Below are 946196 nucleotides of genomic sequence, written 5' to 3'. Positions count from 1 at the left end.
GGTCCGTCAAGCACACCATCTGCACATTAATGGAGTGGAAACTCTTATGATTCCTGAACACCTGTTCATTCTGGCCGGGGGCACAAATGCAATACGTGTTCCATCAATCGCACCTATTATGTTGGGGATATGTCCCATTGCATAGAATCCGGCCTTCACAGTGGCCAAATCCTCAACCTGGGGGAATGCAATGTAGCTGAACATGTGTTTTGTCAGGGCAGACAACACTCTTGATAGCACGTTTGAGAACATTGGCTGAGACATTCCTGCTGCCAAGCCCACTGTCACTTGGAAAGAACCAGTTGCCAGGAAATGGAGTACTGATAGCACTTGCACAAGAGGTGGATCCCAGTGGGGTGATGGATAGCAGATATCAGGTCAGGCTCCAATCGGGTACACAGCTCTGTGATTGTGGCCCTGTCCAGTCTATAGGTGAGTATTATGTGCCGGTCCTCCAGTTTAGCCAAGTCCACCATGGGTCTGTACACAGGGGTATGTATCCATCTCCTATTCATCCGCAGCGATAAGTATCTAAGGGACACAAGAGTGAGTAGGCTGTCACAAACTGAACAATGGAGCCACAACAGCAGTCTGCAATTAGCAATTAGTGTAATTAGTGAAGTATGTGCCTATTTATCATGTGATGCAGCAATAATCAATAGGCCTGTTCACCCCTCCTGAAATGGTGATCGCCTGTCCTGTGTGTAGGGACATGTGTAAGTGAGGTAATGCCGCTGATGTTGTGCGCCGTGGTGGTAGGCAGTTGTGAACCGCTGTGCAATTCCTCATTGGTTAATATTGGGCTCTGTGGGGTACAGTGGCCAAGGGTGAGCTACGCCGGCGGTGACGGTATGCAGTGCGCGGACATGACTGCCATTTTCTATCTGATTTCTCACTTGTTTCCTGACCTTCCATAGGAGAGGACCTACACTTCATGTGCTGCTCTGACCTGTGTCTGGAACCTACCATGGCCCTTGTGACTGGGGAAAGGGCCCCAGCCTTCACTTCTGAGGAGTTGGAACAACTGGTGGATGGGGTCCTACCCCAGTACAGACTGCTGTATGGGCCTCCAGACCAACAGGTGAGTACACCTTGTGCACTATGCATATGGCATGAATGCATGGAGTTGTGTGTGAAGGCTTTGTGTAAGGGTTGTGTGTGGATGTCCTTTTTGGCGGTGTACATGTTGTGCTGCAGTTGGCTGTGTGTCCCTCCTCATTCCTTGGTGACTAGCCATTTCACTGGTAGTGCCATGCATACTGTGTAGGCCTTTTTCCTGTGTGTGAGGGTGCTGTGTATGCCAACGGTGGTGTTGGTGCAGTCATTGACCCTATGTATCCATTGTCTCTCTCTCTCTCTCTCTCCTTTCATGTTTTGTGATCCTGTTCTTATGCGTTTTAGCATCATCTGGCTGAGGAGCAGAGGCACCAGCAACAGAGAGAGCTGCATCCCACAGGACCCTGGAGGCACAGTCCACCAATGCTGAGGGCACCAGTGGGACAGAGGGCGAGGGAAGCACCACGGCGGAGACTGGGGGGACAACTCAGACTCCGATACCTCCTCCAATGGGAGCTCCCTTGTGGTGGAGGATACCTTTGTGACCACTGCAGGTACCCACTGCAGGAACAGCCACCATCCCCCGTACCAGCGTGGACATCTCCAATGCCCAGGCACCTCAGGCCCTGCAGCAGTGAGCCTTGCTGACCTGAGTGAGGAGGGTTTTGACCTCCTGAGATCCATCTCTGTAGGGCAAACAACCATTGTGAATGCCATCCGGGGTCTGGCAGCCCAGATGCAGCAATCAAATTCATTCCTGGAGGGCATTCATAGTGGATTGGTGGCCCAACAGAGGTCGATTCAGGCTCTGGCCTCCTCTCTGATGGGAGCCATTGTCCCTGTTTCAACCATCCCCCCTCCAACTTCCACTTCCCAGTCCTGTTCTCCTCAATCCCAACCTATCCCAAGAACAGAGGCAGATACGCATGCACACAATACAACACCCAAGAGTGTCACAGGCAAACACAAGCACCAAACTTCATCCCACAGGCACTCACACAAACACCAGCCAGTTGCAGACACAACAACATCCACTATCTCCACTGTCTCCTCCTCCTCCTCCTCCTCCTCCTCCGTCACCTCCTAACCAATTGCGCCTACACTCACACCTGCATACACTACATCAGTATCCACTACCAGCATCATCGCCACACCAAGCAGAACACACACCTCACTGGCAGACACCTCTACATTATCCATGCACGCGTCCCCTGTGTCCTCTCCCACCGTGTCTGTCCCCCACCCTCCTAACGTACACAAATGCAAGCATCCAGACACCCACCAGCCATCCACCTCACAACAGCAGACAGCCTAAGCACCTCCACCCAAATCCAGCAGACAAACACCTCCAACAACCACTCCCTCATCCTTCACTCCCATTACCCATCCCTCTTCCCGCCACAACGTCCCCAAAAAGCTTTTCCTTCCGACGATTGACCTCTTCACTACCCCCTCCCTTCCCCTGTCCTGCACGTATGGGCAGGGTAGCAAGGACCCAGCCCAGCACCTCAGCCAAACAGTCCACGGGCCCAGTGGTAGCACCACCTACTCGTGGTGGTAGGGATTTGATGCCAAAAATACTGAAGGGGAAGGAGTCTACACCAGCTGCAAAGAAGGGGAAGGAGCCTGCACCAGCTGGAAAGAAAGGGGAGGAGCCTGTACCAGCTGCAAAGAAGGGGAAGGAGCCTGCACCAGCATGCAGAGGGGGGAAGAGCCCATCCACCAGTGCCAGGAAGGGTTAGGGATTCCCCAACTCATGAGCAGGAGGAGAGGAGGCAATATACGCCAGCGGAAGCTGGCAGCCAAACACCACCACCATCAGCAGCTGTCACAGGGTCCCCACCGCCAGCCATGGTTGTGCAGCCATCAGAGAGTGCAGGGGCTGAGCAGGAACCTCCCCCAACCACCACCACAGTGCAGACATCTGAGGGTGCAAGGGCTGAGCAGGAGCCTCCCACAACCACCACCACAGTGCAGCCATCATAGGGTGCAGGGGCTGAGAAGGAGCCTCCCCCAACTACCACCACAGTGCAGCCATCACAGGGTGCAGGGGCTGAGCAGGAGCCTCCCACAACCACCACCACAGTGCAGCCATCACCGCCGGTGGACACCATATAGTCCAGCCTCCAAGGGCTGCTGTGCGGCCTGCCCCCACCAGAACCAGTGGGAAAAACATCCAATAGAGAGACTGTGGCCTTGCACTCCCCAGGACAAAGCACAGGGCATGTTTCCCCCTCCAGAATCAGTGTGCAAGACACCCACTTGAGAGACTGTGGCCTTGCACTCCCCAGAACAAAACACAGGGCATGTTGCCCCCTCCAGAACCAGTGGGCAAGGCATAACCTTGAGAGACTGTGCCCTTGCACTCCCCAGGACAAAGCACAGGGCATGTTTTCCCCTTCAGAACCAGTGGGCAAGACACCTACTTGATAGACTGTGGCCTTGCACTCCACAGGACAAATCACAGGGCATGTTGCCCCCTTCAGAACTAGCGTGCAACACATCCGCTTGAGAGACTGTGGCCTTGCACTCCCCAGGACAAAGCACAGGGCATGTTGCCCCCTCCAGAACCAGCAGACAAGACACCCACTTGAGAGACTGTGGCCTTGCACTCCCCAGGACAAAGCACAGGGCATGCTGCCCCCTCCAGAACCAGTGGGCTTGTTCCCGCATCCGGCTGAGGTGCCCCCCTCCTGCCCCTGAGGTGCCTGCCTATTTGACAACTGATACCCCTGCAGTGTTCTATCTGGATTGGCGCAGGATTCGAGTGGGGCCTTGGACTGTGCCCAGTGGCCATGTGGGCCCTTTGATCTATGAACTGGACAGTTCCCTTTTTTTATACATGTGTACAGAAGTGTTTCATGGCCAAATTGGATTGTTGATTTTATTGTTGGACTGATTACAATCATTTTCATAGATTCCTGTTGCCTTTGCATTATTCTGCAGATTTTCGTGGTCAACTTGTTTTTGCAATGCATATGCAGTGTGTATGTCGGGTGTGTGTGGTGCATGTGTGTGTCATTCTCTTTTTCCTCCTACCCTCCCTTGTGTGCTAGGCGGCTGTACTCACCGTCATCATCTTCGCCGGCATTGGTGTTCCAGGTGGAGCATAACATAGAAGATCATTGGAAAGACTTGCAGTTCGGGTTCCATGGCAGCGTGGTTCTTCCCTGTGTCTCCAATGGTGAGTCCATTCTCTTCTGTGATGTGTTTCCGCCAGGCTTTCGATGCCAGTGGTACCACCCTGGTAAAGGTGGTGGAATCGTGTGTCAAAATATGGTGGGTGGTACTTTGTCTTCCACCTGGCTGTAGGCGGCTACTGCCGTGCTGACTGTTGTTTCCGCCCTGGCGGTCGGGGTGGTACATTGGCTGTTTATCAGAGATATCACCGTCATCGTCATAATTTGGCAGTAATTACGGCCAGCCTGTTGACGGAATTACCGCCACTTTATTACCGACCGCCAGGGTTGAATTGTGGGCCTATGTGTACAGTATATGATGGAGGTGACTTTTTAGCAATGTTGAACCGCTCCCCAGTATTTTATACCGTGCTTCTTGCTTTCCTCGTAGAAGGATTAGCCTCTGTCAGGAGAGTCAAGAGCAACACCATTCAGTGGTTTAGACCATGTATATGTATAATTCACCCTCAATCTTGTGGCAGTTTATTTCTAATGAGGGCGTCCCCACTTGTATGTACCAGAGGAATCTTGTCTCTTATCCATTTTTTATATTTATCCTGCCACAATATTTGACATAGTTGCTGATCAGCTAGTCACGGTCCAGTTGTACGTTGATGATACCCATAATTATAATAAATTCTTGAACAATAAATACTTGGTAGTGGCTTTACAGAGTAATGGTTTCCAACTGAACAGTACCACAACAGAGCTTGTAATGTACACCAGTGACAGGAGAGAGTAAAACGGTGCCATATCTTAGTACTTATAATACTGCTCTACTCTCTTCCTTACAGACAATGCAGACATGTTTGATTCTGAGCTGTGTTGCATGAAAAGTAAGTAAAACCGCCTTAATATTTCCACAGCTAGAAGGTCTCTGCACTGACTGCAAGCATGTGAAAGTGTTCAGTTCATACTAGGGGCAGCTGCATAATTCGAGCCAGTGGCTTCTGGTGCTTGGCACTGACACTGGTCTTAGACTGAACCAGAACCTGCAACCTGCCAAGGGAAGTTCCCTGGCTGCCCAAAGGACTCACCTGACTGCTTTGCTGAAAAGGACTGCTGCCTTGCTGTTGACCTGCTGCTTTGCTACCCTCTAGCTGTGCTGAGAAGTGCTCTCCAAGGGCTTGGGCTGAGCTTGCCTCCTGTTTCCTGAAGTCTCAGGGCCAAAAAGACTTCATCTCTGCAAAGAACTCCTTGTGTGGCGAAAAATCATTGTGGTGAGAAAATCAACGCACGCTGAACCGCAATGACGCAGCTCTGCTCCCCGTGTGGAAATCAACGCAGTGCCAGACTTGCGACCGGCACTTTGACACACGGCCTACTGGATCGACGCATAGCCGAGTCGGAACGACACAGCCCGACTTACTGTGAGAAGAAACGAAACAGCGCCTGCTGTGCAACAGAAATTTCCATGCATCACCTACCAGATTGACGCAGCTCCTTTGACTTCACTCCGCACGCCCAGGATTTCTCCACAACGTCTCCAGGACGTCCAAATACCCCGCAACCCAAAGAGGATCCAAGCCCGCATGCCGGAAATCAACGCAAGACCATTGCTGCGTGGAAAATATTGGCGCATTGACTGTGTGCGCCCGGAGAAACCGATGCACACCTCCCAGTTTTCTATGCATCTCCTCCTCTGCCGTTCCTTGCGGATAATTTAGACGCAAGCCAGGTACTTGGTGCTTGCAAGAGACACTTATTGCTTTTTTTAAACTAAATACTCTATTGTGTGTGACTTACCCTGACTAGAGTGAGGGACCTTGCTTGGACAGTGGGTAACCTGACTGCCAACCAAAGACCCCATTTCTAACATTGGTCATCAGCGGTGAGGATAGAACTTGTATTTGTGCAGTGACATACAATAGCTACGTGTACACTACCTACCCACAGTTGAAGGTCAACTTGATTTTTTATATTTTTCTGCAATTTCGTTTTCTGTCTGACATTTTAATGTAATCCTCATTCAACATGCCTCTGGCTGGGTCTCAAGCAGGAGCTGAGGATTTTGACCTAGCCAAATTGGAGACATACACTGTTAACCAGCTGAAGGGGATAGGAGTACCTACCCAGGGTGCCTCCAGAAAGGAGGGAATACCAAAAGGTGCTGACGGCCTGGGTAGAAGCCCATTCAGAAGAGGATGCTGAGGAGGAAGAGCAGGAGGATGGCCCCTCAGAGGATTTTTTGCCAGCAGTAGGGGATGGTATCCCTGGAATTGTGCCCCCTGCTAAACCGGGGAGCAGTGTCTCTAGCCATGGCCTGACCACAGAGGAAAGGAGGGAGGAGAGAGAATTTGAACTGCAAATGGCAAAGTTAAACATGGAGGCAGAGGAGAGGAAAGCAGAGAGAGAGAGACTGAGAGAGCAGGCAAACAAGCTGAAGCTGAGAGAGCTTTGGCTGAAAAGAAACATTTGTTGGCTCATGAACTGAGTTTCAAACAGCTGGATATCAAGGCAAGGCAGTCTGAGTCCAGCAGTGATGGTGGCAACATACATGCAGGACCTGCTGGGGAAAGGAAGGTTCGTATACCCAAGAATGTGTTGCCAAGTTATGTGGTGGGAGATGACATTGATAAGTGGTTGGCTCCGTATGAAGTTGCACTAAGGGCTCATGGGGTTCCTGAAGAGCAATGGGGGGCAGCCTTGTGGTGGTATGTATCAGTAGTGGGAGGGACACACTCCTTGCATTGGATCCAAGGGATCAAAAGACATACGCACCCATGAAAACTGCTTTACTTGCCAAGTTTGGGCTGACACCTGGGAAATACCGTCAGAGGTTCAGGGACAGCACCAAACTTTCCACACAGAACTGGGTAGACTTTTTTTATTTCTCCGGTAAGGCACTGAACGGATCGGTGTGGGTCAGTAAAGTAAATGATTACCCAGGTTTATATAATTTAATTCTGAGAGAACATATGCTCAGTACTTGTTCTACAGAGTTGTGCCAGCACCAGGTTGACAGTAAGCTGACTGATTCTAGGAAGCTTGCTGAGGAGGCAGACCTCTGGATTAGCACCAGAATGTCCAAAAATGTACCTGGGCGTGACCCCAAGAAGGGTGGTTCCAGTTCCCCCCCAACAGAGTGAGGGGGAGCTTAAAGATGGCCCAGACAAGTTCCAGAGTAAGAGGGGAGAAAAGGGTTTCCATGCCCCATCTGAGAAACAGGGTGGTGGTTCTGGTGGGCAGTGGCCCAAAGCATCCCATTCCCAACCCCGCTGCTTTGAGTGCTCCCAGCTAGGGCACAGGAAGGGGGTCTCTGTTTGTCCAAAGAAATCACCCACTGGTGGGACCTCTACAGGGGTGGCAAAAGTGGCCCTAGGGGAAAGTAGTTCCCAGGGCCAGGTCGTAGACCACGCCTTCATCTCCTTCAGTTTCAGTTGGGAGAAAGACTCAGAGGGTAAGGTGGTGATCCCTGAGGGTGGGGGTCGTCACTTCTACCAGGTGGGAATGAATAGGGTCCCAGTCACTGCTCTGAGGGACACAGGGGCTAGTCATACCATGACGGTGGAGAGACTAGTTTCTCCAGAGCAGTACACCGGTCAGGTGTGTAGGGTCACTCCAGCCATGGAGAGGATTTCTTCCTCCCCATGGCCATGGTATCCCTAGAGTGGGATGGGGAGGTGATCCAGAGGCGGGTCATAGTTAGTCCCCAGATGTCAATTGACTGCATTCTGGGGAATGAGTTACCCCTAGTGGCAGGAGAACTGAGAGGGGTGACCCCCAAGGGTGTCCTGACAGTCCCCAGAGGAGGGTACATGAGCCCAGATATAGGGGCAAGGTGAGGAAGGACTCACCCTTGTCCCCTGTTCAGCCTCACGGTACAGACCCTAGGTGGACTGACCAGTGTCAGGATATAATCCATACACTGGTGGGAGGTAGAGTGGAGAAGGGCTACCAGACCCCTGGGGCTACTGTCCCCCATTCTGAGATACCTCAGAGGTCAGAGAAACCCCAGGAGCCCCTAGGGAAACCCCTACAAGCTTCAAGGCTGAAGGAGAAGCTTGCCCAGTGGCCCTGCTCAGGGCCGCCACTTAGCAGTGGATGGTCTGGGGCCTGGCTCCTGACCCTGACAGCTGTCAGTGGCCTCTTTTGGTTGCTGTCCTTGTGGACAGTTTTCCCTGGGTTGGAGACAGAAGTCAGACCCAAGCGGTGGAATGGGCCACATCACTTTGTTGGCCATGGTGGTACTGTCTGCATACTGGGATGCATCTGTGAGCAAATTCAAGTTAGGAGCTTCACAAGTGGGGTGCTCAGGTGAGGAGAAGGGTTCCGCCTGGGTCAGTTCAGTGGCCCCAGGAGTCCATCAGAGTGTTGGTTAGCCTACCCTGGCTTTAGGATGGAAGGGGGATATGTTGGAAATGCCCTTTTCTACAGGGTCACCCCAAACGTTTTGCCTTCCTCCTTCTCTTTTTCTGACCTTGTTTTTGCTGGCTTTAGGACTCTGCACACTTTACATCTGCTAATCAGTACTAAAGTGCATATGCACTCTCCCTAAAACATGGTGACATTGGCTCATACCCAATTGGCTTATTTAGTTTACTTATAAGTCCCAAGTAAAAGTGCATTACATGTGCCCAGGGCCTATAGATTAAATGCTACTAGTGGGTCTGCAGCACTGGTTGTGCCACCCACATAAGTAGCCCTTAACCATGTCTCAGGCCTGCCACTGCAAGGCCTGTGTGTGCAGTTTCACTGCCACTTCGACTTGGCATTTAAAAGTATTTGCCAAGCCTTAAACTCCAGTTTTTCCACATATAAGTCACCCTTAAGGTAGACCCTAGATAACCCATAGGGTAGGGTGCAATGTAGGTAAAAGGCAGGACATGAGCATGCGTGTTCTATATGTCCTAGTAGTGTAAAACTCCTAAAATCACACTGCTGTGAGGCCTGCTCCTTTCATAGAATGTCATTAGAGCTACACTCACATACTGTTTGAGTGGTAGATTCTGATCTGAAAAGAGTAACAAGGTCATATTTAGTATGGCCAGAATGGTGATACTAAGGGCCAGATGTACGAAAGGATTTTACCCATTCTGTGTCTATGGGAAAAAGCTTTCGTACGTATGGCCCTAAATCCTGCTGAATGGTGAAGTTGGATTTACTATTACTGTTTTGGAAATGCCACTTTTAGAAAGTAAGCATTTCTCTGCACTTAAATCCTTCTGTGCCAAACAATCCATGTGTGGCTGGATTAGTTGACAGCTCCCTTGTGCATTTCACTCAGACAACCCCCAAACAGGGGATGCTCAGTTACACCTGCACACATCTGCATACTGAATGGGTCTTCCTGGGCTGGGAAGGTGGAGGGCTTGACACTTACGTGTCAAAGGACAGTGGCTTTCCATCACACAATGGACTGCCAAACCCACTACTGGGACCCTGGCAGATAGGATGGAACTGAAAGGGGACCTTGTGCACTTCTAAGCCACTATTTGAAGTCTCCCCCTCTTCAAAGGCACATTTGGGTATTCAAACAGGGCCTCTGACTCTACCAACTCAGACACTTCTGGACAAGATACCACTGGGGAAGAAACTCTGAACCAGAACCTGCAACCTTCCAAGAGAAGTTGCCTGGCTGCCCAAAAAACTCACTGACTGCTTTGCTGAAAAGGACTGCTGCCTTGCTGTTGCCCAGCTGTCTTGCTGTCCTCTGTCTCTACTGAGAAGTGCTCTCCAATGGCTTTGATAGAGCTTGCCTCCTGTTTCCTGGCGTCTCAGGGCCAAAAAGACTTCATCTCTGCAAAGAGCTCCTTGTGCTGTGAAAAATTGATGCAAAACCTGCCGGAATCGACGCAGAGCTTGCATTGCGGTGAGGAAATCACTGCACGCCGAACCAGAACGACATAGCCTGGCTCCCTGGGTGGAGATCGATGCAGCGCCAGCGTTGCGACCGGAACTTCAATGCACGGCCCACTGGATCGATGCATAGCCGAGCCGGAATGACACAGCCCAACTTCCTGTGAGAAGAATCGACGCAGCGCCTGCTGTGCAACAGAAATTTGCCCGCATCACACACCGGATCGACGCAGCTCCTGTGACTTCGTTCTGCATGCCCAGGATTTCTCTGCATTGTCCCCGGGGAATCCAAATACCTCCCAATTTTCTATGCATCGCCTCCTCTGTGGTCCCTTGTGTATAATTTAGACGCAAACCAGGTACTTGGTGTTTGCAAGAAACAGTTATTGCTTTTTAAGAACTAAAGACTCCTCTTTTCATTACAAAAGTGATATCTCAACTTGTACTTATCAAATCTCGATCATTTTGACCTTATTTTATCCAGATAAATATTCTATATTTTTCTAAACCTGTGTAGTGTATTTTTGTGGTGTTTATACTGTGTTATTGCATGATTTATTGCACAAATACTTTACACATTGCCTTCTAAGTTAAGCCTGGCTGCTCAGTGCCAAGCTACCAGAGGGTGGGCACAGGATAATTTGGATTGTGTGTGACTTGCCATGACTAGAGTGAGGGTCCTTGCATGGACGGGGGTAACCTGACTGCCAACCAAAGACCCCATTTCTAACAAAATTGCTCTGAAGATGTATTATATTTATAGAGCAGTTTTAGACTACTGCCAAGAGACTCTTCATTGCAGTGTTCTCATAAAGAATGCAGTTAGTCAGCCAGACATGGAAAGATCCTGTCCTGGACAAATGAGTCACCAAGATCTTCAGACTGGAACATGCACTCTTCTCTGTTGCCAGTTTCCAGTCAGTTTGGGACAGTGCAATGGTTTAGGAAGCATAGCTCTATAAATGACCTCATTACTTTTGTCTTTACTTTTCTACCCTAAAAAACTCACTGTCAATTGCAAATTCTGCCATTCATGTTGAAGTCAGAACCATGTTTGTTCACAAGGCCCCAGCACCATTATTGGAGCTATTGTATTATGGGAAAATGCCCATTCACATCTAACTAGATGACTAGTTGATGAACAGCCCTTCTTGGGCAAGGATAAAGGCAGATACAGAGAAATGTGCCAACCTCTGTTACTCTGCCAGCTACTGATAGCACAAGATTTCCAACTCAACCTACAGAAGTTTCACCTTACTCAACTTAGGGCTTGCAATTTGGCACCTTTCCAAACTAAGTTGAGTGCTACATGCCAAGGGGAAATAACACCATTCAAACTCAGAAATTTAAAATCCTAGCTGCTTTAATGGAAGTTGATCCCTCTATGGGCAGGTGCAAGGTTAAAGAGGAAGCAGTGATTGTGATTTACGTGGTACATTTGTAATCAGACATTTCAACAGTTAATTTGCTAAGCTAAGTTACTGAGATTTTTAGGTCATTTATTTCATAACTATCTAAAGGTGGCATATGGCTTTGTGGTGCTGTGGGACATATGCTCTCAGCTCCTACTCCAACAATCTCAGTAGTACAATGTAACACATGACAGGACTACAAAGTCATGAATATCATTTTGAGAGGTGTTTATAGAGAAATGTGTTGGTGGCTTCAGCCACACCACATTAGAAGAGTATATCTCTGCCTCCAAGAACCATCAATACTGACAAGAGATTGTAGTGGAAATGGAAGAGGGCTTCTCTAGGTCTAGTTTTATGGAGTGATCCTGGCCAACAAAGGGTAATCAGTACTTCAATTAAAAATAACAGGAAGGAGTCCAAACATCTCTTGAGGTGTATTGGCGCAACCAGAACCTCACCATGGTGGGCATCAAAAACAATGACAGCATTCTTTTGGCACAGGAAAGGTGGTCTTTTTCCTAATCAGCATTCAAGGTTCTTTCTCTAGCTGTAAGAAGTACACCTTTTCAGGTGTCTATCCGAGGGCCAGTTAGCCTGTGCATGTATTTCAGAGTGTTGTGCTTCATTGCATTCCTTTACCCATTCTGCAAAAGTCTTGGATGTAGTAAGGTGGATTTCTTTCTTTATCAGGTCAATGATCTCTGCCTGATACGCTTGTAAAAGTTTTGAATTGGGGGCTTGGGAAGTGACAGCTGCATTTCCTCATGATTGGTACAGTTGTTGTAAGTCTTTCCCTCCATTTTTACAAATCTAATTATTTTATTAGTCAGACTCCTGGCCCACAACTAGTAGGGATGACTAAGATCATAGTAATAGTGGTATATAGTTATCACTAAAAGGCAGGGTGACAGAACTTCAGGACGAGAGGACTGAGTTCATCTCCACCACCAGGAACTGTTGGCCTAATACCTAGTTAGCTAACAGTGCCTCACCTCAAAAGCCAAGCTTCCCAGGGTAACAGATGGTTTCGGCAACTCGAACATGACATTCTGACTCCCAAAGACGTCAAGGAAACAGATCTTGCCCTTGTGTAGTTTTACCTATGCACGCCCAGGGTAAACACAAGAAAGATACAAATAAAAGTTTTCAAACATTTATTGCAATAATTGTATTCTATCATAGAGGGAATAAGTTGTGATTATTAGGCAGATGAAAGAAAGCATTGGTGAAAAGAATAAACAATCCAACTATGGTAATCTTAGTTTATATCTTCCTACTTATCACTACCTACGCTCTAAGACCATAGTGGATGTACCCTCCACCAGAAACATGTGGACGGCCTGCGAACCCCATACCTGGAGAGCTGGGCCAGGGAGCTGGCCTAGGGTGAAGTTGGCAATCCTTCTCCGCAAGATGGAACATTAGCATCAGCATAGCTGCATGTCAAACACAGGATTTGTTCCAGGATAGACATGGCAGGAGTGCTCCTCTGACCCCTGTAGGGAAGTGCACTGTTTATGTATTCAAAACCACACTGTGTTAGAGGCACAGCTCTAGTGCAATGATATGTGTAGATGTTAGAAGCTGACTCTGAATGGGTAACACAAGAACTAGGATATCTTGTTCTCTGTTCCTAGCCTTGAAGACAGTGTACAGATTACAGAGTGAGTAAGGCTTTCTGAAAACAAATAGCATGCACAGTGTCTTCTCAGAATAATATTGTGCAAGCATGAAGAGTGTAAAATGCAAAACTAAGCGAAGATGGAGAACCAAAGTAGACCCAAGAAGGCTTCATAAGACCCCTTTGCCATGATAAGACAAAGGGGGTTATTCCAACTTTGGAGGAAGTGGTAATCCGTCCCAAAAGTGACGGTAAATTGACGGATATACCACCAGCCGTATTACGAGTCCATTATATCATATGGAACTCGTAATACGGCTGGTGGTAAATCCGTCACATTTGGGACGGATTACCACCTCCTCCAAAGTTGGAATAACCCCCAAAGCTTCCTAACAAAACTCCATTAAAAAGGAATTAAAATATGCCAATTAAAAACATAAAATCAATTAAAACAATTTTGATTAAACAAGGGCCAAATCAAAGGAGGATTCCAAGATGTCTTTCATGTTATCAGTATTAGTGGGATCCAGAATGGAATCCCCATCTGCAGATGACATAACCACTGTGGCCTTGGCAAGAAAACTAAAGGAAAATACACTGTCAGTGCCCTTGACTGACACTGAGGGTCTTGTATTCTCTACTGTGGCTGCACTAAAAGAGTCAGTTTTAAGGGATCTGGGAGTTGTAGCATCAGTTTCCAAAAAAAACAAGGATTGGTAATTGCATTAGGTTTTGGCTATGTGATTATTAATAATTAGAATATTTTGTGCCCACATCCTTTACATTTAGAAAGGTAAAATAACTGCAGAAAGAGCATCAGAAAGCATGTTTAGTACAGCAAGATTACAAACTGAATCACACTATCTTGAACTTTCCGTGGTAGGAATAATCTAGTGCTGTCATGGTGGTGCATGCGCAGAAAGCAATGAGCCAACTCAATGACATCAGTGGTTGTGCGGTGCATGCTACTGAGGGGTGTGCAGAATTTGCTTAAAGGGTGTGAGCCATGGTCTTGGAACACAGGAACATCTGCCATTGCTGGAAAAGAGTGCAGCGACAAAAACATTCTTATGCAATTACTCCGTCTGCATGCCTTGCATGCTAATTCATGTCAGATGACTAAGCAAAAACTAAGCACCTGAGCAGCCGAAGAAACCCTGACTCAAGAATGAATGAGAATGTGCAGAAAGGGTCCAATCCCTAAAAAGCAAGAGCCATAAGCCAAAGCACACTTGGCACCTGTTGCACCCTAAAATCTAACGCATCCTTAAATACAAAGCAGCATTCCTACAAGCATGATGCCATATGCAAATGTTTATTAGTGAGCGTTGCATTTAGAGCATGCAGAGGAAAAAACAAGCATTGGCTTTTGCCCAGAATCACAGCATGCTGAGTGGACACCATGACTCGAACCTGTTCCCTATGTTGCAAAATTGTCAATAAAATGTAGCAGTAGAAATCTGATGAGAGCTCCATGTCACGACAACAGACAGCACCGAAGCTCTTCAGCTGTCTGTAATTAAAACAAGATGGCTAACACTCCTTTGGAACGCAAAATTGAAATGCATTCCCATTTATTTACATGTGTGTGTAGGTGTTCAGATGCAGGCATGTCATTTTATAGTGATCTGGGAATCTATGTATGTTCTAATGTCCAATGTGTACTGGACAAATCAGGGAGAATTAAATCGTATAGTGGTTTGATGCGTTGTGCATAGTCTGGTATGTCTGTTCTACCAAAGTTGAGAATAACTAACAGAGATTGTAATTATTTAATGGCATTTGGAGGTTGTAAAAGAGCACATATCTCCAAGAAATATGCTGCCTGTTTCTTGCTCTCATTTGTTGAAAACTTGTATCCTGAAAAGTTTCAAGCTGAGAAAGGCAATTTTAGTTTTCTTGAAATTAAATTTATAGCCATGTTCATCAAATCTCAATTCAATGCAATCTACTCTTGCAAGATGTGTGTTTAAGTCAACACCCATGAGATATATATCATCAACATAGGACAATGTTTCTCGGTCAATATCATGTAGAATTGACGTTACCTGGGCAGCAAACATTACAGGACTGTTCTTATACCCCTGAGGTAGTCAACAGAAATGGTGGTGTGAGCCTAGCATGGAGAAGGCAGTTAGATCTCTACTTTCAGGTGCTATATCTTGGTAGAAAAAAACAATTGAAAATATCCAAGGTTGTTTTGTGTTATTTTCACTGACAATATTGTTCAGTAAAGCCATACCATGTGAGTTTTAAATTGCAAATGTGTGTGTGGGACTGTTTAAATGTATATAACCTAAGACTACATGGTAGGAATGATCTGGTTTGGCTACCGGGAATAAAGTGTTATTGATAGGAGATACCCAGGGTTCAAATACTCCCTGGTACTCTAGCTGTGGAAAAATTTCCCCCACAGGAGCTTTCGCTTTATTATTTATTGGGTATTATGGTTGCACTTGCTAGCTGTGCCTCATGGGTCTAATGTGATAAGGTGAATCCTTATTCCAGCCTACGTGGTTGCAGTATAGTAAAGAGCCTTGTGCAAGAATCCATTCTGCGGCATATGCTTGTTTAACCTCTTCAGAAACAAAAACGGAAAAGGACCGTATGATTACATCTTCCAGTTGTGGGACTATTCTAACAAACTCTGGAGGCCAATCGACCACCGCTAAGAGAACGTCATAGCTCATTGTTACATTTTCCCAGAACATTACGTAAATAGTATGCGTTATGACACCCTCAATTTGTTTATTTAATTTATATAGTTCATCTGAAGGAGCAACCCACTGATCTTGAGTTTCTACTTCAATTAAGTCATTAGCTGCTTTCGCATCCAAAAACTCTTGAAGATTCTGGCAAACTATCATGACCTCTGCTGCGCTGTCTAACAGAGTCACTGCCCATGTCTTGATCTGAAGAAGTGCTCTTAATATGTAGGGCATATTTTTTGTGGAGGCTTCTCTTCCTTTTTTATGGTGTCAAATAAGTGTTGTAAGTCACTTTTCAATTCCACATACTCCTCTTTTCTATGCTCTGAACACCCCTCTCTCAGATCATTTGTCCGATGAGTCTTGTAAAGAATGAGAAGGATGTGTATCAGTATACTGAGTCCTATCAGGCTGTATTAATGTATCACGGTTGCATACATTTTAAAATTTATCAAAGGACTCCAGTTGCCGAGATCCATCCAGTGATTAACTTTTTTCTTCATTTTTTAGAAAACTCGGGTGCTTGCTTGATAGTGTCCCTTTCAGAGCTATCTTTAAGCTGTGGATTATTTAGTCTGTCCCCCAAATTATATCGACCCATAGATGTATAGGTGTCTGCAACAATTTTTTGTAGTTTGCGCTCCTAGTCTGCAACGGCGACCTGCGCAAGGCTTTGGCTGATTGTCATTGTTGCTGCTTACCCTTTCATGTTACTCAAAGTAATTGAGGATACTGTGGCAAATTGCCAATTAATTTCATCCCCAAATTCAAAGTAGGGGTGGCCCCATACTCATTTTGAATCTGTGATAGTACTTCAGGTAAAACAGCAAGTGATGGTGTACCATGTGATATGGTAGAAATTGCAGCAAAGAATGTGTCCTAAGTGGCACAATCATCTACGGGGAGAACCATCCCGAGTGGCAAGTACACAGTGAGAACTCTGTGCTTACCCTGGGGACCCATATGGGCAAACACTGCTTCAAGCTGATATGTTTTTTGCACAATCCAGTACGGAATTTCATCCTAGTGGGTCTTGTGGGTATTTGACCAATTATAGCATTGATAGTTACAGGACTAATCGCAGGCACAGCTAACTGTACCTGCACAGCTTGAACAGCCCACACTGGGCCAGTTGGTATTGTATGCATAACAAACTGCATCAAACATATGTATAGCCTTGTTGGATAGCTATTTTAGTAATATTTTAGACACAATATTTTAGCTAACTAGGCCTGCCACAATGCATTTAGCCCAGTTACATTTTATTCAGCATCGCTTTATTTTTCTAGCAATAGCCGCATTTTGCGGTGCTGTTTTATATTCTCTGTCTCATTGTCCTTTCGCCTAGGAAAGCAGTACATTCTTAGTAAGTCACTCTGTGCCTTTCCAAGGCTAAAGTCAGATAGGGTTGTCAACAAACGTGGTATGCTGTGTCTCCAACATTCAAAGAAAAAACACACTCACCCTGGGAGCCATTCCCCAGAATGTCAACTGTGTTATTATAAAAACACCCCTTTGTCCAAACCACTTTAGAGGGAGATTCCAGCCAGATGACCACAACTGTATGCTGATTGCTTCGCTACAGCTACTTGCTTAGATGGCTAAACCCGCATACATGGGGACAGTGTCCCTCTAGACTACAGGCTTCCTTATCCAGGTATGAGGGATGATGTTCTCCCAGGGGAAAACCTGAAGGACAGATTAGTCTTATTATGATGTGTTCAAATATAGCGTAGGCAAGAGAACTATATATCAATCCTAGTGACAGTATGGTGGGACTGTTTTTGTGTTTCACTCTCCTTGTCACCTGCTTGCTTTTATTGTGTTTTATCATCCTAGTTATTGAAATACATGCTATTTTATCTAAGATGCAGTTACTTCAATAAATTCTTATTGAACTATATTCTGCCTCTGTTGTCTTTGCCTATGTGAGACTTGGCTAACTGAGAGGAAGGGATGAGATCTGATTGACCAGAACTTCCCCTAAAGAGTCTTTCTTGTCATGCGCAAGGTTGCCACAATCATCTCGGCCAAGTTAACTGGAAAACCTGGATTAGACCGACAGGCATCATATGGTGTTGAATTATACTTAGTACCCACAATCCATGTGATTCTGAGCCCAAATCCAGTAGCCTCATTAGCATAATGAGAACCTACGCGACATGGCACCGCCAAAGTTTGGTCAGTCACTAATATTCTGATCCTCCTAAGTATCTCCGTCTCACTAAAGGCTAAAGACACATCAATACTATATACGGAGACGTCCATGGTATTGAGGATTTCCTCCTCAGCTAACTATATAGTACCTACCTTGAGCTGCAGGTTGTTCATGCTTGAACCTTAAAAGGACCAATCCCCAGTTGGTTTTCTTATTTCTAAACATACATTTACCATTGACATGGTGAACCCACAACGGGTGGTAATTGCAGTAAATATGCGACCGCCCCTTACTGCACATTTATTGGCAAATGTCCTAACGGCCTGGGGGGTCCAGTTACATTTGTTATTAAGGCTATCCAGCCTACAGAACAGATTCTTTTTATTCTTGGGTTACCTTTCCAGCAGTTGATAGGAACACAAACACATTTCATCACTATGCACCTGCAAATACACCTGCACAATACCGAGCTTATGCATATTTAGAACTACTTTTATCTTATCAAGACCATAATAATTGGCTTGATGGTGCCCTACCACATACAATATTACATTAGGTTAGGTCCTCTGAGCAATGATGGCCCGATCTGGCCTTTATTGTCACATATACACAGCGCTAGCTGAGATCCGCAGCCTATATATAGAGCTCACAACAATATACAGACTGTTAGTACAGTTTGTAATGTAAACATTAAATACTAACCCAGCACGTGCTGCCCCAGCGCAACTACATGCACTTACACCAGGCATTAACTCTGCTAATGTACATTCGATCATGGGTAGGGCACCCTCCAAGCGCTGGGGAAATTCCGTTTTGATTAGCTCCAAAAATAAATGCGCTGGAAGCAGTTTTTCCCCATATGGGACCTCAGGATGAACGTAGAATTCTCACTATGTGCTTGCCATTCTGGATAGTTCCCACAGTTGATAACTGCAATACATGGGGCAAGGTATTTGTCAGCCTCTATACTACCGCATACGGTACACCAACAATTTTGCCACTGTGTCTTCAATCATATTGAGTAATCTTAAAGGGGAAGCAGTTGCACTAGCAGTGCGCATGCAGCTCTGGAATGTTTTTGTACAGGATCAAGAATGTGAGCTGCCAAAGATTATCACTGAGACCTACTCTAATATTGGTCGAGATAGTGTGGGGGTCAGACCAACCAAACCACAATTTTAAGGTAGATCTAATAAAGATCCTACCAAGCAAGCACCTGAAGGTTTCCATAAAATTCTGGGATAAAAAACAACAAACACCTAAAAAAGAAAGGGGAGAATCTCTGCACATGGAGACCTCACAGAATAGATATAGGCCCTCATTACAACATTGGCAGTAAAAGCCGCTTACCGCCGTGCAGAAGACCGCCAACACACCGCCGCGACTGCGGCATTCCGCCACAGCTATTATGACCCACAGCACGGAATCCGCCAAAATTCAGACACCCACACAAGTCCGCCACACCAAAGGTCAGTGATAAACTGGCAAAAACAAAACCTCCACCATCACGCCAACAGAAATACGCCCACACTATCACGACCTAAGAATCCATGCGGCGGTCTTTCAACCGCAGTATTCCATTGGCGGTACACATCGCTGCGCTCAAAATACACACACATTTACAAAACACAGCCACATTGGACAATTCGAAATACACACACCTGATACACATACACACACCACACCCATTACAATATAAAACACACACCCACATCACCCACAAACCCCTACGAGCAAAATCCCAAATGAAGGCCAGAGAGAGACACCACAAACAACTACCAAGCATCCACAGGCACACAATACCATCACCCACAGAACTTCCACGCACCTCACACAACACACCACTAAATATCACCCCACCTATCACTACACTCACCAACCCACACATCACCCACACCACCCCATGGCACGGCAAAGACACCCCAGGTTCTCTGAGGAGGAGAGAAATCGTCCGGGTAGAGCCACAGCTATTCGGAGCACAGGTGCAGCACACCTCCATAGCTAGGAAGATGGAGCTATGGAACAGAATAGTGGACAGGGTAAACGCAGTGGGACAGCACCCAAGAAATCGGGATGACATCAGGAAGAGGTGGAACGACCTACGTTGGAAGGTGCGTTCCGTTATCTCAAGACACCACCTTGCCGCTCAGAGGACTGGCGGCGGACCCCCACCTCCTCCCCCACAACTAACAACATGGGAGGAGCAGGTCTTGCCGATTCTGCATCCTGAGGGCCTCGCAGGAGTAGATAGAGGAATGGACTCTGGTAAGTCAAATCTTAACTATTACATCCCCCATCCTACCTGCATGCCATCACATGCCCTCACCCTCACCCCATCACTCCTACTCCTCACAAATGTCCCACTATCACAACCCACCCATCCCAACACCAAGCCCTGCATGCAACAACAAAGCATGGACACCCATCACCAAAGCATGCCCACTGCACATACCCATACACCCCCCTAAACCATCATCACACAAGGTCCTACACAGGAATGCAAGCAGTGGGGTACACGGACACCCACCCATTGCACACCATGGCACACACAGATGTAATAAACATCCTTTTATACCCCTGCAGGACCCCTACCCAACGTCACCAGACAGGAGGGTCCACACATATCCACACCACCAATAGAAGAGGCCCACAGTGATGACAGCAGCTCTGTCTAACTGGATCTAGATGACCAGCCCGGCCCATCGGGGACCTCGGGACAGTCGGTTCCCCTCACACTGGCACAGGCCATCACAGACCTTCCCCCCTCTGGAAACACAAGCACAGCACCCACCCAGCGGGCCCATACCTCCGTCCCCAGGACACGTCAATCAGCAGTGTGTCCACCACTACAGGGAACCCAGGCTAACCCACCACACCAACAACAACAGGGACCTGGGGGCAATGGTAGCGGGCACATGGTCCAGGGGACGGGGGCCCAGGAACACAAGGGAACTGGGAGGGCTGCTGTGTGACAGGGGGAGGGCAGGCCCTGGGAATCCACTCTCCACGAGGCCTCTCCTCCATCATGGGAGCCTACCACCACTCCAAGGAGACGATGGCAACGGTACTGGCCAAGTTTCAGGAGACCCAGCGCCTGCAGGAGGAACATTATTTGGGGTTCAGGGAGGAACTCAGAGCCATCAATTCCACCCTGGGCACCATCGTAGGGGTGCTGAAGGAAGTACTCAAAACCAGGAGGGACACTGTGGCACAACAAGGGGCACCTGACACTAGCATGGACGATGAACCGTCCACCACCTCTGCCGGCGCTAGTGGACAGGAGGCACCACCACAGGACCACCAACCCAGCACCCCACCCCCTGCAGAGGGAGAACCACCCCACAAACGGTCCCTGAGATCCAGGACAAAGACAGAGAACGATGCCAAGAACCCGCCAAGAAATGAGACCACCCTGAATGTCATCCTTCTGTCTCACTTTGTCACCCTGTCCATCCTCAAACTGCCCCAGCTCCACTTCCTATGCCCATTTGGGCAATGCACCTGTGTGACTAATAGACTGGAATCTGCCATGGACATTCCTCCAACATCACCCCTCGCCATTTTACAACCCCCTCCAATATTGAGCACTTAAATAAACACCCTTGAAGCACAAAACAATCTGGAGGCAGTCTGTGATTTCTGAATAGTGTATTAGCAATTACTGTGGCAAAATGCTCTTTCAAGTGTAATGTCAACATACCTATGTCACACAGCTCTAGTCCATGAGGAAGCAAAGCAGATGTCACACTGTGGGACACACATCTGTGAAATCATAAGGGAAAGTGACAACTCAGTGACCATACACTGGGTGAAAATGACAGACAGTAGAGAGGTAGTAGTGTTAAAGTACATGTAGTAGGCAGGTTTGTATTCTTACCTGTGTCTCACTGGAAATATTGCAGGATCACTGAGTTCGTGTTGTCCATGTCCTCTTCTTCTGCTTCCTCGTCTTCACTGTCCACAGGCTCCACAGCTGCAACAACACCGCCATCTGGACCATCCTCCTGCAGAAAAGGCACCTGTCGTCGCAAAGCTAAGTTGTGAAGCATACAGCAGGCCACGATGATCTGGCACACCTTCTTTGGTGAGTAGAATAGGGATCCACCTGTCATACGGAGGCACCTGAACCTGGCCTTCAGGAGGCCGAAGGTCCGCTCTATTATCCGCTGAGTTCGCCCATGGGCCTCATTGTAGCTTTCCTCTGCCCTTGTCCTGGGATTCCTCACTGGGGTCAGTAGCAATGACATGTTGGGGTAACCAGAGTCACCTGCAAATGGCGAGGGACAACTGTTAGATACACACTAACCTGGAGGGCTATCCCCAGACTCAGACAACTTTTCCCACTGACTTGCTTCCAGGTGCTCACCTATTAGCCACACACGGTGCCTCTGGAGTTGACTCATCACATAAGGGATGCTACTATTCCGCAGAATGTAGGCGTCACGCACTGAGCCAGGGAACTTGCCATTCAAATGGGAGATGTACTGGTCTGCCAAACACACCATCTGCACATTCATGGAATGATAACTCTTCCGGTTTCTGTACACCTGTTCACTCCTGCGGGGGGGTACCAAAGCCACATGTGTCCCATCAATGGCACCTATGATGTTGGGGATATGTCCCAGGGCATAGAAGTCTCCTTTCACTGTAGGCAAATCCTCCACCTGAGGGAAAACGATGTAGCTCCACATGTGTTTCAGCAGGGCAGACAACACTCTGGACAACACCTTGGAAAACATAGGCTGGGACATCCCTGATGCTATGGCCACTGTTGTTTGAAATGACCCACTTGCAAGGGAATGGAGTATTGACAGCACTTGCACTTGAGGGGGGATTCCTGTGGGATGGCTGATAGCTGACATCAGGTCTGGCTCTAGCTGGGCACACAGTTCCTGGATTGTGGCACGGTCAAGCCTGTATGTGATGATCACATGTCTTTCCTCCATTGTCGACAGGTCCACCAGCAGTCTGTACACTGGAGGATGCTGCCATCTCCTCACATGTCCCAGCCGACGGTGCCTATGAAGGACAACAGCGAGCACAGAGTCAAACAACTCAGAGGTACGTACCCACAGCTTACACAGAACACAAATCATAATCCGAAAATTGGCCTGTATGTGTGTTGGGGCTAGGCCTAGGTATGTGTGACGTAGTTAAAAATTAAGCCATGTGGGCCCCTGAAACGGCGTCTGCCTGACCTGTAAAGTGGGACAATGGGATGTGAGGTAACTGCGCTGGCGTTGTACACAGTCGCGGTAGGCGGTCGAAGACCCCAGCACAATGCTGCATTGGTAACATTGAACCCTATGGGTCCCAGGAGCCAATGACAATGTACGCCGGCGGTGACAGTACGCACAGCCGCGGACGTGACTGCCATTTTCTATCTGTTCAATCACTCAATACCTGATCTCCGACAGGAGAGGACCTAGACTGCAAGTGCTGCTGTGACCTCGGTCTGGAAGAGACAATGGCTCGTGTTACTGGGGAAAGGGGCCCTGCCTTTACATCGGAGGAGTTGGACAAACTCGTGGATGGGGTCCTCTCCCAGTACACGCTACTCTACGGTCCTCCAGACAAACAGGTTAATACACTGGGAGCATGCTGTATGGGCTATGCCTATGTGGAGTGGGGTGGATGAAAGATGGGGGGGAGATTGAGGCGTGCATGAAATGACGGTGAGTGCATGTGCATCATGGCAAGGGTAGGGATGGGGGCCAATGACTGTGACTGTGCATTTGGTAATAACTTTTCTTTTCCCCCGCACAATTCATGTTGGTCAGCGCCCACCAGAAAAAAGACATTTGGCGTGCCATCGCCAAGGACGTCCGGACCCTGGGGGTCTACCACAGACGGAGCACCCACTGCCGGAAAAGATGGGAGGACATTCGCCGCTGGAGCAAGGAGACAGCGGAGGCCCAGCTGGGGATGGCCTCCCAACGTGGGAGGGGTGCCCGTCGCACCATGACCCCCCTGATGTTCAGGATCCTGGCGGTGGCGTACCCAGAATTGGATGGGTGCTTGGGGGCATCACAGCAGCCACAAGGGGGTGAGTACACTCTCATTCTGCTGATTTTGCGTGCAGTGGAGGTGTCTGGGTGGGGGAGGTGGGCTGTGGGTTTCCCTAGGCCAGGGCGAGTTTAGGAGGCAAGGTCCCCTTCTTCTGGCAGAGCCTGTGGCACCCCACCCCACCTGTGTACAGCGCCAAGTACACCTAGTCAGGCTCCTGTGTCATCCTTGTGCGCAGATGTCGTCCATAGCCTTGTAGGCCATGTCCCAGGGATTGAACAGTGGAGGCCAAGTGCGCGGCGTAGTGCAGGGGGCTTCTGTGTCTGTCGTGTCCGCCAACGGTAGCGGTAATGCATGCACTCAACATGTCTTTCTTCTGTCGTCCCCCCCTTTTTCTGGTCTCCCTGTTCTTGTGTGCATTAGCATCATCAGGCGGAGGAGCAGTGGCAACGGAGCAGGAGGGAGCTGCATCCCACATGGCCCTGGAGGGCGATACAACGGACTTGGAGTACACCAGTGGGACGGAGAGCGAGGGGAGCTCCCTGGCGGGGACAGGAGCAGACACCAGTGACGTGGAATCGTCCTCTGATGGGAGCTCCCTTGTGGTGGTGGCAACATCTGTGCCCCCGCATCTACAGGTACAGCTGCCACCCCCCCTACCAGCACCACCCTCCCAGCAGCCCCTCAGCCTTTGCCCCGTGCCCGCTCACCCAGGAGGGTGGGCATCACCTTCGCCCCAGGCACCTCAGGCCCTGCCCCAGTCACCCCTGCTGCCCTCAGTGAGGAGGCCATTGACCTCCTCAGGTCCCTCACTGTTGGGCAGTCTACCATTTTGAATGCCACGCAGGGTGTAGAAAGGCAGTTGCAACAAACCAATGCATTCCTGGAGGGAATTCATTCTGGTCAGGCGGCCCTTCAGCGAGCTTTTCAGACTCTGGCCTCAGCACTGATGGCAGCGATTGTCCCTGTGTCTAGCCTCCCCCCTCCAACTTCCTCCACCCAGACCCAATCCCCTCTACCTCAGCCTATCCCAAGCACACCTTAAGACCAGCATGCACACACTTCAACACACAAGGGAAGCTCAGGCAAACATAAGCACCACACATCCCACAGGCACTCACGCAAGCATCACACACATGCAGACACACCTACATCCACTGCCTCCACTGTGTCCCCCTCCTCCCTCCCAGTCTCATCTCCACTCACACCTGCATGCACTACATCAACAGCCACTACTGCCATCACCAGCACACACACCACCACACCCCGCTCACGTGCAGTCACCACCCCCACTGCCATTCACACGTCCCCGGTGTCCTCTCCCAGTGTGTCTGTGTCGCCACCTCCCAAGATACACAAACGCAGGCACATACCCACCCAACAGCCATCCACCTCACGACAGCCTCCAGCGCATGCACCTTCACCCAAAGTCACCAAACGAACACCTCCTAAAACCACAATCTCTTCCTCCACTCCCAAACCCCCTCCAGCTACCCGTCTCAGTGTTTCCCAAAAACATTTCCTGTCCAACCTTGACCTCTTTCCCACACCTCCCCCACCCCGTCCGCCTCCTAGGGCCCAACTCTCCAGGTCCCAACCTAGCACCTCAGCCACAACATCTCCTGGACCAGTGGTGCCTGAAGTCACTGGAATCTGGAGTGCACCTGCCACCAGGGCAGCCAGTGTGGCACGGAACCACAGCACAGACAGTCCCCCACCTGTGAAGCATCAAAAGTTGGCCAGTACCCGGCGGGAGAGGGGGAAGACTCCAGCCACCAAAACCGCTCCCAGAGGTACAGGTGGGAGTGTGGAGTCAGCTGCAACACCTTCCAAGGTGGGGAAGGGCCACAAGAAAGTCAGCAGGTCTGGGAAGAGCAGCACGGCGGAGAAGACCGCCATCATCCCCGCTGCCCAGGAGCCCACCGCCATCATCCCCGCTGCCCAAGAGGCCACCGCCAGCACCTGCCTTGCTGCCCAAGGGGCCACCGCCAGCAACTACCCTGCTGGGCCAGACAGGACCACCAGCCCTGCTGGGCCAGACAGGACCGCCAGCACCAGCCCCGCTGGGCCAGAGAGGACCTGCAGCACCAGCCCCGCTGGGCCATGAAGGACTGCCAGCAACTGAGTCACTGCAAAGGACACCGCCGCCACAAGCACCGCTGAATAGGCCACCGCCACAACAAGCACCGCTGAACAGAGCACTGCTGCAACAAGCAACCTGAACAGGGCACCGCCGCCACATGCACCGCTGACCAGGGCACTACCGCCACAAGCACCGCTGAACAGGGCACCGCCGCCACATGCACCGCTGGCCCATGAGCACCAAGGGCACTGACGCTACTGAGTCCGTCACGGGCAGGATGAAGCACTCTGGGCACCAAGCCCCCTCCAGAACCAGTGGAGAGATCCATCCACTACCTCAGTCCTTGGCAGGATGAAGCACTCTGGGCACCATGCCCCCTCCAGAAGCAGTGGAGAGATCCATCCACTACCTCAGTCCTTGGCAGGATGAAGCACTCTGGGCACCAAGCCCTCTCCAGAACCAGTGGAGAGATCCATCCACTACCTCAGTCCTTGGTAGGATGAAGCACTCTGGGCACCATGCCCCCTCCAGAACCAGTGGAGAGATCCATCCACTACCTCAGACCTTGGCAGGATGAAGCACTCTGGGCACAAGGCCCCCTCCAGAACCAGTGGAGACTGTCATCCACTTGAGAGACTGTGGCTTTGCACTCCCCAGGATGCAGCAGTGGGCAACCCACCCACTGTAGAGACTTGAGAGACTGTGGCTTTGCACTCCCCAGGATTGAACAGTGGGCAACCCACCCACTGTAGAGACTTGAGAGACTGTGGCTTTGCACTCCCCAGGATTTAACAGTGGGCAAACCACCCACTGTAGAGACTCGTGAGACTGTGGCTTTGCACTCCCCAGGATTGAACAGTGGCCATGTGGCCCCCTCGTGGATTTGGCATCGTGCACTCAACTGGCTGAGGTGCCCCCCCTTTCCCTCCCCCTGAGGTGCCTGTTTTATTGCTATCTGATGCCCCTGCAGTGTTCTCTCTGTCATGGTCGGGGATCTTGTGTGGGCCTCGCCCATACCGTGTGGGCCCAGTGTTCCACGGACTTCAATGGAGCACTACCTGGACTACTAAGCTTGGTGTATATTTTGTTTATAGTGTATATATATATATATATATATATTTGTGTACTTGATTTTAACGTATTACAATGGTTACACTCATTTTCTTTGGTCTTTGCATTCTTCCGTGGGGGTTGGGGTGTGTAACTATAATGTATCATGCTTTATTAGTGTGTGTGTTGTCGTCGGTGACGGTGGGGGTGGGGGTGTTGTGTGTTGCGTGTGTGTGTCCCTGTTTTTCCCCTCCCTTGTGTCGTAGGTGCAGTACTCACCGCGGGCTTCGCCGCCGGTGTTCGTGCTCCTCGTAGAGGAGCAAGAAGAGAAGGGCTGGCAGGATCTGCAGCTCTGGTTCCATGGCATCCGGATTCCTCGTGGGGTGTTTAGAGGTGAGCGTTTTCCTTTCGAGGTCCTGTTTCCGCCGTGTTTTTGTCCACGGTGATTCCGCCCCGGAAAAGGTGGTGAATTGGTAGGTTGTGATACTGTGGGCGGTACTTTGTCCTCCGCCTGTCTGTTGGCGGTGACCGCCAAGCTGTTTGTTTGTACTGCCATGGCGGTCGGAGTGTTAAAGTGGCTGTCTTTGTTGGCGGTTTCCGCCACGGTCGTGATTCCAATTTTTTTACTGCCGGCCTGTTGGCGGTCTTCCTGTCGTTTTAACACCGCCCGCCAGGGTTGTAATGACCACCATAATCTTAGAAATAGAGATAATAAAAAAATGCCTGACAGATATCAATATACTGACACATGCCAATCTCGTTCCTTTCAGGACTCACCGGAAAAATGCAGTGAGAGAGGTGGGTGGTCATAGCAGCAAACTGAGTACGTGAAACCAAGAAAGGACTCGCAACACTCGTCTGAAGTTTCAGTTAAAGAAGAGAAATTTCCCCAACAAAATCCTCAATTTAAAAAGAAAAAGTGGCAGCAGTTACAATCCGACATGCCACTTAAGAAGAGGGATTTACTGAAGAAAGGAAGAGGTCACAAGAGTTTGCAGGATCTTCAAGAGCATCTGGAGCTGAAAGCAGCAGATGACTTCTTGCAAGTTGAGACTGCGGGCATGAGTGTATCCACACCTAACAGGGTGTATAAAGTAACTATTCAGTTAGAGGGGGGACATTGAACATATGATAGACTCCATCTTTTGGGACCGCGTTGTCTCCTTTTATGATATTTTGCTGGCCGAAAAAGATTTGACACCAGAATTTGTCTGCGATCTCCTTCATGGAGAGAAAGTTATTGAAAAATCTTTCTTGCCCCTTGTTCCCAGAAAGCTTGTTGAAATGTACACCATTGATTGGACAGCGGTGCAAGCACCTGCGTTATATCTCAATCACGTAGGGTGGGACAAAGATTTCCCCTACCACGTAATACCAATAAAATCACAACCTCAACCACAATATCCAATAAAGTATGAAGCAAAAGCACCTGTGAGGGAAATCCTCAACCAATTAGAGTACCAGGGTGTAATTGAACCCTCAGATTCATCAATGAATAATCCACTGTTTCCAGTCGCCAAACCTGACCATTAATTTAGAATAGCCTTAGAATACAGACATTTAAACAGTCACACACGCACATTTGCAACGCAAAATGCACACAGCACAGTGCTCATGAACAATATAGTGCACAAAAAATACAAGACAACCCTGGAAATATCCAACTAGTTTTTCTGCCAAAACATAGCACCGGAAAGTAGGGACTTAACAAGTTTCAGCTCCCTAGGCTCTCCAAAAAAAAATCTGCCGACTCCCACAAGGGTACAAGAACAGCCCAGGACTGTTCTCAGCTCGTGTGACATCTATATTACATGATATTGACCCCGAGGCGTTCTCATATGAACCACTGAGAGAATCTTCTGCCAGATCTCCTCAACAAAACACGGCTCCAGTTTTTGCACGAACAGCTTTTGGATATTTTGTCAACATTAATGACAATGACTCATCTGCCTCCACTGCAACAGAACTGTCAAGAGCATGTAAGCTGATAGTTTGGCTCAAAATTAACTATTTCATTCTTCCATGGAACTATCAATGGCTCTTATTAACTGTACTTGTCTTCCTCCTTTGGATTGGGTTTGTCATTGTTTTCTTTTTTCTTATAAATGGTCAATACTTTCCAGAACGCTCTACAGTTGAACTAGTGGATGAGATCCTAAAACCACATCTTTCATCACACAAAGTCCACTGAGACTTGTCCCTAGTGAACATTTCAGCCACACCAATTCCTAATGGGATTGTTTGGGATAAAGTATTATTTGATATATATGGCCCAACGGAGGTCGTTCAAATACCATGGGGGTTATTACAACTTTGGAGGAGGTGTTAATCCGTCCCAAATGTGACGGATATACCACCAGCCGTATTACGAGTTCCATAGGATATAATGGACTCGTAATACGGATGGTGGTATATCCGTCACTTTACCGTCACTTTTGGGACGGATTAACACCTCCTCCAAAGTTGAAATAACCCCCCAAATGTATTCAAACTTTCCATGAATTATATAATTTCACCCGAGTGGTTACTGATGATTGGGATGTGAAAACTGTTAATGCTATGTATGATGTCTGATCTACAGTATTTTAAAATGAAGATGTGTACCAATCCAAAGGAAATAATGGAGATATGTTCTGTTATAATTACTATGGACATTATTTCATTCACAGAGCGAGTACCCCAAATACTATTTTTAGATTCACACAGTGGGAACACTGCCGGACTCCACCAGTGGGCAGTTCCAAAACGTGTACTGGAAAGTTTGCATATTTTTCTGGGCACAATGTTAAAAATGTTGAGTCATATTATTTCAAACTGTCAGTAATGGTAAGTCAACATGTTTTATTAACTGATACAAAATTAATTTATTCTGATTCCTTTGTTTCCCGATTGGCTATAGAGGGCTATGAGTACTGGTTAAAGTCGATTGGCTTAAAAAGTGAGTGGGGAACTAAAAATTGGCAAATAAGAGGAGAGGAAGCTTTATTTAGAGCATGCCTGATACCTGTTCAAATTATATTTCTAAACAAAACAGTACAACAAACAAGTTGTTTAGGCTTAGCAAACATGAAGGAATGAATGTGCCCAGTATTCCCGCGCCCGCAAGATTTTACAAATGGCAAAAATATATAAATGCATCTGAAGATCAGCTCAATGAGTGGGTCCATAATGGAACATTTAACACATCACTTTCACATCCAGGTGGGTGGTTATTGTGGCCAGTAGACACCAATGGGTGCCATACATGTTTTGTGAACTCCACAGCGGGTTTTAGAACAAATAGACCGGACCCTCGCTATGTGTCCTCGGAACATTCTGGTGTAGTGACAACATATACTGTAGAAAAAGTATGCCAGCAATGGTTGAAGAGTTCCTCACTGGATGATGTCAAAGAACATCTGAGTCTACTGTTTAATGAAACAGATTTACAGGATTTTCTGTTAGGCCCCAGAACACAACACAGCAAATGCTTCTTATATGCAACATATAATGAGATTTGGGAGCTTTCCCAACAAGAAGCGGCCACCCGGTTAAGGCAAATAGATCAGGAAAATTTACAGAAAGCATTACCTGTTGTAGATAATGGGATTACTACCTTGTCCGACCGAATATACACCTTAAATAATATTGTATCCTCTGCAATAGACATATTACAGATTGACCTCATTTTTACAACATGGACAAAGTCAGCTAAGATCCATTATGCAGTTAGGTTGGACACTACAAACACTAAAAGCAGGTTGCATTCCCTGGCAACATAAGAGTGCAAGGGATATTTTGTTAACATTTAATTTAATGTGATGACAACAAATAATGGTTAAGAAGGAAGCTGCATACATCATGTTAAATAATGAGAAATTAGAAAAGTTGCCTTTTACTGTGGCTGAAATACCATCTGCTGAATGGCTAATACATGGGGTTATAAATCTGCCCATTTTGACACTTCAATACACGTCTTGTTTGAAACACATTCCAGTGGGCAGATATGAGAGGCTGGGAGATAGTTGCATACACAAGGTGTGGGAGAGTCCCTTCTCGTACAAATGTTTCAATGCCATGAAAGAGGTCTTTCTTAGCGGTAGTGAATGCAAGTCTTCTGTGAGCCATTCAATGGTTTGTAAATAGCTGTCCTTGCACAGGGCGTATAATGCCTCAACTGCAAATTTGGCTTGTTATCTGAAGGGAGATCCAATCGTCTTGAGTAGACCAGCTTTCCAGGTGCTCTTAAATGGCAGCTATGTGCTCCCTAATAGTGAGAGGTGTTGCGGAATGCGAGCCGGAATAGCTTATGTCATTTTGGTCTCCCAAATTGTTACATGTTGCGGGAATGTCCTTTTTTCCCCAACACAACTAAAAGGTGTAGCAGACGTTTGGTCTCATATTGCTACTTCTGATGTGAATTTTGACAAGTTGACCAGTCTAAAGGCTTTATTGTGTCAAAAACATGTGGCGCTTACATCTGCACACGAGACCTATGCACTTCAGGTTGCGAGGTCATTGCCAGAGATTCAGTCCCTTTTAAGCACTCATTTTCCAAGACACTTTGGTGAACTTGTGGGACAAATATTTAGTGTGTCCAATACTACTGGAATCACCCACTTTTTAAGGCTGTTGGCTCTGGTTTCATTCACACCTTCTCCTCCATAGCCGGCTCAATACCTTCAGCCATACACTCAATATTTTCGACTGCTTTCAGGGGATTTCCAATTACTTTTGCTACAATAGGTGGCATTTTGCTGTTGCTACTTTTCATGCTCAATGGCTGTCCCTTCACAGCAAGGAGGACTGAAAGCGCTTCTGCCAACACAACTGTGTTGTGAACGCATGCTGCAGCATTTCTGAGCACCACTCCTGGAACAACTGGAGTGTGACTGGTCTTTGCCATTCCGACCGGTTTTGGATTGTGTGCAGCCCGTATGTCGATGCCTCTGGTGCCTCTTTGAATGTGCACTGTCTGTCTGTCTTTCTACGCAGCGCTTACTTTCATTAGATGCTGATCTGTTAATGTTCTTGATGAGGGCTCATTATCAGACATATGCATTGAGGGTGTGTTTGCTACGGGACGCCGTCTATGAGTTGCCATTTGTGGATACTGCGACTTTTAAATCAATGGAGGGCAGAACACGGAATGCTGCTACCTCAGCTGGAGGTCAGGTGTTGGAACATGAGTGCTCTGTGGTCTTTCTTGGTCATAATTTGGATATTTTACCACTTGTCGAAGTTCAACGTCTCCTGGCTTCAGTTCTCCCAAATGTAATTATGCGAGTTCCAAAATGACACTGGCTTTTGTATTTGGTCTTTTTTGGCACCATTGTGACTTAAATTGTCCTTTCTTCCTGCTCATGTGTCTCTTAACTTGTCACTATTAACATTTATGTTACATGTTTTTTATGCTACGGTTTTATTAGACTCAATTTAGCTTGAGCTTTTAAACTACCTTTAAACCAGCAAGGGGAGGGTGTTGTATAGCTATTTTAGCCATATTTTAGACACTTCATTCTAGCTAACTAGGCCTGCTGCTGTGCACTTTAAGCCAGTTAAATTTTATTCTGCACTGCTTTATTTTTCTAGCAATAGCCACATTTCACAGTGCTGTTTTATTTTCTCTATCTCATTGTCCTTTCACCTATGAAAGCAGTACGTTCTTAGTAAGTCACTCTGTGCCTTTACAAGACTAAAGTCAGATAGGGTTGCCGATAAACGTGGTACGCTGTGTCTCCAACATTCACAGAAAAATCACACTCATACGTGGGGGCCATTTCTCAGAATGTCAACTGTGTTATTATAAAAACACCACTTTGTCCCAAACATGTTAGAGGGAGATTCCAGCCAGATGACCACAACTGTATGCTGATAGCTGATTGCTTCGCTACAGCTACTTGCTTAGACAGCCAAACCCCTGAGCTACATGGGGACAGTCTCTCTAGACTACGGGCTTCCTTATGCAGGCATGAAAGATGATGTTCACCTGCTTGCTTGTAATACATGCTATTTTATCTACAATGCAGTTATTTCAATACATTCTTATTGAACTATATTCTGCCTCTTTTGTCCTTGCCTATGTGAGACTTGGATAACTGAGAGAAAGGGATGAGATCTGATTGACCACAACTTCCCCTGAGGAGACTTTCTTGTCAATCGCCCGGTTGCCACAATCATCTCGGCCAAGAGATGAGGCGCTGCTAGTTAGCCGGGAAACTCTGATTAGGCCGACAGGCCTCATATGGTGTGGAATTGTACTTATTACCCAAAATCCATGTGATTCTTCTGCCCAAATCCAGTAGCCTCATTAGCATAATGAGAACCTACACGACAGTCTAACCAGACCATTGTATAGTTGGCATAAATCACCTCATTTAGTTGTATATTAGGATAAGGTGTGAAGCCAGCTAAGACTGGAAATGTAGCCCCATCACCGCTGAGGGAACTTAGTCTAATGTTTTGTAATACATGTGGCAGGGTGCCTAGGTACCAATTTTGGTGTTCCGCATATGTTAATACTATTTCTAAAACATTATAAGCTCCAGTGCTTAATTTGTAAATAAAGAGGTGCCGGTGCTCAAAGCCCTTCTGTTAAACACGAGACTGCTGTAATTAAATCTGCAAGCACTAAATACTGAGGCAGCATAATCCTGAAGCCATCTTGGGCCTCTCAAATGCATTTACGGCCACCCCTGCCCCTTCATCTTATCCTGCAACTTTCAACTTTTTCCCTTTATGACGCTTTTTAGTTTTTCCTTCTTCAGTCTTTCTGATATGTGTCTTTTGCTCGCAGCAAATGCTTGAGGCATAAGAATAATTGATTCCTAACACCATCGACATCTCCATTTTAATGTGACTTAGGGGACCTTGGGTATACACCGGAACTACTCAGAAGGCCCCTTAAATAAGTAGCTGACCCAATACTGTTGGTGGCACCATGTTATACCATTCCCACCAAAAGGCAGGGCTGCGTATTAGGGTGACAGAACTCCAGGACAACAGGACTGATTCTGTCTACACTATCAGGAACTGCAGTCCAATCCCTAGCTAGCTCATAGTGCCTCACCTGAAACCCCAGCCTTCCCAGAGTAACAGATTATTTTGGCAACCTCAAACATGATAATCTGACACCCAAGGAAGTTGTGGAAACAGATCTTAGCCTTTTGTTGTTTTACTCATGCACGCCTGGGGTAAACACAAGAAAGCTATGAATAAAGGTTTTCAAACATTTATTGAAATAATCATATTCTGGCAAAGAGAGAATGAGATGCGTTTATTAGGAAGATGAAACAAAGCATTGTAACCAGCCGTACCACATGGTGAAAAGAATGAACAGTCCAACCATGGTAATCTTAGATCTATATCTTCCTACACTTTAAGAGCATAATGGGTGTACCCTCTGGCATATCGAGCTGGACAGCTTGCAACCTACGGAAAGCTGTGCCAGGGAGGTGGTCTAGAGTGAAGTTGGTAATCCTTTTCTGCAAGATGGAATATTAGCGTCAGCAGAGCTGCATGTCAAACACAGGATTCATTCCAGGATAGTTGTGGCTGGAGCGCTCGGCTGACCCGTATAGGGCAATGCACCATTTATATAACCAAAATGACACTGTGTTACAAACACATCCCTGATGCAATGATATGTCTAGATATTAGAAGCTGTCTCTGAACAGGCAACACAAGTACTAGGATATCTTGTTCTGTGTTCCTAGCCTTGAACACAGTGTACAGATTACATAGTGAGAAAGGCTTTTTGAAAACAAGCAATATGTAGAGAGCCTTCTCAGATTAATATTGTGCAAGCATAAGGTGTCTAAAATGGCATTGCTAAAAGCGATGTCAGCCTAAAACATGTAAAATTAAGCTGAGATGGGGTATCAAAGTGGGCCACATATGTGGCGCCTCACATTATGCACCAGTTTGCAGTTGCCATAGAGTAGATTACATTACCGTTCTGTGCACTGCACAGCCTTGCCTTCCTGATTCTCTCCTGTTGCCAATTCTGTCATTTGGTAATAACTGTTTATAATAACATGTAATACCTTGCAGAAATCTGGATCAAGCTTCAGACAATGTGTCACCTATCAATTCTGGATCTTCACTGTTTAAGGTCACAAATCCCTACCAGTTATGGAGGACAGAAGGAGGTGAACTCCTTTCACCATGTCCTGCAGAAAACGTTCTCTTCACGCTTCATGAAGTTATGTTGGAAATGGGAGAGCTTCCCGCTTTCAAGAAATGCCTCCCTGAAAGAGTTACCTGCTTGTGGATCATGGTTCCATGACGATCCACAAGCAGGAGGAACACTAGTCCACCATGGATTTGTTTGTGGGGGGGGGAGGTCTATTCTTTCTTGTCTACATGCTGTCCCCCTATAAGCAGTCAGGCTTAACCTAGAGGCAAAGTGTAAAGTATTTATGCAGCACTAAAACAGTAATGAAGTGCACACACAACACAAACAAAATTCCACACCAATGTGGAAAAGAGAGTAAAATGTATTAAATTATTTCACATCAAAAGAACAAAAATGACTCAGAATCCAGGTGCAGGGTTAAGTGTGTTTGGAGCCTTTTCTGTCCTGCAGGCTCGAATCAGGAGGCCAGCCAACTAGTTCTTGGAGTCACTCTGGTTCCTGGTTTCAAGATGTAGGACCGGAACTTTTCACTTAGACAGCAGGGCAGTCCTTGCGGGAGCAGCATGGCAGTTCTTCTTCTGAGTCTTCCACAGGTCCAGATGTGTACTGAAGTGTTGGGTCTGAGGGTCCAATAGTTATACCTGGTGGGTGGAACTTCTAGAGTCCTCGTGCTACAGAGCTGTCTTTAATGTCCAAATTTTTAAATACGGTGCACCCTCCCCTATTTAATATTTATAGTCTACCCTAGGGGAGAATATGTATTTAAAAGGTGGGGTTAGGCCGGACAAAAGGTTTATTTTGCCAAGTCAAATTCACAAACAGGCTGCAATAGCAGGACTGACATTTTTAAAGGGCTACTTAAGGGGGTAGCACAAAGAGTGCTGCAGGCCTACTAACAGCATTTAATTCACAGACCGTGGGTACCAGTAGTGCCGCTTTACTAGGGACGCACATGTAAATTAAATTTACCAATAGGGTGTGAGCCAATTTCACCTTGTTTAAGGGAGAAAGCACAAGCGCTTCAGCACTGGTTACCAGAGGTAAAGTGAGCAAAGTCCTAATGCCAACAAAAAACAATTCAGCAAAAACAGTAGGAGTAAGACGAAACATTTAGATCACCCTAAGGATGACAGGTCTAACAGTACTCCAGTGTAGAAATATTAGCTATGACCATTTGATTTTACTGTAATATATGTAGCTATTTTACGGATAGGGGTTTGTAAACAGCCTCTTCACCCACTGGTCTGTTGTGTCATGTACATTATTCTTCAAACCACTGCAGGATAGGGCAATGAGCCAGGCCACTTCTGGCACTGGCTAATTTCACTGTGAGTGATTGCATGGTGAATTTTCACAAGGAGCACGCCTGCGCATTAAAGTAGGATAAAAGAGACTTATATACAATTCTCAAAGCCACTAGGTAGAAATGAACGGCAGCACTTTCAATCTGTACCCCAATAATGATGGGTGCACAACCTAAACAGCACCAGCAGCAGGGTGCTGCTGCTAGAAGCAGATACAACAGAAAATTAAATAGGTAACACTCTGTATTCAGTTCAAAGAGTCTCCTGCAGTAACAATGATTGGTTGATTCTCTTCTTCTCTTTTAAAGGTAATGAGGAACAAGAGAATCAACCAGTCGTTACTGGATGAGATTCTTTGGATTGAATACAGAGAGCGATCTTTCAAAAGAGCTCCTTATGACTTCAAAATGTACGTGCTGTGTGAGAGCTTCCCTGGTTATTTAAATAGCCTAAGAGTGTTCTAAATTCTGTGAGCTGCTCTTCTAAGTTAGGAGTCAGGGCAAAGATTATATGGGAGCTTGTCAAACCACTGCTTCATACAAGTTATAATCTTCATGTGGATAACTACCATATGGGAGTAGAGCTGTTGAGTGAGCTTTACAAAGCTGGCACTGTGTCATATGATACAGTTTGACTTCACACAAAGGATTCCCGCAGAAGTTTGCTTGTAAGATGTTCCAAAAATCACAGAACATCGTATTACATTCCAACAAACTATTTACAGTCAAAGTCTCCGACAGACAGGATGTGTACGTGCTCATTACAATTCAGTATGTACACTCAAAGGTAGCCAATGTGTGTGATAGCACAAAACACCCAAAGTTCAAAAAAGTACAGCAACAATCTTCAATGTGCTCAAATTAATGTGACAAGGGTGGCGGTCCAATACAATGTAGAAGTTATGGCACAATGTCCAAGTAAGTGAAGAGTCTTTTACTGTGTGCACAAAAGAGGATTCTTCAGACTTCTTCTGATGGAGTACAATGGTCGTTCTTTACTATCTTCAATTCCCTTTGATTGACATCGTAAACCCATCAGTTCATGTTACTTGGCATCACAAGCCAACATGTGTTTCATAAAGGCACATCTGCTTCATATACTTCTTCAGGGCTAAAGTGACATATACAAACACATAATTAATCCTTCAGTCTCTGATTCTAACCATCACCAACAGACCAAAAGTGGAAAAGTGAAAAATATTTGTATTCCAAGGTCAAGATAAACCATCATATATAATTAAAGGTTTTTGGAGGATCATGTAAAATGCATCCTCATTTTGGTAAGTATATATTACCAGAATACATCAGTGATTTAGATAGGTCAGTGAACCTAGGCCTCAAGGCATACTTGGACACTTCTTAACTTGCTTCCACAGCAGGGACAAAGTTGATTTTAGCACAGCAAGCACAGTAAAGATGCATGAAAAACACAGCTTTTTGAACTTCAGGTAGCTGCTACGGAAGACATGAGTAAAGGTTTACTTTTCAAGCATACGGGGTTAGTCAGAACTTTAAAGGAGACAGAGACCTGAACAGTTAGGAGACGTTGGAAACGTTTAGGCTAAGTGTGCTTTCCTTGGGATATTACATAGATGGAAGGCAGATACTTAAGGATACACATGCTGTCACTTCATCTTCACCGAAGGACTAAACCCTATCGGTGCTACACTAACCTTGATGCTCAATTACTCCCTCACTCAACTAACCAGTTGACTCCAAACCATGCAGTATGCAGCAGCCAGGCTTACCCCAACCTCTCACCACACACACACCCTTCACATTAAAGAACTTCACTGGCTCCCCACCCACATGCAAGCTCTCTTCAAACCTCTGACATACATTCAAAGCCTTGCACAACCCTGGCCCAGCATACCTCAACACCAACCTCAGATTATAGAAACCCTCCAGACACCTGCTCCCAGCCGGACTCCTACTTGCGTACATCCCAAGCATATACAGCACCAGAACAGGCAGCAGTGCCTTCTCCAACTTGCTCTGGAAGCCTGGAATGACCTGCCTCTACATATCTGTGCTGCCTCTATAATTTCTGGTTTCCTCAAGAAGCTGAAGACTTGAGTCTTCAACTTGTTTGAAAAGGTAACACCCACGGGCATCCAGGGTAGTGCAACTTGCATCGATCCCACTCACTTTCCCATAATGCCCTGCAAAATTTGAAAGTGTTTCAACTGCTAAGATAAATAATTTATTTACATTTTGCATTGCAAATTTCTGGAATCTGTTGCGATCCGCAAATTGACAACCATCCAGTTTTCCGACATGCCTCCATAGAAAACTGGAACCCAAATTTTGTGAGTAGGCCTAATGTCCATGATAGGAAACGGCACAAAAACAATACGTACACATAAACATTTTCCACTGAAAGCACGCTGTTTTCACAATGTGGGTGGTTGTAGATTTTGTGCTTGTCAATGCCACCACCCAGGGAAACCTCCCAAACAGGCACATTTCTGAAATATAGAAAACCAGGGAGTCCAGGGTGGTGTGACGTGTGTGGATTCCATCAGGTTTTCCTACCCAGATGGCCATGGAAACCTCAAATTTTGTTTAATATACAAATTTTCCTCACATTTTTGTGTTAGAAAGTTCGAAAATCAGTTGGGATCCACAGATTTTCTACCACATGGAGTTCCCACGTTTATGTGGGTGGGACAAGTGACCCTGACACAAAAGGCCTTAAAACTCTACTTGGAGAGATCAGCAAAATGGAGTACCAGTGGTATTCAGGGCTGTGCTCGGCTGCCATTCACAGACACCTACCAAACACAGAAATTGTTAATACTTGGACACAAGGGGATTTCAGGGGGCATGCCTCACATGGAACTCAAAGTTTTCTTCGACACAATGCTGTGTAAATCTCAAGCTTTGCCTAAACATGATACATTTTCCTTGCATTTCTGTGATAGAAACTTCTGAAATCAGCAGGAATCCACAAAATGCCTCTCACACAGGGTTACCCCACTTATCCTGATAAAAATGCTGCCCCACTTGTGTGGCTGGGCCTAGTGTCCACAACAAGAACAGATCAAACAAAGGTCACTGGGACTTCTGGCAGAGGACTTCATTGACCTTAGTATGATATGTTCCTTGTGCACCTGGTGAATGCAGGATTGCAAGGCCAAAGATCTTAGGAGCAGTGCTCTTTTGAGGCAACATTTCCTTCAGGAGAAGGATGGTTTGGTTTTATCAGGTATTAAATTGAGAATCCAGTGGGCAGTGATCAGGGATTGTTGAAAACCCTTGCATGGACTTGTGCCAAAGCTTAATATTGTCTTATTTCTGTCAGAGAAGTGTACCTGACTGTTAGAAATGGGGTCTCTATTTGGCAGTCCCTTTGCACCCTGTCCAAGAAGGGACCCACTCTCTAGTCAGAATAAGAGAGCTACCCAGCTCAGATAACCTCTGCCCACCCCCTTGGTAGCTTGGTACAAGCAGTCAGGCTTATCGCAGAAGCAATGTGTAAAGCATTTGCACATAACACACAGTAATAGTGAAAACTCTACAAAAGGACACCATACCAGTTTTAGAAAAATAGTCAATATTTATCTGTGAAAAAAAACAAGACCAAAATGAGAAAAAAACAACAGACAGTAATAAAGATGTGAATTTTGTAAGAATTATTTAAAAATACAGTTTCTTGAAGTCAATAGCTCCGTCTGGGACTATCACGGCATAGTGAACAACAAATCCAACAGTTCAGGCTGGCCACACCGTCACAGGCCAGCTACGGCGTCGGGAAGACCTGCAAACCGTACCTTGGAAACGTAGGGTGCTGTGATCCTCACGATGAGATCCAGAGTGCGACGTCACTGGTGTCAGTTCTGGAGGTCTGTGCGGGGGTCGTCGGCTCTTAAAGTCACACGCTTTGCAGATCGAACTCCTGGCTGATGACGAAGTCAGGAGTGCTGGCGTGGATGGCATCAAGCCTGCGGGGCGGAGCGGGACATTGCGACGTGTGGTGTCCACAATTCACAGTGCAGGCAGCGGCCCGGTGACGGCGTCCTGCGTCATCTGTGAGACCAGGGCTGTGGTGTGAGGCAGAGCGGTGCAGCATGCAGTGTCTCCAGATCACGGTGCAGGCAGAGGAGTCATCGTTGTTGAAGCACTGTCATCGGTAGGGCCTAGACGATGGTGCAGCGCAGGATGGGCTTCGTGTGGCGGTCGCGGTGCAGACAGAGGCATCTGTTCATGACACTGGAGTCAATGGCACTGGCATTGGTGGATTGAGGCTGCCGGGGGGCGGACGTTGATCTGTGTACCTCTCGAGAGGTGTCTTCATACTACGTTGCAGGCAGCAGTGTCAGTGTCAGCGTGGAGCATCGTCGTCAGGATGCCAAAGCTGTAGTGTGAGCAAGGTGACGCGGAGTGCGGGGGTCACGGTGCCAGCAGCAGCTTGGTGACGGCATCAGGTGGCGGCGTCGTCGGTGAGACTGGGACTGCGGTGCAGTCAACGGTGTCGTTGGCAGATTCGTGGTGGTTTTTCTGCTGTTGCAGCACATAACACACAGTTTCCAGTGCTGTAGGCAGATGAAGCTGAAGTCTTTGATATCCCTGAGCCTTCCAATAGGAGGCATGCTCTACTCCAAGCCCTTGGAGAAATCTCACAAGCTTGATACACAGCAAAGTCCAGTCTTTGCCGTCTTTTAGGCAGAAGCAGCAACTGCAGGCCAACCCAACAAAGCTTTGGCAGAGGTTCCTCTTGATCCAAAAGTGATCTAAAAGTCTGGGGTTTTAGGTCCACTACTTATACCCTTTTCTGCCTTTGAAGTAGGCAAAATTCAAAGAAAAGTCTCTGTTGTTGACAAAATCCTGCCTTACCCAGGCCTGGCCCCAGGCACCCGGGGGTCAGAGGCTGCACTGTGCGAGGGCAGGCACAGCCCTTTCAGGTGTAAGTGACCACTCATCCCTCCATTCTAGCCAGATGGCCCATCAGGAGATGTAGGCTACACCCCAGCTCCCTTTGTGTCACCGTCTAGAGGGAATTCACAACAGTCCAACTGTCAGTCTGACTCAGACGTGGAATACCCAAGCAGGCAGAGGCACAGAATAGTTTAAGCAAGAAAATGCCCACTTTCTAAAAGAGGCATTTTCAAACAGACAGTTTAAAAACCAACTTTACAAAAAGATGTGTTTTAAATTGTGAGTTCAGAGACCCCAAACTCCACATCTCTATCTGCTCCCAAAGGGAAGCTGAACTTAAAAGTAATTTAAATGCAGCCCCCATGTTACCCTATGAGAGAGATAGTCCTTGCATCAGTGAAAACCAAATTTGGCAGTATTTCACTGTTAGGACATGTAAAACACATTAGTACATGTCCTACCTTCTAAATTTCCTGCACCCTCCCTATGGGGCTACCTGGGGCCTACCTTAGGGATGCCTTACATGTAGTGAAAGGGAAGGTTTGGGCCTGGCAAGTGGGTACACTTGCCAGGTCTAATTGGCAGTGCAAGACTGCAGACACTGTAGTGGCAGGCCTGAGAAACGTTGACAGGGCTACTCGTGTGGGTGGCACAACCACTGCTGCAAGCCCACTAGTAGCATTTGATTTACATGCCCCCGGCACACATAGTGCACTTTACTAGGCACTTACCAGTAAATCAAATATGCCAATCGTGGATAAGCCAATCACCAATACAATTTACATGGGGAACACTTGCACTTTAGCACTGATCAGCAGTGGCAAAGTGTGCAGAGACAATAAACTAGCAAAAACAGAGTCCAGCATACCATAAAAACAGGCGTTCAGAAGGCAAAAAAAGACAGGGTAAACATGGCAAAAGATGCCAGGTAAGGGATAAGTCTAAGTGGCACTGACAAACTGGTGCTCTATTTAAATCTACAGTTCATCTACAAGGATGTTTTCATGCCACTCTGAGTGAAAAATTCTTCTCTCTGTCATTTTACCTAACTGAACTTCAAAACCAGACTCTACAAATTGGGTATGATCAGTTATTTATCTGGAGCATTATGTGACATATTGTCTCTCAAATAATTTTGGTGTAATGAATTGTAGACAGTTAAATGGATAGAAATGTCCACTTCCACAGTGAACAGGTGGAATATTTATACTGATAATTCCCCTAGCCTGTGATAGAGATGAGACAGGGCTAGGAGAACACTAGGACATTTCTAGAATATCCAAAAGAGCCTCTCCCTCATCTTTCAGTTCCACCTATTAGGTGGGCCAAGTATATATCGACTCCTTTGAGTTTAGTACAGGAATTCTTTCAGTTTTATTGAAACCTAGAGGGTGATTTATATTCTTTTGATTAATTGAAGTGACTGTTTTCAGGTAGGGGCTGGTTCACATGGCTTTGTTGGAACGAACTGGAGTGAGATGAAGACAGAGTGTCCCGAGATATCATTGATTAAGTGGATGAGGAGACAGTGCCCAGGTAACTTCACCAGAAAGCCACATCAATCGGATTTTTCTCTTCCTCTTTTAATTCCCTATACCTTCATATTGTATCCCTTGGAGTTAGAAAAACTGGCCCTTCACTGGTCACGCGGAGTTCACGAGACATCTCATCTGCCTGAGAGCCAGCTGAAATGATCTCAATGTTCTCCCGACTGTTGGTCAGATGGCACACAATTTCTCAAGAGAGCAATCACAAGTCTGCCACTCTCCCGGGGTCCATGCTTGTTCAAATATACTTACCTTCAATTGGTAGCTCTGAATACACCGCTTCTTAGGAGTTGCGTTGACGTTCTTCTCCTTATGCTGCATACAAACACAGGAGTGCTTATGGAAGGAGAGTAACTTTACAGCCACTGCCAGGTAAGGGATAAGAGCCTATTAGCTACCAGATCGCACTCTTGGATGGTAATAAATGAGTACAAACTCCTGAAGTATCAGACATATTTGGAGGCTGGGTGGTCAAAATCAGACAAGGATCTTTTCATTAGACATTGATTTGGCATTATTCCTGGTGCTGCCCATAGATCCCCATGGGAACGCACTGTAACAATTCCCCAGTGTAGGATGTGCGGATGTGGACTGGAAGATATAACTCACCTGATCTGTATGTGTAACAACCTACGAAATGAATGTAAAATTCTATTAAAAGCATGTAAGGAAATGGCTCCCTGTTGCAGTTACCCCCCACTTTTTGCCTGATACTGACGCTGATGCTGACTTGACTGAGAAGTGTGCTGGGACCCTGCTAACCAGGCCCCAGCACCAGTGTTCTTTCATCTAAAATGTACAGTTGTTTCCACAATTGGCACACCCTTGGCACACAGATAAGCCCCTTGTAAAAGGTACCAGTGGTACCAAGGGCCCTGTGACCAGTGAGGGTCCCTAAGGGCTGCAGCATATGTTGTGCCACCCTAAGGGACCCCTCACCTAACACATGCACACTGCCATTGCAGATTGTGTGTGTTGGTGGGGAGAAAAAAGGCAAAGTCGACATGGCATCCCCCTCAGGATGCCATGCACACAAAATGCTGCCTGTGGCATAGGTAAGTCACCCCTCTAGTAGGCCTTACAGCCCTAAGGCAGGGTGCACTATACCACAGGTGAGGGCATAGCTGCATGAGCAATATGCCCCTACAGTGTCTAGCTCTATTCTTAGACATTGTAAGTATAGTGTGGCCATATTAAGTATATGGTCTGGGAGTTTGTCAAAAACAAACTCCACAGCTCCATAATGGCTACACTGAATACTGGGAAGTTTGGTATCAAACTTCTCAGAATAATAAACCCACACTGATGCTAGTGTTGGATTTATTAAAAAATGCACACAGAGGGCATCTTAGAGATGCCCCCTGTATTTTACCCAATTGTTCAGTGCAGGACTGACTGGTCTGTGCCAGCCTGCTGCTGAGAGACGAGTTTCTGACCCCATGTGGTGATGGCCTTTGTGCTCTCTGAGGACAGAAACAAAAGCCTGCTCTGGGTGGAGGTGCTTCACACCTACCCCCTGCAGGAATTGTAACACCTAGCAGCCTCAAAGGCTCAGGCTTCGTGTTACAATGCCCCAGGACACTCCAGCTAGTGGAGATGCCTGCCCCCTGGACACAGCCCCCACTTTTGGCAGCAAGTCCAGGGGAGATAATGAGAAAAACAAGGAGAAGTCACCCACCAGTCAGGACAGCCCCTAAGGTGCCCTAAGCTGAGGTGACCCCTGCCTTTAGAAATCCTCCATCTTGGTTTTGGAGGATTCCCCCAATAGGAATAGGGATGTGCCCCCCTCCCCTCAGTGAGGAGGCACAAAGAGGGTGTAGCCACCCTCAAGGACAGTAGCCATTGGCTACTGCCCTCTCAGACCTAAACACACCCCTAAATTCATTATTTAGGGGCTCCCCAGAACCTAGGAAACTAGATTCCTGCAACCTAAGACGAAGAAGGATTGCTGACATGAAGCCCTGCAGAGAAGACGGAGACACCAACTGCTTTGGCCCCAGCCCAACCGGCCTTTCTCCCCACTTCAAGAGAAACTGCAACAGCGACGCGCTCCCCAGGGTCCAGTGACCTCTGAAGCCTCAGGGGACTACCCTACATCTAAAAGGACTAGGAACTCCCGAGGACAGTGGCCCTGTTCCAAAGAAACCAAAACTTGCAACAAAGAAACAACTTTAAAAGGACTCCACGTTTCCCGCCAGAAACGTGAGACTTTCCACTCTGCACCCGACGCCCCCGGCTCGACCTGCGGAGAAGCAACACTACAGGGAGGACCCCCCCTGCGGCTGCGAGCCCGTGAGTAGCCAGAGTTGACCCCCCTGAGCCCCCACAGCGACACCTGCAGAGGGAATCCAGAGGCTCCCCCTGACCGCGACTGCCTGCTTCAAAGAACACGACGCCTGTTAAAGACACTGCACCCGCAGCCCCTAGGACTTGAAGGATCCGACCTCCAGTGCAGAAGCGACCCCCGGGTGGCCCTCTCCCTTGCCCAGGTGGTGGCTTCCCTGAGGAGCCCCCCCCTTGCCTGCCTGCTTCGCTGAAGAGACCCCTGGGTCTCCCATTGAAACATATTTCGAACCTGACGTCTGTTTGCATGCTGCACTCAGCTGCCCCCGTGCCGCTGAGGGTGTACTTTCTGTGCTGACTTGTGTCCCCCCCAGTGCCCTACAAAACCCCCCAGGTCTGCCCTCCGAAGTCGCGGGTACTTACCTGCTGGCAGACTGGAACCGGGGCACCCCCTTCTCCATTGAAGCCCATGTGTTTTGGGCACCACTTTGACCTCTGCATCTGACCGGCCCTGAGTTGCTGGTGTGGTAACTTTGGGGTTGCCTTGAACCCCCAACGGTGGGCTACCTTGGACCCAACTTTGAACCCTGTAAGTGTTGTACTTACCTGTGAAACTAACAAATAGTTACCTCCCCCAGGAACTGTTGAAATTTGCGGTGTCTAGTTTTAAAATAGCGTATTGCCATTTTTGCCAAAACTGTACATGCTATTTTGCTGATTCAAAGTTCCTATGATACCTGAGGGAAGTACCTTTCATTTAAAGTATTGATTGTAAATCTTGAACCTGTGGTTATTAAAATAAACTAAGAAAATATATTTTTCTATATAATAACCTATTGGCCTGGAATTGTCTTTGAGTGTGTGTTCCTCATTTATTGCCTGTATGTGTACAACAAATGCTTAACACTACCCTCTGATAAGCCTACTGCTCGACCACACTACCACAAAATAGAGCATTAGAATTATCTCTTTTTGCCACTATCTTACCTCTAAGGGGAACCCTTGGACTCTGTGCATGCTATTTCTTACTTTTAAATAGTACATACACAGCCAACTTCCTACAAAGCAGCATTCAACCAAAGGGGAATATGGTCCTGTAGACAAAAGGTGATCGCTTGCTTTAAACCTTCTGACTTTGTCTTGAATGCAAAATGTACAAAGTTTTTACATCTGATATCAAAAAAATTACTACAAGTTCATAATTAGTAGAAATATAACATAGGTACCTGCTGGATTATCGGCCCGTATAGTAACTACGAAAATATTTTTTAGCCCTATTTTTTAGATAAATTAATTGGACCTTAAATATACTTCTATAGTATATTTGGATCACATGTATAAAGATAAGGGGCACTGGAAAATGATGTATTTTACAACAAATATTGTTCGACAATAACATACTCACCTCTAAATAGGAGGTCTTTACTAGCAACAAACATTTAACAACATTTTCTTTCTTATGTAATATACACTAGGAAAGTCACAGTTAGAGATGCTAGATTGCATGTAAACACCAAAAAGTAATTTTAGACTGAAATTGAAAGTTTTGATCCATTTTTTTAAAGTGAAGAGAGGGGACGTATCTTAAAAATGTATGTATGATGCATTGGTTTTTATTAACTACGCATTTAAATAAACCTACCAGCTGGGAACTCTTCGATTTTTTTTTTTCAAGGTGATTGTGTGTTGAAAAACATTTGTGAATACCCACAAACTCACAAGTTTTTGGGTGTTTCCAGAGTTTTCATGGCAACTGTGTGCCCGAACACCCACTGCCCATCACTGCAAACAGGATTTGCACATGCATAACATTACAACATTGTGGAATAGTATTACATACATACTTCCTTCAGAAGTCCAAATTCATTTTGTTTAAATACTGAACCTGGATTTCCCCGCAAACAACCAGCCAGTAGCAGGTGATACTGATGCACGCAAATGGGTTTGTGAATGAATTGGACCCTTTGCAGTTCAAGGTGTTTTGATTAAGGAATCGGCTGTCTATCTGCTGCGGTGTGGACAAGTATGAACGGTTGTGAGGAGGAGGTTCGTGAAGATTTTAATAAGTAATCAGATAATTGTCGTTTGACAAAAATGTGCTTTGGGAGGAGTCATGACGTGTAAGAATTACGCATAAATCCACACATTTAAGTTTCAAACAGCACCTTGATTCATTTGTCACTAACAAATTCCTTTAGGTACGCAGAAGTTCATTTTTAACAATACTAGCTTTTATGAAAGCTCAACTGCCCACGACAGAAAAAAAAAAAACGCAGATGTCAAGTTTTACATCTCTTCCTCAAAGTCGTTGGTCTAAAATAATGTACATGATATGTCTTTTAGATTATTTTTCCGTGATGGGACTCTCTTGCTCTAGCAAATGATTCAGTTCAGCTCAGCTAATGCTTTCTGCATCTCACTAACTAATACTCGTATGCCATGTTGGATGACAGATAGAATGTGCTGGAAATACGTACCTTTGACGGACATTTCCAATCACAAGAAACTGGCAGAGGTGTTTTAAGGCATGGGCAAAGTGGGAATTGCTCAGGGGGCCTCTGGAAGAGTACATTTTCTCCACGGTGTTTCTCTACCTCCACCTCTAACTCTCTCACTCTCTCTCTCTTGCAAGTGTCATCCGAAGGATTGTTGGGTCTGGAGCTAAGACAAATTTCAGTTGTGTTTTTGCATGAACCAATTTTTTAAAGTTTAGGGTATATTTCAATGTTGTTTGGCATCATGCAGTCTTGAAATAACAAAAAAGGGTGATCAAATCCGAGGTTGTTCCGAACAGAAGGGAGAGGGCAAAAATCCTTAAAATGACATTGGAGAACCGGGAGGTCTACCTCCTGGGTGCTTCAGAGTATGACATAATTCTGGCAATTCGACTGTCTTCTTTTGTTCCAATAATTAAAGTGTGCTTTCCTGAGCAAGCATGTACTACCAAAAAGCGCACGCGGATGACAGTCTTCCTCTGCAGAAAGGAAGACTTTATGAATGATGGCGGCCTCTCAAGGTAGACTTGCAATGCCCGTGTCTCACCCAGCATGTAGGACAATTGGTCTGATGGAGTCAAGAGTCTTAGCTTTTATTCGACACTAGCCTAGATCATCGTTGAGACCAAATGTACAATTTTCGCAGGACTGGTGCTACATTTGTCATTTGTGGCAGTGCAGATGAGAACCAGGTTGCAATAAACAGCCGCTCAAAAAGGTCTTGTTGCGAGAGGTGAGGGAGTACCCGAGTTGAAACAACCCTCGGAACGCAGCTGGTCGAAAGACACTGATAGATACATCGTCTACTTCACTCCGTGCGATAGTGTGAAACAAGTAATTGGTTATTCATTTTCTAGTATTACCAAACAGGACAGTAATCACAGATGCCAACATTTTAGGAGATAGAAAAAAAATTATATTCAGAAGAAGATATTCCCCCCCTATTGACGTCAATTGAAGAAGAGGCAATTCAAGGGGGGACACAGCCAAAATACCGCAATGATTTGCTTCGTAAATCGAATTTTTGGCATGTATGACAGTTGTACGAGTGCAGCTCTCCTGCTGACTCTGCAGTCTCTCTCCAGCCTCCTACATTAGATCAGATTCCATTCCAGAATCACCCCCACAGAACAGCAGTAAAATGCCTATTCAGGCGACAACACTCCTGCCTTTTCCAGAAATAAAGCAGGTGTAAAGATCACGACAATAAAACAGTATTTTCAGAAGCTGTTTCAGAGAGCTATCGGGCACACATGGGCTACTCATCCAAACTGTGGCAGAGGCCTTTTACTCCTGATGTATTGATTACCGACTTACTATGAGTCCTGAACTACTGGGTCAAATACCTCTTCAGCACTTGACTCTCCGTGGTAGCTGTGGACCAGAAGACAAGGCCCCCTCGAGAGAGAAGTGTATATACAGGTAAGTGAACACTACTCGTAATTCCAAGTGCAGAGTAAGAACAATAAATCAATGCCCAGTCCAATACGTGCCTTCATAACACAAAGAAGTATTTTATTTCTAACCCTACACATGCCAAAGAATAACAACATTCAAAAGCAGCAGCACAATTCCCCTTGAGGTCTGGACTCTAGTAGTTGTCAGGAAAATCCCTGTCCCACCCTCTTCCTTGTAACGTGTTCAGGGCTATATCTATTCACTGGTGGGCCCATCCAGAAAATGTTCACTAAAAGGGCATACTCAAAAGTTCCCCTTTGACTCTTAAGGAATTAATCAAACGTGTCTATGGTGCTGCAGAACTGTTTGTGGTGAGTCTCCCAGGGCCCAAAAGGCACAATTCAAGTCTTACCTGCTCCTGCAGCATGGAAGCATTCAGAGCTGTAGCAAGTGCCTTCAGTGCTAGCACCCGCAGGGTCTGATCCTGCTCGGAGAAGTCTGGCTACACGTGGCCCACACAGCACCACCCAGAGGAGCAGACTCTCTTTCATGAGCGGCACTATAGGAGTTTTCCAGTTGTTGGAGCAGCTCCCAACTCACAAAGAAGCAGTATGCCGACCATCCTGGTGGGGGGTGTAGGGGGACGGGAGGTTCCTTTCTTCAGCTCCTGACTAGGGCCCAGCAAGTGTGCGGCATCATCCGCGGCATCCTCTCAAGTCCTCAGGGATCCATCAGGGGCAGTTCTCTTTGTGTGGGCTTGATGGTTGAACTCAGCCTCAGTCTTTTCCTTGTGCGATGGCCCTAACTTACAGGCGCAGACTCCTCAGATACAAATGCCCTCACCACTGTGATTAGGAGTCTCAGCACTCCCATAGTAGCAACTTTACTGGTGGCCCCTCCTGGCAAACGGGGTCACAACTGTGTGGCGGTAAGCGTGTGGCCAGGCCTGCATAACACTATCTCATAGCTCAGTCCATTGCAGCCCTCTCCTGGAATATGGGGGGACGCTAAATCAACACTTCACAGCAGCACAGATCCGATCAGTGAACAGTCATTCACTCCCACCTCACTCAGGACACATATAGCCAGCACATGCTTTCATTGCACATGCACTGCACAGTAGTATATCTCTAATGTCATGTATTCCTTGTAGACATACATACACCCAGTACATGCACTAATCACTCATATACTACACAGTGCTGCTCTTGCTCTGTACTGCACCCTTCCCAGGCACATATACACCCAGCATACAGTCGGTACTCCTGCATTGTGCATCACTCCACACCTAGCTGATTTAAGCCAAGTGTGAGTTAAGCACATAGCAATAGAACATTTAAAAAGATGAGTGGCCCTGTAGGCTTCTCTCCAGTGACACAGAATATAAAGGATATGTTTACTGCTACTGATCACTACATGGTATATTGCTACTACTGCGTTTGTGCTGCTTAACTCTGAGGGTATAACTATGGGCAACCCTCTCGGTCTAACAAGACCGCAAGCCACGAGACAGGCCTTTATCATAGCACACATGCATGATCCATGTTTGCCTATGGCAAAACAAAATCAGCATTAGGGATCCAGAGAACAGTACAGTTGGGCACTCAGGATAGGGGTACACATCTTCAAACCATGAATAGGGCTTTTCCATCCCAACAAATACATTTTAAAATAAAACCTAATATAAGTCTTACAACATTAACTGAAACACTCACTCAATGTGCACAAAAGAAAAAGCAGCTTCAGGCTGTGATAAGATGATGTACCTAAATAGCAACCTCCTATCTTGTCCAGACCAAGTACACACAGTCTACATGCAATTGTGTCATTAACATAGGTTCTGGATCACGATTACAACTGAAGTCTTGAAGGTCAGAACTGCATTTCAGATCACTCCCAAAATGACTGCATTTCACAGCCTTCTCCCTATTCCTTCACTGACCATTTGACAGCTTTACAGCTCTAACATTCTCACTTGCTTCTTCCACCTTGTAAATAGAGCTAAACCTCAATTCACCTTCTCCAACCTTCGCTTTTTTGTAGTTTAAACTGCCCCAAATCAACTATTTTAAACTCTGCCTCTTCAGTCTTCTTGAGTGAACCAAACCTGATTGTACTTTTCCTTTGTATTAAAAATCGGAGCCTCGAAAGCTAAGGCTGCGTACTGTTGAATTCGCCACAGGCCTTTTTAAATACAATATTTGACACTGCTGTCACTTTCTGTCACTCTTGCTGGTCCCTGCAGTCTCCCTTTTTGCCCGTTTCCCCGTCTTTCTTTTCCTTCATCCTTCCAGTTTGTGCGTTTTTCTCTCTCTTGCTTGTGGTCCATATCTTATAAGCAGAAAAATAAGTGCCAGTCCCCAAAAGAGGAGTGCTATTGAGCCCCACCTGCAACCACTATCTCAAATTAAGCACTGTTTGTCCCACACTCTGTAAGGGCAACCCCACGTCCATCTTAGGTGGAATTCTACGTCTGAGCCCCTAGTCATTTTGCAAACAGTTTACTATTTGTTACATTTTTGTTCCACATGTCTATCTATATCAAAAAATAAAAATGTCAAGGAACTAAATGAAGAAAACAAGGGGAGAAAATCAAGCATTTTTCTTTATCACAATATACATTTAGGCTATCAATGCCTGGATAGAAACCATTATTTACTAAAACTTAAAGGACATATTAAAGTGAATCGTGCTTTAACCACCAGTGAGAAATATCTAACTTACTCGCTTTGAATGGAGCAGCAACAAGGGGAATAAAAGGTCAGGGAAATGTCATAAATATCAGATAACTCCTTGGACATGATGGGCCTTTAAAAATTCAACCCGCATTTGTAATCCATAATTTACAAGCATGTATAACTCCTATAATCAACATATAAAATGTCTAAGATGCTCACTAATATGAAAACATCAATATAAGAATGGCAAGTGACCGGCCTGCACTTATCTGAACAAGAAACTGTCAATGTCACTGGGGGCTATGACATCACATTGTTAGCATCACATTCCCCAAGGTTGCTTTAAACAGAACAAGCTACTTCATACTTCTGACCTCTGTATACCAGGCCCAGTTTCAAAATCTTGAGAGTGCAAAAACTATTGGTTCGTATGTGCCAGATCTAAGCATGCGCAGCACCTACGCACAACGAGTGACACCCAAATGAGTGCAGATCGGAATTATCCACTTGGTGCGGTGTAATGTACTTCGGGCAGGAGAATAAAAAATGGGCCTCTCTCTCTGACTGACGGGCAGAAAGGACAATCCCCTAAATCACCTTTCTCTCCTTCCATTTTGCAGTCAGCTTGTTAAGGGAAGTGTACCAGTTCTAAAGCAGAAGTACAAGGTCTTGGCCGAATGGGTAGTAATCCTGTCCATACAGATCTCCTATTCAGGTCAACACTTGTGAGCTAGAAACTTATCTATCAAACCCTATGGTCGTGATTTGCACCAGGAAGAGGCATAGCTTCATGGGGGTGTATGGGGTACTACACCACCCTAATTAATGTATGTTCTGCTAAATAGTTGGGGACAGGTGCTCTCAGTCGGGCATGGTGAGATGTCTGTCGGGATCCACCAGGGATCTTTACATGCACATAGACAAAAACGCACACACACACTCTCCCTTTCTGTTCTTAAAGCCTTCAAAAATGTAGGTTATCTTACAAAATATTGCGTTTTCTCTCTTAGTGCTCCTACCAATCCGCATTCCTCTCCCTTTCCACTGCCCCTTAGGTCCCTCTCATGTACCCTGCTTGTCATATAATGTATTTAAACATTATATGCCAGCCTGATTGTCGAAAATTCTGAAGCTCATACCCCCAATCTCACTGACTAAACTTCGCCCCTGGCACCAGGCTTCCACAAGGATTTGACCGCAGTATTAATTCTTGATCTGAATACCCATGTTTCTGCTCAGATTTTCTGGGTTCTCCCACACATCAGAGAGGTGTAAGCTAAAGCAAAATCCCCTTACTGCCTTAAGCCAGGGTGTGGCACAATTCCTATCAAGGGAAATCAGCTCTTTCATGACCCCTCTATATGATTGCAGCTCAAAGGTAGGCCAAAGTCTGATCCAGTACTTTAGGATCCTTAGATGAACAATATGGTCGACTCTCTGAATATTCTAGTCCTATCCTAATGGTAACATAGGGGTGCTGCTAGGTAAATTAAGTAATGAAATCGGTTTTCTGTTCTTACTAGCAGACTAGTGTCACTATATCCCCAGAACTCCTCAGCGTAGAGAGCCCCACCCAGAGCTACTCTTCTATAAACGTCTAGGACCAGTGAAAGCACCCTGCTGGAAGTGTGCAATACTTTTTTAAGAAGACAGCAGATCTGTGCAGCAGCAAAGAATTGCTCTTTTCCAATTGGACAGTGAAGTAGGTCAGCAACTGTTGCAAAATTCTCAGTGAATAGAATTCACAATTCCCATGTATGTATTTAGTTGATCACAATCCATAGGCACAGGTACCTCATCAATGGCATTCAACAAACCTGGCCTTTGCAAAATTAATTTACTGGAAACCACATACCACAGGTATTCTACTTCCACACATAGTTACCCTTTCTCACCCTCAAACCTCTTTTTTTAAGAGCCTTCAAGATAGAATAGAATTTATTTATTGATTAAGACCTCTGCAGAGATCAACATTTAGGGGGTCATTACGACCCCAGTGGTCGGTGTAATAGTGGCGGTAGTACCACCAACAGGCTGGCAGTACATACCGCCACTAATATGACATTGGCGGTATGGCCAAAGTCAAACCGCCAAGTTAACACACCGATTGCCACGGCGGTCACGATCGCCGGGCTGGAGACTACAGTCTCTAGCCTGGGGGCCATCACTAGGCCACCCATGGCATTTTGACCCCGCCCACGACCATGGTTTCCGTGGTTTCTGTACCGCCACAAAAACCATGGCAATAGGCACTATCAGTGCCAGGGAATTCATTCCCTGGCACTGATAGGGGTCTCCTCCGCCCCCTCCCCCTCAGAGAAAACCCCCATACCCTCCCCCTTTTCCTCCTGAACCACCCAACATATACACACATACACACACATACATATACACCCATACACACACGCATTCCCACATTCACACACGCATGCATACATTCATACACACTCACAGCAACACTCACTAACATACATCCAGGCACACATGCAATCACACCTCACAACATGCACGTACACACACACACCCATTCATGCACACACGCATTACACATGCATGCACACATTCAAATACAGTCACACACCCCCCCACACATTCACACAACACTCCCCACCCCCCTGTCCTTGCAGGGGGTCCTCTGGCAGGAGACGGGACGTGGCGCTGCTGCCAGCCGCAGCGTCCGCCAGCAAAACACCGCCAGGCCGTATCATGGCTCATGATACGGTCAGCGGTGTTCTGCTGGTGTGGCGCTGCTGCTGGCAGCAGCACCACCTTACCGCCGTCCGCTGCCATGGCGGTAGCCGGAATTCCTGCTACGGTCATAATTTGGTGGACGGTCGGAAGCCATGGTGACGGTATGTTGACAGCCGTCGCCGTGGCAGTAGACGGCATTTGCCGCCAATGTTATAATGAGGGCCTTAATTTTTAAAATACCACAATATGTCTCCATCTTAAAAACAATATCAGTGCAATCAGAAAAGTTTCAGAAAATAATTAAAAAATTAAAAAAATTTGTAACAAACTCTTCCGGAGGAAAAAGAATTACATTAATCAAAGCATCCTAAGTAATTACATTAAATTTAAAATACAGAGGAAAAATGTAATGAGTAGAAGGTTGTGCAATTTAAGAACTGTCGTAGTTGGACTCTTGCTCTAGGCAAGACTGCTGGTTTAAGGATGACAGTTCTTATGTTTGTGGGCAACTACGCCAGTCCTACAAGTCGCAACTGTCATCCCAATCCTCCCAGCTCACAAGCAGCACCTCACCAAAAACTCAAACAGTAAAAGGTGATTTGTGGCAGCCTTTACGCATGGACTCAAGAGTGTGACATCTCAGAGAGATTTTGTGGTTAAACGGAGATTACCCCTTTCTCACATAAATCAATCAAACACAGGCAATGAAGAAGATGCAATAAAGCTTTATTTAACAAAACTGCAATCTGTGATAAGTTGCATGGGTTGCAATGATTAGGATAATTAACAGTGCAATAAGCAGAATGGTAAAGACAAGCGTCATCAATACAAAGACCACCACCATCTTGCAATAGTATGTAATGACAAAGTCTGAGATATGTCCTAATACCATAGCATAAATGAGCCTAACCTCTAACCTAAAAGACAGCTAGGTACGTTAAACCTAATCTGCCTATGCCATGTTCATGAGAAGAGTCCCCAACCCTTGTTTCCTTGGAATGAGGTCTCTAGCTCAGACTCTGTAGGGACACGAAGACTGGGTCAGTGTCAAGGAGACGTGCTGCATCAACAGCAGCGATGGCATCTGGTCAGGATCCCTCTGACTATCTGTTTAAGTGAGAAGTATTTATACAGATCTTCTTGGACCCCTGACGTAGGTCTGTTCCCAAACAATAGATAACAAGACATTCTTGGGCCGGTAATTTATATAAACAATTCTCTCGAAAGTGTAGAGAGGGAAAGTAACTAATGTGAACACCTACAGTTTGTTTATCTTTGTCGCATGATATTGACGCCTTAGTGCGGTGGCACTCATAACGCAAACTAAAACATGGCCTAACTAAAAACAAGGCAGCCATCTTAAAGGATTTAATTAAATAAATGCGCTAAAAAAGAGCAAGGTAAGTAGGATAAAAGTCATTAGGTGACGGGGGCACTAGTCTGAAAGCCGAAGGCTAAGCTAGCTCCTGTATCCCAATAAAACAAACTAAGATTCACTACACCCTCCCCATTGCCGTAACAAGCATGACATCATAACTTGACGCCACCGTAGGTGAATAAATCCAAATGCTAAAAATGCTCTGGAGTAAAAGCTAAAAGCACAAAAACTAGATAAAAAAAACATTTAAAAACATGTTAAAAATCAATAGCTAAAAACATACAAGGAGATATAATGTCGATCATTACAAGCACAGCAGGCCAAAGTAAGGGCAATAAATATAAACCTCGAATTTGGTATAGTAAGCCAATCATCAAATTTTCTAACAATAATCATGATCTTGAAGAACATCTTCAAAGCCATCGAATGGAAAGGACTTCAGGAAAGAGGCCACATCGCTAGATCGATCACAGGATAGGCAGATGGATCCCGGGAGCAGTAGTGCGAAGTAGTCTCTTGTGCAGGTCCACCTGCAGGAGTGGCATCCTCCATAGTGCCAAAAAGAGCCAGATCATTAATCAAGGGTAGTTCATAAGTGGCCTCACGAATCAGCCTTAGTCTCAAGGTGCACGACCGTGAATGAACCCTCATCGGGGACATCAGCATTGCTTGGTCCACAGGAGGCACTGGTGTAACAACAAGACACACTGTAGACAAGTGTTCGAAGCCGCACCATATGCAGCGAAAGACTGGTTGCACGCATCATAGGAGTGGTCGGAATGACAATGACCAGGAACTCTCCAATTTCTCCAGCAACGAAGCATCAACAACCCGAACCATGCGTTCACGGCACAGTCGAGCTGGTGGCAGCAGCTCTATTGCTTTGCTTAGATGGAAAGACACAACCACTGCGAATCAGAAGAAATAGCAGTAGTATTCTGCCAATCAATGCCAAAATTATAGGAAAGCCGCCAAACACACTTGAAAAGAGTGAATGGATGGCCGATGGGATGACTCCGAAGACAGTCTGGAAGATGGACACAAATCCAGACCCAATAGACTTAAAGAAGTGGACAATCCCAGCAGTGCCCGAGGCGTTGAAAATTCTGGGTACCAATTCTCCAAAGTGCTTGGGGAAGTTGGTATTTAATAGGGATTGTATCTCAGCTGATGATCTCGCAATCTGGAGAGCATACGTCTCTCTAGTTGGTATCAACGTGACTTGTTTTTGAAACAATAGCGCCTTTAGTCTGCTCAGCTTGTCATAATATACATTAACAGTATCAATGTGAGGCACATTTCTGATACTTTTGTCTCGTCTGGGGGGAATAAAACTTGTCCACAACATGTAACGACCTTAGAGACTGAAATTGCATAGGCAATTCCTGGGCACGTACCGCAACAGCTTTGGTCACTCAGCACCACATAACTTCCATTTGAAAGTACATGAAATGCTGGTCAAATCAAAGGGACGGAAGTACCCTTAAGAAAATAGGCCAAGTTTGTGACCCCCACATTGCAAAGGCCGTGAAGGGACACTTGCTTGCAGATCATTGAATGACTAACAGTAGTCTTGCATTCGCTTCCGCTGAGAAAGAACTCTGTTTCGCCATTCAGACATTTGTATTCAAAGGGCAACTCCCACTCTTCTTTAATATAGCTATTGCCTAATTGCTTGTACCTGCACACAGCAAGATATTTCAGGCATTTTGAGAAACGAAAAGTGGAAATGGGCATATTAATAATGCCATGTAGGAGCCATACTTTAGAAGGACTTTCTGCAACTGTGAAAGGCAACTTTTCTAACTTATTTATGTGAAGCATGGTGAAACTCACTTCCTTTTTAGCCATTGTTTGTTGTTCCCTGGATAAATTAAAGTCAGTGAACAATTCACTACTGTTAATGTACTTCCATGGAATTTGGGCATTTTTCAATGTCTGTAACGTCCAACCTAACCGCATGATGGAACGCAGCTGACTTTGCCAATGATATAGAGGGGACATGTCTGTCTGAATGATATCAATCGCAGACAACACGGTTTGTTAGGGAATAAATCCTGTTGGACAGAGCGTTCATGCCGTTATCGACAACAGCTAAAGCCTTTTCTTGTCTATCTGCCTTGAAACTAACTGAGGAATTAAAAAAACATGTGTGCTTGCCACCCATTGGTGATGTTTGGCCAAATTAACCACCGCCGGGTCTGGAAAGTGAAGAGTTCTAGGTACCAGCCTGAACCTTTGCATCTAGCTCTTCCTCAGTGACATTCAGGAAGAATTGCCAATCAGTAAACTTTGCTGGTGTGGGGATACTGTGCTTGTTCATTTTTTTTTGTTTTTGCTAACCCCAGACAGGCTGTCTGTTGAATGGTGTCATCTAAAAAGATAATTTGCACAGGAATCAGGCATGCTCTAAATAAATCTTCCCTCCTCTGTATTTGCCAATCTTGTGTTCCCCATACACTCTTTAAATCAACAGTGTTCCTCCAGTATTTGTAATCTTCAACTGCAAGAGTGGAAACAAAGGAATCTGAAAAAATGAGTTTTGTATCAGTTAGCAAAATGTTCCTAATTTGTGAAGGAGGTAATTTCAAATAATTGATACTGGATGTTTTGTGTCATGCCCAGAAAAATAAGTAAATGTATCTGTATAATTTTTCGGGCTCCCCACAGGTGGTGTTGAACAGTGTTCCCACTGTGTGTAGTTAAGTACTGGTCTATGTCTAGCGGCACGGTGCAGGTAGTAATGTCCCCAGTTATTATAACAGAACATTTCCCTATAATTCATTGTATGTCTATATACATCATCACTTTCAAACACCTTCATTTCAGTTAACATAGAATCAACTGTCTGGACATCCCAATCATCAGATACAACACCAGGTGTAATTACATCAGTCATAGAAATTTTGAATACATATGGAATTTGAAGGACCTCAGTAGGCCTGTATATATCAAATGAAACATTGTCCCACGCAATCCAATCAGGAATTGGTACAGCTGAAATGTCTCTTTGGACCTTATTTGAGGAATGATATGGATTTAAGACTTCATCCAAAAGCTCAACTGAGAAGCGTTCAGGCAGGTAATGACCATTTATGAGCAAAAATTAAACAGTCACAAAACCAATCCATAGAAACAATGCAAAAAATGTCAAGCAAAACCATAAATAGTTCCATGGGTGTATTAAATAGTTATTTTTAAGCCATTGGTACAGCTTAAGTTTCTTTGAAACATTTTCAATTATTGGAGTGGATGAGTCTGAAGAAAGGTCATCAATGTCGATGAAGTAACCAGAAGCAGTCTCAGCAAATGCAGGAGCAGGAACATCACTGGTGGATGGATCCACTTTGCGTGGAGGCTCATAGTAGACCGTGACGTCAGTCTGTGTAGTGTAGTGTTGGTGTAGAAAACCTTGGATAGGTGCTGTTATTAAAGTGGAAACTGGAATCAGCAAGAGCTCATTTTCCGCCCTCCCCACGATCGAGAATGTATTGGTAGCATTGTTGGACATTGTTATGCGGTCCAAAGTAGTGTAGTTATTTCTACTTTGAAGAGGTATGTCCTGTTGGGTAGTGAGAGGGGACCGGGAACTACCCAATGGACCTCTTGGTCTATTGTGCAGGATCGGCCACATGGTGAACTTTGATGTCATCAATGGAAATGAATCGGTTTGCTTTGGAACCAGGCAGCAGTGGTAAGATCACAGTTCTGGTACCTTGTACTCCCAGGACTGGGACCGGTGCTCTGTAGGATGGACTGAATTCCTTCTTCACAGCAACCTTTTCACAAACCAGATCCCCGACTTTAGGAATCAAGCTAGTGGAAGTTGTTGGTAAATCCCTTATTCCTAAGGTGGCAGCACTGGTGGATGATTTAACATCACAAAATTGCTGAAGCTCCTCCTGTAAAACAGTGAGACATTAATTTTTGTCAAATGGTGTGTCTGCTGCCACCAAACCAGGGCCATCAAGATCTGGGACATACATAGTTATCCCAAAGAGAACCTCATAGGGAGTGCGTCCCCCCAAGGACTGTCTTGGCAGATTACTCATTGCTCTCTGGACCCCATATAAGTGATGAAGCCAGGTGTGGCCAGAACCTAATACTCTAGCTGTTAAGGACTGCTTTAGATCATTGTTCCTCTTCTCCACGACCGGGTTTCCTTCAGGATCGAGTAATGGAGTTCAACACTCATTGTCCCCATGGTGTCCCTGAATGCCTTGGAGGGAAACGTAGGGCCCAGGTCCGAATGGAATGCTGCAACCCCATATGTACTGATAAAGATCAGCAAGTCTTTTATAACAGTTTGACCGTCAGCCGACTGCTGAGGCCATACCCACAGCAATCTAGAACAAGAATCTACAGAGGCTAAGATGTATTTGTATGCACCATCAGGTTGAAGTGGACCTCAATGGTCTGGATACACACATTGTAGTGGCCTGCTATACACTAAGAAGGATGTCTGCAGTGGGCATTTAATGTTGGAGCCCTTTGTCTGCTGGCAGATGTCACAACAAAGGACGTATTGTTTTGACTGTTTGTATAGACCTGGCCACCAGAAGCCTTTCTGTAAGAGTGTTACTGTGGCCGAGATACCAGCATGAGCAGAAGCAACACCCTCATGCGCTTCTTTTATTAGATCTCCAACTCCAGGTAGTGTTGCAGAAGTAACATTCTGTGCACTGATGTGGCAAGAATATTTTGTAGGGTATGCTTTTGGAAGGGGCTTGCCTTCAGCCGAAGCTTTCATGGCAGTCAGAATTTAATTATCCAATCTCGACTGAGAATGAGTCACTGCAGCCACAGAAGCCGTAGCTACTGCAGATTTGTCTGCTTCATCAGCCAAAGTATTGCCAATAATGTCTACTCCTACACGTTGGTGGCCCAATGTATGTACTACGTGGACACAAGGTAGCTTATCCTTGAGATTAGCCACCCTCCCCCACAGTGTTTTGTGTTTTATGGTATTCCTTTTGGAGTCTCTAAACCCGTTCAGCTTCCAATGATTGAGGTAATCATTTTAGGACTGGACGCAGTAGTATGAATCACAGACAATTAAAGTCAGCAATCCTGTTTCTGTATGTTTTAGCCCTAGAATAAGGGCTTTGAGTTAAGCCAGTTGAGCTGCGCAGTACCCTAAGGTCTGCGTTTAGGTATTGTGAGAGTGGAAAAAACTATCCTTCATCACTCCACTCACGGCTGCGCAAGCGGCTGAATATTAATGTTTGATACCGACAGCTGGTTGTGCTGAACCATCAGTATAAATGACAGTATGGTATCTTTCAAGTAGCATCATATCTAGAGGAGCGGGGTACTCCTGTTCCTATTGGAAAAATTATTGTGTCTGAAGTGTTGGATCAAAGATGTGATTAGCATCGGTGGCAGTCAGGGAAGTTGCCCACTGAATCCAGCGTGAATGTAATGCTTTAGCGCTAGGAACGATTGCGTTGGTGAAGGCCTCTAAGGCTGGCACCGGGTAACAACAATGATGCGTTTCCCTTGGGCAAGTGGCCTCCCTTTAATGACAGCCATCTGAAGTGCATTTAGAATTTGTTCTGTGGGTGCAAAACATCGCTCTGCGTTTGAGTATAAATGTGATTTATATGCTATGGGCACTGTGTCGCCTTCGTTAAAGGTGACATAAGTGAACCCAATGGCACTAGCAATTATTCTGAAGACCATTTTTTTTTTTTCACGTGTGTGCAAGTGTTTTGCTTCTAGCATGTCCTGTTGCATTTCCCTAAGGATTCCGGTGTGTTCAACTGTCCAGTGTCGGCTAGACAAATCAGGGCGTATTAAGTCAAAAGGTGGCTTGATACGTTGTGCATAATCAGGAATGTAAGTTCTGCCAAAATTAAAGAAACCAAATAAAGACTGTAGTTTCTTGAGAGCATTAGGTGGGTGAAGTTATGCACATTTCTCTAGGAAGTGAGGGGCCAGGCTCTTTCCCTCGTTTGAAAGCTCGTATCCCAGGAACAATACGATGAGAAAGGCTATTTTAGTTTTTCCAAAATTTAATTTGTAGCCAAGGGCTGCGAATCCTAAAATGATACAATCAACCCTCGCAAGATGAATGTTATGGTTGTCATCTATGAGATAGATGTCATCCACATAGGACAACGCCTCAGAATCAATATCATGTAATATTGATGTTACACGGGCTGAGGACAGCACTGGGCTGTTATTGTAGCCTTGGGGCAAACGGAAAAAGCATTTTTGTGAGCCAAAAGAGAACGCACTCAGGTCCAGACTTTCGTGTGCCCAGTTTTGGCAGAAGATCCCATTGGAAATATTCAACTTTTTTTGTATTTTTTTAGCACTATGTTGTTAATTAGTGCTGTGCTATGTGAATTTTGTATAGCGTATGTGCGTGTATGACTGTTTAAGTGTCTGTAATCTAAGACTATTCTATAGGAATGGTCTGGTTTTGCAACTGGGAATACTGTTATTCATTGCAGAGACACAGGGCTCATTTACTCCCTGGTACTCAAGCTGAGTGAGGATCTCCCTCATTGGAGCTTTTGTTTTGTGTTTAACAGAATATTGTGGCTGAGGTTGGGGTGTAGAACTGATAGGTATTACATGACAGGGAGAATCCTTGTCCCAACCTACATGATTGTTGTACAACGCAGGTGCCCGCACTAAAGCCCAGTTGACAGCGTAGGCTTGTTTTACCGCTTCTGGAACAAGAACAGAGAAAGAAGGCAAAATGACATCTTTCCTATGTGGAAGTTTACGGACGTGCTCAGGTGGCCAGTCCCTTTTGGACAGCAGGATATCACAACTAAGTTCATCCCAAAATATCACACCAATGGTGCACTCTACGTCTCCCTCAATTTGGATATTTAAATCATAAACCCTGTCGGTGGGAGAACACGGCCGTCCGCAGTCTCAACCCCAGTAAAATCACCAGTTGCTGTTACATCCAGATGATCTTTCAGGCTCTGGCGACATATCGTTCCCTCTGCTGCTCTAACAGTGTCACTGCCCACACCACGTCTTGTTCTTCAGTAATGTTCTCAAGTGTACCGGCATTTTTAATTGATAGTGCTGCCACCATTTTCTTTTGAAACTGTGGTTTTTGTTGTGGGAACTTATCTTCTTTTTTGTGTGAAGACTGTGGTGAGTCTTTCTGTTTCACGTATTTAGGACGTCGATCAGGATGGCCCCCTCTCTCGCTACGTTTATCCGGTTGGTCCTGAAAGGAACGAGAGGGACCTGAATCAGTATATCTGTCAGGAGCTTTTATATTTTCTCTATTTCTGAGAGTGTATCTCCTTTCGGAGTTCTAGGGATGTGGAGAATCTGCTCTCGGATTTCATCTATTTTTAAATTGTTTTTGCTTATCCCAGCACTTCTTAGAATCCTCCTGTGCCTGTTTAGTACCTTCCTGAGGGGTAGTACTCCCAAACTACCCCGTCCTCTACTGGTATGGGTCTTGGAAATAATTTTCGGTAGCTCTTTTTACTGGTCCAATGTGGAATTTCTCAGAGGCGCTGTTGTATAGCCAGTGCTACCACTTCCCCTTTGATATTACTGAGTATTATTGAGGAGACTGCAATGAAAGTACGCATTAATTTCATCCCCAAATCTAGGGCTGGTGCAGTCCCTTGCTCATTCTGTATTTGTTTTAACACTTCCAGCAAATTGGCAAGTGTCGGGGTACTATGTGTGGTAGTATATATATTGCACGGAAGTCTGTACCCCATGTAGCGCAGTCATCCACAGAGGGAACCACCTTGAAGGGCAGGCACATTGTGAGAACTCTATGTTTCTCCTGTGGTCCCATATGGGAAACACATCTTCCAACTGATTAGTTTTCTGGGCTCTACAGAACAGTATTTTCTCTTGTTCTGTGGGTACCTTACCAGTGACAGTATGTACTGTTTGTGGATTAATCCCAGTAGCCAATTGATATCCAGCAGGTGCTGGTGGTGCTGGACGTGTTGGTGTAGTGTTCAAAGTTCACATTACAAACTGAACAAGTCGTCTGTAGAGTGTTACTAGTTCAAGATATAAGTTTTGCAGGTCTGCTGCCTGCATATTTTGTATACCTGGGTGAGGTGTGTATGTGACAAACATAGGCCACGTTGGTCCATCAATTGCTAAGGGACCTAATCTCACAGGTCGTATTACATGTCGTAGGGCGCCATTAAACCAGTTCTGGTGTTCTTCGAAATCTCAAGATACTGGTATGCTTGGTACCACTGAGGTATGTTTGTAATTCTGTATGTGTGGAATGTAAATGATCTTTGGTCTTCCTCAGGAAAGGTGACCCAAGAGTAGAATATTTCTGTTTGGTAAGCTTCACTAGCTTCTACTATGAATGTGACATCCACTCCCTCATCTGTTAAGCCATGCCCTACTAGGTGTAGTGTTAAGGCTTGTCTAGCATTCTCAGGAATATAGCCATATTGTATAATGGGTGTAAGAGGATGGAACACCAAATGGGGATCATCGTCCTTTTATGAGTTCGAGATCGAACAACCTACAGGCTAATTAGGTGCTCTTTGTTCAGCTGAGGAGGATCTTCCCCAAGACCACGGACGTCTCGTATAAAGGTACTTAGGGTACCTGTTGTATGTGAAACAATGATAGTCGGGGTATCTGTAAATTAGTACCTAAACACCATCGTTGTAGGTGCAATGTCGTAGTTGGACTCTTGCTTTAGGCGACTGCTGGTTTAAGGATGACAGTACTTATGTTTGTAGGTGACTATGCCAGTCCTAAAACAAGTCGCAACTGTCGTCCCAACCCTCCCGGCTCACAAGCAGCACCTCACCAAAAATCCAAATAGTAAAAGGTGATTTGAGGCAGCCTTTACGCAAGGACTCAAGAGTGTGACATCTTAGGGAGGGTTGTGGTTAAACGGAGATTACCACTTTCTCACATAATCACCATGTCTCAATCAAACACAGGCAATGAAGAAGATGCAATAAAGTTTAAATAGGTTTTATTTGACAAAACTGCAATCTGCGATAAGTTGCATGAGCTGCAATGATTAGGATAATGAACAGTTCAAGAAACAGAATGGTAAAGACAAGAGTCATTAATACAAAGACCCCCACCATCTTTAATACCATCACTATATTATTATTTGAGTTCTTACCTTCTACTGTGTTTACTTGCCTCAATATCCATTTGCATGTAAGCAATAATATGTAATGACAAATTATGAGCTATGTCCTAATACCATGGCATAATGAGCTTACTACTAACCTAAAAGAGAGCTAGGTATGATAAACGTAATCTGCCAATGCCATGTCCATGAGAAGAGTCCCCCAACCCTTGTTACCATGAAATGAGGTCTCTAGCTCAGACTCCGTAGGGACACGAAGACTGGGTCAGCGTCAAGGAGACGTACAGTATCGACAGTAGCGATTGCATCTGGCCAGGATCCCTCTGACTATCTGTTTAAGTGAGGAGTATTTACACAGATCTGCTTGGACCCCTGACGTAGGCCTGTTCCCAAACAGGTCTTGTGCATGTCATGTATGAAAGGTATGTGAAAGGACTGTAAAACGGTTGGTGCCTTGATGCGCCTTTACAGCTCACAAGCTGTGAGTCATTGGTTCAGCTTTTTGGCCTTTCAGTTATTAACAGTGCATTTCACTTTTATGAACTCTCTTGTTAATAAAATGTGATCAACTGAACCATCACTCACCCTCATGCCAAATCCAACCAGTATGTGTGGTAAAAATGACAAACCTACTCCGCTGTAATCAGGCGTCGCAGCACACTTGTGACACACTAGGTGTCTCAGGTGGGACCCCGATGATGAAGCATGCTACCAACTTGGTTGGAGGGTGAGGGTCTTTTTCACATAACCTAAGTGCATTTCTTTTCACAATTTTAGTGTTTGGCACATCACAGATGTATGTGGACACATCAAAATGATATATTACAAAACTACCTGTGTTTGGGGGGGGAGGGGCCACCTATGTATTTGGTCCTGGGTGCAGCCTTCATCTAGGGAAACCTACCAAACTCAGATGGAGGTGTGGCTTGCGTGGATCTCCCAACATTTTCTTACCCAGAATCCTCTGTAAACCTCAAAATGTGCTTAAAAAAGCATATTTTCCTGACTTTTCTTTGTAGGATCACCGCTCCAGTACACAAATCCTACTCAGCAGCATTCCCCTCAGTCTCCCAAGTAAAATGACACCTCACTCGTGTGGGTCCCCAAAGCAGAGTCAGCCTAGATGTATAAAAGAAAAATATGTGTTTATGAATTTGCTGTGCTATCCCCTCAATCTCTACTAGTTTTTGGCCTTTTTCTGTTGCAGGCACCTGGCCCACCCACACAAGTGAGGTAAACGCTAGGTGGAAGGAAATTTGTGGCTCCTCTCAGATTCCAGACCTTTCTGTCACCGAAATGTAAGGAAAAGGTGTTTTTTAAGTCAAATTTTGAGGTTTGCAAAGGATTCTGGGTAACAGAACCTGGTGAGAGCCCCACAAGTCATCTCATCTTGGATTCCCCTAGGTCTCTAGTTTTCAAAAATGCACAAGTTTGGTAGGTTTCTCTAGGTGCCGACTGAGCTAAAGGCCAAAGTCCACAGGTAGGCACTTTACAAAAAACATCTCTGTTTTCTTTGGAATAATGTAATCTGTCCACGTTGTGTTTTGGGACATTTCCTGTCGCAGGCGCTAGGCCTACACACACAAGTGAGCTACCATTTTTATCGGGAGACTTGGAGGAACATAGAATAGCAAAACAACTGTTATTGCCCCTTGTCTTGCTCTACATTTTTTCCTTCGGTATGTAAGACAGTGTGTAAAAAAAAGACGTCTATTCGAGAAATGCCCTGTAATTCACATGCTAGTATGGGCAACCCGGAATTCAGAGATGTGCAAAATAACTATTGCTTCTCAACACCTTATCTTGTGCCCATTTTGGAAATACAAAGGTTTTCTTGATACCTATTTTTCACTCTGTATATTTCAGCAAATGAATTGCTGTATACCCGGTATAGAATGAAAACCCACTGCAAGGTGCAGCTCATTTATTGGCTCTGGGTGCTTGGGGTTCTTGATGAATCTACAAGCCCTATATATCCTCGCAACCAGAAGAGTCCAGCAGACCTAACGGTATATTGCTTTCAAAAATCTGACATTGCAGGGAAAAGTTAGAGTAAAACGTCGGGAAAAATTGCTGTTTTTTCACCTCAATTTCAATATGTTTTTATTTCAATTGTTATTTTCATTAGGAAACCCTTGTAGGATATACACAAATTACCCATTGCTGAATTCAGAATTTTGTCTACTTTTCAGAAATGTTTAGTTGTCTGGGATCCAGTATTGGTTTCATACCCATTTCTGTCACTGACTGGAAGGAGGCTGAAAGCACAAAAAATCATGAAAATGAGGTATGTCCCAGTAAAATATCAACATTGTGTTGAAAAATGTGGTTTTCTGATTCAAGTCTGCCTGTTCCTGAAAGCTGGGAGGCTGGTGATTTTAGCAACACAAACCCTTTGTTGATGCCATTTCAGGGAAAAAACCACAAGCCTTCTTCTGCAGCCCTTTTTTCCCCATTTTTTAGTTTTTTAGAAAGAAATGAAATGTTTGCTGTATTTTGGCGAATTTCTTGGTCTCCTTCAGGGGAACCCACAAAGTCTGGGTACCTCTAGAATCCCTAGGATGTTGGGGAAAAAAAAGGATGCAAATTTGGTGTGGGTAGCTTATGTGGACAAAAAGTTATGAGGGCCTAAGCGTGCCCTGCCCCAAATAGCCAAAAAAGGCCTGGCACCTGAGTGGGGAAAAGGCCTGGCAGCGAAGGGGTTAAGGCAACATGTCGCTAGGTTTTGCCAACTTCTTACTGTTAGCCATTTCTAAAGCCAAAACACCCAGCTATGGAGACAGGGCCATCCTGTTAAGGAGCAAAATAGTGGAATTCTCTTTCAACAGTTCTTCGCGCAGTATACAACTTAGCCATCTCCAGTAAATCAATTAAAACTTGGCTTTTTAGTACATAAATATTTTCATCCTGCTTTCCCTGAAGCATACTGCCCTTTAGTAAATAATCAAAGTAGCCAAGGAAAAGACCAGATTGTCTTGGTCCATTTGTTAGTATCACAAGACTAATCAAATTTTACAAATCATAAAGAAAATAAATGTATCTCTAAGGCCCATTCTCAGGCAACAATACATCTAATATAGCATTTTACATTCATGTTTAAGTAAACTGACAATGGTAACTCTCAAACGTTTGATGATCCTGTGTCAAACTACATGGTTATCCAAACAATTTCAGATCTGAACCGATGGATACTTCTGCTTCAAATGCTATTTGCCAATTAACATTTTTAAATTAGTATTTTTTTACATTGATTTTATCTACTCTGCTGGCAATCTGCAGTCATGGAGTCCACACACCTTTTGAACTTGCCTCTGTTCATCTTTATGCATTCAGAGTTTACTCCATTGGATTGCTGTTTTTTGTTTCAATGACCTTCTCCTGTCAAATGTTCTCCTTTTCTTCTCTTATTGTCTTGTGTCCCTTTTCTTGTAGGAGTAGTGCTTATTTTCCCTTTACAGTTTTTCCCCATTATATCTTTTAATTCCCCTCAATTCAGCACATTATTTCTATGTTGGTGATTTCATCATGGTTGTTCTTTATGAAGGGTAGCTTACTTCCTGGAATATTTGCGGTTTGAGTAATCTTGTTAGAAGGCAAAAGGTCTTGTTGCATTAGGCCAAAAAAACTCATACTTTTATCAGAAAATATGTTATGAAGCAAAATCTTAACTTAAATGGCTTAAACTTAAAAGGCATTGGGTGTAAGAGGATTCCCTTTGAACTGTAGAAGGGTGTGAAGGTGGTATGGTCAAACTCTGTCACAAATTCTTTGTTGAATATATGTATACCTACATACATACAAACATACATACATACATGGTCCAGTTAAACCTGATCTTTCTTCCTGGAACTTGATAAGGTTTACTTGGCCAATATTCAAAATAATATTATTGGTGGTGACTAATGAAATATCTTAACGTTTTCTCTGATAAATATTCCACCTATAAATCAAGTACAGCTTTTAAAGCTGCTATTGCCCCGAAATTCCTAACTGAAACATGTTTACTCAGTAATCCAAATTGTGATTTATTTTTTCTATTCACCTGTACCATGTACCCCAACCATAATTGATTATATTCTTGATAGTGCATTTCCTATTTCCTGTTTGCAGAGTGCTGAAATAGGCTCCTTCACTGCAGATCATAATCCTATCATGGGTAAATTCAATCTACGTGGTTTTGGTTAAAAAAAAAGAGTGAAGAATGGAAGTTCAGTAACTATGTTGGCTTAGAACATCTTTTTATATCTTTCATAAATAATTTTCTGTTGATTTCCTAATGTTAATAATTACTAGGCACTTCTACAGCTAACAACTGAGATCATTTCAAAGGTGTCCTGAGAGGTTTATATCCTGTCTTATGCTGCCAAGAAAAAGAAATAAAAATAACTTTACTTACAGTTAGCTTCTCAAAAATCATTAAAACACATTGTATGCATACCAATCTTCTTGATGCTCAATTTCATCTAAATCAAATTGCTACTGTAATTGTTTGTAGTACATTGCTATATATGAAATCTAGCTTCTTTGGTGGCCAAAATAAGTCTGGATAATTACTTTTAAATTAAGTAAAAAATTAACAGAAGCTGATAAATTGAATAAGTAAATAACATGATAATTCTGTATAGAACTTACATTTAGATATTTCTATTTAAGTCGAGAATGTTTATAGGAAATTATCTAATGATGAATTTGATCCATCTCAAACTACTTTAGACAACATATTCTCTTACAGGCAAATTTTTATTATAAGATATAGAGAATTTGACTACTTAGAAAAAAAAATGTCCTCAGACTTAACCACCACTGCTTTACACTGCCTCACAAAGGGTTAAAACCCAAGGTCAAGACAGTTTAGCATTTGATTTGATCTCACATTTTTCATGCTTTTTAGCCCCAAAGCTATTGGAATTATATTGATTTTTTTTCCATATCTCCCCTAGTTGGTACATTTCTTGAAGGTGTAAATAGAGTTATTCCCAAACGTGTGAATGAACAAGTTACTTCAGTAACACATTATCTGGTAGAGACTCTATGTAGCTGTAGATTCCTTACCTTTAGAATTTCCAGGCATCAGCTTTGGAATCCAGAACTTTTGCAGAGCAATACCCCTGCATGCACCATCAGGGGGCATCGTTTGGGTCCACCTGGTGTCATTGGAGCTGTCTGTGACCTCACGGTCACCTATAAAGGCACCACCCAGGCACAAATACTTCAGTACGTTTTCACAAACTTCCACGCCAGAAACTCAGAGCCATGGAAAGAACCACCAGCTTTGTCTGTGCAAAAAAAACTAGGGCCCTGAAAGGGCCACTCCTTAACCCTAGTAAATGAGTACGCAGAGCGTGGAGGCATGGGTGTATGTAAGGAATCTGCAGCTAGCCAGAGTCTCTACCAGATAGTTCAGTGGCTCCCAACCTGTTGTCTGGGACGCCTGGGGGTCCGCGAAGCCTCCTCAGGGGGTCCGCCACTCAATAGAAAATTATATAATATTAACAGACTAGGTACCCAGCTTTCAGTAATGACTCACTGGGGGGTCTCCGGATTCCAATAGGGATTCAGTGGGGGGTCCCCAGGATCCAGTAAGGATAAAGTGGGGGTCCGCAGAAGTCAAAAGGTTGGGAACCACTGAAATAATGCGTTACCAAAGGTAGGTCTTGTCCATCTGATAGGGATTTCTAGCTGCAGAACCTTACCTTTTGAATAGATACTCAAGCCTTAACCTCCTGGCGTTAGGCTGCGAGCAAATGCACTTCAGACTAAAAAATCCTGTAGGACCAAACAGGCAAAGTGCCGGTCTCTGCGTACCTGACTGTCCAGGCAGTAGTGTTTGGCAAAAGTGTGCAGAGATGCCCACATCCCAGCCTGACAGATGTCCAGTACTGGTACACCTGTTGCTAACACAATGGTAGCAGCCTTGCCACTGGTGGAATGAGTCCTCAAGCCAGCAGAAGGCACTTATTGGCCAGAGCATGGCAGATATCTATGCAGCAAATGACCCAGCGTGAAATGGTTCGTTTCTGCACTGCCTGACCTTTCTTTTCTCCCACGTACCCCACAAAGAGTTGGTTATCCACTCGGAACTCTTTTGTGCGGTCAAGGTAGAATGACAGTGCTCTTTTTCAGCCCAGTCGATGGAGTCGCTTTTCTTCCTTTAGGGATTGCGGTGAAGCAAAAAAGGTGGGTGGGGTGATGTACTAACCCAGGTGAAAAGGAGTCACCAGCTTAGGGAGAAAAGAGGCACGAGTGTGAAGCACTATTCTGTCCGGAAATATGGTAAGATATGGAGGTTTAAATCAAAGAGCCTGCATCTCACTCACCCTCCTGGCAGGTGTTATTGCTACTAAGGAAGCCGTCTTGATGGTGAGAAGCCAGAGGGGACAATTGTGCAAAGGGTGCACACATGAGAAAAGTGAGAACCAGATTTAAGTACCCCTGAGGCATGACAAATGGAGTAAGTGGAAACATATGTACAAGCCCTTTAGGGAATCTATTTACAATAGGAGATTTTAATAAAGAAGGCTAATTGGGTAGCTGAAGAAAAGCTGAAAAGGCAGAACGATATCCTGTGGGTGTGCCCAATGCAGAGCCCTGCTGAGCAAGGGACAAAACAAAGAGAAGAATATCAAAGAGAGCAGCAGAAAGAGGATCAATATATCTTTCTGTACAATAATATACAGTGTTTCCAACAACAGATGTATACCTTCTTGGTGGTGGGACGCTTGGCTGCCAGAATAACTTTATCGACTTTGGTAGGAAAGTCGAAGGCTGTCAACTACAGCCACTTAATCTCCATGCATGAAGGTGCAGATTTGACAAGTTCAGGTGGAGAAACTTTCTCTGCTGCTGCAACAGAAGATCTCCAGAAGGGGCAGCCTGATTGGAGGATCGATGCTCAATTTCAGAAACTCAGGATACCAGAGACTCAGTGTTCAGTCTGGAACCACCAGGATTACTTGGGCCCGGTCGTTTCTTATCTTCTGGAGAATCTGGGCAGAAGTGGTATATGCGTAAAGGAGGCTTGATCTCCACTCCTGACGAAAAGCATTGCTGATCAAGTGCCGCCTTGGAAATTCCATACGCGCAATGCTGACATTGTGCGTTCTCTTCAGAGGCGTACTCTCCCCACTACTGAAAGAGTCCTTGTGCCACCTCTGGGTGGAGACACCACTCATGATCCGCTAGGCACCGACAGCTAAATTTGTCCGCCCTGGCATTCAGAGAACCTGCTAGGGGTTGAACCACCAGGGTTATGCCCTGTTGTTCCAGCCATGTCCAGAGGCTCAAGGCCTCTTTACAAAGGATCTAAGAACCCACACCAACCTGCTTGTTGCAATACCACATTGTAGTTGTGTTGTCCGTGAACACCTGCATTATCTTCCCTTTGACAACAGGAAGAAATGCCTTCAATGCTAGCTGGATCACCCACAACTGAAGTAAGTTGATGTGGAGTCCAGATTCCACGGGAGACCAGAGACAAGAGACCTCTGGTCTCCACCTCTCCCAGATGGCAACCCATCCCAGAAGTGACACATCTGTCACTACTGTGAAATCTGGTAGGGTAAGGGAGAGAAATCTGCCTCTGACCCAACTGCGATTCTCTAACCACCTCTGCAGATCTTTTGCAGTTCCCTCCAAGATCTGAACAGTGTCTGAGAGATTACCCTGATGCTGCACCCACTGGAACCTCAGGTCCCACTACAGAGCCTGCATATGCCACCTGGCATGTTTTACTAACATGATGCAGGAGGCCATGAGGCCCAGCAGCCTGAGTCTGTGTCACCGAAATCCAGGATAGAGGCCGAAACATTGGAATGATAGCCTGATTATCCTGGACCCGCTGCTCAGGAGGATAGGCCAGAAACTGCACTGTGTCCAGAACAGCTCCAATGAAAGGGAGTGACTGAGAGGGAGTCAGGTGTGACTTTGGCATGTTTATACTGAACCCCAGCGAATGAAGGAGGTTCGCCATAGTCTGAAGGTGGAGACAACAGCCTGGGACGAAGGAGCCTTCAACTGTCAATAGCCGAGGTAGAAGACTGAAACCCCTAACCTGCACAGATGAGCTGTGACCACCGCCATCACTTTGGTGAACATCCGAGAGGCACTGGTGAGGCCAGAGGGGAGCACGGTAAACTGAAAGTGCCCGCAGCCCACCCTGAACTGCAGGTAATGCCTGTGGGCAGGCAGGATGGGGATACGGAAATATGCATCCTGCAAGTCCAACACTACCATCCAGCTTCCTTAGTCTAGGGCAGACAAGACCTGAGTTAGAGTAAGCATCTTGAATTTCTCCTTTTTTAGGAAGAGATTGAGGTCCCATAAATCCAGAATAGGGTGAAGACTTTTGTTCTTTTTGGGCATCAGAAAGTAGCTGGAATAACAACCACTGCCTACTTGTGATACTGGGATTCTTTCTAGGGCTCCCTTGCCCAAGAGAGCCGCAACTTCCTCCCGGAGCAAAGTTAAGTGATCCTCAAAAAGCCATTCTTTTGAGGGAGGCATTGGGGGATGGAAAGACAAAGGTAAAGGGAATAGCCCTTCTGTATGAACAACAAAACCCATTTGTCCAATGTTACGAACCGTCAGTGCAAGAGATGAAATTAAATCCTCCCTCCAACTGGACGCACATGGTCTTGCATAAACACACTAGGAGAGCTTAGATGCTGTAGAGATAGGGGCCCGGGTGGGGGACTACTTCTTGCCAGACCCTCAGGGTCTGAAGTTACCATGATTGCACCCCTGCACAAGCTGTTGGCTTTGCGCAGAACTGTGGCTGGCGTGGGGCCATCCCCCTTCCGAAGCCACGCAAGGGGCAATAGACAGACTGCTGGTGAGGAGTCACTGAAAGGCCCAAGGACTTGGCTGTAACCCTGGAGTCCTTAAAGTGCTCCAGCGCAGAGTCTGCCTTTTCACCAAATAGGCCGGAGCCATTGAAGGGCATGTCCATGAGGTTTGCCTGGACATTCCCCAATAAGCCAGATGTGGCGCCGAAGGGCCACTGTCAATAAAATAACCCTACTGAGGAGTCAGTCATGTCCAAACCACACCGTATGGCAAACTTAGTCACAATCTCTCCCGTCCTTAACAGCTTGGGAGAGAATGGCCCTGTGCGTCCTCCGGGACCTGAGGCAGCACCTGCACCACTGTAACCCACAAAGTATGGGGGAAACAGACCAATAGGCATGAGGTATTTACCAACCTCAATGCAGGGCTGTTGGAAGAAAACATTTTCTTCCCAAGCTGATCCAGCCTCTTGGATTCCCTATCTGGAGGTGCGGAAGGGAAGGTGCCTTGGGACGTGGATGCGCAGACTACCAAGCTCTACGGCATGCAGTGTTGTGTGAGGAAACTAGGGTCATCAGGTGCCGTGTGATGGTGGTGGCCAGTTGTCCTGTTTACAGGAGCCTCTGTGCTGGGTTTGCACCATGTACCCAGCAGGAAGGCTTCATTGAAGGGTAACATCGGTTCCGATGTGGAAGCCCCCGGCTGAAGCAACTCTGTCAAAGGTTAGCCCTGACCTGTTCTGAAGGGAGTTCAAGGCCAAAGACCTTCACTGCCCTATGCACCACCATTGCATATGATGCACCCTGCTCCGTAGCCATTATAGGAGGGGAGAGCAAGCCAGTATGTTGCGAGGTGTCCAGTCTACTGGCCTCTCCTAATTCCTCATACCAGTCCATGGGTTCCAAATGGGTTTCTCTAGGGTCCAAAGACCAATCCTATTCCTCACCAGTGCCTGGCTGATTGTGTAAATGCTCAGGCAATGATCTGGCACCTGTGGGTACTGAAATAAGTGTCGTGCAACGCCATTCCGGCTCATCGGTGATAAAAATGGGACTTGCACTACCACAGGGCGATGGTGGTGCCGGAAGCATCAATGTCAGGAGCAGCGCCAAAGAAAGTCGACTGTGGTGTGAAGCGGACGCCACTCCAGATTCGGATCCAGGATGCCCCATCGAAGTCGAGGCCAACGCCACCACTGCAGAAACCTTCTCCTCGACCCGGACCATGACATCCAAGGAGTCGCCCCAGCCGATATCAACTGCCCGGCACCATTAGCTTCAGGGACCACTCCCTCAAAGCATTTGGAGCCATGGCCCAGCAGCCTGAGCACAACTTTGAGTTGAAGTTTCGTTCAAGACACCAAACGCATACCTGGTGGGTATCCGTCACTGATAAGTCATGATGGCAGGTGGCACATAGCTTGCATCCCATTTTCCTTGAGGTCATCCTGCCACAGATGAAAAAAACTTGACAAAAAGGTTGAAAAAGGCCGGTCATAAAAGACACTAGGGTAGCTCTGTTCCGGATCTGCAATTAACCGGCATAGAAGGAAAGGTACTAACTTACATGTGCCTGGTTGGTGCCTTTATAGGCGACCGTGATGTCACAGATGGCTCCAACTATGCCAAATGGATCTGAACGATGATACCAGATGACGCCGCAAGGGTATAGCTCAGCAAAAGTTCAGGATTCCAAGCGGACGCCTGGAAATTCTATAGGTAAGGAATCTGCAGCTAGAAGTCTCTAACAGATATATTTTGTGAATAATTATAAAAAATACTAAAGTACTAGACTCTCATTTGGAATCCTTAATCCCCAATTTATTAGGCTGGAATTGAGAAGGAAAGTTTATCATCAGATAATACATGGTTATTTGCTACTGCTTTTTAAATTCAGCTATTGCAAACACATGTTGCCGCTTTATCACTAGGTGCCAAACAGACTTTTGATTGCATAAATTGGAATTAGATTTTATAAACTCTAACAAGGGTTAGCTACGATAATAATTACAAGAAACACATTAATATCTTTTATTCAAATTTCCCATTTTAACCAACTTTGTGGTACTAGGCAGACTTTTCCTCTTCACCCTTCATGGATTGTTATATGTACTGAACTTTTTCAGAAAAGGATCAGGTATAATCTTTCGAATGAAGGTTCTCAGCTTAAACAAAGTATTGTTTACATTTCAATGTCTGCCTGTGATATTCTACTATATATGACTAGGCCTAGTACATCTCACACTCCTTTATTTAAAAAGTAAATTTTGTTCTAAAGCCTTTGGTTAGAAATTATTAAAATTGAGGTCCTCTCCTTGAAAAAAAAAAAACTTATAAGTCTCATGGATTTCAAGGCTCTAATTTTCAATGGAATCCACAAACTACTTGATATCTTGGAAATCGGTTCCAAATACATTAGACTAATATTGTTTCATTTTCTTTACACATCAAATGAAAAGATCTTGGATCCACATTTTACACACACTGTGGGGATGACCTGATATCATCAAAATGATGATTGTACTTAAACTTTGATTTCCATTACTCATGCTTCCCTACAAGAGAACTTCTATTGTTTTTGATCAGTTGAATACATTGTGTTCTAAATGATTGTAGAGTAAAAAAACACTGTAGATGACATTATCTAAACCTAAAACACATGAAGGGTGGAGTCAGATTACTTTTTTTAATTAGGCAAATTTGTTGTTTACTCTGATTACTCTATGGCCTCTCCTCCAGCTTGGGTTATGTTGAGAAACCTTTGCCCGATTTCTCTATTTTTAAATTATTTCACATGTCAACTGTGCCACATTCAAATGTGCCACATTAAAATTTATTCCCCATCTTGAAAAGTTCTTATTCTTTTTAGAAGATTACTGTATTTTAATTTAACATGTTTTACTACTTTCCTAATTTGGCATAATAAAATATTAAAAATACATATGAGATTTTTGTTGTAAAAGATGAAGGGAGAAAGCAATCTTATGATTGATCAAATAGTTTTATCACATTTTGTAAAGACGTTTTACTCTAAGGGGCAGTGCAACACTACCTTCAAGACAATGGCATAATGTAAAAGGATAGGGCTCCCTGAATTTCTCATATATCACATATACTAATTGGCCCTAGACTGAATTGGGACCCTGAAGAGCTGCATCCCCTGCACTGCAAAGGCTCTTGGGGCCTGTGTTGAATCCCTGCTTTAAGAGACAGTGATGCAGTTCATAAACCCATACAGAACTGACCTGTCTATAAAGTGCCAATATCTGTAGACTAATTATCAACCCTGGTCATCAGCCCCTAAATCCTCAGCTGAACTGTGATAAAACTGGACTTACAAGTCCCTTTGGATGAATCTATTTACAAAATAGTTTAAAATATTCCAAACCTCAAGAAGTGGAAATAGTACCCATCCTCTATTTTTCACTTAGAACAGACTCTTTACTCCATTCAAGATGAGTGTATTTTTGCATATTGCTGATGGGCTCGGTTACTCTTGCAAGGTCAATGAAGATAACCTGTGGTATATTTTATTCAATAGGTAGTATATTCATAATTGTTAGAAACTTACTTGATATAAAAATGTAACTTAGAATTTAGATAGTCCTCTTTATTTTAATAATATATTCATAGGCTCTTTGGCTAGTCCGTAAAAAATGTATTATGATTATTTTTAGGTTTTTCTGTTGCAATAGCATTTTAGGAAACTGCTTCTCGTTGGAAAGATTGCGCCAAGTTCTAATATAGAAAGAACAGCTGATGGATGGAATGCTGAACAATGTCAAAAATTCAACCCCAGTCACAGATCCAGGCCTAAATCTATTGTTTTATAATATAGCTTTGTGTAATGGTATATTTGATAGCATTACTGTTTCCACTAATGTTAAAGCTAATATTGAAAAGTGTTTTTTTTTGGTTACCATTTACAACTTTACTATCTCACCAGAGTTTAAACTGTAATAATACTGTTTATGACCCTACACACATTTATATAATCCTTACTTATATTACTTATAACCAAGCATAGTAATATATGATTAGCGTAATTCTGTTATGAACTGTTCTCTTTATTATTACTTTTTATTTCACTTTCACTTATTCTTTCTACCGTTTCATACTCGTCTTTTATCTGTATGTAGCATTTCACTAATATTACAATGATTAATTGTATCCTTTCATGAGTATATGAAACTAACAGTAAAGTATTTTATAATTTAATTTAGATTGCACTTAGTAAAAACATAAATCAGATGGGAGTAAGTTTATTTTTATTTATTACTTCATTGTCTATTATCATCTATTTATTGTATTCCAATTGCATTTATCTACTTTTGTATTTCATATGTTTGTTTTGCTTTTAGAGTGACAGTAATCTCAAGCAATAGACATACAAAAATAGCCAGTCTTTAATTAGATAGTTATGATTCAGTTATGTTGATGACAAACTAAACCAATCATGTTTTAGCACCTTCTGTGTCTGAGGTATGACCACAAACATCTCAGAGCTTTTGTGTAAGACAATCTAGTGAAAATAACATTGGAACCTATGGAAATGTAATCTTATGGGAGAAGAATTAAGATAACTTCCTGGAAATTCACAGGTCTTGGATCACATGCTATGGAAAAAGTGCTATCACATGACATTGCAGTGTATCTGATTTGTCTGCCCTTGAAACCCTGGGTGCAAGGCGCACAACTCAAAGGGTTTCAGCTAAACCACCTACAATCTGCCAAAAAAGTCAAAAAGCATAAAATGTTTTAAACACCCAGCAATTCACCACCCAAAAGTGAATGGGTTTCCCACCCACAGTAAAACAAGTATACTCAGTGTCAAACAAGAGGTCCAAAGCCAAATTTCCAGTATCCAATTACTGAAGCTACCAACTCAAGTGGTTAGTTGAAAAAGGCTAACATCCAGGATATACTTCAGGGTTTGCCTGCACTCACCTGGAGAACCAGTAACCTCCATGTGGGGATTTTCTTCTCTTTATGGATTTCTCTGCAGTTTTTGGATTCAGACAGGGGGGCTGCCAAATGTTTCCATTTTAAAAAGTATTTTATACTGATTCAATTGCACTTATCAATATACACATGCAAAAGGTTTCACAACAGTGTTATGGCAAGATAATTGGTTTTAAGACTCTGGCCAAGCCTCACATTTTACCCATTCTGCATTAATGTTATGTCAGGCAGTAAATCTAACCGATTTAGAGGTCCCTTTGAGTGACATGAGTATCAGCAAACAGTTAATCTAGTCCTTTATTGTGTTTTTTGTCTTCATTTTACATCGTAATATGAGCAATCAGCGCTGTTCCTGCTCACTTAATTAACAGGTGAAGGATCTCATATGACATTATAATGTTTTAACACATGAAAAAACAGTACAGGTAATGGTATTCCTATTTTGTAGCCCTGAAATACTCTAAGAATGGAGATAGAATAGTAAATAAGCCTCCTTGAATATTTGGGGCAGAGTTGCCCTTTGCCAAAACGTTTCAGCATACTTAACCTGTCAGGATCCACCGTACCTTAAGTATCAGACCCTGTGTCATCCTCCATGGCTTCATAGTAATATTAAACAAATGTGTCCCAGGCTTCAACCCCTTGTGCTTCACTTACACCGCTTTTTTCTTGTACAATTCTTCATTCCCAATCTTGGCCAAGCATTTCACATCTTTCAACCACAGCTGGAAATCCAGGCCATTGCATTGCATCTTCTGCCAGCACTAGTCTTGGCGTTATTACTAGCAAATAATTCTGGTTTCAGTTTGATTCCTTCTGTATAAATTTGGTGACTTTACACCAGCACTCTGTTACATCTTGGCACTTCCAGGTCCTATTTGCAAAATATGCATCTGGGTCAAGCAATCTAGGACATTCAGATATTGTAGTTGTCCATATTTGCCATAGTTATTTCTGGGAGACGTAGATTTTATGTAAATAAATACATTGCATCAGTTTGAATCTTGTGTTAAGGGACACATCTGACAGAGACTTCTAGCCTTAGATTCCTTACCTCAGAATTCCCTGGCGTCAGCTACGAATCTGGAATATTTTTTACTGAGCAGTACCCTGCGCGCACCGTTGGGTGGTGTCATTTGGATCCGCGAATGTCGTCCGGCTCCACGTGGCATTGTCAGCTTGGTTGGAGCCATCTGTGACGTCACGGTCTTCCATAAAGACACCACCCCGGCGTGCGTACGTCAGTTCTTTTCTTTCTGCGCCAATTAAGCGCAGATCCAGAAAGAGCTACCCTTTTCTTCAACGTTCCTCGTGCTTTTTCGGCCTAATTGTTTGAACATGCCTTCTAGAAAGACTGGATTCAAACCGTGCGGTGCATGTCATCATACCATGTCGGTCACGGATCCACACAGTGGGTCTCTGCTGCTTGGAAAAGGATCATGACTCGACTTCGTGTTCTGACTGTACGGCCATGGCTCCGAAGGCCTTGAAGGAGAGATCCCTCAAACTTCTTGCAGCCCAACAGCCACCTTCGGTCAGCGCGACTCCAAGGAGGTCACAGTCCAGCAGTAGGAGGAGGTTGCGGTACCGTTCCCAGAGCCCCAAGTCCTCTTCCTCGCATTCAAGGTCATCTGATCATTCAGGTAAGAGGCACAAGAAGAAGAAGAAGTCCAAGCAGGCTTCGACTTCGCCATGCCCGTCAAGCGTCGAGGCATCTAGGGAACGTCAATGTTCCGAGCGTGGTTCCACAGAGCCGTTGCCAGGGCCGACATCGCGTCTTCCCCCTTTTCCAGGGACCGGAGCAACCCATGCTCAATTAAAGGAATTTTACGAGGCCAGCGCCTTGTTTTTGAGCAGGTTGCACCCTTGGGTGGGTCTTTGGGCCCCGCGGGATCAGCAGGGGCCCCATCGGGTTCGACATCGGCAGCTGTGGCCTTGGCGCCATTGGGGACACCAAGATCCGATAGCGGATCCGGACTGGTGCCGGAACCCACAAAGCCGACCTCCTCCGGCGCCGGGTCTGACGTTGACGCTTCCTCCACCACAGGCACCCAGTGTTGGTAGCCCCATCCTCATTCCACTTGAGCCGCAGCTGGAGCAATGTCGTACAACGCCGACGGCGCCGATTAGGCCCAGATCATTGCCTGAGTCTTATTTTGAACAGCCAGGCACAGGAGAGGAGTGGGAGGGGTCTGGGGACCCTCTGGAGTGTGAAGTGGAACAAGAGCAGGAATGGTATGAGGATCTAGGAGAAGCCAGTGGACTGGACACGTCTCCAGATACTGGCATGCTCTCTGCTAATGTGGCTACTGAGGAGGAGGTAGATTCTTATGCTATGGTGGTGCGTAGGGCAGCTGAGGTCTTAGACCTAGACTTGCCCACAGTGCCAGTCAGGAAGAATCTCGTGACAGAGGTGCTTCAGCTGGGGGTGACTACATCAGAGCCGATGTTGCTGTTTAATGAGGCCCTAATGGACATCCTTCTGGGAACATGGTCCAAACCCAGCACGGAATCCAAGAGGCTGGATCAGCTTGGAAAGAAAATGTTTTCTTCCTCCAGCCTGGCATTGAGGTCAGTAAACACCTCTTGCCTATTGGGTCATTTTTCCCATACTTTATAGGATACAGTGGCACAGGTGCTGCCCCAGGTCCCGGAGGACGTATGGGACACTCTCACCCAGGCTGTCAAGGATGGGAGAGATACAGTCAAGTTTACAATCAGGTGTGGATTGGACACAACCGATTTGCTGGGTAGAGCAATTGCGTCAACAGTGGTCCTACGTCGCCACGCCTGGCTACGTTCAGCTGGCTTTTCAGGGGATGTCCAGTCTAGTTTGATGGACATGCCCTTTGATGGCTCTCATCTTTTTGGTGAGAAGGCAGACTCCGCGCTTGAGAGGTTCAAGGATTCTCGAGCTACGGCCAGATCCTTGGGCCTCTCGGCACCAACTCGTCAGGACTCGGTCTTCCATCCCTTTCGAGGCTTCGGAAGGGGCACGGTACCACACCAGCCACAACTCAGCCACCGTCCTCAGGCTTCACACCATCCCGGGAGAGGATGTGGTTGTGGTACCGCCGGACCCAGAGGGTCTGGCCAGCGGTCAGCCACCACACAGCCCCCCTCCACTGCACCCAAGCCTTCCTAGTGTGGTTCTGCAGGACCATGTCTGTCGAGTTGGAGGGAGGATTCAATTTCATGTCCCTCACTAGGTTTCCATCAAAACGGACAAATGGGTCTTGCAAATCATACAGAAGGGCTATTCTCCCCCCCCTTCCAGTCTTTCCCTACTTCTATCCCTCTGACAAAAGAACGGCTGATGGAGGACCATTTGGTTTTGCTCCGCGAGGAAGTTATGGCTCTCTTGGCCAAGTGAGCAATAGAAAGGGTCCCAATGTCAGAAGTAGGCAGTGGTTGTTATTGCCGCTACTTTCTGATTGCCAAAAAGAACAAGGGCCTTTGCCCTATCCTGGATTAAAGGGACGTCACTCTCTTCCTCAAGAAGGAGAAATTCAAGATGCTCGGTCTTGTCTGCCCTAGACCAAGGAGACTGGATGGTAGCGTTGGACTTGCAGGATGTGTATTTTCACATCCCCACCCTGCCTGCTCACAGGCGTTACTTGCAGTTCAAGGTGGGCCGCTAGCACTTTCAGTTTACCGTGCTCCCCTTCGGTCTCACCAGTGCCCCTCTGGTGTTCACCAAAGTGATGGTAGTGGTGGCTGCTCATCTGCGCAGGTTAGGGAATTTAGTCTTCCCCTACCTAGACGATTGGCTGTTGAAGGCTCAGACACCCCAGGTTCTCGTCACCCATCTCAAGACGACAGTGGACCTCCTGCATTCGCTGGAGTTCACTATAAATGTGCCGAAGTCACACCTGACTCCCTCTCAGAAGATCACTTTCATCAGAGCTGTTCTGGACACAGTGCAGTATTGGGCCTATCCTCCCGAGCAGCGAGTCCAGAATATTCAAGTTATGATACCGATGTTTCGGCCTCTATCCTGGATTTCGGTGAGACAGACTCTGAGGCTGTTGGGACTCATGGCTTCCTGCATCCTATCGGTCAAGCATGCCTGATGGTATATAAGGGCTCTGCAGTGGGACCTGAAGTTCCAATGGGCACAGCATCAGGGAAATCTTACTGACGTGGTTCAGATCTCGGAGGGAACTGCAAAGGATCTGCAGTGGTGGTTAGTGAACTGTGATTGGGTCAAAGGCATGCTCCTCTCCCTTTCCCAACCAGATCTCACAGTAGTGACAGACGCGTCACTTCTGCGATGGGGTGGCCATCTGGGAGAGGTGGAGATTAGAAGTTGCTGGTCTCTGGCGGAATCCGGGCTCCATATCCACTTGTTGGAGTGCCCCCCGGGAACTCCGCTGGCCCTTGGAAGACACTGCTGCCCCCATCCTCCACTGCATTCCTTTCCCCTGGGGGGGGGGGGGGGGGGAGGGAGGAAGGGGTGTCTCCCATTAACCCCGTAACCTCCCCTACATTTCTCCTCTCTTTTTTGGAGGGGCATTATTCATATGCCACCTCCACTGCCGCCCCCACAGCCTCTAGTGCCCTGCACAGACCAGCTGTCTGATGCCAGAAAAAGCAGGTTTCATACTGAAATCCACTATCTTTGGCATCAGACACCCTCCAGTTTGAGGCGCTGTGAGGCAGGAGACTCTGCAAGGTTACACACTGTGACATAGCACAGTCTTCAGCACTGGCCATGCACAGGCCTTGCCGTATTTTTGTGGCAGGCACATTTATTGCCCACTGCAAAACTAATGCAAATCTTGATGTTTTGGGCTGCAAATTCTGTTTTGGGCCTCAAAATGTGCCATCCAAAGCTGCAAAATCGTGGGGGAATCTGCTTACAGGCAACGTGCAAATATTTCAGCACTCAAATAGTTAATAAAGTGAAAACAGAACGCAAACATCCCAAACCAATTGTGTAAAATTTTATAAAGAAAATGACATCAAAGCAACAAATATCAGTTGAACCAGTCATGAGATTTTGAAGTTCTTGACGGAAATAGTGCTAAACAGAACAAAATGAAACTCGTGGGTATCTGGTCACGCTGGACTTGGTCAAAGTCTAAGGTCAGGCCAACCACAATGAGCATGGGTTGGTGTAGTGGGTTTCTGCTCTGTAAGGGTTTGGGGTTGTAAATGACTCTTTAGACACGGAGTTTGGTTGTACTTTCCCTTTATTTGGGATATGTTTTAAGTGGAGCCTTCACTTTATATACTGTTTCTCCTTAGAAAATGTCTTTGTTCTTCTTTTCTTCTAGGGTGTTCTGTTTGGTTGCCGTGATCCCATCTGGATGGTCTTCAGTAGGAAACAGGATCCCGTCCCCCAGAGGATGATGGCCGGTTCCCCAAAGAAAACAATGGGAAAACAGGTAAGTGTAGGTGTTGGGCTCGCAGTTTTATAAGGGTTAGTAGGGGTGTGTGAGGGCAGAGGGTGCCGGGGTGTGAGAGGAGTAATTTTATAGTGTGTCACCCTTTTTCCCATGAACATAAGACTCTCTCCCTCTCTCCCTTTTTTTTTTTTTTTTTTTTTACAGGAGGGTGGTTGTATTGTCTTCCTCCGACTCGTCAACCTCTCCCTCCTCTGGCTTCTCCTCCTTCATATTCGCCGTCTCTGTGTCCCGGATATCCGGAGCGGATACTACTTCCGGGTCGGCTATTCTCCCGAGAGTGCTCCCGGAGTATGATTCTGCCAGCCCGGGGCTACCGTTCGTAACCGCGACGATGGATGCCCGGTTACAGTTGGATACAGGTACCTTCTCAGACTCCACAAGCCCACATTTGGAGCCTCACGTGGAGCTTCGCATTGGCAGGGGTTGTAACAAGGTAGTTATCGGTGCAATTAGAAGGTTGTCGCTAACCCTTCGTGTTGGTGGTTGTTGTGGACGCTCATGGCTTACCAAAGAACAGGTCGTCGCTGGAGCTTTGTGGACCTTCATTTCTTGGTGTAGAGACTCTGCTCACAGTCATAAGGGGCTCAAAACTTCCTGGATTTTCACTTGGAGATCATGAGTACACTCCGATGCCACCCAAGGTTGCAGGTCCTACGGGGAACATAATGGGATCAGGACTCACTCTAGCAGAGACCAGCAGCAGGGCTCAGGTGGGCAGTTGCAGGGAGGCCTCTGCAAGCTTGTCCCCCCATAGTTCATACCCACAATCAGCCACCTGAGCCTTATTTTGTTCATAGATGCATCCCAGGTGGCAGACAGTCAACCATGGCTAACAACAACCGAGAGGCCACTTATAGTTGTTAGTGTCAAAGGCAAGACCCCTAGGAATCCATTGCCAGGTGAAGGTTCCAACTTTGGGCCTTGGAAAGGCCTCACTTCACCCCAGGGGCTGGCAAGGGGTTTTTCACTTGCTCCGGAGGTTACCCTGACCTCTTAGGTTTGTCAGAGCTGGGAGCAACAGGCCCAGGGATTTGGCACCCTACATGCACTCTCTCTCCCGTCATCTCAGGGATGGTATCGTGGGACTGGCCTCTCGGCTCAGGCTGAACAAGAACCTGGGAAGCCAAGCCTTCTAGGAAGAACCCTCCACCCCAGGGTGACACACTCTGTCATGCAGGGGTCTTGATGTGTGGGTCTTCTGTTTTCTGTCATTGGGACAGCTTAGGCCAGAAGTGGCCTCACCAGGGTCCATCTTGGGGTACTCTGCTGTCAAAGCAAGCAACCCTTGATCCATTGGTTTCTCCCACTGTGAACTGTTTCCACTTCCAACTCCCTTCTCTCCATCTGGGTGCTCATGCTCTCCATTTGGGAGTAGTATCCTCCCACCCCAAGAAACCTGAGCTTTCAGGGCTCTCTGGGCCATCACACCATCCAACTTTTCTATCATTGGTTGTAACTCATTTCCCAGGATGCAGTAAACAGGCATCTGGGGACTGACTATGACCCTCCTCCAGGCCACTTCCCCACCCCATTCCAAGGGCACCAGGGCCATGGCGCAGGCAAAGTCCTGCACATAGCCCTGGGTCATCCTACACACCTGTGCTGGCAGGTACTGATCTGGGGAAACCAGATTTTCTCAGAGAACTGACAGGGATCCCAATTAATTATCTGGTTGAAGTGAATGCTCCCTCCACAGAGATCACAAGCTTACCCTCTGAATCTATCTCCCAAATTAGTTACACTAGGGCATGTTTTACCCTCTGCTCTTAGGGATGAGCCTTCCGCCCCACCTCCAACCAAGATTGCTTGTACCCTAAGCTGGGAACACCCAAAAGACCTAGCCTTGAAAAATGGCAGACTGGGCCCCCACTCAACTGAAACCCCTTCCCAAAATTTTCAGAAGCGTCATGGGAATTGACACCATATTGTTACATTTTAAAATCCAACTAGGAGCCTCAATATCTGGATAGAGAATACCTCAAACTTGTACAACGAGACCGGATCAAATCGCTTCCTACATTTTGACTTGCCATCACTGAAAGTCTTTCAACCGGAGTCCTGTTGGTGGCCCAGACAGACATTTTTTATGTGGATTTTCATGCTGGCGATGCCATGCCCTGTGGAATCAAAATTAGATACAACCTCTAGGTTAGTCCTACTCAAGACTTACAACTTCCAGTCCAAGCTTCTATGGAGAGAGTGTTCAAAAATTCAGATAAAGTGCCTAAGTCACTTTCAACACTATTGATATACCCTTTTCAATTATGCTTTAATTTTCCTATTTGTTATAGTTCCCACTTGATTTTAACCTGTTCTGTGCCGAGGACGTAGTGGTTACGTCCTTCGGCACAGTGCTGCTGTGCAGAGGACGTAACCATTACGTCCTTCGGCACAGTGCTGCTGTGCAGTGGACGTAACCATTACGTCCTCGGCACACAGCCCAGAGGGAGCACTCTTGCTCCCTCTGTGTGCTTCCCCCCACCCCCCAAAGGCAGGGATGGAAGGGGAAGCCCTTCCCCTTCCACCCCCGACCCTCCCCGTGATATCAGCGCGCGCTGTTTGTCACAGAGCCTCCCCCATCGTGCGCTTTTCATTTCTCTTTCGATCACGTGGGGGAGGCCCGGAGAGGCTTCAAAGGGAAGGAAATGTATTTCCTTCCCTTTGAAGTCTGTCCAAGCGTTTCAAAAGCCGTATTGCTTGCCTACTAGACCCCAGGGATGTCTTTTTTTTGTTGAAATGGACATAAGGGAGCGACCCCTTGGGCAAGGGTCGCTCCCAGGGGGGGCATTTTTTGGGAAGGCCTTTTCTGCCCCTCCTGGGGGCAGATCGGCCTATTATTAGGCCGATCTGCCCCCCAGGGGGGGCAGAAAGGGGGGCCCCCAGAGGGGCACCAGGGATATATATATTTTTTTCTTTTGTTTTCGGTGTGGGGAGCGACCCCTTAGGCAAGGGTCACTCCCCTAGTGGCCAAATTATATTTAGGCCATTTCCGCCCCCCTTTTTGATGTGGCCAATCTGCCCTCAAGGGGGACAGAAACCACTAGACACCAGGGAGTTTGTTTTTTTTACGTGAATTTCACGCAAGGGGAGCGACCCCTTAGGCAAGGGTCGCTCCCCTGGGGGGGGGGGGGAAATATTTTAGGCCATTTCTGCCCCCTGGGGGGTAGGACAGCCTATTTTGATTAGCCCGGGTGCAGAAACCTCTAGGCGCCAGGGCAATTTTTTTTTTTTTATTTTTTTTTTAGAGATGGGGAGCGACCCATTAGGCAAGGGTCGCTCCCCTGGGGGGTAAATTGTATTTAGACCATTTCTGCCCTGCTTGGGGGCAGATTGGCCGATTTTAGGTCAATCTGCCCCCAAGGGGGCAGAAACCACTAGGCACCGGGGATTTTTTTTTTTGGCACCAATGTCACACAGGGGGAGCGACCCCGTAGGCAAGGGGCGCTCCGGGGGGGGGGATTTGGGGGACAAATTTATTTTAGGCCATTTCTGCCCCCCCCCGGGGCCGGCTGAGCTAGAGGTCAAAATCCACAGGTAGGCACTGTTTTCTATGAAAAAATGTGATGTGTCCACGTTGCGTTTTGGGGCATTTCCTGTCGCGGGCGCTAGGCCTACCCACACAAGTGAGGTATCATTTTTATCGGGAGACTTGGGGGAACGCTGGGTGGAAGGAAATTTGTGGCTCCTCTCTGATTCCAGAACTTTCTGTCACCAAAATTTGAGGAAAATTTGTTTTTTTTAGCCAGATTTTGAGGTTTGCAAAGGATTCTGGGTAACAGAACCTGGTCAGAGCCCCACAAGTCACCCAATCTTGGATTCCCCTAGGTCTCTAGTTTTAAAAAATGCACAGGTTTGGTAGGTTTCCCTAGGTGCCGGCTGAGCTAGAGGCCAAAATCTACAGGTAGGCACTTTGCAAAAAACACCTGTGTTTTCTTTAAAAAAAATGTGATGTATCCACGTTGTGTTTTGGGGCTTTTCCTGTCGCGGGCGCTAGGCCTACCCACACAAGTGAGGTATCATTTTTATCGGGAGACTTGGGGGAACATAGATTAGCAAAACAAGTGTTATTGCCCCTTGTCTTTCTCTACATTTTTTCCTTCCAAGTATAAGAGAGTGTGTAAAAAAGACATCTTTATGAGAAATGCCCTGTAATTCACATGCTAGTATGGTCACCCCGGAATTCAGAGATGTGCAAATAACCACTGCCCCTCAACACCTCATCTTGTGCCCTTTTTGGAAATACAAAGGTTTTCTTGATAGCTATTTTTCACTCTTTATATTTCAGCAAATGAATTGCTGTATACCCGGTAAAGAATGAAAACGCACTGCAGGGTGCAGCTCATTTATTGGCTCTGGGTACCTAGGGTTCTTGATGAACCTACAAGCCCTATATATCCCCGCAACCAGAGGAGTCCAGCAGACGTAACGGTATATTGCTTTCGAAAATCTGACATTGCAGGAAAAAGTTAGAGTAAAATGTAGAGAAAAATTTATGTTTTTTTACCTCAATTTCAATATTTTTCTTTTTCAGTTATTTTCTGTAGGAAACCCTTGTAGAATCTACACAAATGACCCATTGCTAAATTCAGAATGTTGTCTACTTATCAGAAATGTTTAGGTTTCTGGGATCCAGCATTGGTCTCACGCCCATTTTTGTCACTGTCTGGAAGGAGGCTGAAAGCACAACAAATTGTAAAAATGGGGTATGTCCCAGTAAAATGCCAAATTTGTGTTGAAAAATTGGGTTGTCTGATTCAAGTCTGCCTGTTCCTTAAAGCTGGGAAGCTGGTGATTTTAGCACCACAAACCCTTTGTTGATGCCATTTTCAGGGGAAAAACCACAAGCCTTCTTCTGCAGCCACTTTTTCCAATTTTTTTAAAAAAAACTAAGTTTTCACTGTATTTCGGCTAATTTCTTGGCCTCCTTCAAGGGAACCCACAAAGTCTGGGTACCTCTAGAATCCCTAGGATGTTGGAAAAAAAGGACGCAAATTTGGCTTGGCTAGCTAATGTGGACAAAAAGTTATGAGGGCTTAAGCGCGAACTGCCCCAAATAGCCAAAAAAAGGCTCGGCACAGGAGGGGGGAAAAGGCCTGGCAGCGAAGGGGTTAATGCAACGTAATTGGTTTTATTTTTCAACAGGAACATTCAGATTGTTTTTTGCCACTGTTTTTAAGGTCACATTTTATTATTGATTTGCCCCATATTTGTCCCAAACTGGCTTTTCCCAGTGGATACTACTGGTTTTCCTTTTGGATAGTTTGGATTTTGATTGGTTCCCACTTATCAATATAACACCTTTATCATTCCTTGGCATTGGTGTCATTGACTATTTATGTCTTCTCTCTTGACACTAGAGTCAACACTTACAATATATTAATTTTATTTAGTTGGGGTTATTTTTATGTGTTCTTTTTGCATTCATTTTTTTTTTTTTTTTTTTACACAACTGAATATCATTGTTTTAATTTTTCTTTTGCTTATAATCCTACAAACCTGTTTTGATGCAGTTTTGTCCAACCACTACAATCAATCTTTTTTTCATAATATGGTTGTGTACAGTGGAAGATCTTTATTTTGTAATTTATTGTTGAGATGTTTTTTCTGTACTGCACTTACTTGCACTTTCTCGGAGGTATGCTTTGTCAGTCAGATATGGATAGCAATGCCTCATTTACTTACCTGGTAATTGCATTACTCTGAATCCTATTCCCTCGCTTCTATTCTTTACAACTATGAGGATATCCCGCCTCACCAGACACCTTCCACATGACCTGTCACCCTTTCAAAAGAAGATCCTTCCCCCTTCCCTGGCCAAATCCTGTCTATACCACGTAACCTGACACAACCCAAAAAATAAACATTTTGGATGGCCTGGCACAATGGAAGGGAGGGTGTGGGGGGGGAGGTAGTTCTAATGATTAGAAATGAGGGAAGCCACTTCTATCTCAGTCCAAGAGGCAGACATGGAACATGTAGAATGACCCTGCACCTCTACCAGAGACAACTGGCTAGAAGTCTTGTAAGCCAGAGGGATCAAGGTCTGAACCCACCGACTCAAAGAAGAAGTGGAAGGTCGCAATCCCATATTTACAGGGCCAAAATACACAAAGAGACTGACATAGTCAAAAGGAGGCTATCCTAGCTAAATAAACCAGGAGAACCCTCCTGACAATGCAATCGCTGTTCCTCAGCAGAGGCAGGACAATCGAAAAAAAGAGGGCAAAATCACCTTCTGGCCCCCATGAAAAAAAGAATCAACCTTAGAAAGAAAGGAGGGAAGAGGCTGCAAAACAATGCGAATAGCAAAAATCCTACCAAAATGGTGCTTGAAAGACAAAGCACCCAGTTTACCTAAATGCCAAACAGAGCACACGGCCAACAAGAAGAAGGTCTTCAGGGACAACAATTGAAGATGCACAGAATACAGAGGTTCACAGGGTGGAGGCATCAAAGCCTCCAAAACCAAAGAAAGATCCCAAGAGGAGAAATGCCTATGAGGAGAAGGAAGAACATTCCTCAACTCCTTAAACAAATGACCTACGAAGCCATCCAGATCGGACAGATTATTCCAAGCATTCCGAAAGTCCTTAACAGTAGCCCACTGAATTCTAAGTGTGGCAACCTTCAACCCCAAAAAAGCCCCATCCTGCAGAAACATCATCACCTTGAATAAGTCACAGGAAGTAGGATCGAAACCCTTACTCTGACACCAAGCCTCAAATAGGATTTATTAGTAGAGGAGCGCCCTGCCACCTGTAGAGTGGGAGCCAGACTGGCCAGAGCCCCTTTCTGTAACAGGCCTAACCATTCAACTTCCAGGTCGATCATATCCTTCTTGGAGGAACGAAAATAGGAAGATGAACAGAAAGAAGTGCAAACATGTGGAGAAGAAAAAGACTTCCCCTTGTATGGCATAGCGTGCTTCCTATCCTTGAATGCCTTTGTAATCATGGAGTCCAACTGTTCCACAAACAGCATCTTGACGTGTAAAAGGGATCTTCAACAAAGAAGCTTTTTCAGAAAAGTCTGCCATCTAATCCCTCATCCATAAATTTCTACATACCAAAACCATGGAGCCCGTTGCCATGGCTGTGGATTTCAACATATCAGAAGACACAACTGCCAAAAACTTTGTTTCCTGTTCCATATGCACTGGTAACTCCAGTCAGAATCCTCCTGACTAGCAGAGGACATTTTCTCAAAGTCCAAAACCAGTGACTGAGCAGCATAAGCAGCATAGACCCCGCCTTCAGATTCAGATTAGCAACTGGAAATGCTTTCTTAAGGGCGCCATCCACCCTTTTGTCAGTAGCATCAGAAGGCGAACAATCCTCTAAATAATGGCTGTGCGACCAATGAGGGTAGCCAACTTGGCATTGACCTTAACATGATGCAGCAGTGAGTCCTCCCCTTCCTCCAAAGAATACAGCTTTTGAAAAAATCTGGGAAATGAAGAGCGGTCCAATTCCCTCCACTCCCCAGCAGTCAAGTCTTTAATCCTGCCATAAAAAGGCATTGCAAAGACAGGAAGTTTTACATACTGGGAGAACAATCCTTCATCCCCCGTCAGCAACGGAAATGGAAAAGAACCAAAACTCTCCCGAATGTGCTGAAGAATATCAGGCACCTCATCTACAAGCATACTTCCATGCAGAAGTGGAGGGAACGTCCGCCTCCGAACCTGAGGAAACAGCAGATGGAGAAGCAACCCTTCCCCCAGAAGAACAACCACCACTGGACTTGGAACGTGGCTTCTCCTTCATGGCCTAGACCGCAGCAGCCGAGAGGAAAGCAGGAGGCTTAGGTGAATCCCTAGGCCTGCTGCACCTAGCATGAATGGGTTCATCATCATCAGAGGAAGACAAGACATGAATGAATGAAGAAGCAGCATCCCTCCACCCTCCCCCCCCACCTTAAATAGGGAGAAGAACGTAAATAAACCAATCCCCACAGGGAAACAAAAACACCAACCCTACGTGCCATAAAATAAACACCAATCAATTTTAAACATGTCAGTCATAAAAAGGGGAAAGAAAATGACCTCCTGTGAAGCCCTTACTGTGAGAAATGCAGCAGCAGAGAAGCCACGCATCTCCAGAGGCTACAGCGAAGCTCCCAGCAACACACAGCAACCCGGACACACAATGCCCTGGAACCGATGCCCCAGCTGCCCCCAAGCTGGCAAAGCACCTCCGTGTAACTCACAGAGGAACGCGAATGGAGCAATCGCCATGAAGCCCTCCAGGAAGTGAATCCTCAGGGCTGATAAGCCGATTGGGCCGGCTCCTCAGTGCCCGACTGGCAAAATCAAAACATGCCAAGACCATGAAAATGGCCAGATGGCAGACAGCACCGCACATGGCTGCACCTCGTCTGGTAAGATGAAAAGAAACACGATTGGGGTGGGGCAAAGTAGTGAGTCTTCTTATTAAAGGGGAAAGGGTCACGTGGGAGGTGTCTGGTGAGGCAGGATTGCCTCAAAGTTGTAATGAAGGAAGTGAGGAAGAAGGCGAGGAGGTAATGTGCACTGTACTATGGGCCATTGCCAAAGAGTGCAAGGATGGAAGTTAAACACTAGTGTTTTCCCTACCACCCCACCTTGGCCAGCAGAGTTGGGTGCTCTGCTGACAATGGTTAAAGAAAACGTGGAGCTCTCACATCGTACTCACAGACTGTAAAATTCACAAGTGAAAAAAACCACAGAGCAGGGCATACAAAGCAAAAATTCAGAACGCCTCAGCACGACTCATCCTTAACCTCCCTCGCCACAAACACATCTCAGCCCACCTCAGAGACCTTCTCTGGCTCCCCGTAAACAAAAGATTCATCTTCAAACTCCTGATCCACGCTCACAAGGCTCTCCACGACGCCAGCCCTGCCTACCTCAACGAGCATCTCAACTTCCACGTCCCTACACGCCAGCTCTGCTCCGCCAACCTCACCCTCGCCACCGTCCCATGCATCCACCGTACCACAACTGGTGGCAGATCCTTCTCCCACCTTGCCGCCAAGACCTGGAACTCCCTCCCCGTCACTCTATGTCTTACCCAGGACCTCCTGACCTTCAGGAAGCACCTCAAGACCTGGCTATTCGAGCAGTAGCACCTCCACCCCAGTGCCTTGAGACCCTACCGGGTGAGTAGCGCACTTAACAAATGATTGATTGATTGAAAAATAGGGCACAACTCTCGGCACAAGCAAAGACATCCCCACATAGGTGTATTATACAAGCACTGTATGTTGTTACTACTGTTTGTACTGAGGACATCACTTGGGCATCTGTTTACAGATTAACACACGTTAATGAATTAATAGGGCATGGCTAGCAAAGACTCAGCAAGCACACGTTTTCCTTTTTTTAATGAGATTTAAACAAAGACAAACAAATGTCAGAGACAACAGATAAAACTCCGGAAAACAGAAAAGACTGTGGATGACGTATGTATTTGTTTACATCATACATAAAACGTTTGTATATACTGAGTGACATTTATAAGAAGTGCATTGGAGAAATATTCCTGAGGATTATGTTCACTCATGTATTTGAACAAAAACAAATACATTTGTTTTTAAATAGAGTGTTTGCTTGGAGATGGACGGGTCCTCTAGCCCTGCAAGCAAATGCAGTTAGGTACACTCTAAGGATGTGAGGGAAGGCCTCCCTGAAAGGGAATGAAGTACTGTTTGAAAATGGAGAACATTTTCAAATATTGCGTTTTCTGAAATGCAGTCTTCACCGTTGTTTAGCGGTGGTAGACTTGGGATTTTAAAGCAGGCATGTCAGTGTACACCTTACAGAATGTAGTGCTACAAAATATAAAACGTTTGGGGGTATTTATGTGGATCTGGAATTAAGCATTTGCAGATTGCATTACAAAACTCAAAATATTGGATGGTGGTCATCACTGTCCCTGTTTTCGGTATCTGTCCACTCTGTAGTGTGGTAGTTGACTTTGGAAGATTTGGGATGGGGTTAGAAAAGGGGCACAACATGGAATAGTATGACAATATCCCCTGACGTGTAAACACTGAGTTTGTTTTTTATTAGAATTTGGACAAACAAGTAGTCAATCCTGTCCAACTCCCCCTAACATAATGGAACAACACACAGAGAATAACCCTTTTTTATATGCTTCTAAATAGAATATTCACTTTATATTTTGTATTAATACACACATTTTAAAATAATTGTAAATAAGTTTCCCCTTTGTCCCGTGTCTCATTAGAGATGCTATCCGAGTGAGAGTATCACTTGTGTCCTCATTGTTTGACCATGGATGACCGAAGTGGAAGCGTTCCCTCTGCCCAGGACTCAGGAAACTGCCTCATCTTCTGCCAGAGGCTCAGCTCTTCTCCAGTGGAGTCCATCCAGTCCACTACCTCTCCATTGCTTAGACCTGGTTGCGAAAGAACAGAAAATGTTAGACACTGCGGTGCATGCTGTTGCTATGTTAATAAACATGTATACCATATACAGATAACAATATCAGATATGCTGTTAGCTAGGATGTGCAGAAAAATAAAATAAAAATACATTTGACTAGAAATACTAAACAAACAGCAACACTAAGATGCTAGTGTCGGATTCAACATTTATACCAATGATAAGCAACCGGTTCAGATTTCAAGTTTACAACAACAGTAGGCGGCATAAATTCATTACTTCTTTTTGATTGCACTCAGGACTAAGTTCCCAAAAACCTGGCTGTATAAAATCCTTCCTTAGTGGACCCATACTGCGGGCAGGAAAAACTGGCGAAACAAATTGGCCTACTTTGGTATCAAGCCAGTGCACACCTCTGAGGTGATGTCAGAGTGGTGCGTATTATTACTAAACCTGGAAAGATGTTTAACATTGTTGCTTTGTATACAATAAACTACACTACACAAGCTCCTCTCCCCATTCTGCTCTGGTTGTCGTCAACAGTTCTGTCAGTGGTTATTTCTAATAATTCTAGGATTAGCCATATTTGCTTTTTGCTTAAAATCTACTTTTCTCGTAGATGGTTTTGTGGGTTAGTGAAGGCTGGTTCCTTCTTGTGCTCATCTTGACTTATGCAATCCAATTGGGGGGTGCTTATATCTAGCCTAATGTGTGGTTGAGAGGTTCTAGGTTCTGCTTTTCTGCTAGATTAGGATAAGTATTAAGGGATCAGAGAAGTTTAGATGTTTTTCAACTTGAGCAACATGTGTCCAGGTGTGTAGCACCATACAGCAAATTTTCAAAGGAGGTCAGATACAGAGGTTTAATGTAAACAAGGAAAAGAGGGTTGGCAGATGGAGGCTTTGAAATTTGGGATGCCTTCATTGTACACATTGAAGCTAAAAATGACACACGTCCACCCTGAATGCCCAGAGCCCTTCGCCACACTAGAAAGACACAAAATCCCCCTGCTTCTGGGGTTTCCAACACCCTGTTGGTGTGAATTCTTCAGCTTCCTTGGAGCGCGCCACACAGCTGCTCCTGCGTCCACCTGGATGATGCTATTAGGAATTCCTCACCCGCCCCAGTCATTTGTGACGTAGACCGTATCACTCTACCAGCAATGCCACTCAGCGCTGCTCAGCATACTCAGAGGGCAAAAAATTACAAGCTCATTCACCTCAGCGACTGCTCCTAGAATCAAATGATGGCGTCCCTCCCTTGCAAATTACACTGAAACACTAACTCTTGTTCTGAAGCACAGTTCAATGTTATTTCAATTGCACTTTTATTTGATTAGTATAACCCTTATCTCTGTAACTACACATTTCATTTGTTGCTGCATGTGAACATTTCGCTCTAAGTGACTGTATCAAAACTAATAAAGAGATTAAAAAAAAAAGAAAATGTAAACAAGGAAAATCAAAAATGGTAAAAAGAATGTTATTAGGTCCACATCTGTAAGGAATCGAGATCACAAGCTTAAAATTGCGGTCATGCTTCTCGTCTATTTAAAAGAGATGGCAAAAAGAATCTGCCTTAACCTCAAAAGTGATTTCAAACAAACCCACAGGTAATGCCAAACACAGAGGACTGTGAGGTCGACAACCATTATCCAACAGAATCAGACACCAGAGTTTAGTTACTGGATAGAATAGTGCAGCTGGGGCTGAATCGTGTCTAGAAGGGCACATTAGGTTTCAGACACTCTGAAAGGCTCCCCACAGCCAATCTGATTACCAGAAAAGAATCAGTGACCGGCTTGATTGCCCGTGGGTTAGGCGATAGGATGTGAAAAAATGATTCACATGCCCCCCACCACCCCCACACGACCTCAGTATACCTACTCCACAGGACGCTGTTTCTAGAGAGGGAAGGAGTACCATCTAAAGATGGGATGCACTGTTATACGGCTCAGCACTTAAGGGCAATCAAGCTGTTCGAGCTGCAGTTTTGCCGGCCGTGGAGAACGGTCGACTGCTAGTGTGATGTACATATATATGTTGGGTATTTGAGGGGAAATGCCAGCTTTCATGCAAGACCCACACCTATTTGTGGATAATCTTTTCTGCAAATTGTTACAAATAAAAAGAGTTATAAGTTACTCATGAGTTAGTGCTATACAGAATCATTATTTATTTGACTCTACTTTATAATGAGATAAAATTTAATGACCGAGCGCCACTTTTTGCTTTCAACTATCCTTCAAATAACCATGGGATTGTACCAGGAGAATTACCAATAACTGGCTAAAAAAGGCCAGCTGCAAGTGTAAATTTCTGACCAACTTCTCTGAACTATATAAGGGTCGATTGCAATTAATATTGATATTTAAATTACATATGCGTTAAAAGCGATGGTTAAAAATGTAAATTTAAAAGAAAAAGTTTATGTCAATAACCGAAAAGATGTGGGGCTGTTAACGCCCCACATATCAAATCTTGCCAGCTCACCAAAAAATGATTCAGATGAAACAAAAACCTGAATCACGCATTAAGACTAACATTATGAACATCTGTTCAAGGCTTCTAACGTTTTCTAGGGGCATCAGTTTGCAATTCTCTTACTTCTTATTAAAAGTCCCAATAGGGTGTTAGTGCACATTTTGAAATCTCTGACCCTACTAGATCAGTTATATATTTCATGCAGGAACACAAGAGGAACTGGACAAGCTCTCACCGTGGGCAGATTTTAGTCTGCTCATAAAAAATACATCCAGATGCTACAGGTCCCTAAATGATTCTGCGTTTGTTAAAATCTACAAAATGTAAACTGTCCACTGTCAAATGGATGAAACTAATGAGAAATAGAATGAATCAAATATCAGTGTTATGGGCACTCTACATTGTAAAACAAAAATCTGTAGACTTTACAAATATTCCCAAGAGATGCTGGTGCAACTGGTATGTTATTTTACTTCAGAATTTCAAGGGTGATCTGCTCCTATAGATCTATTTTCAGCTAAATGTGATCACAGTGACAGTAATTCAAGTATCTGCGTTATGTTAAACAGTAACAATATAACTGTATTAGAATGCCTTGTTCCTTGCAATATATTTAATACTTTAGCTGGTATATAAGGATCTGTAGTATAATGAAAGTGTTTTGATGGGATTTTTTTTTGTATTTGCTTTTGTACACATATTTACATTAATATGCGGCACTAATGCTTACACAATGTGTAATATTAACCTTACGTTCACCATAGTTAATGTAGGACTTAATTTAAAATGCCTCAGGTTAATTGCAATGGTTCTCTGTTTGCGTGTATTTTTAGCTCTTTCTCACTGCGGGAGCCAAGCAGTAGCAGCCAACATACGATATATGTCTTGTTTGGTTACATGTTTTTGCGTACATTCCTTGGAGACTAAAATCATGAAAACACCAGTGCTTAATTTGTGCTTGTTGTTTCCGGTGCGAAGCACCGGCACTTATTTTTGAGGGCCAGCGCTTATTTTTCTGCTTCAAGCATTCACTGCGAACAAAAGACACACATGGGAAAGACTGAGGAAGAGAACACCGAAAAAGCGTCACAACAGGAGAAAGCAGAAACTTGCAAAAGTGAGCTAAGGGGGCCGGGAGTGTCTTTAAATGGACTGAAGAGTCCCAAGATGGCTTTAACCATATGCTACCTCAGTATTCCGTGTTCGCACATTTAATTGCAGCAGCCTCGTGTTTAAGAGGAGGGGTTTGAGCACTGGCACGTTTTTATTTACAAATTAAGCACTGAAAAACACACCTGCAAGTGGGAATAGCCTGACAGAATTTTATCATCTTACTACAAGATATCCACCTCAAGGCCATGCAGCAGAGACTCCACTGTGTGTCGGTCGAGAAGAAAGAGAAACTTGATTATCACAACATGTCTGATCCTGATTTGTTCTCCTCATGAGAATCATAGAATAAATTATTCAACTATGCATTGCTAAGTTGGTTCAGGAGCCCTTTTCACTCTCCTTAGAGGAGACATTTCCTTGTACTTGCCCCAAAAAGTTAGACTCCTGGGTAAATTTTCTTCCTGCTTATTTGATTAAATCTTCATTTGATTGTGACTTTCAAGGCTGTACTCGCCTTGCATTCTCTCCAACTTTTTTAACTTCTCTAGATTAGCAAATTAAGGATCTCCCCTCCATGTGAAACTGTGCCCGTCTACTTTGATTTTTTTGTCTGACATCTTTTAACAGTTTGTATTAGTGATTCTGAATTGATTACAACTATATTGAGTAATGCATTCATGTACTGATTACGGATTTGTGACTAATTGAATGATTTTTGTTTGCAACTTTACTAATAAGCATTCATGGTTTACCAATTTACTACTCCCCTTCATGTTTGAGGACCTAAATGTGTTTCACGTTATATAAATGTATCTGATTTGTTAAGTCACGCCTCAAACCGAAACTAAAGATCCATTTGCTTGTGTGCAGGCAACATGTACTTGCACCAGAAATATGCACAGTGCAATTCAACAGTATACTTAAACTGAAAAGAAACGTAAAACAATAGTAATACAAGCATGTCAATGACATGTCAACTGGGCTGAATAGGTCACTGTGCACAAGTTGGAGGGGATACCTTACATGTTGATGCAAAGACCAGCATCCTTAGAATTCGCTTAAGAATCACTGATGCCTAATCACTTCTTCATTAACTTTTAATGTGTGTAACGCTTCAAGCTGCTTGGATGAATGATACTTGGAGTCTGCAGAAAGGGGTGATCTTTTATGACCCACTTCACTGAAGAAGGGAAGGTCACTCATTTGCATCTTCTATGCAATATACGCCTTTTTTTATTCCCTGGCCCCACGGCTAAACCAAGCTTGGCTTAGGGATTCTGTAAAGTTTGAAGGCAGTGGACGTGCACCCGGAGCTTTGAAACTTTATCCAAGTCAGCGATGCAAGATAAGGGGCTTAGCTGTATCTCTGCATTAGGATACTGTGATGGCCACCACAGGGGAAGACAACACAGAGTGCTGCAGACTCCCCTGAGGAGAATCGATAGAGTTCTAATATTCACTCATTGGCAATGTTTACTGTTTGGCAAATTGCAGAGATGGAGACTGCTAAAAACGGGGTCTCTGGTTGGCAGTCAGTATGTACTCTGTTCAAGCAGGGACCCTCACTCTAGTCAGGACAAGGAAGATACACACCTAGGAGAACCCCTATTCACCTCCGATAGCTTGGCAGAAGCAGTCAGGCTTATCTCAGAGGCAATGTGTAAAGTCGTTGTACCAACACACACAGTAATACAGTGAAAACACTACAAAATGGACACCATACCAGTTTAGAAAAATAGCCAATACATATCTAAATCAAACAAGCCTAGAATGACAATAATCCAACATACACAAGCAAAGTTATGAATTTTTAAAGATTACACTTCAATATAGTGCTTAGAAACACAAACGCTTCAATTTGGTGATATCACGGCGTTGATCCCAACAATCCGACGCCAATGGCGCCAGTCATGGAGTCACATGGACCCCCAGGTACAGTACCTTGTGAAAATGAGGAAACAAGCTGGTGCACAGAGTCGGGAATCAAGGCGTCGCTGGATCTGCTTCGGCATCGGTTCCGGTGCTGGGGAGCAAAGGAGCGGAGGCATGGGTGCAAGGCGTTGGGTCCTTGCTGGGGAGGTGAGGCGGTGTCAGTGTGAAGCGTCAGATCCTTGCACTTCTGGCGGGGTCGATATCCTATGGTCACAATGTAGTGCGTCGACCTCACAGGATCATGGTCACGAGGCTGCAGGTGCCGTGGCGGAGTCAGGTGTCACAGACATCGCTGACACAGCACTTCAAAACTCATAGAGTTCTGGACTTCAGCGAGGCTGCAGCAACGTTAGGCCAGCGAGGTCGGTCGGAGTCGTTGCACTCCAGCGGGACGACGACTTCAGTTGCAAGTGGCGTAGTGAGATCCGGCAGCGGCGTCTGTCCGGGCATTGTACGAAGTCGGTGAACTTGGTTTTCTCATCAACTTCTCCTTTCAAGGGCTCAGGGACTAGATTAGGCACCACCTGGCAGTGCAGGAGTGCTGGCAGAGAAAGTCTTTGATGGCCCTGAGACTTCAGAACAGGGGGTAAGCTCAGTCCCTTGGAGAAACTTCACAAGCAGGATACACAGCAAAGTCCAGTCCTTGCCCTCTCTAAGGCAGAAGCAGCAACTGCAGGCCAACCCAGCAAAGCACACACAGCAAAGGGGCAGTACTCTTCCTCCAGCTCTTCTCCTGGGCAGAGCTTCCTCTTGATCCATAACTGTTCTAAAAATCCAGGGTTTGGGGTCCACTACTTATACCCCTTTCTGCCTTAGAAGTAGGCAAACTTCAAAGGAAATTTTCTGTTGTTCACAAGATCCTGCCTTGCCCAGGCCTCGCCCCAGACTCACACTAGGGGGATGAAGACTGCCTTGTATCAGGACAGGCACATCCCTTTCAGGTGTGTCAGCTCCTCCCTCCCCAATTTAGCCCAGGAGAGTCATCAGGATATACATGCTACACCCCAGCTCCCTTTGTGTCAGTGTCTAGATGGAATTCACAAACAGCCCAACTGTCAGTCTGACCCAGACGCGGAATACAGAAGCAGGCAGAGGCACTTAATGGTTAGGCGAGAAAATGCCCACTATCTAAAAGTGAAATTTTCAAACTGACATTCAAAAAAATAACTTTACCAAAAGATGCAGTTTTAAATTGTGAGTTCAGAGACCACAAACTCCATGTCTCTATCTGCTCCCAATGGGAAACCGCACTTAAAAGATATTTGAAGGGAGTCTGCATGTTAACCTATGAGAGGGATAGGCCTTGCAACAGTGAAAACTGACTTTGGCAGTATTTCCCTGTCAGGACATGTAAAATACCGCAGTACATGTCCTACCTTTAACATACACTGCACCCTGCCTATGCGACTACCGAGAGCCTACCGTAGGGGTGCCTTACATGAACAAAAAGGGAAGTTTTGGGCCTGGCAAGTGGGTACACTTGCCAGGTCAAATTGGCAGTTTAGAACTGCAAACACAGACACTGCAGTGGCAGGTCTGAAACATGTTTACAGGGCTAGTTATGTGGGTGGCACAATCAGTGCTGCAGGCCTACTAGTAGCATTCGATTTACAGGCCCTGGGCACTTCTAGTGCTTTTTTACTAGGTACTTACTAGTAAATCAAAAATGCCAATCCGGGTTAAACCAATCACCAATACAATTTACATAGACAGCATATGCACTTTAGCACTGGTTAACAGTAGTAAAGTGCCTAGCGTCCTAAAGCCAACAAAAACTGGTCAGAAAAAAAAAAGGAGGAAGGGTGCAAAATGTTTGGGGATGACCCAAAAAGGGCCAGGTCCAACAGAGACAAACATGTTAAAAGACAAAGAAAACAAACAATACTGAAAATGCATGGACAAAGCTAGTAACCATGTGGGAACTAGTTGTCAATAAATTAAATGGGGCTTCATTTCTTTCAGCCCCTTTCTGCCACTGTTTATGTGAACCTACCAGAGACAATTGTAAAAAAGTAGAGGATTATTTTGACCACAGATCAACTTACCATTTCCAACACCCAATCTTACTCCTCCGAGGAAGTCATTGCTGGATAAGGGCTCACGGTCCCATACAGTTAGTTCCAGGCAGATATGCTGAAGGTCCTCTGGCTTCACACCATTGTAAACAAATGTATGGTTGTAGTGGGGATTCAGAGTCTTTTTCACAACTGGAGTCTTGCGCTTTGTTGCTTTGCTCTTAATAGGCATCAAATATCTGTTGAAGGGACAGTGTGATAGGTTTAAGGTGAAATAAGCCAGAATAATGTTTCACTGTCATAGTATATTCTACAACTAATAGCCCATTACATTAACTAACACACACATTGTACATTTATTAAACCAACACACTGTACTCAGCACTACCTAAAAACCTACACACACACTGCATGTTTATTTCCAGAAGGGGTAACAATGAAGTACGGGTGATAGTAGAATACTGTTTCTCTCTCATGCAACATATTTTATTGAGAGAATTGGGTGGAACAACTGTTTGTGGACCAATATGAGGGTGTCCATTTACCTATTAAATAGCATGATCAGATAGACAACTGCGATCTTTGACATAGGTGGCTGAAAGTACTGTAATGAAGAAAGTTTCCAAAAACAGAAAAGTAATAATAAATCCCAGTCTTTTGGCTTAGCTTTCAAATTAAAGTCATTTCTAAAAAGTGCATCATACAGAAATAATATAACAAAAGAAGGGTGTAGGAAGTTGGCTCTGTATGTGCTATCTCAAAGTGAGAGATAGTGTGCACAGAGTCCAAGGGTTCCCCTTAGAGGTTGATAGTGGCAAAATTAAATAGTACTAATGCTCTATTTCGTGGTAGTGTGGTCGAGAAGTAGGCTTATCAGAGGGTAGTGTTAAGCATTTGTTGTACACACACAGGCAATAAATGAGGAACACACACTCAAAGACTTACTCCAGGCCAATAGTTTTTACACAGAAAAATTTATTTTCTTAATTTATTTTAGAACCACAAGATTCAAGATTTGAGGTAAGTACATAAAATGCAAGGTACTTCACACAGGTAAGTATAGAACTTTGATTTAAAACAGCAGTACACACAGTTTTGGTTGAAATGGCAATAAGCTATATTAAATGTGGACACTGTGCAAAAATCAACAGTTCCTGGGGGAGGTAAGTTTGTTTAGTTTTTTTCAGGTAAGTAAAGCACTTACACAGTCAGCCTCCTGGGCACAAGGCAGCCCACCATTGGGGGTTCAAGGCAACCCCAAAGCCACAGCACCAGCAACACTGGGCCGGTCAGGTGCAGAGGTCAAAGGAGGGCCCAAAACACATGGGCGCCTATGAAGAACAGGGGTGCACTGGTCCTAGTCTGCTTACAGGTAGGTACCTGCGTATTCGGGGAGCAGACCAGGGGGGTTTTGTAGAGCACTGGGGGACACACAAACAAGCCCACAAAACACACCCTCAGTGGCACAGGGGCGGCCGCGTGCAGTAGGCAAAGTAGGCGTCAGGTTTGCTATAGGAAGCAATGGAGGGACCCAGGGGGGTCACTTAGGCGATGCAGGCAGGGCACTGGGGGCTTCTCGGGCCAGTCACCGACTGGGCTAGTATCAGGGTCGCCTGCTGGTCCCTCCTGCACTGATAGGTGGCTCCTCTCAGTCCTGAGGGCTGCGGTGCAGTGCTTGGTCCAGGCGTCTGGTTCCTTAGTTACCAGGCAGTCGCGGTCAGGGGGAGCCTCTGGATCCTCTCTGCAGGTGTCGCTGTGGGGGTGCAGAGGGGTTGTCTCAGGGTGTCCACGTCATTGGAGTCACCTGAGAGTCCTCTGTGGGGTGTTGGTTTCTCCAAACCCAAGCCGGAGGCGCCGGGTGCAGAGTGTGAAGACTCACGCTTCTGGCGGGAAGTGGAGTCTCTTTTAAAGTTGCTTTAAAGTTGTAAAGTTTTTGCAATTTCTGAACAGTGCCGCTGTTCTCAGGAGTTTCTTGGTCCTATAGGTGCAGGGCAGTCCTCTGAGTCCTCAGAGGTCACTGGTTCCGCTGGATGCGTCGCTGTGCAGGTTCTTTGAGTCTGGAGACAGGCCGGTGGGGATGGGGCCAAGTCAGTTGGTGTCTCCGTCGTCTCTTTGGGACTTTCAGGTCAGCAGTCTTTCTGTCTTCAGGTTGCAGGAATCTGATTTCCTGGGTTCAGGGTCGCCCTTAAATACTGAATTTAGAGGTGTGTTGGTCTGGAGGGCAGTAGCCAATGGCTACTGTCCTTGAGGGTGGCTACACCCTCCTTGTGTCTCCTCCCTGAGGGGAGGGGTGGCACATCCCTATTCCTATTAGGGGAATCCTCCAAAACCAAGATGGAGGATTTCTAAAGGCCGGGGTCACCTCAGCTCAGGGCACCTTAGGGGCTGTCATAACTGGTAGGTGACTCCTCCTTGTTTTTCTCATTATCTCCTCTGGGGCTGTGTCCAGGGGGCAGGCATCTCCACTAGCTGGGGCATTGTAACACAAAGCCTGAGCTTTAGAGGCTCACTGCCAGGTGTTATAGTTCCTGCAGGGGGTAGGTGTTAAGCACCTCCACCCAGTGCAGGCTTTGTTTCTGGCCTCAGAGAGCACAAAGGCTCTCACCCCAGGGGGTCAGAAACTCGTCTCAGTGGCAGGCTGGCACAGACCAGTCAGTCCTGCACTGAAGAATTAGGTCAAATACAAGGGGCATCTTCTAAGATGCCATCTGTGTGTATTTTTAATAAATCCAGAACTGACATCAGTGTGGGTTTATTATTCTGAGAAGTTTGTTACCAAACTTCCCAGTATTCAGTGTAGCCATTATGGAGCTGTGGACTTCGTTTTGACAAACTCCCAGACCATATACTTAATATGGCCACACTGTACTTACAATATCTAAGAATAGACTTAGACACTGTAGGGGCATATTGCTCATGCAGCTATACCCCCACCTGTGGTATAGTGCACCTTGCCTTAGGGCTGTAAGGCCTGCTAGACGGGTGACTTACCTATGCCACAGGCAGTATTTTGTGTGCATGGCAGCCTGAGGGGGATACTTGTCGACTTTGCCTTTTTCTCCCCACCAACACACACAATCTGCAATGGCAGTGTGCATGTGTTAGGTGAGGGGTCCCTTAGGGTGGCACAACACATGCTGCAGCCCTTAGGGACCTTCCCTGGCCACAGAGCCCTTGGTACCACTGGTTCCTTTTACAAGGGACATATCTGTGTGCCAAGGATGTGCTAATTGTGGAACAATGAAAGTAAGCTGGTGCTGGGGTCTGGTTAGCAGGGTCCCAGCACACTTCTCAGTCAAGTCAGCATCAATATCAGGCACAAAGTGGGGGGTAACTGCAACAGGGAGCCATTTTCCTACAAATGGTTTGATGGATGAATTGCTAGTGTGGGTGCAAAGACTTCTGGTACATAAAAAAAAAAAATGAAGTTCTAGTTTTGCACACATTTGTCCTGAAAATCACGGTCATTCACAATTGTACGGGTTATCAAGAGATGTACCACTGAGAAAGTCATAACACACTTTATGCCTATGGTTATATGTCCTCTTAATTAAGACTAGCATAGTTTCTTTCAATTAGCCTATACATTTGGATAAAGGCACATGGATCGCATGTCTCCTCAATCACTCAATTTATCTCATTTTTACAAGCTTACCCCTTCACAAAACTGTCTGATGTTCCTCCTGATTTGACAGCAGTCAGATTTCTTGCTTCTTTGATCCAGACTTGGAGCTCTCCTCCTGTGTCTCCTTTACCTGCAAAAACACATTGCCAATATAATGTAAGTACACTGTGTACTACGTATGCCACACAAATAAGCCACAATTTCTCTTCCACTAGAGATAATATTATTCCTGCGATTCAAAGCTACCCAGAAGGTTGTTGAAGCATCTGACAGTGTTTTCAGGGCGTAGTCTACACCTCACTCAGTCAATGGACTATGTCCCTGTCACATCCAGTAAAAACAAGATGTGGTTTAAGATCTTGTACCAGGTGTAGTAGCGGATGAGAAGACAGGGCTTACAATACTGCTAACACTTGTCTCAATTTTTTTGCATAACAAGACCAAAGAGATCTCCACAAAGTACTTATCGTCTTCGACTAAAATAAAGAAATAGCTCATACACTGGCCGGAAGATATTCACTAAATGTGTTCTAAAGAGGCAAATGTCCGAATCCTGATAAAGGAAGCCGCTATAGTCTGAAGACTTCGAGCAACCTCTGTGTGATGGCACAAATGACACACACCTTTTATTGACAGGTTATATCTTGTTTGGTGCTCCAGAAGGCTATTGGCTAACTCCACAAAAGCAACATGAGGCACTCAAAGCCAGAATAAAGATCAGGAAGCTCATTTTGCTGTACATTTTCTCTCTATCCTGTGTTTATTAAAATCAAGACAAAGTAAGATATATAATTTACTGATTATGATAACTTTAGGTCTCGGACTGTTATTTTTACACATTGCTGAAAGTCTACCCTTCAATGTGCGTTACATTTTATTTTCAAAACTCCTGAACCCAGTGTATTCAATCTCACTTAGTTTTCTGCAGTCAGAAGATCAGCCTACACACTCAAGAGTTTTCTCTCACACTCACATAAACGGTCATCTGTGAGCTTAAGGAAAACTACAGAGAAGCAAAATAAAGAAGGCCTGCTGATACATTAATCCATAAGTACTTCTGATTATCGCCCAACTTTCTAAAACATTTTTCATGTTTGTATTATAGATCTTGTACACTCACATTGCTAATAAACGTTTAGGAACCAGTAATGATGTGCGTAGCCATTGCATGTTGCAAAGAGTGATTTTAATTTAACTTGTTCCTGATCCTTCACTATCAAAGTGTAGTATGGGATTACACCAAAGCATGTTTCATACAACACTGCACATGTCTGACTTTTTATGCTGTCCAAACAAAAGGCCTATCGTACTGTTAATGGATTTCAAGGCTAAATAATGTATTATTCCATACAGTTTGTGTGAATCAATATGGCTCTCTCGTTGTTTTACTGATTTCTTCCATTTTCAGATGCATAGTCCTCTGTACCTATTTTTTCCTGTGTTTAAGCATTCGTCTGTGACTGGTTCACTATGCATTTTCCCAATAACCATGCTGTGTAGTCCATCTAAGACCCTGTGCAATTGCCTCTTTTGCCCACTGTTTATAAATTACACCTTCCCAACTCTAATGTGGCCCTTACTTAGTCTCACCACATCTCACCACAGTGCCTGTTTTGGTCTCTCTGCTAAAGTTTGTGTCCAGTCCTAGATCTTTGTACTCATGTCTTGTATTTACTATTTTTGGATTGGATACTTTACCTAGTAAAGGTAACGTGGTACACTCCCCAGCTGCTCATTACTTACATGATAATGTGCTGCTTTCAGTCATGTTGCTAACATGTAAGCATTCTCATACGCAGACTTTGCACATATGTTTAAGCAGCCAAGACAACCAGCACTGGAATCCACTTAAGTAAATTAAGAAAGGCAGTTATGATCACAGCTTCCTGAATTATTTACCAAATGTGCTCACGCATTTGGAATGACCTGAAGCTTAGCATAAAGACATCAGGGTAAATGCATATTAAGAGTTCCCATAGTCCAATTAATGGTTCTTATAGATAGCATTTTTGCTTTTTGGGAGTACGACAAAATAGAAAAGTTTGGGTGATTTCATGCAAAAAAATAAAAATCAAGGAGAGGCAACTAATATCCGAGGACCTAGAAAGATCAACATTCATCTTTAAAGAGAATTTAGATTAATCACAGTTCATGTTGGTTTAGGATAAAAGCTCAGTTCCTGTGGCCAGAAGACATCCCTTCAAGAGCTTCTTGCTGTCTTGAACAACCATAACCCGTCTCATCAAAGTTTAGCTCGTGCCAATGGATGCCCAACCAGTCCTATGCTTCCAATGAACGAAGTGGCAAGTTATTAGTGGAGGAATATCGATCGGCACATAACTGAAGGAGAATCTGGTTACTGCCCGCATACATATAGAAGCAGAAGCCATGGGATACAAAAAGGCGAGGCAGAAGCTCAATACCGATGATGAAAAGGCTCCGCAATTATGAGGGTTCTTGAAAACTCCACCAGGGAGTTTTTTGTTTGATCATCCATTTGTAACATGTTTGTTAACAAATAACAAAACCATGACAAAATTACAACTTCAAAGTCCAGTATGCTTAAGGTAATGTCAACGGATGGTCTATCCCATTGCTTAACAATGTGTGGTAACTTGACACAGCATTAATTCATTTTTCCTGCACTTTTAAATCATAACACAACTCACAGTGCTTCTCTGATAGGCAATATTCACATCATCTATTCTAAATCTATTGTAGCATAATATTACAACTCCCACTGGATGCTGAGTTTGAACACCCTCTACTCAGCTAACCTCCAAGCCAATGTATTTACTTTTATTTTTTATTTACTTTACATTTCTGCTACAGTTCTCAATACCATCACTATATTATTATTTGAGTTATTACCTTCTACTGTGTTTACTTGCCTCAATATCCATTTGCATGTAAGCATCCAATTTTGCCATAATCTTTTTTTTAATTTCTTATTTATTTCAAAATTAAATAAATTAAATATTTGAGCCATTTTCTGAAGCAAGCCTGGTGATACTAACTCCACTGATCATTTCAAATGAGCAAATAATTCTCCCTCTTGACTGGGGCCAGCGAGGTATGAATGTTTTTACTGCACTGTACAGTATAGGATGATTCACAATGCTACAACGTACCCCCTCGTTCTTTGGTTATTCTTTGCAATGCCATAATAGTTTCGAATCCTAATCTTCAGAACGTTTTGCACTATATTATCGTGCAAAGGGGGTAACTCTAATCTAAATTCTTTACTGTTCTTAGATGGTCAATATTAGTTTCCTTAGAAGGTGCTCACTACATTCTTTAGTCTTAATAGATGATCAAAAACATATTACACACTGCCTCTCACATGCTGTCTTGGTATGAATTTTGTTCAAACTACTAATAACATGCTTTATATCTGTTGCATCGTATACATCTCTTTTGCCGTTTAAGAATTCCCATTGTCTTGACATGTTCTCAAAATTGCTATAAACTAACACATATCAATAACTAGGATCTCCAGTTCTCCGTTTGCTTCAGGTGCAAAATTCTCTACTGTTCTTTTCAGCATCAATCTAATTAATTTTGTATTCCTTGGTTATAAACCTTCCATTTTTTACTTTCTTTACTGGAATATGTTTTTTCTGTTGCTCAGTAGTTGCTAAGTCTGATCACCTTTTTAGTTTACATTTCAACAACTGATCAATGCTATGTATCAGACAGCCACAGTCTCTGAAACGTGACAGAGTAACCTTACTGTGTTTCTCATATTCTCAATGTTCCCAATATGTTGAGGAATGAATTATGATTATTAACCGTTCCCCAGATGTCATACCCCTCTTCAGACTTTAAATAACGTGGCCTTTGCATGTACTAAATTATTTATTGCTGTAATGTTTCATTCATGACTTCATTTCACCCTTCTCTGCCTAAATAGTAGAGTACAAATATGTCATTCTGTTTTTTACTCATCTCAAAGGAGAAATGTAAGTTATAAAGGTTATTGTTTAATCTTTGGAAAACATTTATTGAATTCCTGTGCTGGGCCTTTACAGGCCATCTAAACATACTTCAATGACCAAATCAGTATGCTCCAACTTGCTTAGTGGATTTTTCATTAAGAAATATTCACAGAAATCTCAACTTTGTGTTCAATAGACGTGCACATAGGCATAACTTGCACACGTATGATCAAATATAATTCATTACCAAGTGGTATATAGTATATTTGTTGAAGTCTGATGGGTCACTGAGATAGCATCTGAAATTTGTCACTAAAGGAAGGAAAACATGATCTAAGTATTCTGAAGTTCTCTCAAATATGGAGCCCCTAGAAGACATGGCGGCACACACTGGAGGATTAACACATTATATCCAACATAATAGCTGCCATGTAAATATTGACCGCAACCTTTTTAGATATTATTTGGTGCACAGTCATATTTTGTTGAGGGACAGTCGAAGGTCACTATATGTTGAGATTTGGGCCTCAAGGAGCAATTTATGCTGAGTAATCATCAAGATGTGATCAATGGTGTTCAACAGATAAAACTTTCTAATCTTAAAGGTGTGTGGAATGCCAAGTAATGAATGATCTGCGAATTCAAGGCCTAGAGTATTTGACTCAGTTCAAGGAAGGAACAAGGAAGCCAGACAAGACCGTTGCAGTAAAAAACCCAGCTTGCACGAGAAAAATGGGAGAAGACATGGAAGCCTTCTTGCTCATACATGTTCCCCAAGTACAGTAATGGCCTCATGTCTTGCAGCTTCACTTGTTCGAGCTGGGTTTTTGACAAACATTCTTGCACCTCTTCCCAGCGTTCCTGTTTTTCATTCCTTAGACCCACAACCACTCTAAAAGAAACATATTTATATATATTTATATATATATATATATATATATATATATATATATATATATATATATATATATATATATTGTACTTTACACACATGCTCAGATTCCCACAGTCACCGTGCCAGGCCAGTTTCCCCAGAATATTCCTCAGAGATGGACAGGACTTTGGACTTTGTGAGTTAATCAACTGGTGGGCAGCGGTTTTAAATTTAATACTGGCATATACCTGGAGTTTGTTCAAGCCTTTTAGAACTGGCAATATGTGATCAGAGGAGGCAGGCTGAGGTATGGAACAGCTTTGATGGGATTACAAAATTCTGAGGGATGTAGATAAGAAAGGCATTACCTCCATACAAAATGGTGTGAGCAAGGGCAGTAGAGTTCCATTGTTCAGAGACCAAGAGCTGCTTGATTTTCTTCAGAGCATCAAGAAAGAAGTTAGTGGAATGGGATAAAGTATCAATGAGAGATGTACTATGGTCTCTGGTAAATTCCAGGGATTTCACTGAGCAAGCTTCAGTTGGGAAAGTCTTTCAGAGAAGAATCAAATTTGTTCTTGAAGTTTGAGCAGATGAGGCTTCTGCAGCATTAAGTTTTGATATGTCTTAAACATCCTGTTTTGAGTCTTTGGACACAGTATCAGAATTATTTTTTTTAGTTGACAAGGTTCTTAAATTGAGCTCTATGTTTTCAGTGTACTGTAGTAGAGGGATTCCGGAATTCACCAGTGCATAGCTGATGGATTCAAAGTAAAAGTGGAACAGTGCAAGAGCCAGGGCGGATCCTTGCAAGAACACTATATTACATGGTGAGGTGCTCAAACGAGTCTTCCAATCTCCACAAATCGCTCATGGTGTGAGAGGAAAGACGAGAACCATCACAGGACATGATAACAATAGTCCATTTCTTGCTTTACTCTGTTAATACATCTGTGATTGCAGAATAAAGATCGGAGAGTACTAGTAAAAAGTGGTTAACCCACTGTAAGATATAGTGGCTGTCGCCAGGCACAGATAAGTTGCCTTTCTCATTGCTGAAGGCTTAACAGAAACCTGACTGGCATTCTGTGAGTAGTTACTTTTCATTGCTGTTTGAAAACATACAGATTTATGGCTTTGCTTAGCCAGCATAGGCTGGAGACAGCTCTAAACTAAACTAAAATATTGGACAATTATTAGATCTTTTAAGGACTAGATTAATGTAGCTTATTTTTAGCAGGTTGGGAAGGATATCGTGGTAGAGTGAGGCACTAATGGTATGGCACCAAGCATGTTCAAAAAGGTGGAAATTAAACTTTGTGATGTTTGCTGGATGCCATGATTGTAATTCCTAATATTGCGCTTCTTCATTAGCTTAGAATCATCTTTTCTTGCTGTTTGACCAAAACAGCTCCAATTTCATGTCAAGACTAGAAGCTCCTATTATGAGGAGATTTCTTACTTTATTCAAAGCAGTCATAACAAATACATTGTTATGCGGGTCCTACAAATCAAGTAGGACTGTGTATCTAGTCAACATAAATGTTAGCGTATGGGGACTTATTCTACATAGGTGGCATCAGGAAATGTTGACACAATTCCTAATTAGCTCCTAGCATCCCATCTGAACCCCTAAATACATCAGGGTACCAAATGGGTTTTGCAGCCTAGAACATGACTACTCAGATTCCCAGGGAAATCATGGAAAAAGATCTACCCTTTCATCGTCACTCAGCGTCGCCAAGATGAGACACAAGAAAGATGCAAAAATGTCTCTTAGAGCATTTATTGCAAGAGTCTTATCCTTGCATAAAAATATGAGCTGCAAATATGAAGCAAACAAAACAAACATGGTAACCAGCATTACAAAAATGGTTAAAAAGATAAACAGTTCAACCATGGTAATGTTATTGTGTTGGTACACTCCTATCTGTTACTACGTACACTATCAAGAGCATAGTGAGAGTATCATCTGCCAGGTCTGTTGGGGAAGCCTGACACCCCATACCTGGGTAAGATGTACAGAGAAGTCAGGAAGCTGGTCTGATGTAGTGCAGGCTATTGTCCTGTGCCAGATAGAGGTCAGAATCAGGATCAGCATCAAAGTCAGCTAACCTACATCTCGGGCACTGTGTGCCATGTTCCAGGATAATCCCAGTGGAAGTGTTCCTCTGCTGAATATGGTGCAGAGAGTTTTTATAATACAGGCCATTCGGACCACACTGTCAGAGGTGCCGGCTTGACGTTATGCTGAGCTGTCTCCACAGAAAATCAGAATGCTTACGGCATTGCTGTGTGCTCAGCCTTGGACAGCTTGTAAAGACTAGATGGCTTCCACACTTACAAGAAACAAACAACATGTACAGTGATTTTCTAGTATGTTATTGCATGAGTGAAAACTATGTAAAAAGCTTACCAACAGAAAATAAATTCTAAGTTAAAATGTGCATTTAAAAATGGAGGTGCTAAGCGGACCCTAACATGCTTTACAATAACATAAAAAAGAATGCAAATGTTATCAATAAATAAAACTACAAATCCCAACATGCTTAGTAAGAAAACTACATAATGCCCACTGGGGTTCTATTCAGATAATATTTAATAGCAGACAGAGTCAAGTTCTTCCTCTTTCTTGCTGGTCAGTGACATTCAGTTCAGTTAATTTGTTTTGGTCAAATTTGTTATACCTGGTATTTGCATATTTTTGCTTGGTGAGGTGGTCCGGTGTTAGTTGTCTGGCAATATTTCTTTCACATATACTCTTACAGCTGCAGAACTTTATGCTTAGTTTGAAGCAAGAGTCCGTGATCTAGGGTTGGCTTGGTTTGACATGACTGTTTTTTGGTTCCAGAGGAAAGATTGAGTTGGTGGTCTTCTATATTATCAAATCCTGGATCATGTAAGGCACCCCTAAAGTAGGCCCTAGGTAGCCTCCTGGACAGGGTGCAGTGTATATTAAAGGTAGGACATGTACTGATGTGTTTTACATGTCCTGACAGTGAAGTAATGCCAAATTCAGTGTTCACTGTTGCAACGCCTATCTCTCTCATAGGTTAACATTGGAGCTGCATTTAAATATCTTTTAAGTGCAGTTGCCCTTTGGGAGCAGGGGAGATATTGCTGTTTGGGGTCTCTGAACTCACCATTTAAAAATGCATCTTTTGGTAAAATTGGTTCTTAGATTGTCAGTTTGAAAATGGCAATTTTAGAAAGTGGGCATTTTATGACTTAAACTATTCTGTGACTCTGCCTGCTTGTGTATTCCCTGTCTGGGTCAGACTGACAGTTGGGCTGTTTTTGAATCCCCACTAGAAAGTGGCAAAAAGGGAGCAGGAGTGTAGCCTGCATATCCTGATGGGTCATCTAGAGGGGGGAGCGGACACCAACACTTGAATGGGCTGTGCCTGTCCTCACATAATGCATTCTCCAACCCCCTGGTGTGTGTCTGGGGCCAGGCCTGGGCAAGGCAGGATCTTGTCAACAACAAAGACTTTACTTTGAAGACTGCCTACTTCAAAGGCAGAAAGGGGTATAAGTAGTGGAACAAAACCCCAGACTTTTAGAATACTTCTGGAACCACGCAGAACCCCTGCCAAGGACAAGAGCCAGAGGAGGAGTACTACCCCTTTGTTGTATAGGCTTTTCTGGGTTGGCCTGCAGTTTCTGCTTCTGTCTAAGAGAGGACAAAGACTGGACTTTGCTGTGTATCCTCTTGTGATTGAGCTTTCCCCCTGTTCTTAAGTTTCAGGGCCATCAAAGACTTCCTCTGCCAGCGCCAGGACTCTCTGAAGACTCCTACCCTGCCAAGTGGTGCCTAATCCAGTCCCTGGGCCCTTGACAGGAGAAGCTGGTGAAAAACCATGAAGAACCAAGAAGAATCAAGTGCACCGACTTTGGAAGACTCCGGACTGATGCTGCTGGATCCCGCAACGCCACCTACTACTGAAGCCATGGTCCTCGCTGGAGTGCGATGACCCTGCAGGCCCGATGCCGCCGCCTCGCTGAAGTCCACGACTCCGTGAGTCCTGAAGTCCAGTGCACCCTATGTCCATGACACCTGACTTCACTGCACCATGACGTGACCACCTAGATATCGAACCTGTCGGAAGTGTGTAGATCCAATGTTCCACACCAACGCCACCTCACCTCCACAGTGTTGCAGAAAGGACCTGACGTCTCGCACCGACACCTCCGCTCCATCGTGCCACAGCACCGGAACCGACAGCACCAGATTTAGCGATGTCTCGATTCCCGACTCCATGTCCCAGCTTGTTTCCTCAATTTCACAAGGTACTGTACCTCGGGGTCTGTGTGACTCCATAACCGGCGCCATTAGTGTTGTATTTGTTGGGAACGACTCCGTCACGACGCAGTGAAATCACCAATGTGAAGCATTTGTGTCTCCACGTGCTATATTGAAGTTTAATCTGTAAAAAATCATAACTTTGCTTGTGTGTGTTGAATTTTTGTTGCTTTGGTCTTGTTTTACTCAAATAAATATTGGCTATTATTCTAATTTGGTGCTGAGTCATTTTCTAGTGTTTTTACTGTGTTACTGGCTGTACAAATACTTTACACATTGCCTCTGAGATAAGCCTGACTGCTTGTGCCAAGCTACCAAGGGGGTGAGCAGGGGTTATCCTAGGTGTGTCTCTACATTTCCCTGACTAGGGTGAGGGTCCTTGCTTGGACATAGTGCAAACTAACTGTCAACCAGAGACCCCATTTCTAACACATGGCTTGCTTCATCATTGGCCAGTCCGCCACACTGTGCTAGAACACTGCGAGCAGTTGGTGGTCTAAACCTTTTGCTACAGGAAAAGGGAGCTCAGATATTCAAATTAAAACAACACCAATTACAGAGCAGATTATCTGAGACACTTAGTGACCCTCGGGGTCTGCTGGAATGTGTGGGGGGGTGGTTCTTCTCACAAGCCCTCGTAGCTGGGAGGCTGGGCACTGAACAATTGGAGCAGAGACAGATTCAGTTCATACGTCCTAGGACCCTGCCTCATCGACATTGTGTCTAAGGCAGTAATCTTCGATGGGGGTGAAAATATGTTTTGTACTGATGGGGTAACAACATACCATGAGTTAGGGGGGCGGCCACTTCTAAGACCGGGGCACAGTAAGGTGGGGTGAGTGTTGGGGTATAGTTCAGCTATTTGGTTTCTTTTTCTTTCTGGGGATATGGAATGTGGGGGGTACCAGGCATGAATGGAGGGGGCATGAGGAGCCCACGAAGCATGTATCAATGGACCTCAATGTGTACACCCTCATATTGTTGACCTGGAATGTGAAGGGTCTGGCCCACAGGATTAAGAGAGGACTGGTGATGAAGGTGCTCGCATGATATTTGAAAGATGTAGTATTTCAGCAAGAAGTACAAGTTACTTACCTTCAGTAACAAAACATCTGGTAGAGACATTCTAGTTGCAGATTCCTTGCCTCAGAATTTCCCCCAGGTGTCAGACTGGATCTGGAGATTTTTCTTCTAGCATTACCCTTGCGCGTCGGTAGGTGGCACCTGTCAACTCCGCAGGCATCATTGGCACTGTAGTCACCGTGATGTCGGGAGTAGTATATAGACGCCGCCTTCGCGCAGTGACGTCAGTTTCTTTTAACGACTTTCCACGCCAAAGCGCAGAGCCGCTAAGAACACTGAAATTGGTGCGCCAGAGCTAAGGACCCTGTCCCTAGAAATCAGTTTGCAAGTGGGGAGGATGGGTGGGCATTAAGAAATCTGCAACTAGAATATGTCTCCACCAGATATTTCATTACCGAAGGTAAGTAACTTGTACATCTGATAGACACTTCTAGTTGCAAGGGGCAACTGTGCATCGGCTCAAAGGGGCTATACATTAAGAAAATAAGGACAAGATTGAGGTCCCACTGAGGCATGATAAATGGAGTGGGGGGAAATAAATGGGTGAGGCCATTTAGGAATCTACTCACAATAGGAGATTTAAAAAGTGAGGGTAACCTAAGGAAGGCCGAAATGGCAGAAAAAATACCCTTTAAGGGTGCCCAAAGCAGAGCCCTGCCGGGCCAAAGAAAGAATGAACAGAAGAACCTTGGACAGAGGGGCATAGAGGGGATCAACAGATTTGTTGGTGCACAAAGCCACAAATTTATTCCAACGACCGGTGTATACAGTTTTGGTGGAGGGACGCCTGGCTGCTAAGGTACCATTGCAGACTTCGGGTGGAAGATCAGAAGTCGTCAACTGTCACCGCTCAATCTCCACGCATGAAGGTGGAGGTTGAACAGTTTCGGGTGAAGAACTGTTTCCTGTTGCTGCGATAGAAGAGGCAGTCTGAGTGGAGGATCGATGGACATGCTCAATAGCTCTGGATACCAGACTCTCTGTGCCCAGTCCGCAGGAAACAAGATGACTTGGGCACGGTCGTTCCTGATCTTCTTGAGATCTCTGGGCAGAAGTGGTATAGGCAGAAGGACGTAAAGGAGGCTGGAGTTCCACTCAGGGTGAAGAGCGTCTCCAAGCGAGTGCCGCCTTGGAAACTCCCATGCACAAAACAGCTGACATTGCGCGTTCTCTGCGGACGTGAACAGATCTAACCAAGGCTCTCCCCTCTGCTGAAAGAGACCTTGCACCACCTCCAGATGGAGACGCCATTTGTGATCGGCTGTGCATCGAAGGCTGAGTCTGTCCGCTCTGGTGCTGAGAGAACCCACCAGATGTTGAACCACCAGGGTAATGCCCTGATGTTCCAGCCATGTCCAGAGGTGTAGTGCCTCCTGACAAAGGGTCCAGGACCCTACTCCGCCCTGTTTGTTGCAGTACCACATGGTGGTACTATTGTCCGTAAACACCTGCTCTACTTTCCCTTTGAGAGAGGTAAGAAATGCTTTAAACGCAAGCCTGGTCACCCTGAGTTCCAGAAGATTGATATGGAGCCGTTACTCCGCCAGAGACCAGAGGCCTCTGATCTCCACCTCTCCCATGTGGCCGCCCCAACCCAGAAGTGGCGTGTAAGGAAATGCCTCCTTGGCATGGTTACCCCCTGACTTTTTGCCTTTGCTGATGCTATGTTTTGAATTGAAAGTGTGCTGAGGCCTGCTAACCAGGCCCCAGCACCAGTGTTCTTTCCCTAACCTGTACTTTTGATTCCACAATTGGCACACCCTGGCATCCAGATAAGTCCCTTGTAACTGGTACCTCTGGTACCAAGGGCCCTGATGCCAGGGAAGGTCTCTAAGGGCTGCAGCATGTCTTATGTCACCCTGGAGACCCCTCACTCAGCACAGACACACTGCTTACCAGCTTGTGTGTGCTAGTGAGAACAAACTGAGTAAGTCGACATGGCACTCCCCTCAGGGTGCCATGCCAGCCTCTCACTGCCTATGCAGTATAGGTAAGACACCCCTCTAGCAGGCCTTACAGCCCTAAGGCAGGGTGCACTATACCATAGGTGAGGGTACCAGTGCATGAGCACTGTGCCCCTACAGTGTCTAAGCAAAACCTTAGACATTGTAAGTGCAGGGTAGCCATAAGAGTATATGGTCTGGGAGTCTGTTCTACACGAACTCCACAGCACCATAATGGCTACACTGAAAACTGGGAAGTTTGGTATCAAACTTCTCAGCACAATAAATGCACACTGATGCCAGTGTACATTTTATTGTAAAATACACCACAGAGGGCACCTTAGAGGTTCCCCCTGAAACTTAACCGACTATCTGTGTAGGCTGACTGGTTCCAGCAGCCTGCCACACTAGAGACATGTTGCTGGCCCCATGGGGAGAGTGCCTTTGTCACTCTGAGGCCAGTAACAAAGCCTGCACTGGGTGGAGATGCTAACACCTCCCCCAGGCAGAGCTGTAACACCTGGCGGTGAGCCTCAAAGGCTCACCCCTTTGTCACAGCACCGCAGGACACTCCAGCTAGTGGAGTTGCCCGCCCCCTCCGGCCCCGGACCCCACTTTTGGCGGCAAGGCCGGAGAAAATAATGAGAATAACAAGGAGGAGTCACTGGCCAGTCAGGACAGCCCCTAAGGTGTCCTGAGCTGAGGTGACTCTAACTTTTAGAAATCCTCCATCTTGCAGATGGAGGATTCCCCCAATAGGATTAGGGATGTGACCCCCTCCCCTTGGGAGGAGGCACAAAGAGGGTGTACCCACCCTCAGGGCTAGTAGCCATTGGCTACTAACCCCCCAGACCTAAACACGCCCTTAAATTTAGTATTTAAGGGCTTCCCTGAACCTAGAAAAACAGATTCCTGCAACTACAAGAAGAAGGACTGCTGAGCTGAAAGACCCCTGCAGAGGAAGACCAGAAGACACCAACTGCCTTGGCCCCAGACTTACCGGCCTGTCTCCTGCCTTCCAAAGAACCCTGCTCCAGCGACGCTTTCCAAGGGACCAGCGACCTCTGAATCCTCCGAGGACTGCCCTGCTTCGAAAAAGACAAGAAACTCCAGAGGACAGCGGCACTGCTCCAAAAGAACTGCAACTTTGTTACAAGGAGCAGATTTAAAGACCCCTGCAACTCCCCGCAAGAAGCGTGAGACTTGCAACACTGCACCCGGTGACCCTGACTCGACTGGTGGAGAACAACCAACTCAGGGAGGACCCTCCGGCGACTCTACGACTGAGTAACCAAAGTTGTCCCCCCTGAGCCCCCACAGCGATGCCTGCAGAGGGAATCCCCAGGCTCCCCCTGACCGCGACTGTCTGAACTCCATTTCCCGACGGCTGGAAAAGACCCTGCACCCGCAGCCCCCAAAGAAACGGAACTTCTGTGCAGGAGTGACCCCCTGGAGGCCCTCTCCCTTGCCCAGGTGGTGGCTACCCCGAGGAGCCCCCCCCTTGCCTGCCTGCGACGCTGAAGAGATCCCTTGATCTCTCATTGACTTCCATTGAAAACCCGACGCGTGTTTGCACACTGCACCCGGCCGCCCCGCGCTGCTGAGGGTGTACTTTGTGTCCCCCCCGGTGCCCTACAAAACCCCCTTCTCTGCCCTCCGAAGACGCGGGCACTTACCTGCTGGCAGGCTGGAACCGGGGCACCCCCTTCTCTCCATTGAAGCCTATGTGTTTTGGGCACCTCTTTGACCTTTGCACCTGACCGGCCCTGAGCTGCTGGTGTGATAACTTTGGGGTTGCTCTGAACCCCCAACGGTGGGCTACCTTGGACCAAAAACTCAAACCTGTAAGTGACTTACTTACCTGTGAAAACTAACAATAACTTACCTCCCCCAGGAACTGTGAAAATTGCACTGTGTCCACTTTTAAAACAGCTTATTGTGTTTTATGCAAAAAGTATACATGCTAAAGTAATGATTCAAAGTTCCTAGAGTACTTACCTGCAATACCTTTCAAAAGAGCTATTACATGTAAAATTTGAACCTGTGGTTCTTAAAATAAACTAAGAAAATATATTTTTCTATAACAAAACCTATTGGCTGGATTTGTCTCTGAGTGTGTGTACCTCATTTATTGTCTATGTGTATGTACAACAAATGCTTAACACTACTCCTTGGATAAGCCTACTGCTCGACCACACTACCACAAAATAGAGCATTAGTATTATCTCATTTTACCACTATTTTACCTCTAAGGGGAACCCTTGGACTCTGTGCATGCTATTCCGTACTTTGAAATAGCACATACAGAGCCAACTTCCTACATGACGCATCTGTCATTATAGATAGATCTGGTTGGGGAAGAGAGTGATCTGCCGTGGATCCAATGAGGATTCCAAAGCCACCACTGCAGGTCTTTCACAGTCCCCTCCAACATCTGGACCATGTCGGAGTGATTCCCCTGATGCTGCACCCACTGGAACTTCAAGTACCACTGCAGAGCCCGCATATGCCATCTGAAAGTTGGACTGTATTTATTAGAATGGCATTACTTCTCACATGTTGTCAACAGTGGTTCTTTTTTTATCACAGCTTCCCTGACCAAGGGCTTATGCCCGAAATGCATTGGGTTTACGATATTTGTGGACATGCATAATGAATGAAGAATCATCACGTTTTGCAAGTAAAAGCCTGGATTGACACATTTGAAAACAACCTGGATTGGCATTTCTTTTGATTTTGCATTTTGAAAGTTGCACTGTCTCTGAACAAGTGTGGAAGACATAACACTGAGCTATGATTAACCAATGAAAATGTGGATTAAATGAGTGTATAAAGGCTCATGCATTGTTGACTTTATTGCCTGATGCCAGATGGTTGTGCATCCTGGGTTTAGGGCACCATTGTGCACCAGCAGGAGTTGTATTTCTGCAGGAGACACACATGAGGGGGAATCACACTCCAGGTTTAGAGCAGGGGAAATATAAAGTGAACGGCCATGCAGGTTTCACTACAGGCTTGAGAGGGGTGAAAAAATCGCTACCGCTGGAGGCAGCAAAAGAATGGACAGATGTCCTAGGACAGCATGTAGAGGCCCTGGGGGGCTGGGAAGGTAAAACATTTATCGATGTTTATGCCCCGCCCTGCCCCCCTCTTCCCCCCCTTTCCTGGACAGCAAGGTGACTTCATATCCTGGGAATACGTGGTGGCAGACATCCCACAGGCAGAGATTTTCACAGTGGGTATTGGAGGGTGTGACTTCAATATGATCAGGAGGGAGAACATGGCGGCCGGCAACGTAGCAGGCCGCGGGAGGGTCTCGGCTATGCTTGGACATGCAGGGAATGATGCAGTAGCAGCAAAGTAGGTTAAGGCAGGGCGTCTTCCTACCTTTTAGCAGGGTATCTCTTGCAGCAAGACGAGCTGCGGTGGAGGGGACACAGCGGGGAGAGTGCCTAGAGCATGTGGCGCCCATATTTTGGTCCCAGGCAGCACACAGGATTCAACACGGCAGGGAGGCACCCGCGAGAATTCCCCTCCAGAGGAGAAGAGGCAGCACATGCAGCAGAGGGACATCAGAGAACAGAGAGATGGGGGCGCGGTCCTTGCTGGCACCGAAACTACAAAGGCAAGACAATCTGCACCCCCCCAGCTATGTGACTGTTCGACCTGGGTCCATTAGTAAAAGAGTAGAAACAACAGGGGGCTGAATGCTAACAAAAGGAAAGGAGGAGCAGCAGGGGCGAATAAAGCTGGACCAATTTACTCTTTAAGAAGTGGCAGAAGGATTTCTGGGCCCAAATGAGTATCACCTTCTGTTGGTGGTGTGGCCCCCCCATTAAAGTATTATACCTGGTAACTTTGGCGGCCAGGAGAATCAAATCAGGGGTGATGATAGATGTAGTGGTAAGGTTTCCTCTAGTTTGAAAGATGGGAGGCTATTGAGTAAGAGGCTTAGGATTACCACTTCCCTAAAAACAGAGTTATGCCTAGCACCTCAGACATGGAGGAGAGAGAGTCTGCACAACAAGGCCCACATATAGAAAGGGTTGATTCAAGCAGTAGGAGGAGTCTAGGGGTAAAGGCCCATGCATTAACTTTATTGGCTGATGCCAGATGGTTGTGCATCCTTGGTTTAGGGCACACTTGTGCACCAGCAAGAGTTGTATTTCTGCAGGAGACGCACATGAAGGAGAATCAAATTCCAGGTTTAGAGCAGGGGAAATAAAAAGCGAACAGCCATGCAGGTTTCAATACAGGCTTAAGAGGGGTGGCGATATTGGTGAAAAAATCCCTATAGTGGCGGTAGCGAAAGAGTGAACAGACGTCCTAGGTCGGTATGTAGTGGCCCTGGGGGGACTGGGAGGGTGAAACACTAATTTTTATCAATGTTTATGCCCGCCCCCCAGACTACAAGCTGAAAGACTTCACATCTGATAATGCGTGGCAGGCGTCCCACAGGCAGAGACTTTCGCAGGGGGTGTGACTTCAATATGATTATGGACCCCCACCTAGACCATATGTCTGTTTGGCAGGTGCAGCAACCCAATGTGGGAGACTGGAGGGGTTCGTTCAGGCGCTGCGGCTGGTGGATATTGGGAGAGCACTACATAACCAGACCAGGGGTTATTCAGATTTATCAGGGGTCCACAAAATGCACTTCAGAATTATTCTGTTTTGCCCGAGACAGCTCCTTCATAGATCGGTGTGGGCATACCATAAGGCCCGAGGAATTTCTGATCAGGCCCTGCTAGAGACACTAGTCATGCCGCACTTGACGGGGGTGGGTGAGTTGCAAATGGCACCTCACTGAGCCCCCTAGAGGGGTCACGGTTGACCAGGGTCACAGAACTGTACTTCACGCAAAATGCAGGTTAAGTGGGTAGAGCTGCCGCCCTTTGAGAGGTCTTTAAGGCCACAATATGAGGTGAGCTAATATCAGGGGAGATGGGTGAAAAAACGTAAGCGGAGCAGGACTGCCAGGCAGCAGACCGTGATGCCTCTGGTATTTGGAGGAGATGCATGCCAACACCCAGACACCAGAGCTTACCCGGAGACTGGTTCTGAAACAGGGGGAATATCCAGCCTTAGTGATCAATGAAGTGAGACAGGTGTGCATGGCCAAACAAGGCAGGATATAGGACTTGGGAGACAAGGCGGGCAAGTTACTAGCAAGGCTGGAAGCTCGGGACAAAGAAAGATGACATATTCCCGAGATCAGGGACCCCACACATAAGAGGGTTACTGGTAGCGGAGAAACTGCAGAAATTATGGCAGACTACCTGCTTGGTTTCTATGCAGGGAGACGGCCTGTTCAGGATTCTGACCTTCAGGACTTTGTCAGAGATTACCCCTGTAGAACACTGGCACATAAGGGCGTGCTTCAGGTGGATTTGACGGAAGGTGAGATACGGATCACACTTTTCCAGCTGCAGGCTGGGAAGGCCCCAGGTCCCAAAGGGTTCCCTGTGGAGCTTATGAGGTGGCTGTGTCCAAAAAATAGCTACCACGCTGTACAATAAGTATGTAGAGGCTCACTGGATTGGGGAGCTTCCAAAGGATGTGTGGACAGTGACAGAGATCCCTATCCTGTTTCTTTTTTTTTTTGGCAAACATTTTGATTTATTTTTCAAAATAAATGCAACAGCAGCGAGATGCTAAAGTAGTACATCACAAACCATATGAATGCCATTTTCAAAGTATATAAGTAAGCAATTGCACACATGATGCAAAAAGTGAGATGGCATTAGTAGTTGTTTTACAAAGAGGAAGGTTGTGAAGCATAGTGTAAGGGGTCAAGGAGATCTGGAATGCATGTAACCAGTGTGCTGTGAACTGGGAGGGGGGTAGGGACCGAGCAACCAAGGGTGAGGGGTATGTAAATCACAGAGGAAGATACAAGTGTTTGTAACACACTAAGAGAAAATATTAGAAGCATGAGACCTCTTCAAAGAGGGTGGGAATATAAACTGAGCAGAGTGTCTGAGAGGTTGTAGGCTAGAGGGCATCGGGAGATGGAAAGGAAGTGAAGATGAACACAGGGGGGATAGGATATTGGAAGTCAATAACTGTGCATGCATTGTGAGTGATGTGTCAGATGGGGAAAGATCATGGAGGTAGGTCATCATTTTGCACCTTCTGTTGGATTTCCAGTAGCAGAGTGGTCCACTAGGCAGAGATGAGGCACTTGCAAAGGTGCCAGGCCTCCTCATACTGGAGGGCTTCTTCCTCTGTAGTCCCCCCACTTACTCATTGCCCCATACCAAGCCTCTACCAGCAGGGGTAATGGGGAGCGCCAGTGAAGTGTGAGTGTATGTTTGGCGAGTAGAAGCCCTGGAGCTACGAAAAAAGAACGCACTCTGTCTCTTTTGCTGCCTAAAGATGCCCAGGGTACACGCTTCCCATGTGTGTAGGTCTGTAAGTTCAATGACCTCTAATGTTGTGTGTAGGATGCACCAGTGGTTGCAGAGTGATGGGCAAGACCATAAAATGTGTTTAAGATCAGCGTTCAGGTTGTGGCAGCTAACCTGCGCATCTGGGTAATAGCAGTTTAGTTGGGCGGGATGAAGTATGCTCTATGCAGTGCGAAGAACTGAATATTTTTGAAGCAAGAGTTCCGGAATGCCTGCTGTGGATGCTCTACTGCTTGTTCCCATTCCTTATCATGTAAGGCTCACCCAAAGTCTTCTTTCAATTGATTCATTAACACTGTGAGGGGGATATTGGGAAGTTCTTGGACCGCCTTATAAAGCTTGGTGATGAGGTGGGGGTCCACGCCCATCTTGAGTATGGAATGTAAGACTGGATGGGTGTTGGTTCTGTTTCCGATGTACCCCAGAGAGTATGACAAGTGTTTCGGAGTTGTCTGTAGGTAAGAAACTGACTAGGGGGGATTGTGTAATCTGCCATTAGCTGATCGAAGGGAAGGAGCGGACCCTCATTAAAGAGATCACTGATTGTAAGGAAGGAGATCTATGTCCAGGCGGACAGACCCGTGGGGAGAAGAAATTGGGAAATCTAGGAAGGCCAACCAGGGGAAGTATGGATGTGTAAGCCAGTCTGTCTTGTATCAGGTGATGGACTCGAAGCATGCACGCTTGAGCCGCAGGCACCTGCAGGGGCCAAGGGGATGGAGGCAACACTCCAGGAAGGAGGAAGTTACACACTGTAGCAGTTGCTAGAGCTGCACGGGTGTCGTTAGTTTCACCCATGTTCCGGCCCGTGGTCCACCATGAAAGCCACTGTAGCTTTGTGGCTAGTAAATAGGCCACAAATGAGGGGATATCGAGTCTGTCACATCGTACTGGTAGTTGCAATTTTTTTAGGGCAACGCTTGGAGTCCCAGGTCACTGTGTGCAGAGGAGGGAATCTAGTTTCTGAAATATAAACATGGGTGGTGAAGGGAGGGGGGGTGATACCTATCATTAAGCAGGGGAAACCATCGGATAGGTGGGACTTGGCTCATGCCTCATAGAGCCACCAGGCTCAATCTTCGGAACCTCCAGAATAATATAGCAGCACTGGGGAGGTAGACGTGCCACTGGCAGTGGTCGCTCTTGGTGCTCATAAGGCCTTTGACTCTGTGGAGTGGCCCTTTCTATTTGCAGTTCTGGAGAAGATGGGGTTCGGGACAAAATTTGTGGCCTGGGTCCTTCATTTACTATGAATAAGTGTGAGGCTCAAGTTCAATGGGACCCTCTCCTGGGACTTCCTGGTTCCGAGAGGCAAAATACAGGGTTGTCCTCTATCGCTGATGCTGTCTGCATTGGTGATGAAGCCACTTGCCAAGTGGGTGCGCAAAGACGTGCAGTTTGAAGGTTGGAGGTGGAGCCCCCGCCCCACTCACCCCCACGGTAGCCCTGCCTCATGTTACATATATACTCCACAGTAATCCTTATGGCATTCCAGAGTCATTTAAGGTGGTTGATGCTTTCCTTAGAAAGTTGATGAGGCAGAATTGCTCCTCCTTCCCCGAGGACAGCACTGTCCACTCTCCAGCACTTGGTGTCTGAGAGGGGTATAGTGCTTCTGAGGGTACGGCACTATTATGAGGCCTCCAGTTCAGTGGTGTTAATGGATAGGCATATGCCCAGCCAGATGACCCAGCTTATCACTTGGACCGGGAGGCGCTTGGGAAGAAGGGGTATTTCCATGTATTGTATGGTGGGAAAATGCCTATGGGAGGTCCCCCTCAAACAAAGGCGGTACTAGTACTCTGTACAAGCTGAACACAGAAAAGGGCTGGAACAGAAGACTAATGCTGAAGACCCCTCTTTGGTTGGGCATGAGGCTGGGTGCAGTGTTGAGTCTTCCAGGTTTAGGGAAGGGTCAAATATGAGATGCCGGCCTCCCAAGTATTCAAATAACTTCAGCTGCGGCATACACTGAGGGCAGAGATGCCACTTACATCAGAAGTTATGGAGACCTCTCCCCTGGAATACAGATCGATGGATGGCCTGTTGATTACTTTTCTCACATATCAGAACACTTAGCCAGGGGGCAAAGAGATTTGCACGAGATAGAGGATGATGACTGGGAGTGGAGCTGCACTTTCAAGGCTGGTGACAATTAAGGCCCACTACCATCCTATACAGCTTACGATTTTACACCGCATTTACTATATGAGAGTCCTGCTGTACAGAATGGGGAAGATTCCTGATGAGCTGTGTCTGCAGGGATGTGGGCAGTGCGGGATCTTAATTAATGGACTGTGCAATTGCCTGCGTCTCCTCGCTTTCTGGGAAGGGATGAAGCACAGATTGGAGGACACAACAGGTATAAAAGTAGAACAAAGGCCACAGTTAGTGTTGTTTATTTGTTTGGAGGGAGAGGGACACTTTCTCGTATCAGCAGCTATTATTTATTCTGGCGACGAGGGAGCTGGCGCATACATGGAGGTCTGGGGTGATACCAGAGGTGGGAGATTGGGAATGGGAGATGGCTATTTGCTATGCACACGAAAAAAAAGGAATTTATTAAAGGGAGAGGTTCCACGCAAAATTTGACAAAATCTGGAAAAGATGGGTGATGAGGATTGGGGTAAATCAGGCAGGCCACACAAGACTGATTAGCGTGGGAAATCTGATGGCTGGCAATGAGGTGATTCGAGTACCCACCTCTGCCACAGGGGTGGGGAGGTTCTGCGGGCAGACAGATGGTGATCCACACAGAGGGAGTGAGAAAGGAGGGCGGAGAGTTGCTGGTTGTATTAATTACGATGCTGTCTCGCAAAACCAATAAAATACATTATTTAAAAAAATATATCCGATTTTGGTAGATACCTATAAATCCCCCATAGGCTAGGGAAGGGAATGCCACTGCCCCACCAACGATTTTTAAGCTTTGAGATGCAAAGGAGACCCGATATATTGACACGTATCTGAGTCTTTGGAAACCATGGCTGATGAAGTAAATATTTCTGAGAATGTACACAGTGTGTTTACAACCCACTCAGTAGGAAGAAGATTCCAGCTAGTGGGGGAGAGGTCACCTTCATCATAGAGGAAGATCCCATCTTCATCACAGAGATCTATTTTTCATGGGGAGCTACGGTTGCAGCGGATGATGAACTGAGGTTTTTTTTTTTTTTTTTTTTTTTACAAAATATACATCTGCTAACTCTCTTCCTCTGTATGCTCCCTTCTAACACACCGAGCTGCCCTTCACATGTTCAGAGTACCTGAAATTGCTTCAGGTAGACTACCACATGTTACCGAACCAATAAGGATAGGTCTGTTAATGTTTGCAGATGCACCACTTACTTATATTGCAAGAGGTTACAAAAGTTTATCGACAGCTGAGACTATATGTAGTACAGGAGCTAGATCCCAAGATCACATTTCTTGACTTCTCCTGCTGCAACTACTTCGGCCATCAATCACAAACCATAAACGCTACTAAAAAAAGAAAATGCTGTATGTAGCCACAGTACCAACACCAAACTGCGCGGATCTGGATAAGAGCTCAGAGAAGGAGTTTGTAGTCCTGCCACCTGGTACCAGGCTTTACAGTGGCGGGAAGAAGAGTAAATCATGGCATTGCGTAACCCACGGAACCTATTCTCTTTGGAATTGTTCAAACAGAAAAGAGTCATCCATACCCCTAATCTTTTAACAAACACCGTATAAGCTACACTCTTTTACGCTAATATGCTACCCTGCTTTCCTCCTTTGGAGGGCTAACAGGAGAGGGAAAGGGATCCCTTCAGAGTTCGCTGTCAGCCAAGCACCTTGTCTTTAAACCAAAGTAATTGTGGCAGAGTAAATGCTTTGCAGAGATACCCTGACAGTCTTCCACGTATTACCTTTAGGGAGGTCATCGGGAAGGCCAAAAAACATAGGATCTTTGTCAGTGCATGTGTCATTTCATTTATACAGGAGTCTGTAACCCCACATATGCACCGCACCACTCCGTTTTCTACAGATGATCTATCAAGGTGCACAGTCTACTGACATTACGGTGTGAGGTTTTGGGAAGCCCACCTGGGCACACGTACTAGAGTTAGATTATACTTTGGTTCTTCATTTGGGTATCTGTTTTAGCCAACACAAAGTCATCTTCTTACAAGCGAGAATACTCACCCTTTCGCCTATCAGCAGCGCCATTGGATTTTGGTGGAATATATTTCAACGAGACAACCAGATCACCCTTGTTGGGTACCTCATCACCTACATCCACGACTCCCTAAAATAAAATACACAAGCAGTGGAATATAGTAATGTTTACCCAAGCGAAAAATTGTTCACAGAACAGAGGCACGAGTAGATAAAAGGGAAAGAACAAGTTAATTGATACTTTCTAGCATCTTCCACCAAAGAACAATGAACAGGTCTGTTCAACATTTTATAACATGACTTAAAGCTAATGACTGGACACAGTCTAAACTTATTGAAAATAGTTACGTTTATATGTTCAGCTATTTGAAAGTGCTGAATATATATATTTTTTTAAATCTTTTATTCCATTAAAAACATATGAGAAAATGTTGAGACTTTATTTATTCAGTACAGCTTTCCAGATGTAAACGTAATTCACCTCTAACAATAGTTTTGCATTTTGAGGCCTTTCTTGAAAGTGATGTGTGTTATTCCGAACATGAGGCTGGTCTTGGGAAAACACCTAAAATAATTCTTTCGGGGCGACTATCATAGGTGGTGTCGCCTTTAAGATTTGATGCGCATTAACTTAATCAACATCATTAGATGCAATTCTCTGTATGGAAGTTTGGGAAGGACGATGTTAAAGTGTACGTTACTGAATATTACAAAATGCAAACCTTAATGTGTGCCGTATTCTTCGCATGAAAGGTGGGCGGTATTGAAAATACAGAATAGCCTGAAGCAGAAAGATTATTGTTGCTTTTTCTGAACCTTGCCTAGATCAACAGGCTGCGAATCAACTAATGAAACAGAGTCGCAGGCCTGAAGTACAAGTGCTCGCCAACACAAGTGTCTGCCACACTATAGCAATAGTCAGTGAATGTATGAATGGAAGACCTGCCTTACCACACATCGTCTAGAAACATATCCAATAAATGCAAGGAAGCAGCTTTTCTCAGTAGTATGTGCTCTTGGCTTTACATGTGAAGGATTGTGAGCTAGTAAGTTAAATAATTGGATGGTTTGAGGAACGCATCACCATTTGCTCCCGATGCCTGCGAAACCAATTGTTGCTCCGTTTGTCTGGGGGCTTCCACTTGTGCACAGAACACACCCGTACTCGGTTGAGATCCAAAACCTGCTAATGTTTTTGTGCTGCAGACTGGGTGATAGGAAAAAGAAGTCAATTCAATACTTTAGTTCACATAACATTGGATATCATCTTGGACGAGTGTGCGGCACCTTGTAGGTTACGGTTATTTCACAACTACAAACTGAATTTCAATTACTATGTGAAGGGAAGTAAAGGCCACTAAGAATGTCACTTATATGGTTAAAATCTCAAAGGACGCAGCTTACACAGACTCAAAATGAACCATGTTTCAATTTCTACGTGGAGAGCTGGAGGAGGTGGCTGGATTTATATAAAAAGTAGTTTAATGCATACGAGAAAAGGCACATAAGGCAGGGGAGCGATTGTTTTTGGGGACTCTTCATGCAGGCATACAAACAGTTAAGTGAATCCTAATGGCTGCATCACCCCTGTAGGCATCCACGCAATGCAGCAGGTACTGTAAGAATGTGAACAGAAGGTGGAAAACCCTATAGTTGGCTGTGGTATATATAGGGTACACGGTGTAGTTTCACATTTCTCTGTTGCCCGCCTGCAAGCCTTCCTGCGTTTCTCCACATTTCTTTGAGAAAATCCAATCAATTGAATACTAAGATGTCAGGAGCCAGGCTGTCAAGTTCAATGCTTTTGGATTTGAATTTCACAGGGACCTGTTGTAGTATTAGAAAATGAGGAACAGATCGCAATGTCGTGTGTTGCACCACCATCAAATGTATCAGAAAGATGAACCAGAGATGACCGTGGTGCCACGAGAAAACAATGCCATCTTGGACCCCCTGACTTGATTAGCTGTTTTATTAGAGGAATCATGGGAGGGGGGGGGGGGGGGGGGGAAGGCAGAAGTGAACATAATTCACCTCTCCATGTTTACGTGAAAAACTGCTGTGGTGGTGACAACACTCAATGTTACCTGACATTAGAAGGATTTCTGTGCCAAAAGAACTGCTGCTAGTTTTATCACACTGATATTGTACTTCAACTGATAACCACAACCTGTTGGAGATCCCTTGGTCGTAATGATCACGGGTGTGACTAGACATGCAAATTGCATGCTCATCATCCTGTATTATACAACCACTTAGACATTCTAGTCCTCCAGACACTGACATCTGAGCCACTCTTCTATTGGCCTCACGGCTGGATGTTCAAGTGGCAGTAGAGGATTGCAAGATATCACCATTCTCAACAGTGTCATGAACATCCTCATTATCAAGGAATTAGATAGACATTTAGAGTAAATTGTAGTCCGAATGGAAGAACAATTAGTAGGAAATCTTTTCCACCTATTACTAAATATAAATGCTACTAATGTTTCTTGTGCATTGGCATGTGAGAGTACACATCAGTGATGTCAGTCATTTCCAGGAAGCACTGATTTCCAGTAATAGCACGATGCCTGGTACGAGTGTCCTTAACTCTGTACTCTTTATATATCCATTTAGTGTGCATTAGACCAATGTAATTTCGAGAGTGCCATCTATTTTACTGTGTGTGTGTGTGTGTGTGTGTGTAAATACTGTGGTTCCTATGGCAAACATTGTCTCGTACACAAGTGATCAATGACAACAGAGTGAGACTACATCCTCTCTAAATACACATTTCCTAAAAATAAAACGACAAGGAGTCCACACTTCATAAGGTAAGTCATGTATAACAAATTCCAGTACAAGCATAACACTACAAAAAAAACACATTCAATGGGGTGCTCATCAAATTAGGCACATAGTATAGACTTGGTGCTTGTGAGTTCTGCACAAACAGAAAATGGACATAATTCAAGTACAATTAGAGTCAGAAATGGTTGCCTAGGGTTATGAAAGCAAGTGAGGCGGATGTTCATATGTAAAGTTCAATCTAGTTGGTCTTAGATCCAGAAAAGCAGTCCAACTGCTATATTGGTCGATGTTTAGATCCCTACATAAATAACTTCAGTGAGGTCTTCAACAGGGCAGTGACAGAGATGCATCTCAATCCATTTGGATATCAATGTAAAATGAAAGGGGAACGTCCTAGTGGTCCATGGCCACTTTCAAAAATTATTGGGCACAATTATGTGTATTATAGAAAGCATTCTCCCCATGATGTTTGCCAAAAGGTTTGTATCACAAAAGTTAAAATTTCCCGATATGCGCTCTCAAAAGTGAAGATTATATTTGTGTACCAGAAAACATTTGCCGGACAAACCACTGTATTTACACACTTTTTAGGATTCCCAGGTTCAGAGGAATACAGGGTAGCTCCGCTGCTTTTTTTTGCTTCAGTTATTGTCGTTTGCTTTGGTAGAATTTCCAATTGTTCTTTCTTTTTATGGACTTTTTTATTACAATATCATGTCATTTAATCTGCAAGTGACAAGCATTAATCTTAGGTTATTTCTTCTCAACTTTCTGGAATGTGGAAGCAGGGCAAACCAATGGCTTATTACTATTAAGTGTACAACTGAATCTGTGGCAACTGTGTGAATCTTCTCCCAAACCCCATCCCCCTCCACCTCCCACTCCCCCCCCCAGTGAGTGCCCAAGTCGTATGCAGAGGTCAGTTTGTGGAAGTTGTAGTTTGGAAAGTATTTAAGTAACACAAAAGCAGTTCCCGATATTCCCTTGCACACTTGGAGATGGATGAGTAACATAGCCCTATCTAGTGGCAATCCAGCCCGAGATCAGGGAGGAGAACTACAGGGAGGATTCTGTCCAAAGCAAATAAGATTTAATTAATAAAGTACTGTGAAGTGGGGTAGAAGTGAGATTGTCTGCAATTTAGCATGATTCTTGATGTTGAGCACGTTTTCATTTATTAGAAAACAATAAACATCATGACCTTAGTGATGAAGTCAAGGTGAACAGAAACGTTGATAGATGGATGTTACGAGGCTGTAACTTGATAAAAGAGTTAGGCATGTAATCTGAAAGTGTTCCAGAGGTTATATCATCATATTTAATTTGTTATGGGATTTGAACGCCTTTTTGAGTACTCTCAATGTTTCCTTGTCATGCAGCAAAGCAACAAGAAAGCACTGGCAGCCAGTGAATACCAAACATTGGCTAATCTTTAATCATTGTTTTATAGCCGACTGCCTCACCTTCATTTGAGCAAGTTTCAAAACACATGATTTACTCGTTTTGTTTTATTACAACTCTTTCGTTCATTGATTGGCAAAATGAAGTTGAGAGTTCAATGGATGTTTTGTAAACCACAGCCTTCCGCGCCCTTCCCCCAGATATCTGCAAACCCTACCAGCCCTCCAGATTCATGCTTTTCTTAGCTAAACGGAAATAAAAAGAGCCACTAAAAAAAAAAAAAAAAAAAAAAAACTCAAAGCCAGCCAGGTAACAGATGGGGTTCTATAAATTACACGACTATGGGTGTTCTCGGGGTAGACCAGGATCACTTTTCCTTGGAGAAAGAGGCAGTAGCCTGTCAGGGCTATAGAGTTGCTTTTATCTTTATGATTCTGCTCTGCAAGTTTTGATCCACATCAGATCAGGGTGTACCAAAACCATTAAGATTACTGTTTTCTGCATTGACAGCAGTCACCCTTCGAGATGGGTCTCTACTTCAGACAATTTCTACAACGCTCCGCATGGACATACTTTCTGTTGTGGTATATCTATTAGTATACACACCACTTTTCATATGGCAGTGTGACTTCTCTGTTTTTGTATTTTGTAACTGATGAAGCTATTCAGCTGATTACAAAGTTATGTGGATAGTGCCTATTTAGGAAAAGAAAAGTTGTAGGACTGGTCGTAGTAGACACTGACTTCTTTTTTCAACTCTCTAATCACGCAATACTTTACGTTCCTTTCTCCAGGAATCATTTTTCTTGGGTAGTAGTCTTGCTGCAAGCTTCGAATTTCGCGGTATTGAAGATTTTAGCCCCTGTACCAAGCTCATTTTATTGTTACATTTTTCATTAGGAAGAAAAGGAACACTATGAGATGAACATTTGCTTCAGGTTTGTTTACTGGCCACAACTTGGCTTGATGTCTCTAGGGCTTAACCAGAGCCACCTCTATATTATCGAGACATTTAAAAGCACAGCTAGTTATAACTATCATATTTGACCTGCTTTATGTTGTTCTGCACAGATGTTTCAGTTGTCTTCAGGTTTTACAGGAACGCAGGATTATGGGGAAAGGAACTAGAGAGATAAAACTTGCATTTCTGATATAGTGAAGAGTTCCCATCCATTGTTTAAAGTCAGAAGTAAAAAATGGAAGTTATGGAAAACTGGTAGTTAGATTTTAGCCCAAGAGGCCAGGTGAGCCTTTAAGGAAATCACTTTCGTTTCAGGGGAGACTAACTTGGGGAATGTTGTAAGCACAGCATAAAACCTCCTGACTGGCTCAGGTGTCTGGCAAAATTCCTGGGTATTCCGGCTAACTCACTGCAATTGGTTTGTTACTGACTTGGTCCCTGCACTTTTGTTGTCTTTTTCTTTTTTGTTACCTTCCCTTTCTCTTCTAACCTCAGTTTCACTCTCAGTTCACTTGAACTTGTATGCCGAACTTTTTAATTACAAATAATGGATGAAACTTTGTCAGATTAATCAAAATTATCACACAAATACAGTGCAATACATTTCCAACCGTTAATATTTTACCGTTTCTATAAAACCTGTGCATCTTTGACAATTTTGAGTAAAACCATACTTATAAAACTCATCAAGGATAATAACAAAGACACATTTGTCCTGGCCCACAGATAACCAGACAGGTTGGTTCGGAAGCACCAAATGCTAAAGGAAATTGTATACATAAAGGCTCAGGATTTAAAATGTCCATCAGAATACTATAAAGCCTGCATTTATTTTATCCCATACAAGCCATACAGAACACTTTAGAGTGCGTGTAAACGTTACATATATAAAATTAATCAAAGTTAAAAGCTATATCTATTATAGGCATAAAAGTATTATCTTTTGGACTTGATGAAGCTTGGATACAGAGCAAAAGTACTGTGAAGGTCCTGAGACAATATCCAGTGTATATACTTAATTAGGGATTTCAGTGTGTGTCTCCTCCTCATTTTTAGGGTCGAGCACGCAAACCGCTCTGTCCATAGTGTAATCTCTCTGTGGGCTTTTTAACCATGCCCATGTGACGCCCATCAGTTTGATTGATTCGTGGGCTTGCCTTTCAAAATTCGCTTGATTTAATTAGTGAAAGGCATGCATACCAATTTTTTCAGGAAACAAGAAAGCTCGATCCTAAAGGACAGACAGAGGCTGAGCTTACAGACTGATATTCATTTGTCAGTAGGTTCTATTTTAACTCCAGATGTTTCTAACGACAAGTAATAGCCGATTCAGGGGCATCGGAGTGCTTCACGGTTCAAGTTTCAAGATGAAACACAGATTCACACACAGTAGAAAGTGCAGAATGTAGACATCAAAGTTATAGGTAGAAACTCCCTATGCACTGACTCCCAGGACATTAATATAGTTTCACAGAATTGACATAAACCTGTACAGCACTGGAAAGACAGGAAAGACCAAGACTGGAGAAGAATGTTTTGAAGAAGGAATTTTATGAAGAAATTCCACATAACTACATAAAATTTAGAGATGTTTTTAGCAAATGAGTTGCAGATTCTGTTTCCTCTTATTACAATTGTGATTTTACCACTGAGATGATATCAGAAGCCCAGTTCTTCTGATGGGAAACTATCATCTCACAAGAAAGGAGGATGATTGTTTTCAGCAATATCTTTAAACTAATTTGGGAGGGGGTGGCCAAGCCAACATGGCTGTGTGGACATAATCCACACAAGCTCTGCCGCATTGCTAGCGAGAATGGCAGCTGGGGGTGCCGGCAGGAGATCAAACAGTTGGCATCGGGGAGAGGGGCCACCAGAGACACTGAAGGTCCTGTGTAGCATTGCGGAGAGGCCCCTGTGATACCCGTTGATGAGCAAAGCTGCGAGGGCCTATAGAGCCAGGAGCCTGCGTGCGCCATGGTGAAGCGGCCCGGGGCCCAGTGGTGAGTGGCATGGGAGCTGCGGGGACAGAGGTGGGTCGCTTTCTTTCTCCTGCAGAGAGTCCCGTCGCATTGCTTGCAGGCAGCGGCCCACCTGGAGAGTGGGGCGTCAGAGATAAAGGCCCCCCTGTGACATCCTCGAAAATGCCTGACCTTGACATGGTGGCCAAGCGAGATTCCAGGCCTGGCCAACGCAGGGCAGGACCATGAGCATACTAGCATGGATCAACGAGAAGTGTATCGTACTCCGGCCTGGCAGACACAAAATAGTGAGCAACATCCGGAAAATTGGAACTGATATATAGTATACACAGTTGGGGGGGGGGGGGGGGGGGGGGGGGGAGGGGAGTGACCTAATACCCCCGGTCTCAGCCATGGATTTCACACTCACAACAGGCAGCGTCTTGGAGGCAACCTCTGGAGAGCGAGTTATTGCAAGGGGGTGGGACTGCCTTGGGACACCACCGCCTCCCTCATGAAGCGCTGTGATACAAGTGAATTAGTAGTGCAGAGGCCCACATACAAGCCTGTCTACTGCACTAGAAGCGTGATTAGCTGATACCCCTACATGCCACCTAAAATGTCACAACACGTTAGAGTGTTCAGTTGGTGGAGTCCAGGGAGACCCACGTACCTCATTCAGAGCTCAATAAATGGCACTCACCAAGAATGACCCGCTATCTTCACTGCAAGAGTTCAAAAAAGAGATTAGGGAAGAGTTAAAATTGGACTTTACAGGCTCCCTCAAAGCTTTGCGCGCTCACCTAACTTACCTCACTCCAACAAGATGTAGATACAATGGGGAACCGCACAAACGATTTGAAAACGCAATGCAAGTCTATGGAACAACGTCTGGAGAAACTGGAAGACTCCAACAATGAGACCCGGGAACATTTACAAACAGCCCTGTTGAAGTGTGAAGATCTTCAACACCGTTTCCGAAGAGAGAACATGCAGCTCAGAAATCTGGAGGAGGGAGCGAAAGTCCCTGATCTAGAGGCTTTTGTACTGAGTCTTTTTGGCAAACTTGAAGGGGACTCGCAGATTTCAATCAAGGTGGAGAGGGCGCACCAGGTGGGCCCACCGTCGACAGCGGAAGGAAGAAGACCTTGCGACGTCTTGATAAAGCTACACTCATTTAAGATGAAGGAAGCGATCCTTGAGGCAGCCCGAAAAGAGGACACTGTCTCGTTTCAAGGAGCGACATGCTTGGTATATCAAGATATAGCTCCGGCCACATTAGCAAGAAGGCTACAACTTAGGCCGATCAAGGAGTACCTCTGCAAGAGCAATTTGAAGTACCGCTGGAACTTCCCATTTGGAATAGCCTTCTCCTATCAAAACAAAACGCATCACTTCACTGAGATAAGCGAGGCAGCAAATCTTCTGGGCATATCAATCTCAGACACAGCTAACTCTAACAGAGCAAAAGACTTACCCCTTGAGAAGCCTGCAACCAGGAGGGAACTGAACCAATGGCTTGCTTCGATACGCTCCCAGAGGCAGGGGAGAAAAAGGGACCAAGCACCTGTGACTCTCACTACCTGAACTTTTGCCTTACCAGACAAAATGCTTTTGTCTCTTTCTTGAAGATAAACTCCACAAAAGCTGGGACTGTTTTGATGTGGTCCTGTACACTTGCAAGTGTCCTGCTGTATAGGGGACACTGGCATATCTGGAACATTGCAATACACTGCCACAACTCCTTGTCCCAGAGTTTGTTCCCCCAGCCTCATACATAACACTATTCACTGAGAACGCTTAAGGCAGGTATTACCAGAATGCCTAAAATGATCCACTGTTATACAAATGATAGACTATTCTTAGATTTATTCGAACTATCACAGCTTTTCTCTGATTGGCCAGCCTCTACCAGGCTGAACCAAGCTGCCTTAATGAGGGGTGAAGTGGCTTGCACTGAGACTAAGGTACATCTGGTGGGTGGAGATACGCAAGCTGCAGAGCAAAAGTCAAGAAGGAGGATGGGTATCCAAACTGAGCTTCAAAGAGAGAATGACAGTTAGGACAGGGCCCAGGCTCACCCCCATATCCTGCCATCCCAGCCAGATGGGCGATCCAGTAATTATATTAGCAGAGGGTTTTGCCACACTTTGCAGGAACTTGTCACCCCAGAGGGTGGCACCCAGCACTCCACTGGTCAGGGGTGGCCCCTGCTTGCCAGCCAAGGAACACTGAATAAATATGGGAGAGTTGCCCAGCAACTCAGATCCCTGCCTGAAACTACAAGGAGAAGGACTGCCCTGCTGGAACACTAGTCTGCACTCCAAAGGAGTGCACTCTGTATAACTGCCCCTGCTGCACACTGAGGAACTACATCTCTGAGGACTTTGCCTGGCTTCAAGAATGGACCCCCTGACAGCAACAGGTTAACAGAGCTTCACCTGCACCATCTGCATCAGGAAGATCCAAGCTTGACAGCTGCCAGTGGCCTTTGAAGGAATTTGCCAGATGCATTCTGGGAATCGTAGTCCAAACATCCCAAGGACCATCACTTCTAGACCTTTGGAATGGTGTTGTGGACGCCCAAAGATCCCAGCCTGGAAACAAGAAAAACAGCCCTGCTGAACCCCTTGGTCTGCAAGAAAAAGGACTAAACTCTTAAGGACTGACACTGCAGCACACTATGGGCTCCACAAAAGATGACTTTGCGTGACTTCTAAAGGATTCAGGAGATTACTCCCTGTAAGTGACAGGTATGAAGGAGCTACCAAGAGTCACCTGCATCAACTCCTGCCAGAAGAGGCCAGCTGGGCAGCGTTCAGTGGACTTTTAAGGATTTTGCCAGGAGAATTGTGGGAATTGTAGTCCCAACGAGGAACTCAGAGATTCTGGAACCTTGGATTAGTGTTGTGGACCACTTTCCAGCATCAAGAAACATTACAGGAAGTAAATGTAAAAGTGTTACATTGTGGGCAGCCAGAACTCTTGACTTTGTCCCAGTCCAGTGCAACCTTTTTTTCTTTTTATTTTAAATCCTTTGAGCGCTAGTTTTACTTTTAATCTTTAATAAAATCATATTCCTGGTTCCCTACATTGGATTTTTGTCATTCTAATGTCTTTTTAAAAATAGAAATATTTCCTATTTTTATAAATTGGTCTTGGATTTTTATTGTGTGTTGTGTCTTTACACATGTCTCCTAAGGTATGTCTTCCTGCTGGTTGCTATCTACCAAGGGAAGAGGAAGGGGTTAATTTATTAAGACCCTGACTGAACCTTTTATTGTGTTTGTGGCCTTATTACTAGTGTTAGGTCCCTACTTACAACTACTAATAAACCACCTTCCAACATACACACACACTCACACGTCTGTAGTTCACATGTTCACTGTGGTAATTTTGCATATCCCTTATGCTGCTGCCAGTCATGGATCACAGGAGATGTGGACACTTGTCTTTCTCTTCTCATTGGAGGATGGATGCCTAGGAAATGAATTTTAAGCAAATACGTTGGAAAAATTCTGTAGTTTAGTTGAACCCATTTTCTGTAGCATGAAGGCATAGTATCAACTAGTGCCTCTAGCCTTAAAAGAGATGTTAGTTCGTATCGTTAGTAGACATTAGCATTCCTGAAGTAATTGTTTTTATAGCAGTTCCTTCTTAAGAAAAGAAGCTGGTTGTATGGTAAGCTATCTCTCAGATCCCTCTGGTGGGAACTAGAGCACAGTGAAAATGTATTACGATCAGTCTTTTTTGTGTACAAGGTAGTGCATGCCCTTCTTGCTTTATTGTAAAATCAAAAAAATGGATTTCTGTTTTACTGTGAAACATGGAACCTGCCAGAATCTGTACGGTGGTGGTGCAGGAGCCCGTAAAATGGTAAAACAAATGTGCTTTGACTTGCATAACTTGATGGCCCGAGTACATTGTTTGACACGCTGGCACTCTTTGGGTACTTTTTTGAGTGGCCTGGTAGTCATTCTGCAGTTCTGGTGCCAATGTACCAATACTGCAGGAATAAGCAGTACCAGAAGAAGTGCACAGGAGGTGAGGGGGGGCAGGGTGTGGGTGACTGGCTGACAAGGAATGATGGGGTAAAACCTGCAGGAAGGAATCAAGATTACCCAATCAATTCCTACATGCTTTCTCCCAGGTATATTACCTGCTTGGAGCAGCAAAAATGCCCCAGTGAAAACTCCAGACCATGGGTGTTTCTGCATACCTGTAACTTCACAGCCACATCGAGATTAATGGACCAATCATTATGACGGCACTAATGGTGGTGAAAAACTGTTGCTTCGGTCTGCAAAACCAAGTTTACAGATACAAATGGGCTCGATTGTGCAACTCTGAAGGATGACTACAGTTATTTAGGATGGGCAAACTCTAAGCAAGAGGCTATATTCCTTGTGTACACGGAAAGGCCAAACATCAGACACTGTTCAATCTGCCATAGATCAGGCCCTGGGTATAGGGAACCAAAGTCCTATTCATGGGCTGTCCCATTGTATACTGTACCTACAAGGCAGCTCACTGAAGGAAGCCAATTTTAGATGCAATTTGGACTCTGAGACCAGGAAGATGACAGCATAATTGGTTGAGGTTTAGTAGTCATCTTTCAATGTTTCTTTCAGGCACTTTAACTACCCAGTAAATTAGTGGGCAGAGCGTAATTTCAGAGAAGCCATGAATAAAAGGAATTTTACAGATCCTGCTCATGACAGCATTTCTAGCGGAATTACAGCTTCATAATTTAATGTATATGTTTCTAATATGTACTGCGTGTCATCATGAATAGTCTTTAAAACCAATATACTTTTTAAAAGTCCATCTGGCTGCTGGCAGTGGTGATGCGGTCTTATATTTACTGAAGCAAAAAAACAAACCCTTGAATTTATGTTAAACTAAAGATGAGTCTGGCAATCCTTTTCCAAACTTAGCTGTATTTCTTCCCACTAAAAAGGCATTTTCTGCCCACCTGGGAATCACCCCACCGTTCCTTAGAAAGAGTTGTGCCCACACCTAGCCTAACAGTTTCTACAATGAGATTTAAGAACCTCAGCCCACACACCAAACCAGAAAGTGTCTGTCAAAGACAAGATGATCAGTTCTTCTCAGTCAATCGATTTGAATTGAGCTTCTAATTTCACTTTGTAAACTGGGTCATAGCTGCCAATATATTATTATTATACATTTACATAGTGAATATTTGAGAAAATGTGGGTGGGGTTTAATCCAAATTACGAAAGCTAACATTACAGTGACCTTGCTCTTCATGCTCATAGGTTACAAATTTGTCCAGGGATTGTTTTTCTACTTATCACTGGGCAAAATCCTTCCACATGAAAGAAAGGGTTCGGAACCCCTCTAAACCTTTCGCCTTGCACTGCCCAAACATCAAATAATTATACAAGCTCAAACTTCTGTGAATACAAATTCTGTATACTAAATTAAGTTGATTTGTCAAAATAGAACAAAGCTGTTAGCAACGTAAATAGTATTTTATTTATTTATTGATTTCGTTTGGTACACCCCTTAAATTACTGAAACAACGATCACCTTCTTTCCCAACCGCAGCTTTGAATTAACTGCCCCTCAATGAAATGTGTCTCCTGCTTACAGACTTGTGCGTAATGTTTTTACATAGTTTTTTTCATGAGACAATTTTTTGTTTTTGTATCATTATTAAAGAACTAGGTACTACCTTTGCGCCATGGTGATGTATGCCCTGAAATGTTTGGTGTGTTCTCTCTCATTAACGGTTTTCCACACCTCTCATTACAACATTCCTTTAAAGAAATGCTGGATTACAAAGAAAAATATATCATAAATTTCTAAGTTTAAGTTTAATACCTTCATTCAAAGTGCTTGTTCAACTCATCACTGACACATGTTGGTACCCTGAAGTCAGTGGCTTACTCCCATTAAATAGTACAATAAAGGGCTCTCTGTCAATTAGGTAATTTATCTGATTACTTCACTTTTCTCATCTCTGCAAGCGGCAGAACAGCAATGTCATTAGGATCGAAGCAAAAACCTTAGTTAGCCTTGTCCAAGATCTGGTCAACGTACAATGATAGTTCAGCAGATTTCAGTCTTGGGCGGCTCCTCCACAGCGGCGGAGGGGCATCGCCCCCTGTATGAGCCAGCAGATAAAAAATAAAACAATAGCTTGCTATACTTTTATTTTTCATTTTTCATCTGTTGGCTCACCCAGCAGGTGTAGGGAGGGGCAGGACCGGGCCACGGGGAGGTGGGAGAATGCACTGAGTGCGCAAGTGTGCTTGACCGGCTGAACACACATGCGCACTTGGGTATCTCCAGCCCTGCTGCATACACAGCCGGACTAGAGAAACAGCACAGACCCCAGGCTGTGGACACAGAGCCACAACTATAGGAAGAGTTCTCTGCAACTCTCTCTATTTAACAAACAAACAGTTTTGTGCAATTTTTAAAGAACACAAAGTAAGAGGTCATACTAGGCTAACGTTTAGTCATTTGCTTTCCTATGTATTCTTTCTTAGGACTTAGGACAATCACTCAGGTTTGCCTTTATATGCTAGCACTTTTTTTTACTGTAGGTTCAGTCCACAGTGGCACTATGGAACGTAATACATATTTTAACTGTTATGTCTCCATGAAGAGCTGACAACGGACGAGTGTCATAATCAGCCTTACAAAATTGTGGGAGAAACATTTCCAAAGTTGCAATTTTCACAGTATAATTTCATTCTCAACTAATACCCAGTTGCAGTTTTAACAAATGGCGAATGCAGCAAGATGTCTTAATGTCCCAAAGCAATAACTTACTGAAGGTGCAATTTGTTGCCAACACTAAGTAATAAACAGGTCAACGGTGGTTGTGTACAAGTACGTATTCAAACAGAGTGTGACTATAACATTGACAATTCTAATCACTTTTTAACATGGCTATCTTTAAGGCAGTAGTATATGTTTGACATACCCTTCCATGTAAAGGCAAACATTCGTCCAAATGACTATCAAAATTCCAGGAATCCATAGGCAGTTCCACCTCCCCCAGGAAGGTGTTCCGTCCGAATCGGTCATGGTGCCAGACTGAAAGCTGCAGAGTCCTCATAACCAACAGGGATTCCGTGACTCCATACTGCCCAGAATGAAATCACAATACAAGGATATGAAATCGAATTTAGGGAAAAAAAAGCATTACGTGAGGAAAGCAAGCAAAATCAACCACGTGTACCTGAAACAGGCAACACTCCGAACAATTAAAGAATCTTTGACATTTTCATTATAAGCTAAGGGATCGCTAAAATCAGGGTGATTCTCAAAGTGTTGAACCCGGACTCTGGAGAAACCTTTCTAAATCCTTTCCACATTTTCTTCAAAATGCAGGATATTCATTTTTTTTCAAAATAAGTTTTTATTATATACGAAACGAAAAGGAAGCAAATACAGACAACATGCTCAAGAATAGGAGATCGCATATTGAGGTAAGCACATAAGCAGTGCAACGCTAACAATAAGGATACAAGAAACGTCCTTCATTGGTTTAGTACCCACAAAAAGTCAACAATATCCAATCTACACACATTATACAAGAATTACAGTTGGCAGAACTCCAACCAGAACATTGTGAATTGCATAGAGATTACCACCTCCCCTCCCCCCGCTTAACCCCCACCCCACACCAGCCCCAGCAACCTTTCAGGGGGCGGAACGGGGTCACGTGTTGTCTGGTAACAAGGGCTTCGGGGTTGGATTTGATACCATGTGTGATTATTATTTTTTTAATTGATTTTTTTTTTTTCCTAAAACAAAGTTTGAAAAATGAGGATTTACCAATGCAAATATATACATTTGAATGTTAAAACTTCAGAAAAGAATGAGATGCTTTCATTTACTTCATCCATTTTTGCCAAAATTACTCCAGGTGTTCGCGCCTCGACTCTAGACTGCATTACTACATCCGTGCTTAACACTTTTGCTAGAAGTCAGGTTTTTGCTTTTTTTATAATTGTTTAAGACTCCTTGTTTCTTCTGCTCTTCTACCTCCCCTGCTCTAAAACTCCTACACCCTAGATCGCTACTATGATTAGAGCACGATATGGTATTCCACGTTTCATCATCACCTCATTCGGTCTTTTCTTTCAAACTAGGCGACACAGATTTGAGTCTTTGCATCTCTCGTCTCACTGACTGATGTGCGTACCCCTCCTCTATGCTCTCAATGGTGTAACGTTGTATTATTTCTAACAAGGGCACTCCACAAATGGACTTGCTACTTAACCTATCTGAGGCGGTGCTATTCTAAAGTCAACGTGCCACTGACTCGTCGCAAAAGGTCATTGGAGAACATCAATATCTTTCTTGTGATTCCTTTGTTCAAGTATAAATCAAGGCCCAGTGTTTACAAGTGAAAGGTTATATAAGGCTAGGCTGTCCTATTCACCCCATAAGTGAAACACATTCATTAGCAGTTGTTTTTTCATTCAAGCTCTTAGCTGTGGGGCCTTAGTGAGTTCTATTTTGCAGCGATATACTGAAATGCACTCCTATTATAAGGTATTTTTGGTTTACCTTCAGGACTTCATTGAAGAGGGGGTTGGTAGTGTTGCGCTTAATCGTGGTTTTGCGTTTTCCTTGCCTTGATGTATCTGGCAGGAGATAAGATTTGACGTATCTGTAAGTAGAAGAAAAAAATAAGACGGTGGCTACAATTACCTGTTGTCTTCGGAAGCAACGCAGAGCTACAGGGATTTATTGCAGGAACAATAGATGTAATGGACATTTATTGCAAGTATACGCTCACAAGGTGTACCCTTTTGATACCTAAAATAATGTCTAATATAACGACTGCTAACACTAATTTATTAAGTGGTACATGCATCACAGCATAACTTCTCGAACAGTACGCAAATAAGAAGCAGTACAACATCTATTTCCACATACAACAATTAGCTTCTCTTCTACACGTACATGGATCCTCTTGTAATACAATTCTAGTGATTCACCACGGAAAGGTGGAAGGCAATCCTCCACTGTTGTACAGCATGAAATGTGACCCCTATTAAAATTTCGCTCAAGAACATGGGCTTTTAGCAATTTCTTATACCTGCATAGTTTTGATGTATGAGTTGTGTGACGCATTCGTCAGCTTGGGTGCAGGAGAGCAAACAAGTGGAAATGGGATGGAGCTGATGGATGTTTCGGAATAGATAAAAAGTTTGGCAAAAGGTAGTATATAGAGACACTAAAGAATACAAATATGGTGGAGCCAGTAGGGGAACACACTGAAAACAACACAGAAAATAAAACCTACATTGGAGAAAGACCCGTAGACAATATGGGTGGTATTCCCTCGAGGTACATCTCGAATAGGGAATTAAAATGTGCTTGTCGCACTATGCATTGTTGGCATTATTGACAATCCCCTCAATCTACCAATTATAATGGCAGTACAGCATAAGACAACTCTCCTGACGACAAAAGGGAGAAACCTTTCCCTACTGACCCTTCTTTCAGACACCTGGATGCAAAACTATTTACATTTCCTATTTCTTTGGGCTGTGAAAGAGTCTGTGTGAGGGTAACTCTGGGATGAAACGGAAGACCCACTACCTTCAGGATTAGCTTCTGGCGATGGTATTCTGAACTCAGTTTGCTTGGGCCTTCTGCAGGATTGCGGCATCAGGAGGTCTGAGGTTTGAAAGCCAACATGCATGGTTCCTTGGCTTCCTGACAGAAGCAGAGAATGGCCCATGCATCCCGGAGGGCCTAAAACGTTGTGTTGTCCCTCTTTATTTGGACAGCCTTTCTTGAGATTTGGGTCGAAATTCAAATCATGCATTCTTAACCATCCTGAGGTCAAGTAAACTAATCTTCAGTCTTGGTTCTGCCAGTGTGCTCAGACTGTTGATCATAAGATGCCCCACATGAACATCTCAGACTGCCGAGGTATCATCAGTACCAACATTAATCTATGGTGAAGATGATAAAAGTGTGGACACAGGCTCCACAGTTGACAAATCTGCATGTTAATCAATGTTAATGAGATGCAAGTGTAATGTTATCATTGCATTTAAAAGTAGTTGTTCTGGGAAGGGGGGTGTGGCAAAGATGGTGACCGAGTCGGATGCTCCATGAACGAGCTCTACTCTGGCGCATTTTGAATCCTGCTACATCCTTACCACCACTGCTGCTGCCAAACAGAATCTTATGCCTAGGGTCCCTGGAGACATGGGAAGAAAGTGTGTGCTGCAGAGGGCCAGATCTCAGTGCTATGGCACAATACCAACTTGGGTGACCCATGGCCAGTGCTAAGGTGTCGGGCTGAGGACCACAAAGGGAGTGCACCTCAGGGATGATTGAGGCCGTACAGTGGTGACCTGTGGGATTGTCCCCCTGGGTTGACCCCAAGATCAGCAGAGAGTCTGGCTCAGAAAGAGGTGGGGGCTGGTATAAGTCTTGAGATTGACTGATTGAGTCTGGGTGCTCAGCTTCAGGGGCGCTGGCTGGGGCCTGGGCCTTCGGTGGTGCCTACGTCACTGGAGCTTGAACAGATGTGATCACTGCATGTTGAGCTGCCCTCCCTGCCACCCTTAGGGGCTGGAGGTGTGATGTGGAGAGCTGGGGGCCAGAGGTGAGACTGGCGCTGCGGAGCTACAGTGACCAATGCTGGAAGCATAGGAGCAGTGAGGCCTTGCCCACGTGGACAGCTAGTGAAAGGGACACTGCTAGGGCAGGCCTGCACAGCTGGTGGAGTCGAACCACTGGGCCTGAGTGGGGCGTCATTCTCCCCCCATGTCAAGATTTGAAGGGGCATGGGCACCTGTGGTTGTTGTTGGAGCCATATAAGTCCTGAGTGAGGAGGGCTGACCGAGTTTGCGGGCAAAGTTGCGCTGTGGACGTGAGTGCCCTTCGTTGACTGGAAGTTGAAATACTGCCTGTTTCATCCAGGGGCCGCATGGAGGAGAGCGACCGGTGTCTTGCCAGGAGGGGCGTGGGGAGATGTGAGGCTGCCACGCAGCCATGCAGGGAACTGCCCCCACACCCTTGGGGTTCAGGGCCTACTCCTGATGGACTAGCTGGTGGTGGATGGTGTAGTGTGATGTGGAGGGTGCTGTGACTGCCCTATTTTTCCCATGAGGGCCTCTTGATATCTCTTACCCTGGCAGCACCGCACATTGCTTGTGGACCATGAGAGAGGATTTGGTTGCTGGGCTGCAGCCAGAGGCCTGCTTGTTCCTGCGGTGAGGATGGCTTGGTGAACCAACTGCTTATTCAGCCTGGTTAAGTGCCGGGGTCACTCTCCTTGCCCTTGCTGTGCTTGGGACCATGCTCACAAGGGTAGTGGTACACAATTGCCAGTCCTGAGTAACTCTCTGAGTCACTGCACCAGCCCCTACCCCTACGTGACCAAGTAGAGGCCCTACTGTGCCGAGACACACCATGTGGAGTGCTTGTGCTGAGGCAATGGCCAAAGACAAGGAACCCAATCCCCTCGTCTGGGGAAAATGGATCGCTACACAAAAGTGGTAACGCCTCTGCCGGAGGTCACTCCACAGCCTATGCCTGATAACTCTGCACGTCTCCTGGTGACAAAGTCCTCCCAGGAGGCCCTGAAGGGGAGAGTGGGTGAGGTACATTCGGAGATTTCTCTTCTGCATCATGGTCTCCGAAACATAGCGGAGAGGATATCCTTGGCAGAAACAAGGATCTCTGAACTGGAAGACAAGGGCAAGAGCCTTCGCAAGAAGTGATGGAGGCCTGAGCCACTATTAAGGATGTGGTGTGGAGACTAGACAATGCTGAAAACCAAGCCTGGCAGATTAACCTAAGGTTGCAGGGTTTCCTAAAGGAGCAGAGGGACTCAATATGGTACAATTCCTAGACAAGTGGTTGCGGAGCACCCTTCCTCAGGACAAGTTATTTTCTGGCTTTAATATAGAAATGGCACACCATGAGCTGGGGGGAAGGCACACACAAGGGGACCCTGCTGGGGAACCCTCCACCCCTATCCCAAGAACTGTGATAGCATGTTTCTTGAATTATCAGGACATGATCCTTACTGAAGTGCATAGACTGGAAGGGGTGTATTATGAGAACTCCAAAATCCTAATCTTCCCCGACCACACCTGGGAGGTCCAGAAGCAGTGGCACGCCTCTGATTTAGTGAAAGCCAGGTTGAGGGGTCTCCAACTGCACTATATGCTTCTATTCCCAGCCAAACTGAAGGTCTTGTTTCAGGGAAAGTCCTTCTTTTTACAGTCACCTGAGGATGCTTGGAACTGGTTGGAAGATCGTCCCAGGCTATCAGGATGTGCGGAGCGGGAGTCTGGCTCGTGGCCCTGCACAGAGGGTGATGCAAGGCTAAAGTTCAGATGATGGCTCAGACAGAGGGACCAGCACCAGCCACAAGAATAAAGTGGTACACTGTGGCGTGGGACACGATCCATGAGGTGCCCAGAGGTCTCCTCAGATTTGGATGTTGACTGGACAGTGGACAAAGAGCTGAAAAAATGTTCTGGAGGGGGAATCCACCCATGGCTATATGTGAGATTACCAAGAGACCTGGTCAGAGAACCCTCACCCACTGGCGTAGCCATCAATGGTCTCAAATGTGATCCAGAGGTCACCCCTTTGTACGACACAGCTTCAGGACTAACAGCAGTGACATAGCGGATGGGGTGGCGATTGTATCCGGGCCAGAAAGTGGTGGAAGCAGTATTTCTACACCTTAAATGGATGGCTCAGAGGTTTCAAGCAAAACGTTTTCTTTTCTCCTGTAAAGAGACAATGTCTACAGGGGCGGTTGACTCAGTTGGTATTTACAGAGTTTGTGGGGCTAAGTTAGTGTATGGGGGTGGTGGGCTACTGACCTCTCTATCTCCCCTGTTGAGTAGTTCAAGTTGAGATATGGAGACACACACTCACAGAGGTTCTTGGGGGATGAGGTGGGGAAGGGGTGGATACATGGTTCGGGGTTTTCTTGGTTAAGGGGGGCAGATTCAGACACATCAGTCGTTTAGTGACCTAGCGCAGGAACACATGCCACACATTACGCAGTTGTCAGAGTCATGGCTGCTACATATTCTTTAACACAACACAGGCTTGCAGACAGAGCCTCAGAAGGCACTACAACACCAGAGCTTTCACAGTCTTTTCTTGGAACATTAATGCGCTCAGAGATAAAGTTAACATTAATGGGCTCAGAGATAAAGTTAAGAGGGGATCGGTGGCCCAATACATTAAGAGTTTGCAACCAGATGTGTTGCTCCTACAGGAAACACATCTCCACCTGACACAGTGGAGATTCCTGGGAAGGGGTGCCTACACTACCCTGGCTCATGTTGGTTATATACCTCAGGATCCCGTGGGTTGCAATACTGGTTAGGAATAACCCTCACTTCTAGGTGGTGAAAAGGTGGACAAGCCCTTCTGGCAAATACGTGGGGGTGCAGGGACCCTGGGGACAGACAGATGTTACTCTTCTCAGCACTTACGCACCACCCCGGCTACAGGCCCCATGATGGCAAAACCCTTGGAAATTCAGTTGGAGGCAAACTTTTCAGTACACATTCTAAGAGGGGACTTCAACGATATTAAGGCAATAGAGCTGGGTCAAACGGGGACAGCAGGAATACCCATTCCAACTATCCCACTTTCAAGCTTTGTCAATACCCTTTGCCTCTAGGACCTGTGGAGATGGGCGCACCACAATGAAAGGCAATACTCTTACTTTACTGAGCACCACAAGGTGTTTTGGAGCTTAGAGTACATCTTTGTCCTGGCTGGGGAGGTGGGCCATACATCAGGAAGAATAAATGGCAGAGGGACTCTCTGATCACTCCCCCCTACTGGTGAAAATCAGCAGGCAGGGTCCTGGGGGAGGCACAGGCTGGAGGCTCAATGTGCGCTATATGTGGGACCAGTAGGAAGCCACTGAGCTACGAGTGGACTCTGAGGGCTACTTTAAAGAGAATGATGGCTTAGTTACGTCCACAGTAGTTCCCTGGGAAGCTTATAAGAGAGTCCTCTAGCACAGTGCCCAGAACCTAATTGTCCAACAGAGGAGGAGGGCGGCGGTGGGAACAGATGTGCAGTTTGATTGCAAACTTTTTGAACACGAAGGGGATCCAGGTCCAGAGATAAAATCTACTAGGCTTAGGCAGTTGGCGCTTTTGAGAGAAGAGTATCGTGACCTGGCTCAAGGCGGGGCAAAGAAACAAATGGTGGCTGCACTCCATAGGTTCTACAATACTGCTGAGAAAGTCGGGAAGCTACTCGTATAGGTAGGAAGTAAGCAGAGGTCAGATGGGTGCACCAGGTGGTGGTGGCAGGGGGAGACCTTTTGATATGGATAACACCATTGCAGAGGGCTTTGCCTGCCATTACGAGGAGTTTTACAAAGCTCAGCCCATACAAGACACACCACACAACGTGCACTACCTGGCGTCGGTCACCACCCCTGTGTTAGAGGTGGAGGCGTGCAAGGCACTAGGAGCTGAGATTACATTGGTGGAGGTCCAGGCTGCCACAGTGAAGTCAAATTCCAAAAAGGGCTGGACCCCAACAGGCTATCTGCAGAATTTGTCAAGTTATATATAGGATTTATTGGGGCCCATATACTGAATATGTTCTTTGAGGCCAGCCAGCAAGGTTGCCCAACTCACTTCTGATGTTGGCTCTCCTGGACTTGAAGGCCTATTATTGGGCAACCCACTTGATCAATATCAATGATTGATTGTTAGCACCATGGGATCATTCCACCTCTAGACTTGAGCACAGTGGAAGAAAGTCCTGATTACACTATCTGTAAGGGCGAAGGGGACGCAGCGTCTTCCTTCGGCCACCCAAGTGGTGACCTGGGGAGGAGCAGTGAAACGCCTGGGCTGGCACCGCACACGATTGAGGGAACACCCTTATGGGAGGGGACTTGGCTTCCTGAGATACAAAAATTACAGGGTTTTGAGGCCTGGGATCTTCATGGGATTTCCAAGATAGGCAATCTGCTAGGGAGAGGAGATATAATCCCATTCTCCTCATCACAGTGCAAGTATGGGATGAACGCTAATCAATTTTTGAAATACACACCGGTACGGCATGCCTGGCAGGCCAAAGGTCTACTTAGGGACGGTATACCAGAACTTGCCCCGTTGGAAGGGCAGCTGCTAATAGAGGGGCTGAAGAAGGCTGCAGTCTCCCTAACTTATAAAACCCTAAATAACAATGTGCCCGACACTCTACACAGACTGTGAGTGAAATAGGTGGAAGACGGAGGAGACCTGGAAGATATAGCCTCTGAGGCGGCCCTAATGCACCAGAGGGAGGTAGCAATAAAAGCCAGACTACGCCTAATACAATTTGAATTCCTTCATAGGCTGTACTACGATAAGCAGAAACTGCATGCAATGGGGAAGGAACAAGATCCACACTGTTTGAAGTGTCACGGAAGGGAGGGTTTCTTTGTTCACACTATTTAGAGTTTCCCATTGATCGAGGCCTACTAGGTGGCGGCTACTGAGGAGCTCAGTAAAGTTCCCACAGAATTGATTCCACTGGATCACAAACGAATCCCCCTGGGGATCCCTAACAATATCGACTTGCCAGGGGCTAAGCTGCTGTTTGGTGGCCGAGGGCTAGTAGTAACCAAGAGAGATATAGCCTGGTACTGGGGGTGAGTGAGAATCCATCACTCCAGGAGTGGAAAAGGGGCATTGATATGTATACAGTGGCGGAAACGTCACATACACCATCAGGGTTTGCCCCTGAAAGTCTAAGGTGTGAGGAGGATGGATGCAATACTACTCCCTTGAGTTACTGGGGGGAAGTTGGGATTCAGAGCCAAGATGAGCCAAAACGGACGTCGCTGATCTGTAGTGGTGTGACATTATGTCATTGATTCTGTGCTTTTCAGCTACTTTGCAACTGTAGCAGCTCGCGGATGTCTGAGAAGTGGGAGAAATGTGGTGGTAAGGGGTTCAGTTGGTTTAGGTTACAATTTACAATGTTCTCTTTGTTACATTCGGGCTGGGCGGCAGATATCCTGTATTATGCCTTTTTTCTCACTGATGCACTTAATGGGTTATAAAATATATATATTTTTTAAGTAGTTGTTCTGTTTATACAAATGAGGTTTTAGGCAGCTGCACATTTTGCAGTACAAAATTTTGTTAACTCCGTGGTCTTGTTTGCTCTAACATTTATATAATGTAATATTTTCAGTTCCTGATGTTCTTTGACAGAACACGTTTAACAATTGTATACAAATTGAAGATCACTTCCTTCAACCTCCCAGATGCTGTTTTTATTTTTTGTATTTAGTATTGTTTTGGTGCGTAAGGCATAGTACAGCATATTCAGTAGAATGAAGAACAAAGGTTATTTTACCTTTAAGTGATGATCTTTATATTTAACTATTGGTTAAGAGTTGCAAATGTCTGTCACACCACAGTGACTGCACAGTTTATTAGCCCACAACATTTACAAAAACCCACGGTTTGCAAAACGTGCCACATCTTTCTCTTAGGAAGTAGGTTCCATGCTGGTCTGTTTTCACCCTGGGCTTTGAATATTTTTCAGATTTTTCTCTCTCCTTACTTTACTAAACAGTCCTTGTGAAAAAGGATCCTTGATTCACACTTGCTTTTCACTGGACCGTATTCAGTACTTTTATTTTAATGGATTAGGGCTTAGTTTTCTGCTGCCAATTATTTATTTTCATTTTGCGTTATTCTGAATGAAACTGATTGATATATTTTAATTTCTATAATGATTCTTAAGCTTTAACAGACCTTGAACGATCGTGTACGATGTGTGGATTTGTCAGCGTAAGCTCCCCTGGGTTATACAGCAGACTGTGCTTAGGGCTCTTGTCTTTAAAGGCTAACACATAGCACCGATCCATCCATCCACCATTTTGATGTAACAAGCCCTGGCAGTAGGGGATGCTTATAATCCGGTTTAGATGCTAAATTCAACTGCCAATGGGCAATTTCATTCTTTCTGTTGAGCACACGGGTTGCACCAGTCTCCACTTACCTGTGTCCATTTCAGGTGCAGCTCTTATTGTAGGATGTGCATCCCAAAAGTGTAGAATGGGATCATCATCATCACCGGATGACATACGGTTCAGTAAGAAGATGAATTAAGTAGCTTTCAACCTCTCCAGATATATAAAACGCACTTTCATCTGGCTCAAATGCTGCACCCCGTCTTAAACCAGTTGATTTTTCCAGATCATGAATCTCCTTGAGCTCCAATGAAGAGAACACCTTCTGTGATTGTTCTTCAATTGGATATTCTAACGTTTGTTCTTGGAACAGCAGGAGACCGGTTTGCACAGCTTTGTAGCTCTCATCTTCCCAGAATGCTTATACAAGCCAGTTACTTAAGGATGGGAAGGCTTAGATCTATTGTATGCACAAATATGCGACAACTGGCATTTGAGGCATTGTTCGGAACCCAACGAATACAACTTTGGTGACAAACCAGGAGAGTTACTTTATGTCATTTGGCTGCAACGTTGAGAAGACCTCTACCACTCTACTCAGAAGCAGCGTTAACACTCTGACCTCCAACTGAAGAGTATGCACTGGTATTACTTCTGAGGAGCCAATGGTTCAGGTGGCAGTTTTCAGTCAACACCAGTGTGTCCTGATGTCAGAAAACAGTCACATATAAAATAAAAATTCTTTCCATTTCGTGGCATAACAGGAGATGCTCCTCACTCTGCTGCGTGGAAGTCTCATGTTGAGGGGAAGTGATCAGGACTGTTGATTTCTAAGACACCTTTTGACCGGACTGCTCCCCTTTAAGGTTTTTTTGGCTGGCCTGAACTTCTGTTGCTCTTTCTGGAAGTACTTCAGGAAGTAGCTGAAGGTGGGAGGCACTTGTAGGTGAAAACAGACCCCAGCCTCTGGTGCCTCGATGTGAAATGTGGCACCTTGCTCTCGTACTTTACATTAGCTTTTGCAGTAACGGCGTCTATCATCGGTACAACCTCTTTGCTAAAGAGATTTCCTCCACTGAGCAGTCAGTAGCCAGTACATCTCACTGAAAACCTGTGCAACCGAGACAGGCTCAGCAGGCATGGCCGCGACACACGACAGAACCTAAACTCCACCATATTAGTAACTTCGATATGACATCCCTGGATGTCACCTGCTTTCTGTCAGATTTTGCTATGCTTCAACCTGCTTGTCCTCTGTGACTAAAGGAATGATCCAAGTTATTTTTTCTCACTGCTCCTCACCATATTTTATTAGCGCCCCAAACCCTTTCAACCTACTCAATTTGGCAGTGACTACGGTTGAAGCTATTGTGAGCATAAAAGTCAAATATTTTCCATGAATCTGTAAAATATATTTTTAGTTGTAGAGCACCCGATAACAGACATCTCAAGCCACTTTTACTGAGGGAAATAAATGCATAGAGTTCTCGCAAGTTCTAAGATTTCTAAACACACAAATCGATCTGACACCATCATTCTGTTCCAAAGGCACACACGAAAATCATCACCATACTGCAAACCAAAACGCAGAATATTATGCAATCATTACATTCTGAAAAAACTCTTGAAATGTAATTGAAAATCAAACAATGTTCGTCATTAAATTACATGAGTAGGTGATTGGTCTAAGATAGGAGCTGAGAAAATACATTATCACAAAACGAACTCTAAAGACTATTGTGTCATACTAGCTCGTCAACACAATCCAGGTCACCGTGACCCCAAAACGAATAATCTTACTACAGCGCTCAACGCAGCCCGAGGGTGTCCTGAGCTAAGGAGCCAGCCTCCGTCTGATCCCGCACACGAACCTTTGGTTGAAAAACAGATTCTGTTGAATCTGCAGCGAAACATGCTCCGACTTGGAATCATTAATTCGACAGAAGCAAGCGGATTACACAGTTCAGACAATACCAGATTTGCATTTAGCTGTCCATTTCTTTAACTAATTAAACTTGAATTTAGATCAGTTCAGGCCATTGACTCCAGACATTTTCGATTCATCACCATTACTAACATGACGGTCTTAGTGCCCGATTTGCGTTTAACACTCCGTTTAACACGTCAATGCGCAGGGCCATATGATAGCTAGTGGGGTCTACAACCCACACCTAGTGTTCAGGCACACACCACACCTAGTGTTCAGGCACACACCCCCAGTGTTTGGAATTCTTCTCAGTGTCACCATACATTAGTATGACGAAATCCAAGAGGCCCTTCCCCCCACCACAATGTCTGGAGGAAGGTAATCTAAAGGCTGCCAAAATTACCTCGGTGCAGTGTGGATTGGGCCCCGGTGCCGCCGCCAAGGACGCATTGCACCATTGGAATTAGTTCCACTGTGTCCATCAAATTTTTATTGGAGGCATACGTTACAATTATCCAAACGCTGTTCGGCTGCCTATATTAAGAACACAAGATAGTGTTTCCCAAACTGTGGGTCAGGCCCGCCTGTTGGGTGGCACGCCTATTTATGGTGTGTCACAAAAGTCTTGGTATAAGTCACATTTAAAGCTTGTGTTTGATTTGTAACTCATTCCTTCCCAGTCCTAAAGATCACATACTCTGTTTAAAAAGTACATGCAACACGATACCAGCCTACGAGCATGCTCATGTTCCCAGGGATGTGTGTTTTCAAGGCATTTTCCTATTTAAATAATGTTATAGCAGAATAACCACTGTTGCTGTACTCTTCAAAGAAGGGGGGATATACAGAGGTGGAAATATGTCAGAAGTGGTTTATCTGCTTTACGTTTACCATAAGGACAGGGAAAGAATGAGTTACAAATCCAGGACAAGCTTTAAATGTGAATGACTCTCACTCAGTCTTACTGACCTTCTAACATGACTGGTCTGCAAGTAATAACTTTACACTGCCCTGGTAGCCTAGGTCCCCCCTTGCCCTGAAGAGAGGTTTTTGCAGCTGACCAGAGCAAGGCACTGCAGGCTGCAGCCTCAAACTCGGGTCGAGACAAATGAGCTGCAAAAAGTACAGAAAAGCAGATGCTCCAAAAATGTCAAGCTCAGGAATATCCATGCATCATCTCTAGAAGGATTTAATTTTCAAAGGTAATTTTACTGTCTGTAACACAAGCCGAAGAAAATCCCAGGGGCTCAAAAATCTGAATATGTTCTACCAGACTATGCGTGGTTTTGGGCTAGCATAGCTCTTTGACAGTGAGCACAACTGCCCTGTGCTGTAGCCAGCAGGGGTCGTTATTGCAGGCATCATATGTATTTTACTGTAATCAAATCATGTAAATGTTCTTTAAAGCTAAGTGGGTCAGAAACGTTTGTCATTATAAGAATTGGGTCATGGTTCTAAAAACTTTGAGAAGCACGGATTTAAGAGGCACGGTTAGACAGAGTAGTTTGAGCATTCTGTAACCCAAAAGTCATGCAATAAAGCTAAATCCTGGCGTCCATAGCAATGGTGTTCAGTCTATTTCAGAGCCCACCTCCAGTGAAAGATGGACAGCTGGCAACTCTTTAACAGGAGGATAAGGGGCTTTACACTGTGCAAGTCAGAAAAGTATGGTTTCTGTACATCACTCAAATTAACCAGAAAACAGTAGTCAAAAACGCCTGCAATTGGATGAAGGGTGCATTAGGAGCAGTAAGCCTTAATTCGATTAGCCCCATTTTTTTATGTACAGTTTACTGTCATCTCCACCCATCACCGCCAGACCAATTTTACCATAAGCCCCGATGAAATTTCTCAATTTTATACAGCTGAATGTACTGATCATTAGTCTGCAAGAAATCTAGACAGATACATAAATTTGAGTCGCTGCCAGTCACCCACGGGTTGGAGCGTCGCTTTCGTTCATCGCCGTACGCCAGATTTCGGCATTCCTTTATATTGATGACCAATGCTTGAATTTTTTGATCGTACTGTAGAGAGAAGATTATTTCCCCTGTGACAGTGACATTGCCAAAATCACCAGCTTCGCTGTAAAGACTCATCATGCTTCCCAGTGTGCTCTAAAATAGAATGAACAAGAAGACATAACTTAGTGATGGGGACGGGGGGGGGGGGTGGGGGGGGGGAGCAGTCCAGCTGCAAATATCAAATCAAACATTTATTATGTTACTGACAAAACATTTGAAAACAATACCTAGGACTACCCTACATTCCGTTTCCTTCCCCACAGCTCTCCACCATATCAGCTGCGGCATAAGACCATCAGACCTCTTGTTTTCACGTTTTAGGGGCATAACACTTCAAGCATAATGAACAAAAAGAACTCCTGCCCACGCTAATGTACCACCACTGCACTAAAGTCATGTGCACATTTCTGAAACAGTGGGTAGGACTCACTAAAGAGACTGGGAAGAATTCCTTTCCTGAGAATGGTGGACAAGTTACTTACCTTCAGAAATGCCTTATCTGGTAGAGATTATATCTAGCTGCCGATTCTTTTCCTCAGATTTCTCTCCAGGAGTCAGACTGGATCCAGAAGATTCTTGTGAGCAGTACTCCTGCACGGAGCTAGGTGGCGTCAATCAGCTCCACATCCGTCATTGGTGTTGTCCATGCCAGATAGGACGTTGCAGGTCCTATATAGGCGCAACCCAGGCGCACTGATATCAGTTTTTTTTTTTTTTACTACCTCCATACCAGAAGCGCAGAGCCATGAATACTGACTACTGGTGCTTCAAAACTAAGGCCCTGAATGCGGATTCTCTGCCCCTAGAACTAAATTTGCAGAGCGTGGAGGATGGGTTGGGTAGTAAGGAATCTGCAGCTAGATATATTCTTTACCAAATAAGGCGTTACCAAAGGAAAGTAACCTATCCATCTGATAGAGACTTCTAGCTGCAGATTCCTTGCCTTACAATAGATGTCTAAGCAATACCACCCCTGGAGGTGGGTCTGCGAACGAAAATCAAACAAAGTCCTGCAGGACCCAATGGGCAAAGCCCCATCCCAACGGACCTGACTGAACAGGCTGTAGTGTTTGGCAAATGTGTGCAGAGATGCCCGTGTTACGGCCTGGCAGATATCAAAGACTGGAATTCCTTTTGCCAAGGCAGTGGTGGAAGCTTTAGCTCAGGTCGAATGAGCACGCAAACCCTCAGGGGCTGCTTTTTGGCGAGTGTGCAGCAGATCTTAATGCAGAATATGACCCATCTAGAGATGGTCTGCTTCTGCACTGCCCGACTTTTCTCCACACCCACATACCTTACAAAGAGTCGGTCACTGTTAGACCTGACAGCCTTAGGGTGGTCACCCCTAACTTTATCCCTGCCTCCCTCAACTTTTGACATTGTTTTTGCTGGTTTTAGGACTCTGCGCATTATACCACTGTTAACCAGTGCTAAAGTGCATATGCTCTCTCCCTTAAAACATGGTGACATTGGATCGTACCCAATTGGCTTATTTAGTTTACTTATAAGTCCCTAGTTAAGTGCACTATAGGTGCCCGGGGCCTGTAGATTAAATGCTATTAGTGGGCCTGCAGCACTGATTGTGCCACCCACTTAAGTAGCCCCTTAACCATGTCTCAGACCTGCCATTGCCAGGCCTCTCTGTGAAGTTTCATTGCCAAATTCGACTTGGCATTTAAAAGTACTTGCCAAGCCTAAAACTCCCGTTTTTCTACATATAAGTCACCCCTAAGGTAGGCCCTAGGTAACGCATAGGGCAGGGTGCTGTGTAGACATGTACCTGTGTAGTTTACAGGTCATGGTAGTGTAAACCTCCTAAATACATTTTGCACTGCTGTGAGGCCTGCTCCTTTCATAGGCTAACACTAGGGTTACCCTCATATAGTGTTTGAGTGGTAGCTTCTGATCTGAAAGGAGTAACAAGGTCATATTTAGTGTGGCCAGAATGGTAATACAAAATCCTGCTGACTGGTGAAGTTGGATTTAATATTACTATTTTAGAAATGCCACTTTTAGAAAGTGAGCATTTCTCTGCACTTAAATCCTTCTTTGCCTTACAATCCACGTCTGGCTAAATTTAGTTGACAGCTCCCTTGCACATTCACTCAGACAAACCCCAGACACAGGATGCTTAGTCGCACTTGCATACATCTGCATATTGAATGGGTCTTCCTGGGGTGGGAGGGTGGAGGGCCTGACACTTACATGTCAAAGGACAGTAGCCTGCCCTCACACAAAGGAGTGCCACACCCCCTACTGGAACCCTGGCAGACAGGATGGAACTGAAAGGGGACCTTGTGCACTTCTAAGCCACTCTTTGAAGTCTTCCCCCATTTCAAAGGCACATTTGGGTATTTAAACAGGGCCTCTGCCCCTACCAACTCAGACACTTCCTGGAGGAGAGAACCTGAACCTGAACCAGAACCTGTAACCTGCCAAAAAGAACTGCCTGTCTGCCCAAAGAGTTCACCTGACTGCTTTTCTGAGAAGGACTGCTGCCTTGCTGTTGCCCAGCTGCCTTGCTGCTCCCTGGCTGTGCTGAGAAGTGCTCTCCAAGGGCTTGGATAGAGCTTGCCTCCTGTTCCCTGAAGTCTCAGGACTAAAAAAACGTCATTCCTGCAATCCTGCAAGAGAACTCCCTGAGTGTCAAAATTCGACACACAGCCTGCAAGAAACGACACAGCCTGCCTCGTGGTGAGAAAGTCACCACACGCCAAACCGGAACGACGCAGCCTGACTTGACAAGGAGAAGATCGAAACAGCGCCAGCGTAGCAACCCAAAATTCAACACATGGCCCACTGGATCGATGCAAAGCTGAGCCGGAATGACTCAGCCCGACTTACTGAGAGGAATCGATGCAGCACCTGCTGTGCGGTAGAAATTTCCATGCAACGCCCACAGGATCGACGCAGCCCCTGTGACTTCATCCTGCAAGCGCAGGATTTCAACGCTTCGTCCCCGGGGCGTACAGAAATCCCGCAACCCGAAGAGGATCCCAGTCTATGTGCCGTAAATCGACACAAAGCCTGCCCTGTGTGAAAACTCAACGACACATCGTCTGCGTGTGCTGGAATAAATCGACGCACACCTCCCCTTTTTCCAAGCACCTCCTCCTCTGCGGTCCCTTGCAGAGAATTTGAAATCAAACCAGGTACTTTGTGTTTGCAGGAGACATTTATTGCTTTTAAGAGACTAAAGATACTTTATATAATTTTTAAAGTGATATTTCGACATATACTTATTGCATCTTAATCGTTTTGACATGCATCTTACCAGATAAATATTATATATTTTACTAAACACTGTGTGGTGTATTTTTGTGGTGTTCTACTATGTTATTGCATATTTTTTTGCACAAATACTTTACACATTGACTTCTAGGTTAAGCCTGACTGCTCAGTGCCAAGCTACCAGAGGGTGGGCACAGGACCATTTGGATTGCGTGTGACTTACCCTGACTAGAGTGAGGGTCCTTGCTTGGCCAGGGGATAACCTGACTGCCAACCAAAGACCCCATTTCTAACAGTCATCCACCCAGAACCCTTTTGTATGATCAAGGTAGAACACCAATGCGCTTTTTGGGTCCAGGTGGCGGAGTCTCTCAGGTGCAAAAAAAAAAAAGGCCCAACCTTTATCCACACCCACATACCCTACAAAGAGTTGGTCATACACCCAGAACCCTTTTGTATGATCACGGTAGAAAACGAATGCTCTTTTTGGGTCCAGGTGGTGGAGTCTCTCCTGTTCCTTAGAAGGATGCAGGGGTGCATAAAAAGTAGGCACGGTGATAGATTAGCCTACATAAAAGGGCATAACCACTTTTGCCAGAAAAGAGGCTCTAGTGCGAAACACCACTGACAGGATAGACTGAAATAGAGGGAGGTTTAGGTGACAATGCCTGCAGCTCACTCACACTGCGGGCAGATGTAATTGAAAACAGCCTTTCTTATGTCTAAGTGAGAAGCCTAGGAGGACAATTGTGGAGCCACTCGAAAGGAGCGACATCAGGAAGGTCAAAACTAAATTCAAACTCCATTGAGGCATAATCAATGGGGATGGAAGAAACAGATGTGTAAGACCTTTGAGGAACCTATGTACAACAGGGGACTTAAACGAGGAAGGTTGATGACAGATATCCCTTAAGAGTGCCCATAGCAGAGCCCTGCTGGGCAAGGTAAAGGATGAAAACAGACCTTCAAAGAGAGGGTCAGAAGGAGGGTCAACAAACTTGTTTGTGCTCCATGCCACAAGGTTCTGCCAACAACAGACATATAATGTGTTGGTGGAGTGATGCCTGGCTGCCAAGATTATGTTAAAGAATGTGCAAGAAGGCAGAGACTGGACAGGTTTGGGTGCAGAATCCTTCCCTGCTGCTGTGATAGAAGATCCCCTCAAAGGGGCAGTCTGATTGAAGGATCAATGGACATGCTCAGCAGCTCATTAATACCAGACTCTCCGTGCCCAGTCCAGAGCCACAAGGATAATGTAAGCCCAGTCACTCTTGATCTTTCTGAGAACTCAGGGCAGAAGTGGAATGGGTGGGAAGGTGTACAGGAGGCCCGAACTCCACTTGAGACAAAAAGCATCTCAGAGCAATTGCCACCTTGGAAACGCCAATGCTGACATTGCACATTTTTGGCAGTGGCAAGCAGATCTAACCAAGGACCTTGAGCCATCTCCAGATAGAGATGCTATTTGTGATCTGCTAGGCATTTTCAACTGAATTTGTCTGCTCTGGCATTCAGAGAGCCCACCAGATGATGAATTACCAGGGATATGCCCTGTTGTTCGATCCTCGTCCAGAGACCCAAAGCCTCTAGACAAAGGGTTCATGGCCCCACCCCATGCTGCTTGTTGCAGTACCACATGGTGGTGGTGTTGTCCGTTAACACTTGTAACATCTTTCCCTTGATAGATTGAAGAAGGGATTTCAGTGCCAGCTGAATAGCACAGAGCTCCAACAGACTGATGTGGTGACCCCTGTCCGCTGGAGACCAGATGCCTCTGATCTACACTTCTCCCAGATGATAGCATGAGTGACGCATCTGTCACTACTGTCAGATCCGTTTGGGGAAGGGAGAAGGCTCTGCCTCTGATCAAATCGTTGCTCATTAACCACCACTGAAGATCTTTTGCAGTTCCCTTCGAGATATGGACCTTGTCAGAGATATTCCCCCGATGCTGCACCCTCTTGAACTTCAGGTCCCACTGCAGAGCCCGCATATGCCATCTGGCATGTGTCACCAGGAGAATGCAGGAGGCCATGAGGCCCAGCAGTCTCAGAGTCATTCTCACCGAAATCCAGGAAACAGACTGAAACATCAGTATGATAGCCTGAAAATCCTAGACTCTGCAATCAGGACAATAGGCCCAACACTGCACTGTGTCCAGAACAGCTCCGATGAAAGGGAGCTTCTGAGAGGGAGTCAGGTGTGACTTCAGCATGTTTATAGCGAACCCCAGCGAATGCAGGAGGTCCGCCATAGTCTGGAGGTAGGAGAAGATAGTCTGGGGCAAGTCCATCTTCAACAGCCAGTCGTCATGAATGGGGGGAATACAAATGACTGCTCTCCGAAGATGAGCTACAACCAAAGCCATCACCTTGGTAAACACTCAAGGGGTGCTGGTAAGGCCAAAGAGGAGCACAGTGAGTTGAAAGTGCTCCTGGTCTACTGTTAACTGCGGGTAAGGTCTTCGAGTGGACAGAACGGGCATTTGAAAATAAGTGTCCTGCAATGCTAGCATCCAGTCTACTGGTCCATGGCAGATAGAACCTGAGCCAGTGTGGGTGTCTTGAGCTTCTTGTTCTTGAGGAAGAGACTGAGGGACTGAAGGTCTAGGACAGTGGGAAGACCCTTGTCCTTTTTGGGAACCAGAAAATAGCAGGAATAGCAACCACAAGTTACTTCTGGCATAGGAACCCTCTCTATGGCTCCCTTGACCAAGAGAGCTGTGACTTCCTCACACAGAATGACAAATGATCCTCAATCATCTGATCGTAGGATGGTGGCATGAATGGAGGGGTAGTACTGAAGGGGAGGGAGTAGCACCTTCGGACTATCTGCAATACCCACCTGTCTGATGTAATGGATTGCCAGTAGAGCAGGTGATGGTGAATCCTGCTGCCAACTGGCCTGTGGTGGGGTTGAGCCAGACTAGTAAAGTTCAGAGGCTGCTGCAGGGGGAGGGGACCAATCAGGGCACTGACCACCTGACCCACAAGTTCGGTGTATCCTACAACCTTGGCCACGCAGGGGCCGGGCAGCATGCACCACACAGTGGCTGACTGGGAATGGATGTGGTTGGAGACCTCTTCTGTAGCCACGAAAAGGCGAAAGACAAAACAGGCGGTTGGGTGGGGACGAGGGGATGGCGGGGGAGTTTGGTCCTCATGGCAACCCCTCGACCTGGCCATAGCCTGAGAATCCTTGAACTGATCGAGCACAGAGTCTGTCTTGTCTCCAAAGAGACAGGGGCCATCAAAGGGCATGTCCATCAAGGAAGCTTGGACAGCCCCTTGTGGTGAATCCTATCTTGTTTTAATGGGAAGCAGGAGTTAGCTTAGTCCTTTTGCTTGTAGACCCGTGCCCCAGTCACCTAGTGACTTTTACACTACTTAGTGTGCGCTGTCTTAGCATAATTATTTAATTTATCTTTCCAAGATGGCTGCATTGTTTTTAGTTAGGCCCATGTTTTAGTTCCATGTTATCAGTGCCACTGTGCTAAGGCATCACTATCAAGTGACAAAGATAAACAAATTGTAGGTATTCACATTAGGCACTTTCCCTTTCCACTCCTTCGGGGGAATTGTTTACATAAATTGCCATCCCACGAACGTCTTGTTATCCATTGTTTGGAAACAGACCGAAGTCAGGGGTCAGAGCAGATCTGTATAAATGCACCTCACATAGACAGATAGTCAGAGGGATTCCAACCAGATCCCATTGCTTATATCGATGCTGCACGTCACCTTGATGCTGACCCAGTCTTCGTGTCCCCACGGAGTCTGTTCTAGAGACCTCATTCCAAGGTAACAAGGGTTGGGGGGCTCTTCTCATGGACATGGCATTGGCAGATTAGGTTTAACACACCTAGCTTTCTTTATGTTAAAGATGAGGTTCACTTTATTAGGGTATTAGGACATATTTCACATCTAATGTCATTTCATGCTATTACAAGATAGTGTAGACTTTGTATTAATGACTCTCGTCTTTACAATTCTGTTTCTTGCACTGTTTATTATCCTAATCATTGCAGCCCATGCGTCTTGTCTTAGATTGCAGTTTTGTTAATAAAACCATTTGAAAACCTTACTGCATCTCCTTCAGTGTCTGAGTTTGATTGGGACGTTGTTAATGTGAGAAAGGGGTAATCTCCGTTTAACCACGACACTCCCTGAGATGTCACATTCTTGAGTCCATGCGTAAAGGGTGTCACAAATCACCTATTACTGTTTGGGTTTTTGGTGAGGTGCTGCTTGTGAGCCGGGAGGGTTGGGGCGATTTTTTGTAGGACAGGCATAACCATCTACAAACATGAGTACTGTCCTCCTTCAACCAGAAGTCTTGCCTAGAGCAAGAGTCAAACTATGACCTGGTGCCACCAACGATGGTGTTTAGGCACTAATTTACAGATACCCTGACTATCACTGTCTCACATACAACAGATACTCTAAGTACCATTATACTGAGACATCAGTGGTCTTGAGGGAGATCCTCCTCAGCTGAACAGGGAGCACTTAATTAGGCTGTAAGTTGTTCAAGCTCAAACTATCAAAAGGACTTTACTCCCCTTGGTATCTCTTTACCCATTTCATAACATGGCTAACGCCATAGACATTCCTGAGAATGTTAGACATGCATTAACATTACATCTAGTAGGGCATGGCTTATCAGATGAGGGAGGGATGTCACATTCATAATAGAAGCTAATGAAGCTTATCAAACTGAAACATTTTACTTTTGGGTCACCATTCTTGAGGAAGACTCTAGATCATTCACATTCCACATATACAGAATTGCAAATGTACCAATACGGTACCAAGCAGACCAGTATCTTGAAATACCAATCACTTATCAAGAACATCAAAACTGGTTTAATGGTGCCCTTCCACATATAATACAACCCGTGAGATTAGGTCCCTTAAGTAATGAAGGGCCAACGTGGCCTATGTTTGCCACATACACACCACACCCAGGTATACAAATTATGCTGGCAGCTGATCTGCGCAATTTCTACATTGAGATGATAACACTGTATAGATGACTTGTTCAGTTCGTAGTGCAAACTCTAAACACTACACCAGAGTGTCCAGCACCACCAGCAGCTGCTGGATACCAATTGGCTATTACTGGGATTAATCCACAAACAGTACAATTTATCATGGGAAAGTACCCACAGAACAAGAGAAAATCCAGTTCTGGATAGCTCAGAAAACAAATCAGCTGGAAGCTGGATTTTCCCATCCGGGACCACAGGAAAAACATAGAATTCTCACAATGTGCTTGCCCTTTGGGATGGTTCCCTCAGTGGATGACTGCGCTACAAGGGGTACAGTCTTAATGGCAATTATATACTACCACACATGGTACCCCAACAGTTGCCAATTTACCGGAAGTGTTAAAGGAAATACAGAATGAGCACGGGGCTGCACCAGCCCTAGATCTGGGTATGAAATTGATGCATAACTTTGATGCAGTCGCCTCAACAATACTCATTAACATTAAAGAGGAAGCGGTAGCACTGGCTATACACCAGCGCCTCAGAGAGATTCCACATTTGGACCAGGAGAAACAGCTACCGAAAATTATTTCCGACACCTATACCAGTATAGTGCGGGATAGTTTGGAAGCCAAGCCAAAAAAACTCAAAATACAGAGTACCACCCCTAAGGAAGGTACTGAACAAGTGCAGGAGGGTTCTATAAAGCGCTGGGATAAACAAAAGCAATTTAAAGACAGACGAAATCAGACAGCAGATTCTCCACACCTAGAGAACTCGGACAGCAAATGTACTGTCAGAAATAGAGAAAATATGAAAAAGCTCCTGACAGATATATTGATTCACGTCCCTCTCTATCCTTTCAGGACCCACCGGATAGACGTAACGAGAGAGGGGGCCATCCAGATCTACATCCTGAATATGTGAAACAGGAGAAAGACTCAACACAGCCTTCAGCCAAAAAATAAGTTAAGTCCTCACAACAAAAGCCACAGTTAAAAAGTAAAAAGTGGTAGCACTGTTAATGAAAAATGCCAGTACACTTGAGAACATTGCTGAAGAACAAGACTTGGGCAGTGACACTGTTAGACAGCGTAACAGAGGTCACAATATGTCGCCAGACGGGTGCGTCCTCCCACCCGGCAGGGATTATGATTTAAATATCCAAATTGAGGGAGACGTAGAGCGCAGCATTAGTGTGATATTCTGGGACGAACTTAGTTGTGAAATCCTGCCGGCCAAGAAGGACTGGCCACCCGAGCACAACCCTAAGCTCCCACACGGGGAAGAGGTCAGTTTGCCTTGTTTCTCTGATCTTGTTTCAGAAGCAGTAAAACAAGACTACGCTGTCAACTGGGCTTTAGCGCAGGCACCTGCATTATACCACAATCATGTAGGCTGGGACAAGGACTCACATTGTCATGTAATACCTATCAGGTCAACACCCTAGTCTCAGCCACAATATCTTGTTAAACATGAAGCTAAAGCTCCGGTGAGGGAGATCCTTACTCAGCTCAAGTACCAGGGGGTAATTGAGCCCTGTGTCTCTGCAATGAATAATCGGATATTCCCCGTTGCAAAACTAGACCATTCTTATAGTATAGTCTTAGATTACAGATATTTAAACAGTGATACACACACATACGCTATACAAAACTCACATAGCACTGCACTAATTAACAAAATAGTGCGTAAAAAATACAAAACAACCTTGGATATTTCCAATGGTTTCTTCTGCCAGAACTTAGCTCACGAAAGCTAAAGCTTTACATTCACGTTGGATTCAGTGGGCAACTTCCCTGACTGCCACCGATGTAGATTACATCTTTGATCCAAAACTTCAGACACAAGAATTTCTCCAATGCAAACAAGAGTACCCCACACCTCTAGTTATTTTGCCACTTGACAGATACTATGCTGTCATTTACACTGATGGATCAGCACAACTAGCTGCAGATACCAAACATCAATATTCAGCCGATTGCGCAGCCATGAGCGGAGTGATGAAGGATGGTGTGTTTTACCCTTGCAACACGTACACGCAGACCCTAGGGGACTGCACAGCCCAGCTGGCTGAACTCAAAGCCCTTATACTAGCACAAGAACACAGAGCCAGGACTACTCATTCTGATAGTCTTCAATTGTTACTACTGGGTCCAGTCCTGCAATGATTTCCATAATCACTGGCGATTGAACGGGTTTAGAGACTCCAAAGGGAACACCATAAAACACAGAACTCTCTGGGGGAGGGTGGCTGATCTTAAGGATAAAGCTACCTTGTGTCCGTGTAGTACATACATTGGGCCACCAACGTGTAGAAGCACACGCTATCGGCAACACTTTAGCTGAAGGAGCAGAAAAATCTTCAGTAGCTACAGCTTCTGTGGCTACAGTGACTCTTTCTCAGACGAGATTGGATAATGAAATTCTGACTGCTGTGAAAGCTTCGGCTGAAGGCAAGCCGCTCCCAAAAGCTTATCCTACAATATACTCTTATACCACATCAGTGCACAGAATGTTGCTTATGCAACGCTTCCTGGGGGTGGAGACAGAGTGATCCCCAATGAAGACCAGAGATTAGATCTAATAAAAGCAGCATATGAGGGTGACACATCTGCTCATGCTGGTATCTTGGCCACAATAATGCTTTTACAGAAACGCTTCTGGTGGCCAGGTCTATACAAACAGACAAAACAATACGTCCTTTGTTGTGACATCTGCCAGCAGATTAAGGGCTTCAAGATAAAACACCCACCAAAGGCATCCCTCTTAGTGTTGAACAGGCCACTACAATGTGTGTATGTGGACCACTGCAATCCGCTTCAACCTGATGGTGCATACAAATGCATCTTAGTCGCTGTATATTCTTGTTCTAGATTCCTGTGGGTATGGCCTCAGCGGTTGGCTGACGCTCAAACTGTTATGAAAGACTTGCTGATGTTTATCAGTACATATTGTCAAGAATCCCCAAGGTGCCTCCTGCATTATCTGTCAGCATCCCCAAGGATTAGGGTTAAATCATATCTCTGTTCTTGGTTAAACCTTCATGTTGCTAAGTAAACATAATGTGCTGTGTTACACAATTGTTTTTATCAATCCTTGTTTTATCAATGCTTGTTTGCTAATGTGAGCAGGTGTAGACATGTGCTTCTAATTGGGTGTGGTGTAGACATGTGCTTCTAATTGGGAGTGGTGACTCATCCACATGTGGAAACTCAACTGCTTTCCTGATTGGCTCCAAATAGCAGAGTGAAGCATGCCTCCCTGATTGGCTTTGTTTTGCTTCCTGATATCAGCATCTGATTTGGCAGTCCAGCTCCTGCTGTCATCCTCATATTCAGGACTTTTGAGGCAATTCTATTCTTTGTTCCTGTACCAGCTGACACCAGGCATTCCTCCAGCACTCCGGAAAAGACTGCAGCTAAGTGACTAGTATTCTCCAGGGGGTTTGTTCTTTGAGCGCCGCACTTTCCTAGAACAGCTGGTGAATTTCAGACCTCGTATTTTGGCAGAGGGCTTATTTTGAAGAGACAAATGTATTTCTGAACATTCTACATTATTATTGTAGTTACTTGCCTAAATGTGGTTCAGGAAATCTGTTTGAGCTCAATTACTACAAAAAGTGACAGTGAAATTTTAAAAGAGAATTAACGTGACTTTTCTTTCTTTAATAGCATAACTCTTGGAATCAAATTGTGTCATTCATGCCTGTGTTTCAGGTTTGAGGAATTTGTTTTTGAAAGGGTTTTTCACACACACAGTGAAACCAAACCAAACTGTGCCACCCTAACTGTTTAAACCCAGAGTTGACATTTGTATTTCTTGGATTGTTTTTGTTCCTTTTAGTTTAACCCTATGCACGCAGGAAAGTTATACGTGATATAATTAATGCCCTCTTTTGTCTTTCTTGTGCATTATAAGTGCGACCAAAGTTCTAATTGTAGTGTGCAACAGTGAATCTCTGAAGCCAGCCTTAGTGTTGCAGTACTTATTGTTATGGTACTCAGTTTGGGTTTTTGGTAATGCAGTGTTAGTAATTGTGCTAACAGGTATTATTATCCAAGAAAAGTGCTGGTGCATCCCGGTGTTCTTCTACCACTCCGTGCCCATATCAGAAAGAGAGATTCAGTTTCAAGGAAGTTGAGTGCACTAACTCAGCTATCACTCTGTCAACAACAACCTGCACCTTGAAGATATAGGGTGCCTAGCTTGACCGGCAAGAAGTGGCAGTGTTTTGTCTCTTTCTCTTCCACTCCCCTTTTCCTCTTGAGACACCTGCTGGGGTGTCTGTGTCCACCAGGAAGGATATGCGGACAAGGAGGTCGGGCATACCATCGCCCCTGCAGACATCCTGCTTTTCAGGTGAGTGGCCCAGTCTCGACACATATGCAGTTGCAGCATTCCATTTGGACCAGGGCCTTGCCTTTGTCTCTAAGGCATTCAGGGACACCATGGGGACGATGGGTGTTGAACTCCATTACTCCTCACCATACCAACTGGAGGGAAATTCTGTTGTGGAGAGGAGAAATTGAGATCTATAGCAGTCCTTAACAGCTAGAGTATAAGGATCAGGCCGCAGTTGGCTTCATCACCTATATGGGGTCCAGAGAGCTCTGAATAATCTGCCAAGAAGGTCCTTGGGGGATGCACTCCCTATGAGGTTCTCTTTGGGATACCTATGTATGCCCTAGATCTTGATGGCCCTGGTATGGTGGCAGCAGATACACCTTTGGACATAAATGAAGGTCTCACTGTCTTACAGGAGCTTCAGCAATTTTGTGATGATAAATCATCAATCAGTGCTGCCACATTAGGAATAGGGGATTTACCAACAACTTCTACTGGCTGGATTCCTAAAGTCGGGGATCTGGTTTGTGAGAAGATCTCTGTGAAGAAGGAATTTGGTCCATCCTACAGAGCACCGGTCCCAGTCCTGGGAATACAAGGTACCAGAACTGTCATTCTACCACCGCTACCTGGTTCCAAAGCCAACAGATTAATTTCCATTGACGTTGTCAAATTTTACCATGTGGTCGAGCCTGCACAGTAGACCCAGAGGTCCCTTGGGTAGTTCTTAGTCCCCTCTCACTACCAAACTGGACATACCGCTTCAAAGAAGAAAAAACACTACTTCCGACTACACAAGCATGTCCAACGATGCTACAAAAACCTCCTTAACCATGGGGAGGGTGTAAAATGAGCTTTTGCTGATTCCAGTTACCACTTCAACAACAACTCCTGTCCAAGATTTGGCTGTTTTCTACACCAAGACAACACAGACTGACAACCTCATCTACTATGAGCCTCCACGCGAAGTGGATCCATCCACCGGTAATGCACCTGCTCCTGCGTTTGCAGAGACTGGTCTAGTTACTTCAACATTGATGATTTTTCTTCCACTTCATCTATTCCTGCCATTAAAACTGGTTCAAAGACACATAAGCTGTATCTATGGCTTAAACATAACTATTCTATTTACCCATGGAACTATTTCTGGTTCTGCTTGACATTTTGTGCACTGTTTCTATGGATTGGTTTCGTGACTGTTTTCATTTTGCTTATAAATGGTCATTACCTTCCTGAACACTCCTCTGTTGAACTTGTGGATGAAGTCTTAACTCCATACCATTCAAGTCAAGTCAAGTCAAAGGAACTTTATTTCGGCTACAAGAGCCATAAAAGTGCATAGCAGCAATAAATACAAATACATACACAAAGTAATAAATGTAACAATACATATAATAATAAAATGGAATAAAAATAAAATACACTCACACAGTGTGAAGGGACAGTCCTGTTGGAACCATTAAGCAGATCAAAATTTCCCTCTAGCGATGCAGCTAGCTCCGAGGAACTTGGCAACGGCGATCACTAGAGTTGCCTAGTGTCTGATCTAAGGATTCGCAGGGCTATTTCAGAGCTGCGGATTCCCAGCAGTCTGCATGCCGGGGCCAGCCATTTCCTGCGTGAGGCGGTGTATGCGGGGCAGGCAAAAAGGACGTGAGGGAGGTTCTCAACGGGGGCTTTACAGGCTGGACAAGCAGCTGATTCTTTGTGTGACCAGCGGCTGGTGAAAAGTCTTAGTGGTAGCGTTCCAATGCGGAACTGAAAGTACAGTTTCCTTTCCCTTGGGACCGTGATTATGTCCCGAAAAGCCTCATACTTGCATTTCTCTTTTAAGTTAACAAAGTCAGAAGATAATGTAGTGTGAAGTGCGGCCCCTAGATCTTCATGATCTGCCGTTTGCCAATATAGTTTCTTTAGTTCGCTTTTCGAGGGAAATACGGAGGTGGTTGGTGAATTCCAGAGTTCACTGAGCCAGAGTGAGTAAAGTGACCCCTTGATGTATCGTAGCCAGGGGATGCTCTGAAGGTGATCAGCTTTTAAAATAACCTGCAGGGCTTCACTAAAAGTTTCAAGCTCTGGGGTAGCCCAGAGACGCCGCCAGTACAGGAGAAGGCGTAGGCGAGCTTTATGACCGATGCGTTTTATGCCAAGATCCTTAAAAAGAGGGAACAGTGGAGTGCTTGGCGGGAGCGACACAAGGTTTCTTAGGAAGTTGTTTTCAGCAATGGTTATGTCTTGGATTTTAGCGTAACACCATAGTCTTAACTCCATACCATTCCTTACGTAAGGTCCGAAGAGACTTGATCCTTGTGAACATTTCAGCTGTACCTATTCCTGATCGTATTGTGTGGGACAAAGTTCCATTTGATATATACGGCCTACTGAGGTTGTTCAGATTCTGTATGTCTTCAAAATCTCTATGACTGATGTAATTACATATAGTGTTGTATCTGATGATTGGGATGTCCAGACAGTTGATTCTATGTTAACTGAAATGAAGGACTATTCAGTATTCGAACGTGATGAAGTATACACCAATACAAAGAATTATGGGGAAATGTTCTGCTATAACAACTGGGGACATTCCTACCTGCACCGTGCAACTAGACATATATCACTATTGAACTATATACAGTGGGAACACTGTTCAGCTCCACCTGTGGGGTGCCCAGAACATTATTTGGATAAATTCACTTATTTTTCTGGGCATAACACAAAAAGTGAGTCATATTATTTCAAAATACATCTTTCAAAAATTAGGAAAATTTTGCTAACTGATACAAAGTTAATTTACTCAGATTCCTCTGTTTCCTGTCTTGTCGTTGAAGGTTATGAATACTGGAAGAACACTATTGATGTAAACAGTGTATGGGGAAGACAAGATTGGCAAATACAGGGTGGAGAAGCTTTGTTTAGAGCGTGTCTTATTACTGTGCAAATGATCCTTTTTAATTGACACCATTCAGCAGACATCCTGTCTGGGGTTAGCAAAAATGAAAGAAATGAATACACCCAGTATCCTCACACCGGCAAAGTTGAATAATTGGCAATCCTTCCTGAATGTCACTGAGGAAGAACTACATGCAAAGGTTCAGGCTGATACCTATAACTCTTCACTTTCCAGTCCTGGCGGGTGGTTATTATAGCCAACGGACACAAATGGGTGTCAGGCACGTTTTGGGAATTCCTCAGGGGGTTTCAAGCTTAGCTGGCCAGACCCTTTCTTTTTCTCGGGTCAGAACACGGGTATGGTTACAACACACAGTGTGGGCAAACTGTGCCAACACGGGGTACAGACTAACACATTAGCAGCAATTAAGCAACATCTTAACACTCTTTCTGAAAATATAGATTTGCAGGACTTCTTGTTAGGTCCTAGAAAGCCACACTATGCCAAATATAATGAGATCTGAAAGCTGTCTCAGAAGCTGCTGCACGTTTAAGGCAGACAGACAAAGAAAATTTAGAAAAGGCTTTAGCTGTTGTAGACTACAGCATGAACATTCTGTCCAACAGGATTTATTCCCTAACAAACAGTGTCGTTTGCGATTGACATAATTCAGACAGACATGTCCCTTTTATATCGTGGACAAAGTCAGCTGCGTTCCATCATGAAGTTAGGTTGGACATTACAGACTCTGAAAAATGGCTGAGTTCCATGGAAGTACATTAACGGTAGCAACTTGTTTGCTGCTTTTAGTTTATGCAAGGAACAACAGGCAATGGCTGAAAGGGAAGCGAGTTTCACCATGCGTCACATAGAAAAGTTAGAGAAGTTGCCTTTTACAGTTGCAGAGAGTCCGTCAACAGTATGGCTCCTACATAGCATTATAAATCTGCCCATTTCCACTTTGCGCTTTTCAAAATGCCTGAAACATCTTGTGGTGGGCAGATAAAAGCGGCTAGTGGGAAGATTGGGATTTGTCCTTTGAATACAAATGTTCAAATGGCGTAACAGGTCTTTCTCAGCAGCAGCAAATGTGAGACTACTGTTAGTCATTCAATGATCTGCAAGCAGGTGCCCCTTCACGGCCTTTGCAATGCGGGGTTGCAAACTTGCCCTGTTTTCTGAAGGGTACTCCCGTCCTTTTGACTCAACCGCATTTCATGTACTTTCAAATGGACGTTATGTGGTGCTGAGCGATCAAAGCTGTTGCGGTATGCAACCATGAACTACCTATGCAATTTCGGTCTCTAAGGTCGTAACGTGTTGCAGACATTTTTTATTCCCCCCCACACAAGAGACGGAAGTATCATAAATGTGGCCTCACAGTGATACTGCAAATGTAAATTATGACAAGCTGAGCTGACTAAAGGCGCTACTGTTTCAAAAAACAAAAACAAGTCAGCTAGAAACGTATGATCTCCAGATAGCAAAATCATCTGCAGAGATACAATCGCTATTAAATACCAACTTCCCCAAACAATTTAGAGAGCTGGTATCCAGAATTTTCAACGCCTCGAGCACTGCAGGGACTGACTATTTCTTAAAGGCTGTTGGGTCTGGATTTGTGTCCATCTTCCAGACTGTCTTCAGAGTCATTCCATTGGCCATCCATTTACTCTTTTCGAGTGTGTTTGGCAGCTTTCCTGTAATTTTGGCACTAATAGGTGGAATACTGCTGCTATTGTTTCTGATTCGTAGTGGCTGTGCCTTTCCAGCTAAGCAGAATAATGGAGCCACTACCACCAGCCCAGCTGTGCCGTGAACGCATGGTTCAGATCTCTAATGCTCCATTGCTGGAAGAGTTGGAGCGTGATTGGTCATTGTCTTTCTGACCAGTCCTCTGGTGCGTGCGGCCAGTCTTTTGCTACATGTGGTGCCTCTTCGAACATTTGCCTACTGTGTGCCTCGCTCTTATGACAGTGCCTCCTGTGGACCAAGCACTGCTGATGTCCCCGATGAGGGTTCATTCACAGTCATGCCCCTTAAAACTAAGGCTGATCCTCAGCCAGGCTGCCTCATGGCAACTGTTGAAGAAACTGCTCTGCCTAGTGAGACGGTCATGGCCAGTCCACAATGGAGTGTGAACTTTGCTGCATCTTTCCCATCCACAACAGCCTGACTTAGCACAGCCCAGGCCTCCTTCAGGACCTCTGGCAGCACTTGCACAAACATAACCCACAGCATGTGGGAATAATGGACCAAAAGGCATGCGGTATTCAAGGACTGTAATGCAAGGCTGGAAGAAGAAAACATCTTTCCAAGCAAATCCAACCTTTTGGATTCCCTTTGCGGTGGAGCGGAATGGAACACGCCATGGGAGGAAGAGGCTTGGACCACTAAGTTCCCAGAGGTGGGGTGGTGCGTCAAGAAACCTGGGTCCCGAGGTGCAGGATGATGGCGGTGGGCAATTGTCCTGTTCACAGGAGCCCCTGAATTGGGTTTGGCCTAGGTACCCCCAGTACAACTTGCTTCTACTGACCTGCCTCTTCACCATATAATCCCCTCTATCGCTGAACCACAAGAGAACAAGGAGGAGAGTGAGATCTCTAGGGAGGAGACTGGATGTTTTCCCCATGCTGGCTGATCATGCTGGAGCTGCACCCGTGGATGCACCTAGAAATAGGGCAAAGTCAGAGGGACTGCCAGAGGGTGGAGCATGAGAAGGTAACACAAACTATCACTGCAATGCAAGCAACTGACAGTAAAATGCTAGAAGGGGGTGAACAGATAAGTAGACACAAAGTAGACTCCATTCCTTTGGAGCAGTCCAAACAAAGAGTGCATACCGTCCGAGCTGGATGTACGAATCCCAGGGAATGCAGCCCTTCTATAACCTAAGCTGTTTAACTGCCGATCAAGTGACTAGGAACATGATTCAAAGAGACGACAGAGGTCTCTCTTTATGTTGCCAATACAAAAAAAAGACCCCACTTTACTAGTTCCAGACACCCTTCTTCCATTAGAAGATTACATTGCTCTTAGGACAGAGTCACTATTCATATCCCTGGACCTCTTGTGGTTTAATGATCATAAAGAAGCAGCTGCCTAACATTAGAGAAAACCCTACCTAGTTCCTCAAAGAATTTCAAAGTATGTTTGAAGAGTACAGACTCATCTGGGCTGACCTAAATCAATTGTTGTCTCTCCAGTAAGGTGAGAGACGGACTAATTGAAAAGTCAAGTTGGCTGAGACAGGCCCCCCTCGAATGATGGAGCCCTGAACACAGCAAAACATGTCTTGTTGAATTGGGTTGCAGATGTCTGCCTAGTGAAAAGTGATTGGACTGAGACTTCAAACTGCAAGCAGAATAAAGGTGAATCGCGAACAGGTTATCTAGACACGCTCAAGAAGATTTTTAAAGGTATTTGGACATAGCTCATCTGACAGAGATGGTTCAGGAATTTGAAAGTGCTGCTTTTGTGCAGGGATTGTTATCAAATGTGAGAAATCAATTGATGACTATTTGTATTGGTTAGCAAACTAAAATGCTGCCTGAATTAGAGATAATTGCAAACCATTGTGTGGTATCACAAGAAGGAAAGAAAAACCTGTTCAATCTAAACTGATGTCATTGAAGTGACAAGACATCCAACAGAATACGAAGGTAAAGTTTGTGCCAGAGTAGAAGATTAAATGCAATTATTCAGAGGAACTGGCCCGAGGTTGTGGTCCTACTTTTACATTCAAAGACTCATTTCAAATCATATCAGTTCCTTTACCAGAAGCCAATACAAAGCCATAATAGTTTGAAGGAAATCTCTACTTTCCAGTCCTGCTATGCAGGACACACACAGAAAAATGAAATAATCACGACTCACAGGGCACACACAGACACAAAGTAATCATGACACACTGTTGTACTCACTACCATGGACTGATTTTATTAATATAGGAAACATAAAACAAGCTTTATTCTAGAGAACAGATGGGAACAGTATCCAGTTAACTTTCCCCCTCATCATCAAGTGTCATTTTTTACCAAAACTGAAGTCTAGTTTTTTTTTTATGTTGGTGAAAACTGATTTGTCCAAAAATTACGGGGAGCTATTTAGAATGGATGATACCCACACCTAATGACAATGTTTAGTGTAACTGACTGTGGTGCTTCAATTTTCAAACCTCTGTTGGAAGTTCTGGTAATCCTAAGGCAGATGCATGGTCTGTAGTAAAACCTATATGTACTTCCCTGCCACCCTCATAGCAATGCACTTTCTATAGGTCCCTAAGCAGGGCAGACAGGGGGGTTATACACACATTAAACATTAAAGGTGAGAATGGAGACTCCTATAAAAACATTGTACAGGAAAGGCTGTGGCTGACAGACGAGAGACTAATGTTACTTGAGAAATATGGCTTAAAATGAGAGAAATGCTTCATGTCTGAGGGCTTACATGCGCCACCTTGGCGGGTCTGGTGGTTCACAATATGAAAGACTGCTGGACACATTTACACATCCCCAAATCATAAAGGTGTGCTCTTTTAGTCTAAGGCCAGACTGAGATATGTAGTGACAACATTTAGTATTCACAGGTTGCTGAAGCTGATGAACCAGAAGCTTTTTCATGACTTGAGCCAAACTGGACTCGTGGGTGGCCTGCAAGTTTAAATTGATCAAATATTGAATCTATAACTCATTTTGGAAGCATGTAAATCTTTAAATAAAACCAGCCTTGTAGATCTTTCCATGGTTTGTCAAATTAGAAGAAACATACGTTTTGGGGTTCATTGCCCACTATTTTCACTAAGCAGGTTCAAGTGAGTTTAAATATACAACTGTGTACAAATAGTCACTACCTGAGAGTAAGGGAGGATGTACCAGCGGAGATTTTTTTCCCAAGTGCCCCCATTTTTTTACATATTAGAATGTTTTTGTAAGTGACATCTACAGAAAAAACAACCCCAGGAATGTTTTCCTCAAAATAAAATGAAAATGTGCAAATATATACACAAACTCTGCTTAGGATTTGTATTGCTGATTTATGGCAAAAAGAGGATGGGATATTTGTATGGGTGCCATAAGTGGTGGAGATCGGAATACTTGCAAAGAGTAAGAATGGGATTAGTACAACTGATACATTTCTACATTATGCAGGAGAACCCGCCATTATAGATCAATCACAGGCACTCAGCTTAAAGCGTTGTGGAAATATCAAATGAAGACGTCCTTGCCCCTGGTCTGCGTACACAGGATCTTATACGGACTCACCGAGGATGTGCCGCTGCGTAAGCTGGTTCTCTTGGCGGTCTGGCGATGGATCTGCACCAGGCTGTCAATATCTTCCTCTTCATCCTTGACAGAAAGACACAAACCATCTAAGTAGGAGAAGTCACGAAATACTCAAAAAGATTCATGACATGTTCTTTAACCCACTGGCTCGAAGCCCAGCCAGCAGAATAATATTTCAAGGACAAAGCACCACCATGTTATAGCAATTCAAATGCAAGAATTCACTTATATTGCGGGGAAAGGATCTTCCTAGGAGATCTTAACAGTGTAGGCCCACTAACAGATAATATTACATGGCAGGGAAAAAAATACATGCAACGTTAGGCGCATACATGATTTACATGGTACGAACCGAATAGATAATAAAAGTCAGACCTCAGTAATCTTATTCTGAATCTGAAGTATACGCTTTTGGTACAGTTTTGGGACTGCTCCCCATGTTTGTTTTTGGGGTTATCACTGCTTATCATATGCACAGGAAAATTGATATAGATTTTTAAATCTCTTTTTGAATTAACACATCATAATATAATGTCATATAAGTCACTGAAAGCCCACATTCAGGCCCAGATTTATCAAACTTTCACCTTGCTGCACGAAAGGGAGAAGGCAGGAATGCACCATATTGAAAATGTCACTTACCCAGTGTACATCTGTTCGTGGCATTAGTCGCTGCAGATTCACATGTTTGGCACAGTCCGCTGCCTGGTGTTGGGCTCGGAGTATTACAAGTTGTTTTTCTTCGAAGAAGTCTTTTTTGGTCACGGGACCGAAGGACTCCTCCCTCTTCGGCTCCATTGCGCATGGGCGTCGACTCCATCTTAGATTGTTTTCCCCGCAGAGGGTGAGGATGGAGTTGTTTGCTATAAATAGTGCCCATGCAATGGAGTGAATATGTATGTACGTTAAGAGTTTATAATAATTATTTACAAATGTACAGAAGTTTAAGATTTATGATCTACTTCTAAACGGCTACAGGCTTCCCGGGGAGGTGGGAGGGTACATGTGAATCTGCAGCGACTAATGCCACGAACAGATGTACACTGGGTAAGTGACATTTTCAGTTCGATGGCATATGTTGCTGCAGATACACATGTTTGGCACAGACTGTAAAGCAGTTACCTCCCCTAAAAGCAGTGGTTTAGCCTGTAGGAGTTGAAGTAGTTTGGAATAATGTTCTTAGTACAGCTTGGCCCACTGTAGCTTGTTGTGCATTTAGTACGTCTACACAGTAGTGTTTAGTAAACGTATGAGGCGTAGACCAGGTTGCAGCCTTACATATTTCGCTCATAGGAATGTTTCCTAGAAAGGCCATTGTAGCACCTTTCTTTCTGGTTGAGTGTGCCTTTGGTGTAATAGGCAATTCTCTTTTGGCTTTAAGATAGCATGTTTGAATACATCTGACTATCCATCTAGCAATGCCTTGTTTAGAGATTGGATTTCCTATGTGTGGTTTTTGAAAAGCTATGAACAGTTGTTTTGTTTTCCTGATTAGCTTTGTTCTGTCAATGTAATACATTAGTGCTCTTTTGATGTCTAATGTATGTAGTGCCCTTTCAGCCACAGAATTTGGTTGTGGGAAGAACACTGGCAATTCTACTGTTTGATTTAAATGGAATGGTGAGATTACTTTTGGCAGAAATTTTGGATTTGTTCTTAGAACTATTTTATTGTTGTGTATTTGAATAAATGGTTCTTGTATGGTAAATGCCTGTATTTCACTTACTCTTCTGAGGGATGTGATTGCAATGAGAAATGCGACCTTCCAGGTTAGATATTGCATTTCACAGGAATGCATGGGTTCGAAAGGGGGACCCATGAGTCTCGTTAAGACGATGTTAAGATTCCATGAAGGAACTGGTGGTGTTCTTGGTGGTATAATTCTTTTTAGCCCTTCCATGAATGCTTTAATAACTGGTATTCTAAATAGAGACGATGAATGAGTAGTTTGTAGGTAAGCAGATATTGCTGCGAGGTGTATTTTTATAGATGAAAAGGCGAGATTTGCTTTTTGCAAATGTAGTAAGTATCCTACTATGTCTTTAGTAGAGGCATGTACTGGTTGTATTTGATTGGCATGGCAGTAGTAAACAAATCTTTTCCACTTAGATGCATAGCAGTGTCTACTGGAAGGTTTTCTAGCTTGTTTTATGACCTCCATGCATTCTTGTGTGAGGTCCAAGTGCCCGAATTCTAGGATTTCAGGAGCCAAATTGCCAGATTCAATGATGCTGGGTTTGGATGCCTGATCTGTTGTTTGTGTTGTGTTAACAGATCTGGCCTGTTGGGTAGTTTGACATGCGGTACTAGTGAAAGGTCTAGTAGAGTTGTATACCAAGGTTGTCTTGCCCATGTGGGTGCTATCAGTATGAGTTTGAGTTGGTTTTGACTCAACTTGTTTACTAGATATGGAAGGAGAGGGAGAGGGGGAAAAGCGTACGCAAATATCCCTGACCAATTTATCCATAGAGCATTGCCTTGTGATTCGCGGTGTGGGTACCTGGATGCGAAGTTTTGGCATTTTGAGTTTTCTCTTGTTGCGAACAAATCTATCTGGGGTGTTCCCCAAATTTGAAAGTACTTGTTCAGAACTTGGGGGTGAATTTCCCATTCGTGGACTTGTTGGTGGTCTCGCGAAAGGTTGTCTGCTAGTTGGTTTTGTATTCCTGGAATAAATTGTGCTATTAGGCGAATGTTGTTGTGAATCGCCCACTGCCAAATTTTTTGTGTTAGGAGGCACAATTGTGTTGAGTGTGTTCCTCCTTGTTTGTTTAAATAATACATTGTTGTCATGTTGTCTGTTTTGACAAGAATGTATTTGTGTGTTATTATGGGTTGGAAGGCTTTTAACGCTAGAAATACTGCTAACAGTTCTAGGTAATTGATATGAAATTTTGTTTCGTGTATATCCCATTGTCCTTGAATGCTGTGGTGATTGAGGTGTGCTCCCCACCCTGTCATGGAAGCATCTGTTGTTATAACGTATTGAGGCACTGGGTCCTGAAATGTCCGCCCTTTGTTTAAATTTTTGCTGTTCCACCATAGAAGCGAGAGGTATGTTTGGCGGTCTACCAACACCAGATTTTGAAGTTGACCCTGTGCCTGTGACCATTGTGATGCTAGACACTGTTGTAAGGGTCGCATGTGTAGTCTTGCGTTTGGGACAATGGCTATGCATGATGACATCATGCCTAGAAGTTTTAGCGCAAATCTTGCTTGTATCTTTTGGTTTGGAAACATAGCACTTATTAGCTTGTGTAATGCCTGCACTCTTTGTGGACTTGGAGTGGCAATTCCTTTTGATGTGTTGATGGTTGCTCCTAGATATTGTTGTGTTTGACACGGTTCTAGGTGTGATTTTGTGTAGTTGATGGAAAACCCCAGTTTGTGAAGGGTTTGTATGACAAAAGTGGTGTCGTTTGCGCATTTTTTTACTGTGTTGGTTTTGATTAGCCAGTCGTCTAGGTAAGGGAACACATGTATCTGTTGTCTCCTGATGTGTGCTGCTACTACTGCTAGACATTTTGTGAACACTCTTGGTGCAGTTGTTATTCCGAATGGCAACACCTTGAATTGGTAATGTATTCCTTTGAATACGAACCGTAGGTACTTTCTGTGAGAAGGGTGTATTGGTATATGAAAGTACGCATCCTTTAGGTCTAATGTGGTCATGTAATCTTGCTGTTTGAGCAGTGGAATGATGTCTTGTAGTGTGACCATGTGAAAATGGTCCGATATGATGTAGGTATTTAGTGTCCTGAGATCTAATATTGGTCTCAATGTTTCGTCTCTTTTTGGAATTAGAAAGTACAGGGAGTAAACTCCTGTGTTTTTTTGTTGTACTGGTACTAATTCTATTGCATCCTTTTGCAGTAGTGCTTGAACTTCTAGTCCTAAAAGTTCTAAATGTTGTTGTGACATTTTGCGTGTTTTGGGGGGGATGTTTGGTGGGAAGTTGTGGAATTCTATGCAATAGCCATGTTGGATTATTGCTAATACCCAATTGTCTGTTGTAATCTGTTGCCAAGATTGGTAGAATTGGCTTAGTCTTCCCCCCACTGGTGTTGAGTGAAGGGGTTGCGTGACTTGAAAGTCACTGTTTAGGTGGAGGTGTTTTTGGAGTCTGGAATCTTCCCCTACTCCTTGGGAATTGACCCCCCGATATCCCCTGAAACCTCCCCTTTGGAAGGAACACTGATATGGTGTGGTTCTTGATTGTTGGCTGGTGGTGTCTGTGGGTTGGCCACGAAACCCCCCTCTAAATGGAGTTTTTCTGAAAGAGCCTCTGCTCTGCGGGGAGTAGAGTGCGCCCATGGCCTTGGCCGTGTCTGTGTCCTTTTTAAGTTTTTCAATGGCTGTATCCACTTCAGAGCCAAACAGTTGTTTCTCGTTGAAGGGCATATTAAGGACAGCCTGCTGGATTTCAGGTTTGAAGCCTGAAGTGCGTAGCCAAGCGTGTCTCCTTATGGTGACAGCAGTGTTGACTGTTCTTGCTGCAGTATCGGCTGCGTCTAGTGAAGAGCGGATTTGATTGTTTGAGATCGTTTGTCCCTCTTCCACTATTTGCTGCGCCCTTTTTTGGTATTCCTGGGGAAGATGGTCTACGAGAAGTTGCATCTCGTCCCAGTGTGCGCGGTCATATCTGGCCAGCAGTGCTTGTGAATTTGCGATGCGCCACTGGTTGGCTGCCTGTGATGCCACTCTTTTCCCTGCCGCGTCAAATTTTCGGCTTTCTTTGTCCGGAGGTGGGGCGTCGCCAGATGTATGTGAATTTGCTCTTTTGCGAGCTGCCCCTACTACCAGAGTCGGGTGGTAACTGCGAAGTAATAAACACTGGGTCTGTGGGTGGTGGTTTGTATTTCTTATCCACCCTTGGGGTGATGGCTCTTGATTTTACGGGCTCCTCAAAAATTTGTTTTGCGTGCCGTAACATCCCTGGTAGCATTGGGAGACATTGATATTGGCTATGTGTAGCCGAGAGGGTGTTAAATAAAAAATCATCCTCTATAGGATCAGAATGCAGTTGGACATTGTGGAAGTCTGCAGCCCTAGCCACCAGTTGCGAGTATGAGGTACTGTCCTCTGGCGGTGACGGCTTTGTGGGGTATGACTCGGGATCATTGTCCGGCACTGGGGTGTCATACAGGTCCCAAGCGTCTTGATCCTGATCGTCATGACTTATGGTAGTTTGCGCTGGTGAGTGCATTTGTGGCGGTGTTTGTGCCGGCGATGCCTGTGGTGGAGAGGGCGGAGGCGTGACTTTTTTAACCACTTTGGCTTGTGGTTGTGCGTCATCCTTTGGAAGTCCGATCCTTCTTTTCCTCATGATTGGGGGAAGGGTTGATATCTTCCCTGTATCTTGCTGGATGCACAGTCTCTTTTGTGTGTAGTCCGATTCTACACTTTGGAGCTCTTGTCCAAATCTGTGCATTTGGCCACTTAGTCCTTGTTCCTCTGAGTAGGATGAAGGTGTGGTATTTTTCGGCGCCGAGAGAGAATCTTTTTTCGGTTTCGGCACCGACAGAATTTTTGTTCCTTTCGGCATGGATTCTCGGTGCCGATGTTTTTCGGTGCCGGTATCTTGTTTTTGTCTCTCGGAGCCGCTTTCTCGGCTCCGAGGTTGCTCCATGGCGGTCCCTCGACCGGAGTCGGGTGTCTTCGCTATGGGCGTGCCCTTTTTCGGCCCCTTCGACGGGTCGCCTGATTTATGGGTCGAGCCATGGCCTGTTGGCAGTGGCGTCCCCTGGGCTTTCGGTTTGTCGATGGATTTACTTTTCGACGTCTTACTCACAGTTTGTTGCTGTTGTTCGACGTCGGAGTCTCCGGATTCTGATTCCGGAACCGAGAATGTTTCCTCTTCGTCGTTGAAACGTTGTTTTGTCGACGTGGACGCCATTTGGTGACGCCTGGCTCTTCGGTCCCGGAGTGTTTTTCTGGACCGGAAGGCTCGACAGGCTTCACAGGTATCCTCCTTGTGCTCGGGGGACAAGCACAAGTTACAGACCAAGTGCTGATCTGTATAAGGATACTTACTGTGACATTTTGGGCAGAAACGAAACGGGGTCCGTTCCATCGGCTTCGATGTCGCACGCGGTCGGGCCGACCAGGCCCCGATGGGGGATCGAAACTGCCCCAAAGTCTTCCGATGATCGGTGTCGATGTACCTAACTATCCCGATACCGAACGGAACAATACCAACGCTTTCTTCCGAGATTCTGACTAACTTTCCGAACCGAAACACGGAGCGAAAAGGAATACGTCCGAACCCGACAGCGGAAAAAAACAATCTAAGATGGAGTCAACGCCCATGTGCAATGGAGCCGAAGAGGGAGGAGTCCTTCGGTCCCGTGACCAAAAAAGACTTCTTCGAAGAAAAACAACTTGTAATACTCCGAGCCCAACACCAGGCAGCGGACTGTTCCAAACATGTGTATCTGCAGCAACATATGCCATCGAACTTAACATTATTATATTTAACATTATATGGCACATTCCAGTCCTCTTTTGGGGCTGATACACCATGTGCTGCTTTATGCCAATACAGACATCCTTGCACCACTGTGCAAGGATGTCTACGTTATAGGAGGGATTTTTTTAGTGCATTAAATTGCACCTTCCTGCACAAAAACTCTCCTCAAGCATTTTTTCCTCTTTCTAAGTGTGCTGCAGATTACAGGACAAGTAGAAAAAAGAAAGAATGAGGAGAAATAAATATATTCTTTACAGAAATATGTTTATTTCTCTTTGTTACGCCTTCACTGGCATTTTAGCATTCCCAGGTCTACCACTCAGGGTAAATTTGGGAATGCACCAAAATCTATCAGTGGATGTGGGAGAACACCCATGATCCACCAATGCAACGCTTCCCTGGGGCAAAGGGCGCTTCCCTGTGTTACTCTAGATTTACCATGCACCCCAGGGCCACACAAGGTGGCTTCGAGATGCTTTGTAAATCTGACCTTGGTGTTGCTTTGCCCATATGTTACCTTACGTGATGCAGTATGATAAATCTGCCATTGAATGAAACAACTTTAGTGGTAAACAATCATTTGCTTACTTTTCTAGTTTCTTGATAAGACATGCTCATACAAATTCTCAACAAACAAAAAAGATTTGACATATCTTTCTAGCTGGTTCCAGCAGACCAACATTGACAACTGCTAGTCTAATCTGGTTGTGCTAATGAAGGGTACAGTGTACGACTTCATTCTGGATCCTGTTAATTTTAATCTTCAAACTGAACTCTTTGAAGCCCTACTCAAAAACTCAGGAAACCAAGATATCAACTTGCTGAGGATACACTAATCTTTCCAAGAATACCTCCCTCAAAAATGTTTTTCTTCTTGCCCAAACACTGCAACCAGCTCAAGACTATTTGACCTGTTATCATTTGAAACCTAACCCCTTAAAATGAATTTCTACTTACCATCCAAACAATTCACCTTATCTGTCCAATCACGATTTCTTGCTTGTGGGATCCTTGTCTGCAAGCTGGTCATTGCTCACAATGCCAAATCTCTTGGGCTCATTTTTGACAACAGACTCAACTAGCAAATACAAATTAACACCATGGCAAAAGGTGCGTGTTTCCAACTGTGCCTTCAGTTTAAAAGTTACAAATTCATATCTAAATATGACCTTAAAACTCTTGACTAATCCCTACTTCTGTCTTGTACTGAATATAACTTACTAAACCACACCCACCCCTCCCAAAGCCTGCGCCTAACTCTGCAGCATATTTGGTCAGCGAAACTATAAGATGGTTACACATGGAAACCTAGATGGTGTTCATCACCCACAAGGGTCTAAACCAGAGGTCTTCAATCTGTGGGATGCGACCCCCAGGAGGGCTGTGGATTCACAGGAAGGGGGGCACGCATTCCCGCGCCTCCCTTCTGCTTCAAATCTAAAGCCTTCATTTTGGAAAAGGACAACCGCACTGGGACCGTTAATTTTGATAGTTTAAAACGCTTCATCTGAATTGTCATCTCTTGCTCAGTGAAACTGAGGGAGGGGCAGACAGCTAAACAAGCATTCTTGCCGGGGTGCCTGCTTGCCTGAAACAAATGCAGATATGTGCTATGAGTTCATCTGCAAATGTAAAGGATGCTTGGGAGTCTGTACTGGCTTTAATTGATCGAATCACTGGAAGCTTTGTGAGGACAAAGATATATTATTTTTTAGTGGTAATAAAAAGAGCTAACAACTGAACTGTGAAGTGCATGCTTTCAACTGCAATTGTATTAACAATGTGTTTACTATCCCTGAGGAGGCATTGAAGGTACAGATATGAAAATAAATTGTATTACATACAGTCTGGGTATTACTAAAAATCTTTATTTTGGAAGCACCATTTTATCGTAAAGTGTTTTGAACATTTTGTAGTAATCTATTTGATACTGTGTGTAATGCAAATGTAATGACTCACATATTCACAGTGCTTTCTGTCACAGGATGTGACCTCGTAGCGCTAAAAATACACAAGCCACTATTCTCCACTGCACTGCACCAATCAATATTTTATTATGTGGCTCTCTGGTTGCACACAGACCTCTGTTGGGCATTAACTAATATAGGTTACAAAATGCACTATATTGCATTCCCCACAGAGTAACAACTTTTACATTTATTTTTCATTTAAGGTGCCCCTTATTTGATAGGTAGCTACCTAGCGGTGAAAGACCTGAAAAGAAGAAATCAACAACAGCAGCAAACTAATATAACCAGGAGTCAGTTTTGGCTAAAATACAGGCATCTGTTTTTATAATGTTAAACCTTATTTTTTAGAAAGACAGTGTGAAAGAAGATTAAGCAACCACTTCCTCCCCTAGAACTAAAGAAAGCATCTTACTTGGGCCTTACAGTTCATCATTAATGACTGTAAATGGTATGTTTTAATTATGATGAATGATGTTCAGTAATCGCCAGGTCCATGTAGTTGTAAAAGCCAAGCCGTCAGCATCCCATGAAATATAGCATGGTTCTCCTTGGATGCCGTGCACTAAAGGTCCAGCCCATACATTACAGCATTTATACCTCGGGCAACTGGAATTATGCAATTGTGCAGCCGCAAGGATTTTCGCATAATTACAGATTTGCTGCATTTGCCACATAATTCATCATCTGCCGCATATTTATAGCTCAAACGGTTCAAAAGTTACTAAAAAGCAGAGATACATGTTGCCAAGCAGCGAGAAGATCCTTTGTAAAGCTGGACTGGTCCCCTTTTTGTTGCTTATTGCTATATTTGGATGTTAAACTGGTATTAATAAGGTGCAACCACACATTGGCCGTCTCTCTAGAGAAAAACAGGCACACCCATCACATTAGTTCAGAAAGGTGTTGTAATCTAAATAAGCTTTGTCAAGTTAGGTTTTCTCTGTGAAAAATAAAGTACTATTGTGCATTTTTGGGCAATTCTTTAAGGAGACTTTTTGTTTGAGCTGTGTGGTAAACCTCTGACACAGAGCCACAATCAACCACTAACATTTGGTGCATTAAACACGGTTTAATATTATTTCCCCCCTGTAAAAATGATTTGCTGTGGGAATTGGGGGTGTTTATGGTTGTCGATGAGGAGTACCAGGTTTTTGAAATTTTTGTCAGTAGGGGTCCTTCCACCTAAAAGATTCAGGCTAAGTACCTTTTAGCAAATCTGAAATAGTCTTGTGGGTTCAAGTCTCATACTCTGCTAGGACACATTATGTTTAGAATTTCTCACTTTCAAAATAGAACAGGTGATGACACAATTTTTCCCTGGGAGTGCTACCAAAATCTGGAACTTTATCTCTGCAGAGCTATGATCCACTGCCTCTCTAGAAACCTATTTCGAGCTGAAGCTTCTCTTTCAAAAACACATCTTGTGAGCCCCTTGTTAAATTCAACTCTTTGATGATGTCTTCCCTTGCCTCATACATAAAAATATTTGCTTCTGTTTATGCTGATTTAGCTCTTAATTTGTTATTTCTTCTTTCCAAAGTGCTCTAATGATGTTGGCAATTGTGCGACCTAACTAAATCTAAATAAATTCATAAATACTGCAAAATCCGCTTTTAGGATGCTGCCTGGACTCTTGGTATTCGTTGAGTGATGGAGAGAAGATGCCATATCAAGAGCATGGTCTCACTGGTAGGCTTGCTGGGTCTTCTGTTCTTATGCAGAGATGAATTGAAAAAAGTTTACCACAAACGGCCAGGTTTTACAGGAAAATGGAATGACCTAACTGGATGCAACAGTAAACCTACATGCAAACGATAGAGGAACCCTCCTGAATGAGACAGCAGAGAGGAAAGGAAGTGATGACGCTTTTGTGTGTTTTATTCAAGTGTGCATTATTAATAGTGTGCTGAGCAATTGAAGTCACATGTACATATGGACATGAAGCTAATGCAGCTGAAACAAATTGTGTTTTCTCAGTTAGGTCTGAATGCGATCTTGTTCAGAATAGATGTCACAGCATCATGTCTATTTTCTGCTGCACGTAGTTCAGCAAGATGAGGATTTATTTCTGAATGACACTTTTCTTGAAGAAAGCCTGCTAGAGAGCCTATTATGACAAATTTCCATGCACCTTCGGCTGGCACGCGGTATTACATTCATTCACATTTATTGACAAATTTGTTCTGACACCTCCGGATGACATTAGGTCAGAGGGGCTAAATATTCATGGAGTGGGTTAGTGCTAAAGGTGTAGGGTTATGGGATGAGATATAAATTTGTAGTACTAATTGTTACAAATGTAATCCTTTGCTCACACTGCAATGAGTTTGCTTTTCTAATGCTTCAATATGTAGAAATGGCTAGATAAACACTTGAATTTGTGGGTGAGACAGCTAGCTTTCCTGTGCTACTAGGGATGCTGTCCAATTTTTTTACCAATTTTGGTCTACATGAGTCTTAGTCTATTTCAGATTTTGCTTGTTATTCTGCATTTGTTATTATTACTGTTTATGGCAATTATTTTATGCTTTCAAAGGAGACTATTGCTGCATTTCTCTAATTTTACCTTCTGAATTTTAATTAAAAAAACCTTCATGGTTTTTCTAAATCCCGTTCTAAAACTCACGTTTGAATCAGTTCTTTCTTATTTGACTGTATTTTGAAATGCTGTTTTGAACCTTGTACCTAGGACAAATTGTGTCGTGATTTGAGGTGAACACTGTGCCCAGTCCACCAAACTCCTGGGAGTGCCTATGAAATGCAGATTATTTTCACGGGTCCCTGCACACTCAGTTTTTTGGAAGCAGAGGATGGCTCGAGGGACAAGGGGGAGTTACAGAGACTATTTTTGGCCCTACATCTAGACCGGATTTCTGTTTGCATTACTAAATCCACATTTGGATTATTTGCTGAATCCTGGAACATCAGAGCTGTTATAGTGCTTTTTATGAGCAAAACGATTGTGAGTTTTAGGAGGGTGGAATTATCCTTGACATTGAGGGTGTTTGGTGTGCTAGTAATGCATTATGGGATTTGTAGTTACGGGATTTGTGTTGAGTCAAATTGATACACTGCATGCAAGATGTTTGGGCCTGTGTTGATCCTTGGTTCAGGTGGTGGTTTGATTACTGTGATTCTGATGACTTTTTTTTTTTTAATTAACTAGTTTTCGTTCAGGTATAATTGTTTAATCTGTGTTGGAGCTACTTGCTCTTCAGTGCACGAGAATAAGTGCACTGATCAGATGTTGATTACCACTGGACAGGAGTTTCCTTTAGTGTGAATTTGTGATTGACAATTACATGTATTCTTTTCACTTAATCTCCTGATCTTCTCCTGTTTAGCTTGAGAAGACAATATTTTATTTGTTTATTTTGTGTGTGTTTGTTGCTAAAAGGTTTCACATTATTTTCCCTATTCATCAAAAAGCGGTGCTGCAATTTGCTGACTGACACGGACAGTCACACTAGGATTGTGAAGATCTCATCATGGAGTCATGCTGTCATTGGCTGGTTGCTGTGTAGCCATGCTGTAATTGGCTGACCTTTGGAATCGCAGTGCTAGGATTAGTTGTTGCTGGTTTGTTAATTTTGTGAGGTTTTTGGATCATTTTGAGCGAAAAATGGTTACTGCATTGAAAAAGCCTAACATCCGGAGTGTATCTGTTATGGAGGCACAAAAGATTCCTCCTGAATGTTCACCTGCATTTGAAATGATGACATATGTAGGATTCTTTATGTCTACATGGTTGAACTACTGGTATGAGTATACCTTTGGTGACAAGGACATGCAATTTCGATAAGAGAGTACTTTTAATGCTAGAAAGCTTGATTTCTCGAGTCAGACAATATGTGAGAAAAAGCCTCAACTTAAACCTACGCAATTTGAAGTACTAAACGAATGGGATTGAATGGCCATAGAGAAGGAGAGAAAGAAAATAAAGAGCCAGTTTAGAGGTCCAATGATTCAGTGGATGGAATCAAAGTGAGTCAATCAGAAGAGGGCACGGAGAGAGGACATGTTAGAAGGGGTGAAAGTTTTCCCTGCAATAGTTATTGAGTCAGACAAATACAAAGAAGACGATTCTGAAAGGGACAGACAAAACAAAAATAAGACATCGATTTAGATGAGGAGGATAATTTCTTAAATTACTTCCTCCTTACACAGATGGTGTACAGGCACAAATATCACAAATACTTGATGGTGGTGCAAGTGGCGAGCCAAGCACAAGTAAGCAGGGAACAGGGATGTTTACAGTACCAAAAGTGTCAATACTACTGCAACTGCATCTCTGAGCGTATACTGTCAGTTTTACCTGGTTCTAGAGAGAAAACAACAGCTGTGGACAGAAAAATACTGATTCTGTTGTTGAAGTGGTAGTTACTACACAACCTGTGAAGAGAGAAATTAACATTGCTAATTTGGACAAAAATGATGCAAGGAGTGGGAACAAGGAGTGATCCGGTACAAATGCAGACTCAGGGTCGAATCGGAGGTTTTGTGAACAATTCTGGAAGTAATGAGAAGGTCAGTTTGCTGAAGAAGAGCACAGCTTGCACATTTGTATGAAAATCAGGCACTGGAAATGCGAACTGAACCGAGATCAAATTCCAAATGATTCTGTTCCTCAGATGCAGGGAAATGCGATCGGGTTCAGACACAATTTGATATCCCAGCACAACAGAAGAACTTGCAAAACCATGGGCAGTTCCATCTGAATACGCCCATAGCTCCAGTGCTGCAGCAAACATTGGGAACTAGGACGCCATAAAAATTACAGTATCAACAAAATCCATCAATTCTAAGCAGTGACTTTCCCCTGTTATCACTGGATGCAATACATTCACAATGGCTTGTCTGAAGGAGTGGGGGATGGTTGCATGCATGGTTCGGTCGTAGAGGGAGTTGAGAGTGGGCCATATATAGATGGTGATGTGAATGGCCACCCTCTATCATTTCTGATAGATAGATGCTACCTGCTCCAAAGTTCGTTCCATGAAGGATCCGATCCTACCCTTCTTTTTTGGAAAATAAGTCCAAGTTATTGGAATCCGAAATAAACAGATTACTAATCAGGTCGCAGCAAATATTTCAGTTAAAATATGGTCAATGGAGAACAGTCACAAACTCATATTGTGTGACTGAAGTCCCATTGATGTATTTGGCAGGGATTGACTTAGTAAGGTGAATTGCATGATTTACTGCTTATTGGATAGTGGCAATTAGGACTCAAGATGAAGATTCAGTATTTAAAAAATAAAAATCACAAGAATTAGTTCAGCTGCTCTGTTTCCAGTTCTTACAATAGATGACCTGTCTTTCAATTTAAGACATCCCTTGAAAGAAGAGGTATGGGATTTTACAGTAAAATAGAAATGCCTGATCAAGAGCAAAGCCAGTCAGAAAACAGGTCAAACCAAATGCAATTTTTCCCAAATTTCAGTAATACAAACTTTCCTGAGGAGCAGAAAAAGGAATGAAGCCAGTCTTGGAAAAAATGCTAGAGCAGGGTGTTCTACTGGATTTTAGTATATTTAATAATCAATAATTTCTTCCCTGGCAGAAATTTCGGCTTCTGAATGTTCTGTATTCTAGATGCCAATTCTAAGTATTTGTAAATGGCTGAATAACCTAACTCAATATACTAAACCGACTGCAAATGGGGTATTGTTGGTAGTTTGAGTAATGAGGAGCACAAGTTCTTTAAACACATTGAGAGGAGTGAACATTTTGAGAAACTGAAATGGAGTAAGATTAGAGAACAGACGGAAGTGGCAGAAACATTACGGAATTTAAATTTGCATCCGAGATCAAGAAAGGAGCATGAGAGAAAGGGTGAATTATGTATTGTGCATTATGAACTTACAGGATTTAGGTCAGTGGAGTTCGTTGGAAACAGTGAGTGCGAAATGAGTTATGTTGTTGGTGGTGAATATCTGATTGGTAAAGAGTGAATACTAAGAGAAATGTATTATGTCTATGGAAAGACTGCCTCATAATTGGGAATGCAGTTGCTCAAATCAAATCAAATCATTAACATTTATAAAGCGCGCTACTCGCCCGTGCGGATCTCAAGGCGCTAGGGGGAAGGGGTTACTGCTGCTCGAAGAGCCAGGTCTTGAGGAGTCTCCGGAATACGGAGTGGTCCTAGGTGGTCCTGAGGATGGTGGGGAGGGTGTTCCAAGTCTTGGCCGCCAGGTAGGAGAAGAACCTCCCACCCGCTGTGGAGCGGCGGATGCAAGGGACGGCGGCGAGAGCGAGGCTGGTGGGGCGGAGAAGACGGGTAGGGGCATAGAAGCTGAGGAGGCGGTTGAGGTATTCTGGTCCCTTGTTGTGGAGGGCTTTGTGTTCGTGGGTGAGGAGTCGGAAGGTGATCCTTTTGCTGACGGGAAGCCAATGCAGGTATCTCAGGTGGGCGGAGATGTGGCCGTTGCGGGGTATGTCGAGGATGAGGCGGGCGGAGGCGTTTTGAATTCGTTGCAGACGTTTCTGGAGTTTTGCGGTGGTCCCAGCATAAAGGGTGTTGCCGTAGTCCAGGTGGCTAGTGAGGAGGGTGTGGGTCACGGTCTTTCTGGTGTCGGCGGGGATCCAGCGGAAGATCTTCCGGAGCATGCGGAGGGTGAGGAAGCAGGAGGAGGACACGGCGTTGACTTGTTTGGTCATGGTGAGAAGTGGGTCGAAGATGAAGCCGAGGTTGCGAGCGTGGTCTGAGGGGGTCGGTGCGGTGCCAAGGGCCGTGGGCCACCAGGAGTCGTCCCAGGCGGTCGGGGTGTTACCGAGGATGAGGACTTCCGTTTTTTCTGAGTTCAGTTTCAGACGGCTGAGTCTCATCCAATCTGCGACGTCCTTCATACCATCTTGCAGGTTGGTCTTTGCGCTGGTGGGGTCCTTGGTGAGGGAGAGTATAAGTTGAGTGTCGTCGGCGTAGGAGGTGATGATGATGCTGTGCTTGCGTACGATGTCGGCGAGGGGGCTCATGTAGACATTGAAGAGTGTCGGGCTGAGCGAGGAGCCTTGTGGGACGCCGCAGATGATCTCGGTGGGGTCTGAGCGAAAAGGTGGGAGGTAGACTCTTTGAGAGAGGTTGGAGAGGAAGGAGGCGATCCAGTCCACGGCCTGGCCTTGGATCCCGGTGGAGCGGAGGCGGGTTATTAGGGTGCGGTGACAGACGGTGTCGTAAGCAGCCGAGAGGTCGAGGAGGATGAGGGCGACTGTTTCACCGTTGTCCATCAGGGTTCGGATGTCGTCTGTGACTGAGATGAGGGCGGTTTCAGTGCTGTGGTTGGCTCGGAATCTGGATTGAGAGGGGTCGAGAAGGTTGTTGTCTTCAAGGAAGTTGGTAAGCTGCTTGTTGACGGTCTTCTCTATGACTTTGGCAGGGAAGGGGAGGAGCGAGATGGGGCGGAAGTTCTTCAGGTCGCTTGGGTCAACCGTAGGTTTCTTCAGTAGGGCGTTGACTTCAGCGTGTTTCCAGCTTTCGGGGAAGGTAGCAGACGAAAACGAGGAGTTGATGATGGTCTGGAGATGCGGGGCGATGATGTCGTCGGCTTTATTGAAGATGAAGTGTGGGCAGGGGTCTGAGGGGGCACCGGAGTGGATTGAGTTCATGGTGGTTTTGGTTTCTTCTGTGTTGATGTGGGTCCAGGCGTTGAGGGTGATGGCTGGGGGTGTGGGTTCAGTGTTGGTCGGATGGGTCTGGTGTCCGAAACTGTCGTGTAGGTCGGTAATCTTACGATGGAAGAAGGTGGCGAGGGAGTTGCACAGGTCTTGTGAGGGCGTGATGGCGTTGGGGTTGGAGAACTCTTTTACGATGCTGAAGAGTTCTCTGCTGTTGTTGCTGTTTTTGTCCAGTCTGTCTGTGAAGAAATTCCTTTTGGCTGCGTGGATCAGGTGGTGGTGTTCGCGGGTAGCGTTCTTGAGGGCGCTCATGTTGTCTGCGGTGTGGTCCTTACGCCAGGCTTTCTCGAGGGCGCGACAGGTTTTCTTTGATTCTTTAAGGGTGTCAGAGAACCAGAGAGGTTTTTTGGTGTTGGCCTGTCTTGGAAGGCGTCTGAGGGGAGCGAGGTTGTCTGCGCAGTTGGTGATCCAGTTCGTGAGGCTGAGGGCTGCGTCGTTGGGGTCGGCGGTGAAGGTAGGTTGGTTGTCCATGAGCGTGGAGAAAAGCTGTTCTTCGGGGATTTTGTTCCACTGTCGACGAGGGATGGGTTGAGTGCGGAGGTGGCGGGTCTCGCGTCTGAAGGTGAAGTGGACACAATTGTGGTCGGTCCAGTGTAGAGCGGAGGCGTGGCTGAAGGAAACGTGTTTGCTGGCGGAGAAGATGGGGTCAAGCGTGTGTCCGGCGATGTGGGTGGGGGTGTTCACCAGTTGCTTGAAGCCGAGGTTGGCGAGGTTGTCGAGCAGGGCAGTGGTGTTGGGGTCGTTGTTTGCTCCTTTGGTATTCCTGAGGGACTACCAACTGAAAAAGATGAATTGGATAAGCCATGCTGGATGTGTTAGGAGCTATGATTCTATTTATTTGAGTGGGTATGAGTGATGCGAAAAATAGAAGATTATCTACGCTCTGTAGACTGATTTGCTTCTAACACTGATGGTGCAGTAACCCAGATAAATAACTTAATTGCTATGTGCGGGATGATTACGCAGAACAACTTTGCACCAGAAATCTTTCTTCGCGAAGGAGGGTGGAGTATGTAGGGTTTTGAAGGTGAGTGCGTTGTGCCTTCATTTCGGATAACAGTAAACTTCTTATTAATGCCTATAAATAATATAACGAGGAATCTTCAGATCCTAGTACTCAAATAATGCCAAATTAGGAAAACTTTCATAGAGGTGTGCACCTAGAACTCCTAGAGGGCAGGACTTCTACCCCTCATCACACAATTTAACAATGTATTCAGGATTTGAGGGTATACTTGCACACAGTTTGTTATATACATTATCACTAGTATCATCTACATCTGATAGCATGTATAGCAGCAAACAGTATAGTTTGTTGAGTAATTAATCTACATTTGAATTTGCATTTCTATACGGATATGAAGCAGATACAGTTAAAACAAATGTGTTATGACCTGCCAAAGTGTGTTTCCTGGGTTATGCTAAGTAGGTCTCAGTTAGGCATCAATGTAATTTTGTTCAATTTGGATGTCACAGCATCATGTTTATTTTCGGTCTGTATTTCCGTTGCATGTAGTTAAGCAAGATGTGGATTTGTTTATTTCTGAATGATTCTGTTCTTGGAAAAAAAAAACTGCTAGAGGGCGTACTGTAACCATTCCCTTGCACGCAGTATTGCATTAATTCAAAATGACTGACTGTTGTTTATCTAACTAAATTGTCTTTCCACCTCCAGATGATATTAGGGCAGAGAGGCTGAACCAATATTCATGTAATGGGTTAGTGGCTAAAGAGAGGGGGTCACGTGACATAAATCTGCAAGTTGATTGGTTGAAAATGTAATTCTTTGCTCACACCACAAAGATTTTCGAGTTCTAATACCTTCTTACGGAGAAAATGGCGACATGAACCCTTAAATTTGGCCTTTCCTGTGCTACTGTACGATTTCTTACAGACTGTGCTGTAAATTGAGGCCTAAGGCCCAATTTATATTTCGGCTGACATCCAGTCCGCTGAGCTATAAATTCCATTATATGCTTTGAGATTTATATTTCAGCAGACAGGATATCAATCACTGCTGTGAGGGAGTAACCCATCCATCTAAACATAAATCAGGCCTTAGTCTATTTCTGATATTGCCTATTAATCCATAGTTGTTCTTAATGCTGACAGCCTTTTTGTAGAATATTTTAGGAATTCAAATGAGACAATTGCTGATTTTCTGCATTGTAACGTTTGAATTTTGTAATAAACATCCATGGTTTTTATAAATCCCCCACTAGAACTTAATTTTTGAGTGAATCTTTTCTTATTTGACTGTATTTTAAAATGCGGTTTTGAACCTGGTCTCTGGACACATTCTCATGAAATTTGAGGTTAACACCATTCCTGATCCAGCGAAAAAGGGTAGTGGCGGTCAAGGTGCCGCACCTCCGTGACGTTACAGTAAGTATTGAGCAACAAAGTCAAAGAAACAAGAATCTGGTGCCAAGTTGGTCAAGTGCCCCACTACCCAATGGGCACTGAAAGTTGTGTATCTAGATACACAATGATAATTGCTGCAGAGTGACCAGGCACTCAGAAGAGTATAATCCGGTTAGATCAGTGGGAAATTGTATCCCTATGTGGATGGATCCAGAAGCGGAGAAGAAAACACTGATTCAAAGTTGGTGTTGGTCAAAGTCTTTAATCCTTAGCGTTTGTCATAGATGACAGGCTGTCTCTCTACACAAATGAAAAACTCATCTATGACAAACGCTAAGGATTAAAGACTTTGACCAACACCAACTTTGAATCAGTGTTTTCTTCTCCGCTTCTGGATCCATCCACATAGGGATACAATTTCCCACTGATCTAACCGGATTATACTCTTCTGAGTGCCTGGTCACTCTGCAGCAATTACCATTCCTGATCCACCCAAGTTCTGGTAATGCCATTGAAATGCAGATTATTTTCCCTTGTACACCATCAGAAGGCAGACGCTATCCCACTTAAAACTTCCTGACTGCCAATTATGTACAATTATACAGACTACTGTGAAGAAGATTCTTGTGCCCAGGTGTGAGCAGATCCTGCGATACTGTCTGCACAATGAAAAGAAAATATATAGTCCAGCCTCAGTAAATACAACACAATGGTGAGGTATAAACTGTCTGATTGGGGAATGGCAGCACCACTTAATTAACTATTGCTTACTAGGACCCCAACAATAGTCTTCTGACCAAAGAAACACTGCCATCCAAAACTGCTAACTTTAGAAATCTGTGTGGTAGGGATACAGAAGTGCTTTTCATGAGAGGTCTATTTTAAAAACCTCCCAGTCCACTAGAATGCATAAGTAGGTCTTTAGAAATGTGCTCAGAACCTCTAGAGTCCTGCCCTGGTCACAGTCAGAAAAGCATGTGCTAGAAACCTCCAGCGCTGGGAACAGGGACTGGGGAGCTCACCTCACAGTGGCAGGAAAACATGCAAGACAGGTGACCTTTCACACAGCAAAAGGACCCCTTAACAAGTGGAAAAGGGTGGGAAGCTTCCCACTGAAGGGTCTTCGCTAGCTATGAAGGGAGATTACAAATGATGAGCTAATTGTAATAGTTCCTAGGCATGACAATAAGTGCAATATCGAAAATAAATTGCACCAACCAGGATTCTCTACTGACACACAGCACTGAGAGGGGCTTGGTAACTATCTGGGATGATATATGGCATATCATGGAGGTCTGTATCTCCTCAGGGGTATTTGACCCTACGGTTGTGTTACTGGATCAGTGGTAGAGATTTTCGATCTAGAGCATCAGTGCTTTATCTCTTTATTTGACAGTAGTGTATAATGGGCAAGGCAGAGGACTTAAGTTGCTCCCCCCTCCAACCTAGCACCCGTGGCGCACCCAGGCACAACTCATATCTCTAGCTATTTGCATCATATAATCATTAGATCTTATGCACCTAAATGGCTTAATGTGCTTGATGATCCATTGTTGGGATGGAAAAGCCTCTCCCACAGTGATAGACGTGCACCCCTGCCCTGATGGATCCTTGATGCTGACTTTTGCTGTTGCGGAGGGACACAAACCAGGTCTGTCTCACTGAGTAAAGCGCTACTCTGATAGTGGGCTTCTGTATTTCATACCTAGAGTCGGCCGCAGCCCATCCTTTAGGGCGGAGGGGCCCCACCCCCCCACCTTTTGCCCTTCATGAAGAGTGTCTGTCAGGCTGAGCAAAGGTCAGCCTGACAGACACTGTTCATGTTCAGATTAGGCAGCCAGGAGTGAGACATTCACGATTTGCGCAGACTCCTGGCTGCCTGAGATGAACTTTGCTTGGCTGAAGAGGTCACAACTTCTATGGGCATGATCTCCTCAGCTCAGCAAAGGTGCTTCGAGGCCCTTCCCTTTGCTGACGAGGGGAAGCGGCACTGATTGACTTTGACCTGGGCACTTCAGGTTTAAGCCAGGAAGCGCTCAGGGCGAGTGTCAATCAGTGACACCTCATCACAGAGTGGGGAGGGGTCAGAAGTCTCACTGACCCCATCACACTCTGTGACGAAGTTGGGACTGCTGCCTTCCCTTATTGGCTGACCTAGGGTCAGTCAGGGAGGGAAGGCAGCAGTCCCAACCCTTCTGGGACCTCCGAGCCGAAGGTAAATGTGTGTGTGTTTTTTAAATGAATGTTTAGTGCGTGCATGTAGGTTTTAATGTTGATGAGTGTTGTGAATGGATGTACATGCGTGTGTGAATGAATAAGCGTGAGTGTGATTGAGCTTCCTGCCCATCCCCCCCTCCCTAAAATTACCGGCCGCCACGGCCTAAATATTCTAAATATTTTTATAAGGATTTGGTATGTTTGTAGCCTACAGCCGTAGGTGTTTATTGCACTGGATTTAATTAATCATTTTCATTTGTCATCATGTATGGTCTAACCACTACAATATGGTCATGTTATGGACAATTTTCAAGCTGCGGTCGAGCTTTCAGCAGAAGAACAGTTTTATGTTTTATTTTTTTAACATGACATTTTTGAAGCTGCACATATTCACACAGCTTCCCAGTATATCTGCTCTGCCTATTTTTTTCTCATTGTGATCTATTACTGCTATTAAGAAAAATCCACATTCACTATCTGTTTAAAACAGCTCCCCAACATGGCTGCACATTTGGTTGTCTCCTTAGCCAAGTTGTTTGCAAAATTTTAGCGCAGCTTCATAATGTTCCCCATATAGCTGCGTTCAATTTGCATTTGGAAGTATCCATGAGCAACAATGCAGAATCGCACTTGTGAATGACCAATCTATTCCTTCAAACTTCCGTTAGCAATGTAGCCACCTTACAAACTGGATGCTCAAGTGCCTCTCCTTTTTAAGTTGGAAATAAAACAGATTACACCCGCCCCCTTTTTTTTGTTTTTTGTTGCTTTTTTCACTATTCGGTACCCTCCCAAATAAACACGGTGAGATATTTCAAATGAGTTGCATGTTGTTTTGGTGGCCATAATAATTTTGTTTCATCAAATGATTGAAATATGTTTCTACACACAGATATTTAGTTACTGACAAACGTCCAGCCTTTATATTCAGCTTTTACGATTTGCCCTTATTAAACCTCAGCACACTCATTTTTGTTCAGGGTGATACAGTTGGCAGAACTTCCACAGGTTACTGCTCTCTGTGGTCTTGATTATTTTGGAGTCTGACTCATGGGCTGCATGAATGCATTGCTGTATATTCATACGTGTGACACCCAGGTCTATTGGTATCCTCTGAATTGTCCCAGGTGAACAAATTTAAGTAAAAAAAAAAAAGAAAAACCTTTTTTTATTTCTTTCTATGTAGAAAAAAATGAGGTTTGAATTATTTACTCTAAGCATTATCCTGAAGATGGTCCCACATATTAACTATAACATATAGATCAAAACGTTGACGTCGCTCTGTTCTTTGCTTCTTGAGTACCAATAGTGTCCGTCATCATATAAGTGATCTCCTCAACCGATCTATAACAGAACTATTACTTTGTCGCAAGAGTGGATCAATACTGACGTGACCTTTATCATTATGCTATTTGCAACTACTGTGGGTCACTCTGTTGCGGACTGCTAGAAACCTTACAACCCTCTGTTGTTTTGCTATTTATTATGTTTTTTTTTCATTTGTTTTTGTCCTGGTAAAGAGTTATTTTTAGTTTTTTACTCTATTTGTCCGTTTGTATTCAAAATATGTCCTTATGAATAGATGTGCCATTCATTAGCTTTCCGATTGATCCACAAATACCGGACTGATTATTTCCTTGTTTGCAACTTAATATATACATCCAAGCTCACAAGGGGCTATTGGGTCATCCTTATCTGTCTTTCTTAAGCAGCATACGTGTGGGAGTGGCAGCGTACCGTGTAAGGATCAGTAGGAGTGCACAGGCCTTTTTACCTGTTCCACTGAAGTGAGGAGTACAGGTTCACTCATTTGAAATTCCACCGCTCTGTGCTTAACTCACCCTTGGCCTACATCAGTCTGGTGTGCAGTGCTGCGTAGCGAGGTTGTGTTATACACACCCTGGTTGTATGTGTGCCTGTGAATGCTATAATACTGGGATGGTGCAGTGTGTGTATGCCATAATGCATGTGCTGGGCATATGTGTAAATGGTACAACACATAGAAGATCCTGTAAGTTGGGTAGAACACATTGGAGGAAGAAAGAGCCAGGCTCTTCAGAACACGTCAAAAGGTGCTCTTTGATTCAGACAGAGCTCACTAGGAAGAGGTCTGGACACACCTCAGGAAGGAGAGAAATAACCTTTTGATATCAATCAATCAATCATAGCATTTGTCAAGCGCAGCATTATCACCCCTAAGGGTATCTAGGCACTAAGGGTGCTGTGTCTTTGTCGAAAAAGACACGTCTTGAGTCTTTTTCTGAAGTCCGCCAGGGAGGGAGCTGTTCACAGGTGGAGGGGCAGGCAGTTCCAGGACTTGGCTGCTATGTAGGAGAAGGAGCAGCCTCTGCTGCGGCTATGATGGATGCGGTGTGTGTGTGCAAGGTTTAGCAAGATGGAGTGTAGTTATCTTGCTGGGACATAGAATCTCAGTCGATGGTTGATGTAGGACAGACCTAGGTTGTAGAAAGCCTTATATAAGAGTGTGAGGATTTTGAATTGGCATCACGTCTGGATGGGGAGCCACTGGAGGTTCCTGAGGTGTGGGGTGAAGCTTTAGCACATGGGGGAGGTTGAGGATGAGTCTGGCTACAGTGTTCTGTTCTGGAGTCTTAAGTAATTGGAAAGACACCACGGGCGTTGAGAGTGTTGCCATAGTCGAGGCGGCTGGTCACCAGGGCATGTGGGACTGTCTTTCTCGTGTTGGTAGTGATCCATCTGAAGATTTGGCAGAGCATACAGAGGGCGTAGAAAGAGGAGGAGACTGAGTTTACTTGTCATAGTTTGCAGTCAAGGTTGATGCTGAGGTTTCGTTTGTGGTCTGATGGAGAAGGCATTGGTCTGAGTTCTGCTGGCCACCAGCTGAGGCCCCTTATGGAGGTGTTCTTCCTGAAGAACAGGACTTCTGTTTCGTCAGTGTTTAGTTTGAGACAGCAGTTTTTCATCCATGTTTCTACGTTGGTCACGGCGTTGCAGAAGTTGGCTTTGGCATTGTGTGGGACTTCGGTGAACGAGAGGATCAGCCAAGTGTCGGTGTAGGAGACTATATTAAGTCTGCAGGATCCGACGATGTCTGCAAGGGGGGTCATTTAGATGTTGAACAGGTTTGGGCTGAGGGAGGATCCTTGGGGTACACCGTGGGTGATGTTCTTGGGTGCAGAACTGAAGGGAGGAAGGCGGATGCTCTGTAAGCGGCCTGAGAAGAAAGAGGTGATCCACTTAAGGGTGTCCTGTTGAATGCCCATGTTATGGAGTCTGTCAAGGAGGGTCCTGGTGTTGTCCGGGGCGGCGATCAGTGCAGTCTCCATGCTGTGGCTGGCCCGGAACCCTGATTGTGAGCTGTAAAGAAGGTGGTTTCATTTGAGGTAATTGGTGAGCTGTTGGTTGATGTCTTTCCCGACCACTCTAGCTGGGAAGGGGAGCAAGGAGACCTGTCTGTAGTTTTTTTAGGTCGCTGGGGGTCGGCGGAGGGTTTCTTTAGGAGTCTGACCTCTGCAAGCTTCCCTTTGTCTTGGAAGGTTGACGTGGAGATGGAGGTGTTGAGGATGCAGGTTAGTTCTGTGCTAATAGTGTGGTCTCTGAGGTTGAAAATCCAGTGGGGGTAGGGGTCGGCGCGCATCCCGGAGCGGATGGATGTCATGATGGCTGCAGTGGTCTGTGTGGTAATCTGGGACCGGGAGGTTATCGTGTGGCTGGTGTTCGCTGCTTGCAAGATGTTGTCTAGGCTGGAGGTGGAGAGTTGGAGGGGTCAAGATTTTAGTGATCTTGCTGTGGATGTAGTCCGAGTGTGTTGCAGCGTTCCTGGGATGGGTGGGTGGTGGTCTCTGGGGCTATCGGATTAGAGAATTCCTTGATTATGAAGAGTTCTTTCATGTGGTTGGCTGGGGTGTCCATGCTGCAGTGATTGCTGCTTTTTGCTGCCTTGATGTGGTGGTGGTAGTTGTTGAGGGCTGCTTTGTAGGTACCTCCATTTGAGGGGTCCTTGGTCATGCACCAATGTTTCTTGCGTCTCTGACAGTCGCTTTTGCAGTGTCTGATCTCCGGAGTGTACCATCTTGCTGGTTTGGCGGTGTTGTTGGTTTTAGCTGGTTTCAGCAGGATGACTGTCGGCAGATTTGGTGATATAGATGGTGCAGTTCTGGACGGCCTAGTTGAGCTCAAGGTCTGCAGTGGGCTTGGGTTGTGCCTATAGGGTCTTATTTACCTTACCCAAGCTTTGTGGGGGGTGCTGAGGTGCTTGGAGGTGGTGTGCTGAGAATTAGAGATAGTAAAGTGGACGATGACATGGCCAGTCCAGGTGAGTTCAGTCACATGGGTGAAACTGATTCTATCACTAGACGTGAATATGGCATCCAGTGAGTGCCTGACTTTGTGCATGGGTTTGGTGATCAGTTGGCTGAGGCCGATGTTGCTGAAGCTCTGAGGGAAGTGGAGTTGGTGTTGTTAAGGTGGAAATTGAGATCACTGAGTAGAACACAGTAGAGGGAGTTGATGGCAAAGGGGGTTACAAGGTTGGCGATGGCATCACAAAGGGCTGGACATGGTCCCAGGGGCCTGTATGCGAGGGTGCCTCATACTGTGGTGTTGGCATCGGTCTGGAGTCAGAAGTTGAGGTGCTCCAAGAGAGTCGTCGTCGGAGATGCTGCAATGGATGGTTTCCTTTGAAGATGATGGCGATGCCCCTGCCATGTTTGTTGGTGCGGTTTCGGTGTATCATCTTGTAGCCGTCATGGGTGGCCGCAGCAATGTCGGGGTTTGAGGAGGCTGTTAGCCATGTTTCAGTGAAGAAGGCTCTGTCCGGGTCATAGGTGGTGATGGTATCCCAGATTTCCGTGGCATGTTTGCATAAGGAGCAGGCGTTTAGCAGGATGCACTGGAGTGGTGCTTGGTTGTTCGTAGGCTTCTGTGTGGTTGCAGTGTGGGCTTTAGTGTGTGCAGGTGGGCCAGAGTTGCAGGAGAAACTTCAGTACAGGCAGGTGAAGGGTCTTTTGATTGAGCCTGGGGAGGCCATGAAGCAGCTGTTGATGGGGTGTCCAACATCTAGGGCCTGGAGCTTCTTGGTGGGGGGTGGCCTCCATTACATGTCCTGAGATGTGGGAGTGGCCAAGGTGGGAGGCGGGACGGCAGTGGCGCAAAGGAGGCATCGGCAGGGGTGTCAGCAGACGCAATCAGGCTCAGGAATGCGGGTGGAGCTGTTGCATTCAGGGTCAGGAATGTGGGTGGAGCTGTTACAATCTGGCTCGGGAATGTAAGCAGAGCTGTAGAAATCAGGCTCAGAAATATGGGCAGAGCTGTCAGCGGCAGGCAGGAGGGCTATGGAGTGGCTGGGGAGCTGTGATTGGCCCGAGGGGTCACATACCCATACAAATATCATTGTGACCGACATTCAGGTGCAAACCTTTAGTCACTACCATGGAGTGTGTTGTGGGTCAGATTAGGAGTCTGGAGGAAGGGCAGGGCAGAGGAGCGGGCATGTTAAAAGGAAGAAGTCCGTCAACATAAACTTCAAAGACTCAAACTCTAAATTACATTTGGTGTCTGGAAACAGACTATAATTAGGGGCTTGAGGCCCCCAAAAATTGTCAACTGTCAGGCAGTCAGTGGGGCTGTGAGTGGAGACACTCTGCAAGCCTTGACTTGGGGTCAAGGCCTGCCAGTCTCCCAGCTGGATGAGAGGACATCACTTAGGGACTTCAAGACCACCTGCCCCTGGATCACCAGCGCCTGCCTGCTTGCCAAGACCACTGTGCCCTGTGAGGGAGAGGAAAGTGCTGGAGGAATTTAAATCCCATATGGATCCTGTCAATTTGGTCACTACAGCGAGCTGTGAGGAGACGGCTGTTGTACCGATCAGGTCATTGTCCTGGGCAGGTTAAGTCGGCAACCCTGTGTGCTAGGTGGGGCCTCCATGAAGATTGTTGCTATGGCGACTGGGCTGCATTCTGTGTAATGAGTGAACTCTGTGACCCTTAATGACATGGGAGCCAGTGGGACAAGGAAAGGAGTGTGGTCTGGTTGAAACACTAGTCATGATTAAGAGGCTACCAATGTGAACAAAGCAGGCTTAAGTCCTGACTGAGTAACGGAAGCAGGCGGGGTGCAACACCCCCACCGACATGTGGGGAGGATCCCAAGAATCTTATCAAGCATTAGAGAAGCACTGATGACCCTCCAGCAACTGCCTCTGGAGGACCACGTGTGGGGAACTCAAGGACACCCAACTATTGCCCCTCCCGGGCTGCATGTGAGGAACTTACAAGAGACAAATGCTGCAGCTTCAATGCAGAATGTGGCATGCTTGAAGACTCCGGTTGCTCCTGCCCTGCTGGTGTGGGTAAGACCATTTCATAAGCCAGAAAGCCAGAGGAAACTTGCCTGCCGAATAGCACTTTGCTGCAGGAAAACTTACGATTTTAATAAAGACTCCGATTGGGAGTCCCGAGACTGATAGCTAGTGTGGCTTAACCTGAAAGTCTCCTCTAGTTAATGGAGAGTAACCACTACTGCTGAAGAGAGGGGAGTGGGACTCTGGGACCTGCCTAAAAACACTGCAGCCCTGAACTCAGGGGACTATGTGTATAACTTGTGGATGTCTTCTTGTACTCTGTTTGTATAGAAACAACCCTGTTTGACCCCGCTGCCCAAGAGCCATAGTAAGTTGGGCCCAAAAACCTCAGGAGTAAAAGGCATCAACCCCCACAGTTAGGCCAAGTAGCTCCTGCTCACCCAGTGGCCCTATGAACGGGGCTCTGACTCACAGAATCTGTTTGTAAGTAAAAGACCAACAAGATATATTTGCGGGCACTACCTGAAGCTGAAAATAGAAAAGCATGATTGTAATGTAGAGGCTTGAAACAGAATGCAGATAAAACAATTGTTATCTGGTCCAAAGCTGATGCCTTATTCTCCTCTGCTCTCCTCATAATATTCTGTCATATTTATAGTTTACAAAAGATTACAATACCATCCAGAATCTCGGTATCATCAACCCTTGAACGTTTATCTGATAGCATCACAAACAGTTGCTGAAGCTCTGCAGTAGTTGAAGCTTTGGTCAAATCTAAGTTGGACTGTCAGAATGTTCACTGTAGAGTTCTCTCTGAGATGCAATAGCAGAGAGTACAGATTGCAAAGATTTGAGTCTAGCCTAGTGATTGGTTGAACCACATGTAATTCACTAGGCAGAAGCATTTTCTTGTGACATTTATTGCCAACCTGAAGATCATCATGGAGTCTGAAATATCAATGCTATGACGAAATCTTGCGCCTTATTAGAGATGTGCACACTAAGACCAAGAGGAAACCAATCAGAAATCTCATTAAAAAAGCACAAATTACAAATCCAGCAGACACTCTAAATTACGGGAAGAAACATAAACCCAAACATTTAGCAGCACATTTCTTAATTTAGACACCGTCTGTTTAAAAACATCTATTGGCATATCCTCAAAAACATTTGGTTTGGGCCCTTTAAAAACCCTTTACCTCCAAATCAATCTAATTCCATGTAATTAGAAAAAGTAAAGGAAGCTTATGAAGCAGCAGCCCATTTCCAAAAAACAAAGTCACATCAATAAGTAGAGTTGCTTATCTGGACTGGTAATTAAACATTGCAAAATTGAGAATTCTGAGATTTACTCCTTTTTAAAAAAAAAGGGATATTTGTGAGTGAACATGCCGAGTATTAAACACAAACCATGTCAGCATTAAGTCCTGGGACAGACTTGCTTCGATCACCCATGGAGCTGCCTTCGCTCCCCAATTCTTCAGGCCTCAGATCCATCACAGACTTGCTGTAATCTGAAAAGCAGACACTGGGGTTAGAAAACCCATCCTCCTCAATCAAATGCACTATCTCTCAAATGGAACGTACTCTGGTTTGAAGGGCATGAATGAGAAATCAAAGGTCACAGTCAAAGTTGCTTCTTCTTACCAGAAGGTTTCAGGACTTTTTGGGGATTTTTTTTAAATATCATTTCATTTTCATCTGCTGACCCTCCACTGCGGCTTCCGTAGCGGGTTTCCTGCGTGAAATAAAATGTAGTTGTCAAGGACTGAGTCAAGACAGGTTTCGATAGTGACAATTACATACAAATATATTTAAACATTAATAAAATGGTACTATAGACTCCACATACTTCTTGCACTCAGATTACCATAGATGAACGCTATTTATGGATGGGTTAAAATTTTAAGATTACCAGGTACATTACTCAAAAAAATCTGGATAGGTTATAAAAAAAAAGAAAAGAAAATAGGGGAGTGGCTTTAGGCGTCAAGATGGCGGTCGCACTCTAAGAGTGCTCTGGACCCCTCCGTCATCTGCCCATGAAAGACCTGTTGCCGGCTGGATGCAGCTGCCGGGGAAGGAGAAGCGGGCCCCCCCCCAGTGGTGAGGCGAGGAGGCACCCACGGGAGCGAAGCCACCCGAAAGGCGACGGTGTGGTAGCCGTGGGGAAGGCGGAGAGCACCTGGTGACTGAGGTGAGCAGGAGAGGTGGCCGTGGCCGAAGAGAGAGGAGCAGGCCCGGAAAAGTTGATGGGCTGCAGAGGGGCCCCCCAGTGTGAGGGAGGACTGTTGGTGTGGGGCATGGCCAGCAAGATATGATCAGCGGCTAGAGAGCGTGAGGAAGCAGTGTAAGCCCCTAATCCCCAGGAGATCGGCCTGGGTCACACCAGAAAGAGTGCTGACAGGTGCCAGAAGCCACATGGACCCCCAGAGAGGCGGTGGCGTAAGCCATGCATGGGACCTAAATAGTAGAAGGATTGGTGACCTAGAGAGACCTGGAAGAAGTGATAAATCCCCGGGGCCAACAAAGTGAGGAGGCGCTGCACGGGGTGCTGGGCATGGCCCCTGCCTGGAGCGCACAGTCAACAGGGGTGAGATTGGGGGCCATGGGAGCCAGTGAGAGAAGCCTGGGTTGCGACAGCTGCCGCAATATGGCAGTGGGACAAGGCTGCAGAGAGACCCCCCCATCCAGAATCAGGGACGAGATGTGCAATCGAGGCCCGGGAGAAGTGGGGAGGTGGGACCGGGCTGCAGCAATATCCCGCCCGAATTGAGGAGTGACTGGGGAGGGCCATGAGGCTACAACGTCCATCTGGAGTACGGACCGAGATCTTGACTGGGGGCTACAACAAACAGAGATCCGAGCTTGCAGAAAGAGGGACAGGGAGAAGAGAACACCCCTAACTGGAGAGGACGGATAAGCCTGCCTGCCCCACTGAGCCCAACAGACAGACGGGGTCGGACGAGTGCATTAGAGAATGGGAAGGACGCCGTGAGCCGCGTAGGCAGGACTGCCCAGTAGACAAGCCCGAGTGATGAAGAGGACAGTGGGGGCTGGGCGATCCTGGGCGACAACATTCACTCAAGAGGTGAGAGGACGGGAGGCTGAGTGCCTGACTTTGGTGCTTTGCCTACACTCTGAGTGATCGCTGACCTTCATGCAAAGAGGGGAAAAGAAGTAGTTGGAGTGCCAGCAGGCCCCTGTCGGCCTCAATATGGGAAAGGATAAAAGTGCCAAGCAACCCTCTGCATTGCAACAGCGAATTGATCAATATTCCATGCACTTGAACCCCCATCCCCTGGTACGCCAGGAGTGGAGGCACTAGACACTATCCTTCAAGCGATTCAATCCTGGCAGCAGGCAGTCGAGACCAAAATAGGCAAAGTGCGTGAAGATGTTGCCCGCTCCGACAGGACCTCTGGATGGCAGTAGGTCATATCAAGGAAGCAGAAGACCGTGTATCCACGATTTAAGATGAGATAGTAGATCTCAAATCCAAAGTGGTCCAGCTGCAAACATGCACGGGGGAACTCCCTCATAGAGATGAGGATGCAGAAAAACGCTCTAGGCGCAACAATTTGTGATTCGTAAGATTCCTAGAGGACATTGAGGAGAATCGAGTGGCCAAATTCTTGGCTCAGGGGCTGGCTGCCGGCATCGCAGTTGTCCCCTTGGTTTGGGATTGAACGAGCACACCGATCACTGGCCCCCAGACCTACCCAGGTGGGCAAAGGAAGACGATCATAGCTAGATTCCTCCACTTCAAAGACCTAGACGCTATACTTGGCGAGGCCAGAAAACAACCTGAGGTCTGGTGGGAAAACCTCAAAATTTTGATTTTTCCAGACTTTACGAGAGAGGTACAAATCAAACGCCGCTCATATGAAGCTGTTAAGCGGAAACTGAGAGCAATGCAATTGTCGTACATGCTGCTGTTTCCAGCGAGCCTCAAGGTCCTTTTCAACGGCAAGTCCATTTTTTAAGACAACAGAATCAGCATGGGAATGGCTCACGGAGGAGCACCAGGTTGCCAGACAAGAACCTCCCCCCTCGTGGGCCCGAGGTGTCGGCTGAGGCGCACAGGATCTCATCATAGGAGGCCAAACACAGAACCAGGACTCTCTGAGGCGGTCCTGGAGGGATCCGAGGCTCACCCGATGTCAACTGCCAAAGCCCGCATGGAGCACCATCAGGACTTGCCAACGCCAGAGGATGACCAACTCAACCAAACTCCCTCTCTGGCCTGACACACACTGCTGTTCTGGATAAGCTATGCAGTGCCAAGGGAAAGAACTTGGAACTCGAGGCCACTATCATAAGCAGGATAGGGGCATACTTGTAGAACTCCAAATATATAGAGGGGTCCACCACGCCACACCCAATACAGATATTATGCTTTGAGGTGACAGATGATTTGGGGCTGGAAGTATGGGGTGGGGGGTAGTTAGGGGGAGTTGTGAGGGTTGATTTTCAAGTTTTGCTCCTGATTTATTTTAGTTATGTTAACCTTTCTTCTTGCAGGTGGTCACAGCATGTCCCTAGATCCAAACCACTGGCAGGTTTCCCCAGGGGAGACTCCCTACCCATTGGCCCCCTCCACAGGGACGCTAGAACTCTTAACTCTCTTAAATACTGTTTCTCCACACATGTCCGGGCTTCTTAACAAAGTTCTCTTGTGGAAAGTTAACGGACTCAGACAAGATCAAGAGATACACGCTTTTTAGTACTCTTCATCGCTTCGCCCCCTCGGTGGCATTGCTTCAGGAAACACACCTGCTGGGCACGCACTGCCCGATGGTATCGTGCGGTGGCTATAATAAGAGATATCATGCAGGCCTCACTAGAGGCTCTAGGGGGGTGGCTATCTTAATACACCAATCGACGCCCATGTTGATCAATGCCACCAAGAGAGACCCACAGGGCCGCTACACTGCTGTGTCGGGCATGCTTGGAGGCCAAACAGTTAATATCCTGAGAATGTATGCCTCTCCTGGGGCACTCACACCCTTTCTAGCGACCCTTTGGGAGGTGGTGGCATGGCTTTCCCCGGGTTTGACTATCCTGGGAGGTGACATCAACGCTGTCTTGACCCCAGAGGCTGATGCCATAGAGCACCCACTGCGAGCAGGATGGCAGGGGCCAGGCAACTACTTAACTGGGAGGAGGGGTTGGGTCTCTGTGAAGTGTGGCGGATCTGGCACCCCAGAGCGCAACAGCACACACATACCTCAGCGGCATGAACAGACTTGCTACTCATTTCCGGCTCCTGATACCTTTCAGGTTGCCACCATGGTGATACTTCTCCGGGGAGTCTTGGATCATGCACCGCTCCTTATGCAGATGAAGGACCCTGGCAGGGGCCAGCACCCTATGTGGTGTCTCAATGCCTGGAGCCTTCAAAATGATACCTTCACAGAGTCTTGTGTGGGGGAGGGGCGGCACCGGGCCCTTGCCGAGTGTGTGACTACAGGGAGGTGCCCCCACCGTACTCCAGTTCTGGATATGTGTAATGAAGACTCAGTAATTCTGAGGGTGTGTGTACTGGAGGAAAAGTCCGTGTATTGAACTCGCGTGTAACATTGGTCAGTAACTAAGTATATGACAGGTAGGACAAGGAACTTTTAGGGGATAGATGGTCCTGAAAAAGGCCGAATGACCCTGATGGGCGAAGGCAACGGCCGAAACATGATGACCTAATATAGTATTGGATGGAGGGGTGATTTCTAACCCTTTTTCATCACCATAGTCATTAACCTTTTTAACCCTCTCCGGTGAGACCGGGAATAAAGATTGAATATGGATCTAACTCGAGATAGTTTTAACCATTGAGTTAGGTTCTCTTGGTGATTGTGGTCCCTGTTTGTCAGTTGTGGGTCTCTGTTTCCCTCCCCTATTGCTCCATTCCTTACGTTGGCTAGCGTGGGAATGTGACAGCATAGCCCTATGATGAAGCATGCCACTATTAGTGGGTGAGGGCATTTTTTTTCAAATAAATTATGCTGTATGCTTAGCTGGTGAGATCAGAGTTAGGATCTCAAGTGTTTATCTTTGTCCCTTATGTGTGTTCGGCCTTCAAGATGAACCTTATGTGCAGGCCATGTGGGCAGAAGACACACAGGGGGTGATTCCAACCCTGGCGGTCCGAGACCGCCAGGGTTGGGGACGGAGGAAGCACCGCCAACAGGCTGGGGGTGCTTCTGGGGCAATTCTGACCGCGGCGGTAAAGCTGCAGTCAGAAAAGGGAAGCCGGCGGTTTCCCGCCAGTTTCCCGCTGCCCCAGCGAATCCTCCACGGCGGCGCTGCAAGCAGCGCCGCCATGGGATTCCGACCCCCTTCCCGCCATCCTGTTTCTGGCGGTTTTCACCGCCAGAAACAGGATGGCGGGAACGGGTGTCGTGGGGCCCCTGGGGGCCCCTGCAGTGCCCATGCCACTGGCATGGGCACTGCAGGGGCCCCCTAACAGGGCCCCATTGAGATTTTCAGTGTCTGCTTGGCAGACACTGAAAATCGCGACGGGTGCAACTGCACCCGTCGCACACCAGCAACTCCGCCGGCTCCATTCGGAGCCAGCTTCCTCGTTGCTGGTGCTTTCCCGCTGGGCGGGCGGCCTTTTGGCGGTCGCCCGCCAGCCCAGCGGGAAAGTCAGAATGACCGCCGCGGTCTTTTGACCGCGGTACGGTCTTCTGGCGGTTCCCGCTTGGCGGGCGGCGACCGCCGCCCGCCAATGTTGGAATCACCCCCACAGTATTTTGAGCACAATACTGGCTCTGTGCAGTCAGCAGGGGTCCTCTTGGCCTCCGGCAAGGCCACCCTTCGAGGGCACGCTAGCCGTCTCCTCCGAGAGTGGGAGCGGGTGAAGAACCAACAGGTGGCTGAACTTGAGGCACGAGTAATGCGATTGGAAATGCAACTCTTGTCCACTAATTATGCGGCCGCCACTAGGCAACTGCGACTGATTCAGGAGGAAATCTCTCACCTTATGCTTGAGTCCGTTAAGCACATGTGGCGCACCTCAGTGGCACATGTACATGGGTGGGATGATAAGAAGGGTAAGCTACTGCACTGGTGGCATCCCGGCCTCTACTCGGTAGAATTGTTCCCGAAATAATGAATAACTCTGGTGCCCATTGCTGGATGCTCCACAATATCGCTCAGGGATTTGCAGAGTATTACACCGGAATTTATGCAGAACAACCGTTGCCCCAGACAGAGCGGGAATACAGCCTGTTGAGGGTTAATTCCCTTCCTAGCCTCTCGGCTGAGTGGAGAGAGGAATTAGATGAACCTATAATGCTGGAGGAGATTGGTGAGGCGGTGTTGGCCATGGTCGTGGGCAAAACCCCGGGCCTGGACAAATTCCCGGCTGAACTTTACTGCAGGTGCAGCGACCTCTTGGCCCCACACTTAATAAATCTATATGCTGAGGCCAAGCGAACCGGGAGCTTCCCCTTGGACCTTGATCAGGTCACAATCGTGGTGATTCCGCAGTCCCAGCCACCGCCGACTTCCCTTGCGGCCTACCACCCCATCTTGCTCCTCAACACTGAAATAAAAATTCTATCTACAATATTGGCTAGTAGATTAAAGAGAGTAATACCCTCCCTGGTCCACCTGGGCTCCATGCCGCATTGGCTCATCGCCATTCTTTACCCCCTTACCTAGAGGTACTCCTCAGACTTTGAGAAAGCGTTTGACACAGTGGACTGGTCGTATCTCGCCCAAGCACTCAAAGACGGAGATTGGACCGCGGTTTGGAGGGCTGGTGCAACTCCTCTAATTTAACCCAACAGCTCAGGTGCAGGGCAACGGGGTGATTTCAACCCCCTTCCCACACTGCCAGGGAACCTGTCAGGGATGTCTGCTATCCCTGCTTCTCTTTGCCCTTGCGATTGAGCCCTTAGCGAGGATCGTAAGGGAAGACCCGCTTATCAAGGGCCTGGTCCCAGGGATGGGATGAGCGCATTGCTTTGTATACGGATTATGTACTCCTCAACCTATCTGCCCCAGCTCGCAGCGGACCCCGATGACTACAGTTGTTGGAGCATTTCTCCGAGGCCTCGGGCTTGACCATTAACAAGGGAAGTCAGTGTTGGTTCTGCGTACATCCCGCCAGAGACTGCTATGACTGGCAAGATAATATCCCTATTATGCATTACAGCTTCTGATACATGGGGATCAATGTGGCCCTCTTGCCGAACTGGCATGGATGCTCAACGTCACGCCACACGCAAAAAATCAGAGAGGATCTAAAAAAACGGCAGACACTGCCCCTTAATCTTCATTTCCTGGGTAAAATAGTGCTGTGTAAAATTATGATTTTGCCCCGCTTTCTTTATCTTCTACAAAACCACCCCTATCAACTCCCCAGGGGATGGCTTAGGGAAATGGATGCAATAGCGTGGCAATTTTTATGGCATAATTCTCACCCCAGACTCGCTTTACACACTTGCCAGAGGGAAGTGCAATAGGGAGGGCTCGGACTGTTCAACTTATATCTCTATTATCTGGCTATGCAGCTCCTGGTGAAAAATGATTGGTTGATGGGTGGGTAGTCCGACCCGGTGTTTTAACTTGAACTACTGACAATGGGATTCCCCAAATTGGTAGATTTACACTATGGTGCCCCCCCCCCCCCCCCCCACAAGACGTTTCTGAAATGACGAGAGTGGTGTTTGTGGGCTGGAGGGCAGCGCAGAGGGGGACGGGGTGGTGGATGAAGCTCACTCAACAAACCCCACTGTGGTGGGGTACATAGCTACTTAAAGTCTCAGCAATGGAGGGGTTCTACAAGTGGAACAACATAGGTATTTCCCTGTTGGGGGATGTCTGGAGGGGTTCCCACATGCTGTCCTTCCATGAGCTACAGGAGCAGTACTCACTCTCCAGGACCCAGTTTCATAGGTATTTGCAGTTGCGGCACGCGTTGGGGGTCATGATAGATGGCTTGGGCAGAGGTGGAGTATCGCAGACTTACCGTACTCTGGTCACCAACACAGCAGTGCCGCTGGCGAGCCTCAGAGCGCTGGGAAGGCTGGCTTGGTCAGTTGGACTGGTGTGACACCTTGCTGGCTCCCAGAGAGTTGACTATGACTACCCGCCTCCGGCTGGTTCAGGCATACTACCTGCATACTGCATTCCTTACCCCTGACAGAATGCACAAAGCGGGTCTCCAACCACATGCTGACTGCCCCAATGCTCATGTCCCAACGCAGACTTCTATCACATGGTGTGGGCCTGTCCATGCATAGCGGCCTACTGGCAGGCAGTGACCAGAGCACTCTCTCAGGTGCTGGCAATGGAGGTAGATATGGCCCCACTGCAGATCCTTTTGGGAGCCCTCAAGGGAGTAGGAAATAACAGGGCAGATAGTGTTTTTCTGGGGCTAGCATGCCTTGTTGCCAAGCGTGACACAGCAGTGGCGTGGAACGCGGAGGCAGCACCAAGGCTCATCCAATGGAGGCAGGGCGTTGATTGGTGTGCTCAACAGGAGAAACTGGTATATGAATCGAAAGGATTCCCAGGTAGATATAACAAAGTGTGGGGGAAATGGAGAGGGACACTGTAATATGTCTTATGGAGTTATTTGTCTTATGGTAAAACTAAGTGAATATAGCCATGGACAAACCAAAGTACTAGGGTTTGATGGCTATGGGGTCAATTGTAATTGTCAATGTATACTGTGGTGGATCTGTGATGCAGAGGTGACCTGTTGCTAACCTGTTGTTGACACAATAAAAATGAATAAAATGCTTTATAAAAAATAAAAAAAAGAACCAACAGGGTCCAAAATGAGCACACCACACAGGTGTAATCCACAGGATATAGTAAGACATTTCCAAAAGTCTGTGAAATTTATGAACAATGGATGGGCGGATGCTGTCTTTGTTAATCCTCATAACAATTCAAAGAAAAGACATGCTTCAATATCAAACTACTGCTGTTGAAGCCTTGATTTGACTAGACATCTGCAAGTCTATTATCTTGCTGTCACAATTTGATTTGTATGTGACTATTCCATAATCTAGGTGTCCAGATAACACATATGCCTGACACACGGTACACTAAAATGAGCTCAAATGTGTGGAAGAAATGTGATAATGGCCATGAGAAATGATATACAATTTTTTGGTACAAACAGATCGATTAGACACCTTTATAAATCTATTTATCGCTTTAAAACATTTAGTGAAAACACAGCAGACCAGACAAACCTTTCAAGTGCTATGTCAAAAACAAAAATGAATACAACATTTCTTATATCCCTGACTACATATACACACTTAATTAAGCAAGCATAAATCTCCAGGTACAAGTTTGTCTTAAGCCAGGGATAACATTTTAAATCTGGCTCTACTCTATTAACATAATATATTAGGTTTCACTTTAAGCAAATGTACTGCCCTTGTGAAGTGTGTATTTATTCTGTAGACAAAAATTTAATCTTCAATAGCTAAATGCTTGTTCAAATGCAAAACAAAAAAAAAAAAAAATGGCACAGAGATTTTATGAAATTACATTAAAAGTAAATCCCTTCAAAAAAAGTCAAAATATCACTTACCGCTCCATTTGAGACCCTTCTAAAAATGTAAAATATGCAGATTACGTTGGGAAAATTTAGATTCTGGAAATTTTTGTTTTTTTAAATTTGTGAACACTTACTCAAAAGGCAACCTAACTTTTAGAAACCACATGGATCGGAAGCTTATTTGAATGTACGTATGCTGGTCACAAAAAAGTTATCTGCAGGTATATCTTTTGAATCTATGGGAAGCTGATATTTGTAACATTCAGTTTGTTTCTCATTACCCACACAAACACTAATTCACATGTTAGGAAAAAAGCAGTATTTCTATATGATAGTTAACGAAAAATGGGACAAACTAGGGTCAGTTTGTCCAGCGTGTGGTGCACTCAAACAAGTGTTATTTGACCCCATCACTACAAAGTTGTATAAATCTAAAGGTAAATGAAGACACCTGGACTGAATCCAAGATACAGTAACCTTAGTGTGAGCAACCATTCATTTATTGAGAATAGCCTTGTTCCGTTCAGTCATAAATCACACACCCAGCTCATTATCACAGGTAAAGTCCATTTTGTGTATAACAAAGTCTTCATTTATGGAGAAAAAAAACATTCTGTCTGCTTTTTCATGATCATGTTCAGACATGTCTGAATTCCATTCAACTTTGGTTAATTAGCTTTAATCTCTCACCTACATCTGTAATACTGTACATTGTGATATTAAGTACATTTTGTGATGTTTCTGCAATGGATTGTGATTGGTTTCTTGATGAATTTATTGACTCAATTAATGTAGGACATTTTTCCAAATATTGCAGTTATGGCATTTTGATGAATCATATCTGTCATGATTACAATAAAAAAACGTAGGATCATTTTAATTTATGATGTTGTTTGGAATGTATGATGTTTTATGTTTTATCTTGTAACAGCCTTGAAAAAGTGTTGGGAGTCATGAAAAGCATGTTGGATGTCTTTGCACAAGAAACTGTTGCTGATTTAATTGAATTGGCTCAAATTATTGCTTATAAATTGATGTGTGCTATATTGATATAATAGGGTTTGCTATACACAAATTGGACTTTATTATCTGTAATAATGAGCTGATTGTATAATTTATAATTGAATGGAATACAGATATTTTCAATAAATGAATGTTTGCTTAACCTAAGGTGACTGAATCTTGGATTCACTCAGCTGCCTCAATTTACGTATAGAGTCTTTCTAGGTAAATCTGAGTAGAACTTACACCATCAGAGTCAGACATGTGGTAGTCTCTGGACCGGACCGGGACAGTCAATGTGGCAACATTAGCTCCAGATGGACCAAGGGCTCTCCTTCCTTCAGGAGCAGCAAGGGTTTTTTCCACAGAATTTCTCCTAGATATATAAAAAAATAAGAGAAATGAAAATAATTCCTTTGATATTATGAAGTCTCAAATCCTTGATGACCTTCATAAGGTTAACTGAGAGAAAAACACCAACTGGACCTGCGCTTAGGAGGCATGACAGCCCAGTGCAGGTACTTTCTGGATCAGTATCCGGGACTCTTAAATAGCCACTTCACTAATTCCAGTTTATTGGTAAGATATTACTAAGCAGCAGTAGGAATTTACCAGAAAAAAGAAGAACATGTATCATTTCAAGTAAATGCTTCGAAAGCACATCAATATTCTGGAACTGACACACTACCAGGAGGTTTATAAAAGTCTTATTAGGAGGCCTGAGAGACGGTCTTTAAAATCCTCCTGAAGAAGCTGCATATATTTCCACACTTGTCGGGACTCACAAATGTCTGCGCAAGTACAGGCATACACATACTCTCTCACATATTCTTTAGGATACTGTTGCCAATGAGGACAATCAAAAGAAGTAAATATGCTGCAATATTACATCTGTAACAACATACTTTGTCCTACAAAGAGACTCCTCTACACCCCCTGAAAATATGGTGGGGTTGGTGGTATTTTCCCCTACTTGCATGCTTACTCCAAACCTTTTATGGGATTTAAGTCGGATGAAAAAATATGTTGGGAATGGTGATTGAAAACGCTTATGACTTTCTTCCTTAACATGGTACTGAAACATTTACAGAGAGGCCAAAGTATAGTACAAGTTTATACATTCTGTATCCCCTGTAACTAATATGCAGCAACATTCTAAATATCAGTAAGACAGCATAATGACATTTCAGCACATCCATATGGTGGCCCATCTCTCCACCACCAAGCCCCAAGATCCACCACTCCCTTTCAAACCTCCTAGGAACCTACTATGTATCCTCTTAGTGAGATCAGGAAGGTCACCCTATAGGATTGTCAAAGAGGAGAACTAGTCCCCCCCCAATCCCTCTGCCTCCCTCCCCCAACTTTAGTAACACAAGCTACATATGCCACATCCTTGTCTATCAGCATATTAACTGGAAAAAAACATAGGAAGTGTGCTTTGACCCCTCTACTACACTTGTGTGTCATCACTCAAAACAAAGTTCCAACACAGTCATACAATGATTTAACTGATCATTGAGCTAATAAATCATGTGCTTGTATGACCCTACGCTGGACACCCCTGGCAATCATTCATCCAGTGTTGGAACTTTGGGAGTACGCCAATGATACAATATACATCTGTGCCTTACAGCCTGTCTCCAAACGTCAAATCTGTGCTGGTTGACAGCTCCCCTTGTGAATTCCACCCAGACAACCATAAACACAGGACACTCAGTCACATGTGTATTCATCTGAATACGGAATGGGTTTCCCTGGGCAGGAAGATTGGAGGGGCTCTCATACACTTCAAAGGCCAGCGGCCTGCCCTCGCATAAAGAACTGAAACTCCCCCACCTCCACAGGGATCCTGGCAGACAGGTCTGGGCTGAAAGGGGAACTTGTGAACTTCAAAACCACTCTTTGAAGTTTCCCCCACTTCAAAGACATTTTTGGGTATATAAACTGGGTCTCGGACCCCACCAAATCATACACTTCTGGACCTATACCTGGACTCTGTCAGAGAGACTGCCAGCTGCCCAAAGGACTCATCTTGACTGCTTTGCTGAAGGACTGCTTTCCTGCTTGTTGCCCTGCTGCCTGGTGTTCCTGACTCTGCTGGAAGGACTCTGCCTTTCTCCTAAAGTACTCTCCCAGGGCTTACATTGAGCGTGACTTCTGTTTCTGAAGTCTCAGGGCCAACATAGACTTCACCTCTTCAGAAAATCCTTGTGCATCAGAAAATCGACGCAACACCTGCAGAAACTGACCCAATGCTTGCATCGTGGCTGGAAAATTGCTGCACCGCCGACCGGAACGAGGCAGCACCGGCTTCCCACACCGGATCGAAGCAGCGCCTGCTCTTTCTATCAGGGCATCAAGGATTTTCAACGCATCGTCCCTGGGTATGAAAATATCCCCCCATCGCAGTACGGAACCAAGACTGTGCTCCTGAAAACAGACGCATCACAGTGCAGCGTGGAAAGACACGACGCATCGTCTGCACCGCACCAGAAATTCCATTGCAACACCCTATTTTTCCACGCATCTCCTCCCCTGCGGTCCCTGTGTCTGTCGTATTTTTGACACAACCCAGGTACTGTGTTACAAGGATGCAACCACTGTTTTGTAAACTGAGACTCTTTCAAACCTTTAAAAAGTGATATTTCAACTTGTGCTTTTTGTATTTTTATCATTTTGCCCTTATTTCATTCAGATAAATATTATCTATGTTTCTAAACCTGTCTGGTGTATTTTTGTAGTGTTTTTACTGTGTTACTGTATGATTTATTGCACAAATACTTCACAAATTGCCTTCTAAGTTAAGCCTGACTGCTCAGTACCAAGCTACCAGATGGTGGGCAAAGGATAATTTGGATTGTGTTGTGACTTACCCTGACTAGGACTGGTGTCCCTACTTGGACAAGGGTGTATACCTCTGCCAACTAGAGACCCAATTTCTAACACAATCCATCTTTGTTTATATTTAGAAGAGACCACATATTCATACATCTCATTTCAGACTGCAATACGTGTGGATGGTACCAGTGTGACACCTCAGCCCTAGCTAGACTGGCACACACACTCCCTGGCAGAGGCTTTTAACTTAAGGATGTTGTGATACTATAGGCAGGTCTGCACAGATCTGCACTTCACATCTCCAACACTCTGCACTTGGCAAAGGACCACATTTGTACAGGCGGAGAGGTGTTTAGTACAATCATGTAATATCTTAAGATAGAATATCAGCCTTACTAAGTAAACCATCATAATATTTATACTACAAAATTGTCTGCCAGGTGGAACGTAGTCTCTAGTGTGGGGGAAGGATACAGGGTATCAATTAAAATACCGTATATCCCAGAAATTGCTCTGCCTTGCTTCCCCATTTTCTCAATGCAATGTCTTATGGGAGAGTGTGAGAAAAGTGGTCTAACATTCTGTGACTGACTCCTTGAAGAAATACTTATGTGCGTATGGTGCCAATGCTGATCCCTCCATATACTAGATTCTTCTACAAGCATCTGAAACATTTTCAAGAAGTTCTTCTGTATCAGATGGTTTATCTTAGTGACCCCGGCCAAGTTCCACATCTCCTTTGTCACAAGGGTACAAGAGACACCAATAGATGTGTTAGTCTAAGTTGGAAAAGAGGCATGAAACCATGGATCAATTTGTATCTAAGTGTGTGCTGTCTTCCATCTACAATATATACCTAGCATTATCGGGCTATTTATCTGTAATTCCCATAACTTCTTCCTCTATCAAAACCCAGAGAGGGAATCAGTCAGTGTGGATTCAAAGTACACCAAGTGAGACAGGTGATTTGTCATGTGAGATGCAATACACAGGAACCATAAATCCCAATTCTGTATGTGTGTGGGGTTTATCAGTTTTTGGTCTAGGTTTTGTGCCACCCCAAACAAAATCCTTAATGCCTGCACCCGTCTGATCCAATTCCAATTTAGGAATCATGAAAGGTAATATACAGAGTATATTGTCATATCTATGAGCCACAACCATTTAACCATCCCCCACATGGATAGGAACAGCTTTGACCATTTTGAAAACTCCAGCTGGGTTTTAACGATCAGTGATTTTAGTCTGTCTTCAACCATAGTCTCCAATCGTCTGTTCAATCATATACCTAGGTACTTTGGCACCTGGGCACATTTATTTAATTGGAAACCATGGAAGACTTGTGCTCGTTGTGATCCCAGACATCAGCAGTGCCTTGCATGTCCCCCAGTTTATCTTGCACCATAAAAAACCCAACTCAGGGATCCTCCAGCCAGTTCAGTGATACTCATAAGGATGCCCCCTGTGTAAAAGAAAGCTTTGATGGTACAAGTGCAAAATGTGATTCCCGTAATGAACTCTGATGAACTAATAGCTATTGCTAGGGGATCAAGAACCAATGAGAACAACAGAGATGATAACGGACACACTTGCCTCATGCCCTTTCAGATAGTCACCACATGGGACAAGAGTCCCTTGCAGTTTTTATGTGCTGGGAGAGCTCTCAGGATAGCAGCCTGCCACCTGTATAAAGGACGGGAGGTGGCCTTCTGGAGCTCTGGGCCACCCCTCACCGCGGGGCTATTGTTATGCCACTGATCCAGCACCCTTCTGCAGTATTGACAATCAGTACTAAGATCGAACTACAGGTAGGAAAGGGCCTCTGTCCATGTAGTCAACAACATCCTCCACCAATAGAAACCCCTGCCTTCTTGTCACTTCTCTGTGGCTTACCATACTGTAGATCATAAAGGCCTGCTATGCACCCTGTCCTACCAAGTGGCATCATCCTCCATTACCCTTAATTATATGTGAAAATAGAGCAAAGTTAGTCCAAATATGCACCTCTGCGTTCAAGCCCATTTCCAAAAACTGTAGCATCCTCCAAGTCTCTATTTGCTCACAAGTAACCTTCATCTTATGCAGGGAATCCTTGTGAGTTCTCCTGGCCAAAAGAAAGGTTGGCATCCACCAATAGGTAGATGATACCAAATATACCTAAGGTTTAGGCATCATCAAATTATTATCTAACTGAAGACTCAACACACCACGATGCAAGCTTGAAGTTTCAAGGTCTACCACAAATTAAATCCATTGAAAAACAGATTCTGTGCTCATCACATGTGCCACACCAATTTCATCAATAACTTGACGGCATAAGTACAGATGGCATCACACCACAACTTGTTAAAAGCGCCATGTCCCTGAGGTACTTCATCTAGTTGGGCATTAGTTTCAAGACACATTTCTCCAAAGAGTGAGGCCATCCTTCCCAATAGACAACTTCAGGACAATTGTCCACAACCTCGTTGCTACCATCCTTGAGACCCATCTAACACCTACAAAAACTGTTCTTCAAAGAGTGGCTCTTTAAATGTCTACTGAAATTTGGCATAACGACTATCACTCACAGATCTGCACTGCCTGCCTCTGCTGAAAGGTATCACATACAACACAGAGTACATTGCCTACAGTCAACAATGGAACTCTATCATACCTGACATCCAAAAGCAAGAACTGCAGAGACATATACAAGACTCACAATTGGAACATTGGCAGAAAGGAGACCAGAAAATTCAGGAAAGAAGACATCTGATGCCAATCCTTCTTATGCTATGCTCTAAGGATGTAGAATTCCATGCCAGCTGAAATTCAGAGAACTCTTTCCTTCTATACATTTGAGAAGAACTCTGGATTGGGGGTCAAGAGGAGCTCCCATCATACACCGTGACTATTTGCGTCAGGGGATCCAGCAAGATGGCCACAGGGTAAGCCGCTTTGAGAAACGTCTGAACGACAACGATGCACCGGAGGGGAGAGGAGCACAGCATTGGAACAGCCGGACAAATCCTTGATGCAGGGCTACGGCGTGCAGCCGCAGACATCTGAATCCCGAGCTGCTGAACTTCCCACAGCAGTTGGCGTGCCCCTGAACAGCGAACGTTTCACTTCTCTGTCGCTCCCCCTACTGCAAAGGCACTGGATTGGGCAAGAGCAGAGAAGATCCCATTTTGTTGTGCTCTCCACCCAGGTAGTGGATGGGATGGTATGAAGGAGCTCCGAGGCACCTGGGATGAGGCACGATTTACATTTGTTCCATCACAACGGGCTAATCGACACATGAGGATGAAGCGTCCTCCACGCGATGGATTAATAAAACCTCAAGCAGTGGCCAAAACCCACAAGTCCCACAAAACCCGCAAACCGTTTTCTAGGCTAGCCAAGTAATTTACTATGCTCTTAAATGAGGAGGCCCATCCTGACAATCTCACTGTGGCTTCTCAACAAGGGTAGCACCCGAGCCAAAAATGGCTACTGAAGTTCCTGTGGGCAGCCTAAAATCTCAGAACCCTACTGAATTTTCAGAATAAGAGGCTATCCATATCCATCAGCAACCTTGGTACCAGTCCCCTCCTAGTATGGAACAGGAGAGGGTCGCCCCCGCAAACCGTTTTCTAGGCTAGCCAAGGAATTTACTATGCTCTTTAATGAGGAGGCCCATCCTGACAATCTCCCTGTGGCTTCTCAACAAGGGTAGCACTTGAGCCAAAATTGGCTAGTGAAGTTCCCGTGGGCAGCCTAAAATCCCAGAACCCTACTGAATTTTCAGAATAAGAAGGCTATCCATCAGCAACCTTGGTACCAGTCCCCTCCTAGTATGGAACAGGAGAGGGTCGCCCCCGCAAACCATTTTCTAGGCTAGCCAAGGAATTTACTATGCTCTTTAATGAGGAGGCCCATCCTGACAATCTCACTGTGGCTTCTCAACAAGGGTAGCACTTGAGCCAAAATTGGCTAGTGAAGTTCCCGTGGGCAGTCTAAAATCCCAGAACCCTACTGAATTTTCAGAATAAGAAGGCTATCAATATCCATCAGCAACCTTGGTACCAGTCCCCTCCTAGTATGGAACAGGAGAGCAAAACAGCTATAGTCTTCAATCAAGTGAAAGCTCACATACCCTTTGTTTACCATCGCCAATTCAAAGAATGTGGGAAGAGAAAGGGCCTCCACTGAAATTGGGTCCCAGCTCTGGGAATACGTAACTGGGGAGCAGGAGCAACCAGGTCAACAAGGATGTTTTTCCAACTTTGGCGCAACACTTGTAACTGAGGGCATCAGCCAGGCATCTTCACAGGCTTTGCAGAGTGTACTATAAACTGTCCTGAGTCAGGGTTCCTGGAAGTTGTACCCGTAACACAGCTTGAAACTTCCCACCATTCAACATCAACTTGATCAAGTCTGCCCTCACAGTTCCCATCGCTGGAAGTTATGCTTACTGAGATCTTGATGAACTATGTGATATGAAAATATCTCAGGAGAAAGCCCATAAGAAAAAAATAATGAGCAGTTGGGTCAAATTAATAGTAGTATTCTTTACCTTTCCTCTCGTAGTGGATCAGCGGGTCTCCAACTTAGAACACTCCAGCATTAAGTACGGAAACTAAATGAATTCCAGTAGCCAAATGTAAGATGTTCTGATATGAGTAATGTGATTATTATGTTTCTCTACTTGGTTCCAATTAACCAGCTCACCCAGGGTCATCTGCTGTTATTCTTTTGACGCAGACCCAGGAGTGCTGTACCTCTGCATTCCATTTCAAGGGGAGGGGTGGGATGGGTAGGTGTGGGGTCTAGGGTCACAAGGGAGGGAATTGTTGTAGGTGGGTTAGAGACAATGATGGATGGGGGTTTGAGGGGAGAAGGTGGTGGGGAGCACATTGGGGGGTAGGGGTTGGTGTGAGTGAAAATGGCAGGTGATATGCTGAAGGATGTTCCTTGGTGATTTTATGCTAATTTGGGAGAAGATGCGGGAGAAGATGTGTTGCTGGGAGGATGTGGCCAGAACAGAGTAAACCTCTATTGTCTCTCAAGGGAGCATGATCAGCATAGCAAGCATACTACAATGCAACTATCTAGGTAGATGGCAGGAAGGAACTTAAAAGTGGCTGCGTGCAATATAAATGGAGCCAATAATCAGGTACAATTCTGAGCAATACTCAATTGGTTTAGGTCATCTCAGATCCAGAGAATTCTTTTGCAGAAGACCCATCTGAAACTCAAGGCCAAAATTCATAATCTATCCAATTTCTTCTCTCAGTCTTTCTTTGCATTTGCCAGTGCCACTGTGCGTGGGGGTGGCCGTTCTAGTAACACAGGAATTCCCAGGAGAAGTTTATCAGGTGTTTAGGGATCCACAAGCAAAATGGCTTATAATTAGTACTAGAATTTCTAATCAGCATGTGCATTTTGCAAGTTTCTATGGTCCCATAAATCATGAAACAATTTCCTTTCTGGGCCTATATAATGTTTTTGTTACACTTCCTAGTTTGTTGGTCATAGGAGGTGATTTTAATATCATACTAGACTACCGACTGGACACATCGTGTAAGAACAAGACACAGACCAAACCTAGAGCATCATAGTTTTTGGCAAAATGTATTCAAGACTTGGCTTCAGTGGATGCCTAGAGGGCAGATCATCCTCATTGAAATATACCTGCTTTTCCAAACGATACAACACAGCCTCCCGAATAGACTGTCTTTTAATCTTGTTTCAATGGGCTAGGGGTGGTTCAGTATCCTCTCTAGTCTATTTTCTGATCATTTGGTTCCCTTGATTGACCTCTATATGCCTGGGTGCCGGGTAGATCGATCACGATGGAGTCTTGATAAGTCTCTTTTTACAGATGAATGGTGGATAGCAATCCTCAAGGCGTCGGTCATCACGTTCTTTCAGAATAACAACGGGTCAGCCTCCTCATTTGCTATTTGGGAAGCCTGTAAGGCTTTCATAAGGGGGGGAGACGATCTCTTACAAAGCTCATTTAAATAAAATAATTAGGGAGAAAACTTCCAGTCTTCAGCAGAAGCTTGACCAAGCAGTACTGATTCATCAGGCTATTCATGATTCAGACTCCGTTAATAGATTGAAGGAGGCACAAGATAAATTAAGGGACTACTATTTATCACGGGAAATAGTTAATCAGAACACATGCTTCCAGTGACACTACAAAGAGAACGAGCCTGTGGATAGGCTGCTGGCTTGGTCAGTAAAAAGGTGTAATAATCCTATATTTAAATTGATTTTTAATTAGGCTCAAGGGATCACTGTGAACCACCCTAAGGGACTAGATGAGGTGTTCCTGCCCCATTATACAAGATTATACATACCTACATTTGTGACTAATGTCAGACAGGTAAAAGTAAATCAATAGTTAAGACTGGCTAATCTACCTATTCTTGAAGAGGAAGCACAGGCCTCATTAATAACGCCCATTACATTGGTAGAAGTGAAAAAGGTGATTTTAGCCTCTCCACACTGGAAGGCCTGTGGTGAGGATGACTTGCCAGCTGAGGTCTTAAAGTTATTGTTCGAACAAATAGTGGAATTCTTGGTTATTCTTTTTAATGACATATTTACCGGGGCTGAGGTACCCGGTTCCTTGACAAGAGCGTTTATTATTAGTTTTATTTTAAAAAAAGGGGAGGCTGCCTGAGAAACCAGACAAGTATCGTCCGATTAGCTTATTAAATCATGACAGAAAGCTCTTGACCAAGATGCTTACTGCCAGGATCACCTCTGTGGCTCAAGGGGTGATTCACGGTGATCAGTGCGGGTTTTTTCCAGGTAGATTTATATCAACAAATACTAACTTCTTGGTACAGGCTATTGATTACTTCTCCAAGAATAACAATCAGGTTGCAATCATTATGCCTGACGCTGAGAAAGCATTTGACCTAGTACAATGGGAAGTGCTGTTCTTGATAGGTTCAATTTTCCCAAAATTATACAGCTAATGCACAAATTATATTCCAAGGCCGAAGTCAAGATTTGAGTGAATGCGTGCATAGCTGGGACTTTGCAAATCCGTTGTGGCACTCGTTAAGGATGCCCTCTTTCACCGGTGCTGTTTGCACTCTTTATTGAGCTCTTGGCAGCAGCCCTTCATCAAGATATTTCCATTCAAGCACCAGTTTCTCAAGCACCAAAATTGAAATTATTTGCTGATGATATAGTTCTTTATCTTTTAGCCGAGGCGCAGAAGGGCTTTTGAGAAGATCAAGATTTTTACTGATTTAGACGGGTATACGGTCAAACGTAGTCAGAGGCTCTTCTGTTAAACACCACAGAATCAGTCCTCCCATCCAATAAGTGGACTCATTTTCAGGCCGGAGGACCTAATAGCTAATTGGGCATTTATGTCTCCCACAATTTTTCTGATCTTTATTACCTTAACTACTTGTCCACCCATAACAAAGCCCAAGATCATCTTCATAAATGGCAAACTCTCCCACTAACAATTATCGGGCATGGCACTCATTAAAAAAAAAGGTTCTACCTCTGTCTTTTTATCTTTTCCAACGTGACCATCAAAGTTCCCCAGAAAGTTTTTAAGGAAATTGATTGAATGCTATGCTAGTTCATCTGGGCAAACAAAAAGCCTTGTACAAAGCTTGATATCCTTTATTTACCCATAGAAGAAGGAGGCCTAGCATTCCCACATTTCAAGAAATACTGTGAGACAGCATTTTTAGATTGGGCTATAGGGGATGTCTTATCTTCTAAGCAAGATCATCATTTCTCTCTAGAGCAAATGCTAGTGGAAAGCAACATTGAGCTCCCCCACTTCCTCAAAATTCCGAGACTCCTCAAATGCACCAAGTACAACATTCCTAATACAATTCAATCTAGAGCTGCAGAGTTTTGCAAGAAATACTAAGTCCCTAGCTTCCATCCTTGAATTTTGCTCTGTGATTCAGAGGTATTGGGCCTTAAGTTGAGCTATACTCATATTAGAGAGTGGAAAAATATTTTTTATGTTTTTATTTTTTTTTAGGTTTTCTGATTTTTTTTTGGTCAGACAAATGATAACATGGGCCCAGCTTAGAGAGGGTGGAGTGTTTATCCCGGATGGTCTTACCCTCATCTTACCTTCACATCCACCATTTCATGCAGGCAGCTGAAATAACAGACCTGGTAGCCTCTATGATTGTTCAGGTGTTTTTTTAATAAACAATTTTATTAGTTTAAAGGCAGTAAGGCCATCCAGTAAGTATTGACACACCAATCGCATTACAGCTTCCTACAGAACCTTGATCTCGGGCAGACATACGCAAGAACAATCCATTAGTACAAAAATAATATATATAGAGGCTCTTCGTAAGGTCATTTAGAATACTTCGCCAAGCCATTTCACCCAAATTTGATCACACTTGCGGGGGCATTCCCGTGCCTCATAGGCCGGCTTCTCCTGTATGGCACACCAGTCCACTCCCATCCTCCATTGCACAGGAGTTGGTGGATCCGCTGCCATCCATCTCATCGCAATGTCTCTCTTGGCTACGATGGGGGCAGTACCCAGGAAGATGCAGTCTGTTCTGGTGCCCCCGATACCCTCCATAACTCCCAGCAGTGCAGGTAGAGGAGATAGTGGTACTTCCCAGCCAAGGAGTTCTGTAAGTTCATTCAATAAGGTGTTCCAATAGCTTTGTATCAGAGGGCACAACCATATCATGTGAAAGAAGTCTGCCGGGGATGTATTAGATTTGGGGTCGGTGGAGTTTGCCTAGAACCCCGCTTGACAGAGTTTCACTGGGGATAGATATACTCCAAGTAGGTAATATGTTTGTATGAGTCATAGGATATGGTAATAATCCGTGGGGCCATTAGGGCATCCCGCCACTCTGTCTTCTAGTGTTCATATCCAACTCTCCCATCGCTCCCTTACGTGGGCTAGGTCTCCTGGGGTGCTATTGATCAGCATTTTGTATATCTGGGACACTCCCTCTTTCAAAATTGCTCCCATTAGGAGTTTAGCCTCAAGTGGGCTGTAATGTGGCAGAGGGCTAGTGTCTGTAAGGTGTGCCTGGAGGGCGTGTCAAAGCTGTAAATATTTATAGAACTGTGAGTGTGCTAGGTGATAAGTCATTTGTAATTCCTCAAAGGAGCATAAACGTCAGCCCCGCCATTTATTTCCCTAGTTTGAAATTCCCAGTTGGTCCCATTTGTGAAACCGCTGTAGTGTTGCCGTCTACCTCAAGCAGGTGCCTCTCCAGAGAGGGGTCTGTCGCATCAGCCTGGCAGCCCACCTTGCGTGCCTTAGAGCTGCCCCTATGCAAGAAACACCACATTGGTCCCTGGGGCCACTTCCTGGGGGATTGGTGATCCATAGAGTACGTCTAAAGATCGGACCACCCCACTGCAAACCAATCATGTATAAACAAGAGCTGGGTCGCCAGATTAGACAGGTAGATATTGGTCGTACCCAATCCCCCGTCATAGGATCCCCGCTGGCATTGACGCAGCACAATGCAATGTCTGGTTCCTTTCCATAAAAAGGGCGTTATGGTCTGTGCAAGGGAGCAGAACCGGGAGCATGGCAGTGGAAATTATAGGTTCTGCAAAATGTATGGGAGCCTCGGAAGGATCATCATTTTAAAGAGGGATATACAGCCTAGAATATTTATGGGGAGGAAGCACCATCTCGCTAGGTACGCTGTCATGCGTTATGTTAGTGGTTTCAGGTTAAGGGCCCAGGCCAAGACAGGGAGCAGCGCCACCCAGATCCCCAGATATTTAAAGCTTAGTCACCTGATGGGCACTGTGTCCTGCCAGGCAAAGCAGTCACGTGATTGTGACAGGGACACGATTACAGATTTTAGGGAATTCAATCGAAGGCCCAACGTCTCTACAAAGCACTGCGGAAGGTGGGCCGCTGTTTATTGGGTTCGCCAGATAGATCAAAACATCATCTGAGTACAAGGCTATGTGGTCATCGCTCCATCGCCATCCTTCCATTATAGGATCCGTCCTGACCAAGTGTGTCAGTGGTTCTATCGCCAGGGTAAAGAGGAGGGGGGGAAAGAGGTCAGCTCTGTCGTGTGCCTCAGCCTATGGGAAAGGCTTGGGACAAGGCCCCGTTAACCTGCACTTGGGTCTCAGGGTTGACGTATAGCTCCTGCACTAGCCTGAAAAACTGTGGACCCAATCCAACTCGTCTTAGCAACAGGTGCAGGTAACCCCAGTCCACCGAGTCGAATGCCTTCTCGAAGTCCACTTAGAACAAAGCAAGGTTCCCAGACAATAGAGGTCGGTGGGCCCGGGCCACCTGAAGTCTGCAGATGCAGTGGCACGTACTTCGACTTTCCATAAATCCACATTAATCAGGATAAGCAAGACTCTCTTAATACAGGTGGCCAGGATGGTGGGAAATATTTTCACATCACTATTTATTAGCGAGATGGGACGATAGTCTGCACATGAGAGAGATGGGGGCTGGCTCTTAGGAATCACTACTATAGTGGCCATATCCATTCCCAGGGGAAACACACCTGTGTTGTCCACCTCTTCAAAGAAGGCTTGGAGTCTGGGTGTCAACTTCTCACGGAGTTGGACATAGTATTCGGCTGGAAAGCCTTCCGGTCTCAGGGTCTTCCCATGGGCCTGCACCGCAATAGCCCCTTCCATTTCTGCAGCCGATAGAGGTTCATCCAAAATTTCTGTCTCAGCTGGAGGCAGCGGGGTGACGTCATTAAGAAACTGGGCTGAATAATCGGATCAATTGCAGGAGAGGCCGCATAGAGAGAGCGATAACAGGCGGCAAACACTTCTGATATTTCGGGAAGGGTGTGTGCCGTGCGACACCGCAAATCCTCAATCCCAGTAGTTATTCTGGTCAGCTGGTGATGAGTCACCAGCCAGTAGAGTAACTTTTCATTTTTATCTCCCCACCAATATAACCGGGAAATGGACGCTCTCCACAGGCGTTTAGCCACCTCCATGGATTGGGTACGTAGCTCATCTTGGATAAGGGCCAGGTGCTGTGAGTTTGCCTCACTGGGGTGCCTCCTCAACTCCAACTCGAGTTGAGAGGCCTGGTCTTCTAATTGCGTAATTTGGGACCAGCATTCCCTCTCCTGTGAGCGTATAAACCCCGTAGCAAGACTCATTACTGCTTTGCTGGCCGCCCAAAGAGTCCAGGGTGATGAGACGGAGCTGTCATTAATGTTGAAGTACTCGTGTATTTCAGTTTGTAAGTAGTGAGTGCACTCTTCATTTTGAAGATACCAGGCGTTATGTTGCCACACAGGGCGGGGCCCTGCGTGGTTAGACCCTATGCATGCCAGGAGAGGGGCGTGATCAGAGATTCCTCTTGGAGGAATTTGAATTTCGTCAATAATACCACTATCTTTAGTGGGAGCAAGAATAAGTTATATTCTAGATTGTATGCGCTGATGTATGAGTAAATTGTTCAGTCTGTGGGTGCCACTTTCTCCAAACATTGCTCAATCCCAAGAATGTGAGCCAATCCGCTGGTGCTTCACAGCTGTGTGTCAAAAAGTGAATGGTGGACTTGAGGTATCTCGCTCCGGGTCAGTGACCGTATTGAAGTCACCTCCTATCACTGTCTGCCCATATGGAAGTTCAAACAACATCTTGGCAAGATCCCACAGACAGCTTTACATCATCGACGGGGGGAGGGTGCATAAACACTCACTAAGTTTATTGGGCAGCCCTCGATCTTGCCCACTAGGGTGACATAGCGCCGTTGGATAGCTCTAATTATTGTGTCAACCACTTTTGGCAGTGAGTGCCGCAGCAATACTATAACGCCTCTAGAGCCCCAGTGAAAGCCAGAGTGATAAATTTGATCATACCCATGCTGGTTCAAGAAGGTGAGTCTCCTAGAGCAGCATTACGTCTGGGTTATGGCGGTGAGCGAAGTAGAAGACCGCTGCATGCTTAATTTTTATCAAGAAGACCATTTATGTTCCAAAACAAAATCTGAAATGAATGCATCATCACGGGTGAGAGAGGTTAGCGAGTCCACGAGCAGAACCATGGTGGCACATGGTGTCAGACCTATAGGGCAGTTGCCCGGGATGTGTAGCCCCTTGAACCGGTCAGTCGTAGGTGTGTGTTTGCAATTATGTGTCTGCCAAGGTAAGTATAGTCCAGGACTTTTATGAGAAAAACCAGACAGGAGTGGGAAATTCATATCGGATCTTGTGCCAGCAGTCTTATCCAAGAATTATCCCCTGCGCGCTGAGTAAGAGTGAAACTGCAACAGGGTACAAGATAGATCCACAGCTTTGTGGGCATTATAATATTCTTTCTCATAAAGCAATAAAAGGCGCAAACTTAAAAAAAAAAAAAATGCCTTTTTTCTCAAAATGGATGCTTGTTTACATACCAGCTTGAATTAAGAAGCATTTCCATCTACTTCTGGACACTGCCCGCAATGCAACTGCAATCAGGGGGATTGGCTACATCAATTTTTTATGTGCCCTGACCTAGTTGAAAATATTTCAGTGGATTAACCTCCTATTCCCAGAATCTTTAGGAGCTCTCTTCGGTATCTTCAGCTGCATGAGGTTGTCTACTAGTTCCAAGCAAATCTTTTTTTTAATCGCTTCACTAGTTGCCAAATCTCTAATATGACAGCCGTAGAAGTCAGCATTGCCTCCGTCTTAAGCCCATTGGAAGCTTCAAATGAAGTCAGTACGGTTAAAGGAACAGTTGTATGCTCAACGAATAGGTGCAATTCTAAAGTTTAGGGGTATTTGGAGAGAGACTAGTGATTCAACTGTAAAATGAGGGGCTACATTATTTTGTTGTGGGTACACGATTCAAGTATATATATACCTTGCCGAACTCTCCCTAAAATAAATGGTATTTCGGTGTTATTTGTCTTTTTCCCCAAAATATGTTGATTAACTGCTGACATTTGAATCTATGATTCTTAGTATTCTGTTTGGCTTTATGTACCTGCAAAAATTGATGAAATAAAAATTAAAAAAAAGAGAATCACTACTCTTTGAACAACACCTCACTGCTAGATAATCAAGAGACTTTTAGGACCATTATAGAGGGCCTGGACTTTTCCTTTCCACTTCTGCAGACACAGACATGATTTCTTACAAAGTTAACAAATAGATAATGGTGAGATATCCAATATGACATACAGGAAACCAGAAAATCTTAGATTCCTCACTCAGGTTTTGAGACAAAGCAAGGAACTACACACAGTTATGCACATGTATTGGCATCTTCTACTCTCTGACCTTGGCCTGAAACATTATTTGATCAGATTACCAAGTGTATCATACTCTTGTGAGGCAAACAAGTAACTAGAAGCTTAATTCGATCTGGAAAAAATGGATCTTTAACCATGTGGAGAATGTAGTATAGGTAGTTCTGCAATGAATACCTACAGGAATACTATTGATAATAATGGTTTTGAATTCCATCTGAGATAGTTTATCAATTTCTGAAGTAGATTTGTATTATATACTGGAGCCATGACGTCTACAGTTTTAGGGGGCTACTATATGTCAATTACATTTATGCATTATTGAACATACAGCTACAATTCAAACACATGATTGAAATTATACAGTTGCCATCTATTTTAATCAGTATCATAATGGGGTAGCTCACTCCTCAAGTTTGAAGGTATTTGTAACAAACTGGTCTACTTGAGGGGAGGTAACATGGAACTAAAATTAAGACCATTAGAAACAAGGTTTATCATTAAGATATCTGCCCTATATCCTAAGGACCTGAATACTCAGGAGGATCTGCATCACTTCCTCCGAGATAAAGTAAGCTAATTTATATGAAGTGTTTTACATGGACCAGGCAAATTCTGCATATTTTAATATATATTGTATATTTCAGCAGCAGCATTTGTTTTGTGTCCTTTTAATATTACAGTACTCAGGAGGCTATGTGTAGCTATGATTACTATTCATAATGCTTCACTGGAATCAATAATGAACTGTATGAATTTAATTTAGAAATCATCTAATTGATATTATAATGTCTACAATCACCGGATGTATTATAATGTTGATGAATACGTAGGAAGGTATGCAATAGAGTTTGATGTACAGATGTGTTTACCACTTAAGAATGTAAGAGAAAACAATACACCAATAGGTCCTTGCAACATAAAAAGAGCTTTAACACTAGATCATTTGACTTTGACAAATATCAAGGATGACAGTGAAACATGGGATGTGGTATACAGCTAACAACCACCATCTATTTTTCTTTGGCGCCTTATTGGTCCTTTGTCTGTGTAATGATTTGAAAATAATTATTTTTGTACTTTTCCAATCTGTGCAGTCCATTTCTCTGCAAAGTGCAAAACATGGGAAAATATGAGTTGTAACTAGCTGATGAACTTTATGGCTTTCGACATCCTCGTGGTACAGCCTAGCTACTTTGGTTTGGACCAGTAGTATCTCCCTTTAATATCCAGCTGGGAAGACAGATGTCCATGAAGATACAAAACACCAATGACTGAAACAATTAATTCTACTTTAAAGACTTAGGGCCCCATTATGAGTCTGGCAGTCTACTGACCGCCAGACTCACAGATGTGGTCCCACCGCCACCAGGCAGTCCCGGCCGTTGTAATCTACCAGGGCAGTGCTGCAAGCTGGCAAGGAAGTGAATGCACTTCAGATTAGGCTCCATATACTACATTCTCTATCTAACATTACTGATGTAAAGTGGACCCTATACTGAAGTGCATTCACTGTGAAACTAGAGATACATATATACTGTGTGCCTTAACTTTATTGAATTAAATGTATTCTTTAGAAAAGGAATAAAAAACATCCTCATGTTATTCAAATATATTACCATCAGAAACAAGAATTTATGTAAACGTGTGCAATGTTTTCACATTTAAATTTATAATGTAGTTCTCATTTGCATTTATAATAATGTATTTTGAATTGCATTGCTTTTGCTAAAGATGTAACATGAAATTAGTATGAACTTATATAGTAACATTCTCATTAATTTGTAATTATATGTGCACAGTTGACACGCATTTTAAATGTGCACTATTGCATTATACGTTTAAATTGAAATGACTAGGCCTGAATTTCTCTCAACATTAAATGTTTTTCTATTTCAGCTTTGCAGGAACGTTCCCATGAAATGTTAGCAATAGAGAGCTTCAGAAAAAGACCTTGATGGAAGAACATGGAAAAACATGGTGTGAGCGGACAGTCCCTATTCAGTAATGTTGCGGGTGCTCAAGGACGACGCCGTTCCCAGGACTGCTCTGGGGGAAACTGTAGATGTTGCAGCTTACAATGTGGGAATGGAAAAGACAATAGAGCTCCTTATGGTGTGAGCAATGGGTGTTGTTTAGAAGGATTTGTGCAATATTAATTAGCGCTCACACAGGTTGTTAGACAGATCTCCTTTGGACTTTGAGAGGTACAGACCTCTATCTTTTCCCATTTCATTTGTCCCTTTTTGCTAAGTGTGGCTTGGCTAACAATTTCTGATTCTAAGAAGACTCTCGACCAAGACTCTAAAATGCTGACACTATCCCTATATGGATGAACATATATTTTTTCCTTTTATAGCATTTTTCAGAACTAATTGAGATTTTCCCCTAGATTTAGAAATTCAGATTAATTTAGGTCCTAAGCTAGATGATCTTAAACATTACTCATGTTTAGGAGAGAGGACAGAAGATTGACCTCTGAGCACCAAATCTTATCACTAATTTTCTGTTTTTAAGTAAGTGAACTTATTGTATGCCTTATGCTGATGCAGCTAAACATCTTCATGAGACCTGGTTATCCTGTTGTGATCTAGCACCTTAATAGGATGTTTTTCAGATTGAGTTATATTAACCTGACTGTTAAATTGCAAAAGAATTCCTTGACTTTATTCCTGTGTTCTGGTCCTCATTGTTTAGTCAAATGTGTTGCACTGTTAACTGGAAATTTTTTGACCGATGCTGACTCACAACATCTTTTGAGTCGACTCAAAAAGGTCCATTGAATGACTGATCTTAGGAGAGAGGTCCAACATTCCATCAACTGGTAGCACTGTTGGATGGTTTAGTGACCGCAGTGAGGGATTTTGCCCCAACCCAGTGAAAATGTCCATGGTTCGTTCAAAGAATGATGGAGTTCCAGTGGTTTGGGAACAAGTTGTAGCAGTGGAGGTGTGAGTATCAATAGGGAGGCATGTTGTGATTGCTTAGCAATTGGTGTTTTCAGTGATTATGTGGTGTTCTGCGCAGATAATTTAAGTTGTGTGTGAATTTAGTGCTAATGCAAAGACGTTGCAGTGGTTAGTGGGTCTGTTGTGACCTAAGATCCGAGGATAGACATGATATATGGGAGAAGTGTAGAATACACTTTGTTGTAATTGTCTGATGTGTTGGGTGTTAGTCATGAGACGTAATCGACAGCACTAATGGATAGGGACCTTATCTTTGCATGCTTGTGAAGTGTTTGGTATAGTTAATCTCAGTGCACAGGGAGGAACTGTATCAACTCGACTGAGACACCGCTTGTTTAGATTTCATTTGAGTGTGAGTCAGGGTAGGTCGGAACGGTTTCTTGAAGTGATTGAAAAACTTTACTTACTTTAGAGACGCAGAAAAAGTAAGTTATTGAAGTTGCTTACATTAGTCTTTGCACTTAGATTATCGAATGAGAGAGTGTTTGTGAAAAATTGTAAAGGAGGGTCAGCTGCTGCAAGGAGTGAAGCTGAGGTCAAGGATTGTCGCATGGTAAAGGTCGGCTGGTGTGAAGCTGCGCTGGTATTGGTGGGATACATCAGAGTTTCACTGGTATTTGTTGTGGAGGCCAAACAGAGAATTGTGGCAGAAGAATAATTTCCTGGTTTGAACAAAAAGTTAATGTGAAATTTTGCATAGTTTGCCTGAAAAATGAAATTCTTTAAACACTTTGAAGTCTGATAAAGGGAGGCTGAATAAGCCTGATAGAACAGGACAAGAGGCGCCTCCCAAAGGCCTGCCAGGTCATTATATGGCAATAGGTGTGGGTCTTTGCACATTTATTTGGCTTGAACTATGGCATAAGATCACTGAGAAGGAGGGCGCATTGACATTTCCATGCTACGTTACACATAATTTGAGAATCATTGAACATTTGAGGAGGAATGTTATGACATGAAAACGCATCCTAGACCTGCACAATATGAAGCACTTTATGCTTGGAAACACATACCTCATCAAAAACAATGGAGCAATATCAAGGAAGGGTTAAGAAAGCAATATGTACTTGGGCGAATCCTAGATGGGATGAAGAACAAAAGATATGGAGAACTGATATGACAAAGAAAACTAGACTATATCCTGCATTGACGAGTGAGGAAGAGGGAAAAAATAAAAAGAGAAAGAAGAGGTAGAAGACACAGAATAGAAGAGGGGACAACGATTCTGATGGGGATTTCATAAATCAGTTATTCTTGAATCATCTTCCCCCATTATATAACTCAAGAGGGTGAAGTGAATAATGCAAACATCCATAGGAATTTGGATGGGCCTACTGAATTTGGAGGGGAGTTCTAATTTGATGGGAGAGGGTTCAGGGACAACAGCCCTTCAACATTTTAACTGCATTGACTAATCTTGATGCATTGACAGTTCCTGACATACTAGGTCCTGTAGCTCCTTTGTAAAATCCTGGAGTAGCTGTAAGCACTACTCATACTTTAGCTGTTCCTACTGGCATGGGTACATCAGGTGATAATCTTGAGGGCTAAAAATGAGAAGAACCCCTTCAGTCCTGACATGAGGAAATGCTCCAGGTAATGCAAGTGCATCTCCAACAATGAGTCAGAAAGGATTCTTCCCGCATGAAAGGCTTCCTCAAAGATCACCACCCTTTTTCTTGCCTAAAATTAATGTACTTCCCAATGTCAACTGCAGTACCCCTAGGACAGGAATACCTTTAGGTTCGCCAAATTCTGATATGTCAATTTGGAATTCACTGGGTAATCCAAATTCAAGTACCTGTAGAGGAGAAATAATAGTTAATACCCCAGCATAGCAACCAGGTCTTAATGCCCAAGAATTAGATGACTGGCTCAAAGGCATAGACATTCCAGATGGAGGTGAAGGTTCAGGAACAAGCTGAAAGACAGCTCATGCTCCAGAGAGAGAAAAGACATTATATGTGGCTAAATTAAAATTGGAACTAAATTAAATGATACTTGGAACTCTTGACATGCCTAAATTAGATACCTGACAAGAGAACACATTTCTTGTTCATGTGTAAGGATATCACCAGAAGGTCAGGCTTATGGGCAATTGGGTGACTTAGCTCAGAAACAGGACGTTGATTTGAATAAATCCAAAGTATGACAGAAAAGTTAGTGTTTTAGCCTCAACGATCGAGATCTCTAACATGAGACAATCAGGAATGAAATTACAGATCAGGGAATTAATTGGCTACATTAAAAATTGAGTGAATTGAATAGATGAGAATGCATATGGGTAAAGAAGGAGGAACCAAAGAAAGTAAGAATAGAACTGCTTTCAGTTGGAGCAGAGGAGGAAGAGGCTAAACAAAAGCTCCCAATGAGGTAAGTTCCTGGTGAATGCTATGTTCATGTGCCCTGGGGTATGGGTGGTCTTGCATCACTTACACATTATTTTCCAAAATTGAGGAAAATGCCAGAGGAATGCTACAGACAAGTTGACAGGTTTGTGTAGATATCAAAAGTCTTGTGGATAGGTTTGAATACCTTGTTTGAGATTGTGGTTGAGAGTGATTTAAGGGTTGAATGCAAGATATTTGTGGATTGGTCTGAGAAAGAACATATGAGACACCCAGAAACAAAGGGTCAAGCTCCAATAGTGATGAAACGTATCAGCCGGTGATCAGTTTTTTTTAGTTTTTTTTAAAATAAATCAAAGGTGTCTCCTAAAGACAATGATTGGATTAAGACTGACAGATCCCCCCCAATAGTTTAAAGAGTCAAAACAGTCATATTATGAGAGATTGTTCCAGGCGTTCAAACAGTATAGTGGGACAGAGACTACTGAGGCCAAAGATATGGGACATTTTGTGTTCAGGTTTGTATATGGATTGAAACCGGAGGTTAGTTTGATGATTCAGCAGCATTTAATTTGCTGGTAGATTAAGTCAATTGATGAGATCTTGAGGTATGTCAAATATTTCAGTCATGAATTGGAGATAAAAGCAAAACAAATTTAAAGAAAAGCTAATAGCAGCGCAAATGCAGGCTGCACTACGGAGTCAAAATCAACAGTTTGTAGGAAATGTTGGTCCTATGCAGGAAGTATATCAGAAGGGAGCCCAGGTGATGCAAGGTGGTAATGGATTTCAAGAAAAGCTCATGATGCACTACTGATCCAAGTACAGGAATGGATGTGGCTACTTTGAAAAAAACAAATTCTTGCCGGGTTTGCGGTAGAATGGGTCATTGGAATCAGGAGTGTTGTTTCAATGTTAATAGGATGGTGAATGGGAACCAGGTTTAAAATGGTGGATTTGTACAGACTCAGAATAATAATCCGGTTCAGACACAGCATATACAGAGACTGAGAACTCAAAATTGTAATACCCCCCTCGGACACACGAAATCAAGGTTCCAAAAGCCTCAATGCCACAACAGAATGCAAATGCTCCCAGATATAAACTGAATCAGATCTGCAATGCAAACAATAACCCTTTTGTGAACCAGGGTACATTTAGATAATACCCTATGATACATGCAGATGAGGATTACAACTCAGACCTGTCAAAATGACAAGGCCTGGGAAGGAGAGGAGGACTGCGTACATGGCACAACCTTAGAGGTGGAGCGGAGTGGTTCATGTGGATGCTGACGTGAATGGCCAACTCATATCTTTCTTGACTGACACTGGTGCTACCAGCTCTACTATGAGAACAGCAGAGGTTCCTAACCCACGCCACTCGGGAAAACAATCCAAGTTGTAGGAGTTACCAGTAAACATTTAACTAACCCTGTTACAGAAGTTGTGCCTGTTAAAATAGGGCCATTTGAAGACAATAACAGATTTGTGGTGTGAGATTCAACTCTTGGATGTGGCCTTTTGTGTAAACCTAATGTTCCATTTACTGCAAAGGGTATCAAATTTCAGACTCATGATCAGAACTTTGCCTTCAAACTTATAAGTCAGAACTCAGATAGTAGACTGTACCCTATGTTGACAAGCGATGATTTGCCCCAAGACCTGAGAACCAGTACTACCTGAAGTCTTGGACATTTCAGGAAAAGACCTAGGTCCCATTAAATGTGTTGAACCTATCCACATAACCTTAAAACCTAATGTGGAATATCTGAGTATCTCACAATATAATCTGACCCCTGAAACCATTGCTGGGATTACTCCTGTGATTGATTCAATGATTCAACAAGAAAGAGATGATGAGGAATCCATGTAGCTGACTAATTATGAGCCAGCAGAAGCCCAGTGGCAAGTACAACATCAAGAAAAACTTGAAAAAGATTAATGCCATTGTATTTCCTTGTTGTCCCATGGTATAGAATCCAGCTGAGATTTTATTTCAGATTTCATGCGAGGCCGAGTGGTTCAATGTGATTAATCTGTGCCAAGCCTTCTTTTCTATATTGTTGCATGATGATAGCCATTTCATCTTCGCATTTCGGTTCGGCAGTCATGTTTTGGGATGGTGTAGAGTCCCGCAAGTGTAAATGGAGAGTCCTTCTATTTTTAACCATATCCTCAAAAAGAATCTGGAATCCTTGGAATTGCCTTTTTCCAGTATATCGACAAACTGCTGGTGGTTTCAACTACTCGAGAAGCTTACAAACATGATACCAGTGCCCTTTTGAACCACTTAGCTAAGAGTGGACAAAGTCTTCCCAACCAAATTGCAGTACTGTAAGAAAGAGGTTCTTTACCTCGAACATCACATTGAGAAAGGAACAAGGAAAGCCCCCCAGAAATAATCTCGTCAATTCTTGCAAATAAATCCACCAACAACTCAGAAGGAAGTTAGGATGTCTTGGGAATGGTGGGCTACTGTCAACAGTGGATCCCCAACTTTTCCATAGTGGCCCAGCCTTTACAGAGGCTGACACCTTGGGGTGACATTTGCAAGCATGCCTTCTCAGAACTGAGGGAAAATATCTGTTATGCCCCTGCTCTGGGAACATCTGATTACAACCAATGCTTTACTTTGATTTGCAGTGATGCAGTTCAGATGCACGGGAATGCTAACAGACCTGTTGCCTGTTTTTCACCTACACTTGACACAGTGGCTGCTGCATTGCCTGGCTGTCTTAAAGCAGTAGCCGCCACAGGTGTCAGCATCGAACAGTGCAAAAGCATTGTTATGGGTCATCCTTTGAATGTTTTTGTCTCCGACTCTGGAGATATTTTTGACCCGCACCAAAACCCAACATCTCACAAACAGTTGCTTGAAGCGGTATGAGCAGATTATAATTGCCACAACCAATGTTACTCTTGAAAGATGTATGTTCGAAATGGCCTCTCTGCAGGGTCATCCCCAAATATTTTGCCTTCCTCCTTCTCTTTTTCTGAACTCATTATTGCTGGCCTTGGGACTTTGCATGCTTTACCACTGCTAATCATTGCTAAAGTGCATATGATCTCTTCCTTAAACATGGTAACATTGGCTCATACCCAATTGGCATATTTAATTTACTTGTAAGTCCCTAGTAAAATGAACTACATGTGCCCAGGGCCAGTAAATTAAATACTACTAGTGGGCCTGCAGCACTGATTGTGCCACCCACATAAGTAGCCCCTTAACCATGTCTCAGGCCTGCCACTGATAGGCCTGTGTGTGCAGTTACACTGCCACTTCGACTTGGCATTTAAAAGTACTAGACAAGACTTGAACTCCCCTTTTTCTACATATAAGTCACCCCTAAGGTAGGCCCTAGGTAACACATAGGGCAGGTTGCTATGTAAATAAAAGGCATGACAGATACTTGTGTGTTTTATATGTCCTGGTAGTGGAAAAATCCTAAATTTGTTTTCACTGCTGTGAGGCCTGCCCCTTTCATAGGATAGCATTAGGGCTACCCTAATATCCTGTTTGAGAGGTAGATTCTGATCAAGCGTGGTAAACAGGTCATGTTTAGTATTGCCGGAATGGTAATAGACAATCCTGCATATCGTTGAGGTTGGATTTTCTATTACTATTTCAGAAATGCCACTTTTAGGCTGGTTGACAGCTCCCTTGTGCATTTCACCCAGACAACCACAAACACAGGATACTCAGTCACACCTGCATTCATTGGCATACTGAATGGGTCGTCCTGGCTGGAAGGGTGGAGGGGCTTGACACTTACATTTCAAAGGTTAGTGGCCTGCCCTCACACAATGGACTGCCAAACCCTCTTGTGGGACCCCCCAGACAGACAGATCTGTACTGAAAGGGGACCTTGTGCACTTCAAAACCACTCTTTGAAGTCTTCCCCACTTCAAAGGCATTTTTCAGTATATAAACTGGGTCCCTGACCCCACCAAATCAGTCACTTCCTGGGACAGACACTATGAACCAGATCCTGCAACCTGTCAAGAGGAGCTACCTAGCTGCCCAAAGGACTCACCTGGACTGCTTTGATGTGAAAGACTGCTGCCTTGCTTGCCTCTGACTCTGCTGAGAAGTGCTCTCCAAGGGCTTGGATTGAGCTTCCGCCCTGTTCCTGAAGTCTCAGGGCCAAACAAACTTTTTCTATTCAAGGAAACTCCTTGTGCAATGAAAACGGACGCACAGCCTGCCGGAAATGAGGCACAGCCTGCCAGCGATGAGAAAATTGACGCATCGTCAAGCCGGAACAATGCAGCCCAACTTCCTGAGTAAAGAATCAACGCAGCGCCTGCCGTGTGACAGAAACTCTGACGCATTGCCCACCAGATGGACGCAGCAACTGTGACTTCGTTCCGCATGCCCAGGATTTCCACTCATCGTCCCTAGGCGTCAAAAGGCCCTGCATCGCAGTGAGGATCCAGGACTGAGCACCAGAAATCGACACAAAGCCCTTGCAGCGTGGGAAGGAACAACGCATCGTCTGTGCCGTGTCAGGAAATCTAACGCACACCTTCCATTTAGCACACATCTCCTCCTCTGTGGTCTTTGGGCGTGTAACCCAGTTACTTTGTGCATACAAGAGACAATTGCTGATTTTTAAATACTTAAGACTCTTCTTAACATTGCAAAAGTGATATTTCAACTTGTGTTTATCAAATCTTGATCTTTTTTTACCTTAATTTAATCAGATAAATAACTTATATTTTTCTAAACCTGTGTGGTGTACGTTTGTGTTGTTTTTATTGTGGTATTGCATGGTTTATTGCAAAAATACTTTACACATTGCCTTCTAAATTAAGCCTAACTGTTCAGTGCCAAGCTACCAGAAGTTGGGCACAATAATTTGGATTGTGTTGACTTAGCCTGACTAGGATTGTGGTGGAAATCACATAGCAGGCCACATCCTCTTTCAACAGAGATCGGACATTTCCAGGAAGATCGCCTTCAATTTAGAGGGGTATAAATACCAATCATACATCACTTTGTAGCAAACCTCTCTCATGTGTATGGAGCGATTATATTTCCTTATGTCCTTCCATAATGTTTCCCATGATTTTTCCGCTGTGGTTTTCTCTAATGTGTGCTCCCAAAACGAGACGTGATGAGGTTGTTGTGTTTGAAGAGTACGCAGTAACATAGAATATAGGAAGGATATAGTCCCCCCCAGAAGCCCTGGACTTCTTGGCAAACTGTTCAACGGGCGTATGGTCCCTCTCTATTCACTGGGTGTTTAGCCCAATGTTTTAGTTGGTTATAGTGATTATGTTCTGCGTCTGTTAAGTGAAAGTTGCGTTTACATTTTTCAAATGTCAGAATGTCCCATGGAATAAGTGCGAAAGTATCAGACAGACTTCAAGTGTCGAAGGGTCCTGGTGATGCCGCCGGTGGGAAGGCAGGATTAAAATGGATGCAAGTATAAGGGGAGGAGGAAGTAGTCCCCAGATATGTGATCTATTTTTTTTGCCCATTGAAAAGGGGTAGAAGCCACCAGAGTGGCAATGTCGGCATTAGTAAGGGATTCTGGGTAAATTAAAACGGCCTAGGGTGCTGGAAAGCTCTTCCCAAGCTCATGAGGCTGATTTTAGTAAAAGGAAATCCCTCAGGTGCCTTGACCACAGGCGTTTCCTGCGTCAAGTGTGAGGATGGAGCCTCAGCACACATGGGGTGCTCAGCACACATGGGGTTAATTTTGCAAACAGCAAAGGACAACGTAGAATGAGAAAAATAATGCTTTCTTAAAGCCCTTTCAGTGATCTCTCTGTAATATTTAGAGGGGCCAAATCCCAGTAAAAATAACATGCAATTTGTTTATTTAACCACCACAGTGATAAGGTTTCAGCAAGGGGTGGGAGGGGGAGGGGGGTCTACTGTGTTCTGTGTGCTCGGCCTATCATACGGCTGCAGTCCCCTCACTCAGCAAGCTGAGAGAGTACTTGCAATGATCAGGCTGTCATTAGCAGCAGTTCTGGTATGTGTGACATCTGGTTTACTATCAGAATGCCTCAGCCAAGGCCACTCTGGCCTGGGTTCTCACCTGTGACTTGTCTATGAGGCTCACGGTGGCCACTGTGATTGAGGAATTGAAGGGGGAGCAGGGAGTGCTCCGACTCTTGCACCAGCTTCTTAGTTGAGGTGCACCAGCAACCTGCATTGGGTGCACGTGTGTAGAAACCCATCTCTGACCAATCACTGTTGAAGGAGACTCCCGGGGGAGGATCCAAGAGACACAACACCGCCCAGAGTGAGGAGCGCCTCCACCTGTAAATGATCCAAGAGGTAACTGCTAAATGCCCCAATAAGTTGGCTTGCCGGTGAGAATTTGTACATGCCTGGGTGTAAAGTGCAATCTTTAACTGAGGCAACGCGGACACCTTGTGTGACAATTCCAGGGACTTCCGGTGATGCGCAAAAAATTACAGCATGTGTTATACTAAGGTGAGATGGACTGGACTTGGCAGGGCTACGGAAGGTATTTCTTCATTTAGCTCCACTAAAAAACATTATCACATGATTGGAGTGTATATGGCTGACTCATTGATACAAGCTGGAGTCCATATTCTCAGTCATGCAATCTCGATATGCGTTTGCGCACACAGTCTGTATGACTGATTCAATCTCCAAATGGCATATCACTAGCTAAAAGCCTCATGTTGGCGTGTCTAAATAAAGCAGCATAAAAAAAATCTCTGTACATTGAGTCTTAGATTAAGACTTTTTTTTTTAGTTTGTTAGGTTAAATCATTATAAATCAGTGGCATTGTCTATTATAAGTGAAAAGGATTATGTTACTTACCTGTTAGCATCTGTTCGTGGCATTTAGTGCTGTAGACTCACATGCTCTGCACACGCCATCTAGTGTTGGGTCTGAAGTGGTGCAAGTTGTTTTTCTTCGAAAAAGTATTTCAAGTTACAAGATCAAATGACTCCTCCTCTTGGTGATATTCCACATGGGCATCAACTTCTTTGTTATATTGTTTTCCTGCAGCTGGGTGAGAAAGGAGTAGAAGGTATGTGTAGGACAAGAGCTGTCCATACTAAAGGTGAATACATATATACACACAGATGTATATATATATATATACACACACACACACATACATATATATATATACACACACATATACATACACATGTATATGTGTGTGTATATATATATATGTATGTGTGTGTGTGTGTATATATATATATATACATCTGTGTGTATATATGTATTCACCTTTAGTATGGACAGCTCCCTGCACTCCCTGTGTGTGTGTATATATATATATATATATATATATATATATATATATATATACAGGGAGTGCAGAATTATTAGGCAAATGAGTATTTTGACCACATCATCCTCTTTATGCATGTTGTCTTACTCCAAGCTGTATAGGCTCGAAAGCCTACTACCAATTAAGCATATTAGGTGATGTGCATCTCTGTAATGAGAAGGGGTGTGGTCTAATGACATCAACACCCTATATCAGGTGTGCATAATTATTAGGCAACTTCCTTTCCTTTGGCAAAATGGATCAAAAGAAGGACTTGACAGGCTCCGAAAAGTCAAAAATAGTGAGATATCTTGCAGAGGGATGCAGCACTCTTAAAATTGCAAAGCTTCTAAAGCGTGATCATCGAACAATCAAGCGTTTCATTCAAAATAGTCAACAGGGTCGCAAGAAGCGTGTGGAAAAACCAAGGCGCAAAATAACTGCCCATGAACTGAGAAAAGTCAAGCGTGCAGCTGCCACGATGCCACTTGCCACCAGTTTGGCCATATTTCAGAGCTGCAACATCACTGGAGTGCCCAAAAGCACAAGGTGTGCTATACTCCGAGACATGGCCAAGGTAAGAAAGGCTGAAAGACGACCACCACTGAACAAGACACACAAGCTGAAACGTCAAGACTGGGCCAATAAATATCTCAAGACTGATTTTTCTATGGTTTTATGGACTGATGAAATGAGAGTGAGTCTTGATGGGCCAGATGGATGGGCCCGTGGCTGGATTGGTAAAGGGCGGAGAGCTCCAGTCCGACTCAGACGCCAGCAAGGTGGAGGTGGAGTACTGGTTTGGGCTGGTATCATCAAAGATGAGCTTGTGGGGCCTTTTCGGGTTGAGGATGGAGTCAAGCTCAACTCCCAGTCCTACTGCCAGTTCCTGGAAGACACCTTCTTCAAGCAGTGGTACAGGAAGAAGTCTGCATCCTTCAAGAAAAACATGGTTTTCATGCAGGACAATGCTCCATCACACGCGTCCAAGTACTCCACAGCGTGGCTGGCAAGAAAGGGTATAAAAGAAGGAAATCTAATGACATGGCCTCCTTGTTCACCTGATCTGAACCCCATTGAGAACCTGTGGTCCATCATCAAATGTGAGATTTACAAGGAGGGAAAACAGTACACCTCTCTGAACAGTGTCTTGGAGGCTGTGGTTGCTGCTGCACGCAATGTTGATGGTGAACAGATCAAAACACTGACAGAATCCATGGATGGCAGGCTTTTGAGTGTTCTTGCAAAGAAAGGTGGCTATATTGGTCACTGATTTTTTTTTTTTTTTTTTTTGAATGTCAGAAATGTATATTTGTGAATGTTGAGATGTTATATTGGTTTCACTGGTAATAATAAATAATTGAATTGGGTATATATATTTTTTTTGTTAAGTTGCCTAATAATTATGCCCAGTAATAGTCACCTGCACACACAGATATCCCCCTAACATAGCTAAAACTAAAAACAAACTAAAAACTACTTCCAAAAATATTCAGCTTTGATATTAATGAGTTTTTTGGGTTCATTGAGAACATGGTTGTTGTTCAATAATAAAATTAATCCTCAAAAATACAACTTGCCTAATAATTCTGCACTCCCTGTATATATATATATATATATATATATATATATATATACACACACAGGGAGTGCAGGGAGCTGTCCATACTAAAGGTGATATATATACACACACTGTGTGTGTGTGTATATATATATATATATATATATATATATATATATATATATATATATATATATATATATACATATATATATATATATATATATACATACATATATATATATATATATATACACACACACACAGGGAGTGCAGAATTATTAGGCAAGTTGTATTTTTGAGGATTAATTTTATTATTGAACAACAACCATGTTCTCAATGAACCCAAAAAACTCATCAATATCAAAGCTGAATATTTTTGGAAGTAGTTTTTAGTTTGTTTTTAGTTTTAGCTATGTTAGGGGGATATCTGTGTGTGCAGGTGACTATTACTGTGCATAATTATTAGGCAACTTAACAAAAAAAAAATATATACCCATTTCAATTATTTATTATTACCAGTGAAACCAATATAACATCTCAACATTCACAAATATACATTTCTGACATTCAAAAACAAAACAAAAACAAATCAGTGACCAATATAGCCACCTTTCTTTGCAAGGACACTCAAAAGCCTGCCATCCATGGATTCTGTCAGTGTTTTGATCTGTTCACCATCAACATTGCGTGCAGCAGCAACCACAGCCTCCCAGACACTGTTCAGAGAGGTGTACTGTTTTCCCTCCTTGTAAATCTCACATTTGATGATGGACCACAGGTTCTCAATGGGGTTCAGATCAGGTGAACAAGGAGGCCATGTCATTAGATTTCCTTCTTTTATACCCTTTCTTGCCAGCCACGCTGTGGAGTACTTGGACGCGTGTGATGGAGCATTGTCCTGCATGAAAATCATGTTTTTCTTGAAGGATGCAGACTTCTTCCTGTACCACTGCTTGAAGAAGATGTCTTCCAGGAACTGGCAGTAGGACTGGGAGTTGAGCTTGACTCCATCCTCAACCCGAAAAGGCCCCACACGCTCATCTTTGATGATACCAGCCCAAACCAGTACTCCACCTCCACCTTGCTGGCGTCTGAGTCGGACTGGAGCTCTCTGCCCTTTACCAATCCAGCCACGGGCCCATCAAGACTCACTCTCATTTCATCAGTCCATAAAACCTTAGAAAAATCAGTCTTGAGATATTTCTTGGCCCAGTCTTGACGTTTCAGCTTGTGTGTCTTGTTCAGTGGTGGTCGTCTTTCAGCCTTTCTTACCTTGGCCATGTCTCTGAGTATTGCACACCTTGTGCTTTTGGGCACTCCAGTGATGTTGCAGCTCTGAAATATGGCCAAACTGGTGGCAAGTGGCATCGTGGCAGCTGCACGCTGGACTTTTCTCAGTTCATGGGCAGTTATTTTGCGCCTTGGTTTTTCCACACGCTTCTTGCGACCCTGTTGACTATTTTGAATGAAACGCTTGATTGTTCGATGATCACGCTTCAGAAGCTTTGCAATTTTAAGAGTGCTGCATCCCTCTGCAAGATATCTCACTATTTTTGACTTTTCTGAGCCTGTCAAGTCCTTCTTTTGACCCATTTTGCCAAAGGAAAGGAAGTTGCCTAATAATTATGCACACCTGATATAGGGTCTTGATGTCATTAGACCACACCCCTTCTCATTACAGAGATGCACATCACCTAATATGCTTAATTGGTAGTAGGCTTTCGAGCCTATACAGCTTGGAGTAAGACAACATGCATAAAGAGGATGATGTGGTCAAAATACTCATTTGCCTAATAATTCTGCACTCCCTGTATATATATATATATATATATATATATATATATATATATATATATATATATATATATATATGTAACTGCAACAGCCTTAGGCATCTGGGCAGGAAGGTGGGTGCATGTGAATCTACAGCACTACATGCCACGATCAGATGCTTACAAGGTAAGTAACAATCCATTTGATGGCATGTGTGGCTGTCGATACACAAGTACAGCAGTTCCTTCTTAAAAGCGGTGGCTAATCTGTGGGAGATGCAATAGTCTGAAAAAGGGTAGGAAGCACTGCCTGACTTACACAGGCTTATGGTGTGCTAAACTAACCACACAGTATTGTTTAGTGAAGGTGTGTGATGTAAACCATGTAGCTGCCTTACAAATGACAGCTATGGGAATGTTTCCAAGAAAGACCATAGTAGCTCTCTTTTTATAAGTTGAGTGTGCTCTGGGAGAAACAGGTAAATGTCTTTTGGCCCCAATGTAGCAAGTATGAATACATTAGACTATCCATCTGGCTATACGTGTTTTGGATACTGGTTTGCCTTTGTGAGGTGGAGAAAAGGCTACACAGAGTTGTTTAGTTTTCCTAAAAAGTTTAGTTCTGTGATATGTAGTATGAGTACTCTTTTGAAACCAGGGGGGTGACAAGCTCTTTCCGAAATAGAATCTGGTTATGGGAAAAAAATGGAAACTCAATAGACTGATGAGGTGAAATTGGGAAACAACCTTAGGTAGAAATTTAGGATTAATTCTTAGAACAACTTTGTCTCTATGAATCTGGAAGAAAGGTACTAACAGGTCTGAGTGAAGTAATAGTGACTAAGAAAGTGACCTTCCATGAGAGAAACTGAGTGAGTGAGCATGAGTGAATCGTCTCAAATGGGGGACCCAAAAGTCTAGTGAGTACAATGTTAAGGTTCCATGAGGGGGAATGACTTGCTTAAGTCCTTCAATGAAAGCTTTGATTACTGGAATTCTGAATAAGGAGATATGTTGTCTATTTTGGAGATATGCAGCTATTTCTTCAAAAAGCAAGCATACAGAAGTGTAAGCAAGATTTGCTTTATGCAAATAAAGCAAATAGCAAACCATTTCTTGTACTGTGGCTTTCATAGGCTCAATTTGTTTGGGTTGGCAGTAGCAAACAAAACATTCCCATTTTGTCGCATAACAAGCTCTTGTGGTTGGTCTGCATGCTTCTTTGAGAATGTCCATACATTCTGCAGGGAAACCAAGGTAGCCAAACTCTATGAACTAAGGAGCCATATTTCAAGGTTGAGTGACTTGAGGTCTCGATGTCTGATTTGTCCTTGATTCTGAGTGAGAAGGTCCAGCCTGTTGGACAGCTTCTCGTGTGAGACTACTGAAAGATCCGAGTGTGGTAAAAAAAGGCTCGCCTCCCCAGGTGGGAGTCACAGGGATCATGGTGAGAGATGTTTGCCTGAGCTTCCGAACCAGAAATGGAATGAGAGGGAGAGGTGGAAAAGCATAGGAAAATATCCCTGACCAACTTGTGTTTTTTCTGCTGTGGCAAAAAGGCCTATTTGAGGACCCCCCCCCCACTTTCTGAAGAATGACTGGAGGACTTGTGGGAGGAGCCGGTCTGCAAAGTCATCCGTTCTGAGGAGATATTCCACTAACAGGTGAATGTCATTGTGAAGTGCAGACTTCCATATCGTCTGAGACAGGTGTGATAGTTGAGAAGACCGTGGTCCCTCCCCCCCTGTTTTTGTAAGTAATACAGGTCTGTCATATTGACTGTCCAGACTAGGACTCCCTTGTGAGACAGGTGAGGGAGGAAAGCTTTCAGTACCAGGACTACTGCCTGAAGTTCCACATAGTTGATGTGTAGAGACTGGTGTCAGGTATCCCAAAGACCTTGAAAAGTCAAGTCTTGGATGTGAGCATCCTAATCCATCCATGACGCATCTGTAGTTACTGTGATGTGAGGAACAGGGTCTAGAAAGGGCCGCCAGAATTGGCCTGAGAGACCCGTCCTTTTTTGGCAATCAAGAATTGTAGGGAGTATATTACTGAACCTTGATACTGTGGGGGAATGGTTTAATGGCTCCTTTCAGGAGAAGGGCTTGGACTTCTTGCTTAAGATGTGATAGGTGTTCCTGTGATAAACTGTGGGTGCGAGGGGGAATGTTGGGGTGTGGCAATGAGCTTCAGACAATAGCCATGTTGGATAATGGCAAGAACCCACTAGCCTGAAGATGAAGATGTCGGAGTCTTCCCCGGACGGGTGTTAGATGTTCAGGGGAAGGTGTAAGTAGTTAGTGTTTTACATTGGAAGTGGATCCGTATTTAGCAGCAACTCTTCCCTCGTCCTTGGTTGTTCGTCCCCCTGTATGAACCTCTGAAGTAATCTCTACTTTAAGAGGACTGAGGCTACTTGTGTTGGGATGTGGAAGCTTCTGTGATGGAGGATTTGTATGTTCCTCCATATCCTGGGTGTCGAAAGGAGCCTCTGGGTGGGAGTTCAGAAGGGGACCATGGCCTTGGCTGTGTTGGTGTCCTTTTTAATTCTGTTAAGTGTTGTATCCACTTGTGGTCCAAACAGGTCTTCCTTATCAAAAGGCACGTTTAAGACTGCCTATTGGACCTCTGGTGTGAAACCAGAACACTGAAGTCGAGCATGTCTTGTCAAGAGGCTATTGGTGTTCATTTCCCTGGCTGCTGTGACCGCTGCATCAAGGGAACAGGTATAAAACTGTTAGTAAGATTTGGCCCTTAGAGACTATTTGTTATTCTCATTTACGGTGATCCTGAGGGCGGTATTGCAGCAATTCCGTCATCTCATCCCAACGTGCCCGATCATATCGGGTCAAAAGGGCCTGAGAATTGGCAATGTGCCAGTAATTTGCAGCTTGTGCTGCTACCCTCTTTCCTGCAGTGTCAATACATATGCTCTCTTTTCCTGGGGGAGGAGAGTTCCCCGTTACTCGACTGTTAGCCTGCTTATGGGAAGTGATGGCAACTATAAAATAAGGTGGTACTTGTGCTCCAACGTAAATGGGACCTCAAGGGGCAACTGTATACTTTTTATCCACCCTAGGGGGGTAACTCTAGAGTGGTTCCTTAAATATGTCCTCTGCACCACTGAGTATACCAGGGAGCATGGGGAGGTATTGAGTGTCCCTGTGCATTGAGGAGAGTATTGAACAAAAAATCCTGCTCTGTATGTTTTTTGCAGAGCTGGACATTATGGAAGGCTGTCGCCCTGGATATCACCTTCTGGTATGAGGTGGTCTACTCTGGAGGGGAGGGACAAGCAGGATAGAGATCTGGGTCACTAGAAGTGATGGGATCTGGATCATAAGCATCCCATGGATCAGCATTATCAGGGGGACCACCTAGCCGCCCAGTGTAAGGCACTGGTGACCCTTGAGGTGTGTCGTCCAATGTACCCTGTATTGAGAATGGCAGTGGAGAGTGGGGAGGGGAAGGAGGTAGAAGTGATGATGATGGGGGTGGAGGAGGAGATGGAGTAGGAGGAGATTGAGAAGGAGGATAGCAGACCAGGTTGGTGGCTTTATCCTTTGTCTTCTTCCTTGGAGGGATAGGTATGTCCAAAGCCTTCTCAAATATTCTCTTTGGAAGTACAGGATAGGAAGGAGTTGCAATACGTGGGCCAGTTCCTTCTTGGATGTGAAATTGGTACTGTTTAGTGTCCATTTTTGGGAGGATCAGCTCAACAGGTGAAGGAGCAGTGGAAGTCCGGCCAAAGTCTTTTCACTCTGAGGTTTTCAGTACCGAAGGCTTGTGCTTGTGGCTCTTCATCGGCGTTGAAGGAGTCGGCTGCTGGGTCAGTCCCAAGGTTCGGATCGACACCTAAATGATTTTTCGGTCTGAAGAGTCTGAGGTCAAAGCCAAAGTTTTAGCCTTTGCAGCAATCTTCAGAGCCTGGCAAGAAGGTGGAGTGGCTGAAACAGTGTTTCGGTACCGAACATGGCCGCAACACAGTAGTGGACTGGTGAACTCTAAAATAGACAATGAGCACTTTTTTGAGGATTTCAATGGGAGAGCAGGGGCCACAGTACTCAAGCGCTAGGCAGAAGGTAAGTCTTGGCTCTCGATACCGAGCTCTATATCCAAGTCGGAGCTGTCCTCAATGGAGAAGGTTTCCACCGCCTGGACAGTTGGCGACCCCCCCTAGCATGTTCTTCCCTAAAGAGATCAGGGGTGCCGTTGGACACTTTTGGCTCCATTTCAAGTCATAGAGCCCTCTGGTCCTGAAGAGGCTTTTAGGACCTGAACGTCTAACAAGCGTTGTAGTCGACCTCACAATGATCTGAAGAGAGGCAAAGGTTGTTTGGAGTACGGGTATTTGGCGTGGCACTTGGGACATAAACGAAAAGGTGTACATTCTATTTAGGGGAACGATCACGAGCCAGAGCCATGCAGAAAGTTGGCCTGAGGCAGGCAGTAATGCTCCAAAGGGCGGTTGGTTGAGACCTGAACCGACGAAATTCGTAGGGAGCGCAGGAATAGACGTGCAACTGAAACAATAGCAGCGGAACAGTAAGAAAGAGAAAACTACTGAACCGGAGGGAGTCAAAGACAGAGTAGAGGCACACATGTCCAAACCCGACAGCAGAGAGAAAACAATCTAACAAAGGAGTCAATGCCTATGCAAAATATCATCGAGAGGAGGAGTCACTCGATCTCATAACTCAAAGTACTTCCTCGAAAAAAGATAACTTGCACCCTCGGGACCCAACGCTAGATGGTAGGAGTATGCATAGCATCCACATCTACAGCCACACCTGAACATATTTTTTTGACAACTGTCACGGATCACTTGTACAATAGACAGGCTAAATATAAATGTGTGCATACAAGATATACATGATTCTCTGGTTGGATTACAGAGCATCTAGCCAAGAATGTATTTAATTGTCTGGTACAAGATGATGGTTGCAAAATATACCACTATACATACTGTTACTGAAAACTTGGAAAGAGAAGGCCCATTTTTGTTAAAGCAAGAGTTGGGAGGAAAACGTGCAGAATCATATATGCTCAGAGAGGAATACAGGCCCTGAGTGCTCATGGCATCCAAGTAAAAGGCCAGTGCAGGAGACAGAGAAGAGAGACAAAGGCATAGTTATCCACAAAGCAGCTACACGTAGAAAGGCCTAGAAGCTTGCAATAATATAGTTACAGGAAAGGCACGCATTTCAAATCCACGTTAATGAGGAAAGGGAGTTTCTGGACAGGAATGTAAAAGCTTTGATGCTAGTTGGTCAGCAGCTGTGTGAGGGAGGTCAGACAGTCGGGGAGAGTTCCAAGCCTGGAGTTAGGAAAGGAGGAGCTACAGACAGCCTTTAGAACGTGAGATAAAAGGTATTGCTGTTTATTAGTAAATGTGCACGTGATGGATATGTAACCTTCGCTTTTCTGCAAATGTGTAATTAGACACTTTCTCATGAGAAATGCGGCTTTATACTGACGAAAGCAGTGACACAATGTACCACGTGAGCGCTTAAATCAAAATGCATGACAAGTGATAAGATGCATTCAAGGTAGCAAAAGTATATAAAAAGGGCTGCTTGAGTTGATGATTTTGAGGGCAGTTTCAGACTTAGAGCTGTGCTGTCTTCCCGGCCGTTATTCATAAATGCTCATATTACTTGCCAAACTGAATCCTGTCTTTCTTTATTCGTGACCTGCTAACAACATTTGGCGCAGCCGAGCCAGGAGCCCTCCTTCTCTTCTCCGGACGCAGCTGAAGGAAAATCTGTCTGTACTGCTTGAATAGAACACTGCGTGCAACATAAACAGGTGAGATTACACCTGCCTATTCAACCAGGCAGTCTGGGATTCCAGATGTTGCAGTCCTAAAGGGGAAAAGAGAGGTCGGGCTTGTACCTTATTATTTTTAATTGCATGATTCTTTTTGGCAACTATAATATGACAAAATGCATGCATGATTTATGTGGGGCTTAAATGTTTTAATGCAATATTATGCTGTGTGCTAAAAAATAAATTGTGATTTCCCGGTTAGACCGGAAGACTAGCTAGGGGGTTAAAGCAATGTTTTGATGGTATGTTATTACTACACTGTGATTCCCTGGTCAGACCAGAAGACTAGCTGGTGTAATAGATAGTACTGCATTACCCAGGGGGGTAGCCCCTGGAAGACATTTAGAGTATTACCCAGGGGAGTAGCCCCTGGAAGACTTTTAGAGTATTACCCAGGGGGGTAGCCCCTGGAAGACTTTTAGAGTATTACCCAGGGGGGTAGCCCCTGGAAGACTTTTAGAGTATTACCCAGGGGGGTAGCCCCTGGAAGACTTAGAGTATTACCCAGGGGGGTAGCCCCTGGAAGACATTTAGAGTATTACCCAGGGGGGTAGCCCCTGGAAGACTTTAGAGTATTACCCAGGGGGGTAGCCCCTGGAAGACATTTAGAGTATTACCCCGGGGGGTAGCCCCTGGAAGACTTTTAGAGTATTACCCAGGGGAGTAGCCCCTGGAAGACTTTTAGAGTATTACCCGGGGGGGGGTAGCCCCTGGAAGACAGTAGTGTATTACCTAGGGGGGTAGCCCCTGGATGACAACAGTGTATTACCCAGGGGGCAGCCCTGGACGAAAGTAGTGCATTACCTAGGGGACAGCCCCTGGAAGAGACATTCATTTGGGAATGCCTAACAGATATTCCAGTTAGAACAGAGGGGTTAGAGTAGGAAATAGTGAAGTGGACCGAGTAACAAGTGTGCACATTTTGCTCTGATTGAGTCACACGCCCGGTTCACCAGATTCCCAGATTTACTAACCTCTGGAAGGCGTCTTTGAGGGGAAGCGACCAGGGCTGAAATATTAGTGAGAGTCTGAGTACAGTCAGACCCCTGGTTGCAAACCTGCAAAGCGCAATAGGGACCAGTGAATGCGTTTTATGAGTAATGAGTAAAAAAGGAGGATAAAAATAATACTGTGTTTTACAATTATAAAGGTCAGGTTATAGAGAAGTGGCAGGTGTCCCCTCCAGTTGTCACGCAGTCAGATATAAGTGAAGAAGAGAGGGTGCGAGATCTCTGCCATATTTTTGACATCCCAATAGACACCCTTAAAGAGTTCTGTGAAGGGGCAGTAATTAGTGAAAATAAAAACGCAGGAGGCCCGAATAAATAACACCAAAGCAAGTAAAAGTTGATAATAAATCCCTATGAGTGAGGCTAATAATTCTCTGTGGCAAGAAACAGATACACTTGAGCTAAAATTAGTATTTAAGTGGGCTCACGGTCAACCCCCATGCCCATGTAACACCCCGAGGTTTCAAATAATAACTCAATCACCCCTTGTATTAGAGGCTCTTCTTGATGCATTCCTCACAGATATTCGTGCCTTCACTACTTTAAATAATGAATGGCTCAACGCACCCCGAGCACCACAAATACTCATCTACATACATGACAACGTGATAACACGCATTGCTTCAGCTACTAATCCACTTAGACCACCCATAAATTCACCTACCCCAGACATCACCATAGAAGAAGTGTTACACAGACTAGCGATAAGCATGGCTGATGTCCATAGATACGGTCTTACAACAATATATGTGAAGTCTGGTAATACTGAGTAGGACTGACCTTACACAATACTGTTATAAGTTAGTGGCATAGTTAAAATACTCACAAGATAACAGACAGGGAAAAAAGAGCGATGGATTAAGGAAGTAGGATGTAACTGGGAAAATACGGGAGGAAATGCAATTTTGTTTTATAATGTATTAAAGCGAGGCCTTCCCACTGACATTCAAGCAAATTTAGATGGAGTGGTGGGAATAGAAGCTAAGCCGTGGCCTGAAATACAGGCCCACATAATACATTATTTTAAGCGAAAACAAGAAAAAGAGCAAGCAGAAAGGGCCGCAGCGAAGTTGGTGCAACAGAAGCTTAAGAAGCCAAGTACAGAAGGGGCACTCGTGACTGTACCACCAATGTCCGTCACTATGCCAGTACAGGTGCAGACACCAGGGGGATAACCAGTAAGTGACATAAAGAAAGGACAGGGAGGAGGATGACACCAGACAGAGTACAGAGTATTAGGAATATGTCTAAGCCCACAACCACTAAACAGATGCAGAAGTTTTTAGGACTCTGCAATTATGTGAGACAGTTGATATTTGATTATGCCACCCTAATTGCACCACTTCTCACTGCCTTAAAAGTGTCCCCCGCAAACGCAAATAAAGTAGACTGGACCGATGACAGGGAAACAGCCTTCCTGGAGCTAAAAAAAGTAATTACAAATGATCCAGTGTTAGCCACACCTGATTACAAAAAACCTTTATGGGGCACGATTGCATTTACGCGAATTGCAAGAACAAGCACTACCTTATGAAAGGGAGCTGTGGGAGCAGCGAAGGTGTATACAGTCACCAACAGATTTTATCTATAGGCAAGAAAGTACAGGCAAGCCAGTGATGCCTCAAGCCCTGCTGTATATTGCCCTTGAACAACTACACCTCCCTGCACACACTGCCAAAGAATACCTTCTTGCCACATTACAGACAGACTGGTTCATTACGCAGTTATCTGAAATTATTATGAACAGGACGGCATATGCCAACTCCCTTAACAATAGCTCGACACCGAACAGATGCTCAAAAGACAGCTGAGGTCCTAGGACAGGAAATGAATAGCTATCTATCTCAGTTATTGAAGTCTGTCAAGTTCTTCTCTAAACAGGTGGCACGACAAGAGAAGTGCACCAACGCAGCCCAGCAGACCAGTCCAATATCCGTGGGCCAGCAAGTGTACATCCGCAATTTTGTGTGACGATGGAAAGACAGCAAGTTCGAGGGCCCTTACTTAGTGACCCAGAGCACCCCCACAGCGGTGAAGGTGGAGGGCAGGAAGCCATGGATACACCTATCAGACGTTCGATTGTCCCCGGCTTCATGTCATACATCACCATCTTCACAGGAACATTTACAGCAAGACAAAGACGAAGGACAGCGTCCTTCCTAAAGAGGCCAGCAGAACTTCTACTCGACACTACTAGTGGACAGTTATGTATTTCGATTTTGTTTTTCTGTTCATGCTTTGTTATGTTAGCAATTACCTCTCAATGGTATCTTAGTCCACGCATGGCAATGTGTCAGTATACTAAGCGCTTACAGAGAGAAGTATATAAATATTAAAATATATCTCACAATATTCATACTAGCTTATTAGACAATGTATGGTATCAGCACATGACAGAGATAGGCATGCAGACTACTAATGAATCATGTTTTGTTTGTTCTTTGATTCCACATGCTAGTGACACAGATAGGCTACATTCATCAAAAGAAGTATTTCCAAATATTACTCGATGTTTATTGCACTTGTACCTTTGCAGGATGAGAGCACGAATGCAGCCCTTGCAGATAAGACAGGGAGCATTTCTAGTAAACACCACACAATATGAGGAGGAATTAGCCGATATAACAAATATCTTGACAGATCGCAAGGAATTAGTGGTGAAATTAGGGAGGATGGCTGAGACGGGAATAATGAAATATAAAAGTAGGAATTTGAAGAATAAAATAATAGAACAGGGATTCCTGGGAATATCAAGATCTACACTTTTCTGTAAGAATTACTCAGTTTCACCCATGTCCCAAGATTGTCAGGAAAGACCATATTTTCGAGTAAATGGATCAGTGTATGTTCATGGTCAGTGGTACCACGGTGCAACATTTGGATGTAGAGCTCTCTCTCTCTGGAAGGGAAACCAGACTGATAATAGCACCCAGAAGAAGTGCCAGGCTATATGGGATGAAAATGTATCTAGATTAACTTGGGTGGAAACACCAACAACTCTCCAAACAGGCAGAACACCAATTGTTTTCTTTTTATGTTTCAGAGGGAATGGAACAGTCCCCATGGGAAGGAACATCAGTTGCATCACCACAGAGTACAATGCTGATATGCAATGGGGCACCTCCAGTCTGATGGACTATTATTGGTAATGCGGAGAATGGCTGTATTCGCGACTTCCTTCCGGATGGAAAGGTCTCTGTTCCTTAGTAACTGTGCACACCCCCTCCCTGGTGATTCCAGGGGTGGACATCTCAAAGTTATATGATCACCCCATGAGCCGTCCAACAAATTTATTGTGTCATCGGAAAAAGAGGTATGCAGAGTATATAGGTACTACAACCTGGGAAGACGTTCCACAAGAGCACAGGTTGTTTAATGATGCCCAATTGTTCTTTGGGAGCATCTTTCCCTTTGTTCAAACAAAGGCCACGGCCCGCTGGCTGCAGATAACACGATGGGAACTGATGAAGACAATTAATGCAACCGAAGAAGGATTCAATGCAGTCAAGGAAGAGATGCAGGCTGTGAGAGTGATGCTTATGCAACATAGGTATGTGCTAGACTTGATGACGGCCATGGAGGGTGGGGTCTGTGGCAAGATCGGAACTGCCTGTTTTACATGCCAACGATGCAGACAATGGAACAATCACAGAGACCATACAGACTCTACATAACTTGCGGAAGAAGATGGCAGACGAGGGTGGTGCCCCCGATGGATGGTTTTCAGGATGGTTTGCATGGATACCATCCTGGTTATCAGGACTGATTAAGGGGTTATTCCCGATACTTGTGGTGATGTTATTAATGTTCTGTATTTTCCAGTTAGTGGTAGGATGCTGCAAGAAGGTTAGCCAGAAGTTAGGTGGGATGTTCACTAGTAGGGCAGCCAGGGACATAAAGGAGGATGAGGATCACATATATATCCAAATGAATGAATGTAGTAGAGAGGGTGGAATAGTAGTTGAAAGTTCAACTAAAGGGGGGAATGTTACTGAAAACTTGGAAAGAGAAGGCCCATTTTTGTTAAAGCAAGAGTTGGGAGGAAAACGGGCAGAATCATATATGCTCAGAGAGGAATACAGGCCCTGAGTGCTCATGGCATCCAAGTAAAAGGCCAGTGCAGGAGACCGAGAAGAGAGACAAAGGCATAGTTATCCACAAAGCAGCTACACGTAGAAAGGCCTAGAAGCTTGCAATAATATAGTTACAGGAAAGGCACGCATTTCAAATCCACGTTAATGAGGAAAGGGAGTTTCTGGACAGGAATGTAAAAGCTTTGATGCTAGAAGGTCAGCAGCTGTGTGAGGGAGGTCAGACAGTCGGGGAGAGTTCCAAGCCTGGAGTTAGGAAAGGAGGAGCTACAGACAGCCTTTAGAACGTGAGATAAAAGGTATTGCTGTTTATTAGTAAATGTGCACGTGATAGATATGTAACCTTCGCTTTTCTGCAAATGTGTAATTAGACACTTTCTCATGAGAAATGCGGCTTTATGCTGACGAAAGCAGTGACACAATGTACCACGTGAGCGCTTAAATCAAAATGCATGACAAGTGATAAGATGCATTCAAGGTAGCAAAAGTATATAAAAAGGGCTGCTTGAGTTGATGATTTTGAGGGCAGTTTCAGACTTAGAGCTGTGCTGTCCTCCCGGCCGTTATTCATAAATGCTCATATTACTTGCCAAACTGAATCCTGTCTTTCTTTATTCGTGACCTGCTAACAACAATACTGAATTAACAAAGGGTCCTTATTGTGATTGAATAACTTGCACATTTATAATTTCAGTGACTTGTGGTTCATTGGCTTTAATGAGTATCAAAAAATGAATATCTAAGACTTGACCAACTGAAGTACTAATCAATGTAAAATGAAAGCATCCCAGCAGTGACATATAAGACTGTTTAATTTGAGAATATTACCTCTTCATGCAGATATAGCTATTACTTTCCTCAATGAGTATGAACAAGAAATTAAGCACTAGCTGATGTATCCCTAATGTCCATGTTAATTTTTGTTTCATCAACCTATAGTTGCCTAATCCACGGCAAATCCAGTAAGGGTTGCAATTCCGACATTTTTGTCCTAGACCCATTCAATCCTTAATGTTCTCACTGCTGATATGTTTGTGCACTTCAGTGTCAATGTTTAAAAAAAAAAAATATATATATATATATATATATATATATATATTCACTGGGTTGTTTAAACACATGTTCCTCTTTGGCCTCCTTGTACACTCATACAACCTTTATGTTTGACAAATTCAGGAGTGTTTATGGGTCCTGCATCAATATTGGAAAATGCGGAAATATGTTCATTTTTTTCAACACATTTGCCCATTTGTTAGGTTCTATTTCTCAACTAGAAAAACATAAATCCTCAAACACAAAGCAAATAAATGTTTCTCTCGATGCCTGGAGCTGGCAATTCCAAGTATATGTAGGGAAATACAGTCTGTACACATGTAATATTAGGGGAGATCACTAAAGTGTAACAGAATCACTGTGGTGTACTGCTCATTTGAGAACATATCAAACTCCAAACTATAAGAAAAGTACGCAAAATAAATATTTTCTAATTCTGCATGACCTAAGGAATCTATTCAAGAAAGCTAGCCCTCACTTGCCCTGACTGGCTGACCAAAATAACAAGCTTTACATGAGGTTTGTCAGATATTTACCCATTTCCCCCCAAAAATTGTAATTTCCTCCACTGTACCTCAACAGGAATAAATGATGGCAAGGGTGTGAACCCCAACTTTGCTCCTCTGGGTCATGTGAGCACTGGGGTACCAGGTATATCTATATTTTCTATGGATTTAGGGTATTTACATGTGATAAACCATGTGCAGTGTATTCTGGAAAGCAATTGGAAGCGAAATGTCAATTTAGGTTGCCTGTCTTTTGGTTGCAGGTATCAACCCTGGGCTCCAAGGAAACATAACACAACCATATATATTTGCCACTTACACAACATAAGGTTTCTATCGCTGCATTGCATACCTACCACCCACCTGAAAGTAACTATTCTGGTTTGCCAGCAAATATTAGTCCAAGATGAATTATATTTGCTTTGTGTACAAATAACCACACAGAACCACAAAATGACCTTGCTAATAACAACCAACCAGATGCCACAACCCCTTCCCCTCCTGGCCATCACCAAGCATAATCTAGCTAAGTCCTGAACTAGTTCAGCGTTACAGTCCTCATCGGAGGGCTGAAAGTGTGGGTGAGATGTGAGTGTAGTCATTAGAAACCGTTATCATTAAAAATAAACTTCCAGTATTTTGTAAAATGCATATTCTTCACTTGACAAGCTGAAGACATATATGCCGTTAGTATAACTCAGTATACATTATTTTAGAGTTTGAACAATGTGGTCTGCTCTACATTCAATGCTGATGAACAGGGTTCATCAGCAAAAGCACAAAACCACAATCTCTTTGCTTTAGTGGGAGGTATAACTGCTTGTTCATCACATACTGACTGAGGTAAGACAGAGGCATGCAGGAGAAACGGGACATCACATGTATACCTAAGATGATGTGCTTTGTATCACATCAAATAATTGCTGATGTTTAAATGAGCTTCTGCTTGGCAACTGGTTCACCATATCCCAGTTTCACACGGTATTTGTCCTGTGGCAATGCGATTTACCCACGTATCAATCTTAACATATAAAACGAAGTTGTACTAGTGTGACTAGTTGTTCTACTGTGACTGCAAACTCAACATCTACCAGAGAAGTGGTAAATTGTCCTGGACCTCACAGTCCAGCCCATAGAGGCAAACAAACTCCTGGTAGTCCCTTTGCTTATGTTTCACACCCGTCATCATCAAGCAATATTCAGAGAAAAAGCAGGAGATATTTAGTGTAACATTAACACCAAAGAAAATTGCAGATAATAAATAAATAACTTAAGGGTGTAACCCAAGTTTAGTTAAAAAAGGTACACTTTACTAAGAGAAATAATAAAAAATGGGAAAAAAATGAAAGACAAAGAAGATATAGCGATACCAAATATGTTAAAAACATACAAAATCAGAAATGAGGAAAGATTAGGCAACCAAAAACATAGCCCATTTATCTAGAATATCCACCTGTGGGCAGCAGCAAACAGATTGTTTGTGACGGAGAACCAACCAGCAACAATTATCCTTCACACATGGCAGACGAGTCATGAGCAGTCAGCTGCTTTGAGTTGATGCATATTGTTTCACACAGGAGGACAAAATAAAAGTTGCAAAATGTTTTCAAAGTTACAGCAATCTTCAGAGACTTCCAGGCAATATCCACAGCGCATAGCCCTCTTGGAGTTAAGGGCAATCCACAATCACACTGGCCTTCTATATCCTTTCCAATACCTCACCAATCACAAGAGCTCCTTGTGGCTTCACAGGATCCTTCAGGCCCAAGTTAGTATGATCAGAATTGGGTTTTCAGCATCCAGTCAACTTAGCTTATTGTTCTCATGGTAAGCACCTTCCCCAGGGAAGCTTTTGACTGGACATGTGAATGTAGTAAGTGCCATCAAGCAAGCAGTTTGTCAGCAGAGACATGCAAACACATCCTTGTTCAGCAGAGCAGCAAACAGGCTCCTCTCAAATCTTGAACAAGACATGGCCATAGAGACTGAAGGCAGGCTAGGAACAGAAATCGAACGTTATACTAAGGATTATGAGGTTATCTTGCAGCAGGCAGGTATTCCCCTTCTCCTAGAATGGTTTTATGTCAGAATACAGATTTACAGAAATAAGCTACAAGCATATAGTATCCTTTACTGTAATTCCATTATTCATGGTCCATGGACGTTCCCACTATTAACATTTGTACAGGGTTCCACTGAGTGGTATGCCCAAAAATTGCTTGCATATCCGTAAAAAAAACAAATGATGTCTAGTACAATGCAACCATGTATGCCAAAAACTGACACCCCAATTAATGCATGCATATCTGACTTTATCAGATTCATTCTTGTAAAAAAAAAAAAAAAAAAAAAAAAAAAAAAAAAAAAGCCACTCAAGGTGTGTGTTGGCCAATGACTGAGAGGTTTGCAGCAGGGCATTGAGGCATGGACGATTGGGCCAATGCTATAGAGTAGGAGTAACGGAGTCACCATAAAGGCAACTATATCCTACTCCTACATCCGGGCTCTTTTGTTATTATCAATACATGAGTATATTCCGCATCACTGAACAGAAAAGTGAAGAGCAGCAGGCAACATCATACAGCTTATGTAAAACAATCAGGCTACGAACGAACAGCTTCCTGGCCAAACTGTGATTTACTTTGGAAGGAAGCTTAAAGGACATAATTTCCATAGAGTGCATTTCTTGTATACCATGTACCTGCTCTGTATATCTCTATGGCAGGTGCACACCTAGGGCTGTATAAAGTAAGATGTGCACTCCAGTGCTGAACTGGGTACGCTGGGCTTAGACTGGGCCAATGAGCACTGTTACAGTTAATACGTTGCCCCCAGGCAGCCGTGCTCTTACACCTGCCATAGAAGCAGCGCATTAGTGAAAGGCAGGCTGGCTGTTTGAAGGAGCAGGTCCCTTTAAATTTGTAGATTGCAACACTGAATGCTTTTCAAATAAGTACAGAGATCCTCTTGCAGGCAGGTGCAGTGAGTGAGGGTATGGTCTTACATGGAACATGGTGCATCTCGCCAGAGGAAATGGGTGTTTCAAATCCATGTTCTTTGTTTAATAATCTTGCTGGTGCTGGAAGATTTCGCAGGTATTTGTCAACAGGTCACATTTGATACGAGGGTGGTCTTGCAGGTGCAACACACTAACTTAATTTAGCAAGATATAGTTAAAAACAAAATCATGACATCAACTACAAATAGTGAGTATATTGATCATATTTGGCAAAGCAAATAAAATAATCTTAGACGCCTGATCCAGTATTAACCTCAGAGGAGGTCTTCCTGCCAGATGTCAGGACATTTAGTGTTTTTTCTGAGACCAAGGTGTGCCAATGCTATCGTCAGAATCCTGGTACTCAAGGTGAAAAATAACAGAAAGTTGTTAAGCATCTTGCATCCCTTCACAGAAACAACAACCCTTTTTGGAAGGTGGTGTATGTGCTTCTTCTAAAGCAGGAGACAGGACTCAATCACCAAGCTTGGTGAGTCAATGTGAAGCAATCAGTATGATAGTGCACTGTCAGATGGCAGTGGAACTGAGGTGAAGCCACTGAGACTTCTTTATCTCTGTAGAAGATGGGGACAAGCTTGTTCTTCTGCAGAAGCACTTGACCTGCAAGTGTTTCTTGGACTTCGGAACAAGACACTCAAGACAATGGTAGTTGCTGATAATTAAAGTTAAATGAATCTCTGATCTTGAAAGAACGGAACACCTTAGCTGTCTAGAAGATTTGTAGATATGCCAGTACTACTTAAATGGAACTCTGTAATGTGGCCATGCAAGTGCAGATAGATGCATTAAACCTGTTCTTCACATTAACACGGAGATTAATTAATTTCTTCTTCTTGTCCAATTTAAAGATCAGAATACCAGAAACATGCCACTGATGCATAGATAGACCTATTGTCATGTTCCTTGAAGCATCCACAATGAGGTCAGGGAGCATAAGCATTTATATCTCAGCTATCCCATTGTCCAGGCTAAACATATACCTCTGTTCTGTCTATGCATGGTCTTGGATTAAGGAGTTGTACTGATGAAATGAGAGAGAGAAATATAGCCACAACTGGATCGGCACTGCTCTGAGACCAGACAGCTCTGCTTTTCTTCCTGTAGGATTCAAGATATTTCACCTTTTTGTCCATGTAAGAGGATGAAGGATTGTCCGTGAGAGTTTCAAACATCAAAACAGACTGAGCAGGTGTTCAAAGAGATAAAGACTGTCTTTTCAGAACCTTAAGTAATTGTACAAATTGTTTGAGATACTTAGTAAGTAATGTGGCACCCTCCTGAGCTTCCTTAATGGCCTAGGCAAGTAAAAGCTGTAACCAGAGTTAGAATGCCCTAACTTTCCACTGAGGGCATCAATGTTACAATAGACAGGGGATCCTTAGCATGGAGAAGTACTGTGTTTTAGCACTGAGATGAAGATCTTCATGTTCTCCGCAGGTTATATCATCAGGATCAGCATCTGGATTAGTATAAAGTTCTCAAAGTGAGGCAACATGCAGGGAAAATGACTTGGAAAAAGATTAATCATGGCCTCACCCATTCACAGCAGCCTTGCTGCAGCTTCTGGATGTGGTGCTGGAGGTAGCAGTCAGGACCAAACAAGCAGTGATAGGCAAGGTAGGAAGACAGGTCCCCAGGACAAGCTAGCTTCACTTGAGTCACTGTGACTTGCTCCGTTGGTAACAGACTAAAGGGGAAATAGGGCAGTAGTATTCATGGAACTCTACTCTTGCTGGAAATAATATAAGCTAAGGGTGAAGGCAACTTGGAGGCAAAGTAGAACTTGAATTCAGGCAGGGCTGGGATGGCAGAGGCTTTGCTTCTCCTGGTAAAGCCTGATCAGACAAGTCTGACTTGTCTGCTATAGAAGCCACCCTCAGGGAGGAATGGTAAGCAGAGAATTCAGAAGCAGTTGTGTGCTCGGGGTTTAGTAGAAGCGGAGTTATGAAGGGACCCTGACTCTGGAGCTGTGCTGGAAAGTGTGGCCAGAGGCACTGTACCCGGAGACATGAAGCAGCATGAGCAATGGAACGGTCACATGCTACGGGTCTGGAGCACCTCATGCTGGAGACCAATAAAAGTGCCAGTGACATCTGCATGATGGGAAGGATTTGATAAGGGCAATCACATTTCAGTACCATCGCTATTTTAATCATGAGCCTTGATGCTTACTGACTCAGTGGCCTCTCCCTCAAAACAACTTATTGTGAATAGTTGGAACATGAGTCAGCACAGGAGCAGTAGAGCAGTCAGGGTATGGATAAGTTTTTTCAGACTGACAGAGAGAACTTACACAGGAAGCTAGACTTTACTCCTAAATAGAACTCTCAGGAGTCAATGGGGTCAACAGACTTCGGTTCCTAGCTCATGCGAGAGAAGAATGCTTCTTTACTGCTTGGTGAGGGGAGTCAGCAGTGTGGCACAGAAGTCCAAAGCTCTGTTTTAACAGTTATGGAAGCAGCACCAGTCCAGTCATGCTGTAATGTATGCACAACTCGCGTAAAGGAATGAGTCAGGACATGAGGACTGGCTTTGGCTTTAACAGCTTAAAAATGGCTCATGGTCATGCAACTGGGTAGTGCTATGTTGCCTTAACATAACAATGAGAAGTAGATGGGTGTGTATGTAGAAAGCCATTTCAGGTTTAGATGGCTAGTTTAACACACAGACTGTAAAAAAGAACTCTCTGTTTTGCAATCTTAAAACAATTCTAAAAATAACCTGGCAAGGAGATGATTAAAGTCAAGAAAAATATCCCGACAGACAACAACTATAGCAGCTGCTCAGTGAGCTGACAGAAAGGTTAACCAGTAGGATTTTATAAAATTATATCAGGCGACCCCAGTGTTGCAGATGCTTCAGCCCAGACTGGCAGGGCAGTCGCATGACTCAGTCCACAAAATAAAGTAGTTTGTAGGACAATGATGGGTTAGGTAAAGGAAATCGTTAACATCTGCTGTTTGTCTAAAATGCTTAAGTAGGAAAGTACTGAATACAGAATTATGCACACTGCAAACGTAAGCATCTCTAGGAATAAAGTCAGAGTAGCTATACTTGAAAATTTTAAATGAACAGATCTGATGAAAATGACCAAAGATTAAAACTAGAACTGACTACATAAATAATTAAGTCAGAATACAAAAGTGTGTGCTGCTTTAAGTACAGCAGGTGGACAACTATGTTTTTTTAAAATGCATTTTCTCTTTCAGCAAGTAACTAGAACGTAAAGACAGATTCATAAACCAAAAGATCTAAAGGGTTGGTCAACCTGGAAGAAACTGGGGAGCTCCTCCTTGAGTCGGATTTGTAGCTGCCAAGACTCATTCGCTCCATGGATTCAGTGTCACTTCTTTGATCCTTGGGCTCTGCGGATCCCACTTGTAAACTGGAAAAAAAAAACAGAGGTTGATCAAACCGCACTACTCGCTGCCTCACCAAATATGATAATGTTCAATAAACTACCCTGAACTACATGACAAATGCGCAATGACACCAGTAAAATGAAATGCATGTACAACATCCAGTCGCACACAGCATTTAAAATAGAAGTGCAATCGAAAAACGTTCTTAACCGCTTATCAAAGGGTTACACAACTTAGTAGACTGACATTGATTTCTGTTTCAGAAATCTACTATAATCTGCTTCTCTTCCACTATTTCTAATGTATCGGATAATCAATTGCAATGCCTTCTCAATGTGTGGCTGATCTATTACGGGGCTAAACACTCTGGAGGTATCCAAGCATGCTTCACTACTTAACAGTGGTTGTTAGTGGCCTTTAGTGCCAATTTATATTCACAATGGGATTCCATTGGCAGTAACCCATACCTCAAGTCAAGTAAAGAGGAACTGTACCGACTGAGCGATTGTTTTACTTAAAAAGGCATTTTGAACCTCTAGTTGAACATCTTCTGTCAAGTTTATCTAAAGTATAACTATGTACTTGAAACATAATTATGAAGAAAGCTTAAATATATGTGGTTGTCCTCTTCTGTTTCTTTCACTCTTTTTAGCACATGGCAACAGACAGGTTTAGCAGTCTGTTGTGAGGACACTATTGTGATTAACACAGGGCCTCTGTATTTACTAGCTAAGTACACTGTGCCACTGACTTTAGATTATGGCTTTGCCTGCTGATGAAGCAAAGTACTAAATTACTGCACATACAGAGATCTGTTAGCAGCATTTGTAGCTTCTTTCATCATGAAATGGACTTCACATCAGAAGACCGCAGCCCCGCTGGCTGTGTTCACACAGTCCCTGTACACTGAAAACAATCCCCTAGGTAACTCCACACTGGTTTCCACAGGCAGACATGCTGGCTTTACCAATGCTTGCTCAGACGAAGGCATCAATAATTTTGATCTTTAATTCTTTCGGAACTATAAAATGCCACTGCTAAAAGGTGCGGTCTTATTACTGTTTTCCTGATTCTCCCCAAATCTGGTTAAAAAGTTTACTTCTAGTGCTTTCTTGCAACCAGGAAAAGGAGGCTTTCGAGCCTCTGCATTTTAATTGTCAATTATAAATGGATGCATGATTCTGATGAACTGCTTACCTTTATCTTGTATGTTTTTATAGAATTTCTATGAGTATGAGCAACAGATGTCTCTTTACTGCTGCACTTACATCTGCACTTTAACCTTAGTTCCACTTTGCTCTCCAACACCCCCTTTCTCTTGTTTGCAGTATTTAACTGCTCCCCTTCTCGAGTCAGTCTAAACCTCCTGCAGCTGCCACGTTTGGTGTTGTACTCAGGCTACAGTCTAGTTGTTTTTTTTTTTTTTTTTTTTTTTACCAACAGTTCTTAAGACTCGTTTTGGAAAAAAAGTTTGACTTTCTTTAAAGAACAAAGATGGTACCAGGCAGTGTTTGAGTTTTTTTTTGGCAATGTGTTCCTTGAGGTTGAGGGTGTTGTCTAAGGTGAATCTAAGTGACTTGGCTTTCGTGAAAGTTGGGTTTTGAAGCTGTGAAGGCTCATATCACTGAACCAGGTTTGTACTGTATTGTATTTATAGTTCTAGGCAAATCGGAATTCTGTCTTGACTGGGTTGAACATCAGGTAGGTGCAGGATTTCCAGGTTTTGATGATGTGCAAGTAGTGTTTGAAATGTTGGCTGTCTGAAGCAGAGGAGGATTTCAAATAGAGTTGTGAATCATCAGCATATTGGTGAATCTTGATGCTATTGCGGAATACGGCACCAATCAGTTCCATTTATAGGTTGAAGATGACATGAGACAGTATGGAGCCTTAGAGGACTTCACAGATGATAGGGATCTTTTGTGACCTGGATGTGCACAACCTGGTGACGGTTGGAAACCAGTGAAGGACCTTGCTGGTGAATCCAATTTGAGACTTCAGGGTGCGTACGAGAGTGGGCTAGTCAAGTGTTAAAGGCAGCTGAGGGAACCAGCAATATGAGAAGGCAGGGGTTATTTCCATCTGTGGTTGAGAGGGTATCATCGATGAGGTATAAGATACTGATTTCTGTGTTGAATTATCAAATAAGCTGAATAGTAAGCACCTGTTTTTACACCTATGTTGTCGAAGAAGGTGCTACAGTAGTTCAGTTTTCCTTACATGTTTATAATCTATACTGCCAGACTGGACTACTGCAACACTACCCTCTTTAGTATCCTAAATATGATAATCCAGAGCCTTCAGCAAGCGCAGTGCATAACACTGCCTTTGAAATCTTTACATTGGCTGCTGGTAAATCAATGAATCAAGTTAAATCTTTTTGCCTCATTCACAAACCTCTGTATTTTGAACCTAATTCTTCTGTAACAAGTTGATTCAAGTGATGTATATCTATTAGTTCATTATGTTCTTGTGTGCACAGTGTTCAAATTCTCAGTTTCAAATGGTCGAGATTTGAAGTCAAAGGTTTTTCAATATCAACTGCCTTAGTCTGGAACTAATATCCCCAACACTTTGGGAAGAGCATGATCTTCTAAGATGAAGGACATACTCTGACTCCTTAGGCCTTTTACCACCATTTCTGCATTTCTGATCACTGAAGCCACTTATTTCTTGGACACACTTGCTTCTAAAGCTCACTGAAGCCTGAACAAGTGAATGTTAGCAGAATTGCTACTGCCTTACACAAGGTGCTCAGCCACTTTTTACTTTCCAGCTTGTCTACCCTCTGATAAGCATCCAGAAACTAAGATGGTGCTCCATGAAGCAAAGCTGCCATTGTCTTTGTTCTCTAAGCATCAATCGACAGATTCAATGTCTTCCCACAAAAATTCAGCTCACTTGGCCTTGAATATGTACCTACTGATTATGAGTTGTTCAAATGAAGTGTCTCAAATACTCCTATGAATTTGCTTTCTTAATGTCCTTCCCATAAATCCACAATGTATATTGGGGTTTAACTCATACCAAGGTATAGCTCTTCCCAAATCCTCAGTTCCTGACAGACAATGTAAACACTGCAGCACATTCTAGTTATCATACAACAGAAATCCACTGGAATCATGGCAAACAACCTGAACGTCCGTAAGAGCCTATCCGCCAAGCTCAGACTATTGCAAAAACTGAGCCATGAAAATTTGCTGGTCACTACATCAAATTTAGGGTAACCAACTAATATGTGAAGGTTATTTTTTGTCCCTAATGTTAATGCTCCTCTAACAGAAAAGTTATTCTAATTATATTCTAATTATTTCTTAATTACATGCCATGGGGGGAGGGGGGGGGGGGGGGAGGAACGTCTCACAAAGGGCTTTAAACAGGCTCACACCTTCTTCATCAGGCCACCGGCTCACCAATGCCACCAACTAGCTGCACCCAACCTATCACATTAGCTAACGGAATGCACCTTTGTAATTTGAGAAAACAGACTCTCTGTTTAGTACACAACAAAGATAACACAACGTGTATTTTAGACTGGCTTTGTAGGCAAGTGGGCAGTTGCTTTGATATGTTTGGGGGCAGAAAAACCCACAAAGAGTCCTGTGGGTCTGCCCTGCCCAACAGTGAATCTAATTACAAAATAATAATTTAAAATAAAATGCCAGGAACTAGGCCTCAACAAACTAAGAAAAACTTCACAACTGCTGAAACCACAAATCACCTGGAAACTTATTATAACCCATTAGACAAAGTTACATATCATCAGCTTCGATATTTCTGGTAAATGCATAATCTTCCTGCGGATTCCTCACCTCATGAAGTACCCTTTGCAGGTTTCAGACTGCTCTAGAAAAATGTGCCCTATATTCTCTATCCAGTGCTGCCAATTGGTAACAAAGCGTCAGCTGTGACTCCACATGTGGCCTTGATGACTCCAGGGTATATCTGGCATCCACTGGTGTCAATTTCCGAAACTTTTTCAGCAACCCATTGAGGCGTGCAGAAAAGAACCACAAGTAAAACAATAAAAACAACAAACAGCACATAATATGCTGCTAGACCCTGGGATCCTATTAATCACGGCACTATCTCACAGGTGTAGAGGGAGGCTGGTGAGGAATCAGTGGTAAGAATATGTATCCAGGAGAAATATCATTAGTAAAGGTAACTTTCTTCTCATGAATACATCTTTCTGCAGGTTCCTTACTTTATGGAGTTCCAAAGTTATACCTTCCAGGAGGTGGGACTGAGTCATGCTGACTATCCAAGACAGTCCTGCAACACACCTCAAGCAAAGTACCCATCACTGTGTGCTTTGGCCATGAGGCAGTAGTGATCAGCAAAAGTGATCAGAAAAAGGATGACCAAGTGGCCTCTGGGTAATCAACTGAGACACCTGTGGTGAGTGAGTAGATGCAGCCATAGCCCCAGCAGAATGGGCATGAATGCACTCAGGAGGGTCTTCCTTGGTCAAGGCGTAGCAGATCTTGATACCAAGGATGACCAATTGTGAGTCTGTGCTCCGGTCACTGCCTTGCCCTTTTTAGATTCAGTGAAAAGCTAATCACATTCTCAGTCCAGCTGAGTGTGATAGATGTCAGAAGATACAGCACATCAAGGTTAAAATCTACACAGCTGCCCCTCCTTAATAGTACGATGAGAAGGAGAGGAGAAAGATAAATTGTATAGGACTGGCCATGTGAAAGGCAGTTACCCGCTTAGGTTAAAAAAAAAAAAACATTAAACAGATAGAAGGCTGTGACAGTAGACAATTTGATTGGGCCTGAAGTTATGACCGTACGGGGGGAGGTTACTGCCACTACAATACAGTTGTCAGAGTAAGAATTTGAACCTTGCCACTGTGCATTGTTTGAATGGGGTAGGCCAAATAAAAGTCAAAATAAGAATCAAATCGCTTGGGGGGGGGGGCAATTAATAGAACAGACATAGCAGCCTAATAGCTTTTAACCATTGCCAGACCTGCCGGACACGAGTGCATCATAGGTTATCAGAAAGGCGATACTCAAAGTCATTAAGGCCTTTCTGCTTGTCCCACTAAAAAAATGTGTTTGACCGATTCTCCTAAGTGGATTTTTTGTGTTTTCTTGCAGCCAAGGTAACATTCTCAATATCAACAGGGAGAAAAAAGGACTTTAGAAGATGCTGTTCAATCTTCACAAGTGCTGGCACAGCATTATGGGATCAGGACTGAGGACCTGACTATCCAGCTATGACAGTAGGGTCACTGTGTGCATGCAAGGAAAAGGATGTTCAGTGTCATCAAGAGGCAGATCTTCCTTGTTCAGAATGGAGTGATACACCTTGTGCAGGACATTCAACAGAAGCAAAATTGTTGGAATGCATACAAAATTAACCTGAACGCATCTCTCAGAGAACCATTCAGAGGTAACAGTCCGGCACAAAACCATTGCCATTTCCGTTCTGGGCAGTGCTCCACATACAGACACCCCACTCTGGAGAAAATCACCTCCGTCACGCTGGGGTTTAGCTCCCATTTGTGGTCCTGCAATGATCATCCACTCTCATAATGATGGAACCTGTAAGGTGAGCAATTATTGGGACAATTCACCCTTATTACTCCACTGCCACAGGTGAATCACCTCCAATGACAGGGACCATGACACCACACCTCCTTGTCTGTTGTTCTAATAGAAGGTGGTGATGGTATCGGACAGAATCTGAAGTGCTTCCCCATATGGAAGGGATAAATGCCTTCATGGCATGATGGACCGGCTGCAGTTGCAGCATGTTTTTATGCAGACGTTGCTCTGACAGGGACACAAAAGCCTTGGTCGTCATGCCGTCCAGATGGGCACTCTCCCCAATTGAGAAGGCATCTATGACCACAGTAATCAGGGCCTGTGGTGTGACCCAACAAAAACTGCTGTGGCCCATCCATCAGTTGAAATCCAGATGAACCCCGTGGAAGATCTATACCTGAGCCAAGAGGTTGCCTTGATTTTGCAGCTACTGTATTCTCAGGCACCACTGTAGCACTCTCATCAGTCACCTTAATATGATGCACCAACAAGATCTTTAAGGTCATGACACCAGGGAGATGTAAGATGTGCAAAACCATAATCTGTGTAGGAAAGATTTGAATCATCCGCCAGATATCCCCATTTCTCTGAGAAGGAGCAAAAGCCTTCACAAGGGTCATCTCAAGCACCACTCGTACGAAAATGAACTGTGTTAGTGAGGTGAAACTTTGGAGCTTTGACAGTCTAGTCCGGGTGAACGGTGACTGTGCTGACCATCTTGTCTGATCATTGCTAAGGACTACACCAGTGGGGTAGTGAAACGTGAGGGGGCTCCCCGCAAAGTACCTGGAGTGGCCCCCTCCCCCTTGGACTCAGCCACCTGTGTGCAGTGTTCTATGATGTGGCGGCACCCTGGAACTCAGCACCCCCCGCACTGTGGGGGCTGTGTGGGCCGTTGTTACGCCACTGGAATACACCTTAAACTGTCAAGTCATCCAGGTATAGAAATACATCAACTCCTCACCCTTGCAGTAGAGACGCCACAAATGGCAGCACTTTCGTAACAACAAGTGGTGTGATTGTCAGTCTGAAAAACAGGACCATGAACCAAATGTGTTAGGAACCCCACTGACTGTGGGCATGGGGACTGGCAGATGAAATTAGGCATCCTGTAAATTGAGTCACCAGACATTCCTCAGCATTGAGGGCAAGCAGGGCTGAACTGAAATATGGACTGCTTCTGGAAATGACACTTTCTCATATCACCTTAAAATATGTTAAAAAAGAACTACTGAAATTCACCTAAAAATCACACTTGAAGGACAGTTATTAATTAAAACTGAAAATCCAGATCACAATCCCTAACTTGCACGTCAAAATGCACATGACCTCATCCTAAATGTAACTAATGCAACTGCAAAAGGTATGCTATACATCAGTTTTCACCTCATATTAGCATTTACACTATTTATGAGACAGCAATTAATATGGCATTAATAATTTTTTAAGTGTACATTGTTATGTATTGTTGTGATTTCATGTGCTGTTAAATATTGGTCTTATTTTTGTGAGGTCCTAAGCATTGCATTTGTTGTGTAAGTTATAGTTTGCATGGCTGTTGTGTGAGTAATGGACTGTGAAGTATCAACATTTCTTTTCAGTAGGTGGATTTAGTCGATCATTTCAATTTTTTTCTTTTTTACTTGCTAGTCTGTAACAAGGTGCCACTTTTCTGTCCTTGTTATAACCTATAACTACGTGATACAGTTGCGTCCTTCTCAGTGAATAGGTAACAAACACGTTAACAGATACACAAAAGAACGTAAGCTTGGAGTGTAGGTGCCTACCCCTTCCTGGTATGGGTGGGCTCTGGCATTATCTAAAAGTTATAAAATAAGTCTTCCATAATCATGTTTGTGCCCAGTCTCTTTTTTTAGGTTGAACCCAGGCAGTGCATGTGCTGTCTGCTCAAGAGGTGCTGTAATCAGTTCATGGGCTTTCATCCCACCCAGTAGCTTTTTATTGGTTATTTGGTGTTTCCTTGGAAAAGGCTTTTTTGCTATTGGGTAATTTCTCTTTTCAGTCCCACTTTCTGCTTATTTGTTTCCTTCTGGGAGCTGAGACTAACTACTTGTATTGTTCTGCTGCTGTTCTTATCTGTTGTTTTTGTGCACTATTATTTAGTTGGTTACTTCTCTGCTTCTTAACCTGTTGTGTTTGGAACTCCACCTAACAAACAGATCTGCACTGCTTTTGTTTGTTGTTTTATTTGGCATCCAAAAATGGCTATGCTGTTTAGTAGTAGTGTTATGAACTTTGTTTGACGAACATTCTTGCACTGCATTTTGTTCCAAAAGACCATCCCTTCACCATACCAAAACCCAAACCCGGCTCCTCAGCTCCAAGGTCGGCGGTTTTGGCCATTACACCACATCCTCCGCTCTACCCCTTCTCTTCTATTTTCGGTACTCTTGATTAGCAATCGCGGCTGGGTCACTTTGCCACCACTCCTTGCAAACCACCCTAAATGCGGCCCCCTTTCAGTCTACGGCTCATGTTCTAACTGCCCCCTTCGCATCCGCTTATGTTATTACAGATTAACCCTATTGTATCTTTTGCTGCATTCTAAAGCTCTGTTACACATTAGTGTTTGCTCAAGTGGCACAGAGAATTGTTAAATAAATATATACATAAATAAATATTAAAAGCTCAGCAGCCGCACTGCAGAAAACTCTCAATGCCGCCCTCCTTCCATTAGCAATCAGGGCTGGGCCACTCCAACGCAGCTCCTCACAATCCCCGCTCAACGTGGCTCTACCCCCCCTCCCCCCTCAGTTCATTGCTGCTGGTGGTATCTCGTTTTCCTTAGAGGAAGCTCTGCCCACCAGAGGAGGGGGGACCTGGGAGCTGTGCAGTGGGGCACTGATCATTGCAAGTGGTTTAATTTCGGCTTCATCTCCATGAACAGTCACCAAGGCAGCCCCCTGGATGACCGTATTGCATGGTGCAGCCGGTGCAGTGGTACAGGGGCTCAAAGCTCCAGGAAACCCACTGAATACCGATTTTAGCTGTATGTTACTACTGAACAAGCAGTCATAAGTGCAGTTACCTTGCAGGCACCAGGGCCATGATTTGAGTGGTGGCAGCCTCTTTTTCATCTTAGACAGTGTGGAAAATAGCACCTCGCATACCCAGTGTCTTTCCAGGGGGGCCATGTCGTTACCACCCACATGCACCACTAGGATGTCCGGCATGGGAATGCTCCCTGCGTCGAGTGCCGAAAAGAAGTAATCTGTGAGCTCCTCCAATCTGAGGCCCTCAAAATCCAGCCAGTGGTGCTCAACTCCTGTAGTCGGCTAGGCTGTCTCCCATCCCACATCCACGGAATTGCTTGCTTTCCTTGGAGTTGTTCACACATATTTAAGTATTCAAATAATGACTGGGCAGAAGAAAAGCACACTATCTTTGACTTACAGATTTAGATAGAGCAGAGTCACCTTTACAGAAAGCACTGACAGCAGCACTGTGCCAGAAGACCCCAATCGCATGCAGAACAGGAAACATCATATACCTCACCTCTGTCCACGGGCATCAGTAATATGACTGAATGGTCAAAACATCAAAGCCATGCACTTAGAGACACAATTTCTAATGCACAGAGGAATGAGCAAGACCCGCAGTTTGCTGCAAATACATAGCAGCACGGCACATCACAGCGCATTGTTCCTGCTGGAAGACCAGACACCAGGCAAAGCACCCTTAAACATCCTCATCATGGCATCCCAGGGTTGGGGCAGAAAGGTCCAGGACCACCAGCAGGTCAGTTCCCCCTCCTGCCAGCCCTGTGCCCCCCTCAAAAAAACACCCTATCAAAGGGTCAATCCATGTAACAGTCCAGTCCTTGGTGTCTCCCTCTTTTCTCTGCAGGTTGTATTTCCCCCACAGGGCGAGGAGGTTAATTACAAATTCGCCTTCCCCCTAACAACCTCCAAATCACCTCATCTGTGACCCTAAGACTGTGCGCAGGAACAGCTTCCGATCCCTGGGTGACAGATGTGCCCCATCCATGAGGAACAGCTCAAACATGGCCAGCTGAAGCAGATTATGCCGGATCAAGCCCATAGAAAAGCCCACTAAGATCTTTTTCACTGAGTGGTTCAACTTCTTGACTGAGTCGTTCATTCGCACACTGCCTGGGGAGTCATCCCTGACCACAGTATGTTGGAGAATAGCACCTTGTGTACCCTGCATCTCTGCAGGGGGACCATGTGATTATCACCCACATGCACCACTAGAATGTCTAGCATGGGAATGCCCCCTGTGTCAAGTGTTGAAAAGAAGTGATCCACAAACTCTTCCAATCAAAAACCTAAACCTCAGCCAGTGGTGCTTAACCTTTGTAACCAACTGGGCCCTCTCTATCCCGGTTCCGCAGAATTGATTGCTCGCGCTGCGGATGAAAGAATCACCACACCAGCACACATGTACCAAACAGTTTCTGGTGGCTGCAAGAAAAGACAAGACCGTTATTTGTTGAAGAGGGAGCTTAGGCTACAGCGGCGGAGCGTTGATCAGTGGATTAAGCTACTGCTTTGGTGAGGGCCTGTGGACTAGGTGCTGAAATGGCTAAATCGGACATCCAATCTGCATTTTAGCTACTACCAGTGCATCCAGATGATTTCTGGCTTTTGGGCTACAATATGATGATGTCATTTGTATACACAGGATGTTGCCCATGGGGTGTTTAGTTCCATGTTCCCTTTTTAAAACATTTAGTTTTTTTTTCTTGCAATTGTGTTTTTAATATCGGAGCAGGCTTTCTCATGTTACACATTACTTAGATTACTTTTTTCTTGTGGGGCAGGGTGGAACAGATGAATGTCAGGGAGGCTTTGAGAGCTTTTAGATAACCATGGAACAGTTGGGAGTACCCTTAGCACCTGACAAAACTGAAGGCCCTTCTACTTGTATTCGTTTTTTGATGACTGAATTGGACTCAATTAGGGTGGAAGTAAGGTTGCCGAATTATAAAGTTGAAAAGTTGATTTTCCTTTTGGAAGAAGCAGTGAGTAAACCCAAGCTGGAATTAAGGCAGGTTCAAGCATTATCGGGTCATTTGAATTCTGCCTGCAGGGTGGTTACAGTGGGGCGAACCTTTTGCAGATGGCTTGGCTTTCCAGTGAAAGGTGCAATTTTGCCACACTATCAGACATGGCTTAAAGCTAGCATTAAGGCTGATCTTCAGGTGTGGATTTCCTTCCTAAGAGGAGTCATGGACTGACTATGTTTACTGACGACGAGGATTGGTTGTGGCAAGCGCAGATTCTTTCAGATGCTTCTGGCGCACATGGCTTTGATGTTTTTAGGGACGGTCACTGGGATGCTGAAACTTGGCCAGTGGAATGGAAATCAGCACAACAGTATCACCTTTTTGGAGTTTTTTTCTTTTGCTGGTCACTTTGGTTTTATGGGGTGACAAGTTAGCCGATAGGCGTGTGCTGTTCAATGTTGACAATCAAACTGTGGTTAATTTGGTGAACTATCAAATAGAACAAGATTAAAAGGTTTTGAAGTTATTGAGGCTATTTTTGCTAAGCTGCTTGAAGTTTAACATTTTATTTAAGGCCAGGTATGTTCCAAGTGCGAATAATTATATCGCTGACGCACTCGTTCACAGTGGCTGAGATTCCGTGTGCTGACGCCTGGAGCGGATGCACAGAAGCTGTCTCTGCCGCAGGAACTTTGGGAGCTGGGAATCTGAGGATGTTACAATTGATTAGGCAGTCCACAGCTCCGTCTACTCGGAAGAGCTATGATAAGGCCTGGTTCAAGTTCTTTAAGTCAGGTGCAGTTAGGAGGGTGCATGGTACATATGTGCTATTACACAGGTGTGACACTGCTGTGCGATTTATTCTGGAACAGATTGACCTAGGTTTGGCTGCAGTTACAATATCTGGTAAGATGTCGGATATTTATTTTTATGGTAAGTTTTACTGGGGGTATGATCCAATGGAGGGTGAAATCTGTAGACAAATTGTGGCAGATTGGGCTGGGAGGAGCATGGGCTGACAGACGATGTTGCACTACTATTCATTTGTTAAGGGACATTTTGGGGATTTTACAGAGTTTGTTTTTCCCCTTGGGAAGTTGCTCTAATATCATTGTGCATGTCATGGTTGTATCATGGTGCTTTCAGAGTGTAGGAGCTGTTGGGGGAAAGTGAAAGGCGGACTGTGGCATTCTCACTTAAGTATACTGGAAGATGCAGTTAAGCTATGGTTGGCCACATCTAAAACTGATCAATTGGGTAGGGGCCAGGAAGGTCTTCTGGGGGCGACTTTTCATCCAGATTGCCCATTACCTTGTTGGCTTTCCTTTACCACTTACTTATTTTCTCAAGTTGGGTGTATGTTTTTACGCATGAGAATGGTTCTTGTCCAACATCCTTCCAACTGCTTGCTGTTCTAAGGGTAGCACTCTGTAAGTTGGGTATTGCTACTAAAGAATATGGGAATCATTTGTTTCGTAACGGGACTGCCACAGATGCCAGAGGGGAAGGTAAGGATGATAAAGTGACTATGAACATGGGGCGTTGGCGGTCACAATGTTTTAAGCGATATATTAGATCGACTCTTTTTCTGATTTAACATAGTTGTATTACTGTTTATGTGTGGTTTTCTTGGAGGTAATTTTTGTTGTTCTTTCTAGGTTGCGTTGCAGATCCTGACACTTCTGGCTCATCGTTTTGGATTGTGGGGGACTCCTTTGTTCGTTGGGTGGCAAAAAAGGATCACCCCTGGGCTTCGGTCGTCAGTTGGGTCCTGATGATGCCACAGTGAAAATTTGGTGGGGGGGGGGGAAGTGGACTGAGATGGGGGAATTATTGTGTGTGCTTTCTAAGAAATTGCCAAAGGGCTTCTGTCCTGATTTATTAGTGTTGCATTTGGGGGAGAATGATTTAGTGTCCTTGCCTCGTATTGGTCTATTCAGAGCCATGAAATTAGATTTATATATGTATTGCGGGAATGATGGTCTGGAACACACATCCTATGGAGAGAATTGGTACCCAAAAGATACTGGAAGGGTGCGAGGAGTTTTTCAGGGATTACAAAGCAACGTAAAAAGGTAAACAGAGAAATAAGAGGTTTTGGTAGGAAGCAGAATAAATCAGTTCTGCAGCATTTAGAAATTGTTCATGATGATGTATCACTTTATAGGCAGGATGGGGTACAGTTGTTTTTTTGGTAATGAGTTCTACTTACTAGAGTTAAGATTGAGGATTGCTGAGCTTTTGGGTGACTGTCTTTGATAAACTTAAGCATATATTTAGCAAGGGAAGTTAGGCTTGGGGGTGGGGCAGGAAAACACCTATGGGGTTTTCCTGGGTGGCAGATTTTAAAGAAATACCTTGGTTGGGAACCAGAACAATGAGAGGCCAGGGATAGTGAGAGGGACAGCAGAAGGCAGAGACCAAGGCAGAGGGGTACTGGATTTATGATTGCAAGGGTGGGAAGGGACATTGAATCTTTTTAAAGGGCGGGGCTAGATGGCTGTTATTGTATTAGTAAGGACCTTATTTAGTTTTGTAAGGCTTAATGTCAAGGTTGTTTATAGTTGCCAGACCTGCTCTATTAAAGAGGCCTTTTACCCCTCATCTCTGGTGAGCATGGAGTTTTGCGTGCTGTTTTCACCCGATAGGTGCTTGGGTTTAGCTAGGGCTTGCCCAGTCTCCCCCCAGGCTTATCGGGCGTCAGTGGTGCAGTCCACCACGCAAAGGGTTTGGATTGGTGGGTGGTCTATGGCGGTGGGGTTAGTAAGTGGGTTTATGAGAGGTGGGCAGGGTGTGGGCGGCCTCTTTGGCCGCTGTCACACCCAGGTACTCAGGACGTCGTTTGAGCAGTCATCCATCCCTCCCTTCCCTAGTGTTGTTGTTTTCTTTTTTCGTTAGTTCTCTAATTTATTTATTTGTTTTCTGTAGGATTTTTTTCTGTTTGTTTTGTGGGTTGTTTACTAGACAGGCATGTATTTTTGGTGCGATATTTTAATAGACCAAGTAGAAAACAGGGCCCCTAAATCAATAAAGAGAGAGATCAAGGGTAATCTACCTAAGGTATAACAACATCTCTCTCTTGCATAATGTCATACACAAAGAACAAGAATTGAAAATCATAAGCGATAATACTATTAAACATTAGTAATATTTATTTATAATAAACACAATAACATCATCCTTTTTATCAAAAATAGCGATCATTACTATGTACAGACACCCCCTTTGAACATTAAAATCGCCAACATAGAATCCAGACACAAAGGAGAACACACCATGAACAGAGACAACATTTACTACACAAATGGACACAATGTCAAATAACGAATCTCAAGACAAAACAGAAAAGTCCAAAAAACAGCTAAATCCCACCAAACAAATTAATTATTTATCAAAAACTCAATATTTACAAATTATAACAAGATTAACATACACAATTATATATAAATTTATAGCAATATTACTACAATTTTTGGTAACTTATGTATGAGAGAACAGTCTGCTCTCTCTCTCTCAAGTATCATGATGTATGGACCCCAAAAGGGCGTTGTAGTTCTATCTTGACTGCACAAAGGAGATCTGGGTGGATGACCAAGTCTTTGTGGGGTACGTTAGGGCAAAGAAGGGCCGGGCAATGCAGAAGCGAACCATTCACGCTGGGTCATTATCTGCATCAAAATCTGCTACACATTGGCCAAGGAAGCAGCCTCCTGAGGGCTTGCAAGCTCATTCTGCCAGGGGCAAAGCTGCTACCTACACTAGCTTGAGGCATATCAGTCCTGCAGCTCTGTCAGGCAGAAACATAGGCATTTTTGCACACGTCTGCAGAACATTACTATCTGGACAGTCGGGTATGAAGAAATGATCACTTTGCCCGTTCAGTCCTACATGACTTCTTAGTGTAAGGAGTAGTATTCGCAGCCCATCGCCAGGAGGTTATGGCTTGAGTATCCATTCAAAGGTAAGGAATATGCAGCTAGAAGTCTTTATCAGATGAACAAGTTTCTTACCTTCAGTAACGCATTATCTGGTAGAGACTATCTAGCTGCAGATTCCTTACACCCACCCATGCCTCCCCGCTCTGCGGATTTATCTAGTAGGGTTTGGGGTATATCCCTTTCAGGGCCCTAGTTTTGGACAGACAAATTGTTGGTTCTATCCAGGACTCTGTGCTTAAGGCGTGGATGTTTTGAGGATAAAAGAACTGACGTATGCACGCCAGGGTGGTGCCTTTATAGGAGACTGTGACATCAAAGGCGGCTCCAGCGATGCTGATGAAGCCATGCGGAGCCAGACGACGCACACGGATCCAAACGACACCATCTTACGGTGCGCATAATGTATTGCTCGGCAAAAAGATTCTGGATTCGAAGCTGAGGCCTGGGAATTCAAAGGAAAGGAATCTGCAGCTAGAGGGTCTCTACCAGATAATGAGTTACCGACGGTAAATAACTTGTTCTTTATTTCCTTCCAGAATCTGCATGAAATTACCCTTAAAATAATAATGAAATACAGATGTATTTATGCTGTGGGCAGATTTCTAATTCTTAATAAAAGTGCTTCAGTAAGGTGAGCATAATGTGCTCCAAGTACGCAATCAATGGGCCCTGTACTTTTATGCAAGTCTCTCACATAATCTCTCTCACATAATCACAACAGCGTGAGGGAAGTCCATTGAAAGCAGCATGCGGAAGTGGCGCTTTCGTCCTTACCGACAGCCTTGCTTGTTATCTATACGAGCACAGCCGCTTTGTACAGGGAGTGCAGAATTATTAGGCAAGTTGTATTTTTGAGGATTAATTTTATTATTGAACAACAACCATGTTCTCAATGAACCCAAAAAACTCATTAATATCAAAGCTGAATATTTTTGGAAGTAGTTTTTAGTTTGTTTTTAGTTTTAGCTATGTTAGGGGGATATCTGTGTGTGCAGGTGACTATTACTGTGCATAATTATTAGGCAACTTAACAAAAAAAAATATATACCCATTTCAATTATTTATTATTACCAGTGAAACCAATATAACATCTCAACATTCACAAATATACATTTCTGACATTCAAAAACAAAACAAAAACAAATCAGTGACCAATATAGCCACCTTTCTTTGCAAGGACACTCAAAAGCCTGCCATCCATGGATTCTGTCAGTGTTTTGATCTGTTCACCATCAACATTGCGTGCAGCAGCAACCACAGCCTCCCAGACTCTGTTCAGAGAGGTGTACTGTTTTCCCTCCTTGTAAATCTCACATTTGATGATGGACCACAGGTTCTCAATGGGGTTCAGATCAGGTGAACAAGGAGGCCATGTCATTAGATTTCCTTCTTTTATACCCTTTCTTGCCAGCCACGCTGTGGAGTACTTGGACGCGTGTGATGGAGCATTGTCCTGCATGAAAATCATGTTTTTCTTGAAGGATGCAGACTTCTTCCTGTACCACTGCTTGAAGAAGGTGTCTTCCAGGAACTGGCAGTAGGACTGGGAGTTGAGCTTGACTCCATCCTCAACCCGAAAAGGCCCCACAAGCTCATCTTTGATGATACCAGTACTCCACCTCCACCTTGCTGGCGTCTGAGTCGGACTGGAGCTCTCTGCCCTTTACCAATCCAGCCACGGGCCCATCCATCTGGCCCATCAAGACTCACTCTCATTTCATCAGTCCATAAAACCTTAGAAAAATCAGTCTTGAGATATTTCTTGGCCCAGTCTTGACGTTTCAGCTTGTGTGTCTTGTTCAGTGGTGGTCGTCTTTCAGCCTTTCTTACCTTGGCCATGTCTCTGAGTATTGCACACCTTGTGCTTTTGGGCACTCCAGTGATGTTGCAGCTCTGAAATATGGCCAAACTGGTGGCAAGTGGCATCGTGGCAGCTGCACGCTTGACTTTTCTCAGTTCATGGGCAGTTATTTTGCGCCTTGGTTTTTCCACACGCTTCTTGCGACCCTGTTGACTATTTTGAATGAAACGCTTGATTGTTCGATGATCACGCTTCAGAAGCTTTGCAATTTTAAGAGTGCTGCATCCCTCTGCAAGATATCTCACTATTTTTGACTTTTCTGAGCCTGTCAAGTCCTTCTTTTGACCCATTTTGCCAAAGGAAAGGAAGTTGCCTAATAATTATGCACACCTGATATAGGGTGTTGATGTCATTAGACCACACCCCTTCTCATTACAGAGATGCACATCACCTAATATGCTTAATTGGTAGTAGGCTTTCGAGCCTATACAGCTTGGAGTAAGACAACATGCATAAAGAGGATGATGTGGTCAAAATACTCATTTGCCTAATAATTCTGCACTCCCTGTATATTAGGCATGTTTGGGGTGGAACACGGGATCGGGCAAGTGGAGGTGACTGGTCACTTTTACATTTGGTAGCTTCTGAATTTTACAAGACAATGAGATGGATATAGGTGGAAGGATGCCATACAGGGCGTTATCTTCTGCACACCTGGGGTTGCGGCATAGAAAGTCTGGATAAAAAATTAGGCTTAGCTTTTGGAGGAAGCCAGAATTGTGGTGGCTGTAGAACCGTTTTGGAATATGCTTCCCTCCTCTGTTGTCATCAGTACGTTTTACTGAAGAATCTGTGGGGCAGTTTTACCTGCCTGAAATTTTATGTTTCAAACAGATTGTACAGATATGCCGAGCCCACAAAGTCCTGTCAGACCAGCAGAGTGCGCCCTTGGTAAATGCTTCAGCAGCTTTGCAGAGAAGCATGAAGCTAGTTTCAGTATAAATGTATTTGTTTCTACCAAATGTGGTTTTAATATATTGTAGAGTAATAATGCCACTTTGTGCAATAGCGTGCCTACTCTGAGGTGGTAACTACAAGAAATACGCTTTCAGGGACATACTTGATGAATGTAGGAATTCTCTGACTTTTTTTAGCCTCAGGACAAATGTTTGTCCTGAAAGGACCTCCCTGTAAAACAAAAACGAAACGAAGGCAATCACTTGCACCAATACTCCGCTTTCCTTTGGCTATGAGTGGCTCATTTCTTTTAGTGGCTATGGGCGATAATTGTATTCATTTCATTCTCACATTATTTAGCAATGCTTACAGCTCTGGTTGAAACTTAGGTGCCATGTATGACTGCAGTTCCTCAGCTTTCCATTATAACTGGACAAATACCTTAATTGAAGCCCCCTGCATGGTGCAGCATGCTGCTTGAAAGAAAAGCTCTCTGTTCCTGAGAAATACACTGGTGCACAAGTTTGATTGTGAGGTCCTCATATCGTTTTTTCATAGTGGTCTAAAAATTCTGAAAGATGATTGTGCGGTGATCCTTCTTTGTCCATGTTACAAAACATATAAGTCCATCCAGCTGGAAATAAAGACGACTGAGTTTCATCTTCTCTCCTGCAATTGGCTACAAATGTTCCTGTTTTGAGTTTAATATGTCCTTTTGTGACCTTGCAGCAACTGACCAAAGCCACATTGTGTTGTCTCCCACCCCGCCCCACCCCTAAGTGAAAAATAACAAATTGTGCGTTCTTCCTCAATTCCCCGGATGGCAGCTTAGTTTGTGTGAGTGCAGCAAAATGTGTATATTTGTTTACGCTACGCTGATAACTGTTGTTTCTCTTTTGGTGAGATTTTATTAGTGTTTCTAGGTTTAAACCTTAAACGGGTAAGCCTGTAAGAATGATTTAACATAACAAAGGCAGGAATTTTCATCTTCTTTAGGGATCTGTACCCTTGTAACCTGAATCAGTGCATATGGAATTTAGCAGACCAGTTTGCTCTGCCTTTGAGGTCCAGTTGATGGAGTCGCTCCTCTTCTTTAGAGGGATGTGGTGAAGCAAAGAAGGTAGGCAGGATGATGTTCTGACCCAGATGAAATGGGGTCACTGCCTTGGGGAGGTAAGAGGCATGAGTTCTGAGTACCACCTTGTCTGGATAGATAGTGAGATAACATAGCTTAGATGAAAGAGCCTGCATCTCACTCACCCTCCTGGCAGATGTTATTGCCACTAAGACGGCTGTCTTGATGGTGAGTAGCTGGAGAAGACAGTTGTGCAAAGGCTCGAAGGGAGCACACATCGGAAATATGATTTAGGTCCCATTGGGGCATAACAAAGGGTGTAGAGGGAAACATATGTACAAGCCCTTTGAGGAATCTATGTACAATGGGGGATGGAAACAGAGAAGGCTGATCACGCAGCCGAAGACATGCAGATAAGGCAGAAAGATAGCCCTTGAGAGTCCCCAAGGCAGAACCCTGCTGGGCAAGAGAAAGAATGAAAAGAAGAATATCATAAAGAGGATCCGTAGACCTCTCTGTACAATAATATACAAATTGTTTCCAACGGCAGTCATATACCGTTTTAGTGGAGGGATGCCTGGCTGCCAAAATAACTTTACAGACTTTGGGAGGAAGGTCAAAAGCCATCAACTGCCGCTTCTCAGTCTCCACGCATGAAGGCACAGAGTGGTTCGGGTGGAGAACCCTCCCATGCTGTTGCGACAGAAGATCCTCCCGATAGGGCAGCCTGATCAGAGGATTGATGCTCATTTAGAGAAGCTCGGGATACCAGACTCTCCATGTCCAATCCGAAGCCACTAGGATGACTTGGGCCCAGTTGTTCTTGATCTTCTTGAGGACTCTGGGCAGGAGTGGTATGGGCGGATAAGCGCACAGGAGACCTGGACTCCACTTGTGACGAAAAGCGTCACTGAGCGATTGCTTCTTTGGAAACTTCAATGCACAATACGGCTGCCATTGCGTGTTCTCTGCGGAGGCGAACAGATCTAACCAAAACTATTTCCACTGCTGAAAGAGTCCTTGCACAACCTCTGGATGGAGATACCACTTGTGATCCGCTAGACATCAATGGATGAGTTCATCCGCCCTGTCATTCAGAGAACCCACCAGGTGTTGAAACACCAGGGTTATGCCCTGCTGTTCCAGCCATGTCCAGAAATGCAGAACCTCTTGACATAGGGTCCACGACCCCCCACACTTTCCTACTTGTTGCAGTACCACATTGCAGTGGTTTCAATGCCAGTCGGATCGCCCGGAGCTCAAACAAGTTGATATGGAGTCCGGATTCTGCCAGAGACCAGAGGCTCCTGATCTTTGCCTCTCCCAGATAGCTGCCCCATAGCAGAAGTGATGCATCTGTCACTATTGTGAGATTTGGTAGGGGAAGGGAGAGGAGTCTGCCTTTGACCCAATCGCAGTTCACTAACCACCAATGCAGGTCTTTTGCTGTTCCCAACAAAATCTGAACTGTGTCGGTAAGATTTCCCTGATGCTGTGCCCACTGAAACTTCAGGTCCCACTGCAAAGCCCTCATATGCCATCTGGCATTTTTTACTAGCAGGATTGCTGGAAGCCATGGGTCCCAAAAGCCTCGCAGTCTGTCACCGAAACCAAGGATAGAGGCCGAAACATTGGAATCATAACCTGAATATCCTGGGTTCGCTGCTCGGGAGGATAAACCCGAAACTGCACTGTATGCAGAACAGCTCCAAAGAAGGGGAGCTTCTGAGAGAGTCAGGTGTGACTTCAGCACATTTATAGTGAACCCCAGTGAATGCAGGAGGTCTTCCGTAGTCTGAAGGTGGGTGACGAGTGTCTGGGGCATAGGAGCCTTCAAGAGCCAGTTGTCAAGGTAGGGGAAGACTGAAATTCCCAACCTGTGAACACCCGAGGGACACTGGTGAGACCAAAAGGGAGCACGGTAAACTGAGCGTGCTCATAGCCCACCTTGAACTGCAAGTAACGCCTGTGGCTGGGCAGGATAGGGATGCGAAAATACGCATCCTGAAAGTCCAACGCTACCATCCAGCCTCCTTTGTCTAGGGCAAACAAAACCTGAGCTAGAGTGAGCATCTTGAATTTCTTCTTTTTGAGGAAGAGATAGACGTCCCTCAAATCCAAAATAGGGCGAAGACCCTTGTTCTTCTTTGGAATCAGAAAGTAGCGGGAATAACAACCACTGTCTACTGCTGACAACGGGAACCTTTCTATGGCTCCTTTGGCCAAGAGAGACGCAACATCCTCGCGGTTCAAGATGAAATGATCCTCCATCAGCCGATTTTAATGGAGCGATAGATGGAGGGAAGGACTGAGAGGGGAGAAAATAGTACTTCTATATGATCTGCAAGACCCATTTGTCCGATGTTATGGACCACCAGTCAGGGAGATGAAATTGAATCCTCCCTCCAACTGGACGAACATGGTCTTGCAGAACCATACTAGGAGGGCTTGGGCGTTGCCGAAGAGGGGGCTAGGTGGAGGCCAACCTCTGGCTAGACCCTCTGGGTCTGAAGGTACCTCGTCCTCGCACTGGATACTGTGAAGCTGAAGGACGGTGGTGGCTAAGCTGTGGTTGGCGTGGTACCCCGCCCCTCCTGAAGCCTGGAAAGGGGCGATAGGCAGACTGCTGGCGAGCAGGCGCTGAGAGGCCCAAGGATTTAGCCATGGCTCGAGAGTCCTTAAAACACTCAAGCGCAGAGTCTGCTTTCTCCCCAAAAAGGCATGAGACATCAAAGGGCATGTCCATCAAATTTGCCTAGATATCCCCCGAAAAGCCAGTGGTACACAGCCAGGTGTGGTGACAGAGGGCCACTGTTGAAGAAATCGCCATGCCCAGCAAGGTGGTCGTGTACAAGCCACACTAAATGGTAAACTTGGCTGCATTTCTTTCATCCTGGACAGCTTGGGTGAGTGTCCTGTACGACCTCCAGGACCTAGGGCAGCATCTGTGCCACCGTATCCCATAAAGAATGGGGAAAACGCCCCAATAGGCATGAGGTATTTACGGACCTCAATGCCAGGCTGGAGGAAGAAAACATAATCTTCCCGAATAAGTCACACCTCTTGGATTCCCTATCTAGGGGAGCGGAAGGGAAGGCACCACGAGATGTGGAGGCTTGGACCACTAAGCTCTCCGGTGTGGGGTGTTGGGTGAGGAAAATAGGGTTGGTAGGAGCTGGTCAATGGTGGCAGCCAATTGTCCTATTCACAGGAGCCCCTGTGCTGGGTTTGGATCACGTCCCAGCAGGACACCAGTAAGGGCTTGTTAAAGGGTAACATAGGCTCCGATGTAGCAACCCACAAAAAAGCATCTCTGTCAAGATGTTAGGCCTGACCTGCACCGTAGGCCACTCCAGGTCCAAGCTGTTCTACGCACCACCATGGCATATAATGCTCCCTCCTCCATAGCCATAGAAGGAAGTGAGAGCATACCAGAATCTAGAGAAGTGTCCTGTCCGCTGGCTCTCCCTAGATCCTCATACCAGTCCTGCTCCTCTAATCCATATTCCAAAGGGTCCTCAGACCCCTCTTAATCCTCACTGGTGGCAGGATGATCAAAATAAGCCTCAGGCACTGATCTGGGCCGAGTCAGCGCCGTCGAAGTGGAAATTTGCGTCATGCACGTCACTCTGTCTCATCAGGAATGAGGATGAGACTTCCACCAAAGTGGGCGCCGGTGGTGGAGGGAGCATTGACGTTGGGCCCGACACCGGAGGAGGCCAACTGTGAGGAACCGCACCAGTCTGGATCCAATATCGGGACGGCGCTGAGTCCAAAGCCACTAGCGTCGAACTCGAAGGGGCCCCTGCTGACCCCGGGAGGTTCAAAGATGCACCCACAGGGGCAGCCCACTCAAAAACAAGGCACATGGCTTTGTAAAAGTCTTTTATTTAAGCAAGGGTTCCTCTTACTCCTGGATAAGGTGGGGAGGCACAAAGTCGGCCCTGGCAACGGCTCTGCAGAACTGTACTCTGAAAATCGACGTTCCCGAGAAGCCTCATCGACCGAAGGGTGTGGCAAAGTTGAAGTCCACTTCATGTGCCACTTCCCCAAGCGCCCGAGGACCTCGAGTGGGAAGAAGAGGTCTTGGGGCTCCTGGAGCGGTCCCCCGATCTCCTCCTTGAGCGGGACCGTGACCTCCGAGGAGTTGCGCCGACCCAAGTCGACTGCAGGCCACCATGAGCGTTAGAGACTGCTCTCTCACAGCCTTTGGGCCATGGCCCGGCAGTCGGAGCACAACTTCAAGTTGTGGTCTATGTCGAGGCACCAGAGACATACCTGGTGGGGGTCCGTCACTGTCAATGCACGATGACAGTCACCACACAGATTGAACCCCGTCCTCCTAGATGACATCTTCCTCGCACAGTTGGAAAAAATTATTTGACAAAAGGTTGAAAAAAGGCTTGCCAAAAAAAGCAAAGGGTAGCTCGATCCCGGACCTGCGGTTGACCGGTGCGGAAGGATAAGAACTGACGTACGCGTGCCAGGGTGGTGCCTTTATAGGCGACTGGGACGTCACGGACGTCTCCAACGATGCTGATGAAGGCATGCGTAGCCTAACGACGCACGCAGATCTGAACGACGCCACCCGAATCCACGCGAATGGTAAGGTTCAACAAAAAAATTACGGATTTGAAGCTGATGCCAGGGAATTCAAAGGTAAGGAACTGTAACTAGAAGTCTCTATCAGATAGCTTATTTTGGATTATATTTAGGGCTCCTGGTGTTGTGGTATTTATTTTTTTAACATTTCCGTCTGTATCCATATTTATTTTTTGCTCAACCTATCTGTATTTATCCATATTCATTTTGTGTTTTGGGAATAAAAGGAGTAGTAACATTGTATATTTCCACATTTATTTAACTGACAAGCATTCACACCTAGTTTGATGCCTGTCGTGTCTTTGCAAACTAAGCAGCCACATATAACAAAACACTCCACCCACAGAAACTTCTGAGCATTACCTACAAATATGTGCAAACGTGCATTTATTTAGGGAAATCCCATCCTGTTTTTCAACTCCTCATGCTTGTATCTGCTCAGCTCTCGCTCTGGAATTCATGAAGGAGGGCATAGAAAGTTACTCACAAGAATTACAGATTTTTGTATTTTTCGGCTTTTAAAAATAAATACAGACAGAAACCGTATTGTTTTCTTTCTGTATTTATCTGTAAGAAACAGCAAAAACGGAAAACCGGGCACCTTAATGATATTTCAGGCTACTTTTGCAAGAGAATTCAAGATGACCTTGATCATTTCCGTAGTTTGTTTCCGCCAAATACTTTGGTTTGTGACACTTTCACACATTCATCATTGAGGTAAAAAGGAGGGCAGGCTGTGAAGGAATGAAACAATTGGGTAACAGTTGCTCGGCTGTAAAAAGTGTAAGGGTTCTAGGCATATCAAATAAATGTGCATGAATGAAGTAGGTAGGTAAGGATGAATGTGACCAAGTTAAGAACAGATGTTCGGTAGGACGCGGATCAGATCCAAGCATATGTCTATGGTATGAGTCTGGCTGAGAAGGCTTAACTCAGCTGAAGTTCAGCGTGTGACCATGTTTTGCAGGTTCTTGAGTTTGGGTTGAGCACACACCTTAGATTAGGCCTATGTACTCCCAAGGTCCCACCTCAACTTCTGTTGGGACAGGGCCTGCTTCACAGACTACTGCAGGGTCCTGCTTGGGTAATTTGAAAAAAAAAGTGTCAGTAGGGGAAGGTTAGTGACATTCCATGCCAGCACTGGCTTCATTTCATACTGATCTTGAATATGTTTCTTTGCGATTTCGAGAGGCTTTGAAGGTAGTTTCTGCTATTTCATGATTGACGATATTGCATTAGTCATAAAAAGGATTAATACTCATTCAGGTGATCGCAATTGCTGCTCAGGCGGTGGTTTACAATCACTTTCACTAATTTACTATGTTAAGATATGCTTAAAGAACGCATCTATTTGCGCAAAGCATATTTGATTTAAATATTAGAACATTATGTATGCCCAATGTTTGCCTTTGAAAGCTTGGCTCGCTTGTTATGCCTACATCATGTCATAGAAGTGCAGAACCTATCAATTGCAATTTGCATTGCTTGCTTAGTCAGAGGCCTAGAGCGTAGAAAAGCTGTTTTGTCGGGCTCATCTTTTTAGCAAATGTGGTTTCTGTTAATGTGGATCCTAAAATGAAACAAGGAGCAACTGTCCTTAACAAAGGACTTCCCTGCTGAACTCAGAATCCCTTCCACAATGTCTTGCTTCAACAGAGCGAAAACTAGTAGAGTTTACTTTATGCAAGAAGTATCAAACTGCAGATCTTTGCATAAATTAACCAAAGAAGCCATCAATAAGTGATACGAAGCAGAGGAGACACAACATAGCTATACCGTCTGCACCCCAATACACCTTTCCATAAACAGCACAGTACGTATGATGAAGACACACTGCAGAAGTCAAGGATAGCAAGATGAAAGCTGCCATGCAAACTGCAGAGCGTGAATAAGTGTCAACAGTTGCCCCACCGGAATCTGCCCTTTTCTCCCCACTATCAGTTTACCCAATACTTACTTGGAATGCTTCACTTGCTCTTGGGGGCTTCGCTGACCTTTTCCAGCTGTGTTAAGTTGCCCTTGCTGAAGAAGTGTGTGTCCCATTGTCTCTCTTTTATTTGCTGGGAATTAAATAACATTTGTAGTTTCAGAACAATGCAAGAACTTTTTTGAGAAAGAGAAAGCTAGAGGCAGTAGGAGAAATTCATACGACTGAAAAGCAGTAAATTATATCATCTGAGGAAGGAAGGACTAATGTTATTAGAAATTAAATGTTTTCTCATCAGAAGAACATTTAATGACCAATAGGATAATATAAATAATCAATGTTTGCTAGTCAATTCGAAAAAGAATTGGACGCATGGTCACACCATTTTGCTCAAATCTTACCATTGAAATCCTAACGAGACCCAAACTTGGGAAAAGTGAGGGGTTTCATTTCTACCCCTAATTTTGGGGTAAAAATGAACTCCTGCACACAAAACTGTGCATGTTGTATGAATGATTTAAGAGGGAGCTAGGATGAAGGCAAGGGATGTATTTACTCGCCTCAATGGCCCACTCCCCTGAAAGAGCTCCTGCTTTATGTTAGGATTCTCTCAAGAGAAGAGGAAGCTAGGAAACAGATCCGAATCTGGTGCGCCCACCACACACCACTAAAAGCAATTTCTCACATGGCCAAATCTCATGAGTGCAATTCAATTTCATAAGTCCTCACATCATTCTTTGGACTTTGACATGTGCAAATTAGGTTTTTCCTCCAATCTGGATTAACAAAAAGTGTGAATTGGCCCTATATTTCATTTTAAAGATGGAATTATCTCAAAATGTAACACCACATCTACAATATTCTGAAATTATCATGGAATACATACGCAGAGGCTTTCGTCTGAGGGACATCCTCACCAAATCACTCCCTAGTCGGTTTGCAAAACGATTTATCTTCTGATCATAGAACCAGTCCCCTGTTGTCTTCTTCAGATCTCTGGAATCAAAGAAGATTTTGCTCAAAGAGCGGTCCAGTGACATTTAGAAAGAAAAATAACTTAAAGACAGTTGAGGTCTACAAGGCTCATAAAGGCCATTTTGCTGCCTACACAGGGTGGCGATGTCATGCTTTTCAGTACTATCGATATAGTGTCTGCCCTGTTGTGCATGCACCTAGTCTCGATCAGTTTAAACACTTGTCAGTTATTTGTATCTCACAAATATGGAGCAAATTTGTTTCAGACATTTACTGCTTTCTATGTGTACGCATTTACTGAGACTCTTGTCTAATTCTAGGAGTTAGTTGTAGCGGTAAACTGCAGCTGTAGTGTGTCTCTCATACTGGGTTAATTTATTTTGGTACATCTCTCTCAACTTTATACAGTATTTGAAACTGCAATATAAAACTCACTACCTGAGAGTACGTTTGCTATTGAGAAGCGCCGTATTCTCCCTTTCAAATGAAGGAAGTGCGGGTACTTAGTACCTGACAGTTTCTGTCCATTTAAAATATTAACTCCATCCTCGATTCTTCTTCTTACTGGTGTATTTGAGTTAATCAAATAGATAACATCTTTGCTAAGACTTGTGGTACTAAATCATACATTGCTTTAGCAGCCCAGTCCTGAAAAATAATTAGGGTATCTTTATCATTTGAGTGATTCGGATTGCTTAACAGGACATAACAGTCGCGGTTACTAATGTGTGTAAAGCCTCAGTCACAACTTTTATGATTTACTTATAACATTTGACCAGAGGACAGATCTGCACAAACCTTATCAGTCTGCCAGCTAAATTTCGCATGGCAAGTCCCATGAAGATCCCTTCACAGGAAAAAAAAAAAAAAATGGGGAGGAGGTGAAAAAGTGAGTCATTTCCCATTTTAGCTCCCAGAGCAAATTTTGTCGAGACCAATAACGTTCGTTCCAAATCGTTCCAAATGTGACATGAACGTAGAACTTTACGCAGAAAACGTGCCTTTTTTAATTTGGCTTAAAACAATGGTGTTGGGCTATATTTAAAGGGTTAATCCTTCTGTATATGGGATGTTAAAATTCACAGTCAATCACTTTTTGAATTATTTTAAGCACTGTGTTTGCCTGGAAGTGCTCAGGGCCACAATCAGGGATTTAAATAAGCGCTTTAACGGAGGCAAAAGTACAGTGAGGCAGAGGGTACCCAACGCAAGCACAGATTTACGCATACCCTACCACCCAAATGAGCGCTAAGGGCCAACATCAGATACTTGGGGGAGCGCTCAAATAGCCGCAAAAGGACACAGAACTACAATGAGGTATTGAACTAATCACAACGAAGGAGGCAAAGAAACACTGAGAACAGTGTGTTTCCAACACATGTCCTGGAACACCAACGATTGTGCCCAGTCAGACTTATGACTACTGTCTGGAAAATTATTACTCTGAAGAAGGAATGGCACTATCACCTATTGGTTGCCTATCAAAGAACCAAGAACACAAACAGCACCACTCCACTAAGATACTTATTCAGGAGCAAGTACTGTGATCTGAAGACTGATGGTGAGTAAGGCTCGGTGAGTTCAACAAAGATCCAAGATAACAAAAGATGGCCACTCAATGAGATACTAAGTCAAAGCAAAATAATGATATTGTGTTAACATGCTATTTCCTTTTCCAACTAGCACATACAGTTAAATTATGGTTGAAGTTTACTAAAAGAAAGGTAAAACTTTTGTAATTCAGCTAACCAATTGCTGATTTGTGAAAGTATGTCATCACAAGTGAACTTCCTCCTTGCATTGTGAAAGTCATCACACACAACATCATGGATCACATCATAAGAGGCAACACTGATTACATCCAGGATTTCTAATCCCTTCTCTATAACTCTTAGTCCTGGCACAGAAAAGCATGCTTTCCTTTTAAGCTCAACTTCACAGGCTACCCTATTGGGGTGGGATATTTTGGTTAAGTTGAATTGGACTGTTTTCTGTAACCTGACAGAGCTTACTACACTGTGTCACACACCAAGGACAACGAGATCCTTGCCTTGTTATGTGAAAATAAATTGCCAACCTGTTGCTGATAAACCTCAAGTGTCTACAAAGACAGCAGAATTGCTTGCATAGGTGCCCTCTGCTTTACAGTGCACAAGGCAAGAATGTTGATTGCATAGTAAAGATAAAGATCAATTCTATGAAAAAGGTGCCTTGTATTCGACAGTCTTCTCTAAATCCTGAAGCAGAAACAGGAATTCAATCAGTCATTTTGGATCTTAACAAACAAGGGGTTTGGAAATGATTGTTAGCAGGTGTGATATTCCTATGCTTCTTATCAAAAAAGTTGGACAGATCAATGTGTACCAATTAGTCCATGATTTGAAAGCCATAAATAATATGGTTATTCTTAATGTCCCTGTGGTTCCCAGCCCTGCTACCATCCTTTAATCTAGCCCTACAAATGCCAAATAGTCCACAGTGGTAGATTTGTGCTCCGTCTTCTTTTCCATATCCATCCATGAATAACCATTTTCTCTTTACATTCTCGATTGCTGGACCTGCTTAAGGGTTTATGGAGTCTTCTCCAATGTTTTCCCAAGCCCTTAAAGAAAGGTTTGGACACCTTGGACTTTCCGTGGGACTCTACTTTGAAACCTTCTGATTGTATCTGTTACTCTGAACCAATGCAAAAATGACTCCATCTAGCTCCTCACTGATTTGACCAAAATAAGGCATAAAGCTTCAAAAGAGAAACTCATTTTTTTTCTACCCAGTGTTAATCGGGACACAAAACCTCTGCAGGAGAGTGCCACTCAACATACCCGATTGAAACAAGCCATAGGTTACAACATCTGGTGACCATTGTGCAGGTATGAGCTTTCTTGGGTATGGCTGTGTATTGTAGACAGTGCCCAGTGGATTCGTGGGTAAGCTGCAATGGCAAAATCTCTCTACACATATTAAAAAGTTAACTCCAGAACCTTTACAGTGGTTAAAGTAGCTGAAGACACACTTGTATAAATTAAAAAAGGTGTCACCTGTGTGCACACGTGGGGACTGCCTGATCTTTCAAACCCGTTGTACTGAACAAGATCAATTTGTCTTTGGAGTAATGGTGCAGGATCATGGTGCCCCGAAAAAGTCTATGGCATGCTATTTCTCTCTTTTACACCCCAGAGCTGCAGGCCTCCTTCTAAATCTCTGTTCTGTAGCCACTGCTGCCCACCATGTTGACGCCCAAGAAAGCAATGTATTGAGTTCTACCTTGATTGTGGCAGTTCCTGTTGTTGCTCCCCTTCTCACTTCACCATCTCACTACCAAAACCCAACACCGTTACACTGCCAGGCTGTCCCAATACATGATGCTACTGCCTGCCTCCCTTATACCTGTAGTCTGATATATCACTCTGAACCCAACATTTTTTATGCCACTGGCAACGCAGGAGAACCCAACTGCTGTCTTGTGGTGACTGAGCATATCACAAAGCCCTGCAAACATGTTACAGATGCCTCTACAACGAACTGTGAAGTATCTATTTTGTAGATGGATCATGTCTTAAAAATGATGACAGTCCTCTTGTTGCTGGATATGCTATATGCAGGTTGTTGAGCCCATGACAACTCATATATTGTCAAGTATGAGATCTGCTCGGTTTGATGAGCTTGTTGTCCTTACCAGAGCTTGCATCCTTGCTGAGAATAAGACTAACATTATTTACAGACTCAAAGTGCAAGTTTGGAGCAGTGAATCACTTCTGGCTTCTGTGGATGCAGGGAGGTTTTCCATCTTCTGTCTGGACACCAATTAAAAATGTTTAAATTGTGCAAAACCTGCTGAACGCTTAACTTTTGCTGCTCTGAACTGTAGTCATTAATTGTGCTGCCCATCAGAATTTTCATGATAAAGTTTCACAAGGGAATGCTGTTTCTACTACCCAAATTTGTGTGGTTGCATCAAGCAGCTCCCCATGTCAGAAGGTATGGTAAGAAAAAGAATAATTTGTGCTACAGCAACCCACTAGCATGCACCCTCCTTTCTTTCTACTGTCCAGAATTATCACTCCTGTGATATCTGAGCCACATTATATTGGAATCAAGACCACCCTTGCTAGTCACCCACCACCTTAAGAACCTGTGTTCACTCCACATCTTCCTAGACCTTATACAGATGCCAAAATGTGCCTCCAAATCTTAAATGCGTGTATCTTTTGTGGGTGGGTGGAAGCCTATTCATGTACAATAGCAGATGCCTTAACTGTAGCTAAGCATTGGCTCAGAGACTTTGTACCACATTCCAGGATCCAAATTTGCCTCGAGCGACCAAAGAACACGTTTCATTTCAGCAATAGTACAGGAGATTTGCAAAGTTTAGGGATTAAATAACACTTTCAGTGTCTATCACCCCATTCCGGGAAGGAAAGTTGAAGGGTAATAACAGCATGCTTAACAATACCAAAGCAAGGTGGCCAGCAAGATGGCTGACAGGATGTACTCTTGGGGAGCTTTGTCCACCGACTGCCAAATACTACAACATCCTGCATTTCCAAGCATCCTAAACACCCCAAACATGACTATAATACACCATGCCAGCCCTTGTGGGAGTGTAGGGCAAACCAAGTGCATATTCTTGTCGAGGAGAGGCAGCAAAACTACTGAGTCTGTGACGGCCTAGCACAGAGGTGCATGAGCGATACCACGAGGAGCGGGCCATGTGGAATCCTGAGCAGCAGGGTGGAGATCCAGAATGGTGCAGGCTCCCTGAGGGGCTACAGGGTGGCATGCTGTGGGGCCCAAGATTGGATGGCTGTGCAGAGTCCCTGATCTGGCGACAGAGGGATTCACCTGACAACGTGTGAGACGGGGAGTGACAGCTGCTGCCTGACACCACATGCAGCAAAGAGGGCAGAGCTATCAGCCTAGGTTGTGGGTCCTACCCTGATACGGGGCATGCAGTGGTAACCTCAGGAGATTGGGAGGTGTCCCATGGCTACATCCGTGCCACTGGAGGTCTTGATTGCGCAGGGCCCCACCCCCCCATGGATAACAGCGAGGGAGAGATACAAAGGGCAACTTGAAATGGGCCCTCATTACGCTGTATACAATGGCACAATAACTGAAGGGGGTACCTGAGGACAGTGAGGACAAAGGGATATTGTGGTATGTACAGCAACTTCTCCAAGGGTTTTGTGGTGCGCAGGGCCCAACTCCCAAATGAGAGGCATATCGCCCGGGGGAATTCAAAGTTGCTCAGACTGGGAAGGTGCTAGACACTGAAAACTGGGGACATTCAACGGAGCGGCATGAGAAACCCTCTCTAGGTCCTGCCTACCTGGCAATTAAGGGGATCTAGTGCAGATGTGATCGTCTGGGACCCCCGGCTATCGACAGACGGTTATCCTATGTGGCTCTGTAGTCAGGGGATCCAATAAACATTTACACAAATGGCAGAGGGAAGGCTGGCAGGGATTATAGCTGGCAGGACACTAATCCGTGGACAACAGTTGCTCTCCCTTAGTCTCACTGCACTACAGAACTATATATTACTGGTGGCCTCTAACTTCTGCATAGTCTGGCTACAACATCACACATGGTACGGACAGCACTATGAGGAAAGATCGCTCGCAAAGCCAGGCACAAAGTAATACCATCACCCAGTACACTACCCCCACATCAGACTACGCAGAGGCTCACTAGGCAAGTTCAAGAAACACCGGAATAGTCGCAGCAGCGACGAGAGGAGTCCTCTCACACAGCCATAATGAGAGGCTATTCAGGCCTCAAAAGCGGCTTTGCAGGGGCAGATTGCTAGAGTCTCTTCGGAGGGTAATCTTCACAGGGCAGACATGCGCAAGGTGTATGAAGCGTTATCAAACATTACAATCCTGAAGACCGAGGTGCACCAACTTAAACAACAAGTGGCACACATGATTACGGTCACCTCTGCATTAGAGGACAGAGCCGACGATACAGAGGGATGCTTGAGAAGGAAAAATATCTGCCTCCTAGGTTTTCGGACAGCTCACAGAACAGTTCCTTTTGAAATGGGTGAATACAGGGCTGAAACCAACAGAGCTGTCAGAACAGTTCTTGATAGAACAAGCACATAGGGCATTGGCCCTGAGGCCACCTCCGCCAAACGGGCTCATGTAGCCAGACTTCTGAATTACATGGACAGGGATGCCATCGCTAGGGCAGCCAGAGAAACTCCTACTCCACAATCTGAGGGACGGAATATTGCAATTTACCCAGACTATATACACAAAGTACAGGAATATTGCAAAACCTTTGTTGAGGTAAAAAAAAAAAAAGTCTCAGAGCTACGAACATCTGTTATATGCTCTTCTATCTGACTAAGCTGTAAGTCATATACACCGGCAAATCTCTCTACTTTGAGGGACTAGACAAGGTGTGAACCTTGCTGATCCCGCCAAAGACATCCTCTGCCGGAGGTGGATGCACCCGGAACAGGTGGTGAGCAGCAGGAGTCCCAGCAAAGATGCCCTGCTAAAAAGTTGCATCCTACAAAAGGGGGCTCTGGCAGTGTGGTGATCTGAGAGGATGGCACATTGGCCACCATAAACATGGAATGTTGAGAGGCTTTGGAGATCAAGGGGGACAACTCCCCTGGTGAGCTCTGAGATTTTGCTTCACCTCCATACCAGGAGGATGTTATCCTAGAAACAGAAGCCTGAGCCGCGAGTGAACTATAACGCTCACCATGGAAGGACAAGGTGAACGCACTGCCTCAAACTCAGAGTCTGATGTGTTATAGACCATTAAGGTTAGCATGCTACCAGGTTGATGATGTTGAAGTTGAGAGAGGTGGTGGGTTTCATGGCAGTGGGTGGGGGGGGGAGAATATGTGTCTGGCTATCTGAGAGGGATGTGTGAGGCATACTGAGAATCGGATGTGCGGTAATGATGTATCCGCTGCAAATGGGATGTCTAGGCCTGATGGGAATCTGATCACTGAGCAGGACGTGCCACTGTGCACCATCTCTCTGTTGGGTGGGGACCCACTGAGTTAGGTATAAGAGACGTGCGACTGTTGACAGCATGTAGAAGATGACTTGAGAGCTGAGTACTGTCGGATTGAAGTGTACTGCTGGAAAGAGAAGCAATTTAAGATGTGACACAAAAGCCATGTACACCGCCACACTGAACCAGCTCTTACTGTTGAATCATTTGACACATTGACAGTTTGGTGGGAGTGGAATTTCTCAAAAGGATGCATGGGAAAGCAAGCCTACATGTGATCGAAAGAGGGGGATTTAGCAAGTCCTGACACATCATGTACTGTGACATGTATGCAGTATTTGTTAGTGGCCTCTTGTCCTAAGTCGGGGGGTAGGGGGAAGAGTTCATGTTGGGTGGTTTATCTGGTTATTGTATTGGGGTCACTGCCATATTGACTTGATGGGTTGTATTTGCAAAGACCAATTGCTACTAAACAACAATGACAATGCAGAGTTAGTTGAAACTCCTCTTCTGGAACGAGCGAGGGAAGGGATCATACCAATAACAATACAGAGCACTGTCCCTGCTTAAGCAAAACGGGATAGGTATTACATGCTTACAGGAGACATCTCACCGATGAGGAAGCAAATAAACTAGCCAAAAATGGAGTGGACAAGTATACTGTGCCAACTTTTTGTTCTACTCTTGTGGGATACTGATGTTATTTGCTCCGGGGGTACCATTTGCACTGACATAAATGGAGGCTGATGTGGAGGGCAGATACCTGTTCCTGCAGGGTAGACTGGACAGGCTATATGTGACGTTTGTTAACTCCTAGAGACCAAATGTTGACAATGGATTGTTCTATGGCACTATAAGAGACATGGTGTCCCCACCAGCAAATATCAATCTGTTTTGGGAGGGAGACTTCTACTGCATAGTTGATGGGGAACTAGATCACCAAAGAACACTAAGCCAAGGATGACAACGTAATTACGGGAGGTTATCATGAGGTTGGGATTAAGAGATGTATGGAGGGAGAAGCATCCCACAAAGTGGGAGTACACATAGCACATTTAGTAGGTTAGATCGTATATTGACATCCACACACCTGGTCACTGGTACCCATGAGGTAGTACATTACTCTTGTTATTTATCTGATCATGCATCTGTGGCATGTACATTTGAATGGGGAACTGCCCCTTGGTCCCCCAGCACATGGTGATTCCCTACTGACATATTGCAAGAGGTACATGGACAGGAAACAGTGGCGGAAACACTGAAAGCTTATTTTACAGATAATTGGCTGGATGCTATGGAGTGGGAGGCGATGAAGGCAGTACTGGGGGGGTCGGTTCATGTGCCTTTCATGCGGGGTGCGCAAGGCCCTTCAGACTGAGCTAATTAACAAGAAGGAGGCCCTGGCAGCTGTTGACAGGCTGCCTCTGGAGGGTAAGCAGGGGAGATTGGTGTAGGCAGCTTGGCAGGGTCAAGAGATCTCCATGAGGTAACAGCCTGAACATTACACTTTGAAGTCCTACTGTCAACTGCTACATGGGGTGTGGGGCGTATCCATATCTAACATAGAAAGCTGTGGCAAGTTATCCGGCTGCTCCTCCATCATCGCTCCATATCTATTGTAACAGTTGTTACAAGTTGTTTTGATTAAAGCAATTAAAAGATTCTTTAAAAAATAAAATAACAGCAAAAAACTGTGCTGAGACCCAACTAAAATGGCCTAGTGTCTTGCTTTTAACTTTGCGGTCAATCAGGGCCATTCCAGCACATATAACTAAACTGACATCCTACAAAATATTTTTGGGATCTATGGAACCCTATGACTTTGCTGTCAAAGTCGCCTGTTCCTGCTGCTAAACTGGACTTTTAACTAAATGATGCAGCTCTCCAGTACTACCGAAAACATATTTGCTATCTCCACAGTATTCACTCCGAGGTTAAAACTCACTTAACTGACTGCTCCTTCAAAATTTGCCATTTCATATAGATTACTGGGTGTACATGAAGGTGAACTAGAGAACGTCCACTCTGCAGCCCAGGTGGAAAGGACCAAACCCTTATGCTGTTCATTTCAAACATCTGTGAAGTGCTGCAGCTTGCCAATGTGGGTCCACTCCTCCTGGTGCAAGCATGTTGACTCTGCAAGACACCTGCAGGCCAGGGCCATCTGCTGGAACTGCTTGTGCTTCTGCCTCCTTTCCTGAAACGAGAACGACTGAGGCCAGCCAGCCAGCCAGCCCCATCAATTCATGAGGGGAGTTAGCCTGCTGTCCTGCCCCATTACAGCTGCACTCTCATTACCACCTCAGTAAAGTGGTCTTTCAGATAATGGTCCCTATATGGGCCTGGACCACTCTTTGCTGTGCTGCTGCTTTGTGGCTTCTTTTGGAATATCTCATGGCTTCAGAATGGGGCATTATCACAATGTTAAAACTGCACCACACCTGTCCTTTAACAGAACCGTTGATCTGAGTAAAGAACTCCTCCTCCTTTCTGTGGCTAGATAAATACTGCCAAACAATACATTTTTCTTCCTGGTGGATTGGACTCACATTCATGCTGACGTCTTTGGGTGTGTACCTTTGATCAGAGGGCCCCTCAGCAAAAATAAGACTTACATTGACCTGTACTATCAGGGACTGAGGGTACCTGAGGCACCACATCACAAGACACTTGAGGCATTGATGAATTCTACTACCTAAAAAGCTACTTTCGTCAGACATGTTTGATCCTGCTTACTCAGAATGTGCACTGTTTTGTGGGCACAGAGGTCCCAGTATGTGGAGTATCTTTGTGGACAAAAGTGAGTGTGACACTGTTCTTGAGGCTATACTCAATTATGGAACCTCCTTTGAACATTTCTTTCCCACCAGCATAAGCATTGTTTGACAAGAATACGCTCATTTAATCAGTGGCAAGAAAGCTTACCCGTGCTTGCCCCAAGAATGGACTGTGGTTTGTTATGCGGGGCATGTAGTCCTCGCTGTCTGAGACACTGCCAAACAACCTCTTCAGCAACCTTGAAGATATTGTAAAGTGTCTGTGACAAACAGATTAGTCTCTTATGTTTTCTTATTATAGTGTAGGACAAGAGATCTGTGAAACAAGAAGACATACCTAGGTAATAGAGGGCATTGAAAATGCCACAGCTATCTCTTTAGGCCTTATTACTGATCTGTTAAGATGCTCAGAAGACCATGCTCTTTTAGAATAAAATGGCCCTGGACTTTGTTCTTGCAGCCAAAACAGTGGTTTGTGCTATAGCACGTTTAGAATGTTGTGCACTCATACCTAAATCTTCTTTCATCATCCATGAAATGATAGATCAAGAATAAAATTAAGGAACTACACAAACTTTAAAAGCCTTAGAAATAAGCACCTGGTCTTGGATATCTGGATTACTTGAGAAACGAGGAATGAAGGTTTTTGTCTTGTCAAATTGACTTTATTAAACAAAGCCTATGCATCAACCAACGTGCTAGCATAAATAAAAGGTGTTGCAAATTCTTATCTGCTTGATGTTTCTGATAATGTTATCAGTTATGAAGTAAAAGAATAATTTAATGATGGACTTTCAAATTGAAACTCCATTGAATTGTGAGATTTCACCATGCAGTGAAAAAAGTCTGAGAAAGCATTTTATATTTGCTTGTATTAACGTGACATTGTTTTTATATCTGCTTAAAGTTCTACCAAAGCCTTTGCAATAAACTGGATGCACTCACTGTTGCAACTCAACTTGCCACCATAGCTGATGAAGGAACCCCTACCTTGCGGTCTGCAATCACCACAGTTGAAATCATAGCTACCATGAAGACCATCCATTGGGGGACTCCATCTCATCCTTGCCCCCACCCTGCCTTCACTAAAGGACTTCAATCATTGCCTCCATCAACTCAACCACATTCCCAGACCCTTTGAAACATGCCACCATCATAATCCTACTCAAGAAACCATCCGCTGATCCAGCCTTGCTTTCCAACTACCAACCCATCTCCCTTTTACCATATCCTCGTAAAGGTCTTAAAGAAACTAATCAACAGACCTCTCATCAACCCCCTCAGCAACTATCAGATCCTCTACACCATGCAGTCCAGATTCAGGCCCAATCACAGTACAGAAATATCTATCTTTGCTGCCACAGACGACCTGTTCATGATCCCTGATGGAGAAGACATGGCAGCCCTCATTCTCCTGGAACTCTCTGCAGCATTTGACATGGTCTCACACACCATCCTCATCAGGCTGCTGTATTGGACTGGAATCCAAGGACCCATTCTCCACTGTATCTGCCCCTACTTAACAGACAGCACACAAGCCTGGCATCTAACTCCTTGGAAACCCACAAACTCATCTGTGGAGTACCTCAAGGATCATCGCTCAGCGCCACCCTCTTCAACACATACATGATTCCTCATGCCAACATCATCTGTGCACACAACATCAACATTCTCTTCTATGCAGACAACATGCAACTCATACGTCTCACTCACAGACAAGACCCCCTACACAAGGAGAAAGTTCACCACCTGCATAACCAAAGTCACTAACTGGATGAAGGCAAACTGTCCCATGTTCAACAATAACAAGACAAAAGCAGTGATCTTTGGCAAGAACAGTTAACCATGGGACTTCAACTGGTGACCAGCTAAACTCAGACACACACTCGCACCCACACCCAAAACCCACGACACAAACCTCATAATACTCATCAACAGCAAACCGGACATGACTGCACAAGCCAATGCAGTTACTGCACCCTGCTTCCACACCCTGAAGATGCAGAGAAAGATCGTCAAATAGCACCCCAGCAATATTACGAAAACTGTCACTCATCCCCTAGTCACCAGCAGGTTGGACTATGGGAACACTGTCTACACTGGGATCACTAAGCAACTCACTAGACCACAAACCATCCAGAAATCAGCAGCTAGACTCCTACTAAACCTCCCACTCAGAAAATATATCACAAAACACCTCAGGGAACTACACTGAATTGCGATACACAAACAATCTCAATTTGAACACACACATTAAAGGTACTACACGCAAATAAGGCCCCACATACCCAAACAGTTGCATCGCCTTCCACCACCAACTAGACACCTCCGCTATGCAGGACTCCTATTCGCACACATCGCACACACATACAGAACCAGATAAAGAGGAGGGGCATTCTTTTACATCACTTCTAAAGCATGGAACGAGCTTCAATTCCACATGAAAGTCTCCTCCTGTCTTCTTGAATTCCACAAGAAGTTGAATACCTGGGTTTTTAATTAACCAACCTATCATATGCAGAGCTAGGCAGACACACCTGCTGAGCACCAAGATACCCTTGCGGGTGAAAGTGTGCTTTACAAATACACAACATTATTGCACATTAGCACACATTTTAAATGTACAGCCATTTTGGATTTCAGTGCAAATTTAACCTTGTTGTTGAAGCAGGTGTAGCCTCATGTTAAAGGTGGTATAGACAAACATGAACTCAGATTTGTGCTGTTGGAAATGGCCATTTCTGCAGGGCCATCAGACATTTTGCCTTCCTTTTCACCTTTTTGTATTGAGGAATTCATTTTTGGGGCCTAAGTCCCTGGAAACTTTAACACTGCTAACGAGTGCTAAAGTGTGTGTGCTCTCTCCTTAGAACATGGCAACATTGGCATATAGCAAATCGGCATTTTAAATTTAGTTATAAGGCCCTAGTAAAGTGTACTACATGTGCCTAGGGCCTGTAAATTAAATGATGCTAGTGAGTCTTCAGCACTGATTGTGCCACCCACTTAAGTAGCCCTTTAAACATGTCGCAGGCCTGCCACTGCAGAGCTTGTGTGCGCAGTTTGAACTGTGATGTTGACTTGGCAAAATAAACCTTTTGTCAGGCCCAAACCTTCCTTTTTAATACATAAAAGTCACCCCTAGAGTAGGCCCTGGATAGGCCAGAGGGCAGGGTGCAATCTATTTTAAAAGCTGGACATGTATGTTTTCGTTTTATATGTCCTGGGAGCGAAAACTCATTAATTCATTTTTCACTTCTGCAAGGCCTATCTTTCCCATAGGATAGCATTGGAATTGCCTTATAACCTTTTATAATTATAACTTTCAATTGTGAAGAAAGATTTTCCAAGGTTGGTGTCTCTGGAATGACAATTTAAAACCATAACAAATGGTGAAGTTGGATTTTAAATTGATATTCTGGAAATGCCACTTTTAGAAATGTGTCATTTTCTTACTTTAGCCATTTGGTGCCTGCTGCCTGTCTCTGCTCACATGTCTGAGGTGAGATGGCAGCTCTGCTTTCCTTCTAGACAGCCACACACAATGGAAGCTCAGGTGTGGCCTGATGGGCCTTGATAGGTCACCCTGGGCAGGATGGGATGGAGGAGCAGGGCACAGCCTCACACCTGAACAGGCTTTTTCCTGTCCATACACAAAGGGCTGCATAACTCCCTGTAGTGAGTCTGGAGCCAGGGCAGGGACTCTGTGCACTTCAAAGACCTGTCTTTGAAGTCTCCCCCACTTCAAAGGCCCAACTTGGTACAAGTACTGGACCCCTGACACCACCTACTTCAATACACTTTTGGACCTTTGGATACTCTGCCAGGAAGGACTGCTGTGCAGCTGAAGACCTGCCATTCTGCTGGAGTGCTGTTTGGCTTGACTCCTGCTTTGCTGTGGTGATCTGTGCCTGCTGCCCTCTTGCATGAGAGTGATAAAGCCTTGACCTGCATGTCTCCACCCAGGAACCTACAGTGGCTCTAAGAGCTAGTTGGCTGGCCTCCTGATATGAAGTTTCAGAAGCAAAAATGACTTACACCCACTCTGCCATCTGGGAGTCTACCCTGCCAAGTGGTGCGGCCTCAGTCTTGGACCCCTGGAAGTGGGCCTAAGATGCTTGCTCCAGTGGAACCGATGCACCCTCTGGGAGCAGAATTAAAGCATCAGCGCTGTTGCGTGGAGAAAAATCCATGCATCACTACTACTGTGTGGGTTGCAACCGACGCAAGAGACTCGCATCGGCTCATCTTGGAACGAGCGCATTGCTTTCAGAACCACCACTGCTCATCGCTTTCACTGGTGCAAGCTCCTCGCATCCCTCGTTGACGGCAGCCTTGAAGACGAACCTCCGTGTTAGAAATGGGGTTTTTGGTTGGCAGTCAGGTTGCCCTCTGTCCAAGCAAGAACCCTCACTCTAGTCAGGGTAAGTCACACACAATCCAAAATCAGCCTGTGCTCACCCTCCGGTAGCTTGGCACGAGCAGTCAGGCTTAACTTAGAAGGCAATGTGTAAAGCATTTGTGCAATAAATCATACAACACCATAGCATAACACCACAAAAATACACCACACAGTGTTTAGAAAAATATATAATATTTATCTGGGTATCTTCAGGTCAAAACGATCAAAGTTGCAATACGAATTTGTAAAGATATCACTGAAAAGTGATATAAAGTGTCTTAAGTCTTTAGAAAGGAAACAAAGTCTCTTTCAAACACAAAGTACCTGGTTTCTGGTGGAAAATCTCCTCAGAGGGCCACAGGAGAAGAGGTGCGTGGAAAACTGGTGTGTGCGTCGATTTCTCCTCAGCACACACGGACTTGCGTCGTTATTTTCCACGCGGAGAGTCGGGCGTCGTTTTCCGGCGCGCGGACAGTCTCTTACTGTGGTTTGCGGGGAGTACCAGATGTCCCGGGTCTGTGCGTGGATTTTCCTGCTTGTTTTCCGGCTGCGCGTCGTTCTGCGGGGCTGCGCGTCGAAGTTTCGATCTCACGGCAGGCGCTGCGTCGATTTCTCCTGCGGAGTCGGGCGGCGTTGTCCTTGCGAGGCCGTGCGTCAAAGTTTTGATCTCACAGCAGGCGTCGCGTCGATTTCTCCTGGGAAGTCGGGCGGCGTTGTCCTTGCGAGGCCGTGCGTCAAAGTTTCGATCTCACGGCAGGCGTCGCGCCGATTTCTCCGGCGGAGTCGGGCGGCGTTGTCCTTGCGAGGCCGTGCGTCAAAGTTTTGATCTCACGGCAGGCGTCGCGTCGATTTCTCCCGGGAAGTCGGGCGGCGTTGTCCTTGGGAGGCCGTGCATCAAAGTTTCGGTCGTCCCGAAGACGTCGCGTCGATCAGCGTCGGTGTGCGGCGTTTTTCTTGCCGCGGAACAAGCTGTGCGTCGAAAAGTTTGGCGCACGGAGCGTCCAAGAGGAAGAGAGAAGTCTTTTTGGTCCTGAGACTTCAGGGAACAGGAGGCAAGCTCTATCCAAGCCCTTGGAGAGCACTTTTACAGCCAGACAAGAGTTCAGCAAGGCAGCAGGCCAACAGCAAGGCAGCAGTCCTTTGTAGAAAAGCAGACAGGTGAGTCCTTTGAGCAGCCAGGCAGTTCTTCTTGGCGGGATGTAGTTTCTGGTTCAGGTTTCTTCTCCAGCAAGTGTCTGATGAGGTAGGGCAGAGGCCCTGTTTTATCCTAAGTTGTGCCTTTGAAGTGGGGGTGACTTCAAAGAGTCTCTAAGAAATGCACCAAGCCCCCTTTCAGCTCAATCCTGTCTGCCAGAGTCCCAGTAGGGGGTGTGGCAGTCCTTTGTGTGAGGGCAGGCCCTCCACCCTCCCAGCTCAGGAAGACCCATTCAAAATGCAGATGTATGCAAGTGAGGCTGAGTACCCTGTGTTTGGGGTGTGTCTGAGTGAATGCACAAGGAGCTGTCAACTAAACCTAGCCAGACATGGATTGAAGGGCACAACAAGATTTTAGTGCAAAGAAATGCTCACTTTCTAAAAGTGGCATTTCTAGAATAGTAATATTAAATCCGACTTCACCAGTCAGCAGGATTTTATATTACCATTCTGGCCATACTAAATATGACCTTCCTGCTCCTTTCAGATCAGCAGCTGCCACTTCAACAATATATGAGAGCAGCCCCAATGTTAGCCTATGAAGGGAGCAGGCCTCACAGTAGTGTAAAAATGAATTTAGGAGTTTTACACTACCAGGACATATAACCACACAAGTACATGTCCTGCCTTTTAACCACACCGCACCCTGCTCTAGGGGTTACCTAGGGCACACATTAGGGGTGACTTATGTATAGAAAAAGGGGAGTTCTAGGCTTGGCAAATACCTTTAAATGCCAAGTCGAAGTGGCAGTGAAACTGCACACACAGGCCTTGCAATGGCAGGCCTGAGACAAGGTTAAGGGGCTACTGAGGTGGGTGGCACAACCAATGCTGCAGGCCCACTAGTAGCATTTAATCTGCCTGCCCTAGGCACATGTAGTGCACTCTACCAGGGACTTACAAGTAAATTAAATAGTCAATCATGGGTAAACCAATCAGTAGTACAATTTACACAGAGAGCATATGCACTTTAGCACTGGTTAGCAGTGGTAAAGTGCCCAGAGGTAAAAAGCCAACAACAACAGGTCAGAAAAAATAGGAGGAAGGAGGCAAAACGTTTGGGGATGTCCCTGTCAAAAAGCCAGGTCCAACACTCCGCATTGCCACTGCTACTTGGATCAGAAACAATGAATCATCTCGAATGTGCCACACATCCTCAACACCAGTCTTCACATTGCAAGCCCGGTTGATAGGATCCTCAACGTCGACGCATCAGAATCATGCATCGCAGCCTCAGCGCATCTTGGAACTGGCCCAGTCAGATATTCCTGGTTGGCGTGTCATACTTCTAAGTGCTGTTCTACAGTTTATTCTTTAAAAATTCATAAATCAAGTTCTACTTATTGGATTTTTGTTGTTGTGGTCTTGTGCCATATATTACATTAAGTTCTATTTTTTTAAACCTGGTGTGGGTTCATTTTTGTGTGGTGTGTTCACTGTTTTACTGTTTGAAACGTTGCACAATTACTTTACATATTGCCTTCAAGTTAAGCCTGACTGCTCTGTGCCAAGCTAGCAGAGGGTGAGCACAGGTTAATCTGGGGTTTGCTTGTGGCTTACCCGGACAATAATTCTGGTTGCTGCTTGACAAGGGCTCACACCCCAGTCAACCAACGACCCAATTTCTTACATGTTCCATACCCCAAAGAATCCTCTTCCCACGGTCTTCTTGCATTCTCCCCACCTAATCGTTAGTGAGTTTTGATTTAATGCTCTTTCATCTCCTTACTGCCGGAAGAAAACATAGAAGTGTAGAGTCAAAATATGCTCCAGTAGTTCAGACAGGGAACCATTCATCCACTGACATTATAAATCACATTTAGAATAGTTTTGCTGCAAGCTACATTTTTTACATTAAAAGTGTGTTTGAGTTTGATGAGCTTTCCCGAATATTGGTTTTCTTTAACACTAGTCTTATTGGCAAATGTAATGGATCATTATTTATTATAGTTATTTATAAGACCAATGTGGCACAAATGAAATAAAGTATCAACCCTTAATGAGCTCTTCAGTTTACCGGACCTCGTTATCTCATTCCCCTTGGCTCTTGCAAGTTTCAGAAGCCCTTTTTTAATGCCTATCATCTAACTGCATACTACTGCACAGTTAAGCCCAAACTCAACATCAGAAACAACTGATACATCACAAAAGGTTAGCTGTATCAACACGAGAGCAGATTAAAGTATGTACAATTTAAACAACCAACAGTACAGCAGTGCTTACGACTCAGTGTTCAAGACAACACAGGAACAGACAATTGAGACAAAGTGCATACAGTCAAAACGATAAACATTTGAGTAACTTAAATAACATTCCAAGTCATAATGGTGCGTTAGTTGGGTTCTAAAACATTAATTTCAGGGTGGTGCAAGTGTTGGATATCCTACAGATTTACAGCTATGCAGAAATAAAAAATATCCAAAGGTCTGCTATGATTATTTATGTTAAAAGTCAAGGGCGCTCTGCAATTAACACTGCACCTTCAAACATAATACTAGTAGCCTAAAGTACCATAAACGATAATTGAGGCTAGAAAGTCAACCAGCCATTGTTTTCAGCTTTGGAAAAGGAACACCCTCGAAAACAAACATCAGGGTTGCCTAAAAACTGCAAACAGAGTAACATATCCCTACACTTTCGAAACTTGTAACACTTTAATATAGGTTTAAAAAGATATAAGATAGGTTTGAAACGTTTATAGATGGACATAAAGTACATCAAAGACAGTCCATCACATAGGCTAGCCAATGCAGTGCTTCCAAAGGCACTCCGATCCTCACAAAAACCACCATACCATACCTGTTTTAAAACTAAAGAGAAGTTGTCTTTCCCAGTGTGTCAGATCTAAGGTTAAATACAGCATGGGCTCATCTGGTAATGAGAGTATAATTAAATCCATAAGAGTGTTTATTAGATTCTGTAAGTAGTCTCTGTGCTTGACTAAGTTCCTGAAATCAGAGTTTAAACACTTGCTTTATCTTTGGTCAGGGAGGACGGTAATTTGAATTTATCGGACAAACCGAAGTCTTTCTGGGTGGTTTGCACACAGCCCAACTAGTGGATCGACAATACCTTCTTAAGCCTAAGGCAGTTGCGTGTAACCTCCCTGTTCAGACTCGTCTCCTTATTGGCCTGGATAATAACCCACAGAAAAAGAGAGGTCAATTTTACTAGCTCTGAGAAATACTGTAAACTTAGCTTAGAGTGGATAATAAAGTGGGAACAAGTAGGGTGAAGACATTGGAGCTGTCTAGATATGTAGTTTTCTTCAATCTGTAGAGGGAGATAGTTGAAATATCCCCAGACCCCTCCTTCATTCTGAGCTGCAGAAATACATTGAAGTTTATATATGTTTTGCTGGGGAGAGATGGTCACTTTATCTAAAGTCTCTAGGAGATTATGTGTTCTCGTGCTGGCCTACTAAATTTCAAACAGGAATTATTAATCTGCAAGTGTCTGGCACCCAAGGAACTAAAAGCTACTTCCAGGCAATAGAAACTACTGACAGCACAAGGATTGACTGCCAACCGAAAAGTCAGGAATGTTTCTCCTACCTGGCCAACATGCCACAATGTGAGGCTTTCCAAAACTGATGACTAGATCTATTTTCCTCGTAGAGGTCACAAAGGAATCCACCAATATGCAAAATGCTCTCTGTGTTCGTGACATAAGTTCCGCTTCGTCTGCATAAATTAACCCTGAGACCAGTGGTGTTTCCTATCTTTGGGACACCACTTGTGGCACTAACCAAGGAGGAGCTCAAATCATTCAAATAAATAATAAATAAAAGTGGAGCTAAAATACAACCTTGGCGCATTCCTCTAGCTAACATGAAGATGTCTAACATTGCTCCAAATCGGCCGAATTATACTTTAGTGGCTAGGTTCTTCATCAAGATGTAGAAGAAGTTTACCAGCCCTTTCAACACCCCCAGTTGCAACAACTTCAACCAAAGCTTAGTGGCAGGGTTCAGTGGACACCGCCTGGAAACCATATACTTGTCAATGATCAAATGTAACATCAGGCATTGTTCAACTGTATCAAGCCCTAGTCAAAACCCATATTATTAGGGGCACAGGACGTTATTTTAGCTCTCCAAAAGCCACTAAAGTTTAAAAATCACTCTTCCCAAGATCTAAACTGTACTGCCACTAAGGGATTTAGGACAGTAACATTTAGGTAACATGAAGTCCCCTTTTTTAGCAATTTTTGATGGCTATGATAGAAAGACCTCACGAGCGTGGGATTCATTTGCACAGCAAGTTATTAAATGCATTCATAAGTAAAGGGCCCCATAAACTGATGTTACATTTAATGAGGTCCTTAGGGACCCCATATGTCCCTGGGGATTTAGCCCCGGGACTTAGCCTAATGGTCTCCACCACTTCAGATGAGGTGGCAGACAAATTTAGAGCATTGCTAAATTTATCCAAAAGAATCTCTATTGGCTACCTTCATCCACAGACAGAGGTTTGACACATACGACCATTCCGAACCTGGTACACTGCAGCTCAAGGAATGATTAGTTGGAGAGTCCCACTGCCTAAATCTTTGGACTGTGTGCCTGAACACCGTTCTCAGTGACCGCTGCATATTCAAGGAGTTCCCAAGCTCTCTTAAGCAAATTCTCCCTTCTTAACTTTAATGTACTGCACGAACCACCAATGGGTCTCTTGTTTTGGCATTTAAGGTCTTCATCAGCTGATGACTCACTAAGAAACACTTGCTTTCAAACTATTTCTGGATCGCCTGGGGACCCATAACATGCTGTTTTTGATACACGTACATAACACTTCATACTGGGCTAACATAGCTTCTCCTCTGACACCAGACAAACAGTTCAAAAATATATCTGGGTGCTGTTAGACCTGGCATCTTTTTGGCGTGGTTCCCCTGTCTTTTTGCCTTCTGACCTCCTGTTTTTATGGTATACTGGACTCTGTTTTTGCTGGTTTATTGTCTCTGCACACTTTACCACTGCTAATCAGTGCTAAAGTGCAAGTGCTCTATATCAATTGTACTGTTGATTGGTTTATACATGATTGGCATATTTGAGTTACTGGTAAACCCTTAGTAAAGTTCACTAGAAGTGTCCAGGGCCTGTAAATCAAATGCTAATAGTGGGCCTGCAGCACTTATTGTGCCACCCACATAAGAAGCCCTGTAAAAATGTCTCAGACCTGCCACTGCAGTGTCTGTGTGTGCAGTCATGCACTGCCAGTTCAACCTGGCAGTGTACTCATTTGCCAGGCCCAAACTTCGAGAGCAAATAGAAATCTGGAGTTTGGGGTCTCTGAACTCACAATTTAAAAATACATATTTTAGTGAAGTTGTTTTTTAGACTGTCAGTTTGAAAATGCCACTTTTAGAAAGTGGGCATTTTCTTGCTTAAACCATTCTGTGACTCTGCCTGTTTGTGGATTCAATGTATGGGTCAGTTTGACACTTGGGCTGTTTGCTCCTCTCCTCTAGACAGTGACACAAAGGGAGCTAGGGTGTAACCAGCATATACTGATGAGCCATCTGAGTTAGAGTGGAGGGAGCAATGGTCACTTACACCTGAAAGGACTGTGCCTGCCCTCACATAATTCCGTCTCCAGCCCCCTGGAGTGTGTCTGGGGCTGGCCTGGGCACGGCAGGATCTTGTTAACAACAGAGACTTTCCTTAGAAGTAGGCCTACTTCAAAGGCAGAAATAGTGGACCAAAATCCCAGACTTTTACAATCTTTCTGGATCAAGAGGAACCTCTGCCAAGGCGAAGAGCTGAAGAGCTGGAGGAGGAGTACTGTCTCTTTGCTGTGTTGCTTTGCTGGGCTGGCCTGCAGTTGCTGCTTCTGCTTTAAAAGAGAGAGAAGAGCGAACTGTGTTGTGTATCCTGCTTGAGAGAGTTCTCCAAGGGCTTGGAGTCCAGGGACAAAGACATCAGTTTCATCTGCCTACAGCACTGGGAACTGTGTGTTTTGTGCTGTTCAAGAAGAAAAAACCACTGCGATGCAATCGACGCCGCTGGCCTGCACCATGACCTACTGACGCCACTCGGAGCCACACTGACCCGCTTAGCAATACAACCCTGGTCTCACTGATGCCGCCACCAAACTGCTGCTTGCACCATGACCTGTGGGCCCCACCCTCCGACATTGCCTTGCTCACACCACAGCTTGGACATCCCCGTCGCCACCCCTCCTGCTGACAAGCCCAGTGTTCACTGCCTGCACTGTGGCCTGTGGACACAGCTCGCGAGGTACATGAAGTATCATCCCATCCCACACCGCAGCCCCGGTCCACTGATGCCAGCACCATCAACTCTAGTGTCATCACCAGGTATCCCTACCTGCGTCGTGACCCATGTAAGCTGCACGGAGCCCGTCCTATGCCGCACCGCAGACTTGGGACTACCGACAACAGTGCTTTGGCAACGACGACGCCACCACTGGCTGAGCCATGACCTGGTGAAACTGCACGTCGTACCGCTCTGCTTCACACTGCAGCCCTTGTCTCACTGACATCGCCACTAAACCACTGCCTGCACCGTGACCTGTGGGCACCGCACGTCGCATTGTCCCGCTTCGTACCATAGCCCTGACACCAGCACTCCTGACTTCATAAACCCGGAGTTCAATCTGCAACACGTGTGACTTCAAGGGCGCGACGAGCCCCGCACCGACCTCCGGAACTGACACCGCGACGCCACTTTCCAGATCTCATCACGAGGATCATGATGGGGAAAATAAAGTTTTTTGGTGTTGATGGAGGGAGCTCATGTCCTAAGAGAAGCAGCTATTTCACAATAGAGAAGGGGCACTGGACAAACATGGAATATACATTACCCATACGGGAGTGAAAGTAATCTCATGGAATGTTAAAGGGATACAGAATCCAATTAAGCAACAGAGAATATGGAAATACGTACGCAAACAGCATGTGAGAATAGTAATGTTACAGGAGACGCATCTCCTATCACACAAGTATGAGAAGATTCGCACTAAGTGGGGAGGCCAGCTATAGTATGTCAGCTTTACCCCTCTTGGTGCAGGGGGTCCTATTATGAGGGGGATGCTAGAATACATCTCAAGGCAGAGAGTTTTAAAGGCAGCCGATGGCAGTTACATAAGAGTGGTGGGGGACAAGGGAGGTAAACACACAGTACTGTTGAATACTTATGCACCAAACAAACAAGTTACTTACCTTCGTTAACGCTTTTTCTGGTGGATACACTAGCTACCTCTGTATTCCTCACCTTATAAATTCTCCCAATGCACCAGCATTCAACGGGAATTTTTTTTTCCAGCTCTCTACATCGACGAGGACGTCACAACTGCCCGACTCCCACGCGACTCCGTCTGATGTCATTGTGGCAATAAGAGGTCCTCGTCGGCGTACTGACGTCAGTTTTCACCATTTTTTACGTGCCTTTGAGGCGAACAGGTGATTACCGACATCACATACTCAACATAAATACATCAATCAAATACAATACATAATATTTATTCAAATATAAACAGCAAAAACAAATATATACATATATATAAAATATATATACATATTCACCCAAAGAAAAACTTGGCATGACCAGACAGGCAATGGGGAGGCGGGTGGGACCGTAAGGAATCCACAGGTAGCTAGTGTATCCACCAGAAAAAGCATTACCGTAGGTAAGTAACTTGTTCTTCTGATGGATACAACTACCTGTGGATTCCTCACCTTATGAACAGAGTCCCAAAGCAGTACCGCACTCGGAGGTGGGTGCCTGAGTGGTCACACCAAGAAATCCTGCAGCACCAACCGTGCAAAATGGCCATCCCTCCTAACCTCTGCGTCCAAGCAATAATGCTTAGCGAAAGTGTGGAGGGAAGCCAAAGTTGCGGCCTTACAAATGTCAGCCACTGGAACACCCCTAGCCAAGGCTGAAGTGGCAGACTTAGCTCTGGTGGAATGGGCCCTGATTCCAACAAGAGGATCCTTCTTTGTAAAAGAATAACATATTCTAATACAAAGAATGACCCACCTGGACAGCGTTCTCTTATGGACGGCATTGACTTTCCTCTTACCCACATAGCCAATAAAGAGTTGATTGTCCACTCAAAATTCTCTGGTCCTTTCAATATAAAAGCTTAAAGCCCTCCTTGGGTCAAGCCAATGTAGTCTCTCCTCCTCTTTCGATGGATGAGGAGGAGGGTAAAAGGACGAGTGTGAGATGGATTGCACCATATGAAAGGGAGTCATTCCCTTTGGTAGGAAAGCCGCCCTGGTTCTCAGCACCACCTTGTCTGCATGAAAAGATGTGAAAGGGGGTTCTACACTAAGAGCCTGAAGCTCACTCACACGCCTAGCAGATGTGATGGCTGTGAGGAACACTGTCTTTAAAACCAAAAATCTTAACGGGCAAGAATGCAAAGGTTCAAACAGTGAATCCATCAGAAAAGTGAGAACCAAATTCAAATCTCACTGAGGCATAACAAAAGGAGTGGGAGGAAACCTATTAGTTAGTCCTTTTAAGAACCTTACAACCATAGGGAACTTAAATAAGGAAGGTTGGTTAGGAAGGCACAGAAAGGCCGACAGTGCCGATAAATTGCCGTTGACAGTCGCAACTGCCCAACCCTTCTGCGCCAAGGACAATACAAATAAGACATTTGACAAATGGGCTCGTAAGGGATCAATTGGTTTCTCTCCACACCAATCAAAAAATGTTGTCCATCTGCCAGCATAGATAGACTTGGTGGAGTGTTGCCGGGCTGATAAAATAACGTCCACCACTTCTGGTGGGAGAGAAAAGGAACTCAGATTGCCCCGTTCAATCTCCAGGAATGAAGGTGCAGGCTCTGGAGGTGGGGGCGTAGACCCTGCCCCTGCAAGAGGAGGTTTGCCCTGTGAGGGAGATGGAGCGGAGGGCACAGTGAAAGCTGGACAAGATCTGAGTACCACACCCTTCTTGGCCAATCCAGAGCTATTAAGATGACTTGGGCCCGATCTTGGCGAATCTTCCTCAGAACCCGAGGAATCAAGGGTATGGTGGGAAACACGTACGTCTGAAACGCGTCCCCCAACACTCCTTGCACCGGATACTGGAGGCTGCAGAATGACGGGCAGTGCGCGTTTTCCCGAGTGGCAAACAGGTCTACCTGAGGAAACCCCAACATCTGGAAGATGTAACAGATCAGGTCTGGATGGAGCTACCACTCGTGATCGGCCGAGAAACGCCGACTGAAACGGTCCGCATGCACATTTAGAACTCCGGCCAGATGGTTTGCTACCAAGCAAATCAGATGGTCCTGAGCCCAGGAACAGAGCCGCAGAGCCTCTCTGCAGAGAAGGTATGACCCTACTCCTCCCTGCTTGTTAATATACCACATCACGGTAGTGTTGTCGGTAAGGACCTGGACCGACTGACCGCGAAGAGAAGGGAGGAAGGCCTTAAGAGCCAGACGTATCGCCCGCAATTCCAACAGATTGATATGAACCATCTGTTCCACTGGAGACCAACGACCTTTGATCTCCAGGTCCCCCATATGAGCTTCCTCCCTGCCCATCCCCCCCCGAGTGGAGGCATCCATTATAACCGTGGCCACTGGAGGCGGTAGTGAAAACGGCCTTCCTCTGGAAAGGTTGCCGTCCACAGCCCACCGTTGCAGGTCCGCTGCAGTGTCTCTGGAGATAGCTACTGACTGCTCGAGATCCCCTTTGTGCTGAAACTACTGCCTGCGGAGGCACTACTGAAGAGCCCTCATATGCCAGCGTGCAGGAGTGACCAACAGAATGCAAGAAGCAAACAGACCGCGCGGACGTAGGACATTGAGGACTGGAACAACCGCTCCATTTGGAAACATTGGAATCAACGCCTTAATGTCCTCAATGTGCTGAGGATGAGGAAAGGCCCGATCTAACGTTGGGTCTAGTACTGCCCCTATGAACAAGAGGCGCTGAGAGGGCTCCAGGTGAGATTTGGGCTTGTTTATCGAAAAGCCCAGATCGAACAACAACTGGGTTTTCATCCGCAGGTGATGCAACACGAGCTCTGGAGACTTGGCTTTGATCAACCAATCGTCCAGGTAAGGGAATACTGCTATTCCCTTCCTCCTGAGACTTGCTGCAACCACCGCCATTACCTTCGTGAAGACTCAAGGTGCGGAAGTAAGACCAAATGGAAGGACCGCAAACTGGTAGTGTTGCGACCCCGCCACAAACCGGAGATACTTCCTGTGCGACTTGAGAATAGGTATATGAAAGTAAGCATCCTGCAAGTCGACCAACACCATCCAATCCTCTTTGTTCAACACCTGAAGCACCTGCGCTAGGGTCAGCATTTAGAATTTCTCCTGTTTGAGGAATCAATTTAAAACCCTCAGGTCCAGGATAGGCCGCAAAATACCATCCTTCTTGGGAATCAGGAAATATCTTGAATTACAACCCTGACCCCTTTCCTGCTCTGGAACCAACTCCACTGCACGTTTTGATAAAACGACTAGAACTTCCTGCTGTAACAACAGGAGATGATCTTCTGTGCAAAAGGATGGGCGAGGAGGCGTGGGAGGGGGAAACGCCCATAAAGGAAGGGCATAACTTTTCCCCACAATACTGAGGAACCAGGAGTCCGATGTGATTAACTCCCACCCACAGAGAAAACCTTCCCCCCAGGTCGCATGACGCCGACTTGATTGAGACCTTGATCGGAACCGACCTCTATCCGAATGACGCCGGGAATCATGCGGATGCCGTTTCTTGTGCGACCTCGAGGATTTTCCAGAAGAAGACCTGCACTGACTCCTATGCTTCTCCTTCTTCACCTTGGCCAAAACGAGTTTGGCTTCCCATTCCTTTAGCCTTTGGGTTCATCCCCTGGCATGAACCACACTCCTCTACATTGTGCTCAGAACTCAAGCACCACAGGCAGTCATTGTGCGGGTCCGTCATTGGCATGCGCCGCCCGCACTCCGACAAGTCTTGAATCTGGATTTACGAGGAGACATTGTAACCTACAATTAACACCTTCGGTAACAGTAACTCCCAAGAGCTAGGAAAAAACTGTTATTCTTCGACGGCACGGAAAAAAAGGAACGGACGTCAGTACGCTGACGAGGACCTCTTATTGCCACAATGACGTCAGACGGAGTTGCGTAGGAGTCGGGCAATTGTGACGTCCTCGTCGATGTAGAGAGCTGGGAAGAAAAAAATTCAGTTGAATGCTGGCGCACTGGGAGAAATCATAAGGTGAGGAATCCACAGGTAGTTGGTTCCATAAGAAATTGGCACACCAGATTTTTTAGAAGGAAGGAATAGTGCACCTAATGACACCATATGCACATTAGAAAATTATCTGGATGGATTCTTTACCTGTGTGCAAGCCAGGTACTTAGGAAGCTTGAGGCCTGCAGCAAGACCATTGGGTAGGTCCTTCAGCGCATTATTGGAGGATATGGATACACTAAACTTAGTGGAATTGTGGTGGACATGACACGGGCAGACACTAGTTACTCATTTAATTCACCACCACATGGGATGTTCTCCTAGATAGACTACATGGTCATACATCCAGAACAGGTGACAATTCGGGGACATGCAACACCAGGATCACATTATCAGATCATTCCCCATTGGTGGCGGAGCTGCAGGGGCACTTCCAGTCCCAGGCCGAACACGATCAGGCATTTCAGGAGGATATTCAGGAGGCAATCAGGGAATATTCTGCTCTTAATATGCGAACGGCACAATCTGCAGTAATAGTGTGGGAGGCCTTCAAGGTGACTATTAGGGGGAAATGTAGAGCTGCAACATATGGAGTATGCTGATCATTATGTGATATGATCACATGATTGGAACAACAGATAGTCAACGAATAGGCAGGCTCCATACATAGAAGGGGTCTCAGAAGCAAGACACAAGGTAAGGGGTGAACTTTATGATGCATGAGACACACTAGGGAAGCAAGATTACCATACATACCTGGAAACACAACACAAGCAGGGTGATACTGCTGGTGAGCCACTGGCATGGCTGGTAAACAGGGAGAGAGGGAGTAATGCAGTGGTAGCCCTAAGGGATGCAAATGGTGGTATACTGACAGGATGCTGTCTTGGATCGTTTTGCTGAGTTCTACTCAGCACTATATACAAGCATTTTCAATGCAACGGGTCTCGTATTTGCTCGAGTTAGAGCTATTAGCGTTGTAAAAAAAAAAAACACAGCGTAATCGCACTATGTAAAATGCAGCGCGATCGAGCTGCGTGGAAAATAAACAGATAAAGTAGTCTGGACACCATGCTGAAAACATCAAGCCTGGTATGTTTTTAGTAGTTTACCGGTGCTGTGTAGGTGGGCTAAACACCAGAAAAGGCATGACGTACGCATGCCTTTCACAAATGAAAATATGCGGATTTTAAACGGCAAGCCCACAAACCAATGTAAGCGACTGACGTGACATGGGCGTGGTTGGAAGCCCAAAGAGAGATTACAGAATGGGACGGAGCGCTTTGCGCTCGCCCGTTAAAGGACACGGAGAGATGAAAACGGCATGGAGGCACTTCTTGATCAGGCACAATTACCTCAAGTAGATGAGGACACGAGGTCCCTATTGAGTGTTCCAACAGATGAAACAGACATCAGATGGGATATTAAACAGAACAGACGGAGGGAACCGGGCAATGATGGACTGACAGTGGAATTTTATCAAACTTATGTAGACTTGCTGTGTTCACCACTGTTAACCATGTATCGGGAAGCATTTGTAATAGGGGTGCTGCCTGAATCACTAAGGGAAGCACAAACAGTGTCTCTGCCTAAACCGGGGAGGGACAGCAAATCATGTCACCCACTATCAATGATCAAAGTGGATGCAAAAATATTGGGGAAGATACCGGCCTGGAGACTGACAAAGGCAGCAGAGGGGATCGTACATACCGATCAGGTGGGCTTTTGTTGGAAGCCGTAACACATCCACTAATATAAGAAAAGCATTTTTTCTTACAGAACAAGCTGTGACGGAAGAGGGACCTTGTGCTCTGTCCATAAGCCATTTGATATGGTTGATTGGGTATTCATGGACCGAACACTGAGACGATTATGACCTGCGGGCAGACTACCTGAGAAGCTACTAATAACCAATAGTAAAGCAGGAGTAAACTCGTCCACAGGCTTTCCGGAGCCTGGCTGATATAAAGAGATACTTGACGGGTGTCTCCCGATATTTGTGTTGGTCATAGAGCCGCTGGCACAGATTATACGACAGACTCTGGGATCTTGCTGGGTACAAGCAGGAGGTCATCTCACCATACACGGATAATGTTCTATTGACCTTGGAGTAATCCAGCGATTGCGTTGCCAGTGAAATGTAAGGGCCAGGATGAGTTTGTAAGTCCTGAGATTGCCCTGGGACTGTGAAGGGTTGCAGGCACCAGATTTCAGAGCTTACTATTCTTATGGGGTAGGGAAAATGTACCCAACTCAAATAACCACACAGTCTCTTCTTGGCAATCCAAAGACAGTATTTACTATCTGTTGCAAAAGGGAGAAAAGCACTACAGGCTGCACCTCAGCCCGCTCATGATATAGCTCCAGTTTTTCCTCAAATGCCTGTTCGCAGGTAGGCCTCTCCATTTCTGGGCCCAATTGCGTACAAACACTTGATCTAGCTGTGAGGTCGACCTTGGCGCACTTTTCTTTTCACTTGGTTACCTGTTTAGAGATAAACTTTGCTCTCTTAATCAGTTCACACAAGCATATATGCATTTCATTATTCAGTGCCTGTGACAAACTTTCTCCCTGAAGTTTGCTTTCAGTGGCAGGACCTTGGACATTGAGGGACCTTCCTGTCACTATTTGATAGGGTGTCAAGTGATGGTCTGAACTTGGCGTATTCCTCAGGGAAAACAGTGCTACTGGCAAACAGTATAAACATTTTTTGCACATAGCTTGCTGATTTTGCTGTTCAAAAGGCAGTTCAGGCAATCCATCACACCGTTACTTTGGGAGTGGTACACGGAGGACAATTTGTGCTTTATTCCCAACAGTGTTGTGATTTGTTCAAATATGGCACTGGGAAAATGAGTGCCATTGTCAGAGCTTAACCCTTCTGGTACTCTCAATCGCGGAATCACTTCCCGCACTAGGAATGTAGCTGCTGACTATGTGCCAGACCATGTGACCACAATGGACACATGGTCAAAAGAGATATAGGCCCTCATTACAACCCTGGTGGTAAATCCGGCTTACCGCCGTGCAGAAATGGCCAACATACCGCTGTGGCCGCGGAATTCCGCTACAGGTATTACGACCCACAGCCCGGAATCCACCACAATACAGACACCCACACAAGTCCGCCACACCAAAGGTCAGTGGTAAACTGGCGATACCAAAACTGACACCGCCACGCCAACAAGAATACGCCCACACTATCACTACCCATGAATCAACGCAGTGGTCTTTCAACCACGGTAAACCATTAGCGGTACACACCGCTGCGCTCAAAATACACACACATTAACAAAACACAACCACATTGGACAATTCAAACTACACACACCTGACACAAATACACACACCACACCCACACACCCAATCCAATATAAAACACACACCCACATTACCCACAAACCCTTACTACCAGAAATTTGAAAGCAGGCCAGAGAGAGACACTACCTAAAACAACACCAACATCCACAGACACACAACACAATCACCTACACACCATCCACGCACCTCAAACAACACACACCAACACATCCCCTCACATATCACAACAGACACCACCTCACATATCACCCACACCACATCATGGCACCTCAACGACACCCATGTTTCTATGAGGAGGAGCTCAGGGTCATGGTGGAGGAAATTGTCCGGGTAGAGCCACAGCTATTCAGATCACAGGTGCAGCAGACATCCATTGCAAGGAAGATGGAGCTATGGCGAAAAATTGTTGACAGGGTAAACGCAGTGGGACAGCATCCAAGAACACGGGAAGAGGTGGAACGACCTAAGGGGGAAGGTGCATTCCGTGGTATCCAGACACCAGATTGCTGTACAGAGGACTGGCAGTGGACCCCCACCTCCTCCCCCACAACTAACAACATGGGAGGAGCAGGTCTTGGCAATTATGCATCCTCGCAGGAGTAGCAGGAGGACTGGATTCTGGTAAGGCAAATCTTTACTAACTTATCCCCCCCCACCCAACCTGCATGCCATCACATACTCCCACCCTTACCCTCACACCCATCACCCCAACAACCCACAGACACACCAACAACGCAAACCACACATCCCAAAACCAAGCCCTGCATGTAACACGAACGCATGGACACCCATCACCCAAGCATGTCCAGTACAGAGACTCACTCATGCCCCAAAATCACCAATCACACAAGGACCAAGCCAATAATGCAAGCACAGGAGTAGAGGGTCACACACCCATTGCACACAATGGCACACACAGATACAATAACTATGCATTTACACCCCAACAGGACCCCTACCCAACGTCACCGGACAGGAGGTGCCAGACATATCTGGTACCCCCCCACAGAATAGGCCCACAGTGATGACAGCAGCTCTGCACGCCTGGATCAAGATAACCAGCCCGGCCCATCTGGGACCTCGGGACAGTCGGTTCCCCTGCCACTGTCACAAGCCACCACAGAGCCTCCCCCCTCAGGAAACACCAGCACAGCACCCACCCAGCGGGACCATCCCTCTGTCCCCAGGACAGATCAATCAGCAGTGTGTCCACCACTACAGGAAACCCAGGCAACCCCACTAACACAGGACGATCAGGGACCTTGGGGCAGTGGCAGTGGGCACAAGGTTCAGGGGACAGAGGCACAGGACAACAGGGAAGCTGGGAGGACTGCTGTGCGACAGGGGGAGGACAGGCCCAGGGAACCCACTCTCCATGATGCACTCTCCAACATCATGGGAGCTTACCATCATTCCCAGGAGATCATGGCAACGGTAGTGGCCAAGCTTCAGGAGTCCCAGTGGCTGCAGGAGGAACACTACCTTGGTATCAGGGAGGACTTGAAGTCCATTAACACCACCCTGGTCACCATTGCAGGGGTGCTGGCAGAACATCTCAACACCAGGAGGGACACAGTGGCACAACAAGGGGCCCCTGAAACTAGCCTGGATGATGAACAGCCTTCCACCTCCTCTGGCGCTAGTGGACTGGAGGCACCGCCACAGGCACAACAGGACACCAGCACCCCAACCCCTGAAAATGGAGAACAACCCTGCAAACAGTCCCTGAGATCCAAGAACAAGACAGAGAACATTGCCAAGACCCCCGCCAGGCAATGAGACCCCCCCTGAATGTCACCCTTCTGTCCCACTATATCACCCTGTCCACCCTGAAACTGCCGTTGCTCCACTTCCTATGCCCCTTTGGACAATGCACCTGTGAAACCAATAGTCTGGAATCTTCCATGGACATTCGTCCACCATCACCCCAGCCCATTTTACAACCCCCTCCACTTATGAGCACAGGAATAAACACACTTCAATCACAAAACCATCTGGAATCAGTCTGTGCTTTCACAAATGTGTACTTGCAATAACTATGGAATATAGCAATGTCAATGTACTTGTTCACATACCAATGTAACACAGCTGTAGGCCAGCAGTAAACATAGCAGAGGCACAAAGTGGGACCCAGATCTGTGAAATGGAAAGTCAAAGTGACAAGTCAGGGTCCATACACTGAATGAAAATGACAGACTTATGCTAGCTCAAACAATAGTATGAGATGTGGGAAGCAGTGACATCTTCTTACCTGTGTCTCACTGGAAGTATTGCATGATGATGTTGTTTCGGTTGTCGATATCCTCTTCTTCTGCCTCCTCTTCTTCACTGTCCACAGCTGCCACAAGACCGCCATCTGGCCCATCCTCATGCAGAAAAGGCACCTGCCGTCGCAAAGCCAGGTTGTGCAGCATACAGCAGGCCGCAATTATCTGGCACACCTTCTTCGGTGAGTAGTATAGGGAGCCACCTCTCACATGGAGGCACCAGAATCTGGCCTTTAGGAGGCCGAAGGTGCATTCGATCACCCTCCTAGTTCGCCCATGTGCCTCATTGCAGCATTCCTCCGCCCTTGTCCTGGGATTCCTCACTGGGGTCAGTAGCCATGACAGGTTGGGGTAACCAGAGTCACCTGCAAATGTCGAGGGACAACTGCTAGACACACACTAACCCTTAGGGACAGCCCCATACCCAGACACCTATGTCAACTGTATTTGGACCTTGGGCTCACCTATTAGCCACACACAGTGCCTCTGGATTTGCCCCATCACATAAGGAATGCTGTTATTCCTCAAAATGTAAGCGTCATGCACAGAGCCAGGATACTTGGCATTCACATGGGAGATGTACTGATCTGCCAAACACACCATCTGCACATTCATCGAATGAAAGCTCTTCTGGTTTCTATACACCTGTTCATTCCTGCTGCTAGAATGTGTCTCTCTTCCGTTGTCGACAGGTCCACCAGGGGTCTGTACACCGGAGGATGCCGCCATCTCATCACCTGCCCCAGCGGACGTGCCCTATGGAGGAGAACAGCAAGCAGAGAGTCATCCAACACTGAGGTATCACGATGTGTTATTTGGAGAAACGTTATTAATCTGCAATGTGTCGGTATCTGTCTATATTCCCGGCCTAGATAGGTGTGACGCAGTTAACATCCATCCCATGTGGCCTCCTGAAATGGCGGCTGCCTGACCTGTATGGTGGGACAAGGGGATATGAGGTAACTGCACTGGCGTTGTACACCGTCGTAGTGGGCGGTCAAAGACCGCAGCACAATTCTGAATTGGTTAACATTGGGCCCTATGAGCCAATGACGATGTACGCCGGCGCTGACGGTACGCACCGCCCCGGACGTGACCGCGATTTTCTGTCCGTTCACTCACTTGATACCGGACCTTCAACAGGAGAGGACCTACACTGCAAGTGCTGCTGTGACCTGTGTCTGGAAGCGACGATGGCTCATGTGTCTGGGGAAAGGGCCCCTGCCTTCACTTCGGAGGAGTTGGAGAAACTAGTGGATGGGGTCCTCCCCCAGTACACGCAACTGTACGGTCCTCCAGACAAACAGGTGAGTACACTGTGAGCATGCTGCATGGGCAATGCCTGTTTTGAGTGGTGTGGGTGGAAGATACATGGGGGGGGTGGGGGCTGCATGTGTGGATGGTGAGTGTATGTGCGTCAGGGCATGGGTGGGAACTGGTGCGCAATGAGTATGACGATCTGGACGGGTAAGTAATTTCCTTTCCCCCTCTAGGTCAGCGCCCACTAGAAGAAAGGTATTTGGCGTGCCATCGCCAAGGACATCTGGACCCTGGTGGTCTACCACAGACAGAGCACCCACTGCCATAAAAGATGGGAGGACCTGCGCAGCTGTAGCAAGAAGACGGCAGAGGCCCAGCTGGGGATGGCCTCCCAACGTGGGAGGGGTGCCCGTCGCACCATGACCCCCCTGACCTTCCGGATACTGGGGGGGGTGTATCCGGAGTTGGATGGGCGCTTGAGGGCATCGCAGCAGCCACAAGGGGGTGAGTACACTCTCATTCAGCTGACACTGCGCGCATTATGAGGTGTCTGGGTGGGTAGGTGGGCAGTGGGTTCCCCTAGGCCAGGGCGAACTTGGTAGGCAAGGTCCCTTGTGAGGCAGGCTATGTGGCACCCCAACCCCACCAGTGGCAAGAGTCATCTACACCTAGTCACTTCCAGGTGTGCAGTAATTGGTCTTTGGCCTCGTACTCCATGGTCAGCTGAAATTTCTAGGAACTGTCAGTGCATGGCGTAGTGCATAGGGCTGCTCCCTGTGTGTTGTGTCCGCCAACGGTAGTGGTGTTGCATGCACTAAACATGTATTTCTTCTCTCTCCCTCCCCCCCCCCCCTTTTCTGTGGTCTCTCCGTTCTTGTGTGCAATAGCATCATTGGCACCGGAGCAGGAGGGAGCTGCAATCCACTTGGCCCTGGAGGGCGAAGCAACGGAGTCTGAAGCCACCAGTGGGACAGAGGGTGAGGGGAGCTCCACAGCAGGGACAGGAGCAGACAGCAGTGACAGCGACTCCTCCTCTGATGGGAGCTCCCTTGCGGTGGCTGGCACCTCTGTGCCCACTGCATTAACAGGTACAGCCGCCACCCCCCTACCAGCACCAAACAAATGCATACCTGGAGGGCATTCGTTCTGGGCAGGCAGCCCAACAGAGAGCATTTCAGGCTCTGGCCTCAGCACTGATGGCAGCCATTGTCCCTGTGTCCAGCCTCCAACCTCCAACTTCCTCCACCCAGACCCTATCCCCTGTACCCCAGCCTATCCCAAGCACACCATCAGACCAGCATGCACACACATCAACACACAAGAGTGGCTCAGGCACACATAAGCACCACACATCCCACAGGCACTCACAAAAGCCCCATCCCCATGCAGACACAGCAACATCCACTGCCTCCACTGTGTCCCCCTCCTCCACGTCCTCCTCCTCCCTCCCTGTCTCGTCTTCACTCACACCTGCATGCACTACATCCTCAGCCACTACCTCCATCACCAGCACGTCCATCACCACACACCGCTCATGTGCATTCACCACCCCCACTACCATTCACACATCCCCAGTGTCCTTTCCCAGTGTGTCAGTGAGCCCTCCACCCAAAGTACACAAACGCAAGCACGCACTCACGCAACAGCCATCCACCTCAACAGCCTCCGGCCCATGCACCTTCACCCAAATTCAGCAGACGTACACCTCCTACAACCACTACCTTTCTCCAATCCCAAACCTGCTCCATCTTCCCGTCCCAGTGTGTCTAAAAAACTCTTCCTGGCTAACACTGACCTCTTCCCTGCACCTTCCCCCCAGTCCTTCCCCTAGGGCCAGGCTTGCCAGTCCCAGCCCAGCACCTCAGCCACCACATTCCCAGGCACAGTGGTGCCATGTAGCAAGGGCAAGGACATTCCGCCACCTGCAGAGGTGAAAAAGGTACCCACATCCCGGAGGGAGAAGCCGAAACTACCAGCCACCAAGGGCTCAGCAAAAACAAAAGGGGATAGTGGCAAGACAACTGCGGCACAATCAAAGCTGGGGAAGGCCCAAAAGCAGAAGAGCAGGTCAGGAGAGGGCATGGTGGCACCAACTGAGGAACCGGTGTCACACTTTCTGTCCACGACCACGCCAACCTGCATCTCGGCGCACACCGTTAGCTGCCCGCCACCACAACCGCCACCTGCACCACCCCAGGCACGTCTACCGCCTCAACGACAGTCCCCAGCCTCTTCCCCAGTGGGCAGTCATCCAAGGCTTGAGGAGATGTCCTGCTTTGTCCCTCAGCAGGTGCGGACCCATGCACCGTCCTCACAGACACCGCCGCAAGCACTGCCACCTGAACCGCCCCCGGCATGTCTAAAGCCTCAGCGATGGTCCCCAGCCTCTTCCCCAGTGGGCAGTCATCCAAGGCTTGAGGAGATGTCCTGCTGTGTCCCTCAGCAGGTGCGGACCCATGAACCATCGCCACAGACACCGCCGCAAGCACCGCCACCTGAACCGCCCCCGGGATGTCTAAAACCTCAGCGACGGTCCCCAGCCTCTTCCCCAGTGGGCAGCCGTCCGAGGCTGCAGGAGACTTCTGGCTGTGTCCCTCAGCAGGTGCTGACCGATGCACCGCCGCCAGCACCACCACCAGCACCGCCGCCACAGACACTGCCGCAAGCACTGCCACCGGCGTCCTCGGACACTGGCACCACTGCTGACATGGCTACCATCCCCAGTGGTCAGTCGTCTGAGGCTGGAGGAGAGTTCCTGGACCCTGGGCAGCTTCCATGAGCCATGACTTCCATCACTGTTTGCACCTGCAGGTGGAAGGCGAAGCCGCAGCAGTGTGGGGTATGTCACTGCCTCCATGGCGTATTATGCTACCTGAACCTCGCCAATCTTGTAGCACGCACACCTAGGTGAGGGAATTGTACCAGCCACACTATACATGGAGCACTCTGGGCACCAGGCCCCCTCCGGAACCAGTGGAGTATCACATCCACTACCTCAGTCCTTGGCAGGATGAAGCACTCTGGGCACCAGGCCCCCTACAGAACCAGTGGAGACTGTTATCCACTTGAGAGAATGTGGCTTTGCACTCCCCAGTATAAAGCAGTGGGCAATCCACCCACTGGAGAGACTTGAGAGACTGTGGCTTTGCACTCCCCAGGATACAGCAATGGTCATGGAGCCCCCTCGTGCAGCAGTGGCGTCGTGTGTTCATCAGGCTGAGGTGCCCCCACTCCCCCTGAGGTGCCTGTGTATTTTTTATCTGATGCCCCAGCAGTGTTCTCTCCGTTTCGAGTTAGGTATCATGTGTGGGCTTCGCCCATGCATTTTGGGCCCAGTGGTCCACGGACAATGATTAGTACACTATCCGGACTTGTGTAGTTGGTGTATATATTTGTATATACTAAATTTTGAGTTTTGAATAATGGATTTTTCATGATTACAATCGTTACAATAATTTCCTTTTGCCCTTGCGTTCTTCCATGGATTAGGGGGGGGTATATATGTAATGTTGCTGCATGTATTTGTGTGTATGTTGTTGTGGGTGAGGGTAAGAGTGGGGGTGTTGCATGTTGTGTGTGTGTGTCACTCTCTTTCCTCCCCTCCTCCCCTGTGTTGTAGGTGCAGTACTCACCGTGGTCGCCGCCGGTCGTACTCCTGGTAGAAGCGGAGGTAAACCAACATGGGTAACACCTGAAGTTTGGGCTCCATGGCGTCCTGGTTCCTCGTTGGGTGTCGAGAGGTTAGTGTTTTCCCTTCTGTGTACTGTTTCCGCTGTGCTTTTGACAGCGTTGGTTCCGCCCCGGAAAAGGTGGTGGATAGGCCTCTTGTAATACAGTGGAAGGTACTTAGTCTTCCGCCTGTCTGTTTGCGGTGACCGCCGCGGTGTTTGTTACTACCGCTGTGGCAGTCGGAGTGTTAAAGTGACTGTCTATGTTGGCGGTTTCCGCCACGGTCATAAGCCAATTTTTTTTTTCGCTCGCCTGTTTGTGGTATTACCGCTGCTTTAACACCGACCGCCAGGGTTGTAATTAGGGCCATAGTGTCTTTTCTGCACTGTTGTTCCGTAGGACTACAATCCAGTATGTCATAGACCTATTGCAACAGAGTGCTGTCACATTGAAAATTTGAAAGATCATTCTTTATTGCTCTGCTGAACATGCTGGGGGACTCGCAATACCGTTGGGACAAACAAGAGTACAAGTACTGAGTCCCGCGGTATGAGAACACTATCAGATAGTGGCTGTCTGGATGGAGGGGGATGCTAAAGAAGGCGTTCTTAAGATGAATAATTGAAAAATACCTGGTATCCTGAGGAATATTCGTCAAGATGATGGAGGGGTCAGGGAAAATTGGGAATTCTGGTAATACCATATTGTTCAAAGGGCACTGGTCTTGCACCATGCACCAAGTATTGCCCTTAGCTTTCATGACCGGGTTAATATGGATGTTGCAAGGAGACACTCCATGGTAAGTTACTTCCTGTTCTAGCAATGCCTGTATAATAGGGGCAATGCCCTCCTCTCACTCCTTTGACAGGGGATATTGCTTCACTCTAGGTAGGTGGGCACCTTTCTGCAATGTATTCCAGAACAGTGCAGCAGTATGGATAAGGCCAACATCATGGGGACCCTTAGTCCATAAGGTGTCTGGTAGTAGTTAGTGACAGGTCTGTTTCTTTTACCGAATCAAACGCTCTGCTTGGTGTGGGCATTCAGATTTCTAACAATTCTCAGTGGTATGTCTGCCTGAAAAAGTACCACTCTTTACTTTTGGTCATCATCAAACAGATGGTTGTCAAGTATCCCACTCCCTTCCCTGGTTCAATGAAGATGACACAGGCTCACTAAACATTATTATGGTCGCTGGCTATTAGAGCACCATAGGTTGGTGTTAATACCAATGCCTCTATCTGTAATATTACCTCCAGCCCAGTGTCCTTTTTAATTTTAATTACAAAAAATAAATTGCATGTGATACCTTACTACCTTAAATCTTATATTTACATATTTAACTTTGGCAAAATGACCACAATAGAAAATTCTATTCTATATCTGTGTTTAACATTGCCAAGAAGAACACGCTAATTCATAAACAAGGGTCGTGATCCACTTTGTCCTCACCTTAAAAAGATGGCAGTCCCTGGATCCTTTCCACCCCCGTGCAGAGACAGAACTTCAGATTAAACCTGGCTTCTGCTTACCTCAAAGTATGTGCACTGGTCTCTGTGCAGCTGGGGGTATGCGGTCTTCCGGTGCCAGCTGTTGGATTGGGGGTGGAGGAGGCAGAAGGAATCTCCTGGAATCTGGCTTGCCAACTGTTACGGGGTGGGCAAAATGCTGGTGACTCAAATAACCACACAGACTCTTCTTATCAATCCAAAGACAGTATTCACTGTTGTAACAGGGAGAAAAACACTATGGGCTGCACCTCAGCCCACTCAAGCTACCTCAGCAGTTTTTCCTCAAATGCCTGCTCACGGGCAGGACTTTTTATACAATACAATGCTTTATTACACATAGCAAATAATAAGTAATTTGGAAGTTACAGAATCAAGATAGAAATAGACATGTGCCCCCATAACTGTGAATTCCTAAACCAAACCATTACAGATTCTTCATCATACTTTTGACAATGCTTCATGACAGGGCATTCCTTGGTCTAAGAATGCATGGGTGCTTCATAGTAGATTCCTTAGAGTGTGTGCTGGCAGCATTGTGTGCCTGAGGCCTCAGTGTGTTCAGAATTTAGTTTCTTATCTTCACCCATTGTTTAATCAAGCACCTGTGTGCTCTGGGCTAAATCGATTATGAACCTAATGTCTAATCAGGCCACTATCTGTTTGAAGGCATGGTGTGTGTGCCGGGGGGCGTGTGTGCGGATGTTGTAAATGCTTTTGGGTCAGATAGACATAAGTTGGCCTTTAACTAAAAACTCTTTCAAGCGTCCTATCCCACTACAGCCTTAAGTTAACTTTTCACCTTATTCTTGTCAGTGTGGGAGAGCTGTGTATCCATTTTTGTTGTGTAGCCATTGTAGCTATAGTTTTATACACAATATTTAAGCAAACTAGGCATGCCACTGTGTACTTTAACCTAGATATTTTTTATTTTAGCTTTGTTATATGATTTTAACATTATCCACATTTGGGGTCTTGTTTTATTTTCTTTATATAGCTGTTCTTTGCCTAGGTCAGCACTGCGTTCTTAAACAAGACATTTCTTTCACTCTGTGCTTTTCTCATGGCTGCAGTAAGATAGGTTGCTGGCAAAAGTTGTATGCTTTGTCTCCAATGTTCACAGAAACATACACACTCTTACATGGGGATCCTTTCTTGGAACATCAGATGTTTTATTATAAAAACACTACTTTGACCATGTGCGTTAGAGGGAGATTCCAGCAAGATGACCAAATCCGTATGCTGATTTACTGCAGCTGCTAATGTAGACTACAGGACGCTTGCTCAGGTATGGGGGATGATGTCTTCCCAGGGGGAACCTGAAAGGCAGAATTACAGCTTAACATGCTGTGCTCTAACATAGCTTAGGTGGGGACTACCCCTACAAGCCTTAGTGACAGTATGGTAGCGTTATTCTTGTGTTTAACTCTACTTGTCACAATTTTAATCTCATTGTGCTTCATCTTCCCAGTTATTGCAGTACAGGTTTTATTGTCTAAGATGCAGTAACTTCAATAAAACCTTATTGAACTTTACTTTGCCTCTGATTGTTCTTGCATCCATGAGACTAATGTAAATGAGAGAAACAGATAAGATCTGAGTGACTACGATTCCCCTGAGGAGTCATGTGTGTCATGCGCCCGGTTGCTCCAATCATCCCTGCTCTTGGTTGGAGATGAGGCACTGCTAGTTAGCCGGAACAAATCCGGATTAGGTCAACAGATGTCCCATGGTGCGGGATCAGACTTGGTCCCTGCAGTACAGGTGATTCTGCCACCTAAATCCAGTAGTCTCATTACGATAATGAGGACCTACATGACAGAAGTCGGGCCTAAATTGTTTTTTACCTATGAACGCTTGGGCCTGATGCTGCACTATATTTTCGTGCTTCTTATTTTCTAAATCACATTTAATTTTTACGTTTCCTACAACACTACTGGGCCTCTCCCCTGCAATACATAGTGCTGTGGTTCCTTGAGGGGACCAATGATCCTGTTCTTGGAGTATTGAAGTGTCTGACTCACCTCAGCAGGTCAGGACACTACTGGAGCTATGGGAACGAGCATCTAAAAGAGAGGGTAATCTGTGTATGAATATATATATATATATATATATATATATATATATATATATATATATATATATATATGCACAATATTTGAACCTGTGGCGTACAGGTCTCAGCCCATCACTGCCGGCATCTTTGAGAGCCGAAGAAGGAGGAAACATACCAAAGAACACGGGAGACCTATATGTGGATGGCAGGATGGTTGGTCTTGCAGATTTTCATATTAGGTGGGGTGTGGGAGGTGGTGGCTTCCTGGCAGATGCAGGCTTGGTGGCAGCTATAAGCAAGACAGAGTCAGAGAAACATATTCTAAACCAAACTCTACAGGGGGTGGGGGTAAACTCATAACGCCATTATATGAACTGCTGCCGCCCATTACGGCTACCCGCATGGCAAAATTGAAATCACAATGAGAGGACGTTCTGGGGACGGAGCTAAGGGAACATGAGTGGCTGTCCATGCTGATCAACTGCAGAAAGCCACGTATTGTGCGCCTGAAACTGATCCACTACAAGTGTCTACATAGGGACTATCTCATGCCACAAAGGCTTCATACACGATCCTGCCAAACCAGAGTATTGCCCTCAGTGCAAGACAACAGTGGGAACAAATATACACATGAGGTGGACATGCACTGGGGTGGCTGTTTTTTGGAAGGAAGTGATCGGTACACTGAGGGAATTGACCAAGCTCATGATTCAACTGCAAATCCATTTGTACTTGATGAGTTAGGTGACTCAAGCCCGACACACAAAACATATGGAAAAAATAGTAGAGTTAGCACTGGCAGTGGGTAAAAAAATGTGTAGTCTTGAGATGGATGACAAACAGGTCACCCACTCTGAAACAATGGTTGTGGGAATTTGAAAAATGGATAGAGGCTGAATGTTGAGTTTGCAACAGATTAGTGTACAATGAAACAGGCTACAGATCAGTGTACAATTGTATGTAATATGGTGGCACTATGTTTACTGGGGGTAATGGAGAAACCCAGGAAGACGCAGGCAGAGGAACTGGCGGACGCTCAATTGGAGAGGGTGGACATGGAAATGTAGGGAGTATAATAAATATATGATACATATATGAGAAGCTTGTACAGTCGGTGGCTAATTTTACATGCAAAAAGAATTTAAATGAATAACTGCTATGACATGCTCCTTTGTTGGGGGTGTGGGAAGAGGGGGTTGGGGGGTTAGGAGCTTAAATGAAGCTGTATGTTTAATTATCATATTTGAAAACAATAAAACATTTTAAAAAATGATTCCGTCAAATCCAGACTGAAAGGCCGCCCTTTTCCCTGCCTCTTTAGGAAGGAATTGAGGGGCTGGGCATCCCAGTCACAGCACAGTGAAATCATGTCCCCTGTTTCCTAAAAGGCAATAAAATCATATTTAGCAATAAAATCTATCCAGGTTGGGTTGTTTATCTTTGCCTTGAGAGCAGCTATGGTCCAACTCAAAAAACAGAAGAGGCAGTAGGATGCTGTGTCCCATGAACTACAGCCTGTATGCAATAAATCGCTTATCGAGTTATCAGGAGGATAACTCCTTATTGGTGACGGGGAGTCATTCAATGAGTGAACAGTTAGACAAGGCTTCATATCGATGCAGCAGGAATAGAAATCTGGTCTGCTGGACAATAGGAGATGAGATGTCAGCCCAGCCAGTTTCAAGTATTGTTACGCTGAGAATTTTTGACCCTACTTACAAAACTGCTTGCTTTAATCATAGGGATCATATGATTATGGTTGGTCAGATGGGCTAATTGGTTAGATTTGTAAAAATACCCTAGCATCTGTAGGAGGCTGGCCTGGTTTGTAGTGGGGACCTTGGGTACTTACACCTTATACCAGGTCCAGTTATCCCTTATTAGCTAAATGTAGTAGTGTTCTAGCAGCTTAGGCTGATAGAGGTAGCTATAGCAGACCAGCTTAGGCTGAACTAGGAGACATGCAAAGCTCCTGCAATACCACTTATAGTTCTACAGTATTTATATACAAGTAAAGACAATGCTCAGAGTTACCAAAAATAAAGGTATTTATAAGGAATGGGACCAAGTTCAGAAGTCTAAAGAAGTTCCAGGAAGGACAGGAACCCCTGCCAACCCAGAAGAGGGTGCAAAAGAAGAGTCCACGGTTAGTCGAAGACTGAAGAAATGCACTCTAGGAAGATGCCAGCAGGTTCCTGCATGATGCAAAAGAGGTCCCACGGCGTGAAGATCGTTGCAGACATGATTTTGTGTCGGAAGTCACCAACAAGCCTTGGCTACGACAAAAGTGTATTTTGCGTCAAAATGGCGCTGGATAGACCCAGGAGGGACCTGGGGGCCTCAACTCTGTGTGAGGAGGAAGAGGGGGCTCTCAGCACTTTGGAGAGCCCTCTGGGTGCCAGCCAGCACCCCCGGAGGTCCCAGGACACGGGGACAAAGGAGGTGCAAAACGCAGTTGATGCAGCACAACAAAGGAAGGTCGCACGCCGCTGGAGAACAACTCAGCGAGTTGAGCGTCGCAGGATAGAGTGCTGGAGACCTGGGCCTGGCTGTGCACCAAGGAGTTTTGCAAAGAGTGCACAGAGGCCTCAGGAGGTGAAGAAGACACAATACACAAGAGTACTGTCGCTCTCAGGGAAGGCAAGGTCTTACCTCCTCCAAATTGCGTCAGCAGGACCTCAGGACAGTCTATGTCGATGATGTCCACCTTCTATGTCCGTAGGAGCACGCTCGCCACTGTGAGAGGAGTCCTAGGGTACCAGTCATCATGTTAGAAGGTGCCTGCTTGGAGCAGGGGAGTGACTCAGTCACTCCATGGGAGATTTATTCGGTCCTTCTAGGGCAGGATGAAGACAGGGAGTCCACAGAGCATGCACACAGTGGAAACTGTTGCAGTTGCTGACTTGGAGCTGAGGTTACTGAAGAAAAGTATCTCTTGTAGACGCTTTGTTGCAGTTGCAGCGTTTCTTGGAGCAGGCTGTGGTTGATCCAAGGTCAGAGGAAGCTGAAGTTGTTGCAGAGGATTCCTGAAGGAAACGTGCAAGCAGAATCTGAAGAGAACCTACAGGAGAGACCCTAAATAGCCCTGAGAGAGGGATTGGCTACCTTATCAGCTTAGGACCAATCAGGAGGGGTCTCTGATGTGACCTGCTGGCACTTGCCACTCAGAGGCCTCCAAAGCAAAGCAAAGCAAGATGGCTGAAGTCTGGGACACACTGGAGGAGTTCTGGGCACCACCCCTAGGGTAGTGACGGACAGGGAAGTGGTCACTCCCCTTTCCATTGTCCAGTTTCGTGTCAGAGCAGGGGAGAAAGGGTCCCCGAACCAGTGTAGACTGGCTTATGCAAGGAAAGCATTTCCAGAGGCTGGGGGAGGCTACCCCTGTAACACCTATTTCCAAAGGGAGAGGGTGTAACACCCTGCTCTCAGAGGAAATGCTTTGTTCAGCCTTCCTGGGACTCGGCTGCCCAGACCCCAGGAAGGCAGAACCCTGTCTGTGAGGTGGCAGCAGCTGTAGCTGCAGTGCAAGCCTCAGAGAGCCTGTTTGGCAGTAGTGGGGGTCCATGGTGGAGCCCCGAGGATACATGGAATTGGCTCCCCAATACCAGATTTGGAATGGGGGGGACAATTCCATGATCTTAGACATGTTACATGGCCATATTCTGAGTTACCATTGTGAAGCTACATTTAGGTATTGACCTATATGTAGTGCACGTGTGTAATGGTGTCCCCCCCCTCACAAAGTCCGGGGAAATGGCCCTGAACTATGTGGGGGGCACCTTTGCTATTACAAGGGTGCCCTCACACTTAGTAACTTTGCACCTATCCTTCAGCAAGTGAAGGTTAGACATTTAAACATTTAGGTGACTTATAAGTTACTTAAGTGCAGTGAAAATGGCTGTGAAATAATGTGTGCGTTATTTCACGCAGGCTGCAATGGCAGGCCTGTGCAAGTGTTTGTCTGAGCTCCCTATGGGTGGCAAAAGAAATGCTGCAGCCCATAGGGATCTCCTGGAACTCCAGTGCCCTAGGTACCATATCCTAGGGGCTTATAAAGGGGGGGGTTAAATTGGTAAATGAAGTCACTAGCCTACAGTGACAAATTTAAAAGCAGAGAGAGCATAAGCACTGAGGTTGATTAGCAGAGCCTCAGTGACACAGTTAAGCACTACACAGACTCACACATTAGACCATAAACTATGAGCACTGGGGTCCTGAACAGCAGGATCGCAGTGAGACAGGCAAAAACATACTGACGTACAGGTAAAAATGAGGGTAACATGCCAGGGAAGATGGTACCTTCCTACAGCAGCCCCAGGCTGGAGCCCTGCTCATATTTCCTAACTGTGTCTTTGTACCAAGCGAGAGGACCAACAATTAACTATAACAAAGCCACCAAACATATCTTGAGTGCTGGCTCCTAACCAGCAGACACTACAGGTTGTCATCTCCGGCAGAAGAAAAAATAAGGCCTCTATTATGCACAAACCAATTTAGAACTGCATTATATAGTTTCTCACCTTTCTCACCTCATGCTGTTGTAGCAGGGGCACTCCGATTTGGACCGCCACATAAGGGCAGACAGCAGGAAGGAGGCTGATGGTAACATTAATGGGGTTCAGAACCACCTTGCTCTCATTTCGCCCTGCCCTGATAGGTTTTAAAGATGCATTTACACCCCTTTGGCCAAAATTGCCTACTCTTGTGACATTTGTGACCTTGAGCACAAATTGCACCCAGACACCTTGGAGGAGGAACTGGCACAACTCGTGCTAAGTGACAGAACTGGGGCAGAACCGTTATTCCACCTTGTAAAGCCTGAGCACAAAGGGCTGTTTGATGACATTTTCTTGCAAATTACCCACCTGAGTAGCATTTTAAGTTCTAGCAACAGGAGACGGCTATGAAGAAAGACACTTGAGTAAAGGTAAAAGCTGTGCCTGCAATAATACTTTACATTTGGTGCAACAGGCATCCACAAACCTTGGCTACATGAATAGGAGATAGGGTGGAGGTAAGTGAATCTGCTCAATTCTAAGGTAAAGTTGGAGAATGGGTGGGTGCGGGGCAGAGGACGAAGTCTGGCTAGGACACACTCTGCCTGACACAAGGCCCCCCCAATTTTGTTCTCTGACAGGCTGATGAGAGAGTACTATCAATGACGCTGTCTATGGTACCCCCTACGAATGATGTTGAAGTAGTTGTTGCAACTGAAGTTAAGGATAAGTCTGGCTGTCAAAGATATTTCTCTGCTTATCATCCCCACGGCCATCTCCAGCATTGACAATGGAGGTGCTTTTCACTGAGGAATTAGATGCGTTGTCTGCCCCAGTGATTTTCCTTGTTACCATGATGAAATTAAATTAGGCAAACCGCCAATGGGGTCCAATACACAGTAGCAAGAGGGTTAAGATGAAATATGAAATTTCATGTCAAGTACCTTAAAGTGAACCACCAAGAGGGACCCGACGGGCATGGACAGCCTTCGTTCATGTGTGTCCGGCTCAACAGGACCCCTCAAGAGCTTTTCAAAGGGAGGTGGTCTGGCTCCTCCTGCTCCCAGAGAGATTTCTGGGCCATACAATCCCTACCCAGGATCCTTCTGATGTTTGGTATTCAATGATCTCCATTCAGGGGGACTACTTGGATTTCCAAGCAAAACACGGTTCAGAATGCAGAGCTTAGTAGCTTAACAATAAAAACATTTAAATATGATACGGTCTCTCACCTCCCCTTGGTTAAGGAAGCCTCAGCCACCACCACCACCACGCACAGACTAACATTAACTCGTCCACTCTGGTAATTAGGTGCTTCTCAAAAGTGAAACTAAGATAAAAGATGCAGGAGACCCAGACGATCAGAAGATCCATAGGAAATCGAGGGAGTCCCAAACACGTTCCTGAAGAAAATAGCAGATCCACTAGGAAAAGAACAGGTCGCATCCATCTAACCTCTTGAGCTTATCCTTATCCAAACAAGCCAAAGGAAAAAAAAAAAAACAACCTGCCACCAATACCACCTGTCAGCCGCTGACAGCCCCACTACGTGCTCCACCAGGTGCCCCAGGATCAAAGCACAAGCACTGTTGGACTGGCGTAGCGGGCATCGGGCGTTTGCCCGAGAGGCTTGAAGGGAGGGGGCCGGTTTTGTTTTTTGGACTGGTTTTGCCGTGAAGAGGTGGGGTAGGGAGGGGTCTTCAATGTGGGTTGCCACTGCTGTTTCAAAAAATTTCCCAACGTCCCTTTGGGTGAGCACAAACATAGCACAGTGAGCGGGCAAACGACCGAGGGGACGATGTCATCCACCTAAAGCAATTCATTTTACCAACTCATCAGTAAAACTTTAACATCAAGTAAACATTTTAAAATATACTGGTTTGGACAAACCCAAAAGTAGAAAATGTCTTCTATATCCAAGACTGCAAAACATCAAAATAATTTAATTTGTTTGCGTCTGCTACCCATGCGGTACAAGGTTCAGACGTGACACTTACGCTTCCTTTACACAGACGGTGCACTTCCAGGTGCCATTAGCACAGGGCACGCGACAGTCCTTACACACCAGATGGTTGCAGCTGCGACAGGTGTTTCCCCTTGGGCTCATACGGCCTAGTTTTTCTTGGCATCGGGCACATGTGCGGTCACTGTAACGCTGGCTGCCTCTTTTGGCCCCCTTTCTTCGTATCTCCAGGAGCTCATTTTTCAAACGCCTACTCACAGAAACAGGGAAGGAGGGGAGAAATATCACATTAGGCGCTACTCACAAAGCCGGGTGAAAAAGAGAAGACATTTTAGCAACGTGAATAAGAAATCAACCCATTTTTTTTTTTACAACTGCTGCCATGTGCGTTTATTGCTGCGCTGAAACAGATAGAATGAGGTTCTCGCATTCGTGGGGCACGTACAGCAAAGAGGATTTAAACAAGGTTTTCCATTTTACAGCTTTAAAGGGTTGGCCAAAATCACAGCTATGCATTTTGACCCGAGAGCAGTCGTATTAAGTTGCTGGTTCTGTTAATCTCATAACCCTTTCTAATTGACAGTCACCAAGGCTGTGGCCCTGGGAAGTTTATGCCCAAAATTTAAAATCTGAATCTTTATCTTCATGCAATAACTTTTTTTTAAGCCTACCCCATGTAACTCAATCCTGAAAAGTGAACACGAATAATTATCTTTCCAGTGCAATGGTGGACATGTGTGGTCGTTCTATTTTAAACACTGTGAACTCACTAAAAAAAGGGGTTCTGTGGGGGGGCAGCAGAGTTTGCACAGCGCTCAGTGAAGTCTTTAATTCTATAAAAGCCAGAGTTGCTTTTTGGTGGTGAGGGGTCTGCATACCCTACCTCAGAATGAAACACACATTGGCAACGCCAATAGTTCTGGTGTTGACCGCCAGCCTTTTGGCAATTCTTGAATTCTTGTTTTGCCACAGTTTTCGCAAAACGTTATCATTCCGGAAGCTGCCGGGCCCTCATCAATCTGAACAAAAACATTGGCTAAAGGCAAATATGTTGCTTTGGTCTAAAAAAAAAAAAAAGAAGCACACACTGGCATACGACTCCCTGGCACTGAAGGGAACTTCTGTGTGTGTTGATGTGCTCCTTAGTGAAGCCAGCCAATGGCTGAAATGGGTTGATACATTGCCCCGTGATGCATGTTGTAGTATGTGTAAGAAAAATATGAATGACAGGACCACAGACTAATAGACGAATGGCTGAAAACCCCTCAAGGTAAAATTAAAACATCTTGGCTAACACAGCCTTAAAAAAGCCAATCGTTCTACCACTAACTGCCAAGAAAGAAGGAAAGGAATAAGTAAGGAAACCGGACAGAGAAAAAGAAAGACAGAACGAAAGGACAGAAAGAGAAAAGAAAGGTCATGAGGAAGGAAAGATAGAAAGGCAGAAGAAAGGAAAGATGGAAAGAAGGAAAAATGAAACAAAGAATGAAATAATGAAGAAAACAAAAACAAAAGAATGAACAAAAGAAAGAAAATTAAAGGAGAAAAGAAGGAAGGAAGGAGGAAAGAAAGAATGAAAGAAGGAAAGAATGGGAGAAAAGAAAAAAGGAAAGAAATGAGCAAGAAACAAAGAAGGATGAAAAAAAGGAAGAAAGATAGAGAGAAAGAAGGTAAGAAAAGAAGGAATAAAATACAAGAAAAGAAAGAAGGCAAGAATGAAGGAAGGAAAGAATGGAAGAAGGAAAGATGAAAACAAGAAAAAAGGAGTATCGCAGGAAAGAAGAAAAGAGAAGGAAAGGAAAAAGGGAAATAAGAGAAAAAAGAGAAATAAGGGGAAAAAGAAGGAAAACAGAAAAAGAAAGGAAAGGAGAAAGAAAGAAGGGAAGAGAAAAAGAAAGAGGGAAAGAAAGAGGGGATGAGAAAAAGCAAGAAAGAAAGAAAAAGAAAGAAAACTAATGTTCGTAAAGAAGGGAAGAAAAAGGAAAAAGAAAGAATAGACAGAACGAAAGAAAAGAAGGAGAGGGAAAGAAAGTGGAAGGAAAAAACAAAGAATGCAAGGAAGATAGAAAGAAAAACTGGAAGAAAGGAGAAAGACAGAAAGAAGAGGAAGATAGAAAGAAGAAAGAAGGACAAAAAGAAAGAAGGAATATAAGAAAGGCAAGAAATGTTAGGCGGTAACAAGGAAAAACTTTTATGAAAGAAGGCAAAAAAGAAAGGAAAGAATGACAGAAAGAAGGAATCCCAGATAGATTTGCAAAGATAGTTCATAATCCGAGTACATGTAAACTCCTGGTATGATGTGAAAAAAGCAGCAGCAGCCAGATAAACAAATGATTTTACAATAACATTGGCAGGAGACAGGAAGTGATAATGATGGAATGTGCCCTGTGCTCTCATCTGGTACAAAACCTCTTGTATCACATCAGGCTTTACAAACAAAAACTACTCCAAAATAATAATAAAGTAAAAACAACCACTGTCAAAGCCAATCGGTCTCGCCCATGCACAAGCTATTGGCTTTGCTAATATAATTTAGCTATGTTGTACACAAGTGTGGCTGCTGCTCATAGTTGATAAATGTTAGCGGAGTAAAGGAGTAGAGTGAAGCGGTGCAGGGTAGAGTGGAGTGGTGTAGGATAGAGTGGAGTGGCGTAAAGTAGAGTGGCCTAGATTGCAGTGGTGCAGAGCAGATTAGAGGACTGAGAGAGTGGATTAGCAGAAAGTGCACTAGCGGATAGTAGAGTACATTGCTATAGAGTGCAGTTGCATAGTGTGCAGCGTTGCAGAGTACAGTGGCAGAGTGCTGTTGCACTGAGTTGAGTGCTGCAGAGCAGAGAGGCATAGAGTGAAGTGGTGTAGAGTGGAATTGTGCAGAGTAGAGTGTATTAACAGTGTGGTGTGGCATAGAGGGGAGTGTCGTAGTGTGAAGTGGTGCAGAGTAGAGTGCAGTGGAGCGGTGCAGAATGGAGGGACAGAGTGGAGTATGTGTGGTGTGGTGTGGTAACGCACTGTCATTTCAGGCAACACATTTTCAACTGAAATTACTATTACATATGCACAGACATACCGTTTTACTGACAACAGTATACAGCAAACAAACTATAATGTGTGGAAATGGCATCAACTCATGTGTTTTGATTTTATTAAAATATTTGTTTCCAGCACAATCAGAATTAATAAAATGTGTGCTTTATTTGTGCTTGTTAATTCTTATATATTCTGAAATATCTGCAGTTAATTAACAGGCATTTACATTTTGTTCTGTACTAGAAACAAAATAACATTGTACAGCCTTTCTCTAGCACACCCTTAGTGGCCAGTATGAATGTCCTATAAATTCTTTCACTTTGAAGTCAGAGAAAGAAAAGTGAACACCGAGCTCCCTTGGAAAACAGAGCCTGAGATGTGACCTCTGTCTTTGAATGCACAGCAAATGTGATAAGATAAGAACAAGATTTAAAGTCCTGTTTACAATAAACAAGCACTCTTAGGATATAGTAAAAGAGGTGTGGTCGATGGAAGGAACAAACTCAAGCTGGACAGCCTAAAATGAATAAAGGCAGAAAATATAAAGCAAGCAAATGCGAGTTACAAAGCCAATGGTCAGGAATGGGCAGAATGTATTCCCAGGGAGGCTTTCCAAATGTCCCCAAGATGTCCTTAGCAAACCAGACAGCTCAGCTGTCTGGTAGGCTTCAACCTGAAACATAGGTAAAGAGTGGCATTTTAAAAGTGTCACTAGCACTTGTAAATCAGCAGCTTTTGACCCAGTGGCTACCTATTCTGTTGTTCTGTTTTTTTTCAGCCTGTCATATAGTCCATCATGAAATGGTTCTGTTGTTGCAAGAGTTCTACTGTAGGCAAACATTCTGCTGTGCATAAAAAGAAGGTATGCTTTTAGTATGGCACAAATGGCAGGAAAATAATTAAAGTGTTTATTTTCTTTCTGTGTCCAGTATTTGTGTGTTTCATTATCCTTTTCCCCTGGACATAGCCTTCCTGTATAGACTGGATTATCTGCAACTTTGGCTCACCCCTGATGCATGAGTAAGCGTCATACTGGATGTTGAGACCATTAAAACGTGTTCTTTTTCAAAATCCTACCTGATGTATCCCTTTTTGCAAAATGTTGAATGGCTTTCCCTTAGTGACTTTTATGAGGACTGTCCACTTGTCTTCTGAAATTATAACTGGTTATTAGTGTTTTTAAGAGCCTTCTAATCTTTTCAATACATAATAATTTTATTTTTGATAATCTAATTTTGAATATGTAGAATATGAAACCAGCTTGCCAAGCTCACCTGTGTGCTGTGGAAAAAGAGATGGCCTAAAAATCTGGAAATGTATGCAGAGATACTGTGCAAGATAGTTTTGCCAAGATAGATTTCTTTCTTGAAATATAAATGTCAAAATTGAAACACATTAAAACCCTTTTTCTGAAGGGGGTCCTCCTTTTTTTCTTTTTTTCTTAATTTATTATAAAACAGTGATAACAGTACAATCAATGTCCCACAACTGAGAGGCCAGTATTAACTGCACATAAAACAAGCAATGCATATTTATCAGCAATATACAACCTTCTCACAATGTCTGCCATTCAGGATTTCAGCTTGATTATGCATAATATGTTACCATCCACAACAAGGCTCTCTTAATGAGCACATTAAAGGTCAAGAAAACTTGATAACAACCATCAAATACAAGCCCAGAAAAACAACAAGGGAGAAGGAGTGGCCAAGGAAAAAGGGGAATAGAAGGAAGAGAGAGGTAAAAAGGGATCAGAACATTTCTGCTGCCTGAATAGCGTCAATATTCCGATTGACCTTGTAGGGTAGCGTAGAGGAATGGAGAACCTTCTAGTACACGCTATAGGAAACGCCAAGCATCTAATTGCTGCTAAAAGTTCGGTCTAACAAAAAAGCACGCAGGGACACCATGTATCTTTGGGGTGCCAGCCCTCTAGCATGAGATCCCAGTAGATCATCAACTGCTCCTGACAGTACGAAGCATCCCACAGCCTCTCACGGATCCAAGGCACTCCACCACGTCCCCAGCTCATCGGAAACCTGCGCTTAGCCAGCAACAACAGCAGCCCTATCAGTCTTCTGTGAACAGCCAGGACCCCCTTAACATAGCCTAACAGGGCAAACTTAGGAGTGAGTGGCAGCTCAATATCAGTCATCTTCTCAATAATGCATAGCACCTCCATCCAATATGCCCTCCCTCCGGCACAACGCCCAGCAAGGTGAAGAAAGTCCGCGTCAGGGGCCCCACATCTTTCACAGCGCGCATCTACACGCAGCCCCATACGTCTCCAGCTGCTAGGAGTATGATACAGCCGTTGTAAAAACTTAAAATGAAGGAGGTGTAATCGATAATTAGGGGATAACTCTCTCATATGAGCACAGCATCTGCACCACACCTCATCTGAAATAGCCTCACCAATGTCCGCCTCCCAGCGCAGTCTCGCCCCTATCTCAGTTCCAGGTGACTCACTCTGCACACATGCATAAAGCTTGGTAATAAGTCTCCACGGGGACTACGTCTGGTATAGGAGCTCCAGTGCAAGACACACCGGCGGCCTCGCAGGGAAGCAGGGGTAGCGGGAGCGTAGCATAGCCCCGATTCTGAGCACAAATAGCCGGTTCATAGCAGTATCAAGCCCACCACTTAACGCCACCTCAGCCGAGATGACCAGACCATCAGAAAACCAGGAGCCCAAGGTATCCAGGCCAGGCTCGCACAGGACTCCTGCACTCACCATTCCCCTGACATCTGCACATCCGCAACATCCAAAATTGACAGCGTAGGTACAAATAGCTCACTCACTTTAACACGTCTCAGCAGCGCGGACAAGGCCCTCGCTGTACAGGCCACAGTATTAATCTCATGCACTCTGGGTCTGATAGGATTCCCCATCATCCTTGACAGTCTATCAGGCCATACAACGTCCGCTTCAGGTGCCAAATGTGGCAAATACCTTACAGGGAACAGCCAAAAATGTGCAAAATGTGCCTGCGCGCAATAATAATAAAGCTCTAAATCCGGGGCCGCCAGACCACCCATCTCAAACGGAAGCATCAATCTCTCCCACGAAATTCTGGGCTGTCTACCAGCCCAAACTAACTTCACCAGAGCAGATCTGAGCCTTTTCAGAAAACTCACAGTGAGAACAAGCGGTAGGTTTAGAAACGGATATAGAAACGTAGTCAGAATTACCATTTTCGCTATGGCGATACGGCCGGTCAGCGAAAGCAGCAGCGAACGCCACATCTCCACTTTTCCTTCCAACCATACAAGAGCCCTGCCGTAATTCTCTGACCAGAGTGTGGTGACATCTTGGCTCAGCCAGACACCCAAGTACCACACTGGGCCATCAGCCCAGTCAATTGAGTATCTAGAGGGAACCCGTGCCATAACCGCAGAGATGGGTACCACCACCTACTAAGACCAGTTGATGGTTATCCCAGAGAGCCGCCCAAAACACATTATTTAATCTAGCAGGACATCAAGATGTCACCGTGGGTCACGGACATACAGAGCAACATCAGCATACACCGAAATTAACATTGGCCTCTGCCTGAACGTCAAACCTCTGTGATTGAGATGCTGCCGCAAATCGAGCAGTCAGTGGCTCCATTGCAATTGCAAAAAGCAGCGGGGATAATGGACAGCCCTGAAGAGTGCCTCTAGCTATCAAAAAAGGATCAGAGAGGGTACCATTCACTCTCAGCTGTGCAGAAGGCCTCGAATATAGCAGCTGAAACAGTTGTATAAATCTGGAGCTCAGCCCCACTCGAGCCAACAGGGCGAACATGTACGGCCGTGCCAGAGCATCAAAAGCCTTGGTAGCATCTAAAAGCACCGTCGCCGCGCATACATCAGGGTCTAGTGCTCCGCAAACTGCAAAATAGGTGCGGAGATTATGCGTTGTGGAGTGGCCCGGTACAAAGCCAGACTGGTCCAATAACACCAGAGATGGGAGGAAGGGCTGTGGCCGCGCAGCAATTAACTTCACCAGGATCTTATTATCTATATTAATTAAAGAGGACAGTAGGAGTCGCAGCTGCACGGATCTTTCCCTGGCTTTAAGATAGTCACAATAAGGGCCTCAAGCAACGAGGCAGGAAGAACCCACGTATCCAGAGCCTCCGCATAAACCTCTAAAAGGTGCGGCGCAAGGATATCCGCATATTCCTTATAGAAGGACGCTGTTAAGCCATCCAGCCCAGGAGCTTTATCACCCGGCAAGCTGCGGATCGCTTGGACTACATCATCCACCGAAAAGGGGGCATCTAGGTATGGCTGGTGCGAATCTTCAAGCCACAACAAACTTATATCCTCAAAATAATCAGTTGACGCAGCCGCATCTAATCCAGAAGGCTCCGCGTACAGAGTGGCATAAAATTCAGTGAGAACACATTTCATCTCATCAGTACCAGTGTAATGGTCACCTGCTGAATCTGATAATTCTACAATGTAATTACTTACCCACGGCTTAAGGAGCATGTCTGCTAGCGTACAACCAGCTCTCTCCCCTTCACCATATCTTCTCGCTGCAGCATAGTTCCCTAAGAAGCAAACCTCACAGAGCGCAGCCTCCTTGTACTGTGTCATCTTACTTCTCTCAATATAGCCAGAATGTCTCCCAACCAATCAGCCACCAAGCGCTTTTCCAAATCAGCCAGCTGGGTCTCCAGCTCCGCCAGCTCCCTCCTCAGCACCCTCAAGACTCCATGTAGCTTAGCAATGCAGATACCACGAATCACTACTTTAAAAGCCTCCCACACCTTCCCAGCGGAAGCCACTGACCCACGATTCTCAGCGAAGTACTTCAAGATAGCTTCACGGATCTCAGTTCGGAATAGATGATCTCCAAGAGCACCATTAGGGAGTCGCCACATGAAGACCCTGGGGAGCCCCCCCGGTACAGACAACTCCAGCAGAACTGGAGAAGGATCCGACAGTGTGTGCGCCATGTGCCTGACCGAGCACGTCCAGAGCACAGCATCCCTGGTGGCAAGCCACCTATCTATACAGGCACAGCTATTATGAGCATAATTGACACAAGTACCCTCCCTGTCTGAGCCATGCTTCATTCTCCAAATATCTACCATGGCACCCTCAGTCATCACATGCAAAAGGGCCCTAGCAGCCCCCACATGCTGCAGCCGAGCCGAACTCTCAAGGTCCGCCACAGGATGCTACACCACGTTAAACCCCAACCCCCCACAGCAAGGTCCCAGAGCCCAGTGAGTCAATCATTTGTCCCACCTCTCGGAAAAAATCTGGGTCGTCTTTGTTAGGACCATATAACGACACCAGTCTACAGGGCCTATCCAGCAGCGTGTCTCGCAGCATAACATAGCGTCCATCCGGATCCACAATCATCTTTTCAGTGCGCCATTGCAGCCCCTTCTGGATCAAAATCGCTAGCATAGCTCGAGTAAACGGCGGACTGGCACTCGCCGATCTAGCCAGCCTTTATCCTATTGCGGGTAGCCGCAACCAGATTGGTCTCCTGCAACATGCAAATGTTGATCGCGTGGTGCTGTACATAGGCAGACAGCAGTCTCATCTTGCACCTATCATTTAGCCCACGTATATTCCAAGTAAGGCAGCGAACAACCGTCCCACTATTCCCAGTCATACTGAGTTGTCACCCAGCCACCCAATCCTCCACACCACATATTCACAACGGTGACAGCATGCAGAAAGGGAAGTAAGACAAAGAAAGGAAAACATAGTGAAGAATCCAATCCCAGAACAACCCTAACAACCACCCACGCTGACCCTCAAAACGGGTCTGTGCAGCAGTCCCATCCAAACCCCAAATACACAACCCAACTAACAGTATTAAACAGTGTCATAGGACTTATCCATCGCTGAGGGAACGCCCTGAGGCTCAAAATGTCAAGGGGTCGCTCCCCCGTGCCACCCTCAAGGATGCGACGACTACAGCATGGCCCTCACCCCCCGCAGGTGCCCGCGGCCCGACCCGGCCACCAAGAGCACACACACTCAGAAAAAAAGGGGGATAGGGGGTCGCCCAATGACACGGCCCCCAGCAACAGGAGAAAAATGCGGGCCAATATCGTTAGACATTAAAGGGGTTGCCCCCAGCAGCCCCGGAGCAAGCACACCGTCAGTGGCCCAGCCCGCCATCACCGCCAAGGCCCGTGCCTCTCAACTCCAGCAAGGCCCGCCGGCGCCTGGAGGCACCAGGCGGCCCTCTCACCTGTAGCCAGCCGGGAGACTTCAGCGCCACCCGCAGCTTCCTAAGGCTTCCCAGTACCGTTTGCAGTGCAGCCCGGGGGTCGGGACACTGCTCAAAAGGATAATCGGAAGAATTTATTCCCCCACCCAGCAGAGCCTCACGACGTGGCGGCCATCTTGCTGGTCAGCCACGCCACCCCCCCCCCCCCCCAAGGGGGTCCTCCTTCTGTGTTTGTTAATTACAGGGATTCGTCAGTGACTCTAATTTCACCGTCACTGATGCAGTTATCCGCTTATCCTTGTTCTTTTATTTATTACTCAATCCTTTATTTCCCCTTCATTTACCCTCTTGCAGCAACCTCCAATTTTTGCAGCAAATTTCCCTTAGCACACTGATCAAAGACAGGAAAGTTATTATTTTTTAAATTTAAAATGCACCCAATCGCTTGCACTCCCAGAATCACTGAAAGCACAACATCGGATAATTTTTTTTAATCCTGTTTTGCTTTTCTGGTATGGCTTTTTCACAAAACAGCCAGTATATAGGCCTGGCAAAATGTAGGTCATTACCCTCAATTAGAAGAAATGCAACATTTTTATAATAGTGTGCACCAGACAGGCTGTGGGACAGTTACATTTTGTGTTAAAAAAACAAGTTAAAAAACAGTAAAAACACTTGAAAAGAAGAATCGCTGCGACTAGGTTCCCATGTAGCACGTGATTTCTCAACATCCGCCCACCGTGCAGTAAGTGCGCTGCAGGTTTGAAGGTTCCGAACAGCGTATGGCAGTAGCATCTCTGAATAAGGGCACACTAATGGACATATTTTCCAGCAAAGATTAATACGTTAAGTCCTCCTCCCTTTCAAAAACGTTCTTCATTAATTTCCCCTGCCGTACGTAATACAAACGGCTTATATTGAAGAAAAACAAAATGTAGACAGTTTACTTAGGAGCACAGCAATACAAATGTGTTTTCCATCCTCTGAAATGAAAATGTCTGTAATTGGGACTTTCAACACTCACCACCCAATCACAACCCTTTTAAAGCTCTTCTATGGCAGTGCATGTATGCGTTTGTTTATTTACTATTATCTGAAGGAGATGTATGTCCTACCGTGAATAGAAAATTCTGTGTCACCGGACACAACTATAGCAGTCCTACAATCTCATTTGACACATCAGTGATAACAGCTGTGGTTGTCCGCTGGTTCAACAGAAACGGAGCAGGACTACAATTCCCACAATAAACTGATAAGTCAAATTAAAGCTCAGGACTGGAAAAAAATGGCTCGGTGACATGGAGTCAACTGCTACTTCACATGCACACAGTAACTAGCTTGTTGCAACCACTTCTTCTCCCAGCTGCCACACGCAGTGACTCTCCTCTTGACGTTGGCGTAATGCAAGGGCCATAAGGCAAAATCACAAAATATACCACATCCAAAAGGAGTATAATACAACACAATAGCTATCCGAAACAAGTGCTGTTCGTGATAAAACTACTTTTTAATAAATGCATTTATGTATTTGCGCATGCATTTTAGTGGTATGTGTACAAATATACGTAATTTATGCTCAGGGGTGGTGTGTAGACATGTCTACAGGTATGTTCTACATGGGTTGGGGAAGGCTGAGGGAAGACAGAGAAGAGAAAACAGACTGGGGCAGTGGGACTAAAGAGAAAAGCAGCACCACCGATAAGGAAGACTGCCTGAAAACACAAGTACTCCTATGGAGTGCTTGAAAACAACAGCAAAAAATAGCTCAGAAAACCGGGAGCAGCATAAGGCGACATTTACTTGGACCATATGCTATGGGAGGGCCAAACACAGAAAGAGGGCATGACGCCCGCATGCCATGACGAATGGCATCAAAGAAAATAAGAGCAACACTGAAGTTTGCCAATGGTAGGAGATGGGCGGCCTGTAAGCCCACAGACAGAACACTGCGTGTCTCTGAGACAGCATATGCACTTGTCTAGCCGAGACTTAAACACTGGAAGTGAAGTGAACTACCTCGAGTGCAGATGTGCTTCTTGTGAAAGGAAAAAGTGAAGTTCATTAGTGGCTGAAGTAGCCTGACCCACTGACCCATGCTGTATGCTCTAGTGTGCGAAAGCAAAATGTGAATGACACATGAACAGATCAACGGATGAACAGAGGACGCTGAAAGCCGCTTTATGCAAGTATATTATAATATAATTTGGTAAATCAAAAGATCTTGGCTAACACCAAAGCATTAGCAATGTAATAGGTCTTGCATTTGCTGGAGTTAGAGCTACTGGCGTTGTACATGCATAACTGGACTTTTCTTGCCAATTATACTGGTCAACCCTGCCGCATAATTTGGTCCTCTCTGCCACATAATTCCAGTGGCCCTGCATATAACTAAATCACTTCCTTTTATCTTCTTCCTCTATCTGTAGCTAAAAATAAAAATATTGCCATTATTTATTATATTTTTTATACTATTATTTTGGGGTCCCCTGTTAGTTATGGGGGAAAATGTTTTGTAAAAGTAAAGCCCCACAAAGCATTATGGGGCATGTTTCTAAGTGCGGCGAATACTGTAGTATCTGGCCTGTAATGCTCAGAACAACCCCTAGAGGGCACCACTATAAAAATAAGAAACATGGTCATGAAACCACATAGTCAGCCCCTTTAGAGAATAACCACATGAAAACAAAATGGCAGAACATAATGCAGTGTAGCCATATATTTAGCGCCCAAGAGGGCGTAGTGCATTACCCATTTTCAGGCCTATCAGGCCTAGTAGAATAATATTACAAACAAGGCCCTTAAAACACAAACTACTCCAAGCTGTAAAACAAACGTTACTGCCATGAGAGCTTAAAAAGACATTAAATGGTGAGAGAGGTTACTATTTTGGGGTCTGCCCCCACCCAACCAAGTGTGGTGACCCAGAGAAGACCTAGACAGAAAGTGTTGTGCTAAACGGTTTGCTGGTGGTCCCATTGTCGTAGGACCACAACAGGCTGAGTTATGGGCAAAAATGTTTAGAGAAAGAAATGCCCCGAAAAGCATTATTGGGCGAGTTTCCCTGAGTGCAGTGAATATTTTAGTTTTGGCTCTCCCGTTGTGCCCGGAGGGCCGCTTTGAGGATTTCTGTATTTTTTTATGTGCTAAATGCTCCAGTTTGTATATTTTTCAACTGCTAAACTTGGTAAGTGGTACTCATGTAAAGCGTTTCTTAGATCGAGGTTGCGCTATATGAAACTTCCCATCCTCGTGTAAAGCGTTCCTCCATCTACATTTGCGCTTTAGGAACCTATTAAAAAAGTCAAAGAGTGTAAACAGTGCCAGAGTGTAAACTGTGCCTTGAACTACATCCCCTGGAATGGCTGGGGAAGGGTCAGCCACACTTGCTTGTCCGGTAAGTATCTCCGTGTGTGTCCCCGACCCATCAGCCTTTTGAAATGGTCTCATCAGCGTCTGCCTACCAGAGTGAGTAAATTAAACTTCTGAGATCTTAGTTTGGTGGCAACATGCAGCCCAGGACTGTTTCACATGTGCCTGGGCATGCAGGTAAGGTAGCTCAGAGAGTCTGGCACCTAATGTGGACTATTAATGCCGCATGTCACAGGTTAGAATCTCTGTGAAAGGCCAGCTCCGTCTCCAGCATTAATAAAACGAAGGACTGAGTTTAGTCATAACCAAACCTTTTTTTGTTGCAACTTTATAAAACGTGACCTTGATTTTCTCATTTGAGGACAAGTCTCAGTGTATGAGGTGTTCACGTTATTTAGGACTCTATTTTTAACCCATTGTTGAAACTGAATAAGAAGCGGTTCTAAAGGTATTACAATCAATCCAAACTGAACACTGAAGGCCAACAACTTTTACATTATGTTTAACAAACACCCTGGTTTTGTTCAATGTTGTGTAAGGACATTGTTATTGGGAAATAATGGCAAGGTGCACTAAAGAGTCTAACCCCAGTGGAGGTAAGAACGGCAGGTAAAAGGTTGCCGGCGAAATAAAATAATGTTGTCATGTTTGACAGCTCCACAAAGAGTGCATGTTAAATTGGCACATGAAAACATCAGAGTTGGATGTTGTGAACTTTACATCTTGGTCTATGCCCGAAAAGGTGAAAACCATTTGTATTTGTCTAGAGCGTTTCTGTGACTTGCTCCATATACTTTCATGTCTTCACAGTCCAGGTGTACGATGTGTTAACCATCAGGCAACAGGGTGACCAAGATGGTGGATGCAATGAGATTGAACCAGGTTTCTGCCAGCCTGGGATCCCTCAGTGTGTTCACATTATTATCACTGAGTTTAATGTGGCTGGCCACAGGAAATTAAAAGTTATCCTAAGGACCATGTGCATTGCGTTAAGGACTGTAAAGTGCGCTTCAATGGCAGCTGATGGATCTGTACTGGGGTAACAATTTGGACATGATTGCTACTTTCAGAATGTATCTGTGCTTACAGGAAGCAATATTGGTAATTTAGCTGAGAAGCGAAGTACACATGTTGCAGCAGATTGACTGTACCTCGTGATTCTGGGTAATTGCACATTTGAGCTGGTATCGACACAGGTAAAGTTTTTTCTATTGGATGGATCACATCAATTTTGGTTTGACTGTTGTATTAGCAAAGCCCATACTGGAAGTCCTGGAAGGGGTTTAGGGTTCTTCAGGAATAAGCAGAGCTCAATTCGACATTTTGACTATGTTCAGTGTCCTTCGTAGCTGCAGGGTTTGGCCACGAAAGAGACAGGCTTAAGTGGCTGTTTAACTCTGTAGATTCTTTTAAGATGCGAGACCATCTCATTCTTCAAATGGTGACCATTACTGGGTGGTGGCAGCTAAATGAGAAATGCTATATCTCTCTGGGTGCAACAGGTGTTCGGTGGGTCAAGGAGTTCTTGTTTGACGTGAGCCAGATCATTTTTATTACTTTGGCACCCCTTTGTAATTACAAGCAAACTGAGCTTTCTGTATGTTTTGAATAAAATAAGGTGAATTACTGGGAAACCATCGTGGTAGAAGTTCTTGAGTAGTGCTCCTGCCTGCTCCCTATCAGTCCTCCAAAAATTCTGGTATCCACTAAGCATCATAAGATAAAAGCTATGGTATAGTTACAGTTTATGAAAAGCGGCAGATGAGGTGACTTGGTTGACAGCAAATGTCCCCTGGAGTCTGCCGTACGGGGAAGTCATGAGAGAAGCAGGCTGTTGAGAAAACAAGAAGCGGTGCTCAGAAGCAGAGAAGAGCTCACGGTATCAGCACCAGTAGACACCCAGCAGTCAAAAGAACCAGCAAAAAAACAGAGGGCCGTCCAGCACTAGCATGAAACAGCCCAAAGCAGTAACATTAGGGTGACGAGGGACAGATTTAATATGGAGGCTGTGGCCTGGAATTGAGCTACTGGTACATTTGACAGGCTGACAGAGCTGCGTGCACGACTTTCCCCTGTACGTCCGCAATGGACACGAGACCGAACACCAGGGGAGCAGCAGTTTAGCCCTCAGACTGGAGAAGGCCCAGCGTCGGACCCTGATGCGGATGCCAAGGCCTGCGGCACAGCTGCACAGTCGTACTCCGGTAATCTGCCCAGATTAGAAATCCCCAAATGACCTCATCAGTGTGCAGGCTGAAAGTAATAGGTACACTGCACAGTAATGACTTTTGCCATGGAGCACAATGTGTGAAGGCAGCAGCCGAGGGTGGAAAAACAACACACCACCCAGTTGCAAGACGCCCACTGTAGGTAACCTGAAACCAGACCCTGAGCATGGGTGAGGAGCAGCGAGCTGAGCTCAGGGGCTGAGATAATTGGAAGAAAAAGCAGACCCAGCCTACAAGTAACTACAAGGGATGCTGCACTTGCAGATTAGGGGAGAAATACTGTACCCCTTGATTGAAACTGGCTTGGTAAGATATGTACAAATAGAGACAGGGAAGAAACACCCTACAAGGCCAACTAGTAAGAAGCAAGGAAAATAAAGGTATCTAACCCCCCCCCCCCCCCAGCTGAAATCCTGGGACATTACCAAGAATGCCCTGCAAGGAGCTACGTGGGCAAGACAAGGAACTACTGAAGAAGGCACTAGTTGTCAGTCATAGCTTGAGCAAAGCAAAGCATTCCCTGATGCAAATGGGGACTGAGGCAGAAAGCCATGGGAGTTGACCCACTTACACCTAGTATGACCCATTTAAAAGGGGACAGGTGGGAAAAAGCATGGACTGTGTGGAAACCATGGTAAATTACAAAACAGGGCACAAGTCTCAACAGAGCAACATGAATCAATTCACTAAAGCTGGGGAGCATGCTTCGTAAGCCTCAGAGGAGCACATCCAGTCAGGAACTGGTGGTAATGAACCCTCTCCATACACAAAACACGTTACAAGCAATATGGCCATCACACAAGGCCCAATAAACTGAAATAGGGGAAGTGGGCCTTGGTGTCAGTCTCCTGAATGCAGAGTTAAGAAATGCAACGGAAACAGGGATCGAGGCAGAAGAGTGTTTATCTCGGGCATGGAGGACTCAGTCAACATACTAAAAGAAGTGGTTGCACTCAAGATTATGGCACAGAGCTTCACTGAGTAGGAGCACGACGCAAAGGGGGGCACTCACCGCAGTATGCTCCCCTTTTTGAGTTATTCTCAGAAGGAAGATGAGGGACACAACCTGAACTGTTCTTGGAAACATGGATCAGAAGTTTATTACCCGAGGGAAACTCTTATTGCTTCACAGTGGATACGCCACATCATGCTCTGAAGCAGAAACTCACACCCGGGGCACCAACCAAACTGATAATAGCCAAACACTGAATTACAAAGGCAGGGATGACATCCTTAACACAGTACAGAGACCCAACCAGACATGATTCTAAATGTATTACAACATTCCTAGTCTGTACATGCCCAGTGCAATGACTGAGGAAATTGTACGACAGGGTTAAACAGAAAATTAAAGTAATGTGGCCTGTACAAAATTAAACTGATGGTCATTTCACAATCCAAGCTTTTTTTTCCATGACTCAGAGGCTGAATGTGGTAAGGTGGAGGAACGATAGAACAATATCATCAGGTCAGGAGAATCCCAGGGATCTGGGCAAAGGAACACTAACAACTAAGCACACACAGGAGAGAAAAGTGGGCATTACAGCAAGAGGTGCAACTCAGCCCCAGCATCCCTGTGAACATTAGAAGAAAGACAGATCTTTGGACTCCAACTTAGCTGATTGGCCCCACCTGTCACTAAGCGAAGAAAACTGAATGAGAAATAAAAGCATGGATGAATTCGGCACAGCTACGGAGCACAATGAGGCAGTATTAGCCCCATTCATTCCACACCACGCTAGATGGTCAATAAGATAGATATAGAGGATGAGGGAGACTGACAAACAGAATGTGGGCTGATCTCTCGAACAAGGGAAAGGCTTCTATAGTTGATGGATGCCACACAGTCACTTAATGGTAATGGCTTTCCTGCAATTGTCCTCAGTTTGACTGGTAGGTGGGGAGTTATCTAGGGAGTATGAGGGTCTGGAAGTAAGTTGATACACAGGATCATTTTTCTCACCATGGAAATGTGTTAAAAAAAATTTATTAGCATTTTGAAAAGTATATCAAACAGTGGCACCAATAGCACCCATGTACTCCTAATGCAAACAGTCGTTCAACATCACAAGTCTGCAACAGTAGGTCCACCGAAAGCTTCAACAGTAGACTGCTGAAAGTAAGGAATAAAAAGTGGGCAGTATGGTACAGCAGTACTGAGAAGAATAAGGGGCAGAAAAGAGGTACAGTGATACCTAAAAAGGTGGAAATAGTGACAATGCGTAATTATAAGTGCACAATGTCCCAACAGTAACGGAGAGTGCTTTAATCAAAAGGCACAACCATATACTAGGGATACAAACTAAACAGCATATACAGCATGTGGATGTGTTCTATGGTAACAGCAAGGTAAAAGCAGAATGGGATAGGGTCCAAAACTGTATCCTATTTGTGTCTCTGAAGCGTGTTCTTGGTCCTTCAACCTGTATAGCAATCATTCGTGGGCATTTGTCTCAAGCCAATCCTCCCAAATAGGTACAGTGAGGGCAGCCTATACTCACATGATGCAGTTTAGCTGCTGCTAATTCCGAGTCCACCCATCTCTTTTTGTGATTCATGAGATCTGTAAACTCTTGGGTATCCTGTAGATGGGCCAGCACTGCTGTTGGGGTAAAGGAAGTTGTAGCCCCTGTGCATTGTTTGTTCAACTCCTAACCAAAAGAGTCGAGTGGAAGGACAGAACCAGAGGATATGGAGAATGTCTCAGCCAGCTTGGTGGCATCACCATCATTCAGAGGTGAGTGGAGGTTTTACAATGGGAATGTGGGTCAAGAGATGCTTCAAGTTTCAAAGCTTTGGGTGGATGGAAATGAGGGTTGGATAGGGGTCTTGTGCGATGGTTGGTTTTATTACATGTGGGGACATCTCTGGTACCTATTGAGACCCCTAAACACACAGCTTCTTAAGGTCATGTCATGGAACAGAAGTGGCCTACTTAATAAATTCAAGAGCAGTGCATTCCTGAAAGTGGCAAAGCTATATGGCCAGATGTCCTTATGCGTCAGGAGATACCCTTAGGGGAATCTATCTGTTGATTCTGGGCAGGAAGATCTTCACATCAGTGTTCCACACTGGGTTTGCTAAGGACTCTAGGGGAAAGCAGCTCCCTTCCATGTTGGCAAAATCTGGCAGGATATGTTTGGCTGATAGGTCATGGGATCTGGAGCATGGCAAGACTCATTTATGACGTTTGTGTCAGTATACTCTAACCCCCAACTCCACGAAAGACTTCCAACACATGCTAGGGGCAGTCGTGCTCGAAGTCCCTTTTGAATTAACAATACCGGAGGAGACTTTAATGGCGATACATCCGCTCTAAACAGAAGTAATGGGGAGGACAGGCTCTCACTTGCTGCCTTCATAAGCTGGTATGAGCTGAGTGACATCTACCACCAAAGATACCCTAACAAATGGGTATAAACTGTTCGGGAGCCCACGATCATTCTGTCGACTCTACTAGTTCATAGTACCATAAATAGAATCAGACAAGGTCATAGGTGTATGGATTCACACAAGGAAGCTATCGGACCACATGCTGATTGAGCTCACAACAGTGGTGGAGGGTGCCTAACCGCAAGGCATTTTATAACTGAATGCATGGTGGCTCACCAAATTGAAACTCACTGAAATACTTAGTAAGATGATGGCACAATATTCCAGATAAATAAGGGAATAGTAGATTCCCTGAATATCCTAAAGGAACCCCTTAAACCTGTAGTGAGGGGAAAGTCTCTAGTTTCATTTCAAAGATTAGGCAGGACAAACAGGAGGAACTAAGTCAAATGGACACAGTTACAATGGCATTTGAGACCAGGTACTGGGCAAGTCACTGGGCAAAACTCCCGATAAGCTAAAGACATCCAAAATAAGGTAAGTGCTTATAGACAAGGCAAGACTGATATGACCGGCCTCCCAGCTGAGGATTATATTTGCTAAGCAAATGAGAAATGCAGAGTTTACATATTGGTTGAGTTTTAGACCAACCAGGATACCTAAAGTAAAGGCCTGCAAATATGGCATAGATGTCTGCACAGTACTAACTCATACTTTGGACAGTCCACAGCCACAAGACTCTATCTACACAGTGTATAATTGTGTCTCCACATTCTCATAAGTGGATAAAAAATGCTAGGCTCTGTAATCATGACTCAGACCTGCCACTGCAGTGTCTGTGTGTGCAGTTTGTAACTGTAAATTCGACTTGGCAAGTGTACCCACTTGCCAGGCCTTCCCTTTTCTTACATGTAAGGCACCCCTAAGGTAGGCCCTAGGTAGCCCCAAGGGTAGGGTGCAGTGTATGGTTAAGGTAGGACATATAGTAATGTGTTTTATATGTCCTGACAGTGAAATATTGCTAAATTCGTTTTTTACTGTTGCAAGGCCTGTCCCTCTCATAGGTTAACATGGGGGCTACCTTTAAATATGATTAGAGCGTAGATTCCCTTTGGGAGCGGATAGACATGTGGACTTTGGGGTCTCGGAGCTCACAATTCAAAAATACATCTTTTGGTAAAGTTGATTTTAAGATTGTGTGTTTAAAAATGCCACTTTTAGAAAATTGGCATTTTCTTGCTTAAACAATTTCTGTGACTCTGCCTGTTTGTGGATTCCCTGTCTGGGTCAGATTGACAGTTGGGCTGGTTGCACCTCTCACTAGACAGTGCCACAAAGGGAGCTGAGGTGTAGTCGGCATTTCCTGATGAGCCATCTGTGCTAGGAGGGAGGGGCGGAGTGGTCACTCACACTTGGAAGGGCTGTGCCTGCCCTCACACAATGCAGTCTCCAACCCCCTGGTGTGTGTCTGTGGCCTGGCCTGGGCAAAGCAGGATTTCACAATCAAGAGAGACTTTCCTTTGAAGTAATGCTACTTCCAAGGGCAAAATGGGTATTAGAAGGGCACCCAAAACAACAGACTTTAGGACACTCCTGGAAACCAAGAGGAACCTCTGCCTGGAGAGGAGCTGAAGAGCTGAGAAGAGCTGCCCTGCCTGTGCTTTGTGGAGCTATCCTGCAGTTTCTGCTTCTGCCTGTGCTAGAGGACAAAGACTGGACTTTGTGTTGCCTTTCTTCTTGTGAAGATCTCCAAGGGCTTGATTTAGAGCTTGCCTCCTGTTGTTTGTAGTCTCAGCGACAGCAAATACTTCTCTCTGCCAGCACCTGGAGCCTCTGGAGAGACTCCTACTCTGCCAAGTGGTACCCATCCAGTTCCTGGGGCCCTGAGATGAAGCTGGCTTTCCAAGAGTGAGAAATCCAAGCACAGACCGCCGTGCGGGGAAAAGATAGACGCAACTCTGATCTGCGGGGTGAAAAATCAATGTGCCTCTGGCTTCTCTGCTGAAAATAGACGCTCACCTGCAAGGCGACTGAAAGATCATCGCCCACGGCTGGAGAAACGACGTGCAGCATCGCTGACGGAGGCTGGTGAGATTGCAACCCGTGCTGGGTGGTTTGCAGACCATTGTGCAGCTGAATTGCTGACGCCAACACCGCTGGGCGTGTAAAATCGACACAAGGCCTGCCAGGACCCGAGAGTGCTGACCAGATCGAAGCATCACTCTCCTGCAGAGAAATGAATTGACACACACCAACCCAACGAAAGGAGAAACGACGCAAGGTCTCGCTTGTGAGTGAAATAGACACATCTCAAGCCCTTTTTGATGCACACTCACCCATGCAGGGTTATTTTTGACGCACCCAAGGTACATTTTCACACTAACAGTGTTAGTGTTGTGTTTAAAATTACATGAAGACTCTTTTTGCATTTTTAGTGATAACTTGACTTGTGTATTGTGGATTTTTGTTGGTTTGGTCTCGTTTTGTTTAGATAAATATTTTCTGTTTTTCAAAACCTGTGTTGTGTCATCTTGTAGTGTTTTCATTAAGTTACTGAGTGTGTTGGTACAAATACTTTACACCTAACACTCTTAAGTTAAGCTCACTGCTCGTGCCAAGCTACCAATGGGGTAAGCAGGGATTAGCTGAGGGTGATTATCTTTTACCCTCACTAGACTCAGGGTCGTTGGTTGGATAGGGGTAACCTAACTGCTAACCAAAGACCCCATTTCTAACAAAACCGATTTTTTAATTTTTTTTTATGATGGACCAGCAATTGGTTGCTTCCCGGAGGCACTCTATGATAATTGCGACTACTCTCCAGGGTGCTCAAAGGCAAGAGTGAGTCGCACTACTCATCAACAGCTGCGTCAACAAGTGCCACTGGTGATATTCCTCTGTCACAGTTAGCATCCTGTAAAAGGGACGGATGCATTGCTTGGTATTGTTTCTGGTATTCAAAGATGATTAATCTTTTCCATATCAAGATGAGCCACCAGGGCTGTTCTAGATGTAAGTGCAAGATGATTTCAGACAGACTGTCTAGGCACCAGCACACAAGTTTTACTTGCATAGCATCCATTTGATTAAATGTGATCGGCCAGTGCTTGCTGAATTCAGATACCCAAGCACGTCCGATGTAGCATGCTAGAGTCTCCCTGCAACTTTGTTGAGCTGGATATGTGTACTCCATGTTTTTTATTTCTTTGTCGGAACAGGGGGAAAGATGATACTACAGCTGGTTAACAGTGCAATGACTGTAAAGTTTCCAAAAAGACTGGAGATCAGAGAACAAAAAAAGATGAAATCAGGCTAAATAACCGTTTTAAATCCAGTCACCAGACCAGGTACAATAGTCTTAAAAAGATGCACAACACCAGTTGTCATGGACAAATTAAATATAATTTGTAAGATATCAGCAAAAAAGTGTTGGGTATTGCGTGTGTAACAGCCTCTGAATTTCTGAAGCAGTTCTGGCTGTCTTCAGATTATACATTTCTACAACTGAAGTCAAAGCGACTTATTTTTGTAACAGAACAGACAATCATTTGTTTAAATTGTCAAAAAACATACATTTTATGCTTTTACTAGTCCAAAAGAATGTTCCTAAAGATATTTTGAGGCGGAGGATACAAGGTCCTTCCACAACACTGTATTGTTTCTGAAACTATCAGGTACGGCTGGCCAGGTTCCAACTGCCAGCAAGTAACATTTGTTAGAAATGAATGATGAGCACTATTCAAGAGTTCATGATCTATGGGAAAGGATGCAATAGACTAAGGAAACAGATAAAACACAACTTAACCCTAGCATTAAAGCTCTACCGATTCTGTGCAATGATATGGTATCACACAGAAGGGACTGTCCAAGGAGATTTCTGCAATTTGCTGTACTAATGTACAAAAGGGTCATCTTCATTTTTATCTAAACAGATGTGGGAAAAAGGAAACTTCCATGAATGAAATAGCTTCACTTTTTCTACCGTACTCCTCTTTTCTTCAGTGACTGAATCGGCTCCCCCTCAATGTTTTACCTTCAATGTCCAGAAAAGAACATGAAAAGCAGCTATCAGAATACTGATATTGTTCTGGTTTTTTAATTTTCTCATGGTCTTTTAAGTTATAACCACCATTCCGGAATCCCAAGAAGCGAGTGATCCAGTCCTACCTTTGTCTATTTTTTCTTACCTTACATAGCTGACTTCTCTTTACCAGAATCCCCATTGTTATTTTGTTGGGGTTTTAAATGTGGCCTAATAGGTTGAGGACCCAAGGTAACTCCACCTACAGAGGTTTAAACTTTGTGATTATTTTTGGTAGTTCCCATTCACTTCTTGAACTGAAACGGCTTCCAGTCTCCACCGTATAGCTAGAAAAGAAACCCCTCCCTTAATATTGCTTAGGATAATAGAGGGCACTGTAGAGAAGTTCCCAATTAACTTCATTCTTAAGTCCCGAGCTGCTACAGCTCCATGTTCATTCTGAACCTAAGTACATCGGGGAGGACTGCCAATGAAAGCATACAATGTGTACTGGCAAATATGCCGCCCCTGATGTTACACTGTTGTACAGGTAGAGCTATTCCAAAAGGGAGACAGCACTACCAAACCAATTCTAGTTTTCCTGGTAAGCTAAAGGGATTTCCAAAACCTTTTAAGCCCTATAGTGTGACAGCAAGTCTGTTGCTGTGGGTATGAAACTGCCCTGAAGCAGCATTGATAGGCTTGATCTTCACCCTGGAGTAAAATATGTCTAAGGAATATTCTGGATGTGCAGGGGACACCAAAAGCTTTGAGATACAGAGTGAGTTCTTCTCTTGTAAGTAAGTAGGTAAGTGTATTGTACAATTATTAGAACCTTTACAAAAAGAAATTAGAGACAAGCAAATAATAATAAAATAGTAGCGCTAATTGAAACATTCAAAATATTATATTGCAATTTTCCCACTGGCCTAAATTATGGGTCAATAAAACGGCATTACATCCCGTGGGATTGCTTACTTAATTAAAACTACAAAGAACAGTGACAATATGAATCGAGTCATATTTATAAGCTAGTTATGCTCTGTAAATCTAAAATGTTGTGCTCTGCAACAGACTGGATACCATGAATTAATAAGATGATCTCAGTATGAGTTTCAGTTGGGATATCACAGTTATTTTGTAAAGGGGCACCCACTTTAGTTCTACATGTATCCACTTCAGAGTTAGACTAGACAGTCACATAAGCTATAATATGTGATCTTGATCCGGCATACAGAACAGATGGAAGAATAGATCTTCAGAAATTATCTGGTCTGGTTGGTGGTTAGCTTGCACATAATTATGCACACTGATTTGGTCAAGACTGTGCCTCAGGACATCAAAATTAGTTGGTTTTAATCCGAAGCCTCCTACAGCATCATAACTGCATGTTGCATGAACTTCAAGATTCTGACTGTAAGCTGCGATCATTGCGGGGATGGACAAGCAGAGATTGCTTCCTGTCACAATCTTATTTGTAACTGTAAAAAGACTGGGCATAGCTCGAAGCGTTTCTGCACCAATAATGGCTCACAGATACAACTCATGTGCAACAGAGACTCCAATGCCGACCTGCAGAGTCTGCAGACCCACTCTGATGATTCAGTTAACCGACCAAAGTGGTACTCTAAGTTGAATTAAGCTGCACCTTAACCATAGTAATTATTTTTTCCTGTTGGATTTCAGAGCATAGTCCATAAAACTTGTTATACTGCCTTCATTAGATAGAAGTGGGGTCGTACTAATAAAGACAAAACTTTGTCTGCCTCTGCAGTATTCTATTTAGCTCTTTAGGTGGTATGCAGGATTCCAGGAGATCTTTAGCCTTCAGAGTTTCAATCGAGTTTCTCAAATATCTGTTCATTCTTAATCAGTAAAGATTAGTCAAATTGTATTTTTCAAGGTGCCGTTGACTGCTTCTCCGTAAATTGCCCCATCACAATAAATGCTGCCAAACTAAATGGATTATACTGAAAATTGGAATCAAAGAATTAGAAAGCCTACGGAATAGGGAATAACCTTTTATGAGTCAACTCTGGGAAACAGGTGCTCCCTTATGCACAGTAGGAGGTAACCATGATTACTACAGACATCTCCGTAATGGTGTACTAATTAATGGTTCTTGTGTGTGTATGTGAATAGTGAAAAAAACTACTCAAGGCATAACCGTAAGATGGATGCCCCCTAAATTAACCTGTGCTCACCCTCTGGTAGCTTGGCACAGAGCAGTCAGGCTTAAATTAGAGGCAGTGTGTAAAGTATTTGTAAAACACTTCAAACAGCAAAACAGTGAAAACACCACACAAAAAGATTCCACACCAGGTTAGACACAGAGCAAAATATAATAAATAAAACAAGACCCAAACAAAAAAAAATGCAATAAGTATAAAGTGAATTATGAACTAAAGAATAAACTGCAAAAAACAGCCTAAAAGCATAAAGTGACAACCACGGCTATCTGGTTACGCTGGCCCCGGCCAAAGTCAAAAGTTCAAGCTGACATTGAAGGGGCGCAGGTCAGACACAGTCCCAGATTAGTCTAGGTGAAGTTTTACCTTCTCAAGACTTGTGCCAGGAGTCCCGTTCACAGGTAAGAAGTTTGCCAGGAGCAATGAGAGTGTCCCTGTCAACGGTCGGTGGGGTGCGAAGAGTAGGCCGGTGTCTTAGACAGACTGGCTGCAGCCTCGTCGGTGGCAATCTAATCAAGTGGACAAAGCTTGCTGTTTGAAGAGACAAACTTGCGGTTGCTCACGCTGGATTTCCAGGCAAGCAACGAGGTTCTGGAGCGAACGGGCCAGTTTGTGTATGCAAAGAGTCCGAAAGCTTGACTTAAGGAGCTGAAAAACCTCTCCAAAGGGCCAAGGACAGGGTAGGCGCCTCTTGAGGGTCATTAGCTCATTGTGGATGGTCCTGGAGCTGTGGGGAGTCTGTTATGTCCCCAAGACTCAGATCGGGTGGCCAGCAGACGAGCCCTTCAGGTCAGCACAGCAAGGAAGCAGTTCCTTCAGAGTAGTAGTCCAGCATAGTGGCAGTCTTCTCAGAAATACTTCTTCTTAGTAGTGTATCCACAAGTCCAGAAGTGTACTGGAGTGGTGGTGAAGGAGGCCCAGTACTTATACTCAGTTGTGCCTTTAAAGTGGGGAAGACTTCTAAGACATGCCTTCGAAGTGCACAGAGTCCCTGCCATTAATGCCCTGGCTCCAGACTCACTACAGGGGGTTATGCAGCCCTTTGTGTGTGGACAGGACACAGCCTATTAAAGCGTAAGTGAGGTTGGGCTCAGTTCCTCCCTTCCATCCTGCCAGTGCTGGCCCATTCAGACGTGACTTAGGCTCCCACTGTGTGAGGAGTACACAAAGCCCAGCTGACTGACACTACAGACATCAGATCAGAGACAGGCAGCAAGGCATCAAATGGGTAAAGTAAGAAAATACCAACTTTCTGAAAGTGGCATTTCCTGAATTTCAATGTAAAATCTGACTTCACAATTTAAAATCCAAACTTATAGTGATCCCAGGAGACACCAAAGTTGAAAAATAAATCTCTCTCTTGCTAAATGGAAGTTATACTTATAAAAGGTTACAAGGTCATTCCAATGTCATCCGATGGACGAAACAGACCTTGCAGTAGTGAACAATGAGTTTAAGAGTTTTTCATCACCAGGACTTGTAAAACTAAAAAGTACATGTCCTACTTTTAAATACATTGCACCCTGCCCTCGTGGCTGTCAAGGGCATACCCTAAGGGTGAGACGTGTATTAAAAAGGAAGTTTGGGCCTGGCAAAATGTTTAGTTTGCCAGGTTGAGATGACAGTTTAAACGGCACACAGGATCTGCAATGGCAGGCCTGAGACATGTTTAAAGGGCTACTTAAGTGGGTGGCACACTCAGTGCTGCAGACCCACTAGTAGCATTTATTTACAGGTCCTGGGCACATGTAGTGCACTTTACTAGGGACTTAAGTAACTTAAATATGCCAACTGGGAATATACAATGTTATTATGTTTTAAGGATACAGCACAAGCACTTTTAGTATTGATTAGCAGTGGACAGTCCTAAGGCCATTCAGCAAAAAAAAAAAAAAAAAAAAAAAAGGGGGGAGGAGGAAGTCAGAAAGTCTGGGGATGGCCCTGCAGAAAGGGCCATTTCCAACCTCGGGAATAAAATGAACATTTCTAACATGGTTAAAATGTAATCTAGAAACTAAAACCTTAACATCTTCTTATGAGCTATACTAAGAGTATGGAAGGTAAAGCAACTTGCAGTCTTGGGTTTCTTAGGGAGAAAAGACGTACTGCATACCTCATTGAAGCAAAAACTGTGTTCATCAGTAGAGCAATGATGACCGTATTCCCCCACAAAGGGCAAGCACATGCTACAGTAGCAGTCTCGTCTTCTTCCGAGCTTTATCAACTTCAGGCAAGATGTAGCATCTGCTTGTTGTGCTGCAGTAGGTGAGTCCATCTCTGGCAGAATCTCAGGCGATAATCTGGGTGAAGGGCCTTCATTGACTAAGGGTCAAGTGGTAGTTCTTAAATGCTAAATCTTATCGGAAACTTGAGTTTTTTACATAAGTTTAGGAACAACTGATATAGATTATGTGCATGAAGTTGTGTGTTCTGGACGTTTCCTTTTAAACATATAAAGTAAAAGGACTTCATTATTTCGCTACATGTCCTTGACGCTTTCACAGTTCTTAGAAAGAGGAGATCAGATGACATCTGCGCCAATTCGCAGACATGACAATGATTGATATAAATCGGGAAATATCGCAACTTCCGTAGTAGAAGAAGGAGAAGATGGCGACCTCCATTATACAAGACGGAGTCCATGCCTACATAAGATGGAGTCAGAATCTAGGGGCTTTACATCACGCTGATCTTTGTTGAAATAATACTTGCCAAAGTGTTGCCTCAGTGGCTTGTCATTCTCCAATCCACAAAGACCAAAGCAAGTTGGTGCCAAACAGGGCTACCCACCACAACATACACCGGGCATTTATTGTTCTCCCGCAGGTGCAATGGATAAATGCATCTCTGGTGCCATTAAAATCTCAATAGAGATGACCTCTTCCAACCCTTACACAGATGAAACTAGGTCCTGGCGGTCTGTCCTAGGTTGATCTGTTTATCAGGGGTGTTCCATTCACAGGGGGTTGTGCAACTTCTCAGTCTTCAAAAGTGAAAGCTACAGATGCAAATTAATGAGGTCCGCTTTGAGCCCTTTGACACTGGTAGCAGAAACTTCCAGGACTGTTCCCTCATACTGCTGCTCCTTCCACAGGCCATGACGCTACTGGCAGAGAGTATGCGAGAAGAGCTTACCATCTCTCTTTTTAAATGAGGCCTCGGCTGCAGGAATGGCTCTCGCTTTACGCGTGTATAAGAGTAATCTGAGGAGCTCACGCTTCAACATGAAAAGTGTTGAAGATGTCTCTAAGGGGGCAGTCAGAAGTAAGGCTTGACTTGCTAAATCTAGCATCTTTCCCATGGGAGAGAGGGTGTGGAGAGGGGGCATCGGCTGCTGGCAATGATATAGGATGGAAAATATCACTGCCATGTTGAATGGATTAAAGCTGGGGGCCTCTGGCACTGGACTTCCCTATCTCTGAACCCGATTGGTCAAATGCCACTATTTAAAACAATGGTACTCCTATATATTATGCAAAATATTCCTTGAGAGTTGTTCCAAGGGCTCTTTCAGTGCATAAAACTGAAAGCTCAGACCAGTTCTCTGGACTGGAACAACAGGATGATAAGAGTGTCCACAGCCAAAAGCTTTAAGTCAAAATATGACGCCATTCTTGCCATGGCAAATATGCTGACATACTCATGGGGCTCTCATTTTACTGTAATCCAGGACTGACTGCGTAGCCCAGACCCGGACCCTGCATGTTTCAGCAAGCTATCGTCAGCTGGCAAATGTTATTCACTTCATTACCTATATGGAGGCAATCCACCATTAGGCCTCACTCCAGTTCTATTTGCCTGGAACGATGCCCTATGGACTGGTCAGATGGCCAAGGGAGAGGGACAGCCCCTCTCTCAAGTAGCAGCCTTGACCGGGTTTGAGGGAGGGAACAAGGTAGGAATCTTACTGTTGAAGAACATCCTCACTGCAGACTGCAAGAAGTCAGCTTCTGAATTAAAAGCAAAGTTTGGGCTCTTCTTTTTGAAATATATGCAGTTGTGTCACGTGATGTCACCAAATCTTACTGTAATATTACCCATGCTAGAAATCATCCCTTGGGATGCCAAACTTCCAAATTGCACAGCTACCAGAAAATATGATGCCTAGAATGTGCAAATCCCTTGTAATACACACTCCTGACACATTCTCTGCTCTGCGGGGGCATGGGAGGTCAATATTGGGCCTCTTGAAGTAAGACTGACAGGCAGCAGTCATTGCCCCACAGGAGGTTCTATCTCCACATGGTACATGCTCATAAAAGGGCATTACCTCCGCCAGGTCTACCTCACTAGGCACAGACTATGGCACTTTCATAGAAACTCATTCCCCAATTATATGAGATGTAAGACTGAAGAGGAGGATTTCAGGCTCACAGCATGGGGATATAGGGTCATTTAGAGATTTTGGGAGAGGATAACTGCAACCCTGTCGAAAGTAGTGGGTAGCAGAATAATCCCAGAAGGTATTGCTAAACATCTTGAATTATCTGAACATTAGCCAAAATATACCAATGTTTGTGGGGTTCCACCCAGTGACAGCAAAAATTGACATTGCTTAGCTGTGGCACCCAGCCTTACAAAGTTTGAGAATGGGCTACATGGCTGCAGGATCAATAAGGACTCAACCTGAAAAAGACACGCCTTAGAGGGAAACAGTTGAGCACAGGGTCACACTATGCAGCATGGTCATTGTAAAAATCAATAAATTATTTTATTTAATAATAAAAAAAAATTAGATGTGCTACAATTGCCTCCTGATGTTTGTGTTTTTATATTGTACTATAGCTGGCATGGAGCCATGCAAACGGACACTGTGGAGTTGCCTTATATATGAGATTGTTGATGAGAATTTTCCCTCATCAGCGCAAAAATGAAAGAAATGGTATATGTAGGGTTTGAAGGTTGGGAATCACCCATCGCAGGATAGGGCTGGGATAAGAGGATTCTGAATACTTTGATGCTATTGTCAGACAAGTCTCAACAGGTAAGTGTTCTGCAGAGGTAGACCGGTCAGCGCTGATCTTTGATCCCAGGTTTGACAAAATGATATAAAAAAACAATTGTAAGCATTTACTGGTACAGGTGTACATGGGTGGGCATTGTGGAAACTGAATTCATGTAATTGCTCACTGTAGGATGTCATTCTTGGGGAAACAACAGTTAAGGTCAGCCACAGGTTTTTAACTCACTACAATGGGGGGCAGAAGCATATAGGATGGAAATAGTGAACAGAGTGGTTTATGTGTCTGAAGATAGTAAGTGACTTGGGCTGTTTTTTTCCTGGTTTATTCCGTGTTAACCATGTGTACGATTTCTGGGGTTCTGAGCGGATTTTTTGAGTCTTCTTGTTTCAGGGACCTATAAAGTTAACAGGATCACAGGTTTGCTCACTTTTATAGAGGCCTGTGTAAGACACTGCATTTATTATTTTGGTTTTAAGAAATTTGAACTACTTTCCCTTTCTTATTAAGCATCATGTGTTAGGTATTAATGGGAGAAAAAAAGAGAACTCTTGTTGGTTCGCAAATAATTTAGACTCTGTTTTCAGTTTCCCTCATGCCTGATAGTCATTATGTGAGTTTGTCAGAGGAGTAGGGATCTCAAGAGTTTGCATTAAAGAATACTTTGGTGACCATGATTGAAGATGTCCAATTATAAATTGTTATCCAAGTTTTGGCCATCAGAAGTGAGGATTTCATACTCACTTTTAGACTATGTTCGCAGCAGTTTGACTAGAAAAGTGTGCACATCACAAAATTACTGGCATGGGAAAAAAGCAGTATGCACAGCCCTAGTTGCTATCCTTCAGCCAGTGCTTTAAACAACTCTTCTATGAAACATTTTGTTTGAATAAGGGCCCTCCTTATTCAGCCATATCTAGAATCTTCATCAAATGCCCAGATAATTCTAGCAACTTGTCCAAGCATGTCTTCGAGAGCCGGTGAAGCTACTGTTATGTTTGTGTGCTTGAACAGCAACTGTGACCATCTTCTGTTTAATTGACGGGGTCACTGCCACTCTACACTGTTTATCAGGGGTGTTCCATTCACAGAAAGTTGTGCAACTTCTCAGTCTTCCAGAATTACTCAATCACTCTCAGAAAATGGTTTGTGTCAGCTCATCTGAAATAACATGGATTTATCATTTTTCCTGGTCTTCAATGGGGCGAGTGAACTCAACATCCAATAATCCAGCCACATGGACATGACCAAAGGGTTGTAACTGGTGGAGGTCTCCTAGTTTGAGCCTTTGTACTCCGATAAACATTCTACACTACTTGTTGGTCCAATATGTGTAAAAGGATAGACGTCCTGTTCCAATGTGTATTCAGCTTCTATTGGATGTTTACCAGGGTATGCTGTGATCAGAAGCACAAAGTCTTCCTTTCATGTGGTGAGTGTGGGAAGGTCTGAGCCCATTCTGCTGAACTCTACACAACTTGTCAAAGGGACCTGCCCTGAGGCACTTCTATCTAGAAATATTGGCACTTATGAAGGGGAGCATCATGCTTGAAGTACCTAGAAGGTCTGTGCCGCTGCATCAACTTCTAGTTGCCTTTGGGATTGCAACATGGGACTTACTCCAGGATGGATCAAATGTTGCAACAAATTACCCTACATAGCCAGCAGTGCTTTACAAAAAGATTCAAGGGCGGCGGACACAGCCTACTTTTTCTGTTTTGATAGGTCTGCCCAGAGCTCAGGCTTTTCCTGAATGAGGGCCCATAGGGCTCCATCGCAACTGCTATGGTCCACAGAGATTACTATGTCAAAGAAAAATGCCTTGTTCAACAAAGAAATTTGCAATTGTCAAGTAGCCCAAAAAAGTGTGGTTGTTGCATCCTTATTGGGTTTCCTTAAAAGCTGGGCTAAGGGTAATTCTGTTAAAAAAAAGTACGGCTGGCACATGTATGTTTATTGAAGTAAAAAAAAAAGCCTGCGACTTCTTCCAGTGATGTGAACAGCTAAGGGTTTTGTTGATCCATACACAACTGCTTCAGAACAGCTATAAAACGAACTGGTGCAGTATGAATATGCAGGAGGGTCTGCAGATTTCAGAATGATGCAGCCTCTGGCAGTTGAGGACTATGTTCACATCTGCAGGCCTGTGGTTCTCTGTGATGTGTGAAAAGAATAAAAAAATAAGGCAGCATTCGACTGGAGCAGACAGAACAGGTCTCATCAAATCAGAAGGACAGCACAAACCCAACATCAGGGCAATCCATCAGCACTTTCCAACTTCCAATACTTAGCACAAAAAAGAAACACCTAAAGGAACGAAAGGGAGAATTGTAATAGGAGACAGCATGAGAAGGTCACTTCAGTGTATATGGATATGGGCAGTGGATTGGTTGCACATTGTCTCACAAGTTCATAGCACTTGTGTTAGCTACTGGGTTACTGATTGACCAGGGTGTGGGCCCCGGTCAAGAAGCAAACAGAATCCTAGTCAGGGTGAGGCACACACAAACCTCAAATTAACCTATGCTCACACTAAGGGCGGCTCCTCCATTAGGGCATAGGAGCGTTGCCCCCTCTGCCAGCTGCAGCAGCTGCAAAATCTTTCAAAGAAAACGATAATAAAATACGTTTAGTATTGTTTTCTTTGTAAGGGGTGGGGCGCGTGGATGACAAGCACTATGGGGGAATGCACAGCACTCCCCCTCACTGTACATGTATGTTTGGCCAGCCGTCTTGGGCCGGCCAAGCACACATGCGCACAGGGCTCTCTTATTGCTGGGCTGGAGAGAGCCTGCCTATGCTCCCAATCTGCCTGGGAGCCTGTGCCTGCAGCAAGAAGACGGAGGAGCAGAGCGGAACGATGGCGAGGGGGTAAGTGTTATTTTTTTGTCTTAATAAAATTTTTATTCCTCCCCCCTCCTCGCGGCGCTCTGCCCCTTCTGCGCCCTGCAAACCGCACCTGGCTTACACCTTAGTAGTTTGGCACACAGTAGTCTGACGTAATTTAGAGGCAATGTGTCAAGTATTTGTTTAACACTTAAAACAGTAAAACAGTGAAAACACCACACAAAAAGATCTCACACCAGGTTAGAAAATAGAGTTTAATTTAATAAATAAAATAAGACAAAAATGAAAAAAATCCAATCAGTAGAATCTGAGATATTAATTTTTAAAGAATAAAGTGAAAAATGGCACCTGAAAGCAGAAAGCACCAACTGCTGCTATTTGGTCACGCTAGACCGGGTCAAAGTAAAAATTTCTGGCAGATCACGATAGAGCATGGGTTGGATACAGTCTCAGATTAGTCTTACTGAAGGTTTACCTTCCCAAGTTTTGTGCCAAGAGGCTTATTCGCCTTGGAGAGGGTCAAGGGGAGCAAGGAGAGAGTCGCCGGCGGTGGTCGGCATGGCGCGAAGAGTAGGCAGGGCACCGCAGACAGGTGGACTTGTGCTTTGTGGTGGCAGTCCTTCGTAGACAATCAATGCTTGGTGTGCAACGCCACAGGCTGGCAACAGCTCACGTTGAATTTCAGTGCGAGCAGCGCGGTTGCAGTGCAAACAGGCCTGTTTGCTGTCGCGGAGATCCCAAAAGCCTGACTTCAAGAACCAGTGACTCCTGCTCTTCACAGTGTATCAGTTGCTTGGATGGTTACTTATCAAAAGTGAAGACTTGTATAGCTGGGAATTTCCTGAAGTCAAATAGAAATAAAATTCTGGTGGTATGACGGAAGACCTCAGGGTGTACCATGATTCCGACCTGTTTCCCTTGAGGATTTTCCCACAATTGTAACCACAGCAAAATGTCTAGGAGTGTGTTTTGAATACAATTTGAGTTGAGGCCTAGATCCATAAATCTGGATTTATACTTTTATCCTGCAGGACCAGCCCACACTGGTAATTGGGCTTTTAATATCAGCTCATCTGGACTATGCCAAAGACTTATATCTCTGCATCCCTGAGGCACATTTGCGGAGATGCCAGAATCTACACAACCTGGCAACTGGAGGCATGACTCTTAGTACATTGTCTCCCCATTAGACAAGTGAATCAGTTCAAGGCACTCTGCCTTGAACAGGATGCAGTCTATCATACTGGCCCAAAGTTTCCTTCTAACATCATCACGTCCCATGTTCTGAAGTGTTCCCTTAAATCTAGCATGCATTGAATGCTGATAGTCCCACATTTCACAAAAGTCCACTGTGGATAGAGGTGTTTTAGAGCTCTAGGTCCCAAACTGTGGGAATCTTCTTCCTGGCTACTTTTTTTTTTAATTATTCCCTGTATGAAGCATCTTAAAATTCATCTTTTTTAGCTACCGGTCTTTCCTGGTTTGCTTTCTGCCATTGTGCTCCTCAGTGGTTGTTGTCCTCGTACTATGAGCCCTCTGGTCCAAGTTGTGCTATATAAAAGGATACATAAATAAATACCATGTACAGTTGCTCCTCTGACAATGAGAAAGTAAAAGTGACGGCAAATGTGCTGGAGGAACTAGAACGTTTTGAGCACTAGAACTGCGATTCAGATTTTGTTGATGTTTTGCAACACCTGTGGTGACCACCGTTTGTGCAGAGCTCAGCATTCCAAAATTGGTGGCATGTTCAGCACCGGGTAAATACCTCATCCTTCGTGAAAGGTCAAGGCTGCAAAATTTTAACAAGGGGGATTCACCCGGACATGGAGATTTTGGTGCAGTAAGCATCAAAATCCAGAGGTTATTCCCCAAAAACTCAGTCTAGGTGCTTTATGGAGCACCTGATAAAATCCAAACACTGGGGTATCAGATTTTACCGGGTTTGATAAATAGCACATTCAACCCGACAAACTCTGAATCAGGCTCTATGTTTCAGCACCGCATTTAAACTGAAAATATGAGCTCAGGCTATGGGGCTATTTCGGTCCTGATGGACTGCAGGGAAAGAGTCACTGGAGCAACCAAACATAGAAAAACAAAAGCGCAGTCAACAAATATTTATGTTCACCGACTTAGCATTGGACTTTTGAAAGGAAGTAGAGCACTGATAGCTGTTAACAGAAAATGGTCAGATTCAACAGATGTGTTCTAGGAATGAGGGGGTTGTTAGCACTATTCTTTCGAAACCCCCTCAGTAATGAATGCTCCCTTTTCCATTTCACCTACCGAACGCGCCTCTCTTCAGCCATCCTGAGCTCCTCATCTCGCTGAAGCACTTGAAGAATCAGTTCTCGTTCCGTCTCCGATAGGAAGGTCAGGTTTACCAATTCAGTGCCCTGGGACATTGTGCTTTCCGGCAGAGCTGTCCTCTTGGAATAAACTTCAGTCTCTCTGCCACTCTAAGCTCTGAAAAACAATAATACACATTTAAACAGAAAACAGCTAATACAAAAAGGAAGCAGTGCTTCACATCATTATCATATGTACGTATATTGATGAGAGCGTAGCTTATATAATCTATATTAACATAAATGTTTATGAATTAATGTGTGATATTGTCGCATAGGAAACTGTAATAGTAATTTTGCTTAAACGTGCACCTGAAATGTGACCACGGGGAGTGGCCGCCAATATATACGTAGACTAATAATGATGATTAAAATGTTTATGTATCAATATATTGAATAAGTTTATATTAATTAGCAATAATTGGGTTATTGAATTTGTGCTGAAATCCTTATAGGCCTTAAGTTAGCATGAGCCGAAGCTTAGCTGCTTGGCTCTCATATTAAGTGTATTTTTCCTATCTTGCAGTGTGCTGACTCACAAAAGGACATGATCTTTGTTTTTTTTCTTCAAACTAGAAGACAAATGTAACCATGCTACATCCGTTCCCATGAATTTTTCATTGCTTGTAGAATAATGTTAAAACAAAATGAAACAGTGTAGATTAATGTAATGTACAAGGTCATTCAAACCGGTGAAGACAATGGCGCTACTGACCAAAAGATGTGCAAAGAATTACAGAAAGATGAAACCATACCGGATGTGCCACCTCTGAAGACATCGAATAGGAGGACCAATCAGAGACTTGTAAAATAATATGGGGTGAAAGAGTAGGTGACCTAATGTGTTTTCTGATAGGTTAAAGATAGTGGGGTATAACAAATGTCCAATAAAATTTTGGGGGAATGTACCACGAAAAAGGGATAAAAACCCATGACACGGGGAGCCATTTAGAATTAGGTAGGGAATGCTATTGATTTTATCCAGAAACTTTGTCACTCTGTTTGGTGACTTACTTGGTTTTACTTAAACCATCCTTGTCCTTAGATGATTGCACATTTACACTTTACCTCCTTATGAGGGAAGTGCCCTTTTTGCCCCGGAGCTGAGTTCTGACAGATGGCGATTTGACTGATGTCCTGAATACAAAGACTGAACCTGCGTGCTGATCTAAACTTTGGAGGGTAATTATGACAATGCATATGTGATTTGTCTGTTTGCTTTTCCTTTCTAGGTACCAACTGCTTACTTTTGACAGAGACCATAGTTAGAGGTTTTCCAAATTGATGTTCTAAATTGTTTTGCATGAAGACCAACATGCGAATGCTAATCAGTGGTTAGGACAGGTGTTCACCAAACTGACGCAAATAGACAAACGACCGAACCTATGCTTTGAAGAACCGACGCGTTATTGACACACTGCTAAATTGATCTATGTTCACGCCGTGTTATGTTCTGATGTTTGTGATTCTCGCTTTAATGAAATCTTACCAAAGTTGCCATATCGTGACTATCCTATTATGTTTCTTGGTTTTAAGATTGACGTATTTGCTTCTAGAATTGTAATCAATAGGGAATAAAACTTCATAAAATTCTACTAAACTGGTGTGGTTATTCATGACTGCAAGGTAATGGTAGTGGCTTTGAATTGATTAATGACTTTGACTAAAGTGAAATGTATTGTTGTGATAAATATTGACGACATCATAGATGTATTGATTGACATATTGATTAGCTATCTCGTCCTAAGGTGTCTCTCAACTGGGTCAAAAGATTCATTGGCCTAAAACGAGTCCTGATGTGTAATAAAATATAATAAATGGACGCGTTAACAGTTCTTGTAGCAGAGGATGGTTTGGCCCTTTGGGGCCCTAGGACAGAGAATTATTGTTTAGACAGTTTTTCTGAGATAATGCAAATTGGAGGTATGATATGTTTCTAAATTCACCATGACTTTTCTGGGATCTCAGAGCCTGCCTAAGTGAGTTGGGAATGTTCTCGACGTCATAGCATGTGTGGTGTATGATTTGCGCTTGCTCAGCTTATGCATTTCGCTGGTGATTTGTGAAGTTTGTGTGTATTTAGGCCAGGTAATGTTGTTTTAGTAGGAGTGGGCATACTCCACAGTATGAGAGCAGGGAAGTCGGCGTACTTCATATGAGTGTGGCGCTTTGGGCTCAAAATTATCCATGTGGTTGGTTGTTCATGTACGGACCTGTCGTGCTCTAAGACTCCGGAGTATATTGACAAGTGTAGGAGACACTTGGGTTTATGTTGTACTTTAGTTTAATTAGGTAAATCGGGCGTGTTTGACAGGTCGAGTTTGAGTCAAATTGTATGTATGAAACCTTCGATGGAGATGTGGCAAGTTCTAAAGTGCACTAGAGCAAACCATTGACAAGTCGAGAGTGGGATTTGCGGGTCAAATTCTGCTTGCGGGAACAGAGAAGGAGAGAGTAGCGGCCAAGGCTTCAAGTGAACTCTCTGTAACGTTCTGAAGCGAATGTGATACCCTACCTGTAGTAAACCAGCAAATTTGTGTTGTTGTTAAGGTGCTCGCAGTAATTGTTTGCATTAGTTTGGTGTGAATCCAGTGAGGGCGGACGAGCCGCAAGACTTTGTCAGCTGCAGTGTGTGAGTGTGACGTCAGTGGTGCCGCGCTGAAATAGGTCAGTTGTAGAGAGGGGTTGAGCACGGATTGGCTGCCGTCCGTGAGAGGCAATAGGTTAAGAAAAGGTGGCTGAAGAGTGTCCTGGGAATTAAAGTAACTTTCTGATTAAATACAACAAAAGAAAAGATGCAAAGATGAATTTTATTAAAGCTTTTAAGAGCGCTCTGAAAGGAGACGTATACATTATGGCGAGTGAAGGGGAGCCTACACCGCCTGAGGGTACTCCAGCTTACATAGTCATGGAGGAAAAAGGTGTCGCACCTTGTTTATGGATGAAACAGTGGCACAAATTGACGGAAAAAGAGGGATGTTTGGCGTTTCCGGAACACGGGACGTTCAATACGAGAGTTCTAGAGAATTTAAGGTGGATGTTAAGTGTACAGAAGCCACCTCCGAAGCCAGCTCAATACGAGGCTTTAGCAATTTGGGATTTAATGGCTATTAAACAGAGACAAGAAAAATTCCAAAGGAGAATAAAAAGGGCAGAGAAGACTTTAGCTGAGGCTAGATGGGACAACAAGAGTAAAATGTGGAGATGGGGAATAGTTGACGGACTAAAATTTTTCCCAGCAATAACACAGGGAGATGAGACGCAGGGGAAGAAAGCCACATGTTAAACAGACAAGGACTCTAGTAAGCCCAAAGAAACTAAGAGATCTTGGGAAGAAGATGATGATTCAGATAAAGAATTTCTAAATCAGTTATTGCATGATCGCCCGCCACCTTATGCGGTAAGCGACAATGTCCCGAGCACTAGTGCGGGTCCTGGGAACCAGACGCAGGAGAAGATACAGCACAGACTAGTGATACGGGTTCGATACAGAATGGTGTCAGTGTACCCACTGCGCCAGACATGCAGATACAGTTGCAACCTCCACCGCAGATACAGAGAATCTATCCAGACATCCCAGTACTAGAGACTACTACAAATCTGATAGTGCCGCCGGACCCGTTATTTACAAAATCGAGGTTAGTACAGATTGAGCCAACTCCACAATTGCTGCCTCAGCCGCAGCCACAACTAATACCAGGGTATAATCCAGCAGCAGGACCTCCATTAATACCTGCCCCGGCTTCAGAGAATCAAACTTTTGGGGTCGCTGCTCCATGGGGTTTAGGACCAAGTCAGACACCAGCTGCCATATCATTGCCAATTACTGTTGGTCCACCGGTGCCATTGTATGCACAAAATAAGCCTGGCATGTGTGATCAGGGGGTAATGACACAAGATCTCCTAAGAGGAGGGTCCATAGGAACTCCCCAGTTAATGGCCCCAGGAGAGCAAGCGGTCAAAAGACCGAGGTCTTTGTTAGACCTTAACCCAGTTGAAGCACCGTTGGAGGCAATGAGACAGGCAGGGCTACGTGTGCTAACCCCACAGACAATAAGTACGAATGCTTCACAGTCGCCAATGATGCATGCGGGAAATATCTCACTGCAAGGTTTTACAGTGCAACAAGTGAATGAGTGGTTAGAAAAAACTTACGCTCCAAAGGCCGCAGCAACTGTAGAAAAGTTAGAAAGGGCCGAGAAAGATGAGTACCTGAACTTTGTGAGACTGGCCGTGGAAGCTGCTGAATTAGTGAAAGGAACGATGGGGGTGAGTAGATTAGATTCATACCCAGAAGCAGAATTGAGATATCTGTGCCCTAAGATTGCTAAAGAAGTAGGTAAGGTACATCAGAGATTAGCGAACCTGGCAGACAAATACAATATTGATATTGAGAATACTAAACATTTGTAAAGAAGCTACAGGTTAGACTTTGACCCAAAAGACTTCGAGCATATGAGGTCTGCCGGAATGAAAGTGCATCTAAAGGAAATACTGCAAAGTGCTCAGGTCTGGGGAGCCCTAGAAAAGTGGGAAGGCAGATGGGCCAAGAAAAGAGATAAGGAGAAAAGTGTCAGTCCGGGGTCAAGTAAAGCTAAAACTTCACCAGATACGGAATCAGTAAAGATGTTACCCATGAGAGAAACAGCTGGTGGGGTTCTAATCCATGTACCGTGGTCCAGGGGAGACATTCTATCTTTCACAAATGATTATCCCAGGTTGAGGGAGAAACAGATAGAGTGGTATCAACAGACGGATAGGTTTGTGAAGCTTGCAAAGTGTCTCTGGGAAGACTTGAATACCTTGTTTGAGATCATTGTTCCGCCCGACTTATGGCTCGAGTGCAAGAGAGGGGTAGACTGGCCAACACAACAGCCGGCCAGGCATAAGGTAACCGGAGCACCATCTGAGGAGCTAATGAAGATTTATCACAAAGTGATTGAGTTTTTGAAGCAGAAAGTGTCGCCGAAAGTGACTGATTGGCAGAAAATCGACCAGACCTCACAGGAGGTTAAAGAATCAACAAAAATTAGTGATACACTGTTCCAACCATGCAAAACAGAAAGTAGTGACCGGGGTCCTAAATTCTAGGAGCAAGAGGCCTCACACACCCATATGGTGTCATGCTTCATCATAGGCACTGCTCCTCGTCAGACTGGCGCTGCAATGTCTGACAGGCACCACTCCTGGTGGGGGGGGCTCTTTGCCGGAGATCTTTTTATATGGTGGTGCCGTGACCCCAAAGGTGACTGAAGTGTCAACGGAGATCAGAAGAGAATGTGGTTTAAAATTGACTCTCAAAACCGCCACTGAGACAGTAGATTTTATTAGACCAGATGGACGGTCAGGGCCAAGGTTAAAAAATAAAGTCAGAAGAGTGAATCAAGAAATTAAGATCAATCACTCTTATAGCGAAAAATATATCAAAGAGAGGAGTCTGGGGATTCTCCAAAGTCTACCCTCTCATGGGTCAACATGTTTCGCATCCTGGTGGTCCAAACGGATCCAGTGATGCTTCATCAGGACCTTATGTGACTATGTGTATCTCCTGAATGATAAGGGCCACATATATTTCCAAACAAGGTATACAAGTTACTATAGGCCAGCAAATAGCTGGGGGGAGTAACAATCACTTACATGAATATGGAACCAATAATTCCTAACTTGTGCCCTGCAAAAAGAAGTACACAGGTTATACCAAAGTAAGCACGAGTCATGACTTATGTGTATCGTGGGAAAAGAAGGCGACCGTGCTGTACAGTGAAAGTGTTAACTCGTGAACAACACACATGCATATGCTTGTGAATACAAGCTTACCGTCCTAAAATTAAAGACGAGCATCCTAGGAATACACAGACCAATGGTCCAGCGCTAAATGACGTCTAAAAAGGAGATATGGAACAATAAAAAAATCAAATGAAAGGTAAAGTACCCAATCAAGTTCCTCATATGTATCGTAACATAGAGGTCTAAAGTGTAATAATAGTAGGTTCTAAATTAGAACCATCACAGCGAACATGGTAATACAAACGTGACTAGTACGACAATAAATACTGTGTTACAGTAAAATAACTGATAACCAGTAATGAGGGACAAGGAGTCCCTAGAGATCAATGTAAATAGCAGAAAAAAACAACATTACAGACACAGGTTCTGTACTGGTGAAAAGGCTGAACAGTAGGGAGAACAGAGAGTGGTACAAAGATCTGCGTAAATATAAGGGTTAAGTACCAAGTGCCAAACCCTGAAGTAGATCAAAATAAAGACAGGAGTATCTCCTAGGTAGATACACCGTCTCATAGTAATTGATTACCAGGCAAAAGGTATAACAACGTGGAGTGCCGGCGGGTAAAGTATAAATGTTGCCTCTAGTTAGGAGAGCAACGGATGGGCAGGTGTGCGTGTCAAGCCGAGTCCCGAGAAAGAAAACGGGACTCGGAATTGAACAAGGGAGAGCGGCAGAGCACTTACTTGTCAGAGCTGCTCTGGCCAGGCGGCAACCTACCCCGGTCCGTGGTTCCTGAAGAGTAAAGGAACCCGGGCCGGGACGCTGATATGCGCAACATGCCGGAAACCGAGGATTAGTGTTTCCGGTAAGGGGCAAGGTCAGGCAGTCAGGCAACGCAGGAGCGTTGGTCTGATAATGCCAAACAGTGAGAAGAGACTCCAAATGGGGTCCCGGGACCAAAAAGAAAAAATAAATCAAAAATAAGAAATAATCAGGACACGGACTCGTGAGATAAATGGTGGCACTCAAGAGGGGAGGTGGTGCCATGGGATCAAACAATGCATCATTGGTCAAAAGGTAAATAATATTAAAAAATTGAAAAATAGCCAAATGGTCACTCCAAGCAAATTTAGAATAAAAAAACTAGGACATGGGGTAATGAAAGTACAAAGTCAAAAAAGACAAACTAGTGGGAATCAGCAGTAGTAACTCCACTAGTCTAAAAGTATAGAGGTGAATTATTTGGATAGACAATTCCAAGGAATGTCATCATTCAAGCCATTCACATGAGTGCGTAACTTAAACACCCATCGTTGTTCTAACTCAAAAAGAGAGTTAGGTGTGTTGCGCGAGTCAATTTGTAGTACTACCCACCACATGTTGTCAGGGCTATGTCTCTTGTCAAGAAAATGTAGAGCCAGTTTGGTCGTGGCACGGCCACATCTGATGTTGCTGCGATGTTCATTAATTCTGAGTTTCACTGCTCTTGTGGTCATACCTATATATTGTAAATTACAGGGGCAAGTAATCATGTAAACACAATTCTTTGTGTTGCAATTCGTGTGTTTGACTAGATGCCAAAGGCCTGTGGAATCAAATTCGATGGATTTTAATCGTTTGGTGAGGGTGCATACATTACAGGTACCACAAGGAAAGTGCCCGGCCACAGGTGGGATACCCCATAGTGTTTGTGAATAGGGGGGTGATTGAATGGGGCGGGGTCTGGTATGGACGAGTAAATCTTTAACATTAGTGGTGCGTTTAAAGGCAAATAAAGGTTTTGGAATCTGTGCACCACCACTACATAGAATAGACCATCTCTTATTCACAACTCTTTTGATGGCGTTGGAAAGAGGAGTGAAAGTTGATACACACGTGAGCTTGGGGTCTAGGTCCTGTGAAGTAGTAGATAGTAAAGTGTCTCTGTTGCAGGACTTGGCCCGTTTGTAGGCTGTCCTCACCACCTTGTCTGGATAATGGCGATTACAAAGTTTGTCGGTCAGGTCATCAGCTTGGGAATTGAACATACGTGTGGTACTGCAGTTCTGTCGTAGTCGGAGGAACTGGCCGTAGGGAGGGTTGTCTCTCAGTGCCTTGGGATGGTGACTCTCATACATGAGGAGACTATTGCGGTCTGTAGTTTTATGGTAAGTATGAGTATATAATTTCCCACCCTCTATGCAGATCATGAGGTCCAGAAAAGGTATCTCTGTTTCAGAGACAGAGGATGTAAATTTCAAAAAGGGGTTCAATGTATTAATCCAGGTAGTGAAAGCTTGTACCTCCGACAAGGCACCTTGCCACACGATCAAGAGGTCATCAATATACCTGCGCCAGAGTTTAATGTTGGTATGAAAGGGGTTAGTGTCCGGGAGTATAAACCTTGATTCAAAGTCAAACATATACAGACACGCAAGGCTAGGGGCGAAGGTGCTACCCATCGATGTGCCGTGAGTCTGATGAAAAAGAAGATCCTCGAACTGGAAGAAATTTTATTTCAAGGCTAGAGATGCGCAGTGCATGATGAAATGTACAGGAGAAGTAAGTGTCTGATCAGAATCAATACATGCTTACTATGAGAGATTGTTGAAGGCATTCAAACAGTACAATGGTAATGAGACTATTGAGCCAAAAGACATGAACCATCTTGTGTTCAGATTTGTTGAAGGGCTGAGACTAGAGGCTCGCCAGAAGATTAAAAATCATTTGATCTGTTGGCAAGCGAAGAAGATTGATGAGGTGTTGCAGTATGCGAAATACTGTAGTGACGAGATTGAGCTGAAGCAGAAAAAGTTGAAGGAGAAAGTGATGGTGATGCAGATAAGGGCTGGGCAGGAAGGAATGCAGGGAAATGGAATTCAGCAGATGATACAGCAGCAACCGCAAGGGAATGGTGTGTTTCAGGCACAACCGAGAGGCCGAGGTTTTGTGAATCGTGGTCCAGATTTGAATACTGTTGTAGTTCAAAATGATGTACAAGGGATGAAAAAGATGTCACCATGTCACGCGTGCGGGGGCATGGGGCATTGGAAGCAGGAATGCCCAAATGTGGTGCAGGATGGTGTCGTTCAACAAAGCACTAATGTCGGTACATTAAAAAAAGTGAGAGGTCCAAAATTGAGAAATCAAAATCCAAACTTCCAAAATAACCTGGTTCAGATGCAAGGGCTACAGCCCATGCAGCAAATGCAAATGCCGCGTGTTCAGCCAGCGCAAATGCAGCAAGTACAACAGCAGGTTTCCATGGTACCTAGACAGCAAATGCAATTACCATTAGCTCCAATGGGACAGCAACAGGTGATGCTTCCTCATCAGGTCACAGGTCAAGTGATGAGCCAAAATAATACAGTACAGCAATTCCCATTGCGTGGTGAAGATGGAGTGAATGATGAATGGTCAGATGACAGTTCAGACAGTGAAGAGTGCAGGCTTGCAGCGTCCCTAGAAGTAGGTCAGAGGGGACACTATGTAGAGGGAAAGGTAATGGGCCACCAGGTTTCATTTTTGGTTGATACCGGAGCTACACGTTCCACAGTCAGAAGTGCAGAGGTTCCAAAATTACCACTTTCAGGGCGTACCATAAGAGTGGTCGGAGTAGCAAATCAGTACTTGACAAATCCAATTACAGATCCGGTGCAAGTTGAGATTGGCAACTTCCAGGGTCTGCATAAGTTTGTGGTCTGCGATTCAAGTCCTGTGTCCCTACTGGGAAGAGACTTACTGTGCATAACAAAATGTTTACCTGTTCCAATGATGGAATTGAGGTGCAGACCAACAGTGATGATGAAGGGGATGATGGTCAGTTCTCAGAGTTAGAGACAGAAACTGCGAATGAAGATTACCCTTTGATAACATTATTCCCGATGCTTACAGTGACTGACTTGCCCACGGAGTTACAGGGAACGGTGACAGAGAAAGTGTGGGATTTGACGGGAAAGGAAGTGGGACTGATAAAAGGAGTGGAACCAGTTAAAGTTCAAGTGAAGTCAAATGCAGTGTTTCCCCAGGTGCCAAAATATCATATGGCACAAGATGTCCTTATTCAGGTGTCGCAAATAATCGCGGACTTTGTAAAACAAGGAGTCCTGAAGGAAGTATTGAGCAGCCCAAGTAATTTACCGATAATGGGTCTGAAAAAGCATTGTGGGAGGGTTCGAATTGTGCAGGATTTGAGAAAAATAAATGAAATTGTGGTGAAGTGTAGCCCCATAGTGCCAACCCGGCAGTGATCATGTTTCAAGTTCCGTGTGATGCTGAATGGTTCACTGTTGTAGACTTGTCACAAGCTTTCTTTTCGGTGCCTCTTCATGAGGACAGACAGTTTTTATTCAGTTTCAAATTCCTGGACAAGGTGTACAGCTGGTGCAGAATTCCTCAAGGGTTTTCTGAGTCACCGTCCATCTTCAAACAGATATTTAAAAAGGATTTATAATCCTTAGCACTACCTTTACAGTTCGACTCTAGTGCAGTACATTGACGACTTACTGATTGCGTCTAGGTCAAAAGATGAATGCAGGTTTGACACAATTGCCTTACTGAATCACTTAGGAAAGAACGGACATAAAGTGTCGCAAAAGAAGCTGCAGTACTGTCAGAAAGAGGTAAAGTAATTAGGACACTTGATTGAGAGAGGGTCCAGGAGAATATCATAGGAAAGGGTGACAGCTATTTTGCAGATGAACCCCCTGACAACAAAGAGAGACGTCACAATGTTTTTGGGAATGGTGGGCTACTGCCGCCAGTGGATACCCAACTTTTCGATTATCTCAAAACCATTGATAAAGCTGACAGGCAAAGAGATTAAGGATGAACCGTATACCATAACCTTATCCAAGGAAGAGCTTGAGTCATTTATGGAATTGAGAGAGTGCATTTGCAGGGCACCAGCTTTGGGTATGCCTGATTATACTAAGCCTTTTCTACTGTTTTGTCATGAACGTGATGCTTGTTCTTTGTCTGTCTTAACACAGGTCCATGGAGGTGCAAACCGCCCTGTAGCATATTTTTCAGCTACCTTCGACCCCGTCGCAACAGCCTTACCGGGTTGTTTGCACGCAGTTGCAGCAGTTGGTCAAAGCCTCACACAGTGTTAAGGCATAGTGATACGACATCCCTTGACAGTAATGGTTCCACATTCAGTTGAAATTTTGTTGACTCAAACTAAAACCCAGCACATGACAAATGCCCGACTTACCCGATATGAGAGAATCATTTTGGGGTCGCCTAATGTCTCACTGAAGTGATGTACTGTATTGAACCCGGCAACTCTACTTCCTGTTGAGAGTACAGAGATTAATAATGAAGAGGAAGTGGAGCATGATTGTCTTGAGGTAACAGAATTATGTACCAAGCCCCGACCTGATATTCAAGATACGCAGTTAAAAGAAAATGACTGCATTATGTTTGTTGATGGATCCTGTTTGAGAGACTCAGTCGGAATGCTGAGGGCTGGTTACGCTGTGTGTACCATAGCTGGTATCATTGAAGCTTTCTGGCTCGAGAGAGTGTATTCCACACAAGTGGCAGAGCTAATTGCCCTTACTAAGGTATGCCACGCAGCAGAAAATCCAAGAGTCACTATCTACACCGACAGCAGATATGGATTTGGAATTGTACATGATTTTGGCCAATTGTGGTCACAGAGAGGTTTCATGACCTGTTCTGGTTCTCCTGTGAAAAATGGTGAACAAATTAAGGATTTGTTACATGCGATTCAGTTACCTCTTGAAATTGCTGTGGTGAAATGCAATGCTCACGTTAAGTCACAAGACTTTGTGTCCATGGGAAACGGCTATGCAGATCAAGTCGCAAGGTTTTGCGCATTGAACTGTATATCATTCAAGGATCAGTGAGAATTGTTACCGCAAACTGAAAATGACACATGCTTGAATTTTGCATTAAGGGTGGTTGATACACTCGATGAGCTAAAAACACTACACGGTTGTGCTAGCAGAGAGGAGAAATGCTCCTGGCAGAGAATGCAATTTGTACAAAGAGCTGACGACTTATGGGTCTCAGAGGAGGGGAAATTGGTTTTGACAAACAGTCTTTTGTCACAATTTGCAAGGCTTTATCATGGACAGGCACATCTAGGGAGAGACGCAATGATCAGGTCATTCAAGATTGACTGGTTTAACCCGAAATTCAGACACGCCGCAGAGGTTACTTGTCATAGATGCATCATCTGTCAACAGATGAATGCAGGAAAAGGGACTGTGGTAACTTTGAGCCACATAGGGAGAGCTGGTGGTCCATTTAGCAAGATGCAAATGGATTTCATTGAAATGCCGGTTTGTGGAGGATTGAAGTACGTGTTGGTGATTGTGTGTGTTTTCAGCCACTGGATTGAAGCTTACCCTACACGTAGAAATGACAGTCTCACAGTTGCAAAGCTGCTGCTTAGAGAACTAATACCCAGGTTCGGGTTTCCAGTCTGTATAGAATCAGATAGGGGCAGACACTTCGACAATGAGGTGATTAAGCTCTTGTGTGCTGCATTAGACATTGAACAGAAGCTGCATTGTAGCTACCGCCCTGAAGCATCAGGACTAGTAGAACAAATGAATGGTACCCTGAAGTTGAGAATGGCAAAGATGTGCGCAGCTACCAATATGAAGTGGCCAGATGCATTGTCCTTAGTGCTGATGTCGATGAGGAACTCCCCTGATAAGAAGACAGGACTATCACCCCATGAGATCCTTATGGGTAGAGCTATGAGGCTACCCGCAGTGCCTGCAAATGCTCTTGTGAATATCACGGATGATATGGTGTTGGACTACTGCAAAGGTTTGGCTGATGTGGTTCGCTCTTTTTCTCACCAGGTGGAAGCCAACACATTGCCACCGATCAGTGATCCAGGTCACACCCTGCAAGCCGGTGACTGGGTGGTTGTCAAGAAGCACGTGAGAAAGTCATGTTTGGAGCCGCGCTGGAAGGGGCCATATCAAGTAATACTGACAACAACCACTGCTGTGAAATGGGCAGGCGTTCCAAATTGGATACATGCCAGTCACACAAAGAAGGTAACGTGTCCCACTGATGAGGAATTTGAAGTATCCGACTCAGCAAGTCCAGAGAAGGAAGTCTCAGGGCCTGAAAATAGCCAAGGGGGAACTGAGACTGTAGGAGAGCCCGCTGAGAACAGCCTAGTCCCTCAAACAGTAAACGAGTTCGAGAGAGGTGACAGTGTGCCTATATCAGTAGAGGCAGCAGGAGAACTAAATCAAGGAGAGGTTCTCCCAGAATTAGACGGATACGGGCTAGAGCTTGAACCTGTCACAGATCCAGAAGAAGAAGAAGGGGAAATAGTAGAGAGAGAGATCAAAGCACACCGGCATCCCCCGAGCCAATTGCAGGTCCAGAAAGAGAAAACACCATAGCACAAGAGGAGGGTGCTGTTCAGCGTCCTGAAAGGACAAGCAGGAAGAAGACGCACCAAGGTGATAACTGGCCAGAGAAACAGGCTGCGAAAGAGAGGATCGTACCAGGTGAAACAATAACAGAAGAAACTGATACATCCCGAATAGAGGATAAAAGTGAAGGAGAATTGCAAGGCGAACGCAGATTGAAAAGAAAGAGAACCGCAAATATAAGGTACGCAGGTCCTGAATGGGTATATGCAACAACATCTGAATGGCAACAAGAATTCTTAGCATTCTGTTTTGATCGAGAAGTACCAGGCCAACACTACGGTACCTGAAATAAATTAAAGAAAGACTTTGTTAAAAAAAAAAATGAAATCGAAAGCTAAAAAGCTGAGAAAGAGACTTATAAACTACCGGATGCGACACTGATAACCTGAATCAACTTTGAAAACCCGATTATGACAAGCTGCTAAACCTGATTCGACAAAAGGGTCCTGGAGTGAGTGAAACGCTGTAAATACACACGGAGAGAGAGAGACATTTGCATCAAGAAAAAAAAAAGTTTTATATCGTCCTCAAGTTGATTGTTGTTCTGCTATCTGATTCTTTACAGACATGGCTTATAATAGAGGTAGTAACAAAAAGGGTAAGGTGTGTGGTTGGTTAAGTCTTATATTAGGTATTGTGTGTGCAATAATAATTGTAGGAGTGATTGTGGGAATGCCGTGGTTGGATAAGAAAGCAACTAACAATGCTTCAAAACCTGAGACTACAACACTAACACTGTGGGAAAAGTTTGAGCAGGATACAAAACACTTGCATGAGGGAACTAACTCAAAGGGTGAACTCTCCACTAATGTCTTCTATTGCTTGCTGAATGAGTATGTTGAAACCATGGATGCTAAAAACTGTTATGTGTGCACAAAGATTCCTTCATCAGTCCAAGAAGGGGCCACCTACCATAGCTTGCCATTAACTTACGGGATAAGTTGTAGTTTGCTGCTAACAAGATTCTATAATCAAGAGCATGTGCAATACTTTTATTCAAATTTGGATGTGGTGTTTTCTTTTGTGCCAGTGATTGAGTTTCTGAACAAATTAGCTAAGGAGCATAGTATAAAATTAGTTAGAGGTTTCTTTGAACCAACGCTTACATTTGGGACAGCTTATGCACACCGCAATAATCTGACTTGCTAATTGACACCTGTAGAGAAAAGCTTCTTAGATCACACCGATGATAGACACAAAGCATTGAAAGAAAGATTAGAAAAGGGGCTAGAGAAACGCACATATGCAAATGATTATGCTTACACTGCAATACAGATGCAAGGCAAACTAGCTATAGATGCATTACATGTAGAAAGGCTTTGTATATATAGGCCGAAATCTGAACATGACACTTTATTTGTGGGAACGAGTGAATGCAGGCATGTGTTTTTGTTTCAGAGTAAATGGACATTCATGTTAAATGGACAGGATCCAGCGATCCCTGGGATCTATTATATCTGTGGACTTAATGCTTATTACCGTCTCCCTAAGGGATGGTATGGGACATGTTATTTCGGAATAGTTTTCCCAAAGATTTACCAGATTGATGACTTAAAGCAAATACCTAAAACGTCTGAATTACAACATGTTAGACAAAAACGAGAGACAGCGGCTGCTGTCGTTGGTGACATATTTGGAGCCATAATTCCTTCAGTAGGGGTTATCTTAAAATCCATAAAGATTCGAAAGTTGTCTACTATTGTGGATAACATGCTGACAAATTTTACAGGGGCTATAATCCTGATGGATACTGAACTTGCTGCGGAAAGAGCTATGACTCTTCAAAATCGGCTTGCTTTAGACATTCTTTTAGCAAAGAGCGGCAGAGTCTGCAAGATGTTCAACAAGTGTCATTGTTGCTCAAATATACCGGACAATAGTAAAAAGATTAGAGGTATGCTTACTAACCTAACTAAAGATAGTGCAGATTTGAAGGAACCTGGAGTGTGGGAGAAATTAGGAAAAGGAATCGCCAGAGTAGGGAGCTGGTTTACCAATATTTGGAATGGGGTTCTTGCAAAAATACTAGGGGGTCTATTAATTGTTCTGGCCTGTTTATTAGGTTTATGGGGAGCATGCAAAATTAATGATAAAATTAAAAGAGATTGGACAAAGAGGAATAAGAAGAATGAAGAAAGTGAAAGGGAGAAAATGTTTAATGAAATTTGGGAAAGTTCACACAAGGGACAGGATGTTGAAATGTGCATTATGCGCAAGGTGAAAAATTAAAGTGAAAGGTCAAAGGGAAAGGTTTGTGTGATGACGAACGTCAGAGGAGGGACTGAGAGAGCGTAGCTTATATAATCTATATTAACATAAATGTTTATGAATTAATGTGTGATAATGTCGCATAGAAAACTGTAATAGTAATTTTGCTTAAACGTGCACCTGAAATGTGACCATGGGGAGTGGCCGCCAATGTATACGTAGACTAATAATGATGATTAAAATGTTTATGTATCAATATATTGAATACGTTTATATTAATTAGCAATAATTGTGTTATTGAATTTGTGCTGAAATCCTTATAGGCCTTAAGTTAGCATGAGCCGAAGCTTAGCTGCTTGGCTCTCATATTAAATGTATTTTTCCTATCTTGCAATGTGCTGACTCACAAAAGGACATGACCTTTGTTTTTTTCTTCAAACTAGAAGACGAATGTAACCATGCTAGATCCGTTCCCATTAATTTTTCATTGCTTGTAGAATAATGTTAAAAACAAAATGAAACAGTGTAAATTAATGTAATGTACAAGGTCATTCAAACCGGTGAAGACAATGGAGCTACTGACCAAAAGATGTGCAAAGAATTACAGAAAGATGAAATCATACCGGATGTGCCACCTCTGAAGACATCGAATAGGAGGACCAATCAGATACTTGTAAAATAATATGGGGTGAAAGAGTAGGTGACCTAATTTGTTTTCTGATAGGTTAAAGATAGTGGGGTATAACAAATGTCCAATAACATTTTGGGGGAATGTACCACGAAAAAGGGATAAAAACCCATGACACGGGGAGTCATTTAGAATTAGGTAGGGAATGCTATTGATTTTATCCAGAAACTTTGTCACTCTGGTGACTTACTTGGTTTTACTTAAACCATCCTTGTCCTTAGATTGCCCATTTACTCTTTACCTCCTTATTAGGGAAGTGCCCTTTTTTCCCCCGGAGCTGAGTTCTGACAGATGGCGATTTGACTGATGTCCTGAAGACGAAGACTGAACCTGTGTGCTGATCTAAACTTTGGAGGGTAATTATCACAATGCATATGTGATTTGTCTGTTTGCTTTTCCTTTCTAGGTACCAACTGCTTACTTTTGACAGAGACCATAGTTAGATGTTTTCCAAATTGATGCTCTAAATTGTTTTGCATGAAGCCCAACATGCGAATGCTAATCAGTGGTTAGGACAGGTGTTCACCAAACTGACACAAATAGACAAACGACCGAACCTATGCTTTGTTGAACCGACGCGTTATTGACACTCTGCTAAATTGATCTATGTTCACTCCGTGTTATGTGCTGATGTTTGTGATTCTCCATTTAATGAAATCTTACCAAAGTTGCCATATCATGACTATGATATTATTTTTCTTGGTTTTAAGATTGACGTATTTGCTTCTAGAATTGTAATCAATAGGGAATAAAACTTCATAAAATTCTACTAAACTGGTGTGGTTATTCATGACTGCAAGGTCATGGTAGTGGCTTTGAATTGATTAATGACTTTGACTAAAGTGAAATGTATTGGTGTGATAAATATTGACGACATCATAGATGTATTGACTGACATACTGATTAGCTATCTCGTCCTAAGGTGTCTCTCAACTGGGTCAAAAGATTCATTGGCCTAAGACGAGTCCTGATGTGTAATAAATTATCATAAAGGGACGCGTTAACATTGACATCCTTCCACAAATATCAAAGGGGCTGAATCGTTTAAATGCTGATCAGGCATGCACGTCAAAAATGTGATAGTTTAACTATTCCCTCAACGGTCTTAACGACGTAAATATAGTAATCAGGAAACTGTTTTGACCAACCCGTATACCAAATGCAACATGGAAATTATATCAAGAAGGCGCACAGACCAGTACTTATTTACCGCATAAGAAAAACCCATTACTTCTGGAAGACAGAATGCCCAGAAGAACTAAACAAATTATTAGAATTCTTGTGCTAAAAAATAAAATGAATTAGAACCCTGGCCACTATGTGCCATGGCGCTGTCTGAATAACACAATTCAACTTCGTGGCATTTGATATTGCGGTACATTTTAAGCAGATCCGTCAAACGGGACTAAAGCTCTTCGTCACCAAAAAACTATTTTCCTATTGACTAAGCCAGTGACTCCCAACCTTTTGACTTCTGTGGACCCCCAGTTTATCATTACTGGAACCTGGGGACCCCTCACTGAGTCATTACTGAAAGCTGGGGACCTAATCTGTTAATATTATTTAATTCTCTAAGCAGTCGCGGACCCCCTGAGGAGGCTTTGCGGACCCCAGTGGTCCCCAGACCACAGGCTGGGAACCACTGGACTAAGCAATCCAGCCATAATTCTCTCGATTACCATATTAAATAATGTTTTTTTGAAAATATATTTGAATATGCTCCTGTACCTATGTGATTACCAATATGAAAAGGTGATACCTACTTTGTTACCCCTCTGAAAAATTCACCATTCAATATTTCAAGCTTCAACATGTCATATATACATTGTTATATTGGCTGCAGATTAGATTCACTACCGACTGCACATGCACCTCAAATAACATGTTATATAACAAAATTCAATTAATGTCCTTTAAAAAAGAAAAACACAAGTTTTTACCTTTGTCCACAATATATCAAGAAATCCTTGACATATAACTTTTAGGATGGGCTGGGTGAAACACAATACGTCCTTCACTGACACCCTTCCCACTACTGTACTCAAAACACATCTGACACCAGAAATAACAAACTTGGCCAACACAGTGCGCTGCTAAAAAATAAACAGTACCCCAGACAGAGCCTCAATTAAGGTACTGTAATGGGGTTATTGGATCCAAGGAGGCTCCCGCGCAAGTGGGGCCGATGGAGAAGTGTCCCTGGGGTGCTTCCGAGAGCGTTGCGCTGCTACCGTGCAACAGAGAAAGGAAACAGGAAGAGGACACGTAGGCGTTTGAAGAGAAGCATGGTGGAATAGAGGGTGTGGACGGGCAGAAGGAGAGAGACGACTGTACGGAGGCGACAGGGCGAACAAGGACCGCAAGAGAAAAACGGAGAGGAGACCGGGGTGAGCCGCACACCAACGGAATCGAGGAAGGACTGCAGCGACAGAGTTCACCTTTGGAACCAGAAAACCTGCCACGTCCCTGGAGAGACATGGTTAGAGCAGGTACGTGCCTGTATACGGGCTATGAGCACTTTCTGAGTAAATCAGATACACAGAGGGGGGACGGGAGAAGAGGAAACGAAAAATGGGAAGGCAGGGAGAAAGTACAATATAATTTTTTGTGAAAGGCAAGGGAAATATGTCTAATTCATTGCCTGTGAATCGAAACATGCATGTTCAAATCACTAATTACTGAAACTTTTTGTTTCTAAGCACGCACACCAATTCACTGGGAAAGAACTACCCATAGAGAGAACATGACATACCACAGAGGGGGCACAGTTATTTCACTTCCCTCCTCACACACCCTAACCCTACCAGATGTAAATAAATTATAAAAACCCCAGACTTACCTCCTGTTTCTATATCTTGTGTTTTCCCCTCACACTCTGGAGTGACATCCCAAGGATCCCGAAGAATACCTGGAAGAAAACAAATTAGAGACCATTAAAAGTGAAAGACAAGGGAAAAGAGACAGTACATAACATAAGAAGGAATAAGAGAACTAATAAAAAGAAGGAAAACACGAAAACAGAAGAGAGAGACTAGAAAAACGGAGATACAAAGAGGACTTTTTGAACTCCTTAACCGAGTACCAGAAGGACGGTAACCTAAAAATAAAAAAATAATAAAGGAAAGTGCCATAGTATTTATTGTAATCCACATCCTTTACCGTGTGAAACCTTGTGAATGGACTGAATTAGAGAAAGGGGAGTTTTTTTTTTTAATCAGACTAGCACACTACAGGTACATACACAAAATCAAAGTCCACCCCATCGCCACAAGGTGTTCTGCATAAAGTACAGAAGCAAAAGGAAAAATAAGGAATGGCATACTATGTTAATAAACAAATTTGGTCATGTGAAATATCTAAACCCACAGCTCTTATCCCACTCACAAGAATTCAGAAATACACTCCACAGAACACTGATGCCTTGATTATGAAGGTGCTGTTTTTTGGTGCAAGGATACTGAATGGCTGGAATCCCAATTTCTGGCTGGTATTCCTGCACTAGATCTGGTGAATACAAGTTTTCTGTCAGGAACAGGGTAAACCACTAAAATCCAGACTTATCAGGACCTTTTCTGGCTCTTTCCCTCATTCTGGGAAGAAAAGCACTGATATTTTCCATCTGCTCACAGCAGTTGCAAAGTGTTAGAGAGAGGGTGGGTGGAAGTTACAGCGGTGGGGTTTGGAGTAGTCTGGGTAGGCTCGAGCCTGTCCAGATGAACCATTTTTTACTGCCACCATGGTGAGTGAGTTAGGTGTGGGCCATGCTATACTGCCCATACAACTTCTAACAGGGTCTAGTATCTCTGGGCCTGGAATTATCAGTTTGAGACTTCGCCAACCTGATAATTCCAGACCCAGAGACATTTGGAATTGCGAGATATAGAACAGCAGCATTAATTCTTTTAGATCTGTCAGCAGCTTTTGACTCTGTCTCACCAACGTTGACTCCAAAGGTTGCATGAAATTGGTTCCTACTCAGCTGCATTGTAGTGGTAATATATCCCAATCAATACAGCTATGCCATTTTAGATCTAGCTCTGGAGATTTGCACTGTGGAGTTCCCCAGGGCCCTTCCTGGAGCCCTACTCTGTTTAATATTTAATCAGCACACCTTTGGTAAGTATTGTGAAGAAAAGGGGTTGTGATGTATGCTGATGACACACAATTGATTATTTCAATTGATGATAAGCATAATGAAATGCAGGGGAACTTGGTTGGCTGCCTTTCAGAGGTAGTAGGGTGGCTGTAAACACATTAAATGCTGAAAAAAACAGTGCTATTTGGGGAAGCCAGTAAGGACTAGAATGACTCTTGGTGGCCGATGTTGTTATGCCCAGTACCAAAACCTAAAAAAGTGGCAAATAATCTAGGATCTTAACTGATGCTGCTCTTCCATTACATGAAAAAGTAACTAGGGTAAGCAGGACCTGTTTGGCCTTTTACGCACCCTTTGAAAACTATTTCAATGGATCCCAGTGGTATGAAGAAGAAACACTGTTCAAGTCTAGATGAAGAGCAGGTTTGACTAAGGGAATGTGTTGTATGTAGGTATGGCAGAGTGCTTGTTCATGTGTCTCCAGGCTATTCAGAATGCCACAGCAAGACTTATCTGCAATAAGACCAGTAGGAGCTCAGCTTCGGCCTGTCAACTATATCTATTGGCTCTCAGTTCGTAAAAGAGCTATCTTTAAGCTAATGTGCCATTCGCACAGAGCACTTCCTGATAAGAGCCCAGTAATATTACAGAACAGAGTTACTTTTCACAGCCTGTACGGGATTTTCATTTAGCCAACCAGGCTTTAATATCTTGTAGAAGAGTTAAGAAACTTAACATGTGGGGCTGCTCTTAATTTCTTAGCAGTTGACCACTGGAATAATCTTCCTCGGAATCTACGTGCAATGTCAGATTTGTTAGCTTTCGAAAGAAACTGAAGACCAGTTTGTCTCCACTTTAGGTCCTCAACCATAACTGGTTATTTTGTTTCCAAATCTGTTTTATTGTCTTGCAATACAACAACAACAACCGCAGTGTTGGGGGGCAGTGTCACAGGACACTTCAGGAACATAATCTGAGAGTAATTTCCCACACTAAAATGGGGTACACAAGTATATCACAATTTACAACATAATCAAAGAGCATATAACGTACAGTGTTACAATACCCAGATAGCGAAGACAGTGGAAGTGGAAGGTGAGGAAGGAGAGTAGGAGTGTAGTGTAGCTAGACACCAAAAGAGCTGGGTGTGCAGAGGTATTGTGGATCCGAAACAAGCTGGATCTGTGTGTGAGGACAAACACGCACAATCAAAAGCAGACAGAAGCCTGTCTAGGACATCCCATTATTAATCTGCGAATGTGCATAGGTGATCATATCCTCCACGGGCAACCCCTTGGTCTGAAGGATAAGGATGAATAATTACAATGTGGGATAATTTTAGTTGTCAACTTCTTCAAGGTGGACGGATATAATTCTTGGCTTCAAGTTTCACTGGAAATATGTCCCAGTCTTCACTTCCCACACGCAGCTGGCCACTATCGCAGAGGGATCTCAGTACACATGCCTCTGCCTGCGCCCACTTCAACACTAAATAATAACACCATCTGGAGATCTCCAGTGGTAGGGGTGCCTTCCACTGCATGGGAATTTGACGTTTATACAAAATAAAGGCTAGGTTAACAAATCTATGAAGATATTTGTCCTGTTTGGCTCTGCGATGGATACCCAATAAGAAGGATTCTAGGGTAAGGGCCAATGAGTATTCAGTTACATTGAAAACTTTACCTGTAACACCATGCCACACATCCGGCAGTGGGGAGCATTCCCATACCATGTGGTAAAAACCTGCTTCAACAAATCCACACCGCAGGCAACTAGAGGTAGCGGCAGAGAACATAAGTTTAAGGTGCTGTGGAGATAAGCAGGCATGGTGGGTGAAATTAAACTGTGTAAAGCGGAATCTTGGATTGTGAGACACGCCCTTCACTTGTTGGAGAGCCTCCGTCCAGGTTTAAGGTGTTCATGGTTGTGGGAGAATGGAGTTCCATCTAGTGAGTGCTGCCTCCATGGTCGTAGTAGTGGGCTCAGACAGGGCTCCGTATAAAAGTGTGATTGCCTTCGTTTGACCAACATCTGATAATTATGTGTAAAGGATAGGAGAATGTGACAGCTCCATATGGCCAACCCCCTAGGCGGTGCAGCGCAAGCGGTGGATAGCATAGTAGGTCAAGAAATGGCCTGGGCACAAACAGATAAGCCCCATAATAGCGGAATATGACAAAGGTGCTACTGTCAAAATAGTATCCCAGTGTCTCCATCCCGACCTCTATCAAGGGGGCAAGATCGTGATTCATGGGCAAGTGGGTTCTGCCCGGCAGGTGAGTACTGGGGATTAAGAGGGAATTCGGAGGAGGACAAGATCCGCCCCTTACATAACGGTGCCAGCAATCACAAGCAATCTTCATTAAAATGGTTCCCTTAGACAGTGGTCGCATGAGATCTGAAAGCCAAACATAGATGGAAGTGTGCCCAATCTCGCTTGTATCTTCTCTGTTTCCACATTAGCAGTTGTGCCAAGTCAGCAGAGGGGCCATTGCAATTGTGTTGCGGCATAGTAAAGTTAAACATTTGGAGCGCTGGGGCCCCCACATTAGTCATCATACTAAACCATTCAATTCCTGAAAGAAACTCTTGGGGATAACTTAAAACGTAACTTGTTATGATAAGGCTTAGATATCCCTTTGAGAACGAGCGTTGGAGTTAATTCTCAGTGAAATTCTGTCCCTCATATTTTGGGCCTAAAAGGCCACCAGCTCTTCACATACAGTGAAGAGACTTAATTTCTTTGCCATATCAGAAGTGGAGCAGTTGATATTTACAAATACTAAGTCTGTAGAAAGGCAGAACTCTTGCAAACCATTTTCAGCGTACCATAATGAACATGGTAAACACTTTTAGAAAAAGAAACTTCACTTCAAACAGCTGGGGCACAGATCTTCACCAGTTTATTCTTCAAAGTGTTACCGGTATGTTCTAGTCAGTGCTTAATTTGTAAACAAAAAGGTGCCGGTGCCCAAAGCCCTCCTCTTAAACATGCGGCTGCTGCAATTAAATGTGTGAACACGGAATACTGAGGCGGCGTAATCCTGAAGCCACCTCGGCTCTCCTCAATCCATATAAAGCCACTCCCTGTCCCTTCAGATCACTCTTGCAGCTTTCTACTTTCTCCCTTTGTGACGCTTTTTCGTTTTTTCCTTCCTCCGTCTTTCCCATATGTGTCTTTTCCTCGCAACAAATGCTTGAGGCAGAAGAATAAGCCCCGGCCCTCAAAAATAAGTGCCGGTGCTCAGCACCGGAAACAACAAGCACAAATTAAGCACTGAAGGGAACTGAATTAGAGTGCGTGTCTTCTGGCACCAACCTAACAACATCCCCAAGTTTTAAAAGGATTGAATGCAGCCACTATTAAACCATACACCACCGAAACATTTACCACCCTTCAGATCCGTGTTGCAGACAATGGACAAACCTCGATATCACAAAAAAGAAAAATACGTTTATAATACAGTGCTCTAAACTAAAACAGCTTACAAATTAGCCCAAGATAAAAATTATCAGGTAATGTTTTAAATATCACAGTTCCTTCATTTAACAGGTTTCAGTTTTATAATTCAGAAACACAGCGCCTAAAGTCTGATTATACCTCAAAGATTTTTTTTTAATTATTTATTAGGTGTGCGACAGAAAGCACATTATCTCCAGGTGCCAGGGATCTAAAATAAAAATAAATAGTTACAAGATGTCCTGTCTATCCTGAGTACCATCTTTAGCAATAGATCTAAAATAAGGAAAAGGAAAGTTTTTATTGCCTTAATAAAATAAATCAGTGCTGTTTCTGCACGTTTGACTAGTGAAGTCACTTGGCACCTTGACAGTACACAAAGCACTTCAAAGGTCATCTGCTATGGGTGACGAGTAGAGGAAGGGAAGTTCTTCCCTAATCATATTACAGGATACAAAAAACAACCCCACTTCTTACTTACATTCACTCTTCGTCACATTGCTTTTACGTCCTTTGTCTCCATATGCTTTCCTCACTATAAACTGCATTGTGTTCTACTACTAAATTGAGAGTTATGTGACCTGAAGCATGATCGTTAGTGACAGAGGTAGGCAGCTACAAAGGAAATCAAAGCTACCGCAGAAACGCTTTAACTGGGGCTTCCACTTTTTATAAAGGCACTATCAAACTGCCACTAGAAGGATTTAATATTAATAGGACACGGATATTTCATTTCTGATACAAGGAGGAGTGGCAACGGGTCATTGTGGGTTGTTTTTTTCATTGCTAAGGTAAAACAGTAGAATGGGATGATCAATACAAATGTCAATAATGAAAATTATTTAAATAAACATATTTTAAAATTAGGTTACAATGAAGAAAAGGAAAATGCCTTTGTAGCACAACAGAGACTGGCAGCCACACCTGTGTGCCTTCCAAGTCCCCCTGTTTCACATAAATGAAGGAACCTCAGGGTAAATGTTTCTTTTTAAACTATTGTTATTGAGTTTTTTTTCCCCTTTGTGTAAGGGTTCTGGTTACATTATACCTTGTGAAAAAATAAATTAGTCGACAGTCATGTTACGGCGTTGGAAAAAAGGGATAACAGGTGGATGCACACATATGAAAAGGGGTTAAAGTAATGGCAAACATTGTCTTAAAGACATATTGTCAAAAAGACATATTTTGCAAGTTGTACAATATCGTCGTTCGAGCTATGGGTCCCAGAAAGGTTCAACCGTGTTGGTTTAATCAATTTCGGGTCTAAACTTAAGCATCTCAGTAGCTCTGTAGGAACAGATATGATATAGAAGGAGAAGTAAGAAACCTTTATCATCAACAGAGGGACCAAAGAAGCAAGGGAAAAATACGAGGTTAAGGAGGCAATGAGGGAGGAGGCACGAACGAGGTCACCAAGTGGGTATACAGGACAGGACAGATGAGGTAGGCATGGGTTGAGGTATCGGGCATATGAGCATCCCGGCTTACATCTCTTGGGAGTACGGGGTGAGGGGAGACAGCAAACCAGTACAGGTTTTTTTTTTTTTTTTTGAGACGATGAAGGGTGGAAATTTCTTAGGGGGGGGGGTGTCTCCACCAGTCGGCTCCCTGAACTGGGCAAGCATGACATTCCAGGCTGCTGCTATGGGGCACTTTCGGAGTAGCCGGACTTCCCCCTAATGTAATGTGGTGCTCTCCACTTCTCCTCACCCTGCGCCACTGCGAGGCGTTGGGGGCTGTTGGGGGCTGAATGGCGAGAAGACAGCCAGCAGGAGGGCAAGATTGGCAAAGCATGCCCGCACTTTATGATTCTCCCTCTTGGGGAAGATACCGAGGGCTGTGGCCTCACAGGAATTCAATGTCGCTAGTTCTGCAACGGTGGCTAGTGTGGTGTGAATTGCTTGCCGATAACTGGTGATACGGGGGCATCGCCAGAGCATGTGCTGGAGGTCAACTGTCGGAGCCCGGAATCTGAGGCAGGTAAGTTTGGCTGTGGGGAGCATGCGGTTCAACCGTGAGGGCATGAGATACGCCCTGTGTAACACCATGTATTAGATGTTTTTAAAACGTGCATTATGAGGTATAACCTAGGGGGAGTCCAGGGCCCTGGACCACTCAGTGTCAAGTAGGGGTCGCGTCAGATCCTCTTCCCAGACGTGACGAAGGTGTGTTAGTGGGGGGTCCCCATGTACTCTGATTTCTTCGATAAACCATGTTTCTAGTTGACAATCTCCTCCCATAATGTATGAGATATGCATTACAGAATGGTTAGGAGGTTCTTTGTCCACCGTACGCCACAGGGCCCGAATCGCCACCAGCAGCTGACCGTGTAGCAGGAACTGCCCCGGAGGGATGTCATAATCCTGGCGTAGTTTGTCAAATGTGGAAAGATAGTCATCCTAGAAGAAACCTCCCACCATGTTGAGGGAACGATTGTGCCGCGCTGTCAGCTGGTTGGCCATAAAGTGTCTCAAGGGTCCTGAAAGGCCCTGTAGGCCTAGAGCGGCAGAGTAAGGGAGCACCTATCTTGTCAACTGAGTGATCCTGGTCAGGCACTTCCGGGTCACATATACAAGGAGGGACAGGAGTGATGCATCTTTATGATAGGGTAGCCCAGCTGACGGAGAATATGCGAGGGAAGGGGACCTTCCCCAGCACTTGTCTCATTCAAGCTCGTGCCCACCAGCCTCTGGGACACTCACTGAAGCCGTGCTGCAAGGTAGTAGTACTCAAAAGATGGGTCTCCCAATGCCCAGTCCCACAGGCAACTGGAGTTTATCAAGGCCCACTTGTCGCCGCCTAACATCTCACAGCAAGTCCCCTAACATTGGTTCCAGGTCCTAGAAGAACTGCCTGTGGGAAACACCGGAACGTTCATGAAATAATATAAGAGGCCGGGGAGGACGATCATTTTGGAAACAGCAATCTTGCCTGTAAGGCCAAGTGGTAACCACTACCAAAATCACGTTTGAGACATGAGGGTCGTGACTGCTCGCCGTAAATTGCCCTCAAACAGGTCCTGCTGCAAGTGGTATAGCCTGATACCAAAGTATCGGACAACCGCTGTCGTCCATGCAAACGGTTCACCTCCCAGGCGTATGGCCTGAGGGTGCGTGCCCTGCCGCAACAGGAAGGCGTATAACTACCCCAAGTTCACTCAAAGCTCCAGAAGATCAAAGAAATACATTACACATCGTCAGCCACATGTCAAAAATATAGTAAAAGGTCCTCTGCGTATACCAACACAGCATGAGTAGTGTCACCCAGGAGATGCCCCAGTGTCGGCCCTCCAGTCGCAGACAGTGGGACAGTGGTTCCATGGCAACTGCAAAAAAGGATTGGAGATAAGGGGCAACCCAGACGTGTACTACGGCCGATGGGAAAGAGGGTGAGATCAGGCAGCCCACACGTGCTCTGAAGGTCGGGTTAGTGTACAGCAGCTTTGTGTATGCCAGGAGTTGCCAGCTGAGACCCGCTGCCCATAGAACCTCAAAGAGGTAATCCTAAAATAAGGAATCAAAGGCCTTCTTGAGGTCCAATATGAGACACGCTGCCTGTGGATAGCATAGTGACACCTGGTCCAGAACATGAAAGAACATCCTGATCTTATTAGAAGGGCTTTGGCCCGGTGCAAATCCATTTTGGTCTGGATGGACAATGGCAGGTAAGACCTGTATATACATCTCGGAAAGTACCTTGCAGAGTATCATAGTCCGTGCCTAAAATCACTACTGGCCGATAGTAAGAGAGATGAGTGGGGTTCCAGGCTTCTTTCTTGAGGGACCTAAGGAGGAACTCCCGTAGGGAAGCAGGGAGCGCTCCAGTGGTAAGTACTTCATTATAAACCTCGACCACTTTGGGGTAAGGTGAGCTGAGAAGCGATCATCATACGCTAGTGGGAGGCCATCTAATCCAGGGGTCTTATAACGGGCCAGATCATGTACTGATTTCTTCACCTCAGCTACTGTGTCAGCTCGTCAAGTTCTTCCCGTTCAATGACATTAACAGAAGGCAGGGGAGAAGGGCAAGGAAGCGTGCTATGAAATAGGAAGTGGCACAGAAGGTGCCCTGTACAGCTCTGAGTAGTAGGAGCTGAACGCCTAATATGCTGATTGGGAGCGTAATGTGGAACCAGCGTCCAGGGTTATTTCTGTTATCGTGAGTGTATGAGCCTCCTGGCGGGCTAGTGATACAAGTAAGCACCCAGGTTTACCTCAAATGTTTTATCAGTAAATATGTGAAAGAAATATAGCTTTGCAAGTTCCTTTTATCCTTCTTGAAAAAATGTCAGAAAAGTTAGGAATAGGAAAAAGGCCACATTGCATACAAAAAGGGACAAAGTTACTACAACTGTGGACTTATTTCTATACCTATATCTGCATCACTTTCAGTAAAACAATGCAAATATTCAAACCTGTGGTCTGCAGCATGCACACTGATCATCTCAGTGAGATAAACAAGAGCGCAAAGATACTGTGACTGAATTAGTGAGCTGAAGATTATAGTAAAACAGTGGATAAGCAAAGGAGTCTTAGGGGACGAGACGATCTCTGGGAGTGCGGGACGTGAAGTATAGGACATGGAGTCCCCAGAATAAGTTGGTGGTTGGTTTCCCTAAATAGGTCCCCTCCGATCTCCTGAGTGGTTATTTAGATAAATATTGTGAGCGACTGTGAGGTCTAAGATGAGGTGTGGATATCTACAGTGAAGATAACTGCACAAGGTCCGTGGTTCTGCATGAATTTGTTTTATGTTTAAGGAAAGAGAGGGTTTTTGGTATACATCTAATATTTTACAGTATCACTTTTTTATGACAGGAAATGACCGTAAAGGAGGTTTCCTGTAGCTTTCAGATAAAAAAAAGACAAACCCCTACGAATTAATTAGGGCGTGGGCGTACCGTAAAAAAGGCCTTTTTTTTTTTTTTTTTTTTTTTAAACAAAACGAAAAAAACAACATATTGGGATACCGAGTTCCCATGGTAAGGAATCTGCTGCCGGAGTTAAGCTATCGAATTAGGGAGTCATTTAAGAGTAATTAATGGTTGTGCAGTTTTAAAACTGCAAATTCGATATGTCAAATACCTTTCGGACAGGCCCAAACCCTCCTTTTTTAAATTTTAGTGAGTCGCCCCTCAGTAGGCCTTAATGCCCAATCAGGCAGGGTGCATGATATTCAAAAGTAGGATATTAAATGTTTAATGTAAAACATGTCCTCTAAGTGACAAGGCCCTAAAAGCTATCTTCACTGTAGCAGGGTTAGCTGTTCCATAGGAAAGCATTGGGTTATAATAAAAACTCAATAAAGTTATCACCGCTCAGGAAACAGTTACAAAGCTAATTTTTTGACTTTTTAAAATATTTATTACAAGCCCAATTCAAAGTCAGAGTTATACTAAATATTTTACAAAAAGTACTTTTAAAAAGTCACCATTTCATGCCTAAAGCCTCTCCATGCGTAGAGCCTCTAGAAGACCCTTTACATGGGCTTCCAACTGCCACCCAGGACTTGAGTATCCCCTTTTATGAGGTGTACTTGCACACAGAAGTAAGACAAACAATTTTGGTGTGGTGAGGTGTTCTGTTCCTCTGACAGGCTGACCATTGGGCTGTGCCCAAGAATTTAACTAACTTCAAAGTTCTCACTTCTGTCAGAGGTAGATGTAGCTAATACTGGGCCAGCACCATTTTTCGTCCCCCTAGTCAGCCAGGCAGAAATTCTAGTAGGAGCTGCCCCCAAAACCAGTTTTGAGTAACCAGAGAGGAGGAGTTGCTCATTTCCTTGACCACATCTCTAGGGTGGGTACATGTGCTCTGCACAGAGGAGGAAAGGTTCTGCCATGTTGGATTTAGGTAGTGAGGAGCACTGTGGGATTGTCTGCAATAGGGCAAACAAGAACTGCTGCAAAAGTGGGTAAGGGTACTGGGAGAAACTGGATTGTTGGTTGAGTGGGGTGTGAGCCCCAGTTAAGCAGCAACCACAATCCATATCAGGGTGAGGCCCTAAATTAACCTGTGCTCAACCCTCTGGTAGCATAAAGTATTTGACCAGCACTGCAAAGAGTAATAAAGTGAAAACACCATACAGGAAAGATCCAACACCAAGTTAGAAAAACAACATTCTTTAATAAATACAATAAGACCAAAACCACAAAAACCCTATCAGTAGAACTGGAGATATGCAATTTTAAGTATTTTAGTGAAAATAGTGCCAAAAAGCACAAAGTGGTAATTGTGGATATCTGATGGGATAAAGTAGCAAGTTCAGACTGGCCAGGATGGAACGCAGGCTGGCTACAAGGATCCATTTGGGTCAGCTGAACAAAGTACTTTAAAACATGGTGTGCAGAACCTTGTGAGGATCCACATAGATGTATCCTGCAGCTGAAGAGATGCGTCAGTTCTGAGGTGCAGGAAGGCTGTGATATGACGTCGTGCAATGAGGAGGGCTTGCGATTTGAAGACCGGCAATAAGGAGTCCGTTGGTGTGGCTGCTGTTGGTGAGAGATGTGAGGGCCTGTGGCTAGGATGCCTGCCGCAGCAGTTGTTCCGATACGGTGATGGGTTGTGTTGAGTTGTGGGTCTTTAAGACGGGTTCCATCCATGCAGCAGCAGTGATGTGTCTGCTCTGCTCAGGGTTGCACAGCAGAAGAGATGCATCCGTTCTGCTGGATCTACAGAGCACCACTAGGCAGAGTAGACTCACAGATGGCAGAGTCCAGGTGTAAGTGCAAGGTTGTTGGAAGCCTGTTGTGTCCCTGAGGCTTTAGATCAGGAGGACAGCCAACTAAACCTTGGAGTCAGTCTGAGATTCTGGGTTCAAGAGATGCAGGTCCAGTCCCCCTCACACAGGTAAGAGGGCAGCAAGTCAGCAGAGCTGTAGTGCTTCAGAGCAGCAGTCAATCAACGTGGCAGTCTGTTCAGCAGCACAGCAGTCCTTCCTGGCATAGTATCCACAGGTCAAGAAGTCTACTGAGGAGTTGGTGTCTGAAGTCAGATATGGATACCCAATTGTGCCTTTGGAGTGAGGAAAAGCTTCTAGAGGCAGACCTTTGAAGTGCACATGTGCCCTGCTTTCCTGGCACTGGCTCCAGGCTAACTACATGGAGTATACATCCCTCTGTGTGAAGGCAGGACAAAGCATATTCAAGTGTAGATAAGGCTTGGCCCAGCGTCTCTCTCCCATACTGCCAGTGATGTCCGATCCAGGCACACCTAAGCTCCCTATTGTGTGTGGCTATCTAGGAGAAATACACAAACCCAACTGTCAACTAAATCATGTGACCCAGGACAGCCTGTTGGCGCCAAATGGCTAAGGCAGGAAAAAACACAAATGTCTCAAAGTAGCATTTTCAAAATTGTAATTTAAAATCAGACTTCACCACAAGTTAAGATTTTTTCATTGCAATTCCACAGACACCAAATATGAACTGTTTACCTGATCCCATTTACAAATTACAGCTTATTAAAGGTTAGAAGGTAACTCCAGTGTTATCCTATGGTAGAGGTATGCCTTGCAGTAGTGAACAATGAATTTGAGTTTTCCACTATACGGTCATATCAAAGATAAAAATATATGTCTCACCTTTTAATTTCATTGCACCCTGCCCTCTGGGCTGTCCAGGGCCTACCCTCAGGGTGAAATATGAATTAAAAAGGAAGATTTGGGCCTGGCAAAAGGGTTATTTTGCTATATTGAAAGTGCAATTTGAAACTACACGAAGAGGGTGAAATGGCAGGCCTGAGATATGTTTAAATCTGCTACTTAAGTAGGTGGCACAATCAGTGCTGCATGCCCACTAGTAACATTTGATTTACAGGTCCTGTGCACAGTTCGGACCCCTTTACTAGGGACTAGTAGCAATTCTACCATGTTTTAAGGAGAGGGCACAAGCACTTTAGCACTAGTTAGCCGTGGTAAAGTGGTGCCCAGAGTTCTATGGCCAGCAAACACAAAGTCAGCAAAGCAGAAGGTCTGAAGGGAAAAAGTTAGGGGGAAAACCATACTAAGGATGCCAGGTCTAACATCTGTGCCCTCCCCAGCTGAAAGTGGAGACAACTACCAAACACCTTGGGAGTTCTATTCACCAAGGCTGAAAAACCTGGAGAGACCACCAGCATTGGTATTGTCTGTTCCAGGGCAGCACTGTAAAGTGCTTTCCCTGTAGGGAGATGGACCATCTCAAAAGTTTGGGATTGTCATCTCTCATTTGCATTAGCTATCTGAGGGGTCTGCGGTCTGTCTGAACCAGGAAGTGAGCACCAAACAGCTATTCTTGAGATGTTTGCGTAGCTACAAGACAGGCGTGTACAATATAAAAGACACAGGATTCTAAGTGTACCAGGAGTACATGGCGTGTAAATCGTAATTTCTGACACCCTCTAATTCAAGCTGGGTGCCTCAAACCCAGAACCATTTGATCCATCTCTTCACAACCTATATTTCCAAAGGGCACCCACTCAAACATATTTGTAAATGATACTAATGGGCCTCAGGGGGGGTCTAAAACTGTGTGCCCTGGGAGGCACTTTCTGGTAGAAGTACAAGCCATGAGAAGAGACAAGACCACAAGTACCACAATCCCAAGCAAGAATTAACTAGAATTGAGGCCACATTTGCCTAGCCTTGCTAGAGACAAATACATGATGTAGGGAGCTCTCACGTCTGGTTCCACTGTTCCAGATATTGCATTTTAAAGGCACCACTGTACCCTTTCCTTAACCTCCCTCTTTACCCCACCAAGTTCCAAATGAGAGCCAGAGGGTCTAGTATCTACTACACATTGTGTGTCTGCCAAATGAACATTTGTATCCGTAAGTAGCCCTTAAAAGACACTAAAAGCCCTAAATGTGAATGCTCCCCCCTCCCCACCTCACCCTCAGAAGCCTCCTGTGGCTGATAGACCATTCTGACCACAAGTAGTTCCCATTTTTTAGGTCTGCTTTTGGGGGAGAGCAGGAACTATGACTAACTCTCTTTGAACTGAGCCCAGTGTTTCTTGGTCATTGACCATCAGGGCTGCAGCAACTCAGTTAAAGGAACTGTGGATTTTTTCAATTCTGACCAGTTATTTGGCTATAAAAACCAATTACTTTTATATTGGTGGCAATGCCAGCTTGCGTCGGAGGTTAAGGCTATGGGTATTTAAAACATTAATGCCCCAGCGCATTTTGGCAGACATGCAAATGGGTCCAAACCCATTGAGCTGTCCCTTGCTTCTATGACCACTGACAAATTAAGCCACGCGGTATTGTGTAGTATTCCTATAACAATTGTAAGATCTGCCAGCACCTTTATTCCACTAATAGTTGGCTGTAACCAAAGCAGTCGTAATAGACTTGAGACTCAAAGGGTCCTAGGCCAGAAGAGCATGTACAATTCTTCTCCATTGTGCAACAGATGTCCATGTCCTTTAAATTGCAGTGTTTTATCGCACAAGCGCTATAAAAACAACCCAAAGTAAATGATCATAAGGCCTGAGAAACTATTTGGACCTGCTAAGCAGGTTCCATACATTATCAGTTTGAGGAATTGCAAGAATGGTGGGGGAGGCCACATACAGGGATGACGTACAGTAATTAAACAGTAAAGCCTGAGCAGAAGGTGTTAAATCCTTGAAGAAAAAAAATATCCCTGCATAACTGTTCCTGTAGGCACATCAGTGATGGATGGGTAGGGAGAGGAACAGAAAAGCCATAATGACAACACAAAGGCCCAGACACTAGTGTGGCCTATTCTACCAGATTGTGCTTTTCTTAGGCGGTAGCATTCAGAAATGAGATTCCTCTCCATCGGGCAGCACAGGAAAGGGAGAAGGGTTCAGATATGGGCACTACTTACACATCAACTCAAAATCAATGTTGATTATTAATCCAGACTATATGTTTATTTTTATTTCTTTAATACCAGTAAGTATGGCAAAATTTTACATAGCAACAAAACAACAAAGGCGCTGTATTCTGCTCAGCATCACCCAATTCCCCGCCCCCCTGCATCGAAACCTATGCAACGCATCCATTGCAGCCGTGGAGCCATGAACGTTCTGATTTCATTAGCATTAGTCGTAGAACAGGAATTGATCCTTGCAATAGTATTACCGGTGCACTCCGCCTGTGTCCCATGCACCTTCTCATGCTTCTGGGGGTACCCTCTGGCATCTTAGAGTGGCTGTTCTCAAGTCATGCACCAATCCAGTTTCTTTTTCAGGGTCGAGCGCAAGTGCTCTGGCCTGTTGTAATCTCTCTGTGGGCTTTTAAACACGCCCACTCTTGCTATTCATTCTCTGCTCTTTATAAATGCTTCATTTTTATTGGTGCATTTTGTGAAATGTCTCTCTTTTGTGTGCTGAGTTCCCTCCCAGGCGATTTTACTAAGTGAACATTTTTGTTTCCTCCTGTTACAGCTTGGGATACCCCCTCCTCCGGTTTTGGTTTGCCTTTCATCCCAGCCAAGATCCTTTCTAGATATTCACACAGGGGAGCCAGTAACTCTCGCACTCACACTCATGGCGGCCATGGCGCTTTTCATTTTCAATTTATGTGGCAAGAAAAGTGCAGTTAGGAATTTAACGCTAATATCTAACTCGAGCAAACGCGAGACCCTTTGGACTGCAAATGCTTGTTTTCCATTGTGCTATCAAAGTTGGGGACCCTACTTTCTATTGCAGTGCTATATCACATTTTGCCACTGATTGTCAATACCAATAGAACTGATTGTGGTGCAGGGCATATTCGGATTGTAACGTCTGATAAGATTTAAGTGTAGTGCCCTCCATCAGATCCCAGAGAATGGAGATGCTAATGGTGTCTCACTGGCGGAAGCATTCCAGTGCAGCCACTTGACTAAGCTGGAGCCCTCCCAGAATGGTGTCTGACCTGTGAGTTTCTTATCCCATTCTATGGCTATTAGGGCATTTTCCATGTCTGGACCACAACTACGGTCACTTGGGGGACTTGATACATTTAGCGAGAGCTATTCGGGGAAGTCACCTAGATTCAGCAGAAAGGTACAAAACACAAAGTGGACTTTCTAAAAGAAGGATTTGGGGCTACAGATATACCTGATGACAATTCCAGGACTTCCAGGTGATAGGAAAAACCGCAGATTTATTTAAATTTATTGTTAGGCCCAGAGTTTCACCAAATACATGAAGAATCTGGGGCACTAATGGACCTGAAGTTTCCTGGTCAGCCAGAAAGATGAGTGCATCATCATGAGTGCATAAGGCAATTCTCTCTGCAAGTCTGGGTCCCCATTCAAAACCTGTCATCTACTTATCAATTGGGAGCCACTTCGCTATAGTTTCTAAAACAATGGCAAAGAAGAAGGTGGAGGTGGCAACGGACACCCCTGCCGTGTGCCTCGCTATAAGGGGAATAGCTCGATGTGCGGTCAGATCACTGTATTTGAGCTTAACGTATGTTATGCATTTGGGTCCAGAGGTGAGACATGGAAGAAGGGCAAAAAGGTATGCCCAGCTTGCGGAATCAAAGGCTTTTTCTATGTCCGCCAGCAATACTGTTGTCAGTCTGATGAGTCGGTCCCCTTGGGCTATGGCATTGTGCAGTCAGATATTGTGGCGATGGCCCATTTGGGAATGAAGGTTGCTTGGTCGGTCTGTATCAAGGATAAGATGACAACCAATCTATCAGCCAGTGACTTGGCAATGATCTTGATTTTGGTATTTAGGAGTGAGTTGGAGCAGCAAAAAAGGGAGCCTAAGTATGGGGATTGATTTTCCGAAAGTCAGGGGGAGTCGGCTGTTAGCAAATCCTTCCTTCAGGATGTTGTTGAGGGATTCGCTCAGTTTGTGCATGAACAGCTTAATGAACTTGCTCAGGAAACTGTTGGGCCTGGCGTTTTACCAGATTGGAGCTGGCTCAAAGCTGTGGAGAATTCTCTGCACCGGAGGTCTGCTTCTAGTGAGCTCCTCTCAGAGGCAGTAAGGGTCCAGAAGGGTAGGTCCATGAAGAAACTGTGAAACAGAACTTCAGGGTGTCTTTGCAGGGTGAAGATCTCTGCATAGTATTGTGTGAGATGGCAGGCAAAAGCTTTAGCCCCAGTAATTTTCTGTCAGGTAGGGGTGAGCAATTATGAGATCCGGTTGTGATGGGTAATGCTGAAGCAAAGATGATGGAGCAGTTTACTTGCCTTGTCCCCCCTATTGTTAAATACGTGATTGCAAGACCAACCATACGGTTTTGGCATCATCAAATAGTGTTTGTTGCAGTTGTGCCTGATGGGCCTCCGCCTTCATGATGCTCCTCTTGGCAGACTACCCCTTGTCCTGGCAAAAGTCCTTGCGCTTGGCCACTGTGTAGCTCTCTCTAGGTTGGCCAGCTCAAGCTCCATTGTTGCAGGAACAATCACAGCTCCAACAGGCAGACAGAGAAAATACATTTGAAAAAATCAAAAATGTCAATCAGGGAGAATTGACTCAAATTGATCTTGGGTAGGGGATGGTAGTGTATACCAAGTTACAGTATTGCACTTCACAAACACACGTCCTATCCCTTACCACTGATCACCATTGTTAGAAATTGGGTTTCTGGTTGGCAGAGGCATGCACCCAGTCCAAGCAGGTACCACAATCCTAGCCAGGGTAAGTCACAAACACACCCTAAATTAACCTGTGCTCACCCCCTGCTAAGCTTGGCACAGAGCTATCAGGCTTAACTTAGGAGCCAATGTGCTAAGTATTTGTGCAACACTTCAAACAGTAAAACCGTGGAGATCCCACATAAAAAGATAACAAACCTGGTTAGAAACATCGAGTGTAATTTATTGAACAAAACAAGACCAAAACAACAAAAATCTGGAAAGTAGAACTTGAGATGTGAATTTCCAAGAATGAACTGAATTGTAGTGCTTAAAAAAATAAAACACCAACTGGGGCTATCTGGTAATGCTGGACCGGGTCAATTTTGAAAAGTCAGACCGAACGCAATGGAGCTTGGGTCAAATACAGGGATCAGTCTTGGCCAGCTGAAAAGTACCGAGGTTGCTTCAAGGAAGATGCAAGGAGCAGGGGAGGTAATGTGAAGTTGATTCTTCAGATGTAGGGGATGCGTTGGTTTAGAGTCACACAAAGTCAAAGATACGTCATACATAGAAGTGATGTGCTGCACCAACAGCGATGCAATGTCCCTGATCCTTGTAGCAGCGGAAATGCGTTGGTGCTGATGGAGATGTACTGGTTCAGAGCAGCAGAACTGCGGAATCTGGATTGAAGCAGCACTTTACACCCACAAGGGCCCAGGACTGGATTGGCACCATTTGAGAGGGAAAGAGTCCTAGGTGGCAGAGTCCAGGTGCTGCAGTTGATGAGTCGCAATTTGTTTGTGTCCCTGGGACCTCAGAAGAACATGAGGCAAGCCAGTAAGACCTTGTAGTCAATGTGATTGTGGGTTCAAGTGATGTGGGGCCAATTCTTCTCACCCAGGCAAGGAAGGCAGCAGGTCAAGACAGCAAGAAAGCAGTTCTTCCAGTACAGCAGTCCAGCAGAGTAGCAGTCCTTGTAGCAGCACAGGAGTCATCCTTCATTGCAGAGTATCCACAGGTCCTGAAGTGTACTGAGCTGGAAGCATCAGAAGTCCCTTTCTCATTCCCAGTGAGTGGTGCCTTGGAAGTAGGGGAGACTTCAAAGAAAGGCTTGCTTTAAAGTGCATAGAGGTCCTCCCTTCCTGCCCTGACTCACTACAGGGAGTTAAATAATCCCTTGTGTAGGGAAAGGACACAGCATATTCAGGTGTAAGTGTGAGGCTGTACCTAGCTCCTCCATCCCATCATGCCCAGCATGTCCCATCAGGCTGTTGATGGCCCATCATTCACACCTAAGCACCTTTTGTGTGTGGCTGTCTAGAGGGAATGCACAAAGCCCAGCTGTTACTCCACACCCCACATGTGTTGGAGACAGGCTGCAGGCACACAGGACTAAGAGCAGGAAAATGGCAACTTTCTAAAAGTACAAAGAGTAAGAGGACGTCAACAAGGGACTTCGGGCCAGATGTAGCAAACTTTTGCGAGTCGCAAATGGCCCGAATCGCAATTTGCGACCCCGCAAAATCGGAAACGGGATGCAAAAATCCCATTTCCGACTCGCAAAATGCGACGCGAGCCATTACCGACTCGCAAAAATAGCTACCCCATTTTGCGACTCGCAAATAGGAAGTCGCAATTTGCGAGTCGCAAACCAAATGCAATAGCCACTCGCAAATTGCGACTAGTCGCAAAAAGCCCATTTTGCACTTCCAAATTACCACTAACTCAGAGCAGGTGGTAACCACAACCAAAGTATAAAAGGAGACCCAGAAGGCACGTGGGTTACTCAAGATGGCGGAGATATATGTGATGACAATGAGGAGGAGAGCCCACGCCGCATAGCAGAGGAGGAGGAGCCAGAGACAGGAGAAGATATACAGAACCAGACAGACACTTTTCCAACAAACTGAGGAGGAGATTTATGATAAATACAGACTTAGCAGTGCAGCAATACTAGATTTAGTAGAGTTACTCAATCCGCAGCTTCAACGCCAGACTGTGCGCGGCTGCTTCATTCCTACACATGTGCAAGTGCTATGCTCACTGCACCTCTTGGCCTCGGGTAGCTATCAGGGGGTCATTGCCGTGGCAGGTGGGGTATCCCAAAGTGCACTCTCACGGTTCTTCAGAGCATTCCTAGATGCCTTACTCACACACATGTCCAGATACAAATACCTACCCAGGAATGAGGCAGAAATCAACAGCACCAAGTTGGAATTCTACAGGATTGCCAACTTCCCCCATGTCATAGGGTGTGTAGACGGGACACATATACAAATATGCCCTCCTGCAAATCTGGAATATCTGTTCCGCAACAGGAAGTGTACCCACTCACTGAACATACAGGGGGTATGTGACGCCCATTAAGTTATCACTGACATGGTAGCCGAATTTCCAGGTAGTACACATGACTCCTACATTTTCAGGCACAGTGGGATACACCAACGCCTAGAACGTGGGGAGTTTGGAGACGGATACCTCCTAGGTATAGCTGAATACACCTTGCAGACATACACACAGGTCAATGTGGAACCCTTCTATGCCCAGCTAACATTGTACATTTTGTGCCAAACAGGTGACAGTGCATATGCACTACGACCATGGATACTTACCCCGTACTTAACACCCAGCAATGAGACAGAGAGGCGATACAACTGTGCACATAGGAGGACCCGAAATATCATAGAAAGGACCTTTGGACTGCTGAAGGCAAGATTCAGATGCCTCCACAGAAGTGGAGGTGCCCTCCAGTATACCCCAATAACAGCTTTCAAGATCGTTGGCGCATGCGCTATCTTGCACAACATTGCCACCAGACGTGGGCTACCTCTCACCCCAGAAGACCCAGATTCGGAGGATGACGAGCAAGAGCTACCACATCGCCATCATGGGGATAGAAGCATTGCAAATCAAGGCAGATTGAGACGGGACCACATTGCAAACCAATATTTTGGAAGGTACGTGCTAACTGTCACCACACTCACTAATGTCACACACAAAGAGTCCAGGTGTGAAGTGGAACAAACAAGGAATGTAATAATGTGCACCAAAAACTATATACATAAACTACAGTTCAGGGGCTGTAAAAGTCCACCTGGCATGAGGACACATTAATCTCATGTGCCTCTACTCCAGGACAGTGCGGAGCTCACACTCTACGCCTGCCTCGCCCAGCATGGCTGGTTCCTGGTGTGTCAGCAGTGCCCTGCCTTGCGCTACCACTGCGCAACACCCTGGAGTCACTGGCTGAGACACTGCTAACGGTGGAGCCCTCCTCGCTGTCCTGCGGCGTGTCTGCCGCGCCCCTAGCCACTTGTCGTGCCTCCAGGAGATCTATGGCGTGGCTGAGACGTCCCAGTCCACGTGCCACATCACTGGCAAAGTGGCCCATGTCTACCTGCAGGCTGACCGTGCGCCATGACAGGCCAGTGGTGTTCACTGCCAGCCTGACGATGGAGGCAGACATGCGGTCCAGCCGGTGCATTAGCTGCCTGTCACGGCACCTTGTACCCTCTCTCGCAGTTATGAGTTCTGCCACCAGTTGTCTCATTGAGAGTGCAAGGTCGCCAACATGTGTATTGAGTTGTTGCAGCTCTGTGTGTACCAGTTGAAGCCCACTGTTCTGGTTCTGTTCCATGCGCTGCATGGCCCCTGATATTTTCATTATTTCCCGTGTCTGCAGGCGCTGACCACGTAGGAGTGCAGTCTCGGCGGCCGACATGGAGGCGTCCCCTGACTCAGCCTGCGACACTGGAGGGACATTTAGATGTCGCCTGCGACGCAGTGGAGGCTCTGTGTCCTCTACACCGGCACTGTGGCTGGGACCAGGTGCTGGCTCACTCAACAGTATGGCAACTGGTGCATCATGAGGGGACTGGGTTTGGGTGGTGCATGTCCCTGTGGTGGGTGGTCCTGAGTCCTCTGCAGGCTGGTGGCTGACCTGTGGCCCCTGGACGCTTTGGCTGGAGGTGGTGTCGTGTGGGAGACCTGTGGAACATAGGGAACACACTGTCAGTATCTACCATCTGTTATCAACTTCCTAATAAACTGTTGCCTATCAACTGCCTACTTGACTACATTGCCCATAATGCACCATGCAGGTGGTTGCTACTCTGAAATAGAGCTATTTTGGTTGTGCATGCTGCTGTGTAAAAGATGGGTGGGGGTATGGCATATATGGGTGTACATGCATGTCTCATGGTACTCACCGGTTGATGGTCCTGGCTCTGAAGTGTCCAGCTCTCCCATCCCGCACACTGCCTCTGGCTCCAAGGTGTCCTCCACTCTTTCCTCCAGGGGTGTGGGTGGTGGTATAGTGGATGGTCCCCCTCCAGTGCCCCTCATCTCCCGGAGCCGCTCTGCCACCCTCTCCTTGGTCCGGGAGCGCGGGTCATACCACCGTTTTTGCAATTCTTCTATACTCCGGTGGCTCACACCCAGGGAGTTCACCTTGTCCTGTATTTAGGTCCAGATTATTTTCTTTTCCACCTCTGGCACACTGAGGGCTGCCCTCCCAAAAAGTTGTTCATGGTGCTGGCAGCATTCCTCAGTCAGCACCTCCAGCTCGTTTTCTGCAAATTTCAATTTGCGCTTTCTCGGTGTCTCAGCCATGGTAGCTGCTGTTCCTCCTGTTTGCAGTTCTGCAGTTGAAAATGGGCGTGGTCCTCCCTCCTCCCAGGTGTATTAGTAAACTTCCTGGCTGTGATGTCATCATCAGGAGCCAGGAAGTGTTTTCCAGTGTGTTCTGCTGCACCTGCATTCAATTTTCAGCACAGTCGCAATTTGCGACACCCACTCGCAATTTGCTTGTTCGTTTTTAGTGCGGTCGCAAATAGCGACCTCGCAAACAGCGGACTCGCAATCTGCGGTGCGACTTCATTTGCGAGTCGCAAATTGAAGTCGCTTTTTCTTCTTGGATACCATTTAGCGAGTCGGAAATTGCGAGTCGCAACGACTCGCAATTTCTGACTCGCAAATTTTTTCCTACCTACAACTGGCCCTTATTTAGCAAAAAATATTGTTAAACTGATTCATACCGATTATGGGATGTTTAAAGCATAAATAACATCAAAACAAATTGTAACAATCATTAGTAAGTGCATGGATCGCTCACATAAATTCTGGAAGCAGGTGTATAAACAAAGTAAATAGTGCATTATAAAAATATGAGAATATCCAAATCCCTATTCGATAGGGTACAGAAACTAAAACTTTCAGTGATATATGAACAAGGCAACAGTCTTATAATCCAATCAGGCTAGCATCAGTCAAAGACCAAGGTAGCAATAACCCACACCTTTGAGAAAGTTTGTCCATCAGGACTACTGTTTACTGTTCATAAATAATTAATAATGTGATGGGTTGTGCTACGACATTTCGGTCCCGGTTGAAAATGTTGATAGGACCATACTCAGGACTCGAAATTTGTGTGAAGAAAAATGGTCCCCCTGGAGCCTCAAATCCCGAAAGAAATGAAATCCTGGTATGGAACAAAGATGCCAGTTCTTAACGCGTTGTCCGGAATCCGTGAGTAGAACCCAGAGAATCAGGAAGCAAGCCATTTACCAAGCATAGAGCAATCGTCTCCACACTTCACGTTGTCGTTTAGAATCCGATCAGATTCTAAATGACAACCTGAACTGTGTTCCTTGTTGGCACCTTATTACCCTTTGTGTTCATACCCAATCCTACAAGGGCATAATGGGTTGTCCTTTTGTATTCAAAAACTTTCTAAAGAACAATTTATTTAGCTTTGGTAACGCCTTATCTAGTAGAGTCATATTCTAGTTGCATATTCCTTAGAGTTTCCCCCCAGGTGTCAGTCGGGATCTGGAGATTTTTCTTGAGCCGTACCCCTGTGTGCCGTCATGTGGCATCAGTCAGCTCAGTGTTCATTGTCTGCATCATGCGCGTCGGACATGGTGTCACAGGTCCTATAAAGGCACCACCCCAGAACGCTGACGTCAGGTTCTTTTCACAACTTTCCATGCCAGAAGGGCAGAGCCATGAAGAACACTGACCACTGGTGTGTCAAAACTAGGGCCCTGGAAGGGAAGTCGATGTACCTAGAAATCAGTTCGCAAAGCAGGGAGGGTGGGTGGGTGGGTTGTAAAGGAATCTCCAACTAGAATATGTCTCTACCAGATAAGGCCTTACCGAAGGTAACGAACTTGTTCATCTGAGAGACTTCTAGTTGTATATTCTTCACCTTAGAATAGATACCCAAGCAATACCACCCCCGAAAGGTGGTCTGCGAACCAAGATCATACTAGGAAGTCCTACAGGACCGAACAAAGTATCCGTCCCTTCGGACCTGACTGTCCAGGCAGTGGTGTTTGGTGAATGTGTACAAGGATGCCCATGTTGCTGTCTGACAGATGTCAAAGACTGGAACTCTGTGTGCTAAAGCAGTGGTTGCAGCTGTCGCTCTGGTCAGAGGGTTGCTTTATAGCCAATGCCTAGCACATTTTAATGCAGAGAACAACCCATCTGGAGATGGTTCTCTTCTGCACTGCCCAACCTTGCTTCGCACCCACATAACAAAGAGTTGATCATCCACCTCTTTGTTATGATCAAGGTAGAATGCCACGCTCTTCTTGGGTCCAGGCGGTGGAGTTTCTCCTCTTCCTCAGAAGGGTATGGGGGTGCATGAAAAGTAGGCAAGGTGATGGTTTGGCCTACATGAAAGGGCGTAACCACCTTGGGGAGGAAAGAAGCCCCAGTGTGAAGCACCACTCGGTCAGGACAGATGGAAAGAAAGGGTGGCTTAGATGATAATGCCTGCAGCTCACTCACCCTCTGAGCAGAGGTAATGGCCATAAGAAATGCTGTATTTAACGTCAGAAGCCTGAGAGGACAATTATGGAGCGACTCAAAAGGAGCACTCATTAGGATGTTCAGAACCAAATTCAAATCCCAATGGGCAAGATAAAAGGGAATGGAGGAAATGTGTGGGCAAGGTCCTTAAGGAACCTGCTAACAATAGAAGACTTAAGCAAAGAGGTTTGATCTGGTAACATCAAAAAAGCAGAGATAGCAGACAAATAACCTTTGAGGGTGCCCTATGCAGAGCCCCGCTATGCCAAAGAAAGTATGAACAAGAGGTCCTCAAAGAGGGGGACAGAAAGGGGGGGGGAGGGTCAATTGAATTGTCTGAACACCATGTCACAAATTTGTTCCAATGATAGGCATATACCATTTTGGTGGGGAGACGCCTGGCTGCCAAGATAATGTTACAGACTTCAGATGAAGGTCAAAAGCTGTTAACTGCTGACGCTTAATTTCCACACAAGAAGGTGAAGACTGGACACGTTCAGGTGGAGAACCCTGCCCTGCTGCTGTGAAAGTAGATCCTCCCAAAGGAGTAGTCTGTTCAATGGCCATGCTCAATGTGAGAAAAGGCCTGTTTTGAAATGGTTAGCCCCCCACTTTTTGCCTGGGAAATGATGTAGCCTCAAAGTTGTTAGTGCCCAGGGCTCCTACTAACCTGGTTCCCTGGGCCAGATCGCTTTCCCTAAAATTAGTGTGATGCATTTGCACAATTGGAGTCACCTTTAGCTGCGACTATAAGTCCCTAGTAAATAGTAGTTAGGTACCCAGGGCATTGGATACTAAGGATAGGCCCCTGAGGGAAGCAGCACTGATTGTGCAATCCTCTAGGGACATGCATTCAGATGTACCCAGCACTGCCATTGCAGGGTGAGAGTCCCGAGGCAATCCAAAAAGACAAACTCAACATCGCACAATGCCTGTGTGCCCTGTTCAATAACCTACTGCGTTCAGAATAGGCAAGACACCCCACTGGAAGGCCTTCCAGCCATAAGACAGGGTACACTACACTGTATGTGAAGGGATAGTTGCCTGAGCAATATGCCCCCACTATGTCCTTGCCAAACCTGGGACATAGTGAGTTAACAGAGCAACCATTTTAAGTGCATGTGCTGGACACTGGCCAATACGAGTTTCACAGCTACATGATGGCCACACTGAATCCTGGGTTGTTTGGAATCAAACAACATACAATGATAAATCCAAGCTGGTGCCAGCATTTATTGCAAAATGTACCCAGGGGTCACCTTAGAGGTGTCCCCTGAAAAAGCTAACTACTCTGTGACCGTCCAGCAACCATGCCAACCAGCCTGCCCACACCAGATGAGAGTCTGAATCTTTGGGGTGAGAGATCCTGCTCTCTGGGATTCAGAACAAAGCCCTTCCCGGGTGGAGGTGCTAACACCCCCTCCCTCACATGCACTGCCCTGCCAGCGAGCTTTAAAGGGCTTACCTCCCTTAAAACTTGATGCCCTGGCCTGCTGCTAGCAGAAGATGGCCGCCCGTTGCAAACCTCCACTTTTGGAGGGAGCACAACGGGAAACCAGACAAAGGACAGGAGTGGTCAGTCCTGGCTTGCACGGCCCCAAAGGTTTTGCATGCGAGGTGACCTCTCCATTTCATTTTACTCCATTTTGTATGGAAGAAAAATAGCCAATCGGGTGTAGGGAAGTGCCTCTGCCCACATTAGTCACCTAGTGGGTGTAGCCACCCTGAAGTAGATGATCCATTTGGTCATTACTAGGTTCCCCCTAAAATGCCCACTAAATACAGTATTTAGTGGGCAGCCCTAGACCAAGAAATCTGATTCCACGGACACAAGAAGAACAGCAACAGAGAAGACCAAAGGCTCAAGAACTGAAGTCCTGCTGCACCAAGAAAAGGAGCCAAACCCTACCTGCTGCACCCAGGACTTGACAGCTGCCACTGAGGGGTTGCTTGGACATCAGACTGACTCTACAAACCTCCAGAGGACCTCAACTTTTCAAGAATCGCCACAGACCTCCCTCCAGAGTGAAGGCATCACTCTAGAACTCCAAGGAACCAAAGACCCAGTGAAGTTAACTTCACTGACCGGCTACTGACCAAGAAACCGGGCACCACAGCTGGACCAAACTTCACCCGTAGGACCATGAGGATAAAACCTACCAGTGTGCCAGGTTTTGTGGCACTGTGACCTCCAGTGGCTAGACTGTGCAATATCCCCAGGTACTGGTCACCTCACGTCAGACACCCAAAAGGACAGTCCATTCTGGATTGAAAAAGGACCATGAGGAAGCCCCAGTCGAGGGACTTCAGAAACCAATCAGAACTCCTACCAGAGTGCCCCTGCTGAACTGCAAGCAACCCTCAAAGTAACCTACCTCCTATTTCCAAAGGGACATTTGAGCACAGCTCTTGGCTCACCGATTCACTCTACACCTGGCCGCCCTGTGCCCTGCACCAAAGATCCAGCAGTGCCCTAAGGGTCCCCCACCCCTTGCGACCTCGACACTCCAAGGGGACCCACCGGACTCACCTTTAAGTCCACCTGTGCAGTGCTTTTCCAAGTGGTCCTTCGCAGTGGCCTGGCACCAGCTCCATCGACTTTCTGAAGCTGCTCCCGCCAGAACTGGAAGCCACCTGGATTTCTCCAGCTGGTCTAGGGTACCAAACGACGACCTCGACCTACCTGCAAAAGGAGAAATTGGTAAATGCATTGCCTGATTTAGTGTAATTTTTCGAAGTATTCTTCCATTGATTCATATGGTGCGTAGTTACGCACAGAAAGACTATTAAAAAACTTAAATTCCTAACTTAAAAAGTACAGACCCAATTTTGATTATCTTGGTCTTAAAAATGTTATAAAAATCTGAAGTATTTTTGTAAATTGGTCTCGAGTTATTCTTTTGAGTGTGTGCCTCAATTTATTGATACTGTGAGTACAACAAATGCTTTGCACTTCTTCAAGATTAGCCTAACTGCTAGACCAAGTTAACATAAAAATTAGAGCCTTAAGTGGTCTAGTTTTTACCTCTGTGAACCAATGTGTGGTTTCCTGGACCCCCAGCACAGTGTTCCTAGCATTGTACACTACATAGAAGGCCAGCCTCCTACACTTAACAGCTTAGGATACCAGATTCTTTGTGTCCAGTCCACAGCCACAAGAATTACTTGTGCCCGGTTGTTCCTGAACTTCTTGATCCCGAACTACAATGCGCAAAACTGACATTTGGCACCCTCTGTGGAAGCAAACAGATCTTACCAAAGATCTCCCCACTGCTGAAAGAGACCTTGCATCACCTCTGGATGGAGATGCCATTCATGATCGACCAGGCATTGTCGGCGAGGTCATCCGTTCTGGCATTCAGAGACCCCACCAGGGGTTGAACCACCTGTGAGAGCAGTTAGGTTTATCAGAGGGTAGTGTTAAGCAGTTGTTGTACTCACAGAGGCAATAAATGAGACACACTCCAAGAATAAATGCATGACCAAATTAACACTTCTTTTTATATAAAGGTTTTAAACCCAAGAACTTCATAATCAGCTAAGTACGTTTTCAAGCATAAATACTTTTTAGATTAAAAAAATCAACACAGTGCAATTCTCAGAGTCCTTCAATGTTAACCTATGGAGGTAAGCAATGTTTAGCAAACACACTGTTAACTACGTACAAGGTCAAGCTCAGACAGTAAAGATAGGTGCTGTGCACTGATCAGAACCCCACCAGCAGGTCACTCCAGGGAGCCAAGTGCAAGGGTGCAGTAAGTTGTGCTGGGTTGTGCATGGGTTCCCATGGTTTTCAATGGGAGTTGATCCTAGTGACAAACAGGTTGCAGGCTCTGGCTAGGAATCTCCGCCATCTAGAGAGACCTGGGTCATATTACAAAGGCGGCTCAGCCTTTTTACCTTCCCACCCTGGAATATCCATCCTGCCTGGGTGAGGTGATAACATACACCCCCCCCTCCTTCTTCCTACCCTGTCTCTGGCCCTTGACAGTGCTGGCTCTCACCTTGGGGGTCCGGAAACACATCTAAGGTGGCTGAACTGGTAAGGACCGTTCAGTAGAACGCAATATTAGCTGGTAGGTTTGCAGGGGGCACCTCTAAGGTGCACTCTGGGTGCGGTTATTAATAACTTCCTCACTGGCATCAGAGGGGGTTTATTAATCTGAAATGTTTGATACCAAACATACCTATACTCAGAGAAGCCATCATGTAGCTGGAAAACCCGTAGTGACCAGTGTCCAGCACATGCATTTAAAATGGCTTCCCTGGTCACTTACTATGCCTGAGAATCAACAAAGACATAGCAGGCCTCACATTTATTATAACGCACCCTGCCTTCGGACTGTAAGGCCTGCTAGAGTTTACATACGTTGCATGCAGTGTTTAGGAGACATGGCACACAGGCTGTGATCAATGTTGTATTTTTAATTTGGTCTGCACCAAGATACGCAGCCTGCAATGGCAACCTGCCATGTGCTTGGTGAGGGGTTCCTTGGGGAAGGAGGCACAATTTGTGCTGCAGCCCTTAGGGACCTCCTTAGTACCACAGGCCCTATGTATCAGGGGTACCATTTACTAGGGACTTACAGTGGGTGATAACGATTTTGCTAAGTGGGAAAAACAACTGTGCAGTTTTGGGCTAAAGAGCGCAGGCATTAGGGACCTGGTTGGCAGGAATCCAGTGATCTTTCAGTCAAAATCACACCAGAAACCATGCAAAAAGTGGGGAGGGGGGTGTAGGCCTCACAGTAGCAAAAAACAAATTTGTGAGCTTTTCACTACCAGGACATGTAAAATGTAGAAGTATATGTCCTGCCTTTTAATTACATAGCACCTTGCCCTATGAGCTACCTAGGGCCCACCTTAGGGGGTGACATAAGTAATAAAAGGGGAGTTTAAGGCTGGGCAAGGAGTTTTAAATGCCAAGTCGACATAGCAGTGTAACATTGCATCCAGCCTGCAATGGCGGGCCTGGGACTTGCTTTGAAGTGCTACTTAAGTGGGTAGCACAAGCAGAGCTGCTGGCCCAATAGTAGCATTTAATTTATAGGCACTAGGCACAAGTAGCGCACATTAAAAGGGACTTATAAGTAAATTAAATACACAAATTAGGTATATGCCTATCAAGCCATGTTTTAGGGAGACGCAACATGCATGTTAGCACTGGTTTGCAGTGGTAAAGTGCTCAGAGTCCTACGGTCAACAAAAAGTAATTAGCAAAATATGAGGCAAGCAGGCAAAAAGTGAAGGGGAAGGCCACCCTAAGGCTGTCAGGTCTAACAGCACGGGGCACCATGTTTTGTAAGCTGAACAAGGTACCACAATCAAAATTAATGACCATTGTGATTTTATGGATATACCTCCCTCTGATCCTAATGAAAGCTCTTGGCTTGCATGGGAGCTGAAATATATTGCCCAGGGTGATCAAAGAATGAAAGGCTCTTTACCTCCGTTATTTTAACTTGTAGGGTGTTAACAAAAATGAATAAAGTAGATGTTTGGAATATCTCTACAGGTGCGAACACAGAGTTTGATTCTTACAGAAGCCCATTCCCGGACATATTCACCCCTAACACAGAGGTACAGAATAATGAAGGAACCTAGTGTAAGAGGCAAAACCAGCGTAGTTTTTGGGACTTATGGGAAGTGGTGACAGAAGTTAGCGAGGGAAATAGATCAGTCCCAACCATGTGCCGAATGGCTTGAGGCTGCAGCCCAATTACTCCAAAGGAAACAGTAGCGATGGTGGCAAGGGAGTGACTCCAGTCCAGGATTACAGACTGTCATTGAGTAGCTCATGGCTCTTGAGGGACACTTTTCTACAGTGTTTCAATGGAGCAATTTTTTTTCTTTTATTGCTACAGGGTGGATAAAATGTTAAAGGTGCATTTACGTGGGACGCAAATGATATGGCAAACATTGGGGGTTTACTTGTGGATAGGACTTTAATACAGCCTAGTACACACAGTATTTTATAAGTTTTTATAACTGACAGTTATTTGACAACGCATTCTTTTGACTTTTTTGCATTCTATCTGAGGGTACAGGGCTTTTGTCCTGCCCACAATTCCTCTTTTTAAGTTACCCCTCAAATTCCTGTTCACAAGTAACTAACACTACAAGCTGCTCACTATCTGCTTGGCTAATAGTCACAATACAGACAAAGTGCATGGAAAACTCCATCTATACTATATGGAGGCAAATATAAAATTGTGCCATATACGTCACTACTGAAGTTTAAACGTTTCGAGCCCACAATATCGGTCACCTTTAGCGTTGGTGATCCGATCAGATATCCTTAGCAGCGGTCTGCTGCAGAACACACCCTTCATATAAATGAAATACGCCACTCGCGCTCACCTTATATCCCACAGTGCATATCTAAACAACAACACCCAGTTACCACATCTAGAAACAACACACATTCCACTCCACCCATGGGCAGAGCACTGAACAGGAGCCAGTATGTGCAGTCAAGGCGGGGTTGAGATTTAATCCACTCTCGTTAATAAAGACATTTAAAACGTCACCGCCTTCCAGCTTGGTGTTTACCGTCAGCGAAGGCCAATCATAACTTAGAACAAAGCACTCCTACTTGTTGAGACCCATTAGTGCTGGAAACAGTGTTAAGTGATGATAACAATTGCCTGGAGAGGCATGTAAAACGGCAAACAAGCAGTAGGGTTAAGGGCACAAACTATTCACAAAAGACAGATTATACGAAGGAAGCAAAGGGAAAGTTGTCAAAGTCAGGGGGCCAGGTGGCCTGTATCCTGCAGAATCCTAGAGTGGGCAGCAGCAGCGTTGTCAAAATTGGTGCTTTTATGGCTGTGGACAAGACTGGTGCCTAAAAGTAGTATGTTGTAGCTAGAGGGCAGCGACCTCACACCAGAGGCTGGAGCCATTTAAGTAGAAGGTAAAATGTTATTCCATGTTAGGCTCTTTGGATACTGTCATAGAAGGTAAGTGAATATTCTACAGCATGCCCACTATTCCCATGCATATACAGGCACATCACATCACTGCATCATTCCCTTTCCTTGCACACAAAACGAACGAGACATGCCACATCACTACAGCATCCTATTTTCTTACACACGGCAAACTTCAAACTAATGAAACAATGACCCAGAGACAACAAGAAACTCTATCATACTCTCTCACACACAGCCAACTCCGAGTCAAACTAGGCGGCCAAACCAATATGACCACACGCCAGACGGAAGAACGCACCCTAGTCTGCATCTATCACCACATCCTCTGGAAGATGCATAAAGATCAGACGGATCTTCTCCGACACACAATGAGGACAACCTCCAGTATACTCAGAAACTTCCAAAAACACAATATCCAAACACTGGTATAATCCAGTAGTACAACTTCAACATCAGTCAGTACGTCAGACTAATGCCTTAAGGTGCAAGGTTATGGTAACATGGGCATGCCACATCCTTCACTTATATCCATTGAAGCCAGACCATCCATATGTAATAATAATGACTGAGTCCAGTAAACACAATCACACACAAACATGACAATCACAAGTGTACTCTGCCCTCATTACCACTCACTTGCCAAATCCTCCCATTTGTAAAAATTGACAAATAGTCCAAGAACACACCAAGCTGAACTAGTGGATTCACGCTACAACACACTGGGTACTTCACCATTCATCCTCACATGGCCGAGTACTACTATTCCCCAAATTCACACACCATGCGGTGCTCACATACGTCTCTTTACGCAATTCCAATTTCCACATCATCATACAAAAGTGTACTCCAGTTTTCTCTCTTGTGACAAGGTGGGTATCCTTTTTGCGAACTTTGCAACACCAAAACTGGGGTACTGTTTTTCTGTTTTTAACAGGGTACCCCTCAGTCATTCCATAAAAGCCTTCTGTGAATCATGCGCACAACTGTGCACTTGCAAATCATTAGCAAAATAGTCTCATATCACACATTCATATAGCTGCACACTCGCCATCCTGCTCTACGGCAACCCAGAACAACCACACTATTTTACAATTAAGAAAACAAAATCATAAGCACCACATCATCACTCTTCAAGCAATGCAATTAAAATAAATGAAGTAATGAAAATATTTTTCATGTTATAAATTAAATAAACATCACATTTTCTCTAATGTTTAGAGATGTGTCAAGTTCATTTGTTATGCCACCACAACAAAAAATAAAAACAAGTTTCCTTGCAATAACAGTAACAATGATCACTCTATATGTATCCACAAACGCATATATGGCACTTACACCTATTTCCTTTATATCTCGCAGAATATATTCAACTCGAGCATAGCCACAGCAGCCTCTCTACAATACAGCTTACTTCCATGTGGCTTGCTCACTATGTGGATATGCCAGCCCCTTCAAAATGAACAATCATTTAAAGACCGCATCGTACCTGTGCTTTAAAACAATGATCATAGAGCCATGGGAAATAAAATGGTAGCCCAAGGTCCACTTATTTCTATACAACACCCTCACTTTCCAGTTTCTTACTAAGTGAAACAGCAGTTCTGAAAACTGCAAGACTGAATGAGGCCGGTGAAGGGTTGAGGTGTCAGTCTGTTTTTTTGCTTGCCTCGCCGAAACAAGACAAGTCAACTAGAGTCCCTGTTCTCTTGCTATTAACAGAATGGGCGTTAGGACAGTGACCTCAGATGTATGGTTCTCAGATGTATGGTTCTCAGATGTAGCTGCTCATCTCGCATCAACTCCAAGACACTCCGAGTAGCCTCACACTGAGTTCTACATGGCATTTGCCGTAAGAACATGTTCATGCACTGAGTGTGGTACTCCCTCCTGGAGCTTCAGCAACTCAATAGTAACGGCAGTTGATAAATGCGCTTGTGCTGCCATGCATAGATTACCTGAAAAAATACTTGCCCAGGATCGCACTGTTGACACTAACAAACGAACAGGGCTCGCACTTTCTATGCACCATACAGAGTGCCACCATGTCACCATTAAGAATGATCTTCAACAAAGTATAGTGTCTGACTGACAAGTATGCTGACCACATTTAGAATCAAATGCCGTTCCTAACAGGGAAGCTATCCAAGTTCAAAAGTTTACTTCATTGCCTCATCACTCCACTGTATGCGTAAACTCACCAATACAGACCAGTAGCACCTTCCTTCTGCTTCAATGGTGCGTGTAAAAACAGGTTCACGGCTTCTTTTTTAGCAGCAGTTCCCTCTACAGTAGCGGTCTCGCGATGATGACAAAGTGCTGAAAGAATTAGAGCACTTCCTTTGCTCCTGGTCCCCATCACCTGCTTACTGCCTAGTGGACACTGCATCTCAATATTCACTCTGTTCGGCTGACATCTTGTCCACACACCTAACTGGGCTCCACGTGCCCAGCAGCCAGCACCAGCACTGCTTGCCACTGGATTTGAGGGCAGATGACCCCAGACTACTCTTTCACGGTCATAGGGCCTATTCACATCACTAGAAAGGCCTCTTTCCCTGTCAGGACGAGTTACTTGCAGCCATCAGACTCCTTTAGTTGGGTCGGCAGGCGTCGTTTCCTCTCTCCACAGGAGAGCGATGCGTCAATCCGGTCAGCACTCTCGGGTCCGGACAGGCCTTGCCTTGTTTTTACACGCCCGGTGGTGTTTGCGTCAGAAATTCAGCCGCACGATGGTCCGAAAACCATGTAGTGCAGGTTGTGATCTCACCAGCCTCCGTCAGCGATGCTGCGTGTTGTTTCTCCAGCTCCGGGCGTCGATCTTCCAGTCGCGTTGCAGACGAGTGTCGATTTTCAGCCGCTAAGCCGGCGGCACGTTGTTTTTTCAGCCGCAGATCGGAGTCTTGTCAATCTTTTTCCCGGCACGGCAGTCTGTGCGTGGATTTCTCACTCTTGGGCTGCCAGCTACTTCTTTCAGGGTCCCAGGACCTGGATGGGCACCACTTGGCAGAGGCGGACTCTCTATAGAGACTCCAGGTGCTGGCAGAGAGAAGCCTTTGATGTCCCTGAGATTTCAAATAACAGGAGGCAAGCTCTAAATCAAGCCCTTGGAGATCTTCAGAAGATGGAAGCCACACACAGTCCAGTCTTTGTCCTCTAGCACAGGCAGAAGCAGCAGCTACAGGAGGGCTCCACAAAACACAGTCACAGGCAGGGCAGCTCTGCTTCCTCAGCTCTTCTCCAGGCAGAGGTTCCTCTTGGTTTCCAGAAGTGTTCTAAAGTCTGTGGTTTTGGGGCCCTTCTTATACTAATTTTGCCCTTTGAAGTAGGCTTACTTCAAAGGAAAGTCTCTCTTGATTGTGAAATCCTGCCTTGCCCAGGCCAGGCCCCAGACACACACCATGGGGTTGGAGACTGCACTGTGTGAGGGCAGGCACAACCCTTTCAGGTGTGTGTGACCACTCCTCCCCTCCCTCCTAGCACACATGGCTCATCAGGAAATGCAGACTACACCCCAGCTCCCTTTGTGTCACTGTCTAGTGAGAGGTGCAACCAGCCCAGCTATCAAACTGACCCAGACAGGGAATCCACAAACAGGCAAAGTCACAGAAATGGTTTAAGCAAGAAAATGCCCACTTTCTAAAAGTGGCATTTTCAAAAACACAATCATAAAAGCAAATTTACTAAAAGATGGATTTTTACATTGTGAGCTCAAAGACCCCAAACTCCACATTTCTATCCAATCCCAAAGGGAATCTACACTTTAATCATATTTAAAGGTAACCCCCCATGTTAACATATGAGAGGGACAGGCCTTGCAACAGTGAAAAACAAATTTAGCAATATTTCACTGTCAGGACATATAAAACACATTACTATATGTCCCATCTTAACCATACACTGCACCCTGCCATTGGGGCTACCTAGGGCCTACACAGGGGTGCCTTGCAGGTAAGAATAGGGAAGGTTTAGGCCTGGCAAGTGGGTACACTTGCCAAGTCGAATTTACAGTTAAAAACTGCACACACAGACACAGCAGTGGCAGGTCTGAGCCATGCTTACAGAGCTACTAATGTGGGTGGCACAACCAGTGCTGCAGGCCCACTAGTAGCATTTGATTTACAGGCCCTGGGCACCTTTAGTGCACTTTACTAGGGACTTACTAGGACATCAAATATGTAAATCATGGATAAGACAATTACATACACATTTTGCAAAGGAGCACTTGCACTTTAGCACTGGTAAAGTGCCCAGAGTAACAAAAACAGCACAAACAGAGTCCAGCACACATCAACAACCTGGGAAACAGAGGCAAAAGGTTAAGGGAGACCACGCCAGGGATACAAAGTCTAACAGGCACCTAAAAATAATTTGATGAGTGAGAAAGATGAGTTTAATTCTTTGCCAAATACTAACCCAAAATTCAGAAATGATGGATAACAAAAAGTATATGCAAATAAGAACCACTAAAATAATTGCAACACCAACGTGTCCTGTTTTTGTAATTTTGCTTTAAATAAATAGGCAGGAGTATATAAGAAACAATTGTAGAAAAAATAGAGTTTGTGTAAAACTTGCAGAGTTAGCAGTAGACTGCACTGTGGCCCAAATTTTGTCCCAAATGTACACTGTTAGAAATTGGGTCTCTAGATAGCCTGTCCAAGTGGAGACCAAAATCCTAGGCAGGGTAAGTCACAACACAACCTAAATTATCCTGTGCTCACCTTCCAGCAGCTTGGCACAGGGCAGATGGGCTTAAATTAGAAGGGAATGTGTAAAGTACTTGTGCAAGAACACATAGAGTAACAGTGAAAACACCACAAAAAGTACTTCACACCAGTTTAGGCAAGTAGGTAATATTTATCTGAATAAAATAAAACCAAAGGACAAAAATCAAGTGTGCACAATTCCAGATATGACTTTTTAAAGGTTTAATGAGTCTCAATTTTTAAGAATCAGTGGTTGTATCCTTTTAACACACAGTGCCTGGGATGCGTAAAAAATAACAAGGTAGAGGGGCCGTAGAGGAGGAAATGCATCAAAAAGTAAAGCAATGCATCAATTTTTCTGGAACAGCAAAGGTGATGCGTCGTTTCTTTCCATGCTGCAAGGAGCACAGCCTTGGTTCCTCATTCAATGTGGGGATATTTTGACACCCAGGTTAATGGGTGGAAACCCCAGAATGCATTGAGCAGAGACAACAGGCACTGCATCGATCTGGCAGGCGTTGCTTCGAATTTTGTAGGTGTTGTGTCAATTTTCCGATGCACTGGATTTTCTCTTCTTTGGTGAAGTCTTTGGTAGCCCTGAGACCTCAGAACTGAAGGCAAGCTCAGTCCAAGCCCTTGGAGAGCACACAGACAGAGTCCTTCCAGCAGAGTCAGGGGTCAGCAGGCAGCAGGGCACCAAGCATGAGAGCAGTCCTTCCAGAAACTCAGTCCAGATGAGTCCTTTGGGCAGTATGATAGTCCCTCTGACAGAGTCTAGTTGTAGGTCCAGATGTGTATGCTTTGGTGGGGTCACAGACCCAGTATATATCTCCGAAAGTGCCTTTGAAATGGGGAAAACTTCAAAGAGTTGTTTTGAAGTGCACAGGTTCTCCTTTCAACCCTGCCCTGTCTGCCAGGAGCCCTGTGGAGGGTTATCCGTCGTTTGTGTGAGGGTAGCCCACTGGCTTTTGAAGTGTAAGTGAAAGCCCCTCAAACCTTTCTGCTCAGTGAGACCCATCAGTATGCAGATGAATGCAGATGCAGCTGAGTGTCCTGTGTTAATGGCTGTCTGGGTGGAATGCACAAGGGGAGCTGTCAACCAGCATAGACCAGACGTGGCTTGGAGACTGGCTGTAAGGCACAGAGAGCAGTGAGGGCACAGAAATGCTAACTTTCTAAAAGTGGCATTTCTAAAATAGTAATGCAAAATCCAACTTCACCAGTAAGTAGGATTTCTCACTACCATTCCAACCATACCAAATATGAAAAGGCTACCCCTCTTAGATCAGAAATTACCAATTAAAAGCATATAAGGGAATTTGTAATGCTGGCCTATGGGAGGAGTGGGCTTCACAGTAGTGAAAAACGACTTTGGGAGTTTTCCACTATCAGGACGTGTAAAACATATAGGTACATGTCCTGCCTTTTACTTACATAGCACCCTGCCCTATTGGTTACCTAGGGCCTACCTTAGGGGTGATGTATGTGTAAGAAAAGAGGAATTTGAGACTTGGCAAGTACTTGTAAATTCAAATTCAAAGTGGCAGTGGAACTGCACACACACAAGCCTAGCAATGGCAAACCTGAGACATGGTTAAGGGGCTACTTATTTGGGTGGCACAATCAGTGCTGCAGGTCCACTAGTAGCATTTAATTTACAGGCCCTAGTGCACCTTACTAGGGACTTATAAGTACATTAAATAAGTCAATTGGGTACGAGTCAATGTTACCATGTCTTAGGGAGAGAGCAAGTGCACTTTAGCACTGATTAGGACTCAGTGCACTTTACCACTGCTAAAGACAACAAAAACGAGGTCAGAGAAAGAGGAGGAGGAAGGCAAAAAAGTTTGGGGTGACCCTTTAGAGACAGCCATTTTCCAACATACATCAACCTTGTACACTTTAGACCAGATTCCCATAGAATTTGGTTTGTAAATGTACTTTTGTCTGGACGAGGCATGTGCAGAAATTTATAAATGTCAGAGGCCTTGTCAGGTAGGATATTAGAAAAATTAGTGTTTGACTTAACAGAATCAACATTGCAAGAAGTACAAATTAACTTCAGTGCAAGCTGGAGGATCTTTATATTGGGCACACATTCCGAGGAGAACATTATATTTACTAGATAAAACTAAAAAAGCAAGTACTATACCATCTTACAGTATCTGTGAAATAATGAATATACTCTTACCATCCACCTTTTCTATATTATAACAACCATTTATTACATCAGATTGGACTACTAGTAAGCTGTTGCAATGAAGACATATTTGAAACAGACTAAGAAAAGCCTTACTAAGGAACACAAGTGTATAACAGTGGATGGTAGCCACGTTTTAGGGAGATCAAAGGGGTATTTGTGTATGTAAAAGGAGAGAAGATAGCTAGCTCAAGTCTAAAACACAACTTGAATCTATTGAGGTGTGAATGAAATAAATGACTCTGAATTTATTCAATACCAAAAGCTCCATGATATGTTGAGCAATTAACACCTCCATTTGTTTTGCCTTTTTCAATTTGTCTAGAAAAATTCTAGACTTTGTCTCAATCAGCAGATATTTAGATATTTTATCTAGTGTAACCAAAAAAAGTTTTACAAATTTTAACAGGTAACATCATAAGGGAAAATTAATGACAGTAGTATCATCATTATCTGCATAGTGTCTAAAAGGCACTACCATAATAACGGAGTACATTTCTAAGTGAGATGCCGAACTTTAAGAAGTGTTTCAACTGTATTAATTTTTCTTCTATCCCGAATTGAATTACAGTATCAAATCCGCTAACATTTAATCTTCACTGTGTTCCAGAATAAACCTGCCTCTTCAAAAGGCTCTTTTGTACAAGATTTGTTAAAAGGCATAACCTCTGATTTAGCCACATTAAGGTTTATAACAAGATACCCTACAGTAGGACTGAAGTTCATTTAGGAATGTCAGTGAAGAAGTTCCAGTTTAGACAGGAATAGGAGAACATCATCAGCAGAAGCAGCAAATGTAATGTGTTGATGTTTGACAAATTAAGTTAAAAACAATGCACAGAATGTCTTAATTGTCCAAGAAATGGTTTGAAAGGCAAAACCAAAAAGTAAAAGAGCAAGGGACATCCCTGTTGTACCTCTTCTAAGGGGAAAATATGTGGCTTGAACATTACTTATGACAAATAATTTGGGAGAGGAATACAACAGCGAAATAAGGCCTAATAAATGAGGGTCAAAACCATACCATTCCAAAGCACTTATAAGAAACTGTAAATATGCTCATTCAAATGTATTTTCTGCATCAAGAGTAAACACTGAGGGGCGTGGTTTGTGCATGCAAGACGGCAGACGCTTTGAACTTAAGCTCCACAACCCTAAACCCGGTCTCTACGTAACATGGGGAGAATTAGGCATTTGACCCTCTGGTGCCCCACCCCTCCTCCAGGGTCGTGCAAGGGCTGTGGTGGCTAGACAGGAGACTTTGTGACAACATAGTGGGCCGCAACCTGGCCCTTGGCAGCCAGATCCCTTTCACTACAATCAGGCCGGAGCACACAGGTGGGCCCCGCTGGCTGGGCCTGAAGCTCGGAGCTAGCCTTGATTGACCTGCACTGGCAGGCTTTAGCTGGCTCACTGGGCACTGAGTTGTGCTCTGGACAGCCTGGAGGAGATCAGCCAAGTGCTGTGCAATGCCCAGATGCACGCCTGCTGTTCTGTGATGCACTGGCTGGAACCTGGTACTGCTGGCAGCTCTCCCTAGGAGACTCCTGACCCAGTAGACCAGAGAGAGGCTGACCACGCCAAAGCAACCACGACTGGTGTGGCAGCTGGCTCAACTTGGTTTAAATCTAAACTCACCGGCATCAGTTTCTTCCACTGCTTTCTTATTGAGAGAGAGAGCATCTGAACTTGGGCCCACAACCACCACCTGGCACCCCGCACCTTTATAGCAAGGTTCCTTAATCACAGGGACTGCAACCTGAACCTCCTCACCATCAGCAAGCTGGGTAAAGCAAGCTGCCACATGACAAGCAAAATCCTTTTATTCCCTATTGACAATCAAATTGTTCAGAAACAACGGTGCTCTTTTGATCAGGGGAAAAAAAAGCTAGAGGCGATAAACGTTTGTTACATGCTACTATTCCCTGCTAAACTAAAAATGATTTTCCAGGACGAAACCTATTCTTTTGACTCACCAGAGCAGGCCTGGGAGAGGAAGGAAGAGCACCCACGTAGTGTTGCCGATATGCCTGGGAAAGGCAGGCTGCCACAAGATTCAATCCAATCACAGGGCCCTCGGGGCAGGAGGGTGAGGAGGGACTGCCAGTGTTGTCACGTTTACAAAAACCCTGAGGCGATGACATGGATGAACCACCTGCCACAATGGTTTCTTCCAACTCGGGAAGAACCCGAGGATGGAGTCATGATGAATCCCATTGTCCTTTATTGAACGCACCAGGCTGAACCTTTTGCATTTCCTCATCCAGCTAATGATTGACTATCAGCCACTGATGCAGGGCTCATTCCATGCTGTAAGCCCATTGCCTGAGGAGCACCAAGCTACCAATACACCTTCATGACAATACTTTTGGAATTGAGTGTCTCAGAGAATAGCTGTAAACATCAGCTCCACATGGCATTGAGTTACATTCTCCTCAGCACAGATATCTGAGGGGGGAATATTCCACTCCCCTTCCCCCTGGTTTTCAACTCCTCTCTTCTGTTTTGTTTCTTTGGTAATCACGAATCACCAATTTGGGTGTTGAGCTATGTTTTGGGGCCATGGATGCTTCTGGGCTGGAAGCATAGTGAAGGGGCAGTAGATAGGATGGGATTAGTTCTGGTTTTATTGAATTCTTGGTTCAGCTATGCAATGCTATTACCCTCACATCCTCATGACATATACACTCCAGGTGCGCGACTTGATATTCGCGGAGTGTGTCACAGCATATTGTCATGAAATATCAATGGCATCAACAAAGAAATGAAGATGGGTACAGTGATGCTTTTTGTTACACAACACTTAGATGTGTTGCTGCTACAGGCGACCTATCTCCTGGGGACCTTTTGCAGGGTCTTGGGCTGTCATGGTTTCTTTTAATATACCATGTGGGATTTACATGCAGCTCTTGAGGAGTAGCTATTCTCCAGAAGTCATTTCCACTATCCATGCAAGCCATACAAGCAGACAAACTCTGCAGATATAGGTGATGTCTGGGACAGTCGTGGGTGCTCCATGGTCTCTGGTGAGTGCATATGACACAACCCCCCACCCTCACCCCCAAACACTGCTTAGCTCCACCCTGCATTTATTAAATGGGTGACTCGACGGCTCCCCGGTGGGTATGAAAACATTTTTTGTGGGGGATGGGTTTCAATACTCTGCTCAATCCTGCTTTGGATTTGAGCAATCCCATAGCTTCATGTATATGGGTAGACCTGCCTGATTGGGTTGTACACTGGGACAGGCTGACACAGCAAATCCATCATCCATCCTTACAACGCAATATTTACAGCTTTACTGTGCAGGCCACTTCTCACTTTGATTACGTCTTCATTCTGATTCTCAAAAGACACTGGTCTTTTCCACACAGATACTCCCATGAGTTCTCTCTGATCATTCTCCAGTTCAAATGCATATACCCCGGTAGGCCTGCGGCCACTGCTTACAGCTGAGGGCAACTTTCCAGCAGAAACTACTTGACCCTGCAAAACCGGGTTGGCTGTTTACATAGAGCACAGTGTATGAACTAGGGGATAAAGCAGGACAATTGCTATATTGGCTGGCAAGTCAAGATTATTTCCCCCGAAAAGTTCCCCAAATTAAAAACAAAGCCAGGCTACTACTAACGGCATCTGATGAGATCACCAAAACCTTTGCTGCCTATTGTATAAGGCGGTATGTCAAGATACCTCCCCTGCGAACCCAGCACAAAAAAAAAAACCAAAACATTAGTAACCTTCCAATACAAACCCTCTCCCTTGAAGACAGACGGATTGGATCTCGCAATTACAGAGGAGGAGATTTGGCAAGCCAAAGTAGCCATGCCCTCCAGGAAACCCCCCAGCCCAAATGGATTTCCTGTGGAATTGTTTTTAAAGAAATATCAGTCCCTCTTGGTTCCCTATTTAAGCACCTTATTTGATGCGGTAGACAAGAACGGTCAGTTCCTGTATGACCTATGTGGGGTGACAATTTCAGTAATTTTAAAACCTCTGAAATCCCCAGAGAGCTGTGCTTCTTACCCTCCAATTTCAGTCATCAACACAGAGAACAAAATATTTGTCAAGATTCTAGCCACTGGGTTGCAAGGCATAATAAATAACTAATTCAAAAATACCAAAATTGCTTTGTGCCAAAAAGACCCACAACCGATTTGTGCCTTTGCCACCTCCAAGTTATTCTCATCAGAGTGCCTGCAATCACAATATCAGTGGCCTTTCTCCTTGTAGACCTAATGAAGGACTTTGACATGGTACACTAGCTTTTTGTTTGGCCCCCACTTTATCCGAATAGTATCCGCTCTATACATGTATCTATGGGCACAGGTCAGATTGAGTGGTGTTCTCCAGGCCCACTATCTGTTTGCCATTATTCTTGAATCATTAGAAGGATGGGTTCAAGAAGATACAGAGGTATCCTACATTGTTTGGGACAGCTGTAGAGAAAATAATGTTGTGTGTATGCAGGTGATATGCTACTATATGTGTAATACCCAGAAGTCACAATTCCAAGGTTGACCCACATGCTTGAAATCTATGGGAACACATCTGGCCTGTGGGTCAACTGGGGAAAGTCACATACATGCTGCTTTATGGGGAGATTTCCCATCTCTAACTAGGCATGAATATGCATGTTTAGGCGGATCACTTTTGCTACCTGGGAATGGCAATTGCAGAGGTCGCATGACAGAAGTTAAGAGCTAAACTTTAACCCATGATTAGCATGCCTCAAGAAGGATTTTCAGGCTTGGGCAACTCTATGCCTATCGTTGATGGGCCATGGAGGGGCAGGTGGGTTGCGTTTTTTTGCATACACTCCATACAGGATCCTATCACTAGGATTGGCTCCAAGGGATCAACGAATAGAATATACTTTATTTTAAACCAACATTAGAAATAAATTGGGAAAGAAGGGTATTTCTCCACTAAACCAAGTGCTCACAATAAACACCCCAGACCCTCTTCTTCAACTCAGATAGCAGTTGGAAGACTACCTCGGGGACACAGATGACAAATTATCTGAGGTACTGACATCTCCATGCTTACTGACCATCTCCTCGCATATGCACCTTCCTCAATTCAAATATCTTCACAGAGCCTACTACACCCTGAGAAGGCTACAGCAAATGGGAAGAGCACTGTAGTCAACTTCTTTCATATGATGTGGTCCTGCCCGGTGTTTGAAACATATTGGCTAAAAGTGTCCACAGTCCTCAGCAGGACCATCAGCAGACCAATAGACTTTGACCCTAAATCAGTGATGCTAGGTCTCATGGAAGATTTGGGGTGGGGATGGCCAAACATCCACGTAAGCTTGTAGCAACTGATATAATGGTGGCCAAAAGGTATACAGCCAGACACTGGAGGAAAACAGAGGCTTGCACAATAGCCCAGTGGTCCCAAGCCATGGATTTCAGCACAAAGGTAGAGAAGATGGTATACAAAGCCTGTGGCGCATCTCAGAAACATACAAAAATCTGGATCACGTATTGGGAATACGTCCTATTGTGACCCAAACTTTCCCACTCTCACCAAAATGTGCTCCCCTGCCTTTTTCCCTTATTGCTACTCAGTTTCCTCAAATAATTTGCTGTCTGACAGACCCTTCAACCTTGATTGATGCAAGGCGCTGTTGTGGGCTGGTTTAAAGTTCAATGCACATGTTTTGATTAATAGCAAAACCAAATAAAACGATTTAACAAAATAAAGGAGCAAAGGATGAAATGGAGTTACTCGTTTTGGAATTTTTATTCATAATATTTAACAAGGTACGGGAACTGTTTGTTATGCTCCTGTTCCTGACAAAACTAGGCTTTTCCAATCTAATAAGCGCCGGCATTAAATGAACTAATCTTACAGCCACGGAGCCAAGGCCTAGTAAATATCCTGCAGGATGTACTGATGAGAGAAATGTGTCCTTAGTTTTAAAAAAGGCATGTATCCTTATCTTTTTGGGAATAGTACATAGCATAGCTTCTGTGCAGAAGCAATCAGGTTTATTCAACAATCAGAAAAAAATAATTAACATAAAGAGCGAGGGAAAGAGAAATCCGAGAAATGGAGATCTGGAAAACTGCACATAAAAAGCAACTGTAAAACCACTTGGACCTGATGCTTTACAAGTTGGGAGTTTTTAAGGGCTATGGTCAGTTCTTTAATTTTAATGGATTCTCTGAAGAATAATCCTACAACTCTTTACAAGCTTATTGAAATACAAATCAATAAGGTCCTCTGAAGGATTGGTCTCAAAGGAGTACAGGTTTCGATAATTTGCAAAACAAGTTGCAATGTCTGATCTCGGAATAGTTTCTCACCTCTTTCATTTATGATAGACTTCACATTTGACTTTTCATTTTTACACTTGAAATAATTTCTTAACGAGGATCCTACTTTATTCATCCCACCATAATGTATGGAATTAATCATAAAAAGACAACCACATGCCTTTTTGGTAGTATATTTATAACGAAGTAGACCTTTTTAAAAAATATATATATATTTTTTTTTAAGTTTAGTGATTATGCTCTCATTTCTTAATGTTATCCTAAATTAATAAAGATTGATTTCTCAGTGTGTTTCCTTCCAAAGAAAACATTAGTATTGATAAGACCCATAGAGGCTGCTTTAAATGCATCCCAGACAGAATGTAAAGATACATCTTCTACATTAATAATTCGAAAAAAAATCTTTAACAAAGGTTTCATATTTGATAACAGAAGTCTGACCAGTCAAAGAACTATTAGATCTCTATCTAGATTGATTAGGTTTATTCCAAAGAATGTCTCAATCACACAAAACGTGGGCATGGTCAGAAATAAAATCGGAACCAATTTTCAAATTAGCCAAGTACTGAACCATATTTTTATTAAGGAACAGGTAATCAATTCTAGTTTGGTAATTATGGATTGTAAAGAACAAAGATAATTCTCTAAGGTCTGGACTAAACAATCTCCAAGAGTCACATAGGATCTCTCAGAAATAGCAAATATAGCTGATGGAATTCCGGTCAAGGAATGGATCCATTAATTGGTTGAAATCCCTCCAAAGTATGATCAAATATTATATGTGAGATTGGCCCCTTGAAATCAAAATCTGGGTGATTAGGACAGTATTATTCATTATACAGAAAAAGCATAATTTAGTCTGAGTTTAATAAAAACCCACCTACCATCAGTATAATTTTCTTAAAAATTAAGTGTTGAAAGCACATATGGCATTTTACAGCAACCCCATTTTTGTCAGATGCAGAAGGCAACAAATATACTTTGCCGACCCACTGCTTTTTCAATTTATCCATGGTAATCTGAGAGCGAGAGGTTTTTTGCAATAAGGCTAATTAACCCTTGAGTCTTGCCAAATGTGACAAAACTCTGGGCCTCATTATGAGTTTGGCGGAGGGGATTACTCCATCACAAACACGACAGATATCCCGTCCACCGTATTACAAGTTCCATAGGATATAATGGAACGTTTAATACGGCAGACTGGATATCTGTCACTATTGTGATGGAGTAATCCCCTCTGCCAAACTGGTAATAAGGCCCTCTGTCTTTTGTCTGGGTAGCCCTTTTTATAGCCCAATGTTTTCAAAATTACCAGGGGAAACACAATGAAATATGTTGGAAACAACAGGTCACCGTTCGCTAAAGTCAATTTAGAACTCTGTACAACGACTACTAACCAGTGCGGAAGGGCTTGTGCCTTCTCCTGGAATCCTGGCACCGACCTGATTAGTGTTGTTTGATTTGTCATCCTTGGTGTGGTCTTCCCCCAAACTCTCTTCCTTCATTGCTCCTGTTTTCAAAATGGTGTTTTTGTTGGCATTAGAACGTGGTACACATTAGTACTTCTAACCAGTTCTAAAGTGCTTGTGCTCTCCCCTTAAAGGTCAGGTTTACTTAAACCGGACTGGCACATTTATTTTACTTTTGATTCTCTGGTCCCTGGTACTTCATGTACCCAGGACCTGTAAGTTAAATGCTATCAGTAGGCCTGCATCACTGTGCCACTTACTTAAGTAGCACTTGAAAACATGTCTTTGGCCTGCCACAGCACCTTGTAATGCAGTTTTAAATACCAATTCGACCTGGCAAAATTAATCTTTTGCCAGGCCGAAATCATCATTTTTTAAAACATACAAGTCACCCCATAGGTAGGCCCTAAACAGTCTATAAGGCAGCGTGCATTTTATTTAAAAATTAGGACGTCTTTTTAATTTTTCCATGTCCTGGTAGTGAAAAACTCCTAAATTTGTTTTTCCCCCACAGTAAGGCCTATCCCTCCCATTGGACAACTTTGGGATACCTTACATTTAGTAAGTGCTAACGTTTGACTTGGAACAGATTAAATACTTCTTTAATAGTAAACCCAGATTTTAAGTCACAATTCTAAAAATTCCACATTTAGAAAGCTAGCATTTCCATGTCCTAACCATTTGGCGCCTGCTGCCCATGTCATGGGTCACATGACTGTGAATACTTGGCAGTTGGCCTTTGTGTATTCCTCTCAGACAGTGAGATAAGAGCGGAGTAGGTGTTGGCAGGACAGGCTCTCCTACCAGGATGGGTAGGATGGAGCTGTTATCGACCCAACTTACAGTATTCACATGACTGAATACTTGGCAGTTGGCCTTTGTGTATTCCTCTCAGGCAGTGAGACAAAGGGGGTACTAGGTGTTGGACAGATTATCGTACCAGGATGGGTAGGGTGGAGTGGTTCCCTACCCCACTTACAGTTCAACGGGCTGCCTCATCACACACAAAAAAACCTGACAAGTCTTTTATCCTCCCAGATTCTTGGAGACTTGGCAGGGGAAGGAAAGAACTTTCCAGAACTAAATGCGGGGTTAGCTGGGACGTCACTCGCCCTCCAAAAGATGGTATCAAGTATACATATTGGGCCTCCTGAACTACCTCTACAGTATAAGCCTGGAAGTGAGGAAGACTTCAGAAGGACTGTCTTGTACTCCAGAAGACTGCTCTGCTGCTTGAGGCCTGTCTTGTTCTTCAGATGACTGCCCTGCTGCCCGTGGCCTGCATTGCTGCTTGAAGGAGACATGACCACCTCCTTAAACCCAGGACTACGAGAGTGGCTCCATGTGCTATTTAGCTGGCCTTCTGTATGAGCTATAGGAACATAACCTCCAGAAACCTCAAACCCTGCACCTTACCTCTGCTGGAGTGAGTTCCAACCCCCTTCAAGTTGCTGCCCCACAGGTCCTGGACCCCTGGAAGTGGTGTTAGAGGTGGTATTCCTGCATAAACCTAAAAAGGTGGAACTTGAAAATATTTTGCCCCAAAAAAACTAGAATAACCAGAGGAAAACTGGGAACTACCAGTAGCCGATCCGCCCATGGTGCATCACAAGTCAGCCTGACTTTGCAGTAGCTCTTGCTACGTTCTTCTCTGCAGCAGCAAATCATGTTCAGCAGGACCGCCAAGTAACAGTAACAGGCCTTGTGGAGCCCTCTTCAGCCACGGCTTGCAGCTTCATCCTGCTGGAGGTTTTGGACTTTCAAAAAGTTGTCCAAGTCAAGAGGTAAAAATCTTTACCAGGCTCGATGACCTCCTAGGCATGGACATCTGGCTTCTTGCACTTGGAGCTTTTTCCCTGGCATTGTCAACAGCTTCAACCTAAACCTTAGCCAGCGCTTCCTGGCAATGACTCCTCCTCGGACTCAGGCTACTGCCTTGCCCCGCTGACCTCTACTTTCTCCTGGACTTTTCTTCAAACGTTTTTTAAGATCAAATGTAAGCAGAGACTGGGCACAATCCACCTCATGTATCCGAACTGCGCTCCTTTGCAAACAGCCGTATCTTTGGACTTTGCCCCTGTCTCACACAACCAGATACCAACAGTAGTCATTTTGCTTTTCGTAAGTGCTATTTTTGCTAAAACTTTAAAAAGTCATAACTCCGGTTCTACTGATTAGAGTTAATATGTTTTTGTGTCATTTTATTTATTAAAATGGACACTGATTTTTCTAAATCAGTGTGGGATTTTTTTGTGTTGTGTTTTCACGTTATTACAGTTTGTGTGGTGCATAAATACTCAGTATTTCTAGATTAAGCCTAACTACTTCTGTGCCAAGCTGCCAGAGGGTTAAGCACAGGTTCATTTAGTGACTTTTGTTGTTCATCCTGAGAAGGATTGTGGTTGCTGCTTGAGAAGGGTTTACACCCCTCTCAAATGAAAAACACAATTTATTACAGGTATTTTAATTTATTTATAAGCCCCTATTATGTGGTCTTATATGTACCCAGGGACTGTAAATTAAATGCTACTATTGGGTTGGCAGCACTCATTTTGCCAACCACTAAAGGAGCCTTTTGAAACCGGTCTCAGGCCTGCAAATATAGCCTGTGTGCAGTATTAAACTGCCATTTTGACCTGTCAAAATAAACCTTATGCCAGGTCTAAACCCTTCTTTTTAATATACATGTCACCCTTAATGAAGGTGTTTGATAACCATAGGGCAGGATACATGGTATTTAAAAGTAGGACATGGCAGTGAATGCCAAAAGGACGCTCCCACAGTGACCATCTGCAACTCCAGACTGTCTCTTCATGCTACGGCGACAACAGCCTGCGTACCCTGTCCTGCTCTTATCTCTATGATGACGACCATCAGCGACTCTCTCCCTGCTCCTTGCAGCCTACTCCACTGCAAACAGCCTTCAGCAAGACTAACATGATCCCTGTATCTGGCTTACACTCAACTGGGGTCGACTGAACTTGTGATTTTCCCCTAGTCTAGCACAACAAGATGACCATGAGTGGCACTATGTGCTTTTAGGCACTATGGCGGTCATTCTGACCGGAGCGGTCGGCGGTCGCCGCCCACCAAGCGGTTCCCGCCGAAAGACCGCTCCGCGGTCAAAAGACCGCGGCGGCCATTCCGGCTTTCCCGCTGGGCCAGAAGACCGCCGGCCGGCCCAGCGGGACAGCCCCTTCAACAATGAAGCCGGCTCGGAATGGAGCCGGCGGAGTTGAAGGGGTGCGACGGGTGCAGTGGCACCCGTCGCGATTTTCACTGTCTGCACAGCAGACAGTGAAAATCTTTGTGGGGCCCTGTTAGGGGGCCCCTGCACTGCCCATGCCATTGGCACCTGCACTGCCAATGGCATGGGCAGTGCAGGGGCCCCCAGGGGCCCCACGGCACCCGTTCCCGCCATCCTGGTTCTGGCGGTGGACACCGCCAGAAACAGGCTGGCGGGAAGGGGGTCGGAATCCCCATGGCGGTGCTGCAAGCAGCGCCGCCATGGCGGGTTCCCTGGGCCAGCGGGAAACCGGCGGGAAACCGGCGGGAAACCGCCGGCTCCCCTTTTCCGACCGCGGCTTTCCCGCCACGGTCAGAATCGCCCAGGAAGCACCGCCAGCCTGTTGGCGGTGCTTCCGCCGCACTCCGCCATGGCGGTCATGGACCGCCAAGGTCAGAATGACCCCCTATATCTACTTAAAACTTAACTGCATTTCTCTGGTTAAAATTTACACTATTTCTCCAAATTTGTTTGGGATTTTTCTTGTGTTGTGTTTTCACTTTATTACCATTTGCGTGCTGCATAAATATTTTGCACATTGCCTCTGAATTAGGCCTGACAGCTTTGTGCCAAGCTACCAGAGTGTGAGGACATGCTAATTTAGTGACTTTTGGGGTTCAATCTGACAAGGATTGTGGATGTTGTCTTGGTTAGGCTTCCACCGCCCTCAACCATCAATACAATGTATTTCATACATCATCTATACAAATAGAAAGGTGCACTCATAAACATCCACGTCCTTCGAGGATATTTGAAGAATCCTCTTGCAGGGCAAACAATTTAAAAAGTGGGAGAGGCCAGTAAGCAGTTTTGCCTGTAATTAATAGATAAAAAGCCTCCCTTGCCACTATAATCTGTTATCACAGTCACCAAATCTGGTCCTCGACAGCCCGGCAACCTGACGTAAGGCCAGGACACATAATGTGGCCCTCTCGACCTCACACTCAAGCTCTTAGTTTCAATCTGTCAAAAAAAAAATCCAACACACTTGATTGTTGTGTGTGCTGAAGTGGGATTCCAAAATCTACAAATTAGTAGGATTAACTTGACCCATGAGTGCCTGCACACACTCCCGAGCCATGCAGGGGAAATTTCTCCATCCCAACAGGAACAGTCCCTACTTTAGGCCATATGCAGTTTCCAGGAAAACCAAGCCAGGCTAAATTAGTTCTGTTCAAAATGACAATCTTTTGTGTGGCCTTCCCACAGATTTTTGCCTTCAATAACTGAAACAGTTTTTACTGACATTAGTACCGTGTGACGATTAGCCCTGATAACCAGATGTAAAGTGCTTGTGCTCTCCCTTCCAAACATGGTAGAATTGGCATACACCTAATTCACACATTCAATTCACTTATAAGCTAAGGCCTGCATATTAATTGCTACAAGTGAGCTGCAGGACGGACTAATTGTGCCACCCAGTATAGTAGCCCTGGAAAACATGTCCCCAGGCCTGCCCCTGCAGCCTGTATGTGCATTTTTAAACAGCTTTTACAACCTCGTAAAATTGCCCTACTCTCGGGCCCAAACCTTCCTTTTGAATACCTAGAAGTCCCTTCTAAGTTAGGCCTTAAACGATCATAGGGCAGGGTGCATGGTATTTAAAAAGCAGGGCATGTATATTTAAGGTTTTACATGTCCTGGCAGTGAAAAAAAAAGACAAAGTGGTCTTTCACTGCAGCAAGGCTGACTCTCCAATAGAAAAGCACAGGATTGCATTATGCAGTGGCGGCCCGTCCTTTAGGGCGGAGGGGCCATGCCCCCCCACCTTTTGCCCCTCATGAAGAGTGTCTGTCAGGCTGAACAAAGGCCAGCCTGACAGACACTCTTCATTTTCAGCTCAGACAGCCAGGAGTGAGCCATGCGCGATTTGCGCAGACTCCTGGCTGCCTGAGCTGAACTTTGCTGGGCTGAGGTCACAGCTCCTATGGGCATGACCTCCTCGGCTCAGCAAAGGTGCCTCGAGGCCCTCCCCTGGGTGACGAGGAAAGCGTCACCCATTGACACTCGCCCTGGGCGCTTCAGGTTTAAGCCCTGAAGCGCCCAGGGCAAGTGTCAATCAGTGACACTTCGTCACAGAGTGGGGTGGGGTCAGCAGTCTCTCTGACCCCATCACACTCTGTGACGAGGCCGGGACTGCTGCCTTCCCTCACTGGCTGACCTAAGGTCAGCCAATGAGGGAAGGCAGCAGTCCCAACCCTCCTGGGACCTGGAGGCTGAAGGGTGTGTGTGTGTGTGATGTTTTAAATTGAATGTTTGGTGTGCGCGTGCATGTTTGAATGGTATGAGTGTTGTTAATGGATGTGCGTGCGTGTCTGTGTGTGAAAGAATGAGTGTGTGTGTGTGTGTGCTTCCCGCCCGCCCCCCTCCCTCCCTCCCTCCCTCCTAAAGCTGCCGGCCGCCACTGGCATTAAGACTCCTTATAAAGCATAATTTCAGTTTGGGACTACCTAAAAAAGTGGTTCAAGTAGGGACTTATTGTAATAGGAATTAACAAAACAATCTAAGGGTCAAGTTGAAATTTAAATTACTATTTTGAAAATACCACTTTTAGAAAGTTGGCAAATTTCTGTCTAAACCTGAAACTGCCTTTCTGCCATTGTCCAGGTGCTACCTGACCCTTGCTGGCTCTCTGGAGTGAGATGTGCATTTCTCCCAGATAGTGGACAAAGGACTCCACGCCTACCCCTCCCTTGGTTTCACTAGCCAGGCTGCAGCCAAATCCAAAGAAAAAAAGAGGAATGGGCCAGAACCAGTTTTAGAGTTAGACAAAGGGGTGTCCCCTGATGACGCAGAAAAAGAGGGTTCGACATATATTCATGTACACTGTGTAACCGACATATATATTGAAGTGTGATTTTAAGTAAAAGAAATAGTGTACGAGGGAAATTGTGCCCTCGGGGCAGTTCGCCATCATTATAAACGAGCTTTATTAATCATGAAGTATTAAAAATGTATTAATCCGTCATAATCGCAAATGTATGCCATGATTTCTTGTTTGAAAACTGTTTTGCTTAGCTTAAATTTAGTACAGGCTTTGGCCTAGTTGCTTGGTTTCAAATTCTAACTGCGTGATTCTTTTTTTCCTTGAATTAATGAAATATATTCTTGCTTGAAGTTGTATTTTTCCAGTAGAAACTGGCTGGTACACTTATCTCCAAGGTTTCGTGCTAGGCCGGTTACATCCCCTTTGATACAAGGTCAGTCTCTGCAGGTGCGGACAATGAAGGTACAGATAGTAAAATAATTGGCAAACCATGATACAATTTGTGTTCCAAGGCGCCAAGGACAGTGTATGCATAAATGGGCGCTAGTAAAAGACAATTTTGATTGGACAATTTGAAGCCAACCTATGAACCCTCCAATGGAAGACCCTACAGAATTTGGAATGTTTCTTACTTAAACCCACCGGACAAAGAGAAGTCAGCCATTTTTCCTCGATGCCAGTTTGAAGCCTGATGCCAGACTCCATTTTGGACGACACCCTGATGCCCTTTTCTCTATCTGAGAGAAAGAGACTTTAAGAATTCTCACCCTAGAGACTTTAACTTTGATTTGCCCCGTCTTGCCCATGCAGTAACTTTGCCCTATTCTCCTTGCCGTTGCAAGGAAGCTTGCCCTTAACTTTGCCCCTTTTAAATTTGCCCCATGCTGATCAACCGGTACCTGAAGGACGAAGACTTTTCTTGAATGCTGATTGTATTTGGTAAATATGAAAGGATAAATGTATTATGCATTGTTTTTTTCCTTTTAGGTACCAACTGCTATTTTGATAGGATCCTAGCTAGAACTTTTCCAAATTTTTGTTGACTAAATTCGTTTTGCATGAAGTCCCACATGCCAATGCTAATTAGAGGTTAGTCGAGGTATTCATTCAATGTACCATGAAGAATTGAAATCTTGTTATGCTGACCGAATGTATGCAATTAGTCAAATACAGTTAGTCACATTGGTGATTTGCATTGCTATAACAGAGTGTATCATTATTCAGATTTTACGTAGATTGCGTTTCTTCCGCCGTTATGGACAGCTAGTAATGTTCATATACAGATATCAATTGGTTTTGAGACACATATATATCGTGCTAGCTTTGTTAATATAGGGAAATAAATTCACTAACTTTTAATAAACTGGTGTGGTTATTCATGACTGAAAGGTCATGGTGCGCAGAAATATCAACTGTTATTGATTTCTGATGTATTATATTGATCTATTAATTGAGTATTGATTATCGATTACAACGGTTATTGATTTGAGTGACTCGACTATTGAGGATGAGGAGAGCCCGACTCGGTTAAAAGATTTCACCGACCTCCAACGTGTCCAGGTACAGGTAATTTATAAGGGCTGGACGCGTTATCAGTAGATGGTAGCAGAGATTGATGGTTTAGCCCTTTGGGACCCCATCCGAACAATAGACAGAGTCAGGTTAGAATTTTCTTTGATAAAACAAGTTGGAGAGATGATGATGCCCTAAGTCCCCGATGACTTTCCCGGGATCTCGGAGCTTGCGAATGAGGAACATGCAGGTATGAGAACGGTCTCAGCGTTTCTAGTGACGGTATGAGTGAAGTTAGGGTTTCGCGCTTGCACAGCTTATCGCCGCAGATTAATTGAGAAGTTTGTGAGGATTTTAAGGGGGGTTAAAAGATATTAGAGGAGTGTTACTCCAAAAGGTGTGAGAGTAGGGAAGTCGTCGAACTTCACATGTGTGTGGCGCTTTGAGCAGAAAAATTGTCCACGTGGTTGTTGATGTTGAGACGGGCCCTGCGAGGTCAAGAGACTCCGGAGTATGTTGAAAAGTGTATGTGACACTTGTTTGATGTTGTGATCTGGTCGGTTTAATAGGTTGATCGGGCGTGGTCAACAAGTCGGTATGAATGTTGCAGAGTGAAAGAAAACTTCGACTTTGAGATTTGACGAATTCTAAAGTGCACTAGAATAGTTCATTGATCAGTTGAGAGTGAAGTTTGCGGGTCAAATTTTGCTTGCGAAAGTGGGAAACCGAGAAAGATGGAATAACTGCCGAGGCTAGTGAAAAATCCCTAAGGTTTCTGAAGCGGTTGTGTTACCCTTCCTGTAGTAAACCGACAGATCTGTTTTATTCTTTTGGTTAAGTGCTCGCGTTATATTGCAGAAATTAGTTTATGAGTGAAGCCGAATGAAAAGAGGACAAGCCGCAGGACTTTGTCAGCCGCAGTGTGTGAGTGTGACGTCACTAGGAGCCGCGCTGGGATAGGTCGGTTGGTGAGAAGGGTCGCGCACGGATTGGACGCAGTCCGTGAAGTGCAATTGAAAGGGGAAAGGCAAGCGAAGAGTATTCCGGGAATTAAAGTCACTTATTGATTACATATTGTCAGAAAAACAAAAGACGGAAGGATGAAATTTTTCAAAGCATTTAAGAGTGCCATGAGGGGAGATGTTTATATTAAAGCAAATGTAGGAGAAGAAACACCGCCTGAGGGTACACCAGCTTACATCGTCATTGAAGAAAAGGGTGTAGCGCCGTGTCTTTGGCTAAAGCAATGGTGCAAATTAACAGAAAAACATGAAAGTGTAGCGTTCCCTATCCACGGGTCGTTTAACCTAAGGGTTTTAGAAAATCTGAGGTTTGCGCTATACAACATGAAAGTACCCCCAAGGCCAGCACAGTTTGAGGCATTGGCAATTTGGGAGCTAATAGCTAGAAATCAACAACAAAAGAAATTTGAGACAAGAATAAGGAAAGTAGAAAAGACCCTAGCGGATGCTAGATGGGACAGCACACAAAAGGTTTGGAGATCAGACGTATTGCAGGGAATTAAATTGTTTCCAGCGATTGCCGAGGAAGAGGAGACTGAAGGAAGGAAAGCCACCTGTAAGACAAACAGGAGTCAGTCCAGGGAAGGAGAGAGCAATAGAAACTCGAAAAGGGGAGACGAGTCAGATGATGAGGAGTTCATTATACAATTACTGAATGATCGCCCACCACCATATGTGGAAAGCGAAAAAGGCTCAAGCATTAGTACTGCCCCTCCAGAACCAATACAGGGTAATGTGACGCCAAATTTGAGAAGATCTCAGAGGCCGAGCAGTTCTGACATGCCTTTCTCACCACGAATACCACGGGTTCAGAGGATGTACCCAGACGTGCCAACATTGAAACCTGCTGATAACTATCAGCCACAGGTCCAAAGGCACTATTGCGATGAGCATAATGTGGGAATGACTTCCGATTCAATGGCGCAGGGAGGACAAAACTATCAGAGACCGACATTGATTCAAGCTGAATCAACACAGTTCTCGATGCCCCAAAAGCAGACACCAGAAGTGCGAGTGGTAGAAAGCCAGTTAGGTATGCCAGCAATGATGAACCACAATGTGGGGATTAACATGCCACAGAATTCGGGGAACAGACAGAATCCAGATGCAATATCTCTACCTATCACTGTAGGTCCACCAGTACCACTGTACATACAGGCAAATTCAAGCACCAGCGACCAAGGGTTAATGATACAGAATGGGACAGGGAGAAGATGCATAGAAACCACTCCAGAGACAACTCAGATAGCGGCACTGCCAAATGGATCTGGGTCCTTGTCGGAGTTTAGTCCAATTCCAATTTGTGCTCCGTCAACCGTGGTAAGGTCACATCCACCACTATTAGTACCGTTAACCTCACAGACTGAAACATTACAGAAACCGTCGATGGCAGTTGATGTAACTGCTACATTGATGGGACTGAACGCGCAACAGTTGACACAATGGTTCAACAGCCTGAACTCCCCACAGAGTACATCAAGCGGGAAGGGAGAAGAATACCTGAATAAAATAAGGTTGGGTATGGAGGCAGACGAACTGGTAGAGGGAACAATGGGTTTGAACAGATTAGAATCATACACAGAGGAAGAACTAAGATACATGTGCCCTAGGATTACAAGAGAAGTGAGCAACATACATAAGAAGTTACAAGAAATTGCAGACAGAAACGAGATCGATATAGGTAAGACCAAACACCTGAGCAGAAGTTACAGGTTAGACTTTGAGATAAAAGATTTTGAACACATGAGATCCGCAGGGATGAAAACACACCTTAAAGAGATACTGCAGGGTGCACAGGTTTGGAGATGTTTAGACAAGTGGGAAAGCAGGTGGGTCAAGAAAAAGGATAAAAAGAAGGAAAACACTTCAGAACGAAGTGAGAAAAAACAACAGAATGACGATCTGATAACCATGTTACCAATGAGAGAGACAGCAGGGGGGAAACTTGTGCATGTACCATGGCACAGGTGCGATATTCAATCCTTTACGGATGACTTTCCCAAATTGAGAGAGAAGCCGATAGAGTGGTATCAACAAACGGATAGATTTGTGAAACTCGCGAAGTGTCTCTGGGAAGACCTGAATACCTTATTTGAAATTGTGGTTCCGGCTGATTTGTGGGAAGATTGTAAAAGGGCTGTAGGTTGGCCGACGAGTGAACCAGAGAGAGATAGGGACACAGGTGCGCCATCACCTATGGTAATGAGTTTGTACCACAAGGTGATCGAGCACTTGAAAACCAAGGTTGCGTCGAAAAATGTGGATTGGCAAAGGATTGACAGGACCGCTCAAGAGGTTAAAGAATCTATACACGCGTATTATGAGAGGTTGTTGAAAGCGTTTACAAATTACAGTGGCACGGAAACGATTGAACCAAAAGACATGCTCCATTTTGTGTTCAGGTTTGTGGAAGGGCTGAGACCCGAAATTAGCCAGATGATTAAATCGCATTTGATTTGTTGGCAGTCAAAGTCGATCGATGAAGTGTTGAATTATGCAAAATACTGCAGTGATGAGATTGAGACAAAGCAGAAAAGATTGAAGGAAAAGGTGATGGTGATGCAGCTCAGAGCAGCTCAGACAGGTTTACAAGGTTTGCAAGGGTTTCAACAACAGATGCCGCAGCAGCAGCAACAGGGAAATGTTATGTTTCAGCCACAGATGAGAGGCAGAGGTCGAGGAGGTTTTGTGAATAATGGTCCAGATTTGAATACCGTTATGATTCCAAATGGTATACAGGCAATGAAGAAGGTGATGCCATGTCACACGCGCGGAATTGTCGGGCATTGGAAACGGGAGTGCCCAATGATGGTGCAGGAAGGTGTAGGTCAGCAAAACAATGATGTCAATGCATTTCAGACTATGAGAGGACCGAAACTGAGAGGTCCGAACCCAAATTTTCAAAACAATATGAACCAGATGCAGGGTCTACAACCCATGCAACTGCAACAGGTGCAAATGCCTTGTGCGCAAATGACACAATTGCAGCCAATGCAACAGCAGTTTCCTATGGTACCTAATCAGCAAATGCAAATACCCTTAGCACCAATGAATCAGCAGCAAGCAATGCTTCCTCAACAGGTCACAGGTCAAGGATTGAATCAAAATGACACAGTACATCAGTTCCTGTTACACAGTGAGAATGGAATAAACGATGCATGGGAGAGTGAAAGTTCAGATGAGGAGGGAAATTGTGTGCTTGCAGCATCCTTGGAAGTTGATCAAAAGGGCCCGTATGTGGAGGGAAGAGTTATGGGCCATCGTGTTTCATTCTTGGTTGACACAGGAGCTACACGTTCCACTGTTAGGAGCATTGAAGTACCAAATTTGCCACTTTCAGGGAGAACAGTTCAAGTAGTGGGAGTAGCAAATAGGTACCTGACGAACCCAATCACAGATCCAGTACAAGTCAGAATTGGTAACTATCAAGGGTCGCATAATTTTGTGGTATGTGACTCACGCCCGATATCACTGTTAGGGAGAGACCTATTGTGCAAATTGGGATGTTCGATTATGTGTTCGAACGATGGAATTAGAATTCAGACGAGCAGTGATGGGGAAGAAGAGGACAGTGTAGAAGGGGATGAGATGGAGACTATCGATGAAGAGTATCCTCTGATTACCCTTTTTCCGATGATCACTGAAGCAGATATTCCAGCTGAGTTACGGGAAACAGTCGGAAAAGAAGTGTGGGATATGACAGGAAAAGAGGTGGGATTGGTGAAAGGAGTGGAACCAGTGAAAGTGACCGTAAAACCCAATGTAACCTTTCCCCAGACCCCACAGTACCATATGGCACAAGACACCCTCATGAAAGTCGCCCAACTCATTGACGAGTTTGTAAAACAGGGAGTACTGAAAGAAGTGTTAAGCAGTCCATGTAATTCACCAATAATGGGACTAATAAAGCCAAGTGGAAAGGTCCGAATTGTGCAGGACTTGAGGAAAATAAATGACATCATAATTAAATGCTGTCCTGTAGTACCAAATCCAGCTGTGATAATGTTTCAAGTCCCTTGCGATGCCGAGTGGTTCTCAGTCATCGACTTGTCACAAGCATTCTTTTCGGTGCCTCTTCATGAGGACAGCCAATTTCTCTTTTGTTTCAAATTCTTAGACAGAGTTTACAGTTGGTGTCGAATTCCTCAAGGGTTTTTGGAGTCACCGTCAATTTTCAATCAGATTCTAAAGAAAGACTTGGAAGCGTTAGAATTGCCATTCGAGTCAACCCTAGTACAGTACATTGATGACTTACTGATTGCATCCAAGACAGAAAGTGACTGCACAGCCGACACCATTGCCCTATTGAACCATTTGGGAAGGAATGGACACAAGGTGTCTCCTTCAAAATTGCAGTTCTGTCAGAAGAAAGTGAAATATTTGGGTCATCAAATAGAGAAAGGGTCACGGAGAATAATGAAGGAAAGAATAACAAGTGTACTTCAAATGAGTCCACCAAAGACGAGGAGGGAGGTGAGGAACTTTTTGGGGATGGTGAGCTACTGTCGCCAATGGATTCCCAACTTCTCAACTCTAGCAAAACCTTTACTGAAACTGACCCAGAAGGATGCATTGGATGAAATTGAGCTGAAAGGAGATGAGATGGATGCTTTTATTGAATTGAAAGAATGCATGTGCAGGGCTCCAGCTTTAGGTATGCCTGATTACACAAAGCCTTTCACATTGTTTTGTCATGAACGTGATGCATGTTCCTTGTCTGTCTTGACCCAAGCCCATGGTGGCATAAACAGACCAGTAGTGTATTTTTCAGCTACTTTGGATCCGGTCGCAGCAGCACTGCCAGGGTGTTTGCGCGCCGTAGCAGCAGTTGGTATCAGCCTCACTCAGAGTGAAGGAATAGTGATGGGACACCCATTAACAGTCATGGTCCCTCACTCAGTCGAGATACTTTTGACACGTTCCCGAACACAGCACATGACTGGTGCTAGACTCACAAGGTACGAAACAATAATTCTGGGATCACCTAATGTGCAGCTGAAAAGGTGCACTACGTTGAATCCAGCAACCTTGTTTCCCAGTGAAAATGCTGAAATTGAGAACGCTGAAGACATCGAGCACGACTGTCTTCAGGTGACTGAATTTTGCACCAAACCAAGGCCTGATATCAAAGATACCAAATTAGAAGAAAATGATCAAATCATTTTTGTTGATGGTTCATGTTTAAGAGATGCACTGGGTGTATTGAAAGCAGGGTATGCTGTATGTACTGTAACAGGTGTTCTGGAAGCCTCTTGGCTTCAAGGGGTTTATTCTGCACAAGTAGCAGAATTGGTAGCTCTTACTAGAGCATGCCAACTTTCTGCACTAATGAAAGTTACCATTTACACTGACAGCCAATACGGGTTTGGAATAGTGCATGATTTTGGACAATTGTGGTCACAGAGAGGCTTCATGACCTCTTCAGGATCACCAGTGAAAAATGGTGAAAGAATAAGAGACTTGTTACATGCCATTCAGTTACCAGGGGAAGTAGCAGTGGTGAAGTGCAGTGCACACTCGAAGGGACAAGACTATGTTTCCCTAGGAAATGGATATGCGGATCAAGTCGCAAGGTTTTGCGCATTGAACTGTATATTGCTCAGGGATGAATGGAATTTGATAAGTGAACCAGAACTTAAACAAAGCGAAATATTTGCTCTAAAAGTTATAGAAACAATGGACGAATTGAAATCCCTACAGAATGGTGTCAGTGAGGATGAAAAACTCTCGTGGACTAAATCACAATGTGTAAAGAGACTAGATGAATTATGGGTTTCAAGTGAAGGGAAATTCGTTCTTCCAAATAGCCTTTTGACACAGATAGCCAGATTTTACCATGGACAAGCTCATCTTGGGAGGGATGCCATGATTAGGTTATTTAAAACTGATTGGTTTAACCCCAAATTCCATCAAGTTGCTGAAGCAGTTTGCCACCGCTGCGTCATTTGCCAACAGATGAACGCAGGGAAGGGAACAGTAGTAAATTTGAGCCACATTGGAAGAGCAGGGGGTCCATTCAGCAGGATGCAAATGGACTTCATTGAGATGCCTGTGCATGGAGGCTTGAAGTATGTGTTGGTGATTGTGTGCATTTTTAGTCACTGGATTGAAGCATACCCTACACGCAGAAATGACAGTCTCACAGTTGCAAAACTACTCTTGAGAGAGTTAATACCACGTTTCGGATTCCCGATCTCTTTAGAATCAGATAGGGGAAGTCACTTCAATAATGAAGTAATAAAATTGCTTTGTGCAGCACTGAACATTGAGCAAAAGCTGCATTGTAGCTACCGCCCTGAAGCATCAGGTCTAGTGGAGCAAATGAATGGCACATTGAAATCAAGAATGGCGAAAATATGTGCATCGACAAATTTGAAATGGCCTGACGCATTGCCTTTGGTACTAATGTCAATGAGAAACACCCCTGACAGAAAGACTGGATTGTCCCCACACGAGATTCTCATGGGCAGAGCTATGAGACTTCCAGCAGTTCCTGCAAATGCGCTTTTGAATATTACAGATGATATGGTGTTAGACTACTGCAAAGGTCTAGCTGATGTGGTTCGATCTTTCTCTCACCAGGTGGAGGCAACCACCTTGCCACCGATCCAAGGTCCAGGACACACCCTGAAAGCAGGTGACTGGGTCGTGATAAAGAAGCACGTGAGGAAGTCGTGTTTGGAACCCCGTTGGAAAGGACCATTCCAAGTGATTTTGACGACTACCACCACTGTGAAGTGTGCGGGAGTTCCCAACTGGATTCACGCCAGTCACACAAAGGTGGTGTTGTGTCCCACAGATGAGGAAGTTGAAGCGCTGAAACTGCCAGTACCTGATAACAAAGTGCCGAGCGCTGAGGCAGAGCAAAACAGAACTAGAAGCGAACAGGCAGAAATAGAGGAGGGAGAAATATTCTCTGAGGACGAAGCAACCGATTCACTTGGGGAAGACCAAGGAGGAGCCTCAGACAGCGACGAAGCAGCTGAAGGTAACAAAGAGCCTGAAGCAGCTGAAAGTGACAAAGAGCCTGAAGAAAGTAACAGTGACAAACGGCTCGAAAGAGGTGAAGAAGCAGGAGAGCCTGATCAGAGGAGGGCTTTCCCAGAAGCAGACGGTACAGAAAAAGAAAAGGAAAACCTGACTGACTCCCCAGAAGGAGAGGACAAGGCAGAACAGAACGAAACTGCTCAAACTTCTTCAGAAGAGATCGCAGGCCCATCAAGTGGACCTAGTGCAAAAAGAAGACCAAGTAAATCACCAGTGAAACTGAGAACTAGAGAAACGTTGAACGACAGTAAAGGGCCAAGAGTGAAAGAGAAAAGAAAGGAAGTGTCTGTCGTGGTACCAACATCAAGTGAAGAAAAGGACTTGGCCAAAGAGGAAAGTACCAGTGAGACAGAATCAAAGAGAGATGCAAAACTGAAAAGAAAAAGGATACCGAGCAGGAGGTATTCCGGTCCGGAGTGGGCATACGTAGCCAATAACGATTGGTCAGACGAATTCGTATCCCTCAGCCTTGAGAACGAAGAGGCAGAACTTCATTTTGGAAATAAAAACTTTATGGACTCTGTTGATTGAAACCATTGATCACTTGATTGATTTTCTTTTACCGGCTAAGACATTGCTAACTTGACATTGCTAACCTGATTGACTTTTCAACCGGCTAAGACATTGCTAACCTGATTGACTTTGAAACCGATTTTGAGACAACGCTGCTAACCGATAAGAGACTAAGCTGCTAAAGAAACTGTGTGAACATTGAACTCGTTCAGCTTTGTAAATACCTGCAACTTAGAAAAAAAAAAAAAAAAACCTGCAAATACGCTTTGATAAAGTGTCTTCAGCTTTCTGATTCTATACAGATCATGACTAGCTTCACTACACAGGGGCGTAAAATGAAGTGTTGTAAATACATGTGTATAGGCTTACTGATCGCATGCGTACTAATAATTGTAGCAATAGTTCTTGGAATGCATGGTAAAGGCGAGAGTGAGACGAATGATGCTTCTACTTCTAAACCTGTTATCGTTACTGAACTAACAGCTCTGAAGAGACTCGAGCAAGACGAGAGACACTTGCATGATAAGAAGGAACTTTCATCTAACGTTTTCTATCGCTTACTGAGTGAGTATGTTGAGACCATGGATGCGAAAGATTCTTATGTGTGTACACAAATACCTACCTCAGTAGTGGAGGGGGTAACGTATCACAGCATGCCTCTTACGTATGGAATTACATGTAGTATAGTAGCTTCCAGATTTTATGCTCAAAAGGACATTCATTATTTCTATACTAATTACGATGTTAACTTTGCATATGTCCCCATAATAGGGCACCTAAGTAAGATAGCTAGAGATTGGTCTGCCAAATTAATGAGGGAATTTTTCGAACCAATGTCCCCTTTCCACACAGCTCACGCACATAGGGAGAACCTTACATGCTTGCTTTCACCAATAGAAATAGAATTTTTAGACCGCACTGACGACAGAAAGAACGAAATGAAGGAGAAATTAGAGAAGGAGTTGCACGAAAGGACGTCTGTAGATAATTATGCTTTTGCCGCAATAAAGACACAAGGGAAAATAGCCTTAGATACATTGCATGTGGGAAGATTTTGTATACATAGATTTCCATCATATTATGACACAGTTTTTGTGGGAACGAGTGAATGTAAACACACATACGCATTTCAACAAAAGTGGACGTTCATGCTGAATGGACAAGACCCAGTTATTCCTGGAGTATATTATATTTGTGGACTCAACGCCTATTATCGTCTTCCTAAAGGATGGTATGGGAGGTGTTATTTGGGAATATTGTTCCCAAAGGTTTACCAGTTAGAGGACTTAAAGAAATTTCCAAGGCTGTCTGAATCACATCATGTTCAGAAAAGGGAGACAGCTGCTGGTGTGGTAGGAGATATATTTGGAGCTATGATTCCTTCAGTAGGAGTCATATTGAATTCAATCAAAATACGAAAGTTGTCTACTATTGTGGATAACATGTTGACAAAGTTTTCGGGAGCTATAATCCTGATGGATGCTGAACTCGCTGCAGAAAGAGCTATGACTCTTCAAAATCGGCTTGCCTTAGACATTCTTTTAGCAAAGGATGGCGGCGTTTGCAAAATGCTTGGTACGCGTCACTGTTGTACCTATATACCCGACAACAGTGGAAAAATTAGAACAATGCTTACAAATTTAACTAGAGAAAGTGTAGATTTAAAGGAATTGAAAGAACCCGGAGTTTGGGAGAAAATTGGAAAAGGATTTGCTTCTGTGGGAAATTGGTTCAGCAACGTTTGGAACGGATTGTTACTAAAAATAGTAAAGGGAATATTAATAATATTAATTTGTCTATTAGGTTCTTGGGGAATATGGAAAGCTTTCAAAATGTTAAAAGCAAGGAACAAAAGAAAAAGAGAAGAGAAAATAGAGAACAAAATGGTGGAAATTTATAGGGAGAAGTCAAAAGGGACTAAAAGAAAAAGGGAATTGACTGAAGTGCCAAATTACTATACAGAATTTTAATGGAATAAAATTTGTGGGTAGATTTGATGTGATGACATAATTAGTCATCAGAGGAGGGATTGATGACGCAGAAAAAGAGGGTTCGACATATATTCATGTACACTGTGTAACCGACATATATATTGAAGTGTGATTTTAAGTAAAAGAAATAGTGTACGAGGGAAATTGTGCCCTCTGGGCAGTTCGCCATCATTATAAACGAGCTTTATTAATCATGAAGTATTAAACATGTATTAATCCGTCATAATCGCAAATGTATGCCATGATTTCTTGTTTGAAAACTGTTTTGCTTAGCTTAAATTTAGTACAGGCTTTGGCCTAGTTGCTTGGTTTCAAATTCTAACTGCGTGATTCTTTTTTTCCTTGAATTAATGAAATATATTCTTGCTTGAAGTTGTATTTTTCCAGTAGAAACTGGCTGGTACACTTATCTCCAAGGTTTCGTGCTAGGCCGGTTACATCCCCTTTGATACAAGGTCAGTCTCTGCAGGTGCGGACAATGAAGGTACAGATAGTAAAATAATTGGCAAACCATGATACAATTTGTGTTCCAAGGCGCCAAGGACAGTGTATGCATAAATGGGCGCTAGTAAAAGAATTTTGATTGGACAATTTGAAGCCAACCTATGAACCCTCCAATGGAAGACCCTACAGAATTTGGAATGTTTCTTACTTAAACCCACCGGACAAAGAGAAGTCAGCCATTTTTCCTCGATGCCAGTTTGAAGCCTGATGCCAGACTCCATTTTGGACGACACCCTGATGCCCTTTTCTCTATCTGAGAGAAAGAGACTTTAAGAATTCTCACCCTAGAGACTTTAACTTTGATTTGCCCCGTCTTGCCCATGCAGTAACTTTGCCCTATTCTCCTTGCCGTTGCAAGGAAGCTTGCCCTTAACTTTGCCCCTTTGAAATTTGCCCCATGCTGATCAACCGGTACCTGAAGGACGAAGACTTTTCTTGAATGCTGATTGTATTTGGTAAATATGAAAGGATAAATGTATTATGCATTGTTTTTTTCCTTTTAGGTACCAACTGCTATTTTGATAGGATCCTAGCTAGAACTTTTCCAAATTTTTGTTGACTAAATTCGTTTTGCATGAAGTCCCACATGCCAATGCTAATTAGAGGTTAGTCGAGGTATTCATTCAATGTACCATGAAGAATTGAAATCTTGTTATGCTGACCGAATGTATGCAATTAGTCAAATACAGTTAGTCACATTGGTGATTTGCATTGCTATAACAGAGTGTATCATTATTCAGATTTTACGTAGATTGCGTTTCTTCCGCCGTTATGGACAGCTAGTAATGTTCATATACATATATCAATTGGTTTTGAGACACATATATATCGTGCTAGCTTTGTTAATATAGGGAAATAAATTCACTAACTTTTAATAAACTGGTGTGGTTATTCATGACTGAAAGGTCATGGTGCGCAGAAATATCAACTGTTATTGATTTCTGATGTATTATATTGATCTATTAATTGAGTATTGATTATCGATTACAACAGTTATTGATTATTGATTTGAGTGACTCGACTATTGAGGATGAGGAGAGCCCGACTCGGTTAAAAGATTTCACCGACCTCCAACGTGTCCAGGTACAGGTAATTTATAAGGGCTGGACGCGTTATCACCCCTACCAACAGGCTGAGACTGGGCATAAAGTGGCATCCCCAATAAATGAAATCAGCACACTCTTGGATCTTTGAATACTCAGAAGAAGGACTGCCCTATTGTTTCAATCATGAAGGAAGACTGTGCCTGCTTAACTGAAACCCAGGGCCCCAGAAATGACCCCAAAGGTCAATTGGTTGACATCCTGTGTGACCTACAGGGATACAAGTTTCAGAGGCCTTTCCTGCCTCCAGCTAACCAGACCCAACTGGATCTGACCTGGTCTCCTCTGCCTGCCTCACTCTGTGGGAGGGAGTTCTGGCCCACCAGGTGCTGTCCTCAAGGTAAAGGGCGCTTGGCTGGAGTCAGAGTGCACTTCTCTCAGCCTAACTGAAGGCTTCACTGAATCCAAAGCAGAGCAAAACACAGCCCTGCAATTCCTAACTGAAGTCTTCACCAAATTAGATGCCATGTGATGCAGAGCTCAGCACAGTCATGCAGCTCCCAAATAAAGGTTTCACCTGATCTGACAGAGCTCCGCCGATAAGTGCAGTTCCAAACAAAAGGCTTCACTGGATCCTACACAGAGTTCCGCAGAGCAGCGCCACACAGAAACTTGCACCAATTTCAGAAGGAAAAACTTTCAACAGCACAAACTTAGTCTTGTATCCAGCCTACACTCCAATGGGATCAGCCTGAACTTGTGACTTTGTGCTGGTCCCATGCAACTAGATATCTGCAGTTGGCGCTTTATGACTTAGTGCTATTCTTACCTAAAACTATTTAAAAAAAAAAAAAATCTTAGCTCCAATTCCACTTACTCGATTTGTGTCATTTTGGTGTCATTTCGATTATTGAAATGTACCTTTTTTCTAAACTGGTTTGGGATTGTCCTTGTGCTGTGCAATTTCCACTTTATTGTTTGAGTGCTGCATAAATATTTTACACATTGCCACTAAGTTAAGACTGGCTGCTTTTGTGCCAAGTTGCCAGAAGGTTACTCACAGGTGTGTTTAGTGACTTCAGTGATTCAGCCTAACAAGGACTGTGGTTGTTATTTTAAGTGGGTTCCCATCCCCTTCTTTAAATAGTCTAATTTCATACACGTTCTTATTAATCATTTTGATCTAAATGGTTTCCTTTTCATTTTTCAACTTGAATGACATTCAGCAGGCTAAATAAACCGACTTGGGAAAGCCATTTGTGGTGAAAAATGCTTTATTTCATGTCTGGAACGAGCAACAGAATGGGGAAAATCACTTTTGCTTTTATCTGCCAACCTACATTCCCCTCTCCGCATCCCTTTTCCATTGTTTATTTTAGACTTGAGGGTGTCTCTTTCAACTGGTTTCAGTTACCTCGGTTTTAGTCAATGTGTTAATTATTTAATAGTGTATTTAGTTTTGTTGTTATAGATTAAATGATTTAGTCCATGCTTTTCCCTAAACTCTACAAAGCACATGTCATTGATAAATGGAGGCGGAGCTCTCTTGATGCATCCTTTGCAGGCCTCCAGTGACCAGAAGAATCCGTAGAGGCAGGTGAGATTTAATCCAAGCTTATTTGAACAGAAGGGAGCCTACGTCTGAAGGCAGTAGCATGGAGCACACCCAGTTCCAAATGACAGCAGTGGAACCAAGGTGACACCAGCGTACTGAACCAGAACGTGGGGGCTCAAGTAAGCTTTGAATAATAACAGTCTTCAGGGAACCATAAACCATCATGCACATGAACGTTGTAAGTATATTAGCACGGCATTACACCTCCCCGACTACCAATTCACTATGCTTAAAAAGGTCGAAAGTGATGAATTACAAGTCATTAAAAAACTCCATTAGATTCAGGTCAGAGTGTGGCTCTTCTCTGTCAGACAAACCTATGCAATCACCCACAGTGAGCCTGCACATACCCGCATGCTCCGGCAGACCAAGCACTATACGAGATTTAGCCCCTCAATAGGAGTTATCTCCACACAGCATAGTAACATGAGCTACCGGCCCCACTGTGCTAATAAATCCTATGGAAACTCATGGGGAGTGTTTAAACCAGACACTAGGTGAAAGCAGACAAAATGTCGGGCTGAAATACGGAAGGCACATTTGTAATAATGTAATAGTTTGCTGATAAACTCCATTGTAGTTCTTGAATATAATGGTTTATTAACAAGTGAGCCTCGGCGCTGTCAGTGCTCCCTCTCCAGCCAGCTGTAGATCTCAACTGACTCTAAAGAGAACACTGCAGCCTCGAAGAACATAGACCACCACGTAAGATTCACATTACAACATATCTTCCCTCTTTTAAAGACCTTAAATATATTCTCCCTGACATTAAATGGATGCATCATGACACATATAACATTCTTATACAAACAAGTACACTTGTGAATTCTATATTTACAATACATTAGCAGACATAGGCCCTCATTACAACCCTGGCGGTAAATCCCGCTTACCGCCGTGCTGAAGGCAGTCAGCATACCGTGGCCGCGGCAGAAATCCGCTACAGGTATTACGACCCACATCTCGTAATCCGCCACAATACATCCACCCACACAAGTCCGCCAAACCAAAGGTCAGTGATAAACTGGCGATACCAAAACCCACACCGTCACGTCAACAGTAATACGCCCACACTACCACGACCCACAAATCAACGCGCGGTCTTTCAACCGCGGTAATCCATTGGCGGTACACACCGCTGCGCTCAAAATACACACACACTTACACAACACAACCACATTGGACAATTCAAAATACACACACCTAATACACATACACACACCACACCCACACACTCACACCACTATAAAACACACACACACATTACCCACAACCCCTTACAACAACATTTTTTTGAAGAAGCATAGAGAGAGAGAATAGCAAACACAACACCAGCATCCACAGGCACACAACACCATCACTCATACAACATCCACACACCTCAAAGAACACACCCCAACACAACATCACACAGCACACCAAACATCACCTCACACATTACCCACATCACATTATGGCACCTCAAAGACACCCCAGGTTTTCTGAGGAGGAGCTCAGGGTCATGGTGGAGGAAATCATCCGGGTAGAGCCACAGCTTTTCAGATCACAGGTGCAGCAGACCTCCATTGCTAGGAAGATGGAGCTATGGCGGAGAATCGTCGACAGGGTCAACGCAGTGGGACAGCACCCTAGAACACGGGATGACATCAGGAAGAGATGGAACGACCTACGGGGGAAGGTGCCTTCCGTGGTATCCAGACACCGGGTACCAGTACAGAGGACTGGTGGTGGACCCCCACCTCCTCCCCCACAACTAACAACATAGGAGGAGCAAGTCTTGGAAATCATGCATCCTGAGGGCCTCGCAGGAGTAGCAGGAGGACTGGACTCTGGTGAGACATCTTTACTACTTTATGCCCCACACCCCACCTGCATGCCATCACATACCCCCACCCTCACCCCCATCATTCCAACACCTCAATTATGCCCCACCATCACAACCCACCCATCCCAATACCAAGCCCTGCATGCAACACCTCTGCATAGACAACCATCACCAAACATGTCCAGTACAGACACCCACCCAGACCCCAAAATCACTAATCACACAAGGGAAAACACAATAATGCAAGCACAGGAGTAGAGGGTAACTCACCCATTGCACAAGATGGCACACACAGATACAATAACTATGCATTTACACTCCCAACAGGACCCCTACCCAACGTCACCGGACAGGAGGTGCCAGACATATCCAGCCCCCCCACAGAAGAGGCCCACAATGATGACAGCAGCTCTGCATGCCTGGATCAAGATGACTAGCCCGGCCCATCAGGGACCTCTGGACAGTCGGTTCCCCTGCCACAGTCACAAACCACCACAGAACCTCCCCCCTAAGGACGCCAGCAAAGCACCCACCCAGAGGGCCCATCCCTTTGTCCCCAGGACACGTCAATCAGCAGTGTGTCCACCACTACAGGGACCCCAGGCAAACCCACCAACCCAAGACAATCAGGGACCTGGGGTCAGTGGCAGTGGGCACACGGTTCAGAGGACAGAGGTACAGGATAACAGGGAAACTGCGAGGACTGCTGTGCGATAGGGGGAGGACAGGCCCAGGGAACTCACTCTCCACGAGCCACTCTCCAACATCATGGGAGCATACCATCATTCCCAGGAGACCATGGGCACAGTACTGGCCAAGTTTCAGGAGACCCAGCGGCTGCAGGAGGAACACTACCTGGGGATCAGGGTGGAAATCAAGTCCATCAACACCACCCTGGTCACCATTGCAGGGGTGCTGGCAGACCTGGACAACACCATGAGGGACACAGTGGCACACAAACGGGCCCCTGATACTAGCCTGAACGATGAACAGCCCTCCACCTCTGCCGGTGCTAGTGGACAGGAGGTCCTGCCACAGGACCAACAGGCCACCAGCACCCCACCCCCTGCAGAAGGAGAACCACCCCGCAAACAGTCCCTGAGATCCAGGAACAAGACAGAGAAGATTGCCAAGACCCCCGCCAGAAAAATAACACTCTCCTGATTGTCACCCTTTTGTCCCACTTTGTCACCCTGACAACTTTAAACTGCCATTACTCCACTTCCTATGCCCCCTTGGACAATGCACCTGTGAGACCAAGAGACTAGACTCTACCATGGACATTCCTCCACCATCACCCCAGCCCATTGCACACCCCCTCCACTTATTTGCACAGAAATAAACACCCTTGAATCACCAATCAATCTGGAGTCAGTCTGTACGTTCACAAATGTGTAATTGCAACCTCTCAGAAATATAGCAATGTCAGTGTTCATGTTCACATACCAATGTTAGACAGTTGTTGGGCAGCAGTAAACATAGCAGAAGGCAGAAAGTGTGACCCATATCTGTGAAATGGAAAGGCAAAGTGACATGTCAGGGTCCATACACAGAGGTAAAAAGGCAGATCTATGCAATGTCCTGCAGTAGTATGATACGAGAGGAGCAGTGCCAGTCTCTTATCTGGGTCTCACTGGAAGTATTGCATGATGATGTTATTTCGGCTGTCTATATCTTCTTCTTCTGCCTCCTCTTCCTCACTGTCCACAGGCTCTGCAGCTGCCACAAGACCAACATCAGGCCCATCCTCCCGCAGAAAAGGCATCCGGAATCTGGCCTTCAGGAGGCTGAAGGTGCGCTCTATTATCCTCCTAGTTCGCACATGTGCCTCATTGTAGCGTTCCTCTGCCCTTGTCCTGGGATTCCTCACTGGGGTCAGTAGCCATGACAGGTTGGGGTAACCAGAGTCACCTGTAAATATCGAGGGACAACTGTTAGACATCCTCCAACTCTTAGGGACTCTCACATACCCAGACACCTATGTCAACTGTGTTGGGACCTTGGGCTTACCTAACAGCCACACACGGTGCCTCTGGAGTTGGCCCATCACATAAGGGATGCTGATATTCCTCAAAATGTAAGCGTCATGCACTGAGCCAGTATACTTGCCATTCACATGGGAGATGTACTGGTCTGCCAAACACACCATCTGCACATTCATAGAATGGTAGCTTTTGCAGTTTCTGTACACCTGTTAATTCCTGCGGAGGGGGGACAAATGCCACATGTGTACCATCAATGGCACCAATGATGTTGGGGATATGTCCCAGGGCATAGAAGTCACCTTTCACTGTGGGCAAATCCTCCACCTGAGGGAAAACGATGTAGCTGCGCATGTGTTTCAGCAGGGCAGACAACTCTATGGACAACACGTTAGAGAACATTGTCTGTGACGTCCCTGATGCCATGGCCACTGTTGTTTGAAAAGAACCACTGGCCAGGAAATGGAGTACTGACATGACCTACACTAGAGGGGGGGGATTCCTGTGGGGTGGCGGATAGCTGACATCAGGTCTGGCTCCAACTGGGCACATAGTTCATGGCTTATGGCACGATCAAGTCTGTAGGTGATAATGATGTGTCTGTCTTTCATTGTCGACAGGTCCACCAGGGGTTTGTATACCGGAGTATGATGCCATCTCAACACCTGCCCCAGCGGAAGTGCCTTATGGAAGAGAAGGGTCATACACCACATAGCTTTCACAAGGCTGTTTAGAACAATCGTGATGTAATCGGTGTGTGGAGCTGTCTGTCCGTATTCCTGGCCAAAAGTGCTGTGACACAGATAGTTGCCCTGCCATGTGCCCCCCCGAAATGGCTGCTGCCTGACCTGTGAGGAGGGACAAGGGGAAATGAGGTAACTGCACTGGCGTTGTGCAGTGTCACGGTAGGCGGTCGAAGACCGTGGATCAATTCAGCATTATCATTGGGCCCTATGGGTTGCAGGAGCCAATAACTATGTACGCTGGCGGTGACGGTACGCACCGCCGCAGACGTGACCGCCATTTTCTATCTGTTCACTCACTTGATACCTGACCTTCAACAGGAGAGGACCTACACTGCAATTGCTGCTGTGACCTGAGTCTGGAAGCGACAATGGCTACAGTGTCTGGGGAAAGGGCCCCTGCCTTCATTGCGGAGGAATTGGAGAAACTGGTGGATGAGGTCCTCGCCCAGTACACGCTACTCTGCGGTCCTCCAGACAAACCGGTGAGTACACTGTGAGCATGATGTATGGCACATGAATGTATGGCACATGAATGTATGGATTGTCATGGATGGAAGAGACCGGAGGGGGGCAGAGGCCAGCATGTGAGGATGGTGAGTATATGTTTTCTGGGGCAGGGTGGGAGGTTTGTGGCCAATGAGTAAGAAGGACCGGAATGGGGAGTAACATCCATTCTTACTTCACTATTCCTCTAGGCCAGCGCCCACCAGAAGAAGGGGATTTGGCGTGCCATTGCCAAGGAAGTGCGGACCCTGGGGGTCTACCATAGACGGAGCACCCACTGCTGCAAAAGATGGGAGGACCTGCGCCGCTGGACCAAGAAGATGGTGGAGGCCCAGCTGGGGATGGCCTCCTAATGTGGAAGGGGTGCCCGTCGCACCATGACCCCTCTGATGTACCGGATCCTGGCGGTGGCATATCCTGAGTTGGATGGACGCTTGAGGGCATCACAGCAGCCACAAGGGGGTGAGTACAGTCTCATTCAGCTGACTCTGCACGCTTTAGGAGGTTTCTGGGTGGGGGAAGTGGGCTGTAGGGTCCCCTAGGCCAGGGCAGACGTGCCAAGGTAGATCCATTGTTTTGCAGGCTCAGTGCCACTCCAACCCCAAAAGTGGTAGTGGCCCTCTACACCTAGTCAGGCTCCTGTGGGTTCCAGCTGTGCATCAAATGGGTCTAAGCAGAGTCCCCCCGGGCATGTGCTTTTCCCCTGAACTGTTAGTGCATGGGCTAGTGCATCTGGCTGCTCCCAGTGTGTTGTGTCTCTTCTGTCTTCCCTCCCTTTTTGGTTTTGTCACCCTGTCCTTGTGTGCATTAGCATCATCTGGCGGAGGAGTATTGGCACCAGAGCAGGAGGGAGTTACAACCCACAGGGCCCTGGAGGGTGAATTTACGGAGTCTGAAGGCACCAGTGGGATGGAGGGCGAGGGGAGCTCCACGATGGGGACAGGAGGAGACACCAGCGACAGCAACACCTCCTCTGATGGGAGCTCCCTTGCGGTGGTGGGCACCTCTGTGCCCACCGAATCAACGGGTACAGCCGCCACCCCCCCCCCACCAGCACCGCCCTCCCAGCAGCCCCTCAGCGTGTTTCCCGAGCCCTCTCACCCAGGAGGGTGGGCATCTCCTTCACCCCAGGCACCTCAGGCCCTGCCCCAGTCAGTCCTTCTGCCCTCAGTGAGGAGGCTATTGACCTCCTGAGATCCATCACTGTTGGGCAATCAACCATTTTGAATGTCATCCATGGTGTCGAGAGGCATATGCAGCAAACAAATGCATACCTGGAGGGCTTTCATTCTGGCGTGATTAACCCAACAGAGAGCATTTCAGGCTCTGGCCTCTGCACTGATGGCAGCCATTGTCCCTGACTCCAGCCTCCCCCATCCAACTTCCACTAACCAGACCCAATCCCCTCTACCTCAGCCTATCCCAAGCACACCATCAGACCAGCATGCACACTCATCAACACAAGAGTGGACATGGCAAACATAAGCACCACACATCCCACAGGCACTCACACAAGCACCATTCCCATGCAGACACACCAACATCCACTGCGTCCCCCTCCTCAACGTCCTCCTCCTCCCTGTCTCGCCTCCACTCACACCTGCATGCACTGCATCCTCAGCCACTATCTCCATCACCAGCACGCCCATCACCACACACCGCTGACGTGCAATCACCAACCCAACTACCATGCACACGTCCCCTGGGTCCTCTCACAGTGTGTCTGTGAGCCCTCCTCCCAAAGTACACAAACGCAGGCACACATCCACTCAACGGCCATCCACCCCACAACAGCCTCCAGTCCATGCACCTTCACCCAAACTCAGCAGACGTACACTTCCTGCAATCACTATCTCTTCCTCCACTCCAAAACTCTCTCCATCTTCTTGTCCCAGTGTGTCAAAAAACTTTTCCTGGCTAACACTGACCTCTTCCCTACACCTCCCCCCCCGTCCTTCCCCTAGGGCCAGGATGTCCAGATCCCAACCCAGTACCTCAGCCACCAAATCCTCCAGCACTCCACCAAATCCTCCTGCAAGTCCTGTAACATCGCGGGCGGCACCCATCAGGTCTGCCAGTGTGCCATCTAGCGAGGCCAAGGATCAGCCCATTCCGCCACCTGCCAAGGTGAAGAAGGGGCCCACATGCCATAGGGAAAAGCCGCACCAACCACCCAGCAAGGGGACAGTGCCAAGGTCCCAGCAGCGACTTCCAAGGTGGGGAAGGGACACAAGGCTAAATGAAAGTCAGCACAGGGCATGGAGCCTCCAGCTGAGGGACTGGTGTCACCCCTTCTGGGAAACAGAACAGCAACCTGTATGGCGGTGGACACCGCCGCAACCACCGCCACCTGCACGGCCACCTGCACGTCTGCTGCCTCAGCAAAAGTCCTCAGCATCAATCCCAGTGGGCAGCCGTCCGAGGCTGCAGGAGATGTCCTTCTGTCTCCCTCCACAGGTGCTGACACATGCACAACCGGCAGCATCTCCGCCACAGACACCGCCGCAACCACCAGCCCCGCAACGTGCACAGACAGTACCACTACAGCCGACATGGACAACATTCCCAGTGGGCAGATATCCGAGGCTGCAGGAGATGCGTAGCGACCAAGTACTGAAAACATGCGAGGCTCACTGTTTCCAGTCAGGTTTATGGACTACTTTTTATCTTTTGTTTGCAGTGCGATCTCACTTGGCAGAAGTCGAGCGCTTTGCATAGCATTGACCCTGTTACATAGTTAATTGCACTTTTGCCGATAGGTTTCATTACAAGTGAACTGTAGCAGCGCAATCACGCTGGTTTTTCTTTTAATGTGGAAAGAAAAATCCGGTTGGGAGTTTAAAACTGCTAATAGCTGTAACTCTGAGAAATCCGAGACCCTAGTGCATTGCAAATGCTTGTTTGTGCTTGTAACAACTTTTGGTCGCACTGATTGTTTTCTGTCTTGATCCACATATGACACTTTACTGTCACCCACTTTCCGATCCATCGCCGCCATACATTGCTCTGATTGTTCTACCACTTTAGTTATCTCTATCGCATCTTGTAATGACTGATTCTTCGCAGCTCATAGTCTCTCTTGCATCTTTTTGTTTATTGCATTGAACAATCAACTGGTCTCATATAATCTCATCCGTTATACTTGCAAACTGACATTGTAGCAATAATTCTCGTAATCTCGTCTCAAATTGGTCTCTAGTCTCATCACTTTTCTGCGGTTGAGTGTAAAATTTATATCAACACATCACTACATTACTATCTTTAACAAAATGTTTCTCCAGTCTTGCCTCAGCTTCAAGATAAACATCTGCTGCTGGTTGACCGTCGTCACCCATCACTACTTGTAAGTATTTAAAGACATGCTGCCCTTCTGTACCTAATGTACTAAACACCAATGCTTTTTTCCTAGCTGGGCGAAATTCCCTCTCATCTAAAGCTTCTAAATAACTTTCAAACATTTCTATCCATTAAATTTGCTGGGTTCCAGGTTGGTCCAAATATACTGGTGGGGGAATTATAGCTCCTTCCATGACCTCAATACTAATGTATTACTGTTAGTGTCGGTCTGTTGTTTTTGCTTTATCTCCTTTTCGTGTGCCTATCACTGTGTTGTCACTGAGGTGCAGGCATTTCTCTTGTGGTGTGCCTATCACTGTGTTGTCAGCAAATAATAGGCACTTCTCCTTATGGTGTGCATATCACCGTGTTATCACTGATTGAAAGGCTTTCCTTGTTACTGTGCGTGTGCAACTATCATGCTTTATGTATAATTCCATATAATCCTTCCCAACCACTTAAGATGGCCACAAAGTCACTATACGTGGGTTTTTGCAGGAGGTAGGGCTTGTTTGCTTCCATAATTCCTGGCATCAAGCAGTATTGCCAGATTGGTCACAAATGGGCGATATTTTTCCCATTTGTGAGGGAAAAAAAAAACAATTGCGGGAGGCTAATTGTAGGGGTTATTATTAGCCCACTGTGCAGAAAAATGTTTGCGGGGCGCCACCACAGCAGCAGCGGACATGCACTGCCCCAGGCCCGCCCAGCGCCCGCCCCACCCCAGTGACATCATCACTGAGGCTGAGGCTGAGCCTGCCTGCCTGTGCGGCAGCGTGGGCTGCTGCCTCTAGTCTGCGACTGCGCGCTGCGCCGCGCACACAGAGCCTCTGAGCCACACAGAGTGGCACAAACTGAGTGTGATCATCATGATGGGGGGATTGGGCCGTCAATCTAGTAGCGCGCGAAAGCGCTACCAATTGACGGCCCAGCCAAAAATTATTGGCCTGCCCCCACGTCATTATTAAAAATGCCTGCGTGCGTACGAGCATCACAGTCAGTCAGCCGTCAGCGAGTGCGCAGCGCACTGTGCACCGTCTGTTACTCACTGGCTGCTGCGCACGTGGTGGTGTCTGTATGGCTCTTCTCTTGGGCCCCGCTGCAAGCCTCAGCCTGCGCAGGTGTGGTGGTGGTGCCCCCCCCGGAAAAGTCTCTCCTGTTGTGCTCTTGGAGTGGACCCCGAATTAAAGCCAGCTCCAGAGTGCGAGATTGTGGCCCGGGAGAGGGGAAGACACCCCCCAGCACCTTCCTGTTGTGTAGGTGCTACCTACTACACTGACGTGCGGCCAGTTGGTGCACAGCTGCGGAAGACAAGGTAAGTGTCCTTCAATTTCTGCCTTTGTGACTTGTTGTGAGTAGATGTATTCCTTATTTTTAATATTCAGGGGCTAATTGTGGATTGAGAGTGCATAGGATCTAAAGCATGGCAGGACTGAATAAGAATGAGTGGCATAGCCAGTGCTTAATTTTTAAATAGAAACGTGCCGGTGTCCAAAGCTCTCCTCTTAAACATGCGGCTGCTGCAATTAAATGTGCAAACACAGAATATTAGGGCAGCGTAATCCTGAAGCCATGTTGGGCCTTTTTAGTCCATTTTAAGCCATTTCACCTCACTCCTGCAGCTTTATGCTCTCTCCTTTTCTGACGCTCTTTTTAATTTTTGCATTCCTCCGTCTTTCCCATATGTGTCTTTTGCTCGCAGTAAATGCTTGAGGCAGGAAAAAAGAGTGCCATCCTTCAAAAATAAGTGCTGATGCTCTGCACCGGAAACAACAAGCACAAATTAAGCACTGGATGGAATCACATGAAGGTTGGTGATGACAAAGAGTTATTGTTTTCAACTCGTAATGCAAGGGGGTTACCAGCTGCGCAGTGCATGCTTTGCAGGGCAGTTAAATAAAAATAAATCATTCAGTTTGGGTATTACTTAAACCATTTTATCTGAAACCTTTTTGCACGTTTGGTAGCAGTCTATCTTATACTGCCAGTAATGCAAGTTTAACCTAATGACTTACATTTGCACAACACACATTTCTCCATTGCAGCAGTGAAGATTTCATTCTGTGGCTTTTTGGTTATACACAGACCTTTCAGTGCATTAACTAATAGATGTTTCATATTATACAGTGATTAACTGAACTTTATTTTTTATTTTAAGGCATGAGTTATGTATGTGGCTACCTGAAAGAGAATATTTTGTTTTTTTTGTAGCCACACGTTTAACCCCGCCCCATTGCATAAAGCATCACTGTTCCCATACTTTTTTAAATGCATTTTGAGCTGTGTGCGCAGCTGATTTATTCATTTATTTCACTCCAGTTGCAGGCAGTGCAAGCACAAATGTGGTCTCATTGGCTGAGCTAAGCAAAATGGGGGCACATGGCCAGTGCTCAGCCTCACTGCATGGTTCTGTTCGTGATCTTAGTGCCTAAATTATCGACACCACTTGTAGTCATGCTCTGCTTAGCGTAGCCATTGCTTGCATTTGACACAAAACACTAGCCTTTACCAATAATTTAAGTTCAAGTTCACGGAGTTTGGGTCACTGTTCTGGGCTCTGGTAGCAATTTGGAGAAGGGTGTCTATCGCCTCACACAAACAGCCTTTTTCACCTCACACAAGGATGTATTTTTCTGCAGGGCCCTGTTGACCTCCACTGTCCAGGGTAGAGGCAGCCTGCTAAAACAAGTGTAGGGGTATAAACTGAGTACGTCTGAAGGAGGCAGGAAATGAGTGAAATGTTGGTCTTCTGCCCATTTAATGAAAAGTCCAGAAATTAGAACAGTAGTAGAGCAGACTGCAGATACACACTGGGAATGTTAGATGGCTACTTGCATTTCACCTTTATCTACCGTGTGCATCTGAAAGGCAGTGAAAAGAACAAATGTCGTGCTTTGAATCCATTTGGGGGGTGTTGATTATCATAGGTTAATGACGGGGCTAATGTCTGCAACCAAAGGAAAATGATCTGCCTGCTACAAAGGGCTCCAATGCCAAAACTGGTGTCAAAAGGACTGCTGTGAAGTTGATGAAAGCGATGTTCAGCCAAAAGCTGTGAATCCTAGAAAGGATCAAACCGTATGTGAGTGAATGAACCATTCGCAGTTTCACTTTACCAGCCATGTTTACTTACCGGTGCATGCCTCGCACTCTGAAACAAGCATCTTGCGGCCTAGGAAGTGGCTACTGCCCTTTCTTTCTGTCTGCAACCAAAGGAAAATGATCTGCCTGCTACAAAGAGCTCCAATGCCAAAACTGGTGTCAAAAGGACTGCTGTGAACTTGATCAAAGCGATGTTCATCTTTCTATCTCCAAACAAAAGAAAATAAAGTAGCTGCTACAGGCTTCAATTTCAAAAGGTTTTTCAAAGAAGGACTGCTGTGCACATAATCAAAGATTTGCGTCTCTCACCAAGTCCAGATTTACTACTTGTTCCAATTTGCTGCTCATCATAACAAGTGAGTGACCATTTTTCCATGTTTATTTCCATTTTTAGTGTGTAATGCAATGAATAATCTAGGCACTGTGAGTTTCACATATTTGCTTACAATAGAAATTTGATTTATGCTTTAAAATGTTTGCTCCAGCCTACGATTGCATTAGTTCAGTGTTAAAAGTTTGTGCTACTTTTTGGGCTGGGACCGGTTCATTTGGGCTTACTTTGGGCTGGTCGTTCAACAGCTTTGGGCTATAGAAGGCTTTTAAAATCTGGCAACACTGGCATCAAGGAACTGTTTATGGCTCGTGTAAGCAAGTCTATGCGCCGTCCATAATCTGCTCGTGCCAGTGATAACCAAAATAATTTGTTTGCGCATGAAAGTTTATACGAATATTGTAGCCCATATATATGTGTATTTATCGCTTGCCTTGTTATCGGCGGAGTTTCTTCATAAGGTTTCTTTCTTTGTGATGTGGGTCCTCACACTGACTGCCTCAGCGCCAAGGACAGTCACAACGGCAGGAGGTCGTCGCCAGTGTAAAAATTTGATGATAAACTCCATCGTAGTTACTGAATATATTATTTTATTAACATGGGAGCGTTGGCGCAGTCAGTGCTCCCTCTCCAGCCAACAATTGTAATAACCTCATGAACTGTTCAGGGTATTCCCGATATAAGGAAAAGCCCATTTCTTTGTGGACACTCATGGGCAAAAAATTTGACCCCGACTTACCGATGCCTCTGCTATCAGTAACTCAGGGGGTGAGAAGTGGTAGTGTAGAGGGCCATTTTAGCCCATTTATAATTGGCCCTTGGAATGCCCTGCCGCCGAGCCGAGCAAGCAAGGTCCTTCACCTAATGTTTCCGCTTTAATCTTAAACCATAGTATAAGAAGCGGTAAGCATCTCAAGTGAATTCACTTTGTAAAGGACGCTGCACAAATCAGATTCACAAAAATTTTTACACTTTTGTAATGAACAAAAGTAGTAACAGCTTAAGGTTTTGAGCTGTGAGCAAATATTAAAGCCCAGTCATTACGGAAAACGTTATCACAAAGGGCCTCATATTGGCGGGCGGCGTTGTAACCGCCGCAATGCGGCCGCACTCACGCGGTGCCCATTTTGACATCCCTGCTGGGCCGGCGGGCGGAAACCAGGTTTCCGCCTGCCGGCCCAGTGGGGATGTGGGCCGCAACACAGGAGCCGGCTCCAAATGGAACCAGCGGTGTTGCGGCCGTGCGACAGGTGCAGTTGCACCCGTCGCGCTTTTCACTGTCTGCGCAGCAGACAATGAAAAGCCGCATGGGGCCCTGTCAGGGGGCCCCTGTACTGACCATGCCAGTGGCATGGGCAGTGCAGGGGCCCCCAGGGGCCCCAAGTCTCCCCGTACCGCCAGCCTTTTCCTGGCGGTTCAAACCGCCAGAAAAAGGCTGGCGGTCAGGCACTTGTAATCTCCTGGGCAGCGAGGCGGAATACCGCCAGCACCGGCGGTGCGACCACGGCGCTTCCGCAGCGGTCGTAATGAGCCAGGAAACACCGCCAGCCTGTTGGCGGTGCTTCCGTCATTTTAGCCCTGGTGGTCATGTACCGCCAGGGTCAAAATTACCCCCAAAGTATGTTATCTGGTGACCATGGTACTAGAGAAGGGCAGGGACACTATTTCTGCAAAAAAATACTTTTCTGATTAATATGAAATATACTGAAGCAAATCAAATAGAAATCATTTAGAGGCGTTTCTTAAAATCACACCCATACAGCATATGCATGTTTTTTGTAATACCGCAAAACAACTTTTTATTCTTACATGGTTTTTAGTTCTATTTCGAAAATATGGGGCGTAGCTTCGAGGGGGGTCATTACACCTCCTAATAAACATTTTGTGATAACTAGTTGGATACAGCTGCTTCCCGGCATGGTGAGGTGTCTTCCAGAATTCACCAGACTCAAACGCACACATACTCTGTCTTGAAAGTCTTCAAAAATATTAGTTATATTGGCTATTTTACAAAATATTATTTTTTTCTCTCACTGCCCCTACCAACCCGTGTTCCTCTTCATTTCCACTGCCCCGTAATTCACTCTGATGCGCTCTGCTTGTCATGTAAAGTATTTTACAGTAATATGCCAACGTTATTGTCGGAAAATTCGACACTCGCACCCCCTAATCTTGGTGACCTAGCTACGCCCCTGTCAAAAATATAGTTCTATAAATACAAATAATCTACAGATTTGAAAAGCTTTTTGACAAGTATATTGTTATTAACGTTCGTTTAAACCCTTATTTTCCTTTAGTAAAAGGTACATTTTACCGTGTAAATATGCCCAAATTATATTATTTTTGTAGAACCTGGTAACCATCACCAAAACAGAAAAAAAAAAACATTACCTCATTTCTAAACAGGATCTGGTCCCTCCGGCAGCCACGGTCAAATCGTAATATCTGAGGAAACAGCTCACCTCGCAAACAGACTCCTTCCCTGTCAGTGTTCTAAAGCATCACAGGGCATTATGACAATTTCCAGAATCAGCTTAGGTCACACACAGAATCAGCTAATGCCGAAAGCCAAGCATTCATCGCTCAGACTATTGCAGCTACACGCTATAACGCCATAACGTGCATATCGTCAAAAAATGTTTCAAATAGGCAGGCAAGAAATTATGGAATAAACACATTAACTTTATACGACAGCGGGGCTGCAAAGATCGACTTTCAAACCCCTAAATTAAATTCAGTTATGCAATTTCTCAAAACAAAATATATTTTATCTGCCTTGGTTAGGTATCTTGAGATTATATTTTCGAAGTTACATATCAATACAAAATAAATTAGAACACATTTTTATGCTAAATATTAAGTCACTTGCATACATATACAAGGAAAACGTCGGTCTTCACATTTACACTTCAGGTGAATAGTGCTTCAAATCAGGCATGAATATGGGGAATTGAATCCTCTGTAAAACAAGCACATTCTTCCCAACCACCCTGTATGACTGGTTGTATGTTGTGGTGTATACTTGGCATCTCAAAGTCTCAAAAGCAGCAATATGTCCGTCTCCTGGAAGCTTCAATCTTACATGGTGTGTGGTATTTTTATTTTTTTGCCATTTCATATAGCGCAAACTCGACCCGAATGTACTGGAGCACTTTACATTAGCACCAGTTACGTTACACAAAGGCACATTCATTTTTAGGTCGAGCATAGCAGCGCGCAAGGACTGCTTTTGCAACGTGTTTATTTGTATCAGGGCTTTTAACCACGCCCACAGCATGCCCTTCACGATCACTAGTTCATGGGCTTGCCTTTCAAAAATCCTTTGTTATCGTTGGTAAATGCTTTACGTTTGTCCCTCCTTGGGGCAGTTTAGTTACTACCTTGGCCATGGATCCTGTTGCCGATAACTTTGACTGCAAGTGAACTTCTTTTTCCTTTTGAGTCTCTCCTTGGTGCTCACGCTTATGGCGGTGGTGGCGCTTTGAATAGGCTGGCTTATGTCAACTATTTTACTTTGTTATTTTCAGTTTGTGTGGCAAGAAAAGTCCAGTTAGGAATTTATAACACTAATAGCTGTAACTCGAGCAAATGTGAGACCCATTGCATTGCAAATGCTTGTTTGGTAGGCAGGGGTGGTTAAGTGATTTGTGCAGAAACACAGGATGTTGAGCCCTTGCTGACATCCAAGCCTGGCCGTTATGCCACAACACTCCCCCCCCCCCCCCCCTACCCACAGAGTTACTCTCCTCAACTTCTCAGTAGCATGTCCTTCAAGATGCGGCAGCTACAGGTTTCCAGACATGCTGACGGAAGTCATGCTTTTTCAAGTGCTGCTACTTCTCATTGCAGAGTTTGTGCACAGCACTATTCCACATAAGGGAAAGTCAGCGCCAAACCCCTTGCCCTAGAACTGCACTTCCTTCTTCCCAACTTGGAAAGCGATTTTCTCCAGACCTTGACTGATGTTAATCTACCACAGTTTTAACCCCTTCTACGCCACGGATGTAATGGTTACGTCTGTGGCGGCGCCTCTCAGTCGCCACGGACATAACGATTACATCCGTGTATAGGCCTTGGGGGGGGAAGCGCTAGCGCTCCCCTGGAGGGCCGCCCCCCCACCCCTCCAGGTCAGGGTTGGAAGGGGAATGGATTCCCCTTCCACCCCGACTCTCCCCCCCAATGACGTCAGCGCGAGATCATGCGCTGACATGATGAACGAGTGGAAAGACGTGGTGGAAGCCATTTGCTTCCAGCATGTCGACCAGGAAGGAGGTAAGTTTTACCTCCGGGCGGGGGATCCCTCTGAAAGAGGCATTGAGGGAAAGATAAGAGTTTTCCTTTCCCTCGATGTCTCTTTGAGCATTTCTGCTGCCCGATCGTGACGCGGTCGGGCGGCAGGAATGCCCACTATACACCAGGGAATTGGTGTGTGTGTGTGTTTTTATTGTGTGGGAGAGCGACCCCTTGGGCAAGGGTTGCTTTTCTTTGGGGGGCAACTTATTTTTCGCCATTTGCCTTATTTTTAGGCCGATCTGCCCCTCAGAGGGGCAGAAAGCCACTAGAAACCAGGGATTGTTTTTTTTTTGTTGTTGATTTTTTTGTGTTGGGGGGTGGCCCCTTGGGCAAGGGTCGCACCCAAGGGGCAAAAAGCCTTACTGGGCAGTTCTGCCCCCTTTGGGGGACGATCAGCCTATTTTGTGTGTGGGGGTGGCCCCTTGGGCAAGGGTCGCCCTCCAAAGGAGGCAATATAATCTAGGCCATTTCTGCCCCCCTTGGGGGCAGATAGTTCTATTGTTTTTAGGCCCATCTGCCCCCAAGGAGGGGCAGAATCCACTTAGTGCCAGGGATCATGTGTGTGCTTTGTGTGGGGGAGTGGCCCCTTGGGCAAGGGTCGCCCTCCAAAGGGGGCAATATAATCTAGGCCATTTCTGCCCCCCAGGGGGGCAGATAGGCCTATTGTTTTTAGGCCCATCTGCCTCCAATGAGGGGCAGAATCCACTTAGCGCCAGGGATCATGTGTGTGCTTTGTGTGGGGGAGTGGCCCCTTGGGAAAGGGTCGCCCCCTCAAAGGGGGCAATATAAGCTAGGCCATTTCTGCCCTCCTTGGGGGCAAATTGGCCTATTTTTTTAGGCCCTTCTGCCCCCGGGGGGGCAGAAACCATGAAGACGCCAGTGTTTTTTTTTTCTTTCTTATGTTTTTTTGTGTTGGGGGGCGTCCCTTTGGGCAAGGATCGCCCCCAAGGGGCAAAAAGCACTATTGGGCAGCAGGTCTGCCTATTCTTTTTCTTTTTTTCAGGCCCATCTGCCCCCAAAGGGGGCAGAATCCACAAAGCACCAGGGATCATGTGCGTGCTTTGTGTGTGTAAGCGGGGGGGGCTTGGGCAAGGGTCACCCCCCAAAGGGGGCAATATATTCTATGGCATTTAGTCTATTTATTTTTTTAGGCCCATCTACCCCCAAGCAGAGAACACTAGACACGAGGGAAAATTTAAAAATGGTTGGTGGCAGGTTTGTTTGTCAAATGGCAAAGTAGTTGCATTTATGATAATAACAGTTTATTTCTACTTTTTGTTCTAGTTCAAAGCTTTTGCTTCCTTATCTGTGGCTTGTTGCAGTTTTTACAGTGGTTGTCCTGCAGTTTGCGTAGTTGCATGTTTTAGGTAAGTAAATAAATTTACTCCATGCCATGCATGAATTACATGTTTGTAGGTGTTGTACTGAATGCAGGATTGTGTGTGAAATTGTCCTTAGATTTATGCACAATGATTATTGGGTTGTCTTATGTCTAATTTGCTTTTTTTTCCTCTTTTTAGTGGGATATCATTGGTGATTGCTGTGCCTGTGCAGAGTAGTTGCTGGCGAGTCAAGCTTTTTCAGGCAAGTGAGCGGTATAGTTTTTGAGTTTATAACTCTTAGTGATAAAACTACACTTTGTTTGTTACTTATCTTACACACTGCTGGTTGTTGATGGTGCATTTGTCCAGTTAATTGTTGTAGGAAGGATCATGGCTAGCCGTAGGATGACCGCTCAGCAGGCTGTTATTGTGCTTTTTGAGTCGTCTTCGGACCATGATTATGAGACGGACTCTGCATCTGAGGCAGAAGAGGAAGTGTAAGATTCTGGAAGTGAATTTTTTGTCAGAGAGGAATCATCTGATGATGAAGCCACTCTCAATGCAGATGAAATGCCTGTTTTAGAGGACGACACTGATGTGCCAATGGTGCAGCAGCCAGCGGCTGAAAGGCTTCCCATTGGAAGACCTGACATGTGGGTTGCACCAAACATAGAGCAGCCACAGTTGCCTGCGTATACTGGTTTCCCAGGGTGTCGAGTTAATACGGAAAACTTTTTGCTTGTCAACTTTTTTGGGTTGTTTATGGACAATATATTTTTGGAAGAGATTGTTGAGCAGACTAATTTGTATGCAGCGCAGTATTTGAGGGACAACGCTGACAGACTTTGGACGCACTCTAGAGCTAGCTGGTGGATTCCCACAAAGTTGAAAAAGTTCTTGGGTTTAACTTTTTTGATAGGGTTGATAAGGAAGCCATCACTGTCTTCATATTGGTCTACTAGTCCCTTGATGGCAACTGCTATATTTCCTGCAAACATGAGTCGTAACCGGTATGAGCTTCTTCTTCGGATGTTGCGTTTTGTAGATAATGCTTTAGCAGTGCCACGAGATCACCCTGATTCGGACCGTCTTTTTAAGATTAGACCTGTCCTTGATCATTTGGTAGATTGGTTTTCAGAGATCTATGTTCCAGGCAAAGAAATAACTGTAGATGAGTCTTTGGTCCTGTTCAAAGGTCGTTTGGTTTTTAGGCAGTACATTCCTAGCAAGAGGGCATGGTATGGAATTAAGATGTATTTGCTGTCTGAAAGTAGTACAGGATATGTTTATAATTTCCGGGTCTACACTGGTAGGGATTCCAATATTGACCCCCCTGGTTGTCCACCCACTTTTGGAGTTAGTGAGAAAATTGTGTGGGAACTTTGTAGACGACTGTTTAACAAAGGTCACCATTTTTATGTAGATAACTTCTACACTGGAGTTCAGTTGTTCAGAGTGGACACTGTTGCTTGTGGCACAATCCACTAAAATCGGAAAGGCTATCCAAGGGAGCTTGTCTGTAAAAAACTTAAGGGACAGTGCAGTGCCTTGCTGAATAATGAGCTCCTAGCTCTGAAATTTGTAGACGGGAGGGATGTGTACATGCTAACTACCATCCATGAAAAGAGTACTTCACCTGTGGCTGTTTCGGGTCAAGTTGCTGAAGTGCGCAAACTTGTGTGCATTTTAGACTATAATAAGCACATGGGTGGTGTCGACAGAGTAGATCGGAGGTTGGAACCTTACACTGCTGCTCGTAAGTCTGATGTTTGGTATAAGAAATTAGCGGTTCACCTGTTCCACTAGGCAACTTTTAATGGATTTGTTATGTTGAGGATAGTTCTCCAGAGTCAAGGACGACATTTGTGAAATTTCAGGAGTCTATCATAGCGAGCCTTGTTGTGCTGGAACAGACAAGAGTTCCTAGAGAAGCAGTGGTGGAGGATTTGGCTAGATTGAAAGATCGTCACTTTGCTAAGCACATTCCTCCCACGGCCCCAAAAGAAAAAAAAAAAAAAAAAACATTCCTGCTAAGAGATGTAGAGTCTGTGCTCGAAGAGGTATCAGGAAGGAGACTAGGATGTACTACCCTGATTGTCCTTCAAAGCCTGGGCTGTGTGTGGGAGGCTGTTTCAGGAGCTACCACACACAGAAGAATTATTGGGAAATACCGTGAGCGTAAACTGCTGTTTTAGATTTTCATACGTTCAGTTTAATGGTTGGCATTACTGTCATGTATTCAGTTAGAGCTTTAGTGGTTGTAGTTTCGTACTTATTTATAATTAGTGGTTTCTTTGTTGTTTAAAAACAAAAAAAAGTGATGGCGGTGTGCGTGGGGTGGCGCTTGGCTGGCGGTGTGCATGGGGTGGCGCTTGGTTGGCGGTATGAGTGGGGTGGCCCTTGGCTAGAGGTGTGAGTGGGGTGGCCCTTGGCTAGAGGTGTGAGTGGGGTGGCCCTTGGCTGGCGGTGTGAGTGGAGTGGCACTTGGCTGGTGGTGTGAGTGGGGCGAGGCTTGGCTGGCGGTGTGCGTAGGGTGGCGCTTGGCTGGCGGTGTGTGTAGGGTGGCGCTTGGCTGGTGGTGTGCGTAGGGTGGCGCTTGGCTGGCGGTGTGCGTGGGGTGGCGCTTGGCTGGCGGTGTAAATATTGACTTGCTGTTGGCTACTGCAACACACTGCCAGGCAAACGCCAGTCCACACACTCCCTTCAGCTGGTGTGACTGTTGTATCAGGCATGAGGGCGTATGTAAGTGTTGGGCCCTTGAGTGGCGCTGTCTGTCGATGCGAGTGTTGTAATGTGCTGGGCCCGCGGCTGGTGGCGTGAATGGTCTTGTGCATGCCATGTATGAAAGGTGTGTGAATGGACTGTAAAGCGGTTGGTGTCTTGTCGTGGCTTTACAGCGTATGAGCTGTGAGTCATTGGTTCAGTTTTTTGGCCTTTCAGTTATTAACAGTGCATTTCATTTTTGTGAAATCTCTTGTTAATAAAATTTGATCTACTGAACCATCACTCACCCTCGTGCCAAATCCAACCAGAATGTGTGGTAAAAATAACAAAACCTGCCCTGCTGTAATCAGGCGTCGCAGCACACCCGTGACACACTAGGTGTCTCAGGTGGGACCCAGATGATGAAGCATGCCACCAACTTGGTTGGAGGGTGAGGGGTCTTTTTAACATAACCTAAGTGCATTTCTTTTCACAATTTCAGTGTTTGGAACATCACATAAGTACGTGGACACATCTAGGGAAACCTACCAAACTCAGACATGTTTTAAAACTAGACACCCCAAGGAGTCCAGGGAGTTTGGTTTGCCTGGATCCCCCAACATTTTCTTACCCAGACTCCTTTGCAACCCTCAAAATTTGCTTTAAAAAAAGCATATTTTCCTCACTTTTCTTTGTGGGATCATCTCTCCGGCACAAATTTCCTACCACACAGCATTCCCCTCAGTCTCCCAAGTAAAATGATACCTCACTTGTGTGGGTCCCCAAAGCAGAGTCAGCCTAAAAGATGTATAAAAGAAAAATATGTGCTTATCAACTCGCTGTGCTAACCCCTCAATCTCTACAGGTTATTGGCATTTTTCTGTTGCAGGCACCTGGGCCACCCACACAAGCGAGGTACTATTTTTATCGGGAGACTTGGGTGAATGCTGGGTTGTAGCTCCTCTCAGATTCCAGAACTTTTCTGCACCGAAATGTGAGGGAAAAGTGTTTTTTAGCCAAATTTTGAGGTTGGCAAAGGATCCTGGGTAAAGGAACCTGTGAGAGCCCCACAAGTCACCTCATCTTGGATTCCCCTACGTGTCTAGTTTTAAAAAAATGCACAGGTTTATTAGGTTTCCCTAGGTGCCGGCTGAGCTACAGCCAAAATCCACAGGTAGGCACTTTGCAAAAAAACAGCTCTGTTTTCTTAGGGAAAATGTGATGTGTCCATGGTGTGTTTTGGGGCATTTCCTGTCGCGGGCACTAGGCCTATCCACACAAGTGAGGTATCATTTTTATATCAGGAGACTTGGGGGAACGCTGGGTGGAAGGAAATTCGTGGCTCCTCTCAGATTCCAGAACTTTTCGGTCACCGAAGTGTGAGGAAAAAGTGTTTTTTTAGCCAAATTTTGAGGTTTGCAAAGGATTCTGGGTAACAGAACCTGGTGAGAGCCCCACAAGTCACCGCATCTTGGATTCCCCTAGGTGTCTAGTTTTAAAAAAATGCACAGGTTTGGTAGGTTTCCCTGGGTGCCGGCTGAGCTAGAGGCCAAAATCTATAGCTAGACTCTTTACAAAAAACACGTCAGATTTCAATGTAAAAATGTGATGCGTCCATGTTGCGTTTCCTGTCACGAGCATTAGGCCTACCCACGCAAGTGAGGTACCATTTTTATCGGGAGACTTGGGGGAACATAGAATGGCAAAACAAGAGTTATTGTCCCTTGTCTTTCTCTACATTTTTTCCTTCCAAACGTAAGACAGTGTGTAAAAAAAGACATCTAATTGAGAAATGCCCTGTAATTCACTTGCTAGTCTGGGCACCCCGGAATTCAGAGACGTGTAAATAACCACTGCTTCTCAACACCTTATCTTGTGCCCATTTTGGAAATACAAAGGTTTTCTTGATACCTATTTTTCACTCTTTATATTTCAGCAAATGAATTGCTGTATACGCGGTATAGAATGAAAACCCATTGCAAGGTGCAGCTCATTTATTGGCTCTGGGTACCTAGGGTTCTTGATGAACCTACAAGCCCTATATATCCCCGCAACCAGAAGAGTCCATCAGACGTAACAGTATATTGCTTTCAAACATCTGACATTGCAGGAAAAAGTTACAGTGGAATACGTGGAGAAGAATGGCTGTTGTTTTCACCTCAATTTCAATATTTCTTTATTTCAGCTGTTATTTTCTGTAGGAAACACTTGTAGGATCTACACAAATTACCCCTTGCTGAATTCAGAATTTTGTCTTCTTTTAAGAAATGTTTATCTTTCTGGGATCCAGCATTGGTTTAACACCCATTTCTGCCCCTAACTGGAAGAAGGCTGAAAGCACAAAAAAAATAGTAAAAATGGGGTACGTCCAAGTAAAATGCCAAAATTGTGTTAACAAATGGGGTTGCCTGATTCAAGTCTGCCTGTTCCTGAAAGCCGGGAAGATGGGGATTTTAGCACTGCAAACCCTTTGTTGATGCCATTTTCAGGGGGATAAACCACAAGCCGCCTTCTGCAGCCCTTGTTTCCTATTTCATTTTAAAAAACGAATTTTGCTCTATATTTTGGCTAATTTCTTGGTCTCCTTCAGAGAAGCCCACGAAGTCTGGGTACCTCTAGAATCCCTATGACGTTGAAAAAAAAAGACGCACATTTGGCGTGGGTAGCTTATGTGGACAAAACTTTATGAGGGCCTAAGCGCGAACTGCCCCAAACAGCCAAAAAAAGGCTTGCCACCTGAGGGGGAAAAGGCCTGGCAGCGAAGGGGTTAAAGGAGTTTGTTAACACTCGGACATTCACAAACTTACAAGGTATAATATACTTTCATCAGTCTACTCCCAAACTCTTGCTTGAGATTTACTCCCGCATAATATTAGGCAATCAATGAGTAATATTATGCAGAACCAAATGCATCCATACCTCCAAGGCTACTGTTAATAGATGCCTTAAAGGCCCCGACTCGACCATTCCAATCGTAATGGTTTTATTAATGAAAATGGCTTTGGCAATAAGGCCTCGGGTCTTAAGTTTCTGCACAGTCGGCCTTCCATCTGAAGCAGGCATACTACTACCGGAAACATGCCTTCCTGTGGATCGTTCTTGCTGCTCCAACAACGCCCCTGATACCTAGGGTAAACTTTAAAGAATGAAGTTCAACCAGTCCAGTGAGCTGGTCGGCGACCACAATGTCGTCATCCCCTGAGAAAGAGCGAGTACACGCCTGAAGAGTGTATGCAGAGCCCATCCCTCTGTTTCGTACGTCACAAGGACGAGATTAGAATCAGGGAGTTAAGGGGAAACGTGAGATGTATTTAAATTAAATGAGAAAGTATAAGCTATGTAAGTACAGACGTAAGTCGTTTGTTTTAGGCATTTGCTGAAAACTGTTAACATCCGTCCACCCATGTGCATGCCTGTACCCTGCAATCTATTGAGGATATGAGCCTGCATGACACTTTCAGATCACATAGTAATTACAATATCAGAAATACTAGGCCTAAAAGAGACAAAACTAGCTGTAAAAGGCCAGATCTCGAAATCAGGCATAAATGCACTATCTGCCTATTGCAAAGTAGGGAGAATATTGCATTAGCTAGGACAGTTTATTTTGTTCAAAAACAAAGTGGGAGATGCGACGAGGCGCAGAATTAAATGACCTCTTAAACCAGTTATTCTCAATCTTTTGACTTTTGTGGACCCCCACTTTATCAATACTGGAACCCGGGGACCCCCACTGAAACATTATTGAAATCTGGTGACCCCTCCACTGAGTCATTACTGAAAGTTGGGGACCTAATCTGTTAATATTATTTAATTTCCTCGGCTGTCACGGACCCCCTGAGGAGGCTTCGAGGACCCCCAGTGTCCTGGACCACAGGTTGGGAACCACTGCTCTAAACTGTAAACTCTGTGTGGTTGAGGAGACTTACTTCCTAGCTCCTATTGCCCTGTGAATGGACGCTGTATAGAGGGGAATAATATTTCTTGTTTTCTGTGGCCATTCCAGTGCTTTAATGTGCTGCCTTGTTTTCTCAGTGATTCCACACACCAGTCGCCATTATGTCTGTGTGGCATGGTTAATCTTTCCTCACTAGGACGGCTTCAGATAATCTTTTCAGCATACCACAGTCCAAACGCACTTCATCATATCCCTTTTCTTTTTCATATCTTTAGCAACCAAATTATATTTATTGACTAGCAATGGATCATCATGTCTTTTGCAGCGGCCATCATTTTGTGTTTCTGGCATATTTTAAACTTCACTCCTGTATTGCTACTAATTATCTTAAGTGACCTACATAAAATAATACAAAAGACAAAAAAGCTTATGCACTTACTGGTCTTATACACTAGTGGCACCATATTACAAATTACCTTTAAGGTGATTTTGTCTCATGTTCCTCTTTTCTCATTGATGTGCTTCTGAGGGTAGCTCAGTTTTACTCATCGACCATCAGAATGAGCGGATCCCGACTTCCTCTTCCACCAAAACCTGCTCTAACAAACAATTGGATGACTTCTTGACCTGTATCAAGTCCAAACCTTCCTCTTCCAGAGCAAAACCTAAAAGACCCAAAAATGATCCCTGTGTCTCCTATTAACTTCTACAGTAGAACTTTTCTAGACAGGCAACACCCTGTGACCGCCACAAATGCAAAATTGCAACAGCTTGAAGACAAGAGGAGAGCAGATAAACTGAAACAGAGCAGCGTTTTAGCAAACTGCAAGACACCACTAAAATCTCAAAGAGATTTCACAACTTAAATCTCAAAGTGATTTTACAGTTTCTCAATCAGACAAAGGTCCTAGAATATAGAAGCTGGCACAATAAGTACATCTGTATGGCCTTTCAGAAGTGGTTGATGATGAAGACCTTATAATCGTCCTAAAAAAATAAATTAAAAAAGAAGTACTCCAGAGCTAGCGGGCATTCTGAAATCACCTTCATTCAACTTGCAAACAGCACGCAACCTTTGAAAGCAAAGCTTTTCCACATAAAAGCTTTGCGGCATTACAATGCTCTACTCGGAATATGCTGACTAGTTACATATTCCTAAGGCTGCCAAGGTGAGGAAAGAAAATATATGTTGTGACCACACCATACCAGTTTCTCAAGGTTTGTACAATGCCACAAATGCTAGAAGAAACGAATTCCTTGCCTTAAGACCTATTCATACAAAGTTTATTGTAAGATCTGGCATATTGCGCACATGTGTTTGCACAATCGACCATAGTGGATTTACTAGGGCGTTTGAAGTCCCTACTAAATTGAAAGATTATCTCAATCTTTCCTCACCAAACAGGTACGTCTTTCAGCAACTTGCCAGGTTAAATATAAACATTGCCCTTTTACTGGAAACACATTGTAAGGAAGTGGAATATCTGAAACTAAAAAGAAACTGTATTGCAATTTTTTTTTTACCTTCTATTGGAAATTGATAATGCTGGTTGTTGTGTGTTCATGCACATTAATTAGGATAAGATGCCTTTGACATTGTTTAAAATATACAACCCTGTAAAACATGACACTGCCCTTTTTGGAATCTTTAAAAAATATATATTTTTGAGGTTTATATAACATAATTAAAAAAAAACTTTGGAAGTGGTAATCATGTGGTACAGGCGTCAATTTACCACATAATGCTCATTACAGTATACAAAAGAATATACAATTCATCATGACTGCTACAACCCAGGCCCCACCCAAACTACACCCTTCTCACCCATCCCAGTTTCATGCATGGTTTCACACCATGTGTCCGAATCCCTCCCCCAAAAAGCCCAGAGTGTCCCACCAGGGACCCCACAACTTGAGGATTTTTTTATGGACAACTCTGGGCTTTGTACACTGCTTCCTTCACTTGAATACACCAGTATACATTCCGTGCCCTTCCCCAAGACCTGACTATAGCTAACTTTAGCCACCGTTAGGGCAGGGTTACAGGATTAACTATATTTCGGTTTCCAAGATTTTGTTACAATGTTTGTAATCTACTTAATCTGGCAATATTTTTTCATCTCATCCTGCACCTTTGTCACCTCTTGAATACTTCAGTTGATGGGATAGAAGAGAACATGGGGGATTCAATAATTACCGTCTATCAGGTAATGGCTTTATCAACAGTTTTAATAACATTATTAAAGGGCATGCACTTTTTTACTTTAAAAAAAGTCTTGCCACCCACGGCAGTAGCCTCCCAAGAGACAGAAACACTCTGCTCAACACTGCTCATTGATATGCTCTAGTAAGTAGGCAAGTACAGTACTTGTAAAGCACACATTTATCAACAACCTTCATAGAACTATAAACTAAGACCAATGATGGAATTTGTCCAGCAAAAGAGGGGAGTCCTTAGAGCATTCCTAATGAAACATGCCGATTTACCAGACGCAAAAAAAGTGGAAGGTTATTCCATAAGGGGCAGTTATAGAGAAGGAGCAGCCAACAGCATGAGTTTCTTAAAAGTGAAAAATATGGAACAGTAAGGATGAGCTATTAGTGAGGCAGCAAGTGGGCATGTATCTAGTATATTTGTTGAAGAGTATATTAAGACCAGGTTATAGAAAGACGTGTGAACAAGATACAAGAGCTTGAATAGTTACTGCTGGGCAACTGAAAACCAGTGCAGCTTCCAGCCAGCTACCGGTACAGTAGGCTTTTCAACAATCTTGAGAAATCTGACAGACATGTTATGCACTCCTTGCAACCCTCTGAGAAAGCAGGAGGGAAGGCTCTCGTAGCATGCACAATGCTTAATCTAGTATTGAGAAGGTGGGAGCACTTACTGCCAAGGCTTTAAGATTGGAGGACACAAAAGAATAGTTTCCAGATAACTATCATCCGAAAAGAAGCAGGAAGAGCTAATATGGGTTATCTACCCATCTAACTAAGGGGGAAAAAAAGCTGAGTTCCAGAGGGCCAGTTGACCAAGAAAAGGATATTTTTTTTTGTACAAGCATTAAACTTCAACTCCACTAAGTGAGGTCAGGGAGGCAGATATTGAGGGACTTCTGTATTTAGTTAGGTGGTTTACCCATTCTTAGCATTAGTGGAGTATAATAAGTATAAGAGACCACTTCGTACCATAAGACCCAATGAAACTGGCATCGATATGCATATAAATATTAAACAAAATAGAGAATAGAGAAGATCCCTGCAGAACCCCAAAAACCACTACTGAGCATTTCAAACGAAAAGAAAAGGGTAGATAGCCAAAAACTGAGTTCTGCTGAAAAAAAAAAAAAAATGCAAATCATGTCCTGAATGACTATTGAAAACCTACTGACTCGAGACACTGGAGGAGCATGAAATGGCAAAACATGTCAAAGCCAGCAGAAAGATCAAGTACAATAAGGCAGATAGGAAATACCTCATCTATTCCCTATTTGTGCTTGTCTTGGACCATAATGAGATGCATTTTACTACCTATTTCGTGGTGAAAGCCCACTAAAAGGGGTTTTAAAGACTGTATTTTTCTAAGTACATGGAAGACAGTGTCCAATTAATTAATTCACAAAGCCATCTTTTGCTGCTACACAAATAGCAATGTCACAAGCACACTATTTGTATTCAGATGCTAACACACGGGTATAATTTATCAGGTGGCACCACATTAACCATTACCACACCAAAAGTATTAAGCATTATCAACTACTTCCACACAAAACACAGATTCAACCGCATTTCACAAAAGCTAACAGAAGTTACAATGACAATATGCCTTCCCTGACTGCGCCATATCAACCACCTCACACCAAATCATCTCTTTCCACTTAACTCAGTCACTATGCCCTTTCTTCTCATCAACAAGCAATCTTCCTTAACATCTCTCTTCCAGTTCATTTTCTTCCATCTATCAGACTTTGCAGCTACAGCCCATTATTGATACCACGCACAGGAGTTAGGTTGGAACATTGTAAATCCCCTTTATCTTTCAAAGCACCACAGTGGGACCAGCCCACGCTCAACTGGATAGCCTAAAAAGATCACTTGGCAGAGATCCCTAAATCAGAACTCAACAACTGTAGATTTCAGCATGCAAATAAAAGCACCAACAGATCCAATAGGTGAAGGACACTATCCAACATAAAAACTGATCCATAACAGTACAGATGTAAGGTTACTTTAAAATAGTTTCTAAGCACTACCAACTCAATTCACTACTGTGCTGAAAAAGCCTACCAACCAAAATAGGAGGAACAATTCAGCAATAATTTGTTCAGAAGCGGCAGGTATGGGTTAGGGAACTTTGAAAAACATTTAGGCATTCATTCACAAAACAAATTCTCTAGAGCTGTCTTACTGCTTCTAGACAAATGTCTTGACTTCTAACAATATTTTCTGCAAAAAATAGCAAAAGAACAACCGTGCTTTGGTGATAGATTCGTGGAGGACTATCAGATGGGCAAACCAAACAGCGTTCACTGGCTGGACACAATCATTACGTCACTTTCTAATTGCTACCAGAGATTCTGTGCTCTTGAAAAACAGTTAAATGCTAAAGGGCAAATAAAGCAGTTTAACAAAGTTTAACTTTGTGACACACAGTTGCAGGTTATATGGGTCTTCAGACGTTGACAATAACATAGTAATCCCAAATGAACGCGATAACACTGTGGTATGAATCACTAATCTCCGGATTCTATCCTGTGACTCTCTAATTAGTTTACTGTTATGTTTAATTAATGCATGTTGTTTTATTTTAGCATTAATATACCTAGAAAAAAAAAAACCTCTCAGACTCATATCAGAAGGTCACATTTAAATTTAATGATCTGTTATATTGATGGAATGAGACAGTCCATACCGTGAGCTGTGGTGGTTGTTGTTCACCACTTTTAGTAATTAGCTTATTTCTAATATAGTACATATTGTGAAAAATCATATAAGAACACTTTATGTTTATGTATTTAAGAAAATAAAACTGAATGCGTTACATATTTGAGAAAAAAAAGGACAATCACAGTAAAAACCCTTATTCCCTAAAATAGCAGAGAGAAGTCGTTTAAAGTAAAAAAGAAGACTGAAAGGAGGGACGAAAAGAAGTATATGCTTAATAGTGAGTAATAATCTGATGGATGATGGCTGGGAAACAAAATCGGGTCAGCAATGGCTCCTTCACTCGCAGGTATAACAATTTGTTTACCTAGCCAGACCACTAGCCAAGCCAGTAAGAGTAACAGAGTTGTGACCTCGTGGTCAAAAACAAAATAAAAAGTCCAGCGCCACCTCCCCCTACTGTATCATTTGAATTATAAAAAAAAATACGGCCCACCCTGACACAATAATTTGCTTTACAATACATTACTACGATACTTTTGGACAATGTTTGTTTATGTATTTTGGCACCCTCAACCTTTGGTTTACAACTTCTAAACCACGTTACATTTACATTAAGTACAATTATTTAAATATTGATTAGAACGCAGGTAGTCTTAAAAAACTAAGAATTGACACATCAAATTATATAAATGAGCTGAAAGGGAAAATATCACCTTTATTCTGAAGCCGGTCAAATACAGGGGACAGAAATACAAACAACTCAGCAGCATTTGGCGGCAAAGGCTATAAAGACAACTAAAGACAACAGGCCACGATGGAAAGCGCTGCAATGAAGAGTGACAGGAGGGTTGATTTATTTACATTCACCACCACATAAGTATACCACTTCATTACATTCATTTTGCTCTTAGAAACCGGCAACCTCTCAAATCTCATGGCGATTGCGTCTTTGCCATGGCCTATGTACAGTGCTTCGCTCCCTTTCGGCTAGGTTTTCGCTCTTTAAATACCACATAAATCAGGCTGCATACATTAAGAGTTTTCTGTGACTACTTGTGTCTTACGCCATCCATGGTGGCGAATAATTAAATTCCAGGAGCAATGCATGCTTATTCACGGAGAATAGTTTGGGAACCTTCTTTGCAAACCAGTAGATTTTATTAGTGGAAATACATGGGCAACTTTTGCTGTAAGATGCAATTTGTTGGCAATAGATATGTTTGTGTGGATGCAAAGAACTGTAGAATATCTGTGTTCCTTAAAAGGTTAAGTGAATCTTGCATTGTCAAGCCAGACCTAAAAATACATGTAGGTTCATGACTGCACACCTCCCATCTGGGTTGCCGCCAGAGAAAAACAACAAAATATCTAGTTATCGTTAATAGCATTCCTATGTCTTGTGTGTGCCCCTGAAAGTTCAAGCTTAGGTAGCTTGATAAATAAAAAAAAGCATGTACGCCTGACTACCAACATGTGGGCAGATCCAAAGCTGCTCTCCAGAGATGAGCACACAATTGTCTGGTGACAGCTGCACTGTCAAGAAAGACCATAAAAAGGCCTATTGGCATTATTTTGAGGATAATACATTACCCACCATTACTAAGCTTATGCATGTGATACCACAATGGTGGTATACAAAGGAAATTAAGAAGCATCTATGCCATATTATACCATCTTGAAGGTATGCAGTGCTAAACAAAAACTAACTGTGACTTAAGGTTTCCTTTGCTTCAACGAGGAAAAGTGTTGAGATTCACTCATTCTAGTTCACCACAACAAACATTTGTGGTAAAACCTCATACTTTCTAAAATTTAAACAATGTGTATTTTGTGATCATAAAAGCACTGTCTACATCCATAAATTGCACAGTTCATACTACTGAGGTACATCTATTTCATGGATATTTTTCATTATTCTACTGGCTTTGGTATCACATTTTACAACAAAAGGCAATGTATACAGAAATAATCGCATTGATGACTGTCACAGATCAGACCAGGCAGCAAGGCTAGGTCAAAACCCCAATCCCTGCTGATGGGAATACCTGAAAGGAAGTCTCAGCGTAGCAGGATAGGAACAGAGCATACACTCAGTTATTCCAAGCCTTTACGAAGACCACTTACCAATATGTTACCCAAGGCTAAGGGAGAGATGGTCAGGGAATGGTTCCATCTAGGCAAAAGCAGCTTTACCTTTGTTGCCTTTTGCGGTAGGGACAGCTGCGGAAGTAGTTCAAGTAGGGAGGGACTCTTATCATAAGATCTGTTTTCAATCCTCACTCTTATCTTCAGGAGTTTGACAGGAATCTGGATAAAATCGTGTCTAGAGTATCAGAGGAAATTCTGTATTATTTGAGACCCTGACTTTAGCAAATTAGGAAGCTCAATCCTCATTTCTTCCCTTACACTGGGTGTGCGCCAAGCTTCTAAGAGGGCAGAACTCAACTGGGACTGTCTACATTGCACACAAATAAGAATACCTACTGGAAGAAAGAGGTGGGCGTGCTCCTGGAATCCAATGAGAACAGAGGATGGAGTGGCGGCAGCACTAGAGACTGAAAAGCCTCATAAAAACGTTGTTCTCCTACTGGCCTGGAAAAAAAAAGATAGCACTGTCTACCGAAGCACTAACATACTCCTCTCTGCAGTGAAACTACACTCTTTTGATGGAGTGCAACCTTAAAGTAGAAATCTGAAGGAGGGAATGGGGTAATATCAAAGAGATCAGGACTTGCAATACCAGAAGAAGACTGGACATTGAACATTTGGTGGAATAAAAGACAATAATTTAGTGATTACTTCAAATTATCCAGAGGACTGGCGAGATCCCAAAAACGGAATATTTAGGATGTTGTAAAGAAAACAATCGCAGTGGTTACGCAAAGATCACTAACACAATAACTTCATTGCCAAGCACTCTGCTTTATAAATCAACTCACAATTTCCACAAAAAGACATTATGAAACAGGTCTCTGTACATTTACATGCCCATTCTTCACCAGACAAAAAAGAGCAATGTGGTGCAATTTATATAAAATAAAGACCTAAATTGCTTCTGTAAGATTGCTCTGAATTTATGAGCACATATCCAGCTTTCTATAAGCCCACAAAAAATCCTGGAGTACTCTTGGAAACCCAATATTGTAGGAGAGTCCCACATTACATTCTTTAGTAGGTCCAAGTACAGAAAAGTCACAGGTGTATACTTAAGTATGAAATAAGATGTCTGTAAACGCTTACAGCTATTTTTCTTGATGAGAAACTGAGTAGCAAATGCCCCTTTCAATTCCGAAACCATTCCGGTGTAATTCTGGTTCTTAAAACACATGTACTTTCCCCATTTTTAACACAGTTACATTTACCAGCATTTTAACGACGAGACATCACCTGAAACACTATGGGAAATAATGACAAACCTTCAAGTCTGTAGATGTTCACTTTTAGCTGTGGAAGCACACAAAAGGACTCTCAAACTGTCCCTAGTAGCAGGTTTGCTCACTCAGAACTTCCATTATAGTTGCAGAAATTTCGAGTTAGACGGACAGTCACACTTGTTAGGCTGAAATCCAATTTTTCCCTTCTGCGGTTCAGAATGGGACTTGCATGTGTAGGGTTGGGGGTGGATTCGTTGTGAAGGCCAGGTGTTGGTGGATGTGCAATATTATTTGTGAATCAGGCACGCGTGCATTAGAGTACCTATATACAGGGAGTGCAGAATTATTAGGCAAATGAGTATTTTGACCACATCATCCTCTTTATGCATGTTGTCTTACTCCAAGCTGTATAGGCTCGAAAGCCTACTACCAATTAAGCATTTTAGGTGATGTGCATCTCTGTAATGAGAAGGGGTGTGGTCTAATGACATCAACACCCTATATCAGGTGTGCATAATTATTAGGCAACTTCCTTTCCTTTGGCAAAATGGGTCAAAAGAAGGACTTGACAGGCTCAGAAAAGTCAAAAATAGTGAGATATCTTGCAGAGGGATGCAGCACTCTTAAAATTGCAAAGCTTCTGAAGCGTGATCATCGAACAATCAAGCGTTTCATTCAAAATAGTCAACAGGGTCGCAAGAAGCGTGTGGAAAAACCAAGGCGCAAAATAACTGCCCATGAACTGAGAAAAGTCAAGCGTGCAGCTGCCACGATGCCACTTGCCACCAGTTTGGCCATATTTCAGAGCTGCAACATCACTGGAGTGCCCAAAAGCACAAGGTGTGCAATACTCAGAGACATGGCCAAAGTAAGAAAGGCTGAAAGACGACCACCACTGAACAAGACACACAAGCTGAAACGTCAAGACTGGGCCAAGAAATATCTCAAGACTGATTTTTCTAAGGTTTTATGGACTGATGAAATGAGAGTGAGTCTGGATGGGCCAGATGGATGGGCCCGTGGCTGGATTGGTAAAGGGCAGAGAGCTCCAGTCCGACTCAGACGCCAGCAAGGTGGAGGTGGAGTACTGGTTTGGGCTGGTATCATCAAAGATGAGCTTGTGGGGCCTTTTCGGGTTGAGGATGGAGTCAAGCTCAACTCCCAGTCCTACTGCCAGTTCCTGGAAGACACCTTCTTCAAGCAGTGGTACAGGAAGAAGTTTGCATCCTTCAAGAAAAACATGATTTTCATGCAGGACAATGCTCCATCACACGCGTCCAAGTACTCCACAGCGTGGCTGGCAAGAAAGGGTATAAAAGAAGGAAATCTAATGACATGGCCTCCTTGTTCACCTGATCTGAACCCCATTGAGAACCTGTGGTCCATCATCAAATGTGAGATTTACAAGGAGGGAAAACAGTACACCTCTCTGAACAGTGTCTGGGAGGCTGTGGTTGCTGCTGCACGCAATGTTGATGGTGAACAGATCAAAACACTGACAGAATCCATGGATGGCAGGCTTTTGAGTGTCCTTGCAAAGAAAGGTGGCTATATTGGTCACTGATTTGTTTTTGTTTTGTTTTTGAATGTCAGAAATGTATATTTGTGAATGTTGAGATGTTATATTGGTTTCACTGGTAATAATAAATAATTGAAATGGGTATATATTTTTTTTTGTTAAGTTGCCTAATAATTATGCACAGTGATAGTCACCTGCACACACAGATATCCCCCTAACATAGCTAAAACTAAAAACAAACTAAAAACTACTTCCAAAAATATTCAGCTTTGATATTAATGAGTTTTTTGGGTTCATTGAGAACATGGTTGTTGTTCAATAATAAAATTAATCCTCAAAAATACAACTTGCCTAATAATTCTGCACTCCCTGTACTGTGTATAAATTTAGACTAAATACTTTTAGATTAATAAATATGCTAATTTCAGTTCGATTTCTGTTTGGCTTTTTTTGTTAAAACTGGGATAATGCTTTTGCAAAATACAGTTTACCATCGATTTAGACAAATACAGACACATCATTTTTACTTTCCTCTGGTTAACTTTTCCGAATATGTTATGGCACACAGAATACATTTAGGGCCAGATGTAGCAAGCAGTTTTGCCCATTCGGTGTCTATGGGAAAATGTGTTTGTACATATGGCCCTTAATCTTTTAAGAAACCTCCAGCAGTCTACAAAATACCCCCAAAACAATTACAAATCAAGACAAATAGCTGCAAACACAGCATAACTACAACACGCGGCTCATTACCATCAATAAATGAAGCATTATTGTTTGCAACGATTAGTCCAGTCCTCACATCATTAGTTTCCGATGTGGCAAAGCCCAAAAAATAGAACTCGTAGAACCTAGAAAAACTGGGCGCTATGTCTATTTAGAGCCAGCACTGAAAAAGAAGTGCGCCCCTTAAGAGTACCAAACCAAACACTCACCTCACAAACGGAGGCCTTTATCTGATGAGACCTTCATGCTGTAAAGAGAAAACCGTAAGATAACGATAAGAGTGGGAAATAACAAGGTGATAAAATGCACACCTCAGTTTCAATAAAAATTAAGACTAAATTGCAGTCTGTTATACAGCTCCTAACATAACACACGCTATAATGCCAAGGTTGCATATTGCCTTGGGCCATAGATTTTTTTTTTAAATCAGCATTTTGTGCAGTGTGCATTTAAAGTATACATGACATAATCAAACATACCCACGTATACCAGTGCTAGCGCGCCTGGTCCTTAGTAAGTAAACTTACAAGGGGACGGGTATAGGCCGATGAACCTTTAGGATCGCATGAAGTATCCTAGCTATGTAGTAATCGATGAACATCAATTATCAATGTAATCAATCAGCAACCACTAAGAGAATTATTAAGCATGAGATAATAAATCAACATTTCATGAATAACCACAACATAATTATACGTTTTATCAATTGTATTTCCCTATTAGTTACAATACTAAGTCATCAGGTTAGATCAAACTTTATTAAATCAAATCAGAATTAGTTCATTAATGACCACCAATAACAATCTAATCAGAACTTGAGAAAACATATGCTTGAAGGCTTCAGCATAAGCCAACAAAGATTAATATAACAGCATTAACAGCCAAGTTCAGCAATCAGTCCATCAATCATTTGTCACTGTCAACGTCACCCAAAGGACCCTTACCTAACCCAGATTAGCATTTAGCATGTGGCACTTCATGGAAAAACAATTTAGAAAATGTGAATTAGGAAAACATCTAGCTAAGAGAAAAACTATAAAACAGTGCAGTTGGTACCTAGAAAGAAAGGCATAAACATTTATCAGTCACATTTTCATAGCTACCTATCCACGAAATGGATCAGCAACAAAGTCAGTCTACATCCTCAGGTCATCACTCGATTAGCAATGCATCAGGTTCTCAAGCGCATGAGCCCAATGACAATCTTGAATCGCATCTTCTGGCATCAGCATTTCTCCCCTCGCATCTGCCCTCCTATCTGAAGTTTTAGCCCCTTGTCATTAATTTTTATTAGAGTTGTTCAGTCCATCCCTCTAATTCCTAATTGGTCAGTCAATCGGCAGATATGACTCTAACCTATAATATTAATTTTACAAATCTATGAGTTAGAATATTTCTCCATCCCCAATTAGTTGATTGGTTTGCTGTACGATGCCCTCATCATCCGGCTCATCAGGTATCGAGAATGTTGCATCTTCTTCTCCAGTCAGTGCTTCTATTGTTCGAGTCCTGGGAAAGTACATCAAGTCTGTCTTACATCAAACTTTTTACATTTCCTAGTCCCTCATCTCCTGTTCGTTGGTACATTGCGGAAAATTCTAGCTAAGCAGATTTTATTAATGTATGCAGTTCAGGGACAGTTCAAGGCACCAGCTTCTCTGCAGTGCGCTAGAAATTCAGCTTCTGTATGAGGCTTGGAATGCTAGGCCACAACTACGGCTAAGTTAATTCTACAAATTAATGCAAAACATAGATTATACATCTTAATATGACATATTACTACATTATTATTATACATTTTCATTATTTCACACATTTTTAGTTCTTTTAGTACAAGTTCGTATAAGTGGCTGACATACCCCATGGGCACATTTTCAAACATGCATATTAATTTTTCTCTACAATTAATTTCTCTATGAACGTTTGTAAATCATAACATGTAAGCATTTATTAATAATTTCTAATTAGCATATCTGCGTCAACACCACCCACAACAGAATATGATCTGTTCTCACGTACATCAACTAGTCACACCCATCAAATCACTACGTCCTAGTGGAGACAGTAGCATTCATTCCCCACACCTTTAGGAGAGGTCCGAAATTGTCAGCAGGTAGGTAGTGAGTGTCCCCCCTATTGTTCTTAGGCCGTGAAGGCACCAGACGTTCTTTGGCTTAGAGTTCCAATTGTTCTTGACAGTAAATCATACTTGACAGCCATTGCCATTTAGTGGGTGTTGCACTCTTGCCCAGGACAAAGCAACTCATCTCTTAGACAGCAAAAGTGCCACTGCTGTGAGTCTACGGATTTACGGCTGCAGATCTTTAACCAAACCAAGAAGGCACACGTGCAGGCAACACGCCACAGGCTCCAGTGCCTTGGCAGCAAGGGCATCCATGACCTGCATCCAAAATTGCTGTATGGGCGGACAAAACCATGCCCAATGCAAGAAATCGTCATTGGGCGTACTCTACCTCAAACAGTTAGCATCTCCCCTCAAACCAAATTTGTATAACTTTACAAGTGTATAATACATTTGGTGGAAGTATTTGAAGTAAATTACACATAAATTACAGTTAGGTGTAAGCATTCTAGTTTGTGCACGACAGAATGCCAAGTCAGTTGACTCCATCGGTTGATCCAAAACAGAGGTCCATTTCTCCAGCGCCGGATCAGGGACTGCAGACCTATTGTTTTTTACCGACACATATTACTTGGTAATGAGTCCCTTATGCGTAGAGCTAGTCATTAAAGCATGCAGTGTGGGGCGTGCCCCCAGGAACTGAGAAAACAATGCATGTATAGCAGCACAGAGATGTTGGCTGTGCGTGTGAGATGTCATCTAGGGCAATAAAAGTCTCCTGAGAGTAGATGTCTGCCATGGTTTCAAACCTGCCTTGCCAAGGACCTTCAATGCTCACGGTTCCTGTGTATCCGATATGGCCAGGTGAAATAGGAGGGGGGGTGCTGGCAGGTAAGGGGTTCATTGTGGGAGCACACCCCAAATTCATGTGGTGCATTGAATTGTATTGAATTCAGTCTGAGTAATATAAGTTTGCCTGTGTGACAGGAAAGCATGCAATGGGAGCAGGCCGGCTTCATCATGGTCAATCCCTCATGTGGGACGTAATCATGGTGAAAGTACAAATAGTGTGTGAAACGAGTTTGCACACATAAATAATAAAGTTCAAGGTCTAGCACACAGAAACACCCTTGCATGTATGGTAAAGTGAGCGTTTCCCAATAAATTCCAGATTGTTTTTCTGCCCATCCTATTGTTAATAAATGTGTTTTTAGCGTTTTGAAAAAGTGTTGCAACAGTACAATAGGGAGCTTATTAAAAAGAAAGAAATGTAGGTAATATCACCATTTTCATGACAGCCACCATGTCTGCCATAGACACTGGTGGCCTAGATCATCTGTGCACCTGGTCCTCAAGCTGTGTCTTGGCCCTGCCATAATTACATTGAAGCACTAGGCCCGGATCCTTATGGATCCAGATCCCTAAATATTTCACAGGGTCAGTAAACCACAGTAAGAGGAACTCCAATGTGTGGGATTTAGTGTTTGGAATAAAAGGGAAAATAATTGGTTTGGTCCAATTAATACCCGAATAGTGACCAAACTGCAGGTATTCACATATTATGGGTGCCAAGTGAGTGACAGGGTCTTTCACGTATACTATCTTACCGACCGCATATGGTGAAATGTCTAGGGCCCACAGTGTGAATTGTAATGTTGAGGCTGAATGACTTTGGCAGAGGATTCATATATATATATAAATCAGTTGTCTTTAAGTCACACAAAGCACTCACTCCTTCAAAACCGTTAGTGACAAACTGTTTTTCAAGGACTTTTCTTTATAAAAGAAAATCATTCATGAAAATTTGCGTGACAGATAGGAACTCAATGTGGCATCCTTTCAATCATGAAAAGTAAGTTATTTATTACTGCTGTATAGTGTTTCTCTTTGTGGTTATTCTGGCATGCTACCATAGGTGACTGAGTATTTGACAACTTATTCAAAGTCTTGCTTGATGTGAAGAAGGATTTCCTATCCAGTATTGTTCAGTTGCAGCCGAATGAGTTGAGCCAAAAAGCCAAACTGGTCAATTTGGTTTATTAGAGGCTCCCTGGCCCACCTTTAGAGTATGCCCTCAGTTGAGGTTTTAATTCATTGCAGTGTCTAGGGACCTTTAATCCTTCGGCTCTACTTCCATCTTTTTGAATTTGAAGCATTGTTGTATAGTCAAAGTTGCAAGTATGATCCCAGGACTCCGTTTAGGATATAGTATGTGCAAACTGTTGAAGATACTTTGGGCCCCTGCACCAGTATGCTTTGTTTATGGTCACAGAATCTTAATACCTAACATAAATAGAAGCTTACTGAGTACTATAATGGTAGCTTTGACTTGGCCTCATTGCCAGGGACTGAAGTAAAGTAGGTTTGCCTGGTATTTCACTGAAAGAAAACTGGGCAATTCGTTGAGAGGGGTGACAGCCTCACTCGGGTAACAAATACAATCCTTGTCAGGGTGAACCACAAAGTCACTAAATAAATCTACGCTTAGCCCTCTGACAGATTAGCACAAAAGCAGGCAGGCTTAAAATAGTGGCAATGTGTGAAGTAATAAGCAGTACTTAAACAGCAATAATGTGAAAACACAAAACCAGAAAAATCCCAAAATAATTTAGAAGGATAGGGTACGTACAAGTTAATATACAAAATGACACCAAAATTACCAAAATCCAATAAGTAGAACTGAAGTAATGCATTTTAAAAGTTTAAAGGTAAAAATAGCAACCAGAAGCACAATGTGCCACATGCAGTTTTCTGGTTGAGCTGGACCGGGTCAGTGTCACAATTTCAGGCCTACTGTAATGGAGAACAGGTCAGATACAGGGACCAGGTTCATCCCGGTGTAAAGTTTACCTTCTCTCACAATCCAGTTCTACACACAAAGCTCCAGCCGGAGCTTCATGTTGGTGGGAGCCGGGAGGAGTTTGTTACCCGTGGGAAGAGAATGTGACAGGCAAAGCTTTCCATTGGTGGGAGCTTGTTGCAGCTACGAAGAGCAGGTCGCCATGAGAACTTTGCCCTATTGGGAGTGTTGGGGGAGATGTCGGCGGTTGCCCCTGGAGGAGAAGAGCCCAGAATTTCTGGATTTTCACCTGTAGTGCAGTTTTAAAGTAGGAGGAATACAGTCGGACACCAGTCAAGGATCGAGGACCTCGGAGACACCTCTATGAGGGTCAGGATTAACTTCAGCAGAGGCCAAAAAACAGGGTCTAGGCACGTCCAGTTGGTGCTGGGCAATTGCAGGGAAGGCCTCTGGAAGCTGATTGTGTCCCTGTAAAACAGAAGCTCAGGAAACTGACCCTTGGAGTCACTTCTGGGATCCTAGAAGGCAAGCATGTGCAATTTTTCTCCTTCAGGTAGCAGGGCAGTCCTTCGGAACATTCTGCATAGGTCCAGGTGTGTTCTGATGAGAGGATCTGAGGGTGCCCCTTTTATACCCAGTGTCTCTTTATATCGTGGTGGGAAGCCTCCTTTGTCTAACCTCCCCCTTTTCCTAGGTTTGGCTCCAATCTATCTAGGGGAACAAAAGTTAGGCAGGCCCAAGGGTAAGCTGCATTTGCCTGTAACAGAGCAGGTGACTTCAGACGTCAGGAAAGTGGTGGTCACAGACCTCAGGCTATCCTTTAAAGCTCAGTAAGGATTGATACAATTCCCCAGGACATCCTTCCCCACACTTAAGTCCCTTCAACAACAGGAGAGCCATTAACAGCCATGTGAGCCAGGACACTACAAAAAGGCACATTTGATCTAGGCAGAAAAATACCACGTTTCTTAAAGTGGAATTGTCAGAATAATAATTTTAAATCCAACTTTCCCATTACAGAGGATTTTAAATTACAACTGAACTGATTGGAAGAGGTATTTCACTATCTGCTCCCAAACCAAAGTTATCATTTATTAAGTATGACAAGGTAACCAATTGCTTAGCTTATAGGAGAGTGTAAAAAAAAATACCTCTTTTTGCATGACCACCCCCAAAGTTTTGTACAGATGCTGCTGGTTTTTCGACTTGAATGCATTGAGGCCTACTAAACAACCCTCAGTGCCAGTGCTCTGATCCTTAAATGTTTGCTAACCTGGATTATACCCACTGGCATGAGTTGGCTTAGTTTTAAGCCTCAACAATATGGTACCAGGGGCACACAGGGCCTATATGTTAACATGTCCCTCATGGACGGCAGCACTTATTGTACCACCATGAGTGTGACATAGTAGAACGTGCCTTCCAGCCTGCCACTCCAGACTGGTGGAGTAATTTTAAAAATGCTAACTCAACGCTGCCATTTGGAGGAGTGACAGTTCAGATCGCCCAAGCTCTAAGGGAGGGTGATGTATGCTAAAAAGAGGGACATATATAGGCAGGAAGCTCTTGTACATGGCCCTCTCCTATGTCTTTGTATTATACCACATACTCTGGCTTTGTCTTCGGGGCTTTAATCCATATAAGCCCCTTTCAAACACTTGGGGGATGGATATTGACCATGAGGGCTGAAAAGTATTGGTAGATGGTCAACTAGACAAGAAGGTGGTATTACTAGGCTGCATTTACGCCCCCAGCAGAGCGCAACTGGCTTTCTTTTTCAGTTTATCCTCAGTATTAACTAAATGGGCCCACATTCCTTGGATAATTGGCAGAGACTTTAATTGTGTGATTCACCCACAGGCGGACCAGTCACATCCACCACTTCCAAACCCCCCAGCTGTATTTGCTTTGGCTCACTTCTCAGAGTGGTTACAGCATTAGTCCCTACTGGACTGTTGGCGATCTCTGTACCCGGACGCTGCAGAGTTCTCCTACTACTATTCCTCACATGACTTGCACCTATGGCTAGAATGGATACTCTGACTCAGTCACCAGACTACTAACGACGGGCGGAATACTTAGGGAAGACCTTCTCAGACTATAATCTCTTGCAGCTCCAGGTAGAGTGGGGTGCACCAAGACCCTCAGTTCCCACCTGGCAGCTACAGCACGCCTTACTAGAGGACCAGACTTTGAGGAGAAATTGAGGACATGCTGTCACAATGTCTATTCGATCATTGGGGCATATCTAAGCATACAGACTGGGAGGCAATAAAAATTGTGCTTAGGGGACACTGTATCATGGAGACGGTACAGGACCGAGCAGACCTCCAGAGAGATTTCTCCTTTGAGTTATCCCTGGGGGCTCTGGAAGCCGCAGCTAGAGCCGATATACTACGCACTGACAGTAGTGCGGGGTAAGCATGCTCAGTTAATAGAGCGGATGTGTTGTCTCAACTTCAGCGTGTATCAAGCTAAAGTGCATGCAGAAGGGGATAAATCAGGATGTTTATTGACAAGGCTCTAGTGTAAGGCAGACCCACCCATCCGGATCACAACCATTAGGGTCTTCGCAGCAGTGGTCGCCCGACACCAGGCAGACATACACACAGCGTTCACTATGCACTACCATACCCTTTACGACCACCCCTTTGTGAACTGGCACGGTGACATATACCATTTCCTTACATCGGTGGACCTCCCAACACTAATGTACACTGCAGGAGATCGCTGGAGCTTATGTGCTGCAGTGACCAATAAGACACCGGGGTTGGACGGGCCCCCTATCAAATTTTATGAAGTTTATGAGCACCCTCTAGGCCTGAAACTCTTAGAGCTGTACCAAAAAGCACATGCGGAAGGCCGTCTCCCACCATCCCAATGCAAATCCCTGTTACTCCCACTTCCTAAGCCAGGCAAAGACCCCATAGAGCTTACCTCCTTCTGCCTAGTGTTCTTGGTACGGTCTGATTACACGATCCTGAGCAAGGTACTGGCGAGCCGCTTGTATGAACATATGAGACATTTCGTGCACTCAGACTAGAATGGTTTTATACCAAGAAGATCAATCATGTTAAACATAGGTCGTCTGCTTAGAGTAATGGAGCTCTCTCTGGTCCAGTGTCCATTTGCTACGTGCTTGAAAGCTTTTGATATAGTGGACTGAGAATACTTCTTCTCAACTCTGACTGCTTTTGGCATCGTGAGGCACCTGCAAGAGTTGGGTAATACACCTTTTGAATGTCGATCCTATGGCAAGAATGAAAATTGAACAGTGTATCTCTCCTCCTTTCCAGGTGAGTAGAGGGACGCGGCAGGGCTGCCTACTATCCACAAAACTGTTCACCTTGGCCATGGGGCCCTTAGCTCAAAGGTTATGACAGCAGGGGTAGGTATGGGGCATCCCACTGTCCGGGGAACGCACACTGTCTCGATGTATACAGATGATGTGTTGATCAATGTCTGAGACATTCAGGAGGGAATAACGAACATTGATGTATAATGTACTAGTTCTCGACTGCGTCTGGCTTAGGGGTGAATTGGGCCAAATCATGCATATATCCCCTAAGCCCGGAATGCCCAAATAGCTTTTCATGGCAGACCTTGAACGTTTTGTTCCCTTGGTATTAACATTTATCCAGAAGCAAAGGATCAGGATGATGGCAACCGTACATGATCAATGGCATCACAGCGACCCCATATGGCTTTTGGAGAACTCTGCCACTTACAGTGCAAGGTAGAGTCCTTGTCCACAATGGTAATTCTGCCCTGATTACTATTTCCACAACCTTTCGGTCCACATCCCCAGATCCACCGTCCACACCTTGCATTCAGCACTAGGGTGCTTCATATGGAACAAGGGTAGGCGCAAAGTTGCTGTTGTGGCAGAGTAGCTGCTGTTACCCATGCATAAGGGAGGCATTGGGGCGCCGAACCACAAACATTATTTGGCAGTGCAGTTAGTCGTCTAAACACTGGCTGGCAGGGTGCCTCACTGAGGAACTGGGACTTCCCACAACAGCTCAAGCACAGGGTGTCTGTTAGAAATTGGGTCTCTAATTGGTAGAGGTATGCAACCTTGCCCAAGTAGGGACCACAATTTTAGTCAGAGAAAGTCACAACACAATCCAAATGATCCTTTGCTCACCCTCTGGTAGCTTGGCACAGAGCAGACAGGCTTAATTTAGGAGGTAACGTGTAAAGTATTTGTACAATAACTGTTCCAGTAACAATAAAACACCACAAAAAGTACTCTATGCCAATTTAGCAAAACAAATATTTATCTGAATAAAACAATATCAAAACAAAATAAAACTCCAATATGCACAAGTCAAGATATCACTTTTTAAAGGTTTAAAAGGGTCTCAATCCTTAAGAATCAGTGGTTGTACTATTGTAACACACAGTACCTATGATGCAACAAAAATACAAAGCACTGGGCTGCAGATGGGGAGATGCGTTAAAAAAAAGGCACTGCGCTGGATTTTTCAGCGCAGCACATACGATGCATTGTTTTTCAAGCTGCAGGGTGATGCGCCGATTTCCAGGAGCGCAGCCCTGGTTTCTCACTGCGATTCAGGGATATTGTGACACCCAGGGACGATGCACTGAAAATCCTTGATGCACTGGTAAGGAGCAGGCGCTGCGTTGATCCGGTAGGCGATGCAGCGAATTTTCAGCTGTGAGGCAGGTTCTGCGTCATTTTTTGCGGCATTGCTTCTATTTCCCAACGCACTGAGATTTTCTTCTCTGAGGTGCAGTCTTTGTGGCCCTGAGACTTCAGAACAGGAGACAACCTCAATCCAAGCTCTTGGAGAGCACTTGTGGGGAAGGCAGAGTCCTTCCAGCAGAGTCAGAGGCCAGCAGGCAGCAGGGCAACAAGCAGGGCAGCAGTCCTTTTCGGCAAAGCAGTCCAGATGAGTCTGTTGGGCAGCCAGGTAGTCCCTCTGACAGAGACCAGGTGTAGATCCTTAAGTGTCTGATTTAGTGGGGTCAGAGATTCAGTATATATACCCAAAAGTGCCCTTGAAGTGTGGGAAATTTCAAAGAGTGGTTTTGAAGAGCACTGCCAGGATCCCTGTGTGAAGTTATCAGTCCTTTGTGAGAGGGCAGGCCACTGGCATTTGAAATGTGAGAGACCCTCCACCATTCCTGCCCAGGGAAATCCATTCATTATGCAGATGAATGCTGATGCGACTGAGTGTCCTGTGTTTATGGCAGTCTGGGTGGAATGCACAAGGGGAGCTGTCAACCGGCACAGACCAGATGTGGACTGGAGACAGACTGTAAGGCACAGATGCCAGTAAAGGCAGATAAATGCCCACTTTCTAAAAGTGGCATTTCTAAAATAGTAATATTAAATCCACCTTCACCAGTAATCAGGATTATCTACTACCATTCTGCCCATAATAAACGTGACAATGCTACTCCTTTCAGATCGGAATCTACCACTTGAAAGTATACAAGGGCAGTTCTAATGCTGGACTATCAAAGGAGCAGGCCTCACAGTAGTGAAAAACAAATTTGTGAGTTTTCCCCTCCAAGTATGTCCTGCCTTTTACTTGCATAGCACAATGCCCTGTGGGTTACCTAGGGCCTACCTTAGGGGTGACATATGTAGAGAAAGGGAAATGTAAGGCTTGGCAAGTAGTTTTAAATGACAAGTCGAAGTGGCAGTGAAACTGCACATGCAGGCCTTACAATGGCAGGCTTGAGACATGGATAAGGGGCTACTGATGTGGGTGACACAACCAGTTCAGCAGGCCCACTAGTAGCATTTAATTTACAGACCCTGGGCACCACTAGTGCACTTTACTAGGGTCTAGAAGTAAATTAAATATGCCAATTGGGTAGGAAGCAATGTTACCATGTTTAGGGGAGAGAGCTCATGCACTTTAGCACTGTCAGTAGTGGTAAAGTGTGCAGAATCCTAAAACCAGCAAAAAAGGAGGGAGGCAGGCAAACAGTTGGGGGAATGACCACTCTAAGGATGTCAGGTCTAACAGTGTCATACAGCAGATCTTCCTTCAGTGCGGCATAGAACTGCTCCTACGGATTGCGATAAGAGCTTTAATCGCAGCCTGCGACTCATGCCGCAAATCCCCCGATAGTTGCCTGAAGTCCCAGTAGGCTCTATAACCTCCTTTGGCGACATGCTGGGAGGGATGGCTCAAAGCGCTTGGAGTGAGGCAGGAATGGGCACACTATTCCAAGAGGGTGTGCTAATACCCTATGATCAAATGCAGGGGGAAGATGAGCTTCCAGCAGGACATTTCTAGGTGCATAGGCATCTATTGGCATAGCTGTAGAGACTGGGGCATTGCAGACTCTGAAACGTATCAGAACCCACTGATACACACACTATACATAATGGGAGGAGGATTGTTTGTGCACTTGCATACACAGTATAGGATCCATCATCTATGGTCCGCAGGAAGTGGGAAAGGGATCTAGGTCAGAAACTGTCAGGCAAGGAGTGGGAAAAGGCAATAGCATAGTCTATAAAGTTATTGCGAAATGCTAAGTTCCAGTACATTCAATTCAACTTATTACACAGAGCTTAGCTCACACCAGCATCCCTCTTAAATATTCAGGTCCTCTTCAAACTGCCCTAGGTGCCAACATCGGTGGGCTGATATGATGCATTCATTCTAGGACTGTTCAGAGGCAACAGCATTGTGGGTTGCAGTGCCAACTGCATTAGAAAAGGTGACTGGTCGCACGCATATGTGCACAAGAGAGGGCTCATTGTTGGGACTGCTCCGGTACTTGAAAACAGTCAAAGCTGCCAACCGTGTCATTGACTTGGCAATGCTGATAGCTTGTAAGCTAATAGCCATGCATTGTAAAGCCCCAATAATGCTTGAAATAGTGTACTGGTGCATGGCGACACTCAAGTGGGAGCAGGCAGAAGCAGTGGCACTACGACAGGAAGAGGCTTGTGGTGTCCATAAATATCCCATAGCAGCAGATTGGGAGACACTGCTTCTAGGCTTACAAACATATCAAGAGGGACTGGTTGGTTAACATTGCACTCATAACTATCAGACCTTATCCCATCAACCTCTAAGACCCCAACTGCCCCTGCTCCCCGATGTTGCTCTTGCTGAATATTGAACCCTGATGGAAGCGGTATGCACCCGCACTGGAAAGAATGCATTGTATTACTTGCACCATCACTGAATGAGTAGTTGCTATCACATGACCAGTTAACTGTTGTTGCAGTTTGTTCTGGTTAATGAGAACTGAACCAAGGACTCCTGATGTTACAGAGAAAACTCCTGCGAAGTCATGAGCCACTTCACCTACTAGATGAAAGCTAGCTGTCTAAAACTAAACACAGAAAAAAATTAAATTATCATCCTTAGGAACGTCCCATTCCCCCTGGGACGACTCATGGTGGCCCTCCGCTTTGACAACCCTCAACAGAACACCCCTGAAATCTAGGCTTCATTGTGGACAACAAACTCACCTTTAGACAACAAGTAAGCTCTGTAGCATCTTCCTGCTTCCATCAACTCCTTATGCTTGCATGATTTTCAAATGGACCCCCGCCTAAAAACCAGAAAGGCAGTAACCAAGACCACCATCACCAGCAGACTGGACTACAGAAATGTCCTCTACCTGGGACGCCCCACCAATCTGCCAACTCCAGACCATCCAACATGCAGCAGCAAAACTCATCCTGGATCTACCCAGATGAACTCAGCTTAAGGACCTACACTAGCTCCCCATACACAAGAGATTCAAGGTCCTCACTATCGCCTTCAAAGCCCTCCATAACATCGGACTCAACCTCAATTACAGACTCTCCTTCCACCAACCAACCAGAGAGCTCGGATCAACCACCCTCACCCGTGCCCAAATCCAGAGAATTTGCCACACCCGAAGCAGAGGCCGCACTTTCTCCTACCTTGCCTCCAAGAACTGGAACGACCTACCCATCCATCTGCGAACCACGCACACCCTAATTGGATTCCGGAGAAAACTCAAGACCTGGCTCTTTCAGGAATAGAAAACCGGCTCGCAGCCTCAACTCCCAGCTCCTGGAAAGCCCCCAGGGTGCTAAATCGTACTCTATAAATCATTTTGGATTTGGATAGGTCATCTTACCATGTATAAACCTGTGATGGACTCATTGTTAATGCTTTTTGTACTGGATGTGACACATATGCCTGTGATGTTGACAAACAAAATGCCAATAACAAAATGGTTAAAAAACAAAAACAAAAAAGAAAAGTAGGACGTATATTTTCACGTCCTAACAGTAAAAGCCCCAAATTGTAATTTTTACTGTGCAAAGGCTAGTAGCCCCATTGGCAAATACAGGGTTATAAGCCAACTACTCAGTTGTGCTAATTCCTGAATGGGACTACTGAAGTTGGTACTTCAAGGTATCAAAAAACTGGTACATTAAAAACAACTTAATGCCCAAGTTGAATTTACTGTAACTTTTACGTAAAAGGCAACTTTAGAAAGTTGCCAATCTGTTGCTCAAGTTTTCCACTGGCTATTCGCAGTGGCCCTGGCTATCAGCCCTTCTGGGGTGAAGTGTGAATAACTACCAGGAAAGGAAACAATAGAGGCCTGCCCTGAAGGAAGCCGGTTTGAAATGACCCTTTTTGCAATGTTATCCCCAAACCTTTTGCCTTCTTCCTCCTATTTTTTCTGATCTGTTTTTGCTGGTTCATTGTCTCTGAGAACTTTACCACTGCTGATCAGTGCTAAGGTGCAAGTGCTCCCTATGTAAATTGTATTGGTGATTGGTTTATCTATGATTGGCATATTTGATTGCCCGGTAAGTAAGTCCCTAGTAAAGGGCATTAGAAGTACCCAGGACATGTAAATCAAATGCTACTATTGGGCCTGCAGCACCGATTGTGCCATCTTCATGAGTAGCTCTGTAAACATGTCTCAGGCCTGCCACTACAGTGTCTATGTGCGGGCTTACACTGCCAATTCCACATGGCAAAAACCTTCCCTTTTAGTACATGTAAGGTTCCCCTAAGGTAGGCCCTATGTAGCCCCAAGGGCAGGGTGCAGTGTATGTTAAAGGTGGGACATGTACTGACATGTTTTACATGTCCTAACAGTGAAATACTGCTAAATTCAGTCTTCACTTTTGAAAGGCCTAGCTCTCTCATAGGTTAACATGGGGGCTGCCCTTAAAGAACTTTAAAGTGCAGATTCCCTTTGAGAGCAGAAAGAAATATGGAGTTTGGGGTCTCTAAACTCACAATTTAAAAATGCATATTTTGGTGAAGATGGTTTTTAGATTATTAGTTTGAAAATGTCACTTTTACAAAGTAGGCATTTTGTTGCTTAAACCATCCTGTGACTCTGCCTGTTTGTGGTCAGTTTGACAGTTGGGCTGTCTACACCTCTCCACTAGACTGTGACACAAAGGGAGCTGGGGTGTAGCCTGCCTATCCTGATGAGCCATATGAGCTAGAGTGGGGGGTAGGAGTGGTCACTTACACCTGAAATGACTGTGCCTGCCTCACACAATGCAGTCTCCAATGTCCTAGTGTGTCTGGGGCCTGGCCTGGCCAAGGAAGGATCTTGCAAACAACTGAGACTTTCCTCAAAGGCAGACTTTTAGAATCTTTCTGGAATCAAGTGGAACCTCTGCCAAGGTGAAGAGCTGACGAGCTGGAGGAGTACTGTCCCTTTGATGTGTTGCTTTGCTGGATTGGCCTGCAGTTGCTGCTTCTACCTTAAAAGAGAGCAAAGGGTGAACTTTGCTGTGTATCTGCTTGAGAAAGTTCTCCAAGGGCTTGGAGTAGAGCTTGCCTCCTTTTGGAAGTCTCAGGGACACCAAAGACTTCAGTTCTCAGCCTGCACACTGAGATCTGTGAATTATGTGCTGAAAGAGAAGAAAAAACACAGTGACGCCGTCAACTAAGCCACTGGCCCGCACCGTGACCTGCCGACACCACACATAGTCGCACTGCCCCACTTCGCACCACAAGCCTGGGCTCACCAACGTGGTCATTGGACAACTTCACAGAGCCGCTGCTCGCACCACGACCTGTGGGCCATGCACTACGGCATCTCCTGCTCACACTGCAGCCTGGGCATCCCAGACGCCACAGCTCCTGCTCCCACCGGTGCCACTGCCTGCAGAGTTGCCTGTGGACACCACTTAGGAGGAGCACGAAGCACGGTCCCATCCCGCACCGCAGTCCCAGTCCACTGACGGCAGCACCATGGACTCCAGGGTCATCAACAGGCGTCCCTGTCTGCACAGGGACCCGTAGACATCACCCAGAGCTGTCCCACACCACACCACCGACTTGGGCCTACCAACGACAGCACTTCAGTAACAATGACGCTGCTGCCTGCACCGTGACCTGGTGACACCCCACGTCGCACCACCCCGCTTCACATCGCAGACCTGGTCACGCCGATGCCACTGGAAGCTGTCACCGAGACACTGCCTGCACCGTGACCTGTGGGCACCGCACGTTGCATCGTCCTGCTGCGTACCGCAGCCCCGAATGCCATCCACGCCAGCACTCCCAACTTCATCAGCCTGGAGTTTGATCTACAATGTGTGTGATTTCAAGGCCCTGACAACCCCCACACCGATTCCGGAACCGACATCAGTGACGCCACTCTCTGGGGCTTACCCCGAGGATCACGACGCCTGCAAATCCAAAGGTACTGTTTATGGGTCTTCCCGACACTGTAGCTGGCCCGCGATGCCGTGGCCGGCATGAACTGTTGGTTTTGTTGATCACAACGCTGTGATAGCCCCAGGTGGAGCTATTGACTTCAAAGAACTGTATTTTTAAGTAATTCTTGCAGAATTCATATTTTTATTACTGCAAGTTGGATTTTTATCAGTTTTGTCTTGTTTTATATTGATAAATACTGGCTATTTTTCTAAAAGTGGTGTGGTGTCCCTTTGTAGTGTTTTCACTGTGTTACTGTGTGTTATGTGGAAATGCTTTACACATTGCTTCCGAGAAAAGCCTGACTGCTTATGCCAAGCTACCAAGTGGGTGAGCAGGGGATATCTGAGCTGGTATCTCCCTTATCCTGACTAGAGTGAGGGTCCCTACTTGGACAGGGTGCAAACCGACTGCTAACTAGAGACCCCATTTCTAACAAAGCCACATAGGGTGTGAGCCCAAAAGAGGAGCTTCAAAGGGGATGCCAACTTTGAAGGGCAAATGGACACAGAAGAGGGGATGTTCTTCAGTTCCAGTAGACAGGTTGGCATCTGGGACAGAAAGGGGGATACAGGTGCCAAATCAGATTTCCCCGTGGGCACGTACCCATAAGGTAGCCAAATCTAAGCACTGTATAAACCCTCTGTGGGTCCTTCAACATTCACCAACTACAGACCAACCTCCCTGCTACCATTCCTGGCCAAGGGCTTAGAGAAAATCATCAAACAACCACCTCCTTAATACCTCTGCTGCAGAGCAAGAAAAAAAGCACGGAGAGTAGTGTAGCATGGCGCCACCGAGCAGGCAGCAAAGCAGGGGATCGGAGTGCAGTGCAGCGTGAAGCGCTGAAGGCGAGGGCTGTGCCGCATCCCAAAACCCTGAAGCTGAAGGGGGGGATACGACACAGAAGATGCAGACTTGCTTGAGGCACTGTCTGCAACTACAGAGGAAATAGCATTCAGGCACCAGGCTCTCTTTAGGCAAGGTAAGGGACCAATGCCCAATACGCCTATGGAGCCCATGCAGTAGTCAAAACATAATCATACTGTTGCCCGCATTGTTGCTCTTGCTTCATCTCCCTTGAGCCTACCTCACCCCCAGCCACCTCAATCTGCCTAATCTGCTCAATCTGCCCCCCCCCCCCAAATTCTGCAAATATGGCATAACATTGCATGTGTCTCACACTGCACCCCCCTACAGTAAAGAAAGAGAGACTGCTGTCCAACTCCTTGATTTCCACTGTTCTTCCACGGCTGACAGCGACAGTGCTGGGCGAGCATTAGTGAGGGGCAACAGATGACAGTAACATTAGAAAGGCCTCTAGTAATCTAATAAACAAGTGGGAAGTTGCGTGTACAGCACCATGTAGGGAATTAAGATTGTCCGGGGTGAGCGTAGTTGTGGCATTAGATTTGCAGCCCCGGGTAGAGCTGGAGGGGTGCAAAGGCGGCCAGGCTAGAACCCGGTGTAGAAGGCTGGCCTGGTGTGTGGTGGGTACCTATGGTACTTACACCTTATAGCAGGTCCAGATATCCCTTATTAGTGTAGGCAGTGTCTAGAAGCCAGGGTATCTAGGAGACATGCAAAGCTCATGCAATACCAGGGTAGTCACACTTACACACATAGTATTACAAAGATAAAGGTACTTTACTTTGGTGACACACATACCAAAAATACATAGAGACTATACTCTCTTAGGAGCGAAGTGATACACAAATTATGTACACTAGTATGCAGAAATAGGCAGGAAAATGGTAAGGGGGAGCACAAACTATATACTAAGAAAGTGGAATGCGAACGTCAGTCACCCACATAGGTAAGTGTAGTGTGTAGAGGGGAGCTGGGAGTACTAGGAAAGACCAAAGATAAAGTACCACAAACCATCCTAGCAACCAGGAAAACAGGAGTAAATCACAGTAATTTTCCCATAACACACACAGAGAACTAAAGAAGAAGAATTCAAAAACCAGAAGAGACTGCAAGACACCAACAGTGGATTCCTCGACAAGAAGACCTGTGGAAAAAGAGGACCAAGTTCAAGAAGCACAGAAGAGTTCAGGAAGGGCAGGACCCACTACCCACCAGGATGAAGTTGCAAAAGGAGAACTACAGGTGAAGAAGAAGAGTCAGCACTGCACCCAAGAAGACAAAATCAGGTTCCTTGGGGATGCAGGTGATGTCCCACGCCGGAAGAAGGATTGCAGTCAGGTTTGCGTTTTCGGGGTCCACCAACAGGCCTTTTCACACGCAAAACCTGCGGAAAGTGGAGCTGCCGGGACCAGGAAAAACCAGGTAGAATCTCCCTAGGAGGGGGAGTTAGAGGGGGACCTCAGCAACACAGAGAGCCCACAGAAGCCCAGGCAGCACCCACAGGAGTCCTAGAGGACAGAGACAGGAGAGTCACAAAAGGGGCCCACGCAGCACTACGAGAAAAGCTCCAACGCTGCCGGAGAACTACTCAGGGAGCTGTGCGTCGCATGAAGGACTGCCTGGGGCTGGAGCTTCAAGATGCCGGAAGATCTTGGAGGAAGGATGCCAATAAGCCTTGGTAGCTGCAGAGGACGCAGTGCATGGGGGGTACTATCCTCTGTGGGCAGGCAAGGGTTTAAGTTGGAAGAGTGGACCGTTGGGGCCATTTCAGTTAACCATGCGTGGGAGTGAATCCTTCACTCCAAGGGAGGTTCCTTCTTTCTTCTGATGCAGGCTTATGACGGGCTGTCCTCAGAGGATGCACAACCGGGGAAATGTTGCAGTTGCTGGAAGGAGCCAGAGATACAATGTTGCAGAAGGCATCTTGCTTCTTTGTTTCAGCTTGTGGGGTCCTGAAGAGTCTAGATGCAGTTTCTTTGGAATCGAAGTGGAGAGTGCACAGGATTCCTGCTGGAGTCTTGCAATTCGAATCTGAGGAATCACCCAAAGGAGAGACCCTAAATAGCCCTGAAAGAGGGATCAGTCACCTAGCTGAGTGACCACGTATCTGCAGGACTGCAATTGCAGTCCTGCAGAACCCTTTGCTTGGGCTCCCTGTGGGTGGCAAAATATACGATGCAGCCCATAGGGATCCCCTGGAACCGCAATGCCCTGGCTACCTAGGTACCATATACTAGGGACTTAAAGTGGGGCAGCAGAGTGCCAATTGTGGGTGAAATACAGACTTTTGGGAGAGAGAGCATAATCACTGGGGTCCTAGTTAGCAGGATCCCACTGAACACAGTCAAGCACACTGACATCAGGCAGAAAAAGGGGGTAACCATGCCAAGAAAGAGGGTACTTTCCTACACCCAGTGCAGCTTATGCCTCTCCGTGTGCTCCGCCACTCCTTGTGCCAGGTTTTGCCCCATCCTGAGGTGCTCACAACCATAAGAGCTTTCTCACATCTGCATCACCAATAACCAGAGCCTCCCCGTCTGCATTCTGGAACTTTGGTGTGGGGTGAGCCAAAAGAGTTGCCAACGGTGCGTAGAATAGGAGCAGTTCTATCACACACGACTGAGAATTTCTTGCTGTGTGAAAACCATAGTGTGCTTCAGTGACAGACCACATTGAAATTGAGATCGCTCCTGCTCTGATAGATGTAGCACCAGTGCCAGGTACATTCCTAGCCCACTGGACCAAGTAGTACCAATGCCTCCATCTCCAACACAACAGCTTAAAGGTGCAGACTAGGACAAGGCCAGAACTAGAGAGCAGGGGGCAGGACATGAGGGGCTCTCTTTAGGATAACTGGGTCAGGTCCATTCCACGACAAGCGACAGGCCTGTGTCAAGCCAGGCCCAAGGGCATGACACAGCAACAGGGGCTGCCATCAAGGGATGAGCCAGGGGTGGTGCAGAAGCGGCACAGCTAAGTCAGGGTGCAGTGTGGCCCCTACTGAGAAGCTCACCTGCCATCTCAGCCAGCACCCCCAATACCACAACAGCCCATTTCAACACCAGTTCCAGCAGTCACAACTGCTTTGCCCCCCCCCTCGCTTTCAATACATCACAGCAGGTCACAATGTGATCTGGAAAAGTCTGCATGGCAACAAAGTCAGGGGATCAGGGAAGGCAAAGTTGATCCTAAACCCCTAGTGTCAGCTCTAGACCTTGGACTAGACATAGTATAGGCAACAAGCAAGGTGGTCACCAAGCTGCCAACTACAACTACCCCCAACTGTCCGGGATGAAGAAAGGCCTACATAACTATTTAAAACGTATGTTAGAGGCTCACAACTCCCTTGATCAGCATTAGTCAAAGCATGATTCATCCCCACTGGTACACAATTTATCTTCGCCAAAGGAAGCACACAACTACTTAGTTAAAGGATCGACTAGCAAGCCACCACCCCACACCCACAAATCAATCTTGACAAGGTGTAAAGTGAAGCCAGATTATGACTGAGTCCAAACATCAGCGCAGCCCCAAACCTTTAACATTGCCAAAAAAACAGGTGACCTGCCCTAAGGCTCAGCTCTTGGTCGAGGCCCAAGTGCACGCTACAAGGCAGGAGCACATCATCCAAAGCCCTCCTTTGGGTCTCTCAGGCTATCTGCATATGAGGTCCCATGAAAAACAACTGAAAGGAGCCCCTCCGCACAAGTCAATTGCCCAAGGAGCCAACCAACGCATTGCGTTAGGAGGCCCCAGATGACTCCGCAATATGGTGGGACATGCTTTTAAGCAGGTTTAACCGTATACTGGATAGGCCAGCAGATCATCTCTGCATGTTCCCAATCCCAGTCTCAAAGCACGATTACAACATCTTGCTATCAACCATTAAACTGCCACTACGGAATCAGATCACTGCCCTGGATAATGGCCACTGCTGGAGCTTCAAAGAGGAACACACAACAAGAAGCCACATTGGCCCGAGGGAACACTCAAGTTTAAAAGGGGGCCCAGCTGAAAAAGCAAAGATCCTCCCTGATCAGATAGCAAGACACTTGTTGGATACATTCAATCCTGTAGGAAAGTGCCCTCTTTCTTGGCATGGTTACCCCCATTTTCTACATGTTGTCTGTATGTGTGACTGTTCACTGGGAGCCTGCTAAGCAGGACCCCAGTGTTATGCTCTCTCCCTTTCAACGTGGTTGCCATAACCTTTTTCACCCCACATTTGGCATACTGGTACCGCCATATAAGTCCCTAGAATGTGGTACCTAGGTACCCAGGGCATTGGTGTACCAGGGGATCCCTATGGGCTGCAGCATGTATTAAGCCACCCATAGGAAGCCCATGCAAAGTGTTCTGCAGGCCTGTCATTGCAGCCTGCGTGAAAGGGTGCATGCACCCTTTAACTACCAGGTCACTGCACCAGGTCACTGTAAGTCACCCCTATGGCAGGCCCTCCTAGCCCAGATGGCAGGATGCAAGAAAGGGGAGTGACCAATCCTCTGTCCATCATCACACCAAGGGTGGTGCTCAGAGATCCTTCAGAGGGATCCTGGGTTTTGCTATCTTCGATTGAAGGTTGGCAGGGAACTCTGGAAGCATCTGAATGGCCAGTGCCAGCAGGTGATGTTAGAGCCCCCTCCTGATAGGTGCTTATCTGTTTAGGTGACCAGTCCCCCTTTCAGGGCTATTTAGGGTCTCTCTCTCTTGGGTGGGTCCTCAGATTCGGCTTGCAAGATTCCAACAGGACTCCTTTGCAACCTTCCCTTTGACTTTGGGCCTCGGGAACCACAACTGGACTCTCCAGGGACTGACAAGCTGCAGATCCACCAGGAAGACTCTTCTGCAACACTGTATCCAGAGTTCCTGCCAGCTTTGCAACAGTTTCCTCACTATGCATCCTCAGAAGACTCCAACTCTTCATCCTGCAAATGAAGAAGGAATCTCTTTTGCAGTGAAGGAGTCATTCCCCTGCAACCGCAGGCACCTACAACAAGCGACGGCAGGCTGCATGGATCCCCTATCCTGCTGAGCTGCATTGACCCTGCATCATGGGTGGTAGTCTGGAGTGGTCCAGTCCATCCTCTCTACTAGCTGTCCAACTTTGGTTGATGTAAGCCTTTGCCTTCCCACCCAGGACAGTACCCCCGTGCACTGAGTCTCTTGCAGCTGCCAAGGCTTGTTTGAATCTTCTCCAGCTCTTCAGCTCTTCAGGCATCGTGTGGCTGCAGTCCCAAACACTCCTTCCTGCAAATCACAGCCGCCAACGTTGTTCTCCTGCGGCGTGAGATCCTCTTTTGCAGTGCAGCGTGGGCTTCATGCTTGCACCTTTTGTGTCATCGTCCTGTGGGACTCCTGTGGGTGCTGCCTCTGCTCCCGTGGACTCTCTGCGACGCTGAGGGTCCCCTGCGGCGACTCCTCCTGAGCTTTGCTGGTCCCCGGCAGCATCTCTTTTCCTCCAACCACGAATTTGCCTTTGCCAAGCTCTGTTGGTGGAATTCCAGCACTGACACCCGTCTGCAGTCTTCATGCCAGCGTGGGACACCTTCTGCATCCATCAGGAACTCTCTCCAGGCTTCTAGGCTGCAGTGCTGACCTGTTCTTCTTCACAGTCAACCAACTCCTGCATCTTCAGTGTGGTAGGTAGGGGCTCCTGCCCCCATTGGACTCTGTTGTGCCTCCTGGACTTGGTCCCCTCTCTCCACAGGTCTTCTTTCTTCAGGAATCCACCGCTGGTTTTCTTGCAGGCTTCTCTGGGTGTCTTTTCTTTATTTTCCTCCTTTTGGGTGGTTTGGGGAAAATCCAGTGATTTACTCCTGAATTCCTGGGGGTTATTGTTGTACTTACCTATTTGGTTTCCTAGTACTCCCAGCTCCCCTTTACACATCTTACTTACCTAGGTGGGGGGGTACCTTTTTCGCACACCATTTCTTTAGTATATGGTTTGTGCTCCCCCTAGGTTCACTATTCGTTATTGCTATTTGCACTGGTTTCTACCCTTTTCTATGCCTATTTCTGATTACGAGTGTATGTATTTAGTGTATCACTTACCTCCTTGTAGTTATTACCATCCTAGTTATTTTTGGTGTTGTGTTCCAAAAATAAAGTATCTATATTTTTGTACAACTGAGTGTTTTCTTTCGTGTGTGTAAGTGCTGTGTGACGACAGTGGTATTGCATGAGCTTTGCATGTCACCTTGTCTGCTCATCCACAGCTACCTCTAGCGAGCCTAGCTTTTAGACACTGCCTACACTACACTAATAGGGGATGCCCGGAGCTGATATAATGTGTAAGTACCTCAGGTACCCACCACACACCAGGCTAGCTTCCTCCAAATCTTCCTCCAGAAATGTTTATTTGTTGAGCAGAATTGAGGGGATCTCCTCAGCACCAACCTTCCACGCAGACAAGCTGGACATACAAGTCAACCTTTTAAATGCCCTAGGTGGTCACATTCAGGGAACTGATCAAAAATTGCAGGCTCTGAACAACATGATTATAAAAGTACAGCAAGAACAGCCACAAACTACCACACATGCCAATGTGGCCCGACCTTGGACCTTATAGCGACTGTCTCCACAATCTTATCAAAAATATTAAAAGAAGTCAAGATCTCTCAAACTTGACCTCTTTCATCCAATACACAGTCCATCAGCGAGTACAGTTATCTCAAGAGTCCGTCAACAGGAGCTAGGTATTTACTCTCCACACAGGAACACCACTTGAAGCACAATCAAGCTTGCTAATGGAGATGCCAGTAGAAAACCTCTCAGACATCATACCATCTAAACAGACATCTCCTCAGAAATAGCAACACTGGCCAAGAAAGAAAAGCAGGGAAAAACAGAGGTGCAAACACAGCAAAATGTGCCAAAACCTCGCAAAACCAGGTCCAAAACAGGACTCTGCCCCAGATAAGGGCATTTACTGTGCAACTGCACCATATCCAATATTCCGGCAGCTGGAGGACCGTCCAGAAGCTACTGTGTCAGCTATGGCCATCCTGCAAAGAGGAAATTGTATGATCATTTGTAAAGTACACTGCGATCAAAAATTGGTATCCTGACGCTGAGAGCAGGCTGTTTTGCCAGAAGAGAAAAAACAAACAAGGCCCTGGGCCAGCGAACAAAATACGGAAAAAGCCAAGTTTCCAAGGCTTCCCTAAAACTAAGCACCTCAAGATGGCCTCTCAAGTGCTGCCGTCACAGAAAAGGAGCGACCATCAATGCAGGCTCTATTGAATCTCGGAACCTGTAAATTGTTTGCTGAAGCTGAATATAGGGCTTTCCTCTGTATATATCTTTTTAGTCTGTGCTGTAGCAGCCATGGACCTATCCCATGTAGCGCTCTGAAAACCATGCACATTGATTTAAACTGAATCATCTGTCTAACCGGGAGCCAGGGTACTTGAGGCGGAAGATCTTCAAGACCAGTTCGCCACCAGCTTCGCCACCAATTGGACTCTTTGCAGTTGCTTGATCAGAAAATCTGGGGCACACAGCAGGATGGCATTGCAATAATCCAGCCTACTGAGTATAGTACTTTGAACAAATAAAGGTTAAGCAGATGAAGGTAGGAATTAAGCCTTGCAAAAGGGCAACGCAGACACTGGCAACTCTATGTACATGATTCTCAAGCGTTAAATGAGCATCAAAAATTACCCCAAGATCACGAAACTGCATCAGACGCACACAATTCCGCTTTAACAGGAAAAGGCCAAAGATTAACTGGTAGTGAATTTTAGGCAGGGATCTGTCCCTGTTTAATTTTAGAGAGTTAATTTTCATCCATTTTACTATATCAGTCACACAATTCTGGAAAGAGGAAATGGAGTCCTGATAATTCAGGGACAGAATCAACTCAGTGTCATCAGCATAACTGATCACAGAGTTATCATGCTTTTTTATTAGCTAGATCAATGGTTTCAGATACACATTAAACAGGATCGGACTAAGAGCCGATCCCTGTGGTACTCCCTGTTTAACGAGTCTAAACTCAGATCAAAAATGTGGTAAGGCCACTGCTTGGCAGCAATCCTGTAAATAGGATTGTATCCAATTTAGCGGAGCTCCACCAACACCCACTGAGGACACTCTAGTCAAAAGGATGTTGTGGTTGACCGGGTCAAAAGCTGGCAACAGATTAAGAAGAACTAGAACCACGATCTGATAGCCACCAGCTCTCCATCGTAGCTCATCCAAAGCACACACATAGGCTGTCTCAGTGCCCTGGCCCGGCTTAAACCCACATCGTTATTCCTCTGACAAAGAATGCTCCTCTAGATGTTGGGCCACGATCCTACTGATAAGTCATTCCAGTAACTTTAATGGATAGACGAGTAGGGGGGTTTGACAATAGCCTTTTTCCAGACAAGAGGAACTGTTCCTGAGGACAGAGATTGATTGCATAGAGTCCTCAGGAGTGACAAAAGCTCATCAACCCACCTTGTATAGCACCTGGCTGGAAGTGGTTCTAGCGGAGATCCAGACCTAGTAGTCAGAGTAGTTTTGAAAAAACAGTCTTCTGATACAGGCTCAAAATCATTAATCTGACAATTGGATTTCAGTACCAGATCTTGTGGGTGCTGTGAACTGACTGGGTCACAATGACAAGTCACAGCAGAGAGACTTCATCTGCAATTAAAGCCATGTGGTCTCTATAAGATGATTTGACAAGGTCTTCTAAGAATTTAGTTATCTTATTTTGAAAAAAGGTTGTCGATTATCACATAGCTCCTGCAAACGGACTAGGCTGTGTTTCAAACAAAGAGGATTCGACATCTCTTGGACAATTTCAAACACCTTTTTAACACTGTTCAATGCTCCCAAAATTGAATTTGTGAAAAGCTCCAATTTGGCTTTCCTAATCTCCTTTTTATAGTTTTTTACAGCAATTTTCAGCACTTACTTGTCCTGACTAGTATAATTTCGCCATTTGCTTTCCAGTTGTCTGCATGTTAGTCTGGTCAATCTCAAAGTTTCTCAATATTGCACTACAAGAGCTTGCAACAAGCGAGCATCAAGAACATGCACAGGTGCCTCTCGGATGTAGTTACTTCCCCATTTTTCTTTCGGGACTCAGGAGTGAGTACATACACCCTGACCATGGGCTCAACAATCATGTTCAAAATCCCATATTTCTCAAACAGGAACAAGCCCCCCAAACTAAACAACTCATTGATCCCATAGGTAAACAACATCCAAAGATCAGTCACCCGGGTGCCTCCCCACACCGAGAACCAAAAAGCATCCAGGATCTCTTTTCCTGTATCTCAAGGCCCGCCTAGGTGGACCCAGAAGACCGTACGGTAATCCAACAAAGTCACATGCAGAACAGTATCAAGGGGTCAGCAGCACCACCAAGGAGAAAGCATGGCTTGAACTGATCCCACTCTACAACATCTTAAACAGAAGTACAGTCTTAAGGCTGTTCAAAGCACTACAAGACCTGCAACACATAAGGTCCAATAATATAGAAGTGGTCATATTCAGACATAACCCTCAACTACCAGAGAATGAAATCACCACCATAACTTGGACGGATGAAGGTACTGCTACCCAAGACTGGCAGAAAAAGGACAATTTTGCAGAATGGGTAATCAACATGAGGATACCCGAACCAGATTGCTATCCAAGCCCTCTGCTACAGCATCTGACAATCCAGCAAGTGCAAGGTCTGCTGAAGGACGGGGGTAACTGGCCCCACGCACCCGACAGAAGCTAGGAGGGGGCTACAAATAACAAGATTGACACACTTCAGATAACACAAGCAGAGAGTAAGCCATGGCGCCCTGCAGTCAGCACAGCCCACTCGCAGCAGATTCATAAGATCTGTATGAGTGATGTTTCTGCCTAGATGGGAGGAGCAAGGTGGGAGAGGATTACTTTCTACATTTCTTATGAACATTTGACATCTTGCTGCTGCAAGAATTGTGGATGCAGAACTCAACTTCAAAGAATATCACCACATCACTGCAACAAAAGAATCCAAATCGGGCCAAGCAAAGGGGGGATGGCTCTCACTCTAGATTGCGACAGATATCGTGTGAGCTAATGAGACCGTGGACCTGGGTTTATCATGGTTACAATGTGTTAAGCTCTCCATGGTACTGCAGCCAGAGCAAGTGCCAACATTACTGATTTTAAATCTATATATCTGCCCACCACAAAAGCACAAGCTCTGAAAGTTTAAGACCCCGATAGGCCTGCTCAAATCTTTTTAAAGCCAGGCACCTGCAAGCCCATATAATGCCTTCAGTCGACTTTAATATGAACATACTGCAAAACTCAAATTTCAAGCCCTCATCCCAAATTCTTGTAATAATTAGTAACCAGGCCAGACACATTTGGCAAAACATGCATTGCCGCACTTAAAGCCCTGGGTCTCTACATGGAAAACGGGCAGAGCCCACAGGACTAATCAACTGCATTCACCAGATCGACATGCAGGCAAATTCCAATTTAGATTACACTCTAGCAGACTCCAAACTATTCACAGGCACCACCAACATCACCATAAAACCGAGACTGAAAAGTCATCATTCCTCTCAAACATTTGACCTCAGAGATTCCCCCCCCCACAGGCACGAGAATTTATATGTCAGTCCTCATCTCCTCAGCTGTACAACATGAAGCACCTCATCTGGAAAGATTCAATAATAGCCAGCATCATGGACTTCATCAATGTTTACTGTGAAACTGACCTGCTGGTGCTACCTCCAGCAACTTGACTGACCGGGCCTGGGAGGATTTTAAGAAGGCCCTAACAACAAAATTTCCAATCAAACCTCCTATCAACAGCTGACACCACCAAACTGTGGTCGGTTGGTTTACGCACCAACTGCGGATCATGAAAAGGCAACTCAATAAGGAGATCAGACGTACTCTCTGACCGGGTTACAAACTCAGCAAAAAAACAAGGCTCAAACTAGTCAAAATGAAAAAATAGACTTTAAAAAGGCTATTTGGTCAACCAAGCCAAATTCTATTCCATCAGCAGCCTCTGGATTAAACTGCTTCACGCAAGCAAGCAGAAGAACCCAAAGTCCTTCTGGACTTATAATGCCGGTATCACAGAGACCGACTGGGCCACACACATAGAGCGAGTCCACAATCAGTCAAACCGATGCCAGCACCCGAAAAACAAGTAGACACCTATTGGCACCTTCCTCAAAGGCTCCAACAAAAAGAGGCAGGGGTACCTCAGCTCGAACTACACAGGTCACACAGATTTCAAAATGGTTCAGGGCCAAAGGCCTTTCGAATGTGCAATTAAAAAAAGGATCCTGATGAACAAGTTACTTATCTTCGGTAATGATGTATCTGGTAGAGACATATTCTAGTTCCAGATTCCTTACTTCAGAATTTACCCAAGGCGTCAGACTGGATCCAGGAGATTTTTCATCAAGCAGTACCCCTTCACGCCGTCAGGTGGCAAAGGTCGACTTTGCATGCGTCATCGGCATCATGGTCTCCACAATGACGTTGCAGTCCTATATAAGTGTCACCCTGGTGTGCTGACATCAGTTTCTTTTCACAACTTTCCGTGCCAGTAGTGCGGAGCCAAGAAGAACACCGAGAATGGTGCGCCCTAACTAGGGTCCTTAAAGGGAAGTCCTTGTCCCTAGAAATCAGTTCGCAGGTCGGTAAGAAATCTGCAACTAGAATATGTCTCTACCAGATACATTGTTACCAAAGTCAAGTAATCTGATAGAGACTTCTAGTTGCAGATTCCTTACCTTAGAATAGATACCCGAGCAATACCTTCCCCGGTGATGGGTTGTGAACTAAAAAGTCCTGCAGCACTGAACGGCCGAAGTAACTGTCTCTGTTGACCTGACTATCCAGACAGTAATGTTTAGTGAACGTGGCAAGGGATGCCCACGTCTCTATCTGGCAGATATCCAGGACTGGGACTCCGCGTGCTAATGCAGTGGTAGTAGCAGCTGCTCTGGTGGAATGAGTACGCAAACTCGCGAGGGCTGGTTGCTTTTTCGCCAAAGCATAGCACATCTTGATGCAGAGGACAACCCATCGCGAGATGGTCCTCTTTTGCACCGCTCTTCCTTTTTTCACACCCACATAACCCCCAAAGAGTTGATCGTCCACCCGTAAATCTTTGGTACGATTGAGGTAGAACACCAATGCTCTTTTTGGATCCAGGCCAGTGCTTAATTTGTGCTTACTGTTTCCGGTGCTAAGCACTGGCACTTATTTTTGAGGGCCAGTGCTTATTCTTCTGCCTCAAGCATTTGCTGTGAGCAAAAGACACATATGGGAAAGACGGAGGAAGAGAAAAACGAAAAAGCATCACAAAGATAGAAAGAAAAAAGCTTCCAAGAGTGAGCTGAAGGGGCAGGGAGTGGCTGTTTATGTATTGAAGAGACCCGAGATGCCTTCAGGATTACGCTGTCTCAGTATTCTGTGCTCGCATATTTAAATGCAGCAGCCGCCTTTTTAAGAGGAGGGCTTTGGGCACCGGCACGTTTTTATTTACAAATTAAGCACTGATTGAGGTGGTTGAGTTTCTCCTCCTCATGAGAGGATTGTGGGGGGGTGTAAAAAAATGACAAGGTGGTTGATTGGCCTACATAAAAAGGTGTCACTACTTTGGGAAGGAAGGAAGCCCCGGTACAAAGCACCACTTTGTGAGGATGGACAGATAGAAATGGTGGCTTTGAAGAGAGAGCTTGGAGCTCATTCACTCTGCGAGCTGAGATGATGGCAATCAAGAAGGCAGGTTTAAGAATCAAGAGCCGTAGGGGTAAGTTGTGGAGCAGCTCGGAAGAAGCACACATGCGTTATGTGAGGACCAAGTTCAAATCCCACTGGGGCATTGTGAATGGGGTAGAAGGGAACATGAGGGTAAGTCCTAGAAGAAACCTCCCAACAAGTGGATATTTTAACAGAGAAGGTTGGTCTGGCAGTCTTAAAAAGGCAGGGATGTCAGACAAATAACCCTTGAAGGTGACCAGAGCAGAGCCCTGCTGGGCAAGAGCGAGAATGAAGAGGAGAACCTCCAAGAGAGGTGCATAAAGGGGATCAACGGATTTGTTGAAACACCAAGCCACAAATTTGTTCCAACAACATGTGTATACCGTTTTGGTGGAGGGATGCTTGGCTGCCAAAATAACATCACAGACTTCGGGAAGAAGGTCAGAAGCTGTCAACTGCCACCGCTCAATCTCCACAAAAGAAGGTGGAGACTGGACAGGTTAAGGTGAAGCCCCGTCCCCTGCTGCAGTGACAGAAGATCCTCCCGAAGGGGCAGTCTGATCGGAAGATCGATGGCTATGCCCAACAGCTTGGGATACCAGACTCTGCATGCCCAGTCCAGAGCCACCAGGATTACTTGAGCCCGGTCGTGCCCGATGTTCTTCAGAACTCTGGGCAGAAGTGGTATTGGCGGGAAGGCGTAAAGTAGGCCTGAGCTCCACTCCAGATGAAAAGCATCGCTGAGCGAGTGCCGCCTTGGAAACTCCAACGCGTAAAACGGCTGACTAAGTGCATTCTCTGCGGAGACTAACCAATGCTCTCCCCACTGCCAAAAGAGACCTTGTGCAACCACCAGATGGAGAAGCCATTCGTGATAGACTATGCATCGACGGCTAAGTTTGTCTGCTCTGGCATTCAGAAAGCCTGCTAGATGTTGAACCACCAGAGAAATGCCCTGGCGTTCCAGCCAATTCCAGAGGCTAAGAACCTCTTGACCGGGTCCACGACCCAACCCTGCCCTGTTTGTTGCAATACCACATTGCGATGGTGTTGTCGGTGAACACCTGCACCACTTTACCTTTGAGAGAAGGAAGGAATGCTTTCAATGCAAATCGGATCGCTCAGAGCTCCAAAACGTTGATGTGGAGCTCAGACTCCGCTGGAGACCACAGGCCTCTGATTTCCACCTCTCCCATGTGGCCGCCCCATCACAGGAGTGACGCATCTGTCACTATTGTGAGATCTGGTTGGGGAAGGGAGGGAGATCTGATACTAACCCACTCTGGATTTGATAGCCACCACTTCAGAGCTACTACAGTACCCTCTGAGATCTGGACCATGTTGGAGAGGTTCCCCTGATGCTACAACCACTGGAACTTCAGGGCCCACTTCAGAGCCCGCATTTGCCATCTGGCATGGGCGTCCAGCAGGCTGCAGGAGGCCAAGAGGCCCATCAGCCTCAGAGTGATTCTCACCAAAATCCAGGATAGAGGCTGAAACATCTGAATCCTAGCCCGAATATACTGGACTCGCTTTTTTGGAGGATAAGCCTGAAACTGCACTGTGTCCAGAACATCTCCGATAAAAGGGAGCATCTGAGAGGGAGTCAGGTGTGACTTTGACATGTTTATAGCGAACCCCAGTCAATGCAGGAGGTTCGCCATAGTCTGGAGCTGAAAGACGACAGCCTTGGGCAAGTTCGCCTTCAACAGCCAGTCATCAAGGTAGGGGAAGACTGAAACCCCTAAGCTGCGCAGATGAGCTGCAAACACTACTGTCACCTTCGTGAACACCCGAGGTGTGCTGGTAAGGACAAAGGTGAGCACAGTGAACTGAAAGTGCTCATGACCTACCATGAATCGCAAGTAACGCCTCTGGGCTGGCAGGACGGGAATGTGGTAATAGGCGTCCTGCAAGTCCAATGCTACCATCCAGTCTCCAGGGCCCACAGCAGACAGGACCTGAACTACTTCTTGAGTAAGAAATTGAGGGAACAGAGACCTAAGATAGGACGAAGGCCCTTGTCATTTTTGGGCACCAGAAAGTAGCAGGAATAACAACCATGACCTACTTCAGGCACAGGGACCCTCACAATGGCTTCCTTGGGCAAGAGAGCCTTCACTACCTCACAGAGAAGTGCCAAATGATCTTCCAACAGATGATTGTATGAGGGTGGCATAGCCGGAGGGATAGTCTTGAAGGGGAGGGAATAGCCCCTTTGGGCAATTTGCAACACCCACCTGGCTCCCCGATTCACGAGCATGTGGGATCCCGCAGCCGCGCAGAGACTGTGAAGCATGCACTGGTCAGTGGCCAGGTGGAAATGGTCGAGCTGGGTGCCCCTTCCGTAGCCACGAAGGGGCAAAAAGTGGACTGTGGGGGGTGAGGAGCAGCTACGAGGCCAAGGGTCAGAGCCGTAGCCTGGGAGTCCTTAAAGCGCTTGAGCGTTGAGTCCACTTTGTCTCCGAACAGATGGGTGCCATCAAAGGGCATGTCCATTAGAGATTGTTGAACATCCCCTGAAAAGTCAGATGTCCTCAACCAGGCGTGGCGCCGCAAGGTCACCGTCGATGCAAACGATCTACCTAATGAGTCGGTCGCATCCAGCCCACAATAAACCATGAACTTTGCTGTCTCTCTCCTGTCAGTAACAGCTTGAGAGAGAACCGCCCGGGCCTCCTCTGCAACTCGAGACAGCACCTGCATGACCGTATCCCAGAGAATATGGGCTTATCGTCCCAAAAGGCACACAGTGTTGACAGACCACAACACTAGACTGGCGGAAGAAAACAATTTCTTCCCAAAGGTATTCAGTCTTTTTGATTACCTATCCGGGGGAGCGGAAGGGAATGCGCCAGAAGAAGAGGAAGCCTGGATAACAAGGCTCTTAGACGTAGGATGTTGGATCAGGAATTTTGGGTTGGTAGGCGCAGGCTTATGGCAGCGGGTGACTTTACTATTCACAGGAACCCCTGTTTTGGCCTGGACCCGGTACCTAGGAGGACGTCCGTAAGGGCTTCATTAAAGGGCAGGAGGGGTTTTGAAGTGAAAGCCACAGGTTGTAGCACCTCAGTCAGGAGATTAGTCCTGATCTCCACACAATGAAGCTAGAGGTCCAGGACCTCAGACGCCCTTCTAACCACCATGGAGTACGAAGCTCCCTCCTTTGTACCCATGGTAGGGGGAGAAAGCATGCCAGCATCAGGAGAGGTATCCAGTCTGCTAGTGTCGCCCAAATCCTGAACCCAGTCCATGTCTAGGTCAAGCTGGTATTCTAAAGGGCCCAGCAACCCCTCTACACTATCCTTGTATCCATATCCATGGGAATAAAGGTCAGGGTCCACTTAGGCCCAGTAGAGCCCATGGAAAACTGAATCGGCATCGAGCGACGGCATTCAGGGTCATCAGGGATAACTATAGGAGCAACATCATTTGTGGGCCCAAAAGATGTTGGGAGGGCGGCATCTGTGCTGATGCCAGGGAAGTTCGTGTTGGCAGCTGCCAGCGTAGAATCAGAGGGGGCCCTCACCGACCTTCCTGGGCCCAAAGGTGCCGAGGGCAGGACAGTCTCGCCAACGATGAGGCACATGGCCTCATAGAACTCTTTCAAGTGGGCTGGGGTGGCTCTGGCTCTCGGAAAGTCAGAGAGGCGTGGAGCTGACCCAGCTGCAGGCTCCAAAAACAGAGGTCTAGAACTTTGACGCTCTTTCCGCATCACATCGTCCGAGCAACAGGGCGAAGAGGGTTTGGCCTTCTTCGACTTCCTCTTGTGACCAGAGTGTCCCGAGAATTTGGAATGGGACTAGGAGGAATGGTGATGACTCCGGGATCGATCTCACGACCTTCTGCTCGAACAAGACTGGAAGCAATGCGGAGTCAAGCACCGGGCCACCATGAGCTTTAGGGACTGCTCCCTCTAAGTCTTCGGGTTCATGGCCCAACACATGGAGTGCGACTTCGGGTCGTGCTCCAGACACAAAAGACAGAGGAGATGTTTTTCGTCACTGACATTATTCGGTGACGGGAGATGCAGGATTTAAATCCGGTCTTCCGGGACATCCCTCGATGTATCCAAAACTCTGCAAAAGAATGACAAAAGTGTTGCAGTTAGTCAAACAATGACTAGTGTTAGCTCTTTCTCTGGATACGCGCGGCACTGAAAGAAAAGAAAAGAACTGACGTCAGCAAGCCAGGGTGGCGCCTATATACAACTGTGACATCATCACAGCAACCACAAAGCCAAAGACGCACGCTGAGTCAGCCGATGCCACCTTTTGGCATGCAGGGGTACTGCTTGAAGAAAAATCTCCGGATCCAGTCCAACGCCTGAGGGAAATTCTAAGGTAAGGAATCTGCAACTACAAGTTTCTATCAGATTTCTGGGCCACACCTCTAACACCATTATATAATTACGCACTACTAACAAACTCCATCATGGACTCTTGGCGAGGCAGCGTATTACACTGTTTCCATAAATCTGGCAAACACTCGTGCAACTACAATCGCCTTAATTCATGTTGAAGCCAAGATCTATGCCTCTAACATTCTCATCGAACTGGAGGACTGGGTCAGCGGTTCACACATCTTGCCGAAAACTCAGACCAGCTTCAGAGCAGGAGTGAGCACAACCACCAACCTGCTGACAATGACTTTGCTTGCTGAACAAGTCCTAGCTAAATCCAGTAAGCCTGCTTCTTTGATGTCAAGGAGGCCTTCGACAAGGTGCAGAGGGCACAGCTGTGGGAAAAAATGTCTCGCTGGGGAGTGTTGTTGAAACTACTGGAAGCAATTATAAACCTTTACAGCAACACGTGGATCCAAATCAAGATCGGGGACGGCTGAAGCACAACCCAAAGAATCCCAACCAACAATGGCCTAAGACAGGAGTGTGTTCTGGCCCCCTGCTAATTCAACATCTATATGGCTGACCTAGATAGCCGTATGGCTCAAGCTACCCCTAATACCCCCTCAGGCTCGCCAGGAACAACTTAGAAGCCTGCCATACGCAGACAACATCGTATTGCTCAACAAAACAGGCCTGCAGCGTTTAATTGCTTAATTTAACTGCGACTGGAACTTAATTTCAGCAAAACCAAGGTCCTCTACTTGAGTAAACACAAGAAAAGGCAGACCAAATTCACCTGGTAGGCCAAGGGCAACGTCCTCTAACTGGTGTATTCCTACAAGTATCTCAGTGTGTACCTAGATTCTCACTTAACCTTCAAAATGCATCTAGCATCCAGACAAACCACAGAAAGCATTTGTTTGAGTTCAAAACTTTGCAGCAAAAGGCACGAAACACCGACACACCACCTTCTTCAGGTCGTGGGTGCTAAATTCATGCCTTCATAACCTATAGCTCAGAATTACTAAAAGGGAATGATGCGGCAACCCTAAACACTCTGCAAATGAGCCTCTTCAGAAAACTTTGCGCTACCACAGCACGTCTTGCAAGCTCAAATTAGGCTCGTGATCGGTCTGCTCCATCAGAGTCCAGCAAGGAATGGGGCCTTAGTCAAACTGTGCTGGAGGTTGAGATTGGTTGAAGTTTAGTCACTCTCACACCAATGCTGGTTGGAAAACGAAAAGCAGGTGCACAACAAGAACTTGTGGTTCCCTGAAATCTGGCATTAAATCAAAACGCTGCAATAAGGGGATGTTTGGTATACCCCTATGGAACACAATGCCTTCAAACAAAACACCAACAGAGCAGTCAAGCTTTTATCACACACTTTAGATAAGGCTACCTTTGCGTGCCACCGGCATGCATGGGGAGTCATGTCTTTGTGTGTGGTCTGGGGCATATAGCACTACTTGTCCACTCATTTCTCTGAGGCCTGAAACAAGACCTGATTCTTGTCCATGTTGGACTCTTTCCATCCAAGTGCCCAGTTCCTTCCTGGAAGCAGTTCTGGTCCAACAACTAGTAGCTCCTTTGCGGGTAAACAAATGAAACCCTGCTCCTTCTACTATGTGTGTTTCAAGCCTTGCTGCAGTATTGACTAAATATTCTACCTCCAACCTTAAGATCACTACAAGTTAGATCTTGTTGCCTAGTAGTAATAGCCCCGCTGAGAGGGACCCCGGTGCAATCATCATGCAAGGCTGTGAGGTTCCTCACACGCGCCTCCAAGATGCTGGAAGGGCACAATAACTAAACGGCTGTGCCACACTAGGGGCTTTCACAGCCATCGGCAGTATGCAGTCCGGCCTTACCCCAACACCAAGATGACACTGCCACAGTTACACACAAAGCTCTTTAGCCTGGGTCTGTTCCGTAGTTGATTAATGCACAATGCACCAAGCACTTTTTGCCCGGACTGTACCTTACAAGCCCCAGTTCGTTTCTTTCCCCTCCTCTTAATAAAGTTTAATAAAGATTTAATACAACATTGACTATGTATTTAATGTTTGTATTTTTGCAATAGATACAGCTGTCCTGGACTGCTTTCGTTTTTTTAACATTTTAAACTTTTTTTTCTTAAATTGATTTGTATGTGTATCAATGCCTACTGTAATGATTTTAATTAATCACTCAAATTCATACTCACTGACTACCTCGGCGACCACCAACTCCTCCATATCACTCAATCTGGTTTCAGACCTAACCAAAGCACAGAAACTGCCCTCATCGTTGCAACGGATGACATTGTACAAGACTGGACAGAGGAGACACTGCAGCCCTCATTTTCCTGGACCTCTCATTTGAAAGTCTCCCACCCTACCTTCATCCAATGCCTACACAACATTGCGATTCAAGGACATGCACTTTGATGGATCTGCTCCTTCCGGACTGAAAGACCCGGGCAGTCATTCTGGCACTGTATGCCTCAGATGTCAGCAATATTATCTGGAGAGTTCTGCAAGAATCCTACCTGAGCCCAACCCTCTTTAATGCACACAGGATCCCGCTTGCCAGCATTATCCACTCGCATTCTCTCCCTCAATGACAATACAAGCAGTACCTGAATCAGACTCAATGCCCGTATAAGTAAAATCATCCACTGGATGATGACCAACGGTCTGAAGCTGAACACTGACAAGAATGAAATGGTGATCTTCAGCCAGAGCACATCACCATGGAACTCCACCTGGTATCCAACAAGGCTAGTACCGACAAACACCCCGACCAAGAACCTTTGGATCATCATCAACAGCAAATTCAACAGGACCACCAAAGCCAATGCCATCACCGCTTAATGTGTCTATACTTTGAAGATACTGAGGAAGTTTTTCAAATGGCACACAATCAGCACCCGGAAAAATGTCACACACACACTGGTCACAAGCAAGCTGCACTCCAATAAAACCATTTATGCTGGGATTAAATAAAACAAAAAACAAACAAAAAACTCACTAGAAGGCTACAGACCATGCAGAACTCAGAAGCCAGAACCACTCTCAACCTTCCTCACCGCACTCACATCACACCACACCTCACCTCACCTGAAAGAGTTTCACTGGCTCCACATTCTCAAACTAGCACAATTCAAACTTATCACCCACACTTACAAGGCACTACATAACACTGGCCTAGCATACCTCAATAACTGCATCTTCTTTCCCAAACCTTCCAGACACCTACGCTAGTGCGGACTCCTACTGTACAAATCTCATGCATATGGAAAACCAGAACCAGTGGTTGAGCCTTCTCCTTCAATGCTCCTAAAGTGTGGGAAGACCGGCTGCTACACATAAGAGCCTCCTCCTCATTCTTGAATTCTGCAAGAAGCTGAAGACCTGGCTTTTGGAGTAGCCCTACTAGGCCGATGGTGTGCCTAAAGTCAAGCCTGCTTACCGCCAAAATCCCCCCTCTGGGTGATAGTACACTCTACAAATCTGCATGACCTAACACCTTTGAAAGAAGCTACCAAGCTCCACACACTGAGAAAGGACTTCTGCCACTTTTGGAGTGGGCAGAATGCTGAGTCTGACTTTGCATCAACGTCCACTCCAAAAATAGATAGTCTGTTAAGGCAGACTGTGCAGCGTCTTTGCATGTAAAACACACTGAGTGTGTCATTCCACCAGGCTCAACTGAAAGTTCTGCTGCATTTATCGGTAATGTTCCTTTCTTAAATTTGTTTATATTGTTGACCAAGAGTTGTGATCTCTTTTCCATGAATTTATTGGGGGTCTTCATCTCATGTTCTAAAATTCGATTGTCCTGAGGATGGTCTCACAGACTAAGCACAATTGAGACCGAAACATCAAAGTCAAGTCTGACTCTATCCAAACACAAGTATTGGATCTTCATATTGATTTATCATGTCTGACGGACTATATATTTTTGCAGTGGATTCCTCCGACATTAATCTCCGATTTGTGTAACTGTTTAATGTGGATTAATGTTGTTATGGAACTTTATGATTTGTGCCCTTTGCAACTCCATTCAAAACAAAGACGTTTTTTCTAAATTTGCTTTAGCATTCACCTGATTTAAATTTCCTTTTGCCCTTCTTTCTTTCATATTTATCTGTGTTACAAATTGTGTATTCAACTCGGATATGTCTGATTCTAGATTGTCATCTATTAGAACCAATAACCAAAAATATATATATATATTTTTTTTAATGATCCCTTGTTAGCTCATTACTTTCCAACAGAGTTTATACCCATGCTCACAAGGGTCTATTCGGTTGCCCTTCTCTTTAATACACATTGCAGGAAGTTGTCATCAGGCAGAAGAGGACCTAGTAGACCATTGGCTAGTAGTCACTGCATTCCCCGAGGTTAAGTTGTGGGCATAAAAGTGGCACTCCTGGCACCCAGACCTCAGATTATATCTGTACTGGAGAAAGGATTAAAGGAGGACTGCCCTGCTGTTCGCTGGACCTGCCAAAGAGGCTGCTCCAAAGACTGCACTGCACCTCCTATTCCTGGGCTAGCAAAGACAGATCTATGCCTGTGGAGTCCTGCTCAAGGAAACATCGTCCCGGAGTAGCAGACTGAAGGCATGCACTCCAAGAGTTACTTGTCTGTCTTCCTGTTCGGGCTTCGTTGCCTACAAAAGAAAAGCACTTTGGCAAAAAAAGAAAAACACCTTGGCAAGGTGGCAGCCACAATTGCTTGTCCACTGCTACCTGCCAAAGTGCAGCCTCAGAGACTGAACCCTGATTCTCAAATGTTGGATCTGAGTATGCTGAACCCGGGACACTCATCAAAATACAGTTTGGGAACCAAAGATTGACACTAGTCGCATTTAAAGGGAACTGTTGGTTTCGCTGTAAGCTCAACCTCTGTGGCCAAAGTTGCCCCACCATGGTTGCGGACCAAGGAGTAGCCCCAACAACACTGCCATCAAAAGGATCATCATCTTTAGCATCTTGTACTCCTTGCATCAGGACTCCTTCTTTGAAGTCACTGAGAATTTGCCCACAGAGTTTAGAACTGGACTGGAGACTGCTTTGACTTGGTGTTGGATTTCTTTTGTGTCACTCTTCTTTCTTATTCAATTCTTTTGATACTTCTAAATGCTTTGTAGTAGTTCCTTTGTTAAAGCCTAACTGCTCGAAGCCACGGCTAGACAGGATTAAACTAAGGTTTTAGAAACGAGCCTAACTAGACCAAAGATGGGTTCATAAGTTTATTATACAGTGAGATCGCACAAACACACCATATTAGAAACAACATTTCCTCACCAAGGAATAGTCTTGCTGCAGTGAAAAAAGACTTATGGAGTTTTTCATTGCCAGCGCAAGTAAACATTTAAGTACACTTGTCCTACTTTTAAATTACCATGCCCCCTGCCACATGAGCCTTTAGAGTCTAACTTAGAGGCGACATAGGGATTAAAAGGAAGATTTGGACCTGGAGAAATGTTTATTTTATCAGGTCAAAATGGCAGTTTCAAACTGCACTACAGGCTGCAGTGTCAGCACTGAGATGGTGACACAATGAGCGCTGCAGCCCACTAATAGCATTTAATTTAAGGGCCCTGGGTAGATATAGTACCTTTTATTAGTGACTTATAGGTAAATTAAATGGGTCAATCAAAAGTGTACTGTGCTGCTATACCAGACTGATGCCAAATTGTTGTTGTAGTGCAATCTTATGCGATCTTGGTTTGGGAACTAGTAGAAGGAGACAGCCCCCCCACCCTTGGGCCAAATAACTGTGTATACCTGTGTTGCACCTGTGATACCTACTAACATCACTGCTCCTCCTCCCTTCTGAGTACGCTATTTCATTGTGTGACAAGGACTGTACCAGTCTCATGTGTCATGTTTTTCTTTTTCTTTTCTTCTTGCTGAGAAAACCAAATAATAAAAAATAAAAAAATAAATGTGTCAATCAGGTGGATGCCAATTCAAACATGTTAAAAGGATAAAACACCCACAAGTTACCACTGTTTCAAAGGACTAAACTGCACAGAATTATAATACCAACGAGAGAGTGTTCGCCTACAGAAGGAAACAGTCTGGGAGACTACCAGGCAAAAGATGGTAAGTACCAACATGGACCACCCCAGAAGAAAGCAGCGAGGACTACTCACCCTTAAAGGCAGAAAAACCTGAAAAAGACCATCAGCAGTGGTGTGGTCAGTCCCAGGGCTGTGTTCCACAGTAAGGCCTATTCCCTGAAGGGAGATGGGCCACTTCAGCAGTTTGGGATTCTCACCCCTTATCTTAATTAGCCATCTGATGTGTCTGTGGTCTGTCTGAATGTGGAAGTGAGTGTCAAACAAGTATGGTCTCAAGTTCTTCAGTGGCCAGGGCACAACAAATACCTCCCTTCCTATTGCACTCCACCTCTGTCCCGGGGAAGTAGCCACCTGCTGATGAAGGCTATATCTTGGTCTAAGCCCTCTTTGTTCAGCTGTAAGAGGACAGCCCCAATGCCATACTCTGAAGCATCTGTCTGTACTACGAATCCTTTGGAGAAGTTGGGTACTTTCTGGCTTAACTCTGTCCAGATTAGTTTCTTGGGCTGCCTTTTGGAAGTGAGCCCCTTAATCTTCTGTAGCACCCGGTGAGGCCCAAGGAGGCTCTCACCTCAGTCTGGGTCTCTGAGATTCCCAAGTCAGGATGGTCTGGATCTAGGGCTGGACGGCCTGTACTCTGCCCCCATCAACTTGGTGGCCTAAGCACACACTGAAGCTCTGCCCTAGCTAGTACTTACTGGCCTTGATTGTCAGGCCTGCCCTTTGGGGGGGGGGGCCTGAAGCACTGCCAAGAGGTGGCGCACATGGTCTTTCTAGATGGGGATTAAGACAGCAACGTTGTGAATGCAGGCAGCACTGAAGCCCTACAATCCAGCAAGGACCCTGTTGATCAACCTCTGCAGGATGTCAGGGCATTCTTTATTCCAAAGGGTATAATTTGAAATTGAAAGTGTCCTCTAGGGTGGCAACCTCTCCTTGACCCCCTCACTTAAAGCAATATGCCAGTACCGTGATTTCAGATCAAAGATATTAAGGAATCTGGCAGCTCCCAACTAAGATCAACTACTTAGTAGAGGTGCATCAAGATGTTATTGACTGTCACTCAAGTAAAGATGTAAACAGAATGACATAGAGGTTTGCTAATAAAGGCTATATCGAATGTGATAAGTATCACTCAGTTTTACTGATGTTGTAATGTTACCTGCCAGTAAACATGTCACGTTTAATTAAATACCTAAAATATTTGAAGAGTTTCCTTAGAATTGCAGGTGAATTACAGAAGGCAAAAAAGAAATGCCGAGACTCTGCACACTGCTTTGAGAATTTGAAAGCTTGTACATTGACATTATCACCAGCAGATACACACACACTAGAATGAATGCAAAAGATAATGCGATATAAAAGGCATCAATGTCAAACGAAAAATACTAGGATGCGTATGTGATTGGAGGTAAATCAGTATTTTAGTTACAGACAATGTGCCCTCTAATTCTTTTCCCGTGTGCAGCTATGGAACGTTTGTGGGTGCAAGTTTTTTCACCCTGTTCACAGCAGCGCATTGAGGTTAATCAATGTGTAGGCACGCAAGCTACCACTTCTATGCGATGATTGAGAGGGACAGGCCAGGCCCCATGCAACTTTCTTTTTTTTACATACTAAAATGGTGCTACAGTGTAAATCTGAAAGCATATTTAATGCGGTCTTGTCTAAAAAGTCAAATATTTTATAGACTGCCCTGAAAAGGAGCTTTTAAAATCATCCAAACTCTAAAATTCTTCGAAGCATTGTTCCTCTGCATTGGAACAGTATTTACTTGTAAAGAGCCACAACCTTTCCAGAAGCATTCTAGAACGTTTGTGGACATGTCAAAAAATAAGATCACGGCAACTATGTTGACACGGATTGGTCGTATTGCATTTGATAAAAATGTTGATACTCCCTAGGTGTGTCTGTTTTATGGTGTGACGCAGGTGCTGCCTAAGCCGACTTTACAAAGGCTTTATACAGGGATGACTGATTTGTTATGGCTTAAAACTCAACCCAAATTCCATTGGATGGCACTTATGTAGATCTGCCTTTCTTATATTATTACACAAATTGTCTGGTTTCCGAATATAATTTTTAGTTTTTTTTTTAAAACATTCTTTATTGGTTACTGAAGACAATAAGAGTAAAAAAAAAAATGAATAATCATAAAAACTTGCCTTTTTTTTTATCCACACAGACCCAAGAACAGGAACATCCCAGTCCAGTTTCACAACAAAGCATACAAGTATATATGTAGCATCAAACAGTATCTAGTCCCACATGCACACAGAGAGCCAGGCAAATACAAAAGCGTGCACACAAGAACGCCAGGTCAATCAGAGGTAGACATTGAGGAGAAGCACTAGTCTTTCCCATGGAAACCAGCTCCAAGCCAAAGAAGTCCCAGAAAGCAGTCCAGCCCAAGCGTCAAGGTTCTTTACCACTTTAGGGTCAGTTCTACACTTTTTAAGTCGCACTCCTTCAGGCACACCCCACTCCACCATATCATGTTCCCAACGTTCTATGTCTGGACCAGTTGTATCCATCTATGTAATTATTACTTGTTCCTTGGCCAATACAAGGAGTAAGTGTAAGAATTTAAAGGCCATCTTCTGGCCCTTATTGCATCAAATTTTCTCCAGAAAATAGGCAACTGGGTCCGCTGGACATGAAATCAGTAAAACTCCTGTCAACTTCTCAACTACCCGGTTCCAAAATAACACTCACTGAAGGAGAATGCCCTGCAAGGTGCAGGAATGATGCCTTTGGATGACCACACCAAAGGCAACTCTGGGACCTGGAGGGATCTATCCTGTGTGACCTGCAAGGTGTCATATATGTACAATGAAGGTAATAAAAGTATGTAACCTTAAGCCTAGCGATGCTCGGCTGTCCGGATATACTTTCCTTGAAGACCAGTATATTGATAAGATACAAAAATGACTTGGATGTCGTTTGTGTCTTTGTTTGGGAAAAAAAGGTATAAACGTCCTACAACATTTTTTGCAATAGATGTTTATCAGAATATACATGGAAGAAAAATAAGTTCATCAGCATTACTATAGCACAGAATATATCAATCTTAACTTCTGTGTGACTATTGTGGTGGTCTGTTACTGTTTCTACAAGGAATGCACACAAATGTGGATCTTGCACTGTGACAGAATGCACATTCAGCAGTTAGTTTAACATACAATGCATGACCTTTATTTACTGTGCCTACAGACTTCAGAGCATGTGCTTTGTATACAAGGTGTTACATATATGCTGAGCAACGAGTGTGCACCAAAATAACCATATAATACTTAATGTGCAATAATTTCCTAACCTTTCTACCCTGTCTCATTTTCCTTTCCATTTCTTTATGTATCTCACTGACTCTACTCGTTCTTTACATGCCACCATGACTCCCTTAACATTTATCTCCCTCTGCACACCCCTTTGTCTTCAGATTCATTTTATCAATCTAACTCTCAATCTTTCACATTTAATCTTGTCTTCATTTTGCCATGCACTCTCATATTCTCATATGTATTCCTTGCATTCTAACCCCGTCCTAACACCCACATCTCATTCACCCTCACTCTCTTGCTAACTCGCCATCTTTATCACACATTCTTTTAACTCCCTCAGCATGTCATCTTCTTGCTTACTATCATTCTACATATGTGATGCTTGTAGGAAAGTACCCTACTTTTGGTATGGTTACCTCCACTTTTTGCCTGCTGTCAACGTGTTTTGACTGTGTTCATTGGGACCCTGCTAACCAGGACCCCAGTGACTGTGCTCTCTCCCCCTAAATTTGGTTGCTCCTGACTGTGTACACCCACAATTGGCATACTGGTGCCCCCATGTAAGTCCCTAGTATATGGTACATAGGTACCCAGGACATTTGGGCACCAGGGGGTTCCCCATGGGCTGCAGCATGTATTATGCTATCCCTGGGGGCACAAGCAAAATGTGTCTACAGGTCTGCCATTGCAGCCTGCGTGAAAAGGTGAATGCACCCTTTCACTACAGATCACTGCACCAGCTCACTGTAAGTCACCCCATGGAAGGCCCTCCTTGCCCACAGGGCAGGGTGCAGGTAACTGTGTGTGAGGGCACCCCTGCATGAGCAGAGGAGCCCCCAAAAATTCCAGCTCGATTTTCCTGTACTTTGAGTGCAGGGAAGCCATTTTACTGGACAGCTACATAATGGTAACACTGAACCTAGGCATGTTTGGTATCAAACATGTCGGAATCATACCCAAATACTGTTGCCAGTATTGGTTGTATGATTCAATGCACTCTGGTGGCTCCTTAGAGGACCCCCCAGCTTTTCTCCTACCAGTTTAGAGGATTTTCCCACTCAGCCCGTGCTGCTGCCGTCCTACAGACTGGTTTCTGCCCTCCTGCTGCTTGGGCAGCTCAAGCCCAGGAAGGCAGAACAAAGGACTTCCTTTGGGAGAGGGAGGGAACACCCTCTCCCTTTGGAAATAGGTGTTACACGGCTTGGGAGAGGTAGCCTCCCCAAGCCACTTGTGTGCTTTAGGGAACATTTGGTGCCCTCCTTGCATAAACCAGTTTGCACCAGTACAGGGACCCCAGATCCCTGCTCTGGTGCAAATCTGGACAATGGAAAGGGGAGTTACCACTCCTCTGTTCATCACCACCCCAGGGGTGGTGCCCAGAACTCCTCCAGGTGGCTAGTTGATTCTGCCATCTTGAATCCAAGGTGGGCAGAGGCCTCTGGGAGAATCCGAATGGCCAGGTCAGGCAGGCGACTTCACCCCGCCTCCTGATAGGTGGTCACCCTGCTAGGTGACCAATCCCCCTTTTAGGAATATATAGGTTCTCCCTCCAGGGTGGGTCCTTAGATTTGATGTGCAAGGTTCCAGCAGGACATCTCTGCACTGTTTACTTTGACCTCTGACCACTGGAACCGCAAATGGACTTCACAGGAACCTACATTCTGCAGCTCCAGCGACGACTTCGCTCTGCAACATTGTTTCTCCAGCTCCTTCCAGCAACTGCAACTTTTTCCAGCCTGTGCATCCTCTGAGGGCTGCAAGTCTTCAGTCTACACCAAGAAGCAAGAAGGAATCTCCCTTGGAGTGAAGGAGACACTCCCTGCATTTGCAGGCACCAACTGCAAAGACAACCGGCTGCATAGGTCCTCTCTCCAACAACTCTGCATGGATCCTGCAACACAGGTGGTGGTCTTGAGCTCTTGGTCCCCTCTATAAGCTGTCCAACTTTGGAGGTGGTGAGTCTTTGCTTCTCCTTGCATGACAGTACCCCGCTGCAACTCTACTCTTGCAGCTACCAAGGATTGTTGGCTCTTCTTCTAAGCGATCTTCAGGCTCTGTGTAGCCCCGGCCTCCAGCACTCATTTGCAACACAGTCTCCTGCCTACTGCTCCAGCGACGTGGGACTCCTTTCCAGGTGTGCTGAGTGGGCCTCACTGAGACTCCTGTGCCCGTGAGTTGGTTGTGGGAGTTGCATCCTCGACTTCTGGCTCTTGTCACTGCTGAGGGCCGTCTGAGACTCCCCTCCTTGGGTTGCGTCCCCTCGGATCTTCCTGGTGCCCAGCAGCTCTACAACTTCTCTTCTGAGACTCTTGCCTTTGCCAAGGCTTGTTGGTGGTTTTTTCACACCACTGAAGGACTGCAACTCTTCTTCCAATGTGGGACATCGACTCCATCACTTTTGGAACTCTTCCTCTGCTCCTGTGCTGGAAAGCCGCCTCCTGGTCTTCACAGTCAACCTGGATCTGGTATAGGGTGATAACAGCATAGGTGCTCACCACACACCAGGCCAGCTTCCTACAATGTTCACTATCTGAAACGCCCACTATCTCACCTAATCAACTCCACTTTCTTTAATAACGTGTTACTCAAACTCACACTCCTGCTCATTACACTAGTTGAAAATTTGCATGATGTAAACAAAATACATTTTACTGTCTCCACTGCTCCAATGACACTTCTCAGAACCTGTTCTCCATACACAAGCTACCCAACTATTATGAAGTATCATTTTCACATAGCAGCGCAAGCCAGTACCATTATAAGGCAGTTTCGTGAAAAAGTGTATGGGAGAAATGCAATGCAATATTATAATTGTTTTTGCATTAGTAGTTTCCTAGGGCAGTGGGGGAACCACGCACATACATTCAGAACAGAAGGACTAACTAACTGGTGAGTGAGACGGAAGTGCTTGCCTTAGCAGAGGGATTTCAGCAGTGACAAAAGCAAGGAAAAAAACAACATTTTATCATCATAGCTTTGGGGAACGTAACTTATGCCTTTCCAACTTCATTCCCTCCAGTCTGCTCTCCACCGAATTTGTAACGCTCTTTTCCTTTGTTTAAAGTTTTATGGCTCAGGAAATCATGTGTAACGTGTTCTCTGAAAGACCTCCTGCACGCTGATAAATCTTTCTCTGCAGGCGCACAAGCGCGTGGCTTAGAGCAGCGGTTCCCAACCTTTGGTCCGGGGACCCTGTGGGCCCACAAAGCATCCTCAGGGGGTCCGCGACTGCTTAAAAAATTATAGAATATTAACAGTTAAGGTCCCCATCTTTCAGTAATGACTGAGTGGGGGGGGCCCCGGTTTCCAATAATGATTCAGTGGGGGTCCCCAGGTTCCAGTAATGATAAAGTGGTGGTTCACAGAAGTCAAAAGGTAGGGAACCACTGGTTGGCTACAGACAGCATAAATAACACAGAATTCCAATTCAAACAAATTTGTATATGAAAATGGCACATGAACTAGACCACATATAAAAGAACATGAAATGAATTACACAGGAAACAACAATCACACTAATGAGACGATGGTGCATGGAAATAGTTGCTACCAATGTTCCAATCAAGGAAAAAAACAAAACTTGATTTTATTAAGTTTTCATTCATTTTTTTCTTTTTTTTTAACAATTCACTTTGGACAATGGATGAAATTACATTAATTTTGGAGCTTGCGTTTTGCTAATCTAATCTTGGTCACACCCAGTAGATTTCCCTCGGCCCCCAGGTAGTGCATATGTACCAACTTAGTATTTGCGGTGCTTAAAACAGACAGGTGACCAGTTAACCTCTCCCGACATGCTTTTTATGCAGCCATATTAGGAACACACAAACCAGTCAGAGCCAACAGGTATATTTTTCTAGATTCGCCGTACCTTAGTCCAGAAACCTGGACTATTGCTGTTAAATGTTTTTAACAGAAGTCAAGCTAGCACAGATGTGCAAATTAATGTTAGCAAATATCAAACTTATGGTGTCAAAAACGAATATAAATAAATATAAAGCAGTAGTATGGTTGATAGACCTAGCAGCTCTTGGTGTGGTTCCCCCTGTATTTTTGCTTCTGTCCTCCTGTTTTTGATCCTGTGCTGAATTTCGTTTTTGCTGGTTTTATGACTCTGCACTCTACCACTAATGACCAGTACAAGTGCTTCCTGTCTAAAATGTTTTGGTGAATGCTTTCTCCATGATTAGCACATTTGATTTATTAATAAGTCCTAGTATAGTGCACCAGCTGTGCCCAGGCCATGTAAATAAAATGCATTAGTGGGTCTGCAGCACTTATTTTGCCACCCCGATGAGTAGCCCTGCAAACATGTCTCAGATATACCACTGTAGTGTCTGTGTGTTCAGTTTTAAATTGCCATGTCGACCTGGCAAGTGCACACACTTGCCAGGCCCAAACCTTACCTTTTATTACCTGAAAGTCAGACCTAAGGTAGGCCCAAGGCAGCCTCCTGAGCAGGGTGCAGTGTATTTAAAAGGTAAGACGCGTACTGGTGAGTTTTACATGTCCTGAGAGTGAAACATTGCAAATTTCAGTCTTCACTATTGCAAGGCCACTCTCTCCCATAGGGTAACATGGGGATTGCCTTCAAGTATCTTTTAAGTGTAATTTCCCATTGGGAGCAGATAGAGAAATGGAGTGGGGGAGAGAGGGGACTCCGAACTCACAATTTAAAAATACAATTCAAAAACCAGCTTCACCAAAAAAGATGTAAGTTTGAAAACGCCACTTTTAGAAAGTGAGCATTTTCTTGCTTAAGCATTCTGTGCCTCTGGCAGTCTGCTGAATACACCTCTGGGTCAGGGTGATAGTTGGGCTGTTTGTACATTTCCTGTAGGCAGTCACACAAAGGGAGCTGTGGAGTGCCCTGCATATCCTGATGGGTCTTCTTGGGCTAGAGCGGTGGGAGGAGCTGACACTTGCACCAGAATATGGCTGTGTCTGTCCTTACAAAAAGCAGTCTCCAAACCCCTGGAGTGCGTCTGGGGCCAGGGCAGGGAAAGGTAGAGTCTTGTGCACTACAAAGACTTCTCTTTGAAGTTCGCCTACTTCAAAGACAAAAATGGATATAAGTACTGGACCTCTGTCCCCAGTCCAGAACTGTTCTATGTGGTGTTATTCTGCCAGGAAGAGGAGCTCGATGCTGTAGGACGGAGTGCCACTCTGCCTGTTGCTTTGCTGTGCTGGCCTACTGCTTGCTGCTTATGTCCTGGGAGTGAAATAACTGGACTTGAGTTTCTACATCCTGCTTTCCAAATGCCTGAACTGCCTCCTGTGAAGTAGTCTCGGGTCATCAAAGACGTCACCTGCCAACATATGGGCTCTCCCGCTGAGAGTCCTGACTTGCCAAGCGGTGACAAATCAAGTTCCTGGACCCTTGGAATTGAGCTCTGTAGTAACAAAGGAGAAACTAAACACATCAACTCCAGAGCGAGTTCAGAACAAGTGCGCTGTCTGACTCTGCCCCACTGTCTGCACTGCAGCTGTGGGCCTTGCTGAGTGCAATGACGCAACCTACCACACAGGCCAGATGCCGCCACAGCATGAGTCCTGAGTGCTGAGTCACCATTGTCCGTGACACCCAACTCTGCCGCAGCAAATGTGGCCCTGTGGTGTGTTCGCAACACTGCAAGGTCAAAGCCTTACATCTTGACCTGCTGGATTCATCAACTACGCCTTGTTGTAAAGAACCAACGTTTAGTCACTGGCGCCGCATGACCTCCCCTGCACCCGTAAGGAACTGACGCCTAACCTCGCTTGTCTAGCAGTAAGGAACCAATGCCTCACCCGCTCCAGCGACGCCTCAACTCCATCCAACGTCTTTGGTTCCTCATCGTTTTCCAAGGTACTGTACCCGGGGTCCGTGTGACTCCATGACCGGCCCGCACTCCCTCATGAGTTGCGTCGAACTGTTAGAACCGTCAAGACGCCGAGTTTCTAAGCACTATACTAAGATTTAGGCCCTCATTACAACATTGGTGGTAAATCCTGCTTACCGCTGTGCAGAAGACCGCCAACACACCACTGTGGCTGTGGAAATCCACCACAGCTATTACGACCCAGAGGTCGGAATCCACCAAAATCTAAACACCCACACAAGTCCGCCACACCAAAGGTCAGTGATAAGCAGGCGATAACAAAACCTCCACCGTCACGCCAACAGGAATACGCCCACACTATCACGACCCACGAATCCACGGGGCGGTCTTTCAACCGTGGTAAACCATTGGCGGTACACACCGCTGCGCTCAAAATACACACACATTTACAAAACAAAACCACATTGGACAAATCGAAATACACACACCTGATACACATACGCACACCACTCCCACACACTCACACCACTATAAAACACACACCCACATTACATACAAACCTCTACGAGAAAACCTGAGAACGAAGCACAGAGAGAGACATCACCATCAACAAACTAGCATCCACAGGCACACAACACCATCACTCACACAACATCCACGCATCTCACACAACACACACAAACACATCCCCTCATACATCACAACACACACCACCTCACACATCACCCACACCACACCATGGCACCGCAAAGACACCCCAGGTTCTCTGAGGAGGAGCTCAGGGTCATGGTGGAGAAAATCGTCCGGGTAGAGCCACAGCTATTCGGTTCACAGGTGCAGCACACCTCCATTGCTAGGAAGATGGAGCTATGGCGCAGAATCGTAGACAGGGTCAACGCAGTGGGACAGCATCCAAGAACACGGGATGACATCAGGAAGAAGTGGAACGACCTACGGGGGAAGGTGCGTTTCGTGGTCTCAAGACACCAGATTGCAGTTCAGAGGACTGGCGGCGGACCCCTATCTCCTCCCCCACAACTAACAACATGGGAGGAGCAGATCTTGGCTATACTGCATCCTGAGGGCCTCGCAGGAGTAGCAGGAGGAATTGACTCTGGTAAGTCAAATCTTAACTATTACATTCCCCACCCTACCTGCATGCTATCACATACCCCCACCCTCACCCCCATCACTACATCACCTCACAAATGTCCCATGATCACAACTCACCCCAAGCCCTGCATGCAACACCAAAGCATGGACACCCATCACCAAAGCATGTCCACTACAGATACCCACACAGATCCCCAAACCAAATATCACACAAGGTCCTAGACAAGAATGTAAGCACTGGGGTACAGGGTCACCCACCCATTGCACACCATGGCACACACAGATGCAATAATCATGCCTTTACACTTCTGCAGGACCCCTACCCAACTTCACCGGACAGGAGGTTCCAGACATGTCCAACCCCCCACAGAAGAGCAGCTCTGTCCAACTGGATCTAGATGACCAGCCCGGCCCATCTGGGACCTCGGGACAGTCTGTTCCTCACACACTGGCACATGCCACCTCAGAGCCTCCCCACTCAGGAAACACCAGCACAGCACCCACCCATCGGGCCCATACCTCTGTCCCTAGGACATGTCAAGAGGCAGTGTGACCACCACTACAGGGAACCCAGACAAACCCAAGAACATCAGGGACCTTGGGGCAGTGGCAGTGTGCACATGGTTCAGGGGACAGAGGAACAGGAAAATAGGGGAATTGGGAGGACTGCTGTGCGACAGGGGGAGGACAGGCCCAGGAAAGCCACTCTCCACAAGGCCCTCTCAAACATCATGGGAGCGTACCATCATTCCCAGGAGACGATGGCAATGGTACTGTCCAAGTTTCAGGAGACCCAGCGGCTGCAGAAGGAACAGTATTTGGGGATCAGGGAGGAACTCAAGCCCATCAACACCACCCTGGTCACCATTGTAGGGGTGCTGAAGGACCTTGTCAACACCAGGAGGGACACTGTGGCACAACAAGGGGTCCCTGACACTAGCCTCGATGATGAACAGCCCACCACCTCCGCCAGCGCTAGTGGACAGGAGGCACCGCCACAGGACCACGACACCAGCACCCCACCCCCTGCAGATAGAGAACCACCCCGCAAACGGTCCCTGAGATCCAGGACAAAGACTGAGAACAATGCCAAGACCCCCGCCAAGAAATGAGTCCACCCTGAATGTCATCCTTCTGTCCCACTTCATCACCCTGTCCATCCTTAAACTGCACTAGTTCCACTTCCTATGCCCCTTTGGACAATGCACCTGTGAGACAAATAGGCTGGACTCTGCCATGGACATTCCTCCACCATCACCCCTGACCATTTTACAACCCCTCCACTATTTTGCACTTAAATAAACACCCTTGAATCACAAAACAATCTGGAGTCAGTCTGTGCTTTCATTAATGTGTATTTGCAATAACTGAGGAAAATAGCAATGTCCATTGTATTGTCAACATACCTATGTCACACAGCTGTAGTCCATGAGGTAACATAGCAGAGGTGACACAGTGGGACCCACATCTGTGAAATGGAAAGGCAAAGTGACAGGTCAGGGTCCATACACTGGGTGAAAGTGACAGACATATGATAGGTCTAACAACTGTATGAGATGTAGGAGGCTGTGACGTCTTCTTACCTGTGTCTCACTGGAAGTATTGCTGGATCACGTTGTTTCTGTTGTCGATATCCTCTTCTTCACTGTCCACAGGCTCCACAGCTGCCACAAGACCTCCTTCTGGACCATCCTCCTGCAGAAAAGGCACCTGTCGTCGCAAAGCCAGGTTGTACAGCATACAACAGGCCACGATGATCTGGCACACCTTCTTTGGTGAGTAGTATAGGGACCCACCTGTCATACGGAGGCACCGGAACCTGGCCTTCAGGAGGCCAAAGGTCCTTTCTATCACTCTCCTAGTTCGCCCATGTGCCTCATTGTAGCGTTCCTCTGCCCTTGTCCTGGGATTTCTCACTGGGGTCAGTAGCCATGAAAGGTTGGGGAAGCCAGAGTCACCTGCAAATGTCGAGGGACAACTGTTAGACACACACTAATCCGTAGGGACAACCCCAGACAACTATTCACACGGTATAGGGTCCTTGTCCTCACCTATTAGCCACACACTGTGCCTCTGGAGTTGCCCCATCACATGAGGGATGCTGCTATTCCTCATGCACTGAGCCAGGAAACTTGGCGTTCACATGGGAGATGTACTGGTCTGCCAAACACACCATTTGCACATTAATTGAATGGTAACTCTTCCGGTTTCTGTACACCTGTTCACTCCTGCGGGGGGGTACCAAGACCACATGTGTCCCATCAATGGCACCTATGATGTTGGGGATATGTCCCAGGGCATAGAAGTCACCTTTCACTGTAGGCAACTCCTCCACCTGAGGGAAAACGATGTAGCTGCGCATGTGTTTCAGCAGGGCAGACAGCACTCTGGACAACACGTTGGAGAACATAGGCTGGGACATCCCTGATGCAATGGCCGCTGTTGTTTGAAAAGACCCACTTGCCAGGAAATAGAGTACTGGCAGGACCTGCACTAGAGGGGGGATCCCTGTGGGATGGCGGATAGCTGAAATCAGGTCTGGCTCCAACTGGGCACACACAGTTCCTGGATTGTGGCACGATCAAGCCTGTAGGTGACTATTACATGTCTCTCTTCCATTGTTGACAGGTCCACCAGCGGTCTGTACACCGGAGGATGCTGCCATCTCCTCACCTGCCCCAGCGGACGTGCCCTATGGACGAGAACAGCGAGCACAGAGTCAGCCAACACTGAGGTAGTAAAAATAGATTTAATTGCACACATTTGTCAATTCGCTATGTGCCTGTCTCTGTGTGTATGCAAGGCCTAGATATGTGTGACGCATTTACAAATAATGCTATGTGGCCACCTGAAATGGCGGCTGCCCGACCTGTAAGGTGGGACAAGGGGATATGAGGTAACTGCGCTGGGGTTCTACATCGTCGCGGTAGGCGGTTGAAGACCGCGGTGCAATCCTGAATTGGTTAACATTGGACCGTATGAGTCTGAGGAGCCAATGACGATGTACGCCAGCGGTGACGGTACGTGACCGCCATTTTCTGTCTGTTCACTCACTTGATACCTGACCTTCGACAGGAGAGAACCTACACTGCAAGTGCTGTTGTGACCTCAGTCTGGAAGCGACAATGGCTCATGTGTCTGGGGAAAGGGCCCCTGCCTTCACTTCGGAGGAGCTGGAGAAGTTAGTGGATGGGGTCCTTCCCCAGTATACGCTACTCTACGGTCCTCCAGACAAACAGGTGAGTACACTGTGAGCATACTGTATGGGTAATGCCTGTTTGGAGTGTGTGGATGGAAGATACGGGGGGGACGGAGGCCTGCATGAGCGGACGGTGTGTGTATGTGCGTCAGGGCAAGGGTGGGAACGTGAGCCAATGACTGTGATGGTCCGGACGGTTAAAGTTTTTTCTTTTGCCCTGTACTATTCCTCTAGGTCAGTGCCCACCAAAAGAAGGATATTTGGCGTGCCATCGCCAAGGACGCCCGGACCCTAGGGGTCCATCACAGACGGAGCACCCACTGCCGTAAAAGATGGGAGGACATTCGCCGCTGGTGCAAGAAGACGGTGGAGGCCCAGCTGAGGATGGCCTCCCAACGTGGGAGGGGTGCCCGTCGCACCATGACCCCCCTGATGTTCCGGATCCTGGCGGTGGCGTATCCGGAGTTGGATGGGCGCTTGAGGGCATCACAGCAGCCACAAGGTGGTGAGTACAGTCACATCCATCTGACTCTGCGCGCATTAGGTGGTGTTTGGGTGGGGGAGGTGGGCAGTGGGTTACCCTAGGCCAGGGCGAGCTTTGTAGGCAAGGACCCTTTGTGAGGCAGGCAGTGTGGCACCCCAACCCCACCAGTGGTAAAAGCCATCTCCACCTAGTCAGGCTCCTGTGACTTCCATGTGTGCAGCAATCGGACACAGGCCTTGTTCCCCATGACCCTGTGATTAATTAGGGAACTCTAAGTGCATGGTGTAGTGCAGAGGGCTGCTGTGTCTGTTGTGTCCGCCAACGGTAGCGGTATTGCATGCACTGAACATGTCTTTCTTCCCCACCCCCCCTTTTTGTGGTCTCCCTGTTCTTGGCCCTGGAGGGTGAGACAACGGAGTCTGAAGCCACCAGTGGGACGGAGGGCGAGAGGAGCTCCACGGCAGGGACAGGAGCAGAGACCAGAGACACCGACTCCTCCTCTGATGGGAGCTCCCTCGGGGTGGCAGGCCCCTCTGTGCCCACCGCATCTACAGGTACAGCCGCCACCCCCTCTACCAGCACCGCCCTCGCAGCAGCCCCTCAGCGTGTGTCCCGTGGCCGCTCACCCAGGAGGGTGGGCATCTCCTTTGCCCCAGGCACCTCAGGCCCTTGTCCAGTCAGCCCTGCTGCCCTCAGTGAGAAGGCTATTGACCTCCTGAGATCCCTCACTGTTGGGCAATCTACCATTTTGAATGCCATCAAGGGTGTAGAGAGACAGTTGCAACAAACAAATGCATACCTGGAGGGCATTCATTCTGGCCAGGCAGCGCAACAGCGAGCATTTCAGGCTCTGGCCTCAGCACTGATGGCAGCCATTGTTCCTGTGTTCAGCCTCCCCCTCCAACCTCCTCCACCCAGACCCAATCCCCTGTACCTCAGCCTATCCCAAGCACACCATCAGACCAGCATGCACACAGCTCAACACACAAGGGTGGCTCAGGCAAACATAAGCACCACACATCCCACAGGCACTCACAAAAGCATCATACCCATGCAGACATACCAACATCCACTGCCTCCACTGTGTCCCCCTCCTCCATGTCTCCCTCCTCTCTCCCAGTCTCATCTCCACTCACACCTGCATGCACTACATCCTCAGCTGCTACCTCCATCACCAGCACGCCCATCACCACACACCGTTCACGTGCACTCACCACCCCCACTACCATTCACACATCCCCTGTGCCCTCTCCCAGTGTGTCTGTGAGCCCTCCTCCCAAAATACACAAACGCAGCCACACACCCACCCAACAGCCTTCCACCTCACAACAGCCTCCAGCCCATGCACCTTCACCCAAAGTCAGCAAACGTACACCTCCTACAACCACTACCTCTTCCTCCACTCCCAAACCCCCTCCATCTACCCGTCCCAGTGTGTCTTAAAAGCTTTTCCTTTCAAATGTTGACCTCTTCCGTACACCTCCACCTCCCCATCCGTCCCCTAGGGCCCACCTTTCCAGGTCCAAACCCAGCACCTCATCAACGGGCACAGTAGTGCGAGCAATAGCAGGATGTTGGAGTGCGGAAGCAACAGGGCTGCCTATGTCCCAAGGAGCGAGGCCAAGGACATTTCCCCCACCTCCAAAACAGAAAAAGCTGCCCACATCCCGGAGAGAGAAGGCGAAGACAAAGGCAGGTCCACGTCGACGCCAACCTGCACGGCGGACAAGACCGCCACCAGCACTGCCACCTGCACTGTCACCAGCACCGCAGACACTGTGCCCTTCACCAGCACTGTAGTCAGTGAGCCCGCCACCAGCACCGCCGCTACTGACACCACCGCCAGCACTGCAGTCAGTGAGCCCGCCGCCAGCACCGCAGTCAGTGAGGCCAGCACCACAATCAGTGAGGCCGCCACCAGCACCGCCGCCACAAAGACCGCCACCAGCACCGATGCCACTGAGGCAGCCGCAAGCACCGCTGCTACTGACCCCACCGCCAGCGGCCCGCGACATCCTGAGCCAGTGGCACCACCGCAGACATGGCTGGCATCTCCAGTGGTCAGTCGTACGAGGCTGGTGGTCAGTTCCAGGAGCCTGGGCAGCTTGCATGTTGCACCACCATCAGCGGAGTGTCACATCCACTACCTCATTCCTTGGCAGGATGAAGCACTCTGGGCACCATGCCCCCTCCAGAACCAGTGGAGAAAGGCATCCACTACCTCAGTCCATGGCAGGATGAAGCACTCTGGGCACCAAGCCCCCTCCAGAACCAGTGGAGACTGTTATCCACTTGAGAGACTGTGGCTCTGCACTCCCCAGGATGAAGCAGTGGGCAACCCACCCACTGGAGAGACTTGATAGACTGTGGCTTTGCACTCCCCAGGATACATCAATGTGCATGGAGCCCCCTCGTGGAGCTGGCGTCGTGCACTTATCCGGCCAAGGTGCCCCCCCCCTTCTCTTTCCCCTGAGGTGCCTGTTTCATTTTGATCTGATGCCCCAGCAGTGTTCTCTCCGTTTCGAGTCGGGTATCGAGAGTGGGCCTCGCCCATGCATTTTGGACCCAGTGGTCCACAGACTATGAATGGTGCAGTACCCGGACTTGAATTGTTGGTGTACATAACTGTTTATACTGTATATAAATTTTTGACTAATGGATTTTTCTTGATTACATATGGTTACAATCATTTCCTTTTGTCATTGTGTTCTTCCAGGGGGGTTTGGGGGGTGTAAATATAATGTTTCACCATGTATTTGTGTGTATGGTGTTGTGGGTGAGGGTGGGGGTGGGGGTGTTGCATGTGTATGTGTCACTCTCTTTTCCCTCCCCTGTGTTGTAGGTGCAGTACTCACCGTGGTCATCGCCGCCGTCGTTCGTGCTCCTGGTAGAGGAGCAGGAAGACTATCGCAGGGAATATTTGGAGTTCTGGCTCCATGGCGTCCTGGTTCCTCGTGGGGTGTGTGGAGGTGAGTGTTTCCCCTTCCAAGTCCTGTTTCCGCCGTGTTTTTGTTCGCATTGAATCCGCCCCTGAAAAGGTGGCGGATTGGCCTCTCATAATAGTGTGGGCGGTACATTGTTTTCCGCCTGTCTGTTGGCGGTGACCGCCATGCTGTTTGTTTGTACCGCCGTGGCGGTCGGAGTGTTAAAGTGGCTGTCTATGTTGGTGGTTTCCGCCATGGTCATAATCCCATTTTTTTTTACCGCCGGCCTGTTGGAGGTTTTACCGCCGCTTTAACACTGACCACCAGGGTTGTAATGAGGGCCTTAATCTTTAACAATTTGTATCTTTACTTGTGTATGATGGACTTTTGTCATTTTGGTCTTACTTTACTCTAGATAAATATTGGCTATTTTTCTAAACTGGCGTGGAGTACTTTTGTGGTGCTGTGTGTGTGTGTGTATACACACAAATACATTTACACATTGATTCAGAGATAAGCCAACCTGCTTGAGTGAAGCTACGAAGGGGGTTAGCAGGGGTTACCTTAGCTGTGTGACTGTCTCACCCTGATTAGAGTGAGGGTCCCTACTTTAACAGGCTGCAACTAGAGACCCCATTTCTAACAATGGTGCCTTCAATAATACCTTTTCCAGCAGTCTCTGTTACTAAGAATTACCATTTACAAAGTCTGCTGTAATGAGAGTTCAAAAACAGCACCCACAAACCTACTAGGCAAGGGAATGCCCCCTCAGCTCACAAAGTTGTATTACTGATCAGAAGGACCTTGCAACTCCCTGTTTTAGGCATGATGAGGTCCTCCTATTTACAGTTTTTCTGCATAAGAACCATGAGAACATAACCTTTTGATTACTAGGGCAGTGTGTTAAGAATGTCATGAGAACTGCTACAGTCCTCTATATACGTTAACACGTAAAAGAACACTAGGCATATACATTATACTAAACCATGTTAGACCTAGATCCATGAAAAACGCAGCATCACATTATATAAAACCATAGGGAACACAATAATACAATAAAAGCAATCAGCAGACAGAGCCACAAGTTAATGATACTCACTAGTACTATAATAAATACCAGAGCAGCATTTATCTATAGCACACAGTGGAGGAATGCAGTAATTTTCATGTACCAAGCAAGCTATGTGAACAAATATATATATGTATTTAGACAGAACATGGGCTGTGGCTGATGAACAGTGTGGATCCAAGATCACAGGGCTGTTATAACTGGAGGCCAACAACTGAAGGCTATGTGAGTACTGTGACCTCCTCAATGACCTATAAACAAGACACTATGTACTCAAATACTGCAGTCCATTTTTCATATATAGAATTGCACAATGTATACTTCCTTGGAAATATTCTTGTTCTCTGGAGCACAGGGATAATAGAACCCAAAGTGCAAAGTCTGAAATATAATCACACATATCCAAGTGGCAGTAGCCACTGGGTAGTTATAGAGCTACAGCTTGGTTTGCTAAAAAACTGTGTTATCACTCGACAAATATTCACAAAACTTTCTTTAAAAAGTTTGGCCATCTCTGCTCCTTCCTGGAAAATTTTGAATAATCTGTCTGGTAAGTGTGGGCTGAGAAAAATGGGGCGAGGCCCAAAACGCTTTTTCCCTGTGCAATATTCATTAGGATAATTGAACAACGATACTGCAAAAATTGGTGAATGAAATGGCGCCACATTTGACAGAAAGCTAGAACTTCATCCAAAAGCGTGCTTTTCGTCATCTGGCATAAAATGTTCATTTGTTTTTAAGATATTAAGGCTCAAAATATATTTATATATAATACAGCATGGAGGTTGCAGGTCTCCAACTGAACAAAAGATTTGATCTGACTGGCTGCCACCGCATCAAAAAAGATGTTGCTGCATCCATTTTAGGCCTCCTGTCCTTATAATTAGACTGTCCTCATAATTAGCGGGGTAGGGTGTGTAGCCAACAGCCTTCTCGTGAGCTTTAGGGTGGCCCTGGGGAATCGATCTCCTGGGCTAATAATGATAATCAGGCAAAAGGGGGCATGTGACTCCCCCCCCCCCCTCCGTTGAGCCTCAGTGAGGTCCTCGGGACCCCATCCTCGGGTCTGATGATAATTAGTAGAGGGTTACATGCAACCCTCCCCTACCAGAGTCAGCCAGTAGTCCATGGTACCTCATTCACCATGGCTAGATGTGAGCAGTGCCCATGCCCCTGGACTCTGCTGTTTCCTGCCTGGGAGAGTGCAGGCATTCCCTGCCCGCACTCTACCAGACAGAAACTACAACTTTGCTCCTGCTCAGGAGGGGGAAGAGGGGAAAAAGTGCTCTTGCCTATGCAGTAGCAAAGATCAAGAGTCACCTCTGCCACCAACACAATAGGTGCTGGCTAGGGACCAGACAGGGGCCTTCGGGCTAACCTGCGCAGTCCCAACTTATAAACAGTAAATAACAACAACAACAACAAAAAAAGTGTGCGTACTCCAGATGAGAACCAGGGCAGCCACTAGAAAAACAAATATGCTGGCTCTTGTCAGCACCTGGTATGGTTGCTGGCTAGGAAGCCGCCAGGGGCCTCTGGTGCTCCCCTCTCGGTACTAAATTATAAAAAATGTGTGGGTGCCCCAGATGGGCACAGGACATCCCAATAATACATTTAAAAATCAGAAAAAAGTAAGTGGCCAGAGCCACTCATTTATTATTCACTGCTACGGCAAGGAGCACCCCATAATGCCTGGTGAAGGTATTTTAGTCATATGTTAGTCCGGGTGTTGTGGGTAGCTGCTGTGAGCGCAGCAGCCCACCAGCAGAATAAAAATTAAAAAATCTTAAAATCCCCTGGGTCATTGAATCCATGACCCCAGGAAAGTTTATCATGTTTTTTAAAAAACACTCCAAGCTGGAGCAGCATGCTCTTCAGTTGGTGTGCTCGCACCCCCTGTGGCTGGTTCTATGGCTGCACTGTGTGGCCTGAAAAAAAAGAAAAAAATGTTGCAGACATTTTATTGTTTAAGTTGTGACAACTGCTATTATCAAACATTGGAAAGTGGAATTTATAAAATAAACATCTGATTATAGTTAGTGCTGACTTCCTGACAAAGCCAATAGATCTGCGTTATATATTTTGAAGTGCTGACCCTCGATAAAGCCAATAAGCGCCTTGCCTTTTTATGACAATGTTTTGACCCTCTGACAAAGGCAGTAGGTTTGCCTTACTTTTTAATTGGCACAGTTTATATTGTTACATGACATTGCAGTGCACGCCCACGGGGACAGGGCCTAGCCTATAATAAAACGCCATACCAACATCAGACCCTCAGCAAATAATGTAGGCTGACAGATCACTAAGAGTCTCAGTTTCTTCCACCAATGTGAGTTTACTTCTTTAGGTTTATACATGTTGATGCAATTCACCAATATGTTTACACTCACAACAGCACACAGAGCAATTTAGACTCCACATAAAGTATGTGCTTTCGATTGCATTTCCTCCTGTGCATCCTGAAGCAGTTGAAAGACAAGCCCAGAATCTGTGTGTCATAGCACTAAGAATGAAGCATAACACATGTATTTGAAGTCACATCACACAGGCCATATTTTGTGAAACCAACTACACAGTAGCCCTCTGTAACTTTATTAGCAAATGCTTAGAGTCTGCAGGACAAAGGGAAATGGGTGTCCTCACAGCAAGCTGTGGCTCATTGGGAGGCTTTCTAAGGCTGCAACACTGTTCCTCCCTGCTCAATCCTGAAGAAAAGAGATTGATGAAAATGGTAAGAACAGTCCTTTATTACCTACTGATGTCAAAGCCACAGATCAATTCTGCAAGAGAAATCTTCAGTAAAAGGGGCAAAATGGAGCATAGAAGGCACAGGGGAGAAGAGGACATCTCAAATATAGGGACACTGCTGAGTACATAAACATAAAGAATAGGACATTCATACAACTCACAGGGAAGAGTGGGGCAAGAAGTACATCAGGCATGTTTGAGATGAAGTTTGTTTCCCTCAGTGCTGGTTCCATTATTTGCATTTCCTACAAAGTGCATCTGAACATAAGGTTTTTTTCCAATAATGGTGTACTAGATTGTATACTTCTTAAACAGATAGTCAATCAGCTTTTATTTTAATAAAGTACAGACCAGATAAAGATATTTTAGAAGGTTCACATATTGCTACTTTTGTTTTATTCCTATTGGTTTCATAGATAAGTGAATATCAGAAGGGGGAGTGAGCAAGATGGCGACTGTGAAGGTTGCAGAGATCAGGACTCCGCAGACCCCAGCCTACAGAAAGTTATCCTACCATAAAGTGGATGACTCCCCACAACGGACAACAGATCGGGAGGTGCTCCTGGGGCCCCACTGTGGGTGCACATCACTACTGCTCTGGAAGACCAGGACTCTACGAATTAAACACAGTGACGGGCCACACCTGGATGCCTAGGGTGGGGACGCTACATGGTGGGCGCCACGCACCATAGTACAGCCGTGACTGTGGAAGCAGAACCCTTGTACCCGCGGAGGCTTGCCATCCTCCTGCACCCTACCACGCGACTACAGGAGGGCATGTGCTGGCCTGTGGGACTCGCCGGCGGCCCACCTGGCAGACGCAATACAGAGTAGGCAATTGCAGGCGACCATTGAGCAGCCCATTGGCAGCTCATCACCTTGCCTCCTTAAGACGCGAAGACTGGAGACCTCCACCTGGTGCAGGACACATGGGGGAGTCGTGGCAAATCGCCCCTCCCCTACTAAGGCAGACAATCAATATTCTTGCTTGTAGCTGTATAGAAGGACCTCCTTGCTTTTATTTGGGGCCCAGAGACTGGCGCTAGAAGGCACACACCAACATACCCTCTGGACACCACCACTGCGAGTTGACTAAGGTACAGTGCTAAGGGTCCCCAACTGTGTGCACGTGAGCAGAATGGAGGAAGGAGGGCAGAGGGACAAATCAGACTCAAGGACTCATCTCAGTGCTGCTTGATCGAGGACTTTGCACACTCCACTACACCTGCCCTTCACTCGGGGCCAACAGCACAATTCCATGGATATGGCAAGGAACCCCCCCCCCCCCCCCGGATGACCCTTTCAATGGATCACAATCTGTGATCACACCCTACGGAAACAGTGCCCCTCACTATGGTACGTACTAAACAAGATAGGGTCAAGGTGGGGATACCAGGCACACAGCTAGATGTGGCAGCGGGACCCATACATACCTCCGCAGGAGGATCTATTGAGACCACTCTGGCCACTCAATCTTGCTGACATGACAGGATCCCGTCAGCGGTGCAGGACGTTAAGCTACCTTAGAGCCAAAGACAGATGCATTGAGAATCGATATAGGCCTAATTCGAGAAGACCACAAAAAGTTGAAATATTGGGATGCAAGCGCAGAATCCACACTAGCGTCCCTTAGGCATGCAATCACAGAAGCCAGATCATAAATTAAGGCCCTCCAAGATGAAGTGGACTATATCAAAAAGTGAGCTGACGACCAAGAAGGCAGATCCAGGCGTAACAATGTACGGATAGTTGGCCTACCGGAAAAGACAGAGGCCCCCTGCATGGAACTATATCTGGAGGAGTGGGTCTCGACAATGATTCTACAAGGAAGGCATTCGACCTTCCTCTCCGCGGAAAGGGGCCACAGGGTACTGGGAAGACCACACCCACCCAGTGCCTTACCACATCCAGTAGTTGCCTGGCTCTTTAATTACAGGGACAGAGACCATACCTTACAGGTTACCCGAACTAAAGGACTTTGGACAGTGGATTATGCCCAAATCAACATCTTCCCTGATGATACCGTGGAAGTACAGCGCCGCAGATCCTCCTTCCTCCCTGTGAAGTGCTGTCTGCACGAACGTAACATACGCACTACATTTCCCTGCCACGCTCAGGATCATGCAGGGTGACAACGCCACAATCTGCACAACCAACCTCAGAAGAGCCCTGGAACTGGTTTGAATGCAACTACATAGCCGTGACGCCACCAGAGGTAGACAACACATCCAAAGGCTGGAAAGCACAAAGGCGTCGCAGACCCTGCAAGGCGCACCCTCAACTGGGCCCCACAAAAGAGCAGGCCGCCAAAGAAAGGGCACAAGCAGTAGCAGACCTAGAACAAAGAGAATCAACCCTGTCTCATGCTGGATCAGAGGTCTCGATGATGGTGCAGCACCTGGCCAACAAACACCGGTGAGGCCTTACTTGGGGGTGGGGGGGAGGGAAGAGGTGTTGTGGGGGGGGGGGGGGTTCAGGGTGATGCAGTGGTTACCCCACAGACAGCAGAAGATATACTATAAGCATGGAGTTGGGGGGGTAATAAGCATTCTTTGATTCTACCTTAGGGCCCACCCAAGTGGAAGCTATGAGACAGACCAAGAGAGGACAGCCCTACACGTTTGTTGAGGCCATATGTCCCTGATAAGATGTCCTTGAAACTATTTACCTCCCCCCACACACACACTGACGTGATCATAATTGACCAGTTTGTATTCTCACTTTCTTACACAGCAATTTAGTGCGACTGACCGGACGACCATTGGCGTGCCAGCTCGGGAAAGAGGGTTATATCTTTATGGGTTATATACTTACTTTGATCAGAATTGTTTTATTGTTACTTGTTCTTATCATGGCATGTGGCTCGACTGTCGGAGGGGCTAAGTGGACTGGGATGGGGCTTGTGGGAGTGAGGGAGGGGGTGGAGGGTCAGAACAGGGATGCCTTAACAGATGGTTCAATTACATGGCTGCAACAGGGATAGGATCAGGGACTCAATACCTATTACTGACCTTGAATGTGCAGGGGTTAACTAGCCATGTGAAACGCTATTGAGTATCCTAATACCTGCGCAGGCACCATATAAATGTTGCACTATTACAAGAAACATACCTGAACAGCTTGTGCAAGCGTGGACGTGGCACCCTGACTGGAACCACGTACTCCTGGTACGCCAGGGGGCTCTTAATTTGGTTGTGCCAGGCTCGCAATTACAGGTTTTATACACCAGAGTAGACCCAGAGGAGAGATATGCCATATTGTATGGAATGTTAGATGGTCTTCCCATAACATTAACTTCTTTATATGCCCCCAACACAAATCAGGCACACTTCCTCCAATCACTTTCACCTTCTTTATTTCACAATGTAATGGCACCTAGTTGCTGGGGAGTGGATTTTAACTGCATGCCAGATCAGATGTGGGACCGTTCCCGCCCACCGATGCAAGAAGCAAAATCAATCATACTCTCCCAACACCTCACACGCTGGATCACCAACACATAGGTGAAGGACATGTGGTGTAGCCTTCATCCCCTGCACAGGGAATATTCTTGTTATTCGGGGACAGGACAGACCTCATATCCTGCATCTCAGAGGCACTTCCGGGGGTCACCAGGGCTGAATATGTGGGACGAACCGCTTCCATTGTCTGTTACTATTCCAATTGACTTGGGGGGCATGGTCACCCTGTATGCCCATCTAGTGTCTTCCGTCTCAAGCTCTAAGAGATGAGGTGTTTCGAGACACCCTATTGTCCCACATCACCTCATATTTCACAGACAATGAAGGCACTGCATCCGACTTTGGCGTTGAATGGGACGCCTTCAAAGTGGTCGTGCGGGGCCATGTGATAAAAACAGTATACAGAACATGGATGATGTTACACCGAGAGCTGAGCACTCTAGAAACTGATATTCGTAAACTAAAGCAGTGATCCGACGGTGGCGGCCCACTGGCAAAAACACAGCTGGCATACAAGATGACATCAGAACAACAAGGCAGAGTAGATTACAAGGAAGACCTCACAAAAAACATGTAAAGGGCGATAAGGCAGGCAGACCGCTGGTGCAGCTTCTCCAATCAAACGTCCCAGGAACCCTTTACTGCTATTCGTGACACAACAGGTCATATACTAAACACCCAAGAGACCATAAATAATGCTTTCACGTCTTACTATCCTGAACTCTTACACAGCTCCATACCCTGCTGAGGACACCATGATTGGATAGTTCTTACATACCCTAGAATTACCATGCCTCCAGATAATACACCAGGTCGACCTCAAAGTTCCCTCTCCATAGACGAATAGTGAGGTGATTAGAGTTTTACTCTGCGTTCCAACCTAAACTCATGCCTCACTTGCTAAAGATGTTCAATGCAGCTTTTTCAAAAGGAATACTGCCAGTTCTGGTGGTCCTCCGTAAGCCAGATTATGACGTGCTGCTGCTCGGCTCATATCGCCCCCTCTCCCTATTAAACACAGACCATAAGATCATGGGGAACGTATTGACTAACCGATTGATACCCATTACACAGCAGTTAATACACTGGGACACTAGGACCAAAATGGGTTAATTCCAGGAAGAAATATCTTCTTGAACCTCTGCCGCTTATTCATGCTGATGAACTCGGAGAGATCGTCGGGTAACAATCCATGGGTTGCCTCTTTAGACATAGAGAAGGCATTTGACATTCTTGGGTGGTCATAACTGTTGGCAGTCCACACTAATATGGGGATAGGCCCCAAGTTTCTGCAATGGATTGCAATACTCTATAACTCTCAACTGCCGCATATTCGTATTGGGTGCACCATATCAGACCAGTTTACCATAGAATGAGGAACTCTACATGGATGCTTCCTGTCCCCTATTATTTTTGCATTAGTGATGGAGCCCCTAGCCTGTGCACTCCATGTACATGCTGCAGACTGAGGGATACAGGTTGGTGGCAGTTGGTATATTATTTCGTTATATGCAGATGATGCACTGATATACCTTAGAGAGGATGCCACAGTGCTCCCTCAACTCATGGTGCTCCTGCAGTGATTTGCTGAGGCATCTGGACTAAAGTTGAATTGAGACAAGTCCCATTTGTTCCCAATGACTGCTTTAACTGCACCTCAGCGGAGGGGGCTACCGCGTACCCCACTCTCCTGGGAGTACAATTCCATTAAGCATGTGGGGGTTCGTGTGTATCACTCCACCACAGACTTAATAGATGGCAATGTGCGAGGAGTCATTAGGAGAGCAAGATCGTCCCTTCCATTTTGGACATCCCTACCACTTTCACCAGTGGTCAGGATTGCCATTTACAAGATGCTCATCCTCCCCAGGGTATTGTACTTTTTTCCCGCTCTTCTGGTGTTATTACCGGCAAAAATTATTGCGGACCTCCGCACCTTCCTTAGCTGGCTGACATGGGGCAAGGGCAAACTGTATGCATCACCAGAAAGGGGCAGATTAGGTGCCCGAACTATGAGTATTACTATGCAGCCGCCTAACTCCAAAGGCCCATGCTATGGCTTGCGGGCCAAAATATGTCAGAAATGGGATACAGAGGGGTTGGAATGACACTGATTTTGACACTACAATGATTACTAGGACACAAAACAGATACCGAGGAACAGGAGAAACGTCTTAACGAGGGTGACCAAGTCTTGCGGGCTGCATATGTATCAGGAAAACATAGTAGCACCCCCATACTCACCAGCACTGCTTCTGTGGGCGATGCCGGAGTGCCAGGAGTTGCAGACACGAGCAGAAGCGAATGCATGGTCTAATGCGGGACTGATGGTAGACCTGTTCACCAATAAGATCATTAGCACATTTGAATGCCTAGTAGATGTTTATGGGATAACCTAAAGCACATTCCTGCTTTACGCTACACTTTAAATAGTTCTACAAATCATTTGGCAAAAAACACATTACGAACCGGAGACGTCTATGGTACTTCAGGCCCTATTGACACACAGGAATGCTCACAAGGCCATAACGCAATTTTACAACATAATACGTTCAGAAAGGGAGATCCCGCTTGCACCAGCCCTGAGCCTATTGGGAGACGACCCTAGCGACACTGCTGACAGACAGACAATGGGCACAGTGTTTGAGCTTACTGAAAATTATCCTAATGAACGCTAGGTTCAAATACACGCACTTCAGTTATTTGCACCATACATATCTGACCTTTAAACAGTTGGCAGACATGTACCCGGGAGCAGCAGACATTTGCTCCCGCTGACGCACTACCACAGCTGACTTTATACACATGGTGTGGGACTGCCCACAACTTGCCTACTATTGGGATAAAATCGGAGGATTTCTCATAGTCGCACTAGACACCTGCTTCCAAAAGAAAAGTGTGTGTTGTGTATTAGGCATCATCACCCGAACCGCAGCACATAAATCTGTCAACAAGTTCATAGGCCTTGTACTGGTACTAGCAAAACAAAGTATATCCTTGTCCTGGAAATCTACCACCCCTCCTCCGACAGAGCTGTGGCTCTCAGATTTACAATCTAGCATATTAGCAGAATAACAAACGCAAAGAGACAGTGGGTCAAGACAGGCTCCCCAGTTCACATCACCGGACTGGCTGGCATACTTTGAGAAGAAAAATCTGATGAGCGCCCACCTTAGACAGTTCCCGCACCACCTTACTACAGTAGCCACATGACGGATACCCTCCACACACTTTCAATGCCCATAATACATATTACAGGCACAGCCCCTGTGGGTGCAAGGGCCACTCCTGGGTTAGTTGAGACTTTGACCCTGCTTGCACAAACAATAGGTAACACTTGCATCTCGGCCTCCCCCCCCTCACAATTTACTAGATGCTCATCCCCCATGCTCCTCCCATATTCATCCCTACAGGCGAACAGATCAACACATGCTATATTTTACATTCTAGTTTATTCCCTTACGTTATAGCAGCCCCAGAGGTCTGATGTGTAATGTAATCGGCAATAATGTTATCAACGTACTGTATTTGCAGTTCAATATCGTATCACTCCCAAATATACCAGATGTCTAAACCCTATGGTCAGTGAGAACACCTGCAATGCAATGTACAATGTATCTTTCACATACTATAAGACTTGTATAGGTTCTATTTATGTTGCTAATGGTAATAAAGAAACATTAAACAAAAAAGTGAAAGTCTGAACAAATGATCAGTATCAAAAAGATGAAGTCACATTTTCTTGCATGACCATTTCAGGTTGTTTTTATTTCTACCAGCACAGAAAAATTAGGCAATGTCTTGTTACATATGTACTAAAATATAACAATTTCCGGTAGAGTTGGCTTCCAGCATCACTTTCCAACACAGATAGTGGCAAAGCTACAAAAGCACTGAACTCATTTTCTATATTTAATTTCCTCCATATGTCTAGACCTTTCATGTACTACATCTAAACCCCCAGGAGTAGCTGGTGGTTAACAGCTTGGTCAATGGAAGCAAGCGAAAGGGGATGATTTGAACACCATCCACCTACCACAGCATAACTAACATTGTAACCCTAAACTTACGTTGAAGGATTTGAGTGGCCCTTATAGATCTTTGCCCTCAACACCTCACATCCCTTCCCCCTCAACAGATCCACAGATTTAAAGCCAGTGATTGGTGGAGAGCAACAAAGGATGGCAAAGGACTACCACCAGGAAAGGAACAACTAATGGAGGGTATCTGAAAACAGAGAATATCCTCAAGGCATCAGAAAAACCCTGCAAGACAAAGGATCAATCCAGTATATAAGTTCAAGTGCAGAATTGGAGAAAGGGTCAAAACCTCATAAACCCCAAACGTTTCTGTTTCCTTTCATACAGCAGAAGGGTTGAATATTTTATACGAAATCCAGCAAGAGGCGGTCCCGATATAAGAGAGTGACATCAACTACAAATAGTTGTATTTTGAAGGTATTACTATGAGCCAGTTGACTCTGGACATGCCTGGGAAGAAAATTATGCAATGATAAGGAGAATGGCTAAAGGCTTAGCATTCATCTGAGGATAGACAGAACTCAAATACAGTTGAGACCTGGCCATAAGGAGTGTATAACTGAGTTGCTAACAAAACTGCAGGATATTAATAAGTAAAAAATGCAAATTGAGAACTATGAAAGGAACGGTAAAATTCCTGGAAAATGTAAACTGCATATGGAGTAAAGGAAAACATTAAAATGAAAATACTCACTTTGATTTATATAGATACAGGAAATGAGGTGAATGAAATCAGCCATGGCTGGAGCCAAATTAAGAACCAGATGTTAATCCAAAACCTAAACAGCAGCATGGTGTTGAGGGGTGGGGAGGGGTGGAAACTGATGGTGGTATTACAGACAAATACATCACTGCCAAACTCTGGCTTAGCTTTGGGGCTTCTGTTTTGTCCAATTAGCAAATCTATTCAGATGAGTCACTATAAAGAACTAAAGTCAAAGAATGTGTTGTTTTGAGTTCTGAAAAGTTTGTTAGTTTTCACTTGAGAGCGAGTTCAGTTTTGTGCCTTTTCCAAGCTTGTTCAGTTGAAAGCTTTCTGACTGCGCACTTGGTTTCTTCTCCTGGAATCAACAAGGCCTGCTCGCACTAGAGCAACAGCTATCATCTGTAGTGCTACAAAAAACATATTATACTGTAGCAATTAATATATAAAACACAAGGTAACATTAACAGGGAAAAAGTGGGTGTAGCAGTGGAATATTTAGCTGTGATCTTCTGAACAGAATAGTTGTGGCCACATGTAACCCACGTCATGCATTTCAAGAATGTCAGATTATTTAAAAGTTATTATTCTGTAAGGCATGCAGTCAAACCGCCAACCTATGTTAGCTCTGCAAGAGCAAACCAAAAATATTTTCACAACTGTCCTTCTACAGTGATGGGAACCCATAACCAAGATGCTGTTAATAATGTGGCCTGGGTAAAATGTGCCTATTATCACAGATTCTTGGTCCTGGGACTATGAATGCAGAGCACATGCTCCTGGATTTCATATTGGCAGCTATACTACATACTCATTGTAAGTCAGGGATAATTAGAATTCTCATACAGCAACATTTATACAAAACATATTTTTCAAATACAGGGAAGTGAAACGTTGACTAGTGCAGGAAATTACCATCTTTGGCGTGATCGGCCCTCAATTTATGCCGTGTTTGGCAAGACTCAGAATGCTGTGCACTTTACTCTTGCTAAACAGGAGTAAAGATATTGTGCCCCCAAACACATTTTAATTGGCTTACAACTGACTGAGATAGTCAACATGCCCTAAAGTCCTCAGTAGATGCTGTAGAAATAACACCCAGGGGTTGGAAGTTAAATGCCACCTGTAAAGTGCCGCATCTTTTGGCCATCCACAGAGCAGGCCGGTAAAGCATGGAGTCAGGCTACCATGTGTATCAAAATCCTGCTGTCAAAATAAACGTATCTATAGGTGGGAAACCCTGCTTTTAAATATTAATAAAACAACTCTAGGTTCACGTTGTTGTCCACAAGGTAAAGGGTCTGGTATTTAAAAGAAAAACCATGTGTGAAATTAAAGATGGCATCCTCCTCTAGTGACTAGCCCTCAAACGCTATTTTAAATGGCAGGGCTCCAGATGGATGCTGGAAAATGTTAAAGTACAAATAATAAACTTAAGTATGTATCTTTTGACAGGAAATAGCTAGAATACTTATTCAAAGTATATTTTTCATACTTATTAAAAATCCTATCCGTTGGTGAAGGCGACTTTTTATTAAGTACATGGCAAAAGTAACTTTTAGTAAGTTATACTTTTCCTGCCTGAGCGCCCGGAAGACTGATTAGCATTAGCATGGGACAGCTGGCCTGCTAGTGCCAGGCCAATTGTAGGACGAAGAGTCGAAATTAGCCCAGGAACTTCATTAATGTGTAAAGGACAAAAGTGACCACACTAGCCAGGCTAGCTCTAAAAACACAGTTTGGAGTGGACACACAGGAGGGCACTGCTCATTTCCTTGGCTCCACCTCAAGGTGGACACAAGGGCTCTGCACAAGGGAGGAAAGGTTTCCCATCTCAAGGTTTAGGAGTTGGGTGCATTGTGGGACTGCTTACAGTAGGGCAAACAGGAACTGCTGAAAAAGAGGGTAGTGTTAGCCCTAGGAACTTTTACTCCATAAGTTTGGGAGCAGTCAGGAAGGACTGCACCTGCTCCCTCTACTGAGGGCAAAGAAGTGGACTCCAGGTGCCAGAGGGTTGAGTATCTGCACGACAGCCAGTGGGAAATTCAAATTCTTCCCCACTCTGAGCTCTTCCCACCTAAACAAACAGCTTCAATGGGACCTTGTCCAGTGGCTATCTGACTTAGATAGGACTTTGGCAGCAAAGCTTGCTGCCTTGGCCTGTGGAAGAATGTTTTGACTTCCATGCTGCAGACTCCAAAGATACAATTTTTGACCGGACTTCCCCGCTTTGTGTGTCTGTTTTTTGTATCCATTGAAGTCAGCAACAAAGTGTAGATAGGTCCCGGCCTACTGTGACTATAGACTATCACTGGCTCTCAGTCTCACTGGATTTTTGCTTGTTGTCTTCATGGCTTCCCATTTATTAACTTTCACTTATTTTCTTCTACATTCAAATGTGAATTGTATTGTTTGGTGTTTTGCCCTAGTTACTGTTGTAGTACTACATTACACACATTACCCCAAGGTAAGCCTGTATGCTCTGTGCCACAGCTACCAGGGACCTGAGCTCAAGTTAATTTAGGGGCTTATGGGATTCAAACGGACAAGTTGGTGGTGTTATTCCTTGTGGTGGATGAATACCCACCCAAACAATTATTCACTTTCTTACAGCCAGGATTTAATATGTTTACCTACCACACTCCCCTAGTCTTTCCAAGCTGCAGAATTTAACTTACTGCATGCTTTTTTTTGTATCCTGATCTGATTTCTCCTACCAGATGGGTGCCACTCACAGAGAATGACACTCTAAAAGGATCTTAACTCATTTATTAACAAGCAAGTATGAACATAATATAATCTGATATGCAGGCAAAATGACAAAGATATACGCGCAAAGGTTATGCAAATAAGAGGGTAATGGAAAATTAAGAAAAACTCCTATATCCTCATGTCATTCTTGCAACTACGTGATCCATGCTGAACAGGGTTGCCAGCGCAGCTCAAGGAAGGGATGCCCTAAAAGATCATACCACGTTTGGGTGCTCAGTCGCCCCAGATCTCAATGAAGCGTGTGTTGTGAAGACTTAGAATATGTAAAAAATCTGGTAACTGTCCCTTCTATAACCTTCTTGGCTAGGATTTATAAAAAGGAACTCTACAAATGTGTAAGCAAATATTCTTGCAGCTTCTCCAACGCTGCACTCCCAGATACAATGGACAAAAATATTATGCCTTGTGCTCTGCAAAAACATCAATATTGATCTAATAAGGGCTGCCAATGTTTATATAAATGCCTAGGTGTGTTTTCTCAATCATACTGCTGCTTCCTCCAAACACCTCGTCCAAGTTAATTGACAGGCAAAAGTGTCCTGCACAAGCCCACCCATTAACTCATCCCTTTACTTTTAAAAAGCTATAAAAATGTAGCTAACCACATAATGGAATTTAAGCATTCAGAGCAGAAGGCAACATGCTTAGTTTTCAACTTTTTTGGAAACTTGTAAATTACTTAAATGGTCCCTACCCTGAACAATTTTAGTTGGCCAAGATTTAAAATTCAGCTACACCTGCCCGCTAAGATTTCTACCACGTATTATCCTAGCTAGATAGCCTCGTTACTTACTGGAAATCTTTATTATTTAGAGTTAAGGTCTTCTTCGTCACAGCTCTCACTAAATAAGAGAAGTCATCTCTAATAAAGAAATGGTTTACCTATCTAAGCTAAAATTAAAAAAGCTGCCAAGATGGCGGACTTCCTCTTCCAGTCTGGAGGACTTACTGAAGAAGCCATGCAATATCACTCCGTGATCATACCAACCATAGTCTTTTTTTTATTTTTATCTTTATGAGATTTTTTAACATGAGAAAGTAAAGTCATCATATCACTCCAGCATATTTATCGTCTGGCAAGAAAAAGGAACAGACAAGGACTTTCCATGAGGATCATGTAGTGCTGAGATTTCCAAGCAATACAGAGTTGGTAACGTTATACAATACACAGAACTACAATGATGAACTGAAATAATCAATATCTAAAACTACCAGAAATGGGAGAAAACCATAACACACTCCTCCAGCAAGCCTGGCAGCTCAACAGTAAAGCATATCTTAAGATAAAGAGGGTCATGATGCAGAGTACAGTGAATGTGAAGCTTATTGCTCTGGTGGATTGTGTTATTTGGGCTCAGAGGGTGTACTGAGAGGGGTGTTAAAATGCAGGTATCCAATGTGACTGGCGCAAGACTAGGGGAGCATTTGTGTTTTTATCAACAATGAAGAAAATACTCAAGGGTTCTAAAAATTAAAAACACACTTGTACAAAGAGTACTATAGGAGTGGTACCAAGCAGAGTGAATATAGAACTTTTACAAAATATTTTTCTGCTTGTACCCTCAACACCTCGAGGGTTGCAATGGTAACCCAGACCATGACGACAAAAACCTAACCGTGAAGTAATGAAGATCACTGGTAAGTTATCAACCATTTTCTGGTTTGTCTTCCTCGTCCCAGCCTTTACTGGATGAGATCATACCCAAGTAACAGTAATCAACCAGAACATATAGCAAACAGCAAAGCTACTGCAATATTCAAAAATGTAATTAAAAGTAAACCAAGAACACCGCAGAACTGCATAAAGAAACCGTTGACCAAAAATAAAGAAAATACTCCTCCCATCTTTACATGGCAATGATCTCAAAATGTGCAGTTATGCCTACATAGCAGCTATGCACACACCCTTTATAGAGCACCCTTCAACATTACCCAGGGTATAGAAATGCATCACGGCGACCTCCTGTGAACTGCAACTGGCAAGGAATAAGTCCTTTTCATAATCCAAAACAATTGCCTTCTTCAGTAGCTTCTCCAGAGATGCCAGGGATGGTTTCAAACCTTGTCCCAATACTCCAACTGTCATAAAAAATATCTTCCTCAATGTGACCGTTCTCTATATATAAATTGACAAGGTCCTATGAAGGTTCAGGGTATAAAGACCTTTCTCTTTTTTGAGAGGACATGGATAAAAAGTACACCTAAAGGACTATATCGTGAGACACGTGAAAATCCAAAGTAACTTTGGGCAAAAGCTCACCAAATATGGAAGACAAGGAAAAAAAGGATCAGAACATAGTAATCTCATCATTACTGATATTTGTGTACCAGAACAAAATTACTACGAAAATAATTTGAAAGACATACATTTTAAATGTGCTAAGATCAATGGCTCAAATAAAGACATTTGTAGAGGTTTAACTACAAATGGAAGATCCCAAAATGGGACAGGGGAATTCACCTTGGGCCTTTCACCCAAAAATAAAGTATCTTGACACCAGAGAACGTATCTATTCTCCAGTTCCCTCCTCAAGGCCCAGATAGCGGCCCTCTGCCTTTGCAACGTAGAATACTCCAGCTCCAAGACAAAAAATTATCCCTTAAGATATCTGAAATTCTCATGTAGCCACAAGAGGATGGTTCATAGCTTCTAGACCCACATCAAGTAGAAAAGGATTTCCATTGGCTACCAGTGATTGGTTTTTCACTAGTGCTGAAGGGATCCACCATGGTGAATTAAAACGTTCAACTATCTGGACAAAACACCCTGGGATGGAGAATCAGAGAGCTTAAAGATGGAAAGGTGCGACTCATTTGATCCACTAGCATAATCCCTTTCCCTGGAAGGTAAGCTGCACAGACACTGAATAGGTGACTTGCTGACCAAATGCAAATGTCATGGGTCAGAGCTAGGGATGAGGATCCTGTCCCTCCATAGTGATTCAAGCAGGCTCTTACTAACCGATTGTCTGCACGAATCATCAACATTTGATTGAATAAATAGTAGCAAGGTTCAAAGTGCAACAGGTCTACCTGGACAGTAATTGAATCCGTTGATTGGATGATCTCAAGAGCACTTGTAGATCCCACCTGCCCTTAACCTTTCTGTCTTTGAAGGTTGCTCCCAACTCCCTCCCACTGGAATCACCTTCAGGATGGGAGGACAAAATACAAACAATCCCTGCTTAACGGCTCTGCCGGAACCACCACTGAAGTTCCTGCAAAATCTAGTTATGATCAGAAAACAGATATCCTTACTCTTGGGATGACAGGGCCCAGCGCCTTAAGAGATAATGAACTAAGGGGTAAATATGGATGCTGGTCCGCTGAACTATCACTATGGCAAGGGCCATGTCCCATTGGACACCAGGCACTCTCCTGCTGTTTCATGAGGTTTCACCTAACAAGTTATTCAGGTAAGCATGAAGTTTCAGCTATTCTGGTAAAAAAGATCTCACCAGAGATATGCTGAAATTGAACCCAATTAACTGAATTGTCTGAGCCAGCACACGGTTGGATTCCTCTGCATTTATGAGGGAGCCCAACACTGTTAGAATCTTGCACCTAGTCTGAAAATCTTCTGTTCCCTTGAGAAAAGGAGGAGAAGTAATGAACCAGTCACCCATGTATCAGACAATCCTAATCCCTGCCAAAAGATCTTTACCCACCACTGGAACCAGCAAATGTGTGAAGATCCTCAGTGCCGATGCTAGCCTAAACAGGAGAACTTGAAACAAAGTGTCAGTGCCGAACACAAAAGTGAAGAAATTTCTGGAGTCCTTGTACATCGAAACATGGAGATTACATACTTTATTATATCTATTGATGTAAAACAGTCCTCCTTCAGTTGCTGTAAAATGGACTGCAAAGTTAGCAATTCCATACCCCAGGGTCTACTAATTGCATTTTTGTTGTTCTAAGATCATTTTATCTATTAAAGATTACTCTATTTTTTTAATTGGAATAGTATTTTTCTAATGTTTTCACTTTATTACTGTTTGTATACAGCAGAAATACTCATTGCCTCTACAGTAAGCCTGACAGCTTTGTGCTAAGCTACCAGAGGGTTAAGCACAAGTTAATTTAGTGTTTTTTGTGGTTCACCCTAACAAGGATTGCGGTTGTTGCCTGAGTGGGGCTTCCACCCACCCCTCCCAACCAATAACCCAATTTCGTACAGCAGCAAATGCCCTTTGTATTACTGCTTTGGCCTTATCTACAGTATCTGATGGGCCAGAATCCTTAGAAATGTTCAACCCCTCAGAGTACAACGCCCCATCAATGAATCCACTTTGACTACAGGTGGAAATTTATATGGGAATTTATAAGAGCAATGCTGTTTGAAGAGAGATCTCAGGAAAGTATTTTTCTCAACATTCTGCCATTCACAATTCATGACCTTTCTATCCGCAGCTTGGCGTGGTTGACGTTTAGGCTCTTTCTTATGGTATTGACAAAAAAGTCCTCATCTCCAGCAGGCCCTCAGTTTGCTGGAAAGGAAAGATTGTGCTGCATCACTTTTTGCACTGTATCCATGGTTATTTTATCACTAGAGGCAGGCTCATCCTCTTCCTCCATTACTGGATGAGGCTCCAAACAGTGTCTGGTAGCTCTTCATTTTGTTAAGGGATTGAAATTGTAATAATAGTCAATCTTAAATAAGCCGGATTACCAACCACTTCCCACTTGAAGCGTTGCCTGGTGGCCAGGTCTCAAGCTCCCTGTGAAGTCTTGTGTGACTCTCAAATGAAAATGAAAACTGCAGTGCGATTTGCTGGTACAAAGGAAAGCGAGTGGTCAGTGGCTGAGTGAAACAATTGCATTCCACAGGAGCCTAAAGCAGGTCCAAAAACGCTGTCTCACAGCAGGAACCCATCTGCTACAGCAGGCCGATACAGGTAAAAGTTAAATATAAATAGAACTTTGCTCACTATAGTCAAACTCTAAATACATATTAAATAACTTACCTGTATCATACTGCTCGTCACAGGAAGCAACCCGCATCACAAAACATGAAGGAAAAAAAATAAAAATAAAAATAAAAAGAGGACGTCTGTCTCCTCAACATATCCCCCAGACAGGAAGAGAAAGTGAACCATGTTGGTATTTTTTTTTTTTTGGCTTGGATAGGAAAACAATTTCTGTTTCAGAAATGACACCTTTAACCCAGTAAGGACTAAGATAAGGAATACGAACAATGAGGTACTGCATAAAGCTTCCTTGCTCATGGTGCCTCAACAATTGACCAATGTCACTCTAATGTACTGCATCTCCCACCATACTCTCCATCAAGGTTCATCAAATTCACTCCTGGGATGGCAAGTGCCAGGTACACAAGGCTGAACAGCTTGTTCCTTAACAGAGTACACAGAAGCACAACTACGGTAACGTTCTCTAGGTCGGAGTTTCCACCCAGCTCCTCAAAAGACTCCAGACCATACAGAACACCGCAGCCAGACTCATCCTGAATCTCCCCAAGTGTACCAGCGTCACCCCGCACCTTAGAAACCTCCACTGGCTCCTGATTCAGAAGAGATGCCAGTTCAAGATCTTCACACTTGCGTACAAAGCTCCTCACAACCAGGGGTAGCCCTGCATCAACCATAGATTGAGCTCCTACGTTCCCGCAAGACACCTGTGCTCAGCCTCGCACAGACCCCCCTGCATCCATTGCAGCCAAGGCCACTCCTTCTCCTACATCGCAGCTAAGCCCTGGAACAAACTGCCCCTCCACCTCTGAACAGCGCCTTGCCTGGTGGATTTCAAAAGGAGACTCAAGACGTGGCTCTTCAGCGGAGACACAGCACCCTCAGAGCCCAGAGTCCCTTAGCGGTGATAGTGATGCACTTAACAAATGAAATGATTGATTGACAAGCTGCATATGCATAGCTTCCTCACAAGAAATGGTGAGCCTTTTATAGGTGCATGAACTGAAGAAGCTCTTTTTGCTTAATTATTCTGAGATACCTCCTGTCGCAAATATTTATTGCACAAACGAAGATAGCACTTAAATGAAGAATCCAGGACATGTTCAGGTACAAGCGATATTCTAATTTGTTCAGATGCAATACATTTTGAAAGAAATATGTGCTCCATAAAAAGCAGCAGTTTCCCTGCTCTTCTTGCTAAGCAAATGATTCTGCCTTTCTCCCCACCATTCAGTCAAGCATCAACACATTTCACTGCTGCGCAAGGAAGAGCTTGCCTTGCAGGAGTGCAAGATACAACACATGGGTTACAGGATCAGCTAATGGTAGTCGCTACCACAGTAAATACTGCCTGTTCCCTGTTCTAAAGACCAATCCCTACTTGGACTACAGAGGCAAACTATCTGCTTAATAGATGAATGAATGCTAGTTTACTGTCTCTCTTCTAGAAGGAGGTCCTTACGAATGAGCGCACTTCAAACAGGAAGTTACCATGTATCCCTCACGGTCATGCATTGCTGCAATCTAATAATGATTGAATTGCATATCGTAATTTAGGAAGGTGTGGACGCTCATCTCGCACCAAGGCTAATTAAATGAAAATAATTTTACCTTCTCACAGTTCCTTCTTTCTACCCTGTAGGGCAAGTCCAAAATTAACTTGTAGTGAATAAGCACACAGTAACATCAATCAACGTTTCTGAGTAAGTGCAAATGAAATTCTGCGCAAATTAGAAGTGCTGTTTTTTTTTTTTTTTAACAAAAATTAAAGCCAAAACTCAGCTACCGATAAAACACTTAAGTCACACTTATTTCCACACATTTATAAAGGCAAGGAAAGGAGAAGAAAAAATTACATTTAGGATAATGCACTGGAAGAACCAAACGCATCAGGGAAACATATGTTTGTATACCAAAGTGCTTCCAATATGCCATGGAGCGGTCGTGAGTCACGTGAGATGTGTCATGATGCCCATCTCCTCGCTCAGCAACGGTAATAAACAGCATATTATTATACTCTATATATAGTTTATGCCCGGTCATTTTCATTGTATATTTTTTTTTAACTAAAAAGGTATTTAGAAAAAAACTGGAGTGTTTTCCTTCATAAAGTAATTGTTACACGGAATCTGTGAAGCATTAAAAAGTGTTTTACTGATGTCAATTATGCTAGACTGTGGTAATCTCAATTTTGACCTCTGCACTGTGGTAATAGGGGTGTGAATGTGTGTTTATTAGTACAACTACTTTAAATTAGCGTTGAGTGAAATCAGCACAATTTGCTTTTGCAAAAATATAAACAATTCCGAAAACATTACGTGTAATTTGTAATTAAATGAAACGCAAAACAGACATTTGCCACTATATTTGATCTTGAAATGTGTAAATTTAGGACATCGAGGCATTTAATCTTTTTTTTAAAAGCGCAAACACCACAAACTCTACAAAAAGCAAGCATTTGCCTTCTGGTTGTTTGCACTGATTCCATGCTATTGTGCTAAACGGCATTGAACAGTACATGCAACGTGGCGTTATACGAAATTCCCAAAATTAAGTTATAACACGTGTGATAGGAAATGTCCTAAATTATGCAAGATTACGCTACCATAATGGAAATTTTGCTGGGCCTACCGCATAAAACGTGCTATTGCGACACATTTATTTCCACTTCAATGGACTAACATATATATATATATATATATATATAGGATTAAATGTCTCGTAAGAGGAACCATCATTGTTGGACTGATTATGGTTTGAACTCCGATATCTTCTCCTGTGAAGAAGTAAAAAAATCACTATTTACATGGATGCCAAGAGCCAACAATACTATATGCAGAAACAACACAAGTTGAAGAGATTTAGCTTACAAGTTACATTGTTAGAAGCCTATACTTCCATTGCTAGTAAAAAAAGTCTTCACACAAACTAGATTCCATCAAATTATCTGCCTCTCCTAAATTTGTAAGAAATACATATGCTGTTTACATAATCCTCAAGCCACGTAATTAAATACATAATTCTATTTCAGGACCGGAGGCTCAGATTATGCTATCTCCTTCGTTACTGTTCCAAACACAGCAGCCAATCAAAGTAAAGAAAAACAACAAACTACATTTCCCATGATGCATATGTCCTATATCACATGCTCCAATCATCGCTCATGCCCTTTGTCCATAAAAGCCTTGACCCTCAATGTCACTTCCTCTTTCTTTGCTGCTCCGCAGCAGATAAGTGACATTTTGTTCTTTCCTTTAATTATGGATATGGGATTGTGATTGTTGTGATAAATATAGAGCTTATTACAGCGCCGCGATTTTGCGCGCTTGTTTGCTTTGTTACAGCGCGTTACGCAGCCTCTCTCAGCTTCGTGGTGAATTCAATTCAGCCCCTGTGGAGCGGGAGCGGGAGCCTCACTACACGTCCCCATGTAGTCCTATTTCTGTTTCCAGTGCTCGCGTTCTCGCTTCGAGCCCATCCTTCACTTTTGAAGTGTTGGATCGACTCAATAGCGGATGCGCGAGACAACAGCAAGCCCCAACCTTTGCCCCTACAACCGTTTTGGCTCCCTGACGCCCAGTTCATAGAGAACTTGGGTTGTAATAATATTAAAGGCTCCGCCTAGAGTGTTTGTGACAGGTTTGCTCCCTTCACATCCTATTTGGGCTAATATTACCTGTCAGGGGTTTTTGCACTCCCCCTATTGCTGGACTACAGATTGTATCATTAATAATTTCTAATGGCTCAGTGGAGCGAGGATGATGCAGGGTATTACCCTGAAGAGCTGGGCAATCAGCTAGAAGTGAATTTGGTGGAAGCCCTCGACAATAGGGTCCAACAATCTGTAAATGGCGCCTTGGTAAGAGCTCTTGGTCCTTTTTCAGGACAACTCTTTGATTACGCTAAAACCCAGGGTTGGATTAATGAACAACATCCCCCTCTAAATGAAAAGGGAGCAAAATGCAAATCAAAATCCCAAAACTTGGAGGACAATAAAGAGACGACTGCTAATTTACATACAGACGCATTTAATCAATTACATAAAAACCGCTCTGCTGAGCACAACTATAGTTCCAATAAAGATACAATATCCTCACAGTCCTCTTCAGATTCTGACTCCAACTCCAGTGATTCTGATCCGGAAAATTCACTCCCCATTACAAGATCTAAAAAACAGGCACCCGCACCTAGAGTGCTGGATTTTGACCCCTCAGAAATTGTGCATCCTAGGGCCTCCAATTGGGTTCCGTCTCCAGAAGTAGCGCTATATCTATACGACAATATCAGAAGGAGTTTCGATAAAGAAGTGCGCTCACATCTTAGGGCAGAATGTCCTAGACCAGATATAGAGGAGAAAGTTACAGACACTCCTGACATTGACCCTACAATGGTCACATTTATGAAAAAATTCGGCAGAGACCCCAAGAAAGGTTTAGACAGATCTTAGCGTATATGCCAAGACAAATTACTTGAGGTCACTGGCCCACTGACAAAAATCCTAGACATGGCATTTCTTGCCAAGGAGTCAGGAGAACCTGTGGACACAGATGTCCTGATTGGCTGGGCCCAGAGATCTTTGTGTCTTTTGGGCAACGCAAATTGTGCAATTTCATCAGAACGACGCAAATTCTCAGGAGGATTGATCCTAAACTAACCGACCTGGCCACTTCTGAAGCAGGCCCTTCTGCAGATGGCCTCCTATTCGGTTCATCCTTTATTAAGGAGTTAGCCAAATTTTGCTCTACTTTCTCATCTCTTGACAAAGCACAATTGTCACTTAAAAAAGTGTTTAAGAGAAACCTTTTTGCCAGGGCCGGAGGTTTCGGAGGACGTATGCCCGGCAGAGGATCTTTTCAAAGTCCTCAATACCAATACCCAAGAGGGAGAGGTAATTGGCATACCGACCAGGCGGACACCACCTTCTACCCCACCCGTTATAGAGGAGGCCGCTCCAAATACAGAAGAGGAAACCGCAGAGGTCAACAAGGAGCAATCCAAGAATCCAATTATACAGGTGAGAATTATTCCTTATTCTCAAGTACGACTTGGAGGCAGAGTGGGTTTGTTCATGGACAACTGGAAAAAGATTACAGGAGACCCCTGGGTCCTTCAGAGTATATCAGGGTTTCACCTGGAATTCATAGGGACCCCGATTCAACTCACTCCCCCAAAAGAAATGTCTTTTTTCCTCGCAGAGCAGACTTTCATAGACTTAGAGGTTCAGTCCTTAATACACAAAGGAGCAGTGAGTTTTTTTCTTCTCCTCATCCTTCCGGATTTCTCAGCCCCATTTTTGTAATCGACAAAAAAGGTGGAGGCCATCGTCTGGTATTGAATCTAAAGGATTTCAACTACTGGATCTTATACAGATATTTCAAGATGGAAGGGATCCACATGTTACGAGATATCCTAGTAGAGGGAGATTAGATGGTACGACTAGACGTGAAGGATGCTTACCTGTCAGTCCCAATTTATCCCCCTCACAGGAGGTTCCTGCAGTTCCTATGGAACGGTCACTGTCTAGAGTTCAATGCACTTACTTTTGGTCTCTCATGAGCCCCCTGGTGCTTCACAAAACTGCTGAGACCAGTGATGGAATGGCTGAGAACCAAGGGAGTCAGATTGATAGTTTACCTCAATGACATCCTGTTGATGTCACAGAACCCTCTAACTCTCATATCTCACCTAGAATGGACCATCAGTATTCTACAAGATCTGGGATTCCTGATCAATGTGCAGAAGTCATTATTGACTCTCTCAAGTGATAGATTCTCTCCGATCCCTTCTGATTCTTCCTTCCCAAAAAATTTGAAATATCAAGAGGGAATTGAGATCTGCTCTATCTAATCAGATGGTTTCTTTAAGGAACATTGCCAGAATAGTGGCGCTTCTTGCCTCGTCGATTCAGGCAATCTTTCCAGCCCCCCTGCACTATCAAGCATTACAGAGACAAGATCAGACACTTACAACAAGAGTTGAGTTACTCAGAAAGGATTCTCCAGTCCAACGAGGTGAAGTCAGAAACTCGTTCGTGGCTTCAACATATGGAAGCTTGGAATGGCAGGGCAATATTCGGATCTCACCCGGATGTAGTGATCGAATCCGATGCCAGCCGTTGGGGATGGGGAGCCCGCGGCGGCTCATTAGTAACTGGAGGCCGTTGGTCGAATTGGGAACAGACTCTACACATCAAGTGCCTAGAGCTTTTAGCAGGGTCATTTGCCACAAGGAGTCTTTCTCCTCAGAAGACGGATTGTTACATCCTTTTGAGGATGGACAACATTTCTGCAGTGAGGTACGTCAACAAGTTAGGGGGGACGAAATCCAGGATCTTGGTGGAGATAGCCAAAGAATTCTGGCATTTTTGCCTCAGTCATCGTCTGACGATCATGGCGGAATATCTCCCAGGAGACCAGAACACTATAGCAGACTGGAACTCCAGATACCTAACGGACTCCAGCGATTGGAGACTGGATCCGGTAATCTTTATGCAGATGGTCGAGATATGGGGCCCATGCGAAGTGGATCTGTTTGCCTCGCGACTCAATACCCAGATTCCGAGGTTCTTCAGCTGGCGCACAGACCCTCTGGTGACGGATGCCTTCCTAAATGATTGGTCAAGGTTTCGGGGATATGCTTTCCCTCCTTTTCTAATGATCTCCAGAGTTCTAGCTCAGATAAGGCGTCAAAAAGAGGAGATCATTCTGGGGACCCCATTATGTAGAGCTCAACCTTGGTTCCCGATTGCACTACAATTAGCTTGCGCTCCCACTCTTCTCCTTCCTCCTCATCCGAATCTTCTATTGAACCCGGAGAACCATCAACATCCAATGATCATGTCAGAAAAATTGACACTGATGGCCAGGAAGGTTTCAGGGCAAGATGGAATTCCCCAGGAATTTCGCAACAAGCTGCTAATTTCATCAAGCAAGCTTGGGCATCAGGCATGCATAAAAGGTATGCATCCGCATGGCGAAAATTGAATGGTTGGTGTGTTAGACAGAATATTAATCCTGTGGAATCAAGTATTGAAATGATAGTCAACTTTCTAGCAGAACTGGCAGGCTCAGCTTACAGAACTATGAATAATTTTAGATCGGCCATTTCAGCTGGACACATTCATTTAGAAGGTAAGCCTATCGGTGAACATCCTCTTTTATGTAAATTGCTTAGAGGTATTCGTCTATCTAACCCCCCTCAAACCAAATATTCAGTATTGTGGGATGTGAACATTATTTTGAGATTTTTAGATTCCTGGCCATCCAATAGATACCTGTCACGAAAACAGATTTCGGCCAAATTGACAATGTTGTTATGCTTAATATCCTGTAAGCGTGTATCAGATGTCAAAGCTCTAGACTTAGCTGGTAGAGTTTACACTCCGGACGGAGTTACATTCAATACCAAGCAGACAAAAACTAATAGCAGGTCAGTAACATACCCAATGTTTTTGGACAATTCAAAACTCTGTGTAGTTCAATGCTTAAAAGAGTATGAAATAGTAACAGACGAATTCTGTCAAGACCCTAGTGGGCAATTACTTATAGCTTTACAAAAACCTTTCAAACCAGTCTCATCTGCCACCTTATCTCGATGGATTAAATGGATAATGAAGGAGGCTGGAATAGATACCAACCAATTTGGACCCCATTCAGTTAGAGGAGCTATGGCATCCAAATCGTATGCACTAGGCTCTCGCCTAGAAGATATTATGAAGATAGCCGATTGGTCTTCAGAGTCTATGTTTTGAAAATTCTATCATAAGCCTGTAGTAAATGTGGCTTTGGTTGTTATTAATCAGCTTTAAACAAGAATAATCTGAGCCTCCGGTCCTGAAATAGAATTAAAAAAATTCTAGCTTATGCAACAAGAATTTTCAATTCTATTAAGGACACGGAGGCGAGGATTATCCCTCCCATTCATTAATACTGTATAGAGTAAAATATTATAATAATATACTGATATTCATGTCAAGATTTTACTTTATCCCACCCTATGATTTATGTATGGACTTAAAGTTCTGTTTCTTATACTAGGTATTATGATATTACCTATGGTTGTTATTTCTTTTAGGTTCTGATCAGAAGAATTCTTGAAGCTTTCGATGTAATCCTTCCTGCAACGCGGGAAGAAGTACCCCTGCATACAAAATATTTTCATGGCATAGCAAGGCTGCCATGGTCCCTAATGCAAGTAAGGAAAATGGGCCCCAACAGGCACCAGAGCCCCTGATACCTCAGTTGGATTAGCTGCCATCACGTTTCAATCCAGTCTTTAAGCCAACAGCACCTTGCTTGATGAGGCTTGCGATTCTGGACAAACTAATATAGGGATGGACCAATAAGTTCCAACATGCTAAAATAGTTACTACAAAAATATAAATAAAACAAGTGGCTGACCACGATGAACATGACATGAGGTCACCTTGCAGTGAAGGAACCCACTGCCTGTTCTCCCGCATCCAATCTGCTTCTAAGACGGCAAAGCTGGGTTACAAAACATGTGCAATGAACCCCTGGAATTAGCTGGCCTTTTTCCTCATGCCAGGTAAGCCCACCTTGTTAACGAAATTACTATGAGTGCAGACGTTTTATCCCGAATGTACATATCATCAGCTCGCCCAGTTATTTACTCTTTTATTTATTTACCCCTTCTTCATTTTTTCCAAGTATTCACTCCTCTTACATTCATGTTTCAATCTTCCGTGCCTTCATTGTTCCTCTCATTTAATCAACCAGTCTCTCTTAACTTGATTCCGTCTATCACCAACTTATTCATTCACAATCAATTTACTCACCTATTTTCCAAACCTCATTTTTCATTTTCCTTCAAATACTCTCAAGATCACTCCCTCTCATTGTGCTTTTTCCCTGTTTACTTGCCCGTTGAATGACTCCCTCAATCGGTCTGTTCATTTTCCATGCAGAATGGGGCAGGCAGAATGAAAAGCAGCACCTTGAACCCAAAACTTAAAGCAGCAGTAGGTGCCAGCTCTGGGCCAGGGTGTCACTGCAGCACCTGCACCACTAGCTGCTACAGCTCTGGCTGAGTTTACTACAAACATGGTGTGCCACTTTTCCTACTTGCTCTAGTCATACTGGGGGTCAAAGCTGTACAATGCATGCCCACCAGCACATACTGTTCTGGAAGTATCAGCAGAGAGTTTCTCTCTCTTTAGGTGGCTGCAGTACACAAAGAAGAAAAAGGACTGAGGCGTGAAAGGAGTTCTGGGTCAGGGAGTCTTTATCAAGTTATGTTGCACTTTTGTAGAACTAAGACTTCAGAGAGTTCAAGCTAAAGTGTACAGTGTAGTACCTATGCATGTGTGACCATGGAACCTTAGCATTGTTAGATAAGGTTCCATTTGGAACTAGACTCAAACGGTGGGACAGTTGGTGTCTACTTGTGTGCCACCAGCAGCTGGGATAGACGTGTGCTCAATAAACCTACCCTGCAGCACAGTTTTTGGACTTCTGTGTCATTAAGTCACAACTTTCTTTTTGGTGATAAGCGAGCTGCTGAGATGGAGCCTGAATTACATCAGCCATCCATGGTTAATTATCCAATGGGAGTGTTTCAGCCCTTTTAAAAGTGAATGTCATGTGATTTCTTGTGCCCATTATTGCCACTGAGAAAGGCAGTCCTTGCTGAAAGGCGTCTGGCTGATGAAAAACTGAGCTTCTATTTAACTGTGAATGCTCTGTTCCTTTGGGATTTGTTTGTAAATTAATGCGCAATTTCACCACTAAAACATCGGAGGCACCCATTCAATGGTGTAGAACAGTTAAGTGGCTATTGTTTGGACATATATATATATATATATATATATAGTTTGATAACCTAAAGTCATCACCAAGCACTTGCGGACTCCGGCTTCATTCAGGTAAATTTATTACGCCACAAATCAGGAGAAGTACAGCAAGGCAGACGTTTTTCGGTGGATAGTCTTATATATATATATCTAGAGAGAGAGAGAGAGAGAGAGAAAATTGTGAGAGAATTTATAGAGAGAGAGAGAGAGAGAATTGAGAAAGACTATCCACCGAAAAACGTCTGCCTTGCTGTACTTCTCCTGATTTGTGGCGTAATAAATTTACCTGAATGAAGCCGGAGTCCGCAAGTGCTTGGTGATGACTTTAGGTTATCAAACTATATATATATATATATATATATATATACATACACACACACACATACATACACACATTTTTTTTTCCTCCAGACAGACATCTTTTTAGTTGTGGTATGTGCATCGATTATTGAGTAACTTTATCTTGATTTCCACTTAGCCTTTTCTGCTCAAATTTGTGCGTTTCAGCCTTTCTGACTATCATTTCGTATTGTTGGTGTAAAAAAATGCAAGCAGTAAACCCTCTTCCTCATTTTCTACAAACTCCAGGGATCCTCCAGTGATGTGGAAATAATGGCTCAATGCTTTAAAGACATATGTGGGAGCCATTGGATCACTCTACTTTCCAGCTGAAAGGAAGAAGTATTTGTTGCTTCACTCTTTAGATTTCGAAGGCAGAGCCATACTTACACATTTCCCTAATTTGGTAATAGAGAGAGGGAAGGAGTTAGATGAATATCAAGAAACTAGAAAAAAGTCACAGGCTAGGTTTGGTGTTCAACCAAGTTTAGCGGTGGCCAGACATACATTTTTTAAAAGAATTCAGAACTGAGGTGAAGATGTAGACACACTTTACAGGTGTTAAGGAAGCTTGTTGCTGATTGCCAATTTGAGAATTTTTTCTGATCCACTTGTATGAGACTAATTTATTTGACACTGTAATGGCAAAACCATTAAAGAAATGTTATTATCAATGGGAAATCTCTCCTTAGATGTAACAATTAAAATGGCAAAAAGTACTGAAACCTCTTGAGTGTCAGCTAAGGAGTTATAATCTAAGAATCCTGGTTCAGTGGCTATGGTTAATAACAAGTGGAGCAAAAACTCCAAAAGATGTAAAGCAAATGGATAGGTCCAAAACACGTTTCTCAGACAGATGTGTGTTTACGTTGTGGGAAATCGTATACATGTCAAAGGTGGGAAGAAATTTTGCAAAAAATGTAACCTGCAGACAATGTAACAAATATGGTAATTTTGAAAAAAGTCTGTCAATATTCAAGAACAAAACTACCACCGTCTGTAAGATGTGTTACTGATTATAGTGTTCAGGAAGAAGAAGAAAAACACCGCAAAGGAATTAAGGGGCATGGGCCTTGTGGTTAAAAGTGACTATTTCAGGATTGGTGATCCCAATTCATGTGTAGATCCATATGTGGCAGTTATGGTTGGTGAGAAAAACTTGAAGTTGTTATTGGACTCTGGGGCACAAATCACAATGATAACTCAAGAGTTATGTGACAAAGTATGGCCAACTAGACAACTAATACTACCTGACCATACAGCTGTGTCACAAAGGACGTACTACTGATTTGAGTGGATACATTGAAGATGTTTTGGAATTGAAGGGGCGGAGGATAGCTAGGAAAATTTATGTAGCATACAAAGGAGTGAACATTTTAAGGTGGTTCCACCAAGGACTCTTTGGTATGATCCTCAAACCAGCAACAAAGTATTAGCATTTCGAGATGAGGAGCTGGAGAGTATCAATTTTACAGAATTGTTTTCTGGGGAACGAGGAACAGTAAAAAACTTCAAACATAAGATACCAGTGAAGGAAAGAGCAAGACCCGTTAAACAAACTGAGAAATGTGCCCGTTAGTATTCTCCAAAATCTTGATAAAGAGTTGGACTAATTGTGTAAAAGTGGCATAATCAAACTTATTGAATCTTCGTTGAGGTTGCTCGCAAACACAGTGGAGAATTAAGGATTTGTGTTGGCCTCCATTGTCTCAACAAGGAAATCTGGATCGAGTTTCAGCTCTTACCAAATATCAGTGAACTTTTGGATGGGTTAAAAAAGGCAAAATACTTTTCCAAATTAAAAATGATTTCTGCTTATCATCAAGTTGAGCAGGGACCCGAGTCAAATAATTTAGCAGCATTTGTTTCCCCTTTTGAAACACATCAGTATTATGGAATGCCTTTGGGATTGGCCTCAGTGTTTCAAAGGGTAGCGGCCAACATGCTCAAAGGTTTCTCAATCTTTTAGGATGCTGTCCTAATTTAAGCACTGTCAGACAAACCCATGACAGTATTCTGGAGGAAGTCCTAAAAAGATTACAGATGCAGGAAGTGGTCCTCAAATGGGACAAGTGCATTTTTTCTCACTGAAAACAATGAGTATTTGGGCCATTTTGTAACCAGTCAGGGAATCAAACCGAAGCCTAGCTTTGTTACAAGTATCGCCCAAGCTAAACCACCTGTAAATAAAGTGGGTTTCACGTTGCAACTAAGTGGAGACCTTTATCCCGTATGTTAATGAAAGATTTTACGATTAAATGGATTGTAGATTGCCAAGAAGCTTAGATGTATAAAAGAGCATTTGGCATCTTCCAAAGTGCTGAAACATAATCGTGATTTGCAAGTATATAATAACAGTTGATGCCAGCAACGTAGAGTTAGGTGTAGTCCTTAGTAAAGTGAAAGATGCCCAAGTCCAAACAGTTGGTTATGCTTCCTGAGTTTTGACTGGTGCTAAAAAAACAATATTAAGTAATTGAAAAAGAACTCCTTGCTTGCTGGTTAGCGGTCATGAAGTTTCAGAATTTGTGATTCAAACTGACCACAAACCATTAATGTATATTTTGAGTGGGAAGAATGCTAGAGGATTTACTCTGTGCATTGCTAGACTTTCAATAAAAATTCTACAATTTGATGTTGTCCCAGAATGTATTCCTGGTGGAAAGAATGGATGTGCCCATTCTGCGTCCCGTTTTTCAGATTGTACCGAATAAAAACAATGAGTTTGGATATGAAGAGGATATGTAAGACTGTATTGTTGAATTGGTCAATATGCCACAGATAGGTGCCTTTTCAGAGCATGAATGGCGCAAATCTTTAAAAGAAGATTTCAATTTGAGTACAGTCATGAAGTATGTGGAGTCAGGGTAGCCAAAGGAGAGAAATCTCGTTTTCAATTTGAAGACTTTTGTTAAAGCAGCGGAGGAACGGTAAGTGGAAGATAGTCTGCTGTTAAAAGCAGTCAAGTTTGTTCCTCCTATCTTGTTGAGAAATACCATCATGATCTTTAGTAAAAGAATGTGTCATATGTTCTAGTTGTGACAAGTCCATGAAGTTAAGGACTCCTCCGTTGTGTTCTACAGAAGTATCTACAGCTCAGTGGGAAAATGTAGGCATAGAGATTGTGGGAGAATTTAATTCTCTGGCTAATACTTAACGGTTTACCCTGGTCATGATGAACTTACAGCAAATGGCCCAAAGTCAAATTTGTAAGGGAGGTCACACCGAAAGCAGTCGTAGACATTTTGAAAAATGTTTTTCTAAAGGAGGGCTTCCCTGCCCCATTAATATTGTGTAATGGGGTTCAATTTATTTCTAGTGAACTAGAACCTTTCTCAAAAACTAGTGGCATCATGCATCTCAGAGGTTCTTTATATCATCCCCAAAATAATGGACTGGTTGAGAGGATAAATAAAGTTGTGGAAGAGTATGTTCAGTGGGCCATTACAACCAGATGTGTTGTGGTGAATGCAGCCAAAACTATGTTATGGTTTTATCCCACCAACTCCCATGCATCTACTGGAGTTTCACATTTTGAACTGTTGTGAGGAAGGAGAGCCTGAACGTGTTTCTGTCCACAATGGAGGAAAAATGGGTTAAAGTGAAAGAGTAAATGGATGGGTGAAACTGTCTGATTGAAAGTATAAAAAAGTTAAAGAGAAACTGAAACAATATCTTTGATAAAAGAAACATTTACATTTTTAGAATACAAGGCTGGTGAGACAGTTTGGGTGTGGAAGCCTGAACACATAAAAAATAGGAAAAAAGATGGAAGCAAATTTGGACCACCTGTTAAAGTCCTAGAGATAAAGAGAAACAGGGTCAATGGTGGAACTGTAGCCATGTGGTTAAAGTGAAGAACAGAGAGGAGAAGTTGGATAGAAGTAAGGGTGGTTTGCAGGCTTCTGAGATTCCTCAAGGTTTAGAATTTGTAGAGATAAGAGTGGAAAGGTCAAAGAACATGGCCAGGATTCAAGTGTGAGATGCAGCCACAGGGTGAGAAATGTACCTCTGCAATTTAGAGATTAATAAGTGTGTCCATTTTATATCTCTTTATCTCATGGGTTTATAGTGTAGAATTGAATGAGAATACGTAGTAATGTTTTCCCTTAAGATCTGTTGTTGAGTGCAGTTGTACATAGTTGTTTTCTTTTGTTTTTCTAGGTTATTTTACCATGATATTTTTATTGCATGCTATGTAAATGTATTTGTCAGGTAATATGCATTTATGTTATTTTTGTAAAAAGGAAAACCCATGTAGTATCTATGTACATGTGCCCATGGAATCTACCATTGTTAGGCAAGGTTTCATGGGGAACTCGATTCAAAAGTTGGGACGGTTGGTGTCTACCCGTGTGTGACAGCAGATTGCATAGATGTGTGTTAAAAAAACGTACTTTCCAGCACAGTTTTTGAACTACTGTGTCATTGAGTCACAACATACAACCTAGGGTAGGAAATAAATAATTTGAGGTAAAAGAATGCATGGTCTGGAATATCTTTAATGTGGGCTCATCATACAGGAATTATACAACAGGACCATAGGTTTGCAACTTTTTAATCTCTCTGCCAGCTTGAAAACAGAAACTCGGTCACAAAAAACAGATTTTACAGTTGCAATTAGGCAACCATATGCTAGACTGTCAGGGACAAAGAAATCAGCAAGCTGGTTGAAAGCTGTAACCTGCTAAATTGGTACCTGCTGCCTGTTAGAGATAAGTGGAGCTTTAGAAGTGCAACAGCCTTGTGTGTCAATGCCATTCCTGCTATTATTTTTTTGCTGTCTGGATGGTGTTGAAGAGAGTCTAGCATACTCTGTGTTGTAGAAAGCTGCCACCCATGAATATGCGCTTTCATTAACCGGTCAGTGCCTGAGACACTGACCAAAGTATTTGCAACAACTTAAAATACCTCTGAAACTAGCTCTATCACTTACAAAAAATAAAGACTCAAATAAAGAGCACCAACGTTTTAGCACAACTTTGTAGCTATTGACAATGGCTCTACCCACTCTGATTCAACTTCCAGGGCATTCCTCTAATTTGGAACAGATCTGTGCTGCCCACAGACTCATAGGAATGGTTCAGATGAAAATCTTATATCAGCAATCTTCATTCTCCCCTTTGGTGATTGGACCCTTCTGCACCCAGCCTGATCATGGCTCACTGGATACAAGGGTGATTTGAGGTGACTTCTTAATCTAGTTATCCTTTACCCTAGTTTTAGCACTTCCCTAACTGCACCCTTTATTGCCTTTGGGCAGTCTTTGCCAATGAATAACTCTTGATACTCCAATTAAATTTTGATAATTGTGCACCTGAAGAACCATTAAATATTTATCTTCAGCTGATCTTGGTCTGTATGTTGAAGTTGGTTTAGTTTTAGTGTGTTTAAATTGTGACATGTGACAAGCTTATCCCTAATGCGAAAGCTTTGTTGCTCACTCAAACTATGAGAGGTGAGCAAGGACTCCTTACAGGAAAATCAGTTCAACTTTGCAGACGAGCATGTGGGTCATAGCGTGGCAATACCTATTTTGACCGCACACGTTTTTCTCAAATTAGTGTGTGTTCTCCTTGTACACCTTACACATGGTACACATAAGGTGACCCTCTACCTCCTCCTAAGAACCTAGCCTGACAGATTGCTGCGACAAGTGAGGGATCCAGCAAACTCCTTTCCTGACATATTGTCAAATATCAAGGAGTGCTTTTATGCCCATTTCAATGTACCACAGGTATACCCTATGATCTAAATTATCTGTTGGCAGTATACCAGCTCTTGCATCTTGTCCTTATTTATGCATGTCTCTACAACTAATCGCAAAGCTGTATTCACAGACTCCCACTTAGAAGGCAATGATGTACTCACTTGATTCAAAATACTTAAAAACAAAAATACATACCGACTCATTAAACCACGATTACACCGATTCACAAGACAGTTGCATTAGGTACCTCTCAAAAATTAAACCAGTGTTAATAGCCAAAGAGCGGTGACAATCATGTTAAGACAAGGCAAGCGGCAGTGCACTTGCGTTCATATGTTCATCCTAATGGATGCACACTAGTTGATAAGACTGCTGATGTCTTTCAGCATATATTGCTACACAAGCTTCATTTCAATATTTTATTCAATAGTTTAATTTCTGGTCAAGTATAAACAAATATTGAAAGTAAGCAGCTTCAAATTAAAAAATAATTACCACAGCAACCATACATATCTAATTACACTAAAGTGTGCTGAATTCATCAATGTCAAACACACTTGATTCACCTCTTCATTAGCCTGTAAAAATCTTCCAAGGCACCAGAAGCACTATAAAATGCACACAATTGAATTGACGTGAATTTGTTTCAATACCTGCCTAAGTCTGGCACCACAATATCATTGCCTAAATATCATCCAAAAAAAATACTCTGTCCTAAATATCGTTTACACTGACTTAAATCATATCCAATTTACAACTGATGGAACAATATTTTTGTGAACGATATTAAGGACACAATATTTATGTCAGATGATATTTTTGTATACGATATTCTGACATACAACCACACCTGGCAGTCTTTTGGTCTACAAAACACCCATCCAGGCCCCCATGCATTCAAATGTGTTAACATAACCAATCCCAATCAACAAGTATTTACACCAAAACATTGTGTTTACCTTTTTCAAATATGCTGGAAAATTATCTCTAGTTATCAGGTTTACATATAACATAAGAACGTTTGCAAATTCTTGTAACTGAGTATTGAGATTTTGACCATGATCATAGAAGGAGCACAATCTTCTATATTTTTTTCACATTTTACTACTATAGAACATGCAGGACAAAACTATACAAAATTTGTTTTGTTTATGGTGTTTATTGAGGTCTTCCAAGACCAGTCTACAGAAGATTTTCCTTTTCGCCTTGTCAACCAAAACCCCCACTTCACTCTGTTGTCAAAGACATACCGCAAACTGATCAGATACCAAACTCTCTTCAAAGTACTTTCACTGGAGTCACTTTCTGCAGGTAAGAGTTATCCCCATAAAACTGTATCCATTGAGGATTCGTAGTGTAGTAGCCAAAGTGGTGCCCTAAGACACAATGGGGAACAAATTCGAAGAGCAAGGATTACGCGAATGTGTTAATACAACTGGGTATTAAACTGCGTTAGAGTACTGGCACCGATTAAAATGCCCCTTTTCTCATTGCAAAATGAGCCCCAGTTTAATTTGGTATTTATGACAACAGCTAAATGCTTAGTATTCTTAGCTGTTGACAACTGGTAACTCCTCAAATACCAAGCTTCTTTGTTAGGCGACTTTTCAAAATACACGACCTGTCTCTGACAGATTTACAACAAGGGAATTCTGGAAAGACTGGTTGTAGATCCATGCAATGGTTGTTTTAAAATACCTAAAGTATGGGTCATCTACAAGATATGAACACATTTACCTAGTTCCACACATCTCAGGGTAGCGGTGGCGAACGTCTTGCAAGTCGAAAATATAAAGATTAAATAAAAGGAACAAGCACACAGCCTTGCCTCACCCTTTTACTAAAGTCTGCTCTTACTGCCCTGGTCTGGTTTCTCACTTATAATAACGATTAATTCATGTGGCTACTAAATAGAGCAGCGTGTTTCACAAGGCGACTTTTAACAATGTTGAAAGTTAAGATTTGGCTCCAAATGCAAAGTACAGTGAGAACATCAGGGGCGTTGCTTAGTCAGTGAGATTCGTGTGGTGTGCATCTCAAATTTCCAGACTTAAAAAGTAGTGGTCTGCAGGGTTGATGAGCGAGATGTCCAAGGTACAGGGATGAGTGTTTCCATTAAGAACAGGGTTAGTACTGATTTGCCTTAGGTAGGCCTCGGTCTAGAGTGACACACTGGGAGAAAAGCAATGGTTTGGAATGCCACTCTGAACGATTGGCATTGGTTAGATTATTTGCATGCATTCATCCCATCACCTTTTCGGAGTTTGAGTGCCAGTAGTATGCCTGGAACTAGAGGCAAGCACAGATTTTCAAGCCGACTACTGCCAATGTTTATGAATTTCAAAATGTAGTGAATGTGCATCCATTTAAGGAGTATTTCTAGAAGCACAGATTTATGACTTTTTGGTAAACAAGTCGCTTTATAAATACACACACACACACACACACACTATCTTGAGCTAAAACATAAACAAGTTAAAACCCTCCTAGAAAGAGGAAAACGACAGACAAAACTAACAAAACTGACAAAGACTTAGCAGACCTGACAAAGGGTCCCCTGATCAAACTACCAGACTAAGAATACATTTTAGGGGTTTAAAACCCCAAACACCCCTGCCTAGGTTACGTCGAAACTCACAACTGGGTAATGTACAATACAGTCCAAAGTCACTTATTTTAAATGCACACACTCTTTTTTGGTTCTGCTACAAGAAGCCTTGATGGTTGAGTTGTCCAATCAGTGCATGTGGGCAGGGTTCTATGTTTCTAGTCCTTACCTTTTCAAATCATTTTATCAAGTGACTGTCAGCCCCTTGTACTATACCCAAGTTGCAAATCAAGACAGATGCACAGGCAAATTAATGAGCGCTGCTGGCCAAGCCAGAGATGAGCCATGGGTTGGGGGTTGCAGGTTACTGAATGGACAGCGTGATACCCACCTCACACACCTTTGAGGAGACTGACAATATTAGCATGTTACTTGCCGATCAGTGCCAGAAAGACCAAAACAAAGGGCCATATTTCCAGACTACGGGCAGGCACCCAGGGTGGAGGGACAGGTCTGATGTCAGCACTGAAACTAGAAAGCGGGAGACCAGTGGTTCATTACATGCAACCAGACTGTAAGGTCTTGGACCTTACAAACAAATTGTGTGACACCCTCATAAAAAATTTTTTTTTAAAAAACTGTAAACTTCGCACTTGTATAGCGCACTACTCACCTGTTAGGGTCTCAAGGCGCTGTATGCATACCGCTGTGGAACCCCTCCTGGCTTTTCCCTAGGAGGCGCCCACTCCTGGACAGCCCCAGGGTAAAGCCAGGCATCCAAGCGCTGTGAGGGCCATTGTGGAGATTAAGCAAGCTATTGCCCAGAGTTACAGAGTGGGACCCATCAATTATATTAGGCATAGAGGCAAGAATTATCTGGTCCAAGGGAAATGAGCCCAAGACCCACCAAGGTGGGAATTGAACCCTGGTCCCAGGCCAGATCTCTGCATCAGGGTCTGCTGCTTTAACCATTGTGCCACACTTCTCCATAAAAGTAGATACCAGAAAAGACAGCAGAGCAAACATTCAGCAGGTTAGATCACAGCCTTGTGCTTTCAGCAAGGCTACTCCCAGGGATTATTAATCAGTGGGCAGCATTCCCACTGATTATTAGGCACTATGGGCAGGAAGACGAAGACCAATGACACTGGGCCGGCGAATCAACCCCTAGAGTCACAGTGGGATGCCAGTTCGAGTGGGCCCAAAGGTTGCAGTTGGGAGAGCGTTCCAGAGGACCCGTATAAACTGGATGCCATATTTGCTGCTACTGAGTTAACGAGAAACTGGTTAAAGTCCAAGACAGACACTGCTGCTCTGGATGTAAACCTATTGTGTGATGACCAAAAACAAATGGCAGCTCGAGTAACAAAAACAAAACCTCCATTTCTACATTACAGTCACTTACTGCTGATTTACAGAACCAAGTAACCAACCTCAGAACAAGAATAAAGCACTTGGAATACATAAGATTCAGAAGGAAGGCTGAGGTGCACCAACACAAGGATAATAAGTTTGCCGAAAAACAGCTGAGAGGTCATGCATGCTGGCCTTCATAGAAACCTTTTGGAAGCAAAAAGGGGCTCCTGAGGGATTATCATCCTTCCTTGAGCTAGAAAGGGTGCCCATGTACCTGCTTAACCAATGCCACCTGGAGTCCCACCAAGACCAATGATTACATGGTTGTTCTATTTTCATGATAGAGACCTCATTTTGCAGCATGCAAGAAAGCAGGGGGATCTAGTGGTCAAGAACAGCAAAGTCATGGTCTTCTCAGATTTTACTGCAGCTGTACAACAGCAGGCTACAATTCATTGAGGTCAACAGACATTTAAGAGAGATGGGAGTAAAGTATGTGATGCTATTCCCAGCTACATTGAAAATTATGACAGATGTAGAGACACAGTTATTCTTCGGTGATCCTTAAGAGGTGTGGTACTGAACAGAACAACACACTGGCCAGAAAGGTTAGTAATGGGAACCTTCCCAACCCAGGAGTAAGGCCTGCTAATGATGATGAGATGGAAAAAAACCAGATGAAGGTAACAAACATAGGCACAATTCAAACAGCACTATTGACTGTGGCATGGATACTGCGAGTATCGCAGGAGGGGACTTGTGGAATCAGTTCAAGGGAGTGTTAGAAATGGGGTTTCTGGTTGGCTAGGGTATGTAACTCAGCCAGGCAGAACTTACCCACTCTAGTCAGGGCAAGGGAGTTACACGTCCAAGATAACCCCTGTTCACCCCCTTGGTAGCTTGGCACGAGCAGTCAGGCTTAACCAGGAGGCAATGTGTAAAGCGTTTGCACAACACACACACATGTGACGCAATATCCCCACCACAAAGGAAACACAACACCAGATTATATGAAAATATACTGTATTGTACACAACGTAATTATCAGACCAAACATCACATATTAGTACTATCCTGCTACCTTAGCAGTTGTCAGAACGTTACACATTAGTTACTCTGCAGACTAGCAGTAGTCACAAATAACACACAGGTTACTCAGTATTCTGCAACATAAGCAGTAGTCAGGAAACACGTTATCACATTAGAACACTTGTCATAAGAATATCATAAAACGCCCATAGTAGGAACATTAGAAAACATATGGCAAGTTAGAAAAACATATTAGCATGTCATGCCCATAACAGGAACATTTACATACACATATGTAACACCATCAAAAACAGGTAGGCAATATATAAATCAGGAGAAGTCTCTAGTAAGAACTTATGTTCTACATATTGTTCCTTTAACAGTACCCGGCTTGATGAAGGCACCTCCAGTGCCTAGAGGATGAACAATGGGGCCCCCGGCGCTCCTATGCGCAAAATGGGGGCCTATGACATCCCTTGAGGAGAGGAGGGCGGCACGCACCTCCCCTGTACAATGGTCGGGCCCCTCCGGGGACCGTGATAACTGGGGGCCCCCCTAGGCCTCCACCGGCCCTCTCGAGGGGGGGACCAGGTCAGGGAAATCCTTAAGGAAGGAGGGGGGGCACTATGCACCCCCTCCAAATTGAGAACGGGCCCCTCCAGGGACCATGATAACTGGGGGCCCCCCTAGGCCTCCACCGGCCCTCTCCAGGGGGGCCCAGGTCAGGGAAATCCTTAAGGAATGAGGGGGGCGCTACGCACCCCCTCCGAATTGAGAACGGGCCCCTCCAGGGACCCGCGAGGAGGCCAACCAGGGAGCCGGCGGTCCGGGCGAGCCTCCGGTGAGGTTGTTGCCTGGCCGCCCGACAACAGAAAGTCCTCCGGGACTTCGACGGACGAGGGAGAGGTGTCCTCCTCTCCCTCCGACGACGTCATGGCCCAAGGCAGGGCCTACGGTGCCCCAGGGGTGCTCCACGGAGCGGTCCTCGCCCTGGGGGCACAGACAGGAGCACGCATGCTCCTGAGAACAAAAAGGAGGTTTTCTTCATGCCCCAGGGGCACTACAAGGTGCGCGAGTCTTGCGCTTTGTAAATAAAGGGCGCCCGGGCTGAGGCGGTGATCTGGGGCATCCAGGAAGCGCTTTTCAAAGCGCTAAAGCCATACTTATAGCCCGGGTTGCGGCGGTGATTCCAGCATGAAACAGGTGCCTGAGGGCACAGAAGAGCGCTCTCAGCGCAAAGGGGATATCAAGGCAGCACTCCTCGTGCTGGGAAAAGTTACAGGGGTCAGGGGCCACGGCACCCTGCCCCTGGGAACAATGAAACAGGAAGGAGCACAAGGCTGGTGGGTCCAGCTACAGGCCAGCACAAGGGGTGCAGATGATGGCAGTTCCTCCTAGTGACCAGGCAGGTCACAGGTTAGCACAGCAGCAGTCCAAGGCGGTTTCCTGGTGAGTCCATTCAGCAGCGTCTTGTGTCCAGGTTCAATTTCCAAGAGTGTTCAAATTGTGGGGAAAATTCCCCTGTACTTATAGTCCGTTCTTACAGTGTTTTACCATGGTAGGGAGAGGAGGTTCCAGCCAGTTACAACTGGTTCTGGGAGTGCCCCCTCTCTCCTTTCAGCACAGGCTCCAAACATCAGTGGGGGGTTAACAACCCTATTGTGTGAGGCCAGGGCACAGCCTTTACAAATGTAGGTGTGCCCCGCCTCTCCCTTCTCTCAGCCCAGGAAGACTATTCAGTATGTAGATGCACCTCTGTGACACCTCCACCCTCCCTGTGTACAGGCTGTCTGAAAAGTATGCACAAAGCCCCAACTGTCACTCTGCCCAGACGTGGATTGGAGTCAAGCTGCAAAACACCAGAGTCATAAGTACAGATAAATACGCACTTTCTAGAAGTGGCATTTCTGTGATAGTAATAAAAAATACACCCACACCAGTAAGCAGTATTTATTATCACCATCACAACCATACCAAACACGCCTACGCTACCCCTCATAAATCAGACAATACCCTTTACACATAATGCAGGACATTTCTAATGCAATCCTACGAGAAGGCAGCACTCACAGCAGTGAGATACCAAGTTAGGCTGTTTGTCACTACCAGGACAGGCCATGCAATATGGCACATGTCCTGCCTTTCTACATACATGGCACCCTGCCCATAGGGCTAGCTAGGGCATACCTTAGGGGTGACTTACATGTAGTAACAGGGGAGTTCTGGGCCTGGCAAGTAAGTTTAGATGCCAGGTCCCTGTGGCAGAAAACTGCGCACACACAGGCCCTGCGCTAGCTGGCCTGAGACAGGTTTGAAAGTCTACTTCAGTGGGTGGCACAAGCAGCGCTGCAGGCCCACTAGTAGTATTTAAGTTACAGGCCCTGGGTATAGAGATACCACTGTACAAGGGACTTATAGGTAAATTAAATATACCAATTAGGTATAAGCCAATCATACCAACTTTAGATGGGAGAGCACCTGCACTTTAGCACTGGTCAGCAGTGATGAAGTGCTCAGAGTCCTAGAGCCAACAGCGAGAGGTCAGAAAAACCAGGAGGAAGGAGGCAAAAAGACTGGGGATGACCCTGCGTAAGGCAAAAAGTCCAACAGGGAGCATAGACAACAAACTTCAGGAATGGCTTAACACAGAACTCGTAGGATGACATCACTGGGCAGACAGTGACACGAGGCACAAGAGTATTCTGATGACCCTGGGAGGACGTGAGGAGTGCTAAAAAAAAGTAAGTCCAGGGGAAAAATCATGAGCTCAGATGGCCTCCAACCGAATTTTATGTTATCTTGATTTGATCCCACTCCCTCCCGCCTCCTTCTTGTCCCTTCTTTCCCCCAACCCTTCCTGCGTATAAGTAACCACACTGCGAACTCCACCTAAATAGATAAAACTTGAGCCTGGTCACGGTGAGTCAAACGAAAATGTGCATGCCGTTTTCTGGCTTGTAGAGTTGCAGAGGTGAACTGTCAGCATTGTCACATATGATCTGAAGAAGAAAAACTTCCACTGATAATCAGCGTGGTGAGACTTTAGTTATGAAAATCAGTACTGTCCTCTAAGCTCCTAAACAGACTCCAGACAAGACAGAACAGCACTGCCCGACTCATCCTGGACCTTCCGAGGCACACCCAAATAACTGTCCACCTCAGCAACCTCAACTGACTCCCTGCCCAGAAGAGATGTCAGTTCAAGCTCCTCATGCACACCTGCAATGCCCTACAGGATCAAGGACCAGACTACATCAACCACAGTCTACACTTCCACCAACCTACCAGACACTTGAGCTCCTTATCTCTGGCCCTAGGACACACACCCAGAATCCGACACAACTGCACCAGCAGCTGCTCTTTTTCCTTCTGGCCACCAAGGCCTGGAACGACCTACCTCTCCCTCTCTGAACTGCACCCTCACTGGCAGACTTCAAAGAGACTCAAGACCTGGCTCTTTGACAGAGACATCGCACCCCAGCACCCCCAGTGGTGACAGCGACTCTCCCTACAAATGACCAATTGATTGTTTGAGTAATAATAACACGTTACCAAAAAAACTTCTTTAGTTCTGCTACTAGCCTCAAGTTATCATGGTTTTCTTTCCCCAAGGTCTCCTATCCTGTTTCAGAACAAGCTGCAAAGACGGAATCCTGGTACCCACAACAATATACCCCAGTAACAGACCTTTCCTGGGAAAGGGCTAACTCAGAGAGACCATTAATATAAGAATAAATGAATGAATAAAAGCTAACGTTGGGTCAGTTACTCCTGCAAAATAGGCAATATGTCCAGAAACAGATTGTTTTAGTACTGATTTGGGCAAACTTACAATACAACTGTAACTTTATCTGGTCTGTAATGTGTGTATTTTTAAATATTTATGTCAATCACCTTCACAACTGCACATAGGTCACTGTATTATTTTCACTGCATAGCCACTAAATGCAATACTGTGCGATGAGATGCATTAAATAAAAATGTCAATTGTTCTCCATGCCTTGACTATCTGCAGTTTCCCATATACTTAATCTGTGGTTTAAATGGATAGAAGGGGACACGCTGGAAGCCAGACACTGTGCAGGGAACTACACGACCCAGACTGCCTCGCTTAGACCTGTCAAAGAGGAGGGACCCAGGAGTGTTCATTGCCCACATTGCGCGAAGAGCCTGGGCTGTGCCTAGATGAAGACCAGGCCAAGAGTGAGGCCGTCTCCTCCAGTTATTGCCCAGAAGAGGCTGGGCTAGGCCACCCATCCTGGCTCCACGACTGGTAGCTTTGGTCTCTGCAAAAGGTAACATTCTCCTGGGTACCATAGAGGGAGTTAAACATTTAAGCCTTTCCCTCTCCTCTATAAAATGGGGAAAAATAAGGCAACAGAATCCCCAGGGGATGTAGCTTCCAAAAAAATCCAACTAACCAGCCATCTGATAATACGCTTTAAGATATTAGTGAGCAAATTGATGAGGTCTATTTTTAACCGCTCATCTTCTCCCTCTAAGTGCAAAGTAAAAGGGAAACCTTTAGCGAAAATATTTACAAAGTAATCTAGTAAATCTCATAAATCACCACAGTTGGTTGATCACTACCCGCCTCCTCCTGTTAACAGATGTGTTCTAATGGAGACCCTTCGGATTATACCAATCTGTGAACATGCCCCCGTGCTATCCCCCTGTGATGTTCCGGTGCCTTGTGAGAACCATTTTTCAGTTCTAATGGAACAAAAAACCTCCTTTGGATCACATTGTCACTGCTCAGGGAGCGTTTTCAAACTCGAATGTACTTTAAAGTCTGAGCTTGAGGCACTTAAGGAGCAAGTGAAGCAGTTAACATACCGGATTTCATCTATCATCCCTCTTCTACAGCACTTGGCTTCATTAAATACTCATAAAAATATTTTGCACCTTGGAAATTCTGTCCCTTCTGCAGATCGTTGTCCTATTCCACCTGAGGTAAGTAGCCATCTAGCCTGCCAGGGCCAAGTACCAACCCTTCCTTCTTCTGTAAATTGTGGAGAATACGAGTTCAAAGTTGGGTTGCCCATGTCTGGAACTATGTCTAATCCACCTGCTTTGTGTAAAGGATCTCATTTGCCTAAAATAAGGCAGATGCCTTTATTCTATTTTTATTTTCTTTAAATCTTTTTATTAAACTCCTCGTGACACACAATATACAGATCAGAGATCTGAAATTACATTTGGTGAATGGGTGCGACTGAGTATCAAACCTTATCAGGAGCTTTGACAGCAGGATCCACCCTAGCCCATTTCCTGTCCCCACCCTCTCCCCAAGCAAAATGGTCCTGTCTCACTACACCTCTCAGCCTCCCTCCCTTCCTCTTGTCCCCCCTTCTCTTAACACGCCTTGGGTGGCATTCCAATGTCCCCATCCCTTTTCCCATTTCACGGTACAACCCCTGCTTTTGGTAAACCACCCTTTCTGACCTACAGCACCAGGCCACTTAATCCACCACTCTCGGCCGAATAGAGGCCCCCCCACCCCCCAATGCACTGGCCACATTCCTCTTGGCCACCCCTGCAGCTAACCTTAGCCATATACACTGATATTTTTTCCAAGCATTATCCCCAGGAATCGAGAGGAGCAACCACCTGGGGTCCATCTGGACCGTACCTCCTATAACTCATGACATTTTATCCACCACTTCCCTCCAAAACAGGCCCACAGAATGTAATAAAATGTCCCCGGCATTCAACACCCTCTCACACTGAACCGACGGGGCTCACCTCATCCGCTGTGGCCGCACCCTGGAAAAAAAAGGTAAGACCTGTGCACAATCAAAAGCTGCACCAGTCGGAAATTAGTTCAAATTGCAATTTCCCTGGCGCTTTTCAGGGCGACCACACATTCATCCTTATCCATGGGGTCTACACCCTCTTCCCACATCACCCTCAACCGCTCATTTGGATTAGAGGAGTTGTTAGTCAGTTTCCTGTAAATTATAGAGATTGCCTGCTCCAGCAACGGCTCTGAGAGGACCCAGTCCTCCAGTAGTGTCATGTCTCTGATTTGCTCCCCCGTACAGAGGTGACCATGGAGCGCATGGCCCAGTCGTAGATATCTGTATCTTTAAGCTTCTTGCATGTCAAATTCAGTCCACAGATCCTCAAAGGGTATCATGGCATTGTCCCTCCATACATCTCCCAGGTGTTCTATCCCTATCAAGGCCCGTCAGGAGAACCCAGACACCTTAATTCTAAATTGCTTTATTTACCCTCTTGATCAATTTCCTCTTACAATCACTCTTTCAGCCTAAGTGCTAATACATTGTTTATTTCTAAAAACGTTTTCTAATGCTTCACATGTCTGTGGAAATGGCCCAGATGGGCATATTATATATGCACAAAGGTGCCCAGACATAAACGTGGGGCAAGAGAAGGCACAGACTAATAAAGTGACCAACTTGATCCGCAACATCCCTGTAGGAAGTTGGCTCTGTATGCACTATTTCAAAGTAAGGAATAGTATGCACAGAGTCCAAGGGTTCCCCTTAGAGGTAAGATAGTGGCCAAAAGAGATAATACTAATGCTCTATTTTGTGGTAGTGTGGTCGAGCAGTAGGCTTATCAAAGGAGTAGTGTTAAGCATTTGTTGTACATACACACAGGCAATAAATGAGGAACACACACTCAGAGACAAATCCAGCCAAGAGGTTTTGTTATAGAAAAATATCTTTTCTTAGTTTATTTTAAGAACCACAGGTTCAAATTCTACATGTAATATCTCATTTGAAAGGTATTGCAGGTAAGTACTTTGGGAACTTTGAATAATCACAGTAGCATATATACTTTTCACATAAAACACAATTAGCTGTTTTAAAAGTGGACACAGTGCAATTTTCACAGTTCCTGGGGGAGGTAAGTTATTGTTAGTTTTAGCAGGTAAGTAAATCACTTACAAGTCTTAGGTTTGGGTCCAAGGTAGCCCACCGTTGGGGGGTTCAGAGCAACCCCAAAGTTACCACACCAGCAGCTCAGGGCCGGTCAGGTGCAGAGGTCAAAGAGGTGCCCAAAACACATAGGCTTCAATGGAGAGAAGGGGGTGCCCCGGTTCCGGTCTGCCAGCAGGTAAGTACCCGCGTCTTCGGAGGGCAGACCAGGGGGGTTTTGTAGGGCACCGGGGGGGACACAAGTCAGCACAAAAAGTACACCCTCAGCAGCGCGGGGGCGGCCGGGTGCAGTGTGCAAACACGCGTCGGGTTTTCAATGGTTTTCAATGAGAGACCAAGGGATCTCTTCAGCGGTGCAGGCAGGCAAGGGGGGGGGCTCCTCGGGGTAGCCACCACCTGGGCAAGGGAGAGGGCCTCCGGGGGGTCACTCCTGCACAGAAGTTCCGTTCCTTCAGGTGCTGGGGGCTGCGGGTGCAGGGTCTTTTCCAGCCGTCGGGACTTTAGGTTCAGGCAGTCGCGGTCAGGGGGAGCCTCGGGATTCCCTCTGCAGGCGTCGCTGTGTGGGCTCAGGGGGGACAACTTTGGTTACTCACGGTCTCGGAGTCGCCGGAGGGGCCTCCCTGAGGTGTTGGTTCTCCACCAGTCAAGTCGGGGTCGCCGGGTGCAGTGTTGCAAGTCTCACGCTTCTTGCAGGGAGTTGCAGGGGTCTTTAAATCTGCTCCTTTGAAACAAAGTTGCAGTCTTTTGGAGCAGGGCCGCTGTCCTCAGGAGTTTCATGTCTTTCTTGAAGCAGGGCAGTCCTCTGAGGATTCAGAGGTCGCTGGTCCTTTGGAAAGCGTCGCTGGAGCAGGTTTCTTTGGAAGGCAGGAGACAGGCCGGTAGGACTGGGGCCAAAGCAGTTGGTGTCTTCTGTTCTTCCTCTGCAGGGGTTTTTCAGCTCAGCAGTCTTCTTCTTCTTGTAGTTTCAGGAATCTAAATTCTTAGGTTCAGGGGAGCCCTTAAATACTAAATTTAAGGGCGTGTTTAGGTCTGGGGGGTTAGTAGCCAATGGCTACTAGCCCTGAGGGTGGGTACACCCTCTTTGTGCCTCCTCCCAAGGGGAGGGGGTCACATCCCTAATCCTATTGGGGAATCCTCCATCTGCAAGATGGAGGTTTTCTAAAAGTTAGAGTCACTTCAGCTCAGGACACCTTAGGGGCTGTCCTGACTGGCCAGTGACTCCTCCTTGTTATTCTCATTATTTCCTCCGGCCTTGCCGCCAAAAGTGGGGCCGTGGCCGGAGGGGGCGGGCAACTCCACTAGCTGGAGTGTCCTGCGGTGCTGGAACAAAGGGGTGAGCCTTTGGGGCTCACCGCCAGGTGTTACAGCTCCTGCCTGGGGGAGGTGTTAGCATCTCCACCCAGTGCAGGCTTTGTTACTGGCCTCAGAGTGACAAAGGCACTCTCCCCATGGGGCCAGCAACATCTCTCGGTTGTGGCAGGCTGCTGGAACCAGTCAGCCTACACAGATAGTCGGTTAAGGTTTCAGGGGGCACCTCTAAGGTGCCCTCTGGGGTGTATTTTACAATAAAATGTACACTGGCATCAGTGTGCATTTATTGTGCTGAGAAGTTTGATACCAAACTTCCCAGTTTTCAGTGTAGCCATTATGGTGCTGTGGAGTCCGTGTTTGACAGACTCCCAGACCATATACTCTTATGGCTACCCTGCACTTACAATGTCTAAGGTTTGGCTTAGACACTGTAGGGGCACAGTGCTCATGCACTGGTGCCCTCACCTATGGTATAGTGCACCCTGCCTTAGGGCTGTAAGGCCTACTAGAGGGGTGAGTTATCTATACTGCATAGGCAGTGTGAGGTTGGCATGGCACCCTGAGGGGAGTGCCATGTCGACTTACTCATTTTGTTCTCACCAGCACACACAAGCTGGCAAGCAGTGTGTCTGTGCTGAGTGAGGGGTCCCCAGGGTGGCATAAGATATGCTGCAGCCCTTAGAGACCTTCCCTGGCATCAGGGCCCTTGGTACCAGGGGTACTAGTTACAAGGGACTTACCTGGATGCCAGGGTGTGCCAATTGTGGAATCAAAAGTACAGGTTAGGGAAAGCACACTGGTGCTGGGGCCTGGTTAGCAGGCCTCAGCACACTTTCAATTCAAAACATAGCATCAGCAAAGGCAAAAAGTCAGGGGGTAACCATGCCAAGGAGGCATTTCCTTACAGTCCCTAAATGTTTCTCAATAATTTAATCAGAAATTGTGAGGGTGATCCATATGAGGTACCAGGAGGCATTTTTCATTATGTCGAAATCTCACAAATATCACAGAAGTTGGCTGATGAGTTAACTGCCTGGGAGAGTCAGTCATCTTGTATGGCACTGATAAGGAGAGACTTAGCTCCTGGTAAGTTGTTTTGAAGTATATTTATTTCGGATTAAGATTCACACTTCCAGCAGGGCAGCCACCGGATCAGCAACTGCCTAAACCTCCAAACATTCTACATCAGTGGTTCCCAACCTGTGGTCCGGGGACCCCTGGGGGTCCGCAAAGCCTCCTCAGGGGGTCCGCGACTGCTTAAAAAATTAAATAATATTAACAGATTAGGTCCCCCGTTTCCAGTAATGACCCCTGGATTCCAATAAAGATTCAGCGGGGGTCCCCGTGCTCCAGTAAGGATAAAGTGGGGGTCCACAGAAGTCAAAAGGTTGGGAACCACAGTTCTACATCACCAAACTTCTAAATTCCATCCCCATATTTGCAAATGCATGAGCCATATACAACAGGCACCTACTAATCTTAGACTAATGTATAATCCTCCCATGGCCAGGATGGACTTACATTAAGTTGCCACCACTACAGAATGGGCAGAGTTGGGGGAAATATGGCTTAAGCGGGTGAGAACTAATGATCAAGCTGTGGAAGACCTCCAAGCCTGGGATACACTAATAACTAAATTTGAAACAGATGACAGCCTCTCAACGGAAGACTTAAAGGTTGAGGAGGTATAAATAAGCAGGACATTGTTCATCATTCTACTGCATGAGAAACATAACACTGACTTTGAAACTTTATGCTACGGCGACTGACAACATATGTGGTCATAATGGGAAACCCTTTACACTGTCTAAGACAACTGATTGAATGTGGTATTGATCTTGTTTATTATTGATGTTGTTTAATGTTTTCTACGAGCCGTGTTTGCCTTGATTTATTTGTCAGACAATTGCAAACAAAAAAAACTGATAAAACAGATTCGGTATCGAAAAAAAAAAAATGTTGCCACCACTACCCCTCCGAACCTTTGGAGGCTCTCCCCCAGACTTTGTATAGCAGAGAGTGACTAAAAAAGGATGGTTATGAACAACGTATTCCTGTATCACCGGTGAGTTCCACTGAGGAGTGGAAAGTTCTCTCCTGGACTATTGCTGGGCTAAAATACAAACTTGCAGATTCGGCCTCGGGGACTTTTGCTGACTCCTTTCACATCTGAATATTCCAAGAGTCCTGGTGTGTATATCCAGTTTATAGGTAGGGTTTACGAGTTTTTGCTGTGAAGCAATCTCCCAGGGGAAGGGGTGACATGATATAGAAGTATCATGGCCCAAATATATTAAAACTTTGCAGGTTCAATTGAGAGGATGTCCAGTATAGACCTTGAAGGGGATGGTGTAATTCGCATAATGGTTTATTTGCCCAATTGGGTGAACTCTTTTTAGGGGATTCTATAGGTGTTTTAAAGAAAAATTGAAACATCCATGGTTCAATAGGCAATGGAGACTGGTTAAGGCAGCACTAATTTAGTCTATTAAAATAAACAATCGGCAAGGACGATTTGCAGAAAGCTAGTTCTAACTGGGAGACAGATGTGTGGGGATATTTGGTTACGGCAGTGAGAGCAGGTCATAAGAAGTCCTTCTGGAATATTGTTGCCAATGGAAGCAAATCTTCTACAACCCATGTTGATTTTTTCTACAGCCTCAGACCTGGGTTGAGAATTTGGAAGGGTTATACACGGAGACTGGCATGATCTTTAGTGACACAACAACCTCGGGTTTATTAAATCCGAAGGAACTGCTATGCCCTAATGAACTAACACTCCAAGAGTCTCTAGAGAGACTCTGACTGCTATTGTTCTGAAGAAGGCCACGAGTCCCAATGGTATACGGTGGTGACTTATTTGCTGCAGAACCATCAATATGGGGCCCCTATTTAAACTTTCTTACAAATCGATTTTGAATGGGGGGGCGGGCCTCTCCCCTATTCTTGGCATTATGCAGAGATTGTTCCCATCTGTAAAAAAAAGTAGCTGAGAGGATCCTAAAAACTATAGGCCCATTTGGTAGCTGGGTTAAACCCAGATCTGTGACTGGGGGTGAATGTTTGATTGGTTCCGCATTCCGTCCACCATTTGTGTTTGAAAAATGCAAGCTGCCATCTGATGCTAATGTGCACATCTGACAGGCAGAAAGCAGAATAGGAAAACACACGAGAAGTGAGTAAAATAACGTCAGAGGTGGGTATTAAGTAAATACACCAGACTTCCTCCATGAGGTAAACACTTTTGGCAAAAACGAGTGTAAAGGCACTTCGCAATGTACTAAGCAAGAAATGCAATATTTAAACCCACAAAAACAACTTGTAAGATAGCTGTTAACTAGAAAGCAGACACACCAATTTTGAACAGGTTCAAATGAAGGGGCCTCAGATGTACGTACACACCGCCTCCCCCAAGAAGCCTTCCTTAGGCAGCGATAGTAAGGGTTGCTTTAGTGTTCAGCTTGTAGGCAGAGTATTCTATCCCTACACATTTATACTGGAAAGCACAGGTTGAGTTTCAGGCCCTTCCTGCATGCATTCACTTTTGGATTGCTGTTTGTGTGCATGACACACTGGTTTCAAGCACATCTCATCTCTCTCTGGCATCTACCATAGTGACAGGTCCTGTCTGTCACTGAATCCTATCCACCATTGGATCTCTGCAGCAGTAAGCCAAGTGAGGTGCCAGTCCATGGGAGAAGTGTAGTGTACATTTGGTGGATGGAGCCTGTACTCCCTTACTCCCTGCACTGTAGTAAGAAGTTACACGTTTCCGTTCAGTTATATTTCTGTGAGTAGCAGTAGAGCATTCCCCTTGGTTGTTCCAACATTCTCTCTGTTCCAACATCATGACTGTTGCAGGAAGCTTGTGTTGCTGTTAATGCACATAGAAAACAGTTTTCCTCGCACAAAGGTGCGTGTGTGCGGGCACAGATGCTGTAGTTGTGTCTGCACATCATTGCAGAGAACACAACTAGCATGCAGGCTGGGGGCACAATGCCAGGAACTTTTACACCATTTTAAGTGGTGTAGCATAGGTTAGCATTACATATCCACTAAATGTTGGGGCGATATATGCTTTGAGGCGGAAGGTGAAAAAGAAGCCTGTGCAGCTTCTTGATGGCAATGCATGCATCACTAATTACACTAATACCACAGAAGTCTATCCAGTGTTGTTGTACCACCTCATATGCATGCAAAGGTAAGTAGAGCACATAGGGATTGAATACACAGGTGACTTGCCATAGAGCCTCGCACACAGATAGTTATGAGAAGCCAACTTTGTTTCTGGTCTCTCACTGTATGGACCCAAAGGCATGTTATCCTAGATGCATGACAGCTTGAACTGTGTGATCATGGCATGGGGTGTTTTTATTTCTTGGCTGTGAGGTGCAACAGGATGAAGAGTAGGACGTTATAAATCATTTGAGTCTGAAGACATTCCTTCTGCTTGTAGTTCCGGATTTGGGGCTTGATGTATAACAAAACCAGTTTGTGGCTACAAACCCTGCCATATGCAAATTCAGATACATGACCACAAAATGGCTTTTTGACTGAATAAAACACACTGTTGGAGTTAGAAATACGTTCACGACTCACAAAAAAGAATTACTGACCGATACCCAATCACAATTAGGAAGGAGTGTGAGAGGTATTCCTTAATAATCGTGAGTCTGTACTTTTTGCATCAGTGGCTTGCAAGGTATCCCTATGGAACACCTTTCCCTTTGTGAATGATGTAGGCAGCCTCAGGGGTTGTGTGTGAGACAACTACCTGCTCACCAGCGTTGTTTTCTCAAATGGGAAGCTTTTTAAACAAATAAAATAATATTAATAAAAACAAAATTGCACTGGGTCCTTTAAGGAACACAGCCTGCGTTAAACGTTTTCAGTTTGGGAATGCAAATACAGGATAAGTGGCTAACTATTTTACAAACCAACGTCCCTGTGTGTGCGTTTTTTTTTTTTGAGAGGAGGGTGTCACAAATAGTGACTTGGCTAAATAATATTCATTAAACCTACTGCTACTTTTGCGAAGCAATCTATTAGTACGTAGGTGACATCATAAAAATAAGGAGACAGGTTGCAAACAGCCAGTGCATAATCTGTGACCCGACACTCTACATCAAGGCCACCCATCCTTTGGTCTGCAACCTTTCCTTTGGCAAGAGTCGCCCCCTAAATGGGGCACAGAGCTGTTTGCCATTTCTGCCCCCCTTGGGGGCAGATCGGCCTATTTGTTTTTATGCCCTTCTGCCCCCAGGAGGGGCAGAATCCACTTGGGCACCAGGGATCCTGTGTGTGTGTGTTTTGTGTGGGAGGGCGGCACCTTTGGCAAGGGTCGCCCCCAAAGGGGGTGGAGGGGCACATTACTGGTGGCCATTTCTGTCCCCCATGGGGGCAGATCGGCCTATTTTTTTAGGCTCATCTGCCCGCAAGGGGGGCAGAAGCCACTTAAGCACCAGGGACAATTTCTAAGTTCTTGGTGGCGGGGTGGTTGTCAACTAGTGAAGTATTTGTAATTATAAAAGTTTATTTCTTCTTTTTGTTCTAGTTCAAAGCTTTTGCTTACTTTGCTGTGGATCCTTGCAGTTTTGGCAGTAGTTGTCCTGTGGTTTGCATAGTCGCATGTTTTAGGTAAGTAAAAGCAATTTACTCCAAAGGAGTATTGTTGACATGCATGAATGACATGTTTGTAGGTGGTGTACTAAATGCAGGATTGTGTGTGAAATTGTCCTTAGATTTGTACACAATGATATTGGTGTTGTCATATGTCTAATTTTCTTTTTTCTTTTTAGTGGGATATCATTGGTGATTGCCGTGTCTGTGCAGAGTAGTTGCTGGTGAGTAGCTTTTTCAGACAAGTAAGTGGTATAGTTTTTTAGTACATAACTCTTTGTGATAAAGCTACACTTTGTTTATTACATATTTTAGACAGTGCTGGTTGTTGTTGGCAATCCATTTGTTGTTAGAAAGGATCAGGGCTAGCCGCAGAGTGACCACTCAGTAGGTTGTTGGCATGCTTTTTGAGTCGTCTTCTGACCATGGTTATGAGACTGACTCTGCATCTGAGGCAGAGGAGGAAGTGAGAGATTCTGGCAGTGAGTTTTCTGTCTGAGAGGATTCTTCTGATGAGGAAGCCACTCTCAGTGCAGATGAAGGGCTTGTTTTTAGAGGAGGACGTTGATGTGCCAAGAGTGCAGCAGCCTGGGGCTGAAGGGTTTCCCACTAGAAGACCTGATACCTGGATTGCCCCAAACATGGAGCAGCCACAGTTACCTGCATTTCATGGTCTCCCAGAGAGTTGAGTCAATATGGAAAACTTTTTGCCTGTCAATTTCTCTCACTTGTTTATGGACGATGTATTTTTGGAAGAGATTGTTGAGCAGACTAATTTGTATGCAGAGCAATATTTGAGGGACAACACTGCCAGACTTAAGCCTCAGTCTACAGCTACTCTGTGGGTTCCCACATATCTGGAAGAGATAAAAAAGTTTTTGGGTTTGACTTTTTTGATGGGGTTGATAAGGAAGCCTTCACTGGCTTCTTATTGGTCTACTAGTCCCTTGATGGCAACAGCTATATTTCCTACAACTATGACTCGTAATCGCTATTTGCTTCTTCTTCGTATGCTGTATTTTGTAGACAATGGTTTAGCCTTGCCACGAGATCAGCCTGATTGTGACCGTCTTTTTAAGATTAGGCCTGTCCTTGATCATTTTATAGATCAGTTTTCAGAGGTGTATGTTCCAGGCAAAGAGATAAGTGTGGATGAGACTTTGGTCCTGTTCAAGGGGTGTTTGGTTTTTAAGCAGTACATTCCTAGTAAAAAGGGCATGGTATGGAATTAAATTATATATGCTGTCAGAAAGTAGTACAGGATACGTGTATAATTTCCGGGTCTACTCTGGTAGGGATTCCAGTATTGACACCCCTGGTTGTCCGCCCACTTTTGGAGTTAGCGAGAAAATTGTGTGGGAACTTGGTAGAAGACTGTTTAATAAAAAGGTCAACATTTGCACGTAGATAATTTCTACACTCGAGTGCAGTTGCTCAAGGAATTGTTCAGAGTGGACACTGTTGCTTGTGGCACAATCCGTTCTAACCGGAAAGGCTATCCAAGGGAGCTTGTCTGTAAAAAACTTGAGGGGACAGTGCAGTGCCTTGTGGAATAATGAGCTTCTAGCTCTGAAATTCTCAGACAGGAGGGATGTGTACATTCTATCTACCATCCATGATGAGAATACGTCCCCTGTGACTGTTTGGGGTCAGGTTGCCGAAGTGCGTAAACCTGCATGCATTTTGGACTACAATAAGCACATGGGTGGTGTTGATAGAGTAGACCAGAGGTTGGAACCTTACACTGCTCTTCGTGAGTCTTACGTGTGGTATAAAAAGTTGGCCCTTCATTTGGCAACTTTTAATGCTTTTATTGTATTCAAGGATTGTTCACCTGAGTCAAGGATGAAATTTGTTAAATTTCAGGAGTCAGTGACAGAAAGCCTTATTGTGGTGGAACAGGCAAGAGTTCCTAGAGTAGTGTGTGTGGGTGGCGCTTGGCTGATGGTGTGCGTGGGGTGGTGCTTGGCTGGCAGTGCCAAACGTCAGTCCACACACTCCCATCAGCTAGTGTGATTGCTGTATCAGGCATGTGGGCGTAGGAAAGTGATGGGTCCTTGAGTGGCACGGTCTTGTGTTGTAATGTGCGAGTGGTGTTGTAATGTGGTGGGCCCGTGGCTGGCGCCGTGAATGGTCTTGTGCATGTCATGTATGAAAGGTGTGTGAATGGACTGTAAAACGGTTGGTGCCTTGATGCGGCTTTACAGCTCACAAGCTGTGAGACATTGGTTCAGTTTTTTGGTCTTTCAGTTAATAACAGTTCATTTCACCTGTGTGAAATCTCTTGTTAATAAAATTTGATCTACTGAACCATCACTCACCCTCGTGCCAAATCCAACCATTATATGTGGTAAAAATGACAAAACCTGCTCTGCTGTAATCAGGCATCAAAGCACACCTGACACACGCTAGGTGTCTAAGGTCAGACCCAGATGATGAAGCATGCCACCAACTTGTTGGTGGGTGAAGGGTCTTTTTAACATAACCTAAGTGCGTTTCTTTTCACAATTTTAGTGTTTGGAACATCACAGAAGTACGTAGACAGATCAAAATGATATATTACAAACTACCTGTGTTTGGGGGGAATAGGGCACCTATATTTTTGGTCCAGGTGTGGCATTTATCTAGGGAAACCTACCAAACCCAGACATTTTTTAAAACTAGACACCCCAGGGAGTCCAGGGAGGTGTGGCTTGTGTGGATCCCCCAACATTCTCTTACCCAGACTCCTCTGCAAACTTCAAAATTTGCTTAAAAAAGCATATTTTCCTGACTTTTCTTTGTAGGATCACCGCTCTGGCACAAAAGTCCTACTCCCCAGCGTTATCCTCAGTCGCCCAAGTAAAATAAAACCTCACTTGTTTGGGTCCCCAAAGCAGAGTCAGCCTAAAGATGTATAAAAGAAAAATATGTTCTTATCAACTAGCTGTGCTATCCACTGAATCTGTACAGGTTTTTGGCCTTTTTCTGTTGCAGGCACCTGGGCCCCCACACAAGTGAGGTATCATTTTTATCGGGAGACATGGGGGAACGCTGGATGGAAGGAAATTTGTGGCTCCTCTCAGATTCCAGAACTTTCTGTCACCGAAATGTGAGGAAAAAGTGTTTTTTAGGCACATTTTGAGGTTTGCAAAGGATTCTGGGTAACAGAACCTGGTGAGAGCCCCACAAATCACCCCATCTTGGATTCCCATGGGTGTCCAGTTTTTAAAAATGCACAGGTTTGGTAGGTTTCCCTAGGTGCCGGCTGAGCTAGAGGACAAAATTCACAGGTAGACACTTTGCAAAAAATAGCTCTGTTTTCTTTGGGAAAATGTGATGTGTCCACATTGTGTTTTGGGGCATTTCCTGTCCCGGACGCTAGGCTTACCCACACAAGTGAGGTACCACTTTTTATCAGAAGACTTGGGGGAACGCTGGGTGGAAGGAAATGTGTGGCTCCTCTCAGACTCCAGAACTTTCTGTCACCAAAATGAGTGGAAAAGGTGTTTTTTTTGTCAAATTTTGAGGTTTGCAAAGCATTCTGGGTAACATAACCTGGTGAGAGCCCCACAAGTCACCTCATCTTTGATTACCCTAGGTGTCTAGTTTTCAAAAATGCATAGGTTTGGTAGGTTTCCGTAGGTGCCAGCTGAGAGTCCAAAATCTACAGCTAGGCACTTTGCAAAAAACACGCCAGATTTCAATGTAAAATGTGATGTGTCCAAGTTGCGTTTCCTGTCGCAAGCATTAGGCCTACCTACCCACGCAAGTGAGGTACCATTTTTATCATAAGACTTGAGGGAACACAAAATAGCAAAACAAGTGTTATTGCCCCTTGTCTTTTTCTACATTTATTCCTTCCAAATGTAAGACAGTGTGTAAAAAAGACGGCTATTTGAGAAATGCCCTGTAATTCACATGCTAGTATGGGCACCCCGGAATTCAGATATGTGCAAATAACCACTGCTTCTCATAACCTTATCTTGTGCTCATTTTGGAAATACAAAAGTTTTCTTGATACCTGGTTTTCACTCTTTAAATTTTACCAAATTAATTGCTGCATACCCGGTATAGAATGAAAACCCATTGCAAGATACAGCTCATTTATTGGCTCAGGGTACCTAGGGTTCATGATGAACCTACAAGCCCTATATGCTCCTGCAACCAGAAGTGTCCAGCAGACGTAAAGGTATATTGCTTTCAAAAATCTGACATCGCAGGAAAAAGTTACAGAGTGAAACGTGGAGAAAAATTGCTGTTTTTTTACCTCAATTTCAATATTTTTTCTTTTCTGCGGTTATTTTCTGTGGGAAACCCTTGTAGGATCTACACAAATTACCCCTTGCTGAATTCAGAATTTTGTCTACTTTTCAGAAATGTTTAACTGTCATGGATCCAGCATTGGTTTCACACCCTTTTCTGTCACTAAAATCATAAAAATGAGATATGTCCCAGTAAAATGCCAAAAGTGTGTTGAAAATTAGGTTTTCTGATTCAAGTCTGCCTGTTCCTGAAAGCTGGGAAGATGGTGATTTTAGCACCTCAAACCTTTTGTTGACCGCAAGCCTTCTTCTGCAGCCCTTTTTCCCTTTTTTTGAAAGAAAAAAAAAAACGAACTTTTGCTATATTTTGGCTAATTTCTTGATCTCCTTCAGGGGAACCCACAAACTCTGGGTTCCTCTAGAATCCCTAGAATGTTGGGGGGAAAAAGGGCGCAAATTTGGCGTGGGTAGCCTATGTAGACAAAAAGTTATAAGGGCCTAAGCGCGAACTGCCCCAATTAGCCTAAAAAAGGCCTGCCACCTGAGGGGGAAAATGCCTGGCAGCGAAGGGGTTAAGTGAAGTATGCAAATATCTATCTCCCCCAGACAGATTTGTGGATTTCTGCATTCCCGTAGCTGGGTAGGACACACTGGAGGAAGGCAAAGCCAGGCTCTTCAGTTCAGCTCTTTGATTTGTGGAGAGGTCACTGGAGAGAAGCCTGGGCACTTCTCATGAAGGATGAGGCTAACTGAATCGTAAAAAGTAGGGCTGAGGCACAGGGGTAACTTTTTGATACACATCACTGTGGCTAACATCCAGGTGTGAACCTTTAGCCAATTACAGGGCCAGTGTTGCAGGGTTATCAGATTTGGAGTTACTTCTGCTGTGACAGACTGCTTTCTAAAGGAAGAGGAACAGAGGACAGGGCACTTCAAAAGGAAGCAGACCCAAGCCATGACCTTCAAATCACATTTGGCGTCTGGAAATGGATTATATAAATGGGAGGTTTAGATGCCAAAAATTGTCAACTGTCAAGCAGAGCTTCTGCCTGTGAGCAGGGCCGGGGGTCAAGGCTTGTCAGTCTCCAAGATGGGTGAAGGGACATCATCCAGGGAATCCAAGACCACTTACCTTTGTAGCCTGGAGCACCAGGGCCTGCCTGCCAAGATCAGTGTGCCCTGTGAGTGATAGGAGAGCAATGGCGGTATCAAGATCCATGGGGGGATCCTGGAAAGTGGATCCACGTAGGGAGGTGTGAGGAAACTGCTGCTGCACCAATAAGATTGTTGGCAGAGTGAAAGGAAAAGTCAGCGATCACTGTATGCCAAAAGAGGGGGTGCAGTGAAGTGAGCACTGACCGTTGCTGCACCGAACTGGTCATCACTCATGTGCAGGTACCAAGTCGGAAACCCATAAGCCAGGAAAAGCTGCCATGAACATTGCTGCTGTGCTGATCAGGCAATAGCCTGTGCGCAGGTGAGGAATAGTGGCCCAGTATGCTAGTGGGGGTCACTCGTAGTAGGCAAGAAGCATGGTCTAGTCGAGACTATTGACAGAGGAAGCAGGCCACTGTGATGACGCAAAGGGGCCCAAACTGTGACTGAGGATGAGCACCAGGAGGATCACAACCCCTCTCCTAACAGTGGGGAGGACACCAAGAAACTGACCAAGCACTAAAAGAGCATCAAGAAAACCGTGGCCACACTTGAGGATATCCGACTGCAGCTCTCCCATGTTACATGTGAAAGAGTTACCGGAGGCAGCACTGCAGCTTCAGAGCCCATGAAGGGGCATGCTCAAAGACTCTGGAAACTCAGATCCTACTGCTGCAGGTAAGACTGATTTTCAGGCTGCACAGCCCCAAGGGAACTTTCCCGCTAGATAACGTTGGAACCCTTTTAACTTTAGTAATTAGTCGGACTGGGAGTCCAGAGACTCAGACAACTAGTGGGACTTAACCTGAATGTCGCCTATAGTGAGTGGGGAATAACCATTACTGCTAGCGAGAGGGGAGTGGGACTCAGGGACCCGCGTATGAAACACTGAACTCAGGGGAGTGTGTGCTTTGTTTGTGAATGTCACATTTTACTTTGTGTTCTGAAATACATAGTCCTTTAGACATAAAGTAAAGCGTTTGAATGGACAATCATTTATTGCTGCTATTGAGTTTATTTTGAGTTGTGAGCCTGTGTTCACCACCCGTACATTTACCCCCTCACACCTCCCCTGAGAAGCCTTGAACTGCTTGACCCATGCTCAATTGAGAGTCCAGTGCTGAAAGGGTACTTCGCCCAGTAGTAGGTCAGACCTCAGGACATCAGGAGTAAAAGGCCTCAACCCCCAGGGTTGGGTCCAGTAGCTCTTGCTATCCCCTTGGCCCTCTGCATGGGGTTCTGACACTATATATTTCGGATTCACTTCAACTCTACTGCCTTAAATTGATAGCTTTGAAAAAAAGCAGGCCTTTGCTACAAATTCTTTTTTCGGAGTTCACAAGGCTAATTTTCTGCACCTTTTTTTTTTTTTTTTTTTTTTTAATGAATGGTTTCCATGGGTGAATTAAGTAAACGAAGTAATGCTGTTAATAATCATAATTTATTCTGAAAGTGATGGCTGCTGCAAGCCCTGGAATAGTAACAAAGAGGTGGCTGCATTAGACGTGAAGAGGCCTGGAGTGTGTTGGTTCTTTGTTGGTCATAAAGTGAAGCTCATTGTATGAGGGTCTCAAAATAGGCACTCCCACCCAAGCCTCTGTTTGATGCGTTCTCAGTGACAAAGAGTTTCCAAGCAACGTAGTCTAGTTTTTCCCCACCAATGCTTACATTCTAAGCTCCAGGAAATGGCCACACAGACGAGAGCTGCTCCATAATGTGTTTCATGCAGCTTCTCTTTGCAGTGGACAGACAGGTGTAAACAAATGAGAGCACTATAAACTACAGCAGCCACCCTTTGACACAAAACGATAAGGGTTTCAAACATTAATGTGCTATAGTGTCCTAACAGGTATTATTATGGGTCAAAAGTCAACATTTACGGAATACCAAAAGAAATGTAGTGTACGGCTCAAAGTCATCAAATAGGCCACGGCCAACTAATTCAATACATACAACATGGCTTTCTATAACCACGTGTATTTGTATGTAGCATACACGTTTATTAAAACCAGTGTAATAAGAGCTCAGTGCAATGTGAAAACACAGTGCTCAGTGACTGAGCAGGCGGCGCTAGAAAGGGGGAAATCAGAGTAAACACACAAGATGGCGGAAAATATCCATCTGCATGGGCAAATTCCAGAACACTGAAGAAATTAAAAATAAAGTCCAACAGTAAACAAGGCATTTCTGTAAGTAGGGGTCATTCAGTTAAAGTCTCTCCCAGCAGGGTAGTGTCGACGGCGTTCTGAAACCGATCTCATTGAAGGGTTATCATCGGTACAAGGAGAATTTAGACAACGCACGTTAAAACGGAGATGCTGCATCATAGGGGAGGAATACAATTAGACCAAAAATGTGTTCGCAACCCATCAAAATTATTATGTAATTAATTAAATGTTCATATCCAGGTTATCTGAATGATTGAATACTGCAAATATACCTACAAAACAAAAACGGAAAACATTTTGTAAAAATGATTGTGTGTTCGCAACAGGTGAGGGATATGTGAATTTGTGCCCTATGTAAAAATCACTCATGTCTTGATAAATTAGGGAAGAGATTTAGGGCCATATGTACGAACACATTTTCCCATTGACACAGAATGGGGAAAACACTTTGCTACATCTGGCCCTTAATCCTGTAAACAGTAGGTAGTAATAGTTAGAAAGACATTCTGCCAATGTAAAGGATGGGAAGTACATATAAAATATGGGACATAACACAGATATACTAGACATACGATGATCCGTGTTAAGTAATAGGGTCTGAGTGTGCCCGTCGATATATAAGGAAGTGAGCTAATAAATAGCCCGTCCAAAGCAGTCAGAAAGTACCACCATGAGACATAACCACAATGGTTAAATTGTTGTATTAAAACAAAGAGTCATTCAGTCCAAAAACTAACCAACTGGGTTAGAGGTTTCTAAAACAGGGAGTAAGCTATTTCCAAAGTGCAGGCACTGGCACGTAACTAGATGGTTTGATAAAAACGTCTTCCAGCAGCAGGAGCTGTTACTCGACTGAAGAGAAAGGCGTGTAGATGTATGTTGACTAGGGGTGGGCGGAACTCTTGAAGTTTCACTCTGCAGGATTCTCTGGCATCACAAAAACTCTGCGACATTCAGCAGAATTCCGTCAACAGGCTGAAAAGATGTAGCTTGGCTGCAAGTTAGCGAAAGTAGGGTGAGCAGTGCTAAAAATCAGCGCAAACAGCACCAAGTGTTGCGCAAGAGCACATGGCCATTTTAGTTGATTTTGCTGACACGCAAGTAGAAAATCCTCTGGAGCAGCTGCAAAACTACTTGAACAGCAGCCTTCTGACTGCAAACACCAGTGACCACCCGCATTAGAAAAATCACACTAGGGGGCGCCAAATCTTGCTCCTTCTCGCCAGCTGGCATATTCTGGAGCCTGGAGGGAGAAAATTCTGCCACGCAGCAATTGGAGGAACCTGGCCAGAACGCTGCATTAAAGAGTAAAGCGGAGTGGGCAAAATTCTGCCAAGTACAGGGGTGGAACAGAATATTTTGCCCACCCCTAATGATGACCTCAGATTGAGTCCACGAGCGCTGGGACACTAGATTGCTCTCAGCCAAAGTGCTTCAATGGAGCATATGACAATGCCAATAAACGCTACGGTGCCCAGCAAGGTAGTTAACGTCCCTGCACTCAACTACAGAGCAGAATTACACAGTTCCTGTGCTAATGACTTAACCTGTGTACCTTGTAGTAAACTGCAGTGCCCATCATGGCAATTAGTAAACATGAGGCAAAAAAAGAGAGAGAAGTGTTAGGAACTGAATGTTGTTGTGCACATATGTACTACAATACACATCAAGGGAAATAAAATTGGACAAAAAAAGTGTAGCAAACGGGAGGGTGGGAAAGGAAAGGTGTTCTATATAGCCGATGAAAAAGAGTCATGGCCTCACAAACTACAGTAAAGTTACAAAAAAGCTGACATTAGTATGAAAAGGGGAGAGGTTAACAGAAATCCCAGATAATCTACATCAGTGCCCGCTAATAATCTGATAACCAAAAAACAAAGCTCAATAGTATTTTAGGAAAATTCAAACTAGATACACAAAGCAAGGACTAAAAACTATCCAACAATGGGTGTACAATCTACACTTAAAAGTACAAGCAGTGTAGGCATATAGTCAGATGAAGACCATGCTGTTCCATTCAACTGTACAATTAAAACCATTGTTTACAGAAATACCTTTGAAATCCAAAAGCATTCCAACAAGTAGGAAGCAGCTTAAAGGACTGTGGCAACATGAAACGAATTCATAGAATAATACACCCAATCCGATTCAGGTGACAAAACCATGTTGCAGCAAACTGCTAGTGCCCATTTATAAGTAAGGCAATACAGTACAACACACAGAAGTGAATAACAGCCCAAGCTAACCCATCTGATGAACAAGAGCAGGGAGCCATCCAAGTTCTTCTGCAGGATCATGTGCATATGCATGCATGACTGCAGGCCGGGTGAGCATCATTACTCTGAGTGTACAAGCCCAGGCCTATTCCTATTAGGACATGAAGCACAGTGCTCCATACATCGAGGAAGGTATGTTAAACTGTAAACTCTGTACACAGCCCATTATGCTGTAATGTGTAAATGTACTGAAGACCTCTTGCTGAAAAGGTGTGATCCATAAATATCAAAGTCTACTATTTCTCAGTGGGCAAGGATCTGAACTCTCACCATGAGGAACATCTACATCGTTTGTATGCAACAAGGGCCGGTTTGCGCTGCAGCAACCAATACAAGGTGCGCTCTCCTCTAAACATCCTTCCCTCGGGACACATTCCCAATGAGCACAGCAGACCTAGCTCACTTGCCCTACAAGGGTGCTCTCAGCACCAAGTGCCAGAGGTGACTCACTCTTTCAATGGATCTCTCCAATGGTTTGCTACGTAATTGGATAAATGGGGAAGGGGACACAGCGTTACTACCTCATCAGGACCCTAATGGGCTGGTCTGATTTTAAACAGAAGAAGCCATGTGGATTGAAGTTACAAAGACTGGTATTAAATATTCTAAGGATGTTGATGCTGAGCCTTTCGTTGATTAATAATAAGCTCTGCAAACTCCACCACAACGTAAATGGTAATGTGTACAAAGAACAATGGCCCATTTTTGGAAGTGTCCTGTCCAACCACTGACTAGAGATAAAAGTGTTAGTTTAATCTGCCTCAATCCAGTCATTAATTTCCTGTTCCCACCAACCAATCCTCTGGGGTGACTCTGAAGACTGGCCCGTTACTGAGGCGTGCTGTAATATGCACACATTTGTTTTAAAAAAAAAAGGCTTTTATGTTAATTTAGCAGATTGTAACTGTGTCTTTATTTCTAGACGGACATTCCGAAAATGGTCTGTAGTTCAGCTGTGTGTCTATGATCTAAACCTGTATATCATTCTCTACTTCGAGTTAACTCTAGAGCGACAAAACATACCTTCCTTAGGAGGCTAAACAATATTGTGTTAGTACTCTGCTTAAAGGGCAGGGCTCCCACTGCTAAAGCATGGCACTGCGCCCTGCACATGCGTTTGAGAGAGTTTATAGTCTCCTTCAACCACACCACCGAACCACACTGGACCGACCACAGATGCGTCCACTTCACCTTCAGAAAACCCACCACACACCACCGCACCCAACAGCTACCACGCCGCTGCTGGGGCAAGGTCACCGAGGACCAACTGACTACTGCCCTCGCCCTGAGACCACCCACCGACCCAGACACCGCGCGACCAACCTCACACAGTGGATCAACGACTGCGCCAACACCCTCGTCCCTCTCAAGACCTTTACAACTAACCACACCAACAAGAAAGCCGCCTGGTTCACCGAGGACCTCCGGATCTCCAAGCACACCTGTCGGAAGCTGGAGAAGAAATGGCTCCACGACCGAACACCAGACAACCACACAGCCCTCAAGAGCGCCACCCGCAGACATCACCAACTCATCAGGACCGCCAAGAAGACCGCCTTCAAGGACCGCCTAGACAACAACGCACACAACACCAAAGAGCTCTTCAGCATCGTGAAAGAACTCTCCAACCCCAGCTCCATCACCAATGACATCCCGCCATCTCAAGGCCTGTGCGACTCCCTGGCCACCTTCTTCCACCGCAAGATCACCGACATCCACGATAGCTTCAACCCCGACCCCCCCGCACCCACCACCGAGTCCACCACCCCCGCGACTACCACTCACACCAGTCGCCTGACCGTCTGGTCCAGCGTCAGCGACGAAGACACCATCAAAACCATGAACTCCATCCACTCCGGATCCCCATCGGACCCCTGCCCTCACCACATCTTCAACAAAGCCAGCGCAGCCATCGCGCCCCACCTCCGGAAAACAATCAACTGTTCCTTCGAGACAGCAACCTTCCCAGAAAGCTGGAAGCACGCCGAGATCAACGCCCTTCTGGAGAAGCTCAAGGCGGACCCCTAGGAACTTCCGGCCCATCTCTCTGCTCCCTTTCCTGGCAAAAGTGACCGAGAAGATTGTCAACAAACAGCTGACCCGCTACCTCGAAGTCAACAACATCCTGGACCCTTCCCAATCCGGTTTTCGCAGCAACCACAGCACCGAGACCGCCCTCATCGCCGCCACTGACGACATACGGACCCTGATGGACAAAGGAGAACCAGCCGCCCTCATCCTCCTGGACCTATCAGCAGCCTTTGACACGGTCTGCCACCGCACCCTATCAGCACGCCTCCATGACGCCGGTATCCAAGAGAAGGCCCTAGCCTGGACCACATCCTTCCTCTCCGGCAGAACCCAGAGCGTCCGCCTCCCACCCTTCCGCTCCAAAACCACCGAGATCATCTGCAGCGTCCCACAGGGATCCTCCCTCAGCCCGACACTGTTCAATATCTACATGGCCCCCCTCGCACGACAACACAACCTCAACATCATCTCCTACACCGACGACACCCAGCTGATCATATCCCTCACCGAAGATCCCCACACCGCCAAAGCTAACCTCCACTGAGGAATGAAGGCCGTAGCCGACTGGATGAAGGACAGAAGACTGAAGCTGAACTCAGACAAGACGGAGGTCCTCATTCTCGGACCCACCCCATCAGCCTGGGACGACTCTTGGTGGCCCATGTCACTAGGCACAGCCCCGGAACCCACGGACCACGCACACAACCTGGGGGTCATCCTCGACTCCACTCTCTCCATGACCAGGCAAGTCAACGCCGTCTCCGCGTCCTGCTTCAACACCCTCCGTATGCTCCGCAGGATCTTCAAATGGATCCCCCTCGACACGAGAAAAACCGTTACCCAGGCCCTCATCACCAACAGACTCGACTACGGGAACGCCCTCTACTCAGGAATTACAAACAAGCTCCTGAGACGACTCCAACGCATCCAGAACGCCTCGGCCCGACTCATCCTCGATGTCCCCCGCCGCAGCCACATCACACTCCAGCTGAGAGGCCTGCACTGGCTCCCCGTCAACAAAAGGATCACCTTCAAGCTCCTGATCCACGCACACAAAGCACTGCACAACACCGGACCCACCTACCTCAACAACCGACTCAGCTTTCACACCCCCACCCGAAGCCTCCGCTCAGCCAACCTCGCCCTCGCCACAGTCCCCTGCATCCGAAAAACCACCGCCGGCGCAGATCCTTCTCCTACCTCACCGCCAAGACCTGGAACACTCTCCCCACCATCCTACGACAGACCCACGACCTGCTGGCCTTCAGAAGACTCCTCAAGACCTGGCTCTTCGACCAGTAGCACCCCCCCTCCCCAGCGCCTTGAGACCCTTGCGGGTATGTAGCGCGCTTTACAAATGCAGTGATTGATTGATTGATTGATAGACAAACTATACAAAGAAGGCAAATGTAGAAGCAAACAAACAGTAACGTTTCGAAGCAGAATCATTTTCAGCTACCAACGACATGGGGAAGAATTCAAGAACTAAACAAAAAATAAATAAGACGTTTTTAAACTATCATGAAGACGTGAACCAACTCTAAAGCCTTTTGAGAGTCATCGCATAGCTACAGATATGGAATAATTACCAGCTACTGGTTTTCTGAATAACTTCTACGAAATGTAACAACTAAACTATGAATACGTGAACAGCTTGTAGGAAACAGTGACATATTCGGTTCAGACGTTAGTCCAACACAAACAAGCACTGAATGGGAGAGGTGTTTACTGCAAGCACGCAGCGTTTATTGAAGAAATACACATTCCAACGCCTGCTTTGTTTATTCAGGTTCCTCCGCACGGGAGAGAACACGGTTTCCTACTTTGCAAATATCCGAGTTACATTTCTTGAACACACACACGATAAAAATGCAAAACTTGTTTACAACTGAGTACTTACGCCGGTTTGGTTGGGGCCTGGTGGGGTGAGTACACACCTGCAAGCCCAAGCAGGAAGCTGACACTTCGTCCTCGGCTGCTCGCTCGCACCTGCAGCGTGCCCGGTGCCCCTCACCCAGGTACCCCACTCTAATGATACTGCTGGGGAAAGTGCCAAAGTTCCATTTCAGGGAGGGTGTCTGTGAGAGGGGCCGGGGAGCGGCCGCGAGGCTGTACGGCAGCAGCTGCCTTTTTCTCACCGGTTCTAGCCCCGCAGGGAGAGGGAAGAGCTTCTCCTCATGGGTAGAGCGCGAGACCGCTGCTATAAGGGAAGAGACTATAGCCACCAGGGAGGGGGTCGGGACGCCCGTCCTGTCCCCTGTGACAGGTGGCCCGTGGGGCCAAGGTTCCTCTTCCCCCGAGTCCGGCTGCCGGTGAGTACCCCGGCGCAGGTGGTGCCTGTCCGCTCCCTTGCGAGGGAGCTCACGCCGGGCTGCTCCCGAGGGAGCCCCGGCTCTGCAGAGACTGTGTACCCTTACCTGCTCAGGCTGCCATACGCTTCCTCCTTCCGAGCGCCGCCGGTGATTCGGAGGGACCTGCAGACCGAAGAGTTGAAGGTTTTTCTGCCTGGGTGCCTGGGGAGAGGCAGCTGAAGCACCAGCCCTTAAAGGGGCCGCACCTTCCTCGCTGGGCTACCTGGAGGAGGGAGCGGGAGGCAGCCTTGACCGCCACCTAAGATACCACAGCTCCAACAAACATTGCCAAAGCCAATAGGGGTCTCGCCTATACAAGGGCTATTGGCTTTGACAATGTGTTTTTGCCATGTTGTACATCAGTGTGGCTGTTGTTCAGCATGGCTAAAAGTTAATGGTGTGGAGTGTAGTAGAGTTGAGTGGAGGAGAGCAGAGTAGGGTGACCACCTGGCACTGAGGCAAATTCTGGACAGGACTGTAAAATATTCAGGACAAAGGGTCAAAATTCAGGACAAAAATTCAGGACAAAGGGTCAAAATTCAGGACAAAAATTCAAGAACAAACGTCAGTTTTACAGACACACGCAAGAGAGGCCATGCCTCACTATGTTGTCAGTGCATTTATTTACTCTTTTTTAACATAGCACTATTAATTCACTGTGGACCTTTTGTGATTGCCTCCTGGTGTGCTAAATTCAGGTGTCACATTATGTCCTTGTTCAGTAGTAAATTAATGCCCTTTACGCAAGGCCATCACCCCTACCCAAATCTACCCGATCTTTCCTGAAGAGAAAGTAACAGCAACATTTTGATTATGTTTCTGAACATTTCAAAACCCCTGGCAAACAGTTTGGGAAACATTAAGGTAATTAACCTTATGCTAGTTTAAACAAATTGAACAAAAACATCTGTCTTACCCCAACTGCCCATGGACTTTCAACCAATTTTTTTTTAAAGAGGCAGGGCAGATGGTGTGGGTGACAGTTTCACACCTAATGACAGGATGTGATGTACCCATAAATAGTCTGTAGTCTCACTGCACTAGAGTGTATGTTTGGGACTCTACATTTATCTCAGAAATGGGAGCCCGGACTACCAATCAAAGATAATAAAAGAGTAGGATGAAATCGAGATCAAATGGGAGATCCACAGCAAGTAATTCAAAGGGTTGTTGCTAACAACTGGATGAATAAAGAAGAGAAGAACAAGGTGGGACAATTCCTAAAATCAGACAAGATGGGTCCACCAAGACTATTTGAAGGTATTGGGTACCTGGGGAGTTGTCTGCACACAGGAGCAAAACAGAAGGGGCACTGTCAAGTGGTTGAACAATCAACACCCATCCACTTTGGCAAACTCTTCTGGTGCAATGGTTCGCTGTTAGTGCTTGTGAAGGGTGAGCAGGGGCCAGACCCCTTGCAAGGTTGTGCAAGGCAATTGCCCACTTAGTCCATGTCTTTATATGGTTTTGAAATTGAGCAAAAGCCAAACTAGAGATCTGGGTTATCCCTAAGTGTCAAGTACACATAGAATCTTCAAAATATTTGGGATGTAAATTGCACAAACAAAATTTACAAATTAAAAAATTGAATTAGTGTTTCTTTAACATATGGCACTGTTTTCACCTTCATACACAATTAGATCTCAGATTGAACTGGGAACCAGTTACCTTTCGACACCTAATGATTAATATCTACCATTCTTACACTGATTTCCAGGATGAAAATCTCAGCAGAGCGAACGGTCCCTCCAAGCCCAGTTTGCTTTTTGGTCTTCTCTTCTGCTTTCTGTAGAGGCCATGTGGCACTAGCGAAGATGGTGTGCTACCACAATGATAGTATTATTTTGCAAACCTTCCCCTGCTCATCCTTCATTCCTTCTTCAGACAGGCCACACATCTGATTTGGTCACTGCTGCGCCATCTGGAGCTCTTTCCACTCTAAAGCTAACTGTGACTGCGGGTGGATTAGATCTTCTGGACTTAGAATGCTTTTATTCAGCTGCAGATGTCCAATGGGTGGCTCACTGGCTTTCTGCCCACCTCCCTGCATGAGATGGGGTTTACCAGTAAAGACTTTTAAGGAAGGCTTAATGCACTGCTCATCGTTTCCTACTGACCATTCTATGGATCACCATCCGGGGTTATCATGCATGGCTTTCTCTTGCCTTGCCAGAACCTGTAAACTCACTGACACGAAGAAACCCTATGCTCCTGCACTACCTTTGCTAAGCCTTCCCACTCGCACAGGATGGCTGTGCTCAGAGCAACTCCATCAGTGGCATGTTGCAGGTGTCTTAAAATTGGGGACTTTGTTTCTGAACAGTGAGCTACTAAATTTCCAAACCCTTGTGGCAGTCTACCATCTTCACCCCGGTCAACTCCTTACTTACAACCACCTTAAATAATCATGAAATGCCCTATTTCATGTCTGCTACCTAGCACTAACCCTACAAGAGGTGTGCCAGAAGCTCTGTACCATAGGAAATGGTGGCAAACTGATGGAATGGGTGTACAGACCTATCCTGCAACATGGAAACCACTCCAGGTCTTCTTGTCATACTGCCTGGGTGATTGATGTACCAAATCTCTGCAAGATATGGACTAAAATACTGGACTTTCCCCACAAAGTATCCCACAGCTGTCACTTTAAGTAAATTCATAGTGCTTCCTTGTGAATGCATTCTGCCCGTTGCTTGCCATTGGCCTTGTGGTTTGTAACTCACAATTTGTTGCTTTCAATTTGCTGGCTTTATTTGTTTTAGGCTATGCAGCTTGAATTCCTCCGTTCCCTTGCCAAAACCTTATTTACAGTATCCTGCTGAGTGCTCCCTTTCTGTAAACAGGCCTGTAAATCTTGTTCTTATCTTATCATATTTGCTGTTCATTCAAAGAACAAAGTCAAATGTCAGGCTCTGTCTTAGGTGGGAACTTAGTGTTTACTTTCCTTTCTCTGACTTCAAAGTGAGAGGATTTATGAAACAATCTTGCTGGATACTGGGGTTAGGAAAGAGTTTTTTCTATTACGTTACAACATTTAAATAGACTTCAGAATATATCAGAATTCGAAGTACAAATCAAGCACGTTTTTGTTAATTCTGAACTGTGCTGGAAACAAATACCTTTACATGATTAAAACAAATCATTGCATTAGGTGATGCAATTTCCACACATCATCGTCTCTGCAGAATATAGTTTGATTTGAAAAACTGTATATCTGTGCAAATGTAATGGTCATTTCAATAAAAAATGTGTTGTCTGTAATGGCAGCGTGTTACTACACCATGCATGCTCCACTCCACTCTGCTCTGCACCACTCTACATCACTGAACCCTACTCTGTATCACTCCACTTTACGCCACTCCATGCCACTGCACTCTTCTCCATTCGGAACCACTCCGCATTATGCCACTGCTCTCTATGCTACTTCACACTATGCCTCTCTACTCTACTCTGTACTACTCTACTCTAAGCCACTGCACTTTACGCCTCTCTACACCACTGCGCTCTGCTCGTCTGCACGCCATACCACTCCAGTCTAGGCAACACCAATCTAATCCGCACAACTCCACTCTCTGCCACTCTGCAACGCTGCACTGTACGCCACTGCACTCTAAGCTAATACACTCTATTCTAATGCACTTTACTCTGTAACACTCAACTCTATGCCCCTGCACTCTACATCAATACACTGTACATCATTCTAATCTACTCTGCACCTCTGCACTCTATGCCCCGGCACTCTACACTACTTTACTCTATGCTATCACACTCTATACCACTTTATGCAACTCCACTCTAACCTGCACTTCTCCACTCTAAGCCACCTCACTCTACTGTGAAATAATCTACTTTATGCCACTACATTCGATGCCACTGCACTCTACCCTGCACCTCTCCACTCTATGCAACTGCACTATACTCTGAAACAATCTATTCTACGCCACTGTACTCTATACCACTCTGACCATTGCACTCTAGTTCAATGCACTCTACACCACTGCAAGCTGACACTCTGCAACACTGCTCTGGCCGCCACTATACTCTACATCACTCTGCTCTGTACTACTGCATTTTGCACCAATATACTCTATTCCACTGCATTCTATGCCACTCTACTCTGCCCAATGCCACTCTATGCAACTGCACTCTACACCAGTGTACTCTAATCAACTGCACTGCCCTTTACTCTGCACCACTGTACTCTATGCCACTGTTCTCTGTACCACTCTACACCACTGCACTGACACTCTACTCTGCAACTCTGCACTCTACACCACTCTACTCTATGCCACTGCACTCTAGGCACTATACTCTACTCTACACCTCTCTACAATACTCCACTCTGCACCACTCTACACCACTACACTCTATGCCACATGAGTCTACTCTGCACTCTGACACTGCACCACTCTGCATTACTGCACTCTCTGCTACTCTATTGTATGCCACTCTACTCCACTGCACTCGATGTAACTCTACCCCATGCCACTCTATGCCACTGCACTCTGCGCCAATGCACTCTAAACAACTGCATGCCACTGCCCTCTACTCTTTACCACTGTACTCTACGCCACTGCTCTGTGCCACTCTACTCCACAAAACATCACTGAACTGACACTCTACTCTGCAGTGTTGCACTCTCTACCACCGTACTATACACCAATGTACTATGTACTACTGCATTCTATGCCACTGCACTCTATGCCACTCTACTCTGCATCACTCCACTCTACAGCACTTTGCCCTACTCTGCACCACTCTACACTACACCACTGCACTCCCTGCAACGTGAGTCTACTCTGCAATCTATGCCACTGCACCACTCTACACTACTGCTCTCTCTGCCACTCTATTGTATGCCACTCTACTCCACTGCACTCTATGCCACTCTACTCTGTCCCATGCCACTCCATGCCACTGCACTCTAAACCACTGCACTCTACGCTAACGCACTCTAAACAACTGCACTGTACCCCACTGCACTGTACTTTGCACCACTGGGCTCTACACCACTGCTCCTATGCTACTCTACTCCACACCACACCACTATGCCACTAGCTTTAAGCCATGCTGAACAGCAGCTACTCTGGTGTATAACATGGCTAATGGCTAAAACACATTTGCAAAGCCAATAACTCTTTCGTAGATGAGACCTACTGGCTTTGCCAATGTTTGTTAGTACAATGAGGTACTGAGGTATCTGAAAGAACTGTAAAAAATACAATTACACCATAATAAAGGCTGCTACAAAATGCGCAAATACATTTCGGTTAAATAAAAAAAAAAAGCGCTTCTCAAATACAGATTTGAATAATATACAGTTTCTACCTAGTGCTAAAAAAATGTTATAACACTCCATTAATACCACACACTCCACAGCTCACCTTGGAAAACCATTACAATACCTCTCTGAAAGAAATATCTTTGCCATCAGAAAACTTCAAGGTGCTCCTTTTAGTAAATTCAATGCAGGTTTTCAAGCCCCTTTGTATTTGCAGATTTACCAGTTGTCCACATTTGCATGTGTTTAGGGAAGGAGACCCCCTGGCAAGAAGGCCTTTTCTTATCTGTCTGCCCCTCCCTCCCTCAGAGCACAGGAGACCCCCTGCCTTCCAGCTCAGCTGGGGAAACTCCTCTGCCTGTAATTTCGCCCTGCCTCCGTTGCCCTTTAGGTGAAAGGCCAAAATTACGGACAAATGCCGTCCGTTAAAGCTTTCATCACGGACAACGGACAGCAGGGCGAAATTACGGACAGTCCGTGAAATTTACGGACGTGGTCACCCTAGAGCAGAGTTCAGTGGTTTAGTGGCAGAGAGTGTCGTGGTGTGGGGGTGGAATGAGGTGTAGTGGGTTGGAGTGGATTGGGGTGGGGGGCGGATTGGAGTAGAGTGGGGTGGAATGGAGTGGTATGATTGGATTGAGGTAGGTGGATTTGACTGAAGTGATAGGGCTAGGGTGAGATGGATTAGGGTGGTTTTGAGTGGGGTGAATTTGAGTGAGATGGATTAGTCTGGTTTGGAGTGTAGTGGGGTGGATTGGACTGGAGTGGATGGAATGGAGTGAGTGAGGAGGATTGGAGTCGGATGGGGTGGATTTAACTAGAGTGGGGTGGATTGGACTGGGGTAGAGTGGGGTGCATTGGAGTGGGGTTGACTGCATTGAATTTGGTGGGTGGAGTGGATTGGACTGGGGTGGGTGGGATGGATTGCACTGAGGTGGGATGGACTGGAGTGAGGTGAGTTGGACAGGAGTAGGGTGGACTGGAGTGGGGTGGCTTGGACTGGGGTGCATTGGGGTGGATTGGACAGGAGTGGTGTGGATTAAGGAAGACTGTATTGGAATTGAGGGGTTTAAGGTGGATTGGAGTGGGATGGTTTGGAGTGGAGTGGATTGGGGTGAGGTAGACTGAACTGGGGTGGTGTGGATTCGATTGGGGTGCGGTGGATTGGAGTGGAGTGGGGTGGACTGAAGTAAAGTGGGCTGTGGATTAGAGTGGGGTGGACTGGAGCAGAGTGGGGTGGATTGTATTGCTGTGGGGAGGCTTGGATTGGGGTGTGGTATGGTGGATTGGAGTGGGTTGGAATGCATTGAAGTGGGGTGGATTGGATTGAAGTGCGGTGAGTTGAATTGAGTGGGGTGGATTGGACTGCAGTCGGGTGAGTTGAATGGAGTAGGGTGAATTGGATTGGAGTGCACAGGAGTGGGGTGGATTGGATTGAGTGGGGTGGATTTGATAGGGGTGGATTGGAATGGAGTGGGGTGGATTTGATTGAGGTGGGGTGCATTGGACAGGGGTTGGGTGGCTTAAAGTGAATTGGATTGGACTGGGGTGGATTAAGGTGGATTGGGTTGGCGTGGGATGGACTGGAGTGAGGCGGGTGGATTGGAGTAGGGTGGACTGGGTTAGAATGAATTGGGGTGGGTTAAACATTGAAATAACTAAGAGATAGATACAAAGAGGGCTAATGCTAGGCTCCGGCTCTAGTAGGCAAATACTCTATTTCACCAGGTTATGAGATACACTTTTTTTCAATTTTGAAGACCGGTATGATGTTCTAACGTAATGTTTGCAGGGTTTACATTTTGATCCTGCCCACAGCAGACGCCAAGAACACATCGTCCCTGAAGGGCGCAAAGGCATGGACGCAAAAGGCAAGGGGGAATCCTAGGGGAAGCGTAGGCAGCTATGTAGTGTCTTAAATTCTTATATGTACTTAGCATCATGTGCAATTGCTATAATTAGCCGCATGCATCAGTGCGCTGCGTGTAGAAAGCAAGCCTACATCTCACTGTTGAGTGTGCGGTGGCGGTGTCTGACACACTAAGCTTACAAGCCTGCCTCTGGGCAATGGCAGTGCTAGTCAACGAATAAATAAATATGACATGTTGACAACGGCTACCCACAAATGAGTCTCTCCATCAGTGGGCTACAATGCAATCTGTGAAACGTCCTGAATCCAGGCACATGCACTGCATAACTTACCTTCTTACGGATACATTTGGCGAGTTTGACATTCACGGCTACACATCAGCATCAGCCTGAGGCTAAACTGCAAACGCATTTGTGTTCTTGCAATATCAGGTGCACGGGGGATGGAAATGTACAGCAAAAAGGGAAAATGCACAGTTGTGAAAGCACTACATACATAGGCCAGTCCCAGGAAAGTGCCACCCGTGACTCGCCTTATACTGATGCAGTGTCATGCAGTGTTTGACCAGGATAATTATTCTGGTCCAGTTCCCAACAGCACCACATCCAGCAGGAAAGCAAAGGTCACGGCATGCAGGTGGATAGGTCAGGGCTACAGAAAATCACGCAGGACTGCTACAATGTGACTCCAGCCATGCTGCTCAATTCGAGCAGAGAAAGGAGGCACAGCGGGTCAGGATAACTTTAAAACAACTTCCTGCTCTTTTGGTTACTTTTCAGCTTCCGGATTCATGACGGAAGAATTACGTGTGACTCTAGTAACAACGCCTGAGCCATCTTTGTTAAGTCTGCCTTTACCAGTCTGTATTGCCAGGGCATGGCACAAAGTACCAGGGCTTCGAAACACAGCCCTATAGAGACCCGTTTTAATGCCCTAGTTTTACAAGTGCCAGTGCTCAGCACTGGCAGGACCCGGCCTACTTAAAGCCCTGCCGGCCGCTCGTATCTGCAGCAATCCCGAGGTCGGGTGTGCTTTGGGGCATAGGAGAAGCGGCAAGACTGTAGCTAGCCTGTATCCTGTGCATTACATTTCAGTCAAAACGTCTAATTTTTGCTACTAAAATTAAATGCAATGTTCACCCACTGAACCATACATCCCTTACAGCACATCTTACTCTGAATTTCTCCTTAAATGTGCCCCTTATGCTACCACATCCCACACATTGCACCACTTGAACTATTCACCAGTTCTTTTTTTAAGCCCGTGACGTTGCTGTAGTTGAGTATTTCAGCATGTTGTTTTCATCTCCATGTAAGTCAGCAAATGCCACCTTACCTCTATTTATTAATTCTGTTTTGAACCATAATTGAATACTGGTGGGTGAGGCGCAAATGGGAGGGATCCAAATTGGCTGCACAATAGTTCTTTGGTTGGGGGTGAGGAGCACCCTTGCACTGGATCTGCACCCAGACGCATACCTGACACGCCATTCCAGATTCCCTGCATATCATGCAAGCGCAGGCAAATGTCCTTTGTGCACACGTAACTGTCATTGTGTCACTCAGCACCTCATTTCTTGCAGACCTTAGTCACTCATGGGAGGCGTTTGCTCTGATTACAAAAGGCGGCTTACTTCGCACCACGTTAGTCAGAAATAGGCCTATATTCTTCATGAAAAGGTCCTTATTTCTCACACACAGGTTTTTATGCCTGCGTGTGACAAGCGACCTCGAAACGATCAAAAACAAAACAAAACATGAGTGCAAAGTGGGAAAAGCAAACTTGGCAAACGAAAACAAAACGTTACCTATAGAAAATACAACTTTGCAATTTTGTTTGTCCTGCCAGGCAAGATTTTGCCATAACGTGTCTTTTGCCTGCCGGGCACTAAAAGTTAAATGGATCAAAATAGTACCTTGATCACGTCGGGAGCAGCGGACGAGCAATGATTAAGTTGAATCAATCAGTGTTTGGTCCTCGCGCCACAGAGAGGAACGAAAATGATGACATGCCAGCTATGACCAGCTGTAGACTGTAGAGAAGAGTGCCATGCAATCCAACAAATCATAAGCAGCAGGTGGACTCAAAGCCCCTTTCTTACTACAACAGCGTCACGCAAGCAATATGCAGGCGCTAGTGCATGCTATCGCAGGTTCAACCTAAAAAGTGCACAAATGTGCTATTCAAGATTCCTTAGCCAAAACTTTTAACAGACAGGTAAGGCTCTCAGGGAGGTAGAGCAAGAAAAGACAACTAAAGCGCAAGTTGTTTTCCAACAAAGTGTTCAGGACATACCAGTGTCCTCACGCTTCTGCGGCAATGCACAGGTATTTTATGAGCAAAAAACAAAATTACAAAAAAGCACAAAAAATTAAAGAGTACGGTGAAGATAGTCGCAGGGTTCTTTGGGATACTAGGTGTAGGAAAGTAGCCTCTTTCTAGCTTGGTTACCCCTACTTTTTCATCTGTTTGTCAGTGTGTTTGACTGTGTTCATTGGGATCCTGCTAACCAGGACCCCAGAGACTGTGCTCTCTCCTCTAAATTTGGTTTCTGGTAACTTCTTCTTCCTACATTTGGCATACTGGTCCCCCCATGTAAATCTCTAGTATATGGTACCTAGGTACCAAGGGCACTGGGGTTCCAGAGGATCCCTATGGGCTGCAGCAGTTATTCTGCCATCCATAGGGAGCCCATGCAAAGTGTTCCGCAGGCATGCCATTGAAATCTGCGTGAAAATGGTGCATGCCACTATAAGTCACCCCTATCGTAGGCACTCTCAGCCCACAGGGCAGAGTGCAGATACCTGTGTGTGAGGGCACCCCTGCACTAGCAGAGGTGCCCCCAGAAACTCCAGATCCTTTTTTCCAGACTTTGTGAGTGCGGGGACTCCATTTTACGCGTGCACTGGACATAGGTCACTACCTATGTCCAGCTACATAATGATAACTCAGAACCTCAGCGTATTTGGTATCAAACATGTCAAAATCATACCCCAATACTGTTGCAAGTATTGGAAGTATGATTCCATGCACTCTGGGTGCTACTTAGAGGACCCCCAGCATTGCCACCACCAGTCTTACAGGGTTTTCAGGGCAGCCCAACTGCTGCCTTCCCTACAACAGGTTTCTGCCTTCCTGCTGCTTGATTTGATCAAGCACAGGAAGGCAGAACAAAGAATTTCCTTTGGGAGAGTGAGGTAACACCCTCTCCCTTTGGAAATAGGTGTGACTGGCTTGGGAGGGGTATCCTCCCCAAGCCACTGGTTTGCTTTGAAGGGCACATTTAGTGCCCTCCATGCATAAACCAGTCCACACCAGTTCAGGGACCACCAGTCCCTGCTCTGGCATGAAACTGGACAATGGAAAGGGGAGGGACCACTTCCCTGTCCATCACCACCCCAGGGGTGGTGCCCAGAGCTCCTCCAGAGGGTCCCTGGGTTCTGACATCTTGTTTCCAAGGTTGGCAGGAAACTCTGGGAGCATCTAAGTGGCCAGGCCAGGCAGGTGATGACAGAGCCCCCTCTTGATAGGTGCTTACCTGGTAGGGTGACCAATCCCTCTTTAAGGGCTATTTAGGGTCTCTCTCTTGGGTGTGTCCTCAGAATCGGCTTAGCTTACAAGATTCCAGCAGGACTCCTGTGTAACCTCTGCTTCGACTTCTAGCCACTGGAACCGCGGCTGGACCGTCCAGGAACTCTCAAACGCTGCTACAACGAAGAAGACTCTTCTGCAACTTTGTTTCCACTTCTCCTGCCAGCTTTGCAACATTTCCCCAGTGGTGCATCCTCAGAAGACTGCAACTCTTCAGCCTGCACAAGAAGAAGAAGGAATCTCCATTGGAGTTCACTTCCCTGCAACTGCAAGCACCTACAGCAAGCAACGACCGGCTGCGTGGATTTCCTCTCATCTTGAGCTGCATGGATCCTGCTTAATGTGTGGTGGTCCAGAGTAGTCCTCTTAGTCCTCTCTGCCAGCTGTCCACCTCTGGTGGAGGTAAGCCTTTGCCTTCCTATACAGGACAGTGCCCCGTGCACCACGTCTCTTGCAACTGCCAAGGCTTGTTTGCATCTCCTCCACGGCATCTTCAGGTGACTTGTAGCTCCAGCCCCCAGCACTCCATCCTGCAAAGCACAGCCTCCTACGTGGCTCTCCTGTGGCGTGGGATCCTCTTTTGTAGTGCTGCGTGGGCTTCTTCTGCGACTCCAGTGTCCCTGTCCTGTGGGACTCCTGTGGGTGCTGCCACTACTCCTGTGGACTCTGCAATGCTGATGGTCCCCTGTGACTCCGACTCCTGGGTTGAGTCCTCCTGGGCTTTTGTGTGTCCCTGGCAGCACCGCTTTTACACCAACTGCGAGTTTGCCTTTGCCAAGGCTTGTTGGTGGAATTCATCGACACCCATCTACAATCTTCCTTCCAGGGTGGGACACCATCTGCATCCCTCAGGAACTCTTCTTCAGCTCCAGGGCTGCAGTGCTGACCTGTTCTTCATCACTTTCGACCAACTCCTGCAACTCGAGCGGGGTGGGTAGTAGCTCCTGCTCCTCCTGGACTCCACTGTGACTCTTGGACTTGATCCCCTCTCTCCACAGGTCTTCTTTCTTCAGGAATCCACCAGTGGTTTTCTTGCAGTCTTGACTGGGTGTCTTCTTTTTCTTCTTTTCCTCCTTTTGGGTGGTTTGGGGAAAATCCAGTGTTTTACTCCTGCATTCCTGGTCGCTGGGGGGTACTGTGTTACTTACCTCTGTGGTTTTCTAGTACTCCCAGCTCCCCTCTACACATCTTGCCTACTTAGGATGGCGGTACCTTATTCACATTCCATTTTTTTAGTATATGGTGTGTGCTTCCCCCTAGGTACACTATTGGTTATTGCTATTTGCTATTTTTTCTAATCTTTTCTATGCCTGTTTCTGATTACTAGTGTATATATTTAGTGTATTACTTACCTCCTAATGATGGGTTACCTTTCTAGTATTTGGTAGTGATTTGTTCCAAAAAGAAAGTACCTTTATTTTGGTACAACTGAGTGTTTTCTTTCATGTAAGTGCTGTGTGACTACAGTAGTATTGCATGAGCTTTGCACATCTCCTAGATAAGCCTTGGCTGCTCATCCACAACTAACTCTAGAGAGCATGGCTGCTAGACACAGCCTACACTTCACTAAGAGGGAATACCTGGGCCAGGTGTAAGTACCTTAGGTACCCACCGCACACCAGGCCAGCTTCTTACACTAGGGGATAGCAGGGTAGAGAGAAGCAGACAAATTATGAAATAGGTTGCAGAAAAATTGGGTCCACATAAACAGAACTGTTATGGTGGGGTGAATTTTGTGAGGCACATGTGGCAGCAGGAGCATCAGGATGCATGTTTTGCAGCTAAAGATGACTATGTAACTAAGTATGAATCTTTATTGTTTCAGCTTTTCATATCTATGCCATCCAATACAACATTACTTAATACAAAGTTATTCATAAATCAGACTTAGGGTTTTATGTTGTACAATCCCATGGCTAGTGCCTAACATAGTGTTCAACAGTCTTACTATAATTAGTTTCCATTTAAGTTGGCAAAGTAAGAGACAGATAAGAGATTGCTAGGTGTCACCCTTAGCAAAGACTTCAAATGTTAAATGGGTAGTAAAACTGACATAATAAGACTACAAATGTTAAAAGGGTAGTGAAACTGACATAACATCAACATAGAGCTTTAGAAATTACAACTCTTCCTTACTCATATATTGTAAATAACACCTCAGAATTGTCTCTGCATGCTGCAGATAAGGAGAGGGATGAACCTTTGTAAGGAGGCCCTGAAGAAGGAACCATACCAAGGGAAGGCCAGTCATGGCTGTCTTAGGATGAATTCTGTGGATATGGAAAAACCATGTAGCAAATTGATTCCGCCCGTTTAGTCCACCAGGATATTTTGCTTTTGATTACCTGGTTTTTAGACCTCCACTGTAGTGAGTTACTACCTGAGTCTCACTCACAGTAAATTCTCGGTAACTGGACTGAGCATGTCTACCGCCAGTGTCTGCATTTTAAGATAAGGCTGCCGCAGCACAGCTAGGGTTTGGGGCAAGGGGTAGGTTAGACTTGAACACGTGTGCAGGGTGCATGTGTGAGATTGCCATCATGTGCAGCCCGGTAATTTAACACAGGGAGTCTAGCTCAGAAGGGACTCTGCAAGGATTGAAGAAGACATGGGGTAGGTCATAATAGTCTAACAATTCATATAGAGTGGGCCAGTGCTAGGAAGAAAGGATCTCTCTGCATTTCAAATACCTTTCTTTGAAGTCACCCTCCATCAAAGGCACTTTTGGGTATAAGTACTAAGTCCCTAACCCCACCTAAGCAGATATTCTGGATCTTGAACTGGACCTCCACCGGAAGAACTGCTGGGCAGCCTAAAGGACTCAACTGGTCTGCTTTTCTTTTCTAGAGCAACTGCTTTTCTGCTTGTTGCCCTGATGCTTGCTACTCTCTGACTCAGTGGAAGGAGACTTGAACTTGGCTTCTCCCCCCACAGTGTGAGCTCCAAGGGCTTGCTGGCTTGCCTCCTGTTCCCGAAGTCTCAGGGACATCAAAGACTTTAACTTAGCACCGCTGCTGGGATACTCTGCTACTCGTGAGTCCAGCCCCTGTGTTTCTAACATCAGCATGTGTTTTGATCATTAGCCTGCTGCGTACCAAGAGTGAGCTCCCTGCTTCTGACACAGATGCTGTAGCGCAGAGGGAAGCCTTCCAGCGTGGCCCTGCTTGTACTCGTGACTGAGATTGAGTGTCTAGCACCGTGCAAGTCCTACTGCCTGCCTCTACTTGAGACGACGCAGCACCATGGACGACAAACCAACGAGGTTCGCGGTTGGTCAGCCTGCATTGCCATGCTAACCCAAGACGCACCTACCTCACTGCATTTCTGACGCAGAGTGTTGCAGTGCAACATGGCGCCCCACCTACCTCAACAAAGGAGCCACAGCCTGACTTGTTGTAAGGCAACCTGCTTTCCTGAGGATGGTACTGTGGGTACCTAGACACGTGAGGTCTTTGCAACAGCACGGGTGGCTTGGGAGGGGTTGATTAAGCATTCCAGTCTTGGGGGACCAATTAAAGACATTCTCTTGAAGGATCTGGGGGAGTATTACACTGGTGCTCCCACTGTAAGAACATGCATTTGCCCTCTTGTCTGTATTATTGTAAAGAACCTAAGACAAGCAAATGTATTCATAGCACTGCAATTTTACTGCAGTAGCTCAAAGCATAACTTGGATTTTTATTAATTTGGACTCATTTTATTCAGATAAATATCCTCTATTTTTCCAAATCTGTATAGGGCTTTTTGTGGTATTTTTTATTGTGTTGCTGTGTGTGTGTGTGTGTGTGCGTGCGTGTAGCACAAATACTTTACACATTGTCTCTTGCTGCCTGCTCTGTCCCAAGCTACCAGAGGGTAGAACAAAGGAGAGGGCTAGATCTCTGAAGCCAGACCTTAGATGCTTGCTGTGCAGGAGGGTTGGGACAGGGGTGGAAGGGTGATGTGGCATCTATAAATCACCACCGCCACTTTTAAAGCCTAGCCAAAAGGACAGAAAGCTGAGAAGACTCAGAGACAATGACGACAAAAGGAAACCCAGCTGGAATAAAAAGATGCCTAACGCCCTGCAAAGATGGACTGAGAACTTTGTCACCAGCTGACTCCCAGGACTAGGATGTGACTTTCCTGGCAGTGGCATTGTTCCCCTGTCATCCCTCAAGACCAGTTGGGGTAAAGACCACAGGTGGTCTGCAAGACAGCCAGGATGCAGTGAAGCCTGGGAAGTGCAAGCAGGAGGGTGCTTTGCTAGCTGTTTGTGAAGGGGCTGTGCAAAACGCTCAGACAGCAGGGGAGAAGCACCAGGAGCTGAGCAGAGGCTGGCACAGGGAGCTCCCTGCAAAATGCACCCCTTAGAGTCTTGGTAGACCCCATCCTTCCAGGTACACAGAAGGCACAAGAAATACACTGGGGGTGGACTTGCTCATTCGTTATTTAATTCTCCAGCAGGAAGCGTCCAATAATGTCCTGAAAATGATTTATTTTGTTATAATGTTCTCCTTGTGCTACCATAAGAAGGGGCAGGGCACCACCAGCGCAGCTCTCAAGAGTTGTGGGGACACTGCAGTTAATGCAGCAGCCTCCACAGAAGTGATTTGGGAAAACTCGCCCTAACTTTCCTAAGGGCTTTCCTAAGGGCTTTACTATCATGACCCCAGGGGAGATATTTAATTTTTAAGCACTCCCAGTGCTGGAGCTTTTGCTCTTTGGCTCTGAGTGTAGGTGCCCTTTAAAGGCGATCTTATAGCTGTATTATGTGGCCTGAAACAAATGGAGAAATACTCTGATACACCTTTATGGTTGATTTGAATTCAAATGTTTTATTGATACCTTTTATTGGTAAACACTGCAATGCTTATACTTATTATGGTTGCATATTGAAGTTTTAATGGGGAAACACTGATAAACAATAAAATATGATTTCTGTAATTAATGTGGTGACCTCTTGACCAAACCAGTAAGCTTAACTTATGTCTAATGACACCTCCTTATAATGTGCTGTTGTATTTGCTGTGGATGGAGGGCAGGGTTGTGGAATTCCTATAGCATAACACATATTGTTTGGGGAGAAGTTTTCATGTTTATTTTATCCTGGGACAAATAGACCCAACCCCTCTGCAGCACAAACCCTTTGGCTGCTGGTTTACAAGAAATGAAACTGTCTGCAGTTGAGATAACATTTGTATCTATATGTTAGTGCTGTTCAACCTTGTATTTATGGTTCATTACTGCAAAGCCTTTATTATTAGTGTGAGCGCTCCAAATAAACGTTGCAAGGTCATATTGTCCTACTGACAGTGGATTCCAGTAAAACAAATGTCTACACACATTTGAAAAGTTTAACAATTTAAGGCTAAGTATAATGCTTCCAGAACGCTCTTTGATTTGATGCAAATGTTTGCATAAGCTTATAAGCAAAATTGATAATCCTTTGCTTTCAAAATAAGTAATTCAGAAAAAAATGCAAGTAGGAAAAAACTTGTCCTCATACACCTCACGAAAACTCCCCTAAAGTGTATAGGTACAGACACGAGGAAGGCATCGAAAGGGGTTGTAATTTTCACAGATGATCAGCAACAAGTTATATTTATGAATTGTGATTTGTCGGAAAAGGATCTTCAATGCAATTATGTGTATATAATTTCTTGTAAGAGATTATTTTGCTAGAAGTGTAAATATTATTGAGAACACACCCACACCAACCAGTCTAATGAAGGAGGGGGAGGAGGGGAAATAATCATTGGACATTAACAAACAGGGCCTCACTTTATACCCTCCCTATTGCACTATGGGCATACTCAGCTTCCTTGCCACTTGAGCAGAGGGGCCCACATTTCCTCTTTCCTCTTACTTGAGCCTCCCACCGCCAAATCCATTCTTGCAAAGTAGAGGAGGGCTTGCAGCCAATCCTTGAGCAGAGGAGGAGTATTCACCGTCCATTTTCAACATATTTCCCTCCTGGCCACCAAAATAGAATAAAAATGTAAGTTCTTATGAGCTTTACTACCGTTGTGACTTTCACCACCTACCCCTTGTGTCTGCCCAAAGATAATCAGAGGGAGAGTTACCAAAACCTCCCATCCCAACTTGCGAGAGAGATATTTGCATAGATCTTTCCAGAAGAGCTCCATCCCGGACCCTCATAAAACATATGAACATCAGAAGCAAGCTGTAAGTCACATTTAGGACACTTAATTGCTTTGTTGCTGCCTATTTTAGAGAGCCTTCCTGGGGATAGGTATGCTCGATGTATCTCCCCCGCAGAGATGCCAGCTTTGCTATCCTAAACAGGGTTGACATAGAAGATTCCCACCACTGCACAACTTTTGCTTGTGGCATAATCTTCCCCCAGAGGGAGATGGGCAGTGTAAATTCCCCATCCAAACCTTCTGATATCTCCAAATACCAATTTGAAACCCCCATGTGTCTGGGAGACTCTGTTAACATACATTCCTCCAAAAAGCCGGCAGCCCCACATGATACTCGTGATTCCCGTAACCAGCCTTTTATTTGAGCATACTTCAGTCTAGAGAAAGTACCCCCCAGCTTAACCTCAAGATTCTCCAGAGGGATTACCACTCCATCGCTAAATAGATCCCCCCAAGACACTATCCCTGCATTCTTTAGTGGCAGTGCTAAAACGTCCTTTAAGCATTCAGGAGTACCTGGGGAGTCCCAAATCAGAGCATATGGGCTGTAATAACTGACTCCTGCCGCCACCCTCAAATAGTACCAATTTGCCGCAAGATCGCAGAGGATTTTCAATTTTATTTTTTTGAAGAATTTTGGATCTCCAAACTTGTAAAGATATCCCTTAGAGGCTCCCTTGACAGTGCCCAGCATAGCTTTAAACATTACGCCAATAGCTGAGGAGTCAGGAATGGAAAACAGCATTTTTACGAGGTTCAACTGGAATGCCCAAGCATAATAGTTTAAATCCGGAAGCGCCAACCCCTCTTTTTCCCTCTTTCGCCTCAATTTTTTCCATGAAATCCTAAAGCCTTTTGATGTCCAAATAAAAGAAGTAATAGCCTGTTGAGCTTTAGCAAATACTGCTTATGGATTAGTAGAGGTATAGAGCTATACAAAAAATTAAGTTTAGGCAGAATCATAATTTTTACCAAATTAACCCTCCCTACCAATGTCAGGGGAAGGTACATCCATCTCCGAAGAGATCTGCACCCTTCCTCTACCACTGGTTTTAGTTTCGTCATTGCAAGCAGATCAATGTCCTGAGTGAATGAAATCCCTAAATATCTAATATCTCTCTTCAGTTGTATCTGTCCCACGACATCTGATTCCAAGCCATAGCCTCTGTTTTCTCCGTATTTATCCGAAACCCCAAAACTTTGCCAAAGTCTTCAGCTAAGGACAAAAGCATGGGCAAGGCAGATAACAGGTTTGCCATATATAGTAAGAGGTCATCAGCATACAGGGCCACCTTTTTCACCCACCCATTACACTTAAAGGGTACAATAACCGAATTTCCTCTTATCTTCCTAGCCAGTGGCTCTATATACAAGTCAAACAGCAGCGGGGAGAGAGGACAACCCTGCCTAGTACACCTCGTGATCTTCAAAGGCTCAGTAAGATTGCCGTTTACTAAGACTCTAGCAATGGGGTCTCTATATATAAGACCTATTGCTCCACACAGATTTTCTCCTAGACCAACTGATCTCAAAATGAATGCTAGGTATTTCCAGTTCACTCTATCAAAGGCCTTCATTGCATCAAGGGTAACCACAGCCAAAGGCATTTCAAAAGATGTGGCCATGTCTATTGCCCCCACCAAATTATACGTCAATTCATGTAGAAACCTACCCTTAATAAATCCTTTTTGATCAGGATGAATTAATTGACCCACCACTCTGCTGAGTCTATCAGCAAGAATTTTAGCAAACATCTTATAATCGCAGTTCAGCAAGGAGATAGGACTATAAGACTCACACTTAATCGGACTCTTACCCGATTTCAGAATTAAGGCAATCGCAGCCTCATTCCATGAACCAGGGTTAGGGGCCCATACAATTCAGAAAAGAAAGACTGAAAAGCTGCCTCCATTTCCTCGCTATTTGATGATCTCTCACCTGCTTGATTTATCTCTACTTCCTTAATATAGTTCCTCACTAAATCCTGCTTACATTTCCAGGCTAGTAACTTGCCTGCATTCTCACCGTACTCAAAGTGAGCTAGTTTAGTAGCCTCTGCTCTTTTGACAACCCTGGCTTGTAACACCTCCTCCAACTGAAATCTCAACTCCTTCAACTTGTTCTCTAAAACCTCACCCTCCTCCTTCTTAGTGTTCCCCAATAGTTGCCTCCTTACTTTGAGCATTTCCTGCTCCAACTGGGAAATAGCAGCCCTAAACTGCCTATTCTTATAACTGGCTATACTCAAAACTTTACCTCTCATAAGTGCTTTGAAGGTATCCCATACCATTGCCAAGGAAGCCGGGCCCAAATTAGCTTTAAAGAACACCTCCGTCTCTGTTCGCAAGTGATCGAGGGCCTCCAAATCTTGTAGTAGTGACGGTCAAACGTCCATCTACTAACACCCGACCCTCCAACCACCCTTAAGTCTAATATCACTGCTGCATGATCTGAGAGGTGGGCGGGTAGATAAGTAATGTTGCCTACCAAGCCCTCAAGCCTCAAGTCAATAAGAAAATAATCTATACAAGAGGCATGCTTATATTTTTTATTGTAAAAGGAGCACTCCCTTAGATCTCTCTTCCTCTGCCGACATAAATCCCTTAACCCCCACTCTTTCATCATTCCTCTCAAAAAACTTTGAGATTTTGGAGTCCCTAGTGACCTGCACTTCTCAGATCTATTTAGTTTACTATCTAGCACAATATTAAAGTCTCCGGCGATTAAAACTGGATCCGGAAAATCAACTAGCTGTGAGAAGCATTTTTTGAGAGGGCCAATATCATCACGTAGAACCCCGCCACTGTGAATCTTCTGTTATAGATTTATAATTTAACTATAAGCCATATTCTCACTGAATCAGATCGGACCTCTAATAATCCTGCCTTAATCCTATGCACAACTAAAATAGCCACTTCCCTAGTATTGAAATAGTGCTCCATGCAGGCATATGAGTGTAACCATGTTTGCTTTTTAAAGAGTTCAACCCCCTCATCTCTGGTCAGATGGGTCTCCTGTAGAATTAAAATTTGAGCATGGGAGCCTTTTAGATATTGTAAGGTTTTATCTCTCCTACCCTTTATTCTTAGACCATTCACGTTCCAAGAAAGTATCTGGAAAGAACTGGGGTCCCAGCATTCACTACTCTCACCAGCCAACCAGCCATTGTCCCCTGGGTGCCACATTGATTGAGGTGAATGAGGTACTTTTTTTCCCCCCACATGCTCCCCACCCTGTGACCCACCCCCTCCTGCCTCCCGCCCTTCCCATGGAGAACCCCCTTCGAATAGTGGACCGAAATATGTCCGCAATTAGAGCACACATGACTCTTCGGTAAGGGCCACAGATGTTACTTTCCCGTCGCACTGCCCCCCGACTTGAACGCTGCCAGAAACTCATCCGCAGCCTTCCCATCCCTCACATTGTACATCTTTTTATTAAACATAACCTTAAGAATAGCGGGGAACTTAAGTTGTGCAGAAGCTCCCAATGATCTAAATTCCTCTAGCCGTTGCCCCAACTCCCACTGCCTGTTGATGGTGATCCTGGAGAGATCTGATTTGATCTGAAATGAAAAATCCTGCGCTTTTAAGGTTCTCAATTTAAGTGCCTTTGACAAAAAAATGTCCTTCAAACCATATGTTAGAAAGTTAATCAGGATTTTCCGAGGCTTGCTAATGTTTGGATTTTTCCTGAAGGGGTCTCTATGTATCCTCTGAATGCCCCATGCAATTTCTTCTTCGCTCTCCTCTAATGAGAGCACAGACTTCAAAAGTGATACTAGAAAAGCCTTCAAATCATCTCCTTCTGCCCCTTCCGGAACATGCAGTTCTCCTTGAACTATTTTCTAACTGTTTCAGTTTACTCTGGAGAACCTGTTCAGAGTAATTCAAGGCCTGAATATGAACTTTGTGCACTTCAATTTCCTCTTTCGTAGTCCCCACCGTAGCTTCCAAGACCTGTGTTCTTAATGACAGGAGATCAAGCTTCCTTTCCAAAGCCTCACAGGCCTCTCTAATCTCTGCCTGATTTTTTTTCCGAAATGGAAAAACCTTTCCCGATATCCTTAGAAAGGGAGAGTAGCATTGTTTCAACTGAGGGTTCCTTGTCAGAAGCATGTCGAGAGGGGTCCGACTGATCAGCCGGGACCTTACAAGGGACACTATCCTCCAAAGAGCTCTGTGTTACCTCAGCAGGAGGAGCCTCCCTGCCAGCTGCCTGAGGAGAGGGGACCCCTCCCCGCCGGGCCGACTCCTCGCCAGTGCTTAATAGAATCTCTATTACTTGGAGGTACCCCCCTAGTCCAAGGACCCTTGTAACCCATTGCTCCTGCATCTCCATAGTGCCTTGGGAGTCCCTTTCCTGTACAGTCTCTAATGGGAAGACTTCCATCCCAGGCTTAAGTTTAAAGAAGGATCTCACAGAGGGGGTAATTTTAGGGGCAGAGTTGCTATTTTTTTGGCTGGGGCCTGGCTTGCAGGTGACTTGGAGACTGGAAAACAAAATACAGCGGCTGGAGAGCTAAGAACTTGTGCGCCTTGAAGACCATTACACGAGTGCAGATCGGGTGCCACTGTGTAGGGAGGTGGACAGAGGTGAGGGGAACCCTGCAACGGCTGCATCACTTGAGCTGTTGCTGGTTGTGTGGTGGAGGGTGCCTTAAGGAACCCTCTGGGAGCAGACAGGCCGATGCCACACTGGCGACATGGGGAAGTCAGACCACAAACAAGCCAAACTCTCCTTCGAGAATAAGTGGAAGGCTGGAAATATGAGCAGGCCAGCATAAGAGATGGACCAGGAGCAGTCTCAGGAGAGTGAGTCCAGTCGTCCACAATAAAAGCCATGGTTATGGATCTCAAGCAAAGCCTGGCAGGCATAGATGCTAAACTGAATCACCTCACAGATCGCATGGAGCGCTTGAAGGACAGGGTAGGTGACTATGACACCTGTTTAAACCAGGTGGGGTCCCAAAACTCAGACTTGGAGGATTGATGGCGCGGGAAGGACGAACGTCTCCTCCGGATGGAGCTGGTGCTGGAGTTGATTCACAACAAGAATGAAGATCTCAAAGCCCGCTCACGCAGAAACAACCTCTGCATCCTGGGAGTCCCTGAGTCAACGGACATGGGCCACATCGAGGACTACGTAGAGACTATCCCTTGACAACCCAAGATGCACCTAACTGACTGCATTTCTGACTCGGGTGTTGCTCTTCCTGGGCGAGCTCTCCCTGGTTTTAGTGGTGGAGCGGGCTCATAGATCGCTGGGCCCGAGGACGCCCTTTCATAGCATGCCTGCTAAACTATAGAGACAAAGACACTGTATTACATCTTGCCCGCAAACGCAAACCCTTTATATACAACAATAACATGATCAGCATATTCCCGGATTACACCCCAGGTATACAGGTGGCACGCAGAGTGTTTATGCCGATTAATCGCACCCTGAACCAGACAGAAGCAAAATACTCTCTAATATACCCAGCCAAGCTGAGAATCCAGCAAAATGGCAAACTACACTTTTTCACAGATTCAAAGCAGGCCGCAAAGTTCGTAAAAACTCTCCCTAAGACACTGGTCCAGGCCCGAGCACCTAACAATGGAGAAGGGGGGGGACCACCTTAGCGACAATGACTAACTTATAACATTTCTGTTGATTAAGTACCATAATGCCGTGGGTCACTTGGCCTGGAAGCGCTGATAACTTTTGAAGCCAGGGAACTCGTAGCCTAACTGTCTCATTAAGTTGCTGTATCTCCTGCCCACCCACCCACACTTGGGTGGGCCATACGGCCACCCCAATGTCCCGTTGGATGAGTCCAAGAGAACAATTGCACATTTGGGGTTGGGGTTTGTACATGGGACACCTTAGGGTAGGGAAGGGTTGTCTGGCCCAACTGGAGGCCCGACATGGGTGGTGGGTGGGTCGGGAGATGTTGGTTAGAAAAGTTCACACTTGTTTCTTTTCGCTTTCTCTCCCCGTACTCGCACTCGATGTTGGTAGTCTCTGCGCCGGCCAGCGTCGCTGTATGGTCGAGATGGGGACGGCTATATGATGGATCATGTTAAATTTGCTACAGTGAGATGCATGACATGGAATGTATGGGGACTGAACGATGCCTGAAAAATGAGGCTGCTTTCGGCATACTTACAGCGCCATACGATTGATGTTTGCATGTTGCAGGAAGTTCACTTAACTTCGGAAACTAAATCGCAACTGCGAGCGGTACGGATGGGGGAGTACCACATGGCTACATACTCAAGCTATGCGTGTGGGGTAGCAATAATTATACACAAGGGACTGCCATGGCATACCAGGACGGTACTCTGCGATCTGAATTGTTGTTTTGTAATGATGCAGGGGTTGCTCCAAGACAAGCCCTTCCAGCTCTTGTCGATATATGGCCCTAATGTTGACGATCCAGAGTTCTTTGCAGAGACCTGGTGCCTGGCGAGTTCGCTGGGTCCTGGGACCCTTTTGTGGGGCGGTAGTTTCAATGTGGTGCTCAACCCTGGCATAGACTGAAATAGCTGCGCACGCCCCCTGCACCAGGGAGCAGCAAAGGTCTTGTCTGATATCATGTCATAACATGCCCTAGTAGATATGGAGGTCAAGACATGGTATGCGCAGGGAGGGATCTTGCGTCACCACAGTGCACAAAAGCTGGTCATGTATAGATATGTGGCTTGGGACTAGAGACGTAGAGCTCAAGACTGCAGAGGTGGAGCACCTGCCCCGAACTCTATCAGATCACTTTCCTGTACTCCTTGAACTACGGATCCCCGGGGCGTGCTTGCCAAGAGCTTACCTGGCGCCTGCCAAGCCGGGTACTAAGTGATCAGGGTTTTAAGGAAGAAGTGCGGGCGGCAATAGCAGAATATTTTGACCACAACATGTATCCTCCCCTATCATGCTTTGGGTAGCCTTTAGGGTGGTGATTGGTAGAGTTTGTCTTGCTAAGCAGCATGGAGTGCTCCGAGAGATCCGCCGCGAGTAGGCTGGCGTGGAAACTCAGCTGTCATCACTAGAACGTCGCCTCTGCAAAAGTATGGATGCTGCTTTCCTGGGTGAGGCAAGAGGAAAGCTGTCGCAGTATGAGGAAGCAGCGCACCAGAGAGTTTGCTTTTTGAAAGAGGCACAGGCGAGGAGATACGGGGTGGGTGAGAGGACTGATAAGACACTTGTGGCAATGCTGTGCAAACCATGGGCAGGGGACTACATCGGTGAGCTCAAAGACTCAAACGGCGTGTGCCACGCTGGTACAGTGGAAGTCCAGAGGTTGATGACAGATTTCTACACTTCTTTATATTCCGCAACGGAGGAACCAGACCCTGTGAAATACAGTATTTTGACACCATCAGCCTACTTTGGCTTGAGAGCTCCCATAGACAATACCTAGATTCCCCATTCTCGGTTGAAGATGTCATCCAGGTCATATGTGAACTACAAGGTGATAAAGCACCAGGCATAAATGGTCTAACAGGGGCCTTTTATAAAGAGTATGGGGACATATTGGCACCACATCTGTTAGAAATGTATGCAGAGTCCTTGAAGGAGGGAATGCTTCCCCCTTCGCTCGGTGAAGCCCTTATAGTCACTATATTGAAGCCCGGCAAGGACCCATGTCTATGCAACTCATACAGACTGCTGTCGCTTATAAATGTTGACATAAGATTCTAGCGAAGTTAACAGCATCCAGACTGCAACCTCTGCGATCAATCATAGTACTCCCGGATCAATCGGGATCTGTGCCAGCGTGTTCCAGCCTATACAATCTTCATACATTCTTTGCAGCGGCCCGGATGATGGATTCGGAGGATCGAGCTGTGGTGATTTTCTTAGATGCCACAAAGGCCTTTGACTCCCTTTCCTGGCCTTACCTGTTCGGCCTTCTCGCCAGGTTGGGGCTGAGCCACAAATGTATCTATTTAATTTGCTTTCTATACACAAACCCAACAGCCAGACTGAGAATCAATTTTAGCGTCACGGATCCCTTCTGGGTTGCTAAAGGCACCAGGTAGGGATGCCCCCTCTCGTCACTACTATTTGCTGTGGTGATGGAGCCACTGGCGGCACGCCTGAGGCAGTACCACAACAGCAGAGGGCTTGCGTTTCGGCATTGCCAATTCTAGTATCGATGTACGTTGATGATGTCAGCCTGTATGTGCAGGCTCCACAAGTCCATTTGGACCCCATCATAGAGGGATTTGTGTGCTTTGGTCACCTTTTGGGCATTACAATCAACTGGGCCAAGTCAGTGGTATTTCCACTGTCAGATGTTACAACCCCACACCTCTCTGACTACCCACTACACTGGGCATCTGAGCCAGTTCGCTTTTTAGGAAGCTGGCTTAGTACAGATGTGGACGAGCTCTGGGGCGAGAATTATGGTAGGGAAATTAACGTGGATGGAGGACAAGATCACGGCCTGGTGCTCTCTCCCACTCTCGTTGACTGGCTGGATAGCAATCGCCAAGGTGGTCATCATACCCATATTTTTAAATGTATTCATCAACATCCCCCTTACTCTTATCGCTACTTATATCTCTGGTCTGGGTGGGCAAGCAGCCTGGAATTACATGGAAAATGCTAACTCAACCCTTCAAAAGGAGAGGATTGGCAGCCCCGGATCTCGAGCTAAACTATAATTGCACCCAGGCACATTACGCGCATTTCTGGATCCACCCCATTAGATACGTACCGCACCTGGCCCCGGAACATGATTCTATATGGCCATGTAAGCTATCCGGCGCAAAACACCACCCCCCCAAAGCGGATCAGGGTGGGCATTGGTACAGTGCCATGCACAGCTCTGGGCTGGCAGGCGCTGTTCCGCCAAATTAGGGCCTCTGCGATATATGGACCTTCAGTGCCAATATTAGAACTTCAAAGACTGAAATGGCAGAGGGGGAGAGGCTCACGCGCGTCTTTACAATATGAAGCTGACATCCTGGGATCAGTGTATCCAGAGGGCCTATTCATCTCCCCGGAGGCTGCCCTTTGCGAACCCTATAATACTGCAATACATTGTCTGATGTACCTTCAGATGAAAGTGGAGGTGAGCGCGCAATATCTGGAATTCTCTTCTGCACCACAGACTTTTCACGCGCTCGAATTACTGTACAAGGCCCCAATGCCTCGTAGGCTAGTCACCGGTTTGTACACCAGCATGCAGTCCATCGCACCCTCTGAGGATCCCAAGGCCAGGACACAGTGGGAGTCGGAGCTAAGCGAGGCTCTAGCAGATGATGTCTGGCGATACTGCTGCACGCATATGCACGATCTTTCCCCTAATTACAGATTGCGTTTAATTCATTATAAGTTCTTAAAATACATATACTATACACAGCAGCAACTCTTGCATATGGGTCTCAGAGTGGATGCCAGATGCATTAGATGCCTGTTGCCAGATGCAGACTTTCTGCACTCAGCTTGGAGTTGCAGTGGGCTCCAGGGCTACTGGCAAGAGGTGCTGGATGCAATTGATGAAATGACTGGCATGAAAGCCCCGCGCACTCCCAAGTTTGCACTCTTTGGCAATGTAAAGGATATACAACCTGCGTCAAGGAAGTTGGTAGGCTTGCTGCTGGTGTCGGCGAAGGGTAGTGTGGGTATGAACTGGGGGAGGAAGCATTCACCACGCAGGGTGGACTGGCTGAAGGATGAAGCGTACTGTCAGGAGTAACCGATGGCTTATTGGAAGATGATGCCGCCCCGTTCTCATCCAGCAGATGTTTGGACACCCCTCCAGAAGTATTTTATGTCTAAGACTTAGATAATGTAGCTCAATTGGTTAGCGCTTAGTTGAGCGGACCTGCCCCTCTGGACTATCCCTGCTGGGCTGACCATTAGCGCAACTTCCACCTGAAAATGATGACAGAGTGTGTGTACCCTTCTTCATTCTCCTCTTCTCCCCCCCAACCCATCACCTTTCCATAAATGACCTCCACACGTTAAAGTAACCATGTCAATCCTTTTGCTTTGCCTTGTGCTACACGCAGTATTGTTAATATAGCTCCTAGGTTCTGGGCATTTCACAGACACAAAATGCAAATTGATGCACAGGATTTAACTGTTATGATGTTGATGATAATGAACAGTTGCCCTGTGGCCGTTGGTCATGTGTTGCTGTTTAACTGCAAAATTCAATAAAAAAACCAATTTTTGTGAAATTTAATGTACTATTTCTTTGAAGCATCATTTAGAAAAATGTGTTGATGCATACTAGTATTTTTAAAAATATATTCATAATGAAAAATCAGTGCAACCATTTTCAACAAGATTTTTGGAAACATGAAAATAAACAAGCACTTGAAAAACCAACCGATCTGACACTGGTGGTCAGTCTTTTGGTTTTGTCAATGAGAGTCTTGTTTTGACATTGCTTTTGTAACACTTTATTGTTGTGGGAGCTGCCAGGCCCTTGCCATTGTAACCAACATTGACAAAAAGCAAAAAACAAATTGGTCTAAAAAAGCACACATTGCCACAGTAGTTACTGGCACTGAACAAAACTACTTTGTTTGCCAATATGCTCCTTGAGGAAGAGCAGAATGCTATCATTCACGGTCAAGCCAGCAGAGAAATGGATAATGAGAGAAATAGAATTTTAATAAAAACAAAATGTCGTGGTTAACGCCAGACCAAGTTAGGGACCTAGGGCCAGATGTAGCAAAGATTTTTTCTCATTCTGTGTCTATGGGAAAAAGTGTTCGTACATATGGCCCCCAGTTCTTAAAGAAAGTCACAAGAGAGTGCTCCCATGCTGCATGTCTTTGAATTAGTGGCTTTCAAGAATTCACCAGAATTTACAGAAGTAGACCAGGAAATCATACTCCTAGAAAATATTTGTGAACTGTATTTTAGCATAAGCAAATATGTATGTGTAGATTTGCTCATGCAAAAATCTATTGTGTGTTTACAAGTTCAATTTCCAACCAACAGCTTTTTTCCCAACCCTGAAAGAACGTTTACTTCTGCCCTTGTCAGGAGCAAATTTCCAACCTTTCTCAGTATAGGAAAAGAATAGAGAAAAGCGGGCAAAAATCCTTAAACCATGCAAGATAGTATGTTTGCACAGACGCAAAGGCATTCCAGCTCTGGGACTATTGCTTACTGCTTTCTCCAGCCCCAGTATGTGAATCTGCGGAAAGCTGGCAAAATAAGAAAATTGCTATAGTAGGGTTTGAAATTGCTAGTATTCAAGTCCTACTATAGTATTAGCCCTGGCATAATCAAAGAGGCTATTGTCAGAGCTCTTACATAATGGGACTGCTGCCACAATTTGTTGCTGCACTACATGGCACCAAAGTAAATGTTTTTACAGGACAAGTAGATTTATGAAGCAACCTCTCCCATGGACAAGTAGATATTTTGTTAAATTCCACTTCCCTGATGGGGGGCATTGTGATTATCCCTGCTAGGGATGAACTGTGATATGATCACGTCACCAAAGGTATTTTCCTTTATATGGTGTATATATGTGTAATTCAATGCATGGAATTTAATAATGTGTGCGTAAGAAAAGCACTGCCCTTTTTGTAAGTAAAAAACACAAATTGAACAGCAGTGGTGGCCAGTAATTTTACCAGGGAGGTGGTTTGCAGGGCCACACGTACACATATACATTACTCACACCCATGCATACACACAAACCCATGCACAACTCTCACTAACAAATACTCATATTTCATTTGTACACACAATCAAGCACCAAACATGAAAAACACATAAAACGTTCCTTCACTGTAGAGAGGGAAGACTTGGAGGTCCCAGTATGGTTGGGACTGCTGCCTTCCATCATTGGCTGACATAATGTCAACCAATGATGGAAGGCAGCAGTTGCTCACTTGTCACAAGATGGGATGAGGTCAGTGAGAGTTGCAGACCCACCCCACTCTGTGACAAGGTGTCATAGGTGGCCCTGGGAACTTAAGGGATTAAAACCGAAGCACCCAGCTCTGAGGCAATCAGTGATGCTCCCACTCGTCACAAGTGGGGGGGCTTGAAGCACTTTTACAAGGTTGAGAAGGTCACACCTATCCGTGCTGTAAAATCATCAATCTGGCAAAGTTCAGCTCAGGCAGCCAGGAGCATGTGCATTTATCTCATTTCTAGCTCCTGGCTGCCTGACCGTAACAAGAAGAGTGTCTGCCAGGCTGACCTTTGTTCAGCTTGACAGACACTCTTCTTGCCAGGGAAAAAGGTGGTGATGTTGTCCCGCAACCTATATGAACGGGCCACGGCTGCTGTACTGTAATTTGAGTGTTGCAGCCCATACCACCTCCCCTGAGTAGGCCTTGGACTAATCTGCTTAGATACCCTTAAGTCAAGAGCTACAATGTGGTAGTTGGTTCCCAGTAAAAAGACAATTGCATATTTATTGTTTGTGATGGACTAACATCCTTTGCAACTAATAACCCAATTTCTTTCAGACTAAATCCACATTTGAGTGTATGGTGTGATGTCCGTTATTTTCCATTGAGCTGTAATTTTTTGAAAAATGCATGTAAGTAGGGTATTGAACAGACTGATTTTGTGCAGTTTTAGTGCCTAGAAACAGGACTGCTAATTCACAAGAGGATTGTGCATGAAAAAGTCAGAAAATGAGAAGAATGGTGGAACTGATGCAAGTAAAAATGGCTGTATATTTGAGCATGGAAAGAGCCTGCATTTAAGCTTCTACCATTATTTTGCCAAGTCTAGCAGTTACTAGAACCAGTGACATCTATTTTGAAGATTTTTCCTGTAGCTCAAGGAAGCTGGCTGGAGGGAAATAAATAACAGTGTCAGTGACAAAGTACCTGACTTACTGCAGTTATGTAGTGTTGCCGGACTGTGCAGCACTGATCATTTGTAGACCCTAACGTGAGTAAGCCTTTCTGCCAACTATATTGTTCTGAGGTTGTTAATGCTCTATAAACGAGTGTCAGGAAGAACCGCGGAGTGTAGTACATGATATGCTGGTACTAAAGTAATAACTGCAGTAGAGAATTATGTATTGTCTGCCATAGACTGGTTTAGTTTCGTAGTTTGAGGACGGTGACCTAAACATTTTTATTTAACTGAAGGGCCTGAGTTGGCAGTTGCTAATTACAGTCTAGTTAATGATGGCATACAGTGTTAGCGGGAAAGACAGGTTTTCAAACTACTTGAGGAGAAGTATGGGGGTTGGCTCTATATATATATATATATATACACATATAAACATATATATATATATATATATATATATATCTTAGATGACCACATAGAGGCCTATTGGGAGTCTGAAGACATGTTTATATTGGGCAACATCTTAAAAATTGGTGCTGGTCATGTGTTGTGGGATAAGTGCTCCACAGCATGTTTGATGAGTTCTAATAAGGATGAGTAATTAATGCACGGGACAGAGCCAACGTGTATCGAGAAAGGTACACCCAAATACTTAACTGACTAATTCCAAGATAAGGATGGGTCTGGATTATGCTAGAGTGTGGAGAAATTTGGGGAAGGTCTATCTCACTTTTCTTCTTAGACTTCCTCTTTTAATGCATTTAGTGCTACATGTAAGAATCAAGAGCAATGGGGTCCTCATACCCTACTCTTTCTTTACAGTCTTTCCCTCTGTGATTGCGGTAATCTCAGATGATGAAAATGAAAGCCCAGTACCCCAAAACCAGTGCCAGTGGGCTCCCTAAAACCACCAGGTCAAATTAGCCATTGATATTATACTATGAAAACTCCCAGCATTTAGCTCGGACAAAGTACTTCTGTTTATGAAATACGTGGGCTCATAAATCCATTTTAGTGCACGCTCCATGTGGAAGCAAGGCTTCAATACAGCCTTTGCTTTTATTAAACAGTAATGAATTTAGATAATCTGTTGCACATGATAATAAAAATTACATCACCGTGTTCTTTTCGTGGGAAAATAGACTGCTAACGAATACTGTACATACTATATTGGTTTTAAAATGGATAAGGCCTTCTGTAAAAAAAATGAATGACTGGGTACTTTCCTCTAGATCTCTTGTATGCAATTTGTTCTGTCTGCCTGAGAAGGCCTGTGGCTTTTGAACTATGTAAAGCTAAGGTTAACAATTTATTAATATTAACAGCATTCAGTCTTAACAAGCTTGGGATAAAATATCAAATAAGAAAGGTAAACCGAGTCTATAAAGTGAATTCGCTTCAGGAATGAGAGGTAAGAAAAAAGGGGGCTTGAGAGGAAAAATTGAAAGGGAGGGGAGGAAGCAAGCTATAAAAGTTGGAAGCAAGCATACAAATGAGAGGTGGCACCGCGATTGGGTAGCAGGATCGAGGAAAGAATGGGAAGAGAAGTGGAAATGAAGGGGGGGTGCATTGAAGTTAATTTGTACAGAGAGTGAAATTAAATAAAAAGTGTCTAAAGATCATCGTAAAGTCTGAACAAATAGGTTTTTACTTTTTTCAAAACTTCACGATGTGCTTTTGACATCCGAAGTAGTCAGGTAGAGAGTTTCAACGGTGGAGGGGCTGTTCCACCAGAGAAGCATTGAGTGGTATCCAGTTGAGTGCTCAAGAGACTTTGCTCCCTACAAGATACTTTTAATGAAGATATCAAATAGTATTTGCTTGCAGAAGGATGGCTTTCAGCTAGAGGCAAGCAAGTAAGAATTTGATTCTGACTTCTATATTCAGCCAGTACCAGTCTCAAAGGTAGAAGTAATAAGATCACATTGTTTTGCAACTGAAATGAGTTATGGCTGCAGAGCTCATCAGGGTTTTCACAGGTGCTGTGCTGGACAGCTGAATACTAATTAGCATGGCATTTCCGTAATGCAAGTGTGATGTGACAAGTGCTTCAACTAATGTACGCAAGTCATCAGGTTGAAGAAGAGGTTTTATTTTTTCCAAGGAGTAAAAAGTTAATCTCGAGGATTTTGCAGTGTGTTCAATTTGAAGACACAAAGTTGTGAGTCTATTTAGAAGCCAAGTGATTTAACCGCACAGGCAAGAGTTGAAGTTGTCAATAGGAAGTTCTGATAGCTGCGACTGAGTTAGGATTGGGTGGAGTACTGGCACTTCGGCACTTGGTCACATGTTTCAGACACTGGTATTTGTGTTTCTGGTCTCACCATGTCAAAGCTTCACCACTTTTCTCAATGGGCCGTGTTCAATTGGGCCAATGTAGAGCGCTGGATCCCGATGTCAGTCACTGACCTGCTGTCATCGTTGGAAATAAAAACTTGCATATTTGCTGAGTCTTCATTATCGGATTTCAACTCATTTCTAAAGTAAGATCGGCTTAGTGTGTAATTGTAAATTAATGTAGTTTTAACCCTCAAATTATAGTAAAACGGAGAGGAATAAAGGCATTCTTTAGACAGGGATTGCAGCATCAGGGAACATCAGCTAACTTTCCGGCAGGCAAGCAACTCCTTTTAGTCTGTAATTGTAACTTCGTACAGTGTTAACCCTCAAATTATAGTAAAGCAGCGAAGAATAAAGGCATTCTTTAGACAGGGAGTGCAGCATCAGGCAACAGCGGCTTACTATCCAGCAGGCAAGCACCTTCTCTGCATGGTGTCATTTTCAGGTTAAAATTGTCGTCAGGATACTGGGGAGTCATTGCTAGACGTTTGAATCTCGCTCTCCGTTTTATACTTCTTTACCCACACTAATAGTTACAGTTGCTACATATTGAATGTGTCTTGCTTTAAAACACTGCATTTCGGACATCTTGGTTCAAACAGGAGATGTCTATGGGCTGATCTGAAATGCAGTATTGTAACAGATGAATGCCAATCCCACGGTATAAAACTCTTATTAGTGCACCTTACTCCAAGTTGTATGACTCACAACTAGTGAGTAAAACTGGAGGTGTGGAAAGGTGGAAACACAGGAATGTTTGAAATGCCCTCTCTGACGGACAAGCCTCCAAGTCCAGCCTGTTTTGAAGCAGCCTGTTCCTCTCTGCTTCACCCTCAGAGACGATTTAAGGCATGGGTAAAGTGGGCTCCGTCCCAAGGACCCAGCCTATCAAGGGACTGCAGAGAGTCTGATGACCACAAATAATTTTTAAACAGATTGTTTTAAATCTGTTTCCATTTCATTTATGTTTAATGTGAGTGGTGTCTGAGAGGCTATTACAGACCTTTTGCAGAGAAGTAGTACGTTTATGTTTCATGCAACATCCATAAAAAAGTTTATTTTAGATCAAAACAGGACTGACCTCACATAAGAGAACTGGGAGGGTGTCACAGATATTATTTGTAATAATTTTAGTGATCTGCTGCTAGGTTACAATATTGAAAACACATATCACTATCCCTGAATATTAGATGTAACAACTTTAGAATTTGGCCCAATGTCCCTGTCACAGTCAAAGCTGTTCTGAACAGGGGACCCCAAGATACGTTTTGCCATGGGCCCTCAAAATTCTTCAGATGTCCCTGTTCACTCTGGAGTGCTTTCAAACTTGATAACTTTTCGTTCTTCCCTGGTAGAATTCGTTTCATTGCATGTGAATGGAATATTAAGAAATCTCATATCTCAGTCAGAAATAACAGAGTAATAATGTGGGTAGTAACTGAGGTAGAGAAAGCTATATTTATCCATATCTCCGCGTCAGCCAACGTGGTTTGGGCACCCACGGGCCCTAGGTCTTCTTTAGCAGGTTTCACATCCTTGCTTAAGAAAGTAATTGATGGTGCAGATATAAGGAAGGTGAGTTTCCACACTCTTAGAATCCAGGAAAAACATCTCTCTCCTTTGCAAAATACGACTGCCGCTGGCAGAGGCGGATATAATGGGTCCTATGTTATGTTAGGGTGAGTTTTTGGTTCAGCCCTGTTTGTTTTAACACGTCAGCCAAGAGCCTGGAGCCACTAGAACACTTAAGTACGTCGTCTGAGTAGGGGTGCTCCTAAATAAGTCTTTAATTGAGGAAAAATACAAGATTGAAGAAGGTAATTTGTGCGGGGTGTGACCGTGTGTGTTGATTCTAAAACACGTGTTTTAACAGTGTTGCTGTATATATATATATATATATATATATATATATATATATATATATATATATATATATGTATTTATTTTCAGAAACGTGCCCTGTCCTTTAAGTTATATATATATATTTATTTTCAGAAACGTGCCCTGTCCTTTAAGTTCAAGTCACAAACAATAAAACAATTTTAAAAAGTGTTCAGCGTTTAAAAATAAGAATGGGCTAGTTACCCAATTCTTTCTAAATAGTGTGACAACTGTACATTGCATGTAACACGAGTTAAAAGTTCTTCAAGCAATTTTGTGTTACAATACCTTCCAATCTTTCAGGGTCGAACTGGGACAAAAAATAAGACCAGGCACCAAATTAAAAGTGCCCCACATTAGCAATCAGATGGCTAAAAAGTATCCCACATTTGCAAATCAGGTCAGTTTTAAATTTATAAAGAACCGTTTTGCAAGGTATGGGAGGCTGCATACATTTGTGCTTGCTGCAGTCAATGTATGTGGTAATAGCTGAGAAATCAGCAGTATAAACCGACCAAGAGATCATTAAATAGACCCACTAATGGCCACAAAACCAGTCCATACACTGACCTGTCAGACCAGCCCCAGGGCACTGCCAGATTGCCCTATAGGCCAGTCTAGCCCTGCAGGCTGTATACCGGTAGCCATGCTAACTGAATTATTTCCAGTGCTAGAAAGTTAAAAAAACAATACTCCGGTATGCCATACATTTTGGGTCAAAGTGTGACAGCAGAAAAGGGGTGGAGTCACAAATGGCAAAGTAATATAAAGCAGAGGCATAAAGTCAACTCATACAATCATTTTTTTCAACTCTGCCACAAAGAAATTCGAAACAAGTTCAAATGTGCCAGCAAATCTTTTTTAGCTTACGAAATGGGTCACAAATGTGTGACATTGTAAAATATCTAATGCAGTTAATGCACCTGCTGTAGAGATCTTTGTGTGCATAGCAATGTTCATCAGATAATATTACTACTCACAAAGTGGGTCTTTGGGGAGAATTTAAAAAAACAATTAATTGTGCAGCAGTTGAGGTCTAATACCCACATTGTGTGGTCAAGCTACAAAACAAATGAAGATGATACACCTGTGTGCAGACACTAGTATCACATGCGTGTTCTGCAGCACTCACACGGTGCATGATTACACCTACACTAAACATAGATTTATGCGCAACAGTAATTTTACAATTTCAAGACATCCTGAATAATATGTATTTTTATATGTTTATCACCAGTGACAACAGAGGTAAACATCTACCACAATATTGTAAAGGATATAAATTATACTTATTTCTATACATTTTATACACACACATCATCCCATATTATTTGGCAGAGTGGCTACATATCGGTCCTGAAGAATGCCTAGACCCTGCTTGTAAGGTCATCAGATCGGGTGCTGGTGGTGACTCTTGACTAATCTAACAGGAAAGACTCCTTGTGTCTGAGTAGATAAATGATTGTGTGTGGTAATTCTTGGATGAAGTGTTGCCTTTGTCCTTCAGAAGGAGAAGCACAATGCTCAATACAACTTAAGGCCTCCACCTGGATTTCCACAATCCAAGATCCATGTCCAACATCCTTCTAAAAAGTGCAGACTTTATTGAGTGCCACACTTCTGTCTTTGGGGGTTACAATATGGATGCAGTGTGCACTCCAGAGAGCAAACATGTAATTGCTGCAGTTTGGGAGAGTAAGCTCATCGAAACCAACCAGAACAAGCCTTAGACACCCACCTATGATTACCCACATAGGTAATCAGACATTTGAGATCATAAGGGTTGCATTCGCGCAGATGCTTCAAAGCAGGGGACATTAAATTGTACCTTGCCTCTCTACGCTTCAGTATTGCACAAGGCCCCCCTATGGCATCCATTCCAACTCCCAGCTCCTGATCCACCATTATTCTTCCCTGCCATAATAGAATAAGTATCAATGTCAAAGGGAGCAGTGCAGGGGACAGTGGTTCAAATGTGAGGATGACTATATCCCGTCACACTCCTCTAGTTTGATGCACAGGATTTGGTTACCTGGTCAGGAACTATCTAGACCCTGTGCCATGTCTGCTGCATGGCCCTAAGTGGAGAGTACCACCTCAGACAAAGTTAGGGGACTGCCCAAATGTCCTGTCCCACCCACAGGGCTGATGGGCCTTCCTGGTGCCCTGTATATGTTGTCCATTTACTGGTATCTTCTAGCATTTGTCGCTACATCTCTTCTCCCAGATTCAAGGCAGTTCATTCAGAGTGTGGGGTACTACATGCACTAGCAGCTCACAATAGTCCTATTGCCCACCTGTTTCACTCTGTGACTACTGTGTCAGTAAATCTTTATTGATTGATTAATTAAAATCATTTCAATATAAAATACAGTGATAAATAGAATTTATTAAAACAGTAAAACATCTAAGCATATAGCGACGAGAGGGTCTCATTGCTCATCGTTCAATGTCCCGGTTGACATATTACAACCTATTATATGCAATAATGCAGGAGGCGCATAGCATGTGTGAGGAAATTGCTTTCCACAGGAAGAAATCATATGCAAATAATAATTGAAATACAGTAATGTGGGCCAGAACTTCAGGACCACTGCAGCAAATTGTGTGAGAGGTACTTTACCCCTGTCCCGACTGACAACCAGAGATCACGGCTGGTGGGGTTGTGCTGACTGACAAAGGGCTTTCTTTAAAGCTTGATTGACTCCCTGTAGATATTTTACCATTCGGGAGATTGCTTAAGGGTCCTTAGAGTTTAAGCGTACGGTTATTGCTTGCGTGCAAGAACACCCCCGCCCATATCCAGAATGTCCTGAGCCAGTGATGCCGCAGATTTAAGGTAGAATTGCAAATGCAGAAAACATGGGTCACGTCTTCTTTTGAGTGGCCGCATAACCTACAGGGGATTTCTCCTGCTACCCTTAGCAGGGTGATCCATGTACACTAGTGGAGAGAGCTCCAAGGTGACATTTTAGAAAGGTTCCCTTGGTCCTGCTGCCGAAGACTTCACCCAAATATGGTTGTGGTTTTAGTTGTGTGTAACTATTTTGTACCATCTATGCATGGGGCGGTTCTCAAGAGAAGCCTTGTCCTCTAATGATGAAATTAGTCTTGACATTTCGGCCGTTGTTTTTATAAACAACTCAAGGGTGGGCATTGCAGACCATATTTGAGCCAGTCAGAGCTAGTCAATGGAGTCTTTGAGGAATTTTCCAGCTGCTGAGTAGAGTTTATTGATTTCCAGCCAGACGTTGTGATTTAAGGGATTTCTTTCAGCAAACTAAAACCTGTAGGACATGGTGACAAACGCTGCGCTTCTGGCTATCGTTTGTTTGGTGAGACCAAATTCTAGCCTAATCTGGGCTGCCAAGGTGTATCATGGTAGATTAAATGTTTCCCTATGGATTTTAGTTGAAGCCTATCATAAAAAGGCCTTGCTTCTGTACGGCAAGTTTGGGACTATCTTCACCCTAGCTATTTCCAGAATGGTGCTATAAGATAGTCAGTTCAGGTTCCTGAAGAGAAGACTTGCCCTGCTGCCAGGGCAAGTCATTTTCTTTTCATTTCCTCCCTGTGTGGCTTAAAATTACCTTTGTTGTCAGATGTGAGGCCGAGGTATTTATAGTCGGTGACTTCTTTGACCTTTGTGGACTCTAGGAACCAACTGATTTTACCACTTGTTCTTCTGCAGCAATTCATAATTTTAGTTTTCTTGGTGTTAATTGCCAGGCCATTCCTTAACGAGTAGTCATAAATGCATTCTGAAGGCACTGCATCTATCCTTGGTATGGCTTATCAGCCTCAGATCATCAGTATACAACAAATTTGACAGTGAGATGGCGCCAAGCTTTGAGGCATGAAAAATTAACACAACCAAGAATGAAGAAAGAGGTCCTCCAGAAACATATTAAAGAGTGTCAGGTCAGAACACACCACTGCTTTAGCTCTCAAGATGTTGGGATGGCCCTGGAGAGGCTGACCTCGTTGCCCAGCTTTAATCTGCCCCATGTGTCCGTATATAAATTTTCAGTTGCTCCTAAAAGCATTGGTGGTACGTCCCAGTTCTTTAGCTTATTTCATAGCAGGTTTCATGGGACACTGTTGAAAGCTGCTTTGTAATCTATAGTACAATGGTTGTTTGGTTGATTTTGAGGTTTCAAGTAGCAAGGTCAGTGCCATGATGTTTGTTGAAGTCCCAGTTTTTTTGTGAACCTTGTCTGAATAATCAGGGTCACTGATCCAGTACGAGCCCAGTCAAGGAGTCATTCTCAAAGGATCCCCGCATAGTACTTCACCTAATTGTTGATGAAGGCTATTAAGCTGTAATTTTTGACTTTTTGACTTCAAGCCACCCTTAAAGATTGGAGAAATTATAGACTCTTTTCAGGAGGCTGAGATTGAGGCACTTAACAGAGCATTGGTAAATAAAAGGACCTCTGTTCCTAGCTGTTCTCACTTGTCTGCAGAGTTCTACATTCTAAGCTAGTCTAATGATGTACTGCATCTTTAGCTTTCTGCCATTGATGGCTCAGAACCATTGAGGCCAAACTTTACTGAACTGTTCCCTATTATGCCATTGCCCAATGAAGAAGACCAGAAGATGCTCTACTGACAAAGATATTGCTTCTTGCTGATCCATTTAGGAGAGTTTTAACCAAATGTGCATTTGTCTTTCTTGCACATTTTTATGTTTTCTCTTTTTAGAGAACCCAATCGCTGTTTTTGGGTAGCGCCAAAGTCAGATGTTTTCCAAATTAATTTTTTTTTTTTCTTTTTTTTTTTTGCAGGAAGCCCAAACATGCTTATCGCATTAGAGTAATAGTTAAGGAACTCAGAATCTAAATTTGACTGATTCATGTAAATTGATTGTAAACAATTCATCTGCGATAACTAAATGTATTCTGTGTCTATCATTCACCTGCTATTGTTGGTATTCTGCATGGTGGTTATTGGATATTAAATGATAAATATTCTGTCCAGGCTAGGATTCTTTCGAAGGTTTAGTCAGCCTGTGTTATTCTTGTACTTTTATCATTTGGTCTTGCGTTTGATTAAGCGATCTTAGGACTGTTAATCTAAAGGGTAATAAATCTTTGAAATTTATTAAACTGGTGTGGTGATTCATGACCACATAGTTCATGGTGCATATAAATACTGACTGCAATATTGAAAGTGATGTTTATTGAATTGATCTTATTGATATTGATTGTTGGGATGGTATCTCACTCCTATCTGAGTCCAAAGATTTGTGTCAACCTCTAAGAATAACTACCCTATACGTGTCACAGCCAATTCGACCTGGCAAGATGAATCCCTTGACACGTCTTAACCTCCCTTTCTCATACATATAAATCACCATAAGGTTGGCCCCAAGCAGCTGAGAGGACAGGGTGGATTGCATTTAAAAAGTTGACCATATACTTTTATTTTTAAATGTCCTGGTAGTGAAAAACTCACAAATTTCATTTTTCATCACTGTGAGGCCTACCTCTCACATAGGATAACATTGGGTTACCTTATTACATTTAATAAGTGATAACCTTTGTTTAGGAGCAGGTAGAAAGGTCATGTTTGCTGTCTAAGGAATTGTAATTTAAAATCCTCCTCAATGGTAAACACAGATTTTAAGTCACAATTCAGAAAGTGAAACTTTTAGAAAGTTGCCAGTGTCTTGTCCTAATCATTTGGTGCCAATAGCCTGTTTCCTGTGTGACATGAATAGGTGCAGTTGGTGTTTGTGAATTCCTCCCAGACAGTCACACAATAGGGCGACTAGGTGTTGGCAGGATGAGAGGGACGATGCTGTGCACAATCCCACTTGCACTTCAAAGACCACTGCCTCAGTCTATACATAAATAGTTTCACAGAAGCCTTTTTTGCCCTCAGACATTCTAGGACCAGAGCAGGGAGGAAAGAAATTCCAACAATATCTGTAACGGGGAGCACAAGGTGGCACCAGGTACACAATTAGGACCCTCAGACTTGCTCTTCAGTTCAGTTCTGGACCTGTGGAGGAATATCAGAGGACTGCCTTGCTGCCTGTGGCCTGTTGTGTGCTTCAGAAGACTGCCCTGCTGCACCAAAACGGCTGCCCTGCTGTCTCAAGTGAGCCTTATGCACTCAGAGGACTGCCCTGCTGCTCTGTGACCTGCTTTTCTGCTTGAATGCAGGACCACCAGTGACTCCATGGGTTAGTTGGCTGGCCTCCTGATCAGAGACTCAGGGACAGAAATGAATTCAACCATATTAAACCGGCACCTGGACCCAGCCTGAGTGTGCCCAAACCCTCCAAGTGGTGCCCCTCCATTCATGGGCCCTTGGGTGTGGTGCTAAAGGTGCCCTTATACATACTAAATCCAAAACCTGGGACCTACCTGCTCGTCAATCCACCCAAGGTGCATCGCCAGTCGGCCTGACTTTGTGGTAGGTCTCACTAGGTTCTTCTCTTCAGCAGCAAATCCTGTTCAGCAGAAGGGGTATCCGGCCTCATGGAGCCCTTACTAGCTACAGCCTGCAGCATTGTCCCGCTGGAGATTTTCAACTTAGAAAAAAGAGAGTAAATCCAAACATAGAAATCTTCACGCTCTTCAATGATGCGCCTTCTCCTTGGACACCTTCAGCCGCCTTGGCCCGCTGAGCTTTACCCTCTCAAAAATTCTTCTAAATCAGAAGGTAAGCGGAGACTAGGCCAAATCCACAATTGTGCTCCATCGCGTGAACCATAACTTTCGAATCTGTCCCGGTCTTGCACAACTAGATGTCTGTGGTTGGCTTTGATATTTTAGGTATTATTTTCCACTTTAAACTGTAAAAAAATCATAACTCTGGTTCTACTGTTGATATCAAATCATTTAATTAAATTTTACTCTATTTTTCTAAACTAGTGTGGAATGTTTCTTGTATTGTGTTTTCACTTTCTTACTGTTTAAGTGCTGCATTAATACTTTGCACATCATTGTCTTTAAGTTAAGCCTGACTGTTTTTGTGCCAAGCTACCAGAGGGTTGAGCACAGGTTAATTTAGTGACTTTTTGGGGTCTATACTGACAAGGACTGTGGCTGTTGCTTGAGAAGGGCTCACAGCCCAACCCCACCCCCAACAACCCAATTTCTCCTAAGATGCCAGGCACACACCTTAATTCTCTCAATATCTCTCAAATACACAAGTATACATCATGTATATACTGAAAACCAATCCCTGTTCAGGCAGTATCTCAGAACAATATACCTAGGGGAACCTATCTGTAACTTAGCCCTTTCGAGACCTTGCCCAGCCCTGCCACCTGATGGGGCCAACAGGAGCCTTTAAATGTAGCAGTCTCTTCCACCTCAAATTGACACACACATATGACCTTGCCACAACCTGCACTGATCACATTACAAGTTGACTTTAAAAGGATCATGAAGTGAAAGGTTTCCTTCACACAATCCTGCATCATCAACACTGACTGATTACAGATAACGATTCTGTATTATTTTCCTTTAAAATGGCTCATTGGGTTTTGAGAAGACACTTTGTTATGTCATCTATACATGGCTCCTATAAATCTTGGAGTGTGCACTACAAGTGTGTAAATTATTAGTAGTACTATACTAAAAGATGATTCTAGGACTGTGCCCATATTTACGCTCTAAATTAAGTCAACCATTACCCTTTGATTTATGTGTAAAGTCAGGTGAATCATCACCATTTCCCAGAAGTACGAGAAAAGGTGAGCTTCCATGCAAAGAAAATGTCAAATGGCCAATTGTCTATTTGCTGCTCAAATTACCTATCTTTCACTGACCAAGTGCTGAATGCCTCATTGAATGGATTTAGTGATTTTACTTGATATGTATCTTTTATGCATATTAGTTAGCCTGCTTTAGTGCAAGTCAGAAACCCCTATGAACAGATTATTTATCACCTATTCCATTTATAGTTTATTCTTTTGTTACATATTCACTTTTAAGAGATAATCGTACACTTCAGTGGCCATTTTCTATAAGCGCCTTAATAACCCCTCCTTTTTTCTACACACAACAAATCCGTCCCTTTAAATTTGATTGATGGCATCAGAGAAGCAAAAGAGCTCACAAAAAGCAAACCAGTCTTGGTGCTGCCTCAGTCCAACACAATACTTGGCACTTGCTTCATAACCTCAGAAAAGCTTGTCACCTCAGATCATACTCACTCTTGAAAACATATAATATTTACAGATGTTGGACATTAAATCTACCTGCTTCACTCTAAGAGCTAGTGGAGTGGAAATCTATTTCTCATACTTAGAATAGAATAACCTGGACACTCAAGACCACACACTGAAATACATGGTTATAAATACCAGGTTGGCAGCTCAATACAAACATAATATATTTTCATTATTCAACAGAGTCCCCGATCTTTTGTTTCAACCATTGCATCCCTCTTGACAGGTTAACAACTCATTATAAAATGTTGACTTTCAAACGCAACCTAAAGCACGGCAGATAAATAGCTTTTTTTATTTGGTCAAGTGCATTAAGACTTGGACAACTCAGCTGATTGGGCTACTTTCATATGATTTACCTTGAGTTATGTGGCAGCCATTTTACACTCACACAACACCTTTGACCTTATCAGCCCCTACAAAAGCAGCTTCTTTAGGAACCTTACTCTGAGCCTTGCCCTCTGTAACCGCTTACTCACATATGAGCCTTAATGCCCTATTTGAAATGACAGAGGAACCTGCCATATGCCTACAGTCTAGAACAGTGGTCCCCAACCTTTTGACTCCTGTGGACACCCAAGTAATCATTAATGGAAACCAGGGACCCCCCAATGAATCAATGTTGGAATCCGAGGACCCCCACTGAGTCCTTACTGGAAGCAGGAGACCCCAGCCTAAGCATTTTCAATGATATGAACCGCAAAATGATACACAAAAAATACAGAATCAAGCATTTATCGAACAAATACCCAAAATATTTAATCATTTATTTCATTCTCAAACAAATGTAAAAAAAAAACAAATTTTAATGGGAAGGTTGGACCTTTTCTAAATTCATTTGAGGCCAATGGTCATTCATACCACATTTTGTTTAATGCACTTGCACTGCTTCCACTAATCAAAATGAGAACACCAACTTATATTTTGGCCTCCAATTTTAAATTGATTCACAATTATAGAACATTTTAAAATGTTCAGATTTACATTTTGCCTTTTTAAAAAAAAAAGTATACACCCTTTATTAATATTTTAATATTATTTATTTTTATAAGCAACCGCGGACTCCCTTAGTAGGCTTTGCTGACCCCCAGGGGTCCCTGGATCCCAGGTGGGGAACTGCTGATCTAGAAGACTACTGAGGCCAAACATGGTTTCTTTTTTTGTATCAGACACCTTTAATTTTGCATGGATAGTTTCAAGGCTTTTGGGTTTTAGATTAAAAATACCAGCAGCTAGTTCAGGTACCGTGTTTGTCCTGTTGTTATTGATGGACTGCTTAGACGGACATTGGATGTGGTGCAGTTATATTCCTGATGGACCTTCACCTGCCATGGTGAAGATGACATTTTCCTTGCATGCTCCTTATGGGATAGCAGGACATGTGACTAAATCTGTCACCACTCCCATGTCTTGCATCTTTGTTGGTTCCCTAACATGTACAGAACCTTTTTTGGTATATTTGGAACCAAGGTGATTTAGGCCATAAGTAGGGAGGTACTATGGGTTTTAGATTGGGGAAATGCCACTTTATTTGTCTCAAAGCCGAACTGTTGTTGTTTGAATTTCAGTTGCTGCGCTCAGGATACCACATACCCAAGTCCTTGCAGAAATAACACATCTGGGCAACCGTAGAAACTGTTCCTCGTGCCTTTATTCCTATACAGCTTCATCAAGCACAAAAGAGTATATCCAATATGACTGGGCATGGACACTGTGAGAACTGCTTTTGTGGATCTTATTTTTGATGCGTATTTGTAAATGTATGTTTTTTTTTCCTAATGTCTGAGTCTAATTCCTTGTTGTAGAGTTGTTGTGTTTAACTACCAGAGTGACTCCAAGAGCTAGTTGGCTGGTCTCCTGATATAGAGCCTCAGGTACAGAAAAGTTTTCAACCATCTTGAACCCACACCTGGACCCAGCCTGAGTGAGTCGAGACCCTTCAAGTGGTGCACCTCCATTCATGGACCCTTGGAAGCTGTGCTAAATGTGCCCCTATAGCCTAAATCCAAAACCCGGGACCTACCTGCTCACCGATCCACCCAAGATGCATCGTCAGTCGGCCTGACTTTGCAGTAGCTCTCACTCTGTTCTTCTCTGCAGCATTAGAGATATGATAGTCTGACGTTTTCAATGTATGTTTTATTTTCTATGTGCTACTCTGCCATCAATGATTCTTGTTACAAATAATTTTATGATTTCTAAATCAAAGTATTAATATACTTGTAAATAAACATTTGTTTCTAATTTCGAATCATGCCATTTTATTGAAAAATTTTGTTTTTCTTACTAAATAGATTTCCAAATATTATTTGCAATTTGGATAAAAATGCAAGGCACTGCAATATAAGTGACCACCCCAGGAGTAATGTTGTAGTTCTTAGTTTGGATTTTGTCATATTGTATCTGATTCAATAGCTGGTTTGTGAGGACTTTCCTTGCTTATCTATTATCTGCTGAACTTAATATTCCAAAGTCTGCTTTTATGATGCTTATATTTGATTGATTCCAGGTGAGCCCTTTAAAACTTCTAAAGCTTGAGAAAGACACACTTTCTGGTAAATGTGCTAGCAGGATCCACAACAGGGGGTTTATGTGAGCAACTGACATATCTATACTGAATCCCTCTATCAAAGGATTTTTTCCCAATACTACTAAGAATCCACCTGTACATGCTATACTAACCTTTGTCTCCTCTTCCTCATTAACATGTGGAAGCAATAGGACAGAGACCTTGAAGGCAAGTTCACCAAACTCTGGATGAACACACCGGTCTTTTAAGAAAGTTCTAAAGATCCTCCTCCTCCTGAAGCCCACCAACTAAAATGGCCTCAGACAGAATCTCTTTTGTAGGTCGTTTGCACTCAGAGGTCATTTATGTCATAAACCACATGAATAAGACTATTGGTTCAGCCAAATCTTTGTTTAAAAGTAGGCTAAGTAACTATTCCTGATTTAGAGGTATGCATCGGAACTAAAACTCTCTTCCTTCAGCTCCTTCAGCTTCCTTCAGCTCTCCTAAATCACAGCTCTTCTTGAAAGTCATTCCTCCCCCTTCCACCACTGTTGCTACAACTTTCTCCTATCCTCCTCTTTTGTTGTTACAACTATTCTTCTCTTTAGCACTTCTGAAATGACACTTTGTCCATTACCTCCCTTCTTGCTTATTGTCAGTGTCATTAATATTACCACAGCTCCTGCTTATTTTGCTGCAGCCTACCTTGTCCTCCTCAACTCTCCACCTGCTGCCCCTTTCTATTTACAACAGCATGTACACTTCCCCCTGCTAGCTGCTCCTCCTCCAATACCCCTACTCCCTCCTTTCTCTCCTCCTACAGTTGTCTTTCACAACCCTTTGCCCACTGCAGTTTCAATACTTCTTCTGATCTATCCCCTGTCAAGGCTCCTTGCTCTCAACACTCTACTACAGCTCCCTTTCTTGTCCACCTTTACCCTTGTAATTTACCCATTTAAACCTCAGCTCTGCTCAAGCTTCCTTTCTGCCTTCACAAATCACCCTGCATCTTCATCTCCTCCCCTCACCCTGCACCTACTGCTCCAGTTCGCTGGGCTATTAAGTGACAAGGCCCAACTCTTTGTAAACATTTAGGGGTCTATTCACAAACTGTCCCTTATCGTATGTTTAGTACTACTACTACAATAGTACTACTCACATATTATAAAATGATATTTGCACACATACGTGCAAAGACCTCCTCCTCTCCTATCTTTTCTACACCAAGTTTTAAACCCTGGTCTCAGATGTCTCTTGATACATAAGTATACATTTTAGTAGTAAATGTCAGAGGAATATGGGGGAGTGGCTGCGTGGCTAAAAAATTGTGAATACTTATTCCTAAATGGTAAGGGTAATGGGAAGGGGCAACCAGGGATTTAGGGACAGACATTCCAGGGATTTAAAGAATGACATTCAGGTTCAAACACCCACCCACAAAAGAGTAAGCTCATTCACAAACTGTACTTCTACAGTTACAACAGCCAGCTTGAGACTATTTACAGCTTCACACACATGTTCACTCACAGGTACCTGAACACACTCCCACAAAGATCACTGGAGGCATGGACTCACCCCATAGGCAGTAATGTTAAATACAAAATAAATTGAGAATGGATCTTAAATGTGTTGATAGACAGACAGATAGATAGATAGATAGATAGATAGATAGATAGATAGATAGATAGATAGATAGATAGATAGATAGATAGATCTGAACCTAACCTGAGGGGTAGCTTTGCTGTTTAAATGATTTGAGGTCTGTCTAATGAGAGTGGAATTTGCTGTTTGAGGCCTGGGCCTGTAAAATCTTTAGCTCAGATATGTGAAGCCCACCTCTAGCAGTTCTCTGTGTCTTGAAGGATAGTTCTGCTGTCTAAAGCCAAACCCTATGGTTCTTGTGTAACTTGTGAGATGGTGCTGAACTGAGTGTCCTGAACCTAAGTTTTGGATGTTAGATTACAGAAAAGCAAGACCTCTTTAGAGCTGAGATTTCAGCAATGCATTTAGCATCATAAAACCCCTTTAAAAGCCTGTGTTTGCCCTTACAGTCCAAGGATCACCCAGCCACTATAGAGTCAGGTTTCTTGGTGCAGTGTAACAGTCTGCTGCTGCCTCACTCAGCAAGAGCACTGATCGGCCCCATATCCTGCATCAAAACTGTCGGCTGTCCATTAACAGCCTATGACACTGTTTGGTAAATGCCACTCTAGTAGTGCCGAGTCTGCTTAGGCCTTGCTCTGGCATGGAGCACAGGTCACACTCGGCCCCATCTTTGTGGCTTGTGTTACGCTGGATTTTGGCAACCCAGCAACTTTGCGCAGCGCATATCAGAGACAGCACACACAACTTTCACTAGATTAGTAGGTAGGGTTGTTACGTGCCCAATCGTATACAGGCATGACCAGTATTTTAATATTCAACAGAAAAATCATGTAAAGCCAGTATTTTTCCCCTTATCAGTACATACTTTAATCAGCAAATGTTAGAAGAAAACACTTTAAAATGTGCTCTTCACCTGTCCTAATTGCCGCTGACTGATAATTAAAATAAACAAAGACATAAAGGCTATTTTAACAAGCATTTGCAATGCAACAGGTCTCACATTTGTGAGAGTTAGAGCTATTGGTGCTGTAAATTACAATGGCCCTCATTATGACCCTGGCAGTGAGTGATAAAGTGGCGGTAATACCGCCAACAGGCTGGTGGTAAGTACCGCCAAATTATTACCATGTCGGTGATAACTTCCTTAGACAGCCAATGTACCACACCAACTGCTAGGGCGGAAACAACACTCACCACAGCGGTAGTTGTCAACAGCCAGGCGGGAGACAAAGTACCACCCACCATATTTTGACCCTGCAATCCGACACCTTTTCCAAGGCGGTACCAATGCCATCAAAAGCCTGGCGGAAACACATCACAGAAGAGAAAGGACTCACCTTCGGAGACACAGGGAAGAACAACGCCGCCATGGAACCCGAACTGCAAGTTTTCCCGATGATCTTCTACGTTATGCTCCACCTGGAACACCAACGCCGACGAAAATGACAACAGTGAGTAAAGCCGCTTAGCACACAAGGCAGGCAGGGAGGAAAACAAGAGTGACACACACACACACCCGACACACACACACCACACACACAACCAGCTGCACACAAAAAACAATTTGTCCCCAAAAAATGGCAGAATAATGCAAGGACAACAGGAATGGATGAAAAGTGATTGTAATCAGATCAAATTCAAAATCAATAATTTGATTTGTCAATGAAACAGATATGTATACATGTACACAAAGGGACTGTGGCAGGCTGAACGGTATAAACCAGACTGAGATCGGAAAGTACGGTAAGTAAAGGGTTTTTATTTGTTTTCTCCTTTTACTTTTCTTTGGTTCAAAAAGATTACAGTCTACACTAGAGGTCTTTGGGCTGTGGTTCTTCTCTTCTTGTAACTCTGTTTTTCTTCTTCCTCTTCTTCTTTCCTAGGTCGGTGAATTCTGGGGAACTCGGGTGGCTCCAGTGGGTTACCGGCAAGAAAACAGAAGAATGCCAAGGTAAGTGACGGGGTGTTTCTGGGGTTACTCTTCCTATAAAAAGGGGAAAGGGATGTAGGGGAATAGGGATAGTGTACCGAGGTACCAGTGCATGGGATAAAAGATAGTGGTGACGGGGTTTAGTGAACACACTGTGCTCCCGGATTGTGCAAGATAGCCAGTCTCCCCTTTTATTGCTCAACCTGTGCCCCTTCCCTTTTTACCTCTCCCAACTCCCCAATTCCCTTCCCCAGTGTCTTTTTAGGTTTAAATTCTCCTGTCCCCAGGAGGGACCGTACCTTTGCAAGCCACGACCCTCCGGGGTCGTGGCTGGCTCCTCGGCTTTCTTGCTCCGGTCTTTCTCCGTGTGTGGTCCACTTTTCCTCTTCTCCTGCTTCAGCTGCTTCCTCGCCTTTCTCGTCGCTCCGCTCCTCTGCTCTTGTATTCGGCTCATACTCGTTCGCTCCTTCAACTCCCTCCCCTCGCTGTTCGCGTACCTTCCCCTTTTCTCTCCCGATGGCCCGGAAGTCCTCGAGCGTTTCCCTGGAAACAGGGAAACGCGTCATCGATGCCGAGAGCGGTCCCATGGCAACATGGGAACGCGGAACTGACGTGTCGGTCTTGCCCGACACGGAGTCGGATGACGCTGTTAGAGACGTTTTCGGGCCGGCCCGGTCACACACCCCATCCCAAGATCGGTCCTGATCGAGGACCGGAGAAGAGCAGGGGAACCGGGACAAGTAATCCGCAGGACCCTGTTGCGACCCAGGGACATGGCAAACCTGGAAGGTAAAAGGCTGTAACTCAAGGAACCATCGTAGGATTCTAGAGTTGGAATCCTTGTGGGAGGCAAGCCAGGTAAGAGGAGCGTGATCGGTATACAGTATAAAAGGTCTGCCCAGAAGATAATATTGCAAGTTCTCCACCGCCCATTTAATGGCCAAGCACTCCTTTTCAATGATAGGGTAATGACATTCTCGGGGAAGAAGTTTCCTGCTGATAAACACAATCGGGTGATCCCTACCCTCCTTATCAGGCTGAGTGAGTACCGCCCCAAGTCCCATGTTAGAAGCATCTGTGTACAGATGAAAAGGTCTAGAGAAATCAGGACATTGTAAGACAGGATCTGATGTAAGAGAGGATTTTAAACGCTCAAAACTAGCCTTTTGACCTTCCGTAAAGGGTACTAACTTGTTAGGGTGATGTTTGGATAACAGATCAGTAAGGGGAGCTGCAATAGTGGAATATCCTGGAATAAATCTACGGTAATAACCTACTAAACCTAGGAAAGAACGCAGGTCTTTTTTTGTTTTTGGGGTTGGGGCTTGGTTAATGGCTTCAACTTTCGTTACTTGAGGTTGTAGGGTTCCATTGCCTATCCTATAGCCCAGATACGATATGTCAGTATTCCCTAATATGCACTTCTTGGGGTTAGCCGTCAATCCGGCTCCTGCCAGTGTGTTAAAGATTTGGTTGAGATGGTGCAGATGGTCCGCCCAGGTGTCGCTAAAAATGACGACATCATCTAGATAGGCTGCAGAGAATGTGTGAAAGGGTTTTAGTAATCTATCCATTAATCTCTGAAAGGTAGCCGGGGCTCCATGGAGACCAAAGGGTAGCACTGTGAATTGATAAAGACCGGATTGTGTAGAGAAGGCTGTTTTTTCTTTATCTTCTGGGGAAAGGGGAATCTGCCAATAACCTTTAGTGAGGTCCAACGTAGACAAGTATTTAGCTCTCCCTAGCCTCTCGAGGACATCATCCACTCGGGGAATAGGATATGTGTTGAACAGGGATATTGCATTGAGTTTGCGAAAATCAATACAAAATCGGACTGATCCGTCCGGTTTTGGAACCAGGACTACTGGAGAGCTCCAAGGGCTACTAGAGGGTTCAATTACTCCTACGGTTATCATTTTCTCTATTTCCTCTTCTGTGACATGTTTCCTAGCCTCAGGAATGCGATAAGGTCGTAGCCGGATAGTTTGTCCTGGGGTTGTTTTTATTTTGTGACAGATCAGGGAAGTTCTCCCGGGTATTTCCGAAAAGAAATGTGGGTACTGGTTTAACAAGGAGAACAGCTGCCCCCTCTCGGACATTGTCAGAGAGGGGTTGACAGAGGGTATATTTTCCTTTTTTTTATTTACAAAGGGGAACAGTTCTATGTCTAACTCCTTACTGGGAGATACAAAACGGCCCATCTCTACTGGGCCGCCAACCTCTTCTACTGCTTCCCATTTCTTGAGGAGATTCACATGGTAAATTTGTTTTTTTTTGGGGCTGACACTTAGTTCTATGAGATAGGTGACGGGGGAGACTGCTCTAATAACCCTATAGGGTCCCTGCCATCTAGCCAATAATTTTTGTTCAGACGTGGGTCGCATTATCAAGACTTGATCATTCGGAAGAAATGTACGTAATTTACTTCCCTTATCATAATATTGTTTTTGGGTCTCTTGGGCCCTTTCCAGATGTTGCTGTACATCTTCTCATAGGTCTCGTAGGTGTGTTTTAAGTTTTGGGACATACTCTAATAATGGCCTTCCTTCCTCTTCTTCTTCTTCCTCCCATGTTTCTACGGCCATATCCAAAAGACAACGGGGTTGCCTTCCGAAAACCAGTTCGAACGGGCTATGTCCCGTTGAGGCCTGTTCGTGGGTTCTAATAGCATAGAGAACTAATGGTAATTTCTGGTCCCAATCTCTCCCAGAGTCATCGACAACCTTCCTTAATAGTGTTTTAATAGTCCGGTTATAGCGTTCTACTAGTCCGTCCGTCTGGGGATGATAAACTGAAGTTTTTATTTGTGTAATTCCTAGTACCCTACATATTTGTTTCATGAGGTTCGACATGGTGTACCCTGGTCAGTGAGGATCTCTTGGGGAAACCCTGTCTGAGTGAATACCGTTATCATAGCCTGTGCTACTGATTTAGTTGTCATGCTTGCTAGGGGAAGGGCTTCGGGGTACCTTGTAGCATAGTCTACGATAACCAAAATATAGGTGTGTCCTCTAGATGAGGGAAGTAGGGGTCCAATTAAATCCATCCCCACCCTGCTAAACGGAATGTCAGTGATGGGAAGAGGTAGTAGGGGTGCTTTCCTGGGTCTGCCTGGTTCTGTGAGCTGACACCTAGGGCATTGTAAGCAATATTTCCTAATGTGGGCAAAAACCCCTGGCCAGTAGAACTTCCTGAGGAGATATTCCTCGTTTTTTTCTCTGCCGAAATGGCCCCCTCCCGGTTGATTGTGTGCTAGAAAGAGTACTTGGTTCCTATAGGCTTCTGGGACTACTAATTGGTGTTTACGTTCCCCTGTTCTGGTAGTAGTAACCCTATAGAGAAGATTTCTTTGCACTAGGAAATAGGGACCCACCTCATCTGTCTCTTCGGATTTCGCTGTTCTCCAAGCATGAATGAGGGTAGGGTCCTCTCTCTGATGTTGGCGGAAGCTTATGGGTGCGCTACAATTCTCAGCTACAACTCTTGTGGGATGGTTGTTCTCTTTGGTCGCCTGAAATTTCAATCTCTCGTATCTTTTTTCCCTGCGGGAAAGTTTCCTGCGGTGTGGGGGACACTCAATGGGGTTACCAAAAAAAGGAGCCTCATTCCACCATTCGAGGTTCTCCCTCTGGTTTTGGGTACAATTTAAGAGTTGTTGAAAATGCATATAGTCTGTGCCGATAATACATTCTTCAATCAGTTGATCCATAACTCCCATGGGAAGAAAGTCTCTATATTCCCCCCACTCGAGCTCAACTACCATAAGTGGGTACTGCTCCTTATCGCCATGTATACAGCAGATGGTAACCCATTGACTGGAGTTCTTATCCACAGGACCTATTAGATTTTGTCGAATGACGGATTGACTACAACCCGAGTCTATGAGGGCAGAGAGGGACCGTCCATTTATTTTTATGATTTGTTTAAATTTGGCATTCCGCCCTCCAGTACATAGGACTCTGCGTCGGGTTACTCCTATCTCCATAGGTTCAACGCCATCTATTTTCCTGGGGCATACGCGGGCTATATGACCCCATTCTCCACAGTTAAAACATTGTGGTCCCTGCATTGGGTGACTCTCCCCTTGTTTACGGGGAATCGGTTCTTCCAGAGGATATCTCGGGACGGGTTTTGGTGGTGGTGCGAGGGGTTTTATGTTGAGTCTGGGTTGTAGTGGTCTCACGTCGGTAGACCTGTGGAAAGCACAGGCCAAATCTATGGCAAGCTCTGTATCCACCTTTGGATGTTGCCTTATCCAATTTTTGGTACCGGTGGGTAGGGAGTCCAAGTATTGCTCGAGGATGATTGTCTTTATGACATCTTCTCTGCTGGTTCCTATCGGGTCTAACCACTTAAGTGCTAAATCTTTAACCCGGAAGTAAAAGGTTCGGGGGTCCTCATTCTGTCCCCATTTTACTTTTCGGAACTTTACTCTATAGTACTCAGTATTGTGGCCAACCCGTTCCAAAATGCTCTTCTTTATGTCCTTGTAAGACGTGGTACCACCCGGATTAGCTGCTTGATAAGCCACCTGCATAAGTCCTGTGAGCAAAGGGGCGATGTATTGTCCCCATCTTTCCTCCGGCCACTGGGCGGAGGAAGCCACCCTTTCGTAGTTGGTAAAGAAAGAGTCCGGGTCTTCCCCCTCCTGGAATTTTTGTAGAACTGAACTGAGGACATTAGGGTGAACTTTACTTAACTTTTTCATCGCCGTCTCATGCACCAGTTGGTTGTTCAACAAGATAGTGGCCTGGCTCTTTAGGGCGGACTGTAAGGCCTCCCTATCTTCCTTAGCCTCTCGCTGGTGGGCTTCCCACACCAACTGTAAATGGCGCTGGCCTTCTGCCAGCTGTTTAATCATGTCCTCCAGAGTAGGGCTTTCACTCATTGTCTATACCGTTCTTAGCCTTAGGGCTAAATCCCACTTCTGACACCACTGTGGCAGGCTGAACGGTATAAACCAGACTGAGATCGGAAAGTACGGTAAGTAAAGGGTTTTTATTTGTTTTCTCCTTTTACTTTTCTTTGGTTCAAAAAGATTACAGTCTACACTAGATGTCTTTGGGCTGTGGTTCTTCTCTTCTTGTAACTCTGTTTTTCTTCTTCCTCTTCTTCTTTCCTAGGTCGGTGAATTCTGGGGAACTCGGGTGGCTCCCGTGGGTTACCGGCAAGAAAACAGAAGAATGCCAAGGTAAGTGACGGGGTGTTTCTGGGGTTACTCTTCCTATAAAAAGGGGAAAGGGATGTAGGGGAATAGGGATAGTGTACCGAGGTACCAGTGCACGGGATAAAAGATAGTGGTGACGGGGTTTAGTGAACACAGGCTAGGGCGAGCTTTGTAGGCAGGACCCTTTGTGAGGCAGGCGAAGTGGCACCCCATCCCCACCAGTGGTAAGAGCCATTTACACCTAGTCAGGCTCCTGTGACTTCCATGTGTGCAGCAATCGGGCACAGACCATGTACCCCATGTCCCTGTGATTAATTAGAGAACTCTAAGTGCACGGCGTAGTGCAGAGGGCTGCTGTGTCTGTAGTGTCTGCTGACGGTGGCAGTATTTAATGCACTGAACATGTCTTTCTTCTTTCTCGCCCTCCCCCCCCTTTTTGTGGTCTCCCTGTTCTTGTGTGCATTAGCAACATCAGGTGGAGGAGCTGTGCCACCGGAGCAGGAGGGAGCTGCATCCCACATGGCCCTGGAGGGAGAGACAATGGAGTCTGAAGTCACCAGTGGGATGGAGGGCGAGGGGAGCTCCACTGCGGGGACAGGAGCTGAGACCAGCGACACCGACTCTTCCTCTGATGGGAGCTCCCTTGCGGTGACGGGCCCCTCTGTGCCCACAGCATCTACAGGTACAGCCGCCAACCCCCCTACCAGCACCGCCCTCCCAGCAGCCCCTCAGCGTGTGTCCCTCGGCCGCTCACCCAGGAGGGTGGGCTTCTCCTTTGCCCCAGGCACCTCAGGCCCTGCCCCAGTCAGCCCTGCTGCCCTCAGTGAGGAGGCTATTGACCTCCTGAGATCCCTCACTATTGGGCAGTCAACCATTCTGAATGCCATCCAGGGTGTAGAGAGGCAGTTGCAACAGACAAATGCATACCTGGAGGGCATTCATTCTGGCCAGGCAGCCCAAAAGCGAGCATTTCAGGCTCTGGCCTCTGCACTGATGGCAGCCCTTGTCCCTGTGTCCAGCCTCCCCGCTCCAACTTCCTCCACCCAGACCCAATCCCCAGTACCTCAGCCTATCCCAAGAACACCATCAGACCAGCATGCACACACCTCAACACACAAGGGTGGCTCTGACAAACATAAGCACCACACATCCCACAAGCACTCACACAAGCATCATACCCATGCACACATACCAACATCCACTGCCTCCACTGTGTCCCCCTCCTCCACGTCTCCCTCCTCCCTCCCTGTCACGTCTCTACTCACACGTGCATGCACTACATCTTCAGCCACTACCTCCATCACCAGCACGCCCATCACCACACACCGCTCACGTGCACTCACCACCCCACAACCATTCACACATCCCCTGTGTCCTCTCCCAGTGTGTCTATGAGCCCTCCTCCCAAACTACACAAACGCAGTCACACACCCACCCAATAGCCATCCACCTCACGACAGCCTCCAGCCCATGCACCTTCACCCAAAGTCAGCATACGAACACCTCCTACAACCACTACCTCTTCCTCCACTCCCAAACCCCCTCCATCTACCCGTCCCAGTGTGTCAAAAAAGCTTTAACTCTCAAATGTTGACCACTTCCCTGCACCTCCCCCCCGTCCGTCCCCTAGGGCCCGCCTTTCCAGGTCCCAACCCAGCACCTCAGCCACCACATTACCGGGCACAGTGGTGCCAGCAATATCCGGATTCTGGAGTGCTCCAAGCAACAGGGCTGCCAGTGTCCCAAGGAGCGAGTCCAAAGAAGTTCCCCAACCTCTAAAATAGAAGAAGTTGCCCACATCCCGGAGGGAGAAGGCCAAAACACCTGCCACCAAGTGCTCAGCCAAGACAATAGTTGGGAGTGGCAAGACAGCTGCGCCACCATCCAAGGTGGGGAAGGGCCTGAAAAAGAAAGGCAAGTCAACGTCGCCGCCAACATGCACGGCGGATAAGACCGGCACCGCCACATGCACCGCCGTCGCAGACACCGCCGCCAGCACCCCAGATACTGAGCCCTTCACCAGCACCGCAGACACTGTGCCCTTCAGCAGCACCGCGGTCAGTGAGCCCGCCACCAGCACCGCCGTTACTCACACCGCCACCAGCACCGCAGTCTGTGAGCCCGACACCAGCACCACCGCTACTGACACAGCCGCCAGCACAGCAGTCAGTGAGCCAGCCACCAGCACGGCAGTCAGTGACCCAGCCACCTGCACCACAGTCAGTGAGGCCGCCACCAGCACCGCCGGCCCAATGACCGCTGCAAGCACCGCCGCCCCAATGACCGCCGCAAGCACCGCCGCTACTGACCGCGCCACAAGCACCGCCAGCGGCCACACAACATCCTGAGCCAGTGGCACCACCGCAGACATGGCTGCCATCCCCAGTGGTAATTCGTATGAGGTTGGTGGTCAGTTCCATGGGCCTGGGCAGCTTCGATGTTGCCCCACCGTCAGTGGAGTGTCACATCCACTACCTCAGTCCTTGGCAGGATGAAGGACTCTGGGCACAAGGTCCCCTCTAGAACCAGTGGAGAATCACATCCACTACCTCAGTCCTTGGCAGGATGAAGCACTCTGGGCACAAACCCCCCTCCAGAACCAGTGGAGAATCACATCCACTACCTCAGTCCTTGGCGGGATGAAGCACTCTTGGCACCAAGCCCCCTCCAGAACCAGTGGAGATTCACATCCACTACCTCAGTCCTTGGCGGGATGAAGCACTCTGGGCACAAGGCCCCCTCCAGAACCAGTGGAGAATCACATCCACTACCTCAGTCCCTGGCAGGATGAAGCACTCTGGGCACAAGGCCCCCTCCAGAACCAGTGGAGAATCACATCCACTACCTTAGTCCTTGGCAGGATGAAGCACTCTGGGCACCAAGCCCCCTCCAGAACCAGTGGAGATTCACATCCACTACCTCAGTCCTTGGCAGGATGAAGCACTCTGGGCACAAGGCCCCTTCCAGAACCAGTGGAGAATCACATCCACTACCTCAGTCCTTGGCAGGATGAAGCACTCTGGGCACCAAGCCCCCTCCAGAACCAGTGGAGAAAGGCATCCACCTGAGAGACCGTGGCTTTGCACTCCCCAGGATAAAGCAGTGGGCAAACCACCCACTGGAGAGACTTGAGAGACTGTGGCTTTGCACTCCCCAGGATAAAGCAATGGGCAAACCACCCACTGGAGAGACTTGAGAGACTGTGGCTTTCCACTCCCCAGGATAAAGCAGTGGACAAACCACCCACTGGAGAGACTTGAGAAACTGTGGCTTTGCACTCCTCAGGATAAAGCAGTGTGCAAACCACCCACTTGAGAGACTTGAGAGACTGTGGCTTTGCACTCCCCAGGATAAAGCAGTGGGCAAACCACCCACTGGAGAGACTTGAGAGACTGTGGCTTTGCACTCCCCAGGATACATCAATGGCCAGGGACCGCCCTCGTGGTGCTGGCGTCGTGCACTCATCCTGCTGAGGTGCCCCACCTTCCCTTCCCCTGAGGTGCCAGTTTTATTTCGATCTGATGCCCCTGCAGTGTTCTCCCCATTTCGATCGGGTATCGAGTGTGGGCCTCGTCCATGCATTTTCGGCCCAGTGGGCCACAGACTATATAGGTGCAGTACCTGGACTTGAATTTTTGGTGTACATATTTGTTTATAGTGTATATTAAGTTTTGACTAATGGATTTTACATGATTACAATCGTTCAAATCATTTCCTCTTGTCATTGCGTTCTTCCAGCGGGGGTTGGGCGGTGTAATTGTAATGTTTCAGCATGTATTGGTGTGTGTGTTGTGGGTGAGGGTGGGGGTGTTGCGTGTTGCATCTGTGTGTCACTCTCTTTTCCCTTCCCCCTCCCCTGTGTTGTAGGTGTAGTACTCACCGTGGTCATCGCCGCCGTTGGTCGTGCTCCTGGTTGAGGAGCAGGAAGACTACTGCAGGGAGTATTTGGAGTTCAGGCTCCATGGCGTCTGGGTTACTCGTGGCGTGTGTAGAGGTGAGTGTTTTCCCTTCAAATTCCTGTTTCTGTTGTGTTTTTGTTCGCATTCAATCCACCCCGGAAAAGGTGGCGGATTGGCCTGTCATAATAGTGTGGGCGGTACATTGTCTTCCGCCTGTCTGTTGGCGGTGACCGCCATGCTGTTTGTTTGTACCGTCCTGGCGGTCGGAGTGTTAAAGTGGCTGTCTATGTTGGCGGTTTCCGCCATGGTCATAATTCCATTTTTTTCCGCCGGCCTGTTGGTGGTTTTACTGCCGCTTTACCACCGACCGCCAGGGTTGTAATGAGGGCCTTAATCTCCCTTTGCTACTAAAAATGAATGTGTTCTTGTGAAATGTAACCGGTGTTCACGTAAAGTGCTGTAATACCTTTGTATTGAGTTTAGTTTGTGCTATATAAACATGCAAAAAAAAAAAAATAATCAAGCGCTCTAATACCTCTATGTCAAGTTCGTGCTACATAAAATTGGAATAAATAAATAAATAAAAAAGACCCCACAAACATCGCAAACCGCAGAATGCCCGAAAACAAGGAAGCAGAAGAAACAACATACAGCGACGAGCACAAATCGGCGAGGCAAAAGAAAACAAGGGGGTATAAGGCAAGCGGCCATGGTGGCACAGGTGGCACAGGAGTTAACAAGCAACAGCGGAAGGAGGGTCATTGGGTGAAGGGACAAGCAAGAATAGGGCTTGGGGGAATGTGATTTAAGCACTATGGACGAATCGATAGGGTGCGTGTACAGTGTCCCCGAGCTCAGCACTGTAGGCACTTTCACTCACAGAAACAGGAAAACAAGTGAAAAAAGTCCCTCAAAGAACAGATGAACATTACAATTCGTAATTATACAGTAGTTAGTCCCTGCTCCCAAAGAGAAAAAGGAGGGATAAAGAGGCATGACTGACCACTAGCAAGCAGGGATTTTTAAATGACACTGAAACAAACAAATGAAATGGCTTTAAGCCCACAGAAGTAAGAATACTAAAAGTATACTCAGGCCGTATGCTTACGCTCAACCTAAAAATTAATACAGACGATTTAATGTAAAGTTCCATTTAAGCATCACGTCCGACTCTTTGCAGAATCTTAAAACATGATTAGATGGCCTCTAGTTTTCTCTGGAAAAGATGGCAACCCTAGTTAGTATTCGGGGGTCTACCGTGTTCACACAAGTATGGAACCTCGTTTTACTGACACTGTCACTCAGGACCCCAGAGACAGAATACAGTAGGTGAAACTGTACCTATTAGCCAGCCTTGCAGGGGCTACAACTATTGACATACAACATGGGCATAACACGGTTGCTTCTCCCGTGTTTCTGGGGAATTTTCAATTTTTCAGCACAATATCTAAAACGGTCCTATAAGAATCACGTAAAAGTATTTGATATACAATAGTATGTAATCTAGAGGACAAAAAAAATATTGCTTTTCCTGTAGCTTCGTCTCTTAAAGATTAATGTATTTATACATTGTAAAGGCATTTACCGTGTAGCAGTCGAACTGTGAGGAGCCGAAGATGACGTGTTTTCCCCCGAAAACCTCAAAGATAATAATAGTTGACTCCATAAACGCTTGACAAACAAAGCGTGGTTATAATGACTCTCTATTCATCGATTCCCGACTTTTGGGATTTAGGAAGCAGGGACCCCGACAGGATTCTTATTAGAAATGAACCTACGTGGAAGCTAAAGAATACTTCCCGGTATTGCATCGAATAAAATAAAACACTAAACGTGCATTGCATGTTTACTCACCTGTAGTGCTGGCGTCAGGCTGCTCTGAGTCGGTAAGCGGGAAGTCTGCTTTTAGACTGGCCAACTGCAGAACAGTGCGTTCGGCAGGTCGTAAATCGACCTCAACATTTAACCCAGAGAGACGCTGGCATTTTGCATATTCTTTTGGGAGCCAGAACCACCGATGTCATGAGCTCCTGCAAGCTTCCCGGTGCTCAATAACTACAGGGTGCTGTGTTTTTCTGCCGGTTACTTCCTTGCTGTGGTTTGGATAAGTTTCATTTTTCTCCGAATAGTTCACGTACCTCGCCGGACTGTTTCCTTATGTTTCTCTCTCAAGGAAGTACAGCGGACAAGTGCAGAGAAACCAAAGGGGCGTGCGTAAATAATCTCGTGTACGTAACAGCTGGGTGCGCTGCGACATGCAAGTGCCATTAGCACAGTCACTGTTTGTCCTGTAGGCTGAGACAGTATTTAACCCCTGCTCGGAAAAGGGACATAGCCCTACAGGGCTTTGATATCACGTGATCTGTGTCAGTCAGACCTGTGAGGCTGGGGCGTTTCCTCAGAATAATGGCTATTGAGTTTCACCTATTAAAACAAAACACCACGCGTCTACAAACCGTAATGAGATATAAACCTGCAGGCAGCAGTATTATTAATCTGTTGTCTGGTAGGTGTGCGCTGGTTCTCTTTCCGGTAGCAATTAAAATGCCTACAGGGTGCCTTGCCCGTCGCGAGGATTACCGTGGCTCATCAACCAGGGGAAACGTTTCTCTGCGTCTCTCAAAAAATGATGACCATCTTGCAAACGTTGCCTGGATATTGTTCTATTAATGAGTATTTTGAAAGTCGTCTAAAGAAAGACATGTCATCACCCTGCCTTGAGCAGTCAGTCGCAACTACAGCTGGTGATATAACTATTCGGTTCAAAATAATAATATACAATGTTTATGAGATGTGTTCTTGAAAAATTAAAATGTCAAGTTAAGAAAATCATGATGTAGTTTACTATGCTCTGTAACTCACCCCACATGCCGCCCGTTGGACACTTAAACACAACCACTTCACTGTTATTTTGATAGGTCTTTGTTGGTGTCAAACATTCTTGCAGGGACCGAGCAACCCATTACAGTTGGAACCTTCAAAGGAGATGCACATCTTTCAAAGTTGGGTAAAAAATGCCCCAGAGGGAAAGAGAGCATACAGCAGCTCCTGATGCCATCTACTGGGATTGATGTAAAACCAATAACTAAAATGTGGCAGCATCAGTTTGGGCCCCCCCCCAAAAAAAAAGCGCAGGGCCCGAGGGATAATCACCCCTGTGCCCCCCTCTTCTGACTGACCTGTGATGAAGCAGAAAATGAAGGTTTTACATTTATTAACGCATAAACGTAGTGTGAAATAATCATGTGTGACTTTAACCGAACTAATAAAGATTGTACGGGGACAAAATGTGCCCTCAGAGTAGTTTGCCAACATTTATAAGCGTGCTTATATAACGTGATGTATTAGAATTGCACTAATCCGACATAATCGTAAACGTGTGCTATGATTTGCATGTTTGAAATGTTTTAGCTTAGCATTACTTTAGTGCAGGCTTCGGCCTAGTTGCCTGGTCTCACGGTTTAGATGCTCGTATTTTTCCAATGTGCTATTAAACGTGTATTTCTGCTTGAAGCTGTACTTTTCCACTGAGATCGTTCACATGCTTATCTTAAGGTTTCGTGCCAGCCTGGCATATTTTCTCTTTACTCCAAGGTCGATCTGCAGGTGCGGACAATGGAAGCTCTGAAAATGAGTTAATTGGTATAAAATGTTGCAACTTGCGTACCCGTCTCCAAGGATAATGTATGCTTAAGTAAAAGCTTGAGAACTGTTGTTTTTGATTGGACAATTTGAAGCTAACCTATGAACCCTCCAATGGAAGACCCTACTGGATTTGAACTGTTGTCTATAAAAACCAGGTGCACAAGAGGAAAGTAGCCATTACCAGCTCGATACCCGCCATTTTGCAGGACACCGTAGCTATTATGGCCCACTTTGCTGGGACGTCATTTTGAGAGACTTTGATGCTTTCTCTAATCGAGAGAAAGAGACTTTTAATGATTCTTGCCCTAGAGACTTTAACTTTGACTTGTCCCTTTGCATGAAGTAGTAGTTTATCTTGCCGCCGTGAGGCAATTGCCCCGTCCACCCCTGCCCCTTTGCCCCGTCCCATGCTGATCGAGAAACGGTACCTGTGAGACGAAGACTTCCTTGAATGCTGATTGAAATTGGTAAATATGAAAGGAAATTGTACAATTGCATTGTGTTTCTTTTAGGGAACCAACTGCTGATTTTGATAAGAGCCCTAGTTAGGAGTTTTCTAAATTAATGTTGCTAAATTGTTTTTGCATGAAGTCCCACATGCCGATGCTAATTTGAGGTTAGATAAGGATTCCTTTTGTCGCACGATGCAATTTGAGATCTTGTTATGCTGACTAAATGTATGCAATTAGCTCATTACAGATTATAGTATTAGTGATTTGCATTGCTATTATCGAATGCCTTGTTATTCAAATGCTGCATAGATTGCACTTGTTTCGCCGTTATGGACAGCTATTAATGTTCATATATGTTTATCATTTGGTGTTGAGACACATCTATATTGTGCTAGCTTTGTTAATATAGGAAATAAATTCACTAACTTTGAATAAACTGGTGTGGTTATTCCTGGCTGAAAGGTCAGGGTTCGCCGAAATGTATTCTGGATTAATTGTTAAGTGTTATGTTGATGAAGGTATTGCTTATGTTCGTTATTGATTATTGGATTGTATTAAATTGATTGATTAAGGGTGCCGAGGGTCCCACTTAGTCAAAAGATTCATCGGCCTAAAGAGCGTCCAAACTACAGGTAAATTACTAGAACGGAACGCTCTATCAGTAGATGGTAGCAGAGGACGGTTACGTCTTTTGGGACCCTGTACTCTTAAAGTACATGGTGTTGAATTAACGGTTACGCATTTTGAGACCCAACTCGAGAAGTTGAATTAGATTTTTCTTGGGTAAAATAGATTGACAGAATGATGATGGGCTAGGTCCACCGCGACTTTCCCGGGATCTCGGAGCTTGCGAATGGAGAGAACGGAGATGTGGAATCGGTGTTGGCGGTACTAGTGATGGTATGAGTGAAGCTAGGGTTTTGCGCTTGCACAGCTTACTGCCGCAGATGTGTGAAAAGGTTGCGAGGAATTTTTTCTTTTTAGAGGATAGCGGAGGTGCGACTCCGAGTGTAGAAGTAGAGAAGTCGTCGAACTTCATAGAAATAGCGGAGGTGCGACTCCGAGTGTGAGAGTAGGGAAGTCGTCGAACTTCATGTGCGTGTGGCGCTTCGTGCATAAAAAGGTCCACGTGGTTGTTGTTGTTCAGACGGGCCCTGCGAGGTCAAGAGACTCCGGAGTATGTTGTTTTATGTTGTGGTCTGGGCGGTTTAGTAGGTTGATCGGGCGTGGTCAACGAGTCGGTACGTGCGTTAGGGAGTGAAAGAAACTTCGACTTCGGGCTTTGACAAGATTCTAAGTGCACTAGAATAGATCATTGACAAGTTGAGAGTAGGTCTGCGGGTCAGATTTGCTTGCGAACGTGGGGACCGAGAAAGATGGAATAACTGCCGAGGCTAGTGAAAAATCCCTAAGGTCCTGAAGCGGTTGTGTTACCCTTCCTGTAGTAAACCGACAGATCTGTTTTATATTTTTGGTAGCTCGCGATACACGCAAGAAGTTGTTACGAGAGGAGCTGAGTGAAGGACGACTAGCCGCGAGGCTTTGTCAGCCGCAGTGTGTGTGAGTGTGACGTCACTAGGAGCCGCGCTGGGATAGGTTGGTTGCAGAGAAGGGTCGCGCACGGATTGGACGCAATCCGTGGGGCTCGATTGGAAGGGGAAAGGCAAGCGAAGAGTATTCCGGGAATTAAAGTCACCTATTGATTACAAACTTTGTGAAATAAAAAGACGAGAAAATGAAATTCTTTAAAGCATTAAGGAGTGCGATGAAGGGGGAGACATACATTAAAGCGAGCGTAGGAGAGGAAACGCCGCCCGAAGGCACACCAGCTTACATTGTAATGGAAGAGAAGGGGGTAGCTCCGTGTCTTTGGCTAAAGCAATGGCACAAACTGACAGAGAAACATGGGAGCGTAGCGTTCCCGATACATGGGACATTCAATATAAGGATCCTAGAGAATTTGAGATTCACGATGTACGACATGAAGGTGCCTCCAAGGCCAGCCCAGTTTGAGGCTCTAGCAATTTGGGAACTAATGGCTAGACAGCAACAGCAAAATAAGTTTGAGACCAGGATAAGAAAGGTAGAAAAGACACTAGCGGACGCTAGGTGGGATAATGCACAGAAGGTGTGGAGGTCAGATGTATTGCAGGGGATAAAATTGTTTCCCGCAATTACTAAGGAAGAAGGGGAGGCAGGTAAGAAAGCTACCTGTAAGACAGACAGGAAGTGTTCCAAGGATAGAGAGGACGAGGAGAAGTTGAGAAGAGAAGAGGAGTTAGAGGATGAGGAGTTAATAATGCAATTTCTGAATGACCGTCCACCACCTTATGCGGAGAGTGGACAAGGTCCAAGTACCAGTTCTGCCCCTCCGGCACCGGTACAGAACAGTGAAAGTCAGAGTTCAGGAGCATCATCGGGATCTAAGGACCCGAGTTTACTGTTCACCCCGCAGATACCGCAGGTGAGGAGAATATATCCAGATGTGCCCATGTTGAAACCTGCAGAAAATTATCAGCCGCAGGTCCCAAGGTATTATAGCAGCGACAATAGTACGGGAATGATTCTAGATCCAGCCGCGATGGGAGGACAGAATGGTCACAACCCAACAATGGCACAAGTTGAATCAACCCAGTTTTTGATGCCTCAAAAGCAGATGCAGGGGGGAACAGCACATGCTCAGATGACGGGGAATCAGATGGGCATGCCGGCAATGATGACCCATAGTGTGGGAATGAACATGTCTCAGAACATGGGAAATGGACAAAACCCAGACGCGATATCACTACCCATTACTGTAGGTCCACCGGTACCTTTGTACAGTCAGCCTAACTTAGGAATGGGCGGTCAGGGATCAATGCTGCAGAGTGGGACAGAAAGGAGGTGCATAGAAAACACTCCAGGGATAACTCCAATAGCGGCTCAGCCAACCGGGTCTGGGTCCTTGATGGAGTTTAGTCCCGTATGTGCTCAGTCAACACTGGTGAGGTCGAGTCCCCCACTGATAATACCTCTAACATCGAACACTGAAAAGTTGCCGCAACCATCAGTGGCAGTCGATGTGAATGCTACACTGATGGGGTTGAATGCGCAACAACTGACACAGTGGTTCAACAGTCTGAATTCCACACAAAGCTCAGCCAGTGGGAAGGGAGAAGATTATATGAATAGGATGAGGTTGAACATGGAAGCACAAGAATTGGTGAAAGGGACTATGGGTGTGAATAGGCTAGAGTCCTACTCGGAAGAAGAGCTGAGGTATCTATGTCCCAGGATTACGAAGGAAGTGAACAAGGTACATAAAAGCTTGCAGGAAATAGCCGACAAAAACGGGGTTGACATAGACAAGACAAAACACTTGAGCAGAAGCTACAGGTTGGATTTTGGGACCACAGATTTTGAACACATGAGGTCAGCAGGCATGAAGGCGCACCTTAGAGAACTGCTACAGAGTGCACAAGTGTGGAGGTGCTTAGACAAGTGGGAAAGCAGGTGGGTAAAGAGAAAGGAAAAGAGGAGGGACAGTGCTACAGAGCACAATGAGAAAAGACCACAGAGCAGCGAGGCAGTAACCATGTTACCAATGAGGGAGACAGCAGGGGGAAAATTAATACATGTACCATGGCATAGAAGCGACATTCAGTCTTTTACGGACGATTTTCCCAAACTGAGAGAGAAGCCGATTGAATGGTATCAACAGACTGATAGGTTTGTGAAGCTTGCAAAATGTCTCTGGGAAGACCTGAACACTCTATTTGAGATTGTGGTTCCGGCAGATTTGTGGGAGGATTGCAAAAGAGCGGTAGGTTGGCCGACAAGTGAACCGGAGAGAGACAGGGATACGGGTGCACCATCACCTATGGTGATGAGCTTGTACTATAAGGTGATTGAGCATTTGAAGACGAAGGTTGCCGCGAAAAATGTGGATTGGCAGAAGATTGATCGAACTGCCCAAGAGGCTAAAGAATCGATTCATAGTTACTATGAGAGGTTGTTGAAGGCGTTCAAGAACTACAGTGGCACGGAAACAATAGAGGCGAAGGACATGCTTCATTTTGTGTTTAGATTTGTGGAAGGGCTGAGGCCAGAGATAAGTCAGATGATAAAGTCGCATTTGATTTGCTGGCAGTCGAAACCTATTGACGAAGTATTGAATTATGCGAAATACTGTAGCGACGAAATTGAGGTGAAACAGAAAAGGTTGAAAGAGAAGGTGATGATGATGCAGCTTAAGGCAGCTCAGACAGGTTTGCAAGGTCTGCAAGGGTTGCAAGGGTTCCAACAACAGGTACCGCAACCGCAGCCGCAGTTGCAGGGAACCATGGCGTTTCAGCCACAGGCGAGAGGCAGAGGCAGAGGAGGTTTCGTGAATAATGGTCCGGATTTGAACACTGTTGTGAATGGTGTGCAGGCAATGAAGAAGGTGATGCCGTGTCACGTGTGCGGGATCGTCGGTCATTGGAAACGCGAGTGCCCGATGGTGGTGCAGGAAGGTGCAGGTGCAGGTGTTGGTCAGCAAAACAATGATGTCAATGCATTTCAGACAATGAGGGGACCGAAAATGAGAGGTCCAAACCCAAATTTTCAGACCGTAAATCAGTTGCAGGGATTACAACCTATGCAGCCGCAGCAGATGCAGATGCCTCGTATGCAGATGACGCAAATGCAGCCAATGCAACAGCAGTTACCCATGGTACCTAATCAGCAAATGCAAATACCTTTGGCACCAATGAGTCAGCAGCAAGTGATGGTTCCTCCACAGGTCTCGGGTCAGGTAATGAGTACAAATGGCACAGTACAACAGTTCCCACTACACAGTGAGAGTGGAATAAACAATGTATGGGAGAGTGAAAGTTCAGAAGAAGAAGGAGATTGTGTGCTTGCAGCATCCTTGGAAGTTGATCAAAAGGGTCCGTACGTAGAGGGAATTGTAATGGGTCATCGTGTTTCATTCTTGGTTGACACAGGGGCCACACGTTCAACTGTTAAGAGCATTGAAGTACCAAATTTGCCACTCTCGGGGAGGACAGTTCAAGTGGTGGGAGTAGCAAACAGGCACCTGACAAACCCAATAACAGATCCGGTACCAGTCAGCATCGGTAACTATCAAGGGTTACACCAATTTGTGGTATGTGACTCAAGCCCGATAGCACTGTTAGGAAGAGACCTATTGTGCAAATTGGGTTGTTCGATTATGTGTTCGAACGAGGGAATAAAAATTCAGACGAGCAGTGATGGGGAAGAAGAGGACAGTGTAGAGGGGGATGAGATGGAAACTGTCGATGAAGATTATCCTCTGATTTGTCTGTTCCCAATGATAACTGAAGAAGATATCCCAGCTGAATTACGGGAAACAGTCGGAAGGGAAGTGTGGGATATGACAGGGAAAGAGGTGGGATTGATGAAAGGAGTGGAACCAGTGAAAGTGACTGTAAAGCCCAATGCAATCTTTCCCCAGACCCCACAATACCACATGACACAAGACACCCTCATGAAAGTTGCCCAACTCATTGACGAATTTGTAAAACAGGGAGTGCTGAAAGAAGTGTTAAGCAGTCCATGTAATTCACCAATCATGGGACTAATAAAGCCGAGTGGAAAGGTCCGACTCGTGCAGGACTTAAGGAAAATAAACGACATCATAGTCAAATGCTGCCCTGTAGTACCGAATCCAGCTGTGATAATGTTCCAGGTCCCTTGCGATGCCGAGTGGTTCTCAGTCATCGATTTGTCACAAGCGTTCTTCTCGGTGCCTCTTCATGAGGACAGCCAATTTCTCTTTTGTTTCAAATTCTTAGACAGAGTGTACAGTTGGTGTCGAATTCCTCAAGGGTTTTCTGAGTCACCGTCAATATTCAATCAGATTCTAAAGAAAGACTTGGAAGCATTAGAATTGCCATTCGAGTCAACCCTAGTACAGTACATCGATGACTTATTGATTGCATCAAAGACAGAAAGTGGCTGCACAGCCGATAACATTGCTCTGTTGAACCATTTGGGAAGGAATGGACATAAGGTGTCCCCTTCCAAATTACAGTTCTGTCAGAAGAAAGTGAAATACTTGGGTCACCAGATAGAGAAAGGGTCACGGAGAATAATGAAGGAAAGAATAACAAGTGTACTTCAAATGAGTCCACCAAAGACAAGGAGGGAGGTGAGGAAGTTTTTGGGAATGGTGGGTTATTGTCGCCAGTGGATTCCCAACTTCTCAACTCTAGCAAAGCCTTTACTGAAACTGACCCAGAAGGATGCGTTGGATCAAATTGAGCTGAAAGGAGATGAGATGGATGCTTTTATTGAACTGAAAGAATGCATGTGCAGGGCTCCAGCTTTAGGTATGCCTGATTACACAAAGCCTTTCACATTGTTTTGTCATGAACGTGATGCATGTTCTTTGTCTGTCTTGACTCAAGCCCATGGTGGCATAAACAGACCAGTAGCGTATTTTTCAGCTACTTTGGATCCGGTCGCAGCAGCACTTCCAGGGTGTTTGCGCGCCGTAGCAGCAGTTGGTATCAGCCTCACTCAGAGTGAAGGAATAGTGATGGGACACCCAGTAACAGTCATGGTCCCTCACTCAGTTGAGATACTTTTGACCCGCTCCCGAACGCAGCACATGACTGGAGCAAGACTCACAAGGTATGAAACGATAATTCTGGGCTCACCGAACGTGCAGCTGAAAAGGTGCACTACGCTGAATCCAGCAACCTTGCTTCCGGGAGAAAATGCTGAAATTGAGGACGCTGAAGACGTCGAGCATGACTGCCTTCAGGTGACTGAATTTTGCACAAAACCTCGACCTGACATTAAGGATACTAAGCTTGATGAAAATGACCAAATTGTTTTCGTTGATGGTTCATGTCTAAGAGATGGGATGGGAGTTTTGAAAGCAGGATATGCTGTATGTACTGTAACAGGTGTCTTGGAAGCGGGGTGGCTTCAAGGAGTCTATTCTGCACAAGTAGCAGAACTTGTAGCCCTTACAAGAGCATGTCAACTGTCTGCATTGATGAAAGTCACCATTTACACTGATAGTCAGTACGGGTTTGGGATTGTGCATGATTTTGGACAACTATGGTCACAGAGAGGTTTTCTGACTTCTTCAGGATCTCCAGTGAAAAATGGGGAAAGAATAAGGGAATTGTTACATGCCATTCAAATGCCAGCCGAAGTTGCAGTGGTAAAGTGTAGTGCTCATACAAAAGGACAGGACTATGTTTCTCTGGGAAATGCATATGCGGATCAAGTCGCAAGATTTTGTGCCTTGAACTGTATATTACTCAGAGATGAATGGAATTCGATAAGTGAACCAGAACTCGAACCAGCTGAAGCATTTGCCTTGAAGGTCGTAGATACAATAGATGAATTAAAAGCATTACAGAATAACGTCAGGGAGGATGAAAGAGATTCCTGGATTAAATCACAATGTATAAAAAGACCAGATGAGTTATGGGTTTCAAATGAGGGAAAATTTGTTTTGCCAAATAGTCTCTTATCACAGCTTGCGCGGTTCTATCATGGGCAAGCTCACCTAGGGAGAGATGCCATGATAAGATTGTTCAAAACTGATTGGTTTAACCCCAGATTTCGTCAAGCTGCAGAAGCAGTTTGCCATCGATGTGTCACTTGCCAGCAGATGAACCCAGGAAAGGGAACAGTTGTGAACGCGAGCCACATTGGCAGGGCCAGCGGCCCGTTTAGTCGAATGCAGATGGACTTCATTGAGATGCCTGTGCATGGAGGTTTGAAGTATGTGTTGGTGATTGTGTGCATTTTTAGTCACTGGGTTGAGGCATACCCCACACGTAGAAATGACAGCCTTACAGTTGCAAAGCTATTGTTGAGAGAGTTGATACCACGTTTCGGATTCCCGATCTCTTTAGAATCAGATAGGGGAAGTCACTTCAATAACGAGGTGATAAAGTTACTTTGCGAAGCGCTGAACATTGAGCAAAAACTGCATTGTAGCTATCGCCCTGAAGCATCAGGACTGGTGGAGCAGATGAATGGTACATTGAAATCAAGAATGGCGAAAATATGTGCATCGACAAATTTGAAATGGCCTGACGCATTGCCCTTGGTGTTAATGTCAATGAGAAACACCCCTGATAGAAAGACTGGATTGTCTCCGCACGAAATTCTCATGGGCAGGGCTATGAGACTTCCTGCAGTTCCCGCAAACGCGCTTTTGAATATTACAGATGATATGGTGTTAGACTACTGCAAGGGTCTGGCTGACGTGGTTCGCTCTTTCTCTCACCAGGTGGAAGCAACCACCTTGCCACCAATTCAAGGTCCAGGACACACACTGAAAGCAGGTGACTGGGTCGTGGTAAAGAAGCACGTGAGAAAGTCGTGTCTGGAACCCCGTTGGAAAGGCCCTTTCCAAGTGATCCTGACGACAACTACCGCTGTGAAGTGTGCGGGAGTTCCCAACTGGATTCACGCCAGTCACACAAAGAAAGTGTTGTGTCCCACAGATGAGGAAGTTGAAGCGCTGAAATTACCAGTGCCTGACAAAACAGTACTGAGTGCTGAGACAGAGCAAAACCGAACTGAAAGAGAACAGACAGAAACAGGAGAGAGAGAAATATTCTCTGAGGACGAAGCAACAGACTCACTTGGGGAAGACCAAGGAGAATCCTCAGACAGCGACGAAGCAGCTGAAGGTGACAAAGAACCTGAAGCAGCTGAGGGTAGCAAAGAGCCTGAAGCAGCTGAAGGTGACAAGGAACCTGAAGCAGCTGAAAGTGATAAAGAGCCTGACGAAAGTAACAGTGACGAAGGGCTCGAAAAAGGCGAAAAAGAAGGAGAGCCTGATCAGAGGAGGGCTTTTCCAGAAGCAGACGATACAGAAAAAGAAAAAGAGAACGTGATTGATTCCCCAGAAGGAGGGGACAAGGCAGAACAGAACGAAAAAGTTCAAGCTTCCACAGAAAAGATCGCAGGTCCATCAAATGGACACGGTGCAAAGAGGAGACTAAGTATATCACCAATAAAAGAAAGGACTAAAGAAAGTTTGAACGACGGAGAAAGGCCAAAAGTGAAAGAGAAAAGAAAAGAAGTGACTGTTGTGGTACCATCCTCAAGTGAGGGAAAAGACTTGGCCAAGGAGGAAAGTACCAGCGAGGCAGAATCGAAAAGAGAAGCAAAATTGAAAAGGAAAAGGATACCAAACAGGAGATATTCTGGCCCAGAATGGGCATATGCAGTCAATGACGATTGGACTGATGAATTTGTATCTCTAAGCCTCGAGAACGAAGAAGAAGAGATACCAATAGAAAAGAAAAGTTTTATGGACTCTGTCGATTGAAAGGGTAATAAATGATATTGCTTGCTACAATCTAACGTGATACGAAACAACCAGCTGAGACATTGCTAAACCGGATGAGACATTTGCTAACCTGATAAGACTTTTGAAAACCTGATTGACTCTTAAACACGATTTGACAACGTGCCAACTGAAAAAAAAAAAAAAAAAAAAAGAGAGAGTGAGTTATTGAACTTTGAAGAAAAAAAAAAAAAAAAAAAATTTGAGTTATTGCCGAATTGAGACAAATGCTGCTAACCGATAAGTGACTGGCCTCTTGAAGAAGACTGTGTGAACATTGCGCTCGTTCAGCTTTGTAACTGAATTGCTAAATAGTTTCTTTATAGGTGCTTCTAGCTCTCTGATTCTATACAGATCATGACGCAAAACAGTAGAAAGAAATATTGTAAATATGTGTGTATAGGCTTGGTAATTGCATGTGTACTAATAATAATTGCAATAGTGCTTGGAATGCATGGAAAGGGTGGGAATGAGAAAATTGATGCTTCTACTTTTGCTCCTGTTACTGTCACTGAACTAACCGCATTAAAAAGACTAGAATTAGATGAGAGACTCTTGCATGATAAGAAAGAACTTTCGTATAATGTTTTCTATCGCTTGCTAACAGAATATGTTGAGACTATGGATGCGAAGGATTGTTATGTGTGTACACAGATACCGACATCAGTAAAGGTAGGGGTGACTTATCACCACATGCCTCTTACATACGGGATTACGTGTAGTATAGTAATGTCTAGATTTTATGGTCAAACTAACATACAGTATTTTTACTCGAACTATGATGTTACCTTTGCATATGTTCCTATAATAGCGCAGCTAAGCCAGATTGCTAAAGATTGGGATGCTAAAATAATGAGGGAATTTTTCGAGGCAATGCAACCTTTTGAAACGGCTCACGCTCATAGGGAAAACCTTACCTGCTCGCTCTCTGCAGTAGAAATAAGCTTTTTAGATCGCACAGATGATAGAAGAGCACAAATGAATGCGAAATTAGAAAAAGAGCTACATAAGAGGACTTCAGTAGATAATTATGATTTTGCCGCAATAAAGACACAAGGGAGAATGGCTTTAGATGCTTGGCATGTAGGGAAATTTTGTATATATAGAGGTGAATCTTATTATGATAACATTTTTGTAGGAGCGAGTGAGTGTAAACATACGTTTATCTTTAAGGCCAAATGGACATTCATGATGAACGGACTTGACCCTGTCATTCCAGGTGTATATTACATTTGTGGGTATAATGCCTATTATCGTCTTCCAAAGGGATGGTGGGGGAGATGTTATTTGGGTATAGTGTTCCCAAAGGTTTATCAACTGGATGACCTATCGATGATTCAAAAGACATCTGGATCACATCGTATCCAGAAAAGAGAGACCGCAGCTGCTGTGGTAGGAGATATATTTGGAGCCATGATTCCTTCGTTGGGAGTCGTGTTGAATTCCATCAAAATAAGAAAGTTGTCTACTATAGTGGATAACATGTTGACAAAGTTTTCAGGTGCTATAATCCTGATAGATGCTGAACTTGCAGCGGAAAGAGCTATGACTCTTCAAAACAGGCTTGCCTTAGACATTCTTTTAGCAAAGGATGGCGGCGTTTGCAAAATGCTTGGTGCACGACACTGTTGTACGTATATTCCAGACAATAGTGTGAAAATTAAAACTATGCTTGCTAATCTAACAAAAGAGAGTGCAGATTTGAAGGAACTGAAAGAACCAGGAGTGTGGGAGAAGGTTGGAAAAGGACTTGCTTCAGTGGGAAATTGGATTGGGGGAATTTGGAATGGAATATTACTGAAAATAATACAAGGAATATTAATAGTACTAATTTGCATATTTGGAATTTGGGGAATAAAAAGGGGAATAATAATGATTATGGAAAGAATTAGAAGAAGGAAGGAAGAGAAAATAATGAAGAGAATGGCAGAAGAATACAAAGCGAAAACTAGGGGAATTAAAAGGAAAAGAGAACTGACAGAATTTTAATGGAATAAAATTTGTGGGCATGATTTGGTGTGATGACAAGTAGTCATCAGAGGAGGGATTGATGAAGCAGAAAATGAAGGTTTTACATTTATTAACGCATAAACGTAGTGTGAAATAATCATGTGTGACTTTAACCGAACTAATAAAGATTGTACGGGGACAAAATGTGCCCTCAGAGTAGTTTGCCAACATTTATAAACGTGCTTATATAACGTGATGTATTAGAATTGCACTAATCCGACATAATCGTAAACGTGTGCTATGATTTGCTTGTTTGAAATGTTTTAGCTTAGCATTACTTTAGTGCAGGCTTCGGCCTAGTTGCCTGGTCTCACGGTTTAGATGCTCGTATTTTTCCAATGTGCTATTAAACGTGTATTTCTGCTTGAAGCTGTACTTTTCCACTGAGATCGTTCACATGCTTATCTTAAGGTTTCGTGCCAGCCTGGCATATTTTCTCTTTACTCCAAGGTCGATCTGCAGGTGCGGACAATGGAAGCTCTGAAAATGAGTTAATTGGTATAAAATGTTGCAACTTGCGTACCCGTCTCCAAGGATAATGTATGCTTAAGTAAAAGCTTGAGAACTGTTGTTTTTGATTGGACAATTTGAAGCTAACCTATGAACCCTCCAATGGAAGACCCTACTGGATTTGAACTGTTGTCTATAAAAACCAGGTGCACAAGAGGAAAGTAGCCATTACCAGCTTGATACCCGCCATTTTGCAGGACACCGTAGCTATTATGGCCCACTTTGCTGCGACGTCATTTTGAGAGACTTTGATGCTTTCTCTAATCGAGAGAAAGAGACTTTTAATGATTCTTGCCCTAGAGACTTTAACTTTGACTTGTCCCTTTGCATGAAGTAGTAGTTTATCTTGCCGCCGTGAGGCAATTGCCCCGTCCACCCCTGCCCCTTTGCCCCGTCCCATGCTGATCGAGAAACGGTACCTGTGAGATGAAGACTTCCTTGAATGCTGATTGAAATTGGTAAATATGAAAGGAAATTGTACAATTGCATTGTGTTTCTTTTAGGTAACCAACTGCTGATTTTGATAAGAGCCCTAGTTAGGAGTTTTCTAAATTAATGTTGCTAAATTGTTTTTGCATGAAGTCCCACATGCCGATGCTAATTTGAGGTTAGATGAGGATTCCTTTTGTCGCACGATGCAATTTGAGATCTTGTTATGCTGACTAAATGTATGCAATTAGCTCATTACAGATTATAGTATTAGTGATTTGCATTGCTATTATCGAATGCCTTGTTATTCAAATGCTGCATAGATTGCACTTGTTTCGCCGTTATGGACAGCTATTAATGTTCATATATGTTTATCATTTGGTGTTGAGACACATCTATATTGTGCTAGCTTTGTTAATATAGGAAATAAATTCACTAACTTTGAATAAACTGGTGTGGTTATTCCTGGCTGAAAGGTCAGGGTTCGCCGAAATGTATTCTGGATTAATTGTTAAGTGTTATGTTGATCAAGGTATTGCTTATGTTCGTTATTGATTATTGGATTGTATTAAATTGATTGATTAAGGGTGCAGAGGGTCCCACTTAGTCAAAAGATTCATCGGCCTAAAGAGCGTCCAAACTACAGGTAAATTACTAGTACGGAACACTCTATCACCTGCACGGAGGCTCTGAATCGTGAATGATAAAGACACCAGTGTTGGATTCAGACTGACCCATTAAGTGTCGCAAGGGCTAAACCACTTATTTATTTACTGTAATAATAATATGTCACTGGGACAATACTGTGATGTCTTTGTCAGGCCTGCGCCTCCGGTGATCGGCCTCAGGACGTCCTCAATAAACACACCCGCACACACAGTTGCAAGTCTCTTTTATTTATATCTAACCTCAGTAGCAGCCCATCTGCAGTTACGCTCAGTTTATCTCAGTGCTTAATTTGTGAAAAAATAAGTGCCAGGACACTCGTCATGAGGCCACTGCAGCTTGCACTACCTTATGCCCCTGCAAGCACTGGCAATAACTATAGCAACACAACTACTAACCATCACACTCCTATAAGTGTGACAGTTCAGACTATTCCAGGTCCTCAATCCTATAATAAATGTGGATTGGTTGGCAAGTACAAGTAATTTTTAATGTCTATTAAATTTATAGGCAACTGTTGTGGTGCCTTTGTCTAAATTGGACACCATAGCCCTCATTATGAACATGGCGGCAAACGCCGGCCGCCGGCGGTGGCTGTAACTACCACCAACAAGCTGGCAGTCCGGACTGCCAAATAATGAAGCACATGAGAAACAAGGAGTGGTCCATCCACACACTGCCATCATTGGAGTGGCGACGAGGACAGAGGAGGCCACCCACGGTCCGGCGGAAAGGTCCTACCCGCCCACCAAATAATGAAGCACAAGACCGCAGTTAGTGTGACATAAATAGACTAAATAAAAGGAAACACTCACCGGAGGTACACACAACACGCCGACGCAGACATGGAGAGAGAGTTGGAAATAATGCCAGTGCTACTCCTTGCCAAATACCTCCACGACTGTGACCGCCGACGAAGACGACAACGGTAAGTGTAGGAGGCTGGCCTGGCTTATAGTGGGTACCTTGGGGTACTTACACCTTGTGCCAGGTCCAGTTATCCCTTATTAGTAGAATAGAGGTGTTTCTAGCAGCTTAGGCTGTTAGAGGTAGCTATGGCAAAGCAGCTTAGGCTGAACTAGGAGACATGCAAAGCTCCTACTATACCACTTATATCATATAACACAATATCATAAGAAAACACAATACTCAGAGTTACTAAAAATAAAGGTACTTTATTTTAGTGATAATATGCCAAAAGTATCTCAGAGGATACCCTCACTTAGGAGGTAAGTAATATACACAAATTATATGTACACAAACCAAAATCAGGTAAGTAACAGTAAGAAAAGTAGTACAAACAATGTAGAATCACAATAGAATGCAATAGGTAGACATAGGCCTAGGGGCAACACAAACCATATACTCCCAAAGTGGAATGCGAATCACAAATGGACCCCAGGCCTATGGAAAGTTGTAGAGGGTCGCTGGGACTGTGAGAAAACAGTAAGGGTGTCCAAAATACCCCACCCCAAGACCCTGAAAAGTAGGAGTAAAGTTACCCTACTACCCCCAGAAAGACAGTATAGTCGAGACAGGGGATTCTGCAAGAACCGCAACCACCAGCAAAACACTGAAGACTGATTCCTGGACCTGAGGACCTGTAAAGGAAGGGGACCAAGTCCAAGAGTCACGCAAGTGTCCGGGGTGGCAGAAGCCCACTAAACCCCGGATGAAGGTGCAAAAGGGCTGGCTCCAGTGCAGGGTGAAGGCAGACAGCCCTCAAAGCATGCACCACCAGGAAACAGTCGAGTAAGCCAGCGCTACAATGTTGCTGGTAGTCGTCTTGCTACTTTGTTGCGGTTTTGCAGGCGTCCTGGAGCAGTCAGCGGTCGATCCTTGGCAGAAGTCGAAGAGGGAAGTGCAGAGGAACTCTGGTGAGCTCTTGCATTCGTTATCTGAGGAATAGCCCAGAGGAGAGACCCTAAATAGCCCAAAAAGGAGGATTGGCTACTGAGAAAGGTAAGCACCTATCAGAGGGGGTCTCTGACGTCACCTGCTGGCACTGGCCATTCAGAGCTGTCCATTGTGCCCCAACACCTCTGTATCCAAGATGGCAGAGGTCTGGGACACACTGGAGGAGCTCTGGGCACCTCCCCTGGGAGGTGCTGGTCAGGGGAGTGGTCACTCCCCTTTCCTTTGTCCAGTTTCGTGCCAGAGCAGGGCTGGGGGATCCCTGAACCGGTGTAGACTGGCTTATGTAGAGAGGGGCACCATCTGTGCCCATCAAAGCATTTCCAGAGGCTGGGGGAGGCTACTCCTCCCCAGCCCTTCACACCTATTTCCAAAGGGAGAGGGGGTGACACCCTCTCTCAGAGGAAATCCTTTCTTCTGCCTTCCTGGGACCAGGCTGCCCAGGCCCCAGAGGGGCAGAAACCTGTCTGAAGGGTTGGCAGCAGCAGTAGCTGCAGTGGAGACCCACGAAAGCAAGTTTGGCAGTACCCGGGTTCTGTGCTAGAGACCCGGGGATGAATGGAATTGTCCCCCCAATACCAGAATGGTATTGGGGTGACAATGCCATGATCCTAGACATGTTACATGGCCATGTTCGGAGTTACCATGGTGACGCTACATATAGGTATTGACCTATATGTAGTGCACGCGTGTAATGGTGTCCCCGCACTCACAAAGTCTGGGGAATTTGCCCTGAACAATGTGGGGGCACCTTGGCTAGTGCCTACACACTAAGTAACTTTGCACCTAACCTTCACCAAGTGAGGGTTAGACATATAGGTGACTTATAAGTTACTTAAGTGCAATGAAAAATGGCTGTGAAATAATGTGGACGTTATTTCACTCAGGCTGCAGTGGCAGTCCTGTGTAAGAATTGTCTAAGCTCCCTATGGGTGGCAAAAGAAATGCTGCAGCACATAGGGATCCCCTGGAACCCCAATACCCTGGGTACCTAGGTACCATATACAAGGGAATTATAAGGGTGTTCCAGTGTGCCAATGAGAATTGGTCAAATTAGTCACCAGCCTGCAGTGACAATTTTAAAGAGCAGAGAGAGAATAAACACTGAGGTTCTGGTTAGCAGAGCCTCAGTGATACAGTTAGGCACCACACAGGGAACAGATATAGGCCACAAACTTATGAGCACTGGGGTCCTGGCTGGCAGGATCCCAGTGACACATATCAAACATACTGACAACATAGGGTTTTCACTATGAGCACTGGGCCCTGGCTAGCAGGATCCCAGTGAGACAGTAAAAACACCCTGACATATACTCACAAACAGGCCAAAAGTGGGGGTAACAAGGCTAGAAAGAGGCTACCTTCCTACAGTAAGTACCGCAACCTAGTACACATGGGAAGAAAGGGCATAGTTACACACCCACCCCACCCACCCTGCAACACACCCCCAACCCCTTCCACCCTCCCACACCATACATACCAGAATAAGATGAACTTACCCGACACAAGGCAACACAGACCTGCACCAAAGTACACACATGTGCACACCACACCCCCACAATGAAACAATGAACCACATCACCATATTGTGCCAACAGCACCACTGGGTACTCAAAGTTTAATAAAACTAGAAAAATGTTATGTCCAAATAAGGCCATTGGCCAGTCCATTCTGAGTACCCTGAAGGGCTTAAATAGGCCGGACTTGACTCCCACATGTGCGCAGGGTACTCCACTGTAAAGGGACATCAATGGGGCAGCCAGGCACCTCAGGGAACAGGGGCAGGGGGTGGCGGCGGTGGGGACTTACGTCTGGAAGGAGGGGGCTTGGGCTTAGGTTTGGGAGGTGGAGGGGTTTTGGGCTTGCCCTTGGAAGGTGGGGGAGTGGGCTTGGGCCGGGGGGTGGCAGAGGGACCTGAGGCAACACGGGGCTTCTTCCTTCCTGGGGAAGGGCACAGGAATGGGAAGGGCGGACTGGGGTGGACTTGGACGTGGAAGGAAGGGACTGGGCAAGGAGATGGGCACGTTTAGGGACGAGACGGGGATGAGCCATTGGGTTCAAACAGGTAAACACAGGAGACGAAAAGCTTCTTAGGAGTAGTTGGGGGGGATTTGGAAGAAGGTCTGGGAGTGGATGTTGAGGGATTGGTTGTACCAGGTGTAGGTGTGCTAGACGTGGATGCAGGTGCCTGTCAAGTGTGCTGATGTGTGGTGGATGTGTGTTGTGTAGGTGGCTGCAAAAGTTTGAGTGTTTTGGGAGGGTGGTGGACAAAGTGGGACAAGACAGGCTGCCAGTGTACATGGATGTTGTCTGGGTGTCTGCAGGTCTGGGGAGTATGCTGCATGTGTCTGTCAAGGTAGTTGTGGTGATTGCAGGTGTGGTGTACGGGATGGATGACTGGATGTTAGATGTTGTGGTGACTGCAAGAATGGGGGCAGCAGCAGTGACTGAGGGTGCAGTGCTTGTGGGTGTGCATGTTGAGGTGACAGACAGGGAGGTGGGAGAGGTGGACACAGTGGGGGAAGTGGATGTTGTTGTGTGTGCCTTTGTATGTTGGGTGTGTGTATGCCTGTGTTGGGAAGCGTGGTGCTTGTGTTTGACTGTGTGCTTATTGTGTGTTGAGGTGTGTGCATGGCTATCTGGACGTGTTCTTGGGATGGGTGAAGGGAGTGAGGTGCTGGAAGGGGTAGATGTGGTGGGAGGGGGGATAGAAAGACCAGGGACACTGGCGGCCATCAAAGAGGAGGCCAGAGCCTGAAAAGATCTCTGTAGGCCAGACATGGCACAGTGAATGCCTTCCAGGTATGCATTGCATCGCTGCATCTGGGATGCTAGCCCCTTGATGGCATTCACAGTTGTTGTCTGCCCTACAGAGATGGTCCTCAGGAGGTCAATAGCCTCCTCTGTGAGGGCAGCAGGGCTGACTGGGGCAGGGGATGAGGTGCCTGGGGCAAAGGAGACGCCCACCCTCCTGGGTGAGGGGGCATGGGCAACTGGGTGGGGAGCACTGGGATGGTGGAGATGGCATCAGGGGTGGCAGAAGATGACATAGAATGGGTGTGCCCAGTAGGGTCCGCCACCACCAGGGAGCTCCCATCGGAGGAGGTATCAAAGTTACTACCGCCAGTGGTAGTTGCCTCCCCCGTGGTACTCCCCTCCCCCTGCAACTCACTGGTCCCCTTGGCCTCTGCTGACTCTGCCTCCTTGGAACCGTAGGCCGCTGCATCCCCACTCGCTGGTGCCGCTGCTCCTTTGCCAGATGATGCTGATGTACACAAAGGACACAAGAGCACAGGGGTGGAGAGGCAAAACATGATAAAAATCTGTAAATACCTGAATGAATGCACATCCCTGGCTCACACACACTCCCATCCAGGTCACACACCTACAACAGTAGTCATGACTATGCCCCTGACTAGTGGTCACTTCCCCAGAATACACACCATTATCCACAGGAAACACGGACCCGAGAAACTGTGTGGAGTACCCACATGGGGGACAATGCCCAACCAATGCACCCACTAGTCAATGAGCCCACAAAGCATCCAAGATTACAGAAAGGTGAACCTGCATGGGCCTATTGGGACTGCCCACACCTGCCCCACACCAACCCCGGGTCTATGAGGGGGCAGGACTACAGGAACTCACCTGTCCGAGTGCCTGGCACTAGACAGCATACATACCAGGGCCCCCAAACACATCCATCAAAGTAGTATTACAACAATGTTGGTACTGACCCCCTTGTGGCCGCTGCGCTGCCTTCAAGTGCCCATCCAAATCCGGATAGGCCACCGCCAGAATGCGGGCCATTAGGGTGTCGGGGTCCGACATGCACCCCTTCCTCGTTGGGAGGTCTTCCCCAGCTGGGCCTTGCAGGTCTTCCTGGCCCAGCGCCTCAGGTCCTCCCACCGCTTCCTGCAGTGGGTGATCTGCCAGTTGTAGACCCCCAGGGTCCGCACTTCCTTGGCGATGGCTTGCCACAGTCCTGTCTTCTGATGGGAGCTGATCTGCATGGGACACACAGAGCAGAAAAACAGACGTCAGACTGTGTGCTCCTAATACAGATGACATGTTGTCCCCTATGGAACGGACATTTAAAAAAACCATGTTACCAACTCACAAACAGTACATGCCACACAATCTACAGTTGTGCAGTTACAAATCAAACACACATGCATACAGGCATCCGCCACCATCACACACATCCAAGGAAGACAGCCGCCAACTCACCTGCTCCTCTGGTCGCCCATACAACTTGGCATGCAAGGGTAGGATCCCGTCCACCAGCTTCTCGAGCTCCTCCATGGTGAAGGCCGGGCCCGTTCCCCTGTGACTCACGCCATTTCAGGGACCATAGTCAGGACACAGCAGCGCACTCAGTGGAGAACTGCCCTGCACGGGAATCAGGAGTCAAGTGTCAAGGGTATGATGACATGGCGTACGTTCCGCGGCGGTGTGCACTGTCACCGCCGGTGGTGATCATGATAGGCCCAGGTTCCCCATTGACAACTATGTAATCCAATGATTGGGTGCACGGTGGTGAACACCGCCTTCCGCCATGACGACTACCGCCAGCGGAATGATGTCACTTCCACTCCCTCAAACCTGGATGGCAGGAGGCTGCATCTTGCTACCACCACGTAAACATATCCTGCCCAGGGGCCCCATTCATGGCCTTCAAGTCTCGACCTTAGTTGCTTGCTTACATGAGCGTCTGATCCTCACATGCACCCATCTTAGGAAATGTGTCCACACTGGGATGCCATTACAACAGTTGACTCTGCACACATGGGCCTGACGTTGTACATAATACATAGCGTCTGTGTGTGTAATCTACATTTTGCACATCCATTAATACAGTAACAACATGGGTTGCACATGTATGTGTGCCCCTCGTATGTGTTCTTTCCTCCCCCATAGGTACAGACCCATGTGGCGAGGGAGGGCCCCATCTGTGTACAGACCTCTTGTTGATTTGGAAACCATGGATGAAAGTCACATCATTGTCACCTACAGATTCAATCGTGCAACAATCCATGACCTATGTGCTTTACTGGATCCTGTACTAAGACCGGCTAATCGGAATCAGCATGCCATCCCTATTGAAGTGCAAGTGCTATCTGTACTCCATTTTTGGCTACGAGCTCATTTCAAGTGACAGTGGGCATGGGTGCAGGGTACTCACAACCAATATTTAGTCTCATCCTGTCCAAATTCCTGGATGCATTTGTCCAACACATGCAGACATATGTTGAGTTCCCCCAAAGGACTGAACTTCCTGCCATCAAGTCTGGATTTTATGCCTTTGCTAACATCCCCCATGTGATTGGTGCCATTGATGGAACCCATATTGCTCTCATACCCCCAAGAGTGAAGTAACAGGTGTACAGGAATCAAAAGAACTTCCACTCCATGAACATACAATTGGTGTGTACTGCTGACCAGTACATATCACATGTCAATGCCAGGTTCCCAGGATCAGTCCATGGTTCCTTTGTCCTGACAAACAGCAGAGTCCCACACTCAATGGGACAACTACAAGGGGACAGAGGATGGCTCACAGGTGAGTGTGTATGACACTGGATCAGTACATGGCTGACAACCAGCCTGTATGCAAGTAATCGAAGTTTGTTAAAGAGCTCTTTCACCCACTTTTGGAGGTGATTCTGGCCACCCCAACTTGAAATGGCTCCTGACACCTGTCAGGAATCCCAGGACAGATGCAGAGAGGAATTATAATGAGGCCCATGGATGTACTAGGAGGGTGATTGAGCGCACTATAGGTCTCCTGAAGGCTAGATTTTGTTGCCTCCATATGTCTGGGGGATCCCTGTGACATGGCCCTGAGAAGGTGTGTAGAATAGTGGTGGCCTGCTGCATGCTGCACAACTTGGCTGTGAGTAAAGCCATCCCCCTTCTAGAGTAGGATGGTGCTGTCCAACCAGACCTGCAACCTCAGAGAAGGGATGAGAGTAATGGTGAGGAAGAAGAGGGGGAAGATATCAACTCCAGAAACGAGGTGATCCACCTAAACGTCCAGTGACTATGAGGTGCTGTTCACTGATGCTGTTGTCTTCATTGCATAGTGTCAGTCTGACTCATGTGATTGGTGATGTGGTGCCTGTAGTCATTGACACTATTAAATGAAGACTGAAGTGGCATGTGCCGGGGAACCCAATATTGTGTACATTGTGACTTACTTCAGGCACTACAGTTTGTGGGATCTCCTCCTGCAATAAAGATATGAATATGAAATTGAATGGCTAATGCATACACACTCACAATTGTAAACTCATAATGACAGAGGACATACGATTTGGTCCAGATGTGTTTTTATTAAGTGTCACAAATTTATTATATCGCTGTACAGTGATATGGAGTGGGCTCATGGTGCATATCCATACTCTGGTGCATGGGCTCAGCTCTTGGTGGCAGTAGGTACTGGTCCATTTGTCCCTTGGTAGATGGTGTGTTGGTAGTGGCAGGTCAACAAGGTAGCACAGTGGCACACATGGGAGACAGTTCAGGGCACAGTCACTTCTTAGCGGGGGCCTTGGTCTTAGCAGGTGTTCCAGTGCCATATGTGGGTCTGAGGGCACGTTTGAATGATTGGAGCTGGGTTGCAGGGCTAGGGGTGCTGGTCTCCTGTGTGTCCTCTGGCAGTGCCACCGGTCCAGTAGCTGCTGCAGTTGTAGATGGCAGGTCAGTGTCCTGGCTAGTGGTAGGGGCTTGCAGGTGGGTTGAGGTCTCAGGCTGGCTAGGACACTGGTGCTGCAGCACCCCTGCAATGGTGGCCATGGTGGCACTGAGTTGTTTCGATTGCTCCATGGACTCTTGGTGGTGTGCTATCTGCAGCCTTTGATTCTGCTCCAGGGTGGCCAGGATCTGGCCCATCCTGTCCTGGGTATGGTGGTATGCTCCAGGACCTCTGAGATCACCTCCTGGGCTGCAGCATCCATCCTTTGGGTTCCCCCCTGAGCCATTGATGCCCTCCCATTAGCCCTTGCCCCCTGTGCCTGTGTCCCCTGCACAGGTCTGGCAGTCCCACTTGCACTGGGGCCATCATCATCCTGCCTGTAGGTGGGTGGAGACTCTGGCCTCTGTACATGTGGTCCGCCAGTCTGTGACCAGGAGACACTGGTGTGGGGTCGTTTGGCCAGAGCTGATGGTGGTGGCTGGGAGGTAGGGCTGTCAGTGGTATCCAGGGTGGGGCTCCTGGAGGGGGACAGCCCAGGACTGTGTGACAGGCCAGGATATTCCTCACTTTCCTTGCATCCCTCTCCAGACTCCTGAGTAGGGCCTCTGTCTCAGTGTGGGGCGCTGGCACTCCTTGGCCTTTCCGTCCAGGTGGCATGGGTTTTGGTGCCTGTGGGGGGAGAATGGACATGTATGTTACATGTACTAATTTGGAAATTAATGCACATCTCTGCCCTAGTTTGTGTTTTTATTCCCCTGTCATGCCATGCAGGGACCTTTCGTGGAATTATCCTTTCATTTTGCGTGGGGTGTGTGGGTGCATTGTGGGTGCTGTGGTGCCACTGTGAATCCTTGCAGGGGTAGGTGACTGTGCACAGGGGGAAAGATGGCGGGCTGTTAGTGTGTTTGTTGCCATGCAGGGTGACTGGATGTGGGTGTTGTAGCCTGGGTGGGGAAGCGGTCCTGGTGGTAGTGGGAGGGGGGGTGGGGTGGGGTGGTACATGCATTACAGGTGTGGTGGATATGTAGTAATTGTAGTTGACTTACACAAGTCCAGTCCTCCAGTGAGTCCAGTGAGGCCTTCTGGGTGCAGGATGGCCAGTACCTTCTCCTCCCAGTCGGCGTAGTCGGGGCGGGGTTGTAGGTGGGGATCCTCTACCAGTCTTCTGTACGGTGATGTTGTGCCTGGATGCCATTGACCTCACCAAATATTTTCTTAGACTCAGGAGTGTTGAAAAAATTGTGATGTACCGACTTTCTGGCTCTAGCATCAGTGGGTGATATCCTGCATTTAGATCAAATTTAGAGAAACATTGGGCTACGTTGAGATATGCCACTATAAAATTAATTGTGAGAGTGATGTGTCTCTCTCTTTTAATTGCCCGGGTTGGGAAAGGGCATATCTATACATTGCCTGATTGCCCCAGGCTCTTTGGGGGTGATTCTTACCTTGGCGGGCGGCGGAGGCCGCCTGCCAAAGTACCCCCGCCAGAACACTGCACCGCGGTCGTCAGACTGCTGCGGTGATTCTGGGTTTTCCACTGGGCTGGCGGGCGACCGCCAAAAGGCCGCCCGCCAGCCCAGTGGAAAACAACCTTCCCACGAGGACCCCAGGTCTGAATGGAGCCGGCGGAGTGGGAAGGTGCGACGGGTGCAGTGGCACCTGTCGCGTATTTCAGTGTCTGCAAAGCAGACACTGAAATACAAAGTGGGGCCCTCTTACGGGGGCCCCTGCAGTGCCCATGCCATTTACATGGGCACTGCAGGGGCCCCCAGGGGCCCCACGACACCCCATACCGCCATCCTGTTCCTGGCGGGCGAACCGCCAGGAACAGGATGGCGGTATGGGGTGTCAGAATCCTCCATGGCGGCGCAGCGAGCTGCGCCGCCATGGAGGATTCATTTGGGCAGCGGAAAACCGGCGGGAGACCGCCGGTTTTCCACATCTGACCGCGGCCAAACCCGCCAACCCTGGCCCCGGCGGTCCATGACCGCCGGGGTCAGAATGACCCCCTTTGTCTTTTTTCCACAGTGACCGTCAGAGAAACCCATGGGTTGGGACCTCACACTTTTTCAATGACATTGAGCATATACATACAAAGTGGGGCCCTCTTACGGGGGCCCCACAACACCCGTTACCGCCAACCAGGTTCTGGCGGTCAAAACCGCCAGAACCAGGCTGGCGGTAAGGGGGTCGGAATCCCCATGGCGGCGCTGCCTGCAGCACCGCCATGGAGGATTCCTCAGGCCAGGGGAAAGCCGGCGGGAAACCGCCGGTTTCCCTTTTCTGACCGCGGCTTTACCGCCGCGGTCAGAATTGGCCTGGATGCACCGCCAGCCTGTTGGCGGTGCATCCGCGGTCCCCGGCCCTGGCGGTCCATGACCGCCAGGGTCGTAATGACCCCCTCAGTGTCTCATACAGCGGCTGACAAAGCCCTTCGGCTTCTCTTCCTTAACTCAGATCCACGCTAAACTAAATGCAAATATTGCGAGCACTAATATAAAATCAACACACCATATTTTTCTGCTTACTATAGGTAGGTAACACAATCGCTTCAGAAACCTTAAGGAATTTTCAACTGCAGCTTTTAGCTCTAACAGATCCTCCTTCGATCTCAGTTCCCCTGACTCGCAAGCAAAATTTGTCCAGCAAACTTTACTCTTACCTGATCATTCGATCCTCCCTGTGCACATGTCGAGACAGGGCCACTCACCTGAAAAGCAGGATGTCTGCAGGGGCGATGGTATGCCCCCGACCTCCTGGAACACCTCTCGTCACTTCCTGATGGAAACAGAAACCCCAGCAGGTGTCCCAAAAGGAAAGGGGGAGTGGAAGAGAAAGAGACAAAACACTGCCACATCTTGCCGGTCCAGCCAGGCACCTGTATCTTCGGGGGCCAGGTCGTTGTTGACAGAGTGATAGTAGAGTTAGTGCTCTCAGCTTCCTTGAAACAGAATCTCTCTTTCTGATATGGGCACGGAAGCGATAGAAGAACACCAGGATACTCCAGCACTTTTCTTGGATAATAATAACTGTTGGCACAATTACTTACACTGCATTACCAAAAACCCAAACTGAGTACCATAACAATAAGTACTGCAACACTAGGGCTGGCTTTACAGAGATTCACTGTTGCACACTACAATTAGAACTGTGGTTGCACTTATCATGCACATGAAAGACAAACAAGGGCATTAATTATATCACGTATAACTTTCCTGCATGCATAGGGTTAAACTAAAAGGAAAAAAAACAATCGAAGAAATACAATTGTCCACTCTGAGTTTAAACAGTTAGGGTGGCACAGTTTCGTGTGGTTTCACTGTGTGTGTGAAAAACCCTTCAAAAGCAAATTCCTCAAACCTGAAACACAGGCATGAATGACACAATTAAAATCCAAGAGTTATGCTATTAGAGAAAGAAAAGTCAGGTAAATGCTCTTTTAAAATTGCACTGTCACTTTTTTTAGTACTTGAACTCAAGCAGATTTCCTGAAGCACATTTAGGCAAGTAACTGCAATAATAATGTAGAATGTTCAGAAATGCATTTGTCTCTTCAAGATAAACACTCTGCCAAAATATGAGGTCTGAAATACACCAGCTGTTCTAGGAAAGCGCAGCACTCAGAGAACAAACGCCCTGGAGAATACTAGTCACTGAGCTGCAGCCTTTTCCGAATTGCTGGAGGAATGCCTGGTGTCAGCTGGTACAGGAACAAAGAAAAGAATTGCCTCAAAAGTCCTGAATACGAGGATGACAGCAGGGGCTGGACTGCCAAATCAGATGCTGAGATCAGGAAGCAAAACAAAGCCAAGCAGGGGGCATGCTTCACTCTGCTATTTATAGCCAATCAGGAAAGCAGTTGAGTTTCCACATGTGGATGAGTCACCACACCCAATGAGAAGCACATGTCTACACCTGCTCACATTAGCAAACAAGCACTGGTAAAACAAACATTGATAAAACTAATTGTGAAACATGGCACATTATGTTTACTTAGAAACATCTAGGTTTAACCAAGAACAGAGATATGATTTAACCCTAATCCCTGGGGATGCTGACAGATAACGCAGGAGGCACCTTGAGGATTCCTGACAGCACATAGGAATCACCAAATCTCCATCAAAACTATCACTCGTTTTATGCACACACAGTATGAGTTTGTCAACCATGCCCGATTGACCTATTAAACAGACAAATTACAACATAAACCAAGTGTCTTCTACACTTGTTCAGTAATACTCCTGAGTCTTAGACCGTCCAGGGTCCGTATACCAACAACCACGTGGGCAATTTTTTAGCACAAAGCGCCACACACCTGTGAAGTTCAATGACTTTCCTATTCATACGCTTTGGAGTAAACAAACTCCCTAAACAACTTCATTGGAGTATGCAAACTCCCTATCAACTCTCAAACATCACAATTCACTTGCGATTTGCTTAAGCAGTGCAAGTGTAAAACCTATTTCACTCATAAGTCAAACTAGAATGCTGACAACATCTTCAAACAAGGATTGGAAAACCAAGGTTTCAGGAAAATCATGGTAGACTGTCAGGGAGACATAGCATTCTATCAAACTAAAATCACTACAGCTGGGAAACCATGGTAACCTCTTAAAGAGACAAACCATCCAACTCTGTTACCAAAAACTTTGAGACCGTCAGGCCTTATTTGTCTTTTATAGTTTATTGATAATGGGACACGTTAAAGGTTTGATGGACCTTATGACTCAGGTAAAAGTGATTTACCATGGAAACAAACCTTACTCATAACTCAATTAACAATAACACATCAAAATGCGTTAAACATTTATCAAAACATGAGTCAGTACACTCCACACACCATGGTCCATGTGACCATGAATAACCACTCCTTTTATCTCAATATTAGCTGATATACCTATATAAACAACACAGGTTGACCAAAACGGCAGAAGAACCTTAATTTCACCAAAGCAATCAACACTGAACATTCAATAGCTACTATACAAATTAATATCAACAATAACTGAACTACTGATATAGCATACATTTAGTCATTCACAGTTGAACAAAATCAATCCTTGGTTAATTATGATTATTGAACATGGACCTGCTAACTAACCCTCTAATTTGAGTGGCACGATTGGCTTTCATGCAAAAGAAAAAAAGCCAGACAAATGTTAATTTGGAAAAACATTTGGCTATTTCTCAAAATGTAGGGGTTGGTACCTAAGAAGAAGAAAAACAAAAAACCTGCAACAAAATACAGTTTTATCTCATTATACCTCCCTTATTGGATCAGCAAGCAGAGACTTCTTTGTCAGCTATACTGCCGTCTGGTCAGCATTCGCCGTGGGGAAGTGAATGGGACAGGCTCAGCCACAGTGTGCTCTAAGTTTAGCTAACCCAAATTAGAAGGGCATCATCTAAGAGTCAATAGCTAAGTAATGGGTTTAAGAAGGCATCTAAGTCTGCTCTGGTCTCTCTGCAACTCTTAATTTTCTTCTGCTACCTTCCCCGAATGCTGGAAACACGCCGAAGTCAACGCCCTACTAAAGAAACCTACGGCTGACCCGAGCGACCTGAAAAACTTCCGCCCCATCTCGCTCCTCCCCTTCCCCGCCAAGGTAATAGAGAAGACCGTCAACAAACAGCTGACCACCTTCCTGGAAGACAACAACCTGCTCGACCCTTCACAAACCGGATTCCGAACCAACCACAGCACTGAAACCGCCCTCATCTCAGTCACAGACGACATCAGAACCCTGATGGACAACGGTGAAACAGTTGCCCTCATCCTCCTCGACCTCTTGGCTGCCTTCGATACCGTCTGTCACCGCACCCTAATTACCCGCCTCCGCTCCACCGGGATCCAAGGCCAGGCCCTGGACTGGATCGTCTCCTTCCTCTCAAACCGATCTCAAAGAGTTTACCTCCCACTGTTTCGCTCAGACCCCACCGAGATCATCTGCGGCGTACCTCAAGGCTCATCGCTCAGCCCGACACTCTTCAATGTCTACATGAGCCCCCTCGCCGACATCGTACGCAAGCACGACATCATCATCACCTCCTACGCCGACGACACCCAACTTATACTCTCCCTCACCAAGGACCCCGCCAGTGCCAAGACCAACCTACAAGAGGGCATGAAGGACGTCGCAGATTGGATGAGGCTCAGCCGCCTAAAGCTGAACTCTGACAAAACGGAAGTCCTCATCCTCGGCAACACCCCGTCCGCTTGGGACGACTCCTGGTGGCCCTCGGCACTGCACCTACCCCCGCAGACCACGCCCGCAACCTCGTCTTCATCTTGGACCCTCTTCTCACCATGACCAAGCAAGTCAACGCCGTGTCCTCCGCCTGCTTCCTCACCCTCCGCAAGATCTTCCGCTGGATCCCCGCCGACACTAGAAAAAACGTGACCCACGCCCTCGTCACGAGCCGCCTGGACTACGGCAACACCCTCTATGCTGGGACCACCGCCAAACTCCAAAAACGCCTGCAACGTATTCAAAATGCCTCGGCCCGCCTCATCCTCGACGTACCCCGCAACAGCCACATCTCCGCACACCTGAGACACCTGCATTGGCTACCAGTCAGCAAAAGGATCACCTTCCGACTTCTCACCCACGCACACAAAGCCCTCCACAACAAGGGACCGGAATACCTCAACCGTCGCCTCAGCTTCTACGCCCCCACCCGTCTCCTCCATTCCTCGGGCCTCGCGCTCGCTGCCGTCCCTCGAATCCGCCGCTCCACGGCAGGTGGGAGGTCCTTCTCCTTCCTGACAGCCAAGACCTGGAACACCCTCCCCACTAGCCTCAGGACCACCCAGGACCACTCCGCATTCCGGAGACTCCTCAAAACCTGGCTTTTCGAGCAGCAGTAACCCCCCCCTTCCCCCTAGCGCCTTGAGACCCGCACGGGTGAGTAGTGCGCTTTATAAATGTTAATGATTTGATTTGATTTGAAACTAACTAGGACTAATGTTGGAACTCGATCACATCTGGAACTGCAACCTGGAACTGGAACTGACTCTCCTTCCAAGTGTAGTTGGGGTATAATGAAAATCCACAAATTATTTTCTCACATTGTCATTGCTCAGAATATCAGCTGTTCACAGTTGAACCAATATTTATTAATTCTCAAATCTGTGATATAGTTAAACACTCTTTCACACATTGATGGTTGGCTGCTCAACTCCTGTTCCTGTCACCAGTTTCCGTTAGGTAACTTTTAGTTCCAATTCATACTCTTGTTAGTGAAGCCATTGTCAATTCCTGAGAACATTTGCTTCTCATGCACCAATGTTACAATTGTATCTGTAAAGGGTACATAACATTACTGCAGACAGTTCTCACAAGAAGATTAAGACATCATCGAGTTTAACTTTGACATAACCACTATTTGGTCAACTCTTTGTGTACAAAGAACAATGATCAACTAAGCTTCTCTCCTTTCATCCCAAAAACATTTACAAACATTTATTAATGTCATGAAACTTAGCATGAATCTTTGTTGTGTAAGCCCAAAAATGTTCAATTAATCTATGCATAATAAGTTAATCAAATACAAATCAATTTTACATAAATATGGTATACTAATACATTTTATTCTATTGTGCACATTATTTTAACAATTAATGTCATTTCTTCTTTATTGTTGTACACGTTATGATGGCCAATTAGGTAGGCACATTTTCCAAAGACACTCAATTACTCTATGTTAGCCTAATACACATAGAATTCTTAACTACTTATCAATGCAAATGTATTATTGCTATATGCTTCAGCGATATGGAGAAACCAAACACACTCAGCAATGTTCTGCAAGAGCAACACTATACCCCTCCCAAATGTAAACATTAAAACTAAGCCAAAAAAAAAGAGGAACAAAATTAGTTGAAACATTGTTCTATTGCAAAAAATCTCTGTAATGCAGGGATGGAGGAGGGTTAGCTCTCAGGCAATATTGAGGATGCTAAGTTATTGCAGACTGCAAAAAGATGCTACAGCAGATGCCACTGTGAGTTCTCTGATGGTTATGACCAATGTGGGTGTCATGGATGTTCAGGCATCGCAGGAGAAGAGAAAGCACATGCAGGATTTATATTAGGTGGCAAGCCACACTCCAGTTGTAGGTCATGCTGGTATCATTCTTTTTGTTTTCAAGGCTTTCCCTAGTACTTCAAAACATTTTGACAAAACAGATCTTTCTCTTGAGATTTTCTTCCCATTTCCTGCTGGACACTATAGTTCCATGTACACAAAACAATCTCCCACAGAGACACCTCAAATAGGAGTCAAAGCATACTGCCATTATGTCCATCTTTGATTAATATGAGATTTGTGGTGCCAATGGTACACTGCAGAGTTCAACATCAAGTGCTGAGTTATTAATTTCTCCTTTTGTAGTGTGCCAGGTAATGTTTTCATTAGGTGGGTGTGGAGGGGTGGCAATGGCACTGCTGTCAGTGGCTGATTCACACAAGATCGCTGAGTGTGAAATAACATAGTCACAAAAGTCTGGTAAAACTCCAGTGAAATGCCACCTGACCCATGAGTCTTGTCTGTAGCAAGATTCCCTATTACTCTTCTGATTTCTTTCACAGTGATCAGGGCATCTAGTTCTTCCCACTGTTCACTAGTAATGCAAGGCAAGTTAATTGCTGGGAGAAAGGTATCAACTTCTTCCCCAGAGGTTTGATCTATGTTGCCATAGAGTGATGAATATTAAAAGTAGAAGGCTTGAAGTATTTCTTGTTGTTTGTCTATTACAGGGCCCTCCTCTGGTAGGATCAAGACTATTGGTGTCACCTCGTGCCCCTGCCTGGTAAGCCAGTCCAGCAGTCGACCTGCTCTATCCCCCTCTACATGCACCCTAGCAATGTAGGCTGCAAAGTCTAGGCAGTGCAGTCTCTCAGGTAACGCAGAGTGTTTTACAAGTACTGCCTCAAGGGCTGCACTATTTGTGGGGCTAGTGCTTGTTTGCTCTCGAGGTGAGCCAACTTCTTTTCTGCCTCTGACCCTGTAGGCGCCTCCTGCATTCTTATTGCAAGTAACTCTTGTTACCACTTTGAATGGTTCCCATTCTATTTCCAGTGACAGAAAGGTGCCATGGTTTCGCTAAAATATATCAGTAATGTGTTCACCTAATGCCGCATTCTCCAGTGAGTCCCCCTGAAGGCCCCAGGGTGGGATGGGTGAGCTTACCTGACCCTGTTGAATTTACACCAGTAGTAAAGGTAAGGTAAGGTAAATTAGCACTTGTATAGCGCACTACTCACCCGTTAGGGTCTCAAGGCGCTGTACTCATACCGCTATGGAACCCCTCCTGGCTTTGTGGTTGGGATATATTTCTGCCCAGGTATTCAGTTCCCATGGCTAACCGGTTAAGCAACTCAAAGCATAATGTCCTATCTGGGTGGACACTTAGATCATGTGGGGCTGAGTAATAAAAGTATAACTTCACTCCATAGTTCTGACGTCTCCAGATGTCTAGTAGCAGCCTTGGTGTGAGCCCTTTAGTCAGTGTGCTGGTGCTTTGCACTGTAGAAGCCTGTGGATGTGATCTAAATATGCATCCATTTACACAGTTAAAGTCACTCCCTCCAGGATCCAAGAAACACCCACCTATTGGGCCATGTGTTCAGAAAGGCCCTACATGAAGCTGTCCTGATCAGTGTTGGCTGCAAAACTACTTCTCAGCAATACCCGGATGCCATCCAGTTGGTCACTAATACATATCTCCCTTTCTTATCTATTACTGTAGTGAATGGTACTCGTACCCAAATCATGTCACCCCTGCCAAATTTTGGAAAGGCAGTAGAATAAACTTGACCAACATCGCCGCTGGAGTTTTACGGCTTCAGCAGCAACTAAATGAGTTCCTTGAAGAAGTATAGGGGCATATTTATACTCTGCTGGCGCTGAATGTGCGTCAAAAATTTTGACGCACATTCAGCGCAAACCCTGCCCCATATTTATACTTTGAAGCCCGACCCCGCGGACGTCAAAATCCCACCATGTGCGTCATTTTTTGGAAGGGGGAACCTGCCTTGCGTTAATGATATGCAAGGTAGGCGTTCCCTTCCAAAAAATAACTTTCTGGCCTGTGCGCCTTATTTATACTCTGGCGTCATTTTGACGCTCAGGAGGGGGTGGGCCTTAAAAAACGGCGCACAGCCTGATGGGCGCCGTTTTTTAACGCCTGGGTCAGGGCAGGCGTTAAGGGACCTGTGGGCTCGGAAGGAGCCCAGAGGTGCCCCCCCTGCCCCGAAGGACACCCCCTGCCACCCTTGCCCACCCCAGGACGACACCCAAAGATGGAGGGACCCATCCGAGGGAAGTTGAGGTAAGTTGGGGTAAGTATTTTTTCTGTTTTTTTGGTCAGAGTCACCAGATCCTCGGGGTCTGTACACGTTCCCAACACGTCCACCACTGAACAGCTCCAAGACTCTGATAGATAAATCACAGAGACTGAGAGAGTTCAAGAGGGGAAGAGGGGATTAGGAAGGGAACAGCTGGGAAGGAGACCTGTAGTACGAAAAAGGTTAGAACACACAATATGAAAATGATATCTCCTGAAATCAATACTAGACTATGATTCTAAGCCTAGTCACTCTGAAAACATGAACAATCTGTTTAAAGTGACTAAGTTTCAAGATGGCCGGATACCTGTAGGGGAATCAAAATGAATTAAATGAAGACTTTCTTATTCAAGTACTTTCCTTTACATGAGAATCAGAAAAAACATTCTGACTAAATTTTAAACCAGTCATATAAATCCTGTTTTGAGAATGTATACTAGGACCATACAATATTGCATCTAGAAACTCTGGCTTGCTGTGTACTCTTAAAATGTTTCAACACAAATTGCGCATATTGCAGATATATATATATATATATATATATATATATATATATATATATATAGTAAACACCATAAAATAATTTTGTGCACCATGAATAACACAATATGGATTCAGGAAACAAATCACATAACTTGTCAACTTGAATATTACATAATAGATATCTTAGAATAGTGGCATACAATAAACAACATGAATTAAACTCGAGGAGAGAATCGTGCGTCTTGCCAATTCGAGTGTTACCATGTAAAATACCAAGAAATGGTAGCACGCAATGAATATCAAAGTCAAATCATCATTAATCAAATTGCGCGTCTTGCTGATTCGTAAAACACGATGTAAATGTCAAGGAATAACAGCTCACAATAAATAACAAGATCATAGTACAATGAAACGAATTGCGCTTCTTTTGCTGATTGTTAAGCCACCATGTAAATGTCAAGAAATGGTAGCGCGCAATGAACAACAAAGTTAAATGCTCATGAAACAAGTTGTGCGTCTTGCCAATTCGTAAAACATCATGTAAATGTCAAGAAATAGTAGCGTGCAATGGACAACAATGTTTAAATACCATAAAACGAATCGTGCGTCTTGCCGATTCTTAAGCCACCATGTAAATGTCAAGAAATGGTAGTGCGCAATGAAATAAATTTCGCGTCTTGCCTATTTGTAAACTACCATATAAATGTCAAGAAATGGTAGCGCGCAAGTAATCTGTTACTCATTTAAGAATTTAAACTAAGAATATGAAAATTCTCAATAACGGTGTTGGGAAGTCCAACCACCGTCTTACCGCCTGGAACAATGATCACCAATGAAGGATTAGTGCAGAAGACTGGAAGATACAAATAGGCCGCCGGGACAGGAGCTCAGGAAGAAGCTGCTGCTCTGCACCGGGACCTCTGAATAGTGAGCACTGGGAGTTGGGCTGGCTCTCTTTTATAGAGTCTTGGCCCAGCCCAGAACTACGCCCAGGAATGTTGCAGGGAAAGTCTCTGGGAGGCCCTGGAAAGGGGCCACACCCTAACACACTCTGAAAACCTGCAGCAGTACATTGCAAAAGAACAGTATTTGTAAGCATATTAAAAATAAGTTTTCAGGATTGAACTCTGCAATGCAAAAGCTTAAACCACAACATATCAGCACAATGCATAAATTACTTTGTTTTGAGAGTGATGGGTTTTTGCATTTTTGTCGCCAATAGAGTGCGTACTGCTCTGGTGTTGACATTTTTTAAGTGGCATAGGGGGGGCTGATTTGGGCCCCCCTACATGCCACTATGCCCAATGACCATGCCCAGGGGACACAAGTCCCCTGGGCATGGCCATTGGGCAAAGGGGCATGACTCCTGTCTTTGCTAGGGCAGGAGTCATGTCAATGGAGGTTGGGCGTAAAAAAAATAAATGGCGCAAGTCCGGTTTAAGGCCTGATTTTTGCCTCAGACCTGACTTGCACCATTTTTTGACGCACTACCCCCATTTTCCCATACGCCGGCGCTGCCTGGTCATTTTTTTGACGCAGTCCAGTCCGCAGCACCGGCTATCGTCATTACATAAATAAGGCGCCCGCATGGCGCGTTGGAATGGGGTTAGCCGGCGGTAAATATTTTGACGCACAACTGCGTTGGCGCAGTTGTACGTCAAAAAGTATAAATATGGCCCATAATGTGCGCCCGTGCCTTTTCATGTTAGAGTGTCTCATATATTTACGACAGGCATTGTACACACCACATAGATTTCATGTCAGAAATGCAGTGTTGACATGTTGAGTCATGATGTGTTAGTTTTGGTGTCCCCGTTGGACCGAACATACCGTCCTCCCTCTTATCCCAGCCCTCACATTGCTATTGGAGACCACCCTTGCATATAGTGCAAGTATAAAGGTAACCCTTTCTCCGTGATGAATAAACATAAACTTTTCAACCAAACCAATTAATACAAAGGACTTGAACCAAACGGCTACACATACAAACCACTCACAAACTGTAAACAAGTTAGTGATGGGTGACAGGGCACAATTAATAGTTAGGCTGCACTAGGAGACTCGGGCCCGAAATCCTTGTGTTGGTAAAACCAGATTGCTATTCATGCACATTGCATTTATGACTCCAGCGAGGGAGCGCACCCCCGACACACAGGGAATGGTAATGTGCAAAAGACATAAAAGTACATTACGGCAGGTCCACATGCCAAGTCCAGGGGCACTTTAGGACATGGAAGCAAAACGTGATATACCATAAAGTATACATCAAGGATTTAAAAAATGTTGGTCACTGTTAACAACTGTTTATTACAGTCTTTAACTTGACGGCAGCCCGTTGATGGATGGTGGGCAATAGACACATCCACTGTGTAATTAAAAGTGCATCTCAGAGGAGTTCATTGATGGTTTATGGGATCACTAACAGGTACACCATGGATCTATGTGGTGAAGAATAAGTTGGAGGCCCATTATTCAGTGCCGTGACAGAGGCCCCTGCTGCCCCAGTGGTGGGGGGTGAGCCCAACCCTAAGTGGGGCCCCTCAGCACAGTACACTGTGCACAGGCAGCCGGCCCTCCTAGAGGTACTTTGCTTGGGGCCACCTTAAGTTTTGTTATGCCACTGCAATCATCACGAGGGGTGTCCAACCATTTCTAGTCAAAGAGCTGCATGGTTTTTCAGACAGTCGCTGAAAGAGCTAAAGCTGTTCGGCACTCATCTTAAGCTGCAGTTTAGATGGAGTCATCCCATGACAGTTGAGATCTGCATGTCTGTTATTTAAGCGAGGACAACAGCAGTGCAGACGCTTGGCTGGACTTTTCCCCCACGTCGGCCGCCCAGCCATTCCACTCCCTCCACACTGCTCTGCCCAGTCCCATGCCTGGGTAGAATCTGTATACAGGTAGGATTGTTGGTCAACGATCACCTTAAGCTTTGCTGGAAACAGCTGGGAGTAACGCTTGGTTTTCCAGCTCAAATGGGGTGGCTTCTCGGGCTGCCCACAGTGTAGTGTCCCAATCCTTAAAGTGAAACATTTTAGCACCCACTGGGAATAGCACTAATCCTAGTCTTTGAACTGGGATTTTGTGCGCTCCTTTCATTGTGAAAACTGGGACAGACTATGCGCCGGCATATAGCTCTTTCTCCAGCGTTCAAGGAATTTGATCATATTGTGTCCTTCCACACCCTTGGGCAGGCCAACCATGCGTATGTGGCTCCAGTGTGCCTGGCCTTCAGAATGTTCTGCCCTTCCCTCTAGGAAACCATACGGTCTGTTAGATCCAAAACTTGTTGCTGTAGTGTCCTTTGCAGCTGCAGCTCTTGGAGAATTTGCTTGAAGTGAGTCACTCTACTCACGTGTTTCTGCCATTATCCTGCGGGAGTCTGACATCCAGGGCTGCCGCATTCATCTAGAATTCTATTGACATCTGTATGGCTTCCAAAAAGGCATCTAACTTGTCCGTAGATTTTGTCACTGAGGGAGAAGATGGAGGGTCTTGACTCTCTCCGATTGCTCAGCTCGGGCTAGCAGATGATGAGTGATGGAAGTGTTTGACACTTTTAAATCTACCCCTGTCTACTCCTTTGCTTGACCCTTGTGAAATAGCAGGGTATCTGGGTTGAACTAGGGGTCCAGTGAATGCAGTGTACTCTAGTGAAGGGCAGTGCTTGAGGATCTTCGAGTGGGCCTGCTTTCTATAGGCTTTTCTGTATGACAGAGGAGTCAGATAACAAGAGCAGCACGAGGAGCCCAGCATGTAGGTTAGCAGCAAGGAGGTTCTCCTAGTGTAGTGTTTCGTTAGGCTGACGCCACCGCTTATTAAGACCCTATTGCTTGTAGGGCTGAAAGTCACTCAAGCCATTGCATCATTCTCATTACTTGCCTGCTATGGAAGCTTGACAATTAGTGGTGTTCTCGGGTGGGAAGTTGACAGCTTTAACCCAGAACACAACAGCTATGCAAAAGTGAGCTTTCCATGCTCCACAGATTGTGAGCAAATCTTCCACTTAACTAGACTCTCCTGGGCTAAAAAACAGCTATGTCCGTTGGCAGCATCATGTCTGAATCACAGTGCTTGCCATAAATGGTGTGGAAGGAGGCAGCTTGCCGAACCCGTGAAGGTAGTTTCAAAAGTGTGGCAGTTAACAGAGGGAATAAGGAGAGGAAGGGTGAGCTGCATGTGATATTGCTAAAATATGTTACCTTCAAGGTGCCTCTAGGCTGGTAGTGGGAGCCCAGTTGGGGCTATCAGGGTCATCATGTCACATCTCTGCTGTGTTCATTACCTGCTTCTGTGAGGGGGTATCTGCATCCTCGGCCCAGAGAAAGAAAGGAGAAGAGGCAGCCCAAAGAAGCCGTTCACGGCAGGCTGTACTGATCTCTCTGGAAATATCTCTCAGGCAGAGCGTGACACAGTGGGTGTCTGAGGACACAGTGGAAAGACCCAGTGTCCACCCAGGCAAGCGAGTGCTGCCGCTTAGCCGCTGCCGCCAGTGCACTCATATGGTGTCAGGCAGATAACCAAAGCATGGCCGGCCGCAATCTCAGCCCAGGGCCACCAGATGAGTGCTGTCTGCCGAAGGAAAGGGGAAGCACCAGTGGCAGCCACAAAGGACTGTGGCTTCCCACTGTAACTCTTCAGTTCAGGCTATCCATCACTGTGGGTCCCATCTAGCATCTAGCGTTAAGGAGGGATGTATCCTCATGGTGTTGTGAAAGCTGAATTTATTCTTAATGATTGTATATACTGAGCATAGAATTTGCATAGAAATTAGACTAATAGAGAAAATAACATGCAGCTTGGAAAATGTGCCCACTTGAGTGGCCGCCATTACATATGTAATGCTTTTAGTAAACGCATATGAATCATTTTTCAAAGTGTATGTGTAGAGAAATCATAGTAGTGTGTTACATTAATGATTCAATGTTATGTAGTTGCTTATTAATTGTAGGCCTTAAGTTACCGAGGTTTGGGCCTAGTTTGCACAGACTCATATTAAAACTGCAATGTCTGAATAAAATCGTGGGAATGTATGTCCAGAAGATTCACTACATTTATTGTCCATACTGTGTTGACCAAATGCTTAAAGCAGATGTTTTTAACTTTCTCATGAGAAATGCTTGTAGAATCATGTTGTACTCGAAAAGGATACAAATGTTAACTTGATGCGCGAGACAGAGATGTTCCCAGGATCCAACAATGGATGCACTGACTGGAGGACGAATGGATACAAAAATGTTACCTGATGAGTTAGACGATGGGCACAGGAGAAGATGAGCCAATCATGAACGTGTGAAAGACAGTTTAGTTATATCTTAAATTTGGGGTTTAGTTTTTATTGGATTGACTGTAAACTTACGATTTTCTGACCAATTACAATGTGGAAAGTTCTTTAGGAGATTTCAACTTAGCCCAACTACACAGAGTGGTAGAGGGGCTTTTTCTATTCTGACTTTCCTGTAGAAGTTCTGTTTGAGGAGCTGAGCAGTTCTTGATGATTTTATTTTCTAACTTTAAATCTGAGGCTTAGTGGCCAATAGTGGATGCTGATCCCTTAGAGATTCCTTCTTAACTGGTTTAGATTGCTTAGAGTCCCTGTGCCTTAGGCATTACCTTTCATTGCCCTGTTTGATGAAGATGACCAAAAGGACATCCAACTGACGAAGAAAATAGCAGATTGCCGATCCATATCGAGGAGAGGTATAACAAAATGCTACTGTCTTGGTTGTAGATGTTATTCTTTGTTTTCTAAGTACCAACCACTATTTCGTTAGAGCCATAGCTAGATGTTTTTCCAAACATACCTTTTGACTAAAATTGTTTTGCATGAAGCCCAAACATGCTATTCTAATCGGAAGGTTAGTTAGGGAGACCCAGATAATGTTAACAAATTGCTATTAACAAAGAGTTGATGTTGTTCATTTGCTGAATGTAGATGTATGTCATTTCTATTGCGCAGTTATTCTTGGTATTGATTTGTACTGTGACTCTCGAATGCTTAGTTATAAATGCTTTAGTTAAATTGGGATTTGTATAAGATTTGGTCAACCGGTGTTGTTTATGTATGTTTATCACTTGGTTTTGAGACTGATTTAGGTGATATTAGCATTGTTATTCTAGGGAAATAAACATATTAATTTACTAAAAGTTGTGGTTATTCATGGTCAAATGGGTCATGGTGTGTAAAGATTATTGAGTCCAGGAGAAAGAATATGATGATGTTTATTGGAGATGATGTTGTATTTACATTGAACTAAGGACTTATGGTGGAAGCATAGTCAAAAGGCCTGTCGACCTTAAATTAGAACATTGGAATGTTGGAGCTCCATTGCAGACAATGGAGCGCTCCGGGCTTTTACTGGCCTGGTGAAAGCCTGGAGTGTCAACAGTCCAATGTTCTTTTTGTTCACAGCAAAGGCTGTGAACAAAGACCTAACGGAGCCCGAGGAGACTTTAATTCCCTTGGGCTCCATGAAGACTTTGTTTTATTTATTGGAACATTCTGCCTTCTAGCGGCAGGATGTTCTAGTAGCCTTAGAGCCCGCCGTAGCTGGCTCTACCGGCAATTAAAAGCCTGCCCCCTTGTTAAAGGTCCTCGCCTTCGGTTCAAGCCTTTAATGCTTGAGCGGGCCTTTAATGGCCAGTAGAGCCCGCTACGGTGGGCTCTAAGGCTATAACACGTCACCTTATAAATTACCTATAAAAGACCGAATAAGGACTGAAGCGCTAACAGTGTCTGATGGATCAGGCCAGAATGGGCTCGACAGCCACCACAGTCCAGGATTACTACGTCTCTAATGCCTCCCCAATGTCTGCCGAAGGAGAGTGGGAGGGGCTGCAGCAGCCCCATATGACCGTGTCACCCTACTGAAGCTTAGAATAGCCACCACTCTGGATTCCAGTGCGGTATCCAGTGGAGAAAAGGAGTGTCAGCCTAACTTCATCAGCTGAGAAGCCCCATGTCGTAGACCTAGGCTGGCAAATGGCGTAATCCGTGCACTGCAGACAGCTGATAGATCGCTATCAAAGGCCGCTTGATGCTGACGGGTGGCAGGCTAGTACAGGACAACCTTTGAGATTGAGGCCTCTGAGTCTGAAGTGTTTTCAATCTCCACCTTCAGTGTCACAGCCACGCCCTGATGCTAAACAACTTTGAATTCCATGAGAAATGTTGACCCCAAAATGTAGAGCCATTAGGGGTCATTACGACCTCGGCGGTCTTTTCGCAAGACCGCCGAGGTTCCGCCGTGCTGAAGACCGCCAGTGGTGGCGGTCTTCCGCGCTGCGTATTATGACTGCTGCAGCCCTCCGTCCTTTTTCGTACGAAAAGCCGTCAGCAGCCATACTGGCGGACGGCAGGAAAGTGGAGGTTGCTCAACCTCCACCGCCACGTCAATAGAACACCGCCCACTGAATCCCGTCCCATGATTCGGTGTGGCGGTGTTCTGGTGACGGTGTTCTGGTGGCGGCGCTGCCCCCATGGATCCCGTCCCCCCCAGGAGGATCAACGGACAAGGTAAGTTGATTGTCCGTTAGGGAAGGGGGTGTGGGGTGTTGTGTGTTGTGAGCGTGCATGGGGGTGTGAGAGTGTAGAGGGGGTGAGTGAGTGAGTGTATGCATGCGGGGTGTTGTGTGTATGGGAAATGTGTGCGGGTCGGACGGTGTGCATGTCTGTTTGTATGTGTGCGGGTATGTATTGTCGGGGTGTAAGTGTGCGTGTAGGGGTGTGTATATGTGCATGTTGGGGGTGTGTGCGTGTAGGGGTGTGTATATGTGCATGTTGGGGGGGTGTGCATGTGGGGGTGTGTATGTGCATGTTCGAGGTCGGGGTGGGGAGGGGGGTTGTGCCACCTTTGGTGGGTGTCAGGGGGGTGGGGGGGTTGGGGGAGGATTTGTGGGGTGTAGCGGGGGTGGGAGAGACCCCTATCAGTGCCGGGGAAGGAATTCCCTGGCACTGATAGTGCCTACCGCCATGGATCTCATGGCGGTTCCCAATCACCCGAGATCCATGGTGGTATGCAGGGTCCTGATATCGTCGGTGGTCTAGTGACGACCGCCGGACTGGAGACCGCAATCTCCAGCCCAGCGGTCTTCACCGCCATGGCGGTCGGAATGGTGAAGTGACGGATGACGCCGTGGTCATTATTCCATTTTTATTTTCGCCAGCCTGTTTGCGGTCTTACCGTGGCTTTACCACCGACCGCCAGGGTCGTAATGACCCCCATTGTCTCTTCTGTGTTCCTTTATCTCCTCTCATGGATAGTCAACCACTTGTCAAGTTGGATTAGATCTTTGACAGATGTGGAAATTACGATCTCTGTTTCTGGATACTTTGAATATCATCAGTTTATTACAAGTACATTTGATCTCAGGTAAACTCCCAAATCAGAACTTGTTCGAACCACAGGTATGAAGAGATCACTTTCAGGAGCTGGAGGGGCAGGTAGGCTGGAAGTTTGACAATAAGGACACTATCTCAGGGTGCTTTTTTGAATTTCTTCTAAACCATCTCTTCAAAAATGCTTTTCTGCAGACCTGGCTTTTGGTTTTAACAATCCTCTGGGCTCCAACATGGGCTAATTGAACTGCTTTCATGGCAAGAGTTTGAGGTATTACAAAATGGGTTCCCCCCAGGAGACGGCCTTCTGAAGTGATGTCTAGGCCGTGTTTTGCATTCTACAACAGTATGAGGACTTGTCAGGCTTCTTGTGTGCAGGTCAACAGTTCGGATGTCAATGACTTCCAGTACCCACTTTGAGTTTCATGAATGACTATCTATAAACAGTCATTGTTCAGAGTAGTATCACTGCTGTCTTCTTGGGACATTGGTGGCGGCTGGAATCGCTCTGTGACCAGTATAGCATATTCTTCCATCTTGCATTTCATAAAAAGTGGCTAATCTTGGATAAACCACATGTAATCTGCTGGATTATGCTACCCTGTTTCATATAACAAAGAGAATGAGTATTCCTGCAACTGAAGAATCCACTTCTTTATTCATGGCAGGGGGATTGGCAACAACTGCTGAAATAGTGGAACAAATAGTTTGTGAGCAGTGAAAGACTCTATATGGGCAAATATGGAAGTGGCAGCACCTCCCAGTGGACGTGGTATGCAAGTAGCATTTTTGGTGGGGTGAGGACTTGAATGGTGTATGTATTTGGGTGCTCTGCAAGTTTGTTTCTCAAACAGGACCACTTCCAGTCCAGTGGGACGGTGCTTCTTACTACTTAAATTCTTTACAAGGGGTTAAGTATTGGAGCGTGGTTATGCTGAATGCATCTTTTGTTGTTTGAACTGCAGTTAGATGTATTTCACTACAGCCCCAGCAGGATGGCGGGAAGTTTGCAGCTCTGTTAGAGAAGTGAGATTCCTGATGAACCGCCCACAGTATGTTATTATGCCAAGAAAACTTCTGACATCTGACACAGATGTCTCATTATGTCCTTGACTTTGGGCGGGTCGATGACTACTCAATCAGCAGAGAACTAGTACCCAAAGAAGTTGAAGCTTGCTTTGAGGAACTCGCATATCTTGTGATTGAGTGTGAGATCACTCTTTTAGTCTTTGACAAATGCTGTGGGGCCTAGAATGGTGCTCATTGAGAGCTTTAACATGTACGAGAATGTTGTTGCAGCATTTATGATTCCTGTAAGTCTAGTTAGGCCTCTCTAATGGTATTTTGAAAAACTTCGACTGCACTAGAGATACCATATTTGATCTTTTCTATGTATGTAGGATGAGATGTGTAGAGTAAGTTGTGATGTACCTGCTTTTTAGGTTTAACAGAAGTGGATGAACTGGGGTCCATCTTGGAGAACCAGCAAGCACTTTTCACTTCTGCCACTAGGTCATCTACATCTGATGTGAGGTGAAGTTATCTTTAAATTGCTACATTCACATGTCACATATCGATTCAGATGCATACCGTTTGGGTTGTCAAGGCTTCGGGCAATAAGGATGGGTATTACCTACCTGGTGGCCCTTCTACTCATTCAATTATGTCACCTATTTTGAGTTTGAGTGATTTGGACTCCATTTTAGATGAAAACATGTTCAACCATGGCATAGAGCTACTGGTTGTATGAAGTAGTCTGTGTGCAGGTTAACATTTTTAACTTTCATGCACTCTAGGCCACTAAGCAAGTCATCAGATTCTCACAATTGGTAATTTTAGTCATTTTCATGAATTTGTATGTAAATAGCATCAGACAGAATTGGTTAGTGGTTCAATAGCTTAAAAGTGTCCTGTTTCTTTCTTTAGTGATATACGCTTTTACGTAGTGGCTGTGTGTGAGTTTCATGGTGAAGGTGTCATATGCTGCCAGAAGTGACTTGTCGCCATAGGCGTAAATTTGGTCTTTGTGGGCCAGCAGGTGCAGGCCTTAAACTTTTATGGACGCACTTGTGACAATCAGTTTGGTTATGCCCTGCCTACCCACATGGACGTGGCACTTTGGGTGAAAGCTTCAAAGATCCTTGCTTTGTTCTGTGATGTATAATAATGTATGATGCCTTAATTTTCCTCCTCATCATCCCTATGTTTTGTGGCAGCCCACAGCTGAAGAAGTGCAATTGGGTTAACAGTACTTTTTGCCGGGAGGCTTGAATGAACAACTACCCCATATTCCTGGCTAACCTCCACAAGGAACAAAAGTCCACCATCAATATCAACCGATTCTCCTCCTTCATCCATTTTTTTTAGAACCAGGAAGAAACAAAGATGCCTCCACTGAGTCTACCATAAAGCCTAGAAATAGTTTTGTCTGAAACAGAAGAAAAGCAGATTTGTTTTGATTGATGACAAACCATTACTGCTGCAGACAAGACAACGCATCCTGATTTGATCTTCTAAAATATTCCTGTTGTGAAACATGATCAGCATGTCATCCAAGCACACCACCCTATGCCCCATGCGATCTGAGAAGAGCAACTACTTATTTGAGAAGCGTTGCAAAGCACTTAGGCACTGATAACAGACCGAAGGGGAGGGACTGGAATTGATATGTTCTTTTTTCCATTGAATATGAAAGAGTTGCCTTTGAGGAGGGTACTTAGGAACTGATACATACACATCCCTCAGTGCCACCTTCACCATCCAATCACTCACATGAAGAGGATCCTTGAGACAATGAATACTCTCCATTTTGAAATGCCTGTAGTGAACAAAGCCATTGAGTAGCTTGAAGTATATAAAGGACAAAAACCCTTGACCCCTTTCCTCACTAAACATGACACAGATGTGCTGAGAAAGCTCTTAAAATGATTGCAGGACTTGGCCCTCTCTGTGGGGTCATCCACAGTCTTTTTGCCTTCATCCTCCTGTTTTCGGAACCCATTGCATTGTCTTTTAGGACTCTGAGTGCTTGTGAACTCTCCTTTCAACTTAATAGAATTGGTTTACACCCAATTGGCACATTTAATTAACTTGTAAGTCCCTAGCAAAAAGATACTACATGTACCTAAGGCCTGCAAATTAAATGCTGCTAGTGGGCCTGCAGAACAGTTTATGCCACACACTCCTTTAGCCCTTTTAAATAAGCCTTGGACCTGCTATTGCAGCCTGTATGTGGAGTGTCAAATTGCCATTTCGACCTGGCAAAATAAACCTTTTGGTAGGCCTAAATTGTCCTTTTCTAATACATGTAAGTCACCCCCAGGCTAGGCCCTACACTGACCAGGGGGCAGGGGACAGTGTATTTAAAAAGTGGACATGTACTTTTAGGTTTTACATGTTGTGGTACTGAAAAGCTCTTAATGTTCTTTTCACTACTGCATGGCCGACCTCCCCCATAGGATAAAATTGGGTTATTTTACTACTTTTAATAATTGATAATTTTCAATTGGGAGTAAGTAGTGATGTCCAGTTTGGTGTCTAAAGAAGTGTCATTTAAAACCCTCTTTAATGGTAAATATGGATTTTGAATCACAAATCTGAAAATGACACTTTTAGAAAGTTGGCATTTTTATGTCCCTACCATTTTGCCTGCAGCCTGTATACTGGGGCACATGACTAGATGTAGCTGGCAGTTGGTATTTGTGTATTGCTCCCAGACAGTGAGACAAAGGGGAAATAGATGTTGGTAGGAGGGGCCATATGTCACTTGATAGGAGGGTGTAGCTGTCACCTACCACACTTACACATCACAAAGCATACTGAAAAAGGGTTTCATGCTAGACTACTGTGCCTCTAGACAAGCTGGGGCCAGACAGGGAGGCAGGAAATTCCAAAGACCTCTGGGGGTAGAAACCTCTCGAAACAATTCCTACCTCAAAGCTGTCACCAAGAGTATATATTGAACTCTCAGACCCAACTCTTCAGTACACTCCTGGACCTTGGAAACTACAGAAGAAGGACACCCTATTGCACTGCTGGCTGAGGCCTGCCCTGCTACCTGAGAAGGAGCACTGAATTTGCATCTATCATCCCAGGCTAAAGTGATTTAATGGGGTCTGCTGAGTGACCTCCCGTTCTACAGGGGCACAACAAGCTGCAAAGGACTCCCTGCAATGGCACAGCTGACGTGCTGCATTGGACCTGCCTGGAGCTGCAAGTCTACCTGCCTGAGCCTTGCTGGACTCTGCTGAAGTGAGTTCCTGAACCCTTGGTATGGCATTATTTGATCTCCTCTTTGAATAAAGGCAGAAATTGTAAACTTTTGGACTCTTTGCAACCATTATTGGGCCTGTTTGCACCAAGATCTTCCCACCTGCGCAGACTGGCAAGGCGAAGCATGTGTAAACTTGACTCTTCACACCACAGCGACCTCCAGCAACGACGAGCAACACAAGAGCTGCACTTCACCCTACAGAATCAACAGCCCCCGGTGACTGCCAACGCAGATCTCCAGCAATTACCATCCACAATGCCCGGCCTGCTCTTCATGCTACTGCGACGACCATCAACAATGTTCTCCCTGCTCCTTGTGGCCTCCTCCACAGCAAACTGGTCTCTTTGCACTATATACATATATATATATATATATATATATATATATATATATATATATATATATATATATATATATATATATATATATATATATATATATACACACACAGTAATAGTTAGGAATTAGCATAAGAAACAACAAGCATTGGTAAGAAGTAGTGAAAAATAGTTAGGGCCCTAGGGGAGGGCCAAACCATATACTAAAATAGTGGAATGAGAAGTGAGGTCCCTCACCCAAGGATGTGGAGTAGTTAGAGGGGAGCTGGGAGAACTCCGAACCCCAAGAGGTGAGTACCTTGGTGACCGCAAGCGAACAGGAGAGAAGAGGTAAGTTACCTTGTCTTCCTAAAGACTAAAAAGGGAATTTGGAAGAGGAAGATTGCAAGACCAGGATCTGTCCCGTAGAACCCAACAGTGGATTCCCAAATAGGAGGATCTGCAAAAGAATGGGATAGAGTCCAGTCCACACAGGAGTGTCCGGATGGCGCAGGAGCCACTATCCACCCTTCTGTGGATGAACACCCAGGTCGACAAGGGAGGATAAAGATCAATTGTGAAGCCCAGGAGCTGCAGATAGGTCCTTGGAAAAGTGTAGATGTTGTCCCACGTGTGTCGCAGATGGTCAGTGGTCAGGAGAACCACCAACAAGCCTTGGCAAATGCAATTTGGAGCAAAAGAAGATTTACAGTGAAGAAGAGGACCAGCAAGGTCCAGGAGACTCGACCCTTGGAGGGGAGTCAGGGCTGACCCTCAGCAGTCGGGAGAGCCAGCAGAAGCAGTCGCAGGCCCCAAGGAAACCCACTGGCAGCAGGTACAGTAAGTTGCAGTGAGGCCTAATCAGCACATGTGGAGAGGAGTCCCACATTGCTGGACCAGCAGAGGAGAGACTGCACTTGCAAGGATGAAGTGATGGAGGCCAGGGCTACTTGGAGGCTGAAGATCCCTTGGAGCAAGAGTCTACAAGCCTTGGTTGTTGCAAAAGTCACAGTGCACAGGGGTATTGTCCTGCAAGGAGAGGCAAAGGCTCACCATCTCCCAGGTTGGACAGCAGGTAGAGAGGACCAAGGGGACCACTCAGACCCACCACCTGTGTTGGAGAGTATTCCTCATTGTATTAGGTGCCTGCAGTTGCAAGGGAGTGACTCCTTCACTCCAAGGAAGATTCCTTTTTGCTTCTTTGGTGCAGCTGAAGTATTGCCGACCCCAGAGGATACACAGCAGTGGAAATGTTACAAATGCTGGAAGGAGCTGGTGAAACAGTTTTGCAAGGTGAGGTAGTCTCGGGAGTTGCAGGCTTGTTTGGTTCCTGTGAATTCCAGTGGCGGTTCCGGTGGGCAGGAGCAAAAGAGGTCATTGCAGAGGAGTCCTGGTGGAGTCTTGCATGCTGAATCTGGGGACCCACCTGCAAGGGAGTTCCTAAATAGCCCTAACAGGGTGCTTGATCACTCTGCAGGATGACAACCTGTCAGAGGGGGTCACTGACATCAGTCACCTGCCCTGACCAACCAGATTTTCCCAGGAGCCTCTGGACATCTTGTTTTCAAGATGGCAGAATGAAGTGGCTACCTGGAGGATTTCTGGGCACTACCCCGGGGGTGGGTATGGACAGGGGAGTGGTCACTCCTCTTTCCTTTGTATGCTTTCGCACCAGAACAACCAGACTATGCAAGGAGGACACCAATTGTATCCTTCAAAGGAAGACAGTGGCATGGGGAGGCTACCCCTCCTCAGCCTTGTAAAACCTATTTCCAAGGGAGAGGGTGCTACCTCCCTCTCCCACAGAAAATCCTTGGTTTGAGCTGGTCAAGCAGCAGAAGGGAGAAACCTGTCAGAGGGGCTGCAGCAGAGTGGGCTGCCTGCAAACCCTGAAAAACTAGTAGGAGCAGTGCTTAATTTGTGCTTGTAGTTTCCAGTGCTGAGCACCTGTACTTATTTTTGAGGGCGGCGCAGAAAGCAAAAAGCTGCAAAAGTGCGCTGAAGGGGCAGGGAGTGGCTTTAGATGGATTGAAGAGGCCTGAAATGTCTTCAGTATTACGCTGTTTCTGTATTTCGTGCTCGGACATTTAAATGCAGCAGCTGCGTATTTGAGGGGAGGGGTTTGGGCACCGGCACGTTTTTATTTACATATTACGCACTGGGTAGGAGCAATACTTGGGGTTCCTCTAAGGGCCTCGCAGAGTGCATGGAATACTGGCATTAGTATTGGGGTATGATTCCGACATGTTTGACACCAAACATGCCTAGGTTCGGAGTTACCATTATGTAGCTGGACCAGAGGTAGTGACCCGGGGCCAATACATGGGTAAAATGACTTCCCCGCACTCAAGAAGTCCAGTACATTGGAACTAGAGTTCACAGAGGCACCTCTACTCATGCAGGGGTGCCCTCTCACACAGGGACCTGCACCCTGCGATCTGGGTTAGGAGGGCCTACCATAGGGGTGACTTACAGTGACCTGGTGCAGTGACGCAATGGCAGGCCTGCAGACATAGTTTGCAAGGGCTCTCATGGGTGGAATAATAGATGCTGCAGCCCATGGGGGGGCCCTGGTGTACCAATGCCCTGGGGACCTAAGTACCATATACTAGGGACTGACAGGGTTACACCAGTATGCCAATTGTGGGGTCAAAAGGGTACCAAAGCAACCAAATTTAGAGGAGAGAGCACAATCACTGGGGTCCTGGTTAGAAGGATCCCAGTGAAAACAGTCTAAACACACTGATAAACAGGCAAAATGGGGGGGTAACTGTGCCAAAAAGAGTGACTTTCCTACCCAAACACCACTATACCCTTTTCTAACAACTCCATAGCTTCCTTGTTCATTACACTCATCCCTACACCGTAATAACCCATTGGATAAGGAGAAGTAGATGAACTGGTTGAGAGTAAATATATATCCTGTACTGTGGCTGGACTGTCTGTAAAATCCAAGAGGGTGAGCCTGCCATTTAAATTTCTTGGAGGAAAAATATTTGAAGGCACCTCCCATTATTGGATTGAGAACGGCCATGGCCTTGTTAGGTTTTTGCTACACTGAGCAAAAAAAGAAGTAAACCCACATCTATCATCATAGAATGATGAATTACCTACTCTTGGAGCATAAAAAGGGAGGGAGGTATAAATGAGCTCTTTTGGGAAAGACCAGAACAGCGAGTTTGACATTGGCCAGTCTTTCCAAAAACTTGAGAATTGAACACTTTTTTTCAGATTTTATTGCTCTTATTCCAATGAAGTAAATGCCTGCACATTTGCAAAAATGCCCTTCACAAATATGTCAGTAAACAGATGCCCTTCTGCATCAGCCCTGTTAGCTTTTTCTGACATTTTAACCAATTTTGTGCATGTCGTCTTTAAGATAGATTTGTGGCATCCTGCAGAAAGAGGAGCACAGGTTTTACCCAAGAGCAGGCATGCCCCCCCTGCCAGCAGCAGCTGCTGCAAACCTTTTACTAAAAAATGATCATAAACTGTGTTTATGATCATTTTTTAGTAAAAAGGGCGGGGCCATGGGCTGTGACGAGCATTGAGGGGCTCAGTGTGCATGTATGTTTGGCCGGCCGTCGCGGGCCTACCAAACATACATGCGCAGTAGGCTCTTTCCAGCCCAGCAACACAGTTGCCGAGCTGGAGAGAGCTGACACAGGCTCCAAGTCTGCATGGGAGCGCCCTGGCTGGGCGCTCCCAGCCAATCCTGCCGCTGCTCTGAGCAGCGTCAGGGTTGGATGAAGGGCAGTCTGGGAGCTAGTGCCTGCAGTGGAGGAGCCGCGTGGCGGTGATGGCGGCGATGGCGGTGACGAGAATTAAGGTAAGTTTATTATTTTTTTAAATTAATTTCACCCCAAACCACCCCCGCTCGCTGCCGCGCCGTGCCCCCTGTTAGCACGGCGAGCCATTCCTGCCCAAGAGACAGCTGCATGCTCACTCCAGCCCATTAAAGCATAAAGCTTTACTAGATTACCAGATCCTGCTGCATCCTCGATGAGCTGCACGATCTTAGTTAAGATACACAGGATATCCAATGGCTTGCCCTGACAGACATTCACTGACTTATCTTTACCCTTCTTGGGGTCCTTACTCTTTATTGGCAAAAACAAGGCCATAGAAGCAGATCAATATCTAGTGTAACTGTCAATCTATCCGAACACAGTTTATTTCCATTAGGCTTATCCATAGAAGAGTGAATCCAGCGTTCCACAAACCCTATAGTGGAAGGAGAGGGCTCCAAATTCCCTTATCTCAGGTGTGTAATAACATTTGGATTAGACACCTGTCTGCAGGTACCAAGAGCCCTTAATACCTTTTCTAGCTGACTGCTTTTCTTGGGGACCCCCGTAGAGCCATTTCCTGGGAGACATACAATCCCCTTACTATCTTCTTATGGCAGTGACGATTCAGTACAACATTTTCTTTTTACTGCGCACGTCTCACACTCTGAGTTTCAGCCAATGATGCTCTATGATTCTAAATTAGACCACTATGTGGGATAGCAACAACTTGAATTAGATGAAAAAAGTATTTTCATGCCAAACTAATTCACGCAAGTGGGACTTTGAAGGTAAAAAGGTATTTCTTCGGCAGTGGAAATATTCCAAAATGCCATTCAAGAAGCACTGCCTGAGATCCGTGGTGTAATGAATGGAATTCTCTGAGGTAACATTTTTAATCTACGCAGCACATGTCCAAGAACACCATGACAGACTAAAGGCCGTGCTACAATGTATCTCGAAGAGTAGACAAACACCGCGAAGTAAGAAATTTGAGTTCCTAAATGTAAAAATTGACATTTTGGCCATATGTTCTGTGTTCTGTGGATAAGAGCTGATTCAAGAAAGGTTTAGGAAAGAAATGTGACAGCTATTTTCTGTAGATAGCCACCCAATGTGGTTGCAATGCTCAATGAGCTGTAGAGTGATCTCGCTAAGGCCAGACACACAAGGCATGGACAGAAAAGTGCAAAGGCCTCCTAGGATACCAATGATTCATTGCTGAAGGAAGATGCGTTGCACTATTGGATCCAAAGAAGCTCAGCGAACTGTGATTGATGCGAGTTCCTGTGCTCCAGCTGCCCCCCTCATGTGAAAAAACATATGTTTGTTTCCTGCCGTGTTGGCCAGCTGTGCACTCTATGAAAATAAGACCTGGTATTTCCATATCAAGTTTGAAGCAATAGCACTACAATATGGGTTTCAACACTTTTAACTCTCCTTGAACGGTGCCAATTCATTCTAAGGAGTGAGTGACCAAAACCCACTGACGCCATTACTCCTTGGCACAGCCCTTCACCCCTCCACACATAGAAAATGGGCACTTTAATTGCAAGTTTTTGATTCTGATGTGCAGTTTAGACTGAATGTCACCAATCCCGTAGACTAAGTATGCAGCTACTCCTGGCCTGCATCTCCTGCACTCTTGGCAAATGTCTACAGACTGAGGTCAATGAAGAGTACTTTCACTTCATGGCACAAGGAGTGTGCCTGAGAGCACTGACATTGCAAATTTGCACCCCCTCACCCATGAGCGCCTTCCTCTCTTTTCGCACAAAAAGCAATCCACTGGCATTCGTGACATGGCTGCGGCCATTCTGGAGGATGACTGTCTAGAGGCCACAACACCAAGCTGCTATAGACAAAGCTTGGAAATGTTTCTGGGAATGCCACTGTCACCGAAGTACTCATGCCCAAGCAAGGCTATGTTTTCTGCATAGAGTTTGGTATGCATGTTGCGCCCCCTCCTAGCATGCTGTGTTAAGAGGCCTCATTTTTGTGATTCCCGTGGCTATGATACCAGGTTGGCACATACACCAAGATCAAAGATCTGCTAAGAGAAATGTCCTTCTTCTCTGACCTAGATGCCTACAAGAAGGACGACTGCACACTGTGCCACGAGTTGGGACATGAGGACCCTGGGGCACAATCGTTACAACAGATGAATTTCGTATTCCATGGTTCAAAGTTAACATGGGGTTTTGCAACACAACCAATGGTTGCTATCTACTAGGACTAGGTGCAGTTGGCAGTCAGTGCCATGCCAAACATCTTTCACCAAAAGAAGGGTTTCCAGAGAGGGCAGGCCAGCGGGGACCATGAGCATTATATGCAAGCAAATTATGGTCTTGGAATAGACAGTCCACAGTTTTCTCAGAGTATATCCAACCACTTCATAATGAGCTCCATGCTGTTTGGGTAAGTGGTGACTGTTGTGACACCTACCATAGACGTTTACATGTCTACAAGGCAAAAGAGACTGCTGAAAGAAAATGTGCACGCTTGTGCCGTCAAACCCGGCTTTGCCCTGTGAGAGATGGAGACAGGCTCAGTGTGCCTCATGTGAATCGTGCGACATCGGCTGTTGTGGACCAGCCTGTCCACAGCAGAAGAGACGGTGTTATGTGTTAATACAGGAGCAATACGGAAGCAGTCAGTAGCCTAGTTCACAAACACCAGCGCATTAGGCTCCTGAAACAGCGTCTGGGTGAAATAGAATGTGCTGTCCCACGCCTAGGCATGATTCCCAAACTGATAATCAAAGCGTCGACTGTATTCTGGTTGCACCTGCTGTACGCACCCAGTGGCGTAGCAAGAATGCCACGAGCCCTAGGGCAAGTAAAGAAATTGGACGCCCTGAGTACTTGTTGGGCATTACAATACGGAAGTAATCAGGGTTTGTTGGGGCCATTGGGGCTTTAGGACCCAGTGCAATTGCACCTCCTGATAGCTAAGCCCATGGTCTCGATATACTTTCTTTTTCAGTCTTGGAATATTCCACTTTATATCTTCCTTACTGTTTCGTTATTTCATTTATCACAATTATTTTTCTCTTTTAAATTCATGCATAGTATGTTTTGGCTTTAATGCTTCATTTTTGTCTTTCACTTGTGTGCGAGAGGCTCAACCTGGTTACTTCCTTTACCGTCCGAATTTACACCCTTATCCTGCATTATGGCTCTGTCACAATTATTTTTCTCTTATAAGTTCCTGCATAGTATGTTTTGGCTTTAATGCTTCATTTTTGTTTTTTACTTGTGTGCGAGAGGCTCAACCCAGCTACTTCGTTTACCGTCCTAATTTACACCCTTAGCCTGCATTATGGCTCTGCAACACCATTCTCTTAAAATTTTGGCAGCTCACTTTGGCATTTCTATTGTCTCTTCATCACGGAGACCTCACCCATAATCAACCAGAGATAAGTTGCGAAATGTAAGTAGATGAAACAGTTCTTAATTTGTGCTGGTGTTTGCCAGTGCTAGGTGCCAGCACTTATTTCTAAGCACTGGCACTTATTTACGAGAGTCCACCACGTGGTGGTGCTGTCTGTACAGTTTCCACTATAGCACACCAGTAGAGCGTTTAATCATTCATTGTACTTAAAACATGATAAAACTAGAACTTCCCGGCTATAACTACATTTCTGGGAGACCTGGAATAATCCAAAATGTTACATTTGTACAAGTGTGTTTTTTGTAGGCAATTTTGGCACTTGCATATTGACAGCACTCGGAGGAGCTGTGGGTACTACCAGCTACAGATGACTCTTAAGAGAGGCATTTTGCTCTGGCACATTTTGTAATACAAATTAACCACTGAAAGGAGTAAGCACTGCTGTGGGGGCCCTACGACATTTTCACTAGAGGGTAATTAAGCTGGTACAATACAATTACTATGTAAGTTATTTAGAACAAATTGTGCCCATAATGTCTATATATTGAGCATGTCAGTCTCTATCAAGTATCTGAAACTTTTAGCAAAGATTTGTAATTTATGTTAATTTTCTTGGGAGAAGATTCAAGGCACACTGTGCACATGCTCACAGAATCTTCATATCGGAAAAAATGCTGGCAAAAATCCTTCCAGTCCCACCTAGAAGGCTTAAACAAGTTTCCAGTTAGGTAAATAGTGATAAAATGAAGGAGCCTCTTAACGGACACTCCAGGCATGACTTACCCCTTGAAGTGCCCTTGAAAACTCTCTTCAATCCTAGAAGAGAAGTGGAAAGTGGATACCAACCAGGGGATCGCTCACGCGCCGAGGTCCAAGGGAGTTGGAAACTGTGTCAACCTGGAGAAATGTTGTTTTGGTGTTGGAAAAAATGGGGAACTAAACAACTTGAGCAAGTTGAAATTTAACCTAAATCTGGAGGAGACAAAAAGGGGTGGGGCTTGGAATGTCTCTTTGTAACCTTAGGTACACCTCTCAAGGTCACCGAAAATAAGTCATCTCTATTTATTCCTGATAAACGTACCCCTGTTTATCAAGCGTGATGGCACACAATACATACAGTGTGAGAAGATTTCTTTTCGAATGTGGGCTCGGTTTATGTCCACACTGCTCTCGCGCTCTGTGCCACCATCTGTATGCGAGGTTATCAATCCAGATGAACCTCAGTCTCGAACTGTTGGCGCCATTGTGGAGAGAATGTTAGCAGCACATCCTGTATGTCATATTTTCCACTATTCGATTTACTGACCGGTCTTTTCTTCCCCCTGTTGCCAGGATAACTAGCTGTGGCTCACCCCATAGGCACGCTGCTATTACATGTGCTGCACTAAAACGCCCCTCTGCACCACACAATGTTCACACAATGTTTGGCTGCTCAATACAGGTCTTTGCAATCCTTAATGGCAGTAGTGCACGCAGAGGTTCATAGAACATATGGAACCTTTCACCCCATCTCAAAGATTCCGAAGGCCCTCACGGTAGGACGGCAGTGTGCTCAAAGTAAGGACGTTCATCCCAGTCTGAGCAGGTTGATTGTTACTGTAGCCCCAGAAAAAGCATGTCTATTAAATACAAGATGTGCTGCTTGTCACGCGCCAGGAGTATGAAATCCCTGCCGCTCCAGCTTATTGCTGTCCCGGTTCTCCTGACTTTTTAGAAACACTGGCTTCTTTGGGAGTCTCCCAAGCTCTCTGTAATGAATCAGCCCGCGGCCACAGAAGAACCAGTTCTTCTTTCAAAGCGGGTTTCCTTTATGCATCCTGGAGGCTTGGCACAGAGGTGGCATCTCCTACACTGAGCTCTGTCTGCATGTTTTCGCAGTTGCCGCTCCGGCATGAGTTTGTGGGAGCTGGTCATGTGCAGGGGGAGCTGCAAGCCCAGAAGGAGGGACATTGGGGAGCTGTGACTCAAGAGTCCTGCGCTCGGGAGCTTTGTAGAGCAGGATAGCCGTACACTGCTGGAGGTGTGAGGCGTGGGCTCATATGGAAATACCAGTTAAGCATGCATGCATGTTGGGTCGGAGAAGCGTCGGTGGACGGGATCCGAGGGCATACACTCAGGTCAAAACCTGAGACGCCCGTGAGATCGGCAGTAGAAGTGAGGTCCACTGGAAAAGCCATGTATGCGAGGTGCTCAATATCACCACACTAGTGAGACCTGCATTTAAAGACTAATGTGTCGGCGGGTGACGTGTGCAGGACCACCTACGGCCGCGCCTGCATACTAAGCCTGAGATGTCTGTGTATTTACGGCTGAAGGGCCGGTACACCGGCGAGTGCTACTCGTCATAAGTGAAGCTGTTCGAGGGAGCTGTGCGCAGATCTGAATTCCTTCATACAACAACATTTAAATTCCTGTAGTGCAAGGTTCTGCCGGACACAGATGCTTCAGTTGGAATTTGTGGAGTGATGTGAAGAAGGCAGGCCAAATGTGCACCTGGGGGAATGTTTGGTGGTCTCTAGCTGAATAAGTCAAAGGTCTATGCAGGTCAAGATAGAGGTGCATCGGCAGAGCTGTGTGTACGGTTTGATGTGACTAGGCTGAAATAAGGAATGGCCTATACGACTGGACTGGCGTCCGATAGAGGATCGGCGTGTATGCTGCTTTGTGCCCAGGTCTATAAAGGCCTGCAGGTCAGGGCTGAGGTGGCTCAGCAGAGTTGTGATGTTCTGCAATTAGTGGAATACAAAATACAGGTTTATTGGGCTGCGCTGGGATACGATTTGCTGCAGTTAGGGGGAGCTGGAGAGGCGCGAGGTGCATCAGCAGAGCTCGGCGGTGCCTTCCAACATGTACTTATCAATGTTGTGTTAGTCCCTAAATGCTCCTCCCCCTCCGCACTCCTTTCCTGTTTGCTGGGCAATTGCATCTTCTGAAATTACATCAGTTGCTACCACTTCCCTTTGCTTGTAAGAGCCCATGCCGTTTTCAGGCACCCTAAGCGTATAACTGGTGACCAATTGAGCAACAAACAAATGGAAGCTGGGAAGCAGGAGATAATAATAATTTCTAACATAAAACAAAATTTAAATACCTGTAAATTAACTGTACAGATATTGGAAAATATATGAGCAGAAAGGAAATGAGGCACATTGTATGTGATGAACAAGACGATTTTTATAGGCTAAGAACCCATCAAGACACTTTATTTGTGTGATGCTCAAATGATAAATATTCACTGAAACCTGATTTCCACATATTATCGTTTGTGTGACATATATGATTATCAATGTCAAATGCAAATTTAGTGCCATGTCAAAGGGACATTTCAATGGAAATTGTGCACTCTGTAAATGACAGTGCGCTACCACACCATGTTTTAGTCAGGGTCGGATTGGCATCACAATTCGTCCCGGTCACTCTACAAAAAGTGGCCCACATTCCCAACTCGTTAATATTTTTTTGCAGTTTTATATAGTGAGAAATAGTCCCAAAGGCATTTGAGCAACTACCATGAGCACCATCTACATTGCACAAGATCAAATTCATTTTCATTTTAGATAGGGAGATTAAGTGATTCGCGCTGAATCACTGGATGTTGAACTGACGCCAGAACTCTAACATACTTCCCCAGTTCCAGCAGCAGCAGCTCTGAGATCATAACACTACATCCCAAGTTTTTTTGGCTGAGAAAGGTGACCTCACAGTGAGGCCTATGCAAACAGTCCCCCATCCCTCTACCAAGGCCTAAAAGACACTGGGACCGAGGTGACAATACCTGGCCCCTGGGGAGGCCACTTCTGTTACTCACCCCTCCCCAACCGACTATAGCCTAAGGGAATGACCTGCCAGGGAGGGGATCAAGACAAAAAAACACGGCTGCTGCAGCTACTCCGGGGGGCTTAGTTAGGATTGATTAACCTGCGAGGCCCCTGCATATTTCCAATCTCCCCAAGCCCACCATGGCCTGAAAGTGATGGCACAACAGGGCAACGTCTTCTGGGCCGGGCTGGCCACAGGAGCCAGGCGGACCGAGGTGGGAATGCCCTAAGGGCCAGAAAAACACCTGCCCACCAGCCTCAGTTTGAAAGCATGGCAGGGGAGTGCCCATGATAATGACGACACATTACAGTGGTCTGGTGGGGACCAGGGAAGAGATTAAGGCCCTCATTTTAACTTTGGCGGTAAAAACCACCTACCGCCATGGCAACAGCCACCAAAAGACCATAGCCGCGGCTACCAGCCATCCGCCATATTATGACCACAGCCGGATTTCTGCCATAAGAGTGGTGGAAATCTGGCTGTGGCCATGCCAGCGGATGGCGGTAAGGTGGTGCTGCTACCACCAGCAGCAACACACCAGTAGACCTCTGCCAGACGTATTATGACCAATAACACGGCCTGGTGGTGTTCTGCAGGTGGGCGCTGCTGGCGGTAGCAGCGCCCCGTCCCGTCTCCTGTCAGAGGACCCCTTGATCCAGGTAAGTCGGGTCTCAGACAGGGAAGAGGGGTTGTTGTGTGTGTTGGTGTGTGTGAATGCATGTGTGTGCATGAATGCAGGTATGTGTTGAGTGCTGAATGTGTGTGTGCATGTATGGAAGTGTGAGTGCGTGTATGTTGTGAATGTGAATAAGTGTCGATGTGTATGTTTGAAAGTGTGATTGGATATGTGTGTGATTGGATGTATGCATGCGTGTATGTATGTGTGAATGATCGTGTGCATGTGTGTGTGTGAAGGGGGCATGAATGTAGGTGGGTAGGAGGGGGGTTTGGGAGGTGGGGGGGGTGCTGGGGTAACTGGAGAGGTAGGGGGAGACCCCTATCAGTGACAGGGAAGGTATTCCCTGTCACTGACAGGGCCTACCACCATGGTTTTCATGGTGTTATGAACACCACGAAAACCATGGCGGTAGGCGGGGTCATAATCCCGCAGGCGGAACAATGGCAGCTGCCGGGCTGGAGATGGATATCTCTGGCCCGGCGGCTGTTACCACCGTGGCGGTCGGAGTGGTACTAAGTCAACCCGCCAATGTCAAAATATGGCAGTAAGTACCGCCAGCCTATTGGCGGTACTTACTGCCACATTATCACCGACCACCGAAGTTGTAATGACCCCCTAAGTCTCCGTGGGCCGGTTTCCAGAAGCCCTAAAAAAATGGCCTATAGGAGACCCTGAGGCACGTGCCCTTGTACTCACAAGCACTGTGTAGAATACAGAAGCGACTGTGAGGCTTCAATCCTGTTTGAGTCATCTCAGTGATAAAAATTGGATAGCACTGTGGGAGAAAGCTGTTAGTAATGGCAGTGATAGGCAGAGGCATTTAATTCAAATCAGGCCAAACCAGCTCGACAGAAGGTATTTTAGTCATGGTGTCAACAAAGGAAGGAGACCCAGAACAAGCCAATGAAATAATGGACAGAGAATTAAAGGCCCGGCTACCCCACAGAACTACCAGCCAGCTGAATGCACTCCTCTGTTATTCTGCTGAAGCAGTACACTTCTTTAACAAGCATTGGCAAAGTGACTAAGGGGGTTATTACAACTTTGGAGGAGGTGTTAATCCGTCCCAAAAGTGACGGTAAAGTGACGGATATACCACCAGCCGTATTACAAGTCCATTATATCCTATGGAACTCGTAATACGGCTGGTGGTATATCCGTCACTTTACTGTCACTTTTGGGACGGATTAACACCTCCTCCAAAGTTGTAATAACCCCCTATGTCTTGGCAATGGCCAAGCTCTGAGCTTTTGGTGTTGTCCATGTGAATGTTTTTTAGCGATATGTTTGTGAGGTTGCAGATGTGTGCCTGTTTTTAAGTGTGTGTGCTATTACTTTTGACGGGGTGCCTGTGGCTGTGTGTTGTGTGTGACAAAGCCAATAGGTCTTGCCCACGCAAGAGCTATCAGCTTTGTCAATGTGTTTTAGCCATGCTTAGAGGTGAGTGGCGTGGCATTGTGTGGAGTGGTGTTGCGTGGAGTGGTGATGCATTGAGTGGAGAAGCATTGCGTGGCGTTGTGTGGAGTGACGTGATGTACAGCAGAGTGCAGTTGAATGGAGTGGCGTTGCATAGAGTGGAGTTGCATTGCATGGAGTGGTGTGGTGCAGAGCGGAGTGCAGTTGTGTGGAGTGAGGTTGCAGAAACTGGAGTGGCATTGCGTAGAGCCTAGTGGCAATGCGTGGAGCAGAGTAACGTTGCATAAAGTGCAGGGGTGTTGCATAGAGTGGAGTGGCTTTGAGTGGTGTGTTGTAGAGTGGAGTGCCAATGTGTAGAGTGGTGTGGTGTTGCATGGAGCGGCGATGAGTGTAGTGGTGTCACATAGAGTGGAGCGGCATGGCTTAGAGTGGCGTACAGTTGCATGGAGTGGCATTGCATGGAGTGGCATTGCAAAGTGGAGTGGCACAGATTGGAGTTGCGTGGAATGGCATTGCGCAGAGTAAAGTTGCATGGAGTGGCATTGCGTAGAGTGGCGTGGTGTTGCATAGAGTGGAGTTGCATAGAGTGAAGTGGTGTTGCATGTAGAGGAGTGACATTGCGTGGAGTGGATTGGCATTGTAGAGAGTGGCATTGTTTGGAGTGGTGTGGTGTAGAACGGCATGGTGAAAAGTGGAGTGGTGTAGAATGGCATTGCATAGAGTGGAGTGGTTTTCATTGCATGGAGTTGTGTGGCGTATACTGGAGTGTTGTAGAGTGGAGATCAGTTGCAAGAAGTTCAGTTACATAGAGTGGAGTGGCATTGCATAGAGTGGAGTTGGGTTACGTAGAGTGGAGTGCAGTTGTGTGAAGTGGCATTGCATAGAGTGGTGTGATGTAGAGTGGCATTGCATAGAGTGTTGTGGCTTTGCATTGGGCTGAGTGGCTTTGCTTGAAGTGGCATTGAGTGGAGTGATGTAGTGTAGAGCGGAGTGCAGTTGCGTGGAGTGGTGTTGTGTAGAGTACAGTGGCATTGCATTGAGTGGAGTTTGCATGGTGTAGAGTTGAGTGCAGCTGTGTGGAGTGGCATGGCATTGTGTAATGTGGAGTGGTGTTGCATGGAGCGGAGTGGCATTGTGTAGAGTGTAGTGGCAATGTGAAAAGTGGTGTGATGTTGCGTGGAGTGGTGATCCATGAAGTGGAGTGGAGTGGCATAGAGTGGAGTGGTGTAGAGGGGAGTGGTGTTGCATGGAGTGGTGCTGCATTGAGTGGCATTGTGTTGAGTGGCGTGGCATAGAGTGGAGTGCAGCTGCATGGAATGGCTTTGTGTAGGGTGGAGTGGCATTGTGTAGAATGGAATGGCATTCTGTAGAGTGGTGATGCATAGAGAGGAGTGGCATTGCATGGAGTGGCACTGCATGGAATGGAGTGGCAATGCATAGGGTGGCGAGGCATGGTGTAGAGCGGAGTGGCATTGCGTAGAGTGGAGTGGCATTTTGTGGAGTAAAGTCGCATTGTGTAGACAGCAGTGGTGTTGCATAGAGTGGAGTGACTTTGAGTGGTGTGGCGTAGAGTGGAGTGACACTGCGTAGAGTGATGTGGTGTTGCGTGGAGTGGTGGTGAGTGCAATGGCATGGCTTAAAGTGGAGTGGCGTGGCATAGAGTAGAGTGCAGTTGCGTGGAGTGGCATTGTGTGAAGTGGCGTTGCATAGAGTGGCGTCGCGTGGTGTAAAGTGGAGTTACGTGGAGTGGCGGTGTGTATAGTTAATTGATGTAACATAGAGTACAGTGTGTTGCATGGATTGAGGTGATGTTTGCTTGGTGTAGAGTTGAGTACAGCTGCGTGGAGTGGCATGGCATTGTGTAAAGAGGAGTGGCGTTTCTTGGAGCAGAGTGGCATTGCATTGAATGGAATGGCAATGTTTTGAGTGGTGTGGTATTAGGTGGAGTGGCGATGCATAGAGTGGAGTGGCATGGAGTGGAGTGGTGTAGAGTGAAGTGGCATTGCATGGAGTGGCGCTGCATTGAGTGGTGTTGTGTTGAGTGGCGTGGCCTAGAGTGGAATGGCATTTAATAAAGTGGAGTGGCATTGAGTGGAGTGGCCTGGCACTGTGTGGAGTGTAGTGGCATTGCGTAGAGTGGCAAGGCATGGTGTAGAGTGGAGTGGCATTGCATAGAGCGGAGTGGTGTTGCATAGAGCGGAGTGGCTTCGATTGGTGTGGCTTCAAGTGTAGTGCCATTGTGTAGAGTGGTGTGGTGTTTCGTGGTGTGGTGATGAATGGAGTGGCGTAGAGTGGAGTGGTGTGGCTTAGAGTAGAGTGCATTTGTTTGGAGCGTCATTGTGTGGAGTGGCGTTGTATAAAGTGGCGTTGCATGGAGTGGTGTGAAGTGGAGTTGTGTGGAGTAGTGTTGTGTGGAATGGCATTGTGTAGAATATAGTTGCATGGAGTGGCATTGCATAGAGTGGAGTGGCGTTGCATAGAATGGAGTTGCATAGAGTGGAGTGGTGTTGAGTGGAGTGGCGTGGCATTACGTAGAGTGGCGTTGCATGGAGTGGTGTGGTGTAGAGTGGCGTGGCACTGAGTGGAGTGGCATTGAGTGGCGTGGCATAGAGTGCCGTTGCATTGCGTGGAGTGGCATAGCATGGGATTAAGTGGAGTGGTGTAGAGTGGAGATCAGTTGCAAGAAGTTCAGTTACATAGAGTGGAGTGGCATTGAATAGAGTGGAGTTGGGTTACGTAGAGTGGAGTGCAGTTGTGTGAAGTGGCATTGCATAGAGTGGTGTGATGTAGAGTGGCATTGCATAGAGTGTTGTGGCTTTGCGTTGGGCTGAGTGGCTTTGCTTGAAGTGGCATTGAGTGGAGTGATGTAGTGTAGAGCGGAGTGCAGTTGCGTGGAGTGGTGTTGTGTAGAGTGAAGTGGCATTGCATTGAGTGGAGTTTGCATGGTGTAGAGTCGAGTGCAGCTGTGTGGAGTGGCATGGCATTGTGTAATGTGGAGTGGCGTTGCATGGAGCGTAGTGGCATTGTGTATAGTGGAGTGGCAATGTGAAAAGTGGTGTGATGTTGCGTGGAGTGGTGATCCATGAAGTGGAGTGGAGTGGCATAGAGTGGAGTGGTGTAGAGTGGAGTGGTGTTGTATGGAGTGGTGCTGCATTGAGTGGCATTGTGTTGAGTGGCGTGGCATAGAGTGGAGTGCAGCTGCATGGAATGTTTTATGTAGGGTGGAGTGGCATTGTGTAGAATGGAATGGCATTCTGTAGAGTGGTGATGCATAGAGAGGAGTGGCATTGCATGGAGTGGCACTGCATGGAATGGAGTGGCAATGCATAGGGTGGCGAGGCATGGTGTAGAGCGGAGTGGCATTGCGTAGAGTGGAGTGGCATTTTGTGGAGTAAAGTCGCATTGTGTAGACAGCAGTGGTGTTGCATAGAGTGGAGTGACTTTGAGTGGTGTGGCGTAGAGTGGAGTGACACTGCGTAGAGTGGTGTGGTGTTGCGTGGAGTGGTGGTGAGTGCAATGGCATGGCATAAAGTGGAGTGGCGTGGCATAGAGTAGAGTGCAGTTGCGTGGAGTGGCATTGTGTGAAGTGGCGTTGCATAGAGTGGCGTCGCGTGGTGTAAAGTGGAGTTACGTGGAGTGGCGGTGTGTAGAGTACAGTTGCATGGAGTGGCATTGTGTGGAGTGGAGTGACGTTGCACAGAGTGGAGTTGCATAGAGTGGAGTGGTGTTGCACCAAATGGAATGACATTGCTTGGAATAGAGCAGCATTGTGGAGAGTGGCGTTGTGTGGAGAGTTGTGGCATAGAGTGGCATGGTGAAGAGTGGAGTGGCATAGAGTTGCGTCGCATAGAGTGGAGTTGTGTTTCATTGCATGGAGTGGCATAGACTATAGCGGTGTAGAGTGGAGTTAAGTTGCGTGGAGTTCAGTTATGTAGAGTGGAGTGGCATTGCATAGAGTGGAGTTGCATTACATAGAGTGGAGTGCAGTTGCGTGAAGTTGGATTGCATAGTGTTGTGTCATTGCATTGGGTGGAGTGGATTTGCATGGAATTGCATTGCGTAGAGTGGAGTGGCATTGCGTAGGGTGGAATTGTAAGAAAAGGCCTCTGATGGCATGGTTACCCCTAACTTTTTGCCTTTTTTTTATGCTAGTTATTATTGAAAGTGTGCTGGGACCCTGCTAACCAGGCCCCATCACCAGTCTTTTTTCCCTAAACTGTACCTTTGTCTCCACAATTGGCACAGCCCTGGCACACAGATAAGTCCCTTGTAAATGGTACCCCTGGTACCAAGGGCCCTGTGGCCAGGGAAGGTCTCTAAGGGCTGCAGCATGTATAATGCCACCCTGGGGACCCCTCACTCTGCACATACACACTGCCTGACAACTTGTGTCCGCTGGTGGGGAGAAAATGACTAAGTTGACATGGCACTCCCCTCAGAGTGCCATGCCCACAACCCTCTAGCAGGCCTTACAGCCCTAAGGCAGGGTGCACTATACCACAGGTGAGGGCATAGTTGCATGAGCACTATGCCCCTACAGTGGCTAAGCCAAATCTTAGACATTGTAATTACAGGGTAGCCATAAAAAGTACATGGTCTGGGAGTTTGTCAAACACAAACTCCACAGTTCCATAATGGCTACACTGAATACTGGGAAGTTTGGTATCAAACTTCTCAGCACAATAAATCCACACTGATGCCAGTGTGGGATGTATTGAGAAATGCACACAGAGGGCATCTTAGAGATGCCCCCTGTATACCAGCCCAAACTACTAGTGCTAGGCTGACCAGTTTTTGCCAGCCTGCCACATCCAGATGGGTTTCTGGACACATGGGGTGAGTGCCTTGTCACTCTGTGGCCAGGAACAAAGCCTGTACTGGGTGGAGGTGCTTCACACCTCCCCCTGCAGTAACTGTAATGCCTGGCAGTGAGCCTCAAAGGCTCAAGCCTGGTGTTACAGCGCCTGAGGGCACTCCAGCTAGTGGAGATGCCTGTCCTTCTGGACACAGCCCCCACTTTTGGCGGCAAGTCCAGAGGAGATAATGAGAAAAACAAGGAGGAGTTGCCCACTAGTCAGGACAATCCCTAAGGTGCCCTGAGCTGAGGTGACCCCTGCCTTAGGAAATCCTCCATCTTGTTTTGGAGGATTCCCCCAATAGGATTAGGGATGTGCCCCCTCCCCACAGAGAGGAGGCACAAAGAGGGTGTAGCCACCCTCCAGGACAGTAGCCATTGGGACTGCCCCCCTAGACCTTTAGTATTTAGGGGCGACCCTGAACCCAAGAACTCAGACTCCTGCAACCTGAAACAAGAAGAAGGACTGCTGACCTGAAAGCCCAGCAGAGATGACGGAGACGACTACTGACTTGGCCCCAGCCCTACCGGTCTGTCTCCAGACTCAGAGAACCTGCACAGCGACGCATCCAGTGGGACCAGCGACCTCTGAGGACTCAGAGGACTGACCTGCACCTAAAGGACCAAGAAACCCCCTTGGACAGCGGCTCTGTCCAAAACTGCAACAAAGAAACCATCTTTAAAGAGACTCCAGCATCACTCCGGAAGCGTGAGTCTTCACACTCTACACCCGACGCCCCCGACTCGTGCCGAGAAGAACCAACACCGCAGAGAGGACTCCCAGGCGACTCCAACGACGTGGACACCCTGAGTCGATCTCCCTGCACCCCCACAGCGACGCCTGCAGAGAGGATCCAGAGACTACCCCTGATCGCGACTGCCCGGTAACAAAGGAACCCGACGCCTGGAAGAAGCACTGCACCCGCAGCCCCTAGGACCGAGAGGAACCAACCACCAGTGCAGGAGTAACCAGCAGGCAGCCCTCATCCTAGCCCAGTCAGTGGCTGGCCCGAGAAGCGCCCCGGTGCCCTGCCTGCATCGCCAGAGTGACCCCGGGTCTCTCCATTGATTCCTACCTATAACCCAACACCTTCTTTGCACACTGCACCCGGCATCCCCTGGGCCGCTGAGGGTGTATTTTGTGTGCCTGTTTGGGACCGCCCAGTGCTCTACAAAACCCCACGGTCTGCTCCCTGAGGACGAAGGCACTTACCTGCTAGCAGACTGGAACTGGAGCACCCCTGTTTTCCATAGGCGCCTATGTTATTTGGGCCCTACTTTGACCTCTGTACCTGACCGGCCCTGTGTTGCTGGTGCTGGGTGTGTGGGGTTGACTTGAACCCCCAACGGTGGGCTGCCTATCCCCAGGAGATTGAACTTGTAAGTGCTTTACTTACCTGAGAAACTAACCAATACTTACCTCCCCAGGAACTGTTGATTTTTGCAGTGTCCACTTTTAAAATAACATATTGCCATTTTTACCAAAACTGTTTACATTCATGTTTTAATTCAAAGTTCCATACTTACCTGTGTGAAGTACCTTACAATTTATGTGCTTACCTAAATTCTGAATCTTGTGGTTGTAAAATAAATTAAGAAAATATTATTTTTCTATATAAAAACCTATTGGCCTGGAGTTAAGTCTTTGAGTGTGTGTTCTCATTTATTGCCTGTGTGTGTACAACAAATGCTTAACACTACCCTCTAATAAGCCTACTGCTCGACCACACTACCACAAAATGGAGCATTAGTATTATCTAATTTTGCCACTATCAACCTCTAAGGGGAACCCTTGGACTCTGTGCACACTATCTCTCATGTTGAGGTAGTATATACAGAGCCAGCTTCCTACAGGAATGCAGTTGCGTGCACTGGCGTGCATAGAGTGTTGTTGCATACAATGAAGTGTTGCTGTGTGAAGTGGAGTTGCATAGTGTGGAGTGGAGTGCTGTCCTTCTCACATATTGTTCCATGCCCCATGTTAGTTATCGTTAGCTTTTATTGTCTCATGCCATGTATTTGCTATTCCTCACTGGAATGGTTCTTGGAGTTCATTTAAATGTTGCTGTGTGCTAGAAAAAAAACTCTGTCTTTGAATGCACAGCAAATGTGACTTTACAGAAAGCGACAGGCACTGAGGTACCTTAGCAAGAAGAGGAGGTGGGTAGGTTTCAGTAACAAGACAAGAACAAGAGTGCAGATTGCTGCAGGGGTTTAACCCCTTGGGTGCCATGGACGAGCTGGTCTCACGATTGCTGTTGTGCCGAGGACGGGACTAGCTCGTCCTGCACCCGGCACACAGGAGGAGTGCTAGCCTCCCCATGTGGGCCCTTCACCCACCTCACCTGGGCAAGGATGGAGGGGGAATTGCTTCCCCTTCCACTCCCCACCTCCCCAATCCCCCCCAGTGACCTCTGATGACATCAGCGCTCGATCGCACGCTGACCTCATCAGAGGTGGACCCCATGAGCTTCCAGCGCGACCGGAAGAGAAACAAAAGCGGTTCTTTTCCAAACGGGGAAGGGGGCAGGTCGGAGAGGCATCAGAGGAAAGGAAAGACTTTTCCTTTCCTCCGATATCTCTCCGAGCATTTCTGCAGCACGATCGCATAGCCCACTAGACACCAGGGAGTTTGTTTTTTAATACATAAACAATGAGGGGAGTGATGCCTTAGGCAAGGGTCGCTCCCCTAGGGGGGCATTTTATTATAAGCCCATGTCTGCCCCCCATGGGGGCAGATCGGCCTATTTTAATTAGGCCCATCTGCCTTCTAGGGGGCAGATGCCACTAGGCACCAGTGATATTTTATTTTTTATTTTTTACAGGAGGGGAGCGACCACTTAGGCAAGGGTCGCTCCACTGGGGGGGAAATTCTTTTTAGGCCAATCTGTCCCCAAGGTGGACAGCAACCACTAGACACCAGGGATTTTTTTTTACATCAACTTCACTCAAGGGTTGCAACCCCTGAGGCAAGGGTCGCTCCCCTGGGTGGGCATTTTGTTAAGGACTTTTCTGCCCCCTTGGGGGCAGATTGGCCTATTTTATTTAGGCATTCTGCCCCCAAGTGGAGCAGAAACCACTAGGCACCAGGGATGTTTTTATTTTTTACAGATGGGGAGTGACCCCTGTGGCAAGGGTTGCTCCCCTGGGATGCAAATTTATTTTAGGCCAGCCTATTTCTATTAGGCCCATCTGCCCCCAAGGGGGGCAGAAACCACTAGATACCAGGTATTTTTTTTGCGACAATTTCATGCAAGGGAAGCAACCCCTTAGGCAAGGGTCGCTCCCCTGGAGGGCAATTTTATTTTAGGCCATTGCCAGATTGGGCTATTTTAATGAGGCAAACCACTAGGCATCAGGGATTTTTTTTTTTTTTTTATCTTTTACAGATGCAGAGCGACTCCTTAGGCAAGGGTCGCTCCCCTGGGGGGAAATTTAGTTTAGATCATTTCTGCCTCCCTTGGGGGCAGATCAGCCTATTTCTATTAGGACCATCTACCCACAAGGGGGGCAGAAAACACTTAGGCACCAGGGATTGGTGTGTGTTTTGTTATGGGGGCAGCCCCTTGGGCAAGGGTCGCTCCCCATGGGCGCACATTACTATTGGCCATTTGTACCCCCCTTGGGGGCAGATTGGCCTATTTTTGTAAGGCCCATCTGCCCCCACATGGGTCATAAAGCTCACTAGACATCAGGGAAGAATGTTTTAAAAAAAAGACGGTATGGCCATACCTCCACCCCAAATAAATGGGTACAAAGTTGTTCTGCCGACCGGTGGGCAGATGGGGCAATTACCCCCGATCTACTCACTGGGGGGGCAGAAAGCCTACTAGATGCCAGGGAATTAAAAAAATAGTGGGGTGGTGGCTACCAACCAGTATAGGCATGGTTATGCCCCCACCCCAACTGAAGGGGGTAACAGTCTTTCAGCTCTCCCCTTGCACACTAAAAGATCTTATCCCAATGGCAAGCAAAAGGACATTTGATTATTTTGGGTTTTGATTTTACATTCGGGCCATGAGAGCTTGGTTAACTCTAAAAATCGTTTCACTTGGAATGGTGAGGGCTGTACTTTTTGGACTTTGGGATGCTGCCATCTAGAAAAATCTACGAGACCTAGACACATCTGAAAACTAAGCATCTGGGTGAGTACAGGGTGGTGTGCTTCACATGCACCTCACACCATTTTCTTACCCACAATGCCCTGCAAAACTCCAACTTTGCTTGAAATCACACATTTTCCCCAAATTTTGGTGATGGAACCTTCCGGAATCTGCAGTAATCCACAAAACTCCTACCACCCAGCATTGTCACATCTATACCGAGAAAAATCCTGCCCCACTTGTCAGGCTAACTGCCCTTTTAGACCCGCTTTGGCTCCCACTCAATTTCAACATGTTTTTGGCTCTTCCTTGTCACAGGCACTTGGCCCACCTACATAAGTGAGGTATCATTTTTATTGGGAGACTGATGGGAAAGTTGGGTTGTAGGAAATTTGTGCCAGTTCAGTGATCCCACACACAAATATTGGAAAAATTTGATTTTTTATAGCTAAATTTGAGGTTTGCAGAGGATTGTGGGTAAGGAATCACTGGGGGATCCATGCAAGTCACACCTCCCTGGACTCCCTCGGGTGTCTAGTTTTCAGAAATGTCTGTGTTTGGTAGGTTTCCCTAGATGGCTGCTGACCCCAGGACCAAAAACGCAGGTGCCCCCCGCAAAAACAGGTAGTTTTGTAATTGATCATTTTGATGTGTCCACATAGTCTGTTGAGGAATTTCCTGTTGCAGGCACTAGGTCTACCCACACAAGTGAGGTACCATTTTTATCGGGATACGTGGGGAAATGCTGGGTAGAAGCTCCCTATTGTGTGTTGCTGACTAGGAGGAATACACCAAGACAAACTGCCAACTTAACCCAGTCTTGTGACAGAGGGACTGCCTGCAAGTACTAAGTAGCTAAATCAAAAAAAATACCATCTTTCTAAAAGTGGCATTTTCAAAATTGGAATGAAAAATCAGATGATTTTTCATTACAATTCCAAAGATAGCAACCTTGAACTTTCTCCATAGTCACATTTGGAAGTTACAGCTTATTAAATGCAATAAGATAACTCCAATGTTATCCTATGGGAGAAGCAGGACTTGCAGTAGTGAAAAACGAATGTAAGATTTTTTCACTACCAGTACATATAAAACTTAAAATACATTTCCTACTCCTTAAATGCATTGCATCCTGACCTGCGGGCTGTTTAGGGGTCTACATTAGGGGTGACTTATATGTATTAAAAAGGAAGGTTTGGGCCAGGTAAAAGGTTTACTTTGCCAGATCAAAATGGCATTTTAAAACTGCACCCAGAGGCAGGCCTGAGACAGGTTTTGAATGCTACTTAAGTGAGGGCACAACAAATGCCGCAGGCTCACTGATAGCATTTAATTTATAGGCCCTAGGTACATGTAGTACCAATATACTAGGTGCTGAAAAGTAAATTAAATAATCCAATTGGGGACAAGCCAATGTTACCATATTTTAAGGAGTGAGCACACTCACATTAGCACTGGTTAGGAGTGGTAAAGTGCACAGAGTCCTAAGGCCAACAAAAACAAGTTCAGAAAAATATGGAGGAGTGAGAGAAAACGTTTGGGGGAAGACGACCCTGAGATAGACAGGTGTGATACATAGCAACTGTGAAGTCTCCATGTTTTCTTTAATATCTGATTGAAGTATGATGGGCTCTCTGTATTCCCCTAAGGAGTACAGTACCACACAAGAGTTTCTCTTGGAACCTGAACGCGAATAGATATCGACCCCTTTTGTGAATGGAAATGGAAAAGAATGCAATGACCATGAACCACTCTGTGTCTGGGGAACTTGGAACAGGATCCCACCTGGGTTTGATAACACATATTAGCACAGAATGACAACTTGCTTGATCTTTCTAAGATCTAGCACTGTCCTTCACTTTATTTTGCTTTCTGTAAAGCTGTTATCGGCGAGTTTAATGTATCACTCATGTAATGGCTTCTGGGGCCAGCTTGTATGGACGCATCTGAGGAAAGACCACATCTGACCCAATGGCAGTCTTTGAGGACTGGGCTCCTCTAATCAGGTGAATATCTTTTCTTGTGAAATCCCATATCTCTTTTCTGATCGTTGTAAGTCTTCTTTTGTAAGAACTAGTTATATTCAGGCTACTGAATCTGGTGACTTTAATTTGAACTCAGCATTTGCCACTTGAGTTTCCAACTCTACTCCATCTGGTGTGCAATATATCACACAATTTAACTTACAGAGTAGATTCCTCCCCAACTAGTCCATGGGGCTGGTAACTATCTCTAATGGCCCCTATCTTCACAAGGACTTGTCGGAAACCTTATTAGTGTGCTGCTGAGTCATGATACCAGCGGCTTGGATCTCTTTTCCCAAAAGCTGCAGGTTTGGGACCTCAGCCATCCTAATGAATTAATGAGTGGTTCTAGTCTCTATAAGAAAGGATACTGAATGGCCATTAACCTCTCCCTCCACACAATGGCCACTCTGATCCACTTCCAGGATTGCACCGAGCACATATTCATCCTCCTCCCTCAGGTACCATCATTGGTCCTGACCATATCCCATTGGTCTTTCGAACATGATATTAACTGGGGAAGCTTGATTTAGGTACAGGTTCTGCTGAGGTCTAGCATAAGGCTGGAAATGAGGATTTTCTCCCTTCATCTGTATAGACACCAAAAGGGTTTGGGGGCAGTCCAAGTTTCTGGACCACTGGATTCATCTTGGGGGTTTTTGGTATCAGAGGAATCCCCTCCTCAACCAGAGCGCTAGGTATTAGAGCATTGATCTGTTCTCTATCTGGATTAAATTAGCACTCTCTCTTCTGGTGGCCGACCATGCTACACATGTAACATGGGATTACTTTCTTTAAATCATGGATGTAAGTCCTATTTGCGTTTTCTTTACCCTTTCCAAGCCCTGACATGCTCTGACATGCTCTCACAACAAAGTCAAATCCTGCATCGATCGCATTCACACCTCCCCGTCCTCCACTTTGCACAAGCTTGGTCTGGCCAATCATACACCATTTCTTTAGCCCATTCCGCTTAGCCTCTAAACTGTCACTGCAATGCTTGGACATGTGCAAGATCTCAACCAAAGGCTTTGACTGAAAACAAAGTATGCCTTGTAGGATCTGTGAACTAATCTCCGGTTTGATCCCATATACAAAGGATGCAATGAACATAAAAAAATAGGACAGGTCTATCTTTTTATGTGCGAAGTTCTCCACCCCCACTGCAGAGTCTCTGCAGTCGTAAACTTACTATTAACTCGTAGTTTGTGAAGACCAACAAAACATAAGCTTACACAAAAGTGTAAGTTTAATTTTGTGAATCAGGCTCTCAGTTCTTAGAACCCTCCTTCATGTAACACAGCCAATGCCTTCCATCTTACCACCCTCAAATCACACATCCCTCCATCATTAGCCAAGCTTAAAGAGAAAATCAACTTTTTTCACAGGCCCAGTCTCCGCTTTCTAGCCACCTTTCTAGTCGCAAATGTAACCTGCTATCTGACGATCACCCCGCCTCGAATAATAATCTGTGGGAATGCAGTATTCTTAGAAACAACTGTGTCCCCAGAACCAAATGAGCAAACTCCTCCATTGGAGATTTGCCTCAGTTATCGCATTAAAAAGCTATGACAAGCTCATCTCTTCTCATGAACAATCTCATAATCCTTACCATGGCAGCTCCCTATCATCACCATCACAAATCACAGCTTTCAGTCTCTTTTATAGTAGCCAAGAGGGAATCTGCACACCACATACTAAGTGCCCAATTGACCTCCCTAACTACCCTGTAGTCAAGCCTACTAGCACCATACTAAGGTGTCTGCTCCACAGTTGCCGCTTTGCAGCCAAACACTGCCTGGACACATCAGCTACAATCCTGGATTTGTACCCGGACAACCTTGCTCTTAGGGAATCCTGACCAAATGATTCCTGTAGCGACATACGCTACCTTCTTTGTCCATATCACTACTTCATCCTCGGTTGCAACACTGAAGACAGACAGTGTGGGGAGTAGTGGTAATTAAAAAACATGCTAGGTTCAGGTTTCTTCCCACTACTCTCTACCAATCCTTCCAATGCCTGCATCTTGAAATATCTGCACTCAAAGAGCCCAGTCTGAGCTAGAATGCCTTTTATTATCTTGGGCAAAAACAACACCTTCATTGAAGAATGCATGGTTTTTATTACATCTCAACTAATTACCTTTGAGAACACCACGTTCCTCAGGGATTTTAATCTGCACTGGAATGACTAGATCAGCAAATGTGTGAATGCCTCTTCCACTTGTCTCTGTGACAATGACCTCTGACAGCCTATTCCAGAATACCACACACAGCAAAGGTTACTATCTGGATCTGATCATTTCCTAAGGATCATTCTTGACAGTCGATGACCCCCGTACTGTTTGAACTATCTGGTCACCATCAAAGCAATATAAGGATGGTATTGACAGCTGTTGCATTTCTCTTGCTGCTCCTGAGCTGTGGAATTCGATTCCTATCCTCTTGTGAGAAGAAACATTTGTCACGTAGGCTCTCATTATTCTAACGAGACTACTGGATGTGGGCGGCAGAATCACTTGCACTGTGGGGGACTGAGTCTGAACCCACTACAGGTGACACCTGTCGTCCTAATCCGGGTTTTGTTCTGGATAACTAGCAGTGCCTCATCTCCACCCAAGAGCAGGGATGATTGGGCAACCGAGCGCATGACACAATTGACTCCTCAGGGAAATCGTGGTCATTCAGATCTCATCCGTTTCTCTCAGTTACACTAGTCTCACATATACAAGGACAATCAGAGGCAGAATATATTTAAATAAGGTTTTATTGAAGTAACTGCATCTGAGATAATAAAGCATGTACTGCAATAACTAGGATGATGAAGCATGACAGGACTAGAAGTGTGACAAGAAGAATGAAGCATAAAAATAACGCTACCATATTGTCACTAGAACCATTAACATAGCTCCCACCTAGAATATGTTAGAGCACAGCATGTTAAGTTTTAATTCTGCCCTTCAGGTTCCCTGGGAAGATATCATCCCTCATATCTGAGCAAGACGCTTATAGTCTACATAAGCAGCTGCAGCTAAGCACTCAGCAATCAGCGTACAGTCGTGGTCATCTGGCTGGAATCCCCCTCTAACAGACATGGGTCAAAGTAGGGTTTTTCTAATAAAACAACTGATGTTCCAAGAAAGGATCCCCATGTAAGAGTGTGCATCTTTCTATGAACACTAGAGACAAAGTGTTACGATGTTTGCCAGCAACCTATCTTACTGCAGCCTTGAGAAAAGCACAGAGTGAAAGAAATGTCTTGTTTAAGAATGCCATGCTGGCCTACGCCAAGAACATCTATATACAGAAAATAAAACAAGACTGCAAATGTGGCTATTGTTAAAATAATAAATCAAAGCTGATCTAGGTTTAAAGTGCACAGCAGCAGGCCTAGTTTGCTAAAATAACGTGTATGAAGCTATAACTAAAATGGCTACACAACACATTCCTTCTCCATATTCGGTGCAGTTTAGAAACATACTTATTCAAGCAAATGAGTGGGTAAAGTATTTTGGGCTCATTCTCCTGCTTGATACACCTAGAGGCCTATAATGTTTAGTGCACTATGTAAATATAATTGGCAAGCTAACATGCAAAGCACACTGTTCATGTGTGCATTTGATCCCTGTCTCGTAGTTAGAGCTACTGGACTACTGGACACAATTTCCAAGGTAAAACCATTGAACCATCATTCTGATGCTGTGTTAGCAAAGATGCACCAGGCCACTTCTATACCACTGGTCCACTTTGGTACATTTCTCTTGTGATTAAGGTGTCTTTCCTCGATACCTAAAAACAGGTCAAATGCCTCTACTTTGAAAAACCCTAACATTGGATACCAGGCACCTGAACAACTGATGTCCTATCTCCATCCTCCCCTTCTAAGGTAAAGTGATAAAAAGCAGCATAGCATCTCATCTATAATCTCTCATTCTTGCTAACAAGCTCCTCAACAACTTCCAATCCAGCTTCAAACACAGACACAGGACAAACATTGCCCTTCTGCAAAATGTTGATTCACTCTGCCTCCTCAGCTTTGGCATTTCCTGTCAACTTGTACTTCTTGATCTCTCAGTCTCTTTGATTTCTGTCTCTTTTGATAATGTCAACCATCTCACCCTGATCAACACCCTGAAACAGTGAATGGACAAGAGGGGGTAGCCCTGACTGTTTCACCTCCTATCTATTGGACCAAAAGTAGTGATAATCAAGAGGTTCTGCAACCAGATTAGCCTTTAACAAGGGGTCCCTCAAGGATCAATCCTTATACCAGTCCTATTCAACTTGCACCTGGAACCCCTGACTGAGATTCTTAGTAGATTGAGGATTTTTTACTGCCTACATGTCGATGATACCCAGATCTGTTTGAAGATCTCATCCCCAGGCAACATTTCTTTTCTGTTCACACTATGCCAAAAATTCAAAAGTGGGAGTCCACACACCATCTCAAACTTAACTCTGCTAAAACAGACTTCCACGTTAATCTCTACAAAGAAATATAACCTCCCTCTACATGCATGGTTCTCTGCCCTGCATTGCACATCGGCCATAGTTGACAAAAGACAGATCACTGGGCTTCATCCTACCTAGACAGCTTAACCTTAAGAGGTCAATCTCTGCTATTGCCAGGAGCACTTAACTCCAACTAAAGCTTCTCTGGGGCATTAAGCATTTCATCCCACCAGAAAATAGATTTGAAATCAGTAGTCCAGCTGCTGGTTCTTTCTAGAGTTTCTTATGAGAACAAATTTCTCTCCTGACTTAAAAAAAACGTATTTGACTCCTGCCTCAGAGCTGTTCTATATGTGACGGCTCACTATGTTACAGGACGCATGAAATTCGACAACGTCACTCCCATCCTTCAAAGCCTTCAGTGACTCCCCATTAAAGCTAGAACTCAATTTTAAATTGCCCAGAGTTTCTTTCTAGAGTTTCTTATGAGAACAAATTTCTCTCCTGACTTAAAAAAAAAACTTATTTGACTCCTGCCTCAGAGCTCAGGGAGTGCAGAATTATTAGGCAAGTTGTATTTTTGAGGATTAATTTTATTATTGAACAACAACTATGTTCTCAATGAACCCAAAAAACTCATTAATATCAAAGCTGAATATTTTTGGAAGTAGTTTTTAGTTTGTTTTTAGTTTTAGCTATGTTAGGGGGATATCTGTGTGTGCAGGTGACTATTACTGTGCATAATTATTAGGCAACTTAACAAAAAAAAATATATACCCATTTCAATTATTTATTATTACCAGTGAAACCAATATAACATCTCAACATTCACAAATATACATTTCTGACATTCAAAAACAAAACAAAAACAAATCAGTGACCAATATAGCCACCTTTCTTTGCAAGGACACTCAAAAGCCTGCCATCCATGGATTCTGTCAGTGTTTTTATCTGTTCACCATCAACATTGCGTGCAGCAGCAACCACAGCCTCCCAGACACTGTTCAGAGAGGTGTACTGTTTTCCCTCCTTGTAAATCTTACATTTGATGATGGACCACAGGTTCTCACTGGGGTTCAGATCAGGTGAACAAGGAGGCCATGTCATTAGATTTCCTTCTTTTATACCCTTTCTTGCCAGCCACGCTGTGGAGTACTTGGACGCGTGTGATGGAGCATTGTCCTGCATGAAAACCATGTTTTTCTTGAAGGATGCAGACTTCTTCCTGTACCACTGCTTGAAGAAGGTGTCTTCCAGGAACTGGCAGTAGGACTGGGAGTTGAGCTTGACTCCATCCTCAACCCGAAAAGGCCCCACAAGCTCATCTTTGATGATACCAGCCCAAACCAGTACTCCACCTCCACCTTGCTGGCGTCTGAGTCGGACTGGAGCTCTCTGCCCTTTACCAATCCAGCCACGGGCCCATCCATCTGGCCCATCAAGACTCACTCTCATTTCATCAGTCCATAAAACCTTAGAAAAATCAGTCTTGAGATATTTCTTGGCCCAGTCTTGATGTTTCAGCTTGTGTGTCTTGTTCAGTGGTGGTCGTCTTTCAGCCTTTCTTACCTTGGCCATGTCTCTGAGTATTGCACACCTTGTGCTTTTGGGCACTCCAGTGATGTTGCAGCTCTGAAATATGGCCATAATGGTGGCAAGTGGCATCGTGGCAGCTGCACGCTTGACTTTTCTCAGTTCATGGGCAGTTGTTTTGCGCCTTGGTTTTTCCACACGCTTCTTGCGACCCTGTTGACTATTTTGAATGAAACGCTTGATTGTTCGATGATCACGCTTCAGAAGCTTTGCAATTTTAAGAGTGCTGCATCCCTCTGCAAGATATCTCACTATTTTTGACTTTTCTGAGCCTGTCAAGTCCTTCTTTTGACCCATTTTGCCAAAGGAAAGGAAGTTGCCTAATAATTATGCACACCTGATATTGGGTGTTGATGTCATTAGACCACACCCCTTCTCATTACAGAGATGCACATCACCTAACATGCTTAATTGGTAGTAGGCTTTCGAGCCTATACAGCTTGGAGTAAGACAACATGCATAAAGAGGATGATGTGGTCAAAATACTCATTTGCCTAATAATTCTGCACTCCCTGTATATGTGAAGGCTCAATATGTTACAGGACGCATGAAATTCGACAACGTCACTCCCATCCTTCAAAGCCTTCAGTGACTCCCCATTAAAGCTAGAACTCAATTTTAAATTGCCTGCAAGACGCCCAAATCCCTGGACGACTCTTCTCCTGCATACCTGTCTGAACAACTAAAGACCTGAGGTGATCAGTAGTGTTGGAGAAGGCCAGAACACTTTCGCCAAGAGTTTCCACGTTCAATCATGAATGCTACTTGCATCAATCTTTCCCTGGAAGTGCAACTAGGATCTTGAACTCCTTTTCTCCAGTCCCTCACACGACCCCCGTCATGCCTCCTTTACAAGCGCACTCGAAAACCTGCTCTTTCAGAGACACCTTGGTTAAAGCTATGATCAGCCATTTACTTAATTAGTCTCGTCTAGGTCCTATTCCAGATTTGGTTTTACTCTATTTCGTTTCACTCCTAAAATATTCAGAACATGCGCCTCTTGTTAATAGGTCCAATGCCCCCGGGCCACATAACGTTTTTATTGATCTGCTCATACTATGTACCAGACGATTGTTTGAACGTTTCCTCTTGTAAAGTGCTCTGAAGCCCTTGGGCCATGCTTGCGCCATAGTGAACCCCAAAAACTAACTTCAGTTCTTAAACTATTTAAGACACCAGTCATCCTAAAAGTGCGCAGAGGTCTGTCTTAAATTAGCACTTTATCTGGTCCAACCCCGTAATTCTTCCTAATTCTTAACAAGAGACCCAGCTTTTCTACAAATCTCTACCAATAAATTAATCCTTGGCTGAACAATATTGCAAGCCACGCACGTTCGAATGGCCTTATGCAGGTGGCGCGGAAGGCTCAAGTTCTCTTTCTTTCTTTTTTTCTTTCTTTCTTTCTTTCCCCTGTCACCCTTCATCCTTCTTCTGGCCTCCTCTGTCTTCTCTCTTTCATGCCTCCTCCTTTACTATCTCGCATCTGTCAGACGAATGTTTCTTTTCTATGTTGTATGTACAAGTTGGCGCTGTCCTAAGCACATGGAAATACTCATGATTATGCTACTAAATTCATTAAGAAATTCAGTCTGACGTTCCCTGAAATGTATATATCTAATCTAGGACCTCACAGTAGCGAGTAGCAGTAGCACGACTATTAACGCCATCACACAACTCAGCTATCCGAAATCGGACATCCAGTTCGGACCGATTATGTCAGTGTTCTATGTGTCAGTTCTCATAAACACAAATGACAATTTATACGCCACGGCGTCCGACCTGGAATACATCGGTGGGCTTTGACGTTTGCTCGCTCCTTAATCAGAAGCCAGTGTAGTGCAGAAATGATAGGGATAAAGTGGTGGGATATGTCATGGGCATCAATGTTCTGATTTACGTGATTTTAAGTTATGTGCAGTTTACATATCTGGATTAGGAGCAGTGCGTATATCACTTCGCAATAGCCAAGATCTGACAACACCCGAGTAAAGACTCGTGAAATCCTAAGTGCTTGAGCATCAGGGAAAGGACCCCTTGCTGGAGCACAGGCGGTCAAAACATTATTTGTGAAGTTGTGCATTTGATGTTGACGATCAAGCAGTCTCAAAAAGCGTTCTTTTCTGCCGAGCATCTGAGTCGTGCACATTTATTGTGAAGGCCCGATGAAATTGCATGATATAAGTCCTTCCTGAGGTGATAAGTTCAGCTTCAGTCTTTGACACCTTATGTGAGAGGCAGTTGGAAAGAATCTGTTACTGAGTTAATCAATGAATGATTTGCTAATGATCCACAAGCCTCTTCCCCTATGGCCCTGAAACATTGTCAGCATACATATGGTAGGCCACAGTGAGCCTGCTTTGCAGATAGTTCAAATAGGTAATGTAAATTTTCAAGGACCGGGCAGAATCCTAGGACATTCTACAGGAGATGCATGTGGTTGGTATAGCAAAGAGGATACTTTAATATAGTGTAGGAGTAGCTTAAGGTTGATGATGCTGAGATGTCTAGTAAGATAAACACTTGGCTTTGAGTGATCCTATTTGCTGTGTAGAAAGGTAGAACCCTTAATGATAATTGCTGAGAACACTATTATGTTCCAGCTAGAAGGAGAATTAGACAGTGGTCACCCTTTCAAGGGCTGTTGACAAGCAGGGTAGGCTGGAGAATGGCCCACAGTTCGTTCAGGTTTCTGACTCACCATTGGGGTTCTTTAACATCAGGTGATAATGGAGCGGTGAGCTGTTGATTGGCGTGGTGATGAAATTTCTGATGAATGGGGCAAGGGTTGGAGACCTTAGAAGTAGCCCTTTGGCCTTAGAGATGTTTTAGCTGAAGGGGAGTGTGGAAATGAGCTCAGGATCTATATTACCCCATCCAAAGAGACTGGGGTGGCTTTGTGAAGAATTCTGCATCACATTAGTCTTATCTAGGGATGTAGTGAAGATGGGTCCTCATTGGCTCCTCTAGAGTGTGACAAACTGATTATTGAGGAATCTCATGAGGAGGTTGCAAAGGCTTTGATAGAGTCTAGGGAACTTCACACCTTCTGGAGGCTAAAAAGCTCCCAATAAATGTGGAAGAGCTTATGCATCTGAATGTGTGGTTGTTTGTTAGGTTTGAGTTCTTCTCATTTCTTACCATGCCTCAGGAGTGGCATTTTCTCATCCAAGGTTTTCAGTGAACTTGCAAATAGTTATTGATTTGATGGATATAGATCGGAGATGTTTGAAATGAGCTAGTTGATGGAGGTCTAGAGTCACCCATGCTCAATATGAATAAGGATGTGTGCTAGATGGTGGGAGAGCCATAATGTTTTTTTTTAAATCCTTAATTCGCATTTTGTCAAGTATTACACAAATCATATAATATATGAAACAGACAATAACCAGCACCAGTACAATTAATTGTGCAGCATGAATGGGTCCCGCTATAGCTGAATGGAACAAGTACCCAGTGTGGCTGGACGTGTTGCCTGAGCAAGGGGTGGGGGTAGGGCTGAAGGATCCTTTCGTTAGTGGAGGGAGGAGAGGGCGGGAAGGTCATCTGGTCCCCATCAAGTTTGTGTCCTGACTTTTATATCAATTGTTACCAACTAGTCTTCTCACTGTGCCGCCTATACATATCAAGATCAATGTGCTGTGGCAGGGGAGGTGTGTGAGGGCACCACAGAGGGAGCACTAGACAGTGGCGATCACCCCATTGTGAGCCCCAACCCCTCCCGCTCCAGTTGGGGATCTGGGTCCGCATCGTTCTGTGCCTCTCCCTCCCTGGCTTCCACCATGTCCCCCCAAATCTCCTGATCCGTTGAGAGAGCCTTAATGTTGCCATAATGTGCTGATCTCGGTAGAAAGCTAGTGCTCCACCTGCTGAGGTATTTGTTAACTGATCAGCACTTTAGTTTTGTTGAGGATGCTGCAGAGCATGGCCAGTGGCGATTATCATCACTCTGAATTTTCTAGGTCTCTGAGGAGATTAGGTAAAGTCCATCACAGGCATCTTAAGTCGGTTGCTCTAAGCATTTAATGCTATTGATGGTGTTCGTGTCTTGCACCACACACCTTGACAAAAAGAGTTTGAGTTATCATTAGCCCTAGTATTCATGTTTGCAAGGAGGATGGGCTGATGTGAGATTACAAGCAAGTGTTACCATGCTTCGAGGAGACTGGTTCGAAAGCAGGGTAGTCCTTTGTTCAGGAGCAATAACTACTGTACAGGCATAGGAAGGGGTGACGCTGGTGATGCACTTTACTAGTAAGCATTCAAACAAATCATATGCCAGGCCTGTTTTTTTACTATACACGAGGAAGCATCATTGAAGTCCCTCACCCCTCATTTTCCATTTTATCTATTGATAGAGAGGACTTTGCAATTGTAAAGCAGCGATTCATTTGATGTTTTGCTGCTTATGCGGCACTTTAACTGTTTAAACACACAATAGATTTTCCACTGCTGTCACTATGGCACATTGTATGTTTACACAGTGTAATGTTGAAAGCACAAACTGATATTTTCCGTTATCAATGAACTCAGATAACAAGTGGAATCGTATCATGATAAGTGAGCCCAGTAGAAATATGACAATTCTATGGGGACTGTACACATTTTAGAAGAACAGGAACGTCACTGAAATACACAAGAAGGAGTGTGGGCAGTGTAATGTTTCTGTTCACTCTAATGGTGGATGAATCATTCCATTGTTATTCTAGCAGCGCTATCAGTCATATGTATAATGCAAGTTATCCAACCCTACTGAAGCAAGGGTGAACTCTGTGTGTATTGGCCTTTTTCCAACAGCATCCCTCCTACATGGACTTCAATAAAATATCAGCGTTACACTGAATAAGGAATAGCTCAATGTTTTATATCACGTATATATTCGCCTTTCCTATCAGAATCTTGGAAAAAGATATCTGGAAATCTAATTGCTTCCAGGCTGTGTACTGATTATAGACTGGACTGCATTCACGATTATTCTTCTGAGTTATTCTTGGTGCTTCCTACCTGCATCCATGCTTTTCTGTCCGGTATTGAGCTAATTGATGAACGACTTTAGGTGACACAGCGCTGGCTATTTCATAGGTGTGTTTGGTCGTGTGTATCATATGTATGCACATACGTGGCATTTGTATAGCATGAAGCTAGCGAAAGGCAGCAGATGTGGTAGTACAGTGGTTCTTACCCCTTTGCCTTCTGAGGGTCTCTACTAAATCACTAGAGGAAGCTAGGGACCCCCAAATCGTTTTCTCCCCACATCATTGAGAAATCCTCCATTTTCATGTTACCCACATCATCTCTTCTGCACCCTGCTTACACTCTCGCAATCTGTACATGCTTCCAGGCATCTCACTCATCTCACTCCAGGACCCCTTCCCCCAACACACACAACAGAACACACTAATTCAACTGTAAGTACTTTGTCACTGTCAATATTTCAGCAGCTTTGCACCTCCTCCCCACACGTTCACATGTAATCACAATTTAAATTGCCACATGCCACTATTGCTCTGTGCACTCTGCAGAGAGGTCTAGGATTGGATGTTCAAGTAGGCTGAACACCTTAATGACCCACTGAGAGAAACTCTCCCTGCCTGCTGCCTCAACTGCAAACTTCTCTATTATGTCCTGTTAGAAACACTGACCCAAATCCTTAACTCACTGAGATAATTACGAGTGACCCAGACCACAGCACGCACTGTACAAGATTAATAAGCATTGTGAAAAAAACTACGGAAAAACAATGTGTTGAAAAAAAGAATGGGAAGTAAATTAATTAAATGTGAGAAATGTAAACATGAGCTTTCTCATTGACATAGATTACACTTCGATTAAATATTACTGTTGACATTCGGCCCCAGTTTTGCCAGACAGCTTGGGATATCACTTGGCACTCTAGCCAACAAATTCCCTGAAAATGTGTTGTGGGGTCCGGGGGATACATGGACCACAGAATAAGAATTGCTATTCTCCATAGTCCACAGAAGCACCATCAGTATCTCAACCAACACCCATGACACGATCTATGCCACCGAACACTTGCACTTCCAGATTTACGCCAACACCACCCTGAGAGGAACCCAAGTCTACAGACCCCCAAGCCCCCAAGCCCACAGTTCTGCGATGCCACTGCTGACACAATCAGCGCCCATGCCCTCGCCTCTACGGACTACATGCTCCTCGACGACCTGAATTTCCACCTGGAGAACACCGACGACAGCAACTCCTCAGCCTTGCTCGACAACCTTGCCAACCTCGGTCTCAAACAACTCGTCACAACGCCCACCCACTTAGCCGGCCACTCACTCAACCCCATCTTCTCCACCAGCAGCCACATCACCTTCAACCATACCACCGAACTCCACTGGAACGACCACTGTTGTGTCCACTTCTCCTTCCAGAAACCCACCGCTCACCCCCTCCAGCAATGGACCCCTCACTGCAGCTGGAACAAGATCTCAAAGGACTAACTGATCTCCACCCTCACCCACGCCCCAACACCAGCGACCCCAATACCGCCGCCCTCAACCTCAAACAATGGCTAGACGATTGCACCAACACCCTCGCTCCACTTAGGAAATCAACCAACACATGCACCAGCAAGAAAGCACCCTGATTCACCGCCGACCTTCAGGCCTCCAAGCAGGAGTGCCGGAAAACCGAGAAGATCTGGTGCCAAGAACAAACGGGGAGCAACCACGCCGCCTTCAAGAATGCCATCCAAAAGCATCACCAGCTCATCCGGACCACCAAAAGATCATTCTACAAAGAACGAATCGAAAACAATGCACACGACAGCAAGGAGCTCTTCAGCATCATCAAAGAACTGACCAACCCCAAATCCTGCTCCGCCGACCCCTCCCGCTCTCAAGACCTCTGCGACACCCTCACCACCTTTTTTCATCGCAAGATCACGGACATCCATGGCAGTTTCTCCTCCCCGATCCCCATGACCACTGCTGCCAACGCCAACCACAATGCAGCCAACCACAACAACCTCCTGAGTGCCTGGACCCACACCAACGACGAGGACACCTCCAAGACCATGAGCACCATCCACTCAGGATCCCCCGCCGACCTCTGCCCTCACCATGTCGCAAATAAAGCCAGCCAAATCGTCCCCCCCCAGCTCTGTACCATCATCAACAGCTCCTTCGAGACTGCCACCTTCCCGGAGAGCTGGAAACACGCCGAAGTCAGCGCCCTGCTCAAAAAACCCATCTCTCTACTCCCCTTCCCTGTGAAGGTCATTGAGAAGATAGTCAACAGCCAACTCTCACGCTTCTTGGAGGATAACAGCCTGCTCAACATCTCCCAATCCGGCTTCCGCAAGAACCTCAGCAGCGAGACCGCCCTCATCGCCGCTACCGATGACATCAGGATCATGCTCGACAAAGGTGAAACCGTGGCCCTCATCCTCCTTGACCTCTCGGCAGCCTTCGACACCGTCTGTCACCACACACTTCGCACACACCTCCCCGACGCTGAAATTCGCCACAAGGCCCTGGACTGGATCACATCCTTCCTCTCCGACAGGACTCAGAGAGTCTGCCTCCCTCCGTTCCTGTCAAAAGCCACCAAGACCATCTGCGGAGTACTCCAGGATTCCTCACTCAGCCCCACCCTTTTCAACGTCTACATGTCACCGCTCGCCAACATTGTCCGATCCCACAGCCTTAACATCGTCTCCTAAGCGGACGACACACAACTGATCAGTCACTCACGAAGGACCCTGCAACCGCCAAGACCAACCTCCACAACGGACTTCACGCCATCGTCAACTGGATGGAGGTAAGCCGCCTCAAACTGAACTCGGATAAGACCGAGATCGTCATCCTCAGCTCCAACAAATCAGCATGGGACGACTCCTGGTGGCCTGCCACTCTAGGAGCTGCTCCAACTCCCGCCACCCACGCACGCACGCAACCTCGGGTTTATATTGGATGCATCGCTCACTATGACCCAGCAAGTCAACACCAATTCATCCTCATGTTTCAACACCCTCCACATGCTTTGCAAGACCTTCAGATGGATCCCCATTGAAACCAGAAGAACGGTCACCCACGCCCTTGTTAGCAGTAGACTGGACTACGGCAACGCACTCTACGTGGGAACAACGGACAAGCTCCAGAGGAAACTTCATTGCATTCAGAACGCCTCAGCACGCCTCATCCTTAACCTCCCTCACCACGAACACATCTCAGCCCACCTCAGAGACCTTCACTGGCTCCGCGTCAACAAAAGGATCATCTTCAAACTCCTGATCCACGCTCACAAGGCTCTCCACGACGCCGGCCCTGCCTACCTCAACGAGCGTCTCAACTTCCACATCCCTACCCGCCAGCTCCGCTCCACAAACCTCGCCCTCGCCACCGTCTTCTGCATCCACCGTACCACTACCGGCAGCAGATCCTTCTCCCACCTCGCCACCAAAACCTGGAACTCCTTCTCCGTCTACCTACGTCTGACCCAGGACCTCCTGACCTTCAGGAAGCATGTCAAGTCCTGGCTGTTCGAGCAGTAGCACCCCCCCACCCCCCCAGCGCCTTGAGACCCTATTGGGTGAGTTGCGCGCTTTACAAATGTTTGAATGATTGATTGATTGATTGATGGATGGTCAAAGGCAAAGATACAGTCAAATCGTGATTAGAAGGGTAACTGTTCCCTCAGAGCAAGAGAGGACTGTTATTACATCATGATATAGTGGTCTTTTAAAAGGTATGTCTTCCAGCTCTTTCCTAAAGAGGAACATGGTTGAGGTTTTCCTGATGCATATGGATATATAATTCCAGACACTGGGTGCATGGATAGAGAAGGGCTATTACCTTTGTTTTCTTTTCTGCACTTATTCCTCTTCAATCTAATGGTGTCCGGACTGCAGGTGTGCTAAGAGCCATAGAAGATGGTGAGTGTATTTGCTACTAAGAGGGCTCAATTCTCCTGTTGGTTTTGTACATGATGCATCAGGTTTTGAAGTTGGTACAGGCCAACAAGGGGAGCAAGTGGAGATACATCAGGGCAATGCAATCAGATTTCTTCGTGCCCTTGATGTGGTGTGATGTGCATGCTTTAGTTACAACCAGAAGCCACAGCCATTGACCCCAGGAGAGGAACCACTTACTAGCCATATGCATCCTCACCTTCATCCAGGATTGGAAATCCCATCCCTCACACATCAGTATGAATTTACAAATACTACACATTTAAATCCGCTCACTAAATCCTTCCAAATGCCTGATCATGTCAGTCAACTACTTGCATTACTTTCTGGGAAATGCAGAGAAGGTTGTTTCACGTCACTCCCCAAATGATTAATAGAGGAACACCTTAATTTCTGAAGAAGATAGCATGCTTATTCATCCTTACCTCAGATTTTGCTGTACAATTGGACCACCATCTTAGATACTTTCATAACAAGTGGGATCAATGATCCCACTCTCTCTTGAGCATATGAAGAACAAATGTATCCCATTCTCTTGCAGCTTCTTTTTTCTCCAGATCCAGGGGTGAATTTCTGTTAATTTAGAAATATGCTTTGATTCTTCCCTTGCTTTTGCATTCTGTTACAGGGGTTGAACTGATATCTACAGGCGCCTTCAACAGTCATTTCTGCCCTTATGTGAAGGTTATACCTGGCCCTTGGACTGAACACACAGAGTTGCTAGGCAATGCACTGAACGGTAGCAAAAGACAAGATAAAAATAATGGAATTGAGAGAAAGAAAGAATGGAGGGCAAAAGAAGGCAGGCCCTAATAAAACAACATAATACAATAAGAAAAGAGTAACAGCAACTGGTCAAGTGAAGAATGAAAGAAAACAGAGTGAGAGAATTAAAGGGATAAGATGGAGAAAAAGGAATTGAAAGAAAGCAGGTGATAGTAAAGTAAACAAAAAGGGAGAGAAATCAATGACTGAGAAGAAACTGAGACAAAAGGGTGAACGGAAGAAAGATAAAGAAATCATGAAAAGAGAGAACGAGGAAATGAAAGATGTAAAGTAAAAAGGGAAAATCTAAGGGCCAGGAAATACACAGAAAGAAGGTAACAAAGACACAACAAAGGATATGGAAAGAGAGGAGCAGCATTGACTGAGATAATACAGCAGAAAAAGCAAAAAGGATTAGAGAAAGAACGTGAGAAGAGAAAACCAGGGGGAGCAGATAGAGGAAGAGGAGCAGGTATTGAGCGGTACTGACCCATCTGTAAGACTTTGTCTCAACCTCTCACTAATATCCCAGTATCAAGAGATTTTGAGCCTTCTCACAGCGCATGTTTTTGCTGAACTGCACCAAACACTGATAGCTCTTTATGGAGAGCAAATGACAAGTTGGTAATTGCAAAGTGGCCTGATTAGGTTGAGATTAATGTCTGACTGCATGTTACAGGTTAAATCCAAGTACGTTTGCACAGGGGTTGAGCATTGGCCAAAGAAATGTATATGAACCTTCCAAAGCTTCAAGTGAAGACTTATAAAAGAATATTCAACCTCCCTCAGTATTTAAGGAGTAACCTGATAAGATTAGACTTTGGGCTGGAAGGTCAAAACTGGGCACATATGGGGGCTTTCCTGAAGTACTACCACAAAGGAATTATGGCACCTACTAATTCTCTGAAATAATTTCTTCATTACATCTTCGAAACAAAGTCAAACCCATGGTCACACTACTTAACCACAGCATTAACAGGCCTACAAATCGACCAAGCCGTGCTGAGAAAACTAGCATAGTCACAAATATCCATCAAGGCGATCCTGAAAAGACATAAAAATCCTTTCCCAAGCATGTGGTCTGGGTAAACTGAAAAACAGCAGTACAAAGAGCGGTGGCGGCATCTTATAAGAGTGATACACGGCACCTGGCACCCCAGCCCTACTTAGCTTGCACAATCAGGAAGGCCTGTGTGACAAAAATTGCCTTTGCCAGATTGCTTGGCCTAAAAATAAAGGAACTGAATCCAAACTGGCTCTCCCTTACCAGTATAATCTGTTGCAGACTTTGTGGCTATAAAACAGAGACAATTGTCCATTTATTATGCTTCTGTCTGGCACTGCTGAACGCACAATGCACTTTACTAAGACCTCTCTTCCTCCGCTATGGCATAAGATCTTGCTTTGAGGCTAAAATTTTGGCATTTACTCTAAAACAGCCAGTAGAGCTGGCCTAATTTGGGAAATATATTTCACAAGTGCAAGCAAAATTAAATGAAAACTACACGTCAAACGGATTTAACTTTTAAACTGTTTTACTGTTATTAACTATTATCTTATTTTTAAGTATGACACAAGGAATAGACCAAACCCTGATATCTACTGCTGCACCTCTTATTTTCCTCTTAATTTATTATGCCTCAATTTTAATGATTTCACAAACCAAGAAATGCAATTATTAACAGCGGCACATTATTTGTATTTTTAGCTGATGTTTGTAACTTGGTACATTATGTGTTCATTTTTGCAATGATTTTAAGTAATCATACAATAAAGCTTGTTCTTGTGTTTTGATTCTTTAAAAAAGAAAAAAAAACTTCCATATCATGGAAGCATGACAGCTTTGAAGCTTAATGAAACGACTGGAGAGATATGTAGGTCTGTTGCATACAAATCTGCACATTTTATGCAACAGATATGAGCAAGAGCAAAGTAATACTCTTAAATCGCCAAATTTCCAAACAGGGGAAACGGTATCTCAATGGGTCCACAATCGATGTAACAACAGCCTACACCTACTTAGGGTTTAAATTTTAAATTGGACTCAAGAGCTTCCTTTGCTACACAAAAAAGCCATTATAGGGAAAACAAATGTGCTACATTTTGCCTTTTCTGATTTAAGGAAAATCCATTGGAGGCACAATTTAAAAGCACTGATCACGGTGATAAAATCAAAACTGATTCCCACCAAATCATACGCAGGTGAGATAATGCTAGGTGCAAACACAGACGTCATGGAGAAGCTTAGATTACGAACATATAAACGGGTGTTTCAGCTACCGAAGTCTACCTCTCCTGCCCAAGTAAGATTTGACTTCTTTCTGGTAAAACAATCCTGAGCCTTTTGTTAGATGCTGCCATTGATTTAAGGAGTGCCTCTAAAGATTTATTTCCACACCGTGTTCGAGCAGAGATTAATCTATAGAGGGGGAAATGTCACCATGCCAAGTACCCACTGGACAACTTTGAGAATCTTGGCCTTCCAGATTTATGGCAACTGAAAACGAGTGAGCGTATCTTCAAGGAAACCCTTAACACTTGTGTCCAGGGGAGGAGCCAAAATGGCAGCCGGGAAGGATGCCTAATCTGTGAGCTCCGTCCCGGGCTCGCTGCAAATATCCTGTAGGTCGCCCCGGAACCTTATCGGCGCTTGGGGGAGCGTGATCCGTCCCCTGCGGACTAGCGCAGACCGGAGGAGCTGAGTGGCCGCGGAATTTGGTGTCTCGGCGGCGGAGCCTGCTTCGAGGCCGGGAGATGGCACACGAGGTGATTTAACCTGCGGCGCTCGACGCGACGCGGGCCGCACTCAGTGAACCCGATCGCGGGTCCCCGGAGCGCCCGGGCGGAGTGCCGGTGAGAAGGTGCTCACATCGGTGAGCGACCGGCCGAGACAGCCTTTTTCTCGCCCCGCCGGAATTCTTCTGCGTTGCACGGAGGGCCGAGACGGCTCCTGACGCCCCTGCGGAGCAGCGCGGCTCCTCCACTCGGCGCGGCGGTGGCCCCCGGATGGGGCACCGACAACGGTGATAAAATATCAGGAGGGTCAATCGGCCACTGGGGGCCCAGAGGGGAGCGGCGGTGCCAAAGGAAGCGAGGGCGATCGATTGGAGCGCAGAGCCGGGGCAGGCCTGCGCGGCTACGAGGTGGACACTCGTGAGCTGGGACCGCGGCTCCCAGACTGGAGCGGCAGATGCTGCGCACGGAGGCAGCATCCACGCACCATAGAGGAACGGAGGGGGTACGGTTGGGGGGCAAAGGTCCCGGCTGTGGGAAGAGTGGCGTGGCTGGGGCTTCCCCTCCCCCCCTCCCTCCATCGAGGAAGTGGCACCAGGGAACATAGATCGCAGCGCACCACGCGTGAAATTCTGCCCCGCGCTTGGAGCGCGTTGACCACTGCGAGGAGCACAGGAGACTTGCGGGCACTAACCCAGGAGCCCAAATAGTGAAGAACTGGGCCCGGGCCGAGTGCGGGGAGGACACACTCAGGGGCCGGGCTTGCTGCCGCCGGGCTGTTACAGCCAGCTGATCCCCTCTCCGGTCCAGGGGACCTCGAAACTCGGCCAAACAAACTGAGAGGTGGATGAGAGCCCGGACGGGGGGCGGATCCCTGCTTCCCTTCCTCTCTTCCTTCGATTTCCTCGCTCTCTCTCTTGCCGCTCCCCCCGTCGAGTAGCGGCCGCCCGCTCTCACCGATGCCCTCGTGGCAGATGGCATATTTGCACGGGAGACACACATATCTGATACAACAAGGGGTGCATTGACAATTTTAAGGCAACCTATTGCAGGGGTCGCCCGGCTGGAACGTGGCCCCCGCACCAGACCGATAATAAGCAGGAGTGTGAGCCTGATAGCTAAAATTAGAAATGAACACCACCTAAGCCCTGCCTGCCTAAGAGGAACCCAAAGTGCAGGGAAGTATACACTAAGTCAACAACGCACGGTAAAAGTGCACTCTGCTGGGAGGGCAGCGCCAAGACTCAATCTGCCGCACCCTACAAGGCACCTCACGGACTAGCACAATGGCTGGTAGACCCAAATCAACCAAGAATCAAGACCAAAATACCCATGGACCTGCGCCCAGCGAACAACAGACAAATCCGACCTTACAAACATTAGAGAGCACACTCATGACACACTCCGCACAATTCGAAAAAGTGTTACAGGCAATTATGGACACTAAATCCTCTCTGGAAAACAGAATAGATGCAGTCTCACAAGATCTGAATCTACTTTGCGTGGATCATCGTAAACTGTCGGAAAGAGTGAAATCGGCAGAAGAGGGGATGTCCGAACTAACCCCTATGGCCAAGGACAATCAAAAACAAATCCAACGTCTGGATGCGGAGATGAAGGTGCTCTGGAGACGGGCAGAGGAGTCAGAGAGTAGGTCGCGCCGCAACAACGTTCACTTCCTGGGGTTCCCCGAAAAAACACAGGAATCAAGCATGGAAATATTCCTAGAACAATGGTTAATTAAAGAAGTACTAAACGGCGCTCCATCAAAGTTTTTCTCCGTTGAAAGGGCGCATAGAATCCCGGGAAGACCTCCGGCCCCAGGACAGCCACCCAGACCATTGATTGCCAGATTTTTAAATTACAGGGACCGAGATGCAATACTACAACAGTTCCGCAATAAAGGCCCATTCAGCTATGAGGACTCAGCTATCAATGCCTATCCAGACTTCACACAAGAGGTGCAAAGACAATGTAACTCCTATGTTAAAATCAAGCAGCGCTTACGCGAGCACAATATTAAATACGCTTTATTGTTTCCTGCTAAATTAAGAGTGGCAACGGAGGATCGCATCCACATATTCACTTCCCCTGAGGACGCCTGGACATGGCTACACGCCAAGGGGCTTATGCGCCCTAGAGAGGGCACGGAAGGAGATGAGGAATGGCTAGTCTCCACCTCAAGGAGGCGCTCTAGGAGGAATCCTAGGGGGCAACCTACTGACCAACAGGTAGCGGAAGAAAGAGCAAAAGTGCTGAAAGAAACTCCCCTGCTAACGCAGAAATTTTTTGAGGCAACCCGGACGACCCCCGAGATCAGCATGGACTCCGACACGGCCAGCTCTGACTCTACAATAACAGGAGCGCTGAAAGGACCGAAGCTCACCCCCAGAACTGCAGACGAACTCTAATTACACACAGCCGTGCCTTCTTCTCCTCATTTGTATTCACAGTTGACACAGCCGGACGGCGCAGGAAGCCCCAGGGCAGTAGCGGATGTCGGAGGCTGCAGACCCCCAGCGATGAGTATCTTTTGTATAAACCCACATCTAACTGTTGAAGTGCACTTTGCGGGCCGGCGGGAGAGGCGGGGGGGCGGGGGAGAAGGGGGGATTGCACTCTGGGGGCGCCCAACTGCATCGGCAGACTAAGTCTGCGGAAAGATGTGAGCCCCGTAAAAGAGCCACATCTGGTTGACATGATAGCTCTACGACGGATATCCAGATGGATACAGGTTTTTCTACACACTCACGGGTTGAGTAGTTTTACACAAGTTAAAAGTTGGGTTGGGGAACCAGTTGGGGTGGGAGAAAAACAGTTAAAATGCACACCGCAGATCCACTCAAAATGCAGGGAACACTGCTGATAATGGTAACCTTAACAAATAACACTGCTGGTTGGGCTGCAACCTGGAAGGATTTAGCGAATGGGAGAAATCCACGATTAGTCATAATTTATGATGTCACATGGCGCCAAACGCGAAACGCAACACACATCAATATGATATAGTGACATGGAATGTGAGGGACATGGGAGCGCTGAGTAAAAGATCCTGAGTATAAGCACGCCTTAGGCGACAGGGCATACATATTGCTATCCTGCAAGAGACACATTTGCTGCAGCCAGACTTGCGGGAGCTGCGCGTGAAGTGGGGAGGACAGGTCAAAGGCACATCATACTCAGCTTTCGCGAGAGGAGTATTGATATGGATAGCAGGAGGCGTCCCATTTCTCCAAACGGCACACAGAATAGATCACGGGGCAGATTCGTGGTGGTGGAAGGCCAGTTAGATGGCAGACAGCTGTCTTTAGTTGGCATATACGCCTCAAACAGCGGGATAACGGGATTCCTGGGCACGCTCACGCCAGCACTACTGACAAACCCAATGGCCCCGGCCATCTGGGGGGGGGATTTTAATAGCACACCAATCGCAATACTAGACAGGTCAAACGCCCATTAGAGCACGATAGCAAAGAGAAACGCCACGACTCCACTGCAGACATGGGCAGGTGATATGAGACTCTGTGATATATGGCACATGAGGCACCCGCAACAGAGGGAATATTCATTTTATTCAGTCCCACACAAAACACACACTAGAATAGACATAATATGGGGAACCCAGGAAATAGGCGCACTGGTTAACGGGACAGAATATTTAGCTAAGACTTTATCAGATCACTCCCCACTGAGAATAACACTGAACTGGGGCAAGAGACCTCAGGGGATTCCCACTTGGAGACTGCAGGTGGACGCTCTTCAAGACCAGGCATTTGTAGAAACACTGAGCTGCTGGCGTGGCTGTTACGGGAGGACCAACAGCAATCCCTCATCGGGGCTATACGGGTTGGCGTATGTACAACGGCTACTACGCAAGATGAGATAAACGAGACGTTCAGAGAATATTACGCAAATTTATATACCAAACGCACCTCGTGTACGTCCCTACAACTCGAGTCCTTCCTAGAGGGCTCACCCCTGCCGAAGCTCTCTCAAGCAGACAGGGAGACACTCGAAGCTCCTGTGACTTCGGGGGAAATAGACTTAGCTTTAGCGCAAATGTGTAGGAAGAAAGCGCCGGGCATAGATGGCCTCCCGATAGAGTACTACACTACCTACTCGTCACGCTTGAAGAAAGTGTTTGAAGAGGCGTGGGTCAACGAACTACTGCCCCATCCCAGAGAGAAGCAATGATAGTGGTCCTCCCCAAACAAGGCCGTGACCCTACAGATGTCAAATCTCATAGACCACTCTCGCTTCTAAACTTAGACTGTAAAATATTGGGTAAAATACTGGCAAATAGGTTAGCTCCCATCATGCACACCCTGATACATGATGACCAAAATGGATTCATCCCGAAGCGTAACACCTTCTTAAATATTCGCAGATTATTGAGCATAATGGGTGATACTCCCCCGGATGCACATGACGAAATGGTACTCTCACTAGATATTGAGAAGGCATTTGATACACTAGAGTAGGACTTCCTCCTAACCACTATGCGGCGAATGGGAAGAGGCCCCAATTATATGCGTTGGGTACAGACATTATACTCCAGTCCACAAGCCAGAGTGAAAACGGGTGGAGTCATATCTGACAGCTTCCCGATCACTAGGGGCACGAGACAGGGCTGCCCCCTCTCCCCATTGTTGTTCGCCATAGCAATGGAACCACTAGCGTCAAGAATACGCTCCATGGAAGACAGATGGGGAATAGTCAGGAACTGGATACACCAGACAATCTCGCTATATGCTGACGATGCCTTAATATACACCCGGAAAGGTAGCGAGGTGATACCCTCGGTAATATCATTACTGGCTGAGTATGGAGGGATATCCGGCTTAATGGTTAACTGGGAAAAGTTGGGTGTGTTCCCATTAATCAGGTGGCGACCGGAAAGACAGGACAATGCCCAGACGGGGCCTCTGAAATGGTGCTTCGAAACATTCAAATACCTAGGGGTACACATATATCATAATACCGAGGACCTTAGAGATGGTAATCTGGGAAGAGCGCTGGCTTTCATGAAGGGCTCGTTACGCTTCTGGAATTAATTGCTGTTATCGCCACCCGGCAGGGTGGCGGTTGCGAATATGCTGGTATTGCCTAGGTTGCTATATTACTTCGCGACTTTGCCACTGAACATCCCCAAAAGTTTCTTCCGCAATCTGAATGCAACGTTGCTACAACTCACTACACTACAACGCCCAATAGGTGCTGGCAGACTGGGAGCTCCCAATTTTGAACTTTACTACGCAGCTGCACAGCTACAGTGGATACAGAACTGGCTCCACAGGCCTGCAACAGCTGAGTCTGTATGGTTGGAGGCCCGGCTGCAAGGGACTCCACTGATAACATGGCTAACAAACAAACACCCCAAAAGTGAACCTGCTAACCCACTGCTGGTAGTGGCACACGCATGCTGGGGGAAATATGTACAGAAGGGGCGCAAGATGCTCCCCTACCCCCGCTCATCCCATTGGACTGCCTCCCAGGGTGGACTGAGGCCGCGACGCTTCCACCATCTGTGTGGTCAGAAGCGGGCATACAAGTAGTGGGCGACTGCTTTGAAGACGATAAACTAATGACATTTGAAGCCATACAGGCTCTCGCCGCAGTGAACCCCGGACAATTCTTGGCTTACCATGCCATATGTCATGCAATTAAAAAAACATGGGGGGGCAGGAGCCCTAGAACCAGAGACTTCTCCTATAATACACCATATATTACAATATGATGCCCAAGCAAAAATAGTATCGAGCCTTTATAAGATCCTCAGCAAGCCCCCTGAGCCTGACCTAGAGAGGGCTAGGGAAAGGTGGAACACTGTGCTTCCTGTCCTGATTCCCCAAGAAGATTGGCCGAAAGCTCTATATCATGCCCGTGGGGTGTCGAGGAATCCCACATTTTGCTACACTCAGTTTAACTTCACACATCAAACGTACTTATCCCCAGCTAGGATAAAGCGAATGTTCCCCGAGACGGAGCCGGCTTGCCCTAGATGTAAAGCGCCATTGGCACACTTTTATCATATGGTCTGGGAGTGCCCCCAAATACAAATAGTGTGGAACGAGGTGGTAAAAGAAATCACGGAATTGACAGGACTCGAATTAGCAGCAGTTCCTAAGTCCTGCCTATTGGGGTTGAGGACAAGAGTAAAAAAACACAGACACCTACATAAGTTTGTGGATCTAGCCTGCGTGATGTATAATAGACTGATAGCTATGCACTGGAAAGCGCCCAAAGCACCTGATCAGAAAACCTGGCACACCCTCACATTGCGCTGGGCCCGCACAGAATATCAGGTACTAAAGAAACTAGAACGAGATGGTCAACAACATACAGGGTGCGAAGCCTGGGAAACATTGGTAGCCAGACTTGAGGCCAAAAATGATGATGAGCCTCCATGAAGTAGGGAATATATTAAATATAATGCACTCAGACGATAACTGCCTACACATAATATAATCAGGCAACACTCTGAGGCGCAATTTATTGACAAGGAGTAAGTATCCTTACCCCCCCCGATACCTGGTTGCTCGCCTACCAACTCATGAGAGCAAGACAAAATGCAGTGTAAATACTCAAGCATCTCCACCACACCTCACTATTAAACCCACAGAACGGACCTCCCAGTTACTATAAAGGTTGGGCTCAGCAGAAGATAGGCCATCCCAGTAACCACGTGAGGGGCTCCTCAGCGTCAAAATACACGTTCAGGTACCCAGACACCACAGCAGGTAATAATATTGATTGTTATAAGCGGATCTAACTTGTGTGCAATTTGGGTTGTTTAGTTGTTTGAATGTAACCTAATCAGATAAACGTAATCCTGTAGTAGAAATGATAAAAGTATGCTATATGTATCTGTAATGGAAAATCAATAAAAAATATCTTTAAAAAAAAAAAAAAACACTTGTGTCCAGTAGAAAAGTCACCTGGAGGATAAAATGACACTTGCAAAGCGAACACATGGGTGACTGGTGATAAACTCTTATGATTGCTGCAAAGAACAGCCCTATTTTGAGGCAGCGTTTTCATTGAAAGTTAAGAGGGAACTTATAAAAACGCAATTTGGTCTTCTCCCATCCTTAGACTTCACACCTGAATGGCAGAAGGAGGGACACCCAGGGGACACACTGTGCTGCCTCTGCCAACATGCGAAGAAAACGTTCCTGCACATACTCTGTCTATGCCCTAATCTTCTAGTGCACAGAAGCGCTCTGTTAACTAAAGTGTTTTTAGCCCAGGGCGTAAGAACCTGCTGGTTGGCAGCCACAGAGGCCCTAAACTCACAAAACGTTATCCTGAACATTCGACTGGTGCAGTTTCTAGTAATTTTTAATGACCAGATAGAGACATTGTAATCACTGATAATACCCCATGGTTTAGATAAGTGCGTATGCTAACGGGACCCCACAAAGTCTCTATGTTTATCTCACTATGGGTTGCTAGGGGTGAAAAAGAGAATTTGTGCACCCTATCCCGATGTTTGTTTGTATAAGACCTTCTTTTCTCTTTGAGCCTCTTAGCTACTCTGGCAGGGTTTGTCAACTAACTACAAGCTACTTCACTTTTAGACCTATGGGAAATGAATTATTGTTAATGCTTTTGTGTGAAGTATGTCTGTTGAATGTTCACATTACGCAGTTTGGCATGAGCGCACTTTGCAGCACGCATGGTTGGGTGACAGGCTATTTGTTCTAAGCCCCTGATCATTTTCACAAGCACCTTTTTGCACGATGTTAATGGGCTTAGCATGTTCTATGTTCCCGACCTCTTGCACAATGCACTTTTTTGCCCGATTTTCCTGCATTTAGCTAGGTTGAAACAGGTATGATTCACCTATTTTAAAACTGTTTAATTGTGTTGTTTTTAATCTTGTAGATGAAAATATATTATGGTTGCTTGAATTGTGCATGTTTATGGTTTTTATTAACTTATAAATTACTAATAAACAACAACAGATGTGTTACCCTCAAAGCAGTCTTACTGACATTGTAACCTCTGATCAGCAAGTTACACACAGAGGTTATGTGCGTTGTAAAGTGCATACCACCAATCGGATTAGAAGTATGTTCTAAATGCTTTATGGGTATTTCAGCAAGGTGATACAGGGTGTATTGAAAACCAGGTTGGAGATGTGTTATAAGAGCTGTGTGGATCGCCCATTAATGATGTATAAGTCGATGGTGCAATTTAGGATTGTGAAGCTTTGTAAGTCGTGTCTTGATTGCAAGGTTCACTGCAAATCAGACTTGAGATGCGCTGTGAGACCGCTAGTGATATCTATTTACTGGGGTCCAAATGCATGCAGTAACCCACAATGGAGGTGTTACATTAAAAGGTTATGGATATTTTGGGACCAAGTAATGATGCAAAGAAAATACTTGTATTGTTAGTTTCATAATTGTTGCAGCTCTGCTAGACTAATGTGGCATGTAAGTCAATGTTGAGGTTCACTGTGACAACTCCATTGATGTGTTAGTGGTGGGATAGGTCAGATTTTTGTGTAAATGATATTATGATGATTGTGCTGCATCCGATGATACTTATGCAGAGGCAGTAAAGCCATGTGTGGGGGTTTGAGCTTGTTGTCTGGCATTTGGCCAAATGGGCATTTGCAGCTGTGATTGCACATCTGAGTTCATAACTGCACATATCATGGGTATGTGTAGACAATTGAGACTGTTCAGTCATACCATACTTTTAATAATCTACTTGCACTTAAGTTCATTATTTGAAAGGTACATTTCTATATAGCATATCATTGTCACACCCTAGGTAACATACAAGTCACAATTAAACTATACGTTTGTTGTCTTTAGTAGGTTTGGGGGATTTTAATTGAATTTGCACTCACTGTAGTTTATGGTTAGTTGATAGGCAAAGTTCTCATTCTGTGATTTACACCGGGACAAATTCAGCATATTTCACTAGAATGGATCCCCGATCTGGCTCAGTTATAGCTCCCAGATCCGTGATCCAGCTGGATCCCCCTTTATTTTAGTGCTAGTAGCACATATATAAAGAAAGAAAATAAAGTGCGAAGTAGCACAGAGCATTGTTTTTGCTGACAGAGTTCTGCATTTGCAGTGCATATTTGTACACAGTGGGGAGGATTCCATAGTAGATGCTTGCATCAAGGATAGGCCTGCAAGTGTGAGCTTGTCAGGTGTGCTGATTAATGCTCTGAGAGCACTGTCATTATGAAAGTGTTTTTTATCAACACAGAAATAAAGGCGAAATTCCTCAAGCTAATCCATTTAAATACCTGCAAATTAATTCATACTTCTTTTCTGTGAAATTCGAACTTTGAAACCACTGGCAAACATTCAATAAGAAGGTTTCCTGTGGTGATTTCATGGTTCTGAAAAATATTTTTCCTCTGGTGTAATGACGTTGTTAGTACATATGGATTTCATTTGTGTGATCAAATATTTCTCATTGTGAGACTTTTCCCTTGCATATTTGTTCCCCCCAGCAGGAATGTAGGTACGGAGTGACTCACCAGACCCAGCACTGGCACAAAAAAGATCACATAGGTCTGAGTCGAGCATTTTGCAACAGGACACTCATATATATCGCCACTGGGATCTATCTATCTATCTATCTATCTATCTATCTATCTATCTATCTATCTATCTATCTATCTATCTATCTATCTATCTATCTATCTATCTATCTATCTATCTACTGGGAGATGGGGTCCCTGGGGCTAACATCGGCTTGGGGGGGCAGCCCCCTCCCCGTTATCATATACATGTATGGACCTAGGGGATGGGGCCCTGAGAGCCTAATGAGGGTTGGGGAGTGGGGTGCGGGTGGCCACATCACCTTTACAATTAGTAATGACCCTGGGTAGGTGGGTTCCCCAATGCCAAACGTGGCTCGGGGAGGGGGACCACATGGCCCCCTCACTGAGATTAAAAAAAGGCCCTGGGAGAATGGGGCCTACAGGGCCTAATGAGGCTGAGTGTGGGGGGGGGCATGCAAACCCCTCCCCTTTAAAAAAAAAGGCCCTGGGGGTGGGGTCCCCAGGCTCCATGGCCAACCCCCCCGACGCACACAGCCAAAGGCCATGTGGAGTTGGCTTTATGTGGGGGGGGTGGGTTAGGATTTACGTATGGGAATTAAGTATTCCTTTGTGTTAAAAAAAACTAGAAATTCACAGAAAAAAACAAAGGTTAAAGTAATGTTATAAGTAAGTGTGACAAAAGAGTATGGTTTTGTTTTAAAAAATCCTTAGAAATTCACTGAAAAAAACAAAGATTAAAATAATGTTATAGTAAGATGAATTTGTCAGTGAGAACATTTACTATAACTTGCGCCCCACCATGCACTGCTTATGACATCACTCAAGACATGTTCCATGACATCATTTATAATATAACTGATGACATCTCAAATAACATCACTGACGACATCATCAAGGTTTTTTTTGTACACATTTCTCTGCAAAATAGCGCAGAAGAATATGAAGCGTCTTTACTACTAACATACATACAACCACCAAAGGTAAAGCAAGCTCGTGTTATTTGCAACATTAACCCTATACCATACACTTCATGGGTTGCTGTGTTATTGTCGACTATGAACCACAAATGAAAGATAACCTATCCTGCACACGATGTCCAATTTGTTTATCACTGTTCAGGGAAAACCAAGTTCCTCCAGATTCTCAAGCCCTTTTACATAACTAATGCCCTACTATGGACAGTCTTTCCCTGTATCAAACTCCTGACCATCCCTGAACATTAAAAAAATGAAGTGGATATGAGTAGAAAAAGTGGTTACTATAAACACTGTTTAGTCTCTGGAGAGAATTTACTCTGTACCACACTGTTTGCTGACAGTGAAAACCGCATTAGAAAAACACCAAGGAGTAGTAAAAAGGATTTACTAAGCACAGTGTATACTCTAGGCAAAACTTGTCAACAGAGCGCCTATTCACTTAACCCCTTGGGTGCCTGTGACGAGGTGGTTACGTCTGCTGCCGTGGCGCTCAGGCACCAGGGACGTAACCACCTCTTCCTGGTATTGACCATCGGGGGAAGCGCTAGCGCTGCCCCGGGGCCCTCGCACCCCAGATCGGCCCAGGGGGGGGGGCAGAAACCACTTAGGCACCAGGGATTTTTTTTTTGTGACAATTTCACGCAAGGGGAGCAATCCATTATGCAAGGGACACTCCCCTGGGGGGGGACAAATTTATTTTAGGCCATTTCTGATCCCCCTTGGGGGCAGATCGGCCTATTTCTATTAGGCTGATCTTCTCCCAGGGGGGGCAGAAACCACTTAGGCAGTAGGGATTGGTGTGTGTGTTTTGTTTGGGGGGCAGCCCCTTGGGCAAGTGACGCTCACCATGACGGCACATTACTGTTGGCCATACATGCCCCCTTTTGGGGCAGATCGGCCTATTTTTGGAAGGCCCATCTGCTCCCGGGGGAGGGGGCAGAAAGCCCACCGGAGACCAGGGCAGATTTTTTTTTTTGTTTAAAAAGAGGGTGGAGGTATGGCCATACCCCCACCCAATATAAATGGGGCCAAAGTTGTTCTGCCCACCGGTGGGCAGATGGGGTAATTACCCCCAATTGACTCCCCGGGGGGGCAGAAAGCCTACTAGATGCCAGGGAATAAAAAAAAAAAATAGTGGAGTGGTGGCTACCAACCAGTATGGGCATGGTTTGGCCCCCACCCCAACTGAAGGGGGTAACAGTCTTTCAGCTGTCCCCCCGCACACTAAAACATCTTATCCCACGGCAAGCAAGAGGACATTTGATTATTTTGGGTTTTGGTTTCACATTTGGGCCATGAGAGCTTGTCTAACTCTCAAAATTGTCACACTTGGAATGGTGAGGGCTGCACCTTTTGGACTTTGGGACACTGCCATGAAGAAAACTCTACAAGACCTAGACACATCTGAAAACTAAACATGTGGGTGAGTCCAGGGTAGTGTGCTTCACATGCACCCGCACAATTTTCTTACCCCCAATGCCCTACAAACCTCCAATTTTCCTAGAAATCACACATTTTTCCCACATTTTTGTGATGAAACCTTCCGGAATCTGCAGGAATCCACAAAATTCCTACCACCCAGCATTGTCGCATCTTTACTGATAAAAATTCTGCCACACTTGTCACCCAAAAAATGTTTTTTCTCAAACTGCCCTTTTGGACCCGCTTTGGTTCCCCCTCAATTTTGACATGTTTTTGGCTCTTCCCTGTTACAGGCACTTGGCCCACCTACACAACTGAGGTATCATTTTTACCGGGAGACTGAGGGGAATGTTAGGTGGTAGGAAATATGTCCCGGTGCGGTGATCCCACACAGAAATGTGGGAAAATTTTGATTTGTTAACTTAATTTGACATTTGCTGAGGATTCTGTGTAAAAAAACACTTGGGGATCCACGCAAGTCACACCTTCCTGGACTCCCTCGGGTGTCTAGTTTTCAGAAATGTTTGGGTTTGGTAGGTTTCCCTTTATGGTTGCTGAGCCCAGGACCAAAATCGCTGGTACCCCCCCTCCGGAAAAACAGATAGATTTGTATTTGACAATTTTGTTGTATCCACATAGTGTTTTGGGGCATTTCCTTTCCAGGGCACTAGGCCTATCCACACAAGTGAGGTACTATTTTTATTGGGAGACTTGGGGGAATGCTGGGTGGAAGGAAATGTGTGGCTCCTCTTAGATTCCAGAACTTTCTATCACCGAACTGAGAGGAAAAATTTTTTTTTTGCCAAATTTTGAGGTTTGCAAAGGATTCTAAGTAACAGACCCTGGTGGGAGCTCCACGAGTCACCCCATCTTGGATTCCCCTAGGTGTCTAATTTTCAAAAATGCACAGGTTTGGTGAGTTTCCTTAGGTGCTGGCTGAGCTAGAGGCCAAAATCCACAGCTAGGCACGATGCAAAAAACAGGTCTGTTTTCTTTGGGAATCTGTGATGTGTCCACGTTGTGTTTTGGGGCATTTCCTGTTGCGGGCACTAGGCCTACCCACACAAGTGAGATACCATTTTTATCGGTAGTCGTGGTGGAATGCTTGATGGAAGAAAATGTATGGCTCCTCCTAGATTCCAGAAGTTTCTATCACCGAAATGTGAGGAAAAGGTGATTTTTTTTGCCAAATTTTGAGGTTTGTAATGGATTCTGGGTAACAGACCCTGGTGGGAGCCCCACAAGTCACCCCATCTTGGATTTCCCTAGGTGTCTAGTTTTAAAAAATACACAGGTTTGGTTGGTTTCCCTAGGTGCCAGCTGAGCTAGAGGCCAAAATCCACAGCTAGGCACTTTGCAAAAAACAAGTCTGTTTTCTTTGGGAAAATGTGATGTGTCCACGTTGTGCTTTGGGGCATTTCCTGCTGCGGGCACTAGGCCTACCCACACAAGTGAGGTACCATTTTCTATTGAGAGGACTTGGGGGAATGCTGGGTGTAAGGAAATTTGTGGCTCCTCTCATACTCCAGAACTTTCTGACACCGAAATGTGAAGAAAAAGTGTTTTTTTGGCCACATTTTGAGGTTTGTAAAAGGATTCTGGGTAACAGAACCTGGTGAGAGAGCCACAACCCACCCCATCCTGGATTTTCCCAGGTGTCTAGTTTTAAAAAATGTGCAGGTTTCCCTAGGTGCCGGCTGAGCTAGAGGCCAAAATCTACAGCTAGGCACTTTGCAAAAAACACGTCAGATCTCAATGTAGAAATGTGATGTGTCCATGTTGCATTTCCTGTCGCAGGCACTTGTGTGGGCTTATCCACACAAGTGAGGTACCATTTTTATCGGGAGACTTGAACACAGAATAGAAGTGTTATTGCCCCTTGTCTTTCTCAACATTTTTTCCTTCCAAATGCAAGACAGTGTGTGAAAAACACATCTATTTGAGAAATGCACTGTAATCCAGATGCTAATATGGGGACCCTGGAATTCAGAGATGTGCAAATAACCACTGCTTTTCAAGACCTTATCTTGTGCTCATTTTGGAAATACAAAGGTTTCCTTGATACCTATTTTTCACTCTTTATATTTCAGCAAATGAATTGCTGTATCCCCAGTATAGAATGAAAACCCATTGCAAGGTGGAGCTCATTTATTGGCTCTGGGTAACTAGGGTCCTTGGTGAACCTACAAGCCCTATATATCCCCGCAACCAGGTGGCTTTGCTTGCCAGCAAATCAAATGACTTTTAATCATCTGGCTAATCTCAGGTCTCAATCCTTCCCCAAATCTGAACACAAAATGAAGCAAGTATTTTGCCTCAATTGTCTCTGTACCACTGTAATGCTTGAATGCCTGCAACAATCTCTCATAAAACGCATGTATTGACTCCTTTGCTTCCTGAGCTGTCCTGTCACTCCTCTGCCAATCAATATTTTTGGGCGAATTCTCAATTTCAGAAACCCAATCACCTTATAATAGTATTTCAGAATCCAGCAGAGGTAATGGTATATTGCTTTCAGAAATCTGACATCGCAGGAAAAAGGTACAGAGTACAACGTGGAGAAAATGACTGTTTTTTTCACCTCAATTTCAATATTGTTTTATTTCAGCTGTTATTTTCTGTAGGAAAACCTTGTAGGATCTACAGAAATGACCCCTTGCTAAATTCAGAATTTTGTCTACATTTCAGAAATGTTTAGCCTTCTGGGATCTAGCATTGGTTTCACACCCATTTCTGTCACTAACTGGAAATAGGCTAAAAGCACAAAATATAGTAAAAATGGGGAATGTCCCAGTAAAATGCAAAAATGGTGTTGAAAAATGTGGTTTTATGATTCAAGTCTGCCTGTTCGTGAATGCTGGTAAGATGGTTTATGTCATTTTCAGGGAAAAAACACACAAGCCTTGTTCTGCAGCCCTTTTTTCCCATTGTTTTTTTTTTTAAACAAAATTTTGCTGTATTTTGGCAAATTTCTTGGTCTCCTTCAGGGGAACCCACAAACTCCGGGTACCTCTAGAATCCCTAGTATGTTGGAAACAAGGACGCAAATTTGTCCTGGGTTGCTTATGTGGACAAAAAGTTATGCGAGCCTAAGCGCAAACTGCCCCAACTAGCTAAAAAAAGGCCTGGCACCTGAGGGGGGAAAAGGTTTGCAGCAAAGGGGTTAAAATAACCAAGATCTGAAGATGGTAAAGATTATACGACCTGCAGCCTTCATACTGTGCTGAAAACCTTACAGATAGTCCACCTTCTGAAGTAAAACAGTACATGTACATAGCTTATTGCCTGGTGCACACAATCATCTGTGCTACGTAGAAATTGTTATACTGAGATAATTCTCTCTAATAACTCAAGGCTGCTTACAATACTTAGCACGTAGTACATAAAATCTTTGCCCTGCTGGAAACCTTTTCTGCAGTACCAAAAAAACTTGTGTGGAACATAATTAACATAAGCCAACTGTCATCTCCATACAAAGTTAATCTTCAGTACAAAGATGTATAACGTGCTCAATACCTCTACACACCTATAGTGCATTAGGTTTGTAAATACTACACATTCATTGGACACAGGCTCTACAAACGTAGGTCGAAAAGTAATGTTGTAGTTACCCTCCACTATGTAAACTATCAAACAAATAAACTCACTCATTGGATGATGTCATCACTGATGAAATCAGTGGTCATCAATGATCTCATTTGAGATGTCATCAGTGTTGTCATACGTGACATTACAAAACATGTCATGAATGATATCATATGTAAGGTCAGAAGCAGTGCATAGCGGTGGCACAAGTTATAGTTAGTGCTACTAAATATAACTGGTGAATTTCTGTGTTTTTTTAGTTTGAAACGTTAATGTTGTGACTGACAAATTCACCTAACTATAACGTAACTTAAGCCTTTTTTCAGTGATTTTCTAAAGGTTTTTTTTAAACACAACTGGATTTTTTTTTATCACACATAACTATAACATTACTTTAAACTTTGTTTTTTTTAGCTAAAATATATATTTATATGTTTATACAATTATATACATATGTATACATATATATATATGTATATATATATATATATATACACACACACACATATATATATATATATATATATATATATATATATATATATATACACACACAGTATATTTCCCAGCGGTGGTAATCACATGGTAGTTGTATTTAGGACCTAGTTACAACAGGAAACTGACTTTTCATTTTTTTGGTTTACTATTAGCTTTGGTACCTTAATTCCCTATGCAATTTCCATAGGGTTTTTTGAACAGCGCTACTGCCAAAGTGGCTGAACGGAAATACACCTAATTTGGCAGAAAGCAAGGGCCAGATGTAGGTATATTCCAATTTGCGACTTGCAAATTGCGAGACAGAGCGACTCGCAATTTGCAAGTCGCAAATTGGAATGTAGGATGGTGTCGCAAGGGGATCGCAAAGGCCCACCTCATTAATATTAATGAGGTGGGTCGCAATTTGCGACCCCGTTGAGACTCGTGGCACTCACAGGGATGGTTCACCTACCTATATGCGTCCCCTTGTCAATTTACTTACTAAGGACCAGGCGCACTATCACATCCTACAATAATATTCAACACCTCCCAGTGTCAGCCAAGTGGTGTAACAAAATGTATAGTTCTGGGAACAAGGTTAGGGCGTAGGAAAAAGCATTTTGTATTAGAATATTGCAGCTGGGACCTGGTCATCATGCTCAGGCCATGACAGAGGCAAAACGTTAGAGATACAAAAGGCCAACAAAGTGAAATAAAACCTTGGATCATTGGAATGTCCTACAACCAACTGCATAATAAGAAGCATCTAAGCAATTATAATGACTGAAATAGTACGTACAACCTATTACCTTTTATGAGGTTATTAGCTTGAGTCGTTCGGAGTGACGTAGCTGCGCAGTGATGAACCTTCGGCAAGGTTCGTCGATGAGGAATAGATGCCTTAAAAGAGAATAGAGATGGTAAACAGATGCACAGTAATGCAGTTTCAACACTATCATTACTCCTCAGTGACTTTTTAACTTCTGAACATGACACCTCTTTAAAATCTCAGCTCGCAAATGAATTCGTGTGAAGACAGTGGGTGGCTGGTTGGTGTGAACTTCACAACCTGATATTTTTATCGCGTGGAAGATTAGTGCATTTAAGGTAAAGCCGCGTTTGCAAATGTAAATGCATCATCTTATCTGCAGCACTATGTTTGACCTGTTGCCGATGGATAATGTGCTGTCAGGCCCTCGATGAATGAATGAATGAAACGGAAAGTACAAAGCGCAACAGCTGCTCTTAAGAGTATCCCGTCGCTCGATACTGATGGGGTTTAGAAATGAATGTAGCTGAGCACAAAAAACAGATCTTGAACTTCTTATTAAATACACCTTCTGAAGCTACAGAGCGAAGCTCCAGAGGAAGCTTGTCCAGGCTAAAGCTGCGACCCCCTTTCTGACTGACCTAACCCTCGGAACCTCGGACTGAGAGTGACTGGATCAGCGCAACTCTCTGCCCAGGGTGTAAGGATGTACTCTGGCAGCCAAATATTGAGGTCCTGAGTAGGAAAATCCAATTTTTGATGGGGAGCCGGTGGAAAAAGCTCCAGTAGGGAGATACCGATGTTCTAAAAGGTACCTTGAGAATGAGCTACGCCACCGTGTTCTGCACAGTATGGAGCCTCTCTGAATCAGGTGGTAGTCAGGAATGCCTAGGTAAAGAATACTGGCAAAGTCCAGCCTCGAGGTAGTCAAGGCATGGACAACTGTCTACTTGGCACATAATGGAAGCAAGTGCAAACATTTATTAAGTGTCCAGAGGAGACCCCACCACAGCCCTCACTTGTGACTGGAAAGAGAGCTGGTTATCAGATTTGACCTGAGATTTTTTATCACTTCCACAGGAAGAGGCAGAGAAGGGGCTCTGTTGGGCCAACCTCCGGCCCACTTGTCAGAAGAGAAAGGCCTGATTTCTGTCTTTTCCATAATGCACATCAGGTGCTTAAGATGCATCTGTTCAAATATAGCTGTAGATGCAACTTAATTCGATCCGAATCACCATCTTCCCCCTTGGTAAAAGGAGAATAAGAGCTCTGTGTCATCTCTATAGAAGATAACTTTAGCACCAAGGGACTCAGCCAAATTCGCCAGAGGTGCCAAATAAACATTAGAGAGTGTGGGGCTCAGCGCAGACGCCTGAGGCACACCCACCAAGAGAGTCTTTCAGCTTGACGAGTATGGGGCCGACCTAACTGCTTGACACCTTTTCTCAAGAAAGGATTTGATCCAATCCAGTGCAAGTCCCCAGACCAAAGGACTGCAGGCAATGAGACAGTCGAGCATGAGACACAATATCAAATGCCGTAGACATAAGTTCCAACTTGCCCCCATGGACCAATGAGTATTTTATATAATCTGACACCTCCAGCAGAGCGGTTTCAGTGCTGAACTTAGGGAGAAAACAACACTGACTGTGGTGCAACAGCTCATTCGTCTCCAAATAGCTGGAGAGCTGTTAATTTCATGGCTTTCTCCAAAACTTTGAAAAATGCTAGCAGTGGCAAAATATTCCTAAAGTTAGCCAAGATATTGGGATCAGCCAAAGGCTTTTTCAGAATGGGGGGAACTTTAGCCTGCTTCCAGTTTAAGGCCAATGTAGCAGTGGAGAGTGAGGAGTTGAACAATTTATTCAAAATAGGATTCATCACCTCCATTGCCTTAATCAAGGGGACAAGGGTGGGCAGCTGAGTCCAACTTCATCTCACAAATAGACTACTTGGAATCATCCAAGGAGACGGAATTGAACTGGAGTAAAGAACATTGACTGCTGGTCACGGTCGCATCATCAAGGTCTCAATGGGCCTGATTTAGTTATTGGCAGATAAGGTACTCCATCACAGTGGTGATGGATATCCCGTCCGCAGAAATCTAAATCCCATTATGTCCTATGGGATTTAGATATTGGCGGACAGAATATCCGTCACTGTTGTGACAGAGTCACTTGTCTGCCTATGTCTGAATCAGGCCCTCTATCAGTTAGTGCCAGGTTAAAAATTCTCAAGGATAATATCAACATTGGAGATGCTGGGTGCGCTGGTCGCACGCAAGTATCATTAGTGCAGCAGATGCAGCGCCACCAGGGCCCAGGGGCGTGAGTGACTCACTGCACCCAAATTGTGGCTATAGTTTTCTACCCATTGAAGGTGTTGAGTAACCTGTTTTTCCTTGCTTTGGTGCCTATTGTAACCTTGCAGTTCCTCTGTCATAGTCCAGGCTCATTGTGTCACACGTCATTACAAAACATTTCCGCTTCTGACTCTGTACATACCAAAATCTACAGAAGAGGAACAACAATGCTTCTCTTGTATTTGTTTTAATACATCTCGGAACATGACAGTGGTTGAGAGCTGTGTGTATTAGTGGAACTGGTTGCAAAAACCTTTCCTTACTTTGCACGTTTTTAAAAGAGTCGTATCCATCCCTGTTGGAAGCACACTGTTATAATTTTTTTAAGAGTATGGGGAAAACTGCTTTTAGTTGGCGTGGTCTGCAAGCAACCCAGAAAGTAATCTCATTTACCTGAGCACTTTCCCATGACAGTCTTTATGATCTGCAGATTAATAGTTGAGATATTTGTAGACTGGAGACGAGGTGTTCCGGCCTCTATCACAAAATGTGAACCACATTTCATTTTTGTTGCTTACAGACAGCCATAAGTTAATATAATATTGCTCTATATTGATGTATGTCTTGCTGGTCCCCATGGGGGTGTGGTGTATATTTTGAAAGCACCAGCCCACATTTCCCTCCTAACATTCTAATAGCCTCTCGGAAAAGTGGCAGATTTCATTAGAAATATTGCATGTCATCAGGGTGTAACTCTTACAGCTCCAGTTGTTGGTAGGGGGCATACCTCGTAGGAGGATCAACTGATTTGCATTTGGTGAACCACCCTGTATCCCCCATCAACAGTGTCAAAAGTAACAGGCTTCTGTGGTATATAAAAGACTTTGGGCCTGATTTACATCTTGGAGGAGGGGAATACTCCCTCACAAACGTGACAGATATCTCGTCCACTATTACAATCCCATTATATCCTATGGGGATCGTAAAACAGAGGATGGGATATCCGTCACGTTTGTGATGGAGTATTCCCTCCACCAAGATCTAAATCAGGTCCTCAGTCCTATCATGAACCTGACATTGACTTTTGTATTTGAGACCCTGCATCTGTTTAGGTGGGCAGGTAGCACTGAGCACATATTTACTAGTATAGTTTTGGTAGCCATGAATAGATGGATCAAGGTTCTAGATTGAACTTCCTTTTTATCTATAATGCTAGCAAACGTTTGAAGGAAAAGGGTACACCTTTCTGATGGAATTCCACTGGCTTCCCTTTACCAGCCCACACAATCTTCCAAATACGCTGTACAGGTCTACCATAACTAGCATGGCAGCCTATCTGACTGATAAGCTCACATCTTCAGTGACTCTCAGCTCACCTGCTGTCATGACACTAATAGCCTGGAGATGAAAAGTCACAAAAAAGGAAGAAAACAAGGCAACAGGCCTTCACCACTTATGCACCCAGAATCTTGAAAGGCATCTTCATATGTATCCAGATTGTACCAACCCTACTTCAAAATAGGAAAGACCTGAATGCACACTTCTTTATAGTACACTATATGACATCACAGTAAAAGTCCACTTCCTTCTCAAATCCCGCCTACCCCTCAGTCGTTAACTGTATCTTTGCTTTTGACCTTGTACAGTGCTTGGCTGCCTTACATCTAAGCTTGTGCTATATAAATACCCTCAATGTACATGTATATTTTTTTGTTTCAAAGGAGGGAATGGTACTAATTACCAACTGGATGCCTCTGTTCTGGTATGGTACTTAACTCACCTCAGAGGTAAGATCCCCTGTGACTCCAAGCTAATTGGGTGCCCCATTCTGGGCACTGCTGATGTATGTGTGGATTTTGGCACATCCAGAAGACCATTTTTGGCACCCAAGGCTTTTGATTATAGCCAGCAAGACCTGCGGCACAGATATAAAAGATAGCGATCTCACCAGCCCACAGATGGGCTACATCACAGCTAGGACCAATATGGAGACATGTCTCAAATCTGCTAGAGACTCAGCAGGCTTTTTGTACATGGGCACTCCTGCCAGTCGCCCAAAGGGCAGAGCACACACACACACACTCATATTTGCTGTTCTTTATTATACACATCATAGTGTAGGGTATATGAAGACAATGTATTACAATAATTATTAGTGTATTAAAATAGGCCAATTTTATAAAGCCTAACAATACCAAAATGCCAGACATTGTTGTGTCATGCAATCAGGGTTTTACAGTGCACTAATCACCTGTGAGAGTATCCAGTCACTCTGTAGCAGGTGTGTGAGGCCATCCCTGGGAGACTACTTGAAAAACCAGGTCTTCAGCTTCTTGCAAAAATCAAGAAGAGATGTGTTGTGTGAGGGAATTTTAGGCTTTTGATACCAGGTATGAGAAGGCACGGCCCCTGCTTTACTTTTGTGTATGCATGGGGTGTATGCTAGTGAGAGACCACTAGAGTGAAGGAGTTCGGAATGTTAGTGGAAGTGCATATGGCTGTTCAGGTAGGCAGAATCAGTGTTGTGAATAGTTTTGTAGGTGTGGGTGAGGGTGCACACTTGTGTATTGGTAGCTATCGGAGTGCCCTAAGCTGTGGCGTGATGTGGGCTCAGCGTGGGAGGTTGAGGATTAGTGTGACTGCTGCATTCTGGAAAGTTAGCATTCTTCTTGTGAGCTGGTTTGTAATCCCTGTGTACCGGGTTTTTCCATAGTCTAATCTGTTGGCGATGAAGGCTTAATAGGTTTCCTGGCGCTCTCTGGTAGCCACTTTTAGATTTTCTACAGCATCCTTAGTATGTTGAAGCAGGCTGAGACCACTGCATTGACTTGGGCAGTCGCTGCTTGTTAGCTGGAACATAAGCTCTTTGTAAAATGTTCCATCGGCGAAACCATGTAGAGAGAAGGCTCTGTTCTAAAGCTGTCTGTGGTAGTAGGTTATGGGAAATATACACATATAGAGTACGCTCTTAGTAATGAGAATTGCGTTTCTCATCAGTGCTACAGGATTGTGCAGGATAGAGGAGCTTGAATAGCATGAACACCTACGTATGTGCCGTAACCATATGCTAAGACCAAGGATTAGCAAGCTTCTGTGGTAGTAGTATAACAGATTTCTGCCAAGAACTCATAATATGTTGACACAAGATGTTGCATGTATTGTTCATAGGAAGGAATAGGTTTTAGGTCATAGGTTAGAGAGACGTGAACAGTGGACCTTTCTGATACTTTTTGCCAACAATAGACAAAAAGACTAGACCTTACGGCTACATTTTTATGAAATGGCCAAAATTATACCTCACTAATGGAAAACCCAAATAACAAGTGGATTAGAAAGCAGATGTTACATGAACTAAGCAAACATTATCAACACAATTCTATCGCTGAACTCCTTTAGTGGTAGGCAGGATTGTGTTGAATGTCTGCAGAAAAATGAAAATGTTGAGCCAGTGAGGACGAACATAGTCGCCTTTACAATGAAATGTCTTAGCTGCCCAAGTGTCATAGCTTATACAGTATAGGTCGGACACCACAATGCCTGCTACCAACGGCCAAGGTGCAAAGCAGGATATGGAGTATAATTGAAAGTGAAAACGAAAGATGGCTTTACTTTCTTTTGACCTTTTTTGTAGCTAAACAGTGATGAGCAGAAAATAGATATTTATGGCAACATGTTTATTTGTTCATGCCTTAAGTAATGATAGAAATGATAGAATCTCTCTGTATGTTTCTACATACCTCTTTAAAAATATATAATATCACTTGTATTAAACTGATTCTGATATAATTTTGCAACAACTATTTAACTGTTTTTTGGTGTTTTTGATTTTGCGCTAAAGATCCTACATTTATTCATCGTGTTTGCAAACATGCTATCTCTTTCCAATGAAAGAGCAATCCATAAAGGATTTAAGTGGTTTGTGGAAAAGGTGATGGTGTGCCCATGTATTATAAGGAATAAAGTACTCCTGCCATACATTATAAGAATACTTCAGGTTACCTTGGAATTCCATGACCTTAAAAAGGAACTAGGCCTTTGTTCTCATTTCTCTGTAAGGTCACAGGACACCTTAGTGACTTGCAATATCCTTGTACTTCAGTGTCCAATCTCTGTAACAGATAGCAGAAAGAACAATGAAGGAATGCTTGCTCTCTCTAGGTGTACGGCAGTGCGCAATCTCTGTAACAGGTAGCACAAAGAGCAATGAAGGAATGCTTGCTCTCTCTAGGTGTACGTCAGTACGCAATCTCTGTAACAGGTAGCACAAAGAACAATGAAGGAATGCTTGCTCTATCTAGGTGCCAGATAACAAGAGGGACAGTAAGAAAATGCAAATAGATACAAACACATATTTCTAGAGATAGCCACATGATGGGTCACTAAATTCATGGTCAGGGATGCTAGTTAGTTGAGTTAGTCTAAAAGTTGAAACAGGATACAGGTGTTCGGGAATATTAGTGTTCTTTGGAAAAATAATGGAGGTCAAAATCTAAAAACTAAATATGGAGAGCCCTGTGTAGGATGTGGTCTTATTTGTAGGCAGTAGAAGTATGATAATATGCATAAAAGTGTTTTTGGAGACATGCTCTTTCTGCATGGTCACTCTGTTTTAAAAAAATGTTTGCTAAACCTTATTTTTTGATGGCTTTAGTACTTTGTGCCCTTACCCCTGATCGCTGGTGATAAGGGCCTGGACTAGAATCTTTCTATATCTGGAATGGAGCCACAGAAAGGTCTTCCTTAAGCACCACATTGTGGAATAGCAAGTACCATAGGTGGATTCAACGTAGGATTTCATATAACAGGTTTGGTCTATTTTAACCCCCATATTTTTTTACCACCTGTTTGGGAGCAGGAGCTGGGCCAAGCTGGGACAGCTACCAGTCTGCTGAACAAATTTCCCGTGCCTTGTCAAAAAGCACAATCTCAGTTTTATCTCCATTTAGTTGGAGACAATTATTGGTCATCCAGGCGGTGCTTTCACACGTACAGTGCGTAAAATGAGAATTACATTTTCTTGGGTCTGGCCAGAAGAAGATGAGTGATTGCACATCAGCCACATAAGATATGATCTCAAATCCACATGCTCTTACTATCTGTGCTGGAGGCGCCATGTAGCTATTAATGTTGGGCTCACACAGGAACCCTGTGGAACTCCTTTGTTGATTCATATGGTTTTGGACCTAAAAGAGTCTAAACAAATATTTTGTGTTCGGTTGTCAAGAAAATCCCTGAGCCAAAGCAAGGCACTGCCACATATGCCAGCCTTATACAGTCTGTAGATAAGAATGGAATGAGAGACTGTATCAAAAGGAGAAAGGCACCAACAAACCCAGAAGAACCAGCATAATTGGGGTCCCAGCATCTAATAATCTAATAGTATCAGAGACTGCCACTAGTGCTGTCTCCATATTGTGAGATGATCTAAACCCTTACGGTGAGTTATCTAGGCTCTTGTATTCTTCTAGAAAGATAATTAATTGGGAATTAACATAACTCTCTAGAATTTCGGAAAGCAATGGTAACAGAGGGATTGGGCAGTAGTTAGAAAGAATCTCTGGGCTGTCAAAGGGCTTCTTAAGAATGGACGAAACTTGGGCACACTTCCAGATTGCCAGAAGCTTAGCTGAGGTTAAAGAGGGATTGAAAAGCTCCATTGCAATTGGAGCTAAAAACTTGGCAAGACTAGCGGTTATCCTAGGGGGTCAAGGGTCTTAAAGGAATCTAGAATTGGCTAGCGATAGCATCCTTTGCACCTGTTCTAAAGAGAGTAATTAAACGTTACTTAGAACGTTGTTGACGTAAGGAGTTGCTTGATTAACATCATGCTCTTTTGCATAAGGTTCCAGAGCAGTTGGAGAATTCTTGTAGATATGGTTAATTTTAACTTCAAAGAAATCTGTCAATGAGTCACACAGTTTTTGTTCGGCCAGAATAGACTGTGTACAGGCACAAGGTTTTATTAAACTATTTAACGGTTTGTAGAGTTCCTCAGCTGAGCATGTTGCATTGTCAATAGAAGCCATACAATACGCCTACAAGCGTTCTTAAGCTGATCATGATTGCTTTTTAACGGAAGTTTATAAGATTCTTTGTCAGCCAGAGATTTAGTGGCACGTCATCTTGGTTCTAAACATTTGCAATTACAGTTAGACTCTTGCAGATGTTCAGTGTACCAGGGTGCATGATGTTTTGTTGCAGCGGAAAGAGCTTTTTTAACCAGGACAAGTTGCTCAAAAACCCTTGAGAGGGATCCCCGGTATGCTTCCACTGCCAATTTCTTATTGTTGCAAAATGCAATAGAGATGGGTCTGCAAAGTTCGGCAAAGGAGGCAAGTGCAAGTGAGTTTGATGGTTTGGTTCCTGGTTTGGCTGGGGTATTTTTACATGGGATCTGAAATTGGATAGGATTGTGATCAGGCCAAGTAATAGGAAGGGGAAGATCACATGTTGCATCCTCTGAATTAGTAGAGACAAGGTCAAGGGTGTAGCCTGAATTGTGTGTAGGTCCTAGCACAATTTGAGACCAAGCTTTTCTAAGCTGGCTAAAAGTTAAATCACATCCTCATCCTCCTTGTTTTGCACGTGAAAATTAAAATCGCCCAAAAGCAGGAAATAATTTGTGGCCAGAACATGTGGTGCGATACACTTGATTGGGGCTGACTAAAAGGCAGAACATGTACTTTTACGATTTTACTTGTCCTGGTAGTGAAAAACTCCCAAATAAATTTTTCACTACTGCAAGACCTCTCTCTCTCTCACATGATAACATTGGTAATGCCTTATTGCTTCTTATAAGTGCAATTCCCAGTCTGGAAGAGATAAGTTTGTCAAGTTTGGTGTCTCTGAACTCACAATTTAAAATCACAAATTATGGTGAAGTTGGATTTTAAATAGCAGTTCTAAAAAAGCCCCTTTTTGAAAGTTGCCATTCTCTTACTTTAGCTGTTTGGTGACTACTGCTTGTCTCCAATATGTATCTGGGGTGTGGTGATAGCTGGGCTTGTGCATTCACACTAGAAAGCCACACACAAAGGGAGTTTAAGTGTGACTGATAAGCCATCAACATCTTGATGGACCATCCTGGGCAGGATGGGTGGGAGGTGCTGACACTTGAAAGGGCAGTGTCCTGCCACACACAAACAGCTGCATACCTTATCTGTAGTGAGTCTGGAGACAGGGCAGGAAGGGGGCACTGTGTATTTCAAAGATCATTCTTTAAAGCCTCCCCCTTACTTTAAAGGCACAGCTGGGTAAAAGTACTGGACAACTTTAGCAACACAAAAGGATGATGGACGGAGTGCTGAACAATGCAAACACTCACCCCCAGTCACCAATCTGGGTTTAATCCATCTTTCTTTTGGTCCCTGTGCCACTGGATTCAAGCTAGCCTTGCTGATGAAGGGTGATTTCCTGAAACCGATCCCAGGATGCTTGTTTCTGGTCCAGGGAGGACCTGGCCTGGCAGTTCAGGCTGGACTGTTCCCATGGGGAACAGGGTCAAGACAGATTTGCATATGGCTGGGTCCAAACTGGGATGACATGGTGAGCAAAAGAACAATGGATTAAACCCAGATCAGTGACTGGGGGTGAGTGTTTGAAAAGGTTCAACACTCCGACCATTATCCTTTTGTGTTACTAAAAGTACTGGACCTCTGGCACTACCAACTCAGTACAATTCTGCACCTTTTGATACTCAGCCAGGAAGAAGGACTGCTGTGCTGCTACAAGGACTGACACTCCTGAGCTCCTACTCTGCTGGACTCCTGCTTTGCTGAGCTGACCAGCTGCCTGCTGCCCTCTTGCCTGAGAGTGAGAAGGACTAGACCTGCATCTCTGCATCCTAGAACCAAAGTGACTCCAAGGGCTTGCTGGCTTACCTCCTGTCCTGAAGTCTAAGGGACATCAAAGACTTTCCTTCCATCTCCAAACAGCACTTGGACTTTGCTCCCTGCAAGTCTTCTTCTGCCAAGTGGTGCCAATCCAGCCCAGGGCCCTTGCAAGTGAGTAGAAAGTGCTGCATCTGCCAGAGTCTGCGCATTGATGCCATTGCACAAATAATTTACACATTGCCTCTTAAGTTAAGCCTGACTGCTCTGTGCCATACTACGAGAGGATGAGTACAGGTTAACAATTTCTGACTTCCCTGACTAGGATTATGGTTTCTGCTTGGACAGTGTGCATCCCTCTGCCTTCAGAAATCCAACTTCAAACACCACCTAAAGCCTGTGGATACTCATTTGCATGAACTTCAGCTGTAATCTGGCAGCTGAATATCCCCTTGAGAAGGTGGCACACATTCTCCCAAAGCAGTACACAGGCCTGTGGGGGGCCTGTATTTTCTGTTCCTCCTGCATTATGACAATCTGGGCTATGCCCAGGATCTTAACTAACTTCAGAGACCTATCTTGTCACATTGTTTGTTCCCCTTGTCAGCCAGACACCAATTACAGTGGGAGAGGCACTGCCCCCTCAGAGGAGGGATTGCTTATTTTCCTCCCCACATCTATGTAGTGGGCACAGGAGCTCTGCACAGAGGAAGGATGCTTTTGTCATCTTGGTTTTAGGTAGAGAGGGGCAATGTGGGATTGTTTGCAGAAGGGCACACAGGAAATGCTGCAAAAGTGGGCATGATCGCCCCTAGGAACTTTCATACTTGTGGTTAAGGAGTGGCCAGGAGTTTGCCCCACCCACAGGCTGCAGCTAGGCATACATTTGGCATCCACAGTACCAGCCTTAGAACACTTTCTAGACCTGTTGAAGAACAGAAGAGATCTGGATCTGCTGTGTGTGACTTGAGAAGCGCTTAGAGGATGGACCTGCCTCCTCTCCCTCTTGTACATAGGTCAAAGAAGTGGACTCCAAGAGTCATAAGGGTGACCTCCTGTTCAAGCTACAAGGACACATCTAGTTACTAGTGGCCTTTTCATATCCTGCCAAATTTACCAGTTCCAAATGGACCGGCCATGGACCCTGCTGCTCGTATCTGCTAGAGTAAGCCTTGACTCCAAAAAAATGCTGTCCCCAGGGCCCTGGACACTTGGCAGCTGTTAAAGTAGCTGAAATATGAGACAGAGGGCCAGATATACTGGGGCCAGATGTATTACCATTAGGATACCAATTTCCTATTTGCGATTATGTTGGAATGGCAATTAGGAAATTGTTTTGCCTAATGTACAAAACTTTTAATTTCTAAACAGCGATTCCTAGTAGATCACAAAGTGACCTACTTCATGAATATTAATGAGTGGGCCGCAAATTGCGACCCATTATGAATTGCAGATATTACAGCGATGGTGATTTTTTTTTCATTTTGATAGAGGAGGGGGTCCCATTGGGACCCCTTCCCAGTTGTGATGGGGTTCCACCTCTATGAAGGAATCGTTAAAGTATTAATATTTTGTGACCAGAATTCGGTAACAGAACTTTAATACATCCTATTCAGATTCAGTATTTGGAAGGGGTGCCCTAAAGATGCCCCTTCCAAATACCAAATTGCAAACACAAATTGTGATTTTGTAACGTGTGCTTTGTAAATATGTAAAATCATTTTTGCTATGGGAAATGACCCAATGCTGTGATCAGGCCATTTCCGACTTCAAAAAAATGCTTTGAACATCTGGCCTATAGAAAAAATGTTTGGCTCCAAAGGACTGGGACCAACCAGCCGAGACGATCCACTGAAGGTGAGTTGCTGCCGGGCCAAAGATTCAGGTTGCTCCCTCTCAGAGTTTCTCTGCAGCAACAAATCTGAATCAGCACCATGCCGCTGAGAAAGTATCCAGCTTCGTGGAGCCCTCTTTGGATACTGCCTGGGGCCTTGATCTGCTGGAAGTATCTGAGCTCCAAAATGTGAGCAGGTCTGAAGGTGGAAATCTTCACTGGGCCAAGGTGCCAAAAATATCCACCTGGCAATGGACCTTGCTTGGACATGAAATGCAAATTTCTCTCACTCTCAGATTTCCTGCCAAACATCAACAGCTTCACTGAGACCTTGTCCATGACCTTGAAGTCCTCTTGTGGGCTGCCTTGCCCCCTGAGGATTTTTCATTTAATTTCACATACTTTGTTTGAAGGTAACATTTATGTCCAGGTAGAACCTATATTATCACCCGACACATGCTGCATTGACATCGGCCTTAACTTTTGACAAACTTTAAGAAAATTCATAACTCCGGTTTCCCTTATTGGATTGCTGCCTTTTTGGTGTCATTTCTTTTATTTAGATGTACTCTATTTTTCAAAATTGGTTTGGAATTTTCTTTCTGGTTTTTTTGGACATTTATACAGTTTTGGCAGTGCATAAATACATTGCATATTGCCTTTATTGTACACTTGTGTGCTCTGTGCCAAATCTAGCAGGGGATTGAGCTCAGGTTAAATCAATGGCTGTAGGAGTTCACCCTGAGAAGGCTTGTGGTATTATTTGAAGTAGGTGCTCATTTAGGGGGTTATTACAACTTTGGAGGAGGTGTTAATCCGTCCCAAAAGTGACGGTAAAGTGATGGATATACCAGCAGCCGTATTACGAGTCCATTATATCCTATGGAACTCGTAATACGGCTGGTGGTATATCTGTCACTTTACCGTCACTTTTGGGACGGATTAACACCTCCTCCAAAGTTGTAATAACCCCCTTAGTAGTCCAATATCTTGCAAGTATGTTTGTTGTCTGTTGGATCAGGATTTACCCAGTTTAGTCAAAATGTGATCTGCTGTATCTGTGTGCTGGAAGTGCTGGTCCTGAAAAGTCTCTCACGTGTGTGTAAAAGCAATCTAAGAGAGTGTGGAGCTGGGGGAATAGGCATGCATTTTGTGAGTATTGCATTGATGTCTCAATTTCGCATACACTTTATCCACTATACAAACATTTCTGCATTTGAAAATATTTAGGCACTATTGTAAGGAGGCATCAATAGAGCACATTGGGAGGCTGAACAGCGAAGCATTCTGAATGATAATGATAATGCATTGATCATACATCCCCACTCTGTTGGAACTCCATTGAGTTCCCATGCTGGCTCACACCATCTTCAAAACCAGCTGCATCATTTACAAAGTTATAATGGCCAGCACCCCTGCTTATCTTGCATAGAAGCTTACCATCTCTGGTGTTTCTCGTAAACCAGCAGCCAGGGCAGAGTTTGAGATTGAGAGAGAGAGAACAGACAACAACATAACGCTGTGATGCTGCGACACCGTAGGAGAGAGTCAGCTCTCAATGCACAGCGAGCTGAGAGCCACGAGGGAGCCGGAAACTGGGCAGCTTCGGGCTAAAGCATCATCCGGAAGTATCGGCACTCAGAAGCAGAGCTGGCGGCAGTATTTTGATCCGAGCGGCTGAGCAGGAGGCTCGGCCGACAGTAGACCTCATTGAACTACTCCTGTTCCGCGAAGGCTGGCGGACCTCCATCCATCGGCCCCATCAATCCTTCGGGCCAGTCTGGCTCATCCTGCACTGTAACTGCATGTGCTGGCCTGCTGCCCTGAAGCTGAGCTGGCTTGTGCTGCGGTTATTCATCCCAAGCGGCAGATCGACCAGGAGGCTTGGTTGACCCCTGTCTGCTTTATTGTGCCGCTCCTACACTGCGTAGGCTGCCCGACCACTGTTTTTTGGCCCTATCAGCCCCTTGGACACTTTTTGCACCTCCACTGCACCTGTGAAATTATGGATCAAGGTGCCAGGAGGTGACTTGCAGACCACCCCCCCAACAACAGCATCGAGTGGAGGTCGGAAGGTGTGGGTAGGATAACTCACCCAGCACAGGACACTACAGGCCGGCACCGCCCACATACACTGTGGGCCTCTTCTGTGGAGGCTGCACAGGCCACACTGGTTGCATAACCGACCCACTGCCAGCGCGCCTGTTCTGAGAGGAGCAGCAATTTGGGTCACGAGCTGGGAGCTCCCAGTCCATATGCCTCAAGCAAAGCAGCAGAGACCCTGAGACTGTGAAGGGTTGCCGTACTCAGGTCCAGTGAATCGGGCAGTCTCTGAAAGACTGCCTCCTCAGAAACCAAGCGAACCGTGACCACTGTGATCTATCCAGCGTGACCAGCCATCAGTCAAGACGCGTGCAGTACGTTCAACGCTTTGAGCTTACAGCGGCAGGAGCTGCACTTCTGGGAAAAGAGGTAAAAGACTGCTGGGAGCCTCGAGTAGCCAACTGGGTTCCTAGTGAGACACTGATAAAGGTACAAAGACTGCCAAAAAATTTAGATCAGGTCGCCTACTCCCCGGAAGTTACTGTTCTAAACCAAATCTAACCCCTTCTGCAACAAGGGAGCACTACCCCAAGGGCTGAAATGCAGAAATCAAATCTTTCCTTTTTGGGAAAAGGAGAAGGCTCCATTGGATTCCCTGGAGACTAGGCTCTTCGGCAACAGAGTCGCTTCCAATGCTTTGGCGATGAGTGACCCACCACCGAAATCTAGTCTCAAGGGGTCAGCATGACCAGGTCTCCATTGCTTCCTTAGTAGAACTTTCCACCACTGAGGCCCATGACTCACACAAAGCACCCCACAGATTTCCTCTCCCTTCTGCTTGCAACTTCACCTGCTTTGACCATAATAATAGGGTGGATTTGCCCGTTTGTGCCGTAATGGAGGCTCCACCCCAAAGTGTTGATTCAATACATTGGTTGGATGATATCACACTTCCAGACCTGGATTTAGAATTATATAAAAGATATGGTCTTCAACGGGGGGACCAGTCTCCATTCTTCTCCTCCACCGCTGTCCACGGGCCTTCAGCGTTTTAGCAGTACGCCCTCTAATCATCCTTCACTGTGCTCACACCTCTCAGCAACTCCTGATCTGAGCATAAACGTTAATCTCCCAAGTAAACCTCGATCAAAATATTCAGGTTTCCTCCTCTCTCCACAGCTTAGAGAGACTTCTGTCATCTATTTTGAATCTATTAGAAAAATGTGTTGGGGGCTCTGACTGCTTCTTTGACACTGTCACAGCCATTTTAAAAGAACTAATTACTAATAGAGGAGGTATCCATGAATCAAGTACATCACATAAAGAAGGAGCCTCAGTGCGGCCTGGCATCGTAATATCTAAGAGTTCCCACACTGGGATTGACTTTTGCTCACAGGCAGGTAAACCTCAGATTAAGGTACCACCAACAAACTCAGCCTCCATGGAGAGCCCGGTAGACTCTAGCAGATTTGTATTGAGTGGCTTTTCTTTAAATGAAAGCCTGAATTGTGATCCCCAAAGCAAAGTACAGGAACTATTCTCGATTTTTAAAGCCTGCCCAAAAGCTAATATAGAATTGAAGAAACCTGTCTCTCATTGCAAAAGCAACCGGGTGAAAAGAAGTACAGCAAGAGAGCTAAAAAACTGATTCAAAGAATTTCCAAAAAAGGTAGAAGAAAGGTGCTGTTAGAAATGGGGTTTTTGGTTGGCAGTCAGGTTACCCTCTGTCCAAGCAAGAACCCTCACTCTAGTCAGGGTAAGTCACACACAATCCACAATTATCCTGTGCCCACCCTCTGGTAGCTTGGCACGAGCAGTCAGGCTTAACTTAGAAGGCAATGTGTAAAGTATTTGTGCAATAAATCACACAAGAACACCATATAGCACCACAAAAATACACCACACAGTCTGTGGAAAAATATAGAATATTTATCTGGATAATTGTAGGTCAAAACGAATGAAGATGCAATGTGAATTTGTAGAGATATCACTAAAAAGTGAAATTAAGGGTCTCATTCCAACCCTGGCGGTAAAAGCCGCTTACGGCTGTCAGAAGACCGCCAACATACCGCCGCGGCCGCGGTAAACCGCCACGGTCATTCTGACCCACAACAGGCAAACCGCCAAAATTCAGACATCCACAAAAGTCCGCCACACCAAAGGGCAGTGAGAAACTGGCGATGACCAAACCTCCACCGTCACGCCAACAGAAATACGCCCACACTATCATGACACACGAATCCACGCGGCGGTCTTTCACCCGCGGTATTCCATTGGCGGTACACACCGCCGCGCTCAATATACACACACACTTACAAAACACAGCCACATTGGACAATTACAAATACACACACCTGATACACATACACACACCACTCCCACACACCCAACACAATATAAAACACACACCCACATCACCCACAAATCCCCACTGCTACAGAATCGGGACCACGCACTGAGAAAAAGAGAACTGAGCACCCAGACGCGCATTTTACTTTCACCCAGCAATATTTCCACGCACTTCACACAACACACCAATACACATCACCACACAATTCACCCCACACATCATCCACACCACCCCATGGCACCGCCGTCTCAAGCACCGCTGAACTGGGCCCTTCATCTCAAGCACAGCTGAACTGGGCACTGCCGTCTCAAGCACCGCTGAACTGGGCCCTTCATCGCAAGCACCGCTGAACTGGGCCCTTCATCTCAAGCACCGCTGAACTGGGCACCGCCGTCTCAAGCACCGCTGAACTGGGCCCTTCATCTCAAGCACCGCTGGCCCATTAGCGGCAGGGGCAGGCCCGCATCTGTGTCGGGCAGGGCTGCACGAGCACTCTGGGCACCAGTCCCCCTCCAGAACCAGTGGAAACATGCATCCACTTGAGAGACTGTGGCTTTGCACTCCCCAGGATGGCACAGTGGGCAACCCACCCACTGGAGAGACTTGAGAGACTGTGGCTTTGCACTCCCCAGGATGGCACAGTGGGCAACCCACCCACTGTAGAGACTTGAGAGACTGTGGCTTTGCACTCCCCAGGATGGCACAGTGGGCAACCCACCCACTGGAGAGACTTGAGAGACTGTGGCTTTGCACTCCCCAGGATTGAACAGTGGCCATGGAGGCCCATCGTGGATCTGGCGTCGTGCACTCATCTGGCTGAGGTGCCCCCCCTTCCCTTCCCCCTGAGGTGCCTGTAGTTTTCCTATCTGATGCCCCTGCAGTGTTCTCTCCGTTGGAGTCAGGTATCCTGTGTGGGCTTTGCCCATGTGATTTGGGCCCAGTGGTCCACGGACAATACATGCTACAATGCTCGGACTTGTACATATATGTATATAAGTGTTTTTGATGTGTAGATATATATATATATATATATATATATATATATATATATATATATATATATATATATATAATTCTGCCAGTAATACAATATATTCCAATGTTTAGAATCATTTCCTTTTGTCTTTGTATTCTTCCAGGGGCTTTGGGGGGGGGGTAACTGTGATGTATTACTGTACATTGATGTGTGTGTTGTAGTGGGTGAGGGTGGGGGTGGGTGTGTCGCGTATGTGTGTCCCCGTAATATTTTCTCCTCCCCCCTCCCCTGTGTCGTAGGTGCAATACTCACCGTTGTCTTCTGTGCCGGCGTTCGTGCTCCTGGTAGAGGAGCAGGAAGACAATCGCTGGGAGGATGTGGAGTTTGGGTTCCATGCTGTCCAGTTTCCTCGTGGGGTGTATGGAGGTCAGCGTTTTCTGTTTGAAATGGCTGTTTCCACCTTGTTTTTATCGGCGGGGCTACCGCCCCGGAAAAGGTGGCGGATTGGTGTGTTGTGATAGGGTGGGCGGGACATTGACTCCCGCCTGTCTGTTGGCAGTGACCGCCGCGCTGTTTTTTTGTGCCGCCGTGGCGGGCGGTGTGGTAATGTGGCGGTCTCTGTTGGCGGTTTCCGCCAAGGTCGGAATTCCATTTTTTTACCCGCCAGCCTGTTTGCGGTTTGGCCGCTGGTTTAACACCGAACGCCAAGGTTGGAATGACCACCTTAATTTTGTGAACACTTGGGTTTTAGATTTCATGCTTCTATTTGATACAGATTTATATCCAAACAGATCTATGATTTTAAATTGTTTTTCAGAAATAGAAGCACTCAGTCTAATTGAGAGTAATGATATACATGTGGTATCTATTGAGGACTCGGGTTTCAGCCAATAACAAGAGTGTTCTTGTTCTCGAAATTGATTGTTAACAACATTTTAAATAACTCTGAGCGACTGCAATGCAAAGGTATTGATGTGGTCCCCTTTCAGAGTAAGGATTCACAGTGTTCCCACGAAAGGTCTATCCTCCCACACCTAAGTAACCTTGAGATCTACTCCCTTAGACATCGGGACTTAATAATCTCCCTAGGGAAGCATGGCAGGCAAGTGTCACGTAGGGACTCCCCGAGGAGCTCCCTCCTAGAACCAAGTGACACCACCTGCTCTTGGAATTGGTTATCTGCCACACTAAGCAGCTCTTCCACATAGTCTCATCTAACAGTACCAACATAGCAATGAGCTTACTATCGTATCCTGGAACATTGCTGGTAAAAAAGGGGGAAGAAATGGCGTTCTTGCACTCTTTAATTGCTGACGTAATTTGCCTGCAATGGACCTGGTCTACCGGGGAGCTCTCTTTGTTATAACGCTACCCCCTCAAAGAGAGGCCACGCTAAGGGTGGGGTAGCCTGCTTGCTGTCCAATAAACTTAATTGGCGCTATGAATGTCTTAGGGATCCTAGCAATCTGTTTATGGTCATATTCTTATATGGTGTTGGAGTTGGTTTTGATGACCTCCCCTGGCATTAATAAACTCCTATATCCCCCCTGGAGCTTCACATGAAAGCCTATTGGCTAAGATATTTCTCTTTAGTAGTGAGCTTTACAAAAGGGAGCCTGCAATTAGAATAGTCATGGTTGGAGACTTAAATTGCAAAATTTCTAATCCGCTCTTTTACAGTTCAGGGATGAGGTCAAAGAGGAAGCTTTTGGAATTCCTACTTGTGTTTTTCCCCATAAAATAGGAACTGATAAACATGGCAAGCTTCTCTTTGAGCACTTAAAAATAAGTGACTGTATCATAGCAAACAGTAGTCTCCCCTCTGATTCTCCCACTCATTACACGCATAAATCACAGTGGGGCTCTGCTATTTTCCCTGGTACATGATATGAAAGTGATAGAGACAGAATTCAGCGATCATAATACTGTGGTAGTATCTGTTAATCTGAAAGTTCCCCCAGCTGATCCTTGGAGCCTAGATGGATCGAAATCAATCAATCAATCAATCAAAGAGATTTATAGAGCGCGCTACTCACCTGTGAGGGTCTCAAGGCGCTGGGGGGGGGTGGGAGAGGGGTAGGGGGCTGGGGGATCACTGTTCGAAAAGCCAGGTTTTAAGGCTCTTCCTGAAAAGTAGTAGGTCCTGGGTCTTGCGGAGGTAGGTGGGGAGGGAGTTCCAGGCCTTGGGGGCTAGGTAGGAGAAGGATCTGCCTCCGGTGGTGGTGTGTTTGATGCGAGGGACAGAGGCGAGAGAGAGGTCGGCAGAGCGGAGGTGGCGTGTGGGCGTGTGGAAGGTCACTCTTTCGTTAAGGTAGGCAGGGCTGGTGTTGTGGAGCGATTTGTGTGCGAGGATGAGAATCTTAAAGGTGATCCTTTTGTCTATGGGGAGCCAGTGGAGGGATCTGAGGTGTGGTGAGATGTGTTCGTGTCGGGGGAGATCGAGGATGAGTCGTGCTTCTGAGTTCTGGATTCGTTGTAGTTTGCGCTTGAGTTTTAGTGTGGTGCAGCCGTAGAGGGCGTTTCCGTACTCAAGCCTGCTGCTGATGAGTGCGTGAGTGACTGTCTTTCTGGTCTCTGTGGGGATCCACTTGAATGTTTTTTTCAGTATGCAGAGTGTGTTGAAACATGAGGAGGTGAGGGCGTTGATTTGTTGAGTCATCGAGAGGGAGGAGTCCAGGATGATGCCGAGGTTGCGTGCGTGGTTTGCGGGGTGGGTGCGGGGCCTAGCATGGTGGGCCACCATGAGGGGTCCCAAGTGTTTTTGTGTGGGACAAAGAGGATTATTTCGGTTTTGTTGGAGTTGAGTTTAAGGTGGTTGGCTGTCATCCATGCGGCGGTGTCGAGGAGTGCATTGTGTAGGTTGGATTTGGCGGTGTTGGGGTTGCGGGTGAGGGAGAGGATGAGTTGAGTGTCATCAGCGTATGAGAGGATGGTGATTCTGTGGGGTTTGATGATGTTGGCTAGTGGGGTCATGTAGATGTTAAATAGTGTGGGGCTGAGGGAGGAGCCTTGGGGGACTCCGCAGGTGATTTTGGTGGCGGGGGATTGGAAGAGGGGGAGACAGACTTTTTGGGTTCTGTCGGTGAGGAAGGAGGTGGGCCAGTCCAGGGCTTTGTGTCTTATCCCAGCGTCGTGAAGGCGTGTGCTGAGTGTGTGGTGGCAGACAGTGTCAAAGGCTGCGGAGAGATCCAGGAGTATGACTGCTACGGTTTCGCCCATGTCGACTCTGGATCTGATTTCGTCGGTGCATGCAATGAGAGCGGTTTCTGTGCTGTGGTTCTTGCGGAACCCAGATTGGGAAGGGTGGAGTGTGTTGTTTGTCTCGAGGAAGTGGGATAGGCGGGAGGAGACTATTTTTTCCATAACCTTGGCTGGGAATGGGAGGAGGGAGATGGGGCGGTAGTTGGAGAGGTCGCCTGGGTCGGCTTTGTTTTTTTTTAGGAGCGCTGTGACTTCCGCGTGTTTCCAAAGGTCTGGGAAGGTGGCGGTTTCGAATGAGCTGTTGATTGTGGCTCGGAGTATGGGGGCGATGGCGGGGCTGGCTCTGTTGTATCTACGGTGGGGGCATGGGTCGGAGGGGGAGCCAGAGTGAATGGAGTTCATAGTGGTTTCAGTTTCTTAGTCGGTGGTGGGGGCCCAGGTGGTGAGTAGGTTGGGGGGTGTGTGTGGTGTGTTTGTGTTTGGAGGGTGCGTGGTGTGTGTGGAGGATGTGAGTGGTGTGAAGCTGTTGTGTATGTCTAGGATTTTGCGGTGGAAGTGATCTGAGAGGGAGTCGCAGAGGGTTTGTGTGTGCGTGGGGTCTTGGTTGCTGGCCTTGGGTTTGGAGAGCTCTTTGATGATGATAAAGAGTTCCTTGCTACTTTGGGAGTTGTTGTCAATGCGTTCCTTGTAGTGTGCTCTTTTGGCGGTGCGTATGATTTGGTGGTGGATGCGTGTGGTGGTTTTGAGGGTGGCGAAGTTAGTGGTGGTGGGTTCTTGTCTCCAGATTTTCTCTGCTTTGCGGCATTTGCGTTTGGATTTGTGGAGTTCAGTGGTGAACAATGGTGTGTTCTAGATGTTGCGGGTGGTGATGTTTTTTCTGAGGGGCGCGAGATTGTCGGCACAGGTGGTGATCCATTCGTTGAGGTTGTGTGCGGCGGTGTTGGGGTCCGTTATGTTGGGGGGGGTTTGTGTCAGTTGGGAGATCAGGCGCTCCGTGGGGATCTTGTCCCACATGCGGTAGGGGGTGGTGTGATGGTGGTGGTGTTTGGGAGGTTTGTTGTAGGAGAAGTGGTCGCATTGGTGATCCGTCCATTGGAGTTTGGTGGTGTGGGTGTAGGTGACGTGTTGGCTTGAGGTGAAAATTGCGTCGAGTGTGTGTCCGGCTGAGTGGGTGGGGGCTGTGACCAGTTGTTTGAGTCCTAGGTTGGAGAGGTTGTCGAGGAGGGAAGAGGAGTTGTGGTTGTGAGGTGGAAGTTGAAGTCGCTGAGGAGTATGTAGTCTGTGGAGGTGAGAGCGTGCGTGCTGATGGTGTCAGCAATGGTGTCACAGAATGGGGGGCGTGGTCCCGGGGGTCTGTATATGAGTGTGCCTCTGAGGGTGGTGGTTTTGTTGATGTGGATGAGGAAGTGCATGTGTTCTGCGTTGTTGAGGGTGTCGAGGGTGTTGGTGGTGACCTTGATGGTGTCTCTGTGAAGGATGGCGATGCCGCCTCCTGGTTTGTTGGGGCAGTCTTTGCGTTGGAGTTTGTATCCTTCCGGGGCGGCTATGGCTATATCTGGCTCGGATGTGGGGTTTGTCCATGTTTCTGTGAGGAAGACGATGTCGGGTGAGTGTGATGTGATGAGGTCCCAGAGTTCTATGGCATGTTTGTGTAGGGACCGGGTGTTCAGTAGTAGACAGTTGAGGTGGTTGCGGGTGGTGTGGTTGTTGTGGTGTGTGATAGTGTTTGCAGGGATGTTTGTGGTGTTGTTGAATGTAGAGGTGGCCTTGGTGTTGTTGAAGGTAGAGGTGGCCTTGGCGTGGGGCTTGTGTAGGTTGTGGGGTATGTTGGTGGGTGTGGGTGTTGTTGTGTGGGGGCTGTTGTGTTTGGTGTTGGTGTGGGGTGCGTGGGGGTGGAGCAGGAGAATAGGCAGGTGCGGCAGGAGAAGGGGCCTTGTGTGTGTGTGGGGGTGGTTTGGAAGCAGTTGGGGCGGACTCCGGGGTTGAGGGGAGGAGAAAGTAGGGGTGGTAGTGTAGTCTGGGGGGCTTTTGGCTGGCAGGGCCAGGGGGACTGGTCCTGGGAGCGGTCCGGGCGCGGATGGGCGCAGACGGGCTTGCCTCTGGCGTGCCTCCGGCGTGCCAGCGGCACGCCCGCTGCGCGCATCCACTGCACGGCCGCGCAGCGACCGCCATTAAGAGGGGGAGGTGGGAGGGAGGGGCAGCTGGGAGGCGGGCGGGAACAGGAGAGCGAATGGGGGCGGGAGGGGGTGGGGAGTAAACAGAGCAGGGGGATCGCACAAGGGTCGAGATGGCCCGGCGAGGTAGAAACAGTGGGAAAAAGGCAAAAAGTACAACAAATAATGCACAAAAGAGCAACGGAAGGTAAGAGGATACAGGAAGGTAGAAGGATAAAGTCAGAAACAGTGGGAGGGCACAGTCACAACAACACAGAGACGCAAAGAATAGCAGAGTAAAGGCAGAAGACAGAGTGCAGGATCAATGGAAAGCGCAATAATAAAGGCACAGAGGCTCAGAGAATAGCAGAGTAAAGGCGGAAGACAGAGTGCAGGATCAATGGAAAGTGCAACAATAAAGGCACAGAGACGCCGAGAATGACAGAGCAAAGCGGAAGATAGAAAGTGCAGGATCAATGGGAAAGCGCCAAAATAAAGGCAAAGAGATGCCGAGAATGGCAGAGCAAAGCGGAAGACAGAAGGTAGAGGGATCGGACAGAGAACAGTGGGACGGCACAAATAGCAAAGGCACAAAGCACTGGGTGGACACTTAGCAGCGACGCTGGACACCAGGGAAGAGGAGGGGGGCTTCGAACTCGCGATCGGTCGCGTGGGCGGGGATGGGGAGAGGCGTCGCAGCAAGCAAATCCAAATTTCACATTAAAAATGGCAGAACACATTGGTCCTATGATAGGATCAAGGGCTGAAAGTTACTCTAGAGACTGCCTCTGGTATTCTCGAAAACTGAGCAGGCAATGATTTGAAGAAATTCTCAGAGTTTATGCAGCAGCTACCTATAATCACTCACCAGAAGAACCAGAATAAGCACACGGTAATACCCTGCACCCTCCTTTTCTTAATAGAGAAATCAATAGCAGGCCTTTTCCATTTATGCACCCAGGATCTGGAACCACTCCCCCAGATTCATCAGGACCCCCCAGTGTTGCACCGATGTAGGAAAGAGTTGAAGATTCACCTTCCTAAACAACAATACATCCAAATGTGTTAAACGTTCACAAGTTCACAATCAAGCTATTTCTCCTATTCATCTTTAGCTTATTGCTTATCTTGGACATGTATATCGCTACACTGCCCTGTGTCTAGGTTCAGGCTAAAATATATATATATATATATATATATATATATATATATATATATATATATATTCATATATACATTGAAGTATAGTTCAGGTTTTGTCACAAAAACACAAAAACAATCCAAACATGTTTTTTTACTCTTTGGTGTTATTGGAGTTTTCCAAATAGAAACTGATAAAGGATAATACATAACAATAAGTCAGAACACAAATTAGGAAAACATAACAACTGTGTGCCAAGACAGTAATTCATGCCTTAAAATATGGAGGATTTGTTAAAGGCCTTCTGGCCTCATTCTAAAGAGAAATAAACCGTCTCATAAGCCATAGGGTGAAAAGTTCACAACCAATATGTTGCAATGGAAAGCTCTAACACTCCTGAAAACATATTATATAAAGGGCAGACTGCCACTGTTCATCTGTAGCTGCCCTGGGAGCAAACAGGGACAGTGCAGCCTTTTACAGATAATGCACTGCCCAAGGACAGCCACAATCGTATGTCAGCCTTGGGGACGGCATATTAGTGAAAGGCAAAACAGCTGTTTATATATAAACCGATCTGCTTTTCACAGTGCAGTCAGATCTCATCTTGCTTAGGGAAACAGACTTCACCCTGCAGGTGGGTGCAATGAGTGAATGCACCTACTTGCAGGAGATTGTCTCAAGGGGTCGAAGGGCATAATCCCGCTTTCCCCCTTTAACCTCTATACCTCTGTGCCCATTTCTGTAATACGGTGCTGGTGCAGAGGCAAATGTTTCCCTCTGCCCCTTCTGTAATCCCAAAGCGCTCTAGGGGCATAGAAAATGAGTACACTTGCCTGTTGCACCCCTGGGACACTTTAGGTAAGACAGCCACTAGAGCTGCATTTAGATATCGCAGACTACCCTGTTTTTTTGCCAGGGCCCACCTTAAGTAGGGTACAGTGGGCACAAACAGGGACAGAGTGCCCTAGTACAGAGTATGTGGTACCCTCAGAGCAGACGTGAACTCACGATTGCTCAGGTTCATCACATTAGTGTAAAATGGAGTGGCAGTTCAAAGCAGCTGCTCTGTCTTTCACACTTAACCTGCACTTTAAAGGGGAACAAAGACCCCCCTGCAAATGGCTGCAGTCTCTCTTGCCCCATGGGTCCCTCCTTTTCCCCCTTGTCAGAGGTTGCCCTCGGTGAGCCCTCTGACTGTGTGCCACCTCTTTGTGGAGCTCAATCAGTGCACCTCCTGATTGCCTCTTTGCCTCTGCACCCCCATCCATAATAAAGTAAGGATCACAGGCAAAGTGTTTCCCTTATTTGCATTGGGCTACTTCCTCATAGAAATGTAGGAATGCCTTTTTAGGATAGGGATGGACTTACATGTGTGCCGGTGTTATCTCTATTGCAGCATTTATGGCCATGAATTTGCCCCCTGAATGTCAAGGGGCAGCTGGTAGAATGTGTTTCTTCTGCATTCTCATCAGTAGAGCTTGTGTGTGTAAGCACAAGCAAGAGCGCGAAACCAAGATGTATACACACACAACACGTTTTTGAAGTATGTTGTACCCACCATTTGTCTAACCACAATCCGATGTCATATTTCCCATCATTCAATTATATATTAGATGTTATGGTTTGACAGAATGATGGGCAAACACCACTGGGGGAAGACAAGTATATTTAGAGGCGGAGCCCTTGCAAGGAAGGCACTGGTGGGTTCTTCACAAAAATTCCTTATATTCTACAACAGTGTTTCTTAACCTGTGGTCCATGGATCGCCTGGGGGGGTCTACATACCCACTTACAGAGTCCTTGACTTCTTACAAAAGTAAATAATAGAAAGGCAATAAAGTACATATACGTAAAAAATCAAAATGTAAAATTTAAAATATTAAAAAGTTCTCCAAATGTGAAGGAATTTGAAAGTTAAGGCTAATAGTTAAATTAGTATCCTCAGCATTATTATGTTGGAAGCATTACAAGTATTGTAAACAGAATCTAACACGGACAAGTGGTGGTCTCATCTGAAACACTGGTATAAGTGGACTAAAAAAGAGAATGCATTAAACACAAAAAGACAACATAATATGCCAAGGTGCAGCATATTGCTTCATCCTTTAGAACTAAAATCACATTTTGAAAAACTCGTAACTTCCCATTAAAATTTAAATGTTTGTATTTTTGTTTATAAATTAAACAAAATATTTCATAATGCGTGTATTTGTTCAATCTATACTGGCTTTTGTATTATTGCGAATTGTTTTGAGTTTCAAATCGTAGAAATTGGGTAGGGTCACCAGCTTTCAGTAGTGATTCAGTGGGGGTCCCCAGAAGTCAAAACTTTAAGAACCGCTGTTCTACAACATTTCCTTCCATTGCCTAAAAAAACAGAACTGGTTTCATAGGAATACGTGAATGATGAAGCATCAGTTCGCTTAGACGCGCTCAGTTCGCTGATCGCTGATGCAAGTTATTGTGGAATTTGCCATAGTTGCAGAACTGCCTCCCAACAGGAAAGACAAAAGTGGAGGAAGTGATACTGTAACTTCTATCAGTGTCACACAAGAGCACCTGTATAGTAGTCAGGTTTAGCTGGACCATTTCCACTCCCATGCTGATGCCTCACCTCCACTCCCCTCCTTATGCCTATTTCACTTAGTGCTTTAGAGTATGTCACTGAATTGACATCTGTTAAAACAAATAGCTTTTAATCATAAACTTGCCCCATTTCCAATGGTGCTGGCAATATTTAACACACACAAAGATATGTCAGCGAAGCTTCTCATGTACTCTGTCTATCTTGATAATAATTTTGTTATGTGTGTATCAATACTACTGCCTGCTAAACCAAACCATCTTTAAGAAAATGCCCCTTTTTGCATGATCATCCCTCCTCTTTTTGGTAGATCTTTGTGCTGGTTTTTAGACACTGGGACACCGCTGAACAATGCACAGTGTGTATGCTCTGGCCACTAAAAACATATTGAATTTGTATTGACCTAATTGACATTTTACCTTACCTATAAATCCATAGTATATGGCACAAAGTATACCCAGGGCCTGTAAGGTATTTGTCACTAGTGGTTTGCAGCACCTATTGTGCCAGCCACTACAGTGACAGTGGAACCACGTCTTTAGGCCATGGCTTGATACCATTATAGTCTGTCTGCTAGTTTTAAAACTACAATTCGACCTGTCAAACTAAACCCTTTTGACAGGTATTTTCAATATTAGTAAATCACCCCTATGTAGGCCTTATAGGAACTAAGGTAGAGTGCATATTATATAAAGACAGGATGTGTAGAAATGTAATGTTACACATGGCCTTATATTGAAAATGCTTTTCCTTAGGAAAGCACTAGATTACATTTTCACATTTAATAATGCAAATTTCAGTTAGGGAACAGCTAGAAATATAATAAAACATAAAAAAAATAATTTGAATAGTTATTTCAAACCCAATTTAATAGTAAAATCTAATTTCTAATCACTATTAGGAAAAGGTACTTTTACAAAGTTACACTTTACTTGCCTAAAGCCTCTGGAGACCCATTTGTATGAGCACCAACTGTAAACTGCAGCTAAATAGCCCCCTTGATGACATGTGGCAACTGCTCTCATACTAGAACAATATAACAAAAGCCTTGGGTGTGAGGAAGTGTTTTTGCTCCTCTGACAGACCATCTGGATTGTACCCGCAACCTTTATAACTTAAAAAAGAGGAATAGCCTGTCAATTGCAAACGCTAGCTGACACCTGGATAGGGCCCTTCTTTGTTCCTCAAGTCAGAAAGGCACCAGTGCCAGTGGGAGAGGATCCTCGCCCAGAACTGGTTTGAAATGACCACAGAGAAGGGTTTGCTCATTTCCCTGACCACACCTCTAGGGTGGATACACAGGTCCTGTACAAGGGGAGAAGGGTTTCACCATCTTGGATTTGGTCAGAGAGGGGTTCTATGGGATTGTTTGCAGAAGGGCACACATAGAAATGTGGTACCCCTGGGCATCCTCTTCAGAAAACTGCTGAACCTATGGAAGACAGAAGAAAGAGTTCACCTGCTGTTGAGACTTGTGAGGATATCCTAAAGGCTGGACCTGCCCCCTCTTGTATAAAATACATAGAAGTGGACTCCAAGGGTTAGTTGGATGACCTCCTCTTAACCCACAGGGACACAACAAGCTGCAAGAACCCCTTTTCCAAAAAAGCCCAGCTTACCAGTTACAACTAGACCTGCCCTAGACCCTGCTGCTGGCTTCTGCTGGAGTGAGTCTTGAGCCCCACGTTCTGTTCATGAGGTCTTGAGACCCTTGGCTGTGTCAGTGTGTACTCCTCCTAAAGTCCTGAGAAACCTAGGATTTCAAATTTTTTGGGCTTTAGAGCCAAATAATTCAATTTCTCACACCATACATGTGTGGTTCCTAAATATTATTCTCCTTCAGAAAGGATGACACTGAATCAAAATGAGGCACAATTAATTAAATTGATTTGCCTAGGATCACAGAATTTGCTAAAGTAGGGAAGCTAGGTTTGAACCCATGATTCATGCTTACATTTTGTGCAATTGACTATTTCCTGCTCTCCCTGATTTACTATTAAAGGACAAAGCTCTGTGCTAAATTTCATGGCCTAAACGTGTACCTTATGTTCAATAAATACAAGTACTATTATTAATTCAATTTAGAAATATATAAAATGTTAACTTATTGTTAGAAATGGGGTCTCTAGTTGGCAGAGGTATACACCCTTGTCCAAGTAGGGACCACAATCATAGTCAGGGTAAGTCACACACAATCCAAATTATCCTGTGCCCACCCTCTGGTAGCTTGGCACTGAGCAGTCAGGCTTAACTTAGAAGGCAATGTGTAAAGTATTTGTGCAATAAATCATACAGTAACACAGTGAAAACACCACAAAAATACACCACACAGGTTTAGAAACATAGATAGTATTTATCTGAATAAGGTCAAAACAATCAAGATTCTATAAACACAAGTTGAAATATCATTTTAGCAAGTTTAAAAGGAGTCTTAAATCTCAGAAATCAACAGTTGTTTCTTATTTACACAAAGTACTTGGTTTGTGTAAAAATGTACATGCGCAGAGTCCACAGAGGAGAAGATGCGTGGAAAAATATGGTGTGTGTCAGATTTTTCGACGCAGCACAGAAGATGCGTTGTTACTTTCCATGCTACAAGGAGCTTGCGTTGTTTCTCGCTGTGCAGACTTGGTTCTTCACTATGATGCCGAGATCTTTTTGACACCCAGGGATGATGTGGGGAAATCCTGGGCACGCTGGAAGAAGTCACAGGCATTGCTTCGATCCGATAGGGCGATGCGTCAAATTTCCCCTTGGGAAGTTGAGCAGCATAGTTCCGGTTTGGCTGTGCGGCGATTTCTCAGTTGTAAGGCAGGCTGTGAGGCGAATTTCGGAGCACAAGGAGTTTCCTGAAGAGATTGTGGGGGTCATTACGACATTGGCGGGCAGCGGTAACCGCTGTGCGGCCACCAATGCGGCCGCACTCCCGCGGCCCCCATTACGACATTCCCGCTGGGCCGGCGGGCGCAAACCAAGTTTGCGCCCGCCGGCCCAGCGGGGATGAGGCCGCAACATAGGAGCCGGCTCCTAATGGAGCCGGCGGTGTTGCGGTCGTGCAACGGGTGCAGTTGCACCCGTCGCGCTTTTCACTGTCTGCTATGCAGACAGTGAAAAGCTGGCCGGGGCCCTGTTAGGGGGCCCCTGCAGTGCCCATGCCTCTGGCATGGGCAGTGCAGGGGCCCCCAGGGGCCCCAGGACACCCCTTACCGCCAGCCTCTTCCTGGCGGTGCAAACCGCCAGAAACAGGCTGGCGGTAGGGGTGTCATAATCCCCAGGGCAGCGCTGCTTGCAGCGCTGCCCTGGTGGATTATCACCGCCGGGGCTAAAACAGCGGCAAACCACTGGCCCCGGCAGTGCGACCGCGGCGCTACCGCCGCGGTCGTAATAACGGCCTCCGTACCGCCAGCCTGTTGGCGGTACAGACGCTACATTACCCCTGGCGGTCGCGTTATGACCCCCTAAGTCTTTTTTACCCTGACACTTCAGAAAACAGGAAGCAAGCTCAATCCAAACCCTTGAAAAGCACTTCTCAGCAAAGTCAGAGGTCAGCAGGGCAACAGCAGGGCAGCAGTCCTTCACAGCAAAGCAGTCCAGATGAGTCCTTTGGGCAGCCGGGCAGCCAGGCAGTTCCTCTTGAAAGGTTGCAGGTTCAGTTCCAGAAGTGTTTGAGTTGGTGGGGTCAGGGACCCTGTTTGTATACCCAAAATGATTTTGAAGTGGGGGAGACTTCAAAGAGTGGTTTTGAAGTGCACACGTTCCCCTTTCAGTACAGGTCTGACTGCCGGGGTACCAGTAGGGGGTTTGGCAGTCCATTGTGTGAGGGCAGGCCACTAGCCTTTGAAATGTAAGTGTCAAGCACTCCACCCTTCCAGCCCAGGAAGACTGATTTAGTATGTAGTTGAGTGCAGGTGTGACTGAGTGTCCTGTGTTTGTGGTTGTCTGGGTGAAATGCACAAGGAAGCTGTCAACCAGCACAGCCCAGACGTTGACTGGAGACAGGCTGTAAGGCGCAGATGTTTTTTAAGTGCAGAGAAATGCTCATTTTCTAGAAGTGCCATTTCTATAATAGCAATGTAAACTCCAACTTCACCAAATAAGCAGGATTTTCCATTTCCATTCTGGCCATACTAAATATGACCTGGTTATCCCTTTCTGATCAGACTCTACCACTAAAATAGTATATGAGGGTAGTCTTAGTGCTATCCTATGAAAGGAGCAGGCCTCACAGTAGTGGAAAATGAATTTAGGAGTTTTCCACTACCAGGACATATAAAACACATATGTACATGTCTTGCCTTTTACCTACATAGCACCCTGCCCTATTGGTTACCCATGCCTACCTTAGGGGTGACATATATGTAGAAAAAGGGGAGTTTAAGGCGTGGCAAGTACTTTTAAATGCCAAGTCTAAGTGGCAGTGAAACTGCACACACAGGCCTTGCAATGGCAGGCCCGAGACATGGTTGAGAGGCTACATGAGTGCTGTGCTGCAGGCCCACTAGTAGCATTTAATTTACAGGCCCTGGGCACATGCAGTGTACTTTACTAGGTACTTACAAGTAAATCAAATATGCCAATTGGGAATGAACCAATGTTACCATGTTTAAGGGAGAAAGCATATGCAGTTTAGCACTGATTAGGAGTGGTAAAGTGCACAGTCCTCAAACTAGCAAAAACAGTGCCAGAAAAGTGGAGGGAGGCAGGCAAAAGGTTGGGGGATGACCACCTAAGGCTGCCAGGTTCTCCCCCAGCTGAAAGTGGGGAGAGCTACCCAACCCCTTGGGAGCTCTCATAGCTTAGGCGGAAGAATCTGGAGAGACCATCAGCATTGGCGTGGTCAGTCCCTGGGCGATGCTCTACCGTAAAGTCCATCCCCTGTAGGGAAATGGACCACCTCAAGAGTTTAAGATTTTTACCCCTCATTTGCATGAGCCATTTGAGGGGCCTGTGGTCTGTCTGAACCGAGAAGTGAGTCCCAAACAGGTATGGTCTCAGCTTCCTCAGTGCCCAGACCACAGCAAATGCTTCTGTTTCAATAGCATTCCACCTCTGTTCCCGTGGTAATAGCCTTCTGCTAATAAAGGCTACGGGTTGATCTAGGCCCTCCTCATTCAGCTGTGCTAAAACCAGCCCTATGCCATGCTCTGAAGCGTCTGTGTGCACAATGAACTCCTTGGAGTAGTCAGGGCCCCTGAGCATGGGTGCCATGCACCCGGCTTCGTCTAGAGAGTCAAAGGCTTTCTGACAAGCCTCTGTCCAATTCACCAACCTAGGTTGCTGTTTGGATGTTAGTTCTGCTAAGGGGGCCACTATGGTGCCATAACCCTTAACAAACCTATGGTACTATCCAGTGAGGCTTAAAAAGGAGCTCACTTCTGTTTGGGTTCTAGGTGGTTGCCAGGCCGTGATTGTCTCAATCTTGGCCTGCAGGGGCTGCACCTTGCCACCACCTACTAGGTGTCACAAGTACACAATGGAACCCTGCTAAATCTGGCACTTACTAGCCTTGATTGTCAGGCCTGCCTGTTGGAGGGCCTGCAGCACCTGTTGAAGGTGGAGCAGGTTTTCCTCCCAGCTGGAACTGTAGAACGCAATGTCATCTAAGTAGGCAGTGCAGAACACATCCTTACCAGATAGGACCTTGTTAACCGCACTTTCAAAGGTGGTGGGGGCATTTTCCAACCCAAAGGGCATCACCCGGTATTGATAATGACCCTCAGGAGTGTACAAAGCATATCTCTTGTTGCCCCCCTCAGTTAAGGCGATCTGCCGGTACCCTGATGTGAGATCAAATGGTCTGAGGTATTTGGCAGCATCTAGCCTGTCTACGAGCTCGTTAGCTCGGTGATGGGGTGAGCATCTGTCTTTGTGACAGATTGAGACCCCGGTTGTCCATGCAGAACCTGAGTTGTGGCTTGGCACCAGGTTCAGCAGCCTTCACCATGTCTGACAACCTGTACATTTTGTTCTTTACAGGGGACTATCTCCCATGTCAATGTCATGGACACACAAGTGTGTGAGTCCAGGGGTTAGGGGAAATAGGGAGGAGTCCTGCTCCAGTAAGCAGTCCCCTCGCTGGTCCAAGGTCAGGGAGTCAAAGAGATAATACCCTCCACTGACCCATCGCCTTCTTTGGCAGAGAGGAGGTCAGGGAGAGGTTCACTCTCCTCCTCCACACCCTCATCTGTCACCAGAAGCATGTTGACCTCAGTCCTCTTAAAATGAGGCTTCAGTTGGTTCACATGTAGCACCCTTAGGGGGTTCCTAAGGGACTGGAGGTCCATTAAGTAAGTGGCTTCCCCTTTACACTCCTTGATCTCATATAGGCCAGTCCAGTCATCCTGGAGAGCTCTAGGCTATACTGGCTCCATCATCCAAACTTTGTCTCTAGGCTGAAACTCCACCAGGGTGGCCTTCTGGTCATACCAGTGTTTCATTACCTCTTGACTGGCCGCAAGGGTGACCTTTTTTCAGAAGCGTTGCATCTGGTTGCAAAGGGCCAAAATGTAGCTGATCACATCCTGGGGGGGGGTGCCTTGGGAGCTTTCTCCCACCCCTCTTTCACAATGATTAAGGGTCCCATAACAGGGTACCCATATAGAAGTTCAAAGGGACTGAACCCTACCCCCTTCTGGGGTACCTCTCTGTAAGCAAAAAGAAGTCATGTCAAGAGGACATCCCACTTATGCCTCATGGCCTCACGGATCATGCCTTTCATGGTCTTGTTGAATCTCTCCACAAGACCACTAGATTGAGGATGATAGGGTGTGGGGAACTTGTAGGTCACCCCACACGCATCCCACATGGTCTTCATGTATGCAGACATGAAGTTTGTGCCTCTGTCAGACACAATCTCCTTTGGGTGCCCCACACAGGTAAAGATCCCCATTAGAGTTCTGGTCACCACTGGTGCAGTCACCATCTTCAGAGGCACTTCTTCTGGGTAGCTGGTGGCATAGTCCACAAAAACCAGGATAAACCTGATGCCTAGGGCAGTTTGGGGTCCAACGGACCAATGACGTTGATGCCCACCCTTGCCCACCCTTTTCAAGGAAGATGTCTACTCCCCTTTGAGGGGCGCCAATGACCGGGAGTGGGGTCAGGCTGGCCTTGAGCCTTTTCCCTGTCTTCCCACTGGCCTGGCAGGTGGGACAGGACCTAAAGAATGCATCTGAGGCTGTCTGCATTCAGGGTCAATAAAAGTGGGTGACTGGCAAAGATCTTGTGTTGCCCCAAATGTCCTGCCAGGGGAATGCCGTGAGCCAGGCCCAGTAGGAAGGCCCGGTAACACTGGGGGAACACCAGCACACGTGCTGCCCCAGCCTCCGGGTATCTTAGGCTCACTGTAAAGGAGATCATTCTCCCAATAAATAAGGTGATCACCCGAGGCTTCACCTGCTGCTTTGGCTGAGGCCTGTTGCCTCAAACCCTCAAGGGTGGGGCACTCTTTCTGCACCTTGCAGAATTCTCCCCTGGTGGGCCAACCCTCAACTTGCCAGCCAGCAAGCTCAGTTAGGTCACCTAGGGCAGCAATGTCCTCCCTGGTTGGCTAAGGGGCCTCCTCAGGGACCCCGTCAACCACGGATGAAACGTCTGGGGCTGGTTTCCCATGCCCATTGCCCCTCTCCTTGGAAGCTATCTGGGCCATTCTTCCAGGCTCCAGACGCTCTTGACTCCCCTCGCGGGCAGCCATGGACCTTGTGGTCATGCAGACCCACTCAGGCAATCCCAACATTTCCAAGTGAGACCTTAGCTCTACCTCCTTCTAGGTATGTGCTGAAGGTCATTGCTTAACAGACAATCTACAGGCATGGCAGGACTCACAGCTACTTTCAGAGCACCAGAGACCCCACCCCACTCAAAGGGAATTGTCGTGATTGTCAGTAACTATGACTTGGTGGAATGTGTTTGGTAGGACCTGCTCTGCTGACACCAGCTGAAATCTGACAGTAGTCATGCTGGCTCCTGTGTCACGCAGAACCTCCACCCGTTGTCCACTGATGGTGACCCACTGCCTATACTTGGAAGTATTTGCAGGAATGTGGGCTCTGCATCCCACAGGGACACTAGGGTTACCTCTATCTGTTCCCCCAAACTAACTGGGACTGCCACCTCCCCCGAGCGCTGTACTATCCAACCCAGGCGACTGCACTCCAGTGGGGGGCTGTGCCCTCTTGGGACACTTGGAGTCACCCTTAGAGTGACCATACTTGGAGCACTCTGCACATCGGGGTACAAACCTCCCTGTCTCATGGTCAATGAACCCTTAGCTCTTGGAATCAGACTGGTACTGGTTACAACTATTTCCTTGGAATTATTTTGGGGGCTTATTTTTAGGATTTTCTCCCCCTCTTTCTTCTGGTGGGAACCCTGACCACCTTTGTGGATGTCCCCCCAGATACCTTTTTAGACACCCTGGTGCTAGCCCAGAGGTCTGCCTCCTTAGCAAGTTTCCTGGGATCAGTCAGCTTACTGTCAACCAGGTGCTGGCACAACTCTGTAAAGCAAATACTGAGCATGTGCTCTCTCAGGATCAAATTATATAAACCCATATAATCATTTACTTTACTGTCCCGCACCCATCCATTCAGTGCCTTGCTAGAAGAATCATAAAAGTCTGCCCAAGTTTGGTTGGAGAGTTTGATACTGTCCCTGAATTTCTGGTGATATTTTTCAGGGGTCAGTCCAAACTTGGCAATTAAAATGGCTTTTATGAGCGTGTCCATTTTCTGGTCCTTCACTTCTAAAGTGAGAAGTGTGTCCCTCCCAAGTATTGGCACGTGTTTCCACAAGCCCGTCCCCCATTGGTCTTCAGGAACCCCATGAGCCCTTAGTGCAACTTCATAAGCAGAAAACCACTTGTCAATTTCATCTCCCACCAGATAACTTGCCACCACCTCTTTGGGCATACAAACATTTTTGTCTCTAGCAGGTCCTGTATGTATGCTGCCACCATCACTGCTGGACTCAGACTGCCTAGACTTGAGCTCCAGCTCTTTCAGACTCAGCCCATGAGCCAGAAGTAGTTTATTTTTTAGCCAAGTCCCTCTAAGCTGCAGCTTCAGCTTGTTGGGCTTCAATTTGTGATCTTGCCAACTGCAGTTGAAACTCTTTCTCCTCTCTCCTTTCCTGTGCGGTCAGGTTGCGACTTGAGACACTGCTCCCTGGTATGGCAGGGGGCACAGATCCAGGGGCGTCATCCCCCACTGCTGTTGGCAACACTTCTGGAGGGCACTCCTCTTGCTCTCCCAACTCAACATGCTCTTGTGAACGGGCTCCTGCTCAGGCCCTCAGTGCCTTTTGGTACTCCTCCTTCTTGCCAGCTCCCGGGGTAGGTACTCCCATCCCCTTGCAGAACCCTTTCAGCTGTCTGACAGTGTATGCCTCTAGCTTAGCTAGGTCAAACTCTCCAGCTCCTTTTTGAGACCCAGCCAGAGACATGTTGTATAGGATTAGATTAAAATGTCAAGCAGGAAAATTGCAGCAAAAAGAGAAAAAAATCGAATTGAGCATTAACTGTGGGTAGGTAGTGTGCACATAGCTATTGTATGTCACTGCACAAGCACAAGTCCTATCCTCACAACTGATCTCCAATGTTAGAAATGGGGTCTCTTGTTGGAAGAGGTATACACCCTTGCCAACGTTGGGGCCACAGTCTTGGTCAAGGTTAATAAATGCTTGGGAGTGAAAAAGAGGTGATGCTCAGCCACTCTACCACTTTTAACCTTGACCAAGACCCTTCACTGATCAATAAATTGTTGGCGTTTTGGAGGGTTCTTGAGCCAATTGGATCCCTTTTTCTCTCTCCTGCCCTTTTCTGACATGTGGGTTTGAATTCATTCTTCAAACCACGGCACAGACTATCAGGAAAGATCTCCGGCAAAGTGCCCCCTTGCGGTGGGCCCGTCAGACATTACAGTGCCAGTCTGACGAGGAGCAATCCCTATGATGAAGCATGACATCCACTGAATGTGTGAGGGTATTTGCTTCTAGATATAGGAGTGCCTAGTGGAATCTAGTATCTTCTGTGGAATGGTGTACTCTCATGTATTGAATTATCAATAGGGAGGCCGTACACTGGACCATTAATCTCCCTTTCCCTGTCAGGTCTAACACTTATTTGTTTTAAAGTACAAAATAAGTATAAGTGAAGAAAGGAAGCTATTTTATGCTAGTATCACTGCCTTGGTGTCTTAGAAAACAGTAAAAAGAGAAAAAAGTCAGCACCCCACTAACAACAATTACGCCAATTAGGAAAGCAAGAAGGACTTACTGTGGAGATTGCTCTCTGTATGCAGGTCGTCAGTGAGAAAATTCTGTTGAAATAAAACACAAACCATCAGGAAGCCAAAAGTCTATCATGCGTTGAATACAAAAATAATGAGCGGCACAGCAAATAATTGTTGTTGATACACGTGTTGATCACGCTTTATCAATTGATTATATTACCTTAAAAGAGAGCCCAGATCATGTTTGTTTTGTACCAATATTCAGTGCACCGCTATGTGTCTTGACATTGTTTTTCATAAACTCCTTTAAATAAATTGTATTCGCTATTTGGTTCTTTGCTTCTAAAGTATCGTTAGTATGGACCGGTGTGCTCTTTATTCTGCACATAAAAATAAGAATATCATCTCCTTCTCTAAGAAAAATGTTGCACTATGTGATTCCCACTCAGTGCCAGCAGGGGTGGCAGGCCTTATACTGCCATGGCAGGTGGTGATAAAGGAAAGGGGCAGTTGCATCAGAACATCATGTTCTGATGGAAAGTAACAATAACTTTTAAAAAGGACAGATGACAGGGTGGTGTGGGGCAGCATTCAGAATATATAGGCTAGAACAGGCAAAAATGAATAGCGCCACACTGAAGTCTCAAAATGGCTGCTCATACACATCCCTCACAATCTCACATTATTGTTTCGGTGTGTGACGTGTGTCCTTGTTTGATGGAAGTGATTGCCAGTGTATTATGTGCAATTTTGCATAATTTTCAAGAAATTTCATGTAAAGTCCTAAAAGAAAACATTCAAACTATGCTAATCATTCGAATACCATCATGATTCAGAGTTCAACTTAGTTCTTTGACTAGAATTGGCTCTCTTCAACATAAGAGCCGAGGGTAAGGTGCATGGCGAACTAAGGGCAGTTTTATTGCATTTCTTATACATTTTACTTCTCAGAGACTGTTAAAAAGCTTCACCTTTACCAAGGACTCACGATGATAAACACAGCGGAAATACTCCATGATCCCTAAGGCTTTGCACCTGTTCCTGGAGTACAAACAGCATAAAATGAGTTATTCTGCCATTTTCAGTCGGAAGTGGGATTCTGAATCTGGAGACAAAGTTTCGGATCAGTCTCTTGTTCACAGTCGCTAGATTGGCTTTGGCCAATGTTGCAGTCTTGTGTCAGAATGCACTGACCTCAATTCTTGATCTAATGGGAGCCATTTACGTTTCCAGACTTCTTTGTCTCCACAACTGACCATTTACAATAGTGATAGTCAAGATTAATATCTTCAATACACGATCCTCTAATCTAACTGTGGCAAATGAAATATCTCCAGAATATCTAAATATCATTCCTGAAACTGACACACAAATGGATTCTTGGTAATTATATACTTATGTTTTGTTATAACACTTTCTTTTATAAAAATGTAATTACCTTCTGGTTATGAATACATGATCTCTTCTTCGACTACATACTCAAGCTTGTTTCTTAAAAACTGCAATATAAATAAACATTAATCAGGGTTATATAATTCACATGGATACCAATAAATACTTTTCCCCTAAAATACAATAAATACGCCTTAAAAATATCAACATTCTGTGAAGTGATGCTCCTTCCTATTCTACTCATAGCCTCATATTCAAAAGTGCAACAAAACATAGTTTACCCTCCAAGGATTGTCTCTGAAATGTACTTTAAACTATTAAAGTTTGTTTCCAATGTACGATTAATTTATTAGGCTGCTTCTGTGTGTTCAGTGTCAACTCCAAAACACACTTTCAAAAGAAAACAAAAGGTCTCCAAGATTTCCACTAGGTCTGTCAAGAAGGTCCTGGAATCAGCAACAAAGTTTCTCAATTAACTAGCAAAGATACTCTTCACCACGGGGAAAGTTATACTTGATAATTTCAAAATGGCTGCCACCATTTCCAACCTTATAAGAGTTCAGTGGATTCATGGGACATGTTGTTTTATGCGAAGGCCTCTATGCATAGTGAATTGTCCAGTGACATAAAGCCTTTGCCATGCAATGTTGATTTTTCCAGATCATTGCCAGACTTTTCTTCCCTGGAATGATCATAGTGCTACTGCTATTCGTCTGTGCTATGCGTCTGCTGAGCACAGGAAGATGATTCTATGCCACAGATCATGAGCACTTGTCAACCTGCATAAGGATGACAGGACTGTTAAGCGATAGAAGTGAACTAAGATGTAAACCAGTGAGTGTTGGTGGCAAGGAGCATAGCATCCCTGCTGACATGTGCAAGACGTTGATGTAGTCATACCAGATTGCTTAACAATATTTTAGGAACAATCATTTTTTATCCTTGTCTTGCCATAAACCATCCTGAAACCTGATGCATCCCTACCTTCTACAAAGTGTCTTTTTTCCTCTAGGGGATCACTGTACAATAGCAAGGTCATTTAAAGTGGACATTATTGTATCGGAGTTTGAGGCAGATGCAACATTACATCTGAATTAGGGGTCAAAGTGGCATTCTTAGAAGCATTATCATCAAGAGGATTCCCTCCTTAGAGATACTGAGCAAAATGGCAGGCAACACATTTAACTATGCCTGCTTCCTTGGGAAATAGGACAGCATTAAGCAAGCTTTTTATATAATGCCCATTCCATATTGGGGTATTGGCAAAGATATGTAAAGTACCGTGCATCCAGAAAAGCCCAAAGTCATGTATAATATCAAAGGCATACTTGGAATCATTAAACGTAGTGTCACTTTTATTTGCAGTTAGAAAAAAACACACAGAAGATGGAAATAAACTCAGCAACTTGATCAGAATGTACTTGAAGTAAACATCAACTTTCCACTATTTCATGTTGGGTACATACATATTATCATCCTGCCTCAAAGTTTTCTTCATTATTTCAGAGATAAGAACCATCAACATAAAACACAATATCACAGTTAGGCAAAAGTGCATCATTGAGATCAATACCAGGTTTTGTAGCTAGAAATGGTTAAAATACAATCAAGGAACTCCTCTCCCTTGCAAGAGGAGGAGAACAATGAGGTAGGCATGATATTGTGTTTAACAAAAGGTACTTTAGCAATGTAATGTGAGAGGCAGACATCAGAAGACCCTGAAACCTGGACAAGTTGGACATTGAATGATGTTGCACCACAAGATGCTTAAATGAAGCATCAATAACAGCACAAATTAATACCTCTGCTTTAGCTTGGAAAGGGTGTTTTGGTGTAGGGGTAACTTCATATGATTCAAGGGATTTTTGAAACGGTCATCAGTAAAAGTACATCCTATGCAACTAGCATGTGGAGGCAACAGAGGAGAAGGCACTTATGATTATACATCAGATATATCATGAGAAGAAACATTTATATCAGCATTTGTAATAGAGAAAAACTAAAACAACATTTTCATTGTCAATAGGAAAATCCAAAAAGGCATTATTATTAGTGCAATATACGGTATGGTCCATTTTGCCAAAAAAGGTTCTTCCCTATAGGTTAACAGGGGAGGTGGAGCTTAAAAGGAAAGCATGCTGATCTGTGCTCGGACCCAGGGAGAAAGACACAGGACTATTAATGTGATGAAGGACACAACTATTAGTAGCATTGCATTCATTGTTTTCACGGGTAAAAGAGAAGTTTTCAGAGCGTATTGATTAGCACCAGTATCAATGAGACATGTGGTGATCTTTCTGCTGATCACACCTTGGACATATTAACATTTCTGGTCTACCGTAATTTAGGTATGAATGGAACAAATGGTTTCTCTTGGGCTGTCCTAAAACTGTAGGCCTTGATGCTGAGAAAGCAGAAGTGGAAGAAGAGAGAAATCTGATTGTTCATACACATCATAAGTTCCCTGAGATTAGTTTGCACGTCCTTGTTTCCAATGCCCAAACTGACCACAATTGAACCAGGAAGTATTTCCAGGTGGAGTAAAGTCTCCCCCTCACAGTCCTCCCCCATAGAGCTCTTCCATATCCCTGTATCCCTTTGCTCTTCTTTCTGACTATCTGCTAGTAATCTGCATTTGAAAAGACCTTAAATCTTTTTTAGTTTATTCCTTCTTTCCTGGATGCCCACACAATATTTAGTCACTGAAACTAATACTGACTAAGTCTTTGTTTTCCAACCTACACAGATACTTCACAAGTGATTTTGCACCTTTGACATCAACTGTTGATTAACAGTTGTACTATTGGTCTCCTGAGCAACTTCAGTAGCATTTGCAGTACCAGAATGAGGATCAAACACATATTTCAGTCGATACAAATGTTTCAGCAGCTGACACCGTTGCTCTGTTAACAGTTACTTGTTTTAATTCAATCACTTTTGGTAGTGTAAACCTTATTTATTGCATTTATTAATGCATCCTTCCTGGTGGCCAATGTGACTTTGGCTCTGTGGGATTGCTGCAGCTAGTTGGTTTTGGCACCAACCTGTCTCAGACTGCACAAGGCATGATTACCCTAAATAAATGATGGACATCAGCTTAAATGGGGTAATAGCTTTAAAAAATTGTTTGTAGTTCTTCTGTGGGTTTTTTCTGGACTTTGGGAAGCTATCTATCGAAGGGATCTGATGGGGACCACAGTTAGTGGATGATAACTCTACTCTCACCTCCCATACCCAGGTGCTTTCTTAGGGGCTTGGGTTCATATGGGAATTCATAACAATAGTTCTTGTGGACATGACAATGCCCTTCTACTGGACAGTTTTGAAATTCTGACTCTACATTGAGCCATTGGTCTAAGGCTTTCCTGAATGATAGCCTGATAACACACCTGTCCACTCTGAGCATATATGCGAGCTTGGAGGTACTGATCCTGATCTCACTGGAAGCTGAACAAGGGGCCTCTTGCCTAATTCTTATGTTTAAAACACTGCTGTGGCACCACGTTTCATTCTTTGCTTGTCATGCTTTTGTTTGCTGTGCTTGAAGTACCTGCTGTGCACACCAACACCAATCTAAGGTGCCTCTGTTGATTTACCATCATCCTGCTACCTAGATGGCACTGTACCACCCCCTGGCGTGCCAATGGATGCACCTCCTAGGATACCACTTCCATCAACCAAAATGGGAAATCTCAGGGTGTCTACAAAGTCCTCTTGTCTTTTTTGACATCATCAATATTTTGGAAAAATAAATAAAGTAGTGGTGGTTCCATTAGGGAAGAAGCCCTAATTCAGTCCGTCAAATGACTAATTTAACATCTCGTTAAGACCAATGACTTGAGATTCCTGTCACTGTTTCATGATTTCCTTGTGCCAGTTCCGGAAAGCTTTCATTGCTCTTGTGAAGTCTTTGGGCTCTTTCAATTTTCATTTTTTTTTTTAATTGTATATATGTTCACTATTGAAGGTACCTTCTGGAAAATGTGCATCCTTGTCTTCGTCACTTTAATCAATTGGTCATATATGTGCATGTGCTTTTACAATGCAGAGTGTACATAACATGTGTGTGAATCCTTTAGGAGGAACTTAGCAGTCTTGGATTCACTTGTTACGAATTTTATCTGACTTTGCCACGGTCTTTTTAAGGAAAAAAGTTTAAGGTAATCTGTTGCTTGGCAAAGCAGCTCATCACAGTAAAGGGAGGACGGCAAGGTGATACTGTTAGCACATCAGACCTTAATAAGTAAACTTACAAGGGGACGCAAATAGGTCAATTAACGTTTTGACTCGTATTAAGAAGTTCTTACCATAGCTCCAGTACATGAACCAATAATCAATGCACAATAATCAATAACCATTAGTAATCAATAAAATCAATAATCAATGTAGTCAGTAATTGTCAGGCACCATGACTTTTCACTCACGAATAACCACATCTTTAATAAAGTTTAGTAAGTTTATTTCCATTATATTAACAATGCTAAAGTCATGTATATCAATCCCAAAATCAAATGAAACACATACAAAAACAGCACTGGTTGTCCGAAGTGGCGGAAGAAATGCAATCTAATCAAAGCTTGAATCACAACACATTCTAGAGCTACAGTGCAAATCAATAGCAGAGTCAGTTGTGACAAAGTTATAACATACATAGAATTCAGCTAGGTAACTCATCAATCATTAGTCCCTATAATTTCTCAGTCAATTTTGAGTACCCTTAACTAATGTCAGATTAGCATCAGCATATTGGGATTCTTGCAAAACAATTTAGAACACAAATTTAGGAAAAACAGCTAGCTATGGATCTATGAAAACAGAGCAGTAGGTGCCTAGAAAGAAAAGGCATAAAATGCGTAAAAGTCACATTTCATTCATATCTACCTATCCACGGTATGGATTGGTAAAGCAGAATCAGTCTTCTGATCATCTGTTGATCAGGAAAGCATCAGGCTCTCAGTCAGAGAATATGAGCCCAATGACAAAATGAATCTCGAATCTCTCCTAAAGTCTCTTCTTCTCCCAAAGTCACTCTAGATCTGCCTAATTCTCCTCTGTCGCGTTGTTATTTCAAAGTCACCTAAACTATCCCCTAATTCCCTATTGGTCAGTTAATTGTAGGTTTATACTCTACCGATAATATTTCTATACCAAATCTATGAATTCTAATATTTCACTCTTCTCATGAAGTTGATTGGTCCACTTTATGATGTTCTCATCATCCGGCTGGTCAGGTAACAATATTGTTGCATCTTCAGCTCCAGCCAGTGTCTTCATTGTTCTCGTCCTGGGTAAGTACATCTCACACACATTACACACAAATTTTTACATTAGGGGAAAATCATCTCCTGTTAGTCGGTTCTCAGGAAAAGCTTCTGTTAAGTACTTTTAACAAGACATTGGACATTTCACATTTTAATTCACTCTGTCAGCAATTTTTATTAACCGCTAAGAAATACAGCTTCTGCATGAGGCCTGGCAAGACTAGGCCAAGACACGCGCTAAATTAAGGCCAACAATTAATAAAGCTAAAGCATATTTCATAACCCTTAATCTGACATATTACTACATTATTCTAATACATTTTCAATATTTCATAAGTATCAATCATCAATTAGTACATTTCGTGAACACTGATGGCCATTCTTTGAGGTCACATTTTCAAATGTGTGCATTATTTTTCTGTACGTTATTCATTATTCAAATTACATAAACACTCATTATTAATTTCTAGCGAAGACACCTGCTCTAGCAATACCAGGGAAAATGGTTAGGAGGTCTGACAGTGATATTGTCAGTTTACACTGAGGCAAGAGGGTGGTAGGAACTCCGTCATGTCTTCTGCCCTTCTTGCAATCTGAACGCCTCTCGTCACAACCTGTTGGGGTTCACAGATTGCTTGGGTTGACTGAATCAGCATATCAGGATCAACAGTATTCATCCACTTGTGGTTGTACATGGAATGTAGACAATCCTTGTCATCCATGTCTTCTGTGAATCCTTACTCACAACTTTTACTCCTGATCAATTGGACTTACCTTGTTACTACCTGAATGTTTCATTTTCATCATATCCTATCCAGATGTCTTGTCTCAATATTTATGGTAGTTTTTATAAAATTATTTTTATTAGATTTTTCAAAGTAGGTAACAAATGCAAATTAACATTGCCCATCAGTATAGCAAGTACAGTGATCAAACAATACAGACTGCGTGCTCAGAGAAAAAGAACAAAAAGGTAGGGAGAGGAGTATGTGGCTACAAAAAGATGACGTGCGAGATGGCAAAGGGTGAGAGTATCAGTTGACTCGTGCTTGGTGTGAAATGCAGCCTCACCACATTGACACAAACCAGGGATAGGTCTCAGAACTGGGGCAGGAGGTGGGGAGATGCAGGTAAACAGGTGGCGGGAATCATATTCATTTAAATTGGGATGATAAAAACAGAGGGAGGACACTTGTGTAAGAGTTCCCAGAGCACTGACGTGCATGGAATAGGTGAAGGGAACATGGGCGGATCACGAGGGGAGATCATCATTCTATACCTCCTGTAGGGAGTGCGGAGAGATGGCGGCCCATAGGGGAGAGATAGGTTGCTTGCCACACTGCAATGGGGGTGAGGTGTAGAGGAGAACCGTTGGGGAGTGAGTGCACTTTTGGGCAGCAAGAGTGCCAGGGCCATGAAGCAGGTAGGCATCTTTTGTTGCTTCCTTAATTTAAAAATGCCCAAGGAGTACGCCTGTGTCTGTAAATGTCTGGCAGCTCAGTGACCATGTGTTATGTAGTGTGTATTGATGGGAGTGACTTCCACTTCTTGAATTGCTTTATACAGCCACGTAATAAGGTGATGATCGTCATCCATAGTAAGGATAGTTTGGAGAACTGGGTGTGTGGCGGGTTCACCCTGCAAGACATCCCAAAGATCATGACTGGTGTGGCTAAGTTGCCTGTATCTAGGGACCTGTCACAGCGGAAGGTCGTGCTCCACAAATACCTGCTTGAGTGGTGGGAGGGGGCCATCAGAAAAAATGTCTCCAAATATGTACAAGTGTTCTGTCCAGACTCTCATGTCCCTAGTGGTATAAAAACCCGTGAATCAGGGGTGACCGACCAGGGGTAGTGCCAGCGCTTATAGCGGGATCATCCATGAGAGGCGATGTATGCGGGCCAGGCAGGCTCGTGCAACTGATACCTGCAGGGGCCAGGGGGAAGAAGGCAGAACCCATGGAAGGAGGAAGCCGCGGATTGTGGACACTGGCTGTGGTCCCCAGTCTGTGTTCTCCTCTTCCATATATCACCTAGCTGTCCAACAAGGTAGCCACTGAAGCTGTGCTGCTATGAAGTGCACCTTGAAGGATGGTGTGCCAAAGCCTTCTCGATCCACCGGCAGTTGTAGTTTAGCAATGGCAACGCAGCAGCGTTTGGTATCCCAGATGAGTGTGCAGATGAGAGAGTCAAGCTCCTTAATAAAAGGAATGTGGGGGGATGACTGGAAGATTTGTAAATTGATAGAGGAGGCGGAGTATAATAATCATTTTTGCTAAGGCTAGCTTACCAATGAGGGCTCATGGCAGAGCTTGCCAGAAGTGTATTTGAGATTCGATGCCTGCCAAGGCTGCTCAAAGGTTCCCTCATATAGATCCAGAGGAGAGTGGCATGGCAGGATCCCTCAGTAGCGGATCACATACCCATGCCAGCACAGTCAGGTGCAGCACAGATGTACTACTCTTGGCAACTGATCTAGGCAGAGTGGGTAAAGGGCCGATTTCACAGAGGCAAACTTGGCCAGGGTATCCTGAATTTAGGAGAGGTCAGATGTTACATCTCTCAGGCATAGAAGCAGGTTGTCTGTGTATAACGATACTGCGTGCATCCTATCTTCAAGGAGTATGCCCCACTCTTGTCCCTCCCCATGCAAACGTATGGCCATCGGCTCCATCACCACCGTGAAGAGCAATGGAGAGACTGGACGCCCCTGCCGAATCCCACACCCCACTGGGAAAGGGAGGGGAGATGAGTCAACCCAATTGTATGCTAGAGGTTGGATTAGTGTAGAGTAGTCGGGTGTAGACAAGGAGCCCTGGGCCTATTCCAATGCGGGTCATGACTGCAAATAGATAATGCCAAGTCAACATACTGAATGACTTCTCTAGATCTAGTGTAAGGCAGGCTGCCTGTGGGAACCGTCCTCTCACCGGATCCTGCACATGAAATAGATAGCAGATGTTTTGGGAGCTGCTGCGCCCTGGGACAAACTCATTCTGATTGGGGTGGACAAGCTCCAGGAGAATCTAGGTGAATCTGTCAGCAAATATATTTCCTAAGATTTTATAATCAGCCACTAGGATGGTGATATGTCTGTGGTCCTGTTAGAGCTGACAGCCGTAGGGTGGTCACCCCTAACATTTTGCCTGCCTCCCTCCACTTTTTGGACACTGTTTTTGCTGGTTTTCGGATTCTGCGCACTTTACCACTGCTAACCAGTGCTAAAGTGCATATGCTCTCTCCCTTAAAACATGGTGACATTGGTTAATACCCAATTGGCTTATTTAATCTACTTGTAAGACTCCAGTAAAGTGCACTACATGTGCTCAGTGTAGGAAAATGGCTCCTTTTTGCAGTTACCCCCCAATATTTTGCCTGATATTGATGCTGACTTGACTGAGAGTGTGCTGGGACCCAGCACTAGTGTCTTTTCACTAAAGATTTACCATTGTTCCCACAATTGGCACACCCATGGCACCCAGATAAGTCCCTTGTAAAAAGTACCAGTGGTACCAAGGGCTCTGTGACCAGGGAAGGCCCCTTAGGGCTGCTGCATGTGTTGTGCCACCCTAAGGGACCCCTCACCTAACACATGCACACTGCCATTGCAGATTGGGTGTGTTGGTTGGGAGAAAAAGGCAAAGTTGACTCAGGATGCCATGCACACAAAATACTGCCTGTGGCATAGGTAAGTCGCCCTTCTAGCAGGCCTTAAAACCCTAAGGCAGGGTGCACTATACCACAGGTGAGGGCATAGCTCCATGAGCAATATGCCCCTGCAGTGTCTAAGTCCATTCTTAGACATTGTAAGTACAGTGTGGCCATTCTAAGTTTATGGTCTATGAGTTTGTCAAAACGAACTCCACAGCTCTGTTATTGCTACACTGAATACTGGGAAGTTTGGTATCAAACTTCTCAGAATAATAAACACACACGGATTTATCACAAAATGCACACAGAGGGCATCTTAGAGATGGACCCTGTATTTTACCCAATCCTTCAGTGCAGGACTGACTGGTCAGCGCCAGCTTGCCATGGAGAGATGAGTTTCTGACCCCCTGGGGCGAGAGCCTTTGTGCTCTCTGAGGCCAGAAACAAAGCCTGTACTGGGTGGAGGTGCTACACACCTTCCCCCTGCAGGAACTGTTACACCTAGCAGTGAGCTTCAAAGGCTCAGGCTTTGTGTTACGAAGCCCCAGGGCACTCCAGCTAGTGGAGATGCCCGCCCACCGGTCACAGCCCCCACTTTTGGTGGCAAGTACGGGGAGATAATAAGGAAAACAAGGAGGAGTCACCCCCTCAGCCAGGTCCACCCCTAAGGTGACCAGAGCTGAAGTGACCCGCGCCTTGGAAAATCCTCCATCTTGCTTTGGAGGAATTAGCCCAATAGGATTAGGGATGTGTCCTCCTCCCCAAAGGGAGGAGGCACAAGGAGGGTGTAGCCACCCTCAGGGACAGTAGCCTTTGGCTACTGCCCTCAAGCCCTAAACACACCCCTAAAATCAGTATTTAGGGGTGACCCTGAACCCAGGAAATCGGATTCCTGATGAACTAACAAGAAGGACTGCTAACCTGAAAACGCCACAGAGAAGAAGGAGACGACAACTACTTTGGCTTCAGCCCTACTGGCCTGTCTCAAGATTCAAAGAACCTGCAACAGCGACACATCCAGCGGGACCAGCAACCTTTGCTGACTCAGAGGACTGCCGTGCATACCCAAAGGATCAAGAAACTCCCGTGGACAGTGGCTGTGTCCAAAACAACCAAGAAGAAACTATCTTTAAAGGGACTCCCACCTCACTCCTGAAGCATGAGTCCCCAACACTCTGCACCCGACGGCCCCGGCCCGTGTCCAGAGAAACCAACACTGCAGCGAGGACCCCCAGGTGGCTCCCAGTATGTATCCACCATGACATGACCTCCCTGCACCCCCACGGCGACACCTGCAGAGAGAATCCAGAGGATCCCCCTGACCACGACTGCCCAGTAACAGAGAACCTGACGCCTGAAAGAAGCACTGCACCCACAGGCCCCAGGCCAGAGAGGAACCAACTACCGTTGCAGGAGTGACCAGCAGGAGGCCCTCATCTTTGCTCAGAGGTGGCTGGCCCGAGAAGCCCCCCTGTGCCCTGCCTGCATCACCAGAGTGACCCCGGGTCCCTCCTTTAAACCAATACAAAACCCAACACCTTGTTAGCACACTGCACCCGGCCGCCCCTGTGCTGCTGAGGGTTTATTTTGTGTGCCTGTTTGGGACCCCCCCCAGTGCGCTACAAAACACCCCTGTTCTGCTCCTCGAGGATGCAGGTGCTTACCTTCTAGCAGACTGGAGCCGGAGCACCCCTAGTCTCCATAGGTGCCTATGTTATTTGGGCCCCTCTTTGACCTCTGCACCTGACCGGCCTTGTGTTGCTGGTGCTGGGTGTTTGGAGTTGACTTGAACCCCCAATGGTGGACTGGCTCTGCCCCGGAGACTGAACTTGTAGGTGCTATACTTGCCTGACAAACTAACCTTTACTGACCTCCCCCAAGAACGAATGAATTTTGCACTATGTGCACTTTAAAAAAAGCTTATTGCCATTTTATGCCAAACTGTGTACATTACTGTTTTACTTCAAAGTTCTATATTTACCTATGCCAAGTACCTTACAATGTATGTACCTACTTGAAATCTGAATCTTGTGGTTCCAAAATAAATGAAGAAAATAATATTTTTCTATAAAAAAAACCTATTGGCTTGGAGTTAAGTCTTTGAGTGTGTGTTCCCATTTATTGCCTGTGTGTGTAAAACAAATGCTTAACACTACCCTCTGATAAGCCTATTGCTCGACCACACTACCACAAATAGAGCATTAGTATTGTCTATTATTGCCACTATCAACCTCTAAGGGGAACCCCTGGACTCTGTGCACACTATCTCTCACTTTGAGATAGTATGTACAGAGCCAGCTTCCTACACCCAGGGCCTGTAGATTAAATGCTACTAGTGGGCCTGCAGCACTGATTGTGCCACCCACATAAGTAGCCTCTTAACCATGCCTCAGGCCTGCCATTGCAAGGCCTATGTTTGCAGTTTCACTGCTACTTCAACTTGGCATTTTAAAATACTTGCCAAGCCTTAAACTCCCCTTTTTCTACATATAAGTCACCCCTCAGGTATGCCCTAGGTAACCCATAGGGAAGGGTGATATGTAGATAAAAGGTAGGACATGTACCTGTGCAGTTTATATGTCCTGGTAGTGTAAAACTCCTAAATTTGTTTTTACAATGCTGTGAGGCCTGCTCCTTTCATGGGCTAACATTAGGGCTACCCTCATATACTGTTTGAATGATAGCTTCTGATCTGAAAAAAGTAACAAGGTCATATCTAGTATGGCCAGAATGGTAATACAAAATGCTGCTGGCTGGTGAAGTTGCATTTAATATTACTATTTTAGAAATGCCACTTTTAGAAAGTGAGCATTTCTCTGCACATAAATCCTTCTGTGCCTTACAATCCGCGTCTGGCTGGATTAGTTGACAGCTCCCTTGTGCATTCCACTCAGACAAACCCCAAACACAGGATGCTCAGTCACACTTGCACACATCTTCATATTGAATGGGTCTTCCTGGGCTGGGAGGGTGGAGGGCCTGACACTTACATGTCAAAGGACAGTTGCCTGCCCTCACACAAAGGACTACTACACTCCCTACTGGGACCCTGGCAGACAGGATTGAACTGAAAGGTGACCTTGTTCACATCTAAGCCACTCTTTGAAGTCTCCCCCACTTCAAAGGCACATTTGGGTATTAAAGCAGGGTCTCTGACCCTACCAACTCAGACTCTTCTGGACAAGATACCACTGGAGAAGAAACCCTGAACCAGAACCTGCAACCTGCCAAGAGGAACTGCCTGGCTGCCCAAAGGACTCACCTGACTGCTTTTCTGCAAAGTACTGCTGCCCTGCTGTTACACTGCTGCATTGCTGCCCTCTGGCTCTGCTGAGAAGTGCTCTCCAAGGGCTTGGATGGAGCTTGCCTCCAGTTCCCTGAAGTCTCAGGACCAAAAAGACTTCATCTCTGCAAAAGAACTCCTTGTGTGGCGGGAATCGACACACAGCTGCAAGAAACGATGCACAGCCTGCCTAGTGGTGAAAAAATCACTGCACGCCGAACCGGAACGATGTGGCCCGACGGGGAGATCGATTCAGCGCCAGTGTAGCGACCGGAAATGCGACGCACGGCCCACTGCAATGATGCAAAGCTGGACCGAAACAACGCAGCCTGACTTCCTGAGAGGAATCGATGCAGCGCCTGCTGTGCGGCAGAAAATTCCATGCAACGCCCACCGGATTGACGCAGCCTCTGTGACTTCATCCTGCACGCCCAGGATTTCCATGCATCATCCCCGGGGTGTCCGAAAACCCCGCAACCTGAAGAGGATCCCAGCCAATGCACCAGAAATTGACGCAAAGCCTGCCCTGCGTGAAAACTCAACGACGCATTGTCTGTTTGTGCCAGAAAAATCGATGCACACCTCGCCATTTTCCACGCAACTCCTCCTCTGCTTTCCCTTGCGGAGAATTTGAACGCAAACCAGGTACTTTGTGCTTGCAGGAGTCACTTGTTGCTTTTTAAAGACTAAAGACACTTTATATCATTTTTACAGTGATATTTCAATGTATACTTATTGAATCTTGATAGTTTTGACCTGCACCTTACCAGATAAATATTATATATTTTTCTAAACACTGTGTGGTGTATTTTTGTGGTGTTCTACTGTGTTATTACATGATTTATTGCACAAATACTTTACATATTGCTTTTTAAGTTAAGCCTGACTGCCAGTGCCAAGCTACCAGAGGGTGGGCACAGGATAATTTGGATTGTGTGTGACCTACCCTGACTAGAGTGAGGGTCCTTGCTTGGGCAGGGGGTAACCTAACTGCTAACCAAAGATCCCATTTCTAACAGGTCCCTATCCGGTTTAAGGTGGGAGACCAGGAGGGATTTCCAGAAGGAGTGTGGGAGCTCACCGATGTGCAAGTCCCCCCCATACATCTCTGCAAGACAGGGCGTCACGGATGAGGAGAAGGTGCTATAGTATTCCAAGGGTAGGCCATCCAAGCCCGGCATTTTGTTTTAGGTGAGATCCTGAATCACCTGTGCCACGTCTGCAGTGGTGATGACAGCGTCCAGGGAGAGCCTCCTGGAGCCGGAAATGTGCGGAAGGGGAATGTCTGCCAGGCAAGCTTTATAGCGCTTCATGGGGGTGCCCAGTTGTGCCTGATAGACGGAAAAGTAATAGTGATAAAAGACTTGTAAAATGTCGCCTTTGGGTGCTGGCGGTGGCACCCATGGTGGCAACCACCTCAGAGATGGGATGTGTGGGAGACTCCTGTCTGATTAGCCGGGCCTGAAGTCTGCCTGATTTATCGCTCTCCCAGTGGACTTGGGTTACATGGGCTGAGAAACTGATGTGCCGCAGGTGCTCCAGGAGGGCTGTGTATGTGGTTATTGCATTGGTGAGTTGTGGGATGAACGCAGGGTCATGGTCTGCTTCTTTACTCAGGCTAGCAAGGTGCTGTTCGGCGTCCATCATGTCCCTCTCCAGGGTCCACTATCTTCTATATACAGATACCTTGTGTCATCACCTTAAAGGCATCCCACTCCAGCAACCTGCTAAAGACTGTGTTGTGATTTTCTGTGAAGTACTGCTGAATATGGTATCACAGCTCATCACAGAAGACAGGGTCCTCTTAGCATTCTCTTGGGAGCTTCCACATGGGCGTCAACGGGAATGGGGGTGCCAACCGAAGGGCCAACACATGGGTAATGTGGTCGGATTCTACACCTCCCAAGTAATCCGAGTGTTGGACAAGAGGTATCAGGGGGGCAGAGCAAACGAATCAATCTAGGTGCACATGGAGGTTATGAGGTATTGAGTGGAAGAAATAGAGCAGGGCTGTTGGGTATTACAACTGCCAGGCGTCAACCAGTGAACAATCATCAAATCAAATCAAAAATTTTTATAGAGTGCGCTACTCACCCATTAGGGTCTCAAGGCGCTGGGGGGGTAAGGGTGGGGAGGGGGATCACTGTTCTAATAGCCATGTCTTGAGGTTCTTTCTGAAAAGCAGGAGGTCTTGGGTCTTGCGGAGGTTGGTGAGGAGGGAGTTCCAGGTCTTTGGGGCAAGGTAGGAGAAGGATCTGCCTCCTGTGGTGGCGCATTGGATGCGGGAGACTGTGGCGAGTGCGAGGTCGGCAGATCGGAGGTGGCGGGTCGGAGTGTGGAAGTTCACTCTTTCGTTGAGATAGGTTGGGCCGGTGTTGTGGAGGGATTTGTGTGCGTGGATGAGGATCTTGAAGGTGATCCTCTTGTCGATGGGGAGCCAGTGCAGGGATTTGAGGTGAGATGAGATGTGTTCATGGCGAGGGAGGTCCAGGATGAGGCGTGCGGCTGTGTTCTGGATTCTCTGGAGTTTGCGTTCGAGTTTGAGTGTGGTGCCGGCGTAGAGGGCGTTACCGTACTCTAGCCTGCTGCTGATGAGTGCGTGGGTGACGGTCTTTCTGGTCTCTATGGGAATCCATTTGAAGGATTTTTTCAGCGTGCAGAGTGTGTTGAAACAGGAGGAGGTGACGGCGTTGATTTGCTGGGTCATGGAGAGGGAGGGGTCCAGGATGATGCCAAGGTTGCGTGCGTGGTTTGCGGGGGAAGGTGCGGGCCTAGGGTGGTGGGCCACAAGGAGTCCCCCTATATGGTTTTGTTGGGACAGAAAATTATTATTTTGGTTTTGTTGGAGTTGAGCTTGAGGTGGTTTGCTGTCATCCAAGTGGCGGTGTCAAGGAGTGCAGCGTGGAGGTTGGTTTTGGCGGTTTTAGGGTTGTGGGTGAGGGAGATGATGAGTTGGGTGTCGTCTGCGTAGGAGAAGATGGTGATTTCGTGTGGTCGGAGGATGTTGGCGAGCGGGGTCATGTAGATGTTGAAAAGGGTGGGGCTGAGGGAGGACACTTGGGGCACTCCGCAGACGATTTTGGTGGCAGTGAAGTGGAAGGGAAGGAGGCAGAATTTTTGGGTTCTATCGGTGAGGAAGGAGGTGAGCCAGTCTAGGGCTTTGTGTCGAATCCCTGTGTTGTGGAGGCGTGTGTGGAGTGTATGGTGGCAGACAGTGTCAAAGGCCACGGAGAAGTCCAGGAGGATGAGTGTGACGATCTCGCCCTTGTCGAATCTGGTTCTGATGTCGTCAGTACATGCAATGGGGGCGGTTTCTGTGCTGAGGTTCTTGCGGAACCCAGACTGGGAGGGGTCGTGTGTGTTGTTTTCCTTAAGGAAGTGGAATAGGCGGGTGTTCACTAGTGCATCCAGTTCTGGAAGTGGTCTGCTTGTGTGAATAGGGGGAACAGGGCAGAGGAGAATGAGACCTGTCCAAGATAAGGTTGAGCATGTAGCTGTAATTGCCTCCCATTACCCACGTTAATGTTGTCTTGTGGGCTAGAACAGCATAAAGTGCGTCCCAAAAGGCACCCTGGTCTGTACTGGGAGCATAGATGCTCCCTATTAGCGATGGCTGGTCATCTAAGCAGCCCTCCAGGAGTGCATACCGCCTTTCCTTGTCCACCACTGTGCCCACTTCTTGGAAGTGAACTCTGGGCTCGACCCAAATCATGGTGCTTTGTGCGTCCGCAAAGTAGGTGGTGGCCGGAATCTGGTGATGCCATTTACAAAGTCACTCCTGTTCCTCCCTAGTAGTGTGGGTTTCCTGTAAAAGTGCTATCTGCGTCTGCTGGTATTTGAGATAAGAATAAACCAGATAGCACCATCTGGGACTGATGGTGTGCATTCGTTGGACATTGAGGGTGAGAAAACAGATGTCATTCATGGGGTCCTTTGCGCAGAGAGGGGGCATGGAATAAGCTCAGGTGAAGTAACCCATCCAGATTATCCCAAAGAGGATTAGTAGGACCAACCTGCCAAGAACTGTGAGGTAGCGGAAGGGGAAGAGGTAAATGCAACAGTGCCGAATAGGGAGAATCACAAATAATGGGGGCCCACTGCAACCTGCAGTGCCTCCAAACAAGACATAGTCAAAAATACCCTAGCATAACTTGGGGATGTGTCCAGAGGTCGGGATGGAGTGTGGTGTCCTGAGAGCCCTGTGCAGTAAGGATTAGATCATGTCAGGACCGGCGTGAGTCCTCAGCAGCTCCAAAGTCTCCTGGCTGCGAGGGGAAGAATGAGGGGGCAGCCCAGCAGTTGTGTGTGGACGGCCTGACCAGGCAAGAGAAGGCAGAACCACACAGTTAAATGGTTAGAGTGGCCCAATGGGATCAAGCAGAGTATGCCCAGATACGTGAAATGACAGCAACATAAGAGTGAATTACGGAATGTTCAAATGAGATGGTGCTCTGTCTGAGGTTTTAGCAGGGGTGGAGTCTTGGATCCCTGCTGAGAGTCGTCAGATGGAAGGGTGTCATCATCTGAGGTGAAGATAAGTGGGACTTCTTTGTAGTCTGTGGCCGTGGCATTGGCTCCTAAGGTGGACATGGCCTGAATGGCTCTCTGCCGGTCTTTGATGATCTGCTCCAGGTCACAGGAGTTCGCCGGGGGAGGTCGTGGGGTGTTCTTGGGGCACTGCCTGTCCATCCAAGGTCTGTGGTTTGGAACAGCCCGGCGCATGTCCTGTGTGGTGGCCAGTAATGGCAGTGTGTCCCAGTAGAAGGGGCCTCCTCTTTGTCTCGGACCTTGCTGTCAGAGTCCCCTGTGCATCTCAATCACAGAGCTGAATCAGGGGAGGCCCTCGGAGGCTGGCGCCACTGATAGCAGCTCACCTTGCCATCATATGTCATCTAGGGTGTATCTAGGATGTCCTCCTCGCTGGCAAGCAGGGCCCTGCCGCATCCAGGGTGAGGTTAGCCCCTTGCGACTTGACTGTAGCACCGATGCGTGGTTGCAGGAGATGTGGGCGGGAGAAGCCATGAAGTGAGCCCTGGAGTGGCCCTGTCTGGCCCTCTTGCAGCGGTCAGCCTCCATCTGGGCCCCCACAGAGTCCACTGCCTCTGGGCACACGATGAGGTAGCATCTCCCCTGTTGCAGCAGGATAGCTTAATGCAGGGTTTGGAGAGGCCAAGGGAGCAGCTCCAGCATCACTGCGAGGGGCAGGAGGGTCTGCTCAGCACGGCCAGCAAAGTGTCAGCACCTGTCGGGAGGCCCGGTGCTGCGGGGAGCATTGTTTGGGCCCGTCCAGTCACCCCAAGATGGTGTCAGGGCCCCAGGCATGCTATAGGGGGGGCTTCAGGGGCTGGTGGATACCACCATTGGGCTCGATGGCGGGCTACCAATTGGGATTAGGGCTAATTAGCGGGCCGACAGACAAAGCATTAGGGATTTGTGTCTGCCATCTTGGTGACAGAATTAGTGCTCGCGCGACAAAACGTGCAAGCGTTTTTTGGTTCCCCAGCCAGCTTTGACAGTCTCTTCAATATAAATGTGCTGTCCTGTTCCATTGACATCTCCTCGTGTAACTCGGCAGTGCAGCCAGGAAGAAGGACTGGCGGATCCTGCGTGCCTGACCTTTCATCACAGGACAGCCATTTGCCCTGTCCCCAGTATGAACCCAGTTGCTGTGGGGCTACCAGCTACAACTCCTTGCTCAGCCCAGTCGGTTTTAGCCCACCAGGAGCAACTCATGCTAGGGATATTGTGTTGTGCCAGAAAAGCGCAAAACTGTCCACGTACGCTCGGGCGCTTTACTCCAGCCTACTTTACGGGGAGCCAGGCCCTCCTACACGTCATCCTATAGTCTGACACATTTGAATGTCGTCTTTTGTTCCTGCCTCGTCCCCATTTATTAAGACTTCCTAAATCTCGTCTACGTCACTTAGCTACAAGAAGTTTTATCGATCGTCTCTCAAAGACTTCCGCCGACCCTTTTACCTCTTTACATCCATTATAACACTCCGGTGCTTGCGTGTTTTGAGTGACCCCGCAGCATATTGTGAAAGTACACTTCATTGACTGGAATAACCTTTACTGAATCCATGGACATTCAGCAACAGAGACTAGACCATGAAAGAGACAAACCACGGACATAAAGTCTGATTTTTGATAATTTGATGGCCTAGTTTGGATCTCTGTGTTCGAAAGAACATTGTTTGACCCCTATATATTTTTGGGTGAATGGAGCCCTATGGACGGTGCATTTCTTTCCCGTCTGGCTGTTTTACACAACCCACGCGTGCAGCTGCAGCCATTTTGATGGTGTCAAGCAATGACCTTGCATGGTCTGATAATAATGGGCAATGTCATGAATATTTCTGGGCCCCCGCGCTGCGGTGCCTGAGTGACAATTGCCTGTCACAGGTTTTATTTGCAAGTAATTTAATACCTGCATCCAAAGAAAGGGGACGGGGACATCAGCCCAGCCAGATATGCTTACAAATCTTAGTTCGAAAGCAGTGATGTGAACGACAAGTAATTTTGAAGCTTGGCTACGTTCCCGTGACAGCGATTTGCAAATAATATGCATTTTTTAAAACGGTGTTTGACATTGACCAGGAACCTGAGAGGAAAAGCTGACTTTAGTTTGTAAACTTAATACTTTCCTTAGCTAAGAAAGCCCCTTTCCTTAGGGTTGGGCCCCAAAGTCTGAAAGAAATACATATAAAATCCCTATCCTTCTATAAAGAGTTTAAGGCTCTGAGCTGCAATGATTAGGCGGGCTAGATTTAGGTACAAAGGGACAACTGTACATATCTTAAATGCATATATCTGTAATTATGTGCTGTAAAAAAGTGTAAAATACACAGACTATAACAATACAACTGTACCACGCATGGACGTCAATTCACAAAAAAAGCCAGGGGTAGCAGAAGTGACATCAAATGTGACATCAAATGCCCTTTGACCTCCACTTTCACTCACACAGACATACTTACACGCACACACAATCACCCTTGCATACACTGTCTCTCAGATAAATACACTCGCACCCGCATGGAAGGGCATATTCCAGCTAATTGTACTCCAGTTTTACTACACTAATAGTGAATGATATATTGACAGAAAGCCAGGAGAGGGAAGCTCCAACTGACATCCTTAAGAACGAGCTGTGTGTTCCTGACACTGACTTTGCCACTTCTGAGGCCAGGGGTCGGAAAAGCAGTGACAGGGTTCCCAAAAGGTAAGCCAGGGATCGCAGCTGCGACCCCTGGCAACACCTAAATGACTTCATGATACCACGCCTCTGTTATTGTCTAGATTACGTTTCCTGTGTCCCTAGATGTAATCTCGATGTAAAATACAGATTTTAAAATTACCAGGTGACTCCATGTATGAATTGGCATTTTTATAGTGCGAGCTGAGCTAGGAAGCAATTGAGCACTATGCATTGCTTGAGGAGTTGAGAGGCGACTGACAGGATCGTGTATTCCAAGTGGGGATTCTACTTATCACATTTCACATTTTTAGGCACAGGGAGATTATGTGATTTGCCCAAGATGCTGTGCCAACAGCCTCCAAAATCGAAAGCTCTAGTCACTAAGACACATTTCTTCCTATGTCACCCAGGATGTGATGCTTAACTCCAGGTGTTTCGGTTAGACATCTGGTGCATTGTAGGACTTGTAGCCCTTGTTCACATCTGATGATTTAATTGATCTAAAACACCTGCATACAATGTGTAAATTAAAGAGACCAGGGCTGGGTCATTGCTTCCCTCTTCATGGGGAGTCATCTGGTAAAACAGCCGTACTGTAAACACAGCGCGTGTTTAGGATGCTCCTTCTGCAATAAGTTGCCTCCTGTAAATCTCTGCACTGTCCACTGGAACCAAAGCGCCCTACATCATAAATATTAAATAAAAGTAAAATAATATGAATATCGTGGGCGAACATAAAAAGCTATCGTTTCAATATTGACGTTTAGCTATTTGCTAACAGCACTTCCATTAAACACATACGAACGAAGTCAAATGCGACATTCTGAGATTAATGTGATTTATTGATTGTGTAAAAATTACACAATCAATAAATCACATTATGACTTAACGGTTTTGTTGGGGACATGCCGGTAGGACACAATGGCCCATATTTATACTTTTTTAGCTCCACATTTGCGTCATTTTGTGACGCAAAAGCGGCGCAAACTTACAAAATATAATTGTATTTTGTTAGTTTGTGCCGCTTTTGCGTCAAAAAATGACACAAATGCGGCGCTAAAAAAGTATAAATTTGGACCAATGTCTTTTATGTGGACCGTACAGCTATTGTTCGCATCTGTCGGTAACACAAACGACCGCATTTGGAGGGCTTTAATCTCAAGGCAATAGTGTATGCAGTAATATTGCACACCATACAACTGAGACCAAGGTTTCAGAAAAAATGGTTTGTCATATTTCCTGAGATAGCATGCTGAACCCCCACAGGTTTCGAAGAAATGAGGCATACAAATCGAATCTCAGTAAAACATCTCCGATTTTCGCATGTAAATTCGTAATTCCAGGCCTTTTGTCCGAGCACAAAATTAACCTAGAAAACACATTGCTACGAAAATCAGACCAGGAATACGCCGGGGCTATTGATAATCATTTTGGGAAGACAGCGTACGTTTTCACCCAAAGTGGTATTTAAGACACAACTCGGGTCCGAAGAAAACTAACAATAACCTATTGATCTTGAATTGTTCTATTTTGTAACATTCCTATGTGCATGTATTCTTTCTTGTTTCGAAACCAATATTAAATTCAGCCTGCTGTCTGTTGTAGGGATGTCTTTTATTTCACCGCGCACAACCTAACTGACATTTCACCACTAGATGGTAGTATAAGACCTTATTTATCGAAGACGAGGCACTGTCCCTTTGAAAGACACCACAATATCTAGAGATCTGGGTGAAATCTGCACTGTATATTAACAGCAACAAACTGTTCACCCAGCTTCTCTATTGTAAAGTAAATAATTTGAGTCAATCAAGGTAAACGCAAGGCTGTATATTGTTCTTCGATTTCCTCAGCATTTTGTTCCTCACATACATTACCTCTTCCCACCAAACGTCCTTTTAAATGGGACTATAGATTAATTAGTAAAATAGGTATCGATAGTCTGAGATAGAATTATTGCTAACTGCAATTATTAGCCCTTATTTTTGTATTCTTTAATGAAACGCTAGTGACAGGTGATGATTAGCAGCTTAGATTGTGCAGTTTATAGCAGTTTTCATGTACACAGATCAAATACAGTTTCGTGTTTCTACTCTCGGAGCTATTTTGTGTATTTTTTTAAATCAATGTTTAGGTGAATCGTATTGCCGACATCTGAACAGAACATTACTGCCAACTTCATTGATAATGGAAGACCATGAACACAAACTCAACAGTTATTATGTACTGCACGTTGTTAATCCATGTATACATGTAGTAGGGTGGCTGAATAAATCCGTCTGCGTTCGCACTGTGCACTGTTTTTCACTATTCCTGTATATTTCTGGCACCGGAAGAGCAACTCTTTCTCTGACCAAGGAACAACCGCCATATTTTGCTCGTGGGGCAGCAATGATTTATATATCATGTAAATATATTATGGTCCATAATGGGGTCTTCATAAAGCACGCTCTATCACCCACAAATCGGCCTTTTTGGCGCTGCAAAACAGAAATAATGGAAACACCAGCCAGTCAACTTAGACCTGCCAAGCAAAAAAGTGAAACATACATTTTTGAAGGCAATACACATTTTCAATACTTTAAATCTGGGCTCAGCTCAACCCACTGGAAGCTATGATACAGAGCAGCCAGGCTTAAATTAGGAAAATGTGTCGAGTATTTAGCAGTAACAAAACAATTTAAATGTCAAAGAACAATTCAATGATCACAAAACCAATTCAGTAACATGGAGAAAAACACAACGAGCAAAATACCACAAAACAACAAAAGAAAAACAATAAAGGGGAACTCAGATATGAGTTTTTAAAGGTTTAGTGTAAAAAGTGCCAAGAAAAAGTAATGCATCAATCAGTAGTTACTATTAGTGGTTGACCAGGTTGAAGCATAGGTCGGATAAACCACGTGTCCCAATCACAGATTTTACCTCCTGACTTAGTCTATGAAATGGAAGTTGAAATCCCCCAGAGAGGCAAGGTTGCAGGCTATATCCCACAAAGTTCTCTCAAAGCGATTGGATGAGGTTCTGCTGAAGTTGTTTTTCGCAGTAAAAGCTCAGAGCAGGAGAAATTCAAATTTGTCGCCTACCAAAGTCCTTTCTTTGGTCAATACTTTTTACGCCTTGCCCTCTCAAGATTTCTACCCTCGGGCTGAGTCTGTTTTATAGAGCTCAAAATCCTCCATCAGTGCAATATTCACGCACTATGCAAGCAAGCCTTTTAATAATCAGCCAATGTTGCCATGAGGTCCAGTTGAAGCTCCAGAGATCTTGGAGGTTCAAACATTTTTTAAGTCTCAGCTTTTCTGAGTTTCTGAAATAGCTCCCCTTGGTCAATTCTAAAGCTCCCAGGATCTCAGGTACAGCACATAGGGGCCATAACTCAATCCAGCAGAGTCCAGTCCAGGTCGAAATACAGAAAACACAATGGTGGCTATGCCATATGTTCCCACATCTGTACAAGGACCAAGTAAGGGGGATATAATATTAATCAGCTGTAATGACCATAAGCTGGTGCTTTGGTAGTCATTCTGCCACCAAAGGCGAGATGCCCAGCCTGGAACCAAAGTCCCATAACAGAAAATTTGTACACAAGAATTTCAGAAGCATACATATAACTCTTGAGTTATATGTGTGCTTCGGTATTCTTGTGTACACATTTTCCAGTCCTAGTCCAGTTGTTACTGGTCATCTGAGCACTTCAGGAAAAAGGCAGTTTGATATGTGTTGTGTCCCTGTGGCCACCCAGGTCAGCCAACTAACCCTGGGAGCCCACTTCTTAGTCATGGGTACCAATGGGAGCAGGCCCATTGCCTCAGGTCTCTACAAAAGTCTCAAACAGCAAGTCCAGCTTTCTTCTGTTATTTTGCTGTTTCAGAGATTGTTCTGATGAGCTGTGGGTGAGATCACACTTTTGTAGGACAGACTATCCAGTGGGTGTGGGTGACCCAAAATCATGTTTGCCTTACAGCAAACTACCTCACAGTAAAATCCAAGATGGCACAACCTTTCTACCATAGGAGGTGGCTTGCATGCCAGACATAGAATTATTTAGGGAGATGAGCACTCCTTCCTCAGCTACACCAAACTGGTTCTGGGACCAGCTCCCTGTCCCACTGGGCTCGTGCCAAACTGGCTACAGAGAGCACAGGATACAAAAGGCTAATCTTCCCCACTGTCTTCCTGTAGGGATGGAAAATTAGTCTGCTTAGGAATGGACATGTACACGTAACCTGAGAGCCCAATTGTACTGATGTCTTGATCCCTTATGCTGGTTTTTATTGTCCTAGGCGGACACAGAGCATGCATGTGCGCCATGACATCGTCCTGTCTCACTGATTTCATTCATGTTGGATGAGGAGGGGTGCCCAAAGTGCTACCCTCCTAGTGGTGAAAGGCTGCTGCCTTCACTAGGAGTTTTGCGTTGTTTGCAGTATACTGTGCAGTGAGCAGTAGGAATGAACACCTCCTTTTACCTGCTTCACTGGAATGAGACCTACAGGCTTACTTATATTTAAATGTCTATTGGTGTGTGCTTAAGTCCCCATTGGCCTACATCAGTTTGGCATGTAGTGCTGCACAGCACACGAGTGCTGTATCTGCTCTGGATATATATTTGCCTTGTAAGGGTACAATACAGGGATAATGAAGTACTGAGCAGTGTGTGTATTGTGAATGCATGTGCTGGGTGTATATGTACCTATGGGTGGTACAATACATGGAGGATGCATTGCTGTGCGTGCATGGTAAATGCATGTGCTGGATGTGTGTGTGTGCCTAGGAGTGGTAGAGTACATGAGGGATACAGTGCTGTACGAGTGCATGCTAAACATATGCGCTCTGTGCATGTGTATGTATGAGTGGAACAGTACATAAAGGATGCAGTGCAGTGTAGCGTGTGTAGGTTGTAAACATGCACTGGGTGTATGTGTGTCTGTGGATGGCACAATACATGGAGGGCCCTGGGTTCCATTTTGGGAGACCCAGGCCCACATGGTGAAACATGGAGGGGCGGTAGAGAGATCCTCCCAGACAGATTTGTGGATTGCTGTATTCCTGTAAACTGGGTCGGACACACACTGGGAAGAGGTGAGACAGGCTTCCCCTGTAGTCATGAAAGGTTGCTCTTTGATTCTGTGAGAGGTCAGAAGGAAGGGACCTGGTAACAAATCTGGAAGGAGACTGAGCTGATAAGAAAAGCATAAAGGGAAGGGCTATGGCCAATGGCTTTCCATTTGATAACACATATCATAGTGGCTGATATCCAGGTGTGACTCTAGTCACTCCCATGGCTTTTGTTGTGGGGCTATCAGCTTTAGAGCCTGCAGAGGGGGCCTTGCTTAGGAACTCTGAACCCTCCAAACCTGCAGGTGCAGGCATGACTGAATTTGTGCCAGTCGGCCCTTGAACCTTGCAGGCTTGATAGTGTGTCAGTGCTGGAACACTTTTGACTTTAGAACAGAATCAGAATAGACTCTTGAGGCTAAGACTGCTAGTGGCGCATACTCTGGATGTTGCCAATAGTGAATGGGGAATAACCACTGTCACTGGAGCGAGGAGGAATTAGAACAGGGAACCTCCAAGGAAATAGTAGAAGCCGACTAGAAGCTGACATCAGGGGGATTATGTAGTTGTTTATGTTTGTTGTATTTTTCCTTTGTGTTGTAAGCAGTAGAAGCTACATACTTGTGCTTTTTCATACAAGTGAGGATTTGGCAGACCAATGATTTACTGCTGCTCCTGCTGTCATTTTGAGTTGTGAGCTTGTGTTTACTCCCTGATATCCACGTCCCACCGAGAGAACCTTGAACTGCTCAGACCACGTTATTCCTGAGATTCAAGTGCTGAAGGTGTACTTGGCTCAGTTGCTTAGGATCCATAGTAGGTTGGGCCCTGGAACATCAGGAGTAAAAGGGGTCAAACCCTGGCATTGGGCCCAGTAACCCTTGCTTTCCTGTGGCCCTCTGAAGGGGGTTCTGATATTCCTTTATACTTAACTATGAATGGACAGGCCTCACACTAGTCCCTTTCAAGTTATAGAAGTTCCTGAACTCTCTCCAGCAGCTCTTCCTGCGCTAATATGTGCATATACCTTAAAACCAGGTCTTTCTGCCAAAAGGTCTAAACCATCATTTCTGTTGTGGGATCAGTTCTTACATCTCATTCAGGAGAAGCACTGAAAGACCAGCTGTTGACAGGCTAATAAATATTAGCCCATTGTAGGTTCAGGAAGACAAAGTCTAACTTTTTAAAAGTTACTTTCTCTAAATATTAATTAAATATCCTATTTCACTGCCAAATTTGAGTTTTTACTAAACATTCAAAATACTTTTTGAATTATTCGCTAGGTGTTACGAACGAAAGGCAGCATATTTATGATTTGATTCTTAATTTTCAGTTGTTAATAGGACAGCTATTGCTCTTCATAGTGAATTTACCGTTTAGGGGCTAGCCACTGTAGGTACATGCCAACACTCAATTCTTGAATGTATCACTTTTAAATACTAGGTACCCTACCTTGTAATTTGTAAGGCCTACTTAGGTGTGATTGTATAATATTCCAAAGTAGGGATCATTCCTGTCACAGAGGGTTATTTTGATAGGTGTGCCTGCAGGTTTAAAATAGCATGAGTCAGGCACAGTTAGACCTGAAGTCATGTTTCATTTGTCAGCCTAGTGGACAGGACAACCTGTGCTGTAGCCCACACCTGACATTTAACTTGTCCATGTCATTGGTGTATCTCTGCACCATGTACTATGACCTTGTTGGGAAGTAAAGTATGCAGATTAGGGGTTTGCCAATTTTACCATATTTTAAGGTTCAGGGAACATACACTGGGCCTGGACAGTTATGCCACAGTGTGCAGAGTTTACAAACTAGCAATACTAGTCAGCAAAACATAAGGTAACAGAGATAAGGGTCTTAAGCAGGGGTGGGCATAACTCGTGTAATTTGCTGTAGCACAATTACACCAAAGTACAGTGAAATTATGGGTGATTACGTGGAATTACGCAAGGAGAATAACCAAGCATTTAGGGGTATTTTCTTAGCACAAAATGCACCATTTCATTCAAAATGGACCTTGAGATGCATTTTGTGCTAACAAAATAGCAATCGCTAAGTCAAACAGAACATGGACGGCAGCAGACCGCTCTCTAGGTTTGTTGTTCCTGTGCTCCTGTGGTAGGCTTATTGTGCCACATTCTTCATAACTACACAGACGCAATCGTGTAATTTTCATTTATTTCACATCAAAAGGGTAATGTAAAATTACCAAAATTATTCAGATTACTCCAAATTAATAAAAATCTCACCCAGGCCTCGTCTTAAACTGGCGAGGTCCAAAAAACTAAAGAGGTATAGCTGTACGCTGCAAATTCATGCTCTCCTGGTTGCAACCCTGAATTGAATGAGTGGTTCATCAGTTTGAATAGGAGAGAGGCTACAAGATCTCTGATTTACTTCGGTAGAGAGTTGGGGCAGAAGTGGTGGAAGATACAGACTCTTTATTACTAGCAAAGAGCTCACTGTACTCATCATCGTGAAAGATTCCCAGAGTCAAGGGATGGCCAGCTGATGAGAGAGCTAGCTAGGGAAGGGTGGTCTGGAAGAAGAGAGGATGTTTGTTGGAACTGTAGTTTTCAAGAGCCTTATCTCACTAATCCAGTTGACTTCGTTCAAAAAACATACCGAAACATTGTATAGTGTGAACCTTTGTAAGAAGCAGCAGAGTGTTGTTGGAATAGGGGAGTGCAAGCTAAAAAGGTTAGGCAGGGGATGGTGAAGCTCATGATGCACAAGGAGCAAGCAAACAAGAGGGGGAACGAGGCGGAGGAGAGCAGGATGGGAAACATATTTTATTTTAATTGGATGTTGGACTACAAATTCTGATTTTTGTTTAACATCCTGAGTTGGATGAAACTGTTTTTGCACATTGATCATGGCACAAATAGCATTTGTTTGGCTGCATCATGTAGGGGCAGAGGACTTGGCGTCAGTGATGGAGCAAATTTATAAATGTTTATTTATGATCTTTCTTGTTCAGCACCATAGACAGAGCTATTTTTTCCTTCCCTTACGAAAATGTCAGTGGTAAGGAAGGTGTTTTTCAAATTGCAACGGTCCTTTTATTGAATTTGGTTTGCTCCTTCCAAGCTCCTTTGTGCAGGCTTTAGGGTATCCCAAATTTGGGAACTAATCCAAATAGTAGATCTACACCTTTTTTGGAAAATGTGTGTAAAAATGAAATCCAAACCACTGCTTTTTGTCCTAGTCCCAAGTTCATCTTGATCAAATAAGGGAGTGCACTGCAGAGGACCTGCAGAACTGCTTTGTAGTCAGGGCTGGTGTCTGCCTCACAATCCCAGACTGCTGCAAGAGCTGGGGATCTGAGTTGAAGGAGACTTGAAGCCGGCTTGCTGAGAGAGAGAAGGAGTGTGCCGGGCCCTACAAGAGGAACAACTGTCTAGGAAGGAAATGTCCAGCATGTTTCTAGAGTGAGAAATATCTAGAGGAAGTTGGCAAACTTGAAACACTGATCCAGGAATGACTTGTGCCATGATAATGGGTCAACTGGTCTTTCTGTGCAGTATTGGTGAAATTGCACTTAAAATTGACCAGAAATTGCCAGATATAGCCAGGTGGGCGTGACACCTGCGTCATGACATTGCACACAACATATGGTAGGGTGCTACAAATGGTACATATTAGCTGGTGTTGGACCTCTTGGGCTCTGAGTTCATAATGCAAAGCTGGATTCCAGACCTTAGGAGTGCACTGCATGTAGGCCCGCTACCAGGCCTACCGAGATTCAACCACAATTGTGAAAGGACCCAACAGCCTCTTGGACTGGTGATGCCACTTCTGACTGGAGAACCAAAGCATTGCTGAAGTGGAAAGGCCCAAATAGCATTGTGACTGAGAATATATTGGTGTTTTTCATTTATCTGCACTGCCTGCTTGAAAGCACAAGAGTTAAAGATTGGCAGACCGAGCATGCCCAGTTGTTGAACGAAACCAAATCAAACTGTTTATTATTCACATCATTAGCACTTTACCTGGGGGCCCTCTGGAAGGCGGGGGCTATGAGTAATTGTTCTTAATTTGGGTTCAAGGCCATACTTACTAGCATGCACAGCTCATAACACATCAAATAGTAGTGGCATGAATGATCAGGTTCTTTAGGCAAGCATAGACTGAACACAAAATAGCCACAGTCTGTTTTTAGGACCACTTCTCACGAGCACGGAGTACTTGTCAAGCAAAGACTATGAGAAGATCTTCAAAACTGCGCTGTTTGTTACCAAGAGAGAAGGCCTGTATTCTGATGGTGGAGTTGGTGAGTGAGGCTTGAAAGGGGCTTCTGGATTGGGAATTTTATACCTTGCAGTGTTAAACAGTCCTGCTGCTTAGTGTTGTGTTGTGTGCCTCTGCCACTTACTGTGGAGTTTGAGGAGTGACTGAAGCAGTATTTGCTTCCGTAGGCAGATCCCGTCATTTCTTATGACTAGCTCCAGACCTGAATTGACTAACAAAAGTCAGTAAACCAAATTATGTCGTGTCGAGACAATCGAGTTCCTGATTTTTTTCTCAAAGAAACAATGTTGATGATTTTTTCTGGTCAAAGCATACATAACAAAAATCGGGCTGCCGTTTTGAGTATGGATCCAATTCCTCCCCAGTCCCTGAAATTCGTGGTCCGCTGCCCTAATAAATATGTGTCCTAGGGCTTCCTTGCGCTGGTGTCTCTTCAGCCGACAGCCTACAGCAGAGGGTAGTGGCAATTTGAGCCTATTCGGAAAGGGGACAAGGGAACCATTGTGATAGCCCCCCTGCATCCAACCTCCCACATTTTCTGCCTTTCCCTACTGGAAATGTACACTTGTACTTATACATCTGATACTCACACCTGTGATACTGTACTAAACTGTTGATGCGTGCACCCTAATGTACATTTTTATCCTAATTTGATACTGCAAGAAATTGGGTTATTAGTTGAGAGGGGTGAGAGCCCCACTCAAGGAATAACCACAATCCGTTGCAGATGAATCAAAAAAGTCACTAAATAAAACTGTGCTTAACCCTTGGTACCTTGGCACAAAAGGAGTCAGGCTTAACAAAGAGACAATGGGCCAGATGTATGAAGAAAGCCTTTTGCGAATCGGAAATAGCGATTTTTAAGAAATCGCTATTTCTGATTCGCAAAATGCAATGTATCACATTTGCGATTCGGTAATAGCGATTTCTTAAAAATCGCAAATGCTATTACCGAATCGCAAATTGCAATACCTGCCCCATTCACACCTATGGGCCTATCAGCCCATATTTGCGAATATTTTGCATTTCCCAAATTGCGAATTCCTAACTGGAATTCGCAATTTCTGGAAATGCAAAGTCCAGGATGCTGGGGGCCGTAAGCCTCCTCTGCTGCACCCCAAAATATATTTTTTCAACATGTAAGGTGCACACATGCCAAAAATGCATATGTGCTTTACATGTAAATTTTAAAAATGCATTTTAAATGCATTTTTTAAATTTGCACATGGTTACCACCAAGTTTAACTTGGTGGTAAATAGCGATTCCTTAATGCCCAATTCGCATTAAGGAATTGCTTCTTACATGTGCTTTAGAAATTGCAAATAAGGATTCCTTATTTGCGATTTCTAATTTAGAGAATCGCAATTTGTGACTCCCTAAACAGGGTTGCAATTTTAAGGAATTGCTATTTTAGCGATTCCTTAAAATTGCTCTCAGAATGCCTTTGATACATTCTGAAATGGCTTTTTGCATTTGCAAACGGGCATTCGCACCGTTTGCGAATGCAAAAAGCTTTGATACATCTGGCCCAATGTAATTAGAGGCAACGTGCGTTTCTGCGACTCTTTCTGAAACTGAGATACTAATAGTGTTGGCACACATGTAGCAACTGTGCTACCATGAGTGTACATTTCCTCATTTGCATTGGAGTGTGGCTTTATGCAAATGAGGGAATCACCTTGTCTCTGCGCCTGTACATAAATGTCCACTTATACTTATACTTATATATTAGGGACACAGGCATAGAAGCAAACATGCCCTTATTAGATGCACTGAAATTGCTCCACAAAATTGTGGTGCACTGAAAGTGTGCCTCTTGAAGGGGGGGAGAAAGTCTTTCTTTACTACTGACAATGATCAGTCTAGCCTCTCTCTGCATCCTGCTCTTCTAAAATCATATGTTATGTTTGCAATCGCTATAAACTTATCCAAATAGAAACCTCAAGACCCCAGAGATTACCAGCTACCTGTGGCTTGCCACTGGGATCTACCTTCTTTTTCTTGATATACCTTCCAATTATAGCTTCTACAAAGATCTCCTAGTAGCCATTTGAGCGTGCCCAGGCTTATCTGTTTAGTTATAGTAACTTATAAGCAGACGCATTCTCAAGCCTGATGAACCTTTTGGCTCGTTTCAGATGGTCATACCCTAAGTAGCAATACAAGTCATCAATATTAAACAATACAAATCGTTAGAGAGTCAGTAAAGAATGCACGATGACCTATTTGGCCACAAATAACCACACCTTTGATTATCAATTAAACTGTTTATTTCCCTATAAAAACAATGCTAAGGTCATGAAAGTTAGCCTCAAAACCAAATAGTTCATGTAAAGGAATAACACAGGCTGGCCAAGTCTCCTAAAGAATCTCAATTTAAACAGAGCTATAATCACAATGATTTCCATAGAGATCATGCAAAGTAACAACAATAATATCGGAGCAAGCGAAGTGACAGACTCACAGCACCAAGTTGTTAGATGAAAGCTCACACATGTTTTCTATTGGTCAGAAACATCAGGAGAAGAAAGAATTATCCAATCACAAAAACATTAGATATCAGAAAAATATACTAGACAGACATCTGTACGTCAATGATTGCTTCTTCTTCGTTTGCGTACATCCAGTCGATACAATGAGAATCAACTTGTGGATCCTTCCGTTCATCATCAGAAAGTTCTTTGTTCTTCTCCATTCCCAAATACTCTATGAATCAACAGTTACAGTGATGTAGAAAGATTCTAGGGTTATACAACATTTCCTCTAAAGAAATACATTTTACTAATACAAACCCTAAACAAGGTGGAAATTCAAACAAGGAACTTGTTATACAGCGGACATGAGATTGTTCTCCTAACCTAACAACTTTCTAACAATTTGACGGATGCTCAATTTGATGATGGCCTTGTTAAAACGTGAGGCCTTTTCAGTTTGCTTAAGCAACATTCATAAAATTTAGCTGCAAGTATGACAGAGTAATGCATTTTCATGCATATATAAACTTCTTAATTCATATTAAGACATTATTAATTAACAATCCCATACACAATGGTGGCCAATCAAGTAGGCACATTATGAGTCAAACAATATTTTCTATGCTAATTACATCTTATATGTTATTTAAAATATAGGAATACATGTAAAAATCATTAATGTTAATTTCAGGGCTCATAATCTCTCCTCTGATGATATATATGTCATCACATATATATTTCAAATACATTTATTTATTTTGTCACACAATTTTCTAAAAATATGATTCTCACTCATTTTTATTTATTCTTTTTCCCCCTTGAATTTTCCCTAAATAATGTTTCCAGTCTCTGATTCTTTTTCAATCTATTCTTCTTGATCACATTATACAATTTATACATTCCCCATATTCCAATAACACAAATCACAATAATTGAAATCCCTTGTTTTATTTTTATTAGGATTCCTTTTCCCAGGTTGCCAAGCCAAATCCCCATAGAAGCAAATCCTTTGCCAGCTTTTTCCCAAACAATACGTTCAGTTAATTCTTTCAAATCAGTTTTATCTTTGTTAGATTGTCAATAAATCCTCTAATTGCTTTTCTGTTTTCCGATATATATGAGCAACAATGATGCAGTCTGAGCAATTTACAAACTCTTCCTTCTTTCGCTAAGAGGATGTTTAACGCAAGGCGGTTTTGAAGAGTCATAGCTCTTACGGCAACCAATTCAGTGCCAACGAGGACAATGGCTCCTGGAAAACATGTCGGTATGTTATCCACTACAGTAGACAAATGTCGAATTTTAATAGCATTCAGAACAACTCCCAGTGAAGGAATTATTGCTCCAAATATGTCTCCAACAATGCCATAAACTGATTCTTGATTTTGTCTCTTGTGTTGTAATTCAGTCATATTAGGTAATTTAGTTGAGTCTTCAAGTTGGTACATTTTCGGGAAGACTATTTCCAAATAACATGTGCCATACCATCCTCTAGGAAGATGGTAATATGCATTTTTCCCAAAGATGTAATAAATTCCAATCACTGCCGGGTCTTGACCATTCAACTTAAATGTCCACTTATACTCAAACAAAAATACATGTCTACATTCACTCATTCCCACAAATATTTTATCAACTCTAGTTTGTGGCCTATATCTACATAGCTTTCCTACGTGTTGTGCATCTAATGTTAGTCTCCCTTGTTTAGTAATGTCAGTGAATGCATAGCCATTCCCAGGTCTACGTGAAACTGATCCCCTATCTACCTTAGCCTTCATTGTCCTTCTTCTTTCTTCTGTGTATTCTAAAAAACTCTTTTCTGAAGGTGAAAGTAAACAGATTGAGTTATTTTCATAAGCATAAACTGTCCCAAATGTTAATGTAGGCTTAAATAAACCCCTCATTATTACTATATTATTATCCTTAGCTACCTTAATAAGATCCCTAATTATAGGAACAAAAGAAAACAGTACATCAAAATTAGAGTAGAAATACTGGATATACTCCTGGTTATAGAATCTTGTTATTAAAAGACTACAACTTATGCCATACGTTAGTGGCAGACTGTGATAGGCTTTTCCCTCCTCAACAGAGGCTGGAATCTGTGTACAAACAGAACACTCTCTTGCATCCATTGTGTCAACATACTCACGCAATAAGCGATAGAAAACATTAGAGGAAAAGTCTCCCTGTGTGTCATCTACATGCAGATTTTTTTGTCTAACCTAACCCTATCTAGTTCTGAAAGCGTAGTAGTTGTCTCTATAGCTGTGGTATGGTTGGCCTCATTCTTATCGAAAACAGTTACACACACAATCAATATCAGACATATTATCACACAAACAATTGGCAAACCAATACCCATATTTTTACAGCACCTATTCTTGCTACTCTGCTCGTTAATGTTGCTCATGAACTGTATAGAATCAGAAAGTAAAAAAGCAAATACATTTATATAAAGCTATGCAGCAAAAATCAAAAACACTTGTCAATCTTCTTCAGTAATTACTTACAGTTTCAGTCTTATTTTAAGGATCTTCTTTTGTAAAAAATCAATAAAGTTGTCAAAAAATCAGTTTAGCAGCTTGTCAAAATCAGGTTATCAAAGTCTTTTCCGGTCAAAATTTTCAACAGCCTCTTTCTTTGCCCTTTCTTAATTTGAGTTTCTCAACAGGTCAGTTTTCATCATGTGCCTAAATATTGACATGGAATGTCTTGATCAAAACAAGAACTCAAAAACTTCTTCTTGCCAATCGTTGGTAGTTACATATGCCCAATCAGGACCTGAGTATCTTTGGTTTACAATTCTCTTTCTTCTCAACTTTCGTTCTTCACTTAATTCATCATCACTCAGATCTTCTCTTCTGGTTGTGTGAACGTCTTCCTGAATTTGTGGTAACAAATGTATCTTCTTTGTCTGTGACCTTGTTTCTGGCAACTTGTCACCTTTCAACGATTTTCCTGTCAGTGCTGTTTTCAGTATTGGACACGAGTTACCTTCTTTTGACTTTCCCGCAACCAGTTCAGGAGGAGTCAAATCTCTTTGGCTTGATCTGCCTCAGCTCCTTTCCTGCTGGGGTCAGTCGCTTCTTCAGTCAGACTTTGAAGACGGTCTGCTTCCGGGAAAGCCCTCCTCTGATCAGGCTTTCCTATTCTTCCAGTTGAAGCTGGTTAATTTTCATCCTCCTGTAGTTCTTCCACTTCGTCTCTCACAGGAGTAGGTACGTCAGTTGAGGAGTGCTCTAGCACCATTTCCAGTTCAGTTCCTCTTTTCTCCAAGCCTGGAGTATGTCTGGACGTTTTTGGTACTCTCAACAACTCCTCTTCTTGCTCTGTAGGATTTGGTACTTTCTGAGTGTGGCTGGCATGGATCCAGTTTGGAAGTCCTGCACACTTTACAGCGGTGATAGTGATTAATACCACCTGGTAAGGACCTTTCCACCAAGGCTCCAAACCTGATTTTCTCACATGTTTTCAGATCACAACCCAGACACCTGCTCTCTGATTATGTCCTTGATCTTGAGACGGTCACAATGTGGTAGCTTTCACCTGATGAGAGAAAGAGCGAACCACATCAGCCAGACCTTTGCAGTAGTCCAATACCATATCATCTGTAATGTTCACAAGAGCATTTGCAGGAACAGCTGGCAATCTCATGGCTCTCCCCATGAGGATTTCATGAGGTGACAATCCTGTTTTTATGTCAGGTGTACTTCTCATTGACATCAAAACTAATAGTAATAAATCAGGCCATTTCAGATTTGTGGATGCACATATTTTTGCCATTCTCGATTTTAAGGTACCAATAATCTGTTCTACAAGTCCTGATGCTTCAGGGAGCTAACTACAATGCAATTTCTGCTCAAAGTTTAAGGCTGAACATAGCAATTTTATCATTTCATTGTTGAAGTGGCTTCCCCTATCTGATTCTAAAGAGACCGGGAAACCGAAATGTGGAATTAACTCTCTAAGTAGTAACTTTGCTACTGTAAGACTGTCATTTCTTCATGTAAGGTAAGCCTCAATTCAATGACTAAAGATGTACACAATCACCAGCACACACTTTAATCCAGCAAATGCAGGTATCTTAATTAAATCCATTTGCATTCTGCTAAATGGTCCTCCAGCCATGCCAATATGGCCCATACTGACTACTGCTCCTCATTCCACATTCATTTGCTGGCAAATGATGCACCTGTGGCAAATTGCTTCAGCAACCTGTCTAAATTGTGGATTAAACCAGAACTGTTTAACAGATCTGATAGTTGCATCCCTTCCCACATGAGTCTGACTATGATAGTATCCAGCCATTTGAGTCAGCAGGCTGTTAGGCAGGACCACTTTCTCTTCACTAGACACCCAAACATCATTATCTCTCTGCATGCATTTCAATTTTGGCCACTCTCTACACTCTTCCTTTGGCACATTATCATGGAAGGTTTTTAATTCTTCTAATGTGTCAATAATGTGCATTGCATAATTTGCATACATCTCATCATTCTCAGGTAATAATTCTCACTTATCTTTGAATGATATACCATTCAAGGTGCAAAACCTTGCAACTTGATCCGCATATTCATTTCACAATGACACATAATCCTGGGATCTATGATGTGCACTGCATGTAACAGTTTATGCATTCTTTCACCGTTTCTTACTGGTGAACCAGATGAGGTCAGGAACCCTCTCTGTGCTCATAATTGGCCAAAATTGTGCCCAATTATGAATTCATATTGGCTATCTGTGTAAATAGTAACTCTCAATTGGGTTGAAATATGGCATGCTCTAGTAAGAGCCGCCAATTCTGCCACTTGTGCAGAAAACACTTGAAGCTTCCAGTATGCCAAAGATGGTACACACTGCATATCATGCTCTCAGTGTACCCATATAATCTCTCAAATAAGAACCATCAACAAAAACAGTTTGGTCATTGTTTTCCAAACAAGTATCTCTAATATTGGCTCTTGGTTTGTGCACAATTCAGTCATTTCTAGACAGTCATGCTCAATGTGATTCATTTTTATCAATGTTCCCATTCTCGTTTGGAAGAAAAGTTGCTGGGCCAAGCACTGTACATTTCTTGATTGTCACATTAGGAGATCCTAGGATTGCGATCTCATACCGAGTAAGTGTGGCACTGGTCAAATATTGTGTCTTTGACCTAATGAGCAAGACTTTAGTAGAATGTGTAACCATGATAGTGAGAGGATGACCTATCACAATGCTCTCACTCTGAGCGACACTCTGTTCAACTGCTGCAACGGATTGCAAACAACCTGGTAAAGCTGCTGCTACCGGGTCCAAAGTGTCTGAAAATTATGACACTGAGCGATTCACACCGCCATGGATTTGAGTCAAGACAGACAAAGAACATGCATCACATTCATGACAAAACAACAGAAAGGGTTTTGTGAGATCAGGTATACCCAAAGCTGGAGCTTAGCACAAACTTTCTTTCAAATCAGTAAATGCTTTCATACAGTCTTGATCTAGCACTAAAGGATTGGAAACATCCTTGTGAGTCCGTTTCTGTAAAGGCTTGAAAATGACCAAAATATTTGGGAGCTATTGGCGACAGTAGCTCACCATTCACAAAAGCATCCCCAAATCTTTCTGGGTAGTTGGGGCTGGCATCTGCAATATGGTTGCAACCCTCTCTCTTGAGATTTTCCTGATGCCGTTCTCAATCAAATGACCAAATATTTTACTTCTTTCTGACAGTACTGCAATTTAGCCAGGGACACTTTATGACCATTGTCTCCCAAGAAGTTCAACAATGCAATCATATCATATTTACACATTTCTCTCATTCTGGATGCAATCAGTAGATCATCAATATACTGCACCAATTTTGACTGGTATGGCATCACTAATGATTCTACATTTTTTACAAGATCTGGTTGAAAATGGATGGTGACTCTGAGAACCCTTGAAGAATCCTATACCAACAGTAGACTGTATTTAAAAATTTGAAACAAAAGAGATATCTGCTGTCCTCATGAAGAGGCACGGAAAAGAATACTCAACACAGGTCCACAACAGTGAACCATTTAGCATCACATGGTATTTGAAACATAATCACAGCTGGATTTGGGCAACATTTGACCATAATGTCATTTATTTTTCTCAAATCCTGAACAACTTGAATTTTTCCAACAAGACTTGTGCAGTCCCATTATTTGTGAATTACACGGGCTGCTCAACACTTCTTTTAAATGTCCTTTGTCCACAAATTTGGCTATTATTGGTTTCACACTCTCAACAGAATTTTTTTGACATGTGAATTGTGGATTCTGAGGGAAAATGGTGTTAGGCTTAACTGCGACCCTAACTGGCTCAACCCCTTTTATTCAACCAATTTATTTTCCTGAAAGATCCCATACCTTTGACATAACAGATTTCTGTAAGTCAGAAGGAAGATATTTCACTGCAAAAACTGGAAAGAAACTGATCAGAGAAAATTCCTAATTCACTGTGTCATTGTCAAAATAAAGTATCGGGTCATCTTCATCATCACTGTTAGTTTGTAACTCAATGCCATCATTTGAGCATGAAATTAAGTATTTTGTTTTGCATAATAAATCCCTTCCCAGTCAGGAGAGAGGTCTTGAATCACAGTCTACGAATTTATGCAATGCTTTAAAAATGTCAGTTTTAACTATCACTGGCTCTGTAATTGGGTTAGTCAAATATTGGTTTGCAACTCCTTCAATCTTGACTGTCTTCCTTGATAAGGGCAGGTCTGGAACTTCTGCAGTTCTCTCTGTAGAGTGTGTAGCTCCAGTGGCAACCAAAATTAAAACTTTGTGACCATTCACTTTTCCTTTTACATAAGGACCTTTCTGATCCACTTCTAATGAAGCAGCTAATACACATTCTTCGTCATCCAAACTCTCATTCACCCAATCATTGTTTATTCCATCCTCACTGTGTAGAGGATTTGGTGTACAGTATTATTACTTTGGCTTAATCTTTGACCTGCGACCGTTTGATGAAGCATCACCTGCTGCTGGTCCATGGGGGCTTGAGGTATTTGGATTTGCTGTCTGGGCATTTGAATTTGTTGTCCAGGCACCGTTTGCACCTGTGGCTGCATCTGCTGTATCTGGGGCACCTGTACCTGTAATGGCTGTATGGGTTGCATGGGCTGCATAGGTTGGAAACCTTGCATTGTATTCACATTATTCTGAAAGTTGGATTTTGACCTCTCATTCTTGGTCCTCTCATTATCTGGAAAGAATTGACACCATTCATTTGGTGAACCTCCCTGAACAACACTTCCCTGATTTGCCATTAGACACTCCTGTTTCCAATTCCCAATGCCTCCGCAAACATGACAAGGGAACATCCTCTTCCCCTGTTGCTCTTCTTGCATTACCACTGTATTCAAATCAGGACCATGATTAACACTTCCCATTCCACCTCGACCTCTACCTCTGGCTATGTTCTGAAACAACATGTTTCCCCGCTAGTGCTGAGGCTGAAAATTTCCCTGAATCCCTGTCTGTGCAGCCTTGATTTGCATCACAATCGCCTTTTCCTTTAACCTTTTCTGTTTCAATTCAGTCTCATCACTACAGTATTTTGCATATTGCAACACTTCATCAATCGGCTTTGCTTAGCAGCAAATCAAATGGCTCTTAATCATCTGACTAATTTCTGGTCTGAGACCTTCAACACATATGAACACAAAATGAATCATGTCTTTTGGCTCAATTGTTTCTGGTCCACTGTAATGCTTAAATGCCTAAAACAATCTATTGTAGTATGCATGAATTGACTCTTTTGCTTCCTGATCAGTTCTATCTATGTGCTATCAATCAATGTTCTTGGGCGAAATTCTCATTTAAAAAAATTCAATCACTTTATAGTAATATTTCATTACTTCAGGAGACGGTGCACCTGTTGCCGGCTCTCTCGGTGGCTCCCTTGTTAGCCAATCTATGCTCCTTTTGCATTCAATCCATAAATATGCTGGAACTACTATCTCTAAAAGAGTATTCAAATCCTCCCACAGGCATTTTGCAAGTTTCACAAACCTGTCTGTCTAATGATACCATTCTACAGGTTTCTCCCTCAACCTGGGATAATCATTTGAAATTACAAGATGTCACTTCTACTCCATGGGACATGTACAAACGTCCCTCCTGGAATTTCTCTCAATGGTAAAACTTTCATTTGTTTCTTATTCTGTTGGGCTTCTGCAACAGAAGTATCAGGACCTTTTTTTGGTTTGTCTCTTTTCTTCACCCATCTGCCTTCCAATTTATCTAATGCTCTCCATATCTGGATACCTTGAAGCAACTCTCTAAGGTGTGTTTTCATCCATGCAGATCGCATGTGTTCAAAGTCTTTTGCCTCAAAATCTAACCTGTAACTTATTTTCAAATGCTTCATTTTCAAAAGGTCTATCCCATGTTTCTCTGCTACCTCTGCTAACTGATGATCTACCTTACCTGCTTCTTTTGTAATCTTTGGATTCAATTATCGTAATTCTGCTTCTATATTGGGCTCAAGGCGACTTACACCCATAGTGCCCTAAACAAGTTCACCTGCTTCTATTGAAAGCCTAGTATAGTTCACATATTATTCTCTCTTGGAATCACACGGTGGGCAGTTCACCTTATCTAATCATTTGGTCAATTGCTGAGCTGTCAAACCTTGTAGTAAAATGTTATTAGGCTGAGTGTCTGATAACTGTTGTGCAGTCAATTCGGAAGTTGGGGGCCAATATATGACCCTGTTCCAGTATTCAGATGAACTCTGAAAGGACTCAAATCTAACAATGACCCTATTCCATCAAAAGTCTGCCTCACCGGAGAAACTATTCTGCCATTATCATTAAATCCTTCTCCTACTCTACTCTGACTCAAGATTCCCTGACCATTTGTGCTATCATTTCCCTGAGCAAACAATGGTATCACTGGACCAATAGTGACAGGTACAGACACAGCGTCTGGACTTGGTCTGGCACTTGCATTCTGAGGGTGCATCACTCCCATATTCTGACTCATCAATACAGACATATCTGTCTGTGTCCCTATTAGAGGAGTGTATTTCGGAATCATTTGTGGTTGCACATGAGGCAGTAAGAGCGGAGTTGGCTCTGGCTGTACCAATATTGGTTTCTGATAAACCCGTCCTGTCGGCATTTTTAGGTTTGCTGCTGCAGCTACGATAGGCACATCTGGATAAATCCTAGAAATATTCAGCCATGGCACCTGATTTTGTACTGTAGATACAGTAGGCAGGTTAAAACTGCTCTGCATTGGTACCTGTGCTAAGTGAGGATTAGTCTGTACTGAGCTCTGTGTTATGTTAGGATTAATCTGTACAGAACTCTCAGTCATGCTAAGATTACTCTCTATTGAGCTCTGTGACATGGTAACTGGTGTCAGTGCAGTAGGATTCACACTAGTGCTTGGACCGTTCTCATGTGCCACATATGGTGGTGGACGATTTCTCAATAACTGTAAAATAAACTCATCATCGTTTGACTCTTCATCAGGAGTCAAAGACTTCCTGGTCTCCTTTGATGTCTGCTCTCCATCCTCAGATAGACTTCTGTTTGATTTTCGCTGACTTCATCAGTCAGCAGGATTTTGTATTACCATTCTGGCCATACTAAATATGACCTTCCTACTCCTTTCAGATCAACAGCTACCACTTCAATAATGTATGAGGGCAGCCCCAATGTTAGCCTGTGAAGGGAGCAGGCCTCACAGTTGTGTAAAAACGAATTTAGGAGTTTTACACTACCAGGACATGTAAACTACACAGGTACATGTCCTGCCTTTTACCCACACAGCACCCTGCTAAAGGGGTTACCTAGGGCACACATTAGTGGTGACTTATATGTAGAAAAAGGGGAGTTTTTAGGCTTGGCAAGTACTTTTAAGTGCCAAGTCGAGGTGACAGTGAAACTGCACACACAGGCCTTGCAAGGGCAGGCCTGAGACAAGGTAAGGGGCTATTTAAGTTGGTGGCACAACCAGTGCTGCAGGCCCACTAGTAGCGTTTAATCTACAGGCCCTGGGCACATATAGTGCACATTACTAGGGACTTATAAGTAAATTAAATAGTCCAATCAGGTATGATCCAAAGTTACCATGTTTAAAAGGAGAGAGTATATGCACTTTAGCACTGGTTAGCAGTGGTAAAGTGCGCAGAGTCTAAAAGCCAGCAAAGACAGAGTCCAAAAAGTGGAGGGAGGCAGGCAAAAAGTTAGGGGTGACCACCCCAAGGCATGTCAGGTCTAACAACAATGATTTCAAAAGAGATCACACAAAGTAACAACAACAATATCTGAGCAAGAGAAATGGCATACATTTGATCAGCAACTGAATAGGATTGAGTTATAGATGAGAAAGGTAACACATCACTAAGCACGGATTAGCATTGGCATGTTGGGCTTCATGCAAAAGTTTTAGTAACACAAATTTAGAAAACATCTAGCTGTGGCGCTATCAAAACAGCAGTTGGTAACTGAAAAAAAAAAGACAAACAACAATGCACAATTTATTCATATTATCTATCGTTAAGGATCAGCAAAGCAGCTTAAGCTTTTTCAGGAGGACATCAGCATCAGGACAGAGGTTTTGGGAAAGGGGACAAGTCGGAATTTGGACTCCAACTTCTCTGAACCATCAAGTTAATTATCCAAGGCAGGCAACAAAACTCTACAGACTTTAAGCATTGAGCGCTAAAGTAAGCACCAGGATTTGTGCATGGAGCATGAGAATAAACTCAAATAGTAAAATACCAGCGTGTCAGTAGACTGTCTGGCTGGTGTCAAAGTGACAGGTCACACCAAGAAAAATGCACTGCAGACTCACAGCATCAAGTTGTTAAATCAAAGCTCACACACATTTGCTATTGGTCAGAAACATCAGGTGAAGAAAGAATTATCCAATTACAAAAACATTAGATATCAGAAAAATATACTAGACAGACATCCTGACGTGGATGATTGGTTCTTCTCCGTTTGCAGACATCCAGTGGATATAATAAGAAGCAACTTGTGGATCATTCCTTTCATCATTAGAGAGTCCTTTGTTCTTCTCCATTCCGAAATACGCCGCAAATCAAAAGTTACAGTGAAGTAGAAAGATTCTAGGGTTATACAATATTTCCTCAAAAGAAATACATTTTATTAATACAAACCCATAAACAAGTTTGAAATTCAAACAAAGAACTTGCTATACAGCGGACATGAGATCGTTCTACTAACGTAATAACTTTCTAACAGTTTGGCAGATTTTGACGATGGTCTTGTTAAAACTTGAGGCCTTTTCAGTTAGCTTAAGCACAGTTCATAATATTTAGCTGCAAGTATGACAGAGTAATGCATTTTCAAGCATATATAAACTTCTTAATTCATACACAATGCTGGCCAATCAAGTAGTCACATTATGAGTCACACGTTATTTTGTATGCTAATTACATCTTATATGTTATGTCAAATATAGGAATACACATAAATATAATTAACGTTAATTTCAGCGCTCACAGCCATAAGCATGGAGTACACTATCAAAATCCATTAACATTCAAATGGCATTCATCTACACTGGTTCTTCACTAACATCTAACATTTATTGTCCTAAAATCTGCCTTGTTCTCACACAGAATTGGATGTCACACAGTTATCAGTACTCTCTTTTTTACAGCAAAGTATTTTTACACGGTGCTACAAAATTCAATGAGAATGGCACTGTTAATTTGATAAGGTGCAGTTATATGCTGTGTTGACCAAAGGACAAGGGTAAGTGACCTAGGTTTTGCTAGTGTTCGCTCACTTAAAGTTTGAACCTTTCCCCACCGAAAACCATTTACAATGCTTCCCCATTACCAATTCTATTATGCTGAAGACTATAATATGGATAGAATAAAGTACCCCCACAATTAGTTATGAGGATATTTCAAGTCACTGAGGAGTTCTGTGATCAGATTGAGTAATGAGGCCAAAGGCTGTAGGGTCATGGAACTCGAAGGTGACTTGCAATATCCTTATCGCGTACAGCAGGGGATACTTTATTCTTTATTACGCATGGTCACACTTTCACCTTTCCACAAAACAATTAGGCCCATATTTATACTTTTTTAGCGCTGCATTTGCGCTGCTTTTTAACGCAAAAGTGGCGCAAACTTTCAAAAACCAATTGTATTTTGTAAGTTTGCGCCGCTTTTGCGTTAAAAAGAGGCGCAAATGTGGTGCTAAAAAAGTATAAATATCAGCCTTAGGACCCGTTTTAGAGTTTGGAAGACAGGTTACTCTGTCACAAAAGTGACTGATATCCCGTTCATCGTATTACGATTTCTGTAGGATATAATGGAATTGTAATACAGCAGACAGGATATCCGTCACATTTGTGACAGAATAACCACATCCCCCAAACTCTAAATCAGGCCCTTAAATGTTTGGTTCACAGCTCTATCATATGAAAGAAAGAGCATGTTTAGCATGTTTGCAAGCATGAAGTATACAAATGGAATCTCTAGTGCAAAATTAAACCCATCTAAACAGCTGTTAGACATTTGTTGCAAAATGATATTAGAATCAGTTTAATGTAAATCAGATATAAAAAAGAATGTTGGGACTCACAATGTGTAGATTCTCTGAGACATTCTTTTTTTTCCCGTAATGACCCTAGTGTGCAAACAGTAAATATGTTCCTATTAAAATCTCCCTTTTGCTCATCCCTTTTCCTGTTCAAAGATCAGAAGAATGAAAAGACAGTTACCCTTTTCACTGCTTTGTTTAAACTGCAGTTGTAACAATGCCCTGTGACCTGCCTTTCACATTAACTGTTGTCTATGGCAGCAGGCAATATGACGTGACAACTCAACTGTTATGACTCATTACCACTGCTTAATTTGTAAAAGAAAGAGTGCTGATGTTGAAAGCTCAGATAAAAAGCTAGTAGATGGTGCAATTAAACCTTGCACTCTGAATACCAATGCCAGTAATCTTTAATCCACTAACAGACACTATCTGCCTCTTTTCTCAATCTTACAGGTTACTGCTTTCTGTTTATGACAGGTTTGCCCTCTTTGTCTTCCTCTGTCTTTCTGTCTTTCCGATCTGTGTTTTTCCTTGTCTTGCACACTCTAAATATCTGATATGGAAAAATAAGTGCCAGTCCCCAAAAATAGGTGCCCGTGACCGCCACAGGCAACCACCCGCTCATATTAAGCAGTCCTTTTTACAGTTGAACAGCTATGGCATTTAGGGCCAAATGTAGGTAAGTTTCCTTTTGCGACTTGCAATTTGCGAGTCATAGCGACTCGCACATTGCAACTCGCAAACGTGCATGCAGAAAGGTGTCTCAGACACCTTCTGCGACTCGCTATGGGGTCGCAAAGACCCACCTCATGAATATTAATGAGGTGGGTTGCAGTTTGTGACCCCATAGCGAGTCCATGCACTCACAGGGATGGTGGCCTGCTGGAGACAGCAGACCACCATGTCCGTGACTGCTTTTTGAATAAAGCAGGTTTTTTTTTCTTTTTGCAGCCCGTTTTCCTTAAAGGAAAAACGAGCTGCAAAAAGAAAAAATCCCGAAACCATTTGGTTTCGTTTTTTTCAGAGTAGGCAGTGGTCCATAGGACCACTGCCTGCTATGAAAAAATATTTTTATTGACATTAACAAAGGGGAAGGGGTCCTTTGCGAATGAGTTACCATCCACTTCAAGTGGATGGTAACTGCGAGTTGGTTTGCGACCGCATTCGCGGTCCCAAAGCAACTCAGCATGGCGATGTGGTCGCAAATAGGAAGGGAACACCCCTTCCTATTTGCGAGTCGCAGCCTCAAATTGCGAGTCGGTACCGACTCCCAATTTGCGGTTGTGCATCGCGTTTTTCGTCTTTTGCGAGGCGCAAAAGGCTTCCTACATCTGGCCCTTAGTTATTACAAATCACTAGCGACATCACACTCAATTGTAATGAGGAAATTAGAACAGGGATTTTATACAGGGATTCCAGACTTCTCTGTATTATTATTGTTTCCCTACATTCAGGCTGGTGCCTTAGTGATTAGATTACATTTCATTTAAATTTTACAAACCAGTTAATATATTACTGGCGTGTCAGTACTTTGTAAAAACAAATCATTAGCCCCCAGCTATTCTGAGATGTTTGTACTACTCTTTGGGAATAACAGACACTTCTGACATCACAGAGTTACCAACAAATGCGGGATTCAAGTGGCAGCCATTTTGCTTCTAAGAGTTCAGTATGAGCAACTCAGAATGAAATGTATGTTTCAGATTCCATTCCGTTTATGTGAACATACACCAGATACATTTAAAGCAGCATGCCATTCTTGATAGGAGTCGGTTATGTGGTCATGGCATATTTGACTGCATGTGGCCACACTTGATTCCACACTACCTTTACAATATTACCAACATTAGTGGGAGTTGATTTTAGAACTCTGTTTACTTTTAAAATAATATTCAAGCTGTATGTGCAAACTCAAATCTTTCTGTTGGTATGCTTGCTTAAATGCTTAAAATTATTTTAGGGGGTTTGTAAAGGACACCATTAGCAAGCCCTCAAATATTGACAGATATTATCTGCTGAGAGCTATAGACAAGCTAAGCCAGAGCATTCAAGAGAGAATGATTACCACCTTCTACAACCTCTCTGTAAGGGAGAAGCTTAAATAATATAATTGACATATATTTCAGGCAACTCCAAAGCACAGAGTAGTAGATGCTGCAAGATGAAGTAGATAATTATAGAAACACATGCTTAGCCGGGCCACCTTAACCCCTGAGACCAGAAGAACTTCATCAACATGATCACACACGTGCGTCTTCTAGTGATGCCATAATCTCATCACTAAGAGCGGCAATGCGGTCTCAGTTAGATGTCAGAACATCTTCTCGAATAAGGATAATGTAGTGTTGGCCATTGATGCAGAAGCCATTTCTAGTAAGTACAATGAAATGTAAGTGATACCAGGAGGTCATCTCCAATAAGGGCTATGTGGTCTCTGCTAGTGATGCTGGTAGTTCATCGAAATAGGGGCAATGTACTCAGTGATACATATGTGAAAAATTAATCACCAGTAGGTACAATGCAATCTCTCTTAGTGATGCCAGAAGCTCATCACCAATAAGGGAAATAAAGTTTTAGCTACTATTGATAGAAGTTCATCTGAAATCAGGGTAATGCAATATCTAATACAGATGAGTTATATGTACTTTAATTAACCATAGCTGGCGAATTTCAGTGGTTTTTAGAGTTTAAAATGTAACATTTTAACTGACATTTTCACCTAACTATAATGTAATTTGAATCTTTGATTTTTTTAGCTCCAGCTTAGAATGGCTCTGGGGACAGCATCCTTGGGGACACAATTTCCCTGCTCGCAAGAGGGCGGGCATAGAAAACATGTCTGCTCCCATCCAGTGGAAGCTGCATAAATGCTCCTGATGGGTGGGAGCAGACATTTGTTTCCTTGCCTGTGCTGTTGCCGGCAGGGAAAGAGAGATTGCTCACATCTGGTTGAACCAGAGAATAATACCTGCTTCCACCTGCCGGGAGCAATGCTGCCTCCTGCAGCACCCAGGTTGTCGCGAAGGCCCCACAATAGGCCCCTGTTGGATGGGGTCTGCAGGGCTGAAAGGCTCTGGGAGGGGGACTGCGTGCCCCCCACCCCTAAAATAAAGGCCCCAGGAGATGGAGTCCCTGAGGGCCGTTAAGGGTCAAGAGGGTGGCCATGTGCCCTCCTTCCTTCAAAAAGAAAATACCACCTCGGGGATGATGGCTCTGGGATCTGTAATGGTTTGAGGAGGGGGGTTGCTTATCTCCCTTGCCTTATAAAGAAAATACAGCCTGCAGGATGGGGTACCCGAGGCAAGTAAAAGCTTGAGGAGGGGGCCGCGTGCCCCCTCCTCATAATAAATTAATACGGTCCTAGGGTCTCTGGGGCCTATAAAGACTTAAGAGGGGGGCTGCATGCTGCGCTCTGAAATATTTATTTAAAAAAAGAGTGTTGAGGGTGAGCAGGATTCGCTCGCTTATTATTTACTGCTTCTTGAAGGAGCACCTCATAATGCCCTCCAATGGCCCTTTAAAATTTAGTTTGAAGCTTGCTGAGGCCCGCCATCAAGCATTTTATATAAAGTTGTGGAGATCTGCAGGGATTGTAGTAAGTCTCTGGGTCATTAAATCCATGGCCACAGGAGAACTTACCATATTTTTTCAATGCAATCCTAGATGGAGCCTTATGCTCTTCAGCTGGAGTGCAGAGCATCCTTGTGGTCTGTTCAATGTATTTACACTTTATAGCAGAGGTCTTCAAACTGGGGGGCGGGAACCTCTAGGGGGGCCTCAAGTCGTCCCGGGGGGGCGCCAGACCCCGGCCAAAAGAAGCATTATACAGATAAAAGGCCTTTATTTTAAGCAAAAACATGTAATTGCACTTTTAAAAAGGCAACAGTACTAAACTGCAATGGTTAAATAGGTCTAGCCATATTTAAACATTGCCATCATTAAAAAATAATTGTGAAACATTCTGAGGGGGGCCCAATGATTTTTATTTTTCAACTGGGGGGTGCAGCATTAAAAAGTTTGGAGACCACTGCTTTATTGTGTGAAAAATAAAAAAAAAGGCTCAAATACATGTTGATGGTTTGATGGTTTAACAATGAACTGTGTGAGTTAATGAAATGTACATGTCTTTATAATTATTGATCATTTTCTGTAAAAAGCAATACATATGCTTTACATATGTTGATATTCTCACCCCTTTAGAGTTAGCTATAACTGGTAAATTTCAGTGGTTTTGATAGTTTAAAGCAGTATGTTTTAACTGACATTTTCACCTAACTGTAATGTCCCTTTAACCTTGTTCTTTTTCTGTGAATTTCTGAGAGTTTTTTTTTACTGAAAGTTTGCTATTGTTATACAACTTTACCATGACTACACTTTAACCTTTTATGTTTTCAGTGAATATGGCCACACACAGCCACACACACATGCACACACACATATTTGGGTGGATAACCCAGCACCCATATGTGTATACATATATATATATACACACAATTAAAAAAACAAAGGTTATAGGGGCGTTATAATTAGGCTCACATTTTATATGTACCAAACCATAGAAATTTACTTGTTATAGTTATCTCAAGTAACTATAACTCATGGCATAAGCTAACTATAACTCCCGGCCCCACCATGCACAGTTTTTTCCTCAAAAAGTTTACTGCAAATATTACATTGATATTATCAATGATGTTATCAAAGGTGTCCTGTGTGCCGTAATTTGTGGGGTAATTAGCAGTGCATTGTGACCCTGTAAACTTTGTTTTTTTAACTGAATTTCTGTTTTTTTTAGTGAATTTCTACATTGTTTTAATGTAAAGTAATTTTCATTACTATATGTTATTCCAACCACCACTGTGCAAGGCTGTGCAAGTTGGTAGATGGCCACAGGGCCTAGCCTGTGGTCAGGCTCTGAGGTCAACCCCTATAACCACCCAACCCATGCTGTGCACAGCCCTATAACGACTCAGCCTTCTGCAGAGGCGGTTGGCTGCAGGACTTGGACTGTGGCCAGTTCCTGTGGCCAACACCCCTAACCACCCAACCCGACGCTGCACTCAGCCTTTGGCCATAAACAGCAGTAGTTGTCCACAGGTCTGCATGCTCCTCTTCCCTGGCCGATTTCGACCCTGGGGACCACCTTTCCCAGGGCCTGGCTTTCTATAATAAATTTTTGGGGGCAGCGCGGCCCACCTTCCCAGGCTGATCACCGCCCGGGGGACAGCCTAAATATTTAATTTTTTGGGGGGAGGGAGACCTTGTGGCCCTCCTCCCCAGGCCAATCTCAGTCCCAGGGCCTGGCCTCATTTTTTTTTTTCTGGAGGAAGGGGGCCCTGTGGCCCCACGACCCAGGGCACCCAGTGACAATGTTGGGGACTGCAGAGGGTGCCTGAAGGTCCCCACTGTCCCATCCTGCTCCACCCTCCTGTGGGAGCTGGCATTGTTGTCACAGAGAGGGAGCTGCTAAAGGAGAGGAAACCTTGGCTTGCATGAAGTGAGAGCTGTTTGACAGCTCTCACTTCATCCGAGCGGAGTGTTTGCTGTGACTTGGTCCAACCAAATCACAGCAAACAGCTATGTCATGGGGGTGGGCACCCTCGTACATAGCAGGAGCCGGTCCCTGGGGTGGTTGTCTCAAGGGCTATTAATGGTGGGCGGTGGTCACCAGGGCGCTGAAACTGACCCTCTTCAGTCTTTTATTGTAGACCCCGGGAGGTTGCAGTCCCCAGAGCTGCATAGGGGCCAGGCACCCCTGCATTGTTTGTAGTTAGTGCTCTAGGGAAGTGGTGGTCCCCAAGGCTGTAGGGGGGCTGGCCCCCTGTAATATTTGTGACTAGTACCCTGAGAAGGTGGTGGTCCTCAGGGCTGCGAGGGGTGGTAGGCAGCCCCGGCACTATTTGTGATTAGTGCCCTAGGGAGATGGCGTCTCCTGGGGCTGCATGGGGGCTGGATGGCCCCTGCATTGATAATTGCAATGCCCCTGGGATCTGGCCCACCAGGGGGCCTCATAGAAACAAGCGTGGAAGCCTACGCTTGTTTTTAAAAATACATTTCAGTGGATCAGCCACGACATCTGCTGAAACTTTAAAAAAAAAACTTACTTGGGAAGAGGGGATCCCTCTTGGACCCCAGCACCAGAGCTAAGGGATGTCAGGGTGTCCCTGCCCTGGCCCTTTTTCTTTTTTTTAACTTTTTTTGGGGACTCAAATGATCAGAAAGGTTTGTGAAGCCTTCTTGTCCCTACATATATAAATTTGTTTTTTACAAAAAGGTTGCTTCCTTGGCCAAGAGCAACCTTTCTGCCAAATTTGGTGTAATTCTGTCCAGTCCAAGAAAATACGATGTTCACTTCGGCTGCTGCCTGGAAAACTTCAGGGTGATTCGTCAAGCAAGGGGGCAATAACAATGGTAGTCCCAAAACCCTTTTCTCCATGTATTTTTCCATAGGGATTTTGAACAGGAATTGCAGCTGAACCAATTGATGGATTTACACAAAATTTGGCAGAAAACCAGAAAGCGACCTTTGTGATTTGGTGCGAACATGTTCAGTGATTTTCTATTTATTAAGTGATAAACAAATTTGTATATAAAGGGACATAGATCAGTCACAACTCCAGTGCAGAGTGTTGTGGCTCCAAGCAACAGAAGCTGTACAGTTATTGGCTGGGTGTAACCTGTGCAGAAAGTTGCAGCTGCCATTTTATGAACTGGGGCACAGTCCTGGGGGATGAAAATACAGGCTGAAAAGGATAGAAGGAATCAGGATAGAGGTACTCTGACCTCATGGGAGCATTTAATGGGTATCTGAGGGACCCCTTATTAGGTTAAAGAAACTGGAAAAAGAAATTTGGCCATGAGCACAGAGTTGCGACTCAGCGTGGCCCCCTTTGTACCCTCACAAAAAAGCGAACATTCACACACTCACATACTCATGCATGCACTCTCAGATTCACTGAGACACTGACACACTGACACATCCACTTACAGGCCCACACAGACACTTGTACTCTCACTCAAAGACCCACTCAGACCAACCCACTCACAGACCCACTCACACTCATGCACCCATTCACAGACACACTCTTACTCATGCACCCACTCGCAGACCCACTCAGACACTCATGCACCCACTCACAGACTCATTCAGACACTCATGCACCCACTCATAGACACAGTGACACTCATACACCCACTTAAAGAACCAACCAGACACAAGCACCTAACCACAGACCCACTCACACACTTATGCACCCACAGACAGACCCATTGAGGCACTAATGCTCCCACTCAAAGACTTACTCAGACATTCATGCCTGTCAGTGGCAGCCTGGCGGTGGCGGCGTTTCCATCGTGGCGTTTCCGCCACAGTCATAATAGGGCGGGGGACCGCCACTACCGCGGCGGTCCGCCCGCCACCGTGAGTTTGGCGGTCCATGGACCGCCAGATTCTTAACGAGGGCCCCAGTCTTCTTTAAACATGAAAACTAACAGGGAACATTGTGATGCAATTCTTTGTATTAGTTTCAAATGCCTACAACATATAAATGAACAGTATATAATGAAAATGTAAACATGTTGCTATTTTTTATTTCATAGATCTATTTCAGCATTAAGAGACTTCTAAAATGCAGAAAAAACTCAAACACAAAAGAAACTGAGGAAAGTATATTATCTACTTGCAACAGAGAAGCAAAAAGAACAGCATCTGGACAATGTGCCTAAACAGAGAAAAAGTGTTGGTAAGAAAACCAAACATTTTTTAAAAGTTGTATGTCGGAAAATGAAAAGTTTGTAAAATCAAGAGCATAAAAAGGAGACTGTTTTTTTATTTTGATTCTCACTAGAATGAGAACACTGGATTAAACAGTGCTGGGTTGAAGAGAATCAGCCAAAGCAAAAGACTTGTAAATAAAAGTCATTTTTGTAAAATATTTAGTGGTGAATGGAAACATACCTCCAGTACAGAACCTTTCTTTAATGAAGAAGGCTATTAGCAAGAGAACACATTATTGTATGCAATTCATTCAACTGGTCGATGTTATGAGATGAAGGATGGCAGTCCCGGTGAAAAAGAATAGATTGTTCCTAGAAATATGGAAGAGGTGATAGCTGAAGAGTTTCAGGGAAGGTGTAGACAGGGCATTGCTTACAAATGGAACTGCATCAGTATTTGCAGCATTCAGCAGTAAGCAATTGATTTATTATGAACTTTTGTATGTGAGTTTCCATGCAGAAGTCTGAAACAAAACGTTTCAATTTTAAAAGGATTTGATCCATGCAAAGTAAGAAAGTATAGTAATTTACAAGGACTTTCATTAGCATGTCTATCAAAGAAAACGTGCCAAAGCACCTTTTATCACTTTAGAATGTTGGCAGTTCACCCCTCAAAAATACGAAATTTAGTTAGGAGACTTTACTATGTGAAGAATTCAGCCTTATGCTTAGGAGAACTTAATAGAATACTTTTGCATAGTACATTAGGGGAGGTACAAAACATTTGTGAGGATGTACAGTTTCGATTCTTTGGTTCTGAAGAGGATTCTAGGGAAAATGAGGAATTTGAAAGTACAGGTATTGAGCAACAGAGCACAGGTGTTAGAACTGAGAATTTGGAACATGAGATTAAAATATTTAGCACAGCTTGTTCAGAAAAATCAAACGATGTTTGTATTTGTTGTTGACACGCTCACTGCAAAAGTCAAACACAAAATGTAGATGTATTTTCCAAAACTGAAGGGGGTAACAGAAAAGTGGCAAGAATTTGCTGAATATTTATTTGGAGTGGTCTGACTTGTCCATGCAGCAAGTTATATGTAAGTACTGCTATGATACGTTACAGGATCATAAAACACCAGCCCGAGCAGTACATAATAGGTTGGAACTTTTGACTATTCCAGAACAACTACAAGACTTTAATGTATATGAATCAATCCTTATACAGTCTATACATCCATTTCAAGCAATTATATTATTGTAACCCAAACAGGTAAATTACGTTCAACAGAGTTACAGAAAGGTCTTAAAGAAAGAGTAGTTTTTTTTACATTAGACACTGTAGAAACTGTAGGGGTAGACAAATACACTGATGAGCCATTTATTATTCTAGTAAATGGTGTGCCAACTAAGAATAAAACAATTTGGCAAGAGCTTGTTGATGTTAATAAAGTAAAACGGGGCGTGGCTTGGTGCCGATCGAAGATGGACGCCTTTTTCAGTGCTCTGTGGGAGCCGGCCCGTTTTCAAGGGTATTTTTAATTGATGTCATAGAGAGGAAACGTTAGGGAATATGCCTGGAGTGCATTATTTCCTTTAAAATGCCAGGAAAGTTATTTTTTATGCCTTAATTGACTGAGGGAGCCGGCCCATTTTCAAGGGTATTTTTAATTGATGTCATAGAGAGGAAACGTTAGGGAATATGCCTGGAGTGCATTATTTCCTTTAAAATGCCAGAAAAGTTATTTTTTATGCCTAAATTGACTGAGTTGAATGGCGGTCATTTGAGGAATTGATTGCGACCGCCATTTTTTTTCTCACCTCACATTTTCTTTTTTATACTTACTACATTGTTGCTTGAGATATTCCTTTTGCACTTTGTGGCCTAAAAAGTGTTTTACTTGCACTCTCTACCTTTGGTATCCTTCGTTTTGCCAGAATATGACCAGTTTATTTCATTTTTTGGTCGAATTTTTTCTGAGGTGGAATTTTACTTCATGCAATATGTGACTTACTGTATATTGGGCAAATTATGTATCTTGCTTATGGGCAGATCTAGGAACCTTCAATTGACTAATAGTAAAATACAAAGTAAGAAAGGTTCAGAAAATATTCCTTTATCAAATTCATTCGCTCTTTTGTCAAATATGGAGAGTACAGGGGCTACTAATTTTGACATTCCACCTTCAACACCTGTTTCTCCTCCTATTGTTATGAATAAGCTATCTTCCAAACTTCCAGTTATGGTATCGATGTCCACGAATATGAGAGCTAAAAAGGATCCTCCATCTTCTATTAAAGTTGTTGATACCGTTTCTATGGAGTTACTTCTTGAGGAAATAAGAGCTCTTAAACCTTATATGGAAGATACAAATAAACAACTGCACTTTTTGCATGACAAATGGTCTCTTGTGGAGAATAGAGTCACTCAAGTAGAATGAAGAGTGGAAGTGCTTGAGGACTCAGTTGCATCTATTAAGTCTCTACAAGCAGAGGTCATTATGTTGAGGAAACATGCAGAGGACATGGAAAATTGGAACCAAAGAAACAATCTACGTATTTATGGTCTACCTGAAGGAATTGAAGGTTGGAACTCATTGTCTTTCTTTCAATCGTTTCTGCCCAAAATTCTGAATCTGCCTACTGCTCCTGCTTTAAACATACAAAGAGCACATAGACTTGGTCATCCTTCCCATATGGCTTTGATGTCAAAGAAACCAAGAGAAATAATTATTTATTTTTTGGAATACGTAGACCTGCTAAATGTTCTCAGAGCAGCAAGAACTAAAGGTCAGATCATGTGGTCAGGTTCCAATCTCTTCTTTGCTCAGGATTACGCTAAATTGATGGCAGACAAACAAACGAAGTTTCTGGATATGCGTCTAGCATTAAAATCGCTTAATGCTCGATATGGTCTCTTCCATCCATGTTTGTTCAAGGGATTTACAATAATAAGACCACAACATATGAAGATCCAATATTACTCCAGTAATGTACTGACTCTTGTAGAGAGGAAAGAATGGATACCTCTAAAGTAACAGAGTCTTGAACATTATACTGTGTTTTATTTCTTATTTAATGGTTATGTCCATTGGTCGTTCATGCAATCTTAAGAATTACATATTTTCTAAGGGTTTTTAATTTTCCTATTTTCTTCTCTTTTTAGATTTTACTTATTTCAAGTATACGTCTTTTGTGGTAGCAACATGTGTGGCCTGGTCTCGCTCCCCTCCTGTGTCTGCAGTCGTGAAGTAAAGGTTGTGTTGTGTTCCCTTTGTGGTTTCACCACCCTCAGGTTGTTTTTGTCTCATAGCTATGTTTTTATTACTTGTTCTGTTTGTTTTTTTCTCTGTTTTTAACGTATCTTTGTATATTGTATTATGTTCATGCTTTCTTTCTCCTTTTCCTCTTCTTTTACTATTTTTCCTTCTTCTCCCTTTTCTACTTCTATTTTCTCCTGGTCATAGTTATATTCTTCTTTTCCTATACACCAAAATATTTCTTGTGGTTCAATTTGTCCTCAACAGTAGTTGGTTTACTTGCACTAGTTCATGGTTATTTTCTATACTCTTTATATTAACTGACAATTAGATTTATTTCATGGAATGTTACAGGTTTAGGATCCCCAATAAATCGTCAAAGAGTTTTAACACATATCTTAAAATTGGGACATTGCCCTGTTGCAAGAGACTCATATATTGGATAATGAGGTAACCAAACTTAAAAGGCAATGGCTAGGTAATGTGTTTTCGGCCCCGGTCATGGGAAAACAAAATGGAGTCATTATACTGTGCCATAAAGATTTGAATATTTCTGATATTACTCAAGAATTTGATGTGATGAGTTATAGTTTCAATGTCTATTAATAATGTACCTTTAACTATTTTCAATGTTTATGCTCCTACCCAGCCTGATAAATCTTTCTGGAGTGAAATATTAGTTAAGTTGATGACTCTTTCAGATGAATATTTAATTTTTGGGGGAGATTGTAATATGGTTATGGACCCATTTATTAATCATAAATCCAACTCTAGAATTATACCATCCACCATTTTCTCACAGTTTACCTTTATGATTATAAAAAAGCTTTACCTCTACAGGAATATTTTTTTTTTTCCCTGTACATTCTTCCCAGTCAAGGATTGATTATTTATTTGCCTCATAGTGCCTCGTACAACATTTTCTGGGTTTGGAAATTGGCTCTATATTAATCTCGGATCATGCTCCAGTGAGTATGGATCTTGATCTTATTGCACATAATCAGCCAAGTAATAGATGGAGATTTTTATAATTCCTTACTTCTTGGTTCTAATTTTACTCAACATTTTGAGGAATTTGCATCGCAATTATTTGTACAAAATGACACCCCTCAGTTATCTATTCAAATCATTTGGGATGCTTTCAAAGCAGCATCTAGGGATTTTATTGTTTCGTACATTGTCAATAAAAGGAGGACAGCCACTAAAACATTACTTCTTTTTCTGAATCTTATCAAACATCTAGAAAATCTATATTACTCTTCCAAGTTTACAAGTTGTCTTAATGATTTACTTCAAGCTAAATTTACATTCAATAAAAACTTGATGGATAGTGCTAATTCTTATCTTCTTAAATCTAGTGCCAAGTACTATGGGGGCCAGAACAAATCAGGAAAACTTCTAGCAAATTATCCTAAAATTAAGAAAGATAGAACAAAGATAGATTCTTTTTATAATTCCTCCAATTGTTTAGTACATAAAAATAATGAAATTTTGGATAAATTTGTTTCTACACACAATTATATACTTCTGAATCTTACCCCACGCAGCATCTTATTGATCAATATTTGTCTACCATTCATCTACCTGTACTTCCCCCCTACGAATTTTCTGCTCTTGAGAATGATATTTCCAATAAAGACATTCTAAATGCACTAAATCATATCAAGAAGGGTAAAGCTCCGGGCCCAGACGGCTTTACTATTGAATTTAATTTACATTTTTCTAAACTTTTGGTTCCACGTTTATTTCAGCTTTTTACCTATTTTGTCAAAGCAAAATCTTCTGGAGGCTCTTTTGAAGAGGCTTTAATAATTCTTATACCAAAAGATAACAAAGATCCAAAGTTTTGTAAGAATTATAGACCTATTTCTTCAGTTAATTTAGATTATAAAATTTTCACTAAAATTATTGCTATGCGTTTGAAATTGATTCTTCCAAAATTAATTGGTAGAGAGCAGTCTGGTTTTATTAAAGGTCGTCTATTGTCTGACAACACAAGATTATTTTTTAATATTTTAAATACGTCTGTGGCGTATAAAAACTCTCTATCTGCAATTGCTCTAGATGCTGAAAAAGCTTTTGATCGTGGTAATTGGCTTTTTATTTTTTCGACGCTTTCATGGTTTGGCTTTGGCACTAAATTCCGAAATCTTATCTTATTATTATATTTCTCTCCTAAAGCTGCTGTTTTTCTAAATGGTCTCACCTCTCCCTATTTCTTGCTTTATTGGAGGAGTTTGTCAGGGATGTCCGTTGTTACCACTTTTATTTGTTCTTGCTTTAGAACCCTTTTTATTGAAACTTGGCGATAGTTCCAGTTTGCATGGTTTCCAATATGGGGAAAGGCTGATGATATCTTGCTTTTAACATCAAACCCTAAAACCTTCACTTCCTAACTTTATACCTGAAGTAGACAATTTTGCTTCTATCTCAGGGTATGAGTTAAATAACTATAAGTGTGAAATACTTCCTTTAAATAAATTCTGTCTTCCTGAAGATTTTAAATCTTCAAACTTTCACTGGAACAATGATAAGATTAAATATTTAGGTCTTTGGTTTAAACCTTATTTTAAAGATTCTGTTTCCTGTAATATTATACAACTGTTTTCTACTCTTGATTCTCTTATTTCTAAATGGAATCCTTTATTTTTATCCTGGTGGGGTAGACTAGACTCTCTTAAAATGATATTGCTTCCTGTAATTCTCTTTTATTTATCAAATATTCCAATTAATATCCCTTGTCTTAATTTTAAGAAGCTGAATTCTATTCTAACCAAATTCTTATGGAATAATAAAAGACCCAGAATTTCCCTCCAGAAATTAATGAGGCCTAAATACTGTAGAGGAGTTAACTTTCTGAATCTTCACTCTTACAATACGGCCTTTTCTCTTAAACAAGCTTCCAATTTATTGCATGAAGACAATTCTATTTTTTTCCCATTATGGGTTGAAATTGAAAAGTCATTTGTTTTCCCTTTTACATTTCCGGAGGTATTAACTTGGTAAAATAAATATTCAACTATTTCTCTTCCTATTTTGAAAAATTCATGCATAATTCTACAGCCTATGTTTGCTCCATACAATGGAGACACAGTACAGTTCCTAAATTCCTCCATCTGGTATAATAAATACATCAAGTTGAATAATAGAACCATCTACTGGAAAACGTGGCATTTAAAGGGGTTAAGATAGGTGCACCAACTATTTGAAAATGAATCCCCCTCTCTTTTGAACAGGCAAAACTTATTTTTTCATTTCCGCCCTCCTTTGATGGAAAATATAAAGCTTTAATACATGTCGTGATTAGTTCATATCAATACTTTCCAGTTAACCGAGAGCCTCTTCTCTGACTTTCTCCAATCAAGAATCTACAATCACAGTCCTCATCGGCTTCTCGTATTTATCAAACCATTACAGCCCTTTCTGAGGACAGACCTGAATCCGCAAATGAAATAGAGTGGGAGAAAGATTTAGAGACTTCATTTTCACCTTCTTTATGGAATAAGGTGTGGATTATATTACGAAAATCCTCAAGAGCAGCTAATGCAATTCAAACTTTATTTTTTATATATAATAGGTTATTAATTACACCATCATCTTTGTATATAATGAATTCTAATCTTCCATCCTCTTGTTGGTCTTGTCATAAGTCGTTCTCAGATCTTAAACATATGCTTTTTGATTGCCCATATACATTTCAATTTTGGGGTAAGGTATGGAATCAAATGAATACTATTTCTATCACTCAAGTTACCTTAAGCTTTCCAAATATATTTCTAGGCAGCCTTGCAAATGAATGGTCTCATTATCCAAAAAATAGTATCTTAATCGTAGATTTATTATTGGCTGTTGCTTTTCAATAAATTAGGAAAACTTGGAAGGACTCTTCTAAATGATCCTTTCAAGCTTGGTGGTATGGTGTATGTTGCACTCATAGACTGGATAGAGCATATGTTTCTCCTTTATCCCTTGCTATTAAAAGAGATATGTTGTGGATCCCTATTACGAATTACCTAAACTCTTTGGCTGAATCTTCATGTAATCATTTTCCTAGAGAGGAAGAGGTTTTTAAACCGCCATGAACTGTTTTCCTTTACATTTTATTGTATTTAATTATATTGTTCATAACTTCCTACACCTGTATCTTTAAATACATGCATATATATTTGCAATTTAAAGCATTGATATATAGCTTCTGGGTTTTGCAAATAAGTGTGTTCCATGAAATTGAACTGTTACTGTAATATTTATTCATATCATCAACTGTATTTATATCTTTTGAATAATTGTATTAATTATCAATAAACTTTTTCTTTAAACATAAATAAAAAAAGAAAGTAAAGGAAGCACCATTATACCTGGTACAAAATAATGTTTATTATAACAATGTTGATGTTGGACTTGATGTACCAGATGTTGAAGATGACAGTTTGCCAGCAAGTGGAGAAATAGAAAAAGTGGATCGATCCCAATCAGAACAAATCTATGAGCACTACAGCATACATCTGTTACATTCCAAAGATGTCATTTGTGATGCTGTTGAGCTGTTTCAAATGAAACAAGCAAAGGGCACTCCCATGAGTGCGTGGGAGAAAAGTTTAGAGCCTTGCTGTTTTCCCAAGTTGTTACCCACTGGAGTAGGTGGTCGCTATCATGACTGACCCATACAAATATCAGCAGCTGAATACCGATCAACACATTATATTCAGGAGATCCAAGGTGCAGACAGTATGTCCCATGTATATTTCACCTTCTATTTGACAGTGACTTGTCTGGACTTTTGTATGCAATAAATCACATTCTAAAAACAGGAGTTAATCTTCAAAATCTCTCTGTGAGAGATTTTGTTAACAAAGTTCATGAAAAGGATGAACACTTAAAATACAACTTGATTAATTTAATAGAGTGCCAACGTGGCACTAACAAATATTGGTTAGTTGAAAACTTAGAATACAACTTGATTAATTCAAAAGAGCATCAACATGTCACCAATGGATCGTCATGGATTACTTAAATGTATGCTGAGAAACCTGGGTGCACCAACCTGATTTCTGACACTCAGGTGGTCATTCTGAGTTTGGCGGTCATTACAGAAGACCGCCGTGCAAGCGGCCGCTGAAAGACTGCCAGTGTCCGCCCAAAATACACCCAAAAACAACGCAGTCGGACGAAATGATGGCACGAAGGAGGGGGCTGCACCACCAGCACCGCCACGCAGAGAATATCCTTCCCGCCAAATAACGATTCACAAATCAGCACCGCGGTCCCAACGCAGCAGAAATCCATTGGCGGACCGAACCACCTTGGGAAAAAAAGGCACCACCACCATAACACTACACCACATTGGACAATACCATTACCCAACACCTGAGGCACATACACACACCTGTCCACAGCATTACAAAACACCCCCCCACACATACCCAGAACCCTTTGCAACCAGAAACTCTTACAGAGTGAGGCAATAGCACACTGAAAGGAGGCACTGCACCTAGATACCACAGGCACCATCACACTGAACACATATCACACAACACATCGCTGCACACAAACACCACAGAGCATATGCACATACCACTACACAAACTCACATCAACAAACAGCAAACCCAGAATCCCTGCACAACATACACCTTCATCCACAACACAACCACCATGGCACCACCACAAAAAACACAATTCACAGAAGAGGAGCTGAGGGTAATGGCTGACAAAATCATCAGAGTGGAGCTACGACTGTTTGGAGCACAGGTCCAGCAGACATCCATAGCCCGAAAGAATGACTTATGGCAGAGGATAGTTGTTAGACCCCTAACTTTTTGCCTGCCTCCCTCCACTTTTTGGACACTGTTTTTGCTGGTTTTAGGACTCTGTGCACTTAACCACTGCTAACCAGTGCTAAAGTGCATATGCGCTCTCCCTTAAAACATAGTGACATTGACTCATACCCAATTGGCTTATTTAATCTACTTGTAAGTCCCCAGTAAAGTGTACTACATGTGCCCAGGGCCTATAGATTAAATGCTACTAGTGGGCCTTCAGCACTGATTGTGCCACCCACTTAAGTGGCCTCTTAACCATGCCTCAGGCCTGCCATTGCAAAGCCTGTGTGTTCAGTTTCCCTGACACTTCGACTTGGCATTTAAAAGTACTTGCCAAGCCTTAAATTCTCCTTTTTTCTACATATAAGTCACCCCTAAGGTAGGCCCTAGGTAACCCATATAGCAGGGTGCTATATAGATAAAAGGCAGGACATGTACCTGTGCAGTTTATAGGTCCTGGTAGTGTAAAACTCCTGAAGTTGTTATTACACTGCCGTGAGGCCTGCTCCTTTAATAGGCTAACATTAGGGCTACCCTCATATGCGGTTTGAGTGGTAGATACTGATCTGAAAGGAGTAACAAGGTCATATTTAGTATGGCCAGAATGGTAATACAAAGTCCTGCTGACTGGTGAAGTTGGATTTAATATTACTATTTTAGAAATGCCACTTTTAGAAAGTAAGCATTTCTCTGCACTTAAAACCTTCTGTGCCTTACAGTCCACGTCTGGCTAGGTTAATTGACAGCTCCCTTGTACATTTTACTCAGACAACCCCAAGCACAGGATGCTCAGTCATACCTGCACACTTCTGCATACTGAATATGTCTTCCTGGGCTGGGAAGGTGGAGGGCCTGACTCTTATATTTAAAAGGACAGTGGCCTGCCCTCACACCATGGACTGCCAAACCCCCTACTGGGATCCTGGCAGACAGGATGGAACTGAAAGGGGACCTGGTGCATTTCTAAGCCCCTCTTTGAAGTCTCCCCCACTTCAACTGCACATTTGGGTATTTTAACAGGGCCTCTGACCCTACCAACTTAGCCACTTCTGGACAAAATACCACTGGTGAAGAAACTCTAAACCAGAACCTGCAACCTGCCAAGGTGAACTACCTGGCTACTCAAAGGACTCACCTGACTGCATTTCTGCAAAGGACTGCTGCTCTGCTGTTGCCCTGCTGTTGCCCTGCTGCCTGGCTGCCCTTTGGCTCTGCTGAGAAGTGCTCTCCAATGGCTTGTATAGAGCTTGCCTCCTGTTCCTTAAAGTCTCAGGACCAAAAAGGCTCCATCCTGCAAAGAACTCCTTGTGCGGTGAAAATTCAACGTACAGCCTGCCAGAAACAACGCACAGCCTGCATCGAAATGAGAAAATCACTGCATGCTGAACCGGAACGATGCAGCCTGGCTCTCCGAGAGGAGATTGACGCAGCGCCAGCATTGCAACCGGAACTTCGACGCACGGCCCACTGGATCAACACAAAGCCGAGCTGGAACGATGCAGCCTGACTTCCTATGAGAAGAATTGATGCAGCGCCTGCCGTGCGACAGAAATTTCCACGCATTGCCCACCGGATCGACACAGCTCCTGTGACTTCGTCCTGCACGCCCAGGATTTCTCGGCATTGTTCCCAGGGTGTCCGAAAATCCCGCAACCCAAAGAGGATCCAAGTCCGCGCACCGGAAATCGACGCAAAGCCTTTCCTGCATGGAAAATTATCGACATATCGTCTGTGTGCACCCGGAGAAACTGACGCACACCTCCCCGTTTTCCACGCAATTCCTCCTCTGCGTTCCCTTGCGGAGAATTTGAATGCAAACCAGGTACTTTGTGCTTGCAAGAGACACTTATTGTTTTCTAAAGACTAAAGACTCTTTTTATCATTCTCTGAAATTATATTTTAACTTGTACTCATCAAATCTTGATTGTTTTGACATGCATTTAACCAGATAAATATTATATATTTTTGTAAACACTGTGTGGTGTATTTTGTGGTGCTATACTGTGTTATTGCATTATTTATTGCACAAATACTTTTCACATTGCCTTCTAAGTTAAGCCTGACTGCTCAGTGCCAAGCTACAAGAGGGGGTGCACAGGATCATTTGGATTGTGTGTGACTTACCCTGATTAGCATGAGGGTCCTTGCTTGGACAGGGTGTAACCTGACTGCCAACCAAAGGCCCCATTTCTAACAATAGTCATCAGGGTGAATGCAGTGGGGAACCATACACGCACAAGGGAGGACATTAGGAAGATGTGGAACGACCCACGCTGGAAGGTACGGGCCATGGCTTCCAGGCACCAAATTGCCGTTATGAGGACTGGTGGTGGGCCCCCACCGGCTCCCCCAGAAATGTCACCATGAGAGGAGAAGGTCCTAGCCATTCTACATCCAGAAAGAGCTGACGGGAAGACTGGACACTGTACTCCCCAGACAACATTCCCCCTTGTACAGCATGTACCCCCCCCTTTCACCCCCTCCTAACATGCACAAACCCACCATGGACCCAATACCCACCCTTGCAGGCCACTGCACCCTACTGACACCTACATCCCCATCACCAATAAGTATAAGGAATGCTCATCAGTATGGCAATGACAGTAGCAAGACACTCATTAACTATCCTCCATAATAGGCTCATTGCAACATTCCACTGATGGTAGCACAAGCAGTGGACTGATAACTGTCAATGCCATTATTGCCCTGCAAATCCAGTTGATGATGGCATACAACCATGTGTGTCACTGCTAAAATACAATCATCTGACACAATTCCTCTCATTCCACAGGTCTCCCAAGTACTGTCACACAGCAGAGGAGCCCAGTGACAGAAAGCCCAGGCCTGGAACCACGTCCAATAGGGGAGGACTCCCCTGGAAGTCAGGATATGGATGACAAACCTGGCCCATCAGGCATGAGTGGTCATTCCATCACCACCAGCCTCACCCTGCCCACAATTGCAACCACCTCCTCTGTGGCAGTCAATGCACAGCAGAGCCCACCTTCACATGCCTGTGTCCCAAGGTCACATCAAACATCAGTGTGCTCCACAGGACAGGGGCAGGAGTCAACTGTGCAAACCAAAGACAATCACGGTCCTGGTGTCAATGGGAGGGGGCACACTGCACCAGGGGCACAGGCACAGGGGGCAAGGGCCAGTGGGAGGGCAATTGTGGGCCAAGGGACGAGGCAGGTACAGGACACGACTGGTCAGGAGGCCGTTCCAGAGTCCTTGGAGCCTACCAGCAACCCACGACAAGATGGGCCAGATACTCACCACCTTGCAGGGCACGCAAAGGCTGCAGTGGGAATACCAGGCACTCAAAGCCACCATAGTCTCCATATCAGAGGAGTTCAAGAAACTGAACTATATCCTGTGGACATCACAACAGGAGGACCCACAGGCCACCAGCACCCCTAGCCCTGCAGCTGAGGTACCTCCCTGCAAAAGAGGCAGCCTATCCAGACATCCTGCAGGAACTAAGGCCAAGACCAATACCCCTACCAGGAAGTGATCCCTCTTCTGAACTGTCACCCTTGTGTGCCACTGTTACACCCTGTTGGCTGTCCAATACTAAGTACACAGCATACCGGGCAAATGGATACAGGACCTGTGAGGCAAACACCCACTCTGATCAGCACTCATACCATTACCCCACTCCTCTGGACTGTGATGTCATACACTTAATAAACACAAATTCACACATGTCATGGTGCACGTCTCTTCATTGTATGTAGTGGCAATCCTGTTTCCAAGCAGCACATATATACACTTGTCATGCACCACAACAATGTTGAAGTGACAGATGTAGTGGGACACCCCAGCAGGTGTGTAAGTACACCCAAATTGTAATGATATCCAGTATCAACAATGGCAACAGAGAATACAGAAATCAGCTTGCAGACAGAGATGTGACCTGAAGAGGGAAAATTAAATGGAATCAGGCACAGTGTTGTAAGGCATGTGAACCAAGACATACATCCACAGCATTTGAACACATACATAGGATGACTGGCCCATCAGCTATGATACCACATATATAAGGGCCTGCATAGGCACTCACACATTTGTTGGACAGGAAAGTTGTAACATAGGTAACATCATCTATTGTTCATCTCCCTGAGTAGTCAGGAACAGGTACTTGCCACACAGCAGCTGACAGTGCAGCATGACATGCCCACGCAGCAGGACAAGACTGATAAGTCCCCCTAACATATCCCCAAACAGACAGACTGAGGACCCTAAACCTTTGGTACAACTATAAGGCTGTACAGCAATGGTACCAGAATTCTACACATGTACTTAGCAGCAGGGCATATCCACCATCCCTCATGGTAAGTCAACTTCCCTTCAAGTTGGGAAACCAATATGGAAGGCTGTACTCCCCACACACACCATGATGCATGCAAATACTGGCTACAGACTGGCTTCAGCAATACATCTTCCATGTGCAGATGACATACAATTAACACATAACTGTACATCATTGAATGTAGTGACGAATCATGTCAGTATGTGGTCATTTGTCTCATCCTCATCTGCCTCCCCTTCAGCATCAGAGTCACCGGCCCGAAACACTGCTCCAGCATCAATGTCAACCCCTGTCTCCAACATTAGGCTATGCCTTCTGAGGGCCAAATTATGGAGCATACAGCTGCAACAATGATCTTGCAGACTTTCCCTGGTCGGTACTGTACGGCACCACCAGACACATAAAGGAAATAAAATCTAGCTTTCAAGAGACCAAAAGTCTGCTCAATCACTCACCTCATCAGGTCATGTGCCTCATTGTACCTGTTCTCCTGTCCTGTAGTTGGATGTCTCAAAGGTGTCAAGAGCCAGGGCAGGTTGGGGAATCTGGAGTCACCTGTGTGGAAAAGGGAACATGACCATAGGTAACAAAGCTAGGCAAAGTGCTGACTGTGTTATGAGGGGTACAGACATCTGACATGGAGAGGAGTACACATACCTATGAGCTAGGCCCTTTCTCCCTGTAGCTGTGACATCATTGCAGGGACACTGCTGTTGTTCAGGATGTAGGAATCATGTACGGATCCTGGGAATTTTGCCTTCACATGTGTTATGCACTCGTCTGCATGACACACCACTTGTACATTGAGCGAATATGTACTCTTTCTGTTTCTGTAGACCTGTTCATCGGTCCTCAGAGGTACCAAGGCAATGTGAGTCCCATCATTTGTCCCGATTACATGTTGGACATTTGATATATTGTAGAAGGCTGCTTTTACAGTGGGCAATTCTGGACGTTGTAGGAACCTAATGTACCTGTGCACATGCACACCCTGCAACATCTTACTGAACTGGGACTGTGAAAACCCTGCAGCCAGTCCCACTGTAAAAGACCCACTCACTAGAAAATGCAGGACTGACAACACCTGGCTGCAACTAGGCAACCAGTTCCCTGATGCACAAATGGTTCAGTTGACAGGCCAGGATGATGTGGCGCTCTTCCATGGTATCAAGATCTACGAGTGGCCGCTAAACTGGTGCATTCCTCATCACTCCATTGTGGAGATATCTGTGCAGGGACACAAACGACAGTCTGGGAACCTCTCACAATGTTGGGCACCAAGTATGACATACGACAGTCACAAAGTTTTATTCATGCAAGTTACATGTCATGTTGTGGGAAGACACAATACTCCACACTCTATTCCTAACCAGACGATGGCACATGATCCCTGTGGCAATGGATGTATACATGTACACGTACACGTACATCTTCCATGTGTTCCACTATACTGATCATGTATGCTGACAACTGTAGTGCCAAGTGTGGTGATGTCACCAGACACTCACCACATGTGTCATTATCCACAATGTGTGACCTGATGTATCTATTTGTGATGACATGCAGGTAATTATGCAGTGTGAACCCAGGACAGTCATGTTACAGACTAATATGGCATCCACCTGTTCGCATGCATTGGACAGCTGGAAGTGACCTCGTTCCGCCGGAGGAAGTCGTCATGGAGGAAGGCGGTCTGAACCGCCATGCAACTCCCCATTGGTTAACATTGACGTCTATGGGAGACTGGGGGCAATGACGATCACTGCTGGTGGTGACTGTCATGATCGCTGCGGTTGTAATCGCTATTTTGTATGGGCCAGCTCACTTGACTTCTGCCATTCAGGCAAGACAGCGCTCCACTTTGTGTGCTGCTGTGTCCTGTATCTTGGAGCAAGGATGGCAAGCGCTGCAGGGGATAGGGCCCCAGACTTCACTACGGAGGAACTAGAAAAACTGGTGGAAGGGGTCGTACCCCTGTATGGGCGGTTGTACAGTGCTCCAGGGCAACAGGTCAGTACAATGTCCTTTGTCCTACATGTCGGGTGGTGTTTGATGATGTATGTGTGTGTACATTGACATGTCATGACTGATTAGATGTTTAACATGCACATGATATGTGTGGAATATTGGCAGTGTGCATGGTCTGTGTTTGTTGTGTGTCACCAAAGGTTGCTGCTGTACTGTTATAATTAACATCATGCCCCCCATTTTTTAAATGTTTCCCATGCAGGTCAGCGTCCACCAGAAAAAAGAGTTATGGAGAGCCATTGCCAAGGTAGTGCGGACCCTGGGGGTCCATAACCAGAGGAGCACCCACTCTAGGCAGTGGTGGGAGGAGCTGAGACGCTGGGCCACGGAGACCGCAGAGGCCCAGCTGGGGGTGGCCTTCCAACGCAGGAGGAGTTCCTGTCAGACCCTGACTTCCCTAATGGCCCGCATACTGTCGGTGGCCTACCCAGAGTTGGATGGGCACTTGAAGGCAGCACAGCAGCCACAAGGGGGTAAGGGTTGACTGTCAGGTGACTACTGCATTGCTGTGTACTGTGACCCTCAGTGCACTTGGAATTTACGTGGTCAGATGTGATTTAGGGAATGTACTGTCCTGGTTGTCACACCCATCATGTAGGAGTGTGTCACGTTAGCTATGTTGAGCCATGCAGGAAAAGAAGTGGTGGTACTGTGACACACGTTCACCTGTACGTATGGTTCGCTCAAGTATGCTATCATGTCACTGGCTGCATCCTCCATCTCTGCATGTACGGTTGTGGTACAAGGTGGTCATATTGGCACTGTATATGAGTAATTAAAGGCATGTTGCATGTAAATTGCAATTGCTTCACTTGCTACACCAATGGACCTCTGTACCATATGTACTCCCCACATTCCTGTCAGTTAGTTAGAGTTCTCAGTCCCTCTGTGCTCAGATTTGTATTATCCTGTAATGGATTACATGTGGATGGGTATATTCCTGGGCTGAATTGTTCGATAAGTTATTAAGGCAGTTAATAGGCATGTAGTGGTTTTCATTCAGGTGTTTAGGCTGCAGGGTTGAGGTGAGTTTGGGTATCGCTTGCATGACTCAATTGTAAATGATTGCTAAATGGTCTCTTGTTTCCTCAGCAGGGGCTGTAATCTGTATTGTTTTCATGTGAGGTGGATGTGTGGGTTATCATTATTTCCTCCCTTTCAGTTTCTTCCACCCTCCTTCTCTCTCTCCACCTCTGTCTTTGTGTGCATTAGCATCACCTGGGTGAAGGAGGAAGGGCAGCAGTGAGTGGGGATGCAGCAGCCCATAGGACCCAGAAGGCTGACACCAGTGAAGCAGAGGGACCAGTGGGACGGAGGGCGAGGGGAGCACCACGGGGGAGACTGGAGTTACCAACACATCTGATACAGATTCCTCCTCCGATGGCAGCTCCCTGGTGGTGACGGACCCACCTGGGACCATCCCAGCACCATCCTTGTCCGCCACCACCCTTACCGGCACCACCCTACCTGTAGCACCCCACCCCATTGCCTGTGTCCGCTCACCCAAGAGGGTGGGCGTCTCCTTCGCCGCAGGCACCTCTGCCCCTGCCCTAGTCAGCCCTGCTTCCCTCAATGAGGAGGTTATTGACCTCCTGGGGTCCATCTCTGTGGGGAAGACAACCATTGTGAATGTCATCCAGGGACTGGCATCCCAGATGCAGCAGTCCAATGCATTCCTGGAAGGCATTCACAATGCCTTGTCTGGCCTATAGAGATTGTTTCAGGCTCTGGCCTCCTCATTGATGGCTGCCAGTGTCCCTTCATCTTCAGTCCCCCCTCCTGCTACTTGTTCCCAATCCACAACCCCTCTCCCTAAACCCATCCAAAGCACACCTACATACCAGCATACACCCACTACAGAAGACAAGGTGCGCAAAGACAGTCATAGGCATCACAAACGTTCACAGCATGCACACACACAACACACATCTGCAAACACAACAACAGACACTTCCCCCACCAACTCCTCCTTTACAGTCACATCTCCACTCATACCTGCCAGCACTGCATCATCACACACTGGTCCTGCTGTCATTCATGTCATACCCTCAATCACCACAACCGCATACTCACAGACACACACCCCACACACCACATCTGCATTCACCACAACTACCGTCTCTCTGCCACCTGCAGCACATCCCCCTCACTTGCACACACCACAGAAACATTCACACACCCATCTCCCATTCCCTCTCCATGCATCTCTTCCCTTCTCCTCCCCATGAATGCAGATGCGCCCACTCACCCACCCAACATTCAGCCTCTACACATATGCACACATTGCACACACCAGCATCCACGTACAGCACACTAATACATCAGACGAGCACACCCTCTACCTCCACCCCAACCATCAATCATGTGACCGCCCTGTGTACCTAAGAAAGTTTTCCTTGCCGCCCTTGACCTCTTCCTTACTCCTCTCCCACCCATGTTCTCCATAAACGCAGTGTCCTCCTGCCCCTCTCAGGCCCTTCCACCTACCATTCCTCAGGTGCCCCCTCTGGAATTTCCCCTACTCCTCCACACAGCAAGATATCCACCCCTCGCAGTGCCAAAGTCACCCCTCCCAAACCCAAACCGAAACGTGCCCCTTCACATCCAAGCATCCCCCACCACCCCATACCTCTGTGGTGCCTGCCTGTCCCATTGATGCCCCTATGACGTGGAGGATGAAACGTGCCCCTTCACATCCAAGCATCCCCCACCACCCCATACCTCTGTGGTGCCTGCCTGTCCCATTGATGCCCCCATGACGTGGAGGACTATTTGCTGTCAGGAGTCAAGTTGGGCCCATGAGTTATGGACAATGTGTCCTGCATTTCTGGACATTCGACTTCCCATTGGCACATATTGTATACTGTTCATTTTTATTATTTGTTGAAGAATACAACTGCCCACATTGCTGTGGTTGGCAAGTTGACATGCTTGTCCTGGTTTCCTTCTACATGGTGGTGTTGACATCTGTGTGCAACGGTGTGTGAGGTCTGTGTATGGGTTGTGTCTGTGTTGTTGCATGCGCTGGGTAGATGGGTTGTACCATGGGCATGTTGTAATGTGTCTGACTGCTTGCTTCTGCGATTGTATGGGGTGTTTTGTGCATCCGTGTGTATAGTGCTGCATGTATAGATTTCCATTATTGTTGGTTGTACGTGTTGTGTCACCTGTGTCATTGTTTTAATGTGTGTTCATGCTATTGATTGTGTGTCATTGCTACATACAGTTCATGGTGTGTGTGCTTGTGTGGTGTTGCGCAACCTGCCTCTCTATGCCTGCATTGAGGTGTTTGTGGTCTAGTTGTTGTGAGGTTATGGGGTGTGTTGGTGGTGTTGGTGTACATTGTGCTTATGTTTCTATGAAGTTACTTCTTGAGGAAATAAGAGCTCTTAAACCTTATATGGAAGATACAAATAAACAACTGCACTTTTTGCATGACAAATGGTCTCTTGTGGAGAATAGAGTCACTCAAGTAGAATGAAGAGTGGAAGTGCTTGAGGACTCAGTTGCATCTATTAAGTCTCTACAAGCAGAGGTCATTATGTTGAGGAAACATGCAGAGGACATGGAAAATTGGAACCAAAGAAACAATCTACGTATTTATGGTCTACCTGAAGGAATTGAAGGTTGGAACTCATTGTCTTTCTTTCAATCGTTTCTGCCCAAAATTCTGAATCTGCCTACTGCTCCTGCTTTAAACATACAAAGAGCACATAGACTTGGTCATCCTTCCCATATGGCTTTGACGCAAAGAAACCAAGAGAAATAATTATTTATTTTTTGGAATACGTAGACCTGCTAAATGTTCTCAGAGCAGCAAGAACTAAAGGTCAGATCATGTGGTCAGGTTCCAATCTCTTCTTTGCTCAGGATTACGCTAAATTGATGGCAGACAAACAAACAAAGTTTCTGGATATGCGTCTAGCATTAAAATCGCTTAATGCTCGATATGGTCTCTTCCATCCATGTTTGTTCAAGGGACTTACAATAATAAGACCACAACATATGAAGATCCAATATTACTCCAGTAATGTACTGACTCTTGTAGAGGGGAAAGAATGGATACCTCTAAAGTAACAGAGTCTTGAACATTATACTGTGTTTTATTTCTTATTTAATGGTTATGTCCATTGGTGGTTCATGCAATCTTAAGAATTACATATTTTCTAAGGGTTTTTAATTTTCCTATTTTCTTCTCTTTTTAGATTTTACTTATTTGAAGTATTCGTCTTTTGTGGTAGCAACATGTGTGGCCTGGTCTCGCTCCCCTCCTGTGTCTGCAGTCGTGAAGTAGAGGTTGTGTTGTCTTCCCTTTGTGGTTTCACCACCCTCACGTTGTTTTTGTCTCATAGCTATGTTTTTATTACTTGTTCTGTTTGTTTTTTTCTCTGTTTTTAACGTATCTTTGTATATTGTATTATGTTCATGCTTTCTTTCTCCTTTTCCTCTTCTTTTACTATTTTTCCTTCTTCTCCCTTTTCTATTTCTATTTTTTCCTGGTCATAGTTATATTCTTCTTTTCCTATACACCAAAATATTTCTTGTGGTTCAATTTGTCCTCAACAGTAGTTGGTTTACTTGCACTAGTTCATGGTTATTTTCTATACTCTTTATATTAACTGACAATTAGATTTATTTCATGGAATGTTACAGGTTTAAGATCCCCAATAAATCGTCAAAGAGTTTTAACACATATCTTAAAATTGGGAGCTGACATTGCCCTGTTGCAACGGACTCATATATCGGATAATGAGGTAACCAAACTTAAAAGGCAATGGCTAGGTCATGTGTTTTCGGCCCCGGTCATGGGAAAACAAAATGGAGTCATTATACTGTGCCATAAAGATTTGAATATTTCTGATATTACTCAAGAATTTGATGTGATGAGTTATAGTTTCAATGTCTATTAATAATGTACCTTTAACTATTTTCAATGTTTATGCTCCTACCCAGCCTGATAAACCTTTCTGGAATGAAATATTAGTTAAGTTGATGACTCTTTCAGATGAATATTTAATTTTTGGGGGAGATTGTAATATGGTTATGGACCCATTTATTAATCATAAATCCAACTCTAGAATTATACCATCCACCATTTTCTCACAGTTTACCTTTATGATTATAAAAAAGCTTTACCTCTACAGGAACATTATTTTTTTTCCCTGTACATTCTTCGCAGTCAAGGATTGATTATTTATTTGCCTCATAGTGCCTCGTACAACATGTTCTGGGTTTGGAAATTGGCTCTATATTAATCTCGGATCATGCTCCAGTGAGTATGGATCTTGATCTTATTGCACATAATCAGCCAAGTAATAGATGGAGATTTTATAATTCCTTACTTCTTGGTTCTAATTTTACTCAACATTTTGAGGAATTTGCATCGCAATTATTTGTACAAAATGACACCCCTCAGTTATCTGTTCAAATCATTTGGGATGCTTTCAAAGCAGCATCTAGGGATTTTATTGTTTCCTACATTGCCAATAAAAGGAGGACAGCCACTAAAACATTACTTCTTTTTCTGAATCTTATCAAACATCTAGAAAATCTATATTACTCTTCCAAGTTTACGAGTTGTCTTAATGATTTACTTCAAGCTAAATTTACATTCAATAAAAACTTGATGGATAGTGCTAATTCTTATCTTCATAAATCAAGTGCAAAGTACTATGGGGGCCAGAACAAATCAGGAAAACTTCTAGCAAATTATCCTAAAATTAAGAAAGATAGAACAAAGATAGATTCTTTTTATAATTCCTCCAATTGTTTAGTACATAAAAATAATGAAATTTTGGATAAATTTGTTTCTACACACAATTATATACTTCTGAATCTTACCCCACGCAGCATCTTATTGATCAATATTTGTCTACCATTCATCTACCTGTACTTCCCCCCTATGAATTCTCTGCTCTTGAGAATGATATTTCCAATAAAGACATTCTAAATGCACTAAATCATATCAAGAAGGGTAAAGCTCCGGGCCCAGACGGCTTTACTATTGAATTTAATTTACATTTTTCTAAACTTTTGGTTCCACGTTTATTTCAGCTTTTTACCTATTTTGTCAAAGCAAAATCTTCTGGAGGCTCTTTTGAAGAGGCTTTAATAATTCTTATACCAAAAGATAACAAAGATCCAAAGTTTTGTAAGAATTATAGACCTATTTCTTCAGTTAATTTAGATTATAAAATTTTCACTAAAATTATTGCTATGCGTTTGAAATTGATTCTTCCAAAATTAATTGGTAGAGAGCAGTCTGGTTTTATGAAAGGTCGTCTATTGTCTGACAACACAAGATTATTTTTTAATATTTTAAATAAGTCTGTGGTGTATAAAAACTCTCTATCTGCAATTGCTCTAGATGCTGAAAAAGCTTTTGATCGTGGTAATTGGCTTTTTATTTTTTCAACGCTTTCATGGTTTGGCTTTGGCACTAAATTCCGAAATCTTATCTTATTATTATATTTCTCTCCTAAAGCTGCTGTTTTTCTAAATGGTCTCACCTCACCCTATTTCTTGCTTTATTGGAGGAATTTGTCAGGGATGTCCGTTGTTACCACTTTTATTTGTTCTTGCTTAAGAACCCTTTTTATTGAAACTTGACGATAGTTCCACTTTGCATGGTTTCCAATATGGGGAAAGGCTGATGATATCTTGCTTTTTACATCAAACCCTAAAACCTCCACTTCCTAACTTTCTACCTGAAGTAGACAATTTTGCTTCTATCTCAGGGTATGAGTTAAATAACTAAAAGTGTGAAATACTTCCTTTAAATAAATTCTGTCTTCCTGAAGATTTTAAATCTTCAAACTTTCACTGGAACAATGATAAGATTAAATACTTAGTTCTTTGGTTTAAACCTTATTTTAAAGATTCCGTTTCCTGTAATTTTATACAACTGTTTTCTACTCTTGATTCTCTTATTTCTAAATGGAATCCTTTATTTTTATCCTGGTGGGGTAGACTAGACTCTCTTAAAATGATATTGCTTCCTGTAATTCTCTTTTATTTATCAAATATTCCAATTAATATCCCTTGTCTTAATTTTAAGAAGCTGAATTCTATTCTAACCAAATTCTTATGGAATAATAAAAGACCCAGAATTTCCCTCCAAAAATTAATGAGGCCTAAATGCTGTAGAGGAGTTAACTTTCTGAATCTTCACTCTTACAATACGGCCTTTTCTCTTAAACAAGCTTCCTATTTATTGCATGAAGACAATTCTATTTTTTGCCATTATGGGTTGAAATTGAAAAGTCATTTGTTTTCCCTTTTACATTTCCGGAGGTATTAACTTGGTAAAATAAATATTCAACTATTTCTCTTCCTATTTTGAAAAATTCATGCATAATTCTACAGCCTATGTTTGCTCCATACAATGGAGACACAGTACAGTTCCTAAATTCCTCAATCTGGTATAATAAATACATCAAGTTGAATAATAGAACCATCTACTGGAAAACGTGGCATTTAAAGTGGTTAAGATAGGTGCACCAACTATTTGAAAATGAATCCCCCTCCCTTTTGAACAGGCAAAACTTATTTTTTCATTTCCGCCCTCCTTTGATGGAAAATATAAAGCTTTAATACATGCCATGATTAGTTCATATCAATACTTTCCAGTTAACCAAGAGCCTCTTCTCTGTCTTTCTCCAATCAAGAATCTACAATCACAGTCCTCATCGGCTTCTCGTATTTATCAAACCATTACAGCCCTTTCTGAGGACAGACCTGAATCCGCAAATGAAATAGAGTGGGAGAAAGATTTAGAGACTTCATTTTCACCTTCTTTATGGAATAAGGTGTGGATTATATTACGAAAATCCTCAAGAGCAGCTAATGCAATTCAAACTTTATTTTTTATATATAATAGGTTATTAATTACACCATCATCTTTGTATATAATGAATTCTAATCTTCCATCCTCTTGTTGGTCTTGTCATAAGTCGTTCTCAGATCTTAAACATATGCTTTTTGATTGCCCATATACATTTCAATTTTGGGGTAAGGTATGGAATCAAATGAATACTATTTCTATCACTCAAGTTACCTTAAGCTTTCCAAATATATTTCTAGGCAGCCTTGCAAATGAATGGTCTCATTATCCAAAAAATAGTATCTTAATCGTAGATTTATTATTGGCTGTTGCTTTTCAACAAATTAGGAAAACTTGGAAGGACTCTTCTAAATGATCCTTTCATGCTTGGTGGTATGGTGTATGTTGCACTCATATGCTCTATGCACTCATAGACTGGATTGAGCATCTGTTTCTCCTTTATCCCTTGCTATTAAAAGAGATATGTTGTGGATCCCTATTACGAATTACCTAAACTCTTTGGCTGAATCTTCATGTAATCATTTTCCTAGAGAGGAAGAGGTTTTTAAACCGCCATGAACTGTTTTCCTTTACATTTTATTGTATTTAATTATATTGTTCATAACTTCCTACACCTGTATATTTAAATATATGCATATATATTTGCAATTTAAAGCATTGATATATAGCTTCTGGGTTTTGCAAATAAGTGTGTTCCATGAAATTGAACTGTTACTGTAATATTTATTCATATCATCAACTGTATTTATATCTTTTGAATAATTGTATTAATTATCAATAAACTTTTTCTTTAAACATAAATAAAAAAATAAAGTAAAGGAAGCACCATTATACCTGGTACAAAATAATGTTTATTATAACAATGTTGATGTTGGACTTGATGTACCAGATGTTGAAGATGACAGTTTGCCAGCAAGTGGAGAAATAGAAAAAGTGGATCGATCCCAATCAGAACAAATCTATGAGCACTACAGCATACATCTGTTACATTCCAAAGAAGTCATTTGTGATGCTGTTGAGCTGTTTCAAATGAAACAAGCAAAGGGCACTCCCATGAGTGTGTGGGAGAAAAGTTTAGAGCCTTGCTGTTTTCCCCAGTTGTTACCCACTGGAGTAGGTGGTCGCTATCATGACTGACCCATACAAATATCAGCAGCTGAATACCGATCAACACATTATATTCAGGAGATCCAAGGTGCAGACAGTATATCCCATGTATATTTCACCTTCTATTTGACAGTGACTTGTCTGGACTTTTGTATGCAGTAAATCACATTCTAAAAACAGGAGTTAATCTGTGAGAGATTTGTTAACAAAGTTCATGAAAAGGATGAACACTTAAAATACAACTTGATTAATTTAATAGAGTGCCAACGTGGCACTAACAAATATTGGTTGGTTGAAAACTTAGAATACAACTTGATTAATTCAAAAGAGCATCAACATGTCACCAATGGATCGTCATGGATTACTTAAATGTATGCTGAGAAACCTGGGTGCACCAACCTGATTTCTGACACTCAGGTGGTCATTCTGAGTTTGGCGGTCATTACAGAAGACCGCCGTGCAAGCGGCCGCTGAAAGACTGCCAGTGTCCGCCCAAAATACACCCAAAAACAATGCAGTCGGACGAAATGATGGCACGAAGGAGGGGGCTGCACCACCAGCACCGCCACGCAGAGAATATCCTTCCCGCCAAATAACGATTCACAAATCAGCACCGCGGTCCCAACGCAGCAGAAATCCATTGGCGGACCGAACCACCTTGGGAAAAAAAGGCACCACCACCATAACACTACACCACATTGGACAATACCATTACCCAACACCTGAGGCACATACACACACCTGTCCACAGCATTACAAACACCCCCCCACACATACCCAGAACCCTTTGCAACCAGAAACTCTTACAGAGTGAGGCAATAGCACACTGAAAGGAGGCACTGCACCTAGATACCACAGGCACCATCACACTGAACATATATCACACAACACATCGCTGCACACAAACACCACAGAGCACATGCACATACCACTACACAAACTCACATCAACAAACAGCAAACCCAGAATCCCTGCACAACATACACCTTCATCCACAACACAACCACCATGGCACCACCACAAAAATACAATTCACAGAAGAGGAGCTGAGGATAATGGCTGACAAAATCATCAGAGTGGAGCTACGACTGTTTGGAGCACAGGTCCAGCAGACATCCATAGCCCGAAAGAATGACTTATGGCAGAGGATAGTTGTTAGACCCCTAACTTTTTGCCTGCCTCCCTCCACTTTTTGGACACTGTTTTTGCTGGTTTTAGGACTCTGTGCACTTAACCACTGCTAACCAGTGCTAAAGTGTATATGCGCTCTCCCTTAAAACATAGTGACATTGACTCATACCCAATTGGCTTATTTAATCTACTTGTAAGTCCCCAGTAAAGTGTACTACATGTGCCCAGGGCCTATAGATTAAATGCTACTAGAGGGCCTTCAGCACTGATTGTGCCACCCACTTAAGTAGCCTCTTAACCATGCCTCAGGCCTGCCATTGCAAAGCCTGTGTGTTCAGTTTCCCTGACACTTCGACTTGGCATTTAAAAGTACTTGCCAAGCCTTAAATTCTCCTTTTTTCTACATCTAAGTCACCCCTAAGGTAGGCCCTAGGTAACCCATATAGCAGGGTGCTATGTAGATAAAAGGCAGGACATGTACCTGTGCAGTTTATAGGTCCTGGTAGTGTAAAACTCCTGAAGTTGTTTTTACACTGCTGTGAGGCCTGCTCCTTTCATAGGCTAACATTAGGGCTACCCTCATATGCTGTTTGAGTGGCAGATTCTGATCTGAAAGGAGTAACAAGGTCATATTTAGTACGGCCAGAATGGTAATACAAAGTCCTGCTGACTGGTGAAGTTGGATTTAATATTACTATTTTAGAAATGCCACTTTTAGAAAGTAAGCATTTCTCTGCACTTAAAACCTTCCGTGCCTTACAATCCACGTCTGGCTAGGTTACTTGAGAGCTCCCTTGTGCATTTTACTCAGACAACCCCAAGCGCAGGATGCTCAGTCATACTTGCACACTTCTGCATACTGAATGTGTCTTCCAGGGCTGGGAAGGTGGAGGGCCTGACTCTTATATTTAAAAGGACAGTGGCCTGCCCTCACACCATGGACTGCCAAACCCCCTACTGGGATCCTGGCAGACAGGATGGAACTGAAAGGGGACCTGGTGCATTTCTAAGCCCCTCTTTGAAGTCTCCCCCACTTCAACTGCACATTTGGGTATTTTAACAGGGCCTCTGACCCTACCAACTTAGCCACTTCTGGACAAAATACCACTGGTGAAGAAACTCTAAACCAGAACCTGCAACCTGCCAAGGGGAACTACCTGGCTACTCAAAGGACTCACCTGACTGCATTTCTGCAAAGGACTGCTGCTCTGCTGTTGCCCTGCTGCCTGGCTGCCCTTTGGCTCTGCTGAGAAGTGCTCTCCAAGGGCTTGGATAGAGCTTGCCTCCTGTTCCTTAAAGTCTCAGGACCAAAAAGGCTCCATCCTGCAAAGAACTCCTTGTGCGGTGAAAATTCAACATACAGCCTGCCAGAAACAACGCACAGCCTGCATCGAAATGAGAAAATCACCGCATGCTGAACCGGAACGATACAGCCTGGCTCCCCGAGAGGAGATTGACGCAGCGCCAGCATTGCGACCGGAACTTCGACGCACGGCCCACTGGATCAACACAAAGCCGAGCTGGAACGATGCAGCCTGACTTCATATGAGAAGAATCGATGCAGCGCCTGCCGTGTGACAGAAATTTCCACGCATTGCCCACCGGATCGAGACAGCTCCTGTGACTTCGTCCTGCACGCCCAGGATTTCTCCGCATTGTTCCCAGGGTGTCCGAAAATCCCGCAACCCAAAGAGGATCCAAGTCCGCGCACCGGAAATCGACGCAAAGCCTTTCCTGCATGGAAAATTATCGACATATCGTCTGTGTGCACCCAGAGAAACTGACGCACACCTCCCCGTTTTCCACGCAATTCCTCCTCTGCGTTCCCTTGCGGAGAATTTGAATGCAAACCAGGTACTTTGTGCTTGCAAGAGACACTTATTGTTTTCTAAAGACTAAAGACTCTTTTTATCATTCTCTGAAATTATATTTTAACTTGTACTCATCAAATCTTGATTGTTTTGACATGCATTTAACCAGATAAATATTATATATTTTTGTAAACACTGTGTGGTGTATTTTTTGGTGCTATACTGTGTTATTGCATTATTTATTGCACAAATACTTTTCACATTGCCTTCTAAGTTAAGCCTGACTGCTCAGTGCCAAGCTACCAGAGGGGGTGCACAGGATAATTTGGATTGTGTGTGACTTACCCTGATTAGCATGAGGGTCCTTGCTTGGACAGTGTGTAACCTGACTGCCAACCAAAGACCCCATTTCTAACAATAGTCATCAGGGTGAATGCAGTGGGGAACGATACACGCACAAGGGAGGACATTAGGAAGATGTGGAACGACCCACGCTGGAAGGTAAGGGCCATGGCTTCCAGGCACCAAATTGCCGTTATGAGGACTGGTGGTGGGCCCCCACCGGCTCCCCCAGAAATGTCACCATGAGAGGAGAAGGTCCTAGCCATTCTACATCCAGAAAGGGCTGACGGGAAGACTGGACACTGTACTCCCCAGACAACATTCCCCCTTGTACAGCATGTACCCCCACCACCATTTCACCCCCTCACACCACCCTAACATGCACAAACCCACCATGGACCCAATACCCACCCTTGCAGGCCACTGCACCCTACTGACACCTACATCCCCATCACCAATAAGTATAAGGAATGCTCGTCAGTATGGCAATGACAGTAGCAAGACACTCATTAACTATCCTCCATAATAGGCTCATTGCAACATTCCACTGATGGTAGCACAAGCAGTGGACTGATAACTGTCAATGCCATTACCGCCCTGCAAATCCAGTTGATGATGGCACACAACCATGTATGTCACTGCTAAAATACAATCATCTGACACAATTCCTCTCATTCCACAGGTCTCCCAAGTACTGCCACACAGCAGAGGAGCCCAGTGACAGAAAGCCCAGGCCTGGAACCACGTCCAAAGGGGAGGACTCCCCTGGAAGTCAGGATATGGATGACAAACCTGGCCCATCAGGCATGAGTGGTCATTCCATCACCACCATCCTCACCCTGCCCACAATTGCAACCACCTCCTCTGTGGCAGTCAATGCACAGCAGATCCCACCTTCACATACCTGTGTCCCAAGGTCACATCAAACATCAGTGTGCCCCACAGGACAGGGGCAGGAGTCAACTGTGCAAACCAAAGACGATCACGGTCCTGGTGTCAATGGGAGGGGGCACACTGCACCAGGGGCACAGGCACAGGGGGCAAGGGCCAGTGGGAGGGCAATTGTGGGCCAAGGGACGAGGCAGGTACAGGACACGACTGGTCAGGAGTCCGTTCCAGAGTCCTTGGAGCCTACCAGCAACCCACGACAAGATGGGCCAGATACTCACCACCTTGCAGGGCACGCAAAGGCTGCAGTGGGAATACCAGGCACTCAAAGCCACCATGGTCTCCATATCAGAGGAGTTCAAGGAACTGAACTATATCCTGTGGACATCACAACAGGAGGACCCACAGGCCACCAGCACCCCTAGCCCTGCAGCTGAGGTTCCTCCCTGCAAAAGAGGCAGCCTATCCAGACATCCTGCAGGAACTGAGGCCAAGACCAATACCCCTACCAGGAAGTGATCCCTCTTCTGAACTGTCACCCTTGTGTGCCACTGTTACACCCTGTTGGCTGTCCAATACTAAGTACACAGCATACCGGGCAAATGGATACAGGACCTGTGAGACAAACACCCACTCTGATCAGCACTCATACCATTACCCCACTCCTCTGGACTGTGATGTCATACACTTAATAAACACAAATTCACACATGTCATGGTGCACGTCTCTTCATTGTATGTAGTGGCAATCCTGTTTCCAAGCAGCACATATATACACTTGTCATGCACCACAACAATGTTGAAGTGACAGATGTAGTGGGACACCCCAGCAGGTGTGTAAGTACACCCAAATTGTAATGATATCCAGTATCAACAATGGCAACAGAGAATACAGAAATCAGCTTGCAGACAGAGATGTGACCTGAAGAGGGAAAATTAAATGGAATCAGGCACAGTGTTGTAAGGCATGTGAACCAAGAGATACATCCACAGCATTTGAACACATACATAGGATGACTGGCCCATCAGCTATGATACCACATATATAAGGGCCTGCATAGGCACTCACACCTTTGTTGGACAGGAAAGTTGTAACATAGGTAACATCATCTATTGTTCATCTCCCTGAGTATTCAGGAACAGGTACTTGCCACACAGCAGCTGACAGTGCAGCATGACATGCCCACGCAGCAGAACAAGACTGATAAGTCCCCCTAACATATCCCCAAACAGACAGACTGAGGACCCTAAACCTTTGGTACAACTATAAGGCTGTACAGCAATGGTACCAGAATTCTACACATGTACTTAGCAGCAGGGCATATCCACCATCCCTCATGGTAAGTCAACTTCCCTTCAAGTTGGCAAACCAATATGGAAGGCTGTACTCCCCAAACACACCTTGATGCATGCAAATACTGGCTACAGACTGGCTTCAGCAATACATCTTCCATGTGCAGATGACATACAATTAACACATAACTGTACATCATTGAATGTAGTGACGAATCATGTCAGTATGTGGTCATTTGTCTCATCCTCATCTGCCTCCCCTTCAGCATCAGAGTCACCGGCCCGAAACACTGCTCCAGCATCAATGTCAACCCCTGTCTCCAACATTAGGCTATGCGTTCTGAGGGCCAAATTATGGAGCATGCAGCTGCAACAATGATCTTGCAGACTTTCCCTGGTCGGTACTGTACGGCACCACCAGACACATAAAGGAAACAAAATCTAGCTTTCAAGAGACCAAAAGTCTGCTCAATCACTCGCCTCATCAGGTCATGTGCGTCATTGTACCTGTTCTCCCGTCCTGTAGTTGGATGTCTCAAAGGTGTCAGGGGCCAGGGCAGGTTGGGGAATCTGGAGTCACCTGTGTGGAAAAGGGAACATGACCATAGGTAACAAAGCTAGGCAAAGTGCTGACTGTGTTATGAGGGGTACAAACATCTGACATGGAGAGCAGTACACATACCTATGAGCTAGGCCCTTTCTCCCTGTAGCTGTGACATCATTGCAGGGACACTGCTGTTGTTCAGGATGTAGGAATCATGTACGGATCCTGGGAATTTTGCCTTCACATGTGTTATGCACTCGTCTGCATGACACACCACTTGTACATTGAGCGAATATGTACTCTTTCTGTTTCTGTAGACCTGTTCATCGGTCCTCAGAGGTACCAAGACAATGTGAGTCCCATCATTTGTCCCGATTACATGTTGGACATTTGATATATTGTAGAAGGCTGCTTTTACAGTGGGCAATTCTGGACATTGTAGGAACCTAATGTACCTGTGCACATGCACACCCTGCAACATCTTACTGAACTGGGACTGTGAAAACCCTGCAGCCAGTCCCACTGTAAAAGACCCACTCACTAGAAAATGCAGGACCGACAACACCTGGCTGCAACTAGGCAACCAGTTCCCTGATGCACAAATGGTTCAGTTGACAGGCCAGGATGATGTGGCGCTCTTCCATGGTATCAAGATCTACGAGTGGCCACTAAACTGGTGCATTCCTCATCACTCCATTGTGGAGATATCTGTGCAGGGACACAAACGACAGTCTGGGAACCTCTCACAATGTTGTGCACCAAGTATGACATACGACAGTCACAAAGTTTTATTCATGCAAGTTACATGTCATGTTGTGGGAAGACACAATACTCCACACTCTATTCTTAACCAGACGATGGCACATGATCCCTGTGGCAATGGATGTATACATGTACACGTACACCTTCCATGTGTTCCACTATACTGATCATGTATGCTGACAACTGTAGTGCCAAGTGTGGTGATGTCACCAGACACTCACCACATGTGTCATTATCCACAATGTGTGACCTGATGTATCTATTTGTGATGACATGCAGGTAATTATGCAGTGTGAACCCAGGACAGTCATGTTACAGACTAATATGGCATCCACCTGTTCGCATGCATTGGACAGCTGCAAGTGACCTCGTTCCGCCGGAGGAAGTCGTCATGGAGGAAGGCAGTCTGAACCGCCATGCAACTCCCCATTGGTTAACATTGACGTCTATGGGAGACTGGGGGCAATGACGATCACCGCCGGTGGTGACTGTCATGATTGCTGCGGTTGTAATCGCTATTTTGTATGGGCCAGCTCACTTGACTTCTGCCATTCAGGCAAGACAGCGCTCCACTTTGTGTGCTGCTGTGTCCTGTATCTTGGAGCAAGGATGGCTAGCGCTGCAGGGGATAGGGCCCCAGACTTCACTACGGAGGAACTAGAAAAACTGGTGGAAGGGGTCGTACCCCTGTATGGGCGGTTGTACAGTGCTCCAGGGCAACAGGTCAGTACAATGTCCTTTGTCCTACATGTCGGATGGTGTTTGATGATGTATGTGCGTGTACATTGACATGTCATGACTGATCAGATGTTTAACATGCACATGATATGTGTGGAATATTGGCAGTGTGCATGGTCTGTGTTTGTTGTGTGTCACCAAAGGTTGCTGCTGTACTGTTATAATTAACATCATGCCCCCCATTTTTTAAATGTTTCCCATGCAGGTCAGCGTCCACCAGAAAAAAGAGTTATGGAGAGCCATTGCCAAGGTAGTGCGGACCCTGGGGGTCCATAACCAGAGGAGCACCCACTCTAGGAAGTGGTGGGAGGAGCTGAGACGCTGGGCCCCGGAGACCGCAGAGGCCCAGCTGGGGATGGCCTTCCAACGCAGGAGGAGTTCCTGTCGGACCCTGACTTCCCTAATGGCCCGCATACTGTCGGTGGCCTACCCAGAGTTGGATGGGCACTTGAAGGCAGCACAGCAGCCACAAGGGGGTAAGGGTTGACTGTCAGGTGACTACTGCATGGCTGTGTACTGTGACCCTCAGTGGACTTGGAATTTACGTGGTCAGATGTGATTTAGGGAATGTACTGTCCTGGTTGTCACACCCATCATGTAGGAGTGTGTCACGTTAGCTATGTTGAGCCATGCAGGAAAAGAAGTGGTGGTACTGTGACACACGTTCACCTGTATGTATGGTTCGCTCAAGTATGCTATCATGTCACTGGCTGCATCCTCCATCTCTGCGTGTACGGTTGTGGTAGAAGGTGGTCATATTGGCACTGTATATGAGTAATTAAAGGCATGTTGCATGTACATTGCAATTGCTTCACTTGCTACACCAATGGACCTCTGTACCATATGTACTCCCCACATTCCTGTCAGTTAGTTAGAGTTCTCAGTCCCTCTGTGCTCAGATTTGTATTATCCTGTAATGGATTACATGTGGATGGGTATATTCCTGGGCTGAATTGTTCGATAAGTTATTATGGCAGTTAATAGGCATGTAGTGGTTTTCATTCGGGTGTTTAGGCTGCAGGGTTGAGGTGAGTTTGGGTATCGCTTGCATGACTCAATTGTAAATGATTGCTAAATGGTCTCTTGTTTCCTCAGCAGGGGCTGTAATCTGTATTGTTTTCATGTGAGGTGGATGTGTGGGTTATCATTATTTCCTCCCTTTCAGTTTCTTCCACCCTCCTTCTCTCTCTCCACCTCTGTCTTTGTGTGCATTAGCATCACCTGGGTGAAGGAGGAAGGGCAGCAGTGAGTGGGGATGCAGCAGCCCATAGGACCCAGAAGGCTGACACCAGTGAAGCAGAGGGGACCAGTGGGACGGAGGGCGAGGGGAGCACCACGGGGGAGACTGGAGTTACCAACACATCTGATACAGATTCCTCCTCCGATGGCAGCTCCCTGGTGGTGGCGGACCCACATGGGACCATCCCAGCACCATCCTTGTCCGCCACCACCCTTACCGGCACCACCCTACCTGTAGCACCTCACCCCATTGCCTGTGTCCGCTCACCCAAGAGGGTGGGCGTCTCCTTCGCCGCAGGCACCTCTGCCCCTGCCCCAGTCAGCCCTGCTTCCCTCAATGAGGAGGTTATTGACCTCCTGGGGTCCATCCCTGTGGGGAAGACAACCATTGTGAATGTCATCCAGGGACTGGCATCCCAGATGCAGCAGTCCAATGCATTCCTGGAAGGCATCATTCACAATGCCTTATCTGGCCTATAGAGATTGTTTCAGGCTCTGGCCTCCTCATTGATGGCTGCCAGTGTCCCTTCATCATCCGTCCCCCCTCCTGCTACTTGTTCCCAATCCACAACCCCTCTCCGTACACCCATCCAAAGCACACCTACATACCAGCATACACCCACTACAGAAGACAAGGTGCGCAAAGACAGTCATAGGCATCACAAACGTTCACAGCATGCACACACACAACACACATCTGCAAACACAACAACAGACACTTCCCCCACCACCTCCTCCTTTACAGTCACATCTCCACTCATACCTGCCAGCACTGCATCATCACACACTGGTCCTGCTGTCATTCATGTCATACCCTCAATCACCACAACCGCATACTCACAGACACACACCTCACACACCACATCTGCATTCACCACAACTACCGTCTCTCTGCCACCTGCAGCACATCCCCCTCACTTGCACACACCACAGAAACATTCACACACCCATCTCCCATTCCCTCTCCATGCATCTCTTCCCTTCTCCTCCCCATGAATGCAGATGCGCCCACTCACCCACCCAATATTCAGCCTCTACACATATGCACACATTGCACACACCAGCGTCCACGTACAGCACACTAATACATCAGACGAGCACACCCTCTACCTCCACCCCAACCAACAATCATGTGACCGCCCTGTGTACCTAAGAAAGTTTTCCTTGCCGCCCTTGACCTCTTCCTTACTCCTCTCCCACCCATGTTCCCCATAAACGCAGTGTCCTCCTGCCCCTCTCAGGCCCTTCCACCTACCATTCCTCTAGTGCCCCCTCTGGAATTTCCCCTACTCCTCCACACAGCAAGATATCCACCCCTCGCAGTGCCAAAGTCACCCCTCCCAAACCCAAACCGAAACGTGCCCCTTCACATCCAAGCATCCCCCACCACCCCAGACCTCTGTGGTGCCTGCCTGTCCCATTGATGCCCCTATGACGTGGAGGACGAAATGTGCCCCTTCACATCCAAGCATCCCCCACCACCCCATACCTCTGTAGTGCCTGCCTGTCCCATTGATGCGCCCATGACGTGGAGGACTATTTGCTGTCAGGAGTCAAGTTGGGCCCATGAGTTATGGACAATGTGTCCTGCATTTCTGGACATTCGACTTCCCATTGGCACATATTATATACTGTTCATTTTTATTATTTGTTGAAGAATACAACTGCCCACATTGCTGTGGTTGGCAAGTTGACATGCTTGTCCTGGTTTCCTTCTACATGGTGGTGTTGACATCTGTGTGCAACGGTGTGTGAGGTCTGTGTATGGGTTGTGTCTGTGTTGTTGCATGCGCTGGGTAGATGGGTTGTACCATGGGCATGTTGTAATGTGTCTGACTGCTTGCTTCTGCGATTGTATGGGGTGTTTTGTGCATCCGTGTGTATAGTGCTGCATGTGTAGATTTCCATTATTGTTGGTTGTACGTGTTGTGTCACCTGTGTCATTGTTTTAATGTGTGTTCACGCTATTGATTGTGTTTGCTACATACAGTTAATGGTGTGTGTGCTTGTGTGGTGTTGCGCAGCCTGCCTCTCTATGCCTGCATTGAGGTGTTTGTGGTCTAGTTGTTGTGAGGTTATGGGGTGTGTTGGTGGTGTTGGTGTACATTGTGCTTATGTTTGACATGTATCTGCTTGTCTTTGTGTGTGTATTATCTCCTTGGCATTGACGTATATTGTGTGTGCCTGTGTGTGGCCTTTGCTGTCTGTGCGAGGAATGTGTGTTATGTGTGGGAGTGTATCACTGCCATTTCCTCCCCTCTGTGCTAGGCTTACTTACGGTTGTCGTCTTCGTCTTTGTCGGTGGCCCTGAAGGTGTATGGAAAGATACAACGCTGCGAAGACTAGCAGTTTGTTTGCTAGGGCGGCTGCGAAGGTGTCTCTGTGCCTGGAGGTGGATATCTCCTTTTGTACTTTCTGTTTCCTCCAGGTTTTTCATAGCGACCAGCCTGTCCCAGATATCCTGGCGGCATGGTGACTCGGAATATGGTGGGCGGGACATTGGCTTCCGCCTGCATGAAGTTGGCTTTCGTCGCCGGATGCCGCTCGTCGTTCGTTATATGGCAGTCTGCACCGCCACATTACACCGCCACTGGCGTGGCAATCAGGTTACCGCCACACTCAGAATGAGGGCCTCAGTTTTGCTGAGCATACGTGGGATGACCTCCTTCAATTCTTGAGAGAAGCAAATTCAAACCTAAAAGACATCAATGTAAAGACTACTAGAGAACTTTGCTCATTAGATCCTACTAATGTTTGTAACCACAGGTTCCAAGATATGCTGGCATTTATCTGCAACAAAAGCAGTCCTCCTCTTGGTAAAGTAACTGATTTCGTTTGGATGAGAGAGTACCAGGCAAGAGGTGCTCCTTATATTAACATGCTCCTGTGAATAAAAGACACACCCAAATTTGGAGCAGTAACTGATGAGTCTATACTATCTCTCATAGAACAGTATGTGACATGTACCATACCAAAACACACTGGTGAAAGAGGTCTCAGAGAACACATTATGCATTTCCAAAAGGAATAGTGAACAGTTTCTTGTCTTCAGTCACGCATATACTGACACAGAAAATCACCAAAGAACACATATAACTTAAAAAAAACAGAGGCATCCAAATATATTAATGATTATAACCATGTGATTTTGAAAATGTGAAATGCTAATACGAGCATAAAATTTGCTGCAGACACCTCCTTTGTGGTAGCTCTGTATGTCACGCCATAGATAACAAAATCTGAAAAGACAAAGATGAAGGAGATGTGGGAGGTGATTTCTGCAGAGAAGACACTTAGCAAGACTTCAGCTTGAAAATGCTTTCCATAGGGAAATGGTATCCCATGAAGCCTGTGACAGGTTGAGTTTGGCAAGTTTGTTCTCAAAACCAAAAATAATTGTCTGTGTAAATCTTGGTCAAGCTAGTACACGAAACAGTGTTAAAGCCTTTCCCAGAAATTCAGTACCTAACAGAGTTTGAATCACAAAGGACGGACATTGTAAAATCAAATATTATACATACTATACAAGAATAAGTCCACATCTAGAAGACAAGTGCCTTTATGAAATACTTCAAAACTATAAATATAGAAACAAGAAGGGGAAATGTGCAGTATTTGGATGTGATGGTTGTTTAGTCAAACATGCAAAAATAATCTAATTAGTCACTGAAAACTTAGGGGGTGATTCTAACCCTGGCGGTCGGTGATAAAGCGGCGGCCAAACCGCCAACAGGCCGGCGGTCCAAAAAATGGAATTCTGACCCTGGCGGGAACCGCCAACACAGCCCACCACTTTAACACTCCGACCGCCACGGCGGGACCGACAAACAGCGCGGCGGTCACCGCCAACAGCCAGGCGGCAGACAATGTACCGCCCACACTATCATGACCCACCAATCCGCCACCTTTTCCGGGGCGGGAGCCCCGCCGATAAAAACACGGCGGAAACAGACTACGAATGTGAAAACGCTCACCTCTACGCACTCCACAAGTACGGAGGACAGCATGGAACCCGAATTGAACATCATACCTGCTCTCGTCTACCTGCTCATCTACCACGAGTACGAACTCCGGCGCGGACGTCAACGGTGAGTACAGCACCTACGACACACGGGAGGGGGGAGGACGAAAGGTTACGGGCACACACATATGCAACCCCCCCCCCCAATATGTACACACCAATGCAGAGCAACAAGTCACAGTGACACCAACCAAACCCCCGTAAAAAATGCAATGACATATCAAAATTGTCAATAAATATTTATGTCCAAAATAGCCTCCGATAAGTATTGGTCAACTAGCCAGAATATTTACATTTATAAAGTCAATATACACAGCAGTGGACAACTGCAGAAATCAGTCCTGCACATTTTACGTAGTAACGATTTGTCCGTGGGCCAAAGTGTAGCAACACAAGGTCAAAGCCCACACACGAGACCTGAGTCCTTTGGAGAGAACACTGCAGGGGCATCTGATGACAAAACTACAGGCACCTCAGGGGGAAGGGAAGGGGGGGCACCTCAGCCACATGAGTCCACGACGCAAGACCCACGAAGGGGCCACCATGCCCACTGCCATATCCTGGGGAGTGCTTGACAGGAAGGGCCCAGCGGAGCGGTGCTTGAGATGGCGGGGCCCAGCGGAGCGGTGCTTGAGACGGCGGGCCCAGCGGAGCGGTGCTTGAGACGGCGGGGCCCAGCGGAGTGGAGCTTGACAGGAGGGGCCCAGCGGAACGGTGCTTGAGATGAAGGGCCCAGCAGAGCAGTGCTTGACAGGAAGGGCCCAGCGGAGCGGTGCTTGACAGGAAGGGCCCAGCGGAGCGGTGCTTGACAGGAGGGGCCCAGCGGAGTGGTGCTTGAGACGGCGGGGCCCAGCGGAGCGGTGCTTGACAGGAAGGGCCCAGCGGAGCGGTGCTTGAGACGGCGGGGCCCAGCGTAGCGGTGCTTGACAGGAAGGGCCCAGCGGAGCGGTGCTTGACAGGAGGGGCCCAGCGGAGCGGTGCTTGAGACGGCGGGGCCCAGCGGAGCGGTGTTTGAGATGAAGGGCCCAGCAGAGCAGTGCTTGACAGGAAGGGCCCAGCGGAGCGGTGCTTGACAGGAGGGGCCCAGCGGAGCGGTGCTTGACAGGAGGGGCCCAGCGGAGCGGTGCTTGACAGGAAGGGCCCAGCGGAGCGGTGCTTGACAGGAGGGGCCCAGCGGAGCGGTGCTTGAGACGGCGGGGCCCAGCGGCGCAGTGCTTGAGACGGCGGGGCCCAGCGGAGCGGTGCTTGAGACGGCGGGGCCCAGCGGAGCGGTGCTTGAGACGGCGGGGCCCAGCGGAGCGGTGCTTGAGATGAAGGGCCCAGCGGAGCAGTGCTTGACAGGAAGGGCCCAGCGGAGCGGTGCTTGACAGGAAGGGCCCAGCGGAGCGGTGCTTGACAGGAGGGGCCCAGCGGAGCGGTGCTTGACAGGAGGGGCCCAGCGGAGCGGTGCTTGACAGGAAGGGCCCAGCAGAGCGGTGCTTGAGACGGCGGGGCCCAGCGGAGCGGTGCTTGAGACGGCGGGGCCCAGCGGAGCGCTGCTTGAGACGGCGGGGCCCAGCGGAGCGCTGCTTGACAGGAAGGGCCCAGCGGAGCGGTGCTTGACAGGAGGGGCCCAGCGGAGCGGTGCTTGAGACGGCGGGGCCCGGCGGGGCCCAGCGGAGCGGTGCTTGAGACGGCATGGCCCAGCGGAGCGGTGCTTGAGACGGCGGGGCCCAGCGGAGCGGTGCTTGACAGGAGGGGCCCAGCGGAGCGGTGCTTGACAGGAGGGGCCCAGCGGAGCGGTGCTTGACAGGAAGGGCCCAGCGGAGCGGTGCTTGACAGGAGGGGCACAGCGGAGCGGTGCTTGACAGGAGGGGCCCAGCGGAGCGGTGCTTGACAGGAGGGGCCCAGGAGAGCGGTGCTTGACAGGAAGGGCCCTGTTCAGCGGTGCTCTTCTGCACGGCGGGGCCCTCTTCAGCGGTGCTCTTCTGCACGGCGGGGCCCTCTTCAGCGGTGCCTGTCTTCACGGCGGGGCCCTGTTCAGCGGTGCCTGTCTTCACGGCGGGGCCCTGTTCAGCGGTGCCTGTCTTCACGGCGAGGCCCTGTTCAGTGGTGCCTGTCTTCACGGCGGGGCCCTGTTCAGCGGTGCCTGTCTTCACGGCGGGGCCCTGTTCAGCGGTGCCTGTCTTCACGGCGGGGCCCTGTTCAGCGGTGCTCTTCTGCACGGCGGGGCCCTGTTCAGCGGTGCCTGTCTTCACGGCGGGGCCCTGTTCAGCGGTGCTCTTCTGCACGGCGGGGCCCTGTTCAGCGGTGCCTGTCTTCACGCCGGGGCCCTGTTCAGCGGTGCTCTTCTGCACGGCGGGGCCCTGTTCAGCGGTGCCTGTCTTCACGGCGGGGCCCTGTTCAGCGGTGCTCTTCTGCACGGCGGGGCCCTGTTCAGCGGTGCCTGTCTTCACGGCGGGGCCCTGTTCAGCGGTGCTCTTCTGCACGGCGGGGCCCTCTTCAGCGGTCCTCTTCCAGGAAGTCTAGGGAGCCAGACCTGGGCTGGACACCCTGATCACTCGCCCTCCGAATGTGCAGTGGCAGGCCCCTTCGGGGACGGAGTCCTGGGCCCTTTGCTGTCGTCCCTTGCAGGCGGGATGGGGCTTGCGGGGCCCTCCAGCTCCGTGCTCCTGATGGATGACCTCTCCGCCCTGCTGCCCTTTTGCTCCTTAGATGGGGCTCTCGGGCCCTTGCCTCCCCTGGCTGTTGTGGCAGGTGAAGTGGCCGTTGTTGGCTCCTTGGAGGCAGCCGTCTCAGTCCTCTCACGGCGGCCCTTCACTTTACGTGTCCTCTTGCCTGGGGGTGGGCTGGATGTCCCCTTGCTGCTCAGTGAAGTGTCACTGCCGCCAAAGGGTGGACTCCAGAAGCCATGTACCACTTGGACCCTCGAAGCTGGGCTGGTGGTGGCTGAGGTGCTCTTGGGACTCTTAACCGGTGGAGGGGGTGGGTCAGGGGAGGGAAAGAGGTTAAGATTAGAGAGGTAACATTTCTTAGGACCAAGGTAAAGGGTAGGAGTAGTGGTGATGGAAGTGGAGGAAGAGGATGTGGTTGTAGGAGAGTCAGGTGTGCTGTCTTTGGGTGCAGGTGACTGAGGCGTAGGCTGTCGTGAGGTGGTTGGCTGTTGTTTGGGTGTCTGCCTGCGTTTATGTGTCTTGGAAGAGGGGGTGACAGACACAGTGGGAGAGGACACAGGGGACGTGTAGATGGCAGTGGGGGTGGTGACTGCACGTGTGAGGACTGTAGTGGAGGGTGTGCTGGTGATGGAAGCACTGGCTGATGGTGGTGTGCATGCAGGTGTGAGTGTAGACGTCACAGGGAGGGAGGAGGGAGACGAGGAGGAGGGGGACACAGAGGTGGTAGTGACTGTTGGAATGTCTGCATCTGGGTGTTGCTGGGGTGAATGCTTGTGTGTCCTGTGGTGCTTGTGTCTGGATGATCTGGCCTTGGGTGTTGAGGTGTGTGCAGGCTGGTCTGATGGTGTGGATGGGATAGGCTGAGGGACAGGAGACAGAGAAAGGGTGGAGGCAGTTAGAAGAGGGAGGCTGGAGACAGGGACAATGGCTGCCGTCAGTGCTGAGGCCAGAGCAGTGAACGATCGTTGATGGGCAGCCTGACCCGAATGAATGCCCTCCAGGTAGGCATTGCTCCGATGCACCTCCCTTTCCACCCCCTGGATGGTATTCAAAAGGGTAGTCTGCCCAACAATGAGCATCCTCACGAGGTCAATGAGCTCCGCACTGAGGGCAGCAGGGGTATCTGGGGCAGGGGCTGAGGTGCCTGGGGCGAAGGAGACGCCCGCCTTCCTGGGCGAGCGGGCACGGAGCGAAGGCTGAGGGGCTGCTGGGAGGGCGGAGCTGGAGCACTGGGTGGCGGCTGTACCTGTGGAGGCGGGGGGCCCGGATGTTGCCGCCCCCGCTAGGGAGCTCCCAAACGAGGACGTGTCCGTGTCGCTGGTGTCTTCACCGGTCCCCGTTGTGGTGCTCCCCTCACCCTCCGGATCACTGGTGCCCTCGGTGTCTGTTCCAGTGCCCACTGGGGCATTGTGACTTGCAGCTCCCTCGTGCTCCGACGCCAATTCTCCTCCGCCTGATGATGCTGATGCACAAGAAGACAAAGAATAAGGGTGGGGGGAGAAATAATACAAAGTTAAGTGTATGCCTTGTCAATACCGTTGGCGGAGAGGACAGACACAGTTGCCTCATGCACTAAGCCGCAAAATTGGGGTACACTACTCAGTACTTCTGACTAGGCCAACAGGTCTAGGAACAACAGACGCGCACATGGGTGATGCAGGACCATGGATAGCTGTACTTGGCACCCTACAGAGGTGGGGGGCGGGGGCACAGGGCCATGTCTAAGGGAGGGGACTACACTACAGAAAGCGCCCTGGCCTAGTGTCACCCACGGCCCTCCTCCCCCACCCAGACGCCTCAACTGCGCTTAAGGATAGCAGAATGTGCAGGTACTCACCCCCTTGTGTCTGCTGTGATGTCCTCAAGCGCCCATCCAAATCAGGGTAGGCCACCGCCAGGATCCGGGACATCAGGGGGGTCAGGGTACGACTGGCACCCCTCCTAGGTCGGGAGGCCATCCCCAGCAGTGACTCGGCGGTCTTTCGGGTTCCGCGGCAGATGTCCTCCCACCTCTTGCGGCAGTGGGTGCCCCGTCTGGTGTAGACCCCCAGGGCCCGGACTTCCTTGGCGATGGCACGCCAAATGTCGATTTTCTGATGGGCGCTCACCTGTTAGACATGTAGAGGGTGGGAAAGAGAAAACGTGAATTTCCGGCATGTTTGGAGTACATGCCCCCTCCTCCCCAACCTTGCCATGTGGCCCATTCTCTCATCTGTCGTGCGTTGCAGTCCTCATTCTCTCCCCACCCCAACAACTTACATCCACCCCACTCCACACAGCCATAACCCATTCAATGTGCACTCAGTGTACTCACCTGTTGGTCTGGAGGACCTTAGAGTAGCGCATACTGGGGAGGACCCCATCCACTAGTTCCTCCAACTCTTCAGACGTGAAGGCAGGGGCCCTTTCCCCAATCGCAGCAGCCATTGTCACTTCCAGACCGAGGTCACAGCAGCACTTGCAGTATAGGGCCTCTCCTGTGGATGATCAGGTATCGAGTGATTAGGCAGATAGAAAATGGCGGTCACGGCCGCGGCGGTGCGTACCGTGGCGGTGCGTACCGCGACCGCCGGCGCACATCGTCATTGGCTCCTGAATCCCATAGGGTTCAATGTTAACCAATGCGGGTTCGTATAGCGGTCTTCGACCGCCTACCGCCACGGTGTGCCACGCCAGCGCATTGACCTCACATCCCATTGTCCCACTTCACCGGTCAGGCAGCCGCCATTTCAAGGGCCCACATGGCTTAATTTCAACTGCGTCACACAGGCCTAGGCCTTGCATTGCCACACATCCAAACATAGCCATCCATACCTTATCGTGTACTGTGCATGCAGTGGTGAACGTACCTGTGACTGGCTTGACTCTGTGCTCCATGTTGTCCTTCCTAGGCACCGTCCGCTGGGACTTGCGAGGAGAAGGATGAATCCTCGCGTGTACCGCCCGCTGGTGGACCTGTCGACAATGGAAGAACGCCACATCATACTACGATACCGGCTTGACCGAGCCACTATACATGAACTGTGTGCCCAGCTGGAGCCAGACCTGATGTCCCCCATCCGCCAACCCACAGGAATTCCCCCTCTAGTGCAGGTTCTGTCAGTCCTCCATTTTTTGGCAAGTGGCTCATTCCAGACAACAGTGGCCATGTCATCTGGAATGTCTCAGCCTATGTTTTCAAAAATCTTGTCTAGAGTGTTGTCTGCCCTGACGAAACACATGCGGCGCTACATTGTATTCCCTGAGGAGGTTGATTTGGCCACTGTGAAGGGTGATTTTTATGCCCTTGGACATATCCCCAACATAATTGGTGCCATTGATGGGACCCATGTGGCTTTAGTACCCCCAAAAGACGATGAGCAGGTGTACAGAAACAGGAAAAGTTACCATTTGATGAACGTCCAGGTGGTCTGTTTGGCTGACCAGTACATCTTCCATGTGAATGCCATGTTCCCTGGGTCATTGCATGACGCGTATGTGATGCGAAATAGCAGCATCCCTTATGTGATGGAACAGCTACAGAGACAATGTGTGTGGCTAATTGGTGACTCTGGTTACCCCAACCTGCCTTGGCTATTGACCCCAGTGAGGAATCCCCGGACCAGGGCATAGGAACGGTACAATGAGGCCCATGGGCGAACTAGGCGGGTCATTGAAAGAACCTTTGGCCTCCTGAAGGCCAGGTTTAGGTGCCTACATATGAAAGGGGGATCCCTGATGTACTCACCAAAGAAGGTGTGCCAGATCATCGTGGCCTGCTGTATGCTTCACAATCTGGCATTGCGACGTCAGTTGCCCTTCCTGCAGGAGGATGGTCCAGATGGTGGTGTTGAAGCAGCTGTGGAGCCTGCGGAGAGTGAAGAGGAGGAAGACGAAGAGGACGACCCAGACAACAGGGACAGAGTTATCCTACAGTATTTTCAGTAGCACACAGGTAGGAATCTCCCACGCCATTTACCATTTAGTGAATGCCCCCTGCATCTTTACTTTGTGTATTGCCCCCCAGTTCTTTTAACCTGAAGTTTACTTTTCCCTTCCCTTTTCAGTGCTGTATGACCCACTGCGTGACTTCTGCCTGGTTAGCCCATGGACTAATGCTTATTGACATCGGTATGTTGTCCACACATATATAACAGAACATTATTGATAAGTAATGTGTTATACATTTGTAAATAATACAGGCTGACTCCAGAATGATTTATGTGCAATGAGTGATTTATTTTTAGTGCTATATTTTGGTACGGTGAAGGGTGAGGGTGGAGTTATGTCCATGGCAGAGTCCAGTTCTCGGTCGCACAGGTGCATTGTTCATATGGCAGTGGAAGGATGGAGCAGGGGCAGTTCAAGGTTGGACAGGGTGACACTGTGGGACAGTGGAATGACATCCGGGGGGATGTTAGACTGGCGGGGGTCCTGGCATCCTACTCTGTCTTCCTTTGAGATCTCAGGTTCCTCTTGCGGGGTGGTTGTTCTTCAGCAGGAGGTGGGGTTCTGGTGGCCCGTCGTTCTGTGGGGGCCTCCTGACCACTAGCGCCAGCGGAGGTGGTAGGCTGTTCCTGGCTAGTGACAGGGGCCCTTTGCGGTGCCACATGGTCCCGCAATGTGGTTTCAATGCGGTTTAGGGCCTGGACTATGGTCCCCATTGCGGTAGCGGTGGCCCGGAGTTCATTGCTGAACCCCATGTTCCGTTCCTCCCGCTGTGCCTGGATCTCGGTGAACCTGGCCAGTACCGTCGCCATCGTCTCCTGGGAGTGATGATACGCTCCCATGATGGTGGTGAGGGCCTCTTGGAGAGTCGGTTCCCTGGGCCTGTCCTCCCCCCCCTGTCGCACAGCAGCCCTCCCAGTTGCCCTGTTTCCCCAGGCCTCTGTCCCCTGGACGGTGTGCCCACTACCACTGCCCCCAGGTCCCTGTTGTTGTTGGGGTGTTGGGTCAGCCTGGATGCCCTGTAGTGGCGGACACACTGCTGATTGACGCGTCCTCGGGACAGAGGCATGGGCCCACTGGGTGGGAGCTGTGCTGGTGTTCCCAGGGGGGTTTGGGTCTGCTGTGGCCTGTGTGTGGGGAACCGACTCTCCAGAGGTCCCCGATGGTCCGGGCTGGTCGTCAGGTTCTAGGTCGACAGAGCTGCTGTCCTCGCTGGGGGCCTGTTCTGGGGGTGGGATGGACATCTCCGGACCCTCCGTGGCGGTGTGTTGTCGTTCGGGCCCTGCAGGGGTAAAGGAGTATGGTTATTGTTTCTGTGTGTGCCATGGCGTGCATTTTGGGTGCCCTTGTCCCCCAGTGCTGGGATTCCCTTGTGGGAGGTGTTGTGAGGGTTTGGGGGGGGTGTATGGGTATGTGCAATGGTCATGCTTTGGTGGTGGCTGTCTATGGTTTGTGTTGGCATTCAGGGGTTGGTGTTGTTTAGGGTGGGTTGTGCTGGTGAGACATTGGCAGGGAGGTTATGTGCTGGGGGGTGAGATTGGGGGTGAGGGGGGGGTTGGCATGCTGGTGTTTGGGGGGGGTGAAGTGGTTGAGATTCTACTTACCAGAGTCCATTCCTCCTTGTACTCCAGCGAGGCCATCAGGATGCAGGATGTTTACCACCTCTTGCTCCCATGCTGTAAATTGGGGTGGGGTGGGTGGGGGTCCGCTGCCAGTCTTCTGCACAGCGATGTTGTGCCTGGAGATCATCGAGCGCACCTTCCCCCGTAGGTCGTTCCATCGCTTTCTTATATCTTCCCGATTTCTGGGATGCTGTCCCACAGCGTTGACCCTGTCTACGATCCTTTGCCATAGTTCAGCCTTCCTTGCTATGGTGGTGTGCTGCACCTGTGTGCCGAAGAGCTGGGGCTCAACCCTCATGATTTCCTCAACCATGACCCGGAGTTCTTGGTCCGAAAACCTTGGGTGTCTTTGGGGTGCCATGGGGTGGTGTGGATGAGGTGTGGGGTGGTGTTTGTGGTGATGTGCGTGGTGATATGTGGTGATGTGTGCGTAGATGTGGTGTGGGTGATGAAGTTGTGTTCCTGTGTGTGTTGGGGTTTTCTAATGCTGTGCTCGCTATCGCTATCTCTCGCTCTCGCCTTCGCTCCGATTTCCAACTAGTGGGGGTTTGTGGGTGATGTGGGTGTGTGTTTTATAGTTGATTGGATGTGTGGGAGCGTTGTTTGTATGTGTGTCAGGTGTGCGTATTTCAAATTGTCCAATGTGGCAGTGTTTAGGAGCTGTGTGTGTATTTTGAGCGCGGCGGTGTGTACCGCCAATGGAATACCGTGGTTGAAAGACCGCCGCGTGGATTCGTGGGTCAGAATGGCATGGGTGTGTTTGTGTTGGCGTGACGGTGGAGGTTTGGTCATCTCCAGTTTTCCGCGGCCCGCTGATGTGGCGGCCTTCCTTGGGTTTAGGATTTTTGGCGGTTTCACAGTTGGTGGTCAGAATGACCGTGGTGGTCGACCGCGGCCGCGGCGGTAGTATGGCAGACTTCTGACCGGCGGTAAGGGCCTTTTACCGCCGAGGTCAGAATGACCCCCTTAGTTGCCAAACTCCTGACAAAAGATAGTTTTTCTATTTAGCTCTTCTTCAACTATTAAAGCCTTAGAGTAGTGCATTAGAATTTCTTGGAGAGTACGACTGCTATGAAGATTCTTTTAATGCTGTCAAATATATTATTCACTGTTCCATTTTCACAAACTATTTACAAATGTTAAATGATGAAATGCAACAAGAAGAAATAATTGCTGTTTAGATAGCTAAGGATATTTCTCAAAGCAGCACCACTAAGTCAGGATCCTCTTGGACAACCTAGTATTGAAAACAAAGCTGCAATAGCTATGAATGAAGTGGAAACGGGAACAAGTGAGACAGGAATCTGTAGATCTAGAACAGTTAAATGCACAACTCAACAATGAACAGAAGGACATTTATATTGAAGTAAAAGACAAAATAGAACATGGATTTCTTCATGAGAAGAAAGAATGCAATTGCTCACCATTCAAGCCAATACTTTTATGTATCAGTGGCCAAGCTGGTACTTGGAAAAGCTTTTTTATAAAAGTTCTCTCCACTTACTTACAGAAGACTACAGTATCAAATTTAGTGTGTGTAGTAATAGCACCAACTGTATTAGCTGCACAAAATATCAAAGGATGAACTTTTCATAGATTACTTATGCCACTGGTAGAGCATCACAATAAACTGTAATACCAAAAGTTATCTGGTAGAGCTTGTCATCAGGTGGCAAGAGATTTGAAGAAATTGAAGCTTTTAATTATTCGTAAGGTAAGCATGCTTGCCTTCGTTCACCTAGGAATGCAACATATTGTAAAAACTGAATATGACGTCTTGTTTGGAGGAAAGCATTAAATTGGTTGTGGTGACCTACTACAACTTACTCCTGTAAAAGGACAGCCTGTTTCCTAAATTCTTTCACAAGAAGAAACTCTGAACTCTTTGGGAAGTATTTGAAATGTAAACATTTGGCAATATGTCAAATACAAGGAACTTGTGAAAACTATGCGCCATGCCTCTGACATGGAATATGGAAACATTCTAAAGGACATTAGAGTAGGAGTTCTGACAGAGGAGGGAAAACATATGTTGGAAAGTTGATTATTTAAGCAACTGTTTTCGTGTAAGAGCAGAACAGCAGAGCTAATGTATGACTTTTGTAAAGAAGATAAATCCATAGTTTCTTTAATGTCTAAACTTCAAGAGTATGCTGAATTTAATGAAGAACTACTAAAACTAGAGAATGAGGACATTTTGGCAATTACTCCTATTGACAAAATGAGTAACTGTGCTGCTCAGTGAAAAATTACAGGATAAATCGAACTCTTTGGAGAAATCTGTATACAGGACTGCTGGACTATAGAAGTGTTTATATTAATACAGTAACACAGTAATTTTAAGACATAATTAAGTATTGAAGAAGGATTAGTAAAAGTGTTATGGATAAAGTTATTGATTTCATTAATTTCCTTACCATGATGAGGTTAGCTATAAAGTTAGGTTAGGTTAATGGCGTTAAGCAAATTGGATGATGTGTTGTATACTTTATGCTTGCAAAAGATTTATATGTCCAGCAAAAACAGTTCCCAGTCTGTCTTGAGTATGCTGTAACTATTCACAACTCTCAAAGTTTAAACGTTGATGCTACATTTATTAATATAGCAAGTACAGTATTTAAAGAAGGAATTTCATATATAGCATGAGTTCAAGCATTATCTGGTTTGTTTCTGGTTGATTTTGATGAGAAGAAGCTTAGTGCAGATGCAAATTGTGTGAGAGAGTACAACACGTTAAGAAGTAAATATGCTCTTCCTTTAGGACAGTATCCTGTCTATGAAAAACTGGTATTATGTCCTAAGCGGAAACTGACAACATAATCAACGAAAATTACAGAAGACAGAGAGCAAAGCTTAACAAAAAAGTGTCAAGAAAAGAAAATTGGATAATGATGGAGCTATTGTAGGTTACCAGGTGGATAATACTGGCGGTGTAAACTGCTATGCTAATGTTCTCACTGTTCTCTTTCATCTACCACATGTTGTAAATGCAATTCAAGAAACAAAACATGGAACACATTGTGCACAACATTGTTTTACTGTCTTCAATGCTTATCGCATGACAGAAGTGTAATACATTCTGCTTCAGGCACTGGCGAACTGTATACAAATATAGTGGATCGGTAGTATTTACTCTAAACGCTCAACAAGTTTCAAAGGAATTTATTATGGTGATACTTTGAGTTTTTGAAGAAGAAAATGTAAATATTGATGACATATTTGGACTGGTTATACATGGAATCATGAGTGTGAAGATTGCTCTTTCTCACCTACTATTGAAATCCAACCTAAGCAATTTCTCTACTTAACTCTGTCAGATTCTAAAAGTGTGTCTTTTGACAAACTACTAAAAAGGAGTGACCAAAATATGACCTCTCCAAGTTGTAAATCAAATGTATTTCCTACATTGCTTATGCAGACAAGTGGTAAATACACTACAGCAATGTTTCAACGATGTAGGGCAGATGGATCAAAATTTGACACCAAGATTACAAACTTTAAAGCTGGACAGATACTTTCTGGGAGAACATACTGTATTTTGGCTATCACCTTCCATAAAGACCTTAATATTACATCTGGACATTATACTGTATATTTAAAGACTCAAACTGGGTAGACAGAGTGCAATGACAGCAGTCTTCAATTCAAACAAAAACTACCTTTCAAACTTCCTAATGCTTACCTATTATTTATTCAGGCAAAGTTCTAAGAAGGATTTCTGGAAAAAATATGAGACACAACTCCAGCGGTCTTTCACATAGACCGCCGAAGCTGCGGACACCTAAAGACCACCAGTGCTGGTGGTCCAAGACCGCCCTATCACGACTGCTGTCGGATTTCTGTCCAATTGCAGGTAGACATCTGACAGCAGTTGGCCTGCCGTAGGGCGGTGGAGAGGCGGTTCCACAGCCGGCCCAGCCACGCCAAAAGGACTCCGTACGCCGTATTATGACCTATAATATGTTGCGACGCTGTCCTGAAGGTGGTACGGTGCCGGCGGTGGAAGCGTCGGGACCCATCCCCTCCCAGACGACATCCTCACTGGAAAAGGTAAGTGAGGGGGGTGTCTGTTTGTGCGTGTCTGCATGTGTGAGTACGTGTGTGAATGTACTGAATGGTCAGATGTCTGCATGTGTGAGTGCGTGAGTGCGAGTATGCATATGGGGAGGGGATGCTGTATGCATGCATGTTTGTGGGGGAGGAGAGGGTGGTGTTTACATGCGTGTATGTGGAGGGGCGGTGTATGCGTGCATGTATGTGGAGGGGCGGGGTAGTGTATGCGTGCGTGTATGCAAGTGAATGTAAATGTATGTATACATGTGTGCGTGTGAATGGGATGTTCGTGTGCGTGTGAGCGTTTGCACGGGTGTGCCTGAGTGCATGTACGTGCGTGAATTAGTGTTTCTGTGTGCATGTTTGAGTGTGTGTGCTCGAGTGAATGGGTGTGTATGTAGTGAGTGCGTGGATGAGTAATTATAAGACTGTAGAAGTGTGTGGGTGCATGTGTGCAGGTGTGTGGACGTGTGAGGGGGTGTGTCCCGGTGAAAAGAATGAAGATTCTTGTCACCAGCTCCCGCCATGAAAATGCTGGTGGTCTGCTGTCTTGTAATGTGGCTAGCGGTGTTACTGCTGCCGCTGGCCGGAGGTGCTCACCTCCAGCCTGGCGGACCGCCCAAAAGTGGCGATACGGGTGGCGTTTCAGCGGTTTGGCTTAGGCCAAACCATCAAACTTGTAATATGGGGGTCTTTACCGTTGGCCCGTCGGCAGTAAAACCGCCACCGCAAGTCTGGTGGTCGTAATGAGGGCCTCAGTTTTATGTCTATGTGGATCATTAGTGCTTAACATATCATTCAGGCTATCAGGGGTCATGTTCCGAAAAAGATGTCAAAAAATTAAGAGTGGATGGAATGTGTTCAAAAGAATTCTGGTAAAAAGCAAATGTGTGGTTTTCTCTCCATATGGATCATCACTGTGCAAGACATAATTCGGCCTATCAGGGGTGATGTCAACAAAAAGATATCCAAAAGTGAAGTGTGGATGAAATATTGTCATAGGATTTATGGAAGAAAATGATTATATGGTCTTCTCTCTACATGCATCATCACTGTTTAAGACATCATCAAGCCTAAGGGAGGTGATGTCAACAAAAGCATTTTAAAAAATGAAGTGTAGATTCAATATTTTCCTAGAATTTCTGGAAGAAAATGAATATATTGTCTTCTCACTATGTGCATTATCATTGATTAGGACATCATTCAGCCTATCAGGGGTGCTGCCTACAAAATGTGGAAAATTCGAGTGTGGATAATATTTGTTCATAGTTTTGTACCATTTATAATAATACCCAAAATGTTTTTAACATATAGTCTATTTGTTACTGTAGTGAGTGTGGCTTTATTAAATAATTTACGAAATGTAGTGAGTGCAATTCACAGTATCACTTTTTTGTAGTGAAATACTGTGGAGTTATGTTTTTTTCTACAATCTATTTGATTGTTTTTTTCCCCACTGTTCAACGATTTTTCCCAAGTACTCCGTTTCTATGTAGTAGTTAGTATAAAGGCTAACAGAAAGAGGGAAAATAAAATGTTTTACTAAAATGTCACATACTGTTATAGCACAAACAATGAATATAATTTTGTAGCAGAGCTCTTATAAACATAATACTAACCCAATTTATGTACATTTTCTTTTTCAAAAGCGTTTGAAGACATATCTCATCAAATCTGTAAAGATACTAGAAGGGGAAGATGAATATTTATTTCAGATACTTATGGAGACAGTCTTCTTCCATACACAGTAATTTATATGGGTTGGCACCAGTTTACTTCCTTGTCACTCACCCATACAGTACCTGAAACACACTCAGTCACTACCCCATGCAAGCACTTATACAACTGTACATACACCACTTATACATTCACTCACTCATTCATGTAGATATGCCCCCTGTGACAGATACAGCACTCATAAAGTCATTACCTCATCTATACTCCACTGGTACTGTCAGTCACCCACCCTTGCTCAATCACTCACACAAACACAATCATGCACCCCCTCACTTACCCATATAACCACTATACACCCTCTCACTCACTCATATAATCACTCATACCCCCACTCACTCACTCATACAGCCACTCATTCACTCTATCACTCACACATAAAGCCACTCATGCACCCATCCACCTATCTATACAACCACTCATGCACACTCTCACTCACCCATACAACCACTCATCCACTCACTCAACCATACACCCATCCATGCACCCAGTGACTCACCCATACACGCACTCATGCACTTTCTCACTCACCCATAGACCCACTCATGCACTTACTCACTTATCCCTAGAACCACTCTTGCACCCTCAAACTTACCCATACAATTACTCATGCACCCACTCACTCACCCATATGCCACTCACACACCCTATCACTCAACCATACAGTCACTCATACACCCTCTCACTTACCCATAGAGCTACTCAAGCACCCTATCACTCATGCATAAAGCTAGTCATGCACCCTCTCACTCACACATACACTGTTGCACTCATGCACCCTTTCACCCACTCGTCCACTCACTTACCCCTACAACCACTTATGCACCCTCTCATTCACCTATACAATCACTCATGCAGCCACTCACTCACCCATACAGCCACTAGTGCACCCTATCGCTCACCTATGCAGCCACTCATACACCCGTTCACTCACCATACAGCTACTCATGCACCCAGTCACTCACCCATACAGTTTATCATGCAACCAGTCACTCAGCCATACAGTCATTCATGTGCCTATAGACCCACTCATGCACTCGCTCACTCACCCATAGACCCACTCATGCACCCACTCACTTACCCCTACAACCACTTATGCACCCTCTCACTTACCTATACAATCACTCATGCAGCCACTCACTCACCCATACAGCCACTAACACATCATCTGTCACTCACCTATACAGCCACTCATACACCCGTTCACACACCCATACAGCTTCTGATGCACCCACTCACCCATACAGCTAATCATGCACCCAGTCACTCAGCGATACAGCCACTCATGTGCCCATAGACCTACTCATGCACTCGTTGACTCACTCATATAAACACTGATACACTCTCTCACTTACCCATACAACCACACATGCACCCAGTCACATATCGATACAGCTACTCACACTCTCTCACTCACCCATACAGCTACTCATTCCTCACTCACTCACTCACTCACTCATACAGCTACTCACACACCCTATCACTCACCCATACAGCCAGTCATGCACCCAGGCACTCACCCATACAAGGACTCATACATTCACTCACTCATATACACACACCCATATACCCAGAGTCTCACCCATAGACACAATCATGCACTCTCTCACTCACCCATAGACCCACTCATGCACCCACTCACTTAGCCATGAAACCACTTATGCACCCTCTCACTTATCTATACAATCACTCATGCAGCCAGTCACTCACCCATGCAGCCATTAACACACCCTATCACTCACCCATACAGCTAGTCTTGTTCTCACTCACCCATACCCTATTCATTCACTCAGTAATTCACATAAACAGCTACTCATGCACTAACTTGGTCATCCATACACCAGTCATACAGTCATTCACACACCCATACACCACTTATGTACTTAGTCACTCACTAATACACCAACTCATTCACCCATTCACTCACCCCTTGAACCACGCAGGAATCCTCTCAGTCACCCATGCATCCACTCCTGCAGCCACTCAGTCACCCATACAATCATGCACACAGTCACTCACCCATACAGTCACACATCCCTACACCCACTTGTGCATGCACTCATTCACCCATACAACCACTCATGCACCCTCATGCTTACCGATACAGCCACTCATGCACCCAGTCACTCACACACAGAGCTACTCACACACGATATCATTCACCCATACAGCTGCTTATGCACTCACTCACCCATACACTCAGCCACTCATGCACCCACTCACTCACCCATACAAACACTCATGCACCCCTCACTCACCCATACTGTTACTCATACACCCAGACACTCACCCTTACATCTACTCACCCACTCCTCACTCAACCATACAGCCACTTATGTATCCAGTCACTTATCCATACAGCCACTCATGCACTCACTCACCCATACCCCCACTCATGCACCCACTCATTCACCAATACAACCACTCATGTACCCCCTCATTCACTCATACAGGCACTCATGCACTCAGTCACTGACCCATAGATCCAGCTATGCACCCAATCAGTCACCCATACCACCACTCATGCACCCAGTCACTCACCCATAGAGCCATTCATGCACCCAGTCACTAGCCCATACAGCCACTCTTGCATCCAGTCACTCATACACCCACTTATGCACCCTTTCACTCAATCATACAGCCAGTCATGCATGCACTCACTCACTCATACAGCTAATTACACATCCTACAACTTCCCCATACAGCCCCCCATGCACTCAGTCACTCACCCATACAGCCACCCACACACTGACTCACCCATACACCCACTCATGCACTCACTGACTCACCCATGTACCCACTCTCACACTCTTTCCCTCAACCAAACAACCGCACACACACAGACACATACTCACAAACCCTATCACTCACCCATAGAGCTTGTCATGTACCCAGTCATGCACCCATACAACCACTCATACACTCAGTCACACACCCATACACCACTTTTGCACTCACTCACACATTACTCAAGCACTCACTCAGTCATCCATACACCACTCATGCAGTCACCCAATCACCTATACAGTACTCTTACACTAACTCGCTCATACATGCACTAATTATGCACTTACTCACTTATACACCACTCATAGACTCACTCAGGTATAGAAACACTGATGCACTCACTCAATCACCCATACAAGGCTCAGGCACTCAGTCACACATACAGCCACCATATACTCAGTGAATCACCCATACCCCACTTTTGCAGTCACTCAGTTACCCACACACCACTCATACACTCAGTAAATAATTCATGCACAAATTCATACTAACAGGAAACAAGGAGCATGCATGCACACTATTACAAACAAACATATAACATATAATTATTCTTTTTTTTAACCAGAATGGGCAGTTCTAAAAAGAACCATTATTTTGTTTTTAGGTTTTTAATTTTTTTTTGTGTTTTCAAACTTTTTTTTTGGTGTTTTAAAACAAAACTTTAAAACATAGTGCTGACAGCACACATCTGCCCTGAAAAAGAGAAGAAAAAAACGAACACTTGTTAGTTTGATAGTGCTAATGATGGTCTGGATTGACTGCTCCCCAGCACTCAAACTGGCCTTACTCTTGAGGTAGTGTTATCCCACAGCTGCAAATTCAGGAACACTGACTGCTGGCTCTGTAGACCGCACAGGGCCAGATGATGTGCATGGCTGCGAATCATCTTCTCTGGGTCGTCCTAGGGAGAGTTCCCTTTTCCTCTGTGCTCTGGCAAGGGGTCCACTGTGCATAGCTTGAAGATGCTTCATCATGGATGAAGTTCCACACAAATATTTTTTGCTCGGATCCCCGGAAGAGTACTTTATTGCACAATGTGCATGTCACTTTATGTGCATTGACCTTCTTTTGTCCCTCAAGGATTTAAAAAATGTCCACACTATACTTTCCTTCCTCTTTCTTGGTGGTTCCTCTTCATCAGAAGGATTACTTTGATGTTCTTCATTCTGCTCTGAAGCAGCTGCTATGGTGTAGACTTTCCAATAGTGAAACACAAAAAAATAAAAAATAAAATTGCTATTGGCAAACACAGGTCTGTTCCCAGTGAAACACACCAAAAGGATGATTAAAAACAGGTAGGGCCTTCCTTTGCAAATTCTAGAAAGGTGATCAACCAATCAGATCCTGTTTTGTCTGTGAGGGAGCTTAGCGTATAGAATCTATATTAACATGAAATGTTTATAAATTAATGTGTGATAATGCCGCATAGAAACAGATGTAGTAAATTTTGCTGAAACGTGCACTTGAAATGTGACCACGGGGAGTGGCCACCAATGTATACGTGGAATAATAATAATGACTAAAATGTTTATAAATTGTTATACTGAATAAGTTTATACTAATTATTAATTATTGTATTATTGAATTTGTGCTGAAATCCTTGTAGGCCTTAAGTTAGCGTGAGCCGAGGCTTGGCTGCCTGGATCTCATATTAAATGTATTTTTCCTAACTTGCAGTGTGCTGACTCGCAAAAGGACATGACCCCTTGTTTTCTTCAAACTAGAAGCTAAATGTAACAATAGCAGGTCCGTTCTCATGAATTCTTCATTGCTTGTAGAATGATATTAGACAAAATGCAACAGTGTAGATTAATGTAATGTACAAGGTCGCTCAAACCGGTAAAGACAATGGAGCTACTGACCAAAAGATGTGCAAAGAATTACAGAAAGATGAAATCATACCGGACATGCTACCTCTGAAGACATCGAACCTAAGGACCAATGAGAAGCTTGTAAAATAATATGGGGTGAAAGATTAATGACATAGGGGGTCATTCCGACCCTGGCGGTCATGGACCGCCAGGGCCGGGGACGGAGGAAGCACCGCCAACAGGCTGGCGGTGCTTCAGGGGTATTCTGACTGCGGCGGTAAAGCCCCAGGGAATCCTCCACGGCTGGCGGGAACGGGTGTCGTGGGGCCCCTGGGGGCCCCTGCAGTGCCCATGCCACTGGCATGGGCACTGCAGGGGCCCCCTAACAGGGCCCCATTAAGATTTTCAGTGTCTGCAAAGCAGACACTGAAAATCGCGACGGGTGCCACTGCACCCGTCGCACACCAGCAACTCCGCCGGCTCCATTCGGAGCCGGCTTCATCGTTGCTGGGGCTTTCCCGCTGGGCAGGCGGGCGGCCTTTTGGCGGTCGCCCGTCTGCCCAGCGGGAAAGTCAAAATGACCGCCGCGGTCATTTGACCGCGGTACGGTCATTTGGCGGTCGCCGCCTGGCGGGCGGCGCATGTCGCCCGCCAGGGTCGGAATGACCCCCATAATCTGTTTTCTAATAGGTTAAAGAAAGTGGGGTATAAGAAAGGTCCAATAGAATTTTAGGGGAATGTACTACGAAAAAGGGATAAAAACCATGACACGGGGAGCTATTTAGAATTAGGTAGGGAATGCTATTGATTTTATCCAGAAACTTTGTCACTCTGTTCGGTGACTTGTTGGTTTACTTAAAACGATCCTTGCCCTTAGATTGCCCATTTTACACTTTGCCTCCTTACGAGGGAAGTGCTCTTTTGCCCCAGAGCTGAGTTAGACTGATGGTGAATTAACTGATGTCCTGAAGATGAAGACTGAACCTGTGCGCTGACCTAAACCTTGGAGGGTAATTATGACAATGCGTTTGTGATTTGTCTGTTTGCTTTTCCTTTCTAGGTACCAACTGCTTACTTTTGACAGAGACCATAGATGTTTTTCCAAATTGGTGTTCCAAATTGTTTTGCATGAAGCCCAACATGCCAATGCTAATTAGCGGTTAGGACAGGTGTTCACTAAACTGACGCAAATAGACAAACGACTGAATCTATGCTTTGTTGAACTGACACGTTATTGACACTGCTAAATTGATCTATGTTCACGCCGTGTTACGTTTTGATGTTTGTGATTCTCGCCTTAATGAAATCTTATCAAAGTTGCCATATCGTGACTATGTTATTATGTTTCTTGGTTTTGAGATTAACACATCTGTTTCTAGAATTGTAACCAATAGGGAATAAGACTCATAAAATCATACTAAACTGGTGTGGTTATTCTTGACTGCAAGGTCATGGTAGAGTCTTGAATTACTTAATGACTTTGACTAAAGTGAAATGTATTGTTATGATAAATATTGATGACATTATTGATGTATTGATTGACATATTGATTAGCTATCTCGTCCTAAGGTGTCTCTCAACTGGGTCAAAAGATTTATTGGCCTAAAACGAGTCCTGATGTGTAATAACTTATCATAAAGGATCGCGTTATCATCTGTGTCACATGGGGTTCGTGACGCTGCTGTGTTCACACCACAATGGATTCGTGTCTCCATGGAATTTAACAAAAACGTGCCTTAAAACCTATTTCATTAATGCTACTTCTAGTATTTTATTACAAAACTCTTATTTCAAATTAAAATTGAAAACTGTCTTCATATACAATTTGATAGTGTAAAAAATGTGATAGAGTCGTGCCTCCACTGCGAATCCAAAAATACGTGTGTCAGGGATCGCATATGTGTTGTGACTCCCAAAAAAGTATTAAAAGCACCTCTCCAAGAACATTTCTGTGGAAATTTGTCTCTTTTAATACTTTATAAATGAATATCTTCATGTAATATAAACGTAAGATTGATATATATATATATATATATATATATATATATATATATATATATATATGTACACTGGAAGATGCAGGATCACAAGAAAACAACAGCCAGCCAGGGCAAAAATCTGGATCCCAAAGGATACAAAGAGCCACAAGAAAATGTAATATCCAAGAAAGAAGTGACTCAAACAGATGATCTCATTAAAGAACAAAAATATATTTCTACTACAACGTTTCAGCTTCCGCCTTCCTCAGGTAGTACAAGCTGAAACGTTGTAGTAGAAATATATTTTTGTTCTTTAATGAGATCATCTGTTTGAGTCACTTCTTTCTTGGATATATATATATATATATATATATATATATATATATATATATACAGTATATATATATATATATATATTTTCTACATATAGATATTGATATGTTTTAGGACTATGAAAAGTATGATGGAGTCGCGTCTTTGACTTGTCTATTCACAACGGGTACGCAACTCCACAAAATATATTTAAAAAATATATATATTTTAACATCATGTTAATATACACACTTTAGAACCACCATAAATAACGAAAACATAATTTTAAAAAAGAAAACCGTTACAGGTTACAGTTGGAAAATAAAATTTTACATTTTTTTGGAATTCACAAAAAAAAGAAAAGGTTACAGGGATGTTATAATTAGGAAATAAAATGTTAAAAAACATAGAAATTCACTGGAAAAACACAAAGGTTATAGGAATGTTATAGTTAGGAGATAAAATTTAAAAAAACATAGACATTCACTGAAAAAAGCAAAAGTTACAGGGACGTTATAGTTAGGAAATATAATTAAAAAACCTTAGACATTCACTGAAAAAAAACAAATGTTACAGGGAGGTTATAGTTAGGCTCACATTTCACATGTACAAAACTATAGAAATTCAGCAGTCATAGTTACCTGAGCTAACTATAACTTGCACCCCAGTGATGCACTGCTTATGACCTCACATATTACATCACTCATAACATGGTCAGTGACATCAATGATATATATATTGATATGTATGTGTGTATATATATGTATATTGTAGGAAGTTGGCTCTGTATATACTATCCCAAAGTGAGAGATAGTGTGCACAGAGTCCAAGGGTTCCCCTTAGAGTTTGATAGTTCCAAAATTTGATAATACTAATGCTCTATTTTGTGGTAGTGTGATCGAGCAGTAGGCTTATCAGAGGGTAGTGTTATGCATTTGTTGTACACACACAGGCAATAAGTATAGAACTTTGAACTAAAACAGTAATGTACACAGTTTTGGCAACAATGGGAATAAGCTTTTTAAAAGTGGACACTGCAAAAATCAACAGTTCCTGGGGGAGGTAAGTATTGGTTAGTTTCTCAGGTAAGTAAAGCACTTACAAGTTCAGTCTCCTGGGCATAGGCAGCCCATCGTTGGGGGTTCAAGTCAATCCCAAAGACCCAGCAACAGCAACACAGGGCCAGTCAGGTGCAGAGGTCAAAGTAGGGCCCAAATAACATAGGTGCCTATGGAGAACAAGGGTGCTCTGGTTCCAGTCTGCTAGCAGGTAAGTACCTGCATCCTCAGGGAGCAGACCAGTGGGGTTTTGTAGAGCACTGGGGGGTCCCAAACAGGCACACAAAATACACCCTCAGCGGCACAGGGGTGGCCAGGTGCAGAGTGTGAACAAGGCGTTGGGTTAAGTGTTGAAATCAATGGAGGGACCTGGGGGTCACTCTGGCGATGCAGGTAGGGCACATGGGGGCTTTTCTGGCCAGCCACCGACTGGGCTAGGATGAAGGCCACCTACTGGTCCCTCCTGCATGGGTGGTTGGTTCCTCTCGGATCTCGGGGCTGCGGGTGCAGTGCTTCTTCCAGGCGTCGGGTTCCTTTGTTACCGGGCAGTCGCGGTCAGGGTGAGCCTCTAGATCCTCTCTGCAGGTGTCGCTGTGAGGGTGCAGGGAGATCGACTCAGGGTGTCCACATCATTGGAGTCACCTGGGGGTCCTCTCTGCGGTGTTGGTTCTTCTGGATACGAGCTGGGGGTGTCAGGTGCAGAGTGTGAAGACTCACGCTTCCGGAGTGAGGCTGGAGTCTCTTTAAAGATGGTTTCTTTGTTGCAGTTTTTGACAGAGCTGTTGTCCTCTGGAGTTTCTTGGTCCTTTAGATGCAGGTCAGTCCTCTGAGTACTGCTGGTCCCGCTGGATGCGTCACTGTACAGGTTCTCTGAGTCTGGAGACAGGCTAGTAGGGCTGGCGCCAAGTCACTTGTCGTCTCCGTTGTCTCTGCGGGGCTTTCAGGTTAGCAGTCCTTCTTCTTATTTCAGGTTGCAGGAATCTGATTTCCTGGGTTCAGGGTTGCCCCTAAATACTAAATTTAGGGGTGTATTTATGTCTGGGGGGCAGTAGCCAATGGCTACTGTCCTGGAGGGTGGCTACACCCTCTTTGTGCCTCTTCCCTGAGGGGAGGGGGGGCACATCCCTAATTCTATTGGGGGGAATCCTCCAAAACAAGATGGAGGATTTCCTAAGGCAGGAGTCACCTCAGCTCACGACACCTTAGGGGCTGTCCTGACTGGTGGGTGACTCCTCCTTGTTTTCCTCATTATCTCCTCTGGACTTGCCGCCAAAAGAGGGGGCTGTGTCTGGAGGGGCGGGCATCTCCACTAGGTGGAGTGCCATGGGGCTCTGTAACATCAGGCTTGAGCCTTTGAGGCTCACCGCCAGGTGTTACAGTTCCTGCAGGGGGAGGTGTGAAGCACCTCCACCCAGTGCAGGCTTTGTTCCTGGCCACAGAGTGACAAAGGCACTCACCCATGTGGCCAGACACCCGGCTGGATGTGGCAGGCTGGCAGAAACTGGTCAGCCTAACACTAGTAGTTGGACTGATATACGGTGGGCTCCTTCAGATGCCCTCTGTATGCATTTTTCTATAAATCTCACACTGGCATCAGTGTGGATTTATTGTGCTGAGAAGTTTGATACCAAACTTCCCAGTATTCAGTGTAGCCATTATGGAACTGTGGAGTTCGTGTTTGACAAACTCCCAGACCATATACTCTTTATGGCTACCCTGCACTTACAATGTCTAAGATTTGGCTTGGACACTGTAGGGGCATAGTGCTCATGCAACTATGCCCTCACCTGTGGTATAGTGCACCCTGCCTTAACGGTGTAAGGCTTGCTAGAGGGGTGACTTACATATGCCACAGGCAGTGGGTTGTGGGCATGGCACTCTGAGGGGAGTGTCATGTTCTCCCCACCAGCACACACAAGCTGTGAGGCAGTATGCATGTGCTGAGTGAGGGGTCCCTAGGATGGCATAATACATGCTGCAGCCCTTAGAGCCCTCCCCTGGCCACAGGGCCCTTGGTACCAGGGGTACCACTGACAAGGGACTTACCTGTGTGCCAGGGCTGTGCCAATTGTGGAGAGAAAGGTACAGTTTAGGGAAAGAACACTGGTGCTGGGGCCTGGTTAGCAAGGTTCCAGCACACTTTCAATCATAACTAGCATCAACAAAAGGCAAAAAGTTAGAGGATAACCATGCCATCAGAGGCATTTTCCTACATATACACACACACACAAATATATATATGTATATATGTATATATATATATATATATATATATATATACACATATGTGTGTGTGTATGTGTGTGTGTGTGTGTATATATATATACATGTACATATATATATATACAGAAAAAACAAAGGTTAAAGTAATGTTATAGTTAGGTGAGTATGTCAGTGACAACATTAAAGTTTTGAACTACAACAAACCACAGAAATTCCCTAATTATAGTTAGCAGAGCTCACTATAACTTTCACCCTGGCCATGTACTACTTATGATCTCACATATTACATCACCACTGACATGTTCTATGACATTTGTGACATTTCCAGTGGCATCATTGATGACATCACTGATGATATTATCCACTGAGTGTGCTAGTTTGTTTTATAGGGTACATATTGGCGGGTAGCTACCACACTACTTTTCCACCTAATTTTGCACAACTTGTGTCTAGGTACTGGGTGTAAGTGTTTACAAAACAGATGTGCTTTTAATACATCATAAGGGTGTAGAGGTATTGAACACTTTATAAATCTTTGCATTTGTTAGAAATGGGGCCTTTGGTTGACAGTCAGGTTACCCCCTGTTCAAGCAAGGACCCTCACTCTAGTCAGGGTAAAAGAGAATCACCCTCAGCTAACCCCTGCTTAACCCCTTGGTAGCTTGGCAGAGCAGTAGGCTTAACTTCAGAGTGCTCAGTTTAAAGTATTTGTACCAACACACACAGTAACTTAATGAAAACACCATAAAAATGACACAACACCAGTTTAGAAAAATAGGAAACATTTATAAAAACAAAACAAGACCAAAACAACAAAAATCCACAATACACAAGTAAAGTTATCAATAAAAATGCAAAAAGAGTCTTTAAGTAGTTTTAAACACACACTAGCTCTGCTAGCGTGAACATTTACCTGGTGCGCATCAAAAATAACCCTGCACGGGCGAGTGTACGTCAAAAAGGGCGTGCGAGGTGTTGATTCCACTCATGAGTGGAACCGTGCGTCGTTTCTCCTTCCGCTGGGTTGGGCGCGTCGTTTCTTCTCTCCGCAGGAGAGCGATGAGTTGATCCGGTCAGCACTCTCTGGTCCGGGCAGGCCTTGCGTTGTTTTTCCACGCACAGCGGTACTTGAGTCGGAAATCCAGATGCACGATGATCCGAAAACCCCGCAGCATGGGTTGTGATCTCCCAGCCTCCGTCAGCGATGCTGCATCGATTCTTTGGTCGCGTTTCCTGCAAGTGTCGTTTCTCAGGTGCGGAGCCGGCGGCGCGTTGTTACTTCAGCTGCAGATCAGAGTTGCGCCAATCTTTTCCCCGCACGGTGCTCTGTGCATGGATTTCCTTGTCTTTATGCTGCCAGCTTCTCCTTTCAGGGTCCCAGGAACTGGATAGGCACCACAGGGCAGAGTAGGAGTCTCTCCAGAAACTCCAGGTGCTGGCAGAGAGAAGTCTTTGCTGTCCCTGAGACTTCAAACAACAGGAGGCAAGCTCTAAATCAAGCCCTTGGAGATTTCTTCACAAGATGGAAGGCACACATAGTCCAGTCTTTGCCCTCTTACTCTGGCAGAAGCAGCAACTGCAGGATAGCTCCACAAAGCACAGTCACAGGCAGGGCAGCACTTCTCCTCAGCTCTTCAGCTCTTCTCCAGGCAGAGGTTCCTCTTGATGTCCAGAAGTGATCTAAAGTCTGTGGTTTTGGGTGCCCTTCTTATACCCAATTTCTCCTTTGAAGTAGGCCTACTTCAAAGTAAAGTCTCTTTTGAATGTGAAATCCTGCCTTGCCCAGGCCAGGCCCCAGACGCTCACCAGGGGGTTGAAGACTGCATTGCGTGAGGGCAGGCACAGCCCTTTCAGGTGTGAGTGACCACTCCTTCCCTCCCTCCTAGCACAGATGGCTCATCAGGATATGCAGGCTACACCCCAGCTCCCTTTGTGTCACTGTCTAGTGTGAGGTGCAACCAGCCCAACTGTCAAACTGACCCAGACAGGGAATCCACAAACAGGCAGAGTCACAGAAATGGTATAAGCAAGAAAATGCCCACTTTCTAAAAGTGGCATTTTCAAACACACAGGGGGTCATTCTAACATTGGCGGGCGGCGGAGGCCGCCCGCCAATGTTCCCCCTCCAAAATACCGATCCGCGGTCGCAAGACCGCTGAGGGAATTTTGGGATTTGCCCTGGGCTGGCGGGCGGCCGCCAAAAGGCCGCCCGCCAGCCTAGGGCAAATCAACCTTCCCACTAGGACGCCGGCTCAGAATTGAGCCGGCGGAGTGGGAAGGTGCGACGGGTGCAGTTGCACCCGTCGCGTATTTCAGTGTCTGCAAAGCAGACACTGAAATACTAAGTGGGGCCCTCTTACGGGGGCCCCTGCAGTGCCCATGCCATTGGCATGGGCACTGCAGGGGCCCCCAGGGGCCCCGCGGCACCCCCTACCGCCATCCTGTTCCTGGCGGGAGATCCGCCAGGAACAGGATGGCAGTAGGGGGTGTCAGAATCCCCATGGCGGCGGAGCGCGCTCCGCCGCCATGGAGGATTCCCCCGAGCAGCGGAAAGTCGGCGGGAGACCGCCGACTTTCCGTTTCTGACCGCGGCTGAACCGCCGTGGTCAGAATGCTCGAGGGAGCACCGCCAGCCTGTTGGCGGTGCTCCCGTGGTCGGTGACCCTGGCGGTCATCGGCCGCCAGGGTCAGAATGACCCCCACAATCTTAAAATCAACTTTACTAAAAGATGTATTTTTAAATTGTGAGCTTAGAGACCCCAAGTGTCAAACTGACCCAGACAGGGAATCCACAAACAGGCAGAGTCACAGAAATGGTATAAGCAAGAAAATGCCCACTTTCTAAAAGTGGCATTTTCAAACACACAATCTTAAAATCAACTACTAAAAGATGTATTTTTAAATTGTGAGCTCAGAGACCCCAAACTCCACATGTCCATCCGCTCCCAAAGGGAATCTACACTTTAATCAGATTTAAAGGTAGCCCCCATGTTAACCTATGAGAGGGACAGGCCTTGCAACAGTGAAAAACAAACATTGGCGGTAAAAGCCGCTTACTGCCGTGCAGAAGACCGCCAACACACCGCAGCGGAATTCCGCTACAGGAATTATGACACACTGCACAGAAACCGCCAAAATCTAGACACCCACACAAGTCCGCCACACCAAAGGTCAGTGATAAACTGGCGATAACAAAACCTCTGCAGCTACGCCAACAGGAATACGGCCACACTATCACGACCCACGAATCCAAGCGGCGGTCTTTCAACCGCAGTATTCCATTGGCGGTCGCTCAAAATACACACACATATACAAAACACTACCACATTTGACAATTCTAAATACACACACCTGATACACACACCACTCCCACACACCCAATACAATATAAAACACACACCCACATTACCCACAAACCCTTATTACCCAAAAATCCGAAGAAGGTCAGAGAGACAGCAAAGCAAAGACAACACCAGCATACAGAGGCACACAACACCATCACATATACACATCCACGCACAAAACACTACATACCCCTAAACATCACCCCACACATCACAAAACACACCACCTCACACATCACCCACACCACACCATGGCACCGCAAAGACACCCCAGATTTTCTGTGAAGGACCTCAGGGTCATGGTGGAGGAAATCATCTGGGTAGAGCCACAGCTATTCGGATCACAGGTGCAGTTCACCACCATAGCTAGGAAGATGGAGCTATGGCGCAGAATCGTGAACAGGGTCAACGCAGTTGGACAGCACCCAAGAACACGGGATGACATCAGGAAGAGGTGTAACGAATGTGCGTTCCGTGGTCTCAAGATACCACATTGCGGTTCAGAGGACTGGTGGCGGACCCCCACCTCCTCCCCCACAACTAACAACATGGGAGGAGCAGGTCTTGGCTATACTGCATCCTGAGGGACTCGCAGGAGTAGCTGGAGGAATGGACTCTGGTAAGTTAAATCTTTAAGTACTTCATCCCCCACCCTACCTGCATGTTATCACATATCCCCACCCTCGCCCTCACCCCCATCACTCCAACTCCTCACATATGTCCCACTAGCACAAACCACACATCCTAACACCAAGCCCTGCATGCAACAACAAAGCATCGACACTCATCACCAATGCATGTCCACGACACATACCCACACAGACCCCTAAACAATTATCACACAAGCTCCTACACAGGAATGGAAGCACTGGGGTACAGGGTCACCCACCCATTGCACACCATGGCACACACAGATACAAAAACTATGCATTTACACCCCTGCAGGACCCCTACCCAACGTCACTGGACAGGAGGTTCCAGACATGTCCACTCCCCCACAGAAGAGGCCCACAGTGATGACAGCAGCTCTGTCCAACTGGATCTAGATGACCAGCCCAGACCATCTTGGACCTCGGGACAGTCGGTTCCCCTCACACTGGCATAGGCCACCACAGAGCCTCCCCCCCAGGAAACACCAGCACAGCACCCACCCAGTGGGCCCCTACCTCTGTCCCCAGGACACGTCAAGCAGCAGTGTGTCCATGACTACAGGGAACCCAGGCTAACTGACCACCCCAAGAACAGCAGGGACCTGGGGGAAGTGGTAGTGAGCACACAGTTCAGGGGACAGAGGCCCTGGAACACAGGGGAACTGGGAGGGCTGCTGTGCGACTGGGGGAGGACAGGTCCAGGGAACCCACTCTCCACGAGGCCCTCTCCAACATCATGGGAGCCTACCATCATTTCCAGGAGACGATGGCAACGGTACTTGCCAAGTTTCAGGAGACCCAGCACCTGCAGGAGGAACAGTATTTGGGGTTCAGGGAGGAACTCAAGTCTATCAATTAAACCCTGGGCACCATTGTAGGGGTGCTGAAGGACCTCGTGAACACCAGGAGGGACACTGTGGCACAACAAGGGGCCCCTGACACTAGCCTGAACGATGAACTGCCCTCCACCTCTGACGGCGCTAGTGGACAGGAGGCACCACCACAGGACCACAACACCAGCACCCCACCCTGCAGATAGTGAACCACCCCGCAAACGGTCCCTGAGATCCAGGACATAGACAGAGAACAATGCCAAGACCCCCGCCAAGAAATGAGACCACCCTGATTGTCATCCTTCTGTCCCACTTTGTTACCCTGTCCGTCCTTAAAGTGCCCTGGCTCCACTTCCTATGCCCCTTTGCACAATGTACCTGTGAGACAAATAGACTGGACTCTGCCATGGACATTCCTCCACCATCACCCCTGACCATTTTACAAACCCCTCCACTAATTTGCACTTAAATAAACACCCGTGAATCACAAAACAATCTGGATTCAGTCTGTGCTTTCACAAATTTGTATTAGTTATAACTAAGGAAAATAGCAATGTCCATAGTATTGTCAACATACCTATGTCACACAGCTCTAGTCCATTAGGTTACATAGCAGAGGTCACACAGTGGGACCCACTTCTGTGAAATCGAAAGGGAAAGTGACAAATCAGGGTCCATACACTGGGTGAATGTGACAGACAGATGAGAGGTCAAACAATTTTTCTCAGATGTAGGAGGCAGTGATGTCTTCTTACCTGTGTCTCACTGTAAGTATTGATGGATCACGGTGTTTCTGTTGTCTATGTCCTCTTCTTCTGCCTCCTCTTCTTCACTGTCCACAGCCTCCACAGCTGCCACTAGATCTCAATCTGGACCATCCTCCTGCAGAAAATGCACCTGTCGTCGCAAAGCCAAGTTGTGCAGTATACAGCAGGCCACGATGATCTGGCACACCTTCTTTGGTGAGTAGTATAGGGAACCACCTGTCATATGGAGGTACCTGAACCTGGCCTTCAGGAGGCCGAAGGTCCTCTCTATAACCCTCCTAGTTCGCCCATGTGCCTCATTGTAGCGTTCCTCTGCCCTTGTCCTGGGATTCCTCACTGGGGTCAGTAGCCATGACAGGTTGGGGTACCCAGAGTCACCTGCAAATGTTGAGGGTCAACTGTTAGGCACACACTAACCCTTAGGGACAACCCCAGACCCAGACAACTATTCACACTGTATAGGGTCCATGTCCTCACCTAATAGCCACACACGGTGCCTCTGAAGTTGCCCCATCACATAAAGGATGCTGCTATTCCTTAGAATGTAAGAGTCATGCACTGAGCAAGGAAACTTGGTGTTCACATGGGAGATGTACTGGTCGGCCAAACACACCATCTGCACATTCACTGAATGGTAACTCTTCCGGTTTCTGTACACCTGTTCACTCCTGCAGGGGGGAACCAAGGCCACATGTGTCCCATCAAGGTACCTATGATGTTGGGGATATGTCCCAAAGCATAGAAGTCACCTTTCACTGTAGGCAAATCCTCCACCTGAGGGAACACGATGTAGCTGCGCATGTGTTTCAGCAGGGCAGACAACACTCTGGACAACACGTTTGAGAACATAAGCTGGGACATCCCTGATGCTATGGCCACTGTAGTTTGAAAAGACACACTTGCCAGGAAATGGAGTACTGACAGGACCTGCACTAGAGGGGAGATACCTGCGGGATGGCGGATAGCTGACATCAGGTCTGGCTCCAACTGGGCACACAGTTCCTGGATTGTGGCACGATCAAGTCTGTAGGTCATTCTTACATGTCGCTCTTCCATTGTCGACAGGTCCACCAGCGGTCTGTACACCGGAGGATGCCGCCATCTCCTCACCTGCCCCAGCGGACGTGCTCTATGAATGAGAACAGCGAGCAGAGGGTCAGCCAACACTGAGGTACGAAAACACAACTTTATTGCACACATTTGTCAATCCGCTATGTGCCTGTATTAGTATGTATGCAAGGCCTAGATATGTGTGACGCATTTAAAATTAATGCCATGTGGCCCCCTGAAGTGGCGGCTACCTGACCTGATAATGTGGGACAATGGGATAGGAATAACTGTGCTGGCGTTGTACATCGTTGCGGTAGGCGGTCGAAGACCGTGGCACAATCCTGCATTGGTTAACATTGGACCCTATGGGTTTGAGGAGCCAATGACGATGTACGCCGGCAGTGACGGTACGCACCGCCGCGGACGTGACTGCCATTTTCTGTCTGTTCACTCACTTGATACCTGATCTTCCACAGGAGAGGACCTACACTGCATGTGCTGCTGTGACCTCAGTCTGGAAGGGACAATGGCTCAAGTTTCTGGGGAAAGGGCCCCTGCCTTCACATCGGAGGAGTTGGACGAACTAGTGGATGGGGTCTTCCCCCAGTACATGCTACTCTACGGTCCTCCAGACAAACAGGTGAGTACACTGTGAGCATTCTGTATGGGCAATGCCTGTTTGGAGTGGTGTGGATGGGAGATAGGGGGGGGGAATGAGGTGTACATGAAATGACGGTGAGTGGATGTGCGTCAGGGCAAGGGTGGGAACGTGGGCCATTGACTGTGACGGTCCGGACGGTTATAGTTTCTCCTTTTCCCCTGTACTATTCCTGTTGGTCAGCACCCACCAGAAGAAGTATATTTGGCATGCCATCGCCAAGGAAGTCCGGACCCTGGGGGTCCACCACAGACTGAGCACCCACTGTCATAAAAGATGGGAGGACAATCGCTGCTGGAGCAACAAGACAGCGGAGGCCCAGCTGGGGATAGCCCCCCAACGTGGGAGGGGTGCCCGTCGCACCATGACCCCCCCCCCTGATGTTCCGGATCCTGGCGGTGGCGTATCTGGAGTTGGATGGGTGCTTGAGGGCATCACAGCAGCCACAAGGGGGTGAGTACAGTCACATTCATCTGATTCAGTGTGCATGGGAGGTGTCTGGGTGGGTGAGGTGGGCAGTGGGTTCCCCTAGGCCAGGGCGAGTTTTGCAGGCAAGGTCCCTCTGTGAGGCAGGCTATGCGGCTCCCCACCCCACCAGTGTTAAGAGCCATCTACCCCTAGTCAGGCTCCTGTGACTTCCATGTGTGCAACAATCGGACATAGGCCTTGTACCCCATGGCCCTGTGATTAATTAGGGAACTCTAAGTGTATGGCGTAATGCAGAGGGCTGCAATGTCTGTAGTGTCCACCAACGGTAGGGGTATTGCATGCACTGAACATGTCTTTCTACTTTCTTTCCCCCCCCCTTTTTGTGGTCTCCCTGTTCTTGTGTGCATTAGCATCATCACGTGGAGGAGCAGTGCCACCGGAGCCGGAGGGAGCTGCATCCCACATGGCCCTGGAGGGCGAGACTACGGACTCCGAATTCACCAGTGGGACGGAGGGCGAAGGGAGCTCCACGGTGGGGACAGGAGCTGAGACCAGCGACACCGACTCCTCGTCTGATGGGAGCTCCCTTGAGGTGGCAGACCCCTCTGTGCTACCGCATCTCCAGGTACAGCCGCCACCCCCCTACCAGCACCGCCCTCCCAGCAGCCCCTCAGCGTGTGCCCCGTGGCCGATCACCCAGGAGGGTGGGCATCTCCTTCGCCCCAGGCACCTCAGCCCCTGCCCCTGTCAGCCCTGCTGCCCTCAGTGAGGAGGCCATTGACCTCCTCAGATCCCTCACTGTTGGGCAGTCTACCATTCTGAATGCCATCCAGGGTGTAGAGAGGCAGTTGCAACAGACAAATGCCTAACTGGAGGACATTCATTCTGGTCAGGCAGCCCAACAGCGAGCTTTTCAGACTCTGGCCTCAGCACTGATGGCAGCCATTGTTCCTGTGTCCAGCCCCCCTCCAACTTCCTCCACCCAGACCCAATCCCCAGTACCTCAGCCTATCCCAAGCTCACCATCAGACCAGCATGCACACACCTCAACACACAAGGGTAGCTCTGGCAAACATAAGCACCACACATCCCACAGGCACTCACACAAGCATCATACCCATGCAGACATACCAACAGCCACTGCCTCCACTGTGTCCCCCTCCTCCACGTCTCCCTCCTCCCTCCCTGTCACGTCTCCACTCACACCTGCATGCAGTATATCTTCAGCCACTACGTCCATCACCAGCACGCCCATCAACACACACCGCTCACGTGCACTCACCACCCCACGACCATTCACACATCCCCTGTGTCCTCTCCCAGTGTGTCTGTGAGCCCACCTCCCAAACTACACAAACGCAGTCACACACCCACCCAACAGCCATCCACCTCATGACAGCCTCCAGCCCATGTACCTTCACCCAAAGTCAGCAAACGAACAACTCCTACAACCACTACCTCTTCCTCCACTCCCAAACCCCCTCCATCTACCCATCCCAGTGTGTCTAAAAAACTTTTCCTGGCAAACCTTGACCTCTTCCCTACACCTCCCCCACCCTTTCTGTGCCCTAGGGCCCACCTTTCCAGGTCCCAACCCAGCACCTCAGCCACCACATCACCGGGAACAGTGGTGCCAGCAGTAACCGGCTTCTGGAGTGCGCCAAGCAGCAGGGCAGTCAGTGTGCCAAAGAGCCAGGCCAAGGACATTCCCACACCTCAAAAACAAAAGAAGCTGGCCACAGCCAAGAGGGAGAAGGCCAAAACACCTGCCACAAAGGGCTCTCCCAGGACTACAGTTAGGAGTGGCAAGACAGCTGCGCCACCATCAAAGGTGGGGAAGGGCCAGAGAAAGAAAGGGAAGTTGCCGCCAACCTGCATGGCGTACATGACCGCCACAGGCACCGCCACATGCACCACAGCCAAGGGCACCGCCACTCAAGACACCAACGCCAGCAGCACGCTCACTGAGCCCCCCACAAGCACCGCCGCTCAGGATACCGCCGCCGCCAGCACGCTCACTGAGCCACCCACCAGCACCGCCGCCCAGGACACCGCTGCCAGCAGCACGCTCACTGAGCCACCCACCAGTACTGCCGCCCAGGATACCGCCGCCAGCAGCATGCTCACTGAGCCCCCCACCAGCACCGCTGCCCAGGACACCGCCGCCAGCAGCATGCTCACTGAGCCCCCCACCAGCAACGCTGCCCAGGACACCGCCACCAGCAGCACGCTCACTGAGCCACCCACCAACACCGCTGCCCAATGAGCGCCGCAAGCACCGCCGCTACTGAGGCCAGCACCGTCAGCGGCCACACCACATCCTGTGCCAGTGACACCACCGCAGACATGGCTGCCATCTCCAGCCGGCTGGTGGTCAGTTCCAGGGGCCTGGACAGCTTCCATGTTGGCCCACCATCAGTGAAGTATCACATCCACTACCTCAGTCCTTGGCAGGATGAAGCACTCTGGGCACCAAGCCCCCTCCAGAACCAGTGGAGAGATACATCCACTACCTCAGTCCTTGGCAGGATGAAGCACTCTGGGCACCAAGC

At 45.2% G+C, this 946196-nt stretch overlaps 1 protein-coding gene across 5 annotated transcripts; it reads right to left on the bottom strand.

Moving 5' to 3' along the window:
- Positions 1-93423: 93423 nt before the first annotated feature.
- SYTL4 (synaptotagmin like 4) lies at positions 93424-678653 on the bottom strand. 5 transcript variants are annotated; one of them, XM_069212747.1, is made up of 19 exons: positions 678227-678653; positions 494432-494469; positions 392705-392773; positions 373768-373947; positions 339348-339563; positions 292150-292259; positions 291294-291396; positions 266319-266435; positions 215823-215952; positions 205694-205784; positions 205457-205560; positions 177043-177126; positions 156235-156413; positions 143996-144098; positions 142401-142562; positions 128351-128453; positions 105663-105762; positions 102038-102246; positions 93424-94477 (listed from the first exon to the last, which is right to left on the bottom strand). In XM_069212747.1, the coding sequence occupies exons 4-19, from the start codon at positions 373884-373886 to the stop codon at positions 94341-94343; spliced, it is 2067 nt and encodes a 688-aa protein (XP_069068848.1). In that variant the 5' UTR covers positions 373887-373947; positions 392705-392773; positions 494432-494469; positions 678227-678653; the 3' UTR covers positions 93424-94340. The 5 variants fall into 5 exon arrangements, with proteins under 5 accessions (XP_069068848.1, XP_069068841.1, XP_069068857.1 ...); XM_069212740.1 differs by lacking the exon at positions 678227-678653 and adding an exon at positions 619255-619468; XM_069212756.1 differs by lacking the exon at positions 678227-678653 and adding an exon at positions 618738-619214.
- Between the last annotated feature and the right edge of the window lie 267543 nt (positions 678654-946196).

The sequence above is a fragment of the Pleurodeles waltl genome, chromosome 2_1 (genome assembly GCF_031143425.1).
Source record: "Pleurodeles waltl isolate 20211129_DDA chromosome 2_1, aPleWal1.hap1.20221129, whole genome shotgun sequence".
Lineage (NCBI taxonomy): Eukaryota > Metazoa > Chordata > Amphibia > Caudata > Salamandridae > Pleurodeles > Pleurodeles waltl.
The sequence above is the reverse complement of the archived record's forward strand: the minus strand, read 5'-3'. Positions and strand labels throughout refer to the sequence as shown.

Bases quoted from the DNA above. Each gene is read 5' to 3' on its own strand.
- SYTL4 (XM_069212747.1), bottom strand. From the start codon at position 373,886: ATGTCCCAGGGCACTGAATTGGTAAACCTGACCTTCCTATCGGAGACG. The intron at 215,953-266,318 runs GTTGACCAACCC...TTATATATCTAG, and splicing joins AGCTCCCCAGTTTCTTCCAG to GAGAAATTCTGTGGAAAAAA. The intron at 205,785-215,822 runs GTAAGTTCTACT...TATTTCACGCAG, and splicing joins ACATGTCTGACTCTGATGGT to GAAACCCGCTACGGAAGCCG.